Source organism: Anas platyrhynchos, chromosome 6, assembly GCF_047663525.1.
Source record: "Anas platyrhynchos isolate ZD024472 breed Pekin duck chromosome 6, IASCAAS_PekinDuck_T2T, whole genome shotgun sequence".
NCBI lineage: Eukaryota > Metazoa > Chordata > Aves > Anseriformes > Anatidae > Anas > Anas platyrhynchos.
Genome location: NC_092592.1, coordinates 17,028,424 through 17,985,000, shown reverse-complemented (window position 1 = coordinate 17,985,000; position 956,577 = coordinate 17,028,424). Strand labels below are relative to the sequence as shown.

At 36.2% G+C, this 956,577-nt stretch overlaps 2 protein-coding genes and 1 long non-coding RNA gene across 51 annotated transcripts in view; 2 read left to right on the top strand and 1 right to left on the bottom strand.

Moving 5' to 3' along the window:
- Positions 1 to 362,602, top strand: part of LRMDA (leucine rich melanocyte differentiation associated) — a 710,120-nt gene extending 347,518 nt beyond the window's left edge. For all 6 annotated transcript variants that reach the window (XM_072039519.1, XM_072039518.1, XM_072039521.1 and 3 more), the window contains 5 exons: positions 53,749 to 53,880; positions 63,450 to 63,584; positions 73,865 to 73,991; positions 257,141 to 257,225; positions 360,720 to 362,602. In XM_072039519.1, coding sequence (XP_071895620.1) covers positions 53,749 to 53,880; positions 63,450 to 63,584; positions 73,865 to 73,991; positions 257,141 to 257,225; positions 360,720 to 360,799 — 559 coding nt within the window. In that variant the 3' untranslated portion in view covers positions 360,800 to 362,602. The remainder of the gene's footprint in view (positions 1 to 53,748; positions 53,881 to 63,449; positions 63,585 to 73,864; positions 73,992 to 257,140; positions 257,226 to 360,719) is intronic.
- Positions 362,603 to 410,770: 48,168 nt separating this feature from the next.
- Positions 410,771 to 481,352, top strand: LOC140002726 (uncharacterized). Of its 2 annotated transcripts, XR_011810005.1 has the most exons (6): positions 410,771 to 410,895; positions 416,237 to 416,417; positions 468,930 to 469,133; positions 469,289 to 469,401; positions 475,043 to 475,161; positions 478,603 to 481,352. It is a non-coding gene; the product is annotated as an uncharacterized lncRNA (long non-coding RNA). The 2 variants fall into 2 exon arrangements; XR_011810004.1 differs by lacking the exons at positions 410,771 to 410,895; positions 416,237 to 416,417 and adding an exon at positions 453,791 to 453,921.
- Positions 481,353 to 483,986: 2,634 nt separating this feature from the next.
- On the bottom strand, positions 483,987 to 953,726 carry KCNMA1 (potassium calcium-activated channel subfamily M alpha 1). 43 transcript variants are annotated; one of them, XM_027460038.3, is made up of 33 exons: positions 953,011 to 953,723; positions 824,896 to 825,060; positions 741,416 to 741,477; positions 694,560 to 694,583; positions 681,636 to 681,729; positions 678,898 to 679,009; positions 656,720 to 656,795; positions 652,234 to 652,309; positions 645,734 to 645,904; positions 643,981 to 644,072; positions 628,471 to 628,581; positions 626,859 to 626,964; positions 625,248 to 625,330; positions 622,660 to 622,729; positions 621,641 to 621,796; positions 607,954 to 608,063; positions 605,700 to 605,768; positions 601,260 to 601,271; positions 593,018 to 593,104; positions 589,436 to 589,512; positions 555,862 to 556,155; positions 551,490 to 551,583; positions 539,939 to 540,062; positions 536,756 to 536,980; positions 533,363 to 533,555; positions 511,977 to 512,090; positions 511,149 to 511,232; positions 508,556 to 508,686; positions 500,826 to 501,020; positions 499,606 to 499,724; positions 498,501 to 498,725; positions 496,399 to 496,427; positions 483,987 to 490,652 (listed from the first exon to the last, which is right to left on the bottom strand). In XM_027460038.3, the coding sequence occupies exons 1-33, from the start codon at positions 953,329 to 953,331 to the stop codon at positions 490,498 to 490,500; spliced, it is 4,056 nt and encodes a 1,351-aa protein (XP_027315839.1). In that variant the 5' UTR covers positions 953,332 to 953,723; the 3' UTR covers positions 483,987 to 490,497. The 43 variants fall into 43 exon arrangements, 42 of the variants coding, with proteins under 42 accessions (XP_027315839.1, XP_071895607.1, XP_071895608.1 ...); XM_072039506.1 differs by lacking the exons at positions 511,149 to 511,232; positions 555,862 to 556,155 and adding an exon at positions 579,755 to 579,928 and having other exon boundaries at positions 953,011 to 953,722; XM_072039507.1 differs by lacking the exons at positions 511,149 to 511,232; positions 555,862 to 556,155 and adding an exon at positions 579,755 to 579,928 and having other exon boundaries at positions 483,987 to 490,649; positions 953,011 to 953,722.
- Between the last annotated feature and the right edge of the window lie 2,851 nt (positions 953,727 to 956,577).

Below are 956,577 nucleotides of genomic sequence, written 5' to 3'. Positions count from 1 at the left end.
AGTCCCATGCCATTTAGATAAGTGCTTTTCCCCCAAGCTGTTGCATTTTTTTCTTTTATGTTTTACACCTGTTTATCAATTCTGCTCCCTTCACACAGCAATTGCTGAAGCTGAGACGTGAATATGCAGGCTGTGCTGGCAGGCAAAGACATAGTATAAACAATGCTTTGGGGGCTGCCAATGCTTTATGGGTTTATTTTGACCTTTTCAGAGCACATTTAGAAGATTGTAAGAACTGATATTTAAAAGTGCCAACTACTTGGAACTCCTTTGTGGACCACAGGAATCGTACATTGTGTCTCTGAAAACTGAGCTCTGTTGTAGGTAAAAACAGCAGTGGATGAAGGGATCCTTGCATTAAGTGATGCAATTGCTGCTCTCAGTGGTGTTGCACATGCTGGCAAGAGGGAAGATTTTATTTTTTTCTATTCTGAAAAGACAATGTGAACACAGCTTAATAGAACCATGAGGTGTGTTTTGCTGTCACCCTTCTGTCTTGTTAGCAGAGTTGTTTGTTCCTACCATGTGGTCCTAATGGCAACTGCAATATTTGAGGAAGAAAGGAAAACATTATTATTTTTATTTCAATTTCTATTTTTATTTAGATGTTGATAGTTACCCATGGGCCTTTAGATTAGAATGTGGAATGGTCAGCCCTTAACACCATAAGCTTGTAAGGTACAATAAAATACTAGCAATAACTGTAACTTGTCATTCAGCTTTTCTAGTCAGCCTGTCTCAGAACAAGTTGATTTAGAGCCATATCATGACACGCTTAGAGATATGTGCACTTCAATTATACATGTAAATAATGATTTTCAGTTATAATTGAAAATTATGTATTTAATTGCATTTATGATTATATATTTATATAATATGTATGTGTGTATACATATACACATACATAAGTAAAATAAGCATAATCACCAGAACTGGTTGCTACATTTAAAATAGAAAAGCTAATTTGTTATTGCTAGTATTTTAATTCAAATATGTTTCAGTTTTCAGTGTGGCTGAGAAACACTTTCTCAGTGCTTACTCTAACCTATTATAATTTATCAGAGCTGATATCCAAGCTGTGCTCCACAGCACAGTATGGACATTTTGGTATCTTGACCCCATCTCTGAATTATGATATTTGATTCCTGATAGATTCAATTTCACTTCCAGTAGAGGAAGACTCCACTTTGCCAAAAGCAATAAGGAGTTGCATCATGTTCAGTACCAAAACAAGACAAGTTAACCTTTGAACTTCAGAAATTAGTTCTCCAAAAATGTGAAAGGTACTAATAAAGATGATTTTGATGGGTCAAAATATATAGAATATAGGATCTGGTTCATTTATTAAATATTTGTAACAATGATTAAGAGAAAACCAGGCTGGTTTTCTACATTAACTTGCCAATATATCTAACAGAAAAAGACATCTGCAAATACTAGAGGAAGCGGATGTTCTTTTTGTATGCCAACAGAGTTAAAAATGTATATAGGAGAGAATCTGCTATAAAGTATATTCCCCAAGGAGAGAGAGCAATATAGAGTAACAGAAGTATTATGTATTCATCTGAATAATTTTATGTTAAGTAGATTTGTTTCCAGTTGTGATAGAAGGTACTGCAGATGTAGCATATGATAGATAAAATCTTGTTTTGTAGCCATAAAATCAGGGGGGAAAGGGTAGAAGTGTTTTGTTTTTCTCCTTCTTTTTCCTCCCACGGCTGGTACTGTTGTATGCAGCTTTTTAAAGGTTGCAACTAAAGATTGTCCAGAGTCCTACTAGGTGCTTGAGTTGGCCATGGAGCAAGTAGGCCATGTTAGTCTGTTTCCTGGTAAACAGCCATAAACAGTTTTGCGACTGAAATGGAATGAAGCCATTGAATTGGTGGTTGGCTTAAGTGAGCAATCTCATTTAAGTCTACGTAAATTAGACCTACAATATTAGTGTCTTGTCCAAGAGTTCCATGCTATAAATGGTTACAAAATGGTTAAATAGTTAAAAAAAAATGGTTATAAAAGAAGTTACTTAGTTGTCTTTGAGAATGAAGATGTGAATGAACTCTTAGTTCTGAACATAATCCTGCAAAAACAGGCATTATATCTACTCTGTTTTTTTGACCTGTTTGATATCTCCTGTGTAAAAGTTGAAAATCCAATTATTACCTATGTATTTTTTCCTCTCATTTGGGAGGATAATGCTTCTTCCAAATGATTTTCTCCTTACTAGGTTCAGATGATAATGTCAGTTACATATGACAGTAGATGGATTTTGTTCTGTCACATAGCCTATATGCCATAGAAGGGCTAACAGAACAGAGTATTTGGGATCTGTCTTAATCACTGGTGTTCACACTCAAGAATATCAGTATGAACTCCATAAGCAATGTGCATTTCTTCTAAGGTGTTAAAACAGTGCATGGAAGAAAGTGAAATAAGCTTTGTTATCCATCGCAGGCAGAGGAAAAAGCTTTGACAAAACAGGAAGGAGTAGGCAACAGAGCTGCACCCGAGGTGGCTGTCAAGATCCCAGAGGTAACTCCATGTCTGCATGTGCTCTAACTTCAGTTTTAGAATTACTGCTCCGACATTAATGATTTAATTCCGTATTTTTGTCAAGAGACTTGTAATTTTGCAGGTATCAGTTTTGACCTTGTTCAGAATAAAAATTGTTCATGATGAACTGGGAGCATCTTGGACAGTGAAGGCTGAAAATCAAATCACTAATCTTAATTTAAATCGAGTCCTCAATGCTCTCCCATTAAAAAAAAAAAAAAAAAAAAAAAAAGGTGTGGAGGGGGTAAGGCAGAGAGTTATTTATTCCCTTAGAAATACTGAGGTTGATTTATTTAGATACATTGTCCGCATCAGGGAGGAGAATATAGTTACCTGCAAGCTGGAAGGAGTTCTTAGTTATAATAGTTATAACTGTTCTGTGACAGTATTTTGCTGCAGTATCTCAGTCATTTTTTAAGAATCAAGAAATACGTCGTTGTTGTGAGAGCCCGGCAGTGAGTGAAACATGGATACTAGCAAAGCTTTTTTTTCCAGTCATGGAAAGCCAGACAAAAACATTTTATTTTCTTCGTCTACTTCCCTTCACCTCACTCTCATTTTTGACCTTTTTTTCTCTTTAATGAGGTAGCATTTTCTTTTTTCCTGTGTATACTATTGGCAGCTATGTGTGAAGGTAACGGTGAAAGTGGGAAAGGGTGCAGTTTCATTGTAGGATGCTTTGAGCTGTTTGAGAGGAAATTTCTCCCATCTACAAATTTCCTCTGATCTTCATCAGCATCTGTGTCAGGGTGATTCTAACAGGGTTGGTTGGATGATGATGTTGTAGCCTCTTAGAAGAAGTGTTAAGGGTTTATTTAGTGCTTGTAGATTGATGGCTAATGGGCTTTGCTGGGCTGTTTAAATGGAAGCTTCCCACAATCTGATACTAAAATGGAGGCTTTGAGTGAAGCTTTTATCGCTTTTTCACCAGTCTCATCAAGAACTTCCCTTTCCTCACTGGAAATGGTATTTCATGCTGTGTATTTCTAATCCAAGTGTTACATCAATCAGAAATCTAGTAGAAGTTTGTGGTTCTAACAAAAAGAGCATTTTACATGCTGTGAAGTGGTTTCCTAGTCTGGCATTTATGTCTATCCTAGACCCTACTGAAACTACTTAAATGGGAACTTGCCTTCAATTTACTATGCCCAACTTTTACAACTTCATATCAGTTTTCACAGCTGGTTCTCAATGCCTTTCCCTTAATTAGACAGATCATATGCAGGATGTGTTTGACTAGTGAACAGGGTCCAAAGTCCCTGTTCCTTATGTGGCATTAAAATGTCAGTGTAAACAAATCAGCTCTAAGTGCAACTGGCAACCCCAGCAAAAAGGAGTACAGGCTTCTTCTGTGTGGTCAGCAAATCTCAGCACACTTGGCTGGGAAATCCCTGTCCGTTTTAAAGATGAGGAAGATGAGGTACTACAAGGTGAGCTGTCTTAATGTAACAGGCTGCAATAACAAAGCAGTATGCTGTGTCTTTGGTGTAACACTGGACAATGTTATCTCCCCTTTTAAAAAATAAATATAAAACCAATTGTACAGTAGTTATCTTTTCACAAAGAGAACCAAATTTTGTAACAATTAAGACCTTTTTGTGGACTTTCTGATTATTTTGATATTAGAACCATGGAAAAATTTAGACTATTCAGGAAGCAGTACTGGTGTAACAGTTGTGTCCATTTCTGTTTCTTAGCCAAATTCCATGGTTGATGATCACTTCTTTTCAGTTCTTACTCGAAAACTCAAATTAAATTGCAGTTTTCCTATCCATAGAACTGCTGGGTGATGCTCAGAAGTGGCAGCATTTCAGTAATGGCTCAAGAACGTGGAATTTTGCTAAGACAGAACAAGCCTAATCTGTCTTGCTGGTAGACCAGAAGTGAGGTTAATAGGGCTGTTTTGTAAATATTCTTGAATGGACTTGGTTAAAATTTTTGAAAGATTAGTGAACAAGAAAGTTTTTGTGACGTGCATGTTCGTTGTATATCGCACCTATATTGAGTAAAGGCCATTGTTTTGGTTTGGTGCTAAAGAAATTATGATTGCGTAGAAAGGCAAATACTGGAAGACTGTTTGGACAGAGTCCTGCTGTTTTTTTGGTTTTTTTTCCTGCTGCAGGAAAAACAACCCTGTCATATGTCTCATTCAGGATTTAGTCACAACCTCAATATTATAGAACAATGTGTGATACTTTCTGGTTGTTTTGTTGCTGTTGTTTTTGTTTGCTTGTTTTTGGTTTTTAGAAGCTTGGAAAGGTGAGGATTTTAATCACAAATGTATTCTGAGGGTAGAATATAGGATCGAACTGAGCTTTGCTTTCTGTGTTTCGTGTGCAACATTGACCAGCAGATTTGATGTACATCATTCCTAATACAGTGAGGTGGTCAGCATTCATAATTCCAGTATGAGTTGTAATGCTTTTCAGGATCACGTCACAAATTTATCAGTGCAGCCCCACTGCAGCATTGCAGTGGTTTCAAGAGAAAAAAACAAACAAACAAGCAAAAACAAACAAACAAAACTTTATAAAAATATTATTAGGTTTTATTAAGAATAGAAGGCAAAGTTTTGGACAACTTTTTATTTTCCCTTAAGCTTTTAGTAACCCCTACCTCACATGCTGACAGGGACATCAGTGCTGTCTGCGTTTTTTTTCTGAAAGTTTTATCTCTCGTTCTCTAAGAAGAGCAATTTTTGCAGCAGCCATGACAGCTCTGTCATTTCACTCACACCTCTAAATTTCTCTTTCTGTTGTCAGTCAGCAGACAGCAGTCACAGTATCTTGATGATCGTGATTGATGGCAAAATATATGAGAATTGTAAAAAGGGCATTGAACATTATGTCTAAAACAATCATTTTAAGCTTTTATTTTTGTAAGTACAATAAGAAGTTAGAAAAGCACCTGCTTGCCTGCCGGTCTTCCATTTATTTTTTGCATTATATAGAATAGTATAGACATACCTATATTTTTTAGATCATAAACCTAAATACTGAAAGTTGTCTGCACTCTTAGTCTCAGTTCTGTATTTACAATATTTTGCCAATGTTTTACTTTTTTTTTTTTTATTTTCAAAATTCCTTTTAAGTGACTAATTTCCCGTCAAACTGAGCCTTACATGACAAGGAAGGAGCCGAGAGAAATAGCAAAAAGAATCTGAGTCATATTTTCCTTGAAACAGCTTTGTGTTCTTGGAAAGTAAAACACACATCAATTATATTGTAAGTAAATAAAATACATATTTGGGGAGGGAGAAGTAGGTATCAGGCTTTCACATTGGCAGAATTTCTATACAGAAGGAGATGGAAAATACAAGAGAGAGTGTATTTCCAGCTTGGTCCTGTGCGTGAAATTTATGAATTACTTTTAGAAAAAAATAAACCAAGTTGTATAAGCTTGAGTGCTGCACAGTGACTGTTGAATTTTCCATTTATGCCAAGAAATCTAACCTCCTGAACTTTGGAAATCAGCATATTCCAGTAGCTGGTGTGCATGCCTGCTAAAGATAAAGCAGTAATATTTGAGGCTGAACAGACGCATCACTTGCACTCCGTTACTACCACATTGTCTATAGTGATGGATAAAGCCTTGTTTGTTTATGGACATCAATATACAATACCTATCTTTTAAGTTTTTTGGCAGCTAAATGAGCTGTAGAGCCTAACAGGTTATTTTTGGTACGTATGATGATGAGTGGTGTGTGAGTTCAGTTGTTTTTTAAATCCTTGCAAGTAGCATAACTGTCAGCAAATTGTTGAACATGAACATAGTCATGCCATAAATGGTGCATAACTTATTCGGGGCAGATAACTGGGCATATAACTTATTCTGAGCAGGAAACTGATAAAAGTTGTACCCACAAAAGATCTCTTAATGATATGAGCTGCATGTCCAGAAGGAAGTCGATCCTAGGGAGGATATTCTGGCAGCTATACTGGCAAACCCTTTTATATCTGGGTCATGTATCTGGAGAGCTGTCATGTTACCCACCAGTGTGCAGTAATTATTAAATGTAGGTCCTGTGGAGACTGGTGCTGTGAAGGGAGGCACCTTTCAGATGATAGCTGGCAACTGTTACAGCCTAGGATTTTCGGAGGGCACAGGGATATTTACCTTTTATGTTCTTTGGGGATGAGAAGAGATGGTACTGGGGAAAAGCCGGCAGATTCCAGTAAATTTTTTGAAGAATGTTGCTAAGTGAAAGAGCAGAGTTTCATCTTTTCCATTCTGAATAGGTCTTTAAAGTGTCTTTGAGTCGCCACAGATTCAACACATGCTCTAATGTTATCCAGAAATAAGTTGAAAAACTTGTCTTTGCTGTTTATTTGAAAAGAACATGGGACAGCTTCAACACGGGGCATGGATTCCTTGCCTCTGCTGTCATGGGAATGGCTCATAGCAGTTACTTTGTCTCTTTGTGGCATAATCTTGCTCAAAGCTTTCTCTGGTTTCATTTCCACTCCTGGCTGAAAATTGAGGAGTTTGTGAAACTCATAAGGTTGAATAATAGGTTCATCTGCAAGACAATCTAAGAGTGTATTCTACTTCTAATAGCACACGTGCATCCCATCTGGGCTGGTCTGTGCTACGGTGGGAACTGTCTATTCCAGGCTAAAAACTTGTGGCTCCAGGAAAATCTTAGTGCTTTCAGTTTCTTAGGATGCTTGTTTGGGACCGTTTGCAGGGAGGAAAGGGGAAAAAAAAAAAAAAAAAAAAGGCTGGAAAAATACCCGCTTCAAAGGACCATGTTGTTATAAATAACTCCCCTATTTCTTGCGAAACTGCAAGGTAGCATTTTATTTAAAAATAAAGTAGGCACGTTCAAAAAATACTAACGTTACTAATGACACATACAGATGAAAAAATGAATATTAGGTGAATAAAAAAGGTGAATATAACACACGTGAATCACTGAAACTTCTTTGGCACAGAATTACTCAAAGTTGTTTAAAGACAAGAACAGAAGGGATGGGGGAAAGGCGGCTTGTTTTATATCACTGTTTGATTTTATATTCAAATTGTAGAAATCTGGTTTGATGATCATTTTTTGAACATGGAATCATGGGAAATATTTTGTTTTCCCTGAGAGCCAAGGCGATGTATTTATTTCAAGTTTTATTAAATGAGTTATAAATTTTCCTAGCAATTTACTCATAGCTCAAGAGGTTTAATTTGCATGTGTTGCCTTTTACAATATGCTTTTCGTAATGTTGCAGATGCTTCTTCCCTAGCTTCAGTAAACAACAGGCAGTTGGCCAGGTTTTTGACTGAACGTTTGCCAACTCCAGGAAATATTAGTTAACTCTCTAGTGGCCACCAAATGATTTTTTTAGCCGACTTCATGCAAAAATATCTGAAGATTAAAAATAATTTAAAGTAAAAAAATAAGATACAAAATCAGCAATGTGCTGGACTGTACATAGGAAAAGAGATTTTTCTGCAATATAATCTGTTCTAATTTTCTTTTTTTTTTTTTTTTTTCATTTTCTTTTAAACATTTATTTCCCAAATGGTTTGTTTTCAGAAACTTATTTGAAACTTGATACATAGTAAGCATCCCAAGGAGGTTTACCCCTGATGTTCTGTTCTAATTTTGAATAGCACACAGAACAAGTTTTTTCTTCAGCACGGTAATCCAGTCCATAGCAAGGGTGGGATGCAGGTGGGATGGCAGGTTGTTGTATGAGCACTAGAGGTTACAAAGCCTGCTCAGCTACACATTTATATCCTACTGCCTACCATGCAGTAGAGATCAGCTCCCATCTCTGTATCCCCTATGGCACTTTTAGCTTTCTCTGGGATTTTTGCACAGTTTTGGGGGCTGCCTCCTGAGCAAGTCATGTCATATTCTCTCCAAGTTTGGAGCTACCTGTCTGCTGATTGTCCAGCTGCTGCTGGCATTATATATGGTGGCCATAGCTGTGTTTCCTCCTGATATGGAGAGATTTAGTAGTGTTCCGCTCCTTCAGCCTCTTATTATCATGGTATTTCTAGAACTGTAGAGTGATTTCAAATTTGGCTGAAGTTGGTGAATTGGTCCCAAAGTTATGGTTCAGAAGACATATGCAAGGATGGCTTGTCAGCATGCTTGCATAAGGAAATAAGGCCAATCGTGAATAAAAAAAAATAAAAAATGTCAAGCATCTTCAGCATCTTGCATGATGTGCACTTGGAAATAATTACAGGCAGTCCTGTGATGGAAATGCTGTCAGTATAAGTGGGGCAAAAGGACAGGCTTCAAGGGATGACTTGGCTTTGAATTGCCTGACTTAGCATTCACTATTCTTGAAAAACTTGTATCTGTGGGTCTGTGAACATACTTTGGATAACTATTTTGAGCAGCCGATCATAAATGAAGCATGATGTTAACATCACTTGAAAGGGGATGAAACTTAAGAAGTGGAAAATTCTGCATCCTTTTAGTATTTGTCCAGGTTACTCAAGGCTTTTTATTTGGGCATCTGAGTATGTTTGCATTTTTATTGGTGTTTTTTTTTGCTTTGTAAGTGCTCTGACTATATGTGTTTAGCTTGAGCTGAAATTAAATAAGATTAAGATAATGCAGCAGCATTTATCGTTCCTTATGACGAGTACACTATTATATTCCTTAGGTTTATTAATCATATTACCCCTTCCACAGACCTTCTAATTTGTGCACAAGTATCACACCCTGTACCTGAAGACTGTAACAGCCTAGGAAAACTGATATGCTGGTGAGCAGACAACTGCTTAGACATGCACTTCTAAATTTCCTTTCAAGCTGTTAGCATAAAAAAAAAAATAATTCTTTTTATGAGGTTAGTATTAGAGAAGTTCTGTTTTAATTTCTCAAGCAAATTCAACACGAAGCTGAGTGGTGCCACCATTAGGATACAGAGAGGATGAATATCAGATGATTTATTGTCTGTTACGCTAGAAACATGGTGTATTTCTATTATGATGTCATAAACTGATGTCTTAGTCCATCCTGCAAGAATTACGTGGCCTTTTCTTACAGATAGCACCTCTGACTTACCAAATTTCACTTGGACTGGAAGAATTTGTTTTCCCAAAAGTTTCTCATTTTCTGCTTGCCCCTTCCTTTTCTTGGAGGTGTCATGGGGAGGGAGGGAGCCGGTTGGGTGTGGTTGTAAGCACTGGGCCACGTCCTGCCACAGTGAGCTTCGGCTCCAAACAGGAAAGCATTCACGTTTGTCCACATGAAAATGTGAGATGAAGTAATGCCATTTCTTTCAGATGATCAGGAAAAACTTTAGACATTAGTTTCTCTCAGTTAGTTTCCTTTTTCATCCAAAGGAGTCAACTTTTTCTCTGGTAACTTGCCTGTGCAGACACACATGCATGTCTGGGATGTTATTTTGTTGTTGGTGAAGCAAAATTGTGTTACAGACCAAGGCCAAGACTGTAGGTTTGGAGGCTGGTGCTAACTGTCATGCCTCATGTATCACTATGTGTGATACATGTGTATCACTATGTGTGATACATGTGAGGTTTTTTTTTCTCTAGATGTTTTTAAGGTGATTTTTAATGTTTTCACTGAACACAATAGAAAGTAAAGTGCATCACTATGTATTGGCCTACTGCAGAAATTCTCTAAGAACAGTAAACTTCCCCAATGTGCTGTCGTGCTACTGCTGAAGAAGGGTAAAATATCACAGAATGGCTGAGGTCAGAAGGGACCTCTGAAGATCTAGTCCAACCCCTCTGTTGAGCAGGATCACCTAGAGCACATTGCGCAGGATGGCTTTCAGGCATGTTTTGAATATCTCCAGAGAAGGAGACTCCACAACCTCTCTGGGAAACCTGTTTCATTGCTCTGTCAAGCTCACAGTAAAGAAATGCCCTCTCATTCAGCCGGAGCTCCTGTGCTTCAGTTTGTGCCTGTTTTCTCTTGTCCTGTCACTGGGCAAAACTGAAAAGTGACCAGCTCCATCCTCCCCTCAGATATTTACATACATTAACGTCTCCCCTCAGTCTTCTCTTTTCCAGATTAAATAGGCGCAGCTCTCAACCTGTCCTCGTACAGCAGGTGCTCCAGTCCTCTAATCATCTTCATAGCCCTCCTCTGGACTTGTTCCAGTAGTTCCATGTCTCTCTCGTACTGGGGAGCCTAGACCTGGTCCCCAGATGTGCCCTCACCAGGGCTGAGTAGAGAGGGAGGATCACCCCCGTTGACCTGCTGGCAATGCTCTTCCCAATGCAGCCCAGGGTACCATTGGCCTTCTTGGCCACAAGGGCCCATTGCTGACTCATGGCCAGCCTGCTGTCTACCAGGACTCCCAGGTCCCTCTCTGCAGAGCTGCTCTCCAGCAGGTGAGGCCCCAGCCAGTACTGGTGCTTGGCATTATTTCTCCTGAGGTGCAGGAGCCTGCGCTTCCCCTTGTTGAACTTCATGAGGTTCCTCTCGGCCTAACCCTCCAGCCTGTTAAGTTCCCTCTGAATGGCAGCACAGCCCTCTGGGGTATCAGGCACTCCTCCGAGCTTTGTGTCCTTAGCAAACTTGCTGAGGGTGCACTCCGTTCCAGCGTCCAGGTCACAGATGAGTAAGTTGAACACTGGGTCCACTATGAAGCCCTGGTGTACACTGCTAGGTACAGGCCTCCAACTAGGCCCTGCACCACTAAGCACAGTCCTCTGAGCTCTGCCATCCAGCCAAGTATCCATCCACCACCTCACTGTCCACTGATCTAGGCTGCACTTCCTGATCTTGTCATATGTCAAGTATGTGCCACCACACACAGTTGGAAAAGCTATGTTTGTATGTATGTATTATTTTAAGTGATACCTGATTTAAATAAGGCATTTCCATTAAAGTACTCATGAAATCCAATCTGAGGAGAAGTAGAGGTACTTGAAACTGTAGGTGACTGCTGTCATTCGCTTAAAGCATGCCACCGAACCTGTGTCCCACAGCATGCTTGTATGCATTCATTTGGCAAGTACCACGGTCGTGTAGTGGCTGCAGGGGACTCAGTCAAGACCAAGACCTGTGTTTACCTAGGCACTGTACATTTTGTGCCTCCCAAGGTGAGGAGAGTGTGTGAGTAGTAAAATACTTTCAAAAAAATGATTTATTCATCATTTAATTGCAGTAGTAGAAGCTGGGCCTCTGGTGTCCTGGGGATGCAGCGCCTGCTTCTTCTTCTAGGCAGCATGGTGCTGCTCAGGGCTGTCTGCCTGCCAGTGGGCCCAGGTCGTTGGTTGTAGGTATTGCTGGTTGCTTGAAAGTGTAAGCTGAGAATGAGTTGGAAAAAGCCTGTGTCAGTCTGCTGGCTTCAAATCTGACTGAAAGTTGCTCCTGCAATACAGTGCAATCATTCTCCAATCACAGGGAGATGAGAGTTTTAAAGATTTTTTTAATAATATCTCATTGAAAAGTGGACTGAATTTTGATTGATATGACACTGTAGAACTACAACTGAAACTGTACTTGTTAGAAAAGAATGACCACTAAATCAGCTTGTTTACTACATATTTATGTCGGCTTGCATTATATTTTTTCAAAGAAGAGTGTCTTTTCTTATACCAATGCGTGTTAATTTGCTTTCATGTTATTTAATAACTTCTTTCTACTGAAAACATAAAATGAAGCAGCATCATTCACATGCTGTGTAGAACCGTAGCAACATGCAGTTTGGTATCTCCTGCATTTCTGATGCAATAAATTCATTTAAAAAAACTACGATAGGAGGCAGGAATTTCCTTTGATTTCCACAGACACAGCATGTCATTGTTATAACCAAGTTGTAATATGGAGTTTAAAAACATGCTTGTATTTGCCAAGTATTTAATGCAACAACTAGTGCAGTCTGTATTATTTCTAGGACCATCAGAAGGGGTAGTAACACTTCTTAATTCAAAATTAATATATATAATATATATATAGAAATAAATTGAATCTTACTGCATAAAACAACAGTAGATTGTTTTAGAAGCATATAACAGTTCAGGTGTTTGGCTCAGGCTGTATGTTTTTCTGCAAGTCTAGTTACAAACATCAACACTTTACTAAAATAACAATTTGCAGTTTTGAATTCTCTTGTACTTCAATGCCACAGTCATGCACATCAACTGGATGTATGTGACTTATCTCTTTGAATCAGTTGTGGATGACTCTAACAAGCAGAAGTTTAGAGCATGCATGGCTTTATCATGGCTTTGTAGTCCTAAAATCTTTAATGATTTCACTTAAAAAAAAATTCATTGGCAGCCTGAGTTCTGTTTAGAAGCCCATTTACGGTGTTTCAGTTTGGCTGTCTCTGGTCGTTCAGAGAAAACTTGCCAAAAGGAAATGCAATCCTTAGAGGTTTAAGTTGTCTGAACATGGATGCTGCCCCCCCTAGAAAACTATCTTTCTTTTGAAATGAGAAGTTCATGTTCTCCTCCAGCTTTAATGGAAGTAAGATTAATATTTCTCTACATTTCAGATTTGAAAATGCTTTCTAGGCATGTGTCTGTGCTGAAACCATAGGTTAGTTTCAAAAAGAAAAAAAAAAAAAAAGTTTTTTCTGCCTTCCCAGATAGTCTTCTGAGCTGTAATGTTACACTTCTCATTGCCGTTTGCAAAATGTCTTTGCCGAATCTTAAAAGGAAATACAATCTGGTGACCATAAAAAGCAAACCTTTAATTATTATTATTTTTAAAACTAGGGAAGCACCTGTAGGTGGCAAGAGTTAGACTGACCAGTTATCTTTTTAGTAAGAATTCTTTAGAAAAATAGAGTTTTCAGGTGACACACATTGTTTGGGGATTTTTGTTTACTTTTGAAATATATAATTACATAGGTAGCTAACATTTTATGCTCATACTTCAGTCTGGGAAAATGTTGAATTTGTATCTTTATCATAATGAATTTCAGCAAATTATTGAATGTGATGCAAATTCAGTATCGTTCTTCTGTCTATTCAAATACATTAGTTGTACAAAGTTCTTCATAACTTCTAATTCTCAATTTTTGTAAGTGTATTAGGCATTTAATAGTTTACTTATGTGCTGGCATCAATTGATGATACTGTTGAAGACTGTGCAATCTTTATCAATAACTTGTTTTATTTTAAGATGTATCTTCTGTTTCTATTTTAAATCATGTTTTTGCTTGTGAAGTAGAATTTCTGTAGTTCTTTTAATTAGAAGTAATCATTTGGAGATTCGATCTGTACCTCTGAAGGGTCAGTGGTGAAAGAAAAATACCGAAATAGGATAGAGAAAATGGTTTTGTCTTGATTTTTATGCGTTTTCTGCACTGATTAGTGGTGAATTGCTGTCAAGATCTTAGACCTCTGCAAGCACATGCTGTGGTAGGAGAGTGCACCTTTCCTGTATTACGGCTATTTTTTTTAAAGGCTCTCAATGGCTGATTAATAGATTTTTATGCTTGATGTAAAGCTGCATGCATCATGAATGTTATTCTGAAACCATTACATCCAAATGTGTGGGTAAGCATTTAAATCTGCTGATAATTTCTGGATCCAAACCAACAGGTTGTGAAACAGCCAGAAGAGCAAGGGAGCCTTGCTAGGCTGAACTGCCTTGGCAGTGGAGGCTTCAATCATGGAGAGAAGAAAAAGAGAGATGTAGATTCTGTCAGTGTGTACTTCACAAGGCCTTATCCCACTTGCAGTGAGGTGGTGAGAACCTGATGGTCCTGCTGCTTTAACAAGTGCTGTCATTTGTCACTGTCTTGACACACACATTTCTGCATGAGGGACACAAAGCGAAAGAAGGCATTAGCATCTTTCCTGCAGGAAGGGCATTGTTGCTTTTCGTACATTGGGAAACATAAATCTTGGTTTTGCCACTGAACAAAACTATTCCTGTTAATTCAGCAGGCATCAGTTAAATGAGAGATCTGAGAAATGAGCTTTGGATGCAATACACTGCAAAACAGCAACAGTGCTGAAACTTCAGGAAATATTCTCTGTTGTTAATATTTAGTTTCCTCCTGTGTGAAAGGTAGAGCCTGTGGAAGTCAAATGGAACCAACTGTAGGGGTTGCTACTTCTCTTCCCTTGTATGTGGCTTATCACAACTGCTTACAGCTATTCTGTGATCTTCATTGCTGTAATAATGTGACCTTATCTCCAAGTATTGTTATTTTATTGTAAAAAAAAATGGGGAAAAAAAGTTTAAAGTAAACTAAATAGGCTTCAAGGTTTAGGGAAATTTTCTATTCTGTGATACAAGGCTCTGTGACTGGCAGCAGTGAGTAGAACTAAGGTAAAAGAGGAACTGAACTTAAACAGTATCAGTTCCCTGGGCTTGCTTTGGTTCTGTTAACTGGTACGGCTTTGTGTGAGATACTGAATTTAAAGCTTAATGTTTTAAAATAGAGTATATCTAAGTGAGGATAAAGGGACACAAAGATGTCCCTTGTCTGTAGGACAAGAAGATACATTTGGTAAGGTCATTGATGCAGTCCTCACATTTACATTTTGAGTTCTCTAAAATATTTTTGTTTCAAAAGAGCTAGGTTTGTTAACAATATCATAGGCAGGTAACAACACATAATCTTGGGTTACCCCTGTTCTTGCATTGTTTGGTAAAATTATGGTGACCTTAAATGCTACTGAGCATCAGCTAAACTGCAGTAACATGCTTTTAAGTTTATCCTAGCTGCAAAGATACAAAACCAACCTACAACTTCAGTTTCTTTCCTTTTCCTTGGTTTAAGTGGTTTAAACTGTCAAATGTCTTATGTCATTCCAACTGCAAAAAGAATGCACAAATTCAGTTATTAATGCTCAGTTGATGATAGGTAAGTTTTTAAGTTGCCATAAATTTGTCTTGTCCCTACTAAGGTGTTACGTGTACCAGGGGAATTAAGAGATTGAATCCCTTTAAATAACACTGCAAGCATTATTCACCAAATGTTGTAGTAATATCTGCACAGGCATGCTCCTGCTGAGGCAGTGCCATTCCATGCCTCCTGTCCAGAAATCATGATTTTAAGACTCCTCACATAAGATACCTTTGGAAAACTTTTGTTTTGTTTTGATGTTTTCTCAATTTATATACAAAGAGTGGTCACAGACTGTAAAAGACTGAGAACAGAAAAAGTTATAGTATTGAAAGGAAAATACAAAATAAAGACTGCACAGAATATCAAGTCCATTTGCATGGGAGGGCGGGGAGGAGGGTGGAGAGAAATGGAGAAAAGGCAAAAAAAAAAAAAAAAAAAAAAAGGCAGCTCTCTCACAGAAATTTGAGAATGAACCACTGATTTCTCTGAAGTTAATGTAACTCATGTAACTAAGCATTGGGAAAAATCATTAACAATACCCACCCAACATCACTGCATGTTATAAACACCATTAAAATTAACCGAGGTTGAAGATACTAGGGCAACTTGCCACCTCTTCTCCTACTTCCCACTAGCCCCATACCTTGTCACTAATATTATTGTGCTTCTCTGATTTTGACTTATAGTGCATGCACTGGTGAATGACCAAGGTTTAAGCATTCATTCAACATTAGCATGTATAAGAGATGTAGGATACTTTCATTAATTGGATTAAGGTTATATGTGTTTCATTTAAAAGCTGCAGTGATCACTAATGGAATGACCTTGAAGTCATTATCTGTTAAGAAGCAGGAGAAAAGATTGTTCTTCATGTTCAGTTGTATTTGTCATTACTTCTGAATATATTTTTCAGATAAAATATAGTTACAGCTCTCTAACGAACTTTTTTTTTTTTTCTTTTTAAAGCTAAGGTTGGCTGACCTAAGTTCTTTGAGCTATTTTGTTATACTGACTCTAAAAAGCGCATTTTTTGTGCAATAAGCTTTAAGCTCTATTTGTAAGCTGTGATTTTAAACCAAGTGCTCTGGATACTGTTCACTATTCCCCTTTTTCCCTTTTTCTTTTGGGTCTTTTTTGATTTTTGTTTCATAGCTTTTCAAAAAGCAGTGTCGCCAGGAACTTGATATATGCCAGATGTCCTGTAACATTCTAATGTTATTTAGAGATCAGCCAATGGTATTACACATATATGCTGTGCTATAGCCACCAGGTGGTTCAGAGCACTGTACCTTTATTTAAAGGCACTTTGTACTTTATCTAAACAAGTATACAGCAAATGAGTATTGTTACTAGAAGATCTCAAAGATTTTCTTGTTCCTCTACCTCCACAGCAGTTCTGGAGCATTCTCTGCTGGTTGGATTTGGTTAGAGCACCATTGGCTTTAATTTTATGGCCAATCCAACATGGATCAGTCCAACATGATCCAACATGGCTGGATTCAACCCTCATGGGTTGGGAAGGAACAGAGAGTGCAAGCAACAAGGGGACTGTAATGTTGTTTTGGGAGGTAGAGAGCAAGGTTGTTGCCTTAACAGTGAAAAGGCCAAATGTCCTTCCCCTCAGTAAATCTCCCTCTGATTCTTTTTGTTAGTAATGTTAAAAGAGCTGAGAACTGAAATGTAGTATTGCTTCTGGGTAGGCCATAGCTCTCCTGGTCAGAGCTTTTGTTTGTCTTATGTAATGTGTTAGGTACTAGTAAAAATGCAGGAGTTATAAAACAAAACCAACGAAATACCACTAACTATTGTGATAAGATTTCATTAAGGTTATAGAAAATCCAGGACAGTGTCACTTGGGTGAGCCTCACATTTTTCTTAATATTATAGTTGTTTTCAGTTCTTATTTAATATTTAAATTTCTCCTTTGTCACTCTACCAACTGGGCATTAATTGCTGGTATTCATTGAAGGAGGGAGATAGATGAAATATTTCAGGTGAGTCATCTGGTCTAATTTTTAAAGGTTTCTGTGAGGAAAGAAGGGCTTTTGATTTATAAGGGAAGGTTGTCTGTTATCAAGATATGTTGGAATTTATTATCAAGAATCTGTTTTTAATTTTGGAGATTGTTTACTTAAACTACTGTATGTCAGAGCTCAGGACAAATTTCTACTTAGCATTTAATTTTAGATACTTGCCATAGTGGACAGTAAAAAATGGGTCCCCAGAATTCGTGGCATCATTATGAATCTTACCTTCTGGCAGCCGCTGCCCGCAGTTTGTCTTTGAAATCTCCTTGGCGCTTGTTAACCCTGCTCTGACATGTAAGAGCTCCCGTTTATTTATTGGACTTTGCCCATTTATGAAAAAGTACAGGAATTATTAATGGTTTAGTATCTATTAATGCATTACTTGGGTGGAATTCAAATTCCAGTATTTATGGTAAACCCCTTTATAATGAAATGAGCGTAGAAATAGGAACGGTGATTCTTAAAGTTAAGTGTCTTTTGCTATCAGAACAATTGTCAGTAAAATACAATTTTACAGCTTTTTCTTTATAACCATAAATAAGAAATAAGCACTTTATGTATGAAGGAAAATGATTAGGAATATTTGTGTAGAAGATAAAAAAAATATATATATAAAATAAAATAACCTGATTTATGTATTGGATACACTATCATGAACTCTGTTTTTCTGCAGAAAGCTGTACTCCAACCACCAGTGAGTTCCCATCAAATGATTGAGGTCATATGGTATGGCAGGGCAGGTAGCACATGCACATTCTGTGTCAGATATGAACATCCAAAAGCTGAAACTAAGACAGGGACATGCAATTCTGACATGGCTTGGTTTTCACTTTACAGGCCTGATTTTTGTTCTTGGCTTAGTACAGCATGGGAGGAGTTTACAGTCTCTTGCATCGTGAAATAAAACCAATCCTTTGCCTTTTTCCTGGGGGAAAAGCACATGAAGCTTTCATTTTCATCAGTAGTATCTTTTTTTTTTTTTTTTTTTTTTTTTTTTTTTAATTATAGTATAGAACATATTGGCAATAATGTGTTCAAACCAAGGGTCCGTACAGTCCAATGATCTGTCTCCGAATGTGGTCAGTAGTGGAAGAGTACAAACCCAGGGAAACCTGTAAAGAAGCTTACTATGTCTCGAGTGATCCACAGAGGCTGAGAGAGAGGGAGAAGCGTTAGTGCCTTTGAAAGACATTCTATTTATACAAGCACTGTATAAAAAATTAAGCCGTGAGCAATTGTGGGGCATATAATAGAGGATAAGCCAGGAGAGGACTGTGTGAATCAGCATGGATGAATGTTGTAGAATTTATAAATCAAGAGGTGATGCAAAAAAAGGGGACAATTGTATGTAACGTAAATAGTGCTACAGCTTTTGTTCATTTGGCTGAGCCTTTCACACTGTATGGAACATGTAAAAGAAGCTCTTTAAAGGTAATGGCATTTCTGTATTTTTATAACTTTCTTTTTAGTAGTTCTTTATCCAATGAAATGTTAACCTTGAAAATATTCATCATCAATGCTAAGTATGAACAATAGTAATCAAATTCCATGGCTCTTCATATAAAAGCAGAGCCCATCCATCACAAAGCATGCCCTATGGCTATATATCAATTTTAAGCACTAAAGTTACACAGTATTATCTTAGCATTAGGTTAACTGTCAAATAAAAATAAAAATTAATAAGCTGGAAAAAAGAAAGAAGAGGAGACATTCCTCATTTAAAATCCTTAACTGATCTGGCATAATTGAAATGTCTTTTAGCAGAAATGTTAGCTTTAATTCAGATAAGATTCAGCTCTCAATACCATTTTTATGGTAGCCCAATAATTCCTCGGGTACAAAACTATCAGGTATAAATGCTGATGAAGTCCAGCCTTCCTCCTCCAATCTCATTGACAAGAAGCATATGTTTGGAATTAAAGAAGATCCAAGCAAGTTTTCAACCTTGAGGTCTCTGCCTCTTTGCTCAGAGGTTTAAATATTCCACAGAGATAGCAGTCTTCAAACTTCTAGTGCCATTTCTTTTGTGGTCCCTTAGAGACAGTGTGGATCTGGGGCATCTGGCTGCAATGGTGTTGTTGTTGTTCTTTTTTTTTTTTTTTTAAAGACAAAAAGCACTGTGGAAAAAAGCTGCTGAACACTATTTTGGGTTTACAGTTTAATAACTGTTAAAGCAACTGTAATAGATTTTGTCTGGTTGAATCTGTGTCTAGGATTAGATGATACCAGATATTTACTCTGTGGAAGGATCAGAGCAACAGAATATTATGGCTATGCTCTCTTTTATTTGGTTTTAGAGGAATGTGATATAAGAAATACAGTATTGATGTCTTTCCTTAATAAATTAAGGATATCAGAGGAAAGAAATCATGCAAATTCAGTCCAATGGCTTTGTTATTCTATTTGAGATACTGAAATTATACGCATTCTCATCTGATTTGATCAAGAACTCAACTACTTGCTAGTGCAATAAAATATTTTTAATCAGTCAAGCCTTTAATTTTTCAAGCCTTGTAGGGAGGCAGCCTGTTTGTCAATGCTGACTGCGCATTTTTCTAAATTGCTTGGTTTTGTTGTCAGAATTATTTTGTATATAATTCCAATGTATTTGTATAGCACTTAAGTCCATGTGTAGCATTTTTCCTGTTGTTTTTATATTTATTTATTTTAAAGTTGCTGATCATGCCTTGCTTGTCATAATGAGATTGTTAGTGATAATATTGTAGTTTTCACAAAGCTTTGCAAGTGCATTGTAAATTTTCAATGTCAGAGTAAAAAGTGCTAGGTAAACAAATTAAAGAAATCTCCTTCTCTTGATTCCCTCTAATATTAAAACACACATCTCTGTTGATGCTTCTATTTTTGCAGTTTTAAGATATAACTTACTCTAGACAGATTCTTTTAAAGTTGTGATCATATTTCTACCTTACATAAACAGGTTTTAACATTGCAAATATGTTTAAAAATATAACAAGAATTTTTTTTCTCTTGTTCCTAAAATGAGCAGATTGGTGTGATGAATACATGGTATTACTTTCATGAATTCCACCATTTCTTTGTCTGCTTTGTTATGGCGAACAAGAGAAACTTGTGTGAGCGGATGAAAAATGGGAATTTACAGAAATTAAAATGGCTTCTTCCTGTTTCTAATTTAAAATTAAAAAGTAAACAACATTTTTCTTAATGCACTGTGAGCTTGAACAGCAAGCAAATATTTCTGTTCTAGTTTCAAACAAAGAATGAGCACCAAAAATATTTTGTCTGATGAACACTGGGGTGCAGCTGAGATTGAGTGATGTTATATCACGTTGCATTTAGAAACAATCAACTGAAGTAGTAGCTGGTAGTTCAGAAAGATCTACAAAAAAAATGCATATCATTGCTAAATAAGTTATTTAACCTTGCACTATAGGTGCTAAGATTTTGTTCTTTTCAAGTGTGATGACAAAAGACCAAAAACACTTCTAATGGAAATACCTAACGCATTACTGTCATAAATATTCTCTCAATGTGTATATATAGAAAGAGAACAATGGGCTGCAATGTACTGCATATTCAGATAAAATTCATTTAAAAGCTGAATAAACAATCTTAAAAGCACCTGTTTCAGGCCTCTACTTTATATAACTAAGCATTTTGTTCACTTGTTGACTGTCCTCAAACTTGGCTGTTGTCCTGCTGATTATATTTTCTATATTAATGTTTTGCATTGGCAGAGGTCTTTAAGAGGTTAGTAACTCCCCCTCTCCCAAGTATTAATAATATAGTAGGCATAATTTGACATGACCAAAAATTGGCAAATTACCATAAAGCAAAAGATGGAAATTAATGGCTAATTTTCATTGTTCTGAAAGGTTGGAGGTAGCATAATTCACTGTTCTGTAGCCATGTACTGAGAGTAAGCAATAGGATAATTTTGTTGCTGCTGATATTTTTCAGGTTAGTTATAAGACCCTTTCTCAGGTATAATTAGGATAGATGTGTAAGCAACATGACAGCATAGAAAAACCATTGTTGGTGAAAATAATGCACATTAGTTTGAAAAAATAATGGTACTATTCACACATCTGACAATTCTAATATAACTGTCCAGCTATGGAGGTTGACCCAAGTTTTATTTCATCTGAAAAACAAGAATCTGTAGAAGGAAAGAAGGAATAAAAAATGCTATTAAAACTTCATAGTGGAGTGACCTTACCTCCAAAGATGTATTGAATCTTAGATTTATAAATGTATGTAATTATTGCAATTACAGTTTGGCTTTGACAGATTCTAAAACTTCCCCAAAGTAATTCCGATGTAAAACACAGTATGTCTATTTTGGCTCAAATTAAAAAACAAACCAAACAACAACAACAAAAAAACTCCCACTCCCCTCACCCCCTAAAAGCAAAAGAAGAAAAACAAGAAAAACACCCAACAACCAAAAACCACAGTACTGAAGAGATCTCCAAACACATCTGTATTAAAAACCTTGCCTGTTATTCCCAGTCTGGAGTTGGGTATCTTCATTCTCTAGGAATTCAATCTTGGTACTCTGTCTTTTGCATTGAAGAACCCATAACTCAAGTTTCATGCTCTTTATACAGGTTTGCTAACTGGCACTCCTTCGTGATATCTTACTAGGGTTGAAATAAATTGATATAGTCTATACTATCTACCATTCTAAACTTGCAATTCTTTTACAAACCCTTCTAAGTTTATCAGCCTTCTCTAATTGGGGATGCTACACTGGAAAATTATGCTCACATCTTCCTTGCACTTATTGCAGATATAAAAATAGTTTCCTTATTCATTCTTAATATTGCTGTAAATACCCATTCAGTCATTGTTTAGCCATGCTATAATGTACAACTTTTGCTTTTTGAAAGAGATATTACAGAACAGGAAAGAGTTCACACTACAGTGATAATAAATGGCACAAGATGTGGAAAAACTCATGAATGGAGCAAGGAAATATGATAGCTTTATGTTAGAATAAACACAAATTAGAAAAGATGATGAAAATAATTCAGTTGTCTAGAAAAGATATGTACAGAGCTTTGCCTTTATAATAGCAGTTTAAAAGTGTGTGTGTGGTTACATTTGCAGTGGGTAAATTAATTATACTTTCATTTGAAAGGTGACTAGATTATGCAGTCTGGTATGGGGTGTCATTGGTGTCAAGAAACAGAAAAAAACACCTCAGTATTGGCAAGATTATATGAACCATAAAGAAATCATTTGTTTGACACAAGTGTGTTTGGAAATGGTGAAGAAACTTGTTTCAGAGTTAGAACCAAATTCCAATTGAAATGAAAACCTAACTTCTGCCTAGTCTATTTAGAAGCATTTCCTTAGTGTTGCTCAAGACAGCATAGGGAACGATGACCTGTGAGTGACAATCCTAGTGCAGCTTTGACCGATTAAAATTAAGCCAACCTAACCTAATGGAAAATCAGCATTTAGCATTCCTGTGATGAAGTCTGAGTTAATTTTACATACAGAGAATACTGAGTCTTCTGAATGGAAGGAATGGATCATGGAAGTGTTTGGAGCCTTCTGAGCCATGTTGGTTCAAAATGGCAGTGATTTTTGGCAGTTTAAATGTAGGTGGTGTGGCACATTTTCTCTTCAGGAAATATTGAAAGACAGGTTTACTCTTTTGGGGATAAAATTAGAAACATTTCTGAGTAATGATATAAAGGAAATGGCTAGCTAATTCTTGTCTCTCTCTATATGTATATCAGAGTACCTCCAAATATGACGAGAATAAAATTTATAGAACAAATGAACAAACAAACCATGTAATAGCAATTTTAGTCATGTACCGAATATATCCTATTTATCTATATTATTTAACGTGAATTCCACTTGCAGTGGTGTTGTACCTGTGAGGCAGTTTCATAAAGGCACTATGTTTTTTATATAACACTTTGTCCCTTTAGAAATTATCATGACGCATGTCAGGAGCTTTCACACTGAAAAAAATATGTCACATTAGCTTCCAAGTTTCTGATTGTCTAAATAACACAGTAACTCAACATACAGCTGTCTGGCATTTTGACAGTACAATAACCCATAATTCTTTCTGCCACTCAACACTTCAAGGTTAGCATTTTGTAGTTTGCTCTCAAGGAGTATTCATTTAAATTTTCAAGAGGCAAAGAGTTGAATGCTGTCTTATACCTCTCTTTTGATTTATTTTTTATTTACTTTTCTATTGTATTTCATTTTTTTTATCTGTATGTGTGTGTATATTTGTGTGTGTGTATTTTTTAACCTGCCTCTATCCAGGAGGTTGGATGTTCATCTAAATCTTGTATTTTCAGAATATGCAGTGAGTATAGCAGGCAGCGAGTATAGCAGAACATCTTTTAGTAGGAGTTTATCATGCAGTATTGGAAGCATCGCATCCTCTAGTATATTGCAAGGGACCACAGAGTGGATTAGTTACCAGTAATCTCTCTACAGGAAAATGTGGAGTGAATCAGCGGCTTTTGGGAAGATTGCTTCCAGCTCTAAACTTAAATCATGAAATTTTGGTGCAAATGGCAATTGGGAAATTTATAATGAAATATTTGGGCAAAGTTCTGTCTGTGAACTTAATGTAGCTTCATCTTGCAGGAATTGATTTGTAGAATGAGTGAATGCTTAATGTTTGGCAAGTCTATATGCTGTCAGATACAGAGAATGACTTCATCTGAGTTTATTTACATGAGTTTTTCAAACTCCTCAGTGACAAATCATTTTTCTTATTTCAGGGAAATTCTGTTGAGAAAGTGGGGATTAGTAAGTAAAGAGAGGTCCACAGTGGAAATAATGTTAAAATAATGTTAATATTGTAGATTTTGGTGCAAGTAACATATTTTAAATTTTTGTTGCTAGTTATTCCTCCGGTAAATGTTCTGGCCTGCATTGATGCATATCAGTATGCATGTCCAAAGACCTTCTGCCATCTCAGCCATCTCAGACTGAATTTCTCAGCAAAGAAAACATAGAAAGATAAGATTCTGTTTTTGTTTTTGTTTTTAAAAAAAGAATCCAACTCAGGCAAGTTGATAGAATTGTCCCATTAAGACTCAACCTGTGCCTCTGTTTTCCCCCACCTTATATGTACAGATTCATGGCTCAGTAAAGACATTCAATGCAGCTCTGTGTTATTTTTGCAAAGATCAACATATTAAAACCTGATCTAAACATACCAGAACCTCAGATACAACAGTGCTGTAGGCACTTATTTTCTGGCTGTTTTGAACTTAGGCTTGCAAGCCACAGCATGTGTATTTATGGTCACAATGATTGCTATATTGGAAAATATTTAGGTTTTGTTATTAGAAAAAAATTAGGCTTTGTATATTTCAAGTGAATGTGATTAAAAAAATACAAATATACTGTGATTTAGAATACATGAAAAACATTACTTTTGTTATTAAAAAGAATGTATATATTTCTGTGTATATTCTCTGAAAACAATTCTCTGGGTAAAAAGAATTGTTTACAGCTTTTAAAAAATAAAAAATAAAAATCTCAACATGTATTACTAGCATGTTTGTGCATGTACAGATTATAAATGTCCTAAAAACACACAAGGATACATTAAGTGGATTTTTTTTTCTTTACTGCAATTGCTTTTCATATGGTCCCGAGAAGAATATAATCCCATCTCTGAAGTCTTGGGAAAACAGGGTATTTTTTCAGTGCTTGACCAGTTTTGACCAAAAGAATTGTCAGTAGCATATCTGAATAAACCAAGGTGAAATTAAGAAGTGTTTAAAATGCACTGTTGAGAAACAGTCAACCTCTATATTACTGCCGAGTTCCTCCTGAACACACTCAAAATTTAATACGATTGCTCCTTTCTTCCTGTCTGCTGTTTCTTCTTTCCACTTCTTGAGAGGAGCTGTGGTCTGGAAAAGAAAAGGCACACACTGAAAAGATTTAACTCTGTTAATAAATAAATAAATAAATTCTTACCTAGTGGTACAAATAACAGAGATTGAATACCATTACAAAATGTGCCTGAATAGCTAGGTGAACTGGTTGTACAGGATGAAGGCAGCTGGGGGATTGTCACACAACTCTTGCTGAAGTGCAGCATTACAACCTCTCGAGGCATCAGGCTGTGGCTGGTGCCTTCTTCAAGGGGAAAGGCCCAGTGGTGAGTGTGAAACACAGCTTGATGGGATTTTGTGGTGGTCCCTTTCCTTGTATGCCTTTGCTTTGTCTTTATCTCTTGCTGTTTCTCTCACTGTTATTTTTTCCTGTTATTCTCAGAAGCTTTGATTGCTTATTTGCTCTTTCTGTTGTTGCTCTCTTGGACAGGCTTCCCTCCTTCTGCATCTCCTCTTTATCTTTTGGGGAACGTCCTTTCTGCTTCAGGGTTTTCTGTCCTTTGAGCAAGATTTGTGCATGACAGTGAAGATGCTGGACATTAGGATGATGTAAGTGATTGGGACATGCATGTATATGTAATTGCATGGCAGGATCATAAGCTGGATATAGGGCATTTGTCAAGGGGGTGTGGAAGTACTACCTTGCAGATAAAGGGTGTGCTTCTTATCAGCACTGCAGTAGAAAGAATGTAGATCCTGACTTGAGAGAGAGCCCTGTTGAGGCAGGTACAGTTGATCAGTGGGTGAAGACACTGAGCTGTGTCTGAGATAAACGGACAGAGGGGGTCGTACTGAAATCCAAAAGATTCTGCTGTGATGGTGTCACAAAAGGTATCATGGGTCTATTTAGAGGCCTCTTGCTTTTTCAGTTTCTTATGAGACTGGTTGGAAATCTTCTGTATGTGGAAGATGTCACGCGTTGGTTTTGTTTTGGTTTGGTTTTGGTCAGCAATTTTTGATTTACTCTGTGGTGTTCTACATAACCTACTCCTTATCTTTTTTTTGCTAATCTACAGGAATACTTTTGTTTAAAATTTTTGTTTGGATGAGTAATTGCATGTTCCAAAGGGTTCAGCTGATACGTTTATTCAGCTCACCTGGCAAAAACTCCTATCCCATCAATATGTCATCACCATTTTGATTTCCAATACCTTTCAGATGTTTAAAAAACCTTTGCCTACTATTCTCATGCTAAGCCTATATGTTAGTTAACTCTGTGAACCTGTCACATCATGTCTTGGAAAATTGATTATGAAAGCATTGACTTAGTGTTTTGTGATGCACTTGGCTACCAAAAATAGGCTTTAAGAAATAGATGCCAAATGGAAAACAAAAATTAAAAAGGAAAACATTGTAGAGTGTGGATTTTTAAAATATATATAATTATATGTTTCTTGGATGCCTTTTGATTGATTAAAAATAAAAATAAGATGGGAACAAAGCAAACCTTTAAGTGTGTGCCTGCAGTTGCTTTTCTCCAAGTAATTGAATACAGGATTTCTTCTCTAACCCTGTTCCAGCAAGAATATGCACTGCTTAGGTATTCATTTCAGTGGCATTGACAATACTGACAATATAATTGACCTAAAAAGTTCTGGATTTCCTGTTAATGCACTTTAGAAATGTACATCAACTACAAAAAAATCATTTCTATCTACATTTCACTTGATTTCCATTTTCAAGAAAGGAGGTTTCATCATTATTATTCTATTTGAATAGCACTGATATCTTGAGAGATGGAAGGAGACTTCTATTGTATGCAGGAGTACTTTATTTCGATATTTTCTTTGTCTGATTATACATGATAAACACACATTAGTGACATTCCGTGCATGTTTTGAAGATAAATGGGATATCTCTTTAAACCATTCCTGACACTTCCTAACCTGTGGGCTTAATGGCATATTCTTTCTTTGATTCAATAATTTGTCTGTCAAAAAAGCTGTGCTGACATTCTCGTTGTTGTGGGACTGAAATGGAAAGAAATCTCTTATCTTTAAGATAATTTTTGAAAAATCGAGGCGAACATTTTAGGATAAAAATGTTTTAAAAATGATTTCAGTTGGAAAAAAAGATGTAAGTGTTGACATTATACCAACTGCTAGATGGCAAGTGATAAAAGGAAGAATGTTATCTAAAACTGTAAGTCCCCTTGAATTAATTAGAGAATGTGTGAAATCTTAGAAATGAAGACAGTTTCTACTACTATGCCTTGCATAAGTATTAGTCTTGTCAAATGACTGGTAACTTTTAAAATAATGGACTATAGATGTAGCTTGGAGAATCTATTTCACTGAACCTATGTCTGTTCTCTGTGTAGGACATACTAATATATACCTTCACATGTGAACATGCACTTGTATATGTGGATTGTCTGTGTATGCATATATATATATATATATATATATATATATATACACATGTATATACTATTATGCTGTAGACTTGGGACCATATTACTTGTAGGACTTATGTAGACAGGGTTAGTTCAGACAGGATATGCACAACCCTTTTCGTGTTTGTTTTCTAAGCACTCTCCTTTCTAGGATGCCTGCCTGTGTAATGTGGAAAATGACCCAAGCTCAGCATGAAACAAAAATAGTCTCTCCTTAACCCCCAGCTTTCTGATTTCAATCTAATCAAATAAAAAGGAACAATAGCAGAGGCAAAAGGGCCAAGCAGTTCCATATGATTGTAGAAGCTGCCTTCTTCTTTTGAGTGTTTTTACTTTCATCTGTCAGCTGAGCAGGTTGGTTTGGGTTTCCATTTTTTTTTGCAGACATGCAAAACTTGCAGACCTTGTGATTATAATAGTTTTAAACTGAAAATATTATGCTTTTGTGGAAGGTAGTTTAGACAACAGGGTACCCAAGAGTACTAAGTAATGCTAAGGTTTTCCTTCCTTGGTTGTTTTCGAGGTCCGTTTTTGGCAGTGAGCACTCCTCAGTGCTTTTTCCAGAGCTCAGGATTCCCCAGAGCACCTGTCAAATGTGCCTCCGGCTGGATGGCTGACTAACAAGGATTGATCTTGCACAGGGTGTCTGCCTTAATTTGTCTTTCCTGATGATTAGTCTTGTCCCGTTTACATTATAATTGTGAAAGGCTGACCTGCTCACTGTAGCCTATAAGTTACAATTTGAGGGTGAAGCTCCTTGGTTCACTGTGCTTGCGAGGGCTGGAGAGCTACAATGTGTTTTGAGATGCTTGTCACTGTGGTAGAGCATCAAAGAACCAGGTGGTTTAAATATATCAGCCAACCAGCAGACCTGCTGGCACAATATGTGGAATTGATAGGGAAGGAGCAAAAGTGATACCGACCTGTTGTGAATTAGAGAGGGAATAACAGAGTTTCCTGGAGTCCTCCTTTTCAAGATTCATGACAGGTAGGGTAGTCAGACTCTAATCTAGCTGTGCTCAAAGGCAAAGAGGCAGTATAGTTTCAGCAACAGACATAAACCAGACCAAAAGCTCCTCAAATAGTTTTCTAATAATAATAATAATAAAGAGTAATTAGAAGAAGTAATTAAAAAGATGCAAGGGAAATGTTTACTTAAAGAAAACCAGGGCGTTAGAGATCAGAACACTGTACTGAACTTTATCCACTCAGAGTTTGCAATTTGTCTACCCTGTATCTGCCACCATTGTAAATTCTAGTTACGGTGCTTTCTAGATCACCTCTGACAGCTATTGTGAGAGCTCTTGGTCAGTCTCAGCAGAAAGGTATTCTTGTTCATTATGCTTTCACAGGTGAACAGCAGTTCTTAAGATGGGGATAGCTCTTGGGGCTTAATCAAATAATTTACAATATTGCTGTATTTAGAAATCATTAAATTTGTATTGCCAGCGTGACAGGCTTCTAAATTTTATGAAAATGGCTCTCAACTCTCTAGTAACATTGGTCCTGACTGTGAAGTTATAAGGTGTGCTAACATTTGTAATTAGTCCCTTTGTTGTACTACATGATACATTACATTTAAAATAGAAGGATGTATTTAGGATAGTTATTTGCAGATAACTTACCTATAAATGGTAAAGGTGTTTTTTCCTAGTAGCAGCAGAGAATCTAAAATGTGTGGTCATGTTATGAGATTTCATTGGCAGATTCTGAAATTATTTGCAGATTTTTGAGAAAGCACAGTGGCATATTTACATGTGCCGTGACTTTTCCTTCAGTTCTTTTTCATCCACATTGAATGGACATCTAAGATATGAGGGCTTTGCAAAAGTGTGTTAGATATGCGATACTTGGGAAAGAGGTGGTAGCTTTCTTGACAGCAATGAAAACTGAAAAATCCACTTCAGAGTGCTATCACCATCAATAAGCAAATGTTTACTGTTCCAAGGTCTGACATCACAAATATCCTTAAACATTTACTTCCGAGTTAAGCAGTAAAATTTACTGGTAAATTGATATTGAATTTTTGTAATAATAGTAACCGAGGTTAGTATCAATGTAAATGTTACTGTAAGCTCATCTATTTTTAATCTTTTTCAATCTGAACCAGAACTGGTGTTTAGTTCTATCAATATGAAATAGTAGCAGTTTGTATATTGAAACGTTCCGGAATGAGACAAAAGCTGTTGATCTGACTCCATATTAAACCTTGGGCTATTATTGCAGCCATGTTAACAGATTCCATTGATGTGAAATGGCCTGCATAGGGTTGACTGATCTGTCTTTGCACTAACCAACTGATGAAGTATTCAAATAAAATGATCACTCATAGATCCCTCAAAGAAGGAGTGGGGGAAAGAAGAGGGAGGGGGAGCTTTGCACAATAAACAAAGCAAAAGCACTCAATCCTTTTCAAAGACTTATAAATATTTAATAATCATCTGTCTACGGACAATCTAGAAAAAGAAATCTTTAAATAGACTGTTCTAAAGGCCAAAACCTGAATTTTAATTGAGGTAGTTTGAAGTATACATTAGTCAGTCTGGCTTTTCCTTGGCTGTGAAGGCAATTTCTTCCTGGGGTAGGGTGTGAATCTTTCAAAATGTAGCTATGATAACTGTAGGCAGATTTGTTATTGTTAGATTGCATTTGTGTTGTGGCAAAATAATGCTGCATGAGAGTATTTTTTTGCTACTGTAAAAATAGTTTCAGGCCGGTCACTTTTGTTTTGACTGGCGGCAAATCTCAGCTGCTGTAATCGTGTACAGAAAGTTATATATGTATTTATGTATATAACATGTGAAATGGTGTGCTCTTTAACAACATTAACAAGTTTTTAAGAACTGCTTTTATTCTCCCCATCCTTTCTCCTAGGTCATATTACTGAAGCCACCTGATTCAAGTGTCCCCTTGGATGAACCTCTCGTATCTCACAGTAGCCAATTTCGACAGTCTAAGTGCTCAAATTGAGCCATTTTGTTCTCTGTAAAATAAACCCAGGTCCATTATGCGTGATTTTTCATTCACACACCCCTCCCCTTCTCTTCATTTTCTCCCTCCTCTCCCTACTACAGCTCTGTGAATGTAGAGTGGCAACATTGTGAGGACCAGTGTTTTCACTCCAGGCATGTCAACTTCAATCTGCTGCGATTTGGTGTGAAATCTGTGCCATGGTGTGGGGCAGAAAGGTCAACCCCCCCATAATTGATGTTGCTTATTCATCTGCTTCCCGTGTATTTTTCTCTCCACACACTGGCCTTTGTTTGGATAAATTGTTTGAAGATTTACTGTAGTTCTTAAAGCCTGAGAAGCGGCTCCTGCTGTACAACTTCAATGTCCCCGCTAGGCAGGAGGCTCAGCTAGGATGACACATAATGGCATTTAGACAGAAAGATCTTTTCTCCTGAGACAAAACGTAGAGGACATCTTCTAGCGTAACAATTAAGGCAATTTTCAGACTAATTTACTATGGAATTGCTTTGTACAGTCCCCTTGTACACTGATATTTAATATGTTAATTGCTAGGAAAAGCTAAAATATTATTTTGAAGGATTTATAAACTTCAGCAAGTCGACATATACATGGAGAGGGTGAGAAAGCAGGGACAGAGAGAATAAAAACTTTGAATAAACGTGATGATTTAAATTCCTCATAGGTACTTTTCAGATTATTAAGGAAAACCCTCGATGATCATAAAGAATCTGAATGCAGTAATTTATTGTATTTTGGGTCATCAACCTTTGTTCTGCTTATGTTAGCAAATGGCTTCATTTGAGGAAGGAAAAAAAAAGTGCTGTTTAGATACATGTGGGGGGGCTTACTGGAGGTTTGAAAATCAGTTTTAGTAAATAGAATAATATCAAAATTCCTTACAACTTCAAATTTCCAGAGAGCATACGTGTAAGTACTTTTGCCCTGTGGTAATAAATGTAAGGACATACACCTACAAACTTCAAAGAAAGTCTGTGTCCTTGTGGCTGTAGTCCTGAAAAAGGTGCATAATTTACTGAAAGAAATCCTCAAAAATAGGAGAAACGTTTGCTTCTTCAGTAAAGAAAAGAAGGAAAAAGCTTTATCACCTAGTAATCCTGCCTGTAGATTGAATAAAATAGTTTGAAATCATTGTTTTGATTCCCATTGACTGAAGGCTAGAGTAGCTTTATTGGTTAAGCTGTTAAATCTGCTGTGGTTTAAACACCTTTTTTTTTCCTGATGCACCCTTGTTTCAATTGACCTTGAAATGCATTATCTCATCCTTTTTTATTTTTCAGAAGAAAATGTCTATTGCATCAGATCATTTGAAGCTGTCTTAAAACACTGAATAAATATGCTTTACTACTATCCTAATCTTTTCAAGGATAATATGAAAGTATAATCCATGAGTGTTTCTTTTGCGATCTACTAGATGGTGCCGACTCCACTTGGTGATTCACTAAGGACATTCTGTCTGCAAGTAGTAAGCAGAGTGTAAGATGTGGGAGGCACCCTGAATACTCTTTGATTTAGTTGTAGAATACAAATAAACTGCATCTGGAATAACACGTGACACTTTCTTATCTAACACGGCAATGGTAAGGTGTTAGAATTCTAAAAAAAAAAAAATAAAAAAATAAAAAAAATCATTACCTTGTTCAAGAATAATGGATTAAAGAAAATCCTTTTAAAATTGAAAGCAATTGACAGCAAAATTCAAATAACTGAGGTTTTATAGAATGCTCATTACTTAGGATCTAAAGCAGGTTTATGGTAGTGCATGCACCTTAAAAGCAAATCTCTTGTGCAGTCGTACTTGTTTCATCCTGAGTCTAACTCCATTCATGGACTGAAAATCTTACTAGCTTCTATTTCAAGCTCAAATAATGTTACCGCAATATTTTTATATGAGTAACTTGCTTTTGCAATATCTTCTTGTTATATGTCTGTCATAACGAGTTTGTGTGAAAACTGCATGCAAAAATTCTTGTTATATAATCCGTGCATATCTTAGTATCAGCTGTGGCATTTATTTTGTGGATTTGGCACTTCTGTATATTCTTATTAGTCAGGTTTCATTTGTGCTCATTCTTTAAATTAAAAATGCCTGTCATTACTTGAAGTCTTCTAAAGTAATGCATGTAGTCTGTCACTGTAAAAACCACCAATATACATCAATAATTGAAATTTCACATCCTTTTTATTCTTTTTAAATAATACAAATGCAGTCTTGGATGTATGTGAAATTTAGAGAAAAAATAAATCTGAGATTCCAACATCAGTAAGAAAATAATTGTTTCACAGAATCCCCTCAGTTTATTAGACGGTATGACCATTGGAGTACCAATGCAAAGTATCTGTAGCATTGAGAAAACGGAAACATACCTATGTGTTTTTACATATATTCCATTTTGAAATATTGGGGAAGAATCATGGTAACCTAGAGGTCTGCAAACAAAAGTTAAATGAAACACTACAGAAATTATACTTCTTTCAGCTTCCTAGCTACTTTAATAGATGCTGTTCTTGTTCCTTTCAATAGACAAAAAAATATAATCCCATTTATTTGCATTGCTCTTCCTACTATACTTGGAACCTTACAGTGTAAGGCTAATTTCTTCTCTCCTTTCCTCGTTTAGATTAGAAGTGGCTGGAAAACCTGAAAATATATTACCTTTTTGCAGGGCAAGTATCTTACCTCTTTGCTCTGCATTTCCTATTAGGAGAAAAAGCAGTATTTGAATTTATTTAGGTTTATTTTTAGTGAAATGGCAGCTGTAATGCAGGGATAACTGCTTCTTGTGTACTTCCAAAGTTAAGTTATAGGGGAGCTACACATTCTGATGGCCTGAATGGATGTTTTGCCAGAGCTCTGTTAGCTCTAAACTTTAAGTATTTTGGAGGAGGATGGATTAATGGGAAAATTAGAAATATACAGTGTGTTAAAGTTTGGGCGACAGGGTTTTCTTGAGAGCAGCCTTGGCAAAACTGCCTCTACAGCTTCAGGACTAAAAGGCATGTATTTCATGCTCGCTTGTATGCCTTATTGTTATATGTTTATACACACCTTTTCTTTGTGCAAATAATGAATATGAGGAACATGGAGAGAATTTTTTTTGTCAGGCAATTTAGACCTAACAATTGTTAAAAAGAAAAATTCTAGTTTTTTTGACAAGTTTCTTTAGTGATATGAAACATACATTAAACATTTATTTATTTATTAAAAAAAAAAAGCTCATTGTACGTGTATATACATTGTGTATATATATATATATATATATGGGGCTACAAATTTGTCCTGTGCTTAGAACACATGGCAAATACGGAGACTACATTCCCAAACTGTTAACTTTTAACACTCCAAGTAATAAGTATGGCATCGTTATTGATGTCTATCTAATACTAGTTCAAACCCTGTTTACTACTGTAGTGTTTGTAATTCCTATCAGTTTTATAAGTGCTAGGTCAACTCACATTTAGATGGTTTGTTGCCTTGCATACATCTGTGCCCAACTTTTATCACTAGTATCAAGACACGTGCATCACACTGTGGGAGTAGGGTTAGTTGTATTTGTTTAAATGAAATTGAATTCAGTGTTGTTGAAAAGTTCCAAACTGACAACTTCTGAAGATGAGCTTCATGATCTCTATGGAGCAGGGAACAGAATTGCTTTGCTTTAGTGGTGAACCTCTGCCCTGACCTTGGACACATCACTGTTAATAATTAGACAAGTTTAGTCTCCACGTTCATTTTGAATCTGTCTTTCGCTTTGAATTTGATAACAAAAGTACCAGATGAATTTGCTTCAAGAACCTCCCCAATTGGAGCTGGACCAAGAATGCAAAATACATAGTCACTGTCTATCAAATACTCTTTAGTAACAAAGTAGGCATATCAGTTTAGCTTGCTGCAGTTCAACTTCTTGCCTTTCCTTTCAGGCCAATTTTGACTGCATCTTATCCCTGAACGGTGTAACCACAGGATTTCATGTGAGTCAGCATGCCACAGAAGGGAAGGGGTGAGGTCTCATAGGAAAAGCAAAGAATGGGAATTTAAGACTGTAGCAATCTATACTCAGATTGGCTTAATTATTATGACACCGTAAAATTGCAAACTGATGGCCTGAGCTTGTCTTAAACCAATAATTTGGGGTCAAAAATTCTAGCATTGGAGTCCTATTGTAACTGAAGTCACTCAGCTCAGCTGTGTCATTCTTCAATGGGTTAAAATAATGTATCTCCAAATAAGGCCTTACAGATTACAGATCCCCCCACCCCAATCTTCCAGCATTTTTGGTTTGTATGAAAGCTCATACAAATATGAGCTTTCACAAGCTCACAATACTGAATTATGAAAAAGTCCCTTGAATTATTTTGCATATGTGATATGTTTGTATTGACTGTATTGAATTAATCTTGGTTGGTGTAGTCCCACTGTGTTTTCAAAAGGTTGGGTCCATCCTCATTTGCTTGTTAGCTTTTTTTCCCCCTTTTAAAAGTCTCACCCTGAATGGGTTTTGTAAATATTCAGTCTTGACTTCAACTTGCATTGCAGTATCATCAATTATGACAGACTGCTGCCTCTTCTCTCCACTCTTCATCTTTTCCCTGTCAAAATGCACCCTTTGGCAGAATATTTTTCAAGGGCTAAATGTGAGTCTAAGGGAGTCACTGTCAAGGTACTTTTCATAATTTCAAAAATATTTTTCTCTTCTTCTTGTTTATAATTACCCCTTGGAAACTTCAAATTGAAATGTTTCTTTACTGGTTTTTCATCACATGCACACTGTATTGAGATGGCAGGGTAGATTTGAATGTTATTAATGTATTTTATTTTATTTTATTTTACCCTTTGGGGTGGGAAAGAAGAAGGTAGAAGACTTAGGATGCAGTATATATAATGTATTCCCTCATCATACCCCCACCTCAGTCAATACTAACGATTTTTGTGAGTACCAAAAATTCATCTGATAACTCTTTTGTGGGAGGGCTTTTCTTCCCTTCCTTTCCTTATATGTTAAAAGGCTAGATGCTTATGATCCTTGCGTCACATAGTAGACGACAGATTAAACCTTAAGGCTACAGCAACTGTTTACCGTCTGGAACGAGTCTCAACTGAATACCTACCTAAGACAGTGACTTTTTGTCCCTTTTCTTTATTGATCTGATACCATTGGAATTTAAATCAATCCTCAGTTACCTAAAAAGCTTGTAAAGTAGCCAAACAACTTTTTCTCATCAAGAAGTCTATCAGATGTTGTCATTTTACTTTTTTTGATCTATTTAGTAAATATTGAGATAGCTTCATTTCCAGAGTCTCTGAAGCATTAAACATGACACTCATTTTCCTTTTTTTGCTATAATATGTATGTTAACATTGCCTACTGTGCTGCAAGCATGTCATTTTATTGTGAGCTTCATGATTATGGATTTTCTTTTCCCTAAAGTTGCATCTCTAATTTTTTGCTCTTGAGAGAATTACAGCTATTGAGGAAAAGGTATCTCTGATGAACACGAAAGGAGTTTGTATGTGCAAAGCCAAGAATAAACATGAAAAGTTCAAATTAAAGAAGGGGCAGTAATTTGGTAGTTTATATTTTTAAAGGCAGTGTAATTATTTTGTATATTGTGGTGTTACTCATCCAAATTTGTCCATGAGAGTGGTCCTGTTGAAGTGATAGATAATTTGCTATAGTTTTAATCTCAGCAACCCCTTTCTATATAGCCACCTTCTCTGTTATCGTCTTAGATTTTTTTCTTTGTTTTTCAGGTGAAACTTCTTTCCTCATAAAATCTGATTACATAAGATGAGAGACCCAAAGACTCTCTCAAAAGTCTTTTGGTAACGTTAACTTAGCCTTAAAATCACTAGCTATTTTAGTACTAGGCGAGTATATGGCAGGTTGCTTCCGTCAGATTACATTATTATCACCTTCTCAGTAGCAATGTAAAACGTTGTTCTGGCATATGGAAAGATACATACATACATATATATTCACCTTGTTTCATTAAATCCAATTTCCTCCGTGCTATGGTCCAAATTCCAATTTCTTATGAATTTCAGAATTTGTAATTTAATTGGAATTTAAGAATTTAACATTTAATAGACATGAAAACCTGTATTAAGATATATTATGTTAATTGTAAAAATAGCTATATTGCTTCTAAAGACACCTCTGAAGGAAGAGACTGTGAATATGTTTGTCTGGCTCTCACATTCATCCAGATTTGGGTGAGGGCTCCACATGATCTGCTTCACTTGTGTGTGCCTAAAACGAAGGTATGGTATTGTCTTAACTCATGTTGGTTCTGCAGGGATGTTTTATGGTAATGGTGACCATGTGCTAAGAAGGTGAGGAGACTGGAACCACTACATTAGATGATTCGCAGACTGTTTTGATTTTGCTTGCTTCATGTAATATTTTGAATGTATAACAAATTATTTGAAAGACTTAAGTCTTTCAAAAAAGGTGAAGGATCTTTTTTCAGCATTTCCATGGCTGTAAGGATTATCCTACCTCCTGCTTCTAAGACTACTATTGGATGTAGTGCATGCATAGAGGAGGAGTATGGCCTGCTGGTTAAAACGGGGAACTACCAGGATACCAATGTGTGCAATTCCTGGCCCTGTCATATAATTTCCATATGACCTTGGGCAAGATATGTCAGATAAAACTGACTTCACAGGGGCATAGTAACACAAGCTGAATTGATGAGATTGTATTGCTTTTAGATCCTCTTGAGGAAAGTTACACAAAAAGAAATTACTACCATAGTAGAATAGTTGTGAAAGTGAAGTAGAAGAGCTGGCATGAACAGGAGACAATTTATTGACTTTCCTTTCTGGCTATTTAAAAACTTTTGTAACTTCAGGTTAGGAGAGTTGGTGCACTGTCGCTTTGTTTCTGTCCTTGATATGCACGTGTAGCTCCCATTAGTGCCAGCAGGAGCCTTGTGCTTGCATCGCGAGAGGAGAATAGACCCCTGTGCATATAATGATAAGTTAGATAGCCTCTTGTGGCTCTGTGTATGATTTCTGATCTATTGTGCCAGAGATACTACAGCATGAGAGAGAGCTGCTGTCATTTTCAATAGGAAGTGCGAACTTTAAGAGCTTGAGAACTGTCCTCTTTTTTGAATAGCACTTTTGCTGCATGAAGTGTAATTTATTTTTATCACAGCAGGCATAAAGCTTCCAGGTTTTCATAAAGAAAAATGATCCATATAGTGCTCATGTCGATTGAACGATCATTTGAAAACCTGTAAATTCAAAACATAGCCCTTTCTCAATGCAAAGCATTGTTCCTTTTTGCTGTTCCTTTTATCCTTTAGGATTTTTTTAATCTTGGACTTTCATTAGTACTTCAGACATACTATAAAACAGTGTTTTCATCTCAGTAATTATTTTTCCAGCTGTCAGTGTGCTTGTAACAGGGCACATTATTTAATTATAGTAACAAAATCTACTTCAGACAGGACTTTCTCTACTTTGAAAATCATTCAAGGAGGTGCTCCCTAAACTATATTTTTAAACTCGCAAATGTGAAGCAAAAATTAAAATTGGGGAAGAAAGGGGAGGAAAGGGTGGGAGGAGAGGGAAAGAAGAGAAAGAAATTGTTTGCATCTTTCCTGATACACAAACATACAAAAAGAAAAGAAAACAAAGCAAGACCTGTTATTAGTTCTACAACTTGTCAGTTTGATTAGTGAACGGTTGCCTTTCTCTCTTCAGAGAAAACACTACATTTTTAAATGATGTCCATTCTTAAATGTAGAAACCCCGCATTGTATCTGTTAGTGCATAATTGGACTGTCTTTTAATACAAGCATAGGCACTTGTTTCTGAATATAAACCCTGCACCTCAACAGGTCAGGGAGATAGTAAAAACCTGTTGTTTGGCTTTGTCTTGGGGAATAATGGAGTCACTAATCTACTTGATCTCTGAGAGTCAGATAAAGAAGAAAGTGAACGATGCATACATTTCAAAGATGGAAGGCACTTGTAAAAGCAATTTCTTTGGAGGGAAAAAGTAGAGCAAAGGCTGTTGGAAACCTTTTAATTAGTACTAATTACCTCAGCAGAAAACGTTGGAGGCTTGAAAGGATTTGTGTCAGCAAGTGAAAGATCAAAGATTGTGGCGCTCGCATTTTAATCTGTTGGCTATAAAAACGAATAAGGGGGTGGTAATGGGGCCCATGAGAATGACAACCCAGGTGGTGCAGGCCTTAATCCCTTCTTTACTGCTAGTGCCGGAGGCCTAGTTCCAATTACATAATAAGATGATTTAATTTTTGCTTTAATTTTAACAAAAATTAAGTTTATTTTAGCCTTCAGTAAGGACAAGACAAGGTTTTGAGACAAAATCTTGTCAATTTATTTCTTTTAATGTTTTAAGTCCAAGCCTTTATTTAGCCATTTTTTCCTAAGTGGCTGAAGTTGCTGTGTAAAAGGCCATGAGGCAGCAAAGGTGCTTTGATGTGGTCTCTGGAAACGGAGAAGCATTGGCAACTTGTGGTCCCTGTGACTGTGCTTGGAGGTGCAGTACTGTGAGGACTGGGACTTGCCACTTTAATTTTTATTTATTTATTTTTTTAAACTAATTGCGTCAGTAAGGGCGAATTCATACGCATGTATACAGTGATACTTGTGTGTTTTCTGTCAACATGCTCTGGCTGTGTTCACATTAGCATGCGTGAGGTAAATTGCATCTTTATTTCTGTGGCTTGAGCAAATTATGTGCACCTCAGAAATCTAATTGTCATCAGATTCCTCTATGGGCAAATAGTGAGCATATGGCATAGTTCGAAGTTATGCTGATGACTGCAATGTAGACTTTAAATGGATGAATTGATGTTCAGGAATCTCCAGCACTTCCACACAGCAAGGCCCAACCATTTCACTGAGGGGAAGGCAGATGCATTTCTAAGTGGCATCAGGTTTACTATTCAACTCAGTCAGTCAAGTGCTATCTGTACTCTTTGAAGAGGTAGGGTTTGGGTTTCTTATTAACTTGATTTTTATTAAAGGTTGTGTTACCCTCTGAAGATTCAAGCACAGTAAGTTGCAACCACTTGTGTGTTTCTTTTTACAGATAATAAGACTGAAAATCTGGAGGCCATGGCAGCTTAAATAATCAGGCTTCTCTTCTCAGTTACATCTTTAAATTTTTTACTCAGTGTTTACTCAGCAACTAAAGCTTGAAAAAAAATGGCTTTGATGTACAGACTTTGAGTTTTATATTGAGTTTTATGTTCAAAATATGTTAAGTGCATATAAGAATTAAAGAATTACTTGATAGTGCATATAATAGCACATCCTCAGCCATTAGTTTATTCTACCTGTAATTCAGCATTCAGTCTCCATTTGTTATGGTCTTTGTTTTTATTCTGACATGATAGAAAATATGGTTGATTCTAAAATAATGCTATTTAGAATGACCTCTTCTGGTTCCTCAGTTGGCTCTGTATGTATTGGTATGATGGTAAGACATGAAAGAAAGAAGACTTAGAAGTTCAGTGTTGTCTTCCTTTTGCTTGCCTTTTCCTAACCTGTAGCGTATGTTTTCTTCAAGTATGCTGTGGAGAAGCTTGTATCTCTTCATTAGACATGGAAAAATAACAGCTAAACTCCATCCCAAGCGTCTTTCCAGGGCAGCATAGAGCATTAACACTAGCTTGTTTTTTCAGTGTGACTCTTCCTTGTCAGGTCACTCCATCACTAACCAGGGTAAGTGTCTCTGAGATGCTGCTCGGGAGGACACAAGGTACTACAGGATTTTCTGCTGCTTCAGGAGTCTTTAGGGTGGTTCCCTTGCTTTGTAAGGTGATTGTAGGACTTTTTGTATTGCTCTCAGGTGTGAAGCATATTTGAGTAAGTACAGGCACCATGACAACTAAAAGTGTATTTTGTTATTTGCTCATCAACCCCTTCTTCATCCATAGTCTATCAAATACATGGTTGTGTATCTTTTAAAGGTGAGATTTATACTGGACTGGACATTGCTAATCAGATTTTATGCAATTTTACTAATTTAGTGATGTGGGGGAGGAGAGGAGGCACCACTAATAAACCAGCCCCTATGTTGGATTCTCTAGTCTATCCTCTTGGGCTGTAAGATTATCATCTTCTAGTTTTTCCTGCCTATTTTTTATATGGTTCAATTTTAAATATACTTGCTGTGTAGCAATGCAGCGCCATTATTCTGACAACAGGACACTATGCAGAATTTTCTGAGGTGTCTTCCTTTTTTTAATGACCTATTGAATTGAAAGAAATGTCCATCGTGTCCATTTCTAGGAAATTTTATTTGCTCACATTTTCAAGAGTGATAATCTGTCTTTTCAGAGGTTGAATCCTAGCATGTTGTTTTGAAAAAAAGCATTTAACCCTTTAATACTTTGCTTCTATTTCTGAGGTAACATGTTAATATCACTGGTTATTTTGCGTGATATGAGCAGTGGGAAAAATAACCAAAATAAAAAATAAAGTGAACATTAAAAGTAAACTAAGAACATTCTTTGTTTTGGCCATGATTTTGCTGTTTACTTATGTAAAAAGTTATGTAAACAATGTTAGTGCATATTGCAGTTATTGTTTAATTGAAGGTAAAAACAAAAACAAACAAAAACCCAGCATTGACTAGAGAGAATTAATGAACAGAGTATACTGAAGCATTATCAGAAATTAAGATCAGGGAAGGTTATAAGCACATGCTTATCTCTGAATTTGAACTTATATATATAAATCTTAACAGGATTATCATAAGGCCCAGTTGCACACACACACACAAATTGTACAAACAGTCCTGGGCAGTAATCATGCAACGCTGTTTGATTGAGTCCAGTGTGTGGTAATGATTCCCAAAAGTCATGGGGTGTTTCCTTGCTTTCTGCTCTTTGCAAGGGTGATTTATGAGTTTACAAGTTCCTTCCAAAACTCCATAATTGCCTCGACAGTTCCCCAGATGGACTGTATCCAAGTTGGTATAAAACAGTACTCGTTGCAGCTGGGCCTTCTAATTCATCTTGAGTTTGGTACAGGACTCCTTGTTCTTATTGTCTTTATTTAGATTTGCTGCCTCTCTAGAAACACTGTACCCTGTTAATTGGTACTACCTTCTCCTCAAACACCAGATATGCCTGAAAGCAAAACAAACTTATATTTAGTAAGACACAACCATAAACTTTTAGTTTTAGGAGTAGAAACAAGAACAAATACAAAACTTGACCCATGAATATATTTAGCACCTTTGCAATTGCTGAATCCATCTTCTCTAGGATTCCTGAAATGGCTTCCGGGAGATTCTGCTTCAGATCCAGGCGTCTCAGCAATGCATCTTCTCAGTTCTATCACCATCTGATTTAGTGCTGTCTCTACCTATCCCTTCTTGCCATTCTTGGAGTTAAAATGAGAAGCTTTGGTGATGATGCCTGGAAAGTGATGGTGATTCTGTTTCTGCTTTGTATCTACTGAGTGTCTCCTCCTTGCCCCAAATGTAGCTATTTTCTCTTTCTTCCTGAGAGTGTCAAAATGGCCAGATTCATGCTACTCCAGCTGGACTTGTTCTTCTGTATAGGATTCATACCTTCCTGCTAACTATTATGTAAGACATATATACATTTCACAAATGATCTCTGGTATGCTGCTAGCTTTCTAGAAAAAAAAAGATGAAACAGGATATAATGTTAACACAGATGACAGACCCTGTAACGAAGTTATTTTGTTTAAACAAGCCCATGAAGAAGTGTTTCCCCTCTTAGGGCTTTTCTGGTGTTGCAAGCTTCCACTTGCATAGTATACAATTCACTAGAGATTGCACAGACATCATGGAAAGAAAAGGCTGTCTCTCTTTCTTGTGTATACTTGCATTTTAGAATTAAAGCACATCCATATGGAAGATGTACTGTTTAGCAGTTAGGTAGTCTCCTTGAAAGGATTCTAGTTACTCTTACTCGATTCAGTCATGTACATATATTCTGTGCTTTTATCCTAAGTTTTATGGATCCAATAATCTGTTTACTCCCTTTTGGGGCTTAAGTGCTAGTTACAATAAGGAAATCCATTACAAATAATGGTTTGAATGCAAAAAGAAACATAGAAGATTAAAGATGAAAATTTGCCTTACACTCTGAGATCACTAAAAGATTTTTAAATATACACTGAAAGTTAAATTTCCTAAACTATTATTAGATGCTTAAGTGATTTGATCTTTTTAAGGCACTAATCTCACAGCTTTGTATTTTGAGGTCTATCAGAACTGTTGTTTGCTTGGTACGTTTTAAAATAAAAGTATTCTAATTTCAAAACTAGAAGTGTGGTTTTCCAAGACAGCTGTCCTAGCATATAACTTAAGCCTGCAAATCTTGAACAATGATTTTTTTTGCCATCCTTGAACATTTTTGACTGATAATTTACCTAAAAGTCTTAAAATATGCTGCAAATTTAGCATATAAATTTCTTTTGAGCCTGAAAACATAACAATTTTTAAATATTCAGAAGCTCGTGTGAACAATTTTTTTAGGTGTAATTGATAAAATACTAAACAACAACAACAAAAAACACTTCTTGCAGTAATCAGAAGTGATGTGATTTTTGGAAGCTTATTAACAGTGGTTTACATGTTGATTCAATTACTCATTTTTGTTTGAGAAAAGGCAATTTAAGTTGATTGTATATATATGTATGTATAAAAGTAATGCAATGAATCCCACTTCAGTGTTTTGTTAATTTAAATATGCATTTAAGCATTTTGGAGACATCAGCCTAAGGATACCTTTGAGCTTTTAGAAGAAGGTGAATATTGTGTCTGTTAAGTTTTAATTCTGTTATCTCATGCCACCATGACAATAAAAATAAAAACTTTTTAGAGGAATATTATTCACAATGCATTATTTGCTAGGAATATTCTTAACAAATCTATGTAAGCTGTAACATATATTTGCTTGTAACAATTTTTGTGTTATTATCTGCAGATTTTTAGAAATATTAATGCTGAAATCCAAAATACTTTATTTTTTTCTTTTCTTTTCCTTTTTCCCTCTTCTCAACAAATTTATTGCAAAAATTAAAATATATATATATATGTATCGATCTACTTCATTTTATTTTGCTGTCCAGTTCCAAAGTATTCTGATGATCCTGGTGTGGCCTTTAGGGAGAGACTCATCAAACATAGGCAGACAGCTCCTGTGTCTGGTAACAAAGTCTGAGGAGGTCAAAACTATCCCAACAGGCCTGAGCAGGTCAGTCAGAGGCAAATGTTGGAAATAAAATTTGGTGGGGAGGGGAGTAAGGGGCCTGGGTCAAGTCCTGTTCAAAAAGTCAGCTTTGTCAAAAGCTTCAGTCACATTCTTACCTACAGGCAACCTTTGCTGATCCCAACTCATTAATCGAACTGGAGAGCCGTCTTGACCCTGGCTCCTTCCCTTTGAAGTGTGGTGTCCTCTGCAGCATGAGGAAATAATTTGCTGCCTGATTCAATGAGCCATCAGTAGAGCCAGCAGACCTAATGACATGTGAGAATATTAACCTCCTACCACGAAGAGCTGTGAATCTTGAGAGGCAGTCTATAATTCACACAGCACTCCTGAGCCTTCCCTTTCTGTCTTATTCTTGCACTCACTTTCTCACTCACAGGGAGAGACAGGAGAGACCCTCTTGTCGTAAAACTTTATTTTCTTCACTAGTGGGAGCCTTACTGAGCTGCTTGATAATGAGTTACTTTCCTTTTGCAGTTGGATAAAATTTATACTGAAAACTAGACATCCGTCTTGCATATAATCATTTCTGCTTAAAATATGACACAGGCTACATAAGTGACATCAAGGGGGTGGTAATCTGAATACATAAAGTAGAGGATTTTGTTTCCTTATTTATTTTTCATCATCAAAGGAAAATAGTAAAAACAAGCAAACTAGCAAGCATGCATAACAATAACGTTATTCTGTATGATGTGTTTTCTAGCTTTCCTTAATCAAGCAGATCTTTCTGCAGTCTACCTCTTTGTCTGTCTTTCTGTCTGTCTTGTCTAGCTTTAGAGAAGAACAGTTCTGCCTGGCCAAGTACTGTGTGTTACATGCACACAAAAGGGTGTGTTGGTGCCCTTAGCATCTTTAACGAAGAAATAGATTGTTGGCCTAATCGTGCTGCTTTGAAAGTTAGGACTGATTTTTCTCTTGTTGACTTCTTCAGCATTTGCAGTCACAGATTCAAGTCTGAATATCTGGTAAGGTTAAGAAAGTGAGCCACCACTGTTCATGTGGCTAAATAGTGAGAAAGGAAAACAAAAATGGTCCCGTGTGTATATGCTACTCACCATGAGAATCATGGTAATTACCAGATTATAATACACCCATATACAGTAAAATACTATACGGGTGGTTTTTTGTTTGGCTTTTTTTTTTTTTTTTTTTTTTTTTTTTTAGTGCTGGTTGGTGCTGCATAAGGGCAGAAGGTCAGAACAGAGGTTAGAACAGAGGTTGTGGATACAGAGGGGAACAGTATCAGCTGGAAACTAATTTCCAATTTAGCAAATACATGACCAAAAGTACTAGTACTGGCAATTTAGTCTTGTCTGTGCTATAAAGTTTTGTTTGTTTTTGCTATAGACATATTGGCAAGTTTTCCATATTTGGTGGAAACAGCTTGCAAAAGCAAATGAAATTGCACCAACTGTGAACACTTCTGATGGTAAAAGATGTTTCTCCACTGGGAGTGAATGTTAGTGGTATAGTTGTACAAACTATGCCAAAACCTTTCTGTCAGAAACAGCCTGCATTCTGTTGGGTTTTACTTGGAAGGTTATTTTGATTCTGGAGGTTTGTTGATAAAAGTATTGGTTTGTTGTACAGAGTAAGATACTATGCAAAGGGAATAGAGGAAACAAGGGAGAAAAAGTGCAGGGTAAGTAGCAGAAGGAAAGAATGAATAAATGACAGTTATATGCTGTGTAACAAGTGCTGTAGTGTCTACGTTATGTGCATATGTAGATCACTATGATTTTCAGTTGTTCTAAAGATATTTTTTAACATCAAGAGACTCAGTGTTATGTCCATTAACAATTCTCTGCTATCATGCTTGAGCAGTCTATTAGTTGTTCTCACCTCTTAGAGCTGGTCACAAAGGCCAGTCCCCTTGCCTCTCTCTGCTTCATCTTTTTTATTAAGTTTATTAAAACTAGTCAGATTATACTTTCTTATGGCACAGGCTGCGCTTGGTCCATTCATTATGGTTTCTTATCTTGGCAGGCAATCTGAATTGAACGGCAGCTAGTCCATTATGCACATATGAAGCCCATCACTCCTCCAGCAATGGCCAATTCATCAAACATTTATCTTTTGCCCTCTGAGCAGTGCGTCAATTTGCTTGTCAATCCTCAGCCTTGGTTGTTGTGGAAGATGGGAGAAAAATTACTTTTCTTTTCCCCCTTCTCACTGAACAGTAGTAGTCGAAATGGGCTTTACTCTACTCACTCTACAGGCTTGTTACTCCCCCTTCTCTGTGCAAAAGGGGAGGGGTCAGGTTACTGTCTGAATTGCAGAGTGACAGATTGATCCAAGATACAGCTTTCATTATGGCACTGCCTTTGTGCTTGAATTTGCTCATATTTCCATTATAATACTGTTTTTAGAAGGTTTATAAATAGCTTCTCAACTTAACATGTGGAACTGTGAAGAGCTTTTAAGAATAAATACATTTCTAGTGTTTTAGTTGTATTATTATTTTTTAACAGGTAGGGTTATAATTTTTAAACCCTGATTTGTTCTTTTTCTGTTTCTAATCACTTATACTTCCTTGAATTCTTCTGAGTTCAGGAAACAGCAGTTGCTTACTTTTTTTGTTAGTGAGTTTTGAGGCCATTTGTTTTATTGTGACTGAATTCCATGTTAAGACTGGGAGAAAGCGTGAAGCAAGAGATGTTTGCATCCAAAGCTTTTCCCCTCAACTCTTCTATCTTTTTTATTTGTCATTCATACTTTCAGGAAATTTTAGCAGAAGGATGCAAAGTCCATCCTTGCTGAAGTGGTGCATACATTGAACTGCACGGAATTCCCAGTGGTGTTTTTTCCAGAATGCCCTTTGATAAAATATGAATGCTTGCAGTCACTTGCTCTACGCTGGGTAATTTTTAGCTATGTCTTGCAAATTGTATTTTGTTACATGCTATGTGCTCAATCATTAATGACTAAGAGCTCATTTTGTAATCCATATTGGATTATTTTAAAATATTTTATACAGTTTATGTGAAAAGTGGCTTGCCATAGGCTATATCACTACACTTATTGTCATTTCATTTAAATTTACACAAAATTGTAGCAGTAATATCATATAAAATCTTGGTGTGTTTGATCCTAAAGATGTAATATAAAAAAGTAATTCAGCAAAAAGAAGCTTGATATGAATGATACAGCTTGAGCTCTCTTATTTGGATATCCTCTTAAGTAGGGCTGTATTAAACGCACACAGTGAAATGTGAGACTTTGAGAGGTTAATTAGCAGAGAATTTAAGTCCCAACCCAGGCAGTCTAGTTCCTTCATAATAGTTAGACCAGATTTTTATTTTTATTTTTTTGACTGAAGTCTTGGTAGAAGAGAATGGTGGTTAAAGATCTCAATGGTTGACTCATCATATGGTTATGAGAGCTACTGGAAACTGTAATGGGGATTTGTAACTTATTTCACCAGGTATATAATGCACCCTAACAGGGCACAGCTCTAACAGCTTATATTACCTTAACATTGCAAATTCTTCTTCTTTCATTGCAAGACTTTGGATATATTGGCTATGTTCATGCCTTGCTAACATAGGTACTTGACTGAGCCTCACCTGAAGGTCTGCTTCAGCTCCTGGAAGTGCTCATCTGTTGTCATTAGCTGTAAAGGGTTATAAATAACTGGATTTCTACAGATAGATAAGATGAATCTGCATTGCTGTTTTCCATTGTTTGATGAGCTGCTGCTTAATAGCAAAATCTGTCTCTAAAAAAAAAGTTAAAAATTCGGCATATATATTTTATAATGGTAGGAAAGGGTTTCAAAATGTGAACTGTGAAATCTTAATATGTAGAATTCAGAAAGCCAGATTATCTTTTTTTGTCTATTTATTGACTTTTTTTTTAAGGTTTAGGGATGGGTGGTGGCTTGTGGGGGCTGAATAGTTTGTGCTTTTTTTTAAGCAGTGGAATTTGCTGTCTAAGACTCAAAGCAAGACTGTAAAGCAGTTGATTCTCAATTTACATGAATCTCACCCATTTACATGAATCTCCCCCATAAAACATAGACATGTTTTCGTGTCTAACTTCTTTGGTAATAAAATATCCCAGGTAGTCTCATGTGCTTTCAGTGTATGAAGAAAAGAAAAGAATGAGGGCTGGATATTCATTTCATTATATGTCTGAGAGTTAAGTCTGACCTTTAATATGAAAAGACTCAGAAACTAATGGTAGAATCAGTTCATAACACAGGTTTAATCTTTTCTTACGGAGATCTTTACTTCTTTCTTTTGGAAGCTTGTACTTCAAATATGCAGATTTAATCTCAGTAGTAAGCTCTTTATAAAGGATAGATATTTAATGATTCTGGTCAATTCATTTCTTTCTATCTTCTCTTTTGCTGACCATATTCACAGACTGGCCTTGAGTTTTATTCAAAGAGCTGCCTCCATATATTTTCTATATAGGAATAGAATGCTGGAAACAGATCGACTGGAAGTGATGCTGAATGCTTCCTCTATACATCTTGACAAAATATGCATATTCTCTCTGAAAACCAAAGCATTTTATGTTTTGTTAACATTGGTAAGCTTGATTCTCCATTGAACAGAAATTCATGATTTCTATTTTAGGACTTGTATGGTCTAGTTCTGGGCATGGCCCCCACTAGAAATGGTCTCCAGCATGTAGGTATGGCTATTTCAGAGAATTTTCTTGATGGAGAACTGGTTTATACAAAGGAGAGAGAAAAAAAAAAAAAAAGCTTCTCCATTATTGCTTGCTTGCTTTCTGAAACTAGAAAACCACCCTGAAAAAATAAATCTTTATTTGCCATTACTATCTTTATGCATAGGAAATGCACAAAACTTCAATTTGGAGTATTTTTGTAATTATAGTAGAGTGGTTTTCCTTGGAATTAGAACAGAATTCTGGTTGCTCTATTTTCTTTGAAATGGGTTGCGTTCTCTTTCTATTCTTACAGGTGAGAAGTGTGTCTAGAACAGAACACCCAAAACAAGTTTGAGAGTAGAACTTGACGGAGGCTTCAGTCCAAGTTAATTTGCACAGAAGATTCAACAAACCCCTTCCATTATAAAAACAGTTGGATACAGCTCGTTTATTTTTTCCTTTGTTTGTATGCTATATTTCTGATTAAATTGAAATTAAAATTGAACAGGAAAGTAAAACAGAAATTGTTCTGGATTCCCAGGGAATACAAAAAAATCTAAATTTATGTGTCTATCTTATGTTTATATATGTATGCATTATATACATATAATTTATTTATTACTCCCTGTTTTGCTTCAGTGAGGTTAAGTCAAAGGACTAGAAGTCAGGAGCTCTGGGGTTTATTTCTCGTCTCTTAGAAAATTGCTGGAGGTCACCTTTTTTTAGTTGCTTCATCTCTCTGCTTTACTACAAAATGGAGTTCTAAGCTCAGCAGGTTTTTGAAGAGTAATTCATTAATGTAAAATAATAATAATAATAATAATAATAAATATATATATATATTTATTGTCTGCCTTGGCTGGCAGGTGCTAAATAAATTGAAATTATATTTATGTTCTTTAAATTATCTTGTGCTAGGGTTCTCATGTTGATTCTGCTCTCCTGTAATCTGTTAAAACATAAAAGGCAAGAAAAAAGACATTTTAAAAAGCTCCTGTTTTGTAACAGTTCTGTCTTTAACTTCTGGTAATGGCTATCTCTTGTCAACAGAGTACAAATCAATTTAAAGGCAAAAGCCAAACACTCTCATTTACATATTGTTAACTGCTCTCTCTTTTCCTGTTAAACAGGAGGAAAAAGTCATTAGACTTGAGTCAGCTGTCTTATTAACAGAGGGGTGGGGTAGGATGTGAGAAACACCTTTTAAGAATATACATCTGAACAGATCTGGACAGGGACAGCTACATAGTACCAAGGTTTGTCCATTGCTTGAGAGGCTTCTGCTTTTTTTCATTTATAAACTCTCATGTTTTCATTGTCAAATATTACCAAAATGAAGAGCTGCTCTTTAGTTTCATTGTAACTAAATCCCCATCAGGCCAGAGGGACTGTATGAAATAGTGTAGCTGACAATTGCCATGCATACACATAGAGGGAAAAATCTCTGCCATGACATTCCTTTATGATTAAAACTTTGTTACAAATCATGAATGAATTACGGAAAAGAAAGCTGGAAGAAATCAGACTGATTAGCTGAAGGACGTGGATAAAATGACATTTCTGAGACCATTGTATTCTAAAGGATTATTTACTCTCTGCTTACAGAACATCTTAAGTCCTTTTGCAGAGGGAGTCAGTTTCCTGTTTAGTGTAATGTTTTTGTAAGCTAATGAGGGCAAAGCGTGAGCCATAGGCAATGATGCTGTGATATTAGCTGTGACAGGGAGCTTGATCATAATTATCTTAACGAGGATAGGGTTAATTACAGTGGAAACTTAAAGTTTTTTCTATTTGAATGAGACGATGCTGAATACGTTGTGATGTTTTGTCGGTTTGATGTGACTTGGGAAATTGCAATGGAAATCTCTTGGCAGCACTTGCTCTCCTCTGGGAGCAGAGTGTGAGCCCTGCAATGAGGTAACTGAGATGGTACCTGTGGGTGAGATAATGTGCACTTCATGTCATTAGAGCAGGGAAAAGCAACCTGCAATACACCTTAGTGATGTTTATTAGCTTTCTTAAACTTTCAGTGCGGGTTCTGTTGTAGTGGTAAGATTGTGTTTGTTTTGAGACAATTTTTCTGCTGTGAACTAGGAGAAAACAGGCCAGATTAATTTGAGTCTGTTTCTCTTCCTTGGGATTTCCCTCTTTTTATACTTGTCCCTTTATGGTGTTAGCGTGTTTTTTACTGTGCTGTATGTATGTGTATTCTCTCTTCTCCTATTTTGTAATGGATTCATGACAATACTTGGAGTGCGCTAATATAAATATCTTACCCTCGATAAAAATGCTGGTATTTTGTACTGATTCCTACCTCAGCTTCTCAAAATGCTTTCCATATTAATTTACAATAGCAATCCTTTCTTAGGTAGGTAATGCAGATGGGAAAGTGAGGCACATGGCAAGTTACAGTGCAAACTTCAGCAAGTCACCTAAAACCTATTCCATGGATTCTATGCACGCTTTTCAACTTCAGAGTACAATTGCTGGATAGTATTTCCTTATATATTATGATTATAGATGTTGTTGCCTTGGATTTTGTAGGCAGTGTCACTGAATGATGATGAACACATTTTTCGTTCTTTCTTTACCAGCTGTCTTTCCAATTTTACATTGGTGCTAGTTTTTTTCATCTGTTAAAGGTGAAAAAAGCAGAATTCAATGAATACCGAAATAACATATGGATGTAAATTTATGTTAATGTCTACACCCTCTCTGTAGTGTGGCAACCCCTCCCATCTCCCTGGGCTCTGAATTTAGCTGATTAAATCACCAAATGCACACTGCTCTGATGACATGAAAACAACAATTAATAAGCAACCCCCTGTGTAACACAGCTCCTTTTTAACTGAGCAGCTAATAACATTACATGGCAAAAATTATCAAAACCAGACAGGTGTAAGGAGATTTGCGCACAATTTTCTCTGCCTATCTATGAAACTAGTACCCGTGTATTCAGGCTAGGCTTGTGAAAGAAAGGCTGTTTCAATAGGCAACTCCCTCTAGTGTTTCAAGGCCTTTTGTCCCACTTCATGGCTTGTCATTTTGTTTTATGCCTCCCCTGCAGCAGTTTTGGATGTGTGCTTTCTTCTCCTTGCCAGTTGCCAACCATTTGCTGATTCTCATGATAAGAGTATTATATTTGCATAACATAACTCAGGAACAATGTGTATTTTGATGTTGACACTGACCAGAGCCCAAACAATGTTTTTTCACAAAGGACCTATTAACATCCCATAAGGCTCTGTGGTGTTGACAAGGAGGTGGCCTTCTCTGAACTCCTTTGGCAAGTCAGAGTCTTACATTAAAATGTGAGGTTTGGAAATAATCCACTATTTATATAATAAAGAGTATTTAAGGGGAATTTGCTAAACTAGGTTTGTCAAATAAACTGAAATGAAAACTCATAACAGCTTGATAAACTCACTGCTACTTCCTCTGGATTATTTTGCCTTTTAAAGGTACTTGGGGGGAAAGCACTGTCTGAAATGTTTGCTGATCTCCTTATCTTGACTTTGGCAAAGCCAAGTCTGTTACGACCCCTTTGCTGAAATGGCTAGTTTAATACAGCATGCTGCGCAGCACTGTACAGATCATGCAGGCTGAATCAAGCTTTTCCAAAGTAGGTTGTGTAAAGGCAAGTGCAAAAAGCGTGACTATTACTGTGGTGGTCGTTTCAGTACATTTAGAATGCAGACTTTTGTTCCTGCAGTTTCAGAAATGGTAGTCTCAGAATGTGGTAACAATATAGATATGCCGTAGGGTGTAGGCTTGGCAAATTTTCTTCAGGTCTGGCTGCCCGGTATCCACCTGGCATTATTAGTAGTTCCATCTCCCTTCCCGGATGCCAAGTCAACAGGGCTTGAAGCATTTAGGAGTCCTTGGATTTGGAATATACTGTTTCTGTTTTTTTGCTGAGTGTTACTTAAAAGTTTAATGTACAGTACTCTGTTCAAAGGTCACAGACTTAATTTTCTGGAGAAAAACGTTTGAACCCTCTAACTGCGATTTATAAGTGGTCAGTAAGTTGCATCTACAAGAGCTGTAATTTGTTTTTGTTGGACAGATGAATGTTAAATTGTCTAATTTGAAATCCGTATACTTTCTAATAATACTTGTGTTTTCTCCAGTTGTAGTGCCTGTAGAACTCTTTAATGGGGACCTAAACTGTATTTTGATCCTTGCCAAAAACTGGGGAAGGGTAGGGAAATCCCTTCAGCATAAATGTCATTGGAAAGTGAATAAATAGTATAGACCATATCTCCCTTATTCATCACATATTATAAAACATTCAAGAGATACAGTGATGATCTTCCCACTGGTAGGCATAGTAGATCAGCTGTCAAGTCATGCAGTCTCAGCATATCTTTAGGTGTCTGGTAGGTGAATAAGCTGTGAATGTGTGTCTGTGTGTATACTCCATATACCACGAGCCTTACTTTATTATATTTTTTTCCCCCTACTGGAATGTGCAACCATTAAAATCAAGTTTGGAATAGGTACCAGAAGTGGTGGTGGTCTTTTTTTCCCCCTATACTTTACTCGCAGGGGAACAAATACCTCTAGAATGCTGTATATTTTCAACCTATCATCCATGTTCCATGGATGTGAAATGCTCCTTTTTAAAGCTGCTCTCTGCAGTCTGACCTGTGGCTTGACAGTGGGACAGAAAGTTCCAAAAAGGAAGTAAATGTCTTTTCTGTCTGCAGTAATTCTGCATTTTATTTTGTAGAGGACATTTTATTTTGTTTGCAGAGACTCATGGAGAAGCAAATTAAGTGGTTAATAAAAAGAAAAAAAATAAAAACATTTTCCATTTCCTATTATTGCATGTAGGGTAACTGCTAAGAAATGATACTTGAAGTTGTATTTATTATTGTTAGCGGGGTATGATATTTCTTGGCAGAAATGATGGATGACAACTTAAATTTGTGTCCAGGGAATGAAGGTGAACTGTGACAGAGTTATTTATCTTGGGAATGGAGGTTAGGGTCAGGCGAGGCTGGGTGCCTGAAGGCACAAGACATTGACAAATTCATCCTGCAGGCCCCATATCTGAAGCCTTTTGTTTTGGATCCTGGCTACTCACTAAGTGACCCCCATCCTTCATCCTGCCAGCATGTGAAGGATGTGTTGCAGTGCCAGCACTCCCTTTGCCACTAATGCTTGTCATTCACTCTTCTGACAGGCCCAAACCAAAACTATTCCCACTCTTGAAAGGGAAGGTTAAAATATTTATTTCAGCTCATAATGGCCTCCCTGATTTAGTGGAGTATCATTTTTCCTGTTGTCTTTGTCGTTTGCAGGTCACTAGAAGGACTGAAAACATTCAGTTACTTGGAAGAGCTGATCTTGGACAACAATCTACTCGGAAATGACCTTCTGTTACCCAGGTTACCCCACCTCCATACCTTAACGCTCAACAAGAACCAAATATCCTTTCAAAGAAATACCTGCAAAATGTCAAATGAGTTTTATGTGTCAGCCAAATTAAAGTATGTGAAATATAGTTCATGTGCAGACAAAGCATTCTCTTGCTTGGCACCTGGAATACTTCATAGTAATTTATTATAGGTCATTCATAAATGAAATGCACCATTATATCTTCCTGTTGCTCCATTTTAGTGAGAGATCTAAGTTATGGCTCTGAAGAAATCTTTTTTAATAGATAAAATAGAGAAAGAAAATAATGCCAGTGCTACCAGAGTGCTGCAGTTCCTGTGTTTGCTTGGGGTTCTGTTGCAGGCTGACCTCTAGTGGAATACAGAGTGCAGTGAAATGATATTAAGTTTTTATACTTCAAATAGCTCCTAAAACAATAAAGTAAACTAAAAACAAACAAAAAAGAAATAAAAGCAATATTTCTTTCTGTGTTAATGAAGGTGGTAATAGGTTCAATGGGGTAGCTGCTGTGCAGTAGCAGCAATTAAAAGCGAGTCAATGTATTCTTGGTGTTTTAACTCTGTACAGATTCAAATGAAATGCTGTCCAAATCAAGGTCTTAATACATGAAAATGTTTAGATGGATGGTCAAGTCTGTTCATAACCAATTAGGCACTGCTGCATATGTCTGAAGTTAGTGCCTGCCTAAGTTTATTCATAATAAATATTTCAGCATTTGCCGAAATATTCTGCTGAATTGGAGCCCTCAGTCTGTAGGCTTATAGATAATGGTCTGTAAAAACTAATTATCTGCAAGGGCTGGCCTTGGACTTGATTATTAAATCATTTTCCCATACTTTGACCCTTATGGAGATTTGAAGATGTGTAATATATGATTTTACAAAAGTGAAGGGTGATCAAATTGTGGCCAAAAGGCCAACTGAGGCCTGCAGAGACTTAGAGCACAGACCATGAAAGCCCTCTCCTTGTAATTGCAGAGTGAGGACAAGGCTGTTCAACTGCAGGCTTTTATTACAGACAACGTAAACAAAGAACAATTTACCTCCTACTAAAAAGCAAAATCCTCCTACTGAGGAGAATAATAACTACAGATTCTATGATTTTTGCATTTATTTTTGACTTTATGAATAAACAAAAATCAGCAGAGTAACTTTTATACTTGTGGGCCCTGGAAATTTGCCAAGAGTGTCTCTTGAGCCATGAAAGTCATAACTGTACTCAGTATTTGGCTAGATTTCAGGTTAATACCAGGATTCTGTGGGTTGGTTTTGAGTAACTGTTTTGTTTTATTATTTACTGCTACAGTAAAATGTGAATTGGTCATACTTTGATGAAGAACGTACAATAATGTTTTTGCTGATACTATTGATGTCTGATGCAGCATATTTCAATCTACAAAGCATGAAGTGTGAATTCATCTTTGAGATCCTAGAGTGTGGGGTGTGTGTGTGGAAGTCTGTTTTGGGTGGAGGGGTATCAAGGAGGAGCTTTGCAGTTACTAAAGGGAAGACAGGTAAATGAAATAAGAAATCAGTCAGCAAAATCAGAGGAAAAAAAAAATCCTGTCAGTAGTATTCTTTGAAGAGGTTTTGTTGGTCCCAAAGACATACTTAAAATACCATTGTCAAATTGGTAACCTCTCAAAGTCAATGACAATGATAAGCAGGGTTTGATCTATTCTAGCATTTTTTAACTTCATAATTTTAAGATTGATTTTGAAGCTTTGAGAATATTGAGCTACCCAGGTTATAGAAATAATGTATGCATTTTATAGTGTGCTGCCAATAATTTAAGGAGTTGCAGAAATGCTTGTAAAGCATCTAATGTATACAAACTGCCCAGCGAAGAGAAGATAACCACTGTTCTTCATTAATGTTTTGAGCCTTAGGGAACTGTGATCTCTTGTAGGGAAGATAAAGCAGTCTGCAGAAGCAGAGAGGCCTTCCAGATTCCTCTCTTCAGTGTGGATAGCATATTTGAAAAAGAGCTCTTGTGAACTTGGATCACTTCTTTTTAAGCAATCATTTCTTTACAGATTTTTTTTAATGTTCAAATCTACGTTTAATAGAAATAAATGAAATACAGGAAAGATCACTTAATATATGACAGTAGCATTACAGAAGGGACACAAATGAGTGAAGAATACAGATTGGAAACAACACTAGAATTGGTGTAATATTACCATGTGTATGTAAGTATATTCATATGGAGAGACAGAAGGAGACATACAAATAAAAAGCCAAATTGACCCATGTGAAAACTAGAATAACATGAAAACTTTTCCTCTCATGCGAGAGCTTTCCTGGGGATCTCTTAATATTACTGTACTCTGCTCTTTCTCTCCTTTTATTGTGGTTTTATTTTGATCCAGATAGTTCTGATAAGAGCTTTCTACTCCTTTAACATGACTCACACGTTGTATGGTGCTATATGTGTGTTGTCTGGATACACTGTACAAATATGAAAGCTTATCTCTAAATCACAAAAATACTTATAATCCTCCACTATTTTTTGTCTTTAAATGCTAGTTTTGTATTTCAGCTACAGGTAGTCCACAGTTTTTCTCCTGTAAATGGAAGAAGCTGATTTAAAAATTACAGTGTAAAAAAGTTTCCTAGTGTGATACCTGAAGTTTTGTACAGTGTGAAATCTGTTCAAAAATATTTTAAAATGCAGACCAATACATAGGTGGAATAAATAAAGACTTGTTACCAACGTTATACAGTTTTTGGTTTACATGTCACCAATGTGTATAGTATGATTTACTTTGGGAAACCTGTCATCTTAGTTTTTCTGTCAGGCACACTGGATGGCAGAAAGCAGCACAGACTAAGGTGGGTGGTTGTTAGGAAGTTGGGTTTGGAGGTGGACTCACAACTGCAGTTGCCTAAACTTACAATGTGAAATCTCACTTCTTTTAACTGTATTCGCTAGGTACTAAGAATTGCACAGGAAACCTCCACATAGGTTTATTCTGAGGTGTTTATAGCAGTGGTTGTAACAGTGGGTTGGGTTTCATGGCTGTTCACTGTGCTGACAGTGGCTGTTCTTACAATGGGATCTACACTTTATAGTGTAGATGTTTAAAGTTCCTTGGATGTTTCAATCTTTTTAATATTTGTTAAAGCTATCCAAAGGAGCAGCATTGGTAATTTTTCAGATATATTTTGAAAAATATCACCTCTCTGCTGAAAATTAGTTGGTGTTCATTTCCTCATTTCAAAAGAGACAGGAAAGACACAAAACAGGTCTGAGATTCTCTCAGGTAAAAGCTCACTTTCTTTACTTAGTCCAGTAATCTGGTCATTCATTTAACATTAAAGAATAAAGATATTGATTGTAGATATAAAATGCAAACATTGAATCCAAGTCTAGTTTTTGAATGATTTAGAGGAAAACCAAAATATTTCACACCACAGAATGGGAAATACAGAGCTGGGCATAATGCACAATAATGGTATATGCATTATTTATGATAAGGGGAGCTATCAGTGTGGTTCAGATCTAGGGATTACATGTTCTCGAGTCTTTGAAAAAAGCATGGATTGAGTACCTCAGCTAAAGAATGTACCAGTACATACCTGTGGTACAGTCTGTCTTCATGGAGTTCTTATCATAATGCCTAACCCCAACCTGTAGATTGTCATCTGTTTTGCCAATGTGCTTGTTCCTACATTATTCTGAAGTGCTTGAAGACCTAGAAGTCCCAGACTTCAACTAGAATCTCGTTAAGTGCTGAGGACTTGATGTTTAGATTGAGTGAATACACTAAAGACACAATATATCTTTTATTGTTCACAGATCCCTATCTCTACTAAACAAAGATCTAAACTGAAATATTAGATAGAGCATTATTCCTGCATGTAGTTCTGAGAACTCTCCAAGTGATGCAGATTTGGTTAAATATGAATGTGGCTTGTTATAGAGCCACAGTACCTGATGAACCAAAACCCTAAATGAATGCTGTAAAATATTTTGAATTTATTTGAATGTGGAGCCTTTTTACTCCTTCTTTTAACCACACTAAACCCCACCTTTCTTCTAGAATGAAAGGTACCTGAAGCAACAAGTAAGTAATGTGAATGCCTAATGCTAAACATCAGTGAAAAGGAGAGGTGGTCATCAATCCAGGCAGTTCCTTCTCCTCTTCTATAGTGGTCATTTTGACCAGTTTGACTGAAGTTGTCAGAATTTTTATAAATGGTGAGCTGCTGCTTTATTCTTCATTGTCTATGTTGTCTTTGGAACCTTGAGCAACAAGTGGAAGGAATAGTGTCAAAAAAAAAAAAAATCATAGAAAGAAAGGATATATGGTTTCAGGATGGAGTGCTCTAGAGCACCAGAAATGTAATTTGATTGCAGAAATAGAAGCATATCTCCTTTTCCTCATCTTTGAATAGAATAGCTCATTTGGAAGGGACACTCAAAGCTTTAACTGCCTGACCACTTCTGGGCTAACCAAAAGTTAAAGTATTGAAGGTGTTATCCAAATACCTCCAATTTAATGCCTAACAACATTAAAAACGTAAAATCTGCAACCTGGGAGCCATGGGCTTTCTGAGAGACACTTAAAATCACTGGAAACTTCAGCTATGCAAAGAAAGCTAATTGTACTCCAGTAGACAGTATTTATTCAGCATGTAGGAAGCTCACCACAAGATATATGGACTTAATTAATTACTACCTGTGCTGCACCTTTTCTTGAGCATGGTAGTTTTAAAGTGAGTGAACAAGGCCCTGTCTCAAGGCCTTATCTCCCCATCAGATAGGGTTCAGACCAGAATGTGGCATACAAATGACTGTGTGTGACATCCTATTGCACACAGAGAAGGGGAAGATGTATACTTGCATATTGCAAGCTATTTCTGTGGTTATCCAACCCTGAAGACCTAGCACATTCTAATGGAAAAGCGTTCAGGTGGCAAAGATCTTTTCATACTGCATTCAGAGGAGAATTGGTAACTTCTGCTTCAAGGCTATTTGCCTGTGGAATCGCTTGTGATTGCTACATCATGTTTGTGATAAATTTAATTGAAGCACATGTTTCAAATGTGAATAAATACAGGTACCTTACTCATTTATGACTCTGGTAAAAGTGCTATCCAGCAGTTTTAATGCTATGTGGCCTACAGCATCCACATGACATCATTGGTTGAAGAAGACTTTTGAGTGACAGCTTTGTGTCTTTCTGTGTGGTGGTCTAGAATTTTGTGTGATGTTTCTGATATTTTCTAGGCAAACACTTTGTGAATATTTTGAATGTACAGGTGATTGCTCCTTGTTTTGTTCCGTTGCTTCCAAGAACTTCCAAAAGCTGTAATTACAGAAGGTCATGAATGCTAATAATAATGCTAATAATTCTCAACTGTTTTGGGAAAGCAGGATGGCCAAAAAATTGAGAAGATGAATACAATTTTTTTTGAAAGAAAATGGCAGTACAACTTGGAAAGCACTGAGAGAGAGAGAGAGAGAGGGAGAGAGAGAGAGAGAAAGAACAGTTACTTTTCTCATAAAGCCAATTTGAGTGTGACTGGTAAAAAGAATTGCTGTCAGAGGAAAAAGTTGCAGAAAGAAGTTCCAGTTTCCTTTGCAGACTTCAAACTGTATTAAAAACAAAACAAAAACAAATAAACCCCCTGAGTAGTGAGATATGAAATATATATAGGTTAGTTTATTTGGACAGTTACATTAGCATAGCATTTTTATGCAGTTATGTGGAATAATTTCATTTAGGAACTGTTATCAGATGTTGTGTTTCTGTGTAGGTTTCACCAGCAGTTCATAATAGCTGAAAAAGGAATTTATGAACCAAAAATATTAGTAAGAGAGGAAACACTATGGAGTCTGGGGATGTTCAGCGTTAGTCCTGAACACTTAGAGCAGCAAGACTGCTACAAAACAAGTTAGTTCTTAGAGAAGGGTGATATGTCATTTGCCTTGGGCTTTTGGTTGCCTGTTTTTTTGCCTTCTTGAGAACCTCAAAGCCTATGATAATAGGTATGAGATTGGTCACTGACAATAGAAAAGTCCAACATGCATATAAATTTTGCTCAGCAGGTTAATTGAACTGCTGACTATAGTACAGCATTTTCCAAGTTATGCCATTGATATTGTTTTAACATGTAGTGTAACATTTGATTTTCTTAACAAAGGATATGGTAACCAGTTGTGTGTGCTTGTGCATAGGTATGCTGTGAACAGTCTACTATAAATATACAAGTGTGTTGGTATGCATACATGTAACATAATTAAGAAGCTTTAAAAAGTTAATCTGAATATGAGAGATACACAGTTCTTGTAAATATTTCCCTAATTTAAAACTGGAAGTGGTGCAGTAACTCATTATCTTTTAATGAGAATGAAATTTTAAAATACATCTAGTATGTTTCTGTTAATTGTTCATGGAGATCAGGTTGTGCTTTTGGAGAGGACTGTTGTTGTATCATTGCTAAGAATTAATGTTTTAGCTTATTCGTTAAAGGTCTGGAGTGTTTAAAAAATAAACTTAGAATTTTTTGTTTTAGTCAACATCCTCTAGAAAGAAAAGTGTTAATAGATTGGTAATGATAACAGTGTTAAATGAGGAGATGGATTGGTACACCATGGCATTTTAATTGTCATAACAGCAACAATGTAAAACAATTTTCAAATGATAGGGACTACGTATAAGTATTTTCATCAATACTGTTACATATTCATCTGGTGACCAGTGATACTGCTTTCAGGAAAACATCAGTTCAGAAAAAAATTACTGTCATTGAGCTTTAAATAAATAAATAATGTTTCCTTTGCACTGTGCGTGGATTTAATTGTGGCTTTCCTTTTTGGAGGGAACAGAGCTGAAACTGGTCTTAGCACAGAAGGATTTTGCAGCCCTTTGGCTCTGGGTGCACCAAAATGGCAATCTTTAGGCTGTAACTGTGGAAAGGAAACTGGGAATAAAACTTCAAAATTGCTTTTGATTATCTTCCTCTGTATTTTCCTAGCATTTCTTAGAAATACTTAATACTTTGGGATTCCGTTTTTGGAGCGTTTTCAGGTGTTACTATTCTCCTGTGATTTTCAGGCTGTCCAAGTCTGCAAAGCTTCAACTTCTATGTGAATTAGTGACCTTCTACATTCCAGGTGATTGTCTGATCTTGGGGTTCTTCATGTTTATGCTTCTGTTGCAGCTGAAATTGAAATAATACTAGGATGCTGAATATCCATCTATTTCAATAGATGGAAATGCATAAATGATAACACAGAAAACATCTGGGAGAATCTCACACAGAACTGCACGGTGTATGTTTCCTGGTCATCTTTCCTTGAGAGAATTTTTATGGGAGAGTTTCTGCTTCAAAAATCCATGCTTAGAGTTTGCATGTGAAATATTAAAATCTAGACACTACTTTCCAGCTTGGGGGAGATTTAGATGTTTGAGATGGAGGTTCTCAACTACTGTTAGTTACCCAAGAGCTTTAGTGAGCATGGTATATCTCCCTTTTGTTTTCAATAGGAACTTTGATGTTTAATCTTCTAGTTTGCAAATCTAGGTTGATGCTCTTCTTCTATAGTACATATACAAATATGATTTGGTATTTTCCTTAAGTCTGTGAGGTTAAATAAGAGTTAGAATACATCTGTCATAATAAACCTTCACCAATTACCAGGGAGTAATAGTTATATATTTTTACACCATAAAAGGAGAAAAAAATTGTTGATGGTGGACATCTTGTGTCCCTTCAATAGGGCAGATGGGATCTAAACCTTGCAAGAGTTAATTCTGTGAGTGACTAACATTATGGAAATAACTGACTTTTGTAATAATAAACTATTTATCTCAGGGAACCTTTGTGCATTTTAAAGTCCTGCAAGAAAATAAAAGTTTCTCCTGGCTGAGGGAGGGTGCCAGATTCAAGGACTTCTCTAACAGTCCTTGGAAATTTTTAGACAGCCTTGAAATTTGAACCTGTGTGGAAAAAGAATTTGTGACCTTCCCATCACAGCCACATATTTCCTGAAAAAGCCATGAAAATACTTAATTTCAAAAGTTTATATATGATCTAGAGGTCCAGAAGTGAAAGGATGAAAATTTTGGTAGTGTCTTCATCCTGGCTAACAAAGAAGAGTTATATTGTATGTTGCTGCAAGACATTTTTTCTAGTTGGGACCTAGTTGATTGCTTGATAGAGTATAACATTCCATATTGTGGCCATTCATAGAACTAATTCCAAACCCTATTTTTCTTGCTCATGCAAAATATTTTAGTATGATTTCCTCAGACCTTATGGGACAAAATATTAACCATGGGTATAGATATACTTATTTTAATATAATAAAATTAGTAATTGTCAGCATGTTCTTATATTTGGAAATAAAATGAAATTTGAGGCACCAAAAGGAAGACATTTTTAACAATGAAGCTGAGCTTTCCATTCTGTATTGCTTCTGTTGCCCTTAAGATATTGAGGTGAAGAAATAAAGTAAATTCCATTTCAGCTAAAAAAAGAAACAAAGATAAGAGAAACACATAAATCAAGTATAAATAATAGCAACACAGGTGAACTGAAGATTTGAAACAACAGTTGTGGTTTGTAGCAGCAGGAGTGGATAAAAAACAGAACCTTTAATGGCTTGAATAGTTATTACTGCTGTCTAAGCCACTCAGGCTTTGAACATTGAAAACCATATACACGCATACATATGGCATATTTTCTGAGAACCATGACTTTTCCTTTGCGTATAAATGGAAGAAAACAAATGTGTAGTATGAATTTCTCAGAGACTATAACATTACACTTTAACAAAATAACTTGTTTTGTTTGTTTAATCAATAAAGTGCAAATAGTTGAATATTGTGGTTACACTTAAACCTAAGCTGTGATTACCAATATTGCAGTGGTAATGATTAATCTTTGTTTGTTTTTAATGTATTGAAGGTGTGGCATCATTGTTTATGTTCTGAGGAATACACTTCAGTTGAAACCTATAATACCAAAATATAAGGCTGCTTTAATGAATAATGTAATACTTAATGGGACTTCGAAGCTTCATGTGTAAAATACATGTTTTGTAACAGTTAAGTCTTCAAGTTGCACTTAGAGAATCATTTACTCACATATACTAATTGAGTAATTACAAATGTGTTACCGTGGTACTCAAAGCATTTATATTCTGAGAGTGAAAGTGGGTTGTTGTGGTTTGACTTTTTTTTTTAACCTCATTTTCCAGTGGACTGAATATATTAGTGATGAATGTGCTGTGAAACTAACTGTTTGTTTCCATGCTGGAAAAGTTTCATGGCTCCAGCAATTGCTAGCCATTTTACCACACAGCATCCATCATTTTGTCAAAGTTTTAATGTTTTGTAGCGAACCACCTAGGAAAGAAAGGAGGAGAAAAGAATGACAAAACAGCCAAATTCTTTCATTCCATGCCAAAAAACTGACTGAAGTGTATCCCTGTTTGCCCTTGGAACAATTAATGTGACATTTTCCTGAATGCCATACTAAATTTGATTGTCATTTATTGAAATGTATGTTTAAATCAGCAGTGATGCAACTCTAAATGCTTTTTTCATTAATGTCATTGAATCCTTAACCCACAACCTTTGACACATAACAGAATTAGAAAGCCTTTTGGATCATTTGGCTGAAGTTGTGCCCTCACTACAGTACCTCAGCTTGCTTGGAAATGTGGCCTGCCCCAATGAACTGGTCTGCAAAGAAAAGGATGAAGATGACTACCAGAGGTACAGGTTAGTGTTTTCATTTGTAAATATAATAGGGTATGTCAGTTTTGTTTATTAAAAATGAAGAAATACCGAACTAAACCCAACTCATAGTCCCAAGCAAGTATCATTTACTCTCTATATTTTGAAAGCACTCTGCCATATTCTGCTGTGAAGCACCTGTGAATTTCAGTAAACCCATTTCAATGTGGTCACTCTCAGGAGCCCTATTTCAAGAAATATTTCAGTGCTGTACAGCACGTTTGAACTGAGCAGGTGTTCACAGGCTCTCTTGAATGTGGGTGCTCATATGCATTTACCTAACACCTCTCCTCTTTAAGGTCAAGGCAAGGCAACAATTACATACACTAAGGGTGGCAATTAAAAATACAAAAAGAAGTCACTATAGTGAGTAGTGACTTTTAGCCAGTTACATTGTCTACTGCTAACGTTTGATTATGGTGATGCATTTCTTCTATTATAGTTATCAAGATACTGTTAAAGAACAAGAAGACAAGACTCCTTCTGAATTGTCTCTTAACTGAAAGCAGTCAGTGTTTAAAATCAAATCAGAAGAAGAAAGCTATCTCTATAATGCAATTTTAATGAGCTAGATTACACAAAAGGTCATCTGGAAATTAACATGGAAGCCTGATAAAATACTAGCTGTCCAACTGCAATGTTAAAAATTACAAGGGTTATTTTTAAAAAAAATAAAAATACTCATGACTGATGATGACTCTGAATATAGGTCCAAAGCTTATGGTATGTCTGCTGAAGTGACAATTTTTCATAGCTATAACCTTTAGGCAAGTGAGACATTGATCATTAAAAAAAATAAATCCCTTTCCTTGGTCACATCTGATACAAGATCTCAGTCTCTGTGTATTTGCATTTTTCAAATCAGTTGAAAATGGGTCTCTGTGAGGCAAGTCAGAGCCAAGCAGCACTGGTGGTCAGTGTGCTGACAACCTTACAGAGACTGAGAGACCAAGCTTAGTTCTTGTTAACAGATCGCTTGCAATGTTCAGAGTTATAAAATAAAGCTCTGAAAATATCTTTGCATAATCCAAACTATTCTGTGGGAGTTAATATAAAACAGCACAAAGTGGAAGAGACTAAGAGCAGGTTTACTGGGAAGTTGCATGAATTGGATGCAGCTCTTTATTGCTCATAAATGCTGTAGACTGAAACAGCAATACAGCTTTTCTGGGTGTGGATATATTTTTTTCTTTGTTCCAGACTTTTCAGAAGGATTTCGTGGTTGTCGTTAGGCTAAAGATTTTCACCTCCTAACAATTCAACTTTTGAATCTAGCACAGCTGTAGTATTTTCAACGAGTAGACCAGCTGAGATTTAATAAAATATTTTCCCATTGCTTTCACACTTAAGTGGAAGGTATGCCTACTATCCTGCTTAGAGGAGTCTAACAGTGCTGTCTCTATGTAAATTTATGTGACATTTGCACTGGAGAATTGCTTAAAAAATGAATGATATTTCTACAGTTTACTGTTTTTCACTTTAAGTATGTTTTCTGACAATATGTCTCCTATTAATCATTTAAGCAAAAGTAGTACGTTAAAGGAGCCATTCAGAGGCAAGAACCCATGGTTCATTTAGTGCTGTCTGAAAAAATTCGTTATTGATTGACATCCTCTGTGGTTATGTGATGTAATATTTATAATATGTCACACAGCCATACATCAAAACAAGCATGTCTGTTGTTTCATTTCAATGCAAAATGTTGATTTCAGGGAGGTCAAGGTAGTTTTAGGTCACTTCATGGCAAACCACTGTGTCAAAACCATGAAGTGATTGTATTTATGCACTGGTGGAACTGCAACATTGCTTCCAGGTTCTTTCTCCTCAGTTTAAAAAAAAAAAAAAAAAAAAAAACACTATTTTTTTTTCCATATGAACTTGAGATAATTAAAGCCCTTTCAAGAAAGAAGAATGGACTTCTAATTAGTTGAATGATTTATGGTTCTGTTTCTGTAATGAAAGCTTCCTGATACTTTTCCATAACTTTCTTATGTTATATGAAATGTTAGCCAGACAGCATTACATTCAAAACCAACCAAATAAAAATAGTGTGTGTGTGTGTGTGTGTGTGTGCTTATATATATATGTTTATCTTTACTGGAATATATTCACCTATCACTATTCAGGAGTAACGGTGGAATTGATTAAAAGGACTGTACTAGCTATTCAGTTTTGAATACATGTTCTGAAGCATCTTAAAGACACGGAATTTTTTCTTCCTTCATCAGAGTTTAAAACATTATCTCTAGAATTAGCAGTAACAAGCTGTCTGGGTTTGAAAATATTTCTATTTTAAAAAATGCATTGCTTCAAATCTTACCAGCAAACTTTTGAAGTAGATTTGATTTTTTTTTAAGGGTTTGAAATAATATTTTTTCCATAAGATTTTTAGTTTTTAGAGACTTCTTAGAGAAAATTTCTAACATCAGAAACATTAAAACAGTGCATTTCAATGAACCCATGTAACATAAACATTTTACTTTATCGAAAACTTTGACTGTTTTTGTTTTGTTCTGAACAGGAACTTTTTGCAAATTATCACAGTGGCCATTGGTACCACAGCTTCATTTTTCATTGAGCTTTAATTTCATTCCTACTGAGTTCAATTAGAGTTTAGGCTATTTAATTCCTCAACCAGAAAGAGAAAGGTGCTAGAAATCAAAGCTTTATTTAATCTTTGCATTCCTGCAAACCGAAAAGATCTGCAAAACCCCCAAAATCTCAACCGTAAAAAATTGCACTAAATCAACTTCTTAAAAAACTTTCTCTATTAATTTTCTGTGATGTTAGCAACAGAGATAAAAAAAGAATATTACATGTTTTTAAAAACAATAAGTTTATTAAAAATAGTTGTATAATGTGTAAAACTGTTTTTTGTCAAGGTGTAAAGATCTGGATTCTCAGGTAATCTAGGGGTGTACCATTTCTATGAGAAGGTCAGTGCTAAAGCTTTTGCCTATTCTTTCATTAGAAATAGGTTTTATCCAAAACCTTTGTTGTCACTTTTTCTCAAAGAGGTTATTTTTTTTTTTTTCTAAGAAACCTGGTAACATTTGAGTTATTTTTTTGAAAAAGAATAGAAGAGAAACTGTGAAGTGTTTGTGTTTTTTATGGTGTTTTTTTTTTTTTTTTTTTTTTTTTTTAATTTTTCCCCTCAAATGCCTTGTTATTATTTCTCCTTACTTCCAAATCTGTAGGAGAACAAGCCGATGACTTTTCTGTACTTACTCATGAATCTTTTGCTTGGAGAGGAAAATGAAAATTGAAAGTTTCATTCGGTGGTATTTTTAGAACAAATTTGTATGGTTCATTTTAAAAAGTCATGTTTTTTTCATCATTATAAAAATGGCTACAGATTCTTTTTCGTAAGGAAATATTGCACTATCAGTCCTTATTGATTATTCTTTTTTTTTTTTTTTCTCAATTATTTAATTATTATTATTATTTTCCGCATTTGAGAGATGATATTTTGTAAAAGGTTATGAGGAGGTGAGGGCAAGGGAAAGTTTCAGCAACTGCTCCTTACTGCTGAAATTAAAAGCCAAATATCTAAAATTTAACGGTGATAGGAAAGACGTAAAAAGCTTTTGCCTTAAACAGGAAGCAACAAACACACAGAAAAAAATAGCTTGCAAAACAGTGCACATTCTAAAATAACCTATTCTACAATCTCTACTTTGAAGATTGCGTGAAAGCAAAGGTCGTGACCTGGAGATCAAAGTAACAGAAGTCAACACAGTAATTGCTGGTTGCTTCTCTTGTACCCACACTTGGTCAGTCCTGTGGGTGTATTGTTTGCAGTGAAAACTTCAAACATGATGTTACTGAACTGTGAAAAATCATCTGGGTCAGAATGTATTACATGGGAGTTGCTAAAGCTGCAGGTGACCTCACCTATTTTCATTAAAGCGATATGATTGTGAAGGATGTATGCTGTGTGTGAAGTTTTCAGTGCTTGTTCATTCTTCTTTGCTACTTATTGACATTTCCTGGAATGATGCATTCATTAAGTGCTGTTGACATGGAAACAAGGGCAAGTGGAAACAAATGCCCAAGTTTATTTTAAATTAGCTTAAAAGCACATATACTAGATACGCTATCTTTGGCAGGGGGAGCAAATGGTGATAACCTTATGAAGTCCTCTTAAGATATAACAGTAAGAAAGGAAGTGCAAGTGTTTTGTATGGATTAGCTTTTCAAGCTAAATCAGCTATTCCCATTCCATTTGATTCTGTGAAATGGTGAGTCCTCATAGAGTTTCCAGCTTTCTTGCTATTTTTAATATATATGTATATATAATTTTGAGACAAAACCTCATTTATTTTAAATGGTCTGGTTATTGAATGTATAGGAATATAAGTGCATATTCAAGAAATAGTAGGAGACCAGAAGTCCTCACTTGTCAATGAAACTAACACTAATGTGCTTGGTCAGTTGTCATTGAACTTATTAATGAGACTTTCTTTTAGAAGGAGGGATTTCAGTTTGTGGCACTGTGATATTCATTTTATGTAGTCATACAGAAATGCCCTAAATATCCCATATCTGTATAATCTATGAATCTCTACTACTTCACTGTTTACATAAGGCCTTGTGATTTCTACAGTACCTCGAAGAAGAAAAGTATGTTTAATAGACATCAGCTGCACAAATTCCACCTGAGGTTAGCCATTTTAAGGATTTAGGAACAAGGGCTGTTATAATGTGATTTTTTTTTTTTTTTCCAGATAGATAAATTGAAGTCCAGAATACCCAAATTTGTCCATACTAACGCAATAAGTCAAAGCATATCTATAATTATTGTTACGTGTATGGAGATTTTTCTAATTCATACAGATTGCTATATTGAAGTAGAGCAGAGGAGGTAAAAGTATTTTGAGGGGTCTGAATTTCTGAATGATTTGAAGAATTACTTGGCCATCACCAACTAGCACCAAGTTTGCGTAGAGGCTATGTGAACCTCTAACATCATGCCTTCTGTTCTAGAAGATGGCTGTTTAAAGTCATGACCTGGTTTCCTTAACTCTGCTGAGGAAGCTTTGTTACAGACGGAATTTCTGCAGCCAGCAAAGTGTTGCTTTGTGTAGGGAAAAACTTTTCTTTTATCTTGGTGGTGCAGAAGAAATAATTATGGAAGAAAATCTAGTTCAGTTTCATAAACTTGTTTGATCCTAATTTGGATCTTTGTTTTCATCTCTCCCCACTTGAATGCTGATGCAGAGTTGCCATCTTCAAGTTATTTATTACTGGTAGTTTACAGTAATGTAACTGAGAGCATAATCAGCCCTTTAAAGTTGGAAATAAGTATGTTAGTTTTATGATCAATGATCATCGAAAAGAAGGAATGCAATAACAGGATGGATGTGCAGGATAATGCAATAACTAACATCTTCCAGTAGAGGATACGGGTAGAGCTAGACATTTCTGCATTCTTCTCAGTAAATATATTTTTTAAGTTCAGATTAATTTTCATTTTTAAATGTTAAGCATGTACTACAGTTTTATATTCCAGTTTTTGTTATTGAAAGTACGAAATATAGGACTATACAAAATCTAGCTCTTAAGCATAATATTCCATTAAGGTTTAGTGGAACAGTTTATTTTTTCTAAAACTCTAGCACATCCAAATTTTCAATTCTTTTCCTGTAGTAGTAGAAAATAAAACATCTCCAAAAGTAATTTATTGCCACTTTTAAGATTTTCTTGTAGTGTGGCTCTTGGATGATGCCGGTATCTGTCAGTATCAGGAGGCCAACCATATTCTACAATTTGTCTGCTTTTCCAAGGGAGGTAATAAATGAATCTAGGCCTTCAGATGCTATGAGACGTGATGTGATTTTTCTTGTTAGGGTGTTCACTGCTCTAGAATAGAAATTTCCTGGAATTGTTGGATAATGGTAAAGAGTACTGTTAAGAAATGGATTAAAACTTTCTGAGAATTTTTATGCCTGAACTTACATGGCTACTAAAAATAACAGTTCTGAATGAAGTTTATGCTGTAGCTATTTAATAAAAAAAATGAGTTGATATAAAACTCATTTACACCTTTGATCAAAAATCTGACAAATTTCTTACATATGTTTAAAATAGATTTGTTCCTTTCTCCCAGGTGATTTTTTAAGGAACACATTTGCATTCTTATTGAACTCTTTTGCTTAATTTGTGAAATTATCTCCAAATATTGTACGAATTGTCACCAATCTTTTGGGGTGATGGAATAACCCAAGGACTATATTTTAAAGTAATGACTGTTACATGGTAGAGAACTAGAAATATAACCAGAATAAGCCTGCAAGGTAACAGATAGGTCTTAAGTTCCCTGTTTGTTACCAGAGTTAAGAATACAAGCCTGTGATTTGTTACTGCCTATAAAAAGAATCTGTATCACAGATGGTATTTCTTTACCTAAACTAGAATTGTGTGTTGTTTAATAAATTGCAATAGCTGATCTCAAAGCTGTCTTTGTCCTGTCCCTTTCTAAACTCCAATAAGTTTCTTCAAAGGAAGGTTTTGCCCCACTGAGCTTTTGCCAATGTCAATAGCAGTTGAATCCCAAACACACTGCATTCCTTTGCAAATGCCCCCTCAAGCCCATCCCACTTTTCAAATATCCTGACAAGCCTGTGTAAAAATTGTTAAAAAAAAAAAAAAAACAACTAATAATTACATGTAACACTTACGTAATTGCTAAACGAATTGTTAATCTTTATTGTCATTTTCACTTAACTAAGACGTAAATAACATGAAATGTGATTTTCACTGCTTTTTTCAATCTCTTAGTGTTCCCGTTTGTGTCGTATTTCTGTTATTAGTTTATTTTCACAGGACTCTTGGCACAGGGGGGTTAAGGTGCAAGGAAATGATTCTGGAAAAAAGAAGGTGCAACTTTTCTTACATAGTTCATTTCCTTAATCCACCATGAATCAGAATATTGGTGTACAGGCAGTGACAAATGGATCTCTAAACACCTTACTAGTGCCCTTGTTTTTGTATTATTTTTTTTTCTCTCTAGAGCTCATCTTTATTCTCATCACTGAAGTTGATAACCTTCTTTAATGCCACTACAAAGATGTTAAGCTGAGTAATAGTAGTCTAAGAGTACATGGAGCAGTGCTAACTTACCAAATGATTTAAAAAAAAAGGGGGGGGTAGGAGTTAGGGGGGAAGGAAACCCTGTCCCCCCTGTCCCCCAACCTCTAACCCATAATAAATCTTAAACTTATAACGCAAAATGTAGATGGATCTTTCTTCATTAAACACCATTCTCTTAAGTAGTGATTTTACAAGTCTGAAAGAGGTGCAATGTGTCATGAAATTTATGGATCTTAGTACCTGCCATAAAGTATTTTATGATGGCTGCATTCTGTGTTATTAGTAGCTGTCTTTTTCTGCAGCCATTGGTGTTTGATAATAGTCTTAAAACACCCAAAATTACTTACCTGCAAGCAACATTCCAGATAGTCCCTGTTGACAGTTTGAATAAGTTTAGTGCCCTTTTGTTGTACTTTACCTTCAAAACAGACTGATTGAACCATCAATAGCTCCTGAAAGCTGACAGAGGCATGTCATCTGGTCTAACCCTCTGATAGTAGGTTATCTGTGGGAGTTAACCTCCCTGCATTGTTAACTGAAATGTTTTATGTACTATGCAACTTTAGGATACTGCTGTGATAACCTTAGTAACTAAGTCATACATCACAGTAAAGAGATTTTGTGCAACAAATAACCCTGGATTAAATTTACAAGGGTTGAATTGATATTGTAAAGTGTTCATTCCAGGGCTTTGTTTATCCTTTCCTGTATTTTTATGGCAAAATTTTGTTACATTTAGATTGAAGCTGCATCTTCATATTTCTAGCTAAAATATATACAGGAAGTCAAACGTTTTCCTTTATTTAATGAAAAAGTACCATATTCATAGTATCATATAATACAGATCCATTTTATTCCTTATTTAGTAAAAGCAATCAGAATAAGTGGCATTTTATTTCAAAGCAGCTTTTAAGAGTTAATCACTGATATACCTTGGTTCTACTGATGAGATAACTTCATTGCAACTTTTTAATATTTGCATTGCTTAAAGGGTCAATAAAAATCAATGCTAAACATCGTGATGTAGTTTGTGGCTTAATTTCTTTGGGTAATGGCTGTTTAGGTTTTTTTTTTGGAATTAACAAGTACTGGTGCTAATTCTGTTTTTCTGAAGTGCAGTCAGGATGGCTTGAAAATATAGAAATACATTTGTATCAAGGAATGCTATTATAATTTTAAGCTCTTTTGAAATGATTGAGAGACTGACATTAGGGCTGTGATCCAAAGTCAGCAAAGATGACAGTGCTGTCTTAGTCTGTTGTCATTTTTGTTGCAGCCTGCTTTTCAATGGCATATTTCATTCCATCATTAAACATTTGCTGATTTTCTAATACTGATGTTTTCTTCACCTGAATATTCATCTTTTCTCACCCTACACTTAGTGGGTGTCTTTACTCATTTTTAGCTTCACTCTTCTTCATTCCTGACATATTGTTTCCTTCTGTACATGTCTTCATTTGAAAGAATCTGTTGTCATCAGAGCTTTTCTGCCAGTAATACAAGACGGATAGATTCTCCTTCACTGAAAGATAAGGGCCAGCAAAATGCCAGGGAGGACTGGAAGGGCAGCCAGGAAAGCTGGGAGGAGGCTGAGAATGTGTCAGGCTCCTAGATCAGTAGCTATTGCTTAAGAAATGGTCTTAGAACATGTTCTGTTTTGTGAAGTGACTCTCTTCTTATGATATCACATAATGTCATAGAGTCAGGATTCACATTTAAATTGTCTGAGCATTTCAGCACTGAGCATTTTCAGTTCACTTTTTAGCAATTTATGGGGCTATTGCCTTAAAGGAAAGGTGTACTTGGCTGAAAGGTTTGTTCACAGCATTAAATTTTTCTTGGTTGTAGATGGGGACGCTTACGGTCTTTTTCAATTGTCTATCTGGCCTCAGGGATAGTATAATAAGGCAACTCTTACCTTTTAAAACACATTTTCTAGTATTGTTCTGTTTCAAAAATACTATGTTAATTGGAGTTTTCTACTACTCCAATTTCATTCTGCTTCTGCCAGAAGGAATTGGTATGATTATGCAGTCTCTCTGCAGGTTTATGAAAAGCAACTAGGCATGGGGGACATTATCAATCACCTTTCTACCCCCTGCTAGGAAGTCTGTCACTTCCTCACTTTGCAGTGTCTGCTTCACATTTGGTTGACTAAATGTAAATAACGTACTTGAGGTGGCTTGGTATTTTGATTTTCTCTGGTTGTGAGCCTTATTCTGTTTCTGATCTGCCATGTTCTCTTCTATGTACAAGGAGCCAATGTTGTTTTTTGAGGCTAAAATGTTGCTGTACTTTGAGTAAAATGGATAAGTAGAATACTGATTAATTCTAACAGGAGCTTTGACTTATGAAAATATTACCAAAAAATGGTCTCTTCCTGAGTGCTTCAGCATTTAATCCTGAGATGGGGTCTGTATGCCTTAAGGATACCTTGTCTTCCTAGCAAGACCAAATCAGAATTCTGCTTCCAAATGGTGCCTGTGTCAAAATTTAGTTTTGGAGAGCACATCCTGGGAATAACTCCTGATGTCTTCTCTAGACTAATTCCTGTTTTTAAAGAGTTTTGAACACTGACATGCACTCCCATCAAGACAAAGGAGTGCGTTTCAGGATGTGTGGCAGAAGACAAATCACACCTCCCCCTCATTTGCTGTTCACATGGATCTCTAATGTCACTGGTCATTTGTGTTTCAGGAAAATGTGAAATAAATCTGAAGTGTTTGCATATGACTGTTTGCTAAGAATTCTTTCCAGGCAGATAGCTGGTAATTCCAATGCCTCAGATTGGCGTTTCCCTGCAACATGGGATGGAATTCTTAAAATTACTTGGAAGTCTAAACCAGCAATCTAAAAATAATTTCCATTTTATTTTATTCATGAAAATGTCTTATACCTCAGTAATAGCTGCAGATGACATACATACCTGTTGATAATTTCCTGATCTACCTGATCTACCCAGTATTAAATTGCCATGGGCACTTAAAAGAAGTTTCATTTTAGACAATAAATTGTAAGAACTTGTTACATAAGCTACATTACTTGAAAAGGGCAAACAGAGATAAAGAAGCAAAGGCTGTTGCTTTTTATTGCTGCTGTGTTTTAGTCGTTTATTCTGTGAGTATACTGTTGTTTATTACTGGATTTTAAGTGTTCATTTTGCTGTCTGGCAGATACTTCGTTCTGCACAAATTGACAAACCTGAAATTTCTTGATACTCGGAAAGTAACCAGGAGAGAGAGAGAGGAAGCCCTGGTGAGAGGTGCCTTCATGAAAGTGGTTAAACCTAAAGATGCTAAGGTAGGAGAGTAAATTAAAAACAAATATAACAATATGTTGTTCATTAATGCTGTTTTAAAACATCTCCCAAAGCTTGTCTATGTACTTTATTAAGAAAAAAAAAAAAGACAGAACTTTTCAGACCAAAGGACTGGTAAATGTGGTCAGGTGAGGGACAAAAAACTTCATAATTTTTGTTGGTTTAGTATCAAACTTTGCTGTTATGTCTGCTTAAGTTATGTCTGGTTACATTATCAAATTTCTGGGTTCCAACCTTTGTTTCATATAATAAAGTAACTAATATGTGACAGTGAGCTTTAAATATTTTTGCCTTTTATCTTTATTTAAAGATATGTGACAACTATGTGATGTGCTATTGTGAAAGAATGCAAACTTTCTGACAAGTTGTGCCCTGCCATGTATGTTATACTCAAATGTCTATTGCAGTGCTCACACCTATGGTGTTTATTGTCTTTTAGTGGAACAGCTGATTCTAATTTACTTAATGTGATGTTACTTAATGTGGTGTCCTGCTAATAAGCATTGGCAACATCAGAGATGCAGTTTCAGTAATCTGAGTTTTTGATACCATTTGCATAAACTCTGGGCATTCTGCTGAGGTAAACAGAATAGGAATGTGATTTCTACACTTTACCTTCTTTTTTTATTGTTGATCAACAGGAGATAATAATACTCTGAGCTTCAGAGTGCTTTAGGACTGTGGATCTCAAAACTCCATTCAAGTTTTTGGTCTACTTGCTTTCTGTTTTGTTCTCTGAAACATACCATCAATAATTTATTGCAGATTTCCAGTAATCCTGAATAATAATGCAGCAGTTATGGAAATGCACTGTTTGGTAGCATAACAGTGTTGCTAGATAAATGCATTATCACAAGTACAGTTGTAGTGCATAATAAATTAATTCAGACTGATTAATTTATAACTATTAATGTTAACACTTCTGATATGAGTATAGCTTTGAAATATTGTTTACCATTACTTTTAGTTATTTCAGCTTTTATATGTGTAATAGATAAAACAATTGAGGTGTAAGCTGTTTTGAATATCTTCACTGAATCTGGCCAAATGCAACAGTTGAAAGTGTTAAGTACGGCATACGTATGCTGAGTGATTTTATAATTCTGTTTATTCAGATTTTAGATCTGGTGAAGTATTGCTTTAATTTTATTAGCAATTATATTTTTCATCTGAGTTTGCTGTTTGAAATTGAACCAACTGAATAGCGTAAAGGTGTAAGACCATTCTGGATGAAACCTCTTTTAATGCCGGTAGCTAAGGGTAAATTGCTTCACAAAAGTAGGGATAGCATTTTAATCTTTTATATCTGTAATGGAATCCTTTTTATGGTTTTGTATTATTTGCCCACTATGAGTAAACCTACATTTATTTCATCAAATTTTCAGAGGTTTTTCTTCTTCTAAATTTTTTCTACTTCTTTATAAACGGTTTGATACAAATTGCTCATGGTAAAATCATTCTAAATGTTCTTCATGGCATGAATTAATGCTTCTTAAGGTGCTGCAAAATTACCCTCATCATACAATATTATATACATATTACAGAAGTGGCTAATTTAAAACAAACATGAAATTGGGTGCAGAATCCAATTTAAGAGGTTTTATAAACATCTTAAAATTGTTTCAAATTTGTGCATGTTTCCTAGGATATTCATGGCTATAGTACATATGCATGCAAACTTTTTGTGTGACAACGCTCTTAAAGTCTTCTGTGCGAATATATTTTCAGATACTGATATGTATGTATACAGTTATTTATAGCTATACTCAAAGCAAGCAGCATTCCTCTATGTATTACAAATATGATGTGCACAATAACTGTGGTTTCAAATTCTATCATATGTTCTATATTGAATATATAATGTGGTTCTTTTTTATGCTCTGTCCTTCAGGTTTCCTTAGGGAATGTGTCTTGTGCCCTCTGTATGTTCACCAGTTCCCCTCCAATGTAATTGCTGAGAATTTTGATGAGCTTTGGCCCAATTTACCCAACTGGTGGTAACATATTCTAAGCTTTCTGAAACTAGTTAGAGAATGATACAGCTTGATCCAAAATAAGAGGAAGGCTGCAGCACACAGTCATCAGAAAAACTCCTTAGTATGTTGACCTAGTGATGCAAGACCCTGCTGATAATGAGCTTCCTGAGAACATTTTTTTCCATCCTCCTAAGGTAGTAGTTACTGTCTCAGACTATTCTTTCCAGGAGTGAAGTTGGTATGATTAATATTCATATTAGTGAATGGAATTATGATACATGGACATATTGTTCTGCCAGGTATAATGTCAACAGTGAACAAATCAGACTAGCTTTTTCAGGGAAAAAAAATCTAAATCTAAGTCATGTTTCCCCCCTCCCCATTATGGTAAGCAGGAGATGGTATGGCTTATTCAGCATAAAAAGCAGACTGATGATCTAAAGGGGCTGTGATGTGGGGAGTTGTTTTCATTTTAGTCTTGACATGAAATACTTGGGAGAGCAAAATACCCCACCAAGAAAAAATTCACAGAATGAGAATAAAAGCAAGAAATTTCCATCTGACTAGCTTGTGTTTACTGAAATGCGAAAGTATCTAGCAATCACCAGTCATCACTAAGTCATAAATATTTTATTTTGTATAAATTTTTAGACTTTCATTTTTCTCTATTTTTTCATATTTTTAACAGAACACTGCGCTTTCTTGTGCTTTGCTTCATTTCATCCTTTGTTTAAAATGCATCTGTTTGTGATATGACTGTCTTATGGAAAGATGCAGTCATTTATTAGAAAACAGTTTAATATTACAATGCAGTGTTCCATCTCTCTATGTAAGTGAGCTAAACTTCATTTTTTTCTGTGATGTTTGTGTTTTCTTTGTCAAAATATTGAACACAGTATCATGCCTGATTTTAATAAAGATTGGGTAAGCCTAGCTGGATAGGAGGCATTGAGCAATACGTAGAAGCCCCATTTAATGACCAGATCATGACCTCATTTCACTGGCATAAGTGTAGATCAAAGTGGAAGATGCCTGTCCAGCATGAAGTGTGTTTCTGGGCATGACAGCACTTCACATCAAAACGACAGCTCAAGAATACGGCAGTCAAAATTGCTTAATTATGTGCCAGCTTTGTAATTATTCATCCCTGTTCCTACAAAGAGTACAGTTGTCATTTCTTTGACATAATCATTTTAAACTGTACCCTCCTTTAGTTCATAGATTGTATAAGAATCGTGCTTCTAAATGTTTCATTTCTAAAACTTAGAGATGTGAAAAAGAATATAATTTGAAAATCCATTTTAAGACTCCATATTTTTACATTGTATATGATATGTATAAACAAAATGAAATGGCGAAGTATCAAAGCATATCATAATTGAAAATTTTTAAGGTGTATATTCATGATAATTTAATCTAGATGATGAAATGTGGATGTATCCATTATATCTGAAATGTGTTGCTATGAATAAATACATACTGTCTTAACTCTCTTTAAATATAAATTTAATTGATTAGTACTTGCTTTTTATAAAATGCATGTACTTCCCAGTATTTTGCTACCCCTCTGCCCAACAGCATTTTTTTTGTCTTCCTGTATTTTTAAGGTTAATACTTTTATCGGTTACATTTATAGTGGCAAAAGCAAGCATTGTACACTTAGTCATATGTAACAGTCTTGTAGTTCATAGGAACGAATCATTAGCAGGTATAAATGGGTGTACTTCCAAGTAATCGACATTTTATTATGTGAAAGGTATTCTGCTTCATAGAAACTTCACCAAGCACATCTTGTCCGGTGGGTATAAAGGAAACTCTGTACAACAAAAGATGGCAGTATAGGTGTTTTGATGTTTTTTTTTTTCCCTCCTCAGATGTATTCTTTTCATCACAAATTATAATCATAAAGCCTGACATAACATTCTTTCTCTAAGGAACTAAATGGAGACCGTCAAATAGAAAGACAAGTCTAATATCTGCTGTTCATGTTATTGAGGGTATGTGATTCGTGCTCACACTGTTACTTGGCGGGTAGAGGGAGTTTATTTTATGATAGAGTAAATATTTAGTGGTACAGCTTAAGAAATAAGGAAAGCTAAAATCTGTAGTGTTGTTTTAGGATCATTGTCAGTATTGTGTTTAAACTCATAGAAAGTTTTATTTTATCAAAGTGATGAATGTTATTTAAATTTCATTAAAATCACATGAGGCATAAGGGGTGTTTTTAGTGATTTTTATCCTTAACTATTTTAAAAAAAGACATATATTCTGCTTCCAGAAATGTATGCAAAGCATTTCTGCTAACGTATCTCATGGAACACTTTCCCTCCCTTCCTACATTAGGAAAAGAGGACTTATTTTAAAGAGTAAATAGAAAGTGGCAGACAGAACCTTGGAGAGTATCTTCATTGCTCTCAATTTTTTCCTTTTACTGCCACTGTGTAGAAATCTTGACTTACGAACTTACAGCATTTGAAATAGATATAAAGCAAAGGACTTTTAAAAGTGTAAAGATCCATTGTGTCAATGCATTGCCAGATAGTAAGTTACCTCTTTGTGATGGCTTCTACAAAATAGACTGCATTTTAGTCATATATGTCAAGGTTTCACACAGTAAAACAGAACGAAGTCAGGAATTTAGGATTGCAGACTAGACTGTGATGCAGTAAATAATATTGACTTCAAGACATCGCAGCATCATGCCATTATTTGGCCCACTGAGGTGTCCATTTTGCTGTTTGTAAAGTCTAAGTATTTTAAAGAGTCCATAATTGCTATTTACTCTGTGTACGTGAGCTCAGCACTTAGCACAGTGAATCCAAAAATGGATCTTATGCAGTCATATTCACAAATACAATGATACTTTGTTCAGAAGACTTTAAAAGTCACTAGAGCTGTCCCCAATTTTTGCAGTAACAAAAATGAGTTCCCAAAATATGGATATGGCTTGATACAATACTGAGAGAAAAACAGTCTATCACATCTCATGGTGCTTATAGGGTGAATCAGTGACATGAGATTTAAAGGAACAGTAAATCTAATAACTGTGGCTGTGCAAAGTGGTAATAAGAGGCTTGAGAATTTATGTGAAAAGTTGTATAAATAGACTAATAAACAGAAAGCTGATAGTTCTTCAAATGGCTGATGAAAGTCTATGGAAGGTACCTGTAAGACTGTGCAGAAGGAAATGTGGACTTACAGTATATGAGGTTACTGAGCAACAAGCATTGTAACTGTTGATTCAGTGGTACAGGTTACTGAGCGATAGATCTCTGTCATTGCATTGGATCAATACCAGACCAGTGTAGCACTAGCTACATAGCATACTGTCCTAGTGAAGAAACTTAATAATAAATTTGATCTGTATGTGAATTTGTGCATCATCTGGGGTAAGCTTTTGCTCCTGGAATTAGTAATATGATCTAGAACAGTCTGCTAAAGCAGGAAAAGAAGGGTCAGTATCCCCCCCCCAAAAAAAATAAAATAAAATAAAATAAAAACATTAAGAAAGTTGTGATAGTAAAATTGAAGATTGGAAGATTGGAATCTTAGCTGTGAAGAAGTTGGAAGTACCAACCATCAGTAGATTGAGTTTTGTTCTCTTTAGATTGAGTTTTGTTCTCTTTTTTTTTTTTTTTTCTTGGCTTATAGTAGGTCACATGATTAAAGAGAGATCATCAGTCAGTGAAGTGAGAGAAAAGCAATGAGTTGAAACAGTGGGGATTAGGCTGATAGCATGCATCTGTTGAAATAGCAAAGGAATGTGTTCTCTTTGCCTAACCTACTGTAATTCCATCTGTCACAAAAGAAGAATAGACACGTGAGTCAGGTTTGTTAGGGTAGGGGGAAAAGATTTTTCCTTGTTGTTGTTCTCATGGTGATATTTCTTAAAAAAGTGATACATGTATAGTTCTTTGTGATGGAATTATGTAGACTACATTTCAATATCTAATTACTATTGAAGGTAACAGTATGCAAAAGGTAATGTCTCTTTCCTAAAATAGTTCCTTTAAAAAAAGTATATGATTTTCATGAAGCCAGTGTCCTCTTTGCCATTAATGATCCCAATGCACTTTTCACATAGAAGGGGTGTTACACTTGGAACCCTGGCCTGATTCCAATTCATGTAATTACATTCTGCCTCCATGGATTTCTCTGCAGTCTCAATTTACTAAGGCATTCTTCTCCACCTTCTGCCCTAAAATGTTATGTAGTGCTGCAGTGTGCTAGTTAACCACCTGCTACTTTGCACCTGAAAGGTGTCTGTCTTTCAATAGTAGTGAACAAATTGATCCTTTATAAGACTTTTTTAATATTTGTAAAGCACTTGGAGGTTCTCTGGTGAATGGCAATAGGTAGTGTATATCGTTAACTTCTAATTGAAGAAGCTAGCATGACAACTTGTTTATCGCCTCTGTTTTTGTTTTTTTTTTTTTTTAAATATATGTATATATTTTCTATTTGTGGGTTGAGAACTAAGGAAACTTCAGTTATTAGATTTTGCAAACATATAGTCTGACTTTTGTCTTATAATTTACTGATTTAGTCTAGTTAACAAATTGTCGTTCAGTATACTATGATATACTATAATACTATGATATCAGACATTAGGGCAAGAATGATAATTGTTTTCAATTACCAATGGATCATCATGGCTAGAATTTTATCCTAAAGTTCTGTTTATTTTTCTTTTGGAAATGGAAAAACTGCTGCTGTACAAGCAGAGCTCACTGCATTCTTCCATTGTTCCTCCTTTGAAAAAACTAATGCAGTGGATCAGATGACAATACTGCTGGGGGTAGGAGATGTTAATATGCTGCATTTTGTAAAATAAGTAAATAAATAAATTGTATGTAATATTGTGTTGGCAAAACTCTGGGCTAGCCTGTGTCTATTCTTTTGTTCCTATAGGTAGTGTTTTTTCCCTAGATTTCAAGGCTTGACATTTCTCATGCTCTCAATGACACTGATGAGTCATTCCCATTGAAACTGTAGTAGTACTGAGTGTAATGGATAGAATATATGTTAATTCCTAGCCATAAAACAAAGGTCCAGTTATAATGGTATAAAGCCATAGCAAGATTTCTGAGAGAGAAAATCAGAAAAGCTTTTACTTGTAATTTTTTAAATGTGAAGCATCTGGTTCAAAACTTGGAAATAATCATCACAGCTGAGTTTATATTATTAATTGTTTTGACTATGTGAAATAGTTTTCATGGCAAGTTCTGCAGTGTGTGCACACTGTGTTCTTAAACTGGCTTTGCTGTTTTGCTGAACAGTCAGAAAGGTTACCAAATGTTAGAGAGAAACATGGTCACAGGGGCCACTGCAAATGAAGGCAAAAATAATATGTTGTGATCTTCACAGTAGTGTATCTTGTAGTAAAGGACAACATGCTCTCAGGAAGATGATGATATGGACAGAGTTGTATATGAAGTTTACCAAGCTCTTTGGTATTCTCATTGGTAGAGGTTATACTGAGTGTTTTTTAGAAAGACATTTTTCACATATGAAGGCAGAATTATGTGAACATTTAAATAGTTTTGTTTATCATGCGTTCACAGTTATGAGTTGTTCTTTCACACCAATTTATCTAACATTGCTACATAGTTTTTGGTTGCTGATGTGTTGAAGAAAAAAAGGGGTAGGTTTATACAATTTTAGATAATAAACTTTGTTTAATTTAACATCCATGTTCAATTCAACATCCATGAAATTATTAATTACATTTCATAATATATACATTATTAGAGTCATTGCCTTTGCATCCCTGTGTTCTCTTCTGTTTTCAGTGGTCTCTTCTTGGTATAAATCCTAGGATCTCAATTACTTATTTTTTTTTTTATTTTTTTTTTGCCTTGAGGTACTAACCTTCATTACAATAATACATTCAAGAAATTTTCTCTTATGATGCAGTTGAATTTGTAGTAGTGACTATGTTACTATATAAGTAAGTTACTATACCCAGTCTGAAGAATGATGAAATAGAGCAGCTTCAAAATGTCATTCTCTACAAATAGTTATTCCTCTAGTTATTGGATTTACTTGCCATTAGCAAAATGTTTTTGGTTACACTGTGACATTTTGATTGATATCTGTGATAATGCGATAGGCCCTGGTTCCACAGAAGTGAATTTTATCTTACAGGTGTTTCCTTTTGACATCAATGGAATTGTGATTTACAGCAATCAGCAGGTTACAAGTTAAGGTGCTAAGACCTAGGGATAAAGGACCATGTCTTTGTCATATAAAAAGTGGTGTAAGCACATCATACAGCATATTGCTGTGAGATAACAACGTGCTTTTAGTGTTGACATAGTCAAATTAGATGGGTAGAAAGAGAGGACAAGAACAAAAGGCGAATTAAAATGAATGTACCTGATATTGGCGAATATTTCTAGTCACTTTGGAAACAATACAAGTGTATAAAAATAGACATCTGATGGCACTTTAGATACCTTCAAGTATACAGCAGGTCCCTATAGGAGAAGTGTCTATGGGAGCACAAGCCTTTTCAGTCACTGTAGGAGGCCAGGTCACCATAGGGTGACTAATACGGCAGTAGAAGGTTGTGTTTAAGCAGCTGAATCCTGCTTTTCCTGTAGCTCCACAAGAGAGATTGTGTGCTACTAATTATTGCCAGGTCAAGAACCCCAGTGCATTGTAGCAGTAATCCTCCCCCACACTATAAAGTCAGCCAAGATGTGGTCCAAGAGGCACCCTGGGCTGGTAGTGATGAGGTCATCTCCTAAAAGCTCGAGCATATAATTCATTCTCTCTTCATTAATGACCAAGAACATGATCAATTTGTAACTAGTTTATGAGTTATTTCAGGAAAAAGAATTAATTTATTTCCAGAGAAGGACTGACATTTCTCCTCTTACCTCCTCTCTTACCAGAAATATATAGGCCAAAAGGATATTTTGTAAGAAATACTGAACTTAGCTTAATGGGTTTCTAAAACTGCTCCCTTGGTATAAGCAAGGATGCAGCACAATTGCATCTGCTCCCTTAAAATCATACTGAGCTTACAGATTCTGGTTCTAGTTCCTGAATGTTAGTTGAAGATAACACTAACCTCATGGTGTTAATATACAAGGAAAATAGTTTTATTAAATTCTGTGCCTGGTTGGGTTGCAGAACACAGTGCTAATTATAGGTTGTCCTAATCAGGCTGGCCATTGAAAATCTTACGCAGTATTGTACAAAACAACAAGTTTTCACTGGATGTTAGGAGCAGTAGAATAGTCCTTGTACACTCAACTTCCACATCTGAAATCTTTATTGATCTATTTTTATGCATATACAAACTTATTCTGATCCAAGCATCCTTTACAACTCTTCAGAAGACTTCCACCAATATTTTTGTTGTCATTTCTCTGAATTTCAAATTTTCACCCCGCACCTACCCCACCCCCACCCCCTCCTTTCCCCTCCTCCCCAATTCAGTGACATAAAACATTCAAAGTGAGGTGACTTTGGTTACATGTCCCTGTTTCAGGGGAAAATGAGGGATTCATCGTGTGGGGGAAAAAAAGCTCAAAAACATATGTGACTGGAGGACTGGGTATTCTCTTTGAAGGAACTAGGGAGAGTATAAAGCTTTTAGAGGAAGTTGTCTGAATTTATCTTTGTTATTCACAGCATCCAAGTACAAAGTATTTATAGGAAAACACACAAATTGTAATCAACTCTGCCATTAGGAACATCTTAACTTCTTAACAAATAAAGTTCCAATGATGTTTCAAAAAGAGCACTCTTTTGAACCCCATTCTGTGAATGATACATTTTGTAGCTAAGGTTTTGTGTGATTTTAGCAGGCAGTGAATCTGTCCTTAAGTTATCAGAGTTCAATTTTTAAGTGTATTTAAGGTATGCTTCATTTCTAATGCAGCAAATGGCATTATATCAAAGTGCCTAGTAAACTCATGAGACTTTCTGAATTGTCCCAAAGATGATTTATTTCTCTTCAGCGTTGGTGGGGCTTGAAAACCTTAGATATTTTTTCTCATCAAAGAACCTGTGGGATATTTACTTAATGATTAAATTACAGCTGCCTTTGTGTTTTTAATTTATGAGCTTGAAGCAGAAGGAGATGGAGCATTCTGTTACGTCAGTACAGCAAACTATCCTTCATATCTTACTTTGGCAAGTTTCATTAGGAAATATATCATTTGGGTTAAAATAAGAAGTATATTCAGGATTGAAAAATTGAATTTTTTTTTTCCTTCCCACATTGTAAGACTAAATATACAACTTTTGTTCACATAACGGTTACAAACAGTTCACTGTGTAGGCCAAATGCTCTCTAATGCAGTAAAATTAAGAAATAATATGCTTTGAAAGTGATTTATGAGTGTGGTTAAACTGCCAGATTTACAAAGAAATAGTTCAGATCTTGGGAAGCCTCAGGAGTCACGTCAAAAATGAATTTGACCATGATTTAAACTGCTACTTTTCTTACATGACATTTAATATGTGTACTTTGGGGGCCCATATGTCTTTAATAAAATAGCATTAAGTTTTAAATATGATATGAATGCAGTCAGTTTCTAAATTCATAACCTTTTCCACAACTCCAAAATGCTAACCAATAAGGGAGTCACACATGCAATAAAACATAAACCTTAGAAAATAGTTTTTTATTAGAACGGTTAGACAGTTGGCAGCTGTGCAGTAATGTAATAAATACATGCAGCCAATGTGGGTTTATCAGTCTTTGTTTACACTGTAAGCAACAGGGACCAGACAACTAATTATAACTGAGGACCAAAGGTCATGAAAAGTGTATTTTGTCCCTTGAATGTGTGCTTGCTAGGTGAACCTTATAATGTTAAGAAAAGTAATTTATTAAATAAGATCTGCTATAGTATGCTTCCCAGTTGTATTTGTCTGAGGATATAACATTTATTAGAGAGTTGTACACTTTAAGATTGTTCTAAAGGACTAAGTATTTCAATAAATATGAAAAGACAGACACAGTTTACGAAGGATTTCAGTGTTTAGCAAATGGTAACCAAAAGTGTGTTCCATAAAAACAGAAATAAAGGAGTCTGGTCTATACTGAATTTAAACTCAATAACAAAAGAATGTTAACATGTTTTGAGGGATGTTTCTTTGCAAAGTGAGGTATTCCATTCATTTTGCTAACATAATCTATTTTAAGATTGGTTTCTGAAACAGAAGCTAGCCTACAGCAAAACCAGCTTTCTAGATAGCCTCAGTTTTTATTCAGGACAATGATTGCAAACAATTGCTTGCTGAGTTACACATTTATTCAGTGTGCCTGGAACAGTACCACAAGCCTGATCACAGATTCTAGGTAGTCTGACATTCTAATGAAAGCTATTGAAATGGTGTGGGAGTCAGGAAAAGACATATTTTGTGTACTCTTAAGAGTGTGTGGGGGATAAAAACTTCATTGTGGTATACTTTTTCCTCCAAAATGCTTTCAGAGATTTGATTTCTGGTTAATGTGGTTCTAGAAAAATGGCAAAAGTAAATTAAAAAAGTCTGCTTTGAGATGTATTACAAAGTGTATATTCAAATGCTAATCTGCAGTCCTCTAGAATTATGGGTCCCCTAGAGCATCCAGAAAATTATTAACAGCATGTAATCCAGCTCAGTGTGAATGCATCCTTGCTCTGTTAGCCAAATCTTTACATAATACAAATCATTCTACCTATAAAAGCACAAATATGTTATTGTTCTCAACAGGCAATTTAATGCAGCTATAGGGAGGAGAATAAGAGAAAAGAAGATTACAAGCTGGCTGATCATGCTTTTATTTCTCTTAAATCTCTCGGCATTTCTCTGTGGTTGTACTTGTTTAAAGATTGTACGCAACTGTGCTGTCTATATGATTTGGAAAGCAAATCAGACTAAATATGAAGTTTCAATGGGTGTAGTTTTTAGGGGATTTATATACATTTTCCTGCAGAAACAGTGCTGAACCTATAATCTTTTATTTTTTTCTTCTTCTTCTTCTTGTAATTCCTTTGAAGACTTAAATTTTGCTATAGAAAGCTCATTTATATTTGCACCAAGTTGTGAAGCTTTCTTCACAGAAGAGCTATTAAAGTTAATTATTTTCTGGAGGGTTTTATCAAAAGGACTATTAGTGTGAGTACATACAGGAAGCATGTGAATGTGGAAGAAAAACTTCTTATTGAAATAATATACAGCTATCTCTAGTCACGTTGTGGGGTCAGGATCCTGCTCCAGTGGTATTATTTTAACGTGAACGAGTTTAACTGGTAATTCTATAAGCAAAAAAAGTGGATCCACTCTAGCAGGTGAGCACTGTGCAGGCTTTGGTCTTTTACTATTGCTTTCTGCAATATTTTTTTTTCCTTATTATTTTGCCACCTTGTAACTTTTGACTCTCACTATACAGTGACAGCGACTATACAGTGACTTCTATACACTCTGTATACAGTGAGAGTGTATGCTTGTGACTGTCACTATACAGTTTTGTGTATATATGAAGCTAATAATTTTGCTTTGGTATGTTGCTTTTGCTGTTTTCCACTAAGCACATTTCACTGTAGCATATAGATAATACATAATTACCAGTCATTAGATATTTATGTAAAATGCTTATTGTGGGTAACCAGACTGCCTAGTATTATTAGCTGCCAACAGAAAACTTAAACTAAATGTTTGTTTAAAACTAAGAGGTGGAGATACTGGCACCAGAGAAGTAGGCTCTCTGGGAAGAAGAATGGAGTGGTAGAGGCAACGAAAAATTTCTGTTACACCTGCTCTCATCAAGCCCAAACTTGAATGAACTGTACTGTGGAAAAATAGCATTCCTGAGTTTGAAAGAGGGAATCACTTGCATGTTGTGCAGTTAGCTACAGGTCAAGTCCATTGGAGTCCTGTACAGAGAGCATAAATGTTTTGTACAACTGGATCATAGAACTGTTCTTGGAAAGCTTCACCGACATTGCATGCATTTTGGCAGGAGTTTTGTGCTTTGTTTCATATTGCATATTGTTCCAGAGATGGCTACCAGGCCACAGTATTAGTCCATCACCCAAGATCTGCTCAAACTTACTGCTTCTGTACCACGTTCCCGGTCTTTGGTCCTCTTGTGTGACAATTCATGCATTTATAGTCTGGCTAAGGATCTTCAGTGTTATTTACTTGTAAATAACAACTCAAAGATATATGCAGTTTTGAAAAATTGAATGGTATGACAGGATTAGGCAAAAGCCCTGTATGTGTGGAGCAAAGTTTTTCTTTCATAAGAAAAACAAACAAACTTTGAACCCACTTTTAATCCTGTTGAGTAGCTGCTGAAGGAGTAGTCTGCTGTGTCAATGTGAGCAAGAAAAACAAGTTAAATTTGTGCCCTGTCAAATGGTCTTTCTAAAGCGGAACTCCCTAAATATGTGCACATATTCTACTATCAAAAAAAAGCAATCATTTTCTAAATAGAAGGAAATATTGTATCGGCAAGATTTTCATCAGTGGCTGTACAGGTAATTTGCTGATAGGAATACTTTGGGCTTTATTGTTTAACTTTGTAATAGTGCAGAATACTTGCATGGTGAGATAATAACTGAGATCGTGGATAGAAAAATATCTATAAATTGAGTTCATGGGCCAGGCCAGAATGTCACATGGTTTCTAAGTAAAGGACACACTTAACTTCCTGGCAAGCATTGCTGCAAGACCATTGACAATTGCAATGTGTGTGTGTGTGGGGGTGAATTGCACAAGAAAAACAAACAAACAAAACCTGACAAAACAGAATGGATTTTATATGCCTGATTTATTTTCACACATGAAGCCAGAGATACTATATATATATATATATATATATATATATATATTTTTTTTTTTTGATAGCCACTTCTTGATTTCAAGGCAACAAAAACATAGCTTTTGGGTCTTTGGGTCTTTTTCCTTTTTTTTTTCTTTCTTTTTTTTTTTTTTTTTCTCCCATATGTTCACCAGTTTCTCTGGAGAGAAGTCTTATTTATATGAAGTGCTCTTTTTTTCCTCTCCCTCCTCCACCTCCTTCCAAGTAGAAATGAATAGATACGTTGTTGGTAGAGAACTTGCTTGGTTTGTCCTCTTGAGGTCATATTTTGGCAAGTAGGAAGTCTATTTTTTTTTCCCTATGATAAACCTCTAGTGGAATATGGTTTGGCTTGTAAAATCTGCTGCATACAGAGCCAATGGTTGTCTTGTCCTTTGCAGCCTGGTCTTCTGACTTCTGCCCAGAATTCAGGGGAAACCCAAGATCACTGCCTGATGTTGTATCTCAGTGGAATTACTCAGATTCATGGAGCTCTAATTAAACCAACAGTGCCCCAGTTCAGGCCTTATAAATCTTAAGGAATACCAGTACGGTGAAGTGTAGGATGAAGGATGGTGTGGTCTGGAGGAACAAGAATATATGCCTAAATATACACATATATTTTTCAGTTTTACAGCTGGAAAGCAATTATGTCACAATGTAGACTGTCCAATTATTGCAAATGATAGGTCAGCTATTGTGATTTAGAAAAATCGGATATCTTTTTTTTTTTGTTTTGTTTGGCTTGTATGTGGTGAGAAGGTTCAGCTGAAAATTTTTGCATACACTATAGCTACTCTAAGATGTGAGTAGTTTCTTCCAGTCCCGGTATTGGTAATAATGATGACAACACTGCATTATCAGGGCTAGTGTATAGTTGGATACGTGATATATATCTTTGAGGTGGCAGAAAATATTATTCTTTTATATACTCTTAAAGGAATAGATTAATCAAATGCTAATATACCATATATGTTGAAAATGGTAGTTACTTGATGTCAAGAAGGACAAGAGCTTAAACTGCTGATGTATCATTTTCTCGTCTATAATGTTGGCATGGTGGAATTGTTTGACTTGGTTGAAACTTTCTGTATAGAGAATAAAATAAATCTTGTAGCTGAATTTCTAGGCCTAGGCTGAAGGGCGCCTCTTTGTAGTCAAATCCTGTCTGTAGTGCAGTGGCTAGAAACAATTTGCATTATTAGTCAAGCCACTATTACCTGCTTTCTCTTCTGTACAATTCAAATAAACGGTAATCTATCTGTTATAATTTGTATTAGAGAAGGCCTTTTTTTCTTTTCTTTTCTTTTTTTTCTTTTTTTTTAATAAAAAAAAGGAGGAGAATGATCTGGGTGTTTGGCTTTCTTGAAGGCTTTCTGTTCTGGTTCTTCTCCACTTAGAAAGAACATAAAACAGCATAGTTTTTTCCTTTGTTAGGGGCATGGAAAAACTATTTGTTCAGAAAAACAGTTGGGCAAATTAAGATGAAAATCCTACAAATAAGCATGAGGTACCACTACTGGGAGGTTGGTAGCATGGCCCTGATATGATCTTATGTGTAGACATGTTTGTATGCTATTACTATCCCTCCAGGATTTAGACTGTTTTTTTTTTTTTTTTTTTTTTTTTTTTTTTTGAGGTCTAAGAGCTGCATTGCCTTTACAAAATCTCTTCTTTCTCCAGGTTCTTTATATTCTGAGAAGCCTTTTAAAGCCTTGTGTCAAATCTACTTTTCCTGTGAAGTCTTTATAAATATTTATATAGCCCTAGTAAGGAAGAGTCAATCCATTAGAATGCTTTAGGCTAAGATTAGCACTCGTGAAGCCTATTTAGCCAGATATGAGTTTGCTTTATTTAATAACATTAAAGAGATAGTAAAAGAAATCTTCTTTATCAGATGGTGGTAAGATCCATGAAACAGGTTTATTTTATGTCTGACTATCAAATTATACTTTCCTCAGAATTCATGGAAATAGCAGAGTAATTGCCTGTTTGATTTGAGGGAGATTAACGTGTTTGTTAATATCAAAGCTGCTTCCCATGTGTGCAGACCCTTGATGAGGTCATCAACAGCCAACCCTGCCTTCTTTACTCCAATTCTTAATAGAGCATGTGGTGTGAGATTGTATGGCAGCTAATGCTGATTTTTTTTCTCCTTCTGAAATACACATGGTTTTATGACTTTCATGCAGAAGCATCTTGTGATTCATAGTTGACTCATGAAGATATTTATAAATCAATGAATATTTGCAACACATAATTTGCACGCCACAGAAGTGTAGTGAACCAGCATCCAGGTAGTCATATTAGTCTGTTTGGTTTTGAAACTGAATCCATTAACACTGCATGTACATAAATGTTAACACCTTGTTATATAAAATTTACTTGATTCTCTTGCTAGATACGTCATTGAAATGCTAAAATATAAAACTTCTAACAACTTCTTTTCTGAACAATTTTACTGGAAGATTGGGGTTTCATTGAATTCATAGCAGTTTTACCACTCCTCTCCATGATGTTCAAGTGACTGGGAAATGTTTAAAGTACTACTTCTTAATAGATCCTTGGGGGAGGTGGTAAATACACTTTTTTGTCTTTCCTTTTTTTTTTTTTTTTTTTTTTTTTTAAATTTTCTTTTTCTTATTTCTTCTTTTTTGAAGGTTTCTGAATTTTTGTATGGCTTCATTATTCTACAATGTAATGATTGAAAATGGTTTGTTCTAGCAAATTATTACCCCATAATGCTTCTTTAGAAATAATTTTTGAGGGAAAAATAACATTCTTTTTTATAAAACAGTAAATGATTTTAAAACTAAGGCCTTAATATTTTTAATACAATATTTATTACCTTTATAATATTTTATATATTTTAGTGATACCAAAATCAGTTTCCAAACATACGTGCATATCGCTTTGAATTGAGTCAGAATTACATTTCTATAATCCCTGTGATATGAATGAGAACACCAGAAATTTTATTGTTTTATGCAGTTTTTTTCGTAAGGGATGATTGTATTCCTGAAAGACTGGCATTTTTTATTCTCTCTCCTGTGTCTGCTTAGTTCCCTTTTTCAGTACATGTATTTTTCTAAAGGTACAGAAGAGTTTTGGAACTGTGACCTTCATAAAAGAGGCATAAACCTGGAAATCTAACCTGTTTAAACTATCATGTGGTATTTAATTGAAAGTATTTTTAATTCACTCTCTAATTATAATGTAGTGATTGCAATATTTGTAATACTCATGTATTAATTAGTCCTTTAGTGAGGCCAGTAGTCTAGTTTCAACAGCCTATAACAATTTCTTTGTTTTACTCATTTGTTTAATATAAACAAATGCTTAAAAATCTTATTGAATATATGTGATGAAATGCTTTTTCTTTTGTTATGAACCATTAATCTAGTACTAGTCCAACGCTGCTAGCAGCATTAGGATCTCTTGTGTTACTGTTAGCTTTTAGTACAAAGAAAAAACATAGCTTAGTGTACTTTTGCATAGTACAGACCTTTGGCAGCATCGGAAACAAATCTCTTAGGCAGGAACTTAACTTTATGGTTGTTCTTGCAAACCTACGTAAAGGGTAAATGTACTTCAGGTTCAGTTGCATGTGCTGCATAAGGGATGCCAGACATTGCATTTGTGGATCTCTATTTACAGTAACCATCCAACCACAGACCTCTGAAACAACCATTTCCTTTAATGTTAGATATATTTATTATCCCCTGAATCTCTGATGCGTTTTCAGAATCTTACAGTATTCTCTTGGCACCAGTATACATGAGAATCAGGGCTGTAGCTCCTGAAACCATCATACTTTAAGAGTATCCTTGAGTTGAGGTTTATTTAATCCAGAAAATCCAGAATAATCCAGAAAACAGTTCTTGCTTGATTCCTGTGTTGTTGTTTTTTTTTTTTTTTTTTTTTTTTGACACCTCCCCTCCCCCCCCCCCCTTTATCTATGTATCTAGAACATCTTGGTCTCAAATGAACAGATTCCTGTAAGAGACCTATCATCTATCTTGCTGGAGAGCTCAAAACACATTACTTAAGAGTAATAGTAATTAATGCCACTAAGTGGTAGTAAGGAAGGGATTTGACAGAAAGATTAGGAAACCACTGGACAAAGTAAAGTAGCAAGGAAATGAATGATGAAAAATCCTGGAAGTGCAAGTCATGCAGATTACCCAAAGTGGTAGAATATTTGAGCCAGATAAGAAGACAGTGCAGCTAGACTCTGTGGTTTAGGTGAGCTCCATAGAATGGAGAACATTAAAAAACAACCAGGTAAAAGAAGCAACCTCCTCTTTCCTTTCCCCCTCCCCTGAGCAAATTAAGAAAAAAAAATATATATTTTTTAATTTCTTTTACAGAGCTGTGAAAAAGTAGAATATAGAAGTATAATAAATGGTAGCACTGTCAAATGATTATAATGACCTCTGCATCCAGTTAAATACAGCGTACTTTGCTCTGTCCTTTCTTTTCTCAAGCAGACTAGAATACCTCATTCTCCAGATGTTAATGTGAAAGTTCAAACAGGTCATGGATAAGAATCATCCAGTTTTACTAACTCATCAAGGAAAGATGGCTTAGCTTATAAAACAGCAACAACAAAAATATGAAAGAGTTAGTCTGTTCTTCTGGTTAAAGATCTGTTTGTTGTGAACAATCTTGATGTACTATAACTTCTCAGACATTGATAATGTCTTCTAGACAGAAGGAATCCACTGGCAAATAGGCAAAAAAAAAAAATCACTGTCTTTACAAAAGAAGCTTCATCAAGCTTCATCCCTAATTCCTTGGTACATTTCATACTATTTTTTATCTTTGTATTTACCTTCAAAAATGAAGCACTGGAATTTCTCTTTTTTTTTTTTTTTTTTTTTTTTTTTTTTGAGAGAGAGAGAATCATTGCAGTGTGAATCTACAGTCCTAACTGTTGTCTCTGAAACAAGAAATTGATAAATGCAATTCCTCAGTTCCCTCCCACCACACACACTTTTTTCTTTTCTTTGAAACAAAGATATTCACATGTTCCTTTCTATCTTTCTCGACACATCCTTGTTTCCCAAAGTAGGGAGGACTGACTGTCATATAAATGGTAGATTTTTTAATTTGATATAATCCTAGAAGTGATGTTAGAAGGACATTAAAAATTTAGTAAAAAAAGAAAAGTTGAAAAGATGAGATAGTGTTAATTGGATGGGCAGAAGATAGAAAAGTGCGTTATCTTGAGTGAAGTTAAGGAAATTTAAGAAAATGGCAGATGTTTCCATTGCAGAGAAGTTGCACAGGAGCAAAGCCCTCTCTGAAACCTTGTCAGCACAATTTAGTGAGGCCTCATTAAAGAAGCGTGTTTGCCAAACTTCAGTAGCTGAAATACACAAAGTTAATATATTTTTATCAAAGTCAGGGACTTGCGTTAACTGGAGTTCAACATATCAGATTGGTTGTATCTTTCAGAGAATTGCACCCCCAAGTAATCATAAATACTTACGCCTGTTTTAGAGTACTTCTGTGTCAGTTTAATTCTATCTAATATTGAAACCTCTTTAAGTTGTATTTAAAACACAGCATTTTCTTTGTAAGCCTCATTCATCAAAAGTGAATGTATTTTTTAATATAAACTTCATAAATGTTATTTTAGCACTGCATTTGTTTGACTAACATTAAGAAAGATCGCCAAAACCCTTTAAGTATTACACATCATCTCAAAGATAACAAGAGGTCACACAACAAACCTTGCATCCACAGATGAGTTGTGTTTGAAGAGCTGAGTCATGGTTTGCATATAAATCATATGGAATGGCCCGTTACGAACACCTTGTAAAACTCCAAAGGCTTTATGACTGTTAATAGCAACTGCAGTAGTGATTTGCTGGCTAATTTGAGACAAAATATGTTGCAGTGTGAGCAAAGATAATGTGTTATCTGAATAAATAATAGTATGTTATTGGTTGTGCACTTCAGAAGCAAATGGAATGTCTATTACCTTATATCTTCCAAGTAGATTTGACATTTCAACTTTTACTTAGGACTTAAATCAACCTGGTTAGTGACAAACTGTAAAGTTGAATCATGCATTAATTTTTGTCTGTGCATGTTATTCATCACTGTACTAACCTGTGAACTAAACGTAAGTTGAAACAGTAGTAATCACTCTGTAACTGCAATTTATTCATTTGAAGACCATCTTATTAGTGTAAAAATAGTTTGAAGCGACATTTTTATAATGATTGTGATAAAACTTTGATGTAGCCTAAATGTGTGTAAAGTAAGACATTTATAATAGCCCCAAGTGTAATATTAACACAGCCTTTTAATGCACGTAAAAAGAGATCAGTTAGTTTTTATTATATTACCCAATACAGGTTAGATTCTCTTTTGGAGTTAAAGCTTTGCTGGTTCTAAATGTCAAAGTTAGCGGAAGACAGTGAAGTGAATTCACATCTTTTGAGAGGTACTGGGTAGGCAGCACTGCAAAGTGGAGTTAAATACTGTCTATACAAGTGATGGACAATGTTACTTTATGCCTGCTCTGCACGTGTGCTCTGATAGGGTACCGTGTCCTATATGGAGCAAAACCCCAGGAAGTGTAACAGCTCAGTTCTCAGGTTCCCTGCTGGAATTCTTAAAAGCACAATGTTCAGTGAGCAGATATGAAAACTGTCAGCAATCAAAATCATCTAATCTAGCATTTAACCTAGTACACCACTAAACCATGCTACCAAGTTCTACATGTACATCTACACATTTCTTGAAGTCCTCCAGGAACTGTGACTCAACCACTTTCCTGAGCAGCTTATTCCAATGCCACACAACCATTTCAGTAAGGAAACTTCTCCTGATATCCAACATAAATGTGTTTGCTGGTCTGATATGTATTTAACAGAAAACAAACAAAAAACAAAAACACCCCACAAATTATTATGTAGCTGAGGAATGTTGAGGGGTATTATAATATATCATGCCCACTTGAGATCATGTGGTAGATTCCAAATGATGGCTCAAGAAGTAAAAGGATGAATATCTCATCATTTTGTGGTTCTTGAATATAATTGGAATTTATATTTTAATTTCTTTAAAATATTTACATTATGCCCTTGAAAATACAAGCATGAACTGAAATTCTCACAACAGCTGAAGTGAGCAATAACATTGGATTTTGTAGAAAAATTATCCAAAAAATGTTAAGTGATGTGAAGAAATATTATCAAACCTTTCCAGTTCAAAAAATGTCTGATATTGCATGCCTCTGTCTGCTGAAAGTTTGGCAATACTCTGCAGCATCTCTTCTTAAGATTCAGTTTCTTTAAAATCTGTACATTTTAAGGAATTCCTGTCCTTCATTAAAATCAAAGAGATGTCTTAATGTACACTTACATCACGAACACATGATTTTTCACTTGGAATGACGTTATTACTTTAATGTTTCTTTTCAATCCTTCCAGTGTGACGCTTTTTCTTAGTATTTCTTCAGTGACCTTCTCATATCCCACAAGTTCAACTTTTATCAGAGAATTTCCCTCATTTTTCTTTTTTTGTACCTTCCCTATGATTAAGTTCTGTTAAAGTAACCAAGCACAAATTCTTCGAATTTCCAGGAAATCAATCTGTTTTTGCTAAGCCAGTAATTGCAGCTTATTTTTACTTCAGTGTAAGGTGATGAAATAATTAATCATCTTAACAGTCTGAGGTATTGTTGCTAGATTTTGGACTCAGTATCCTTTAGATAAATGAGCCTGCCTTTAGAGCACTTGCATAACCATTTCACTGAATAACAGTATGGCTTTGGTAGTTCATAAAATAGTTATATTGAAAAAAAAAAAAGACAAAAAAAATCTGCTGAAGATAGGAGTAATTAAAATGTATAGTGTGTCAAGATGTCCCAAAGCCTATGCTTGCCATAAATATTGAAGATTTCAAGAAATCACCTAATTATCACTTGGCTCCGTTGTAAGATTGTATTTCTCAGTGTTTTTCTGTCATAGTAAAATTCATAATAGAATAGTTACACCAGTTGTTCAAACAGTGGTATGAATTAATCCTTTCAGAGCTGATAGTGGTGGTTGTTGAAGTTTGCTAAATGCCAGATGAAACTAGCATTTTGGCGTTATGCAAGACACGTTATTGCTATTTGTATTTATTTCAGAGACATAAAAATCTATACTTTATTTACGTTTCCCAAGGAATGTTTTAAACGTTGATTTTATTTAACAATATTAAATCTATGTCACAGACTAAATTGTTGAATAATAGTTAATTACTTCTATAAAAACTTCTTGTTTGCTGTATGAACCTCATAGTCTCCGTGAGGTGGGTAGGTTATCTGGAGATAATGCTCCTGAGTTGCAGAGCTATTGTTCATCTGAAGATTCTGTCTAGGATAATTATACTAGAAAATCATTTCCTATAAACCTTGCTATAAATCACTTGAATAAAACCCAGTATGCTTATTATAGGCAGTTTGTCTTATTTGGTGATGGTCTTAAAAAGCTGTGATGGGGTCACTGGCAACATGTGGAGGTTCTGTTGGAGTCAAATTCCAGAGTTAATATTCTGCTGTCATTCTCAGATATGTGACTAGTCTGAATTCCATCATGGGAGAGAAATAATTAAATTTACTTTCCCAATTAAGATCAGACTGCAGAGTAGCAATTGGCTGCAGGAAAAAAAAAAAAAAAAAAAAAAAAGCCTACTATTATTCAAGCTAGAAATTACTCTCAGTGGCCAGGTCTTGGCAGGTAGTTGGACATCACTGTTTTTGGAGGGACATGCTGCCCCAATCTAGCAGAGAATGGAAAGTTTCATACCTAATTTAATAAGCTTGCAGTTAGGTTTGTCAGGATTTCAGTTATGTCCCCAGTTCAAGAGCTTTATACTTGACAATAAGAAATAATTTTGAGCTGAGACACCTTTTTTTTTCTTCCTAGAACCTCTGCCCAAGACATTACTGAAAAATAAATGCAAAAGACTGAATGATTTATTTGTACAGAGACAACTGCACAGAAAACTCCTGTGATTTTAGGATTGCTGGAAGAGTTGCTGTTATAAACCACAAAAACATGCACATATGGTGGAGAAAGTAGCTAAAAATAATGCAAAATCTGATGTAAAGAATATGTGCAAAGACAGATACATATTACTTAAAAATGTAAACTAAGGAATATAATAAAAATATGGTAGTGTTGAGACAGAAAACCAATAACATTATACTGTTTCTCAAGTGTTATAGGAGAAAAAATTACATTTCAACTTGTATTCGAAGAAGTATACAGAATATCTGAAAATTTGTATGAGCTTTCCACTTCATCACAATAAAAAACAATAATTCCATAGGTGCACCACTGCATACCTCCCTAGACTTTCATCAGCTAAATAAGGTAGGTAGCTAACAGTTAAGAGCAGAGGAAAAGGAACATAAAAAGCATAAATTGTCTTTGCATATGAAAAGTCAAATTGTAAGTGCATCTTTCTAACCACAAATAGAATGCTAATGTATGTTTTGTATTAACTTTATGCTTAGCAAAATTACAGTGTGTAGGGTGAGATAACATCTACAGATTGATTAAGATTTTTTCTCCTTTTTCTCAGGCAAAGCGGGGATATCTGTCTTTTGAATGCAGTAAACAAAAACAGAACTTCATAATTTCAGCAATGAATCCCAGTTTCATACATGCTACAGAAAAGACAATTTACAAAGATTCGGCTCCCATTACTTAAATTTTTAGTCTTTCTGTGCTTTGTCCACATACTATTCAGAGGGAGTTGGGTTGCATTCTCAGTTTAGTATCCTGGTAGATCAGCTTCCAGTGAATTATTTTGTGTCTGTCTTTTTGCGTGCTTTTCAGAGTTTTATTCCAAGTAGATTTTAATTCACTAAGTAGTATCAAGGTCTACGTATAATACACCATTTTACTTGAATCAGTTCAACAAACCTGAATGCTACTGATATCAGTGAATTATACAGTTTTCCAAGTAGCAGTATTTTTTACTTCTAAATGTAGGTCTGGTTCTTTGGGCCTGTATTCCACAAAGTACAAATACTGTTGAGTGTTGATGTGTCCCAGGTTGAAATGTGAACTACAAACAGTAATGAACATTGCTTCCTTGAAACAGCAGCTACATTCCTGTGACAAAACACAGTATACTTCTGAGCTTCTTCCTCCCATTTCAGTGAGTCAGAGTGTTATGTTATTGTTGAAATGCCTACAGTCGTCTTTAGAGATTCCCAAGTCAGAACAGCCTGAAACTTTCTCAGGATGTGGCTGACAAGTCCTGTGATCTATGAAGTGAGCAGCATGAGAAGTAAAGAAGGTATAAGCAAATTCTCCCTTTGCACACTTACCTTAACAGATGCAATTTTTACAGTAGTTACTTGATTACTTAAATTACTGAAGCTTGTTAGGGATTTAAAACTTCAAGGAGTATTTTTAAATATATATCTATATATATCTGCTTTGTGTGTGTGTATATTCTCAGTTAAAAAAATAACCTTTTCTGACTGAAAGGGCAAGACAAGAATAGTATTCAGTAGCTGATTCAAGTGGAAGCCTCAAGTTCTGTGGAAAATCTGTTCAATTTTTCAGTACATTTGAGACTTTGTTGTTACCTCTGGAAAGCTTGATAATGTCTCTGTACATGCACAGAATTAATTTTATGTTGCTGCTATTCAACTCAATCATTGGTATTTCTGGGAAATGTGGAATAGTTACAAGTTTCTACATTCGTAAATCCATGACAGGTGACCTGAAATCTACATAGCTTCTCAGATTTGTTTTTTATCAAACAAAGATGCATGCAGCCTTTCTGGTGCTCAAGATCTTCCTCTCAAGAGTCAGCTTTCACTTTGTAAGGTAGAATCATGAAACCTCTAGCTGCTATACGTGTAGCAGGGACAATTCTTACTGTATGTATATTACAGTTTTGATTTGGGCTTTGATTTTAAGTTTAGGCCATTAGAGTTCAGCCTTGAAGTTGTTCCTGGGAGGTGGGTCCTGCTGACTGTGATTCCATGATAAATACTGCCTCTTAGCAGTGCCCATTTACACACTCCTGTTGTGCTCTAGTGTTCTAGATGAGCTTATTTGATTGTACATGTGATTCTTTATGGAAAGGCAGAAAACTCACGTGAGACTGATGCTAGCAGTTCAGGATCTTATGTTTTGATACCATCGGAGCAGAGGATGCATATGCGTGCTAGTCACAGCTGAGAAGCAGTCACAGCAAAAAATGATTCCTCTCTGTACTTACGCATCCTCAGCTATGCTTTGTTCTCAGCTAAACTTGCTTAAAGATACTGGTAAAGTTGAGCAGAATGGTCATTCCACGGACTTCACTTGGGAAGCAGGAGTAGCAGCTGTATTTCCTACGCAAGTTCAGAGGCCAATTGCATAAGCATGGTGAAGTTTCTCCTGAGAAGAGCTGCATATTGATCTTAATTCTAAATTGGTCACTTGACTACATAAATGTAGCACAGGATGAGTATGTGTGCAGACAGGTTCTAGTTTCATATCAGGAGCAACAACTAGAGCTTTCTACTAAACTTCCACAGTTAAGTCTCACCATTTTGTATATCAAAACTTAGTTGTAGTGCCATAGCCCCCAGATTCAGACATCTTCAAGGGGCTGATATATCCTGAAGTTCAATAGTATAGAGGCATGTAGATTGTGGCATAATTTGTGCTCAGAATCATGGAAGGTATAAAATACTGAAGAATAGCTGGTATGCTCTCCCAGGGAGAGGGAAAAAAAAAAAAAAAAAGCAGTTATTTTTTCCTGTTTGTTTGTTTGTTTTAGCCTAAAGCAACTAATTGAATATAGCTACTTTTTGGATATAGCTAATATCAGGCAGTTCTTCGAAAGGCATAGTACTCTAAAGTAACTGTCTGTAAAATGACCTCAAAGAGATAATGTGAGAATTATAGTCACCATAGGTAGACCAGTAGGATCTAACTTGGTCATATCTTTTCAGAGATATTTTAGCTCCTGTGCAGCAGATCTAGGAAAGAGAACAAAATTGTAAAATCCAAGCAGACAAAATGTTTCCTCTTGCATTTTTTTCTTCCTTATTGCAAACTTGGCGCAAATCCAGGTGCTATCAAAAAAGCAATTATATTACTTGTCTTAATGAATTCATCTTTGGTATTATATTTTATGTGAGCTCTATGCTGCATTTCCAGTGCGTTCCATTCATTTTTCAGGAAGGTGTGTTTAGTATAATCTTTATTTATTTTGCATATTTCTTCTATTGGCGTTCAGCCATATAAAATAAACACTGTTTATTATCCCCTTTGACTACAGTATTTCAAGGACTTTCCCTCTTGGACCTTCTCATGGAGGCTCCTTTTCCAAGGGTTCTTTATGACCAGGCCTGTTAGTCTTAAGAAGATGGGATGAAAAGATGTGTGTCTGACTTTTATTACTTGAGAATGCAGGTTTACTTCTTTCTGAACTAAAAATATGAAATTTGCAACTGTTTTGTTACATATTTCAAAATTCTTAGAAGACTGTATGCAAAATGGGAAATCAAACAAAGCTTTTCTGGAAAGCAAATTTGCCACTAAAACCATATGCCGTATATAGAAAGCGTTCCTGTTGCTGAAATCATTATATATTATCAGATAATTGTATGATTGCTAAGTTATGAAACGAACCTGTTCTAACCTGTTTTTATCCTACACTTTAAAACTGTTTTATATAAACATATCTTTTTCAGGAAATCTATTTATTTATTTATTTATTTATTTATTTTACTTAATTGGGATCTTTTGCAGAGGACCTCGAGGCTTCCTTTGGGCTATAATGGCAACTTAAATGATACTGAAAGTCAAAGAATCTATAGCCCCACAAAAATGAACTGTTGAGGAGAGGAGTGAGCTGAGTTGCAGAGCTTCTTATAACTACAAGGATAACTACACTACCGTGTAACTACAAGGATAGTGTGCTGATCTGGTGTTGGCTTAACCTAAATTTGGATGAGTTTAGACTTTTAAATCAGTCTGGAGTGTGCTTTCTCTCACCTCACAGCTGCTGAAGAGAAAAGTGCAAAGTTGAGCGACAGTGAAATACTGGTCTTGCCTCTAATGCAGTTAATCTAACTTTCATTACAGTGGCCAAGCCTGGACTTACAGGTGTGTTTAGGCAGATTATCAGAAGTACCTTGATAGCTCTGGTTTCTGAATACCCTCGCCAGACAGTGTGAGTTGTGTTTCTGTCTATCTGAGAAGTTATTAAGAATCTTGACTGGCACACTTCCCAATATTGTAAGGATGCAGATCTTAGTAAATCAGTGCATTCACCTACCAGTGGAGCTAACTGTGTTTAATAGTATATTTTAGCAAGGTTGTGAGTGGAGCAAATGGTTTGAGGAAAGCTATACAGAGCTAGGAAAGTACTAATTTTAGTGTGAGTGGCTTCACAGATATGGTTAAAGAAATGATGGGTAGTTCTTAAAGCTGTCTTACAGTGTTTTTCCAGATTCTCCAAAGCTTGATTTTTTTCTACATTTATTTCCATGAGTATGGACTGTACAATCCTTTGAGAACCCCAGATTTTAGCATTTTAAGTTGTACTTGATATCTTGTGCCCAAAGTTGTTCCAAAAAAGTCAGTGAAACTCGGGAGTGCATGGTATGTAATGTGGTAAAACCTCATAAAATTATGGCATAGTTTGGGTTTGTGTTTATTATACTGATGGGATCTTTTAAAAGAAAAAAAAATCCAGCATATTTGACAGTACAGATACAATTGCAGTATGCCATAATAAGTATATCAACTTATAGGAGAGGGTATGGATTTATTAAGGGTTATTTTACAATCAATCTTTGATGCTTTAGAATGATGAAGTCCTAATTTAAATTCCATTTATCAAACCTACTAAAATAAACTTAACAGCCAAATAACAGCATTAAGGAATTGCTTTCCCTAATCTTAATTTGGAGATTGCTATTTTCTTGACAAAGTGCTGCACCTGGCAAGAAAGTCAAATCAGTATTTGATAGATGTAGCCCTTTTGAAGGTATTAACGAACAATTTGAAATTACAGTCATTATTTACTTTATTGGAAACCTCTTAGAGAATATGATTTACACCAGTGACAAGCTTTTTGGTGCAGCATAAGAATCTAGAACTGCAGGCTACAAACCAGAGAGCTTTGACTGCAGAAAGTTCATTTAAAAGTCATGTTTCCAGTATAAATTATATGCAGTTGTGCAAACATGTCAAAGTTTGGTAAATTAGATTTGTTTAATGTAAACAATATTTGACCAAAATAATAACACAACTTCAGAAAAAGACATTATGTTTCCACTTTCAAAAAGTTTGTATAACTTAACACAAGAAAGAGCTCAAATATAATTACATGAATTACAATTTATTAGATCCAATCTCCATAAACCTAGCTTGTAAATATGTTCTAATTTCTTTTACTGGTCTGTTTTCTAGAGACACTATTAAGACACAGGAACATAGATGCATTATTTTTCATTGGTTGAAATCTCTTGAACATCAAAGCTATAATAGGTGACATTAGGACAAACTGCTTAAAGAAAGAATTGATTTATGCATGTGATGGCTGAAAGTGAAAAGAAATTTGATAACCATGTCTTCAAGATGCAGCAAAAAGCAGTGTATGTAATGCTACTTTTAAAAAGACATAAAAATGAACAGACACCTAACGTAGTATCAGTATTGTTTTTGGATGCATCAATATTATTTCCTCTTTCCCGATTTCTGTGTGTACTAGGAGCTCTACAAACAGAAGTAGTGATTTATTTCCCAAATGATTTAGTATTTAATATGTTGACCATGGCAGAATCTGAAATTTGCATTTGCATGTAGTCCTAGAACTCACTGAGTTTGTATTTTCTTAAAAAAAAAAAAAAAAAAAAAAAAAAAAAAAAAAAAAAAAGGCATATAAATCCATGAACTGAGATTGCTGTCAGAGGTTTTTGCAGGATCTCCTGAAGTTTTGAGTAGTCTGGCCCTAATCCAAAACATAACTGAGGCATGTAAACTGTTCTGTTGATGTCTTCAGAAGTGAACTTAACCTCAATTCCTAGTTATCTGAATTTCAAGGTAACATGATGTGAATTACTGAAATGTTATGATAATTGTGGAATTGAGGAATAATTCCTCATATCAACCATGTTCAAAACAGTAGGGTCTAAAACCATGGGGACAATGAGCAAAAGGCTCTTTCCAAAGAAGTCTGTGCAGTGTCACCAGTTGCCAAGAGGCTGCCAGGGGGCTTAAAGGTCAGTACATACCAAAGTAATGAGTCTAATCTAATGCCTAGAAGAAATAGGTTTTCCAGCTAGAACTGGAAAGTTTAATTACATTTTGAATTATGCAGATTCATGAGATATATTTTTCCATTAACTAGGGAGGATGGGAAAGAGCTGCAAAGAGAAAAATCAGATGAAGCTTGTTTTTACTGATTTGAGGAGGGAAAAAGAGTTCCATCAGTTGGGAGATATGTGAGGGACCTGCACTGTCTTATGGTCTAAAATCTCTGTACTGAATCCATCAAGGTTTTTCAAAGCAGAAAAAGAATTATAAATTCACACTGACCTTACCCTCCCCCAAAGCAAAGTTAAAACTCACCATCACAGCCCCATTATTAGTTAATGAGTCATTTGTCTGTAAATCTGTGTTTAACAGTGACACGGGGCCTGCCTTCTCCTTTCCCTTTCAAAGACAGAGAAAATATATATATGGCTGTTCCAGTTCATCAGGAATTGAAGTGGCTAACTGGCGTGTATTGAGTCATGGAAAACTGTATGGGCTCAAAGTTGATTTTCATGTCCTCATGTACAGGTCAAATTACATGCAAAGTTACTTGTTTTGCTATTCCAACTACCACTTGTGTATAGAATCTCCAGAGAGGGCTTTGGTTTAAAATGAAGAGAAAATGCTGCTCTGTTGTTGACACTGGGTTAGCTGTCAGGGATGTTCTGCCTTCCACGGAGGTCATAAGTTGTCGCTGAATCCCATTCTTGGCAAGGAAGAGTCTGGTTTTCATGGCATTGCTATTTGTTTTGATTTGGTCTCCTCCTGGCTGTGCAGATTATAGGCCAGTAAAACCCTCTTTCACTGACTAGTGTGGGAAGTTCCAGGCTCTCATAAACCTTAAATAAGTCTTAACTCCAAAACGGTGCATTTTGGAGATTAAATTTCTCAGTGTTTTGGTGTGTTTTTAGCCCAAGGGTGGTGTTGACAGAAAGCAGTGTTTTTATTCCCTGATTGCTGTCTTTTTATTTTATTTTTTTTTTGTGTGTGTTGCATTTTTCTGCATTAGTGGAGGTATCTGTGTTTGAAAAGGGATTATATTAGTCAAAACTTAACACAGATGATTTGCCCTCATTCCTTAGTAACTGACAGAAGCCTAAGCTGCACATAATCTTTTGCAAAATACAGCCCTTTTGCAGCATCTCGGAAATTTCAGAACCAGAAGATCAGAAGATTTAACCTCTTAATACATCTAATTGAAAAGCTGTTGATTTTTGACAGTGCCAGACAATGGTAGTATAAGCTGCCTGAGATCTGCTGACATTGATTTTTTTGTTGTTGTTTGTTTAACTAAACAGATAATTTTTCCCTATAATTCTCTTATTTTGGATAATATTTTTCTGCAGTAAGGGCAAAAATGAGCATTCTTTAAAGAGTTGACTTGAAGTCAAATGAGAAATCATTTGCCCTCAACCTGAATTTTGAACACTGTAATTTTAGTGAAGCAAACTTAAGCAGATCACCCGTGTTCTATTGAGAATTTCCTGTAACATTAATGTATCAAAGGCATAGCATGCCTGCGTATCTTTCAAGTACTGAAAGACAGTCTTTCAACTGTTTTTCAAATATTCTGAAGGACGAGTTATCAAATCTGAGCATATTTCAGTCAGATGTAAAACTATTTTGAGTACGAAGCACTAGAGCTGCCTCTCAGTGCAGATGCTTGTGTCACATTTTATTTTTCTTCAACAATAGCTTCCAGAATTTTCAGTCCCCCTTCTTGTGTTCTTCCATCCCAACATGAACAGTAATGAAAAACTGGTACAGACTTTCTGGAGAGCTGTTTCCTAAGGCCTTCATTGATAAAATGTTGGAGTCGGGTGCATTCTGCGTTCCAGTCACAGGAATTTTTGTCCTATGGTAGTTCACAAGTTCACAGGTAAAGTTAAAAGTTACTTGCCGCTTCTCTTCCAAAGCGAGCTGTCTGTTTGTCTGCCATGGAAACCTTTCCTGAGATTTCCTAGTTGTCAAGGATGGGGTTCAGAGTTCATAGAGCTTTTTATTGTGCCTTTTTTGAGGGATAGAGGCTGATTTGCAGCACTATTTAAAGCAAAGATGCCAAATGAAAGTTCCTCGTTTTAAGTTTGTGCTTACACAAAGCTTCTTTGTGGTTTTTTAGGCCTGTCAGACTTGTCAGGCGTGGTAAGAAAAAGTATATTGTTTCCAGCACTTGGATTCCTTTCCTTCTGACATCTGCCACTCTGTAAAGATGATAAATTCCTGCCTCATTAGCCAGGGGTGTGGGATTACAGGCTGACAACACATTAATCACCAGCTTCTGTGGCAGGCTGACTAGCAATAGGCATTGTTAACAAAACTTTTCTAATATGTCAGTCTTCTCTATGACAGCCTGTAATCAATCATCTTGATTGACAGTGCTGATAGATTACACTATTTATACTTTGTGTAATGAAAGATAGCGTTTCCACCTACTGTCATTTCTAGGCTAGCAATGGAGGATCACTGAATAGAAACAAACACAAAAAAAAAAAAAAAAAAAAGCAGGCCTCGGCTCGGCATTGTGAAGTTAAGTCAGACAGCGTTGTAGGTCTTTTCTGGTAGCTTTCAGATGAGGTATATTGTTGGGGAACCTGGTAAGCACAAGCCTTTAAGTAACTCTTGAACTGAGTGTTGCTTTGCTGACTTGGTTTCAATAAGCTGTCAGGTCAAGTTCAGGCAGGTAGGAGACTGTGTTAATCTGGTGGCTATAGCTTCTTTTCCCATCCTGTATTTCTTCTCTGGCTGCACCCCAGCCCCCCAACCCCAGCCAAGATGAGAGATGATTTAGAGGTTGATGAAGTATGTGTGTTTCATGATTTAGAAGGCAAAATTATACGTGTTTCCCGTAATTGTATGGTGCAGGGAAAGTAAACACAGGGAGGAAGTGCAAGCCAACTTGCCAAGACAGAGCAGAATCTGTGGGAGCTTGTTAGCGTTTTGAAACTTATAAAACTAGAAACAAGATCAGGATTAAAGTGCATAACCAAATTAATTTTGTATTTTGATACAGCTGTTTCTTGTTGAAGAATCACTTGATTATGATCTTGAATTATTTTTTAAATCCTGAAATAAATGTCAGTCAGCTGTATTGAAAAATTTAACATTGACTGTCACAGGAGGACAAAAGTTTCTTGTAACAAGCCTGTTATCATGGAATTTTTTTTACAGTTGTCTTCTTTAGTTTGATATTAAATACAAATATTAAACTGCCTTAATATAATTATAGAAGCCCAGTTGTCTTTATAAATCTTTGGTTGTATATGCACCTTGTGAATTTTTGTCATGTTCTGTACCGGTACATTTATTTCTTTACATATCTATCCTTCCACGTACGTGCTGGTAGCTTTTTTTCCTCGATGGCAAGGTTCATGTGCTCAGTCACAATAAGAAACTTAAAATGAACCTTTTGATAAGGAAATAGGAGATGGAGCTTAAATTACAGTACTTGGGAGTTGTGCTAAATTTAGGCAGTTGGACAGGAACAGGGGTGGAGAAGATAGTCTAAACTTCAATCTCCCTGAGAAGAGTTTCATTGTGAGGCCACAATGATTAATGAGAAACCTGACCATCTGATTAAGCCCCTCTGTGTCACAGGACATGATTAGTAGGTGACAGAGACTGTAACAGTATCCAGCCAAGCCTTGTTTCTTTCACAGCTCAGACTGTTATATGATTAATGTCCCCAAGGGCTATCTCCAGGTCAGGCAGGGAGAACCTGTCAGAACAGGTGGAAGTGACAAATTCTGCAGAAACTCCTTTTGCAAGAGAGGCAGCACGCAAGAATGGATGAATGGGGGAGGATTCCAGATGGGCTGGTTGACCTTTCTGTACTCCGAACAGACACTGAGAGCATCATGGGAATGAAACATAGTAAGTATCAAAAAACTGCAGATGTTCCATAGTTATTGAAGAATTATAGCATTGCCAAGTTGGGTTGGTAAAATGCACAACACATCATATTATCGCCAGTGGTTTACGTTTTCTGATATGCTACAGGAGACTGTAGATCTAGCGTGTGTGTGTATAGACTAGATAAAATACCACGCACTGTGTTTTATGGTAAGAGGGGAAGATTCTTTGCTTCAGTACAGATAAGGCTTGATAGAGCTGATGCTTTAGTATAGCGTTCTCCTGTGCTAGTATATATAATCTATCTCATCCTCATCAATAGTGGTCCATTTAGGGCAAGACAATCTTGGAAGTTAAAATAGTTTATAAAATCCTCATTCCTTTTTATTAGGTGGTGGTGATCTAGTAAGGTATTTTATATCATCCGGAGTACTTTCACCTCTTAGGTCATAGGTTCAAATCCCAGTTTAAGTATCTAGATACGCTCTACCTTGCAGTATCACACAACGGAGAATTAGGAGGGGAATTGCTAATATTGTCATCTTTCAGAGAAACAGACCCTTTCCTTGTTATCATAGGAATGCTATAAAATATCTTTGTAGTACTATAGAAGCAGAGGGAGGGGATGTTAACACTTCCATTCTTAGGAGATTCTGTCAGCATGAGGTTAATATTTGAAACAAAACCAAGAAATGAAACTAGAAAATAGAATTTTATTTAATTTTATTTTTTTTTCCCAAATGAAAGCTTATTCTGTTTAAAAAGTTTATTCTGTTCAAATTTGATTTCTGTTATACCATTGTTATCAATATCTGGTACTATTTTGAGCCGTTTGTAAGCCTTGTTTTTTTTTTTTTTTACTTCTGTTTTAGCGTATGCAGAGTACCTTCTCCAGTTTAATGTTTCATGTCAGTTTTCTCTTCAGCCTTACAAATATTTGAGAAGAATGTCTTCTTTCCATTTTACAGATAGAAACATGGAGTACAGATATTGGACATAGCACACAAAAGCCAGCACAAGCTAAATTATAGTGGTCCAACAATTGGCTTTTACATTCAAACCAGTAAGTTCAGTCTGTGTATTTGCCACTTAAAGAGGAGTTGTTCTGAATAAGTGCTCTTATTTATGTGGTTCTAAGACTTTCTGCTTTTTGCCTCTGTAAACTGTCAGAGCCAGGTTTGGGTATGGTAAATGCCATGCTCCCCTGAGCAAATCCTCTGCCATATGCTATAATTTACACTTTCTGAATTGTTACTGGCTAGGCAAAAGGTCATTTTTCATAGTGGTTTTCCCAATATAGAATTAATAGAGGAAACAGACACACTTCGGTGGACCAGTGACCAGAGATGGCAGAACACCTGGATGTGCATAGTCACAAAGTGACAAGTAGAATATCTATAAGAATAAGCTCTAAAATCTACAGAGGGAGTGGACTGAAATCCCTCATTTGAACTCTCCAGATTTTGAAGTCTAGGTCTGTTGGAAAATCTGCAAACCCAGAAATCTCTAGTAGCATAAAGATTTTAATACCAATTTCAAGTGATATCTCTTACTGTGTTCCCACAAAAATGATAGACTTTGATAAATTGTGACAACTTATCTTGTAAATAGTTTGCCTAGCTATTGCTTGTTTCAAACTTTACTATCGGTTTTTCAAATGGTTGTCACTGTATATCCTGTCCATTACGTTGATCAGTAAATCAGAAAGAGAGCCTGGATATGAATTGCTTGTCAGATACCGGAGGAGACTAGACTGGCTTTTTAACCCTCTGTGCAGCCCTGGGGCGAAAACAAAACTGTATTTCATATATTTTCAGCAACCAAATGAATATAATTTTACTACCCAAAAGAGGCTAAATTGTGTTAATTTGAGGAGTAATCTACTAAACCACATGCAGAAAATCAGTATCATGGTGGAATATTCTGAAGTGATCCAAGTCCTTCAATGAGCTTTGAAAAGAGCATTTTTTAATATGATTGCATTAACAACTTATGTTATTTCTCTCATATAGTTCACTGCCTGAGGTACCTGACCTGAATTTAGAATTACCCCAATGATTCTTAGGAGCAGTGATACAAATGTGCATCTATTTATTATATTTCATAATACACAGGTTTATTTCAGTTGTTATTAGTAATACTAATGAAAACTTAATGTTGGTTTCAGTAGAGTTTTCAAGAACATCTCTGTTTCCTCAACTTTAAGTACATGTGCTTATATTGTCAAAGCATCTTGTGAGACAGTTGTAATTAAGATGTACATGTATGATTCCTGTAGAAGAGCACATGCAATAGAATGGACATCATAATCCAAAGCAAATGCAAGATAGTGCTTTATTTAATGGAGTAAAAACAGAAATCCCTGTCTCTTTACAAAATGATGCATTGAAATGTTTCATTCTAGTGGCTATACTACCAGACAGAATAAGCTGTCCTGTCCATGATATGCATACAACTTTTACAAATGCTATTTTTCTCCATACCTGTTTTGAGAAAACTGCTGCCACATTGCCTAATGAATCAATGTGAAGGGGTATTTCTGGTTTTCATTTGAGATATTTACTGTTGGTACAAAGAATGGGAGGGAGAAGTGGAACAGCACTCCTCACAAGTGTAGCTGTGCCCACAATGTGCCAGAATGTACCCCTGCTCCTTCAGAAAAGCCTATTTCATTGACAACTAACCAAAATTATTCAAGACAGACAACTCTTTGGGCTGGCGTGGATGCATAGTGAGAACCTGTGGATAGAGGTATACCAGCTGTTCTGGTATAGTTGTATCTGTTCATTCTTTCTAGTACACACGGAAGGAACCACAGCTTTTGACAAAGTCTGCACGTAGAACAGCAGACTGAAAGATAAGGTTGGGTCTGTCTTGACCCAACATTGCCACAGGAGAACTTAGCTGCTCTTCATAACCATAGTGCTCTTTTCCAAGAGAGAACATGAACTGAAAATTAGATGACATTTGCATGATGTTGCAGTTTGCAGAAAGAGTGTAGTGCACCATCAGCAGGAAAGGAAAGGCTTGGGTTTTCTGTAAGTACAAGTTTGAGTTCTGGTTGAGCTGCTGCTGTGGAAGATAATTTCTAGTTCCATGCAGTTTAATCCCAGGTGGATACTTTTAATGCGTTCTCTCACCTGTCATCTTTATATAGATGATCAAGATGAAGTTTTCCCTGTATACTTGGCCAAATTAGGAGTAATGCTAATTATCAGCTTGCGGACTTGGGCACAAAAATGGCTGCTTTAAATTTTGTGTTTTGGTCACTAATCTATGTAATAGATAGAGGCACTCTTAAATATCAGCTTGGTTTTTTGTTACAGGGAAAAGAAAAATGTGGCTTTGGGCATTCCTGAACAAAAGGAAAAGCACTGTAACATGTCTGAATTTTCTTTATATCAGCACTCTCTTTAAAGTATGCATTTATACTGTGAATGCTGCTCTGCTTCATTTCTACCTGAAATAGTACTGTGCTAATAGCTATGTATAATTTTTCTTGGCATAATCCATTGTGAAATTCAGATCAGGACTGTACAAAAGAGAATCTTCCTAGTACTGTGCCAGCTCCCATACCACTTTTTAGCAGTTTTTCAAAGAACACAGGGCAATATGCCAATAATAAGCTTAGAAAGTATGTATGAAGTTTCTGATAATGTGACATGATTTTTTTTCTTACTTTTACTCTTCATTTCATCTTAATTAGTCCCAGTAGGAAAGATTGATTTTTTTTTTTCTTTTATTCTTTTAAAGCCTTGTAGCTAACATCTGTTGGTATTCCTGGGGTCATTCTTGCACTGTCCTATGTTTGACATTTCTTGTAAAAGAAGAGGCATTTGTTCATATTGACATTAGCTGCCTCTGTATCTCTCAGTGGTGCAGATGGCCTGTGAATAAAGACATCAAGCTAATAGGCAAGATGACAAGCCTCGATAGTGCTGGTGCTCCTCATGCTTAAGTGGCAGGACAGCATAGATTGCTTTACTTGGGAGGTGCTAGGTCTGTCGGCACTAAAGCATATGGAATGAGTTGAAAATGCAGTGGGTTCCTGGGAAAAGAATAGTACCATGAAAATCTCTGGCTAGCCATAAGTGTTTCTATTTCTCCCTCTCCCTCTCCTTTTTTTTTTTTTTTTCCTTTTCATTATATTATTTTATATTTCCTTGAGTGGCAACACTTAAAGCAAGCTATATGCATATGGAGGAAAGATCTCTAATTTACTTTATGTATTTAGTGAGTGGGACTGTTTAATGTATCAGAAGACGACATTGCTGAAACAGTTCTTCATTACATTGTTTGCTTGTGCAATATTGTTAGAAGGAAACAATGAGCCTCTTGTGTAACAAGAAAGGTAAAATCATAGAATGGTAGATCTAAATGAAGATGCATTGTAAGTGCATATTAAAATTATACTGCAGGAGTGTTTTGGAAAATGTCATGGAGTCCCAAACATGGAAAGTCTGTTTTGTCCCACAGTGGGCATTTACATTATCCTGTGGAGAAGAGACACTGGAAAAACTTGGCATTTCAAAGTCAGCTGATTATTTCTTGGGGTAGAATAGAAAGAAAGCTGGAAATTCAAAGTCTAACAAAGCATGGAAGAGAAAGATAATTAGGCTCAAAAGAAGTGGAAGATTAATAAGTTACTATAATTTTAACTAGGCAGTAAGTTGGCAGAGTTGGTGGCTTGGGGATCTTATGTCTGCATGGTTTGTAGGTCTTTTTCTTGGGGCTCATTTTGGATAAAATATAGCTTAGGAAAGTTCAGAGAAATAAAGGGATTTTGCCTAATCAGGGCAGACTCCAAATGCAGGCTTTTTAAAGGAGGCATTCACAAATACTGACTTTAAATATTGTCATGGTATTAAAGCTGTAAAAAGGGGGAAGGGAAGGAATATAGCTTCTCCTTCCCACTACTTCTAATGGGAATTGCTTTATTTAAAGTAGAAATGCAACATTTTCTTTTTCTCCCACAAAAACACGGTGAAGTTAGTAAGCTTCTCTATAATAAAGGAAAAACAATCTTGGTTGAAATATTTCCACTTCATGGAAAGCAGAAAGAGAACAAATATATGAATAAAACCCACATTTTTATTTTTAAATTTAGTTCCAGTAATCTAGTGTATATAATTATAACTGGGTGAAATTGTCATTAAAAAAGCCAAGCAACAAAGGACAGACACTTAAAAACATTTTGGGGTCTACTTCAACCACATGAAAAAGTCACTATTTTCTTCAAGCTATACTTGAAAAAAAAAATCACATTTTTGAATTTACCAAAAACTCAGTGAGAAGTGCAATCAAGAATGATCATATATATTGTTGTGGTATGTTTGAGTCTACCATACCTAGGAACTGCAGATTATGTTCTTGTCTTTCAGGAGTTTAGAATCATCTGTTCTCAGTTGCTTTGGACAGTTTTTTGAACCTCTCAAGATGAAAAGGATCTTTAGTAAGGGATTTTAACAGTTTTATTTACTTTTTAATAGGGCTCTGAAGGCAAACACCTGCATCAAGAAACATTTATATCCATGAGGATTTAGGAGTGTTTGTAATGCATAATGACATATTGTCTACATTAGGCAATTACTGTATTTCTCCTTTGCCTTCTTTCCTCATCTCAGCTTTAAGAATTCATTGTGGAGCAGCCTCAAAGTAACTTTTATGACGTTCCCAGAATTTTGCAAATGTGAACTAGTTAAATTTCTTACTGTATCTCTTTGAAGAAGAGGAAAAAATTGAAAATTTTGCACGTGCAGTTTGTTGAGGTTAAATGGTATACAACAGATACATGAAGTGACATGGGGACAAAAGGTTCGAGGCTGGCTTGTCAAACTATCAAAATGTTCAGATTTGAAGTCACATAACTGCTTATTCAAAAAAGTGCTTTTTTTCAAAGAGTTACCTGGTGACCTAAATAGACTTGTTAAAGGAGAAAGTCATATAGGTGGTCTTGGCAGTTGCCATTGCTTCTGGGAGAGGCTTTACCTGCAAAGATTTTGATGCATGCGATGTTTCAGGGTGGTGCAAGTCACCATGATAATGCTAGCAGAAATGGTGTCTTATTGTATAATTATCGGATTTTAGGCCACCTATCACACTTGAAAACCAGCTGTGGCTAAGGCTTGTTAGGGTTCAGCTTATTGAGTTCAAGGACAATTTTTGGATATGTAGGCTTGAGTATCCAGAACTCTGATCAGTGCAAATATCTTATGTCTGTCTAGAGAGTTGCTCTTTAGTTGCTTCTTTGCCAGATCTGTTGACGTTAGTATACCTCGTGAGATCTTTTTTCTGCTTTTGGTTGTCTTCTGGTGTCTCACCTGAGCACTTCATACCCTGCACTACCTTGTGCCCACAATATGGGCCATCACTGGAAGGACCTGCTTTGCACTTTGTAAAAATGAAGGACTTCTTCACAAATTTAATTCTTTGTGTTCTTTTTCTCTATTAATATTAGTAGGCAAGGTAGATCTAGTCTAGTCCTGTTAGGATACCATCTGATGGTCTTTATTTAGTGACTTTGTTTGTGCATGGATGGTTTGGCTATTGACAATGCACATACATCTTATTGTGACACATTGTGAAGCCCCATGATTTTAATAGGGCAATTGTGTTGTTCATCTCTGTATCTTGAAATAATGGTAATTGTACTACCTTAAAGAAAAAAAAAAGTCAGCCACAGTGATGATGCTTGACGACCATGTGGCAAATTAAGGCTGAAAGTGCGAGCAGTCTTCTGTTTGACAGTCACATAGTAGGCTGTCTGCTATAAATATGATCAGTTTTACACTAAGAAATCTTTAAAACCTTGTGTTACAAATGACTATATAGTTTTTAAATGGCCCTCAAGGAATCCCATGTTCAAAGTCTTTCTAGTGCTCAAAATAGATTTACAGTGTGGCAGAAGACATCTAAAAACCTGAAGCCAGAGTGGTTTTTGTACAAATGAGATATAAACTGTTTATCTTCAGGTTTCACTATATGCAAGTTTAGCGTCTCTGGAAAATACAGAGCTAAAATTAATTTATGGTGAAGAACCTGGAGAACTAGGAGAAAACGTAGGAAAACATGTTGCTAGTTCTTGATTCTAGCTGTAGCATTTATAGAAGCTTACAGGTGTACTGGTCTGTGTACATACAGTCTTACATAATCAGTGCATATGTGTATATATACATATACTTTATGTGAAATCATGAAATATTTCGTTTGAAAAAAAGCTAGATGCAAAATAACAGTAATTAAGACATGGCTGAGCATTGCTTTGTAAGACTAGCAAGCAAAGTCTAGTTTTTGTTTTTGCTATTATTTCACTGGTATTTATAAGCAAGAATTTTCCATGTAGCTTGGGTTGGGCCCCTTAGAATCGTAGAACAGAATCATAGAATCATTAAGGTTGGAAAAGAGCTGCAAGATCATCTGGTCCAACCATCCCCATATCACCAATATCACCCACTAAACCATGTCCCTAAGTACCACGTCCAACCTTTCCTTGAACACCCCCAGGGACGGTGACACTACCACATCCCTGGTGGGCAACCTGTTCCAATCTCTGACTACTCTTTCTGAGAAGAATTGTCTCCTAATTTCCAACCTAAACCTCCCCTGGTGCAACTTGAGGCCATTCTGTCTAGTCTTATCACTAGTTATCTGCAATATTGGTTGACCCCCAGCTCCCCACCACTTCCTTTCAAATAGCTGTAGAGAGCAGTAAGGCCTGCCCTCAGCCTTCTGTACTCTAGACTAAACAACTCCAGTTCCCTCAGCTGCTCCTCATAGGCCTTGTGCTCCAGGCCCTTCACCAGCTTTGTGGCCCTTCTCTGGACACATTCCAGGCCTCGATGTCTTTCTTGTAGTGAGGGGCCCAAAACTGAATACAGTAGTCAAGGTGTGGCCTAACCAGACCTGAGTACAGGGGACGAATCACCTCCCTGCTCCTGCTGGCTATGCTATTCCTGATACAGGCCAGGATGCCAGCCATTGGCCTTCTTGGCCATCTGCGCACACTGCCAGCTCATGTTCAGGTAAGCATTGACCCCCAGATCCTTTTCCTCTGCACAGCTTTCTAGCCACTCTGCTCCAAACCTATAGAGTTGCATGGAGTTGTTGTGACCAAACTGCAGGACCCCTCTTCAATCCCACATTCCCTCATAACTTGATGTTCCCCATACCTGTGGATTTCCTCTTTGGGATAGGTCATTCTGGTTTAAAGTGACTTTGATATGGCAATGGCTTTTGCTTAAAAACACCTTAAAGGTATACATTGTGTTGAAGTGAACTGAGGTGCTGGTTAATCTGCACATGGATACGCTGAGGATGAGATGCTGCTTACTGTAATGGTTGGTAATGTGCTGCTATGTTATAGTCTTACGAGGCACTGGAAACCTTTTACCCGTCATGTTATGGTAAGTTTTAGAACAGCAAGCAAGTCCTGAACTCTAAATGTGATCCTGTCATTGTATGGTACTTCTAAGGTACGGCAAGGTGTTGCATCATGGGAAAGCAGGTTAACTTTAGTGTATTTCTAAAACCTTCTTCAAAGCATTCTAATGTGAAACAGTGGAAAGTGTAGTTTATGCTTGTGTTTCTTAAGTGCATGAAATCTGATTTGTCACATGACAATTTCATCTTGTTAATTTCTCTTTTTAAGAAGCATTTTTTGATAATGATTTTTTTTTGACTTATTCAGTCTTTGTCTCCAAAATGCCTCCAGAATTCTATAGTGCATAATTTTTGAGCTGTGAGTTTGCACGATGATGAGTTTTGCAGGAGCTTCTTCTGATATTCCAAACGGACTGGTACAACACCTCAGTAACAATCAGCTTGACAAGACCTCATGGGTGAAGCATTGCTTCAGTTTGATACAGCTGATAGTGGTTTGCTGAGCTGAACTCTTTTGAAGCAAATCCAAGACCATAAATGAAAGGTTTAAATGACAGGTGCAAAGTGAACATCAGGAGATAGTTTTGGGATATACTTTCTGTTTTGAATTGTGAATCCCATTTCAACAAGACGTGGTTGATGCTGCAAGTTTTAGAGGATTTTAGAAGATGATTGGCAATAGTTATCAGGGAAAAAGCAAACACTGGTGCACAGAACATTTATAATTGAGGAAGTCCTTGAGCCATGAAACCTTGGAGAACATAATGGCAGAGTCGATAATTTCCTCTGTTCTATGTTTTCACGGCACCCAGAATTAACCAGGCCTTTGTCAAAGAGTAGATCTGTTACTCCAGGCTGCTGACTGGGCCACTGTCTGAATAGTGTTTTTTTTTTTTTTTTTTTTTTTTGTACAGTTGGCTATATCCTTAATTTACTGTTAAATAGACTAGATGAGGAGTAAGGTTTAGGGATTAAATGCAGACCACTGCATCACAAGGTGATTTAGTCTATTCTAGTGCAAACAGGTAGTAGTTAGGTCCTGTTGTATTCTTGTTTTCCCTGACTGGTGCATTCAGTGAACATATGAGACAGTCCAGTACTGGAACTGGAGCTAATTGGAACATATGTTGTCAATCACGGGCAAAGAACTGATGAATACTCTTTGTCAATGAGGATGAATGGAGCAATAAATTTGAGATCTAAGTGGAGTTCTGTGAAAAATGATGTTTTGAATTATGTGGAGGCTTGTGTAACTGTATTCTGGGATGTGCCATTTGCAGAGTTTTCCATCACCTCAAATTCGCATTTTGTTCTCTGTTTGGACAAAGGTTTGGCCAAACCTCAGAATTCAAGCTGGACTGAAGTTGCCAAAAACTCAGGTCAAAACCATGTACAGAAACAAACTGATGTTGCAATATTTGGTTGAGATTGGAAGCTATTACAATGGATTAAGTATGAATAAACTTGAACAGCTGTGGTCCTGTCTAGACAAAGCAAAAGGAATCGTTCGTTTTTTAATACCTTTATGATGAATATATGATGTTGAAAGTCTGTGCATGTGTTTGTGTGGTTCCTTCCTGTAAACTGGCCAGACAGTTAATAATGTTATATTAGCACTACATTTTTGTTTTAATTCCATTTCTTTGCTTTATCCAAACACTTTCACTAGTCAAAAAAAAAAAAAATTGCTTTATTTTTTTTTAATCTGTTACTCTCGTATATGTTTCTGTCATTTAGAGAAGAGCATAGGGATGTGTGGAAGCCATAGGAAGAGGGAACTTGCATTTCTTGCTTGGTGTCTCGTACAACATCTCTAGAGGCAGTGTGGAGGAAACGTGACGTACCCAGTCATGTTTTAACACTTTTAGCAATAATATTTTGTTAGTAGTTTGCACTGCAGTGTGCAAGTACATTGTGGCTGAGATTGATGCTGTGGGTGTATATGAAACTAAAATGTTTTTCCCAAGCTGAATCTCTATGGACTGTACATACTGCCCTTAAAGTGTCATAGCTATTGAGCAAACAATGAAGTAATGTGTTCAGAGGGTAGCTAGTATTACCTCTGTTTTGATTTTTTTTTTTTTTTTAATAATATATGTATTTAGCAAATTATACTTTATTGAGTTCTAGTTCCTTTACTTCTACTTCTTGGTTGTTGTTTGTCTCTAGCACTCATGATACCTATTATTACTCCCATAGAATTTATTTTGTTTAAAGTTTTTGCTATTGCAAAACTTCTTTTGTATACATTAAAACCTGTCACTGTATACAAAACTAACAATCATTATTCCTTAAAAGAAGGAACAATCTTCAATTTTAATTTGTGAAACATGGATTTTAGGAACCATTTTATTCCCAAAAGTAGCTATGTAAGTTTTCCACAACTTGTTTTTATTTGGATAAATAAACAGGGTGCAGTTTAAGTTCAGAAGATGTTTATCTGTCACCGATTGTTGCATGGCATTTGTTTATTGATTGCGATCTACTTTCAAGTAATCCAGGTATCAGATGAAATGTATATTGGATGTTAGTAAAGTTTTTTAATCCAGTTAAAAGAATTGGGAGACAGTATGAAAAGTCTCAAGCAAAAAGTCTTCAAGCAGCCAATCTGCTTATATTGCAGAATGAATGACTTGCTGATACAGATACAGCCTGTGATGTGCTCTGGAAGGTTTTGGTCTATTACATTACTAGCTTTTTTGGGAGAATTGTCTTATTTGTTTCAGACAGTTGTCTCATAACTGTAGCTGTTCTTTTCAAGTAAAGATTAGCTTTCTCGTTAGCAGAATCCTGTGAGAATTAATACTAAGACTTTGATCTACACTGTATATGTTGAATCTGTTTATGTATAAAGCGGTCTATAGAGTCTTCAAAGAAATTTGGTAAGTTGGTAAAGTGGATTTAAACCAACATGGAGGTTTTTAACACTTTTAGAGGCCTATGAACAATACAGACAAGTTCTAACACATCTTTAGCTCTTGTAGAATTGTTAGAGCTGAGTTTATCCACTTAACCAGTAAAAGGCTTAGTTCTCACATCAGGAGTTTTACAGGTTTTACATCAAGGTGTATGGTATATATTTGCTGCGTCTTATAGAAACAGCACAAGAATGCTGCACCAAAGCTGTCATAATAGCATGTTGCTCAAATGTGTAGTCAAAGGTTCATACCTCCAGTTTGGTCTTAAACTCTGTTTATGTTTTAACTGTAGCAATTTGGCACCCCTGTTGAACATGAACAGTGTTTTAAAATTTAACGTGGCACAGATTTGAAATTTCCACATCAAGTAAGTATCAGCAACGTCCTTCTTTGTTCTACTTCCATTAATCAACTGGAAAAAAATATATACTCAATTATTTTTTATTAATTTATTTTTTCAGCTACGAGTTTTGCAGTTGAACTGGTTAATATAATTTTGAAAGTCTACATGTATGTCAATATTATGTATTGCTATCATCAAATGTATTTGTTTACAGTTACTGGATTTTTAATTTTTTTTTTCCATTTGTTTAATGGTCTTCAAATATACATCTACTGCAGATTGGATTTGTTTTTTTCAGCTGGTGCGTTAGCTTTTGCTACTTCTGCAGTTTCTGGCACTGGAGACATGTCTGCATTTTGTACTAATAAGTGGAATAATAAATGAAGATAGACCCATCATACGGTTATTTTTTTGAGGTTGTTGTCAAGAGTTAGTTGTCTCAAAAGGTAAATATTGATTGAGAGGTGTAGCATCTTATGATAAGGCACTGTGATAGTCTCGAAGCGATAGTAATTTTTTTTCTTTTTATGAGTGATTTTTTAACTGGAAAAAAAGTCTTTTAGAAGCTTGAATTAGATAAAATATATCACATTCTGGCTTATCGTGTGATTGTTATATGCAATATCTGTATTGCTTTTAACAGTAATTAATGGCAATGATGCAGAACTACAGTGTTGTGAATATGAAAACTGCCATGTTGGGATAGTCAATAGATGAAATATCCTTTAATTCAGAGTAAGGGTAGTTACATGGTTTATGTGTTTCTTGCCAAATGAAATAAATTGAGATTATAATAAAGTAAAAAATTAACACTTGAGGTGATGCTTTTTCAGGAGACCAAAGATGTGAAATTTCATGGATCTTTGTAAAATTCATTAAAGTGCTCCTTAGATGTTCTGTTCATTAAGCATATCTATGACTCGGGACAACACGCAGAAATAATTACTGAAGGACTAAAGCTGTATTCATTACATGTGTGCAAGCAAACATTAATTTCATTTTGATTTTCTAAACACACAGCTGTTACTTGTAACAGCCAAAGTAAAAACATAGATTTTACCCCAAAAAATAGATTCTGTGATTCTGTGAACATCCCCTTTGAAACACTGTTCTTGGGCTGTATGTAGCTAGGTACTGTGGAGTCAGCTCAGATCCTTTATGGTGTGGTACTTGTTCCTGCAATGCGGAGTCTTTCAGCACAGCTTCCCTTCCTAGAATCTGCCTGGCAAGTAGCTTCTCCATTTTTACTTGTGACCCCTTTCCTGCCATCTGTCATTATATGAAAACCTAACTGTTATTTTCTTCTGCCCCAAGTGTCAGAAGAAATCAGGGAACACTTGCGGTTTCTGTTTCTGGATTTGTGATTATTATTAATCAGAATATGAATTTAATTAAACTGCACAGAAATTAATTGAAGGAGGACTGTGATGTTATATGTACACATGGAACAGCTCTTTAGAGCTTATTCAGTTCACACCAGTAGATTAGCTATTTGGTTCCCCCGTTCTCACCTGCCTCTAGCACCGTCTGGTGTTAATGGGATGACCCCAAAATGCAACAGGAGGTTTTCCATATCAATAATAATTCTGTGATGTACTCTTAACAAAAATAGGTAAATAAAAATAAAGACCTTGTGCAGAAAGCATAGATGCTAAGCCAGTGCAACAAGCAGCTCTAAATGAAGAGCTAAAGGCAGGCAGTTGTGATCTGTCTGTGTACGGTGCCCAGCACTCTGTCCTGTTAAGGGATGCAGCTGAGGAGAAGGAGCAGAGAATCTGACTTTCCAAGAGGATTGCTTCTTGATCCATTAAAGTTGGTGAAGTGTTCAGTGGGATTTTTGGACCTTTTTCACAGTGTGCTTCTGACCTGGTTGTAAGTTATTAAGGAAACAAGATATGAATTTTAAAGCTGTCTGTTTTTAAACAGTAAGGGTAATTTGGCATATTAAGCTTGATGCCCACTTCTAGTGGGATGCTTAAAGAGGCCTAGTCCTCCAAAGATGCAGGACTCCATTAGTGTCAAAATAAAAAATAATACAGGTTTGGAAATAGTTTGAAAAGAATTGTGTTCTCTACTGTTTAATAGGTTGATGGAAGTTGGGGTCCTGGAGGGAGAAGAAAGTTGTGCTTAATTTTTTAAAAGACTTCTTTATACAAGCAAGCACGATAAACCTGAGAGATTCTCTTGGTTAGGTGATCTGTGTTCAGTTATGTCATGGTCTTTTTCCCTCATTAAAAAATTCCCATTATCTAAACTTTCTGAAAGACTGACTATAACTTCAAAGACATTTATTTTTCTATCTAAAACAATAATGTAAGAAGAAAAAACATGCAAGAGGAATAAGAAAAGTGCACCCACCCATATACACACTAGATATATCAGCATGCTGGGAGAAACAGTAGGCTTTGATTTTGGACTCTTTCTCCAGCCCATGCTGGAAGATTTTTTTTTTTTTTGGAGAGTTTGATTTTTTTTAGAGAGTTTTTTTTTTTTTTTTTTGCTTATTTTTTTTTTTTTTAAAGTTATATAATTAGGTTCAACAGCTCATTGGATTTTGGGATTGGATAAAGTATATTGTGAGCTTCTCTGCAGCTGTAAGGTCTGTGCAACCTTTTACTTATTAATTGAAGGCATTTTACAATCTTTATTGAAAATAGTGACTGTGAGTATGTCCACACCTACAGAATGTGATTTTTCACTTACATTTATGAAACTGAAATAGCTTGATAGCTTTATTCATGAAACAAGGGCATTTTTAAAAGTAGAGAGGAGTTTCCTTGGATCTTTTATACAATCATCCCCCCCAACAAGTAATCATTTAGCAGATGGATATATTCTCCAGTTGTTGCCTACCTGTAGAATAATTTAAAGTAGTGCTTTTCATCATATTTTTGGAAATATTTTCATGTAATCTTAAAACCTTACTAGGCCCAAGAGCATCACAAAAGCAATAGAGACAATTATTCATAAAATAATTTGTTCACACCATAAAATAAAATTGGAGTCATACTGGCTTTTTCTTTGAGATGATTACATGAACACTTCTACAACAAATGTGCTTTAAGGATTGTTGAAGCAGTGGCAGTCTATTTCCTCTGAATGAAACATCTGTAGAAAAATACAGATTTCTGTACTTTGCATGGGATATCTATCTAATGCTCTACAGTGCCAAACAACATGCTAAAATTTTGGATCCACTTCAGGAAAAAAATTATGTTGTCCCAGCTCAGAAGTTCAGAGTGTTGGCATGAAAAATGTGTTCTTTCTTCATTAAGTTGTCTTGTTTTCTAGCATTCAGTTGACTTGTGACTTTTTCTTAAAACTTGCTTCAACTTTCACGTATATTCATATGCTTGTGGTATGAAGGCGAGACATAAATACGCTTTCTCCAATTTGTGCTGAATTTTATTATTTAGAATAATTTTTTTTTTTAGTAATTCACAGGAGTAACTGATTTAAATAAGAGTTTACAAATGATATACATATCTGTATGAAAATGTTTCATATATATTTTTTTCTGATGTCTCATTACTTAAAATTATTAATGTTTTCTATAGTTTTCCTCTTCCTCACACCAAACGGAAAAATTTGCAGCTGTGTTTATCTTCTGGACAACTCCTAGTGCTTTTTATCTTTAATTTTGTTTGAATGCTAATAACTCTAGTACAGTACCTAAGAAGCATCTTATATTTTGGCATAAAACTGGAAGCTTGAATAGTAATGGAATCTGAATTGTTCTTTTATACCACTAAGACTCCCCCACAGCTGTCTGGAAATCAGGTTTGGGTTGCATTGGTAAGGTTACTGGGGGGTCAGCTTTGACTGTCATAAGCTGTACAAGTTCATGGACATGAATGCATAGTTGCTGGTGATACCGACCTTCATGTTTGTACTAACATTGTAGTAACTTTAAGTCATTTACATGATGAGTAAATCAGTGGCATCTTTGATTTGTGTCTAGGTGTATGGTAACGAAGACAGTACTTCTCTTGGGTGCTGCACTTGAGATATTTCATGGCCTGTTCTTAAGGTTTCTAAGGGATTTGGTCAATTACATTATTAGGTCATAAATTTATTCTGCATGATGGTTGCATGTATTGCCTTTGACTCAGAGTGTATATACTCTACACATTTTCACCAACTTGTTTTATCAAGCGATTACCTTGCTTCAGCAACACAGTTAGAATAAAATATTCCTTTATTTCTTTGCAGACAGCAAAGCTTAATTTAATTAGTAATCCCATGCAGTTTGAGAATTGCCAACAAGGGTGATGATACCCCAAACAGTTGTCTGCAAAGTATGCTAAGTAGTCAAATGCTCAATAAATCTAGAAAGTAATTAATGGTGTGGAATCATAGTTTACGAACTGTAATGATTGATATTAGATGAAAGTTTGATTCTCTGGTTCACTGCATATAGTACTGCCTTGTAATAAGGTAAGGGATCTCACCAGCTCAGGAACAAGTTTGCAGGTGGAACTGTCTCTAGGTAAGACGCTAGAGCTCTGTCCTTTAGATGTTTGAAGTGCTATCAAAAGCTGGGTTATACCATTAGGAAACAAGTAGTGCTTACTCAGTCTTGAAGCTGGTAGTCAGTGAGAGGTACCTGGTATTACATTGAATCATTGATTCATTTACGTTGCTAGGAACCAAGGGTGATCTCCCTGGAAGAATCTGACATACTGAGTTGAACTTCAGAGAAGTAGGATACCAGCCACACAGAACTTGGTGTATTGGAATAACAACCTCTCAGAAATGAATAATTAAGTACAATGCAATGAAATCAGATATTGAAGTAGTTTGTGCAAGTATGATCTATAGGCATTCTATAGAATTGGCCAGCTGGTTACAGCAAAATTTTGTTCAGGGATTGGATGAGCAAGAATCTTGGTGAAAGGGCAGAAAGCTATAGGTTGATTGGATTTATTTGATTTATAGATGGATCCTGAGACTGCTTAATAGCAGAGTGCTGTGTGTATAACTCCTCATGTATATTATAAATCCTTTGGTGTTCAGTTTCAAATACTTACATCTTGAGACTGTATATTTAGGATGTTTTTAGCTAGAGATCAAGGGTACCCTTAATTTGAATGTGAGGAATCGCTGGTCTGAGAGCCAACAAACTGGCAAAAACAATCAAACCACTAGTAAAAACTTGTCTATGATACTGGCTCAACTTATCTGTCTACTACCAGTCAAGTTAGAAATCAAAAAAGTAGAGTTGTATGTGGAACCTTTGACATTTGCCAACTTGAAGCCTTGCTGTCAGAAAAGGAGTTGCCAGTTGGAATAAACAAAAAGCCTTTTTCAGGGCTGATAAAATGTGTTGGAAGTGGCAGCTAGATTAAAGCCTCCACATCAAAATGAATGCAGAAAAAGCTCTTTTCAGGACTAAAGAGGAGATTCAAGTTGTCAGCAGCCAGTCTGAGTCTGGCAAACAACGTAAAGCACTTAGGGCTAGAGAACTTTAATTAGAGCTCTCTCCAGGCTAAACAAAAGTTCTTAGTCTTCATCCTTTATAACTTTCTGATTGGCTTCTGTTGTACTGACAAATATTGATATTAACTTTGACAAGAGTTCATATGTGTGTGCCATGCAATCAAGCCCTATACTGTTATCTGAGCAAGAAGTTTAGTCTTGGATGCAATGGATAATGTGGGTGATATACATGTATTGCAGCAGTATCTCAGAAACGAGATTGTTCCACTTCTGTGTGTTTTTTGTTTTTTTTTTTTTAATATATATTTTTGGGGGGGGAGGCAGGGGTTCTGTGCTTTACTATAAAAGGTCTGTCAAGTAATGAATTCCTTTATATTTTATCTTTCTCTTAAAGCAAAATCACTGTAATTTTTACTAAAGTTTACTACTACTTATGAAGTTAACTGAACTCGGCAAGGTTTGAAGATAGATCAGGGGTGTTATTATTATCTATTAGTTTCAGTGTCAAAAGAGTTTTTAAAAAGATAATTTGGTTCAAAAGCATGCTCTTGTAACTTGAAAAAATAATTAGAAATGTATATCAACCAATAGTATACTATAAAGTGAGTTATATTATTTATGAAATGCATTAGAATTTGATCAGGAATGTTTTAGAAAGAATATTTTTCTACTTTGATCAATGTCTGATTATTTTGATCTGGAGTGAAATTATTCATTAACTTTTTTCTTAGACTGTAGGCAAATGTCCCCACCCCCCCCCCTTTTTTTTTTTAGTAAAGACTTGGTTATTTTCCATATTTTAATCTCAAGTTTCTGTCATTCAGAGTATATGTCATATATATATATGATTGTGAGGCTAAAATACAATATTCTTCTTTAATATAAGTACTTTCTTCTTTAATATAAGAAGCATATCTTTTCTTTTGAAAATACAGGGATGCGTGAAGTTGTTGTTACCGTTTCCATTAGATACTTGCATGCAGTTGTGGCTTTTGGTAGAAGTAAGATACATCACAATTGACCAATCACTGAAACAAGATAATTCACTATAGCAAATCTATACTGTTGCAATTGGCTACATAGATAAAATGCTATTTAAAGTTCTCCAAATGTTTCATTGAATTCAGGGCTATAAATACCAAAATTATTTGAAGTCACGTTATGTTCTAGAGAAACGAATATATTTGTCACATTTGTCAAAAATGTGTTATAAATGTGCGTGAAGCAAAATGGGTCATCTTTTGGAGGTCTGTGCTAGTGATCTTTGCCAGTGATTTTTGCTGTCTTAGTCCTCTCATGGAAACTGCAAGAAAGCTCTTACCATTTAAAAATACCATTCTTCTAAGAATGTTTCTGCTTAAAAATTCTAGTACATTTTATCTGCATTTTTATTGCTTTGACAAGAAAAGAACCGAAAAAATAATACTGACAACATACAGAAACATGTTTCTTTGATATATTTAAAGCCTTTTAGGCAAGTAGCAACAGTAGACTTAATTATATTTCTGGTGATCTCTGAATATTTATTTGTGGTAGTAATTTAGACCAAGACACATGAAAAAGTCCAATTCTTAGTGGAATTATTTTTAAAGAGATGAAATATGTTTTCCTTAACATGTGGAATGACAATATGTGTGCATTCCTTTGTCCCCACTACACTTAACCTAAACTCTATTTTTTTATACTGTTTGCCTCTTTAAGACAGTACCATTAGAAGTTGCAAGGTATAGTTGTTTCTGTTTTTTCTTTTTAATGTCTGATATCATACTTTCCCATGTTCTTTACTTTTTTTTTTTCTTTTTTTTTTTTCTTTTTCCTCCCTATGGCCTAAACTTCATTTTCTTGCAGCATTTCAGAAAGGAAGTAACAGTATCTCATAGAACTGTCTTCTACTTTCTTCTTGCTGCTCAGATTAGCTTAAAATTATGCCAGAGGAATTTTAAATTCTGATAGATTCTGGAAATCACCATGCTCATGGTTGTTTGATAGCCACTTGTCTTTGGGCCTTATTAAGATGGGTTTTGAAGCTAATTGGAAACTATTGTACTTTTTGACTAGGCCTTTTGTCTTTCTGTTTTCATTGACAAATGAAGTGAAGGCTTTTTCAAGTGAAGGCTTCAAAGTTCATCCGTATTGTCTTGGGGAGCACAGTGCTAGTAAACTGAAGATTTAGAGGGCCTATGAGTTGGAAATATTGAGTAATTCATAGAGGAAGCTCTTCTGTGTCAATGTTGATGAATCCGTCAGGTACTGTTTGCTTGGCTTTGCACTGAATATTTTCAGCCCAAGCTGGGAAGATGTAAGTCATAGAGAACATCATCAACACAACTTCCTTCAGTGGTTAACTTTCATCTCCACCCAAAGTGGAACAATGGGTGTTGGGGTGCTGTGCTTCATTAGAACTGTGTCTCAATTATGGTGGCTCAGCATCTTATCAGAGAAATGCTATGTCAATTCTTGTGGTGGAAAGGCTCAGCTCCAGTCTGTGTAGAATGCTTAATTACATAAAGGATAGTTTCTGAAGCTGTGGGATCCCACATCATGCAGGACTTAACACGTTTATGTCTTCCAGTGGATTTCCAGAGTAAAAAGTAGCTAGCATAGATTACAAAGAACTGATGTTGGGTGATTAATTGCAATAGGGTAATTAATTGCAATTAATTGCATTCTGAAGTGGCTCAAATGTCCAAATAGTTGGACTACGGCACTGCATACTATTTGTTGTAGTCACTCAGCCTTGTGTTGATAGAGAAGAGAGAAAGAGGTCTTATGATAAAATCTGCAAATGAAAGAACCACAAGATTTGATTAGCCAAGGCTGTCTCTAAACTTTCAGTCATTGACCTCTGTTGAGGGTTAACCCTGGCAGGCAGCTAAGCACCACACAGCTGCTCACTCACTCGCCTCCCACCCAGAGTGGGACAGAATAAGTACAAAGAAACTCATGAGTCAAGACAGAAGTAGTTTAATAAGTGAAGAAGTGGAAGAAAGGAAGAAAACAAAACTGGTGATGCAAAGACAATCTCAGCCGGTTTCTGAGTAAAAGACAGCTAACCTACCTAAACCATTTTACTTTCTGTTTTATTGCCAATCGTGGTGTTATATGGCATGGAATAATCCCTTCTGTTAATTTGGGTCATTTGTATGATTGTGTCCCCTCCCAACCTCTTGTGCATACCTAGTCTGTTCACTGGCAGGGTAGAGTGATGCATATCTTCCCAGTTTGAGCTGGAAATATTTAGTACAAAGCTAAGCAAATAGTGCCTAAACAGTTCATCAGCATTGATACAGAGGAGATTCCTCTATGCATTATTACTCAGTATTTCCTACTCAAAGGCCCTTTTAAGTCCTTGGCTTACTAGTATGATGCTCCCAAACACAGGGAATGCCTTGATGCAAGGCAAACACAGTTCAGCAATAGCTAAAACATTAGTGTGTTAACAGCATTGTTTCCGTCACAAATCTGAATCACAGCACCACATGTGCTACTATGAAGAAAATTAACTCCATCCCAGTCAGACCCAATTCAGTCACATACTTCTCCACCTCTGTGCCAAGTTTTGAATTTTAAAATTCTCTGTTCAAAGCCAAGAAGTATAAACAGATTAAGAGACATGTAATTAAATGGAACGAAGATAATAACCAAAGCAAAAAAATCAGTATATCTTATATGCTCTTGCTCATCTAGATCGGTCAGAACCTAACTTGCTTGACAGTTAATGACTGACAAGCAGTGTCTTTGAGGTTAAGCTTCAGTGAAGTATAAAGTAAGTTCCTCAGCTGCTTCCCAGCAGTCTTTGGGTGGTCTGTTGCTGTCCAATGCAGGAGCACCCTCTTATCCTGCTGAAGGGAGGTTTTTTTTTTGTGTTTGTGGCACACTGAACACAGGCAGTGAATATACACCAATTTCTACATGAGGTCTTGGGGAGAAAGCAAAAAAGGGAAAAAGAATGGGAAGGAGCCACAGCAGCCAAATACAGTTTAAAATAAACAACTTCTAAATTAAAAAGAATGTTAAATACAGATCATCTTCTCAATCCATGACAGCAGATTTAATTCCTTCCTCCTTTTACCTGATGGAGATGCGCCTGCAGGGCTCGCATCAATTACCTGTCGACATGTGGAAAATGATTGATGAGCTGCCTCAGGCACTGGAGTATACTTTGTCAACCACTCATAATTTATACATCTTATCTCTGCCAGAACAAAAGACAGGACAGCATGCACACTGGAAGGAAGAAAAAAAAAAAAAAAGAAAGAAAGGCAGAAAAAAAAGGCTGTTTGGGTTCCAGTGTGTAGCATGAGCTGATAACACTGATGGCTATCTATTTGCTCCCTCATCAGACATCTCCTGCCACTTTCTGCTGTTGGTGCTTGGATTTTCCAGGCTATCTGGCCATTCCTTGCTGGAAAGATGCTGACATAGAAAGCATGGAGCAGTCTAGAATTACATTTTAATTACACTACTATCTACAAGAGTCTCTGGAGCACTGATGTTTGCTCTGACCTTTTGTTTTAATCAGCACACTCAAGGCGTGCTGTTAACTACCACTGACAGAGATTGATAATTTATACAGTGAGGTCTTCTTAAAAGCTTTCATTTAGAACCATTACAGAAATCAGATACTTTTACTTTTGCATCCAGATATTATTTTAAAATATACTTAATCGAGGTGATTCTTACAGTAACATAGAAATCAAATTTGAACCTTGACCTCAAATTGGAATTGTACCTAGAATAATATTTTTGAATATTTTTTTTTGGGGGGGGGGAAATATTACTTTTATTTCTTTGAGGCTCCTGAAGCACTTTCAGTCACACTCTTGTTTTTGTTAAGAACCTGCAGACAAACCTTAGTTTAAATATGTCATATTCTAGTTGAACTCTTAAGGAATAGCTATTTATTTAGGGGAAGAAGTGGTCTTGTTTGAATGCCAACCTGAAAGTGTGAACAAGGCTAATTTCCAAAACACCAGGTATTTAGTGTCTTTCAAGGGTCCCAAACTGAAATGTAAAAATCTGTTGTGAGCTCTGAAAATGTTATTTTCTAGTTTAATAAAATAATGAAATGTAATGTGATTGTTACTCCACCCTAAGATACTATACTACTTCTGCATTGTCTCCTGTTTTTGAAACAGGATGATGCTCTGTATCTGTATCATACAGGGATGATGCTCTGTATTTGCTTGGAAAGCTGTACTGAAGTTGTCTACAAAATATATTGTAGCATGGGATTATAAACATCTGTGTTACTCTGAACCTACATGGTAATAGTGAAGGGTTAAACACGCAGTCCTGAGTTGAAAATTTCATGATAGAATGTTTAAGATTATTGGAAATTTTAGTAAATACCATAACTCCAGTGGTATATAAAGTCCAGTGCTGCTACACTGCTAAGCTCTGTTTATGTAACCGATTGTCAGGTGCTCCTTGTCTGCTATCTTACTATTTTTAGAGGTAATTAGAGATAATGCTTTGACACCTCAGGGTTTTTTCAAGATTTCTGAAAAACATTCATTTTATGTATTTGTTTTTCTGCCACTGCATTTTACCATGTCTGTATAGAATGGGGTTATGAGATAACTTAAGACAAGTTCATTATATAAGCTGTTGGTCTGTAGTTCTGTATCTGAAGAATTAGATGGCTTAACAAAGAACACTTCTGGCATAGGACATCATTTTCTCAATCATAGCATGGCTTTACACAGTGCAAATGTGAGCAAAGCTTTCAACCAAGCAGATCTATATTTTTATGTTTTTTACTCTGAGTTGCTCCAACACAGTTCTCATCCTTCTGCCATGTAATACATCTAACAGTGGATCAGATTACCAAGTGGCAAAGAATTAAATTATTTACCAGTCCAAACCTGCAGTCATGCATGGACTTCAATGAAAATTAAGAATGCGTAATGGCTGCTGATTGTTTAGTTTCCACACAACTATTCACATATTTCTTAAAACACTATTTAGTTGTCTCAGTAGAGCTGCTAGAAAAATGTGACCATTTTTATCCTAAGTAAAGAGAAGATGTCTCTTTCCTGATAGCAGCATATGTACGTTTATACTTCCTTGTTACCAAAATAGACCCAAAATATGGAATTTGTAAATGTAGGAACAAACAAAGAAGAGGTTTTACTCCAAGATAGATACTGGGACCTCACATAAGAGTGACAGCCAAGTGTGTCTACCTCGAATATATGATATAGTAGAACTGAAGAAAGCAAATGAAAAAATTTTGGTCAGGCATGGCATTTTGATGATTACAAGTAGCATTATAAGGTTGCTGCAACCCTATTAGTAAAAATAAGTTAGAAATTGCTTACTCTACTTATAAATCCATGAGACTAGTAAGTGGTGAGTCAGCAACTTACTTTTGTCCAAGTTCTGAGTGGATGTAAGCTTGCTTTTCTTGTGTTTCAAGTTGAGAAAAAGCTAATAAATGTAGTCACTGCTGAGCCTCAGTTGGTGAATCCAACTGCTCATCAGGATTTATTAGCTTCAGTATAGCACTGGACTAATGCAGATACGCAGCATTTGACTGGTTTGGTGTGGACAGTGTAAGCTCTTTTCTGTCTGTGATGCAGTGTGTAAGCACGTTAATGTCTTGTTTAAAAGGGAAACTGATGAAGATCATAGAACTAATATGCATTAATCAGTATGAACAAAGAATTTCACACAATAGTGCTTTGAGACAAGGTTATATATTACAAAGGCAGTTTAAAAGAGTCATAAATTTCCAGTCAGTGGGGGCAAAAGAATTTTGATGTGGGAGAAACAATTTTGTTTCTTTCTTTGCTATCAGACTGCTATGTGACATTGAAGAAGGTACTTCTATCTGTGTTTTATGCTCTTTCTCTCTTTTTTTTTTTTTTTTTTTTTTTTTTCTGTCTTGTCAAGTCAGACTGTATGCTGTTCAAGCCAGGGTCTGCGTGCTATTCTGTGATTGTGTAGAGTGCAGCACTGGTGGTGCCTGACCCTGGGTAAAGCATGTAGGTGGTGCTGTAACGTGAGCAAATAACCATAATGGTGTCTTTGGGTAATGGAAAATGAATTGTTCCTGTTAAGTATGACAGATCAGCAGCAATCATTTTAAGAAAGAAAAAGGTCAGACAGCCTTGTGAAAATCTTTCCTAATTACTAAGGGTATAGCTACTAAACTTGTGGCTCTCTATATTAGAGAGTCTTTCGATGTTGTAGAACTCGAGGCTAGGAATGACAAGATCGAGTCCCTTTGGGTTAGGATCGGCAGGGACAACAAGGCTAGTGTCCTGGTCGGGGTCTGCTATAGACCGCCGAACCAGGATGAGGAGACGGATGAGGAGTTCTACAGGCAGCTGACAGAAGTTGCGAATTCGTCGGCGCTTGTACTCGTGGGGGACTTCAACTTCCCTGACATATCCTGGAAGCACAACACAGCCCAGAGGAAGCAGTCTAGGAGGTTTCTGGAGAGCGTGGAAGATAGCTTCCTGACGCAGCTGATCAGTGAACCTACCAGGGGTGGTGCCCTGCTAGACCTTCTCTTCACAAACAGAGAAGGACTGGTGGAGGATGTGATTGTCGGGAGCTGTCTTGGGCAGAGTGACCACGAAATGGTGGAGTTCACTATTCTTGGCGGGGCCAGGAAGGGAACCAGTAAAACCACTGTATTGGACTTTCGGAGAGCTGACTTTGGGCTGCTCAGGACACTAGTTGGTGGAGTCCCATGGGAGGCGGTTCTGAAGGGCAGAGGGGTCCAGAAAGGCTGGGCGCTCTTTAAGAGGCAAATCCTAATGGCGCAGGAGCGGTCTGTCCCCATGCACCCAAAGATGAGCCAGCGGGGAAGAAGACCAGCCTGGCTCAACAGAGAATTGTGGCTTGAGCTTAGGAGAAAAAAGAGGGTTTATAATCTTTGGAAAAGTGGGCAGGCCACTAAGGAGGACTATAAGGATGTAGCGAGGCTGTGCAGGGACAAGATTAGGAAGGCCAAAGCTCATCTGGAGCTCAATCTGGCTACTGCTGTTAAAGATAACAAAAAACGCTTTTATAAATACATCAACACAAAAAGGAGGACTAGGGAGAATCTCCATCCTTTACTGGATGCAGGGGGAAACTTAGTTACAAGAGATGAGGAAAAGGCGGAGGTGCTTAATGCCTTCTTTGCCTCAGTCTTTAGCGGCAAAACCGGTTGCTCTCTGGATACCCAGTACCCAGAACTGGTGGAAGGGGACGGGGAGCAGGATGTGGCCCTCACCATCCACGAAGAACTGGTTGGTGACCTGCTACGGCACTTGGATGTGCACAAATCGATGGGGCCGGATGGGATCCACCCAAGGGTACTGAGAGAACTGGCAGAGGAGCTGGCCAAGCCCCTATCCATCATTTATCAGCAGTCCTGGCTATCGGGGGAGGTCCCAGCTGACTGGCGACTAGCAAATGTGACGCCCATCTACAAGAAGGGCCGGAGGGCAGACCCGGGGAACTACAGGCTGGTCAGTTTGACCTCAGTACCAGGGAAGCTCATGGAGCAGATCCTCTTGGGAGTCATCATGCGGCACTTGAAGGGCAAGCAGGTGATCAGGCCCAGCCAGCATGGGTTTATGGAAGGCAGGTCCTGCTTGACGAACCTGATCTCCTTCTACGACAAAGTGACGCGCTGGGTGGATGAGGGAAAGGCTGTGGATGTGGTCTACCTTGACTTCAGCAAGGCTTTTGACACCGTCTCCCACAGCATTCTCCTCAAGAAACTGGCTGCTCTTGGCTTGGATTGGCGCACGCTTCGTTGGGTTAGAAACTGGCTGGATAGCCGGGCCCAAAGAGTTGTGGTGAATGGAGCCAAGTCCAGTTGGAGGCCAGTCACTAGTGGCGTCCCCCAGGGCTCGGTGCTGGGGCCGGTCCTCTTTAACATCTTCATCAATGATCTGGATGATGGCATTGAGTGCACCCTCAGTAAGTTTGCAGATGACACCAAGCTAGGTGCGTGTGTCGATCTGCTCGAGGGTAGGAAGGCTCTGCAGGAGGATCTGGATAGGCTGCACCGATGGGCTGAGGTCAACTGTATGAAGTTCAACAAGGCCAAGTGCCGGGTCCTGCACCTGGGGCGCAATAACCCCAAGCAGAACTACAGGCTGGGAGAGGAATGGTTGGAGAGCTGCCAGGCAGAGAAGGACCTGGGAGTGATGGTGGACAGTCGGCTGAATATGAGCCAGCAGTGTGCTCAGGTGGCCAAGAAGGCCAACGGCATCCTGGCTTGTATCAGAAACACTGTGACCAGCAGGGCTAGGGAGGTGATCGTCCCCCTGTACTCGGCTCTGGTGAGGCCGCACCTCGAGTACTGTGTTCAGTTTTGGGCCCCTCGCTACAAGAAGGACATGGAGGTGCTTGAGCGGGTCCAAAGAAGGGCGACGAAGCTGGTGAGGGGCCTGGAGAGCAAGTCCTATGAGGAGCGGCTGAAGGAGCTGGGCTTGTTCAGCCTAGAGAAGAGGAGGCTCAGGGGTGACCTTATTGCTCTGTATGAGTACATTAAAGGAGGCTGTAGAGAGGTGGGGGTTGGCCTGTTCTCCCATGTGCCTGGTGACAGGACGAGGGGGAATGGGCTAAAGTTACGCCAGGGGAGTTTTAGGTTAGATGTTAGGAAGAATTTCTTTACTGAAAGGGTTGTGAGGCACTGGAACGGGCTGCCCAGGGAGGTGGTGGAGTCACCATCCCTGGAAGTCTTCAAAAGACGTTTAGATGTAGAGCTTAGGGATATGGTTTAGTGGGGACTGTTAGTGTTAGGTTAGAGGTTGGACTCGATGATCTTGAGGTCTCTTCCAACCTAGAAATTCTGTGATTCTGTAAACTATGAAAATAGCACATTTGTTTAATTTCTATATTCTTTCAGACTGCTTTGAAGCAGTCCTTTGTATTGGAGTAGTCTAACTTATCAGGAAACTAATATTCCTTGCCAGGTAATGCCACCCTTGTGAGTTTTTATAAAAATGCATGTTCTCATTATTCAGCTTCCATGAGTGGTGTTTTAGAGATGTGTGGTACACCTTCCCAGTTACCTGTCCACTCCTGCCCTTTCTCCCAGCTTTCCAAGCCTGCATCGCAACATCCCATTCTATGTGGTAAACCAGTCCTTGTGTATGTCTGAAATGGACTTTAACAAAAAGAAAAAAAAAAGTCCTTACTTTGTTTTAAAGAATTTTATTTCTTCCTAGTGCTGAGCTGCTTTTTTGTTGTTGTTTTTTTTTTGTTTGTTTGTTTTGTTTGACACGCTGCTGCTAGATAGAACAGTTTTCCATAAGGAATTGAAATCATACATCAAATGTATTGTTTTATATGTAAGCCACTTGAGAACAATGAAAGCAGTTGCTGGAACCCAAATACCATTACAAATAGATTTATTACAGTATGTTTTCTCCCACCTTTTTCTAGAAGTTATTACTTTAATCTTAAGAATTTATGTAAGTAGGCTTGTAGCTTTTATATGCTTTATGCATTCACTTTTGAGACTTTTTAGCTATTTAGTGGCATGGTGTTTAAAACAAGTGTTATCAAGGAAATAATTTCAGCTTTACATCATCTTTTTTTTATATATATATTTCTCTCTGAATGCTACATATAAAATAGCCAGATGGTAATATAGAAGAGTTATAGTAAATGTCATGGAAACTTATCTTCACAATGCCCTTTAGCTTGGTGTGTTCATCTCAACATACAAACATCCAGAAGAGATAAAGATGCAATATCCCTTTGTCACAAAATTATGTAAGATTTCAATGTCTTTAAACTTTAAATGTATCTAAGAAAAAACTTACTAGAAATACATGCAATTAAAGTAATTCCAGCATCTGTAAGAGTAGAAATGCTTTTAAACTGCTCTCTCCTCCTCAGCAAGAACAAAACAGTTTTGAAGTGAAAATAATTCCCAAACCCTAATTATGACAAACTAGATCAGATGTTCCTAAGAGAATACATCTTTATTTTTCTGTCATTTTAATATTGTGCCTAAATTGGATCTCAAAGGGGGAGAAAGTTATTTACATGTTGTTCACCCAGAACTTAATACATTCAATAAGCATCAATATGGAACAACATATTTCATTTACAGCAATATCTAAAATGTTTTAGTCATCGTACTGGATGAACTAGAGTCTTGATATTTTTTTTTTTTTTTTATTTTTGGTCTCCTGATTTGAAAGGATACAAGATTGCCAATTACTCAGAAAGGAGATATATTTGAAGTTTACTATGGTGATAGACAGAAAAACTGCTGATTAGATTGCTGCTGTAAAACGTTTTGTGTTTCCCCAGCATTTCTGTTTTCCAGTCCCTGTAGCCCTGTGTAGTAAAATGGTGTCAAGTGGAATTGTTACTGCTCTTAATGTACTTTAGTGAACTATTGAATGAAATGTAGTACCGATAAAGTTGATGATACAATAGAAATGCATCAGTCTTGTTGAGTATTCAACTGATGTCCAAAAATACTGGAGGCGTAGTGTAAATGGTAGGTTGTGAAGCTATACTCATCATGGTTAACGGACACAAGATTATTAAGCCCTTCTAAGTTGCTGCCCAGAGGAGGTGGCTATGTTCTTTCAAATGCTGTAGCTTTCTAGAGATTGACATGAAGAAATTAGAGAAGTAAATATCTCAGTGAAAAAATAACAGTAATGATCAAATGAAGACAAAAACCATGAAAACAAATTAAGGAGGCTAAAAGAGCCAAAATTGTAGCTGTGTTGAACCAGACTGGTAATCAAAGTGTTGTGATTGAGCAGTGAGCAATTTCCTGCTGTCTAGAACAGTCCTTACCTTCTCTGTGAGAGTGGCACAGAATTAATTGTTATATTTCAGAAATGCATTTCTTCAGAAAAAGAAAAAGGCTATTTCACTTTATGGATCTTCTTGTCATGTAGCATCATTTAACTTTGCTGAAGTGATGTCAGCAGTATCTCACTTTTGCTGTTAAATAACCATCTGCCTTGAAGTCTGTGGTATGTATTTTAGTTAAAATTTGGAAGAAAGCAAGGTAGCAAGGTACAGGTTTGATTTTAGTCTTGCCCCTACCTAACAGCCATTGGAATAAAAGAAAAAGAAAAAAAAAAAAGAAAAAAAAAAGCAGCAAACAAAACAAAATAAAACACAACCTAAAAAATCTTTGATACTTGCTTTTGTTGAATTTCTTAGATCGAGCGTGGCAATAAATGGCATCAGATGCCAGAAAATAAGAGGACTTTGTGCTTGTTTGGTGACGACTGCTTTGAACTTATTTGTTTCATAAAGAAATCAAAATGATACCTAACCATACCAACGTGATTCTTCTACCTTGTACTTCAAAGTAAATACATAGATCTATGATTTGACAAAACCTCTATTTTAGTTCATGAAGAAGCTCCTGAGTGCTATGTGCTACTGAATCAGTTTTGTTAAGAGCTCTTTATTAATTAATAAGTGAATTGTTATTGAAGGGAGAACAGCTATCCTGTATATGCATCAGCAAACTTTTGTGATAACAAATCCTTTCTTTCACCATGTTCCATCAGTTTTGTCCCTAAACCTTTATGTTTAAACACTAAGGTTTCCATGGCCCTTCTAGCTTCCATGTCTTTATGTCCTTCTTCCATGTCCTTAATACTAAAGATAAGAAGTAAATTCTTTGTATCTAAGGAAACACGTAGGTAATGTCAGTTTCTTTACTATGCTCTTTGGAAGGAAGAGAAGGTAAAACTACCTTTATTCTTTCTCTTATCTTGACCCAGTGTCTTTACTGGTTTGTAAAGCTAAGGTGAGTAGAAAACAGATGTGTAATACTTCTTCCACTCTGCTTGTTTTGTGCCTGTTCTTTCTCAAGGGCATCCAAATGCAGAATGCAGACATCATGAAATCATAATTGGCTTTGTCCTGAAAGGCAGTATTGATGATTTCAGACCTTTGCTATGGGTGTGAGTCAATGGATTCCTGTTTAGTTCATCCTGATTTAGGTTTTTAAGCATTAACTGAAAATGAGTTCTCATGTGTATCTTCAGTCTCAGAAACTGTGGTTGTATGATAAATACTATATCCAATCTTACACATACTTTGCTGATTGATTGTGGCTTGATGTCTGTGAAAATGTTTTTTTTTTTTTTTTTTTTTTTTTTTTTCCCATATGAAATAACTGTATGCTCAGGAAACACCGTGTTGTCTAGGCTGAGCTTATTCTATTGAGAAAGGGAGGAATAATCTTCCCTTTTGCCTTTTAATCCTGACATGGAATGAAAGCAAATGGTGGACACCGCTATTCAGAACCTGAGCTCTCATTTACTTTCCAATATGTGACAGAATTTGAAATGCACTTCCCAGATCCAGGCCAATAACCTCAATTAGTGCCTTGTGGCCATAGAATATTCCTAAAAAACTGAAGTTGCCAGATTAAAACATATTTCTGGAAGTGGCCAGCAGCTAAATAAATAAATAAATAAAATCACAGGAGCAAAATGCACCAATTCCCAATCAAACTTGATGTTCTGCTTGACTGCATTGTAACTAATAAAGAGATTAAAAAAATATATGTGTAATGTTATATATAAAAAGAATCCTACTTCACCATGTAGCTTTAGAGGCAAATAAATTATCATTTTTGTGTGCCTACCAGTGGCAGTTTAAAAAATAAAAAGGGAAGTCTGAATGAGTAACATAAGAAAAACGAGCATGTAAACATATACATGTATACATATACATGTAAACATATACATGTATTTTTTTTTTGAAAGTATGAAAACTATTATGCTTAGACTGCTGTTTTCTGTTAGGTGACCGAAGAAAATTTGGGTTGAACATAGTTGCGCTTATTTAGTGCAATCATCTTCATGGAAGTTTCATGGAAGCTCTGTATTTCTATTGGTATAGTATTTTTTATTGAATTCTCATTTTCAGTTTTTCTAGTTTCTACTTTAGGAAGCTGCAGAACCCATTGTCCTGAATCCATTGTCTCTTTATTGTGATGCATGCAAGAAGTGCAGTTTTAACCTTCCAATTTGAAGTGTAAAAAAAAAATTGGATTGCACATTCGAAGTGGAATGAAAATGATCCATAGAAAAGTAGATCATTTTATAGCTACTGTTCTATTTTATGGAATGATAAATAATGATGTAAAATATGTTTTCCTTTGCATATTTAAATTTCTCAGTGTACATAAATGAATTTAAAATAAATTCAAAAATGAGTGCTCAGCCTTGCTGAAGGACTTGGAGAAGTACTTTATTCTTACTGTCTGTTTTAATAAATAAGCTGCTATGAATACAGCTTCTTGTTTAGATCTTAAATTTTAACTGGACTTTGACAGATTTAAATTTAATCAGGGCACTGGAAGAGCCTATACTGTCACTGTTTGTCTGCTGAGTTTCAAGTGACTGATTTCTCATTCCCCACCCTCCCCCTCATCCCCAAGGAGTTTTCTATACCTTCATTTCAAAAGGCAGGTAAGAAACACAGACTGACTAATTCTTTAAGTGTATAAACTTGTACTTGGTCTGTCTGCAATGGAGTCAGTTTACTTCCTAGTAGCCCATATTGTGCTGTACTTTGAATTTGTGACCGAAACAGTGTTGATAGCATACTGATGTTTTGTCTGCTGCTGAACAGTGCTTGCACAGTGTCAAGGCTTCCTGGTTTTGCAACCAAGCAGGCTGGGGGTGCACAAGGAGTTGGAGGGGACATACCGGGCATTAAAATTTATTATTAAGTTAACATCAGTTAATCTTATCAAATCAAAATTGTGGAGAAATATTACCTCTCCACCAATAAAATAATGTTAAAACAATAAATTCTTCTTGCACTTGGACCTTTCCATAAGTGTGTGTTAGTTCAAATTAAGTCTTTTCTAAAGAAATGTTGTTTTGCATATGGTGCATCAGACTGAAGGGAAGTTCATTTTTTGTTCTGGTTAAAGGAAGTCACATTGAATTATTTTATTTTATTTCATTGCCTCAGTCTCTCCAGCCTCTCATCTCCTAGTCAGTATCAATAGCCAGGGTTGCCCCATCCCAGGTGCAGAGTCCAGCACGTGCTGTAGTTAAACTTCATATAGTTTGTGAATGCCCAGTCCTCTAATTTGGTAAGGTCTGTCTGCAAGGCCTCTCTACCCTTGAGGGAGTCAACAGCTACTCCCAATTTAGTGTCATTTTCAACTACATTCTAATATAACATATAAATATTTTAAGTAACTGGGATTGATGCTTGTGATCATTCTTTGATAGAAGTATTATCTAGATGTTTCAAATTGAAATTATTTGGTTTGCACATGCTTGTAAACGTATATAAAAGAGTAAATTAGCAGCAGCATCTTTAGGGCATTTTTCTTAGAGAGAACTCCATTGACTGGATACAGTGATGCTTCTCACAAGGTCTTTCACTCTCGTGTCTTGTGCTGTTTGTGAATTTCACATTTGAGTTATAAAGAAATCATAGATGAATAAATGTACATAGCAAAGTTTTTGGTTGTTCAAGAGATGTGCATTCTTGACAGTGCAGTTGTAGCATAAATGTCTTGGTTTTCACTAAATTTTATTTGCTCTTAAAGTGTGTCACACTTGGTTATCATTTTTAAAGCTGCTTCTGTGAGAGAATGATACTGTTTGAGAGTGATGTCACAGCATGAAAAATCCAGAGCAGGTTTTCCAGTCATTATTCACTTCAGTACAACACTGGCAGAGATATGGACCAGATGATCTAATATGTCTTCTCTGTCTCTAACTTCTGTGATTCTGTGAGTGATAGTGGAGTACAGATGATCAACAGAGAGTTTATTGGCAGTTGCAGAAAGACAAGGCACTAAAAATGCCTCCGCATCTTAGATGTGAATATACGATTGCATGTGGCAGTTACCTGTAGAGATCACACTTGAATATTGGGAGATTACTCATTTCCCTCTATTCACTCCCCACCCCCAGGAAAATCCTTCTTTCACTGTTGAAGCTGATACGTCTTAGTTACGCATCTGATCAGTTTTCATTGCATCCCTAAAGTAAAAAGTGTGTGGCATGTGTGAGAACTGATACAGAACACTTCTGTAAGTTGTCTCTCACCTCTTAGGACATCTGGAGAACAACAGTGCTTACTGTTTTTTTTTCTTTTCTTTTCTTTTTTTTTTTTTCTTTTTTTTCTTTTTCCTACATTTCAAATTTTATATCAAAGCTTTGGAAAGAAATTGCAATGGTCAAGAGTAGAAACTATTTTTAAAAGGTATTCTACATTATAATGAGATCTGCCCAGCTTTGATATTCAATCTGAACTGGGCTGAGAATTCAAAGATTGGAAGTTGCAGTCAAATTATAAGGTCTTTCTGGATTATATAGGACATTCTGTGTGTTGAGATATCTACCAACAGAGCTTCGGCTCAGAGTATATACAACCCATCTGGAGCTTTTAAAGGAATCAAGAGCAGATTCTTATTGAAATTGAATTGGAGATTTGACTTGGAAGTGGAATTATTTCTAAATATATGTGTGTATGTATATTCTACATAGTTTTCTGAAATGTGAATGCAATATATATATATATATATATATTTGATATGGGGAATAAAATAATAAAACATTATCAAAACTTGGGAAAATCTGGGTACATAAGAGAGAGTTCTCTTAATATGCTTTAAATGCTTTCAGAAAACTCAGAAAATTCTTGCAATATATAAGCCAGTCCAGATAGCATATGATCTGGACAGACAGACCCAGAGTTAGTTGTTAGCTGATTTTTTTGTTTGTTTGTTTAACCCAATAAACAAACATCTGAACATTCCTTAAAAAAGAAAAAAAAAAAAAAAAAGAGGAGGAAAGAGGACCGACATATATTTCTCTGCTTACTTCACAGACTAAATCTTTCTCTGTAGCCCTTTATTAGTACTAAGAAAGCACTATCTTGAGTATAAGAAATAGGTAGAAAAATATAGAAAAATGCAAACTGTATTGTGATAGTTCTCGTTTTACTAAATCTACCTTCTCTAATGGTTGAGAATAAAAATGAATGTTTTAGAACGGAAGATTTAGATTTTTTTTTGTCTACATTTGACCAGATAACTGTGTATTGCCTTGTATGTTGAACATATGACTGATGCTGACACTTCACAGAAAAGGATTACAGTTCTCTATGAGTGTAGTTTGAGGAAAATTTCACAGACATGTAGGAAATATTATGCATTTAAAAGAAAAAAAATAAATATTCAAGGGATGGCAAATATTCGATGGAAGCCTGAAACAGTTTGTTCTTTGAGAGGAAGGTGAGTGGATAAAAGGAAGGAAAAGTACAAAATGTGGAATGCTTTGTGTGTGATCTCGCCTCATGTTTTGACCATGTTCTTGTTTTCTCTTCTCCATAACCCACGTCTATACTGATGTTCATTTTTCAGACCATCAAGTTGTTTATTAGAGGGATCTTCCTTTGATAAAGGTTTCAGCTTTCGGTATGTTGCATTAAACAATTATGGCAGAAAAAGAAAACTTAAATAATATAAAATGGCTTTCTGCTCCAGTGTATCTTCATTAATATTGCAGTCAGAAAATCAACAGTGAAAAATACAAAATATAAGGTGGTATGCGATAGGAGGATGGAACTATATAGTGAAGAAAAGAGTGGACAGGAAGCCTAAATAATGATTAAGGATGATTCGGGAGGATTAGAGTATCAAATACCTCTACTAAAAATGTAAAATCCAGGGGAAAAAAATCTAAGTAGATTAATTGTACTTTTTTTTTTTTTTTTAATAAGTTATCTGACAATGTGGAAAAAGTTTTGTTTGTTTGTTTGTTTGTTTTAACATTGCAGGGATATCCAATATTGAGTCCGTAGCAACAAGAGGAAGTTTTTATTCTCATTTTTAGTAACAATAAAATATTTACGTGCTGTGCTGTCTTGTTTGAAGATGTGGCTACTTATGGCATTACTTACGCCATTTGCATTTTTGGCATTACAAGCTGTAGAAAAAGTTGTTCATGTGTTGTGTGTGTTTTGTTTGTTTGTTTTTTCAACGTTTTTCTGCTGTGTATCCAGTTTTATTAGGGTTTCGATATTTGTCTAGTGCACTGGGCCACTGATTTGCTCAAAGGGAAACAGACTATTTGTGAGAGTTGCTAATCTTATTTTAAAAATATTAATAATAATAATTAAAGCCCTACCTTAAAAAAATGCAAGAGAACTCATGTTAACGAAGGTATTTCATTTGCCAGTGTTAAACTAAGAGTTTTTAAGTTGCTTTAACAATAAGGCTGCTGTACTATATTGTATTTATCAACTTCATTGCTGTTTTTTTCATTCAGAGGTCAGAGGTATATAGTGTGTGTATAGGGTATCAGGTATCTGGAGTAATCTGCAGAAAGTAGCTGGGAATGTTTGTTAGCTCATTTAAAGGGAAAAAGGCGAGTATAACTTGCTTTAAATTTAAAAGCCGTCACATTTTTTTTTAATCTGAAAGGCGTCTGTCTGAACTGTAGCCATTTGAAGACAAGGATAAGGCCTGTCAAGCTCCTTCTCCTGGGCCGTTTGTGTTAGTGCTTCATCTGCTTTGTCTGACATCTCTAAACAACTCTTTAAAAATGTCGATTTTGGCATGCTCTACAAAGGAGAACTGAAGGGTGTTGTTTAAGTTATTTGGGCCTTCTCTGTTTTTCTTTCTGTGGCACAAAAATGTGCATTTTTCCTCCGCCTTTCCCCCCAACAAATGTGTGTTTTAGCCTCAAATGACCCTGGCATCTTAACATGTCAGAGTGTTAATAAAGCGCTGAGGCTGTCATAATGTGGGGTTAAATAAAGTCTTCATGAGCTGTCTATTAAGCTGATTTTTTGTTTGTCACTTTCTGTAGTTTCTTTATGGATGCAGCTTGTCTTGATTTGTGGGCAGCCAAGCAAACGGGCTTTGTCTTTGTTCACTGCTCTGTTTAATTCTCCCCTTCATTCATTAATCATTCCTTTGACTATTTATACCAATGGCAAGTATAGCTAACACACTTAACGTTTTCCTTTGTCTCAGTGGCACTCTTTGTGCAGGCCAGAGGAGGGCTAATTATTAACTGTAAAGTGACATTAAAAACCCATAGATAAGCATACAAATGCTGCATCCAGTGAAATGCTTTTTTTTTTTTTTTTTAACCTTCAAGTGCTTGTGGCCAAATTAATTTTTCTTACTCTGTATAGTTGGGAGTTCACAGTAGCAGTGCTAATGTCTAGATAATTAATGAAGAAGCTCTGTTAAACCCAGTGAGTCTGCCAGTGTCAGGTTTTTTAGTTTCATCTCTGGACAGCTTAGCTGGATAGTTTGTACCTTATCAGGCAAAAGCAGGGATTTAAATTGCTGCTATTAGTTGGAAGCAGTTCCTTTTCTCTTTAAAGGTCCCACTTCTGTGTTTATTAGTATTCTGTATACATAAGGCTTTGGAATATGCTTTTTGTTTTGTTTTCTTATGATGTGAAAGTTTTTAGCATTTTATTTCCTGCTCCATTCTGTCTGAAGTTGTCCTGAAATTAGAACGTGTTTTTTTTTTTTTTTTTTAGCAGTGTCATTGATAATGTCTTTTTTGCTTATGCAGAAGTCCCATTTTATGACCTGCTTCTTTCTTACTCGTGATTTCATGGTATCAGCATGACAATTATTCTGGAAAGATTTCTGTGAAAAAGTATTACATAGAAAAAGTGTATGTTCTCACTGAGGGAAATAATGCTATTATATCACAAGGTCTTTGGAACTGTAACCACCTTCATTTGTATTTTATTCGTACTGTACTGTCTGCCTAATTCTGCCACTTGTTAATAATACATTGGTTTGAAGCAAGATTTTGTTTTTCTGTGCCTTTAAAGAAAAGTGCTGTGTGATACGAGTTCAAGTTAAAATACCACAATCAGCTCTTTTTATCTTTTAAGTGACTCTTCTGGTGACTGTGGAGTTGCAACTGGAGCCCTACGTACTTTTTCAGTGACTGTTGTATTGCTCTCTTATAATGGTGGATGTAATACAAAGATGAGGCCTGATGTTGAAGTTCAGTTAATACTTTCATATGGCTGGAACAGCCTGGTCCACTAGTGGTCTGCTGAACAGAGCTGGAGCATTCCGGTCCTGTGTCATAGCTGCCATTTTTTTTGGCTGTCAGCGTGAGCAAAGATCATACTGAGTAAATAATATCCAATGAGATGGGTCTTTGATAACAGCTAGAAAGAGCTTGTGCTCTTATTCAAGCCTGTATATAAACAAGTGAACCTGCTTCTTCGTTCTATTGTTATTGCCAAATTGAATCTTTCAAAAATTTCAAGCTAGCAATAATGTGAGGGTATGACAGGGTACTCTGCTTCTGGCTAACTTTGGCACATTACAGCCCCAGCTAAAGCAGTAGATCACTAGCTAGTGATTGCTTTCTACATGTTTCTGTTAGGACATTGGCATTTTGATTATAAAGAATCCTTATTTAGCATGAAAGTGTGAGAGGGAGAATTTGTCATTTTAAGAAGTATGGTGATTTAGTAGATTAGGTCGTCTAAATATCTTTTTCTATGTGATGTACTAAACTGAGCATATCCATTTAAAAATAACTCTAGAATGCTGTGTTTTGATTTTGAAAGAACAAATATTGGTTTTGTACCTCATGCTGCTTTCTTGTTTTCCCACAGGCTAAGCACAACTTCACCTCTGCATTAATAGTCAGCTTGAATGCGCTAAATTAAATGAATCTTGCTCTAGAATTATGGAAAAACATTCATTTTTCCATAGTAAATTTTCATCTATTAAATTCTTATGACTTTACCATCCTGAATATTGGTATAGTTCATACCTAGTTTTAGTAGCAAGGCCCTGAAAGCAGGAATTCTTATTTAAGGAATTTTTCCTGGTGTGATGAATTGAATTGGTCTCCAGGTAGGTAAGGCTCCTGCTAAAAGATAGCAAAAGCTTTTTGACTCTTTCTTTAGGTCTTGACTATGTAGTTTATACAAGATGGGGCCTATCTTTTAGGCAGAATGTCAGCAGCCCAATAACAAAAATGAGGTTAGAGGCTTTGATATTTTAATTATACTAAAAGTGAGAGATAAAATCTCTGCAGAGAGAGGTAAATACAATTAATTTATTTAACCTGAACATACAAAAAAATGCAGTACTTCAGAGTATAGCATGCACAGACAATCTCTTAGATGAGGTAATACCAACATTGTGATAATTTGATTAATTAAAAGAGAGCTGTTAGTTTTAGTAAGGTAGCTGTTTGAAATAATTGTACAAAAAGTTTCTTCTGTATGTCGCCTACCAGGATGTGTTTGCTGATAAGTCTTACAAAAGCATATAATATTTTGACAGCTTAGAACGCTCTTGTGAAATGCTGATGGACTTCTGGCATTAGAAGATGCTGGGATTTGATTGCAAGAAGTGTGGAGAAAGTCAAACGCAGATCTGATCTTCTCAGGTGCAGAGAAGCTGTAGTGATATAATAGATGAAAATGACCATAAACTTAGACTTACAGGAACAGTATGTGATACTGTGTCTTTTTTTTTTTTTTTTAACACATTGTTCTATTCTACTGACATCTTTCCTGGATTTGCTTATGAGTCATGGTAGATGAAGTCTATTCACCGATTTATTATGCCTATTCATTTAAATGTGCTATTAATGTATGGATCCCTTCATTTCTTGTGGTCTGTGTTTTCTTAGTTGTGTGTATTGCATCAACACCACTACACAGTATTGTCATTTCTGTACACAGAGAAAGCTGTATGAAGAGAGAGATGAGTCCATAACTCAAGTTACATCACACCGAATGTGTGGTGATGAATAAATATTTTAAAAATGCAATCGTTCCAATATGTCACCTTTTCCTGAGTTGTTTCTCTCATAGAGAACATTTTTCATGCTAAAATAATTTATGAAGTGTTTTTTAAAAATAAATAACAATAATTTACACAGTGTCAGCACGTGCACCCTGGGCATCCTCTGGCATAATCAAGAGTGTAGACTCTTGTGACCCAAGGGTGATAGTTCTGATCAGCTTTGCTTTACAGTTCTCTCATCCTATGGAAGTGTAAGGCAACACTCATGATTAACCAAGAGGCACCAGATTACAGCTACATGCACACATGCGCTTGCAGATTATTTGAAATAATTACTAAATTCCAAGATTAGGATTTACATAGATTTTTGGCAATGCAGTTATTATTTTTTATTAGAGAGCTTTTGTGTATCAGACTAAAAATACAGGATAACCTGGTGTTCAGGGACTGTATAGGAGAGCTAGGGGAATTGTATTTTTGCCTTTGACCTGTTAGGTAGCCTTAGGCAAATGATTTAATCACTGTCTAATCCTATTTTCTCCCTTCCCACTACCCTCTCTACGTGCCCGCCTCCCCCCCCCTTTTTTTTTTTTTGCCTTATCTACTCAGGTTTTGACTTCTGGAAGTCTAGAACTGTTTTCTATCACACTTCTGTATTCCACTAAGGAGTGTAATCATTAACATGAATAAACAATAATTTTATGTAAAATATTAGATCTTCCTGATTCACCAAATGAACTTGGGACAGACCTTTACAGATCAATAAAGTTGAGGGTTTTCAGATATTCTGCTAAAATAGGATTATTACTATCAGAATACTAGACTGAATAAATTATATTATTGCGTAGTGGAGAAAAATATAAACCTTTATATTAAAAAAAAAATATCTTAGGGGAGGCACAACATGTAAATCAAGGTGATGTCCCAGGTGTTTGGAAGAATGGCAAACAGTTGCCTAGAAGAAGTGATAATGCTTGTTTTTAGTGTTCTCTTTTCAAGTGTCTCCAGATCTGAATGCCATCTCCCTCGGAAAAAATTAAAAAAACAAACAACAACAAACAGAACACATTTGGTCAACAGTTTTCCTGTCTCTGTTCTTAGAACATTGTCTGCCTCCCAGATAAGTATTTCATCAGTACAGTTACTTATTTTTTTCTTAATAATTGGATGGAAAAAGCTGACTGATTCAGTAATACAGAAGAAGAGATCAATCCCTTCAACTATCTCCGTTGCTAGTAATGGCTTCAGTTTCCTTCAGAATGTCTTCAGATTCTTGTTTATAACATTCTCCAGGACTTCTATGAAGCAGTCGAGCTATGAACAATATAAGAATCATATTCATTTTAGAGTAAATAGTGTATTTATTCATATGTATATATATATATATAGGTACACACGCTTATTTTTGCTTCTGTGTGTGTTGGAGTGTCTTGGGAGGAATTTAATTATTGTTCATTGTTTTTATGGCTTAAGTGCATAGTAACTGAACATCATGGAAGGCTGAGTCTGAGGTTTTTCAAACGTCTTGGAAGCTATTTTGATTACAGATCGTATGTTGCCATTATAAATACTGTTGACAGTTGCTTTTTCTGTAAATACTTTTTGATATAAAAGTGGCTTACGTAAAATAGAGATAAAAACTCCAAAACATTAAATCCAATTTGGTGCTTTAATATTACTAAAAGAAGTTTCAGAATTCAGAAGTTGAGACAGAAACAGGGATGCTTGTGTGAGATAGGGGAAAATGGAAAAATTAAGACATTTGTCAAAAGTTTGGCTGCAGAAACAGAACATTTAACAGAAAATCGATTGGAGAAATATGAGAGAGATTGTCCAAGTCTCAGGTATTTACATTTGAATTAATAAATAATGACATATATTAAAAGTTTTATTTTCTTTAGGGAAAAAAAGTTTGTTACTCTTCAGGTAACTTCCAGTTCCTACTGAGTCTAATCCTCCTCTGTGAGATAAGGGAAGACCTTATTTGAGCATGTCCCTTCCTTTCTGGTGTAACTGATATTTTATTTTTTAAAGTTATACAATTTTCAGAATTTGCTTGACTGCACCGAGTGAATTGTGGTTGTCCATAATCAGCTGGGTTATAGCATCCTCTCTATATAAATTATGTATTACTTCTTTGTATTCCTTCACAATTTTATTATTATTTTTTTTTAATTTTTCTTCTTTCTTTTTTTTTTCTTTTTCTTGCCTTTTTTTTTTTTTAATATTATTTATTTATTTTTATTGCCTTCTTACCCTAGTTACTTCTGACAATTCTGGAAATAAGTATGAATCCAAAACAAATTAGCAGGACAGTATTTGTGTCCACAGTGGTGTGGGAAACAATTAAAGAAGCAAGAAATGTAACTGTGAAGTAATTTCTGGCTTAAGATTCTTATTTATTGAACTGAGGTCACAAACTATACCTTTAAAAAATGAAAAGGTGGGGAGGGAGGAATAGATTTACTTTACTCTTTCACCTGTCACACCCAATTATGATTACTCACTTCTGCTAATTGCACATGTGTGCTCTTGAGTTTAATTTAGTATCTTGCATCTTGAAAAGATTAAATCCAGACAGGGACCGCATGACTGTCCTTGAGTTTCATTTTCTATATTCAGTCTTGCAAATATTCCTTGTTGGTGAATAATCTGGCTTTCCAGGGTTTTAGGAGTCATCATCTAGAGTTTTTGCAAGTAACTCACCTGAGTTCAAGGAGCGATAAGATAGACATCAATATTCTCTAGTTTATAGTAATTATTCTTTCATTCAGTTACTTTGTTTATTATAGGAGAAATGCATAAATGAGACTGTTGATAGGGGAGTTTGTCCTGATGCAAATATCAAGGACACTTATTTATATATATGTGGCAGGCTGATCTATGTCTCCCTGTAATAGAGTTAGAGAAAGATAACTGTAGCTTCAGTTTTCAATATGGGTTACTTATGTTGGGCTGCTTGTTGATGGTTATTATTTTCAGTTCCTGTAAGTATTGTGATGTCAGAGAAACACCTATTTTTTTTTTTTCCCCATTTTAAATTGCAAGTAGTCATAGATAATATGTATCAGCCAACCTCCTTAAAAAAAAGAACAGGTCAATAACAGGGTTGTCTTAATTACGTATGTAGAGATTCAAAAGATGTAGTGTATTTTGTTTGTTTGTTTTTTAAATCTTCAGAGATTAGGAGGTTTCTAAACAAGTTAATGAGATCAATATATTTATACGTCTAGCCTACCTATTTGTGTGCACAAAGGGAGATAGAGTCCAGATAGCCCAAATTTAGGTCAAATGCCCTTTGCTCTTGGAAGGCTGGAAGGATAATCATTTTAGTTGGATACTGCAGAGGAAACTATTCTTCCACGTGTCCTTATTGAATGCTACTAACATCTGTTTGCCTAATAATATCTTTTCATGTCTTTAAATTTTATCATCTTTAACTCTTACTATATTGATTTTCCATAAAAAGGAAAATGTTTGAGTCTTTTGGTGGTGGTGTTTCTTCCTCTCCCTCTCCCTCCCCTTCTCCTTCTCCTCCCATGTAAAGTATTAGAAAAAAATGTGTTCCAACAACTTCTCATTTTCCTTCCACTCTGTATTTTGGATCTGACTAAACTTTTCCCTAGTTAATAATACAGATGGGCAGAGATCAGGAATTTGCTCCCATCCATATTTCTTTGCGGTGATAAAGCACCAAATGTGGGTGTGTGTGCACCTTCTTGGGAACATCAGTAAATAGGTGCACACTGTCTGGAAACAGCAATGCTACTTGTTAAGCATCTAGAAGAAATCACTGGTCAGTTGTCAAAATGAATGGGCAGAAGATCAGTCAGTGAACACAGAGATGACTGATAAGAGTATTTCCCTGAACTCCTCTTCCAGCTTTGCTCTGTGACTTTAAATACCTTCTTCCCCCCTCTTCCCACTCTTCATCCCTGTTAAGTCTATTGATGCTCTGATACAAAAAGTGACAAAAATAAATGAAGTATTGTGATTTCCTACTGTCTTTGCATTACTATAAACATTTAAATTTGGGGAGGGTTGATTTTAAAATGCATATAATTCTGTGTAGAAATGAATTATTGGGAAGGTAGGACCATGGTGTATTTGCACGTCATACTGAACAGGTGTCCAACAGGGATATTTCGTGCAGAACCTCCTATATGAGACGTCACAGAACGGAAAATGGACACAAAGAATATGTAGTTTTAAAGCAAGAGGACATAAATATAATCACATTAGCCTATTTCCTGTTACGATAAAAACAATTTGTGTTGTTTTAATGTCATCTTCCAAACTTATCTATGGTAAAGATGGAATCATATTTTTGTTTATGTATGTGGTTTCACTTCACTAAACAAAAGGGGTAGCTCAGTGGAAAACTTAATAAGTGTATTGAGCTGCACAGCAGAAGAATCTACTTTTAAAAAGTTTTTATGTGAGTTAAGATTGTAATTTTTATTTATTTTTATTTTTTTTTCAGAATAAATTACTGTCTTAACTTGCTTAATCTGCTTTTAGTTAACAGAGAAAAGGGCAAATGTCTGGATCTTAAACTAAGACAAGAGTAAGAACTCCAGACAGGATTCCTACGTTTTCTATATGTACTCTATAAAGAAAAGGACATTGGCTTATTCACTCTCTCGATTAGACAGCCCTGTTAGTCCAGATGGAAAGCTCTAAACGGTAATTTAGAACATCAGCCAACTAGAAATTTATTAGGTTTTCCAGCATAATATTATCATCATGATATATGGTTGTGTGTTTTTTTTTTTTTTTGTTTTTTTTTTTTAATTTCTTTCTACTTAGAGATCTAGGCTTAACTTTTTAGCTTTTTCCTAACAGAAATTACTGTCTGAGAATTACTTGAATTACTTACTTTGTCTAGGGCTCATTTCTCTCTCTCTCTCTTTTTTTTTTTTTTTTTGTAAGCCAGGATTGCATACAATCTATTTTGGCTTACATGCTACAGAGTATTTCATAGATGCATGAAAAATTTTACCTAATAACCTACCTTAGAGAATGAAACTGCATATTTTGTCCTGAGCACTTAAAATGCATAACAACTTATTACTAATGATAATTATAATGGTATTAATATTACAGTGTTCTAAACCTTGGTCCCACAGTGTATTTGTATATTTGTTTTTTTCACATTCTGCATAATCCTAGTGCAGATGACTTCTAAGTATAAATGTTTGTAGCATGGTGCTTCCTGTTGTACATGTAGGTATTACAATTTGAATCCCAAAGGAATCTAAAATAACAAAAGGAATATCTGGCATATAGACAAAAATTCATGAATCTGTTGACCACCAGTGAGTATCACCCTCCCTGAATACATGGAGGTACATACAGTATATTTAACATTATCATCTTCCAGCAGTTTTCCCTTCTTGTAGCTTTTTGTTGTTGTTGTTAAGCAAGCAGAATATGGCATTTGTCATTACTGTGATGACAGTGTTAAAAACACCCTTAGTTATAGAAATGCATAGAGTTTGTAATACAAAGGGGGACGAAATTACTTTGACATCGTATCACATCAGCCTTTCCAGTTTTGCTGCTTAATTGCTTGTCCTCACACTGAAGTAGAGAATGGAAAAGACCCCTCATACCCTTGGCTGTATTTTAGCATTGAAAGGGATGGCAGAGGCTAGGAGCTGTAGAGAAAAGGACTAGCTGCTGATAATTCTTAAAAGAAAACTATGGTGAGAAATATTATTCTCTAGCAGCCAACAGACTTCACCCAGCATCTGTTTTCACAAACCCCAAAAGACACATCTTTAAGGGAGAATGCTATTAGCCAGTACAGATTGAACATCTTCATCAGCAGTGTGAATAGAGGCCCAGACTGTAATTGAGACGCATGTGGCTCTGTCAGCAGGTGATGGCAGACAGACACACCTGAATGACAGTGTGACAGGGAGCAGAGACAGGGGGCCCCATCTAGCCACTCTTACTGCCGGAGTGATGAGCGCACGGGAACACAGTCTGTGAATTATCAGCAGGCCAGAATGAGATGAGGCTTAGGGAGGGCTGCCAGACAGTTTGCAATGTGCTACACATTTCTTTCAGCAGTTACTGTTTTGCTATGCATAGCCCCTTGCTATTAAGCAGACAGAACAGCTCATATCCTGTGGACGGATGATAGATATGTCATATCACTGAAAAATTGTTTGTCTTCCACAGGTGTATGGGATGCCTTCTAAAGCAGGCAAAGCACATGACACTTTTCAACACTCTTTTTGATACTGATTTGGCATTCAGGGTCTATCAAAGGAGAAATCTTTCACATGCAATTATGACAGAAAATAAAGGTGATGAAGTGTTGTATACAATGAATGGAGAGAGATCAAAGGACTGTAATGAAAACTGATTACAATAAAAGAGCTGCTTCAACTCTGAGAACTCTGCAGAACTGCTTGGGGCATGACAACACACACACTTGCATGCACAAAGGAGAAAATGTAGATAAAATCACACACTAATTCATAGGAATGAATGAAGAAAACAGTACATAGCTGCTTGCCTGGATATCATATGATATTATTAAGAAACTAAAGTGATATGAAGCCACTGTTCTAACTTGGAAGAGTCTGATCTTTTAGTAAAGCCTTATTTACTGTAATATGGGCATAATGTGAAAGTTTTCTAAATTTATAACTTCTAATAAGATTGCTTATAGGATAGAAGAATGTTTTCAATTCTTCTATTGTTTTCTTGATTAATCTCCTGGGGCTCACATGAAGAATAAGTAACTTATTTAAGTTTAAATATTAGTGAGAAGACCGTTTAGTACTTTAAGTTGTGTAGTACTGAATAAATTAATCAGGTTTAATCCTCTATCCTTTTGACTCCTGTTCTGATTTAAAGCCTATTCAAAGGAATTCTCATTGACTTCAGTGTGTCTTTCCCAAATTCCTGAGCTGAGTATTGGCGCCATTCATTGGGCAGCTTCAGTTAAGTACCTAGTGATTTTATTTCCTTATTTCCTTTTAAATTGAGGGAAGTTTATGCTAAGAACCTTTCACATGGTGCAGAAAGTCTTGTGCAATCGGGGGTTGTTTTATATATATATATATATATATATATATACACACACACACACATGCATTCTTTAATAACTTGCCAATGTCTTTGTAGTGGAAAAGCTATTATTTTGCACCAGGTAAAGAATTGACACTCTTTGCAACTGTGTTGTTTCAAATTTTTATGTTCTGCCAAATGTTTTTGTTTTTTTTTTTTTTTTAAATAGTGAGATTAGCTTCAAACCCAGAAGGAAGGATTTTTGAAGACGTTGCAGAGCTTGCTTTCCCCCCTCCCATGCTTATATTCTGAATGAGCAATCTTAATTTTAGTCCCAAAGCAGACAGTGTTACCTGGAACAACATTGACTCAAACCATTTATTTTATAAGTTTTATATATGATAGATCCTTGCCTTGTATGAAACAAGTACACTTCATTGTTTAAAAACTCAGCTACACAACTAGAAGTGTTACCCATAGTGTTGATAAAATGTTACCTAATCCAGAAAAGCAGCTTTCTAGTCCTAGTATCTTTACAAGGTCTAGCTTCTCTTCTCAGAATCCTGTTCTGTCTCCATGAACATAAATAAGGCTTACTACTACTTAAAGCAATATATTTTGTCCCACCAGTTAGTATTTTAAAAATACAATCTCTCCTAATAAGCTGAAGTGATGGTTTTTATCACCGGTTACATCATTCAGAAGTAAGAAAGAGCTTTGTATTATAGAATCATGGAATGGCTTGGGTTGAAAGGGACCTTAAAGATAATGTAGTTCAACACCACTGCCTCGAGCAGGGATGCCACCCTCTAGATAGGGTTGCCCATGGTCTCGTCCAACATGGTCTTGAACACCTCCAGGGATGGGGAATCTGCTACTTCCGTGTGCAACCTGTTCCAGTGCCTCACCACCCTCTGAGTAAATAATTTCCTTCTAACATCCGTCTAAATGTCTCCTCTTTTGCTTTAAAACCATTCCCCCTTGTCTTGTATGTGCCTTGATGTTACTTACAGGAGGATCAGTTCCATGATCTTCCCAGGTACAGTGGTGAGGTTCACCTCTGTAGTTCCCTGGGTCTTCCTTTCTACCCTTTTTAAAAATGGGAGTGATGTTTCATTTTTTCCAGTCACCATGGACTTCACCTGACTGCCATGACTTTTCAAATATGATGGAGAGAGGCATGGCAATGACATACTTGTACCTGTTCAGTTTGATCACATGTTTTCAAACCTGCTCTTGCTTACAGTGGGAGGGACTGTGCTCCCCCAGCCCCTGCCTAGAGGCTCAGGGACTTGAGAGACAAGGGAAGCCTGACTGCCGGTGAAGGCTGAGGCAAAGAACTTGTTGAGTTCCTCAGCATTTTCCATGTCTGTTGTTATCAGTTTTCCCTTGTCATTTATCAGAGGGGTTACTCACTCTTTGGTCTTTCTTTTATGACAATTGTATGTAATTATACCTATTCTTCATGTTATTCTTTGCATCCCTTGCCAAGTTCAGTTCCATCTGTGCCTTGCATTTCCTAATCCTATCCCTACGCATCCAGATGGCATCCCTGCGCTCTTCCCAAGGCATGTGTCCCTGCTTTCATTGCCTGTGAATTTTCTTCTTGTGCCTCAGTTTGATCAGCAAGTCCTTGTTCAGCCATGGTGGTCTCCTGCCTTCCTGCTTGATTTCTTACACACAGGGATGGAGAGCTCTAAGAAAAGGGTCCTTAAAGATTTGCCAGCTTTGTTCAGCTCCTTTGTCCCTAAGGACAGTGTCCCAGGGGTTCTCATCCCTGAGGTCTTAAGTTATTCCATTTTGAGTTTTATGTTTGTATGTTTTTGACTGAGCTTTCCATACCATTTAAACTCATGTTCTGAAGTCCAGATAAGGAAAATATAAGATTAAGTAATGGACTGGGCTGACTGGGAAAAGTTTTAAGGAATTTGATCTGATGCAAAGACTACTCTTTTAAAGACAGTTATTTAAAATCACTGAAACCATATCAACAGCTTGTGCTCTGGAGAAAATGCCTCAGCAAGCTAGCATTATCTTAATTTTTGTTGCCCTTTTCGTGACCATGATATTAGTACCTCAAACTGAGTATTACATGGTTATTGAGAGATTTACAGTACAAAAAAATGTCAGAAAGTGGAGCTAGTACAGATTTAAACAAATTGACCTTGGCAAAATTAACTAACATTGACTTTACCTTCTGAGAATCAACTTATTATGTATCTGAACAGCACTTTTCTTTATTTGTGTAACCTAAATCTGCAAATCTAGGTGTTACCAAGTTTTCAGGATGAAATGAGTTGGAACAGATTTCTAAGTGCTATATAAAGCAAGTAAATAGTGTAAAGCATGTAAAAAAAAACACTACACATGAATAACCTGGGGTATATGTGTGTTTCTTTCCATTTAAGCTGCACAAAGACTTCCTGAAACTGTCAAATATTAATGATCTGAAAAAAATTAATTTTGTCACCTGTATGTACAACAAAAACTTTGGAAGTGGACAATCAATACTGTTCACAAAGACGGTAACCCATATTTCTTGTAGTTCTGCTGTTTAGCACAGAACAACTTGCAATGCTAGCAAAAGTCGACACTCAAAGCATTTAGTCTTTCCTATATCCTTATATATTTTTGAAGTTATGAAAAAAGGATGCTAAGGACTGTCTAATGTACTTCTTGAGAGGGAAATCTGTTGATGTTTTTTATAATGATGTATAGAACCAGGACAACAAATAGCAGGAAAAAAAGTAAATTAATGATGCTGTTAATCACTCTTGGATGTTTCCAGCAAGTTATTGTACTTTCGCTAAAATAGGATTTCCATAATAATGATAATAGAGCAGTAATTTGTTGTTGGATCTCGGTTCACTGAGAAAAAGTTGTCTTGAATTGCCCATATCATGTGCCAATGATTTAAAAATCAGTGAGTAGTCCACTGAAATCTCTAAATAGCCTGTACAGATCCATTTCAAATTAGATTGCTTACAACTTAATATACATGTATGTTGTTCATATACATTGTTCAATATCTTCAAATATCACTTTGTATGGAAAATAAAATCTGCTTAGAAATTAGTGTAGTTAGATGAATATTATGTACTAAGGTTCTTTTATATTAGTGGATTAGAAATAATAAAACGGTCATATTATTTTAAAAAGAAGACTTTTAAAAATAGCGTTAATGATTTTTGGCAGTGGTTGAGAGGTATGATGAATAATTTTGAGCCTATTGTAACACAATAAGATGCTCCTGTTAAGTTCAGATCTGCTAAAGTAGGTTCTTACTTAATGTCATGCTTACAGGTATGGGGAAAGCCAAGGTACCTAAGAGCCTTCTCTTCCATCTCCCTGACCATTGCACTTTTTTTTGGAAGTGTGTGATGTGGGGACATTCACACCAATTTTGTACTGCTATAGTGCTCTCATGTAGCCTTATCTGCTCAGTGGGGCTCCCTTCTCAACTCATAGTGAAGGTGTGACACACAACATTCCAACCACTAGGCTGAGGCTAGTAAAAGTGAACTTGTTGCTAAATTTAGTACTTATTATGATGTTATAGGTTTCTGACAACCTATTTGAATTTCTGTAACAAAATTCCTTTAGTTATTTTTTCCTATTTTTGTATTTTTTATTCCATATGAAGGCAAAATATGTATCCTTCTGTCTATGAGATCATTAAAGGCTGCTTTTACAGTTTCTACTTCCAAATTATTAAGAAGTATATCTGAAGTTCACAAGCTAAATGTTCCTTATGCTGTTTCTCAGGAGCCTAGTGTCTGCAATAATTTTGGAAGAGGTCTTTGTGACAAAAGGAGTAATGGTTATTTATAAAGGCAGAGTATGAAATGTCCTCCAAGTATTTTTATATAGTGTTAGCTTTGTAGTAACTACATATCGTCAGCTTTTTAAGATTTTATTTATTGTCTTCTGCAATCTTATGCAATATTGCAATTTTTGGATGTGCCACTGGGTAATTGTAAACAAATTAAAGTATGCTTGACCTGTATAAAATGTTCAGAAAAACATGGACTGTGAGAGTCCAGTAGACCAAAGCTTTAGTATGACTTGTGATTTTGGAAATATTAGTCTTCATCTGTTGAAGATAATGCAATTTGTGGATGTTTGTAGAGATGCCAAAAATTCCTTCCCAACCACATGCCTGTAGTTGATTTGGCTCTTCTGCTAAAGAGGCAGTGTAAGAATCCCTGAAGTGAAGGGAAATTGCAGTAGTGCAAAAAGCAGCCTAGTCTGAGAAACTGAGATCAAAGGATCCCCTGTGGCTCCTAATCCTGGCTCTGACTTCAACTTCTATTTAATTAGAGTCAAATCACTGAGGCCTACGTTTTAAAGTGTCTGCTAATTTTGGTGACTTATTTTTTGGCTACCTGACTTTGAGATATGTAGGGTTATTTTTCTCACTCTGTGCATTTGCATCTTTCATGAGCTACGTGGAGTTATGGATACTCAGTACCTTTGAAAATCCAGTAATATCTTATTTCACATTACAGTAATGAATGAAGAGCTCTAAACTTGTGGACCTGTTAACGTTAGACCTCTTTCTGCATAGACCTTCTCTGCATTAATTCTCCAAAATTCGCTTAAATATATCACAAGACTATTAATACCTATAACGTAGTACAAAAACAAACAAACAAAAAAACACCACACACAATAAATAACTAAGTGATGGAACAGTTATTTGAATATTAAAAGGTTTTGCTGTCGTATTGTTATTATTTAAACAAACAAACAAAAACCTAAGCACAGTGTATAGGCCCTAGAATAGCTTCTAGGGCCAATGTCTGAGGCCAATGTCTAATACTATGTTTGTATAGTTGCAGCCTACAAAACTACTTATTTAACATTCTCCCAAGTCACCTTGTGCCTTTGCAATGTAATCATGATTAGTTATGCGAAGAGGGAGAACTTTTGTTATGTTTTGAAGAGTAATCAATCATGATAATGCTAGACTGTCTGGATATATTTTATCGTGCCATAGAACGATATACTATACTGACGTGTTTGAATACTGCATGGTCTATGCGTAACAACTTTGGTGCATTAAACTATAAAAAATAAAATTTACTGCTCAAGAGTATTTATCTGAAGGCTTGTTAGATCCTAACTATCCAGTGTAGAGAAGGTGTGGAATCCTTAATTTTCATATCTTCTGAATTTTGAGATTATAATAATTATTTTGTATTCACACCAATGAAAGTTTGGGCAGGAGAAAGTGCGTAGAGATGTATAAATACATCAAGTTGCTCCTGCTTTCTTTCTGAATTTGTGAAAGTACAGACCTCATGTACAGACCTCCTTTTGTGCATGGTATCTGCATGTGTTTGCACATACCTTAGATATATTTCTTAAGACTTACTAGGTAAGTTTTGTTTCTAATTAATGATTAATTAATTAATTATTCATTCTAATCAATTTTTATAAATCAAAAAAAATCTGCCACCAGGTGTGGTATGTTAATTGTCTAATATACTAAGGCTGTTTTTATTTTAAGATGGGCAAGATGAACAGCTGGTATTCTGTAGCCACTGGAAAGGTGTTATAAGAGTCTTCAATCCCATGCAGTTCAGTCCAGGTCTGGGGTAGGAATGCCTCTTTAATTGCATACCATTTAGCCCTCATACTTATTCTTTACTTGGTCCTGCAAACACAGTATCCCTTGTGCTGCTGTTAGCAGGTCCCTCAGAGTATACACTTTTCTGATGCTTTTTTGTTTGCTTGTTTGTTTTGTATTAAGTATCACTCCAGAATAGTGAAGGCTAATCACTTGCTAGACTAATACAAAAGAAGAATTTTTCTTCGCATAAATTTTAGCTGTACTGGAAAACCCCACTGACAAATACCAAAACTGGAAAGAAGAAAAAAAAAAAAAGTCTTTTTGTAATGTGGAAAGAGAATTACACCAGCCTACCTAAAGTACAGGTGGCAGGAATTTTCAGTCATCTCAGAAGTACTTAATTTTCAGAAGTGCAGCCCAGCAGCACTGCTTAGTTTATTTCTGTCTTGGGTATTGCAATCTACATTTATAGGGAAACAAAGTGGTAGTTTTCACTTTTTGTCGCAGCATGGCTGATTCATTGAGGCATTAGGAGTGGTTAATGACTATCAAGGTACCAACATTTTGTGGTTGGAATGTAGAAGTAAGCAGTCAGCAATGGGTAGCTCAAATGTTTTATTACAACCTGTCTAGTTTAAATGGAATCACCCATTTCTGTCAAGTAAACACCAGCCATCCTATTTTACTCACATACAGAACAGCAGGTCAGTACAAAAGCTACTTATCTGTATGAGCAGGTTATGAAAGATTTCTCAACTTTTATATGCAGTTGTCTGCTGCATCTTTTCTAGATTCAGTTGCTGTGATAAAAAGTAGAAGCACATTTGAAGAGCATCCTGGGAAAGGGCTGTGCTCATCTCTTTCAGATCAAAAAAAAAAAAAAAAAGCAAAACCTGAACAAGAAAACCCAATAAAAATCTTAAAAGTCTTTGTAGAGTACAGAGTTGGGATTCTGGCACTGCCCTGTTAAGAGTTGGACTGTGTCTTTTTACAACGTTTGAGTGACTGGAATGAATAAAGAGGATCACACATGATGGAGCTCTGGCTACGGGGCAAAAGACTCTAAATGGAGCAATTTTGTTTTGTAGTAAAACTGCATGGGACAAGTGTGTGTGTGCTGTGGATTAGTGTTAGCATATGTACTTTCTCAATTGTATTTTTGTTCTTAAGAAGTGACAGTTGCCTTACGTTCAAGGCTGTCTTGTGCTCAGACTGATTAAACTCTGCTTGTCTCTGTCTGTTCCTTTTCCACCAGGGGAGGAGGTGAAGCTCACTGACCTTTTCAGTATGGTACTGATTGCTAGCACTAGATTGATTGATTCTTTATTGTCCAGGAGATAGCAAAGACTTGATGTTTCAAAACTCCTCTGAAACTCTGAAGTTTCTGAAGCTGTTGTTTCTGCTTGTGCAGCCTATTAACTGGGGAGGGTGTCTGATAATTTGTGTGTGTCTGTGTGTGCTTACTGAATGTCTTGGGCTTAACCTTAAATTGGTGGCCAAAAACTGTGCTGGTGGTAATGGAGCTCCATATCATGTTCCCTTGTGCTTCAAGACATAATTCCTTTGAGACTTCTTCAGGAAAACAGCAAATGTCCTTCCTTTGAGATCTACTTCTGCTTGGAGCATGCTTCTTGTGAACTTTTGAAGGATACAACCCTCACTTCACAAGTAGCACATGGATGTGCTGCTGGTCTACAGCCAGTACACACTCACAGTCTTTTCTTGGAGTTGCTTTAATCTTCTATTGAACTTCTTCTATTTGTACTATTGTAGTTCTATTTCAGAGGTAACGTCTTCAAGCAGTTAACTTTTTGTGAGACTTTACTTACTGTTTGTATAAATACAGTGACAGAGAGAAGTCAGTTTAAGTCAAGAAGTTGTACAGCCAGAGCCATGGTATTTATTTGTCATGGCACAGTCTCTCTGGCAGTAGAAAACTGAATCCTGACAGACTTGCTGGCAATTCAAAACATGTGCTTTTCTGCTGAAGTTCCAGCAGGTTTACCATGAAAGCATAAAGAATCTTCTCTCAGTTCTTAGTTCAGCTGGAGTTACTCACCTAGAGCCACAGACAGAGAGGCTGATTGATTGATTTATTCTTTATTGAAAGAAAAAGGCATGTCTGAGCCAGGCACCCTCTCTTTGTTAACATTCCTGTCTGCTCCACAGATATTAACCATCTTTTCTCACAGATTATCTCACTGATTAGCAAAATCTAGCAAAATTCAGATAATCTTTTCTCAACTAATATTTTTTTCCAATGTTGCTGCTCCTGTTTCAGTTGTGAAGAATGATATGTGTGTCAAAAGGTTTGTCCAGTTTTCATAACTATAGCCCTTGGTCTAATAAGTTATTACCTCTAACATTCTTCACCTTGCTTGTAGCGTATTCTTGTCTATTGTGTGTTCTTGAGTTTACAACGTCTCAGTTACTTGCCACCTGATATAATAGCAGCCTTGAAGATACGGGGTCCATCTTTTTTGTTGGATTGATTTCCTTTGCTGCTATCTATTTGAGAGCAGTTTCCTTGGTTTCCTTTCACAGTTTCTTGTGAAAGCTTTGCTACCCAGTAGTTTTTGCCTGCTAGGGAATACAGCAACAGGATTTTAATGTTCTTAAATCAAAGCTTGGCGCCCTTGGGCATAAGGTGCTTTGTATGAGTAATTAAAAACAAAAGTAAATTTTACTAAGGCGTCATGTCTAGCTAATAACTGCATTGCCTGGCTGAATTATGAACTATAGTCAGTTTATCTTTCTGGATTTACACTGCTGAGCCTTTTGTATTTCAGGAGCTTCACATTTTCTGGACTGTTATGACTATATATATATATATTTATATCTATATATATCTTGTTGCAACCCTGAGTGGCTATCTACACCAAGGTTTTAATAATATTTCTCCTTGGTGAAGCACTGCTGTGGGGTAGCAATGATGAGAATTCTAGTTGAAAAGTAGAAAAGACATCAGCATTTTTATCATTACGTCATCTACCCCTTCTCAGAGTGACCCCACAGTGGCAATATTCTGGCCACTGATGGTATCTTGTCTTTTATAGTATGTACACTGTTGTCCCTGTTGGGAGTGTTGCACTGTGTGCACACTGTTGTCCCTGTTGGGAGTGTTGCATTGGTGGAAGATTTTGAAGTAAAGTTAAGCTAGGAAAAGCATTGTGTTAAACTTCAGCAAGCCATCAAAATAGCAAAGGCAGTATCACCAAACATAATGACTCCTTGTTTTATGGACATTACAACAACTTTATAACCTTATGTGGTGTTTCAAGAGGAAATGGCAATTTAAATGCTTATATTATCTGAATGGTTGCCGGAGCAAACCATGAAATCTAATCAAATGTTTCTGCCATGTGTTCACACAAGTAGCAGCCTTCTCAAGCAACTAAAATCAGCTCCATCTCTTCTGAGGTATGCAGTGGAGGGAGTAGGTAGGTATTTTTTCACTCTGGCAAGTGACCTCCATTTGTCAACAAATATTAGCAGGCCCTTTAGTATCCATAAACCTAAATGTAAGGGATTGGCTGCTTGAAGTGATCCTTGAGTGTTCATAAGCATTGATGGAACTATTACAGGACAGCAAAAGATGTGGTTAATTGGTAATGATGATTAAAGCTGTCTGAAACCTGATTCCCTGAATTTTTAGAACACTTAATTGTTCAATGTAATCCAGAGCGGCATTACTCTTTCATCTATATGAAGAGATCAGAAAAGAGAGATTTACAGCTTAGGTTGCCCTGAGCCACACATAGCTGACTTAATTTTCCTTTCCAAGGGAATTTAAAGATTGTTGTTGTGACTGGTTCTTGGTGGATTATGTGTTATTTTGAGGTCACCTGTGAGTTTTTGTTAAATGATTGATTGACTGAAATTAATTATTCTGTCAGGACTGTAATGGAGGTAAGATTGAGGACACTGATAAATATAAAAGTTAAAGAAATTCTTATAAATGCACTTAGGTCTTTTTGAATTTAAATAAATCAGCCAGAATACATATATCCTTTTTGGTGTTTTATGTCCTTATGTTTTTCCATGCATAGCTAGAGTGTTTTTTCTTTGGGGATCCCTAGCTTTGAAGAAAAAAATCAGTCTTCTTATAACAGAGCAGTACTTAGTGGTTAAATGTATTCCATATCCTAAACATATGAAGTCAAATTGTTCATTTTTTATTTTATTTTTTCTTCCCTCAGATAAGCAGTTCTTGTTCTCTGTGAAAGACTAATTTCAATTAAAATTATGGATTAAATGAACAAAGTGCAGACAAAACACACAAGATTAACAATTGATTTAATGCTGGAAATGATACTGGAAAAGTAGAAACCTTGTGTGAGTTATATCTGAGAGACTGACCTTCATGTAAAAAGGGGAGGGGGGAAAAAGTCAAGAAAGGGCCTTTCAGCTCCTTATCCTTGTCTAAAATATGCCTGGTCAGTTGACCTCTTAAGCATGTGGCGGGGTGAATATATTTTCGTTGGTTCTTGAAGGAGATGGGAGGTAGTACCATATGACAGGAATGGATATCCTGGGTTTTGTAGGTATACAGTTCTGAGACAGTGTGACAAGTGTGGAGGGTCTAGTTGCTATCAATTTTTGTTCATCTTCTGTGTCAGAGATGCCTAAGCATTTGGATGAGAATCAGTTCTACTTTCCTTGTGAACTGCAAGGCAGTGAAATAAAGGCATAATGGAGTTTTTCACCAAAGTCCTTTAGGCCTTTGTGAACTTTTTGATTAGTGAAAACATGATTTTCTTCTTCTAAAAAAAAGTCCTCTTCTTGAAAGTAATATAAAGGATGCATTTGAAGTGTGGTGCTATGTATTTTACTTTTATTAGTTCCTGTTCTCTTCAGGAAGAATGATATCAGGAGACATGCATGACTATGAGTTTGGGTTTTGTGATTGGCTTATAGATAATTTTATTAAATCTTCCTGTTTTGTCAAGCTTTTCCTGCTTTCAATAACAAGTAAGCCTATTAAAATCCCTTAATATGCTGTATGTTCCTATGAAAGGGTTAAATTGTTATTGAATCAATGAGTTCATCAGATGTACCAATTTTTCCAGTTACTGAAAGTTCTCTTTTGACTACTATTGTGTGACAGGAGGTCCCTAGAAGCATCCATTTTAGTGCCATATCTTTGAAAAGAAACTGTGTTAACAGTGTAATACTACACAGGCGCTACCACAATGGCAGATGATCACGTATGTGTTATCTTTCTTAATAAAGCTGTTTTGCAGCTGCAAAAACAAAAGTTTAAAGGGTAATAAAATGTTTTCTTGTACAAGTCAGTGTGTTTTTATGATTACAGTGTGACCCACTTTCCCCTTGAGAGTCTCAATATATGTGTGGGCAAGGGTTCACTGAACACAGTAGTAATCTTTCTCATACTTGTGCGTAGAAGATGCCAGACTTTTCTTCAGTTCATATTCCAGCAGTAGGTGAAAAGAGTTGATTCATATCTTGGTTCTTGAAGACACAGAGGCTTTTGTATCATGCATATTCGCTTTTGCATTTTTTTTGTCCATTCAATTCATCCTTATTACATTTTTTTATGTTCATGAAGTTATAATTTAAATGGCATTTAGGAGAGCTAGATCTAATGCATTGAACAGATCCATTTCATGAGGTCTTGAATCACAGAATACTGCACTCTAAAATGTAATAAATGCTTTTCACGTGAAATTTGTAATTTATTTTATAGCTCTTTTCCTGAATTATTATGTAAGTTTTGGCCATCCTACTGTAACCCTTTCTTTGTTGCATATTCTTGCAATGTTTTATTTAAAAATTAGAAAACAAAGATGTTGATCCAGTTGATGCACTATTGGAAAAACAATCCTTAATACATAAATATGTAGTCTTAAGTATTTCAAAAGTATTAAATTGTTTTGTGGTGATTAACTATAGTCAGAAAACTGGAAAATTTGTTTCTGCAAATTACAATAATCAGTTGAATAACAAATGGAACAATAACCTGGTCTAGTGTGTGCTTGACCTAAATGTAATTGTTATGTAATTTGTAAAGAACTAAGTTCTGTTTGTGCATGCATATGCCTTAATGAAAAGGGGCTGCTTATTTTGAAAGACAAGCATGTAAACTGAGTGTAAATGCCCTATCATGTTACTATCAATAGTGGAGCTTAGTTTTAAATTTTTTAAAGCATTTAATTTGCTTTTAAATATGAGGTTTACTGTTTCACATTTATTGCTGCTTAATATGTCTTACAAAAAGCCTTGTATGCTGCTCATTGTCTCTCTTAGATACATTGCATAAATATTTAGGTGTAGATAAGGCTGTTTCTTGAAATCCAACATATCTGGGTTACTTTAGCAATATTTTGTTTGCTTTTATATAAAGCCTTTGAAATTTTAAACAGAGAAAAATTAATTTTTAAATAAATATGTTTTTGGAGGGAAGCATCAATACTGGCCTTGTTTGCAGCTGCAGCAGCTATTTCAGATATGCTATTTTTATGTGCCCTTCATTATTTGCACCAGGTTGTTTATTCTCATAGATTTTGTTATAACTAATGTCTTGCCTAAAACTTTAGTAAGTCTTCATAAAATTGGCATTGGAGAATTTGCAGATATGTCAGGCAGTGGAGGTGGATGTATGGTTAGTGCAACTAGTGCCTTAGCCAAGAAGTGGTTAAGATGTTTGCCTTGCACAGTCCTTGTATGTTATCAGATCCCAGCCAGTTCCAGAACGGAGACTCAAAAAAACTGCACAGAGGACAGTTATTGAAATAGCCTGCCCCTGGGTAAAGTTTCTACTTAACCTCATCAGTTAGTTGTTGACTGATGCATAAAAGCTTATGTGTCCTTGGAGTCTGATCTAACTGTGCGTGTGTTCAAGTCTGTTGGGATAGCTGGAAATGAATGATAGAGAGACCATAGTTTAAAAGCAATTTGGTGGAAAGGAACTAATGTTTTCTCGAGTCTGAAACTAACACCTTTAGTTAGCGAAAAAAATTACACATTTTCAGAATTTTGTGTAAGTCGTTCTCAGGCATCTATCCGTTGTTCGTGGATATTAAAACAAACTTCACAAACCAATTGTATCACCTTTTAGGAATTTAATTGGAAGCTATTTTGATGCATTTTTTTTTCCTTCATGTAGGTATGTATGAACTGTCTGGGACAAGCCACTGCTGATGGGACTGAATGTTTTGCCTGATCTTGTAATTCACTCAGTTACCTGCAGTTTTTGCTATGGGTTTTGTCATGTTTTCAATCTGAAGCTGTAAGTCTGTCATGCTTTGAAATAAGACCAAGATGGTCATATAAAATAGAAGAAAAAACTTTTATGTAAGAAAAAACAGTTTAATGTTCATTGATTTATTTAAGGTTAAATTATTGAAGTTATTGAAGTGGTACTGAATCTGAAGAATAAGCATGCAAGTTAAAGGACCATTGGTGAATTAACCACCACTTTTAGCACCTAGTTGGTAAATATATAAGACCCACTTCCAGTAGAGTTTAATACAACTTTTTCAAAGATGTCACTAAATAAACTGGGATAGGAAATTTGTAATATCTGTTAGTGTTTTTCACAACAGAAAAAAAATGCCATCCAGCACATTGATGAGAAGATACTAAAAATCATGTGATGTCAATTAGTGTTTTGCTGAGGAAATCTTGTGATTTGTGCCCTGAGGTGTAAATTACAAGAGTTACTCAATTGGTAGATATGGTTAAGTGTGTTAACAAAGTGGGCCTCGAGGGTGTGTAGAGCTGATGCAGCAACCTACAAGTACCAGTTGCAAAGATCTGAGCTTTGGCTCTGTGGATAATAATGCTGTTCTTCCTCTCTCTCTCTCCGCCCCACACCCCCCCTCCAGAAAAGGAGACCTCTTCTGAGTGGGAACATTGTGTTTGGCCTAGATGCTGGTGGTCCTGAGAATAAGGAGACAGAGTACTGCGGTAGCAGTATGGATCCAAAACAAAGAAATCAAGATCCGGTGGGGTGGAGGTTGGGAAACTTTGACACTGAATTTAGATGATACATTTGAATGCCATGTATTATCATTTTATTGTTAGCTATAGTGTAGTGATTTATGGATAGACTTATTATACCTTTATGTTGAATTATGCAAGGCTATTGAGGAGTAGGAAAAGCATGTACAATGGGTTTAGATAATTTACCCTGCAAAAGCCCAAGTCATCTCCTTTAGAAATAGTTGCAGGTCATTAAAATTTTAAGAGTTCTACTTGCCCTCTATAGTGCAGAGATATATGACTGTCCCATTATGGGCTGAAATGGACAAGTGGAGAAAAATGTTGACGTTTCTTAAAAAAAAAAAAAAAAAAAAAAAAAGCTAAAAACTAAAGACAAGTTGGGTTGGATGAGAATGACTAAGTTACTGAACCTTCTTCTCCAAACAGGAAGTCATCCACTGGCTTTTGGGTCCTTCTGACTGGAAAAATGTCTGGGATGGGAAGCCTCTAACTCTGGGCAAGGAGTGGGCAAAAGTGGTAGCCTGACTATCTTACAGTATTCACAGAATGCTTCTGTTCTCCGGTTCCTAAGCAGGCTTTCCTCCACATGTGATAAGCATGCTATTTGTTTCCTGCACTCTTATTTGTTTAGGTAGCTGCTGGGAATACAACAACTTTGAATGCATGCAAAAAATGAGACATTTTTGCATGTATACATTTTATGCTGTGAGGTATTAACATTCTTCAGCCCTTAATATCTATGTACTCCAAGTGTAACAACTGAGGGAACCGTGGTCACCAGTCTAAGCCACCGGTCCCAAGTGTTTCAGAGTCTTAGTTCTTTAGTTCTTATTCTGTCCTTAGTTCTACAGTTCACTGTGCCTGCAGCATACGCACTGTTGGCAGAAGAGGTTGCAAGCTGGATGTTCTGCCTGAGTAGTCAGCTCTGTAGCAGCTCCATGCTGGTGCTGGCAATGACAAGACAGGTGCATTTAGAGAATTAGTGTAAAAGGTCAGTGGTTCAATTAAGTGTTACTTTGACAAGCGTCACACCTATCTTTTGACATCTAGACAATGGTAGATGAACAGCCCACTGTTTTACATTGTCAGTTACTACAAAAAGGTGGTGTAGACTCCACCAGTGTTTATACCATATGAAGCTACTGTGTTATATATTAAAGTTAGAAGTTAAATTGTTACAAGTGGCCACCATATGGATCTGTGGTAGAGATTATGTAGTATAATGAGTGTATATGTTATAATATTATTGGTTTACAGATAGTTATTCAATAACATGTTTCTAAATTAACAAAATATGCTGAGACTTACAGGGGAAAATATTCTTTTTTATATACTTTGGATTCCAGGCTCGCGTGTTGGGCATCTCTAATTTTGCACATTTCTCTTTGTTCTGTAAATAGGTGTGTTTTGACAGCTGCATTTTCCTCACATTCGTTTTCCTAGTTCTGAGCTACTTCTGACTAGGCAGAAGTTTTACATCTGAGATGATGGTAAGGCCAGTGTGGAGTTAGGAATCTCAGTCTTTTGCACATTTCACTTGGCATTACCAAATGATGGTCATTCTTCTACATAACATCCTTCTGCCTTTGAATCTGTCTTCCTTTGGGAGCTCTTTATTCTCAACCTGATGCCAAATAATCTTTTCTTCAATTCCAATGCGAATGTTTTCTTATGTTGCTGTTTCTTTCATGCTACCCTCTCAGTCACTGATAAATTTTAACTTTGCTTGAGACAAAGCGAGCAGATTATGATTGAAAAATAAGCTTTAGAAGAGTTATACCAGTTCTCTGCCTGTTACTTTTATGTCTTGGTGAAGCCTGTACCTTTACTGGGAAAATGAGAACATTAGATTAAACGTACTCAACATCTGTTTCTCAAGAGACACTTGAGCAGTGTGGAAGTAGCAGCTTCCCTCCTCTGTGGTACTAGCAGGGTCTAATCCCGGGACTGTGTCTCTGTCACTAGCAATTATCCAGCTTTTGGTTTAGCCATCCCAGGGACTTAAAGGAATAGGAGAATGGTCTTTGAACTGACAGGCTAACCAGCTTTACAATGGTGAAGAGCAGAATTGATTCAACAATTTTACAGTCTCTCCTTCTGTTTTATTATGTCTTCTGTTCCAGCACCATTCTCATTCTGTTCTCAGTGCCTCTCTCCCTGTGCTCCCCCCCCCCCCCCCTTCATATTAGCTACTTGCATAAGAAATCATTGGAAGCACACTTGGAAATGATTATTTTTTTTTTTATCTGATTACTTAAATAACTAGCCAGCTAGGCTACATACATTTCTCAGTTAAAGAAAGAGATTTGCACCGAAACAGGGTTTTTTATTATTTTATTCAGATTTAACTGAAGGGATTGACAGAAACTAGTAACAATACTGTTACTGGGTTACAAAAAAAAACCAACAACCTACATAAATAATTTCTACAAAAGAAGTTATTTCCACATGGCTTGCAACTCTCTCCTATAATTTTTATTATCTTTCTATTGTCACTTGTCATATTTCAAAAGACCTTTCTTTACACTGAGAAGTCTGAGAAGTATAAATTTAAGAACATGTGTGCATTATAGTGCTGAAAAATACATTTTTTCCGAAATTTAACAATCTAATTTTTTACCTTAGTTTTATTTTCTAGTTTTGAAAAACAAAACAGCAATGACAACAACAACAAAAAAAAAACTTTTGAAAATAAGGTTTTGAGTATTCAGTGGCTGCTTCTCTAAAGACATGAGCTGAAGATAAAGATCTGAAGATAAAACACTTCTGAGAACTCAGTTTGGGACTCTGATACTCATGAGTGATATTGTCATTATGAAAGAAACAGAGATTTGCTTTTTTCAGATCTCTTTGTGACAGCAACGATATTTTCCTGCAAAAGGAAATATTCTGCAATAAAATAGAGCAAGTGAAAGATAAGTTGCTGACAAAAAAAAAATAAATTAATTATAGTGGCCTCAGTTGTAAGTGCATAAACTGAATCCCAGAAAAGAACTGCAGATGTTGAGATGTTGAACAGTGGTTGAACTGGTGAGGAGACTTTTTGAAGAACTGGGAAAGGAGAAGCCTATAAAACCTAGAATTCATGGCAGTGAGAGATCCATCAGATAGATTAGATTTGGTAGGAAAGAATATAAACTATGCCTTGGATCTTGGGAGCTGTGATTGGTAGGGTGGTCCTAGAATTGACCCTGAAGCACAGTGTTTGTATGCTAGGTAGTTTCATTAAGTTGTTCCCCTGGCCATATTCCTATGAAGACTACTGACTATTTCTCAGTTTGAGAGCTTGACTTGGTTGCTGGAATTTAACTTTTGATCCCTGTCAAAGTGGTGTAATAGGAAACAACTGTTGTGAAAAGTGCAAGGTTATCTTGTTGTCACCTTGACTGTCATGTAGTCTTTATATGTCCTGCAAATAGCTTGTCTTCCAGGACCATTTCACTGCGCTGAATGATTTGTTCATTACTATCACAGAAAACTGATTTTTACATACTGGTTTTCCAACACTGTATCTTCAGGGTACTGACAGTCTATTCCTTTGTAGCTTGTGAGGTTCTTTATGTATAACTAAAACTACCCAAAGAAACTATATTTACTGTGTTGTCTTTTACTGCTATTAAAGAAAAATTAAAGACTTATAAATCCACTTGCTCCTTCCGTGTGATGGAGACATACTGGTAACTCATGCCTCTAGATACAGTCCTGTTACGAATTTCAGTATGAATGTTTGGGATCTTTTAGATGGATACTGGCCTGGAAATTAAGTAAGGACTTGATGTTTCTGCTTCTGATCACACTTGAAAGTCAGGAAATTCAGCAACGAATAATTTTGTTTCAGAAATCAGTTGAAATGGTTTAAACAACACATTTGATCATTTTTGTTTGTTTTCCTGGGAATATATTTTGGGCAAAACATGTACTTTTGTCATTCAGTTTCAGCCTGAGGTTTTTCTTGTCTTATTCTTTACACTTCAGAATATATTTTAAAAAGAACTTCCCTTATATCACAACAGTAGAAGCTATTTTTATTTTTTAAGAAAGATAGTGCACCTTTGATTTCGATCGCTGTCACAATAACCTTTAAGTCACGGTGTATTAACATGGATAGTCATTTCTGCGTTAGCACAACAAAAGACACACAGCCTGTAATGGACTGGAGTAATGATACTCAGCCCACAATGTCACACAGTTGACAGGCAATTTTATTTAATTATAACATGGTACTAGGAAATAAAACAAAAACAGTAACACTGATTTTGTGTGGAAACTGTAACTGAAAAACATTTCCATAATGAAAACTAAAGGAAAACCCTCTAATCACAAGTGATGGAGTGCAATTTCCATTTGTTTGTTTTTCTGTGGCACATCATTTCTGAGTATTAATAAATTATTCTAGGTGTTGATTTATAATCTTTCACTATAGAAGCATCACGTGTTGAATGTATTAAGTGTTAAATCCTTTCTGCCCCTTTCTCATTATGTATGTCATGGATGAGGTAATAAATCAGGCCAGTTTGTACCACTGTGTATCAAAACTATTTAATGAATTCTTTGAGTTAATGAAACCAAATAGCTCTATTCTTATATGTATATAGTTTCATTTAACATTTGTATATACATCACTGTTAATTCAAAACTGAATTTTCGGTATAAAATATGGTTGCCCATTAGAAGTGTAAGAACATAAACACCTACTCTGAGTCTTAGGACCTTAGGGAAAGGAGAAATCCACAAGGGTGTGATGGAGGCGATTGCCTCTGTCTGTTGTAATGACGAGTTGCAGTGTTTCAATATTTCAGTTTTTTGCTGAGGTCTGTGGATTTTATATTTTTATATTAAGCTTTTTTACTGGTTCTATCTGGTGCTCTTTGTGCCTTTTTTTTTTTTTTTTTTTTTTTCTTGTTCTTGTTTGGTGCTTTTTAATGCCCTGTTTAAGTAAGGCTTCCTGTTCCACTTGAGAAGGAACTTTTCTGTAAAAGTATTGGCAGCAGAACTTGGATTTTTTTTTTTAACCAAGAAAAACAATAGCTTGAAAATAAAACAAAAACAAAAACAAAACCAACCTTGTCCAGCTATTATGCTATATATTTAATGAATTATTAACATCCTAGACTATAGTGACTGCCTCAGTGCTGTTAAGTTTTATCAGGTTAATCTTTTGCTGTGAATGTGAATATGCTAAATTTTGTATAAAATTTCAGGGACGGGAAAAACTTACAAAATAGAACCAAGTATATTTTATGAAAATTGTATTTCCACAGAAACTAATTCAATCTATTTTTTATTGGCTTATTTTTCATAGATCCCACAGGCACCGGTCTATGGTATAAACATCCCCCTTGTAAATACATAGGATATTTTTGGCTTGTTTTATATTTGTAGGAAATGGAAGTCTGAAGCTTAGAAATAGCATATTTCTAATTTTCTTAATTTTCTCTCATCGACAGATTTTTCCTCTTTGATGTACTTTTTTCCTTTTGTGTCCATTAGATACTCTTCTAATGTACAGAAGAGTATCTAATGGACACAAAAGTAAAAAAGCCTGATTAAAGTGATTAAAAAAGAACACTTTGGGATGAACCCTCATTAATTTTACATTTCAAATTGAAGCATTGACATAGTAGTCATCACAGAATATCCTAGCCTGCCATTCACTATGTAGTGCTGAAAAATACCAAGAGGGATAAGATCCAGAAGCAGGACAGCTTCAGGAGCTGTGCAACCAAGGCTGGTGGTGCATTCTGTGAGAATGTGGGATGGGAGGAGTCGCCAGCTCACATTCTCCATGGTGTGTGGCTGGCTCCATGAGTATCCTGGAGCAAAGAGCTGATCTAAGTTCCTGTGTTCAGACACAGGGGACAAGTGGAGATGAGAGTCCAACAGCATTTTAAAAAATGTCTTGCCAGCCTAAGAAAGATAGAAAGATCGTATCTGAATGTGACTGTTTAAAATGAAAGTACATCCTCCTAAGTTACATCGAGGGTTTTGAGCATATTTTATTGAATTTGCTGATTGCATGGTATAGATACGCATTTATTGTAACTCTATCACTTATCTGTGCTATTTCACAGTACTAATATTATGAATTTACTTTAAGTTAATATATACTTATTAAATCAGCAAGAAGAGGAAAAAAACACCTTACAGAATAGAACCAAATGTTTTATTAATAGTGAAATCTCAGAGCAAGTAATGAATTAGTAATTTATGTTTTAATTGAATTAGTGTGATTAATTAGTTTAATTAATTGTATTAATAATGTATTTTTTTCACAGCACTCCTTTTAGTAGTGTGGTTTTGTTTCCTTTTTATCAGCTTTCCTGTTTAGAAATGTGCCATGTCATATGAGGAAAAAATTAAGTGAAACGTATAGTTTTTTTTACAGTGTTAGTTTTTACTATAAATAAATAAATAAAATTGCAAGCCTAGCTGGTAGTCAAAATCACTAAAAACTACAGCTAAGCCCATATTCTACGTTAAGAATATGTTGTCAAATTCTCCTAAATTATAGAACTTTTGTATTACAGAGGGTGATTTTTTGCTCCTTTCTAAGTTATTATCACTTACAAGTTTTTGGTATGAAGAGATGTATGTATAGTATATTAGGACATAGGTAACTGGGCTTGGATTTGGAGCAGAGGATCCTTATTACACAATGCTGGATTTACATAGTAAACCACATTGAGAGCTGTGCATTGTGAATGATGAAGAAAGGCTTTGGAGAATGATTCATCAGTCCATCCGATGTTTTACATATAGTGCAACTTACATGTCCTGCCCTTCTACAGAGACAGAACTCTGTGTTCTGCACTCGCAATTTTTGCACAATGGAAAATTAACTCCAATAGATGGTTAATAGAATAAAACTGCCCAGTGATGGGAATACATAATGGGATCACCTAGAGACTGGCTGCTTCAGGAAACTCACCAGCTATCTTGATAGATCTGATTTTTCAGGTTGCATGTTGTGTGGAGTATTGGGTCTCCTCTCCTCTCATTGGTCACATTCCCATATAGGTACTTAGTGGGGAGAAATGGGTTTGTATATACCCCAAATTGTATTGCTTTTCTTTAAAGGCTTAATATGAATCAGAGTTCCTAGGCAAGTGCATTTTTATGTCTGGAAAATATCTAGCTTGTTGAACTTAACCTAGAAGTAATATCCCTCAGGTTTAGGTGTAGAGAAAATTAACTGAATAGTACTTTTGTAAAGATTATTTGCCCCTGGTCTGTTCAGATATCATAGTGAAAAAAAATAATAAATCTGTATAATTGTATTTTCTGTGGGATTGATTTAATATGTATTATGATTGTGTTGAAGATATTGCTTGAAATTGTCCAAACCTTGCAGTTTCAGTTGCAGCGTATTTGCTTCTTTAGGTTAGAATCCTTTTGTCACAAACCTTGACAAAGAGTTTATTCTTTAACTTATTCATAGTTACGGACTTTGTAAATTTATCTGTATTTTTATCGGCTGATTGAACTGTGGCAAGTGTTATTTGGCAATTATAGTTGAAGAGTGATTTGGGTATGTCTTGTGAAAAATTCTTTAGTGCATGCAGTTGAGGTAATATAACATTGGTAGAGATCAACCTGTCTCTTGGCAGAGTCTAACATTATACAAAATAGCAAAGTAAAAATTAGAAGGTAATAAGACTAATATCTCTGGGCAGATGAAATGTGAGGCCTAGAACAAATTGTACTTCATAGTTTGTTTTAAAGCTTGTTTTCAGTGTTTAGAGGTTGGCCAAATATTGGCCATGGTGATTGTAAAGCATAGGTGCAGCTTTGTTGCATCTAGGAATTTTCTTTTATGCAGACACTTGCTAAAAATTTCCTCTCAAACTCACTAATAGAACCCTTTTAAGACTCTTTTGGATCTCAGCCATTTTTTTTATGTCCTACAGAGGCATTTGTCAGCTTCTTAGTATTTTGACTGGTTCAAAAAAAGCTAAGCAGTTATAGCTTTAAGCTTGTGTTAATGGTGTAACTGCTGGTTCTACGTATTTAGGTACAGATCACCAGGGTAAATTTTTGACTTCTGCAAGATATCAGTGTTATTGTATCTATCTTCTGTTAATAATGGAAACTGCATATACTACAGCACCTTTTAGGTGATAAAATTAAGTACTTAACATCTATAATATTAGAAATAGCTTCCTTTAATTTATTCCTTCTTGTGTACATTATGTCCAATTTATATTTATACAGTTACAGTCTTCTCATCTTGCTAGGACAGAGCATGATGCATGCAGGAATAAGAGGTAAATAGAATAGATTACTGCAGAATCAAGGAGACTGTCATCTTGTGTTCAGGTATTAACCCAGGAAAAAAGGTTTATATTCCTGTGCTCTGCTCTTAGATTTGCTAATATTGCTGTCATATGAAGAGTAGTTGTACAAAGGAGGTTTCAATTACACTTGCACAAGCAACATTAATCTTGGCATTTCTAACTACTGAATTTATTTTATTTTGTAGCCTCTTACAGAATGTCTCTTTATATGCACTCTTTGTGTATTATCTAGATGGTCTGATACAGGTAAAATTAACAAACACAATTGTAAACATTAATAATTCACTTTGATGACAGCTTTAGCAGGGCATAATTCAAATTCTTTTTCTACCTCAAGCAACTCTTCAAAACTGAGGGCTAATGTTTTTTCTGAAAACAAAGTCTTCAATAAACATCATAAGATCTTAGAGAAAATCACATGGGATATTGCTTCAGGGCAGGAATGAAATTCAAACGTGACACCAATGTATGACATGTAACAGAACTGCAAAGTAAATAAAAGAATCAAAACAAGCTCTGTTTTGGGAACATTTATTAAATAATTTTTGATGGCATGAGAAAGGTATGTGATTGTTTGTTAATGTGGTACTGAGCAAATAAGAAGCAAAATACAGTTCCTAAAAGAGCCCGTGAGGTAAACAGACAAGAAGAATTAAGAACTGAATTAAGAGTTTCTGGCTGAGGAGTTTTTCAGCTTGAATATATTCTTCTCAGGTTGTTGGACAGCCAACATCATAGTTAATGCAAAAGAAACATTCTCAGACTTCTTGGTGTAAAGATTTATGTGCATGCAAAGGATTATTTTGATTTATTATTTGTTTTATTTAAATAATGGTGACTCGAGACTCTTTTGCAGTATTTCTTTTCTATTAGCTTATAGTATAATCCTACTAAGCATCTTGTTATCAGGATATTATGATTCTGATCTGATACTGGTGGTGCTTCAGTCTTGCAAGTAAAGGATGACTGAACCAAAATAATTTAAAATGTATGCTTGGTAGGCATATTGGACAAAGTATGACTGACTGAAGAAAACAGGTTTGGATTTATTTTTTCTGCCTTGCAAGTCCATTGCTCAGAACTAGTGAAATACACTATTTCAGCACATTACTATTTTGCTTTAAGCCTACACGAGTGTCCACAGTATCTGCAGTCTTCTAGCAGGAAAAAAAAAAAAAAAGCGGTTTTACTTTTTGGTAACTATTTATCATGCAATTTAATTTTGCTAATTCTGAATTCTTCCTTTAATTCTTCATGCCACTAAATTATATGAGATGTTCCAGAGCTAAGCCATCTGGCTTCTATAAAAGCCACAGAGAGATCAAGGACATCTCCTACTGCTTTTATTGACCAGAGTGCCTCATGAGCCTTTAGTGGGGGTGGGCAGAAAGTTTGGTTTTCACAACTTAAAGTGCACTTACTGATAGGCCTCAGCTTTCTACACTGTGTTTCATAAACCTTTTATGAACACAAGAGTGTAAACAAGGTAAAGGTCCACTTTATTTCTCATTGAATGAAAAGGACATTCTGAAAATTTGAGACAGATTTTTTTACTTAAAGAAGTTCTTCACAAGCTGCATATGATACTTGCACAACAGTCACTTCGAAGTGAAATGCCCCAGCCTTTAGTGTCTTGAAATGAAACAGAAACAAAGATTCTGTCTAGGAGATGAAGATACAAATGTTGGTTGGGTAAGACCACCATTTTTTTATTTTTATTTTTTGTGTATGTCTGTCTGTCACAGTAAACTTAGAAAATGCTGAAAATGTGCATTGCATTTATAAAAGACAAAGCCTGTGAAGAAGTAGTTTTAGCAGTTGGGAACAGTGCAGTCACCAGTATTGCCCTATTTCCAATCATCAATTTATTACAAGTCCATTATAAGTGGATAAATAAGCTTTTTCTATATTCTAGATTTTACTTTTATTTAACTGAGAATAGTTGGGATGTTGATGGTTGTTTCTTGCCTGCATTTTGCAACCATAGGAAAATTTTACTTGGGGGTTGGAAAATTGCTTTTTATGTTGAAGCTATTAAAAATGCTATAGGTGGAGGAATAGGAATAATAAAGTTCTTTGTTACATCTCGCAAGGTGCCCAAGATGGTAATCTCATATTTCCAAGTTTCTCTGTCTTTTGACTAGATTAAGGCTTATTCTCTTGAGTAAATGACTTCAGAGAATTTAGTTGTAAATTAGTGCTCAATGCAAAGATCACAAACACAAATCTTCAATTGCCTCATTCATAATATATGTCCCTTGCTTTCATACTTCTTCCAACATCCATATGCCCTCTCTGCCCCATGACTTTTTGATACAACTGATAAAGAGCTCTGTGACTCTGACTGTGTCTAGAAGCCAGGGCAGGTCCTAATGTCAGGTTCTTTCAGGACTCAATTGCTGTAGATATTATACCTTAAATAATTTAAAGACCTGATCACCTTGTAAACTATTATTGATTTGATGCATACATTTTTGTTGGCTGCTTTGCTTCAAGTAGTTTTGAAAGGATGCTAAGGTAAGAACAAAATGAACAAGCAAAAAACCCAGCAACACTAGAATCCATGAGACATGATGCAGGAAGATACAGCCAAATATCTTGGTCCCAAACTTAGGAACCTGCAATTGCAGAATTTTGAGATGACTGTAAGAGGCCTGCTGGAATCAGTCACAAGCATTAATTAAGTACAGCACATCTTCCAAGATGGGATGCTGGTGTGGGCTGCTGTGGCTGACAATGTGGAACGTGTGCTCCACAACTTCACAACTTCCAAGCAGTAACATAACAGCAAAGTTTCATAGGAAGGAGTTAGAACTGCTGGGGAGCTCTTGAGATGTCTCCACAGCATCTGCAGCTACTGTAGCTGTTGCACCCTATCTGAAACATGATCCAGGACTCTCAAATAGCTTTAGCATCTGTCCCCAGTCCAGATTGTGTGTAGAACCAGTAATCCCAATCATTTCCAAGTAGTATTTCAATACAGTACCTGCCTTGAACAAGAGAAAGACACATTCTTTTTTTCTTGGAGTAGCTCTGTACAGCTGGAGTGTGCTGGGGTGGAGGAGAGGAGAGTGGGACTGTGTAAGAGCAAGCAGTTTCATACTGGTTCTACGTTTACCACAGCAGCAGACTGTCAATAAATTGCATAAGAACAAGAGTTCATCCGTTTTGTTATTAGATAAATTCAGAGCATTTTATTTCTGCAGCATAACCATTTATTCTGCATTACAAACTAATAGACAAATTCCAAGTATGAATACGCTGAAACATGTAGTACATGAATAAGGCGTAATAGGAAAATGGAACAGATAGAAAAGTGTGGGCAGATTTACCACCCACCGCCCAGAACTATGAATCTGTCTGCCATTGTCACTGGTTAAAAGAGACAGATCTCTGCTTTGGCTTAATTACACGTAATTTGGCTGACAGTTGAAATACAAACCTAAACAGTCAGTCAGTTAAAAATACACAAAATTAAGTATTTCATGCAGTGTCCAACCCCTTCAATCTTTATTAATAACTTAATTACATTAATTACACCATGGTTTAAAGTATTGCTAGTACAAGAGGGGGGGAAAAATGATAGACTCCCCTAAGTAATGAGCTGCATAGCAATTCTGTTAGAATTAAGACTATTAGCAAAATGCAAAATAGTAATGATTTGTAAATATATGCTCCACAGTTTATATTTCCTGTTATTCCACCCTGTAATTTTATTATTTTTTTTAGCAAACTCCAGCAGACATCATTTTAGAGGTCAATCCAAATATGCCAGAAACATTATGAATCATAGAATATTCTCAGGCTGAGGAGATATTTGAGTACTGTGGCATTTTTACTTAATTTTCACTCTTTTGGATTCATTACTGTTGCTATTTAGATGGAATTTCTGATTGTTTTGGCCGTATCTCAAGCAACCATCTGCAGAGGTAGAATAACATGATTTTTCCTTGTTTTGTTCCATTCTATGTTTTAGCATAACTGTCTCTAATTGAATCATTGAAGCCTTTATGTATCAACTAATGTCTCAAGACTGTGTAGAAGGTCTATGTAGTGGATCATGTTTATTAGCCTTTAGCCTGTTTTTTGTTTTTGTTTGTTTGGTTTTTTTTGTTTGTTTGTTTTTTGATAATGCTCTCCTTAAAGGGTACAAAACTTATGGAAAATACCTTGGCAGTTCTTGAAAGAAGTTATGTCCCTGATAATCTGTTTGAACAAGCAAGATCATATAAAACGTCAATTTGTCATTAAACAGTATTAGAGTTTGGAATTGTAAGCGCTATTTTATGGTCATCTATATTGTACCTTATGGAAGGAGGCTAAGTATAGTTATATAGCCTATAATAATCATGAGTACAAGATATTTATAAATACAACTTTTATATTTTGTCTCCATTGCTGCACATAACAGCCAATGCTGAATTGCAAGGCTGTCTGCTTTCTTGTCATTTAACTAAAAAACTTATTTGAATCCTTGTAATAAAATTGGAGTATGTTCAGTATGATTAGGGAAAGCAATTATTTTTGAGTTGTAATCTTAAATTCAAAGGGATAGCACCTCCTTAATGGCCAAGTAGTAGTCCATGTATTTAGTTAAGCATCTTTTCTAATAAAATTAGAATTTACTTCTAAAGTCAGGCTTTAAATTTAAAATGTCTTTAAAAGGCTTTTTCTATGAGGTCACACCTTTGGAAAGAAAGATGATAGATATCCTGTAATTCTTTAATAGTGTGTTATTCTTCAAGAGATGACTGCAAGTATTCATTCCTGTAAGAATATGCCTCTAAACTTTAATAAATCATTTCAAGATTTAAAATTATTGAAATTATTTAAATTGTCTAAATTAAGGCTCGTCCTTATTAAAATTTAAAACTATTATTGACAGGGGAAATGCTCTTGGCTAGACCTGGCAGGGATGATTTGAGAGATCTTGCTAACTGTAACATATTAAATATGTAGAGATACAACAAAATTGAAAGGTATTTTAGGGATTCATATTTGGGCTTGCTCAAGAACTCATTCACAGTCGAGGTGTTGGTTACATATGCAGTTTGTAAAAGATTCTGGCGCTTTGTCATTTCCATGTTTACTTCACTGAGTGTCTATGCCTTGGAGACATCAGTAACTAAATCACTGAAGTGCCTGCCTAAAACATTTGACTGTTTTTCTACTTACTGTCTAAGGAAACCGAATAGCTCTGTGGTGTAGACTGCAGGTGCTACAGAAAGGTGGTTTTCTTATTCTTGCCATGATAAATTATGGAAATGTCCATTGTACTCTCTTTATTACTGTTCTTTCTTTTACTACAGGCACCTGTCATCTGCCTTTATCATTCAGATCAGTGATTTGATGCTTATTCTTTGAAGATTCCCCAGATGCGATCTTTTTTATATTCTTTAATACTTCTGAACTTTTGAATACCTAGTTAAAAAGCTGTCAACAGTGATAGATATCTACATAGATGTCTCCATATTGTCACAATGGTGTGTCTTCATACCTTTAGAATTCTAATGAAAATATTTTTCATGGTAGAACTGTTAGATTAAAACATGCTATCCAAGATGGCAAGTCTGGGGGTGAAAGGAGTTAAAGGCATGCCATGTAGGCTGTTTATTTGTCTAGGAATAAATCAGCACTGAAGGAAAGAAGAAAAAAATGTTCTTTGCATATTTAGTCTTTGCAAGACTCTATATCTCACTCTCTTAGAATTTAATTCAAGTACTGTTTTTAAATTTATTTTGAAATTGAAAAATGCAAAGAACTGACATACTGAAAAAAAAGTTAGAAATCTTGAACTAGCATAACCATAGGCACTAGAAAGTGTGAATATAATCCTGAACAAGTCAATATCCTTATACTTCTTTTACTGAGCTTTGATTAATGCAAATACACTTTTTTCTTTTTTTAATTTCTTTTTTTTTTTTTTTTCTCCCTGGTTTTGAAATATCTTTTCTCAGCCTGTTGTGGCCTCACTTTTGGAAGTGTATTTGAGTGGATACAGTGGAGTGATTTATTAATTGTTCTGCCTAGTGAATGATGCTACAATACATGCTGTAAACATTAGGGGAGTTATTTTTTCTATTCCTTTCATGATAGATTCCTAAAATTCATTTAAGTTACTTTAGTATTGTTGGTTTTGGAATACAATAGAAAAAGGAGAACTCTAGGAACCTTGCATTTTGGGGCTGTTCTGATTTAATTGAAAACTTCAGTTTTTTGTAAGCTTAATGTCCAGTTTATAACTCTAGGCATAGAATTCCCAAAGGCATTTCTTTATAGAGTTTTTGCAGAGCCACATTCTTTATTTCTTTTAATCAATGGGTACAGAGGTACTGTTTCCTGAGGAGTATTGCATGAGAACAATTTATACTGAATTATGAGACACTGTGTGTAAGTTCTTCTGTGATGATTTTCATTCCTTTTTGTAAGATTGTCTTGATGATGTAATGATATAGGGAAATAAATATGGGCTAATAAATTAAAAATATAGCTGGACTTATCTATTTTTCTATTAAGGAATGTTGGGTTTCTTGTTCTTATGTTTTATTTTGCTGTACAGATATCTAATTTTGAACTTGGTAAGACATTCAAAATGCACTTAGGCCACTGTTTTGTGTTTTAATGGGTTTATGAATATATATAAATTATGATAGACTAGCTGTCACTATCTGCATTATGGCTGACTGTTAAGGTAAGGCAGTAGGAAACTAGTATATAGAGAAAGCATTTATGATAATATTTACTTCATCAGTTTCTTTGTAACTTTCTTCCTCACTGAACCAGTTGGGTATTTTTCTCTTACATTGGTGAGTATCTAAGCACTGAATCTTCAGGTGTGTCCATGGTTGGATCAGAACTGTTTGTCCAGCCCTGAAAAAGCACCTGTATTTGAAGTGGATTCTGCTATTGTAATATTTGGTGAATAGGATTTCACTGGGAACTGATCCGTGCGCAGTGAGAAATAGGTCCTTTTGCACACTATTTGTAATGGAGTGGAAAATTACATTTGCCATTGCAAGAACAGCCCCATTAGTGGGAAAGCAGATTCTCGTGCAGAGAGCTGGAATGCACCTCAGGCAGTGTCAGGGTGACAGTCCAAATAATGGGAGTTTGGAATGAACCTGGAGATACTAAAATGAAAAAATGTTTCTCTTCATACATCGTGGTTCCTTCATAAACTTACTGCTACATAAGGAACAGTTTGATTTAAAACAGCGTGAAGGAAACACACACATGCTCTTGAACAACTGTTTTTAACTTGTTTTGAGGATGAAGTCTAGTGTTGTGAAAAAGAAATGCAGCAGTTTTCTTCCTGTTGCATTGTCTAAACCTGTATGAAACCACTAATGTACACAGGAATCCTGAAGTGTTTTGTTTCAATTTTTAAATAAAACTGCAAGTGTTGCTAATTCTATCCCAACCACATAGATGCTTTTGAAATTGAGTAGATGATCCTCTATGCAAGTGCAAGCATCTAAGATTTGATGCAGCCATCCCTCTTCTGCCCTAACACTTTTTTTTTCTTTCATTGTGTGACTGTGTTAATCTTAATCCAACAAAGAACAGTGAACTTCTGAGTAGGTATGTAAGAGGAATGGTGTCAGTTGTATTTTAAACTACTTAGAAGTCTCTGTCAATGAAGATAAATTGCAGATGTTGGCAATACAAAGAACAAAAATCATTTATATTCCCTTGACGCTTAAAAAAGAAAAATAGATATTGTAATGACTCTGAAAAATGTAACATTAAGAACACTGGAAAATGCACTACTCTTTGTTTTATTTTGTAAATGTATTGGAAGCTATAAAGCTTCCCTTTCACCCTCAGATGAGGGGATAAAGATCCCTTTCACCCTCAGGTATGGCCTCCTGCATAACAGAATTCAAGCATCAAACCTATAGAAATTCTGGTAGAGTTAGAATTAGAGTCCTCTAGAATTAGTCTGACAGTCAGACTTGATCCTTGATCTATTTAAAATCTGCAATTTTCCTATTGAAGTTGTACCTTGTTGCTTGAAAGGAAAATAAATAAATAAATAAAAGCAGATTTTTATTTTGTAACCAAACTGGAAATACTATCAACTTGCACAAAATCCATTAAAAAGGTTGTGAGGTAGCAATGTAAAGAAGTGGTAGTTCTGTCCTCTGGACCAGGATTTTAGAGAGAATTCAATGGTCTTAAGTTTTGTTGTCATTCTTCAAACAATCCAGTCACCCACTGAGTTTATAGTCATTAACTTCTCTAGGAACCAATCTAAATGGTAACATTCAGATCAACATTAGAGTGAAATATTTGCTCTTGAAGACTGCTGCAACCATGTGAGCCTTGATGATTCACATATCCCAGCCTACTGAGACTGAAATGTATTTTGGGGCTTTCATATCCATCCCCTATTTTGCAATAGAATTTCTATGTAGACTTGTATCTTACTGCCATAGTAATTACTTTTTTTTTTTCTTGTACAGTAAGAGACACTTTTGTTTCATGACTATTAAAGGAATTTTTTTTTTATTCATTCCTCACGTGCAGCATAACTTTACTTCCTCTCTGTGTTAGGAATGGCCTAGGAATACGAGCTTAAATTTTGAATATGTTCCCTATTCTGACACAGGTGTGAGAGAACTTTAACACAGGGGGTAATTAGTGTCTGTGCTTAATTTGGGGTCTCTTCCCCCTCAGAAGTGAGATTTACAAGTGCTGACTGCTATCCTCAAGATCTAAGGAAATGCATAGTGTCAGGCCAATTTATATGGTTCTAATGATCTTGTTTTTCATCATCAGGGCAAATTACTCCTGTTTTGGGTTTTTATTAGATTTTTGCCAACACTTGTTCTGTATCTTGGTTTATGTAGAAAGGCTTTCCTTATACAGATCAAGTTTTTATTGTACAAAAATGCAATACGTAAACGAGGCCTGATACTCATGCCTTATGAAAAGCAAAATATAGCATCTTTTGATTGTTACAAGTGTCTATTGACAATATGGGGGAACGAATGCCAGTTAGTCTCCTGGCCCATTGAGGCAACTCTTAGGGTTCATAGTGGACAAACAAGCAGCTTACATAAATTTTAGTCTTTGTTGAAACATGATAAGTTTTTGAGTTAAAAAGGTCTTATCAAAGAGGAATGTCCACAGCTGCGCAATGCAAGTCCTGTGTGTTGTAAGGTTTTAGAGTAGAACTGCAATTGAAACATTTATCTCATTAGTAAAGAACATTTTTTTTCCCAAATATTTCTTCAAAAACTTAAAACCCTGAGAACTTTTAATTGGAATGATATATCCTGGTTTTGTTTTCTCTGATAAGAAGGTGCAAACAGTGTGGGATGAAATAAATACATGTTTCTGGATGACACCACCTTGGCATTTCTGCACATTCTTTTCTAAATATATTCTTTATCTTAGCTGTCTTGAAATACATTTAATATAATTAAAAGCATAGAATGAGTGCCAGACTTGTCAATTCCAACAACAAAGTGCTGAAATTTTTCAGTGAAACTGAGAGATCCATCTCCCACACATTGTAATGAATAGGTTCATAAAAGGAAAATAGTTTAATTACATTTTAGTTCATGGATTGTTAATAGGCTGGAGTATCTAAATTGAATAATGTGATTCTGGTAATAATTATGTGTAAATGAACTTGTTTAAATGATATTTTACAGCTTCTTTATAAAATTACAGCTAGAGGCAATCCAGTGATAGACAGACAAAGGCCATGCAAAAATTATCATAAACTATTAGCTTGTTTGCAAAGGGTTTTATGTTAATCTTTTAGTACTTAAAGCACTCTGCAATTAACATATCACGGGGAGCTGCCTTGCAGCAAAGGCATGCAAATTAAAGTGCTCAGATAAAAAGCCATTCACATAAAAAAAATCAAAGAAAGGGTGGCATAGCACTGAAAGGGTACTGGTTTTATATTTGAGATTAAGGAGGTGTAATGATTGTGTTATCTAACTAGGGTTGTAATTAAAGCTTTTCTCCTGCAGACATGACAATAGATACAGCATTGATTTCGGTGTTTTAATTGTGAAAGTCATTTTATTTCAGGGCAGAAGATATGAATAGCCTAAATCAAAGGGCTAGAAGATTGCTTTGTTGATAGTACTTGTTCAACAGCTGCCTTGTTGCTTAATACACAAATGGGGAGAATGGTGAAAGAGATCCTGGGAGGTGCTCTGTATTGTAATTCTCCTGCTGGCTTCCTTTCCTTTTATGAAGAAGGCAAGGTTCTGTGTACTGATTGTAAACAAGCCATCTTTTCATACATCACCAATGTTTTTCCTCCCTTAATTTCTTCTGAACAAAAGAAGTCATAAAAGCCTTGAACTAACTTTTACTACTGCTCTTCCCAAACTCCAAAAGTTTTTGTAATGAAACCGTCATCTGCTCTCAGAGATATCACACTTCCTGTGGGGAACAAAAAGTCTTCTTGCGACCATAATTCCTGTTATCAGAAATGCCACCCTAACAAAAGAGATGTGCTGAGGAGAATTGGATGTTAGATTTTATTTACATTGTTTGTGGCTATACAGTCTCCATAGTGTTATACTGGGAGGGGGTGATTTTATTCCCATCACTGTAGTAACAGAGTAGAAAATGAATGATCAAAGTAAATACATCTAGTTGGATTCGTTACTGACATATGTAACTGTTAGCATGGTGGAGGGGATGAAGAGCTCTCCTGTTCACTTGTGCTAGCTAGAGTGTGCAGCTGTGCACCTGAATGGATAGGAACACTGGGCTGTTGCAGAAATAAATGAGACTAAACCTAGGATGGATACAGTTGCTTGATTTGATAAAGATGTATCAATATAGCTTATTTCCTCTCTAGTGTAGAAGGAGTTAACTCAATATGATTTATGTCAATGTAGTTTATTTCCTCTCTGGAGTGAAAGAAGTTAGCTGAATATGTACCTACATGCACAAATGAGGAATTGTATGTGTTCCATTCATTGCACTGGTATTCATGAAGTACCTCCAATCTTTTTTATTATAGACAAGATGCAAGTGAGTGTGATTAAATGATTGTGATTTCTATTTTATTAACAGAAACAAAACAGGGATTAAAATGGTGCAGGGTCTCACAAAATAAGAACTGTCACAAATTCCCTTGGAGCCTTTCTGTGAGACTCAAATATATAGAAATAAGTCTGACTTTTTGCCAGTAGACCTGTATATTTCCTAATTTGGGTTTAAAGTAGGAGACATCATGCCACGAGAGAAGCTATTCTCTTGCAATTAAACATAGTAAGGACTGGTGACACGGGGACTGCACTATACTGCTGATTCCCACCCTTATTGCTGCTGGAATATTGGGTTAAATTCACTTTTTTTTTTTTTTTTTTTTTTCCTCCATAATCTTCAAAGCCCTCCATGGAACTGGCTCAAACTATCTAAGAAATTGCTTTTCTCCAGCTGCATTGACAGATTCCCTTGACAGCTGCGTTTCACAGGAACTATGAAACTGTCAACCTTGAGGATGATGCTTGTGAGAGCAACAGACAGCTTTCTCAGCAGCTGGCTCAAGGCTGTGGAGCCTAGTTCTGGAGGAGAACAGAATGACCACAAATCTCACTACTTCCAAACCTGTGTAAAACTTGCTCATTCAGCTGTTATCCACAGCCAGAGGAGAAATGGTGATGATTAAAGAAAAAGGTGGAAGAGACTGCAGACAGAAAAATTTCTTGGGGGAAGTGAAGAGACGAGACCATCTGTCAACTTGTGTAGCAGGGTGGTTATAACCTTTGTTCAAATAAAACATACTGGGGAGAATGATTTGCTTACTGTGGAAGCAGTGGAAACAAAAATTTTGTACAGCTGGCCTGAGATTCTAGCCTGACTTCTAGGCTGAGGGTTTCAATAGGTTCCACCTGTGTGGTGCCATAGTTAGGAAACATAACAAACATTTAGGAAGGCAGTGTGATCCCTATTTGCTTATATTTATGTATGTACGCATGGACTATTGACATTCATTTGAGTGTGATGCTACTAATATAAAAAGATTTTAGGGTTTGGGATTAATTTTATTCCTTTAAATCCAGCCTTGAATAGATCAGTGAATGGAAGAATCACACAGCTACATTTGCGTAAATTCCACTACTACAGAACAAACAAACAAAAATACTATGCCCAAATGCTTAGTGGAGTAGCTGCTTCTTGCCTGAAAGATTTAGAAAAACTCTGTGGAGAAATAAAAAGATCTTGTTGGAGTTTTGCTGTAGATTGGATAAGAATTTTCATTATGGGTTGGGTGGTTCGTGTGTGTAATGTAGAGTTTTGTAGCTGTTAGGTTTTACTGAACCTTGCTGAGGATTTTTCTTTACTCTTACAAGCTCCCATATTTGTAGACTTCTACTCCTCTAATTACGGAGAACTTAAAGGCAGGATATTCTCTCACCAGATCTGGTTCTTAATTCAGTATGAAAAGCCAGACTGAAGATAAAGATATGTCTAGACAGGTAACGGCAGATTTATCTGTAGCCCTGTGCTGCTGTTTTCAGTACTTTTAATTGAGGAAGCACACTCTAAGAAAGCACATCAGATAGCATAAAAGTATTTTATGAAACTTTGTATACTTAAAGAATTAATGTAACATCTTTACACAGAAGGAGATTATTTCTACAAAGTATTCCTTGATTCTGGGGGGGGGGGGGGGGGTGTGTGGAAATCAAAGCATTTCAAAAGCTATTATGTGTCTTAAAAGTATTTGGTAATGTGGTGAAACCTGTAACAGCAAAATCTTTAAAGCAACTTCAGAGATCTCTGAAAAAAGGCTTTGTACGTTCCCCTCCCCTCTCCTTCCTCCAAGAGATGATTTCCAATACAGCTCCAACTGGAAATGTACATGATCTGTGTATAACCCCCATGGGAGAAACAGTTCTTGAATGCCTTAGGTCTTCAAGACCTATACTGATCACTAGGAGCTTGCCAGTAGCTTGTGTCTATCAAAGGGCTAGATCTCTGAGAATAAAATAGGCTTATACTGCCTCTCATTAGGATTATGTGTATATGGTCATTGACACAAACAGATGCACATTTTAGAAGCATCCCAAGAATAATCTGCTTTCATCTATCTAAGTATTGTTCTACTCAAATAATACTGTCTTCCTGTAGCTTCAAGATTTGGATTTCTCCCAGTCTTGAGTGATCCTTGAATTCAACCTGGAGTCAAAGATTTTTCATAGAATCATAGAATATCCCGAGTTGGAAGGGACCCATAAGGATCATCAAGTCCAACTCCTGGCACAGCACAGGTCTACCCAAAAGTTTAGACCATGTTACTAAGTGCCCAGTCCAACCACTTTTTAAATTTGGACAGGCTTGGTGAAGTGACTACTTCACTGGGGAGCCTGTTCCAGTGTGCAACCACCCTCTCGGTGAAGAACCTCTTCCTGATGTCAAGCCTAAACCTCCCCTGCCTCAGCTTAACACTGTTCCCGTGGGTCCTATCACTGGTGTTTACAGAGAACAGGTTACCTGCCTCTCCACTCCCCCTCACGAGGATGTTGTAGACTGCGATGAGGTCCCCCCTCAGCCTCCTCTTCTCCAGGCTGAACAGGCCCAGTGTCCTCAGCTGCTCCTCATACATCTATTTATTTTTTTTTTGGTTCTTGATGCCATATTTTCATATGGCATTTCATTTCATATTTCATTATCAAGATTCCATGTTTTTCATACACTATTTCTCATTTAGGTGATTTGTTTCTCTCTCACGAACACAGATGTTCTTTTTCCTTAGCTGTTAAGAAACTTAGAAGATAAATCAAACCCCTCTATGAAAGTTCTTATGTTATGCTCTCCTGATCCAATGTCCTGTATTTTTGTTAGCCTTATTGAACAGTGGGACATATTAAGTTCACTCCCAAAATGTCTCAGGCTCGGTGTTTTTACTAACATAGCATCATTTGCTCTTCAGTTTTCTAATGAGGATTTCTGCTGCTGAAGCCACTGTTACTTCACTGGGGTCGAAGATGTTTTGCTGAAGTTTCTTTCTTGTAACATATGAGAAGAGCATGTATTCAGTGCTTTGGTCAAGGGCCATCTGTGCTTGTGCTTAATGCTTGCTTATTATTGTCATGTCACTGCTCTGTCTTCTGAAGCTCACATCTTTAGATATAGACTTTGTAACTGTGCACTTTGTAATAATTCTCTTCAAAGTTATTGTAGGGAAAAAAAGTAATGGATGAATAAAATGGTCACTGCCATCTTTAGTAGTTGTTAAAGATGTAAGATAAGGCAGTAGAAGATTAGTATAATTCCAGTTCATTTAGTGTTGCAGAAAGAATATGAATTCCTTAGAGGTTATGAAATTCCTGCATCATTGAACATCTCAGTTTGTGTGGAACAAGTTATATGCCATATATCTATCTCCCATATCAGGGACAATGGAAGGTCGTCATCCCTAAATGACTACTGTTTCACTGGGCAACCTAGGGAAATCAGCAGAGTAAAGCCCTCTCATAAGAACACCTTTATCTTCAGAAGGCTGCAGTGATTATTTTAAAAAATAAATAAATAATGATTTTAAGTATGCTACTGAATCATTAGAGTCAGGGAAGATACTTTGCTTTTTAGTTGTAAATATGTGCTCAAGTTCAGACTTCTGCTCATGGAACTGGCTTGAAGTTGGCTATGTTTCTGGAATACATCAGATAAGTATTGTTTGCAGGATCTGACCTTACAAGTTATCCTTACTGATTATTTGCATTTTAGTGCTGAGCACTTTTAGTTCCCCTTGCAGTAGAGCATGCTATAGAAGGAATTCCCCAGTGGAACTAAACTCTTATTTGCTGGGAATTGTGAGCTTATAGCAGTAAATCCTGAATCAACAGGCCTTTGGTTTTCTGTACTTTTTTGAGCTTCGAGTGTCAGATTAGAAGCATGTTTATAAAATACTTTTTCTTGCTAATTACCATGGTATTACTAAGGGCTATTAATTTATTTTACAAGAAATTAGAACGTCAGAAATATAAGATAATTCAGTGTTACTAATGAACATTTTATATAGTACTTACACAGGGATTTGTTGTCTAGCCACAGAAGAGAGTTTCAGCTTCTTTAAAGGGGAGGAAAAAAAGCCCACCTATACAGAAACAATGCAAAAATATTATACTTTATTTATCCATTCTACTCTTCCTTTTAATGTTGGTGAATCTCTTATTAACCTCACCTTATTTTGTAACACGTTTGTGCAGCAGTACTACTTTAACAGGAAGTTAATAGACATGATGAGCCTTTTTTTCTTTGATTAGCAAGACCTTCCTCCTCCTGTACGTTATAGTTACTAAATAGTCACTACCATAGAAAAACTGTAGTTGAGACTTGTCATGGCTTACTTGATTTTTTACAGGATTCTGCAATTTTTGGGTTTATTTTCCTTCCTCAACATTTTATGAACACTTATATATATATACATTAGTGTATATTTTAATGTGATTCTTTCTAGGCTGATACTACTTTGTATTTTGGAAAAATCTGGTCTTTAGAATGAAAGAGAGGAAGAAAGAAAGAGAGAGAGAGAGAGAGAGAGAGAGAGAAAGAAAGAAAGAAAAGAAGGGCCAACAACAACAAAAACAGCTTTAACATTGCTCCATTGAAGCCTGAAGTTGAAATTGGAGATGGGACAAATATTAGGAGTGACAGAAATGATGCTGGCCAGTGAAGGAATTGCTGGAGGACTGATCAGGTGTAGCTTTACAGTGTTTATGTTTATGGTGATGTGCTGTCATGAAGGTGTTACATGTGGTAGACTCATTACTGACCTGCATGCAAAACCAGAAGTAATTGCTATCTTTTTCCCTTAAAGCAGCATTAATGATGCCTTATATATTAAGGTCAAAGCATGTATTTATTCAGTGCAAGTTTAGAATTAGGTAACCCAGGTGTCATTAGTCAAGGTAGAGAGTTCCTAAAGAAACAAGCCTTTCTTGCAGGAATGTGTTTCTAGGGCGGAACATGTGAGAAGTGTGTTAAGGCATTGGCTCTACAGCTGAAAACGGATGGTCACCGAGACTGGAATATTTTATGTAACACAAACGGGCAACAGTTTGAAAAGAACACTCATTTCTAAAAAATGAGCTGTAGCTCATGTAGGAATATGCATTGTACTTGCAACAATGGGAGTAATTCCACTCTGAGATGGGGTGCATGTGCGTAATATGTTTTATTACAGCTGAATGGAAGTCAGGGCTTTTTAGATGATCCAGTCTGTCGGCACTTGTTGTGCTTTGACCAGTGGAGACAGATCCAAAAACTTACGTAGTCTTCTAGACAGATTTCAGTGTCTCAAATGTTGTATGTCAATGTGGTTGGAAAAAATCTGATATGGAAATTTAGCAGAAAAGTAATGGGAGTAATGGATATGGGGAGCAGTGGATAGACATGAGGCAGCAAGGTGGAAGTCCTCTAGTTCCCGTCGGGGCCAGATGCTTTGGTTGTTGAAATGCCCTGCTTTCCTTGACCGTGTTGGATGAATTAGTTGTCATTGTCACTCTGAAAGACAGAAAATCTGAAAACTGAAACAAAGTAAGCAATTGAAGTTCTCATTTTAGATTGGGGTAGGTAAGCAAAAGAAAACTTTCCCCACTTTTCAGTGTATCTTCCTTCACAGCTGATATGTTTACCTGCAGTCTGTTTACCTGCACCTGGTGGGCAAAAAATAAATAAATGAGGAAAAATGAATTATAGAGGGAAAATTGTAATCTAGCATTGGGCTCAAAAATTAGATGAATATTCTAGAAAGGAAAAAGCTTACTAAGCAATTGTAACAAGAGAAACAAACAGTTCTGTATGTTAACTTCACCTTCTGTGTAGTCTGAAAGGAACAAAGCAATCTTTGGAAGAGACAGACAATATCCTCCCCCAGGCTTAGCAGCACAAAAGATGGGTGGCACCATTATAGTGGGAAACCTACTCCGCTCCTGTAGCATGTTTCTTCTAATCCATGCAGAATAGAAATCTCTGAATGCACAGAAATGCTCATTTGTGTTAAATAGAAAAGCTGTGCTGAATCCTTCAGTACTCACATTTATAACAGAAATAGCCTCCAGACTCGACTGTTTATTTATCAATTGTTAATTGAGTTGATGTTTACTCATGATTGCAAACAGATGATTAATTTATAGCTGAGTTTTATTACTATGATAGTGAGGAGATCATTAGTGAGAAGGATTATAATAGCGTTCTCTGCACTTGTGAGGCTAGTAATAAAGATTGACTAATATAATTAGATAAAGCTTTGTAACAAATACTATTAAATTGGATCTGGACTTTATTTAAATGCACTGGCCTGTTATCTAAAATGTATTAGCAGGGTGTGTGGGTTAAGTGGAACCCCTGCTTCCACTGTTTACTGTTGCTTTCAGAGATTTAAATGGGTCTATACTTGTGGGTTAAATTGCAATATTATGCTATATGTATGAGTATTATTTCTATTGAAAATTAAAAAAAAAATACTAGTGTAACAAAAAATAGTACTTTAAATTTTAACATGGGATGTTTAACATGGGATCTTCTGGAGCTGCTTCAGCTACAGATGGCCATATTGTGAACCCTCAAGATATGCAGAAATGGTCTCGTCCTGAGAAGTGCTGAGTCTCAAATGAAGTTGTTGTGCTGCTCTGCCAGCTCTGTGCTCAGATACATGATATTGTTTGCAGTTAGGAAAGCCAACCGGTTGACAGTAAAGTTGCTACCCCATCGAAAAATTACTGAAGTATTTTAGTAATGCTTTTAGTAATTCTGTCTTAGAGAGACTCCGGACGCGTTCATGGAGAGTTTCCACAGATAGGTTCTCCTAGTTTGAGCCTTGCACAGCAAGTGAAGAGAGACTTTTGATCTTGACTGACTTGATGGGACAGGAGATGAAACAGACTTTAATCAAAAGTGATTATAAATTGCTCCCAAAATATAATTTGTCTTTCCTAGAGAAAGTCAATGTTTTTTTGAAACTCTTTGGGGAGAATAGAATTTTTAATGCTTTGTGTAAATCTATCGACAAGTTTTAGCGTTATCAGTTTTTACCATTACTCTGTCCCAGGGCTGTCTATTTGACTATGCTGAAAAGTTGTCATTCTCAATCCACTCTTGTCACTGGCTTGCCATATTACCAAATAAAGGTAAGGGAGGTATTTAAAAAAAAATAAGTGAAGAGGTGCCAGAAGTGAAAAGGTGTCATAAGTGAAGATGTGTGAAGCATCTGAGAATGGAGTGAAGGCAAGGCAGAGAAATGTTGAAAAATAAAGTTTAAAGCTGAATTTGAGAAACATACATGTTACATATTTGAGGAAAAGAAATGCAGGTTGATAGACTGTATCACCATGTTTCAGTTTTGTTATTTTATGAGAGTAAAACATGCTTGTTTTCCCTATAAAAAATGTGCAATCTGAAGCCCAGCATGGAAGGTGACTTCTGAATGAGGCTCACAGAAGCAAAATAGCCACTTGTAGGCAATTCAAAGAATCCAAGAGTTACCGAGGAAAAAACTTTGGGTTTCAGAACAAATTTGTATGGAACAAGCTTAAGGTTGTTCCTGAGAAGCAGTTGGAATTGGTCAAAAACATGGATAATTGTATTGAAAGTTTTTCTGTATGAACTCATGAAGGCTTTCATTTTCAAAACAGTTGTAATAGTGTTGGCGGAGCACTTTCCATAGAGATTTAAATTTTAATTCCAGAATTTATTTATCGTTCCAAGTACCTGTTATAGCAGTGCTCATAATCAGGATCCCAGTTGCAATGGATCTGTAATTTGGGCATTACATTAGTTTTACTCCTAGGAATTCCGTGTTAAGGTATAAATGAAAAGACTCCAGATCTTACTGCTGTTAATATAATTGAACCTGTAAGAATAAGTCATTTGTTGTTATTGCTTTTTTCAACTTTGTGCTGTTCCTTTGGATTTAGTTCTTTTATTGTTTAGATTATATACTCTGGAGACCATAAACAAGGGGAAAAAAGAGCAGGTATTCTTTATAGAAGTTTATGAAAACTGGCACATAGCTGGCATGTGAAAAGCTGTCATGATAATAAAATCTTTGATAGATTTGACAATGATATACCTGCATAGATAAATCTATAAAATCCCTAAAGACATCAAATGGGTACTTAAATCCTCTCAAATATAGACCATTTTATGCAGTTGCTGAACATTAAGCGCAGAAGAATTAGATAATTTTAGCTAATGTATATAGAGCAACTACAAGTTGACTTGTTTTGTTTTCTTCTAATCTTCTTCAAAGTTTCCAAGTCAGCCTTTCACTGAAGAATATACAATATTTAAGTTGTTTGATAAGTCTTACAACAAGAAAAGAAGAAAAGGCAGCATGGTGCAGCTGGTGTTTTTAAAGTAAGTAGTTGTTTGACAACCATAGAGATATTATAATTGTAATTCATTGAGAAAGGCTCTATGAGGAAGCAGAAGTCCCTGTTGGAACTACTCCATAATTTTCCAGCTGTTATCTGTTTTCTTCACACAAGGAGGGCTTGAATTGCATCTTAAGCCTTCAAGAATGTATGGTGCGCTGGATATAGTGTGTATTTAATTCTGGACTGGAAAATGAAGCCAATGTAAACTTCAGTTATTGCTGGGCCTTTTCATTTTTCTGACATCAGACACAAAAGGTCATGACTGCTTATATCCCATTTAAAACAGCAGTAAAGTTTCAGAAAACTAAAAAATGTCAGTGTCTTAATTAAATACTTCCAGAGAAACAGTCTGTTTACAAGTGCTACCTGTAGCTCTGTTTATATTCATATGCCATTTCTTAGCAGTGATGAGATTAAGAGATCTGTGAAAGAAAATGTCCATCATCTCCAAAACCTAATGGCATTTGAGCAGTCTTACTGGGCGATGTTTTTTTCAAACTGGCTTGTAAGCCTGTTGGCTTTGTGACTGGGGTGGAACCATGGCACTGAAATTTTAATGAAAGGGTAGAGCAGAATTGATCAAAATCCCCAAACTCATAATGGATTTGTGATCCAGTATGTGTTGTTAGCCTGCTATACTTGTTACAAATCAGAAAATCTAATTTAGTATTGTTCAATCTACAAGAGAACTGCAGAGCAAAGGATTAGCTCAGCTGATGTTTGTTCTTTCTAATACTTTCTGTTTATATTCAGGAAAGGAGGTTGTCATTTGTATTAAAATTTCAAAGAGTGTGTGGGATTGAAACAAGATGGGTTAAAGTGAAAAAAAAAAAAAAAAAGCATTTACAACAGAGAAATAACTTCAGATATTTTTTCTCAATTGAACTAGAAAACAAGGAGAAACTGGGACTCAGCAGAGCTTCTAATTGATTTGGAAAACAAAAACCGGAGAAAGAATATTACTAAGGGGAGAGCGATCTTAATTGGTATGGAGTAAGTGAAGTATTTAGCCTGTTATTACTGGGGAAAAACAAGCAAACAAACAAAAACCAAAACGCTTCTAGTTAGAATATCACAGTGAAACGTCTCCTGAAAGTTATTCACTGCTGATATTGAACATTCTAGTCTCTTATTGTGAGCTTGTAATATCAATTTTTGTTATCTAACTGAAACATTAGAACTGCTGAAGAGTTCTCCAACTTCTTTAAATTAAATATCATGAAGGAGAGCTTAAGAAGGCCATAAAATGAAAACATATTTTTGTGAGATTGGTTTTAAAAATCACTTATATTTTTCATTAAATATGTGGCCTAGAGTGTCTTACATAATTAATATTATTGACTTTAGCTGCGTTAAATATATGTAACAGCTGTTGTTAACTAACTATCCAAAATGTAGTGAAAATCTAGTTCAGGTGATAATTTTTCATTTGTCTGAAAGAAATGTTTCTCTAGAAGGACACATGGTATGTCTTGAAGTTAGTTTTTAATTAACATACTTGTATCTCAAGTAGTATATTCTATTATTTCTTTTCCTTTTGTTTCTCCTTTTTCCTAACAAAGGACAAGAAAAAGCAATGAGCACTGGGTTAGTAAAGCCAAGTGCCTTACAGGAACTTATATTTGTAATATTTCCTCGGATAAGGTTTAGTATGTTGTCATTTTAGATTGCAGAATTTTTGGACTCATTTAATACTAAAAGCTGGACAAATCCTTTCTATTATAGCCTGTGAGACTAACTCTGGTCTAAGAGCTTGTTCAGGGAATATGATTTCAGCACCCACATCAGCTGGAACCCCATTAATTTCTTATTTCTCAAATGTTGGATCAGACTTTTGTGTTCTGGTGTCTGACACGGAGTATTTTCAAATTGATTAAATAAGTGTAAAACCCTTGTTTGGTGTTCATCTCTGAACGTCCTATATGCTAAAACAGAAGTGAAAGCAAGGAATTTTAACAGAGTCTGAGTGGACAAGTTATGCACCTTGTGCTTATTTTCAGTGAAATTTGATGGTTCAGCTCCCCTGTGCTCTTTAAAAATTCTCATTGAAGTGTATTCATTGAGGAAGAAAAAAAAAGCCGATAACTTTCTGATGAATGCAGTTACATTTGAGTTTAGGAGGTCATGTAATGGGGAAGTCACAGGACTCTGTCCTGTGTATCTAAAATGTGCTTTACTTGGTATCTGAGTGCTTAGCTAGTGATGGATGATTCAGTCCAAATGTTAGCTTTGTGTACTGACAGTCTGTCTCTCTGATATACTTTGAACTCTGGATGAATTTTTATATGGCTTTACACGAGTACTCATGAAAACAGGAGGAAGCCATTTCATTGCCAAATCTCAGGTGGCCAACCTGGTGCAACTGCTATAATTTTTGTAGGTGACTTGAGAAATATAGTTATTATCCAGCAGTGGGGAACAATGAATGTGTTAATGGCTAGACTGGCAGGGCTGCTCTTGAGGTATTCAGAACAAATACCTTAGTCAGCAGTCACAGGTGGGGAAAAAATACCTTTGACTGTGGAAAGAAATCACAGATGCTTGATTCAGTTTTTACAGTACTTTGTCCTGTAGGCTTTTCCTGAGGCTTAGTCTCCAGCAGCTGCAAGGAAGTTTGTTCAGATAAGGCTGAACGGGTGTAGAGGCAGAGGAAAGAGTTTGTTGAATTCTTGAGCATGGTTTCCAAACTTTCTTCTTGTAGTTGTTCTGGATCATTCAAGGGATCAGAGACTTTTCCCTTCATTCCTAATGCCTGGAACTGTGCTTTTGTGGACTTAAGCAGGGGTATTTGTAAAATATCTTTATGGGAGATTTACTGCTGAAAGAGGGGCCAAAAATACTAAATCTTTAACTGCTTGTGCAAAAAAGCTCAAAAAAAAAAAAAAAAAAAAAAAAAGAGAGACTTTGTTTCTTCAGGACGTATTAAATCACTGTATACTTCATTAAAAGAATCACTGGTTATGGCCAATTTTTAGCAGCTACAAGTCCATTTCCCAACCAAAAGTAACCACGTGACTGAGTATTTGAGAATTTCGTACCCCAGCAGAAGACCCCAAAAATGGTATCTTAATGCGCCGGTGTGCTGAATCACACAGTGTGCCATGTAAAAGAGAGATGTGGTAGAAGGCATCATGGACCCAGTTTCTAGTAAAGTAGCCAGCAGTGAAGAAGCCCTTTAAAGAAAGGAAATGTTGCTCTGTAACCCTGCAATCTGTACACAGCTCTGTTTTTCACCCTCCAGTCACAGGTAGATAGTGGATTAGAAATTACTTTTAATTTTTGTCATGGTGAGGTGTGAGGTTGTGCAATGGGACAGACTGTTTACCTAAAACAAATAAAACCATTAAGTTAAATTCCATGTATCTCTAGATATAACGAATCTTTTTATTTTAAATCTCATCGTCTATGGGTTTAGTTAGACTTTTGTCAAACTTAATTCAAAATGTAGATAGTTCTGTTCACATTGTGGCAGTTACAAGCAGAAGAGAATTTTAAGATATATTTTTAAAATGTTATTATAAAGGAAATATCCAAAAATGAGTGTTACTTTAATTACTCAGGATGAACGGATGAAAGGAAAGTGGTCTTTAAGTGGGCTACTTTCAAGATTAAATGTTTGTTTTTTTTAGCGTTTAACCAAGTCTCGCATATACATTTTTAAGCTTCAAAAGCATGTGAACAAGACCTGATACTATAAAGCATAAGATTCTGAAGTTTTTAGGCAATGTGATATGCCACATTGTGTGATAGTGTGAAATACCATTTGTGCTTTTCAAGTTGATGCTGAAATGAATACTAAAACATTTGTATATTGCACAGATTAATGGAAGTTTAAGTATCTCTAATTGTCCTGAACATGTTTTAAAATCTAATGTAAGCTGCATTCATAGATAGAAAGCTAGATCGAAGTTTGAGATGATAATAGTACTGTGTTAGGTAAAACTACATGAAATTAGATTTTCCCAGGAAGTATTTTCTATATTGTAATAGTCTTTGGAATTAGATTTAAGGATGAAGGAAGTACTGTTTTCTACTGGTGGGGTTTGTTTGTTTTACATTTTCTGTTGATTACAAAGATTATCAAACTAAACTGATGTTGGGTTTAATCCTAAATCTTCTTTAAAATAGTTTGGCAAAGAGAATACAGATATTTAATATCTTTAGCATACATCTTTGATTTCAGCATGTTAGGGTTGTGGGACATGCTTTTCTGGTTGCGACCCTTTGAAGATGCCCTGTAGGCTTCTTTCAGATCAAATCACACCTCACAAAAACCCTTAATTGAGTCCAAGTTCCTCTTTTGTTGGTCTTCAAAAGCTTTAAAAATAGTCACTGAAAATAAGCCATCCTTTTAGGGGAGATACAGTGTGAATTGGATCTCTTTGAAGCTGTTTAGAAAACATGCTTCCTATTTAAGGTTACCTTCACTCATTTCTTTCAGTATCATGTGAACGTTTAACAGAAAAGCTGACATTCCTATCATAGTGCTGTGTGTATTCTTCTCCTGTCCTACACAGCTATTTCCCACATTTGTCAAGGCAAAGGTTGAAGGGGGTATGGACAAGGGAAATAGGTCGCCCATTCATTCCTATCTGTCAGGAGTTCACTTTGTCATGATAACATTCAAGGAGTATATTTATCTATCCTGCTACTGGAGGTTAAAGCAAGGGTAAAAAAAAAGGAGAAGGGAAGAAATCATGTTTTAAAAGTTTACAAATTCTGCTGCAAAGACTGTAAACAGAGAGAGGCTTGCCGTGGAATGTGTAAAATACTGCTGCATTGATAGCGATGGGGCTGCTAGCTGCTACAAATCCACTCATATAAACAGAGGAACTCTTGCTGCAGATTGGGTCTGTTTTGGCTTAAAGTCTGAGGAACACATTGCTTTCAAAGTGAATTCTTAGGTGTCACTTCCCATAACTTATAGCAGAAGATTACAAAGCTACTGATATAACATATTAGTTTGATGGACAGAATTATACCCCCAACGCTTCCTCCTCTCCCCAATGACGCACACTAACTTAGTGTGCTGTGACAGCTGCCTTGATTTACCACCAGGCTGGGAGGCCAAGTGGGAGAGGGAACATTCACATGAACGCAGGGGCTGATACTGGCCCACAGCCTAGTTTATAAAGCTGCCCTGTAATTCACCACAAATGTGTCACCATTAAAAGGGAAAAAAGGATTGCAGATAATAAATACTCTTTAATTTATTAGCTAACAACAAAGAGATCAGAGCCAGTTGTGATGTGATTGTTTGACATAATATTGTCAAGGAAAAAAGCTAAGTTGACCAAAGATGTATATTACACATTCAAGCAGATGCATCAACTCTTGGCTTGTCACAAGCGGAGCTAAACAAAACGCCAAACAGAGGAGAGAACTGGCAAACAGCACAGTCATTTATCTCTGAAAGAGACATATTCAAGAGCAAGTGAAATAAGACATAGTTCTTTGGGCTTGGTCAAGGGCCAAGTCCTAACTATTATAAATTAAATGTTTTGTGTATCGTATTTGGCAACTGCAGCAGCTCTTACCATCTTGGTCATGGTAGGAGGGCGTTAGATTTTCCTGTCTCCTTTTGCCAGAATGATGGCTTTTGTTGTGGGGGACACTATTAGAATGTGTCCATGCATACCAATTGCCACAATGCATGCTGTAAAAAAGGCATATAGGTTTTGCAAATACAAACAAGAGCTGTTGGGCTAGACACCCTACAAAACCTAATTTTTCCAGAGAAAAGTTTAAAAAGTCATGACTAAAAATCTCCTTCTCTGGATTGTTTGAGTTTACAGAATGTAGTCATCAATAAAGTTGTTGCAGGTTCATATGCTTTTAATCTGTTTTGAACTTCATATAGTTTATTTTGAGAAACCTTTGCTTTTTGTGTTCTATAAGAATTGTTCATGCCACCACAGTCAGCTTTGTGTCAGCATTTCCATCATAAATTATGCTTGAGTGGTTTCGATGTCAGCTATAAAAATTTTTGCCCTGGTTTGAAAACTGATGCATGGAACAAAGCCATGCAGATTATATGTTTTTGCAAGCATGTCCACGTACTTTTTTTTTTCCTTTAATTATATATATTTGAAGTTAGGTTTATGGGTGTTATCTTAGAACATTATATCACGTAATACAGTCCCAAATATGTCTCATTGATGCTGCACAGTATATTTCTAATATTGGAGGCAAGTTAATAATATGGACTGTCCCAGCTTCTGGCCATTCTTCATTCAGTGCAAAACTGGGGTAAATTTAGAGGAGTGTCTCCAGATATGTTATACTGTAACTGAATGATAAGATTTCAGGCTGGTGTATTATAAGCTACGTTCTGTACAATACTCTGATACACACACTTCCACACTTAGAACATTAAACATGTAAATCCGTAGCTGAAAAATATGTTGACTGATACACACACTTCCACACTTAGAACATTAAACATGTAAATCTGTAGCTGAAAAATATGTTGATTGAGCTGAAGCAGTGTTTTCTGTGCTATTAGAACAAAGACCTAGGGGTCGGGTATTCTGGGGGGTGCTTTCATGTGCATCAGTTATAGAAAGAATGCAGTTCTGTCACCTTTCCATTTTTCAGAAAAATTAAAAGTTTAAATCATCAAGCAAACCAGTTTTTCATAGCACATGGCCCTCATGTTAAGACTTTGTGCAGATATAAATATTCTCCCGTAGTTAAAGGACTGTTAAATTATTTGCTTGGACATCATCCTACACACCTGAAATTTTGTCTGCTTTTAGTGCACTGACATTGTCTTACAAACTTCCACAGACTGAGTTTAGAATATAAACTGAAACTCCATATATATTTTTTAAGGGCTTGCCTTTTCTCCATTTCTCTTGACAGCTAGATCATGCAGTGGCTCTCTGAAATAGCAGATCAAAAGTACAATAAGCAGTTTCCCTTAGTACAAATTTTTGCTAAGAGAAAAGGAAAGACTCAACTTATTCCCTCCCTTTTGGGAGGCTGCTAATTCTCAGAACAATCAGGGCCAGCAGCTCTGAAGGTGAATAGTTCTTGGTACAGCAGCATGCAGGTGTGTGTGGCTTTCTGAGGTGATGTGATTTTCTGATGTTGAACAGAGAATAGGAGCCTCTGTGGAGGTGTGGACGGAGCAGGATGACTTCCCACAGCCATTTCTAGCACATTTAATGATCTCTGTCCTCGAGGCAAAATGTGTCACAATTTGCAAACCTATCTGTGATGAGTAGTTAAACTAAACTTTTTAGTTTAAATGAGAAAGAGGGAAGGGGTTATAAACTGTGCCAAAACCTGGAAACTTATATTGCTCTTCTTTTGATGAGCTGGGCAGTCAGTTCCTTGGAGGAGGGGCCCAGCATATGCTGAATGTGGAAAAGCAAGATTTGGGAAAGAGAAAGAGTGGTGCAGACTCCAGTCTGGTATTGCACAGGCTAATTAATGGCAAGCTAGATGGATTTGTAGCAGGAAGTCCTTTACCACATGTTACAGGTAGTACCTGCAAGTGATTTGTTTTTATGCAGCAACATAGGAAAAAACAATCTCTGCCTTAAGAGTCTGGTGGTCTTGCAGTCCATCTCTTAATTCCCAGCCTTGGGGACATAGCTGCAGATAAGGCCAAAGTTCATCTTCTGATTATAAGGCAGATTAATTTTGATTTTGTGCTAATAGTAACATAACAGTTTTTGTAATCATTCTGAAAGTTAATAATTTTTTAGTGTCCTGTCTCCTGACTGAAATTATTATTGGAATCTCAAGTGCTTTTTAAGAAAAAGAGGCAGAAATTGAAGATTTATTCTTCTCATATGTACAAAAAATCCCACAAATAAGGCCCATTTTTTCCTCAAAAAACAAATTTACAAATAGAAAAGGAATCAGCATTTCACTAGTAGTTAATATCTGAAAACTAAAAACCATAGAACTGTTGCAAAATCATACATTCTGATTTGTAGGGATTTGATTTATGCACTTCAAATGCTTGGTTGTTGTATTTCCTTATGAAATGGAATTCATCTTATTATTCCTAAAATTCATGAAAGAGAGGAGCATAGAAAACATGAAAGTGAAATAAGTTATATAGGAGACTATACAAATCTGCTATAGTTAAAAAAAAAAAAAAAAAAAAAAAAGATTTATAGTATTAATTCCCACTGAAATATGACATTTAGAAATTCAGACACTTCAGATGAATTCAACAGCACACCATGATGTCTTCTTGGAATTATTCTTTATAAAGTTAAATACTAAATTGTATGCGTACATGCTTATTAGCACTAAACACATTATATTTTACCTCACTGCTCTCTAAGTATGAGGTAGGTTACGGAAAATAAATGCTGGAGCAGATGAAAAACGAATTGCATTAATCCCACGTGCATGCTGTAAAAATTAGAAGCAGGATATAAAATCACATCAAAACTGATATGTGCTAGAACACATGACAAGGTGGATGTAAGAGATGAAGAAATAGACACAACATGCTGAGGCCTTAATATAACTTTTAGCAAAATGGATGCAACTCATACTGAAATAAATAAAACATAGCAAAATAAAAATATTTTGTAACGAATAAAGCAGATAATAGCATTGGTTAGAAAGTATACTGAACTGAATAAAACGTAAGTGTCATAACTGGATCAAATAAAAATATAAAATTAATCTGTATTAAATTTACTAAAGCCAAAAGGCTGGATCTAAATGATGCTGAGTGGTAGTAAAACAATATACAACATGTAAAGCTCCAGAAAACTCGGGGTATGAGTCTGTCAGGGTCACATATCTAATCTCATCTTTTTGGCTGCATGCCACAAGCAGAGAATATGATTTAGGGACTGGACATCTTCTTTGGAGAAAGAAGATGTACGTTTCATGTCTAGCTCTACCAGAAAAACTTTAATTTGATATTATGAATGTGTCATGTTATTTCTTGAGTACTTTCTGACCCTCCCTCTCTCACTCTTCATTCTTGCTCTTTCTTTTCCACCCCTCTCTCATACCCCTCCTCACCAACTTTCTTCCTCCTTCTACCCTCTCTCCCACCTTTTACACTGCCTTGTGCACACTTTCTTGCTCTTAGACTCTTTTTCACATTAACCTTCTTTTGCCTTCACCTTCTTGTTTTCCCTCTCTCCCCCTTCCCTATTCCTCCATGTCTTCCGTAGTCTTCCTCGGTCTCCATGCTGTGTGCTTTCTGCTCTCTATTCACGCACTTTCCATTTGTTCTTTGATCCCTTTCTTGTTCTTTCTCCCTCTCTTGCTCTTCCTTGCAAACATGCTCTTGCTCACATGCATGCTCTGTCTTCACCCATGCACCATTTTCCCTTCCTCCACCTATTTTTCTTTGTGTGCTATTTCAGGAATAATGATTCCTTCATCCTGGTTTTCCATCTCTCCTTTACAAATCTATCCAATCAGAAACTGTATTTGTTTTACTTACTTTTTGTGTTTTATTAGTAATAAAAACCTGAGCAATTGCTCAGGTCTTAGCAATATGATGGCCTGTTATCAGTAAAAAATGTTATGGATTCTGTTAGTCCAATCGCATTTCAGGCATGTTACATGTTAGCTGTGAAGTGATTTATGTAATCTCATGCTTCCTCTCAGAGATGTGAAGGAACACTGCCTTCTGAACCTGTGTTTCTGAAATTTCAGGAAGCCGTTTGATCTTGGAAATGTGCTTCAAAACAAACAAAACCAATATATTAATCTTTTAATAACCAATTACAAAAGTGAAATAAGGGTCAAGTGAAAGGTAACTTCAGAGTTGTTCTTAGTTCCAGAATTTTTCTCCTAAATCAACCATTATTTTCTACATAATCTCTTTTGTAATTCTATGTAAGTCTCCTTGGTTGCTCTAAACAATGTTCAAGAGAGCTTATGTATAGTGTATGTGTGTTTCATATACATAATTTTGGGTATATAAATGACTGAGGTGACCTGTAGAAGGGATTAAGAGATTAGATATAAACTTGATTTGAAATCAGATGTGAAAATCTCAATATCTTGTGTGATTATCTACAGAAATGGAAATTTCACAAAACCTGCCTCTCTAGGCTATTTTGTTTGCATCCGAGCAACATCCTTCCTGCTCTGTCCTTCTCATTCATGTCAAAACTTGAAATTAAATTTAGATTTGGAATCTGAGTTTGATTGGAGCCTTTTTTCCTAATTCAAGCAATAAAAATCATACTGGTGTTTTGGATTTTACAAGCTTTAAAACAAACAAACAGCAATACTTCAAGTTTTGCCAAGACAGGTTTTAAAATGTAGGTTCTCCTTTCTTTCTTCTCTTCTGCCTTTTTAAAATTCAGCCCATTAAAATCCTAAAAGTTGGAAGGCCAACAAGCTCCTATCTTTGTAGTTTTATTTGTAAACTATTAATCAGACTGTAAATGAGAACTGCATTCCTGCAGAACTGCTGGCTTCAAAAGTTTGCCCTGTTAAGTTCATTTTATAGTAATCTTAATTCTAAATAAATAAAGGTTTGCTCTATTTCAACTGCAGCCGATGATGATTTGATAGCTTCCTAGTGAAGTAATACTTGATATAGGAAGCCCTCAGTTAAAGAAAGAGTGACAGAAGAAATTTGGTTTTTATTGTTTCCTATTGATGTCTGTGTCGAAGGAAGTTGACTTCTGCAGCTGTTTGGTCACAAACTGCTAAAAGGAAAACAATGTCCGTGGATTTTTCTCTTCAAAACACATCAAAGGGTGTATCACAGCTAGAAGATCCAAGTTGCCCTTCCAGTAGTGAAGCTGACATGCTATGTCCATGGTGCAAAGTATCAAAATATAATAGGATATTTAAAGCAAAGAATTTGGTGCTGAAGACTTAATATCCCCACTGTAGGCAGTGGAGTACTCACCATATTGAGTGAATGTTTGTTAGAATTTTAAAATTCACAGTTTAAAAGTGTTTAAAACAACTCCAGTGTTGCACTGGAGAGGCTTATTTAAAAGTCAGTATAGGATATTACTGAAGATACTTGTATCACTACCGTTTAGCTGGTGAATTCTTTTTGAAGGTTAGTGATGGGTGCAGCAGGAAACTTGAAGAATGGCCTATATGCAGTAAGTTTTGCCAGCTTATATTTTGTTTTGCTCTCTATCACTTAAAAAGTTGTTCTTATGAACTGAGGTGGGCTTTTATACAAATGGAGACTTTTTTTTTTCTAGGATGCCCTTTGTTTTCTTCTTTTTTTTTTTTCTTCTTTTTTTCCTATTGTATTTTACTTTATTTTCTGTAAATTGTGTTCTTAAAAGTTCTCATCCTGTTACCCTTCATCATTCTTTCTAAGGTGTAACATTGACAACATATCAATAGAAGAGAATGTACCCTAAGTCTGACTTAACCTCTTGTGCTTATTTTGCTGATACTTGTTGACCATTCCAATCCATTAAACAAGCATTAGTCAACTGTATACTGAAACTGCCACAACTCTCCATCAGCTGGAAAGACATTAAGCTTTCACAGCAGGAATCAGACAGCCTTCGAAATATAAAGGAATCTGTTGCAATTTTTAAACATTCATACCATATTAATTCCAGTGACAGTTATCCCTTAAGTCATTTCAGGCAGTTGCACACTTCTTCACTTTCACAGCTTTCATGTGGAGATCATGATTTTTTTCTGATTGAAATATTTCCCCCATCTCTGATACTTATATTCATACTGGGAATGTTTTGAATCAGAAGAAAATATTTTTGTAAGTTCCCAGGTAGTGGATTAAACACCTACTAGTTCCTTTAATGGCACTTTAATATGACTCTTCTGATATTCTAATCCTCTTGGTTTAAGATGGATTTGCTGGCTGATATTGAGTAACTTCCAAAGGCAGACCCACTATCTCTTAGTTCCAATGAAAGTTTATTGGATTTTTTTTTTTTCTTTAGTAAATTCTTCAGGAAAAATAAGTAAACTAAGTGAGGATATCAAAAGTCCTTTTTTCTGGTTAGTTCAGTCTCTTCCATGTCCCTTCAGTAAGCTATTAGTTTACATAGAGCAATTTTAAGAAGTTGTCTGCTCTGAATTTGGAATCCAAATCTGAGCAGTGCATTGTTTATGTTCTGATCTAACTGTTATTTTCTGGAGCATTTGAGGGAGTAAATGAAAATTTAGTGTGGTTAAAGAAAACAGACAAGTAGAAGGCATATGCATAACTTCATATAATGCATCTGCTGTAATAGTTTTTGTGAGACAGTCTCATATTGGCTTTAATTTGACTGGTGACCTCTGAAAATTTAACCATTACATATTATAGCTCTTGAATTTACTTCTTCAGAGTGTAACCTTTGCTTGTGCTACGAATCATCTTTTTCATTTCCCCCTTTTCCCACTGGACTAAATTATCAAGGTGTATTTAATCATTTTCATTTTTTTTCATAGTTTTCAATTTTGATGCTGGGTCTGCATCAAGGACATCACTTAACTTCATTTCAAACTATGGCCACAATGACTATGTCCATTTCCAACTACCATAAAACAGCAATAAATCAGGAAAAAGTGCCGTGCTGCTTAAAACTGCTGAAATGAGCTTTTGAGCATTATGCTTACAAGAATGTCAACCTGTCACAGAGTAAATCAGCAGTGTCCTTAAACCTTTGTTGCATCAGGGAGATCTCTGGCTTCATGGCTTGAAGCTTGGTTATTCATTTTACTGCCCCATTTCCGCCCGCTGCAATACACAGACATGATTATTATTTTGTTTGGACACTGCATCATGCTTAATTCTGTTTTATTTATGGCTGGTAATTATAGGTTTTATTGCTTACTCCTCTTTAGATTTTGTCAGAAAACGGTAAATGAAACTTCTGGTGACTCCAGGGTTCTGAAAGGCCATAAATGTGCGTTAATGCACTGGGAACTGTGAGTTTATTTTACAGTATTAGTAGATGCTAATTCTACAGATTTTTACAGTTCCCAGTCCTGTCTTTCTTGTGACATTTTTTTTTCTGTCTTTGAGGTCAAAGTTCACATGTTGAAAGCAATCATCCCTGGAGATTGCCACTTAATACTTATGCTGAATTGCAGTGCACCATACACATCAGATTTATTAGTGATATTTGCACCATTTGAATCTGGCACGCTGTTATTGGACACTTCATTTATCTCTGAATTAGTCTTTGTCTTACAGAAATTTGCATGAACCCAGTGTGTTTCTTATTGCTTGCTTATTCACTGTCACTAAATTCTTATTCACTGTCATCGAAAATCTCTTTCGTTAAGTTCAGCTATTGCTAACTGTTTTCTGAAGTGATGTCATGTTGGAAGGTCAGCTCTGATGTTTTGTAAGAACTTTCTAGGAGAAGTGGCTGTATTACACTCTAATTTTTAAAACAGATAAAACATGAGGGGGAGTACGTGGCTGGGTCAAAAATCTTGGATGGTGTTTCCATTGTCAGGCGAGAGTTCATTCCTTTCACTACTGAAACTCAATGGAGATGGGAGAAAAACTGTTGTTCAGAGGTAGTTCGGTATGCCTTGAAGTAGTTAGGGGAATGACTTCGACATAATTATGTTAATTATATTTTCATTGGGTTTTGAATTTTTCTTTCTGTTTTTGGCTTTGTTCTCCCTGACAAAGTAGGATTCTTTTATTTTTATTTTTATTTTTATATTTTTATTTTTATTTTTAATTTTTTTGTCAATCACATACTGTATATAGCAAGTTCAGTGCATCAAAATAGATCAAATTTTGCATTTCTATGCTTTACAGTATTTTAATTTCTGCTAAGATTGTGTTTAATCTCTGAGTTTCTTTTGTATAACGATTGTCAGTTTTAGGGATACCCTGGCATTCTTGTGATATATCTTATCCTCAATTGTTAACATATAAGTAATTTAATCTTCAAACATAATTTGGTATTAAATTATGTTTTGACCTTTTTATTATTATTATTCCTTCAGGTTATATACTATACATAAAAATAAAAGACCTAATATTTTTTTCAGAATATTTAATTATGAAACATGTCAGATGAAGACAATTTAGAATCAAGATAAGGAGGCTAGACCGGTAGATTTGTAGATAATTATTTTAAAGTTCCATTTGAATTTTATGTATAAATTAGGCAGCAACTTATATATAAATTAATAACCAAATCATTCTCTGATCAAAGAGTAGATATTCGAATTTTATGAAATATACCTTATATTCTTCATTAACAGCACCATATTTAAGTCCTGGCTTCATCCATAAATTTCAATTTATCCTTACATGTGGTGCTTTAAGTGCTACTCTAGAAATGTGTTTCTCTACATGGAGAGAGAAGGAAATGACCCTGAAGACAGAGGTATTCTGAGCTGCGATTGTGGAATGTTAGTTTTTCTTAAATCTGTTTTGAGTAGCTGCAAATTATTCTTTCAAGAGAACTGCAAATCAGTCTTGACTTTTTGTGTATCATCTTTTTACAGTCTTTTCCTGGCTTACTTATATTTATCAATTGCCTTTGTTCAGGTAGATAAGGCTGTCATACCAGGTGCATAACTGACAAAGTAAATCAAGTGTTAAGTAGGCTATATTAATTTGCATAATCCTTCTTCAAATCCTTGTAGGTGTATATTTGTTAATGACTTAGATATAATATTAGGAAAATATGGTAGAAAAAGTGTATTGATGAAAACCTAGTGTTTCAACTTTGTAATTTGTTCACAGCTCATTTTCCCTGTTTTAATTATAGGTCGACTGGCAAATGTTATATTGATAAACAACTTTATAAAGTCTGGTAACATAAAAATGAAATGTAATAAATAATATAATAACACGATTAATAAAAGGTTCTAAACTACTTAACATGATTAATAAGGTATACCCTAAGTTCACAGAGAATAAGCAAACGTTATACCTCCTTTTTTGTGTTTACAAGGTTTACTCTCTTACATCTGTCTTTACCTCTAGAAAGTTTCTCATTGCTCAAGTCACTGAAATTAAACAAGAAAGCAAACCCCACCATTCCTTAAATTATTTGGAGGGATATTTTCATTCCATCTCTTCTGACCCACTTTTATTTTATTTTTTTCTGTATTGGTATCTTTTTGGAGGGAAGAAATTTAATTGTAACTTTTTCCTGAAACAGTTATTGAAATAATATGTGAGCTATTGCTTCCTATGTGTCATGAAGAAAAAGTAGACATATATGTGAAGTAATTTCAAAGATGGCAGCTTCTTCACATCTTGCTTTGGCTCAACTGCTGATTAAAATTCATAGATTAATCTACAAGTTTGAAAATAAATGTGGTATTTAAATAGCAGCCGTGTATTTCTAGTATTTCTAAATTTACTCTGTATGGCTGTAGTTTTTCAGATCGAATCTGAAGAAATCTTTGCTTTCCTAGTTGCTTACCTGTGTTCTAATGATTATAAATACTTTGTCAATCTTTGTTATGCATTTTGCAATAATACACATGGCTAATTAGATATTTAGAATTGCTTTTTAAATGCAATTTGATGAAAAAAATATCTTTCAGACTATTTTCTACGTGTCAATTGGCAGGAGACAGTGTATGTACACTCAAATGCTAGTGAATAGGGGCAAGACTATACTTACTGGTAAGTGAGGAGGTGGTCATGTTACACAGGTCCTGAAGGACCTAGCTACCTGGCAATAGTGGTTCAGAAAAACAAACAAACAAAAAACATGAGAATGTGCTTGCTAAAATAACAAAATACGACAAGCGTGAACACTGTGGAAAGAATATAGATGATTAATAACAGTGCAAATTACACAAACTGTCTATAGTATTGCTTCTGTATTAGTTGAGGTGATGAAAGTAATTTCTTTGTGGTATATGCCCCTACATGTCCTTGTTGTCCCTTGTTTTCACCCTTCCTTCCCCCCCCTTTGGCTTGCACAGTCTGTATCAGCTCAGGAATATAATGCTATATTTTTATTGGTGTAATTTGTTTAGGGGGTTTGAATTTGTCCACTCAAATGGAGAAAGATTGGGTACTGCTTCTTAATTAAGTAAATTTACACCTGGAATGAATTATTCTTATGTATAAAGAAGCAAGTGAAGCATTCTGAAAGGTTACTTATGCTCCTTTAAACAAGCTGTAATTTTACCACACTGAATAATTAATCATACCAAGATTGTTCTGTTCACAACAATATCTTTAGAAATGATTTTTTTTTGTATTTTGTTGCTTTACCTCAAAATAGTTATCTTCAGTGGAATACAATTGCTATCTGGAAAGTATGTGGCCATTTCTATCAACAAATTTTTAACTCTCTATAAAGATGGAGTTGATTATACTACTTCCAGTTAGTCTCTGGCATATTTAAATTGAGGTATTAGAATACTAATCAATCTTAAGAGACCTTCAGGAACTTGACTCAGTAACAGATCAATAGTTTCTCATTCAATGTTTATCTTGTTTTCTGCCAGGACTTTGAGGTCCATATTCCTAATTTCAATACTATTACTAAATGGCTCTTATGTAGAGTATTGTTGTATACTCTAATCTCCTGCATAGATGGACTTCTGTTACATGAAAGATTTAGCCTATAAGGTCTCTGGAGCTGGTGCTGTCTTCCCTTCTGTGTAATGGCTGCCTAGTGAAGGCACAGAAATTCTATTGGTGCTTGTAGGTGATCACACAATCTAAGTAAACAGTAACAATAATCATATGATGTCACTGCACGAGTGCCTCATTAAAAATAATAACCATGCTTGGAACAGAAAAAGATGTGGTTCTTTGATGCTTTTATCCAATTTATTCAGTAATCAATCTAACTGTAGTTTTAATTACGCTTTAATAACATTACTAAAACCTGAAAAGGAATTACATTTTCCATGCAATATCCAGAACAAGTATGTTTTCAATGCACAGGAAATAAGTACTTGCCAAAACCCCATATATGAATAATAAGGTTATATTTCTTGTTCCTCATTCCTCTATCTATGGTCTCCTAATGGACATAATCAGTTTTGCTGATTCAGCTAAACCAGCTAGTTGTAATCCAGAATAAAAATACAAACCAGAAAATTATCTCATACATTTCAGCACATATCATTATATTGTTACATTATTTTTTTTTTTTTCTGTGACAACTTCTTTTGGGAGTTGGAAGGAAAAAAAAGAAAAAGGAAAGAAAATGATGGTGTGTTCGATAACTACTGTATTCTTTGATATCTGTGGGCCAGGGTTTGGACAGGGGCAATAGATGTGTAAAAAGTTGTCTCTAGCTCATTATCTCCTTTATGCATATATTGTACAGTCCAAACAGTATTTTTAAAAGCCAATGGATTTGGTTTGAATCCAAAGATCCTGTTTTGAATCATAGTTATTATGGAAAACTAGTTAATAGAAACGGAGAGGTCCAAGAGCTGGCGGACATCATCGCGGAACCTCTCTCAATTATTTTTCAATGATCCTGGGAATCTGGAGAGGTCCCGGTAGACTGGAAGCTGGCAAATGTTGTGCCGATTTTCAAGAAGGGTCAGAAAGAAGACCCTAGCAATTACAGGCCTGTCAGTCTTACGTCAGTGCCTGGTAAAATCATGGAGAAGATGGTTCTCAAACTTATTGAGGCGCACCTGGGGGACAAAGCAGTCATTGGTCCCAGCCAGCATGGGTTTGTGAAGGGTAGGTCCTGCCTAACTAACCTGATTTCCTTTTATGATAAGATCACCCGTATGGTGGACCAAGGGAAACCAGCTGATGTGATTTTTTTGGACTTCAGCAAGGCTTTTGACACGGTTTCCCATAGGATCCTACTGGACAAAATGTCCACCATACAGCTAAATGAAAACATCATACGATGGGTGAGCAATTGGCTAACGGGCAGGGCCCAAAGGGTTATGGTGAATGGCGCTGCGTCAGGCTGGCGGGCGGTCACCAGTGGGGTCCCTCAAGGCTCCATTTTAGGACCGGTACTTTTCAATATTTTTATAAACGATCTGGATGTAGGAATAGAAGGTATTTTGAGCAAGTTTGCTGATGACACCAAACTTGGAGGAGTTGTGGACTCGAATGAGGGTGGAAAGGCCTTGCAGAGGGATCTGGATAGGTTGGAGAGCTGGGCGATCGCCAACCGCATGAAGTTCAATCAGAGCAAGTGCCGGGTCCTGCACCTGGGACAGGGAAACCCTGGCTGCACGTACAGACTGGGAGATGAGACGCTGCAGAGCAGCCTAGAAGAGAGGGATCTGGGGGTCGTGGTAGACAGCAAGTTGAATATGAGCCGGCAGTGTGCCCTGGCAGCCAGGAGGGCCAACCGTATCCTGGGGTGCATCAAGCACGGCATCGCTAGTAGGTCGAGGGAGGTGATTGTCCCGCTCTACTCTGCGCTGGTGAGGCCTCACCTCGAGTACTGTGTGCAGTTCTGGGCACCACAGTATAAAAAGGACATGAAACTGTTGGAGAGTGTCCAGAGGAGGGCTACGAAGATGGTGAAAGGCCTGGAGGGGAAGACGTACGAGGAACGGCTGAGGGCACTGGGCCTGTTCAGCCTGGAGAAGAGGAGGCTGAGGGGAGATCTCATCGCAGTCTACAACTTCCTCGTAAGGGGGTGTCGAGAGGCAGGAGACCTTTTCTCCATTAACACCAGCGACAGGACCCGCGGGAACGGGGTTAAGCTGAGGCAGGGGAAATTTAGGCTTGACATCAGGAGGGGGTTCTTCACAGAGAGGGTGATTGCACACTGGAACAGGCTCCCCAGGGAAGTGGTCACTGCACCGAGCCTGACTGAATTTAAGAAGAGATTGGACTGTGCGCTTAGTCACATGGTCTGAACTTTTGGGTAGACCTGTGCGGTGTCAAGAGTTGGACTTGATGATCCTTAAGGGTCCCTTCCAACTCAGGATATTCTATGATTCTATGATTCTATAAGATTTTGAATCCTGCAGCTGACAGGATGAGCATACGTGCAAGCCTCTTGGCTTCAGTAGGACTCAGCAGTGGTGCTTTAGGTTGTCATTGTAGGACCAAAGCTTAAACCTTCAGGACTAAAAACCTTCTCCTAAATAGATATAAAAATTAAATATATATTTACTTTGATAATGTTCTCTCCCATTGTCTAGTTACAGTTAATTACATGAGACTTCTTGATGGGATTAAGCATGTGCTGAAACGCCCTCACTTAGGAAGATACCTAACTATCTGTGCCCCAGTATCTTTAACCAATTTGGGGCATACTTTTTGTCTTACATACAAGATGTTGCTTGTATGGAAGAGAAAATTTGTACTACATGCAGTTTAAGTAACATTTTCCTGTGAGAATTAGTGCTGCTGTCATAGTAAAAGACATAAATGTGGACAAATGAGGAGGATGTTTCAGATAAGTGATAACAAGGCAAATACAAAATATAATAGTACAAGTAGATGTCAATTGATGTTGGTTGTTACCTTAGGGACCCAGCTTTGTATGTTTACCTCATTTTTCAAGGACATTTGTATCATGAATCTTCTTCTGTCATATTTTACTTTAGGAACGAAGGTTGCAGATAAAAACTGGGATGCTTTTGCATCTAATCACTATACATAATCACTAATCACTATATAGAATTTAACACTTTTATTATTCTGAGTAAACTTACGTATGGCATCATTACAAATGAAATGTATAGATTTTCCCCAGATATTTGGTCATTCCAAAGTTTACTTCTCTGTCTTAAAGAGTGATGGGAAAAGATTAGATAATCTTAATGCTCATGTACTTCTTTTTCTTGAAGTTTTTTTCTTTGTTATGGGAAAAAATAATGTTGTTGATATGAGATCAATTAATATGATTTGAAATTTATATTTTGTTTTGGAAAGTATGACTGCCATGTGTGGTATAGTGTGAGGTGAAAACACATAGGTTAATAGAATTTCACACAAATCGCTATTTTGGAAAAACATTGTTAAGCCAAGTTATATAATCATTCTGGCAAGTGAAAGGATCCCAGAAGTAAGTATGATGCAGAATGTAAAAACTTAATTTGTTCACCTTCCCAAGGAGAAGACATAATGACAAACATTTTTTTAATGATCTCTGAAGTCATCACATTTTTTCCCTCTAATGTACATGTATTTAAGAAGTTTAATTTAGTTGTAGAAATTATCAAATGCACAGATTTTTGCATCCTTTTCCAAGCATTTTTCACTGTAATTTCCTTGATTTAATATTTTTTTTTTCTGAAATCTAGAATACCCAAAACATTCAGTGGATGTTCTGTCTCTTGGGATATTCAGTCTGCTGAATAATATTCTATCAACTTGCAGCTGATGTGTGAAATAATAATAACAAAAAAATCATCCATTGCACAGAATATGCCCAAGAAGTATTTTAATGTACTTAGTTTGGATATAGAATAAAAAATTCCTCCAAATTTACAAGGCTAAATCTGAAAATTTTACTTTATCTTAATATTGACATATGATAGCTTGTTGTCTATTTCACCATGTTTTGTTGTCCATTTCATGATTGTTTTGATAAAAAGCATACTCTTTCTCAAGCAAGTTTGTGATATTTTTCAAATTACTCAGAATTAGTTGAAGTATTTTTCAAAGAATTTTTTCATGGAAGTTTTGTTCTCAGATTTCAATTTTTTATTTTGTTTTTTAATCTTTACTATCATCTCAAAACTTTGTGGTTGTTTGGTTGTATAGCTGGGATATACTTTTTTGCCCCTTTTTCTTTTGTTCAAAATTTTTTTCAATTTTTTTACTGAAAATTTAATTCCTCCACATAAACATAAGAAAGTGCTTGATGCAGAGGTAGCTGATTATTTGATAGCAAACTGAAGTAAAGTTTACCTCATATTCTTTTGCAACCATTTCTAAAAGTTTGAGAATATTCACGTAATGTTCATGAATAGCTTTCAAAATAAGTGCAGAAAAGCATGTTCAGAAAGATGTTGTTGTCTGCTTATTTTTAAGCATGTTCCAAAGTCTCACTTTCTTCAAACAAACATCTCTCTGCTTTAGAACAAGGGATAGAGGGTTGTTAAAGTGTTTTATTATTCTTACATTATTCTTTGCTAAACCTGTTATATTTTGAGATGTTTTTCCAATATACTATTTGATGATTGTTCCAAACACCACTAACCATGTATCTCCTAGATGTTGTGTTTGTTTTTTTGTTTTGTTTTGTTTTGCTTTTCAGAAAGAAAAAATGTTTTGAATTGGTCATTAGAAGAGTTCACAACTCATATCAGAGTGGTGTAACTTGCAGGAAAAGGTCTAAAATAAACCAAACTGACTCTTCTTCAAAAGAAAATTAAAACAACAGCCCTTAAAATGAAAACAACTGTTCTGCTGACTTCCTACCCTCCACATATTTTCTTTGATCAGAACCATTAGACCTCCAGTTAGGGTTAAGAGTGTAGTTTTGTAACATCAAAAAAATCATGAAGCAAACCTGCTTCCCCTCCCCATGAAAAACAAACAAAAAAAAGAAAACAAAACCAAAAACAAACAAACAACAACAAAAAAAAAAACGCAATCCAGATAAAGTAGTTGTTTTACTTTATCTTTTAGTTCAAATTACAAACAACAGCTTTAAAGTATGGACACTCTGTTGTGAACCTGTATTTATGTAGGGCACTGTTCCTATGGACATTAATTTTGGTCAGTTATGCTATAGGAGGCACTTCATCTATGCAAAATTTTGCACCATTAAATCTTGTGATTAATGGCTGTGACGGGACCATAGCTCCATTAGAAGTTAGAGGTGAATTTTCCTTCTTTCTTTCAGAGTCCTCCCTCCAAAAAACACCAATTTTTCAGTCACGTTTTTTTTTTTGATCATGAATTGGAATACAGAATAAAAAAAAAATCAGGAAGGAATCCACAAAAACTCAAAGGAATTATGTCTACATATTTCTGCCTATGCCTCCATTCTTTGGAGCAGGTCCTCTCCTTTAGGCTTGCTCCTAATCACAGCTTGTTGGCTTTTCAGAATCTAGCAAATCTATACAGTCTCCCATGGACAACTAGGGAGGAAAACCTTTGTCAGCTCTAAGGCTAGTCTCCTCAGTGATCTCCCACTCTTTCTGTGGCATATTCCACAGTAGCTGAATTTTCCCTGCTCCTTCAGGTTGAACCTACATCCCAGATACTTATCACAGCTATTTGAATGAGTTCAGTTGCCCATTGCAGTAGTTGTGTCCTTCCCTCCAAAGGATCCCACACTGTGGAACAGAAGGCTACAGTGAAGGCAAAGAGCACTGATGCTTGTATTTTATAACAATGCAAAAACACATGCATGTGCTCAACAAAGAGGACATGTATTGATGAGAAACTAATTTCTTGTTTCACTGACCCAGTCATGGCTTATTTGGTAGTAAGTAGAGACCAGGAGCTTGCTGTCTGAGGCTGAGCAAGAAAGCTATGATTGACAAGATAGAGGTGATAATAGATATGCAGGGGAACAAACAAACAAAAACTAACCAAAACCAGCATATCTGTTGTTTGGATCTCATGGTAGGAGATGGGAAGAAAAAATATAATCTGACCACATAAAAATATTTAATGGGATCTATTTGAAGTCAGTGATGAGTATTTACTGCAGTCGGGCTGTTGTATATCTTTGATCCACATCTAATCCAGGAAATAATGAACTTTTCTTTGGAATGCATACCTTACTTCCATGACCCATTCCAGTTTTACTCTGCAATATTGTATTTTGTTTTGTTTTGTTTGTATTAAGCTTCTCTAGGAGCTAAGGAGGTTAAAGTATTGTATGATTTCTCAGGGTATGCACATATGCCATGGGCGTTTCATTAGGGATAGTTCTTCAGCTTCCAAGCTCCCAGAATAATTTTGATGTCACCCTTGAGTGATCAACCTTTTTCAGATAATTTTCAACATGATTTCCCATTCTTTTACAGGTACAATTAGCATAGATTTTAATGTTACAGTTCTCTTGATATAATTAAAAGTACTTCCCCCCCACACCCCCTGGGGGTTTCTGACCAGTGGTACTTGCTTCCTGAACTGGTCTGCTATAATTGTACTTCAAATTATTCTATATGGCCCACCTGTTCACTCAAACTCTTTGTATTGAAGAGTACAATGTAGAAGTGGTATTTTCAGATTAGTTATTTGACTGTGTTTTCTTAGACATTTTTTCTCACTTGAAGTAGTGTGATGAGGAATTTCTGCCTTTTTTTGTGTGTGCGTGTGTTTATTCCACCATTAATTATTAAGCTTTGAAAGATTTTTACAGCTGATTCATGACATATTAATGAAAGATATAATATTTATATCTTAATTTTAATGAAGACAGACTTTCAGAAATGAACACATTTTTTTTTATTATTATTTTTTACTAATTATCAGGTAACCACCGCTGTCAAACCCTTTTGTCCACATTTTTGCTTGTAGTCATTGCCTGCCACTGATAAAATTGAATCTCCTAAAAAGAGGCAAAAGCTGGTCCATATTTTAATTAATACTCTAATTTTTATCTGCTGAAAAAGACTATTTCATCTCATAGTTAGCTGTAACTGGGATATATTTGCTTTCACTTAAGGAAGAGGGTGTGCATGGGGGAAAAGGGTGAAAGAAGGTTAAAAGAAAAAATATGAAGTACTTACAAACGTGCATGTTCTCATGCAGACCAGTTTTATGTCTATAATAACCCAAAGTAAGTAGCTGTATTCATGCCTCTGTCAATCTGCCCACTTTGATTTGTATGGAGGACATAGTTCTAGATTTTCTCCTGCACTGCACTGCTGAAAATGTTTAAACTGATGTGAAGGCACTTTGGAAAGAATAACTTTTATTCATTGTTGGTGGTGAGAAAATGCCCCAGTTATCTCCACCCACAAAGTGTGTGTGATAAATAGTATGCAAAAGGTGCTTCAAGAAAACTGAAACCAAAATCATTTTGAAAGCATACCTAATTGACAGTGTTTACTTATGATAGTTCTCAGCTTTGATAATGAACCATTTTTTTCCCCAGAAACAATACTGTATCCTTTTAAACACTGTTAACATATAAATACAGTGTTTCAGAGAAAAACTTGTCTGTTTTTCAGGAGGAAATTTGATATTCCTATGAAGCTTCTGTAATTCTCTGAAGTTTATTTCTGTCCCCAGATGTCAGCAATCAAAATCTGCATAAATATATTTTGTGTAAATCTGTTGGCAGCTGCTCTCCAGTCAGGTTCCTCAAGATATTAGCCTGTCTTTGAGTTTATGACAAAGTTAAAAATTATTCATTAAACTGACCTGCAGTATATTCAGTAACTGTAAAATTGCCTTGCAGTTCTATTTGGTTTGTAGATGTGATCACGAGTAAATTTTTAACTTAATTAATTGGCCGTTTCTGTTGACAAGAAATTTATGTGGTAATAATTTGCTCGAAATAGATGCCGACTGTAGGAAATGAGATATCCATCATAGGCTTGTGTTCCACCAGCTGCACAGTGGCTATTATGAAAGTATTTCAGGCTGCGACGACCCCACTGTTTGTGCAGTCAGGATTATATATACCCACGATCCATTGCCTGCCTGAGAGGCGCTCATGGAGGTCTATGATAACAAAGACTTTGTGATTTATGGCTTGCTGTGAAAGCAGAGCTTGATGAGATTAAACAATTTCATAGCACAAGTGTTTCTTAAGACCTGATTTGTAGTTGCAAGCTGATGGTAAATCACATTTATATATCTGAAAGCATGCTCAGCAGAGGAGTGCAATTACAGTTTAAGACAGCTACTTTTTATTTAATTTTTATCCTGGTTTTGTCTCTTTTATATCCCCTTCGTCTGCAAACCATTCACCTTCACAAGTCCTTTCTTGGCTAGAAGGCCAGAGACTGAAGTCCCTGATGCTCTTGTCTTGTGTGCACTATTATTAAAAAATAAAAACAAAAATAAATAAAGTCTTAGAGGCATTTTAGAGTAGCATTTACTGGTACATCCTGGCTGAACTGGCTTACTGGGTTCAGCTACAGTTCTTCATTTGCTATTGTGTTCAAAATCCAGCATACTTTTAGACAATTTCTAATCTTAGAAAGATTTTTAAATACTAGTCTTAGTATCCTGAGCTCTGTAATTTATATTTAATAATTTTTGGATTCATTTTTTCCTTTATTTTTATTTTGTCTGTGTGTTTATGGAGAATACAAGATTATTTCTATTTATATGAGCTTGCTCTGGGTTTGAATGGTTATTGGCATTATCAGAGACATCTTTGCTATGTTTCATAAGCAGCTCCTGCTAAATATTGCAGAAAAGCTGTTTACATCAATATTAAACCATGATTTGTGGGACTGAGTGCTTCAAAAACAAAATCACAAATGCTTATGATACTCTTGGCTTAGATGGATACATTTATTACTCTTTTGACTCAAGATCAGATTGGAGTCCAACGTGAAATCCCCAATAAAGCTGAATGGTTTCAGCTGTTGCTACATGTTGGTGCATGCGCTAAAAGGAGAAAAGTAGAATAAGCAATGGAATTACCATTCAAACTCCTTTTCTTTTCACTAATATGATAAAAGACCTGGTTTCCTAATATGCCAAACATCTCTTGTGGGGCTTTGAGCAGCTCCTCAGCTCCCATCTGCTCTCTCCAAAGCTCCCATCGTCTTTCGTCAGGATGCCAATGTTAGTTTTCTGTTGAGAGAAGTAGTGAAGATAAGTTTTTCACAATGCAGTTTCCACAGTGAAACTGAATCTTTTGTTTATTCTTCACATGAGTCTTTTGTTTATTCTTCACATTACTTGGTATAAATTTCTGTGCCACAAATAAAAAGCAATTGTCCTGTTACAGGGTCAAATAGAGGGAGAAGACTGAAATTCAGGAGGGTATTCTTTAAAATGATGTATAATAGGTCAGTGCAAAAAACAGATAAGGCACTTCAAAGAAAAAATTATGCTTTTACTAATATTTGGATGTTAGACATCTGAATGATCAGAAATATAATTCAACCAGGCATATTGTTTTTATGGTCAGTTTTTCACTCCCATTTCTCACTGGAGTTAGCTGTTGAATCATAGAAGTTGAGATGTCTTTGCCATAGCCTCTAGGATGTGTTCACAATAGATATGGTTCAGAAGTTGACTTACAAAAACATTTTTTTTGTAAGTACTTTGCACCTTTTCTCCAAAATTTTCAGCTGAATATCCAAGTTCAAAATTTTAGTCAGGCAGTAAATTGCTCACTGGAAAACGCACAAAAATTGAATGTATGTATGAATTCAAAAGTTAAAGCTTATTTTCCATTTAAAAAAAAAAAATGATAGAATACAAGATCATGCAGATGGAATACTTTACATATAGTAGTGAAAAGGTTTTGAAAATATGGAGGATTTTATCCAAAATTTTTGAAATAAGAAACTGGTATATTTTGGATAAGTTCTATGCTGATTCTTATCCAAGGATTTAATCTACAATGTAAACATCTGAGAAAATAAAACTTCATGGTATCCTTTTTAGACAAATACCTGTTCTGCATGTGCAGTGACTGAGAAACTAATCCATTTTGCTACAGATGATGATGGTTTCTTCTAAATAGGACTGGATAGTTAGCAAAATAACATTTATAATAAACTATGTGTTTGAGCTATAAAGCAGTTTCATAAAGAAAAAGATGTGCAGTTCACAACCACTACTATTTTTTGACCAGGTACAAAGTACAAGATTCTAACTTCTCTCTTTTGTCAATGGGAGAAAGATGAGAAAATACATTTCCTATGCTTTTAACTATGAGGCCATGTAATGAAATACATTGTAGGATGTTTGGTATTTCCCTATGTGATAGGCAGTTGCTGAAGAATGATCAAGATTAGCTTCTCAGGTAAAATGCCTCTTCCAACTAGTGAATTACAAGTCCTCTTGGTAGTCACCCTTCTAACCCCCCAGGGTTGTTATTTTCCTTGGAGAAGCCATTATACCAGAATGTGCTGTAAGTACTAGAAGAGCTGATGTAGATGGTACTATGTGAAGTGGACTTAAAGAAAGGGAAAAGGGAACAAAATGTTTGACTTCTGCTAATGTTACGTGGGTGCCTAGATTGTACTGCAGGCAGTATGATCTGCAATTGAAATGATCTCTGTTATCTGGTCCTCCTCATTTCATTTTAAGTTTACAGAAAATGTGCTGTGAAAAGGCTGTTCAATGCTTCATATTTTTGACTATTAGAAAAAAGTTGAATCTATTTTATCCTCTTACTTTTAGTCTAACCCACTTTGGGTTAGCCTTTTCAAAGGACCTGATAAAATAATTAAAAAAATATATGAGTATGCATTCAGTCCTCTACGAGCTGTATTTTGGCAAGAATTTTGTGTTTTAGGACAGCAGATTTTTCTGTTGTTGTTTAGATATAGGCATAGTTTATCCTTGATTAGGGTTCCAATGGCGTTTTCAGACATCTGTACTTTTTGGAGAATACTGTTTTGGTGGCAGGGTGTTATGGGTCTCTTTTGTGTCAGTTTTTATCATTGATATACCCGCCAAGCAGTATAGCCTACAGACTACACAATGATTTATTTGGAACTTCCTCTGGTGGTTGTGCTAATCTGCATCTCTGAATTATTTGTTTGTGTTTAAAGCCACACCTACACTGCTATTCTCAATCACTAGTAGTAAGATAGAGTGTTGCAGGTGAACTCTCCCAGGCAGGTGCACTGTCAGAGCTGACAGTGCAAAAAATACTTCCAAAATCATATTGGTGAGCTTTAATATAAATGCAGTTTCCAGAACAGACTGTAATAGTATGGTTTCAGTGTAATTTTAAGTTTAGAAATCTATTAATTTTGGCAAAGCTTATCACTTTCTTGTGCTGAAATGAAATGTGAAAGAAATATTCTTATTTGTGAATTATTTTTTTTTTTTGAATTTTAGAGCTTCTCTATTGGTCGAAAACTTTTTCCTTTTTTTTTTTTCACCCTTATTCTTTTCTCCTTTTTATTTCCTCTTGTCTCTCTTTTTCTCTCTTCCTTCCTTTCTCCTTCCTTTTATTTTTTTTTATTTTATTTTTCTTGCATTATTTCTTCTTTCTTCCCTACTCCTGTATGTTCTCTCTCATAACTAATTAGATTTGAATCATATTAATTTACTTTTCAATGGGTTTTATACAGCAGTGTGTTCAGGCATACTTTAGACTGCAAACAAAGTGCAACTTGTCTTCTCTAAGTGAATAGCAGCTTCAAACTATTACACCCCAGCAAATTAAACATTAAAACAGCATGACAGTGCCTTGTGTGAAATGGGAACCTGAAAACACCTGAAGCCCAGATGGCAAAAATGGGTGTTTGGCAAAAGCTATGTAGATATCTGGTCTTTTGAAGTCAGCCTCATTCTGACATTCCTGGAGAGCAAGCTAATATGTTTGACCAGACATGCTAGAATAAATCAGTTCTCATCCTTAAGCACAAGAGAAAGTAATTCTGTCCTTTTGGATGTTTGCCTGTCTCTCATGTAATAAGATCTTGTGTTGTATTGCTAGAAAACTAGGATGTACGTATACTAAAAAGGATGTGGTCAGGCTAGATTTTATATTTTTTTTCTTATGTTTCAAAAAATGTTAGTAAACAATAAAACAGTAATCTTTCCAGCATGCTGATGCTTTGCTCTTGACTGGTTTATTTCTGTAGAGTTGTTCATGAGTTATGAACTTTGGTGACAGCATTTGACATAGTTTGTATTTAGCTAGTCTTGAAGATCATTAAAAATACTGAGAAATGGGATCTGTTGCCACTGGAGTCAATGGCTAAATCTGCAGCATTTCACTTCCAAAATTAAACAAAACGAAGAGGAAGCAAAAAAATAGGAATAGCTGTGCCTGGAAATGGGGTAAATCAGAGAGATAATTTTTTTTGCATGCCTAGAGACTGTGGTCCTATTTCAAAATATGTTTACATGCCATGTATGTAGATAGCGTATATACACACATTGATGAGCAGTCCTGCACAGAACTGACAGCTAAAAAGACAGGACTGACAAATGTTAGAATGGGGTACAGACATGCGGAGAGTTAAAACCATGTGTGTGAGGTTAGTGGGAATGGCTGGAGTAGAGCGTTAAAACTCCTGTCCATATCCAGTCCCCACTGTGTCCTAACACTGCTCGACATCAAAGTGTCATGCCTTGCCTTTCCCATTGTTCCCTCAGACACTGGTTTACATTGTTGGCTTGTTACCTAAAACTGCACTGCCACTGAAAAGTATGATCCTCTTCTCTGCCCGTATTTTTGGCTTATGATTGTACTGTAACTCAGGTTAGTTTATTAACCTGATGGAAAATTAATCTTCTTATTTCTGTATTATTTTTCTTTGGCAACTTTCAGATGGATCAGAGAGATAATCCAACAGGCTGTGTGGATGCATGTGCCAGCACATGGGAGAGATGGAAATGCATTTCAGGCATAATTGGGAGGACAGGAAAAGTTTTTTTTTGTTTTGTTTGTTTGTTTTTCCCTTTTCAAATCCTATTGTCAAGTTGTATTTTTAATAATGAATATTATTTTGCATCTCTAGCATGACAGTGACAGTTTGGTACAAATGCTCATAGGAGCAAGGCAATTCCAATCAGATCAGCTGGCTTCTCATCTAGATTAGACTCAAATAGCTTTACGTCAACTCTAAATTAAGAGCTTGCCCACTGACAGTTATGGCAATACTGGTGATGTGCCCTAACAGAAGTTCAGTCATATATCAAAACTAAAGTGCATAGATAAGTGAATAAAAATACTTTTTAATGATAAAATTCAAATCTTGTTTGATAGTGTAGATGAAGAAAGAATAAATTAGCACAGAAATTATCTTATTGTACATAGGCAACTAAATTTGCATTACTAGCAGCATACCATTAGAAACAGAGAATAATATGATTTGAAAAGTCCCCCTCTATCTTTTATTATTAAAAGTGAGATAGAATTGCCCAATGTTTGTTTTTCACTAAATATTTTATTTGGAAAACAGGATTTATCAGAAATACAAGTTTTAGAAATTTTTGATTTCTTTTACTTTTTACATTCATCATTTAAAATAGTAAGGCTGACTTAAAGATTACCATAAAATGAAGCAAGACCTCATTTTTAGTTATGTAATAGTAGAAGAACATCACTACAAACACATTCAGAGTTCTCAGTGGTCTCAAGATCGATGTTATAGTTGCTGTATATGGCTTTGTCTTCCTTTTCCTTAGGTTCTTAGAACAAATAATACAAGTACTTTAACTTCAGGTAATCAGAATTACAGACACCTGGGATAATGCAATGAGCAATGTAAATTTTATACACATATAGTCATAATAATTTAGAATGTCATCTTAATCTATTTATGATCGTCTAATGACTGAAATGTTTTACCATTGTGTGGGATATTTTATAACTGAAGTTTTAATGGGTGAATCAGTAACACCTGGCTGTCTGCAATGCTTTTCTTTCCCCCCTGTTAGACATTTAAATACATCTCTGGAAGGCCCAAGGGGTGTGATGTGACATATAAGCTCTTAAAAGGAAGAAAATTAGTTCTTGATACCATAATGATCAGTGGGATGAACGTTTGCATACTTAGCATTAATGCTGTTAAATGTAAGAGTTTGATTAAGACTCTTAAGAAGGTTCCCCCCCTACTTTCCCCACTCCCCCGCCCCCCTTTTTTTCTTTTTAATGCCCTTTCTGATTTCACTTTGAGAAATTACAAAAGGAGATGATGTTTTTGCTTCTGCCTCTGGAGAAATCTTGAATCTATTTATAGCCGTTTTTCCTCTTACTGCTATTGTCTATGTTTTCTTCTCAAATCATCTATAACACCAGTAGATCTTCTTAGCTGGTAAGTATATTAGGCACCTAGGTGCCAACCGTGCAGGAATGCTAATTCAGTGAGACTCTGCTCCTAACAGAATACCTAGTATTACACTCTTAAATCCAAAATATCACTCCAGTGGCAACCAACTTTCTATATTTGCATGAAAGTGAAGTATTTATAACTTTTTACTCTTTTTTTTTCCCCCTTCACAAATGTTTTCCACTTACCCATTTCAAGTATACCAAGCATAGGAATAGTAAAATCACAATGATTGGAACTTCTTGTCATAAGTGAATAAGTGTATAACTTCTGTCTTGATAGGCACATGTGCATATGTAATTGTTATCCTAAAAATCGCTTTAGGACTGTCTTTTAGTACTACCCTTTCTTTACAGTGATATATGAAAAACAGAAATTATAGTTCATAGAATGAGACCAGTGAGAAAAATTAATGACAATGGCAACTCATACGTTATTTGTTAACAAATAGTATCTGTGGAAACTTTGGCAGGTAAGTGGAAAATCCCGAAATCTATCTTGATCAATGGATGTTTCAAGTTTTATCGTTACAGAAAACAAAGCTTTTATTTTCTCATTAGTCATTAACATAGTCTCCATCTTGATGCACTTTTAACTTAGAGAATCAAGGCATTCTTGTACTCTATTCGCAAGAGCATTCTTTGTACCATCCTGATTTTGAAGAAATGATTCAAAATGTATATCTGTTTCCCCCACTAGAATAGACTATATGTTTATAAAACGATACACATGAAAAAATGATAAGCATTACTTAAAAAGTTATTAAATAAGGAGGTCTGCTGAATCACAGTCTCATCAAACTTTTGTTTTGTTTTTTTTGTTAATTTTCTTGCTTCAATATCTGTTTTCGGTGGATTTAACTGTTGTTTTTATGAGGTAATACTCAGGGGCTCATTAGTCATTCTACATAGTGAAACTCATCATTTGATAAATTTCTAATAAGGACTTTTTTCCATACAACATGTACCATATATAATTTTCCATTTGAATAGGTAGCCTTCTGGGGCATTTTGATATTGCAGAGTTAGTTGTATAAACTGTAGAATGGTTAGTAGTGGCATTCTTCTGAGAAGACTACAGCTATCATGGTAAATGTGAAGGTGTTGGTGGATGAGAAAGTGGTATTAATAAAAGAAAAGTGTCATTAAATATTGAGAGTAAAGTCATAGTGTGAAAAATAAGAAAAAGAAAATGTTCCATTGTATCCCATACTGTTATCTTGCCAGAGGATACTCTAAAATGCATGGATGAACGTGTGTTCAGAGAATTCTGAAGTGTCAAGGTGTTATATCGTATCTTATGCCGGATGCATCACGGAAGAAAACAGCTCTGAACTGTGGGTGGATTGTCTGGCTCATAGAAGTTTTGGGAGTATTTTTGTTATCTTTTGGGCTCTCTGTTAGGCAAATGATTGCAAAGATTAGATAGTTTCTAGAACTGTTGGTACTTTTCTTGTCTCGTGTCATTGTTTAATGGAAACGCTAGAGAAATTTGTATCCAGCTTTCTTTCAGTACTGTCTGATGTGTGATAGAATTAGACCCTTTAAATTTAAGTTCCTTGTGTCATTTAAAATTAATTAAATATGTCATTTAATGGGTACAATTGAATGTTTTCTACAGTATTATCCTTCATGCTTTATGGAGAAGTTCAGTGTTAAACTTCTGATCCTTAGTTTTCAAACACTTTCTCCACAGAATGACTCTGTAATTGCAGTTATTTTTAGGGGGAAAGTGTGCATAGAGATATTTTCTATGTAAAAAATAAGCCATTTTATCTGGTATTATGAATGTAATGTATGTATTCTATTTCTGTTCCAATTCCATATCTTAGCCCTGATCATACTCACCACTCTGGCACTATTTCCCTGTTCACTCTCTCCCCTGCTGTTGGAGACATGTTCTCCAGTTTGGAATAGAAATAAAGTGAACCTGTGATTTGTAGCTCTCAGGTATATATTTGGACAGACAGAGCAAAGGGATGAATGATTTATGTTTCAAAAGTCATTTTGAAAAGTCATTTTAGAATGAGCACCCAAGAAATGGTGATGTCCAATGCTTAACTTCCTTTCTTGTCCCATCTTAATTTAATAACATCTTAAGCTGTTGGTATTCCTTTTTTTGCACATTAGAGGGTTTCTACTGCGTAGCTTTTGTCAAGACACTCTCTGCCAAAGAAAATAAACCTGGCAATATTGTGAAACCTTCAGTATAACGTGCTAGGATGTTGGATTTCGGTTCACCTGTTGGTAGATGTTATGTTGCTAGGTGTGAGGGAAGGAATAGCTTGGCCGCATGGTGACTTCCCTTTATTCTTGCTGTGTGGATTATATTTTCTAGGAATCTATTAATTTGTGGCTACTTTATGACAGTTTGGAAGTCCTGGGTTGTTAAAATAGACTGAGAATTTTAATTCTGCTTGTGATGCATGCTGTTGCTGTCTGTCACCTTCAGTGTTTTAATATATATACTACTTGATTTTAAGGTTCAACGTATGTTATAAATAAAATAGATGGGCTTCCAGTGTACTGATTTATAATGATCACTGAAGAAAGTTAGGCTTTTAATCTTTTCTGTGAAGTAATGAAAATAACATTTCTTCTTTTAATTACGTTTCATTGGAAGTAGTACTTTTGATCACTGCAAATAGGTAGTGAATTTTCATCTTAAGCTAAATGACAAGAGAAATAGAAAACTTAACATGTGTCTGGAAGGCCAATGTATTATGTATCTGTGATGCATAGAACTTGCATTGCCCTTTTCTTAACAGATTTCAAAGCACTTTCCAAGGTTGATTAGGAATCCAGAAATGCAATAACCAGGTAAGCCTGGCTGAGATTCCTCAATTTATAGAAATCAGAAAGAGTGAGCAAATAATTTAGTAACAAGCTAGAGACAGAAACCAGACATTCCTTTATTTTAAGACTTCTGGTAATCAACAGACATTCCCTTTCTGGAGAGGTTAAAACACTTGCGTTCCATTTACAGAGCAAACTTCTGACACAAATACTGCATGTGTGCCCGCAGGCTCTCACAATTGCATGCTCATTTTCAGAATCAGCCCCCAAACATATTTAAGGGAATAATTTGATCCTTTTCCAAATCAAACTCAACATACAACATTTGATATTTTTAATAGTTTAATGTACAAATAGCTGTACAGATGTTGTTTTCCAGTCTTTTTTATTATTGAGTTAAGCTTTGTTTCTGAGTCTCAGTTCAAATTGTAAACAAATTATTTTTGCATATGGATCAATGTAAATTTAATAAAATTTATTAAAAAATTATGTTAGAAACAAGATACTTTTTTGAGCATTATTGTATTTCCTACCTACATTGGAAAGATAGGTAAATTTTAAATATAAGGGCATTTTTTGCCATTAGTAGTTTGAGTATCAAAAAACTGGATAACTTCATTAAAAATTAGCAATTATTATTTTTGGTTATTGAGCTATTCATACAAATGCATTTAAATAAATGAATATTTTAAAAATGGTTTTAATTTCTGATAATTAAATGTGATTTCATTTTTTTTTAAATTAAAATGTATTTGGTACTTTTAGGGAGTTTTACATAATATCTTTTGTATTCAAAGTGTATTCAAATAGTTTACAACTAATTAATTAGAAAGTAAATAATGGAAGGGCTCAGCAAAACAATTAAGTTTGTGCTCCAATTCCAGCACGTTCTCTTGATGTGAAATATTGACATTGGATTTTAGTTGTTGTTTTCTGTCCAGTGCTGTTTCAGTTGTTTATGTCTTATACAAGGGCTTTTTTGACACTTAAATGGCAAACTCCTTCAATCTCTTGGTTCTTGGCCAAACATCTGCTGCCAGAGAGGAGATGCTCTGCGCAGTTTTGCAGGAGCATTCCCTGGTTCTCATGTACCCCTACTCAAATCTTGAAGCTGCCCCAAGTTTGTCTGCAACACTGCTTTTTCTGAGTTTATTTGATTTGAATTTCCTCCTTCCCTGAAGGCGTTATAAGTTTGACAGTTGCAGTCTGATTTACTAATTCCCTGACATCAGACTGGCTTGCCAGTAAGATGATCTGTGCTAAGCAAGAAATAAGGCTAAATGTTGAAGTATCACATTGGAAATGAATTTTACTTGTACAGTCTTCCCTTTGTCCTGCTTCATAGTCTGTTCTCACGTTCCGAACACTCTTATTACCAACAAGTTCCCAGGTGAATCCAGGCAGGACTTCAGCTGAGGGCTTGAGAAATTCATTCGTCTTCTGAGTGCTATTGTCTGTCTTGTCGCTAAAGTTAAGTGGAATCCCTAGACTTGGCAAATTCTCCCCATCTTTCTCTGTTGTCCTAGTCATTGTTTCTGCTTCTTGTGTACAATTGCAGCCTTGATGACTCATGTTTCTATCTGTTTAGAAGATTAGGTTACAGAGGTGTAGATGATTTCAACATTTCTTAGTAAAATAGAACTGTTTTATTCTGGATGCTTTATGACTGAGTTCTTCGTTCATACCTTTACCATGGCCTCATTTGTCACACAATGTATATGGTCTTCCAGGCCCACTTGAAGCCTGCCAGCATACCCATATTTAATCTGACGCAAAATATCAGTTAAGCATAAATTTGTATCAGGTTCTTGATGTCTAGACAGACAGGTTCTAATGCACATGGATAACAGATGTGGTAGCAAGTTCACAGAATCACAGAATTGTCTAGGTTGGAAGAGACCTCAAGATCATCAAGTCCAACCTCTAACCTAACACTAACAAGTCTTCCACTAAACCATATTGCTAAGTTCAACCTCTAAACGTCTTTTAAAGACCTCCAGGGATGGTGACTCCACCACTTCCCTGGGCAGCCTGTTCCAATGCCTCACAACCATCTCGGTAAAGAAGTTCTTCCTAATATCCAACCTAAAACATCCCTGGCACAACTTTAGCCCATTCCCCCTCATCCTGTCACCAGGCACGTGGGAGAATAGGCCAACCCCCACCTCTCTACAGCCTCCTTTAATGTACTTATAAAGAGTGATAAGGTCGCTCCTGAGCCGCCTCTTCTCCAGGCTGAACAAGCCCAGCTCCCTCAGCCGCTCCTCATAGGACTTGTTCTCCAGGCCCCTCACCAGCTTGGTCGCCCTTCTCTGGACTCTTTCAAGCACCTCGATGTCCTTCTTGTAGTGAGGGGCCCAAAACTGAACACAGTACTCGAGGTGCGGCCTCACCAGAGCCGAGTACAGGGGGACAATCACTGCCCTAGCCCTGCTGGCCACACTGCTTCTTATGCAAGCCAGGATGCCGTTGGCCTTCTTGGCCACCTGAGCACACTGCTGGCTCACATTCATCCGACTATCCACCAATACTCCCAGGTCCTTCTCTGCCAGGCAGCTTTCCAATCATTCCTCTCCCAGCCTGTAGCTCTGCTTGGGGTTATTGCGCCCCAGGTGCAGGACCCGGCACTTGGCCTTGTTGAACTTCATACAGTTGACCTCAGCCCATCGGTGCAGCCTATCCAGATCCTCCTGCAGAGCCTTCCTACCCTCGAGCAGATTGACACACGCACCTAACTTGGTGTCACCTGCGAACTTACTGAGGGTGCACTCGATCCCCTCGTCCAGATCATCAATAAAGATATTAAAGAGGACCGGCCCCAGCACCAAGCCCTAGGGAACACCACTAGTGACCGGCCTCCAGCTGGATTTGACTCCATTCACCACAACTCTTTGGGCCCGGCTATCCAGCCAGTTTCTAACCCAATGAAGCGTACGCCAGTCCAAGCCACGAGCAGCCAGTTTCTTGAGAAGAATGCTGTGGGAAACGGTGTCAAATGCCTTGCTGAAGTCAAGGTAGATCACATCCACCGCCTTTCCCTTGTCCACCAAGCGCGTCACTTTGTCATAGAAGGAGATCAGGTTTGTCAAGCAGGACCTGCCTTTCATAAACCCATACTGACTGGGCCTGAGCGCCTGCTTGCCCTGCAAGTGCCGCATGATGACTCTCAAGATAATCTGCTCCATGAGTTTCCCTGGCACTGAGGTCAAACTGCCAGGCCTATAGTTCCCCAGGTCTGCCCTACAGCCCTTCTTGTAGATGGGCGTCACATTTGCTAGCCGCCAGTCGACTGGGACCTCCCCCGATACCCAGGACTGCTGATAAATGATGAAAAGCGGCTTGGCCAGCTTCTCCATCAGTTCTCTCAGTATCCTTGGGTGGATCCCATCTGGCCCCATCGACTTGCGTACATCCAAGTGCCATAGCAGGTCGCCAAACATTTCCTCATGGATAGTGAGGGCCACATTCTGCTCCCCATCCTCTTCCACCAGTTCAGGGTACTGGGTATCCGGAGAGCAACTGGTTTTGCCGCTAAAGACTGAGGCAAAGAAGGCATTAAGCACCTCCGCCTTTTCCTCTTATTTTAACAACCAAGTTCCCCCCCACATCTGGTAAAGGCTGGAGATTCTCCTTAGTCCACAAACATTTTTTTGTTGTCTTTGATGGCAGTCACCAGATTGAGCTCCAGATGAGCTTTGGCCTTTCTAATTTTGTCCCTGCACTGTCTTGCAACATCGTTATAGTCCTCCCAAGTGGCCCACCCTCTTTTCCAAAGATTGTAAACCCTCTTTTTCCTGCTAAGCTCAAGCCACAATTCTCTGTTCAGCCGGGCCAGTCTTCTTCCCCACCAACTTGTTTTTGGGCACGTGGAGACAAACTGCTCCTGTGCCATTAAGATTTCCTTCTTGAAGAGCGTCCAGCCTTCCTGGATTCCTCTGCCCTTCAGAACCACCTCCCAAGGGACTCTACCTATCAGTGTCCTGAACAGTTCAAAGTCAGCTCTCCAGAAGTCCAATACAGCGGTTTTACTGGTCCCCTTCCTGGCTTCTCCGAGAATGGAGAACTCTACCATTTCATGGTCACTCTGCCCAAGACAGTTTCCAACCACCACATCTCCCACTGGTCCTTCTCTGTTTGTGAAGAGAAGGTCTAGCAGGGCACCTCCCCTGGTAGGCTCACTAACCAGCTGCGTCAGGGAGCTATCTTCCACGCTCTCCAGAAACCTCCTAGACTGCTTCCTCTGGGCTGTGTTGTGCTTCCAGGATATATCTGGGAAGTTGAAGTCCCCCACAAGAACAAGCACTGACGATTTCACAACTTTTGTCAGCTGCCTCCTGTAGAACTCCTCATCAGCCTCCTCATCCTGGTTCAGCAGTCTATAACAGACCCCCACCAGGATGCTTCCCTTGTTGGCCTTCCGGCTGATCCTAACCCATAGGGACTCAACCTTATCATTCCCAGCCTCAAGTTTCGCGACATCAAAACTCTCCCTGATATAGAGAGCCACACCACCACCCCTTCCATGCTGCCTGTCCCTTCTGAAGAGCCTATAGCCAGACATTGCAGCGCTCCAGTCATGACAGTGGTCCCACCACATTTCTGTGATGTTGCCTGCCGCACGATGGCTTCCAGCTCCTCCTGTTTGTTACCCATGCTGCGTGCATTAGTGTAGATGCACTTCAGTTGAGCTACTGCCTTCTCTCCCAGCCTTGCCATTGTTCCCCCTGGCACAGCTCTAACAAGCCTTGTTTCAGCCCTGTCCCCCTTCTTACCTAGTTTAAAGCCCTCTCAGTGAGCCCTGTCAGGTCCTGGCCCAGGATCTATTTTCCCCTTAGAGATCGGGAGCCATCTGCAGCCATCAGGCCTGGTGCCGAGTAAAGCGCCCCATGGTCAAAACCCACAAAATTTCTGTGTTGGCACCAGCCTCAGAGCCACGTGTTTATCAGGTGGGCTTTCCGTGTCCTCTCCGTACCCCTCCCTGCCACCATAGGGATGGACGAAAACACCACCTGTACTCCCGCTCCATCCACTAACCATCCCAGTCCCCTAAAGTCCTGTTTGATGGTCTTCAGGTTTCTCTTTTCAATGTCATTACTGCCAGCCTGGACTATTAAAAGAGGATAATAGTCAGAGGGGCAAACCAGGTTGGGAAGCTTTCTGGCAATGTCCCTGACCCTGGCCCCAGGGAGAAAGCAGACTTCCCTATGGGTAGGGTCAGGCTGACAAATAGGTCCCTCTGTTCCCCTGAGAAGGGAGTCGTCCACAACAATCACCCTTCTTTCTGTCCTGGTGGAGGCAGTCCTGAGGTGTGGAGTCGACTTCCTTGCCCTAGGCATCCTCCTGGGTAGACTTTCTACCTCTTCCTCAGTTGCCGGTCTCTCAAGCTCCAGGGCCTCAAACCTGTTGCGTAAGGGCACCTGGGAAGGTGGGGTCAGTGGGGGAGGGCATCACCTGCAATGTCGAGTGGGGACCTGTTTCCATTCCTCCTCAACTCCTTGGTCCCCTCCCTCTGCCCAACAGCAACAGGGCAGGGGGTCCACCCCCATCTGGGGGGTCTCACCCCAGTGCCTGTCCTTCAGGCCGTGCAGGGAGTCGCTCCACAAGTCTATCTCCCACTCACACTCCCTGATATCCCTCAACCTCTCGACCTTCTCCTTGAGTTCTGCCACGAGGTGGACCAGGTCATCCACCTGCTCGCACCTCATGCACACAGTCTCTTTGCCCCCTGCAGGTGGTAGCAACAGGCTCAGGCACTGCCTGCACCCGGAGACCTGAACTGCTGCAGTTTTGAGCAGGCAGTCGGTCTGGGTGTGTACAGACTTCCTGGAGAGCGTGCTGTGCCTGGTGTACACCATTGCAGCTGAGCTAGCGGTAGACCGCTGTTAGAGGAGGTGTTCGTATGGGTGGGGGGGGAATGCTCTGGCCTTCCTGCTCGCCCTGCCTGCGCGAACTGCCGTGCTAACTGCCGCGCTTCACCCTTCTGATGTGCCACAACCTGTTTGCCTGTCCTGGTCGCCGCTCTCCCTGGGGGCACTTTATGAATGGGGGGGGGGGCGCTGTCGGCTTTGGCCTTCTCTGCTGGTTCCACCTGTGGCTCCTTCTCACCTCATTCACCTCCCTCACGAGGGCTGCCAGGTCCTGGCTGCTCCCTCGAGTGGGCTCAATGCCGGAAAAATTAGCCCTGCCTGCCCAATCCCCTGCTCCGCTGCAGAATGCATCTGCCCCGGAGCCGATTGCCTCTGCAAGTGCCCAATCACCTCAGCAAGTAAAGTTGCTTTGCCTGAGCATGCTTCTGCAAGACAGTTCCTTCTTCTTCTGTGTTTCCTGAGCTGTCTGGGTTGCAGTGATCATAAAGCCTACAGGTGAATGTTAAGGAGAAACGGTATCCAAACAAGGCTTACTTATTGTGGTATTTTAACAAAATGCCTTTTTTTTTTTTTTTTTTTTTTTTTTTTTTTTTTTTAAGGTGTTGGACAAATCATGAAAGGTTCTATATTTTGTAGCTTAAATGTACTTGCAGCAACCCTTGCAGCTAAAATTGATTTCACTTTGGTGAAACTAACATGCTAACGTTTTGACCAGAATACTGATGTTTCTTCAAGCTGAAAAGCAGTTGAGAATTCCTCATTTCTGAAGTCTATAATTGTGGTAAAATAGTTTTGCACAACTGAATACAAACTTAAAAGAGTACATATATTTTGTTAAAACTTAAAATCCTTTATATACAATACAAACAGAATATGCCTTACACAATTTGGCACGAGGATCTCCTGACTTGCATCTTATTGTTGTGGTACTGGAAATATTATTTTCGTTACTGGTTTTAGGTTCCGGATTTTGTTAGACGCAGATAATAAACTTTCCAAGAACGAAATATTCCCTTTGTAGGTTGCATTCCAGACAGACATGTGGAACTTGTAAGATTGAAGAGAGGTGTTGTTTACTGTAGATTTTAAAAATGATGAATGGAAGTTCTGTGCTGTTTTTAGGTTAAGAAGTTAGTACAGGTTACTAGCTGGTTTATGATGGGATATGGAGACATCTTGTTGTTTCTATGGTGGATGTAAGGACTGAGAAATAAAGAACTTAAGTTTTAGGGTTTAGTGCTTGTGCTTAGAGTGAAGTGAAGGATTGACTTTACAACAGGTGGATATTATGAAGAAAATCAAATGTCAGGTCCTGGACTGTCAGCCAGAAAATAACAGACAGCTGTGAAATGAAGTGCATTTTTCTACCACATCACTCAACTGAGGTAATGCATGCCTGCACAGTGGCTGAGGACTACATCTCCCTGGGCCTTTCTTATCCTCCTGCACCATCTATTTAACAGGTATATTAAAATATATATAATAATGTTTGACTATATGTTTATCATACATGAAGTGGAATTTTAAAGGAAATGGAAACTATGGAAGTGTTGGCATGTTCTTGTATTTTAGCTTGGAAATTGTTTTTGGGAAAAAAAAAAAAAAGAAGAAAAAAAAAAGAAAAAAGAAAGAGCTAACCTGAGTGTTTTCTGTCTAGGAGAACTTTTCAGCTTGAGAGAGTAGTATAAACTGCTTTAAAGAGAATAATTTGGCTTACTGTTGGATTATTTTTATGGATCAGGCCTGGGAGGTAGCATTTTTCCTCAAATAAACTGTGCCAGGTTATTTACATCTTGAAATTTCTTTATGTATTGAAATAGGAACACTTGACAAATTAATTATTTCTTCATTAGTTTCAAGAGCAGTACTGAGAAAAATACTAAACACTGAAATCAAAGCATAAGGCTGAGGATCATTGCTTTATAATGTGTCTTACATTTAGAAATTGCTTGTGTTTTCTATAACATGAATGATTAAAGGTTTTGTTAGGTTCAAGCTATGTGAGTAGTAGCAGCTCACCGATCATGTATTCTTTTGATTTCATCTCCACGTGAAATGAATCTTTTTGAACTATTCAGGTTTATATTGCATTTCTAATTTTTTGGGGGAAGTGATGGTGATGTTCTTATCATTTTTAGATATATTGTTTATTTTCTTAATGGCTCAAGCACTCCTTAGAAACAGAGAGCAAGGAAACATTAAGTTTAAAATTAATGGAATTATTTATTGCAGTTTTATGTTTGTGTTACCTGAAGCAGAATATATATAAACATATATATTTTGTTTTTGTTTTGTGTCCTTTCATCCATAGAGAATGGGGATTAGCCTTTGGCTAAAATAGTGCTTTCAGGACCTTTCAGCATTCACTAACTGTTTACTTATCCAGGAATAAATGAGTAAAATGCAGTTAAAGCTTCCAGCTGCAAGGTCAGCTACCTTTTTAAAATTCAACCTCATGAGCTCTGTTCAGTTGCGGACTTGCTGGTATGAGCCATTAACTGCCTGTTGTATGTAACCTTCCCTTGTCTTACACAGAGCTGCACACGAACCTCTGGTACTATACAACAGACCCTCAATTCATGCCATGCGAGAAACAAAAGCAGTTTAACTTGTGATCAGTGATCATATGATCCATTTACAGGGTGCAAGCTCAGTCAAGTAGAACTGGTAAATCATTAAAAATTCACCCAAAACCATTCCTGCTGAGTAGAACATCACAATAATATATTTTTCTGTAAGTTAGCAGTCCAACACTATTAGCAGGCCTTGCATGGTATAACAAGTTTATCAAATAATAAATTAATTAAAAAAGTGTAAAATTAATGGCAAAGCATATAATGTTGCAAAAAAATATGTTGCACGTAAATGGTCACTGTGGAAGCTAAAACACTGGGACATGCACGCTATAAAATAACAATAGTGACTCAGATTGCTGTATCAGGCCAACTTCAGGACAAGAAACTCACCTCTGTTCAGAATATCACGTAAGAATAGGCTTAAAGGTGTCCTGAATAAAATAATGCTGCATAGAGGTCCCCAGCCATGACCGAACAGTTTCTGTATTTACCTTTTACCACTTATCATGCAAAGTTTGCTTTGCTAATTTTTGTGGCTGTCTTAGAAAGCAGCTCCTGTGCATGAAAAATAGCTCTTTTTCATCACTCTTCTGATTAGAAATTAGTATAGTTCATCTGGAAGGGACTGAAAGATCGAGTCCAATTGCCTGACCTCTTCAGGGCTAACCAAAAGTTAAAGGATGTTACTACAGGCAATGTCTCTTGAGCATTGTCAGGCATGGGGCATCAACCATCTTGCTAGGAAGGCTGTTCCAGTGCTTGAGCACATTTTTTCCTAATGTCCAGTCTGAACCTCCCTGGGCCCAGCTCTGTGCAGTTCCTTCACCTCCTGCCTTTGTTTGCCAGACAGCAGAGGCCAGTGCCTCCCTCTGTGCTTCCCCTCCCCAGGGAGCTGCAGAGAGCAGCGCCACCGCCTGTCAGCTGCCTTTTCTCCAGACTGGACAACCCAGGTGTCCTCATCCTCCTCTTGTAGGATATGCCTTCCAGCCATTTTGCCAGCCTTGTTGCCCTCGGGATAGTTTCAAATATTTTTTTTTTAGTTATATGTGGAAATGCATTTTGGAACCATATTAACTAGTGATAGCTGGAGCTTCTTGTTTAAATTCTTGTTAGATGGGTATGTATCATTTAGAAACATGCTCAGTGCTTCTTGGTTTGTGAAGTCCGCCTTTTAGATTCATTCTCTATAAAATCATAAAAGATTGTTAAAACAAAACCTCCCTTCATCTATTAAACAGAACAAGAGAGGAAAGGAGTGGATAAGGTAATGCTGTAAAATTAAAAGTAAAAAGTCAAGTATATTCTGAAAGATGAGAAACCCATAGATGAGAGTTTGTCTCACTGAAAAGTCACCTGCTTACTTTAGCTTTATTTTTCTCAATGAATTTGAGCCTGATAAAATAGGTTCTATACAGGTAGTAGTGCCGGTGTGCTAATTGACTTCTATTTTAAGTAGTTGAGCTGAAAAAAATATATATTTTTTTCCATCATCAGGTGGATTTTTGCTGTTCCTGTATTTGTGACTGTTCATTTAAAAGTGTATGAGTGTGAATACAATAGAATTGAACTTTGGAAATATGTTAAAAATATGTAACAGGTGTTGTTTTCCCCTTAGGTGAAAATTGAGGTTACATTGAACATACATTAAATATTAGGTTTACAGTAATCATTACTTAGTCAATTGCTTCTTTTCTCTCAAAATTATAATCATAAATTAAGAAATGGATCTGTATTAACTTCTTTCTGAATTGCAGAAGAACATTCAGGTGTTCTGTTTCAGACTTCTATAGTGGGGAGAAGAAAATAATTTTAGTATTCACAGAGCAATTTGAAAAATAAGAGCTTACGGAAATAAGATACGGAAGAATTTTACATATATGATATGTTTTAGTAAACAAAGATGGAAAATTCTTAACCAAACCATCCTTTAAAGAAACCTAGGACATACCATTTTTTTTTTCTTTGACTGATATACTTGCTGTTCTGATAAGAACAAATGCTTAAATCTCTGTATGTTGACATGGGAATAATTTGCTAAGTGATGCAACTGCTTAGGGATCATGCTAATGGGAATAAGCCTAATTCCTTTGATGTTTCAATAGGAAATTAATGAAGTGATGCTAGTCTACAGGTGTCTACCTGTTAGTGAAAGGCATACATCTGATCTTCTCTAGCTGAAAATCACAGAAGTAAGAATGCTTAAAAGTGACCATCTGTTGGCTGCTCCTTTTGGGGAGGGATAAGAAATAATAAATGTTGGGGATTTTATTTGCTATGTAACTGGAAGCATCTTGGGCAATTTTTGTGATAATGATGCTGCAAGAAATAATGCTAAAAAAGGAAATTCAGTATGTGTAACTATGTAAACTGCTGGGGACACTTTTCTCATCCTGCTGTGTTATATTTCCCCATCCTATTAACATGTAGTCTTCTGTGTATGGAATCAACAGGAGCTTTGACTACAATTTTTTGATTTAACATTCACTATTAGGTGATACTGTTCTTGAAGGCATGATTTAATAATATATTTTTTTAGAGTAAAGTACAGTTTTATTGCAGTAATAAAGTATTCAAGTAATAAAATCATATTGTATCTCAAGTGCCAGATTCAATTGCAAAAAAAAAAAAAAAAAAAGTGTCCTTTAGCACAAAGGTGCTTCTATGTGAGAAAACAAGTAAAACTCAGATGTGAGAGTTATATATGTACTTCAAGGAACTGAGCAGTTTCAGTTTTTAAAATAGTGCTGTTGGAGCAGTTGTTTTGCTAAGTCTAAAACATTTTATGCATCAGTCTGTTTCTAATAATTTGATCTAAAGGTATGAGTAACAGAAAATGAGTTCTGACATGAATAGTCAAAATATGTCATTTTCTTTTTTATTTTGATACTCCATGCAGCCTATAGATATAATAATAAGAAAAAAAGTCATGCCAGGTGGTAGATGCTGAGGCCAAAGTCCAGCATGGAAACCACACAGTATTATGAAGGGCCTTTTTTTTTTTTAGCATTTCTTCCAAAAATTTCAAAGTGTAACTAGAAATAAATCTTTCATTTGAATCTAAATGTCTGAAGATATTTGCCATGATATTTATTTCTGTTATTCCATGCATGAAGCAGGATAACTGGAGCAGAGGAGTCAGATATATGAAAGCTGGCTCTGTTCATTTTGTTTCACTATATTGTCTGGGAATTTGTGGCAATAGAACAATTAACTCAGTGTTCTAGAGAGTAGACATAGACATTAGATTTGCTACCATGACCCCAATCTTCTAATTCCGTATTGATAGATTTAAAAAAGAAAGAAAGAAAGACAGAAACAAATCAAAAAACTTGTAGATAAGCATTTTGTGGTATAATTTATGTAAATTCAGAGAGAAACAGCTGATTCTGAGTTGTCTGCTTGTGGCATCAATATTGCTTCCACCTATTTTTTTTTTTTTTAATATATGTTCAATGTGGGAAAAGGGAAATATTAATTCAGTTCCCCCTCCACGTTATTGATCCAGTGTTATCTCCATAGTTTCTACTGTTCCACAATAAGCATAACACCAATTTATGTGAACAGTCTTACAATTCACAAAGCATTTGTTACAATCTGTACGATGTGTATGCTTTCTCTGAAAGTGTCATCTTATTGGCAGGTACCACCACTTCTGGTTCAACTTCTGATTTAAAGAAAGAGGGACAGAAGAAAACAGGAATGAAAAAGGATCTTATGTTCCTTTAGTCTTCTCCTTTGTCAGTGCAAGCTGTGGCCTTCACTATTGACTTTCATTTGGCTTTGAAATAATGTGAGGCAAATATTAAACACTTTATTTATATTGCTAAGCTAGAATAGTACAAATTCATCACGGCATGTGTTTAATGAATTAAACACCAGTGAGCAGGTTTCATGTTGACAAAGTAGACATGCTTTCATGGAGATCTTGTTGGCCCTGTGCTATATAACATATTTTATTGATGAGATGCAAAAGAAAACCATTAAAGAAACTGTTACCAAATTGTGAAATAAAATGGGAACACCAGTAAATAACAAGAAAGTGCAAGTCAGACTGGGTGCAAGCAAGCAGCATGCATTTTTACAAAGCCAGATGAAAACTCTGTATTTCCCAGCTAAGAATACAGACCATACTTGGAAGAGTAGGGATTCTTTATTAGAAGTCAATGATACTGAAAAAGGCTTGTGGTTACTCAGCTGAATATGCTTTCCCAGTATACACAGCTGACATAGTACTTTAAGGTACCAAGTATGAGAGGGAAATGTAACACCTCCATTGTATTTATTAGTACAACCACTTGAGAATACCACGTTTAGTTTTGGAGAAACCTGTGGTTATAGAAAGGTACTGGGACACTGAAGAGAGAACAGGGTGGGAGTGGTGGGAAGACGACAAGGCAAGTGATTTTTTACAAGAGTAGGTGAGATGGGCCATGGTGAGAAATTCCAGGAAATTCTGTCTATCTTAAGTAACCAGGGGGGTGTGAAGAGATGCATGAAAATAGCATCAGTTCAGGTGAATGGCAACATGAGGAATAAAATTAAGCACTTCCACCTACCCAGCAGTGGATATGAGAAAAACCAGCTGTTGCACCTGGAACTTTACACACGCAGCACAGGAAAAAAAAAAGAATATCAGTGGCTCGGCTAATTTATTGGAACAGGTTTCCTAGATTTGCAACAGACTGTATGTAAATGGCAGGGTTTTAGCTAAGACTGGAAGTGCTCTGTACACGTAACCCTTGTAATTAGAGGAACAGCTGAAATCAAGAAAAATATCAACAATACTCTAAATGAGCGGTTACTCTCAACCTTAAAAAAAAAAAAAAAAAAACAAAAAAACAACAAAGAAACAAAACCAAACAACAACCAAAAAAAAAAAAAAAAACACCAAAAAAACACAACACACAAAACAAACCACCCTGCTCTCATCCCTGAACTGTCCTGAAGATGAGCAAATTTGGGGGGAGTAGTTTCTGAGGAACCCTATTGAGATGAGAGATAGACTTTGTCAAGAGCTATCTTTGTTTTATAGGTGAGGACCACTAGTTAGAGCATTTACTCACTGATAGCATAAAGCCTCTCAGAGAGGCAGAAGCTAATGTATTTTGGGATGATGTTCATTAAATCCATCATCTCAAGAAACAAAGAGTTCTCACCAGTCTTTCATCACCATGCTCGTACGCCATCAGCATCCATCTGAACTCCTGTCCTCTAAATAAAATTTAAAAATGGACATAATTTCTTAATAAGTTGAAGAAAAACAATTATAAAAATATGATATGGAGTTCACCCTCTTCTCATTATGCATTGCTGAAATAAAAGTATGGATAAGAAGTCACAGACAGCTCTGTACTGCTTTATGTGGGACTGCGGGACATTATTTTAGATGTAGTTAAGGTAAATTCAAGTCCTAAAGTGTCAGCCCTGCAACAGTGGTTTTTTTGTTTTGTTTTGTTTTTGTTTGTTTTTAATGTACAGCAATTTTACCTTTGTGATTTTGTTTTTCACAAATTTGTATTATATTTTCCATAGCTATTTTTGATCATTGCTCCCTCTTATAGCATCTAGTGTTTCCCAGCATTTTTAGTTTGATTCACTAAAATAAAATCTAGGTAAATATACTGATGTCATGCTGCTGATATAGCACTGTAGTCTAATGCTTCTGTATCATTTATACCTTAATTTGTGAAGATCCTAATATTATTTCTTGTTCATTTGTTTAATCATTCCCATGGGCATTTGTTTTCTGTCTACTATGCAGGTGCTTTACAAATTAATGATACGTCAGTTAACCACATGATTTATGTCCCCCAAATTTCCTGTATTTGTATTATGCTATGTCACCCAAGTCATAAAGCCTAAATGTGTTTTCCATGACAGCTTAGCTTTACTGTGACATTGCCTTCTTTTGGTTAAGCCCTATGGAAACAAATCTGAAGATAGAATTTTAAAATCATCAGCTTCCAAGAATGTTTTAATATTGGCAGGTGGTAGCTGAAAAGCCAAAAGGAAGAGGCAGTGTGTCCTGTGTACATGCTGGGCCTTCTGTCTGGGAGAGAAAAAAATAAAGTCATGCAAGGGGGAAATCTCACTGTACATGCACATGAACAGGTCATATTGCTACTTTTCTGGACATGACAGGGACTCCAGTTCTTCTAATTGAGATCCAGGTGTGAGACCCTTCAGAAGACAATTCTTCTGCCTCATCTTCCCCTCCCCCAAACCTTGGAAACTTTATGTTCTGTCAGGTCATCAACTCTATAAAGAGAGAAAGTGGAAGTCTGTTCTGCATTCTTCCTTTTTTTCCTTCTCACTGTGATGTTGGTGTGTATTTTTTACTGGATCAACATCAGCTTCATCTTTGCCTCCTTTCTGATTCCTATAATCATGTTCAATTAAATAATATTTTTCATGTATCTAGAAAAGGTCCCTTCAAAAGTTGCCTTTGTAGACCAGTGCTCTTCTTCCTTTTGTATTGCCTTACTTTGATGCTGCGTACTTACTCTAATATTATCATAATGATCCAGCGCAAAACTTCGAGGGAATAGGTCTTTTTTTCATTGATTTATTATGTGGTTGTTTGTTGTTGTTTTTTATTACATTTTTAGCTTTTTTTTTTTTTTTTAAGTGCTTTGTGAGAACACTGAACATTTGACAAATACAGCAAATTGAACATACAAGCTATTTCAGCAAAACTGTCCCTAGAACTTTCAGGATGGATGTCATAGTTGAGTTACCAATACAACATTTTGTAACTGGAGTTGTGCATGTTTTTTTATTCTTTTGTTTATTTTTGAAATATTATTTCATGCTTTCTAGTGTGTTCTGAAGGAAATCATGCTTCAGCTTAGCCCACATAGCAAGCAATACCCTCAGTAACTTTAAAATTCAAACCTTTCATTATATGACCTTTTCCACTGGCAGCTTTCCTTAAATTCTAAAATCCTTCAAAAGACACTGTACAACATGAAGCTATCATGCAAAGATGATTTTACGTTTGCCCAATCTCAACCTACTTAGTGCAAATAAAATTTTGTGTGAGTCAGCTGGAGATGTGTTACAGGCCTGTTAAAGCGCAGCCTGTTAATTACAAACCTTTTGCACTGTTTGTGTGATGCACAGATTTCATGGAAATACATTCTCTTTGGCAGTGCATAGTTTTACAGTATCCATCAGACTCTGTTGGACAACAGTGATTATACGAGTAAGGACAATGCACAAGCTATTGGAGTGTATGCTTTAATGTTAATACTTTTTTTTTTTTTTTTTTTTTTTTTTCTACTCTGATAAAAGGAACTTAGATTAGAGGATATGCAAGTTATTGTAGCAATTAGTTTTTCTAAGATGTCTATCTATAAGAAATGTTTCATGGTAGAAGAAAAAAAGCTAACAACTCTGTGGTAGAATACAAAGTTTATTACATTTCTAGACTACATTATCCTTGTCAGCTAGATTAAAGCATTCTCCTAGTTTCTGTCCTATATTACCATAACAAGTGAGGAAATAATGTAGTGTTGTTACACAGAGCAGCTTATAAATTTTGACATAAGTGTGAGGGAAATCACTTGAAATGTGAAGCAACCAAGAGGAATAATTAGGAACAGCAGAATGATCTCAGTAATATGACAACAGTTTCTAAAGCACCCCACAGGATTGAAATCATCAGGTTTGCTTGACCTATATCTTTAATAATACAGCTCATTGCCCTTGTATTGAAGCTAGAGGGTAGGACAAAGTATAAGCTTTATCATGTTTTAGGAGAAATTGCAAAAAGTTTATTTATTAACACAGCACAAAATGGCCCATTTCTATGATTACCAAACAGGAAAGCAAGTTGGGCCACAGTTCACCACACAGAACGTTTCACAGTCAGGCTTGGCTGGCAAAAAATATTATGTAACACTCAAATAAGATAAATGGCTGCACTGGCAGTGGAAATAACCTTCTGTTTAATTAGAAAATAAGAGCTATATGGGACAATAAAAATGGTTACTGCTGCCCTCAGTCACTGTTTAATAAATATGATAGTGCTGAAGATAATGCTAAGTGTTATTTATTTGTGCAATATCACAGCCTCAGTAATTGTTCATGTTCTTGATAGTTACCCTGCATGTAGAATGAGTCCCTTTTGCATTTTCTTTGTTTAATTCATAAAAAGGGAGGAAGATTTTTTAAACCTTTAAACTGGTTTTAAAAGGCATATATGTGTGATAGAAGTTCATTCACCTCTCAGTGGTGCTGTAACCAAACTACTGGTTTTCCTAGCTGACCTTTGGGATAATTAAGTTTTGAGTCTAATAGTTCCCTACTTTTCTTGCTGGATTGTCTATCTGCCTTGAATATACTTCTGCATCTATGAGATGAGAGCATAATTCAGTTTTTTTTTTTTTTTTTTCTGTCCATTTCATCACAACTGTGCTTCTAGTTAGTGCAGTTCTAAGGTCTGGCTTTAGCATGGCTTTGGCTTCCTTTGGAGTTGTGAACACTGAATGAAGTCCTGCAGGGCACGTTGCTAAGATAGATGATTTCAGTGAAGGCTTCTCTCTCTAAAGGGAATAACTTTTACTAGTAAATCGAGCATCAAATTGTGTTATGTGCATATGTATCAAAACTTCCCTTTCCCAACACAGCATATTCATGAGATACTGACTTTACTACTGGTTTCATGTATTTAGGAATGCTCACATTCATCAAATGCTTGATAGAAAAGCAGGGTATGGGATGTGTTTCACAATATGTTTTTTACAGGCTTGGTATCCCACCCCTATTGCTCTAATTTGAATCTACAGTAAGTACTGGTATTTGGAAAAAGGATGTTGAAGACTTTGCCTGTTTTTATCTAAGGGGAAAAAATCAGATGTTTCATGAACAAGTCTCATCCCCTCCTTCCTTCCTTGCTTACTCTCCATCCCAAAAAATTACACTATATGTCAAGAGGCAAAACAAAAAAAAAACCCTTTTCTTCACACAATTCACTTTAAGCTTCAAAATCCTCCAAAATCCCCAATCTCCCCTTGCAGTCTGGTTCCCACTCTCCAGCTTTCCTCATCTCCCTCTGAAAGAAAAAAGCTCTTCTTTAAGGGACTGATAGGTTGTAGAGCGATGCTTAGCAACAACATTCCTGTGCCTTAAGTAGCTGCAAGCCCCTAGCTGAACCCTTTGATGTGACTGTCAGGGCAGATTTATTTTGTTTTAGCACATTGTCTACTTGTCCAGATGTATCAGGAGATAAAAAGGAGTCATGTTTACACTCTTTTGGTGAGCAGGAGGAGGAGGAGGAGATGTAATTAAATCGCATTTTTGATGAATCTCTGAGAGATCGAGATGAAGAAAACAGGAGTTGGCTTGAATATATAGGGGAAACCCACTTGCCAGCCCTTACACCTGACAATGTCAGAAAATGAAGTGTAAAGCCATAGCACAATGTGTTGATTTGGTTCTGCTGAAGTCTTTGACTTTGTGTTTTCTCCTGTGCCGATGGTTCATGAGTGTCTAGAAAGACCTATTAGAAAGAAGTGGTTGTGCACCATAGACTCTTTCCTGTCTGTCTTATTTAATAAATTTGTTTGTCCAGGTTGAAAATAACTGTGTTTTTCTCTAGAATGTTAATGTTATAGATCACATATCCCAGGACTTCTGGCTGTGGTAAGTGGTTGTCAATCAAATACTTGGGGGGGGGGGGGGAAAAAAAGGAACCTCAGTGATCTTGGATAAACAAATGTGCAGTGTAAGGCAGGCCTTGCTGAATTCTTCCAGAGAACAAATACCACAGATAAATCCATTTTTGTTTATTTGCTTTTTAACTTGCGCATTTAGCAACACCACTCTGAGCTCTATTAATAACCTGCGGTGCGCAGTGACAAGTCTGATTCCAACATTCAGTATGCTGTGGGTATGCCAAGTGAATAAAATGCTAGTTTTAATCTGCTGTTACAGAAGTTACTCTATTTGCATTTTAAATAGGTTACACTACAGCACCCCCTTCTGCTGACTAAGTAGTGTGACAAGAGGTTTTATCTGCAGTTCAGTTCTGTTCCCATTTGGCAGAATTAAGGTGCCTTAAAAGCATTTTTAACCTTCCAGTTTCTTAGTTCCTGGGCCCACTAAGCAAGGTGATCAGTGTAACAGAACATTAGATATTAAACTGATGTCATCATATAACTTTTAGGACCTGTCTAATTTTTGCACCATTGTCCACACATGAAAAAATGAAGAAAGACGGGGCAGCAGAATGAATAGCAAATCAAAGCCAACCCTCTAACATTGCAAACAGTTATGTTTGGGCAGTGAGACATGCATGCAGTTCTGCATTCCTCTGGTTGTCATTGACTTGAATGTGTTTGCAAGTGATGATATTAGGTTACTGATTTAATTTATGGAACAGTCTCAGAGGTTCTTACCCAGAAAAGCAATTTACCAAACTGATTTCCCCTTGACTTCTGGAAAATCTTTGGGCATCAGATTTGCAAAAACAAGTGTGGAAGCTCTGAGTCATCTATATTTCAAAATATCATTCTGAGAAAAGCAATATGTCACAATACTGTAGATAACGTCTGCTTGAGTTTTGCATCTGGGTTTATATGTACTTTGTATGCTACCTATAACTGCCATAACGAAACATAAATCACAGAATGACTCAATTTCATGCGTTTTCAAAAGTTAAAGGTATTTTCTCTTTGTAAGAGAAAATGGATTGTGAGTATCTTGTTTGGATACTTTGTTTGTCAGACTAGTTTGATAATTATTGTACAGTGTAAGGCAATACACTGAATAGCATATTTTGATTTGGAGGCATTCGTGTGAAATTCCTGAGAAAATGCTTCACAGTATATTTATATGCTCAGGATATCATTCTAGCATATACGGTATTCCAAAGAATATAGAGCATTTCGGGACAGTCTGCTTGAAAGAAGGTATATAAGAACCATCTGTCATTCAGTAGGATTTAGACATGAAAACTTAAAGAACTACAGTTGTGTTTTGCAGTTCTGATATCATTGGTTAAAAAATACTTTATGGGACAACTAAAAGAAACTTGCAGTCTAATAGATTATCAAGTTATTTCCCTTCACATAAGTGACTTGCCTGTGCTTTTGCACCTTCTGATGAAGTTATAATATCTAAGAAGTCAGTACTGTTCTCGCTCCTTCAGAGCCATTGTGTGATGAGCAAAATGCAGTGAATGGCACTGCTTGCATCTCGCGGTTCATTTGTGGTTTGCTCTACAAGACACATCAAAGAATAGTTGTGTGTGACTTTTCAAAATTCTGTGGCAAGACTTGCAGAGTTTTCTATTTTGGGGTATGACACGATCATTTATTTATTTATTTTCTTGCATTTCCTTTATGACTGTACACCCATTGAATCCTTCTGCATACTGTAAATGAAAAGAAGTTAGCACATGTTCCCATAAGGTGAACTGGTGGTAAATATACTAGTAAAGAAATTTAAGAAAAAATGTAAACTTCTTGGTTGAATTTATTGTCCCAAACTCAGAACAGCAGTCAAGGCAGCAAATTCTTCTGCATAGCTTTATACTTTCGGGGGGGGGGGGTCTTGTGTAAATTTCCTGGTTAATTAATGAATCAATGCCTAAGAGACAATATGTATTCAGAAATTCATTTTAGGGAACAGTATGTTTTAGCAACTTCGAATTTATCTTGTAGTGTGATTTTATTCTCCTTTTAAAACTGAGCCTGAAGTTTTACAACAAGTAGGTTTCTTGTGGGGATACACTGATGGGTAATCCTTTAATTCACTGTTGTGTTGCTAGCATTGGTAATTGGTCCTTTGGGGACAGATTCTATTATCTTGCATAATGAAAAATATTGAGACACTTGAGGAATAACTCTCAACTTGTCACGATTGAAAATATTAGAATCTGGGATATGACTAGGGAGAAGTGGTCTTACTGAAGTTCTTTCCTTAAGTTCATGGAACTGAATGGAGTGACCAAGCAGAATCTTTTGCATTCTTTTGCCGCTAAATGCAAATAGCTAAGATACAAATTTTAAACAGATAGGATGCAAATATCATGCATTAAGAAGCCACTTTTTCTGCTGTGGTTAAAAAAAATAACATTAGGTAGTTGCTAAAATACTTGGCTTTCAGTGACAGAAGTTGAAAATGATTGGTCTTGAAAGTCAAAAAGACTTATGGGTGTTTTCATGTGTTATATGTTACAGTAAAACAAATCAATTCAGGCTTCTTAGATGCAGTCGTTGCCTTGTGATTACATTTGTGTAAAGTCTTGCAGTCTTTGATCAAAGGCATTTGTGACTAGGTCTAATCCAAGCTCTTTAAGGTGTTTAACTTGCCGGGGGTGGGGGTGAGAGGATGGGGGCTGATAACAGCTGGGATTTAAATTTAGTTTTGCTGAACTTTTGTTTTGAAAGGATTTCTATTATACACTGCTTCCTTTTCCATACAGAAGATGGATCATTGAGTAAACCTAAAAGGGAAAGAGGATATGGGAGGAAATGGGTGGGGACTTTGAATTAATCTTCTGAAGAAAAATGTTTGATCAGCGGGTAGGAGAGGATGAAAACCTCTGATGTTGACAGCAGGCAACTTTCTGACTAGTGTGTGATTGACAACTTTGATGCTCCAGTGGGGAGCTAGTGTCCAGCCGTGCTCAGGCATCCTCTGTCTGTGGGTGGTAGTGTTAATAATGTGGCAACTGGAAAGATTAATTGTGGACAAGCAGCAGGATTACGAGGAGGGCTTCACAGGTCTAAAAGGAACAGTGGTAGGAAGGCCTCTGATCTGTCAGCCCAAAAGGAAATTAGTTAGGGCAGGCTGGAGCAGGCTTAAAAAAGGGGAGGGGGGGAAGGGGGAAGATGGAGTAATGGGAGAAGGGAAACATTTAGGATATTAAAGCAAAATGAAGAGGATATTGTAAGGGGTTGGGACCAATGTTCTCAAAAGACCTTAATATGTACATCCTTCTACAGTACATTCAGAGTTCAGCTTGTTTTGCAGTGAACTACAAAGTGAGTTTTGTAGTGGTTAAAACCACCATGTTGGGTAAAACCTGTTAATTGTTTTCAAAATGAACCTGAGAATAAACTTAAATTCAGAATTTTTAAAGGCTTCTTAGATGCAAAATACACAGGAGAGAGTTTACTTAAGCTTCTCCTGCAAGTAGCTATTTGCTGTGTGTTTTACTTCCCACCCTTTTTGGTAGAAGTAGGGATTTTACCGATAAATTCTGTGTTACCATTAAAGAGGCCATTCATCATGCTTACTAATGTTATTAATCAAGATACACCACAGTACCCTTAAAATGAGATCATTTTGATAAATCATGTATGACACGAAAAGACTTTATTCCTTTTAAGTGCAATTTAGACTGTAATTTTTTTCCTCATTTATGATTCATGGAAGAAACATGGATAAAATTCCCTTTCACATTTACACCTTATCTTCAGTAATAATTCAAAACTGCTCTTAGATGAAAATTCAAGGTCTGATTCACCAAAGCTGAATGCCAGCTCATTATTTTCTGGCATTCAGTAGTCCAAAAATAATGTCCATGCATTAGGTGCTTTTCACAATAGTTGAATTTGGCTGCACACCAGACATATCGATTACACTCAATTAAGCCTAAATGCATAAGAATTATCTTATGTTCATTTACATCTTTGATCCAGTTGCACCTTGCTTTCAACCTTGCAATTTAATATTAAGTGCAAACCAAAAGGTAAAGTAAATTCAAGGGAGAAGTTATAACCTCTCTTATATGAGAATGAGAGAAATATATTCTGAAATGCTTTGCATCTCCTTCAGCTCCACTACTTCTGTTAAATAAGCAAAATCCTCTTGCCTTTTCTTGTTAAAGGTCATTGGAATTGGAAGGTCAACCAAAATATAAGATCGCTCGCTGTTCTTGTCTTCCTAGTACTACAATAATTTGATGTACTCTGTTAATAGCATCAGATATGAAAACAGCCTGGTAAAATGTCCTGAATGAGTATTTGCTTAGTTCAAAGTCACACTCTTCATTATAGCTGAAACACTTGTGTTATTTATTAAACTAAAAAATGTCGGAAATGGGTTGCGACATTCTTTGCTAACACAGGTATGGATTTATTAGATAACTGCTTGTTTATTCTGACATTTAGACATACGAAAGGGAAATGTCTAGTAAAGAGATTTAATTTTGGAAACAGAGTCATTTAAGTTTTGCTGTTTCTCAACCCATGACTGAAAGAGGATTGGCTTATCTGAATTACGGTTCCCCCTTTACTTTCTTCAGCAGCTGAAAGAACATGTGTGGTTGCCAAAAATAGCAGTCCAGGTGTATTTTTTGAACCATTGATATATACATATTTGTTTTGATGCAGCTGATGAACAGTATATCTACACAAGATGTTCCCTTCCTGGTACCTTCTAAATATTGCCTGTTTATTTATTTATTTATTTGTTGTTGTGTTCTTAAGTCTAATTAGGTTTCTCTTAAGAGCCAGTTGCCACTGTGGGCCTGATTTTAATTTCCTCTGAAGTTACCCTTTCTTTGTTTGTTTATTTTTTCTTCATGCTTTATTTTGTATTTGCATACTAGAGAAGCATTTTTCACTTCCACATAGTAATGCCCAACAGACTTAGAAGTTCAGACTTCTGTTTATTGTTATTATTTTTAGAAGTTCAGACTTCTGTTTATTATTATTATTTTTTACGGTTAAGATTATTAGATTGGTAGGAAGAAGAAACATAAAGCCAAATAAACCCCTTATCCTACCAATACCTGCCCTTAAGTTCCCTTCTTGTCTCATGAATTCTCTTTATTACTGATAAGAAAAAAACTTGGTGAAAAGAATCCCTGTAGTTAACAAGAAAATCATGTGTAATGAGGTACATTTATAATAATAAATTAAAATGGTGTATTAGTTCAGAGTAGTCCAACTGTATTTATCTTCTTTATTAGGACTGGTTAAATTAGTGGTTTTATTTAATTTTAATGTCTGCTGATGAAAGAAAGTTGTTCAGATCTTTGTGACACTAGGCAAAACATAAAGCAGAGACAAAAAAAAGTGGTACCTCTCTTCTTCAATTCCACCTTCCGTACAATATTCATTTGTGGTGCTCTTGTTTTATTTCACTACTATGGCCTAACGTCTAAAAACAGATTTTGAAATAAATCACTGTTTCTGTGCAGGGTGAGGAGGTCATCTCAGTAAGCCTCTACAGATCAGGCAAGTTGTGATAACACCATGACTCTGTTTGCCCCTATCCCTCTTAATTAAAAGTTCCTTTAATTTATGCTGGAAGTTTAGTAAAGACAACTGCTAACCTGTAGTTAATTGTGCTTGGCTGTGGAGCAGGGGAATTGGAAAATCCCATTTCATCAAGGAAAGCTGTCTTCCAGGTAGTCATGCCATGCCACCTGTTGGTATTTCTAAACATAACAGCTTATTGGGATTTGTCACAACTGCAGGCTAGCCCATTGGAGACCTATATCCCAGTTCACAGGAGGGGAAAGGAAAGCAAGATATTTTGCTTTTGTAGCCTGCTGTATATAGTTGTCCTGTCAGGTTCTACCTTTGCATATTGTTTAGTATCCTTCTTTACCCCTTTTTTTAAACTTTATCTCTTTCTTTCACTGACAACCCTTCTGTGTGGTTCATGAATTCACAAAAAAAAATGAACACATTATAAATAAAGTTCTTCCCTAGCCATTCCCTAAGATAAAGTGGTTAAAGACTTAGTGTATCATTGCTTTCTATAATATTTTCTGCTATCATGAGACTCTCAAAGATCTCACAGTGAAATTAAAGCCCCAGTGCACTTGGTGCTGTGTGAATTTACAGGAAGAAACATTCCCTCTAGACTAGTGCTTTGATACTCTGTGCAAACATGTAATAAATTCAATCCACAATGAATACATTTAATTTTTTTTCTATTACTAGACAGGCTATGTTTCTCATCACACATCTATACACGACAAGTATACATAAATTAATATTTTATCTGTAAAGGATGAATTTCTAGTTATGTCTAAATTTTTGAAAAATGTTGATGAGCAGGTGTGTGGAAAGTTTCTGTATGTTTTATCACAAACATGAACAAATTTAGATGGTTTAATATATTCATAGGATTGAGACATGTAAACTGCTGCAGCCATTGTTAGTGAGTGAATCAATAAATAACTGCCGTATTGGTACATACGGCAAGTTTTAAAAGTTCATGGAAATTACTGAAGACTGTTGCTATTGTGTTTCTTGGGGAAAGTATCTGTGCCCAAGGGATCCAAAACTAGTCCTTAGACTAAATAGATCACAGAATCACAGAATTGAAGGGGTTGGAAGGGACCTCGAAAGATCATCAGGTCCAACCCCCCTGCCAAAGCAGACTCCTTAGAGCAGGCTGCCCAGGTAGGCATCCAGATGGGCCTTGAATATCTCCAGAGAAGGAGACTCCACAACCACCCTGGGCAGCCTGTTCCAGTGCTCCGTCACTCTCACCATGAAGTTCTTTCGTGTGTTGGTGTGGAACTTCCTGCGCACTATCCTGTGGCCATTACCCCTTGTCCTTTTCCCACAAACCACTGAAAAGAGGTTGGCCAAGTCCCTCTGTCTCCCACACCTCAGGTATTTATACACATTGATGAGATCCCCTCTCAGTCTTCTTTTCTCCAGGCTGAACAGATCCAGGTCTCTCAGCCTTTCCTCATAGGGAAGATGCTCCAGGCCCCGTATCATCTATGTGGCCCTCCGCTGGACTCTTTCCAGGAGATCCAAATAGATCCCATAGATGTTTATGTAGAGAATTCTTAAAATGATAGTAAGCCACCTTTTTGTTCATGTATAATTCATTTTAAGTCTTGAGTACAAGCACATTGAAGACAGAATAGGCTTATCACAAAAATATTGCTGTGTGTTTACATAAAACAAGAAGTTTTTCAAAGGCAAGTATGAGTTGATCATTTACATTGGAACTATACCACAGATTATCTCATTTATCATTCTGGAGAAATGTTTTTGTCAATTAAAAAAAAAAGAAAATAAGGTAATACGGTGATTTGCTTCCTTCTTAATTGTTTCCCTGTGCGTATATTAAAAATCTTTTGAATATTCATATTTCCTTAATGAATTCAAGTTTTGTATCTTGTAATGTGATAAGTACCATTGGTTTTCCATTTTTATTTGAACATAAGTCACCAAATGAGAAGCAACAAGCTTTCAAATTGCTAAGGTCACTTCTCTGTGACCTTACTAGATGACTTTGACAAGTGTTAAAACTCTGATGAATGAAAATAAACAACACTATCAGAGAACATAAGAATTCTTGATAATCGTGGCTCAGGCTTACAAAATGAATATCATGCTGTCCACAAAAAAACTTGCTTCTTGGTCAATTCCCTGAAAAAAATGATGGACAATTTGAAATGCTGGAGATTTGATATAATCATATTAACTGAGAAACACATTGTAAAGGAGAAATCTTACACACTTAAAGTATTTCTGAGATACACAAGAGAAACTTTATGTCTTGAGTTCCATATTAAGTAATATATTCATTATTTTGTTTTTCTCTCTTTTCTTATCTACCATTCTAATATTACTTGTCAAGTTGTATCTAAGTCTTTCCTGAGTACATATTTTTCTTACCTGGTGCTGAGAAAATATCAGCAGTGTACTTGTAAACTTTAACACTATGCATATGTGATTTTTACATGCCCAAATATCTGTAAAGAGATGCTAAGATTTTTACTAACATAGCAAAAAATATATCAACTTATGCAAATGATAGAAACTAGATATCCCCTCACTTCGTACTTTGTGAACCAAAAAAGTATGGACTACTGAAGCTGTACAACAGTGTTCCAAGTTCATCTGCTATGTACAGTGCCTGCTATAAGGATGACCAAGGGTGGTGTTAGAACTCAGCATGAGCTGAATGATCATGATTCATCATGGCATTGTTGTCTTCTGAGGTGTATGGCTATGAAATTGCTTTAAATAAAATTGCACAAAGTTTAAATGCACTTTTATCCCTCCCCCCCCCCCCTTTTTTTTTAATTATAGCACCTCTTCCTACTGTAGATTCTACAGTATGTCTCATTTAAATGAATGTGATTTGAAGGTCTGTTACTGCTTTACTATCTATTTAGGACCAAGTACAAAAATGTTTAGCTCAGACAAAACTTGTAGGTTAATATCAAGACAGAGGTAGAGACCTCAATTTAGCAAGTGCTTGGCTATGTGCATAACTAAGGTTATACTGAAGGCTATACTGAAAAATTTTGAAGACTATAATGCTTGCAAGAATACAAGTTTCCAGTAATAATACTGTTAGAATTTCCTTACTAAGCTGTCTGGTTACGTGTAACTGTAACACTGAAGTTACCACCTACTTTACCCAGCTTTCTTCAAAGCTGTTTATATTTGTAGTTTCAACTGCAGCAAGAACTCCTGATGCATATGCCACCAATACTTAAAGACATAATTGTCACATGTCAGTGCTATCACTGTCAAAATATTCTTGTGAATATTAAGAATAATGCGATCTGTACAAATCTATTTGGAAAATACTTGGGGCCAAACATAATCTGTAGTAGGGAAAACAAATTGTCTTTTTGCTGGGGCACAGGCTTACTCAGAAATGTGACTCAGAGCTCCAGACAATGTTTTTTCTCAAAACAATCCTTACTGTGGATGATATTCCATAGAATTAAAGCTGCTCTAACTGAATGCTTAGCTCAAAGATAATGAAAACTGTTCTACATTTGACAGGGAGTTATATACTGTACATAAAGTAGCAGCAAAACACCAATAAACAAAACCTCCTGTTCTTGCTTTTCCTAAAATTGGAAATAAAGCTAAATTGCCCCTTCACTGCAATATCCTTTTTAGAAGCTCTTGAATTTTGCTCATTCAATGGTATATTGCTGAAAAGGCAAAGTCTCTTCCAGTAATTTTAGGAAAAGCTATCATCAAGCTGTCAACAGTCTAAATTGAGATTAAAAGTACCAAAGAGAAACCTTCACTATTATCAGAGTCCCAACTAAGTACACTTGAATAGGCAGATAACATCTAGGGTGTACAGTATGAGACCACTTATTCCTTCAGGTTTTGGAGTGATTTACAGGGATGAAGTCTTACGTTAAACAGTTACTGACATTTTTCTTCTTGTCTTTCCCAGAAATTCTAGGCCCAAAGAAAACAGGTAGCTGTGCATAGATGCCTGTTCCTGGGATTATTTTCATATGTCATATTGTTGGCATTGATTTCATCCTCTGAGGTGTTAGGTGCCCTCAGCTCATATTGGTTGTAAGAGGGAGGATCTCCAATCCCTTGTAGTCCAGGGTAGATTGGGCTGCATGTTTACAGTTGGTTAAAATCAAATGATTATTCTCTTTGTCTGATGGCAAGAGCTGTGTTTGTATTATTACCTCTCTGAAACGGATAGCTTTTTGTCACTGGTGAGAAAACAGACAGAGGAGTTTCTAGAGTTTTCTTCATGTTTTGGCAAACCTGTCTCTATTATGACATCTGTCTTAATACATGATGTATTTTCATGTTATACATTGAGTTTTACTATGGACAAAAATGGGACTATAACTATGGTCTGACATAAAAATTGAAAGCTAGTCTTTGAAAGCAAAAGCTTAGTATGTTAATCTACTTGGTCACTTACCCTTGTACATCTTAATATGCTACCATCTATACAGCTATATAAAAAAGATTTATAAGTACTTTAACATAGCATTACCACTAGTAACTTTTGTTATTATGGATTTCTGCTTGTTGTTCTCAGGTTTAGCCTGGTAATAAGCTTTTTCTTCCAGAAGTCCTATTTTGTGTTCACTTCTTAATCCACCTTTTAAAATCTGGTTTTGAATTAATTTCAATTAATATATATATATATATATATATATATGTATGTATGATTAATTACAAAATAATAAGAGATTTGGGTGGATTGCTTTGGTTGATTTTTGTGGCTTATAAGCCAAAATATAATTTGAAAACAACCTGCGCAGAAGATAAACAAAAAAATTCCCTTAAAATTCCCGCAGTAAATTATGAGATTCAAGAAATAGTTTAGTTTTCGTACTTTATTTTATTTGCCTTATCTTTTTAATTAGAAATAATCATGTAACTTTTAGTGAACACTGTCCTTTGTCCTTTGCATCTTCTGTTAAAAAACTTGACATTTGTTATGTACATTGTGATGGGTAGATTTTAAACACACCAGAGAAAACTCAGTGCCTGAAACTCAGTGCATGTCACCACCATGGTATCAGTCCATTTAACTTAAATTAGACTTTTTAAAATTCTGTGACGATTCTTTAGGATGCTTTATTTTCATATCTCTGTCTAAGAATGTAACATTACTGTTCTATAACTAAAAATCAAGATGGTAAACATGGCTTGTCGTTATACTGCTCTTTCCTTCAGATGAAACCTTCTTCAACTGTCTTAAGAGTAGTTTACAGAAAACTATAGCTCCAGAATCTAATCTTGTAAAATCAGAATCATAGGATCTTGAAATATTTCTTTATTATGAGGAGGGAAAAAAAAAAGTTTCCTCTCCTCTTCCTTTAGCATTTTGCTTTTAAGGATTCTGAGTAAGTCTTCTTGGGACTTCTTTAAACTCCTTACAATATTGAGGTGGGTTTTTCTGTTTATTATTAAAAAATCTATATTCTTAAAAGAAAAAAAAAGTCCACTTTTTGTACATTATAGGCATTATCATTTTAAGTGATTCCTTTGTTTAGCTTACAGTGCAGTGGAATTATAGAATCTGTTTTTTGCTTCATTTTGAGTAGTATGCTACCTTATTCAAGCTATTTTCCATTTTCTTTTTCTTTCTTTTTTTTTTTTTTTTTTTTTTTTTTTGTAGATTCATAACTTTCTTCAGGTAAATGTTTTTCTGTTTCATCAAGAGGAACATTTTTAACATTGCCCAAATATTTCCTGATAAAGATGTAATTTTTTAAAGCTGTGAGCTGTATGGGAATGTTATTTTAGTAATGATACCGAATATTATTATGTAGATTCTGTAAACTTTTGTGAATGCAGCTTTTTAAAAAGATTGAAAGCAGCCTTAACAAATTAAACTTTCTTTCAGTTATCAGTAATCTTCCATGACTGGTAATTCTGTGCACCTGTAAGCGCATCATTATTGCAGATGCATCCTCTTTGTATAATCACTGACCTTCACTCAAGAGTACTGATAATATTTGTTTTATTACACAGGCCTCCAATGAAGCTGCCTCCCTCTCCCCAGAAATGAACTATACACCTCTGCCTTCGGGATCCAGGGACCTCACCAATCATAGAGGTATGAACTAAACTTTTATTGGTGTGGACTGCTGCAAGGTGGTAAGCTTTGTTGTAAGGCCTTCTCTATATTAGTTATTGCTGTATTAGCACTTTATTTAACATTCAAGCACTAGATGAGAAAACCATACCTGTCAAGACTACAGATTTTAACTCGTATTAAATAGGAGTTCAAGGTGGTCTGCTGTGAAAGCAAATAAATCTGTGGAAAACATTCAGTTATTTATTTTTTTGTGTGTGTGTGAGAGAGAAAAACCTAAAGAGATTAGAGTACTTAAATATTGCTAAGTAGATGATTACATGCAGTATTGGTAATTTTGAGAGAATTGTAAACTTTCTAATGTTTGTAAAGAGAGAGCTGGCAGTTTAATAATTTAGGGCTATAATTTTGAAACGTTAACATGTTTTCCTCCCAGTAAAAATGGATTCTTCTATGTTTTTCAACATTAAAGGTGGATCAGTGTCCAATTTCCTTTTTCACCAATCCTTAGAACTTAAAAAGCACCTTGGGCAAATTCTTGAATTCCTTCTGCATACCTATGGAGCAAGAAGCTCAGAGAGCAGGTGAAAAACTAGATCAGTCAAGAAGGGCAAATTCCAAAATCTTTCACATTTTTTGTATAAAGGAAAAATTTATAAAGCTTGCAGCATTTTTCAGTATTTCCAGAGGACCAATACTCTTGTGTTTTCCACGTTATGCATTTGATTGCATGGGGATTTTAATATTTCAACTGTTTTCCAAGTTGTGATCATGTAAACCATTTGTGTAGAGGTGCATTTTGTATAGAGTACCAGAATCAAAATCAATCTTGTATTTATGAATTGATGGTAACTTGGTTTTAGTGTGTGTTCAAATTCTACGACAGTGCAGGTGATAGAGGGTGTTAGTAGAATGCCTTATTGTTTTAAACCTTAAGAAAGAACCAGGTAGGCAGCACAACTGGACAAGGATCCATGATTCAGATGGGAAGAGTGAGGAAAGCAACTGATTAGACTTTCATTCCTTGCAGTCTATATCACTGTTGTTTTACAAGGGCTCAGATGGATATCAGGCTACATCCTGTCCTCGGCGTAAACTGAGATGTTGTACTGGAAATCAGATGTCATGAAAGTGCTGTAGTGTGTTGTGTTCTGCCACTGAGGTCATGTAAAGAGAAAGGACTGAACCGAAGTCCTGGATTTCAGCATACACCTGGACTTCAAAGATTATAAAAACAAACAGACCAAAATAATTTCAACCCTCTATCTCCCATTTCCTCATCCCCCCAGATAAAATAAAAGAGAGAGGGGGAAAAAAAAAAAGAGAAAAAAGAAAACAAGCAAAAAAGCCAAGGTATGTGTTGTGGTTTTGATTTCCAGGTAAGTATATTTGCTTTGAAGTTGGATTGCTGCTGTTGGGTTAAATAGGGTCTAGCATGACAATAAGTAGAATAACAGAATGTTATAAATGCCTAAGATCTATAAAAATACATTAAATACATATTTAAGCCAGGTATCCTCAGATATGTTTATCTATATGATGGTGAATTAGAACTGTGGTTTCATGGCTGACTTTGACATAGAGATGCCAGTAGCTTTTGTGCATCAAGTTGTTTGCTTTGCAGTATGGATTGACTTTTGTACCTATAGTAGGTGCTACACATGTGTCTATATGGGTGCCTGTTCAGATCTGGAAATCACCAAATACTGAATACCATTGTTTTCACTAGGGTTTGAGAGTGCCTCCTGCCTTGCTGTGAAAGGGGAGAGTGATATTTCTCCCCAAATTATCAACTTTTTACCCTTAGCTATTCACATACTTCCATATTATTTCTGTCTTGACTCTTCCCATAAATATTCTGCTTTGCATACTAAACATATGCTGAAAATTTCCTTGATGATTAAACACGATTATGTATTAAGTGAATAGAAAAGAGTGTCATCAAAAAAAAAAGGGGGGGGGGGGGGGGGGGGGGCGGGAGGAGGGAGGAGGAGGTAAAATTAGCCCTAAAAGGCATTGTTAACATGCTTCAATAAGTAATGTGTATATATACATGTATGTGTATGTATTCACAAGGAAATCATTAAGAAATCTTTCCAAAATTCCAGGTGTTGTAAATAAAGCTTGGAACAACCTGCTGGCAGGGCTTATTAACTCAATCAACTTATTTTACACAAAGAAATATGTCCAAGTTCACAAGCCCATAAAATATTAATTGGAGTCAATAGAAAAATCTCCAAGAAAAGAATGAAATACTTAAACATGCTATTTTAGGTTATGAATATCTTTTTTTTTTTTCTTCACTGAATGATTTCAGTGTTGTTAAAAAAAAAAAAAAAAAAGATTGAATCAGCTGTTGTATATGTAAAATGTTGGCAGTTTCCAACCCAAACTGAAAAGAAGAATGCTCTAAGTTTGTCAAGTGCTCTTATTTGTCCCTGGAGAAACTTGTTTACCAGAGTCTGAAAGTCTGGCAAATGGTTTGGTACAGCTGTAAATAGATTTTCGGGATTGGGAGGGGGAGCAGAGCAAACAGTGTTTGAATGGTAGAGTTTTACTTGCGAAATTCATAGCTATATATAGGGAGAAATACGAAAGGGGAACAAAAGCATGGTGTTTTGCTTGTGTTGCACTATGTAACTTAAACCTTTCATGTTCATATATTCGGTATATTGTTTCCAGACAGGATCTGGTCTTTCGGGGTTGACTCAGTATTTTGTACAAATAATGTTCAGGAATTTTAAAAATCTCCTTCTCAGTGTCAGAACCCAGAGAATCTGCGTGTGACAGTACTGTATTAGAGTGGAATAAATACAAGGGAATAATCACTGTAAATATTATATCAAATGCTATGATGATTGAGTGTCTAAGTACATGATGAAAGTGATAAATATTGAATAAACATTTTTAAGCTTTAGAAATTTTCTTCCCATCATGGAAAAGTTGTTTTCCCATAAATTACATTGTTGCTCAGAAGCTCTTTTCTATGTCGAACATTTGCTCAGTCCCATTTATTTCTTAGTAGAAAATGTATTGTCCTTCTTTCGTGCAGGTTTTGGGCACCTGACAGCAATATGATTTGATTCTTTATGAGACCTAATTATTGTTGCATTAAGCAAGCCTTCCAAAGTGGTAATTTTATAGCTAGCTTTATTTTTGTTTAGATTTCAAAATGATGATCTTAAACTCCTAAGGGTCTTTGTTAAATTAGTATCTTATATCTGATTGTATATCTATTTTTATATTGTTTTAGACATCAGTGATTTAGTTGTGTGAATTTTGTATATTTCTCTTACCCTGATAAAAAGAAGTCAGTTCATAGACGCCTTCCCCTGCCATACAGTATTCTTTAATAAATAAATAAATAAAATCCATGATTTGTATTGTAGTAGTTTTCAAATTTGCTGCTGAAACAAAACGGGCCTGACTTCTCTTCCTGCTTCTCCAGATCTATCTAAGAAAATAGCTACCAAAAAAAAATCAATGATATATACTGTTGTTTTAAAATAGAAATGGCCATGCTCCCAGTACACAAAATTAAAGAAATGTAATGTGTTTTACTAGAAATGTATTCTTAAAATTTTGCGTATGTCAATTTCACTGTTTTGTATACGTGGACCTGTTACCTTTCTGTTCCTTATTATCATCAATTTATTAACTGAGTAAATATAAAATCTTAAATTAGAGCTTTAAAATACTTAATGTAGTCATAATTGATGGAAAAAGAAATTTTAAAATTGTAATATTCTAATTTTAAGGATAATTTGCTGGATGTGCAGAAAAATGCCACTCTCCCCCCTTTCCCTAAGTGAGGTTGTATATTCCTTCTTCATAATGTCACCTCTGGTAAGGAAGTCCCTTTGTTATGTTTAAGCATTCAGACTCAAGTTGCCTTCCAAAAAGAACAGTGCTTTCCATTTGCTGGGGAAAATAGTAATTTGTCATTCTATCTCTTGAGAAGCAAAGTTATTAAATCATAAATATAATGAATATCTGTTTTTCCCATAAAAAAAAAAGTGCTGGATGCTCTTTGTATAAACAGATATTTTATAACATTGTCTAGTATCTGATTTACTTGAAAACTTATTAGTTTGCCAAAGCTATTTGGTTTCCAGTAACATTTTATAAATGACTCCCTTTCTTGAGATCTTGCTTCTGGGAACAACCAGAGGTAAGTCTTCCCCGTAGGTTTCTGGTGGAAGGAAGAAGAAGCAGTTTCCATTAAAAACTAAGCTTGTATTTATGTATGTAGTTTTTAGAGCCTTAGATTGGATTTATGCCAAGTTTTAATAGTTCCAATCTATTCTGGCTTGTAAGAACTTCCTGAACAAATCCACTGTCCTGTTCTGGTATCTATTCAGTTGATTATCCAAGCATTCTGGTATGCACAGAAATTATTTTGTCTTTTTTTCACCCTCATTTTGAATTATAAGTGCCTGAATGAAAAATTGTTATTTATTCTAGAAGTATGTTTGAATCAACATATTGACGCATTTTGTTACTTTCTGAAACAGTCCAATTTGAGAAAGAAAGTCATAAACTACATTCAAAAGCAATGCCTAGAAGTCCAGAGCCAGAATATTTTTAAGTTTTCCATTAGTCCTCTGAAGGTAATCTTATAAGCCTTTTTTTTTTATTATTATTTTTTTGAGAGAGAGAGAGATTGGAAAAGAAGAGGTTCCTTCTCAATTTCTCTTTTGCTCTGATGGATGTATAGAAGAATTGATATAATTTGAAATTAAGATATTTCTAAACATTAGCATTTTTAAGCAAGTAAAAGCATGTTGGCATATCGTCTGTTACAGAGACACCGGCATTTGATACACCTGTTTTTGTTTGATCAGAGAAAAATAAACAAACATTATACTGTGCTATAGTACTCAGTGTATATAGGTATAGAATTTTTAATAATGACTGGTATGACTATACATAATGCATTCTGACTGATTTTTAGGGTGTAAAATCCAGCTACTGTCTTTGTAGGAATTGAGATACGTACTAAGTCACGGCAGAAGTATACTTTGGAATGCACAATGAGCACTGGGTGATCCAGATGTCCTAGAATTTACTATCCACTAGTTGTCAGAGAGACCTACTATTTTCCAAGTCTAGTGTTGCAGACAGAAGATGGAATTTTTGGAGAACCAGGAGGAGTATGTGTGAAAGAATCAGTTGATGTGAGGTGTGAAAGTCCCAAATGATCCTCCAGGGATTTTCCTTTTCTACCTCAATTTGCTCTGCATGTGTAGATTTTAGACATGAATATTCTGTGGTTCATCTGGAACTAATGTGTATTGATCGTTCAAGGATTAGGTCTTGATTTTTAAAATGATGCTTCAAATTTAGAAGTAAAATTATAGAATTGGCACACACTTCTTAATAATAAATGTTAATACATAAAGTCCATATTTTTGAAGGCTTTCAACTTGATATACATTCAGTCTGAAAAGCTGTGCTATCTTTAAATCACAGACATAAAAAGAAATCACCATAAAAACTTACTTCCAGAAAGATAATTATCCTGTTTATATTATCATTGCAGTCTTCTCTGTTGTTATTATTGACACAGTTGTTAGGTACTCATTGTGTTTTCAAGCCAGAGGCTTATTTAGAGTTTGAAATTGATTGCTGGAAAAGTCACAAAGCAATTTACGTAGCAACTTATCATAATTAGTTAGTTTCCTTAATGTGAACTGCACTTTATGCTTATCAATTGATTTTTCTGTATAGCTGCATAAAACAGCTCATTGTGTGCTGTCCAAAAAGAGAATAATAATCATAAAATAACTGTGGGTAGTATTTTATCATTCAGCTAATCTGATAAATTCTAAAATAAATTTTAACAAAAGGTGTACATATATGTATATAGGAATATTTGCTTAAACTCATCTGATAATTCAGAGCAGGATGAATAAGAGAACTGTAAATGGATGCAATATATGAAAATTCAGAGGTAGAGACCTGTGAATAGTGGGTAAATTTTTGTTGTTGTTGTTAGTTTTCGTGAGGTGCAACCATATTTCTAGTTTCTAAGCTACAGTATTTCAGATTGAGTGATAGGCTGCACACCTCTTAGGCCAGGATCTTCTGACAGTGAGATGACTGACCTTTTAAAAAAAAAAAAGTAAAAAGTATGTGTGTGTGTGGAGGTGTTGCAGTAACATGGAACAGAAAAATATCTTCCAGGAGCAAGAGCACTCAAAATCTGTGACATTTCTTATTAATGGCAGAAAATATGTCCCATCAGTGAGTTGTACTGTGCTCATGACAGCCCCAAGGGGAGTGTGTGGAAATCCTGTTCTTCTGGCACCGTAGGAGATGACTAAAATAAGGATTCTGTTATGATGAAAAGAAAAAATGTCATTTGGCTTGCCTGCCATGATATGAGAAATTGGTTTCTAATGCCTTGCTTAGATTTTGAGTTTGGAAAATTTTCATTCATGGAAGCACAAGTTACACTAGTGAAGTATGGGAAGCAAAGTGATGGTAAAGATGAGTGCCAATGTGAGAGGAGATTTGAATAAGATTTGTTTTTCCTGTCTTAGTTTCCCTTCGTTAAAGGCATTTGAAAGACAAACTCTGTTCGTGGTAGGCTGGAGTCCTTGAAGTTTGGAGGTGTAAGGAGATAACTGCAGATTTTTACAGACTTCTCAATTGTGAACTAATTGTTTCTGATGCTACTGAGAGGGGTTCATCCTGCAGCCACTGCTAGATGGCCCTTGCATGTGCATATAGACCTGCCAAACCATGTATTTGGAGCTGATGTGAAAAGTATGGTCCCCTGTTTCTTCAGTGGTGAAGCTGATTTCATGTTTCTAACCATGTTTTTCCCTTCCAAACTGCACTCAAATTTATTTGCAGCCTGTTTCTCTGATGCAGTTGCTTTGTGGGAATGGAGAGGAATAGGTAGAAGGAACCAGTGGAACAACGTAGGTGGGGAAAAATGCTAGAAGGCACGTTTCCTTACAGAGGCCTATTGCCTTGAAGTACATCCATCGGATAACAGTAGCCCGCATGTATTGGTATTTACCCTGAGTCTGCAAATGCATTAGACACCTGTCCCCCGTTGTGTGATTTGACACACAGTCACAGATGTTGCCTTTCAAAGGAATTGAGAGGTCCAGCACACACAATCCATTCAGCTTTCAGCCTTGGAGTGGTTTATTGCTGGGCAGTAATGAAAAAGATTAAGGAGTATCTCATATAGTACCTCTCCTGAGCCTTAATCTGTTTGTTTACTGAAATAGAACCACCACAATATCAGTGGTCTTTTGTGGACCAATTTACCTCACTTGCTCAGTCATGATAAGTCTCTTCCAGTGCCTGCGTGTTTCTATGTAAAGCACAAAGACTTTCCCAAATGTGGAATAAATTGTGGTTGGATTTGAGTGTGACCTTGACTAATATGGTTCAAGAAATACATTTTCTGGGTCATTGAATTCATGTTCTTGACACTTACAGGGTCAACAATTTCTTGTCTGTGTACAAAAGGAATGTTGGAGTTGAATCAGTGTACTGTAGGTTATTAAAAATTCAGCATTAAAACACATTGCTATTTTCCATGATGAGAGCAACTAGGCATGTGAAATCAGGGTGGGGTGAAAGAGTTGGGAATGGTATATAAAGTGACTTTCAGTTTTGTTCAAAGCTTTTCCTGATGGTTACAAAAGTTAAGATTTATTTTTAAAAGACAGTATAGTTTTAATTTATGAATATTCTCTGTGTCCTGGGGTTTGAAAGTGAACCCAGGGGGTTGAGACCAAGCGGACAAGAAGTTCTAGGAAGATCACTTCCTGAAGTGCTACTTTTATGTTGAAATGAAGTAATGGTGTTTTGGGGGGCAAGACTTTAAAAGGCACTAAGATTAACTTAACCTTAGTTACTTAAGGAATTAAGTGTTTAATCAAGTTTAGGTTAAAATTTTGTTCGACATCTTAAGGAGTTGCGTACAAAATTTCAGTTCTATATCTAATGGGAATTAGGAATATAAAACTCAGCCTTTCAAAATTATCAGCCTTTTTTTTTTTTTTCCAGATATTACAGTTTCATTTTTTCCACAGTGCATATTTTCTAATCTGACTGTTGAAGCCTTTTTTTTTCTTTCTTTTTTTTTTTTTTTTTTTTTTTTTTTTTTCAGTATTCCCATAATTTCTGTTGTTTTCATTGCAATTTCCCATTGCAATCCCCACATTTGCCAAAACTAACCTGGCAGTCTGGGCCTCAGTCACCCATACAAATGTCACATCAGAGTGAGTATGATTAATGAGGAAAAAAAACTTAGTTCAGATTTTTGGGTAGACTAGAAAGTGTCTGATGTTTAACAACATAGCTCATTTTGTCATTCTGGCAGTAAGAAAACAACGCTCAAGCTCCAAGCAATGTGAGTATAAGGTGGCAGAAAAACATGGAAAATGTTGGCTTCCTTAAGTGGAAACTTGGGATCCAAAACCATAAACCTATCTAAAATCTTGCGATATGCAAAAGAACTAAAGATGCAATGAGTGTGTAACTGGTGATTAAAAATAAATAAATAAATTTTAAATAGATAATAAATAGTCCAGTAAATTTGCCACTTGGCTTTATAATAGATAACCTTTTACAATACAGAAGGTCAGACGTAGGCAGTGCTACTACAATCCTTCCAGAGGAAACATGTTCAAAGCTGAGCACAGTCTCCTGAGAGAACCCCATGTTTGGTTAACACTTCAGCCTAGCCTGGATTTTGCAGGAGTCCTCCAATTTTATCATTCAGGCATTTTTACAGCCTCATTGGAACAAATAAACAAACATCTGGAATCATGTGGTATATTTAATTAAAAACCTTTTGTTTGGCCAGAAATAGTAAAATCATGAAAAATTGCCTGTCTCCAAGCTCAGAAAGGCCAAATGATGAAGCTGTTGGCTACAGACAGTTTTACAATGTATTGAAATTCATAGATACGCACACCTGCTACAAGTGCCCCCCCCCCTTTATTTTGATTCATAACCATTAATGAGTGCTTAGTACACAGATTGTAACCCTTGTTTAAATAGGAATTTACTGTTTTTAATAACATACAGGCACATGTTACTATATTCCATACAGCGTATACTGTTCTGTAATAAACAGACAGAGTAAAGCTTTATACTCTTGGTTTAAAAAAAAAAAAAAAAAAAAAAAAAGGAATCTTTACAGTACAGGTTCCAATTAAATATTCTGTCAGGTGAGCACATGTTAATTCCAGAGGCAGTAAATATCTGCCTCATGCCATGAGTCTGTATATCAAAAGTTGGAAATGTGGTGATGACATTTTCTCTTTAAAATTATTGTGTATAAGGAAAAAGTAAATTTTCATTCTTTCATTTCATGCTTTTTTGAGGAAAATTTCTGGAGTCTCTTTATGCTTTTGCAGATAATACTGCTTGCTAATGATCTGAGATATTTTGAATTGCACATGCCACTTGGTCACAGAATATTATACGATTCAGGATTATTATTTATGAAAACTAGTTAGCCTAATGGACTAGTACCATTTTGCATGCATTAATAAGGGCCTTTGAACATGTGACACAGACTTATTTTTGGTCATGTACATCTCAGTTTCTAAATAGCTAAATCTCTACTAAGAAAATGATATGCACGTAGGAAGACCTACTGCAAATGAATATTGATCACCATTCTTCATATTGTTTATGATGAAAATAATTTGAATGTTCAATTTTGAGCTGCTTTTCTCTGAGGATTTAGATTTCTTAGTGGGATAGGATGCTTACATGACCTTGGCCTCCCTTCTGTGGTTAGTTACTGATTTGAATGAGGGAGAAATGGGAGTCATCAGAAACAAAGTACTCATTCCCACATAGTGAGTACATGTAGAAGCCTACTTAAAAAAATACTAAATAAAAAACTAAGAGAAATAGGTGAGGAAATAAATTTCCTGCACAGTCAAAAGAACAGCCATCTGCATAACAGCAGTGAAACTATTTTACTCCCTTGTGTGTTGGGTCTTTATGGTTCACACATCATACTGTAACGTATGTTTCTTCCAAGCTATGATCTGCCAAAAAGATGCAATGTATTTTGAATTTCTTCATTCCGTGTGCATAGTTTGTTGGGAAGCTGTGGTTGAAGGTTCCTTTCTTTAATTTTGCCTTCAGGGAAGAAAGGGCTATCTTTGTTATGCGAAAAGAAGTTGTCAGTGTTTTATAGGACATTAATATCAGTATTCATGATCTAATGATATGTTTGTTGATCAAAGTTTCTTTCAGAGCCCTGAAAGCAAATGTTAGGAAGGTTGACCCCCCCACCTTTTTTTTTTTTTCCTGTTTTGTGATGTTTCAGTGGTCTGTTAGTAGCCTCAGTGCTAGAAAAATAAATGATAGGAAGTACCATGACATCCTTCGTTAGCTTTGTATGCCCTTAAGCAGAAAGCTCGCACCTGGCGAGAAGAAGGGAAGGAAAGCGGTGAACAGTAAGTATAAACAAGGGAAATTGTTTTGTGTTCCTTGCCCAAAAGAGGAGGGTTGATCTTTTTTTTTTTTTTTTTTTTTTTTTTTTTTTTTTTTTTTGATATCCATTGTTCTGCCTCTTGCAGTTTGGGAGATTTTGCAAGTTACTTCTATTTACACAGGAAGGAATTCTTTTACTACATGATTGACAACATTGGTGTGTTTTTGTAAGACCTTTTTAAGAAAGCTTGTCTATGACTCCAAAGTGCCTAGTAAAGCTAAGCAACCACCTGAAAGACCCCCCACCTGTGGCTGCATAAAACTGAAATAAAGAATTGAAAATAACCCATTGACTATGCACTTTCCCACCTACTGAGAGCAAAATGCAATGCAATGCAATTTTAGTACTTGTGTGCCACTGGGGAAAATAGACTCCTAAAATCACATAGTGAAACACTGAAAAAATTCAGAGAATTTGTACTAAGCACTATGTTATAAAACCTAAGGAACCGTAGTCTCTGCTTCTCAAGTGAAACAGATTTGTATTGCAGTTCTGTTACAATGCTTACCAAATGTAATGATGATATTTAGCACAGTAGGCTGGAAAAAAAAAAAAAAAAAAAGTAGGAGTCCTTTTGCAGGAATGCTATGCAGAAGGGGATGCAAGCAACCCTTGTTATGTCTACTTAAAGACCAAGCAAGATCGTAATCCCTGAACTTCTTTTCTTTTACTTCTGTTGAGTATTATGTGGTCACACATAGAGAGGTGGAAAGTGAACATGGCCTGAGTTAACTTTTTTAAAACTGTTTATGGTAGTAGACTTGATTTCTCACAATGAATGGAAAACTAAATGACTGTTTATGTCTGGCCCGAGTGTAGTTAGAATATATGTGTACCAAACTTAAGGGGCTGCTATGCCAGTGTGCTGGGTTTCCCTACACTGGCTTAGCTTCCTCAATACCAACTGCTGCAGTACATTTGGAACTGCATTCAGTCAGAGATTTTGTTAGAGAACTGCATCTGTCCCATCTCTACCTTTTCCTTATAGGAGGGAGGCAACTCCTGTTTTTTTGCTGAACTGTAGGGGGGAGTAGCCTGTCTTAACAGTCATTTTTGTTCACATGAAATAAAGGGAGCAAGCTTAATGGAAATCATTCCTTGGGCCCTGCTGGGCGAGCTGGACAACCCCCCACCAAAATCAACCAAACAAACCCCGCCCAATTAATTCAGTTGGCATTTTCTACATTGTGAGGACAGTGAATAATAATTTCACTGGGGGAAAAAAAGAGAGCAACTTTATAATAACTAGATTAAATATAAGCTATTAGATCATTCAGAAGCAATTTGTGCTTCTGAAGCAAGCATTACTGATGTAAAGCATGTATGTTAAGAAAAAGAAATACGAGGTGGAAATGACAATAAGTTAAAAAGGAGGTATGTAGGCATCCCTTAGCCTCCAATTGTAGATGTAAAGTTTGCCTCTGTCCTGTTATCTGATGGTAGATAATGACAGAAGTGTGGAGGATGGCTGAAGGAGTCCCTTGCCTAACTGTTAATCATTGCACTGTTTTTTTTTTCACTTTAGTTCCACTCTGTTATTGTAAAAGGTAATCCCTTTACCAAGTTGATTTTAATAATAAAACAAAACAGAAGTCATCTGATATGTTTTTATTTAAAAATGTGTTTGCAACAAAGGAGTACAATGGTACTACTCATTCAATGGTCCCACAAATGAGCAGAATTAGATCATCAAGACATACTATGAAGGAGAGTGCTTAGTGTCTGTAAGTTCTCTTGTTCTGCTGAGCCTTATGTACTTTTTTCTACTGTCTGCATCTTTATGAAAGATGACTGTTCAGATCTGGAAGAAGTGAACTAGTTAAAATAGACTGCAAGGCTGGTAAATGACATTCATTTGGGAGATACAGGTAACATCAATCAGGCAGAAGAGGTTCCAGTGCAAAGTTAAAATATGAATTGAGGTTTGATAATTTAAATAAAAATAAAAAAATAAGGTGCAGGTATGATCTGCAGAGTACAAAGAAAGCCCGGAAGATTTCTAGGGGAGATTTGACCAGTGAGGATAGACACTGGCTTTCTGTAGCTAAGATACAGTAGCTAGAAATGCACTGAATGGGAGATCCACACAAGACAAGTCACAAGCAAGAATGCACTTCTAACCCTAAATCGTCCATCCTGCATACAAACAGTGTTTTCCTGGCAGATTAATATTTAGTTCATACCCATGTAACAGTTCGCTAAAATTGTTCTTTGTCAACTTACTCCTTAAAGAAGCTGCAGTGTTTTACCAGGGAGTCAAATTTTGCTCTGGCATTCTTTTTTTCATTGTCACAAGAAGGAAAGGCGAAGAATTAATACTGTTACTGTGGAGCTGTGGGGGTTTTGCTGGATTTGTTCTTGCATATTTAAGAGCTCAGATGTAGAATTCTTCTGTGGACTCTCTGAAGGATGCCAGTTTATAAATCAGCTTACAAAGTTGTGCACTTAGTTTATACTTTGTTGACAGTTTGAGAGGGCAAACAGCATCTGATTCATAAAATGAGGTCCTGAGAGTAATGAACCAAGTTTTCAAATCTGAATAAATATTTTGGTTTATATTATAAGTTATTTAAAATTTGAACAGTATTATTCTGATAGCACTGAATTTTAACTAGTTCCCTCTTCAGAAGGCACTTTTACATAGATAAAGGTGCAACAGCAAGGTCTAATCATTTTGATCTGTGAAGGTCAAACTCACTTTGTTTCATCATAAGTAGTATTTAAGTATGGAGATGGAGCAAAGAGTGAAATGCAAAGCCAAAACCAAAATATGGCGGTCAAACTGATGTTTATATTTTTAAGTAAAAGAATTAGTTCGTTCCTTATCTTAAGCTTTTGCTCACTTTGTGATTGTTTGTCCCTTAAGGGTGTTGAAGGATTATTTTTTTCTTAAGTTCCAAAGTAAGCTATTTAATACCAGTTTGCAGGTATTTTGGACTTTCCTAATTCATGGATTTTGAGATTTTTTTTTTTTCAAATTCTATGTTATTTCTAAATAAAAATGGCATCTATTTTTGTTTCTTGACAATTTCCATATTCTTTTGTGTGTTAAGCTTGTGAAATCAGTCAATCTAGGAAATGGTTTCTTTGATATGTAGCTTAAAGTACTGCTTTGGAAACAAATATATTAGTACAGGAGTGGAATCTCTAGGCAGTTTCTCTTTCTGGCTGTAGTTAGATCTGCACGGATCTGTACTTTGAAACAACTAACTGCAGGTGTTTTAGCCATGCACATGTGGATATATGATGAGGCTTTTCAAATTTTCAGCCTAGTCTTCACTTTCAGGGTAATGAAATGTTGAAGGAGCAGGGAAACAACAATATGTTGATGTTATGATGTGCATAGTGAGTCCATATCAGTGTGGCTACAGATTGTTAAGCATCACAGCTATACAATGTCCATTTTGTATCACATCCTAAAGAGTCACCTCAGGTAGCCTAAAATTTGTTGACAGTATATCAGAAGAATAACTTAAGAAGGAGAATTATTTCATAAGTGTGAACATTTCCTGTAGTGCCTAGATAGATAGGAAGCCCTCATCCAAATATTGATCATGGTTTTTGTTTGTTTTTATATGTTGTTTGTCAAGCTTTACATGGCAACAGAATAAATTGAAACTTCTGCGTGAATTCTATCCAAGATGCATATGAATTTCTGCTTCTCTTTTAAAGTAGTTTAAATATTTTGTTTGATTGATCATCATCAGTATTAATTTTTTGGTGACTCTTGATTTGGAAGTAGACTTGGAGATGCCTAAGAACAGCTTGATGAGATTTAACCCCTGTAATAGGTTGATAGATAACATGTTTAAATCAGGAGGAGGGGGGCATTATGATATAGATTATGTTGTAATTTCAGTAATCAAATTCACTGAAATACGTCATTGAAAAGGTACTTATGAATCTTAAATCTTAGGATGACTGTCAGATTTCTTTTAGTCTATGAACAATGGCAATCATAAACTGAAGATGAAATACGGTCAGAGCTTCTGTCTCTTTGACAATCCCTCCAATATTTAGACAAAAAAAAAATGTGCTCTCATAGATGTCATTTAGTAGCTCGTGCTTTTTACCTTTTCCCTTATGTAACTCTAATACCCCATGAGAAGCCAAGACAGGCAGAATTGAGTGTTATCTCTCATAATTATAAAAGAAATTACCTATGAATATGTAAAGCCAGAGGAACTTTCAAGTATGATCCCATGTATTGCTTGTGTGACCTAAGGAATAATAGGGCTGAATTTGATGAGTTTTGATGTGCTTTTGAGCAATTAAAAACCTTCTCTAACTGATTTAGAGCCTCCTACATTTTCCTATACCTGTTGCATAGCTGAATGAAGTTTAAGTTCATTTTTTCGTATGCTGTTGCCTTGATGTTTAATAAGGAAAAGGGAGGGGGGAAAAAGAGAAAAACTAACAGCAGTGAGACAGTCTTGAAGAGCCGCTTTGGCTAACAAGCCAGAGAGAGTGAAGAGATTCTGATTAACAAGGCAATCTGCTTTTATGAAGTATCTTTTATACAGTGTCTCTGGGCACTTACAGTGCAATAATCTGTGGAGTTTGGCTAAGTAAGGCAAAACCTTGAAAGAATGGGAATTTTTAAAGCAAGGAAAGAAGGGAGCTTGATCTAATGTCATAAGGCAGGGAGCTTTGGAGCCTTGGGGCACAATTAACAAAGGGTCTGGCACCTGCCGTCTCCAGTCTTTGTGTTCGTTAGAGAAAGATTTAGTAATCCTGCTCATGGGATGTAGCTCTTTCTTGTCTTGACTTCAACCCACCCTGGCTCAGAATTTATCTGAACACCTGCGTGGCAATAACATATCATTTTGGGCCCCTCACTAAAATAAAGATACTGAGTTGCTGGAGCATGTTCAGAGAAGAGCAACAAAGCTGGTGAAGGGACTAGGATGCAAGGCGTATAAGGAGTGATTGAGTGAGCTGGGGTTGTTTAGTCTGGAGAAAATGAGGCTAAGGGGAGACCTCATGGCTCTCTTACAACTACCTGAAAGGAGATGGGTGTTGGTCTCTTTTCTCAGGTGACAAGTGATAGGACACAAAGAAATGGCCCCCAGTTGTGCCAGGTGAGGTTTAGATTTTATATCAGGGAGAATTTCTTCACAGAAAGAGCAGTTAGACATTGGAACAGGATGCCCAGGGAAATCATGGAGTTGCCATCCCAGGAGGTATTTAAGAGATGCTTTGGATATAGCACTTACGGATGTAGTTTAGTGGGGAACTTGGTGATGGTTGGCTAGGTGATGGTTGGACTCGATGATCTTAAGTTTTTTTTCCAACCTAAGTGATTGTATGATTCTATCTGATTCATCTGCAGTCTTTTAGCCTTTGAAGTACAATTTACATTTCAATAAATTATTTTGATTTGAATACATGACACAATACCCTTAAAAAAGATTCTCTGTTTTAATAAAGATCCTACTTTTTGTATCAGCCTTTCTGTTCAGCAATTACAAAACACAGTTTCAGGGAAGGAGCAATACCATATCATTTAGTTTGTTCAAACCCACTGTTCTTTAAAGATATTGTGAAGAAAGTGACAGTAGCCCAGCTCAGCTTTAATGGGCAGGTGATGAAGAAGCCAATGGCTTTTTCATCTAAGCACAAGCTTTTTCCTGTCCAGTAAACCCAAATATTGAAGTGATCCACGCTATACTTTGTTGAGTTATTCACAAAAATAATTAACTGTTAGGTGATCGCTTCTGCTGCTGTGTCATTTCTTTGCTGAAACTGATGCTATTATGTCTATAAACTACTATAGCATAACAGCTGTTTATCAAAATATTCATTAAAATCTTCTATGACAGGAGAAATGGGCATACTTGTAATACTGTTTCCATGGAAAAAGATGCATGTGCTTAGATTTAGTCAAAATTATGGCATACTGTTCTAAACTTGACAGAACTAGTTCAGCACATAATCCATAATAAAATAGGAACTGTGGTATTTAAACACTAATTCAGTGCATATCAGTTTGTATGGAAAGACTATGTTTAAGATATTGCAAAACAGGTTTTTATAGCCAATGCTACCCAAGCTATGGCATATATCCCAGTCCTGGGATATGAGTAAGGTCTTTATCTGGGGTCCAGGCTGTGGTTCCATGGTTTGCTGTCTCTGCCCTGTAAAACAACTAGTGGATGTTACATGCATTTTTGATTGATGAGGTATTGAGGAAGATTTGGGAATCTAAAAAAAACACATAATTACAAAGCTTAGAGAACAGTGGGAAATGGAGCCAGGAATGTACCTATAATTTAGGGTAAGGAGTAATGAGTGCCCATAAAAATAAATAACCATGATGTTAAATAGACTGCAGATCATTTGCACCTTGAGGCTTTTCTCAGATTTTGTGCCAGTAAAGAAAAGTGGTAATAAGTCCTCATGGTTTTATCCAAAAGAGTTTCTTTTGCACAAATTTTATTTGTTTTAAGTAATTTGAATAGTCTCAGAAATATCTAGGAGTACGAAGGGGGGGAGAGGAGGAAGATGAAGGCAAAAGTCCTAAAAAAATTGCGCTACTTTGAAGAAGTACTTTACATTCAGATTGTCATTGATCACAATTTTTATACTCTTTCTGAATCTTTCATATCCGATAATGCCATTCTGAAATATATTCTGAACAATTTTAATTATTTCAGTTCTATTCAATAAGAAGTCATTTTTGGTCATTGTAGACATGCAGAATGAATTGGTGTGATTGCTGACCAGTTCTTATAACAGTCCTGAATGTTGTCTCTTAGCTTGTCCTTCTGCGTGTCAGTCAAAAAGTAAAATGCTTTGTGTCTTACTTAACTTAGAGGCATGTTGTTGCATGTAAATACATTGAGCTAGAGAGTGAAGTATAACTTTTCCTTTACTCCCAACTGTAGGAAAAAGTGAAGGATCAGCTTCCATAGTTGAGGAGTTAAAAGCTTCTGCCCAGTGTGTGGTGTTACTCAGTGCTTCTGCTTTATCACAGAAAAATTTGGCCGATTAAAAATTACCACACTGCTGATTTTTAAATAACATTCTTCCATGTCAATATTTATTCACAGCCCATGTTGTAATCCTATTTGTTGATACCATAGTAGTGTCTATATGTACTAATCAACATTTTACAGCTTTCCTTCTCATTCTTGAAGTTTCATAGAATTTATTATGTATTTAACATTGCAGATCAATCATTATCATCTTCTGTACAGATTCGGGCAGTTTACACTTGATTGTCATACTGCTGTGTTAGAATTTTTGTGGATGTACTCTTTTTCTCTGACTAAATTTGTTGAACCACACTGAAAAGAAATTTGGAAAGCAACCTGATTTTAGTAAAACTTTATTAGTTCAGTGAAAGGTGGAACAGTCAACAACTTCTCCATACTTCAGGTTCCCAAAGCAAGAAGGAAATTTATCCTCTCCATTGAGACATAAACTAGTTTATTTTCAGTCATTTATCTGAAAAGTTGATGCTCACTGCAGTAATTCATCAACCATTTTTTGTGAAGTGTATCTGGCAGGCCTTCTTGGCATCAGCCTTTGAAATTCTAAGAGTTCCTGCATCCTCCGGGAACAGAGTGACTCTTCTTATTGCATATCTGGAAGGAATGTTTCTGCCATTTCCTTTCAACAAGGAGAGATTTTTAAGATAGTAATTTCACTTCATGGTATTGTGTGCTGGTATCTTCAAATTTTTATTTTTTTTTAAGATGTAAAAGGAAAAATGCTACTATTTATAAAATATTTTTGTATTACAATTTTAATAGCAAACCATAAAATAATCATTGCATAAAAATAACAATGGGAGCAGAAAAAAACATTACTGGGAAAGCTTTACTAATGTTACCACTAAATCCACTAAATTAAAGATTTTATTAACAATATTAGTGCATTTTAATTTGTTTAAACTAATACGAGTTACCCTATTGTGTTTTTTGACCTCATCAAGCCCATAGTTTAATGAAACTCATTCTTACTTCTGTTGAATTTAGTGTTCCTTTGTAATAACAGTTTAGTGACACTTCATACAGAAAAAAAAATAAAAATCATGGTAAATTTAAGTTTTCCAAAGGTGAATTTACCTACTAGGAAAAGTTCCCACCTTGTATTCAATTCTGCAGCATTAACTGAATGACAAGAAATGTCCTAATTCTTTGTTGCAAAACATCAATTGTAAATGTTTGTGCTTTATTATTTAACTTAATTCAAATGAACAACTCTCAGTTCCATTTTCCAGTGTAAATAATTATCTAAAAGCTCATCCTCTTTATTGTGAAGTTATTATTTATTACCATTATTAATAATAATTAATAATTATAATTAGGATCAATTACATTACTTACCCTAATCCAGCAAAACATCTGAACTGTCAATTAAATTGCATTCTGTGCTTTGGCCTTTTGCTGAATATGGATGGCTTTAAACATATGCCTATAAGACTTATTGAATGAAAGGCTAGTTATTGGAACAGGGGTTAATGCTGTTTGCAAGCTTTATGTTAATAAAAATCTAGAAAAGATTGAATTTGGTTTAATATTTCAGTGAAGAATGGTGTAAGGCAGAATGCCAACAGGAGATGCTTTAATAACCCATAAACCTGTGGTAGCCAACTAATTTGGGACATCATAGAAAACCTTGGCTTTATGTTGGCCAATATTTCTAATGTGAGTTTCCATCAATAAGTGCAGGAAATACTAAACTGTGTTATTAATCTGCAAGGAAGAAACTAAAATTCAGAAAGTTTTGATCTCTCTTCAGGAAGACGTTATAGGCATTAAATTTTTATCTACTGCATTACAGAAGAGACACAGATTGTTTTTTGGTCTTCAAAGTAATGTTTTCTCATTACTAATTAGTAGCAAAATCTCAATAATCTTTTATAAGAGTAGCTCTGTTTCTGCCAGTTTCTGATTCAGTCTCCCACATCTCTTCATTCCTGACTGGAATCCCAGTCCCAATATGCTTTTACTACAACTAATGGTAGTTATCATGGTGTATGTACACAATGTTATCAGTCTTCTTGCCTCTGCAATACCGTAATTAATTGTTCTATGCTACAAAGAATTGTGCAATTGAACGTTCAATGTTTTTCAACAATATTCTGAGAGGCAGTGTTCCAATATAAATCAATTATAACTGTTAGTGGACATTTATGATCTCAGAATTTTCACTGTCCTTGGCAGATCTGCTTCCTTCGTTGTGGCTTTCCAACAGGGCTTCAATATATGGGCTGATGCAATTTGGATGTTTGAAGATGGTATATGGGGTTTGTGCTTAAGTGAACATGAGGAGGTTTTAGGCTGAATAATGGTTTTGATTTGACTTCAGAATTTCATTGTTTTCTTTGTTTTTATTCTTGTTTATAATCTCACTTTGTTATTTTATAGGAATTTCTTGGTTCACCTTTTTCTTGACATTTCCATGTTCTTAAGCTGAATTATCATATCCACAACTGTTCCCATGTTATATATCCACACTGGAACTGGAAGACATGAACCTTGAATTGTATAGATTCAGTTTCTCTGTCCTGAGTTTTCTGTTGTTACTGGCCTTCATGCAGTCAAGACCTAGGAATCAGGTTGTATTGTCTATCCAGTATTCACAAGTTTTCCATATTCAGATATTTCATGCTATCCAACTTATTGCTTCCATACTGTGGGACTATCTTTGTTAAGGTATCTAGATGCATGAAGATGCTTCTGTCTTAGTAATATGAACCTTAAAAATGTAGCCCTTAGACTATACGAGACATATATATTCAACCCTCGATAAATGCATTTGAAAGGTTAAATTTTATGAGTGGTTTCACATTCAGTGATTCTATGATTCCATTCAAAGATTCCTTCTCCTTGAAAGCTATGAAACGGAATGAAGTTTTCCTCTCATTATTCCACCTAATCAGGTGAATTAGTATATTCCAATTGATTTCTCTCTCTCTCTCTCTGTTTTTTTTTTTGTTTTTTTTTTTTTGGGGGGGGGGGGGGGGGGGTTGAGGGGAGCGGAGGCAGGTTAGCTTTTAGTGCTCATATTTTGTCCCTTAGGGCTCTTACACTGTTTTCTGGATTTTTCCTACCCCTTTCTCTTGCTATTCTATATTTCTATATTGGCTCTTCTTGATGTGAACTGACATTGTTTTTCATTTAGGAAGATTTTAGAAACAACACCACTGTGATATGCAATGTGATCTGACGGTGGTCAGAATCTCTCCCTATGGAATTGTATCTATTTGACTGTTCCTCTGAGACTTGCATTCCCAGGCCCTTAGTCCATCTCTGAGCCTTTGCTTGAGCTGATTCATCTGAACTAACTTCTGAAGAACTTAATAATTGTCTTCAATATCAGTTTGCTACCAATGCATTGATATGGAGCACATAGTCAACGCATTGACTGTTCTGAGTAGAGCACAAAACCATTAGTATATTGCAGTCCTTTTAGATGGCAAATTCTTATACAGCAGCCTAGTTACTATGGATTTCATATGACTGCTAATCCACTAAAGGAGATTATATGATATTTTAGCTCTATTACATATGACTGCCCAAATAACAGATTTTCAGAGAACAATAGAAATTTCCTTTTTCATCTGTGTCTGTTTGTTAGAAGTTTGATGATAGGAAATGTGTTGAAGTAAAAATTATTGATTTCTCACGTATCCCTATATAGTGTTATTGATTTCATAGTTCAGCTTTCCTTTTGCTGTAGCGAATTTTACTTTTAGAGGATTCTACAGTGCTAATCTCCTTGGAATTTAGTTATTATCACACTCAAAATAGGCATTAAGTGCTACATTCCAGAAGGAATTATCACCTTCTATCATCTAGCTATGACTAGCGCTTTTCTAATAGAGAATGAATGAATGTGGAATTTCTAGTTTCAATTCATACTGTGGCCACCACCACTAGAAAATGAAGAGGAATTTTCTGTGAACATCTGCAGGCACCAGAACAGAAATACCTCTGGAGTGGTTGTGCTCTTGCTAGCCTTCATACTTACAAGAAACAAATTGAAAAACTGTGTGGTTAAGGATTATTTTTATTATTAATTATGTTCTTGATCTGTATATAACTCACCAAAGAAATCAAATACCTTTCCCCGATTGTTGTGGTATAGGCAGTAACATCTACAGAGAAGTTAGGGTATTGCTCTGTGAAAGTCATAGTGCTTGTTCCAAGAAAACTGATAGAGTTCCAGTAGGGGCACCCACATGGTGCCTCCTGCCCATACATGGCCTGCTAGACCAATTTGTCCATCCTGTATTCTCTTTATGGATGCTCCCTTTCTCAGGAGCCCCTCCAATGCAATGCTGGCATGGCATATTCTGTAGTCATGATGTATTAATGCTGAAGGAAGTTCATTGAACTGAGGATTGGGCTTCACTCCCTTGTTTCAGTGGCAAGTTCCTGCTCCGGGTACAAATATACAGAAATAATTCTTCATTGTTTTGTTCTTAGGGTTCAAACCTTCTTTTTTTCTGCTTTTCAATAACCTCATTATTACATACTTCTAACATCCCAGAGAAGATGTTTTTTTTTTTTTTTTCTTGAGTGATATCCACATTTCTTTTTTCAAACTAGTCACCATAACCTGGAAAATAATAGAGCTCTCAGATAGACAGTCAGTGAGTGTCTCTGCCAATGGCTGTATCTTGGTACAATCTACTTCAGTGGACTTGCAAACCAAACTAAATTATAAATTACTGTGGAAGCAATATTCAAGATTATGGATACTTGCTAATATGTCTTAAAATGTTCTTCCTATAGTAGTATTATGACTAACTGGCTGTCCATCTTTTCGGTAGCCAGTACAGCATGAAAGGAAAGGAAATTCGTATTAGATCTTATGAATAGATAAACATAAATAGGTTTAAAGCAGTCAAGAAATAAGTACTGGTATCAGTGTGTTTTGTACTCAGATAAGTGATGCTTTTACCTAATATTGCTGCTTCAGTCACTGTACTTATTTTTAGTCTAGCAAAGACTTTGGTAAAGAACTTCTAGCTCTTGGTAGAACAAAAATTCAAAAATAACCTTCAGCTCTAAATGCTGAGCTGTTTTTTTGTACTCTGAACTATTATCCCAGTTCTGTTGTGTAGTTAATTCTGTCATTCATTCCTCTGGGTTTTTAGAAAATTGCTAGATGAAATGATCAAATATTAGTGAAATTTTAACAGTAGATATTTCACTCAAGGGAACTTGTTAACTACAAGTAGGAAAAATAGTTTTATATTTCATTAGTTGAAAGTAGGAAAAAATATTAATGATGTATATAAAAGATACACCATATTGATCATTTCATAAGATATTCAGAAGTCTATTAAGTATAACAGTTGGGATACCAGAAGTTAGACTGGATTCTGAAGCAAATGAAGAAGCACAGGTCTTTGCAATAAGATAAAAATGTACATTTTATAAAAGAGCATCAATACAAACATTGATTTTATGTCTCTTTATAGCCTAGTAATTGCTGAGGAAAGAGTGTCTTCCTATTTGGATTACAGTTTTCACAGGCATGCTGTAATCACTGGAACCACAGTAATGACTTAATCTCCCTAAAGTAATCCCATTGCAGTTTTCTGAGAGATGTTAGGTATTTACTCACATGGCATACAGCATGAAATTCAGACTGAGCAATGAAAGAGTTGTGATTCAGTTCTCTTCTATCTTCTGCTGGACACAGTTCCCAGAACTACAGTACATGTGAAGAAAGATAATATCACAGTTAAACTGAGGTTATATGCTTCCTGCTGCAATGCTTGCATATTGCTCTGATAAACACGAATAGTATATGAATTGTATGTTGACCTCTTCACTTGGATCCAAAGGAAAAATAGAAATGATGGGAACATGAGTGGATCATGTTATGAAATCCCAGATGCTGTCTAAATTTATTGCTTGCTTTTACTTTCCCATATGCCTATTTCAATATTTAGGTCTCCCAAAGTAGTGCAGACTACCTTTTTTTTAGTTACAGGGACTTAGTGTTTGGCCTGCATCCCTTTGTCATGATGGCATTTGCTTATCTCTCGTTTTCTGTCTGTCTCTGCAAGACCCTGTACTACTTCTTTACCTTATTATTCTAATTCCTAGATTGCACAGAATACAAGATGTGAGTGATGCTATGAGCCTTTTATGACTTTTCTGTTGATGATGTGGAAAACTGTGAGGACAGGGAATTAACATAAGAGAACTAAATAAGCTAAAAGTATAATCACTCCTGAAAACAATGCAAGATAACTTTCAGGAGAAAGCTTGCGGGTTAAAGAGATTCACAAAGATGAGGCTAGGAAGTGTATATAAATGCATGTCATGACACCCACTGATATATGTGAGAGTGAAAAGGAAAGTGTCCTGGTTTCAGTTAAGACAGTTAATATTCTTCCCAGTAGCTGGTAGAGTGCTATGTTTTGGTTTAGGATGAGAAGAGTGCGGATAACATGCTGATGTTTTCATTGTTGCAGAGCAGTGCTTACACCAAGCCAAGGATGTTTCAGCTTCTCACCCTGTCCTGCCAGCAGGAAGGCTGGGGGTGCAGCAAGAGCTGGGAGGGGACAGACCCAGAACAGCTGACCCAAACTGGCCAAAGGGGTATTCCATACCATCTGATGTCATGCTAAACAATATATAGGGGTGGCTAGCCGGGAGGGAAGAGGGCCAGACTGCTCGGGGTTAGGCTGGGCATCAGTCAGTGGGTAGTGAGCAATTGTGTTGCACATCACTTGTTTCGTATACATTATTAAGACAGAAAAATAATAATAATAGTAACAATAATGATGATAATAGTACTACTAATAATAAACTGTCTTTATCTCAATTCACAGGCTTCACTTTCTCGTTTCTCTTCCCCATCCCAGAGAGGGAGGGGGGAGGGTGGGCGAACAGTTGTGTGGTGTTTAGCTGCTGGCTGGGTTAAACCACAACAGAAAGTTAGATTACAATATGATAGAGAAGAACGGTGGATGAGCTGGGGATTGAACATGCATAACCCCTATGTTACCCTCCTTAAGTGTCATTGATGAGAGATCCTAATGTTGAGTAACTTGTTTGAAAGACATTTGGAGATTGTTAGGAGTTCCATATGCTAATGAAAGTGATCAGATGTCTAGAAATTGCCTTTACACACACACACAGAGTTAAATACCAGACACTTGATATATCTTGGCTAAGCAAAAGGAAAGAACACTGGTTGACTAGGAGTATGTATGTGAGCAATTAATGCTGCATATATAAGCAAGGACATAGAAGAATAATTAAAGTTAGGTTAATTAACATCCTTCAGAGCTGAATAGCTCACCAGGAGAATGGAATAAAGAAAATAAAATTAATTTTCAAAATCAGATAGCTAATAAGTATAAATAATAACAATAATAATAAAAAAAATGCAGGACCTACCAGAGAGAACTGTTGAAGAATGGTGAAAATAATGTGTGTAGCTGGCCAAAAAAGTCTGCAACTGTCTAGTGAAAGGAGACACAATTATCACTGGGATGATTGTCTGTTGTACATACAATGAGGAAATAGAAATTAAGTGAAATAAAAGCAGAAACAGTACTGGAAAAAGCTGCAATGCTATTACCTGCAGAACAGCCTTCTGAAATCAGTAACAAAATCATAATTTGAAAATAGCCTTTAGCCAGCAAAGGTCAATATGTAAAGGAGAGGAAATTTAGAGATGATGGCTTACATGCAAAAAACATTATAGAGGGAAGATTTGGGAAATTATTTATAGTTTCTATGTTGTTTGGCTAAACAATGAAAAAAGAGCACCAATACCACTTGCAATCTGTAGGACTGCAGTAAATGTTTGTTAAAATATTGAAAGATAAAAAGACTTTATTCCCCTTTGGTGCAGTTTAGCAAGCTTTGGATCGTGTTCACAGAAGATTTGTCTCAATTTTTTTTCTCACTTTGTAAAATGTAATTAAAGGCACTCTACATGGTTTGAGCTGTATTTGGTATTTTTAGGTGTCATTAATTGAATTAATGGAAGATTCATTATTTGCTCTTTTCTTTATTAGAAACATTGACATGAAAAAAATAATACAAATTTTACACGAACACTTGGTTTTGCAGCTTTGGATAAGTTGGATAAGTATGGAAGCTTTATGCTCAGATATGGTGAAGTTTATGCGATTTTTCAATCTGTGTGAAATTACAGATATTTTTATTGTGATGCCACAAGCCCTCAGATTTTCCAATCTAATTTAATCTCCTTGAAATAGAGAAAATATAACTTGAGTTGTTAAAGGATGTCATAATTTCAGTTAAGTCCATTTCAAACTTTCTGCTTTGTCTTGATGAAGATGAAATCATGCAGAGAAAACAAAGAAAAAAAAAAAAAGGCAGCAGAACAGTCTCCAAAGGTTTCTTTGGAAAACTTAAAACCTCAAGTTACACTTCAAGAAACTAATCTGGAGCTGCGTATCTGGTAAAATATAGTAAAGAGACTTTTTTAATGTCACATCTCTGGAGAGAAATTCTGAGGTTTTTTTTTTTTGTTTTTTGTTTTTTTTTTTTAATTGCAATCAGGTTTACTCTAAATATGTTACACCCTGCAGGTCAAAATGATTTACTTCTATATTTAGGACATCTGAGTTCTATTCTACTGTTGCCAGTGTGTTTTCAGCTGTGCCAAAACTGAGCAGGTCTGTGGTTCCTTTGTAATATCAAAACGAAGACATTTATCACTGAGATTTATCATGGGACAGCTAGCCAGATGGTTTGGTATTTTAAAGGTGAACTATTTGGGTCTTGATTAGCTCATGTGATCTTTCAGTTAAAGACAACTATATCAGCTGCTCAGTGGCAAGGGTTAGTGTTTTTATTTCGTTGTTGTTGCTTCTTCATCCTTTTTTTTAGCAATGCAGAAAACATTAATATAATAGCAGATGTGGCATAGATTGTTATTTTAAAAGAAACTAAGTCATAACCAATTGTATTGATTGCATTGTAATTATAATGTGACCTCCTGTTGCTTTGCATTGAAGAAGCATTCATTTCAGACACATGCTGATAAACAACATGCACAATAAATGACCCTTTAGAGGGGCAATTGCAAGATTCAGGTTTGGAATTTTTGCTCGTACCAAAGGCATTTATTTTGCCAAGTTTGTAGTATTAGGCCAGAAAGAATGAATTTCATTATAAAAGAAACTAGACTTATTGGGAGCAGAGCCCTGTGAGCTTTGAAATGCTTTCATTCAAATTATATTCAGATTTTAAGTCATTATTGATTATGATACAGACTGGCCATTTTAAGGCACCGAGGAGACGAAAGGCTAGACTCTTTGTCTTACTAAAGCTAAAAGACTCTTCAGATGTTTGTGTGTTTGGGTACTTCCTACTAACAAAGGTGGTAATGCTTTGACCCTGAGCTGTAAATCAGATTAGAAATCTCAAGAGAACACTGCTTCCCATGAGATTTCTATTACTTCCTGATGCTTGTCAAAATGGGGGATCGTGACAGTAACTTTCCCTATACGATTTTGGTACTTTGCATTCTGGTCTTTGCATGACTAAGCAGGGCAGAGACGAGGGGAGAAGGAGGTATTTTTTCCCTTACTTGAGGGAATTTTCAGGGTTCTGTAGGATGGGGAAAAGGAACACTGAAGTTTGTAACACCAGGTAATAGCTTTCATTACAGCAATCGATGTAGAAGGTAAAAAAAAATATATATATATAATAAATGTTTTGTACACACATGCTGTTCTTCAGGTCTGTTGTCAGGACACAAAGCTTATTTGTTTAATCAACAGACAAAAATGAATACAGTACACAAGTATGGAAGGAAGAACAAGCCTGAAGAAGGGCATATGTGGCAAAAACATTTTATGTCTGACTTTTTTTCTGCAATAGTTGCTCTAATTGTAAATGTACTACATTGTATAACAGGCATACTTCACAGTGGAAAGTAGACTGTAGGACTGAGTGGTTCTTTGTATAGAATGATGTCAGACTAGAAATTATGGGAAGGAAATTTGAAATCCCAACTGATGTATAAAATAAGTTGGGTATTGTTACTTATTTTTACATCCAACAATTGGATTTAGATAATCTTGATAAATGACATCAGACATACAGTAAAAATAATCTGACAGCAGACACATTTTGAGTATCTTTAAAAGTAAGTGTCGTTTTCTTTTTCTTTCTTTTTCTTTTTTTTTTCTTTCCCATTATTTGTGTGTGGAATTAAGGATGTTAATTTCAATTAAAAACACTATTGTTTCTATGAAAATAAAGTCAAATGAGCATTATAGGGATACCAGATTAACATTTCTATTAAAATAAAAGGCCACCTGGCAGTATGAAAGAGGAGTCTCAAGCTCCTCTTATACCTGCCTCTACCTTCACTTGGAACGACAGAGATGCTCAATTTCTCTGGTTGTCACTCTTTACTCCACAGTTTTTCCTTGGTGCCACTGGTGGTATGTAAAGGCACTGATATGGTTTAGCCTTAAAATATCTGAGTCTCTTCTACTTTTTATGAAGTAACTGAAGGCCATGGGATTTGTCCTGCTTCCTCTTGCTTTTTTTCATCTCCTTCTGAGATGGAAGCTTTTGCCATGTGAGGCTTGAGTACGTTCAACTCAGCGTTTGTTTGTTTGTTTGTTTGTTTGTATCACCCCAGGTCTCTTTTAAGAGTATAAAAATGTTGCTTTCACCTCTCATTTCAAACTCTTGAGTTTCACATCATTAAATATTCCCATTATAATATATATAATATATATATATATTTCTATCACTGTACCCATATAGATTTCAAAATAATTTGTTCCCCACAAGCCCCACCTTTTTTCTACTGATTTTTTAAGAAATCTGTCATACAAACTGAGTCCAAACTAACCCATCAGATTGCAAAATTTTATACTGTCATAGTCTGTATTGTATGTGGTTGATCGTTATTAAATCTGTTCTTAATTGAAATTACCTCATAGCTCTCCAAACTGCTTAGGTCTTTTTTTAAATTCTGAGGTCTCAGAAAATCAAGCTATCTTCTGTGTAAAATCTGTTGCTGGGTCGGAACCAGCATTAGATTGATTGTTCAGAAAAATGCATATTCCTTATTTTGGAATGAAAATGGAACAACAGATAATATCTGTTAATACTGTAATAATATGTTAATAACATCCCCATAGGTTGACTGTTTAAGCTAGTCAAAGCTTTCTTTCAGCTTGAATATTAATTTTTTTTTTTTGACTTAGAAGAGGTTGCAGTATTTGAAGACTAGTCTTGTTGTGTTTTGTTTTGTTTTGTTTTTTTCTTTTTTTTTCCTCTCAAAAGACGAGCATTCTTCTGATTGTAGTAGTGACAACCAGTGGTTAGATGTGTTTCAATAACTAAAAGACAGGAAATTGAATGGTTTCATGCTGCTTACTACCAAAATGTTCTTTTTCAAAGAAAGTAAGGAAGATACTAAGAATTTTTGATTATATATTTACTACGTCTTAGTATTTTGTTAGATTGGAAAACAAAAGACAGACAAATACTTTATCAAAATTCAGTTTGCATTGTTGATAAGAATCAGAAGTAGAAAAATTTTTATTGAACTTCCTATACTGTTTAGGTCTGTTAAGTCTGATGTGTTACTTATCGGCTTTCAGTTCTGGTTCAGTAAGAGCTATTTCTTTTCAAGGATATTCAGATCTTTTTATGTTTAGGAGTAAGGTCTTAATTCCACATTCACATGCACATACACAAGCACAAATGTCTCCATTTTTACATGCCCACTTCTGTCAAGAATGATTGGAAAACTTTCTGCATTTTTAAGTACTCCTAGATGGAGTACTATGGAACACAGTACTGAAAAGTATTTAAGGAGTACACTCCCTTCTCTTTACTCACTTAGTCTTTGTGTTTGTTTTCTGACATCAGTTCTTTAACGAGATGGTTTGTTTGAAGATTTTATGGAAAGGTCTTACATCTATTAAGAACAGAATCTTAATTTTAGTCATTTTAGTCATTTAGTAGACAGAATCTTAATTTTAGTCATTTTAGGCCCTGAATAGAGAGCTGGAATGTCTCAGGTCTCTATGTAGTTTTTAGAACTTGTGATGTTTGGTGATTTCATTAACTGACATAGGTATTCCTCTTAGAGCATTTAAACATCAGACAAGAATGTATTATGCACAACTTTGTCTTGTGATGATAATATAGCAGAGCAGGGATGCAGCAATATCTCCTACAATATGTATTAGAAGTGAATTTGGCATGCAAATACCAGTTGGGAATATCACGTTCAGTAATCATGTTAGGGTTATATATTTAAAACTTTGTAAGAAAGTGTCAAGTAATATCTTATTTTCAAGAGTCTCTTCATTATTCCTTTGTGTTAGCTTGTTGCAGTATGTGTGTGTATAAATAAAAGAAAGGCAGAAAATAAGTTAGAAGAGATGGAAAACTAATGATTCAAGAAATCAAATAGCATCGGATAATTCTATTTTGAAATCACAACAGTAGCACCCAGAGGCATAAACTCCCCAAATTGTTAGTGAAAACCCCCTTTGATATATCCAGTGCTACAGGAGCCTAAAGGCACTCTTTTTTATTAGTGCCTAATGTTTCCTGAAAGAAACGTTTAGCAGACATTAATATATATATACCTGTTTAATTTTATAATCCAGTTTCTTTGACACTTATTTACTGATGCTTCATCTTGCTATTTGGCTTTAATGTTTAGTATTATTTTTACAGCTTTGAGTATTTCAGATTCTCTAAAAGATTCGTATGAGTGATTTTGTTAGGCAGTTTTTGTCCTGTCTTCAAGACTGTCCTTTACCTTCACCTTTCAGTGTATCATTTTAAATATCTTTTTCTGATCTACCGGGCTATATGGCTCAGCGTTCAGTATAAGTGAAAGCCTGGGAAGCACATATCCACAGTCTTCTCTGCCATCATATTTATGCAGAAATATGTAGTCTGTGGTTGTTGTTTAGCAATGCAGTTGGTCTTATGAGTCTTATACTCATAGCATTCTGATCACCTAGTGAAGAAGTGGAGGGAGAAACTGAATGGACAAACATGAATAAGCTACTCTTTTTGAAGACAAAACTGTTGCTCCAATTGAATTGCATACTCCTCTAACTTAGCCCCAAATAAGCTCTATATATGTAACCTCTCTGTACAGGAAAAGCTCTCTTCAAAAGTGATATATGAGTATATGCTTTCATTCTGCTGAAGTGGAACTTAAGCACGGCTTACTGACAGACTGGTTAGAGAGTTAAGATCTTACCTTTCAGAAAAGTTTTGTTTGGGATACGCTTACTGTACTGAAGACATGTTGGGAAGGGATCAGTGTGTGTCTGTCATTCTGCTTACAGTAAAATCTCCATAGAAGAGAGACTTTGTAGCAGTTTTCCTTAAAAAGAACAGAATTTATTGCCCTGAAGTTGAATATCTAAGCATTAGATAGATTAGATAGATTAGATTTTGGGTAGACCTGTGCGGTGTCAAGAGTTGGACTTGATGATCCTTAAGGGTCCCTTCCAACTCAGGATATTCTATGATTCTATGATTACTGGGAACAAGGGAAGAAAGGAGGAGCTGCAAGGAAAGTGATTCCTGAGGTTTCAGAAATTGGCACAAGTTCCTCGTTGTTTCCCATCTGGTTTAAAATGAAGACATCTTAGAACAGAATGGAAATATTCTCACCTACTTTGTCATCCTTTCAGAACATGTCAGTTCATCAAAGAAATTTCGATTATATGCTTCCCTTCCACCTCCCTTTGTCCTCTAGTAGATGAAGGGATAAATACTTGGATTATGATAAAATTATGAAGTTGGTCCTGATGGAAAAGCACAATGCAACATTTGTATGGAAAAAACAGTAAAGTATCATTTTAATTTGAGAGGACAACTCACTTCAGTTTAAGAAGTTGATTGGATGATGAGTTTTGACAAGCAATGTCACTTCAAGAAGATTCAGATGAATGAATTCCAGAGGTCAGATCTAACAGCTGACTCCCAAATACTGTAGCTTTGACTAGTAATGGATTGATTTGAACCAGAAAAAAAAAAAAAAAGATTAAAAAAAAAAAAGAAATGGTATGTAATTATGTGGTTAACCTTAGCATTTAGTTCTGCTTTTTTTTTTTTTTTCGTCTTTGCAAAGCCAGTAATTTAAGAAGGTGATCAGAATAGCCAAAAGCCTCAGATTTTCCTTTTTTATCCTTATAAAAACCCATCTGATTAATGATGGAACTCAATAAATTACAAAATAAAAAATTGATCTGGTAGATTTGGTTTACAATCTCATGTGTTACTTATTTAAAAATTGGATTGCACTGGAAAACGTCTGACTCTGCGGGCAAAGGAAATATTGGTGGATGTTTCAGAAAAGATGGAGTTGCATAACCATGTATTTATTCCTATTAATTTGCTATATTGAAAAGGTAAAAGTAGGACTATGTTTTTCGCAACTGGAATCTGGATAAGAGTGGAAGCGAAAGCCTGATTCCCAACACACCTCCTTGGAACTGCTACAGTAATTCTGTGTGTCAGTCTTTGGGTTTGCTGATGTGACTATATGCATACTTCTGTGTAGTACTTGTTCATTTAGGCTTTAAATTTGCATAGAAAATGTTTTACATGGATGCGGATCACTATGATAAATGCTTCTTTTGGTAAACAGCATCTACTGCTGTTTAGATGTGGCTTCGGATCTGTAATGGTCCTTCTGTAAAAGGGTAAGTAGGAATGTTTAACAGCAATCTGAGAAACAATCCATAATACCACCTTCTCCCTTGGAAGCAATCTATATCTCCAGGTTTGGCAATGAGGTGTTTTATCAGTTTAATTCCCAATGCTTTCTTTTACACCATTTGGATATTCATTTTTAAGATTAGTTTTCCTTTTTTTTTTTTTTTTTTTTTTTTACAGTTACAACTATTTTGAATGTTGCCAATTCATGAGATATGAATGTGGCTCCCTGAAGCCATGACAAAAGGGATCATAACAGTCCAAATCCAAAGGTTGACAGTAATTGCTGGACAAATTTTTAATAGACTATAGGTCACTAAAATCATGATTCTATTTGTTATTTATTTCTTATTCTTTATCATGATTCTATTTGTTATTTAAATAAATAACAAATTTTTTGGTTTTTCTACTCTTTTCCCAAAAAATTATATTTTCATTTAATGTTCTCTCTAACAAGCTGTGACTTGGAAAATGGTTTCAAGGGAAGAGTTATTGCCAGAAGGGTTCTGAAAACACCAACTGGTGAAACTATTTGCAATAATCGTCATAGCTGGAAGCTTAGATTTTCCTTCTAAAGTGCTTTTAAGCTGGAATCTGCTGCCTTTGCAGTCAGTGAAAAGTTTTGTTATTGACCTTATTGATCAGTCAATTGGTCTGTGTTTCCATGAAGAGGGAATGGCAAAAATGCTATCATTACTAATTTTAGTATTAATAAAATCAACAAAATTTTCAGTTTGATTTATTTGTGATGCTTTCCTGACAAGCTACAGTTGGCATTACTGATTAACATACGATTAACATACTTTTTTTTTTTTTTTCTCATAAAAGAATTTAGATTCAGGAACAACTCTGTGCCATTGTCAGGCCTTCAATAGAGGCACATCACATACCCCTTGTTTCTGTTCCCTTCCCTGCCATGTCATTTTTCTCCTTGGAAATCCTCAGTTTCCAGAGGTATGTTAAGCTGGTGGGCAAATTTTAGGTGAGATTGTGCTGAAAAAGTGGGCTGCAGATTGTTTGAGACAATTAATAACTGTTAATGAAAACTGTGCTTTCCACAACAATGCTTTTAATATTTGTGTGTGCCATATATGTGTGTAAGATAGGGTAGTAAGGAGAATGGGATAGACCAAGACATGTACATTAAGGTATGTTGGAACTGTGCCACATGAAAATTGTAATTTGGTTCCTTCGTGTCCTCATTCTCTTTGATGGTCTATGAGTCTCAGCTGGACTAGCAATCTATTTTATAGACACATTTCTCTCCTTTAGCAGCCAGTAATGTGTCAATAAAGTAACATAGTACCTTTTCAATTCATTGGCAGTTAAAAATAATTGAAAAATCTGGAAAATTTCAAAACTGCTTTAAACCAATAGTGAGCATAGTTTTAAAAATAAAGAAATAAAAGTAATGTAAAACATTACATTTCTAAAATTAAAAAAAGAAAACAAAAAAAAAAAAAGATATCTTTTAGGGTGTCTCTCTCTTACCAAATTGAAATCAAACACAAATTCAGGAAATAATTTAGTGTCACTATGTCTCAATTTTGTTGCTAAAGGAGTTTCACGTCAGAAGTTTTGTTTAGTTGTAAGCTAAGTATCCTAATGATGTGTACAGAAAATATTTTTATAGAAAAGAAATGGTAAGAAATGTATTGAAAATATATGCTATGCCTTACTTATCTCTTAGTTCATTTTTAGTAATGAAAAGAAGAGCAAAAAGCCATATCTTTTTTTAACAGTACAAGTTGTTTGTTCACCACTTACGGTGTGCTGACCATCAGTTGGTTGTCAGAGTCACAGAAGAATCTCATGCCAAATGCTGAATTTTTGTCACCAAATTTTACATGCTACAGAGAAATAACTGATCATTATTTGGAAGATTTATTTTTTTCCTGATATTTTTCTTAAGGAAAAGTTTATACCATATCTAACTAAATGTTGAAGGAAATACTTGCTTGTGCGTGTTTAGCTAGTTAAGAGATTATTTATTTAGTTCTTTTTCCCCATTGTAGTTCAAACTGCTTTTTTTTTTTTTTTTTTTTTTTGAAACTGAGATAGGGTAATCCATTTTTTAATGAAGTAGTATTTCCAGTTTTTTTCTCATTGGCATGTTCATGCCAGCTTCCAAACCTTCCTTCTAAAAGGATTTGTGTTATTAGAACATGATGAAGAGCCTTTGTTGTATATTTTATTCAGTATTCAATGCTGAATATTTCATTCACTGTTCCATATTATTCTATATTCTGTATAATATTCTATATGACATAATAAACATTATATATATACATTATAAACATTATATATAAGTTTAGCACTTATATATAAGTGCTAAAATTCGTGGAAGAAACTGTCTTTATTTTAGTGTAGCAGTTCTCTTGTTTGTTTACTTGTCTTTCGGGTCATACCCTTAATATTGGTTCTTTTTATTGAAGATTGGATATAGGATATGGGGATCCCGTTTCCCCTTTTGGCTGCTACTCTTCATTGTTATTCATTTTTTCATTGTGTTTTCTGGAGAGTGTCCCAGTTCCATCTCTTCAGTGGTTGATATGTCATATTGTCCACATTAATTACTGCTAGGTGGAAAACACCTAGCCATGTGTACTTCATATTTCGTTTATTTGAATTAGGTGCCTTGCAATCCATGGCTCTGAAATAGAGTGAGCTGGTATCATGTGCCTGGCCCTGTTAGTTTCAAAGCAATTCTGGCAATAAAAATGTTTTGTGGTTTTGGGCATGACATTAACATTTGTTTTCCCTTAGTTCTTGTTCCATTTCCTTGATAAAAAGTCTTTGATGCCTAAGGGGGTGACCTTTTCCTTCATATTTCCATAAATTGAGTATTCACTTAGTTGCTTAAGAAATTACACGTGTAGCCCTCCTGTTCACAATCTGCATTTTGGTCTCTGTGCTTTGGCTGACTTTTGGTGGCCCTGTCTTCCCTGTATGCATGTTAGGGTGTCTCCATGTCAGTCATATGTCAGTTATCAGAAGCTTGCAGGACAGTGGGAAATTTTAATTAACAGCTCACTTTAGGAGGTAGAATTTTACAGCTGTTGTAGAAGGCATTTTGCTTCTCTTACCTAGTATAATGTTTCACTATCTAACCGGTTTCCCATTAGCTGAAAAACTGTCAGTCTGCCAGTTATTGCTATTCTAGAGTGATTATTTTTCTTTTCCTTTATTTTTTTTTTGCCCTTCTTTTTTTTCCCTTTTTTCTTTCCCTTCTCTGAATCTCGATTACTTCAGTGTCACCTTTGCACTGCTGGAATCTAACCAGTTGTTTGTATAAAATCTGAGATATTCCCTTCTCCCCATCACAAATATATAATATAATTGATGCTAGGCACTAGTACTGTATAATCATATATTGCAATTCTGGAACTATTGAAAGAGAGCAGTTTGTATTTCACATTTTGAAAGTTAGGCATGAATAAAATTTTAACAAAAAGTTTAAAAATAATTTTAAAACAACAATTCTTTTGAAACTTCGTAAATAAGTTTATAAGCTAGTTTCTATAAAACAAACAAACACACAAAAAACTACCACTGCTTAAGTGTAGTTAAATAGTAATTTACACTGATGGATTATCTAAGAAATCACAGATTTTTGTTTTACTTTACTTTACTTTACTTTACTTTACTTTACTTTACTTTACTTTACTTTACTTTACTTTATTTTACTTTATTTATTTTACTTTATTTTACTTTATTTTATTTTACTTTATTTTTTTGCCAGCCATCCTAGAGCAAGACATGGTTTGTGTCTAAGTGTGTGGGTAGGAGGATTGATAGGCCTTACGTAGAGTTGGGAAGTATATTGGGGAAAGGAAGTTGCCACAGAGTAAAAGAAAGATAAAAATTAATTTAATTTGCAAAATGAGATGCTTGGAATATTGTTCTAATCTACTGTACTTAGCATTTCACTAGAGGCTTCCACATTTTTAGATGTTTAGAAAATATTGTGGCAGTATGTATTAGCTGTGTTCAAACCTCGGGCTATATTTGGTTTACTGTGTGTGTGTATGCGTGTGTCTGCCCGTGGCAGGGAAGGTGAAACTACATCATCTTTAAGGTCCTGTCCAACCCAAACCGATTTTATGATATGCACCTTTTAGGGGTGCTGGAAGAGAAGAGGAGTTGTGGTTTAAGTCTCACAAGTAAAAAGGATAGCACCTTTATAGATTAGCCTTTGGTTTCTTTGAGAGTTAAGTATTTCCAAATGGAAACAGAGTTGAGTTCAGAAATTCTCATTGCTTACTTTCTTTTGAGGAGAGTATGAATATAATATATATAAACATCAAACAATAAAAGTAATAGCCTCTAAGGGGAAGGGAATTATTTTGTTTTGAAACCATGATGTCATGGTCTTACCTCACCTTTAGTTTCAGCCAAGCAAATAATGTGTACTGAGCTCTCTATCATGTACCATTATAATTAGCTCTGTCAGGTCTTAGCCCTGCAACCCTCATGCAGATAATATGATAATATGTCTTCATAACCAAGTGACCTTACATGCACAATATTTCTCCCCTTATGAAGATTGCATGTCAATAAAGTAATTGAGTCTCAGAGGCTGCAGCGAGTGAAGATTTAGATGATTGGACTTTCAGGGCAGTGATGTATGACCGTTATTATTCTACTTGTCAGAGAGCTGCGTACAAGCGAGGATGGTCAGAAGATGACAGGGATGAAAGGTTGTGTTTCATTAAAAAAAATATTGCTGTTAATCACCACTCTATTCTTTTGAAAGTCATAGAGGAAAGAAACTCCTTTTTCATTTTAGCTCTGGTTAAGAATTTAAACACGAACACATAGCAGGCTTTCAGAGACAGTTATCCAGCTTCATTATTGCTTAATTAGGGAAATAAATTACTATTTCATTTAATAAAATACAACAAAATGATAGACACAGAGAACACCTGTATACTTTTATCGTATCATTTTAAATTAACATTAAATACATCATGCGTAGCTTTAAAGCATATTTTGCCTACAGCTTTAAGTAATTATAACAAGTGCTATGAAGCTGGTACAAAATCAAACCATACTCAATTCAACTATTTTTTGCTTGTACTAATTTGTTTGGACAATTGCAGTGCTTGAAACATTTATATTTCCATACTTTGTAAAAGCAAATATTTTTTTTCTCACCAAGCTGTTTTGTAGCTGTAAATTTATCTTATGATATCATAACAGCTGGAAACTTGTAGCTTGACAAGATTTTGTTTCATATTTAAACAGCTTAGAAATTATGTTTGAAACATAGTATATTTCATTCTCTCTGTGAGACTTTTTTTTGTTTTGTTGAACATTATCTTAGAAGTATCTGCAGTGCATTTTAAAACAGATTATTTATGCGTTCATTTAGTTAATAATCCCTAATGATTTATATATAGCAGAGCTTTCTAATATACATACAAAGACCAAAACTAGCCCAAAATAGTATTTACTGGGTAGTACTATATAATGAAATACAGATGTAGGTTTTGGAAGGCCGATGAGCAAAGAAGCTTGACAGTGCTTTTAGTGAGTAGAAAATCCTAATGGAAGCACATTTTTGAAGAGTTAGTTTCAGAAGTCTTTAAATCTTCACAGTTAGGAAATTGACTGAGATATAACAGCTCCGACGGAGAAAGAGCTTATCAGATGATTTTTGGCTATATGTAGTAAAGCAATAATTTATGAACTAAAATTGGCCACTGCATCTTTTCAGGATTGAATGCCGTAAGGACAATTTTGTAAACACAAGCAATAGAAAACGAGAATGAAAACTGTATGAAAAGCGAAAATGATGAGCTCTTTTATGCTTACTCCTGAACACATTTTTAAACTAGCAAGGTGCAGAGTCATTGTTGTTTGCAAACTTGTCTTCACTATTATTAATGATTTTTTTCAACAACAATGTTCCATGTGACTAAGGCCTTGTTCTTATTGCTATATGGAAGGTAAGTGATGTTCTCTGTTCAAAGGTAAAATGGGTATTTGAGTAAGAAAACAGAAAGCTCCCAAATTATAGGTATTTAATATCTGTATTGCTGTATTGTTGGTAAGTGGTGGACAGGAGCAAAAGCCTCAGTCTCTTGAGCTCTTTGTTAAATAAACTGATCATTGTGTCTCTTTTTTTTTTTTTTTTTCTGTGTATATATAACATTAGGAATACGGCTGTTGGTAAATCAAAGTTGGTGTCTCTTGACATAGGTTCTCTCGAGTCAAATCACAATCCTGTTAAGTTAGCCACAGCATTAATGAGAACATTGGTTGCTTTCTCTGGTGCAGCTGTAGAACAGAGGCTTTCAGCTCTGAAAGTCCTGGAGAGTTCAGAATGCGGAGGGGTCACTAAGGAACCAGAGGGTTCCTTTAAGAAGAAGTTAAAACAAAACAAAACAAACAAACAAAAAAAAAACTTGAATAGCAATGCAAAAAGAAAAGCTAATAGCCCATTATATTTTTATATGTCCTTTTAAATAAGGGAAGAAGATTGATACCTTCCAGTTAAATGGAAGACTGATGTGAGTGGTCTGACTTCCCTATCAATGTGACATGTGACTCACTGTTAACAGTTATTGGTGTTGATAGGCACACCCCACACAGAGAGCCAAATGCAGTTGTTTTGATCCCTTGTTCTTTTATTTCTGTCCCTTCTCCCCGTTTTCTGTCACAGTGTCATGTTAAATCATTGTTCGGTGGTACATGCGGAACCTCTCAAGTACTGAGATATCAGACTTCAGGAATCACATTGAAATGAATATAATAATGAGAACCAGAAGGCAGCACAAAAGCACTTCTCAGGAAAGGAGGCAGTTAATAAGTGTTGTTGGTGGATTCTGGGGAGAAGAACCAGAGGTGCATCCCGTGGATGAGTGGGTGTTGGCTGGCTTGTCCCAGGGCCCAGTTTACAGGCACACTGAGAAGATCAGTGCTGATGTCTGTCACTTTGTACACATCAACATGCTTATTTGAAAAAACAGAGTAGTCAGTGGTTATCTGGTAATCGACTCTGGTACGAAGAAAAGTTACAAAAAAAATAAAGCAGTGTGGTTTTTATTCTTCTCTGGAGGGTCTTGCTAGACCAGCTATCTGTATTCTCTCTGAAAAAATACTGTCTTGCCCCTGTTGCTTTGCCTCGGCTCATTACCTTGTGATCTAGAACTGCCTATGTATTCAACATACATGCAAAATGTGTGTTTTATTCTCCAATTGTTCAGGCAGTTAGGTGGGACTTGCTTTTCAGATTAATTAAGAATGCTTTTTATGTTTGCGTATTTGGAGAGTAGATTACAAATTTGCTTTCTATTTTATAAGCTTGTAACTGGAAATTTGGATATTTGTCGCATTTTATCTGAGTCAAAAAGTTTGGCAAGGATGACGAGTTTGAATAATATTCCAGCTATAGCCTATTTTTACATGTGTTGATGTATATATGCATGCTAGCTTGACAATAATTCTATTTACAGCAATAGCAACAGCAATGATTGATGTGGCTTAAGTGTTTCCATTTGTTTATAATTATATGAAATTTTTTAGCTCTGTGAGATAATTTGGTGCCTTATTTCTGTCCAGAGGAGAAGGCTCTTTCAGTGTTTCTTTTTCATTTTCTAATATTTCATCAGGTAATCCCATTGTTTTTTATATGTTTATAGATTCATGCAGTCCAAAGCCATTCAGAGCGGCTGTTGTGCAAAATAGACCTTACATTTTGCATAATAATCCCTTAACTGTGGTCAGTAAATTGTATTTGCTAATGCCTATTTTATACAGAAGCAATGGCTTGATTCAAAAATGTAGACTGCACTGATTCAACTGCTGGTCAGTTCAAACTGTTAATTACTGTGGGGTTTAAAAAAACAAACAAACAAAAACAAACAAACAGAAAAACCTGCTTTCTGGCTTGCACTTTCAACCTTGTACTAGCTTTGTAATATTAATACTGAATATTAATCCTTTAATACTTATTATTTTGTTCTTGTCTAGGGAAATTATGCAATGTAATGAAATAGCCTCTCAGTCTTTTTTTTTTTTTTTTTTGATAAATTAAAAGCATTGTACTGTTGAAACCCCTCATTCTGAGATATTTCATCGAATTCCCAAGTATAGCTTGTGACTCTTCATCACCTTTTCCAATTTTCCAACATGCTTTAAAAATTATGGCAGTCAGAACTGTTTGTACTGATCTAGTCTTATGAATGAACAGAAGTAAAACCATTTTAACCATTTTCCATACTTACTCTGTTCCTCTCTCAATTTTCTCTCTCTACCCCTTTACACATACAGAGCTTTCTTTAACCCACCTTGCTTTACCATCATATTAGGAGATTTTTTTGAATTGGATATTTGTTGCATTTTATCTGATTTTATCCAATTTTGTTGAATTCCCTAACTTATTTTCAGAGGCACACAGTTATGTAGTCTCACATTTTAAGGATATGGCCAATACTCCCTCAGTCCCTGATAAATACTTTTAGATGATGATGACATTGATGACAGGCGTTTCATGTATTAACTTTTATTTTATTGGTACTAATGGTACTAATTTGTTTGTTTATTCATTTATTTTAGTACTGCATGGTACCAGTTCATTACTAGGTATTTATTACAAAGTGAATCTGTATCTCCTTTTTGCCTTTCATCAAAACCCATATACCATTTGTTGCTAGTGTATCTGGACAAGGAGTTCATATCTGAGGAGTCTTTACTGAGTGCTTCCTCTACCACCAAAACTTGGGATGTTTTCTGTGCCCAAGCAAAAATAGGACAAGGTGGGATGTTGGCACACTGCAATCATAATGCTCATTCATTCACCTTCCAGAAGCAGCCAAAGATCATGCCATAAGCCTAGATAGCTTGTAAATGAGCAGAAAGCAAGAATGTCTTGAAGCCATTTTTAGTTTCTGCTTCCTCTTCATTCTGAGAATCTGCATCATTTTGTCTCTAGCAGCATACATATCTCCGTATAAGTATATGCTGTACCATCTTTGCTTAAATAAATTATGCATGTATTTGTTTTTCCTTAATGAAACAGCTCTGTCTTCCATTCCTTTCTACTGCTTTTACCGTGAACTTGCAGCCTGCCTTGGATTTAGTCTTTAATGTAATTAGTTTGCAACAGAAATAAAAGTGATTGGTAGCTTACCAATGTTTTCTTCACACCCATCTGTTTTCTTTTCTGCCTTTTAATACAGGGAAAAGAATACACCCTTTCATTAAATCTAGCACAACTCAAAGGTCACTTCTAATTTGCATTTTGAGAAAGAAAATGCATAAAAAATAATCAAATTCTCTTGGTTTTGTCACAGACAAGTCTAGAGACAAAATGTCTTAACTTTTGTTTGTCTTTTTGAGGTATAATCAATTTACTCCTAAATGCCTTTGCTTTGAAAAGCAAATCACAGTGCCACTGCCTTTCATATTTTAGCAGTTATAATTCAACGTGCAAAAATATCTGTAGTTTTCATGATGGCTGGAACTCTGCTTTACAGTTATTTAATATTAAAGAGAAATTACCTATATGGTCCAAAGTTGTTTTACCTGGAGATTCTTTTAAGTTTCCTTACTAGCAGACAGTGGAAACCTTGCCACATTAAACAACTTTTACATGATGATGATCTTGAATGTAAAAAGGCTGTCTGGGGAAATTATTTAGAATTCTGTACTTATTTCTTCCCTAACAAAGTTTTCTTAATTTTATCACCATTTTTGTTTTAAAATCAACATGTTTAAAATCAACATGTTTAAATGATGTGATGGAGGCTACCTACCAAAAGAATGGTTTCCAGAAACATTAGAAGTAGTGACATGTTACTAATCGTATGGGAGTTAAGCTATCTGAACCACAGAAAGACATTCCCAAGTAAGGACTAGAAGAGGGTATTAGCTGCCACACGTTTCTGGATTTTTATGTATGTGTCTATTATTTAAGTATCCTCCTCTGACCACTTCTTAACGCATGCAAAAAAAATCTTTTGAAATTATCATGGTAGACTGACTAACTAAAAGTATATTCAGTAAAACTATAGGTTTTATCAAAGAAAACTTGTGGAGTTCTTCAGGTGGGTCTACTTCATGTATGGCCATTCACAGTCTTTATGTGACTTGGTATCAAAAGTCAGCTATTGACTTAGAAGCATTCTTCAGTGGCTCTGAGTTATTTTGTCAATCATAGGAAACATACGTAGCAACAGTTGTTGATTCAAATTGAATGTAATTTTCTTCACTAGCCTATGTGGTATATTTGAAGTATTTAACGTAGCCTCAGTAGGTGCTAAATGATATTTTTAACAGCTTAACAGTGGAGATATAATCCAGTTTCTTTAAGAAGTTATTTTTATTGTTGTTTTGTACCCCTCCATGTGTTATTTGTTCCTTACTTCACAAGTACTTCTATGCCTGAGAAAGAAATAAAACACCAATGTTCTAATTCTGTTACTCCATTGTAAGGTCTTAATTCTTAACCTTTTTTTTCACAGGGAGTCTTTGATGCCTGCCTGACTCTTCAGAGAAGGAATTGTGTGAATATATAATTTAATAAAAACATGTTATAACTGTAAGCCCCCATGGCCTGCCAACCATTACATTATCTAGATCTTGCTGATGTGTTTGTGTTGTTGGATTCTTTGACAGTGGTGTTCCTTCACTCTTGAAGATACGAAGAGCACCCAAAACTGCTTAAACCGGTAGCCAGTGGAAAGTAAAACCAGAGCTGATGAAAACTTGTCTTGAGTGGACAAGTATTTTAAAACTTGTAATGTGTTGAACCTGTGACTGGTCACAAAAAAATGCTCCAAGTATTTTCTCTTTGCATGCTGTCCTAAGGAGAGTTGGTGGAGAGGATGGCCTCTAAAGACTCACATAAAAGACGTTCTGTCTATCTGTATCATAGTGAGAGAAAAGTAACTGTTCATAGCAACACCAGCCTTTAGGAGCTGCTGCTCCTAAAGGTGAGTTGCAAAAACTCATGGAACATGAGTTGGAACATGGAACATGAGAATAAAATAGTCATTCAGTGTATGTTTGGTCTGATCAGTCCTGCTGTCATTTACAAGTGAATAATTAGAAACTACTGGAGTCTCTTAAGGTAACACATTTTTCTTAGGTACTAATCTGACAATAATAATCCTTATTATTATGTAATTTAACACGTGTAAATATTATTACCAATTCACAATATTCACAACTTCTTTTAGAGTCTTCAAGGATAGGTGTTAGGCCCTTCTATGAGTAAATAATACTTTTCATTTTTAAGGTTCTTTTTAATGGTTCTTTCTCAACATGCCTGTACAGTCTATAGACAATGCGTCTAGATTTGATGTTGACTGGTGTTGCTTCTGGTAATTTGTTTTAAAGTATGTAGTGTGTCAGCTCTAGGTTGATGTAAACTAACAATTGTAGTATGAATCCTATACTATGGACATTTAGCAGTAGGTTAGTTAAGTTATAGGAAAACAGATCTTGTTTTTTATGTGATAAAAAAATAACTGGTGAATCATCACAGTGCCATGATATGCATGCACTGAAGTAGAAAATCACTGCAGTTCATGGGGTAGAACTGTTATCTCTTCTCAGGGGAGTTCTGTTGTATCTATGACTATCAGGAAGAATGTTTTTAAAAATGACTTATGAAACTGCTGTACTTAAGCTTCAGAACTTGAGATGAAGCTCTTTCAGTTGTTGTTTTATCAGCATGTGCCCCATTATATGCGGTGATGACCTTCTAAACCACTCCATCTGAATTATTTTCTGTCTAGCAGTAACTGCCCCAAAGAGAAGAGTGATTCTGTACACTGGCACATGAAGATTAAACAGCTTACTCCTGCTAGAAGTCTTAGGCTTTCTGGCCCAACCTCCAGCACAGCAAGCAAAGCACTACAGAGACATTTTGACATCTGAGTGCATGTAGCTTCTATTTTAATCCAAAGGTGGGTGTTAAAGTATTCTGATAGCCAAAACAAATACAAAAGGGTTTGGAAGGTGAGAGGAGAATCTCTTTTCACAAAGCTGATATTATTTGCAAGAATAGCAACCTAGAATCCAGCCTATTTCCTCTTTAAGCCTAGAGATTTGAACAAAATTGCTGCTAATCAAATACAGTAAAACAGCAGGGATTCCTTAGTTTATGAGGATTGTTGATTTTGTTTCACTTGTCAATACCTGACAATACTGCTAGTATGCATAACAAGAGGATGAATGTGACATTAAGTTGCATGTTCTAGGCAGATTAATTGCAGCTGGGAATCAAGAGAACGAAATCTTGTTTTGTGTGGCAATATCTTACAATGCAGGGCTTTTTCAGTCAAGAACGATAAACCATAAGGTTTTGGAATGATAATTCAGAAGTATATGTCAGCCATCATTGTTTCCTCATTGGATTTATGATATTTTTATTGCTCTTTACACCAACAGAAGTACTAAAATATTCAATAAAACACTAGTGCATTTTTAGTTAATTTTAAATGTAAAAAGAAAAAAAGAATCCAAGACATGCCAAAAATCACGGCTGGTTTACACTAGAATAAAAAATGCAGTGCTACCAATTCCTGAAGGTAACTGAATTTCTGAATGTGACTGCAAACCTCAAGTGAATATTTTAAAAATGCATAATATTTTATTAATTGTTTAAAAGCTATTTTAGAAAGAAATGGGGCTTTGAAGAAAATGTAAATAAATAGACTCTGCTAAGGAAATTGGAATGGATTAGTTTATAAGGGGAAATGGAGAGGAAGCGTCCTGTTGGGCTCAGTAAAATCAGAGAGAATTAAAGCCTCAGTTCACCAGTTTATAGTTAATCTTCAACAAATGAATGCACGTAGTAAAGTCCCATTGGCAGTGGGATGGTATCAGAAAATATCTTTGGAAACACAAGTTGCTTGTGAATTTCTTTGAAAATGTGTTCTGAAATGTGACTACACTGCAAGTCTCTGTGACGAGCAGACTGAACATGAAGGGCAGGTGTGACCAACCATCATTGGTGACTTGGGCATAGACACAGTTTAAACCTAGTTGAAACGTTTAGGATATTGTGACATGTTTAAGTGCTTTGACTCTCAAGAAGAATTATTGTTAGGTTCCTTGTGTGCTTCAGTAGTTGCATTTTTGTTTGTTTGTTTTTCTGTCTGGATCTAATGCTTTGGATTAGTGTTTTTTTTTTTGTTTTGTTTTGTTTTTTGTTTTTTGTTTTTTGTATTCTGTAATGTAGGTGGGTAATCCTGCACAGCAAATCTGAGACCTCAGCCCTGACATCCCAAGTCTTTCTGCTCTTATATGGTAGAACTAGGACAAAGGATCCAGAAAGTCAGATTACATATTTTTGTGATGACTGTCCACAGGGTTGGAAATAGGTCAAGTTCCAGAACAGAGCAGACTTTGGCCAAGAAATTCAAATATTGTTTCAGTTGCATTGATGCATGTATGGAAACTGTGCCACAAAATACTTTTAGTTAATCTTCTGGTACTAACTTCAAACGAGAGGAAATAGTTGTTCCTTTAAAGTCAGTCTTGTGATTTGCATCAAAGAAGATGTTTTAATTATTTATCTCTTTCCAAATAACTAAGCTACTGCAAGCTAATTTAGATTTTTTTTTTTCATTTACTGCGTGTTTTGGATGTCCAAAAATGTAACATTCTGTAGCCCTTATTATACCTTCTTGTCCTACTATTCCCCCCCTCCCCGTAATATCTCATTTGAAGAGTCATTACTAGGAATGATTTCCATCCAGGGTGGGCTAGGCAAACAGTCTTCTCAGCTTTCAGTCCCATAATATTGATTGTGATATATGGTGTGTCTAGGTATATTGTGGTTACTTGCCCTTACTGTAGCATAAACACATTATGCTTTTTTAAAGGTAAGAGGGCTCTGCCTGTATCTGTTGTATAAACAGAAAGAAACACAGCAACTCATATATCAGGTCTGGTAATTCACCTCTAAATTAATGCAGTGTTTTTTGATGCTATGTCTTTACTTGCTATTGAAAATTTGTGGAAAATGATAATTCTGAGCAAAGGGAATGTCTGGGAAGCTATATTTGAAATTTGAGTTTTGAAATGAAATGTGAATGGTGAATTGTATATATTTATATTTCTATAATAGAAATATACAAATACATTCATATTTAAGAAGAAGAAGTAAAAACAAGAGTATGCTATACTGTCAAAACAATCTACTACTAAGTTTACTGCTTTGAAACTTCTTAGGTTTCACTTATTTTTTGTAAAATACCTGTTTTGGATGAGATTTAACTTTTTTACCTTTTCTTGCTCTCATAAAATGAAAATACTGTTGCATTCTTCTTCTTACTATTATTAATCTCTGCTATGTAAATAAATTAAGAAGCGAAGGATTCCCAAAAGACCGATAGTGTTTATCATTCTCTAGCTACTGACAGACTGCTACCCTGACAAAGAATTATATTAATAAATGTCTTCAACTTGGAAACTCAGTCTGAGACGGAACACTGAAATGACCTGTAGTAAGGGGGGAATATGAGCCAGGGTTATCACCCAGAATTCAGAAAAGGAAAGACAGGACTGAAATGACCTGACATACCTCTCAAAGGGGAGTTGTATCACTCAAGAGCTGATGCTGCAGCATCAGTGCCACACACTCTTCTGCACTCCACCTACCTGGGATACAGACAGGGCTTTTTACAGAACCAGTCAGAGCATGACAAATGTTCATTATGTTTAGGTAGCTAATGGGTCTGATGCCTCATGGACTACTTCTATTCTTGTGTTTCAACTAAGTCGATCTGCATTCAGATGCATATCAGTGCAGACTGCTGTCATTCAGGATTTTAAAGGACAATACCTTTTTGATGGTTTGTTTTACTAGCAGTGAAGCACAGTTTGTTGGGACCTATTTTCAGCAGCCTAAGGCTAGAAAGCTCAATTTTTCAACAATATTGTTTACTGGAAAGGAAAGGCTTCAAGATCTTTGTGACGAGTTGAAGACCGTTGTCTCAATAACTAGTGATAGGGCTCTGTAATACTGATAAGTCTCTGTAACAGACAGGGCAATGCTAGCAGATGTATTTATTTATTTATGTATTTTGGTAATGTAACGCTGTGATAGCAAGGTTTTAAAGTCAGGATGGCAATAATGAAGAATAAAATATATTAAAGTAACTATAAAGTCTGTAAGTCCACTCTTGTGTACTAACTCTGCCATGTTAGAAACTTCTGTTGAGAAGGCAAGAAATGTGATCTGTGACTTCCTAACATGACTTTTAATTACTTTTAGTCCTATTTTTGTCATTGTGACATACAATGTAATCTCTCTGAGCAGTTTTTACTTTTTAAAGCAGGGTTAGAAGCTTCACGTGGGAGATCTGAAATGTACATTTGTTTAGTAAAAGTCTATGAAATATCTGAGAGGTGGTTCTGGGAAATGGTAGGTTACTTTATTGCTGTTGCTGAAGCTGTGAAGCCAACTGTTGTTTCAGATGTTGTGGTATTTAGAGATTTCTATTAACTAACTCAGTTTCATCAAAAATATTGACTGAAAATGCATGTTAACATAACCTTTTATTAGTCTTTACCTAAATAAAATTCTGGCATGCAATAAGAATTTGGACATTTGAGTGTCAATTTTATTAGTCAGTAATCACTAAATCTAATCACAAAGTCACTAATCGATCTTGGCTGATTAGAACTATAGCATCCTTAGGCAAAGCAAAACAGATGGTATTCTATAAAAAGTGTTTTATCAAAGTGGAGTCAGGAGTTAATGCTATCATTTCATCTATTTCAGAGCACTGATTACTTCAGCAATTTGGGGATAGATTTCCCTGATCCAGGACATCCGTGTTCAATTAGCTCTTGTTGCTTTCAGTGGCTTTCAGTGTTTCTTTGCTTAAGAAAAATGTGGATTGTCTTCTCATATATGTTTTCTGGAAATTTGCAGCCAAGATTAGTAGTACTGTCCTTCATATAGGAAGAATTTGATGGTCATAATAATTATTGATATTTTTCTTTGGTTAGGTGAATCTTTCTCATTCTTGTGCTGTTGTTGTCTTTCTCAAGTCCTTTCTTCTCATTCTGTCTCAGTCACTTCAGACTGATGACCTTAATGCCTGCCATTCCTTCAATGCTGTTTTCTCTTATATCTCTCTTCTGAAACATTGCTCATGGTGCCACCTGAGACTGTAGTCTTTCATGACCAGTGACCATACAGCTTTAGAGATGAGCAAAACACTGATGCCAAATCAGTCAAATCAGTTACAGAGCTGTTAGCCTGGTTACTTGTTTTAAAATACTCCTGAATTCTTATCAGAGAGAAAAATAAGTATGTGTAAATGGTGTATATTACACATCTATACTAATGAGAATAATTTTTCCAAAATTCTGTTTTAATTCCTCAAGCTAAATTGCTGCACGCATCATGTGAAGCATAATTTTTGTAAGTGTGCCTGTAGAACCTGTAGTAAAACTATATTTCCTTTCACCATAGTGTTGTTAGCACTTTAGTCTGGCCAAAATAATATTAATTCGTCATTTACCTATAGCAGTAGGTTATACATTACAAGAGAGTCATTAATTATTTTATCTACCATGTCAGTACTATCATATCTACTACAGGATATGTAAGTTCAAGTTCCACAGTAGCAGTGAACAACACTACTGGAGATGAAAGCTCATAACATGTTGAAAATTTTTGCATAGTATTTTCAATCCCTAGTGCATAATAGGGGTTGGCAAAACAGAGTAGTTATCTGAAATCTGAAATCTGGAGACTCGATCTCAACTAATGAAGAGATCTTTAATTCTGAGATCCTGAAATTAACCATGAGACTTATTTAATGAAATGATACCCTCTTCTTCCACACACCCAAAACCTGGATTCATTGGATTCTTTCAATTAGCTTTCTTTTTGAGATTATAAGATTTAATTCAGGTCAATTTTCAAACTTTTCTTTTCAAACTTTTTCAAGCAGGAATCCTAATGTCTCACAGAGATACGGTAGAAAAAAGATGTCTTAATTGCAGCAGCTAGATGTTAAAGACAAACATAGACCTGGAAAACAGTAGGATTTATAATGATTCTGTTTCAGATACACAGCCATATTAGTGGCTTAGGAACATTAATGTGTGGGATCACTGACACATTTTGTAGAATGTTCTTATTCAAGTATCAGGAGAAAAAAATATAAAATACGTATGCCTCATCTTTGCTTTTTATCCTTAGGTGAACTTTCTTAAGCACCTAATTTTGATAGGAAACTAAAATCCCACCAGCATCCAATAATATTTTAGGATATACAGTGTACTCAAAAATAGGAACAATGTAAAAAATTTTTTGATGGTTTTAAACATTTCTTCCTTGTGCCTTCATGAAAATTGACTGAGGTTTGATGAAATTTTTGCATATACGATCAATGATATTTTAGGATGTATCAATAGAAGAGTAATACAAGTTTACTGGAGATGATTACTGGTTTTGTGTCACTGACCCTTGATTGGAATTGGAGCTGCTTTATTTTTAACCCTGAAAATAAGCCTGCTGAGATCAGAAATTCCAAACTGCTGCTTTTTTTCTCCTATGTAAGCAACAGCTGCAGAATCGAAATGTTGCAAATAAATTTACTTGTGCAAGTATTTTAGGAGATACAGACATTTCTACCAGTCACTGAGGCTCAGATAGACAAGCTCTTCTTATGCTGTCGAATACCAGAAGATTACCTGGCTGCTGACGATCATTTTAGGTTATGGCAGGAGGAGATTAGCTCAAATTTATAACAGCTCACATTTTCCATTTTTTCTCGGTTTTCAGAGTGGCATGGAAATTATATTTGTGAATCCCTGGGGATTCTCACATTGGTGTCAGTTTTCAGATTTTGCCAGATACATCTAAATGTGGACATAAAATGTAATGGAAAGAAATTGAAAAAAATATCAGTTTCTTGATTCTTTATTACTGCAGTTAAGAAAGCGATTCCTCAGGCTATTACACAAATCTTAAACTGGGAATTAATGTTAGGATGGAATCAGATTCTTTAAGAGTCCTTTGCCTGTACATATCTTTAAAAGAATCATATCAGAAATACAGCAGCCACATGGACTTTGAACATTTTTTTGGAAAGGTTGTACCTCAATCAAAATTTGGATAAAATGTTTATTTTAAGATCAGTTTTATAACAAAAGCTAAGTGTATTATATGTATGTGCTGCCAAAGAATCTTTCATTACCTCACTTTCGTGTTCACTAACTCATTATCCACCTCGGTATTAGCAGCTGTTAAGCAAAATATATTGGAAAAAGTTTCTGTATATTCCTTACAAAATCGTCAATTTAAATTGGCATTATACGGGAATTAGTGTTACTTTTAATTAAGCAAATAAATTACATAAATTTATTTCTTCAAGATATTGTATATAAAAATCGTAGGATATTGTCACTTAAAATGGGGCTTACCAATCTTGTGAAGTGCAGTGTCAGCGGGACATACTTTCAGTACATAATAGAAAACTTGTCCAGTGCTTTCTCTAGCTTTCTCATGTTTTGTCTCCATGGATGCTAATCTAATAAAGAACATAAGTAAAGAACAGAGGAATTGAAGTGACAAAAAGCATTTCAAGTGTTAAAGTGAAGACTGACTCAGACTCCTTTTTGAGGAGAACTCAATTTTACAAATACTTCCAATCTTTATTTTGAGCTATTTTGAGCTGGATGTGATGATGCCTACTCCAGAACTTTGGAAAGTGTATATGCAGATACTAATGTCATGGCTCGTTTTTTATCTTAGAGGTTTTAATATATATCTGAACCTGTTAAAAAATGAAGCACTTTTATCATTCTTAAAATTATGGTTGGAATTTATAGGAAGCACAGATACATTGAAGAAGCCAGAGGGAAGGAAAAGGATCTTTAATATTTCGGTGGTGTTCCATCAGATTCCAACTGGCCAAAGTTTTTGAGAAGTGTCTGGACTTCACCAGTATGTAAGGAAACTAAGAACACACAAAAGAAAATATTTTACTATATGGCAAAAACAAACAAACAAACAAACTAAAACAACAACAACAAACCCTCTTATTACCTATATTTTATCTCTTAAAAAAACCAAACAAACAAACAGAAAAAACACCATAGAAACTTGCTAAAGTGGAGATGAAATGTACCGATGGGGAACCACAACGTTATTTGTGCATCTTTACAGTGTCACTTGACAAAGAGTGAAAGTGAATTTCTTGTATGCAATTTAAACAGCTCCCAAGAAATTTGTTTTGAGGAATGGCCATAATATACTGTTTGAAAGATAAGGCTTCTGTAGTTGATGTCAAGTATGGAGGATACTGGAAGAGAAGTTGCTTCTTCTAACTTTCTTCCCTCAACCTCCTCAGTGTAGTCCTGCAATAGTGATCAAGATCTGGTCCGTGTATATATATATATATATATATATACGCACATATATACATATACATATATATATATATATATGTATATATGTATATATATATATATATCCTTCTCTTTTTGTTTTTGTAGTATCTCTTGTAGTGTATTAAGCTGGGTAGTAAGTGATTGATTGTTCCTGGAGAGTGCTGTGTACACTGTTACTGCGAAGTCTGAGCTTATATTTGACTGTTGTAGCTTGGAAATGTGTCTGAACTTGCTTGTTTGTGTTATAGCTTAAAGGTGATTTATTGCATTTGATCTTTGAGAGGTGCTACAAGAAATGGTTTGATAAATAACTGCTCGTAAGAGGGTAATTAAACTTTTAAATTCTACTAAATAGTGCTATTGTTATTGCAATTTAAAGATGCTGACTTTGTTTCTTACCTGTCTGTGCCCTTCAGTGTCTGTTTTTAACTATGTATGTGTAGGAAAATATGTCAAATATTTAATCTCTATCGCTAGGCAAGTGTGCATTATTTGCAGCTTTCAATCAGTAAAAGCCATAATTGACTGGTTTAATCTCTACAATCTCTAATCTCTACAGCAATGTGAAATGTGCTTGTTCATCTAAAACTTAGATGTTAGTTACTTTATCTGAAATTAAAAAATTACTAAAACAATTACTAAAATATACTTAAATTCCATGTTTTACAGTTACAGCACCATGATCAGACTTGTGCCAATATTTAGCTGAATAAGAAAACTTATTTTGATATTTGCATAGCACAAAGTGGTTACAGTAATTAGTTCAAATTCCAATAAATGTGGATTTTCAGCTACTCATAACTAAGATATTTGTAAGCCTGGGAGGTTTTTTTTAGTTATATTTTCACCAAAGGTGAACATTTTTAAAAACAAAAATTAAAATTAAAAAAGTTTATTGCATGGAGATGTAAATAATTTTAGGTATAAGGAGAAGAGGTATGCAGTAACCACTCAATTCTCATGTATTGTTTCAGGTTATAAAAAATAGGCTTTGCAGTAATCAGCTATAAATGTTTCAGTTGCATTTTTCAGAAATACTTTAAAAACAAACAAAACTACAACAACAACAAAAAAAAAACCAAACACCACCACCACCAACAAAAAAACTTAAAATAGGAATGTGTAAGTGTATATTTAACTACCCAGTGAAAATTATCCAAGAGACATTGTACGTTGAGGCAACAGTCCTCACTGCCACACGCTAAATGTCTGTATTCTATCTAATCTGAAGGGCTGGACAAGGCATTCCTCTGAGTGTTAGCCAAATATTTCCCAAGTGTGGTGTTGCAAAGTGAGCTTTTATTATGAAACAGTAAAGCTTCAAAATCTTCATGTGTGCAATTTATGTTGTGGTTTGTTATTTTTTGTTTGTTTGTTTTTGTTTTTGAAAATAGAATAAGAAGTTCCTTATCAGAAATATCTTAAAGATATTTATGTTTCACTTTTTGTGTAAAAAAGGTGCTATCATTTAATTTGTGCAAGTAAGAGCTATGTCAAGAATATTTATACTTCATTTTCTGCTTTCTGCATTTGAGTATACTTAATTACAGTTTTTTTAAAGTGAAAATTGCCCAGTACCTTTTCACATAGACATGAAAGATCTTATAATATTGTACAATAGTTTTGAAGTAATTTACTAAATAATTTGGGAAGTATTGCGAAAATTACAGTGAAGTCCTTTCACTTAAATTACACCCATGTCTAAGTCTTCTCAGCTTGAAGTATAGGTTTATATGATATCCTGCACAGAGATCCTTTTCTGACACAGGCTAATATTTTTTGACTTCCCTCCTTCCCTCCTTCCCTCCTTCCTTCCTTCCTTTTTTAATTCTAAACAAAACAGACTATAGCTTAGTTTAAGTAGCTGAGTAGTAAGGAGATATTATCATCAATTTTATCAAAATTTTGTATTTGATTTTATCAAATATAGATGTATGTATAGATGTATGTTGCTTTAAATGTGTATTTGATCACTTTTTTCTATATACAGTGTGTGAAGAAGTCACTGTTACTTTTCAGTAAAGAAAAATATATGAAATAATAATTAGAGCAAGACATTAAATACTAAGTAGTTCATTTAAGCATTGGAACAGGTTGCCCAGGGAAGTGATAGGATGTGACACTAAGGGACATGGTTTAATGATGAGACTCTGTAGGTCAGGTTTATGGTTGGACCTGATGGTCTTGAAGGTCTTTTCCAATCAAGATGATTCTATGGTACATGATTCTATGAAATTAAAACTAACAAATATTAGCTTTTTGGTATTATTGTTGCATACTATTTAATACTTACTTAAATACCTATATATACATATTTAAATATTTAGATACTAATCAATTACTATTTATACATTAATTAAAATTTATGTAAAGTAGCTGAAAATTAACTTAGTATTGATGTACAGTATTATCAGAGAGAGACTAAGGAATCGTTTGACCAAAATATATGGAAGCAGTTGACTCCAGCACACAGGTCAGTGATAAGATTTCAGGGGGTCGTATTGATATGGATATATACCTTTACTTTATGCTTTTTCTATTTTAATATTTCCTGTGCATTCACTGTCTGCAAACTATCCACACTTTGAAACCTAGAAGCCTCATTTGGAATTGATTTCAGTTTTATTCATGTCCCAACAGCTTTGTAATTTTTAGACAGAAAGAGACAAAATTACATTATCTTCATGCAAAACTATTAATACTATATAGTTTCTTGGTGTTTTTAAGACTTTTAGGTGTGCAGTTACTGGTTATGAGTATACAACTTGGATTAAGCAGCTGTTAATAAGAAAATAGGGGCCACAGATGTTCATGTGCTGAGCTAATTTAAATATCTTAAAGTTTATACATCTAAAAGTGATGTTAAGCATCTAAAAGTTCTAATGGTGGTTACATTTCTGATGTATATTGTCCAACTTACTAGTGAATATATTAAATATGAGTACCTCTGTCTCTAAGTGTATGCTTGTTTTCCCATATCAATAATACATGTAGTTAGGGCATAAAAGAGCTAAGATCAAATTAACATTTTGTCTGTTTAAGCAAGTTTTTTGTATACTTACAGTATAAAGATTCTGCTCATGTTTCATGTTCACAGAAAGCTGTCTCATCACAGCTAGCTTTTATTCTCTTTCCTTCAATCCTTTTTTTTTTTTTTTTTTTTTTTTTTTTTTTTTATAAAGGTGTCTTGCTTTAAATAATGAGATTTCTGATTGTTTGCATAGCCATGCCAAGGTTGTGACGTAACTTTATATAGTACTCATATGCAGTTTTTTGAACACTTGCTTTGATTATTTTCAAAATGATTTTAATGTTATAATTCCTAGTATACATTAGAGAAGCTTTCAGTTAGGAATGTTGCCTTCAGGATTTTGCTGTGTCAGCTATTCAGAAATGCTAAGAATACTAAACACTTTATATCACCTTTGATATCAATTTTCTGCCTGTCTGTTCATTGCAGAACTGAGTCAGAAGTGTTATTTCTGCTTATTCCAATAAGTCCTTCGCATCTTCTTAATTAGCTGTGCTGTCAGTTCTACCACCTTTGCTCCTTGTTCACTGCTGAGTATCTCAAACTGGTCAGAGTTCCACAGCACCCAGAATGTGTTTTTGAAAATCTGTGTTGAATACTTCTATTTTGATATTTTTATGTATGTTTTAGCTGCCTCTTTTTATACAGTTTTGAGATTTGAATTTTGAGTTTAAAGAGTGTATGTAGGCTTGGATCTTGAAAACTAGCTGCAACTTACACAATTAGAATAGTGTAAGTACTATGGCACAACTTCTACACTTCCAGTGAAGCAGAGCTGCAAAAGCAAACAAAATTCATTTTGATGTGCTCACTGAAAACTGAAAGCCGTATTCATGCAAGTAAGGGACAATATGGACTGTGATAATTAATCTGCTACATTTCCATATTGCAGTGTCTATACCTTACTTCTGGTACTATCTATTATGGTGCTGTAGCATTTTTCATTCTTTCTTTCAGTTAGGTAGCATGTTTCTGACTGGTAGAGGTGGTTTTTGTACTGAGGGATTAGGAAGATCTAACCCACGCATTCTCTCATCAGAATAGGTGGGACCATTTGTGCTATGGCCATTAATAGCCCGAACAATGACACAGTAGTTTTTGCCATTGGACTGGGGGGCCTGAGAAGAGAGCATGTGTTGCTTGAGGAAGTGTTTTATTATAAAGTCCCCATAGATACTTGCCTATGACTGTACTCATGAGCTCTAGACTCCTTTTCTGTGAGGCACACAAACCAAACCTGTGATTTTGGTATTTACCATTTCTGACATTATTTACTGGTAAATGCATGAGTCCCCCTGATTGGAAAAGTGTAACATTTCATGTGTTTTGTAGCTGTGTTAGAACCAATAGAACTAATCCTGTGTTAATTAGCTTTTTATCTAGTGTGCATGGGATAAGAAAAAAGGACTAGTTCCTTTAGTTATATACTCGTCTTTCGTGTCTGTTCTTGACGTCTTACTGCTGCAACAGCACTTGCTTTTCCCCTTGCTCTCCTTTAGAGTTATGGAAAGCTGAATCAAGGAAGTGCTTTTTTCCCCTTTCTTTGTCAGGTCATCTTCATCTACTGTGGTCATGTTAGAAAGCCTTTGCTGTCTCAAAGGACAATTACTTCTTTTCTCTTTATTTCAAGGCCTTTATCCAGCCCAGACTAGTAAATTAGTACAAAGTGCTTGCTCAGAACAAAACTGGAATGATGTGATTTTATTAAATGGGGTTTGCAAAGGCTACCGTAAAAGTGAGGAATGATTTTCAGTCACTTCTTCTGAACCGTATTCAAGTTCATGTCCCTGAGAGAGCTTAAAAGAGCTGCAAGCACTAATTGTTTGTTTAATGATTTGGACACCTTTATAAAAACTGCAAAACTAAGTTTTTCTTTACTGCTTTGAGTCATTGCTCTAAAACCTTTCTGTTTAACAGTTAAACATAAATCTTAAGTCTTTATTTTTTGATAGTGTGTTTTGATATGTCCTAATATTTTCACAGTCATTCACAATTGTCATTAAAATAATGATTACACTTGTGGGGATTCAGGCCAAGAATAAAACATAACTGATGGGTGATCATAGTGATTAGTTTTACAGTATTGTTTTTGATAAAGAACAGTGTTTCACATAATATTCAAACTATTGCCTACTGTAAATTGTGCATTTTTTTTAACCTGTATCCCAGGGATTTCAACAGTGGAACATCTGTTTTATTTTGAGAAAAATATGATAAGCATCTCTTTGCATGGAAGATGTGAATGAAACCAGACCACATTTGTTTGCAGTGTTATGGATTATCTGGTCTTACATTGTTTATGAATAAATCATGCCGGATGGATCGCACTGGTAACCACCATAGTGTATTTTATACTTCGTTTAAAGCATAAATTTATGTATTTGTGATTTTTCCTGTAGACACTGAAAAAATTTATGTTTTAAATAAAGAAGCAGCCTGTTGCATTTCTAGGCCAGTATTAAGCTCATGGATACCAGAAATTCTTCTAAGCCAAACCATGCCCACTGTTGTTAATGTGTATGAGAATATAGGATGATAGCTACAAAGAACATGAAAAAATTAGCCTGAGCTCAGGAAAAACAAAACATTTTTTTTTATTTGAGAAATAATGTTCTGTCATGCATCTGTGCTGTGGCATAATGTGGATAGGGTTAACTTTGCATGTGTAGCCTGGAAAACACATCTTGCAAGCCCTCATGCCTAGTTGTGTTACTGACTGTCATAAATCCTTTGTGTCAACAACAAAATATTTCGGATTCAGGGGAGTGGGTGGATGCACAAACATTTTTGTGTTCAAGGTAATGTGGAGATGCCCAGGTTTGAACAGGATACTAGTTTGTGCAAATGTTTATGAGTTGTGTCCATCTGTTCAATAGTCATTGTATTATTATAGTTTAAAAGTTAGGTCTGCATTGGGTTGTAGGTGTGAAACTAATGGGGTCTTTTGGTTCTGCAACAGAAAAATATGTCTTCTACTGACAGTTTATGGGCTGATTTTATCCATGGTAGCCTGCCTATACAGCTGCTTTGGAACTGTTGTTCCTTCACCACTTTTTGGTGTTCCTTGGAGTCAGTACTCCTGGGCTCAGTATTTGAAGATACCTTACTAAAGCAATTCGCTGAAGTCTTAAAATACCTTGTAAGAATTTGTAAACCTCTTGGTGGGTATGCAGCCTACAGTCCACCATGCACAAAAGATTCTGATGGGGCAAATAGATTGGGACTTCAGACCTAATACTAACTTCAGGATTCATGAAATATGGGCATCAAGTTCAATGCTTGACTGGTAGCTTCATCCACTCAGCTGTGAGGGGATTTAAATGGACTGCTCCCTCTCAGTGGTTAGGTACTGCCTCTCTCACCTTTGATGTGTTGCATATGCCTTTGTGTGGGTGACGTGGTACATATTAAGATGTGAAATGTTAGCACAAATCTGGTGTGTTGGCATGAATGCTGGGATAAATTTGGGATTGAGTGAAATCTCCTAACCATGTATGCATACCCTTAATCTTAGCCACTGATTTACCTGTTGAGCTGCTTGGCTAGAACTGGGAGTGGAACACCTTATATTTCAATTGGACAAGTGCGTATATAATATTTATTAGTTAATTGAGTTTCTCTGTCCTGCAGGAGTCATTCTTTCTGAATCTTTCTTCTTTCCATTTGTTTTGGGGTTTTAGGGGTATCTTTATTGTTACAGTTGTTGCTTCAAGGCTTTTTTTTTTTTTAATTTACTTTTACTTTATTTTTATTTTTACTCCCTCACCACTTCTCAAAGTTAATCTCCTCAGTCAATTCATCTGCAAAACAGACTGGCAAGATCTAGTGCAATATTGTAATCTGCAATATTCACTGTAATCTATTATAACCTCGTAAACTGGGTGCGGATTTCTTCATCTTGTCCTCCAGTGTCCTAAAAATACATTGGTCTTTTGTAGTCTCTTTGAGGTCAGCTAAAGTGAAAAAGGCAAATTAAATTATTTATATGCACATATAAGAGATGAGAAAGGCGTTTTTGAATGGAAAATTGGTAGTGGGAGATACTGGATAACTGTATTCTGCAGTTACTTTTTTTAATAGGTTAAAAAAAAAAAAAGAACAAGATAAAGAGGGTTGGAGAGGTTTCTTTCCTTCTTTCCCCCACAGCTCCAGCTGTTAAAAGAAGATGAATACTTGCTGGAAAAGGCCAGTGGAGAGTTCCTTTTATGGGAGCACTTGTTGATGTAAAGTGGCTGGGGTCAGTGTTAAGGGTGGTGGGATCTTTCCCTGCTCCACCACAGCTTTCTAATAGCAGCATGTAAGGGGGTAAGGTAGAATTTTACTCTGCTGTCAGTTCACAATTGATTTAAGGTTCCTGGAGGAACACGTGCTAGAGAAATAATGTAGAAAATACTTAAGTTCTGACAGCTTCTTCAGGAGCAGAATAAAAACTCTGTGCTGCATCTTTCCTGTGCAGTAGCCCAGCTCAGTTGCACGGAGAATTAAGCCAGCTGTTTGGAAATTCTTTCTTAAAAGCTGCTGATTAGACGTAAACAAGTGCTTAAATTATATCGGTCTGGATAATACACAGTAATTACTGTAAAGTGTTCATAAAGATATAAAATATCTGTGTTTTATACTGTTTTTTTAAAAACATTTCTGCATATTTATTGCTTGGGAATAAGGATAAGAGCGAACAGAATACAATCTAAGAAATAATCTAAGGAAAATTCTAGTCTTTTCCTTCAATTGTGTACACCACGTATTTAATGTTTTATTTAGAATTATTTTATTACTCTTTTGTACTTACTATTTCAACAATACTGAAATACATGTTTTTGTAATTTATATCAAGGTTAACACAAGAGTTCATTAGCAGTGATCTTCCAAACATTTTAGCTGCACTCTGAAAATAGTGGCTTTAAAATCCTGAAAGTTAAAACTAGTGCACTTGGTTACTAGGTTTTGAACTTTTGAGTTCACAGTCTGAAAAACTGTCATACTAAAAAATTTATTTTGAAAGCAAGTAATTCCTTGCAACCCAATGATTAAAGAATTACAGGTTTAATGAGGAGTACTAGACTGAACGAGAATTGACAATATGAAAACTGGTCACTTCCGAGAGGACAAAGGGCAGAGGCTGTGTTATGGCAGACAGCAAGGACTTTTGTCCATTTTTGAATATTGAATTAGATGGACAAATCCAAGTATTTTAGTTGTTACTCTTTTTTTCAATGAAGTACTTTTTTTTTTTTTTTTAATCCTCAAATATTTTTTTAACTGTTGCCAAAAAAAAAAAAAGGCATTGGGTTGCTTTTCTCTAGGCAAAAATTCAACTAGTCTTGGTAAAATTTTTTCATGAAAATTCAAGTCAACTGATCAAGGTTTTGAATCATAATGCATTGAAATAGCAGAGGTGATACCTTAAGCTCTTAAAGGGTAACTGCTAAAATGATTATAGAGCAGTGTTAATATAAGGAGGGGAAAGATTCAATCTCATTGAGGCCAATTTGGATAAACTGGTAAGAGTACAGAAAATAAAATTCCAGTAATAATGTTATAATGAAAATTGTTGAAGTGGTAATCAATGTCTGTGTTTTAGCTTTTTTTTTTTTTTAATATTATTATTGTTTGTATTTATAAAAAACAGAAATAGTGATGAAAATAACCCTGATTCAAAAAAGACCTTTATTAATGGAATGGCTTTGAGGTTTATGTTACAGTTGCAGATGCATGGTGAGAGATGATTTGAGATTTAGTAAAAGAAACGTACACACAGATGAGTGAGTCTTTCCTGTAATACTTCTTGTCATGAATGTTGGGTTGCATTTGCCTTTCAGGATCTTCTGTTATTGTGACTGCTGACATTTTTCTCTCTCCCTGGATCAGTTCTTGAGGTTGAGATGTTCCGCTGAAGATATTTGCTCAGAGCCCCATGGGATGGTAGAATTTGACACAGTGGAAAGTGCCTTTTTGTCTCATTTCAGCCTTTCTTCATTCTTACTACTCCTGTGGTAGTTTTGTGATGGGAACAGTTTACTCTTCTCTCTTATGTAAGCCTAACTTTCCTACATGGCTTGTATGTACGAGGGAACGGAATGATGACAAGGATTTGTGTGTTATTTCAGTGCTGTTTCACTTAGCTTCTTGTTCTAATTCTTCCTTCCATGAGCCTCTGGTAAATGTGCTGGAGTAGAATGGGCCAGGCAGAAGTCTCCAGACTGTGTGTGTTTGAAAGTGTTTAATCACATGCTGGACTGGGAGTCTGACAGCTCAGGATTATGACAATGGTGGCATGTGTAGAAGACCTTATCTGTAAAAACAGTTAGCACCATATTAATCATAGGCTTGCAAAAGTAGAGGTGCTTGTTCCAGACAGAGATGGGGATGGCTGGGTTAGTAATATCCTCTTTGGTGGCTCTCATCTGTACCGTGAGGGAGGCACTGATAAGGGCTTGTTCTTTAGAGAGGATACGGAGTCCAACTCGTTCTTCGCCCTCTCCAACCTGTTGTGCCATGCCCTGGATCATCTGCAATGAGAGACCAGGGTGCTTGTGCTAAGATCCCTGCTTCCAGCTTATGGAAGAGTATGGGGGGTTAAGGAGCTGCTGGGAGCTGCATGCTATAGGCAACATAGGAGATCAGTGCCCTATTTTGTGGATGGGTTGTAGGAAAGGTTTGGGACAAACTAAGTGGCAGTCTGAGATACAATTTTCAGAGTAGGTGAAAGGTGAGAGGTGCAAGAATGGAGGAGTGGGCATGATGATTTTTGTGGCAATTGAAGGACTGGGAAAGGTAAGAATATTAACTGTTGGGGGTGTACTAGCAGAGCACGGGTGTGCCGGGATCCTGTTTTGAGTAGTACACACCAAGAGGCTGGGAAATGGAGGTGACAGCATGTGACTTTGAGTAAGGCCTGGCCAAGAACCAGAAGCTGTTATTGCTCTGGCTTGTTATCTGTACTGCCACTGGTGCCAGGATGAGTCTTACAAGCTGTCTTCACTACAGTTTAATTTGCTTTCTAAGCCAGACTTATGCATCTTATTCCTAACCCAGTGTTCTTGTCTCATTACGAATATCTACATGTACCTAAACTAGGCTTTGGCTGATTTTAGCATGTAATGTGTGTGTCCAGCCTTTTCTCCCTTTTCTGTAGGAAAGCAGTGAAATACAGTTGAAATAAGGTGCGTGAGCTTAGAGCAGGTCCCTTGCAAAGCAGAAGAAAAATTGGTAATTCCATTAAAAATAAATAAATAAATAAATAAAATAAACAGAATGAAGGAGAATTTTGATTTGCACAATCAAAACTGCTCCCCCTTTTTTAGCTTACTGTGTTGCTTCTAGAAAGGATTATTGTCCATGTCCAACAGTATACCATATTCAGAACGTATTTGAAGCCTGAATGTCAGGAAAAGGTTGTAAGAAGCTAATATGGATTTTATTGAGTTCCAGGTTAAGGTTCTGACTGCTAAAATAAATCTCAAGAGTCAAAGTCATAGTATCTAATATTCAGTATGGTTTGTATTTCCAATACAGTCCTGAGATTTTACTTACATGTAAACATTTAGATGAACGTTAAAGGGTTTATTGATTGTCTCTACATGGAATGATTTATTGATACTTCTCTCAGACTTCATAATATTAATTTGCTAATTGCTCCATTCATTGGTGTTCAACAAAGAAACCCCCAAATTGAGGAGAAAAAAACAAACAAACAAACAACACCCAACCAAACAACCAACCAACCAAAAACACACACCGCCACCACCAAAACCTGTGGAAGGTGAAGATGTTTTTTTTTTTCTGCATAGTACAGCTATGTGTAGAAACATGTACTTAAAGTTAATAAGAACATATAGCAGTTGTAAACCGGTATAGTTGGTTCTGAATATAAAGCCACAATCTCTGCTAGTTGCATTCCTACCAGGAATCTGTATTACAAGGTTTGTACCATTACTATAGGCTGCAATGGTGGCTTTACAGTTTAATTGTTTATATTTGAAGGATCATTTCATCTCCTTAGGGACTGCAAGCTTAAAGCAAACTCATCTTGATTTTTTATTTTATTTATTTATTTATTTATTTATTTGTACATATATATATATATATATTATTATTATTATTTTTTTCTGTAGGCAGGCTCACGTGCCTGTGCAGAATTTTAACACCTGTGGGATTTGGGGCAAGTTCTGCCATCCCCTTGCTTTAGCAGCTTGTAGTAAGTGTTGCCCCACTTCAAGGTAGCTGCTTCAGCCTCACGAAATAGATGAAAGTTGCAGCTTCTCAACTTTGTTTCATCTTTACCTCAACACTCCCTTTTAAAACATTTTAATTTTGCATTTAATTTTTTGTATATTAAAGTAAAGGACATAACTGGCTTTTTACCAAAATCAGCACAGTGGTCCATTGTTTATTATAGTGCATTAGGATACTTTATTTATGCATTTAACAATTCCTGATGTTATGATTAAGCATTTCTGAACATCCCTTTTTATATTAAAACACTTAAATGCACTTTGAATTCCCTCATGTTGTCTAAAAAGTTGGAGAAGACAGTAGAGCTGCAAGCTTCAAAGCATTATGGAAGTTTTTAACATCAGGTGCATGAATTAACTTGTCTGCCTTCATGAAATGCAATGAGTTCAAGGAGATACAAAATTGAGCATGTACTTCTCAGTTTTCAGAATTAAGGCTAAATTGTGTGCTGAAGTAGTGTTTGTCCTTTGTTACCTTGTAAAAGTAAAACACTGGAGAAGAGAGGTTCCACTATTAAATTCCTGCAAGTCAATATTTTGTTCCTAATATTAGAAAGAGTATATGCATTTTAATAGTAGGACCAAAATAGTGGTAAAAACCTCATTACTGTCTCTTGCAGATGTACTGACTTCTCTTATAGAAGAACTTGTATCGTCTAAGCAAGAGTAGCGTGGGGCTTAACTAAGTGGAGCATTTTGCCCTTAGTGCTGTATCACTCTGTCCCACAATACAAAACCTAATTAGTGCGTCCAAAGAAGCGTTAAATAGATTTCATGCTGTTTAATAAAGGCATTTCGTGTTTTTGTCTATTACAAAACATTAGAGGGAACGTTCCTAGTGCATGTTTCTGCTGCCTCTTTCACAATTAAGGTGCAGTTTTACATTGTATCTGCCTCAGGAAGGCTCGGTAACTTTTTTGCTCATCAAATCTTTCCTCTCATTGTTATGCTCTATTTGTTTTGGTGTTATTGCGTAATGGTATTGAAATAGACTCTTAATGCACATCTTCACTACTCATTTCAAATTGTGGGGGACAGCTCTTAGCATCAGCATATATCAGGCTGTGGTGACCTGGGGTTCACTAATTCTTTTTTGGTGCTGATCTTTCAGTAGTAACTAAGAAGAAAGAGTTCACTTTGTGACATCTGTAGCCTGAACCTTTTCATTCTTTTGAGTTCTCATTAAAATGTGAGATTTCTTCCCAAGGGTCACCATTACTGTCAGGTCTACACAGCCATAATGGTGACGTTTTGTTTCTGATTTCATCCCTTAGCTGGCCTTGTCTGGCCTAAAGTGTCTGAAGTGCAGACCTTCTAGACTATATATGCTGAAGTTTAAAAGGAGAAAAATATCACCTTAGGGAAGGGTAGAAAGGCTTCTTGAATTCTGCCCAATCTTGCCTTGTTGTACATGAACCTATAAAATTATCTAAGCAACTAATTAAGGAATAACTCACTGTATCCAGCTAATATGTTGTTTGCCTGTTGGCAAGGTATCCATTTGATAATATTTATTTTCATTTTTATTGGGGGGGGGGGGGGGAGGGTTGTAGGCTCATCTTTGGGTTTAGCTCAGTTTTAGTTGTTTTTAAGGGATGTGAGGTTTAAAGTATTTATTAAAAGTTTTATGTGAAATGTTACACATTATTCTCATCTAACATGTTTTGCTAAACATTTCTAAGACTTGGAAATTGTGCTGAATTATTCTTCATAACTTGTGTTTTATGTAGGCTTGTGATAGTGTGAACTGATGTAGAGAGCATCAGTGACAAAGCTCTGCATCAACCATAGAGCTTTGGTTACCCTTAGTCTACTGTAGACTAAGGACCTAGATCAGGACCTAGTGATATACGCATATAACTATCATTGCATAACATCTACTCAGTGAGTATTTGAGAATGACACTTGCCAGCTCAATATTTATCAGGAAATCTGCTGAAGCTGAGCCATAGCACTTCAAGATCAAAACACTGTGGGAACTGTTCCATCATTATGCTCTCAGTTGCTGGTGCACCATAAATTTGTTCAGGCAGCCTTATTCTGTATCTTATAGTTCCGCTAATCAGCATAAAATACCTCTAAGTCTTGCAACACAGTCTTAGATCCCACCTTGGAGTCTCAAACTCCTTATATGTTGTTTCAAGAGTATCGAAAGAGCTAGCGGCTTCCAGACACAGTGAAAGTGTAATAAAAGGCAACATAAGAAAACGTTTCATCAAGTCCAGAGACAACCAGTGTCTTTATGTAGTTACTTCATGTAAGCCTGCAAAACCACACAAGTAGGAATGCGATCTGAAGGTCACCGAGTGCAGTGAATTTTCCAAATGTTATATAATTAAAGAAACACCTGTGCCCTAGCCAAATAACTTCATGCTGATCTACTGTGAAAATGTTATGCTTAATAACCCTAAAAATGTCTAATTTCTTATGCCCAGTGGAGGTTACAAACAGAGCAAGAGTATATAAAACATGAGGCATTAGTTCAAGATGTCTTAATGGGTCTCTTAAGATTGATTTACTAATGTTTCAGTGTGTGTTTCTTAGTTGCTGCAATTATGTTTAGCACACTTCATGTGGGTCAAAATGAATTTTAAGATTGCCAATGATTTATGAAGACTTCAGTTCTACTCCTGAACTGCCGATGTTCTTAAGCCAACAGAGGTTTGGAAGGGGGATCACAGGTCATATATCCTATTCTAAGGAGAAAGTAATATTGGTCACCATATCAAAGTATCCTCAGTTTTCTCTGAAGAGAGTGCTATTGGTAAAACATCTGAATGTTATAGATTCATACCAGGAGGGAAGGAAGTTGGTACCAAATCTGAGTTTCCTGAGGCATTTAAACTTTTCTATACAGGAGAGAAAGAAGAGGAAGGAGAGATGATGTTAACATTTTAGGACTATGAAGAATCCATAGAAAGTTGGAGGAGGGAAATCCCACATAAGCAAAATAAGATTTTAGTGTGGGTGGAACACATTTAAAAATCAGGTAAAATAAGATAAATGAAAAGGCAGGGCAGATAAGCTGCAAGGGTATTTTTCTGCCTCTAAATTTTACAGATGCATTTCTTTCAAACCTTCCCCACTGAGTGCCAAACTACTGCTCACTCCTAGGTTGCACTGCGAAGCAGGTGAGAGCATAAAAAAGGTGTGGTGACAGTTCTGTATTCATAATCATTTAATCCCAACAAGCACTTATCTGTTCATGCAATTGATGTAGATCAATTATCTTGCTGTTGCTAACCACGTTCTAAATATTAAAGTTCATTTTTAAGGATAGATTGGCAAATTTCTGATTTCGCAACTGAATAGGTTTACCCATGACTGATAACAGCACTACTTGGAAGAGAAATGCACATCTACCTGCCTCTCTCCCTTAATCTGGAGCAGGTCCTTTCTGTTAGTGAGTTCAGAAAACACTCATAACTATCCTACATCATATTAAATGTCTAAACTGAGTGACTGATATGGGCTAGTTTGCATTTAGTCTCAGGTTGTTCTTGACTGTAACTGAAAACCACAGTGATTTGATGTTTGCTAATTGGAATTTATGAAACAAGTAAAGGCCATAAATCTTGAATTGGTAGTGATATCCAGGTGTTTGTACCTCTAAGCCTGTGCATCATCTGCCTAAGGAATAAAAAAAAAAAAAAAGCATCTTATATTTGGAGAGTCAGAGGTTGAATTATCTATAAAGACTTTACAGTCATTATTAGTTCCTAAAATGTAAGGTCTGGAATAAAAACCCACTGGAAGATAAACATTGATGGTATTGAATTGAGCATGCAGAAACAAACTCACAAGAGAATTAAAAAAAAAAAAAAAAAAAGCAGGAGAGTCTCAGATCCCTGGCAGTGAAGGTACCTTTAAGATTCACTGGAATTTGTGTAGTAATAGTCACCTGTCTATACAGAAGGAGGATAGTCATTTACCAAAATACTGTTGAACTGTGAAGGCAAAGTCAGCATCTTTACTTGGTCCAGGAAACATGTGCATGTGCAAAGTGCAAATGTTTCGTGTGTGAAACCTCATAAATTACACAGACAGCATACTTCCACACAGTCTGAAGTTTCTATTAGGTCCTCTTGAGTAGCTCCTGAAGTTACAAAGGTAGAACTAACTGTGGTTAAGGTCTGAAGACACAGTCTTTTAGCCAAAGATAAAGGCAGAAAAAATATGTTGGATATCAGGCAGAATTAAAAGTAAGAGCTGAAGGAATCTGATGCTCCATATGTCCTTAGCTAATTAAACAACTCTTTACACTAGAAAAATCAGTATGCTCCCTCTCCTCTCAGACTTAGCCAAGTCCCCAGTCTACGTACAGTTCAGTCAGGGAAGAACATCTTCCTTCCGCAAAGGAGTGAATAGCACAACCTCACTGATCTACTGAGCTTTCCATTCTGCATAATGAAATCTGACTAATTAATTAACTTGGATCATGTATATTCAGGAATGCTTGTCCTCAAGCTACATAACCAGATGTATATGTGTTGTAGGTTGTGATAGCTCATTAAAACCAAGCCCATAGTTTGCCATAGATTCTCACTAAATCAGGACCTAAAAGGTGAAGCAACAGCATTTATGGGTAAAGGTGATTACAGTTATGCTTATTTTAAAGGAGTGTTGCATATTAAAAAATCTTGATAAGTAATTTTACCAGATAATTAAGTTCTTCCAAAGTCACCACGCTGTGTGAAATTGTTTCACCTAGGTTTAGTTGCAGAGCAATATGTTGAAATCTCCCATTCTGGCATGGTTTGGAAGCTTTTTTTTTTTTTTTTTTTTTTTTTATTTTAAGTGAAGCTTTGGTTTTGACTTCTTCAACTGGATATTACAATGCAAAATTAAGAAAGATGAAATTTAGAGAAGACAACCTAGTCAAATACAAATAGACTTATTTTGGAATTTTCTCTCATGGAAGACATATTATGTTCTCAGATGGACTGAACACAGATCTAGGATTTTAAAATCCTTCCTAAAACAGATTTTTTGTCCTATACATAATAACGTAAGTGTTTGACAGCACTTACCTCAAAGCAGCATCTGCAAAATCATTGTTTCTGCTGCAGCTGTAATAGGAAATGATTATGTGATGTGTTATACAGCATTATGTGATAACTCCATGTGAATTTTGGCTTCTTAACAGAGGTCACTAGTCTATGCAATCAGTCCTGTTTCATAAAAAACAGTGCAACTCCAATGTTGCTCTTTTATACCCAGTAAAGTTCTGGGTTTCGTACAGTGTGTTTGACTTGTGTTCTGTGATGTTCTGAAATGGACCTTGGATCCTAAGATCTTTAAAGTTTTATGCTGAGTATATTTCTTAGATGATGTGCTTGCTGCTTGGAGGACAGATATGATTTATGGCTCCCAGAGATTTTGGTCTATTGTAACTTCTATGTAGGGAATAAGGGGCATTGGTAATGGTAACAGAAGAAAAAAAAAATACTGGGGAGGGAAATAGCAGAAAAGGAGAAACTTTCAGGTTCTGAGGCTGGAGTTTATTATTTCAGTGTCAGACATTAGTAAGTACATTTTCAAAATGATGCCTGTCTATTTAAGAGAGTAGTTATTAAAGAATGATGGATAATCCCACACTGGTGTTGCTTCATGCTTTTGGCTTGAGATAGTGTGTGTTGATGCATGAAAGCAAACATTAGATGCTACAAGGTTTTTGAATCGAGCACAGAAAATGTAGGTTGCCCTGCAAAAAAAAAAAACACAAAACACAGTCCTTTCCAATATACAGTTATAGGAAAGATCGGTAAGTGCACATATATGTCACTGTTGTAGAAACCAGAATGTTGAAGCCATATGGAAAAATGTTTTTAATGCCCTATAAATTGGTGAAGATTGCTGTGTTTTCAGTTTCATTGTTTCACTTTTAGTTCCTAAAACTTAGGACAGATAATTAAAAGTCCATGTAATAAAATAATACACCATACTCTTTTCAGTTTTCTCTAGGCATACCATGTATTTTTGATAAATTCAGTAATATCTGTTTTAAGAATAAAGTATTTATGAAAATTGCTTTTCACCTATCCTAATTGAGATTAGGAGTTAAACATTTTGATAGATTCACTGTTTTCTGTTTATTAATCTGAAGAATACTGCAGTAATCTTGCACTTCTTGCGTTCTGTTTCAGACAATAGTGATAAGCTAGTTTTTTTATCCAACTAAATAAATTGATAAATACAGCAGATTCAGAGCGTTTACATAATCTTTCCAATGTCAACAGTCATTTAAATTATCCTAACTTTATTCTGAATCTCCAAAATCCAATTACCAGCTAATAATAATTGTCAGTTTTACTTTAAACCTTTAATTATAGGTCACAAGGGATGTTGTACCAGAAGGATTAAATCGTTGTAGACTGTAGCTATGCCCAGCCTTAAATTACTAGCCTCTTATCTCATGGTAACAGAGCTACTATATGTTTTGTCGCCATTTTTGCTAAATAGAATAAATGTCACCAAAATTAATTTCATCTTTCTTAAATTAGCTTCTTAGTGTGATTTCTCACTTCAGTCAAAATTTATTTCTTGAAGAATTTAATTTCCTTCTTAATCTATTTTCTTTGAGAAAGAGGAAGAAGAACATTCAGGAACAAATGCCTTCTAAATCATTCTGTGGCTAATTTTGAAATTTACCCATTACTAATAATTGCTGACTCCTGCAGAATAGAGTTTTTTAAGTTGCTGTATACTTAAAATTAGACTGGTTCTTCCTAGATCATCCTGGCTAAATTCTAGGCAATAAAAGATGAAAAGGGGGGAAAATCCTGCTTGTAAGGAAAGGTAGTGCTTGATCATGTGAATACAAGATTTTCCATTTGATGAATGATTTGAGGGAATTTTGTAACTAGGTTATTTCATTTAGTTGCACTTACTAGTTTTAGGACACATACAAGTAAAGGAAAACACACTTCATGTAAGGAATAGCTGTACAGCTGGAAGAAATGCTGTCTTGAAACAAAGACATGGAGAATTGGCATTGTTGTACAGTACAGTGACACCAATCTCTAACTGAATTGCTGGCATACTTAAAACATTTCCAATTAAATTAATATTTAAAAGGCATTAAATATGCACCTATTGGCAAACTGCTTTCTATTACATTTCCCTTTCTTTTGATTTTAATGACCTCAGTCCAAAACTTCTTGTAAAGTTATATTAGTTCTCCTAAAAATAAAATAAAATAAAATAAAATAAAATTAAAATAAAATAAAATAAAATAAAATAAAGAGGAGGGTTCAAAAGATAAACCTGAAGTGACAACCTCTTTTTTGAAATTATCACTCAGCTGGTATTATGCAAAGAATGGAGTAATAGGTAAAAAGAAAAAAAATCTATTTGAAGCTCATAAATAAAATCTATTTGAAATTATTGAAATCTAGAGGGAGTATATTGGCTGGAATAGTAAAATATATTAAGTGCTTATGATTTCCTTTTGGAATTTTGTTTCTCTTTAAGAATCTATAACATAAAGAACAGGAATGACTAGGGAAAAAAAAGTGATTTCTTGTCAGCTGCACGTGCTTGTCAAGGTTTTATAAACTCAATTAGTAAAGAAGAGTGTATCCAAAATCTGATTAAATATTAGTGCCAGCAGGGCAGAAAATTAAACAGAGCATACGCATTAATAATCTATTTAATGTTCTATCAACTTTGAACAGCTGTAGTAGTTGTAATCAGGCATTTCTTTGTGGCATACTACAGACTTGTATAGGAGTAGAAAGTCACTACTAGATTACTGCAGTGGGTGGAAAGTCAGAAGTGTCTGTCACTATTCTGACTGTGAAGGGAATCTGTGTATAGGAAAACATTGCTTTTGTGTTTAGCAGAGCTGTCAGCTCCACTTTTACTTGAGATGTTGATATTTTTCTGTATTGTGGCACTGTATCTGTATCATGATATGTATCTGGAACATGACTGAAATATGGCCTCAGAGAAGAGGAAAGTCATAAGAACCTGTACCAGTAATGGTAACTCTTGCTACCTCATCACTTCTGAAAAAGAAAGCATATACCAGTCAGGTTGGATAAATGGAAGGTCACTTTGCCAGCTGAATGATATTCTGAGGAATTGAGCTTTAAATTCTTTCATGAAAGACTACTCACTACCCAAAATAAGTAAAAATAGAAAAAAATAGAACATGGAATAAGAATATGCAGAGTGCTTGCGCTGCCCACCTGGCCTGATATTCTCTTGTTAATTGTTGCTAGAAGCAGATGTCTGGAGACGAACTGAGCAAGTGTATATAATTCTTCGCCGTAGTACTTTCTTAGTTTACTGACCTGCAGTGGCTCTTTGGTCTCCTCTGGCATTCACGTAAGTGTCTTCTATGCCCAAAAGCCTTTGGCAAGTGTCGTGGTTCAAGTGGACAGCCGAGCTCCACCACAGCCGTTCTATCACTCCCCCCCTCAAAGAGGAATGGGGAGAAAATAAGATGAAAAGGGCTCAAAGTTTGAGATAAGGACAAGCAGATCACGCAGTAATTATTGTAATGGGCAAAACACACTCGGCATAGGGAGATAGTAAGATTTATTGCTTATTACTAACAAGCTAGAGAAGTGAGAAACAAAGGACAGAAACCAAAAGCACCTTCCCCCCCATCCACCCTCTTCCACCTCCTCCCCCCGAGTGGCGCAGGGGAATGGGGGTTATGGTCAGTGTACAGCTCTTCTCTGCAGCTCCTTCTCGGTCACTCTTGTCCCCTGTGCTGTGGGGTCCCACCCACGGGATGCAGTCCTTGATGAACTGATTTGGCGTGGGCTTCCTACAGGCAGCAGCTCTCCCAGTACTGCTCCAGATATGGGTCTGTACCACGGGGTCCATCCTCAGGAGAAAACTGCTCCAATCTGGCTCCCCCACGGGCAGCAGCTCCTGCCAGGTCACCTGCTCCTGCGTGGTCTCCTCTCCACGGGCTACAGGTCCGGCCCGGAATCTGCTCCGGCAGGGGTCTTCCACAGGCGGCAGCCTCCATCGGTGCAGGGCCACCTGCTCCACCGTGGTCTCCTCCACGGGCTGCAGCGTGGAACCCTGCTCCACCGTGGTACTCCATGGGCTGCAGGGGGACAGCCTGCTTCACCATGGTCCTCACCACAGGCCGCAGGGGACTTCTGCTCCGGTGCCTGGAGCACCTCTCCCCCTCCTTCTTCACTGACCTTGGCGCCTGCAAGGCTGTTCCTCACTCCTCTCACTCTCCCAGCTGCTGTGTGGCACAGTGCTTCTTTCCCTGTCTTAAATATGCTCTCACAGAGGTGCAAAACAACATCGCTTATTGGCTCGGCTCGGGTTAGCAGTGGGGCCCTTACCAAACATGGGGCAGCTTCTAGATCCTTCTCACAGAAACCACCCCTATGGCCCCCTGCTACCAAAACCTTGCCACGTAAACCCACTACAGCAAGGAATTTCAATCTCACATTTTTCATGTAGAGTCACATCTTTCTGTTTATTTTGAACCTATTTCCTACTTTCTTTTGATGACCTCCAGATCTTGAACTGGAGAAGACAGTTGAAGCTTAATCGGTCCTAACGTTTTCCAAATCATATCTGATTTTGTAGGCCTTTAGTAGTTCCAAGTCTAAACCTGGTATGGCAGGATTTCTGCATGTTAATTGTTAAGCAAAGCTGAACACATGTAGGGCTGGTATTTTGAAAAACTTAAAATTGAACAATTTTTCTGTAGTGTAATCTTGTATGTACAAATGAGAGGAAAAAAAAAAAAAAAAAGGAAGAAAAAACAATCATTAGTTTTCTGCTGGTTCTATTCCAGACTGTATTTAGGTGAAGAGGACTGTGGTTTCAGAGTACTGTCTCCAGAACAGGCAGGTGATCTGAATCAGTCTCTGCAATTTCTGGTATCATGAGGCAGAATGGAGGGCTCTCTTGTTAGTTACTATTTGCTGTCAAGTCCTTCTTTCTCTTAATTTATGTTAAAAGAAACATATGACAACAAATACCTTTCTGAAAAAGACAAGAGGTTTCTACCTTTGTAAATGCCCCCCTTGGAGGTATTATTTTAATGTTCCCTTGGAGGGTTTTGTTTTATTTTTGACTTTTTTAATAATTTATTTGCTTTGTTTTCACTTAATTGAAGTGGAAGGAGGCAGTATAACCATTTATGAAACAGCAGAAATCTGTGTTGATGTGGGAACCTAGAAAGGCTACAAAGATGAAGTTTGAGGATGAAACATCAGGTTGAATTTCTGACTCTAATTTACTCCTGAGAGACAAGGTAATAGTAAGGTTTTGCAAATGGTTCATGATAACTAGTAGTATGTTACTTATGTGTTCTAAAACATACTCCAAAGAATACTTTTCCAAAATATATTCCTGGTTTAGCTTAGCTTTTTGATTTGTTAGGAAGTGTTTACTGTGCTCTCATGGTTGTAAATAATCATACTAATCTGGGCAATGCTAAATGTTTTCTTCCAAATTCGAATTGTATCTGGGTTTAGTTATAGTCACATCCAGTCAGAAAAACATTTTGGTAAAATTTAAGTTCATATTTCTAACCTAGGAAATGTTCTGGATTGAGTTATGTGGCATCATTTCTAAGAATAGCTTTTACAGTGACTGTAAGTAATCCTTATTACATTAGTCATCTCTCTTTTGTTCATTTTTAGTCTTTCCTTTGAGTTGCCATTTTTTTTTTTCTCACTGTTGATCTTTATACAGGCTAGATTAAATACATAAAGGAAAAATATTGTTTTGTTTTGGCCTGAAAAATCCAAGTGTATTTCTTTTGCTCATCTTTTCAGTTAGCAGGAGTACAATTTACTGCAGAATAATGGCACAATCCCAAATGTCTTTGCTGTGCAGTGAACTCAAATTAGGATTAAAGATTGTCAATTTTATTCTGAAAAGCAATGCTAGGATAATATTGGCCATCTACCAAAGCTGTACAAGCTTGAAAAGTTTTGCTGAATGTGCACAGAACTCCATCCAAGCATGGGCAGTTCACACTGGCAAAGGTCAGCTCTCTTTTTCATTCTGTAAGACCCCTAATTTTTCATCATTAGAGTCTTCGAGGATCGGTATGGAGTTCCACAAGAGATAAGGAGTGAACACAGGTTTGTAGTATGATGGCACAGGTGCTGCTCAATATTTTGAGCTACATGCCAGGGAATATTTGTAGGTGGAGGAGGGTGCACAGAGAAGAAACTAAAACATTTCTTTCTTCCCTATGGAAACCTGGGCTTTTGATTAAAATAACATATATAAAGTCCATGCTGCTGTGATCATATAAGTACATTTCTCCTTGGTCTGCTTTGAATGTTGTTTAAGACATGCAGCAAATGAATGGGATTTATTCAGTTTAGGGGTGGAAAAGAACCAAATCAATCGCACTGTGCTAAAGGAATAAAATATGTGTTTGAACTAAATAAACAGGACCAAACCCAAGTACTCTAGAGTAAATGTTGCATTGCATAATGTTATGTACTACACATGTTGCAGCAAATAGTGATAACTGACTCTTTACTGCAAATATGCTATTTTTCCACCCCACAGCTGAGGAAGTGTTATACTGTGCTGAGATGCTTTCTTACTTTCAGATGGGGGTTATTTCATATCTCACTGAGTTATGTTCTATTTGAGTTCTTGACCTTTCCGTGGCAAGTCTGTAATGCAAGCCTCTCCTACATTATTTTTTATAGTGATACGGCTATGCAAACATGGATATATCAGGATATTCTTCTAGTGAAGAGACAGCTTATGACAACAGATTTTTTTTTTTTTTTTTTAGATCTAGGCAGAGCATCTTGAAAAATACGAGCTAATTCTGTGGTGGGGTGGTCACTGCAGAAACATCTGCACTTGTTTGTAATGTTACAAATTACTGGCAAAGTCAGAAGGTTAAACTGGGTCAGAGCTAAGCTGGAAGAGGGTAGCCTAGCTCACTGTTGAAGCTTTTGCAAATTCAGTCAGCTGACTTTGCAGCGGAGCAGATGATGGGTCTTGCACACACTATTCCACTAGCTTAGATGTAATGATAGTGACCCTCAGCAAAGGATGTCAAAAGCAGTTAGAAACTGAAATAGAGATTAGCATCCTAAACAGGCACAAGCATTTCTCTAGTGACAATTTGTCATGGCTTACAGGATTGATAGATTCAGCAACAACACTATATTGTAAAATTCAATATTGTCCTAAGCATGGAAGATCGTCAAATGGTCTGACTTTGCAATATTTCTTACCCTTGCCACATGTGTAGGGGGTGGCTATGAGCATTTATTTTTAACAATAGGAAAAATCTGAAATATTGGAAGAAAGGGGATGTACCAATTGAGCCACCTACATTCAGTAATATCAGCTATTTCAAATTTGGATATTCCAAGTCCATTTCCTTTATGCACAGTGCTGTTTTAAGCATATTGGGATCTTCTCATATTCTGAACGTAGTTTAGCTACATTTGTGTGGAATAGCACCAGAGGTAGAAGTTTTTATTTACTGACAGGCTGGCTACCTTAGGTTCATGTCAGAACTGCTGCTGTTTCTCTGATAGTGTAATGACCTGGATCTCCCCTTACAGCCTGTTGCAAGATGTAGATATGCTTTATATTCACTTATTCCATTGGTTATCTTACCTATTTTGTTGTTGTTGTTTTGTTTTGATTCCTTTGAAATGGTGCTTACGGCTGCTCAAGGAAAAAGCAAATGTGAAAAGGGACACGGTAACTTTTTTTTTGGATCTACATTTGCACTATTCATCAAAATGTATTTCGTTCTGACCCCAACAATATTCAGGGCAATCCTTGGGCTTGGTGATTGCAGGTGATTCCTCACTCCCTCAAACTGCTTTCACATATCTCATTTCCAGATGAAACATGATATTCATGGTACATTCCTTTCCTTCCATTTCATGTAGGTGAAAATACATATAGGCTATGGGCAAATTCTTTGCTTCCTTCTTTGCTCATTATTTCCAGCAGAGCAGTAATGTGTAACCTGAAAGGCAGAAAGATGTGATGTCTGCCCACCCTAGCAAGCAATAAAGGGAAAGCTTCTTTGTGCACCAGCCATCCCCTGTATATGCTAATAAAACAGCTTCTCTTGCTTTTGAATAATACCAAGAGGAATCAGAATAGAACTGTGCAGTTACTCATTGTAAGCCGCTATACCTCACATAAATGCTTCCCCAGCTCTTAGCATCCTCCAGTGTGGTTTCAGCCCACCTGTAGTTTTGACCAGAGCAAGACCATGTAGCTCAGTGAAAACGTGGATATCTACGGCATGAAAAATAAGAAAGCATTTGACAACAGACATCTCTTTATTGCAGTGGTGAAAGGTTTTATTTGGCTTACAGAATTTTTAATAGAAGTTTAACAGACTTGGGGTGGGTAGGGTATGTGTGTATTTGCACTGGATACGGTAATTAAACACAGTACTGGCTGGCTGCAGTATTTGAAGAGGCTTAGATAATACGAAAGTGTCTTTTCAGTTCTTACATAGAAGAAATTTACTGCGTATGTATTATAAAACTTTTATTTATAAACATCATTGATTTCATTAATAACCAGGGGCTTCATTCTTGTTAGCACTGAAAACGTCTGTTAAATTTTAAAGTATTTATTTATTTATTTGAATTGTGACCTCATTGAAGCCATGTGAAAACATGGCTTCAGATCCTTGCCTATTGTAAATTATCAAAGTCTTGTAACTAGTCCCGACTGAAGATCCAGGCTGTAAACTGAAAGACTGCCCTTTCCATTTGCCTCCTCAATCCTCTCTCAATCCTAAATTCTTGCCCTTGTGTTAAAAACATCCCCATACCAACATCAAAAGTCATTTCAGTAACTTGTTTTTTGTGGCTTCTCCTGGTTAATGCAGTAATCTCTCAATGCACCTAAAACTTCTGCGGACAGGTATATAAGAAGTAATGTCGTAAATTTCCTCAAAGAATTAGAGGAAGGCTGTTCACAAATAATATGAAGAAGTGGTGAAGGTTGGGATTGCAAAAACTGTGAATGCCAAATGAGTTTAGGTTTCAGTTTATTTATTTATTTATTTATTTATTTATTTATTTATTTGTTTTTGAGTGGTAAGAAAGCTTTATTTTTGAAGTTTTCTAAAGGACTGCAGTTAATCTATAGAGTGTCTCATAAAAGTGGCTCAAGGGGTAAAACAGAATCATAGAAATATTTTTGAAATTAAACTTGGCAGGTTCTGGTTAATGAGTGTCTTTTTTTCCTGAATGTTCCATAATTCAAATTCAAAACCATCTTTAGATTATTGTTGGATTGTGGCAGTTGCACAACTTGTTGGGGGTTTGCTCTGCATAACAGGTTTCATTTTCTTTTCCTATTTGAAGATATTGGAAAACCCTGGTACCTAATCTTTTACACTAAATCCCAAACTGTTTTATTTATAGTTGCCAGAAGTAAGTTCCTAATGTCATCTTAATTAGAAACATGTGGTGAAAAAGAGGCAACTTTTAAGCTGACACTATTTTTGAGTTAAAATCTGGCATCCCCTTTCTACTGACAAGCCTGACAACTGCAGCAGCAATCACCTCATCAAATCTCTCCGTTGTGTCTCTCCTGGTTTTTGGCATCCTTCCTGTCTAAATTTTTATCAGATGAGTGCTTTTTTCTTGGCAAGTATTTTAAATACCTTCTTGTAGCTTTATCTCTGCTCCGTCACCCTTTGCCCTTAATGTCATTTCTCACATGTAAGACTGTGGCAGAATTCGAAACAAATTAGTTAAGAATGTGGATTCAAAGATCAGTTTTTCTCCTTGGCTCACCACTCTGTTCTCCCCCTACTTTCTAAACACCAGCATGTCTCTGATACCACAGGAATGCTCGGTTTTTAAGATGCATTTTTGATGCTTTAAATTTTCAGCACTGCAAATACCTTCTTTCTGCTATGGTGTGGCCTGTGTTGCTTTTCTTTGTCTTGCTTCTTCATGCCATTGAACAGTTTTCAGCTGGTGATAGCTGGACATTTAAAACGAAGTTTTTGAAATACTTGGTAGGCTATGTCAGCATAAGAATGGGATAGTAGGGTATGGATGCTTTAGACCACAGCCAAACTAGATATATTTTCTGTAGTTTTTCTCAAAACTGAGCTGGAATAGACTTTCTTGTAAGAATTCTGATATTTACTCTTACAGCTGCTGTTGATTGCAAAGTTGATTCTGAACCTTGAAATTCAGATGAACATCAAGAAAAATGTTTCCTGAGAAAGTTATCCAAATGAATTTGTTTTTTCAAATAAATGCTTAAATATTGTATGACATTTGCTATTTGAATTCTTATGAATAATGATAGCATGCGTCCAAAGGAAATTCTTGTTTATCCTACACAACATCAATTATATGTCTTTGCTTAGATTAGAAACGTGTTTGATCTCAGCTGACATTTGTAAGTAAAGTAATGTAAAAGTAGAGTTCTGTCTTCGCCTTTATATATTGTTTTGAAATGAAAAATAAGTTTCATGGAAGCAGAAGCCTATCTGGCCTTTTATTTCTCAGTTGAGGTGTATAGGTTGTCAGACTCTTAGAATTTATGGTTCAACATTCAGCCTAAGTTGAGACTGTTTTTTGTAGGTTTGAAGGAGGAAAAAAAAAAAAAGAGAGGAAAAAAAAAGGCAAGAAAAAAATGAAGACAGTTTTTGAGCTTTAAATAAATCAATGGGTCTCAAAATGGTGCTACGTAGGCCAACGTATTTTGTGATAACCTGATTTAAGAATTGTATAGAGTTAACCTATCAGCAAAGTAACTTTATCTATAACGAAATTGACAGGTCTTGTGAGTTTTTGTGGTCTTAGCCTGAGATTCAAATGTGTGGTCTGCAATGTAGATAACGTCCTGTGTTAAAGATGTAATGCATGGACACAACTACCAATCACTGATCACATACACTGTGGACAGGACTCTTCAGAAGAAAAAGTCTTCCTAGTAGGACTGTTTTTTCAGCTTTTTTTAAAAACCTTTTTGACACCTCTTCTAGCAATTAACTTTTTCATGAGACTATTGTATTAATATAAAAAGACACACATGACTGCCTTAAAATGAATTTTAACCCTGACGAGGTACCATATAATTAGTGACAGTCTACACAGATCTAAATGCCAACACTAATGACAAGGACAGCCTCTGATGGGCAAAGCTCCATGTCCAGTAATTTCTGTCCAGTTGTGGGAGTTGATACCGTTGGCTGTTAATGTGTCTGAAAAACTGAATCCTTTTCTCACAGAAACCGTATCAACATTGCAAAGTCCTATCAGAAGCTGCTGGAGTACCATTGGGTTTAAATGTATTTATTTTTACAGCACTACAGAGCAGTACTACTATTTAAGCAGGTAAATTCATTAATAAAAGATTCTGGTGCCAATTCCCAACTATTTCTGTATTGTTAAAATAGTCCTTCTTATTCACAATTAGAAAAAAATATTTATCCTGTTTCAAAGGGTGCATTTTAATTAAAATTTTGATGACAAAGAATTTATTTAACCAAATTCCAGTTTGTTCAATACTTCAAAAAACACATTCATCATCCTCTAGGAATACAGGTAATTATTGTAATGTGGAGTGGGTTTTTTTCTGGGTTGTGTTCTGTTTTGAAATTCAATTTTTAAAGACATTGTTTTACAATACAGATAGGGATCCTTTTCCTTGCCAAACTAACTACTACTACTACTACTACTAATAATAATAAAGCAAAACAAAAACCACAGGTGTTCAAGTTGGAAAAAGTGATTTTTGAAGTTATTCAACCACTTTCAAAAGGACTGTTAGAACAAAAATCCGTAGAATATAAGTAGTGACATTCTAGATCTACTTTCAGAGGGCACAAATTGTCACAACACCTCTTTGCAATTTGTGAATCTGTACTGCAGCATGGCCTTTTTATAGACAGTCTTCAAGTGTGCAAAATGCTGCCTAAGTATGGGTCTCTGCAGAGCCCAGACAGTCAGTTTGTCCTCTACACTACCTGGGGAAGGAGGATGGAGGAGAGTCTGACTGGGTTTTAAGATGTAATCTATTCTGTTGTAGTAGTGTTCCCTTCATGTATTACATTTGTGACTTGTGTCATAGGTCAAGATTTTCAAAACATGAGCCTAAAATGAATCTTGCACAATTGTATTTTTAAAAAGTAATTAATATAGTAGCTCTTACTGAGAACACTGTAAGCTGCTGAATGCTCAGCTAATGAAACCCCTCTTCAGGGTGCCACGAACAGGCAGTAAACTTCAAATGGTTTTGAATTTGAGTAATGGAGCGTTAAGGAAACATACTAATTAAGGTAAATTTGGCAATTTTATTGGATCCAGTTTTCTGGTTTCTTTAGTCAATGAAGGCCACTGTAAGCTGCTGGACACACAGCATTCTGAGGTGCTGGCTGCTTCTTTTCACTGCATAATGGGAGTTAAGCTCTTCTGAATATCCAGACACAGTTGTAGTGCTACGTTCTTTTGAAAACTCCAGTTATAAATCCCAACTTAAGCAACTAATGAAGTGGACTCCTTTTCCAGTGCTCAGCACCAAACCTCCCCTGAAGGCAGTAGAAACAGCTAAGTGTGCTGGGTTTGTTTCTATCAATACATACCTGAAAACGCTTGCCCTGGGAGTTTAAAGTAGCTAAGAACTAGTCTCTGAGGCAAGATTGATGTGGTTCAAGCTTTTAAGAGCAAGAGAACAATGTACAAAATGGTGATCAGGTGCCTAAGTGTCTGAAAGTCTCCATCTGTCTGTGCTTTAGTTAGTAAAGTTGCCTAAGTGTGTAATACTCTGCTGCTGCTCATGTCAGCAGAGGCTGCCATTTTGGCCATGCTGTGGCTTTGATGGCTGAGTCCTTTCCTGGTCTCTTGTGATGTGGAAATCTTAAACCCTTTGGGATTAACAGGGTATGTCTGAGTGGGCACCATGCACTCCAGAGCTTGTCACGGCAGTCACAGGTACATTCACTCTGAAATACCAGGCAGAAGAGTAACGAAATACTAGTCAGGGTTGGGGCTATTGTGAAAGTCTGGGAGAGGAACGTGGTTTTTTCCACCTCTCCAGTGCCATCTGACAATTTATTTTCATCTTCCTCTCTCACAAGGTGACCTCTGAGGAGAATCCTTTTTATTAACTCTACCTTGTGCTTGGTCACAGTGCTTGGTGGTATGTCCTGTTGTCCTGGTTTTGCCAAGTGCACCCAGGCGACATCCTAGCTGGGGTTTGTGTTCCCCATGGTGCACCATGGAGCTTGAGTTTGACCCACCAGAACCTGTGCAGCTGCTTCTTACCTAAGATAGTCAGGGAAACAGAGCAGAGCCTTGTCTCTTCCCTGTACAGAGATGTGCTTGGGTACATTATTTGCAGTTTGCAGAACACAGATTCAGTCTTTGAAAATCTTTCTTCATAATCACATTGTAGGGATCTTAGTTGCTAGCTGGAAACTCAGAAAGGCATAATGGTTCTCTTTGTTGCCAGTTTAATGTTTTTGTGGGTTTAGGTCTTCGTAAGAATTTTTTTCAACCACCTAAATTAGTTAAGAATAGGATTTAGGGACTCCTGTAAATTTAATCCTTAAATACCTTAAATTTATTGGAAAATTTCATCATGTATGAGCATTGTAATTTTTTTGTTGTTGTTGCTTATGGTATAATATGCAGTCACTCTAGTAAATCCTTTTAAATAAGAACAATCAACCATCTAAATGTATCCAATCCTGCTTCAGTGGAGAGACTTCCTTCCTATGATCACCATCATGAACTAGTTCAGTCACCGCTTTCTATTGCAATGCCACATTGTTACTTAACAAGCAAAAATATTTTTGGGCTGCTTTGTGTATTAGGATGCAGGACTACTAAGGCCATAACTGACCTGTCCCCTGGAAATGAAGATGAATGGTAACTCTTCAGTCTGCTACTGAATGTTAGTGCTAGTTATTTTCCAGCCTTGCATAGAAAATGTGCTGCAAGGCGTCAGCCATGACACAAATGGACTACGAGCCTTCTTTCAAATTTCTAACTCTGTGCCATTTTAGGATCAATCTTGATGTTACTTAAAACAACATGTACCTATGTGGAGAAGTTAAAGCTACAATTCTCACATGCTAATAGAAAAAACTATTAGGAACTGAGATGTTGATTTATTAAAAAATCTTGTGGAATAGCAAGCTATAAAGCTCTTGAAGCCTTTGTTCAAAGGGAATGCTTAATACAAGGATTTAAGACCAAATGCAATTATTTTTCAGTATAATGTGATGCTGATTTGTAGAATCAGTGCACAAAAAATACTATAACAATAATGTTAGAAGAAGGTTAAGCACATCTTTATGAAAAACCAACATTACACAGTCTCATTGCTGGTATTGTTCTCTTATTGCATTGTAGCATGTGCAACATCCAGGTCACTGCCAGTGCAAACCAGACAAGCTTAAGCTGTGATGAGTGATACTGAAAGGGGGCAGTGTGAGGGGGGCTGCATGTGCGGATCTGGATTGTCTCAAACTCAGACCCCAAGCAGAGATCCAGTGCTGGCAAATACAGTGAGAGTCTGTGGGGAAAACTTTGCAACTGAATTCTGCAGGGAATGGGAAAGAGTAGTTCCAGATAGGCCACCTTGACAAAGGTATTAGGTGTAGCAGGACATGCTGGTGTTCTGAAAACACTGACAGTTATGAGCTTTTTAAGCAAATGTTTCTCATTTCTTTTCTCCCTTTGTTAGTTAAGTTGGATTGGGTGGCTGGTGCTGAAACAATTTAATCCTTGTCTACAAAGCAATTTATTGCAAGTTATTGCATCCTATTGCAATTGATTGCTTTATTGTTGTTGGCGTGTTCTGTGCTTTTTCTCTTAGAAATTTCATTTTGCAAATGTAGTAATAATATTTTACATGTGTAGAGTGCCTTTCATCACAAAATGCTTCACAAACTAGATAGAGGTTTTTCAGTCACTCAGTTTCAGCTGTTTGAAAGCGAGTGATGCTGGCATCAGGACATGCAGTCGCCTTTGCCCATGCAGTCTGGCCAGGCTGCAGCTTTATCATGCTATCTACTTTCTTGTAACTTATATTGACACCTGAGTAATAAATAGCCATCTTCCATTCCTGGCTCAGAGCATTTACTGCTCTGGCTCAAAAACTGAAGTACTTGTTGGGTAGTAAAACAATTTCAGTTATACTGGCTGCCACCCTGTTTGTCTGACTGGCCACAAAACTGAGGAGAAAAACAAAAACAAAGCAAAACAAAAAGGTAGAAGAAAGGAACTTCAGACTGAAGCAAATGTTTTTTTTAAGTCTTGTTATCTTGTGAATTGTTTTAGGAGAGTGTGATTTTAAAAAGTGTTACTGATCCAGATCCTGTGTTTGTTTGACCAAGCTCTGTTGGTTTTAAAATTTGCATTTGTCTTATATTTATTTTATTGTGTGCTATAGCCTAAAGCTAAGACATTGTATTAATAAACCAACTAGAGGTAAGGGCACAAGATTTGGTGTTCTGTGGTAAGCTGGCCTTAAATTTGAGCAAATCCATGGAAATCCTATGGCATTCAGTGGAAGAGGTGAATTAATTTAAACTGAACTACACACAACCTTTTAAAAAATAAATCTACCGCAGATATGGATAATACTACTCTCTTAAATATTCAGCCTCGGTTACTTACTTTAATTCAGTGGATTTTTCACTGTCTCCACAAAACTTCTATGGAAAAGGAAAGGATAATCTACTGGTTCAGACAAAAGGCTTAAGCACAGCTGATCTGTCTTCTGTTTCCTTTGTATCATGTTCTTGCATTTTTTTCTCCATCTCTAAAAAGGAGATGACAGCATTTCACTGCCTCATGATTGTGTAAGGATAAATACATTAATTGTGATCTGTTCAAAATGATTGAGCTGAGTATGTAACTAGGCCAATGTTTATAGAGAGAGATGCTTTCAGATGAGAAGTTGGGATATTTGGGTCTTGGAGAAGTATGGAGGAAAAGATTATTGATCTTGTTCAAAGTATTTAGTAGTGAAACGGTTAACAAAATATATATACAGGCAATGTTTAGGTTTCAGAGTTAACACCCTATTGAGATGATTGAAAATAGTTCACATCTTGCTGAACTGTCATTTTGAGCTGTCTGCCAATTTAAGAACATATTGCTGCCTCAGTTAACATATGGTTCGAGTTGATACAGTTTTCTGTGCAACCATGAGAGCTAGACACATCATTATATGAAAATGAAAACAAATGGCTGAGTCCTGAGCTCCACTGCTTTAGCCCCCCTGGTGCAAGCATGAGTTCAAAGCCACCTACTCTTCCCGTTTGGAGATTCTGCAGCATGAGAGAGTTCCCATGTGATGGTGAGCTGTTGTACCCAGCTCCTGTGCCACAGGGCCATGGCACACAGCCTGTGAGGTACACTGGCTGTGTTAAAGAGCTGGATCCCAAACTCTTGTTGCATCTTAACTGTGTCATACTGTAAGTTAATGCTAGCAAATTGAAAAATAAAGGTGAAAGTTTATAAGGAAACACTATCTTTGGTAGTACCATGAGGTAGCTTTTGCTAACCTGCACAAGTAAGTTGAAAACTTCTACAGGCTATATAATAGCTCTGTTCTGGGACGCCTGCAAATATTTTGCATACTATTGGGCTTTTTTTCTTTTGTGATGTGATAGAAATTCCATGGTTGTGCTACAATTTGCTTTGCTTTTCTTATTCTAAGTTGCGGTTTTGCATTGCATATTTTTTCTACTTAAGCTAGGTAAATTTTGCAATATTCCCATCCCACTTATTATCAGAGTATTTTCCTTGCTGAATCTCCCGGTATGTCTCCTGTCATAGCAGGAAATTAGTTCACTACAAACAAATTATATTTATATTATTTTGAAGGTCTAACTAAAGCTGATAAAACCAAAACAAAATAAAACCCATGAAATTGAAATTCATCTTTTCCTTGTGCGGTGGGGCAAGATGCAGACCAGAGTGACTCAAGTTATGTGTACAGCATAAAACTATCCAGCTTTGTATAAATTGACTTTTTTCCTCGTCCATATGGCTTTGTAACTGGCTCATTTCCCAACATTCTTTCTGACTTGACTTTCAGATTCAAAGGAATCCAAATATCTGACCAAAACTCATTTAATTTTCTCCTGCCTATTAGAAGTAAGTATTTGTGCAAAATGAAACCACAAATCAGCTCAGGCTTGCTTGTGAGATTGATGAACCATAATGAATCTTTCGATGAACTCAGTCTAAATTTCAAGCATGTTATAAAATACAAAAGCGTATCCAAGATTCACTTTGACTACATCCCAACATATCTGGTAATTTATTTTAAGGTCACTTATTTGGCGGCACTTACAAGGCAGTCAACTGACAGAAATGCTCCTTAGCAGTGCCACCTGCAGACTGCCTATATACATAGTGGCATACAAATTGCCATGGCATGCACCAAATGGCAGTTTTTTGGCTGGTTATATAATGGCAGGGCAGCGTTTATTTCCTCACACTGCTTGAAGATATAGGCCAAAATCTCATGCTGCTTCACAGAGGCAGGAGGCTGTTTGGATCCAGTGTCACCTCTTCTGCCCTCCTTGGACTTAGTTAGAATTTTTTTCCCCATTGTGCCTTAGCAGAGAGCATCCTGTGATGGGATCATGGCTCACAAGGATGTGAGAAGCCCAGGCAAGACTGCACAAGCAGGCTCAGCATGGCATCAGCCTTTCCGTGGTGAGGCCTGCAAGAAGCACTACACCTTCATGGCAGATGTTTTGTCATTCACATGTGTAGCATGCACCCTTTCCAAATCTTTGTAGAAAATCTTTCCTTGGCTCTGGGTCTCCCAGAGCTCCAGGGCTGTAGTTTTGACTGTCCTCTTCCCCAAACTTTCTGAAGCTACATACTTGTGTAGCTCATATTGAATGGCTCTTTTGCACCTATGCCATGGCTAGGTTTGTGCCATATTCAGGTGCTCTCTTCAGGGTTCTCTTCACCTGAGTTGATATTTAACAGTAATTCCATTGCTGGTACTAGAAGCAAATTATCTCATACTTCCTTGCTTTCAAAATATATGCATAAATCCATGTTTATAAGATGGCAGCATAGGGATTGTTGCTGTGTTGCTGTAGGTGGAGATCATTAAATTCTAGATGATGTATTAAGCCCACCTGGAGATTTCTCTGATACAGGGTGGAACAGGGAAGCTGTCAGCTTTGTCTTATATCAGATCTTTGGTTTTGGGATCTAAATTACTGCCATTAGGCACAATGAGTCTAATGCTGTACCACAATGAGTTTAGCTCACACTGTGACACTCTTTTATTTATAGGTAGCAAAGAGGAAAGAAACCAGGATGCATTTCATTGATCTTTTCATGTTGTAAATGTAACATTCATGTGCATTTTTGTTTGCTTTATAGCTGTTCTCTTTCCTTTTCCTTATTTAATATGCACTTCATACTGTGCCAAGGGGTCAGTAGGGCAAATCAAGGAGCCAGATGGCTTACCTCTACCCTAAGGAAACATACCAATATTTAGCTGGGCATTCTACCAAATAAAGGCAGGACTGGAATCCACAATAAATGTGAGAGTTGGTTAAAGCTGTATTCTTTTCTTAGATTCACAGCTACAACCTCCTTAAGGCATGAGCTTTTCATACTTCACTGCCACTTTCCAGCTTTCTCCAAGTAACTGCATCTTAGGAGATATTAGGGGAGGGTTGCAACTCATTTTATTTATGGCCTTTTCACAGAAACAAGTTTCAGTTATTTTAATCTGACTGAAATAAGAAACCATAATCCATGGATGAAAAGACAGTGGACAAACTCAGTTAAATTCCTTGTACCCTGAGGACGTATATTTTGTCCATTTCTGTTTTTTTATGTTCCTTTTTTTCTGCTGTTGTTCCCAACTTTAACTTCTGAAAAACCAAGCAGTTTAAGTGGCCAGGCCTGGGGAGCTTATTTGTATGCAGCACAAATTTCAGGATCTGTTCCCAAGCCTGTGCAGAGTGAAAAATGGCCTGCATTTTCTTGATAGCCCATGTGGTTGTAAAGAATAAATGGCTAATGAATTACAGATGAACATTGACGCAAATTAATCTTCCTGATGTCCCTGGGTTATATGGCAGCCATTTAAAAGTTTAATCAATACACTAAAGTTGAAAACATGCAGGCACTGCAGTTGTTTGGATGTAATAAACATCAGAGGGAAACGGGAGGCTTGTACCCAGTCCATGTATCATAATGACAGGTATTTATGTTTAATGGACTAAATATTTTTTATTGGAAGAGAGCAAATGTCAGCTTAACTTTGTAAGCCCCGCATTCAACTTTCCTTTGAGGTTGGTGAGAGACGGCTGACATGTCATTGAAAATGAAATGTAAAAAAACCAATTGAGACAAAGCGAGGATAAGGAGCTGTTTTGCCGATGAGATGTTGCTTTAATGCTCTGCAACTATTCATTAAATAAAATGTAAACTCTACCATTTCAAACGTTGCAGTAAAATGGTTTACTAGGGCAGACTTTTAATGGTTATTAGGGAAAACAAGAGCCAACCTCTGCCAAATATTCTTTTCTGGGAAGCATTTTATTTGAAAAGTCTTTTCCTGAGTTAGAATTTCAGAAGATTTATAATTACGGAGTGGTTCCCCCCCACCCTTCTTTTTGAGACAAAGAAAAACAAAAACAAAAAAAACTTTCAGAACAATTATTTGATAGTCTTTTTTTCCTTTTTTTTTTTTTCCTCCTTCCCTGCCTCCCTCCTTTGAACAGAGTAATAGCTTCATATAAGCTTCCCAGAGGCTTGGATATTAATTGCACTTGAAGTCAATAAATTTTAGAGCCGTGTGTGTCCAGGACGTACCCATCATTGCTATAAATGGGGAAGGAGGTTATCCACGACTGCCATGTTCACCAGGACTGCACAGTCACTTGACTATGTAGAATTTTTCTGTAGTTATTAAAAATATATATATAATTGTTGTCATATCATTTGGTCTTATTAGAAGACAGACTTCTTCCATGTTAAACAAAAACTCTAATAAATGGAAGAAAAAGGAAGCTGTTCTAGCATCTTTCTGTAATTTCTTTGAGTGCCTTCTTTCTTGACTGATCTTATCTGAATGGACGCTTGAGGGTCTAGAGTGGTCTCATGAAACTTCTGGTAATGTGTACTATAGAAGAACGGGAGAATGGTCTCAAGGTTTGTTTCTTTCATGAGCAGCTGAACTGGTCCTCATTTTAATAGCAATATTAGTCTCAGAATCAGCTTGGTATGTGGCATTAGGTTCTACTTCACATAAGGTGACTACTGACACTGTGAATAAAGCCAGATCTGGCTAAGTAATGTAGAGTGATAGTATCGTGTTTATAAGATGTTACAGACTGCTTCCTGGTAACAGAATAATTGTTGAAGAAGCATCTGGAAATATTAATCTTGTCTACTTCCTGGATGATGAACTATTTGCAATTTTAAGCAAGCCCATAAATAAATATGTTTACACCATGGAAAGCAAAAGACTAGACACTGGCCAGACAGTTTGTGAAGGCCAAAGAACTTAGTGCAGCACAAGACTGAAATAGTGTAAAAGTTGTCTTCTCTGGTCCCCAGCCCATTCCACCCCACCTCTACCCCCATGTCCGTGTGTCACTTGTCCTAAACAAACTAGCTTTCTAGCCTCAGTGACCCAGTATGGCCTTATCTAATGATACTTCCAGATGTTTCTCCTGATCTTTCTCATAATCTTATATCCTGTGGTAGGCAGTGGGTTTCTCCTTCCGTTGTATGACCACATCACACAATGATTAGGATTTACCTGGAATGCAAACGGGGGACAACTGAGCCATGGCATACTATTCCATGGCCATGAGATATGGTCTACTGCACAGCTCCGAGCTGACTTCAGCGTGACTGGTTTGCAGCCTTAACATTGTTGTAATGATGCATCAAACACACAGAAGCAGGGTTGCAGTGTGTTTCTAAATTAAGTTAAAATTTGGTTCAGTTTCAAAAATCTTCCATTTCATAAAGCTCAAAAACAGTTTTTCTGGTAACCTTTAGTAGTAAAGTAAAACAGCAGGTATCTATAGCAAAGAATTAACAAGATTGTACCAAACAGAGGCGGTGCTAGCATAAAATCAGAGATAAAGATTGGGTAACATTAGTTTGAGTCTCATTATCAGACAGAACACTCCCTTTTCAGTAACTATTCACAATAAAATATGAAATCTTTTGTAAAAGGGGCTGTTGGGGAGTGCTGGTATGCCAGTATCCAGCACACTACTCCCACAGCAGCAAACATAAGTTATTTTCTTGGTCAACCCATCATACTATGGAGTAAATTACTCCAAGTTAGAATTTCTCAAGAAGAAGTTTGAATTTCAGTCAAAGAATAACCAAAAATATTCTTTTTACTGTGGGTTCTGTGTGTTTAATTTCTACAGAGAGGCTGCTGCTGTGTACTATAGGCTTAATGGATAAAATAGAGGAAAAAAATGTAAAAAGATTTTTTTTTAATGTAAAAAGCAACAAATGGAGAATAGAATTTCACATTTAAAAAGAGGTTCAACTTCAAGAAACTATCTAAGCATGTAGGAAAAAATATTGTCAAATGAAAAAAATTATTAGTGATTAAACATGGCTTTGTGATGGCATGTTTCTTTCAGTTCAAAGTTATGTGGGTGTATATATGCACTTAAGTGCAGCAGCCTCACACAGCTGTCTTGAAGATTTACCAGCCCAGACACACAAATTTACCTGCTTGGCCTTAATAAGTGAGAATGAAAAATTTAATGGCATTTTATCTGTCCATCAAAAAAAAAAAAGCCCAAGACTACTGGCTGGCTAATGTTTTGCTAGGCTGATGCATACTGTGTATTTATGTATGTTTTTGTGTTTCACTTCCTACATAACACCAGTGCAAAACTGATGCAAAAATGTCAGTCCTATAGTTAAAATATTAATAATAATATAAAACTATTATTCTAAAATGATTTGAATCTAAATGAAAAAGAAGCTAGGGAGACATGATTTGATGTAGTACCTTCTTCTTTACTGTGTTCTTCCTTAATTTCTGAGAAATATGAATGTGGTGCTTAAGGAAGATTCCAGTCACAGCCTTCTCGAACTGGGACCCGCAGCCCTGACAGCTATTCAAAAATGAAGTAACTTTTGGTTCTAGTTTTGTATAATGAGTGTATATAAAAAGGAGTTTACTTCTACATTATCCTGCAGGTGTAACTCTGCTGTCTGTCAGTTTATCCTGTATTTTATTTTGATGAAGAGAAAGCATTAGGGAGGGGGGAAAAATCGCTTCATCAAAAGCTCAACGGGTAAGAAAAAAGTCTCAAGACAATGCCATGTATTGCTGGTTATTTGTGATGGTTAAAAGAATTATCCGAAAACAAAGAAGTCTTTCACAATGAATCTGAAACACAAAAGCTTTAATAACATTTACATCTGTGTATCATCCGTGTCTCCAAATGCAAGTCATGAATAACACATAAACTAAAGTATATAGGGAACAGAAGTGCTAGCACATCATTTAAAATCCAACACACCCCATCGTCAGTGGAATCAAATACACAGCAGGAACGGTTCCAGTTGATAGACACACAATGAAGTCATTGAAAATGAAAACATATTAATTATGTTCCTTAAGGTTAAGATAGTAATGGTTGAATTCTCTAATCCTGGAATAATATTAATGCCCAAAACCCATGCAGGAAAAGTGTGTAAGGCTTCAAAAATTGTGGAAGATTTTGTTTTGAATTCACGTGTTCGTGTCTCACCCATGACTGACTCCACAGCATGGGGGGTAGCAGCAAGAAGAGCAGGAAGTGCAAGACAAAGACAAAACCAGAGAGAATTATCAACAACAACAACAAAAAAAGATGTTCTTGGTCCAAACAAGCCTCTTGCACTACATGAGCTAATTGTAAGAATAGACCATTTCTAAACTGCAGCTGTTATGTGCTTAAGCAAACCCTGCTGGGAGAACTGCTTTGTAGAACACCTCTGCGAACACAGACACGGAGAGCCCTTTAATAGAGGAATTCAAAGTGCAGTGTTCCTTCCAATTCCTTTTCTGAATTTTCCTGAGCTTATTGCAGGATATGATCCTAGCTTGTTACCCTGCCATAAATTTCCCTTTCCTATTTTTTTTTTTTCATTATCTTTTTGTCTATGTTGAATCAAAACAACAGCGGCTAAAGGCAGTGTGTGTGTTGAGAAGGGGGGTGGGAGTGGGCGAGGAGGGTTGTTCATGTTGTATGATAGAAAACGATAGGTATCAAAAAAACAAGAATAATAAAAAACACCTAGCTTGGTTGCGGTCATTTTCTTTGTACAGCAGTATTTTTTGTTTGTCCCTGGGGATTAGTAAGATCACTCATATGGTAATTAATTTTTAGATGTGTTCTTTACTCTTCTTTCTTCTCCCTCCTGCAAATCCTCATCCATGCAGCTCTGACACAAGACTACTGCACCTGGACTTCTAACTATATTAACTCCATTGTGTCAGTGTAGTGAGTGCCCCTGATCCTTAACATCTTTATGCTAAAACCCAAATCCTCCCAGCAGCAAGGGGTTAATTGTCTTCTTTCAATGCACTTTAAAACTCTTAGCTCTTGGGAATGATGTTTCCATGAGGCTTGAATGTAATTACACAATAATATAGGTACTCTGTCTTATTTTCAGTGAATGATACTTCAGTTCTTGCTGTTGCTGCGTGTGTTTATTTTGGGGCTCTTCCTTCAGCATACTTGATGCAAGGTATTTGCAAATCTGAGCCTTTGGGCTTTAAATGTTGTGCCACTTCTTCTGTTCCTTATTCACTACAGATTATGTATAATTGATGACCTGCATTTACAGACATGGGTGGTATACAGATGTAAATGTTATTATAGCTTTTATATTTTATGTTCTCTCTGAAAGATCATTTTGTCTTTGAATAATACTCCTGTTCAGATTTTGGGGGGTTTATCTCTAAAAGAGAATATGAAATGGATATTGCACATCGTATATTTCTTAAAAGTAATTTGGAATTTTAGGGTATGGGATTGGTGGTGACTGATACACTGCCTAGATGAGATATATCCCTTTGAAAATAACAGCGCCAGTACATGCCTGCATCTGTCTAACCTCATAATTCACTTTCACATTGGGTTATGGATGTCTGCATTCAGTGAGTCTATCTTCCCTTTAGGTATTATTTCAGCCCTTTGAGATAATAAGGAAAGTTTAATTGCGTTGTTAATTGATTTTTTGCACAACATTATTACCTTGATTGATTGCAGAGTTGATGAAAATGTTAGACACAGGCAGTGTAAAGTATCAGCCCAGTAAGGAGTGGGAGCCTTGTGGAGAATAGATAACCTTGATGTTAAGAGCTATATCCTTCAGATATGTCTTCCCTTGACATATTGATGGCCCTTGAAAAGGGAAAAGCTGATTGTATGCAGAATGCAATCATTAAACCCACTTCAGCTGGCTGTTGATTAATTTGTTTTTTCCTGAAGGATCTAGTTAAAGAGAAGGCCTCACTAGTATCAACAGCAGCCATTTTCCAAGCTTCAGATTATTCTTAACCCTCTCCTAGAAGAAAGAAAAATGATACTGTCTTGGTTTAGACAGGCAAATTGTCTGAAAACATTCAGTCCAACTGCAATTTGGGGATTATGACACTCACTTTACCCTGTTAACTACTGCTTCCTCAGCGACCTCTCCTCCCCCTGCCTTCAGTATTCAGCTTCATTCCAGCCACAGCTAGCAGAAAGTCACGTTTGATGTTTTCTGGGTAAGGCCTGTGTCTGTTCTCAGCAGAGATGCCAACAGGGATGTCAAGCTTGTTTTGCCCAAAGACTGAAATACTTCAGTAGCGTATAGCTGCTTCCCAGGAGCCTCTCTGAAAGGACCAGAGGGTTCACTGCACACATGTAAGTGGTTAAACTTTCCTCATCCCTGAAAAAGATCTTCCTTGAATAATTTTTTTCTGTTATTGCTTTTGAGATCTTTGAGGTCTTCAGCAGGGCAGTTGTATTGTGTATTGCTGCTGTCAAAGAGCACAAAGGATGCCGTGGAAGTTGGTGTGCCTAATAACACTGCTCCTAGCACTTACTCCTGCAGGACAAAGCCCAGGTTTTAACAGCAGCAGTCATGTACCCTGCTCCTTGATATGTTTAACCGAACAGTGAATGTACGTGACCAGCTCTCCAGTCAAATTCACATGATGGTTAATTCCAGAATAGCTGCTAGCTCCATAGCACTTTCTGATTCTGTGTCTCAGTGTCACCCACTATGAGAACAGAGGTGAGGAGTGTTACCTGTGAGAGCCATTGCCTAAATGGCCTTCCTGTGGCAGATGCGGCTTCCTTGGCAGAAAACAATCTCTGGGTTGGGGGACAGCTTCTGTCCTAAGCAATTCTTCCACCTGTATCAGCAAATGACCCAAGCCATCTAAAACGTTTATGTGGCTTTAACCAAGCAATTGACTGTCTTGGAAACAGAATGCTGTGGAGGCTTTATCCTTCAGTTAACCGTTTAAAGGCTATTTGGTAAGGCAGTAGGCAGTAGGTTATTGCTTCCTGTTTAGCTTGGTAGTCTCACAGACAGTCGCTGTTAATTTGTGCTTGTGAGTGATACAGTGATCAGTGTTGCTTGATTGTTTGGCCAGATGTGTTTTATTAGGTCCAATGTGCACATTTGCCAGTTGGCTCCTTTTTAATATGGGGACATGTTAACTTACGACATAGTCAAGTCTGACAAATTTGAACCAGCCAAATAAGTGAGTAATATTTCAAGCTGTCAAAGCGGGTGAATACTGATTAACTGACACACTCCAAAAGCTCTCACCAATATCCTTGCTCCAGTGGAAAACGTTTACTAAGCATAATACTTGTTAGAAAGTCTTTGGTGCTTTGACTAAACTTTAATAACTCTGACCCTAATGGAAGGGTTTTAATGTGCCTCTCTTCAGCTATTCCTTAGCCTCCTATCTTTAGCAAAAGATTCCACAGAGGCTACAAGTGCGCTTGTAAACTGCATTCTGCTGTCCACTGTGATTTAACCTTCAGCCCCTCTCTCATTAGCGTAAAAGGAGGCTGAGGAAGGGGAAGAGAGTTGAAGATAGGAAACCATGACAGTATTTTGGCATTCAGTATTGGAGGCAGGCAGTGTTTGGGAATTAGGCTATGGCCAGTAAGGGTTTGGCAATAGGCTATGGTGGTGTAGATGTGATATAGCATAGCACTAAATTATGCTAAGAGACAAGCCCAGGCTTAGTCCAGAGAACTAGGCTTTTAGTGAACGTTTAGGGTGCTTGGATCCAAATGCATTTTTGATTTCATTTGGTGCTATACAGTAATAGCTACAAGAGGGAAGGCATTTCACCAGTTATGTGGGGTCCGGATGTGTCTTACAGAGTGCTAAATGCCTTTAGCTTCCACTGGAAATCAAGGGAACCCAGGGCTTTGCAGTGTCAGCTTCTTAAGAATGCTTGTTTTTGTATTAGCAAGAATCATAGCAATTCTATCATTAGCAATTAGTTAAATGTTTCCTTTGTTTCTGAGGAAGGGCTTATGGAAGGGAGCAAGTAATAGCATGCAAAGAAGGTTCCCTTAACTGTATCATAATGTGACAGCAGCACTATTTCATTATGCTCTTTAATTTTATTTGAGAGACTTTCTTTCCCAGCTTTAAAAATAAAAAGTAACTTGTCTTTATTTCAGATGACTCTCTTGAGAAATTTCAAACCATTTGAGCCAGACTGAGTTTTGTATGGCTTTTTTTTTTCCTGATGTGAACTCCTCCAGCAGGAACACATTTGAGATCCAAAAGCAAGTTTTACTCATGAGATGAGCCAAATTTATGTCTAAACTCTCCAGAAGGGCTCTGCTGCTCAAATTTTTTCATATAAGAATTTGTAATTTTATTGGAATGCTTGTAGACTTTCCGAACAATTATTCCAAAAGTTTGCTTTCTGCTACATAAATCACAGTACATTTGTTTAATTCTATCACAGTTACTAAAAAAGCTTACTTCCCTCTTTTTCCCCCCCTTACATTTACTTGTAATGCAATCTGCGCATGGTTAAAGTTTGTAAAGTAAAATATAATTATATTCACTTTCTGTTTTCTTAATGATCCTGTCATTCTTTATGGTTTAATTCCATTGCTGATTAATGTACATATTATTAGTAGAATGTTGCCCAAAGTCTAGAGCAGCCTATAGAAATGCCATTTTTGCATATGTTAGCCAAATTAACTGAAAATCTTGGACGTTAATATGGTGAGTGTATGCTCAACAGCTGAACTTTAATACACAGTGAGGATGGGATTTTTACAACCTCCTTGCCCACTATAGCAAAGGTATTAAAAGTGTCTCTTAACATCTTAACGTCACTTCAGTGACCACACTGGTGCATTATCAAAAGTAATAGAAAGACTGTTGAAAACAGCACTAACATTTATGTTGTGAGGGACTACAAAGTGCCACCCCAGCTGCCCTTGGAGCTGGTAGTGTGCACAGCCATCACCTCCCCCCGGACAACATTTTGAGCCTTTTGTTCAGACCATTGCCCGGTGACATCCTTCTGCAGCCATCTGTATACACAGACTGATGCTCACTGAGGTCAGTCCAGCCAGCAGTCAGGCTCCTGGGCGAAAAGCTGAAAGCTAAGACTGTATGAATATAGGCTTTGATCATGACAGAACAAGAAATTGGCTGCAAAACTAACAAACAGTATTGCTTTAATTGTCAGCGCGGCGTATTTCGCTTGCTGGTGTGGTCCGTTTTTTTAGACAAATGCATGCTGCCCTCTAGTGCTGCTGCTCTCGGCGTGGAGTTGCTGGCAGGGAGTGGCTGGTGGCTGAAAGTGCTGGTCCAGTTTGGGTACTTGGCCATCAAAAGAAGGCATTGCAGCTTTTGTGACACTGGTTGAGAGATGGAGGATGCTTAACAGATGCAACCTGATTGGCACTGGATCCTTACAGTAATTTGTTCTGCTTTTAGCCTACTGCTTTTATTTAGACCAGTACGAGAGAATGAGGTATATGCAAAAGTGTTCAAAAGACTAGAAGAACTATGAACCCATACTTCTTTTCCTCCATCCCCCTCAAGAGTGGTATTCTATATATATGAATTTAAGTATAATTTAATCTGTAATATCTGGTGTGCTGATATTTTCTGTGTATTTGGGTTTCTTTGACTGCAGTACCTCACTGAATATACAATTTATATGCCTAACTATATAAAAACATCTGCTTAAGAATGTCAGCATATTCAACAAGAAATATTTTGTTGTAAAGTCTGGATTAATTCAATCCATGACACTACCTGAGTGTAAAAACTGTAAAGACACAGTAAAGAGACAAAAGCATTTGGATTTTTTGTTTGGTAATTTTTACTTTATTTTCATTAGAGAGGCAGATGCACACACCCCCCAACATATTTCTCTGATGATGGTTACAATAAGCATGGAAAGATTCCAAAGAAATCCCAAGTGTGGGACCTTAAATTGTAACAACGATACCCAGAGGAGTACAGTACTGGTTAATGATTTAAAGTATTATGCCCTAAATGCTCCTATTTTAGCCAACAGTAAAGAATCTGTAGACAGCACATGCCTAGATCAAAGCTGATCATGTCAATGTCATTCAAGGAGGGAGAGATACCCTCCTTTCTCCCTTTTCTCCCCCCTACCCTTTTTTTAAACAAAGTATGACATCTGAGGAACAGTGTGTTGATTGTTCCACTGCCAGGACACGCATAATGGAAACATTAGCTCCAAGATAACTTTTAATCTGTCAGCCTAATGGCTCCTTAATGTGTAGAGGGCTTTAAATGTATGTCAGCCAGGGCTGTATAAAGTAATATAGTTTGTGGCCTGAATGGATCTAGATGACTCCGCACCATGACACAATATGGTTTATTATTAAGTATCAGCTCATCAGCTTATTCCCACGGACTTGGACAAGCTTCTCAATTTTCCAGTAACAGATTATGTGAGAAAAAGCTTGCAGTGCATTTTTTTTCCTTTACTCTTTTTTCTCTTACTTCCCCCTCCCTCCCCCCTTCCAAATTACAAGTTTCATCCCCAGCTGCATTGGGAGCCCTGAAGTGTATTTACAGCAGGCTGCACTTTATCACACATCAGCTTGACTGCTAGTTTACACTGAACATTTATGCAGCTCCCTTGGCCTGGGATGCAAACTTCACATCTTTATATTCCTATCACCTTCATTGCAAATTTTTCCAACATCTCCCTGTTGACTGCTTTCCTTCCCCTCCCCTACTCTCACTTCCCCCTTTTTCCCCCCTTCCTACAAACAGGCCAGTGAGACTTGACATGTCGCAGTACTTGTCTGTGCAGGATGCTTGCAATAATTCTGGGTCTTAGTTTTGCCTGCCCTGATTCCTCTCAGCTCTAGCTTAGGTGTGTAATTCCAACACCATTGCCACAGAATGGATATGGATTTCATTTTGTGCCATTCAATAATTGCTTTCAGTATGAAGGAGAGCACTTCATGCCCTGTGCTGTAGGGTGTCCAGAGGAAAATATTATCATTTTTTGGAATCCCTGTGCAGGGAGAAGAACGAAGAGGTAATTCGTCTCCCCTGAGCATGAAGGCTACCTTATTTTAGCATTGCAACCCACAAAGGGAGGGTTGTGATTAGGACAGTTGTTTCTGCTATCAAAAGGACATATTGAAAGGTACTGAGTCTTCCCATTAGGTCCTCACAAGCTGATAGGTCAAAATAGGCAAGACAAAAGAAATGGATACAGGATAGTGATGCAGACTGTAACAGATGCCTATTTTATTCTTGTGTCTTGACTCCAACCTGTAGTGGGGCATTTGGTCACAACAGACAGGTTGAGCTGAAGTGGTCAGGGATTCCTTCACATTGGCATTGACAATGGCAGCTCTTCTGTTCTTTTTCCATGTCACGTTGCAGTTTTTGAGCTTCAGCTCCTCCATACTGACAGTGGTTTGTTTGCTGTGTGGCACTGTGTTTTATCTTGACAGGGCAGGGTGAAAGCTTGCGTAGACTCTCTGTGTTTTGTACCTGGCTTCTCTGAGGAGAACTTAGTGACCCACCCAGGTGGTCCCTTACACTTTTTATTACATTACAGTTGATCTTTTCATGTTCTTGTGTCAGAAAGTTCACGGGCTGGAGCATATTCAATAGAAACTTGTTTTGTTCCACCAAAAGTAATCATGAAGAACAAAAAGCCTGTCTATAGTTCCCTCCATTCTTGCCCTACAGTAAGTTTATCATTTCAAATTTGTAATTAATTGGTCCATTTTACAGATTATGGGTCAAAAACATAACTAAAAAAGAGTTCTTTTCTGATTTTGGCTCTAATAGATCTCTAAAGGTAAATGATTTCTTGTTCCTAAATTGCTCAGACTATTGCTCTTTATAGAAATGTATTTTCTGCATTTTTACAGAAACAACTAAAAAGACCAACTACAAATGCATAAATGTGTGGAAATTAAAGCAGGTGAATGAACCTTTGAAGAGTGAGTGACTTGAACAAGCACTCAACATTTGGGGAAGGGGAGGTTCTTTTTTTTTTTTTTTTCATTTGTAAAGTATCTCCCTGCTATTACAGCCACAAGACTCAGAACTAAAAGCTAACTACTTGGGCCTAAGTCAACTTTTTGTTTATTCTTTTTTTTTTTTTTCTTCTTCTTCACTGTGAGAGATTTAGCATTTCTTCTCCCTCTAGCACCCTCCTCAGGTTCCCACCCTTGTGTGCTGTGAAGCTTTGCACAGCTTTATGCTCCCTGAATACCAGGCTGATTTACCTGAATTTGTTTTTTTGTTTGTTTGTTTGTTTTATTTACTTGCTTTTAAATAACTAGATGGTCCATTTCAATTAAGTTGTGCCAGAAATTATTTACTGAGGTTTAAAAAGTGAATATTTTGAAGGAGTATGTTTGAAAATATTTTGATGCTTTTTACAGCATTCAGGTGCTTTAATGTTTTTAATGATGATTTTAGAATAAATAGCTCAGGTATAATTATTTTTTTAAAGAGAAATTATTCTGACTATGATGACTGTGAATGTATATATAATCTAATAGTCCTGATTTAGCAGGGGGAAAAATGAGAGAACCTATGTGCTATTGAGGGTCTGTAGGATCAGGCTACTAATTTCTTGAAAAACCCTAGTGCTTCATTTCTTATAAAAAAATCAAAGTGAAATTGAAGATAAGAAATTGTCAAGTACAAAAAGTTGTTATTTACATGAAGATAAACATAAAATGAAAAAAAATTAAACTCCTGTGCAAAAGGATTTTTGTTTCAAACTAGCTTCACTTATACCCTTAGAGAAAAAAGTTTTAGTTTTAAATTGTAGCAGCTGATGGATGTGTTTTGCCTAAATCAGTAGCATTATATATATGAAACTGTTTGTAGATAGGTATTTATTCTCCTCTGAATGTTGTAGGTAGGGAATTATTTCCAGTAAAGGAAGTTCATATTAATATTTCAGGGAATTTTGCAACTTCTGTTCATTAATTGTAGGAAATGCCCAAGTGCCTATGAAAAAAATGATAATGGTATTGATATTTCATCCTGAAGGGTCTCAAAACAATTTACAGACTGGTAGTATAACCACACTGAAATGCACGCAGCTTCTTAGTGGAACATGGCAGCTGTTTAATAGCCCATAGCAAAACTATACAACAGCAGGGTGTGGAGAAAGAGATGAATATGGATCAAATACAAATTGGCAGTGGAGGATTTAGGTACCATACTCAAATTAAACTTAGGCAAAGTGGAATCCTGCTAGAATATCAAGTCTGTGTGTGAAGTACTGCACTTTATCTGACCACAGTGCCTAGTATGAGGACCTGTGGTTAACCCATGTGAAAGACAGGCAGAGGACTGTATGCTGAAATGTAATCCCTGCTGTGTACTGTAAACCAATGTGTTTGACAGACAATTTTAATTGTGAATACTTTGCTGTTTGCAGTTTCAGAGGGGTTTATTAAAAACATTTGATGTTAAAATGGGTGCCTTAGGGCAATCTTGGGCAGAAGTGGCAATGGTTTTGAGGGGGGGATGGCAAAAGTTTTGGCTTGACTACTTAGTTTTAGTAATTACTTTTAAAGAAAACTGAATGCTACTGGAGAAGGCTGTGCTGCTAGCAGCTGCCCCAGCTGTGATGGCTGAGAGGTGCTTTTTAATAGGTGCAGAGCAGTTATTTACTAGGAAAAAGTGTGAACCACGATAGACAATGAGATGCTACCAGATAACAATTCCCATATGTTTCTGTTGGCTTCATCTGAATTTGGACCTATGGCTGAGGCTGTATGATCTGTAAGTTTAGCACATCCCATTACAGCTTTTTTATCATTTTCCCTGTAATACATGAACATCTACAAACTTTTTCTACTCTAGGAAAGTGTATGGAGTTCCAACTGCACAATAGCTCTCTGCAACACATGCCCAATTTAAAAGGAGCAAACATGACTTGAACAATTTTTCATGTGCTTTAGTATGCATGTATGTATTTATTTATTTATTTGGATAATTGGGTTTTCCCTCAGCTAGGGAAAAGCTGGTGTTGCTGACATTACAATGTGTTTGTGAAAAAAGACTGATACCACAACACATGCAAGCAACTGCAAGGTCATTACTTACCCAGCATAATTAGAACATCCATTCCGAAGGGGGAAAACATTTAAAAGATAAAGGGTGAATTTAAAAATGATTTTTCCCAATGCATTTTTTTCATAATTATAGTTCTAACAGCTTGTGGTGATGGTAGAAGCAGCTACTTAAGAAAAATTAGAAGCCTCATTCAGGGAAGATGATCCCTCAAGAGACCTTGTGTTGTCATTCCTCAAGAACCATGAGCAGCAACCTCATTCAGGATGCTGTGTGTTGTTTTGATGCATAGGCTGTATACTTAGGTTATTATAACCAAGCTGGATATTTTAATTAAAAAACACCACAAAAGTCACAGATGTATTTTTTCCCCCAATTCCTCCCCTTGTCTGTGTGCAAAACCATATCCATGCTCCTGAACTGCAAGGACAAGTACAATTGCAGATGGTCAGGAGGCAAGCTGTAGATTTCCTAAATTCACATACAACATATCTTAGCATCAAAACCCTTATTGCAGCACATAAGCCTTTTGTAGTTTCTTGGTTTTCTGCAGTTGCCAAAGGGAGTGGGAAATGGAGAGGGAAAACAAAACAAAACCCAACCAGTCACCGCATTTAATTTATGAGCCAGATTATTGTTTTACAAATAACCTTCATGATAAATAAAGTCTCATGGCAACATTTTCAACTGCACTTTTATCAAGACTCTCTGAGCAGTGTGTGTAATATGCCTGGCAATCGAATCACAGCTGTGTGCCTTGGTAGGGAATCTCTGCGGAGACAACACTTCCTTAATTTAAACAATTGTAGGCTGCAGGAGTTCAAAAATTTCAGCTGACTTTAACTGTCACTAGCCCAAGCACCTTTATCCCCAGGCGAGCAGCAGCAGCTGGATTTCATTTCCTGCTGCCAGACTGTCCGACATCTTTGCTGAACATCCCAGGAACCGAGCGTCTTTACTTTAAGGATTTTATTCAAGGTGACAGCTCCTCACACTTTAGCGTTCAGATCACCTCAAGTAGCTGAGATATCAGTGAAAATGAGAGCACTTCTCCAGCAAACTCCAAATTTAGATTGACTGAGGTTATCCTTAGGCCTGTAGACCCAACCTCTGTGACAGAACAGGCCTGCCAGTAACTTTAAAACTACAGTGGAGTTTGTAATGATGTCTGGGGAGAAATATTCTGCCGGAGCAGTGGAGAATACTATAAGCGATAGGAAATGATGTCAGATTTAGTTAGGGCTGGAGACAGCGCTGGAATATACTTGGCATAATATGGCACCGGTATCTCTGTCAGCATCTCTGTTTTCTGTCACCGCACACAATTCGGGGCCTGTCTGTAGTCCTGACAGTGTCTTTTCAGATCAGGTTATTGCCAACTCGGAGACTCGCTCAGCGCAACACCATACAGCCCCCTTTGTTTGAAGTCTGCCCTTTTGTCGTTAATGCACTTGATGTCTATTTAAATCTGACGGTGAATGCAGTATCTGTTTTCCTGTCAAGAGATCATTGACAATATTAATACCTCATGTCCTTGCCTCATTTTCTAAGCGCTGACACCTAGCTACAGTCTCCAGCATTCATCAAACAGCACTCTCTCACCAGCATCTCTATAAACAGTCTCGCTTCCAGTCCTCAAGAAATGCGGCAGACCTCAAACAAGACTTTTATCAATGCCAGTGAAAAAGGGCTCTGAAGAATGCCGTTAATAAACTGTTTGTATCCTTTACATTTAGAGCTCTAAATGGTCTTGTTTCCAATCTAATGCCTGCTGCAGTTTGACTTGGAATATCGTCTGTTTAGGGGTAAAAGCTGGCTTTTCGTTAGACGCTTGCTTAGGGACGATAACATCACCCTTTGAATGTGGAACCTACTCCACTACAGAAATTATGGAAATTGAAATTATTGAAGAAAGCTTTGTGGAGAAGGGGAGTGGCACCAAACACTGCACTTGTCCCCATTTTTTCCTCTTCTGAAGAGGAATATGTTTTTCACAGTGAATGATGGGAGTATCTTTTTTTGTTGTTTTGTTTTGTTTTCCATAGGAATGGGTTACCATGATGCTTTAGAAAGAAAGAAGAGCATGGTTTGACATTAATCTTCCACATCCCATGCCTTCCAAGGCTTTAGTTGCTTAGCTAGCACACATGGCACTGGAAACATAGATGCAGAATATAAAAGCTTGTATATCTGATTCATACTGCAAGTGAGTACATTTCCTGCTGTGTGAGTCCTGGCAAGCCAGAACTGAAATGAATTGAGGATCATGCTCCTTCCTAATCTTTACCCTTTACGTAAGGCAATGATTGTCTCCTTTCTAGGTTATATGTGCCCTTATGGGGGTGAACTACGTACTTCAGCGACAGCTGTGTCAGACGCTCCCAAGATAGGAGAGACTTTTTCACCTTTCTTCTGTGCATGGGAAATGACTTTAATTTGACTATATGTGCCTGGGGGCACAAAGAACAGCTCTGCTAGTAAAATTTAGCATCTTTGAGGATGTTCACAGGTGGGATGTGACTGTGAACTTACGCTTTCACATACCACTTAGTACCACCAGAGGGGATGCTTTTGAATAACGTAGTGAGATCTGCAGGTATATATGTCTCACCCACAGCAGTAAAGGCTTTGTCAGGCATCTTGCCTCCTGTACACACTGAGAATAATGTGCCTTTTCTCTCAAAAGAAGCGTTCTTGGTAATTTTTGAAGTCATCCTCTATATGTAACAATATTTAGCATAATTAACACTTTAATTGTTTTTAATCATCAGGAATACCATGTAAACACATAGTAGGGAGATTGCAGACAGTACAAACTGTAAGTCCCATCCAGACTCCCTGTTTTTAAAAAATGGTCAAGGGTTACTGTGATTTAAAATACAGCCTATGATGTTCTAGTGTGATGTCATTCCATTTTTGAAGACATTTACAGGTATTTGTTTAACAAGATAGCTCACGCAGGTATATGAACATAAGTTTTCCTAGTGGATTAAAAGCTGATTGTTGAAACGGTAATACTGAATATTTCCAACGTACAAACTTCCTTTTTCAGTACGACAAGAGAACTGTTCCTCCCCCTCCTTCAAATTTCCTTGTTTGTGTGCCTCTGAATGTTGTGCCACCGCTTTCCTAATTGTAATTCATTTCCTGTTTCCTGTAGGCATTTTGGGAAAATGTCGCTACATTTACTATGGAAAGCATTCCGAAGGCAACAGATTCATCAGAGATGACCAGCTGTAGAACACAACGCTCTTTCGTGCCTCTTCAGTCCCTCCACATGAGAAGCACAAATTGCATCTAAATTTTAAGCATGTAACTAAAGTCCTCTAGTGCCTTCTGCTGACTTTGCCAAGCCTGTCAAGATCATCCTTCTATCTTAGTCTGAGTAGCCACATAGAGATTGACATGATTGCCTTTAAGCAGGTCCCATCCACCAGTGTGACAGACAGCTGCAGCCGAGCACCCGGCCTGACAGGAGGAGCACCGTGATGGATTGCCTGGTCCAATTGCTGCTTGCAGAAGAGCAGGGGTCACACCTGGGGCTTCAGTGAGCATGCTCCATCGGTCGACGCCTTAGCAAAAGCAGCACGTTTATCTCCTGCTTGCCTGTTGAGCGAGGGTGGCTGGCGATATCGAAGTGTTTATAAAAGAGAGAGGCTATAATTTCAGATGAAAAAGCCCCTTATCTGTTCTAAGTTTTTTCCCTGTGAATTAAGTGCTTGTGTTTCTATCATCTCCTACATGCTCACACAAATCCTCTTCATAGAGCACATTTGGTTTTTCCACAATATGGATTATTGTTTCTTTCAACAGGAAAAAAAAAATACTGAAAATATTTCAGCTATGCAAAGTACTATCAGTGTGTATTTTTGATTACATGCAAAGGAAAAGGGTTTAAACAACTTCACAGACTAAATTTGCTCATTACTAAATTACATCTCAACATTTGCTTACTCTGACCTTCAGAAAAATGGGTCATTTTTAACACTGTAGTAGTTGCACAAGGTTGTCTGTCTACTTGGAAAAAGCCCTCAATTATGATATTGACAGTGTGCATTATTCCTGGTTTATTGCACAAGATAGTTTTAACTTGTGTAGAGAGTACATTTTGAATGAAATGCTTAAATTTGGAATGAGAAAAGAGCTTAAAAAGAGGGATATAAAATAAAATTGCCACCAGATGGGTATGATTACTCAGATGGGAAAAAAGACAATAAAAGTAACTGGTGGAATTAACATAATTAACAGCTTTACTAGTATATTCTAGAGAAAAATTCTGATTAATACCTTTTGAATTCTACCTAGGAAGGACTACTGTCAGGTTTTCAGTGAAAAAACAAGAATGTGTAGCATATTTCTTGCTTGTTTATGAAACAAGTTGGACATGCTTAAAATCATGAACTTCTTACTGTGAAAGAAAGATCACAATGCCTAACAAATACATCATGTTAAACACTGCTAGTTACGATGTGAGTGACCTAGGAATATGCAAAAATTCTGCCCTCTGTTCCAAACCTATCCATATTGGTCCTAGTTGAGAGTCATCGTTGTCTGGCTGTTCTTGGTTTGTTTGAAATTACTTGATGCTCCTAATTTAGAAGTTGCCTAATGTTTTTGGCCATTGTCATGGCTGGTGTTGCATGCAGAAGTGGAACATGGAAGCCACTTGTAATACCTCTACTAACGTCATAGATGGTTACCAAGAAATGAGAATTCACCTTAGAAATCCTGGGAGATATTAGATAAAGGAAAAAAAAAAGCCTTTTTTTTTTGTTTTTCTCTCCACAAAAATAATTATTAGAAGTATGTAGGGCACTTGTCTTCTCTCTTGGTTACCAGAATAACAACAATTCTAGTTTGTTCATAATATTTTGTCTGTTTTGAAGCCTCCACATGCTTTGGCTGTGGCATATTATAGGCAGCAGGGTTCTGCTGGGTGTTGAGAATAACCTCATGTCACTTTCAGTCTGGTTGCATGTATGTTCTTGTCTTTATGAAAGGCTTTAACCCTGCCTCAAACAATAAACAGCACTTGCAAACTGACCGTATGATTTTTCCATCTTTATTTTGCTTGTTTACTTTTCCTAATGTCAAAACCATTTGTATCATTTTTAGGAGTGTTTTGTTCCATGCAAGGCTTTGGAGGCAAAAAATATTTTTGGAATGAGGGATGTGATCACAGTCTCGTCCATTTTGGTTTCTTTTTTCACTTGGAGGATTATATACCTATAGTTAAATATGATAAAGCCCTAATTACAAGATGCTCAAAGGGAATTGAAATTAAATGTCACTGATTCTGGAAAAGCAAAAGGATAATATATGAATAATTATTTTATATTGCTAACAAGTGTTAGGGTATTGTTTAAAAACTAGTGTGTGCATGGTTGTTTATTGCTGTTTATAAAACAACATTCTTTTTTAGCATGTGGAGCATTTTCAAGTATCTTTGCTTCTTTTGGTGTTGTAATCCACTGGTTAGCCTAAGTGGGTTTAGCTAAAGAGAAGTGGGCATAAAGAAGAGTTGAAGACATATTTGAACACCTGCCTCTTGAATGCCTCAATGCTGCAGTGGAAATTCATAACAGATACAAAATATAAATACCTAAAAATGTGCCTTGCCATATATGCATTTAACATTTGTAAAGCTCTTCACTTTTTTTTTTTTTTTTCCTCACATTGTACAGTGTCAGAAGATAGATTTATTCTGTATGGACTATAAAGAAAGCTTGAGCAAAAGTCATTTCTTAAAAGCCACACAACCAGCAAATCACGAACACACACCAAAATAAAATAATAAAAAGAAACAAAATATTGTCCATTGTTATGGAAAATTATCTTCAGTAATCTGCTGGACCTTTATGCTGGACATTGTACAAGCTTTCAAGTTTTTTGATCCTTTGTAAGTACAATTACTGTTAAGATAATTCAGGAGAAATACCAGTTCATTTGGCAGCATACTAATAAATATTTATAGTGCAAACTGTGCATATGAAGTTATACTAGTGCTCCTCTGTTTAGTACAATTGCTTATTTTGAAGAGTCACTGAATTTCATCCAAACACACTGAAGTTGTTGAACGTTGCAAAGTTACTGTTACAGTCTGCTGTTTATCTCAGTCTGAGGTGTACCTCTTCTAATCTGGACAGGGAGGCTTTCCATCCAATTTCTCCGTGTTACCTGGCCCCTAGGAGTGCTTAGGTTTAAGGAGGACACACTTGCATGAAGGACAGCAACATGTACAGGTGTCCTGCCAGCAACTACCCTGTGTTGTCCTTCTGTTAGAGTATCAGATGAGCAACCTCTGCACCCTCTTTTGTAATGGAAAGGCTTCTCATAAAAAACAAACAAACAAACAAACAAACAAACAACAACAAAAAAAAACCAGCTGCTCTTGTTATCCTTTTCCAAATTTTTCTTAAAACTGTTTTTGTCCATAATACCTACAAATAACTTCACAATAGTTTCCTGTGACAACAGCTTCCATGCTGGGAGGGTGTTTTCTGCTCTTTCTGAGCTTTTTCTGCTGGTCAGTTCCCATCTGTTGTTTCTTGTGTGAGACTGAAGTTCTGTGCGGGTGAGAGCATGTACATGAGTATATGTCAAGGGATATCCTCAGCAGTGCTGGGGGCACAGTGTCATCTCCTGTCCTCAAGAAAGGGACAGGCTGCTCGTCCAGCCTGCATCTGCATTTATGGCCAGTTGTACTATGTAAGCTTTAAAGCTGTTAAGACTTGACAAGCTGAGAGGCAAAATGAAGATAGTTCTCTCCTTCTTCTGCTTCGAGGTGAGGGGATAGCATTTCTAGGTCTTCTGGGGAAGAATATGTGCTGCACAAACCAACCCTGAAGCCCGTTAGTTGTGACCGCATGGTATTGCCATGGCCTCTGTTACCTTTGCAGCTAGCAGGTCCCCAGATACCTAAGTGGTCTTACTGGATTGAAATAAAAATCTTAGCTCATGCTTGAGTAGCTCTGCTAAATAAATAGTGTAGGCCCAGCTCTACCATCTTATTTTAGATAAGACTCCTGCCAATATCCCAGTATTTGTTTTTATTTGAATAAAAGGTGCTTAATCAAGGCTGATGGGTCATAATAAGGGAAGCTAACACTGAGAATTTTGTAAATCACTGGATATTGGTCTTATGCTGTTTCCATTTAAGTCAGAAGAAAGAAGCAAACCTGCCTGTGCTTTTGAAATTTCTTTCTTCAAATTACAGGGTTCGCTTGCTGCCAGTGGGTGTATTAATATTTTTTTTTCCTGTCAACCATACGAGCATGTTGGGAAATGTTTACCACCAGCAGAGCTTTGCTAGGTGTAGCCTATATGGGGAGGTTCTGAATCAGCCCATTTTATACTGACTCAGACTGAGCCTTACCATATATTTCTACTTTAAGTGGTGTGATAGCTGTCACAGGAGCCTCTGCTTGCCCAGTTGGGGAGGTTTCCTTTTTTTTTGTTTTGTTTTGTTTTCCTATTACTCTGTGTACATCCGTCTGTCTGTCTGCTTTGTTAAATGGTTGGCATATGTGAAAGAAAGAGGTGAATTTCAGTTTTTCAGAGGTGTAGCTGTATAGGCAAGATTGTGGCTGGATGTTTGGCACGTTCTAAGTAGCCATTTGCAGGATTAGTCTGGGGAATTTGACAGTGAATCAGGTGATATCAAGTCAGGTCTTACATGCCTTGCCAGCTGTTGTCCTCTATTCCTGAAGATCTCTAGCTGTGTCTGCCTCAATTGCCATGTCATTGCTCTGCAAGCAAGTGATGGCGTGAAATAGGTAAGTGCTCCCATTTTCTTTTTAAAGTGAAATTTCTGCTTCACTGCTTGTGGTATAAGAATTGAAATGCCTAGTTTGCTTTTTCAGCGTTTTTATATACACACCTGGTAACCATTACATCTCACTGCCTAGTCTACTTTTGCTGTTTAGTTAAAATTTGTTTTCTGTATTCGTTTCTACATATAGTAATGGGAATAAAAGAAAACAAGATATGATTGTGAGAAGACAACCATCTACTGTGGGACCATGGCTACACTAACAATTTCAAATAATGCCCAACAGTTGGGCATTATTATATATACAAGCAAGTCTGAAGGTCTTGAAGGACCAAGCTGGTTTATGCCTTCTTGGTTTGAACCTACTTGAAGTTAACCTGTGACTGTGAGTAACTGATATAGCCTTTGATTTCCTTATGCCACTCTGGCAGTATTAAGTGGTTAAAGAGTGTTGTCCTTTCTACAGCTAATGCTCTATTTTACTTGTAATATGACCAGAAAAGCCTACAGAGATCTCAGATTATCTGAGAGTTCAACCCAAGTAAAGTGGCTTCTTCCAGTAACTTATAACTTGTTCTTAAGGAGTATTAAGAGTATTTTCTTTGGCATTTGTTATGTGAGAATGTGCAGGATACAGCCAGCACTCCTATTTCATCAAATCTGTTTGAATTAATATGTTTTCTGTATGTGGAACTAAAAGAGCTGAATCTTTCTTAAAGTTACCTTTTAGGTTAGGTGACTCTGATGGACTTGCCTCTGGTGGTGTTGTCAACCTGAAGCTGACCCTGTCTTAGAGTTGCTGACAATTAGATTAAGGTTTCAGATCAGGATTTTCACAAGCCTTCAAGGAGCAGATATTTTTAAGGACAAACTAAGTCGTGGTCATGGCACATTCACAAAATATCATCATCATCTCAGCATCCTTAGCATTTTAATGTAACAACATCTTGGAAAATATATTTAGTTCAAAGTTAGTTGCATTTGGAAGTTGTAATGTAAAAGTATATTCTGTCTTCTAACATTGCATGTAATGTGATGGCTGTGAGAGCCATCACTAAATATGTTCAAAACCACTTCCCAGCACAAGTTGAAAATTTCTTAGAAATATTTTGCATTCTGGTTGAATGTTTTGCTGCCAATTTAAAAACAAAACTACGTAAGGTCAAATTTATTTATTTATTTTTTTGTTCATTCATTTATTTATTTTTAAACTTACATCTTAATCTAGAAAGTTTTTAATTGACTATCTCACCCTTCATCCAGTTCCACCAATCCTCTTAGAATATAAATACATCCTTATAGTATTATACCTTTATAATAAAGTTTGTAGAATATAATATGTTTGGAAAAGTCTTTATTAATGTTATGTTTTAGTTTATTATACTTGGGAGTAAAGAGGAGTTTCACAGAATCCCTTCAGATCACAATCAAACACTTGAGAACATCAGTGGCAGAAGAGTGCAACTTAAAAATTTCTACATCAATTTTACATTTGTGTGAAGCAAACAAATAGAATACCAAGGTAACTGAAATTGATATTGCTGGCATAACTTTTATCTCTGATTGCACTGTTGCTTTTATGTTAATGCTATTTTTTGCAATTCAGTATTTAAGTTTTAATAGAGTAAAAACAAAGAAAGGTTAAGATTTCTGAAGACAATCTGCTTATTCATTTTATAGGCTTCTCTGATTTTATAAGACCTTTGAAACAATGTGTGCACTCAATTATCTGGCATTCAGTGTATCTATCGAGTAAGCAGACAGTTGTGGACTTCAGGGAATTTTCAAACACACGTGCTGTTCAACCTTAGCAATCTTCTTTTTACCTAGGAATTGTTTTCAGAAATTCCCATATAATGAAATTTCTGTTTAAGTTGATAGCTGTAAATGAGGGCACAGTTGCTTCATTTCCTTTTGACAATAAGCCAAATGCATCCCTGGTGGAACTCCATTGATTTAACTCTACTTGAACTAAGCTACACTGGGGATGAATTTGGCCCAGCTTGAGATTTTTTTATTCATCTTTTCTTTAATTTCCTTTAGCTTAGTAGTCGATTTAGGGCTGGTCAGAGGATTACAATGCAAGAGAGGGGAAAAGAAAAACTTCTCTGCTCAAGATCATTTCCTTTTTAATACCCTACTGATTTAACCATGACTTGTAATGTGTTTCAGGTAGCCAAATTTCAACATCAATTTTGGAAAAAAGTTCACTATACTTGGAGTCTCCTTCCTTGGCTACTTCCCAAACCACCAAATCACCACCTACTATACAGTGTGCATATTATAAAAGGCAATGGAAATGTCAGTGAGCTGGGAAATATGGACAAACTGCAGTTATCAACTGGTGCCTAATATGGTTAGCTTGAGCCCCACTAATTGCACACCTCTTTGGCTATTACTTCAGATGAGGGAGGAGCTGCAAGATCTCAACATCTGTAATGCTTAACATACCACATACCTTTCCTCCCAGCTACTGCTTGCTGTGCTTGGGTTCCTGAGAGCCTTGGGTGGTTTCTGTTCATGTGATGCTCATGCCAGTCTTCTTTTTTATTTTTATTTTTTTTTAATAAGTTTTGGTTATTGTGGGTTCACACCCAATAAGTTTCAGGATTGAGCAAAGGCTGAAAGCATCATTCAGCCAAAACCACTACAGAGCTGTATGTGGTTTTCATCTGAAACTGTAAATCAGCTACATTCACTGAGGGGTTAGCAAACCTGGCCTGAATGTCAAACCTCCAGCAACTCTCCCAAATCAGGCTAGCTCTGGGTTTCATTATGAAAGGTTTGCACAGCTCTAGCTAAGCCCTCATTTTCCACTTTCAGATAAATGCTTTTTCAGCTTTTTTTATGAGGCTTAAGAGTAAAAAAAAAAAAAAAAACTACCAAAAACCTACCAGCTGTTAATGTTAATCACAAGTTTATAGCATAAGCACATTCTGAGTCTTATCCTCTTCCCTTTCATGTCGGTGGCAAAGCTTTCAACATCAATGGCAGTAGGAGCACATATCACAAAACATAGGAACACACACCCATTTTAAAGGGGAAAAATAGAGGTTTGCTTTGAACAAACGAAGCCAGGAACAGGACACTGTACACTTACGTGTTTTGCTCCATGTGCACATTCATTCTCTCATCAGGATGCACTCAGTGGCAATATGGAAGCAAGCACAGGTTTCAACTTAATGCTGGAATGGTTTGCATTTTCTTATGAGACATCAAAATACATGTAAAAGCAGGCTCTTTGACATGAAGTACCAAAATATGCAATATAAAATCATGAGCGTCTATCACCTGTGGTAAGAAGGAAGCCGAGAATTGTTAGTTCTGAAGCAGAAGCTGGCTGATAAGTTTCTGGAGGTTTTGACAGTGGAAACAGTCTGTTATCTATCAGAATGGAAATTACAGTTATTTTACAGAGGTTTAGTCTATTCCAGATGTAATTATTTTTAACCATTTAGTCAGGTCTGATGGTTTTTGACTTGTGTTTTTTTTTTTTTTTTCTCAAATCACAACATAAGTGATTTGATCTATAAGACATTCTGCTACATTTGTCATTTGGGTTTTGAGGCTTATAAAAATGTATGTCCCTGTTTCCATACTGGAAAAATATAGATGGTAGCATGCTCTTCTTACCTGTTATGATTCTGAGACTTAGTTAATTGAAACTTTCCCAGCTCTGTTGCAATAACATATCACAAAAATTGTGTTCTCACTCTGTGTTTGTTTTTCTTTTGTACAAAATGCTACATTTTAACCTATATATATATACATTTTAACATATATATATATATATATATATATATATATACACACAAAAGTAAATCCCAAATAAATGTCATTGTTAATGCCATTGTTAAAATTTATCCTTTAGGGCATTCTACCCAAAGTAGTGGTGATAATAGTTTACTTTTCAGAGCAGTTTGAATTTGAGGCTGTATTTTCTAAATATTATTTTCATCCATCTATCATGTTCATGTGTTTGAAAACGTGTAAATACTACAAAAAGCTTTGGTTGTGTTTTCTTGTTTAATCAGGTCTGTATCATGCATTGCAGTAGCTCCTGGCTAATGCAGAATACTGTCTTTTATCAGAAGTCTCATATCATGCTGGCAGTCCTCCTTTCCTTATCCCTACAGAGAAGAAAAGTAACATCATAAGAGGTTTGGAAATCTTGTTTATCCTTAGCTAATAATCACTGTATTATTGAGGATAATAAATGTATTCTTGCCCTTTCCACCTTTTTGCCTGCCTTTCACTCACTGATTCTCCAATTAATCGGAATGCAGTAAATTCTTGACTGTGTGCAGTGATAATTCTGGTTACTTGTTTGGTATTAACTTTTTCATTTAGTCTTCAGTGCAGCCTTCTTTAAGCATTGACTTTTAAAGTAACTTATATAGAGTTTAATAGAAGTTAATAAATTTTTGCTTCCAGTTATGGTCTTTCATCTAGCAATGAAATTAATGGTGAAACAGTGCCTCCGAGGAAAAACAAAACAAAAAATTGTAGTGTCCCTGGATGCCAGGATTGAATGTACAATGAGGTGCATACACAGCAAAGGTAGGGTGCAGCACTGAGGACTGCATTGCTCATGTATCCAGAGCAAGAATGGATGCATTTTACTTGAAGGTTTGGGAATGCCCTCTACAACAGAATCATGTTTCAGGTTACCCCCTGCTAAATGAGCATCTCACATCTAAGTCCAGCTTTCTTCACTGTCAGATGTAAATAGGCAGAATGGTTCTCTTAAAAAGCAATCGCTAGCGTTAGGATCCCTCTAGGGGATTCCTCTAGTACTAGCAGGGATATGGGCCTATATGATGTATTTTCAAAAAACATGATTGAATTGCATGTTTGCTTGTAAGTGCCACCCCATGTGCCACCATTGCATTTTTGTTCTTGAAGCTATTTTTTAAAAAATAAGAAATTTAACTAGGAGCCCAAATAATTATTTTAACAAGCTAAATTTTCTAAGTCCAACAGCTAGTCAAATCTAGCTGAAACATGGCCAGTTGAAATGGGTAAAGAGAGCCCCAGAGTAAAATTACACAGTGTTTAACTGTGTGAAACATGTCTGGCTGCCCATACACAGTCACAAATAACTCCAGGAGAATCTGAAGAACTCAGACTGCCCAGGGAAAAGGAAGAAAAATGTCTATGTATTGTATCAATTAAACCCAAAGGGAAAATGTCATAATCAAGATGTCCAGTTCTAGTTTTTTTTTGTTTGTTTATCTTAATTTTAAAAGACAAAGAAATCCCAATTTGAGCTTAAAAAAGATGTACATTTATTTTACATAGATGATAATGATATAAGACTGCTCTCTTCTTCTGAATTGTGTTTTCAGCTCCTGGAGTCCTGCCCTGAGACCCCTTAGTGTCCATTAGATGATCCATTTTGTACCCTTAACCTATGTATTCTTTTCAAAATGTTAATTCTTCCAAGCCTTGAAAAAGGCACCCTGTTATACTGTGTATTTTGTATGCCAAATTATTCCACTTTAGTGGAAAAAGAACAGAAACGTTAAGGAATTCATGTGTATCTGAGTTGTGCACATCAATCTTCTAAGGCGGCACATAACAAAGGTCAGAAATAGCCTAGCGCTGTGTTTTGTGTAGCGCATTATTCTATGAGAAAATGTGCCCAAGTTCCTCCTAAAACATTGTTTTCAAGCATGGTTACTACTGAATATATTTCTAAATGACAAGGTTTATTTGCCTGTATTTTGATATGTTTAGGGGAAACTCAGGCTGACAGTTAGAGGAGGCAGGAAGAGGGAGCTACAACAAGTTCCACCCAAACACAAAATGTCATCTCTTCCCTAGCTAGGATACAGAAGCATCCTGATGAAAAAAAGAGCAGACATTTAAAAGTTTCTGACATGTGTCACAGATGCAGCCATTGAGCCACTGTTCCTGATGTAGCTCGAAATGACAGCATCCAAGCCATTGGAACTGGCTGCGGGACATTCAAAGTTTGGTGTGTGTCGCATTTAATCCTTGTCATGGCACATCTAGGGAATAAAAAAGACAAATGGACACAGGCAGTAGTGAGAGTTCAAAAAACTTAAAATAAAGCTTCCCGGTCTAATCGATATTATCAAGCTGTGCTAACATTTACCAGCCACCAAGTAGGCAGACAGGAGGTCAGCACCCTTTTTTCCGGAAATTTTCCCCCAAGTCAGAAGGATAAATCTTTCAAGCTTTCTGTAAGGGTGACCCAAATACATGAACTGTGTACTCAGAAATAGCACTGACTTGCCAAAGAAACTCCTTAATAATCAAAACGTATAAAGACAACAAGGCTTCAGTCGCTGATGAAGCAACTTGTCATGTGTGCCCTCATGCTATTTATTTATACTAGCTGAGGATCCAGCCAATAGTGATGATTATTGTACCAAAGAGTTGAATTTATTGATTTATTAATTGTACTATCTCTGGATATCTTACAGCTTGCATTTCTGATTATATCCTTTTAAATCTGAGTTGCAGACAACTTAAAATAATATTCTTTTTAAGCTATCATGTTGATATTTTCTTTGAAGTAGTGCATCTTTTAATGCCGGCCCCAAAAGTTTGTGCAAATAAAAGTGATTGTAATGGCTCAGGGACTGCAGCACAGATCACTTGAATCAAGAGCTTTGTGTCGAGGTTTCCAGAGAATTTATGGTCAGCAACCCATTAGCTTGTCATTGATTGCAGTGGATGAGTGCCTGCTCCTCATCTAACTTCCAGTTTAACATAGGAGATACCTTTCTCTTTAACAGCCTGGGAGGTGAATACAGAGGATTCAATTTTAGCATTTTCCAAATACAATCAGACTCTGATAATGCGAATCCCCTGGCAAGCTGAAGTTGGAAAAAAAAATCTTTTGTATTAGAAAGTCAGTGGTACCTACAGGCTATTGGAGAGGTTTCTAGTTAAATCTTTTGGCTACCTAGGCATAGTGATAAATCAAGCATGGATTTAACAGTATTTCCTTCTGTATGTTAAAACAGACATTGTAGAGGTTAGGATGGAGGAAAAGAAGGCTCATTGAAGGAATGTGTTTAAAACACACACTTTTTATGCAGCTTTATGAAAGGATTGACAAATAAATTTGTTACCTTAAATCCATCCATCACATTACTGGAGAAGAATGTTGTATAGTTTTGTTGTCTGAGGTTCTAAAATATTTTTAAACGTTTTTCTCTTTGCATCCAAAACTAAAGCTAAAAGTTGAAAACATTGAAACAACAACAGCAAAACCAAAAACCAAAACCCCACATATTTCTATGCTGGGTCAGAAATATGAAAACAATATATCCCAAAAGGCCGCTTTTTTATCCTTGTATAAAATACGGCTTTAGGAGAAGTCAAGTTAGCATGCTAACTTAGACCTGAACTCCAAATGCTTTGAGGTTCTCCCTTTGACAGCCTATACTGACATTCAAACTTGGTTGACTTGGTTGCCCTCTGGAAGAAAAGGATGCTCAGGTGGACTCCTCCATTACATGATTTCTTATGCCTTGAAGGGTATGTTCATGAGGTATTGCCTGGTGAACTCTTCCTGTGTCTAAATTAAGAGACTGGTGAGGCACACAGTTCAGTGGGGAGGTTGCAGCAGGCACCAGTATTGCTGAGGAGGTATTGAGCAGGTAGGTGCTGACCTGCCCATAGAGATTCCCTTTGTACAGCACATTGTTCGCCTCAGTACCAGTGCAGGGGAAAACATACTAGCTTTAAACTCGGTCCTTTCTGCACAGGACAGGTGAATTGAAGCTCCCATGGGAAGCTGGGTTCAACTCCAAAATTCTTCTCTTCAAAGATATGTAATCAAGACCTACAGGGATACCAGAGCAAAACCAAGGTAATAATATATTTTTCTTTATGGCATATCACAGAGAAAATAAGCCTTGGTCAACTTTTAGCTGGTTTTGACTGTCAGCATAAATGAAAATTAGTAGTGCAAGGTGGTTTCATTGCTGGCAGAGAATAACATTTGAAATTGTTTTGCTGAGGCTGTGCACCATTTCTGTGTATTGGTGATTGATGCACAAAAGACTTGGAATAAGAGAACATGGTACAAGCTGAGATTGTAGGTTCTCTTCTCTTTTGGATCATGTCCTCTTGTTAAGCTTCTTGGACTCCGGAAACGTTGTGGCTGCACATCTGCTTTTTCCAACAACGTTTTTGCATGTTTATGGTCCTACACACAGTGAAATTAGAAAGTAACAACAAAAATGAATTAATAAGAAGAAAGTTGTAGAGGGGAAAAGGGATTGACAATGAATCATTCTTTTACAGTAATGACAATGAACAGAGGGAAAGAGAGTGGGTGAAAAAATATTTTTAAAACTGTTTTTCTAATATTTGTGGCTGTAGTTGGCAATCTTCATATATCATGTAGAAATGTTTAACGATCTCTAGTAGTGACTGTGTTCCACAGGGCAGAGTTAAGGTTGTGGCAAAAAGCCATTCCTAAGTTTTCTTCTTCATTGTGCATCATCTAGTACTGCAAATAGGGTGTGGTTACTTTTTTCATTTATCATATATGAACTATCAGTTCAAAGAAATGAGACAAAAGTGCGGGAAAGAATGTGTTCATTCAAATTATTGTGTTGGATTTCATCCACTTATTTTGTCTCACTACAGAACCTGTTTGCATAATTGACAGCAATAGAAGTTCATTATTTCTCTCTGTAACGGAAACTCAGTTGTATTTTTTTTCCCTGCCAGATAATTCCAGAGGATTTATGTAAGCTAGGGATTTCCTATTTGCCTTAATGGGAGTTACCCCACATGGTACAATAGATCATTGGCACAGCAAAGGAAGATAAGTCAAAAGACCCCTAGAGAGCAATGTTGATTTTAAATATTTCTCTTCTGTTATAATAACTTCCATAGCATTCTATGCATTATGAAATGCCTGATAGAGTTAATTTGCTGCATTGTAAAATAAAGCCATCATTATCATTATTAACTGTAATTAACTGTGCATCTGATCACTGTGCATAATAGAAAAAGACAAATATAGCATAAAAACACTTTAATATCATAATTACTGGTCCATTTGTATTGTTCTTTGTAAATATGCAAATGCAAAGTAATCTGACTGAATGTGTTGAGCTATGTTGCTTTTTGCTTATCCTACTCTGATTACAAAGATTCAGTCTTTTCTACGAACGTTTTTGGCTTCAGATGTTCTTTTAATGGCAACCTGTGTGAAGGAATGAAAACAAACAGCCCCATGAAGTGTGCTGGAGCCACTCTATAATGTCATTTCCTAGACTTGTACTTTCTAAGAATATTTTAAGCAAATTTATGCGTTTAATCTGTGGACTCAAGTCTTACAGTAGTAAACCTAGTTCTACAGAGATTAAGTTGGAAAACAGACTTTGCTAGGGAAGAGGAAGAAAGAGAATGTTGTGCTGTGCAGCAGTAAGTCATAATGTCATGGACCAGAATCTTTAGGTAAATCGAGTATTCTTAACTGCAGGTCCGGAGTGGAGTTACTAGTTTTCCTGGTCTGTTGAGGACTCTTGGTCCCAGCAGTGATTGCCTGGCTTGAGAAAAGAAGTGGAGTTCCAAAGTTTGTATGGCCTTTGAAATAGCAGTCTTAGAAAAAGCTTTCATCTCATAAATGAAGGTAAGCCCAAGCCTGAAAGCCTTCCTAAAACTAGATGAAATGGCCTGGATCTTTTCTTCTTTTGGGAACTGGCCATTTTTGTCTGCATTGATTAAAGAGTCTAAACTCAATGAGATTGCTTGGGAAATGAACTAATTAATGAAAAAAGATTTCAGGATTTGACACTTTGGTAGGAATGTCATGGATTTTTAACGGGATTATTGACCAAGGGAAGAGGTTGCAGGACTTCACCATAGGCAGTTTATTGAAAAGAATCCATTTAACTTGCCTCTGAAATGAAACCACCGTAAAGATTAGCCTTTCTAAGATCTGCCTGTTACTATGGTCAGATGCCACCTCTTTTTCTGCAGCATTAGTCCTAGTGCTTGTTGTAACATTATTCTGTGTGTTTTCTGCTTAACTCAGGGTGCCACTAATTCCCAGAAGCAGCATATTTCCAGTTTCCTTTAAGAGCTAGTAGTGAGGCTTGGGGTGCTTTATTTTGGTTTATTTTTATAATGGTCACTCCAGTAAAGCAAAGTTACAGATATGAAAGGTTTTAGTAGGGCGCAGGATTGGAGTGGCACTGGTGGGAAATTTGCCCACAGATGTGTAAGCAACTTGCTGTGCTGCTGGACTTTTTCCTGTACTCTCTCACAGAGATTGGTTACCTTTTTTAATATAATAAAGGATGAAATGGTTAAATACATCACAGTTTTGCCAATAATAGGTGTTGGTGTATAAGTCTAACTGGCAGTCAGACTGCCCAGGTTATTGATTTTACTGTCTAATGGCTGAAAGAGATGTTATCTTGATTAATTAGAAGTCAAAAACAAATGCATCTTGCTTCTATTAGATCTTCTGGCATTTGCTTTCTTTCTTTTTTTTTTTTTTCTTCCTCCCTCACTAATGTTGTTGTACATGTACCTTTAAAATGTTTTAAACTGAAAAGCTATCAAGGTCAGCAGTATACAAGCCCTAGTGACTTTATTTCAGCTGTCAGTGAGTCCTTAAAGCATACACCGATTTTGGTGGTTGGAAAGCACTCTTTTAGAGCATAACACTATTCATTTAACCTCAAAAAAGGAAAATCCAGTGGGCTACTATTCCTAGTGCTCTTGAAGTAACTTATCACCTCATTATACTTTTGGGCAGAAATGCGGACATGCTGATTGACTATTATTTTCTATATTTGCTAATGGTTTTACATGAAAAAAAAAATCCTCTTTTGAAGTATTTGGTGTTCTTCTGTAGAGGTACTTGATCCTTACTGTGAAGAAGCTTTAAAAAAAAAAAAAAAAAACACATTCCAATAGTGAAACAAAGAAAAGTACACAACTTTGTATCTGCTACCTGAATTATGATCAGTAAGATGATGGAAAAAAATGATAGCTAGGAGGAAAAAAAGAAAAAAAAAAAAAAAAAAAAAAGCTTAGGTTTAGTCAGCAATAACAAAACCTGTAGATTATAATATACCACATTAATTATGACTTCCTGGAGGTTTACATGCTCTCAGAATGTCATCAGCAAGGAATTTAAATTAAATAATAATAATAAATAAATAAGGAATCTTGTGCATTTATAAACAATTTACACTTTACAGAGTTTACCTCAATCCAGTGAGTAGTCTTTTGTTTTTACTATATTTTTTTTTGTTCATTTGTTTGTTTTGGTCTTAAATATGAGCATGATCTAGAACTAAAATTACCTTACAAATATACAGAAATATACTATATTGCGCATTGGGTTGCGAATCAAAGTGAAATTACCGCATTTGCATTTCATAGCATTAGAACAGATTCTTGTTATCACAACTGGTTTGATTCTAAAAATGCTATAAAAATACAAAAGACACATTTCATATATTTTAAAAATCTTGGGAATCCCATAAATGCAGAGCTTTCTGCTCATAACAGTGTGTACAGTATAACAGAAAAACACGCAGCACTGACACAAGCTTTGCTGCATCACTTACTGAGCAGATGGTTTATGTGACTTCCTTTTTTTCTTACTTTCTCCACAATATTTTAGCATATAGTTAATCCGTTTATCCAATTCTCTCCTCTAGATTTTGTTGTCGTGAAAGAATAGTTTCTAAAGAAGGATGGCCTCCAGCTCTGTACAATTTGTAGGTGTGGAGTGGCTTAAATAGCCAATTTGTAAAAGCTTCAGACTCAATTTATGTGCTGTTTTTCTGGTGGAGTTTACCTAGACAAAGTGTAAAATGCACAAGACTTCTAGTCAACTACTATCCCCATTTTGCTTGGCAACTCGGTATTCCCCCAAAAAGACTGGGAGCCTCTTCAGCCCAAGTGAGGAACAGCAAGTGTTTTCTGAAATAAGAACTTCAAATATGCTCTGAAAAGGACTTGATGTAAATCAAGGCAGCACTGTGGTTATTTTAATAGGCATTCTTACCATTTCTGCAGGTTCATGCAACTTCTTACTGTGCAGTTAAATAAAATGAGAAGTTCCCACAGCAACAGCCATGAAAACATCCATGGTCTTTTTTGAATATAGGCCTGCTGAAATATTGACCAGAATTTTATTTCGTGGAAATTTACAGTGGAGTTTCAGTAAACTTAATGATGCTGATTGCTGTCAGATTGAGTGCATTGGATAGCAGGTTTAGGTACTGGTAAGATTAGCCATCTTGCATTGTTCTGCCACCATCCCTTGTCTCTGATCTGAAAGGGCATCATCTAGGCAAAACTGTAATTCGCTATTTATTTTTTATTTGGAGACTATTGGGGGGGGGGGGGGGGGGGGGCTAGTAACAGTTGTAATGCTGAACCCTGTTCTGTAAAAACTGGACTGAAATTCACTCTATATGAGCTGTATGTATCTAATAAATATGTGGTATGTATATGGTTGTTTCCGTCTGGAAGAGATGTTGACTCCTTGTTCTCTTACCAGCAACCACATCCATTTTGATTGAATTCTTAGACAGACAAGGAAGTAAACTGGAGGGCAAAACCATAGATAACGAGAAGTGCAGACCTAAGGCAGTGTTATGATCATCATTATTCTTATTACTATGCCCTCTATGCAAATAGGACCCAAATTTGTTAAGAATTGACAGATTTTGTCACATTTTAGGTATTTCAAGGTCTAATCTTTAGAAAAAAAAAAAAAAAAAAAAAAAAAAAAAAAAGACCAAACCCACAAACCAAAAACCAAAAACCAAACCAAACCAAAAAAACTCCATCCTGATCTCTGATGGATGTGAAGAGAGTGTCATGAGAGTGTCATGCTGACCAGGCCCTCTTTTCTTTTTTTTTTTTTTTTCCCCTCTGGCATTTCCTCTCATTTTCCCCTTCACAGCATTACTTCCGATCTCTCCTCTGCTCCAAATGAACATTTTTTTTCTGAGCGATGTCACACTTCATTTGTGGAATAAAGGAAAATAAAAGCTGTAAAATATTGATTCTGGAAGTTTACATGAGGAAAATGCAAAGTCTTCCTTCTGAGCCTTGGAATTGCTGTCAGAGGGCTGCCTCAGCTGTTAAGCAGGGCCCGGCTAATGCAGTCAGGTTTGCTCTGTCTGCCACAGCTTTGAGTGACAGGTATGGCCCAGTGCACATCCACTGAAAACTAGCATCAGGGAATGACATACAGTTTGATAACATAAGATGCTTAGGTTTTTTGGCTCAAGTGAGATGTTCAGAGCTAATAGCCCTGTGAGCAGAGTTTCAGCTGTGATCTGTACCTTGAGATATCGGTTGTGTCTGGCTCAGGAAAAAGGGGAAAGAATGAAAGCTTATTTCTAGAAAGGTTTCCGATGAGCAGCATTTGTCATTGAAGGGGAAGATGGGTATAATTAGCTTGTCAGTCTAGTTTGGGCTGAGCTAGCTTTCTGTGGTAAGAAAGATGGACTAACTGCCAGAAGAGCTGACAGGCAGTCGATAATGCAGCAATTAATGTCATAAATAATTCTGGAACCAATTATATCAAAATGGACTCCAAGCTTTAAAAAGGAACAGAATTCCCTTATTCTTCCTGCTAACAGCAAGAAGCAGCTTTCATTTTTCTCTGTAATTACTTTTCATTGTATATAGCAATAAAGTAGGGCTTCTCTGTCCATATTTAAAACTTGTCTTTCTTGCCTTCCTCCTCCTCCTAAACCTTCTTTACCCCACAGGACAAGGTTGTTACAGCAGATCTTCACTGAGGTGAATGTATAATCTTTTCACATGGTTGTTACATGATAATTTCTGCTGCACCTAAATGACTAAGAGCCAAGTTTTCTCAAATGTCACGGGCAATGACAGCAGAAAGCACCAAACAATGGCATTTGGAAATAAAGACATTTGTGAAATAAATTGATTTGTCTTATTATTTTAAAGGTTGCTCTGACTTTGCTTACACTGAACTTATTGATTTTTTTCCACCCCTCTTCCTGTGCTGTTACAACTATGGAATCCAAGCCAAGCTATTCCCTTTATGCTGCAAACAGAATTCAGAACAGCCCTGTGAGTTAATGGGCTTCCCTTACAAAAGACACTGAGTTACAAACACCCTCTTGAGTGATATTCTCCTTAGCTGTTTCCCCATGTTCTGTAATACATATGTAGATAACACAATGACTGTACTAGCAAAACCCCACACAGTACTGCTTTTGATAATGGTCTTTTCTGTAGCCTCATCTGCTGTTTTTTAAAAAAAAAAAAAAAAAAAAAAAAAAAAGATGGGAGAGTAGAAGTAAATTACTGTAGCATTCGTTCACAGCTTTGTTCAGAGCCTGACAAACGTTTCCAACTTTTCAACTATGGTGGCATTTACTCCTGGGAGGTTGGGGAAAACAGTTCATGAAATTCCCACTGTTTTAAAACCAGAAACATCTGTTGGTGTCACATGCAGTTTGTTGGCTGGGTCCAGGACTAAAGAAATCCTGCAGCTGATCAGCTCTCTCCTTAGCAGTAGGTGTCAGTATGGTGAGTGGTAATTACAACAGAGAGTTTTAGAGGACACACAATAATTAGGCTAGCTAACAAAAGCATAAACACTGACATTTACCATATCTGAAATGAGAAATGTGTCTGCTGTGCCTATACATTTTTTCAGACCGCGACAAAAGAAGCATAACTAGTTTAATCAAGCTTTTAAGGAACAAAGGCTTTCAGGTTTGGAGTATACAGCTCACTGTTTTAGTAGGAAGAATGGGAGAAAGAGTGAGAGCTCTCTGGTGTGCAAAGCCCGGGCATGCAGTGGCTCGGAGCCCTGCTAGAGAGATGCTGCTGAGTGACTGCAGGGAGGTCAGGGCGCCTGTCATCGCAACTTCCCCGTGCAAGAAGCACAAAGAACGCTCACCCCAGAAAGGTGGTGTGCATATTAATGCAGGTAAGGCTTTTTTAAGCAGTTGGAGATCCTCTATAGGAAGGGCATGGAAATTCAGTATTATTGAGGAAAGACCATCTGTTTCACATCTCATTAATTACTATATCCTGTTTCTACCCTGCAGCCCACTAAGGCCTGAAAACAAGGAGCTGTGTTTAAATAATACTGCCTCAGTTAAACTACGGTGTATGTAAATTAAACTCAGTTTTAGTCCAAATGACCCACCGCAACCTGCAGCTCACAGGAGTTATTACAAAATATAGCAGTAAGGATTGGGCAGAATCTCTGAGGGACAGCTCTGTAGCCTTTCAGGGGTCTTGCTGTCAACATTTTTTTTTGCTGTTTCTGTATTTTTAGGGACTGTACTTCACTATCCTCAGGCCCCAGATCATTCAGTGTACCATTTCTCTTCAAAGGAAGTTTTGATACTCTCCTTGTATTCATAAAAATTTATTTCAAGCACTAAGGTAAAATCAGTTGGCTCTAGTCTGACAAGAGTGGTCTAGCAGGCAGCATCACTGTTTCGTCTGTGCAACTCCTGTTGATCTCCATGCTGGGGAAGTTCTGTTCCATGGTCAACTGCAGTTCATAAATAGGCCAAGCAACTTAGAGTAAAATGGCAGATTAAATGAGCCTAATTTAGCCACCACCACCTGTGATGCCACCTTTCCCTAATAGTACAGCTTTTCTGGTAAAACTGACAATATGGAATGACACTAGGAAATTTATGGTTAAATGAGCCTAAGGTTAAAACAAGTAACAGATTTCCTGTTGGTCAGGAAGGTGAGTTGTCACAGAGCAATCAATATTAGCTAAGGCTTCTAGTATCATTACTTGTACTTCTAACAACAAATATGGAATGAGCTTTTATTTTATTCTTAAATGGTTTTAAATACTCTATATTGTTAGCCATATTTTAATGACTCGTAAGGATATATCCTATGAGATATTTCGTAGTCCTGGAAAGGCAAATACAGAATAAATTAATGGCATGTCTTAGAGATTGCTGATCCTCTGTCCTCTAAATGCCTGAAAATAGCTCTTTGTAGAGGTGAAGTGCAAAATATAAAGACTTTAACACGTTGGTTTAGCTCAAGATGGGTGATATTATCTGGTTTTATTCTGTGTATGTTAGGGTGTTATGTGTTTTTTTTTTTTTTCTTTTTTCTGTTGCTTGAAGGTGCACAGCAAAATTCCAACCTTGTATGGCTATTTATTACTGAGATCACTGAAATCATACATACTAGTTATAATTTTGTGAATTTGTGCTATTAATGCAATAATGACTAGATTTTCATCATAAATTCTCGTGAGTATCCTTCTGGAGTAACCTCAGGGTACTCCAAAATTCATCACCCTACTAAAACAGAAAAGTAGGAGCAGCAGTGTTAGGGCAGTAACAAAGCATGCGGAAGCAGAAAGAGGAAGGGGCAAGAATTCAGCTTCAGTATCTCTCTTTCTCTTGTAGAAAGAGGCTCACATACATCAATATAATTGATGTGATTTTTTTTCTTGATGACTGACTGATTTACATAATCATGTAAATTTTTAAACATACCCCTCCTTTTTCCTTTAGGTCTAATTAGCTGCCATTTACTTCAGAGTTGGGTTTCTTCTGCCTTTTACTGCAAACCCTCTTTTGCTGCATCACAGTTTGCATTGCATCTGGCTTGTCAGAAGGCCCAGCATGTCCAAACAGTGACAGATTTTTCTGAAGCTCAGTTCTCTATCATGCAACCAATTAAGAAGCCAGGTTGATGGTGGGCAGAGAATGAAGGGGAAAGGAGGGAGAAAAAAATGAAAAATGTCATACTAGTTCAGCATACTTAGATCTTTGAAATGTGGATGTACATATCACAGACTTCTTCCAGGGGTTTGAAAAGCTGACCTTCATTAGGTGCCTAAATGGGAATCGAGGAACTTTAATATTGTTGTCTCTGGACCGTGAGCTCTGAGGGCACTGACTTTGCACATGAGCTCCTACAGCACTGTTTCAGAAGGGGTTTTCTGAATGACTTTAATAGAAACAGTAAATAATACAGCATGAGTGCACAGGATATGAGTTTCTTCCTAGCAGTTTTGTTATTGAAAGAAGTGTTTTATCTTCTGTGGTTTCTCCAGCAACCAGACTAACATACATTTAGTTTTAAAGCATCTATCATATTTTATGGCTTTGGTAGATAGGTGCGCTTAAAAATGTTTTTGTTCTTGGAATGTATTTTTTTATTTTTCTGAATCTTTCTAGATCAGTTCCTGAAATTGCTGGAAACAGAACAAGGGGGAAAAAAAAAAAAAAAGAACACAGAACAGGTTCATGGAGAGCATGCTAGTTACTAATAATAGTAAAACCATGCACTGTAATGTGAGCAGGTCTATGAATCTATCTTTGGCCAAAAAGAGCGGGGAAATAAATCTTGCTGAGGAAAAGGAAGAAAAGAGGGGCAGGAATATAGAGCGCTATCTACTACAGTATATACAGACTGTTGTCTACTGAGCCAACAGACTTTGTATCAAGGAAGTTATGGATGATGATGCTATTACTTCTGTTGATGTTGATATGGTTTTATCTTGTTAGTAATTATTTATTGAGTGAAAAGGAAGGACATTTATGTTAGTCTTATGATATTACTGATTCTCACCAAAACTCTGATTTCATTTTAAGTTTGTAATGGCTTTAATTTTCTTGATTATTGAAAGCTAGCTTAAAAGTCTTGTGCCCCTCCATAACACTGCCTTCTAATGCTCCTTCAAAAATTAATGTATTTTTAATGTTTTGATTTCGATGAGGAACTCATCACCACTTGAATTCTAGGAGTCAGAAGTCCTGCTTTTCTTTGGATGAGAAATAATGCCAGATGTTGTTTTAGACCAGTCTTAAGTCTGCTTATGGAAGAGGAAACTGCTACCCTGAGGTAAGACCCAAATGTGAAGCTACACTGGGATTCAAAGGGCTCATACCTTCCAGAAATGAATAAAGACAGTTAGCACAGTCAAAAGATATACAAAGGAGTGCAAGAGAGTGATGTTGAGACTGTCTTTTCTCATAAAAAAATATAATCTGTTGATAATATAGCGTTGGCTACCTTTCTCTCAGAAGATGTAAAGCTTTTATGCTGTTCCTTTAAATGGACAAATAGTAAAGTCACTAAAAGAATTAGGACATCCTGAGAACATAATGATATTACCTCCTCCAGTTCGTCTTCAGAGTGGAGGGTAGAAGGGTATTAAGTTACTACCCAGATTATTTAAGCATTTTCTTTTCAGGGACTGTTGCAGGATTAAAGCTGATATCCAGTTATAAATTTGAATTTCACCCAAAGCACCTGAGGTGCTTTTTTTTTTTTTTTTTTTTTTTTTTTTTTTTTTTTTCCTTGGCAGACAGCAGGTGAGGTTAATTGCTCTTGATTCAACATTAGCAGGATTAAGTTTTCTTGGCCTCTCCTCCTGCTGAGGAGGGTTCAGTTTCTTTCTTTTGGTTAATGTGCCAAATGCCTCCTTCTCCCCTTACCACCCGTTCTGCTCCCCAGTAACTAACTTTGTTGAAATACATAAGACAATAAGAGAATACACTGTGTAATCAAGAATGAAAAATAGTATCATCTACCACAGTAAATCATAGCCAAACAACACAGTTATAATAGAAATACCTTTCCTATGTCTGATCCACTAACACATACTTAGTCAGATAACAAATAACTTATTCTTGGAGAGAATGCCCTGGATTTGATTTATCTCTGAGTGTAAGTAAATATGAAACAGCTGCCAAATCTGCCTATATAAATCTCAGCTATCTCAAAATGTTGTGTATGGGGGAAGTGAAAAATTAAGAAGGTGTTTCTATCCTAATATGGTATGGAGGCAAAAGGTTCTGCTTTTAATTCTTTTTAGAGATGCTATTTCTCTGCTTGATACCTGGGAAAAACTAAAGCAGGGCTGGAAAAAATACAAATATATATATAGTGCCAAATTCTGGCCTTATTTTTGCTGATGTAAATCTGGAGTAGATCCACTAAAGACTCTGGAATTAGTCTGGCTTTATCCCAGTGTAGCTGACAGCAAACTGAGAGCCTTTCAAATTAAGTAATGGTTAAATCTCAGTGTTGTTAAGATTTTTTCATTTTGGTTATAGTGGCTATTGTTTGTTTGAACAAATGGAACAAAAAGAAATCATCTGAAGATACTTATATACTGCTGAACAAGTAAGAATAGAAAAACTGGGTCAGTGTGAAAATCAAGGGTAAGAAAATGATTTCTGTAACCACTGGTTGCATATGTGTATTCTTGTCTTGTAACACCACTGCACACTTAAGTGTCATTGTAGACAGAAAAGAAAGAGGAGGCATACAGGGCTAGATCATGCCACTTTAACTCAAGTATTAAGTAGTACCATAATACAGGCATAAATCCTGCCAGTTTGTAAATTCTTGCCCATGGGCTTTATATTTCTCTCACTTAATTCAGTGGATATCACTGGAATTACAGCACGGTGGTGAGTATCAGATTAGGCATTCTTTCTCCTGAGTGGGCTGGTGAACAGGATGCTCTGTGTGACAAAGTGTGTCAATTAATCTGAAGTACTTGCCGAGCCCCAGTCCACCTGGGATTTCAAGGTAGTTTGTTACCTCCAAGGTGGAGGGTTTTAGTTGAACGTGTCATCCTACTCAAATTCATTAGATGAAAAGTGAGTATCATCTTACATTACATAGGTTCAGCTGGAATGTATACAATGTCAGTGGTATGGGAGAAGAAAACATGTGTTGAATACATCTAGTGTGTCTTGGGTCTCTGAAGGTCACTCCGCTAAAGTAATATATAGTGCTAGTGCTAGTGGCTCAAGGTCAAGTCAGCTTGCTTTTCATAATGCATAAACCTGAAGCTCGCTCAGACACCAATCATCTGACCTAAACCTTGGAACAAATATTTTACTAAGTAAATCAGTGAGCATGCTGGCATTTCTATTAACCTTCAATGCACTGGTGACAGAAAATGAATAATGATAAATAATAACTCAGGCCTGTAAATCATGTTTAGCATCACAGGAAAAAAAAAAAAAAGAGGAAAAAGAAAAAGAAAAAAAAAGGGTCTGGTGTACTACCATCTGCTAAGCTGGATGAGTCTGTAGGAAAAAACCTACAACAAAGGGAAATGTGCTCTCCCCTTCTCCTTCCCACAACTGTTCTCTGGACTCAAAAGTTGAGGGTAGAATGGAGGGGGCTTTTCAGTACTGGTGAAGGAAACACTTGAAAGGGAAAAGCTGAATGTACACAAACTTCAGGGAGTCGGAGTAAGATGTGCACAGTTACACAAGCTGGTAAGATTGTTTGGCAAGCCTTGAAATGGATGAACTCTTCTCTTGTTCTTTCCCACTGTCTGACCATCAACAGCTGTCTGGTGATAATAGCAGACCTACAGCAATTTACTGGGGTTGAGGAGCAGCTTGTTTTGTTCTTCTGTTTTTCTTTTTCCTTTGTTTTGCTAATGGTTAGGGTCACCATATGCACAAAATTGCCTTAAAAATGTCCATGAAGTAGGAAGAATTGAAATACGGTTAGCTACACCTAGCTCCTACCTCTGACACCTGCAAATCCTTCAGCTTCATTCAGAAGTGCTCTGTTTCTTGTATCCTTGGGATTTTAACCAATCTAAGTTTAGACAATGCAAGTCTGAATATTAATTTATTACAGAGTTCATTACAAAGACAGATTTATGAAGGATTTTCCCAGAAACTGTGTTTAAAATATTTTTTGCCCTTTCCAAATGTGCTTATATATTTTTTTATTACTATTTTGATCTATTTTTGATAGAAAATAAGTTTTGAAGAATCAGTGGTACAAACCGCTTGTGTTGAGTCCAGTGCCTTAGCTGGGAATGTGTTTGTAATGAATTTTCAGGTTGGAGATCTTGAGCATACATTGCACTCCTGCTGCAAGAAGGGAATGCAGTAAGCATCTTATGAGGATGCTGCTGCCAAAAAACATACTGGACTCTCTAGCCTTGTCCCTTTGCAGAAGGGTGTGCTGTGACTCTTGGATGGGAATGAAGATAGAGACCAGGAACACAGAATGATGATTGCTGTGTGTGGGATCACAGCAGGACATATACCTCAGGACCATTTATGGGTTGACAGAAAAAAACTAACAGTTGTTCCAAGGCTCATTTTGTTATTATGCTTTAGTCAGCTGGGGGATGACAAAAACCAAACCAACCATATCTAACCTGAGGAAGAGTAAGGACTAACTCCAGGGAGAAGATAATCAGAGTTAGGTACTTTAGTTAGTATTTGTAATTCACTTTTACTCAGAAATGAGTGTAGTGTAGAGCAGACTTTGAACTTTTCAAAGTTTAAAAGCATTCTTTTCCTTCACTGGACTGCAGTCCAAAATGCAGTCAAGTGCCAGCCATAAAGTTCAGGTTTGTATCTGAGTTCAGATTCCAGACCAGTCTTTGTCAGAAAAATTCCAGGTCCTTGAACCTAGTGTTCTTTTTGACTATTTCTCTCTTTCAACCAAAATACTAATGAATGTATTCTTTACCATCTGGACGTATGTTACTTCAAAGGTTTGAGTGTAAATTATATTCCCAATTGGTTTACAGTAACATGATAATATCATGTACAGTGCGGTTACCATGTGACATTAGAAACAAACAAAGAGTAATTCTACACAACTCTAAAATTATTTTGTATGTATAGGTAAAATTATATCTTGGATGCAGCTCCTATTAATTTCGGAACTTTTTTCCTCCATATGTAATTGTATGAATCTGTTCCCTGCATCTGGCCCCCAAGAAGGATCCCTACTCAAAAATAAATAAATAATAAATCAATAATGCTCATAGCAATCCTAACGCAAGAAATCACTCAAGTCCAAATTAATTTCTGCTATACACATTGCATTCTTAAATACACTTATGAACAATTCTTTGAATAAATTAAATGTACATAAAAGTACTCATATAGCTGAGTGATTCTTGACAAGCAGTAAGTATAAGATTGAGTTCTTTGTGGACTTCAGACTCCCCTCTTTAGATACCAGCCAATTCTCCTTTGAGGTCTGATGTTTACAGAAATGCATGAACTATTGACTTTGTGTATGGGAATTGTTAACAAATGAAAGGAGGAAGGTTGAACTACTCTAACAATATCTAGGACTAAATATCATCAAATCAAAATTCATAGAAGATATGAGATATTGTAATGGTATAATCAGAAAGTGGTCTACTGTCCCAAAACTATCTTTCAGTCTAAGGGGAATCTAGCATTTTCACTCTGTCAGATGATCACAAGCCTTTTTTTTTTACCGAGTCAGTAAAACTTCTTATCTGTCTTTCCTGGTATAGTGTAGGTACTGTGCAATTCTGCATTTGCCTTCTTGCCGATAATGCTGTAAAATTTTCTTCATGTTGACTGGTGAACTGTTATATCAGGCCCCTAAAATATTTATTAGATGTACACATTAAATTTAATGTTGTACTACTGAGATACGGCAAAAGACACTACTACCACTTCACCTTATGGATGGTAGCCAGAAAAGGTTGCAGCAAAGGCAAGCATTCACACACTAAATGACAGTATATTCACCAACAAGGATGGACATCAGTAGTAGTGACTATAACAATTCTCCTTGCATGATGGAAAGGGTAAACCATTTTATAGATCAGAATGTATGCTACACAGCTCCATCTAAACACAGAGCTGCATCAGGTACTGAGTGTGCTGCAGGTGAAAACTTTATCACAGAATCACAGAATCACAGAATCTCTAGGTTGGAAGAGACCTCAAGATCATCGAGTCCAACCTCTGACCTAACACTAACAGTCCCCACTAAACCATATCCCTAAGTTCTACATCTAAACGTCTTTTGAAGACTTCCAGGGATGGTGACTCAACCACCTCCCTGGGCAGCCTGTTCCAATGTCTAACAACCCTTTCAGTAAAGAAATTCTTCCTAACATCTAACCTAAAACTCCCCTGGCGCAACTTTAGCCCATTCCCCCTCGTCCTGTCACCAGGCACATGGGAGAACAGGCCAACCCCCATCTCGCTAGAGCCTCCTTTAATATACTTATACAGAGTGATAAGGTCACCCCTGAGCCTCCTTTTCTCTAGGCTGAACAAGCCCAGCTCCTTCAGCCGCTCCTCATAGGACTTGCTCTCCAGGCCCCTCACCAGCTTCGTCGCCCTTCTCTGGACCCGCTCAAGCACCTCGATGTCCTTCTTGTAGCGAGGGGCCCAGAACTGAACACAGTACTCGAGGTGCGGCCTCACCAGAGCCGAGTACAGGGGGACGATCACCTCCCTAGCCCTGCTGGTCACAGTGTTTCTGATACAAGCCAGGATGCCGTTGGCCTTCTTGGCCACCTGAGCACACTGCTGGCTCATATTCAGCCGACTGTCCACCATCACTCCCAGGTCCTTCTCTGCCTGGCAGCTCTCCAGCCATTCCTCTCCCAGCCTGTAGCTCTTCTTGGGGTTATTGCGCCCCAGGTGCAGGACCCGGCACTTGGCCTTGTTAAACTTCATACAGTTGACCTCAAAAAACATGCAACTTTAAAAACAACCTTTGTGTAACTGAAGTGAACCTGGCTTTGAAGCAGGTGCTGTAGGTGTCATATTGGCTATTTGTAACAAAGTACGTCAGTCAGTTTATCTCCATTTCCATACCTAAACCCTTACTTGATTCTTGTGACTCACATGCTATGGAATACAAGAGAAAGTATGGAAAATCCAGTATTTCTTTCATTGCCAAAGTATTATGTGTTTAAAACCAATTTGGAAAATGTCCTCAACATAAGAAAAAGTAAGTGACAAAGAATACCATAAACCAGCCTCCTTGTATCAAATTCAAAACAAGTATAATGACAAATAGTATGTTCCTTAAGTTTGGCTAAAGTATTTGTTTTATTAAAGATCTGTTTCATGAAAAATGTCAAAACCTCAGAAAAAGACATCAGCAGATTATTTCACTAAAATGGATGTATGGACACTACTTCCAAAGAGAAAACTTATCCTCAGAAATTAGGTACAGTTGGCTGCTGCATTATTATACACACATTTTGCAGATTTCTTGAGGAAAAATTAGCCTCATCCCAAAGGGACCATCATAAATATATTTTATTCAGTCTAGTGCTATATCACAACTTGCCCTTGAGAAGGCATTGTCCATTAAGCAAAAGTAAGCCCAGCTTGTATATATTAGATATCTGACGTTGATCATTCCCAAGAAAAGACTGACAAATTAATTTTCAAGCTGTAACATTCTGTATCTGGATTGGTAATGTAGATCTTTGCATCTTGATCCTCAGTGTTTTTTTTTTTTTTTTTTTTTTTTTTTTTTTAATAAGAGGTTATGCTATTTTCTTTGTACTTAATTTAGTTATCTTATGCCATGTTTCTGAGGTTACTCACAACTTTTAGGGTTGAAAATAACCTTCAAACATCTATGGCTGAAAATAATTCAATTAGCATATCATCACCAATGAATAGATTTATATTAGCCTTAATACCAAAAATCTTTAGAGATTTGTTGCCTATTTGTTCATTTCAAGTGGTTCAAAGAAATATAAATCTTTTATTATTATTATTATTTTTACAGATTAAGAAACTAAAAAGAGTTCAAGTGATTTTCCCAAAGTTTCACAGAAAATCCATATCAGAACCATGAATTATTCTTTCTATTAGCTGCAAACTACAATGAAGAATGAATTTATTGTTACAGGGGAATCCCAGGTTTCTCATCTGGAAAGTACTTAGTGGATCAATTTTATTTCTGACCCTGTTGTCAGTCCTATGCACACACATGTACGCAATGGTGAAGAAAACAAACAAACAAACCTACATGATGAATCCAAGTTGAAATTATCATGAGCAAATGAGTACCCTGACCATCTTTTTAAACTTTTGATGAAATTGGCCCTATCCATCTGTAGGCAGACAAGGGAAAAAATCATTAGTAATTAGTACTTACTAACCACTTTATAATGAGACTCTATCAAATAAAAAATGAAAGTCTGTAGTTAAGATCGGATGTGTAATTTTAGCCATTGAGGTTTCTAAGTATTTCAAAGACGATCCCAAACATGAGCGCAGACTGGAAGATTCATTGACATAAGCCCTGCAGAGAATGAATTGGGGGTTCTGGTGGATTAAAATCTCGACATGAGGCAGCAGTGTGCACTAGCAAACCAGGTGACCAACTGCATCCTGGCCTCATCAACAGAGGAGTGGTCAGTAGGTCAAGAGAGGTGAATGTCCCCCTCTGCTCTGCCCTAGTGAGGCCCCATCTGGAGTACTGCCTCCAGGTCTGGGGCCCCATGCACAAGAAAGATGTGAATCTGTTAAAGCGGGTCCAGAGGTGGGCCACAAACATGATCAGAGGGCTGGAGCACCTCTCCTATGAAAAGAGGTTGAGAGGGATGCGGTCAGCATGGAGAAGAGAAGGCTCTGGGAAGACCTCACTGTGGCCTTTCAGTAAGTAAAGGTGGCTTATAAAAAATATATAGAGTGACTTTTTACATGGGCAGATAGTGATAAGACAGGGGAATGGTTTTAAACTAAAAGAGGGGAGATTTAGATTAGATATTAGGAGGAAATTCTTAGCAGCTAGTGAGGCACAGAACAAGTTGTCCAGAGAAGTTGTGGATGTCCCATCCCTGGAGGTGTTCAAGGCCAGGTCAGATAGGGCCCTGGGCAACCTGATGTAGTGGGTGACATCCCTGTCTATGGCAAGGCGGTGGTTGTGGAACTTGATGGTCTTGAAAGTCCCTTCCAATCCAAGTCATTCTATGATTCTATGAGAGGAAGGACAGTGTGCTGAGCAGAGTTCTGGGGCACGTGTTATGATTAGACTCCCACCTTTGCCAAAATCTTAATATAAAGCTTTAAAATATTACTTAACTGTAAGCAGGTACATTACAAGGCTAGGGTGAGAGGCTGATGCATTTGCAGTTAAGCATGCATTTAGAAATATGACAACAATGGAAGTACCTGTGATTTGGTATTTCATAATTGGGGACCTAAGTTTTATTAAGCATTGCTAATGAGAAAGGCAAAAACTGGTCCTTTATATCTAGCCTTCTGGCCATCCATTTTCCCAGCAAGTTTGTCCTAGTGTGTGTAAATGTATATAATGAAAAAGAATACAATAATTAAAGTAGAGTACAGCATCTTACATCTTCTCATGAAAATCATGTTAGATATGGAAAACCTTCTAATAACTAACCATTTATTTTCATCTATCTAAGCAGACCTGTTCTTACTGAAGATGAGTTCATAGCCTGAATATTTTGCTGGAAATGCATTTTGAGTTGTGAAAAGAGTGAAACAAATTGAAGTTTTCAGAAAGAATTGAACTTGACTTTTTTTCCTCTATTTTCAGCTTTTCAAGAATATATTGTCTGTAAAGAATGCACATGTGAAGAAGGTTCTATATAAAGGAGGTCTTTCATCTTTGAAAATTCCCCTCTCCTTTGAAATTTGGTTTTATTATAATAGCCGTTGATAGCCATCATGTTTTGTTTTGTTTTGTTTTGTTTTTTAACATGGATCTTTAAGTTTTCATTATAAGTGTTTCCTCGTGCATTGTACTGTTCAAAATACGATACATGTAGAAGGGAGGCAAATATTTGTTTCGTAACAGATTTTACAACTGGCTGACAGTACATCGACCTCATGATTTAGATACTGAAAAAAAATATCTTGTAGATGATATATGTGTATCTCTCTCTTTGAATAATTCAGTAGTGTTTAGACAATAATTGTTGTGCACGGTATGTGCACCCAAAGACTGGATTTTTCCAAGTATGAGAATCATGGATTGAGTATAATATCTACAGATAACAGAATACATGCCTTATGATGTTGTGTTCTACCTAGCTTACAGGTTTTAAAATTCTCAGGGTAAAAATATCAATTTTAACTTCTAGAACTTCTGTGTGCTCTCTGAACAATCAAGATGTCAAGTTCCCAAGCCTAAACAGGCCCTTATCAGCATAAATGTAAGCTGGAATTTTCTAAAGGTACTTGCATTCAAATTCAACAGCAGCTTCTTCTTTTGCATTGATGGGTCTATAACTTAAAGCACTGAAATCCATTTCACAAATAAGTGATTGGCCCTTCAACTATTTGCCTTACAGAGAAGCAAATGCAATATATGGCCTCTACAGACATCTCAATGAACATAATCATGATATCACAATAGATCATGTTACACCAGTATATGTTCAGGTCATGTAATTTACTATCAGCAGTGCTAGGATTAACAAGGCTAGGTTATATGGATGCTTCATAGAAAGGTTTGGGTGCATTATGCTGACACTTTGGGCTTTAAAATGTTAATATTGCAAATGAAAGGTACACTTTGTGAATCATAAATCTAAGTGTCTATTCTTCCTGTATGCTCAATAAATATACTTCTCATCAACTTTTAATTATTCTGTTTGCATTATTCTGTCCTGAAGAGGATAGCACTCTGTAAATCATCCACTTCTAAAGTACACCACAGCATAAGTTTAGTTAATTAAACCATATATTTTATTAGTACATACACTTCCATCTTGTAAAACTATACACACTGCTGGAAAAAAAAATAATATAGGGAGGTTTTTATTTATTGCAGCTGAATTTTAAATGGCATTCAAAAATTTTAATGTGATTAGATATGCATATTGCCTAGTAACTTTACTACAAAAATCCAGTCTCAAAAACTTATAAACTTATTGTCTACCTATTACTACAAGAATTGGAAACTTTTTGAACAAGTTGACTTTCCTAGAGAGCCACTTCAAGCGTATTTAATGCTTAGTACTATCAGAACTTTATCAGGTAAATGCTAATCCATTTAAATAATTCTTTATTTTATTTCACTAAATAATGACATCTCTTAGAATGAAATTCAAATTTAGTGGAATTAGAAGATCTTCCTATTCTTCTTAACTTTGAGTTTCTATTTGTTTATTGGATCAAGTACCACCTCCTATTTTAGGAAGCAAGATTTTCAAAGCTGAGTCATTTTATGGTCCAGTGTAGATGGTGGTACAGTGGCAAGTCATTCTTGTTGCAGGATCCCAGAAGATGCCATGATACATATGAAAAATAGTAATAAAGTATTGTGTCACAGTAGCATAATTTCATGAGATGTGTAAATATTTACCATAGCATCAAGAGCTCTGTGAAGATTAAAATCAGCTTTGGTGGGTATTTTCTGGTTAGATGTAAAATCAAACCAGATCAAACCAACCAAAAACCTCAAAACAAAACAAAACTGTTTGAACATCTAAGTACAAGTTCCCTGAGAAGATTTGACCTCAAGAGACATGTTTCTGATTGACATAGCTTCTACAATAGTACCAAAATGACCGAATACTATCTTCCCCAACTTCGATGTATAAATTAAAAAACAAAACAAACCAACCAAACAAACAAACAAGAATTTAATCTGTTGTTTTATCTCTAGGATGGTTTGAAATTAAACATTTAGTATTCTGTTCCTTGAAGTCAAGTAACTTCTTTCCACCTACAGAGTCTACAGTATTGGAAGCATAATACTGTTGAATGAGCAGAAGAGTGTTGTCTAAATGCTCCTTTCCATACCTCAGAAAGGTATTAGGACCAAAGGTCTCAATAGAATGGCAAGTTTCTAACATCAAATTCCAAACATTTTAACTGCAAGAAAAAAAAATAAATAAAGCCCTCTGTAGGGCTTTATTCATCAAAACCAAGAGTACAATGTTCAAGAAACTAGTATGATGTAGAAATTGCATGATTAGAATCATGTCTATGCACTATTTGATCGCTGTTTGGGTTTGTCCTTTCCTGTGATTTCAGGATTCTTGACTGGATAAAAAAACAGGGTATAGAAGTTAAAATTGTGTCCTATTCTTATTAGTTAGAAGGTGCGATAGGTTAACCTTGGCTGGCAGCATTAAGGGATCAAGAGTGAGCAATTGCTTGAAATATCCCTATTTTCAGTTGTCCCTGCCTGCAGATCATTCATAGAATCATACAAGTTAGAAAAGACCTCTAAGATGGTCTGGTCTAACCATTGCCCTACTACTAATGTCACCCATTAAACAATGTCCCTAAGCACCGCTTCAAACCTTTCCTTAAATACTCCCAGGGATGGTGACTCCACCAGCTCCCTAGGCAACCCGTTCCAGTGCCTGACTACTCTTTCTGAGAAGAAATGTTTCCTAATTTCCAACCTAAAACCTCCCCTGGTGCAACTTGAGGCCATTCCCTCTAGTCCTATCGCTAGTTATCTGTGAGAAGAGGCTGACCCCCCAGTTCCCCACAACTTCCTCTCAGGTAGCTGTAGAGAGCAGTAAGGCCTGCCCTCAGCCTCCTCTTCTCCAGCCTAAACAACCCCAGTTCCCTCAGCCACTCCTCACAGGACTTGTGCTCCAGGCCCTTCACCAGCTTTGTGGCCCTTCTCTAGAAACATTCCAGGCCTTGATGTCTTTCTTGTAGTATGGGGACCAAAACTGAACACAATAATTGAGGTGTGGCCTAACCAGACCTGAGTACAGGGGGACAATCACCCTCCTACTCCTGCTAGCTACACTACTCCTGATACAAGCCAGGACACCACTGGCCACCTGGGCACACTGCCAGCTCATGTTCAGGAACCCTGCATTCATGTTCATGGGAGCCCCCTGAGGCGCAGCCCTTGAGGAGTAGTACTTTGAAGAGCAGCCCCTGAGGCTCAGCCCCAAGCGGCCATTATCTGCCTGAGGCTGCCTCTCCCTGAGAATGAGCGAGAGGTCTCAGCGCGCCACCTGAGGTCGCCAGTAGGGGTTTTTCCCTTGTCTAAATACTTCTTACTGATAGCACCAGTCTTGTTAATAGCGTCATCTTACCTCTGGCTGGAATCGCAAGGACTTGACTCACACATGATATAATTAAAACTCCCAATTTACTTGAATTTGATTTTGATATGAACTTTGGTATTAAGTTTGTCACCTGTGTTTTGTGACTACTGTCTGCAGCGTCTTTGTTTCCTTCCCCTTGTGCAGAATGGTCCAAATCAAGAGCTAAGCCAAACGGAAGATGCTCTGTTTCCATTCTTAATTCTGCAACAAGAACAATGTTCTAAAGTAAATAATGAACAGCTTCTGTGAAATAAGCGGGAGTAGAATATTTTTCCTTGATAGAAATTTTTTACTACTTCATATTTGGTACTGAATTGTGAGGTCAGTCTGCTTTTTTTCTGTTTGTCTTCCATCATAGAAAAGGTATTAGTGTAAGGTGCAGTAGAACAGAGAGCTATTCCTACATGTTTTGGTCTCTATTGACACAACTGCCTCATCACTGTTGCACAGCAGTTCATGGTCTGGCACCATTGGTTAAAACATGGTAACATTGACTGGTTTCTTCGAAGCTTCTTTGATTTTTAAACAAAAATACCTATTGTTTGTTCATATGGTGGTATGAAAGCATAAGGACATAAAAGAAAATGTAAAACTATGGTTTTCAGCCAACAAAAAGCACACAGAAAACTGATGAGTTTTAGAAAGGCATTTCAAATGCTTATAAGCAACTTCAAATCCCTAGGAGTACTGGCAGGATATATGTTTGGTTCAGTCTAAAGCAGTGTATGAAGACTCTGTATTTAAGAACAATAAAAGATTCTTTTTCTCTTAACTACTGCTGAGGCAGTTAAGAACCCTGTATGCTTCTTATACCCCTCAGGGTGCCTATGTTTTATTGATGGTGTGGACTCTTCCCTAACCCCAGCATACACTGTGCAATGGCGATCAGCCTGGCCTGGAGCTCTGAATCAGCATGCCCAGCTCTAAACACAAACAGCAGTGCTGCAGCTTGCTGCAGACTTTGACTTTTACTCACATTATTATCACCAGCTAGAGAGGGGTCACAGGAGGAAAAAACTCCTTTTTCTTTCAGTGGCAAGGAGGGGGGGGTGCTGTGCCCCTGAAGCAGGCGCTGACTCCGTAATGGATGCCAGCTGACCAGGGCTGCTCACTGATGTTCTCCAGTCACCAAGCACCTACACCTTTGATTTCATCCATGGAGGGTCAGCATGTTTGGGTCCATGATCCTGACACTGCAGCTGAAGTTAGCTGAGTATGCTGGTGTTCAGAAATGAACCTGTGCCAAGTGGCTCCACTTCCTCACTATTTACAGGCCTCCATTCCTTCTTCAGGGGTATTTTAAATGTGTTTTAAATATATTTTCTTTCTACAGGCTGTTACTAATTGAAAAGCTTGAAGCAAAGTGCTTTTTATTCTGATAATGTGTCTGGGATTTCTTGAGACATCAGAGTTTCACTCTGTGAGGGGACAGGCAGCAACGTCTGCCAGGGCCTAGCTCACAGCTTGGTGAGGGTGCGATAATCCCCACAGTGTGCCGCCATCAGGGAGAGCCTGACATCACCCTGAATGTGAGTGCTTCGGGTTACAACTTAAACACTGAGATTTTACCTCTGTCTGCCATGAGCACACGTATGAGCACATTCATTATTCTTATCAGCAGAGCTTGGATTTGGAGAGCTGGGGAAAGTGAGACTGAGGAGTTAAATCCTAGCGGGGATTGCAGGGCCTCAGCTGGAGAATCTCCACAAGCTTGGAGCAATCAAATGCAGCTGAGGCCAATTTAAAACAAAACAACAACAAAAAAAGTCTGCCTGTTCTCATGGCAGGGGGAAAAGGGGATTTGCAGTGCTGTTCTCAGAACAATAGCTCTAATGGTATAAAAGGCATGCTTGTGCAAGAAAATTAAGGTATACAGCAAGTAGGAGGATGTCTGTATGTGCAAGTATGTATGAGTAAGGGCTGGGTATTTGTTTGATTAGGAATTCTAGAACTAAACATGTTACAGCAGAGGAGCTTTTCATTGCTTAATCAGGGTGTTATATGATCTTATAGCGGTTATGATCTGGCCCTGCCATAAAACCTGAAGGCTGAGAAAAAGAGCATTTTTTTTTTTTTCCTGTAAACTCTCCAAAATAAGTATTTTTTCTGACCAGTGAAAACCCTTTTGCTTTATAGTAGGTTTGTTTAGAATGTTGAAATTGTGTATATATAGATATATATTTATTATTTGTTTGTTTTAACTTCATAATAAAATTTCCCATGGAATTTTGCAAGTAACTCAGAATTGCATTTAGTAGATTTCTTATGAGCAGTTACTGTAGTTGGGTTTTGAACTTTTGATAGGTTGAAATCTGGTATGTAAATGAACGTACAAGTAATATTTTTTTTTCTCACTCTAGCAAGTATATCTACCAGAACTAGCATATTGATATTAATATTTATGGCCTTTTAATCCTTAGTTCAGTACTTATTTAAAGTTTGTCACTTTTGCTTACGCTAGTGTCAATAGAATGATTTGTTGGATTAGTGAAGAGCATGTAGTAAATCTTAACACTGAACTTTAACCGGTCTTTTCAGCAGAATGAAAAGTTTTTCTTTTTTTTTTTTTTTTTTTTTTTTTTTTTTTTTTTTTAAATGGTAGGGCAGGGGGGTGGATTTTTTTTTTTTTTTTTTTTAACAGTTGTTTGAATTTTTCTCAGCTTCCAGGTAGGATAAGATAAATCTTAGCTGGTTACATTACCAGTTGTATGTCATGCTGTCTTAAAATGTCCTGCACGTATCTAGTGTCATTGTAGAAGGGATTTCAAATTTGATTATCATGGTAATTGTACTGAATAGAAATTTACATTCGTTCTAAGTTTACAAGGTGCATTTGATTTTTTTTATGTTTTAAAGAAATGCCTCATGCTATATTCATTCAAAGGTTTCCAAGGTTTTGTTTTTCCTTGGAAGGTGTCCTACATTTTATTCTTTAATGTTGTTCCTGATTTATTGAATGTCCATGTTTCCCAGGATAGTACCATCTTTTGAGTTATACATCATCAGAGTGACTCATTCCGATGATGTATTGCATTAATACATCATCAAAGCGCCTTGCTCTGCTGTTGCACTAATGATATGTTAGTATAATACATCATCAGAGTGAACTGCACTGATGATGTATTACTTAGATGGTGATGGCATTCTGTGAAGAAAAGGTTGAAGAGCAGGTTCAATACAGTCACAGGAGAAAAATTAGTCAATACAGGGTATAACTGTTTCCCTGGTAGTGATGCTGATGCTAAATTAGCACCATAGCCCCTGATCTGTACCCTTGCAGAAACAGTGAGACATGCATTATCCCCGAAAGAGAAATGAATTTAGAACACTCAGCAAAATGATTTTACAGAAGAGTGGAGAGGTGTAACTATACATATCACTGGAAAGCTAAAGGTTATACATATAGCTATAATTACTGGCTACTGAGAGATTGAATGAATCAAAGAGGGCTCAAATAGGACAAAAGTCTACATGTGTTCAGAAGTTACCTCTCTGGAGAACAAGTCATATGGGAGTATAGAGATTATAAGGGCAGTAAATGAGCTGTCTGAGTTAAAATGGCTGCCACTTAGAAACCTTTAACAGGGATATTTAAATGTTGTGAGGCATCTAGGAAGGCCGTGGCACAGTATTTCTTTAACTTCTAGTTATGTTCTCATCCTAGTCGCGCTAACAGGCAGAGCATGTCAATAACTCAGTGCAGTATACTTTCTTGTGAGTTACTTGTACACTCAGTTAAACAAAATTTCCAAGTCAGGTGTACACAGCTGTTATATATAGAAATTAAGACAATAAAACTTGGTCTTTAAGTTGCTTAAAAATGTCTTTGTCTCAGATTAGAGGCAGAAACTCTGCTGCAAAATATGTCTGTATTATGCTGGCATCTTTCTAGAAAAATACGTAAATGACTTATTTAACATATTACTTATTTAAACATATCTCTTTAAATTTATTAATACAAAAATAACATCTCCTTACTCTTGTTTATAAGATAAGAATGAGTTATTGGCCTTCTCGCTGCTGAGATTGTCTAGCCTTTCAAGAGAGGGCAGCTCCTTTTCTCCTAATTGTTAGTGATTTCTAGAAGAAGGTGTTGGAACAGCTGTTTTGTGAGTTTGCTTTCTAGAGGGATGGAGGTGAAAATTACAACATTGATGGCTTTCATTTTAATGTTGAGAACAGATATTATACCTGGATTTATTTATTTAATACAAGGGACAGGCTGCTTTTCATGCCCCAGAACTGTACTCTGGCTGGGCTGGCAACGCGTTAACATCTCAGGCTGGGTGTCTTTAAACTCTGAAACTGAGCGGAATTACCTTCATGCTCTAATGTAGGTGCTTGCCACACTCAGCATCAGCCTCGTGGTCTCATTCTTGATTCCAGAATAAAAGGAAAAAAAAAAAAAAGGTATAAATAAAACAATCACTGCTTTTTTTTTATTTTTTTTCTGTGTGGACAGCTTTGGATGCTAGTAATACTGTAAGGAAGGAGAGGCATGCAATCTAGGTGCATGGCAACGTGTGTCTATGCTTCCTACTAGTGTGAAGGGGAATACTCTTGTCTGCCAATCCCAACAGTCTCACCACAAAACTGTTTGAGAACTCCTATTCTTGCTACTTCAGAGTGTCATATTCTCAAACCACTTCTTCTTTCTGTCTCTCTTTATACTTTCCTCCCTTTCTATCTCTCATTTGTTTCCCACTGTTCCTTTTTGTGACTGTATTAAACTCAAATAATGTGGTCAAGATACACTTTAAATATAAGTTAGCCTTTCAAAATAAAGCATATTGTGCCAGTTCTTAAAAAGCCATAATGGTTTGTGGCAATATTCCCAAGATATTTATCAAGGCAGAAAGTTATTGTTTCTCGTTACATTCTTATATTGATGGATTCTACTCTTAGGGACTGAAATTGCTGTTTCAAGCTTTTATTTGGAAATGAATGCTTCAAAGCTACTCCCCTTGCTGAGGTGACCAGCTCCGGAGCAGACGCGTTCTGCAGCGGAGCAGGGATTGGACAGGCAGGGCTAACTTTTCCGGCACCGAGCCCACTCAAGGGAGCCGCCACGACCCAGCAGCCCTCATGAGGGAGGTGAACAAGGTGAGAAGGAGGCGTAGGCGAAGCCAGCAGCGCCCCCTCCCCGGCCGTTCAAAAGCTGCCCCTAAGGAGCGCAAGCGACCAGGAGTGCCGCAGTTAACAGGACGGGCAAACAGGGCGTGGTGTGGCAGTTCGCGCAGGCAGGGCGAGCAGGAAGGCCAGAGTGTTCCCCCCTGCCCATACGAACACCTTCTCTAACGGCGGTCTACCGCTAGCTCAGCTGCAATGGTGTACACCAGGCACAGCGCGCTCTCCAGCAAGCCTGTACACACCCAGACCGACTGCCTGCTCAAAACTGCGGCAGTTCAGGTCTCCGGGTGCAGGCAGTGCCTGAGCCTGTTGCTACCACCTGCGGGGGGCAAAGAGACTGTGTGCATGAGGTGCGAGCAGGTGGATGACCTGGTCCGCTTCGTGGCAGAACTCAAGGAGGAGGTCGAGAGGTTGAGGGATATCAGGGAGTGTGAGTGGGAGATAGACTTGTAGAGCGACTCCCTGCGTGGCCTGAAGGACAGGCACTGGGGTGAGACACCCCAAATGGGGGTGGACCCCCTGCCCTGCTGTTGTCAGGCAGAGGGAGGGGACCTAGGATTTGAGGAGGAATGGAGACAGGTCCCTACTCAACATTGTAGGCGATGCCCTCCCTCACCGGCCGCATCTTCACACATGCCCTTACGCAACAGGTTTGAGGCCCTGGAGCTTGAGAGCGGCAGCTGAGGAAGAGGTAGAAAGTCTACCCAGGAGGATGCCTAGGGCGAGGAAGTTGACTCCATGCCTCAGGACTACCTCCACCAGGACAGAAGGAAGGGTGATTGTTGTGGGCGACTCCCTTCTCAGGGGAACAGAGGGACCTATTTGTCGGCCTGACCCTACCCGTAGGGAAGTCTGCTGCCTCCCTGGGGCCAGGGTCAGGGACATTGCCAGAAAGCTTCCCAACCTGGTTCGCCCCTCTGACTATTATCCTCTTTCAATAGTCCAGGCTGGCAGTGATGACATTGAAGAGAGAAGCCTGAAGACCATCAAACGAGACTTTAGGGGACTGGGATGGTTAGTGGATGGAGCGGGAGTACAGGTGGTGTTTTCGTCCATCCCTATGGTGGCAGGGAGGGGTACGGAGAGGACACGGAAAGCCCACCTGATAAACACGTGGCTCAGAGGCTGGTGCCAACACAGAAATTTGACCTCTTCACAAACAGAGAAGGACTGGTGGGAGATGTGGTGGTTGGAAACTGTCTTGGGCAGAGTGACCATGAAATGGTAGAGTTCTCCATTCTCGGAGAAGCCAGGAAGGGGACCAGTAAAACTGCTGTATTGGACTTCCGGAGGGCCGACTTTGAACTGTTCAGGACATTGGTTGGCAGAAACCCTTGGGAGGAGGTTCTGAAGGGCAGAGGAATCCAGGAAGGCTGGACGCTCTTCAAGGAGGAAATCTTAATGGCACAGGAGCGGTCTGTCCCCACGTGCTCAAAGACGAGCCGGCGTGGAAGAAGACCGGCCCGGCTGAACAGAGAATTGTGGCTTGAGCTTAGCAGGAAAAAGAGGGTTTACAATCTTTGGAAAAGAGGGTGGGCCACTCGGGAGGACTATAAGGATTTTGCGAGGCAGTGCAGGGACAAAATTAGAAAGGCCAAAGCTCATCTGGAGCTCAATCTGGCGACTACCGTCAAAGACAACAAAAAATGTTTTTACAAATACATTAATGCAAAACGGAGGACTAAGGAGAATGTCCACCCTTTACTGGATGTGGGGGGGAACTTATGAAAGATGAGGAAAAGGCGGAGGTGCTTAATGCCTTCTTTGCCTCAGTATTTAGCGGCAAAACCAGTTGCTCTCTGGATACCCAGTACCCTGAACTGGTGGAAGGGGATGGGGAGCAGAATGTGGCCCTCACTATCCATGAGGAAATGGTTGTTGACCTGCTACGGTCCTTGGATGAATGCAAGTCGATGGGGCCGGATGGGATCCACCCAAGGATACTGAGAGAACTGATGGAGGAGCTGGCCAAGCCGCTTTCCATCATTTATCAGAAGTCCTGGCTATCGGGGGAGGTCCCAGTCGACTGGCAGCTAGCAAATGTGACACCCATCTATAGGCCTGTCAGTTTGACCTCAGTGCCAGGGAAACTCATGGAGCAGATTATCTTGAGTGTCATCATGTGGCACTTGCAGGGCAAGCAGGCGCTCAGGCCCAGTCAGCATGGGTTTATGAAAGGCAGATCCTGCTTGACGAACCTGATCTCCTTCTATGACAAAGTGACGCGCTTGGTGGACGAGGGAAAGGCGGTGGATGTGGTCTACCTTGACTTCAGCAAGGCATTTGACACCGTTTCCCACAGCATTCTCCTCAAGAAACTGGCTGCTCGTGGCATGGACTGACATACGCTTCATTGGTTAAAAACTGGCTGGATAGCCGGGCCCAAAGAGTTGTGGTGAATGGAGTCAAATCCAGCTGGAGGCCGGTCACTAGTGGCATTCCCCAGGGCTTGGTGCTGGGGCCGGTCCTCTTTAATATCTTTATTGATGATCTGGACGAGGGGATTGAGTGCACCCTCAGTAAGTTTGCAGATGACACCAAGTTAGGTGCGTGTGTCGATCTGCTCGAGGGTAGGAAGGCTCTGCAGGAGGATCTGGATAGGCTGCACCGATGGGCTGAGGTCAACTGTATAAAGTTCAACAAGGCCAAGTGCCGGGTCCTGCACCTGGGGCGCAATAACCCCAAGCAGAACTACAGGCTGGGAGAGGAATGGTTCTAAAGCTGACAGGCAGAGAAGGACCTGAGGGTGATGGTGGATAGTCGGCTGAATATGAGCCAGCAGTGTGCTCAGGTGGCCAAGAAGGCCAACGGCATCCTGGCTTGCATAAGAAGGAGTGTGGCCAGCAGGGCTAGGGAAGTGATTGTCCCCCTGTACTCGGCTCTGGTGAGGCCGCATCTCGAGTAGTGTGTTCAGTTTTAGGCCCCTTGCTACAAGAAGGACATGGAGGTGCTCGAGAGAGTCCAGAAAAAGCTGGTGAGGGGTCTGGAGAACAAGTCCTACGAGGAGCGGCTGAGGGAGCTGGGTTTGTTCAGTGATTTGTTCAGTTATTTCAGTGATACTAATTGTGATTACTGAAATATTGGAAGTATATTTATCAAATTCCATTTGTGGATTTGTACTGAAGTCAGGTGATACCGCAAACAGCGAGGCATAATGAGGAAAACTGTATATGTCGTGAAAAGTATTGAGCTTCCTACTGGCTATGTTTGAAATATTATGAACCTTTGTCCTGAACCTGTTTGCTTGACTTCTGTATCCCTATTAGCAGTAATGGCTATTAATAATGTAAGAACTGGAACATATCCTTTGGGTCTGGACAAACTGAAGCTGTTTTATATGTGGCCTATGAATACGTGTTTTATGTCATCTAAGACTATCTGCCATAACAAAGGACAAAACAAGATGTTTTCTCTCTTTATATATATATATATATATATATATATATATATATATATATATATATATAAAGCTTTAAGATAGAATTGCCAATTGCAGAAATACACAAGTTGTTCATAACTTATAAACAATAAACACTCCTTTTGGCGGGCTGCCATGCAGATCCTTTTCTGCTCAAGGTCTAAACTGTGAATGAGAAATGATGTGAGAGTTACAAATGGTATGACTAGTGGGTCTGGCAGGGTTTGAAGTAACATTGGTGCCAATCCAAATGAATGTTAGATTCTGCTAGGAGAGGCTTGCTCCAAGATATAATACAAGTTACTGGAAGTGACTGTATCAATGAAATGTAAAGTGAAATATACTGTAGTCTTACAGCCATGGGGTAAAGGCAGACCATCATCTGAGGCTTTTGCTATTCCTGACTTTAATGTAGTTTTGTGAACGCAGATAAGCGGTAACTTGTACATCTGGATTTCTAACATTTCAAAGTTCACTTAGCTTTATGGTTATAAGAGCAATTTGCTATGAAGTGCACTTCTTTTGGTGAAAACGTGAGAGCTTTAGGCCTCAGACATTACCATATCTGGCAAATAGTTGAACACTCATTACTCTGAATCTGCAGCGATGTTCTTTCTTTCTCTGGCCTCATCTGACCTGGTTTACTTGTGGGGGATCACCTGCGATGTTGTTTCCTTCTTCTCCTGCTTGCCCTGCCAGTGAAAAGTGGATATACAACTTGAAATGGGTAACCCAGCTGCCTTGCATCACACAAGCATCATGCTCAGGCTTTTTGAGGTAGTGGATTCTTAGAATCAAGGAATCGCTTGGGTTAGAAGGAACCTTAAAGACCATCTGGTTCCACTCCCCCACTATTGGGGGGATGCCACCCAGGGCCTTGTCCAAGCTGGTCTTGAACACTTCCAGGGGTGAGGCATCCACAACCTCTCTGGGCAGGATTGTTTTTGTTTGTTGCTTGACCTGGTTTTCTGACACTGCATAAAATGCCAATGTACCATCTGTGAGGCAGCGAACAGTTTAACGAAGTTGAAGTCTTGATTTCAGGGAAGTTTAGAACCTAAACATTTTTAATGCGTTCATCTTCTTTAGTTAAATTGCAGCTTACCATCTCCATTTGGAATCTGTACTGAGGAATCAGTACATCTTTAAGATCCAATGTGAGTTACTCACCCACCTCTGTAACTGAACCTTCTCTTCCTGTATAATTTATATACTAGAATTGTAATTCCCCATTGAATCAAAATCAAAAAGCCCATTGATTTTTGCTATTCCACTGTTTCAGAAATGGTTTGCTACATTGACTAAAGGCCTGAGCCGAAGCTCACTGAAGTAAGCGGGAGTCTTTCAGATGCCTCTTAACAAGCACTGGATCAAATTCTAACAAACACCTTTTTTTTTTTTTTTTCCGCTAAAAACCAGCAGCAAAACCTTTACAGATTACCAATAGGGGAATACTGTAAGAAGAGAACGAATTCATGTTTATACACACATTTTCTCTGATGAATGCCCCCTTAGTGTTGGGGACAGCAGTATAATAAATCAATTATCTGATTAAAACCAAAATAATTAATATGCAATTATGACAGATGTCAGGCTCATTAATATGTAAATATTCATAAAATAGCTGACAAGTTGCACATTTGCAAGATGAAATCTTTAAAAATGAACATCCCTCTGTGTTTGCTGAACATAAGGGCAGGAAGTTTCTGATTTGGTTGGGGAGAAGAGCAACATGTATTTCAAAATAATTTTGCTTTTGTTTATCAAATACACATTCCCAAGAGTGAACAATGAACTGTGATGTGTATAAATAAAGTCTTTCTCAGTATTCCAAAAGTTAAGAAGTTTACTTAAAATTGGCAAAACTAGTGTAAATCTGAGTCATTCAAGCTCTGATAATATTAGTATGTATATGTAGTTCAGTAAAGAAGCTGCAGTTACTTCACTGTTTTCACTAGTTAATAAGTCACTAATTAACAATCTGGGTTAATTAGTATTTGTACATCAATCATGAATTTTTCATCCTCTGACTTTACATACTTGTTAATTCATTGCCTATTAACCACTCATAACCAGATTTACGCTTTAACTAATGTTAAGGTAACCTATGTAAATTCATTTCTCCTCTGAGTTAATTATTAGTTAATTCCCTTGGAAATGATTCACTAGCTATGCCTACTTCATTATATTCCACCTCACAATCATTATCTAGTCTTCTCTTAATGATTGAATAAACTCCTTCCTCTGATTTTTTTTTTTTTTTTTTTTAAACTAGACATCTCTTATTAACCATTAAATAACCCCATAATTGATATATCTGTTCAAAACCTCAGTTTACATGTGTCTGGGCTAGTCTCATTGTCATGTAGCAGTGAATTAATGCTGCATTTGACAACTTCATTAAATATAACAGGCCAATGTCTGAGCTGGATTAAACTTTTACCTCCTTTGCTAATGGCCATCCTGCTGTCAGAATGAAAGCACCACTCAGGAATGAATGCTATTGGTTTTGGAGAAGATGTGGGCATAGCGATATGTCTACAGCTCTAGTCTCTTTTTTTTTTTTTTTTTTAAAAAAAAAAAAAAAAAAAATGTCTAAGGTGTAGCGAGCCTGACATGGAAGTTTTCCCCTAGCTTTGCTATAGCTACGCAATAGACTTTAGACTTCTGGCTATTAAATCCAAAAGGAAGAATTTTTATTTATTTATTTATTTTTTTTCAGAGAAAAAAATGAGAAAAGTGTGGCAAGATGGATGAATAGGAAGAGCATCATGAAACCTTAAGGGCAAAAAAAGTGTAATTACAACCCTTCTGTTGATTTATTTATTTTATTATTATTATTTTTTTAAGTAGTGGAGAAGAGTAATCTACATACAATGATATCTTGTAAGGCATATGATGACAACTCTGAGCTGTTCTTAGATTTCACCTTTGCTGAAGCAGAGAGGGAATACTATGTAATCAAGATTTCTGTTGTTGCCCAGAGGACATTTGATATGGCTAGCATATCTTCTTAAATTAAAATGGATAGATGCAACCTATCTATTTCATGTGGACTGCTGGAGGATCTCTGTCATTATGTCCAGAGGAAGTCCTATAAACTCTAAAAGAAAGTCTGTTTATGTATGTACTTTGAAGATTTCTTAGTATCAGTCCAAATCACATTATCGCAAGTGGCATCCTCCTGGTAAATAGAAAGAACTGGTTAGAATTTCTGTTAAAACATTTCACTAGGAATACAGAACCTTCTGTAAGAAGGTAGTTACAAAGCCCATAGAGAGAGAACAAATGCTAGCTACCTGTGAGATACCTAATCTTGTGATGCAATCAGTTGAATTGATACAAAATAAAAGGCTTTGCTATTTTTAATCACTGCATTTTTCTTTAAAAAAAAAAAAAAAAAAACAAACCATCCCACAAACATTCTCAGAACGTTTTCTCCTAATTTCTTCTGGAAAATAATGTTTTAACTATATTTCCACTGGAGGGACAGCTGTGGTGAAGAATTAAATCTCTTTTACCCAACCCCACAGAGAGATTCATACTGTTACTTGGAATATAGCTTAAATACTTCCAGTTATTAACATGCAATTTTGAAATCTTAACACTTGAACACTTTAATTTGAGACTTGTTTAACAATCTTTTGAAATTTGTAATTATCCAATGGAATGTAGATAGAGGTTTAGCTGAGAAGAAAGCAAGCAGAATGTAAGTCTGAGATATTCAGCTATCATGAAAGGATTGCATAATCTGTATACTTGACAAAATTGAATTCTAAACTTTTGAAGAAGTGGGCATTTAATGAAAGTCCCTTGACTTCTTAACGCTAGTCTACAGAGTCATTGAGGTTTCAAACCAGAACATCTGGTCCAACCACCACTATCACCCACTAAGACATATCCCTGATTATCACGTCCAAACATCTCCAGGGACAGTGACTACACCACCTACCTGGGCAACCTATTCTAATAAATTTGAATATACATCTAAAAGTCTCTGCTTAATATATTTAAGCAGAGTGGGAGAGTGAGATGCATTTTGTTTTCCCCATGCAATTGAAAACAGAAATGTCTCTAATGTTTATAGCCATTTTGTTATCAAAAGCGGCTATTGTAAAAAGGAAAAAATAAAATAAAAATCTAGTTTCAGCCACAACTTGTTTCTTTTGGGAAGTAGAGTAGAGGGTGACATTTGTCTCATGGTGGATGTTCACGTGCAGAATATATACTTAAGGTTTCACTTGAATAAATACTTTTGAATAAATTTGAATTGAACAAATACTTTCCTTCAGACAATAATATTATCACAGGAAAACAAAGGAAAAGATAAGATTCAGATATGTACTGCAACAAAGTTAACAAAAAAAAAAAAAAAAAAAAAAAAAAAAAAGAAATGCCAGGTAATGATTTTCTAGAGGAGCAAACCAATTTGTCACAAAGAAATCACTCCCTGAATTAGAAGTAGTGTTATATTAGTATCAATTTACTGAGTGTCTATACATAATGACAAAAAAGCTTTTCTCAATATACAGGTCTGAACCTCTGGTCTGTGGATGAGAATAAGTGCATAGCAATAACTAGTGTAGCAAAGTGGTGACAGCAAACAGGAATTTCCTTGCCCTTCATATTTCATATTTTCTGCATGAGAGTTCAGACTGGGTGTCTGGGTAAATGAGAAAGGGAATCTGTGAATTGTCTCATTTGCTTTACTCATGATTACTTCAGCCTTTTCCTGAATTATATAGTGAAAGCTCTTCAAAACCTTTATGCTAAGTGGCTGAACACAAAATACTCCTGGATAAGCTAATTACTTCAAAAAATGTTATGTTTTTTATCACTTTAAAAAATACCAATCCTTAGTGTATTAAGGTGTGAGGTTTCGTTACATGTAGCAGTTTGACAATCTTGTCTGGTGCTGGCCTTTCATTCCTTTCCTTAACAACTGGAATGTTCACTGACTTCACGTTTTCTTCAGTGTCAAAAGACAATTCTGATGCCAGACTGTTACAGAAGCTCTAAAACTATGAATGCAATTAAGACCAGACCTAATGACTGTGTAAGGAATTACTTTCACGGGGTTAAAAATGTTTCTTTTTGAAGGCAAAGCAAACCATGAAATAAGATACAGTAACAATACTGAGATGTGTATATATAAACCCTTCTAAGCAAAATTGTAGATGAATTACAGTCAGAAGAACCTGTCTTAAGATAGCAAATATAATCAGCAGAGTATTTTCTTGTGTGTGTGTGTATATATATATATATAATATAACAATAATAAAGTCTGATTAAGGAAGTAGGAAAAGGGGAGGGTGAGGGAGAACAATGAATAAATGCGTCAGAAACTAACAAAATTGCTTTAGAAATACCACCTTCGGCTACAAAGATAAATCCATAAACAGCCTTATGGACAAGGAGCTACTTAAAGATTTTGTAATGGGAATAAAAATGGGGAAAGCGAATAAACAGATTAAAATCCTAAGAGTGAGATTAATTCCATCTGTGGCCAAAGGCATCAAAAGACAGACTGAAAAGAAATTGTTAAAATTAGAACTAGTTTGGCAGGTATAAAACCAATGTTTTATTGCATTCTTTCCTCTGTTACTGGCAGTTTTTCTGTAAGCAGCTCCTTCAATCTTTTACCCTTTTTTAAGCAGAATTTTGATTTGTCTGGTTAACTGTTTCTCTTAAACTGTTGTTTCAAAGGCTTGTGACACTCTTTTGATATTGTCAAGTTATCTGACTCCATGGAAGAGCTTAGCACTTGGACAAGATGACTCCTGGGTCTGCACATCATGAAAGAAAATGCTATGATTTTTTATTTATTTATTTATTTATTTTTCAAGGGGAATAGGTGCTATTCATTGTTTAGAGAAGCACTTCCTACTAGCTTAGCCTGGCTGACATTTCAGGATGAACTTGTTCTATGTTCTGCTTCTTTACAACTCATGTGCCACTCTTTCAATATCTTTCCTCTAGCAAGAAATCTCCCTACTCCATCCTAAAATGTCATGCTTTCTGCTAAGCTACGCTGTTTTCAAGTACTCAAATTTCATCACAGCTGTGATACCATAGACTGATTGCCCATGGCATGTTATTCTCTTCTTACAGATTGTTTTCCTGTATGTGATGTAAGCCTATAGAAGAGTTTCCCCTGTATGTATTTGAAATATAAAGCCTGAAAGTGTTAGTGTTGCCTTCTGTGCTCACAAAGATGGACGAAGCAGTGGTTCAGCAAAATGGTGGTTCAGTATTGTCACATGCAAGGATGATTGCTAAATGGGGATGCAGGCCTATCTAAATCTGTGTCGTTCATAAACTTCTAAATGATATTTGTTTCTGCAAATGGGTTTCCCTAGCGTGTTACTGCACTAGGTTATAGAATGAATATAACCATCTGTAACTAAAATACATGCTATTTTCAGTTGTTCATTGTAGTATTATCTCCTAGGCTTTATACTTGGTTTAGGAACCAATAATTTGTTTATCTCCCTATTTATTGGTTCATTTTAATAGTTGACAATTTGATCTTATCAGTCATATCTAGTCAAATAGTCTGACAATACCAGGAGAGCTAAGCACTCTCATATCAATACACAGTTACCGTTACTGATACCATTACTGACTGCATAATGCTTTTCATGAAAATTAGGATATTCACATTGTTGGTTTTGAGTGCTTGATTTCACATCAAATATTGCCAAAAAATGTCATGTACCTAATATGTGCCTGTGAAAATGCCAAAGACAACAAAAATAATTCTGGACTGTGTTCTCATGTTCCTATAACTTCTAGGAAAAATAAGGAAAATATTACTTATTTTGTTCTCTCCTCATTGATATCTCAGAAGTAACAGAGCAAATTTATAGTAATAGTAACAAGATGAGAAATTATTTATATTATTTGTACATGTTGCATGTAGACTTCTGTTGGCTATACATTGAAGCAGGCTCAGATTTATACTTTATAACACCCAGTTTAATCGTCTAAACTGTTGTTGCTGTAATGGAATAAAGCACTAAATTTTGAGTGTTGGAACTGATGACACACTTCCTTGTTAATTGGCTGCATCTGGAGTAGAGGACTTGATGAAACTGAGTACATACAGCTGTTTTTAGCAAGTCTGAAGTATTTAACTTCTTCAGTAAGACACCTAGGGGATGAACTAAAGACTGAAAGCTTTTGTGTGTCAAGTCATGGTCAAATAGGTAAGACAAAATTCCTGGCATCAGAAGGTAGACGTGAAAGTCTGGAAGAAAAGCTATTGTATGTGCTTGCTTTTTATTAAGTGGAATTATTTTGATAATTAAGCCATTATTTACCTTTTTTTTGGGTATGTCTGAGAAAATTGATTAGGCAAATACTGTTGATGATTTGTTTAACAATTTTTAAAAGGTTTAAGTCATCAAAAACAGAGGTTGGTCTACAGTATGTGGCTGTAAACTGCATTTGTTAAAGACTTCTAACGTTATTTTATTATGAAACGTGGAAGTGGAAAAGATAAGATGGTCTACTTTGGATTGCAAGTCTGAGAGCCATTCTTCAGCTAAGGCATGTTGATGTTGTTAGTTACTTCAGAAGTAAATGAATTTTTAATCTCTTTGGTTTAGGAATTCAAGGCAGTCAAATATGTGCACTTGTTATGTGATTCCTTCAGAAGGCAAGATTTTTTTAAGTTCAAAGCAATACTGAAATGATGTGGTAGTTGAAATCATACGAAGTCCTCAGATATTTCCCTAAAATATTTTATTTGAAGGAAAAACACGTTCATTGGAATTCAGATATATTTTTAGTTTACTCTTTTTAACTTAAAAAACTCTGATTTAATGATTTAAAGAAGTAGTGGTTTTCTAGGTGCAGCTCTTAAAATAACCAAATTAAAATTTTCCTTTTTTTCCTTACAATATAAAATTTCATTAAAGGTTTCTTTTTTTAATTTTTTTTTCTTTTTCTTAAACTACTATTATACTTCTCAATATTCTTCCTGTATACTCTATTGCCCCCTTTTATTTTTAGGGAAAAAACACTGTATAACCTGGAACAGATTGTTTTGTTTGTATGGGATCTTGTGTAGATTTGATTAACACTACACTGTCAAGTCTTTAGGGTCAGGGCAGATTGTATTAGAAGCATGACAAGTAGTTAATGAATTTGCATTGACTAATCCATACAAAGCTAAAGATTTTTCTGTCAGGATTAATGTCCAAAAGGAGTAGGACACACTATTTGATACATTATCTTACACTGAATCACACTCTTATTGGACATAAGATTAAAGAACTATGTTATTTTGTCTCCTTCCATAGATACACAACTGTTTTTTGCTATGATGCTAATGTATAGTCATTGCTTTAAGAACTCATTTAATCCTAAGTAATGTCCTGTTGCAATTCCTATGTTTAAGATAGGTGTAGTTGCAGTAATGGGATAAATACCGAGTCTTGCAGATCTTCGTGTCATAATAGTTACTGCTGCTGTGTAGCTATTCAGATTATTACAAATGTTTATTTATGCTTTCTGGTTGAACAGAACTGTTGGTGATGAAATGTATTTTTTTACTTTCAGTTGTTGTCCAGATAGGTTGGATAGGTTGGTTAATAAACAGCAAAAGAGTTGCTGTTTATTAAAAATTTAGTGGCCTAAATGGAATGAATACTTGGTGATCCTGTGTTATTTCTGGAAGCAGAGCTTGGCTGAAGTAATTGTTGGAATGTTTTTTCTAAGGAAATAGGACATTGCTAATATTTTGTCAAAATAGTAAGAAGAGAGAGGATTAAGCCCCAGGTTCTGAAGAAAAGGGGTTAAGGAAGATGTCTCATTGAGTTTAGAGCACAATTTTGGAAGCTATGTGAAATAAGCCAATGAAAAAATATATCATCATTGTTATTAGAGATGTCCGTTAAAATCCCAGTAAAGAAATTAGTCCACACAATAGCAACAAATCCTTAAAGAGAGCACAACAGGGGAGAGGTAGGGCAAGCTGTTCTCTTTAAGCATTTTTTCCCTTTATTTTTAAAAGTTGATTGCTTTGTTTAGGACTTAAGCCATGTAGCTGTCTGGCAAAAAGAGACATTCACCAGTTATAATGTGGCACCTTTAAATAGTGCAGTTTGTACTAGTTGTGTTTCAAAGAGGATAGTGAACAAATTGTGAACTCTTATTTACATCTTCATTGGTACCAGTTGTCTGTTATATAGAGAGATGGCTATGTAAAAAAAAAAAAAAAAAAAATTCCAAACAATGAATCAATAAGTATCGTGTTCAAACTATATTTTGAACTAAATAGCAAGGCAAACTTTAAATGGGGACAGAATAGCAAAATGCATTTCTAAGCAAGGAAACAGGTGACTTTTTTGATAAGTTAGGCTATTAGCTTGATAATTCTATAAAAACTATATTCAGGAAAAACACTAATTACTTAACTTAAAAATCAAGGCTTTGGGTTTATGGTAGTTAAATGAAAATGACATTTCCATTCTCTGTAATGGTCTTAAAAAAGAAAAAGCTAAAAAAAAAATAATAATTACATTGTACTAGAAAGATTAGAAAGCAAAACAGGAAATAATGCTGCTCTATAAACTCATGGTGTTCATGCATATTTAACACTTCAGCACTGATCTTTCCAACTTAAGAGAAAAAAAAAAGTAGAATTGAACAAATTTCATTAAAATACAGTGAACAAGAATGTTCTAAGGTATGGAAAGAATTTCGTATGAAATCCTAAATTCAAACTAAATTTAGTGAGATATCTTAATCTGGAATGAGAGAACTGGAAAGGTGTGTGGAGAGAAGAATTATTAATAAATAAATAAAAAGAACTTTTTATTTTTTTCCGTGTGTGAGTATGAGTAATTCTTACCAAATCAAATATTCTGAAGTCCATGGATGACACCTCCAGCTCAGGGATTTGCCTGAGGCTTGATGAACGTAATGGAAAACTTTTTGGTTTAAAATTATTTTGTGAGAATTGGTAGTAGATGGAAGTTACTTTATCATGCATCTGGGTCCCTCTTCCTCTGTTATCCAAGAGAGAAAGTTCATATCCTGTTGTCGTGGTTTAACCCGGCCGGCAGCTAAACACCACGCAGCCGTTCGCTCACCCTCCCCCCTCCCTCTCTGGGACGGGGGAGAGAAATGGAAAGTGAAGCCCGTGAGTTGAGATAAAGACAGTTTAATAAGACAGGAAAATAATAATAACAATAATAATAATATAATAATAATACAATGGTGATAATAGTACTACTAATAATAGTATGTACAAACAAGTGATGCACAATGCAATTGCTCACCACCCGCTGACCGATGCCCAGCCTAACCCTGAGCAGTCCGGCCCCCTCCCCCCGGTTAGCCACCCCTATATATTGTTTAGCATGACGTCAGATGGTATGGAATGCCCCTTTGGCTACTTTGGGTCACCTGTCCTGGGTCTGTCCCCTCCCAGCTCTTACTGCACCCCCAGCCTGCCCGTTGGCAGGACAGAGCAAAAGGCTGAGATGTCCTTGGCTTGGTATAAGCACTGCTCTGCAACAAATAAAACATTGGGGTGTTATCAGCACTCTTCTCATCCTAAGCCAAAACACAGCATTCCACCAGCTACTAGGAAGAAAATTAATTCTGTTCTAACTGAAACCAGGACACCTGTGTAAGAGCGTTTGTAATGAAGTCCTTTTGCTTTGTCTTCCCATTTTAAGAGAGAGCTATATCTTTTAGTTCAACTAGTTAAGTTGCTCTTTGAGAAATGTTTTGTTGTCCAAGGCTCAAGTCTAGTTTACTCTCTGTATGAAGTCATTGCACAGAAAATGTCTGGCGGTATCTAAAAAAGCTTGAGTAGTCTCAGTGCTGCTTAAAAGTATCCAGAAGAATAATACGATAATATAAAGAATAAAAATTAGTTCATGAATAATATTCGCCTATAAGATAAGAGCAATGTGAGGTTGTAAATTAATATTTAGGGCACATCCTTCAAAAGTGGAGAATACTAAACGTGATTTACCTTGCTAGTAAAGCTGTTGGCTGTGCAGATTACATTCATCATTATCACTTATTACAGCCATCTCAAGATGAATGTCACTGGCTGACACCAACCGTTTGGTTCCTGAGGTGAATGTAATCGTACACCCCTCGTAAATACTGCTCACTTATGTCTCCTGCCGTCTTATTTTTGATCAACTCTCTGCTGTAAATACCAGCCACCTACTTTCATACCACATGGTACATCATGGTGCATTTAGGTGTTGTATATAAGTGCTTTCACAACTGCTGCAGCTATTTTAAACTGGGGATAGATCTCTGTAACTTAGATAAATCAAACGGAAACTCTCTCTTCAGGGAGAACTCTAACATTTCCACTATCCAAGAGCTTGCTTAGGCTCTTATATATGTGTGCTCCTCAGTTTCCCATTCATGGCCATGGAATTCATCTATGCCAAATATTCTCTTTTTATATTCTCTAAATGTTAGTGAATTATTTTTATCACTTTTTCCTCGATTGCTTGTATGTGTAGTGAAATCATTCCTTGTGCATCTCTTTATTCTTCTGTTTTGCCTGTGGCTTTTCAAGTTTGATGTTTTTGATAGTCAATTGAAATAACACTGTTTGTGAATCTGAAATATCAGTTCTTGCAGTGTATTGGTGAAAACTTCATAATAATCTTACAGAATCTATATTTGGGTTGGAGTGCAAGGAGTATGAATTTCATCTGTTATTCAGAAGAGATCGTTTAGTTTCATGGGATATTCAGAAAATTTGTGTGTTCTTATCAGGATGCCCTTTTCAAGATTCTGTTGCTATTTCTTTAACAAGAATAGGGAGGGGAGAAAAAAAACTTAATAGAACTGTTGTGCTGCATCAGAATACTACAGATAATATTGCTATTTGCGTTCTTTTAAGCTACAGATATAATTGAGACAAATGAGGTAATGGTAGTGGTGCCCCATTAGAGCTCCAAGGAGTTTAAGAGGAAGGAGCGCTCAGAAGTGTAGTGGTGGCAACAGTTTTAAGTGCTTCATTAAGGAAGTGAAGCAGTACTTAGCTTTGCCATCAGATTCAGAAAGATTTCTGTTTAACCCATGGCATACTGTATTTTTGATATAAATCTGTGTAGTCGCTAAATATCTTTTGAACATATTTGATTTCCATCTAAATAAGATTTCTGTGTGGTTAGGAAATAATTACTTAAATGGGAGATCGTATCCACACCTTAGTCTTCTGCAGTATGGCATTTTTGCATATTGGGAAGCAGGGGGAAACAAATTTGGAGTGTTAAGCAATTGTGTGCTGCCATGCTGGAGTGGTGCTAGTGGAGAAGCTGTAGTTTCCTTGTCCTCATCTGTCCACTCTGTATCTGCCTTCTTAAGTGCTCTCTGTAGTTTAAAATGTTCGCTCTCAGTCACTGTCTGTTATGTGGTGCAGACAATTGGAGTATGGTTTTATATTAATAAATATGTGGTAAGACTCCTACTGCTTTCCCATGTGGAAAGCCACTATCACATGCTTCGAAGACAAATACTTGTTTGTATTTCTTATGCTGCATTTTATTTTTCCTCTAGGTAATCAAGCAGCAAAAACAAAAATTAAGTCTGGATTTAGATGTCATGAAACGGTAACAATGCAACTGAAAACCTCCTTTGGCATATTGCTCTGCACCACCAGGTATGAGGTATGGTGTGGTGGAGAAGAAGAGTCTAGCTTGCTTCACAACTCTTGTCTGGAGCTGCCTTATTTCTCAAGGTAATCAATGCTTCAGTCCACAGATCAGTGGTAAGAATACAACTGTTAGCGTGGGGACAGATGAATGCATGTGTAACACTTTAAGTTCCCATCAGCTGTACATTAATCAGGATGAGACAATGAAATTCTACTCCCAACTACATTTGTTCTCTCATTTTGGTCATTGCAATCACTTGTTAGCTGGCCCATCAGCATGGTGAGGTTGTAATGCAGAATGCAGTCAGCCAGGGGTCAGTAATTACAAAGCCATAAGTTGCCACATCTTGTAGCTTCACAGGTTGTTTTGTTGTTAGGAAAAACGTCTTTACTGGTAGTGTAGTGCAGCAACAGAATAGGTGATCCAGAGAGTTTGGGCAATTTGCTTGAAGGCTCATAGAACTTGCCTAGACAATGCAGTTGACCTGATTTACTGTTGTCAGTAGTCTGTTGTGAGGAAGCAGCGGCAGCTCTCTACCATGGAAGCGGTGAGGTCCACCAGCAAAAAAAAAAAACAAAAACAACAAAACACTGGAGACCTCACATCTTTCTTGGCTGTTGTGGCAGATTAGTACTATAGATGTTTAGCTATGTTGTACAATGTATTTCATAAAATCATAGCATATCCCAAGCTGGAAGGGACCCATAAGGATCATCAAGTCCAGCTCCTGGCACCGCACAGGTCTACCCAAAAGTTTAGACCATGTGACTAAGTGCCCAGTCCAATCACTTTTTTAAATTTGAACAGGCTTGGTGCAGTGCCTACTTCACTGGGGAGCCTGTTCCAGTGTGCAACCACCCTCTAAGTAAAGAACCTTTTCCTGATGTCAAGCCTAAACCTCCCCTGCCTCAGCTTAACACCATTCCCATGGGTCCTATCACTGGTGTTTACAGAGAATAGGTCACCTGCCTCTCCACTCCCCCTCACGAGGATGTTGTAGACCACGATGAGGTCCCCCCTCAGCCTCCTCTTCTCCATGCTGAACAGGCCTGGTGACCTCAGCTGCTTTTCATACATCTCCTCTAGGCCCTTCACCACCTTTTGTTGCCCTCCTCTGGGCACTCTCCAACAGTTCAATGTCCTTTTTGTACTGTGGTGCTCAGAACTGCACACAGTACTCGAAGTGAGGCTGCACCAGTGCAGAGTGGAGTGGGGCAATCACCTCCTTCAACCAATTAGCAATGCCATGCTTGATGCACCCCAGGATACAGTTGGCCCTCCCGGCTGCCAGGGCACACTGCTGGCTCACATTCAACTTGCTGTCAACCACAACCCCCAGATCCCTATCTGCAGGGCTGCTCTCCAGCATCTCATTGGCCAGTCTGTATGTATTGCCAGGGTTGCCCCGACCCAGGTGCAGGACCCAGCAGTATTTGATATATCTGCAATGAGTTACAAAAATAATTATTACTGCAGTTACTCTGGGTTGCAGAGTACTCATGAATTGTGTCTGTGTGGTAGCCCACTGGAGGATTCTTGTGCAGGTTTGCATTTGGCAACAAGGGCTGAGTATGAAAAGGGGCATGCAGAAAAGGGACATTACAACATCTTTTACAAAATAGTGTTTTTTTTTTTTTTTCTTCCTGCTTTCAGACACATAGCAAATCAATATTCTAATCTTGATATAGAATAACCCATACTCTAATAGCTGGTATGATACTAATCATTTAAAACTGCTATAAGCGTCTGTGCACTTGTGGAAGTACATGCACACACAAAAGTGTGCAGCGCACTTGCACAACAAGTGTTAAACATACTGTAACATTTTTGACAGATTTCCAACAGATGAAAAGCATTAGAGCTGCCACTGAATGCGAGGCTGGTCTGGATAACCTCCAGAGATCTTTTCCAGCTAACGTTTCTATGATCAGTCTCTGAGTGACTCTTCAGGAAAAGCTGAGTTTTGTCATACTAGAATAAATTTAAGACTGATTTAAGATCAAAGGTAGTCAATTCTGTAGGCATTTTAAAACATTCAAACATATTAACAAGCAACTGCTTACACACTAAGAATTCTTGTCTGTCTTATGGCTTCATAAAGCTGATGAGTGTCCATGCTTCTATTGAGGTAGAACTGATGAAGCAAGTACATGACTTGCTGTCTTTTTGAGACTTGCTTTAAAGATATATGAAGACTTCAGGGTAGGCACTTCTGTATGTGTTTGTACAGTCCATGATCAGTGTCTATCAGCACAGTTGTTTTACAGATGAAACCTATTAAAATCCTTCATTACAAAGTAAACTCTATAGTATTGTGATGAAGGATCCAAGAAAAGAAATTTTATTTATTTATATATATATATATATATATATATATACACATGTATATATTATATATATATAATTATTTATATATATTATATATATTATATAATAATATTTATAATTACATATATAATTATTTATATATATAATTATCTATATATAATTATAAATATTATAATATATATAATATATAAAAATAATTATATATATATAATATATACGTGTGTATATATATATAAATAATATTAAATAAAACAGGGTACGATAATACAGGTACTAAGGCTCAAATTCAAGAAACTTTCTTATGCGTAGAAGAATGGTGTGGGAGTAATTGATACCAATAATTTTTAAAATTGTGTTGCTAGGCTGTTTCCATAGCTCAGTGAAACATTTATTTTGTAACTAAATAGCATCATTGTAGCATCATTGTCAGTACTGGTTAATTACTATCATTAACAAATGGGCTAATTTCTTTTGGTTCAAACTCCTCTTACTGAGAAGGATTTAAAATACATTTTTATATATGTATATATAAACTTACTCATATTAAAAAAAAAAAAAAAGAATAATATATAGAATATATTTAAATATACTATATAATAATTTTAGATTATATTTTCTGTTATATACTACATATAAATACAATTTTGTCTTTCTTTTAATGAGTTCTTTGTTACTAGTATCTATAATGACTTACTGAAGACTTCTGAACATCCTACAGATCCACTAGCTCTACTATATAATGTAGCTTGACAGAGGGAATGCACACAAAGCTACCAGTAGAAAAGATTTAAGTGGATTTCACCACTTGACATCAAGCTATACTGAATCTAACAAAAACTCTATTGTAGGTCTTACTAGATTTTAGATGCATCATGGCTTAGATTCATGAGAAAATAGAGGATTTCAATACAGTGTTGTAAGAGGAGGCCGTGCTGCTAGAAGGATGGGAAATTTTCAAGTAAATCTTTATTTGTGGGGTCTTGGAGCAATGTTTTACTGTCTAAAACTAGTTGAGTTTTGTTTCTTTAGAGCAAACTCAGTGTGCTAACTTGCACCATATTTTTTTGTATGACCTTTCCTCTTATACCTTCTGAAAACAAAATGTTGCTAATCTAGACTGAGAATTTTTGCTTTGTATAATTTGACATAACGTGGATGGTCTAGTCCTGAACAGCATTGTTTTAATTTTTTGTTCCTTTCATTATGAGAGTTCATAGAATCATAGAATATTCTGAGATGGAAGGGACCCTTAAGGATCATCAAGTCCAACTCTTGACACCGCACAGGTCTACCCAAAAGTTCAGACCATGTGACTAAGCGCACAGTCCAATCTCTTCTTAAATTCAGTCAGGCTCGGTGCAGTGACCACTTCCCTGGGGAGCCTGTTCCAGTGTGCAATCACCCTCTCTGTGAAGAACCCCCTCCTGATGTCAAGCCTAAATTTCCCCTGCCTCAGCTTAACCCCGTTCCCGCGGGTCCTGTCGCTGGTGTTAATGGAGAAAAGGTCTCCTGCCTCTCGACACCCCCTTACGAGGAAGTTGTAGACTGCGATGAGGTCTCCCCTCAGCCTCCTCTTCTCCAGGCTGAACAGGCCCAGTGCCCTCAGCCGTTCCTCGTACGTCTTCCCCTCCAGGCCTTTCACCATCTTCGTAGCCCTCCTCTGGACACTCTCCAACAGTTTCATGTCCTTTTTATACTGTGGTGCCCAGAACTGCACACAGTACTCGAGGTGAGGCCACACCAGCGCAGAGTAGAGCGGGACAATCACCTCCCTCGACCTACTAGCGATGCCGTGCTTGATGCACCCCAGGACACGGTTGGCCCTCCTGGCTGCCAGGGCACACTGCCGGCTCATATTCAACTTGCTGTCTACCACGACCCCCAGATCCCTCTCTTCTAGGCTGCTCTGCAGCGTCTCATCTCCCAGTCTGTACGTGCAGCCAGGGTTTCCCTGTCCCAGGTGCAGGACCCGGCACTTGCTCTGATTGAACTTCATGCGGTTGGCGATCGCCCAGCTCTCCAACCTATCCAGATCCCTCTGCAAGGCCTTTCCACCCTCATTCGAGTCCACAACTCCTCCAAGTTTGGTGTCATCGGCAAACTTGCTCAAAATACCTTCTATTCCTACATCCAGATCGTTTATAAAAATATTGAAAAGTACCGGCCCTAAAATGGAGCCTTGAGGGACCCCACTGGTGACCGCCCGCCAGCCTGACGCAGCGCCATTCACCATAACCCTTTGGGCCCTGCCCGTTAGCCAATTGCTCACCCATCGTATGATGTTTTTATTTAGCTGTATGGTGGACATTTTGTCCAGTAGGATCCTATGGGAAACCGTGTCAAAAGCCTTGCTGAAGTCCAAAAAAATCACATCAGCTGGTTTCCCTTGGTCCACCATACGGGTGATCTTATCATAAAAGGAAATCAGGTTAGTTAGGCAGGACCTACCCTTCACAAACCCATGCTGGCTGGGACCAATGACTGCTTTGTCCCCCAGGTGCGCCTCAATAAGTTTGAGAACCATCTTCTCCATGATTTTACCAGGCACTGACGTGAGACTGACAGGCCTGTAATTGCTAGGGTCTTCTTTCTGACCCTTCTTGAAAATAGGCACAACATTTGCCAGCTTCCAGTCTACCGGGACCTCTCCAGATTCCCAGGATCATTGAAAAATAATTGAGAGAGGTTCCGCGATGATGTCCGCCAGCTCTTTCAGCACCCGGGGATGAATCCCATCCGGACCCATGGACTTGTAGGGATCCAGGTGGAGTAGCAAATCCCGCACACGTTCAGGGTCGGTTGGGAGTTTGTCATCCCCACCGTTCCGGTCCTCCAGCTCAGGGCACCCTGGGTCCTGAAGCCCATCATCGGCATTGAAGACATTCTAGAAGAATGTCTTCAAGACATCGGCATTGAGTTCCATTCTAGAAGAATATGGAAGTCTGAATCAAAAATACCTGAATTCACTGCATCCCAATTTGAATACGGTATCATCATATAGGTAGAAAAAAAAATAGATTACACTTTTATTTGATTAGACTCATTTTTAAAAGCTAATATTTGGGTGGGGGAGTTGTAGGGATATGTAAAGACTTAATGTAAACTAAAATTGAAATAATATACTACTCCTTTCCTAGTGGAACTATATATTACCCACTTATGTTAATTTACGTTTTTTTACAGACAGACATATTGAACTTGTAACTCATGTTGGTTGTTCTTGTACTGTCTGTGTAGCAATTTGAAAGGGGAATGCATTTCTCTTGGTCCATCAAGGGAGTTTGTTGCTGCTACTTTTCATCAGTTCACACAAACTGCCAAAACCAATGTCTGCCTTGCCCTCCTTAAGTCTAATGCACTTTCTTTTTAAACTCTGGGGATTAGACAAAGCTTTTATAACTGGCAGCATGGCAGAGCAAGGGAAGAAGGCAAAGAAGGAAAAGAAAGATACTAAAGCTTCTTACTAAGACACTAGGACCATTGCTTTTCATCAGAGCTGCCCCTGTGAAATGGTGATCCTTCCAGCAGCCCTTGGAAAGTTGTACTCCACCACTAAATGGAAAACCACAATTATGCTCTGGTGGATGTTCCAGATTACAGTATTTCTTATTTTCACTTTTTACAGTTTCAAATAAATGTCTCCCTTGTTTCTTTCTGCCTTACTGGTCCCAGAATTGCATTCACACGAGTGAAGAACTCCTTATGTTCACAGCTCACAGGTTTGCTGGGCTATCTGTTTCTGTTATGCCTTTTTCTACTATCATGGGAAGTCAATATTTCATCATCTCTTTCCTCTGAAATCCAATCTTCTTCCTGCCTGTCTCTTCATTTTCTGAATTTTAGAATCAGGGTGGATTTTTTTTTTCAGCTTGCTTATTTATCCATGAACCAACTCCTCCTCCTTGTGTTACTGCTTTTTCCATCAAAAGTTTCAGTCCTTCTTATAACACACATTTAATTCTTCTGCTCCTGACTAATTCCTTATTGGAAAAATAACATCTTGATGACACTTTGCTCATAGAGACTAATTGCTCAAGTGCCTTCCACATGCTATTTTATATTCTTTAGCCCATCCTATTTCTTTGGTATTTCTCTACCTACGATTAACTGACTCCTCAAAGGGGAAAAAAAAAATATATATATATATATATATATATATATATATATATACATATATATATCTAAATGTACACATTTAAATACTTTTTTAGTTTTCAGGTCTTGCATATGTATTTGAGGGACTAGACTAAAAATCAGAAATAGGTATAGGCTGTGTACCACAGATACTTATTAAGGTCCCTCCTTTCTTGGCAGGTACTGACAGAGTTAAGTGAGATCTCCAAATTATGTATTCAACACATGGGCAGGGTTAGGAATCTCAAAACAGCACCTACAGCATATACTATCCTCAGTGGGGATAAAAATGCTGTCGAAAATTCAGGAGAGGGGGATGCCTGACTTATGTGGAAATACATGTCTCCATAATGGATATGTAGATAGAGTTTCAAACCCATTCTTTCCACCTCCACAGAGCTCACTGTTTCTTTGCCAGAGCCCTGTAGGAGTAAATATTTAGTCCTGCACAGGGTTTTCTAGTGTGCACACTCCTGGCTGTGATGACGTATATTTTGCATAAAATAGTTAGAGACTCATGGGTGGACTGGGAGAACACGATCCTTCAGCTCTGAGACTCTGGTTGCAAGTGGGAGAAGGTGTCAGGTTTCAGTCCCAGACTCTGCTCAAGGACTATCCTTTACAGGAGGCAGGTGAAGACATTTGTCTCAGCTGATTGTTACGAAAAGTTGGGGGGGTGGGGGGGCAGGGAGGGGAGACAACACCTGACATATACAGGAAAGTCTTGATGGTTTTATTCTAATTAGTTAATTTAACTACTTAATTCCATAAATCAAAAAACTGTGATACAACCTATGACTGTAAAAAACGCATTTCTTCCCTAAGGAGTTGCCCTTTTGTAGGTGTGATCTATAAAACACATCACAGCAATCCAGCTTTTAGAATTTACATCTTAAATATTCCATGAGGTTAAATGAATTGGCTGCAGCTGTAGTGGTGGTACTCTGGCATTACTCTCCATGCAACTGTAAAATCACTTCAGACTGAAGACAAGATACTTGCACCATATTTGAAGTTTAGTCCTTTTTTCTCTCCTTCCCAGAAACCTTGGTTAACATCCCATGATCTTTAAACAAAGATTTTTTTTTAAAAAAAAAAGTAATGACATAAAATTAAGATCCCTCTGAGAGCAGAGTAAGGCAAGATTTTAAAATATCAATGCTTATTTACTTATTCAGGATGAGTTTTGAGTGCAATGCAGAATTGATTGTAGGATAGGAAAGACTGGTAAGATTTGAAGGTCTGAATTGATGCAGTAATGTGACAGAATATAAGCACAAGTTAGTAAGTTCTCTACTAGTTTTCTTTGTGAAGATAGCTTTTTTTTTTTTTTCTCTTTCAGTATTGCAACACCCTTTTACAAGTCTGGTTTACACTGTATTCTTTATTAATTCACCAATTTTGCACCAGTGCAAGCAGATTGGTTTCAGTAGAGTATATTATGATTTACATTACTGAAGGACAAAAAACTTTCGTATACAAAATAAATTTTACTCAGTAGATTTTGCTTTCTTGTTGTCACTTCATGTAGTATACTGTCTTTTTCAGTAATCTTTTAATTTCTCCATTTTTATCCTTACCTGTGTGTTTACTGACAGCTGTTTCATTTGTTCAGAAAGTGTGAGAATAGCTGAAAGACTTTTATTCCTTCACTTTCCCTTTCCCACAAGTAACAGTTAAAGCACTAGCAAAGAATGAGTAAGAATAAAATGTTGAGAGAAATATACAGATGGATCTCTATAATGGTCTCAATAGTTCCAAGATAATGGTGCTGTTAGATCCACATCAGATCATGCTTGCTGATAAGTAGTCAGTACAATCTGTCTGCTGCTGTGAGATCATGTATGAGGAAAAAGGATTGTTTTTGCTTTCTTTAAGTAGCCTTATTTACATAGCTATTTTCTCCTCTGTAAGTAGCAGAGCTGTGAGAATTCTTTTAATGCACAAATTTTTTAAAAGACTGTGTTGCTACCCAAACTTCTATTTTTTTTCTTTAGTAGTAAGCAGCATCCATTTTCTCCTTGTATTGCAGATCCTTTTTCCGTATTTTATTGACTTCACGCCTTTATCTGAATCAGCACAGCTTTTAATGTAACTTGTAAGCCTGTCATTAGGGACTTGATGGAAGCATTCCTCAAATTGTAAATAAATTATACTTTATGTACAGCCATTATCATCTTTCTCTGGGGGTTTCAATGGCTCCAAGCTTTTGTGGTATAGACCATATCCCTTTAGGCAAGATATCCCTTCAGGATATTTCCCTTCAGGCATGATATGCTGGTTGTAGTCATTACAATATTACTTTGATTATTCTCCAAATTACCCCTCATTACTGTACATTTTCTCTGCTTTTCTCATTACAGATATAAACATCGTGTGTCTGTTGTGTTTTCAGTCAGTCTTTCATTCAACTCTGTAATATACAGCTTCTCTCGGTAATTTTTAATGGATTAAGAAAAAAGAGAGACCCAATTTCTTGCTATGTATGTTAAGTTTAAAATACAGGGAAATCCGAATATGGCTTGTTATTTAATTTAGAATTCAGCGTGCTTAAGTAACTAATCAGCTGCAGTAGCATATTATAAAAGACGTCTTTACTTCCTAACAGAACTATATTATGAAATAGTCCTTGCCCTACTTCTTGATTGTCAACTGACCTGGGCTCTTTCAAAGCTATAATAAGGGAAGTGAGTTCCAGAGTTGAAGGGCCTTTGCTGAGAAATTCCTGTCAACATCCCCTGACATTTATATTTAGGGACTCAAGTGTTGCAGCTGACCTCAGCTGTCATGGTGGAACAAGGGGAGAAGTAGGTTACTTAATTACAGTCATTCAAAACCTTGACAATGCTTAACAAGTTCTCTGTTATGATTCCCATTGGGTTTACATGATTTCATGGACATGAATGCTATTGTCTGTTACATCATGTCCTATGGGAACATACGAGGATTTATTATACAGAGAAAAATTTGTATGACAGCATCTTGAACTGACATATTCAGAAATGTCTTATGACCTTAATGACTTCCTTTTTAGTTCTTTTTAATATAAAAGATATACCCCCAGCATATACACGTAACAGATACAATAAACTTGTGTCAATACTGGTCTATAATTACTCTACTTTTTTTTGACTGTTGAAGATTCACAGTCTCCATTTAAAAATATTTTCTTTCTTTAGTGCCTACTGTAGAAGACTATAAGTGTCAAGTGTTCCTCTTGTCATCGCTTTTCATAACCTCATAGGTTAATCTTCATTTTCAGCAATCTCTTTACTCACTGTCCACATATAATGTAGCTTTTCTTCTGTTTCCACGGAAGACATTATCCTTGTATTTGAAGTTGTGTTCCAAGGAAGTCATGAAACTAGAGTCTTGGGTAAATTCTTTTGGAGGAGTTTGGGTTTTACAACACTCCCGGGACCTACAGGTTTTCTGTGAAATATCGTTAACCAAATAATTACTTCTGTACATTTCTTTCCCTCTATTTTTTTAGTGTTTGATCCTGTTGTAAGTTTTCAGCAGCATTAGCTATACTTTCAAGCTTTCAGAAAGAAGCTTGATACCACATGAAATTTCAACATTGTTCTTCTGAAGCTGACCAAGTCCTGCTTTGTATAACAGTCAGGCTGTGTAGCTTATAACATTATTGTAACAGAAGTTAATTGTTGAAGTATATCTTTTCTTACTCTTGTGTGAGTAGTAACTGAAGGGTACTAGTGGTCTTAAAAGTATGACCAGTGGTCATGAAAACAGAGCCTGAATTCATCTATGAGATAGAAAGTACCACACATCTCTCCAAACTTTCAGTAGCTGATGCGAAATTTACTAAAGCAAAGTCAGAAGATACGAAGCACGAAGATGCATGTCAATCAGTGGAGATTTGTGTACTCTCACATTATTTTTTATTTTTCACATTACCTCTATGTGGTTACATCCAAGAATTTGACAGACTATTCTGCTACTATGCTGCAGTAGCAGAGAGCTCTGATTGGAGGAAGAAAGATAACTTCAAAAAAATAAGCAAATAAAGCTCTTGACATCTTCCTGTGGAACTTAAAAGAAGTTTAAGCAAAGGTATAGTTCTAAAGGACACCTTTAATTTTAAAACCAGCTTTTTTCTCAGTCAAACCTTTGGTTCTTTTTAAGTCACAAGTCTCACAGAGCTTGCGAGAACATAATTTGTGAGGCTTCTGAAATTTCATTTATGGGACCAAAACATTCAAACAGTATTCTGGAGGGACTCAGGCCACGGGAGAAATCTGCCCTGGGGATATGCTTAGTGATTACACCTAACAGAGCCTGAACTGCCTGGCAAGATAACAAGATAAGCAGGTGTTTTTTTCTATGTTGTCGTGGTTTAACCCGGCCGGCAGCTAAACACCACGCAGCCGTTCGCTCACCTTCCCCCCTCCCTCTCTGGGACGGGGGAGAGAAATGGAGAGTGAAGCCCGTGAGTTGAGATAAAGACAGTTTAATAAGACAGGAAAATAATAATAACAAAATAATAATAACAATAATAATAATAATGATACAATGGTGATAATACGAAAGTAATAGTATGTACAAACAAGTGATGCACAATGCAATTGCTCACCACCCGCTGACTGATGCCCAGCCTAACCCCGAGCAGTCCGGCCCCGTCCCCCCAGCTAGCCACCCCTATATATTGTTTAGCATGACGTCAGATGGTATGGAATACCCCTTTGGCTACTTTGGGTCACCTGTCCTGGGTCTGTCCCCTCCCAGCTCTTACTGCACCCCCAGCCTGCCCGTTGGCAGGACAGAGCAAAAGGCTGAGATGTCCTTGGCTTAGTATAAGCACTGCTCTGCAACAATTAAAGCATCGGGGTGTTATCAGCACTCTTCTCATCCTAAGCCAAAACACAGCATTCCACCAGCTACTAGGAAGAAAATTAATTCTGTGCTAACTGAAACCAGGACATATGTAAACACTGAAAAGTTAGGGCCTTTATTCTTAGTTTTTTGATTAGCCATCTTTGTATCTCTCGGTAGTCCCGCATGTCATTTAATGACAGTTCCTGAATGCTCCTGAATCTATGGCCGTGCTTCAGGATCACTTTGGTTTGGCAGGTAACAGATGCTTGGTCCCAGCTTTATCCCAACACAAGCTGATTTTTATGCTAATAATATTAAGTTATTTTTCTTGTTAGTTTTCTCTTTTTGAAAAAAACAAAACAAATCAAAAAAAAAACCAAAAACAAAACAAACAAAAAAAATTAAACAACTAAAAGGATATCCTACAATCAAAACCATATAAATTACATTAAAAAATATACCTGTTGCTAACATCTACTTGGTTTCATTATAGATGACCCTGCTGAAAGGGATTAATAAATGTTTACACACAAATACGCATTTATATATGTCTATAAAATAAAAAATAGTGTTCTGAGGGCTTGTTCTGTCACTTCAAGGTACAAAATCATCTGGAATACAAGTCTAGATTGTGCCTTAGATGGAACAAGATTTAGGAAACAGAAACATGAGTTTGTTTGTCTCCATAACCTTTGTTTTTGACAAGATGATGAAATATCATTTGTAGCTTTGGAGAAATTATGAACTACGGTGGGGGGGGGGGAATCAAACAAACAAAACGTCTTAAAATAGCAGAATTATTTGAACAAGAACTTTAAGTAAACATACATAAAGCATCACACCAAAAGACTCATTATTGAAAAGATTTTTCTCCAATATGCGTTATTCAAATCTTCCTTTGTGTTTTAGTTTTTGATCTAAGTTTTATTGTAGCAAGAATTTAACTTTTATTTATATACAACTGTCAGGAAACTTATGTTTCTTTTCACACTAATCCTTCTTATTGGTGAGGGCACCATTCAAATGAAAATTAAAATATTGTCTCTTGATAGAAACAGTAATTGTCATCACTGATAATTATGAACTACCCAGAGGAATTCCTGCCTAGCAATCAGGAAATGACTCAATTTTAATGTTATCTATGCCTATTACAAACCTGAAAGGAATACCTCATACACTGTCTTCTATGATCTGTGTGATATCACAAATGCAAGTTTCTGTCTTCTCAGAGCTAATGATTAATGAAAAATATGCTGCTTAATTTTAAGAAGAGTAGCTTTGTTGTTTGTTTGTTCGTTTTTTAAGTTATTGGAATTTGCTTTTTTCCCCCCCTTTAGAATGGTGTGCTGTCTTGTCGGCTTTAATTTGCATTTAGAAATAGATCATTTTACCTCATTTTTTTTTTGGCTAACTTGAGGTGGTGTTTCAATCATCATATAAAATGAGAGCTCTTAGTCATGTTTCAGAATTAATATATAAAAACCTGTCTTTTCCCAGTGATCTTTTTCATACGTGCATGTACTGTCAGATTATAAAGTAATTCAAGATTATTGAAACATGGTCAGGTTGATTAACAACCAACAATTAAATCATTTCCCAGTGAAAGATCTTAATGCTTCTAAATTCTTGCTATTGGGTTGTACAGATCTAGAACCTATAACACAGACTGCCACCATGGATGTAGAGAATAGTGTTAGCTGTACTTTATCAAACTCCAGCAGAGCATCCTGGAACACCATGGAACGCCATATATCTGCCTATGATTCTATCTAGAGAATCTTTTATGAGAAACATTTAAGTAAAATATATCAAAATAATAATGTGATTATATCAATGGAAATTTCATGCTACAATGGTAAGTTTGTACTCAAATGATAAATTTTCAGTTTGCCAGAAAGCAAATTGCACAGGTTTACTGATGTGTATGTGCTCTACCGAATTATGCAAAGTAACTAGCACTGATGTGAACCTTTTGTGCAACATAAACTAATCAAGATAAGAATACAACTGTCAATTGGTGAAGAGAAACATACATCATAAAACTTAATGTTGAAGAATTACAGTAAATGCTGCACATAGTACTGTATATCATTACTACATTTACATTACATTTGCTCTCAAGGCAAATGTGATTAGGAATCCACTGTTAAAATGTTATCCTTTCCTATTTCCTATTTGGGATTGTGGGAGTAGCCATCTGTTTAAATTTTTTACTGCCTGTTGAATAAAACCTTAATCAAGCACTGAGGTATTTAAATGAATTCTGTATTTTTTAGCTTGTCCTGTTACAGTTCAAAGTCTGATAGATTTAAGACATAGAAACAAAGGTCTTCTGTCATATACAGCCTGGCCAGCATTGTGGCAGCGCTGCAAACTTCCCTGTCTGATCTGTCAACCTCTGGAGGGCATGACGCTCAGCAGCTGATAAAGTGCCCTATGCTGAAACCAAAATTATGGGTTCTAATGAACCTCAGAAATGCTGCTGTCTTTGAAATGTGACTCCCCGTCCAGTGAGAAGTGGGCTGTTTTCACAATATTGAACAGCCACTAGATGATAATGACCTTCAATAGCTACAGCTTGGGGCTAGATCTGAGTTTGATACTAAGAGGTGAAAAGCTTTCAGATTCAGTACCAGTCCCTTGAGCCATTTAGTCCTCCCAATGACTTATTTCTTGGTAAACATAAATCCCCTTTGTCCTCATAGTGCTTGTTACTCTGCAGCAGCTTTTGTACAAGCTTTGTATCATATCTGTATGATTTTCTGTTGGTTTGAACCCTTGTCTGTTCTCATTCACATCATCCGAAGGAAAAAAAACAAAAGTGCTATTGGTATGAGAACTTGCTTCAAAGTCCACTGATGTCAATTAGCTCCAGCTTTGCTGGGCTTTGAATCTGCAATTAAAGGAATTTGTGCAGCTGTTTATTCTTCCTTTTCCTCAGTGCAATCCACAGCTCAAGCTCAGCATTGCAGTGCGTGTCTCGGAAGCCTAACTGGTTACGTTCAATTCAAATGTATTGCCAATTTTGTCGGTTAAAGTATATCTTTAAAGCGACGTGTGCACAAGTGGTAAAAATAATCTCTCAGTTCTACTAACAGATCAGATTTTCTCATTAAGACACATAAAGCGTGCTGCCTGGGATTCTTCTTTCCTCCTTGTAACTTCTGTCTTCCTCTTGATTGAGTAGGTCAGTAATGTAAACTGATAAACCACAGAGAAAAAAGATGTGGACGTGAAGACTTTCATCATCCTCATTACTTTAGAATGGCCTCTGCTGAAACTATCTATTCCTACATGCTTACACAGCTTTGTTTGATATTGAGTATTTGTTAAACATTTTCATGATAGTTATAAAATAAGGTACATAATGTGCACATGTATACTTGGGACATGTTGTGATACTGTATGGTTACGCTAGTTACGAAGTTACAGATCTAAAGCATCTTTGAAATCATGTTTGTATAGAATATTTACTTACCTGGAGTAGGACCCGTATGTGTAGATTGGCAAATATAGAATCGTGTTTTTTTTCCTTCAAACATCAAAGTCACTTTTGTTGTTGTTGTTATTAAACCACTAACTTATCATTACTGTATTTAGACTATACTTTGTCTCTGCACATTTATTCACAATTTTTAACTCCTGTTACAAAGAAATTAATTCAGGTCCATTCAAATATAACTTGGCTTGGAATGTATATTTAATATATATTTATACTGATGTACTTGATTATAAGGCCCCAAGTAGATTGCAAGCATGATCATAATAAGAATATCAGCCATAAAACATTGTGTGCCTTTGTTGTTGTACTTTAATTCTGTTAATCGCCCTAGGTAAAGATTAGCTGCTGTTGTCAATTTAATTCAGCCTCAAACAAAGCAACAAGGTCACTTTTTTCCTTTTTTCTTTCTTTCTTTTTTTTTTTTTTTTTTTAAACAAACAGGATTGAGTTGTCATGTAGTTCTAATAGGCAGCACAGGGAATCATTAGTCCACCTCAGCTCCCTGACTGATGGGCATTTCACTTCAGTCATCTGACTGAGCACTAGTGGCCCAGTACTATTGATACCATGTCAGAGCTGAGAGAAGATGCCTTAATCGGCTCAGACACTCTCTGCATTGATTTGACAAGTTGCTGTAATGACCTTCTTGTTTTTCTGAAGGATTACTGTTTACCCAGGGAGGTGCTGCTGAGTGCATGTACTGCATTGTCATGGAAACTATTATTGTTGCATCTTGATCCCATTAATGCTGTGGTGTGTGACACAGATATGAGAAGCTGAATATTTCAATGAAGCACAATCCACCTCAATAATACTAATCACTGACCATTCATCGGGCTTACAAAATTTGCAGCTAATTCTGCACAGCTTGGCCAACAGGAGTTAAAAGGCCATAGTGATTTAGGGTACTGACTCATCTTGTCTGGCTATTTTGTGAGGCCCAGGTAGCTCCTTAACTTTAAAGGAAGAAAGTGCCACTGCTTGTTTGTTTGTTTTCTGTTATGTGTTTTTTTTTTTTTTCCTGACATAAATAGTTTGCCAGAAATTTAGGATATTTTGTATTTAAAGGAAGAGAGAAAAAAACAAAACAAACAAAAAAAAAAACAGTAGGAGAAGAAAATACTCCTCACATAAAAAACATGAGTACATGAATAACCACCAAAGAAAAGGTTTCTTTTTTTTTTTTTTTCCTCCCTCTTTCCCAGGGTGGGTGAGGAAAGAGGAAGTTATTTGGTGTATGGGACACTTTCTGGATCATGTTGGAAGTGTAGCAGTCTATAACTAATGTACTGTTTATTCCCCTATTTCCTTGTACCTTTAATATAATAGCAACATAAGACATACCTCACATGTTATAACCTTATATTCTCCCTTTTCCAGAACAAACATAGTTTTCCTCAGCCATTTTCTTCTGGCATTTGTTATATGAGTGTGTGGTAGTCTGATCTTGTTGTCTCTAGAAATTAGTTTCTTAGTACATCACATTTGGCAACAGGCTGAAACAAGCGTGGTCTCACCAGTGATTTTGACAAAAAACAGTGAAAGAGCCACTGATAGGAAGCAAACAGTCCTAACAGGTTAGTCTGTAAGATGTGATAGCTGATTTCTTGGAAAAGACAGTATAGCAGGCTCCCTTGCAGGCTAGATCTAATGATTAAGCAGCAACAGAAGTGGTTGTTCTGACAAATTTGAGCAATTTCCTGTTCATTGATTTTTGATGAGAAGAAAACCCCCAACGTTTTTTACGTGAAGAATCATCTTTCATACATGGCTTAGTAACTAGGAAATATTGTTGGAAAACATGTCAATAGAAGATGAGCTCTTAGCCAGTGACCATAAGCTGTGAGTGAAAGAATGATGCTATAGAAGTAGCACTTTAGGAAAAGGGGGGTTTATTTGAAGATTAAGATTTATTTCAGTTTTATTCTCCATTCCTCATTTCACATGTTGCAAGGATACCCAGGCTTAGAATCTGTTATGTCTTAAGATGTCTAACTGAATTAGATGGTGAAATCAGTGCCTAGCTGTAGTAACACTCACCATTTCTATTCATTCAATCCAATGTACAACTATCCAGTTATCAGTAGTAGTTTGGGTTATTGACAGATGCGTCTTATTGACTTCCGTGTTTAACCTAATGAATAATGAGATGCCTTTCACCATATTTGAGAAAGTACTGAGTAATGTTTCTTGCACCTTGTCATTGGTTTTCATCTGATCACATAGTCAGTAATCCATCTGCTTTGATCCTAAATGTTCTTGGTGAGATACTGTCATACAGTTCCTTGTCTCTTTACTGCATGGTATATTGTACCAAATGTTCTTCGTGGCATTCTCCTTTGAGAAAAATGTGCAAAAATCACAATTTTTGAAGGTTTATTAGCCAAGCTAGGAAGTTTTTTTTACAGTAATGTCTGGAACTGCAGACGCAAATATCTAAAGGTTTTTTCATTGATCAGCTATTTCAAATGATGTACTAACATCAAATATGGTTATGATTACGTTTCCTTTTTTTTTTTTTTTTTTTTTTTTTTTTTGTGGAGAGGAATAAATCCTTCACAAGTATAGAATGGCCTGAAATCTTCTGAGAAGAGCTATTCTTGAATAACAGAATTAAAATACAGACAGAATACAGTTCCTGTATTTGCATTTAGGCCTGTTTCTCAGTGGCCTCTGGGTTTGTTCTCAATGTGGGAAATATGTCTTTTTGTGCTAAGGAAATCCTTTGTTTTAGGGCTCACTTGACCCAAAGTAAATTTATAAAATGACTTCTGGTTTGGAAAATATTTGTCAGGTTCACATTCTGAGCTTTTGTTTGCTTGGAGCTTCCTAGTCCTCTGTTGCAACAATGAAAATCATAGATTGCAGTAGCTCAGCATTACATAAGCAAGTATATCTTGCACTGAGTAAGCTGTGGAGCTAGGCAGGATCTGAGATACTAAGGAACACTGTATTCATTGCTTGACTTCTACACGTGTAAAAGTGTGCTTGGTTCCATTAGGCAGAAGAAATTATTTGACTGGGACAAGAAATGATTGTTTTATTTTCTGTCCAATGTACAGGCATCTGCTTGTTATGTGCAACAGGAAATAGAACTCAGGAATTCTTCCTTCCCTGATGCAAATCTAAGCTAATTTATGCCATGCACAGTTATTTGCTTATTAAAAATACAGCCTCAGGTTGTCAACCTTAAATAATCAAGCATAAACAAATGTAATTATTACAATTTCATATTTTTAAATTCTCTAGGGATTTATCTTTTGCATTTATTAATGTGTTTATGTGCAAGATGTATACACAGCTCAAAATAAAATGTACTTCTATACAGCTATGTCAGACAGGAAAAGACCAGAATATGTACTATAGTAAAGTAGATCATATGGAGTTTGTTTAAGTAAATATTGAAATGATGGACTCCAGAAAGGATTCACTGTAAACCTGCTAATCGACAGTATGTTGTCTGCTGTAGCAATATACTAGTACCAATGATTCAAATTAAAGTGTGAGTGAATACAGGATTATGTGTCGCTTTAAATTCAAACATCTGTAATTGATAACTCAGCATAATTGCAGAATACTTACATGGCACTAGAATGTTCATTTAGCCAAAAGGGACACTGTGTGCAGCTGAAATAACACCTTAAGACATTGAAATTAAAAGTGGACCTAGCTTTATTTTATTTTATTTGTATTTTATTTTATGTTTGTATTTTATTTTATTTTCAAAATCCAAATTTGAATACCAATAAAATGCATTATACATTTTTAGAGACTGCTTCAGTCCTCTCCTGGTAGGCTTAAATTGGGATCCTTGTTAGAGCTTGATAGGAAAGGGGAAAAAGGGTTAGGAAAGAGCTTGATAGGAAAGAGCTTTTATAAGAAAGGGGCTATCTTTCCCATTTAAACCAGACAGTAGGGTTGTATGGCCCTGGGTCTGCTTTGAGGTGACATAGTTCTCCTCTTGCTTCTTTAAAGGACACTCAATCTGAAACCAGTTTAACCAACTAACAAATAAATACTTGTTTAATATCCTTTTTGGAGACTTATAATACATGTATTTAGACCACTAGGACCAGATTTCTGCTACAATTTTAAAGCCAGTTCTATAACTAGTGTTGTGTGGAAAGACTCGGTCATGACAGCTAAGCAGTAATGTTTCAAGACTTCATACTTCACAAATTATCTCCAAGAGCTAAGAACTGAAACTTCAAGATGGGTCTGCTGAGATGTAAGGTCTGGGAAAACATCAAGACAAAGTTATCTGTTAAGCTTTCTTATTCTGTTGTGGTATTTCTGCATTTTATACAATCTTGCTGTTACTGCAGTTAAAAATAATAATCAAAAAAACACTGGTGGAGCATTTGATATTATGTTAGGTACGAAATGTGAACTTTAAGGGTTGCTTGACAAAAAAGTAACTTGACAGTGCACACAAAGTAACACAAACTGCAACTAGAGCAGCTGCTGCCTTGCATCTGAATGAGTTTGGAAGATGAGAAAGATGATTCTTCCTATATGTGCATTGTGAATTTGTCTCAACTAAGCAAGAATTGTAAATCTGTTTTGTTGTTTTTTTATTTTTTTTTTAACCCGAAATGCATAGAAAGAGTTAGTGTATTTAAAAAGAAACAAAAGGAAAAAACAAAAACAAAAAACAACGACAGCAAAATAAAAGTCAATGGTTGTTTCTGAGGCACAGATCAGCTCTTGTATTGATTGTGTACTTCACTTGGCATGTCTCAGCAGTCATAAAGGTGTTCTGTATGCCTAGCAGTCTTAGAAGAGTATTGTTAAGCCAAGTAAGTATTCATGGAGCTTTTAAAGCTAGTGCTTTTAAATCATGATCAGTCATATGATGCATCAGTTTTTGTGCCACTTTAAAACCATTGAGAATGGAAAATAGGCCACCACTAAGGGATTTCTGTTCGTGCTGGGGTATGTTAGACCTTATCTGCAGCCAGACTGTTAGAGATTAAGTTTATACAATTAAAAACAGATTGGACAAAGAACTTGTAAATATAGAGTGATGAATAAGTTTTTACTGGCAGGACAGTGGTCTACTTGTTGTAATTTCAGTGGACATTTGAGATGATTGCTTTTGTCTGTAATTTGTAATTTCATAGGCCCAGAATATTCAACATGAAGCCACAGAAAAGACAACGGAGGTTTTCTAAAATAAATCCCTCCTGATTTATGCCAGAATTTGCGTCAGCTGTAATGATTGGTCCCAGTCTGAACAGCTGCTTGTTGCTGGCCAACTGCTATAACAATTTTTTTCATATGAGATATCAACGAGACTTCCATTTTCTCCAGGAGAGGATGCATTTGTTTGCCGAAACCAGTATTTTCACATTTTCAAGCAGAAGTTCCAATTGCCAATCTGGTAGCATTAAAAAATTCTTTACCAGGATTAAAGTTTTAAGAAATATTTCACAAGAGATGATATAGACAGATTGTTCCAGGTATATGTTGCACACAAAGTATCTACTTTAATTGGTTTTAGATTTTCGTTTATGATGTTTATAATAACATCATAACTCTTGTTTCTCATAGCAGGGTACCAAATATTCTCAAAACTGAAGTCTGATCAGTTTTCATGTTGCTGTTTGCAATCAAGAATCCTGTAGCTATCCAACTTTTCAAAGTTGAATAACTATGAATTCAGCCAGTTTTTAATAGATGTATGTTCCACCATGCTTCTCAAAAGCTTTATTTCCCTTTTGTGGATCTTTTCAATTCCATTCTATTGTACTTCTGGTGAGGCAAAAACATAAAATACTTCATGTGAGGGCATCCTATTGTGCAGCACGAAGAAGCCCCAGCTCTTCCAAATAATTTGCTTAGGTTTTTATTATTATTATTGTATATGAAATGCACTACATTTAGTAGTAATGGAAAATACGAATTTCCCAAAGATATTTCTGTTGAAGTCAATTGGGAAAGTATAATCTGTTGGCAGTTAGGTGGAGCTCCTGGAGAGTAAGAATATGAGCAATTATTGCTCTGAATATTTAATTGAAAACGTAACATTTCTGGCACACTTGAAGCATTTGTTTAGCTAAGGGGAGTTGGACAGTGGTTTTTGTTTGGTTGGTTTTTAAGGAGAGGATATAAATAATTTATTGTTTAGCAGACCTGCCATGTTGCAATGAGAAGTTATTTTATGCTGCCATAGGGAAAAGACCTAGGTCTTCCTGTGTCTTTTAACAGAGTGCAGCAATTGACGATTTTTACTATACAAAGCTTTATTTTTGTAATTCAAAAGGATGTTCTTTTTGGTTCTCCAAGTGTTTGAGTTTCTTTAACACCCTTTTACTAACTTTTATTTTTTTACTTTTTTTTTTTAACTTTTTTACTAACTTTTTTTTTTTTTTTTAATCCTTGTTCCATTTTTCCTCCTGTAAAAAGGGCAGCAGAAAAACAGAACCAAAGAACAGAATTTAATTGAAAAAGCTTAAATCCAACCTTGTACTCATAATCTGGACCTCAGTCCAGCTCATACATTCTTGACACTCCTAAAGGTAAATTTTGGAGAAAATATTATGAAGAAAATATTGTCCTTCTTTCAGCAGGACACATCGTCTACTCTTCATTTTTTTCCTGCATTTGCTTATTTAAATCTCAAGCTATAACTACTCCAGTAGCCTGCTGGAAAGTAAGCAGGAGTGCACTCATGAGACAGCAGTTGTGCTATGGTAGCTGCCAGCATACATCTTCTCAGGTAGACGTGATGTAGCACAGGGCCCTGGTTGACAGGTGCAGGTGACATGGTATTTAGGGATTAGCTGAATGCCCACAGTTGTGGCTACACAGAAGGGAAGCACATGCCTTTCCTCACCTTAATCTCCTGTATAGGTACTCTTGCTTCCTCAAAGTGGGATGCTTGGAAGTATACTTTATAGAATAGCTTTCATTTCGCTGAGTCTGCTGAAACTGCTTTTAATGATGAATTTATATAATTGCTGTGACAGTATTCCTGGCTTGATTTTCCTCTCTCTTGTGCCAGTGTGTGAACAGTGAAAGGTTCATCAAACTCATTGGAGTGGGTGAGATCGAGTCTGGATTATTTCAATCTGTATTTGGGTTGCTACCTTTGCTATAGTACTTTTGAGAAATTGCAAAATTTTTCATGTTTTCTTATTCCATTCATTTCTAAGAAAACTTTTAATGTTCCTAAAGCATACCCTACATATGGTAAAGGCTGTGGGTGTTGTTTTTTGTTTGTTTGTGTTTGTTTTTGCTAAGCTTAGTTTTGTTAAGTTATCATGTCTAAGCAATACTATTTGATTTATTCATTCAAATGTCTCATTGCTGCTTTGATCTGTTTCAGTTGCAACTTTTCCATTTTGTCTGCTGTTGCATATGCTATAGCATTACCTGGTCTTCATAAGTCAGTAGAGTTTTGAGCAAAGGAGTATGGTGATTTCTGCTCTCTTTCAAAGTCTCTTTCTGAAAGTAAACTTGCTAAGATGAGTTATTAGCAGCTTTACTACAGCCTTTGCTCATACTGTATCTTGAGGTTCATTGCATTGCATCATTGAATATGTTTTGTTTTGTGCTGGCCATGATGGTAAATACAGCTAAGGCTGTTTTACATCACTGATGAGAATGTTTATCTCATAGAGCTTGGTTATGAGATTGACTTCAAATCACTTTTTCTTATCCTCTTTCTCCGTTAAAACCAACCAAATGTTTTTCTATGTCATTATATAAGCATGAATTAATACAGAGATGAAATATTAGTTATTCTTATTTCCTAGTTTTTGGACATTCGAGCCTTCTTTGACTTTTTATTAAACACTAACAATTACAAATTCCACATTGTCTATGAACCCTGTTTATAGACAGCATTATTCACTCTATTGATTGTAAGAGTTATGATTACCATCAGTGATCTAAATATATGTTTATATTGGAACATGGAAGACATTTCATTATTAATGCATTCTTATAAATCCAGCTCTCATTTAGATGACAATCAGTTCAACCAATGTGGTTTCCAATTCTTACTTGTGTTTGATCACTGTGTGGAAGTTGCAGACTCATTTAAAACATCTTTGAATAAGGCATACAGGTGTGCAGTAATCTTGCATTTTCCCAGATAGATCGCATATCCATGAAAGTTGTAAAATCATACAGTATTTTACAGCCCTTTAGACAAACTTGCCATCAATATTTTAGTGTATTTTAATCAAGAGGAATACAGAATTTATTTTTTAGTAGTTGGAGTGACAGTTAATGAATGTGATTTCTTTCTTTTCTTTCTTTTTTTTTTTTTTTTGAAAGCAATCATTACTTTTAAAAAACTAATAGTTATTAATTTAAAAAAATATTCAGTCAAACAGAATTCTTGGCACCAATAATTAGCCTCTTATCTAAGCTTTGTTTCAATTTTATTTTTGATCAACTCAAAAATGTTTCTGCACAGTTAGATTGTATGCTATTTCCAAGTGTTTGCCACAGTAATGCCTTATTTTGTTTAAACAAATATATATATAAATATATATAGAGACCAAATTAAATAAAACTGCTATTTTAGTTCTTACAGGAGGTATACGGTGGCAACTATGATCTTGTAGGCAGTGGCACTGTGTTTTGACACCCACGTCTAACCACATGAAGCTTCTTAAAACATTTTCAGTCTTTTGAATTTGTACCTTTTGTTGTCAAGTAAATACGATCATTGTAATTTTAAAGTATGAGCCCCTGGACTTATTTCTTTATGTTCTGTGACGCTGTAAAAATAACTTACACTGCCAACCTCCTGAAAAGTATAGTGGGCCTGACTAATGTTGGATTCACTTAGGAGGTAGAAGTAAGAGTCCAACTGAATCTGTCTGTCTGTGAGAAGACATGTTGATTTGCTATCTCTGTTCCTGTGAAAGCAATGTCATTCAAAACAATATACTCTCAGAATGTTTTACCTACATTGCTGCAGTCATGGTGAATGGGAAAAGTCTATTTCTCTGTGAACATGACTACATCACTGACTGAGAAATTTTAGAGCTGTGTAAAGCTGTGTCAGCCATATAGCTGGAAGGGTAAAGTGAGCATAAGTTCTAAAACACTGCAGTCTCTCCAGCTCTTCTCCAAACAACAGTACAGAAAGAAATCTTTGCTGACTTCTGGTTCTGAGCAGATAAGTTTGCTCAGTGTTGGCTTTCTCAGGTATTCAGATCCCCAAGCTGTTAGGAACCTACAGCTATGCTCTTTGAGTTTAAAACCAATAATCCATAAAATCAATTTGTTTTCTTGAGAAGGCATCTTGAGGTGCAGAGTTGAAAATAATCTTGCTTATAGTTATAAAAAACATCAAAAACAGTTCAATAACAGCCAGTGGACAGAATAGTCCAGGGTGGGGTTTTCAAAAGTGATTTAAGAGTGTAACTGACTCTGAAGGTCTGTGAGATTTATGCTCTTACACACCTCTGGCACCTGATTAAAAAATCCAGTTTCAGCAGATAGGACTCTGTACTGGTACTTAAATTCTGTTTATTCAGCTTTTACCTGCTGTCATGGATCTGCTGTTTCAGTTCTCTGTGCCAACCTTATTGGCCATTCTCTATAGGAAAGCATTTTCAATGACCTCAGGACTTCCAATGTGGTCTTTCTCAGGGTCTTTCTTTTGTCGAGATCATCCTTGGATTGCATGGCTTCATTAAGTGAAGACTATGTCGTAGAATATGTTTATGATGGACTCGGGTTTTGATTGTGGCCTCTGAATAAAACTACAATGCAAAGAACGATTACCTTTCTTTGTGAGGTCAAGATGTTTAAACTGCTCTAAGAATATGAAGACTTACTTTCTTTTATTGGGTTATTTTAATTGCAGCTAACAACTTTTATTATCTTTACACTTGTGCTTTGAGTCTCATTAATGTAACAAGAATGTTACAGGGATTCACAGTCCTATAAGAAAACAAATTTCATTTGATTTTAATGCAACAGTGTACACAGCAGAGTGCAATAGGATATAGGGTATTTCATCTCCAGGTCACTAGCTTGCGTTTGGCTCCAAGGTTATTGACAGAAAGTAATTATAATATGACAGATGACAGTACAATATAGGCCTATGGTGATTTTTAGTCCAAACATGCTGCAAAAAAAACCACAACCCCAACAGCTTCCCTTTGTGCTCAGAAAAAGTATTTAATCTTAAGGCAGAGACATATTAAGACACTTGTTTGCATGTTTCTTTAAACCAATCTCCCTGAGTATTTTAAACAGCAAAACCTTCAGTGGAAGGGTTCTCCCTTCGTCATATTTGCACAGCACCCAAGGAAATAGTGTTGATTACTACCCAAAATCTGTGATTGTCTGGGTAATCTAAAACAGGTTTTGGATTTGCAGGTGTATTGTTCATAGTAATGAGTAAATATTACCTTGGGGCATGATCTGAAAAAACATTGTTTCTGTCATGACTTGCATTTTCTGTGGTCTACAAATGATCAACATGAGCATCCAGCTGTAAATTAAACGCAATTCTGTAAACAGTAGCATTCAGACAGGATTAAATGTTTGAGCCTCATTTTAAATTACAGTTTCTGATTAAGCTTTCCTTGATGTTGGAAAGCGCACAAGTTGGAAATCTTACAAGATTTATGTCTGGAGAAATTTATAGGTGATGAGCTAGCAACATAAGTGACATTGTTAGAAGAAGCCTAACCTAGCTTTAGCAAAGGGTATTCTGGAATCTCTCTTTCTGTAGATACTTAGAAGAAGAATAAAAAGCAAGCTAATCTCTCAGTACTTAGATGACTCACTGTGTCACTCACATTATTTTAAGGAAAAGAAAGTGGAAAGGGTTTAGATGCAGAATAGCTACATTTATTAATTCCTTATTTAAAAACAACAAAGACTGTAATATTGAAGGATTTAGAAATTAACTTTTTATTTTCAAATCAATGGGCTGCTATCATCTTCCAGCTACTCTGTGGTATCTCATCTCCTTTTTATGGCGTGTGTGTGGTTAAACATAAGTCAATTTTTTCCCTCAATTCTCTTTACTGTCAAGGATAACAGACGGGTGTTTATGTATGTATGTTTGTTTACATTCATATCATACCATGAAGGATGGTAGCCCAGCACAAAGCATGCACTTTACTATATCAATTGCACCGTTGCACTGTGTATGCCTTGAATATCACATGCTGACACCTTTTTCCATTTTTAAAGGAAATATGTACTTTTATGTTGACGATACATTTCACAGTCCATTGCATCAAGGAGTTTTAACGTTGCTTCAGGTCTGCGTATATATTTTTGTTATTGCTGGTAAAGCTTTGCCGATCAGATGGTTTGTTATTATCTTCGACCAATTAACTTTTTTCAAAACCCAGAAAAGATAAATACAGTAATTACATGTAATAATTAGAAAACTTTGTATAATGAAGCAAGAATTTTCAGGTTAGTAAATAGCTGAATGTGAGCCTGATAGCCTGCTTAATTAATCACTAAGCTGTGGAACCACTGCAATTCATATGTCAATCCAGGCTCTTTTATGGAAGTGATTTGAATCAATTGCTAATGAAATTGAGAAATTTAGAAGTGGCTTTCCAACTTTCAAGTGACAGGGCTCATATTTAACTCAAGAAATGTGACAGTTAATGACAACATAAAAGTGCCGTGAATCATTTGCCAGATCTTGTGAGAATTACAGCATCACCCTATTGAAATAGCTCATAGCTGATGAGTGTGAAAATAAACAGTCATAATTACATATTTAGATATCGAGGATGCTGCTTAAAATGTAAGAGAGTCTGTCAGAAATAACCAAAGGACAAAATCCTACAAGTGTTACAATAATATTTTAAGAATTCTCCTGCTTTGCCTCGTAGATGGATTTACGCTTCCTACTGCTAAAACTCTAATCCTTTAGAAATTATCACACACTGTCTTTATTGAATCAATTTCTTTAAGCTGTCAAAGTATTTTATTCACTAATTCTTCTTTTTTAATGTAATTAACATGTTTATTCTTACTTGGTTCTTTGATTTTAAACTAATCTGCTGTTGCATTTGTTTCCTTAACTTTGTACTTCCAGCCACACTTTTAATTAATTAAAACTTCATCCAGATATAATGAGACAGTTATTGTGTGTTAATGAAATATCAGGGTAAAGTGTACTAATCAATAATTAATTTAATTAAGGTATATATGAGACTATTGCTATATAATTAACTGAAAACTGCATAAGTAACACATGGATATTTAAATTTTCATTAATAAGTTTGTTAGGAATTTTTAGATCATGCTGTTTTATGGATTTACACAAGAGAGATAAAATTAAAGTGTTTGTCAAAGAGATTCTGAAATAGACATTAAATGGAGTACTGAATCATTTTGACAATACTGTAGCAAATTTAGGCAATGGAATCCACACTAAGAATGAAAGTGTGCCTTCTTGGAAAGGAAATAAAAATCTGCGGGAGATTTCTTTTAACCTATGAGAGTCAAATATATAAAACATCCTATGAGATGAAATTACATGAGAGACAATATATTCTATTTTTGAAAAATGCGCTTTAGAAAGGATTATGAATTATGGAAGCATTTTTGCTATTCCCTGCTAAAGCTGGATCATCCTACTAACACGTTCTTCAGGCACTCTACTTATTAAAGACTATGTTCTATTAATATTGATGAAGTTATCTCCTTTGCTCATTGTGAGTGACTTTTCTGAGAATTTACCAAGGAATCAATATTTAAATGTGCTGCTAATTCAATACATTTGATAAACTTTTAAATTCCAAATGAATAATACTCTTTATGTTTCCTGTATATTCAAAATTAATTACAGTTTGTATTATTGATGATTATTTATTTGCAAGGTGTTTGAAATCCATAAAGCCTTTGAATCAAAAAAGCTTTTTAAAAATAATTCCTTGGGGCATCCTAGTAATATTCTACTTACACAGATGTTCAGCACAGAAGTCACAAATCTGACTCTCAGACTCTCTAAATTAAAACTTCATTATTGTATACTAGCAGTTGTAATCAGAATGAATTTTACAAGGTAAAGTAATTGTCACAAAGAACAGTGATGTTTTTCACAATGGAGTTTGACCATAGTTAGCAGATGGAAGAGTGAGAGATTTGTGATAATGAGTGCCTTTTACAAAATGTAGCCCATAGTTTGGATCTGTGTCAATTTTTCTTAAGTTCAGTTAATGTACACGTTTGTTTCTCTGTCTAGGTGAAGCACATTGAGAACTGGTCTGTCATTTTTTTTTTTTTTTCATGTTATTTTTGTCACGAGTACTCCTCATGCATAAATGAGCAATTTTTTTAATTTTTTTTTCAATAAAATTTAAAAGGAAGGACTCTACCCACACGTGATTGGTTCAGGCTATATATCTTTTAAAGAAAGGTGGACGTAAAAGACCTCGTTTTCTTTTGAAATAGCTCTCAGACATCAGTATGCTCTGTTTGTTATTTCAGAGAAGAGTATTTCTGGGAGGGCATATGCAGTATGTGTCTTGTGACTCAAAGTATTTTGGCTCAGTTTCATGGGCTGCAAGACTTCAATCAAATGGACTTAGACCCATTAGAGCCAAATTCAACGATTCTACTGTAAATTTCAAGTGTAATTTTTTTTTTAATTTTAGATCATAAATTCTTGCCTAAGTTTTCATTTAAAATGGCATGTTTCAATGTAAAATTACATTTCATGAGAACTATTTTAGTACACTTTTTCCTAATAATTATAAAAACCTGGCAGAGAACACCCTGGTCAATTCTAGAAATAGTGTTCTAGAATTTATCTTATAAAAAAATAAAACATACTACAACATATACAACTGACACAAAAGTCCGTACCAAGATACAAAGGAAGTACAAAAACATTCCAAAGAAGCATTTGGAGGTAACTTAAGCAGTTATCTGAGAAATTACTTTAATCTTGCTTTGCAAAGAAAGCATGCTGTGACATGTTGTATTTGCAGTTCCAAATTAGAGCAAAATTGAGCTATTTCTAGCGATGCAGAATAAAGGTGAATTTTGTTTTCATGCCTTATGGGTCGTATCCTTTGTCTCATGAAGTGTTGCAAACAAATTTGGACATCAAGGGAGTTTAAAATGAAACTTTAACGATACCTGTTTGGTATTATGAAATAAGTGCATGCCACTTTTATGCCATTTATTATGTGGATGATGTGTTTTTGTTTAGCTGAGTTCTGGTTTTACCTGTAAGAAACAAGAGCTGTTTTTTTTTGTTGTTGTTTTTTGTTTGTTTGTTTGTTTTTTTTAATTATTTAATGTTGATAAAATAGCTTAATAGCTTTAAAAAAACACTTGCCTTACTTCTCTGGACAGCTGCCACGAATCAGTACACCCATTAATTATATGAATATATTTTTGAACATGTTTAGCAATTTAGTTAGGTTTGGAATGGAGTCATAATTCAGTATTGGCCTTTTTTTCTACACCTACTAAGAGGAAATATTGCAAAATTTCTCTTTCAAAACTGCATATATTCATTTATTTATATTAAAAAAAAAAAAAAAAAGTTGGTCAATTTCTCTACCTCCTCTGCTTTATTAAATCAGAATTTTCAAACACTGGTCAATACTTTTCCAGGAAGCTGCCAACCAGAGTACTAGATAAGACTGATATCTAAATGCATTTTCAAAACCACAGATTCCTATTCACCACCAGTTAAGTTAGAATATAGTAGTCCTCCATCTGCATCTGTACCTCTTTTTTAAAATGGGAAGTAATACTGGAAACTGTAAAATTGCAGAAATTGTATAACCTCAAAGCTGAAATTGAAGAACTGATCCTGCATCTCAAATGATTTTCTGACCTCTATTTCAAGGTCAAATCAACCTCTTTTAATGCCTGAGTGTGACCCCACAGCCCGGGAGCATAAAGACTCCATCCACAAATTAAAGATGTGATTGCTGGCAGGCCTGCTGAGTAACCAAGCCCCAAGTCAAAACCACCTTCTAGTAAACACAGAGACTCTGGTAAGCTTCTGCTTGGTGTAGGAAATTTTTGCAGGGTATTGCACTCCCAACAAGATCAGACCTGATAGCCTGGATGCAGAGTAGTCTCTGGTACGAAATACTTGCCGCATTTTAAGAATGTAGGTCTTCTGTTCACCTCTGTTAAACTGCAGCTTTTCAGGTCTATGTTCAGGTGCAATTGCATCTGCTACACATACAGGTTCACTTTTCATTTGAAATTCAGCGGGTTTCCCCTGAAGTCTCTTTCTCTTGTTGACCCACGTCAGAAAAGACAGTCTTCATCTTTGTTTTGCACCAGTCTTAAGATCTGTTTGCATTTATTTGTTTCTCATAAAACTCCCATGGTACTACTCAAATGCCATAAAAAATAGTAATTGGTAGATGTCATTCCCTATTCTTGTGCCAAAGCAGAATCTCTGTTTGCCTTTTTCAGGACTTGATGGCCTACCCAGGCCTGACTTCTAAACTTTTCCTCCTTTTGCTTCTCATCCCAGGAAGAGACTCTTCCTCTTATATCATGCAGAAATGTGTTTTTAAAAAATAAAAGCAACAAACATGATAATTGCACACATTCTATTATTTTTATCTTTTCATATAAAAATGTTTTCTTGTAGAGAGCTGTAACATACTATGCCATACGTAGTTTTTGTAATCACAGAATCATCTAGGTTGGAAGAAATTTCCAAGATCATCGAGTCCAACCTCTGACCAAATACTAACAAGTCTTCCACTAAACCGTATCACTAAGTTCAACATCTAAAGGTCTTTTAAAGACCTCCAGGGATGGTGACTCAACCACTTCCCTGGGCAGCCCGTTCCAATGCCTCACAACCCTCTCGGTAAAGAAGTTCTTCCTAACATCTAACCTAAAACTCCCCTGGCGCAACTTTATTTCATTCTCCCTTGTCCTGTCACCAGGCACATGGGAAAATAGACCAACCCCCACCTCTCTACAGCCTCCTTTAATGTACTTATAAAGAGTGATAAGGTCACCCCTGAGCCTCCTCTTCTCCAGGCTGAACAAGCCCAGCTCCCTCAGCCGCTCCTCATAGGACTTGTTCTCCAGACCCCTCACCAGCTTCGTCGCCCTTCTCTGGACTCTCTCGAGCACCTCCATGTCCTCCTTGTAGCGAGGGGCCCAAAACTGACCACACTACTCGAGGTGCGGCCTCACCAGAGCCCAGTACAGGGGGACGATCACTTCCCTAGACCTGCTGGCCACACTGCTTCTTATGCAAGCCAGGATGCCGTTGGCCTTCTTGGCCACCTGAGCACACTGCTGGCTCATATTCATCCGACTATCCACCAATACTCCCAGGTCCTTCTCTGCCAGGCAGCTTTCCAACCATTCATCTCCCAGCCTGTAGCTCTGCTTGGGGTTACTGAGCCCCAGGTGCAGGACCCAGCATTTGGCTGTGTTGAGCCTCATACAGTTGACCTCAGCCCATCGGTGCAGCCTATCCAGATCCTCCTGCAAAGCCTTCCTACCCTTGACCAGATTGACACATGCACCTAACTTGTTGTCATCTGCAAATTTACTAAGGGTGCACTCGATCCCCTCATCCAGATTATCGATAAAGATATTAAAGAGAACTGGCCCTAGTACCAAGCTTTGGGGGACTCCAGTAGTGACCGGCCTCCAACTGGATTTGACTCCATTCATCATGACTCTTTGGGCCTGGTACCCCTCCAGTTTTTAACCAATGAAGCGTACAGCAGTCCAAGCTACAAGCAGACAGTTTCTTGAGGAGAATGCTGTGGGAAATGGTGTCAAATGCCTTGCTGAAGTCAAGGTAGACCACATCCACCGCCTTTCTCTCATCCACCAAGCGCGTCACTTTGTCATAGGAGACCACGTTCATCAGGCAGGATCTGCCTTTCATAAACCCATGCTGACTGGGCCTGATTGCCTGCTTGCCCTGCAAGTGCTACGTGCTGACACCCAAAATAATCTGCTCCGTGAGCTTCCCAGGCACTGAGGTCAAACTGACAGGCCTATAGTTTCAGAGGTCTACCTTCCAGCCCTTCTTGTAAATGATCATATTAGCTAGCTGCCAGTCAACTGGGACCTCCCCTGATAGCGAGGACTGCTGATAAATGATGGAAAGTGGCTTGGCCAGCTCTTCCACCGTGCTCAGGGACAAAACACAAAGGGGCCTTACCAGTTAGGTTGGCCTATTAGGTTAATACAAATAGATAATTTATGTAGCTAGATAATTTATGTAGCTCTCATACATGTGGGATGTGGATAGCTGTACCCAGACCCCAGGATCCCCATTTGCAGACCCAGTTCATGTTATGTTCTGAGTAGTTCTGAGAAAACAAGTATATTCACCTTAGTGCCAAAGGTATAGACCTTAACTGTTCTCTTATCCTCTTGTTTATAGTGAACGTGGTACCAAACATAAATTACTGCCCAGAAGCCCAGAAACAATATAACTACTAACGGGCTCTGGATGAGAGGGGGAAATATATATATATATATATATATATATATATATATATATATATATATCCTTCAATTTTCTTACTTTTCAAGATTAAGGATAGTTATGTGACATGACATCAGTCCAATTTACTGAGTATAAAACTAAATTAAATTAATGCATGAAGCTCTCATTGAATATGCCTCGAAATCAGTTCATCTACCATTATTGAAAAGTATCACATTTAAGTCTTAATAATTCTTTACACTAGAGTGCTATTAATGTCATCATTATTATTATACTTCCCTATCTTCGATATATTATAGCTGTTAGAATTCAAGTACAAAAATCAATGGGAAATTTGCATTTGATATAAAATATTCTAATCTATCACAATTAATTTTCTTCCCTGAATTATGTTAATTATCTTATCCCCACCTGGGAAGAAACCCCTATTGCATTCTTGACTAGATTTAGATCTAAAGCTGGTTCCCTGCAGTGCAAATCTTTGATAAAAATTCCATACTTGCTGTCTCTTTGCTTCTGTCTTTTGTACACACACCACAGTGAGAAACATTAAATGAAAGGTTTGGTTTGACCAACAGATTTTGAATACAGAAGACAGCTATTTTTCCTTTGAATAGGAAATATATATAAAAACAAAAACACAACTTACTCCCTCAGCTCTTGCCTATGGGCAATTAAGCTGTACACATGCAATTTCAAGATCAAAAGCAGCACCAAAAACCCACTCATGATTGATTGCTCAACAGTTTACACACATCAGAAGAAATATCTTTGACAAGAAGTTTTCTTTAGTTGTTTCAAAGGTTAGCATCACCTCTTTGTACCTCGAGGAGAACATCTCATCCTCAAAAGTCCTAAAAACTCTTCTTTATTAAGAAATTATTTTAGATAACTGTTCATTGAGGACTTACAGTCTTGTACCTAAAATATTAAATGTCTGATTTATCATAAGGACAGTTCTTTTAGTCTCTTGACAGTCAACATCAGACTAATCATTGCTGGCTTTTCCAGGTCTTTCCCCAAATGTTTGAGTAATAGAGTTTACATCAGTTACCACTATTTGTGCTCTTTTATGTAAGTCTTACCTCTAGCTTTAAGTTTCCCTCATTAATTTTGCTTAAGGTCTCCTTTCCACCCTGATCCTTGCATCTGAGGGATGCTGTGATCATTTGTATTTAAAACACATTTTTAATTTCACTGAAATCCTCAAGGCCAATATATTTTCTTCCAGTTTTTGCTCATGCGGATGAATCTCACAGTGCATGGTCATGAATCCTAGCTAATCTGGGGCCTTGAAAGACACATATGTACCACAGGAAAGTGCGTCATTGTGGGGGAGGGGGGGGGGGGGGAGAGGGGGGAGGAAAGCAGCAACAAACAGGTCTGTAAGAACAGGGCTTTACCCTAAAGGTTTAGGCTGGTTGTGCTGTTTATTCTGAATTGACATCCAGGAAATGTACTTTAATACTTTTCCCCATCAGCTTGCAGTTAGTATATGAAAACTTCCTAGTGTAATTTGTTAGTGTCCGTTTTTACAATTGATCTAGGGAGATTTTATAAGAGGCTGGTGAGATGTGACCACATCTTTCACTTTAAAAGTTGATTTTCAATTTGAATGAGGTTGTGAAGTCAAAATGCAGGACCGACAGGGAAGGACTCTCTCTCAATGTCTCTCTAGATTGCAGCAAGAAAATATGAGGGTAAAACCTGTTCTCTAAACACATAGATTTACTGGACTGTGTCTTCTCGATATTTTTACTTTTGTAAAATTACCATTTACCCACAGATCCAGAGGTTTGTCAACGTAGGAAGTGTTTTAGCAAGATTGATTCTGCTAGGTGTAATGTGGCCTGGTCCCCTGTAAGGACATAAAGAATTAGATCATTGATTACAGTGCTTATGTGCTTTTGTTCACTTCCCCAACCTTATAATATTCTTTTCCTTAGCAAATAGATAACTACAGAACAATTAATATTCCCCTGGAAATCCTAACAATTACATTTTGAAACAAGGGAAATGACTGTTAATATCTTATGGGGAACAGACAGTTATACATAAGTACACGGGAATTTCTATGTACTTAAAAGGCAATGCATGAAACTAAAAGCAAAAATACATGACTTTTCATGAAGAGGCTTTCTGTTACTATCTGTGCATATATTTGAATTTAATTAAAATAAGACTTTCCTGGTGTCAGTTTGATACAGCTCAGACACTGCTGGAGTGGGTCAACGATAAAAGGACTGGAGGTTTCATCCCAAATTTGCATACAGAGAAACCATTTTTGGGGACTCTGCTCTTTCTTGAGCAGAACAGTGCACTCACATGCAGGGCAATGGTGTTTGCCCGCAGTTGCACATTTGTGTTTTTGCAGCATGTATAGCACTCTCTGGGTTATTCTTTGAGTGCATAGATGTCCACAGAATATATTCAAACAGTCCTAATTTAGTCAAAAATAAACTTAGAGCAGTCTTAGAGAACAGGACACATTATGAGTGCATATTGGTATTTCCTGTCTTTCAGTCACTGTGGGAATCAGTTGACATTACTTGCATCCAGAAGATGTAAAGGTGTCAGAAAAGTGTAGCTGGCACTACATGTATGCACTAGCTCAGTTTGGAATTGCTATTGCTCTCCTCTAAATACAGAATGAATCTGTGCCTTGGGTTTCTTCTTCCCTTCTTACCACCTCATATTGATTGAATAGTTGATAAGTCATTTCTTGTCTTTTCAACTAGATTTTGTATACAATACATTTATATGTTGATAACCTCAGATACTTCATTCACACTTCTTCTGCATGATTTTCTGTTTCTGTGTCTATACTACATGTATGTGAACCAAATTCTGTGTGATAGATCATGGTCAATGTCTGCACTTGGTTGTCCAACCAGCAGTTGTTTTTGAATTGCCAATCTTATCTTGAAGAAACATGTCTTGTTAAGTTCTGAACCTGGTAGCTTATCTCACCTCTGAGGCTGCATATCAACCTGAGGTCTGGAGTGAAATGACTTCAGTGCTATCAGATCAATTTTCTGTGAGCAGCCCACATCGCAATACTAGTGCACATAAATCAGCTGGCTTTGGCAGTTTGCTCAGGAGAGAGCTAGGTCTACACCTTCAGGACCACTGAATTATTTCTTCTCTCTGGAGAAGTCTGAGAGTCAGAAAAGATCCCTTCAGGTCAGGGCTGAAGTCTCAACAGGAAGCCAACAGAGAGGCAGCTACATTTTACCTCAGTATGCTGGGCATCCAACACTTTTAAGTGTTTTTAAGCTGTGCTTTAGTTTTAAGCTAAAAAGGTTAAGAGGCTAATCTCAGGCACAGATAATCAGAGAAACTAATGAGATGCATACACAGATCACATGTGGCTTCCTGATTATTATATATATTATTTGCTTTCTCTGAAATGAGCGTCTTTGCGTTACTCAGCAAATAGTACCATCTATTCCATGAGCATTGAGATGTATGGTTGATCAGCCTAAAAGACTTTTGTTTTGATTTTCCTTCATAGAAACAAACGTATTGCCCTTCACAAGCTTATTTCATGATGAAGATATGTTCAACAATTTTTGACACATAGTATGCATGTAACAATGCAGATAATACATTGTTTTTCTTTATTAATGACAATCAGGTTGTACTTTCCTTTCTGTAGTAATAAAAAGTAGTTTTAGCAGTACATCTGTCAAAATATTTACCTCTTAGGCCACCAAATTTCAAGTCAGTGTCTGCTTACAATTTTTAGTTCTGATATCAAAACCTGAAAGAAGCAGATGACAGCGTGGTAGTATGTTATGCAACTCACAAGTTAAAATGAAATAACAGTTTAGATTTGGGACACATCTTGGGGTCCCTAAATGTCTGTGAGCAAGGAGTGGGATCTATGTATTTATGTTGTTGTTCCTTAAGGTAATGGCATTAGTGCAGCATTTTTCAATAACTACTTTTAATTTGAATCAGTGTGGTAGCTATTAACTCTTGTCAGGTAGGTTTTTGTTTGTTTGTTTTATTTTAATTCTAGGTATTGAATGTGCCCTTAGTTGTTCTCAGAACATAAAGGGACCAAAAAAACAGATATCGGAATTTTCTGCCAGTAGAGAGACTCCTGACTGAACAGGTTCAGAGAGGCTAAACCTTTGTTTCTGTCTCCCCGCTTTTTGCATGTAGCCCTAAAAGGCTGTTGAAGCAGAACTTATGTGGTAGTTTGGCCAAAACTCATTTGCTAGCAGAAACATCTGTACCCCCTGCTGTAAACAAGATGAGAACTGCTGCTCACACTAAGGCATGCTTGGTGTTTTCCTGCAGCTTTAAATGTAATTAAAATAAGGGGTATGTCTGACAAATGGGGGAGGAAGTATACAAAAAAAGAAAAAATCAAAGATGTTTTTTCAAATACTAGAGATGTTATATGAAGGAAACATTATGGATGAGAGATGGTTAAAATTATTTTTCTAAGCCCTCTCCCCCCTCACGCCCCTGCTCTTGTTATCATCTCTGAAACAGGAAGAATCTATTCTCCTTTCACTTACCCACATTTTCTCTGACACCTTTCACTTACCTTTATACATTGTGTACCCCGTGGAGGTGTTCATCTTGTTGTAAAAATGACACTTTCAGGGATATGACTGTAGAGGCTGAAATGTTGATTACCAGCATTAATCATTTCTGGAAATACCAGTCTCTAAAGATGCTACTTTTCTGGTGTGCATATAATGTACATAGAGAGGGACAGACTGATGGGGTACGTGATAGTGTATGGGATAGGGGAGGAAGTGCCAGTACATATTTACTTTTGGCCATTTGGGGATTGATCTGTCCTTTTGTGGTCATGTTTTAAAAATAGTGTTGACTTCCCATTCCAGTTAATTAATTTAAGAAGTCCTCTTCTTTTGGTGGTGCTTGATGCTGGTTTTGTTAATATGTAATGAGGTTTCCCCTTGTGCCTTCATTGTCAATGTTTAAAAGTGCATCTGTAGGGAAGGCTGTAGACCATCAGTCTGGAATCCCACTTCCGTCTCAGCTGCTTCTCTCCATATTGATGGCATACAGGATAAACAGAACAAGTTAATTTGTAATCTTAGATAGAAAATGATAGCTGCGCTGTTTCTGTCGTTGAGCACTCTGCCAGTTTAAACAGCTGATTAGTCAGCTTCTGTGGAATCGATCTGAATCAGTTCCACCTGCGTGCACCCACCAGGAGCCACTTTATTGTAAATCAATCATTCTGAAAACATCTCACAAAGGGGCCAGTCCTCACTAACAAGCCATCAATTTAAACTGTCTGTCTGGAGCACTCAAGAAATTAGAAGCGCAACAAACATTTATTCTAAAATTATGGAGAAGTCATTTCTTTAAACCACAATCTGTAAGTATTTGATGTTTGTGGTATTTTTTTTTCTTTTAATTCATATGCATCAGGTTACCTTTCAGACATCCCAAAAGTGCATGTGCTTTCTCCTAGGAGAAAACAATATGTTCGGAATTTTAACAACAATGGATGGAATGGATGGCCTTTATTACTAGAAGGCAGCATTAACAGTAACTCAGAGACTTTATATCCTGCCCTTGTGCCCCTTGGGTGTTAAGATCGATCCCTAGAGTCAGAGAAGTTCTCCTTATTCTTTGACATGATGAATTGCTAAATTTTGCCTGTGCAGAGAGTGGGTCTTCCAGCTGGCAGTGGTTGGAGAAGGTGCCCCAGGGGGAAGATACAGATATATGGTTTGGTCTCCAAACTCTTCCTTTAAGACACTTCATACTACCCTAAATAAAAGAGAGTGAAGAAGGTATATTCTATTTTTTTTCTCCTTTTATTGGTCTGTCTGGGCATTTCACTTATGTCAACAAAAAAAGCTGTGAGAATCATGTTTTCAGGTTGAGTGCATTGTTTAGAATCTCTGGAGTCTTATTCAGCTTGAGAAAAAATATGGCAGCACTATGTTTTCAAGGTGCAGCGCAAAATACTATGTGCAATGTTATGCTGTGTAATTACATGTTGCCACATGATTGCCTTGTCAACACTGTGTCTGATTACAAGGTAATTGCTTAGTTACTAGCTTTAACACAAAGCCCCTCAGAGACTTGTGTGCTATACAAGTGTCCCACTCCTGAAAATAAAATCAAAAGTTTGGTGAAACCTCACGTGATAGCATGGAAGGTAGTTGTACTCACAGATGCTGTTGGGCCTGATCTACGTCAGCTTAAATACTCTTATTTATTGTAGGATAGTTTTGTGAGATACCTTTTAGAAATAGTGTAGGGTATTCACAGTAAATCTGGAGCTCTAGTGTCTCCCTCTCATAGCATTGGATTGTGGGTGGGTTTCAGACATTTAATACAGCTATAGTTGTTGCGGTCTTCCAGCCCATGCAAGTGACTTCTGCAGTTAGCCTCTCTAACCAGCCCTACTTATTTTAAGAAGTTAAGATGTGGTAGATATAAACAAGACAATGTCAGCTGGTAATTCACTGTACCTTTTGACTTTCTTACTGTATGGTCAGTCTGTATGACTGCATGATACGGTCAAAAAAAAAATGATGACAAGAATTTGGGTGATGCCTCTTATCTATACTTTACCAACATCCATTTATGGGTCCCCTCAGTAACATCTGATTGACAGTATTCCTCTAGATAAAAGCTGAAGAATGTGGCAATGCTCCCTCCCTCCCTTTTCCTGTGTACAAATTCTTCCCCTCCTTGCCCATTAGTCTTATGGAGCTCAGGAAGCCTCTTCATTCTCCGTTGCATAAATCCCCTTCAGTAATCTGTTTAGGAGGGGAGATGCGTGAAAATCTTTGCAGCTGCCTTCAGGAACCAGAAAATACAGTAATCACATCCTTAGGTATCATACTCCAGACACTCTGAATAAGAGGCAGGATTGTTATTACCTAAATTGGAAGCAGTGCCAGAGCCTATTGATTTCTAATCTGAGCCACTGAACAAGAGAAGCTCCTTTTTCAGGTCAGCAAGCTGTTTCCGGGGTGAAGGAGGACAAGCTTTGCAGGAGGAGGTCCTCTTTTCTCTATGGAAAGTTCCCACAAGACTTTTCTGTCAGGGCTTTCTTCAAAGGAATTTCATGTGTCTTTTTGGGCCGGGTTATTTTAAATGAGAGTTCCTCAGCTGTTTTCAGGTAGGGCTGGACCAGCTGCTTGCTGGATCTGCTGACTGGGTGCACTAAATTACATCTTCTAGTGCAAAAATCCTATGTGATAAAGATGATCATTCTCTTGGTGTCTTCAGTCAACTCATGCTTTCACACGAGTAATATTCATGCCAGTGTTGGTCATGATTTCTACTTAATTAATTTGGTACTATCCATTCATCAGCAAAAACTCCATTCCCATTTGTCAGCATGATATTTTTAATGGCAGGTTTTGAGCTGAGCAGGAGTACCTGATGATTATGACCTGCATGATGACTATAGTTTCCTGAAAGGGGAATAATTTCAATCCAAAGGTGGTGGTGGTGGGGGAAATCTTAGAGCTATATGGGAAAATAATCATTTTCTATATGTATATTATTTACTGTCCGCCTGCCCCGCTCATAGAATTAGACTGCATGCCCTTAACCCAGTTCTGTAGGCCACCATCAGGATGTGGATCTTTACTTCTACCTAATCCTCCCATGGCTGCTGAAACTGGTAAAATTCACCAATAGAACAGAATTCCCATGAGCCAGCAAATGTGCTTTCTCTCTGGTGCAGTTGCCTGCTGTCTGATGCTGAGTTTTGTCTTTTCTGTGGAGGAGAATATGGCTTTAATTACCAATTTAGTTTATTACTGCTATTTTAATATGAGAAATCTGATGATTTTTTGGTGTGTACTCATGGGATCCTCTATATCAAATACCTCACCATAGGTGTTTGAAGATTATCATGAAAGCTTGTTTCAGATACATAGGAAAGACGATATTATAAAGTGAGGAATTGTCTGCTTGTAGCAAGTTCTGGATGAAGGAAATAAACAGGAAAAATGGTAGTCTAGAACAAATCTGGAGCTCAAACTCAGTACGGTAGAGGTATGCAAAGCAATTTTAAGCAGTAGGATTCTGATTTCGATAGTACTGTACAAGTCAAGAAAGGTAATGCTATGTACATAAGCAATGGCTTAAGTAGGGGATGGCATAAGCTAGCAGGAACACTGACACAAACCAGTCCATCTGGTTTGATATGCTACTGGTCTTCTTACAAGATGAGTATGTATTAATGTGTTCTTATTGGTAGTTCTGCAAATTACCTTTGTCATGTTGCATGAGTTATGCAGTGACTGCTGGGTTCCTAGAAGTATCTTCTTTCTGTTTGTTCTCTATACATTAAGGTGAATACCTAAATGAACACTGCAGTTTAGTATCTCTTTCCTGAGCAGTAATTTCTGGCAATTTGGACTCCTTTCCGCTGTGTTCTTTATTGCTTGGTGTTGAGCACTTATCGCTGCTTTGTAACTGTTAGTATATTTTTACCACTGTCTTGCTGCTAGTCATCGTGAATGTTATGCATTGATATTATTGGACCAAATGTTCAGGGGGCACAACAAAAGGGTAGAAATATTGTTTTTTGTTAATGTTGACAATATCTATGATCTTTAAACTGAAAGATGAAGAAGAAAAGTGCAAACATAACTACTTCCATATTATTTCATCATGTTATTACAGGATGGTGAGTTATCACAAACTACAGTTAAAATGCCCGTGTTAAAGAGATACCATGTACTTTCTCACCACTACTATGTGCTGAAAAAATATTTTAATAGAGATGTCATTAGCTTATTGAGGGAGATGATATCTGGAGGCATCTAGAGTGTAGTATCTAGTTCTGAAAATGTAATTTGTCAAATCTCTACCGAGACTATAGTCTCAGACCCTGGTGTCTGTCTTACTGGCTGCATTTCAGGGTGAAATGGGACAACTGAACATGGTCTAGCAGTATGCAGGGTCATCTATCTTCCCTTCCAGTCAAGTGGGTGATGCATTAAGGATTTTTTTTCCACGCCTTTTCTCGGGAACCAAGTAAGGAGGTGACTAGCTAAGTCAGAATAATATGATGGGACAATGTGGTTTTAATGAGTATAACAAGTTGTGTTTTCTTTGGGACCCTTGTGTGCAAGATCCTGCAGGAGGATATGCACACTGGTTGTCTATGAGACTGTGCAGATCTATCCTGAGACTTCAGAGCTCTCTGGCGCTAGGTGTTGACTCCCATAATGAAGTGTAAAGGCCTGGGCACTCCTGGCATTGCAACAGTTGCCAGAGTCCAGAAGACCTGAGTTAACCAATGTGCAAGGAGGTGAATTGCAGGTATGGAGGTAGTTATTAGTATGATAACAGCTTGTGCGTGAAGTATTAAAGGGCTGACAAATAAGAACAGCTCCATCTGTTCTTACCAAAAGGAACCAAGGTAGAAATTCACAAGTTACTTACTGTCTTTAGTATGTAAAGTGTATGTTCCATTAGTTATAAAACAGAAAAAAAGCACTGTAGCAAGATAGGTAAAAACTGCCATAATTTTAATCCAGATTTATCCATATTTTTTCTCAGTCTGTCAGTGGTTAGAACACTTTCTGTTGTAGCTCACACACCCTCTAAGCTGCATGTGTAGTATAGCACTGAAAGTGGCTCTTTTATGTCATTTGGGGCTTTGTGTTTATTGTTATGCAATATTAGTTGTGCTCACTTTGCAACCAAGACAAACTATATTTACATTTAAATGCCAATTTTGCAAATTTAACTTGGGAATGGGGAATAATAGTTTCTTTTTGGAATTGTATTTTGACCCTAGCAATAAAAGTTGAGAATTGGCAGAAATTTCCATAGCACGGCTGAAGCAATTCTCTGGTCCAAAGTCTAAATAGAGTACCTGTTTCAAAATAGCATGGATTATGTGTGATCTGAAAAGAATTATGCTCCAGTTGCTGTAACATTTCAGAGCCAGTTGCACCACAATAATAAGAAGTGATAAAATATATCAGTCAAGTGAGCAGATCTAATTTAGGATGCACGTGCAAGAAAAGATAAGCAAATTCTGTTGATTTAAACTGAATTTCTGTGGATTTCTGCTAGCATAATTACGATCACATTTGAGCCTATGAAGTAAAACTCAGCATTGATGTGAATGATGGTCTAAATCACACTACTCGTTTGTTTGGAATATATTCCTGATCACTCTGAAATATATTCCAACACTTGTACTTCATATTCACACCGTTATGCATTTTACCCAGACCACTGTAGCATATGTAGCCAATTATTCCAGGCTGTTTTACAAAGCTCGACTTCAAGGGAGCCCATTCAATCTCCAGTTTGTGCTGTACTCCAGTGGCATTGTGCAGTTTAACAGAGTTTGGACTAAAGGCTGTAGGACAGCAAGCATTAAATGAGAGGAATAGTATAAAAAGACTGTGAAATCTGTGTATTTTTGAAAAGACAGCAAATGGCATCTTTAGAAGCTATTCTGTCATATCCTTTGCTCATATTAGAAACCCAAATGTAATATTTATTTCTGATGGAGAATTTCATTGAGGTACTTTAATGGTTGTTTTGAGAAATGTTGGTGTTTTCAGGTCTCAGCCAGTAGTATTTTTGGGTGGGACAGACTGCTGCCTGAATTAAAAAGCAAAGAAACAACCACTCTCGGAATCCTGTTATTTACTGACATTATATTATTATGAGACTAAATGCAGAGCTGTGTGTAAAGAAGAATAACTCTCTGCCCAGGCATCCAGTCCAACATAGTGCTCTACAGAAGACTACTCTATTAATTACAAAATATATTGGTCCCACTAGCAAGTGTAACAGGACTGATCAATCCTCCTCAGCAATGAAAAAATCAGACAGTCTAAAACGCTAGTATGACAACAATGTATAGTTTGGGATCTAAGAAGTGCAATGACAATAACGATAAAAATTCCCATTTATGGAGCACTTTGTCAAACAAACATCTCAGGGCACCACACAGTAAAAACATAAGAAAATGAAATCAAACAGAGCCGCAGGCTTGATCGAAGGGAAATCATTGATCCTTATTCCTAAAAGTACAGTGAAAAAAAATCCCTTCATCTCTGAGGTTTGGCCTAAAACTTAGAAAGCTTTGGAGGCCTAAAAATAATAACCCGGAGACTATTTCTTTTCTTGCTCATTCTAGATTTGTTCTGGCACTACATGGGATTGGGTGGCTGAAACAGTAGATTAAAACTGATTTAGAGAGCACTGTTACCACCTTCTAGTCCAAAGGGCTTTTCATTATTATAGAAATATTTTAGAAAAATATTTCTGGGAGTACTGTCTGCTCTAAATTTGAGCAATAGTGCAAGAACTTACATCAGGCCTGATCCTTTAGCTATTTTCTTTCCTTTTCTCCTTTGCCACCTTCCATCTCTGCCTCAGAGTCACAGAGGCAGGTCTAATATGTTAATGTTGAAACAAACCACAGAAATTTCTCTCCTTGTTTCCCGCTCTCCTAGTCCCGTGTTCCCTTCAGTTTATACTGTGATTCCTGTCCTGCATCCAGCTGCATTAAGCTTGATTATGGCTGTAATCCCAAATTCAAACCTTTTTGTCCATTCTTCAAATGCAAGAGTAGACACAGTATCAGTTTTCATCTTGGCAGATATACTAGGTAAAGAGAGTTATATATTAAAAATGTCATCACTAGTACCTCATTCCGCTGAACAGTGTGTGAGTGTGGAGGAAAGAAAGTCTATTATAGTCATTTATATGTCTTATAGTTTACAATGATGCAGTTCCATGGGGCTACACAGCTACTCATAAATGCCAACTGTTTGTTTACATTTAAGATCCCCGCCCCCCTCCAATGAGTTAAAAATAATTAGGATAATGGCATAGTAAGGATAGTAATGTGACATAGTAAGGATAATAACTGCATTTTTTTTTTTTAAATCATTAATTTTCCGTTTGTTTTGATCTTAAAGGTGAAAGTTTATGTGAGTAAATTAACAGGTATCAATCTATCACCAGTAGTGCTCTGAGGTATTATTGCTACTGGAGGACTCCTCAGTGCTCCTTATTGTAATTGCAATAATCTATATGCCAATGTTTGTTGGGAGAAAGAATTCCTTAAATGGAATTCATCATAATTATTTTATTATTTGGAGTGTGAAGGCATGAATAATGAATCCTCACTGAATACAGAATATGCTCATGTTTTATTTTTTTTCCACATTTGTAAGCATGTAATTCTTTGCACTGGTTCCACTGACAGGGAAATACTTGGGCCGTAAGGTTCTGAAAAGTGTGTTAGAACCAAAAATTGGTGGTATTTCTAAATTTAAGTGTGTATTTGATAGCCAGTAATGCCTAATGTCTAGCAGGAGTAGTTCTGCCTGTAGACTAAAACCAGTTTCTGGATATCTAAGTCTCAGTCTCATTCACTTATCGAGACAGCATAGACACTGTCTCCCCAGGAGCTGACACAGCACGGACTCCAACTATGTTCTCTATCTGTGGCTCAGAACAATAAAATAGTTACAAGGTAAAGAAAAGCTAGAGTGAAGCTCCGAGAAGGATCTCCTGAGTGACAGTATGACCTGTTATGGAGCTTTTTGTAATATCAAATTGAGACCAGTAAGAAAACAGGTACTGGCAGCTGAAATCATTCAAGTCCTTAGATTTTACAGGAAGAGTGTACGGAGTGTTGCAATGACCCCAAGTAATTCCCATTTTCCTTTCATGCAACAAAATGCATGTTCTGCTGATAGGTAGTAACTGATGAAGTAGAAATCAAAGCCTTCTTGACTGAAGGCCTGTGCATGGCTTCACAAACTGCAGAAGCATGAAGTGCAAGGAACAGGCCACGCTGAATTGGCAGCACGCTGCATTCAGAGACTGCCATGGGCCACGTACTAGATTTTACAGGTCCTGGTCACACAAAATCAGTCAAACCAGAACTGAATACAATGTCTCCTGAACCTGAAGGTCAGCCAATGTTGCTTTACATCTCATCTATAACATCATTGCAACTGGAGAAGCCTGTAAACTATCCATTTGCTGCAAGCTTTCTTGCAGCAAAAAGAAAGTTTTTGTGTCTGTGTCTATCCCTCAGATGTAGTACAAGTTGATGATTTTCTATATGGCCACTCTAACCTTTCAAATGGTTCAGGTGTCTGTCTTGATCCTGAAGGGACTGACAAATGAGCTGAGGGTGTTCTGCCAGTTCCCTAACAAAAAATGGCACCCCCCATTCTCATGCTCAGAGGGACATTTATGTTAATCATCAGGTGCAATGAAGAAATCCAGAAGAGCTCCCCATCGATATCCTTTTCCTCGGGTTCAGCTGTCATTGACATTATTTCCATGTTTGCTTGGAAAATGTTACCTTTTGTCATTTTTGTTTGTATGAAATGAAAAGATGCCATGTGAATAAGACTATCTGTAAAGTCAACACTGTCGATGAATTTGAGCATGCTAGTAAGTGTAGGTTGTGTTAACTCTATGTTTTGTGAATTCTGCATGAGCTGCATAGTTTGAACCTAGAAACTGTTCTGTAGAAACAGAAGACAAATGATAATCTAGGCAAACTGTGCCTATGCCAGGTGGCAGTCTAGGAGAAGTCTAGGGGAAAAAAAAAAAAAAGCTGTTGACTTGGGCTAGGAGTGCAATCCTTCTAAATGTTTCCTGGGGATGAAACAGATCTGAAGTAAAACCCCCTTGTTCAGCAATATAAAGCAAACATATAGAAAAGCATAAAACTAGGTTTGATTGCTCCAAATTTGAAAATGTATTTCACTTCTGTAGGTGTTAAATGGTGGCACTTGCATAAGAGCAAATACGGATTGCTAAAGGTCTCAACTAAACATTTTTCTTTACTCATCAGGAAAGTTTAATCTGCAAGCTACTAATGTCTTTAAATAAACATATTATTATTAATTTATTTATTTTTTTTACTCAAAGTATATTGTAAAATAGTAAGCATTGCGACCTCAGACAAGGTAGTCTCAGACAAGACCTCCTGGCATGGTAGTCATTGACTGGTAAAACATCAAAAAGTGTCTCTCCTGAAATGAAAAAAACGAACAGATCTAATATTGTTCATATGTAGCGTTAACATTGTCAGAGCCCTTCTTTTTTTCAACCTGAAATAGAGCGTGTGTTACACAGTACATGCGATGGCCTAATCACAAGTCTGCTTCGTTAATGACAGACTAAATATGAAAGAGTCCAAAGATTTTTCTTGCCATTTGATTGAATGGTTGATAGAACATTTAAAGAGAGTATATCTAAGCAGTAGATGCCATGATACAGGCACACCTGTGAGAGCATGCACACCTGTGAGAGCAGCCTCCCCTAGTTAGGGTTTTGAAATCTGTGGTGACAGACTACAGGATATGTAGGTGGAGCAAGGGGGAGAGAGGAATGGGAAGAGAAGGTAGCCAAGAAACCTTTGAACTTACTCTCATCATTTCTATTACCCTAGCTAATAGGAGGCGTCACCATGAACACTAGTACAGAAGAACCAGTAAGAGAAAAGAAGGTAGTAGAAAGGAAGAGGGGTGTGCATCAAGAAGGAATATATTATTTATTTATTTATTTTTATGCACAGGTCCATCAAAACCTGGCAACCTGCAGCAACGGGAAAGATACATAATATGATAAAGCTTGGTAACCGGCATGTGTGATTGAACAAACCAATGAAGAGATAACATTTGAAAGCTTTACAGCTTGGAAAGCTGTTAGCAAGCTGGTGTCCCCTTCATCATTTTTAATTTTACTTTTACTGCCCTTCATTTGCTTTGACGGGTTGATGTTGCCATGGTGCAGTTGAAATTCTCATAAAAGTGCTGTTACCCTTTCAAGATGGCTATTTTTTCCTAGGGTTTATACCACATTTTATAGTTATGTCAGAAGGTTTACTTGGTTTATGAATTCTCCAAGCTCTGATGTTGCTCTGAAAACTCTGGGTTGCAGTTCAGCTTTTGCCTTTTAATTTGTGCGATTTAACAACCACTACATCAGTGTGTTATATCCCTACATAATTAGAAAGCTCATTTAAAATGTATTCTTTTGTTAATCAGGGTACATAAAATTTCAGCCTGTCCCTCAACTCTTTGATCTTTTTTTTTTTTTTTAAATGAAGCTAAAAAAAAAAAAAAAAAAATCTGTATACAGCTATGTGGTTCCTTTTCATACTAACCCCTCAACTTGTAAATGATTTATCTGGTGTAGGAAAATAATTTTAAAAGACATTTTTATTCCCTATTAAATAGCATCTCCAGTATTCATAGAGATACTCTTACGCTCACAGTGGAAGTCAATTCATGTCAGATGTGAATTGGTCCCATGGTGTTTTTGCAGTCACTACTAATTTCCCTTTTGCTTGCTCTGTAGTGATTCAAGTTAAGGATATACAGAGTAAAAGGTTTGTCAGTAGCGGTACAAGTTAAACTTTGTTGGAAGATGTGTGTTTTTTTTAAAACCAAAGTACATGTTTTGATAAACTTGAAAGGTATTAGTCATTTAGGAATGTGTTATATGACCCCTACTCAGTGTGAACAATAGCCTAATTTCACAACTTGAGTAGGACTTTGGGGAAAGGATGGGTAGAAAGGGCAAGAGGAGAGTGAAGTATGACTCAGTATGAAAAAAAGAGGTCAGAGCTGGGCCCCACTATGTTAAATTCTAGAAAAGTAGTTCATGAAAGGTAAGTCCTGTAAGGGCAGCTGGTAAGATTCATTCATTTGCTACCATTTCTATTATTGTTTTGGAAGAAAAAGGGAAGTTAATAAGTGAAGCATAGCTGGCTTTCATAGCAATACCAGTGTTAGGGGAAGGATGGAAAGTTTTAGACACAACTCTATTGACTTAGTATTTAATCCTTTCAGCACAATTAAAACCAAAAATTAGAAGCTCAGATTTTGCTGTCTCTTCCATAAAGCCCTCCGGGAAGGCACTGGAAAAAGATATCAAGCAGTGCGATTAACAGCAACACGAACTAATCCAGAGATGAAGTCAAGTTGCACTTGGACATAATATTTGAATGATCACAGTTTTTGAGTTTCTCAAACCTGGTTTAGTACAAATTTTTACACTAAAATAAAAAGAAATAAGCAAACAAAATTAAAATGTTAAATAAAAGTCAACAAGCAAATAGAAGACCCAGAATCAGTCCTACAAGGAAGTACTGGAAACATCAGTTCTTGTGAGCAAGTCCTTTGGTGAAACAATATGTTGAAGAACCATAGTTAGGTATAACTTCACAATACTTTGGGCAAAACCTACAGAAAATCTTGGATATCTACACCTCTGGAGACACAAACTGTATGGAATGCATAGTCTAGCTCTAATGGGAACAGGTATTATTAGTGTCTTCCTCAGCTTTGCTTTTATTTCCCTACACATACCTCTTTTATGCTGTAGAGTACCAACTGGTACAGTCGTTTATATTTATGCATAGAACAAGGACTGTTTCCTCACATATGAAAGAGTTATATCTTCTAAGTGACAGAAGAAGGCAGCTAGTTTTTCTGGATTTATTACGCACTGAAAATTAGGTTTGCCCCTAATATAAATGTCGCATATTAAAAACCCTGGAATTTAGAAGAAAGCTTGTCTTTGGAAAACAAAAGGTAAGAAAATTACATCTAGTTATCCCAGTCATCCAGCAATAGATCCAATCAGGTCATCTGAAATAGGAATTTGTTTCTATTTGCATCTGTAAGTTAGGAAGGAGCATAAGGGAAGTGGAAAAACAGGCCATCTCAATACAAAAGTATTATTATAGCATCAGGCAGTGATGCATTTTTTCCTCCTAAGTTAATAGGTTTGTTCCCGTCACCCTTGCCAGAGTACCATGCAGCTCTATGTCATTATTTTTGTTGAATGACAATGTAAATGTCATCATAACTGCGATCTACCCTTAAAACTGTATCATTTCATTTTGGTCTCTTGTTAAATACTTTCATCCCTAATCGCCTTTTCCTTCAATGAGAAGACTTACAATGACAACTACAGCACAGCTGAAAAACAATTAATCGTATCAGTCAGATTCTCATAATGGAGCACCTTAATAAGAGCAAGTTCTGTACTTCCTGAAGGCACAAGATAAATTAGGTTCGTAGTCTATTATTTGAACAAGAGTATCTGACTTATGGCAAATCTATCTGAAAGAGTATTGTAGAATTGTATTTTATCTTTAAGAAATGCGTTTTCTAAAAGTAAGATATTTACTTCTGTTGCAGTAAAGGATTTAAACGGAAGAATTTCTCTCTAATGTTTGTTGAATCGTACTAGAATGATGAGGTAGAAGAGAACCATACATCAAAAAAACAGCATGAAAAACTTAGCATTATATTTTATTTTGAGAGGGGAGGCTAAGCGCAGAACGCCCAAGGGTTTTGCCAAGAGCCCATTCTCTCTTCCTTATTCACCAAGCTATATATACCATGAAGAAGGTGACAGCACCCTCTTAAACTTTTTCTACCGCTGAAATTTACAGAGGCGCACGTTTATTTCTTCTTTTTGCAAAGAGCATCAGAATGTCAGTGCTGGATACTGCATTTCTCCAGCTTTGTATAACAGCTATAATGTAAAAAGAAGGAAGGCAGGTTTCTTTCTGCAGCTGCCCCATCAGTTTGCCCTCTTTGTCAAGTAGAGAGCCTGCAAGGAGTGAAAAGAGAATTCTGGCCTTCTTCCCAATCATGTTTTCTGGGCTTTTTCTTCCTCTGCGGTAACAACTAGTGGCAAGTATCACAGGAAAGATTTACTCTGGTGGCCATTTTCTAATGAGATGTTCTCTACATTAAGCGTTAAACCGACACCAAGGACTCATTTTTTGAGTGTTTGTGAGACATCATCGCAGAATTACTTGGTTTTACTGGAGGAGAGTCCAACTCACAGCGTAATATCTGAGAAATGCTATACCATGCTGAAATTTCCTATACAATTTTCTTGGGTATAGCTCAAATAACGCAGTCAGATTTGATCTTCCCATATAAACACTTGTTCCTAACCTTTACCCGACGCGTAAAGAGGTTTATGAGTCAGCCAGTACTTTATTGATATTTCCCAATGCCTGAGTAGGATACAAAGAAGATTTGAGGTGGTTGAAGTATCTCTTTATATAAAGTTTCTTAAGGAAGGAGACTTATCATGATTTTTTCACTTCCACCTTACTGTTGCCTTCATTTAACTGACTCGGTGTCTTTGGCTGTAATTTTGAACTCCTGCGATGAGCTGGACTTTTTCAACAATTTAGATATGTTGGGTTTAAAAAAAAAAAAAAAAAAAAAAAGGTTTATCAAAACAATGAAGCTTTGCTATGTTTTCAACTACTACATCTGGAGACTGAAGAAAAAGAGCAAGGCGAGACGGTAAACCCTAGGTGCAAATGAGCTACTAGAAGTAGGGTTTCATGGCCATCAAAATGTTAATAGGAGTTGAGTTCAGCGGTGCAGTTTTTCCCCATCACAGATACAGAGTGTCTACCTAACCAGGTGGAGATAACGGACCGCATAAGTCCTTCTGGTAAAGCAGCTTTGTTTCAGAGGAGTAGACATGATGTCACAGGTACTTACAGTGATTATTGGAAAACCCGCACTAGAAATGATATATGAAGAAGCAAGAAAACTGAGGAAAGCATTTACAGATCCTTCTTCCGATGTTTAAGGGTGTACATAGCTACTGGGAACCTCTCTCCTTTCTTGCTCGAAGTAAGAGTTCATCTCCTTCCAAAAGACCGGGCTAGATACCATGCTGCTATCACAGCAGCAACTTTGGGCTCTGTTTTCTTCCAGTTGTGGAGACAGACCTCAGGACTAAGGATCCGTAATGAAATTAGGAGGGATGCACGTCCATTATATATATATATATATATATATATATATATATATATGTGTGTGTGTGTGTGTGTTTGTGCGTGTATAGATATATATACATGTATATATAAAGCCACTTTAGAGATAGGTTTCTTGAGTCGCAAGACGAGTTAACTCCTTCCCTTTTTGAGACTTCAGATTCACACATGGCAATCATCCTTTGTGCCTTGAGGGCTTCATGGGTCAATCTGTTGGTCTTCTGTGCATGTCCCACTAGTTCAGGATGGCAATGACCAGCTAATGTGTCTCCTTCAGCATGTGGGCACTTCATCACATGGGACTCTTCCGTAACGTATTATAGGAAGCTCACGTTTCTGTCCTCTAAAGATGTATTTTTAACAACCAAGATCTCAGCTGAAGTTCTGGACTGTCACAGGGAGACAGACACATTTAGTCTATACAAAGTAAATGTAAGGTTTGGAGTGAAGACTGGCTTTCTGAACAGATGAAAGACAATTTGATGCCTGTCACATTGCAGCAGTAGGAGCGATAGTACTAAAATTAACTCAGCCATTAGATGTATTACGGTCTGCAGTTACAATAACGAGTCCGTCTGTAAGGTATGTGGCAAGTTTCATGAAAACCCTCTCGAATATGCCAGTAAACATTTTCCCAGATGCATGAAAAGTCTCCATAAAGATCACGCCCCAAAGTTTAGCACTTTGAGACACTTATCTTTGACACAACAGTAGGACTACTACTCCTATCAGTTTTTCATAACGTTTACCAATTTTAATAGAGATCCCTTCCATGATGTGGAAGCAGTCCTGCAATTCCTTACAATTTTGAGTAAGTATTGCTACTTTTAGAGCAGCTTCTTTCTCATAAGGGACTGAGAGGCGTGTTTCAGTGTTTGTGTAGAGACAAGTTTGGCGGTTCCGTAAGGTGGTTGACATGACATTACCTCTGCAACTGAATATTTTACAGTAAGACTTCTACTGATATCCAGTAATACGATGAAACACAAAAGAAAACATGGTATCATGGGGAACTGAGGTGATATTATTTCTGGAAAAAATACTCTCAGGAAAAAACATCACAAGCATTGATTTTCTATCCAGAAATTTACAAAACATTGTGTTTGCCATATCAGTAGTATAGACCTCGTCTTACATGCAAATAGCATCCTGTGGACCTCACTGATAGCAACTGAATGTCTTTCTGTCATAAATGGCAAAATCAGAACCGCAGTGATCACAGCAAAATTTGAACGTGGCGTCAGGTCTGCTAGAGCTATCCTTCTCTTATTCCTATCTTAATCTGTGCGGAGGCTAATATAAGGGGCCTCTGATCTAGAAGCGAACACACTGCAAATAGTAATACTAGGTAGTTTTTGCTTGTTTGCCTAAGATACGTGTTTCTCTGGCTTAGGGACTATCAGTATTCAGAGATACAAATGTTTGTTTAGTGTGATTTTGCTAGGCCACTCTAAATGGAGGAAAGGTTTGCCAGAGAGTTTGTAGAATGAAATTGTACTGTTTCATTTCTGAATCTAAAGTTGTCAAACTTCTGAATCCTGGGAATAACAGTTTTCCTCTCGGCTTTTCCTCCTCAGCTTTTCTTGTATTTTGAAGTATAAGCGCAAGACTTTATATCCCATGTTTCGTAAGATCGGAGGTTTGAGGATCCTAGGAGCGTGTTTCTGGTGAAGATTTTTTTCTGAAAGAACTTTATCACAAGCAGCCGGGTGGACTCTGGCACAGCTGAAATGTCTGATACCAAGGCAAATGACATTGCTTGAAAATGATGGCCATGAAATGTGAGTACACTGCAAATCACTTGGCTGCAGAGTCTCAGAATAAGAGTGCTGCAGAGCTGATGTATGGACCGATGTTGCCATTTAATGTGGTTTCCCAGCAAACCTTTCATAAAATTCATGACTGTAGCTGACCTCTGTTACTCTGTCCCTCTCAGGAAAAAAAAAAAAAAGGCTATAACACAGCTCTCTAAGGCAGTGCACCGAAAAGTGATGTGTGATGTGAAGCAAGGTGAGAGGAATCGTGTTCGCTTCACCACAGACACTAAAGGTGAGCCTGTAGTCAAACAGTTGATTAAATGTCACAGCATATTCGACAGCCTTCCAGACTGACAAGGTTCTCTGCTGACCACGTTCAAAGCAGGAGTCTGATTCAAATCCCATTACCACCACCTCCGTTGCCTGTGAAACATCCAAAATGGCTTTACGGCTATTAAAATAAAAGCGGAATCAGCAATTGGCTGCCATCAGGAAACATACGGCTTCTTTATATTAGTATTACCACAAAATATGAGACATGATGCTGCTCATAGTGTTTAACTCTTGTATTAGGTATAGGTTTTTGGCATCTGACTTACATGTAGCTGTGAGTGCCGATGTTTCCTGAAAGCAGCAGTTCCAGTCCATCCTAGAAAGTCCTAGCTTGTAGTGTTAAAACTGGTGTACTATTTTTCATGTTCACCATATCCTAAGGACAAGGGACAGTTGCCAGTGATATATATTAAGTAAATGAATGCCACAGCAAGCTAAATCAGAGAGGCTAAAGGACTAGCTGACATGGTCATGTCTGAGTTGCTTCCAGAGAGAGAAAAGGATTGGGGGTGTGTGTGGGGGGGATATATCCAGAGGTGCTCAGGTACCATAATTACATGGAAAAAGGGTACACATTTAAACTATGAGAAGTGAGAAGGTGTAGTCTTTCACACTGTAAAATGATTCATTTAGTTTGACTTGACACAAAGGAAAGATATCAGCTACAAGTGCACACTTGTGTTGCTATCACCCAGTAAAAATATATCAGCTCTTCCATTCCTTCAGATCATAGTAGTAAACAAATATGTGCCTGATGCATGTGTCCATGTGTTAGTTCATATCTACCCAATGAAAATAATTGGTGAGTACAAATGGAGAATACAAATAGTGAATACAGATATTACGTGGCTTGTAATTGCGTGCGATTTTGATGCCCACACTATCTATCAGTAGAGCATGCCATGGTATATTGGCTTCTCTAGAAAGGCAATGTATTAGTCCCTATTGTCTGCGGCACAGGTGAGAGCAATCGCTTTCTTCTCCTTAACTCTACATTCTCTCTTCCAGCGCATGCGTGCGTGCATGTGTGTAAAAAATGAGGGAGGGCAGAAAGATGTAGAAGAGTGTGTTTCTGTTGCCTCTCTCCATGCTACCTCAGCCCAAGAGACAACATCAACTGGCTGCCTGGATGTCTGCTCCCCGAGCAGGGACACCAGAGACAGACACACCGTGTCTAGCTCAAGTGCCAATTTATTGCTGTGTAGCATAGCTTCTTATACCCATACACGTGACTTCCCTGGATCCCCGTGACCCTTTGCTCCACCCACAGTCCCTCCCAATCCTCCTCCCACAGTTTCCTGAGAGGAAAGGAATATCCCTTGTTCTAAGGCTGTAATAATGACAGAATGGCACAGGGTTTGCCTACTGAACAACGTGCCTGAAGTTTTTGCAGGTCAGCTACCAAAACCATTCTCTGCAATAGTGATGTGATAATACACGGTGGCAGCTGCATGTCAGACCTTCCGCAGCTCCATCCCAGTCATAGCCCAAACAAGCTGTATATATAGTAATACACCGTGATAGAGTAAAAAAATTACAATATAATTATTTTGTGTTATTCCAGTTCTCCCTAGAATAACATATACAGTACCTGACCTGACTGTTCTTTTATTTACTCCATAGTTATTCTTGTTTTGTAGCTATTTTCTTTAGCTTGCATCTCTAAGGTCAGTCTAAGGACAAGATGTTCCTTCCAGAGAGGAGTTGCGAGCAGTAACAAGCGAGTTGCATGTAAATGCATCATTTCTTTTGCGTTATTTCAAAACCCCAGAATATGGGGGGGGGGGGGGGGGGGTCTCCTTCAGCTCAGGATTTAGGTCCTAAATTAAGATTTTGAGGTTGATGTTATTCTTTTGATGTCTGTCAGTAATTACAGTAGAAGAGTTGCAAGGCGAAACAAGCTATGCCCATGCAAGTTGTAATTCTCTACATTGAGACTGTTTTTTGAAGTCACTAAGTGTAAGAGCCAGATTTTTGAAAAAAAATTTGCAAGATTTTAATATTTTGATAAGTTCATGTATGTATACATATGTTTTAATTTAAAAACAACGTATTGATTGATAAACAGGGGTAGGGATCGCGCATCCCGCCAGCATCATCTGTCCCATGCCAGGACATTTAATCTAGGCGTAAGTTACAACTACAGTTGTAAATATTTATTCCATGAGGACAGAAGAGGTTAACATTTAGCCAGCACGATCAAGTAATAGAAAATGAAATGGTAGTAGTTCTATACTCAGCTCCTCTGTTTCTTTATTCTTCTGGACAATATAAATGTGCTGGCAGTACTAAATGCCTTCATTCATAAGCGAGTACAAAAAGATTAGTCTCTAATTATTTCTGGCACATGTCCTTTAAATTCAAAGTCTGTAAATCGCGTTGGGCAAAGGGTAATATGTCTTAACAGGTTACACCTCCCGAAGGATTTGCTGATTGACATCAAAATTGTTTCCCCTCCCTCTCCTCTGACTGACAGAATGGCAGGTGCGAGCCAATGGCGGCGTGCTGTAATAATGTGTCAAAAGACCTTAAATCAAGACTAATGCATCTTCAAGGATAAGCTCCCAAATGTCTGTACAGCACAAAATGCAACCATAGGGCAGGTTCATTCTGGGACTAGTATATGTTTGCATTCTCCAAAAGCGCTTTTTAGTTAGGATTCTGGGAAGATTATAGGGCAGAGGTTTTGGAAGTATTTCTTCTTACAAAGTCATCATCGGGAGAGAAACGTTTCTATGCTTACTACTCTAAAGAGAAAAAACTGCTCACTTACATCTAGTGGTTTCTTTGCACAGCGATCTTTTAGGTAAAGTGTAATCTGGAGCCTGAAAGAGATAATATATATATATATACTCTGTTCAGCAACTACCGAGGGTCACGCCTTAGAACAAAGCTCAACATGTAACACTGGAAAAAGCAGATAATGGTAAGCATAAATAAGGGTGAACACCGCAGAGAGAGATTCATATAAGCCACCTCCGAGACACAGTTTGTACAGAAATTCCCAGCCTACAAAGAAAGCAAACGCAGAATCAAAAGCATGACAGGTCCATGTTATTTTACAGAGCAGTTATCTGTATAAAGTCACTATGTATTTGTACAAAGAGACCATTTGTGGCATGCATAAACGTAAATAATAGAATGAAATAGCAAAGCAGCCGTTGAAGTCCAGTCAAATGAAAAAACAGACTGTGTATGGAGTCCAGCAATGGCATGAATTCTGCCCAAGGGCAGATGAACATTACCCAACCCCCGTGAAGGTTCAGACCAGGGCCTTGTTTCTCACTTCCCATTTTTGAGGGAACTTGAGGGGAGGAATCAAGAGTACCAAATGCAGGGATTTTTTGCGTACAAAATGCAGAATGCTTTTACATGTTGTTACAGTGTCTCTCAAGACAAGAGATGTTGTATTTGCTATACAGGTTTAGTCGGAATGTTATGAATTTTAATGAGGAAAAAACGACAGTCCCGTTGATTATACCTCTTATTTGGAAAGCAATTTTTGTACATTAAAACGGTAGGGCATTTTAAGATAATCATTATCCGGAGAACCTCATGCCGAAAATTTGTAGAAAACCTGGAATTGGATACTGGCATTGTTGATGTAAGTAAAAGCCTGTCTATAATTTAAAAAAAAAAGTGCAAATGCATATATAATATTTATATGTGTAAAGAAATGGGCAAATCATTTTAGGATAGGTACGAGGCATGGGCGTGGGAAGACAGGGATTTTTCCCTTTAAATTTACTGTTCAGCATTTGCACAAGGTGCTAAGAATGGACGGAAAAGCATCTGTGTTTCACAAATGGCATGATGGCTTATAGCAAAATGTTCTGGCCAGCACAATCTAGTTGGTATCGAATGTTCTAGTAATACCATGTCAGTGTAAATAGCATACCAAGGTTAAAATAGAAACTCTGATAAAAAACAGCAACAAAGGCTAATTATTTCTTTGGCCTTAGACAACACAACTGTGGGTAAAAGGCATGCCATCCCAGCAGGACTGGTGGGAGAAACGATAATTTCTTCTGCGCCACTCCCGACCTGTGAGAAAATAGAGGTTTTAGGCTATCAGGGCTCCCCAAATAAATTAAACTGAAGGTAAAGCAATTTAAGAGCTTTATGTAATGTTTATGTGCAGCATCTTGTTTCATGCTCAGTCTGCCCAGCAGCAATGAGCTTGGGCAAGAAACGCCGGAGGTCAGGTCTTTACAGAGAAATCCAAGGAATGTTTTGCCTCCATAGAGACAGTGCTCTTTAGGAGTGTTTCCCAAAATATCTGTTTGAGTATCTTTTAGTCCTCAGCAATAGGATGACAGATACTGGGAAGAAGGAAGGACTTGCATGATATTGCAGTCCAGGCCAGGAAAAAAATACAGAACACCGTATTGCACAGCACTCTATGGTTTCTGGACACACCCAGTCTGAACAGCAGCTCCAACTTCCCAAGTTGGTATTTATTCCCAAGGAAGCGGGTATGAAGAAATTAAAAGAGAAGGCAGGGCAATTCAAAACAATAACAAAACAAACTAAACAAAGCTAAAGTGAACTAAGTTAAAGGGAAAAATAAAAGGCAAGGCAAGGCAGTCTCTATACGTCATAATTGTAGGTCAGGTAAAGGAAAAAAAAAAATACCCAAGAAAATCTTGCTGTCTGGCTGACAGTGAAGTAATAATCATGAGAACTTTGCAGAAATGGTCTACCCGCCTTTTTGAGCACAGCTGGGAGCCATTTCTTTACCTCTGCAAAACACAGCATCCTGTGACCTACCTTCACAGAAGCATTATGGCCCCCCAGCCCGTAATCTCATTCTAGGATCAAAATCCGGTTCACGTAATTGCTGCGCTGTTTTTTTTTTTTTAAGGTAAGCTGCTCAGATATGCCTACAATCAATGATCGTCAAGGCCAGCAGCACATAAAACAAAGTACATTGGCATATAATCAGTAATTGGCATTATATGCTGTTTAAATTAAGATATACGGCTAACGGCTATGGACAAAAGTTTCAGGTTTGCAAGCCAAACACCTAAACTGAGAAAGAAGTTAGGATTACTTTTGTTTCTTGGATTATTAGTAGTATTTAAGGGGAAAAAAAATGTTTGGGGGGAAAAAAAAAAGCTGAAATAATTGGTCTTTCTTTGTCTCCAAAGCAGCATTTTTGTGGTGGTTGTTAGCGCCATTTGAAGCAAGCTGACTAATTTGTGAAATCATCTATTTTTTAGATAAAACACTACAGAAATGCACACTATGATCAAGTCGTAACCTTCCACCCACACAGCCTTTTCAGGAAATGTTTCCTTTGAAAAAGTTTGTAAACTACGACAATACTCTTAAAACTCATTTTTCCCTTTGAAGCTTTACTTAACCTTTAGGCAATAAAGTTAATCACTGAAGTGAGAAATTGAACCTTTTAGTAAGGCTTTTAACTACACATCCTAATGGAACTTAAACAAATGGCGTCCCCACCACCGTGTTAGTTGCATGTGTGTTTATGTATACCACAAAAGCAAAAGAAATACTGTTCATGCCTAGAGATTTATTGTCCTGTAGTAAGTGAGAACCAGGACTGGAATATAAACAGACAATTCTTTCTTTTTAAGAACCGCAGTTTGCCAGCTTTCTTCTTTGTGACTAACGACCACTGAGAAGAGCTTCGCAGCAGTATGGCCTGTTACCAGAGCCAGAAAATACTTGTTTTTGCCTACAAAGGCATTTTAAGGTATGTTTATTGTTATTTGTCTTGTTTAGTTGTTCGTTTCTTTAAAGACTTCTCACATCTTTGACCTCCGACACGGTCTAACCAGTGCCAAGGCCGCAGCAACAGAAATTTCCTAAATCCAGGCATTTGCGATGCAGTAATTAAATGCCTGCATGCTACCTCCTTCCACCACCACCCCTCCCCCCCCCCCCCCCAGCCTTCTAATCCCAGTAAAATTTGCTGGGATTAGAAGCATTTTTTTTTTCCTGCTTTCTAAAATCAGGCAGTTTCAAATATGAATAAATCTGTATGTTAAACCACCCTCTTCCCTCACAAATACAAATCTGAATACGAATGTCAGGACCCATGTACGTGCCTAGTTTTTGTACGCGAGCATTCTGCCTATCCGGAGAAGTGATTTGACTGCTCCATATCGCATTAGACCACTGTCATTAACGACAGAGGTGTCATTTTGATGTGATCTGTGAGGCAGTAGAAGCTTTGAAGGTGAAAGATAGAATAGTCATAGATAAATGGTGCTCTGAGTATGCTGCTATCGCACCATTATCGCTGGCAATTATTTCACCAAGCGACACTTCTGATAAAAAGGCATCCGCCTTGCTACGGAAAGAAACTGCAGTTTGCTGAAGCACATGGCAGATCTGTTGATTTTTTAGAGCCTGACAAGAAGCTCGTTAGTTTTGGCCCGCTCATTCCGCACTGATCTTGAACTCTTTTACAATGGTCCTCCCTCCTTTTCCCCCTCTGCCCTGTGTTTTCCTGTTAGCTTCCTTGTCTGAGATGGCACTTTTGCTTGTATATGTTAGCGTGTCAATATTTTCTGTCTCCTCCGTACCACTTTCCTGGACGTAACCCTCTTTTATGGTGTTCCTCACCTCACCCTTAACGGTGCCATGTTTATTTCTCTGTTGGTCTAATGAGGTTGTGTTTTTTTTTTTCCAACCTTTTTATTTTAATCTGTCAAACATATGAGATCTAAGTTATACATATAAATAGCAGCAAGTCACAGGCAATGAAATTTCATTGTTACTTTTAGGTTAAATATGCGATACCAATTTGTTTCAGCCAAGCTCCATGGGTTAAGAGCTATGCCTAAATAGAGCGATACCATGGGCCTCCACCCAAAAGCGAAAGCTTCAAATAAGGGGAAGCATGTAGAGAAGATAAATTCCACCTGGAATGTGTTTATATTGACTCCTTTCCTTGGATGCTGATGCATCTCTGATGGGGAAAAGGAGACAGGAGAAAGCACAGGAATTCCTTATGTCAACTGTGTGATCAAGAAAAAGGTAAACAAAGTTACACGTCTAAGCGTTTAGGGTGAAAGGGACAAAAAGTCCATAATTAGGGACAAAAGGTCCATGATTAATCATCAGATGTTTCTTTTCTCACTAAGCAAACAAACAAAAAACAAATGAAATAATTAGGATGGTGATCATAGAGCAACAGAACAAATACGTTGACAGATATTACAAAAATGAGATAATATGAAAGGAGAAAACCATAGAGATCATGGAAAACAAACAGCTTTGGAGCATGCTCTGCGAGATTTGGAGAAAGCAATGGGTCAGTTTCCAGCAACATGAGTTTTACTGGGATTGTGCTACCCAGTTTGGGGGATTAAAATAATCAAAGCCTAACAGACAGTAGTATTTTTGCTCTAAATTAATGGCCTCAGTCTAGTCCTTATAATTATGTCTTTGCAACATTTATCATCAAGGGACAGGAGATTTAACTGGCGGGAGAGGCTCAGTCCCAGTACGAATAGGCCTGTAGGTCAGAGGTGTAGTAATGAGAGAATCACAGGAGTATGATAAGCGGATTCCACAACCTCCAACAGCATGAACCTGATTAGGAAAGACCCTATAGAACTGAAAAAAATAATCAGCTGATAACTATACAAATTGTACCATGGATACAGCTGTCATTGTGAGTGCAAGCACTTTTACGGTTTGCAGGCTTTTTTTAGATGGGGAGAGGAAACTGCACCGCAGCTTGGGCCACATATAAACTCTCTGGTGGTCGCTGTGCGGTGCACCACAATGTTTTAGAGGGACAATGGGAAATAAGTTTATATCCATGTCTTCCAGGACTTATATCCACTGTAGCTTAAAGCATAAAAGACCCTTGTCTGTAGAGGGTTTCTCTAATCTGTATTCCTCAAAAGTATCTTAGGAGTTGAAAGTAATGCAAGTAATAAACAGCTTGACATACAATGTACTGTTAAGTATTTTAGGGGACAAAACCGAGAATGTTTAGTTAGTAGAACGTGGCATTATTTGCATTAGAAAAGCACGCCATAGGTAGGCATGGCATACAACGACTCTGCCTTCTGAAAGGGACCTCTAGGTGTATCTTGGAATTTCCTAATAAAGATTAATGTAAAGCATAGTTTATAACAAGTATAGATTTTCACATCTGTGTTATAGACAGTTTTGACTTGCCTCTTGCAAGCAAAGGACATGAGAATGAGAAATGACTCAAAGAAAGGATGTAAATGAGAAGGGACAATAATCCTTAGAGCTTCTGCACGCAGTTGGCAGTGGGTTTCAATCTGGGCGGAGCACTCACTTTTCACTGAGATTTGAGATGTCAAAGAAGCATTATAAAGCCCTGCCTGCTGCTTTCCCTACAAAACTGTCCACAGTCATTCAAGGTTGCATTAACAGAACTGTTTCTTGAAAGTCCAGCTACAGCAAATTGATTCAAATGACTGTAGGAAGCATCATCACTCAGAACTATGATCTTCCCTGCAAAATCTTTGGACTGAGTCCAAGCATGAGAAAGCATCCACAGAACCTAAAGTTACGAAGCAATGTATCCTCGCAGAAGCTGATCCAGCACAATAGGGAAAGGAGGAATGCTGAATCAATCAGTGATTTCAAAGGGGTTTCTCTGTCACATGTACCGTCCATACAAACAACTGAGTTACCCCACTACCAAAATCTACATGGCTCCAAATCCCATCCTGTATTAAACTTTCCTGGCTATAATTGTCTCCACACCTAAGTAATCAATTCTTTGACTCATTGCAGGTTCCCTAGTTCAGTCCAGGAGTCATTTAATAATTAGAATAGAATCGGTCAAACTGTGTTTCTCAGAGAGACGTTCAACAGAGCGTGAGACTACACGGCAGCCAAGCCCATTGACTTTGTGTTCTCTACAGTCCTGTATTTTGCAGTTTTCTATTTCTTCTTTCCATGTACGCTTATATGCAGGATGAATGAAGGATGCGAATGTATTGTATGGACTGTAACATCGCAGAACAAGCAATGAAGTTAGTGTGTTATGAAAAGACAGAACAGAGATAGCTAATCACATGTGGTGGGGGATTGGAAATGAATTTTATGGCACACCTCAGAAAGTCTATCATAAGGAAAATCTGCAAACTTGCTGGTGGTGCACTCACTTACTTACCCAATCCCATCATCTATATTGCAGACAAAGATATTGAAAACACCAGTGCCAAGACAGGCCCCTGAGGGTCACCAGTCATCACCGACCTCCACCCAGATGTGGAGCCATTGACTACTACTCTGTGGGTGTGTCCATCAAGCCAATTCCTTATCCACAGAATGGTCCACCCTTCAAATCCGTATCTATCTATCAATCATCTCTCCAAGGTAGATGTCATCAGGATGTCATGTGGGACTGTGTCAGAAGTTGTACAAAAGTCCAGGTAGATGACATCAGTTGGTCTTCCTAAGTCAACTTGCTTGCTTGCTTACTTGCTTTTACTTGCTTACTTAAATGTGGTCACTCCATCACAAACGGCCAGCAGGTAAGCAGGTAGGTTAGGCATGATTTGCCCTTGGTGAAGCCATGCCAGCTATATCTTGGATCACTTCCTGGTCTTGCAAGTGCCGTAAAAAGCCGTCCAACAGGATCAGGTCCATGATCTTGCCAGGCACAGAGGTGTAGCTCCCCGGTCTGTAGTTCTCCGGGTCCTCCTTTCTAACCTTTTGAGAAATAGGAGTGATGTTGTGTGCTGTTTTCTAGTCACCAGGGACTTTGCCTGACTGTCGTGACTTCTTTCTTTCTTTAAAAAAAATATGATGAATGACTGATAGAGAGCGGTGTGGCTGCTACATCAGCGAGTTCCCTCAGAACCCCAATATCTGTGTCACCAGGCCCTATAGACTTACTTATAGCTGTTCGGTTGCACCGGGAGGTCCTGAACTGTTCTTTGACTACATTGGGAGGGACTCTGCTCCTTCCGGCTGTGCCTAGAGGTTTGGGAACAGGAGAGATGTGGGCAGCCTGAGTGCCAGTGAAGACTGTGGCAAAGAAGTAGTCGTGTAGTACCTCAGCTTTCTCTAGTCCTGTCATTACCAGCCCTCCAACAACATCTGTTAGAGGCAGTACACTCCTCTCTGTAGTCTTTTACTTTTCTGGCCAATGTACCTATAGAATTCCCCCACCCCCTTTTTTTTTGTTTGTTTTGTTTTTTTGCATCCCTCACCACGGTTAGGTGTGTTAGGTATGCCTTGGCTCTACTGATCCCATCTGTGCATGTCCTGACAGTGGTTTTATACGTGTACCTGGGCACACAGCCCTGTTTCCACTGTCTGTGCAGGTTCTTCTTTCTTTTGCCTAAGGTTGACTGAGAGGGTATTGCCCAGCTGTGTCAGTTTCCTGCCCTTCCTGTCTGATTTATTGGATATGGGAATAGAGAGGTCTGGCGCTTGCTCTCAGAAAAGCATCCCCAAGGATTTGTCAGCTCCGACCAGATCCTCTGTCCCCAAGGACAGTGCATCCCATGGGCGCTCTTCCACTAATGGGGAGAATAACTAACTGGGAGTGTGTTCCTCTAAAGGTGAGGGTCCTGACCTTGGTCTTTGAAAGGCTCACGTCCCCTGAGATCACGAAGCCAACCAGGGCAAGGTCCCTGCAATGCAGGCCACCTCCGATTCTAATGTGTATCTCAAGGTCATCTACAGTGGTGAGAACCGGGTCCAGAAAAGCCTCTCTTCTGCTTGGCTTGGCTTGGCTAATGCCCGGATGAGGAAGTAGGTGTTGTTCCCAGTGCATTCCAAGAGTCTCCCGGAGTGCTTGCTGTCTGCCGTGTAGCTTTCAAAGCAGACATGCAGGCTCTCGCACCACTTTGACAGGTGGGGCCCATCTGGCGTCAGCATTCCCAGCCTCTCAGGAAAGTGTCAGAGATTGTAGCACCCGAAGCCCCAAGAATGGCACTAGCTGCGCAGCTGATCTTTCACCTCATCTGTACGTTGCCTCTTCCCTGGGTGCCAGTCTCTGACAGGGAGGATTGAGGAGAACCATACCTGGGTGCCCAGTCCATTCAACATCTTTCTGGGGGACTCAGAGTCCCTTTTGATGCCGTGTAGTTTCCTTGTAGTGACCTCAGTTGTCTCTAAGTGAAAGAATAAGAATGGGTGGTAGTTGTGTGGAGGAACAACACCAGGAAGCCCCTATTTGTGTTATTATTATCCCTGACTTGTATGAGCCCCAGAGCATCATGTTTAGCATGTAGGGGTAACTCAGGAGCTAGGAGGATGTTCCCCTGTCAGCTCTCAGCAAAGATAAGGGCGCAGCCTCCCTTGTCTTGAGAGTCCATTGATCATGCCAATGCAGGATTGGAGGCTCCCTCACCAGTCTCCTGAGAGGATGTAAGGCAGGACTGCGGCTCAGATGGTGCCAGTGCTTGATAACATGTGTTAATCTCTCATTTGGATCACCATGTGCCTTTCAGCCTGTAGAGCTCCTCTTGCCAGGTGGCCACTTGCTCAAAAACTATGTTCACCTGGACATACTTGCACCCACAACGCCCAATTTGGCCCTGGGGCCCTCAGGAATGTGAAGTTCCCCGCAACTTGCGGCCCGGGAAGCTTTTTCGGTCATCAAGGGCTCTGTCTGCACATAGGCATCTGCCCCCGTGGGGGGTCGCGGCTCCTCTGTCCGGGTCACGGGCTGAGACCGCGAGTCCCTGGGAGACGCCCCAGGAGACGCCCCTGGAGGCCGCAGCCTTTCACTGAGAGGCGACCCTGCCTGCGCTCTCAGGGTCGCGCACGGTACCTCTTTGCCGGCCCTGGTCGCCGCACCCCATAGGGGCCGCCTTTGTGCGCGCAGTCGGCCCCACCTCGTCAGCCGCCCCCGTGAGGCCTGCCAGGGCCCGGCCGCTCTCACGACTGCCTCAAGGGGCCTCGGTGCCAAAATAAAGGCTGTGCCCGCCATGTCTGTGTCTGCGTGTATACGTATATATGTATATATACGCGTGTTTTTTGTATACAGGTACATATATATATAAATATGCACATTATCATGCCATGTTTCAGTTCATTCTCCTGGTGCTCATGAAAGTGGAAGGATGACCTGATCCTATATACATCTATCCAGCCTTGCAATTTCTGCCACTCTTACTGTGTACCATACAGGACATCAGGTGCTATCGCTCAGTGATGTGCTCTGTTTCAGTGCTGTACAGCGTGCAGTACTGTGATGGCATGACCTGACAGCGCTACTCCCCACAAGACCACGCGTGACTAAAGGGGAGGTTAAAGGAGATCAACCTGCACGTACCTTGCCCACGCATGTTCCACAGTCACGGTCTGGTGATAGGAACCCCATTTCTCATTTTTACCTGACTTCCTGACTATGCCTAAGGGATTATCAGTGTTCAGGAAGAGAGAGGGTGTGGTGGTTTTACTCAGGTGGGCAGCCGAGCTCCACCACAACTGCTCTCAAAAATACAACACAGAGAACTTGAGGTTTGAGATGAGAAAGGTTTAATTAAAGGGAAAGGGAATGGGGAGGAAAAAAGAAACAAAAGAAACAATCAGTCTGTGCGGAAGCACAGAGAGAGGGAAAAAAATAATTCTCTACTTCCCATCAATGAGCGGTGTTCGGCCACGTGCTGGGAAGCAGGGCCTCAAACGCGTAGTGGTTGTTTAGGAGGAACAGCCCCTGCCCCACGAGAGCCCCCCCTTTTATTGCGGAGTGTGACATCAGGTGTTATGGAATATCCCTTTGGTTGGTTTAGGTCAGCTGCCCCGGCGATGTCCCCTCCCCATCACTTGCCCACCCCCAGTCTGCTGGCTCTTGGGGGCTTGGAAGGAGTCCTGATGCTGTGCCAGCACTACGCAGCAATAGACACAACACTGGAGTGATATCAGGGCTGTTCCAGCTACGAGTGCAGAGTACAGCGCTGTGTGGGCTGCTGGAGGGAAAAGGTGACTCCAGCTCAGACAGACCCAACACAGAGGGTCGAATGTTGGGAAGGGAGCACACTTGGTCCAGCAAACAATACTGTTGGTAATCTCAGGGGACCAGTGCATACTTTCACTAGACTTTTATCTGTACTTCTGTCACTACCTGAGCACTGTTTCACTGCCACTGTCACAAACAGCAGGCTTACGCAGTTGAAAGCTGGGACTGCACTACAGCTGTTCATTGGCTCTGGACTCGCTTTTTAATTAGGGTCTTTAATTGCCATGTCCTCAGTACTTAGAAGCAGACCTACCTCTACCTTTAGACTGCACATATGTACATATACATATGCATCTACATATCACAGACAACTACGCCTGGACAAATATCTCCTTTGTGCCAGATGCTTGTGCAGGGACCAGGTGCCACATTACACCTGCATTGACACTTATTGAGCTGGTGCCTCACTCCATTTTTTTTTCATTCTCCTTCAGTACTTCTAGCAATCAGCCTTACTAGATAGGGCCTGACCATGACAGGGTATGAGGTCTGGTATGACCAGCTACAGTATTGATCATCTCAGTATATGTCTCTACGCAGATTTAATAACATTTAGGCACTCGTCCATCACACTGTTTTACCCACAGAAATCTTTGTTTATATGGCACAGTGTGGCCTCCTTTCCCCAGTGAGAGTACTTAAGGATGGCTTTGAGGTGCTCTCAGGGAAGCTGGAACCGGTTAGCTATGCTGAGGGTGGTACCAAGCCACATTGTTGCACAGTTCCCCAGAATTCTGCACAGGTACTATTGAGCATTGCTTTTTCCCTGGGGCACTCTATTATTTGCCTGGATTGCATCTGAAGCCAGTGCCAACATTCGGTCCCAGCTTCTTCATATTGTGCATCTCCTGGTCGGAAGCAAACTAACTGCTTGCAGTGCTCTATCCTCCATCTTTCTTCTTCATAGTTTCATAGCAGAGAAGGTCTATCATACTGTGGTTCCTTACCAATATGATGGCCTGGTACTGAAAACTGCTGAAAACAGCTTTGATGACACAGTTATTTTAATTAGCAGAATCACAAACACATGTAGGTAACCTTACAGACTCCAAAGGGATTCTTGGTCTTAATAAAAGTCACTTGCACATATCTGGACATAGGACTATACCTGGTTCCTTGTCTGCAACGGAGAAAGCATAATCCAAATTTTGCCATTGGATTTTATGTACATTTATGATATGGAATCAGAATCCTCCAGCAAAGTTTTGGATCCATTTTAACCTGAGCAATCGGAGCCAAGGTTGTCAGGAGATGCTGTGTTCAGCCACTGAAAGGAGCTGAATTGTCCTAGAATTATGACAGTTGTGACTAGAACTACGTAACTGGTGCTAGGGTGACATTAGTTGTTATAGGAGACTTACTCGCTTACAGCTGTCATGGGACCTTCTGCATTGGCTGATATGAATTATTATTAGACAATGGCTGGTCCAGGAAAACACGTGAGGGCATTAGGTGCCTGCGTTCCTCTTAGTTCAACGTATTAATAGTGCTGGTTTCACAACTACAGTCTTATTAGTGACTCGGTGCTACAAGTTGCATACACAATGTTTCAGGACACGGCCTGTCTCAAAGAAGATGCGGCACACAAACAGAGAAATCTCTCCTTGTTTTAGAACACAAATACATAAATTTTAATCTGAGAAAAATACAAAATGAAACCATGTACAAGTTATGTACAAACCCTTTTTACAGGACAATATATTTTTTCATGATTATTACATATGACAAAGTCAGGTAGATCATTTCTGAGCACCACCATTTGTTCTCTTGCCAATCCTTCACGTTAAAATGTAAAATGATGAAGTCATACTCCTTTTTCTCCATGAACCTCCTTGTAAGTTGATAGTTGTTTCTCAGTGTACTTTCCCCAAGCCCACCCCCAACCTACAACTACATAGACAGGTGTAGCATCAGAATATGCTGTATACATGATTTTGTGTGTGTTTTCTTGGCCTCATCTTATTTATTTTATTTTATTTTTAAATTGTTTACTTATTTTTCTGAGGAAAGGAAAGAAAAAATAGCCATGCCCTCTCCAAAAATGCAAAAGTTCACATTCTATCACTGACTTTTTTTTTTTTTTTAAATAAACTGACATGACATTCTTTGCATTGGCTAGGCATGTGTGTCCCGAGATACACTGTCACAGTAGCGGCACTCCTGAACAGCTACTTGGTGTAACTTCTGCTGACCTTTTCGCATGGCTCCTTTTTGTAATTTTTTAGTCAACACAATGCTCGTATGCCCCATTTTTGATTTCTGAAAAAAAATCTCTTTTCCTATTACACGTACTCAACTGTCTATATATCATTGCTGTTGTTTTTAGGTTATAAAGCTCTCCTTTAAATTGCATTGACTGAGGCAGAAAGAAGCTTTCCCTTAACCTCACTGAGATTCTAATTGAATGCAGCATTCCCGTCTTTTAGATTCATAAGAAGTTAGCTATTGCTGTTATTTAGACCCAAAGTGATACACAAGTACTTCTTAAATTTTCTTTCCTCCACAGAGACTTTATACAGGCAGCATAGAAATCTATTGATTTCAGTAGAATTTACTTGGTTCTATAGACTACTGAACATTAAAGACTACTTAGTTTCACTATGGCTGCGTGTTCTATAGCAGAGAATGTCTGTCTGTGCAGGATAGCTACATTGGTTACATAAATATAGCTTTGATAAGTGCTGGGGCAGACTGTAGGCCACAGTACCGTCACGAACAGTGGCGACAGCTGAGCAGGTTCTCGATTCCTTTCTTCGTTTCAGATGGGGGTGTACTGACAGCTACTAATATTACTCACTACAAAAACACTACAGATAGTATGCCTGCTAACTGAAGATTACCAGATCTATATATGACATCTACATATATAATAAAATTAAAATCAAAACAGTCTGCCAGGCATGAGATTGGTAAAGCACCCTTGGACTCTACATGAAATAAAATTCATGTTCAAATGTTGTGGTCAATGGTGGTTCGGATGGCAGGGAGAGGACAACAAATGAGGGAATACACAGACCTCTTCTTTCACCTTTCATCTGTTTTTTTTTTGTTTGTTTGTTTGTTTGTTTGTTTATTTTTTATTCTTCCTTTTTTTTAATTTCCTCCTTTTTTTTTTTTTTTTACTTCTACATCTGCCATTGACTGTGATAGATGTTCCCAGGCCCTCACAACACAAGGAAAGCATTTCTGTCTTCACTTTGTCCTGCTTTTCCCCTTTTGCATGCTTGTTTTAGGCAGGTTTTAAACTAGAAATGAAAGGTGGGATGCATGCTTCTTTTGATGCTGAGGAAATTCACAATGATAACAGCTTTCCCCATGAATTTTCTCCCCCCCACCCCACACATAGTATGCTCTCATTTCAAATACATTGCTCTGCAGTAGCCTTTAGGAACATGCTTTGCGATGAGAATCTGTGAATGCCTGCTCTGTTTTTTTCCTGATTCCGTGCGAGTGTCCCCGTGTCCCGGGAAAGTTGTTAACAGGTTTATGGATTAAATGATGAGTGACGGGCAGTGAGGACAAACATGTAGGATTTTTACATTGCTGCTTCCATCATGCATCCGTTTATGCATCCGGTTACTTCTAGACTTAGCTCGCACCCAAACAGAACTGCCAGAAGCAATCCTCTGTGATTGAATACAGTTTCCTTTCCTTCTCCTACTCTATAAAGACTTCAGTATGTGCAAATACTCCTTTCATTGGCAAAACCAAAACCAAAACCAGACCACACAACAAACAAATGCCAACGGTGTCTCTTCTTGCTACCTGTCGACCTGTAAAAAAAGCATTTAGACACCATTGTTCTAGTGTCCTGTTGCATATTCAGTGTCAACGCCTTTTCCCATTTTTCTGTTTTTGGCTGAGGATAATTCCCTATGCATGCGATCTGACTCATTGGGATGCTTTTCCTTTACAAATGAAAAAAGAATAAAAAAAAATATTTACTGTGTCTAAATGTGGCTTCCTGTACATCCACAGCTGTTATAACAGCCTATAGGCTTCTGAAGACCCAGTGACTAGACATCTGTGTGGCTTGATAAGGCTGCACAGGGTCCTCATTACAGTCATTTTTACTGTCTTCACCTTGTATAAGTATCGCTGAGTTTCCCTTCATACACACATGGGAAATAGTTGCACACTGACATTTGTATGAAAACCTGGATGTCCCTGCTGTGCTCTTGCTTGTTGCCTGTCCTCACATGCCTGTCTTTGGGGCTGCTAGGGTCTCTGCGTGCCATAGGTGGAATAATAACATTGTTCATGAACCTGTAGTGCTGCTTAAGTGACCTTGTCCCCAACCAAGAGGCTTGTACTTTGAGCCACATGCACCTGCTTTTTAACCACAGATGCTGAGTTCGACACGCAAGAGTTGTCAACATGGATGGCATTTTTAGATGGTCTTTGCAGTTTTCAAGAAACTGTGGTTGCCTTTTTGTTTTCCAATTTTATCCCTACCAAACAATACATTGCATGCCCATTGCCTTACACACACCACTAAAACAGTCCCATTGCATTTAGGCTCAGACTATCCTCTTTATGCATTAACTTGTGCTATGTGTGGCTGTCAGGGGGCTGCGCACAGTGCCTGAGCAGCACCCTCTCCAATGCCAGGGCAGCAGGCAATTCTGTCCTTTCACTCTGGTGCTGGTGTGATTCAGGGGCTGCATTGTTAAAATACTGCCCACTAGACAGAGACCGGCTGGCTTGCAGGCACTGTGCTAGCATTCCAGCACGTGCATATGGGACATAGTGCTGGCAGCACGCTGTAAGCATATGGCTGGCATGCAGCTAGCCACCTAGAGTGGTTTCTCTGTATTCAGACCATGCGAGACCAGTAGATACATTTCCTCCATGTGTTAGCCCTTGGGTGATGTATGCCCTTTCTCTTTGTGTACATCTTCACCTCATCTCTGCCATCCTCCCCCTCCCCTAAAAGACAAAACTGTCATCCTTTGGGGGTGGCTCTGACCTGTACCTAATACTTACAAACACCCCAAATACATGTGTCTGTATCCACACATATGTGTGTGTGTGCATTCACACGTGAAAACACATACATGGTATCCACCACCTGATTAACAACCACCAAAGCCTGTTTAGCCTTGACTGATCGTGCATGCAACTCCTGCGAAAGCACAAATTCCATTTTTCCTTCTCTTTTGAGAGAGGGCTAGGATTTCTTCAGGAACCTCAAAATTTCATTTCTCCTTCACTCCTCGTATTGCCAGTCAGCTGTCCTTAGGCCACTTTCCCAGCCCCTTGCTGTGATGCCACTAATACATCCAAACCTTAGTGCTGACCTTACTGTGGTGTTTAATGGTGGAGGGTTAAAGATCTCCAAGAGGCTTGCTACATGCTCCTCCAGCTAATTGCTAGAAGCCAGTCCTGAGCTTTTGATCACTGAGAAGAAGAGCAAGAAAATATTTTTGATTTCTCTTAGGTTTTCTATAACTGGGAAGTCCAAACAGCACAATTATACCTGCTTGTCTCTCGTATTGATCCATCTTCCTACCCTTATATACACACCTATCTGCGAGAGTGATCAGAGCTTGTCCTTTACCTGTGTACAGTTGGCAGCTTGGCATTTTGCTGTATGACGGTTACCCGGGACAGACACACAAACCTTAATGATGTAGGACTGTTTTGTTTGATTCTTTAGTGTGTTTTGTACTTTGAGTACTCTATTCTGAAGGACGGACACTCAGAACTGGCACAGTGTGCACAGGTGTAATTTTCCCCATAGATTACACACCAGTCTTTGAAAAAGACAATTAATGCGAACTTGGTGAGGTCTGACACCATTTTCAAGATTTCTCTTGTAAGTGGGACTGGCTTTTTCCGCTGAGGTTACCATGAAAGCAGTTCATAAATGAAAAAGGAGCGCTGACTTCAAAGAAAAGGCCTAACTTGACCCACTGCAGAAACTGGATGCAGATTATAACATGTCGTTAGCTTGAGTGGCATAGATTGGAAGAACTCGCCCAAATCATCTTCTGTTCTGGGACTGTGAAATGAGAGAAACATGGTCTAAATAGTAATGAGAAACTGCTTAAACTGTTTTGTTTCTTTGCAGGAGATATTGAAATATTTTAAACGATCCAATTCTACATATACTGCATAACAAGTCCTGTTATTTTCTTTAAATACCTATTCTACAAAATGTAGCAACAAAGTAGTTGCAGTCCAAGAAGTCACTCCAGCATAAAGCCTATAAGGTGGTAGTATGGTTACATTTGTACCGCAGCCAGTGGACAAACATCAAGGCCGAGAGAGCTTAGCTTAAATGTTGGATTACATAGTGGACATCATTGTTTTGACAACATATTAATCTGCTTTGTATCAGATTGATTCACGGATATTTCTCTAATGATAAAAGTACCACGGTATGTTTTATTGCGGTATTTCACTATTCTGCAGAATTACAGAGCCTACGGTTATCTTGCGCCATGAAAAGCTGCCTTTCCTACTTACTGTGTCCTATGTTGTTGTTTTATTCCTTAATATCACAGCCTTTTCATTTTATTTATTTTTTTCTTCACACAATTTTATCTGATGTTGCTACTTTGAGATAGATAGACAGGTTTACTGAATCATTTAGACCACCAAATGCTTGGTGTGAATAGATACTGCAGCACAGATATGAGAGCACTTTTCTCTCTGCTGGCTAGAAAGCTTGTTGGCAACTTTGTGAAACTGCTGACACAAAAGGCACCTGTTGAAGGCCTTTTGTAAGGTAGGATAAATACATTCATTATTTTTACTTTGATTTGGTTATTGCCTTACCTTTAAGCATGGTGTCCCCGCAAAGCAAACTAAAATAGATACATAACGGGGAAAAAAAGACACTGCCAAACTGTGATGTTGCTTGGTACAGCACATCACTGACAACAGTGCATTGACGTTGTCAAGCTGAGGCAAAGCCACAGGTTTTTATCCTGATCAGCGGTCAGCAAAGGCAATTCAATGCCCTTCATGGAGGCGTGTGTTATCACCACAGGTCTGGGGCTAAAGCTTGCTGTGGATCAGGAAGAATTTGAGTCGGATACGCAAGACTGATGCGGACCCATCTGTACTTCAGTCTTAAGAAACCAACAGAATATGGTGGATGAGAAAGCTTTTGGCTTATGAGTTCACACACTGTTTAGGTGCTCCAGCTCACAGTGCTGTAACCTGTGGCAAAGAAGGAATTGTCTGGAATAAGCCTCTGCTGAAGCCAGGGTTGCCATTTATAACAAGTGCTGCCTGTGAGTGCCCTGCCTACATGTCCCTCGGCTTGGGGTGATGATGTTCCACAGCACACTTGACAGCGCAGAGGGCTATAGAGGATGTGGGGCTTCTGCAGGGGCATTACAGTGCATGGGGTGGTTGGACTTGCATGTCACTGGCAATGAGGGTGAGCTGTATACTGTAATAAAACCAATAATGTCTCGTGTTACATGTACAAAAATATGACTTTCACATTTGAAAATAAATAAGTTCAGTTTATTAAGAGCTGGTGTCAATGCTGAACAAAATACACATCCTTCTGTAAAGAAACATGTTTTGGACTGTTCTTTTTTTCTTTTCTTTTCTTTTCTTTTTTTTTTTTCCTTCCTTTTTTTTTTGGGGGGGGGGGGGGGGGGTTACTACAATACAAGCTGGGCCTTCACTTATTTCCTTTTTGTAAATATCTCTTTTGTCTCCCTGGATTATATATCCTTATAACTGTGACCATCATCCTCCTTTAGGCTGAAGACTGGGATGTGGTGTTTTTGGTTATTATTTCCTGTCTTAGGAGTCCGGCCACATCTGCAGTTTTTGAAAGGGAAAATACTTGACAATGAAGAAAAAAAAGAAAAAATATATATTTTTCCTAATAAAGAAAAATAATTTAAACTGCTAGAGGCTATACATGACTAGTTCTGATTATGTTCATTTAAAACTGAAAGTTTCCAAAATACATGGAAGCAATATTAAAGGCAGACAAACAAAGATCTGTCTACTTTGTTTCCCCGTTACGCTTGCCCTTCAAAAGTTCTCCGTCAGTGGTTCGGCATGTAAGAGGAATAAATGTCACGTCACCGTTCATGAAGTTTGTCGGGCTTTAAAAAATTAGTTCTGGCCTTGAAGGAGTCAACATTCGTCTTCAACTTCTCTGATCGGTGGTATCAAGCTGCTTGTCGATTTGTATTGATTGATCTGATTGGCCATGTGAGTGCTCATGGGCTTGATTTGAATGTTTCTGGGATAGGCATTATCCGGCTCATCTGTAAACCATTTCTTTTCTGCTAGGGAGCAAAGTGGGTAGAGACAGAATAAGGAGGGAAAATGAGAATTTCTCATTAGTGAAGCGCACAGACACACAGACACCAGAACAAGGGGAGGGGGTAGCAGTCAGTAAAGTCTATAGAGAAAGGGCAATCAATAGAAGGTGACTTTGACTAATTACTAGCAGTACAGTGCATTAGATTAATGCCTCTGAAAATACTCTTTATAGACGGAACATGACGTGTTGGCATATTTGATAGAAGTTAAAGAAAACTGGCAGTTTTCTTGTTGGACGTGAGAGCTTTTGTACTTATTTTTTACATGCCCTGGTGAATGTCATCTGATCCCTTTTTTGAACTACTGCTAAAAATAAAGGGTTACACTGAGAAGCCAGGGAGAGAGGATGGAGTAAGGATGATGTAGGAAAGAGCATGTGAGTTCTATACAGAGAAGTACCCCAGAAGTCAAAGACATCTCTGAACTGTTTCAGCTGTGGGTGCTCGCTCTCATGCACAACGAAGACCCACAGGGTGTCCCACAGCTCTTGTGGCCAGAGGGACATGATCCTGCAGGGGATGGCTGTGACTTGGCTGCCTGGCTGCCAGTCCCTCGGGTCTGGGAAGGTGTGTGACCTACCTGATGCTGCAGGAGACTGTAGTGGGGTGTCAGGCCTGAATGGATTGGTAGTGATGCATGACAGCAAGGCAAAGGAAGTGAGGATGTCCTTATCAGAGGGGACCCTGCTCCTTCCGTATCTTTCAGCAGAGCCTGATCATAGAAGGAATTTTATGATACTGATTTGGGGTGGGCTGGCAGCAATGTGGGAAGGAGGGTGCCTGCTGAGAGGCTGTAATACTGCAGCTACACCCTCACTGCTTAGGCTTGCAGGTGCCATCCTGCATTGCTCATAAGCAGGTGTGGACAAAAACTTCTCAAATTTCACAGCAAGAAAAAAAACCAAAATTGCCACGATTTTCTTACATGCTCCAGAGAGCAAGTACTGGTATAATTTCTAACTGACAGATAAGCAACTTGGCTCCATGCAAGGACTTGGAAATGGCTCATCTTTCTGTGGCTTATGGCATGGATTTGTGAGGAGGATCTCTGCTCCTCCACTTCTCTCGGTCCCTCATTTCCAGAGGTGGGTGTGCAGAGCAATGAGCTCACGTGGTTCTGCAGATGCGATTCTGCAGTGGTGATGTTTCCATTGCTGCATGCCATGTTTAACGTGAGCTGCCGCAGAGCTGCTGCACTTACATTTATAGACTGCTTCTCATCACAATGGGGAACCCAAAATAGCTTTGGAGGCCTTGTTTTCTCACCATACAATACAAACTAGCACTTCTGCTTAACCCTGAAATGCTGCTGTATCCTGGCTGGAATTGGGGCGGGAGTGGATGGGGTGCTAATTTACAAACGAAACAGAGAACGACAACAACCAAACTGAATGCAACAACACACACACACAACTAAATCCACCTCAGACCAAGCACAAAAGCTTGGGAGGTGAGGCCAAGAACAGAAATAGAAAGACTGGGAAGAGTGAGGGACAACTATCTAAGCCCAGATGGATTAAAAATAAGTGACTAGCTTCAAAGGTAGGGGCTCTGAAGAGCTGCATGGATTTACCAACTTACTGTCCTTCTCAGTCATGCTGGTGAATAAGAAATTTAGGCAATGAAACCTCCTACATATTTAAGGCGTCTACTTGAAACACAAGCACCAAACCCCAAACTCGTGAGGGCTTAATCCCTCTCTTTTACCGATACATTTGTCACCTGTGCTTATGCAATTATAACAGCATAAAATAAAAATAAAAAAAAAAAAAAAAAAAGAATTTAGAGAAAGAAATTATATCAATTATTAGGGGTTGTTTATTGAGGGTAGGCAGATTTTCTGCATTGCTATTCCTATATTCAAAACTAGATTTTTCTTCTTTCTACATGTACACTGTCATGCTCACTTCAGATTAGGGTACGTGTTTTCCTGCCCACTTACAGTTGCCTGAGTCTGGATGTTGTTTCTTCTCCCATCTCTCTCTCTTACCTATTATAATTAAGTTCCCTTTGATTTGAACAGATTGGACGATAGGAATTCATAATGTTACATCCTGCACACTGAAGCTAACTGATTAAGTGCTTTAAATTATTCTTCCTGACACAATGATAAAGTTACAATCTGTTCAGAGATGATCTACAGCTTGCCAGACTCCTACTGCTTCTTTCTACATTCATTTATCTTTTTGTCAGGCAGCTAAAAAAAAAAGGGGGGGGGGAGGGAGGAGGAGGGAAGGTAGGGGCAGGCCTTGATTCCATAGATCTTTTAAAGTCATCAGAACATCTGAATTATTAATGAGACTTTAAGGGAACAGCTCCTGATGGGGGCTGGTTTAGGAAAGGTTGTAGGAAAAAAAAAATCTGGGAATGTGTACACATCAAAATAATTTCAGCTCCATTTAAAAAACCATTTAGTTCGAGTGTGACACATGAACCATTATGCATTTGTGGAAACCAATTTTATGTGATCTACGATTAAACTAACCTTTCAGAGAGGTGTAAAGTGTGATGGTTATCATATTTTAAAAGCCTTGAGAGATCATATAAACAATTTCAAACTAACAGTTTTCTAATGGGTTGTGTTTAAAATGATTTTGAGGCAAGTTAAGCGCCGTGAACTTTTATCTCCAGAATATTTTTTACCATACGGTGCACAAACTTTCCTTGCCAACAGAACTTGCTGCAAGTTATTGTGATCTCTATAGCGAGAAAGGGAAGAACAGTGCTAGTACTACAGATCTGGGATGAACTGTGGTGAGCAAATAGTGATTCCGTTGCCCCTGCTTTCCCTGGAATGTATACCACAAGCCACTTCTTTATGTTTTACTCTTTACAATGAAACTCATGTCAGAGAGATGATCTCCAGAAATTGACACCATAGTCTCTTTCTGCCTTCGCTTGGAAAGTAATTAATACGGATGATAATTAGTAAGTGCAGAAACCTGTAGATTCTCCTTTCATTGGATGGTTACATTTCTTTTTTAGGTGAGACCTTGATCTGTGCATTATCATCTCCAGCATCTACACTTGGACCTGGTTTTACACCTGTCTCATCTCTTTTTTTGCTGTTCAAATCGCCCATTCTGTCCATTGCCCGCTACACTTTGAAATGGGAGGTGAATGATACTCCCCATCTTCACTTGTGGCCACTGGTGTGTTTTGCTTGCAGTTACTAAATGGCCTTCCTTCTTTCCCTCACACGCTTTTCCGTATTTTCCTTACTATGTTTTCAGTCTTCCAAAGTCTAGGTGCAGAGCTTTAGATCTCTTACTAACCACAAACAATTACACCAACAAAACCACAACCTTCTTCCTTTAAATCTGTCCAGACAAAAAATTTCCAGGTCTTCACATACTGGTTTCTCCTCCAAAATAGTGGTGGGTCTCTGTCATGTTCTGTCTGTTTCTCTCCTTTCTGGCATGTGGATATTGATCTTTACCATATGCATTTCTGTGTTACAAAGAGAAAGAGCCTTTTTCCTATTTTTTAAACAAGCACTCTTGAAGTCCTCTTGAAGAAGATCAGGGACTGATCTTACTCTATTTGACAGGTTTGTTTTTGACAACATCACTTGGGAGACATTGGAACAGCTAGGTACCTTCAAATATCACGAAGCGGAAAACATTTACTTCCTCTCAAATGTGCGCTCGTGTTTGTAATGGGCTATCAGCACCTGAATGCATCTGTGGAGGTCTACAGGGCTTCATACTTGTATCACAAATAAATAGGTACTACTATCCTGTGTAGGACTTCCCCATGGCATCAACATATATAAATGATTAATCGTACAATGATCAAAATTGACATTTCATCAACTTCCATTGGACTCTCACACTTTTCCTGAACAAATTTATTGCTCTGGTGCTTTAAAAATTCTGGCCTGAGCAATCATTTTTGAATAAGTGTCAGTGTGAAACACCCTCTCGTCTGAGCAGAGGCACAGAAAATACCGGCTAAACATGCTGCAAAGTTTTATTAAATCTGTATTCTCACCACAATTCCAAGTTAGTTTACAATCCTTCAAACAAGGATTTCCAGTTTTTTTTTGTTTTTTTTTTTGGTTTTTTTTTTTTTTTTTCTGACACCTCCATCTCAACTGCGTGCGTGGCCATGTGTTTGGGTAGCCCCTGTCCCCAAATGGGTAGCGTGTTTAAAACTAGGCTGAAAACTCTCCTCTGCTATTTCTTCCTATCTGAGAATAATAAAATGAAAGTTCTTCTGCTCTCAGTGATTCTTGGTTTGGCAGATGCATAACTCACTTGAGGTAGGCAGGAAGTAATATGCAGGAATAGAGAAAAAAAAAAGGAAACTATTCTTACCTTCTGGGCATGCCTTTATTTTGCTCCAAGACAGTTAAAGATTTGGGATAGAAATGCTATACTGGACTTCCTCTTTTTGTTTTGTTTTGTTTTTCCCTGTTTTTTTTCAACTCCCTATTTTGACAATGGGATTTTACTGGAAAATGCCTGACTCTAATGGTTTAGGCCAGTTGGAACCTGTGCCAAGAGCCTGCAGGTGTCCAAGGTATTATTTTGTGTTGACATACAGATCCACAAAGTCACTTACAGTCCTAGTTTCCATTGTAGAAACTGTGCTGGGACTGAGATAAGTTGCAGGACCTCCATTTACGGCTCTCATTTGTCATCTGTTGATATCGGTAATAGTGCAGTTTTTCCATTTTCATAACTATCGAGGGTAGCTATGAGTTTGATACTCTAGTTTGATACTATGAGTTTGATAAGTTTGATTTTGGATAGATGCCTGAACAAACAGGAGATATCTTGGTATTTTCCAGTATAAAACTTTGACTGTTCCTCTACGTTTCATGACTGACCTTCCAAAGTCCTTAGTATTTCCATATTGGAACATTATCACTGAAAGAAACTATCAGGTCACTTAATGGTGAAAATTGTTCAAGGCATAACTGAAAGTCACAACTTTTGTACTGCAGACTTAAGGTCAGAGGACAGAGGAAAATTAACTTCGATATGATCTGAGGACTTCAGACATCAGGTATTTCTCTTCTGTTGCTCACAAAATAGACAAGTTGTTTCTCTAATGCAGACTGTTTATGTTCTTCCTTATTTGAGCTGCACTGTTATACAAACACCATTTTTTGGTAAAATCATTATTATTTAGTATGTGACAAGTTGCTACATATTAACACTCTTTCTTCCTCTACTAAATGGAATACAGATAAAACGTTAATGGAAAAGCATTTTGGTGTCAAAGCCATTAGCATTCTTCCAAAATGCATAACTGCTCTCCAGTATCTTCCGTCAATATCGCCAACATAAAAAGATGCTCATGTGCATACACGAGGGACGGGATAGCAGGGAAGGGAGGAACGGGGCTAGAATGAGGAATGGGAAATTACAGTAATGTCTGTATCAGGGTAGGCGTCTTCGTTGAGCTGGGTGTTTACGAGAGGACACGTGCAATTAGAAAGGCAAGCAGATGAGAGGATCAAAAATAAAACAGGACTGAGCAACAGCAGCAGCAGCAGCCAGTTTTACTTCTGGTTTGGAGGGAAAAAAAGGCAAAAAAAAACAACAAACAAACACCCAAACATACAAGCCAATAATTGCATAAAGTTTGTAACTACTATTTTTTTTTTTTTTTTTTAATCTTACAAGTTTTCACAAGGACAAAGTTATAGAAGGAAACCCACAGCAGTTGCTAGGTCATGCAGAACCATTAATTATCATACCTTGGCCCATTCTATTCATCCTTGTTGCACTTTAGAAAAAGAAGTAAGCTATGTAAGTTTTACAATGCTTTTAAACTGTCATATTTCCTGTTGAGCACTTTAACTGGCACATCCTTGTAGTCATAAATATTCTCAGGGCAAAACACGATAACTTTCTTTGAAAGAAGAAACACACGAATGTGTCTTTATGATCAAGTGCGACTGCAATGTACTCGTTTGGGGGGGGAGCGACCAAAATTTGCCGCATATTTCACTGACAGGAGTTACAGATACATTTGAATGCACACATACATATATACTGCATTCCAATCGTGCTTAACACTGCACGGTGGCACTCTCCGTAGCCCGCTTAGATGGTTCCAGGTTTTGTCAGTAAAAGTGCTTGGCTTCTTTGTCAAATCACACAGCAAGCAATTCTTCAAACTCATCATGCTCAGGGAAGGGGAAGGTAGAAAACGACACTAACCATAAAAGCACCTTGTCTGGATTGGCCGTTACAACACTCATCGCTCCTGCATCAAAGTACTTATTTTCTCCCTGCACGCTTTCTTGCTGGGTAGCGATGTGGCGTGTTTCTCCTGGCCTTCCTACCGGTTACCCTGAGCACCTCTTCACATCGCCTAGAACTATTTCTATATATTTTGGAACATTGGCATTTGACATTAAGCACTAGGCCTCATGTATCCTTTTTGTGGCTGTCTAGGATAGATTCCTTTCCACTACTTCATTTACCTCCTTGACACAATCTCTGTCTGAGTGAGTAATTCCTGAGAATATGCAACAATCAGACCCTGGCATGTGCCTAGAACATTACGCCTCAGCACAGCGGATGTTTTCACCTTGGCCCTCTTGTTCTGCTCGTTAGCCATCTAGGGTGCAGCACCTTTTCTTTCCAATTGGGAGAGGAACCTCTCAGATCTCAAAGGTGCTCTGTTGTCTTCCCTCATATTCCTGCTTAATGTGTACTGGCACAAACCTGTTGTAAAAAACCAGCTGGAACATTGCCTGGGATTTCCAGAGGGTCCTTGTGTATTGGGACTCTCATTGGAAAATTTATACCATTGCTCTAACTCGGAAACACTAAACTACCATCTGGGGAAAGGAATAAAGTCCCCCGAGAACTAATACTTAAGCATAGAAAAATGCTTGCTCTTTTCTGAACATTATTTATTCTATACATAAGGTGACTAATTCACCTTTTAAAGATGTAAAAGTCCCAGCAAGGCAGTTTTTATTGACTTACGTCCGATATTTATGATACATATGGCTTTTTATCCCAAATGTCAAAAGTGAAAGAAAATATAGCTATTTCTGTGGCCGTATAAATAGACAGAATAATTTAATATGCAATTAGACTCTTTCTAAATTGAAATTAAACCATTGGAGTTTGACAACTCCATTCCCAGACAATTTCAGGATTAAAGGGAAAAAACAAACGCTATCTCAAAAGGCTCGTATTTCAGAGAATAACCTAAAATGATCATCTTCGTCCCTGATATCGCTTTGGTATAAAGCAGGTGCGTAGCAATAATCTATACAAAGAGTGTAAGCCCTATACAATATAAGCTTTGAGAGTGAAAAATTAGTGTTTTTGCTGTTGTTGTTGTTTTACAGCTGGTTAGTTTTGTAAGCTTCAACTACATGTGGCAACTCCTGTAAATACGATTATAAAAACCTACTGCAACATACATCAACGCTTCTGTGCTAATGACTTCCTTTGTGTAACTCTAACATCAAAAGCAAGTGTTCACGTTAAATACACTCTGTTTTCTGATACGTAGAGTAACTGCAGTGAGTTATTTAAGTTTTCAGTGTGCCTATGGGTTTTAGAATTTTTATCTCCCCTAGCATCATAAATAACTTTTTGGTCCGTCTGCTTTGTTGCTGTTGTGCTTAAGGGTTTTATGGTGGTGAAATAAAAATGACAATCTCATGCACACTGTCATACATATGCAAAAAATGTGTACAAAAAGGGAGAGCTCCATGGAAAAACGGGGAACGTTACTGTTGGACACATTAACTGGGGAGAATGGGTGGTGAATGCAAGTTTCACACACAGTGGGAGCAGGTACACACATCAAAGTCTATCTTCCTGCACGTACTTCTGTTTTTCCCGAGAATCCCTGGTCTTGGTGCGGTTGGGTCGGTTTGCTGTGGATGGGATGGAGTGAACAGATGAGCTCTTCTTGCTGGAAGAATAGGAGGAATGGGAGGAATGAGAAAGACTGGCTCGGGACTGGCCGGCATTGTGGTCAAATTGCATCAAACAGAAGATCAAGTCTGTCGGCACAAGCTCAAACTCGTACGGTGGGTTTGTGATAACATAACTGGAAAAACAGAAAAGGAAATAAAAAAATAAAGAAAGAAAAAGAGAAAGCAGGTTTAGATTTCACCTAAAAAATTATTCTAGAGATGTTACCTCATGAATACTTATTCAGATTTCTGTCTTTCTGTTTCTTCAATATATACCTGATTTTAGCTGACATAGTACCAATTATTTGGTGCCATCTTATGTCAGATATTGCTCTCTGGATGTTTGTTGAGTGGGACAGACATACAGAGTAGGATGTTCTCCAAGGGAACTGCATCATGATTTTTCAGAGAATACAGCATACAGTTCACCCTCCGATCTCTAGCTGCATTGGAATGTAGTGACTCTAGCAAACAGATTCCCATATTGATAAAAAGCAAAAACAGACCTACTGGAGATGGCATTTTCAAGCAGGTTCAAATATATATTTACTATATATTTATTAAATATTTAAATACTGTCATCTGAGCAAAGAATACAGTTATTTGTCTGGCTTATAACTGTACCCAACACAAGTATATCAGGAAGGTGGCAGTGAGGTTAATTTATTTTCTCTTTTTTTTTTTTTTCCTTTCAACTTGTGGATTTGTGATGTCACCAAGCGTTTATAAAGATAAATCCACATGTACAAGGATCCAACATTGCTAATATACATCACAGGCCTCATATATGCATTTCTCAGTTTCAAGATTCCACCACTTTTTTCATTTGTTGGTTTGTTTTAAAATGCATTTGGTGCTGGAAAGAGCTTGGCTGCCTCAGGGATGGAAGTCTCTTATTATTCTGACTACTAATCCCACATATAGCAAGTACAGTGTCAACCTACACTGATTCCTACTTCTACCCACTTTGTCCAAATCCTTACGGACGCAACTGCTTTGGTGGACTGGACTTACCGTTTAGTGCATTGGCTGGGAGTGCTTAGATGTGCATCCCTTAATCGGTAAATTCCAAAGCAAAGCATATTGTATGTTTTCAGTGCTTTACAAAATAGATCTCCGTAGCAACCTCCATCCTAAGATAGAAAAAAAAAAAAAAAAAGAGGAGGTAAAGAGAAACAAAAGAACAGCACGTTTTTGCTCTTTTCTCGTTTAAAACCATGACAGTGCAGTGGATTTTCAGTAGGATCTTCTACAAAACCAACAATGTATAAACAGCCTGTTTTTAATATGAATTTCCTTACCCAAGACAATGAATAAACTACACATTTCATTTCACATAAAAACAAATATATAAAATGATCATTATTTTTGACAGCCTTGGTCCCTGAAAAGTTACCATAGTGGTAAGAGAGAATTACTTGCTTTTGGATGGAAATGCAATTTGGGTATCATAAAAGGCATAATTCTATACATTACATTATCTGTTGTCCTACCATTATTCATAGTTTTCACCCTTTTTGGCAGTAGCCGTACTGTCATCTTGACAAATAAAATCGCTGACAAAGACAACTGAAATAAGGGATCTGGGGAGTTAAAAGGATACTAAAACCTCTCCCACTTAAAAAAAAATGCTGATATGTATGCCATATTTCATAAATGGTAGCAAATAATTGCTTTGACTAGCAAAACATGTTAGTTTTTAACTAATTACTTTTTAGCTTTTCTCTTAAGATAGTGGAGTGAGAATGTCGGAAAATTAGGCTTTCAGTATAGTTCATCCGGACATAGAAGAAAACAAATGTTACAGCTTGGTTTCCAGGCTAATACATATATTTTAACTGAGAACTGAAAGCTCCATGCAAAAACTAAATAAACTTATCAAAACCTGATGAGGGTGTACATATTGCTCATGTTTACAGCGCCTTATGATTAGGAGGGTTCTTTCCTCCAAATTGGCTCATCCATCTCTTTAGATGACATCTAGGAAGAGACAAGCTTTTCTTCTTTTGACTCTGCTTGGAATACTCAGGAAAGTATGCTAGGAGGTAATGTAGCTTCTTAAAAAGCATAAGAGCAAACCTGGCACCTGTGTAGTAAAGTGTCAAACCATCCAAAACATTTTAACTGAATAATCAAAATGATGCACCAATTAGGATAGATTTTTGATTTGGTCTCAGACACAACACCTAGACCACAAGACCGGCTTTGGTCCTACCTCTCTGTTGTGATCTTACCCCTAGGTCTGCAAATGGACCGTCATACAAAGCCAACTGAGCTACTCGACACCTGTCCCTGTTTGCAAGTGTCTGTGGTGTGCTGTAACCTCCTCTCAACGCATTTTCCTCGGCAATCAGTGCTTCCAGCTCCGGTGTGGCTCCTCCTGTTACCAATGTCCGTATCAGTGTGAGGATATTGTCATTGAAGTATGTCTGCCAAGATAAAAGAAAGCTCTTTAGGCAAATACCATTAAAGTCACAACGGAAGACATCCAAATTACAACTTTTCTGGGTTTCTGCTGTTTAAAGTTCTTGGCTGTCTCTTCAAATAATTTTATATAGAAAGTGAAAAGACAGCAGCCTCCAATTACTCTATTTGCTTCTATCCCATTAGGCTCCTATACTAGATCCTTCCTTTTAAACACCAATTCGGGCTGATTTTTGTTAAAGTACAAAAATTTGAATGATTTATGTTTCCTATAATTGGTGTTAGTAGTGATGCGATGACTGCTTTCCTTCTCATTGCCTTCATGTCTAATAATGGGCTTTAGGACATGTAATTGTAAAATTCAGACCACATTTACAGCTTACGCAGGCTAGATTGCCTTTTTACTCTTGTCACCAATTCGTTGGGGAGCTGCCTTTGTGCTGCAAATGTCATTGCTTATTACTGCGGCTGGACTCTAGCAGTCTAACCGAGGTATTGTACTAAACATCTTATTACGAGACTTGACAGTGTTCAGACATAAGCGTGTATCAATTAAACATCTTGAGTTCATTCCAGATAAATGTATGATGAGTTTGGGATCCTGGTGGTCCTTTTAAAAAACTCTAGGGTATAGGGTAAGAGTGGTTTATTAGGAAAGATTTACTCCACACTGACATTTTGCCAGCATCTGTACCATTGCTGGTCTGTCAGGCAAACAATGGGCATTTTAAATATTAATTTAATGCCGAATGAATGACTTTCAAGTTCACTTGAAAGTATACTGGTATAGTTCAGAGATACACAGTTAGGTATCTGCAGTGTAACATACTGGGCAAAAAAATAACGATCAACAGAAAAAGGAGACACCATCGCTTACGCTGACACCAATGTCTGAGTTTTCAGAAGCTTTGCAAGTGTGGAGGACGAGTGAGAAGAAAATGAGGTAGCTGTAGAGTACACAGGATTCACATTACTACTCTTATGACTTTTGTTGAACTTAGAACTTGGAACAAATCTACTCCGACACCATGTGAAAAAGGATACTGCACTCTCAGTGTTGTTATCCAAACACCTCAACAACCTTTTCCAATGACATTCATCGCTCTATCCATATAGTGAAATTGCCTTCAATACATGGGTAAACTGAGGTACAGACTAAAATGTTTTATCCTGAGATAAAAATGCAGACCAGACTCCCTATCCATGTTACTTTGATAGTCTTTCTTTGCATAACGAAACTTCAGTTTCATTGTTTCCTTGATATGACAGATAAAACCAATGAACATGAATTCTACATGGCAATGGTTTTCACCGTTACGTTGAATTTTCAGAACTTCGGGCACCTCTGCTTATTTCCATAGCCATATATGCCATTCCCCTCTTGACAACATTAGAATGAGAGGAAAATACTGTTACTGTAATGCAAGTCCTACAGCAAATATTTGCATCCCACTAGCTCTAAACGTTTAAATTGCCCTGGATAAGGCAGCATGTATTTTCAAATACGAAGTGTACTGTGAAGAGTATTGTGACATTACCTGGGGTTCAGGAGGAATTGGTCTAGAACAACAGCTATTCTCTATACAGCTCTTACATACGTGGATGGGCTGTGTAACCATTCAAGTGTAATTCAAACCTTTCTAAACATATGGAAAAATCATTGTGACCCCTTGTGAGACTGTAAGTCTGGAGTAATTATATGACGTTTAATAGATGAGAGACCAGACAACCTGGCGTGACTGTTTATTCTTCAATTAATTACTTGTTCCTCAGTGTCACTGAGGTGCGATTATAGGTTGCCCTTTTTGGCAACACTTTCCACTCCACATTATACTGTGGCTGTATTACTCAGTTTATGATGGATCTCATACTAAACTCATAACTGAAAGCAGCGGTACAACAACTTACCAGGTCACAAACTTACTGACACCAATAAAATAAACTAAAACAACATAAAATAAAATTGAACACCACCCTTCCCCACTCCCCCCCTCCCCACCTCCCCGCCCCATCACAACCCACTAGGACAAAAATAGGCCCAATTCTGACTTATGTCAGAATGAGCCAACCAGGAGTAACTCTGGTAGCCATATACTACTATGAAACTGATGCAAATGAGAAATGAATCAGGTCTACTGTCAATGCAACTGAATGCTGTCACCTGAGAAGGACCTCCCACTGCTAGACAAATGTTGAGGCAAAGCTACAACACTTATTAGCAAAGGAACCACCATTTCTCTTGGAACAATGGCTTCCTTTGGGTTTCGTGCCATGACTGATGTGGATGTCACCATTTAATCAGATGGATGAGTGCTGCCAAATGATGGTTTTGTTCGTTTGCCATCAATGAGTGAAGATTACAGCTTTCAGGATGGACTGTGTTGGCATTGCAACTGACCAGAAAATGCCCAGACATTACCAAGAAAGGATGGGTGAGGAGGAAGTAGTTTCTTGGCATCTTTTCCTAAATAGGGTTGCTTCCTCCTGTGCTAATATTTACCACTCCTCAGGAAAACCCCATCCACCACTGCTTTCAGTTGTGACAACAATCAGACTCCATTCACTGCCTCTTGCCAGTTTGGAGCTGGGGAACACTGAAAAGCTGAACTAGCTGATATCCATTTCCTTTGGAATAATAATACACTGAAATTAATTTGAGAGTGATCTTGTACTTGCTCTGTGGGAGGGTACATGGCCTGGATATGCCAGTACTTGTAAGGAAGCAATCCACAGAATTACTTTGGAAAGGTGCTGCTGTGCTTAAAGTAACACTGCACTCTCCAGTAATGGCAGTGATTTCCTTTTCTTGGCTGTAAAATCAGAGCTGAAGACAGACTTGTTTGTGGCTGCCATTATCTGTACCCCACAATGAACATCTGTATAGCATCATTATAATCAGTGTCTGCAATGCGAATATGACATAGGTACCAGCTTGATAAAATAAAAAATGTAATGCATGATAGACATTAAAGCAGGGTAAACAGCAAGGAAATCCTGGCATAGATATCTGAGGTAGCACTGCCACCTAGCCTATGTGCCCGAATTGTTGTGTGGCTCTTTCTGATGTTTCAGGGACACTTTCCTGTTTGTTCAATCATTTTTTAAAGTATAATTACTAGAGCACTTATGTTTTGCAGTTAATGCTGTCAAGCCTCTTAAACTAATTGGTCTTTTACAGAAAATTTAACTGAAAATTAGCACATCTTTTAATAACATTGCTTTAACTTTAATAGCACTTTGCTTTTCATTTATAATTACTCTAAAATTGTCATTTTCCAAGTCATATCACCATTCTTTTTTAATGTTTTCTAGGGTGTTTTTTAATATGGATTTCTTCTAGGAAGGCCCTCCTCTACTGTGTGCTGTTTTTTACCATCTCTTTCATGCAATTGTTTTAACTTCATTTTCTTTTCCAGTTGGAGGAATTCTGTTGACTGGATAATGTATATCCAAACGTGGGAAATGACTGAGCTAATGCCAGTAACTTACTAGTTACTAAACAGTTACTAAATAGTTACTAAACCGTTCTTTAGGATAGGATAAAGAGCAGAAAAAAACAACAGGGTTTTGCGGTGTTTGACAGTGTACTGCTGCTCAAAATAGTGTCCAAAAGATAAAGAAGTTTGGATCACTTTGTAGTAAATGATGCTGTTTGCTAACCACCTGAACAGACTCGCACAAAAAGAGTCTTGCGTTTCACAATACCCATATAATAGATTAAACCAGTTTATTTTCTTCCTACATGAGCCTGTAGGAACTCTGAAGGGGGAAGAACTATTGAATACAGGATGTACTGAAAAGTAGCTCTTAACTGTTTCACTTTCTTCCACTCTGCTGCTTTTGCTTATATGGAGAAATAGGATTTTGTGTTATAAAAGAAAAACCTACACCTGAAGTTCTAGCACAAGGACATACATTCTAGGATATCAGCTGTTAAATTTTACTGTCTGGTTCTGGAGATCAGAAGGGAGAAACGCAGATGCTATCTGGTCTAATGCCAGCAGTATGTATGGCAGGAATGCCAACCTGCCAGAGCTTCTCTGGTTTTCGTAGTTTAGGCACCAAAGGCAGACACAGGCAAGCTTTGGCTCTCAGGCCAGATTTTCAGGCCTTTGAAAGTACTGCAGAAAACCAAACACCTTGCTTCTCTTATGTCGTGTAAGTTTTGTTTAGATGAAAACAATCTCTTTACAACAACTTCCACATTGTCTAAAAGATGCTTCTAATCCCCTGGTTATTATTTTGGTGAAGAAAATACACTTTGCTTTCCAGGACTGGACCCACCTTGAGTGTGACTACAAATATTCCTTCCCTGTTTTTGCATTGTTATGACAAAACCAATATTACTATATCACTCAAGTCTCTGATGACTGCAGACGTCTCTTCGCAGACATAACAATGACTAGCTGGCGTGCTTTAACAATAGCCACTGCCACACTTAAAACTTGAACCACATGTGTGGTCTTCACACAGAGTACAATCAGGCATTTCAGCTTAAGCCTGGAGAGATGACTCTTACCAAGTCATCAGAAGGCAGTGCAGTTTCTGACCTCATTACTCTTTTCTGAGCAGCGATCTTCGAACTACCACAGTGTGAATCATAGGCTTTGCGATAATGTGCCTTTGCTGCAGAGGACAAACTGTAGATAGCCTGTAGGTGGCCTTTTGAGAAGTACACTTAATTATGTGTTTTACCTTTGATTTAGAAAAATATTAGACAATTTCAAATTTCAAATGTCTAATACTATCATGTACAGGAAATAACAATAACACAAAAGTAAAGACTTCCAGCATTCAGATTTGATTCAGCAAGTGACCACAGGTTTTCTGGGATTTGCAAACTGGGTTTAAACCACTATTCCTATATTAATAAAGTTACATATACTACAATACTATTTCAACACTGGTTAATACTGTTGAATTGGTATTCTGTAACTGAATACTTTAACCAACACATTATACTTGGCAATGTGATTTGAGGATACGACTCTGCATAGACACTTCATAGAAAAGGATTACTGTGCAATACATATTTTTTCCCTCTTTTTCTACATATAAACTTCCTTCAAGTTTCAAATTGCCTGGATATTGGAAAGACTGCTGTGTGAAAGGGTATTATGCCACTGTCTACTCTTATTCTATTTTCTACTCTTTTCGCACCTGTTTGGCACACTCCACTGCTGTAAGAAGCGATTAATTCTTAATGAAGCAGTTCACGCAATGTGCATTTGTATTTTAGCACATATGAGGAATTGCCATTCCTGAGATATCGACAGAGATCATAAATTGGAACTTTGCTATAAAAATTAGGAAACAATAAAACTCAGTCACTGTATAGTGAACTATTTTCTTGTCCCAAAATGAATTGGCAAAGGCCTGCAGAATGTGATTTATTTCCTTCTAACAGAATTCCACCTAGTTGCATTGCAGACTGCAACTAATAGGAAGAATGTACAACTGCACATCTCACAGTTTATAGGATTTGGGGTTTGGTTGAAGTTAGGCATGCTATATAGATGATGGACCCCAAAGCCGAGCGCACTCTAGAAAACCAGGGATAATACAGTGCGAGTAAATTAGTTTGCGTGAGAAATGCTCCTTTCCTTGGAGATCTGCTGAAAGAAGCATACATCCTTCCCAGGAGAATAAGGACAGTAAAGGGAAACCATCTCACATATCTTACACTTTCTGGAGGGTTAGGAAGCTATTACATTTCCAAGTCTTTACTGGGCCTTTGAGGAATGAAAGAGAAAATAACACTGCCACAAATCAGCAAAGTAGTGAAAGAAAAGATGGAACAGTGACCAATTCTAAGTGACTGATCCTTAACTTCTTTTCTTGATTTTTATTTTTTTATTCTTTCTTGATTGGAATTTTCAATTCCTGTTATCACACTTCTCTGGCTTCACACTACATATAACATGCCACTTAGCTGTGCCATTGTTTGAAAAAGGTATCTGTTGAAGAAGGGAATTACAGAAATGGAGGGATGTGTTGTCAAAATCTAAACGTGAATGAAAGATGACAATAACTAAAAATCTTGTGAGGATTATGTGATGAGTTCCAGGTAGAAATTTCTACAGAGTATTGTTCTATATGTTCCTTACTGACTCTCTATTATCTACATTATGTATGCTTGCACAAGAAAGCAATGGTGTACACAACATTTTGCTCTCTTTTTGTGGAAACGTCAGCGGTGATTGGAAAAATTAACCCAACTTCTTCCAGGACTCTGGAAGTGGCCTGCAGAGAGATTCATTCGGGGACATTGCTTCAAATAATAGGAGTAGATGAACAGTTCTCAGTATAAAACTTGGAACCTTCCAGTTAAATTACTGCCATTTACAATGTGAAAATGCTAAATATTTTATTGCTAGAGATTTTAATTAGAGAAGGTATAGCGTTTAGGTGTGTTTGCTTAGGCTTTCTGAATTTGTCAAGTCTGTAAAACATAGCCAATAGCTTTTCAACAAGGTATTTTCTGAGCTTATTGCAAATTTCTATGCTGCTTTAGAATAAAATGTTGTCACTGTTGACTGATACTACTCAGCTGTGGATGGATCATAGGAGGAATAGAGCAGAGAATAAAAATTTGAAGTATAGGTACATAAATATTAAATGTGAATAAAATATCAAATAATAAAGATCAATGTGGTTTTTCCTTACAGGCAGAAAGCTTCATTCTGATTTTAGGTGATGGTCAGACTTAGCTCCTTAAAAGAAACCCGTTTGCTCTTTACCAATATTATGTGGGGTTTACAACAGCTGATTTCCAGCACCATGGAACTATATTCCAGGGGGAGCTCTGAAAGCTTACACTCAAATTTTCAAAAGGCTAAAACCTTGCTATGCTTAGCAGAGCTTAGGGTTCTTCTGAAAGAAGTGCAGCTTGCACGGAGCAAACCTGTTCTGAAAACGTAGCCAATATGAAGCAGGGGAGGGTGAACAGCAACATGACTGAGACACTTGATTTGAAACTGTACTATGGCTACAAACAAAAACCCTACTGTAGACATAACCAAAGGTCACCATCTGTAGTTTCTGGCATGCATTTATGGTTGGATTCACCAGGCTGCTCGTGAAAAAAGAGTATGACCTCTCTTCACACAAGTAAAGTTCACTTGATGTGTACATTGGCTTTCATATGGTTCTCTTGGTACTCCTCAGCACTCACAGAATTGTTCCTAATTACAAGCTTAAAACATGGTTGACGCTGTCGGACATGAACAGTGAGCAGAGGCTAACACTGAATTTCGGTCTGGGTTTTAGAAGGGAGATACAATATTTTTTGGACACTATTATCCTTCAGGCTGCATGTGACACTCGTTGCTTTTAAAAATCATGGTGGTCCTGGGTATCTCAGCTGCTTAAGGGTCTCTGGATCCAACTGAGAAAAAACCCTTGCCTATGCTCTGGAATTCTCTTGACATCTAGGAAAAAAGTATCATTTCCTAACTACCTGCGGAACAGATATTACACTTTCATACTCTTTCACAATAAGTCTGATGGAGGAGAATGAAAAAAGGTTTGGTTTGCTTACTGCGCTCATGAGAGAGTCCAGCACACTGACAGCAAATGCGGTTCCACATGCAAAGGGCTGCGTGAGATACAGTTCTGTGTCTGGATCATCATCATCATCTTGGTCCAAGAACTGAACGTTTGAATCATTTACTGAAAACATAATAATAATAAAATCATAAGGTGCTTCTGCATCTTCAGCATGTGACCTCACATTTTACACAGTCAGAAAGAAAAAGAAACGGCATATGTCTGGAAACACAGACTTGTGTCTTTGACATCACTGAAATTAAAATCAGGATGGATGTGAAAATGTGCATTTAAAAATCTTTGGGTCAGAATCCTGCTCATAAGAGGTGACTCTTGCTCTTCATAGGTGACTATCCCTTAGCCATAGAAGTAGTTTCTTGGCATCACTTGCCTGCACTCCACATGAGATCCACAGGGTTCTTTTATATATTGAAACAATCTTGGTGTTAGTCGGGTACTGTGGCTAGGGTTGTATGCATGTGTAGTGAAATGTTATCAAAAGACAGCAAGTCTGAACCCCTTTGTAAAATTGAGGCTGCCCATAAAACTCTGATCTAGCCCACAGGCATCTGTTAGATGTGCTGCTGTGATTCTTGCTGGAGTGGTGTTAATGCACTTACAGCTCAAAAGAGGATACACTGTCCCTTCAACGGGCATCTGTCTGAATGCATGAGCAATACTCCAGCTGTTCTCTTGCAGCATCACCTTTTTCTCATGTATTTGTCTCCCTAACCTCGCTTGCACAAAATCTGTCTTAGCCAGTGTGAAAAAGGATCTATATCAGGCTGCTTTAAAGAAAAGCCCAAACAAAGTCACATTTGTCATTCAGTCTTTCTTTGACATTTCATTGTCACAGTTAGGTTCTCTGCTTCCACCTCATGCCACTAAAAATAGTTGTTTCCCTGAGATCAGTTTATCGAGTGATTCATATTTCATTGCATATTTCATTTCCATATTAGTCCTCCTCTAGCATGAAAGCACTGATTGCTTAGCAATGCTATTGCAATACTATTTACCTTAGTAAATGACAAACTGATTCAAATTCCCTTGCAAGGAAAGGAAATTACAAACTTTTTTTGGCATTTGCTATTGCACTCTTTGACTACATCCTTATTCCTTGCGTGAGCCCATCTGCTGACGTCTCCAACACAGGGGAGCTTGGAAATCAACATGAAAGTTGCCGTTAATGTTATCAGATTCTGGCTCTGAACTCTTTAGTTTTAGCCATTCTGCCCGCCATTTGGAACTTCCTTCCTGTATAGTTTCATTTTCCACCCAATCCTTTTCCAACCTGTGTATACTATTGCACTTGCTGTGCTTAGCTTACAGAACACAAATAATTATGGAGAAAACCTCGCTATGTCTTTCAGAAAGAGGTGAGCATTTCTATACTCCTTCTAGACCACTGCTGAGATAGTGCTTGGCCATGATCATACACCAAGTCAGAACCAGAGCTGAGGTAGGATTTAAAAACCCTGCCTTCCCACTCCAAGACGAAACCATGTGAGCATAACACCTCAGTGTTTTAAATGGAGAAGTGTTCTACTCTGTAAGTCGGAAGATTTTCACCCTAGAAAACACCAATACCTACGCTACTCCTTTCTTTGTACAATGGCTATCAATTTATCCTCTGGGATCTTGAAGAAAATAGTATTTGAAAGCCTGACGTATCATTTCAAAATGTACTTTTTGAAGAGCTCATGACTTAGTTTAATTTGCTAGCTGAGAGCAGGCGCTATTGACAGTAGCATTCTTTTTCCACTTACATCTGGCAGACTAATACCTGACTTTGACACGCACTTGCTAGCCGTGCGTGGTGTCAGTTTCCACAGTACTACAAATCTAATGTGAATCCTGCGAGTGGAGCTTCATCCTCGATATCTTTATCTGCCTGATGCAAGTTAGCTGCTATGATTTCTATGAAAGGTCTCCAGGCTACGTGAGGTAGGCTTGAATGTGTGGTGCTGCGCCATAGGAAATGCTAATCAAACACTGCTTGCAAAAGCTTCTGAGATCTCTCTTTACTGAGAGGGAACAACACAGAAGCTTGGATGCTTTTTTGCAGCTTCAAAACCTGAGCTTCTGAGAGATGGCCTGCTCCCCCAAATAAACAAATAGCTGGAGGGAAAGTGTGATACTGGGGTTTCTTTCCTGTTTTCTTTACTTCTTCTTTGACTTCCTGTGAGAACTGCTAGGGCATGTCCACCAAATTGACAATAGGCTGAAATAACAAACGGAAAAAAAAGAAGGAGAAAGAGAAAAGGAGAGAAAACTTGGTGGGGGAGGGCCCGGGAGGTGGGAATCCAGGCCAGAGAAAATGAATTGGTGAGAAGGTGCTATGAAAACAGCCGGCAGGTCAGACGAGTGTGATCAAAGGTTTACTGATGCTGCGTGAAAAAAAAATCATTAAGAAAGGCCAGAACAAGACAGTCAATTTCAACCAGAACCACAAATAAAACACATTCAAAGCAGTGCCATGAGGGTAGCCCCTCTGATACAGCCAGATAAATAAAGAAAAAGCTGATGACAGTAAGAACAACAGTGGAAAATAAGACAGTGATGTGAAGGAAAAAGGCACTTCTTACCCAGTTCAGTTATCATTAGAATGTGGGTTCCACTGTTTTTTTCCTGACTGATTGAAACCAAAGGCAGAAGTTTGCCAGGCTTAGCTAATAGGTAAAGTATTTAAGGGGGAAAGAAAGTACAGAAAGAGAATAAAGTAAGGGAAAAAGACAGGTAAGGCTCTAAAAAATAAAACTGAAAAAGAAAATAAAAGGACAAAGGACCACAAATCAGGTTTGTATTTGCCGTGAAGAAAACAGACCAGCTTCTGCACTTCACATCACACCACTTGACAACATAAATACCCACAGCCAGAGTGGAAATCAGAGCCTGGTTACCTACCATCATCATATTCTCAGGGGTAAAATTTCTCATACTATTATACAGAGTTTGGTTACACATGATTAAACAGTTCTGGCCCATGAAGAAATAAACAAACGTCCTCTTACTATTGATTAAGTGCACAGGAAATGTCTGCTCATACTTACTGTGCTTCTTTTTATTTTATTTTTATTTTTTTCTTTTCCTAACCTTATCCCAAAGAACCCTGTTTATTTGTTACACTATGTAAAAAGCATCTTGTCTGATGGTGTTTATTTAGGAAAATTAATAAAACCCAAAGGAAAGAGAGAAACATAATTCAATTTTATGCATAAACTGAAACAACGGTTACTAATATTTCTTTAGAAGGAGTAATTCACAATAGTTATCAGAGTAGAAAACATGGCAGTATAAGATACAATTTAGGTAATTTTCTTATGCGGTCACATAAGAAGGGAGGTGGGAAAACAGACAGGGAAGAGTACATGAATGGAATAGTACACGAACAGATAAATGTTAGCTTGTCTTACCTAGCTCTGTTATAATAGGGATGTTGGCTCCTGTTGTAATGGAAGGTTGACGTAACAGGCCATGGACCGGACTGTTGTCTGGAGATGACCTATCCATCCCAGGGGGTGTAAAGCCTGAATAAATAAATAAATAAATAAAACAAAATAACATGAAGAATAGGAGATTCTGTATGCAAAAAGTTTATTTACGCTGTAGAAAGATATACTGACAGAAATTTAAAAAAAAAAAAAAGAGGGAAAAAAGAGACCATCAGCAGGGAATTTCATAACCATTTTTTTTTTTTTTTGGCAGGGAGGGAAGGTACAGTAAAAACATCTGCCTTTCTTTTTATTTTATTTTAGTTTTTTAAATTGACTTGATTTTCACAAATTATTTCTTAAAAGCATAATCTTTCAGAAATATACAAGTCATTTAGAAAGCAGGTTATTTGGTAGCTAAATGTTGTGCTTGCCTAAGTAGTAATAAAAACAATAAATATACAAAAGGACTTTGATTTTAGCTAGGTTTATTTTAGTGTTTCAAATAACAGGTGTCTTTCCTTAAACCTCAATTACCATTACAAAGAGTACTGTTTGTACACAGTAGTACAACCACAAGGAACTTCCATTATCCTATTGTAAGCTTCCATTTGTTAGTCTGATGTTTGATCAACATGCAGGATTTAGGATTTGTCATTTTCCAGGAACAGTACAACACAATGTTTTTTTTTTTTTGCTTTTCAGACATACCTTGCATACCCTGCATTTTTATGGGGAATCCCAGTTATAGGAATACTGGGATGAAAAGGCCTATTCTTACAGAAAAACAAACCGAAGATTTTCAAAGAACGTTTAACAAGGACACATGAAAAGAAACTAGAAAAAGACTTACATTTTTGAGGATGTATGGGAAACAAAGGTGGAAGAGGAAACGCATCAGATGGCACGCAAAGAAAGAAAAGACATGGAGAGCAGCAAGGTTCACCTCTAACAAAGACTGTGCTTTCAGCCTGATTCTCTGCATGGTTGGAAATGAATCGCTTGACAATGAGCATCTTTTATTTTATTTTCTTTTTTCTTTTATAATTTAAAGAATAACCAGGCAAAGCTTTTTGGAGTTTGATTGTTGTTGGTGGAAGATAGGTAGTTATACCTATGTACTAAATACTCATGTAACAGTTAGGCTCACATGCATTCCATCTTCCTTGTTCATTGCAGTTGTAGAAAGCATGGGAATGTTCATTTAATGTCATCACTGCAGAAGTGATGGTGAAGCCAGCGTTTGACTTTAGGATTTCATTTAGGACCACTAAATCAAGGTGATATTTTAAAGGAAATATTTGTCATTTGGAACACGACTGACCCAAGCTCCCTTCAAAATACACATTTATGATAATTTTTTTTTTTTTTTTTTTTTTTTTCCCTGCACTGGGCCTGCATTTTCCTGCATTGAGTTCTTTAACCTCACACTGGACATCCAGGTCCAGATTTCTGACTGTGGTACTGGTTCTGTATTGTTGTTGCGAGGAATTTTTGTTTTTTTCCAGTGATGATTACCTTTGCTGCCAAACTGTTCCAAAAATTTTGACCACTCAACCTGGACTTCTTGATGTAATGGGATTTTAATTCTTATTTGTCATTCATTTCACTTCTCCCTAGTTTTTTTCTATATCAAATATAGAATAGATAACTAATAAAACTAGAATCACTGATAAAAGAGACTTACTCAGCCTTCCAAAAGGTGCCAGTACGAATTTCCTTCTATCATGAGAAGCTATACACATTAGGATAAGGGAGTGAAAAGTCTGTAAAGTTGTTCCTTAAGAGAAAAGAGGTGAATGTGGTATCTTCAGCAGACTTGTAAGATAAAAGCATTACCACAGGCAAACCTAAGACAGCAAAGCACTTCTATATCATATTATCAGTGCACAGAAAATCTTTTGACTGCAGATTTCTTAGAGACAATCAGAAATGTTGGCTGCATGAACAGTTGGTCATTTAATACTAGTCATTACACTGAAACTATTTCGTTGAGACCAGCATGGTAACAGTGGTTTGCATTTCCAACTGATATCGTTTTGCAGACATTTCCTTGTGTCTGGCACCAGAACTGATAGCCATTTTGACTCTTGGATTCCATACTGCTGTATGACAGAGCCTAGGACTCTAGGCTCACACTCATACTCACAAAGTGAGTCTAAATGGAAATTTTCCAGGAGCCAATTCAAAGGTCAGAGGTAACTGTGACACTCTCAGAACAGCAGAACAAAATGAAAGTGGGGCCCCCCCAAAAAGGGAATGCTATCTGAGGACAGGTAGATAATGTGAGACCTCCTCCTGCAGCAGGCTCCTATGTCTAAGTCTTGTGTTCCATTGCACTACAGGAACAGCACAACAAGGTCTTTGTGACACTACATTAAAAAAGTTCAAGTAGCTGTGAACTACTTGAACTGTTACAGTGGCACGCCTAACCAGGTTGTGCGGAGAATTACAAGTCAAAATGGCAACGGCAAGACTTTTGGCACTCACTTATATGAGAGATAACTATTCTTGCTTCCAAGCAACCTAGGGTTGTACTGCTGGGAGCATCCCTAGACACCTCCTTTTCCCGAGGGCTCTTCCCATCTCTCTCTCCCTAAAACAACTTTCAGTAAAGCAGGCTCTTCAGATGGAATAAGCACATAAGCATTTCCCCTATCAGCTAAAAGCAAATACTACCGCTAAATGCATAATAAAAGCATTTCCCCTATCAGCTAAAAGCAAATACTACCGCAAAATGCATAAACGTTTCTTGCCCTGCCACTACTGCAACGTCCACACAGGTGCACACGACTGCGTGCACACACACATACATTCTCCATAGGTGGCTATTTGCAGACACCTCTCTCTAACCTTTCAAATATTTGTCTTCCTATGATGGTGTTAGAAGATTGAGGTAAAAGTGTCATTTCTGTAATACATAGGCTGACAGCAGCTCTATAATTGCACACTGCATACACAGTGCATTCAGTCTGAAATGCAGGAAGCATGTTAAAGGGATTTTGTTTTCTCCTTGAGTGAAACACAGACTCACGCTTTAGTATTTTTCATTCTATGGTCTGGGGAGATGTAAGAAACGTCTGCTATTTTATTTTAATTTCCCTGCCTCATGAAGACACCTCTAAAAATCTGCTTTTGAATAATATAAAAATATTGGAATATTTGGAGAAAAAGAAGAATTGGAATTCTTGGAGATTTGGTGTGCCTATGAGCTAGGAGGCAAAAGGCATTGTCCACTTTCAGGCCACACTCTTGCTCCCAAGTTAAAATGTAAATTCCATAGATAGCCTTTCTTTTTTCTAGCAGAAAAAAAAAAAAAAAAAAAAAAAAAAAAAAAAAAAAAAAAGTGAAGGAAAACTAACCTGCTTTATCACAACTTTTATTTAAAAGCATGAAAAACTACAAGTGACAGCTGTGCAGATTCAGTGAATGTGACATTTTTGAATTTCTTCAACTTGACAAGTAAACACCTTAAATCGGTAATGCTATATGCATAATACATGACCTGTATTTTGACATCCATCATCAAATGCTGACTTGAGAAAATACAGGTTTGTACGTCAAGGAATAGCACCCATAAAGCAGGGAGAAATTCAGGTCACAGGGTATTAGGAAAACTCTATTTCATTACAGAAGCTGAAACAAGCTAAGGCATCAGATTTAAGATCCATTTTCGGCTGTGAAAAGATTCAATTCCTCTGCAGAGAGCATTCATTTAGAAATGACATGCTTTCCTCACAGCCTCTTTTCATTTTCCTTTTCATATTCCATTTTCTCCTTCAGTCCCCAAACCTTGTTCCATTAACTCTCATAAAAATGGTAAAACAGGGCTGATAGTTGTGATCTTCTTATAACCACAGTGTCTCCTTGCTCACAAACAACTGAGGGAGTTGCAGCTACAATTGCTCAATAGGATCAACCTCTAGAGTAAAATTTGTGTGGCCTCATAAAGCCTGAGCACACTAAGGAAATACAATGGCAGAGAGGGGCTTATGAGGAAGGACAACTGGGGTCATGCCACCACAGCTGGCGATAATGCTAATAGCCATAACCTCCAAAGGAGGTAACAGCTTGGACTTCAGCAGGATGTAGCAAGTCCCTGTCTTTCTCTGAAAGAAAATGCTGCCAAACAGTGGATTAGCTATATCACATCTCTGAGAAGAATACAGAACCCAGGCTCCTGACATGCTCAGTGTCAGTGAGGACCAGCAGTTCCTGCTTCTTTCTCAGCAGTGGCCTTCCATGTTGAGAGGCTGGGACTTCTGTACCCCAGATCCTTTACCTACACTGAAGCAGTCTAAGCCTCCTGCAGCCTCTGTGGAAAGCAGCTGGTTTCACACCTTGTTTCTGTGCAAAAAAATATTTCTCAGCTCCCTCTGGAATACTACTGCTAAAATGGGTGGACTAAACAAACAGTTGCATTAGAGACAACACTGTGTCTCTTTTAAGACATTCTTTGTTTTGTGGAAGGAGAACCCCTGGGAAACCTCCTCTCAGTGAGATAATCTCCTGTTTCCAAGAGCTGCTGAAGATCCACGTGCTGCCGTGCTTGGAGCTCAGCAGGGCCTGTCAGCCCTGACCCCTCCTTGTCTCCGTTAATTCCACCTTCAAAAAGATGAGCAGTACAGGGCTTCTGTGAGACCTGTGCCTGATGAGCCAGGCCCTGGCACTCTCAGGGGAGCTATAACACTGGCTTAGCAGCAACATACAGGTACTCTGGGAGCCACAGGGGCACAGTGATTAAATTTGAAATTATGAAACACTGGCATGGCTGAACAGTGACTTCTGCCCATTGAAAGCACTGACAATAATGTTTGCTCTGCTTATGTCTTGTTTGGAGCGACTGGCCCGATGGCCATGTGATCTGCTGATTTTACTTGCCAGAAACTGCTTTTCCTTTGTTTCTGTGCAGTTCACTTGACTAAGTAAAGTCCTGAGAACTGCAGAAAGGTCTGCTCTATGTAGCAGTAGATATATCCTTTTACTTGGCTGATAGACCAGTAAAGGCTTGCTGGGGTTTTGAGGTCGAGACAATTTTGGCTCTTGGATGGATGTACGCCACATGTGTTCCACTGGCTTCACTGACACCCAGATGGGCATATTCCCAAACCAAGTTTTTACTTTAAATTCTAAAAAAAATCTTCCATCTGAGAGGGTCACAGAAGATCCTTTACAGCCTCTTGCCCCTTCCCCCTTTGCCTCCCATCCCTTTCCAAACATGCATGTTTTCCTAAACTGGAACTCTGTGTAACCAGAATGCAGTTTACCAAACTGAAAACCTGCCTGGTGAATCTAAAGTTTGTGATCCTGTCATTAAAGTGCCATTTAAATTGATAATGCATTTCAATTAATGCTATTCTAGGAAAAGGTGCCATGTGATTCATTGGGTACAGTAAGCACTACGGTCCTCAAAAATATAATTTATAAAGCATACATGCTATGAACTAGCTCTGGCTCATCTGAAAATGATGAAGTGCCATTCATATTTTGAGTAGCACACAGGTGGTGAACTACCAAACACATCCCTGCCAAGTTATTGCACAGGAATATGAGCCAAGGATTTTCATTAGGCAGAGCCAGACAAAAAGAAATAATTCACTTACAAAAGGACCTCACAGCTATATCCCTTTGCTACCATTTGCTGACAATGTCCATTAATATTCCATTGCATTCAAAGTAATGATAGACTATACCTGTTATTCTCCAAAGTACAGCCACTGGGGTACACCTGGAAAGTTCAGCAGCAGTCATGAAGCTAAAGAGCTGCTGACATTCATGGGAATCTGTTACCACCATTCAATCTAGAAACAATTCTAGCTTCAGTATCCCATGCGATCTGTCAGAGAGTTGTAGTTTGGCCTTAGAGCCTGAATATCCTAAATTCTGATTTCAATTCTGACTTTTACTGTCATTTGTGCCTGAAGATATAAAAACCTCTTGGAGGTTATCTCTAAAGCTCTTGAAGAGAGGAGGAACATGGGAGAGCAGATGTGACTCTGTATGCTCCCAGCTTTCTTACAGTCTGCAACATCTTCAGAGATGCTCTCTTAACTGCCTGGGCCCAAACACAGGCCATGCTACAGACAGTGGAGGGTGAAGAAGGATACCTGTTTCAATTGTAACAAGCTTCCAATGATCTGGGACTGGAACAACCCCTGAGGCACTGAATGATGAGAAACACCGTTATAGAGAAAAAGCTGTTCATCTTCCTCCCAGGAAAGTGCTCTTCTCTGATATCTGTTCTTTTCCGTACTGTTAAATTACAGAATGCTCATAGTGAAAACGTCCCAATTAAAGTTCTTAGGAAAGCATGGGGTAACACTGGTCTTTGTTCTCCCAGGGTGTGTAAGTGGTCCCACATAAAACTGTAAGGAATTTATAGGTTTACAGGTTCTAGCACTGCTCTTTTGAGGCAGAATTCAGCTGTAAAATCAAAGACTAGGAGAAGGCTTGGATTTTCATCATTTTGAGGTCTAGGACTGAATGATACCACATTGCTTCTCTTTTCTATTGTGAACTGCATAACGTTAGAATTAGAGCTGTATTTTAATCATAGCACAGAATCCTGTATAACGTTGAGCCTTTCATTCACAGCCATATATGAGTCTTTTCCCAGTATGAGTCTCATTTTGAATTTCACTAGGGAACACACACAAAAACTCTGATGAAGGCCTTTTGAGACTAATGTATTTTTACAAAAAATTTCACATAGTAATTACCCAGACCATAGATCTGCCCAGTTTCATCACAAACTTACACAACTCGAAATTACCAAAACAAACAGTCTTTCTTTACCACTGCTTTGCAAAGCATAGCTGTGATATTCTCTTTATATACTCTGCTTTTTCAAATTTTGTTCTGGAAGAATCAATAGAAATAAAGACGTATTTGTCAAGAGGAAGAAGAAAGAGTAACAATTGTTCTTTAAGGATTTTTGGATCAGCAGCTATCCAAAATGCTTTACTTACTATGGAACATCCTTAAATTCATAACATCATCAGCAAATATAATTCTGGCTTTTTTAACTACTTTACTTATAACTTCAGTGTGCAAAGTGTACATTTTTTGAATTGTTCTTACATTGTTCTCCATTTGCCATTTGATAGGTTTCTATGCCGCATAATTCTACAGTATAAAGTTGGTAGCATCAAAGTATAGCACAGGTTTGCAGCTAGAAGATTTTGCTATATAAAAAAGCCAAATCCCTCTCTGTTTATTCATTAATCACCTATGCATATCTAGATCTCAGGCAAACATAAATAAAAATGGTGAATAAAACTTATCAAATAAATTAAGCTATATTATCTAGTTCACAGAGACAGGTATTCAGTAAATGCAAAGAAAATTGAAAGTTTAACATTAACAATTACATACAGGCATTTTAGGTAAAACTCTACATTATGTCATTATATTAAATAAAGTAAATTTTTCCAAGTCAAATAAGGAAGAGCAAAGCTGGATGTTACAGACAGAAATCAATAAAAATATTTTAATAAATAAAAATAACAATGCTGTCCACTGCATGATTGGCAACTGCTGAAACATAAATTAAATAAATTTCCCATTGCTGTTTATGGGAAAATTATGCAGATTAGAATGTGATTAGGTTTATATCATGAGACTCAATTTGGACTTTTAATCTATTAAGCTCCAATAAATGAGGCATCTGAATAGCTCCCCTGAGCTGCCACAGTAATAACCACAGCAGTCATTTTTTGCAGTACGTATTCCTACAATTTCTTTAGCAGATGAGGTTAAGAAAATTCCACATCTTTAAGTACAATTACTTAGTAACTTCTACAAAATTTTCAAGTGTATGCATTGAGGAAATGGATTCATACAAAATGCTTAAACAGACGTTTTTTTGATAATCAGCATCTGTCACTATTCTAGCAATATTGTTTTTACATCAACTTGGATTTACTTACAGTTGACTTCATGGTCTGTGTGGGCTAGACTGTGCCAGCAGACTTGTAAATTACTCAAGCTGGAACTGAGCTGGAAACCTATGGTAAAATGTCATTAGGTTCTCTATAGGCTGGGTCAAAACTAAAATCCCACATTCAAGGCTGTCTTGGGGAAAATATTTAACTGTAAAGGCTAAGGCCTCATTTTATCGAAGAAATCTGAACTGGATTCCCAGAGCGGAGACAGGCTGGATTCAGATCAAGACCACCTCTAATTTATATGGCAGGTATGCTCCACAGGCCTACTGCACATTTCCTGTAGATTAATTTCTTTACAAGTATCTGAAAGTTCTCCAGTTTTACTCCATTTTGTAAAAAAGCAACTCTAGGCAAAGACTGCCAACTAGGGAGCATTTTGTGCCCGTGTCCAGTCCTACAACATTTCACCATATCCTGCCACCACTCTTTAGCTCTTTAGTGGCCTGGATCTCATAAAAGAACACAGTCAAGTGACAGTATGCAGGTGATTCCAACAGATTAAATTTGTAGGGTTTGATCGAATGCTTGGAATAAAGGAACATGTGTTTTGTGTTTTGGTATGAATATATTTTCAAATATATTAACATAAATATTAGCATACATTAATATATATATTAATTATATTATTAGAGAATTATATGTTAACAGCAAAATATAAGCATAGATTTTACATATTTTAGCAGAGAATTTCCTTTCTGACTTCACACTTTCAGCATACTAAAACAAAGATTCTCCACAAGCCAAAATTTTTACCAGAACTCCACACTGGACTCCTTCAATGCTGGAAAAAAATCAGTCAACCCTTCGTCGCTCCAGTTTTGCCTTCTATAATGCATACAACTTCAGAGTAACATCTCTTTTAAAGACTTGTCATATAAGAAAATAAATATCAAATCTGCATAACACTACCTCAACCAACTTTTCCAGAGAAATGTCACTCTCCCCAGGGTTCAATAAACACTGTGGAGAATGATAATTGCCCAAGGAGCATTTGTATACTTTAAATAGAACCCTCTTGATCATAAAGGGAGCATACTACATCCCTACTACAGTTTAATCTCAACCCTGAAAATAACACATGGTGCCCAATTTGACATGGGAATAAGGAAATAGCATTTTAAGGATTGTAGAATATTTTTAAAACACATCATTCCAACAACACAATTATTTGTTCTGTAGAATTATCAGTCTAACTGGCCTGTATGAGGACCAACCCTGTCATGTACAATAATGTAATAAAATACCTCCAGAAAGTATTTCCATTAAAACAAGCGTCAACCCTCTGATACTGAAATTCACAAGAATGGCTAACATATCAACCCAGTCTTATACTCTGATCAACTCAAGAAATTATCCCTGTTTTGTATGTCACGTATACAGAATACCACATTCTATTTTGACTCTGTCCAGGAATAAACAGACAATAAAGATCTCAATTTCTCTCTACTTCTCTCTCTCTCTTTTTTTTTCTCCTCACATACAAAAAAGAAAAAAAAATTAAACAGAAATTGCAGAGATATGGATTCAGGAAGAATTTGAGGTTTATTTAATTATAATTATTTATAATTATATATATAATTCTAATATAATATAATTATAATTATATAGAAATATTAACTAATTATTATCTAATTGCATATTCTTGAAGGGTGTATGAGAACCACCATATTAGATACATATATTTCCTAAAGTTATGTCGACACGCCTGCCTGACATGTAACATTGATACTACTGGTGGTACCCAGTCTGAATCTCTGCTTTGGTCAGTACAGGCTCCAGAATCAAAAAGCCAGATGCAACCTACACCTCTTATGGCCATTGTGGAGGAAAGAATGTCCAAAGCACATTGTCACCAGTTTAAATAAACAAATAATTTGCTAATATATACACATATATGTAGAAAAAAAAAAAAAGTATACAGAAAACCATTGAGATACTGTCTACTCTTAGGTAAAAAATGAAGTTTCAGTTGCTACCTTTGCACTGTTTTGGCTCACAGTTTTTTCCCCTTTTCTCTGAATATTAATCTTAGAAAGAAAAGTAATTTATTATCATGACAGAGTTACACACATACATTATTTTATTAGAGTTTTTGTTAAAAACCTTAAGACTTGTCTCACTTGGTTCAAATATCTTTGTCCATTAAAAAAAAAAAAAAAAAAAAAAAAAAAACACCAGCGGAAGTTTCTCTACACCAGCTCTGCTTCTATATTATTTATATGGGATCCCATTTTTACTAGAAACTTGGATGATCAAGACAAAGGCAGCAGTGAAATGTTATGTGGTGTTCTTTAGGTACTGAAAAATCAAGTAGCAACCATTACATGTATGGCATGCTATCCAGTATACAGTAAAATTACACTGAATACTTACATTAGGCTGGGTTTTTAGTTTTCAGCCTTATATTGACTGTTTATTGTCACTCACTCATCTACATATTACTGTTTATGCCACTTACAAATGGCATAATCTCTATAAGCACTTAAGCACTCTATACTCTATAATCACTTAAACTTTCCTACACAATATTATTTACTGTAAAGCTAGACAGATCAATAAAAATTCTTTGCTTTCATATTGGACTTTCATTACTACAAATATCAGTAGAAACAGCCATCCTTTCCAGTAGGGGTTTTGAACACTTTTGAACATTTATTTCTTGTTATTTTCTTCTAATAAATATTCACATTGATCTGATTTTTCATCACACAGAAGTGAGAGAGAATTCAAAAAGTTGGCGTCTGTGGTTTGTGGTGGACCAGTCTGAAATTTAAACCTGCAAATACATATTAAGGTCTTCCTCTAAACTGCATTATAACAGAAAATTGAATTACGTGTTTACATTTGAAATCACAAAGTACATGACCATAAAGTAAGCTTAATAACATGGAATCACTTTCCTCTCTTGCAAGGAAACTATATTGAAATGTGTATTACAAGATACCTTGCTTAAGGACTGCCTTTCCTTATCTATCCTGACAAACTTTCCACTAGTTAGCAAAGGATATCTCATGCTTCGACTCATATGAGGAGAGTCCTAAGGAACTGAGAACTGACAGAATACTACTCCTGGAGGAAATGGGGAGAAATGGGTAGCCTTGGGAAGGCTCTGCTGCTCCCCTGCCTCCCTGGGCTGTACTCTCATGCCACATTTCTGGCTAACAAAAGATTGCAAATATGGCTTCAAGTCTGTGTTTGAATGACTGTTTTAATTCCAGGAATCCTTTTCCATGATTCTCTGGCAAATCCCTTCCCAGCATAATACTGGTTTTATGAACTCTAAAGAAGATTGGTAGCAAGGGGCAGACAAGGAAGTGAAGTAGCTTATAATAGAGTGTCTGAACATGTGAGTTCTTAGGCACACACTAGAAATAGCTAGGTTCATAAATTGGAATTACATGGGAAAATCTTTCTGATATTTGTCTTCTAGGAAAGAGATCCCCAAAGCATTATTTAAAATAGCCTTAACACCAATTAGATAAATACATTTATATAAATTAAATAATTAAAACAGATTAGATAAATTTAGTAGTGTGGTGTACATATAAATATACACATACATATATTTATATAAATATACGTGAAATTATTTTGGAAAAGTTTTAAGTTACTTTAGTCTAGAAAGATATCTTCATACAGGAACAGTTAGAACAGGAAAAAAATGCAAATTATTGTGGCCTTTTAACAGATATAATTTCTAAATATACAGCTTAATATCCTAAACAAAATAGTGCACATACCTTTTTTATTTATTTTTGTTTACAGCATAAACTGTTTTTGAGCAAGCTTCTTGTCAGTAATGGAATGTTTGTTCGTAAGAATACCTCATATACTTGTAGCATTATCAGTCTAATCCATCTGTCCTCAAAAAAAGGAAGAAACAATTCCCCATATTTTTTCCAGCACCTATACTGTCTGATTTCAGAGAAATCTTTCTCTTTTTTTTTTCCCTTCCCCATCTCCCCCCCCCCCTTTTTTTTTTTTTTTGGTTTGAAGATACATTCTTTCAAAAATGACATTCTATCTTTGCCCTCATTTGGAGAATCAGTCAAGGAACAAGAAAACTGCCATAAATTTAACAGAAATAAAAAGTCCTATAAAGACATCTAATTACAGAGTTCTAGTTCTGCCACTGTATTTTAGGAAAACTCTGTAAAGTTGAACAGAAAATATATATTCACAATGTTGAGATACTTTATCTTCCAATACTGACCAGTACTCATACTCCTGTATTAGTATTGTAGTATTCAAAATTTAAAGTTGAACAACAGCCAGTCCTCAAATCAATACGAAGAGTTCAGTCTCAATGGTACTCTCATAGAATATACATTAGAACTCTAATGAATGTTTGCAAAAGATCATGTATTCTTAGGACATTACCTAAACTAGATATTATCTTACTCTTGTATCCAATTAAGTAAGCACAGAAATTCTATTTTATTAATCTCGTCCTGTTGAATAAAATTAAGTCACAATACCTAGACAAGACCAAAGCTTACCCTTCTTCCTTCAATAACAAAGCCTACTATGCCCATTGTAAAGTTCATGGCTTTACTTTTCTGGGTTTGGTTTGTTAGGATAGTAAAAAGAAAAGCCGCAAAAATACAGCATTAGGAGCACAGCAGGTATTGAGACCCAAGTGAAGGGAGTGCCTCAGCACAGCCTGCATACGCTGAAAGCTTTGGATGTTGTAGGTAACCAGAAGGTACCAAGTTTTTAGAGAGTGCCTATTTTGGAAAGGGTGGGCAGCCTCCAATTTACTCATGTCAGACTTCAGGATTAAATATGTTCTGATAAAAGAACGACTCATTTAGTTTTACCTTAATGCTGTCAAAGTTTACTGGCAGTTCTGCAACTCAGTAGTGAGTGTTAACTTCTACACTTCTATAATGGATATCACAGAGCAGGATTTAATGGGCTAGACCTAAAATCCTGCTTTCAACTGGAGCCTTACTAGCTCCAGTGGAATCTGCTGGATATGGATGCTTTGCAGTTCTTCCACATTAAAGACAAAAGCAGTGTCATTGATCTCTGAAGTCATGTGTGTCCTTTTACAAAAAATACAACCTTTATGCATATAAATAACCATCTATTAAACAAACAATACATACAAAAGAAAAGAAAGATAGTGGAATAGTGCTCAAGAGGCTGCCTGTTATGGTACATAACTTTCAAACTATCTACTAATCCTGTAATATATTATCTATATGTTCCATTTTCTTGAGGTTATCTTCATAATCAGGATGCTATCAGAACTATCATGGGCATTGGAACTATTTTTAATTTTAATTTAAAGAGCAATTAAAGAAAGACAATGGATACACAAGATAATAAAGTAAGTGATTAGCAGCATGCAAATGACATAGGCTTAATGATAATACCCTGTTCTATTCTCCAAAGGGCCTGTTGAGAGAAGCCCTTCCTACATGTGGTTGTTCAGCTAATGTGCCTCAGCCTACAATTACGACATTGCTGACACCATTAACCACTGAAACAACATCACTTCATGAGATCCTTGTTGTCTCATTAAAATGCAAAGGGTCAGGTAATTTACCAGCGTTGTGTGTCTACTTCTGTTGAGGGTAATTAGCAAGCATTAGCCAGCACAGACTCCTACTGAGATCTGGTGAAACCCTCTGAATATTAAAAAACATTTTTTCATATATTTGATGGGAATTTGAAAGACTAACAATTATAACCTCAACACACCTTTGTATTCAATAGCCCTAGAAATATAGAAGTATAGATATGTTCTGACTATCACAAGACTTTATGGTTGGTTATTTTAGAAACCATCCTTTCACTTTTCGAAAATTTACTCTTGCATACTTGGATCTGGATATGTATCTCCTTCTGCTATTAAGACTGTTTAAAAAACAAAGAGGCAGAGCAGCAAAACACCTTGCAGCTTCTTGAAGACTTAAAATACATATTTTTTTTTTTTCAAAAACACATTTTTCTATTAAACGCAGACATTGGAATAGTACAGCCAAATGTCCATGTTATCTTTCCTCCTAGTAATTAAAATTCCATAATTCCAAAATTCCATTCCATTTAAAGCAACCTTGATGACATTCACTATTGGTTTACATCTCATCAGGGAGCAGAACAGTCTCTTATTCTTTAAATGGAAGTTTTGGAGCATAAAACACATTCCAATAAAAGTGAACAGAAAATTATGAATTCATTAAACTACTTTGGTATCTTGTGCTATATATAATATTTATATTCCAACTACTGTAAAATATGCTTTAATATCTTTAGGCAACTAGAAGGACTTAAATATTTATAAAATGGCTAAAGATAAAGTATAGCTCTCTTATTCCTACATACAGATGATGTAAGGCATGCAATCAAAGACAATAACACTTTCAACTCATTTGTCATCTTAAAGGAGCCTTTCAACTTCAGATCCCTTGTGTGCAATCTACATAAGAGTTGTTGCCTACATAGGCAACTCTAGAGGAGTTTGCTCCTTAAAAACTACCAAGAGTGCTATACTTCACATAAAACAGGGTTTTCTGAAAATGGAGACAAAACTATAAATTTGCAGGCAAAACAGCTCCAAGTGGGGCTTCAAAATACTGCTGTATTTATCTCTGGGACATCTGGGAACAGGAAGCATTTTGATTTAATATTTCATAACATAGAGGCAATTGCTTCCTTGCCTGGTGTATAATTAATGCTCATAAAAAGAGCAGGTTTTTTTATTCCTCAGCATCAGAAATGCACAAAACAGTACACCTTCATAATAGGGGGTTTGCTTTCAAGATGTTGAACAGCAAATAAAAATAAAATAGAGTCACCATGGATTTATATCAGTCTTGGGATGGTTAAATATATTTATAGTATAAGTGTGAAATCACGTGCTTGATGTACTGTGCTATCTACCTCTTTTGCCCAGTTTAATCTTTCTTTCGCTGAAGCAGAAGGTATCTTGAAAGCAGAGGAGGAACAAGCAATTGTGAAAGTTTGATGGTATTTGAGCTAGGACCTTGCAGCATTTCTCAAATACATGGAAATTGCATCAAAGAAATGTGTCTCTCCAACCTTTCACCAACACATTTTTAGTTCATAAGCACTAGAATAAAAAAGTTATTTATTTATTTATTTTAAAGCAGTTTTTCTCTCCACCTAGCAGAACTCTGAAAGAGACAGGAAACCCTTCTCTATGTGTTCAAGTTCTAGCAGCTAATGCTAGCATCCAGCTACAAGGAAAATACAAGAAATGCAAATGGTGCTGTGTAGGAACTTTTCTCTCAAGGGTTTCTTGTGAGGGCTGGAAGGCTGGCTGCATCCTGTGACAGAAGGAAATGACTCCTAACATTGATGGCTTCTGTAGCCCCTGAAACAATGTTAAGTGAACAGTCTCTCTCCCATCTAGCCTCTTTAGTTTATTTAAGTCACAGTGTTGCACATAATCTAACTTCACACAGGTGGATAGTTTCATTGAAGTCAGAGAGATTTATTAACCTGTATAACATTAGTCACATAACTTACGTTTTTGAACAACAAAGCATCAGACTGTAAACTTGCCAGGGCAAAGGCCATATTTTATTCTTGTATATATCAGGACTATGACAACAAGCTCTTAATCCCATCCAGAGCCCTGTGTGCTATCATCAAATAAATAACAGGTATCAGTTGATTCATCTGGTTCAGGAGGATAAGAAATCATGTGTATGATGCCAAAAGATAATACTGAGTTATTTATCACAGTGACCTAATCTTATAAAAAATATTTTTATTTTATTTATTTATTTATTTGTTTGTTTATTTATTTATTTATTTTGGTGCGCAAATTATGATGTGTGACCTGTGGTAGGAAGTTAGGAAACCCTTATCTCATTTTTCGCTTATTTATTTCATTACCTATGATAAAGTTTTGAAAGCTAATAATGAAACAGAACTACAACAAACATTCCAAAAAATCAGTTGGTTAAACAATAACAACCAACTAAATACATTTTTTTTTTAATAATCAGGTTATGAATTTTGTTTGTCTACACAGAAGAATATTTACACAAACTGATGCTAGCAAAAATACACCGAGAACTCAGGAACACGAAATGTAAGACTATCTTTACCAGTTGTAATCCCTGCACTAACCTACCAATCCTGACAAAATGATCATCCTGATGTATTTGAAAGTAAGGACTTTAATTTTTGCTTTTTCATATGATATAACAAATGAAACATAGGAAGCAGTGATGGGGTTGCCACAGATTATTGAATTCTGTAACAGTCTAAAAGATTACTGAATTTATGATCCTCAAACTCTTCACTTTTGAACTCTTCACTTTAAAGCTCTTTCTTATGACTGTAAAGACAGAGAAAAAATTCAATATTCACTAAAAAAAAATACCCTTTCGGGATTATTCATATCAGAAATTTACTTTTTGCCTTTTGAACTTTAAACATTTCTAACGACACTACAATACAGTTATCTCTGAAAATGACACAGCACCTTTGCTAACTAAAGGTTTTCAGACAGTATTTATCCTTTCTCTTCATTTAAGACTTTCCCTTATTTCCAATCCTGATAACACTATTGTTCTCTCTCTTTTGCTAACATCTTAGATAAAACAATCAGGAACAATTTATTCGTAGAGGTGAAAAATAAATTATTACCTGCAAAGACAACAGAATATAGATCTGAAATTGGTTTTAATGGGAGTTTTCTTTCAGCAGATTGGGGGACAAAGTCCACCAAAATTGCAGTAATGTAAGACTCAACCAACAGGTTGAGAAATGAATCTAAGGACACTCAGTGGCTAATGAGTACCAACATCTTCTCTTGTCATCTTCCTAAATCAAAATTTAGGATTGTACCAGCAAAAAATTATGATGAAAGCACCAGTGATTTTTAAAGGAACTAGATCAAATGAAACTAAACTTGTACAAGGATATTTAGCTTATATAATCGGATACACATGAAAGTCCACGTATAAAATCCTGTGTATGCTTACTTGATTTTATAGGATTTTCCCCAAAAGAATCCTACCATGATGTATGTGAGATGTATTACCCTGCAGTTCATCCTCTCTTTATTTTTTATTCTTTCTTATTTTTCATTGGAGGATCTTTTACGAGAACTGTAAATGGAAGCCTTAGGAAGATCTCTCATGTTGAAAGAGTTCCTAAGGAAAATTCTCATATGTTGAAGCCCTTCAGAAAGGACCTGCAATTGCTACTATGCTGAAATACAACTACCTTTCTGTACTGTGATTTGTCTTGTAATGTCCATTGAAAAAATGTTATTATACAGCCTCGCCTTTCTGTCCTTTAAACCTGCTTGAAGCCATGACTGCTTTTTTTCTTTTAACTTTTATTTTTCTACTCTTTAGTAAGTGCTTTTTTAATGAAATGTACTGCTCTTACTATAAGGGACTCAAAATAAGATCTAAATCACTGTCCAATAAATGAAAATTATTGACTTGTGTGTCTGGAGTTACTACCCAAAGGCTACTCTGGTACAGTATTTATAAATCTATGAACAGTTAGGTATAATTGTCTTTCTGTTTTTGGGGGAAGAAAGCTAAATAGCAGTTTTAGTTACAATTGAAGAAAAATATTTTGTGTTGGGTCCTGTTCATCCGGTGGCTAAACCAACAAGTAAAATTCCCACAATGTAAGACTGAAAGAAAATAAAGTAAATATGAAAAAAATATATGGAAATAGTTATTAGGTACTACTTGAGGAGGAAAGGATGGAAAGGTCAACAGAAGGAGGGAAAGGAGAATTACTGGGGATCTCCCAACATACTGCCCAAGGCAGAGCCCATCCTAGACTCCTTCCTGGGTGTTTTGGAGAAATGTTATTGCGAGGGTACACAAATGCTTACCATGGATCTAATATTCTTTGGGCTTCTCTCCAAACTACCTCTTGATAAAATAATCTCACTTTCTGGTTGAGGGCACAGATTGAGAGTTGGAAAGAACAAGGGACAGTTAAAACAAATCTCCACTACCTGAGTGTGGCTTTTTCTTTTTTTTTTTTTTCCACCACCACAACTGTACCTTTGTATGAACAGTTCTAGAGGAAGTGAAAGATATAAACATGACTTCTTTTATCACAAATAAGACATCTGACTGAGATTATGAGTCATTTTGTGAATAGGCAACTCTACAGCATTTCATATTTCAGAAGCTGAGGTATCTTAAGGGAAATGATAAGTTTTGCTGCAGCTTCAATGGGACATGCTTTTTGGCCTTGTGTCCTTAGAATCTACATCTCCCAAAGGCAACAAACTGCCCTGATGATTTGAAAAAGTTCATTTTCAGGACATCAGAGTCTGTACCCTTTACATTTAGTGGGTCTAAGGAGTTGCCAAGCCAGCGTTGAAACCTTCAAAGGCCCTGAGACTGCTTTCAGCAGGAGAGCCTTCAACAACACAAGTTCACTTTGAAGAAGTTTCTTGTTAATTTTGAACACAATTACATACTACATTTTATGAAAAGAAAATTAGCAAGTACCTCCAGAACAGTTAGTATGCTTTTCCTTCTAATGCATGTTGCTTCATAGTTCTGTGTAGCTGTCAGTTAGACAGCTGATGGGGTAGTCCAGTGTCTGCTGTAGCTCTGATCCAGTATATATTTTATTTTCTGTGCCTTGGAAGTGTATTTCCAAGTACACTAGTACTGCCTGTGTCTGCACACACAGGACTGAAAGCAAGAGCTGAAGCGTAAACAAGAGACATACCTGAGGTCGATGGACTGTTTACTATCTCACTCATTCAGACAACTGATTGTATTAGTTCCCTCTTTTGCTTTCTCTCTCTTTTTTTTTTCCTCTTCTTCTCCTCTTAATTGTACCTAATCAGAAATCTCTCAAAATCCTCTCATCTTCTCTGGACAGAAGATCACTCAAAGAGCTAAAAACCAACAGCAACAACAAACAAAACTACTCCTCATTTTAATTATTGTGTAGTGGGAGCAAAGAGGCATTTCCACCTGGCAGCTGAGCATCCTGAGCCCCTGTGAGCCAAGGTGGCAGGTCACCCTCAGGGAAGGGCTGCAGAGATGCTCCTGGTTCGGTAGTGGGGAGCTGTAGCCACTGACCACAAACCCCACCGAGCTCATGGATGTGGGCACCCACGGGTGCCTGCCTATGGCTGCCAGAGCCCCCTGGTCCCCCTAAAAATAAACATAATTTATGTATCAGGTTTGCATATGAGATTCAAGTGACTACAGATTTATACTAACTTTTTTACTTGGGATAGCAAGGGTAAGACTACACATTAATTCCCTCACCAAAGATCTTGCAATGTAGGCCATGTGTTTCTCAGGCTGTTCACATATTTCGTTTTGTTTCTTTTCTTTTCAACACCCTGTCAAAGGTCAGCTGACATTCTTTCACATACCCAGATTTTCTAATGTCAGTTTTCCCTATGATCAGTAATAGGCATCACATAAAAGAGCAGCACAAAACATGGTGGTGGTGAGGAAAGTCAGAATTCAAAGTCATGTATCCAGAACTAAAAAGTTTAGACCGACAATACTTAAAGTTTGTATAAGCTGATGTGAACTGGATTGTTTACCCAGAATAAGTACATTGCATAATACACAAATGTTTAAGCAAAAGTACAGTGCCCATTCATGCTGTAAATAAAAGTATTTATTTGCTAGTAATAAGCTGTGAGGTGGTTCTAGTATGCCACTTCTTGACCAGCAAAAGTTGAATCATGTTGTTTATATAATTTTCAGAACAGTTGTGACCACTATATGTTAAAAGTTCATTTTGTCATCTAAAATGTTGCATTGGATATAATTTCTGGTAAAGTTTGTGCTATCTATTGATCTAATTGCTTCCAAAAAACTAACCATTGCATTCAAGGTCTTTCTAGAAAATTTACAGCACTGAAAGCAATGCAACCAATTCAGTAGTTATGGACACCATAGTCAAAGAATTTACTGGGAAGATACATATGAACCAACTAATTTTAGAAATAACACCTCCTAGTCGGTGCTCCTGGTCATCTGCCTTATATTATGTCTTGTTTCCACAGAAAATCTGCAGAAAGAGTCACCTTTTTTACACACAGAATAATATTTGTCTGAAGAAATGGCCAGGAATTCCTGTGAACTAGCCTATTGTCCCCCTGCTTCTCTGCATCAACACCATTGAACAGGTCTGAAGGGATTTAGACCATGATCTTAGTCTACATTTCCTGAGCAATAGGGGCTGTACCGTAGAAGCAACCTGAGTATTACAGTCACAGATTCATACAACAGTTCAGGTTTGAAATGACATCAGGTGATGTCTAGTCCAACTTCCTGCTCAAAGCAGGGTCTGGTATTAAATTCCTTTTTTTTTTTTTTTTTTTTTCTTTCTTATTCTGAGCATTTTCCATATTTGAGACATTTCCATATTCTATTCAAGAAGATATATTTCTGAGCTTCTGATACTTGACTCATAATTCTAAATTCCTGAATAGAGTGTGAAGACAAAGAGCTTAGTCTTAGTTCTCCCTCTCCTTGAGGTAAAACTATCTCTAGGTCAGGCTCATGGGGAAACTGCAGACCAAAACACTACCCTTTCTACACCTACATTTAAAGCAGGGCTGGATCCAGAGGGAGTATTTACTGTACACTTTCTAGGTAGGACTTGAGCTGCATAAGCTGCAAGACCCTTCAGGGATGGAAAGATGATTAATTTTACACTGATAGTCTTTGCCAGGATGCTTATGACTGCTTTTCAGCTGCTTTGCACAGCCACAGTTGGTGTAAAATAGCCTTCAGCTACCAAGGAATCAGTCCCCTACTCTCAGCAAAGACTGAAAGATTTTGATCAACATCCTTAAATGGGATGAGTACATGTCAAAGCATGGGAAGACATCAGCTTTGAGTTAATTCTAAGTGGCTTTTTGAACAAGAAGGCACACGAAGTATAAAGAGATTAAGAGATTTTATTTAAAATTTTTGCTCTTTTTTTTTTTTTTTTTTTTTTTTTTTTTTTTTTTAACTTTGTGCCTTGTACTACTCAACTCTTTCTCTCTCTGGCTGCAATGTGCTTTACATAAAAGAGAAATGTTTTTATACCGAGGCTTAAGGTATTCCAAAGTTACTATGACTTAGCTTTGACTCTATAACATCAACTGCCCTGATAAGAAAACCACTGAGCAGGGCATGGTGAGCAAGCAATGATTTCATCATTTTTTTAGGACAATTTTAAAAAAAAGAGAAAGAGAGGGAAAAAAAAAAAAAGATTCATGTTCATTCATTTTTCCTCTGCAAGATGTGCTTTGTGATGTAGCAGAGACACTACGTGACTGTCCCTTTAAAAGCCATCATACCAATCAGCAGGTTTAACTGTCAGGCAAGCTGATGTAGGGCTCTTTGAATTACTGAGTGAGGGATATTCTTCTTGCCAGGTCCTGTCCCCTGTAGGCACTGCAGAGAAGTATTATAGGGCAGTCCTTACCTTGGGAATTAGCCTGCAAGACCCCAATGCTGTCATCAAACTGCATAGATTTGATGTTGAGTGACGCCAAGATGCATTCCTTGTCCTGCAGCGAAGCATCATCAATATTATTCTGATTGGCTGACAGGATAACGCACATGTCGCAGAGGTTGATGTTGACAGCCCTTAAATCAGCCCGACTTAATGGCGTACCCTTCGGCACAGAGAAAAAAAAAGGGGGGGGGGTGCAGGAAAGGAAAAAAAGAAAAACAAATTAAAGATTGAGAAGGAGCTTTGGGAAATTATTTAACAAGTATCTTTTTTATGCTCTGACATTAAGCTGGTCTAACTATGTGCCAGGGAATAGGAGATGTGTTCTAATCTAAAGGGTAGTTGGTGCTGATGGCAGCATTTTGGGTTCGGTCTCAATACTCAGTCAAGCTATTACTAACAAACAAGAAATAGGAATAATGCCAGCATTCTGCATCTCATCGGTGACTTGAAATTGTCTTGATTTAAGTTGCTATCATGTGGCAATCTCTGGCACTCTGAATATAACACGGGGTATGTTTTAAAAGTCTATTTATCTGCTACCAAATTGCAACGGTCTTGGGCAAAAGAATAACAATTTAAACTGGAAAGCATTGTGTGTCCTAGACATCTGAAATGCAATCAAGATAAAGGTGGTTTTTGTACCTGGAGCAATCCACAAAAAAATTAATCCTTTTCATTGCATGTTTTTGGTACTTCTAGAAGGAAAACACATTGATCTTCAAAATTGTGTGATTAAATGCTTTGAAACAGAAACAAGACTAACTAAATGGTCACAACTAATGCACCAGTCTCTGTTACCACAGTCCTCTATCAGAGATTGCAATATTGAAAATGAAACATTGCAGTAGATCATGGGTTTCATAGTTAACACAACTAAGACATGACACAACCCATTATGTTTGGTTTAATAACACTTGCCTTTCACATCCAACAGACCATATCTCCAGTTACAACATATTGTGTCTATGTCACAGAGGCTGCAAGTTCCAGGAGTAAAAAAAAAAAAAAAGTATAGAAACTAGATTCTGCTCTGCTGCCTTGCATGGTTTGGCATCCAGAGACCCTAATGATGAGAAGGAGACTATGCTGTCCCCTTTTCATACATCACAAAACAGAGTCAAGACCCTATTCTTCCATCTCCTGATCACTCATGGTGAACCACTCCACCAAGAATATTCAATGCAAAAGTGATTTTAAAATATGCCAAGTGAAGGCAGGGTTCAATTCTTCTGCAGTGATGGCCAGCGAGTTTCAGCTTGACTATTTCAAGTTACTTTCAAAAATTTTAGGCCAGAAACCCCTGGAAAACAGCATATATTGAAAGGATATGCTTTCATTATAAAATACTCAGAGCTTAAGATATGATTATTCTTGCCACCTTAATTCTGCTCTTTGTGTCTGTACTGTGCACCAAGTGAAGGAGGATTCCTGTGGGGAAAAATAATATGTAATCATGTAATTAATTGAAGACTTACTCCTACTGATTTTATGCAAAGGGACAGAATTAAGGCTGCCTGAAGATATTTAAAATTGGCATTTGCCTACTTTTTATGAGTTTACTCAGTAGCTTAAACACATCTTTTAGTACAAACTTTGTATGAAAATTTTAGGTAATTTTTTTTTAAACACTAACAATTGTTTTTATGTCTAGCTGTAACCACATCCCTATCAGATATAAGCAGCAACCTTACTTTGTGAACCAAAACACTGTGAATAAAGAAATGAGTTTGAGTGGCCTCCATTTAACACATGATCTCTACCAGCATGACCTCAGTAATTTTACTAGACTTTTATCAGAATAATGCTGATAGCTTTACTTTATATCACCATTTTGAAGCAGATAGGCTGAGGGGAAAAAAAAAAAAAAAAAAAGGCCTTGAAGTCTGTGCAGTCTTCAGCTCCCTTGATACATAAGATACAAGAATTCCTTTACTTATTCTGTATTTTTAAAGGTATACTAACCAACAATTTAGGCTGTTTAACCTGAAATTAGACTGAAACTATTCTAGAGCTGGACGCAAACTGATTGGGGAAAGTAAAGGTAGTATACATTTCCTTAATGCCCCATCAGAATTCAGAATCAAAACTTTACAAACATACATTACAGTAATGTAATGTGCTGGATACAGCTGGATTCCATTTTGCTCACAGATCAAATATTATTATTTTGGTACTGATTCCTTAGTCTTTATCCTTCACAGTGACTGGAATTAAAAGCGATTGGCAAGAGGAGGAGAATATTAACTAACTGACCAAATCTGATACCGACATCATTTCTGTGACAGCAGAGAATCTTGTGACACCATGTGTTGGATCAGTTTCCAGAAAAAAAGCTACAGGCTAACACTAAAACTGCATTTACAGTAACAAGGACATACAGACTTAATCATAAAGTAAGGGCAGTCTTCCCATTCTATTGCTATTTTCCTGATTATTCACTGCAAATTACATCCATTATTTATTTATTTTTAATTGTTGAAATGTAATTATTAAGAACAGGTAAACTCCAAATTTTTCATTCTGATAAAAACATCCACCCTCACTTTACTCTGTTAAATCTAGAGCATTGCTTTCGTGCTTTTACCATGAGATCATTTCCCTCCTGCCTGTACCTTTGTGGGTCATTTATAGCTATGATCATGCTAGTGATCTGATATGCATCTTCACTTGTTTGTACTGGAGTTCATGTTTCTACATTTTGTGCACACAAGTGAATAACACTTATACATAGAGTGGAGAAATAGAACCTCTGAATGGTGGTTTTAGTGGCTGTCCCTACTAAAATCAATAGGAGCTTTTCACTGATTTCAAAAGGGTCAAGGTTTTGCCATACTTCTTCAACTTTAGAAATTCCTCTTTTAGAATGGGTATGGCAGGAACTGAAATACCATATCAATGTTCCTATAAAGTTGGCCAACCTACAGTAAGTTTTTATAAATTTAGACACTTCTTATGTAGATAAAATGATTTTTTTTTCCAAAGGTTTTGCGGGTATAAATGCAACAATAATGTCATAAATAACCACTATCATTCTGTGAGGGAAGTCACATCAAAACTGGCTACATGCAGTGCACTACAGTGAATGTTCAATATATAACACAGCTAATACATTTGATAGCAGCTGAAATTCATCCGATGAGGATGACGAGGCACTGAACACTGCAGCAAATATCTTCTAATAAGGTCTCACAGGGCTCTCTTTTCATAGACACAGTAAGGGAAAAGCTAAGTCCTCAGGCCTATAAGTAGACAAAGGTAAAAAAAAAAACAAAAAAAAAAACCCTAAGATCAAAGTCAGTATGAATCTGTCCAGTTGGTGTCCTAAATCACAAAGTATCAATAATATGGCTTTGGACTTACAGGCAAGATTGAAACCTTTGGGAAGTTATGCAGTGTCTCCCACTCCCTTCTCAGGTATTCAAGTGAACCCACAAACACAATGTGCTTGAGTTCATGGTAGTGAAAGTTGCTGGCTCGTAATGGCATCACTAAATTTCTTAATCCAATCAAAGCAGATTGAACATCCCCAAATATGCAAACGACTACATGCCCACTTAAAACTGTCATCGCTGCTTCACTTCGAGTCTAAAAAACAAAACACAACAAAACAAAAAGACAAGGGAGAAATGAAACAAAGGGAAGCTTAAATCAGATAGTGAGTTTTAAACCAGGACAAATACAACTGTCAATATTGTTCATGCACAAAGAAGCAGTTTGATAATAGCTGTTCATTTTTACACTTATTTATCCTTCATTAAATGTGCTCAGCAGAAGAAAATTCCATTCTTGTTCACAAATCCTTCAGCACTCAGAAAGACATTGTACTGGACCAAATTCTGATCCTGTATATGTTGCTGCACATGTGGATTAAGACTCTGGTTACAACAGAAGCACTATGGATTTAGCTATGAACAGATTTTGACTTACTGTGCATTCAGCCATTAGAAGGGTTATAGGAAAGAGATGCAAAACCATGCTTTAGCTTACAAATCACTAGTGTTTTTTCAGAACCAATCTGAAAAGCAATGTGTGAGTGCTCAGTGGTCTTAATAAGGCTTTTGCGGCATCACAGGTATCTTGTGAGTTGAGGACCATATTCTCTCAGAGTCAATGTTCTCATTTTAGAACAAGCTGCTACCACCCTGAGAAGCAATCAAAAAACCCTCTGCACTGCTCCATTTTACCATAGACGTCCACCGTACTTCAAGCTTCTCTCAGAAAGAAAAATCTAGTGTGTAAGATCATGACTAATACTAACTTCTCAGGCCAATCAGACTTCCTGAGTATTTGGATAGACAGAAAGAAATAAATTTCATGAAGTATATTTAATTGATGTTCAGAATTATCTTCTTGTCTCAGTGACAAGAATTACATTTTTGCATTAATCTCATCAGTGGTAATATCAGCTGAGCAGGCAATTCAAACACCACGATGATTAAATAAAGTTGTTAGGAAACCATGACCTTCATTTCTGGAGCCAATCTTATCATTACTGCACTCCATCAAGTAACTGAAAATCCACTGATATCATATTGCCAAGAAGTTTTGCCAATGAATAAGGCAATGGTGAGCTGCATTAATTTTCCTCTCACTTATCCATACTATATGTCCTGTTTCTGAATTGTGGAAGCATAACAATGTGTAATACGGACTAGAATATGTAGCAGAGATGTTCATTATATAATAAGGGGAACTCTGATTAGAAGTTCTCTAATCTGTTAAAAAGAATACAAGCTTCCAGTTTCTCTTGGGTAATTAACCTGATGTTTGTACAACTCTCCCATAAAAAGAGTGGTCTTGGCCCTTCATACAGAAGAATACAAGAGTAAATGATGAAGTTAAGCATGCAAGTTGTCCCATGCCTCTACAGATAGTTCTACATGGAATACTGAGACTTTAGCAGGCAGACCAAATCTTTAAAAAAATATATAAGAAAAGGCACTGCACAGTTGTTAATCTGTAAGTAGTCATGTCTATTTGACTGTATCAAAAAGGTGAGTCCTTACTACCTGATACTGCTCAAATGTTGCAGAGTCAAAAGAGATGTTGGGCAGGAAAATTAATTTTATTCCTTACCAAGACATTGTCAAGTATCAGTTAGTGGACAACCTGGGAAATCTTTAAATTATGTACTAAACTGTATTTGTGTGATCTCTAAGGACAGTGTTAAATTTTCATGGATCTGAACATAGACATACATTGTGAACTGTGAGCTTAACATGGTGTAGGAAAGCGTTTTGTTGGCAATGTCTTTATCGGTGATACTGCACAAAACAAAAAGAACCTGGCCAGACGCACAGATTCACAGGCTAGTAGGAGTAAAAACTGACATGCCATCATCAAGAGATAAGAAGTGAGGCACTCCACAGTGACATTTTCAGAGAAACACTCTGAAGAGTGGGACAGTATATAAAGGTCATACTAAGTCATCTTCTAAAATATGTTCTGAACATGAAGGCAAATTTTTATCACTGTCTATTACAAAATATTGTGCAGCAGGGTTGCTCCTCCTTGCCTGCTGAATACATACATATAAATGCATACTAATTAAAGCTGTTTAGCCAGGCTCTGTCCCACAGTTCAGCCTCTAGAATTTGGAATTGACTTGCTTGACTATCTAAACACCAATACTGCAATTCCGAGCAATGTCATATTTAAAACAGAAACACCCAAGGAGAAGTGGAAACAAGCTTTTTACCCCTGATCATTACAATAAACTAGCGCTGTCACCATCATTGGCTACACCATGCCACAGTGCAGGAAAATCTAAGATAGCAGGCTCAGGAAGAGCTTTATAATGTGCAACAAAGTGAAGATCCACAAGGGAGTTCATTTCAGATATCATCAGTTTTGCGAATGAAATCTGGAGTTAGTTACTTGTTACTCTTAGGTATGAGTACATGAACACAAGTGGCACAAACCTTCACTGAGCAAAATAGACTGTGATAGGCCTTCTAATTATTTTTAATGACTTGAGTCAGTTTGATGCTTCCCCAGTTAAACAAATGAAACAAACAGACTAGGCTCACTGCAACATGCTAGAAAAGCAGACTAGTAGTACTACTTACTCTGGCCTATTTGGGCATCTTGTCATGTTGGAAATTGAGAGAGAAGTTTTGAGAGCAAAATTCATATAAAAAAATAAGAGATAATGCAAAGCAGCACTTGCCTGTATTAGAATCATTACTACCTTGTGTAAAGACATAAATGGGGTACGTAAACATTTAAATATTTCCAGCATGGATTCTCTAAAGATTTAAACTCAATATGCAAATTTTAGTTTATGAAAAAAGAAAACAACAACAACAAAAAAAAAGCAGTATATTTTGGAATGATTTTTATTATTGATTCTGGCATACATATTTATATAATAATAAAAATAATTCCTTAACCAAAATGCTCGCTTCAATTTTAGCACATTGTGTTTCTGATTTCAATATGCTAGTTTAAAGGATAGTAGAGATTAATTTATCAATATGTTAGACATCAGTGCTATTGGTTCAAATCATCTCTTTTCAAACACAACTTATCATCAGTACCTACCAAAATGACCTTTTCAATGTCCTTGGCTGGACACCAATGAAACATCCCAGTAGAGTCATATTTTTTCACATTGGCATCCATATTGTCAATCTGTTCATTGCCAGGAATTAACAAGGGGTCATGCCTGGGGAAAAACAAGTTGAGGACAACGTAAGTGGAAAATATTATGAATTATGGATGGAAAAATATCCCAAGAGCTGTGTACAGAGGGAAAAAAAGTAAAAAATGAAATGTATTTACACTTTAACATGCTTCTGTGCAGGCACTTTAAAACAAAGGCTAAAAAGAAAAAAAATATTAAGTTTTAAATTTTGGGTGCAATTTGAAAGATTTTACATGCTCTTTCCACACCAATAACCATTTAGTTTTAAACAGGGTTTTCTGACACCATCATGTATATAAAAGTTTTTTTGTTTTGTTTTGTTTTTTTGCCAGTCCCACCCCTCCAAAATAAATATCAGAGTTGCTATTAGCATCTGCAATGAAGTAGAAAGGATAGGAATAGAGCCCCATGCTGACTGACTGGCATAAGTATGGAAAGCCAATTACTTGCTTTTACCACATATAACTTCTGACGTGATGCTCTTCGCAGTAAAAGCTTTAACAGGCTGCACTTTAAATATTTTAGCAATTTGCCCAATCATATTTTGCTTTTCCAAACTGAAGCCCTTTAAAGATTCAGCGGTATGTCATTTTAGAGCGGACTGACTAACAAATGCCCACATCTGGAATACATGATTTTAATACCAAAGAACAATGTCCATTTTCTCTGACAACTGTATCCGTGATAACCTCCTAAGTGTGTGGTGTTGTTATTTTTTTCCTTTTGTGTGTGTATGTGTTTTCTAGCAAGATTTGAAAACACAAGGCTTCTCAAAGGAGAACCAAATAAAAAGACATTTTCATAAACTTCCTTACAGCAGTACAGCTACACCTAAGCACAGATTCATACAATACGCAGTCCTTTATTTATACGCTGAAAAACAGAACAACAACAACAACAAAAAAAAACCAACCAAACAAACAAAAAAACACATTAGGCTAAGAACTTCAACACTCTCACACTCTCAGTAAGGACCCCTAAGTGATTACATTACACAGCACAAAACATTAGATGAAGGATCTTCTTCACAGAGAACCAGTAAACTGATCCTTGAAATATTACAAGTAAACAAGGAACTGATCTTTCTCTGGGAAAACTACAGTCTTTACTTTAGGTTTCTGTCATGACTGCTAGAAATATACTGACACAGAATTGTAACCTTTCAAAGAAGACTATATTTCTACTATAAGAATGTGCCAAATATTCAGAGACAGGCAGACAAATTTTAAAGCAGTTTCCATTTTGAAGACTTTTAAGGAAATGCCCATATTGGCTGAACTCTCAAAACTGGAGTTTCCTGCTTTTCAAGCACTTGAGCCAGCAGAATGTGGTAAGACTCTTTCTTTTCAACTGTCCACTAAAGGAAACTTTGAATGTTGTGCATGACATAGGTTAATTTACACTGAATGCAGGACGATAAGTTACCATGTTTAACACAGTTACACTTGCATGACTAAGAAAGGTATAATCTCTAATTCCTTCAGGGTGATTACTTTTTGTAATTTCATAGTCGCTGATCATATAGCCATTGAAGTCAGTGGAACATTCTCATTCATTTCATTCAAACAGGGTCAACTCCAAAGACGGTAGCTTAGAAGAACTTGAGAAACTATTAATATAATGATCCAGTTAAGCCAGAGTCTCTTCATGCTTTAAGAAATAACAGTGCAGTGGGCAGCTAAGTCATAAATTGGACATTTGGAAAGAAAAAACACTGTTTTCAAAGTTTTTTTACATTCACTCAACAGAGATAGAGTTCAATGCATTTCACTCTCTAGGGGACTGCATGCAGTCTCTGACCCTGCTCCACATTTAGTAATGAAAGTTTTTGCAAAATTGTGCTCCCTGTTCTGTGGGAGACAGAGATGATTCGTTGTCACCTGTACCAAAGTTTTTTTGTTTGTTTTTAATTTCTATAAAAATATCCAGAGTCTGCATACTTTTTTACTCCATTGGTGAGTGAGCTGCAACCATGGCAATTTAGCTTGAAATCTGACTCTAATGCTGTTCGTAGTGTGTTCTTTTCTTGTCATACTTGCACGTGGTACAGTAAGGTCTGCAGCCATGGATGCAATACTATTTGAAGGTAGTACTGGAGTTCAGACATTTAATGGGACTTTATCCTGGTTATTGTTTTCTGACGGAATGTGTTAGCTACATGTTTCCTAATAAGAAACGTTGTCAAAAGGTGAGGAATCTTCAGGAGAGATGTTTTTATTTGTCCTTTATTTTAATTTTTCTCCTCAAATTTTTATGAGACAATTCTCCACGAACCTTTCCTAGCACAGCGCTGAAAAAAAAAAAGGCAAAGTTCACCGATCAAATCTCCTCTTCTCATTCTTTTTCTCTGAGAAACCAGATGCACATGGGAGGGAATTTTCCCCTTTATCAGAAAAACTACCTTAAACCAATTTGTAAAAAATGCACCATTCTAATTTTCTAATCAGTGTATCTTGAATGCTCTTAGACTTGAAACTAAATAGATCAGTTGAAGCTTTCACACAAATTAATATTTAGCAATACTGTAATCCCTTTCACAGAAAGGTTACAAATTGAAATATAAGAACAGATATCTGACTTGAAATGATGGCCAACTGCCTTGAGGTCTGAGACAATTTTTAGTACGTGAGTGCTTAAAGCCTAGTTGTAGTCCCGTCTTGGATAAGGGCTTTGCATCCTATAAGGGAAAATTTAAAGTAGCTTGTGCCAAAGATAAATCAGAATTTTACCTCTATACTTTATTTTCCAGTTACATTAGGTTTAAACACAGGAGTGTTGTAGATGGCATGAGGAGTGTGAATAATCAAATATAAGTTTCCTTTTGAAGTTTTAGATAATATATACATATATAGAGAGAGAAGTATGTGCACTTATTTGTAGGATGATAAACTATTTAGATCCTCTACTTTCACTGTTTGGAGTACAGCAAGTGGTGGTCTTAAAAGCAGCAAATTGGAAGGGGCACACAACAAGGAAGTATGCTAATAGAGCCTGTTGTACTATTTTTGTTGTAAGATAACAGATTATTGTCTGAGAATGAAAATGCGATAAAGACTAGCCATGCTTTGTGTTTCAGAATCTGTGTTTTTTACAATTGTGTCCATTATATTGAACGTATGAATCTTCTGAGATAAGCTAATATCTTCATCTCTTTAGTCAATGATTTTCCATCCTCCATAAAGCAATCTCTGAAGATGTCTGCAGAGGCTGAAAATTGTTTACGACTTATTGTTTCTAGGGTCAAACTTTGTCCTCAGATAATAGTGGATACTTAGGGAAAAAAAATAAAAATATATCTTTGGACTTGTTTTGCTGTTGTTGTTTCTTAGCCCATGTTGTTTTTCTGAAGTACTATATTAACAACGCAGTATTACTACTTTAGATCTATACACATTCATAAATCTGTTGATCCAAACTTGTTTTGTAAATAGTAAAAATTAATTAAGACAGACAAAGAGAGGCCAAGGCTGTCAAATCTGCCTAAGGGGTTTGGACACCCTCTTCCCATTAACATTCATACTACACATAGCATTATATTTGTTCTTATAGCCAAATCAGGGACTGAATGTTTCTAGAGCATCTCTGTCTGCCTCACCCTTGAAAATGGCCCTGTCAAGCTATGCTTGAGTCACATTGGCAAGTTACTCTGGAAATATTTGTATTAGTGTTGTAGTTATGATGTCCTCCAGGGCTATAATACTATCTGCTTGAAAAATGCTTGAAAAATTCACATTATGGAAAAACAAAAAACAAAACAAAACAAAACAAACAAACAAAAATAAAATCCTTTTTTTTTTTTTTTTTTTTTAAATGAGATGTTGGCTTTTATGGCTTGCAGTGACCAAAGCATTTAGTCATTCCAGGCCGGAAAAGACAGGCATGAATAGCATGCATGGAAAAAAACAGAGTGAAAGCTACATTTCCCTCATTCATAACTCGAGTTAAAAATTTGCTTCTCTGGCTCTTGTGGCAGATATTGCATACACATGACTTAAAATGAAGAGCAAAATGCCTTCTTTTCAAGGTTTTCAAAAGCATATTATGCCACTTATGATCAATTAAACTTGAGAATGACATTGAATGCCATGTTACAGCAACAACCCCAAAAAGGCTGCCTGGAAGACAACAGCTAGACCATAAATCCCATTTGCAGCACCCCTACTGTGAAGAAGCCAACATTACATTTTAAAGAGCACTGCTTTCCTTGCAGACATTTATAACCACTCCAAACTTACTTGCAGATTTTGAGTCTGGAACTTTTGTCTGCAATTTTGCCCTTCTCACATAGATACACTGTGTCTGATTCTTCCACACAATGAGATGATAAGCAGTCTCCTAGTATAGACTCAGAGTCTTGAAAGTCACCATGTGTATGAGCCAGGAACTTTGAGTTTTCCTACCTTACTTTGTCCGTGGATGTGTGTTTGCGAGCATAAGCACACACATAATTTTAGGAAGAAGGACAGGGTTTGCTGAAGATAAGGACTGAAGACACACTAGAGAATGTCTCATGCCTTTGAAATTTCTCCTACAACTATCCTAACAAATTGTGGCAATTAACATGCTGTTAGTGTTAGATGTATGCAGCCAGTGCAGGTGCTAATAACTGAAAAAGCATTTAGAGCTTTTACACCCTGACTGAATATTTCATGATGTGCTGCATGTTTCACTATTTACTCCGTGGGCCTCTGTCACTTCAATCTTCGCTGACTGCTTTGACTTGTGCTATAAAGCTCAACCAAGATAGACTGACGGCTTGTCACAGGCAAACTCCACCGACTCCTGCAGCTCACTGGGACTAGCTGTGAAGGTTGTCACGACATTCTGATGGAATTCAGCAAATGTTTTGTGACTAATACACCCAACATTTGTCGGCTACCATTAGCCATTCCCCATGACCCTCTGCAGTCTGTGTATGTGGCTGTGTATATTAAGTTGTAATGAGAATTTGTTGCCTATGTATTTTACACTAATGATGCTCCTACTGATCTTTACTTTCACAGGTTAATCAGCAATGAATTTTGTAAAGATTTAGTGCACAGATGCAATGAGCTTTACAGAAGAACATCTAGTGCAACTACAGAAAGAAAACCTGGTGTTTTACTGTTAAATGCTTTTATTTCCATATTCAGAATCTACAGATATTGGCTACAATCCCACAATGTCTTACATTTTCCATAGATATACGAAGAAGAATGTATCTAATACAGTGGCTGGTACACAGTGCCCTGTGCTAGCTTACAGGCTGAACTACTGTGCTAAGAATACTAATGATTCTTCCTCCCCTGTTCTCCTCTCTACTCAAATATTGTTACAGTTTTTTTGTTTTGTTTTGTTTGTTTGTTTGTTACCTCAGAATTCTTAGTGATGAGTTCATGTTAATTTATCAAGACTACTGAGGATGCTGATATAGAGCTGTTTACTGTCAGAATCTTGCTCATTAAAGTATCTTGCTACCTCAGGACATTCTTAGAATATGCTTCTGAAGTATGAATCCTTTTACACAGGAAAGTAACAAAATAGTTAACTTTTAGAGTTTTATATAAGCAACTTAACAAGGGAGAGACAGGCACACAGCCGATGCATCCTTTGTTCTTAAAATTTTCCATTTATATGTACTCAAGCTGCAGAGCTAGCAATCATTGCAAGGTAGGAGAAAGTACCTGAAAAAATAATTTTTCATTTGAAAAATATAAACCCACAGTTCAATGGCATCATAAGATATAGGAGTGATGTTTTCCACTTAAATGAACTGTAGCCTTTATACCTTACGATAAAAGCTACCTCTGTTGCAAATCAATGTTATAAAAATTAGCTACTTTCTTTAAACCTGGTTTATGGCTGAAGAACGTCTTCTTTCCTTTACCTTGATCTGAGTGGGTCTTCTCTTACTCTGAACTTTATAAAAGAGCTTGTTGATTATTTATTTATTTATTTATTTATTTATTTATTTCTGGAAATTTCTCCTTTTCTTTCCTGACTCTGTTCTCTCATCTCAAAAACATTTGCACAAGATTTCACATTACTCTGAAAAACAATCTGATACTGTTCTTATTTCCATAGTTTACAACACAACTACCAATGGTAGCAATCATCAGCAGGCTAACATATACTACTCCCTACCATCATTCAAACCTTTTAATTGTATAAACTTGGTAAAATCCGGTCTAAGATAACATGATGATTACTGAACCTGATGCTTTTATTTGCAGCAGTGAACTCGTCCAACAGAACCAGGAAGTGAACTGTGCTATTAGGAACCTTCTGTGTCACAGCTTACTTTTAGTTTCATATTATCAGTGCATAAAGTTAGCCTTATAAATCCTTAACAAAAGCTGTCAATTTAGAGTATGTTATGAAAATCCAAGGCTGAAGGACATAAATATAAACCATTATTACAATTAAACTGTGAGCTTTCAGCTCTTCAAAACTTGCCTTCGTATCTGGTTTACGGGAGTCTCCAAAAATGATCAGATTAAACTCATTTAACCAGTTTTTTTTAAAGAAATATTCATCCTTTTGACCTCTCCTCTTTTATTTTATTTTATTTTATTTTATTTTATTTTATTTTATTTTATTTTATTTTATTTTATTTTATTTTATTTTATTTTATTTTATTTTATTATTCCTGCATGAAAGCTCACAGTTTCAGCTTGTGGAAGGGCAGTGCTACAGTGGCAGGGGATATGCAAATTCACCCTGAGAGGCACCAGAAGAAATGTGTTTGCACATGCAAGGACATGGAGCTGGATGGGCAGATGAGGAGATACATGTGCACAGCCATTGCTCATATACTTAGAATATTATAGCCAGCTTCAGGAAAACACATGAGGTTTCCCACTCAACTTCAGATAAATCTCATTAAGGTTTCCAAAAACGTATGCCAAAAAGCTCACTTTTTCCACGTCACTTAGCTGAACAGTCTCTTGACAGTCTCTGAACTAGTTTTATGGTTTAGCTGGGAATTATTTTGGGGCCTTGATCAAGAAAAATCCTCAGGCTTACGAAATTCTCCTTGGCAACACACTGAAAATCCAGCATCCTCTGATGTTGCTGATTCGTATATGATCAGGGACACTAATGATAATGACCCTTTGCTGAGTATGCTACTTGTCTAGAGGCCTATGTCAACTACACCATTCCTTTCAGAGTGGACAGGGACAAACTATTTGTTTGCTCTTCAGGCCCCTTGGGCCCTGTCATATGCTATTTGTTCTTGCATTAAGAGGTAGTTTGACTCAGCTGGGCTGACATTTCCTTTAACTCAGTGTATTCCACTCATGCAATAGCAGCTACCAAATCAGTAAGTGAAGACTTGAGCCCCAACAACAATCCTTTTAAGTGTTTTTTTTTGATTTAAACCCAGGGCTTTTCACATTTTTACTGGTCACTCTAAATCAACAATGACACTTTTTTAAAACTAGCTTTGCTACTTGATACTCAGGTGACATAGCCTGTTTACTATGGCTGTTCATCAATAGCATACATGAAAACTTATTACTGTCAGATAATGAACAGGTGACTATGTCACTGCCTGACACCAGAAGCATCAAATAGTCCCACTTTCCTCACCATCTCACGAAAAAGTAAACTTGATATGTGATTATTAATCACAAATTTCTTTCCTTTTCCTTTCAATTTCCATTTTAGTTTTACTTCTTATTGCAATAGTATGCCCTTGTGTTTACATCTCCACAGGAGAAGTATCCTTCCTTTTTTCCTTTCGGAGTTCAGGTATATTTGAAGACCCATGTTCTTGTGGGTTAATGGGAAAGACTTCTCCTGGTGTGAAACAGATAAAAAGTAATTCTGACAATGCAGAGTGGCTCTGTATTTTCCTAATTCATTCACATTTATAGCTACAGTTGCATTCTGAACTATTTTTACCTGATTAACCACTGGTTCTTCCGGCATTGCATCAGTGTGATTCTGCCAATGTCATTAGATGTGATACAGGAGTCAGTTAGAACAATGACTTTGTAAATGTGAATCTAAACCATATATGACATATACAAAGAACTTTTGAATACGTATCATTTATTTATTTCGGTTAGTGACTTATTGATACCTAAAGACAATAACATTAAAAAATTGACATTGAAAAGATGTCTTCAGTCCATCTATTAGCATCAGATTTGATAATATAGATTTCTATTTATGTATGAGTGAATCTCAGGAATGCCCACCTTCTGACCAGGTCTAAATAACCACCTGTCACAACTTCCAGGGGATACCTGTGATACAGCATCTGGTCCTCTGTTCTATTTCAGTGACAGCAGAGGTCCCATAGTTTCATCTCATGGCATAATACCATCTTCCCTAATTTGCCCCAGCCACTGCAGAAATCTAAAATCTATGCAGCATTTTCAACATTTTCTTAATTGTAAGGCTGCTCATAAAGTGACTCTAGAGTCACAGCTCTTATTATAATTTACAGATGAACTTTCCACATACTACTTCTCTTTTACATGCTCCAGTCTTGTTCTTCAGGCCCCCTCTAGACCTAGGTCCGCAGCTGAGGAAACTCTGCCAGCTGTTTCTGTGGGAGGGACAGGGGTCAAGCTGGGTTTGAAAAGGCTCTTTTAATGTAAATTTAGGAAGAATATTGCAAAGGTATATATCAACTGCAGACATGACAATGTTTTAGCTGACTTATATTTTTGTGCACTTTTAGCTGACTTATACTAAATACTTCTGGGCAGGAAAGCAGAGCAAGTACCTGTCACTTTAGGTAACCAGCAAGCATACAAACTAGCAAATAATACAGCCCACCTTCATTTATTGTAAAGCTGAAAGATGGACATTGCACACAAAGCTATGCAGAGTTTTCTTCTGATTTAATCAGCTTTCTCTTATTTAGCACGTTGAACCAAAGATCAGTCAGTGTAGATAATGGATAAGACAAAGAGACCATTGGGTCTGGGGAGAGGCTGAGGGTGCTAGCGGATAAAAGAGCAGTAAGAGAGAAGAAGAAAACAATGTCTAGATCTGGAAGCCTGGCAAGTTCTCTGCTTGCTGCTCGACCTGTATTTAGCAATTCTGATATGCTACTGAGCAGACAGCTCAGGCTCAGGACGACTACTCTCCCTCAGTCCCTCTTCAGCAGGCAATGAAAGCAGGCTCCACTTTGAAAATCTTCCCCCATCATGCAAACTGACACAGGCATGCTTTTCAAAAACCCACAGCCAATCTGTTGATCATTACTTATTTACAAAGGCCTTCGGGCAGAAAGTCCTGTAAAAACCATACTTGATACGGTATACACTAGCTTTTTCTGCTTGTGGAAAAAAGTACCCCTAAGGCTACCTCAAACCATCACTTTCTATTGCACATAAAATGTACCGTGTAACACTAAAGTATTTAATATATATGGTATAATATATCTACAGGAAAGGCATTTGTGTAGAAGTATGTTACCCTGTATTTGGTAATTTGATGTTTTGCTGAAGGCTATGACTTGAAAAAGCCTGCACCTAGTACAGAGGACCTGTCATCTCAGTACCCAAGAGCCAATAGAATAAAGAAGTACCCTTAAGCAGCAAAACTTTGACACAGCTTTGAAGCATATGAAAACAGTATAACTCCCCAGAATTATTATTACTCAAGATCAAAGAAATGAGGCATACTTTACATAGCAAACAGGGACAGTGCACTCAGATCCAAATGTTTCTTTTTTTTTCTTTCTTTTTTTTTTTTCTCTCTCTCTTTCTCTCTCCCCCTTCTCCTTTTTCTTTTTATTTTTACTTCCCCAAAATTAGTATTTGGTGGCAAGACACTCTCTCACATTTTAAAAACTTTAAATGGTTAAAACTATTAGCACCAGATAAGAAGACTGTCCAAAGGTAAGTAAATTGAAAACGATGCTAGGATGACAACTGGCATCATAAAAATGAGAAGCTTGCCAGTATGCTCATTTTATTCTTCCTCATAAAGTGTAAACAAGCATGTAAATCAGTGTCATATGGGCAAGACTAAGCTAACACGAAGGCAGCGAACTTTTAATGATACATTTAACAGAAATAGATGGTCAAGAGTCAAAAAAAAAAAAAAAAGGACACAGCTGTGTGCATTTTCCTCTGTGAATCAATCTCACTTTTGGTTCTATAGTGTAAACAGAAATGAAGTAGACTTGCAAAAGTTATGTCCTTAAATATGCCCTACAATGCAGAAACAATAAACAAACATGGATGTTCTTTTAAAAATTCCTAGTCTGAAATGCAAAGAGACATATTACTTACCTACCTGTAACACAAATTCTTAAAGGAACACAATAATTGTCAACAATAAAAGCAAACACAAGTGAATTTATATAGGAAATAAATATACATTCATACCTTTTTTTTCACTTAACCTTTCTGTTTGCGGAGCCGTTACTATTATACGTATACCCAAACCCCAAACTGCATGAAGGTGGCTCTATCTAAGGAAGTTTGCACTTTTTCTGTACATGTATGCAGTAGAAAATCACTGCTATGATATTTAGTTCTGGATACAATTATGGACCAAGGTTCTAGACTGGTTATTTTAGATATGCAAAAGCAGAGGAGGAACTGCCTCCTTACAGAGGACTCCACATCTACTATTTGATCCTGTTCTGACTGACTTGAACAGGCAAAGGGTGAAACAAGTGAGACAGAATGAAAATGCCATATTATTTTAATAGATTCCAATTTCCTGTTGTAGTTCTAGTTTTAACAAGACTCTTGGAGGAAAACTGTCCTATGGAATGAAACTACATAGTTATACAAAGATGTTACAAGTGTAAAATAATGTACATATAGCAACAGGGGAAAAATATCACTAACAAGATGACGTTTTCATCACCCACTTTTAGAGTATATACTACCCTTTTAAAAAATCCTTGTGTTTCATAATTAATATGCTTTTAACCTGAGTACAACTGCATTAGTTTTGAACTTTGCTTTGTCAAGTACATAGATTATTAGACTTTTTTATCAGTCTAAATCAATTAACAGAAATTTGATTTCAATCGACAGGATAAAAGGAAGGTAATATTCAGGTTCATTTTTGATTGTGATGATACATCTCACATATGGCCTTAAGTACAGAAAACAGTACTCAGAGGGAATCCAACAAAAAGAGAATTGCCTGAGGCAAACTAACCACACGAGTTCCTCTGATTGGATAGTGCTATCATTAGTGCCACTGCTGTTTAAGAACTACACACGGACAGGACAGGGTGACAGCTAAGACTTTAAAGCCTATGTATTTTTCAAACAGCTTTTCAAACTGTTTTTCATGACAGAATTTTTTTCAGCTCTATCATTAACTGCTGACAAGCTGACAGAATAAATACTTCAGCCTTTCAGAAACCATCTAACAATCTTTTTTTCCACCCCCTCCCCTTATTTTTTGATGTGGGGGGAGGAGAAGGGGAAGGGAGGAAGAAAGAAAGGGGATGAAGACATGAGTTTCTTACAGTCTTACCTCATCAGTTTGGGTGAGGAGTTGGGTGAATTTCTCATGCCTCCATTTCGTTGCTTTTTTTTGGGTGATAGTGTCGATGGCTGCTCATCTTCAACTGGAAATATAAGGAACTCATGAGATTAAGCACTGTTCTAAGTACAAAATGAAATACAAGTGAAGTAGCAAAGAACACACACTCTATGTCCATTCACGCACTGATAGTTCATTGCTAACACAGGCCCAACAGTAATAAAAATCAAATACATGTTAGTCAAAGAAATTGGTTTGAAGGAGAAGCAGGGAAGAGTACCAGGGTTTTGAACACAGGCGTTCAAATTGCTTTCTTACTTCAAAAACAAAGGGGGGGGGGAACGACATTCGGGTTATTCTTAGCATTATTTTCAGTTAATCTGAGCTACAGAAAAGTAAAATTAGTGCTTTGCTATATTCCCAGAAAGATAAAGCACTATTTGCAATACCAACATAACAGCTGCCAGCCTGCTTTTGCTAATGAGCCAGACACCAGTTGGTTCTTGCTCCTCACATGCCAGACAACAGAGTCTTCATGAAGAGATGTAAAATATTCAATGCCTTGATGTTCAATGATTCAGTTAGTCGGGACTGTGAGCGCAGCCTGCCATTGTGCACAGATCTCCAGCACAAGTCAGACCTCATCACTCTACCCTTCTCACAAAAGGGATTTGTAACAGGAGAGAACAGAATGAGGTTGAATGGAAGTGGGGAGACAATACCTGTGTAACAGAGGATGCATGTGTTACACAGTCTTTTAATGAGGATGAGGTGCACTTTCAATGACAGATCAGTTTCTAGATGTAGAATCAGTTATGATTTTGCCAATCATAAACTAATCTTGGATAACCTATGTCACAATGTTTATTGTTTAAACAAGTGCAGCTTCCTAATAGCTCATCTATAAGAATTATCCATCATCGTTACTGTTTCAAGACTGTTATTGCACTTAATAATCTGTGCATAAGGTTTACATTTGCTAGCAAAGGGAATTATGCCTGCTTTCTCATATTCACACTAATGCTGAGTTATTCTAATGTAAAGAAGGAAAAACAGACTTTTTTCATCCTATTGTTAACTTGAAAATGAACTAGAAAGCAATATAACAGACGCCTAGAAGGCTGTTACTTTAGAGCTAAAAGGAAAGAGATTAGTAGCAGTAGTAGTATCTGTATTAAAAGAGCTTAATACACATTAGCAGTGCACAAGCAAAGGCTGGAAAAAAATCAATTTGCAATGAGCTACAACAACAACAAAACCACAAACTTGGATATGTGTCACCTGCCCTAGATTTATCTGGGAACAAATTAAGCAATATCCTTCTGCTATAGCCCTCTTCTGACACTACTTTATTACAGTCTGCGTTCTAGCCTGTCATGTCTGTCTGTTTTCCAAAGTCTGCTGTGGAACTTCATATTGCCTTGGTCAAGACCGAAGGACTGGGCCCTGAAAAGACGGATGTGCTGTCTTTTTAAATGACCTGGCATCATGTAACTCATCCAGGCAATCAAAGCAAAAGAAAGCTTAGCAAAAGAACACAAAAGCAAATGAATCAACCAAACAAACAAATAAAAAAATGCCCCAAACAGTTGTGTAAAAGGTTATACTTATTTCAGAGCAATGACTGTCTTATAATGATTTATTTCACTAATTTAACTCTCTGTTCTCTGGCAGCATCCCCAAAGACAAAGCCATTTCATTTTTTATTTTTTTTTTCCTGATACTTATTGATGAATAGTCTAGTTCTATTCTTTGGTTGAGATAGAAATATGTCCATAGAAAATTATCAGCAATATGCAATCAGAAATTTTCTTTCTGGGATTAAACTAGATCACTTCATTATTCAGTTATTTGTAAGCTGAAGTGTATATTTACAGAATTATTTTGTTAGTAAGGAACCTTTTTTTTTTCTTTTTTTCTTTCCTTTTTTTTTTTTTCCCCTGATTATATCAAAGTTCAAGCATTTCTGCATTTCAGAATACCCCTCTTGGAAATGGCATAGTCTCGCTATAAACTTGTCTATCAAAGTTATTCACATGCTATCCCACAACACAGACAATAAGCTGCTTTCAAGACATATGCTGTGCTTTCTTGTTCTTTATAGTATATAAATATTCAGTTCTAAACTAATGATTCTAACATTTAAAAGATCAAATGACCAAAAACTATGCAAAATGTTCCTTACAGAAACAAGCTACAACTGATATGTTTCACTCTCCTGGTAGTAAAAGTTCTAAGTTTCACTTAATTTAATCTACTACCATGGAGTTACAGAATATTAGTAAAGAGATTCAGTATTGCACCGTAAGTATATTGATACACGATTTTAATAGTGTAAGGAAGCTATATACCCATCAATACAATATACAAAATCTTACAGGAATACAAGACAACTGTAGATTATATTATAGCTGTTATATTTCTATGAGCAATAAAAAACAATACTAAAAAAGAGTAATTTTCCAAGCTTTCAGCTAGTTCAAAAGACATGTCTGATCCTTTCAAATAAGGATCTTTTGTATTGTATGGTCCAGCATTCATGTTCTCCACTGCTAGCAGTTGGTACTACTTTGTTGCCCAATTGTAATACAAAGTCTTGGTACTAATCATCCAGAATAACCACCTATAGATTTCTAGCAGTCTGAAGTTATTTTTTGTACTGCATATACAGTATATAAGCACCCTCTTTTGATATGTGCTTGTCATACTCAAACTGTTACTTTCACTAATTGGGTGTAAAGTCCAAGGTTAATGTGGCTCACTAGTTAATAACCTGTTAGCAAAGCCTTCTGAGATCTCAATTCATTGCTAAAGCAATGCCTTGCTAAGCCAGGAAGCCATTCATTTTCATTGTAGCAATGAAAGATAATCTGTCTTAATCATATTACATTCAAACAAGATTTTGTTTTTCAATGAAATCTGTGTGCAGAGTTTATAGTGCATCTGCAGTTTAGATATGCAGCTCCATGAGAATGAGGGAAGGGAATCTCTGTATCTGAAATATATGAATGGAATGGAACAGAGACCATTACCTATGGTGTGGTTCCTAAAAGTGTTGCAATGATCACTTCTTAGTAATAAGTAGGATATAAAACATATTTCATTACATATGATTATCAATTTCCTGTGTATTTAAAGAAACAGATCCAGAAAAAAAATTAGCAGTCATAAAATATCAATTTAGTTTCATGGTTTCTGTGTCTGCATTAATTTAAAGGGGAGTCTTAAATGTACTTGTTCTTCTGAAAGACAACCATATTTGAATAATGGGTTGTGATATATGACAACTCAACTCTGATGTTCTATGTTTGACTTAGTGCATTTGTTAATGAGAATATGCCCCCATTTTTAGTATATTTGATGTCTTTATGCTACAGGAGTTGTATTAAAATGCAGTCATATTATATTATGCAGACTTTCCTTACCAGCTTTCATGAAAAGTGCAAATAAGTTCAAGAATTGGACACAGAATTTTATAGAATCTGAACTCAATCCAGCCTCTGAGTTCTAATAAAAATCAAGATCTTGTTTTGCACATCCCTAAGTATAACACTTACTGTACTGTTGTAACAACCCAGTGCTCACTTGTCTAATAGGCACAGAATCTAACAGTTTTGCAGTTCAGGAAGACTCAGTGCTAGAAAAATGTCAAGCAAATCTAATGAGGCTTCAGATACTCTGGTTTATACTGGGGTTTAATTTAAAGTTACACTGATGTTTTAACATGTTTGCTTATTCTTGAGTAAAGAGGATTCATTATTTCAATGACATAACTTCCAGACAATGTTCCAGGAATTGATTTAAGATGTGCTGGTAATTTTATCAGCCTTAATGTGGAGCTGAACATCTGTAACAACATATTACTTGACTTTCATCCTCATTTCATTTTTTAAGCAAAATAAAAGGAATGCCTTTCTGAAATGGTAGACTAGTTCATAACTTCTTCCTTTGTTATTTTGTTACCATTTTTTAAAATAAATATGTCTCCTTCACTGTCTCCCTCAGGTCACTACTAGCACGGTCTATAGACTCCATTTTTTAGGCCCCCAAAAGAGCTGTAATCTGAAACCGCATCTATGTTACCAAACAACACACAAACCGGAATACCTGGTAAACTTCTTTTGCCTAGAATGTAAATGCTTCAGAGCAAATAAACCATATGAAAGGTAAAGCACAAACCACCCAGAAACATTAGTTGACTAGCTATCTTGATTAACTTATTAATCACCACATCTGGAGAAACCCACATCTGTAAGCACTTAACAGAGCATTAGTAATGTCATAGTCACATTGAAAACAGATTGCAAAACCATGCACAAACCAATTGGAATTGCCTTATGCATCCAACTACGGGGCTACCTACGGAGATCTTGGTTCAACCCAGGCTTTTGGGAGTGGTAGCGGTATTTTACAGGCAAGCTGAGTGCCCTTTGCAATCTACAGTAGGTAGATTTTCCTTGTTCAACAGAACTCAATAAGTTAAGGTGCAGCAGCGAGGGATTGTTGGGTAGGAAGAGGCTCCCTTTACGGTTATTAACAAGTGAAACAGGTTCCGGGGTTCCTTCAGTGGACTTGGCACCAACCAGTGCATTAGTAGTTGCATTCTTGAATTGATATGAACTTTTTGGGTAACTTGGTCTAGCTGCATTCTTTACTTCTAAATAATAAGAAAAAATGTAAATTAATGTCTTTGTATTGAAAATGATTTCAAACCATGAATCAATTTTGATATCATGTGGAATTACAGACTTAAGCTTAAAGTATCAGTTTCTACAGTTGAAATAAAGGTTTATACCTGCAGCTTTTTTTTTCTTTTCATTTTTTTTTTCCCCAAAAATGGCTTTTTATAAAAGAATACTTATAGAAGGATTATTTCACAATATTATTATCTTTAAGCAATAATCTCATCCTAGGGTAAGTGTGTCTGAGGAAACACTTATTTCCCATATGTTGATAAAGGCTTTGAGATTTACTAGCTGTGGAAGATGTTTATTCCCCATATTCTACTGAAAATGACAGGGGATGGTAGAACAATTCTGCTATTAAAATACGTAAGAAATAATAGAAGAAAGGTCAACACTTTAAAATTGTGCAAGCGTATTTATGGAATTAAACTAGTATTAGGAACCTACATAATAGTAGTTGGGTGTTCAGAAGTGCTGAGTGCTGTAAATTTCAGGAGGTCATATATGTAGCATCTCTGAAAATAAGTTTAATTTCTTAGAAACGGGTTTGATTTGAAACTGTGATCCTTTTTGTTTTTTCTTTTTCATTTTTTAATATATCAAAGCTAATTGAACTACAAGAACATATTAATATCTCTAACAAATGCCAGCCTCTGAAAAAAGACAATAATACAATGTTCACCAAATATTTTTGGTAAAAATACACAGTAATGCTAGTTTCATTCTGAATGGGTATATTATAGAGAAGGTATACTACTGAGCCAATAAGATCTTATATTCTGCTATGTATTATGAGGTGAGAAGGGAGTAGGGAGTAGTTTATGGACTGATAATCTTGCAGCATTATTTCCATATGTTTCAGTTGCCTTAAAGTTTCCATGGAGAACTTTGAATAGACAGTAGCTCAAAATCATTTGAGGAGGTCAGTGTGCTTTTTGGTATTTTCGTCTAGTTTATTATTAGCTAGAATCACTATATTGTAGATGGACAGATACATAAATAGTATCCACATGCTTGCCATTTGTGCTCAAGCACTAGATCTGTCTCTATCAAAAAAGCTGATTATACATGGATAACAAGAATACTTTGAATGTACTCTTTAACCAGGTTCACTAGGTTCAACGATTCGGTGATAAAGTCTCCATTCCTATTCAAAGATCTCAGAGTTAAAGGCTTGCTGCTACTCTGAGTGATATAGATTAAAAAAAATAATAATAAAATAAAATAAAAAATCAGAACAGAACCGGAGCCTAACTCAGGGTTATTTTGCTCTTTTTCAGATAATAGCAACATTTAATGTGTAGTAAGAATAATGCATACTCAGGAAAGTTGAGATGACTTTTAAACCACTGGAGGATAGTGTATATCTTTCATTAGCAAAACTTTCACAAAAGAATTGCTGTGCATCATATTGGATACATTACTAAAAAAATTATCCATCTTACCTCAGAATTACTGCTTTTTGGTCAAATCTTGTACTTCTATCTTTGGTATTCCTCTAGTGAAACAATTTTCAGATGATAAAATAAACCTGCAGAGCCCTATCTCCCTATGCAAGCTACTGGTCAAGCACGTATTTGTACAATTTAAAATGTATCTATCCAGTTCAACCTTTAAACTACAGACAGTAACATTGGAAATAATCTGTGTATATCTACATGCCTGCATCAAAGCATCTTCACATGTTATAGAAGGTAATAATGCTTATCCACCCTCCAATCAACTTAAGAAATAACACTTTTTCACAGTCTCTTCTGGAGTTCAATAGGTAATAACTTCAGATACAAGATGTAATCCTTATGCACTAAACTTCTGTAATAGTGTATATCTTATGGTATATTCTATGCAGACATAAACAAGGATTGTGTGCTTTCTCCATTCCTCTAGCACAATTATGTATTTTTTACCCTAGGAGAGTAAAATTGTTTGCTTTTATTCTAAATAGCCCGTCAAGATAAACTGTACCACCAACACATCAGGATACACACGGAAATACATGTGCAAGCACAGAGATGCAATTTTGAACAAAAATATAACTGCGTTCTTAGATTAAGGAGTATTGTATAACTAGGAGAGAAATATAGGCCAATGCTGTCACTTCTGCAGGTACATAACATTATGTGCAGGACTTAAAACACTTTTAAAGTATCCTGTTGTTCAGCAGAAGCAGATAATTTTTATAAATAGTTTCTTAAAAATCTGATTGGGTGTTTGCACTAGTATGTGGATTCATTTCCATGGAAAACATATTTGTGACACAGAGATTGCTCTTAATTATATGGAACTGAATACATCCTTACAGACCGTCACTGTCTCACAAGGTTTGGCAACCAAACTGCTTGGATCAGGGTAATTTGTTGTACCACTGTGCAATATTAAACCAGAACCTCCACATCCACAAGAGTTCTCCTCTAAGTATGTGAAGAGTTTAGCACCAGCAAGTCTACTGAAGGAGAACTACCTCCTTGTCACAGTTAAATTAGTTTTTCTTTATCTAATATGACATAAGCAATTATTTTCAATGAAAATGGTCACAGGATGAGCGTGCTGCCTGCATTGTACATTTTGCCACAGTTTGTTATAACTATTCAGGACATTCACCATGTACCCAAAGGTGTTATCATTAACTAAGAATCATAGCATTTATTAGTCATTTTGAGAGCAAATGAATAGCTTACTGAGAATGGCAAACAATAGGAAGTGGATAAGAGTAGGAATTTAGGAAATTCCATGTTTTCTGTAATGTTTCCTAATTGCACTACAGGAAAATACTGTGCAGAACTTGATCAAAAAAAAATCTGTCAACATTACATAGTTGTAATACCTTTAAAATGTGAGATATTAATGGGATTTAGATAAAGACAGTTTGAAGCTGCATACATTTCTACCCTCTTCCCCCCACCGTCAAGAATTCTCTTTCAAGCTCAATGATTATACACTTGCCTACAGACTGCATTGAGGAATCATGCCTGTTTCTATTTCTATACATTTTATTTATTATAATGAAGATAATTTGAAATGCAATCTGCAACTCCCTGAACATTTTTAAAACAACCAACGTAGTTAATATAATGCCTATGGCAATCTCTATTTATTCTTTGCAAGCACACACTTGCCATAACTTAAAACTGGGCTGAGCTTTAATTTAAATGTAACAAGGCAGAATACCAGAACAGTGCTTTCAACAAAATGGCTGAAACTGGCTTCAGCATGATTTGCCTGGAAGGGAAGATGAAAATGTGTTTTAAAGGGGAAAAAATATCCTGACCAAAACCAGACATTCTAAACAACCACCACCAATGCCCACCACTCCTTTCCTCCCCCATCTCTATCAGCTGCTAGGCTTTCAGCACCGTTTTTTGCCAGACACTAACACAGTGTTTTCCTTCGTAGTCAGCCATCAGCCAGAGCTGTCACTTGCAGATACTTCATTTTTGTTTCAGTCTCATTCATACTACACCCCCTTAATCTCTGCAGTGAGTAATGCCATGTCCCTGTATTGATATGCCAGATCCAACACTAGAATCATAGAGAGTTTTTAACAGTCAGACTATCGTTGTTTGAAACAATATTTTATTCCCCCCTATACCCCACCCCCATCCCTTTCTCCTAAGCATCTTTCCAGCTGCCCTCCAAAGGAGCAATCACTGCTTTGCAATCTGGCTTGTCTTCCAAAAAGCTCAGCTTTCATATTCTCGGTGAAGATGAGCTGCAGCTCAGTATTACTAAATGTAGATAATCAATATGTTGATTGAGCTTTTGGCTACCAGAGATCTTTTGATGGGAATGACAGTGATCATGACTTCCCTCTTTCAATGACAAGCCTGTTTAGACTTTGCTACCTACCACTTTGTGAATCAGGCAACTGAAAATACCCACAGCAATTCCTCCAAACTGTCAGCTATTGCTGTGATTCTACCCAGCACCCCCTGCACAAGACAACAGATTAACCATTAGGCTAGATATGTTGAAAATATACAGCTTCAACCTTTCCCCAGTTAGCTCAGAGCGATGTATAGATGATTATTTCAACCGTCAGCTGCCGCATAGACTTAAACCCCTGCACAATAACTCCTGGATTCATCTGCCCCTTGTCAAACTTGCACAGCTTTAGTTTGAGCATACATAGTGTGGCAGTTTCACTGCGGATCTAGAATAATCCAGACGGCTGCTGTCTCTTTGTTAACAGGAAGCAAAACTGATGAGTTTGTAATGCATTTCTTATCAAAGGTAGTTTCAAAAAAAAAAAAAAAAAAAAGTGCCCAATCAGTTTGGGTTGGAATGTAACAGAGTATCAGAAGATGGTTTATTCAGAACATCAGTTATTTGTGCAGAAAAAAAATAAATATATATATATATATAGAGAGAGAGAATCTGTTTAAAAGTCACTTTATACCAATAAAATATTTTAAAACAAATTTGTAATTATTACTTGATTTTTTTTTGTAGTAACATATGATGAAATTATTGACTAGAAACTACAGTGTGATGGTGCTTGATAAGACACAAGAATTTTAGAAACTGCAGAGCAGTGTTTGGTTTTTGTCTGAAATGGTAATTCAAATGAAAGAGGATGGCTGTTTTGGTTTCTATGTGCATTGGAAACTCAGGAAAATGCATTTCATTTTTTGCTGTTTTTTTTTTATTATTTTGTTCTTTTAATGCAAAGAGAAACAGATGTGCTGTATATCTATACATACTAGCACCATTAGAAGAGCAGGTGAGGCTCACTGACTCTTAGCTGCAGTTTGTGCCTTCTGAAGCAGATAAGAAAACATCAAGATCTGAGAATGTCAAGAATGCATCATTTCAGAATATTTTACAAATACTGAATGGTGCTTACATGAGACATTCTCTTTGAAACAGCACAGCCCAAGAAACATTTTATTTTTTTGGTGCCAGGCTTGCCCCTTTTGGCTAAAGGTACCTGAAATTGATTGACTGTCAAATGAATTGCTCACCCTTTTTTTTTTTTTTTTTGGTCATTCAGTGGTTAAATTTTATACAGTATCTTTCTGTCTTACTTGTCATCACACAAAAGCAATTGAAACAAAGCTACAGGTTTCTTCCTCACCTCTGCTTTTCCCTGAATGCTATTAAAAGACAGTTAACACAAGATGTGGATTGCTGCTGGTCTGGATGTTGCTGTATGTTCTATATAGCTGCTCTGATCTTCTGTTAAACTATGATAAAGGTCATGAGCTTTTAAGGTTACACATATATATATAGAGAGAATGAAGGCAAACTGCAGAGGTGTTTGGAAACCCAACGAATTTTTAGCTTGCATCATTTGATAAAAAAGTTCAGGCTACTGTTTTATGGCACTTACAGCCCTTAATTTATTTCTAAGGTTAGAGCAACCCTCTGAGGTTACTGTATAATTTTGATTTTTCTTTGCTCCCTCCAGCTTAACTCTAGAGCATAGATATTCAAAATGCTTTCCAGAGATGCCAGTTGTTATCACTTCTCTATTACTATGACTTCAGACTTCATTTAAGGCTATTCAAATTGTGGCCAATCTACAGTCTATTGAAGTCAGAGAAAACAGTGGACATCAGTGGACTTTAGATCAGGAGTTTTTCATGCATCATGCTTCAGGGTGCAAGCTGATAAAATAGGACAGGAAGAAAGCATTTTTCATATATAAATATATATATATATATATATATATGTATGTATATATATAGAGAGAGAGTGTTTCACAATTGGTTTCGGCATTTTAGAATGCCGAATTTAGAATTTTGAAAGGCTTCCAATTTCAAGGACCTAACTTCTTGTTCCTGCGTAGAGGTATATATGAAATGTGATACTGCTCGTACGCAACAACCATCTTCCCTTTCCCCTGAGAAGTGTGCACAATGGAAAAAGAAATATTTAATTCCCAATTAAATCCTAATTTATATTTATTCATATAACTATGACTAAGTCATAGTTCCACCAAACCTCGAACACATTTTCTGGTTCTAATTTTAGTATTTCCTCGTACATTTTTCTTGATTTTGAGAATCTCCGCTCTTCATTGTCTTCTCATTTTATGATTCACTCTGTTATGCAAGCCATTACATTGCTATTGGCAAACTGTCAAATAAAAAGCTACAACAACTAAAAAACAAAAACAAAAACAAACAAACAAACAAAAAAAAACACCACTTTTTTTTGCCCTGTCCATCTCATTATCCAATTGACTTCTTCACACATTGCACCCATACACAATACTATTCGAGTACAGTAAAGTTTACTTTGGGAAAGGGTGAAGAAAGGAAGATATCTAATTTATAGGACTTAAAACTTTGTCTGTGTTCATGGGGGTGTGCATTTCAGGAAAACATCAAAGTCAGGTCACTTGACTTGTCTTTTGAGAGTACACTTTGTAGAATAAGGAAACTCAAAGTCTCTTATCAGGTATGGTGGGAATAAATATTCTCCCAGTTAAATTTTAAATTTTGTTACTCTATTTTGACACTCTATTCTGCTGTCTGAACACTGAGGAGGAGCAACAGCAAAACATTATCCCTGTGTCTCAAACAAGAGCTGTTCAGAACCTGTGTGTCCTACCCTGTCACAATCAGTGAGGAGATCCAACTTTAGAGCTCCAGTTCCTGCATCTGGCAAAGTACAAAAGGATTGTTCAAAGCCACATGTTAACTTTTTAGTAGAATATCTAATGGTACCATGACTACAAAGACAGGACTGGGAAAAGACCTACAAAGACCCGACTTGGAATTTAGTTCTGCTACTGATCTTTAACACAGATGTGGGTTGCTCATTTACAGTCAATGTCATCTGAAGTGAGTTCCTCACTCAGAGCTCTTGCTATGACTCAAGTGGCCAAATTATCTAAAAACATTGCTGATAATGATTCATTTTCACAGGTCTGCCAGGTATATCATGATGAGGTTCTACTGCTGTTTTGAAAGTACATTGAAAATATATTCTATAAAAACATACAACGTGCACATGTGACAAGTAACTTGGTCCTAGAGTGTTTTGTTTAGTTAGTTTAAATTGGACATGAAGGTGTGCATCTCTTTCACATCAGAACATCTTTCTGTACCATATTTTCTATTTTGATTAATCTACTTTTCTTTCCTTAAAAAAACAACCAACAAAAAACAATGCACAAAAACAAACAAACAAACAAACAAACAAGAGAAATAATACAGTGTCTATGAAAGGACACTGATTTATTTATGAGTGGTCCTTTGGCAGTTCCCCATGGTATGGCATGTAAAGTCACAAAGAATATTTTGGCAGGGATTATTTAAGAGTAGTATCACACAACGAATTGTAGTGTTAAAATTTTCCACACCCACAATTGTAAATTCAGTGCATTGTTAAAGACTATTCTTGTTTCAATACATAGCAACCCAAAGTGTATTGCCCTCAGTCCTACTGGCTCGGAGAAGATTTTTGATACCATTGATAAAGGACATGGGGGCAGAAGTTGCAGTAGGAGTAGGAGTGGGATGTAGTTACTCAGTTCTGTGTAACCGCAGGAAGAATCTGACCTGTTGCTACAAAGTAGGGGAAGTTTCCCCTTTGTGGCTGAATACACTCAGTCACTCATCAGTCACTGCTAAAACCAGTGGCTTATGTGGACAAAAATAAGCCCCTATAAAATAAAAGATGGAATTTCAAAGCCCACTCATCACTATGCCTTGCTTGTAGTTTCCCTCAGCTCCATTAAATTCAGTGGGAAAATATACAACGCACTGAAATAACTTAGGGGAAAAAAGGGAGCCCAGGAGACCTTGGTGATTGCTCTGCTCCTTAGGATTAGAAATCTTGTATTTACAGCACAGATTATGTTCCACAGGAAGAGAGAGTTACTCAGTGCATAGGAAAGGGACAGTTTACTTATTTGGAGAAGGCCTCTACCAATCTCAGCTAGGTCTTGCTGCAATTGTTTCCTTCCTAAGAACATTGGGAAGTCTAGATTTCACCCTGCAGATATCTAATGAGAATTATTACTTTGTTTTCAAGTTCAAAGTGCCAATTTATCTCTACATCTTAAATATACACGTTTCCACTGCAATTCCAACCTACATATCCTGAAATTTTAAACCAAAATAAACTTTTCCCTAGCCTGTTAATGACAAGTTTAAAAACAGATTTGTGATGAAGATGTTTTTATCAACACATTTCCTGAAAAAGACATAGGAGGTACCCTTGCACATTTCCTTACCAGTATTACATTGCTGAGTATGAAGAGATTTGCATAAACTTCTTATAAATCTATGGGACTGTATTCCTAACTTGCAAGATATTTTGAATTCTTCCTCTGCTTCGTGGTCAGTTGTCTTAGTTTCTTAGTTCTTAGAAACACACAACTTAGAGGACATTGCTGTTATGTTGTGTTTGTTTTTGTTTGGTTGTTTGGTTGGTTTTAAATATTATTATATTTTTTATTCTATTTTGTGTGTGTATTTATATATATATGAGGTTAATGTGTCACCAGAAAATTTTTTCTTTTTTTTTTTTAATAAACTTTGCTACCGTTGAATCTCTTTTCCCTCCTGGCAGTTGTTTACCCTGTACAAAAGGGTGTAGTACTGTCTGTGTCTCTGAACAAGAAGAACTGAAATCCTGACATTTAACTTTAGCTTTCTTATCATCGGCCTTATCTGGCTTTCATCTACATCAGTGGAAAAACTTCCGTTTATTAAATGTTAATAGGATCAGGCTCAGTGATCCCCAAGACTCTTTCAGGTTCAGCTGCAATATTCCTTAGGGATGAAGGTCTTCACACTACTGTTACCTGTGAACTCATAATATAATTTTCATATGTTAACTAAGCATAAAGTGCTGTTCATGTTTATGTACATGTTGGTCTTAGATACACATGCTTACAGAGTATATACCTATTCAAGAACATCTGTATACAATTAAAACGAACCAAAAAAGTAGTTTTTTTTTTTTTTCATTTTAAATAATATTCTTTCTTTAGAAAAGAAATACATTAAAAAGTTCTTGGGGGCTTTTCTGGGATACTTATTTCTAAGCTCGCAGCACCATCTGCTGGTTATATTGAGTTTCAAGAACCATTGCTGGTTTTGTATCTTCAAACCTTCGTACAAGTTTAGAAAAGGATTTCTTACTGCTGTTATACACAGAAATTGTATTGTCACAAGACAGATTTTTATCACACTGGTTGCAGTTAAACAATATTACTGGAAGTATGGCTTCCATAAAAATGGGGAATGTTAATAGCTGACAAACCAGTTCTCATATGCAAAGTACTGTAAGTTGCAGGGTACACATCCAAATTAATCAAATAAATTTAACCTCTTGTATTAAAAGCCTATGATGTTTTTATCACTTAGAGATACAAAGTTTAACACCGTTCATGACAGTAATAAATCAGTATTTATTTTTTCCTTAGGTGCTCCCTACTTCAGTGATTTCTATGATGTACTTCAATGTTGTAAAGCTCTATTTTTCTCTGATCGAGTGTATCCAAAAAAAAAAAAAAAAAAAAAGCCAACAATATAATCTGGTGAATACATCAATATAACAAAAGCCAAAGATAAAAATAACTAAGATTAAATCTGCATAATAATAGTAAAAACAGCAAGGGCTAAAACAGTGGTGGAATATAATTCATCGTTATTGAGAATTAGGGAAGTATAGCTAAAAATAACAACAACAAAAATGGATATGTGATGTCTGCCTCTGACTGTATCTTCAAAAGAATTAATACTTACACCTCTGCCAAAGCTGAAATTGATTGTTATGGGTAAGCAAGGGCTGGCAATTTCATAAGAGTTGAAAATAAAGCGTAAGGTAACAAATCCAGTGGTGATAACTAATAACAATGTTAGTTTTAGATCAACAGCAGTTTGATCTCTAACAGAGTACCTAGAAGGATCAGTGTAGTTGGAAAGGATCATATTTTTCAGATAAAACCTAAGCAGGATCAAAATATGTCCATACAAAATAAATAAATAAGACTGTTACACATTCCCTCTGATTAAATCTCTAATACTTAAAAATACTACACTGGTAACTCTGAAATACATATAGAAGTTAGGACTGAACTATTTAGAATTAAAGTAAGAGGGAAATGCATGCTATCTCACATTTACTTCATGTAAGACTAGCTGTAATGGCATAAAATATGCAGACTAACAACATATGAATGAATAAAATAACGCTGACTTTACCAGCAAAATAAATTGATAGTCTCTTTAAAATAGTAACAAATCTGCTTTGCTGTTTTCTTAGAACAAAAGATACACAGAGATGTCAAGCTTGCTTATTTCACAAGGATCAGGAAGATTGCAGAAAGAGATCATAATCCATGATGAGGAACAGCTTTAGAAAGGAAGCTTCATCAAAGGTAAATGCATTGTGCTACAAACCATGATGTGCGATATGAGAAGTGAAGGTAGCCTAACAACAGCATCCTCACTGTTAGTACACAGTGGCAAGAGGAGAGGAAAGAAGGTAACGGAGAATTTTGACAGATTATCACAGTATTGAATTAGCAGCACAGGTTGCTTAGCTATGTCCCACAAAACAGTTGGCATGTTCAGTGTTATACCAAGGAAATCATTTATACCCTGAGTGTAAAATAAAAGGCAGAAGATGTTCATTTCAAAGGAGCTAGCATGATGAAGAAGAAAGAAGACTAATAAGAAACAAACCGTCAAAACAAAACAAACAAACAAACAAAAAACACACTCAAGAACAACCCTTTAAAGCAAATTCTGTAGAAAATCACCATGATTAATTCTGTTTGATTATCACACCATTTTCATGATAAAGTCCACAATCACCTGGAGAAAGAGGAACTCTCTTCCACAAACTAAGAATTAATATACCAGCTATTATAAGATTTATGGGTCAGTTACTACCATGAAAGTAACTATATCAACCACAAATGCCACAGGATGTCAATATATTTGGAAATTGTGTTGCTCCCAGATGTTTTAAGAGTCAAATACTAAAAGCATCCAGAAATCCAGTGCTCAGGGGACAATGACAGCTGTCAAGAAAGCCATCTTCCAAAGGCAAATTGCTTACAGCTCTACCTCTGAGGAGTTTATTTTTTCCTGCTTGTGGAGAAAGAAGAAGGCAGACAAAAGACTCATATGCTAAAGGAAGATTAAAACCAAATGCATATTTTGACAGTTTTTTTTTTTTTTTTTCCCTTATGGGCAAAACTCCAGGATACTGCCGAGGAATTCTGTGGCACCTGAAGGACAACTCCAGGATATTTCTTGAGGAGTATACAGAGTTTGAGTATTAAGGCTGAATATATCAGCCCAAAGATACAATTCTTGCATTCCCTCAAGCTACAATTTGAGATGCAAAACAGCAGCTTATCTATTTAGCAGAAGTCCCAGTAAAATTGTGGATGAATAAGCTTAAGCATTCATAGATTCAATCAGCCAATGCAAAGACCATTAGAGCTTAATCATATACTAGACATGATAACACCATAAACTTGATTCAAAAATAAGAGTATATATTTTCATTCAAGGAGGAGATAGTATATTCAGGAATTATTCAGAACAAAAAAGTTCCAAAGACCGTGTTATAATAAAACATGTGGTGGTCACAGAGGAGATCTAATACAAAAATTAAAATAATTGCATGCTCAAAAAGAGACAAATTTAAGTATAGGGTGTTGTAAGAATGGCAGAATTACATGTATACAATAGTGGTGTATTGTAGAGAAGGTACAGGATTCTTATGATGTAAATCAACATGCAGAAGACTTTGGTGCCATGGGTTAAAAGAATACTCTTGCAGGATTTCAGATTGATGTTACATCAAAGCTAGACGATCTGATCACAGAGCCTTGGTTTGAGTCTTCACTGTCACTGCAAATTGTGGGTTCTTTCAAACAGAACCAAAGACTTTTGCTGAGTCCAATAACTCTCCAAAGTAAAAGACACCTGTAAGTTGGACTCCTTTTATGGAAGATCTTGTCAAATAGCTAGGATTACATTACTGATTCCATTCTCTGCAAATCCTTATGTTATGATTATCACCACAGAACCTGTGCCGAATCTGACATCTGTCCCAAGTCTACTGCTCTCTCATCTTTCCTCCAAAGGCATATATTACATGTCTGGATGAAGAAATCAATAAAGTACATCTTGTTACTCAGGACAGTGAGACTCTTGACTGGTAACAATCAAAATATATTCAATGAAATGTTTCAATAAATATATTCATCTTCCCTTAGACATTTTTTTTGTGTGGAACACTAGCGAAAAATCCAGCTTTTAAGAAGTCTGGAAAAACTTAGGTCTTTACCAAATGAGAACTGATTTAAATTTCTACAGATTTTTCTGTGTGCAAAATGCATCAAAAACAACATTTCCATGCCTACTTTAAACAAAATACAATTTATCAACAATTAAAATTAAATTCAGGTAATACTAAGAAACTGTGCAATCCCACACAATACACTAGATATTTTCTCTGGAATATCAAAAGCAGTTCTTAGTATCCAAGAATTGTCAATGTGTATTTTGTTGCTTGCCCTGTCATTACAAAGCTTATTGGCCTATCTCACAACCAAGTAAAAAAGCAGTAAATCATGACAAAGAGAAAAAAAAAAAAAAAAGGAAGAAAATTAAAAAAGGACAAGGTGCAAGAATGGCTATGACTCTGATTCCATTATTGGTTAGAAATATTAGTATGACATCTGAAAATTTCAGGAATGTTTTGCATGTGTTATAAAGGACACTACATTTTGGAAGACAAAATAGTACACCCTGTTCTACTCAGCAGTGTATCTCACTTCTTTTCACCATTCTGCTGCCTCATTTTTTAAATTATATTCATGTTCACACTCGTGATTCTAAATAAATATTGTATCACTTTTTGACTGTCACCCATTTTATGAACAGCTGATCACTGAGAGCTAGACAGTCCTCTAGCATGTTTTGGTAAATCAGAAATAATTCAATAGAGATAAATAATGAATAATAATAATAAAAAAATACTTGAAAATGGCATTGGTAATGGAACATATTATCAGTGTGCAACTGTGTATTATTCCTCATGTTACTTATGGAACAAGAATAAGCATCATCTCTACATTAGCCTCAAATGTAGTTGCTTTTACTCTTTGCTAAAAAGAATCTTGATTTATTAGCTGATGGAACTTTATCACCCAAATGTTTATCCTGACTTCTAAGTTGCTGTTCCTATATCACAACTGCTATTGTTACTGCAAATCCAAGTGACATGTCTTCTATAGGATCAATAAATACTATAAAAAAAGAGGCTAGTTATAAAAATAAACCTTCTACAATTCTAGATGTCACACCTGCTAGTCCATTCAGGCAAAAGAACAATATCTCCATTTTTTGTTGCCACTCTTCCTCCATAGCAAAGCTATCCTCCATAATACTCTCCAAAGCACTCTCTCCATAATGTAATGCTGTCCAACAACATGTACCATTAGAGTTAGAGAGTGAAGATAATATCAGGAAAATGAGAATAGAGGTAGCGGGTTGTTCAGTGCAAATAAAACCTTTTATGCAAGAACAAATGAAGAAAATTGCATGACAAAGACCAGAGATTCTATAATGTGGGTGCTTTTTTTTTTTCTTTTTTTTTTTTTTATTTCAATCAGCAGTTCCTCACAGTGAATAAGGTCTGCATTCCAATTAAAGTTCAGAAGCTGCTAAAAACTGTAGATGATTTTTTTTTCTTCCAGAAGTCTAAAAAGAGATTCATCCCAATTGATGCAGATAAACAGAATTTATTCATGCCCTCTTAGTATCCCCTTTCACTTTCCTCTCCTCACTGTGTATCTATGACTTTCTTCAGCAAAGATCGGAATACATGAAAATTAGTTTGTGTAGGGAATCACTAGGTCAAAATGATGCCTATTCAGCTTATATTCGGAACTTCAAACATAAGGATCTCAGAGCACTTCTCATCACAAAATATAATAAAATATATGGAAAAGGAACAAAAGTCATGTAATAAGTCAGTGGCTCAGTCAAGGTATCTCTGCCTTGTGCCATTTGTTTCACTTCTGCCTAGCTAAAATTTCTATTCAAACCAAAATATCTGCAGGAATTTTTAACTAGATGTCACTATCCACATCTTACACTTTATTAATGCTTTTTCCGTCCTTCCTTTTCAGAATTGTACTGTACTAACAAGACCTGATCAGTCTGAAGAAGCATACATTATGTTTCCTAAAGTCACTGATAAAAAGTGAATCACAACAATACAGTTTTAAATAATATATAAAATATCACAATGAAAGCTATATCAGTGTGTTATAAAAAGGTCAGCTAACAGAAGCTGGTAAATAGTTTCACAAACAGTAAAAATACAACTGAAATTTAAGCTAAAGTATTGTCAACATACTTAAGAAATTATATACTATACAAAATCTATGTTTTTTGTTGTTGTTAAATCAATTAAAACTTTTCATTTTCTGTTCAACTCCTTCCCCTCTACCATAACCTCTGACAAAGTGATCATATAGTATGGGTGCTGGTTTTGGGGCACTTCAAGAACCACACATGAAATTACAAGACAAAAATCTTCTCTTTTTAGGAGACACACAGATAAAAATCATGCGCTATGTGTATTGGCTTACACAAATACCTGGAAAGGTTCTAGGAGCTCAGTAGAAAATATGATGACCCAGAAAAAAATGGTCTTGCAAGTTGCCTCTGGCTCCCAGGGTGAGAGCTGGACAACTTTGCTGAACCTACACTGGACTTGATAAGATCCAAAGATCTTTTGTTTTAATTCAATGTACTCTCCTAGCATTAGGAAAGCATTAGGTTGGCTTCTTCTGGCTCCAATTCTAGCACATACTGAATCACATAGTGTGTGAATGAGTGGACACACTACAGCTAACGTGACTATTAACCTCATTAAAAAATATATCTAAAATATATTGAATTATCAGATGATGGAAACATTACTTTTTTTCTTTTCCTCTTCTTTTTACGTCATCAGATAGATTAACAATCTGATATATAATGCAAGCACGTTTTAACTTGGTTTGGAGGGGAGTTATTCTTTTTTTTTTTTTCCTATTAAGCTGTATTCCATTTTAGATATCAATATTATATCATACTCTGATGTATATTTCAGTAAGTACATCCTTGTGTACATTACAATAACTTTAGATAAAATGAAATAATGAAGACCTAGGCCAGAGAGAACTTCTTTTTCTATGAACGTGATTGACAATATTCCAGGTCAGGGAACAACTTTTTTCTCTGAATTACAAAAGGATCCAACCAATAAAGACATCAAATGATAATATATATGTGTGTGTAATAAATACAAGAGAGTATGAGAAGTACAGGCTTTACAGATCAACTGTCTATATTAGTTTGGAAGCCATTTGAAAAGAACACAAATTATGCATTAAAGTATATCTATGATTAGGATGAGCTGATAGCTTTCTACTGTTACTGGTTCAATATTAATTTGAGACCTTGCCCAATAACATCAACATAAATTAGCTCAGACTCAAAATGGCAATCAGCTTGGGGGACCTATCCTGAAAAGTGGTACTAACATCTTCCCAGCATCAATGAGCTTCTCAATCCCGCAGCTGTTTCTAAAAGCTTCCTCCCAAAGGCACATTTAAAACTAAATTAAATGCAACTTTGACTTAATTAACGTTTTAAATGATAATGAATACAATGTAGATTCATAGAAGGCATTTACATTGCGTTATAAAACTGATAAAATTTTAATAACTCTTTGTTAATAACTTATGTCTCTCCAGACCCATAAAGCCTAAGGCAGTTGGTGCAGTCTAATCTAGGTTCCTAATGCAGGTGGAATAAGGAGGCAGGAGACTGACTTGACATTTGACATTTGCTCCAAGCTTGCTCAGGATCAAGCCACTGTTTGTTCATAAGTACTTTATTTCATATAGTAAAGGTCAGAATTTGGGCTCAAGGCAGGGCTATGACAGAAATGCTCAAGCTGAAACTGAGCCAGCTCTGGCATCTGTCGCTTGAAATAGCTCAGAAACAGTAGAGATGGAGAGCTAACCAACTAGCATCTGTCCCACACCAAGGAGGTAACAGGAAGAATCTGCTGCCTGGTGGTAAGAAACTGTCGTGGTGAGTTTCATGACAACCAGCCACACTCAGGAACTAAAAATGAAAACATAATTTCCATGTCACCTTGCATAAGACATGCTGTTTAATTCACTCCACATGATGCTGACAGCATTTTTTTCTAGCTTGTCCCAATCAAAGAGAGCCACTCAGTAGTCTCTTCCCTGTGACCCTAGTAAGAATCACTACTCAATATAAAGGCCTAAAGGAATTAAATCTAGACTTCTTGATCTCTCCCTTCTTCACCTTCCCAATTCTTCAAAAGATTTGTTGCTAAACTTAGTAGGGCCTCCATGGTGACATGAGACTTCATCTCCTTGTTACAGACATTACAAATTGGGCAGAGCACCCTCCTATCAGCCTAGCAGTATATACCACATCAAAAAAGTCATCTGAAAAGCCGTGTGCTTCATTATTTATATTTTCTGGTCATGGGTAACAAGTTAGATTGTCTGATTTCTACCATTCTACTGCTTGACAAGGAACAGCTGGGGGGGTTATTTTTTTTTCCTACTCTTGCATTTCTACATCTCTATATTAATCTATATGCTTGTATTATATCCCCCCCCCCAAAAAAAAAAAAAAATAATAATTTAGCAGCACTCAGTTTCTATTAAAATATACAACAATAAAAAGAATTAATTTTTTGACTGTTAGACCTACCTACATACTTGAAGTCACCTATCTTAAAATACATTATTTCATGCTACTTTTTCCCCCTGATATATTAATACCTTCTATCCAGTGTCTGAGAAGATAATATAAAAGTTTCAGCACATTCATACACATAAAGCAATACACAAGACTTGTGATTTGCCAACACCACAGGCTACAGAGCTGACTGCAAATATGGCCAACCTCTTGCATGTACAAGCACTGACTTCATATCAGTGTCTACACCATAAGAACCACCATAGAACAGAACAGGAATCTCCCACTTTGGTATTTTCTTTTCCAATTGTTCCACTGCCTAGTTTTATATGCTTCAGGACCCCATTACATAGTTTTGTTTACAGTAGCTTTCCTGACAGTAGTTGATTCTGAGAAGAAGGCTAATGAAGATTAGTTGGTTTTGTTCATTATCCAATAGCAACATAGACTATCACAGAATCACAGAATTTCTAGGTTGGAAGAGACCTCAAGATCATCGAGTCCAACCTCTGACCTAACACTAACAGTCCTCCACTAAACCATATCCCTAAGCTCTACATCTAAACGTCTTTTAAAGACTGCCAGGGATGGTGACTCCACCACTTCCCTGGGCAGCCTGTTCCAATGTCTAACAACCCTTTCAGTAAAGAAGTTCTTCCTAACATCCAACCTAAAACTCCCCTGGCGCAACTTAAGCCCATTCCTCCTCGTCCTGTCACCAGGCACGTGGGAGTTCAGACCAACCCCCACCTCACTACAGCCTCCTTTAAGGTACCTGTAGAGAGCAATAAGGTCGTCCCTGAGCCTCCTTTTCTCCAGGCTGAACAAACCCAACTCCCTCAGCCGCTCCTCATAGGACTTGTTCTCCAGACCCCTCACCAGCTTCATCACCCTTCTCTGGACTCGCTCAAGCACCTCGATGTCCTTCTTGTAGCAAGGGGCCCAAAACTGAACACAGTACTCAAGGAGCGGCCTCACCAGAGCCGAGTACAGGGGGACGATCACCTCCCTAGCCCTGCTGGCCACACTGCTTCTTATGCAAGCCAGGATGCCATTGGCCTTCTTGGCCACCTGAGCACACTGCTGGCTCATATTCAGCCGACTGTCCACCATCACTCCCAGGTCCTTCTGCCTGGCAGCTCTCCAACCACTCATCTCCCAGTCCATAGCTCTGCTTGGGGTTATTGAGCCCCAGGTGCAGGACCCAGCACTTGGCCTTGTTGAACCTCATGCAGTTGACCTCAGCCCATTGGTCCAGCCCATCCAGATCTTCCTGCAGAGCCTTCCTACCCTTGACCAGATCGACACACGCACATAACTTGGTGTCATCTGCAAACTTACTGAGGGTGCACTCAATGCCCTCATCCAGATGATCGATGAAGATATTAAAGAGGACCGGCCCCAGTACCGAGCCCTGGGGAACGCCACTAGTGACCGGCCTCCAACTGGATTTGACTCCATTCACCATGACTCTTTGGGCCCGGCTGTCCAGCCAGTTTCTAACCCAATGAAGCGTATGCCAGTCCAAGTCAAGAGCAGACAGTTTCCTGAGGAGAATGCTGTGGGAAATGGTGTCAAAAGCCTTGCTGAAGTCAAGGTAGACCACATCCACAGCCTTTCCCTCATCCACCCAGCGTGTCACTTCGTCATAGAAGGAGATCAGGTTCATCAAGCAGGATCTGCCTTTCATAAACCCATGCTGACTGGGCCTGATCGCCTGCTTGCCCTGCAAGTGCCGCATGATGACTCTCAAGAGGATCTGCTCCATGAGCTTCCCTGGCACTGAGGTCAAACTGACAGGCCTGTGTACTACATTAAGATGATATATTGATATGCCTGACTTTTCTTCTCTTGTAGTGGACTACTATCTAAACTGAGTTATCTAGAATACTTCGTCTCTGTAAAAATGAATGTTCTCTAAAACATACACAGCTGTTCATTTTTACATTACTTTCAGTACTTCTAAAGACACGTGAGCAGACTTGTAGAGGTATTTAGAGGAAATGTTATGGCCACGACAATTCTCAGGTACACAACCCTGTATCTAAGTAATTTTATTGACTTCTGTGGGAACTGATGTAACTGAAGTAAAAATCTGTCGCTCTGAAAGAAATTTTTTGCAACTAGATTTACATAAATCCATCTATTCCCCACAGCATGGTTCACAGGCTTACTTCAAAATTTTACTTCAAAATTATTAGATGGTTATAAATAGTATGATTTACTTCATATGTGGTTTTGAATTAATATGATGGTATTTGGCACTTTATCTTATCCTAATCGTCAATTTTCATTACTCTCATTTAAAAAAAATCACTACATTTGTGTAGACATTATACAAAATAATGCCATCATTCTCCAGTATACAGAGGAAGTTTTTTTTGTTTGTTTGTTTTCTCCTAGAAAAATAAGCCATAAAAACATCGGTTTCTAAACAGTTGTTTGCAACCTTGGAATACTGCCCTGATCAGCAACATCTCTGTCTCCTTTCCCAGCAGGCCTGATTCAGTTGTTTATTCCTTCCATTTATTCATCCTTAAAATACTAGAAGTGTGCTATTGGCACACTTTTGGTCCTATCTGTGCATGACAGAGTAGACTGTGACCTCAGAGGACTCAGTAGGTTTTATCTAAGAGAGTCTCAATTCCTTCTGTGGCCACAAGACCTAGGTTCATCACAATATACCAACCTTGGCTGATGCTACCCTGAACACTGTTCCACTCCTGTAGAAAATGATTTTAAGACCTTTGAGAAAGACTCAACGGCCAACTTGAGTGTTCTGTATAAACCATGTGATGGCACTAGAAGAGCAGGTGGAATAGATGCTTCTCAACCAGACTTAGCTCAAATGTAGATACATACTTCGGCCACTTTCAAAAATTAAGCTTTCACTTTTGTATCTAGAACTTGTCTTAACACAGTCTTTCTTTCTAAACAAGATGGATGGGAATTTGGGCTGAACTGTGAATTAAAAGTACAGTGAAAATCAGCCTTCATCTGCATCATTTAATCATTTGAATAGTGCTCCCCAGGATTTGGCACATTCCTAAACAGAAACATCACACTTGTAAAACAATTTCACTGTATAGGCCACCTCAATTTTTTCAGTTACTGAGTGCTTCTCTTCACTCTAATTTGCATGAATCATAGAATCATTAAGATCGGAAAAGACCTCCAAGAAAAGACCTCCAGGATCATCTGGTGCAACCACCACCCTACTACCAATGTCACCCATTAAACCATGTCCCTAAGCACTATGTCCAACCTTTGCTTAAACACCCCCAGGGATGGTGACTCCACCAGCTACCTGGCAATCTGTTCCAGTGCCTGACTGCCCTTTCTGAGAAGAATTATCTCCTAATTTCCACCTAAACCTCCCCTGGTACAACTTGAGGCCATTCCCTCTAGGCCTATCACTAGTTACCTGTGAGAGGAGGCCGACCCCCAGCTCCCCACAACTTCCTCTCATGTAGCTGCAGAGAGCAGTGAGGCCTGATCTGGGCCTCCTCTTCTCCACACTAAACAACCCAAGCAGTTCCCTCAGCTGCTTCTCATAGGACTTGTGTTATAAACCCTTCACCAGCTTCATAACCCCTCTTTGGACATGCTCCAGGGCTTCAATGTCCTTCTTGTAGTGAGGGGCCCAAAACTAAACACAGTGCTCAAGGTACGGCCTCACCAGAGCAGAGTACTGCCTGGCCGAATCTACATTACAAAAGAAGTTACTTGGACTGTTCGACCACTGTTCATGCAGCAATCTACCAAAAGCAGCTAAACCTGAAAATATCTGTAGACACACACAAATCTATTTCCTTATGTTTAGAAAGATCATCTCTATTTGTGCTTTTTTTTCTTTTTTTCCAAACAGCTGCCTATGAACTCAAAAGCTATTTTAATGCAATTATATTTAACCATAATAGGTTTTTCATCCACTGAAAGTACAGACAATATTATAGCAGAGAAAATCATTCACAGTGGAAAATTTACTGCAAGTGTTACTTTCTCTACATATTATACAATTAACACACTAAATCCTGCATACATCATTAAATACGTAAATTGATATCTTCTACTTGACATTAGATTCTTACAAACAGCATCAATTCTTGCAAAAAAACAAACAAACAAACAACAAAACACAACAAAACAAACAAACAAAAAACCTTATTTTTTCAAGAAGTTTGGTTTGTGATTTTATCTACCTTCAACAAAAAGAAAAGCCTGCTTTTGTAACCCAAAGAAAAAAAAAAAAAAGAAAGAAAGAAAGAAAGAAATGTATTAAGCAATTGTAGAAGCAAACCAACCCAACTGGGGCACCACGACCAAAGCAAGCCCTGTAATAGTATAATGACCTTTAATGAGTGTCTGGGGAAACAATACAGTCCTAGCATAAAAGACAAAGGGCAAAACCCATCATGGCTCCACTGACACTAATTTAAAATGATTTTCAGAACAACTAAAGAATGTAAGAGAGGTAATCTGATCCACCAATCTGACCTCACTTTGATTCTGGGGCCCTGCTGCTGCCATTTCTAATTGTCAAACACTCTACATTTCACATCTGCTCATATTTAATGAAAAGCTGACTCTCACCGCTATTCTTTGAGTTAACTAGCTCTGTCAAGATGGGCATCATACGACCCCTGTGCACTGCAAAGAAAACACAGTGATTTCTATTGAAGCTATGCCAGTGAAATTTTGCATGTGTGTGTATATATATATATATACATATTTAACTGGAAAAGAAAGGCTTCTGCTGGTTTGTAAAGAGCATGAATTGGTATTGATTTTCATAGTTATTATTAACAGTTAAGGGTGAATAGTTGCACAAGGAGAAGAGTGAGTTCTCTTTTGATTTGATGGAGTGATGAATGGGGAAAAGCCTCTTGAAAGATAGGATGCTAAAAATCCTCAAAGCTGTCAATACCACTTATCCTTAAAAATATATTTAATTTGTTTCCCAATAATACTGATTCTGGTGGCAATAAAACCACGCAGTGGATATTTTTGGCTCAGCAGGCAACACAATCAAAAATGTTTATTTTTTCTGCCTCTGTATAGTCCTAAGTGAACTCAAAAGCTATGATGAACCTACAAATTATGTTGTTTATTTCCTTGCCAAACAAGTGATAATGGCAGAAATCTCACCCATTTGTAAGGGACATATTCATTTAGCCCTGTCTGCTTGCTGTTAGCACCCATACTGGGACCTAACCAGTTAATCTTTGTACTAGTCCATATTAATGTAAACAATAGCAGACATTGTGTTGTGTTACAGAGGCTGTTAGGCCATAGAAGTAACACTGCCTGCAGTAACTCTCAATCCAGGAAAGTTTTGCAGCCACTGTTCTTAACAAACAAAAATATTTGGTTGTGTTTTACTCTAATACAGGAATCTCTGAAGAATAAAAACTCCTGTAGCTTAGAATAAAATCTAAAACTGTCTTTCCTCTGAGGTGATGTACAAGTTACAACAAAGTAGATAAAAATGATATTCTGGGTGCTTATACACATAAACAAAGAGAAGATTTCTGGCAAAATCTCTAAGAAATCCTATTAAATTCAACTTAATTGACACAGTCTTCATATATAAAAATACTAACAAAAAGCATAGTATTGTATACATAGTATATACTCCACATTTGTATCTGGAAAAATACTTCAAATGTCAAAAGGGCTAGCAAAAAGTCATTCACCACATGGACTACGTACTGCAATACACATATGGCATCAAAAGGCAACCAGATGCGTAATCTACCAACTACATTGTATTCTTAGTACTGGAAGACATTTTTGTTCATGATGACTTGTAATGTAAAGCGGACATGTTTCCTGATAAAAACTCCTAATATGCCCTCTAGATGTATCTGAATAATTTGTCAATTCTTCTTTGTTATTTGGATAGAGAAAGGAAAAGAATCCCTGTCCCAAGATACAGTTTTGCCTATTATGAATGTCTGTAGAGGATATGTAAAAAAAAATAAAAATCACTATTTAACAGTCTTCCTCAATAGTTCACACTGATAAAGAAAGCTTTAGAAAGTTTTAAAATCCCTACTCAGCCAAAGAATTAATAGATACTTAGAGCTGTTCTAATTTCTCTTTCTTCTCCTTCTCAAACTCTGATCTTTCAAAGAGCTTTGGGGGTGTATTCTAGAATGGTACTATCCTGCAAGGAATATTCCACAGCTAATTTCAGTTTGCATCACAGCTTTCATCAGGCTAGCCCTTCTACAAAAGCACTACAAAAGGTATATCCATTTTATTAAGGTTTCTGCACTTTCAATATTAGATGGAAGGTCCTGCCATATTAATCATTAAAGACTAAAGACAAAACTAAAGACAATGGTAGCAGTCTAAAATAGAATGCCAGTCTATAAGAAAATGCTAGAAGCAGTTCAGCAACTAAGTTGTATCCTTTACATTTACTCACTGCCTATTATATACTGCTCTATTGCTAACCCTATTACAGTTGCAAACTTAGCACTCATCACAGATTTAGACACAGATCTGTTCTTCCAGTAAAGCATATACTGGTTAATTAATGACAATTTATATAGTATGAATTAAAAATATATCACCAAACTGCACTACTAGGGTCCTGCATGCTATGGCAAGAGCATGCTTCATAAAGAGCACACAAAGCAAAATAATGAATTCCATTTTTTTGGTGTTAAAAATCAATAGAAACAGAAATATAAATACAGAGTTGTATTAAAATTTGGTTTTGAAATTTAAAAAGCATCAGCCCAGTAAAACTCACAGAACTACAATGTACGACACAAGACGGGGATGATACCACAGACACCACAGACATGGAACAGCATGTGTTGGTGTTAAAACTTACAGGCACGTAAACTGGTGGAGCAATCATTAACAGAGACAGAAGAAAGTGGGAAGGCTCTCTCAAGGGTGTCCATGTTACTATGTACACTGCCTGACATGCAAGAGCAGTCACGCTCAGAGCGTCCGCAATCAAAACAACATGCCAGTTTCATTCTCTTGTAGATGGACATCTTGGCTATAACCATGTGTTGGATGGGAGGAGAGGAAGAGCAGCAGGTTAATGGCAAGGTTATATATATAACAAGGCAGCTGGAAGGTAATTTAAGGGATTTAATACAGGCCTTAGTTTATGTTAACAGTCTTGACCCAGGAAAAAAAATGCATGAGATTATTGATAACACTTTGGCTGTACATTAAAAGTAGGGCAAAAGATAAATTGTTCTTTATTTCTCTTCAATCTTAAAGGGTGACCGCAGATATGGGAAGTATTACTGATTACAGTCAAGTGTTTGGATCAAAAAAGAACATGGTAAAAACAGAAAATCCTAAGAATATATTTTTTCCCTTGGCACAATTAATACTGCAGGGCTAAAACAACAAGAAAATATAAAGTTGCTGATCCACTAGATGTTTTTGATCTACTCTGCTTCCTGTAAAAGTTGAAAACTTTTATATATATGTGTGTATATATATATATGTATGCATGTATACACAGACAAAAACACACACATATTCTTACATACACACACTCACACATATACATGTATACACATACACACATGTATATAAATAAATTTATCCTCAAACATATGCTGATAATTGTTTTGTATTAAACTGTGCCAGGGAACTCCTTTATTGCAATAAATTACATATTACTGGAGACTTACAAGATGTGCATAAAATTTTCTGAAAAATTGACTTCATTTACATTATATCTTCAGGAATTCAAATTAACTCTTGACAGAATACCAAAATTTGCTGATATAACAGACACAACTAATAATGGCAAATATGCTTGACATTAAAATCAGTTCACAAATAAGGCATCACCAAAAGCACACAGAGCATTGGTCCACTGAAACATGCTGAACCAATCACTGGCACGCTTTTTACCCTGAGGAGTACTGAGTCTGGACAACGCAACTGGATTGAAAGGCACATCAAGAACCAAATAACTGGATGACGAATTAGGCATTGATTCCAAAAGAATCACCAGGTTGGAACAGAAAATTTATGTTCTTTAGTCATGGGAAGGACAGTCTTATTGTTATGTATTTCTAGAATCCCATTTTATAACAGAATCCTATTTTATAAATGTAGATGTAATTACCATCATTCAATTTTGTGTTACCTCAATCACAAGTAAGTTTAATTCTCAAGAACTGCAAAGGCCACTTAAATTGTTTCACATGTTGCACTGAACCAACACTTTTGGTAATGGTTTAGATTGAACTGACTCAATTATACTAAAAACAAAACAGAACACCAACAGGCAAAAACAAAACCTTAAAAGCAAATGCAAGAAAAAGGTAATGTTTCTCTAGCCTGTACCTTCAGTTTAGGGTGTCTTTTTTCCTTTTTTTTTTTTTTTTTTTTTTTGTATTATAGTAGTAACATTAAATTTTTAATGATTTCTCTCTTTTCTTTTTCCAGTTTTTTAATGCTACAGTCAACAGGGAAGAGGGATTGAAATTGCTCAAATGGGTCAAGTCCTGTTCTAAGGCCTTGATGACTTGCCATACAGTATATTTGTCAAGCAAGGGTAACGTTATGATTGTGGAAAACAGGCATTGAGGGAGATGGATGAGTGATCTCTTCAGCAGCGACTCCATTCCTCTAAAACTTTGCTCACATCACTACTGCCATGTTCTTTCAGCATCCTAGTAGAGTTATCTTAGAGCTGTTCAGAAAGTCATCATGCAGCATCAGGCTTGTTCATTGCATGGTACATCATTCCTCATAGCTTGGCTTTTAGTTAGAAGGTTTCCACTGAAGCTTTTGATGCATACACATTCAAACTACACAGAAAATTCAAAACAGCATTTGTTTTCTCATAGTTTCCCTCTCTCTAACTTTTCCCAACATATTCTTTAAAATTGAAAAGTTGGGCAGAGAAAAAAAGTTACCAAAAATGTGGAAGTGTTTCCATCATGCCTATTTTGTTATTTTCACTTCAAGGAAATGAAAAAAAAATAAAGAGCATTTGTGAGACAAACTAACAGTAGGTGAGGGAAAAAGAAGGCCCATTTTGTTTTAATTACAGCTGTTTTGAAAGACTTTTTCTAATCAAATGCTGTAAGCAAAACACTGAGCAGAAATTCTCAACTGCTATGTTATTGGTTAGTAACAGTCCCTGGTTTTCATTTACTTGTAGCCATTACTTGTCAACAGTCAATAATAGGATAGGACATATTTATTAAAATCAAAATAAATTATTCTTAAGGACAAACACGGTTGGGAAGGAAAACTTTTTGTACCATTTTCATCAGACTTAAACCAATGAAGTTGGGAATTTAAGCACTTCTGTTCAATTGGGGAAGGAATCCATGGTGCTTCTCAAAAGTAATGCCCTTTCAGGGACTGTTTTTAACTAGTATTATCAGTTGTTCTGGAGATCATGCATCATTTTAATATTTCACATCATTAACATGCAGGAAACAGGCTTGAACCTGAAAATGTAAGTAGCAGATACGACTTGCTATAAGGCTTTTGATCAATATATAAGCAACTGCATATCAGAGCAATACATTTTGTAAAATTAAAAAAGTAATAAAAAAACATGCTGTTACTCTTCATTCCTTTTAAACAGTCATTGTTACATTCATACCAAATACAATATTTATTTTCTTTTAAATAAAACAAAACATGGGTTATTATTAGGGATGGCTAGTGACAAGATCAAAGACAAGACAGAAATGATTTCAAATGGTACAAGCCACAAACATACCATTTCCTATTAAACTTCCATAAACATTAACAAAAAATGGGAATCATCAGAGAGACAGGGGGACCTTAAGAACAGCTTATGGGTGGGTGTTAAGTTCATTTGACACCTGTAGTACCCGCGTAAGAATAATCTCATTTCTATTCATAGAAATGTTATGGATGTTCAATAAAACTGTTATTTGTTAGTAAAAAATTAAATTGGGACATAAAGGACATTAATTCCCTATTTCCAATTGAACAATAAATGGATAAAAAGGAAGAGATCCTTCTATTTAGTATGATAACAATCCCCTCGCATTTGTAAAAGTATCAGGGGATGTAATCATTCAAACAGAAATTAGACTAATATAATAATTTACTGACAAAACAAGGCATATATGAACCAGAGACATTTTCTGATTTTGTAAGAGCAAAAGGAAAGTAAAATTGTTGAGTTATTTATAAAAGCAAATAAATACTTTAAAAACTTTTTGTTGCAGTTTTTTTGAAAAGGCAATAGCCTTCCTATTCTAATGAGGAAAGAATGTGCATTCGATGTCTACACTTCTAGCAATACCTTGCTTTCTGATGTCAAAAACTCAAAAAAGTCCAGTCAAAATTTCTAGATTATCTGGATCTGAAATGTTACTTAGTGTTCACAAACAGTAATGGGAAATATTTCCAGCTGCAAAAATAAGCAAAGGAAGCTGCAGATTATTCTCTATCTAAGATGTCATGGAACAGCTCCTTAAAAAAAAAAAAAAAAAAAAAAAAAAAAAAAAAAAAAAAGAGAGAACAAAGCATCCCTTTATCTTGTCGCTTTTTTTTTTTTTTTTTTTTTTTTTTTCTGTTTTGTTTTGAACTTTACAGGCTACCCAATCCTAGCATTCCACCCATCACTACAGCAGTTTTCCTTGTGACCTCAATGGTAATAAAAAGTAGATCTACGAGGACATCTAGTGGATCTCCATGAGACAACAGCTGGTTACGAATCAACTGTAGCTTGCTTGACCAGCAAATGGTTAAAAAAGGGTCCCACTACACTTAAGAATTGAAATGCACGTCATGCAATGTCATTTCAATTCATCAAGTTCTCATAACCCACACTAAAAGCAAAATAACAACAGCGTTAAAGGAAGACCAGACTGATTTAATCGCTTTGAGGGATGTTGGTTAACGTAAGACTAAAATATTGAATGGACTTTGCCCAGAAAAAATTGTTTTCTGAAAAATACAGCAACATAACTTAATTTGTTTATGATAATTTATCTCTTACCACAACAGGCAAAGCTCTCTCTCCACTATTTAAGTTTTACAGAATAACTTCAAAACTAACTACTCAGCTGTTCACTAATCTTACAATTTTTCTAATTAAAGGCAATTGGTTAGTTGTTAGCTGTAATTCATATTACAGTGTATTACTGTTCTTTGTCAAAACTGTAGAAACAGTGAACATTCTGCCCCATTTTAGTAGCTAAAAGAAGTAATGCTGTATTTATAGACCAATTCATCTTAATATTCAATTATCTTCATGAACTTTCCTTCATTGCCATAAAGACTCTCAGCCAATGTACTCCCAAAGCTAGTTGCATTTCTAGGCAAACTGAAGCTATTGGGGATTTGGGAGAAGTAAAGAAAAGCCAAACATGCATGAACTTTTTTTTTTTTAAATACTCTTCTAGCATGAAGAGCTTTTTTGATTGATTATTTATTATTATTTAAACTAGTTTATCTGAGTTTATCTGGTCCAGAAAGACCTCAATTTATTATTTTAAAATTATTTTAAAATTAATTATTTTAAATGAATTATTTTATTACAGTTTTTTTAAATGAATTTAAAATAAATACATTGCAGTAAATAAATCCAAATTACTTCCACTGTTTTGCCTCTAGGTCAATTGGATGCATTATTTTATCCATAGCAATTTGTTTCTTTTTGGCTTATTGATTCTTATTATACTGTCCTGACAATCTGCTTTTCTGAGTTCCCTGTCTTTCTGCTGTATCATTCTCTTGGCTAGCAATAGATACTTGGAGAAATTTCTGTTCTATGTATGAATAATTTCTATTACAATGGGATCTTAATCCTTTAGTGTAGTAATGGCACCACAATTCACAATTTAAAAAAAAGTGATTAATGATTATCATAATGAAGGCCATCATAATTACAAGATTGCCAATGCTCTATCATGCAACTCCAGGGGCATCAACTTTTCCTGTATTCTTTTCAAGACCCTACAGTGTGTACAGCTGAGAGGGGAAAAATATCACAATCGGGATTAAAATCTTAAGTGTTATCAGAAAACAAATTCATAATATATGGTGAAATGGTGAAAAAATCTCATAGCCTCACTTATTTAGAATAGCTGTGGTTGTATAGTATCATTAGCACCCTCAACCTGGTACAGTAATATTTCATTGCAGCAATGAATATTTGATCCCTCTTGCTGTTTGAAAGATCAAGCCAACACTGCCAATAACCAATATATTTTTTGCAGTGTTTGTATTCCTAGGGAACTAATTATTTCCATGTTTTATCTATTTAAATTATTAGCACCATGCACACTAAAAGTGACTAACAAGAGCCTCCATAGATTCTGTATATTTTGAAGTGGTATGACTTAGTTTGACATGAAGTGGTCTATAAATTTCATATTCTATATATAATAATAATAATAATAATATAACACTTTACAGTTTAGGTCTTGAAAAAACAATGTGGCTCTCTACTCATGTATTTTCACAGCAAGAAAAACTGTTATAGCTGGGGAAAATAATCACTGTACCTTGTTTGCTGTTGAGGATAGTTTTGGGTTTATATATTAAACGTATTAATTCACTGTCTGGCTTTCCTCCTACCTCCCTTATTTTTGTCAGTGGGGAGAAGGGAGTTAGATAAGGACAGTATAAGACTGCTGTGTTGTCCATTGTGTCAACTATGCAATTGAAAAGACAAAATACAAAAAAAAAAATAAATATCTAAAACGTATCTGACAACGAATTCAGCTTAAATGGGCAAACAGTGCTATAGTGCTATTACCCCAGCCTAACCGATAGCCCTGCAAATTCATGAGAGATCTCTAGAATCATTTCAAGGAAATGCCACTGCCAAGATCTCACTTTCAAATAGGGATAAAAGAGAAGGTTCTGAAAAAAAAGGACAAAAAAATGGAAAAGGGGAAAACTGCTGTATTTTCTTCAACGTCACCCTAATCTCCGTGGGTGTAAACGATGAGAAACTTGTGGGTATGACGTCACTGCTACATGCAACATAAATAAAGAAAAGAACCAAAATACTGAACAAAAATACTCTCTGCTAGAGAAAGACAGGTTGGACCGCACTCTGGGCTACAGGGAACCCATTTTTACTCACAATAGATCACTATCAGTGTGCAGTTAAAATATAGTAGGGGCCGTGTTCCAAGGCAGCAAGAGGAAAAATAAATCAAAAGTTTGTCAATTGTCATAGATTACAAGAAATTTCTTCAAACACATCAATGTACACATGATATGTCCCCTCTGGGGTTCAACCCCCATGGTTCACAGCAAGCACTGTCACTGGAAAAAATATATGCAGAATTAGACCACAGCTGTTGCACAGAAGGAAACAAACAGGAGGAGGAGGTCATCCACTTTAGAGTTTTCATCCCAACGTGGCTTCATTTTATCTAAATATATACATGTATTTGGCCCCTTGTGAAAAAACTAGTTAAATAGAATTGGAGAGAGACTGAAAGCATTCTGAAAATATATTAACAATCTGTGAATAAAATTTCCACACAACCATTGCTCTGTACAACGTGACATCAGCACTCATATGTTATTCAGGGATAGGGATGGGTAAGGAAAAGGAGGGATGGAAGAAACTGCAAAAAGAAAGCAAGGTTACTTTAATTATCCCTGGCCTTGTGGAAACGTACTGATCTGCCCTGAATTATTAATATTAGGCCTAACAGTTTTGGACAACTGGCTATGTAGGTCAGACTCATGTTTAGACCCCAACAATACCACAAGCTAATATTCAGACAGCATCTAAATTGATGTGCAACCTCAGATGCATTATTAAAGAATGTGGTTTTCGAGTGTCACAGGAAGCTGCATTAATTAAAGCCACAATAATTCGGATTTCCATGTAAAGAAGATATTCTTTCACATATACTTCACCTGAATGTGCCAATATTTTTACATAAAACCTTTCATCTTACACATTTTTCCACATTCAGCTGTCTCTAATTGCTATGTTGTTCACTAATTTATATATATTTATCATATAGGACTATATATATGCATGTGTGATTATTCACAATGTCTTTTGAAAATCACATTGACAGATTAGCTGTTGACAGAGCAGTTGACAGTTTCTTAATTCAGTAGGGAAAGAGTTTTCATAATTTATGCTTTGTTTTGGTTAGACTGCATTTTTAAGACCAACAATTTGTGTAGCTTATATATGGATAACATAGTGAAGATTTTCAAAAGTGATAGTGATTTGAAAGCTAAAACTAAGGCATCTTACTTGAATAATAGACTGCACTAAAGACTTACCTTTAAAAAAATAAATCCAATCCCATGAAAGGGATCTCAAGATCACCAAAAATCACTAATTACTGTTGATTTTTTTTTTCTGATTAACATTACTTTGAAAGCAAAACAATGATATTATTCCTAATAGTTGTGAACATTCCACTAAGTGGAAGCTATTCTGAAAGCTGTGCTGAAAGTTGCCAAATATCATGATGCCTTCAACTGTATGCCTGGGTGCGGGGGGGGGGGAGGTGGGAGGGAAGGGGAAAGGCAATGGGACAGATGGGGGATAAAGGTGAAACGACAACAAAAGAGAAATTTAAGATTTTGCTGTCTTTTTTTTTTTTTTTTTCTTTCTTCTCCTTTCTCACCTGACTGAGAGGACTCCCTCCTTTGTGCTCAGTGCTCACTGCAGCAGCTCTGACAGCCTCTTTTCTCAGCCTCAGCCTAACCACATCACCCCATCACTTTTCTTCTACATCTGGGCAACATCCCTTCACTTATTGAACTGATACACTGATACATGTGACCCTTCCTTCTGGGACATTTTCTAGTGTCACACACAGAAACTGTCACTCTCACCTGTCCTTGGCCTGCTGTTGAAAATAGAGCCATAGCATTGGCTGGGGGACAGGATCCTCTGTTTCCTTGCTGATTTCCTAGCACTGAGGTTACATGAATGTTCACACTCCTGTAGTTTATACTGTGTTTTCCAGCTTCTTCCAATATACAGATCTCCCATTAAAATGACAATCTTCAGGTTTTTTTTTTTTTTTTTTTTTTTTTTTTTTGTTTGTTTTTGTGTGTGTGTGTGGTCAGCATTGGACAAAATTTAACAGGTAACATATTTCTCCTTCTTAAGCACTGGGTAATTTGGAAAAAAAGATTGGCTTTGTGAGTTACAGGCACTCTAAAGCATCTGTAACTTGCTTTACCAGAACTTGCTCAGCACTCACACTGGCTTTGGCAGCAGTTCCAAGGTCACATTCTCACATGGATAAACTGTTCTTGAACAATATGTTAGGCAATTTTTTTTTTTTTTGAAATATGTTAGGCAATGCATACATTCCTTTCACATCAGGCACGCTTTCCATGTGCTTTGCTCTCCTTGTGGCTACTGGGCTAAAAATCCCATTTTCTGTCAGTTCCTCAGCTGTTTTCTCTCAATTATATTACTTTGTTCCACACTCCTATTTTCTGGGAGAAGAGTTTATTTAGAATTCATCAGTTTCAAATGGCCCTTAAAGGTAGATAAAGTCCATTTTATTTTATTTTTTTTCCTCCAAGAGAGTGCAATGATGATGAGGTGACTGGATCAATAAATAAGACAGTTTTGTTTGTTTCTTTGTTTTCCTCCTCCTAAAAGTACAGGTAGAATAGTTGTGATCAAACTCTTTTGAGATATTTCATTTTGACTAATCAGTGCTTTTGTAGTCTATGACCTTTTTCATAACAGAAAATCATGGAATGCACATATTCACACACCAGTTGAGAAAAGGATCCTTAAACCATTTAGATTTCAATAGTACAAATACGCATGGGTCAAACACAACTGTGTCCCAAACTAGGTTGTGACAATTTCTGCAAAACATCTTTTAAAAGTATGTATAGATAAAATACTAATGTCTACATAGTTATAAATATACAAAAGCAAAGTCTGATTTAAATTTCCAAGCTCAATTATTACTTCACACACAATTTTCCAAAGAATTTAAACAGCAGACTTAAGAACCTTACTAAAACAAATGTTAGCATTAGAGCTATGGAATCTATTGAGAGCAGATATTTAAGGCATCAATATTTTATTTCTTTCAGATAATCCCTCACTTCAACAGTAACAATAATTTATTTCAATAATAGTTTATTTCAACTGTTACAATATGAAATATTAATCCCTAGATTAATCTTTTGCAGAATTGTGTTCAGCAAGGAAAACAAAAGCTCTCTACAGAAAACTATTGAAATTACTGGATTACTGCATGGTATGAATGAGAGCCTCACTGTTAGCTCATTCTTAATTTAGAAGCCTCCAAATTAGATCTATCTTGGTTAAATTTAACTTTTGTCTGTTTTGGATGCTAATGTACTTTTTTATATGGAAACAGGTGTGACTGGCGTGAAATTTAATAAAAATATTTCCAAAACACAAATGCACTTATTATTTTGTTGTGAAATATTTTTTTTTATCTTTTCTATACCGCCGTGTAAAACATGTAAATGCATGTACAGATATTCTTCAAGGCTGAACTGTTCAAGGAAAGAAGAGGAAGGGAGTGATAGAAATATTACTTACGCCGTTTGCAGCCACATTTTTTTATCCTTTTGGGATCTGTGATGTCATCATGACAGGCCTTGCAGTAAAAAAATGCCCTAGAGAGACAGAATGGAAGAACTGACACATTTCTTAATACATACAAATGAAATTAGTCAATTAGTCCTGCATTTCCTCTTGTTGCAGTGCCAAATTAATGAAACATGCCAGCACTAATTTCCTTTAATCTCTGAAGTTTTAGACATTTAAAGTAAGAAATATTTGCTGCAAGACCATTACATTCAAACATAAGACTCCAAATTGTGTTTCTTTTCATGTACTTTTTAAAGTAATTTTTTAAAGTAATTGGGAGAAGGGATGATAATTGTGACACAGTGTATCAGTGCAGTTGTCTTTCATCTTAGAGAAGAGCATCCACTGAATTTTGCTGAGAGTGTGTGTGTGTGTATATATATATATATATATCAGTAAACATATATATAGGGAGAAAAATATTTAATGTATTCTCTGTTCTTATCAGATATACTTTTTTTTTCAAGACCATCTAGTATCCTGGTCTTATTTTTCAGCCCAGTCATAAGTAGGACATATTTTTATATAAAATAAGAGATTGTAATGTGATCAATGTGAAAACAGCAACAGACACACCATTTGCAAGAAATACAAAAAATAAATTAAAAGAAAGAAAATCCACCCAAAATTAGTTAATTTCTAAAGGAATAATAAATGAAAGAACTGGTGTTAGTTTAGATTAAGACTAGATTTTTTCTTTGATATTAGAGCAGAATCATACCAGTTTTGAAAAGTCAAGCAAGTCAAATAGGAAAGTCAAAATAAAAAAAAATGCAATTATTAAAGTGAACAGTCCAGGTCTCCACATAACCTTTTTTTTTTTTTTTTTTTTTTTACTGCTCATTGACTTAGGATGGTTGGATTGCTACAACACTAGAGAGGTCATTGAAACAGAAAAATCTACAGCCAAAAGCATAAAAATAAAAATAAACAATAAATACAGAGTCTCTGTGTAAACACAAACACAACTAGTTACTTAATTCACATAGTCACAAATTTATCTAAGGTATTTCACATCTCTGAATTACAGAAGATTTAGTGCAGGACAAAGATGGCAGGTACAGTATATGAGCTATTAACCAAAAAATACAAATTTAAATTTTCAACAAGACTTCATTAAATGCTATTAATGTTTCTGACATCAAGATACCATGCAAACTACTGATAGAAGACGTAAGTCTTCAATGTAGCAGACTTAGTTTCTCTGAGACTTCCAGAAAATTCACTCTTCCTAGCTGTTCTATTGTCTTAGTCTTTCCAAGACTCAAAACATAAAATGAAAGAACCTTTTCTGAGCATGTGCATACTTTGTTGCAGTAAGGTTCTGGCCTTCAAAATGTTCACCTTTCACAAAATAGACAACTACCACCTCTAAGCAAATGAGGATTAAATATTTTTCACACCATGAGTGTGTGAGCAACGACATAAGGAAAGAGAAGAAAACTGTCTCCAAATTCTATGTGTTTTGTTTGGTTGGTTGGTTGGTTTTTATATAATTTTTATTTTTTTTTCCACTTAAAACGTAGTTCCCAGTACCAAACAAGAATCAACTATCACAGATATTCCCTCATCCTGACCTGGCTTGGACTGAGGTTATTTCTACACCATGTTTCTAAAGTCCACTAAAGGACAAATGTCCTAAGGAGTTCCTCCACTTCAATGTGGAAAGAGCAAATGCCTGAAGTAACTGCTGTAATAAAATCATTCCTCTATATAATTGGGTTGAATTAAGTGTAATTCTGATGTTAGAACTAAAATGTAAGCAGATAAAGAAGGGTAAATATATAGCTCATGTTCTTTGTATGATATTTAAACACTCAAGATTTTACACGAACTTGTTTGCCTAGGTATAATTGTTTCTAATAAGAAACTATTATTCTAAAAATGCAAAAAATAATTCTAGCAAGATGAATAATTGCATATTTCATTGTTTGAATATATGACTGATAATTTAAAAATAGCCTAAAGGAGCTGCAATTTCTCCATTAATACATAACACAAACCCATAATAATTTGAATTTCAGGTATATAATTTGTTTATTTTCATCTTATTGACCTTAAGAAAAAATAAATATTCTTCCTGAAGAAAAAAAAAAAAATCTCGAACATTTTCCTGACTTTGATTCATAGCTCCAAAGGTTGAAATCAACAATTTTCATATTTAAAAATTTTTTTTTTTTTTAGTTGAAGCACATCTGATAATGATTTGTTTTGCATAGAACAGCTAAGGAATGTGTGAAGGGAGGTGGCATGTTTCTAAACAAAGCCTTCTGCTAAAAGCCATGCAGAAGTGGGAATTCCTATTCAGCTTGCTATTAGATAAAACATGCCTGATGAATGATGTGCAAATTTTCCCTAAACATATTAATAACAGTCAACCGGCCATAAAAATGATATGTCAGGTAATTTACAAACACCTAGTATCTCAATATAGGAGCATGTAGACTGATATTTAAACGCGAAAAAAATATTTTAAAAAGCGAAAGTGAAGAAAAGAACGCTGAAAGGAAGTGTGCCTGAGGCCACACTAGGTGCAAAGATGGTGCTTGAAAAGTGAGAGGACAGAGGCCTTGCTGTGCTCTTTTGTATTTTTCATCTAGACAAACACCATCTTAACTCTTCCAACAAAAATATAATTCAAGTTCTTAGTGATTTCACTATTTTGATGTTTTGACTTTCTTTAAATATTTATAACAAATATGCATTACTTAAATATTAATTTCATGTTACTTATACAAAGTTTAGGACTAAGTAAACATTATCGTTTAGTATTTTATCTTTTTTCAATCCTATGGATAGACATCAAATAATTATTTATTTTAAAAACTATTTTCTCACATTGCTATTTTATTCCTTCAAAGCATCTTATAATCATAATAGACCAGAGTTCATATGTTTTGTCCTAAACACAATACCATAAAACTCTTTTTAATCTAACATGAATCTAAAACATCCAAATACACTGAACCAGCGAAATTCTCTACATTATACTGTTCTAGTTTGATTTATGATTATGTGAACATAGAATATGTAGTTCCATCCAAGAAAAATGACAAGAACGTAAATATTATTATGCTAATGCAATTACTGAATAAATACAACAGCTTGCTCACATCAAATATCTGATAGTCTGTATATAAATAAGAACTACTCTAAACCTGAAACTTGGAAAAAACTGTCAACTCTCAGTTCTGTCTGAGAGTAACTCCAGAGACAAATTAACTTACAGAGAAACCAGATCAAAATATTTTACACTTTCCAGTAGGACTTTGAATTTTTTTTTTTCACATTTGTTGTAAAATTATTTCACTTCTTGATACTTAGCACTACAGTAAAAAAAAAAAAAAAAAAAAAAAAGGCATGCACACATCTCAAGACAAATTTGTTTCATGAATGTGTCAGTTCAATTTTCCCTGAGAATCTTCCAACATGTTACAATGAAAATTAGTTGAGGCGTTTATAAGAAAAACAAAACAAAACAAACAAAAAAACCTGTATATTTAAATTTTAAAACAAAAATGTGTGAATTACCTTTTTACTTCTTTGGCATCACTTGCAATGAAGAATCCTAAGGTACCTTCTTGAATCTTGACATGGTTTCCAGGATTGATTAATATGCTGCTCGATGAAACAAAAACAAAAACAACAACAACAACAACAAAATTACTTTTAACTGAATATTCAAAAATATCTTTATTTTATTCTATTATAGGGGACCCACTAGATAGGAAAGGCTGCCAGGAAATTTTAAGCCATTCTTCCTTGAAATTTCCAAGCAAATAACATTTTCCACATGCCATTGCTTTAACAAAAACATAAATTTGAGACATCCACATGCTTTTCCCCCAAATCACACCGTTCAAGTGTTTACATCTCTATTCATATGTTTTTGCATGAAATGCATACTGTGCAATATAACAAAGCCTCTCAGAAATAGGATGTGTGAAGCTGAGCTTTTCAGCTCTCTTGCTCTGCCATAAAAAGTGGTGAAAAATTCAAAATATCATGAAAAGAACCAGCAACCACCACTCGATAACAACACAAAAAGTCATTTATGAAGCTAAACCCTTCTATGCAAATTTTTGCCAATTTCTAGTGAAATAGAATTTTAATGGGACCCCTATCTGGACATACAATGTTATTGCTTAAAATAATAAATACACATACACTCAAGGGGAATGGTACAAGACAACCAGTCACGATAGCTGAAAAAACATAAAATGAATTAAAAAAAAAATTAAAACACTGCTATGCAGCCATGGAAGAACAAAAATAACCCAGCCACACCGACATCCTTAGCTAAATATGATGAAGGAAATTATAAACTGCTATAAAGAACTGAGGTACCCTATAATTCTTTATGAATTATTGTATTTTCATAAAGATTTAACAGTAGATATTACTTAAGGAAATTCACAAAACACCAAGTTAAATATGCATATGGAGATAGAGATAGACATAAGTATATTCTTCTATTACTATTGTGTAATATGACTAATTTTTTAACTTGATAAAATCAAATAAAATTTTCAAAAGTTCCCACTTTTTTTTTTCCTTTAAGGAAAAAAAAAAACAGTCTTTGTTAGTCAGTGTAGTAATGGCACACATGCAATCCAAAGTGTATAAAGACTACTAGCAATTCAAATGCCAGTATAAAGATACCTATAGAAAAACAGATAAAGCACATATCTGGATAGACATACATTACTTAAATTAAAAGATCACAAATCTTTGATGTTACTGGTAGGAGGAAAAATGGATCTCAGAAGATCTCATATTCAAAATAGTATTTATTTTCTATATATTAGTAATAAATATTTGTGACAAATAATATACCTGAAAGCTTTATATATTCACATGCTTATGTGTGATTACACACGCACAAAAGGCTGTATAAAAAGAATATTCAGGCTGCAAAATAAAACACTTAAGAATTAAAAGGGTGGTCATACAGACATAATTTAGCCCACATTATGCAGTCATTATGATAAGATCTTTAATTTAATATTCACAAGCTACATTTTTGTTACAGTCTGAGACTACATTCAGGAGCATCTTACTGCCATTACTCTAGATTTGGATTTGTGTAGTTTATCTTCCTTACGTACTACAGTGTTCATCAGAACAGCATACAAAAGACTCAAAGATATGTAATTTATTTTACTACAAAAATGAAGATATAATGCTATTCCATTCTACAGATGAGTGACTGATGACTCAATGGAGTCACTACGAGATAAACCATCTATTAATTTGGGATGCCTGCAGCCTATTTTTATTTTTTTGTTAGTATTTAGCATTGCGTATCTCCTTATACAGTTTCCAGGGACTTTTGCTGCAAGTAAAAATGCTTGGCATTTCCAAAAACCTAGCCTCTGGTTCCCAAAATAACAAACACTTAATCAGAGATCACCTGTAAAAATTTTGATTTAATTTATTAGCTCAGTCTCACACAGATTTTGTATGGCAGAGGCAGAAATAGAAATTAGTTTTCAAAGTAAGTGTTTACCAAGATACCTTTCATTTTCCTTCATTCACAGTTTCTATCTTTGCAACACTTTGAAAGGAGAGGAAAACTAGAGAAAATGGAATGTATCACCAGAGAAAGCAGGTTCACCTCCATAGCAAAAAAATGAAACGGGATGGTTTAAACACGTTCTATAATGCACACAGATAAATGGCAATGAATTAAGGTTGCATAGCCGAAGTTCACATCTGGTATTTCATTTCTCGGTGTTTTGGGCTTACTGGTTGGGCTTGCAAACCAAAACATACATTTAATGCAGTTTTAAAATGTAATAAAGCTGACAGAAAACAGAACAATCAATCAAACAAAAAATGAAAATAAAAAATGATTTCTTTATAGGAAATCAGTCCATTAAGTCACAAACAGGCTTGGAAAATTTACATTCCTTGCACAAACTTTTGTCACTTGAGTCAATGGAATGCTTATTGGCTGTTCCAGAGACAGCTTAGCAGGCCATCATTAAGGCAGATAAGACATACAGTCTAATACACCAATATACTCACAGAAAAAAATAGAAATAAAAATGGGAATGGTCAATCTCAAAAGCCTATGAGCCTAGGTAAAACACTTCTCAAGAACCATCAGGGAATCATTCTGCCAAAAAATCTCCAAATTGTTTCTACCAAAACATTCTATCTTGTCCTTTTAAAGTACATGCTTTCATCTTCAACCCTTCCTGTTCCCTGCCTCCTTATCCTTAATCTGCAGTTTTGCTCATAATTTAGCTATCTTCTACAGATGCTAGTCTCATTTGCTTCTTTCAAGTTGATCCTTCTAAAATATGCAATATATATGTATGTATTTATATACATATATATATATATAAAATACAGTTAGGTTTGGCTATTTTTCTTGGGTACCAATTAGTACTGCATTGTCAGAACACATTTTTTTTTTTTTTTTTTTTTTGGACCCTATTTCATTCTTTGACATTAATTGTGGCAGTATTACAGCCTTTCAGTGAAAACAGATGAACACACTTCTTTACATAGACACAACTTTTTTTCTTCCTTTTTTTTTTTTTTTCCCTCACAGAACTTAAAGCTTGACAACATAATGAGCAGCTCTTTTAAGAAGCAGTGAATGTAATCTCAAATCAGAAGGAACTGGCTTCATTTAAGTTGCAAACATACTGAGAGCATGATTTTGTATCTCAATGTTTTCTGAGACACATGAAATCAGTTCAGTGAAATCAGTGTATAGACTTTATTTTTGTCATAATTCATTCACATATACTTATTTTCACAAATACAGTGTATTTATAGCCACAAAATATAGATATGATCACAGTTAATGTAGTATGACCCCAGCAGCAAAATTGTCTGCTGGGAATAAAATATAATTTGCTCCATCACTGCTATTGACAATGAGTTACAGGAAAAACTCATAAAGCTTTTGTTTTATAGGGACACACTGATATTTAAACAGAGCAAATTCATGAACAATTTCTACTGAGTCTATACGGATTTATTAAATATGCTACTTATTAAAACACCAATCTCTCTTATGAGACCTGGAGTGTCATTAGCTAAAGCTATGCTTTGATAAGCACTCACTTTAATATGTACAGCAAGGGAAATGTTTTGAATTAAAAGACATAAGTAAAAGGAAAAAAAAAAAAAGGACAAAAAAAAATAATATAACAGACTTAAGAGTATACCAAGAAGAATGCATCCATCAGTTATTTAGAGATGCATGTATTTGTTGAAGCAGTTCATGAGAATGTGCATACATACGTCCTCCCAGATGAGAAGTATATGACAAAGGAAATTTGTGTTTTAAGAGGGAAAGCTTCAGCTAAATTCTCGTATTTATATTTTGCCAAGGCTGTGGGGCTTTGCAGGTATAGAAAAACACAGGAAAAGGAGAAAATGACAGAAATCCATTATGTTTAATGGGAAGATATATGGATAACCCATATTCATTCTGTGTCATGTATTGGAAAGCGTTATTTGAAATGACATCCCCAATTTTTCCAAATATGTATGTTTTCATCATATAACAATTTGATTTTCATGTCTGTGAAAAAAGCACACTAAAAGCAAGGAATAGCTAGTAGTTAAAATCTGAGATCTTAATTACATTTTACCCTTTTATAACATTTCTAGTTTAGGTTACCTCAGACACTAATCAAAGCAATAGCAATCTCAAAAAACTTTCACTCATAATTTCCTTAACAATTTTAGTCCCAGAAATACATTCCTCAAAAGAAACCTTTTCATGACAGGTTTGACATGATGTTGCCATATATATATATATATATACACACATATATAACCTTTTGCATTGCTTGCTCCTTCATACATGAAAATTTAGAATACATGGCAATTACAGCCATAAAAGTTGAACATTTATAAATCAAATATGATTTAATTTGATTAACAGTAATTTAATTTACTTTATCAGTATGAACTTAGGAAAAGTCATTTCCATTAGCTTATGATAAGACTAAAATTTGTTGGTAAGCCCCTTGTGGAGTGTAAAATGACATTTAGAAAACTCTGCTTTACACTTAGCTGTTATATAGCAAAGGTTAGTGCATTTGCTAAAGAAGATTCACCTGGTAACTATATGCAAGACTGTGCATCTAAGAGTAATGCTAATGTCATATATCAAAAATACGGAAATCATCTAATTGTACTCTCAGGAATCATGAATGATAAAAGCTATACAGTTGAAACTGGGTTTCCAGATGGACTGAAAGCATGTGAATCACAAATAGGAATTAGTGCATATTTAACAAGAAAAATTAAGAAAAAAAAATGAAAAAAAAAATAGAAAAACAGTAAAAGAATGCTTGGGGATGTTTTGTACTTAGTTCAATGGAAACTTAAGATATAATGGCTTTTCCACATGTTGGTGGAGAAAAGGTATCAAATAGTAACTGTGTTAATTCTGATTTATTTACTCACTAGATTATATACTATGATAATACTAGTTGCAGCTCTTTGATGCTTTGCTTAACTTCAATTACTGAAGAATATGTGAAGGAGAACCTGACGTAGTTTTGAACTGTAGGAGAGTTTGTGAACTGACACTAACAAAACGAATTCCTTTCAACTAATTGTATTTTACTAATAGCTGCTGCTGGGTGATATCTATTTGTTATATCTATATCTATTTGATATCTATACTTACAGATGTCATACAAGTTGGAAGAGAATTATGTTTCTTGTGTTGAATCACCCTTATAAAGTTTGATGGCTGATCTAAATGCATTTTATTAGGATTTATAAAATGTTACTTTTAATCAATTTTCAGTATTTAGTAGTACATGAAAATTATTTCCTGGAGCTTTCTACAATATTTAGCTCTCTATTATATGAGATGCATATGGGAAAAAAATAATAACCAATCAGCTTTAGAGTCTGAATCATAGTTACACTGTCTGCATTTATTGGCAAGCAGCTTGTGAAATGGCATGGCTCTGAAATTTTCAACTTGAAACTGAGCAGGCTTCCATTACTGCGCAAGTTGAAAATGAACATAACTTTGAACTCTTAATCTAGGCATAGCATTTCTATGGTAGAAGATTCTTAGATTTGTATAACCGTCAGTCTTTTCTGAGAAAAAAATTGAGGCATAATTTTAGCATGGAGGAACTGCAGTAAAGGTCTTAAAACTAAGCTGAAAAAGGCATGCTAAAATGCCCAGCAAGTACAGTGCAGAAAAAAATCAGGCAAGGGCAACAACATTTTAGAAGCACTATATGCAGGCTAAGACTTGGAATATATAAAGTGGTCAGTCAGCAGATACGTAGACTAGAAGAGTTGTCTTAAGACTTTTCCTTGTCATCAGCCTCTGTTATGTACTATTCTCATTTGTTCTTAATTTCAGTGATGAATTTTAGACAGCACTAAAAATAAGATTTATCTCATCTATCTTAGAATGGAAGCTGCTTTCAAGAACTGCCCCTGTCTTCCCCTATAAGCATGTAAGTCTAAATAACTAAAAGGAGATCGAACAGCGACCAATTGAACAGTTCATCCCTTCATCCTTGTCTAAAAAAAAAAAAAAAAAGAAAAAGAGAGAGAGAGAGAAATTTGTTGAATTAAATGAAATAGAAATGGCAAAGTTTGGACTAAACAAATGACAAAAGCTGTTACAATTCTGTTTTAAACCTTTTGGTAGCTGTACTGTACCATTCCCCATGTGACTAAAATATATTAATCAGGCAGGTATAGTATTAAATGTTATTAATACATTAACTAAACCAAGACTATTTGGTATTACTAACTAAAGCTACCACATTGTTAAACACATCTAGTATTTTTTACTGTTTCATGCCATGCCCAGTTGAAATGCACCATTATTAGTATAATGGCTTCTTAAAATATTCTATGTCATTCACACAACTACAGACTTAAAATTACAATATCAGTTTGAGGCAACATGTATTTCAGGGTATTTTTCTAAGTGGAGTGTGAGGGTGCACAAATCCTAAAATGGGAGTTGTGTGCATACCAGCTTCACACTGACTGTAACTTGTGAGTACTGCTTTTTTCTTCTGGGCTCTGTCATTGACATTAATTCAGACCCATATTGCTCTACACAGAAAAATCCAGTAAAACACTAAAAAGAATACAAGGCAAAAGACACAGGGCACATTACATGCTACAGTATATTAAGGCTTAATTACTACAAGCATATTAAAAGGTTGCTCCCAGGAGTTAAGTCCTTTACAATAGCAAAAAATAAGTTATGGTCTACAGGATGTGAGGCATTTTATTGGGGCATAATCCAAACTAGTTCAATGGTGTTGGTGAATTCAATATACTTTAAAGCAACTAAATTATTCTTTCTGGTTCCAGAAGTGATTATCAATACAATGAAGCAGCACAATATATTTTATTCTGGGAGCAAGCAACTTTACTTAGTACAACACTTTTTCATATTGCCCATCATGCCAGCGTTCACATGCCTTAACCACAAGATAATATATACTTAAAAGCAAGAAGCGAAGTAGAGGTGCAACAACTGCAGATCCTTGGAGATGCTAAGTGTTGCAGTAACTTCTCTGCAGTTGGATCATATCAATAATGCCAAACTGACAGGAAGCCACCTCTCTTTTCACACATCTACTCAGAAACCACAGGAGAATAAGACTAAAAAATAAATTTAACATACAGCACACGCAACAGAACAGACATGGAAAGTAAAATTTGGGGAGAATGACAAGGAGGGACATCAAAATGTCTGGACAATGAGAATGGGTCTCCAAAAAGCACCATCAACAGTCAGACTGCTGTGAGCAGTAAGAAGAAAAAAAAAGGCTGTAAGGGAAGAAGATGAGGAGAGGGAGGAGAGGAGATGGGACAATATGGAAGAGCATGCCTTCTTGATTTCATACAAATCAGTAGCAGCAGATAGCATGTAGAGAGCATAGAGAAGGGCTTTCAGCATGGTGTAGAAAAAGAAAATACAAAACATGCAATTCCAAAGGAAAAAATTGAGCTTAGAAACAAATTCAGTAACATCTTCATAAATGAGCTTAATAAATGTCATTAAAATGAATGTAACATATAGTACAAACTACCCATGGCACTTTCACTGAAACAGTACAATAACTTTAATGAGTACTGTATTATGAATAACTGGGCTCAAAACAGGGTCAGCAATGCAAAGAATCAGGCATTTGGCTGTTGTTAATGGAAGGTAAGACTACAAGAGCAAATGAACTACTGTACTGTCAGACGTATTTTAAACGGGGAAAAGGGCAGACTGGGGAAAGAAGGACATCAATGAAGGTGTGAATATGGAGACAATATGGCTGTGCAAGGGCTGGTAAAGACGAAAAATACACTGTTACAATGCAGTACAAATAAAATTAAAAAAAAGATGAGGGGAGATGTTAACAGTAACATCTGTTTTTCAAATATAACAGTCTGATACACCAATGACTGCATAAAGGGGAAAAAAATAATCCTAAAACGTATACTTTTTTATTTTGTTTTTCCTGCAAAGAAGTTAGTGCATGAATCAAAAGAACCAACGGAGAGACAAAATGCTATCCTGTCTCCTTTTTGAGATTGGGGGCTCATATGTAAATACACACACATATAGATATATATATATATACACACATAGACAGATGAATATATATATATGTATATATATGTGTGCATATACAGAGAAAGATAGACAAAGATGTTATCTTCCTGTGTTCTTGACAAGGAATTAGTCCTGAAGTTAGAAGGAGTGGAGGTAGGATTGAGGTTGGAAGGAAAGGTAACGAAGAGGGCATACCGCTTTCGGCTTCTGCGAACGACAAGAAAAAAATTGCAAATCAAACACTTTAATAAGAAATCAACTGACATCAAAGCAAAAGCAAAAAAACCCTTATATAAAAGTCTCCAAGGCTCAAAGGTTTTTCTGCTGAGAATGAGGACAAATATATGGATAGACAAAGAAAAAATTTAACAAGAGGAGTAAAAAAAGGGTGCAGGAGAGATGAATCTTTCCTTCTTGCTTACTTATGGGGAAAAATGAAGTGAAAATATTTGTAAAAGGGATTTCAGATGAGGAGTTTGAATGACTGTATTTTGAACTTTTGAAATTTTGCTATCTATTCATCAGGCTCTGCTCGGACACTTTCAGGTTGATATTCTCCATATTCCTTTAGCATTTTTTCTACAGCAGAAATAAAAGCTCCCTGCAAATGAACTATGAAAGAACATATTGTAAATCTAAAGTATTTGGCTTGCACAAGGGACAAAAAAAACAACCTTATTAAATGCTTACTGCATATATAGCAAGGATTATAATATTCCTGGGTAGATAGAGATGAAGGAATGGCTGACTCATATTGTGACCCAGAACTACTAAAATGCAGATCTGAGTAGCTTGTCAGAAACCCAGTAAGTTAAGTCACATTTTGAACAGAGAGGTTTCTCTGCTAATTGAACAGTAATTCAAACATTTTTAAATATATAAATATTAATATATCTAATCATAGCTATTTTCACTAATCATTAAGCTATTCTGATGAGAAACAGTTATATAAATAAAAAACATACTGTATTTTGCCTATTATTTGAAAATCATTTTATACATATCAAATCTAAGAATATTGCCTACATCAGGCTTTGCAAAATTCATTTTATTTCAAAGCACTTTAAAATTCTGTTTTTAAACAAGCATTTAAAATCTTTTTTTATATATAATTAACAATCAGTACTATCAAAACTTGTTATCAGATTTTGTTTACTGCTTTATGTACAGAGTTTTATGTACAGCTTTATGTGCTTTATGTTCAGAGCTGTGAAAAGAGGTGAAAAAAATGTGAGCAGGAAACTCAGATATTGCTAACTGATAATATTGACTGAAATAGAGTTCTGATGATTTCAAATTAATATTGATCTCAATTTTCCTATGGTAGAACTAACAGAATCTGGTTGTAAATCAGAAAGCTTTAGACAGGAGCACCCAGGAGACTCTAATAGAAAACAAACAAACAAACAAACAACAACAAAAAAAAAAACACGTAAGTTTGTAGGTAAATGGGTACTAGTGCTTTTCTACATTTACTGAAGACACCGAAAAACTCAGTGAAAAATCTGCCACTGACTTAAAGTGGTACTAGGATTTTTTCTTACTATTGAGGTGAACATTTAAAGAGGGGATTAGGAGGTCTAGGATGTGCTCGAATTACCATTTGTGAGAGCTGCATGCACTTCTTAATTCACTTTGCAGTTGCTTTAGCAGTGATTACAAAGTGATGAAGATATATAAAACTAATCATATATATAATTATATTTCTATATTAAATTTATAATATATTTTAATATATATTAAAACTAGTAACAAAAATCAAAGTGGTGGAAGATCTCATTGCTTAAGCAGAAAATGATATGAAACTTTTCTCTGGTCCTAGACCTACTTCAAATATAGGAGCAAATCATGTCTCATACTATGAGGGTGACAACTAGATAGCATTCTAAATTTGTATTTATAGATATAATTGTTGCTATAAATCATAAACTATGTAAACTATGGTTGCACACTGGAACAGGCTCCCCAGGGAAGTGGTCACTGCACCGAGCCTGACTGAATTTAAGAAGAGATTGGACTGTGCACTTAGTCACATGGTCTGAACTTTTGGGTAGACCTGTGTGGTGTCAAGAGTTGGACTTGATGATCCTTAAGGGTCCCTTCCAACTCAGGATATTCTATGATTCTATGATAAACTTCTCAATATTTTTACAAAATACGAACCTAAACTAAAAACATAAAATACATCAACACGTATCTATCAATCATTCTCCTGATAGAATGAAGATTGTCAATATTCAGTTTCCCTATCACATTTATGAATTATCAGTGAAAAACTGAAGATGTGAAGTAGGATAAAATATCTCCAAAGTTAACATCAATTAAAATAATTGGTGAATGATAAGTTTATCATGTTCAAAGCCAGCTTGCACTTGTAAACCATGTTATTCTACTTTTTATCTTAATTCCTCATCTTGTCATTTAAGAAGACACAAGGAAATGCAAGTATACCTAAAAAGCAAGAAATAAAAGTTTTGTTCTATTACCTTTCTGATTAGACTAACAGACTCCAGCTCAGAAAACGAGAAATATGTACTTAACATATTTGTGCTGAAGAACACAAGGACAAGTAGAAATGTAAAGATATGCTGCAGGTAGCAGTGTGATTTACCAAACAGTGACCATAACATTAGCACTGTTTTATGAAGTTAAAAGTTACTACTGTGGATCAGGGTTAATAAAATGATACGAGTATCACAGCCACTCTCCTCTTGTTATATACGTGTTTGCAAAATCCAGCTGTTAACATCCCTTCATTCCTGTAATCCAGCTGTTAACATCCCTTCATTCCTGTAATTCTAACATCCTGCTTCCTGTAATTCTTTGGCTCTTTTTTCTACTAACATTATGAGCTGTTACCCGTGTGGCCTTAAGTAAGCAGGAATATATGATTATATCACATTGTGTTACTTTTTGTGGGATCCTCTGCATCACCTTATGATTAAGAACTCAATCCAACTCCCACTGAAGTTAGTTCAAAGAATGATATGGAAGCCGTGAATTATATGTTATTACTGAAAAAGACTATAATATTAGCACTTAAGAAACTAAATGACAAGTGAAGTAACGACAACCTAAAGTTGGTTAGTAGTTCTCGGAGAGACCCAAAGGAAACCAAATACTTTATAAATATTTTAAATGCAAAATATGGTGAACAGTACCATTGCTGTTGATATTGCAGTTGTTTATTTTTTTGCTAGAAAATTTAGATTAAAATGCCCAGAGATAAAAGAATAATTACTCATTTGCTTTACATTAAGTAATGCAGAATGAGGTCAATGAATGGAAAAGTATTTATTTTAAGATGAGCCCATGGGAGCTGGAAACATTAAAAAAATATGAAAAATATTTCAAAAAATATTTCAAAAAAGGATTTTTTTAATCAGCGTAGTGCAAACATAAGTAATATCCAGTATCACATACACCACTTCACATACCACTTACCACATATAAAAGAATAAAGTAAAACCAAGTACAGGGCATGGAAATACTGTCATTAACAGTTGCAATATTAGATTTCTGTGTCAAATGTTTTACAGATACTATCATAGGTGTTATAGATATTAATACAGAAAAAAATAAAAAGACACATATAATAAAAAACATTAAATCAAAACCTCAGAAATCGTGGTATGAACTCAAATAACAGAATTGGTTCTTCTTCAAGAAGAAACAACTGCCCTCAAAGGGTTAGGTACTTGGTGGCCAATTACCTGCAAGATGGTGTAATACATATGATTCCAGATTTACTCCAGCACTTATGAATGTAACTTTTGACAGAAAAAATAAAATTCACCTCAGAGTCAGAATAATCAGATTTCTATTACATGCCCCTCTACATGTTGCAGACCACATTTATAACATTTTTGTTATACGATAATGAATGTTGTGTAAATGCACTGATGGACAAGTTGACAGGAACTTGACTCCAGTATACACTCAAATTCTTAAGGTTTGTTTTACTGAAGGTAGAAATGCCTCCTGTCTGTGAATTTGTACTAATTATAATCATGAAATTTCTTCATTTTGGATGAAGAAAGGTGTCAGTCAGTTGGAAATTTCACAGCTAAATTTATCTTCCAGTTACCTGATTGTATTAATATATACAGTCTTTGTTGGAATAGATACCATATAAATATTTATTCTATATTTCCATTTGTCCTGTATCCTATGTAGAGTGGTATTTCCAAACTTATTTACATGAAATTATTATTTTGATAAATACAAATAGCTGTAACAAACTGTGATATTACATCTGTTTTCCACTTTTCCATTTTCAGTAGAACATTGGACTTGTGATTATAGTTGATAGAGTATGAACAATAACAACAACAACACAACAACATTTAATAAAGTATATTTAAAACAAAATTAAAATTGCACTTCTGGAGGTGGGACACAACACTGTCCCTCCCACCTCCTACTAAATGTTTTGACTTTGATTTGGCAAAGGAAAAACAGGGCAGAAATACAAGCCTTTCAGTGCTATGTGAAATGGTGTAATGTGATGGCATGTTAATTATACTCCTAGAAGTTTCAAAAGCATAGGGATATCTATGTTAATTCTGAAAAATAAGCAGGCAAAATTCTTAACAGTGCATTCCAGAACTTCTGAATTTGTAGTCAAGGACATACCTGCTTTCCCGTTTTTCTGACTTGTATTCTATGGCTATCATTAAGAGCTTTAATTTCGCAAACACCAGTCTGCAGAAAGACAAGACAACAAGAGTCAGTTCTTTTTCATAACCAATATCATTTTTACAGGAATGTTTTGCTAAGATGTTTTCCCATTCTTCACTAAGATATACAAAGATCAAGTATTAGGCAGTTTCTTTTTTGAAGATAATAAACTCGTTTTTTTTTTTTCTTTAAAATATAAACTAACAGCTTTCTTGAGTTGTCACACAACTTAGCAACTTAGCATAAACAGCAGCACTATATTACTCAGTCTACTTAAGCAATAATTACAACGGTCATAATACAAAACATAAAATTGCACTTGAGTATAGCTGTAAATACATTAGGAATTTTTTTCAAATCTTTGCTAGAATTTAGTCATATGCTGATTGCAGTGCACACTCCTTAGAAAGTATGTAGAAACATACATTCACATACATTCAATGAGTCAATATTTGCTAGTTCCTGTCACAGAAGAAAAGAATAACTGGAATCTATTTCTGACCAGTATATGGGAAAATACACGCTGATACTGTAATATATATTTATTAACTGAAGCAAACTTTTCACACTTCTGAAAAGACAACTAATGTGACATTAGAGAGCACAGTAGGACCTTATAACCTCTGCTTTCATGTGCTGGCTCTTGCTGTCTCACAGGTGTGTCGAAGACTATTTAGCATGTATTCCTTGGCTGGGTTGGGGTGAAGGGGTTGTCCAGCCTTTTTTATTTGGGGGGTGGGAGGGAGAAGAGGAGGGGGTGCAGAGGAGAGGTTATGACAGAGCTTGGAGAAAAGTGTTAAAAAAAGATTTCACTGGCAGAGTCAGATAAGTCTGATTTTACTCACAGTTAGAAAATTGGAAGCTTTATTTAGAATCATGTTTATTAAGAGTCATAGAGGCTGGCTTGGCCATTACCTGAACTAAGCTCGGGTTTGTGGTATCTAAAATTTGACATATTTGCAATGCTGAATAAAATCCAGAGTTTGGGGAAACATTTAACAGCTATGGCCTGATCCAGCACCACTGCTTCAGAGAGGCAAAAATTGAAATGGGATTATTATATGTGAAATAATTAAATTTTACCAGTCCACAAATACAGAAGAGGTGCCTAACCCTCTGAGATAAGTTAAAGAGAATGACTCAAAGATAGAAGCAAGAACTTAACAGTGACAGACAGTCCAGGATGTCTGTGATAGTGGCTTAATTTGGAGGCACTCTCAGAGTAGAAACTGCTACTTCTATGAGTACAACCAGAAGAGAAATAATCTGTTCTGGAACTGTGAGAGAATGCAGACAAATAGTGAGTGTTGCCTACTTGCCTAACTTAGTTCTTTGACATGGAAATGTAGTCTATGACTTCTCTGATTAGCTCCCCAAACATGGTCTATTATAAAAAGATACAAAAAGTATCATGACTAACATGGGAATATATGCCACGGTTGTAGAACATGCAACAATACACTGCACAAATGAAGAGCAAATAAAATCTCTACAATTTTGCCTTTTGAAATGGAAGAGAAAATAAAACTGTGCTAAACTGTCGTATTTTGGTGGCCATAATAGGTATCATTGCAACCCTACACATATAAAGCTGTCATCTACAGAATGATTCTAGGACAAATTTAAAGATTTTTAGTCTCTAGAATTAAAGTTATAGCATGCCTTATGCTATGGTTATACACCGTATGCTTAAAATACTCCCTTTGCCTTACAGAATTTTTTTTTTTTTTTTCAGACATACATTTCTCTTGGTTAATACAGTTTGCAACCAGTTCCATAAAGCTCTGGATGCAACACTGCTTGCATGACTCCAGTACATCTGCTTCAGTTAATGAATAGTTTCCTTGGAATGGGACATAAGCCAAGACAGTGATGCTGACAAACACTATTCAAAGAATGGAAATAATTAGAAGAAACAATAGGACAAGTAAATAACTCAGTTTAAATCGATTGCTAGTTAATTTGTTCAACATTGAAAACATTTATGCTTTCATTTAGAATCACTGAATTCCAAATCTCTTCTGAAAATGGGCATTATAATGTTTGGAATACTTCCATGCTGTGATTTCTTTAATGTTTATTTTATTGGCTTCCTTCTGATGTAGCAACAACATTAGGACTGTAGCAGAGTGAGGTCTCCTACAGAAACCTTTGGTTTCACTTGAGAGCAGGCAAACGATTATGTCTATTAATACGTATTTCTACTTACTCACAAACTGCAGGGAAAGACAAACCCACAAAGGCACTAGACAGATATTCTGTATACATTTCATTTGCAACTCCTTCCAGATAGTATTTCTGCCACGTATCCTCCTCAATCTAAAAATAGAAAAAAAAAAAAAGAAAAAACAAAGAGAGAGAGAGAGAGAGAAAAACACAGATGTAGAGTTCTGAGTAAATTAAAAAAAAAAAAATCTTTAAAATTAATTAAAAACTTAAACATGTATAATTTTTTTTTTTAACAAATAAATTAACTGACCACTCAAATGCTATGGCATTTAGGTTTTTTGATTGTTTTGTTTTTTTTGTACCAGACAAGGAAAAAAAAAAAGAGTTCATAAAGACAGTAAATCCTATGTAAAAATAAAACACAGTTCTTGGCAGGCACATTCAAGCATGACATGAAACAAGGTGGTAGAGAGCTTAAGGAGAAAAAGCTACTAAATTTTCTGTTTTTGAAAATTCTCTAGCAAAATAGCTGCATTATATTTTTACTGAGTCTTAATGTTTGTTTTCACTTTTTTTTGGAAGTTTGTCAACACTCAAAAAGCATCATTTAAAATTCTAAATAATTGTTCATTAACAAGGTAATATGAGAAGCAGATCTACTCAAATGGTTTCAATATATAATTTAAGACTGTATTTATGTAGAAGAGTAGTTAGAAATGGAATTAATGAGAGAAATTGAGCTTTCAGAGATTTTCTATTTTTGAAATAAAGTATGTGATCTTACAGATCATTAAAATATTTGTTTACTCTGTGTCTAAAAGCTGTAGTTCGTTCTTTGCAATGAACATGAGGAAACATTTAGTTCCACTGCTTATGTAGCCCCATTATGGTCTTTGTCTTACAGAGCAGAAAGTGAGATGATACTGATTTTAGATATAGAGGAAAAAATAAATAAATACAGTAAGAAAGTATTCATTAGAGAAGAAAGTATTCATTTATTTATTTAAACTCCTGGTAGGAACTTGCAAAACTACCTCAAAGGTTGAAATACTAAATACCAACTGACCTAAGGACTTTGATAACTCTATTATTTCACAAATTGTCTTTGTCCAACATCTGCAGTGTTTCCCAAGCTCAGTCCACACTGTGCAAACAGATAACAATATCAAACCAATCCTGCAGGAAACAGAACTGTAGCCAGACCAAATGAGGTGGCAAAAAGATGCTTCAGGAACATCCATCCTTCCAAATTAGTGCAGGTAAGGCTCAATTGCTTTATGCTATACTGCCTAGCTTGATTATCTGAAGTCCCAGAGTCAGTGTAACTGCAAACAGCTAAAACAGCCTTTTTTTTTTTTTTTCCCACTACATAGAGAACTTTCAGCACATCAGAAATCTTTATCAAATAATTCATTTCAATACGATAAACAACTTATTACTGCTTCAAAATTTTGTGCAGCTACATTACTGCTCACCATGTCAAATTCCTTGGACAATATTCAGCCAACAATTTTTATGGTATGGAAGGACTTAGGGCAGCAAACCATAGGTTTGCATATTCTTTATGGTAAAACCATTACAGCATATTAGGAGAAGTCTGGGTTTTGTTATAAATATATATTACAAATATCAATATAATTGTACATCTCTGTCAGTATTCAAGGAAAGAAATTATGATGCGATGTAAGTGAGTTGGGTAACAGCATCCAAATGGATTTTTTAGCCACTCAGCGATAAATCAAATCAAGAAAAGAATCTTTAAGCAACAATTTATCTTTGCTTTGTCAGACTACAGCTGTTTTAAAACAACATTAAAGCAAGAGTTTCTTGCATTACATACAGGGCTTAACTGAAGTATCTCCACGTAAATCCAAAAAAGGATAAAAATTTAAGGTGGAAAAAATTAAAGCACATACTCTGATTGCCAGCCAGTTCAGAACTGTGACCGACAACATATTATATGTAGCATCCAGTAACTGGCTTTCTGGGTCTTAAATCGAAAAACAAACTTACACCTACATAAATGTTATTCAAGATTATTTTATTCCACATATTAATTTTGTTTTTCATTTAACTAGCTTATTTATACTAACTTATTTATACTTAAGAAGTTTTATTTCTTATTATCTTAATCTAAATTATGCTTCTAAACCAAGGTAAAATCAAAGGAAAATGGTAACTGTGTAACAATTTATAAAGTAAATACCTAATATTTTTTTAATTTTAAATTAAATATTTAGGAACTGGAAAATATTTTTGTTTTTAAAGTTTGTATAATATAGGAAAAAAAATTATATGAGCACAAGCTGTAAATGTAATCTGAATTTTAAAACCAAAAGCTTTAAATGGTAACCAAGACCTCTTCATTCCTTAAAAGTCCAAAAACAGATGTTTCTTGTTCCTTTGTATACTGTCCTTGTTTTGGCTAGGATAGAGTTATTTTCCTAGTAGCTTCCTAGGTACTTCATTTTGAATTTAGGATGGTAATAATATTGATAACATCTCGATGTTTTAGCTGTTACAGATAAGTACTTACATTAAGCCAAGGGCTTTCCCACCAGCAAGGAGGATGGGGGTGTGTAAGGAGCTGGGAGGGAACAAAACCAGGACAGATGACCAAACTTGTCAAAGGGATGTGACACCATGCTCAGAAATAAAAATGGAAGAGTTGGATGGGGGTCTGCCATTGTAGCGTCAGTCAGCTGGTGGTGAGCAACTGGGTGTACATCATTTATTTTGTGCATTCTTTTCTTTCTTGTTTTTCCTCTCTTCTGTTTCTTGAACTGTCCTTATCTCAACCCATGAATTTTAATAACCAACCTCCAACACTCCAATTCTCTTCCATCCTGGTGTGAGGGGAAGGGAGTAAGCAAATGGCTGTGAGGTGCTCAGATGCCTGCCAGGTTAAATCACAACACACACATTTGAATTTTCTAAAAGTTTTAAGCTATACTGCCATGTATACTGTCATATTCTTACTCTTGTCCCAAATCATGAAACTCACAAAACCAATAAAATCAGAAATATATAGAAATACAGTGATGTTCCTTTTCTTACTGCTTTCTTTAGCTGCTCTTTCAGAAAGCTGCCTTCATCCTGACTCCCCGCATTGCCTGTGAGTTCTCTAAGTGTGCACTTGACTTTGCCTCTTTCTATTCTCCACCATTCGTTACCTGACATCACAAGCAATTCCAACTGAAACGTTACTCTAGGCTAATGTCCCATATATCCTTCTTTCTATTTCCCTCTTAACTACTTTATCCAAACTGAAGTCTCAGCTTTCCTGACATTTAAGAAATGTCAGGAAATATGGACATTGGAGGTATAGACTCCAACTCAGAGGCTAGTTCTTACTTTACCACCCCATTGGCACTCTTCTTTTAGACAGTGTTGAACCACACCAGCACACAGCATTGTGCCTATCTTTCAAGCTAATAAAGCAGGTATTTTCTTTGCCTTCTTCAACCCAGTCATTATATGCTTAGACCATTCAAATCTTGTTTTCCCACATATCAGTATAATCTGTGAAAAAATGTCTAACATGTCAGAAAAAAAATAATTAATCACCTCTAAAAGCCATAAAAGACTGATTCATTGTCCTAGCATTTTGTGCCTATCCAGTACCACAAGTGTGAAGGATACAGTAGTCATTTGTGCTAAGCTCACTGACTAAAATCAGGATGATATTACCAGGAAATAAAGCAACAGTCCCATTGAAAGGATTCAGAAAAGGAATTACATTTGAGCCTCTGGGGATGCAAAAGCACATGTCAGGAGTGTAGAGTCCTAGCAACATAAATAAGACCTACAGCTGTGCTGTCTAACTTAAAGATCCATTTTCATACCATGTCCACACAGCTTGTACTGAAATGCTGTAATTATGATGAGCTTTTTAAAATTTTACAACTTAAATGCATCTCTTCCCTGACCTACAGCTCATTTAAACCACTTGAACTAATCTCTACTGAATGTGAAATGCTTAGGATCATTGTCCGAACAGCACAAAGTAAAAGGAAACTGCAGTGTGTTTGACATGGTCATTCAGGTGAGGGAAATAAAATTAAGATATTATTATATAATATTATTTAATTAAACAAAATTTATTAGATCGGTATATTGTATTATTAAATATTATTACACTTATTTTATGTATTATTTTAGATTATAATTTTCATTGGAATTTAGTGTGACATAAGTCTCTGTTGCACAATTTTCCATTATTAAAAAAAAAATATTATACTGAAACAGCTATTTTACCAGGACTTGTACAGTATTTTATGTATCTTTTATCCTACAGACTTGGTACTAATTTGGGATTCACCAGTCTTTTCCTAATGGTAAACTATTCAAAAGGCAAACTTTCAAAGGAACTTTCTAAAGAACAGAATAATTACAAACTTTTTAATAACCCAGTAAAATATCAGTTACAAAGAAATAATTTTTTAAAATTTTCTTCTGCTGCTGACAGGCTGCCGGGTAATGAGTTACTTCAGTTCTGGAAAAGTAAACAAACAACTACAAGAGTAAGTTACAATATGGAGATGATCTAAATCATATACTCCCTGACAAGTGGGCTGCAAACAATCAAAAGAAATTTCTTCCACAGAAATTGTTTCACCATTCGGAGACCATGTGTGATGCTAAAAGGGATTTGCATTGTGTTATTCTCCACCACACACAGAGAAGTCATATCACATTTTTTATAACCCTTTTATTTATGTGAAGCTTGCAAACGTTGCTGATCAGAAGTTCTTTATATATGGAAAACAGATAAAGTGCCGACTGAATAAAAAATGGAGTAACGACAGTAAGAACATGTTTGTGACAAGCTCTATTTTGTTGCTTTTTCTTAGATTGACACCACCTGGGGTTGGAAAAAATATACAAGGAGAAAAAGGATAAGCATAAAGATAGCATAAAGAAAACCAGAGCAAGGTTTTCTACTCCATTTCTCCTTTCTACTTTCTTTCCTGGCTTTCATTTCTTTAAGCCACTAGGTTTGATTTGAAGGAAGGAGCTGCAGGACTGAAAAACAAAACAAACTTATTTACATAGTAGCGATCAAGATTCATAAATTCACCTTCCTGTAGTGATTGGAATGTTGAAGATATGTTCTGTTAGGATACTACAAAATGTTGATTAATGACTTTTAAGAATTGCTGATATATGGGATGTTATAAAAGATTATTAAAACATAATGGAGAGAAGATGATCTTTGCAGTTTGTCTTCACCTGACCTATGACTTTTTCCTTGTAACTTTAAAGAGATAGAAGGTCACCTGCCTGGTATTTTGTGAAAGGCAGTACCTGCTGGTCTGCTAGAAATGAAACAATGATTAATAACCTCCAGCATTCAATATTTAATTTCTAATTCCTTGAGTCATGCAGACACCCTGCATTTTAAGTAAGGGCTCCACAGGAAAACACAATCAGTTTCTCCCATAATCCATATCAGCAAGGTACTAATTCTAAAACATTTACAATGACAAAAAAGTATTCTGATACTCCTGAAGTATCAGGAGTTACTATACTTTTGACTAATTTAGGGCTTTCTGATACTTTGTAGTAACTATTAACCTCAGATACTGTATCCTTAAATAAATTTGTTTATTCAAAATGTGCATTTATTTTATTTTAAAAATAACTTGAATGATTGTAATCCATTCTTTTTTTTTTTTTGATTTAGTGACACTCATATTTTACTTATCTATTCATTAATAATTTGTCAAAATTTAACCATTAATGTGCAGATGAAAAAATCTGTCCCATATACACTTACAAAACAGATGTTTTTCATGTCATTTGGCTAACAACAACGTTTCGCTGTATTCAGCAAAAAGAGCTGAATTTGAGGTGAATATGGTCAAGATTCTACTAATCAAGGTTAACATAAATCTCATTAGGTAAAACTATGAAAATTACTATGGTTAGTTAAAATTATATCTTGTATTTACCCTAGCTGAAAATGTCACCAGTGAAGAGAACAACCTTAATTTTAAATTACAAAACATTCAATTTTATGGTAACCCATTTCACCCTGATCTTATTGCACCCTACTATCATTTAATATTTTCCCTTCTTTCTTTTTTAATTTCTTGCATGTTATTTCCATTTTATTTTATTCATTTAATTTTATTACGATAGACCTCTACAGATCTTATATAAGGTAAAACTTTTAGTCCCACATTTTGTGGGGGAGGAGAAGCGAAGCAGAAGCTTGTAGCTGAGAAAAAAACACAGTCTTTTTTTTTTTTTTTTTTTATTTGATCACGGAATAAAAAGGTATGCTTTGAAAAAGTACTTCTAAAACACCAAAGCCTAAATGTTTTCAAATCTCCAGCATATGATATTATAAATACATGAGGACAGAAAAAAAAAGTCAGACAAGCTTTAACAATGCCCATTCATGTTTCATATACAACTCTTGATGTTCTCTAGATTTTGACTATAAACAAAGGTAATAGGCAGTTCCTATAACCACAGATGCCACTTACCTCTGCAGATTAATAATAACAATTTCTTCTTATAAATCAGGTACTTAACTCGACTGTTAATTGTTGGTAATTCAGTTATTTAATATATCTGTTTTGGTTTTCGCAAGTCATTCTTACATGCTTTGTGCATTTATATCTCAGATATCTGGAGTTCAACAAATCTCAGGCAATTTTCTTCAGTCTACTCTACATTGAAAGTACAGAGGAATGTTCTCAGGGGGATTTTAAAATTAAAGCCTACCATACTGCACGCCACGTATAAAAAGCTTTCCTTTGTGTTGCACTGTTTCTACAGAGGATAATCACACTCTTGGGGTAAGATCCGCTCCTCTCTGCCACTCAGTAAATTACTCAGAATGGAGTAAGGCAAAGGACTGTTGTCCAAATCCTCAGTCTGAGTTGAATCAGACATGAACTCACTTCTCTTTCCATGGATATTGCTCATAGCACATTTCAGAAACACCTCTCCAGAAGTATGTCACTGATGCACCATCTCAATGATGACACTATTATTTTTGTGTAGCCAAAACTCTACAGAGACAACTTAATCTGCCTCTCTACTGTAGCTTCATATGTTCTAAATAAATTCTCTTTCAATTTCCTCTTTATTTGTTCTAGAATTTGTACTCTCTTGTCCACCTAAGCCTATTTGCCAATTTTCTAGAAAAAAGGAAAATAATATTTATTTTAAGTTTAACTTAATTAGACTTAAAACTTACTAAGTTTTAACTCTTTATAAAGGTTATATGCTTTAGCCAAACGGATACAATTGTGTGTGCATTTTCAGATGAGGTGATTTGGGCTTTTTAAAGGAATTTGTCCTCTAGTCTCCCCATATATATTTTCCAAAGATTTGTTAAGAAGCTGGATGGGAAATTTGCTTAACCTCAAGCTATCTTAAATTTATGGCTTCTTTTTGGGCTGGGAGAACCAGGGGACCAGGCTCCACTACATTTCTTCATTTCTTATGAATCTGACTTCCTAAGAACCAGCAGTGTCTTTTCTGTCAAGAAGCTACAATATAACACAGCTAGAAGAAGCAACAATGGTCAAAGATAGGTTAACTGAAGAAAAAAGATGATTTTTCCTTAGTAACTAGATGAAATGAGAAAACTTCTGCAGTGACACAGATGACAGAATGATTATAAAAGCTGCAATGGTCTTTGTTCCTCATTGCACCATTAAAATACCAAACTTTGAGGTCTATAGGAGAGAAATCCTTCTGAAATATAGCTTTACATTTCCATAACTAGAATCAGGCAACCTTCTTTAATGAATAGTAGTATAATGTACTTCTTTAACATATTCATCATGAATTAGATAGCTAATCACATAAGGAAAGTCCACCTGAACAAGGAGGGAGAAGTGTTTCATTTACTCTTCAGGAACAGACATTTTAAGAGAAATTCAGTTTGTAAATCACTAGCAGTTTTGTCACTTGAGAAGAAACTATTTCAACTGTAGAAGAATAATATTTGCAACAGAGAGATTACAAGTTTGTTTTCAACTCCTAACTGGAACTGAATGAAGACAAAATCGATCAAGAGCAATTCTATTCCCTCTCTCTCTTTTTTTTTTTTTTTTTAAATGTGGACCCCTTACTTTACTCATGGAAATATTGTACACCTCAAGCATATTACCAAGCAATAACAAAAGACAGACACTTCTACATCCTTTTCCTTTCCTTACAGAAAAGGAACATTATTCTGTTTGGAAGACATTCATCTGCATGATCCTAAGTAGCAGGCTTAGCAGGTCATTCTGTTATTTTTACTCCTGAAGTTAAATAACTAACATACTTCAATCAGATACTGCAGCAACATCAGTAAATGTAACATTCTAGAAAGACAATAAGATAGTACAATTAGTGATTTATAATGCAACAACAAGGAAACATTCATGATCATTGACTGACAGCCACACTATAGCATACATGTATACTATATTCTTTTGATTTTTATGTTGAATCATAGCAAAATGTTATCACAGGATGCTATGCTGGTTCAGATAGTAAGAATTCATTTCTCTCTTCAGAGACCTCACAAACTCAAGAGCAAATTCTAACAAACAGTGACAAAAATTTAAGTTATTACAAATAAAGCTAGCTAAAGAGCATTTCTCTCTTTGTGTGGGATCTTACACAAAATGTGTCATACAGTGGTTTGAACCTACACCTCTCACATTTTACTCTAGTATTCCTCTGCTCTCCTCTATCTGTATATAGGCACAATGTTGTTATCTACAAATACATTTACATAAAACAATCATTTACCAGCGAGACAGAGAGATCAAAAAATGATGCATATCTCACAAACACAACCACTAGTATTGTCAGGACACCTTAACACACCCAGCCCTACCCCCTGTCAGTATAAATATCAGCAGTTCGGTAGCCCCAACTGATCTACTAAAGCATTTGCTTTTCAGTGCAATGACATAGTTACATGTAAGAAATTGACTGTATCTGAAGCTGACAATACTATATAATCTTTTCTGTCAAAATTTAGGTCTCGCTATCAACACAGAGAACTAAGACTAGAATTGCAGTATGACTTGGGATATTATACTATACTTTGCATTAATCAAGGAAAAGCAGGAAGAGGATGATGGATTGTCTTTATAAATATTAAGGAAGTGACAAAATGAAAATTCCTTTATAGCATAATTAAAATACCTGTAAAGTCTGCTACCTGGCATTGAATAAACTCAGCTCATCGCCATCCAGGGAAGAGCAAAAGGCAGCACAAATGCTTCAAGACTAATTTCAGATGTTTAGAAGAACACTGTCCATTATATATTTTGAAATATGTTTTATTTGGTAAGCAACCCTATTTTATTGGATAAAAAGAAAAAATAAAAGTGCTGTAGAAACCACGTGAAAGTTGTCAACTATTTCCTTCTTAAAATACATATAAAACTTGCTTTTCAAAGATGCCCAGAAGGTCATGTGGAGAAATGTTTTACCAGAACTGCCTAGAGAATAACCTCTTCACTGGAGCAATTCATCTGAGCCCTCACTAAGCTGTTTTCTTTTATATACATCCAATACAGGGACTCCTGCTAGCACCAAGGCTCACAATGCTTCCAGGGCTTCCTGATAATTTTATAATTCTCTTCTCCATCACATTTTTTTTTCTAGCTACATACATGGAAATAAAGAGGAAGTGCAAACATAACATTCTTGACTGGTAGCTGAAAATAACATCTCCAATGTATTTTTAACATTTCCTCATCCTCATTCATAATGCCCTTTCAGTGTACGCAAATTGCTTGCGTGAATGTCTGGCTTCATTGTACCTTTAGACACAGAAACCAAAATCTGACTGGTAAGTGTCAGATAATTGGCTCAAAGCTGTTCATAAATTCCTAGCAAAGATTTAAGCTTCTCAGATTTAGTCTTATAATCAAATTTCCTTAAGCATCATTAAGTATCAACTATCTCTTTATTTGATTCTATTGTTTTCCTAAGTCAAGGTACTCCATTTATTACACAGCCTCCTTAGGAACGTCACACTACGAGAAGCTGCATTTTTCACCTATTTTCAAGTTCTCCTTTATTAGAGGAAACTCACTGAACAAACCCTATTCTCATACTCATTCTCATACTCATATTCTCAACAGCCCAAGACTTTTGGCCTAAGTGGCCAAAAATAAATAGAAAGCCAGCTGCTGTGTTCCATCAGTGTGTATAAGCACCCGTCTGATGTAAATCTGCGTGGCTTCATTATGTCCATCTCTCAGCCTGTACTAGAATAGAATATATTGAGAGAAGCGGGCATTGCATACATGTGGGTGTGAGCAACAGATGCCAAAAGAGCCCACAGAACATTCCTGCTCTCAAAATAGCTTAGAAGAGAACTGAGACTGCTCTAGATCATTTTTCAGTTCTGGAATGATGCCTACTGTCTTACCAACAGAGCAAAGACAAAACTAATTCATTTTTGGACTTGTGTTACACTCAAGGACCACATTCCATACTTTATTAATTTATGTAACAATACTAACTCATGTTGGATTGCATGATTGCAGACAAGGACAAAATTTGACCACCTCTGCCTTTTATTCTATTTACTTACTTTTTGCTATGTTTTTCGTATGGGTAGACTTCTTGTATGCATTTGCTAATCCAAACAATACTGAAAGTGCACTACAGTATAGTATTTCAATCTTTTGCTAGGACTACGCAAGCAGTAAGTCCTGATTTCTTTATTAATACAACGATAGCACTTTCTGCTATAAAAAGAACAGACTATTGAAAAACAGTTTACAGGTGTAAAGCTTTTGGCTTTTTTTCTCCCCTCAACATGACTTGTTAAACAGTCTTTTCTCCTTTAAGTGTTTATAGACCCTTTTTGTTACAACTGTGCATCACATAACCTTTTTGAGCTGATTTTCTTTTTATCCAGCTTGTTGCCAAAAGAAGCATAAAAGATTCCATGTGAGATTACATTTCTAAAACCAAAAAGAAAATATTAGACACAAATATAATATTTTGAGGTTTCTTTGTTTGTTTTACCTTTAATACTAGGCAGACTGTTTACACAAATCATTTAGTTGTAAAGTAACATATAATGAGTTAAATGTGTGCAATGTCACCATCAATCATGTTCGCTTTTGTTTGACTGCCCAAGCATTTATGGCACATTAAATGACTTTTGAATCACATTAAAAGAAGGAGGAACAAACACACATTTCAAACTTTTTTTTTTTTTGAGAGAGAGAGAGAGAGAGAAATTTCAGTAAATCTCCCTGGCAATCTCCTATCTTGTGTGAGACTATACTAATGGCTCATGGAATTTATGAAGGTCTGACAGCACGTAAATTCAGTACTTTAAATGAAAAAAATTGGAAGTCCTTTTAGGGAACGTACATCTTTCTTTTCAATAGAACCCTCCTTAATAATTCCAATTAACTGCTCTTCTACAATACTCTCTTTAAGCACAACCACCACTTAGTAACAGCTTTCTCTTTCAAACACAGCTTTTGGAGTGACATAGTTTGCAGAAAGAATATCCTTTCAGTTAAATAAAAAAAGAAACCTTTTGCTATCACCAATTGAGTTGAATTATAATATAAAGGAGTATATTCTCAGTTCCTCTATGTTTATTTTACTTTAGATTTTAACACTCAGAGTTCTTTGAAAATGATTACATCAATTTTACATAACTGGATAACTCATTCTTAATTAAATAGCAAAATTTTTAACCAACACTAGCAGAGTCTTGCATTCTACCGATGCAGTATTTGACAGCATTCTGTTAGTGCCACCTGAAGTAACACAATTTAAGGTATGTCTGCATGCTACTCTGTTTATAGCTGCATATAATCACAGATACAAGAACAAAACTGACATTGATACCTTCCTCTAAATCAAATTTGTTGTTATTTTTATGTTTATTCTGTACATATAGAAGCAATCACAATCAATAAAATGCAGACTGTCTTAACCCATTAGATAGATCCCATTAGAAGACTGGGATGGTTTCTACCTCAGCAAAGGGGCAAAGTGCTTTGCAAAACTGAGTATTCAGCTTAAAACCGTTCATCAGTGAAACAACCCAATGCATGGAAATTATTATAAGATTATTTTATAAAATAATATAGGGTTGAAGATGGTAAGATACTGGTGTAAGTGGTCAGAGACATTTTCTGGAAAGTTGTTACCTTTAACTTTGCATTTTTTGACTTGTATAAATATTTTAAGTTCAAATCCAGACCATAAGTGTGTGTCTCTGGCACAGTTCCCCAAAGCCAGACGCTTTCTGAATCTCTCTCTTTTTCTTTTTTTTTTTTTTTTTTTTTTTTTTTTTCCTCACTGCAAGTTGAATTTCATCATTAAAGTAACTTGCATTAAGGCTGGGGATTCTGAAGATACTGGATTTTCTTGGAGATAAAAGATTTTGGAAGAGAGAAGCTGAACAAAAGTTTTTGACCTACTTCTGACATCAAGAGCAAGTTCACAGAAAACTTTGCCACACTAATTTGAGAGTGCATGACCTGAATGAATTTCACAAAAAATTGATTTTTCTTCAGGATATAAGTAGAAAGAATTAATGATGAATCATGGACAGTTTTCCAGTTTGGCTTTACTGAACTAAAACAGCTTTTTTACTTGAACGTAAATAAAGATGCAAGCAGCCTAACTGCAGACAGTAAACTGCAAAGCCCAGATTTATTTTTATTTCCATATTGCAAATAGGCATTTTTTGACAGTATGTAGTAGTCACAAGAATCTGTGGTCTCCATTACCAGGAGGATTCCAAAGAACACCTTAATAAGAATTTCAGGACTTCCTGAGAAGTGAATAAAGATTCACTACTCTACAATGAAATGCGCACTTCTGTGGAACAGTCCTGCCTTTCTCACCTGATAACATTAGGCTTTATGTTGGTATTTCTTCGTGTTTTTGTTTGTTTGTTGTTGTTTTTTTTGTTTGTTTCCCTTGCTAACTAGCACAATGGACTTGAAATGGCCTTCCTTGTACTTCAGTGTTTCTTGTCCTATTAATAACAACTGTGCATCCTTGATATTTGGAATTACTGTCCCAGACAGGGGAAGGAAGCATGAGAGAAGCACTGACTTCTTCAATCAAGGCCTTAGTCCAATTACCACAGATGTCTAAAATAACCGCATTAAAATTTTGCCAGTTAAGTTTGAAAAACCTCTTTTACTGAGAGGAAACACAAATGAAGTTGTAGGATGTTTAGCCTTTGGTTCCAACGCATTTCTTATTTACTCTCACAGTCAAAGGTCCGCTATCCACTTGATGTAAAAGAACAAAATGATCAGTCCTTTCTTCTGGGCACTTTTTTTTTTTTTTTTTTTTTTTTTTTTGCCATATGGGACATATATAAATCACATTTTTGTTTTAGCAGAAGGGACTTTTCTCATAGATAAACACATAGTTTGTTTAAAGCAGAGCAAAACACAAAACACCAGAATTATCCCCCTTGAAATGGATGATAGTTTGAACAATTTTTTAACACCAAACTTTCCAAATAAAAACAAAAACATAACTTTGACAGAACCTGACAGTTTTCTCAATTTGCAGCAGGGATCTTTTGCATGCAAGTGTGTGGTGTTTTCTTCTTTGTTTGTTTTTGCTTTTTTTTGTTTGTTTAACAGAAGTTGTTAATGTGTTCCTCTCTGTTGCATATTTGAGCCATGTTCTCTATACAACTTTCTGACAAACTGAATTGCAGACTAAAACATTGTAATGAGACAAGGCATTACCTTTATGAATGATCTCATAGAGAAAAGGTTGGCTAACATTGTTGAAAGGCCAGGTGCCAGGCAGCTCTGGGCTATGAAACCCAGCTTAAGCTCCGCAAGACAGATTGCATCATCCCCTTCTTTCCAGTTCCAGCTTGGGATATTTAGTAGATGGGCCTGAAGAAAATAAAATAAAATGAAACAAATAAAATAAAAATAAAAATAAACTCCACAGGTGAAGAGGCAGAAATGCTTCTGTAAATAAAGTACAGTAATGAAGGAGATAGAAGTGAATGACTTTGTTACTGGCTTTATTTATTTGTTTATTTATTTTTCTGACTAGGGAAAATTACTTTAACTACTTAAAAATTAGTTATATGCTAAGCACCACTCCAATCTTTTATACATATTATTATAACAGAAAAAATTTCACATTTCTCAAGCCATGTTCTAGATACATATATGTGGCTGTGACACTCTGGCAGGCCCATACTCACATCTGAGTGAGCCTTAATTTTCACCTTAATTATTTTTATTTTTTTGAACCTGCAGTTTGACAATTACAGATCCACATTGCCGTTTAAGAAATATAAATTAACTATAAATGGTTAATAAGACTATAATTCCATGTGTGTTTTTTTTGTAACTATCCATAAAGAATTGACTTTCCACAAGAGCTGACTTGCCTAGAAACCACCAGTTCATTTCAGGTAGCTCTAGTGCAATAAGCTTGACAAAATTTATGGATTCTGAATGGTTAAAAGTTCACCTGGAATCAATAGCAAGTATGGACACTGTACCTTTGAGAATTATATCCTAGGTAGTTAATAAATGTCAGAGAATTTTGATAAGGTCACTTGCATATATAAATAAAATTGAATTACCTTGTAACTGGATTATGTGACAAGGCTTATTAGGGTGTTTGGAAAGAAAAATGCTTACTGTTAGTGAAGCTAGAAAAAATAGTGTATGAGTGCAAGGTAGCAAAACACAAAGCAACTAAAACCTGTGGGGAGATACACTACTGGTTATCACATTACCTTATTATGATACTGCAACATCTGGGTGATAATTCTTATCTTCGGATGGTAATTCTTTATTGATATAACTCTGAAAGTAAAATAAATATATGATTAAAGTAACATTTAGTTGGTGGGATATTTGGACATTGTATCCCAGCATATCAATGTGTTGTCAAATCCCACAGTTAAAACTGTACTCGTGTTTGGCTGTAAAGCATAATAATCGAAGTTAAACATATGCAAAATTTACGTCTAGTCAAGTTCGTTTAACAACCGTCAAGTAATACTAGAGAACAAATTATTTGTTTTTAGTTGTTAGACTTCTATAATATTTAAACACCTTGAATGATGATTTTATTTGACATGAATCCAAGTGCAAGTTCATCTTCATTTTTTCTGCATTATTACTAAGCTCGATATTGAAATTGCTGTCTGAGCTCTGAATTTATAACAGATAGGTCTACTTCCATAATCTGCAGCTATTGCAGCTATTCTTCGTTATTTAATGAGGGTAACATATATTCAGCTGTGTACAGATTGGATATGGCTGGAATAAAAATGCTGTAGAACTGAATAGATTGATAATGTGTTAGGAAGAGAGAATGAAAGACATGCAGTAAAATTAATGAAAGAAACAAGCCATGTTCTGTATGATCAAACTTAAGAAAGAGGAAAAAAAAAGGTATTCATTATTTCAATTTACATCATCTTTTAAAAGGACAAAACATTTATTCCTATTAATTTTCCATTTCTTTCTGAATTATTCAATTAAATATTCAATTTAATTGAATTAAATTCATTTAAATGTGAGAAGACACAAGAGAATTCCAGTCTTGAAATTACACTTTTGCATTTTATTACATTTAATGTATTAAAGGTATTAAATGTGTTAAGAATGCACTAATCTGCAGCTGAAATACTTTTAATATATGTATGCAACTAACATGGAAAATATATTTTTTGCATTAAAACACAAAAGCATGACTGAAAAATAACATTAGGCATATATAAACCCTGCCCCTTCCACAGACACCCAGGTATCTTGTGCAAATGAACTTCTTCTGGAGAAGCAGCTTTATTAATTTTTTTTTTTATTTCTCCTATTTCCTTCAAATCCTAGAATGCAAACATCTGACAAATAAAACTGGTCAATTTTGTTTGAGAATTTTGTTTGAGAATTTTTTAACAGATCTTTGACATTTTAATTTTTAAAAGGTCAGACTGGTCTCATTAAAACTAAGATTTTATGAACAAAACACAAAAAAAATGGAATGACTTAGTTTTAGTTTAACTCTACCATTCACATCCATTAGCTACCATCCACTAATTGATCCTTTAATCCTTTTCCTTCAGAGAATACAGGGAGGAAGCAGGACAAGCTTTGGTGACCCCTAATAGAATAAGCGACTTGTTATCATTAAGCAATGTTGGTCTTCAGTGTTAAAAAGGAGGATGGGTCTTGGAGACCACTGTATCATTGCTATCATGAAGTTTATACCTCACTTTCCCCAAGTAGTGTGATTATTTGGGATATTGGAGTTACTGAGGAGCAATGAGGTATGAGGTGATCAAAGGTCCTTCTGTCCCGTTGTCGACACCAGCCCTTGCAGGGCATGTATTTATGTAATTTATTGTTGCAGCAGCACAATGACTTTTTCTTTCCTTTCACGTCTGTTGCTCCTGTGCATAGTTATGAATACTTAAACTCTAAGGTTTACAAAATGACAAAGAGTACCAAAGCTTATGCTCCATGTGGCCATGTCATCCCTCACCATGACATCTAGAAAAAATGAGTTCTTAAAGTAACAAACACAGCAAGCAATGAAGATCCAGAAGAGAGATGCTGCCTGCCAGTGGATTTGGAGAACATTAGTAAATTACTCTGCTGTAGGAACACAACAGTAATCACAAGCCAAATAACTGCAGCTGATTCTATTCTGGATGCACTAGTACTGTAACATTCTGAGAACTAGTACTGTAACATGACCTGTAAGTGGTTATAACAAAGAAATAGAAAAGGCGCTACATAAAGCTCTCATGTCGCTTTTGAAAGGATGCATTTTTACCTACACCATGAAAATAGAGATTTACAGGCCATTCCTGGAAAAAAAAAAAAAAAAAAAAGAGAGAGAAATTCAAATCTGTGTGATTCCTTCATTGACTTAGCAGAGAGGAATACATAAATTGTTAGTTGTTTACACAATTACAGTTGAACTATGCTGGAAGAAGAGCAATCAAATATCTGAATATGCAAAGATATTGTAAATGAGAAAAAACGGCCAATATACATGTACAAAGTCCAAAACAAATACTCTGATTTCAGATTTCACTTTTGGTTCAGTTTTTCCTCTTATCATAATTTTCTTTTCTGACATGCTATAAGCTAAATTAAAACAGTTTAGGCAGGAAGTTAAGGGTATTCTCATCTCTGAGATTCTGAGACATCTTAAAATTTGCCCCCCCCTTAAGAAAACTCTGAAACGGTCTTCAGGGTAATTTATCAGCATTGACCTTCAGATCAGCAATAAAGCTATATGTAGAGGATATGGCCTATTTGAACACCAGTTGGCTAATCAAATTTAAGAATTAAAAATTAATGACATTACCTCATAATGTTGGAGGCATCTTCAGCATCTGGGTCAGCGCAGTATTTATTGGCAAGAATTAGGCACGCATCTGCTGACTCTATCTGAGACACCAAAGAAAAAGAAAAATAATTAGCAACCTCTGTTTTCAGCTATTTGTTCATGATAAAGTATTAGGGATTCCAACACTGCCATCCTGATTGTGTGTCATAATATTAATAAGAAAAAGTGTTACAAGATTTTATAAGCAACGTGGGTGATGGCAACAGCTTTCATATACACATAGCAATTTATTGAAGCTTGATAATGGTGCTCAGATCAGGTTGATAGTTTCATTCATTACTACTATGTTGTATAAGCTAAAGCACGTAAGTTTTAATATCCTTTAATTTAATAATTATAATTCTATATATTTTATTATTATTTATTTATTTTTATTTTTTATATCTTTTAATATAATAATTTTAATTTTAATATATTTTGTAATCAGATACTGAAATTTAGACCCCTAAATCCATAGGAAGTTCCTGTTATAGTACTACAGTGCTCCCACTAGTCTTGCAGTTTTGTTTGGGAATTTAAGTATCTTCTTATTAGAGAAAGGAAGAGATGGCTGAACCTATGATTTAGGATCTGAGCACGAGTTTTCAGGAAGCACAAGGACGAGAGAACTTATCTGTTCACAGGACCTCTATGTTCATGCAAACCTTAGCCCTATTTAACTAAAAGAAGATGACAAAAGATTTTTTCATTGTATACAACCAAATATCAACACAAAAAAATGGTGTAACAGAGAACAAAATACCAGTATACAACTTCATGGTCATAATGAGAACACTAATGAACTGAAACACAGTATGTGTTGGGCTACAAAAGGTTAAGCAGTTTCTGTAGCCAAATTGGGCAGAAGACACGATTACTACTCCAGAAAGTGCTAACGCTGCATTAAAACCTTATTGGCCTAAGTAGTTGGTTTACATTCCATGTGAGGGAAATTAAAAAAAAAAAAAACAAAAACAGAAAAAACCAAGGTGGTGCTCTATCTGACAGATATAGCTTTCCATTCTTTTATTTTATTTTTTTTTTTTTGCTTTAGCCTTCATGCTTTTCTTTAAAAGTACAAAAGAATTTACTACAGAGAGTTCTAGACAATGAACTACCTCATTCTAACTACCACGTATCTTAAGTTGTATTTTTATCAGGATTCTAGACAATAGAAAAAGGATTTGACAGGTGAAAAATAATTTTCTAATTGTTCTGATGAAGGAGCATTTTAAACAATTACAGTAAGACAATGTCCTATTATATCAAACATTAATGTTAAATAGACTTGAACTAAACCCAATGAAAAATTCATAAAGAGTTCAATAGAATGGCATACAATGTTTCTTAAGTAACAGCATTACTGTAGCTTTGAAGATCTAAAGATATATAGAAAACAAGGTTTATGGACAGAAGGACTGATACTGTAATATTGTAATTCATTAGACAAGCTAATACAAAAGGAAAAAACATTTTTTGGGGAGCATCTGAATAAAAATATCACTTTTTAGATATTATTTTATTAAAATAATGCAATGAGTAATTAAATAAAAGTCAGGTAGCAGGAGAACAGAACAAAAGAGCTATTACCTTCACTCTTGCCAGGTCATGGGGATTAAGGACTGAACCCTGATAAAATTCCACCTGAGTGAAGTGTCGTTTAAAGAGAGCCTCCAGCTCAAGGTTAGGGGAGATACTGCATCGAGAAGAGGAAGAAAACACAAGAGCAAACAAGAATTTAGTTTCCATAACAGTCCCAGTTTACTTCATTTATTTATAAACTGACCCATTTATTTATTAGGTGCTCAGACTTCTGCTGATGCTTTTTCTGTGGTGTAGAAACAGCATGTAGTACTTAAAAGACAAATACTATACTGCTTATACTTCCTCTCTTCTGTCTACGGCACATCTGGCCCATTTAATTGTGCCACTCTGCATGTTCATCATTTGTCACTTTCTCACATATGTGAATCCAGAAGAACTGGTGCAAAAATTTAAAAACATCCTCTCACAACATTTTCCATAGAAATCATCTGCTAATGCAACAATCCTCTGCACCTACCACTCTCAAAATGGTTGATTGCATCAAATAAGAGAGCTCAATGCGAAATCACTAAAATCCAGGAAAGGAATCCCATCGGGACCCTCGTGGCCTGTAAGAACTAGAATTAAAACAAACGATTTTGCTCTGACTTTGTCTTATTTCATTCTGCCATAAATGCATGACTAAATCGAAGAGCATCTATTATATTATATTATATTTTCAAGGGCACAACCTTGGAAATACTTTTCTTAAATAGCTATGTTACAGGTACATGAGACCATTCTGATGCCAGATGTTAAATTAATAAGCAAATAAAACAGATACATACAAATATTTTTTGGGGGTGGGCGGAGGAATAAAAATAAATAATAAAAAAAGCAGGCACAAAAAAGTAGACAGGTGCTGAACTCCCTTTATATGCATAATAAAGTTTTGCAATTCCTATCACCATGATTTTCACTGTGGAAAAAAAAATGCAAGAGACAGCATGTGTAGGTATGTAGGGTAAAAGAACAGTACCAAGTATGGTGACAAGAATTTCTCTTCTACCTTCACTACAAAGTAATGCATTACATTACTTTACACATTAAAACTACTACATACACACTAAAACTATTTCTGTGCCCACACGTTTCTTTTTATAAATCTTGTTCAATACAAAATATGCACTTTTTCCTAGTGAAATGAAAAGTGAAAAAATATTTTCAGAGAGCCTAAGTTCATACAACATACAGCATTTTTCACTAGTTTTGCAGATTTTAGCAATTATGCTAGTTTCAAATAAGTATCTTATGCTAAAGAACTCTCACATCTATTTATTAGTATTTCACTATATATTTTTTTTCTCATAATTAAACTCCTACTTGAGATATCCAAACCATGGTTGACATGACTGGCTCTGAAGTCTGTTTGCTTGAAATACTCCTACAAGTGGGCTTAGCAATGCATTATAAAACAATTGCACAAAAATACTTTTTCTTAAAAATGCCTTGTATTGTTAAAAAAAAAAAAAAAAAAAAAAAAAAGAAAAATGAAATTGCATATATTCATTTTACAGTTGTTTGGAGTTTGAAAGGTCCTATATCTTCCCCCACGACATATTACTAAATTCAATGAGCTTTATTAACATGTGATAGGATTTATATTGAAAATACTCACTTATGCAGAAAGACGATTTCTACGTTGACATCATCCCTATCCTTGTGCAGGAAGTCCTTCAGGAAGTTGGACACACTTTCAAGTGTTATGTGACCACAGACAACTATGTGCCTGTTACAGAAAAATCAGTTACTTTCACAAAGAAAGTAAAACAAGCAAGCAAGAAAGCAAAGAATAAAACAGTAATTTTTTGGCCAAAAGAGTATTAGTCATCTTGACATTTCTTTAACACCTAATTCCACAAAGTCAGAAAAAATAAAACATCAATTCCAAAAGGTGATTTGCAATTCATAATACATACACATTTTCATCTGCAAACATTATTATCAACAAACCATTTGGTCAAGCCCATTTAAGAGCAAGTGGCATCATTTATATACATATTTATTAGCTATTAATATACCTAATAACAGGCCCATTTCAGTCATATTTCTCTATTTTACACATATGTTTTAAAAATCTTTGCCTCCTTTACCGAGAGATACTATTACATTTTATTTATTTTTTTTTTCCACAGTTGAAAGCTGACAGTTTGGCCAATGAAGGCAGCACAAAGCTTGCCAATTATAGGCCATAAGCAAATAAAAAAAAAAATAATCCTGCTGTAAATCCTACAGGGAGAATACATTACAATAAGAAATCATTAATTAACACACTATTGCAATAGATTGATTAAAGAACCAAAGCTTGAAATAAGGTTATAAAGGTACTCCACATTTTTCCATTTATACTGAACAGATGTATCTGACTATGCAAGATGGAAGCACATACCTACATATACATTCTTGAATTATACAAGAAGCTGAGGAACAGGTCTAGGAAATTGCACTCTTCCTGACTTAATGGATCATTGTTCCTTTAATATTGTAAAGCAAAGTCCAAAATTTTCTTGATTAGAACATCCTACATTGTCTCTCAGTTTCCTTCACGGAATAAACTCAACCCATATTCCATTACTCTGTTTTGTGACATTACTCCATTACTGTTTTATGACAGATGGTGATTTTGATATGCCTAGTGCTAATATTTCCAGTCATCGCGTTGCTTACAGAAGTCGGGAGGATGGACAAGGTGATACAGACAATTACCGAACTAAGAAAAACAGCTTCATTACAGCCATATGGTCTACACACAAATGCTTACAGAGACATAATTTCACAAACATATACAACCACTTGAGCTGCCAAATCTGAAGCATGGTATTTCAAAGGGAAAAAATAGACTGCCCAACCCTCACTTATTTCACAATTATTCTGTGGACAACTCAGTAATGCAGAAAGCCCATAGGCTGGAAACAACAAATAACAGGTGGCAGCAATGGTTATTAATGTAATGGGCCTATTCTTGCTTCATAATTTGGTGCTTGATGAAATGTGTGTGAAAATTGCACAGAACTCATTGGAAAAAGGATAATGATGCTGAGCAGAGAATAAATCAACAGCATATATCATGGTGTAAATAATATTACCATCACTGTACTGTTACTTTTGCATTGGCTCAGGTGGTCGCTAGGAAAGCAAAACACAGTATCAGACCAGCCCAGCACACTTTATGGTATTGTTCTACTACTACCACTTCTATAAACAGCGTAGGACAGTTTAAAAGGCTTACTTAGAAATATGATAATTTCAAACACTCCTCTTGTATGAGTTCTCAGTGACATCACCAGGCCTTGGATATAATTTTAGTCATAGTAACCACCAAAAAAATATACTTTTAATTCCTTTTGACAGGGAAAAAAATATATGTTGATATGAGATATTTAACATAGAATTCGATACTATGAACTTTTATTGCTAAACTAGCTACCTGGATTGTCAGCTTTGGATTCACCAAGATTTAGCTCAATCTTAACCTAAGATTTTGGTGCAGAAGTATACAAAACACTGTATGCTTATCAGACTGTAAGCACTTCAAAGCACAAAATCCCTAACTTCAAGCCTTACTGTTTTATGACATAGTAAGCACAATATCAGAAAACAAGACAAAATATATTAGCTCATACCTTTTTGGTGCAAAAAGTCCCAGAGGTTTCTTCTGGGATCTTTAGAGCTTGGCAAAATTTCCAGCAGCCTCTGTGCTGCATAAAACCATGCCTGAATTCCCAGTCTGAGAAGCACCTTTCCTCAGTTTCCCTAAGGGATCAAATCACCTGAGCTGCTGGCACTGTGTGTGCATGTATTATTGTGCATACAGTCTGATCAGAGGATAATAGCCTTTAATATAGGAGAAGATATTATTTCAAGCACTAAGATTCCCGCCCTATCAAATGGATGAATGTTCATGCATTAATGAATCAAATACATCAATGTAACTAGAATTTTTCAAAAAAGTTCAGATTCTGAAAAGATGTTCAATACCTTTGAAAATATGGACTAACTAAGGAGAAAAACTACAGAACACAGAGGTTGTAGCCCAAGTTAATCTATTACAGAAGAAATTTTCATAGGATTGCAAGATTACAGGATACATGAGGTTGGAAATGACCTCCAGAGGTCTTCTACTCCAAAAAAACTCCCACTAAAAGCAGCTGCATTTGGAACAATAATTCACTCTTGCTATGATTCTCATTCAGTACGGTTTCATACCAATCTGATTCAGTGAAAATAAAACATTTGGCTGTCAAATACACTTGCATTTGAGCATCAGGACTGATTATTTTGGAAGTGTCAGAAGGCATCTGCACCATGTGTTCATTTTAGCACTCTGATTTTGAGTTATTTAGGCATTATCCTTTCTTTCTGTCTTTGCTGTTCTCAGGATGCAAGACAGCATCCTGAGCAGTGACTGTAACAAAAAACTCTCCTGGTTTTCAAACAATGTTTTCTGATGAGAGACTAACATTAATTTTTGGTTGGAAACTCCCACAAAGAAATCTCCTTTTACCATAAATTATGTTTTTGCTTAGAAGTAGAAGAAATTGAAAACAGATTTCCTATTTGCCCAGAGAGAGTTATTCAGTACATTATCTTAGAAAACTAAGAGAGCTTATATTGTTCCAATCTGTCTTGTGTATGATCTGAAGATTTATAGCTTCCTCTGTTTGTGCCAATAATCATTCCCTTTCTATGCACCACCCAGTTTTTGCATGCACCATGAGGTAAAGTAAAGCCAATATATTGGATATCTTTTGCTTGCAGCTGGAGGTGCTTGGTAGGAAAATACTGTATTAATAACTTTGGTTCAACAGAAATGTCTAACCTCGGCATTTAGTTTTGTTTATGAAAATCCTCAGAAGTAATACAGCATTCATCTAAATCATTATTTTCTTTTTGTTACCTAAAAATGAAATTTAGAATTTTCCCTATAACATTGAAAACTAAACTTCATGATTTTAGATATTTTCATTTCTGATAAGCATTCAGGAGGACTACTACTTCTGTAAAGTAACAGTTGTCAGTGCAACTCTATCAGAGGCAAAATTTGGTGAATATAAGAATGGAAATCCATACTACACAATTGTAATGTTGCAAAAATCATCTTTTACAGAGAATACAAAGCCCATCAGGGGATATATGTCATCAAGCAATGGTGTCCAACTAATACATACGGTGACAGAAGGAAAAGTGCCACCAAAACCTCATCCCTAGATATGGGGAAGGCGGACTTCAGGCTGCTCAGGGAAATAGTCAGCAAGGTCCCCTGGGAAGCTGCTCTTGAAGGCCTTGATGTCCACCAGTGCTGGTCATTCTTTAAGCGATGCCTCCTAGAAGCACAAGATCAGGCAATTCCTAAATATCGCAAGTCAAGCAGGCGCGGCAGGAGGCCGGCGTGGCTGACCAGGAACATTCTTATGGAGATTAGGCGGAAACAGAGAGTGTTTCGCTACTGGAAGGAGGGCCAAGTGACATGGAAAGAATACAGGGATGCTGTTCGTGTTTGTAGGAAGAAAATTCGTGTGGCTAAAGCACACCTAGAGTTGAAGCTGGCTGTGTCTGTGAGAGAAAATAAAAAGGGTTTTTTTAGATATGTGAATGGAAAAAGGAGAACCAAAGAATGCATAGGGCCGCTCCTTGATAGGGAAGGTCTCCTCACAGACGATGACATAGGCAAAGCAGAGACGCTTAACGCCTTCTTTGCCTCTGTCTTCAATGCCGATGATGGGCTTCGGGACCCAGGGTGCCCTGAGCTGGAGGACCGGGACGGTGGGGATGACAAACTCCCAACCGACCCTGAACATGTGCGGGATTTGCTACTCCACCTGGATCCCTACAAGTCCATGGGTCCAGATGGGATTCATCCCCGGGTGCTGAAGGAGCTGGCGGACGTCATCGCGGAACCTCTCTCAATTATTTTTCAACGATCCTGGGAGTCTGGAGAGGTCCCGGTAGACTGGAAGCTGGCAAATGTTGTGCCGATTTTCAAGAAGGGTCAGAAAGAAGACCCTAGCAATTACAGGCCTGTCAGTCTCACGTCAGTGCCTGGTAAAATCATGGAGAAGATGGTTCTCGAACGTATTGAGGCGCACCTGGGGGACAAAGCAGTCATTGGTCCCAGCCAGCATGGGTTTGTGAAGGGTAGGTCCTGCCTAACTAACCTGATTTCCTTTTATGATAAGATCACCCGTATGGTGGACCAAGGGAAACCAGCTGATGTGATTTTTTTGGACTTCAGCAAGGCTTTTGACACGGTTTCCCATAGGATCCTACTGGACAAAATGTCCACCATACAGCTAAATAAAAACATCATACGATGGGTGAGCAATTGGCTAACGGGCAGGGCCCAAAGGGTTATGGTGAATGGCGCTGCGTCAGGCTGGCGGGCGGTCACTAGTGGGGTCCCTCAAGGCTCCATTTTAGGGCCGGTACTTTTCAATATTTTTATAAATGATCTGGATGTAGGAATAGAAGGTATTTTGAGCAAGTTTGCTGATGACACCAAACTTGGAGGAGTTGTGGACTCTGTTGAGGGTGGAAAGGCCTTGCAGAGGGATCTGGATAGGTTGGAGAGCTGGGCGATCACCAACCGCATGAAGTTCAATAAGAGCAAGTGCCGGGTCCTGCACCTGGGACGGGGAAACCCTGGCTGCACGTACAGACTGGGCGATGAGACGCTGGAGAGCAGCCTAGAAGAGAGGGATCTGGGGGTCGTGGTAGACAGCAAGTTGAATATGAGCCGGCAGTGTGCCCTGGCAGCCAGGAGGGCCAACTGTGTCCTGGGGTGCATCAAGCACGGCATCGCTAGTAGGTCGAGGGAGGTGATTGTCCCGCTCTACTCTGCGCTGGTGCGGCCTCACCTTGAGTACTGTGTGCAGTTCTGGGCACCACAGTATAAAAAGGACATGAAACTGTTGGAGAGTGTCCAGAGGAGGGCTACGAAGATGGTGAAAGGCCTGGAGGGGAAGACGTACGAGGAACGGCTGAGGGCACTGGGCCTGTTCAGCCTGGAGAAGAGGAGGCTGAGGGGAGACCTCATCGCAGTCTACAACTTCCTCGTAAGGGGGTGTCGAGAGGCAGGAGACCTTTTCTCCATTAACACCAGCGACAGGACCCGCTGGAATGGGGTTAAGTTGAGGCAGGGGAAGTTTAGGCTTGACATCAGGAGGGGGTTCTTCACAGAGAGAGTGGTTGCACACTGGAACAGGCTCCCCAGGGAAGTGGTCACTGCACCGAGCCTGACTGAATTTAAGAAGAGATTGGACTGTGCACTTAGTCACATGGTCTGAACTTGGGTAGACCTGTGCGGTGTCAACAGTTGGACTTGATGATCCTTAAGGGTCCCTTCCAACTCAGGATATTCTATGATTCTATAATCCATTCTTCTCCCATATCCATCTTCCTAATGGTCATTGATTACCAAATACAGAAGAATACACTTAAATAAGAAAATTATTACCCAGATGAAATTCTCTACAATACCTTATTTTTTTCCTCTCAAGTACTGACAATGAAACATCATCTAAAAATGCAACAGCTCCTTATAAAGTAAACAATATTGCTGATATAAGGTCCCTACCCACCACAAATACAAATAGTTTCAGGAAGAAAAAATGAAACAAGCAAAAACTAAAACATATAGAATTCCTACATGAGATAATTGAGAACATATGCTTAATCCATGTAAATAGCACTGTAAATGAAAACAGATCCACTGTGAACACGATTCTTCAAAAAGGATTTTTACATGGTTCTTCCTTCAGAGGACACAATACAAAATGCAAATCTTTTGCCTGTTTATTTTGAAAGAAATTATATCCATTTTATTGGAACAAGTATAAAGAACTTGAAAAAACTCACTTTAACTAGTCTGTCATAATAAATCAAAGATAATAAATAGAAAATTCTGTTCAGCATTCAGTTGAATACAGTGTTCACTTGTCAAGTAACTGAATGATATATGGCACATATTGACCTAGATGTCTCTATAAAACTATAATATTTATATCAAATACATATGCCCAGATATCTTTATCATCTTTCTGCTTAGTTTTCTGATCATACCTTTAACTATCAACCATCTCAATTCTTTTTTTTTTTTTTTTTTTTGCATACCAGTAGCAGACTGCTGTGGTTGAAATCAAAATGTCCTTCTAAAGTCTGTTTTTTTTTTTCAATCAACAAAGAAGAGGTCTCGGTCACTTTGTCTTCCTAACAGAAGTCAATAAATGTCAACAGATTCTGTAGATATGATCTTCTTGTTTATCTGTTAAATTAGTATATTTAAAGAATGCTGATGTATAATACATTGCTAGCTGCTTGTGCTTTTATGATTTACCCCAATATTAAGATACTATTAATTCAGTTCAATTAAGTGACAATTCTACACTTGTGTTTGTGTCTCTCCCCCTATTACTCAGTTAAACACATGCCTAATTTTAACATAAACTCTCAGGCTAATACAGATAGAGTAATTGGTGATATACAATCATGATTTGATATTTTTCTCTTTCTTCACAGAAGACTTGATGAAGCTCTAAGGACCACTTATTACTAATATTGGCTCTAGCCAATATGTACAGTGAGACTTTCAAATAGCCAGATTAATATATTACAATATTTTAATTATAAAAAGGAAACAAACAACAATAACAAATCTTGATGATGTATTACATATATGCCAAAGCCAATACTGAGAACCATCCACCTGGCGTGGACACTTCTGGACAAAAGAAAAAGAATATTAAAACAAAAGAAAACAAAACAAAACAAACAAAAAAAAAAACCACCACAGTCTTTATCTTAACCTATCACTTTTTTTCTGATTCTCTCCCCAATCCCACTGGGGAGGAAAGGTTAGCAAATGGCTGTGGTGCTTAGCTGTCAGCTGGGTTAAACCATAACTCCATCTGTAAACTCTCTATTCTCTCATAGAAACTATCTATTCTTTCCAACAGGTTCCACACTCTTCAGATTCTTTCATACATGAGTGAAGAAAAAGGAATTAGTTAACATCAGAAAACACTCAAAAGGGCAAGATATACATTCAGTATAGACTATGCTATATAGGTCAGTGGATCATACATCAGATTAAAATAAACGGAAAATCATTAATGTCACTCATTTAAACATTACCTCTGATGCAGACATGAATTTACTGTGCGATCATTATATATATTAAGAACCAAGAAGAAATAATTTCAATTTCTTAAACTCAAACTTGTTAATGGGCACAAAAAATGTACAGCCATATACAAGACCCTGATTAGTTGTGAATTATGACAGCTACAAAACTGTGGCAAGCACATATATATATTCAGGTTTCAGTCTTGCTCAGTGAATATTGGTGGTATGTCACTGGCAACACTTAAATGCTAGACAGTGTTTTTCTGAACCAAATAGAAATAATACAGAAAAATTCCGTTATGTAGGTTCTCAGATATTTCATGCCCACCAAAGTGAGATTTGTATTAGAGAAGAGGCTTACTGAGTGCATTTCAGTGACTTTATTCCTGGATAAATGGCACACTCCCTTGTTTAAACTGCATATTACAGTGTGCATCTCAGTTTGTTTGCAACAGCATGTTCTCCTAAGTGATTCACTGTAAGCTTCTTTATTTCATCTTCCTTGCTCAGGTACAGTTAAATGAAATTACCTTACATTATCATGATCTAAGAACTTGTGCAACACTTGTCTATAAAGCAATTTAAGAAATAAAAGTTAATATTCTTAGCTTGATGCATGCCTATGAAACTGCAATCATAAGAAGAAAGCACAGCAATTTGTTTCTGCTGCAGTCTGGATTAGATGAGAGGCTTCCACCAATTTAAAGGACAGAGACTTATTCTTTCATTCAGTCTTGATGGTACTATCATCCCTATCTACAGTACTTCTCCTTTCATAAAAACACCACAACATTAGACACAACACAGCTACATCACCATGAGAAATTAGTGCATAATTTAGTATAAAAAGAAGCAGTTAAAACTGTTAAATGTTACTGCATATACAAGAGGTCCATACTAGAAAGCTTGTAGTGCAACACAGGAGTAAACCGTATCTCCACTGTTATCATCTCACTTGCAAACAAACTTTAATCTGATGCTATAATCACACAAAACCCTAGGCTTCCTTATCAGACACCAGACACGCCCTGTTATTATTTATGAAATGTATTATATTTTCTTCTGAATTAATTGTTATGCTTCCACTATTACTCTTCTTCAAAGTTGCCTTAGGGGCTTTTTGACTTCTCAGTAAGCCTTTAAAGACAATGCAGAAAGTAGCAAAAGCTTTAAAATTTTTGAGCATTTCATTCATGACTACAGCCAGTGCATTTCTTGCCATTGAAATCACCCCAAAGTATCATGACTGATATTCTGCAAGAGCACCTGAGAGGAAACAAAGAAGTCATAATTCCTTAAAACTTGCTGATTAATTCACCACTTCTGGCATCTCATGTTCCCTTTCCTGGAATGTCCACACTGAAAATCATGGCTTGTATATTTTGTGGAACATGGTAAATCAGGGAATTTATAGAACAGAGTCAGTCTTGAGACAAAATTTGGACAGCAACATCTACTACTTTGATGCCTAACCCAAAAAAGCTTTTTCAAAGTTTAGGCAGAGAGAACGAAAGAAGTTAATTATTTATTTTTTTTTTTACACTTAACTAGAAGTATAAAATTATTCAGGATCTGAACGTGATTTGAGACCTAGAAGACTCTTTTAAAAAAAGTCATAATATTGTTATATATCACTTCCCACACTTCCCTTCTTGCTTTCACAAGAATGGATATATTTAATAAGTATGCAAAAATGAGGGGAAAAGTCTGTCCTACTAGTTCTATCTGTCAGTCTATTTAACACTCATCAGATTTTCTTTATCACTAAGTGAGACTTCATTTGAAACAGTGGGATTAGAAGAATGGCTAGCAGATGGAAAATGGAGACACCCCTGGGGATCATAATGCAATCCATGTCACATTCTCTTATTACAGCCTCATCCCACTGGAATATAGTATCTTACATATTGTATCAAATTATTTAATATAATCTAATGTCACTTTCTTCAGAGCTATGTCTCATTACTGTTGCAAGTGGACCTTTGCCAAAAGTATTTGGATAAGCTTTAAAAAAAAATTGTTCTAATTTTTAATCAAATTCAAATGTCTAATGAATCCAAGATGGTCTGTCAACTTAAATTATCTGTTTGTCTTTCTGTTTACCATATCTATCTTTCCGCAGTTTTTATTTTTCTCTGTGAAGTTTAGTTATTGAATCCCATGTTTCCTTCTGGAAGGAATCTCTAACAGATGATTCTTCCCATTGACTTACTGATGATTTGCTAATTTATGGCTTATAAACTTCAGAAATCTGAAGAAATCTCTGGGAAGTAGAGCAGATCATGAGAGAAAGGAAACAGGATATTTGAATAGCTTATACAGTAAAGAACTGTGATGGCATTAAAATACAATGTTTAATCTTGAACATTAACTAGAGTAATATGTAAAGATCATTTAAAACATCCTTTGAAAATTTAACAAAATTTAGTTTATTTACTATCAGGGCAACAAAAAATAATAAAATTCCCTTTCACTGTCTATATTCATGTGAAGCCATGTTGCTGCCTCATAAAAAGTTTTCACTGGAGCTGATAGGAACATTGCATACAAAAGGAAAAACATTTTAGACCAATAAATTAAAAGGTAATAATTAAATGCAGAGGAAATAATGGAAAAGAAACAAACAAACAAACAACAAAAAACACATTAAGTTATCCAGAGCCTCTTTCAGTCCATCAGTTTACCAGTGTTGTTTCCATCTGTTTTCTAGAGATTTGTGCAGGCTAACTAACAAAAAGATAATGCCTTCAAATGGAAAATACTTCACAGAATTAAAATCCAGTCTGAATATATGAATGCATAAATACAAAAATGAAAAAACTTACTAGGAACAATCTTGATTCTCAAATAAATGAGTAAATTCAGAATAAAAAGTCAATTACAAATTATCAGATGTAAAACATATCTGAATCTTCAAACAAACCTCAGACCAGACCTGGATAATATGAAGGTTAAAAATAAATAAGAAAATATGTGTTTATATATGTATGGCTTAATAGGAATAACAGCCTATTTTTAAAGCCCTATTCTGGGTAGGACTGAAAGTGTAAGCTCCAAACATCACAAAAAGCACATTAGCAAAATTTTAGTGATCCCCAAACCAAATGTTTATTGAAGAAAAATTCAATAAGTCACTCAAAAATTCAAAAGTCACTCATGTATGACTTAAAGCTTGAATTCTATAGTTAAGAGGTTAGATGGAGCACTTCGGAAAAGCATCCAAAGACAAAGTGATCACTCTTCCATCCTTCCAGATGTGTATAGGTTAACATGAACTAACCTGTAAGCTTATTGCTCTTAGTCTAAAAAATAATAGTCTACCAGCACAACGAAATTCATGATAGCATGACCTTTTCATCCCTCTATGATACTTCACTTAAAAAAGGACCCCTTCAATACTATTTCATGAGCTCTACAGACATGTAACAAAGATCCTGAGATCGTGAAAAGAGTAAGGCATCCTGTAAGTCTTAAAGAGAAAAGAGCTAAATGTGGATAGCATGTACGGAACTGGCTGATGGTCTCAAAATTATTCAGAAGAATGGAAAATATTAATATCATAAACATTCAAACTGTATATCATTTCAGTTTGTTAGTGATAAAAACAAACGTCAAAACCAACCAACCAAAAAGAAAAATCGTAAAACTTCCCCTGCTCTTATATATAGATACATATTATTTTCTAAATTGATGTCTAATCTAGACCTTTGCAGAGCTTTTATAATATTGTAATAAATAGATCATATCTTTTCCTTCTCCACCCCATAACTTGTTACATCTAGCTTTTATCTCCAGTATTTTGTCTATTAAAAACACTAGTTATTAATGATAATAGTTTTTCACTAATTTACTGAACATTTACTTTATTTTCTCACCTTCTGCATTAAGCATATTTTATGTAAGTCTATTTTAATAAGATTCTATGTCCTATAGAATATTGCAGATATTTTTCATTGTGATGACATTATGCTTAGTGATGAAGCAATTAATTAGAGTTTAACTTTCATTATAAATTTTTGTCTACTGTGTATTTCAAAAGCATTCATCATCTTCAGAAAGCATAAACGTGACTCATATAAGTCTCACAAAAATTCTGTCAGGTAGTTACGAGTCTATTACAATAAATAGTTTTTTTCTATAATACTTAAAGTATTTTATTATATCAGTAAAACATTGGATAATATATATAGAATATAATATGTATTATCTGCTTTGCAAAAATTATTTCCACAAAATGTAAAATCATATACTACAGAATAAATCCACAGAAATGGATGGAAAGACAGGAAGTAGAAACAGCAGTAGTGACTGATGTGAGCAGTAGTGGCTCATATGATATAACAGAAACTACGTAGAAAACTAGAAAATTAAGGAGGTTACTCTATTGTTATCATAAGATACCTCTTATGAACATTTAAAAACAATATTTTTCAAGTTCTGATTGCTTCTTATGTCTGAATTTTATTTTAAAGTTACATCTTAGATATCTTAGATTTATATTTATTTTAATATCAAAATATTTTCTGTCTCTGTAATTATAGCCTGGTCTTCTCCATGTCATTTGTATTTAGCGGTGATTCTAGCATGAAAAAATCGTTTTGCATAAAATTAAACTAACTAAACTTAGAAAGCCCCTTTTTTATCTACTGACTATCTGTGTCCTGTATCAGGACACAGTAAAAACTTTAGAGAGTCTTCTGATGAACTCATCTGTGCACAGTAGCAAAGCAGCTGTTTAACACAAATCTCATTACCTATCAGATCTCACTGTTTACAAATCTGAAATTCAAGATAAGGATTATTATCCTTTTGGGTAACATTTTTGTTTGTTTTCTTTTTTTTTTTTTTTTCCCCACTTGGTTGCAATTGTGACAACTAATCATCAAATGACACCTGTCATCAAATGTGTATGTTTGATCTTAGTCACATTTTGTATAGATATGCTGGTGTGCATTTTGCCTTATATGCAACAGCAAGTACTGTTGCTGTTTTAACAGACGAGACTTCAGTCAAAGGCTGTAATAATATTCCTACTTTATATTCTGTGAGACCTTAGAAGTCTCATTACAGGAATACATTATTAAGCAGAGATTGTAAATCAAATTAAAAATAACATAAATAAAAAAAATCCCTGTGGAAATTTCTAACAAAGCTATCTAGTAGTAGATTTAACCAGTGATAATTGCATACAGAGAGAGAAGTATGTATCTTTATTGTGGGAAATTATTCCTAGTTTATGAGACCTTTGGGGACCTTACTGGCTGAAAAATAAAATGAAATGTGAGATTAAAATTGCTGGTGTTTTCTTTTTTTTTTTTTTTTCTCCCTTTAGGAAGTGGAGCCTGTAGAACTTTTTATGCATACATTCCATCTCCCAGTTCAACAGCTACAATTCTTTAGTAAGACTGTCCTTGTAATAATAAAGCATATAGTGCAATCCTTAAAAGATATGAAATCATATGTTAATTTTAACTACCCATCTAGATTTTTAGTAGTCATATGGAAGCATGTTATTCCAGACATAATTCATGAGGACACATTATATATATAAATACTACAGATTCCATGTACTTATCTATTTTGGATAAAGAATTAAAAGTGCACACATTTGCTATTTTAAGAGTTGAAACGAACTCTTTCAACAAAATTTAGCTGCTTTCATTTTCTACATGCATTTAATTTTATCTGAAAATTTTCTGACACTAGAAATAGAACAACTGTAGTTTCTCATTATGTTTGCTGCCAGAATCTATGCTTGGTTGTTCAACTAAAGACCTTATATTGCTAATTACTACCACATGCCCATATCCCAAGCAAAGGAAAACTTATTGGTTCTGACAATCCATTCTCTCATCACTGAATTCTAAATGAAAACTTAAATTTTGGCCAAACATAACATTTCATCAATCTTGTTCTACTGACTGCAAAAGCAACATCAAACAGGGATTGTTAATAGCTTTTTACTGTGCAGTTCCCAAGCTTAGATTCTCTGATGAAAGACCCACATGAGCAAAAGACTTCTTTTAACTACTTAGTAATTAACATTTGAACCAGAAAACAATGCATAAAGTAAATTGAAAATTTAGTATGTTGATGACAGAGATGAGTTCCAATTGACAAGTTATATGGGCAGTAGAGGTCAGCAGAGAAAGCACTAATGACAGTGAGCTAAAAACAAGTAGATAGTGCATATAAAGACAAAAAGAAAAGGTGAGAAATTGAAATGAAGAATGCCCCAAAGCTATCAGGAAGTCTTTGATCTAGAGTTGAGGTTTTCAGGATATGGGGTTCTGACTGAAGATCAAGTCCAAGTTCAGAGACATCAGAGCAATGCTAGGTACTAGTGACAATGTAGAAGGGGGGAGACTACAACTCTGTACGCAAAATAGTTTTAAAGCCACATTTACATCTGCCATAACTCTTTTGTAGCTTCAAAACCAAAAACATCAATTCTCCATTTAGAAAACCTCTCTTGAGAAAACAGGTATGAATACAAGTATGAAGCTGAGTAGGCCTCTGTTACAAATAAACATTTTGGGAAATTAATGACACTTCTTTCAGAAATACAGTGCAAGTTTCCAACATTAGTGTTTGCCAGAAAAGAAAAAACAAAGCAAAGCAAAACAAAACAAAACAAAACAAAAAAAAACACTTTAGACGTTTGAGGGTAGCTTAAAAACAGAATTATTGAAGTTGTCATTTATATGCTTATTATTCGTTAATTACTATAAGATATAACTAACACCACCACCAACAAAAAAAAGGATCGATCTACCTGGCGATGTAAATCAGTACTCTTGAATTAGTTCTGTGGGGCATTTGCAGTCTTTCTGCTCCACAAAGAGGAGAAAGAATTTACCATAATGCACATCTATGAAATGATGCATGGGTGATAATTTGAAAGGAACAAGGTGAAAAATATATCTGCTTGAAGTACAGAGAGGGACAATTAATTAGATATGTTTCTTGGAGATCTTTCGTATTGTTCTATGGAAGCAATTTCATATAACTTGTTGTTCAGGGGACAAATGTATTTTTTTATAGTGAAAAGTGAATTTCATAATGATATGTAATGACACAGAGGATGGCAACGTTAATGGTGATATAAAGAAGAAAATAATATATCTATAAGTACATCTAGTTCATTAAAGGCTATACGCCATCAGGTCTAGATGCTGGGAATGCCATAATAAGCTAGTTTTAACTTGGTAAAGAAACAGGCTTTCAAAAGAAACGAAATAAGCTAATGTGGTGTAATAAAGGTAGCTGTTGCTAGAAGACAAAATTATTATTATTATTATCATACTTCACTGATCCTAAAGCTACTACTTTCTCTTTTTAAGATAGACTTTACAAGGTTAGTGGAAGAGATCACTTTAAAAACCCCTCGTCATAGATCCTAAAACTATGATTTTGTGCAATATCCATTTACAGTTAATAGTTGGTGCATGAAATCTGAATCTGTTTCAACATTTTTCATATTGAAAGATTTCTTATTGAAGGTTTTTCTTATTGAAACACCACTATTAATTGCCTGACAGAGTTATGGAATAACCTGATAAACATAAATATTTTATACAACAGCAAACTGGAGTTTTGTAGTCTGAGTGGTATCCAGGTTTTCTTGAAGAAGGGCCAAAATGTTGTGACATAGCGCAGCATAGCCCAGGTCTCTGTAGTGTGACAATTCTCCAGTGGTAACATCTGATATCGAAGAATACAGCCTTTTAAGCTGTTAAGTCAGCTATTACCACCTTCAGGGGCTGTTCAAAGTCACACAACCACACCTGCTTTTTTTTGACTTACTTTCTGCCTCGAGTTGAGTTAAAAGTCCCGCCGTATTTCTTCCGATTAAGGATGAGAGCAGCAATTTCTGGCACGTAGCGAGCAAACATTGCCTACATGCATGAAACAAAAACACAAAAAAAAAAAAAAAAAAAAAAAAGAAAATGGCATGCAGAGAGTGTTCTACTGCAGCAGAGGCAGCAGAGCCTCTTGGGATACTTACTTTCTTCCACTAACCGCACTATAGGAACCACCATATTTCTTGCGGTTTCCTATTAACTCTATGATTTCAGGGACGTAGCTGGCAAACATGGCCTAAGAAGAAGATAGGAGACAGAAGAAAAGACTAAAAAGAGAGGCCAAAGAAAGGGGGATGATGAATATTTTCAGAAGATATATATATCTTTAAGATCTGAAAATGCAAAAGAATTAGATTTGGGAAGGTGTTTAAAAAAGAAAATTTTAAAAATGTAAAAGTTCTTATCAAACAAAACATGAGGGTTCAATGTAAAAGTTGGTCTTGGAGAAGGTGCATACTTTATAAATTAAGAAAATGGTAAAAAAGGGAAAATGGGCTCACAAAACAAAACAAGAACAAAATGAATTCAAATTGCAATCTAATCATAAAGTACAGTTAGGTTTAATTCTTCCTGTAAAGGGGAGGGGAAAAAAACTATCCATCTCCACTGCAAAAACCAAAACCAAGTATTACCATAACGGTTGCATTTCTATTTTAAAAGACAGATTTGTTCCCCTGTGATTAGGATTTAAACAAACACAAAAAGATGTAGTGAGGGTCAATGCCCCTGCTGAGAAACAAAACAGTCACCACCACCACCCCCCCCAAAAAAAAAAAAAAAAGGAAAAAAAGGAAAAAAAAACACAAAAGTTTATGTTTTTTAAAAGGATTGGAATAACATGTGATAGGAAAAAAATAAAAAATAAAAAAAGGGTTTAAGGAGAAAAAAAATATTCTGCCATGTTTTGTCCAACAAACATCTTCCTTGTGGCTGGATACTTCGAAGAGCTACTGCCAGTTAGCATGGTCTCTCTCTTCATGTCAATAAACATAGATGGGAATGCATATATATATGTGTGTGTGCGTGTGTCTGACATATATGGCATTCATAACATCAGTTACATACATATCACCTTTGTAAGATGTATGTATATGTGAAATCAATATATAAGAATAAAATAACAATACATGTGTATGTATGTCAATTAACATATACTGTTAATCATCTGTAAAGAACTTACCTTGCACTGTATGAATAAACCTTGCTGTTTTAGAGAGAAACATTGCAACAGGCCCCATAATATTATTAATATTGACATATAATAGAAAAGTTGACACAAGACAAGTAGCAACTTTGTTGCTATGTATGTACAGGACAAAGAACACCAGAATTTGCTGATATAAAATGATTCTGGTTATGGCCATGGTTTGTGTGATAAACTGTGAGTTAAAATTGTACTACATGACATGAAAAGATGTTTGAAATTAAAGAGAATGTGGTTTGCCACCAGGATCCGGCAAGCTGCTCTTTAAGGCAGTCCAAAGCCACAGTGTTTGTTGGAATTCTGGGAAGGAACACAGAAGGGTGGGTAGACTTCTGAAACCGCAAAGTGTCTCTAAGTAACAACAGCATCCTCAAAAAATGCCCTACACTCGGTCACTGGAAAGTAAAAAACTAGGAATAAGTTTATAAGTGGAAAGGCTAAAGCACTTATTCACATGCATTACGCATTTAAGAGGGACAATAACAATTCTGACTCCACTACCTGACAAGCTCTGCCAAATATTAATCTACAGAATAAAATATGGTGTGCGTCAAACTTATTTAAGAGTTCAATAATTAATTTTAATTTACTAAGCCATATATTATTATTTCTTCAATTATAGCACTGAGATATAAAAGGTCAAGTTTTAACGTAGCAGGAATAAATAATAAGTAACAAAATTATTATTTTACCAATCCTCCAAGGATGAAGAAGACCATGAAAAGGCGACCAAGGGTTGTTTTTGCATAAACATCTCCATAACCAACAGTGGACATTGTAACCATCAGTAAATAAACACATTCCCAATATGTTAGCTGTTGATTATTTTGGAAATTTTCCCATGGATCCCCTGAGTTCTCCACCTAAAATGTACAAGAAAATATATTATTAATAATTAAAGAAGTAACAAAAATCAACTCTACTGATAAAGATATATATATATCAGCATCACAGAATCACAGAATTATCTAGGTTGGAAGAGACCTCAAGATCATTGAGTCCAACCTCTGACCTAACACTAAGTCCTCCACTAAACCATATCACTAAGCTCTACATCTAAATGTCTTTTCAAGACCTCCAGGGATGGTGACTCAACCACTTCCCTGGGCAGCCCATTCCAATGCCTCACAATCCTCTTGCTAAAGAAGTTCTTCCAACCTAAAACTCCCCTGGTGCAACTTAAGCCCATTCCCCCTCGTCCTGTCACCAGGCACATGGGAGAATAGGCCAACCCCCACCTCTCTACAGCCTCCTTTAATGTACTTATAAAGAGCGATAAGGTCGCCCCTGAGCTTCCTCTTCTCCAGGCTGAACAAGCCCAGCTCCCTCAGATGCTCCTTGTAAGACTTGTTCTCCAGACCCCTCACCAGCTTCATCACCCTTCTCTGGACTCGCTTGAGCACCACCATGTCCTTCTTGTAGCGAGGGGCCCTAAACTGAACACACTACTCGAGGTGCGGCCTCACCAGAGCAGAGTACAGGGGGACGATCACCTCCCTAGCCCTGCTGGCCACACTGCTTCTTATGCAAGCCAGGATGCCGTTGGCCTTCTTGGCCACCTGAGCACACTGCTGGCTCATATTCAGCCGACTATCCACCAATACTCCCAGGTCCTTCTCTGCCTGGCAGCTTTCCAACCACTCATCTCCCAGCCTGTAGCTCTGCTTGGGGTTATTGGGCCCCAGGTGCAGGACCCGGCACTTGGCCTTGTTGAACTTCATACAGTTGACCTCAGCCCATCGGTCCAGCCTATCCAGATCCTCCTGCAGAGCCTTCCTACCCTCGAGCAGATCGACACACGCACCTAACTTGGTGTCATCTGCAAACTTACTGAGGGTGCACTCGATCCCCTCGTCCAGATCATCAATAAAGATATTAAAGAGGACCGGCCCCAGCACCGAGCCCTGGGGAACGCCACTAGTGACCGGCCTCCAGCTGGATTTGACTCCATTCACCACAACTCTTTGGGCCCAGCTATCCAGCCAGTTTCTAACCCAATGAAGCGTATGCCAGTCCAAGCCACAAGCAGCCAGTTTCTTGAGGAGAATGCTGTGGGAAACAGTGTCAAAAGCCTTGCTAAGTGTCAACCACATCCACCGCCTTTCCCTCATCCACCAAGCTCATCACTTTGTCATAGAAGGAGATCAAGTATTTCAAGCAGGACCTGCCTTTCATAAACACATGCTGACTGGGCCTGATTGCCTGCTTGCCCTGTAAGTGCCACGTGATGACTCTCAAGATAATCTGCTCTATGAGTTTCCCTGGCACTGAGGTCAAACTGACAGGCCTACAGTTTCCCGGGTCTGCCCTCCAGCCCTCCTTGTAGATGGGCATCATGTTTGCTAGCCGCCAGTCGACTGGGACCTCCCCCAACAGCCAGGACTGCTGATAAATGATGGTAAGCGGCTTGGCCAGCTCCTCCGTCAGTTCTCTCAGTATCCTTGGGTGGATCCCATCTGGCCCCATCGACTTGCATTCATCCAAGTGCCATAGCAGGTCACCAACCATTTCCTCATGGATAGTGAGGGCCACATTCTGCTCCCCATCCCCTTCCACCAGTTCAGGGTACTGGGTATCCAGAGAGCAACTGTTTTTGCCGCTAAATACTGAGGCAAAGAAGGCATTAAGCACCTCCGCTTTTTCCTCATCTTCCGTAACTAAGTTCCCCCCTGCATCCAGTAAAGGCTGGAGATTCTCCTTAGTCCTCCATTTTGCATTAATGTATTTGTAAAAACATTTTTTGTTGTCTTTGACGGTAGTCGCCAGATTGAGCTCTAGATGAGCTTTGTCCTTTCTAATTTTGTCCCTGCACTGCCTTGCAACATCCTTATAGTCCTCCCGAGCGGCCCACCCTCTTTTCCAAAGATTGTAAACCCTCTTTTTCCTGCTAAGCTCAAGCCACAATTCTCTGTTCAGCCAGGCCGGTCTTCTTCCACGCCGGCTCGTCTTTGGGCACGTGGGGACAGACCACTCCTGTGCCATTAAGATTTCCTTCTTGAAGAGTGTCCAGCCTTCCTGGACTCCTCTGCCCTTCAGAACCTCCTCCCAAGGGTCTCTGCCAACCAATGTCCTAAACAGTTCAAAGTCGGCCCTCCGGAAGTCCAATACAGCAGTTTTACTGGTCCCCTTCCTGGCTTCTCCGAGAATGGAGAACTCTACCATTTCATGGTCACTCTGCCCAAGACAGTTTCCAACCACCACATCTCCCACCAGTCCTTCTCTGTTTGTGAAGAGGTCAAATTTCTGTGTTGGCACCAGCCTCTGAGCCACGTTTTTATCAGGTGGGCTTTCTGTGTCCTCTCAGTACCCCTCCCTGCCACCGTAGGGATGGACGAAAACACCACCTGTACTCCCGCTCCATCCACTAACTGTCCCAGTCCCCTAAAGTCTCGTTTGATGGTCTTCAGGCTTCTCTCTTCAATGTCATCACTGCCAGCCTGGACTGTTAAAAGAGGATAATAGTCAGAGGGGCGAACCAGGTTGGGAAGCTTTCTGGCCATGTCCCTGACCCTGGCCCAAGGGAGGCAGCAGACTTCCCTACGGGTAGGCCGACAAATAGGTCCCTCTGTTCCCCTGAGAAGGGAGTTGCCCACAACAATCACCCTTCTTTCTGTCCTGGTGGAGGCAGTCCTGAGACATGGAGTCAACTTCCTTGCCCTAGGCATCCTCCTGGGTAGACTTTCTACCTCTTCCTCAGCTGCCGCTCTCTCAAGCTCCAGGGCTTCAAACCTGTTGCGTAAGGGCATGTGTGGAGATGGGGCCGGTGAGAGAGGGCATCACCTACAATGTTGAGCAGGGACCTGTTTCCATTCCTCCTCAACTCCTAGGTCCCCTCCCTCTGCCTGACAACAGCAGGGCAGGGGGTCCACCCCCATTTGGGGTGTCTCACCCCAGTGCCTGTCCTTCAGGCCACGCAGGGAGTCGCTCCACAAGTCTATCTCCCACTCACACTCCCTGATATCCCTCAACCTCTCGACCTCCTCCTTGAGTTCTGCCACGAGGTGGACCAGGTCATCCACCTGCTCGCACCTCATGCACACAGTCTCTTTGCCCCCCGCAGGTGGTAGCAACAGGCTCAGGCACTGCCTGCACCCGGAGACCTGAACTGCCGCAGTTTTGAGCAGGCAGTCGGTCTGGGTGTGTACAGGCTTGCTGGAGAGCGCGCTGTGCCTGGTGTACACCATTGCAGCTGAGCTAGCGGTAGACCACCATTAGAATTAGAGAAGGTGTTCGTATGGGCCGGGGGGAACGCTCTGGCCTTCCTGCTTGCCCTGCCTGTGCGAACTGCCACACCACGCCCTGTTTGCCCGTCCTGTTAACTGCAGCACTCCTGGTCGCTTGCGCTCCCTAGGGGCAGCTTTTGAACAGCCGGGGAGGGGGCGCTGCTGGCTCCGCCTACGCCTCCTTCTTGCCTCGTTCACCTCCCTCGAGAGGGCTGCTGGGTCCTGTCGGCTCACTTGAGTGCCGGCAAAATTAGACCTGCCTGTCCAATCCCCCGCTCCGCTGCAGAACGTGTCTGCCCCAGAGCCGATCGCCTCGGCAAGTGGCCATGTAATATAAACTCTGGATCCTTTCCTGTGATTTATTTTGAAGAAACAGAGAACCTAAGCCTGCCCTTATTATAGCCTTATAGTTCTTTTGTCAATATGTGTAGTCTTGTCACTAATACTGTTTAGGGACAACATGTTTCCCCAATCACTAAATAATACATGTATAAATTATTTATTTAAAAAGAACAATAGGGTTCATTTCATACCAGTTTGTTCAGATATTTTCCAGTCTATGTTACTTCTAATGCATTCATACTGCTTAATGTTTTTGTTTTGAAACATGCAGTTATTAATAGCATTAGTGATATGCTGAGTTTCATGATGCACTACTACACAACCATTTTTACCAATCATTATTGGAAAGCTATTGTATGTGATAAAGGTAAGTTAAGTTATAACTTTATAAATGGGAAAGGAGTATACACTCTATAATTTCTATTAAAAGTTGTTCCACAGTAGGATGCTTGGAGTTTGAGAATTCCTACAGCAGAGATGTTTAAATATATATATATATATATATATATATATGTACACACACACACATATATATATATACACACATATATACACACACACACACAACACAAAACAAAACATCTGAAACTTCCTAAGGATGAAAATTAAATGCTAAACATGTCTCCCTGGTAACCATTGACAGGACATTTGTGAATGGCACAAAGCTGTGCCAGGGGAATTTTCAGACTACACACTAGAAAAATTTATTTACAATGAGGGTGATCAAACACACACAAACATAGGCTTCCTAGCAAGACAGTTGATGCCCCATGCCTGTCAATGTTCAAGTGGCATTTAGATAATGTCCTTAATAATATGTTTTAACTTTGGTTAGCTCTGAAGTGTCCAGGGAGCTTGACTTGATGTTTCTAAGTCTCTTCCAACTAAACTATTTTATTCTATTCTAAATGAATTCTGGGATAACTAGAAGATAAACAACTGAATTTCATGTTATATAGGTGAACATATGTACTGGGTCTGGCTGGAATGTCAACTTTCCCTGCAGCAGCCCATACAGTGCTGTACTCTGCACTTGTAGTTGGAACAGCAGTGTTATCACACCAGTGTTGTGTCTACTGCTGAGCAGTGCTGGCACAGCATCGGGCCTCTCTCTAACCTTCCTAGAGGGTGGGCAAAAAGTGAGAAGAGAAACATCACCAGGGCAGCTGACCTAAACCAACCAAATGGATATTCTATACCATGGGATGTCACACTCAGCAATAAAAGGTGGAAACAGGAAGAAGAGGGGAAGGGTGGGCTCTTGTGAAAACGTCAGTCCTCCTCCCGAACACCGACTACGTGTGTTGAGGCCCTGCTTCAAGGACGTGGTCAATCATTGCTCATTTGTGGGAAGTAGAGAGTAATTTCTTTCCTCTGCACTTCCACATAGCCTTTATTTGTTTTATTTGTTTGTTTTCCTCCCTTTTTTTATTATTATTTTCCCTTTGCCCCTCCCTTTTCCCCTTTTCCTTTATATTTCCCTTTAGTTAAATTGTTTAGTTCATAATAATATTTATTTAATTATTATTATTAATTGTTTAATTATTAAACAATTATTTTATTTTATTTTATTAAATTATCCTTATCTCAACCCATGAGTTGTTCTTTGCTTTACTTCTCCCCCTCCTCATCTAAAAAGAGGGGGAGTGAGAGAGCGGTTGTGGGATTTAGCTGCCCAGCACGGTAAAACCACCACAACATAGCACAAGGTAATTCAAGTAAAGTCAATTAAATTACTGTAGATTAACATGATTATCATCAAATTATAATATGACTCCAAAACCATTCCAGAATAACTTATTACTACTAGCACCTCAAAATTTTCCTGATTCTAAGTTGGTCTTAGAGGACAAGTCCTCTAGTCCACATCCTTTGTCCTTAGTGGACAATACTTCAAATACTTAAACATATTTAATTATATTGATTAAATAATTTAGGAAAAGCTTATGGTTTTAAATGAATACAATTGACATATATCTTTCATATAAAATAATATTAAAATTTATAAAAACATACATAATTCTATACTAAGTATCTCACATTTTACAGGCATTTTTAAGAGCAGGATAAAAATGTATGAAAAAAAAAATAATAATCTGTATTTAGTGAAGGATGCATCCAAAAAAATGAAATTTAAGATCAAAACAGAAGGCATGCTATCCCGAATGTTAGCAATCCTATTACTTCTGGTGGAAATACAGATTATTTTATTTTATTTTATTTTAATTTTCCTGGTACAACCATTGATTTACCAGGACCTCACTCAATTCAGGCTCTACCAACCCCTTCCAGGAAGCACTTTCAGGTAGTTACTTGGGAAACATTGCCACCTACTGGTAAATTGCAATCGTTCAAGAAGTTGCATCAGTTCAAGCCTCATACTTAACTATTGCTGAACCCAAATAAAATGTTAATGACGTATTACTTACTATTCAGAACAAATTTTGAGTAAAAGTCTTAACAATTGGAAACTGTGATGTCTTTTTTGTTTGTTTGGTTGGTTTTTAATTGTACTCAGTAGATGTACCAAGCGGTTAATCAGAGCAAGAAAATTTCAAGTAATAGAGTAATTCAAATAGCAGGTGATCCATGAAAAAAGCTGAAGAAATATTTTCAAACATACTTACCAAATGTATGAACCCAGCTGCTGTCAGCCATGTGCTGATAAATATAGAGCACAGATTCACAAGCTTGATGGAATTACTGTGGAGGGTAAAAAAAAAAAAAAAAAAAAAAAAAAAAAATGTATACTGATATTTATCATTCATTTTTACTACGTACTTGCATAAAACTGTATATTCTAGACTGGAAGACTCTCATGATGATTTCTGAACAGAACCAAGCTCCCTAAAAAAACCTTAATCAATGGCTTATGTGAAACGTATTATTTTTGACTTTGCAGCGATCGCATTTGTGTAAGTTAGATGGTTTGAAAGAGCTAACAAATGGATTGAAAAGGAAACAAACTACAAAAGTTCAAATGGATCTGAGAGCAGAAGGATGAACAGAAACCTTAGCTACATCTGGACTCCTAACAAGATAAGTAAAAAAAGAAACCTTCCAGAGAAATGAAACAAACTCTTTTTAGTCTCACTGAGTAGTATATGCCCTACTGTAGTCAGAATTGATTTTGAAGCAACTACCTCACTCTGAGTTCAGCAGGAAAATGCCATACTTAACAGCCTCTGGGTGAGGTTTAGGTGAAGTGTGGTCCCTCTGTTACAAAAATCACTATGATTTGAAAAGCTAGGAAGGATGTTCAAATAAATATTCAATGAACTGAAGTTCATGTATTATTATGTCTAAATGATCTTAACCATTCATGAAATTGTATTGAAAGCAGCTGTCCTTTGTTTTTGGAAACACATCTAAGAAAGAGCGAAGCCTCAGAAAAATCCCTATTATCCCCAGAGCAATATGTTCCAAAAAAAGGAAAATATGGAAAAACTCACTATCAATGTGTATTACTACCATGCATTAATTTCTAAACAAAGTTGAGAACTGAACCTGGGAAATAAGGCAGACATTAGCTCCACTGGAGACTTCTTTTAAGAATTACAGTTGATGAAATGGGCATCTGTAGGGACTAGGAAAGATGCACAGTTGCTATAATGATTATTGTACTCAAAATTCTGATGTTATAACTTCAGTTTTGCAATTAATTGATGTTCATGCACATCAAAACATTCCCTGTTTCACTTTCTGGAGGTATGGTTGATTAATATTCATATTTTGTTGATGATCCCATTCAATCATAACACAAGACTCTAACCCATATGTTCTAAGATTAAACAAAATGATAAATATCACGCTGATGCAAAGTTCCATTATGAATGGCTAAATATCATCATTCACCTGAATTTAGGCCAGGAGAAACTCCTGATGTAATAATGCGTCAGCTGGTCTCCACATATTACTGTAATACAAGTAAATGCTAGCAGTCATTGAAAATAACTATTTACATAATTTGTCTGTAACAATTTTGCAAGTTTATTAAAAATTGCACCTTTTCTGTCCTCTATGAAATACTCCTGTTTCTACCATAGTCTAAATATAGATGAAGGATTAGTCACAAACATTTTCCTGCTCTTTAAGCTCTTTCCAACATCTGTGCAAAATCCCTTACTGTGAGTCCTAAGTCCCTGTAGTTTTGTTGAAAAATATTAGAAAACAGTGAAGTGGAGGAGAGAAAATTTCAACTCAACAACAGACAATTCATTATATTTCATAAACATGGGAACTAAAAAAAAAAAATATGAGTAAGATTCACTTTATTTCAAACTAGGGAAACAAATAAATCATAGGCAGAGTATTGTCTCTTAATAGGGCACTGTCAAGCTTTGCTTTTTTCGTATAGATTCTTTTTAAATATAATTGATAATTTTTAATATATTGTCATAATTATCACTATTTTGCTAGTCTTCTCACTGCCTCTGTTTTTGCAGTGTTTAACTTCTTCCTTTGGACTCTAGTATTTCACATGGCCCTTCTTGTGTACTGAGTGACTGAGATGTGTTCCTTTAATCCTCATATCCCCATCAGTAACCAGTAGTAATTTGCATTTAAAGTAAAATCTTTTATTTAATGAAGGAAATAGGACAAGGAGGACAGAGCTGCTTCTCTAATTGCACCAAATATTAAAAACATAGCAGTGCCCTTCATACCCTATCAGTTTCTTGTCCTGTCAGCAGTTATTTTTTATTAGTTTCAAGCACACTAAAATACCTTTAGATTAATCCTTTCCATATTTTTCATATGAATACATCTCACCTTAAACAAAGATCTTAATTATTATTATTATTTTCATAATTTTATATACATGTTCAGTTTCTTTTCCTGTAATATCATTTATGATGTTGAAAAATTCATTGAAAATTAGAAATGGATTGCAAGAAAAGGTGAAATTTCTTTTTCTTCCTTTTTAAAACAAAACAAACAAAAAAAAAACTGAGCATAATTTGAGAATTTTATTTATTTATTTATTTTTTAACTCAGCAAAACAATGTTGCAGTAACTGGTCAAAAGTATGCAATACAAAATAAGAGTTTAAGGTAACAATAAGATTTAATGGCTACTGTAATTGAAACTGCTCAATTTTAGGTAAGTAAATTTTATTTAAGAAAAAAAAAATAATAATAATGAAGACAATAGATTAAATGCTCTATCTCTTGCAAAACTACTGAAGATTGACCATTTGCAAAAAGTGCTTTTTTGCTTCCCTGAAAGATTAATAATGCGGAAATAGAAATAGGCCAAGAAAATAGTATTCTTGTACTGTAACAGCATATTCACTTATCTCAGACCACCTCTGCTAAATAGCTTTTATTTATGGTGGTAGTTTAGAATATGCTGAAAAAAAAATATTTCTCATTTGAATTTAGCAGTCATAGTAACAAACTTTTTTTTTTGTTATTTCTGCAAGTCAAATCCATGTAAAATAAATAAAAAAGACTCACATTTAGTTACATGTCAGATGTAACTAAAAACTATTCTAAAATAAATAGAATTTTTGTCCATTTGTTGTAGTTTGACTCATCCACTTCACAAAATGCTGCCTTGTGAACATCAATAGTAATCCCAGTTATTATATTCATTTCAGGCTTATTAAGTAAGATACAAAAAAGAACAGATGAGGTGTTCTTCCACTGAAGAACTAGGAACAGGCAGAGACATAAAATGAGACACTGACTGTTGATGAACTGCTGGGGGTTTTATCAGCTGAGTAAACTGAAACAGACAAGTCAGAAAGTTCTGCCTTATAAACTTTATAAAATAGTCAGCATTTGGATTTTACAGATATTTGGGCATTCCGATAAGATAATTACAGAGATGACAACTAATCTAAGAGTTAATTTTGAATGAACAGGTCAATCTTGAAAAAGTGAGCTCTGAACTTAATTAATTCAATATCCCTTCATTTATCAATCTGGAGGTTTACAAATCTAACACATTTGAAAGGGACTTTTAGCCTTTATCCAAAAATTGCTGAGTTTCTGGGACTTTTCCGTTGATTGCTATGTCTTCTGTTGAGGTTGTTCAGTGTGTTGCAAACTTATTGGATAGTCTGTGCTCCTGGACAAATTATTTCCTTTCTTTACCAAACCTGTAATATTCTAAGCTGCTGGGCTGTAACTTTTACTTTTATTATTTTCTCTACTTGACAACAGCTGGATTTCTTATAGTCACATAGCTGAAGACAGATTTGGCAGTTCCAGAGCACAGAAAATAATTTTAAGGTTAAGGAATGAAGAAACAGCTGTGTACCATGATTGCTTACAAATCTGAAAGTTTTTTTTTGCCCACAACTAACAGAGCATGCTCTGCTATTATTAACATAGCATGTAGACAGCTATTTGTATATTAAATCCTCACACATGCACCTCAACTGATAGAGAGAGCATAGGAATAGAGAGAGCATAGGAGTTCAGAACGGAATTGAGTACTTGCTGGAAGTTAGGTTCAATACTTCAGCTGGAGTAATTTAGGAAATGATGAAAGGCAAAGTATCTACTGCTGTGAGGCATGGGAAGGTTCCTTTTTTGTTGCTCAAAATCATCTTTTTTTTTTTTTTTTTTTTTAAAGTTATGCTTTTTTTATATGACTATCATGTATTAATGGTGCAAAGAATCAGCAAAAACCAGAAAGTTAACTGGGGAAATATAACATATTCTTTGAAAGGAATGCTAATGACAATGAGCACAAAATAAAGACAGCTGAGTGTAAAAACTTATTATTTAAAAAAAAAAAAAAAAAAATTAGCTGTATTCGATTGTTTGAATTTTGATTTCTGTTTTGGCAAGGCAGTAGAATACTAACTGATAATGTGAAAAGAAATAATATCTAATCAATGAAGAAGTCTGTAATTCATTCAACTTTTAGTTTATCTGCATTCAGATATTCTAAATAAAACCTTCTACAGATAACATGGAAAAAGATACTTACACTGGTAAATCATTCATAAGCAAAATAAAAGCTTTAAAGAACAGATAATGAGTAGGTGTCTTACTTATTTATTTTTATTCCCCACAAAAGAAAATCATATATTACTAGGACCACAAACAAAAGCCATTTCTGTTCTGCCATCAATACACAATACATAAGGAAATGTCTTACCTTGTTTTAAGGATATTCAAAAACTGCAATATTTCTGAAAACTGTATCAGCCTAAGGGCTCTTAAAAATCTTAAACCTGCAAAAAAAAAAAAAAAAAAAAAAAAAAAAAAAAACTATAGTAAAGAAAGTAAAGAATAATCCATATTGTAATAGCATTTCACTTCCAACAACAGTGACCAGTGAAATCAACGGAGGTAGCATACAAAATGTCAAATACCTTTGAAGTGTTCTTCCATATTTAACAGTTCCAAGATCCTAACCATGACTTTTTCAAATTGTTTTAAATTTAATTCTTTAACTGCTGAAGTATCCTACCAGAAAGCCTTAGTTTAGGTAGGAAGCCATTGGAGGCTTATATAGGCTGAAAACTAAGGGGAAAAAAAAAAATCACTGCTGGGAGTTCTAGTACACATGACTTTCTCTTCCAGACTGCCAAAGACACAAACACATCATAAACTTCTCATTCCTCCAACCTCCCACATTGCTTAGTGAAAAATAAGAGATTATGGGCAAGAGATCTGATAACCCAGATAAGCTAGACTGTGGATATGCCTGATTAAACTGGTAAATCTTAATGACGTAAAATCATTTATTGTAATAATGGTCTCTATCTCCACCCCAATTTCCAAAAATTCAACCAGAAGAACAGGCAGAGCACACACTCTCTCCTAAAAATTAAGATCTGATATATAATTCTGCATAATAATAGGTTACACTCTATTAAAAGTAGCAATTTTTACACAGAAATAGCATTTTGTGTTGAATTCAGGTTGCCTGAATAAGCAATTCTCAGGCAACTGAAAAGCCAGTGAAAGGAAGTATGCAAGAGAAAATAGTATAAAGGATTAAGGGCTTAAATTATTAAGAGAGACAAACTGGTAGTAAATTGTCTGCAGATCTTTGGCATATGAATAAAGGTACATAGCACAGTCTACACATGCACAACTTAAAAAAAAATAAAATAAGGCTTTGAGGAAAATTTGTAGTAGACAGTGCAGATAAGAGTTACATAAAAATCATGTAATATACTATTGTGGATGTTACAGTTGTGTTTAGGGTTGCTTCATCTCATATTATCCTTCTTTATTGACACATTTCACCTACTTCCAGTGCTATAAACCACTTTTTTTCTTTCCAGAAATTTAAAGAAAGCGTGATCCTGGCAAACATATAAACTTGGGCACAACCTTCCTCTTCTCAATGTGTAGAGGTTCCCCTCAAAAGCAAAGATGCATGTGATGAGATGTGTGTTAAATCACGTCTTTCTCTCCACAATACTCTAGGAAAGTTGCTAAATATATTTTATTTTTTACTCTTGGTAACGAGACAGGGAACAAAATAAAGGATGTTGATTCTGTAGGTCTTAGCTAGCTAGTATGTTAACGACCCCAAAGATAAGGGAGTAAAAAACTGTATGCGAAGAACCAGAAAGAACTAGCTTGACTGCTGAAGTCTGTCAAAGGAAGGGTCAGGAATTTAGAAGACTTGTAGCCTTCATCAGAAGACCACCAGAGCACACCAGATGACCACCCAAGGACTCCAGTATGCATGTGAATAGGTGCGGGAACCTACATTAATGATTCTTCGGAGGCTTGACTTACTGGGGGGGGTGGGGGAGATGAAATGAATATGTATTTGTCACACTAATATAAACACAAACACACTCCCAGTAACCCTTGGTGTGTGTGTGTTAGGCAGAGCGATCCCCCCCCTCCCTACAGCCAGTGCTGTAATAAAGAATACCTGCTTAATAACTTTGGTTATTGAGTTTTCACTCCATCAGTAAGGTTCATAAATAGCCACAAGTGTAGAAAATATCTCTTATCTGTGCATCACAAACATATAGTTTCTTTTTAATTAATGGCTATGTAGAAATATGAAGATTAATCTTAACTTAAAAAGTGGATTTGGGAATCTAAGCAAAAAAAAGCAATAAAATGATACTTAATAATTCTAAATTACAGATCCATTTGAAAGAAGAGAATAATCATTTTAGATTATAGTTCTCACATTGAGAGAGACATATCCCTCTGCTGTACTTGCAGTAGTTCCCACAAATGGTACAATTCAAAATTATGTGCATTTTGAAACTGTCCATCACTCCACTCCCTAGCAACTTTTTAATAATTGTGTGGTCAGAGAAAAATCCCTCATTTCAAATGCACGGCATCTTAAGAGAAGTTAATGAGCTATCCATTGCAATGTTTCAAAATAAAGACTCAAATTTAGCAGTGAAACCTTTGCTACCAGTCTTACAATGTTTGAGATATATTTTACTTGCTACAACATTGAATAATAGAACAAAAACTGTAGCTTCAGTGTATACTTTGCTGAAGAAGAAGAAAATCTTTACAAATTAAGTTCTGCATTTGCTACAGCCTGCACTATTTTAAAGAATTCCCTTTAGAATTTGAAATGTGTGTGTGTGTGTGCGCGCGCGTGTGGTGAGGCTTAAAAGCTCAGCTTACTTGGTCTACAAATAGAAGTGGCTTGTAAAAATTCACCATGTAACCTTTATATCTTTTGTAGGACATTACTAGTGAGGTTGTGTTTTATAGCTGAAGTAATTATTACACAGAATGGATCAAATTTTGATTCTCAGAAACCTTAGGGTATTACCTACTCTGTGTGGCTCACCTGTGAGTAAAAATGAAGAGAAAATGACAATTTTCCTTACCATCACAGTATATGAATACTTTCACAAAATTTTGGGGTCTCTTTTCAAGAACCAAATGGTACTATTATTAGATTCCTACACCCATGTAATTTTAAATGATTTTTTGTACTTCCTGTCTTGCAAATAATGAGTTTCAACACACTAGAAAGAATACGATATTTCCTATGTTCATAGTATCAAGCCATAACAAGGCATAAAGCCTATGAAAAGGCACTAGAAAAAGGAGGACCCTCTAGATGATATTGAAAACTTAATAGTCAAATTACCATGATACTATATGATACTACTTCATATTTTCTAGAAAACACATATATTATATAATTATCTTTTGTACAGAAATCAAACATTTTAGAAATATTTAATTTTTGTAACTAGGCTTACAAAGAAACAAGCAGCATCTGGGAGTAGCATTTTTTGTATAAACCACTGTGACAAAGGCAGACTGTTTGCAAATAAGGCTGAAAGGCTTATTGTCAAAGGTTTGAGTAGGGAAGAAGTCTATATAAAGTAGAAAAAATCAGGAACATGTATAACAATGGGACATTCCAAAACAGCCTAAAAAAGAGCTCTGAAAAGTGATCTGAGCTAAACAGACAAAAGAACTGGACAATGGTAGGAGTACAGCTGGCAGGTTGGAGTAACTTTATTTCTGGGTACTTATAGTATCCTGCTCTCAAGTTTTGAGTTTGGAAGTAACAGTTCATTGCCTGTTTGTAAATGAAATCCATTATGCCTACAGTGTTTATCCCCCATAACACCATTAACACAGAATCAATCAGCCAAAACAACTCTACATATTAGAGGCAAATTATACTAATGTGCATATCTCTCCAGCGGGGTATCTTCAAACCACATAAAAACTGGGGGGTTACTGGCAATATCCACTAACACTAGCTGAACTGAAAGAAGGGAGAAAGGGGAATTCCCAGTCTTGAATAATTAGTTTTAAAGCTGTGAAAGAGATGAGGTGCTGTCTTTGAGCTAATGTTTTACACTCTAAAATATTTAATAGCATGGACTGCACAACCGTCTGCAGCAAACTGCATTTTGAAACACTGCAGGTAATTCAGAAGTGTCAAGATTACTCTTCAAATAAGCTACAAAACCGATGTCTAGGGATAAATGGTAAGCATAAAACTGATGAAACAAGTCTGTCCCAAATATGTTATTCACGACACCCTGCACTTAGCAAATGGATGATGAATCAACTGAATAATTCCCAGAGGAAAAGTCCAAAGAGCACTTCATTCTGGTACTGGAATTAATGACATGCCAAAGTGCGCTTGTAATCATGTATGCATCCATAAGCTGATGACACAGTAATCCTCACAGCAATAACCTTGTTGCAGTGAAACTGTTGTCAGACTGAAAATAGCCTGAATTATTCAATAGGTATCTTAGTATGAATCCACACTAGATCAAAATTAAGCAAAGTTAAATAGAAGAGATTTTGATGAGTCTCACTCAAGAGTACTTATCAACAACAGGTCCATAAAGAATAGCCTGGCTTTGAAAACTAATAACATGCTAATAACAAAACTAATAACTAGTATCACAATGACCCATGCTATGCTCTCTCACTGTTTCTACCCCAAATTTGACTCATTTACTACTAAGATGACATTATCTCTTTCAGGCTCACCAACTCACCAGGAACAGAAATTTATGACATTTGTTTATGAATCAAAACTACAAACAAAAATTCTGTAATAAAAACACTAACAAAAATTCCTGTTTTCAAAAGCTGTGTGAGCTACTCATACAATTGTGTACATATCTCTTTCCTAAGTAATATTTGGGAAGGTTTTATGTATGTGGGAAAGATTTCTTTTAAAATGAAATAATTATAAAACTGCTTTACATTTAAATGATATTAATAGTAATTTAAATAGGGTAGATTTCTTACGTATTACAGTAAATTCCATTCTAACTTTGCACATTTAATGGGAACCTGACTTGTAAAGTTAACTGAGCAAGCTGCTGAATAGAACACTCAAGAAGTAATTGCCATTTTGTCTCTATCACGTCACTCACCTTTTACTTGGCAAAAGTTTTTTATATGGGAATTTTCTCATGGGATCTGATTGGAATAGGATAGAATCCTACACAATGCAATTTATAAAAGGAAAAAAAAAAAGTTTCAAAAGATTTAATTTACCTAAAAAATCACTCTAACTAGAAGAAAAATACACACAAAATCAAAGGTCTCTTCTGTTTACAAATCTTCAGCTGCTAAATGCATACTAAGGTATGCTTCTGACCTGCAGTGTCTCTGAGCTGCAATGCCTAAGATAAAGCTATGAGATCCATAGATTTTTAGACCAGAAAAGACTATTATGATTGTCAAACCAGATTCTTCTAATATAACACAAAGTATTTCAGTCAATAGTTTCTGCCTCTAGTCCAATAATTTCAGTTGTAGATATAATGAATGACTCAAATAAGCCTTCAAGTGTACCACAGGATTGTTTTCTTACTGTGCAAATATCTGTTTAGCTACATTTGTCACTACTAACAATGAACAAGCAATTTTCAAAGAACACTGAAAAATTAAAATGTGTGTAACTTATTTTATTCTTTTTACCACATAGTTTTCTAGATAACATAGGAGGTTACTGGGAATAAAAGAAGCAATTATATTTCAGAATTAAAATTAATTTGCACAATGCAAATATTTATTAGAGCAGATAACTACCAAAAGTTAAATGGTAAATTATATGATTACATTAAGCTAACAGAAAATTAGATATTTCTAGTAACAAGGGAAAAACATGTACAAACCTATGTTTTTGGAAGTATCTACAAGTTCAGAGTTGTCAACTTGGGATATGCAAAAACAAGCAAAACAAAACACAATACCAACCTGACTTCTAGAGATGCCTACCTCCTGAAAACCTATGCACTGAATTTGGATATGAGAAAGTGACACACCCAAATCTCCTGGACCAATTTTAAAAGGTGACTAAGAGTATCACCCCAAAAAACTGAAATCAGCCTCAAGTATTACAAAAGCCAATGAGCTGTGCAAAAGGAAACAACACATGCTGTTGAAATAATGGGATAGATACAGAATACAACAGGAGTATTTTGATTCATATTTCTGCATACTTGCTCACTTCCGTGAGGTTCAAATATTCTGCAGCAATTGCTTTCTGTGTCTTTAGTAAGCTCAGTAAGATCAGAACAGTGGTATGACAATAAACTAAATGACAGTAGAAATAAAATGAGAGCAGATAATTATTTACTTGAGGAAGTTTACAAAGAAAAAAAAATGATTTAAAACTTTATTTGACTTCATAGTCTTAAAACTTGCTCAAATATGGTATTTTCCTGTCAGTCAGAAAGTTCTGCAGTCTTGACTGAATTGATGCTTTCCATTGGATAACAATACAGCAGTGATTAGAAATTGCTATAGGTTACAAAACCCCAAAAGGAAATTTACTACTGTAAGTCTGTAATGAAGAAGAGGAGAAAACAAGCAAACTGTTATTTGTCCTTAATGAGATTGTACAAAACAGAAACAGGAACTGGATTATTATCTCATTCAACATAAGAGGTCAATCTAGTGTAACAGAATCAAGTAATACATTATTTCTTATCAATGAAATACATAATAATACCTTTCTTATTGTCATATATTGCTTTTTCTGTCAGTTGCATATCCAGACGTACTGGCATAAGAATCCAGAGAGCTTTTGCATACCATTTCTATTATTTGCAAACCATTCACTCATTTATCAGAATCTTATCTTCAGTGAATCATTTCACTACTCATCAAACCTATGAATGGCTACTGCTACCCTGTATATGACTGAGACTGTATGTTTTACAGAAGACTGAATAAACAATAAATCCTTATTTAGGAAATCACTTCAAACCTTTTCTGAGACAAAGAATAAAAAAATAAAAACAGAGGGGTAATTTTTAGGATGCAAAATAATCCTGTTCTGAATGGTTTCACACAGTGTAGCAGAGCAACCTGAAATTCCACTCGCTGAAAATGAAAGCTCAAAAAAAAAAAAAAAAAGATAAGAAATAGCATAGGAGTAAGAGAATCTGCAACAGAGCCCCGATATACATGTCCCTGTTTCTGTTATGGAAGTGTACAAGCAGAGAAAACAGGCCACAGCATGAAAAAATCAATAACCTATGAACCAGGGCAGTGAAACTTCAAGTTAAGAATCTATACAGGTTGTATAATTCCTTTAAAGTAGTGCTGCATCAAAAAACAAAACAAAACAAAAAAAAACACTATTAAGAAATATCTCTGCTACACGTTTCTTTAACTTATATATCCACTTACTAACATGTCAGCCATTTTTTTTTAAAAAAAAAAAGCAAAAACAAAACTAACAAATAAACAAAACAAGAATTTCTCAATAAATATACCATCACAGAACTTTACTTTCCAGCCCTCAGTAAAGACTGAATTATTTGATTCTAGCTGAAAACCAAACCCCTTTGAGGAGGTGTTGGAGATATGGGCACATTGCATCATGTGAGATTGGGAAGGATTTTTTCCTAAAAAGTAACTGAAATCCGATAGTGTTGTTTTAAATATGAAACAAACAAAGAAACAATATAAACAAACAAAAATTTTCAAAAAAAAAAAAAAATCACAGCATTAACACCAAAGACAGAATCACAAACTACAGTTTTGAAGAAAATGTTTAAAGTTGGAGTTGGACCTTACCCCAGTAGGAGCCGACCCTATAAAAAGACACCAAGGAGTTTCGAAAAGTATGTTGTTCTTCCTTTTCAGGGCTATTATGTCCAGCTTTAACACGATATCCATTCTGGAACAATTCTCCAAGAGACTTTTTACGCCTTCTAGTACTTTTATAAGTTTCTGTACGTGTGCCCCCAGAAGGGTTGTGGTAGACTAAAATCTTGCTGGGAATCATGACTATGTATCTTCTGCTTCAAAAGCGCTGCACTTAAGAAGTATTGTGGTCCAGTCTTCAGTCACAGCATCCGCTAATAATGAAGTTATTTTTATATCTATATCCTTTTTCTTTTTTTTTTCCTCCTAATTAAGTATCAAAATAGAGAGAGAGCTCAAAGATCTTTCTTAACAGAACTTCTCTTTGAAAGCAGAATTATTTAACTGGACAGAGGATAATGCAAAGTTTACCTTTACATGTTGTTATCAAAAGCCAATTCTGGATAACCTAACCTATTTCTGTTAGCGTGAAACAAATAGAATTAATGCAAATACAAAACTCAGCCTCACAAAACACACCAAGAGCATCACCGAGAGGGTGGACAAAACAAATCAGAGAAGCAGGCAGGCAGGCAGTACAGATGCTCCTCTGATCTGTGATGTACTAGAGCTTAAAACCCATCTTCTATCCGGATATTACCACATAAGCTTCTTTCAGCTACACCAGAGAGCCACACCCATCAATCCAAAACCTACAAATATGATGCTGTTCACTTGGAATGAACAGGTACTCTCATAAAGAATATAATTGTTGTAGATCATGTACATAAATAATACTTGTATGTTGTTTTCTTTGGCAACTTTAAACATGTATCTTCTGGTGAAAGTTATTATGTAGAAAGCAAAAATCATGTTATCAGCCAACTCTTACAGGGTTTTTCCCAGATGAAATACATACAATACAACCACCCTTTATCCAATCCCAACTATATTACTGAAAAAAAAAAAAAAAAATAGCCATCAAGAACACAAAGAATAGAGCACATTAGGTCTCTCAAGCAGACTTGTTCTGTGAATATTCACAAAATACGATTTTTGTTCAGGATTTTTGTACTATCTCAATACGAAAAAATAAATATAAATAAATAAATAAATAAATAAAATGTAAAGGTGAGATCGTACCTCCCGTGGTATATGATGTGCTTTTCTAGTCAACTTCCTGACTTTGAACATAACATGCACATTTCATTTTGTAAAGTTATCTTCATTTCAAGGAATATGTTTATCATTCCTATCTTTTGCCACAAAAGAGCCACAAAGATGTGTATGCCAAAAATATATCAATGCCATCTGTATTACAATGAAATGCAGACACAAAAATAGACGGCACCATGTGCTTATAGGATCTCAAAAGGATATACAGGATCTCAAAGCATTTTAGAAATGTTATTGAAGTGTGACAATGCCAACTAGAGAAACAGGAAGCACAGTACACATGAATTTCCAATTTCAAGTATTATGCAGAAACTGAATAAAAAGCAAATCACGTCGGTGGCTCCTTTACACTGTAATGTTTACACTATGTTCTTACAAACAGCCTGGTCAAGTTCCCACTGGTCACAAAAAAAAAAAAAAGCTCCACTGAGTCCAGTAGGAATAGTGATTAAATCTGTACAAATGCATGCAGACATATATAAAAATATCTTTGAGTATTTGAATTATTCCTCTCAGAATGGAAAGATTTTAACAAGGTAGCATTTATCTGTGTTACTAATCACATCCTGTACTGCTCAAATTGAAAGAACATCCTACTTACTTTTTACTACATAAGCCATACTACTTTTCTTTCTTTTTATATTTCACCTTGAATTATAATCTTGCTATTATTCAATTTTAAAGCTATCATTAGTATACTTTGTAGTTAGTACAGCAATTGTTTGGGTGTAGAAACCATTAGTCTTGTGAGCCCAGAATATCTCTAAAGCAAATCAGTGTTCCAGTAATAAATTGGAATAGCCAAGCTTTTTGTTTACATAACCTATATTTTGGCTTCAGCAATCTGACAGTATTTCTTTAACTCTTTCAGCTCTCTGGCATAGGGGATGATAGATTTTTATCGATTTTCCCCCTTTTTGTTTCAGTGCACTGCTAAATCTGTTACATATATCAAAATATAAAAATAAAAAATAAAATAAAACCTGGAAATACATCTGAAATAAACCTGATTCACAAGTTAAAAATATTAATCTAGACTTCAGCAGCAGGAGGATGACAACATTAGTCCTGAGGAGTAATCAGTGTCATAGACAGAGGTTTCTATTAATTTCCACAAAGTTTCAATTACTATTTACCATGCAGTGATGTTTTTTACTTTCATGTCCAGTGCAGAGGCTTCTTCTAGGGCAGTTTTAACATTCTGTTCTACAATCTGATCTGATTATGCAAGATAGCTTATTGTTTTCAGTAAGAGTAAGGTTCTCTACCATCTATTTCATCTAATGTAAACAGGCAGTAAGTGTTTGACCAAAACCTGAAATTTTGTCCTGACCAATTTTTTAGAACAGTAGATGTGACTGTAATACAAATTCAGCAGGTCAGGTGGCCTTTTTTCTCTCCAGATTCAGCAGCAAGCAATTTATTGTAAGGTGTTAAAGATTACGGTACAGATCAGTCACAAGATACCAGTTTCAGCGCTGAACCAATTTTGCAACATCATTTCAGCAATACAAATTAATCTTCAGGACTGCATAGAAGAGTTTTCTTAATTTCAATCTTAGCTGTTAAATTTGTATTCAGAGAGACCCCACATATGTTATATAGACCTCATCTTTACACCCAAATGGCACAGGGTTAAAACAAACAAACAAAAATGGTTCTTCAATATCTGATCACTTCAAAAAAGTGATCAATATCTGATCACTTCAAAAAAAAAATAAAATCATTTGATTCCCAACTCTAATATAAATAGGATAAAGGACAGTTCTCAAATGTCATGAAACTTTCACAATAAAAACGAAAAATAACATGCAGGAAGATAAGGCCATATTTTTGTTGCTTTTATTTTAAAAAATTCTTCAAAGAAAACAAAGGCAAGTGAAACTAAAATTGTAATGTTTGTGCCAACTCTTTGTAAACCCTTCAGCAGAAAAATTATTAAAAAGTTATTAGTAACTCGTTGCATGTTTTTGTTTGTTTGTTTTTGTTTGTTTTTCCTTACAATTGTATAATCCTTTCTAGATAATGAAGCCTGTACTCAGAAAGGATGTAATAGATGCCTTTTTTACTTCTTTGATTTTGGAGAATATATTGGTATTTTGGAGAATATAAAAATTGGACAGTTTAAATGATGATGCTACTAAAATCAACGTGACCCTTGAAATCAGAAGTTACACTTCAGTGAGCTGAACTTGCAGACAGGTGGCACTGAAGGTTTGAAATTTTGGGGTTGTTTTTTGAAGTGTCCATTACAACTCAGAATAAAGTAATTTCACTTCCTGAAGAAATTACAAGTTAGCATCTTGTTTAATTTTCTCTGGCATACATCAGGAACAAATTGCACTGAAATCAACAATATTATATTCTGAGAGGCTGTAAACATGGGGCAGGACAGAATGATAAGAACAAATGCAAAGGAAGGACGAAAGCCAGATCTAAAGCCTGACTCATGCTGCAGGACTTTTCATTTATTTATTTATTTATTTTAACAAAGACAAGCAATTCTGTCTTTGCTCCTGTGGGTCACAAGGCCATAACCATCAAAGAACCAATGAGCATACTATGAAATAAGACTTGAAAAGGTTTCAAATATCTCAGTTCTAAGCAATTTGTATGAAACATTATTTAACCTTTGAATTGCACATAAATGAAATATTTAAAGAGAAGACTTGAGCATATACATACATATTAATTATGAAAAACAGGTTATGAAAATGATACTCCACAAAATTGTATGCGATTATGATGCAAGTGTGGAAAGAAAGTTCAATTTCTGACAGATGTGTGCCAAACACTTCATAAAATATTTATGCCTGTCAGAAATTCTTTCAGTAATTAAAAAGACTAACATCAATTAGTCTTGATGCTGCAGAATTATCAACACTAAGAACAGATAGTGAAAACGTATACGTTCTGTCAGAGAAGATTAGAAAGTTTCTAGAAAAGTGTGTGTCTCTCATTTTTTCTTAGAAGACAGCCTTCCTCCAAATACACACATTTGATCTTTTCTAGTGATTGTAACATATTTCTTACAAGATCCATCCTCCATGCAATTGTATACCATTTGCTTTAGATATATTTCTACAGTAAGTTTGAGTGACTCCAAAAGCTATCTTGGTTCATTTTTATTTCCTAGGTGTGTCTGTTTTTACAGTGCTGTACATTTGTACATTTTACAGTGCAGTACAGTAAAGACATTTTGCCCATAACAGGAAGGAAAGTGAAGCCAGGCAGAAGAATCCAAATTCAGTGTTAATATAAAATTTTATAGAAAAAATATGGAATCACAGTATTTTACTTACAAATTATCCCATCTCATTTAACTTATACTTGTAATATCTTCTGTGTAGAGACTCAGATTTTCATTGACTAACACATTATCATGATATATATTGCCTGCTAACTAACCACTATAAACTTTTTTCTTGAATTAGAATTGCCCTAACCCTATATCTAGCTATTACTAAATGTTTCATTAACTATGCTTTAACAGTTCAAATAATATCAAGTTAATTGTACATAAATTATATAATATACAAAATGTATATATTATACAAATTTTATTAAGAACAATAAATTATCTCAATTTGTTTTATTTCTTCTATAATTAATCATTTAAGTGCCTAATTAAAAAGTGAACTTTAAAATAATATACCTACTACTTACAGCAGCCTTTATGTAACAGCACATTGATGAGAATCCCTAGATTTAGAATTGCAATTATAGCTATGGAAGTTGTATGTTAAATAGGAAAGGGTCACAAATGTTCAATTAGGGAAAAAATAAATATGAAAGTTGCAACAAAGAAAGAGAGAATACCTACTCAAATCATATTAGTATTCTGCATTAATCCCATTATGATTATTTCCTCTTGTGTCACAAGGCTGAAACAGCATTACATCCTTAGCTTTATTGACTGACTTGGTGTTCCTTAGAGAAAAGCACTCCAGAACAGAATTAAGTAAAAATGAGCAAACTGATATAACGTGAAAACATGCACTCTGATATCAACAAAATGTCAATGCCATACTTCATCAGTAACATTACAGCTGGCTAACTGTTAAAAAACAGAACCAAATAAAAACAAACAAAACCCTTTCTGCTAGGTTATGGAGGTATGCATCCCCCATCCCCTAAGTCTATCATCACCTGAAATCATAATGCATCTTCAAGTACATGATATGTTGAATGACCAAAAGGCAGCACTGTAGATAAATGAGAATGCCATTAAATGCTGGATGCACCGTGATTGGAAAGGTAGTTAATAAATAGTGCATAAACATATCTCCACACAAAAACTCAGACATACAGTTCTGTTGGAAAATGTTCTACATTGTAAGGGGTTGAAGAAAGGAAAACATAACCAGCAATTAGGATTGAAAATTTACACTGAGCAGCTGAGTAACTGAAGTGATAATGGACAAATAACCACTGGTTGTTTGGATGTACTTCAAAAACCTTATACTGCAGTAGACTAAACCATTTTTGCTCTGTCATTTTTTCTTCTGAGAGACTACAACATTTTCTTGTTGTTTAGGTAGACTATCATCTGCAGATATCCTAACCTGAAAAAAAATCTTGATATCAATCTTGGCATTTAAAACACTGAATGAACAATTCTTTTCAGCTAAATTCTGTAGTGATTCTACAATATTATTATTGTTTATAAAAACAGCACTCCTTATAGGACAATGCTGAGCAAAATGCTGTGTACTAGATCTCATCCTGTGCTGCATGCTACCATGTCTCTTACTGTATAGAGCCTGATTTAAAAAAAAAAAAAAAAAAAAAAAAGCAATATAATTACCTAATATTAGGGAAATTAGGGTTTAGGGGAAAAAAACGTTTACATATGGGAAATTTTACGTATCTAGAAAAGCAGAGTTTCCCAAGTTCCCAAGTTTAAGAGTTGCAGTTCTGTATGTTTTATTGGTTGGTTGTTTTTGTGGGTTTTATTATTTTTTATTTATTTTATTAATATAGATGCTGTTCTGGTTTTGATCCTTATATGCCATAGTTTTACTTACAACACTAAAATTGCTGATGAAATCAAATAGGCTGTTTTTCCAATATTTCTGCTTCTGTTCTTAAGTAGCAGCAAGGAAGATTTCATATGAAAGCCTATCTCTGTGTGTAAATGTGTGTGTAATCTTGAAGGCAAGATAAGCTTAGATAGTTTGAACATAAATACTGAGAAAATTTGGATTCTTTGTCCTTGTATTCCTTTATAGATAACAAATCAGAGAAGACTGGTAGACAGATTTAGTGCAGAATGTTTCCTATGTAACAAAAGCTTATGTAACATTTGCAAACACACTATACTGATTCGTTCAAAAAGATTTAAAAACTAAATGCCTGAAAAAAAAGCAAAAAAAAAAAAAAAGTATTCAAAAGTTTAGTAATAGCTCATTTAACACTGTTCTAAATTAAAAACTCCCCTGAACAGAAAAAAAATGGGAAAGAGAAAGATGCTAAAGCATGCACACAAAGAGCAAGCAAACACTGCCCTCTGAGCCGTGTTAGCTTTGTTGGTAATGACTTTTAAGCAATCCATCAGGTACACCACTTCAGTGCAAGCTGTTACAGAGAAGATAATAATTTCATTGATGCTTTTATGAAGTGGAGGAATGTTCTTTCATTCATGGATTTCATTTCCTCTGATGTATATTTATTTTTGTTATTTACAATTTGAGATAGCATGATACAAAACACTGCTGAAGGTGATACCAAGGTTAATGAATTCTGAATATCTGGGGATTGACTGTGAATCAAGAATAAGCCTTGTATAATGTAAGCATGGACATTATAGATAAAGAAGTACTAGAGAAGGTTAGGAGTTCAAAAATTGATATGAAGCAAGCAGCAACTCATGAAAGATACTGTTTTCTTGACTTGGCTCAATATTGTATGAAGTTTTTCCAGATGTTAAAATAACATAACACAACATCCTGCAGTTCAAATCCTCGGAAGATGCCTTAGATACTTTAGCCAGAAGAACACTTATCACTATATCCCAAAATTTCCTTCTCTTCATTTGACCTGAGTTTTTATGGCATCACAGTACTGATACAAAAATTGCATAGTGAATAAAGGAACAGATAGAGGAATGTAGCATTGTTACAAATCTATCCAAGTGTTAATATGAAACATCACAAAAGCATGAAAGTCAGAATTCTGCTGAAGCAGAGAAGGTCAACAAGTATTTCTCCCTGTCCCAATGGGATATTTGCCTATCAGGCAACTGTCAAACTATGCAACTAAATACACAGCTAAGTTTATCCTTTTGTACTTTATAATAACAGTGTAAATCTTAATCCAATCCTCCCTTGCCTTTTCTTTTATTCACGTATATATTACAAGTAAACAATCCAAAACAGTCTCCTGAACTGTTCCCACTTTGACCAGGCCTTGCTGATAAAAACATGGTGAGGGGAGGGCTGTTCAGAGACAGAACATTAACAGATAATGACAATATACAATTCAGGTATATCAGAAAATATAAAGTCTAGCTCTTTTTTTTTTTTTTTTTTTTAATTATTATTTTATTTTTTAATATGTAGTACAGATGGAGAAAAAAAAGTGTTTACAAGCTATGTTAACTAAGAGTTAAAGACTTTATTGCATATTGCTAATAAAAGAAATATTATTGCAGCATTATGTTAGTAGGGGGCTGGTAGACATTTCAAAAGTAATATAAGCAAGGCAGAAGTTTGTACCATACATGACTTATTTAGAAAAAAACAATCATGTAATTACAGCAATAGTCGCCCTCCTAAAATAACTGTGGAGAATGCTAAATACATCTGTTAGGCAAAACATATCTAAGTCATTATATCTGGAGACTTCACATTCAGTCATTTTAAAATTTCGCTCTGGGTACTACTTAACGTTGGTTTTCACTGAGTGTGGCATTGTCTATTGTAGTTCCAGAAATATGTAAGAAAGTTAATATTATTTTCACATATTTAAAAGAAGCAACCACAGACCACAGTTAATCAAATCTCATAAAAAAAAATCTATTAAAAAGTAATTAGGAGGTTACAATAAATAATTATGTATGCATTTTAGAAAAAAGATCTTATTACTGCAGTTTTTCCATCCAATTTTATATTTGAGAGGTAAAATTATAAATCCTAATGTGGTTTACTCAGCATTGCTACAGCATCCATTAAACAGACCAAGAACCAGTAAGTCTTTAAATGAATCTGGTATGCCTTCCATGACAGTCTTGTCAGGGATGGGTTCTTAACTCTAAATTATTTTATACTTCTATTAATATTCTAAAGGGAAAATAAAATCCATACTAATAAAGTTAACAGGTGATGTTAGGGGATGATAATGTAGTAAGCTAGTAAATAGCTAGGATGATAATGTGAAGAACAAGCAGCGCTTGGTATATCTAAAGCAACAAACTATGTGTTTTTAATGGGTAACTCTAAACTTATGACTTAATTTTTCCCCACTAAAGATACTTTCTGTCTCAAACAAGTTCTTCATTTGAGGAGGAGACAGGAGAAGAGATGCAAAAGGTCAAAGTAGCCCATCCCTTCAACCAGGTACACTAGAAACACTAAACTTTAAAGCAATAAACTTGGTTTCAGCTATCATATCAACTTATGACAGCTATTCAACACTCACAGAGTGAGACCAGCTTGGAACTGCCACTTATTCACACTGGAAAAACTGAAGTTCCCCCTATGTATGGTCCCTCCAGTCAGAGTGGACTAGAAACCAGAATGAATTTAAGGTCAATTTTCTATTTAGTGTTTCTCTGCTTCTGTGTCTTTTGGTTAACTTTTTTTTGACTTCTCATCCGTGGAATAGAGAGAGGGTGAAGTGTTTCTGTCAGTTTGCTTGCAACAATACTCATTAGAATTAGTTCTGGATGTCATCACAAATACCTATTTGTCATAAGTTTACATTTTCATATTTATTTACCAACTCAATGTCTGTTATGAAATATCACTCTATCTGGTACCCTGACAAAGCACACATGCTCTGTGAAATCTGAACTGATTCAAGTTCAGTTTTGATTAGAAGAAAGCAAAACGTTGTCTTCGATATCATACATATGTGATACAGTCTTTTCAATGGCATATTATTGCCAAATGACCAAACAGGTAGAATATTAATGATGACTGTCATGAAAAATCCTTACAGCTGTTTGAAGTCTTTTGAAGTCAACAAAACATGTTACTGCACATAAAACTAGTGCACATGCACATAAACAAAAAATACATTTTTCCTACATTTTTTCCTCTGTTATGTATAACTTCTAATGCAAGTAAAACGGCATAATAGGTTTTAACTAGCTTTGTAAAAAAAAAAAAAAAACTGCTATGAAAGACATAAATATTCTTTAATTTGGATGCATATTTGAAGTTCTCACCAATAGATGGCAGAAATGCATAATACTTAAACAAGATCACTGAAAAAAATGACTGCAAATTAAATGTGCTAAAACAAGGATACTTTTGAGAACTGCAAGTGCATTAAAACACAGGAAATTATTACAAAGCTTGGTTCTCATAATTCATCTACCTCACTATTCAGTTATTAGAATACTTCTGTGTGTCACTGTAACGAAGGTACTGCTCTACGTTCCATACTATTTTCCAAAAGGCATTAAGTCTTCTGTGAATTCAATTTCAGACTGAGCTGTTCTGTAGAGGTTACATAAAAAAAGACTACAGGGTATCAAAATAAATGTTGTTTTCCAGGTCAGTTTTCCCTACATAGACTTTTAACTAAGACTTCATCTTGAAGCACACTTGCTGGATGGCCAGGAGGCATTTGCACTGTCAGTTTAAACCTTGTAAGAGAGTTTTTTTTCTTATCATTTATCTCTTGTTTTTTTCTCATCATTTATCTCTTTCCATTAACCACAGAGGGAAATTAATTCCATTCTCTGACTCATAAAAATAGCTGAATGTCTACCAGAGACATTGGAAACAATCTTCTGAGACCAGGAATTGATACTGAACAACAAGTCAGAACAAAATTACTTGGGACTTCTGTAAGAGTACCCTGGACAGGATTTGAGCAAGGACTTGGGAGGGGAGGGAAGCCCTCTTTTGCTAAGTACGCTTGCCATACACACAGAGAGATTCATTCTCTATGCTGTGGATATATACACTTGTGTCTACTGTCTGTCTTCTTTTTCCCACTGTAAATCTGAACTATTATTCCAAAAAAAATAGCACAACTCAGCAGCAAACTAGACTGCCTGGGGGATATCAGTAGAGAAACATGATGAAAAAATCCTTTTGATAGTAGAATCTATTTGGAATCTAACAGCAGAACAGATGAAGCACTGAAAGCATATAGTCAGGAAAAGGAAATGGATCTTTGTCTTCTGTGATTCAATGATTCAGTATGGGAAACTATCATATATCTATGTAATTATGAAGGCTTTATTTAAATCACTGTAGTTCCACAGTCAATTGATACTCATTCACATGTTCTTGTAAACATGAAGCCAAGATGATTTTACATAACTAATCTTCCTCTGTCAATATCACCCTGTCAAGGCAATTCATTGCTTTGTTCCTTGCCTTATTCCTTATTACAATCCGCTCATATCTTTAATACTTTATTTTTAAAAATCATGCAAGTGCATGAAAAAAGGCATTTCAGTCATCTGACGTGCCTTTGCTATCACAGAAGATAGAGTTTTAAGTGGAGTGTAGAGTGTTTGTAAATCATTACTGAATAAGGCTGGAAGATATTCATGTGTTGCAGGGCTCTCCAGCTTACTAGACTGCAAGCTATCAAAGAAAAAAAGATCTGATCCAAAACTTAACTGTAATAGTCAGATCATAATGACTTTGTGTTAAAAAATGAGTTTTGCCATGGCATCATTTCTGCCATTGGAAATTTTTTTGTTTTCCTCCAACAGCATTTTCAGCCTACCTTCACTTAGACTGTAAAGAAAGCATATAGTAATTCACTGAAATTTGGTTGAATATAACTCTGAAAGTGACTTGTAAAATCTTTAGAGCCAGAAGCTCCATCCTTTGCATAACCATTCTTCCCTTGGGAAGATTCTCTCTGCTCCACAGAAGCCTGTGCTTGAAGTAGAGAATTGTCCTTTTATCACTATCAACATATTTCTTATACTGTGCGGTGCAAGAAGTATTTATGATTTTATGAAGCATAACTTTAGTTTACATGTAAGTATCTGCACAAATGCCACTGTTTGCAAAACAGTTGGAAAAATGTCAAGGGGATCTAGATGCAAATGAACATCAGAAAACACAGTGATGTTTTTAACTGTACAGTTTTAAGTCTCAGCACAGCGGATTTAACTCCACTGACTATTGCAGTATACCACTGAATTGTTTACAGATTTATTTCCTCCATTTCTCTACCTATCTCCTATTCTTTCAATAATATAGCATGCAGATCATTCCATGTGCCAGCTGTAGTCTGCTCATATGTTCTCTTTGCTTGTGCTACCCTTGGACAGCTAAGAAAAATGATACACTAGAAATCTTTTCTAAAAGGATTTATCAAATGTAAAAATGTGTTATTTTTGTTGGTTTTAAGTGCTGTTGTGCCTTTAGCTTTATATTAGACAGTAAACACCCTATCATTCACAGGAACAGTTTGATGGTAAAGCATAATTTGATCCTTCTTAAATTCTGAATTTTGTTTGCATACTGGAATCTAGCTTGAGGCTTAGGTCTGAAACATCATTCCTTATGAATACTGATTGAAAAATTAATTATGAGATACACAAATACATTTCATGAACAACTGAACCCCAAAGAGAATCAGGAAAAGGGGAAAGCTTCACATACTGAGTTAAATAAGAGTTTAATGGTGGCATTTCTGAACTAGTATAGGAGTAGGAAGAGAACCAACTGGCTTTCCACTACCATATATACTAAAAAGTATTTATTCAGATGACATGTCCTCTACTACATGTCTTTCTATGGTCATTTAGTGTTCTGAAGACCAAGTTTAATTTTGACTTAGGACAGTGCATTAAAAAAAAATAATAATAATAAATTATGTGTTCATATTTACTTTATTATCAGTTAGCTAAACCCCAATGGTTCTTGTGAAATCAGGAATTCAAGACACATTCTGATAACTTTAGTTGTTTGATACTTAGACAATTCATCACAGCTGACTAAAATGAAGTAGTAAATAAGCTGGAAAGACCCTGGTGTGCTATACATTCCAGATAAATTTATTTTTATCATATTGGGGCTCCAGAATGATTTTGAAATGAAAGGAACCCTGCTTCATAAGTAACTGATTCCTAAAATATGCAAAGAATTGCTGGGATAGAGTGAATTTTGAACCTCTTAGATGGTCTTTGTGTTGCCTAACATTAAGCACTCCATATTTACTAGCCTCACTAGAAGGCTAAACTCCCCGTAATTCCTATACCCATGGCAATACTTGGAGCAGAAACTTGAAGTTACATGTTTTGAACCATTCTCTGGATAAGCATTTTTCCCTCAATTACAAAAATATATAAAAGAAAAAGGAAAAGTGGGCACCTAACCTGAAACTAAGTATATCACTCAAAACACCCTCTTTTCCTTTCAACCACAATTCCTGTCTTTCCATATTTCCATGAGTATGTCCCAAGCATTTGGCTTCAGCAGGGTAAATTTAGCTGTCTCTTTAAAAAGTGTAAAAGAACAGACAGTCTTACTTAATACACTTCTGTGTATTTGATTAAAAACTCATCACAGCATCACAAAATAATAACTTTCTGGTCTAAATTACATTTGTCACAGACTCCAATAATTCACATTTTTTTTAAGTAGTAAAATATTTTAGTAAGGATAATTTTCCCTTAAGCAAAAATTGCTCTAGAATAGAATAGACACAGTGAAAGGAAGTGCAAAGATTAAACACTGTAAATGTCACTCCTAATCCAGCTACATATTACAAAAATAATAATAATAATAATGTGTATCAGCAGGTGATAAATGTCTTAAAAGGATTGAGTCAAAAAACAGGTGAAGTGGGACTATAAACAAGAAATCCAGGAAAAGTGACATTGGTGCAATTAAGAAAAAAACAAAATTCTTTCAAACCTACAAATAAATATAAGTACAACACTTAACTCTGCCTGTAAAATGACATAGATCATGAAAAGTTTCTCCTTGATAGTTTTTAAAGTGTTCAAGGTCTCTCATTATTCTTATTGGTACTGTCAGATTGTCATGTAACCATGAGTCTGTCAGTTGTGCAATCACAAATGCTGTTCATCTCAAATAATTACCTCTTGGCCTCATTTCCTTTTTTTTTTTTTTTTGTGCGTGTGCTATTTTCTCATTTCATATTCATTTTCTAATTTCTAATTTCCAGTCTTTACTTTTAGATCACCTTCATCTCCAATTATTTAAATCTGAAAATTCTGGGAAACCAATATGGCAGATTCAAGTACAAAAACATATCCTATTCACATACCACAAACAATCTAGGATTGAGTGACAGCTAGTGAAATCAGCAATTTTCTTTTAAGGGTAACTTCGTTTGTTATTAACATAACTTATTCTGAATTTTATTTTCTATCATATAATATGGAACTGTATCACAATTTCTTCAGAAAACATTAGTTTTACACACAAAGTAGAAGAACACGATGAAGACACTAATTATATGAGGATTTGTAATCGCATTTCCTGGCTGTATTACTGCTTTCTTCTTTGAAACAACATTAACAACTAATGTATAGTGTGAACCCAAACATAGTTATACAATCTATTACACTCCTTTCATAAAACATTGAATCATAGATCATTATTTTTATCTTTACATTTCTGTATAAAATTGGAAATATTATACTTCTATAAAAGGTCGTCTGTTTTATTTTCCTTTATGAGTGAAACATGCCAGTTGACCACTCCCTTTGGTTTTCAGGGACAGTGAGTGCTTGTATTTGTAGAAAATTGAACCGAAAAATGTTAAGGTTCCCTACGTTGTCCCCAAATAAAAACTTCCAATTTTGACCCTAATTTTCCATAACTAGAAAGGAATATGGACTTGGTACAAGAAACTTAACATGTGAATTATATGTGTTCTTTTTTAATTGATTTTTTTCTTCTCTGTTTCTTTTTGCAATCCTTTTTATGTGTGGCATATTTTTTTCTCATGAATTCCTAGTGGTCTTTTCTATACAAAGGTTAAAATTGGTAATGTCTACCCAAATATATTGCTTCAGATGATTTAAAATTTAGCTATATTGGTGTAAAATGTGAAGAGAACTTGTTGATTTCATTGTTGAAAATTACTAATGACAATAGAGCTAAGTAAATAATGGTCTGGATCAGACTGTAAACTGTAACAATTACACTAAATTCCCCTGTTTTGTAAAAACAGCCTGATGTAAGTATTCTCAAGCTGGACCTCAACACCAGTTGCAGTATGAGATTATATTAGTCATTTGAGAAAAAAATGAACTTAATAAGTGCTTTTTCTAACATAACCCCCCTGTCTGCTGAAATAGCAAATTGACTGCAAGAATAACTTTGGTACTGTTCTTCTGCTTCCATGATGCCACAAGATGAAGGTATCCTCTATCAAAATATGCCAAACTGTTTCTATAGCAGCTTTATTTTTATAACAGTTATTAAAAGGAAAAACTATTTTACTCACCAAGCCAACTTCTGTTTAAATATACTGACACAAACACTGGAGGGACCGTGAAGAAATCTACGACTGAGTTAACTTCTAGCCAAAACCATAGCTTGTCATTGGCTGCTATGAACTGCAAAAAAAAAAAAAAAAGAGGGGAAGAGAGAGAAGAATCAGGTTATACTCATGGTGATTGCAAATGGGTGCAATATTTTCCATTCCAAAATATTAGATTCCGAAGTTAGCGTAGAAGTAACTGATGTTTTTAGGTCAGCGCAGACAAGACAAATGGCGTCACTTTTTGACAAGCCTGTATTGTGCATTGCTTCACAACCATGCTTAGATTAAAGTGAAGTTTCTTCTTCTGACTAAAGAAGCAGAACATATATGTGATGGGGTACAAGATCTGTGGTAAAAAAACTGTTTCCTCCACATTTATTAACAATGTATCAGTAATATAAGAAAAGTGTAGGTAGGTATAAAACATTTGAAATTATATCACCTTTGCTCTAGCACTCCAAACATGTAGTCCCATCATGTATTTGCTGTTCACATATTTCCAAAGATCCAATAATCATCCTATAGAGATGATAGAATAATCATCCTATAGAGAGAGCTAATTACCAGGCTGAACCCTACAAGGAATAATTCAGGATAGCAACCAGACTTCAGTCCTGTGAACTGTGCTGTGGAAGAGATCATTGTCCCTGCTTAATATGAAATCAGTCTAAGGAATCTAGGAAACTCAGATGTCAGACATCATAGTTCGAACTTGCTTATTTATGCTTGCTTGCTTAAACAAGGTTCAACAACTAATTCATTCAAGTAATGATTAAAACATAAGCTTTTTATAAATACTACATATAAATTAATGATATTAATAATTAATAATATAATGTACAATTAATAATGATTATAATATTAATTAATAATATATATTTAAATATATATTTATGTTTAAATATTACATATTTTAAAACAATTTTCTGAGTTAGAGACAACATCGGTTCACTTTCTTTCAAAGCCTGTACTGGTATTCCATCTGATTAGCTTTCCCCTTTTCTACAATTACATTAAAACTTTAACAGTAAATGTTTATGGTGCATACCAACTTTGTTAGAATCCTAGATAAAATACTGGAAAATGGATTCTGCTGATGTCAAGAATGTTAAAGTCATACTTAGAAGGGAAACAGACAATAGAACAGAACTTGCCTCAGAGAAAAGTCAAAAATGAAAAACTACTGACGTTCTGTTAATCAAACTTTCAGCATGAAAACTGAGCAAAAATATCCAGTTTCATCAAAATCTTTGATTTCCCCTCCGTTGAATTTAAAAGTTGTCAGAATATTTGGAACTCAAAGTTTTTCAAGATCTCAGATTGATATTTTCTTAATTCACAACATGTATTCAGATCAGCATTTTATCTTTCCATAGCGCTTTTCCATAAAGGCCGCTCACATTCACAGTGTGCAAGTATTAACATCAGTATATTCTCTCCTGTTGTGCTCTGCTTCTTCATAACGTAGCCTAAATTACTGCTTTAGGTAGACAATATGTAATTTTAATTATCTTTGTAAGAACATACAACCTTATCACCAACACAAACTTCAAAAAGTATCTGGATACTTCTAAATACAGGGTTCTTGGAAGTTCATATGTATCATGCATTGAATCTACAGCGTCAAAAAGTCAACCTATACTGAAGGTCTCATGGACATCTACAGAAGCTCCTGAGACACTGAATAATTACAGTTTATTATATATGTTTATATGCAGCTTATAATACATATATAGTAGTTTAAATACTGAAGGAATTTATCTGTTAAATTAAAGGATAGACACTGCACCTAGTCTGGGTAATGAAATAACCCAGATGTGCAACAGACTTACTCACTGAAGCACCAGAAAAAGTTGGTTAAGTTGGTCTGAAGAGAAATAGGGGGAGCTAAACTGCCACTGTGACAAAGAAAAATGAGCTCCTGTGATTTGGAAGAAAAATGGGCAAAGGAAAAACATGAGACAATGTCTGTATGAAATTTAAAGGCCAATGGGGCAAGCTTTCTGCTCTTATAAAGTTTCCATCATAGTTCTGCTATGTTTTATGCCTTGTTTCCCCCTATTTTCCAGTTATCAACCACCAGTTAACCTCAAAGAGTATCTCCATGTCCTGAAGCCATAGGAAAAAGGAAGGAAAGAAGGAAAGGAAAAAGGAAACATGGAAACACTTGAATTGCTGAAACTGCATTAGTGGATTTTCAGAAAGTGAAAAGGAAACCTTAATGATATATTTTTCAGCACATTGACTGGTATTTTACAATTCTGCAAAGTATTCATTAGCAGTCTGGGAAAATGGATGTTCATAAAACTGATTATAGCAGCTGTATCAGCTGTTATCTCAACTCCAAATGCCAAAGACAGATTGAATACAGCACAAGAATAATTCAAGTATTCACACTCACTGAGAAGACCGAAACTACTTTTGACTTTACTGACCAGCACCAACCTATAATACTTTTCACTTTCTGTCATACTACAATATACTGAAACAGTTTAAGCTTATAAGCTATTGGTTTCCTTGGTTATCCTATACACTTATCCTTACTTCTTAAATATTCTTAACCAAAAGCTTTGCTCATACATTTTAGAGCTTGGCTTAATTTTGTTCAGTCATTGTAAAGTCAGTCTGTTTTCAAAGAGTTTCCTATCTAATATTTATATTCCCTCTCCGATGCATATTATCAAAGACACACTACTTACACGCAAGCCGAAGTAGAGTAGGAAGAACACATTGAAAGCCATGTCAATCTGTAACGTGAAATCTTTGTAGAAATTCTGGCAGGACTCTATTGGGCTATTTGAAAAAAAAATAATAAATCAAAGTAAATTGTGGTTATATGAGTTTCTAATCTGGTGAGAATTCTATGCATTTCATTAAAAAACGTGATCAAATCTCTATTTTTCCAGTTGTTTACAAGAGACAAGCAAGCATTTCAAATGAATTATTTCATTCATTCAGTTAGTCTCTTAATATTTACCTGTTCAGGTAATATCTGAAAATTAACATGCAAATAAATTTAATAAAAGACAAGCAGGAAAATAACCCAGGATTCCTTAACCCCACATTAACCCTTAAAGAACTGACTTCTTTCTATAGGAACATACCCAGTACACTTTAGGAACAAACATAACAGGCACACAGCTACAGTGAAATATTACATCTTTTAATTTAATTTTTATTGTACCATAAAACCTTAAAAAAAAAAAAAAGTTGCTTAGAAATACATTACCCATTAGCAATCTGAGGCACTTATTTTTGTAGAATCCCTTGCTTACAGTAAGATTTGGGTTTGTTTTGTTTTGTTTGTTTGTTTTGCTACTTATGTACTTGATGACAGTACTATGAGCTGAGTAGAAAAGGAGCATAGCCCACTGGTAAAATTAAACAACAAAATAAATTGAGAAATTTGAAGCAGTACTCTAAGGGTTAATTATGCATGCAGGTTAATTAAATACCTTCCTGTGTGTCAGGCAGCCATTGCAAATTCTAGCTTACTATATTATGCTTTATTTAACAGTGGGACAAGTCCAAAGCATACTCTATACAAACTGGTACTTTATAAACATACTTTAATCTAAGGAAGGAGATAACTTCCATGAGTGTGATTAGTGATTTATTTGTGAGTTTTGTAGAACAGGATGGTGAAGCCACAGAACAGTGTTGAATTCAGACTGAAGTGAAAGTCATGTCCCAATATATGCTGATGTATATACTACGTATATACAATGTCCCACTATATATACATATATATACACATATATTGCAAATGATCATGTATTCACAATGACTAATAAAGTATAAAACTAAAATGTAGATCATTTGGAACCTTTGAAAACATTCTTTCAGGAAAGAAGAAATTCCAGGCTTCCCAGGTCAAATAGATCACTGAATGTGACTGTAATACCAGTTCATATAGCTGCAGCTCTGCAAATATAATGCTAGACTGCTCAACAAGCAAGATTCTATGCATTATGAATGTCTGTTACCTAATTTAAGGCATAAAGGAAATTACCCGGGCTACCAGGTCATTACACATGCAGCCAAATTTTCCATTCCTCGTATACATCACAGATCAAAACAAGTTAAATACAGCATGCCCTCTCTTGTCTTTAGATGCATGAATGCACACAGTAAAATTCTTCTTGATGTACAATAGCTTTTATATTTTAAGAAACTTCAGTGATACAGGAAATTACATTAAAATGTTGAAAAACTTATTTATAAAGACATTGAAGTTATGAGACATTTCTGTTATAGATCAAATAAAACTGATTTAGAAAAGCAGGCAGAAGTTAAGAGAAGCCAAATGTTAACATATAGGACAGAAAATAGCATTTTGTACTTCACAAATACAGGTTTAGCTACAAAAAGAGTGAATGTAATTTGAGAATCCAACATCCTCGTTTTCTGTACTGCATTACTGAGAGGAAAGCATTTTGTTAAAATAAGGTCACTATCATCCTATGCACCCTATCAACAGAAACCACAGAAAATGCCACAGAACCAGAATGAAAAATCTTGTACCAACCCAGAGGCTGAGACCCCTGATTTCAGGTTAAGTTTCTGTAAAAGCTGCAGGCATTCACTGAAGCTAATGAAATTGTACAAATATAACTGGGATAAAGATAGCTTCATTATTCCTCTCCACAGTGATTTGGTACTTGTCGTAAAAGTTAGATAAGGTCAGCTAAGATTGCAGCTAACTGCTCTCCCTTTGTGCTATTGTCCTTTACAAAAAACTGCAAGATCTGAAAAATAATCTAATACACTGTCATCTTCTTTGCAAAATACTTAACAGTGAATCATAATCCTGATTTGGGACTGCTGTTTATCAGTAGCCCTTTGTAAGCTAGTCTTACTGCTAGTTCTCGCTCTGTAAAACATCCTTCATTTCAGATATCATCCCTCTTTTTCAATTTCTAAATTATCCATCTACAAAACAAACACAAATCTAGCACCAAGGTTAGATTACCTAAACTAGGTTAAATTATCCTAGGTTAATTTAGGTTGGATATTAGGAGAAATTTATTTACTGAAAGAGCTGTGGAGTATTTGAACAGGCTGCCCAAAGAAGTGTTTGATCCGCCATCCCTGGAGATCTTTAAGAAATCTGTAGATGTAGAATTTAGTAGCATGGTTTAGTGATGGACTTCAGTACTAGGCTAAAGGTTGGGGTAGATGATCTTAGAGGTCTTTGCCAACCTGAAAAATTACGTGATTCTGTGGTCCTCTTTATTTTAAATGAAGATTATGTCAGAAAGGCATGTCACTAAGGCTAAATAAATGATTACTTATACACAGGACACGTAACATTTTGTACTTCAAGTTATATTTTGGTGATATTACTCAGTTTGGATTTTTCAGTTTCATCTGTAGCTTGCATATGGGCTGAGAGAAAAGAAAAAAGACCAAAAAAAAAAAAAAAATGAATGAAAGAAAAAAAGACCACTAAGCTTTATCATTGCAGCATTCAGCCTGCTGCAGAAAGGAAGCCGTTTTGAAACTTTCCTTTGCACCAAGTTTTCTCAAGCCAAAAGTGCTATAGTTCTTATGCTCACAGGCAACATATTGCTAGGATCTCCAGGGCAAAGAATGTGTTTCCTATTCTTTACTAAAATTAGATGTCTTTTCCTATGGGATTTCACCCTTTTAGGCCATCAATGGTATTGCCTTTGAAAGAGATGACTTCTTGTCTTTTCCAAAGTCATAGCGCCAATTTTATTTCATTTAGTATAAGGATATCCTGTTGATAATCTATGAAGCACTATGATATCCCTTTACCCTGCCATCTCTGTATGTAATAAACTATATCCCACAAGGGATGCCTGATTTGAGGCTTTATTCATCTCAATGTTTATATCAAATTATCTGCTGCAACCCTATGCTCCATGCTACCATTCAATATAAATTGCATATAGAGATATAAAAGTGGGCTTAATTTGCCTAATCTGCAGTAAAGACAGAGCCTTACTTATTTGCCATATATATATGTCATATATATGTCATACATATGGGTTATCCCCCTGTTAATTTTCTTCCTTCCTCTTATGCTCTTTCAACACCACTACTCATTGCAGTTTCACATTACCTTTATTCGCTTGTTCTGTTTATTATTACTGCATTTTTACAGCAACAGTAGCACTCACAAAGTCCAGTTATAGAGGCATTATAAGCATAAATTCATTCACTGAGGACTAAGAAAGTTAACTTCACACAGATGGAGCTAAAGGTTGACAAGAAGTAAAGATGACAAGGCTTTGAGCTGCAGTTAAAAATGGGCTGTGTAGCTTATATCAATAAGGCATGACATATCAACGCGTGTCACACTGCAACCATTGTCACTATGCCATTAAGACAGAAGCAAAGGGAAGGAATTCCATGTTCATTCAGACTTTACACCAGTTTTGACACCATAGTGACATCTACCTGGATGATTTTACCTGAAAATTTCTCCACTGCAATGGAAAATGTTGTGCCTACCCAATTCAGTACTTGAAGTAACTACTCAGTATGTAATTTCCATCTCTGTATTTTTTTGGTGAAAAAAATATTCTGGTTTTGACACATGATGTCCATCTATTCCTAATGTTTTTTTTTGTTGTTGTTTGTTTTTTTTTTTTGTTTTGTTTTGTTTTTTTTTTTTACAAGGCCTGCAAGCCTAGCATAAGTGCAAGTTTTTAATCTGGGTGCAAATAGTTATGCACTGAAATAAAAGAGGTTAATTCTAAGTCAAATTATTCTGGTTGCAAATTAGCAAGCATTCTGAAGAAAAAAAGTGTTTTGCAACGATGCATAGTCCATAAAGGAAAATAAGTGCTGTAACTAGGAAATTACTAATGTTAATATTGCACCACAGCTTCTATAAATTTGGAACTTCAAGAAGTTATTGAAAATCTAGAAATTGAGAGAATTGAGAGAAAACGTCCTAATTTAAGATCTTAATTTTTGGAATCAAATTTGTCTTCTGAATAATGGTGGAGGAAAAGTTAAGTCCATTATTGAAATTAGATAAGCTAAAATATAATGAATAATGTTAATTAAATGGAATGTAAAATTGAAAAATTTGGAACTAAAAAAAAACGTCATTACAACCTTAGCATAACAGAGAAAGAAGTAAAATTATCTGATACTAAGAAAAAATAAATTTCAAATTCAGTTGCACAGTAGACCATTATAAGAAAATATGGTACAATGTTAATTTTCTATCAGAAGGAATGTCCATTGACAGTGAATTTTAAGATCAAGGGATGGTTTTGTGAGGAAATATCAGTAGATGTGGCTAAAATATAACCAACACAAATAAATAAATGAGAGAAACCACCCAACATTTAGAATCTCTTTAGTATCATATATTTTAAAGACATTCCACTCACTTGCCATTTTCAAATTTAAAATGAATGCAATTAATACTTATTAATTGGATATATAAATTATTTGTTCATAATTTTGTCTGAAATCACCCTTTTTTCTCAATTATTTTCTGTGAAAGCTCCCCTATAATTCCACATTCCTTCAAATTTATTTATAGAAAAAAAACAATGCTACAAGATTTAGAGTTTAAAAAAATAATTAAAAAAAAAAGTCACAAATTTGATAGTGTTCCTTTGCACCCCTTTAATATATATATTTTAACTGTACAAGGAATGGAAAATTACAGGTGTTGTGATTAACTTATTGTTTCAGTGACATAGTACTAAGACTAAACTATAGGAAAAGACAGGTGTATCATTTAGTATAAGCAATGTTCATTCAGTGCAGAATACTTTCTATTCCTTTTACTCTGGTTTAGTTGTACTACTCAGAAGGGAATGAGAAGTTAAAATATTATTTACAGAAACTGGTATGAACATATAGCAAAATTCTAAGGATAGATGGATACCTAGCAAGCGTCATCCCTGTGAAATAAATATCATAATTATAATACATCAGTGAGACTAAGAATTGAAGTTGTCTAAAATCTCACAGAGTGACAAAGAGCATAACAGGTTTTCCTCTCTTAGTTCAATGGCTTTATTAACCATGTTAGGGTAACAGAAAGAAAAAGTATTTTCTTACAATTCATGTTACCTTCTAATTATAAGAAAGCTTGATAAGCGATTCAGTTTATAAGGCTTTGAATTATAACATCAATAAGCTCATTATTTTTTTATGGAAAATGTCTTCTAAGTTACTTCACTCTCACTTGACATGATGTCATCTACCAAGGAAGCTTTGCTGCTAGCATTTTCAATTAGTACTGAAAGATACTAATTTAAAAAACTTGATTTTTTTTTTTCCAGAAAACTTAAGCTTTCCCCCACCCAAGAGAGAAGAGCAGTCAGCTGAATCAGAAAAATGTGAAGGCAAGAACTAACTTTAACCCTAGCAGAAATGCAATGTAATCTGCTGTCACAGACTTGGGATCCATAAAAGTCCATAGGCCCATTACATTCTTTGTTACCAGTATTTTCTAAGTTTTGTATACCTGAAGGTAGTAAGTGAAGGAGTAACAATCCCTTTCTTACTGAATGTTATTGACAGTTATCCCCTAAGTCAAGGATAATGCTGTGACAATTTCCTATAGCTTCTTGTCAATTATAATAATATATTACAATTATTTTTGATCACTTAACCTCCTACTTCTAAAATTAACTCTGTTTCTCCTATGCACACACATACGCAGAGAACTTTATTCTCCCAGCCATTTCAGTGTTAAATCTTGCACCTTCTGTTTTTGTACTCATAACTAAGATACTGACTGTGTTTGGCTGTCCTTCACAGGACAAACAATTTATTGTAGCATCTTCATGTTTAAACTCCATATTGCCTATTACTTTCTCCTCCTATTCCTTCAGAAAGCTTCAGACAAACATTCCTGTATATTTATATACTTGTATCTTTATATTTATATTTAAATATAGGTATATTTATATACCTGTATCTTACATGCTTGACTTTCTTATACACTTGACTTCAACTAGTGCCTTTTTCACATTCTCTGTTCCAACTGACCTCTGCATAATGAATTAAACCATGATTCGCAGTCTTAAAAACTCCACAGTTTCAATATGCAATCAAACTATTTTGAATTAATCCACACCTTTCTTTGTTTTCACCTCCATTCCTGCCTTTTCTGTATGTGAAGTGGCCTCCTTACTTTGCTTCCACATGCATCTCTTACATATTCCTTTTCAAAATGCATTATTCATGTTAGGCTCATAAACACTACAAAACCATGTCTTAGAATTACATCAACACCCAGCATCTTCTTTGCTCAATTTAAAAATAAATTTTCAAAATACAAATTTGGTCAAGATAAAAGATGAAGTGCTAAATAATGTGAAATAAAGCTATCTTGCAAGATTTCTGAGACATTTGCTTGGTTTATAAAATTGCAAGCATGTAAAGATAACTGCTCTTCTCACAAATGCATGCACACGTGCACACAAAAGCAGGAGCAATGCAAGTAACTGTCCTTATTTATCTTTACCTTTCTATCACAACATTTTCTGTTACTTTTTAACGTGATAGATCATAAGCTGGCACTACAATTTCTATTTCTATTTCTTCTATTTCTAATCTAATTTAAAAAGTGCATCATGACCCCTCTGCTCTAAAGATACTTTCTACAATTAAGTACTCCTCTATTATATCCCTAGCCCACAGGGAAACCTTGACAAATTTTAGACTAATTTGGGGTAAAACTAAAAAGTTTCTTCATTCTTTTTTCCAAAAAATATGCCATCAGAAGTAATAAGCAACAGCAAAAACAGATCAACCAGTATCAACTGGTACAACAGAATCATTTAGTAATTATTTTTCTGAGAACCACTGTTAGAGACATACTGTTTTTCCTTATAAATCACTTACTTTTCTGTCTCATGATAAGGAGGAGCACTTTTTACTCTAAATGTTCATTTATTTTATGTATAAAAATATATTTATATTAAAATATAATTTTGACAGATTCAATTTTTTTTTAATAGTATTAGTTTCATAGTGCATGCTTGCTGACACATTCATGAAGAAAATTAAGCTTCTTCCAACTAGCAGAAAACAATTGGCTATGCAACTGAATAGAGGTTGTTGAAACTTAGCAATGAGAACCCAGTCATGGAGATTTCTTCTTCTGTCAAATTCCACGAGATAAATTGTTAAAAAATAAATTTCACATAAGAAAACAAGCACAGATCACAAAACAGAATAATAGGCTGCAATCTGAGAGTCTCTTATAGAAAAGTAATTTAGAAAGTGAGACAAAGAAGGACTTCTGGTTGGAAATACAGGGACTACTAATGTTAATTTTTGTCACATCCATGCATGAAGAGTGAAATGAAGTTGGTACAACTGCAGAACCAAAAGTATACTAACCCTTCTCAGATGCTTCAGGTTTTCCCTAGCATAACTCTGACTTTTAAGGACTTATTTGTGATTGACAACATATGTAATGACAGAAATAAGTAACTTTGCAACTGCTTACTTTATCTATGTGAACTAATAAAACTTGGTAAAATCAGTGGTGATGTAATTGTTGTGTTTTGGTAGAGCTGTGTTGTGAAAAAGATGTAAATAAGAAATAAGGCAAATAATTTAATAATTGTGCTTCTCTAAATATGACGACGATATTCTGCAATATCAGGTCTTTCCTGGTTGAAAAACTACTTCCCGGTATAACTGCTTCCAAGACTTCGTCTTTCTTATTCAAGTTTTCCATGAATTTTAAGTACATTTCTGTTGGCTGTCCTTTTAAAATATAAGGCAGCCTACCACAAAATTCAAGCAAAATCCAACTCTTACCTTCCTTGGCCCCTACTCTAAAATTGTGAAGTATGACTACAGGAAACTTTTCTTCTCATTTTTATGTTCAATTACTGGGAACTACAGAACATTAAATTTCTCACTCTAAAAACAGCATATTTATAATACCATCAGAATGTACATTGAGTACTACTCACAGCATATGTCTTCTCCAATTACTGACTTGCAAAAACAAAAGCTAAAGTAAGATTCCTTCAGTACAGCTAAAGTTTCAGAAAGCGAGTGCTAAAATAAGCATAAGTAAAAAGCCCAGTGTCAATCTCCATAACCTTGAATGTTCATTAAGGTGTACTCACTTTTTTTTGCAAAATACTCCAATAATTTCTCAACCCTGCTCAAGATATCTGCGTCTGAAGAGCTTTGCCTGAGAACCACATAGCTACATGGATCGTATTTTACTTTGCATTAGATTTACTAATTGCTTACCAAAAGCTGAGAACACTGGCAATTGAAAATGGTCTTACATTACCTTGACAAAACAATCTCACTGATGAAAACCCAATTATAAAAGAATGATGGAGCAACAGTTCCAGGGATTACATTTTTAATTAAAGGTTTTTTGTGTGAAATTACTGGGATATTAAAGAGAAAAATTCCAGTATACTGTTTCAACTAACATTTTATTATTAACCTTTTTGACAAAATTTATTAAGTCTCTTTAGTTCTCTCTGCTATGGTAATTCTGTTAAATTGCATACCCTATTTATTCAAGTTGGCCATCTTGCATGTTTCTACTATGTAATTAGACCTTTTTTTATTGCTTCTGTTGTGATTTTATGATTTAATATAGAGATGCTATTTAATATTCTTTATCAAAGTCTGGCAAGGAATAGTAAGTTGTAGCTGTTTACTCCAGAAAACAGAAAATAATTGGTGAAATGAAAATGCAAACATTTTATATGACGCTTCTAGAATAATAATAATTATTTTCACACAGGGATTTATGGGCTACTTACAGTCCCTTGGATATTTATAAATGATTTCTAGTTTTTACATATCAACACAATGATCCACATATGTGAAATTTCTAACATTTCCTACAGAAAGAAAGAGGAGAGCAAAGGGCCTACAAACAACTGAACTCTTAGCTAAGTCTGTTGAAAGAAATATATGTATAGCCACCTGACACTCCAGCAGAAGGAGGAATAGGTGACTTTCTGAGATTTTCTTCTTGCCCTATTTCATATGACTCTGTTTTGCAGCTGCTGTCTTTTTGAAACTACCACACGTACTTTCCTTTAAGCTTGAAGCTTTCAACATCCAACCATCATTGGTATCTAACTTGAACTACTCCTCCATCTCAGTGATTTATGTCTTTCTACTCTGCTGATGCTGCTGTGCAGCTTTTAAGTCTTCCTCATCTGTCTGCACTCTTCAAAGACACAGTTACAATCTTCAAAAATGAGAACATACTTCTACTTGACCTACTCCAGTTTGGAGACTATTAATCATTTTGCTTTTGTATATCAACATAAAACTGAGTTTTGATTTTCTGCTTGATACATAACAAACATTAGATTCCTCCAGATAATTTTGAGGATTGTTTCCATATGCTTCTTCCTTGCTATTACTGTACGTAAAAACAAACAAACAAACAAACAAAAAAAAAACCAAACAACTCTAATATTTTCTTAAGAAAATTTCAGCCTATGATTCAACTATCCTATCTGAAAAATGAGAAGAGTACCAGATGAAGTGAAGCCTTAAAATTCATTTTCAGTTCATTCATCTGACTGTTGTTTTTGGAATTTGCCTCCTGTTTCCCTTAATTAATAAAAATAACTGGCTACTATCTCATTTTTAATGATTAGTTATAAGCTCGAATGTAAGGTATACTATTGATTTTAATGTCAGTGAATGACATAAAGGAGCAATGAAATCCAAAAGCACTGCAAAGTGGTAGAAATCTGACATTTCTGACAAATCTGACATTACTGGGCCAGCTTTTTTGGTCATGCTTTCTAGTACACGTACAGCTGTTACCTAAGTTTATTATTACCGTACAACTATAGCTATATTTTTAAATTATAATTTTATATACCCTAATACGCAGTTACACCAGGCAGGATATATTGTCTCATATTTCAAAGGCATATATGAAAATATAAATATAATAATGATAGTAATACAATATATATAATATATATAGTAGTAACACTGTAGTCACAAGCATTTAATAATTTTAGATTTTCCTCTCTCTCATTCCTCAAAAGGACTTAGCCTTATCCACCCCATCAACACAACAGTCCTTAAAGCACCTTAGTAACTTAGTACCTAAGATATGCTTTGGGTGCCACAAATCTCACTAGAATTTTCTTATGAAACAAGATCATGTGACTCAGCTTCTCCCAAACCAAATTATTATACAGCCAATATTTGTATAAATTATCATTGGGAAGTCTGGATTCATATTCTTACTCCACTTTATTAGGAACAACATAAAGTTGAGTTGAAGCAAAAACCTTTTAACCTTTTAGCTACCAAGAGTAACCATCTGATATCTTTGACTATATCCTGAACATCACAGTATGTGTAAGTTTAAATTTTTCACCTTTAAACCAACTCCAGATAGTTAAGGTAACATTTACTCCCAACATATATAAATATTTATGATAGCCCTTTCTATAACTTTTTTTTTTTTTTTCCCCCTCCCTGAACTCCTGGAAATTCTTTATCATACATAATTTTCAAAGAAATGCACACATACGCAGTTTTTTTCTGACCTCCACTACCACCTGCTTTCCAGGTGGATATAACTACAACCTAGTAAGTTTTTCTGCTTGGAACTTTTAATATCATAGCTGTTCCAACTGTGGGACCTATTTATTTACCAGTAATCTTAAGAGCAGATTACCATATTCTTAAGACAAAATGATGATATGAAAGACTCACTTAAAATAAAAAATAATAAATAAAACAACAACCACCACAAAAAAACATTTACTTTGCAAAAGAGCATAATTAATTTAAATGAACAATTTAAAAAATAACTCAACTCTTTCCTAATTCAACTTATCAGACAAGGAGACTAGCCTGGAGCCTGACTGACAGTCTCAATCACAGTGACTTTTTTCAAAGGCAAAGACAAAGCCCTTTAGATTAATGACAGTACATGATTCTTTTTTAGCAGTCCCTTCACCTCCATTAACAAATGGAATAAGGTATTGCCAACACCTGTAGCAGTTGCTCACATGAATTATCACAAGCCTGGTATAAAACCATTTTATGTCAATGTAAGAAGAGGAATACAATGATATAACAAAATGAATACATAGCAGCACTTTTTTTTTTTTCTTTTTTCTAGCACCACTTTAGCATGGCTTGCAAACATGCACTATATTGTCCAACACCTTTTTATCCAGGCTGCTGTGTGTGGGAACGTAGATGTGCAGTCAGGTTTAGACGCTGAGCTACCAGAAAATCAAAAGGACTGGTGTAATAATAGTCCATTTTGCACTGATTTCAGGTGGTAAAGCATCATGCTGCCCTATAGATACACGTCTGATCAATTTTACAGTCTTAAAAGAATTGTTCTCCATTATGAGAAAAAAAGAAGTCATGAAATAATTATGTAGAATCTAGAAATAAAATAAAAATAAGTAAATCATGGTTAATCTTGAATAGAAAATATTGCTAGGGCAGCAATATTTTGTTGGTGATATGGTGATATAACATGATGGTGATATAACAGTTGTCAATTTGAAACTATTTCTCTTGTTTATTGTTTTGAATATTTGAACATGAACATGTTTTCATCAGCTTGCTTAAAAGTAAACACCAAAAGCGTATTTTAGCTTTATATATATATATATATATATATGTTCACAATGATCATTTTTTCAAACATTATAACATTCCATTATTATTAGCCCTCAAAATTAAGCATAATTTTCATTCACCAAAACAAATATTAATGTGCAATCTGTAAATTAATGCTGACCCCCCCCACCCCCAAAAAACAACAACAACAACAAAAAACACAATTATAACCTCTTATCACATACCCTCAATGTTTGTACTGATCAACAGCACTAAAAACATGTTTCAAGTCACTTTCCGAAGTGCTGTTTCATCATTTTATCAGGAAACAATAGGATTAACATTAAATCATATCTTCTACTGTGCTGATGTAGGATGAAAGAATATACGAATAACAAGTTGCTTAGGATGGTCACAATGTCATTCGTAGTAAAAGGATCTTAGAGCAATGTTACAATTCTTTGTATGAAATTTCATTTTAGTGGAGTTTTGTAAATAAATCCATTTTAAATTATTTTTTCAATTTAGAGGTTGCATTTCAAAATTCTTCACAGATTCTGACCTTTAATATTTATGTATAATCTTACCTCTTGTCACTGTCACCTGTTGCTAAAGTTGATATCAGGGAAAGGTTTATCTTACTGAATGCTACTGGCATCATTCAGCCTTTGTCACACCTGATAGTTTGTGCACTCCATTTTCCCACATCTTGATTAACACTGCAATTGTCTATCTAGTCCATGAACTACTTTAATATGTTGGACTTTTTAAATATATAGACCTGGTACATATTAAGTCCTATTCATTCTATGCTTAACTAAAGATATTGATATGTGTAATTTACATTTACTCAAACTTCCTAATTTTATGGGTTCTTTTAATTCTAGAACATGCACTTAATGCTTAGATTGCATTCAATGTATACACCATTAGGGTAAGCATATTGGCATGCACAGGCAATACAAGAATAGATTGTAATTACTCCCATAGACAACCAAAAAAGGTGAAGTTGCATCATGCAATGAAATCACAGCTTGGCCTGGACTGCCATGCAGAAAAAAACCTACATCAATGAGTCTGCAGTACGGCTCCTAGGTAAGAGTTGATATGAAAGAGGTGAGTTATTTCAGTAATTATGTCACAAACTGGAAATATTTACACTACTGTAAACAAAATACTGTACATAGCACCAGCACGACTTTTTTTTTTTTTTTGGGGGGGGGGGGGGGGGGGTTGGGGAGGAATGCTTTTGAAGGACAAAAATTATGAGAAATAGGAGAAAAAAGGGAAGAGGGAAGTACAGTAATCAGTCTGAAATCTAATCTGTCCTTTTTAATAAGCATGTTATTTCATTTGATATAATCTCATTTGGAGCTTTCAAAGAAAACCTGAATTTTCAATGTATTTTGAAATAAAATATCAGATTACATAATGAGATACAGGTCCACAGTGTTCAGTAACTGATGAATAACTGAAGATAATAAATACATAGATATACAACTTCAAAAGATTTCAAGGTCAGAAAGAACTATTTGATCAATTAGTTTATTTTAATGTAACACTCATACAATAGATCCTACACTGTGATGGGGGGGAGGGGGGAAGAAGAAAAAAAAAAGTATGATACCATATTTTTGTGCCATTACAGAAAGATTTGTTCCATATTTTTAAACAGGCATATTGATTATCAAGCACTTTTCCATGACTATATTTAATTAGCGGCAGTCTCTCTATCTGTATTGCAATTGTCACATGTAACAGCTAATTATGTAGGGTAGTAATTCATGGAACATCAAAAATAGTTTCATCAAGAAAACTACAGTATTATTTACTGATCAAACTTTTCAATAGAAACTATTGTTCCAATTACAGAACAATAGTTTTTGGTATCAATTTTACTCACTTTTCACAGAAACAGAATCCACAGTCATGACTGGTACCTTTAGCTACTATGTGCTATTAACAAGGATAGGAAGGTGTTTCCTTACTCAAGATGTGAACGTTTTCTTGAGTATACAAGTATGCTGTACATATGTTATGTACGTATATGTACAACATAATGTTGCCCTGTACCTCCAAATACTATTGACTAAAAATAGTCATGAAAATGCTGATGGAACACAGAACTTGCCTTTGCTTTACAATCTAGTCATTCGGGATATGAGCACATCAATTTGAAAACAAAATTAGAAGAATCAAATCCTCAGTATCTGCTACTTATTCAATAGAAGATAACCAAAACTACAAATGTGAGGATCTCTGAAGATCAGGTTAAATTACAGTTATAAGTATTTCTACTTACAGACTCCATATATTTCACCTAGGTTATTCACACAGAGGTAAGCATATTTGTCTTGTCTAAATAGTGACTGAAATTGCTAAAAATATCCTGCACTGCTAGGAACATTTTAAAGCAAACTGGTCCTACCTACTCACTAAAGAAGATTCATTTGTACATTCAGAACCTTTTTGTCTAATCTGTTCTGAACACTTACATAAACAAAGACTTGAGATCTCTAGATAGCTTGTTTAAATGCTTCATAGCTCTTAAAAACAGAAATACATCCAGTCCAATCATTATTAACTTCAATAATTAATGACAAGCTTTAATCTTTATTATTCTTAATTGCTTTTGTTTATACTTAAGAAAATGTTTACAGCAACAAGAATTTTTCCCTCTGATTTCAGAGGGAATTTTCTAACCTCTTGATGTCCTGGCCATTACTTGCTTTCAATACATGTAAGCTTCCAGAATCTAAAAAAAATACCGTTTTAGCATGCTGCTTTAATTATTTTTGCTTAGATTTACTAAAGCTAAAATTGATACTTTAAAGAAACCTAATAATTAAAGCTTCTGGGTACTTCTAAAAAATACAGTTTATTGCATGTTACACATTCCATATTCTAGGACATTTATAAATATTTTTCTAGTAATTGCTTTTCTCTATGTACTGTTTTTCTACTGACATTTCACAATTTCCTTGCTTTTAGTCAGATGTGCTGTTAAAGTGAAATCACAATTCAACAGAGGTACAATAAAAACCTAATTAGACATTCATCTGTATTTTCCTAAGTATAAAAAGAAGCAAAGACAAAACATTAAAGCTCATTTACAATTGAAGGTTTATATTAATGAGGCTGATAAAAATTTATTATGTGAAGTGATACATAATGCTTCAATAAGGAACCTGACAAAATTTCACTTATTCCTTTAATAATAAACATAAATGAGAGAGAGAGAGAAAGAGATTCACCTTGATATTTCACTATGTCACTACATTCACTAACTGAAAATTAGCTTACTCATAAAATTATATTATACAAGATAGCAGGCTATGGATAATCTATTTTCCCTATGGTGGAAGCACTTAAGCCTGATGATTAAAATGAAGATCTGCAACAATGGTGCAATAAGCAACCTGTATTCTCAACATAAAAAACATCCATCAACCAATATTACTGCAACTGTATTACATCACATGTTATAATAGAAATTAAATCACTGTAAAGCATTATTGTCACAGAAGTTTTTGCTTTGGAAAATAAGTAGTCAGCAAAGGAGATTATTGTTTGTTATTTCTATGTTCCATAATATGAAATAGATATTTACTCATCAATTAGAATTTATTGTACTGAACTACAACGCACTACACTGACTGTTTAATGGAAAGCTAGAGAGATGAAATAATGATTTACATATTTTGAATAAAAGGATTTACTCCACAGTTCCTTTCCTAAGATACAAAAATCCAATTTATGTAATATCAGAATAAAATTCTACATTATAGATGTCTGTCTACATGTTATATCTGTATTCCAGTTCTGAGCCTGTATAAAGCAAAGTATAAAAATCAGAAAATAATTTGTCTTTTGACAGTATAAGAACTAATATTTAACACTAGAGAAAGAGGAATTACTGTTACAATTATATACTGAAAGCTCTTTCCAATGAATACAAAGCAAAGAGTGACTCGAGACAAGACTATTAAACCAGTCCTTAGTAGTTATACCTTCTTATACAAAGGTAGACTGACACCACATCTCCATCCCTGAAAAATTCTTAAGGGCTTATAGGACCCTTTAAGGACCATGCTAGTTTGTCCCTGTCTGCCAGGGATTTTCTCTATAATGTGCTCTTATATGCTGCCATAACTATTTCCAAAAGGGCCTACCTTTTTCTCAGATCTGTAAGTAGTTAAAGGATTGACATGTAGGCTAATAAAAATATACAAAAGAAAAAAGAAAAAAAAAAAAGGAAAAAGAAAAAAAAAAAAAGAGAGAAAAAAAGAAAAAAGAAAAATGAAAAGGTAGACAAAGCCACTATCTAGCTGCCTTCTGACCAAGAAACCACAGTTGCCCTTGGTCAACTGAAATGTGTTACTCCTGGACAAGAACATTGTCTTCCATGATTAAAGGGCAATCTATTCACCTGTGTTCTCTGTTCAGGGACGCCTCTGTCTTCCCTTCATTCACTAGTTTATCCACACTCCTGGTCCCTTTGCCAACTCAAACTAGAGGGAAAAGCAATGTTATATTTTCTCTTGTACTAGAAATTGAATTAAAACTACCTAATACCACTTTAAAACACTTGCATCAGTGTTTTCCATACAAGTGAATCAACAGTACAAATACTACTGACTGTTAAGTTAAAGCAAGGACAGAAACCTCTGGTTCTGCAGAATATATTTGGGATAAGATGCACAACCACTGAGCAGGTGTTGCAATTTTATTTATGAAATACAGAACAGAAAGACATAGGAGATGAATAATTTTCTTTAAGTAAACACTGCAAAAGGGAATTTTAAAAATAAATAAAATCATTTTACATTCTTCCAAAAGAGCATATCTACATAAACACACTTGGTAAGATAGGGCACAGAGATGACCCGGAAGCTTAGAGATAACAAGAAGAAAAGCAGGATGCAGCAAGTGATTTCTGACCCTAGTGACTGAGTTTCCAAATTCTTGACTAGTCAAGGGCTTAGGGCAGAATAAGCTAAGGAAACAGAACAGATGAGAACTGTAAGCTACAACCTATTCATGGAAACAAGAGTTTTCATTATAACACAAATTAGTAGGGTTCTAAGTTGTCAAATGTATTGGAGGAACTAGGAACAGCAGTATACAAGGAAGGCTTGGAAAAGTTTAAGTAATGGAGTAGTAGATAAGATAGTAGATAAGTAGTAAGGGCCAAAACATCCTGAGATAGATGCTAATCTCTCTAGATACTAATCTCTCTCTGATGATGGCTATAATAAAAATGTTTCTATTCAATATCTGCTTTTCTAAAAAGTAGTCATGTACTGAAATAATCATTAGCCACTAAAAGGGACTAGTGTAGTGGAAGACTTACCAGGATTTTGCTTTTTGGACCAGTTGGTTCTCAAGTATTATTTCTAATGTAACGCACTTGATCAAAGAGCTTAAGTTAAAAAACATGTATTAAACATTCTTACACAGTAGTATTGATTAGCTTGTTAGCACACCCATTATCCAATTGTTGCAGAAACCTAAATCTAGTGGTCTATAAGTAAAACACCAGTGTGAAAGTTTTTATGGGTTTTCTACTTTCACGATGAAAATGCCAAAGGATGTTTTTTTGTTGTTTGTTTTTTTTTTTAAATGAAGTGTCAGACTGACAGACCTAAAATTCTGAGTTCAATAAGGGCCGGAGAGGAAGTTCAGAGACTTGATAAACATTTTCAAAAAAGTGTTGCTAATGGTTTTATTAAATCCAACAAGCCAACAAAACTTCAAACAAAATTTCACTATTTAGAAGTATTTCTAATTATTTTTTTTTACTAAATCTACTGAAAAATAAGACTAACATTATCATACTATCTAGTGAAATTTATGTATTTGACTCCAAAGCAATATGATCTTTGGGCTGAACCTTCATGTCCTGCTAAATTCAGCAGCAGTTCTTAGTGCTCAGTACTTCTGTAAATTTAGCCATTTATTATAGTGAACTCAGATGTTTATTTTTGGATACTAAACTTTGAAAAAATAACACTGAAAATTGCCACAGATTATAATCTGGATAATAGAAATTGGGGAACCTTTTTACTTCTACCACTGTAGAAGCTAGGGAATTAACTGGGGAGCTAGTAGAATTAACTTTTTAACCAGGGAAAATCAGCTCCAACCCTCATTAACCATACAATCATCACCGGTAATGTAAATCTTGTCACGATCTGAATAAAGAAATCACTGTCTACAGTCTACAGGGGGATTCCCTCCCTTTTTGATGCTTGTTTAGATGGAACACAGACTACCAGAACCATTATTCTGTAGTTCATTCAACCTCTTCTAGCAGTCTACATGCATCCCTGAGGCCTTAAAGAGAGTTTTATTTATGATACACAACAGCAGTAACATATTGGAGGTTATAAATTATTACAATTTCACTCACAGACATAGTTTTGCACTCACACTAAATCTGATGGTGAATTATGGCCTGAGGAAAAAAAAAGGAGTTGAAAATGTTCTTGACTGATTGTGACATTTCTTCAGTTACGTAACAGTAAATAAACATATACATGTGGAACAAACTCTGTGCTTCCATAAGTATCAAGGTTTGCAACCTCAAGTACTTTGAAATGTACCTCTATTCAAGCAAAACTTTTTTTTTCTTATATTTGTATGTGTGGAAATGCATAATTGAAGGAGTTACAGATATTCAAATACATGCACAGCTAATCTTTGTGCACCTGCAAAGTACAAACACTTTTTCATTTACAAAAGTGGCATAATGGTTAGGCTTTGATTTAGACTGGCCATATGCCACAATTGTTTATGCCTTTATCTTTTACAGATAAAACAAGCAATTTTATTATGTTAAAGTGAATATTGTAAAGTAATTCAGAATCAAAATATTTCTGTTTTCACACAAATGTGCTACACAACTTTCATATTGGATGAACAGCAAAGATTAAACACATCATTCCCTAAGAGAGAAGTTACTGTATTTTTCACAGTAAAAGGTTGTCTTTAGGATTATGCATATTTAAAAATCTTATCCTCTTCTGCCTAGTCATTTTTCACTGCATATGGTGAGCGTGCATGGACAGATACAAACTTAGTCTTAAGAGAAACAAATGAAAGATTTAAAAATAATCAAATTGTTACAAAAATGAAAGAGCATGTGAGATATTTAAATTACTGAAAATATGCTTCTACTATTTTTATATAGCTACATTTCAAGTTCATGTTCCTAGAAATAAGTGTAGAAATATCCATCATTTGTGCTCTAAACCTCTGTTGTCTTCCAATTTACTTTAAGAAATTGCACAAAATGGACTACCAGACTTGATATTACGTTAAATGAAGTTAGTAACCAAGATGATTTCAGAAGTTTCCATAGACAGTGTTTTCAGTAAGAGATTTCTCTAATTTTTCAATCCATTTGGCAACTCTCAGGTCTGTTGAGTTGAATGATCACATTGCAATTTCTTTTTCTTTTATTCTTTGAGGAGAGATAAAAATAGTGATTGGCAAAATAGTGTGTTGCAGTTTTCACTGATGAGCATACTCCATCTAGATTCACTTGTGTGGAAATTTCACGTTAAGACCATAAATATGGTCTTAATATTAGTATCTTTGGAAATATATAAGTGTATGAATAGTAAACTTTATGCATCTAAAGTCCTTTATGCAAATACAATTTTTACACATGTTTAAAAGTGTCATTTATCTGAAATACCTATTGAAATCAATTTGAGCTACATTAGAATACTGACCTGTTTAGTGCTGCCTATATGCACTACCCTTGCATGACATGCACTTGAAACAAAACATATTTTTTTTTATCCTAGCTCTACACTTACTAGGTTACCAAAGATATGAAATGAGCAGGCCAGTTTAGAAATGAAAAAGTCCCTACTTTAATTTTGACTGGCATCGTTTAAATATATACGTGTATATATATATATATATATATATATATATATATATATACATATATATACACACACATATATATATATTAAGAAGGTACAAGCTTCACTTCTATACAATTCCTACCTTTTGATACTCTAGAGAAGAAAAGGAGTCTTAGATTTATCAGTTCCATATAGATGTTCCCATGCCACACAAACTGACATTATTTTTCAGCTTTACACAAGGACATCAAGAAAAGATAGCTGGATCCCAAAATAAACATTCATAGGACCAATACTAGAACCTCTTAATGAACTTTGTTGTATGTCTTGTACATCACAAGCCATACAGCTTCACGCATGTAATTCCAAATGGTGTCAAGTAATTGGCATTTTAACTTAAGTATAATTTATATTGTGATAAAAGTGCATCTTTCAGGAAAAAACAACCATTCCCAACAAGAACACAGAGATGACAAATCCTCTTGGTTTTTGATGGAATATTTCAGTGGGTAGTCCACTCACTCAGGCTTTATGCCTTATTTTCCATTTGAATTAGGCACTAGCTTCAAGACATTGGTACTTGACAAGACTTTATTATATTAAACAGCCCTTAACTTTCTTCCACAGAGGTACTTATTACTTTATAACCAAATCACACATCAATTTTCTTTTTGATAACTCAAAGAGATGAAGTCGTTTAAATCTCCTACTGTATTGCTGTTTTCTCCAGCAATCAAATTTCCTATGCCCTTCACCCTTCACTTATACAGTGCATCTGCAATATGGAGATTATACCCCAAAGATGTAAGGCTGTAAAACTATACTTTTCCAGTGGAAGGCACTGTTATCAATGGTGATACCAATGGCATTATTTATACAGCATGTAGCTGATATTTTCATACGGTTCTGGAAGCTGAAAGCATTAGAAAACTGTTGCAGATCTTCAGATACACATTTCAAATCACATGCTCCCAAAACATTAAAAAAGGCTGCGGGATACCTACAGAAGTTGAAAAATTGTCAATTTCACACACTGAACCTTTCATTTTCTTAAAAAAAAAAAAAAAAAAAAAAAAAAAAAAAAAAAAAAAAAAACATTGACAGGCTTAAAAAAGGAATGCAGACATTTAATTATCTGATATAAATGTACTGTGTCATGTTTGATAGAATATTGTTCATAGTAAATCTCTTGTACAATTAGCTTTCCAAGTGGACCTACATCAGTCTTTGGGGCACAAATTAGACTCCAAGGCTGTACTTTGCAGTTTTTACTTTCATGTTAGTAATAATATAATTAACTACATCTTTCATTATTTGACCTTGGAAAAAGCCTTATTTTTCCTCTTTTTTTTAACCTAAAGTTCTGATCAACTGTTCTTTTTCTATGCCGACACATGGGTGAAAAACTGCATGTAATAATTCCTTACATGCAGGTGGCAATTTCTTGTCCCTTTAGAAGTGTAAGAAAGTTTGTGGGAGTGTGACTAGTACTTCAATAGCAGAATGGAACTCATTCTATTTTGGTCTTTGATCCCATAAAGCCTGACTGTAGTGTTTTCATTTAGAATTAAATCTAAGCTTATAGGCAAATAATACCTGTATGATATTAAGACTCATAAAACATACGAAGGCACTTAATCACTTGTCTTTCAATAAGAAATTTGTGTGTCTGATATTGTACTTCCTGAACTCTGAAAGCAATATATTTTTTCCTCTTTCCTCAATAGATTTAGTTTTCCTCTTTCCTCAACAGATGGAAAAATCTTTATTGTTGCACCCAATTGCTAGTCTTCAATCAATAAATTAAACTGAAAGGGTTTAACATTTGGTTAACATTTGATTTGACAACAGGGATCCTAAAATCCTTTTAGAAAGTATGTGGTTCTTCCTTTTAGTCAATTTGCTGTTTTCTTCTCTTGTGTCTCCTCTCTATAGTTCATTCCTTAAAAGTTTGTATGAGACAAGGTATGCCCAGTAGCATACCATATATATCTGGAATAAAATGTGGTATGCGTGATGTCAGCAGCCCCAGAAAGGTCAATTTAAATTGCAATAAATTCCACAGAGAGCTAGAGACAGGACTGAAAAATTAGAATGCCATTTATTGACAGAAAATCCAATAAAAATAATAATTTTTTAAAAAGTTATTTAATCTAGCAAAGTTAAAAATCTAAATAGATAAGATTTCTCTGTGAATACACTGTAGATAGGTACTATGTAGGGACAGCATTTTAATCCAAGTTACTTAGAAGAAAAATGACTATTCAATGTTCAGGCTTAAATTTATTTTGGAAACAAAAAGATTTATAACTATTAAAGTAGGGAGGTTATGGTTCAGCCTGTAAAAGGAAGCACAGGGCAGAAGAAAACAACCATTCTATAAAAAAAAAAATAAAGTTTGTTTTATTTATTTTACCAAAACACTATTGAATCTCTCTTCTCCTTTACTAAAATAACTTTTAAAGAATTCATTATGATCTTGAAAAGGATTTATATGAATAGCTATGCACCTGCGTGGAATTTTACTAGCCACATGCTGTGAAGTTGATACTCAGAATATTAATTTGCGTTACAGGTCTGCTGTCATGCTAAATTCTATTTTCACTGTGTTTTAACAGTTTTTGCATGGAAATGTTTACTTGGATTATTTTGTTTCTATGCAAGTAACTGTTCCTGAGGGAAAAGCTTTTCTAAGTACTGTATGTGCACTTGTATATAATACACAGACTTGTCTGCATACTGTATCACCTATTTGCTGTCCTCTATGAATGTCAAAAAGAATACAAGTCTCAAGATTGCTTTTCAAAATGTTGAGAAAAAGCAATCTTCAATATGATGTTTAAGATCTAAAGCTTGCAGAAAATGAAAAATCTGTCTTTAAATAAATGTTGTCAGTCTGCCAAATATACTATAAATATTAGTATTTGTTGTATTTCTTTACCACTAACCTGTACTTGTCTGCCTGTTTACTAGAATTCTAGACAACTTTCTTGTCTTCTTCCTGTCTTCTTTCATCCTGAAGGCATGCATCCTCATTGCGTGGTGGTGTTTTTGTTTGTTTGTTTGTTTTTTTCCAGCATACAGAAAAAAGGCAAGGTCCAAATGTTCATCAGGTAATAGCCCTTCGAATGAGACACTTATGATATTAGCCTAGTCTCATTAGAGTTTGTCCTCATACAGGCAAGTCATTTATTTTCATTTATCTCTTGTCTGAGAGGTTATTCCACTGATTAATCTACACAGGCAATTTCATTCCCATCTCTCCCAGACTCATGAAACTGTTAGTGACAATCCTAATCAATGCAAAAGAACACTGATTTACTTTTTACTGTTAATCACTCACATGCAAACAGTCTCGTTCTCCATAAAAGTTTTATCTACGTAGCAACTAAGAGAGAAAACTTATTTCCAGAGTATTAATTAAATTCCCCCACCTATCAGACATTATTAAGCTGTGGTGAAAAACTTCCAAAAGGTTATCCATATTCTGTTCATTCTTGTAAACCTGAGTGGCATTATCCCATCCAACACATTTTCTATTTACTGATAGATTGCTTAGTTGACAAGCACAGACTTTGTCTACAAGGCAAAAATGTTTTGTACATGACAACTGTATTAATAATGATAACTAAGCACAATTAATAAGAACAATCATCTCACCAATTCTTTAGAAACATCTTGTCCCCATCAGGAGGTACCATCAATGAGACAAATGATGTCTTAGCAACTGGGACAGATTTTGCTTTGTATTGTGCAATTTGAATTTTTTTTCCTGATTTTTCAAAAACTATTTGAGAAAGACAGTATCTAAATGGGTAAACATAATTGATCTTTAATCAACTTTATAAAATAATCAAATTTTAAAAGGAAATTTTGCTTTACTTCCAGTATGTCAGCAGGAATTCACCCAAAGAGACCAATTCCACTACCACTGATGCTATTTGGAAAATGACATAGGTAAAGCCACTTTTATTTATTTATTTATTTATTTTGGGGGGGGGGGGGAGAGGCAAAGATTATCTTATTCTGAACAAGAAGTTATTTGCAAAAATACCTTTGAGTGGTTCTGAGTGGCAGTAAAAAGTGTATCTATAAAACTGCACATATTAGTGAAGAGAAAGAGTCCATAAAATACTTAAAAGTTTCAAAGGGGAGAGATAATGGTTTTAATAATTTTTTCAGCCTTCCTCACTGCTTCTGAGAGATTTTTTTGAAGCACAAGCAGAAAAAAAAGGAACATATACTGAAAGCACCCTTGAGAATATATCAATTCTAGCTACTATACACTCCTTTTATAGATATGTAGATTTACTGATTCTTAAGTTCTTCTGAAACTCAGCCTCATAAACTGGGAGAAGGAAATGGTAAATGTGTCCAATGTCCAGTGTAACCAGAACACCTCAATTTAACATTCATTATAAACACCACAAAATTATTTTTAGTTTAAATAATCTTCTTTCATATAACAGCAGCTCAAAAATATTTACAGGGTAGGTCTAGAATTTGAGAGTTAGGTGGGGCTCAGTTAAGTTGCACATTGTAATTTTCTTTAAATAAGCGTGTTTAAGTACTATCTAGGGCACAAATTACAGATTTAGCTAGGGAACATGTCTATGTGGTGAAGGAACCTGTTTACCAGTCCACTGCAAAATTAGTTCATGTTTCTGTCTCACAACATGGCACCTTCTCCTTCCAAAATATTAAAAGATTATTGCTTTAACCAGGTACTAAGCAACTATGGCAGTACTCTGTTGTCAGAGAAAATCATGGCTCTTGTTCCAGCTCCCAGATCAGCATGCTTATTAGTCACGGCTTTGTAAATTCTCTCACATGCAGAATGTGAACAATAAGAAAAAATTCCCAAGTTTCTCATTGCAAGCATGAACTACAAGCTGAATCACAAAGTACTAAGGCTTTGTACACGGATAAAAAGGCACTGTCTCCTAATAGTAGACAAAAAGTCACAGACTCCTGAAAAAGCAATACTCCTAATGTCATACTGGCATTCGGTTCTGCTGACTCTTTCACTTATCAAGATCCAAAATCTTAGAAAAAATTGGTGTTGAGGAATACACAGAAAATAGACTAAAAATAGGCAGTCTTCATATTATTGCACTTAAATGAACCCAGATAACCTTATCTTCCACTGATTAACTAGCATGTGTTAAAATACCTCTTAAAAACTGAAGACCTGAAGTTAAAACTGGAGTTTTAACTTCCGGGAGTTAACTTTTAACTTCCTCCGGGAGGCAGTTTATAACTACCTACAGAGGAATGTACACCAGGCTAGTATACACCATAACTATCCTGTCTCTCCAGATACATGATTTAACTCCCATTGTATTTGCCAATTCCCTATTACATGATATTTTTTTTTTTATTTTTTTTTACCTGTTGTTGCCAAAACGGGATCTCCTGGAATGCATCCATCGCATGGTCACTGATGTGCCCAACTGGCAGTTTTCGAATTTAGAATTGCCTGTGACCACTACTTGTAAACTAACTGCTGGAACAAGTACTAGAAACAAACAAACAAAAAATCAATATTCAGGCAGCTAAAGGTTACAGCTTAGACTGGAAGACTCTGCTGCAGCTTTAATAGCTTTAGTTTGACCATTGCCCAGGACTCACAGGGCATACATTGCTTACTTTGCTGCAGCAGTGGCACAGAGCAAGACTCTGAAGCTCATAAGGACCAATGAAAATCAGATTATTTTTTTCTTACACATCCAAAGTACTACTACAAACACAAAGAATTTGTTTCGATTATCGTCTAAGAGAATTTTCAATCAGGTATGAAGAACTTCCTTGCCAACTAAAAGAAAGGAAAAAGCAGAGCAAAAGCATCACCTGGAGATTCCCTGAATATCAAAGGGTGATTTTCTTTAGTCTGTTTTCAAAATCCTGATTCCAAAACTTGCACTCACACCTTTGTCAATGAAAATCATGTATGTAATCATCTACCTTGTTCATCTGTCCTTCTCCATTCCACCATTGGCAGAAGTAGATTAACAGAGCAGAGAGAAGAAAGAACCGAGTCTACCAGCAAATACTTGTTCGGCTTTCTGGGAAGAAGACTAGAGATATTACTCCACTATTTGATGGTCTCTTCTGATGATAACCCTAATTGTTCTTTTGCCCATTTCCAATTTGACTTTCCATTCTCTGCAGAAAGAAGGAAACTGAGCAAACTGCTATTCAGGAAATACACAGTCTGAGAACGAACGCATCTGTTGGTAGCAGGTGAGTCCTGAAACCCACAATTACCAGCTGGAACTGCAACTGCATAAGAAAATAAGCCAGAAATTCCTGAGCTAACAGCAGCTGCTCAAGCAATTGTTAACAGCTGCCAAAAAGCAGCAGAAATCCATGGGAGTCCCAAATATTTTTGAGAGATCTGGCAAGTAAGACAATAATCATCACATGCTAAAACAGAGCTCTAGATCCAAAAAGAAGGTGTGGCACATTGCCTAAAATGAATAAGACTAGAGATCTTTATTTTGCACAGAATAAATGGTCACATCATTTAGGAAAGTGGTGAAGACAAGCTTTTTATTTCTTTCTTACATTTTTTCCTTCTCCTTTCTGCATGTCTTTCTGTGAGTTCTGTGCACCCATATATTTTAAAAGCTTAAGATTCACAGTTCTCAGGTTTATCACTAACTCTAATAATATTAAAAACTGTAACATACATTCTGTAATCACAACAAAATGTTGCTGTAATGACCAACATGCTGCATGCACACTGAAATTCACTTTCTTTTGCACCGGAAATTATTTTTCCAAGCACCAACAGAAAAAAAAAAATTATATTGCAGCAGTGCTGCTATATTATCATTACATTATAAAAGATTATGTTTCTTATGTATTTCATTCAGAAACCTTTCTTACGATTATCATCATGTGGCTGACTTCAAAAGAAATTTTTCTTGAAGGAAATAACATCACAGGCTTACATACAGGAGGCTGGCTGGGAACTGCAAGACTATAAATTGCTGCTTTTACTTTTAAGTAAAAGCTACAAAGTATTATTTTTGAGATTGCTTTCTTAATCTGTCTTCCCCAGGAAGAGATCTCAAAACTGACTTCTGCAATAAAAATTAATTTACAGGGCTTTAAGTACTAGGAGAAAAAAAAAAAAAAACAACAACAACAACAACAACAAAAATACCTTCTTCTGGCTGCTATGCTGAGGACATAAATGAGATGGAGCAAACTAAGAATGAGCATTTAGCTGCATTACTTGGTTTGGTAATCACTACTAGTGGTATTTTCCATTAAAGCAAAAAAGTAATTGCACAAATGTGCATCATTGAGAATATGACATTCCTAAAATATATCCTATGCCTTCTGAGGGCACCACCAAACATTCTGCCTAGTTTGATCATGAATAGAAATTAATAGAAAAGAGGGATTGCGTTTTCCTGATCCATCTTATAGCAAAGTTACCCTGTTCCATTTCAGAGGAAATTCATGAAAAATTAAGTAAGTTTTACATAAGTGCATTTTTGCAATAGATATTTGTTGAATATTTTAGTAAAATATATTCCAATATTAATAGGCAAATAATATGGTAAAAAAGGAAAGTCAAGGTAAAGAGCTAAGCTATGCTCAGATGACAGAATAGTAACATGAATATAGTAATTTTATAGTAATAAAATATTCTGACTGTTTATATAAGTCCTGGAAAGAACTAGCCTACAGAAATCACGTTTGCTTGGAAAAACTGATTAAAGGTCATAGATTGGCTGTTTAGTGTAAGGTAAAAAATGGCATTTCATAACAATGCCAGCTCTATAGTTTGAAACACTAGAGTTAAACTTTTGTACTTAAAATGAAAATTTAACACCACTATTAACAAAATTGCCTGTTTGATAGAGCCTTTTAAGGAGGTTATACAGATATTATTATTATTTTTGCATTTTTAACATCTAAATTTGTCAATCTTGATCAAATCTTATTTATGTTTAACCTTTACATGGCAGCCATTGAAATGAAACCTATAGAAGTTAACTCCTTGGCCGTATGCTTCCTGAAACACCTACAGCTGTTAGCACTCCAAGCAGTCTAACATTTCACTACCGATATTTAGAAGCATACTCCTGCTTTTACGGTCATACATCATTAACATATTTTAATAGAAATCATTTACAAAGATGGATGGTGCCCCTTTCCCTTTCTGGCAACTTATTATCATTTTATATATTAGGATTTCCTGAAAGCACAGAGAGTGATACACTATCACAGCAACAACTTATTGAAGTTGTGGAATAACTTAGTTCTCGATAATGTTTTCAGTGCCAGACAGTGAGCTAATGGAAGCCTGTATGATTTCCTGAAAATGAAAGAACACACATCACCATTATTTCAGTAGACAGTTTTGCTATGTCCATAGCTTTGAAGTTCTCGCTGTTAAACATCTGCCCTTGATTCAGCAGTAAAAAATTCTTCAGCTTTCAACCCAGAAACTCCTCAGACAGCCTTGTCAAGTTACCTATATTTTGACACCCTACAGAGTCTAACAGAGATTTCCAAGTCTGCCATGTAATACAATCTGAGTTGCTGGCAGCCACAACTGCCTCTGCATGCCATGTCTTTCTGATCTCTGTTGTTAACAATACTTTTAAGTGTCAACAGATGTCATCATGTGTAACGTGTCAAGAAGAGCCAAACCATATGTGCTAGAGTTGACAGCTTTCCTTCCAAAGATATATAGTATGTGTATTAAGTAGATAGGTAAATTATAGCCATTTTGACCATGGAAGCCTAGTTCTGTGTTCACTTTTAAAGTACAAACTGCTTCATCTTTCTTTTGGCAAGAGGACTGATTGGAATAAATAAATAAATAAATAAGTCCCTAAACAAACCACTGATAGTTTCTTCCTACCAATGAGTATATCACATGTCCTTGGCAACTTAGAGATTATGACCTCTCCTATTTCTGGATAGACTCTTCAGTGGTTTAACTTTATGTTAACATTTAACCTCCAAAGCTCTGGGCAAACTGTGAAATCCACTATGTTCTACGCTATAGCACTTGCACATGCATAAGAAAATGTTCCAGTATTGTTTCCAGACCACAGTAACTAAACTTCAAGAGACAGTGAGTATTTGTGGATTAGAAGCATCTGTGCGCCCTACACATATACCGATCAAATGAATGGAAAATCCATTTCATTTAAATGAGTGGGTTCATTTAATCATCTTTTGAATTGAATCAGTAACTTATAATCAATTTTCTAAATTTATTAATGTATATAGTACTAAATTTGCATATATGCCAGACCACAAGTGATCAACAAAATATTATGGTAAGTGATGACAGTCTGAGAATCTCGAGTTAGGAAAATGATACTTCATATTAATCACAAATTGTAAGAGGCCTTCACCAACGTTTTGAATGTACAAAGCTGTATGGTCAGCTGCATTCATATAACTTTTAATATTGTATATTAGTGCAATAAAAGAGAATAAAAGAAAGACACTCCCACCAGGGCAGAATTATTCACTATTCCCCAATTTAGAATGATTCCACCCTCCAATAAAAAAAAAAAAAAAAAAGTTAGAGGCCACATTAGTCAAAATAACAGTTCACAAATATACTCTAGTCTGTACTATGCTAGCCAAACAATCAATTGCCAGTTCTCTCATGTAATTTCTCAAAAGCTGTCTAAAAAAAAACAGTTCTGAGAAACTGAAGAATAATGCTTAGTGTAAAATGGTAACCCTTTAACAAGCACTTACACAAAATGAGTTTTCAGTCTTGACGTGACTGATCAGTACTATTATTATTTAACAGTCGATGTTGATCTTATTTAAAATGATGCACACAACAAAGAATAGCATTACACTACACTCAAATAAGAGGACTTATGGAAATTATTACCACACTAAGCCTTTCACTGGTATTCAGTAATGGTTTAAGGGATTCATTTTTCCACCAGTGCTGTTTAAAGCAGTGAAGCAAGAAAGAAAACAAAGAAAAAACAGATTTTGTACATATTTGATAAGATTGTAGAACACTACAGTTCCATTAACATGTAAGGAACTTCAAGGCATAAAATGTCACTCTTTTCAGAAAATAAAAGAATGTAGTATTACAAAGAGAGTCCAAATACCCATACGGAAAGCAACTGTGAATGAAAAATAATGAAAGAGAATGTGCTTGGCTGAGCATATAGCAGATCAGCACTTGGCCAAATAATGTCAGCATTTGAAAGCCATTTGGTGATCTCTTTGAAGCTAATCTAGAAATACCACTGTCTCAGAGGAAAATAAAGCCAGCAAGCGTAGAATTCCCTTTTCATCTTCATAAATAAAATAAATGACTGGCTAGGTCACTGTGATGCAGTTTACACTAATTAGAGTCCACTCAGGTATGCATATCATAGAATCACAGAATCATAGAATGGTTTAGGTTGGAAGGGACCTTAAAAATCTAGTTCCAAACCACCTCCCATGGGCAGGGATGCCTCCTACTAGATCAGGTTGGCCAAGGCCCCACCCGACCTGCATTTGAACACCTCCAGGGATGCAGCATCCACAACTTCTCTAGGCAACCTGCTCCAGTGCCTCACTACTAATAGCGAAGAATTTCTTCTTAATGTCTGATCTAAATATATTCTCTTTATGTTTAAGACCATTCCCCCTTGTCCTATCATTGTCTACCTGAGTAAAGCATTCCTTTCCATCCTTTTTATTCCATCCCCATTAAATACTGAAAGGCAGCAATGAGGTCTTCCCAGAGACTTCTCATCAGGCTGAACATCCCCAGCTCTCTCAACCTTTCTTTGTAGGAAAGGTGCTCCAGCCCTCTGATCATCTTTGTGGCCCTTATCTGGGCTTGCTCTAACAGAAAGATGTGGATCTTTCTTGTGCTGGGGGTCCCAAACCTGGAGGTAGTACTCCAGATGGGGCCTCACGAGGGCAGAATAAAGGGGGATAATTACCTCCCTTGACCTGCTGATCACACTTCTTTTGATGCAGCCCAGGACTCAGTTGGCCTTCTGGGCTGCAAGCATGCACTGCAGGCTCATGTCAAGCCTTTCGTCCACCAGAATCCCCAAGTCTTTCTCCACAGGGCTTCTCTCAATGAGTTCTTCTCCCAGTCTGTACTCCTGTCTGGGATTGCTCTGAACCAGGTGTAGAAATATAAACAGGTGGAGATGTCTATATACCCTGGGATGTATAATAAGCTGCTATATTCATCCTGGCACTTTTCATAAGTGGCAGACAAACACCAATAATTTCAATTATATGTATTACAAATATTGCACAATTACAGGGTAGATAAATACAGAGATATACTTCAGCCTCTCAACAATTAAATAGAGAAAACTGAAATATTTAGAAAAAGCCCTGTAAAGCCGGGAGTTACTTGCCCATGTGAATTCTTATTTCATACATGTGTAATGAAATAAGAAAAAATTCATACATCTACCTCAGTCACAGACAGCTACAATGCTAGAAAGAACAAGAAAGACACATTATAAATATAACATCTGAAAATACACAGCCTGTGAAATAATATTAATAAGTAACAAATAAAAGGAACCTATATAATTGCTTCAGCCAGCAAACAGAGCAGTACTACAAAGTTTTCAGTATGAATCTGTTCTTTATGTACATATTTTTATTTACCTATACATTTATATTTATTCACATATATATAACGTGTGAATAAATTCCCTGTGCTGACAGCTTCTCTAAAAATTGCTGTAAAAATTACATTGGTATTACAGATTTGACTCCCAACTATATTGTTACACTGCTTATATTAGGAAGGGAGAGAAAAATGTGTTGCAGTGAACCTTAAAATGTAACAAATCTGAAGAATTTTTATTCTATTCTTGCTAAATACAATTTTACTTAAATTGCAACTGCCAAAGTTATTACTTGCTTTTACTGAATTACATTAGAGCAGGAATCAAAAAATCTCACACATTTCAGAGTCCATTTAAGGTTCTCGTTTTTTTTTTGTTTGTTTGTTTTGTTGTTTGTTTTTTCCAAAACTTTTATCTATAAACGTGTTTTAAATCCAGAAACAGTCAATATTCTTCAATATTAAAATGAGCCTTACAGAACTAATTTGATTACTAATGTATGTGTATAGTCTAAACACCAATTAAACATGTTTCAGCTGCCTCATACCTTTCTTTGCAAAGCTCCAGACAGCTTGAACTCAAAGTGGACATTCAAAAATTGATCACCTTTCTTCAGGAAGGAATCAGGAAACCAGGACAGCTGGGGACAGGGGGATGTAGTGGGAAAACTAAAAGAAATGTCAGGGCATAAGATCAGAGAAGAGCCTCAGAAAGATAGTTTGGGAATGTGAACTATAGACTGGAAAATACTTGGAGGAGACAAATGACATTTTGGGCCATTTGTCTTCAGGCCTAGGCACTTCAACCAGCTTCTGACATATACTCTCATTTGGGTTCAAGGACAAAGATTTTATCTGCTTCCTCCACTTTTTTTTTTTTCTTCCCTCCTTTTCCTTTCCTTTTTCATGTTAGAAAAGATGTAGCCCTAGACAAGATATAACTGAAAGCTGAAAAACCTGAAAGAAAAGAAGAGCATTTTTGCTAAAGCCCTTTTTCCCCCTCACTTACATCCTGATAGAAAATCTTCCATAGTTTTAGTGAAAAATGAAAACATTATGTAATATTTAGTATAATATCTTGAAGGTGACAAGGCATACCACATTAAAAAGAGAAACAAAGGAAAAAGAAAGGGGGATTTTCTTTAGGTAAGAAAGAGGTCAAGCATATTGAAATGGGAGCACAACTTCATAATTTGAAGTGGCAAAAATCTACAAATATTTAAAGCAGTCTAACAGCTTAGGAAAAAAAACCTTCAATTATTTTCTGATATAGTCTCAAAGGAAACTGAAAATTACATAGGGTCAACCTCATGTAAAACCAGACCAAAATCAACTCTTTAAAAGATCTCCATTATCTTCATAAGACATCAGTTAATTCATTTGCCACATCATATTTTAAAAGTTCTAACCTTATATCTAATGCAAACTACAAACCACTAAAAGAACTTCCACAGATTCTGTGCAAAAAAATATGTTTTTCAGACCTTCTGAAAAACAAAGGAACCTATTAATTAAAACATTCATCAAAACAGTTTATAGCAAACAACTTTAGAGAGCCCAATAGATGTCTAACCTACATGTACACAGGTTGAGTTTCTCAATAAAGGGCGAAAGCCCTGCATTCTATTTTTGAATCATGTTATATATCACTTGATAAAAATCAGCTCTTTTTAAATATGGAACAGGATGTTCCCCTAAAATGCTTGGAGATTTAACAGTCTTTTAGGGTCTGAATACCCTTAGCTTATGAATAATGACTTCCTAGCACAATGTCCTTCCTTTTGGTAGCTACTGATACTATTTTCCCTGATGTCAAGTTCCATGAATTTGACTACAGCACTCCAATAATTAAAGATGAGCCCAAATCCTAATTCTGGATCTGGATACTCCAAAGCATATGGATTAAGATCTAGGAAAAAGGCAAATTAAGTATTATTACACCTTTAAAAATATGTACTGAGCATGTCTGTAACAACAGCACACTGTGGTGCACTAAGTAGTCCAAAGTGACACAGTAATGACTTTGTACAGTAAAAGAAATCACCCACAGTTCACTTATGAAAACTTGTTTGAATGGCAAATCTGGCTGTTTATTTTTGTTTGTTTGGTTGGTTTTGGTTCTGTTTGTTTTTGTCTTTTTATGTTGCTGTTGACACAGCAAAGTTTTGTGTGGTTTTGCTTTACTGTAAATTCACTTTGGCTAGGATAACACTGAATAATGCAAATGATGCATTATGCAAACTTTTACATAAAAAAATATGTTTTGTTTGTTTGTTTGTTTTTAGCAGCTCTTAACTCTAAAGTCACTGGTTAGGTAAATAAGCAGGACAAAAGTTGGCTTTATACAGAGACCAACTGACTAGGAAAGAACTGAAAATGCACCCTTCATCAGTAACTTCAAGGAAATCCTCTAAAAAAGATTTCCACCCCTCCACCCCCCTACTGAAGTAAACCATATGCTATAACCTCTTCAAAAGCTAGCATTGATGTTGATTTCACTTTGTTTACAACCTCTGTTTTCACTGGTCAGAGATTTTAAGAAAACTACTTGGTGGTTAGATTGAGTAAAACCCTCTAATACTTTAATATGCAGAGCATATTACAGTGTAACATCAACGGTGTCTATGAGACATGAAGTCAATGGACTCTCTAGAGAATTGCAGTAACTGTAACAAATAATAAAATTGTACCAGAGAACATTCTTCAGGAAAAAGCACTTTATATATTAGCATGCCAATTTCTACCTAGTGAATTCACTTTATGTATAAGCATGCCAAACAGCACTAACTTCCTCCTTAGAAATAATGAGTTTCAAGTCATAGGTTGACTTCTCCACTATGCCTAGTGGAAATACTAAAAGCTAGAGTAGAGAGCTTTTTATTCTCTTCTGGGCAAATGCAAAGAGGTGAAAGGATCTCCTTTTCACCTTACTGACAACATGAATTAACAGGCAATATACATTAACAGCAATAGATCAACACTCAGTCTTCTAAACTGTGGGACTAATATTGCATATAGATATTCCCTTTTGAAGCACATTTTCCTCTCTGTTTTTCTTGTGAAATAATGTATATACGTATTTGTAGAATACAGTGGTCTGGATAACTCCTTTTCTTCTGTTTCTGTTGGCCTCTGATAGCTTTGTATGTCTCATAGAATGTGTCAGGGCTGATCTTGCTTCTGCTGCATCTATAGTCCAATCTCTGTATGAAATGCCTTATCAGACATATTGTTTTAAATAATTTATTTCTGTCTTTACATTGGTTCCTTTCAGCTGACTTTGAATTTATGTTAGAAAATCTCTCGTGAGTTACATCGTGATTACGTCGTGATTCTTTCCTCATGTTATATGGGATCTATTTCAAACACCACAAGTTCAGGTGGTCTCTCTATATGTTAACAGATATCAGTTTCCTGAACCAGATAAAAATCAACTTACATGTAGACTATATTCAATTCTATCAACATTTGATGTGAAAACCTACATCAGATGCCAGGTGGGGGTTGGAAAAGATCTGGCAGCTGGCAGGAGTGGGAGTAAGCAGACTAAGGACAGCGTGCAAAATGCAGCAGTGAATGACTGCTGTTTCCATTTTTATCAGAAACTTAGCCTGGGTTTGTTAAAGAAACTGATCTGCTGCTTAAAGTTATACTTCTAACCTGAAAATCTTTCTTATTGCTACTTCCAGCACTGAAGTGAATTTAAATTCATTACAAATGTCTCACTAATATGTGAAAAAGAAGAGCAAGTTATCACCTTAATGAGTTTTATCGTTTTATGGTTCCTTTTTTTCTTTTCCTTTTTTTTTTTTTTTTTTTTGATTGAGGCTACTCTTTAAAGTGTTTGAAAGTGAAAGTCTTTAAAGTGTGTGAAAGTGTGTAAATGTACTAAAATCCTCAGCTTTATTGTCCTGAAGCTGATTAAAGCTAAAAGTGTCTGTGAATCTTTGCTTTACTTACATTCAATGGTTATCTACAGAATGCTTCAGATTTTAAACAAATACATACATGTATGCATGCATGCACACAAATACCTAGAGAAAACAGAAATACGAGAGAATATCCATAAGTATGATAAATTGAAAAGCTTAGTTTAATATAAATCCCTAATTGAAATATATATTTTGTATTTTTTGACATTGATACTTCAGGCAGCATGATTTATATATTGATATTAAAAATCTATTAAATGAACTTGTGTTAGAGTGGGAAAAAATGTTACTAAGCAAAGACCTAGCAAAATGCTATATGCAGTATATAGCATCTGAACCACTGAGATCCCAATAATCTTTAGCTCCTACTGATTCCTAAAATCAGAACTATAATATATTCCTTTTGTATTATTTGAGTGTTTGCTGAAAAAAAATGCTTTGTTTTCTGTCTGTGAATTAATGTATACTGTTAATTAAATTAGCAACATTTTATGCATTATGATGAGCAAACATCATCAAAATTATTTGTCTATTACTACAAGATCACTCTTGTGCCACTTCATTGTACTTGCAAAGAATCTTTAGTTAGTCTCTCTTCACAACATAATGAAAAAATATATTTGTGAAACACTTAAAGAGTGCAGATTTTTTTTTCTATATATGAATTTTCTCAATATGTTCTATATGTAGCAATCTCCTTAGCTGTTAAAATACACATCTCAGGAAAGACTTGTTGCAATTTCATATTGAAAGTAGTTTCTCGGTATGCAAATCATTTATTAAGGTTGCCCCATCTAAAATAATTGCTTCCCTATCATTGTTAGGAGAAATGGAATGTGACAGATGGTAATCTACAACATGACCACTGGGGGTCATTCATTTTACGCAAATACTCTAGTCCAGTTAATTTACTGTTTGATTGGGTAGGAATATATATATATATTGATAGAATTAAGTATTTCTAAAGAGACACTTGGAGATTAAGAACCAGAATATTAGCAAATTTTGGCCTCTATGAATCAAATGGTAAGTGGGAGTAATGAATACTATCTTTTTCAAAGAGCTATTGAAATTATCAAGAAACTGAAGAATCAGATCCAACAATTAATATCTACCTAGGAAAAAATTAACGCATTTTCCATATATTTTATTCTAATCTTGAAGTGACAAACAGGAAATTGGAACTGCTCTGACATGGATTATGTAAAATGAAACACTGTGAGCTCAGATTTACCTTGTATGATTTACTAGGGCTTTAATCAAATTGTCCTCAATCCTTCTACACACTGTATAGAAGTATCAGTGAAAATAAAGCTCATTTCCAACATTCAGAGAAAAACAAGCATTTGATTCATGAAATTGTATGTGGTAAATAAAGAATGATATAATCCTTAGAAGCATGAATCCTATATACTTGTTTATCAGTCAACTGTAAATATAACATAAAAATCAAGGCACACTTTAAAAAGAAATGTAATATGCTTATCAAAGGTTCATACAATTTAAAGAAAATAAACAATAGGCATCTGAACCTAATATCTCACTACCAAAGTTTTTGAAAGTTCAGGAAGTAGCTTGTTTTACCTTTTAAAATACAAGCTTATAAATGAGCTTTATAAATATATATTTATATATTTATTTTTATATGTATATACATGTATATAATCTGTAGTTAAGAAAATGAATCACTCAAAAAGTCATCTTTTATTTTTTTCCCCAGTAAGGAAACACCTTACTTTGTACCTTGACAAGTAATGATCTTGATGTCATTTTTCCAGTAAGACACTAAATTTAGGTCTTCACCTACTTGTCTAAATAGTATCTGTACTTGGAAACAGATCACAAGAGATACATATAACCTTCTAAAAATACGGCCAGTGTAATATTGACATTAGATATTCTGTCTGCTAACTTCTGATCAAGAAATCATATGCTTACAAAGGAAGACCAATCCCCCATTTCAATGTATATTCTGACTCATTACTGTCTCCAATTTATTACTCCTCAGTCTCTCCCAAGCATACCTAGTCTCTTGACTATAGGTGCAAACTCATATTACTACTAAGAGGACATAAACAAATTCACCATTGAGATTTTTTACGTATGTAAAATGATAGGGCTTATAAACTATACTCGCAGGTTTGTTACCACTTAAATCTTAAAAAAAAAAAAAAAAAAAAAAGACAAACAGAAACTGAAAAACAGCCCAATCTACCATATACATCCCACAGCTTTATGACTACTCTCTCTACCGTCTTCTGCATCTTCTGCATTCCAAAATGACCTTTGCTACAAATGTTTTCAGAATCATCCACATGTCCTGAAATTTTATCAGGCATTTTACACTGGGCAAGCCAAGATAACTTTGCCAAAAGAGAAGGAAGTACAGCAATACACCCAGCTATCAGATATGAATATTATGTAGTGGGAAGGAGCACTCTGTCTTTACATTTTGTGTTCATTTACATAATCTCTTGCTAATTAAATTGAGTTACTCATTTTAGAAGCAAATATATCTTTTATAAATCAAACTATAACATATCCTCAACAATAGAAATCACCACAGCACAAGAAGTGACTGTGTTATGCTGTTTAATCTTAACAATTAATGCCTCAGCAACGTTCAGTCACTAAGCCTTCTAAAGCTTTTGAATCCTTGTCCTAAAACCACATCTGCCCATTCATCTGATTTTTGAAAAACCAAGGGCACAAGGGGTATGAGCAGCAAGGGTGAAGGAGGAAGACACACTTCTATTTTTAATTAAATATAAAAATTGGCAAAAATTCTACCATATTTGCAAATTTGGTTACCCTTACAGGACTTCAGAAAGAAATGGAGCCATCTAAAAGTTCAGACCCTTTCAAAATATTTTGGACTGGGTAGTGTCAGTTTGCCACAGGTTAGAATTAAATTGCCTGGAAAAATATTTCATGCAATAAAGATCTAACTAAATGCTGTTTATTAGCTAGTTAACTGAGCCCAAAAGGAGCCCACAATTCTGGGACCTACTCAAGTACAATAATTGGCCTACCAATTAAACTTGTTACACATCCTAGGAAGCTTGGCTTTGCTAAATAACATCTTATTTCCTCTTTAGTATAGACCAGTGTATCAGTCAGTGATAACAGAAGAAATTTTGAGTTTGAAGTTTACAAGAAAAATAATAGTAAAAATCTGAGTTATGTACTTCAGGAGTGCAGAGTTTAGATCAACAATTAATCAAAGAATACAACTCTTTCCCAGACATAAACTTTGATGTGATCATAAACTTCATCACAGATCACAGTATGAGACAAGTCATCTGAGTGTGAGTACCATCAAGGGCCACTTTGCCAGTACAAGCAAGAATTTCTACTGTAGACAGAAAGGACAAGCAGAAAAAAAAACCTCACACTAAGCCAATAAAAGAAATTAACTGGATCTGAATTTTCTTAATTCTCTAACTCATATACATTATTTCTTATTAAACATAAGTCCAGGGTGGCTAGATACTGTTGCAATCAGTATTCCTGAACCTAATATCAAAACTGGAAACCTGTCCAACGAGGATTGGCACACTAACCACAGGATGTCTAACAGCACAGCTTAAATCATTTTAAAACGCACAGAAGGATTCCTATTACTGGAACTTAAAGTTTATATTCAGATGTCTGAAAGAGACTTCCTTCAGCTGGACCTTCAGTATTCCTTGGCCTACTCAAACCAAAGCACTGAAAAAAATGAAGTTTTTTTACACAACTACAGGCAATCACCTATTTCTAACACAAAGACTATCCTACTGATCCCCTCCAGAATCATTACAGTTCTGGCAAAGTTAAGCATAATGCCTTTTGATCTCGAGTTACATAGAAACAAGATTGTAGCAAAGATCATGCAATGCCTGATATGGCACAAAACCTGTAACCAGCTGCTGGAGCTGAAGGTGCGCTGAAGTGTGTGGAGGCAGAGGCTTGATAAATTGCTAACAAGTTATATGTGCCCATCCAACAGCACCAAGAGAGTTTTAAGACATCTTTACTAAAACTTGAATCTGACTTTCTGCAGGAAAACCTCCAAGGAAAGACAGATGTGTAAATAGCATCTGTCCCATCTTTGGAGTGAATCCAAGCTACTGAAGCCTCTTTTGGTCCTATGATTCTGCAGCTAAAGCCACAGTAAATCTAAGCAATTTTTATTTTAAGCATTTGGACAACTTGAACAAAGTATTAGGAAAATGAGATATCGGAAGTGTAAAAAAATCCTAAAAAATTCCATGCTCGTAATTCTGTGAAGTAAACACAAAATGCAAACACATGGTGAAATAGAGGGGAAGAGGGGGAGACAGTGCAACAGCTGGCACAGATCAATAAACATTATAGTTTTTGAAGGAATGTACATTTGAGTCACAGATATTTTTCTTGAGTCAGACTGCAAAAGAGATAAGAAAGAACTTTTTATGTCTCCCTTCCTGCCTTACCCTTATTCTTTTGTAATATAATATTTGGCATGACAAAGTAACGCTAGTTATAACTAGTTCCAGCTGGTACCATACTACTGCATAACATTTGCACCAAGATCTTAAATCAAGGAAGTATCATATCACTGTGACAACAGAAGAGGAAACAGCCATTGGTATGTACCCTGAGTCATGATATGAAGTATGAAATATATTCCCTTTAGTTCTTTGGAAAGTCCCAACATTATCAGTCCCTGAGTAATCAAAGGAAAGTTAACTTTGGCTTCACTGATTCACATCAAAATGAGAAATTTCCAGAGATTTTTTTATTTTGTTCTTTTTTTTTTTTTTTTAACTATACATTACAAAAACGCCAAAGCACAACTATTTCTGTATTTATTAATTCATTTCCTATTTATAATTTCCTAATTACTGCAAACTTTTTTCCATGTGGTACCTTCCATTCAGCAACACCAAACTACAGGAATGAGTAAGACCTCAGTGCATTACAGAAAGTAACACATAGAAAGTAAGGTTTTCTTCAACTCTCAGATCACACCTCAGAACTGATGTACAGAATTTAGATGCTCCACAGTAAAGTCTCTCAATCTTATCCTATTTACTGTATCCCCCAATTACATCTTGTCTATATCAATTATCCAATAAATAAATAAATAAATAATAACACAATAGGGCTAATAGCTAGATTTCTGAGTATAATATTCCCTATAAATTCAGTGGAAGCTACAAATATTTAGCACCCCTGAAAAAAACAGGCTGTAAGCAGCCTGCATATGGCAATAACTAAAGTTTGTGGTAGAACTAAAATACAGTCCAGATATCTAGATTTTATATGATTGACTACAAGGCCAGAAACAGCAAAATAAGATCAATATCATACTACAAGTAATTTTCACTAAGTACAGTCAACCAAGAAGTAAAAATGATTGCAGCAAAGGTGGCCTTAAATTCAAGTAATAAATTGAAATTTCTATGTCATATGGTCTTAAAGTAAAACAGTAGCTATAAGCTACATGAAATAACAGCAGAATAGTCTTAAAACAAAAAGTCATTTTGTGAATGTTTATTAAGATAAGCTATTGCATTTGAGGGAACGGGGGCTGTTTAGTCTGGAGAAGAGGAGGACCAGGTCAGGCCTCACTGCTCTCTACAACTACCTGAGAGGGAGTTGTGAGGAACTGGGGGTTGGCCTCTTCTCCCACATAACTAGTGATAGGACTAGAGGGAATGGCCTCGAGTTGCACCAGGGGAGATTTAGGTTGGAAATTAGGAGACATTTCTTCCCAGAAAGAGTAGTTAGGCAATGGAACGGGTTGCCTAGGGAGGTGGTGGAGTCACCATCCCCAGGGGTGTTTAAGAAAAGATTGGAGGTGGTGCTTAGGGACATGGTTTAGTGGGTGATATTGGTAGTATGGTGGTGGTTGGACTAGATGATCTTGGAGGTCTTTTCAGACCTTAATGATTTTATGATTCTACAACTGTGATGAATAACTGCTCAAGACACTGTCAAAGCCATAACTGGGAGTTGATAAAAATGTGTGGAAATTCTGAGTTCTGTGATACTTAAGAGGAAAATGTTTGCAACAAAGCACATTGTTTTTCTGCATGCTAGGGGAAAAAAAAAAATACATTTGAAAACTCTTAGAATCATAGAATCATAGAATATCCTGAGTTGGAAGGGACCCTTAAGGATCATCAAGTCCAACTCTTGACACCGCACTTCCTTTCATCCTGCCAATATTTGACATTTCTTCAGTAATTTCTGCTAAACTTAACAATAGTAGGGGTCTGGAAGCTTACAGAATCCGCGAATCTGCTAGCATTTTAAGTTGGGAACCAAACCATGTTTTTGAAGTTAATCTGACCATGCCCATCTATGGAATTTTAGTTTTTATTGCAGAGTAGTATTAGAGCACACAAAATAGATTCCTTCTGGATATAACTGGATAGGAAGATGTGCTGCCAGGACACACCAAATAGCCCTCACTTGCTGAAAAATCTTCACTGACTAGGAGTAAGTACTTTCTAATGTAGACATAGATTTTCTTTTCATGTTTGCAATTTTAATTATTTTATTTAAAGATAAGGGATTTCTTACTTGGACTAGCATTATTTAAAATGTCAGTCATTACAAACTGATTCAATTGCCATTTCTCCAGATAGTCACTATGTAATTTTTTGGCTTCGGTAAACTTGCTCCAAACTTGCACAGGTATGAGAGAAGAATTAAACAGACTTTTCCTAAGTTCCTTGCTACCTAGAAAATCCTACTGATCCCTAGGATGCTTATCCAGTACTGTTGTCCTTCACACTGATGAATCTGGCACAGACTGCTGGCTTTGAAGTGGAAGATGTAAGGATTCTTTGAAGAAAGGGGATTTGTATTTGATACAGTCCTAGTCTTCCTTATACAGATGCTACTGAATCTATTGATAAAGGACACAGAGGTGCAATGACAAGCTAGGGGGATTATAAAAACAAAAATAATAAAAATCTTTTACAAACTTATCCTGTTCAAAGCTGGAAGCCAAAAAAAAAAAATCTGTTTTGTGGACAAATCACTTGCAATGTGATAAAGAAAAAAAAAAGAAAGCACACTAATAAATTACTAACAGTAAAACTGTTATGCGACAAAAGAACCTTTTCTACCTCAGTATGTCTTCCTGTTCTCACTGAGTGCTGTTTATTTCATGGACAAGGTCAGCACATACATGTAGGAGAATAAATTGGGTTATTCTACCTATGCTCTGACAGCATACCTCATCAAAATCTTATTTAGAACTCATCTGTAAAAGCTTTAGAATTAATGGTGACTGCAAGAAAGGCCACACTGATTTGCACATCTCATTTTGTTTCTGTATGGTCAGACAGAGAATCTACTCATTTTTTGGGGGGGAAGGGGAGGGGAAATAGGGTTGAAGAAATGCAAATGACACCTAATTTTCTGAATAATCACGCTTTCTAATCTCTTTTGAGAAATATTTATTCCTTCTGCCTTTTATCAGTCTGTTTCAGTGCTACCATACCCAAAAACATCATCACTACATAAAAAGCCTTTCAACTTTGTTTCAAAGCTAGTTAATCCTACTCATCTTTATTTGAAATATTAGGATGACAGAAAACAGACACAAATGCTCTCCCTCCTACTAAAGGAATTCAGTAGTTTATGTCAAATATAGACTTGTTTCCATTTAAGTACTGGAAAATATATCCTGTCACTGTTCACAGTCTGGTGACTTAGCAACAGTACTTGAAAAGGAAGTGGTGGTGGTGGTTGGAGGGGGGAACCACACACCTAACTCACATATTCCAAACCATACTGTTTATATATTCACTGGTCTACACCTCCTATTATCACCTTATATTATATTTAGTGATGATTTGTATGAAACAACCTTTCTTAGTTTTAATAAAAAGATTGTTTATTTACAGATTGTAAATATAAAAAAATAGCTTTCTAATCAGAAGATACTTGTTTGAAGATAAATAATACAGGGATGACTACATTAACGAATGTGGACTAACAATCACAGTAGGCCCTTGGCCTTAAATTTCATAACCAATGGTATTTCACAATTTCTCTCAGCATTTTCCTCAGCCTACTACAGAACTCTAATAATGGAAAGAAGTATTGAAGAAATCTTCTACCTAAGATATCACAATACCTTCATATATATTTAAGCACAAATTAAAAACATGAAATATGCCACAATTTCATATTGGATAAGTAGTCAGCAACAGCAGTCAAGATGAATTTAACTCAGCTCTATTTCTGACTTTTTCAAGATCAACAACAACAAAAATCAGCTAATATGTTGAACTCTAATCTCCAGTCAGATTTCATGGTTCAAAGAATTTCCCAGGCAGCCTTTGCAAATTAATTTTAATTATGGTAAGCCAAGATAACACCTTGATAAAACCAAGATAGAACCTTATTCTTATAATAATATTCTCACATAGGCATAGAAACTGAACCATCTTTGTTAAAAATATTATTTTTTTTTTCAAAAGACATGGTGTATAACTCATACAGATTCAAAGAATGTGAGTAGAAAACTCCCTTTTTTCAAGAAAATATGAAATTCAAAAAGATAACAAGAACAACACTGTGCAATACTTTTTAGGGCCATTAGCATCAAAATCCTTTATGTAGTGAATCTTACAAGTATTACATTGTCTCTTGCAAACTCCTGCAATTTTATGAATTATATATATTATATATATTTATGGATGACAAAAACAAAGCAGCATACACAGAAACCCACTATTTATTAATGTTTACCAAAGTGGAGATCCTGTGAGAAAAGCAAGTCTACAAATCTCCAGAACTCTGTGTGAATCCATTTTAATGTGCTTGCAAAGCATTCCACACAAGTGGCTGGCCCTTATTTTTGAAGCCAAAATATTCCTACCATTACCAGATTCACAGATATGCCACAAGCTAACAATTTTGCTAAATGACAGAATTTGACCTGCTCCCTCTAATTGCACTAGGTTTGATAAGAGGGGAAAAAAAACAAAAAAAAAAAACAAAGAAACAAAAAAAAACAATTAAGTGAACATGATCACAATGCAACATATAATCACACAAAGTAATCTCTTTTTTAGGCTAGTAGAGGTTAGTCCCTCACTTTCACCTTGTGCTGAATATAGCTAATCAATTGATCACAGTTCTCACAGTTCTCTGTGCAGCACTCTGTCTCTGCACATTTAAAGCACTTCACAAATAACAAGATAACAGTATTGTAATGTTCCATTAGTGCTTTTTTTTCTGTACATACCATTGAGACCTTACAGTTCTCTTGGTAAAGGTGGTGTTCTGTCAGGTCTCAGAGGACTTTATTAAAAAAAAAAAAAAAAAAAAAAAAAAAAGAAAGAAGAAAGAAAGTGGACAGTTACCTCAGAAAAGCTAAAAAAAAAAAAAAAAGTCATTAACATATAGGAGAATAAAAAACAAACAAACAAAAAAATCAAGTATTTACATATACGGAATTTCCTACTTCTGTTTTCATTGTTGTTGGGTTCCAGGTCTGCTATTTACTGAAGAAAGAGATTTTTTTTTTTTCCTTAGGTTCTTAATTAACATGGCATAGTTGGCCCTGCATCTCTGTCAGAAACAACATATGCGTCAAAAGTGGAAAAAAGTGGAATGGGTGTCCTTGCTGCAAGGAATTCTATTTTTAAGCACAAATGACTCATCAACTACTGGCGTGTCCCAAAAGCTACAATTTGTCAAGCTGTCAGGAGAAAAAGGGAAGAAGAAAAGGAAAAGAGATCGTATCTTTATTTGTATTTGTAACTTGAAAATTAGGGGATAAGGCACTGAGTGTGTATGTTAAACTCAACTCTAAAAGGCAATCCTCCATTCAAGACATGCTTTGATAACAGAAATGTAGTGAAATACTTCTTTGAAAATAGTATCTATCCTTTTAAAAACATTGTCCAAGTTATCTCCTTTTCTATATTAGATGGATTTATAAATTTGTTCAGTAGTAAGAAAGAATGCTGTTAATTCAGTGTGCGTAACATATCTGTCTGAAGGAGAAGAAAACATTGGATGAAGTACTTGTAGATGCATTCTCAGATACTCCAGGAAGAAACAAAAAATGCATTGTTTAATTTGAAAAGAGGAAAGGTATGTGAACTAACAAAAGGTTTTAACCTGTATTTGAATTACAATATACTGGTATCGTTTTGAACAGAATGTAATATATAATTTAAGAATACGTCCCCACAGCAATACTATAAACACAAAGTAGCACTGCATGAGTTTGTAAAAACAGAGAAAGTGAAACAGAGCAACAAATGTGATCTACATAGTTTTATTAACACAAATTGACCTCCAAATTATTACATATAATAGGAGTTGGAAAATAAACATTGGACAGATTATCTATGAATATGTTCCCAGTGAATCTAAGCTGCGATTAAATACTAGCATAAACTTTTTAAACCACGTTTCTTAGGTTACTAATTACCAGAAGAACACGCATATGAGTATCATGGTGTCAATAAACTCATTCTTTTGTTGCTATTTTAAAGACAGTAAATTACTGTTCAGAGAGACAATCGTAATTAGTGAATTGTATCTCTAGCTGCCAACTAACAGTTTGCTCTTCAGATGCTGCATAACATGTTGTGCTGTAAAACATATTAAATATAATTTTAAAATAAACATAAAAGTAAAAGACTAGCAAACCACAGGAGTAAGAAACTGCGATCTACCGATTTTATTTTATTTTACCATGGAAACACTGTACAATTATTCCTTGAAGCATATTCTTCAGACTAACGTCGAAAGAACATTTTATATTGCTACCTAGGGAAGACAAGGAAAATAGTAGTAGCATCAGTCTTTGCACTGATTCAGGAAAAAAAAAAAAAAAAGAAAAAAAAAAACACAGATGGAAATTAACAAAAGACATTGGTTGTAAGTTTTTGAGATAACAGAGATACTTTTACCACTTTGGTTTCACTGTCCTCACAGACCAGTTCCTTGCAGTTCTTGCAAAGATATGAAGCAAGTATTGTATCAAAACTAATACAAGATTTATTAAAGCAGGGCAGCAGACAACAAACTACAGAACTTAAAAACTTGTTTTTGAGAAATATGGTTTTCTCCTGTTGCCTGATTATGTCAGGCATCTGCCTGGAGCCTTTAGGGGAACTGAAGCCTTTTTTGCTCTTGCAAAAATCAAGCTTTGAGATATTGCCCTACAAACACTAATGAAATTTAAAGCAGATAGGGACGATCTCCCCAAAACAGAGTGAGTAAACAATGAAGAGTCAGGAATCAACCTGATGCCTTTTGCTTTCTCAGTGCACAAAGGCAGAAACAATTCAATGGGAAAGAAAAATGTAATCTGGCACAGAGGGATGTTGAATACTAGCCAGTTTCACTACCTTTATCAATGATTGCTTGCTCTGTGAAAACTTGCCAGGTGAGTCAACATTCTGGTATACATTCTTTGTCAAGCTATTCTCTTTCTTTCTTTTTTTCCCTTCCTGTTTATGGAGCTCAGATATCCCACATAAAGCATAACAGCATTCAAAATAAATAAATAAATACATGCAACAGAATCTTAGGGCAAAAGAATTCTCTCCTCAAATGCAGATTATCACACAGCAGTGCAAACCACTGAGAAACTTAAAAGAAGATGGATTACCAGTTTCTTGTTTTTCATTGCTATAATAGTTCTAATCTCATTTACATCTTACTCTTTGCTAACATTCCCATGCAGAGCTGCAGGAAGAAACAGTACAGTAGACAGTAAAACCTGGAGGAGAAAAAAATGAATTATCCGTTCTCCTAAAAAGCATGGCTTTTCTGGGGGACTATAGATTTTTCATGCCTCCAAATCTACTTGAGAACAGCTCCAGAGTCACCAATATAAACTTTCTTGCACTGAATGACATTTGCTGTTGAGATCAAAGAACTGATCTGCAACACAGCAAGCAAAAGAAGAATTTTGTTTTACATTTTCTGTGTTGGTACTAAATACATGTTAGATTCATTTTCGGATAAGCTACAAAACGCTAGCATCTTTCTGCAAGTTGTCAGAAGCTTTCCTGGGTACCTACACACAGCCACTGGATTTAAAAAATAAAAATAAAAATCTATTCCTCTTGATCAGCTACACTAAAAAACAAACTCATATCTGTGTTACCGTGAACTACAGAGTGGTTATGAAAAAGAGAGTCTGTACAGGCCAGAAAGGGTCACACATATTCCTTGTGCCTGGATCCATCTCAGAGTCTTTTGAGACTCTCTGAATTTATCCTCATAAATGATAAACTGTGCTAGAAAAGGTGAGCATGTTAAAAGGTAACTTTTTTTTTCCAAGACTATTTTCTAGCAAAAAAAAAAAAAATATTTTTTGGTTAAAATCCTACAGATATCTTTGCTGCACCACAGGCTTAGATCCTTCAAGTAAAAACATGGTCTCCGTTTCCTTTCAGTGTTCCAGGACGTACAAGTCACCTTTATATTACAGAAGATATTTTTACAGAAAAATGAGGAAAAACTCCTTACTTTTTTCATCACTTTCAACAGAAAAAGGTGAAAAAAAATCATAGACAAATCACCTGAATTCTCAGTTATACTCTTCTACAAGGCTGAGCACAGTCCTGTGACCCAAAAACATATCAGATTGATTAGGACACAGAAAGAATATGACTGTGCAAAAGAAATATGAATGTGCTGGAAGCACTGTCTTCTCACCAGAGTCAATGATAGAGCTGTAACTACAGAACTGGAGAATATTCTACCATTCTACCAAATCCAATAGAGGATGCAAACTTACTTCTTTCACAGTACATGATTCAATAACATTCAGGTTGCAACAGTTTCACCCTCTATCTATAAAACTGGTCCTTGACATCAGTCTAGATATCGTTCATGTTTCCTTGTAACCAGAAAACACAGGGTTAAATAGACTTGAAACAAGAGGAAACAAAATCTTGAAATAAAGACTTGAAAATTCTCTAAATATGTTACAAGGTCTCTTAGGGAGTTTTTAGCATTCAGAAGTAATGGTACAACACAGATTTTTCAGAGTAGCAAATTTTCCAGAGGAAAGATTTATGGAAATATGGAGATTTCAACATGCCAGTTTTATTAATCTGTACAATGTTATTACAGTTCACATTTTCATCAATCACCACATTATTAAAGACTCAAGATGAAAAAGATGCTGCAATGGACAGCATTAAAGCCAATCTTTATGGTCAGGATATACCAAATTAGTACTGAGATGATCATGCTACATACATGTGTGCATACTGTATCAAACAACTAAAAAGTAAACGTATCTAGTTCTTCATTCTATATTTGGAATCTACTTGCATTTAGTTCCCTTTCACTCATCTAGTTGATAGTTTACTGTAACACATGGTACAGAATTTCCCTTCTCTGCTCTATTCCACTGCTACAAAAAATAAACAAAAAAAAGCTTCACTTGAAATTCTGCCAGTTGCATTTAATTGCATAAACTGAGCAAGCTAGATCTGGAAAGGATAGTCTGCATCTCTCAGAAGGCAGGCAAATAGTGACCAGAATCAGGCCCAATTTTGTTTTGAAAGAAATTAAGAAATGCAATCAGCCAAACAGTATGAGTTAGAACAATTGCAAGACCTACTCAGAAAACTGAATTCGGAAACCTGAAGCTCCTATGCACATACACAGCACAGTACAACAGAGTATTTGGCTACAATAAACCAGTCTTCACAGGTCAGGGTACTGAATAATGGACACCAGCATCATCTAAGAAAACTGCATGAACAAAACTGAGGAATTCCTTCTACTTGGTTTAGTGGAAGGTGTCCATGCCCATGGCAGAGGGGTTGGAATTAGATGATATTAAGATCCTTTCCAAACCAAATCATTCTTTGATTCTATGAATTCATTACAATATTCAAATTTTGTTTAAGGGAAGCTATTTGATAAATGAAAGGCAAAGTGCAGAAACCTATGCACAAACAACAGGAAGGGACAGGAATGGAAATGGACAAACAAAAGGAATCAAAAACATCCCATGCCAGTAACACTGTAAGAATAGGATATTAATAAAAGAAAAATCAAGTGAGTAAGATAACACTCAAAATAGCGCCTAAAGACTACAAAAATTTTGGTTTAACATTAAACATAGAGGAATTTTAAAGCACTATACTTTTTAAAGTGAGCAAATTTGAATGAAGACCAATTGATAGTAACTAAACAGAAAGAGACGTAGAAGTTGCTACTCAGACCCAAGCAACCTAAACAAGTTCAAAAAGATCCAAAAGTTCTAGAAAGATCAACAGAACTATTTGTATTGGTGTAAAAGTGTGAAGCTTATGTTAGGCAAAACAAACATGCTGCTGTCATTAAATTAGATATTGAGTAATGGAGTGTGATGCTTTTTCCTTCCCCCCTTTTGGTGAAAGAATAAAATTATTTGAAAGAAAGCTCATATATTATAACACGGGTTTTTCCTTTCTACATTCTGACCAAAAGCAACACTATAGTAAAGGGTGTTTATAATATGGAAAATATTTTAAGCAACACGTTCAATAGAAATACTATAAAATTAGTAACTACAGAGTTGCTGGAGAAGCTAGCTAAGCCAGAATCCACCAAATCAACATTGAACCTCAGAAAAGGTAAAGCCCGTAAAACAAAACAACAGAACCTTCAGCAGTGAAACTGAAGCTAATTTAACATCTCCAATTTTCCTTAGTAAGTGTAGACGTACTTTTGTTTAAACGTAGCTTTTTAATAAAAACAGTCAATATTTAAATATGTTCAAGATTAAAAATTAGTGTTTCATGTCACTGTAGCACTGGAATGACTGTGTTCAAACACCAATCAAATGAATTTAAAAATATCAAATTTCTACAAATCACCATTTTCTAAAAACAAAACAAAAACACAAATTGTGAAGATCTGGACCTGATAACACAAAGTTCTGTGTTAGATGTTACACAGGGAAGCATCTATATCTGCAGCATCATTAAGGAGCTTCTAGATATCCCTTTCTTCTTTAATTTTTCCACTCTAGCATAAATATTCTCATGGTAAAAGCACATTTAAGCCCAACTGTGCCAATTCTCTAATTTCTCTAATTTCCAGTCTTTTTAAAAACTACATCATCAAGATCTTTTTTTTTTTTTTTTTTTTTTTTTTTTAATATATATATATATATTATTTTGTGTTGAAATTGTCAAAAAAAAATCTTTTTTATTTCCTTTCCCCATCTTTTTTAAACAGGAAACCTACCACACCATAGTCAATAAATAAATAAATAAAAGGCAATAAAAGAAAAAAAGCTGAAAAGCTTAGGTAAGAGATGAAACAGAAACATTTGTACATCTCGTTACTGAAATCTAGAAAGATTAAGGAGAATAGAAAACACTGAAATCTAAAGAAATTCTAGAACGGAAGGTAAATAAAAATGCAGGATATCAGTAAAGTGTCTCGACTGCCAACAGACTCTACCACACAAACCGTCATAAATATTTAAAAAAAAAAAAAAGTGGGAAGAGATTAATTTTGTCTAATAGTCCAAACTGTTACCTACTCATCAAAATGGAAAATAGGTAGAGAAAATGGGAATTTCACATTCTGAACATACAACTTTGCTGGAATTCTAGAATCAATGAAATAAAGACATGTCAATAAATTAGCCCAACATCCTACCATTTGGAGTATCACCAAGTGACCAAGTGTACGTTAAACTAAACTATCAGTTATTTAATGTTTGTTTGTTTTGTTTTGTTTTCCTTCAAAGCTTGTTTTACAGAAAATTCCACAACCTTTCTAGGTTATCTTTTCCAATACTTCATAACTATCAATTTTTTTTAATATCCAAACTAAACCTACACAGTTGTAAATTGTACACATTTTACAATTTTTTCAGACACCACAGAGAAGACCTTTGATTACCCCTCCATTTACATTGGAATGGTGTCATATCTGCTCTCCCTACAACACAACATGGAAGGGTTTTTTTCTTCCCCGATAGAACAAAAACCACTCCTCTTTCTTTTAACTTATCCCTCACTAGAAGATGGATAACTAAACTTTTGATCATTCTCCTTTTCTACCTCTTTCTTCAGTTTTTCTGCTTATTTCGGATACAATGATGTAGCAAAAATACGTATACATGCTTTGAAGAATTATCATGTCTGTGGATGCTCTACTGTCCATAGTCTAAAAATTACACTGCTGTAATCTTTTCATTTCCTCCTCACAAAAAAATATGAAACATGGTTTCTGTGTAAAATCATGCTCTTTTGAAACAGCCTTATAATGTAAATATAGGTGAAAGAGTATTTAAATTAGACAACACTTCATTTAGAAGTTCCTCCTTCATCCTTCAAACAGATGAACTATGTGGAGCAACACGCCATGCCCTCCTGCCAATGTGCCAGGGATACAGATTTTTGTCCATGTCAAAAACAAATTTCAGCTGTTCAGCACAAATTGGGTAAGATAGCACTAATGGCAAAGTGCAAAGAAAAAAAAAAAGGGATCTGATTCTTGAAATATTAAGCTCTGATTTTTCTAAGTAATATTCCAAGAGAATTCAAACTGTATAAGTATTAGCTCATGAAAAATAATGACCTAACTTCTTGAAGATCAAACTCTTAAGCTAGCTGTTTTCGGTATAAACACTATTAATTCAAGTGATGCATTAATATACAGGCCTACCTGGCAAGATTTTCATACAAATAAATTCACTAAATATCACTGCATTTATAAGCCTTTGCTATTTAAAATTACTGGCATATTTTTGGAATAATAAAATAAAAATAACAAAATAAAAATAAAAATCTTGAACTTCAATTCCTTATCATGTATCTGGCTCCAGCTGTAAAGCAGCATTGCCAAAAAGGGTCCTGATGGACAAGATCAACATGAGCCAGCAATGTGCTCTTGCTATAAAGGTTTAGCAGCATCCTGGGCTACATTAGGGAATTTGGGAATTTATCTTTCCTCTCTGTTCAATACTGGTGAGGTCACATCCAGAGGCCTGGGTCTGCTCTCCATACGCAAGAGACAATGACACAGAAGAGCAAAATCAGCAAAGGGCCACAAAGATGATTAAAGGTCTACAGCATCAGCCATACTGCATTATTTTATCTTGAGAAAACAGAATATTTACACGTTGCCTAACTAGTGATTATTTACAGCTAATAAAAATCATTCTAATCCAATGTTGATTCACCAATATGATTAACAAATAGAGAGGAATTAACTCTATTTATGATAATAACCTAGCTGGATAACACAACACTTTTTTTTTTGAAGGAGTTTTAGAATCTTCCTCAACTCCTAAGTACAATGGAAGAGCTATTCAGGCAGTGTTTTGCACATTTTAGTGCATATAATTTACCAAATTTAAGTTCTCTGAGTATGTCAGAGAAGAAATGCAAACACGGAATTATGAGATGGACAGTATAGAAAACATGCATCTAAATTCCATATGTACATTTCAGTATATTCGGCACGTGAATGAACAGTTTAAGATAACACCTATAATGATTAATTGCAGTATCACAAGAAACAAACACCTAGCAATAAGCCTAGGGAACATACAATCATACCTAATCATATTAAAAAAAAAAAATCACTGTAAAATAAGGTTTTACATCTTGTCACGCATTATTTGTGTTAACATTTAATTTTGCAACTACCTCACATCCCAATTCATGTAAGACTTAAGAAGCTGCCATTTATGAAATCTCAAAACTTCACAGATTTTTTTTTTCCTATATACGGTGTTCATTGCAACACAATTCTACCTTTGACATAGGCAGCTAAGAAAAACATGGAGAATAGCTATTTGTTTCACTGCACCCCCTCCCAGCCCCCCCCCACCCCAACATCATTTTTGCTTTTTGCCTTAAAATAATCACATCATTTTTGTTGCTGGATTTCACTCTTAGATAACATTATCTGTACCTAGCAAAGGCTATGCATCTTTCTTCTATCCAATTGTCTTCAGAGCCCATGCACCGCACACCTACCTGCCTTCAACTCTAGCATGCCACACAACAATGACCACTGAATCTGTTGATGCTTTCCTATGAAACTCCATAGAACAATGAGGAAAATTAAAATCCACTGCAACAAATAAAGATTTGTTCTGCAAATTCCCTTTTGATTAAACCAACAATGGTGTACACCCAGTTGTCTACTACAAACACTGCAAAGATAAAACTAGCTTTGTCTGCCTTCATTTATGACTGAGAACTTTATTCAATGATGTATGAGTTTAAAGGGTATTGAATCCTTATAGACCATACATTATCACTCGCCAAGAATCATCAGTAAAAACAGCTAACATGATGTTTCTTTATACTAGTAAAAAAAAAAAAAAAAAAAAAAAAAAGTGATTTGAAAGTAATGACCCAAGAGAGCTTCATTTAGACTTTTAACCTAGATTTTCTGTATTTCCAAAAATAAAACCAATCACTCAGTTTGACTACTGAGCAGTAAACAAAACTAACACGTTAAGAATTAACCCCCCCACTTTATTCCCCTCCCCCCTTTTTTGTTTTTGTTTTTTGAGAAAAGGTGGTTAGAAAAAATTCACTTCGATTTACTTCAGCATTAGACAAAATTTATCATCTCAAAGCAACTCATGGAAGCTGCTGCAGTATTAACAAAACTTAGATGAATAAAAAATCAAAACTGAGGAGGAGACTGGCTGCAGGATACCAAGGGAGATTTGGACTTTCTGTATGAGACTATTATTTACAATGAATTATCATTATGGAGGGAATAATACTGTTTTAATCTACTTGTGAAGACACAGACCACTGCAGTTTTAGAAATTTGAACAATGGTAAATATCATCTAACATTTTCTTGAACCAGATCCCAGAATTTAAAGTCAGCTTCATCTCTATTCATGTGTCATGAAAAAAAAAATATGCAAACTCTAACCAAAAGCTTATAATAACGTGTTAGTCTATTTTTTGTTAAATAAAACATCAAAAAATTGAATTTACTGTGAGAGTTGCTTTTCTGAGAATCTTTGACATTTTAATTATTATAAATCAGGCCACTGGGATTCACCTGAAATTCAGATGTAACTATTGTATTTTCTGAGTTACAACTGAAATTTCAATTTATTTATTTATTTTTCTCCTAAGTGTCATGAAACTGAGGAAGTTACCAGAATGTTCTGTTGATTAGTCCACATGATGTGGAAAAGCTGGCTGATCTGTAATGAAAGTATAAGACCAATATCTTAAAATATATTTTTTTTTGGCATTTGAACACTTTTACTACCTATTCAGTTAAACTTCATACCTCAGATGTATCTATAAAGTTTATATATATGCCTATTTATAGATCTATATATACAGACTAAACAAATGAGAAAAATTTGAATCCTCCTGAGCAGTGACAAACTGTATCCATACTAAAATTATAGATATATTCTTTATCAGGCTTGTCTTATTTCTACAGAAGACACTATTGCACTAAATTAAATGTTTTCATGAGATAAAAGTGCAACAGTAGCAAACAATGGCAAGCCAAACATCATACACAATCACAATTTATCCTCAAATATTCCCACAGCATAAATGAATTTATAAGGACTTGGGAAAAAAAAAAAAAATGACATAGAAAAACAAAATAAGTTCTGCTAGTAAAACACTCCAAGAAAATGTAGTTGCTTTGCTACTAATTTCTCTTTGTGCAGTCATTGAGTAAATTCCTAAGAATATTTATTTCTAATGCATGCTTCCTAACCTTTTCCAATTCAATGACAAAAGCTGCAATGTGAATCCTAGAAAACCCGACTTCTCATCTTGCATTGTTTTTGGCAAGCGATTTCTAGAGTAGCGTCTCTGATAGCTTCTGTTATTAAGCAGAAGTAGGTAACAAAGACTTGCTTCACTCTAGATAATAAAAAGTAGACAAAAAAATAACTGCAAGACACCCCAGGAGACACTGAAGCTCAAGGATGGAATGACAACCCTTCTAAAACTCATCTACATATAGAACCTAACACAAGAATACAACTGGTGTGTCATTTTTAGACAGCCAAATATATACGTGTATATATATATATATATATATATATATATATATATATATATATATATATATAAAATATTTTCATTTTCCTTATAAAATTATTTGATTCATGTTTGGAATAAACTTTGTGACTCATTGTCAAAGAACACTACCTCAATAAACCACTTCCTTGAAGAGAGCCCTAAAGCTAGTTCATCTGGTCAATTAAAACTGTGTTTTAAATAACATTCTTATATACTCTTCAAGGATTAATTCTTAATCAATACAGTCCCAAGTATGTCAAGCTCACTCAATCCCACAGAGAAGGTTTTGACCAGCATCAATCAAACCTGAACTTGTGGTGACTAAAAGTACATATTTTCATTCTCTTTCATGTTGAATAATTGATGAAAAAGGTTCAGAGATGAAGATATGTAAGATATTTGGATAGTTTTGAAACTCGGTAAATTTTAAGGAAAGTCTAGAATAGACACATTTGTGGGAAGCACAAAGTTCATATATATAAAAAAAAAAAAGTTTTTTTCCTTACAGTGTACTTAAGACAAGTGTGGTAGTTTTACGTTTGGTTCCCTGGATATCTGACCTACACAAATGGGATTTTACACAATCAATATGCAAAGGTAGCAAATACTTCCAAAACTTTCTAAGATATACAAAGAAAAGTAGAATGAAAAATTAGAGTTATTTTTTTCCCATGTTTAAAAAGAAATAAAGTTGAAACATGTTTAAAAAGAAATAAAGTTGTCTTATTAAGAGACAGCAGTTAAGAGCAAGCTCAGGGCTCAGCATGATCCTATATGCTTGTGTGCACATCTTCATATTCACAATGGCACTGTTATTCTTAGATCAAGATGTTTTACTCTCATTGCCAGATGGTACTTTTATGTACAATTCTAATTAAGTATAATATGTGGGACAGTACTGGAAAAAGACAGCTATTTAGTAATGACTACACTAATGCCTTTGAAAATACAAACAAGTCCTAAAAATAATAAACTAAAAACCTCAGGTGAGTAGAACAAAGCAAGTTGTGAGACTTATGTTTTCACCTTGTCATTGTTCAGTTTTACTTCTGCATGGATTCCAGTTTTTCAGGAAGGAATTCCAATAAATGAGGTAGACTTCAAGAGACAGTGCAGCAATAGCTTGTCATTAGAAGCTTTATTGCAGAAGTATTGAATTTCTGTGCCTGAAAAGCACAGCTCATATCTATGGTTGCATATGACATTGCCTTGCACCCCCCAGAAGAGAAAACAGAATCAGAGAAAAGGAAATTCACATCACAAACAGTTCCTTTACTACTGCCATTGCAAGTATGAGAAAATGTTGAAAAGTTTTGTGTATGTGATGAAAAGTTTTAAAGGAAACATGAACTGGGAAAGAATTATTATTAGGATATATGATGCTACTACATACTGAAGTAGATCACTTTCTTAACCAAAACTCTCCTGAGTAACTGCTTATAACTTTTTCTTTGAATGGTATTTTATTCAAACTAATTTGTTACCCAAAAAATAAAATAATTTTGTGGATGATATTGACAATATATCTTGGGCAAAATTTTCATGTTTGACTATTCCTAGTATTTCAAAATACCATTATCCATGGAAGCAGTTTTTTATGAAGTTACCTGCTATAAGTAAAGGAATGAAAGAGTATTTAGTAATAGGTGAAACATTTCATACTGGGATGTGACTGGATTTAAGTGGCAGGAATGTTAAAATGGTCATTTCTCCATTAAATGATTTTCCACTTTCATGACTAAAATCTTCCATTAGTTGCTAGCATGCAAAAATGTTCTATATATAACTTGTGGTACTAAGAGACAATGACTGAAGCTGTCAGCATGTAAGAAGTAAAGGCATTGAATTTACACTCCTTTCAGCTGTGATGTCATTTGTTTTACCTGCAGTCACCTACACCATGACTGTAGCAAAGGGAACAATGCGTAGTATCTTCAATATTGGCCTTACAGAATTCCTCAGTGCATTTCACTAGAATTAATCATGACAAGTCCTTGACTGACAAAAAGTGGGGTCTCCACTCTCCCCTTCCTTAACCAACCAAGAAAGTGGTGTTAAAATCGGTGCTCATTTTCTTGAGGCCTGTTGTGTATGAAGTCATGTAGGATTTCCTCAAGTACATAGCTGTCCATTGTGTCTACAAAACAACTGGTAGATTAGGATGAATAAATCCAGCTTTTTGTTCTGGACAAATGCTTACTTTTCAACTCTGTACTGAAGACATGATTTTTGTCACTCTAGGTGTTATATCTAGGTGTTACGACAGCTAAGTGTCCGTGGCACAGGTTGAATACAACAGCTATAGAATGCACTGTCAAGAAAAATCATGCAATGGTATATATGAGTGTCCAGTGTGAAAACTAGACCCAGTTTGTCTCCACTTGTCCAGCTGTTTTATCATGGTCTTCCTCTCAACTCACCTTCATCCCTTCACCATCTCCTGTTTGACCAGATCCTAAAACGAATTACTTAATCATATGCTTAGGACCTTAAATAGACCGATACATAACCATCACATTTCATTCTACATTGTTGCAGTGGAAGTCAGCCAAGCTGTTAATAAAAAACGAAGCAGGATTTTTCACTTCAGGGAAATATCTGGGGAGCTTCTAACCTGATTTAAACAACTAATGAACAACAACAAAAAAAAAAAAGTGTGTGGGAAGAAAGCAAGATAAGAGAAGAGGAGGAAAAACAACAGGAAAAGTCTGTAAGTGTAATACATGTACATTAACTTCCGGTCGCTGAATTTAAACTGCAGTTGGGAGTTGAACATTGGCTGAAGGCTTACAGAAATGTACAGTTAAAATATTTTTCTATCCCCAATGAAAAAGCAGCTAATAAGCTAGTAGCAGTACATAGTTTAGGTAGCCATAGAAAGTTTAAGCACCCCAGAAGCATCTTCTATTTTGTCAGCTTTGCTGTCCTTGAAGAAGAAAACTAAACAAAGGTTTCTAGAATGCAATGCCTGAAAGTCATTATATAAACAATCACTATCACAACAGACAATTGTTCTGAGAAATAAGTATCTGGTTTTTGGTCTGAAATTGAAACGTAAGTGGAAGCAGATCTTACTTTGTTTCACACCTTTGACTTGGATATGTTGGGCACCAAGAAATTTTACTATTGTGCTTGAAAAAGATCAGAAAAACACCACCTTATGTGTTTCAGTGGTAACATATTAAAGAAAAAGATTGCTAAAATTGAGAACACTCTATTTAAGGAAGAAGTATAGAACTTGAGTTTTCTCACCACTTCATTCATCTCCACAAAGAAAATCTCTGCCTTAATTTACTTGGCATATCTAGACTACAAAGGTATGACTTGACTCACACAACATATTGCTGACATTCATATATTCAAGACCACCTTTTTCTGGTGCTACCACCTGCCTAGATATCAGTAAGTACAAATAGCAGAAGTGAAACATCTGATCCATTTTCTGGATCATGTAGGAATTGTATCACATTGCCGCACTGTTACTACCGACAGCTAGGCAGGCTCACATGAGCAACTCCAGCAAAGTGCCTTAACTGTTAGAGTAAAGGTAACCTTAAAACTCATTCAGAAACAAAACAAAATAGAACAAAAAACTGTAAATGTAAATGTACAGTTCAAAAGCTTTGAAATGTTATTGACATTTCATTATATCATACTCCCAAAACAATTACATTTAAAAGAATAATATTTTACTAACTATGGTTTCTTCTGAGTTGGGCTGCTGATTTGCTTTTTCCACCAGTGTCAGCATCCAGCTTAACACAAAAACAAAGGTGGACTATGAATGGAACTAAAGGAAGGATATTCCTAGTTATGTTGTTCTGTACCAAACCATCACACACCTTAATAGGTCAGGATTAAACTTTCTGTTGCCTGGACAAAACACTGCACTCTATGATAATGTTGGTGTGTGACAACATAATTTAAAAAATAATGAGATGTTTTGCAGATTTTAATGGCCTACTTAATCTTGGGAGATATCTATCAAATGCAGGAGCTGGAAATCTGAATAGATATGAGAAATATAATACTCATACTGTCTACCTCATTCAGAATTTTTTGTTGTTTTCAGAAGTGTTCCTGTCAGTCTCCTGAAATGTTGTATTATTTTTTTCTTCCTGCAAACTAATTTTTTGGCGGATATTCTTCCTCTTTGGTGGATACCTATTATCCCAATCTTGAATTTGAAAGATCTTACATATGCCCAATAAAGATAAAAAACACAATTTTGCAACAGTATGTATAAACTCAACACACAGAAGTATTGTTTTTCTGTCTATGCTTCCTACAGTTCCAATGGCAACACACTCAATCCAATTAATATTGGATATTTTTCCCATCTTTGAGTTATTTGGTAGACCATGCACCATTATAAAGTTCTTCACACTCAGGCAATGAAATCAAACACAGAATTGAAGTAGATCAATGGAGCAATTCAAAGATGTATAACTGCAGTAGGAAAGGAGAGAAAGGAAAAATGTTCTAGAATACTCACTTTGATGAATCTATGAAGTATATTACAAGAGCACCAATACTAAGAGCGAAGACTAAGACAACCTACAAAAGAAAAGTAGGAGTGATTATTAACAGTGTTAAAGTGAAACATTTCTTCTTCTACACACACACCAAAAAAAAAAACAACCACAAAACCATAAAATAGTATTCTATTTCATCTGTCATTTTCTTTATTAAGGTTGTTACTCATTGAATTTCAAACAGTGTATATTATCACAGAATGCTTTCTTGTAGTGAAAAAGAGCCACAAACACATCAAATCAGGGCAATCCAGTAGACAGTTAGATCTTAAATCCTAACCTCTGCTAACCTAGATTCTTTAATTTCAAATGGCCAGCAATCCCATTGCATGCCATTGAAGTTTCAGTATACATTTAAAAGAACTGTCCTTCAGGACTACAGTAAAAAGTATCTGCTCAGTGGTAAGTAAACCAAGAGAAATGATAGATTACACTGAATTTCCATTTATAAACATGCCTTTGAAATCCACAGGTTATGTACATGTATAAGGCTGTGTAAAAATATGTATTTACGTTTCACTCTTGTCCACTAAAACACTAGTTAACTTGCAAACACATGAAAAAATAATAGTTTGATGCAGCTTGTATGCAAAGGATACACACCCAGGGCAATTTTCCCTCCTTAAAATCTGTTGAATTTTTTGAAAAAATGTGTTTTGTTAGGTATGGCATCTAGCCCTTATTAGCTGTGTAGGAATTGCTTTTTTTGCCTAGTACATTAGAAGCTGGACTGGAGACACATCTGTGACCTACACAATGTGACCTACATCATGACCTACACAATAGTTTCTGTACCCATTGTAACTTAGATGTCTGACATGGTAATGATAGGCTTATTCTCTTGAACAATGCCATCCCCTGGGTAATTTGGAATGTTAAAATATGGATCCAATAAGCTATTTTTTGTATGATAGAATATGATTTTATTGGAAGAAATCAGAAAAAAATACTGTCTGCTACAGTGAAGATGCAAAACAGATTAAAAATTATGTCTCCTGCAACTCTTATCTGATCTACTGGTCTACAAAATCAAAACAGAATGTTCTTGTCTTCTGACAGGCACTTCTCAAGTAGCTGCTTAGAAGTAACATCCCTTAAAATAAACCCAGAGCATTGGCAGTTCAAGACCAGATAGACCAGAGTACTACTAAGGGGACATGCTCCTCACAGTTAAAATACAACTTCTTATGTCAGAAATGGCTAAAACCCACATCATCTGAACAACCATATTTGTGAAATAAACTAGCAATATAAGTCCAATTCTGACTAACCAGATTTATTCATCTGTATGAATATCACCACTAATGTGTACCACCACAATTATTGCTACTTTTCTTGACAACCACAACTGTTCAAGCAACAGATGGACAATGAAACAAAAATTTGTTCATCCAATATAAGCTTCAGACCTAGAAGCTGGCACTGGAAATTATTAGAACTGCTTTTGGCTAATGAACACAGAAATCAGTTCCCAAAGACTGTCTCACTAGGTCCTTGAACCAGCCATGATTCACTAACTCCTCCTCTCCATATATTAGAAAGAATTTGGAAGGAAATTCTCTTCCAGCTACAAGTTTAATTATAATGATTAAACTAACTTTTTTTTTTCCCAGTCAAAGGACATCAGCTACAGGTTTGCTTGCTTTCTGTGCAGATCTTTCTTTTTTTTTTGCCAAGTAATCACAACGTAGTATTCTATATTTTGAGATTATTTTTCACCTGGATTCCAGAGAAAAGGATTTTCATTTTCATTTTAGACATTAAAAGATTTAAATAACATATTTTTGAAAGAGCAAGATGTTTTCAACAATAGAAAAATTCTTAATAAATATAAATATAAGCTTGATTCCCATGCTACTCCAGTGAGATATGACAAAACTACACCATTCCCCTGTTGTAGTATATACCTGACTTTAAATCAAGTCTTGTTTTCTCTTCTACTACCCCAACACACACCCCTGGTATTACTATTCATAATGTCCCCAAAAATCACAGAAAGGGAATTAGAAGAAAATGGAATCTTAAACTCCATTATTATCCTGCCAGCAGAGAGACACACTTTTCATTTGCTTAAGTCACAGTGTTATCAAGCTCAACACAAATATGCTAAGTGTGAGGAAAAAGAAGGGCCTGAATGAATCATTTTAAAGGTATATTATAATAAAAATAAAATTAATATCCTTCCATGCTAAATAAATCAATTTGATAAGAGTCTCAAATGCAAGGTTTATTTAGGTATTTTTTTTTAGGTATTTATTTGGGTATATAGGTATTCTCACCATTTAGGTATTCCCACCTAAAAACTGAATGTAACCTGGTTATTTAGATCCAGGGAGACAGTTTTTGAGTTTAGGTATAAATTCAGATGAGTCCTTGCAAGATTTTCCATGGGAGCCAACATCTATTTTTGAGAACTTATTATGTTTGAAGAGAGGTATAAACCTAGACAGACTGATACCCCAAACCCACAGAAACTAGAAGCTAAGGGAGTAAAATAGCATATATGTGTGTGAATTACTTCCATGTTAACTAGGCCATGGGGAGAAGCTTGCCGGCTCTGTTTATTATTCCAATGCATTTGGCACAGCACTGCAATTGCTACACATCTATTATAGCTTCTCTCTGGAAGGAAAAAATCTTTTAATTTATAATAAATTACTGTTTGTTTAAGATTGAGAAATGTGAAATCATATGCTAGCAGCTACTCTGACTAAGCATTTAGCATTAAGTTAAAAATAATATCAGTCTGATTAAAAGAAAAGGAGAATAAACATGGAATAGTTGCTACATATCCTTTTTTTTTTCATTAAAAATAAAATTAAGGAAGATCCAGACAGAGTTCAACAAAAGTATACGCTGCCTTTTTGAAGCAGAACACAGAGAAATTCTAGTAAAAAAATCCACTTAAAGAAAACTGCAAAAACATTTTGCTTTCTCCAATACTGGTAAGATGCCCCAGAAGACCTTTGACTATTCTTTTGAGGTACTTCATGCATCTACACTAAGAACAGTCACAGGAAATAAAAGGGGAAAAAAAAGGGGGGGGGGGGGGGACTGACATTTTATAAAAACAGAGTAACACAGCAAAGCTGCAGGGGTAGTATAGACATTGAGCAAATACTATTAGGATGAAGCCATGATAACACCAAAGGGGCTCAGCACACCTTCCAGGGCCAGGCCTATGTAAAAGAAGGATAATAATGACCAATATAATAATATAATGACCAAATAACCAAGGGGTGGCACTGTTTCTCCTACAACTGCATTGAACTCATGTCCTGGCATTACTGAAGAAGCATGGAAAAATGGAAAGGCTGTTCATATTAGAGAGAAGTTATAATTATTACATACACAGTAATGAGTAATGTAAAGATTCTAGTGTAGAAACATTTTTTCCACGTCAGCCCTGCAATGAGTGCATCAAAAACATCATACCACAAACACAAACTTCTTATGCACTCTTATACAGCAGTCTATGTTCATTTAAATTACTAATGAAGAGTTAATACCAGATGTTCTCCCTAAATTACATTTTGATGCGTATATCCACAAGTAGCACTTCAGTCCAATACCAATCCCACTAAAGCTATGAATTCATCTTGGTTTTTTTTGCATTATTTGCATGCACAGAATTTAGAAACACCTATCTGACGTCAAAAATAAGTCAGAAATATCAACAGTTTTCAGGGTATTTGTTACACTAGCTAAATCCTAGCCTCATTAGTTACAATTATTAGTTGCATATGTTTCTTCCAGGTTTTATATGGAATCGGGTAAAATACTTTGTTACAACATTGTTCTCTTCTCCCTTTCCTTCCTGCCAATTCTTCCTATATATAGCGAATGTGCTATAGGTCTAAACATTACTGATAGACATATCTCTGATAAAGACTTACACAAAGTAAACGATACAATAGTTAAAATTGGCTTCTTTCTCCATGTTCCCAATACTCTGTACTCCTCTGTTCTTTTTCTTCCTAATGGTTTCTATGAACTATTTCTATGAATAAACTTTCTGGTATTCTGAGTACTAAATTAAAACATATTTATTTACATACACACATACACATCTATACACATACACATAGATAAAGTAGATGAAAATATTTCCCTTACTTTCCAACTCAAGATCATACATTACGCTATTGACATTGTAGATTGAGAACATCAAAAGAACATCTTTTAAGTAAATGCATATCAACGGTAAATGTACTCGCACAGAGGTTTCTGGGAGTGTGGGGGGAACATAATATGTTGAACTTAATGTCTTTGAAGAACTTAGGACATGTATTTTGTGCTTCTTGCTATGCATTTGTTTCAAGATAGGTAATTTCAATATCTCAGAGGCAGGATGAGATCTTCCATATACGCTATGCAGTAGGCAGGCAGCAGAAGTCATTCAACCATCTACTTGGCGGGTGCCTGAGGGCAAACTTGTCAATCTCTGCCACTAAAGAGTCATTTTTACTATTTCCCTGACTCCTGAAATACAACCCTTTTCTCTTTCATGTCTTCAGGGTTGAAAACTTGTAGTGTGATAGCATGTATTTCATCTTCTTTGAATTTTATTTTATTTTTTTCCCTAAGATGACTGAATTGGATTTGTCTTGGAGCTAATGAATGGAAATATCTCATGTAACATCCAATACCTTCTATTTAATACTAGGTTTACAGAAGCCCTAGAGAATTTATGGTCCCTATTCTATTGGGGAAGGGAGGGGGTAGTATTTGTGAAAAAAATAAAACATTTTATGCTTTGCAGAGGGTGGAAAAGTTCTTATTTTGTTATCTTATGACAATCTATTGTGCATTGCTCTTCAGAAATCTGTGTCTGAAGCTCTTACCATGCTAAGATTAAGTTTTTGACCACTAGGCCAACTTTACTGTTTATAATATATTAAATTGTTCTATTAACATTTATACTTCGGATTACTTAAGGAGAATACAAACCATAACAAATGACCTCAAAGCTACATCCTGGTTAACTCAAGGATCCACTAATTTTGTAATTCTAAAAAAATCATTAGTACCATTCTAATAGTCTGAGGTTTTGGCCTATTTTGAAAGAATAATTACACACTTGAAATATCAAAATAAACTTCCTTTGACCAGAAGAATGGAAAGCAATTGTATTTCTTTTATATATACAGAGAATTTATTTGTTTGGATTTGTTAGGAATGGAAACCTATACACAACTACAAGTTATATTTCAGAAGGAGGAATTACTTAATCTTTGTTTGGCAATCCAATGTTAATTTGCAGACTCTAGGATGTGCACCAGGACCTTTACAATTAATGTAGTACAACAAAAGTAAGACTTGAGCAAGACTAGACCACAAAAGAGCCAAAATGCCCTGCTTAAATTTAAGTCTCATTAACTGATAACCTATATGTAAACAACAAAATCCAGAAAGTATTCCATGTAGGCAAAGTGGTAAGAAATAATGCATTGCAGCTGATATCAACAGCTGAGCAATTAGTATCTCTGAGGTTACTATAAATACAGATGAAGAAAGAGCTGTTTACTATAATAAGAAAGTCTTTCCAAAAATCAGTGTTCTCCACTCATTTTTGATAGCACTTCATTAAGATTTATTGCTATTATTCCCTGTGGATATATCACAGTGAACTAAAGCAGCTGCATGATATTAAGTTTATACAATTCACAGAATCACAGAATGTTAGGGACTGAAAGGGACCTTGAAAGATCATAAGAAAGGTCATGTAGGCCAATCCCCCTGCCAGAACAGGAACACCTAACTCTCTCAGCCTACTAACCACTACCCTTCTGAAACACCCCAGGATGCTACTGGCCTTCTTGGCCCAAAGGACACAGTCCTCATGGTCATCTTGCTGTCCACCAGGACCCCCAGGTCCCTCTCCAACTCACTGCTTTCCAGCAAGGCAGTCCCCAGTTTATAGTAGTGTCTGTAATTCACGTTAGTTCATCCAACAAAGTGGTCTTCAGAACTTCATGACTTGTCGAGACAAATAAATTGTAATATGCATTTTTATAACAATTAGTAGAGAATTTCTGTTAGAGATGTTCTCAGCTATACCCTGACAAACAAAAGTAGAGACCGGAGTGAGTATATCTGAGATGCATGAGTAGGACATAGTACCATGCTCTGGGTAGAGCTGCACACTGAGTTTTCTCTGGGTTTAAACACATTGCCTGTATCCAGCTTTTCTGCCTCCACTTTTCTACCTGGTCCCTCCCAGGCCAATGCATAAATAAGTGAGATGAGGAAGGCAAAAGTATAAAATATTAGGAATACTGCTTTCCACCATCTACTCTATGAGGATATGAATTCCTAGGGGCTCTTGGGAAGTCATTCTACCAAGTTAAGGTTTGCAAAGTCATATTCTTATTGACAAAATGCTCTCTTAATGTCTTCCAGAACAACTGCATATAATGTCAGCTTCTTTTTAAAGAGAAACATCTAACTACATGTCAGCCATCATGAGCCACCTTACAACAGCAAATCGCAAACAAGAGAAGCATGAAACAGGTGAATCAGATGAAAAACCTAGTGATAAAACAATAAAGAGAGAAAAATAAGATTCCATCTTGTTCCTCCCTCCAATAAATAATAAATGCAAAGTTCAAACAAGCCTTCTAAGAAACTAGGAAGTTTCTTGTCATTTACCTGTTATTCACAAGCATAGGGAACAGATTTTGCAGCTAATACACACCCTGTAAAAGAGCCATGCTTGCTGGGACACAGCAGAATGAAGAACCAGCAGTGATATATATACATGAGTACAGCCCAAGAGCAAATTCTACAGTCAGCACCTGCTACTGATGACAAGATACATGTTAACCACTGTGAATCTTAATGCATGTGTTCTCTGGACGTTGTGCTAGCTAGTAAATCTGCCTTGGTGACTTATTGATCCTACCCTTTTGCATGCAGAAGTGGCAGGCAACAGAGTTAAACAAAACATTTTAACTATTTCTTCCACATTTTGAATGTCAGATAGGATTTAGAACCTAATTCTGGAAGGAACTAGGCACCTCCAAGCTAGACAGGGAACAAACTCACCTTTTAGGGAAGTCAGAAAATATTCAAAAGCACCTCAGTCTTCAGAGCCAGCAGCTACCAGCCCTTAGTTTTCGGTTTGATGCAGTTAAAGCACTAAATTCAAACATTGTAAGTTGATGGCCACATTATAATCTTCTCAGAAACCCAAAGACTTGCAAATATTTGCATGCAAATTCTTTCCTTTCAATTACACTGTCTGCTTTATTATAAATTTCACTACAGAGCTACTTAGCTATGAAATTCTACAGTAAATAAACTAGTCACCAACATTCAGTAAAAAGAGTACTAAAAGTTTCATCAGCTTTATGAGAACTGCTGTATAAATTTTGCCCTTGTTCAGCAAAGTTCAAATAGGCTTTCTATTTACCAAGAAAACTCAAAGTTTATCCAAAAGTGGAAGGGAACTACCTTTATGAACCAATAGGCTGTGAATTTATCTAGGGAAATTAATAGCAAGGATTTTATTTTAAAAATATAACTAAAACAGCAATAAACAGGTAAACAGGTCAGCATAAGCTCTGGCTGACAATCACAAGCAATCAGAAAAATTGGTTATTAACCCTAGTTTGGCTTCTTACTTGGTGTGTGAACTACAGCGTGTTGCTTTATCTCTCCAGGCTTGCGATTCTCACTCTTGTTTTCATTTGGCATGGACAAAGAATGCAACTCCTTTCTTTCATTGCAGGTGTTTGCAATGAATCTAACACAGCTGAGACCTCTATTGCAGTTATAGTAATAATAAAAGGCCTGACTAGGACACAGTATTTGAAACTATTAGTGCTATGTAAGAGAGCAAATGGACTTCATTTATTCAAGGGTTTTGTTTAAAGAGAAGGCCTTTAACATCTCTAAGCTAAACGTCTTGTTTAACTTTCTGGCATTAAAATTTAGTTCCATTAAGCCAGTACACAGTGTAGTAGGATTTTAACTTATTACTGACACTAAAATTACACTGAAAATCTCTTTTAAAATATAGATCAAATTTAATTAATCTGTTTTTAGAGACTTTTGTAGTAGTTGCAATAAACAAGAAACTTAGAACTATTGTGAGAGAAAACAAACAGCAGATACAGAAGTTTAAATAAAAATAATTTCAGATGTATTGAACTTGTACATCAGAACAGTAAATTAAATATTATTTGAATGGGGCAGGTAAGATGCACAGCAAAGGCCTGAATCACTGCAAGCTTGTTTAACTATTCATACCTGTAGTAAATAATTAAGATAACAGGTCATGAGGTAGGTAACATCTCTGGGGGGAAGGAAAAAAAAAAAAAAGCAAATTCAGCCTGTTTGCTATGAGCTGGATTTTGTTCTCTCTCCAACAAAAGATACAACTTATACACACTTTAGCAGACGACTGCTTTGAGCGGACTGCTTGAAATTAAGTCTACTATAAAAGGGATGCCATTGGATCAGAATTAAAGAATCATTACAGTAAACATCAGACCCAAAAACATGAAAAATCAAAGCAGGAAATGAACCAAATTAAGAGACTTTGTTAATATACTTTCTTAATACACTTTTATTTTATGCACACATACTCATTTTAGGATGAATCTTAAAAGAAATATCTTTGTCATTTCATGTTCTATACATGCTTCTAACAAAGTTTCTATTTCAGCTTTATTTTACCTTTCATTATGCAAAGTTATTTTTTTCCTCAACTTTTACACTGACATATTGACAATAAAATGGAAATTTTTGTTTAATCCATAAATTTGAAAAGAGTGAGATTTTCTAATTAGTGAAAAAATACAAGACAAAAAAATCCCATCTGTTAATGGTACTGTGTAGCTTGAAGCTAATTAGGTTTGCTGGGAGAGTGCCTGGTAATATGACCAATTAAAGTGCATACAACATTTCCAAATCTAGTATTTAATTTCATTAGTTAAAAATAATAATAATAATAAAAATTGTAGTACTTTCTTTTACATTGTGCCATTTTCTAGAGATAAATGCTAAATTTACAGGATCACATGTATGTATGTATATATAATATATATACACTATATATGTAATTCCTCCAAAAAAATAAAAAAGGCCCTTCCTCCTGATTACCTATCAGTCATCCAAATTATCCATTAATGTCAAGAAAAATAAAATTAACATATATATATATATAAAGTTACAAGCATAACTCACACTGATTTTCAGTGGATGCGTGTGGATCCAGTGTGACTCTACAACCACACTACGCAAATAAGATATGTTGATTACAGTCACCTATAAACTGTTCTTCTCAATTTTCCTTTTTATAAGTTCCTCATAGCATGACTGTAGCTGAGAGCCAATATTGAGCCCTTAGCTAGAGTGGAAATAGAAAGTTCTTGATTTCAGTAAAATCCAGTGAAATTTAATTTATGAAGACTGAATGAGGAAGAAATGGTCAAATCATTCATTACATATATAAAAAGAAAAAAAAAGCACTTGAGTCAAGAAATGTACTTTAAACATATTAAAGACAGTACTCAGAAGGGAAAAGAACCACTGCTAAATACATCTGATGAACTGCAAAAACAGTTTGCTGCTGTTGCTCACCATTAGAGCTCTCATCTCTCCTTTAACATTATTTAATGTATATAAATATCTTCTGTAATTATAAGGATATTTTCCAGAATTGTAATATTTCCATTTCTGTTTCCAGAATGGGACAGAGTATAACAAGTACTAATATCTGCAAATGAATGAAGCCTTTTATTCATTGGTCAAGTTCTACTTTAAGTCTAGGAAAACCCATAGCTGTTCCAGACTTTTAAAGAGAGGTAATCAACACCAACATGACTTCTTAATAGGGACAATGGAATCTTCAGAGACTTGTGTGACCAGGAGCTCACTGTACATGTATCTTGATTCACATGGTCTGGCCATTGATCAGACACTGCTTCAGTAGCTTTCCTGTGGCAATTAAATGAAATACCAAACACCAGACATCAGTGAACAAAATCAATGCAAGGAAACCCTGCTAAATAGGATGGTGGAAACCTGTTGAGGCAGTTGAACAACACAGTAGTTCTGAAAGACACCTTTGCAAGGATTTGTTTTATTTTAGCTCGTTCTTTTCTTTTCTTTTGTCTTTTTTTTTTTTTCCTGATATCTTTTGTCCTTCACTTGTTTCGTTGAAATTGACAGCTTTTGACTGATAGACACAAGGAAGCATCTCTCACACCAATTTGCTTTAAAGACTGAAAATTTGACTTTTTTGATCATTTTGATGATTTTTGATCAACCTACTTAATTATCCAGTCTTATATGAGAATTTGCAAAGACAAAAAGCTGTCTTTAATTAGCATATAAAAGCAAAAATGGAGAAAGCAACAGTCTGAGCACTGACTACAAATTGTAGCAGTATATTTATTAAATTTTGGTCATTGTATAGACTTAAGACGTCTGATAAGTCTATACAAGAGCATTATATTTCAACTTATCTGAAAACAGCAAGCAGTTATTTAAATTTTCAAGTGGTTATTTAAAAATATATCTCTAACCAGAACTCTCATTTTCCCATGGCAACGTCAGTATAGACAATGTGAGCTCTTTTGTTTTTAGACAAATTTGAACTGAAAAGCCTGCCAATAAATTCTTTGACACATTCATTAATTAGATAGAGATCTCTAAGTTCTCTATGCAATTACACAATAAAATTTAACAATTTCATTGGAGCAGCTAAACCTAAAGCAAACAAATTTTCAGGATCATGGTGATCTTGGTTTATGGCAAAGCATTCCCTTGTGTCAAGAAAGTCACTTTTACAGGCTTTGGAAGTAAACTGAAAAAATGTTCACGCAGTGATTTTTACTCCTTTAAAATACATGACTGTAAGTTTTCCTTTTATTTTAAGTATAATCTGCACAAGTATAATTATATGGTACTACAGGTGAAACTTTGGTTCACAATTTGATGCAAGGCTACATTCTTACATGCAGGTTTCTTCACATTTCAGAGAAAGGCATGGAAGCTTTTGATACCATTAATTACATGCATCGGTAATTTTCATGCTGTAATCATCAAGGAAATGCTGATGATATGTTTTCAGAATAATTTGGAATTATGATTCAACATCATGTGACAAATGCTGTGAAATCCACACAAGGTATGAAACAGAATTGGCGTTTTAGAACTGTCACTGAAGATCTAATGCAAAAAATAAATATTGCAGTCATGTAGCCAGAAAAGGCAAAATGTTATTTTTCCACAACAAATGTCTACTTATGGTGAATATTTTTTCTATTTTCTGAGGGCTAGGAGGGAGAGAAGAGCATTTTCTTTGTAAGGACACAAAGACTGATTCATTTAGCAAACTTATTTTCTTCATGTGAATATTTCAATGTTGCTCTGTAGCTATAATTCAAAAATTGAAAGCTTTTTTAATGAGCATTTTTAGTGTGATTGAAAAATAAGATCAAATAATCAGGTGATAAAAGGCTTGTAGACACAACTTCAGTTTAACTCTCTCCAATATCTTTGTTTTATTACCCTTACCTTTCAAAACCATACATCTGTAACTCAACTGTAACTACTTAATCTGAGACTCAACTGTTACCTTAGGAGACATTTTCTCCTTAGTAATGAAAGTATATCAGGTCCTTTAAATTAACATTCACCCTCCTGTGCCTTGGCTTTTCTTGTTCTTTTTATACAACGTGAAGAGCTTAATTCAAAGATAATTTTTCAAAGTCATCCCTTCCTCTGTGACTGTAGTCTTTTCATTTTTACCTGGCTTAAGATAGCAAGGGTTATCTCACATCAGTGTTCTTACACTTACAGCCTTTATCTTATTCTTACAGCCTCTGGCTTGAGGTAAGCCAGAAAAGGGCCAGTCTTCATGTTTGCTTTATATGGCTCCTTGAAAAGGTCTAAGAATTTAGGACTACTGACTTTCATGCTGGAGTGGTCTTATCCCCAGAGATAAAAAAAAAAAATAAAATGGAGTATGGAATGCAGAACATGCAACTTCAGCTTATATTCTCTCATAACTGTCACAGTGTGTCTTAATTTTCCCCCTTTTCTGCATTCTTGTTTCAGCCGGGCTATATTTTCTTTCTGAGGAACTACAAGAACAAGAGGCTTTATTTTGAGAATGGCTTAAATTTGAAATCAGATAAACCACCAGGTAATGATGCATATATCCTGGCCAAAGAGATTTCTAAGAAGTATTGCTGCAATTCCATGTCTTTATATAGGCGAGCGACTTTAGTCCACATTTTAAAATATTACAGAATGGGCAGAAGCTGGAAGCATACGCTCGGTTGTAAGGACTCTTTTTTTTTTTTTCTTTAAGTATTTCAAGAAAAAATAAAAATCCCAGATGAACTATGTAAAATCTATAGTGGGTTTTGTTTAAGGTAGAGGTTTTTTTTCTCTGAATGAATACTGTAGAATCCAGCTGTGATCCTGGCAAGGTAAACTATGTCATTGAACTTCAAACCTTCTTTCCGTTCTCCATTTTTCCTTCATGTGCTTTACTTCCCTCCTTCCCCAAGCTGATCTATTCTGATTCAGTCCTATGTTGCTTTGTTCAAACAATAATATTGCATTTTAAAATAGGTCACCTTTCTAGAATTTACTATAGGGTAGGGAATTTGGAAGCCAGATATAAGGAAATTACCTTTTAAACACAGACTTTTAAGGTGCAACAACAGTGTAAATCGTTCCTCCCCTGCAATGACACTGCTGCTCTTCCCTTTTAGAGAAAAGCAGCAGCTGAAAGAGAAAGTGGGGATGTCTATTTGTTTTGCACCAACTGAAAATCCCATCAACTCCTGGGCCAATGACGTCCTGCTTCCATTGAACCAGCTTGCTCTCCATACACCATGCACAAGACCAAAAAGTGAAAAAAAAAGAATGTGAAACAGAGTCTAATGAAATAAAAAAAAAAAAAAAAAAAAAAAAAAACTTGTACCAAAACAATATATGAGAAATAGTTATATTCTGCTGATGACAAGGCACAAAAACAAATGCTATCACACAAATGCTATCATGTTCTAATAGCAATAATTTTTTCTTGACACTTTAACTGACATGCTTCCTCTATGACTCCCAGACAGAGATGGAAGAAAGAGCTTTCAAAGTTCATAATTTCAAACATTAAATTAAGTTAAAATTCCTTTTGTTGATTGCCTAAAACCTCAGAAATCCTCTTTGATCAAAACAATGTTATGACAAAGACCTATGTAAAAGTGTGCCAAGGCTGCTAAATGCTGCTGACTCAGAAAGGAAGTCCACCTACTGATTCATTAACACGACTGCCAGCAGTACTGATGTATTCCTTGGAAGTCTCTTGCTTAAGCAGTTTCTCAAGTCATGCTTTATTTTCTTATTGTTGTTTCAGGTATATTAAAACACCAGAAAGACCAAACACATCCATATCTGCTTATATATCTGACTTTAAAGCTGTAGCTTTTTCTTAAATACAAAAGCCATAGTAGGATGTCACTAGTACCCAGTACGTGTTGCAGGGCTATTCCACAATGTAAAACACAGCCAGGAGAACGAGCTTTTGTGAATGAACAAAGCCTTTGTTAGAATGGGTGATATGCACTGCTTGTACTGACAAGGAAACCCTGGAACAGGCATTCTGCCACTGACAGCAGAGGTATAAGCTTCACATTTACTGAGCAAGCTGTCTTGCCTTTGCTCCAGTTCCTTGCTGGACTAGAAACAAATGACCACTGCACTGAAAATACAGAGCCCCTGTTTTGATTGTATTAACTCTGACCTCTTCATGTATTTTCTCAGAACAAATTTCTGGATTGTGATTCAACAAAATTTAAGCAGAGTCCCCTTACTGGCTAAAAAAAAAGCAGTCATTATTTCGCCTTCTTCTCACATGTGCAAACAACAAGCAGTTACGACATTCATTTATGATCAGTTCATGATTTGAAAGGTATCTTTGAGAAAACAGAGGCCAGAAATGGGCTGTGTTAGAAATCAGAGTTTCTTGGGTATCAGAATGCATTCCCTAAAAAAAAAAATCTAATTGATGAAAAAGAGGTGACTTTTCCCCCCATGATTTAATGAAAAAAATGACTATTTTTGTGTTTCTGCTATCCAAGAGGTTCTGAGTGATGAAAACTCAAAGACGATTTTACACCATAAAATTCTCAGTCCATTAACTTGATACAATAACTTCTTTATATTAAGACCCCAAGTTGCCTGGAGGAGATCTTCTAGCAAAAAAAGCAGAAGAATGTGGCTAAGGTACTATCTTGTCATTGATTGTTCTTAAACAGAGAAATCTTGGAGTATATTTACATACTTTTTTAAAAGAGGATTAAAGGCTAATAAGAAGTATCTGAGCTAAGTTTGTATTAGCAGGTTTGATCAACACAGAAACACTGTCTATGTTCAATAAACCAAAACTTATTGAAGTTCATAATGTGTCTTGCCAAATGTATCAGTTTGGTCTCTCATTTCATTTTATGTCCCTGTTTCCTGAGCTGTGATAAGATGAATATTTCAAATTTCATTTAAAATCACACACACATAAAATCAGCATCATCTAGTTATAAAAGTAGTAACCTTTAATCACAGTGAACCACTTTAATGGCTGAAATCCACAAGTTTAACATGTAAAAGTGAGATCATCTGAAAATCATTTTGAATCACCTGTTTCAAAATTTAACACCAAGTTCATCGTGTGTGTGCTAAATTTATAGCAACAACTTAAGTCCTCCTACAGCAGTAAATTATTAGCAAATACCGACAATTCTTGAACGAGAATAATATAAACTACAACAGTAAGAGACAAAGAAATTTATAATATCTAAAATGTAACAGTAACATTAATTTTTCTGGGAGAAAAATAATTGTCAAAATATATTGCGTCAAATTACCTCTCTCTTACTAAAGAGGTGGATGACTGGAAAACAAAAAATAGAAAAGATGGAGCACCAACATAGGTTACAATAAAATTGAACTTCTCTGTTCATAAATAGCAAGAAATAAAGAATGTTTTAATACATATGATTACATATGATGATGGAATCAACTGATGTCCAACTGGAAATTTTCAGATAAAACAGATTTGCTTACGTTTACGTTTTATATTTGCTTATTTTTTACATTACATTTTAAGAAAAATAAATCTACTAAACACAATGGTTTGTGTTTAAAGCATTGGATACTTTAAAGATAAGGATGAGAATTTAATCAGAAATGGGAAGAATTCTATTCATTTCAGAGAAATCAATGGTTAATAGGAAGGGTAAAGTGCAAGAGATTAAGAAAAATCTGAATTGGGTGTTAAATCTCAGACTCTGAACATGAAAGGTTTGGCTGCATCTCTCTTAATCCCTCTTGTCTGAGATGTTCTACTTTGTGTAAATAATTAAATATGTTATGGAAGAGGAACATGGCACATCTCCCACAACCTAGATAAGTGCTATAATTACACTGCTACTGAGAGGAGTTGGTAGACTCCTTTCTCTCCTCTCAGTCTCTTTTTCTTTCTTTCTGATTTTGAAGTAACATGTTTTTATCCCAAAGCATTTTTTATTTTTTCCATTACTGGACAAGTTTTTACAAATGAGATTCTTGATTCTTACCTTCTGCATTTATTTTTTGATTAGTACTAAATGCACAATATTCAGACTGTTAATTTTTTTCTTGGACAGAGTTGCTCAGTTGTTCAAAATTGCTCAGAAAATGACCTATGGAAAGATACATCCCTAGGGACAGTGCATATGGTACCTTATGGTAATTTATCTCACTTTTATTAGATAGATGATGTTGTATAACTCAGGTGTAAATCTGAGACTCCTGTGACTTCTGTATTTTGCAAACTTGTACAAGATACAAAATTTATCAAGTTGTTTTTATCTTTGGCCCAAAATTTCTAAGTATATTTGAGTATACCTGCTTCAAGGATTCAAAATGCATTCCAAGACAATTTTGTGTCAGGGGAGCTAACACTGAGCCATGAGTGTTCTGACTTTCAGACCTGTCCTGCAGCCCAAAACACCTCTGTCCAAATCCATGGCAGATGATGTTTTACTTCTCTGGTAACTCTTAACCAACACTGAAAATGTGTTTAAATGTGTATTTGTAATTTATGTGAGTGTGAACATAAGTTCCTCTTCTGTAAATGTGTACCTCTTTATACAAACACATATGTTTTGACCAAGTTAGAAAGTAACCAGCAAGGAGTAAATAGTGGCCTCTATGTAAAAAGTGACAGGAAGAAATGTTATTTTATTTTATAGTTGTCAGTGCTACTGCTTTTGGCAATTATTATTTTTTTTTTCCACAGAAAATATGAGCGCTGGCATTCTGCTGTTGCTAACAATTCATGTAGGACTCTCCATTTCACCAGAACAAATGACAACAAAACCACCAAAAAAAAAAAAAAAAAGCCTTACTATACAAAAGACAGGCAGGTAAAGCCCAGCTTCACTTGCTATGGAACAAATTAAAGAGTCTACTGCCTTCAGCACAAAACTTTGATAAGTAGTTCTCCATCTTAATCAGATTTCTGTAAACTGTATTAGGCTGATTATGGGGTTTGAATTTGGAGGGGTTCTTTACACAGTTAAGTTAATTTTATGATACAACCCCTCTACTGAAAAAGATGTATAAAGTGAATCCAATCACTTCAAACAGAAGTTCTGGGAGTTTGACATTTAAGAAGTTATATTATACTTCAACAGTATAGGATATCAACAGCATAGGTCCTGCACCACCAAAGAACCTCCCTTTCTGACACTACAAAAGAATTTCTGGGAAAAAAAAAAAAATACAGCAAGTAATATGAATTTCTAGCCAGGAAATTGAGGTGAATGATGATAAAGCCTTACATCACTAGATCACATTCATTTGCTTTATCTCACAAGGCTAATATGTATTCATTAATATTAGTAACTAAATTTCAAATACACCAGAATCTCATCTGACTCATTATGTTTCCTCTTCAGTGACTATATTTTTAATTTTTCCAAAAGCGAAGAACTATGAATTCTGAAAATACATAGAAGAAAAAAATGTAGTGGATTTTAGGATATTTCTTATAGAAATTTAGAATTTATTCTACTTAAATTTGGAGAAACTTCATAACTCAATACAAAAAGGTCCAAGTTCATAACACAATAACCTTACTTAAGACCAAGGATAATGAATTTTTAAATATTTTGTTATTCTAGTCACAACACACCAGAATAAATGTTCATTATTTTCCACTAGTTAAAAAGTGAAAATAATAAAAAGCTTTACTATTCCATTTGTTCCATTTTTTTTATTCCAAGTGCAATCACGTGAAGTTTCCTAGTGCTAAATAAGTGGCATTATAAATGGCATTATAAATAAAGTAAATAATTTGGTATAAAGATAAACAAAGGGCAATAGAGACTGACTGCCAGATAAACAATGAGTTCTATGATCTGCACACACAATCTGAGATAGCACTGCTAGTCCCACCAAAAGTAACTTCAATCTGAAATACAGGTATAGGCATATGTGGTATAGGTAATCCAAAAGCTTTCACTCCTAATACTTTAGTATGCATGAAAGTTGCATCACAGAGTCAAACATGTGGGAGAAGCAATGTCACTAGCAACAGCACAACTGAGATCTAACTAGAAAAAGTATTCCTTCAATGACCAAACAAATTCAAGGTATACTGTATAATAATTCACATGTCCTCCAGAAATACCAAAGTTTACATAGAAATCATACTTATTATATTTGAGGTTGTTTTTGTTTAATTCCTTAAAATATTAAGGAAATTTTTTTATTTAGAAAGTATACTTAATAAAGCATAAGCTGTATTTTATATATATATAAAATACAGTCCTGGAGGAATATATATATAAAATACAGTCCTGGAGGAATAAAAAGATAAATTAGAATGACCAAACTCTCTGTAGTGTTATTGGGCCAGATATTTAGGGTTAGTTACTAATTCAATTTACACTTTTTATAAAGGTGGGCAGATTTTCATGTGAATCATCCCCCATTTCAAATAATCTTGACACTAAAAAGCACTTGGCAGTGTTTGTATCCAAGCACTCCTGAAAATCCCGTCTTTAGGAATCTTTAGCATTCAGTTCTAAGAGTTTCTCTTTTCGTCCAGAAGCTTTAAAGCACTGGAGTCAAATCAATACAGTCTCCTGATGCAAGCACAAACTAGAGAAGAAGGATGTATATTTAAAAATTGCATTGCTATCCTTTTTCATAGTAAAAATAATTAATGATAATAACAGAGAGATAAATCATTATTACTCTGTGATGTCAAAACAAAGTGTTTTCAGCACAGGAATAGGACCTTCTCATGTTGACAACCTGAAAGTATTAGGATTTTATAATCGTAGTTTTGCTTACTCTGTATTTGTTCATGTCCTCAAAACACTGCCTCTAGCAGGCTGATAAAAAACACAGACTCTTATCTTTTTTACAATTATAGAAAACATTTTAATGGACAAAAATGCTTGTCTTCCACTAAAGCAACTCAAGTTGCTTGTCTGTGATGCAGAATTCAAAGGAGAATTTGAAATACTGCTTTAAAGGAGGCTCTAACAGAAAAGAATTCATGGGACTTCACAGGTTTCCAAGCTCTGACTAGAGATGACAGTTCATGAATGATATTACTGTAAACCTGGATAACTGTTTCCATTTCCTTACATTTACCTCCATTTCTCTGAGATGATGATCTTCCAGTATATAGATCTCAGAATTCTCTAAGACTTATTTGAATAGCAGATGGCTTTCTCTAGCACAAGGCAGAAAACTCTCTCTACCACTATTTGTGAGTTCTCCACAAATAACAATTCTGTTCAAATATTTTAGGTTCTAGAGGCACAGTATCACAATTCCATGGCTTTGAGGCTAAATTTATAATTGCATAGTCAGGTAGCCCTATTGGAAAGGCATAGACTGCTCTTAAGTTCAGATCCACTACCCTCTTTGCAGCACATAAAGTAGGCTGTGTCTGGCAAAGGCAAGAGGCAAAGCACAGACAGAGCTAAACAAGAGCAAGTGGAATTTGCCCAGCCACGTTAGCTTCTATTTAGCTTCAAAATCCCACACCTCTTAAATTTTTCTGTTTATAGCATGCACATTTTCTTCACACTATTCCTTTCACACCATGTGGGCTGACATAGTTGAAAAGTAGGCCATACAACTTTTTGCATGAATAGTGTACTTTAAAAAGTGTTCTGGCACTTTGTTAAAGATCCAGGTAGTTCTCTGCTGGTCTTTGTGCAACAAGATGCATCTAGAGTCTGTGACTTATGACATTTGAGCTTCCTGCTGGAAGACCACAATTCACTTCAGCTGTGTGAGAACTGAGGTTATTTTTTTTTTAAATAGAAACATTAGAAAAAAAAAAAAAGTGATAGAGAGATTAGTTTTATACTTATTTTGAATTCATTCTGCATCTTATATGTTCAGCCAAAACTCACTTCAAGCATCAATTTCCACTTCAAATAACAATGAATTTGAGAGAATCTGGATTATCTTTTTCCCTGTACCAAAACAAACTCCAATTTGAACCATCTCATCCAACTTCATTATCCTATTTCAGTGGTATGACAGCTTCAAGCTCTTTAGCTTTAATGATAAACAGCATAGCAGCATACATTAGTCAGCTTTTTAACATCACTGAAATAAAGGTGCAGCAGGTGTAAACTGTGCTCCTTTCGTTGCAACATAGTATATCTATGTGTATTTTTCTTCACCATAAGGAAGCAAATTTTTATTCATTACCAATCAACCAAAAGTGAACTTGTTAATCAAAACTTCTTTTTTTTTTTTTTTTTTTTTTTTTTTGGTTCAACTAAATTGTACGCTTTCATTGTCAGTTTTGTATGATTACCGGGAAGTAGAATAATTTGGAGAGGCCTGTAAAGCTGACAGATTCAACAACAGTAAATGCAGAACAGACAAAAACTTGCAGGTTTGGATGCTGAAGATGATAGAACTTTTCCATGTTCAGCAGTATCAAAATGAAACACTTGCTCAGTTCTTAAAGATAAACCCCCAAATACTGAAAAATACTATTAGTGGTGCACAAGAGTAGGCAGCAAAAAATACAGTATTTCAACATTTACAGAACTTGAGAACTTAATATTTATGTTCTTTTTTCCACTTAAGAATAGAGACAAACAGACTTAATGGCATCCAGTTCAGAAAGCATACTTAAAGCATGGTTAAAGGTAAATCGTACAGCACAAAATACCATTCTTTGGCATTAAGCAGTTGCATAAACTGTTTTCATCCCTTTTTTCCTCAAAAACACACATTTTTCTAGTTGTGGAAACTTGTGTGTATTTTTCTGTAGCATTTGGAGTAGGAAAGTATTATTTTGTGTATTTCAAAAATGCTCAAAAATCAATTCAGAAATGATTGTATTCAAACACATAAAGGTTATTTAATAAGAAAATTAAATTATTTATTGCTTTGTGCAAAATTTAAAATAGTATCAAATACAACTTTAATTGCAACGCATTGTTAGATGTCACATAAATAAACCTGGCCCATTACCTATTTCCATCAGCCTAATTATTCTTTTACAGCCACTACTTTGTTTTGAAATGCAGCTGCTTTTTGCTGCTAAAGTATTATCCAACTGGAAATGCATCTTCCTCTCAAGGGCTTTCCAATTTACTAACTAGCAACAACTAACTTCCTCAGTGAGTTTCCACTCTGCAAAGGTGCTCATTAAAATTCACATTTTTAAGTGTTTACTGCTTTGTTCCCAAATCAAGCACTGGAAAGTGCTGTTAGGGGTGGTGGGATGAGGGTGTGTGTGTGTGTATAAATAAACCTTCCAAAGAATCTTATTAATAAGTAACAAAATAGAAAGTACATTATCAGGTTTGGCTCATTGTTCTCAGCTCCAATATGGTGTCACAGCATAACAAGGCAATTAATGTATAATGCATGGAGAGGATCACTTTCCATGATGTGAATGAAAGCACATCTACATTCTGTTTCAGTGTATGCCTTTTTATGAACTCCACATAGTTGGCAAAAGGGCAAAGAGAAACTCATTTTGTTTGTTTTTGTGATGTTTGGAATGACATTGAAGTTTCAGTTCCTCTGAGAGATTAAACTTGAATTTAGACTGAACGGCCAACAGTATTGTCATGTCTCTGACAAGCAGTATTCAACTTAAGCACACATTATCCAATATCTTCTAAGCCTTTATAAAACTTTAAAAAGTAAAAATATTCACAGAATTTTACCCCAAAACAATGTAATTTACTTTTAGCAACTGTCTTGTCATCTCAAATTACATTCCATGACCTGGAAAGAAGGGGCAGCCCATTATCCATCAACACTTCCAGTACCATTTTTCCTATCAGATTGTGTTTACCTTTCTTTTATTGCCTTCTACTCTCCCACCGTTTTGGCACAAACATTTACTTCACTTCATGAAAGAAGCTCAGACTTTGAAGTCAGAAAGGTTCGTGTTCCACATACACAGATTATTTTAAACGTGTGTGCCTGGGCTCTTGAGTTAACACTAGGGACAATATCTGACTGTCAGCCTGGAGGAATCTTATCCGGCCCCTTGCTTCCTTACTGACTGATAACTGACCATAACCACTTGTGGCAAATGTGCTTTTCCTGCCTTTCACAAAAGAGCTTCCACACAGGAAAGAACTCTTATTCACAGTAATTATTTGTTGAGACATACCTATCTGAGCCGTGGATCAGCAATTTGGCAGTCCAAGCTGCCAGATTTCCTTCTTTTCATCACTCATTAGATGTCCCAAAACCTGACCTGCTCAGATCAACTGCTACCTTGTCTTCTCCTGTAATGTTTCCCAATAAAACTTCACTACAGATAGTCGGCATAATTAGTGACAAAAGCAATAGCCCAAGGAAACAAACAAGCTAAAAGGAATGTAATAACTGGGTCTGAAAGGTGCAATCATCATAGTCAATCAGAGGGAGGACATCATATTAGAGTTTGAGATTTGAACACATTTATTTCAACACACCCTCATAATATTTGGTTTGCCATCAATATATCCTGATCTCAAAACAGTAAGAGAAATTTCCCTCCTCAAAAAGTCAATTGTTGACAGACTATTTGACAGAGGCCTTTCTAGCAATATCAACACCATCTCTTCTACTTCATCCTAAAGGGAAATGACCTAAGTACTACTCAGCCTCAGTCTCTGCAGGGCTGAACCTATAGGATTCCACTGTAACTCAAAATACTGCAGGACAATAATTATTTTATTGAACATAGTCAAGATACAAAGCAAACTCTTTAAATTGGGGTGGCAGAGGTAAGAAGAGAAGAAGAAACAGGTTGTGGATTTTGATGGACAAATTCTTGTTTTTGAAAGGTATTAAAGCCCAAATTAACTAAAGAGTTAGGAGACAAAGCAATATTCTTGAATTTTAACCAACTTCATCACATGCTCTATTCCTTCAAGGAAAAATACATCATTTTGTGTAGGACTCTCAGTCTTCACAAAAGCCTTGGGGAAAGTTTACTGTTAATAAAGCCTGGCAAGTAGCACATGCTAATATGTGGGTACTTGCAAGAATAGTTCCGAAAAGTTCCTCACACAAAATAATTAATTGATTAGCTTTCGCATGAACAAAACTTCAACTAGGTATCAATGAGGCATTCCCTTCCAGTTTAAGTAGATATCCTGCTCTGAAAGATTTTGATCTCTATTGTCTCTTGACAGACAGCAGCAATGTCCTTTGAATCTGCAAATGTAACAATGGCAAATTGGCATGGTGACAGATACAGGATGTGATATTCTATTTAGAGCAGGGAAAAATTGTTTTAGGAGTAATGGGAAATAACATTCTCTATAATGAAAATTTTACCTGAACATCCGGTGTTTTTTTGTTTGTTTGTTTTTGTTGTTTTTCTTCTTTGCTTGTTTTTAATCCTGGTTTAATCGACTATAAGGCAGGAAGGAAATATTTCAATTTCTTTTACAGTGAACAGTATATAAGAACATCACTAAATGCAAACTGTTTTTTCTGTTTCAGTACAGAGCTCCAATTGCTTTAATAAGTCCAGGTAAGTGAGGTTGTCAACATAACCTCCTTGAAGCTTGTGAAAAACTCCCCAGGCTCCCTGATATTTCAACCTGCCAACTGGAGAACACAAAAACTCTGGCATCATCTGTGTGTCACATCATTTTCAACTGCTTTTCTGAATCAGGCAAGTGTTTCTTTGACTAGTCTGAAATTACTGGCAAAGATAACTCTTTTTGTTATTGTTAATTAATAGTGAACAGAACTTTATTTCATATGGGCTCTGATATCAGCCTGTGTAAAATGAGATCCTAGTTAACAAAACTGAGTTACGTCAGTTTTCTGGATAAGTAGCCTAAATCCTGTAACTATGCCTCTGTTGCCATGTGGCCATATCCAAGACTCACTCAGCTAGCTGCTCTACTTAAAATAGTTTAGCAGCAGCCCCATTGCAGCATAGTGCACAGCACAAACAAAAACTCCCCAAGAAACTAAATAAACAGTCAGGCATCTAAAACATCTTAAATTCCATCTGCCCTCTACTGCTGGGAGTACTTTATCTGATTTTCACATTAACTTTGGCACCCCAGTACTACCAGATATATTCTGAAGCACAGTTCTGATACATCCTGCCATGAAAACAGCATCTATTCTGTTCAAATGGATGTGTAACAGTAATGTAACATTTTTCAGTGTTATCCAAACTGAATAATGGCAATGTCTTACAGAAAGTTTACAGGGTAAATTAAAAGCAAGCAAGAGCACCACTCTACTGCTGACAACTGCCACCTTTCATCTTTTTAAATACTGCTTAGCATACCAAATTTCTTATCGGAACAGAATTAATTTGAAGCTACTGTGTAATACTTGAATGGATAAGTGTTTATGTGTATTTTTTTCTATCCACACATGCATGCACTCCACAAAAACAAACTATTCTACCTACATGAATATTCTACATTGATGTTCACTGCAAAGTTGTACATTTTTGTCACCCCAAATCATTAGAAATGTTTCTCTCTCTGAGCTATTCATCTCACTGGAATTACATGAAAATTCATCATGTAACATTTACATTGAGTTTAGGAAGCAAAAATTTTTTTTTATTATTATTTTTTAATATTACCTAATGCTCCATAGCACAAAGGACATAGTCAGAATCAGACCATGTTGTTCTTAACTAAGAGATTAGCTAGCTAATGGGATTAACAAAGAGATTTACAACCTTTCACTAAGACAAAGCTGAATTTAATTGATAATAAACAAGTTAGCATGTAAGAGTTGCTCAGCAATAACAGTAAAATGTTTTCCTTAATGAATCAATATTATTTATTTAGAGCATAAATACTAAATTCTCCTTTACTAAAACTTTTGAGTAGCTAAATATGCAGACAGGAACTAAAATCTCTCTCTTGAAAAGTAGGTCTCTATGGACAGTACAATGTTTATTCTGGGTTTACTTTAATTGACATCTCTCCTTCCTTCTCTGCTCTTTCTTCAATATCTCCTGTGGCTTTTTGTCCACTCACCCCGTTTTTCACTGGTTTTTTTTTTTTTTTTTCTTTTTTTTTCTCTGCCTCCAACCTACACTTCTACTTCTGCCAAGAGAATTTTAAACCATTAATCGCTGAGTCAGATTTCCATACTCACAACATTTAAGTGAATTCAAACAATTAATTCATCCATAATGTAGTAAAACAAATGAGAAAATATATATATATTTAAGAATAGTGAAGTGTCTTAGCTTTCTTTGAGGCTGATAATTTCACTTTGTAAACATCAAAGGGTTCAACAGGCATTATTCAGTATTGGAATTCCCATCTAATCATGATTTTATGATAAGATGTTTACATGAAGAGGATCAGATTGCATAAAAGAATAATGACATGAATGATTAGCCACTTACTGTATTTTGTATACTTGTAATAAGCTGAAACTGCTACAAAGAATTTCATCATCCTAACATATCTACTGACAGTCATTAAGAAAAAAATTCCTTAAGAGGACAGTGCTACACTGGAGCAGTTTGCCCACAGAGGTTATGAAATATCCGTCCTTGGAAGCTTTCAAGACTCAGTTAAATAAAACCACAGCTGACATAAACTCAAAATTAAAAAGATATGGTATGATAAATATAACCAACTTAGATAGTCACTTAGCTGCAGAATAGAATGCTCTTATTTTTAGACAATGTGACTAGAAAAAGGAATTCTAAAAAAATTTAAAAGAATATAATTATTTAAATGAAAAAGTTAATGAAAACAATATGCAACATAAATTTGAATCTTTAGACCAAGAGAACTATAAGTAAGATGCAAGTAGAATAGCTGGAAAAAAATATAGCAAGTTCAATTCACTGCCTTACAGATGAACTGAAAATTACAACAAACTTATAATGGCTGAAGTGTTTATTTTGCCATTGTCACTTTATTTTGTTTGTTTTCAAGTATTTTATTGCATCCCTTTCAAGCTAACGTTGGAAAATTTGATATTTACAAAATGTATGATGCTGCTTCTCATTGTAATGTTCCCTTAAAATCATGTAGTTACATACAACTACAAATGTAAAGCTCCTACCTTAATTTAAAACAGTCTTTTCAAATAGAGGCCCTAAAGTGTTTGATGCATTTCTTATAAATAGACCTTGACCTAAATATCCTGAGATTAGGCAAGTCCTTAAACAGCTACAGTTAAAAGCATTACCTGCAGAGGATTAGTCAGGTAGTCACATTTCATACCAAACTATGACCTTCACTTAATACAAATGTCACATTCACTTAGGAAAGGTACCTGTACAAGGAAAACAGCTCTCCTTTCAGTTTTCTTCAAACTATATGGCTCAACATTTTTGATTTCATTCAGTAAGTGCCATAGAGACCTGTAGTATGAAACTTTGCAATGCTCCATTCCACTGAGTGGAAAGTTAGACAAACACACTCAGGACTGTATTCCCCCTTAATGCATACGTAACTTCATCATCGATAATGAAACTTAATTACACTCACTGGTCCTATTCAGCGCTTGCTATTCAACATATTGATTGCTATAGGACTTGTGCTTCAGGATGCAGCACCACTAAAGACCCCACATGGCAAAGCAATTGCCTTATTTCCATATTATTAGATTTAGTTCAGTTTCCAAACATTGTGTTTTATTTAGAGGTTTGAGGATGTCCAGCATAAAAATAACCTAAAGAAAACAGAAAATTATTTTAAATACAAAATTAATATATAACTAATAAGATTGCATTCTGTTCCTTCCTCCCCCCCACCCCTTTTTTTTTTTTTATTGGGGAAAATACCACATGTATTTTTCCCATGGATTAATTGCATCATTTTACAGCATCAATCTACTGCTGGAAATGCACACAGAAGAAAAGCAGCATAATCACCTTGTTTCAAACCAAGTTAATTTGTCATGGAAAGGTACAGAAAATAAATAAATCCTTGGACAGGTACTGAGTTAAATTGGGCACTAGTATAAATTAATTATAATGCAAAATACTGACAAGATATGGAGGAAAGGGAAAACATAGTTTATGATAAATTATTAAGCTTTAAGCCAGGCTACAGTTTCTCAAACTGTATTACATAAAGAGAAGCTACTACCACACCGATATCATCTTGGAAATAAGTTTTTTAAGCAAGCCTGCTGAGGACATGACAATTTAAACATAGAATAAATTAAACCTTTTATTATTTATCAACATTAGACAGCCATTCTCCTTTATATTATAGAGGTTAAAGCATTGAAAATACTTGTAAATTTATAATATAATTGGGTATGGGGCATTCCAGGCTTCCCCAGCATCACCATTTGTTGCAGAACTGTGATCCAAAATTTAAGCTTTGGTTTTTTTTAATTGTCATTGTCATTTACTCTGAAAAGCTGAATTAACACAGTGTTATTTGCCTCATACTGCAGACAATATGAAATAATAGCTTAGCAAAATAAAAGAGGACAAAACTCAGAGCTTGTAAACTCTTACTTTATAAATATAGGATTATATATATATAAATACATATGTATTAGAAGTCAACATTTCACATTTTGCTGAAGACAAATGCATCAACATTTTATTTTTAATTTCCACAATGGTCTATTTCTTTCCACTCCCAGTTCTAACTTCCCAACAATTACACTCTAGTTCATATTTCCAACACTGGTCCTCGGAGGATACAGAGCAAGGAGGACAGAGCAACAGTGGTGGGAGCTAAAAAAATAGTCTAAAACAAACTCAGTTGCTTAGGATATACTGTTAAGCACATAGATGCAGAATGCAGGGGCCTAGAACATGACTGTAAATTCCCGTCCCTTCTCTGTCCCCTCTATATATAAAAATCAAGGCTATCACAGCAAGAACTAAGGAATGGCAGAGTGGTGAGCAGAGCTGAGACAATTTGTAACTGCTCTCGTGGGTATATTGTTTATTATATTTATACAGCATGGAGAAGATCACTATCACAATAAAGTAAGCTAGAATAAATAGACATAGAAATTAAACAAATTCACCTTGTTAAATGTCAGAGTTACCAGCTGTATATGAAAAGATCATAGAAATATTTCAGATGATAATATTTTCATACATATAACAAGAAAAATGAATAAGCATCCAACAGACTTTTCTAACTCAAGTTCTGTCTAACTTTACACACCTTTATATGATTAAGATAAACTTTCTTGGCTTGTAAAAGCTTTTAAAACAGTCCCATGGTCCTGGTTAATCACCTGCCTAAATGGGAGTCTATGTGCCTAATTCAGAACTGGCATTAGCAGAAGCACCACTATTAACACCAGTTATGCTCTGCCTACTTCCACTGTCGTGCTTTGGGCCTTTAGAGTCCAAACCTTTAGGGATCTCTTACTACAAAAAAGAAAAGCTCTTACTACATTTTGATAAATTACCAGCATATCCTAACATTTAAATAGCAAGCAGTTCTACAACTAATCATTTGTCTTCCTGGGACTCCAGGGATACTACAATATAAAGGTGTTCAAAATAAAAAAAAAAATGTTCTCAGTATATTGCACATACACATAGCACAGTCAGCATGTTTGTTTCCTTGTATGTCAGATGGACTTCCTGCCAATACTGCTATAAACTGTCTGAATTACAAATATTAGTAGGAAAAATCTTGTGTGTTTTTTTTTGTTTGTTTGTATAATAAATGTGTGTTTTGTGTTGTGTTTTTTTTTTTTTTAATATTTTATGGATTCTAATAATTTAAGATTTAACTTAGTTCTGTATAACAGGTAAAAAAAATCACCTATAGACTTGACATTTAAATAAAAGGCAAACAAAGAAACATCTTGTGTGAGAGTTGTCTCAACCAATCATTATAAATGGCAGATGACTCTCAGCCCTCCTTCAGGAATGGGAGTGGAAAAAAACATGGCACCATATTGTATTAGCAGCTCCTCACACAACTCCTTCATCTCTCCATTTTTGTGCAGGCTCAGACAATCATAGTTAGTCTTCAGCGAAACAGAAAACTCATATCATTAATTTCAGAATGATGGTTGCTTTGAAACATATTCATTAAGTTAAAAGCACCAATTATTTTAATAGGCTTGAGGGAAAAGAAAACCGTAAAGTAATGCCTACTTTTACAATCTGATTCCATCAAATTAAGGAAATTAATTTGGGGGCTTTGCTTATTTGCCTTTTTTTTTTTTTTTTTTTTCCCCTAAGCAAGGGGAGGCATCATTGTTTTCTAGTTGAGTGAACTTCATTTCTTCACTGGAAAAATCAGTCTTAATTTCATTGTAACCTCCAGTATCTCTACTCATGGGTTAGACTCTAAGTCTAACAAGACAAGATTGGCCTATTAGGTTAAGGGCAGCAAGATTTTAGTTAAATGTTTACTGTGTTCCATATGGTTCTTTTCATATTGAACACACATACCCTGCTGTGGCTTATTGTACCAGCTTTATGTGAACTCTGCTGCAGCTGAGCCTGTACGTTGCTTTGTACCTCATGGATCCTGACCTGAAGACTTGCCTTTTCCCGGCTTTACCTCAGACCTGCTTCATAGCTTGACTGGCTATCCGAACTCTTGGTTGACCTGATTACAGCTGTTGAACCTACTGCACTATGCCACCCTTGGCTGCCAGCTCCCAGCTGTGCTCCACACAGCAGCTGCCATTTTGCCCCCTCACAGTAGCAATTGAGGTGAAACAGATGAAATCAAAGTTAGAAGTAAAAAGTGGAAATCAGTTAAAATAACTGAGATAAGCTTCATTATCCACAGCCCAACTCCAATTCTAAAAGCAAAAAACTCTGGAGAGTCATAACTGCAGTTTCCAACTGCTTTGATCAGGTAAATTACGGGTATGAAAGTATTTGTTCCTTCCTATCTATACAACATATCATTGAAGACTTTTCTTGATTTGATTAATACCTGCAGTTCTAACCTTTAAAATAGTTATGATGTTTGGGCCTAAAGATTATTCTTTTTTTAACCTTTTTTTTTTTTTTTTTTTAAATAAGCTTTGCCTATTCCCATCCCCAAGGACAGGCTGACAGTGCAAGAGAACCACAGAGCAGTAAAAAGACCAGTACAACCACAAGAAACAGCCTATGCCTAACATACTGACAATCTCGACTGATTCCAGCTGGACTTCTAGGAGCTTAGTGACTCGGTGAAACCAAGTGAAACTCATGCATACATAAAACATTATTTAGACACCTTTCGATCAGTTACATCTTGCTGGATGTTGGTACAGGCAAGCAATCTGTCATTGACATGGAGTGCAGGGAAGATTTTGGTTTGCCTTCTGAACCTATCTTGTTCTCTTTAATGTGAGTGAATACAGAAATAACATAGCTACTTCGCAGCCATAAAGTGAGAACTCAGTGGGTAAAACTGACCATAGTAAGTACTTAGGAGAAACAGAAATGCTTTAAAAAAAAAAAAAAAAAAAAAGTCTTTAAAAAAACATACCTGAATTGTGCACAGTACAAAGCCATTAATCATCCTCTTCAGAATCTCCTGTGCCCCTTCAGGCAAAGATATTCTTTGTTTGTTTTCTACCTCCTTTTTCCTTTGAATTGTTGCATATATAATTCACAAAATGCCACAATCTAGCCTATGAGTTTATTACACAATCACGTGTAATATGCTAACATTACAAAATGTACTCATTTAAAAAACGTGCATTATGGGGGAAAAATATTTTAAGATTAGTCTTCCTGAATGTACAGAACTCATCAGGCAGGCATCATTTACAATACGACTTCCTTTTAAAATTGAATTCAGTGTTCTTTGTAGTCATTTTCTGCTGGAAATTATTTTAAAAACATTTTTTAGTCTTGTCCCTGAAATTCTGCCCAAATCTTTAAGCATTTTTAAAGTCACACACACACACACAAAAAAAAAAAAAAAAAAAAAAGACAAATTATGAAGTTGTCATATTTGCAACACTTCTGTGGATGGCTTTTCTACAAACAGGTATTTAAGTAAAGCCTTCAGTGAAACATTCTGAGACGAAAACAACAATCCATCTTTCATATACCCTGAAAGATCAGGTCTTGAAAGGTGAATACAATTCTCTACTCTAAAAGATGATTTAAGACCGACATGTAAGGCACTGTAGAGAGATTATTAGAGACCAATAAAGATAGATGAACTGACACATTCAATTTTTGGAAGCAATGAGAAAACAGAAATGCAGAGCTATTTTAACATTAGTTAATAAGAAAATGTGATCATCTCTAGTTGTGTTACAAGCAGTCAGCAAAAACTTTAGGACATCATTTTTATAATCTATTCCACACTAGAGTATTAAAAAAAATGTTATATATTTTGTAATATTATTTTATTTCATCACAAAAATATTAAATTCATTAGCACAGCTGTATCATGTAATTTACTTTCTTTCGCTCTGTTGATGATTAACAGATACATAGAGGTCAAGCACATGGCTTATAAGACAATTATAGCCAAACAAAATGCAATCTGTTAGCAAACGTGTGGTGCTTCCAATGCTGCAAATATGTTAAAAGAGTTATACAAAAAGCCATTCCAAGTGAAGCATAGGTAACAGATAACTATTTTTGTGGATAGAAAATTAATTGCTGTGGAGTGTGGATGAAAAGAGATTTTTTAAGTAGATCATTCTATTTACTTGAAAGCTATTCAGTCACTTCACAGATGTCAACAGGTTTTTCTGAAATCTCAGTATCTAGATTGAAAGAAAAAAAAAGATTCTTTTTGATGGTATCCTATTAACTCTTCTAATCTTTGTAACTGCAATTAGAGATAATAAGCTCTGCAGACTGATTTTTATGGTATACTTATGCAGTGTCTTCTGCAAAAGGTTCAAAGCATAAACCACTACTGTATACAGGTGGGAGGGGGGAGGGAGGGGGGGAGTGCATTACTCCCTATAACATTCCTGCTACTAGCTTACACAGGGCTTGAATTTGTGTCAAGATATCTTTCACTGCACTACATATTTGTGATGAAATGCTACCTTAACACCACCCCCCCATTGTTAAGGCTTCCTTTCCCTGGTGAATCTAGGCTCATTACAGTCCATTCAGCACATCTGCTATAGCATTCATAAGGTGATTTGTCAACACTGACACCACTACATAGAAGAAACAACTGCAAGGTATCAGACACCAGCCTGATTAATGAAGAGAATGAAGTGTAATGAGAATTTTCTAGTGGCTAATGTAGCAGCAAGAAAGAACAGGAAATAAAGAATCTTCCTGTTCAGGCTGCTTTGTATTACAACTGTGTGAAACACAACAATACTTAAATATTTGAACCTATCTAAAACAGTAACGGTGAAATAGTTCTAAATCCTGTCAAAGCCACATTAAAAAAAAAGTTACACACATACTTCAAAATTTACTAAAATAGTAGTATATTGCTATCTATTGCCTCTGCCCACTCAAAGTTTACACAGATTATTTATTTTGTTCTTGGCAAAATTTGGCTTTTCAATTTCAACAGAAAAAGGGAACCAGAAAATAAATAAATAAATAAATAAATAACATGAAGCAGTGAATATAGTTGAACAAGGGAAACCAATGGGGGATTTCCTACTGTGAGGAAACAGGATACATATTCAAGTTGATGGCCCTGCTCAATGTTTTGAACCAGGGGAAAAAAAAAAAAAAGTTATTATATATCCAACCAATTTTGACAAAGCAATTAAGGTCTTAAACTTAGTAACATCTTGCATTTTCTTGATAACCAGTATCTGAAGAGAGTGTGGCAATCCTATTAATGCTCCTTCTGAGTAAAGAGCAGACAGCTGAGCCTTTATACACTTTTATCCATAGGGCAAGAGACAGTGACTAACCAGGACATTAGCACACACCTAAGTTCAAACAACCAAAGTATTTGTCATCTGTGGCCTTCCTTATAGGTCACACAACTGAATGAAACAGATTTCAGAAGGATTTTAAGACGTGGGGTAAAGAGGGATGGGATAGGATAGCACTAAGTCTATGGAAGGAGATAACTGCTGGGAAAGTTTCACTGACATAAGGTAAGTATAGTTTTAGGTCAAAAGGGAACCAGCACACAGACTGTATGTAGAAAAGCTGATCAGTTGCACATTGAGGTCCCACAGCTTTCAGTTAATTAGACAGAAACTGGGAGTTCTATTCAGAGCAACATCAATGCCAGATGAAAATTTGTGGGGAAAATTAGAGAGAAAGACAAGTTCATCTTTGGCATTCTTAAACTAAATCTATAGAATTATATGAGTGTTATTTGATACTACATTTCCTTTGGAGTCAAGAGAACAAAGAGAAAATTAGATGCAGTCATTACATCAGTAACCATCAGTGGCCACTGTGGGGTGGTCACAATACCATTTGATTGGTATTCAAATCATCAAATTAATCAAAATCAAATTAATATGTCAATTGATCACACTAATTTACAACAAAGACAACTGATCTTGAAAGGCAATGCTAACCAGGAAGTCATGCCTGAATTTGTAAACTAGAACAGTAATCTCCATATCAAGTGTGCCATTGCTCAGCATTTTATTTTATTCTTTAGTACCAATGTTATTGAACAGCACAGATGTAGACGTTTTGGTTTAGCATCCTACTTAGAAAATAAATTGAGATAGCTGCAGAAATGTGTCTTGATACTGTGCCTAACATTGCATTTCACAGGGATTCCTCAAGGCAAACAAGAACAGGTTGCCCTAATATGACTCAGGCATCTTTTGAATCACACCTGCTATTATAAATTAACTTAGAGAGCATCTTTGTACATTATTTTTGGTTTTGGATATAATAGCTATTGCTGCTTTCAAATTCCAACCCTATAACTCAAAAACTAAATTAAAATGTTACACTGTTGCATTTCCATACATTTGGAGATTCTCCAAGCATATAGGGATATATTTTCACTTTTGGGAAAAATCTATTGAAGAAAAACTGAGATATTCAAGAATTTTAGGAGAAAAGTAAAAGCATAATGGAGGAATTTAAATATTTCCTTCCCAAGGAAATCTTTATAAGTGAAATAGAAGTAGAAAATACTGCTGCTTTTACTTATATTTGATTGTTTTTGATTTGTTTGCTTATTAAACAGAAACTTTTGATATTGTATCTATATTAAAATTTTAGAATACACCCAACTGGCAGAGGTAAATTAAAGTTTATTTTGGTTTCTGTACATTGTGTTTTAAAAATTTCTTTGCATTTTTTAAGGTAACTTTTATCCAGTCTAACCAAGATGAGTTTGGGACCCTTTTCACTGCTAATTATTATTTATTTAACAATTATTTTTATGTCTAGTGTATTTACATTTCAATTTAAATTTCTGTTAGGAAAGAGAGCAAGAAAGACAGATTACTACATTACTAGTAGTTTGGTGGTATTCCCTTATGGAGCTAAGGACAGCAGTGAACCAACAGTATATATGCTTGATTCAGAAAAATATGTTGGGTCCAGGCTTCCTGCATTTCATTCTGACTACTAAGTTACTGTTATTACTTACATGTTTTGTCACATTAACAAAATAATAACCTGAGCTTAACTAGGGCCACAGATGGAAGGAATTTTCACTAAACGCTGCTTAAATCTTAGTTAACTCATTGAAACTTGCTGGTAAATGTTGTATACACATATGAATACTAATAGTTCAAACTTTATTTAAAATGTGAAACAAGAATGAATATTGAAAATAAATAAATAAATAAATCCACCTTAATTAACAATACTCAGCATTTGCAAGAGTATTCCCGACCTGTATTTCTATTTCAAATGCCTACTTCTTACAATAAACTGAACATCCACGTATTATATATAAGCTATAGGAAGTAGGCAAATATGCCTAGATTTTTTTTTAAATGTATCACTGTTTGTTGTAGTTACTTCAGTCATTTAATAAGTCTCCATTACAGAGAATCTTTGTATACGCAGTATTGTTACAGATTCACACAGAACAAATTTTAAGCATTAAAGGTTGTGTCATCTTCATCTAAAATACATATTATAAAGGTCCCTTAATGATAAACATACAATTTTAAACACATTATTTTGTTTTGTCTCTCTTTTTAGTGGTTTTAGTAGTCTAGAAGCTATTGCCAATCATTTTCACAATCATATCATACCATAAATGTGCGTATATTTGTGAGAGAAAAAAGCAAGGTAAAATTCTGACTGGCATACAATCCTTCTCTTTTCATATTTCTTTGCTATACAACCAGGACTTGCACCATTGACAATGACGTAGTTGCCAGAAATGTTTTTTGTTTTTTTTTTTTTTTTTGAGTGCTCATATGTCTTATCATACTTTGTTTTGAAAGACTATGTTACATGAATTTTCTACTTCCTCCCAAAATTTCTTCATCAATGCAGTCTCTGTACCACCCATTATTGTATTCTTATCTGCCCTGGGATTTCCAAGACAAAGTCAGACAATATATTCAAAACACAGCAAAAGCTTAAAAAACTAATAAATGTAGCATAATGTATCATAGAACCACAGAATGGATTGGGTTGGAAATGTGCAGGTGTGCCACCCACTAGACCAGGTTGACAAGAACCTCATCCAACCTGGATAAAGTACTATCTTCCCTCCCCCAAAGTTTCTCCCTGTACCATGCAATACCTGAATTGGCTCACACACAGTTTACATTTCAGAATGAAAGACTTGACTTAGAGCCCAATGAGCTAAATAGAAATCTTTCCACTGATGTCATTTAGTTTTGGATTAGGCCCTAAACTGACAACGGTTCTTAAAATGGTTTCTTTTTCCCTGTTTTCTCTCTCCCTCTTAGTCCTGCTCTACTGTGATGCCAGATAAATTGTCATAGAAAATGGACTGACTTTTCCATAGTCATATTAGCAGTTCCTGAGAGCCAATAGAAATATTCATGCATATGCATATTTATTTTTAAGTAAATTACAGTTAGTGCCACATCTTGGCTTAGTCAACTAGCACCAGTGAGATCATTTTTGGCTCCTCATGTGCAATTTAGTATTTGAACATTAACAGTTTTTAACTCCATTAAGAATGTCAAGTCTAGAACAAGACAGCTTGCAATGTTTGTTACCCATTTCAAACACCTCTTTAATCCTAGCTTATAAATATCATGTTCTATAATATATAGTTCTATGTGTATGCAAATTGTATGACATAGAAAAGGGTGAATTCTTGAAATTATATTTACTTTCTTCTAAATCATTTACTACTTCTATAGTTATGTTCTTCATGTCTTTTTGCGTTTTGTTTTGGTTTTGTTTTTGTTTTTTTTTTGGTCGGTTTGTTTTTATATATTTTTTTTCTGGTTGTTTGGTTGTTTTTCTGGTGTTTCATTTTTTCCTATCACACCCAGTTTGTCTGGGTGCTCAAAAACAAAGCAATAGCAACAAAGTACTTGAGAGAATTTGGGAACACTGAACATAAACTGCACTCTCCCTGAACCTCAGGGAAAAATATACCTTTAAAATGTATTTTATCTTGGAACAAAAATTACGTAACGCCTTTGAATAACAGAAGTGATCATGTATAAAAAGTATCTATCAACTATTCCATTATATATATATATATGTATATATATAAAAGCAACTCAATAATTCTGGAAGTTCAAATAAATCACAAACAAAACAGGATGTGAGTCAAACACATAGTTGTGTTTGGTCAATAGCTGACTAGGTCAAAAGCCAATAGTTGTTCAGGTTCCCGAACTGGAAGTTCTACAGGAAGTGCTTGATTGCTCCTGTCTGGAAAATGACATTAGCCGAATCTGAATAGAAACAGAGGGAGAGCTGAAAATGCTAATCATATACTTGGAGAAGAAAGTATCTCAGTACTTCAACAAGATGGCTATAAATAAATACAGGTGAAAAGAAGCACTGCCTAATTTACAGTTTCACGTTTAAATACTTAAAAGGTCTTAGTAGGTTTTTGTTGTTGTTATTGTTTTTTCTTCTAATACTTATGAGTAAACTGGCCTTGCAAAAGGTGGTAACACCACTATTACGAGCTCAAGAATTTTTAAGACTCAAGGCTATCTGAAATCTTTTTGTCTAGCACAGCCTAAAAATCACTCACACAATAAAAAGCCCAATGAACACTTCATTGCCTCTAGCAACCACCTGGTCTGTCCATATGTAGTCACTGAGAAAACAGTATAAAAAAGTGTGTGTGTGTGTGTGTGTGAGAGAGAGAGAGAGAGAGAGAGAGAGAGAGAGAGAGAGAAAACAAAAATAAGAAAGAAGGAAGCCTAATTCCTCAACAAGAAATGCTCAAAGGTTTGGAATATGCAGTTAATACAAAAATGAATTGATCCAAGAAAGCCATATTTAAAGACACTAGCTGTTCCAAATGAGCAGTTAGAAACGCTAAGGGGCATACAAAACAAGATTATATGGAGGACTTTATGAAACTGATACTGTAAATGAAGCTTTGCCTCTACCACCAATTCCAAAGCTGGAAAAAAAAAAAAAAAACAAAACACTTGGGAACTGACATCTGATATTCCATCTTTGAAATTTTCACTTAATTCTTAAGACTGATATATGAAAGTTTTCTGGTAGAACAAAGTGCCCACCTGCATCTACTCCCAGATAAAGTTTTAGTGGTCAACCTTTTCCCTCGCTTCCTCAGGCCTCACAAATCATGAAAATTTGCCAGAACTGGTTGGGAGTAGTTCCAGAGAAGCATACTCTGCCATTGTCCTTATTATATTTGTATTCTGATTTAAGACTTTCAGTCTTCTTGGCTGTCTATCTCATATTCTTTTCTAGGATTACATTCACTTAACAAGGAAGAAAAAGGATGCAAAATAAAGTGATGTCTGCACGTAATTTCCTGACATCAGATATGTACATAATTACATACATCACTAAAGATCCTTGTCAATACAACAAAAGTCAAGGTACATATCTGTGAATATTTTCTCTTTGTCACAAATTGAAATAAAATATCCCTAATATCCATGTGCAGAACAAAACAAGGAGCCCAGGCTTATTCATGAATTTTGAATGTCAAGTGTCTCTTAGCACATCTTGCACAGAACATCAGACCTATATAATGAAATGCATGATGTCAGCTGCTATGTCTGGATGTGGTAAAAGGATGCAAAACATCCTGATGCCATATTTAAATTGACAGAGCTTACTATATTGGGAATTTTTGCTGTCTCAGTGGGAGCCCGGGGACACTGCTGTCAAGCCAAGAAGCAAAAATTGCCCTGTGAAAGGAGCCCTGTCAACTTGTTTTGCATCTTCCACAGTAAATGTTTCTCCATGTTGTTCATACTTGGAGTCTCCATGTGCTTATTTCAGTTTCAGATGCACATCTTTAATTTTTCAGTCATTTGAATCACCCTCCACCCTCATGCCTTTCCACCAAATCCAAGAGAAGCTAAATAGCAATGCAATCACCCCCATGCTATGCTTTCAGGTTAAAATTAGTGTTATCAGACTGAGTAATTCCTACTTACTGAAAAACAGACAAGCAAAAATGAGTAGTCTCTTCCTCCTTAACATCAATGAAACCACTGACCAATCCTCCCTACAGATAGCTGCACATTTATACTTAGTATGTTCTTCTGCTTATCAGAAGCTTACTGATTTCATGAAAATCAGATTAAAATGCATTATACAAAGAAAGCTATATATTCAGTACAGCAAACAAAGCTATTCTGACCCAGAAAAAAATAATGCTGCTTGTGGCACATCTCTAGACTTTGCAAAATCCACTTGCCAATTTAATTTGGCTCAGGTACACCAGACAGAAAGAGAAGCTAACACGGAAATTAATATTTCCATGAGGCTGGCATTCAGACATATGATTTTACATCCATTCATTAAGTCTTCTTACCTGAGCACAGCAGAAATAGGAAGTTAGGTTGCCCTTCAGATTCATAAGAATCAAATACAAAAAGTTATCCAAATGTAAATGAATAACTTGAATCATATCCTTTGAACATCAAATTACTCATACATAAAAAAGAATGCCATACAATTTTTTAGTAATCTATCCTAACAGTTCATTTGAGATTCTTGGATAAATGAATATTTTACAGTCGAACAAGGGATGATTCATTAGGATCCTGGTTTTTATTATTTTTTACAGACTAATAAACTAAAGAAATCAAAGGAAGATTGTTTGTTTTCTGAATGTGAATTTCAAGCTTGGTTTTGTTAGGAAGGATAATGACTATTCTGCATAAATATCCCTGGAATCTAGTCTCTAGTATCCTGATCTTTATTTTCTTTTGTTTGTTTGTTTTTTGTTTTGTTCTTTTTATTATTATTATTATTATTATTATTACTATTATTATTAGATATTAGTTGTACTGCAATATAAACATGGAAATGGATGTAAATTTGCTCTTGTAGATGTATCACAATACAAATACCCATAAATTGATTTAGAAATTATTCCAATGTTCAAATGACATTTTTGCATTAAGAAAATAGATTTATAAGTGGGCTGCTGTTAGTGCTCTGCCTCAGTAACATCTAAAAAAAAAAAATCAAAAAGCAAATCTAATGTATATCAGTATATACATGATGGCTACTTCTTCAGAGCAAGAAAACATGAGGTTTGTTACATGGGAGACTTGGGCCCTTGGAAAATCAGGCCACTGAGATTGTGATGAGAAAAGTGGGGTACCCAGAATCATCACCCATAGAAAAGGAATGACTTTAGTCTTTGTAATGGTTTATACACAAGAAAAATAAAGCTTTAGTTAACTTCATTGCATTTTTTTTTTCACATTGTTTGATACTGAAAGCTCTTTCCAAGCAATCACAATTAAGGTATGTTTCCAAAATGAACAGGTCCCTATGTCAAATAGCTTTTCTCTGACATGCTTAAGGCTTGTAAATCATTCTCAATGGAGCCAGTCATCATTACTTATAAAACAACTGGGAGTTCATCTCCTTTAAAAAAAAAAAAATCAAAAAACAATTTTCCATTTCTCATCCAATTTTTAAGTTAGAAGATTTAAGGTATTTAATCAAGCTTCATTAATAAGAAAAACATGAAATGCTAAAAAATAATAATTCCAGGCAATATAAAATTTGTAGCTAGCCAGCTTTCCAAGTAGAGATGAATTTCATGACATCTCTGTTTAATCGACTTCTAATTTAACACTAAATTGTCTGACTGATGGACAGGTGACAACTGTAATGTTGCCTTCCCTGGCAGTATTGCAACAAGATAAAAATAACTGAGATTTATTTTAATGAATGCTGATGCCAAACATTCAAGCTGAAAAACACAGACAGACATACTCATCCTGAAGCCAAATTCCAATGGAGGTATTCATTTGGAAACCCTAGAAATACCCATAAGAGACAGTTTAGTTATGTTTAATTTCTTAGGCAATGTTGGTTCATAGATGAAAATTCACATTAATCAATATATTCAGATGGAGCTTTTTTATGTGTCTAAGTGCATTTCTAGACCCCATTATGTATTTACAAATTAGTAAAAAGAGTACAATGGTACTAGTTCTCTGTAGACCAGAAGCTTCACTAAAAAAAAGAGCTAAAAGGTTTAGGGAAATAAAAGTGACCATAAAAGCATTTTAAAATCCGAAGTCCTGGAAAATCATCTGGTAGCATGCTACAGAAAATAAAGATGCTTTACTTGCCTGGAAAGGCTGTAAGAATATTCTTCCCATTTTGAGAGTGAAGCTCTGCAAACTGAAACTGTCTGAATAGGCTATTTAGATAAATCTTTAGTACATTTAATATGGGAATGCACTACATCTAGAATTGCCAGGACATCAACTTTGATAAACCATTAATCTAAAATCACCTCCACACAAGTTTCTTCCATATTTAAAGCTATTATTCTCCAAACAGAATATCAACTACAGGATACATTCTATCAAGGGGTTCTGACTGCTTTACCCAAGTGCCCTCTGTACACTATATGAACTACAACAGTTTTGGCTTCCTCAAGGAAATAAATATCATCTCAGTAAGAAATAAGCTTGAGACCACTGCTCTAATTACAGAGCCAGTTATATACACTGTGAAAATTCATCTACAAGGAGATCCAAGAAGATACTGTCAAAGCAATTTAACGCATTAAACACCTAAAGAGCTTCTCATATAATATTCAATAAACAGAAAGGTGAAATGTGTTTTCTCTTTATGCAATTTTACTGCTTCGCAGTAGATTAACTCTTCTTTTCTACGTAAATAAAACAGTAAGCAAATAAACAACTCCTTTGGGTGTGAATGCTTACACACCAAAAGTCTGGCAAGAATTAAGTAACTGAAAAAAGATACAGGTACAATCTAAAAACTTTACTGTGCAATGCTAGCAAAACAATTAATGATGCCAAAGAGATTTTAATTCTAAAAGCTGTATATACTACCATAAACAAGTTTTGAAATGGAGGTGGAAAAAGAGCTTAAGAAATTTTAAAAATTCTGAAATATATCTCAGACTTAATTAAGAATTTAAGCAATTGTTGTTTTTTTTACAGTTGTAAACTGTTTTCAGTTTACAGTTTACAACTATAATAAATGCAGTCTTGTAAGTTCTAAAAGCAGTTCTACATCTTTTAGATTTTTATTTTTTTTTTCCTGTAGTGGAATAAGAATTCGCCAGGTTTCTGCAACCATACTACTACTCAATATTAGAAAATATTTTCAGATGTAAATTGTGGCTAATTAACTATTTCCTCTCTCTTTTTTTTTTTTTTTTTTTTTCCAGTTATTTCTTTCATTGTCTAGACCATAAAAGATATGGGTAATGTCTCTGCTCTTGTCCTTATGTTTTGTAGCTCTTCAAAAACACTCCTAAATGATTCTTTTTTAATCAGTATTGTTTGCTTAAATTCCTAAGTAAATCTTCCAGTACTAGTAACAAGATTCTTCCCCTTCCATCTCTGACAGAGGCTTAATATTGTTTTCTGAACTTACTAGCTGCCAGAGGTGGGTATAAATCAACGACAATAAGGGAGAATAAGGGAGAGCTGCTTTGTACATGCAGCTGTTAGAATATTCTTAAAACTGAAACACCAGTTTTTAGTATAAAATGATTATTCTAGAACATAGATAAATAAATTAGAACAATACAAATTACAGTCTTCACGTTCACTTATTGTGAACTTTTTTTTTTTTTGGAGAACTTTTTCCTTTGAAAAGGTCAACGTAGAAGAAAGGTAGTTTTCAGGAAAACATTAGAACTTTGAAAGGAAATTCTACCTTGAAAGCTATTTTATTTGCAGTGGTGACTTTCCCCCCCTCCCAAACACAGAAATGATTCTACAAACATGCCTGTCACTTTCCAAGGGTGTCGTTCAAGCATGCTAGGTTAGTTATCGTTTAGAAATCACTAAGTTGTATAAAATTCTAAACCAACTGAAGCATCAGAGCTTATCTGAGGACCACCTTTATATAACTGCTTAGTCTAGTGTGAAACAAGACCAGAAGTGTAGGAAGTGAGCTAATACCTTTCAGTCTAGTGAATTTTCTCACTTGCTTTATGGGGGCTGCATCAACATTTAAGAAACTTAGTACAACATTATCTTGATTTTATTGTATTGCTGCTTGTAGAACAAACTTGCATTTAACTAGCATATGCCACAGAACTATATTAGAAAATGTAAATGAATACCACACACAAAAAAAAGATGATCTTACTAAATTTACAATACAAAACTTGTTTGAATTGGATATCTTCCTTTCCCAATGCAAGAGAAAACAGAAGTTGGTACTGTAATTTAGCATATTCAAAGATATTTAGATTTAATTTTAATAAAAAAAAATAGAAAACAATCATAAAAAAATATTTGTGATGAAATTTGTGTCTAGATTAGACAAAAATTAATTGGATATTTCAGTGTGTAAATTTCATTCCAATTGGCAGACAACTTCAAAAGCGTATTGTTTTCCTACCTCCCAGTAAAACTGAGTGAGCCTGAGGACACAGATATGAGGGAAACTTTATAAAGTTATTCCAGCTAGGCATATCATACAACCGTAATATGTGTAGGTTTTCCACCCAACATGTACATGTGGGTGGATTTTCTTATATTTGATCATTTGACTGGTATTTCAGATGTGCAGATAAAACAGAAAAAAATGTACTCTGTCCACTCCTACTGGATGATCAGATCAATACTTTGCCTTGGGCTTTGAGCATAAGCAGGAACAAAAAGTGAGTCACACAAAAAGGTGTGGGCTTGGAGCACAGCAGGCTGCCAGCCCGCAGTGAGCTCTGCCTCCACCAGCTGCATTAGCTTCTTGAAGCTGCAGCATATTCGTCCAGATTGCCATAACTGAAAAAGCTTTTTTTTTTCCACGAACCACATTACTAGAGTGACTGTTCAGTTGTTATTCAGTCCCAAAATAGCATATCCATCTGCCAAAAGGAGTGTATAATTAAAAGATTTATTGTTGCATAAGCTATATATTCCATACTGTTCCACGTCAATTTTGGAAGGTGTTAAGCCAAATTCTTTTCTGGGGCTTCCCTTCAGAATAATTCAGATCAAGTTATGATTCAGCCTATTATTTTGCTATAAAGATGGATAAGATAGTGAATGGGTGTGGCTAAACTACCACTGAGAAAAAAATCAACTGCAAAAGATCCCCCTGATCATTATCTCCTGAACCAGCCTTTTTCAGCCAGGACATCCCTGTACAACTCCCTCCTATGCCACAAGTCACAGCGTCTGTCTTTGCACCTTCAACAAGGATCTGAGGTTGAGGAAAGTCTAATGCACAAGGCTCCAATCCTCAGCATCACACTCTTCTCTGTATCAGGCTTCATGTCCTAGCCTTTATTTTCCCAGCTCTCGATTTCTTTCTCCATTATTATTTTTACTTTGTCAGAAATAAGGTAGTCCAAACTGAGGTGAAACAATGCAGACTACAAAGTTTAATGCAGTCCTTGTTAGAACTTTTAAGCTCACTTGACTGTTTATCATTACATTTAAAGTTCATTATAAACAATTTTTTCACCATGCACCTGGAGGTCAGCATCCCAGCATCATTAGGTCTTCTGGAACCAGTTCAAAATATAGATTCATAGAATGCTGTCTGCCATTTTTCCAGGTCTTAATAGTGTGCTGAGGTAATCACACAGCTCAGTCATGCTCTGCAGGCTCCAAATCAGATGTTAATACAATAGGGAACTACCAGAAACTGCTGGGAGAAGCCATCTCAGAGCTGAGGAACAAAATAATTAAAAACAAGTGGATGTTAATTCTTTTATCAATTTCTAAGAGCATGTAGCAATGTTATCGTGTCTGCAATCTTCTACTACTGCATAGGAGCTACATATTAACCATAAAAAATAATTAAAATTTGGTTTTTGAAACTATAGTCCAGGATCCAGAAAGGGTTCAAGACACAAACTTGCCCACTACAGAGATCTGAAAAAAAGCCTTATTGCGTAGGTTTGTGTAAATTGGAAACTACAGACTAAAACAGAGGGCCTAATAGTATGTGGTTTTGTTGTGTTTTTGTTTTTTTTTTTCTTGTTTTACCTTTTTTTTTCCTACCTACCAAATACTCATTACACCAATGACACTAGTTGAGTAATATTTAAAACTGTAAGTAAAAATCAGACATAGTGTACTTGATCATAGATTTAATTCAGAAAAAGTATCTTGTAGAAGTTTTTTCTTGGAATCCATACTAAGATTTCAACGCCAGATTAGGCAGTCAAGAGTTTGGTGTGATCACATAAAGTGTTTACCCTTGAGCTTTGAGAAGATTACAGGGTTGAAGCTAAGTAGCCTGGAGGACAGCTTTATTCACTCTTTCAAGAACATATTCTGCCCAGTATTTATTGAGGCCTTCTTCTGTTGCGACTATTCTAAGGCATTTCAGAACTCTGTCTTACTTCTCTTTGAAACACAAAGTAATTTATAAACTAAAAAAAAACCCTTATGCTTATTAAAATGAATAATAATAAAACATAGTATAAAGTTCATATCTTTGCCAACAGGAGACTAACAATGCATTCTGTAATTTTTCCTGTTATCAGTGATTACAAGAATGATGTGCATTGAAAACCATTTTGGAGTTCTTGTTTGCTACTCTTATGTTGGTCACAGGATAAAAGTTGCTATATTTCAACTAAAATTGATTTTAGAGAATGAGAATTATGCTATTACTGAATAAAATTTATGGTTGCTTATGTTCCAGGAATAGTTACACATTTAGAGGAGGCACTGTGAACGAAACATAGCCACACTATGAACTATGTATGGACTGAAAACTTTACAGATCTTTAAACAATGGAAGCATCATTTCAAGAGTATGCCACTATTGAAAACCCTCAGGCAATCACTGAAGAACCCAATGAGGCAAAATTGCAAACATTAGAAGTCTCTCATCAAAATCTTATCATCTCTTCTTATCAAAAAAAAAAATACATTTCCATTTGAGATCTATCAAGCACTCTTAGCTACATTTTAGAAACTACGGTAAGCTTAGCATTGCAACCACATTTCGCAAGGGCAAAAGAAATCCAGCAAACGTTCCTTCTCTCCAGGTAAGTGTTGCTAGGACTTCTTTGTGACAGAATTAACATTTATTTATATTGCTCATAAAACCATATATTATTAATCAGCTTTTCATAGCCAAAATCTATGTGTTATGTAAGAGTGATCCTTAACACTTTTCCCTAGAAGAGTCACAGTTCCCAATAATACAAAGAATCCAAGGCAGTCTGTAGCATTTTATCAAGTATTATTATTAAATTTATGTAAATATATTTTGATACTTTAAGGTGCAGTCACTAGTTTAGGGTGGTTTTATTGATACAGCTAGTTATTTGCAACAATTAGATAAGCCAGAATTAGCATCACAGAACAGAATCATGGAATATCATAGAGTTGTAAGTGACCCAAAAGGATCACTGAGTCCAACTCCTGGTTCCGCACAGAAACACAAAACAATTTGTTTGCTTTAGTCAATAGGCAGATGCTGTTGAGGTCAACTGATATGTCCTACCAGCTCAAAATCATCTGAATGAGCAGTAGTTTGAAATAAATATGGAAATGACCAAATCAGCCATCATAAAAGTTAGCAATGGTTACCAAGTTAGCAAAAGTTACCAATCTTGTGGCAGGAATAGCAGATCCCTATAGTTCTGTGATTCTGCGATTCTGTGATCCCTGGTAAGGCTTGAATAAAGATGTGCTGTCAAGATATAAATGTCCCAATGACAGATCTGGTGGAAGTGTCTTAACAGATTTCGTCTTGCCTCCAAGCTGATACTGTGTGCTTCCCTAATGAGAAAAGTATTGCCAATATAACCCTGACCCTCATGATTTCTCATGGTGGAGAACACACATATTTAAGACCAACCAATTCAGAATGTAAACAAAGAAAAATGATAATTTTAATCACCCTTACATTACAATTAAAGAGCATCCACTTAAAATATCCATAGGGTGCTACTGTAAGACATGAGAATTTAGCAAGCCAATAAAAAAAAAAAAAAAAATCCTTGTCAAACCTAAATATATTCCATGTTTAAGAGTTCAATTTGCTACAAATGGCTGTCATCCCTAACCCATATACTGTGTTTGCAACAGGTGTTGCTTTAATAAAGTGTTCTGTGCTGGAGATATTTATTAAATTGCATACAACAAAGCAGGTTTTACTGCTCCATTGGCCCATCCTCTTGGATTTCAGATTGTCCTCCCCTCAATGGAAATTTTCTATTACGCTGGCAAAACCAAATTTTAAAAATACTGTGCAACAGACTTTGGCAGACCATTGATAGAGTACTTCAGAAGACAAAGTAGTACATGGTTTGGATATCATAACAAGCAGGATCCCCAAGGCAACTAGAAAGAACATCACCTTAAGCATCTATGCTTTGTGTTAGCTTTGTCATATCAGTTATCAAGGACTTATAAATATATTCAAATTAACTGAAATTAAACAATAATTCCAGAGATGTAGTGGATGGGATGACATGCTTATTCTGTTCTTCAATTATCAGTGATCACTGTTTCACAACTAGCAGCGGGGATGGAAAAGCACATTCCACAGCTGCAAGACCTAAGGACACAGCAGGGTTAAGTAAATAGACTGCACACAAGGAAGACCCAGGATCTGTTCCTGCCCAGTGCAGCTTCTGCTCTAGTCCTCTGCAGAGATCTAGCTTTATTTCTAATGGAACTTCCAAGTAAGGTAAATTATTACCTTTACAAAAAAAGAGCACAGTCCTTACTGTTAGAGTGTGAGACAATTCACAGATTCAACTCCTAGCAATGCCACTGTCTCCTAATATGGCCTTACAAATACTTAGTTTGATGGATTACATTTTCAATAATGTTTTATTTATTTATTTATTGTTGGGGTGGTTTTAATATTATGTGTAGGTAGAAGTTCTGAAATAGGAGCTCATTCTAGTGTTTCTTGGTTAAATGCCATAAAAACACTATTCTCGGAAAACTGCACAACTGAAAAGTCCCACAAATTTTACAGGCAAAGATCAGAAAAGACATGGCACTTTCAAATATCTGCTTGCCATCTAAAGCAATTTCCTTTTTGGTCTGATGTGCAAATTCTAGTAATACTGAAATAACAACAGATAACTACGAATGTCAAAAAAAAAAAAAAAGGCAGTGAAGAAGTGAACATACTTTCTGCTGACATACCTTTTAATAGTTGAAGATAGACTTGAATAGACTTGTGTAATACAAAGACTGGGAACTTGGGTTTAGATTTGCTCTCCTTTTTTCACTATCATTGCTTACAGGAAAAGGAAAGCTGAGCATGTGAGGTGGGAGATAAATATTTTTTTCTTTAATATATAAATATAACAGACACAAATACAATCAAACAGATAAAGCAAGACTACAGAACTATTAATTTATTAATTTTGAGACGCTTAAAATATTACTTGGAATTCCTGCACGCTGTTCATGCTTTCTGCCTGTTCCTCTCCTGTTCATAAACTTACGGTACAAATCAAAATTGTATTTTTCTCTTAACAGCAGCCCTATGTAAACAGATAGGACATCTGTTTACATGATGGCATTGGAAAAGCATTGGAAAAGCCACCACTGTGTTTTAACAAAATAGATATAATCATTGGTATTGAATTTAGAATAGTTTAAATTCAGTACATTCAAATAGTTGTTGAGTAAACATTAAATGAAAATGAATAAGCTGAATGACAGGAGTTAGACTTTTTGCATAGTCAGATGATGACAATTCCTGTGCTATTGTCAGTGACAGTTTCTTACTGTCACCAAGTCTTACATACACCAAGTCTGGCCTCTCACCTAATTCATGCAATTACAGCAAACTTTTCTAAAAACAGTCAATCAAAACAACAACCACCGCAAAATAAAAAAAAAAAAAAAAAAAATTAAAAAAAGCACTCCTAGAATTTACCTTACATATTTTATATGATTTAAAAGAAATTGACTCTCTGCATACTAGAACACAGTGATGGCATTTGTTATTACTGCACCATTACTTTTTGTTATGTCCCTAGGGAAGCACTTCACTATTAAATGAGGAACTTCTCTTTTTCTTTGACCTGCCAACTGCAATTAAAACTCTACTCAGTACACTTTTGTAAGAGATAAGAAATACAGTTACAAAACCAAGAACCCAAATGTAGCACTAGAAAACAGGTGGGCAGTACAGACAGTAGATAATATTAAAAGTCAGCATACAGTATTCTACAGCGTCTGTATAGAAACAAGGAATATTGTATTTCAAAAAGTAAAGTGAAACTGTTGATAGGATCAAATTAAAAATAAAACAAAATAAAATTAAGCACCACAACCTTCTTTTAATGGAACCAATTTGTAAAGGTAAAGGGAGACACCATGCAGGCATGTTGTTTGTTCTTTTGGACAGATTTTGGAACACAAGCACTGAAATAAGTCCTCTGTGTTCGAATAAATGTTTTTGTCACCTAAACCTTACTAAAGGAAACACTTGCAAGATCATCCATTTCTATATTTTATAGAAGTTTTAGTCATTATGAAAAATCTTCCGACATTCTGCAGAGAGTTTAGCAGGAGGCTATTCCTCAAATCTTCTGCTAAATTACTTGGTAAAATTGACTAATATGAAAAGAAAACCTTTCCGTCTAATACTTATTAGAATTATCATGGATAGCCATGAGTGAAGAAGAAGTAGGAGAAGTTGAAGAAGATATAACTGAAGAAGTAGAAGTTCCACAAGTCCACGGTTGCTCATAGGAAGTTAGGCAGAAAACCTATTGAGAAGCGATCGATCTTAAGTTTGAAAAACACTGATTTAAATGAATTTCAGTTTACATGCAGCAAACTGCAGCATCCGTATACACTGCATTTCTTTTTAAAACATCAATGACATTTTGCAATTCTAATTAAGCCTTGCCTTCCACATCTTAAGCCAATGCTCCAACCACCATGTTATAAGCAAATTAAAAGCTACCACATTTTTCCTTTCAGTTCTGTCATGCTCCCTGACACACACTGGTGAAATACTGGCTCATGCCTCTTATACTTCAGCATGTCAGTCAGGAAAAAATAAATCTGGTATAAACCTGCACAGCAGACAGTTACATCCTTAGAGAAAAATACTAAATTTTACCCAGTTTTATCATTGGGGCATCAGTTATCTCAGACGTAAAATGCTTTTTTTGTATTTACACAGACTTGCATTGTAGCACTAGATATAACTGAAAAAATCTAAAGACATTAAAATTTAACAAGACCCTTTTCCACTTATTGTAGATTGTTCACTACAATATACACATGGCAAATACCTACTTAATAGGTTAAATACTCCCTCCTCCCCCCGGATATGTTATCATTCTGGGCTTTTATTTCTTCCAGAATAAACTTCAGCATACAACTTTTTAGTTGTTGTTTTTGTTTTATTTTATTTTTTTATAGCAACAGTTAAGCAATATTTTGAACCAAGAAAGATTTAACAGGAGGACAGATTGTCACCAGCACCCTGTGGCACAAAATTGGGCAAGCAATTGCTTTGCTTCCTTTTCCTTTCTAGTTAGATCAAAACTCTTTATATGTGAATGGATATTTTAGTTGGACATTCCTAAGAGAAATAAAACAGAAGTGCATGCTTCGTGTTTCTTCAAACACCAGCCATAGTAACTAGACTAATGATTTCTGCATTTCAGTTTTCAATGGCAGTTTGAGCTCATACTTGGAAGCTAAATTGAAAGTTTATTCCTTATGGACTTGAAAATTATCAGGGCAACTACTGAGTTGGTGACTGAGGAGAAAAATGAAAAGTGGAACGTGAAGAACTGCCACCATGAGTTTCCTAGGTTAAGTGGCGTGACTATTCAATCATACAATTCAACTCTTGCCTTAAAAACTGAACACTGGTATCTCCTAAACGTACTACACATTCTGTAAATTAATCAACAGTATTTCACGCACTTAGCAAAGATAGGATTAGGTACCATTTTTACTGGTTGATATGCATGAATGATCTGTTCAGAGAACATTCTGGATGAGCTCTGCAGTTTGAATGCTCACATACAAATTAATATAAATTAAGTATTTCTGCATTATGACACCTTTAAAATCCAATTGAAATAACTGCATCATCAACAGTTATCCAACTGCAAAATCTGCTAAATTTTCATAAACAGACAAGTTGTCTCCCAACTTTCTATAAAAAGAATTTTTTTCTTGGAAAAAATTGAAGAACTGAAGAATATTTCACTTCACAGTTGGTAAGGAAAAATGTTTGCAACCAACACTGAAAATCAGTCTCACCTGACGTATTTAAATTTAATCACTCTGAGTACAACCCACAACTCACAGTGAAAGCTGAAGTTATTAAAAATTCTATGTACAAGATTATAACTTAGTATACTAATTTAATAATAGTAATAATCATAATAAACTAAATTTCAGAAGGCTGTCATTTTTAAGTTCAACCAGTTTTAGAGCATTTAACAGTTTATTCAGGACCCACAGGAATTGCAATTATAATTTCCATTCAATACAGCATTGTCCCAAAAGAGAAGAGGAAGGCAAATAGGAAAGAAACTCAAAACTAAAACTAAACAAACACCTCGCTCGTAATAATAATTTGTTGCAACAGCTCAAGTTGTTCACTTCAAAATTCACATAAAAAAATCCTTAATTTCATTTGAACTATTTGAATGCTCAGTGTTGTCATCTCAGTAGTGACTTGAGGGAGGGGTTGTAATCTTTTGAATAGACACTAAACCAGTTAAATTGCTGCTTTGATATCTGTAATGAAAAGAAACTTGCCATCTTCTCTAACAGTTGGCATTGTTATACAATAACAACTGCTATAATAGGACCTGTGAAATACCCTGTAAAAAATGAACTTGTCAATGTCACTTAAATGAAATGTTTCCATGCAAATCATCTTTCAGAGAGCAATAACTCTTTTAAACTCTTTTACATTTCATCTCCTAGAGAACAGACTTATACCATAAGAATATACCAAAAGTGTAGAATTAAAGATTGAAAGGTAAAGGTAAAAATCATAGGAATTGATGTTCTCTGCCTATACATATGTGTTATGGCTAACAGCTGATCTTGCTTTGATATGTTGTTAAAATCAAATGCATATATGTGATACAATCTCCCTTGCAATTACTCTATTATTCTGTCTCTCTGTCTTCAAGATAGATACTGGTTCTCACACGACTTTCCTCCTCTTCCTGCCAATATCTGAGGATTTTATCCTTTCTGTGCTGTTTTTCACCTTAACTTTTGAGAGCGTCCTTGGCATCTTTACATTTTCTTCACATCTCCAGATGCGTAATCACACTAGGGTTCAAAACTGTTTTTCATCTCTCAGAGGTTTTAGCCATCACATACACTCACTTAGTTAAGAGGTAGCAATGTTCATTCAAGGATACTCACGAAGAATTGTGATAAGAATTCAGATGTGTGTACTAAAAGTAAAAAGGGACTATTAAGAAGAACAGTCATGCTTTTATTCCATCATTGAAAAAAACTTAGAAAAGCAATCATAACAAATTCCATCATGGCAGATACAACATAGGCAGTTGTATCTAGTTTGTGGTGGAAAAAGAGATTGATTTCAAGGGTCAAATACGTTTTCAGTTTAAGTAAGTCCCAAGATAATTAATTCTCACTAGGGATTCATTACAGTTTGCAAATGAATTTATCTATTCACTATCTTTTCTCTGACAGAGGTTCTAGATATGTGATTAAACTCTCCTTTCAACCTCAAATCCATCACCTTGCACTCTCACCTTTCCTCAAATTGAAAATAAGGACCATTCATTTGGAAAACCTATTAGTTCCCTATTAATAGAACCATGACCTTCTTGTCAAAATGACTGTCTCCCTACTCACTTGAATTTTTTGTTCACTTAAATTTACAATACAGAATTACCACATTTAACTCTTTGCTGACACTTCAATTACTATTAAACTACAATAATTTCACATTTGCTTGACACATACACAGCCATTGTAGTTTATCTAGCATGTGAAATCACAAATATATCAAATAAAGACGCAGCTCTGACAGGAATCAGATTATCTTAGTGTTCTGTTTCATATATCCCCAAGCATTATTTTACTTCTGACAACATCAAAAAATTGAGGAGTAATTTTAACAGAGGAAAACCTAACACATATATTTTGAACCTTTGACAACTGGTAATTTTTTCCATGTTTATTTTCTATCTCCACAAAATTTACATTTCTGCCTTTTTTTTTTTTTTTTTTTTTAGCTCAAGTGATTATAACTGTTCACAGTATAGTAACTGAGAACTCAGCATCAATATGTATATTATCTAGTATGGCACAGTTTAACTACACTTTGGAACAAACTCTCATTTAGGTTATATGCAGAAAAAGGATTTTTGAAGGGTTCTTGATGGAATTTCTGAATTTTAAACTTACTTTATCCCTTCCAAATTGAAATCAGTGCAAAAGAGTTTATACAAGTCAGAACAGGTTTACTCTCTCAACTGAATAATCTTCATATAATCAGAGATAGCAATTCAAAACTCTGCCCTGCTTCTGAAACGTTTTTTACATCCAAAACCTCTTTAATAAGCGTGGTTCTAAGTTGTATGCATTATTAATAATTTTATTTTTTTGATATTTTCATATGCCTCTTAAGGAGGATTAACTAAAATTGCCAACTCTTCTTCAACAGGATGAGGGTAAGGAACTGCAGCTACATAATAATATAGTATAATATTCCATAATACTAAGATGTGTGTTCATGTGCAGCTTACCAAAATCACTTGCTTATCTGGCTCTCAGCAAGGAGCACTCTTCTTTTTTTTTAAATTAATGACAAAGATAGAAGTGTACAAGTGAATATGTTAGGAAGCCTAATTTAGTATTGTAAGTTTTGATAAACCTTGTCTTACTAGCATGTGCAGTGTTCTCTGGCATAGTCGCAAAGCAGGCATCTGCTTCTAACAAGACTTTCCAACTATTAATTGTTTTCTTCTCCTGCCTGAATTCTTCAGGAAGAATAGCAACACTAGCATTGCCTAGCATTCCCCAAGCTAACTGCTATATCTGATGAATTCAGCATGCATACTAGTGCATTGAAATAGTGTAACACTCCTCCCTCCGCTATTAAACCCAGCCACAGTGCAGGGTTTAAATAAAATAAGTATTTAAAATCACAATTACAAAACAAGCATTTGAAAAACGAGTAACATTCTGAACAGCTTAACTTCCAGGAGAAATGCACGTGCATTTCAGAGAAATACATTTCCCACACTTACATGTACTTTAATGTTCTGTTGAAGTACATGATACAACCTCTTCGCATTGCATCATTGGGACTAGATGCTTCCTGCTTAAAAAAAATATGAGACTACAAAACATAGCAAAGCACACAGAGCTGGCAACACTATTGGCCAGTCCCCAGTAACTGTTTTACATGGAACAGTTTTGAAAAGGAGGAGGAAAACACTTTAAAGCTTCTCTTTTCCAGAGGTTCCTCTTAGTGATAAACTGTGCTGCCAACTAATCAAAACCACGCCTCTGTAAAAAGCAGTAGGAAATAATCATACATACATATTCAGATAATCTGTGGGCAAGAACTGGATTAGTCTTCCTAACCTGACAATGCTTTTTGCTGGTTTCTTTCATATGCTCTTTTATTTCTGCTCTGTCTCACTCCAGACATATTTAACATGAATAAACCTTCATGCCACAAAAAATATGAAGCCCTACACAGTAGTTATTTATGTTGCTAACCACCAGTGGTTTTAAATTTTAATTGGCCAGCTTTTTTTTTCTTTGCTTGCTTTTATTTTGCATTTATTTTATTTTTATTTATTTTTCATTTAATACTTTGGTGTTCTACAGTTACTGGAAGGGACACCTCACGATAGCTGGTCAGGTAGTTCCAGTTTAAACCATATGGTTTGAACTCCTTTTAAGCCTATCAACATCTTTACTTTCTCTGTTAATGAAAAACTAATTAGGAAGGATAAACAAAATCTGAGATCAGGGATCTGTGGAAATATCCTCCCCAGTTGAACATTGAACATCGTCATGGATTCTTCTAGTCTTGGACATGCCAAGCCTAAATTATAACAATTTACTATGAGTACTACTACAGCTTACTACAGAAACCCACCCACACCACAAGTAAAGCAGCTTTGCCAGAAAGCACTTTGTGCACTGATTATTTATTTTTTTTCTTAAGGGGTGGCCAAGGGTGGAATTCATGAGCTGTCAAAAGCCCCTTAGTATTTCAGTCTGTTTTCATTTTAAGAATAGGAGCGAGGTATAGGTAAGAAATATTAATAGTGCCTTCAGTTAAGTTTTATATGTCACTCAACTTACTTTAACACATTCAAAGTTCAGAAATATAGTTATAAGCCACAGTTCTACTCATCTTTTACAAGATTGTTTTTATTTCCTAGAAATATAATGCCAAAAGTTGTTGTCAATGTCCTATTTTAGGCAGAAGTCACCATTAAATTTACTAAGAACTTTGTAATAGATGAAAATGAGTAGAGTATCATCATATTAACGTTAATTTAAGATATGAGAAATGTTTCTGTAGTTTCTGCTATTGAAATAAAAGACATTAAAAATAAAACATAATTCAGATGTAGGACGGAAATTGAATTTTTAAAAGACCAAAAGAGAAGAAGAAAGAGAGGGAGAGAGAGAGGGGGTGGGGGGGAGAGAGAGAGAGAGAGAGAGAGAGAGAGAGAGACTCCTGATTTACATTATGAGAAACTAATGCTTTACAGAAGGGTGCTAGTTTATCTGCTTCCTCTAATTTTTTGTCTTCCAAGTTTATATACATACACAGTGTGAATATGTAGCAATTCTGAAAAAAATCAGGAGACTATTCTGATTCCTACTATTCTGTAGACATGCTAGTATGAGTGTATCTTTGGACAGGGCAAAAGCATGACATGATTCAATTCTGCCTGGAACTATTGTGAAAAACATTCCTTTCAGTAGCAAGTGATCCTATTGTACAGAATGGAATAAATTTTCTTTGTTAAAATTAGTCATACAGGTTTTCTCTCTACAAAGTGTCTTCAGATTTATATTACAGTCTTGCAAAGATTACATGTATAAGTCAATGGCATAAATTTATACATATATTAAGACATTTTTGAGCTTGGAGATTTACTAAGTACTGGCACCATTTTTCTGATGTATAAATCATGAAATACTGTGAGTTTTAGCAAACAGTGGTGAAGGCACATAAGTCAAAAGTTTAATGCTCTTAGTTCTCAATTATGCCATATATTCATACTTTGTTATCCACCACGCTACATATTTGCATTAATTACCTGGCATTCCATCTGATGAAAGACTGCTTTGAGGCTGTATTTATAGAAGCAAGGGCTTTTGCATCTCCTAAGCAAACTACCAAGAAGTTCTTGAAACTTTTGTGAACAACTGAAGAGTGTTTAGCAGAAGTATAGATTATTTTTTTTTCTTAAAGTAAGTGATATTATATCATTTAATTTTGGAAAAAATATATGAAAATGAAAAAGAAAGCTATGCAAACTAAATGATGAGTCATTACTAGAACAACGGGTTTTAAAAAAAATCATGTTTGGGGTAAAATACAAATATACTTTTGTAGACTTACAGATAATACCCAGGCAATGCACTTTCTTCCTTACACTAATGCAGGACTAAAAAGAACTAGTAAGAATAAAACTGTATTTACTGCATGTATTCCATCTAAATACCCTTTGCTGTATCAACTGTTTTTCTTAAAATCATTAAAGAGTTTAAGATAACACTTCTGAAGTTCTTAATATTATAAATTTTGGTTATCTTTCAACACTGGGGGGTGGGAATCAAAAATTACAGCAAATCATATTGATGGCTCTTCTAGATAAATATCAATTTATTTATTGTTTTTAACTGCACTACTGCTAACCTTAAGAAGCAGTAGGAAAATTCAAGATTTCTGTATCAGTCTTATAGAACAAACAAACAAAAGAAAAAACGCATTTACTGGGATAACACATTATGCCAGTGATAAAATGCATTTGGAAAAATTGTGAAAAGCTCTTAATGAAAATCATTTTTGCTACCTGACATAGCAAGTGAACCAAGATACATCAACGTGTCAGAAAGCAAAACAAACAAAAAGAACCCCACAACCAAAACACATTATTCAATAGTGTTGAAAGCAAGAGAAAAGCTATGAAATTCTTTTAATTTCCTGACATCCCAGGTGCAAGAGATGGACAGAATATGGTACTTTTCAGGAGCACAAAAAAGTGAAAAAATCTGTATCCTGTGACCATCGTACCCACACACAGTCATCTGGAATGTGGTCTATATGAACATACATGTAAGTGCAGGATTGTAGTGAAAGAAATCATAAAGATCTAGGATTTTCTTTCTTTTCAAACACTGCACAATGTTAATGTAAAATGAGGGGGAGGAGTTCTAGGTTTTGCTTTATTCTTTGGGGGGAAGGGAGATATTAAGTGCAAGTTCATATTTTGGAAATGCATTTGAAACAAACTGCCCCATTTCCCTACAAAGATCATGGCGAACCATAGCCAAACAAGTATATCCTTACTTTTACAGAATAAAAATAAAAAAACAAACATAAAACAAAAACAAAACAAAATAAAAAACACCCCCAAAAATAGCAGAGGTCTCTGGGACACAAAATCCTGATTTGCTCGAATCATCTCTTGCTCCAATTTACAATGTTTACCCTTTTTTCTTTTTTCCTCTTCCACCACCTGATTTACTAGGCAAGTACAATTAGAGGTCCATATCATAGGACTACAAAATTGACAAATAATACAATGATATCCATGCATGATTGTGTTACAGATGATCCAATCATCAGGACTAAAATTCCAAACTGGTCCAAACTTCAAGATTTAATTTCTTACTCAGTTATTACAAAAAGCATTGGCAATTCTGCACAAGCATTCAGTCTTGGCTCCCAAAATGAAAAATAACCACATAGTCTGCCAAACTTCTTGGTTTGACTCTAAATCACAATCTCATAGGAGATGCCTCCCTTAAATCAAACCTGATTCAATATATTCAAGAAAGGGCTAAAGTAAATGAGCTACAGATGACATTCTGGTCAGCAAAATAAGAAGCTTCGGTTCCTCCAAATCTAATTGCTAGACATGCTTGCTTTTCTAAATCTCATATCTAAATTCAAGCCACAGGCTCTTTGTTCAGCCATGCTGTATATATTGAACTTTCACCTATATATGTATCTTGTAATTTTATTAAAGTCACATTCTAATATTGACTCTATTTTACACAGCTCAAACTCCACCAAAATCAATAGCTTAGATTTACAGTGCCACAAGATATGAGGAAAAGTGGATCCTCAGCTCTTGCAAGGCTCACGAAATTAAAAACATCCTTCTTAATATGGTAAATATCTTCTGTGATACAGATATGTAAACTTTAAGAGTGAACTTGGAATACCATGTAATCATCTTGCAACTGATGAAAAGTTTTGTTCCTACGTTGCAACCCAACAGAAATTACAGGAGTGACAATAGTTACAGCAGGCTAACAGCATCTTAAGGAGGTAAACAGGTACAAATTCCTCACAGGAGACTAATGCAGCATTAACTTTTTCATTAGCTACAGCTTTCTGTTCTCACATCCTACCATCCACATGTGGCTGCTGTCCAGTGCTGTAGCTTCCCTCTGGAACTTCAAAACTGTGTGATTTAGTCAAGTCAAATAAATAAATAAATAAATAAATGATTTCTATATCAATAAAAAATACACATTGACGTTATTAGTTTTTCCAGGATGTTATTTCTAGGACTCCTCATTCCATAACAATTTAAGGAGGCATTTCCAAAGCAAACCCAACAAATTCCAGCTATGCTACTGCCATTTTCAGTGGCCTTTGTGACCTTAGAGAAAAAAGTAAGACTTCGCTTGTTTCTTGAAAAAATATTGCAGAATTATTTAACAGGGATTTCCCTAAGAACCATGGGTAAACTAGCATCAAGAGAATGAACAAAACAAAAAAGTAGCCGCATACTCTCACAGCAAGAAAATGAAGCAACTATGTATACTCTGTTGGTTAACAAGAGAAACTTTACACAATTAAACTAAACGTCAATGAAGTTAAATCAACATCAATTCTTTATACCCATGGATATACACAATTACGATTTATTTCTACTTCATCTCATTTATAATGCTTTGTGGAAAGGAAAGGGGTGAATTAAGCTCTAGAGATATAAAAATAGAGTATCACTTTTGTGTCTTTTGTTCTGTGTCAACAGAACAGTCTTAAAGAACAGCTTGTATTTACTGTCTGTCCCCACCTATTCCCCATATTAGAAATGAGGTGCACTAGCTACTTGCTTTTCATATAAAGACATTCTGTATTGGCTATATGATAAAAATGTTTGGAAATATATTCCTAGCCATCTTCCCTAAGCAGACTACAATCAAAACCAATTCAGTATGACTCCAATATAAATCCCAGTGCAGCTTGTATGGGTGGTTACACCTTCCCATGCATCTTTGTTTTGTCTCACAAGTGTGACAAAGGATAGCAATTTTTCCTTGTAACTTTTTTTTTTCCATAAAAATCAGACAAAATTAAGATTTTCAAGGTACAGAATACATCACTGATTATATTTTATTATATTTGGTTTATTTGCCAGCTACCTCTGAAAGAGTTAAATAAACTGAATTTAAACTATCTTTTAATTGGAGTCACTCCAACTTGATAAATGATGCTTTACATGAGCAATGATGTGTTGAGGACTAAAGATGAGAGATATTATCATGTACATCACAGACTGAAGTCTATCTTCTTTCATCGTTAAGTCTAATCTCACTCCAAGAAAAATATAAAGTAAGTGGTGTTCCTTCTGATTTACAGAAATAAACCTGAAGTAACCTATTCTTTCAACAACTCGAGAATGTTCTGAATATTTGGGCATGTTTAGACATGACTATAACCTAAGTTGCAAATGAGTTTTGCCATGATTCAAGACTTCAAGGCACACCATCCTCTAAGATTTTAGGTTTATTTTTAGTCACATGACCACACTAATAAATTCTTCTTCTCGGCTGAACTTATTAAGAGGGCACAGGAAAATGTCTGTTTCTCATGTGGCACTATGTGCTAACAGTGAGCTTTGAAGTAAAATAGACTATCTGCAATTAAATATATGCTTTAACATGGGAGATATTTAGTTTCTGTTTTTATCCAAGCTAAGTTCTGCTTTCTAATGAAGAGACTATACTCACCTCTATTTACAGCTGTGGGTACCTGTCTACATTAGGTACATTAGTGTCTGCATTTTTAGGGTAGAATAAGTTTCTTAGCATATGTTCTATTATTTAGCCATGTGGAGGCCGTACTTTTCTAGGTCTTCCATTGTATCATCCCTCCCCAGTAAACATTTTACATCCTACACAGGCATGAAAACGAATGTGAAGACGGTAAGCTAGTAATAATTTCCACTTACAAATGGAGGATTAAGTACAAGCAATATTAGGGTTAGAGGTTGCATAGAATGTAGGTGGCAGTCAGTCCCTATTCTCAGTCTTAAACAAGAGATACTCTTTATGTAATATATACATACCATATATACATATACTTGTAAATATATGTACATAATATACATATACTATGTATACATTATATATACACGGAGATATTCTTCACATAGATATGAATGCACACATACATACTCTCGCAGTGAGCCATGAATACAGCCTGTCTTGATGTCATTTCCTAATCAAGGGGTTAAATACAGTTTTATTTGCATCTAAGTCAGTTACCTCAGCTTTGAAAATCAAAAGAATCAAGCCCAATTTAATTTCACCACAGTAAGCAGAGATGCAGATCTTGCAGTAAGCAAGATCCAGATGTACTGAGCATAATGGGAAAACTTTTTGCCAACTCAGAAATGTAATAAAATTGTAATGCTAATCAGAAATCAAAAACGTACTGTGACACCATAAGCTTTTTAATTCTTAATTTTAAGAATCTTTTTGACGGTTCAACTATTCTGTTTTCCTCTTCTAATATTAAGAGAGGCAAGTGAACAGGCTGAAAATATTTACAAATTTCTCAAGCTAGAAAAAAAAAAAAAGTATAATGCAAGAGCTGAAACTGATATGATGCTCCAGCTGTTCACAAACTGGAAAATAAATAGCCAATATATGAGTTCCACTGAAAATGTGGAATCAGACTAGAAAGGAAATTAAGCAGCAAATTCTAAAATTTCTATAAGATTCTAAAAATTGTATAGGATTCTACAAATTAGTCTGAGGAGGAAAAAGTATACTTAGGTTCTATATGGTTCCACTACTATGTAGTTATTGAAACCACAGTCTGCCTTTCCTTGGTGCCCACAAGCTACCAGGGCAGCTGGGGTGGCACAGGGCCTTGCAAAGGTCTCTCAGAATCTATGGGGCTCAGCAGTATGGGTCAGCAGAACCTCTACTCTCTGCAACAAATGTGCACATGCACAACCTGGGAAAAATCCACCTAGGCTTTTCCTCCTGTAATCACTAACTTTTAGTCTTTCCTAAGACATCAAGTATTGCTGCACTAGTAACCATCAAACCACCTTTCCATATCTACCCGAGACAAGGAGTGTTTCCAACATTTACAAATGTACAACCATCTGTAAATCTTCTTGTTCAGCATAAAAAAAAAAAAAAAAAAAAAATCAAAACCTTCTATAAACATTAAAATCAACAGAAGTAAAATGGTATTCTAAAAGAGAAGAAAAAAAAACTTTTAAAACATGACATAAAATGATATGAAATTGTGTTAAAATAAATGTTTAAAAAAAAAAAAAAGCTCAAAGATGTTACACAGAAGAAGATAAAATGACAGCCTGGAACCAAGATGGGGACTAATCTGACAGTAAAAAGTCACATGAAAAATATGAAGAAATAGAAAATGAAGTGTTTGAATTACACCTCTTGCAGCAAAATAAATGCTGGGACACTTGGAAAACATGGGTAGGGAAGTACTGTCATTAAATATTTGATGGAAAGTTAAGCCAGTTACAGAGAGAGAATAGCTTTGTAATAATGCAAGGCAACAGGACTTGACTCAGAACCTGTTTTGAGCATGAATCCACAATATTTCTGCAATGCAATGCTTCTGTGAAAGTTCTGATCATTTTGCTTCCAGAGATGCTAACTATAACTCTTTTTATACCACAAAGTACTTCAAGGTTTGGTAAAGAAATAAGCATGTCATAGTGCCACAATTTTCTTGCCTAATGCTAATATATTTTCAATTTCCATCATCTGCATGAATCTTGCTAAGTCAAATGTTGAAGAAAAAGATCTAAGGACATAAGGAGTTACAAAACATCGAAGCTTAGTTATAAAAATAATTAATCACAATTCATTCTGGACAATCAAAAATAACAGTATAGGCAGACAGGTCTTTCTGATTAGTTGTCCTAAATATACTGCAATAATTATTTAATCATATATTATGGTTAAAACCATATATAATATAGGTAAAATTTATCCTTTCAAATGCCTTGTTATTAAAGACAATGTGACATTTAGCATTTGTATAGGACAAGGGGTAATGGCTTTAAAGTAAAAGAAGATAGATTTAGATTAGACATTAGGAAGATATTCTTCACAATAAATGTGGAAAGGCACTGTAACGTGTTGCCAGAGAAGCTGTGGATGTCCCACCCCTGCAGGTGTTCAAGGTCATACTGGTTAGGGCTTTGGGCAACCTGGGGTTGGCATCCCTGCCAATGTCAGAGGGGTTTGAAACTAAATGGTCTTTATGATCCCTTCCAACACAAACAATGATACGACTCTATGATTTATGAGATTGTGTTTAAAATATTTTTCATTTTAATTCTTAGTTACTGAAATTTGCTAGAGAGGTTTTTGTTCTTTATGCATCAGAATGCATTAGACAACCTTATTCAATTTCTAAGCAAAAATCCACTGCTTTGTATAACCATTCTAGGTAGAGATTGACTGGGAAGCATAATCACTGCTGCAGATGAAGACATCGATATTAAAGAAATTCTTGCCCTGACCCTGCTCTTACAACTATCAGATTTCTTCGAGCCATTATGTCAATATTTCAGACTGAGCACACTGTATGTCTACATGTATTAGAGATGATATTAGACTGCTGCAAAACACAGTAAAAAGCTACCAAGATTTTTGGAAATCTCTATTATCTACCACACAGGTTGATAACAGAACAATAGTTCAACATGAAACACAGTGAAAACTAAAAAAATAATGCATAAATCTAATGTTCCATAATGTTTTCTATTGCATTATTTTTTTTACACCTTTGTCTTTTTGCAATATAAAACATTCTACTTGATTACAAAATCATGTATTAGTTTTCTGACATTTTCCTGTGTTCAGGAGATAAATCATACACAACTATTGCACCAAGACTATGTATTAAAAATGGTTCTAAAGTTTTCGTTCTTCATCAGTTGATAAACTTTGAAGTCAAGTTGTAAGCAAAGCAAACATTCTACGCAGAAAATCTTGGGTCAAACTGTCAGTGACTTCAGTTTTCAAACAAATTAAAAGCAACTTTTATCTCCATAAAAAGTCTAAAGAGAAGTCTTGATAAAGACTTTTCAAGTGTTTTTGCACATGTAATTTGTTATGGAATCAATGCTTTAGCCTCATACCAATAACACATGATGGGGAAAAAAAAAGTGAAGATTAAAAATTTAACTAAATCTGCTGGTTAAGAAGAAGGTATAGAAAACATTTACGTTTCTTAGCTAGCAGAAAAGATAGCCTACAGTTCAGAATGAAGATCATGGCCCCATCTCTCTGTTCCAGTCTATTAAATTACAGAATTATCTCCCTAGAGAAATGCAGATGTTTGGACACGATATTTGAATTGGACTAGACCAGTAGTATCTCATCAGTGTAGAAAGAATAAAAGCAGCCGTGACAGCAGTGTGATACTATTCTCAAGGTGCACCAAGGGAGGTTTAGATTGTATATCAGGAAGAGTTTCTTCACAGTCAGAGTGTTCAAGCATTTGAGCCAGCTGCCCAGGGAAGTTGGAGCTCCCATCCCTGAAGAGATGGAATTTTAAATTCCATCCCTGAAGAGATGGAATTTAATCCCCATATTTAAGAGACACGTGAACATGGCACTAAGGGATATGGTATAGTGATGGGACTTTGTAGGTCAGGCTGATGATCAGAAGATAACTTTGAAGGTCTTTTCCAACCTGAATGATTCTTTGATTCTATTTGTATATCTATATCCGTAGATGTAGAAGAGGCAGATTGCTGAGTTAAAAAGACCTACATAATTTTCGTCTTACCAGTTTTTGCGTGTTTGGTTTGTTGTTTTTCTTGATTTTTTTCCCTATGTGATATTATTTTACCTGTGATCTGCAATAATTTTAGTGTAATTTTTGTATCCTTCCAACTCAATGTACAAGGTAAACAAAAAACATTTAAAACGTCTATGATGAGAAAAGTCACTTAGTTCTTCAACAGACATTCTCACACTTGGATCAAAAACAAATCATAACAGACTGGAAACCTGAATGAGGTCAAATACCACATCAAGGGACAACTGAAGAATTATTTATCGGCATAATAGAATTAAGCTACAAAGCTAATTACTAGACTGCAGAAATAGATATCTTTAACAATGAGACATATACAAAGACATATAAAATGAGAGAAAATAAAGACATCTCTTTTTTTTTTTTTTTTGAAAGAAGACAACTTTTTCCATCTTTTGTTTGTCCTGCTTATTCAAACTGAAAGCTCTGCAGAAAATAACTGCGTGCTTCTGTGTACGTAGTACATAGCAAAACCTAACTCTGTGAAAATCTTATAATAGTGTTTATATACATTTCCTAGACAAGGTTTCTTTCAACTTAGTATCAATGACCTTATTTTTCTTCAGGGCATCAGTAAAACACAAGGGCTTGAAACTCCAACTTTCAGTTAGATTTGTATAGCATGCCTACCCAACATTTGTTAAATAAGACTGATGTGACAAATGTATGAGCAGCTATACAATAAATTAAGACTCCATTTTCTAAGAGCATAAAAATAAATACATATGGGAGAAGAAGTGATTTTATTATGAAACTTGATTCTTGCCTTTTTTTTTTTTTTTTTTTTTTTTCCCCTTTCTTTCAGCCAGTATATCATGATTCTGACACAGTCTGTATTTCAGGAGAAAAGATTGCATTCAATTTGTTTAACACTACCCTTCTCCAAACTAAAACCTAACCTAAGTGTTTGCATTAAAATGGAAACATACAAAACAACTTTATCACTCATTCTGTATTAACATCCAGAAGGTATTTAAAAAAACATTCTGGTATTATTTTCTGCTTTCAGGAAAGCACAGTTAGAACAACTGCTGACTTTCAGTAGACGTAAAGGTTCAAGGAAGTAATGCAAAGAAGTAATATTAATGAGGACTGGATCTTAGATGTAACTGAAATGAAAATTAAAGGGAAGTTTAAGATTTGTGAAATTCTGTTTTGTCTTTCCTAAAGGGTAAGTTACAGGGCTAGCATTACTTGAAATCAGTGATGCAGCCTTAAGCACCCAAATTAGCTTTCAGAAAGAAATAAAAAGCCAGAAAGGCTTAGTTTACAGAAAATACTCAGAGGGTCTGAAATTTTATGGAAGATGAATTAAATGCTTAAAGTCAGAGGGAAGGAGGATGAATTATTTTACCTTTCTTTATGAAATAGATTGCGAAAGGGAGGATCGAGACTTGAGAATTAAGGAAGCAAAGAGTTCAATTTCTACTCCCATAGAAAGATTGAAAGAAACAATTGGTCTCTGAGGTATCTGGGAGGACATGTGACATACACATAAGTCCAAAATAGAATACAATAGACTAGGTCACTTTTCTTCATAAAATGTAGAAAATGATGTGAAAGGTGATATGAGATCACAAAGTATTCCACCAACTAGTGATGTTCAACTAATTACAAAACAAACAAAAAACTACAGAACTGGAAAACTGTCTTTTCATCCTACTCATCTGTGGGAATCTCCACTTAATGAAAGATAACGATGAAACATAAATCAGGAAAAAAAAAAAAAAAGACAACTAACAAAAATACCGAGAATTCAGGATTCAGGATATACATGGCAATTGTCTTTAAAATGCAAACAGATGCTTAAAAAAAAAAAAAAAAAAAAAAAAAAAAAAAAAAAAAAGGAACTAAGGAACTATCTACATTCCATAATCAAGGCCATAATCAAAATAAAAGGAACAGGAAGAGTACTAACAGGCTCAAATGAAAGCATGAATAATTCAGACTAGACACTAGGAAAGTCTTCAAAATTTAAAGGACTCAGCGCTCAGACTGCTAAATAGTCCTTGCAATCCTTGTTAGATATCTTCAGGAACACATTACACAAGTAAACGTCAGGAACAAAATAGAACTGACCTTACTTTGGGGCAGGGAGATCAGATGGCATGCTGAGATCTCCAGTCTTCTTTCTACCATTTGATAGCACCAGAATCTCAGAATTCTTATGAGACTGTCTCAACCAAACTGAAATCCATGACAGAACCTGTTCTGCTTCTGGTCTGACCAGACTGCAACACTTTGCAAAGATTCATTCTAGACTAAAAATGTTTGACAATTTACAAATGGCAAAGAGGGTAGTACTGAATAATGGAAAGGGTTTGTTTGTATTAAAGGTGGATGTTTTCACAACTATATCTTGATAGTTAAAAAAAAAAAAAAGTTTGAAATACTAGGTAACTGTTTTTGACGTTAGAAATAAACTCTTCTGGGAAGAGTTTTTGTCAATAGGAGACATGTCCTACTATAGGTGACATACATGTAAGTACAGACATTTTAGCTAACACACTCTTGACTGTTATACTGGAGGAGAAACGAATAATGAAATCAATGTACAAAGAGATGGCTCAGTGCTCTGTAGTCATCATCCAGCTGAACAAGCTACAGTGGATTTACTGGTTAAGAGATAGAACATTGCCACATTTTTTTTGAAAAGTCAAATGTTGCTGGCTCCACCTAGAAGCAATTTTCCAGGTTTTGTCTTACACAGACATAACTTGAGAAGAAGCAGTATTACATACCTGTCAGAACAATAAGTTATTCTACTTCTCTTTTATGGCATTTTACATGACTGCAAGTTAAATTTCCAATCACAGTTAATTGAAACCATTATGTTGTCAAGATATTTCATAATATTAGCAATAGATTTATACTCTTTTCATGCTACTATTTCAAAATGCTTCTTAAAAGAAATGTTGCAATTTACTATGTTAATTTATGTGTTACCATATCTATTGATTTTCAAGGAAAATGTTGACAGTAATACAATGCTTTCCTTATAAAATGAAATACCTCTTGTAGAAGACTAGCTTAACCTGGTTAAATATGGAGGACTCTAGCACAGTAGGACAAAGAAAGTTAAAACAATTTTGACTGTGCAATTTCCAACACAATTTTTCCAACACAAATTTCCAATTTGCTTTATTCAGCAAATAAAGCTGAAATATACCTCCCACTCAATAAAGTCTTTTTTAGTTCTACCTGATGTTTAGTGAAATACTGAATGGAGAATTCATTGCAGCAGTGGTCATTAAAAACATTTTGTACAATCACAAAAAGAAAATATTTTGAGGAAAAGAAAAAAAATAAAATCAAGTATCTGCATGGCTAAACACTAAAAGAGTTTTCTAGAAAAAAAATACACTTATCTATAGAAAATATACTATATATATAGTAGTAGGAAAGCAGGCATTATTTCATACAAAACTTGCAATTTATTTTTATTTTTTTAGTTCTCACAGAACACTGGATAATTCTCAGATCTAATTAATTTTAGAGAGATAAAGTTAATAAATGAAGTTATCAGATCCTTCACAATAAACGATCATTTGTGTCTCTCAATAGTGGAAACAAGCAAGTAGGATTTCAGTAATTAATATTATGGGTAAACATATCTGCTGATATCAATGGAAGACATACAAAAGCATGAGTTCACGTTTCCTTTCCTATCTTTTAAGAAATTACTACCTAATAAGTAATAAGTTTGATCATTTTTACTAAATTTTCCAACATTTGTCACCCGTCTTGCGACTCATGCAGTCAGTTATACAGACTCAGTCTGCGTGGTATTACAAATCTGAATGGATGCCTAGAAAACCTGGAAGTGCTATGGAGAACCATATAAAAACAATAATGTCTTCTCCAAAATAAGAAGTTGCTTCAACTAAATTTTTGCTCAACCTGTACCTGCTGTTAACATTAGGTAAGAATTGTATATGCACATCTGGTCCTACCAAGTGGAAGCGTTGACACATGAAGTTTTGACAGAACTCATTTCTATTACACAGCATATGACCTTGAGTCCAGAAAATTCCCTAGAGGATTATGGCAGCCAAGTTTTTCTGTTTTAATTCTAAATCCTATTCTTCTTCCTTTAAGAAATATACCATAATTAGTTTTACATTAATGACATGCTTTTACATATATTTGTCTTCACATTTCTTGTAATGTGGCAGGTCTCTCTACTTCTGATAAAGGTTGGTTTGGCTCTCTGGCAGGAACAGGCTTTTCCAAATATGTTATTTTCATCTTTGAAAATAGCAGGCTACATCTGTCCTCAGTTAAACCAGTGTAAATTTGGATTGACTGCACTAACTTCAGTTAAATTATACCAACTTAGATGAGAGTACAATCTCACCCAGAAACTAGAAACAAATTTAAACTTGTGTTTTCAAATGCTTTCAGTCTTAGAGTTCCTTCAATATATATATATATATATATATATAATATTTTTTTTTTTTTTTTTTTGGTCTTCTTTTAGACATTTTCACAGTGCCCCACACAATATTTTTTTAATCCAAAGCAAAGGAAAAGGTAATTCAAATAACACATTTGTAATAAAATTTATGTTAAATTTATACTTTTTAGGATTTTTTGTTTATTTATTTTTGCTAGCAATAGAGACATGACAGTTCTTTTTATAATACTTGCCTGTGTTTTATTGGTGCTTAGAACACACTGTTTATCATAGCAAACATATTCCAGTCACCTTTTTCTACACGGAGAGTTTAATATGGAACAGTGAACTAGCACTGAGGGCATAATGTAGTTACATGCTATACCTTTTAAACAATACTACATTGGAGAACTGACCTTACAACTATATATTGACTATATTCTTGAATATGAACCCATGTTGAACTAATATTACAGTAAATATCCTACATATATGAACCAATAATACAGTAAACATCCTACTGCAACAGGGAAAATATAGTTATTAACAGCTCACAACGGTTTTCTATGGCCATGACTTATAGGGTGATGGCAGCATTCACACTACTTGTCAGAGATAACCACAGATATTCACAATGTCTCTTCTGATACTTACTCTCCATCAGCAAGATGAATAATTTTATCTCTGTTTGATCATACAGCCATAACATTCTTGTATTTTAAACACTCCCCTCCCCGCCCCCCCCCCCCCCAAATTAGTATTTTATTTTGTAGATCAGTAAAGCTGAACAGTAAAAGCCATATAAGCATCTAGTGTTTTCATGTTGTTTCTTTGATCTTGGACCTGCTTGGACCTTCTGCAAACAGAGATGGAAAACATGCAATTAGCACATTTACACAACAATGGCCCAATCACGTTACCAAGACATTCTCCTCCAACTTCTTTCCTAAATTATTCCATTCTATTAGCTTTTAAATTGCATTATTCATATTTTATATAAAATACAATTTTATTTACTTTAAAATACTTTTAATTACTTCTTAAAAGTAGCTACTTATTACTTTTATTTATACTTTTTTAAATTCTAAAGCCTATTCACCTTCCTTTAAGAAATAAATCATAATTAGTTTTACATTAATGACATTTTTAATATACTTCTTGATTCTTAGGGAGCCATTTCACACATTATCACCCATAAAAAGCAGTATTTTCCATCTTCATAAATTACCTTATTAACTACCAGTGTGGCTATAACTGATTAATTTTTTATGAAAAACTTTGTCTTTTCATCCTTGGTTTACTGATTGGGTTGAGGGGAGGGAGGTAAGAGACATGATATACAGAAAGTTGTCTTGGCAAAATGCTAGTACAGATAGGGATCTGAAATTTTAACCTTAATATTTGTAGATGAGATAAAATTCAGGAGAAGCTGATCTTGAAAAGCTGTATCAAGGTGAGAACAACCTATGCCTTATTTGTACCAGAGCATTCTATCAAGAGAACTAACTCAACTTAGTTACCATGATGCAACAGAACAAAGCCACAAGGAAAATAGTTGATAAAACATTAATTAGTGTAATATGAAGAATAAAAAGATATTCACGTAAGTATTTATATGTCCTTAGTTATCAGTATTACAAGGTAACACACTATGTTTGACACTGTTTCAAACTGCTATTACTCCAGTTCCCCTGGCTTTCTTAATTAATATTTGATAAAATCATAAACATGTATCAAGAGTATATGTTTTGTTTTTTTTTTTTTTTTATTATTATTTTTATTTTTTTTGGGGGGGGCAGAGGGAGGAGGGAATGTAATATTGTTTCATTATGTAATTATGAATTACTAGTAACACATTCACGTATAATCCAAGTTTACTAAGTGAAATCCATATTTTAGACTTTTTTTTTTGAGTCTGTTCATTTTTATGCAATATTTTTATCTTTACACATTTCTTAACCTGAAACTTAACCTAATGTCCAAGATCCATAACAGAGTGTCAGGAGGCACTTAGTGTCTCCCTTTATAATTACTTCATTCAATGTTTAAACCAGAATTCTTTAACATCAGTTTGCACTCTGTTAAAAAAATCAAAGGGCTTGATACCATCCACAACAATGAAATTGAAGGACATGCAGTAGCTTCAGAAATAAAAGACATGTATGTATCTTTCTGCAGAAATAAGAGAAGTAAAGGTGCTTTGCTTTCTTTTTTTTTTTTTTTTTTTTTTTTTTTTTACCTGAGACAGCTGTGACAGAAGCCCCAGCTTCTCAAAAGTGCACTTTTTATTGTCTCTTTCTATTTAATGGTAAACACAGGCACAAGAGCCTACAGATCACTTCGAACTAACAGATCTCTTAGATGAGGTATATATTTAAGCGTAAGCTTCTGTTGTCCTTAGATACAGCTTGCCAGAGCATAAGACAACAGCCTTATTCTTTTGCCAGGCTATCCCCGACTCCTACTGAGGACTTGGAAACAGTGAAGTAGACAATATCCAGTTTCTGCTTTTTATTGCCTTTCTGTTGGACAAGACTCTGGTTGTCTTCTTTATTGGGTTAGATCTCCTTCAAAAAGTTTCCTTGACAAGTCAATCTCCTCTCTCAAGTCACCTCTCCTAGGCTGGAAAGTAGCCTAATGTTTATAGAAATCATGCTTTTGTGCAGTAGCTTTTAAACCAATCTCTGCAGCTTATTTACTCCTCTTATCCATTAAATAATTAAGATAAGAAAGCTGGGGAAGTTAAAAGACCAATTTTACATTGAAAGTGAAGTACTTAATCTGACACAGACATGGTTTCTCATCCAAAATAGAATCCTTCAACTATCCACTGAAACCTGCCAGTCTGATACTGCCTGATACATTCAATACAAAAATAAAATATAGTCAAAATCAGAGAACAGGAAGAACCGAGACTTTTGAAAGTTTAAGAATAAAGCTTTTGAATCAATAACAAAACACATGAAGTCTCCCATTTGCAATACCTAATATAACTAACCAGCAGAGAACTGGTCAGTTGGTCTTATTGTATTTAAATTTGTATCAGGTGCTGACTATCATGCCTGAAGGAACAGAAAAGCAGTCTTACTTCAGTACCAAGTGGACACGTTGAAATATTCATTAATTATAATCTAAAAGTCTAGAGACATACAGTGTCATCAGTATCAACCTCCAGAGCTCCTAACACATAACCTTTAACCTCGTTAACACATGACTTTGAGAATGCCAATCCAAATTGTAATTACTTTAATGACAATTGCATAGTCAATAATCATAGAATTCAGGCTGTTACTGTCTGCTGAAGAAAGCTTGGGGATCTTGAAATCTGAATCCAACAATATCAAATGGTGATGATTAATTTACTACAAATAGATCACTCAATAACAGAAAAAAAACAACAACAACAACAACAAAAAACATGGAAGTGATTATACTATATATTTGTAAAACACTTTCTCTTAACTTTTCTTTTGGGCAAGCAAGAGAGCATGAATATATCCCCTGTATTACATTACAGTTTGGAAATTGCTGAGAACTGCTCATTTTAATCACTCAATGTTCCCTAAGTTCTGTCAGTTAAAGAAATCTGCATATGGATTTCAGCAATGTCTTAATTTCCTCTATGCTTTCTGCACTACTGATTAAATCAATGGACTTTCTTGACAATTACAGCATTTCACAGAAGACAGAAAGGGATCTACACAAAAGAGATTTCAAAATATGTAACAAGCTAAGGGGTTCAAAAGTTCTTACACAGCTGGCAAACAAAAATGCAAATGTTATCTAAACCTTTCAATGGCCAAATACAGTTCACAATTGAACTTCATGGTTGTTTGTTTTTTTAGAATCATTTTCCTAACTACCTGTTCATTTTTATGAAAGTTACAAGGGTTTACCCAACAGGAATATGAGCATATCAGTAGTAACGTAAAGAGATAAACTATCTGAACTACTTATACATAACTCCATTTAATGTTTTAATGCATATGCTTCTTCAGAAGTGTGTATTCAAAATAGTTGAGGCTGACATTGCCTGTTTAAAAAAGCTTGCTACTCTTGATATCATTGTAAACTATATCAAGTTGTGATGCTTAATTTACAATGAAGACAGTTTGCTAATTAGTGTATATTTATTCAAAGAATACTTTTATATTTATTTAGAATGATAAAAGCACCTAAATAAAACCTAACTACAACTCTTTTGGCAATGATCTCCATGCCAATATCTATGCCAAGACAGATGTTACAGACATATTAAAACTTTACTATAATAAAATGTAAAAGAGGATTCCTACATACTTACATTTGTGCCCATAAATGAGACCTAAGTGCAGGTAATAAAGTTGTATATGATTGACAGGTCGATTTTGGAAGTACAACAAAAATGAGGATTTATTTTCCAGGCTCTATCATACATGCCTGTCCCACTCTGTCCTCCTTTTGCTCCCCTCTTTATCTCCCCCCAAAATCAGAAAGTTAAATAGGAGAATTCCCTTGTAAGTGCAAACTTTTGATGTCAATATTCTTCACTATACTTTGTAGGATAAAGCTGAAGCCTCTCAAACTGGTGCTTACTTTGTGGCAAATCAAATAAAAAAATTCAAACTTCAGCTTCTGCTTCTTGCTGTAATTCCATTATCAGTGAATTAAACTTGATAAATTTTCAACTACTAATATAACAAAGTTTTATAAAAACAGAATTCACTTTAAAAAAAATAAATGCAAGATACATTCCCTTAAGGGAAAGAAAACATCTCACATAGGTGGGTTTTCATTTCTTGGAGTATAAAAGTTGTATATCTGTTGGATATGTAACAGAACTGCATCATTAAAAAAAATAGGTCTTTCATATCAAGAGCCATCAGTTCTAAAGAGACCATGAGCAACTGGTGTTGATGCCCAAGGCTCTTTCCAGAAGGGAAGACATAATGAGTCTAATGGACTGAATGGCAAGGAAAATTTCATATTGTTTATCTGTCTGCACCTATCGGGCACAGAAAAGATAAAAAGCAGAAGTGCAGAACTAAAACACCAGGGAAAAGAGTCTCCATGATGAAAAAGCATTTTGATACATGGATATGCCATCTTCAACTAGCAAATATGGAAATAAAAAAATGAAATCAATATGGAGATAAAATGTATATATAAAAACACCAAAAATTTTATAAAGTGAGCAGAAATATATATTTCATAAATGCAACTATATAGGCCAGAAATATGTTTTAGACCTGAAAATGTGCACTAGTAGAGTCAAAATAATAAATAAATAAAAGTTAATTTACGATCAATTTACCCAACACTTTGCAATGTCTAGCACGAGGGAAAAGAGACCGACCCGAAAAGTAATCCTTAGGGGGAGAACAAAACAAAACAAACAAACAAACAAAAATTCTAGAGTTTGATAAAAAGGATCTACAGGTTTTTCAGACATCTCCTAGTGTAACATGCAAACCTGTTATGTTCAACTTGGTGAGTTACGTTACTGTTGTATAATATGGAAGAATTTCCAATTCATACATACTTCAGAAGGATAGAAGGTTAGTTTGTTGAAGAGACATACATTACTTTATCAAATTGAAATCTCTCAGGGTGCTATTTTCAAGTAGTCTTCCAATTTAAAGACTAGCTTTACAGCTCCATTTTCAATAATATTTAACAATTCTTTAAGGATAGCAGAAACACATTTTAAAATCTCATAAATTGGAGATTAGTCATATTGAAGGAAACAAACTTTTATGTTTAAACATCAATTTACTAAGGCCTTTGTCGAGACTAAACAAGAGCAAACTGCTATCGTGTTCAAGAAACATCATTTTGAACTTAGCTTTTTGTACCTGGACTGAGTTTTCATATATAATACTTTTGAGGGTTAGCAGAATGTGACAGTTCATCTTTGTTTATATTGTTTAAAGCAAAAAGTAGAATTATTTAGCTAAACCAACAGAATTGATCCTGCCAGGTTCTGTTTAAATACGCCTGGTCACTAAATTGTACCACGGAGTAAAAATGGTAGCATGCAGCTGCACTGTCCAGATACTCTAGTGACATTCAAAACACATATAATTTACCTACTGGTAAATATTAATGAAAATGAGCAGTCTGAAGCTGAATGCTGCCTCCCTTCTCTGACCATTCTTATCCTTTCTCTCATGGAGTAAGTATTAAACTGTAAAGTGAAACTGGAGAGCAAATTCAAATGATGTCTGTCCCAAAAACATATTTCCTTTTATACGCTCCAATTAATACAGTTTTCTTTTTGCAATATGTGCAAAACTATTGTCATATTGAAAGCCTTAGTAGAAGATACTCCCAAAGTGTAAGAGATTCTTCCAGTTCAAAATTTTCTGCACAAGGTTTTACCTTACAGGCTACGAGTTGGATAGATTTAAAAACTAAAAACAAGGCAGCCAAAGTTACAAGACTAGACTTCCTTCCTTGTTGCAATGAAGGAAGTTGCAAACATTTTTCGTTGTCGCTATAGTGCGGATAATATACTGCTACTTGTTACCAAGATACATAGCTACAATTTCTCAAAGTACATTCAATAGCTTCAGAATGCATGTTATGGGAATAAATATGCTAATATGTCAGTCATGCATTACAGCTACTCACTTTCAAATTAAGCTTGCAAGTCCTGTACGTCAGTAGCCAGCATTTTAACTCATTCTATCTGAGTGGCATACAATTCCTACAGCAGCAGGAGAGACACTAGACTTCACAAGAAAAGTGGGACTTTCAGCAGCTTTAGTGGTAAGCTGTCAAGTTGTCTTTGCTGCAGCATTTAAAGCTGAAACTAAGCATTAATTACACCAGAGAGGATCCTCCTGTGCCAAAGTAATGCACATTTAAGGAGCCATGTAAAACTTTTCAAGTCAATTAGAATATACTGAGAACATTTGTCAGGAAGCTTGCACAAATTCAAATAACTATCAAACAACCGTTATGAAGAAAGCACTAAATGAATATATAAGACACAAAAAAACTGATTTTAATATACTGTATTTTGTATGGACAAACTATTATTTTTTTTTGCTAAACACTGAAATGTAGATTTTTTTTTTTAAACTATGAGTTTAGCAGTTGATTCCACACCTCAAAAAAATATCACTGATGGCAAAGCTGCACACAAGCATATGCATAAACATCTTCAAAAGTATTCATTATCTCACCACTGCTTCATTTGTGATTACAAGCACAATTTTATTAAATATTCTAAATGCAATAAGAAAAATATTAAACAGTATTAACTGCATCATCATAGCAGCCCTTTGCATGAGACTGAATAGGTTCCTTCAGGGGAAGCTATCTGTCTCTCTAGTGAGTTTTGCAAATAGCCTTCATTTGCACCAGTTGTGTCCATATATTTTTGTTAAATGTTTGAGTATTTTAAGTGGCCCATGGGTGGAAGCTAAATTTCCTCTGCACCAGTCTTATCAAGAGGATGCAACACACCATTATCATTAGGAACACATGTATTTACTTACTTTCCTTATAGCTGTACTCAGGAAAGAATTATCAAGGACTTTTCCAAACTTATGCTTGACATTAATGTAATGATACAGTCTTACAAATATTTTTCAACAACAAAGACTTGTATAACAGAAGTCACCTTCTTCAGCAGTAGTTTCCCTAAGACAGTATTGCTATAAATCTGAGTGCTAACGATGCTCTTGACTTTCTCAAAATAATTATCTATTTTCTCTTGAGAAAACATTCAAAAGTTGACATAACATGATTTGCAACTGTTTGCTATTCCTCATTGTAACAAATGCCATTAGTACCTTAATTTAGGGGGAAAAATGCAGGTCAAAAGGTGTTAGCAGAGTATTTTTATTCCCACTGTAGGAAATGTTTCATGCTTTATTATGTGCATAGAGTACACATTACATTGTATTATAATATATAATAATTATTTATTTATAGATTCTATCTAGAGATTCTAGATAGATGGCCATGCCTAGATTCTATAGGCGTGGTCATCTATCTAGAGGTCACAGAAATCTCTGCAACAAAACACAAACTTTCTGACAATAACTTAACAGCAGTCAGCTCCCCTAGTAGAAGCTATAAACTGACAGTAACGCCACAAAGAGTCTGGATTAGACTACACTGTGATCTGATTAAAAAATTAGTAATTTAAAGGTAAATATTTATGAATTATATCTGATGTATACACTTAAATTTCTGTTTCTGCTCTTCCATTTTCTGAACTAGGAATTCAATAAACACACATTTGATCCTTTTCTTAACTTGATTTTAGCATGTGTATCCACCTGGTGCACACATAACCCATCTCCACAAATAGTATTTAAAAGTAATAAAACAAGGAGGAAAAACTATTTAATGTTTGATTATCCATACACTTCATGGAAGCTGCAACAAAAGAGAAAGTTTAAGAAAGACATAATTTAGCAATGAAAGAAAGCTGATGGAAGAATGTCAGCTACTTCCTTTAACACAGTGCCACAGCTGAAAATAAAGTAACTTATTAATCCTAAATATTGGACCATAGTGAGAAATTAACACATTGCTGTTTTTTATTATTTTAGTTGCACCTATTTTTTTCCCAAGTATTCAATACTTTTAGACTTTTTTTTTTCAAGTAAGACAAGATCCACTAAAACTACAACCATTTCACAAAAAGGCAACAAGATGGCTATCTAAGGATATATTGACAACCCAAAATCTCTGCAAAATTGAATAGTACAATGGTAAAGAAATGTGTATGCTAGAAGAACTTGCTTTCCCACAGGATCGTGTGAAGAAGCACATCCTTCAATCCAAAGCAGAAACCCTGTGAAACAATGCTTGGTATTGTCAATAATAAATAAATATTCAAAAAAAAAAGAAAGTGCATAAACATAACTTAAGCTAGCTGCAGTTGCCAAGGAAACCAGCAAGACTTCCTTAACACTTCCTACTCTATTCCATTATCATTCAGAATCTCATGAACTCAAATGGAGAAGCATTGTTCCTCTTCCCATGGAAACCAAGGAAGTAGCCTACATCATTTTCACAAAGAATTAAAGTAATCTAGAACACTTCTCTTGGACTCATTTACATGCCACCAAGGACTAAGGAAGATTAAAAAGAACTAAACAGACAAACTAATTTCTCAATATCTCAATATTCCGAACTATCCCCGATGAACAGTAAATTAGTGGAGAACAGTTGCAAGCAGCATATAATCCGTGAACAAATGTGATGAATAGATCTGTGCAGTTACACTAACATACTGATAGGCGCATTCTCAGCTGCTTTGTATCCAGTCTTAATGCAAATTTCCTACCCTGGTAAGGCTATGCTCTTTAGTCTCTACAACATGTTTTCTTATTTGTTGACCAGGGTGAGAGAAGGGGAACATCTATACAGATGCAATAATATATAATCTAAAATGCGTACACTTTTTCATCTCAGAAGACCTAATTACTACTACTACTACTAATAAAAGATCTGCTACAGACACTTTCAGGAATGTGCATATTGTTAAACAAACAAGATTCATGAATATTAGAATGCCCGTGTGTTAAAGGTTAATTACCTCTCCTTCACTCCCTCTGCCTAGACACATCTATTCTATTAATCTACAGATGTATAGTTAAGTACACCTGTGATCTGGTGATTAGAAAGTATAACTGCAAACTGCAAAAGATGCCAATCTGTCTTGTTCTTGACAACGCTCAGAATTCTATCTTTCTATGACCTCAAGTGCAGGGTCAGTCAATTATTTCAAAGAGCTATCCACAATGATGCCAATATCTTTCCTCAGCAAAATCCATCTGTTCTGGTCTCAGAATCATTTAAGTGTTTTTAAGGCTTTTTTTCTCTTGATTCATTTCCCTATACTTACACACACTGAAGTTCATCTGCCACACACTTGTTACTATGGTTATGAAAATGCTACTAATTTCTACACTTGGAGGTCATCAACAGCTTTTTTATTTATGCTTTACTTTCTTCATCCATAAAATAAGAGATAGTCTTAACAGATAGTTGTATACTTAATTTATCACCTATCTACTCATTGATTTAGCATCCTCAGAGATGTGTAGAAAGGCAAATTAATGGTTAATGTAATTAGATCATTTATTTTAATGTCCCTGAAATGTTTAAGTGTCCCAAATAGTCAGGTAAAATCACAATTTCATGCTAGCAATCAGAAGCAGATTCAGTTACAAGCAGATAAAAATAAGTCCTTTCTCCTCAAACAGGATGACAGTTAACCTTGCACTAAATCTTTAAGGTATCTTTCAAAAACTTTTAACTACATGCTGAGAAACACATTTTCTTGTAACTTTCATGAACTATTTTACTTGTTTATTCAAATGACTGTTGGTATAGGTCTTGGTTTGATGAACATTTAAAAAAAAAAAAAACACCAAGGTCAGGGGGCATCCTATGGTTCGTGCCTGTGTTCCTGACCTGGAGGCCAAAATACTTTCCTCCTTGCCTGTAGTTCAGAATATTACAGCACACAACAAGGGAAAACATGGAACTTCCCTTGAAATGGGAAGGGAATTTCTAGTTATTTTTGCCTAACTAGGGGAATTTCACAAAAAACTTTCTTTAACTAGCTAAGAAAAATTGTCATGCCTTAACCAATAAACTGCAAAACAAGTCCTGTTATCCAAGAATGTAAGTGTGTCACTGCTGAAAAAATAATGTCAGGTTCAGATTTGTAAAATGCTTGGGATATAATGAGTATGAACGACTAAAACACAGAAGAATGAATTCTATTTGTGTCATCAGGTCAATTAATACATTTGATTCTAAGTGAAGTCTTATTCCAATTAACTACACCATAAGAACATCACAGGTGATCAGAAAAAAAAAAATAAAGGCTGTTAAGGCGACAAAAAGATTAGTTGCAAGAGATCTCCTCTTGAGTGATGGGATCCCACGCTGGAAAGAAAGAAAAAAATTTACAAAAGCTTTGTTTACCATCGAGAAATCCTGCTCAACTCCCAATTCCGTGATATCGTATACTGCCCAAGGCTTCTCTTTCTGCTCTGGAAATGTAGTAAAATAGCTGATATTGTCAAAAACGCTGAAAAAATTGTATGTATACCAAATGTACCTGCCTTCTCCAAATTCATATCTGTCAGGGCTACAAATTTATCCTTCAAGCACCTTGCCTCATTAAAGTCATGAAAGAACTGTTATTGCCTTTGGAAGCACCGAGAAATCCAAATAATTTCTATGCTGCTAAATTTTACTTTGGCTGCTAGGCAACTGTAAATTATTGCAAGAGGGTTTTTGCGTGTGTGTGTTGTGTTTTTTTTTTTTCCCCTTAACGTTAAAAGAATTTGAATCCAATCCTTCAGAAAAATAAAAATAAACATGTAGAAAGAGTAAAGCTCTTTCTACTGTAAAAACACCCTAAAAAAAAAAAAAAAAAGGATATAGCATATTTATGTATTTTGCCAGCAAAATCTACTATAATTTATCATATATTTAAAAATCCACTGTTTTGTTTTTTTTTTTCGTTTTTTTTTTCAAAACACTCTACCAGCTCTCAAACTATTCTTCTGACTATAAACAACAATAAGAAAAAAAGTATTTTTTATTCCATTGCTTCATGTATGCTTTTTATTCCTCCCTAATGGAGTACTATTATTTGCTATCTTTTTTATAATAAAGTATACGATCCTATTTATTTAGGATCGTATTTATTGACAAAAACTACAACTTCTTCAAGGAAAAATTACTGACACTTATTATTTCTTGAGTAAGCAATAATATAGCAAATTTACTTGTATTTCAGCATCATATGTATTTATAATTAAACTGTGATGGTTACAAACAAAATAGACGACTGTTGAAAAATTTCAGTCATAGAAATACGCCACTCTTCTATTGAATGAGCAGTTAGGCCTTACAACATTTTCAGCCGTTCTTCAAAATTCCAATCAAGTGTCTGGATGTTTCAATAGAAAAACTTCATCATATTCTCTATTGATTTGGTGGGCTTTGATTCAGACGTTTAAAGTTTTGGCACCAGTATCTCAGAAACTATGATGTTCAAACCTTACAGAAGGCTAGGCAAAACCTAGTCACAAGTTTTATTACTATTTATCTCAAAGCTCTTCCTCTTCTTTAGATATTTAAATAGAGTTAATAAGCATTAAGAATATTAAGAAATCAACCTTAGGAGTCTTCTAATGAAAAAACTTCATTAATATACCGCTGTCACTATTTGTCTATGTCACTCCTCTTTCCCTGCCCACCCCCACCTGCCACACCAAAAAAGGCTTGTTTTCCTCTTTCCTTCAACATTGCCAATTTAAAAGACATTTTCCTTATGCAGTGATTAAAAAAAAAAAAAAAAAAAAAAGCTTTATATATTATAATATAATACAAATTGACCTCTTTCTGTTACTGTGAGTCAAGGCAGCAGGTAAAACCACCACATGGCACCCAGCACCAGATAGCTAAGTAAAGCTTCTATCTCTGCTACGCATTCACAGATCTTGTGTTAAAACAGAAGAAAACAGCAACTTGCTCTGCCATTTTATTTCTCAGATTTGCAATTGAAATAGTGATTTTCTTTGCTGGTTTGCAGGAGAGTCCACACTCAACTGTGTCCTAGATTGAACTGTGGTAACTTCAACAATACACTTACAGTTTTCTCTTATATATCATGATGTACTTTTAATTACCTAATTACAGAAGTCTTTTTCTTCTTACTTGAACGAATAAAAAAACTAATTTCAGGAAGCAAAATCAGTTCATAAACACCTTCAATTTCCTGATTGTTCAGATTAATTATGAATGTGTCTGATTGTTTTCTGAGAAGCTCAACTCAGGAATTGTTATTTGATACTTCCATCATCTACATCTACATTATATTGCACTTAAACAGCACTTCCCTGAGCAGATCTTCAGGCAACTTTCACCATTTTTGGTGATTTAGATCTATGACATCAACTGCAAACAGTACTGGATGGGTTCAGTTTGCATGTTCTTAAATCATTTGCTTATGTAATTTAATAAAGAGACATTTTTAAACAGTATGTAAAATTCTTATCTACATTATATAAGAGCATGAGTCATATTTTCAAAGGTTGTGCCACCAAGAATATTAAGTTCCAGGCATGTTTTTAAAACCTCAAAAATGAGGAAAAGGATATTCAGACCACACAACTGTAATCATCGTGCTTAGCTAACTCAGTGTTCTGCACCACTTCAGGAGACAAAAAGGGATTCTAACTGGAAAACATTCTGGATCATCTGCTACAAATGCCTTCTTCCAAAACCTGCCCTTCAGATAAAACTGGGTAGTGTGAATATTCCTTCATGCACAAATCACTTTTGAAATGTCAGTGTGGAATTTAAGCTCCTACAGCAGTAAGCAGTGCTTAGTGCAAAGAGTGATTTTAATTTAAAATCTCACAGTGTAAAAAGGTACTATAATTTCCGCAGATATCTCATACAGTTTTGATTCTGTAGCACTGTAAGGCCACTAGCTCATTCTCCAAGGCAAAAAAAAAATTAATAATAATAATACACGTGTTGATTCAGAAATACAATAGCTAGTAGAAACAGACTGTTCAGTTAGTTGGAATTCATGAGTAAGTCATAATATTTTTAAACAGTATTTACTTTATAAAAATATTGACTTGACTTAGCTATATCCTATATCTACAAATAACGTGAATATTCCCTTCAGCACAAAAGTTCATTGAAGCAGTTAGCCTTTAGCAAATATAACCATAATGTAAATTTTAAATGAACAGTTAGTGTTGACACTGCAAATGGTCCTCCAAAAATTACATCGTATTCAAATAAATTCAAATCCTGAAACTGGTGAGTACTACATTAAAATAAATGTATCTCATTTTCTAAACTAATGAAAATTAACAGGCCCCATATATGACCATTTGTTTCTCGTACTGATGTGCCCAGATGTGTACAGTAGCTGTTGTCCTATTTGAGAAGAACATCAAAATATTCTCAGAAGTAATCTGACTCAGTGATGCTGTTCATCTGCCAACAAATAAAACTCTGAAATTAAACCAGTTCCTTGTAAGATGCAACAATAAACTTAGCACACACACAAAAATAAAAATAAATAAATCCAATGGAATCCAATAAGTTCTCCTAGTATCTTGAAGGAAAATCACAAAATAAAATATGTTTTATAGTTTGTGTTTTGGCCTAGACTGTTGGTTTACTTTTGTTCCTATTCCCCTCAGTAAGAACAATATAGGCTTATTTCTGATTACATAGCTAATAGCAAAAGACTATTTTGCATGATTTCTAACCTTGATGCTTAAACTAGAAAAAGAAACGTGACTCTAATATTTCATAGAATCATAGAATATCCTGAGTTGGAAGGGACCCTTAAGGATCATCAAGTCCAACTCTTGACACCGCACAGGTCTACCCAAAAGTTCAGACCATGTGACTAAGTGCACAGTCCAATCTCTTCTTAAATTCAGACAGGCTCGGTGCAGTGACCACTTCCCTGGGGAGCCTGTTCCAGTGTGCAACCACCCTCTCTGTGAAGAACCCCCTCCTGATGTCAAGCCTAAATTTGTCACTTTTAATGCTGAAGATGTCAGAAAAACGTAAAAGATCAATATGCTGCTTCTTATAAAATGATCAATATGTCAGTTTGACATTGAATAGATGTAATGCTAAGTGTGGCACTAGAACATACTTTTAACATATTGATGTAAGTCAGCGTTTAACATAAGCAAATAGGCAGAAGTGTCGGTTTTTTGTTTGTTTAGGAAAAAATAATCAAAATAATATTAATGCAGAATTAAACAAGACAGTAGCAACTAAGCCACCTCAACTTCTAACTGTAAAGGACTTTATTAGGATGAGAAAATTCATTTCTTTTCCTTCTATCCCCACTGCCAAATAATTGTTCTACATATAAGAACTGACCGTAACATATCTCTTAACCGAAGTAAGCTATCAAGAACTGTTTTAATTTTAATTGAAACTAGTTCAAGAATTTCACTGGAATCATACAAGTTTTAAATAGGACTTAAATTGCTTTGGCTGCTAGTCAGTATTTGCTTTCTAACAGAGAACTAATCAAAATCACACATGAGACACCTTTAACTGCAGTGGATTCAAGACGAAGCCTTTGGTAATCAAGTATGATTTCACAAGGCTATAAAATAATTATATTCAAAGTGAAAACTGTAAAGTTTTTTACCACAGCTTTAAATCGCAGATTATCGTGATCTGATTTGTGGCTCTATTTGATATATAACTCCTTCATAATAAAAATATTTTATATCTTCATAAAGGAAGAACTCAAGAGAACATAAAGTCATTCCTAATCTATTGGAAGTGTCTGTGCACAACTATCATCACATATTCTGTTCAGATTTGTCTCTGCTTTACAGTTCTGACCACTATCTACACATATTATATAATGCTTATTTTCCTAGTTGGCTTCTATTTTTACTAGCACAATTTTCTTCCAGACAAAATAGACCTATAGTTTTACAACATAATACAAACATGAAATTATTAGTATTAGTGTTCAGAGCTCAGAATCCCAGTGCCAGAATACTGAAACAGGCTAGGGCAAAGGTGAAACTATGGCAGAAAGAAGCTTTTCTTTATTGCCATCTCTGCTTCTCTTTATAGTAAGAATTAGTAAACTATTTAACTTCCAACAGAGAGAAAACTGGGATTGACTTCGTGCTGGTGCAACACATCAACTCTAAATCTTCCACTAATGCTGGAACACAATGCTTGTGTAACAAATGCTCTTTAAAATACATATATAGAAAAAAAAAAAAAAAAAGAAAAAAAAAAGAAATAAAACACAAAAAACTTACAAGTACTCTGCCAGTTAATGTCTGGGCAGATATCATGACTCCTGCCCAATCTTTTACAGAGGTCATCCATCCCACTTCTGCTGCCACATTCTCTTCTTTTTCATCTGTTGGTTTGCAGGCCCCATCTGCCTGTGTATCTCCACCACCATTGATCTTCTGGGCCTCCTGCAAAGGAAAGGTTTGTGTTTGTTAATGTTTAACAGTTTGACAGTGAAAGTCAGCATACAGTCATGACTAAGAAATGCTATGAGCAATCCTATAAGCAAAACCATCCTGCTAGATGAAAGTACGCACCTACTTAGCCATGTCTCTCTAGAAATAGTTGTTCTATAAGGTACCAGACTAACTGCTAGATAATAATACTCTTCTTGACATTAAATCAGAAATCATCAAATATGCTATATGTTACTTGCCTGTATGCAGCATAATTGCCAACAGCCATGTATGCAATTACAGAGCTACATATAAAAGTATGAGACATACACTAAAGGTCTGTTTGATTTTTTTGTTCAAAACATGTGCGAAGGGTAAATGTAAAATATGCACAATTTTAATTTACTGTCACTACAACTAATTATCTGTGCAAGCCCTTGTTAAGAAGACTCATATAACAAGACCATAATCATTAAGTGTGAGGTGAACAAAATACTCCACAGAGAACCTGCAGTGAGCTGCCATGCTATCATCAACCAGTGTTTCAATGAAAGTGTTTAATACATCACAGGAATTCTTCTGTCAATAAGTGGTTCTCATAGAACAGACAGCTAGAAATTAAACAGGAACTTCATCTGCACTGATGAGTCACATGCATTGGAATTCAGATCAGTCTCTCATGGATGCTTCAGCAAGGATGTCATGCTCTGCAACTGCCTGCTATCTGCTGCAGTCGGATGCTGCTATCTGCTACGGATGCTGCACAAAAATCAAGGGAAATGATAATAGGAAAAGCCAGCTTGGATTGTACAGCATTTAAAACATGCCGTATGCAAAGTATCAGACTGTGCCATAAGCATGCCTTTGGTGACAGCATAATACTAATGACTTCCTGAATACTTGACAAGTTATGCTAAACAAGCAAAGTGTGAGGGAAGCAGCAAAAATTCAGTACTAAGGTAAGTACTGAGTACTTGAACTGCACCCATAGATCTACATTAGTACTTCAAACATGTAGTATGGACCAACAGCTTGAAAGATCTTGTTTGTATATCAATCACTTACAAGCCACTAAGCAGAAAATCAATTCTCATTAATCCTCTTTGGGATTTTTGTTATAAAAACATGTTTGACACTAGTTGAGTAATTATTACTGCTATAGGAATACTGCACTACCAAGGTCAGAACTCGCAGTTCTGAGATGACCTTGAGGACACAAGTGGACATAAATGAAATGGCATTTTCTTAGAGCAGCACTGAACTAATAAAGCAGTTACACTGAATCTGTCAAAAAAGAGCAGCAGAACAACATTAAAAATGTAATATGGGGACCAACAGTTGTTTTTGTAGAATCTCAGTTTTGCATCTTAATTAGCTAATCAGATTCCTATCTGCTACTCTCCCACCCAAAATGTGGGCTATGTCTTACTAGCAATGTGCATGACGTGGATATATTGTTAATAAATTACTCACAGTTACAACAGAAGTTCAGCAAAACCTAAATTCAATATTTCTAAGCAAATAATGAGACAAAAGATAAAAGATACTCTGTATTTGCATAACTGGACCTCATTCCCTGATAAATATGGATACAATGAATCAGATGTTTTACACTCAGCATTGAAGGAAGTATACTGCATTGCACAGGCACAAAGCACAACCTACAGAAATGAGCTCATTGCTTAGGACAGTAATATGTGATGCATGCAGCACAAGGCATTTCCAGGACAGTAATGTTCAGCCAGGAATGATTTGTGACCCTTATCATCATCCAGCCATACAGATCCTAAAGAAATGCCTGGACATCAGGAAAGAGACAGAAAATGAGAAGCCTCTTTTTTTCTTTCTTTCTTTCTTTTTTTTTTTTTTTTTCTTAAGTGGTAGGTGTGGTTGTATGCATTACAGTCAGTGTAATGCAATAGGATGTTGACGTTTAGTCAAACTAGATGTATCTCCATGGCTCTGGGAGACTCATAGGCTTCACAGGCCCTGACCCCTCCCCTCTGAGGGCTCCTCCAACCCTGCCCATGGCCCAGGACTCCATGTCAGCCCTGCCCACAGCCTTTAGCCCTACCCAGCTGCAGGTGCCATCAAACAGGGCCACACTAACTTGGCTGCTCAGCAGCTGTCTCTGACCCTGGTTCCTCTCACTGTGCCTGATCCTGACCTTCACGCACAGGCTGACACCTCAGCCTGCCCTCCTCTCCAGGGCATCTCCTGGCTGGGGCAGTGAGACAGGCCCTGGCTGACATGCCCTGGCTGCTAGGCTGGGTATGCCCTGGCCCTGCAGGGCCCTGACTGCCCCCGACTTGTTAAAAATTACATGGTCTCCACACCATTTATTTCTATCTCTCCACCAGTTTGTCTCTCTTTTGTAGCTGTTAGAGCTGGTCTTTCAGACTGTAAACTTTTAAAATCAGATTTTACTGCATGATGCTCCTATGTGAAGCACGTAGGCTCCAATTTATGCTCTGAACAAGCTTACACTGAATTACAGTATTAATGTGGTTTTCATAGTAAGGGAAATATAATTATCTCATCCAGTCATATAAGAAACTGAGACAGTGATTAGGTGCCTAAGTCAGTCACCAGAGAAGTCAGTGGCAGAGCAAGGATGAATCATACAATCATTAAGGCTGGAAAAGACCTCCAAGATCACCCAGTCTAACCATCGCCCTACTGCCAATGTCACCCATCAAACTATGCCCCGAAGCACCAGGTCCAACCTTTCCTTACACACCCCCAGGGATGGTGACTCCACCACTTCCCTGGGCAACCCATTCCAATGCCTCTATGAGAAGAAATGTCCCCTAATTTCCAACCTAAACCTCCCCTGGCGCAACTTGAGGCCATTCCCTCTAGGCCTATCACTAGTTATCTGTGAGAGGAGGCCAACCCCCAGCTCCCCACAACTTCCTCTCAGGGAAGTGAGCAGTGAGGCCTGCCATGAGCCTCCTCTTCTCCAGACTAAACAAACACAGTTCCCTAAGCTGATGCTCACAGCACTTGTATTCCAGGCCCTTCGCCAGCTTTGTAGCCCCAATCTGGACACACTCCAGTGCCTCGATGTCCTTCTTGGAGTGAGGGGCCCAAAACTGAACACAGTACTTGAGGTGCAGCCTCACCAGAGCTGAGATGAAACCACAGACTTCTTTGATTTTTCCATCCAGCACTCCTATTTGAAATCACAACGATGCATACCCTGCTAAAAAACATTCCTAATTATGGATTGTTATAAGAAGTCACAGAACTACAAGTCATAAAATGAAAAGATCTGAATGGAAAAATCCATTTTGTGGCAGTGAACTTTAAATCATTAAACTATTAAAATATTGTTATTGTTTACATGTTCCTTACCCCAACCTTCTTATCAATATATCAAACAATTTGCAAGATGTGATTATTCATAAGAATGTAAAAATAATATTTCCTGATATACAATAAAAATAGCAGATGAGTTACTTGTTGAAGGAAAAAGGTAACCTTGATATTTTCAATAGGTTCCATTTCTCTGGAGTTCTTTGTGGAGTTGAATCAATTTTTGGTTGCCAGAAGAATAGAGCAATAAGATGTGACAGATTTATCCAGAATTTCATTCTCTGAAGGTACTCAAGTCTGCAATACCCTTGGATGGCTGTATTTATGCATGTGTACTACTTCTTAATTAACATGTAAGTAATACAATCATCCCCTGACAAGTATCCTTTGGAGCACAGTCTCCTGATCAGCTACACAGCAAGCCTAACCCCTGCTATCATTGTAGCTCTAACTACTATTTAGGCAAATCATTATTATGTAATATTCATATTCAGTTGGAATGTTTTTATATTTTCATCTCCATGGATAACTTATTAGCTTACTTAATTGGCAGTCAAGTATTAACAAAAGTTTATTCCCAAATCATTATGCAGTTGTGTAGATATCACTAAGGGAGATTTAAACTCCGATTTCATTTACACTATGTACAAATCAGTGCTGTTATTATCTGTATGGTCCTGTCCTATTGTTATTTCTTCACCTCAAAGCATTAACGAACCAACACTGCAACCTGAAAAAGGTGCTTAAAAATAATCTGACAGTGATGGTAATTGTTTAATTATTTACAGGCTTAGTAGCTACAAGTAAGATAATACTATCTTTACCCAGTCTGCTTACCTGTTGTTTCACAAAGTGCTCATTATTTTAATTACTTGATAACAGGAACATTCAAGTAGATAAAGCAAGAAAAATATTCTGCCATACACACACACACACCTTTCCTGAACTTATTGACAAAATGGAACATACATGTAATGCATGAGGAGGAGTTCAACACAAGTTGAACCAGTACACTCAGTTTAAGCAGATGTTTAAACACAGTGATTGAATGGCCTTAAATAGATTCTCTCACCATTTTGAGATTCTCTCACCACTTTGAACAGGGGACTTAAACAAAGCCCAAGTGTTATGCTGAGTTCTCAGAAGCTGGCCATCATACAGTGTATATCAAAACATCAGGTACCAACTGAATATTTGCCATGACAGATGTTCTCAATCAGATATAGTAACCGTCTGTAGTTTACAACGTAATACATGTAGTTAGTAAGCACCAGGTCATTCAGTACTCATTCAGTTAAAAGCAACCAAAAAACAAAAACAAAAAAACAAACAAACAAACAAACAAAAAAAAAACACTGAAGCATTTCACCTGTTCTACTGTAGTTTATCCAACAGAAGTTTTCAACAGAATATTGATAGGCAAAGCAGATGGGAAGATGAGAAATAAATAAATAGCTGTATGGAGACTTACAAACCTCTTTGAAAAGAGTAAGTCTTATAGGAATGTGAAAGCAAAGGCAAAAGTAACTACATGTCATACAGGAGGTATTCTGTATAAACTGGCCTATCCCCAACACTTCTTTGAATATTATTTTTTTGGGGAATATTAGACTACATTGACATCAGCTATCATTCTATCTATGGTTTGGCTACATTAAAAGGATTAATTATTGATATCCAGAAAAATATTTTTCCTTTCACTGAATAAAAGGCAACAGCATGATCTGTGGAAAACATGTCTAATGAGATAGCCAAGCATTTTTCTCTCATAAAATATTCACATACTGTGTAATCTGGTGTTTGCAAATTTGGCAGGATAAGAAAAATTAAGTCATAAATAGATTCCAAAATGTTTCTTATTAGTTTAAGATTGAGAAGGCAAACTCTGAGACAACTTTTCTTTTTTTTTTTCTGCATTTCTGCAGAAATTCTGACCAGGTCCTTACCAGTCCTTACAAAGAGAGCCTCACTTTCCTTGCTAACAAAAAAATCCTTCACTCTGAAAAGTCTAGTTTGTGAGGCCAAATATGTTTTCTCTTCTTCCAGTGACTATCTATCTTCTCTGTTCTGTTTGCACATACCTGCAGTAATCCTGACCATTATTCTTCTGTGTCCTTCATATTTCCAGCATGGGTTATTAATACAAAATCCCCTTTTCATGTCATTATTCTGATTGACAAAAATTGCTACAGTAGAGGAATTAATTTTAAAACCTTAACATGAGAGGCAAGGGAAACTAGATTAGTAAAACAGTGTTCCAGCCACGATCCCACAACTAGCATAGCAGTCTATCAAGTGACAGGTTCCTGGGTAGGGTTCTCACTTAAGAATAAAAAACAGCAGAGCCCTACCTTATCTGAAAGAAAGCACAAGAAGTACTGAGTTCAAAGTCTAGAACTTCATACATGTTAATGAAGGAGTTACAGTCTCTTGTCCTTTGCCATCTGACATAAGAGAAAGCTAAAATACTTGGAGACCATCATAGTAAACATCACCAGACAAAGACTTTGCTGGTTTTCACAGAGAGCAGAGCTTGGATGTTAAATAAAATTTTTGAGTTTTCAGCACATAAAAATCTAAGGATTTGATTAAGGTATTTTGGATAGATTTTTTTCAAAGGTACAGCTTTCTATTTTAGGATGGTGCCGTCAGTCTCAGATCTAGACAGAAGATCACATAACATAATGGTTCTTGCAGCAATAGAAGATACTTCACAAATATTGCAGAACACTGCGTTATGTTTGTAAGTCCCTAACAGAAAAGGCAAAATAATTAATAAATAAATAAATAATGAAAAATAAGGGGGGGGGGGGGGGGGGGGGGAGAGAGAGGATGTATAAACAACTCATGAGTCTTATGCTTCTTTGTCCTTAATTTGCTTTTGAGCCTTCTATTTATTACTTACCCTTTATTGGACATAGGCTTGGGAGACTAGCAGAACATTAATTTGCCCATCAGTTTTACCTCATATTTCCCTTCCTTACTATTATAGTTTATAGCCAAACTTATCTCAACGCCTAAGTTTACTACTTTTGTTTCTTTTCGGAAACTTTTAAGTAGGCAAAGGGAGCTTCAAACAGAGCTTAAATTTGGATGGCAGACTATCTGGAGAGAAAGTCCAACGTATTGAAATAGCATAGCAATTTAATATAGAAGATAAGTTTACAAGCGAATTGTTCGGACAATTTTCAGACATGAGGTCATAAAGTCACGGTTGCTTGGTGATCAAAAGCTGAACACATTAAAAAAAATGCCACAAAGAAAAATATGATGTAAAACAATATTTCTGAGTAACTGGAAATCTGCCCGAGTGATTTCCGCATCAGTCTAGGTATTCGGAGACAGGCTGAAGTCCCTTTTCTACCACCAAAATTTTGAAGTCCTCAGCCCCATTGTCTATTCTTCATTCTGTAACTGTAGAATATGAGTAATGGTAGCTTCTGTTGTATAGAAATCTTACCAAGATAAAGATATTTAGGATTTAAAGTGTTTCAATATTACACATGTAGCAAACAATGCAGGCATAGTATATCACAAAGTAAGAAACACTAAAACATACTGGGAAAAATTGTTAAACTAGTTACACAAGACAATTATACATAAGTGTAAAATGGAAGGAACAAAGAGCTCCAGGCATTATGGTGAGATGAAAAAGCAATTTAAATCTTAATGATACCAGGAAAGTAAAAAATAGGTCATAACAATAGTGCCCACTGAAGTTATAGAAGAGGAAAAAGGGGAAAAATGTAGAAGGATTGAGCAATATTTCCAACAACAAATAAAAAAAAAAAAAAACACTTAAAGAGATAGAGAGGAGAGCACAATTCTTGCAACTAAAGTCTGCGATATAAGCAAAGTCATTACAAACTTGCATTCATTCAAACAGACAAACAGGATGGTTTTTCTTTTATTTTTTAAGAATTTATGATGCTTTGTTCAAATTAGCACAGTTTTAAGACAATAGTTACGCAAACATTGGCTGCAAGTTCAGACGTTTGTTTGAACAATTTCATTTCTATTTATTCATAAAAAAAAATCCATAAGTTTTCATTTTGTTATTTCAGACTGTATATCAGACCACCATTTATAGAAATAAAAAAACAGTACACTTGTCATAAATTTAGACAACAATTTACTGTCCACAATGAACAAACAAAACAGGACAAGTCTGTGATGTACAGGTTGGGAGTGTTCACTGAAAGTATTTCACAAATTCTCAAAGTGTCATCTGGCCCATATTAACTTTATTTTCCATTAAGTTATTTTCATTTTCTATAATCACCAGGTCACTCCTTATTAATTTCCTTTATGAAGACTGAGCTATTTATCACATAAAAAATATTCCCTGTTCAATTATATAATAGAAGGGAAAAGAGCAACACGAGCATTTAATTTTATCAAACAACAACAACAAAAAAATCACACAACTTAAGTCAAAGGAGGAAAATCATTATCATAGAAATAGGCATATTAAGCAGATCAGACACTTAGTATGTAATATAGAGGATTAGAGTTTAACTGTCTGTTCCATGGTTCAACTATTTTAGTGAGACCGTTTGTTCAGAACACATTCTTTAGGAAGAACTTTAGAGTAACCATGCTAGATTACTGACATTTAACATGATAGAAACTAAATTTGTAAAAATAAGTGAAGCAATGTCAGATGGGCCTGATTTATTAAAACTATAAAAATGGAAAGAAATCTTGATAGAAAACCACAGAGAAGGACAGAAAGGCATATGCATTTCCTGTTATATCCTCCCATTTTCTTTCCTCCCTCCTAATAGTAGCCAAACCAAATAAATACACAATTGAAAATACACGATACAGGACATTATCATGAAATGAACACTGCCAAAATACCCACATAGCACTGACTGATTAATCCAGAAGCAAATTCTGTCATAGATGCTAAAATATTTTAAATATGAATAATTAATCAAAAGTTTGCTACAAGCAATGAAATATTTTGAAATTTCACTGTCTTCAAACTCAGCTCATTTTTGTGAAAGTTTACTGCAATGCAAAAGTCTTGAAGTGCTTTTCTCATGAACATGAGAAAAAAGTCTTAAGACAAAAAAATACCTAACTTGTTTACCTTAATTATAGGAAGTACTTCAGCTGATTCCTTGTAATTTTGTTGTTGCTGTTAACATTAATTAACACCCAACTCCAAAAACATATACAGTTTTTCAATCATCATCTCTTCATACTATTTTTTAAAGTACTAAAAACATGGAATACAAAATATGAATGGAAAAATGAATTGCTTGCTTTTGCCCAATTTTAAGACAAGAATTAACAGTAAATCTTTTGTGATATATGTGATTGAAATTAATGAGAGTAACTTAGGTAGTAAAAGCTGAAGTAAAGAAACTGCTAAGAAAACTATTCTCTACCATGAATATTCATTATGAGAATAGATATTAAAAGGTTCCAGTGGTAAAAGTTTAATTTATTTCACTTAAACATATATGTAAATTCCATGTAAAAAAAATAAATTGTCAAACTGCTTTCCCAATGAAATTAAAATTCACAATATCTTTACAGCTACATGCTTTTCTCCATTCTGCTCAATTACAGAAGACAAAGCTTTTACCCATTAGCAACCAGTACAGTTTCTTTCATACTACCAATTTTGTAACATTATCTTGCTTGTGGAACAAGAGGTATCAGAGAGAGATGCCAGACTGGTTCATGGAAGGTAATTCTTCCTTCTTCCCAACTTATGTCCTCTGCCTCCAAAATCAGAATGAGAAACAGTGCAGTTAATGATCTCTTCCAAAAGGATAATTTTCCAATAGCTCATATTCTGCATACTACAGAAGATCAGAAAACTAGAGCACTTAGCACTGTCAACTCTTTCTGTTGCCCAGAAAATCACAGAGACTGGTTGGATGAGAAAAGGTATTACACAGCTTGAGAAATGGCCTCTAAGCACAAGGTACCAATGCTACTCTAAAACTGGTATCTTGGTCCTGGCATAACAGAATCAACTCCTCACTTCCTTAAATTGCTGAACTCCCTAGAAAACTTGGTGACAAGTATCTTTGGTCTTCGTTTCTTTCAAATACAATATTTACACATGGGGGAAAAGGACTTAAACACTTGTGGTCTTTATTATTCATGAAATAGCAAACTATTAATATCATTTGGGAGTATAAGCAACCTACCTTTGTTTGCACTTATGTTTTTACAAAGGAATTTAAGATTTTTCACAAAGTTTTAAAAGTAACAGGACAAAACATGAAAGACAGAGGCAGTAGGATGAAAGTAACTGTGAGACTTGATAATGTAACTGTTTGGCTGTACCATTAAATATAGAAATCAACACCACTTTGAAGAATTCCAGGGAGTTATTAGGTTATCTTCCATATTTAACAACCCAGTCACCTCTAAAATCTTTTTCTGATTCAAGGTTACTATATAATATTTATGCTTATGATGTTATAATTACAAAGGAAGTTGCCATGAATTAAAGGCAGCTCTGTAGGATATAAGCTATTATCTTTTAGCTTTTGCTGACATAGGAAAGAAATTAAGTTCCAGGGTGTAGCATATTTAAAGAGCAGCAAGTCATCCAATAAGTAATTAAAAATACTTAATAGCGCACAACACTCTTCACCTCAAAGATTACATAGTCAAATACAATACTCATACTGGGAGAACTTTATGAGAGCTAGAGACAGAGCACACAGACAAATATGTAGGACTCTGGAGAAAAAATACACAGCTGCAAAAAAGTTGGAAACACAGATTTAGAAGTAAAGCAACAATTTTAATGATTACTTTGAAATAATTATATTCAAGTAAGCATTTCCCTCCACCATTCCCCAGTGAACCAGCTGTTTTACACTAAGAAATTTACAGGTGCCATTATTTAATCACGTAGTTGTGACATCATTCATAACCCACAGCTATAGAAACAAATATGTGTGTGTTTTTATTCTTAAACTCATTGCTCCCTTGTATAGAAAACTAAATAGATCAAGTTTTTAAACTTAGAGGAAGAACAATTCCTTGTGGATAAATTTCTTTTAGGTAACATACGTTATTTCAGTTCACTTTCCAGACAAAAAATATCTGCATCGAAGTTATCCACAGCAGTACTTGTAGACTACAAAAACAGCAAAAATGATGCAAATAAACGTACATAGCTTCTGCAAATTCATAAATATTTACTAAAATCTATGGCAGAGGAGGGGAAAGCTAAACCTTTTTGACTTGCATACTGTAGCTCTATGAATTAAAAGGAGTATGGCCAGCAGGCCAAGGGAGGTGATCCTCTATTCTGCCCTGGTCAGGCCTCACCTGGAGTACCATGTCCAGTTCTGGGCTTCCTGGCAGAAAAAAACACAGGGATCTCCTGGAAAGAATCCAGCGGAGGGCCACAAAGATGATACGGGGCCTGGAGCATCTTCCTCATGAGGAAAGGCTGAGAGACCTGGGTCTGTTCAGCCTGGAGAAGAGAAGACTGAGAGGGGATCTCCTCAGTGTATATAAATATCTGAGGGGTGGGGGACAGAAGGATGTAGCCAACCTCTTCTCAGTGGTTTGTGGGAATAGGACAAGGGGTGATGGCCACAAAATAGAGCACAGGAAGTTCCGCACCAACATGTGAAAGAACTTCTTCACAGTGAAAGTGATGGAGCACTGGAACAGGCTCCCAGGGAGGTTGTGGAGTCTCCTTCTCTGGAGATATTCAAGGCCCATCTGGACGCCTACCTGGGTAGCCTGCTCTAAGGAACCTGCTTTGGCAGGGGGTTGGGCCCGATGATCTCTCAAGGTCTCTTCCAACCCCTACAATTCTGTGATTCTCATTCATGCCACATAAAATAAGCACAAGCACTCAGTGAATTCTCTTTGGCCTTCTTAGCCTCACCTTCAAACCTGCATGACAGGAAAAATTAAATCTACCTAATCTACCTATCACACACAAAGCAATACCAAGGACTGAAAAAAAAAAAAAAAAAAAAAAGGAGAAAAAGATGGAGATAGAACCAAGCATTTGATATTAAATAGCTACTTCCAGAAGGGCATGGCATAGCCCCGGAATAACCTATCATTTAGCAGTTCTCCATGAAGATGTTGGCTTTGTTTGTTTGTTTCAAATGATGGAGGCATGGAGGGAATGTGGGCAGATGTGTATGACAAGGAACAGACAGGACTGCAGCATCAAACAACTAAAATCGCTGTGCAAAAGTGTCTTAGCAGCAGAGATCAGGAGTAACAACAATCACTGGAGTAGTTGCAACTAGTATGTGTCGCATCACTTGTTGCATCTGACATTTTTATACCAAAAATAACTGCACAGTACAAGTGTAAATCAATATTAATTGACTTATTATTGCTCTATTGTGACACATTCAGGTTCCAGGTAAGGTAATATTTTCACCCTTTGGACATGCACTGGAGAATGGGTTAAACTCAAACCATAAGACAATTGATGGCTGGGGTATTTCCATATGGTTCTTTCTAGTATCTGAAGCTTTTGGGACTGTCTTTCCAGTTTTTTATTTCTACAACTGTTATGAGCAGGAGTAATGCGGCAAAACGAGTGACTCCAAGAGCTGGGGCTTGTACAAAAATACAAGCAAGATTATGAGGTGTATCAAAAACATCAGATGTCAGAAACAGGAAAACAAGAATGGAGTTTCACAGAGAGCTCGGGCTGTATTGTATTTCAAGCTAAATTACACTTATTTGGGGCTTCAAAGTAATTAAGGGTAAAGTAACAGATTAAAATCAATGTGGAAGTCAAGATCCTAAAACATTTTAATTTAACAAGGTATTTGTCCAGAAATGGAAGACTGGCTGAAGATCTTTGTTGATTTGCAATGAAATTTCTGTCTTTGGATGCTTTACATATCCTAGTTATCATCACTTCAATTGGTTTATTTTGAAGTTATTTTGTAAAAAGAATGGTAAGACCAAGCATTTCAGTCTCTGTTTATAATGTTTCAACCAATGCTAACAAACCATTAGAGTAGGTCCCATGCTATGATTTACAACTCTTCTGTATCTTTTAAATAACAGGAATAATTAGAATATAACTGATGCAGAGATTTGCTCTTTCTATTGTGAGCATACCAATAATGCAGTACTGGAGGCTGATGCATGACTGTGACATTAAACATAGCCTTTGTAAGCAAGCAGAAAGCTACTGGAAAATAAAGATACCTACCGTCAATTTTCAGCTCTCTTAACAGGACAAATTATATTTGTCCTCTTTCTCAAGTCTTTTCTTAAGCAGGTTCAAACCTGCTTGTACCAAAGTTTGGAGATGAAGCTCCCAATCTGACAGGTTATTTTCTCAATGACAACAACAACTCTTTGAGTTTGCTCAGAGACATGAATTATAGCCCCAGAGAAGCAGCCTCTGACCCAGTCGCAAAGAGCAGATATCGTGCATGAAAGGCAGGTATTGTTCTGACTCATTATTTTGCAGCTTTTGGCTTCAAGATTTACCAAACCAGCAAATATTGCATGTGCCATAAGAACACATTACCTCTGAATATTCAATCTGTTTTTAAATTATGTGTGACACAGCTAGCAGCTATTGCCCACTGACCAGAAAAGATAACAAACAGAAATGAGAAGATAGGTCAATTTAAATTTTCAGCTATTCTTCTGAGATTAAATAATACAAGTAAAGAAAGTAAAGGATAGCAGTTGTTTAATCATCATGGAGCACAGTTTTAATTTGCTCAGCCACCAAGGTGGGAGAGGAAGTTGAAAATGGTTAATGCTACCACAGGGATTTCATTCTTGAAGAGAGGCAAAAATCAGCTGTGTCCTTTGGTTACATCGTGCAGTTTTGAGGTAATCTGATATTATTACATGGCCTAGAATTTGAGTTTTCCTTTTTACTTTTATATAAATTATTCTAGTGAAAGAATTTGCAGTAGCATAAAGATCAACTGATGCTTTTTAAGCAAATAGCTCATCAAAGCAAACTCTTCCAGTTTATACTATTCACAAGCTGTGTTTTACGATAGTAGTCATCAGCTTGAAGCTTTAGTCTTGCTCCATTTTTAGTGCTTCATAAGTACCTCATACTTTCCCAAGAATGCAAGTTCCATCTATAACTTTTTTTTAAAAAAAAAAAAAATACCTTTTTTAAAAGCTTCTCTTATCAGTAATCCTAAAAGGAAAAAAAAAAAATGGAGCCTGCATTTTGATACTAGTCATCTCTCTGAGTACTACTATTTCTGCAGGAATCACAACCCAGAAAAAGAGAGGTCTATGTAAACAGCTCCCATGAAGTATGAGGGGATACTATTAAGTATAAAATGACATGACTCCATGCAAAACAGAGATAAAGGTGGTTGTTCTTTTGATTAATCTCCCCACCTCCATTCTAAACCTGCCTTTTTCTAAACCTAACTTTTCTTAAAACTCTCTTATTCTTCCCTCTTTATACACCCACAACCTCTGAACATGTTAGAATGTTTATCCTAACATATCATTAGATGGAGAAAAAAACCTCTTAGCCTTCCAACTAGTGACAAAGTAAAATGGTAGAAGGTAAGACTTATGATTTAAGAGAGTTAATTTAGGAGATATGGAATTAAGAAGATAAATCCTCATTTGCTATTTTCTTGATTTGAGGGAGGGGGGGAAGAGTTGTTTTTTTGTATGTTGTTTGTTTTGTTTGTTTTAAGTTTAGTCTGTGGTTTTTGGTTTTTGTTTGTTTGTTTGTTTTTGTTTAAGTCATGATATGACATTTTTATTTGATGTCTGCAACTTTGGCTCAGAGCCATTCTCTTCACGATGATCTTCTGCTATTCCCATCGATTGTGGTGGCACTAAGTACTGAAAAGATAAAAAGATAGAAACTGCAGCACACATCCTTCTGGATGAAACTCCTACCAGCCTCCTAGGGTGACAGCAGATGCTTTGGTTATTCTTCATGACTTGTAGAAGCCAAAACCAACACACGGAAGGAGCCAAAATCCAAAAGCAAGACTGACAACAGAAATATCATGGTCCAATGGGCACTGAGATAACTGTTTAACTAAAGAAGACTTGCATGGGAGTATACAAGCCAAATTAGTAAAATGGTTACACAGCCTTTCATCTTGCTGGAAAGTTTCTTTTTGCAAGAAGAAAAAAATATAATTGTAATAATACTAATAAAACATTTTTCAGGGTGTAAACTCAATAGTGTGCTTGGCAAGGCTAGTGCAACTGGGACACTGGAATAATAAAAGCTACCAGATACAGTAACAAGACACCAGAGGGAGGATGAAAGTTGCATTGTTTTCGCTGTTTAACTGTAAAACTAAGCATACAGGAATTCCGGAAACAAATATGCAGCCACAGTCAGTTTGCTGATATATAGTTTACAGAAATTAGGGAAAAAATGAGTTTCTGAAAGTTGTATAAGATCAAATTTAGATTTATCAGTATGGAATTAACTTGGAGAATGCCTCATTATTAACACTGCAAACAATAGTTTTGCTTAGTTTAGATTTAGAATTCAAATCTAAACATACACCTCATTTTCAGATCCTAGAGGCAAGATATCCTCTAGTTTATGGAGGCCAGAATTCAAATTCCATCATAGAAGGAACTGTAAGGACTTTCTCACACATTTGTAGTGTGATGCGTGTTCACTTTACTTCATGCAACCAAGTTGTCTTAAATTTTCTGAAAAAATAAATTCCAACACTGACCTTTTTTTCAAATGTTTTGAAATAATGACAATTCAGAAAAAGTGTAACACAAACTTTATATATATTTAATATAGCAACTATTCTAAGTTATAAAGAAAAAAATACTACTGATTTTCTTAATGGAACTAAGGGACAAGTTGAAGAAAATATCTTTCACTGTAAAATATAGTGACATTTTACTGGGACATTTTTTGAGGCCATGAAGATTTCTATGCAAATGAGTTTCTAACAGACAAGCAAGGCTATTCTAAAAACAAACTGAAGCATGTCTACTTTTTAAAGCAAAAACAAAGCCATACAAAGTTTTTATCTGGTACTTGCCAACTACTCTACTCAGTTCAGCCTAACCTGCATTTTCAGTGGTAATTAACAAAATCTGTAAGACAAGCTTAAATATGGCAAGGAGAAAGGAGAGAAATAGAATTAATAAATCCCCACAATTTATATTACAATTAGGGCAAGCTTCCCAGCACACAAGACTACTAAGTGGATTACATGACTCACCTCACCTTGTGGGAAGACGAGTACCAGATTTGAGAGCACAAACCTCATTTCTGGCTACCAAATTAGTATAAATGCCATACTAACAATTAACTCACATGAAGATAAAGGGCCAATTTCTTGAAAAAAGTTTATGGAGCTTTTACCTATTAGTTCTAGGTTACGAGAACACAGCTTTGAGTCAGCTTCCTGACATCTCAGAGATGCATCTTGAACACCCAGCATCCCAGTGATGGTGGCATTGCTGGCTTGCTGTGCTCCAGACACTAGGCTCAGAAGAATGATTTCATGACTCAGAGAACTACCAACAGTGATATTTAGTAAAATGATCATCAGTCACCAAAAAAATACATTTTTAAAAATGTATGATTTTCTGCTGTGCTCTGCACTCACTGTAATCAGCAAGTTCTGCTGGAATCCAAGTGGGGGAAATTTTTCATTAACACAGGCATATCAATTATGAGAATGCCAGCCCTGCTGGAAGCACAACTCAAACTGTTAGTAGTTAGGCTGTTTATGACATAGCAGAATCAAAACAGTAAAAAAGTATAAAATAAATGGAACCCTTAACAGAAACAGTTACGTTAGAATTATGGACAACTTGCGTGCAACTCCCAGGTCACAAAACTGTAATTGTTCCCTCCCTCATTCCTTCAGTGGAGCTTGTTGTTGTGTTTGTGGGTTGTTTTTTTGTTGTTGTTTTCTCCCAAATTAACTCTCTGAACATGCTCACATGCTGTTCAGGTATTTTAAAACGCAGGTAATTTTGCAAATACCGATACATGAACTATTTTTAATGACACCCTCATCCACTGGAGCGTGATCACTTTTGCTGCTAACCACAAATACAGCACACAATACTGACCAAAGATAAACTAGTTGATGCTGCTGCCCTTTGTATTATAGGAATCAATAACATTAAAACACTTCTAATCTATAAAACTTGCCTTGGGACTTCTATTAGGCCCAAAGTTCGCAAAATACAGAATCACAGAATTTCTAGGATGGAAGAGACCTCAAGATCATTGAGTCCAACCTCTGACCTAACGCTAACAGTCCCCACTAAACCATATCCCTAAGCTCTACATCTAAACGTCTTTTCAAGACCGCCAGGGATGGTGACTCCACCACTTCCCTGGGCAGCCTGTTCCAGTGTCTAACAACCCTTTCGGTAAAGAAGTTCTTCCTAACATCTAACCTAAAACTACCCTGGCGCAACTTAAGCCCATTCCCCCTCGTCCTGTCACCAGGCACGTGGGAGAACAGGCCAACCCCCACCTCACTACAGCCTCCTTTAAGGTATCTGTGAAGAGCAATAAGGTCGCCCCTGAGTCTCCTCTTCTCCAGGCTGACCAATCCCAGCTCCCTCAGACGCTCCTCGTAGGACTTGTTCTCCAGGCCCCTCACCAGCTTCGTCGCCCTTCTCTGGACCCACTCAAGCACCTCGATGTCCTTCTTGTAGTGAGGGGCCCAAAACTGAACACAGTACTCGAGGTGCGGCCTCACCAGAGCCGAGTACAGGGGGACGATCACCTCCCTAGCCCTGCTGGCCACACTGTTTCTGATACAAGCCAGGATGCCGTTGGCCTTCTTGGCCACCTGAGCACACTGCTGGCTCATATTCAGCCGACTGTCCACCATCACTCCCAGGTCCTTCTCTGCCTGGCAGCTCTCCAACCACTCATCTCCCAGCCTGTAGCTCTGCTTGGGGTTATTGAGCCCCAGGTGCAGGACCCGGCACTTGGCCTTGTTGAACTTCATGCAGTTGACCTCAGCCCATCGGTGCAGCCTATCCAGATCCTCCAGCAGAGCCTTCCTACCCTCGAGCAGATCGACACACAGCAGCCAGTTTCTTGAGGAGATTGCTGTGGGAGACAGTGTCAAATGCCTTGCTGAAGTCAAGGTAGACCACATCCACAGCCTTTCCCTCGTCCACCCAGCGTGTCACTTTGTCATAGAAGGAGATCAGGTTCGTCAAGCAGGACCTGCCTTCCATAAACCCATGCTGACTGGGCCTGATCGCCTGCTTGCCCTGCAAGTGCCGCATGATGACTCTCAAGAGGATCTGCTCCATGAGCTTCCCTGGTGCTGAGGTCAAACTGACAGGCCTGTAGTTTCCCGGGTCTGCCCTCCAGCCCTTCTTGTAGATGGGCGTCACATTTGCTAGCCGCCAGTCTACTGGGACCTCCCCCGATAGCCAGGACTGCTGATAAATGATGGATAGGGGCTTGGCCAGCTCCTCTGCCAGTTCTCTCAGTAAATACCATTTTGTATTGGTAACTACACACTGATTACCAAAGAAACACTAACAGAGTGATTTTGAGAAGGAATTCCTACTGAACAAGGCTTACTAAGAGCACTTCGATCAAAGAACTTCCCCCTTCCTATGCTCCATCCTCCACCCCGAATATCAGTATAGTCACTAGGATGAAGAGAGATTCTAGCGTACTCCTGCTGGATTCTAGAACCAAGTTCCTTGAGAAACCCTAAAGCTGTTTCAGATATGCTCCAGCTGTTGGCATATGTACACACAATCACAATGCTGAGACAAAAATATCTGGGAAAAATAGTTTGTTCAGGTTATCACTATTTCTGTCCAAATATATACAGACATAAAATGTTACTTCTGTTAACTCTGAATCTTTTACTGAGTTTTCTGAAATCTTCACAGGTCCCTGAAGAACTAAATATGGGTTCCTGAAGAAATTAACCCTTTCATTTCCGTGAAAACATGCATACCTATCTCTAGAGCACAAAGTCAATACTTCATTTTGATCCTATGTCTCTTTGTAATCAAAATGTAGCTTTTTAAAATACCTACTTTATTTAAAATGTGATCAGAGAGCGTTGGCATCAGATAACTTCCAACAAAATCCCTATTATTTGGGTATGCAGAGTAGAAATCCATTTATTAATACAAAAAAAAAAAAAAAAAAAAAAAGTGTAATTCTTGTGGTGGTGGTGGTGTTAAGGGGAAAAAAAGGAGAGGTGGTGGGTGGGGGGAATTCCAAGCCAGTGACCGTAAAAGTACGTTGATTTATAAGAACTAAGAGCCTGGGCCAGCAAGTATAAATACACATTTCCTCCAGGACAGAACAAAACATATGGCTTGGTAAATGACTCCATAAGACTTCCATATGGCTTTGTAAATTACCTTTTCCTTACCTATGCTGTATTTGATCCAACATTTGTTATCTTTATTACCACACATTTTATTGTATTTCAGAACCATACTCCCTCATACTTAACAGCACTATATAAGCATAACCTGAGAAGGATTTTTTAATGGATTACATACAAAATGAGTAAAACTGTAGTCAGTCTTCAATAGCAGAAAGATATTGTACAATCTCATGTGATTCATCCCAAAACGTTCATTGGATTTACAGATATATCAAGGGTAAAATATACACCCCAACTCTGCCATGGGAAAATCACTAACATGCTGATTTACTTGCTGCTTTGCCCACAAACCATTACACACAGTTGCATTATGACCTCTTCCACCATGCTGTGAAAAGTAACTCAGATGAATTATTTACTCTGCTGACTACTTAGCCCCTTTCACTGAATAAAAACAACTGTCATCCAACCATATAGAAAGCTGGCATTTTTCAGTTTTAGTGTTTTTACAAAGGAATTGCCATATTATTTCTCTGGTGTCTTTCAAATCTGAAATAATTCATATTATTAAGTTCCCACAGTTTCATGGCCACAAATCAGTCAGTAGCTCACTTGGTTCCATTGATTCAGTCTGGGAACAGAAATTTACCAACTACAAAAAATATGTATAGAAAATCCTATAGTTCTGTCAACCACGGCTGTGCAACAACCGCTAGCCCATGTTACTTGTGCAAGATGAATGGAAGTGAGATCTCTTGGGCTTTTATACATGATCCAGAAAGATACCAGTTTCAGAAAACAGAAGAAGGATTACTGAAGTTTGAGACACGTACACATTATACACAACAAAGAACATTTGTATTGAAATTATTTCAAATAATATATTTACTAAAAAAATATATGTAAGAGTGAGCCTCACCACTGATTTCCATTAAATATATGCTTGGCCTTTTCTCAGTTCAATGTCTGATAGACTGCTATCAGTGCAAACAAAAATGACCCAGGCTAACACTCTGAGGGAATACGTGTGGTTTTGTGTTTGTTCTTTTTTGTTTTTTCCCCTGAAATGTTAGAGATTTTGCTAAAAAGATTTAAAATGTTAATTAAAAAAAGGCTTTTACAAAGATGACAAACAAAGCTAATAGCAGTCCAACATTAATTATCACTTTTAACTAATGAAACAAAACTTCAAAAAGTTAAAAACAGCTATTTGAATGTATATATATATTGTAAAACTGGAAACATTCTTCTACAAATTTCAAATTATTTAGAGCATGTAGCCTCTGTGACATGCTAGTTTAAGTTCAAAATTTAAGAAGCACTGTGACTGTGCACTTAGTCATGTGGTCTAAAATTTTGGGTAGACCTGTGTGGTTCCAGGAGTTGGACTCAGTGGTCGTTATAGGTCCCTTCCAACTCCAGATATTCTATGATTCTATGACTGCTGGAGAGTGGGAGAGAAGTCACAGACATAAGGGGAATTACGGGAACTACAGATGACGAGGGAAAAGATTTATCCAAGATTAAAAAAAAAAAAAAAAACCCTCAACCTTAACTCTGCTTTTCTTTGATACACAATTATGTTGATATTCTTCTGTCAGTTCATTTTTACCCAGAATGCATGCCATGAAATAAAACCTTCTCATACTTAGACTATAATAAATAGAAGGTGCTATAGCTTGAGTAAGGGGAAGGAGGGGGGAGAGAAAAGAACTTGTGCTGGGAAATCCAGGGAAGAGAATCGTCAAATATTAGTGCATATATTAACTTACAGCAGCAGCAAATACAGCATACTGATAAAAGTGAAAATTACTGATGTCATGTTTAGTTGAAGCTTAATATAATTTTGTTGTGGATAAGAGAAGAGGAACAGTATGTGTGTTAAAATATTTTTGAAAGGTTGCACTATTTCAAATCAGGAAAAAATCCCCAATTTATATCATAGTTATGTTCCGTTCTCCCCAGAGCAGTAGATGCTTCTCTGTTAAATACATTCAGATGTGCAATACATTTGTGAAATCTGGTAGAGAAAGACCATGTCCCCAAAGATTAACCACAGTGAGTCAAAGCCTGCAACAGGAGACACCACTACTTTTGTATTTCTAAGACAAAATAGCTATAGGGGAAGGGAAAATTCTCTTGAGCAATAGAGTATTCCCATTATTGCTGAGCAGACTTTTAATAAGTAAAATGAAATTTTCTGCACTTGAATTTGACCATGGTAGCACATTTGCCTTCACTTGCAAAATGGTAAGGATTTTTTGAATCATTATAAGCAATTGATTTTTGTCTTCTTATATGCTATCTTTGAATTCTAATAGAAGATGCAGAGATGAATGCGTCATGTGTCAAGCTTCAATAACATTTAAAGGCATTGTGCTCAGATGAACAATTCTTCCATATACATTAATCTGTTTGAACTAATGCAAACTCTAGAAATGTGAAGGAAAGCAACACCGCAGGAGAGATCTTAATATTTGCTGAAGCTGCTTAATAGATTACTTGCAGTCTAAGCTTGCTGTATGGAAGGATGATACAAAACTTTCTCTGTGCACCTGAACATAGGGGCCTAGAAGTAATTTTCACTATTAATGTGTTCCCAAGGAATACTAAGAGCTAAGGTATTTACTGTTTACAACAATTTCCAATTTATTTTAGCTTCCTTCTTAGTACTTAAAATAAATTTTGAATTAGCATCCTTGTGGAATAAAGTTCTTGATTTATTCTCAAAATAGACAGTACCACACCCTGAATATTTTACCTTTCTTCACCTTCCCTGTTAGCATGGTTGAAGATGAACCTAGGCAGCAAAATATAAGCAGAGATAATTTTTTTCATTTATACCATTTTTTCTCTCCTTAGGCTACCTTGATGTATGATAGGTGAAGTAAAGAAAGGGTGAATATGCAGACCAAAGTGAAGTCATGCAACTAACTCAGTGCTTCAGCTGAGAAATAATGAAATAATAAATTTTTTTAGCTGTTTCATAAAATTTTGAATGGGCTTTTAAGGCTGTTTTGACTATTAGCAAAACAATCAATTTGGCTGAAAGTCATTGAATAACAAATTTCAATGTTGTATTTCTTAGCTTTAACAAACTTACTTGACCCTAATGACATACAGCTCAGAGCAACTTTGAATTAAGACTTCGTGCGTGAATGTCATCTTGTTTTTGAAGAGCAAACATACAGTAGTCATAGAATCACAGAATACCCCAAGTTGGAAGGGACCATAAGGATCATCAAGTCCAACTCCTGGCACCACACAGGTCTACCCAGAATTTTAGACCATGTGACTAAGCGCACAGTCACAATGCTTCTTAATTTCAGAAAGGCTTGGTGCAGTAACTAGTTCCCTGGGGATCCTGTTCCAGTGTGCGACCACCCGAGGTAAAGAACCTCGTCCAGCCTAAACCTCCCCTGCCTCATCTTGATTCCCATGGGTCCTATCACTGGCGATTAAGGAAAATAGGTCAGCACCTGCCCTTCCACTTCCCCCCACAAGGAAGCTGTAGACTGCGATGAGGTCTCCCCTCAGCCTAAACTAATAGTCCTAAACTACAAGTTATTTTACAGTTTTTCAGACCTACTGTATTGTTGGTAAAAGTTCAGCACCTTAAATATTTTTCCCTTGCAATATTAATGTTAAATAATCCATTTAAATAATCCATAACTTTACATGCAAGAACTGTAGAAAGACAAATCTATTTTTACTACAAATTAATTTTACTACAAATTAATTTAAAAATTTAGAATAAAAAAAAAATCCAAAAATCCAAATCCAAAATGCAGACTGAAATCTACTTGATAACATCATCTGATCTTTTGTGCAAGAAGCATGAGGAAAAACAGGATTCTGTAATTTTATTACCTAGAATGAGAACTCTTGGGATCGGGATCCAGCGAATATATGTATTAACCAATGTGCAGACTAATTTCTCTAACCTCTTAGGACAGTTCATTCTGTTCTGTTCTAAGCTGCCTAATTTTCTATGTTCATTCTACAAATAGAAGACAGAGGGTAAAGCACATCTAGCAACAAAATAAGCTTGAAGACATACTGTCATTTCAACTAAATGTTAGTTTATTGTATAGGGAAAATTATATTGAAGCTCTGACAAGAACTGGCAACTCATCATATAAATGACGAAGGGAAATTTTTTTAATTCAGCACAGGTCACATAACTCCACAGAAGAAATACAGTTTAGATTTTTCCCTATAAAGGACATTTTAACCAAAATTTAACACACACACAAAGAAGTACTTTGGAGCCTGAATTTCTTTTCTAGGTAAATAAACATAAATTATATATATATTTTCAAACTTATACTTCTGTAGGAATAAAAATGTAGTACAAATAACTTCTTGACATGCGCACAAATTCTTAAGTATAACATAACACTAAAGCAAGAGAAGACATGAATGAACATACCACCAACAGAAATAAAACCGTAAATTTCCTGGTCCACGTTGAACAAAGCCAAAGCAAAAATACAGTACTGTATAAAAAAAATAGACTTTTTAAAGTATAGTTTTCTTGTTATTGTGTATTATCCAAACTATTCCAAGTAGACACATTCTTATGCCTAACCACAACACCTTGAAGCTAATGAGGGTTCACTCAGAGTCAAATTTGAACACTGTCTGTCAAAGGATAAACACAAACATCTACACATGATATTATTCTAACTTTCAACAGAAATCAGCACATTAATCGTGTAAAGATTACCTATATTAATATTAGTATCAACTGAACAACAAAAATCATTTATTTTCAGCCAGTTGCTTCTCTCAAAACATCAGTTCTATAAGAACTGGAACTGTTTTTTGCATGCAGCAATTTACAGAAATAATTTGATACTTTAAATCTCACCTACCACAAACAGACATTTGAAGAACAGAAAGCTAAAGGGCTGAGGGAAAGGATGGAGACTGAGGTCTGACAAGTTGTGTTCCTTAACAGTGAAGCAGAATTTGGGGGGGATTATTTTGGATTTTTCCAACTGAAAAATTCAGGTAGACAGAAATGAAAAAGCATGTAGAAAACCTGTAACAAAGGAGATGAATTCAGGCTACATGTTTTAAGCTTAAGCACTAATGAGTGGAATAACCGTCCTCTTTCATGTGATGCACATAAGCAGAATCCTTTGCCTTGCTCAATAAACCATATGCTGACTTGAACTACTTTTCAGAAATCTGTTGCAAGTCCTTGAGATTATCTCTTTGAAATAACCTTATGCTACTTCGTGTATAGGTAAAATGTATTCCTTATAGTCTAGGTCCTTTGACAATTTCATATTCTAATTAGATACCATTGGGATAGAAAACACAGTTCTTCTCAGGACCATATATTTAGCCCGTGTCATCATTCATTCCTTTATTTAAAGAGAAAAAAAGTCATCACAATCAAAGCCAGCTAATAATCAAATTGTGATAGAGTTTTTGTAAGACATAGTCTTATCATAAGAATTGCTGCAGTAAAATTTCTATTTAGAGATCTGATTATCTATTTCATTCTTCGATCAATTTACATCTGCTACCAGCAACTCAGTCTTTGAATGCAATAAGAGCCGAAAGACAGCTCAGAAAGTTAGCTTCATCTAACACTTACTTCTAAACCTTGACCTTCTAATCCTAAGCAAAACTAGTCCTTGCTAGTGTTTTCAGGTTAAAAAAAAATATATTTAGTATTTCGGTTCACATCTAAGAACTCCAGAGATGGAAATCCATCTGGAATTCTGCATGGCATGCCAAGGACTATACTTTTATTTTCTTTCTATCCAAAGAGCCAAAATCTGAGAAAAATAGATTCAGTCCCATGGATGTAAGTTGCAGGAGCAAGAGAATAAAAAAATGTATTCTAAACATGGAATTGTTTTCACATGTGGAAGTTTAGAAAGCCAGAGCTAATCATTTAAAATTAAACAAGGCATACTGCAACACTTTTTCTAGAGGTTGCTGTGTCTCTGAAGTGATATTATTATTTTTACTATTATTATTATTACTATTATTTTAAGGAAAGCAATTTACTGAGAACTGTAGCGATTTGTGGTTTATTTATTTATTCATTTGGTTGCCTAGAGAGAAAGAGGTGAGCATTAGACTGAAGTTAATTAGGACCAATAACTTATGCCATCTGCTATGATTTCTGAATATTAAGATTTTGTTTAATGTCTCAGCTTTGCTGGTATCTAGCATTCTATCAGCTGAACCACCAGACATCAGGTGATATGTACACAAAGGAAGCAATATTTAAGCATGGAAACAGTAAGTCTACCTGAGGAATTTTGAAGCATTACTCTAGTGTTCAAACAGTACCAAACAGCTACTAACAGGAACAAACACAAGGCTACATAGAAATTTCCAAACAGTTCTTTGGTATCAATAAATCTAATATTCCACAGCAACACTTTTGGAAGATATGTGTATAAAGCAGAGAGAAGGCTGCTCTTTGAAGCTTTCCCACTGCGTACGTTCACCTTTCTGAAATAACAGACCCCTGAGAATAGCTCTAAAAACTGCACGTCACAGGTGTCTTAAATTCTTATAGTGCCAATTAGAACTGTTAGTTTTAAATTTGTTTTAATATATCCAAATAGAATAGTATACATCTACATAAGATTGAATTACAGAAGCTGATGGTTGGTTCACTGAACTCAAACTGTACTCATTCAATATTTAGAAAGTTAATGAACAAGAGGACTTCATTTTGTCGTCGTCGTCGTTGTTGTTGTTATCTTCTGCTGCTGGCACTGGTGTTCCACTTGATAACAGTCACGTTGTTGTAAAAAAAATAAATAAAAAAATTCCCAGGGTCTGTGAATATCATCAGTAAAGATATAACACAGAAGTGAAAAGACATTTCATCACATCTCTTGTGACAATAAACAAGAATTTGTCTGAATTTCTTCCAGTAAAATGGCACTGAAAATTTCCAATATATGAGGAATTCTCTCAAAGATTAGCATTATGGTTTTTTAGGAATTTCAAATGCACTTTTGAATTATGCTTCATATTCATTTGCCATGAAGGCAACAATACATTCTGGAGATCATAAAAAACAGAAAATATTGATAACTTAGCTTTTTTCTTTAATAGAAGAAAAAATGAAACTGTTGGGAATCCATAAAATAGATTGAACAGTAGCAGTGATTCTACTTACTTTTCCCTCTGATAAGCTATTCCATGTGCTCGCTAACATACCAGTAGAAACAAGAAGTGTGAAAGAAAAGAAAATCTGGTAACTTGAAGACTACAAACAAAAACTGGTCTGTACATATTTGCTTTTCTCATTGTCTTATCATTTGTATTGATGTTTTATCTGGGAAGAAAAAGATACTGTATACCTAGGTTTGATTACTTTAGCACCAAATGCAGAACACCTGAGCATTGAATCTGCTGTGCTTGTTTTTTTCACTTGCCATTCTTCACATCGGTCCATTCTTAAAGTTTTCCTTAGATAAGCATTGTGAAAAAGACTCAAATTACTATTGGTTTAGAAAGGTTGAAAAATGTCATGTGGTAATTGAGAAACACCTGGCTATTACTGCAACAATAACATATCAAACAAAAATCTTTTCCACTGGAATATGTTTCTGCCCCTGATTATAGGTTGAAATCCAAGAATTAAAAAGTCATTCATAAGGATTTGAATGCCTGAGCTTACAACTTAGCCTCCGTACGTGCCTGCTCTCACAGAGAAGTGGGATGCTACTTCATCACTGCTCACAAGAGCAAACAGAACAAAAATATGGCTATGGGGAACACCTTTAAACTATAAATGGTTATTAACTGAGATATGGTACGTGCTGCGTGCCTTATTATGGTATACCAAAACAACTGTGACTGAAAGACTCCAGAAGCCTTAAGATTTCCCTACTTAATATAAAACACTTGAGCAACATAATTATTTCTTATGCAATTCCTATGTCAGTGGCCATCATGTATTTAAATTTTGTAGGTATTACTGCATTAACATGATTTCTTTAATCAAAAGAAAGCATTTTCTTCACCCACCACTGCCATTTTCTATTGATTTAACAGGAGGTGTAGAAGAGGAAATGCACTTAAACTGAGTTTTTAAAGATATTTTGATACTGTATAAAATCCAACAGTGCATGAGAATAATATATTTGTTCACAATATAAATGGTGATAAATGATACTTTTCTTGCATCTAAATGGCAGCAAATCTGTCCTGACCCAAACATGGTTCACACCAAACAACTGTAGACCACAAGACAGCGCTCACAAGCTTTGGTCTGAAATACAGAACCAAATTTCTGAATGATTTTCTCTACCACAGATGAAGATCCATGTTGGAGTCCAAGTTCCAAGTGAATTTAAGATGAATTAATGTGGTTTAGTCTGCAGTACACAAACACCACATGTTTACCATTTGCTACAGATGCTACATGCATCATATTGCCGACTACTGTGACAAGGCTGGGTTGCTGCTGCAGGCTAGAAAAATACTTCTCTCTTTTTTCAGCAAATGAATTTTGTTTACTGCCTTTGCTGTTCACTGAGTGAAAAACCATCACATTTGGAGCTGAAAACGCAATAGAATCAGTAGATAAACTCAGCAGATCCATGCAGCTAATTGTTTTGCTTTTGGCTATGGCATATGTATTACTTGACTGCTAATTTCACGCTCTGATACTGCTTCTTTATAGCAGCAGATGAAACTGAAGCTCTACTACCCTGCTCAAATAGGCTGATAAATATGTATTCCACCCCTTCACAATATGTTTGACACACTCCTCACCCATTGTTATGCCTCTCTTTTATGAAGTCTAAATCCCCCCACTAATTTAGCTCTTATTCCTGCCATTGTTACAGGAAACATATATGCTTCTAGCGTAATTCAATATGCAAGGAAGAATTCTCATTTTGCTGTTCACAGAAATCCTCTTACAAGTTGGATAGAGTACTTGGGTTTGAGGTGGGTTTTGTGTTTTTTTTTTCCTCGATTTTTCATTTGTTTTTGGCATAAACCAAATCAACACACTGCTGTACACTTCTAAGAAACTTCAAGAGAATAAAAGCAGAACATTTCCCTGCAAATGGATAAACAAACACTGAAGAAATCATACAATTCCATGTGCATGACTGAACCCCTCAGTTCCAACTCAGATTCTGATTCCCTTTGGGAACAGCAAGTATTGCTACTTGAGTTAATTTAGATCTAGCTTTAAGGACTAAGTTGACAGAATAGCTGTGCATTGGCAGTCTAAGTGGGTTGCTAAAACCTAAAGCTCTGGCTGCTTCCTGGACTACTGGACACTGCTTTGAAAGCAACATTTCTAGTACTACCTTTAAAAGAAGTTAAAAAACACCAATAATATGTTTGTCTATCAAATTCATGACACTTACGCAATAGTGGATCAAATGATTAAATGACAGGAAAAAAAAAAGAATGGTTATAAAATCAAGCATAAACAGGATGAAAATAAAAAGAATGGAAACTAAATTTAAGTAGACAAATCCTACTGGTCTAATTCAAATACATATCCATTTCCCCTAATATACTACAGTAAGATTAGATGAACTTACACTGCTGATACACCTGGAAACATCTGCTACACTTTAACTCTGAAAGAACACAAAACTGTTCTAACAGAAGAGGTGTCCCAATGAATACCAACCCAACTTTTTTTTTTTGTTTGTTTTGTTTTTGTTATTTTTGGTACTTGGGTAATTAAGGAGAGGATCAAAACCAGACAAGAGATAATAGACAGGAGGTGGAATATGAAACAAAATTTTGGAAAGATGGAGTGTTCCAGACAGGTCAAGAATGAGAGGACACATAATGAGTAAAAGTCTTTATATTCACGTATGAAGTCTAAGATGTGAAAAAAGCATTAGTATGAGCAAACTTCCAAGTTCATACTTGTTTACCAAATTTACAAACATATACAAAGTCATGCATTCCTATATAAAAATAAACACACTCAAACATGACATGCATGCAATTTTAGATCCTGGGCAACACAAATCTGGTTTCCTATAGAACAAATCTTCACTGCCTAGCAACAAGAGCTATTTTTATGTCAAACTGTAATAATTCAACATTTCAGCTGCCTTTACTGAGATTGGGGAAAGGGGGAGACCACTTAAATCCCATCTCTTCAATACTCTGACACTTGAACTTTTGAAAAATATAATTCACTCTTTCACGGAAGAAAAGTTCAGACAATTTCATCATACAAACTACAAATTTGCAAAAAATTGAGTGACAGAAAAAGGACACATCAGCAAACCACTCCTTCAGTCCCATGTATGGGTACATTTTACTGTTATCATTTATATTTCCTATTTTCAGAATCCTCTGTAGGTTTGGAGGCAATAAAAAAATGTCTGAAGGTAACGATGCCAAATACTAAACGAATACCTTGGTTACTTAGGCTAGGAGAGGAAGGACAGAGAAGGCTTTGGAATTCATATACTGATTTTAGTGCATTAGAAATCAAAACTGATTGTAATCCATCTTTGAAGAGTAGTGATCAGCTGTGCCATAAATAAAATTTAAGATATTTACATAGTTGAAGTACAGTCTAAGTATTAGTATTTCTGGCCTCATGTGAACCTAGAAAAAATTCTGAGCACTTTGAAATCATATTAAGGTTCAGTCTGATGAAGTGACTGGACCTCAATTGATAACATATATCCATGTGCAAGCTGCATATATCATATGTATAAATAAAGTATGAGAAAAGAAGTAGGAAAGAAGTCATACTGAAGACCTTATCCCTGAATTCAATGAGCAATCGAAACAAATAAAAGTAAGGTATCAAATCATATTTTAAAAAGGATGCTGACATTGCAGCACCTTTCAGAAGAGATGCTTTTGAAATGTTCTTGGAGAGCACTTCTTAAATGCATGAAACATCCTATGGTTATTAATATGTTATTCAAGAAATTGTGCCAAAAATGATTACATCAATCTCAGTATCACTAGTGGCTTGGATCATTTATGAGACTGATACACTACAGTTCTAAGTGCAGATAGTAACAAGAAATACCTAGAGATATAAGCAGTGTTGGTACATGTGCTAATCTGTAATCCATACTCTTCATACACATTTCTGTACATAAAGTTAAAGGCATCTATATATCTCCATAAGGAAGCACAAGTGGATATGAATATTCATAATATTTTTCCATCTTGTATGTAGAATGCATAGAATATAATTGCAAATCTATGGAAGAATATCTGTAGGTTTATAAAACATGCAAGTATGGCAAATACAAATACTAATGGCAGTGATGAAGTTCAGGCAGCACACCTGAAGACACAGCATTTTGGGTGTTATTTTCATTGCTATTATTATTCCTTTCAACCCTATAATCTAAAACACAAGCAAATAGAACATTTTGACATTCATTTCACATACCTAAACAACACTGCACAAACCATCACCTTTTTTAACCTCTGTTTTTCCCTCTGGCCATAACCAGTGATCAAGCGGTTGGACAGGAGAACAGCTACATGTAAAATGTCTGAACCTAACTTAGCTCAGCTGCATTCAGTGACTTCTAGTGCAAATAAGAGGCTAACACCAGGGGACCATGCATCCCTATTCCATATTTACAAATATAACCCTATGCTATCTTCCTTTCTACTTTGGAAGTCACATAGGTATTCTGTGTCACTACAGTGTCTGTGTCACTGAGAACCCTGCACATACAAAGCAAATAAAACCAAGATTAGAAGCCTAATACGGATTTTTTTTGCAGTTAGACATTCTAATTCAATGTTACTGTAGGCTGTTTGATATCCTCAGACTACCTAATTAATCACCAAAGCTGTATGCTAGTTTTCAGTTTATTCAGCCTGGGTTTTTACCATTAGAACTACTTCTATAACATTGTTATGTGTGTGATAAAGGCAGTGTACATATGACCATAACACAGAAGATATAAAGAATAAGCACATGCAGCCTTTAGTATTCAACTGGGCAAAACAAATTCCAACAGGCCTATAAACCTTCTGTCTTTAAAAGTCTTTATTTTAAAAATTAGTTGCATAACATCAGTAACAAGAAGTAACTGCATTTATTGCTTGAATTTTTTGTTCCTTGTCCCCCAATCTCCTCCCTTGCTTTCTCTCTCCTTTGGAACACTGCTCATCCCAATCTAGGCAGATAATGAAACAATCACTTCGATCTTCACTAGGAATATCAACGCTACAATGTTGACCATTAGATACAGCTGTATATTATTCTCAAAGTTGGCTATACAAAAACATTCTTCAATGAAGAAACCAATTAGTATATATCTAGTATGTTTAAAAGAAAAAACAATATATAATAAAACTCAACATTTTGATTAGTGTTTGATAATTTTAAAATAAAGAAAAAAATTTCAGAAAAATCTACACATTTTATATGTATTTTTACCTCAGTCATTCAAGTCCTTACAGTCTGTGAAAACTAGGTCAGATCATGTAATTTCATTCATGTAATTCTCTTTTTCTCTTTCCATTCAGTTTTCATTCTTCTGTGGCTTCAACTCAAGGAAACATTACTTCAATAAATAATCAGGACTGTGCAGTTGCTGAGTTTTTGTTTTGTTTTGTTTAACTCTATGATTATCTTAAGAATCTTTAGCCAGCTATGGTGAAGTTTTAACATAGGCAAGACGGAATATAGGCAAAACAGGAATAAGAATTTTAAAAAAAAAAAAAAAAAAAAAAAGAAAGGATGCTAAGAGTACTTGGTTCACAACTGCAGCTAACATTAGAGCAAGAGGGACAAACTCCCACATGTTATTGTAGTAGGAACACTCTGGAGGACTTAAAATGATTAAAATCCATCGGTTAAAGTTATCAGTTAAAATCCATCAGTTAAGTTATCGCAATTTCGTCCTGATGTGATGGGGGTTGGGGAGACCACAACACAACACCTTTTTTGTGATGGTGTGGTGGTTTTACTTGGGTGGGCAGTCGAGCTCCACCACAACCACTCTCTCACTCCCCCTCTCCTCAAAGAGGAAGGGGGAGAAAATACAGCACAGAGAGCTTGAGGTTTGAGATGAGAAAGGTTTAATTAAAGGGAAAGGGAATGGGGAGAAAAAGAAACAAAAGAAACAATAGGGCCACGTGGAAGCACAGAGAGAAGGAAAAAAAATTATTCTCTACTTCCCATCAATGAGCAATGTTCGGCCACGTCCTGGGAAGCAGGGCCTCAAAATGTGTAGTGGTTGTTCAGGAGGACAGCCCCCTCCCCCATGAGAGCCCCCCTTTTTATTGCCAGCATGACATCAGGTATTATGGAATCTTTGATTGGTTTAGGTCAGCTGCCCTGGAGATATCCTCGCCCCATCACTTGCCCACCCCCAGCCTGCTGGCTCTTGGGGGCTTGGAAGGAGTCCTGATGCTGTGCGCCAGCACTATACAGTAATAGACACAACACTGGAGTGATACCAGTGCTGTTCCAGCTACAAGTGCAGAGCACAGCACTGTGTGGGCTGCTGCGGGGAAAGGTGACTCCATCCCAGACAGACTCAGTTGGACAGTTACAGCACAGCATCATCTTTAACAGCTCATTTCAGTCACTAGTGAGAATTCAAGACCATAGAAAAAAAAAAGCAACAATATCCCATGGAAATGAAATGTCCCCTTCACTTTATCCCCTAACACAGAACTTACTGTACCAAACACAGCAATAGTAAAAACTTCCATGATTGTCAGTCATATTTCAGAGAGATTTAAATGGCCATTCAATTTAAAGGTGCAACATGTAAATCTTTTATTTCACAAGGAATAATTAATAGACCTGCAAGATGCTATAGCATCTTTAAATAAATGGTACCACTATGGACAAGACACTACAAACCACACAATGTGGTGTGTTCCACATCTGTTTCTGTTGGAACAGCTCTGAAAACTCATCTCCTATGTCTAACTATTTCATTGTTAAATAAAACTTAAGCAGTATAAATCATGACCATAACCCATAAGCAGCTCAGATCTGCTGCTTGAGGAAACACTCAGATGTATTACAGTCGGCATCATTAATGCTTTGTCACTTTCAAAGAAATGGAAAACTTCGCATCCTTTAGAACACTAAATTAGCAGATATATCTTGCAGACAAAGGAACCAAACTTTAGATTATTTTAGAGATGATAGACTTCATAGGTATTAGAGCTACTACAATGCAAAAGAAAAAAAAAAGATTTTTTTGAAATACGAAAATATGAACCATTAGAGGGTTTGAGGTTATTAAACTCTAATGCTTTAAGTGGCCTAGTTTTCCAGAATTGGAAATAACTAAGCATTCTGGGGAAAAAAAAAATAAAAAAATCAGGCACCTTGGAAAAGGGCTAATATTTGAGTCTGCTTTCCAGTTTCTTTAAGTTGCAGATGTTTCATCTGTCTTGGGTTTTTCCCTACACAGGGGCAGAAGACAATGACCCTTGAAGAAAAATATTCAAAAACCACCAGTTTGTTGGAAGAATTCCTTACAAAGCAAGATTAAAGGACTGACAGTATGTATACTTAATCACCAAAGAAAGACTGAGGTATTTGCCTGAAGTATCTGAAGATCGCTGCTTATGGAAACAGATATAAGAAGGCAAAAACAAGACAAGGAATCCCAGCTAACACAACAGACTTTTTGACTGCGTGATGATAGTGTGATACTGATGAAAAATCTTTCTCAGTGATTGAGCAGAAGTTAGTCTTTTAAAACTAACTCAAAAGAATGTTAAAAATCAAAACACAGAAAAAACTTACCTACATTTTTGCAGGATGACAGAGATGGAAAAGTTTATTCTTCTTTCCAAATGTCTACAATAGCTATGCAGAATAAAAGTGCACTATAGCTGTTAAATAGTTAGGTGTAATTGAGCTTACTAAAATCTTGAAGAAATATTGTATGTAAGCCTACAAAATGCTAAATTAAATGCACAGCTGAATTTCTAAGCATTGTCATTAACCTAAAATTGAAGGTTAATTTCACATACCAAAAGTTATGGAATAAATTGTTATTAACAGTAGTAGGAATGTATTCAAGCTTGAACAATGAAATCACAGATAGTCTAAGTTAATTTCTGGTCACTTGACTCTGATACTTCCAACTATAGAATAAATTATATATGTTCCACAATAAATAAAATAACAGCTCTTATTCACCAAGCAGCATGTGTTGCTTGGTGTATTGTCCACATAAACATTGCAAGTGGCAAACAGGAAAGCAAGTCAGGAGCGATTTAATTGGCTTCCAACTGAGATCTTGGCTTCTGTGATTCAGAAGCACTAAAAACAATTTTTCTTCCATATAAATATTTCAAGGGAGACGGGATCAAAGCCCCTACCATTTTGCAGGTATCTCACAGCTTTCATCCCAGGTAAATATAAAAATAGTTAGAAATAATATTCTGAAATACCAGTCAGAAAAGCTCTTCCTCAGGAAAGGTTTAAGAGTGAAACCATCTAACCCAATTAGAGGCACCTAATGACATGACAAGCAAACTCTAAAGAATCAAATCCAAAGCAACAAACATCCAGCCAAGAGAAATTAGAGTGCAAGATAGGAAAATGTAACTTTTTAGAGACTCAGATCCTGCAGTAATAACTCAAAAGAAAAATACTCAAAATCTCAACGTTTTCTTCTCTCCCTCCCTGCTTCCCACAGCCTAGACATCAAGTCAAAAAAAAAAATCATGAACATAGGTACCTGTCCTTCAGGAACAAGACAGAGCGTAGACTACTGCCCTACCACTGAGAATCCACAGATTATATGTATATATATTTACTTAATATATATACATATGCTGTTGTTCCTTAGTTCACTAGCAACATGTATTATATTTGTAGATAAATCTTAGAGACAGATGGACTATTTTTGCGGTATACTGCCTACTTAGCGAGTTGCTTCACCCACAAATCATAAATTTAGTACAATACATTTTTTAAAAAGTTAATGGGTTAGCCAATAATACATCTGGATGAATACACTGACTTCACGTCCATTCATTTTGTCCATTCAACTTCAGTTAAAACAACAAGCTCCCTACAGAATTATTAGAATTGGATTTATATTTTTTTCCAATCAAACATGATGGAAATTGTCAGAATAAATGGCTGGTTTTTAGTTTGTTTAAAATATATATTTTTTTTCAGCTACAGCTAAACAGATAACCAAACTGCCATTATGACCAAACTTTTCTGTGCCTTCAAAAGGCACATGCATGAGCTTATCCTTGCATTTCTTTCCTTGCCAACCTACATAGATCAATACAGAATGTGGGGAAGCATTCTTTGATTTGTTATAGTTGGAGATAAGTAGAATAAATCCATGCACATTGTAAAATTGCACATTTATGCCATGGTTTCCTCTGGAATCATAAAAGCCTTGTCTGACACATTTGTGTTTTGCTTTTCCAGAAGAAGTCAAAAACATGCATCAGTTCTGTAAAACAGAATGATACAGTACACAGGTTTTCATTTTATTTGGTTTGTGGGATTTTTTGTTCGTTTGTTTGATACTGGAATCACCGCATTGATTACATACACGTGAATAAGTGGTTTGATTTCTTTATCTCACAGTAAAGTTCACATAGAACTGATACGAATTTACTAAGTTAGAAACAAATTAATAATATGGCTGATTTATTACCTACTAGAAGAGGTAAAAACAGGTTTTAAACTCCCAGTGGAACGGTAGGCTTAATAACAGGTTTTCACATCATGTCCTATCTCTATTAGCGTTATATGCGCCATTTACTTCTATAGATTAGCTGTATCTAATTAAAAAATAATAATAAAAAGTAATTTTCAAAATCAGTGCAAGTCAGTGAGCACAGAGGTAGCATACAGCAGTAGAGATTTTATAGGGTATGGAAGAAGTAATGAAGAACTAGAATGACAGAATGAAGTATCTACAGGAACAGGATGAGCTCCCTACCGAGTCTCTCTAAATGGAACAATATTTGAAATTAATTGTACTGTAAATAACCACCTTTACATTTATATTTGTCACTTATACAGTACTGTTGCTTAGCGCATGGAAATGGATATATTTTATGGCAGCTCCATGCAGAAACTGAAATGCAATGTAGCTTCGTAATAGCTCATTTCCAAAACAATTTCCTGGAGAAAGCACAATCCCCTTACTTATGTATACATTTAGATCTTCTCTTAATGCTGAGGTATGCATGGCCAGAAAAAGGCTAATGTGTTCTCTAGCAACAGTAAATATTTTCAAGCAATAGCACTTAAAGACTTACAACGTGCAGCATCTCCAAATAAACTCAGATAGTAATTCTCACTTACAGGACAATCAAAAATAAATGGAACCCAAGTTAGAGCCTTAGTGTTTAGAAATCAATGTCATTACTGAACTAAAAAGCATGTGAAAATTGTCTTGTTCTAAACACTCAGTCATATCAAAGATGTCAAGGTGCTGAAAGATAAACACCACGAATCCGTTACAGTGGGAACCTTAAGCCACCAAATTCATCCGATCTTACTTCCCTGACCACATCCCATTAAACACTATTTTTATATGAAAAAGATGTCCAGGGAAGGGGAAAGCATTAAAGACAGATTTCACTTGGAATTTCACAATGGAGCATACGAAAAATAAAAGATAATCTATGTTTTTTGCCCGGGAAGACCCAAACCATTGCTGCACTGATGCAGCAATTGGTAGATTGTCCAGAGATACGGCTGGCAGGAAGGTTTATCAAGAGCTTAGAAAAGCACAATACCTGCATCTTTCATAAATTTCAGAAAGGATTATAGCATAATTCTGAAACCTTTTGAAAGTAAATGTAGCTAATAAATCATTTTGTATTTCTTGAATCTTTACCATGCTGTCCATGAAGCAACCCCATTAGAATCAAAGTTCCAAGACAGTAATGATGTGTGTTTATGCTAAACATAACACTAAATAGTTATTTAACATAAGTAATTATATTAAATAAGTTTAGTTAAATGTTGAAAGGTTTTTCCTCTCTAAAAATTAGCCTTATTTTCACAGACATTTTGTTGTTATTACCCTTCATCTTCTCTTAACGTCACCACTAATCAAAATTACTTGAGTTTAGCACATCAACTAGAGACCTGATTTTCTGCCAGTTACTTCTTATCTGGTGTTTTTGTTTGTTTTTCAGTACAACTGTTTTGAAAATTAAGTTCCTTTAACTATCAGAAAAAATAATAATAATAAAAAAAATTTGTCTTTATTTCACTTCACTTTTGATATTTTAAAAATGTACAAGTGACCAAATTACTGCTTCTGTTTTGTACAAAATGGATTGCTCTTCCTTTTGCTTGACACAGTATTTCATGAGACAGTAGTAACATGTATCTTGAAAGCATGTAATTAACTCGTCTGCTGTTATTCAGTTTTGTATCCTGATCCAGAACAGGAATTAGAGTAAGGAAATTAAACTGATTTGAAATACGTTTTACAGTTTCCAAATAGTTATTTTGCACACATGGAAGTTCTATGTACTGTTAAGGAGAAGGGAAGTCTAATACATACATATGTATGTATGTATGTGTGTGTGTATATATATTATAAACTTAGTTGCACTAATACCAAAACCAAACAATTCCTTGAATATTGATTCAGTGGTAAATCACAGACCTCCTAAAATAGAAAATACTCTCTTTTTTTTTTTTTTGTCCCCACTTAACTTTGGAGATCTTGCACACTGTAAATGCCACTGACTTGCTCTTGCTCTGCCCCTTCTCTGAAGTTATAAAAATAAAAAAAAAATAAAAAATAAAAATAAAACAGAGAAGAAAAAGAACACAGAAGTCAAAATATATTGGCACTGTCCCCAGAAGGACTTGTTGACAGCAGAATCCACAAAATATATATTAGATTCCTGGCAAGGATCTAGCTTTCAAAAACATCTGCATTTGAAGATTTTGGAAACACCCACGATGTTGGTGCTTGATTAGAGCATCAACTTAAAAAAAATATAAGGAATATAAATTCCTTATATTGCCTTCCAATACCCCCCACACCTTACCCACTCCCTTCCCCTGAATTTAGCTAAGACCAGATTTAGACACAGCAAATTGGTGAACAAATACACAAGTCTTCAGATCCTTTGTCAATTCTGGCTTCTGACAAACCCGGCAATCCTACCAACTGGCTAAGACTGCTATCTCAGTCTTACAATCTTATCTTTATCTGCCTGTCAAGGAGGGAATGGGAACATAAAGCACCACTTTACAGAAGAACAGATAAGGTTTATCAGTGATTTAGATAAAAATAATAATAATCTAAGGAGATAAAGCTACCTCAGGAGGTTTAGTGGTGATGGCTAACATCTTTTAAGTTTTCCAAAATCATTCTAAAAAAGATTTCTAAAGGAAAGCTTATTGCTACAAATTAGTGAGGAGCTTTATTCAAGTGTGCATTTTACATGAAAGATATAAAAATTCTCCAGCATACAGGCCATTCATGTGGACTTGTTAACTACAGTATATGCAAATAGATTTAATCTAAGGAGCTGTTATCAGATCACTACTTGCAAGAGCAAATCAGAAGCAGTATTTCTGCTATAAATTACCCAAGTCAAACATCTGATAAATTCAATTTATTTGGGTTATTAGGATGGCCTCCATTATTGTACGATATTATAACTTTTTATAATTGTTACTTTCCAGAACTTGAATAAGATCACAGTATCAATCAATTGAACAAGAGCAATAGATGCAGATATTTCCCCAGTACCAACCAGCCCATGACATGACATAGGTTTTAACTAAGGTCTCCCATGTCCAAGGCTGTACTCTATCCTTGAGACTTTATCCTCTTACAAGTTTTGCGCTGAACAAGAGTAAATTAAATTAAATACTACTACATGCAGAATAACCACATAAACTGTGTAACAGAGATACACAGAATCATAGAATGGTTTGGATTGGAAAGGACCTTAAAGACCATCCAATTCCAAGCTCCCTGCCATAAGGCAGGGACACCTCCCACTAGACCAGGTTGCTCTAAGCCCCATCGTGCCTGGCCTTAGACACTTCCAGGGATGGGACATAATATGAGAAAGAATAAATTATTGTTCCAGAGATATAAAAAAAACAGGGAATTAAACAAATGTAATTCTCTCTCAAACTGGAGAGACTTGTTTGAAACAAGTAATATGCATAATTCATTATTAAAAACACTATTTTTCAGGGAAAATGCTTCTTACTAAGAGCCAACTGCCTGGTTCTAGAGTACCATCTATTTTCATACCTTTGCCTAACAGTCTCAAAGGTTATTAATTGGGGGGGGGAAGATCTGGAACCAGTAGAAATTGGCTCAGCATATATTGAATATAGTGTGATTTACTATTGACTCTAGCCTGAGTTATTAAACCAATAAAAAGATGTTCTGAAAACTTGAACTTTCCTGCAGGTGAAACACGTAAACCTCCTACTTCTGTCCTGTAAGATATTTATATGCAGTGGGGTTGTTTTTTGTTTTTTAAAGCAATAGAAATAAAAAGAACAAGCTTTTGTCCTCTTGTACTAGTTTTGCTCAATGTTCTACTCAAAGTGGAAAAGCTCCAGATCACAGTCAGTTTGGGCAACAAGCTCATGTGGTGCTTCTCTGAAGATATTACACAGCACAAAGGGATTAACGACAACTACTGCTTCCAAATACACACCAGAACCCAACAGCTTCTGTTCTTCCTTCCATTCACGTGTTCATATTTATATTCAGACACCAAAGATTTCCACATCAAAATGTATCAAAATTGAAATATTTTTCATAAGCATTAAAATACAGAGCAAGCATATCACCCCCTTACAGGATGCAGAGTTCCAAGCACTGAACTATAAGTGCCCTGTGGGAAATATTGCAGGAGGCACAAATGTTCATTCATTAAAAAAAAATCATTAAACTTTTCCTTCTTAAAGCCTTAAGGGTATTTTCAGATTCTTCCTTCCCAGAAGTGGGTCACCTTCACTTTTTTATCCCCCAAATACATAATTTACTAGCATTAATTACCTTAATTTAAAATAAATTCAAATAAGGAGCACATGAAGAAAAGGATTACAGCAATATAGAATGAAATAGAAGGAAGGATCACTTCTAGAAACCTTCTACAGAACCATCAAGAAATGAGCAGGAGACTGAAACTAAACCTTTTCTTCTCAAAATTCAAACAGAAACCCATATGAATTTTCCAGATAGAAAATTCATGCCACTATCTATACTCACTGCTTTCCTACAGGTTGTTTTTATTAATAAACTTAGATTAATCTACAATATCAACCATCTTTGAGCTTCCACAGGGAATTCCCTTTTGATCCATTCTGCACCCCAATCTCCCATCAGAATAGTGACAGTTCATGTACACATAAAGGTATCCATGCTAGTAATTCCATCTGGCCCTCAGAAGACACCTTCTTCTATGTGTTGCTACCCATCCCCTATGCTGTGATCTTTAGATAGTGTCCTCGTATTGCATGAGGAAGACCCACCACGAAGAGAGAGATTTTGATACAATCCTTGTTCAGAATTGCATATTATTCTATGGACAAGAAAAAGTACAAGATAAGACAAGTCTGTAACCACTATGCTGCTTCCATTCCTGAAGTGCCAAAAGAAGTCCCAGTCCACATGCCACTTATTTAGATGATTTACTCTGTTTGGACATAGTGTAACAGTACAGAAGGCAGTCATACAGTGGGAATGCATGGAAATAAAAATAAGCCATTATTTTAGACTGTTTAGGGGTATGAAAAAACTGCTCACCTGGCATGACCAATTACAAGAGGAAAGCACATGAGGCAGGCTCACTTGAAAAGAAATAGCTTAGAGGTTTGGGGAAAAGGGAGAAAGTTTTTTTTCCCAGTCCATTCTATAACCAGAATTGAGATCAAGGAGGGGAATAATCAAGGAGTAAGAAGCTTGTAAGAGAGAAACAAGCAACTGAAAACCCATTGCTATCACTTGGCCTCAAAACATGCAATATCTGTGCTCCCCCTATGGAGGGGGAAAAGAAAAGCAGAGAAGGGATATTAAGGACAATGGAAAAGTGGAGTCAGTTCTGGCAGTGATGAGCAATTAATAGAACAAAGGAGTGCAATCATATTAAAACTATTTCCTAATTAAAATAATTATATTAGCTGGCCTTTAAGGAGATATATTTATAGTAAGTGTGACAAGCTATTAAGGATTCAATTTAGATGAGAAGTCTTAAATTGTGTCTTTAGGTATGGGGAGAAAGTGAGCTGCTTGCAAGCAAAATAACTCATTTCACATTAGATTAATTTGTCTCTGGCAAGGGATATAATGAATTACCCTGCTAAAATCAGAATTCAAGTAACTTCTACAGTTGTACGCATGTAGATTAGAAAGCCTGATACATTCAAGAAACTAATGTAGTTGTCAAATGGGAATCATTTTATTTGTAGTGTTTATGTTACAAGCTCTCATACAAAATCTCATTTTATAATGATAGGATTTGATTGATCATTTTTAATAAAAATGTTTTGTCCACTTTATACTAAACCCTATTAAGTTGCCAGAATTGTTTAAATGTTACATATGAAGTCACTCACCTATGAAAAATCTACAGTGATTCTATGAGTATTTACAATTTCCAGAATAAGCACATTAAGAAAGGCTGAAACCTCCACATTGAACTATCTAAATAGCATGGAGTTTTAGGAGGTGAGAAGGTGATGTCCCTTCTCTACAGGGAGAAAGGAAAAATCCTAAGAAAATTACCCAGGATTTTTCCCAAGTACTTAAATGGCAAAAACATTGCAGAACTGTAGTTTACGACAGCACATGAAATTAGTGGTTTGATATTGCTCTTTCTAAAGAGCATTAGTAGAAAATCTCTGTTGCCATATAGGTCACTCATAAGTTTGAGTACAACTAAAGGATAAATTGACATGGTTTTGTACAGAAAGGTCTCCTGAAACTACAACTAACAAAGCTACTGCAGGTACACATATCAAGAGCTTTTCACCCATAACATTCAGAAGAATAGCTACTTTGTCAGTCAAACCTGACAGATTATACCTATATATTGTAGTTACCGGAATCCCTAGAAGTCATTACCAAAAAGTTTTCAATTATTATAAGCACAAGTCAACTGGTACAGTGGTATTCTTAATGTACAATGTAAAAAGTAACTTGACTAGCATTTTTTAATTAAGCTGTTGTCACCAGCATTTTCTATCCCACAGAGTTTTTTTCATTAGATTTCCAATGCTTGTCTGCTCCATAATCCTAAACCCTTGCCTCAGGACCACTAAGGACCATTGGATTCATTTTTGTGATGCTGTTTCATTCCCCAGACACTGTTATTTCTCAGGAGTGAACTTTTCCTCTGGAAGCCCTGATCATTATCCCTCTCCAAGCACTGATGTGTATTTTTCATCTACCCCAGAATTATGGTTATCTGCAATGATTTACTGGTGAAATTAGTTTTGTCCCGAAGCACAGTGGTGTATTAATAATCCAGAGATTACTTCAATATGTTAGGGTTCCCTGTAGCAATGTGGGAAGCTCGTTTGCTACCATGGAAAGCATATAACAGAGTTCAGCTAATAGCCCAACTAAATGGAATATCCTATGGTACTGAACTCATTGGGGATCAATTGATACATACCACAATACTTAAAATTTTCTCTTTGCATTCCTTCACTATGCAGGTTAAGTCTGCGTAGACTTAGTTAAGTGACTGTTTAGTATTTCATCCCAACTTCACTGTCTTTTTCTGGAGAAAGAAGAATACAGACAGTTGTGGTACTGATAGCTTTAATATGGATGTTCACTTACTAAGAAGATTCCAAGAACTAAGAATGGACAGCACCAGATCATTCCATACAAGTCACAAACACATACGATAAGAAATATATTAATTGAATGTATGTCTGCTAAACTGAAGTCAATAATTAAATTATTTAAAAAGACATTTTTAAAAACTGGTATTGAACTGCTTTCATTCACTATAATACAATTACCCTTTTCAAGTGTACATATAAGCTTTTTCTTTCCCTGTCACTATTAGGCTTTGAAGGTTTCACTATGCACTTCATACAGCTATTAGTGTACCATTTTCATGAAAGCAACTCTATTTAAATCATTGGTCTGTTCAGCTAACAGTAAATGCACACTCAGCAGTGTAATAAACAATTGAATCTTAACTCCTTGATTTTTTAAATTGTTGAATAAATAGCAGATCCTCTAAAATGAGAATATTTAATTCTACAACCCTCCCCCTCCAAAATAATTTAAACATTTTCCATATTGATGTCTAAATATTAAGCTGAAAACAAAAATAGTAATAATGACCTCCACTGACAGTCTTACAGCTCTAGTTTAGACAGAGCTGATCAGAGAGAAAGATGCATGTCCTCCATACACTTACATCAGGAAGACAGAGCTCTGAGGTTATTATGACAGTCCAAAAGCACTTTATTCTACAGTATTCGAATGAATTCTTAAAGTCCCTCCATTTTATTTAATCAAAGCAAAGAATTCATTTTAGATTTGCACAGTTCATTCATCAGAGTAAATTAAATTTTTGATAAGCCATATTTAAATTTTTCATAACAACGATCTGCAGTATAATAGCCTTCCCCTTTTTTCTCCTTTGCCTTTCCCATTTCTATGCCACCAGGCAGACTGAAAGGTCTAGACACAGCGGAAGAGAAGTATCAGCTGCTTTAAATGCTCAGTATCAGAATACTCACAGAACTTCAGGTCAAGCATGGGTATGCACAAGGTGTTAATTTGGCATATGTTGTACTTTTATTAAAAAAAAAAAAAAAAAAAAAAAAAAGTGGAATCAAGGAGGTAGGCTTTCTTTGAAGGATATCCAGATTTAATTTGAGGATTTATCCTTCCAATTTTCTGATAGATTCCAAATACCAAATATACTTATAGATATATAGATATAGATAGATTTTCTTTTACCTACAGTCCCATCGAAGACAATCCAAGAAATTCAAGAAAACCCTTTTATACAGTGTTGGTCAGACATTTTTGTACGAAATGTCTATTTTGCTCTTCGATTTATTTAATGCTACAAAAAATGAAAGTCTATTGATGGAACATATATGAATAAAACAATCAAGTAAATCTGTTTCCAACTCAGAAAAAAATATTTTTCTAAACACAGTATTTGTTGTTGTAGCTTCTTCCTGTTGTTGCAGCTACTTCCAAAATAAACTCCCAATTTAGCAGCAGGAAGAGGAAGCAGAGTTGTCTGATTTTCCTGATGAGCTTCCAGTTCCACCAGTCTTCATTCAGCATATATCTAATTAATTTGCCAAGTACTCAAGGAGTACTGAATTTAAAAAAAAAATAAATGTTGAGAAGGTATTTACGTATATATTCTTTTAAAGTGAGAGTTTAAAGTATTTAAAGTATTTTGAAGTATTTGACTGCTTTAGGCCCTAGGTGAACTAAATCTATGCACCTTATTTGGGTTAAGAGAAGGTGAACAAAAAATGAAGGGATAACAGGTGCCATTCCTTAGGACTCAAAAGGGAGAACTACTTTGTGGTAATCATCATAATTGAGGAGCCACTAGAAATATTATCTATGAAGCAGGCAAATCTCTGTGATGGTCATCAGGGATATTAAGACATCAGATAAAATAAATACAGATTCCTTTTACAATAATTAATCGTTGAGAGATTTGCTTTTAGTAGTGAGAATTCTTGAGAAACATCTTATCACTAAATAGCAGTCAACATACACCTAGAGGACAGATGCAACATACACCTAGTTGCAGATGCTTGGACTCATTCAGACCAACAAAGAACGGTGACCCACATACAGAGGAAATACTGCAAAAATTATGTTCCAGATTAAGCATGGACCAAGACCAAAGCACAAAGATAGATACAAGATAGATACTGTACTTAAATTTAAAATACAGCATGATTGTTTTTTTTCCCTTAATGCCATTTCAACAAAATAAAAAAAAAAAAGTAAAAAAACAGATTGAAAAATTGTAAAAAAAAAAAAAAAAAAAAAGTAGAACAACCAAAAGAACACGTGAGAAAAACAAAGTGATAAAGCCAAAACCCACAATTTTGATATGCCTGCCAACTCCCACACTTCATTATAGCCAAGCATAAAGAGCTGCCTTGCATTCCCCCCACTCCCCCCCCCCCCCCCCCCCGTCCGAGGCAGAATCATAGGAGTAAGGTAAAGATATTTTATAAACTCACAATTTCCTAAACACAGAATGTTTTTACATGTAATATTTCAATAGCTAGGTGCACATCTAACCAACTTCTTACATCCATTGAAAGCATCCCAGCAAGTCTTTTTCCATACTCAAGTAGAGAAGTAGAAAAACACATCCTCAGGAGCTGCCAGCAGTTTAGCCTTATAAAGGAGGTTGAACTGACACTATAAGACTTAGTAGCATTTTCACAGGGGCTGTATGGTCTGTAGTCTGCATATCCATTTTAGATATAGCTGAGACTGGTGCACCCAGAAAAAAAAAAAAAAAAAAAAGAAAAAAAAAAAAAGAGCATCGCAGTGGCTCTGATTTATGCAGTTTTAATCCCATATAATTCCACAATAGGCCCCATGCCTGGTGGTTTTTATTGGTTGTCTCCAAGCTTTCAAAGGCATGTGGCCAGTAGAAAACGTTAGACAAAAAGACTTAGGTGGAATTAATGCTGTGTGAATCTGGGCCATACTATGCTATCCTGTTGCTGGCAGTGCTAGTGTGTTTTGACCTATGAAGAAGTAACAGATTTATAGGAAAGAACTGTATGTACAATCTATGTCTGTTTCTGATACATATTTTCAATTCAGTCTCTGCAACATCAGCTTTAGAGAGTTTCAAGGACCCTAGTCTAGTAGAACGAAGGAAAGATGCAGTTCCATAAACTTTTTTTTTTTTTCCCTTTGACTTAGCCTGTATAACAATACTAAAAATTCCTGGTCTGTAATATATTCTACTCAAGTTTCTGTCCTCTCCTTTTCCTAAATGAACTCTTCTTCCTCTCCTTTTCCTGAACTGTTACCTTTCAATGTCAATAATAAAAAGCTATTAAAAATGTAAAGGGCCAAGACAAATTAGTGATTGATCTCCAGGAATGCTAAGAGAAAGAACCTTGTGTAATCCAGTGACACTACAATCATTTGTCCTACCCTTAATTAAATCATTCTTAATATAAATCATTTTAAATACACAAGCACAAATAAATTAGGCTTTAAAAAAAATCCTTCTATTACACTCCCTTTTACTTTTGTCTTTCTGGTGGTTATGGTATTTCTCTGTATCCCTGCAGATCATAACAATTCATTGTCAGATATCTCTATACATAAAATCAAAATCTAATGAAACTGAATTTTCTCTAATGTTAAATATAAAATCTTGAAAATTCATCCAAAAACTTACTCCCAAACTAATTCAAGAGCAGCTCTGTGTTTCTCTGGTCATGCACACATGAAGGATGATAAATTTTTCTTTTAGGAAGAAAAACAAGGAAAGGTTAGAGACATACTGATAATCCTCCACCACAGTGGTCTCTAAAGTGGGTTATGCAAGAAAATACTTTGGTGGTGCAGTAAGAAAATATTAGAGCTTCAGTAGTACATATATTTAACTAAAAGCACATATATCGGGCATGCATGTCCAGAACTTTTTTTCTGATAGGGGCACACAAAGAATGTTACTCACATGTTCTTCCTCAAAGAACATCTGAGGAAACTGAGAAAAATATAAGAAAACCTTGACATTATGCATGTGCAGACAGACCTTCTAGGCTTCCTGTTCCAGAGAAATTTTTCTCCCTGAAAGTGTATCCTTAATCACTAAACTGCTGTTAACATGATCAAGTTCTATTCAAACAAGACATTTCTAGTTCACATACAAGTGATTAAGACAGTTTAGACACTGGCTTCTCCACCCTCTCCAGCTTGTGTATGACTGCTGGAATCAGCATGCTAGGTAGCTCCTAGAAGATCAGAAGATTTTGCCCGTTGTGGTCTTCAGCAACAACTTTCCCAGCCATGAAGTAAATGCTTCATTAGTACCTACCTCTTCACAACCTCATGTCACATCCCTTAGGCCAGGCACACTGAATGGATAAAACCACCCTCAAGTAAGATGTGACTTAACAAACCATTAGGGCCCTTTCATCTCAACCTGAATATAAACCTAGCTTTAGGATTAAATACAACCAAGATCTACATACTGCCTGGTTGACATTAGAAAACCAAAGGACAAAGAACAGTTCTTTTAGGAGGGATTGTATTGCAAAGATAGACAACACCTAGTTTTGATCAAACCCTAGTTTATAAGGATCATGCTTCATGAAGGGGATTGGAGATTGCACCTATCCTCTCAATTTTTTCCCAGCTTATTTCAAGTACTCAAGGTGTATCCTTTAACTAACTGTAGGGAGACAAGAATCATTACACTCCTATTGTTTTGGCTAGCAGTTTAAGCACTAGAAATAAAAGTGTGAAATGTATCCTGTCTACAGTGACTTTACCTATTTAATGAATCATTCTCATAGGATTCATTAAACAATGAAGATATGCCATTCGCATATTCAGGTATGTGCTAAATATAAAAAAAATGAATAAGAGAGATTACAAGCCAATTCCAACTTTAAAATGCTTAGCATTACCACTAAACATGTAATAATTCCAAGATCTACATAACTTATTTTTCTTCTTTTTAGAGGAAAATTTGTTTCGCTTTGTCAAATTTAAAATCCACCCAGGTTTATTACATTCAATAATTAAGGCATTTTGGCCATTTGGGGGATTTCTTGATAAGTCAAAACAGGTCTTCAGGAAACACACAGAATCACAGAATCGTCTAGGTTGGAAGAGACCTCTAAGATCATCGAGTCCAACCTCTGACCTAACACTAACCAGTCCTCCACTAAACCATATTGCTGAGTTCACAATCTAAACATCTTTAAAGACCTCCAGGGATGGTGACTCCACCACTTCCCTGGGCAGCCCTTTCCAATGCCTAACAACCCTTTTGGTAAAGAAGTTCCTCCTAACATCCAACCTAAATCTCCTCTGGCGCAACTTTAGCCCATTCCCCCTCGTCCTGTCACCATGCACATGGGAGATTAGACCAATCCCCACCTTGCTACAGCGTCCTTTAAAGTCAATTAAGTTAGCAGCTTCCATCGCTTAGATATTTCTCATATTTTAAGGCCATTCATTGTAGCACAACATGCATCCCATTTATTTAATAAATGACCAAATCTAGATATCATCTGGAACCCTATTTAACAACTATTTCTTTGAAGGCATTACCAAGCAGACAGCAACCCAACAGGTATAAATGGCCTTTCATCAAAGAATCGTAGAGTCATTCAGATTAAAAAAAAATAATAGTAAATAAAAAGATGATTTACTCCAACCTTTAAAATAGTGAAGTTGATGGTGTAGTTATTGAATGTTTGAGAGGCAAGGTATAACACAGAGCATGGTAGGCTGGATTGCTCTATACTCTTCCAGTAATGGATATCTTCAAGTAATAATAGCTACATTTTCCCCTAACCAGTTCAAGTAGCTGCGATGTCATACAAGAAGCACAATTGAAGTTCCAGGTAGGAGAAGGATCATATTATCACTCAAACTGATGAAAACTTTAGCTTTTTGTTTTCTTTGCCAGAAGATTTAGTCTTAAGCCCTCACAACCAATATTGTAAAAGGATCCATTACCAGAGTTCACAGTGCACACAACAGTGACTACTACGTGTCTTGTAAGACATTCTTGATTACTGGAGGAGGAAGCATTCATGAGGCATTTCTATCTCCCTGCCTTTGCCTCATTAGTTTCATAGTCCTCTTCACAAAACATGTAAAAATGTTCATCTCTGTGCATGATTGATATAACTGTTCCGTGACTTAAATCAAAAAGTAACAAATTTACCTAAGATTCCAGTCCAGTACTTAAGCATGTTTGTGACCAGACCATAAGTACTTAAAACCCTTCAGCTACAAGAAGGAAAAGTAGGAAAAGAACAACTTTTTCCTTTTTAGCACTTCAGCATGTTCCTCCTCTGTGACTGACACATGGTGCATTCCCCCAACATGTACCAGCAGCATCATTTACATTAAGTCTACATAAACAAAAGTCACAGATGAGAAATAGCTTTTCTTCTCACTGAAATTCATCTGCCATAATTTATTCTAGATATTTAAAGTTTATATAGAACCAAGACAAAAGCAAATCATAGAATCATAGTATATCCCGAGTTGGAAAGGACCCATAAGGATCATCAAGTCCAACTCCTGGCACTACACAGGTCTACCCAAATATTCAGACTATATAAAATGCTATGAAGTAGTGTTTGTTTTACTTTTCCCCCTTTACATTTATTTTGCTGATTTTGCTGTGTTAGTGCATTATCTCCTCTTTTTTTTTTTTTTTTTTTTTCCCCCCAGAAGGACCAGGAACTTTTGTAGGTAGATTTTTCTAACCATCCAAAAGATGTAAGTGATCCAAGCATAGGTCCTACTAATATCCTATTAGCCTCCTATACAAACATGAATACACAGATAAAAACAGTCATGTCATTTCTTATGTTTTCCTACCTACCAAATCTGACTGCATGCCTCTATATTTTTTCTATTACAAAAGCAAGCCCCACTGTACTTTTTTTTTTTTCTTTCTTTCCTCAAATGGAAGCTACAAGTGGAGCTTCAGTAGAACTCTAGTGAATATTATCAGTACAGAGAAAAGAGAGGGATGCTTGCCTTCACTATTCAGGGCAAGTAAGATTTTTTTTTTCCCCCTGATTCTTTAAATTCTCAAAGATTAAGGAAGTATTTGAAATTATCCTTTGCATCTTACTTATATACACACACACACATACGCACTTGTTATCACAGGCAGACAAATCAACGTACTTTTCTCGCACTCCCTTCAGTTCTCAAACGTTATTTGAATACCACTTCAGTAAAGCCTAGTCTTGGATGGAAAGTTATTTTCGCACATTTGACTACATAGTTGTTTTTTTTATTTTTATTATTATTTTTATTTATCTTTTTTTTTTATGGCATTTCTTTTAAGAAAAACCTGTACTTTGCAGAGACCTTTGTTTTCTCCTGAAAGATTGCTCAAATGCAGGTAAATTACCTTTCTTAATTAGTTATAAATCTTGTTCTTCCTATTGATATTTTCAAACAACAATACACTCTAAAGAAAAGCATGCTATAGTTTAACATCATTCAAACTCTAGGGACTGGATTTCCAAGCAAATTTCTATTTTACAATTTTTATTACGTAGAACTACACCTGCTCATACTAAATACTCAAGCTGTCCATGATTTGCAGAAATGTGATGGCTACAAAAAAAGATAATAATAGTCTATAAAAATACCCTAAACACACTTTAAAAACTTGGTATATCATGAATATTATGTTTGATGGCACTCTTGGACATCAACACTTTACAGGGTTGTGGTTCACCGCAAACTGCTAGATAAAATCCCCTGTATAGTCTTTGACATACTGCCTCTGGGTAAAACAGATACGGGTTAAAACATAGCAAAATTAAGCAGCCAAGCATAAATCATTCCAGAATTTAAAATAAATCAGTAATTAAGTGACCCTTTTCAGAAATACGATCTCAATTCTAATTTCCTTTTTTTCTATATACTTTGTTGGCTGTTATTTTGAGGCAGCTATTAACCACTAGGTTATTTTTAATGTCCTGCATGTGACAGATGTCTCTGAAATAAAAGGCAGCTGAAGGACAACAAGCTCATTCTCCAAGATGTTTTTTATGCCCAGTGTTACTGTGAGGATCAACCCCAAATATCCTCTAATAACCTCAGAAATCACAATGACAGTTTTCATAGAAATAAATAGCCATTGTATATCACTGCACTCTCACAAAAGAAAAAGAAAAAGAAAAAGAAAAAGAAAAAGAAAAAGAAAAAGAAAAAGAAAAAGAAAAAGAAAAAGAAAAAGAAAAAGAAAAAGAAAAAGAAAAAGAAAAAGAAAAAGAAAAAGAAAAAGAAAAAGAAAAAGAAAAAGAAAAAGAAAAAGAAAAAGAAAAAGAAAAAGAAAAAGAAAAAGAAAAAGAAAAAGAAAAAGAAAAAGAAAAAGAAAAAAAGAAAAAGAAATAAAGGAAACAAATAGACTGGAAATACAGTGAAAGTGGGACCTTACTTGAAACTGAACCAGTGGACATGGAAACAAGTTAAAGCAACTCTTTCAGACAACAATCTGTGATTGATTTTGCTGCTGCAGTTAAGATGACAAGAGGGACCACCATACAGCCTCCCTAGCGCCAAATACATAGTAATTGCTATGGAAAAAGTGTGCTAAAAGAAAAAGTGGAAAGTCTCTAACTGAGAAACTATCTTTCAAACAGTAGTACATGAGTTACCATTATAGTCCTACCTACTGAAAGAATTGAAAATTCCTCCATAATATAGTATTACATTCATCTGTAACATGTCAGCATTTCTGAAAATAGGAAGTAAATTGAGTGCTGAAGTGGTGTGGTCAGACAGTAATACCTCAGCCCCCATCTCTTTGATCCAATGATGTGAAAACACCAGACCACTGAAGATGAAATAATGGATTTTCTACTGAAATGCCTAAAATAGAATAACTGGTCCTGCAAGCTTGAGACAGAAGGTCCCTTACTCTGAATCAACATCTGGGCCTGGTATTAACTGAAATTTGCCATCTTCCGTTACATAGTAAGGAGTACATTTGCCCAATAGCACACTAGTTCATCCTTCTGCTACATAAGCTCTTCCCTGCACTAGCGCTGTTATGCTGGTACCACAGCCTTAATCACATTTGGGCTGCAGTGTAAGGGTAGCTAAGATGTGATGAAAAACACAGTCAATTTTTTTTTTTTTTTTTTTTTCCAAGTAGGTTACATCAGCCCTTTCAGATGCTGCTGAAGCAGAACGTATAACAACAGGTGCCAGAGAAATCCATCTGTACTCCTTGGAAGTGCCAAAACACATAAATGGAAAATGTTGCAGCAGACGTTCTCAGGTCAAAAATGACCACAGAAGACAAAGTGAACCACCAGCCAAGGAATCTAGTAATTTATGGCAGCAGTTCTGTTCTTGTCCCAATTAGAAATAAAAGGCAAGCTTTCATAACATCAGTACTTGGTTGCCTGATAATCATTATGACACCAGTGCTAAAAAGATACCATGTAGATGCTATTACTGTTGTTTTGCCTAGGCATCCAGCACACTAAAGTCACAGTAGAGAAAAGACACACAAGACAAAGATCCAAATTTAACTCAGATCCAGATATATTAGAGAGCTCTGAAACTTACTATCAATATGAATATGAATGCTCAAATACTGACTTGGAAACACTTGCATATAAGCTGTAATCAAGCATGCTGCTTGTGATTCTGATCAGCCAAAGAAAACTAACTCAATACCAGTTTTCTGTGAATCACTGTCAGTAACTTGACTATGACAGAACGTGGATTTCAGATCTGAGTTTTTATATATCTGGAACTCAAAGGATCAGAAAACTTGCCACTGCCAACACTGAGGAAAATGGAAGGCAGAGAAAAGCAGCTTACTAAGCCTTCAGTTAGAGTTGCCATCAGTCTGCTAAATATGCTACCAATTAATGGAAATTGAAGCCATTTATTGACAGTTTATTGACGAATTTCACCATTCACTTATTGGCCCTGATTCTTATGAGCTTTAAAGAGTAATCTTCCTTCAGAAAATTTTCAAGCAGTTATCTTTGACTCATTGTCTTGTATTCATTCATAGTAAAAATCCAAAACAGGGTTACTCAGCTACAGCAAAACTGCTCACATTATGGAAGACATGACAGCGAGGAATTCCTGTTATTGAAAAACATTTTTTTACTGAAAGGGTTATAAAATTCAGCAAATATAGAAGTGGAGCTAGAAGTCCTCTCTGCCAGAGGTCAAGGACACTCCTCATTTGCAGCTGTATCCTAGAAAACATATTTTTTTCAATATCCTAGAGAAGTACTTTTGTCTGTATTAGCATGAAAATTTGAAGTTGACAGCCTATATTCTATCAGTATAACACATTCGCAATCTTACATGTATCCGAAGATATAACAAAGCAGTCAGACCAAAGGCTAAGAAGTGTCAAATCGCATTCCAGGCAAAATTAGAATTATATTTTTTGCCTCTAGTTTACAAATGCACTTAGTCAGCATTTAGAATTCTTGATTTAACCATCACTAGGAAGAAATAGAAGGAATATCTATGTGCAATTCACCTTAATTCTGCAATCTCTAATCCAAACGTCAGCCACTGATGGAAGAATATGATCTAAATCCTAATGACTGTTCAAGTCATTTTAGGTTTTGGTTAAGAACAAAAAAATTATTGAAAATTAAATATAAACAAATGCCTCAACATCATTTCCTCATTTGAAGTGGAAGAGAGAATGTACAAGTACAAGTTAAGAATTTCTGAATTGCATTCCAGTCTGCCACCATGTTCTTTAGAATACTTGTTTTAGTATTCAAGAAAATATTTGCTTACTTGCTTTTTTAAAAACAGATTTAATCAGTTTAATTGAAAGACAGTAAATCCTTTGTAAGCATAAATTCTATATTTATATAATGCTTTTAAAACAGAAATTCATAAGTAATAGGTTCTCAAATGAAAATATTAACACAATTTGCAAGCATTTTCTTTTTAAGGATGTCCGCATGATCAAAAACTGTATTAAAAGTCACGATGCACAATGACTTACATTCCACCTTCTTTATTTTGTGAGGGTAACAAGGATATGGAAAGAGAATTAAGCAATTAGCTGTTTCTACTTTGCTCCCTCCTGCACATACTTATTCTCGTCCTCCTGAAGCAAGAGAGACGCAAGAATACAAAGATAATTGCTACCATGATTTTCTCTAATAGGATTTGTATCTTGAGTTCAGCAGGACCTAAATATTATCTCCAGATCTCAGAAGGCTATAAATAGTTATTGCTATTTCTTAACTGCCATGCCAAACTACTAACACAGAGGGCTCTGAAAGTTTGTACTGCCCTGGCTGAAGAGTCACTGCTCACTCTTTGCAAAAGCACAGTCCCACAGTAACATCTGTTCATACAGCAGAGCTTAGAAAACTCTGAAATTTTACATATTATTCTCTAGTAAAGCCCTCTTTATTCCTTTTTTCTAAAAATCACATCAGATTTCTGCTTTTTCTATCATTTTAGTAGCACCTTAGGCCCTTCCTCCTTTTACTCCATCCTTTCCAACCAATATGGTTCTGTTTGTTAGTGGAAAACTTATGTTTGAATCTATTGGCAATAATTCAATAGAGTTTAAGAATATTCCCCCACTCTGAAAGCTGAAATTGCCCTCGAGTTCTTCTTTTTTTTCTCCACTTTACAAACTGGAGAGATTACATGTAAAACAATATCAAGAAAATACAAAACATCTTTAGAATGTATATACTTGTTTGTTTCCTTAACCTAATTACCATTATAGGTGTTTTTTTGTTGTTGTTTTGTTTCATTTTAACAGCAACATTTTGCCAAAGAAGCTTGCTTTATGATGCTTTAAGCCTCTTCTTAAAATCAATTAAATAGAGCACTTAATGGTTAATATAAGTGTACTCTGTTTTTCCAGGAGATCTGAAGTTGTCAATAAACTTCCAATTAAATATAAGAGCAACGTGCATGTTCCTGAGGGAAAGGATAACACACACACACAAAAAAAGTTTTATCTTATTTTTATCCATTAGCCTGAACCCTCCAAACTGTGCTCTTGGTTTTGAGTTCAGGAGAGTGTTCTATTTTATGGGGCAAGGGAAGTAAGAGAAATGTGAAGTTATCTAAGGTGTTAAAGAAGCTTAAAAAGATCTAATGCCATAAGCTGCTTTTAATGCCTTCGATCTGTTTAAAGAAAGAGCAGGGAAGAAAAAGTAAACAAGAAAAAAAAAAAAGAAAAAAACAATGTGAAGGAAAACAGTAATCATAATTGAAATTATATATAGAGGTGGACATTTGTAACATTTAGAGCAAAGGTGTGAAAACTTAAGATTATCTTTTAGGAAGATGCACATACTAGTGGTGGTGGTGATGGAATCAAGTGCATAATTCACTCTTCATAATGTATGGTTATAGTCCCAGCCTCATTTGGATAATTATTACTAGTACTGTCACTAAAAAGGTGGGGAGGGTGGGAGATAGAAAAGACAAATAAATAGAGCAAGGGAATGACCACGAGCACAAGAATGCCACAAGCATATATACCAAAACGATAAGGCTGGATCATGGAACTTCCAATACAAGGCCTTTATATAACAACAAAATGATTTTATATAACAACAAAATGATTTTTATTGTAAGTTTTTACCATATTGAGCTTCAAAATTTCATATTAAACAGAGACAAAACTCAAATGGAAGGGGAGGAACCCACCTTTGGAAAGGCTCTACCCTGAATTATCACACTAAATGTCTTCAGTTACTTTCTTAGTTGAGCTGGTCTGTTTATTATTCTCTTATCTAGATACTAGTAATCATCTGGTTAAGGTTGGCAACACCAATCCATATTAATGCCTGTAAGAGGCAATTTATCATTAGGAAAAAATGCATCTTGTAGTTACCTTCTGTAAACATTAAAGGAGACCAGCTTCAGCAATGCACTTGAGAGAAGCTAGTATCACATAAACTGCATGTCATAACTGCACTGACAGTCCCCATTTGATTTCTAGCCTTTTGGGGGAAATACAGATTAAAACACTGGATAGGAACTATTGATATCGGTTTGCAGAAGAGGTTTCTCTCTTACTCCTTCTTATATAAAATTGACTTTTTTTTCTTTAAACTGCTTTAATTATGTTTATTTTACAAGTGTGTTTTGTTATGTTGGTAGATCTGAACAGTTTCATTACTATATAAGAATGATATCATCTGATCTAGTTGGACACTGCTGTTCTATACAGGTGATCATCCAGAAATAATTTCATGCACCAAAATGAATGCTGGGAATTTTCTTCTACCAATCTAGATTGAAGAGCCATTGACAGTTTTTGAAGTTGGACCCTTAATTGCTCTTAAATACCTTGTTGCTACCTATCACTTATGTAACTTCACTGACAATACTGTGGAGTCTACAGTCTACGCATCCCAGTCCTCTGTGCTATTTAGAGATTCATCATATAAACCACATCACTTCTTGGGAATAGAATATGAAGAAATCCATATTTTCTGGTGTTTGTAACTGACAAAAGAGCTGATAGACCTACGTTATTGTAGACGCTTATGAACACAAATTACCTAACACAAGTGAAAAAGAAATAATAATAAAATCAAAAGCCTGAGATCCCAGGGCAAACAATGCAACTGTTGAGACTATTTATGCTTTTAAAGAGTTTAAAATTAATATTAAATGAAAACTATTGCAAGCATTTTTTAAAGTCTTCACAAGATTAGAAACAGTATGATTAACTGAAGTAGATAAGACTCCCTCTCAATGAACGATTACCTTATAACCATCTCAAGTGAGTATCACGGTTATTTGCACAGAATTGTAGGATTGAAATTCACACATCCCCTACTCCAATTCTGCCCAAGGACTAGTACACTTACTGTTAAAAGACTACAAATGCTCTATACCAGCTTAGGAATAACAGCACAGCAGCTGTACATTATCCAGCATAACTGAGCTGCAGATGACAGCCCTCTGACAGAATAAAACTTAAGCTGTTGTTTAAGTCTCAGTGAGTTTGATGGAAAAAAATAAATAGCACTTCAAATGTTTTTCTCTGTATCATTATTACAGTTAGACTAAACAAAGTCAAAAGGTTTCTGGAAAATTCTCATAAGTAAACAGTACCAACAAGATACAAGACTGATGAGTCTGTCTATTTAGCATCCAAAAATCTATTTTACTCTAACAGAATTTCACAACAAAATAAGACTAATTGAAACTGCTTGGAATTTTAGTGCAGTTAAACTAGATAAAAATAGCTTAATTATTTGTTTCTTAAAACATAGCTCAGCTTTTCAGTTACACTGGAATATTTTCCTAGCTGAGTAAATCATATTTTTTTCCATGTTAATTCTCCAGCTATTGCCTACTGAATAGCACCTCAGTGACCCTTTTTACTTACAGCTATAGGTCAAGGAACATTTCCAGAGTCAAAGTACGTCAGGATTATTTCAAAGTCAAACCAGTGAAAAGTAAAGCTATTTTTATGCCTGTATTAAATTGTTCATTATCTACCTGGTATTACGAGAATAATTAAGGACACACAGTCAAGATAATATTTCCTAATTAGAAAAATATATGTACAGTTTGTGATGAGTTCTTGCAAGCATGAAACTGAAATCTGCTTCCTCAATGAAAATGTTTTAATTTCTAACTGAAACCAACAGACAAAATATAGTCCTGTGCTACACTCATGGAACTGAATGCATTCACATTAGAAATGCTTAAATGCTGTTTTTATTAAGTGAAAAAAATGAAAAGGTATTTTGATGACATGGGAAAAGAGCAATAAGAAAAAAAAGCATAGGTGTAAATTAGACAAGTCCAGTTTTCTGAGTCCTTCTGAGCTATCTGGAAACCAGTATTTACTTTTATAAGCAATCTGAAGTGATACTATTCATTATATTAACAGCTACTACTATGAAGAATTATCATTACTACCACAAGAAACATTTTTTTCAGGAAGGATAATGTCAATTCAAATAAAATATTTCAACTTATATTTGATTTAGAGAACATGGAAAAACACGTTCTGTTTATACAGGTGCAGAATTTCCCATTGAAATTCATGCCAGCAGCCTGGTATTCACTGCATAGGTCTGCAGTAAAAAAAAAAAAAAAAAATAGTAAATAAATATTCTTCTTTTAAAATACCATCCTGGCTTGATGGTACTTCAGAAGAATCCCTCCCATGAAAAACATAAAAAGCAAGACACCAAAGACACCACCATCTTTTTTTATCCACTTCCCATTTTAAACACTATTAAAGTACCATCACATTTTAAACTGTGTTTTTATTTCCCTGTAATTTTTCATTTTTCCTGGTTAGATATTACCACCATACAATGTTATCCCACCAATACTAGAAATCAATAGGTAATGCTATCTGAAGTAGCAGTGGTTCAGACGGATTTTGGAACGGATAAACACTTAATCTAAGGGAAGAGAAACCGTATCTCTCCCCAGAAAACAGAAATATTTTTGAAAGGTTTTGTAGGTTTTTGACAGACTTAAATCTTTATATACCTTTGCTTAGATACAGAAGGGATGGTGCTTAAATAGCAAGAGGGTTATTATGGAAATACTATGGAAGTCTACAGAAATTTCAACACATAGATCACTGCAACCAAATGCTATTTCCTCAGATTAGCAGGTCTGCACAATTTCAACTACAGACACACACAAACAGCTGTTGAATGCAAATATTCAACAATTTCTATCAAAACATTTGGATATTAACCATTTGTGAAGTAGTCGTATTTACTTGAATGTTTATTATTTAGTAATATGTCTTTATCAGCCATTCTCAGAATGTCCAAAAGCATTATCCATATTTGTTGTGATGGCCCAATTCACAGCAGAAACAATTCACTATGACAGGCATACTGGATGCCATCTTCACATTATTCTCTTGGCTCCCATCTCTCCCATTGTTCGGATAACCATGCTTCAGAGGACCAAATAAATACTTAAGCAAATGGCTGCCATCACAATAATAAAATCTATTTGCAACATTAAATAAATAGATAAAACAGAGCTTCTAGCTTCATGTTTTTCCCCCTCTTCTGTACAGTTCAACCATTAGCATATTCATATTTTCTGGATCGTGCTATCAAAATCTACATAACAGAAATGAACTCCCTCACACAGCAAATACGTGTGAACATCTCTTAGCAACAACCGGTCATGAGCCAGCAAGGAAACTTAACAGTGATCCCACTTAAAACATCCCACTTATGCATACCAAATGATAATGCCATCAGTAAAAATCTGAACCGTTCACTAAAGCAACATGCTCTTGAATGCTTGAAATTAAATCTTCCCCACAGAAGCCAGACACCAGAAGGAGCTGTGCTTTTGTCCTTGACAGCTTTACCAAGAACACTTGCAGAACAGTAACGTGTACTCCTGTCCCTAACTGTTTCAATTCCAAAAATCTTTCACATGCAGGCACAGCTTAAAATTCACTATGCACATAATGTGCCTACATAAGCATCAAAGGAATAAAGAAAGAGGAAAACCATAAGCATCCTTCTGTGTTACTCAAACATGAGATAAATACTGGTGCCAGACTTAAATGCAGGTACCAACCACTACAGCATTAAAACAAGTTTTCAGCTGGCCTTCACAAAGATGCCTGAAAAATAAGAAAGAATTTGATGACAATGGCCTCTTAACTGTGTAAGTAATAGCAAGGGTAGCTATCATAAAGATAATGGACTCAAGTTTTTCAAGTCAGTCCAACTTCCCGAATTCTCCCCTGGGTGGAGAACTCTAGAATTAAAAAAAAAAAAAAAAAAAGTTCCTAATAAGCATGGCCTTCTCCCTTTCTCCTCCTGCCCTTTTCTGCTCAATAATCAGGCCTTTAATGATAAACACACACACACAAAAAAAAAAAAAAAAAAAAAAACAGGTCTAAATCCTCTCCTTTGCCATCATGATAGTTCAGCATTATGACAGATGCTCATGCTTCAAAGAAGGTGATCCTCTTGAAAGGTCACATTTATACATGTATGCCTATATGTGGATTTGGTGAATTAAGTTACTTACTTAAGAGTTCAATATCACTTACTGAAGTTACACTGATTTATTTATTTTCTTAAATACGAAACCTTTTCCATTTTACTGTAAGTTCTAGAATCTTTAGCTTTATAAAGCTTACTTCTCAAAGAGCTGCTATATACTAGAACCATAGAACGGTTTGGGTTGGAAGAGACCTTGAACATCATGTAATTCCACCACCTTCCATTAGACTAGGCTACTACCAGCCTTGGACACTTCCAGGGATGGAGCATCTACAGTTTCTCTGTACAACTTGGTCCAGGTCGTCAGCAACCTTATAGAATTTCTTCCTTTTATCTAACATAATTCTACTGTTTTTCATTTAAAGCCATTACCCCTTGCCCTGTAACTACACTCCCTGATAAGAAGCCCCTCTACAGCTTTCCTGTAGGCCCTGTTTAGGTACTGGAAAACCACAGTAAATTTTTCACAAAGCCTTCTGTTCTGCGGGCTGAACAACCCCAACTCTCTCAGCCTGTCTTTGTAGGAGAGGTGTTCCAGCACTCTGATCATCCTCATAACCATCCTCTCAACTTGCCCCAACAACTCCATGTCCTTTTTATGTTGGGGACCCCAGAGCAGAGCACAACAGTCCAGGTGTCGTCTGATCAGAGTGGAGTATAGGGTACAGGTTAAATGCAGTTAAGAATTCACAAACTTGCTTGGGGTAGGTGTGAAGAGAACAATGCCATTTAAAGGAAATCAAGGAGAGATGAGTTAACAAGTTCAGAAAGCTGGATGAAAATAAAAACTGACCTGACTCTGTAAAGTGCAGACCACACAAGAGAATGACCAGCATTATCTTCACAGGAGAATATTTTCCCCAAACAAGATGATAATTAAGATAAATGGCACTGATGCTACACTCAGGAAGGAGAGATGCAAGCATAATAGGAAAGACAATAAAAAGATGAGCAGTGTTTTCCTTAAATTCTATCTCAATTTTCAAAATAGATATTTCATGCAGGCAACAAGTTTCAATTAAATGGAATGTATAAAATAATTAAATGTTTGTTAACAAAATAGAGGCAAAAGAATGACACTGAAAAATATTTTCAAAGTATTTCAATAAAACTTTCAAAGAAATCTAACTACAAATTCTCACAAAATTTAAGAAAACACACCACATACTTACATAGCAGTTAGCGCTTACATTAAGTGAAAAACAAAATCCATCAACTCATTACACTGTCAATAAAATCTAGCATTTTCTGAAGTATTCCTCTCTCCTTGTATTTGTCATCATTTATTCAACCTTGGTTAAAAACAAATACATTTCTTATCTTTTCCAGTATACACAGACTTGTTTGAATTAAATAATTTCACTGAAAATTACAGTGCCATTCATCTAGCTGTGACAAAAATAAACTTTCTGAATTTTTAAGTAAGGTAGACAGCCCCCCAGTTAAGACCATTATCACTGCTTAGTTGTGGGTTCTGTAACTTGATCACTTTCTCTCTTTTTTTTTTTTTTTTTTAAATACACTGAACAAATTATTCTTACATATTCAGAACAAAATGACCAAAAATGTTTTGCAGCTTAGTAATTCAATACTTACATACTCATTTTAAACAAACCACAGTTGGTTTTGGTCTCTAAAATTCCAAGTACTCATTCTAAAACAACTGGGTAGCTTGTGTTACCAGGTACTGAACTACTCCGAGTTTTAAACCATTCACTTTCCTATAACTGAATGACCACTTGTTCATTATGCTTGCCTCAGAAACCCAGAAGAAGTCCTTAGCTGATTTCTCACTGAGGGCTTCTGATTTTTTTATTTTTTTTTTTTGCTGGACAGTTGAAGATGACAGTCATTGTCTATCTATGATTCTATTAAGCTGAACACCAGTAAGCTAGGAGTAGTTTGCATGAAATGCTGTAAATAATAAGCCAAGTTAAAAGTAATATGTGTTAATGAGGCATGCATGGCCTCTGAAGAGCTGGAGACAAAGCAGTAACCGCAAGTTGAACAGCAAGAAAGTACCACGTATTGGCACACATAAGATGCATAAATAACTTCAACCATCCTAACAACCTTTAAAAATTACTTCATAAAGAATAAGGTGTAACAACCTGTTTCTTATGTCATTTTAATATTTAATTCTCAGAAGTAACATTTTTCTGTCCAGTCATTCTCACAGTTTGCTAGAATCCTAATGAACAATAACAAAATCCATTTGAGATGAAGTATAGCACGAGCATGTATTTTACTGGAATCCTGGTTTCACGTTCATATACTGTGTACAAATCTTTGCAAACTAAATCTGTTGCTTTTCTCAAGACTAAAGTGTTTTTAACCTTTAAGCCTGTCTGAGAGTCATTTAGGTGAAAGCAGTATACAAACCACATTACCCCTGCTCCTGAGTGGTAATGAAATGAGCTGAAGTGTGATGTTGGCCAGCTATTTGGGGCACCAACAACCCAGATCAGGTTTGATGAGATTGAGGCACCATTTGCCTCCTGGCTAGATGCAAGAGTAAGTTAGAAGCTTGATGTCACACAGTGCTGGCTTCTGCAATCAGAGCACCTCTGGCAAGGACTCAGTGGAGCCGAGTTCATAGTTCCAAGCATCTCCCAGATAATCCTACAGTCACACTGGGAGATTTTTTTTGCAAGAGAGGTCAGCACTGAACAATCAAGGAGAATGAGCATCCCTCAAAATAAATAAGTTTAAAGAACATAGACTAATTTTAGGCATTCTGCACATGTATTGCATCTCTTTGTTCATTTCATGCCTACATGAAACACAGACCATAAGCATGTTCTTACTCTGAATGATGATGGCCCATTTTTGTGACACATAAATGCATTATTAAAAATTCTGTGAAGATAAATCTGCAACTAAGGTTGAAAGAGGGCTTTCCAAAAAAGCATCACCTATCTGCTGATTAAATATTTTGGGAACCACTGGACACTGAAGATGGTAAATGACAGCACAGACTCAGGTTGACCATCACCAGTAGAGCCTTCTACAAGACTTGAAAGAGCTTCTCACCTAAAGCCTCTCATACTGTCAAGAGCTCTAAACATTTTGCATACTTTCTCTTCGAATGTGTGAAAGGAACTGGGTTAAACCCAGAGAGATTCTGTCAAAAATCCCTTACCAATATTCTCAACCATTAAAAGTTTGGAATTAATTTATTCTGTTCTAGACCGAACTAAAAAACATTCAAGATGCATAATGTAATAGAACATAAAGAATAATCTTCTGATACAACCAGGATTATGAATGCCATTTGTTGTTATGCAGCTGAACTGACTCAAAGTTCTGCATTAGACCTCATATTGCAGCCCCTTTTACATACTAAATTGCCAGCTTGAGTATACTCCCACATTACAACAAGCATGCCATGAAATGGCTGAGTCACAGATGGAGCCAGCAGAGTTCTCCCCATTCTCATCTTTAGTCATTCTGCAGGCACAGAAATGCACCAGCTACACAGAACCCACCTCTGGTAGCTTCAACAACAACTAAAGAGCTCTGCTATATACATTCAGATTATCAGCTTGAGCCTGCATCTTTGGTCCGAAGATGTACTCTGCATTCTCTGCACACAAAATCCCTTGTGTATTCCTGACACTGCAGCACTTTTTAAAACCCATACATTAAGCCACTTATTCCCTGCCTTGGTCTGCAGGTCAGTTCTTACTCGTAGGTGAGCTCTGTCAGAGATCAAGAGCACAGGATAACACTGATGTTGCTCCAAACCTGTTCAGTTGCATTCTACCATGTGACTTTTTCTGTAGGTGCTATCTTCCCAGAACACAGGAATCGGTAAGCAAAACAGAATCAGAAGTTCCATTTTTAAAAAGTATCAGAAAGAAGTATTTCAGTATACCTAACATTCACATTTTCAAAACAACAATCTGACTATATGGAAGCAAAAAATACTGATTTGGTGCAATTAGCGGATAGTTCCATCTCGATTTAAAAACTTCACTCTCCCCCAGATGCTTAAAATGAATTCTGTATTACAATGTATAAGTAAAACATATTAGTCTCTTGACTGACACCATTATGTTGCATTTCACCCTTTTTACTTTTTCATGATTTACTCTCCACATTTCCCAAGTCACAAGTTTTTCTTTCTCATAGAACATCCAAAGATAGCTCTTCCTGCCCAGTTTTGGTGAGAAACATTAGCTTACAAGTACAGAATCACAGAATCATCTAGGTTGGAAGATACCTCCAAGATCACAGAGTCCAACCTCTGAACTAATACTAACAAGTCCTCCACTAAACCATATCGCTAAGTTCAACATCTAAACAAAGACCTCCAGGGATGGTGACTCAACCACTTCCTGGGGCAGCCCATTCCAATGCCTCACAACCCTCTTGGTAAAGAAGTTCTTCCTAACATCCAACCTAAATCTCCCCGGGGCAACTTTAGCCCCTTCCCCCTTGTCCTGTCACCAGGCACGTAGGAGAATAGACCAACCCCCACGTTGCTACAGACTCTCTTAAGGTACCCATAGAGTGCAATAAGGTCAGCCCTGAGCCTCTTCTTTTCCAGGCTGAACAATCCCAGCTCCCTCAGCCACTCCTTGTAAGACTTGTATCTCTGTCAGAAATTGAGACAAACATTACAGGGTAATTGCCATTACTAGGAGTAGTGGCAAGCACTAGCTTAACACTGTGGCTAAAAGGGAAAGAAACGGAGAAAAAACTCCAGAGTATGTAAGTACCTCATCTTAAAAGTTGCCCGGGACACCTTGCTGAGACAATGGCTAGGTCTACACCACAGACCTCTGGCTGCTACAATCAACTCTTGTTTGTGAAAAAAGCTGAGTACCATGCTGTTCCAGCACAACCTGTCAGCAGTGCACAAGCAGCATGTGCTACAGGATTGGTTTTGTTATCATTTTACCAGTAAAGTATATCACTATCCTAGAATACTAAAGCATTTTTGCTGAAGACATAACATACAGAAATCATACAGCGCAGGCATTGTCAAAATAACAATACATGGGAGTTCGAGTTTGCTAGTGGACTGATAAAATCTGTGATAAGTGAACTATGACTATGCCTCCTTTCTCCTACCTTCATTTGTGTGAATCACATAAAAGTGATTGTTCAACAAACTAAACTTAGTACATATGTAAAGCCAGTTCAGCTGCATTTAGCCTTTAACAGAGAAATAATGTGTTCCCCCGAGGAAAAAAATGTGTTTACTGATAAGTTCTGCTCACCTTCCTTTGAAATTGGGACAAATCACCTTCCACCATTTACCTGTTCCATTTCTTTATCCACTAATGTGGCTGTGATCTTCAGCAGCGATGGCAGCGGCTTGCTGACTTGTATGTCTGAAGTCATTGTGACTTTTTTCTAAGACTCTGAGTTTGGAGCTCATAGATAGAATATAGAGAGATAAAAGCATACATGCACTTTTGTATTATGCATGTGCACACACACACAAATATGGTGCAGAAAAAAATAATTTGCTCTTAACAGTTGCTCAATGACTAGAAACAGTACTCCAAGGTTATTTGGAATGTATTATTGTTAGAAACTGCAGAAACTCCAGTCGTTTTTCATTCTTTCAATAATTGTAACAGTTTTTAAATAATTCCTATTCTAGAATTGTACAACTCAAATCTAAAATACTGCCAAGTTAAAGACAAACACTCATAAATCAACTGCAAAAATGTGTAACAGGCCTTGTGTTTACACTTTTCTGAAGAGTTTGACTCTCTGAAGAAGACTAGAGAGAGGCAGAGATGTTCTTCCTTATTATTTGCTTTCAACCTTAATAGCTTTATATTTCTGCCTGAACTAAAATACTGAGCATTTTTACCAAGCAGTATTTTGTTAGCTGAAAACAAAGATATATTAAAACAGCAACAGAAAAATCTACAGAACTACATTCAGAAAGGGGTCCATATGTAAGGTTCTTTGAAAAGAGGTTTTTAATAAGGGACTCTCACATTTACCACTCCTACAGCAGAAATATACTACTGATAGTAACAAAATGAGTAATCACAATATTTCAGTACTTTCAGTACTCAAATTATAAATTCTGTGAATCTAACATTGACTGGAATGTGTACCACATGAGTACCACAGCTGACTGCTGTTTTGTAAGAGACTTCAGTTGCCTCCTGCAGTCAAACAGAAGTTTATCACTCCCGTTGCTGTATTACAATGCAACAGAATATTTGAAAGAAACATTTAAATTCACACCCCATTTTCTCCCCACAAAAAAAAAAAAAAAAAAAAAAATTAGCTAATTTATAATGGTTCAAGTGTGATATACATAACTGAAAACAAATATGTAGATTCAATGTTTTCAACAAGAAACATTTTCATTTACAATTACCTTCAAAAACATTTTTTCTACTGAATTTCTAATAGAAGACTAGGAGTAAATAAAAAAGCCATCCTCTTGCAAGTTCTGTTTATGATACAGCACAATTTGTGATCCTGAACAAATTCAATTATTAATTTCAAACAGGAAACAGAGCTTGTATTGCAGCCATGAACCCCAAGTACAAAGTTGGTGTATGAAGGTCTCATTGTGCAACATCTAACATCTCTGCTGGAAAGAATCAAATCTCCGTCTACTTAGAATTTATATTAGGAAATCAACCAGTTAATTCTAAATGGATCTAACATTTTGCAATAACAGTTTTTCTTTTTCTTGAAAGCCAGAAACCACTAACAAAATAAACTTGGAAAAAATAAATACTTTTGTTCCTTTTCCCTTTTCACATAGAAAACACCAAAATTAGAGCAACACAACCTTTTTTTTTTTTTTTTATCATGTGTGTTGCTTAAGATTACATATGCATATCACGAATCCTAAAACTTAAAACCAAGCTAAAAATGGCCTTTTGTTTCTCTTTAAATTTTCTAAGTCTCTTTAAACATTACCTATGCTGAGCAATGTGCATCTCACTACCTGTACCCTCAGAAGCTTGTCCTGCAGCACAAAAACAGGTACAGAAACAAAGGAAGAAAAGAAATAAAAGAAAGGGAAAGCAACTAGTTGACATTTAGAGCCCTCTACTAGGGTGCCATAAAAACAAGACAACAATATTTCCTTCTAGGACAGGCTCACAACATTCTATTGTCCATGACTGCTGTCTGCAGAGCTAGTAGGCAAGCTGCAGTTTCCAGGTAATCCCAGCCACAGAGCAGATACCAACCTATTCTGAGAGATTTAAAATTAAGTCAGCAACCAAAAAACTTTTACCATTTAATATCTTCCTACATAATTTGAGATAATTATGCTTATAACTTTCTCCCCTTTTGTCTCCCTTTACTAAATATTTTACTATGTGTTCATGCATGTTCTGTGCCTATCAAAATTCTAGACATGGACACTATTCCTTGCACTATTACCTACGCCAAGTTTGAGAATAAGAAATGTTTTGGCACTGCTCTCCCTACAGCCAGCAGAAAGCAGAAACATGCTGTCAGCAGCCATGGTGTTGGTGCACTAGGTCTACATGTGGATCTTCTCTGAGTTACCAGAACGCTTGGAAAAGCCAGTAACGAGTATTTTAAGGGAGGAAATCTAGATCTAATAATTCTAGAGTATTTTACATTTTATTACTATGTAGTTAAATGTAAGGGAAGGAATAAAAATATTATATTACTATTGTCTGTCTGAAAGAGGAAGCCAGAACAAAATCCCTTCTTTAACAAAACACATTACTTTTTACTCTCCTTAAATCAAATCTAGGTCTTCCATCCTGGATCTTTCACATTCCAAGCAGTACTTTTTTTCTTTTTTAAATCACCAAAAATTGTCAGCCATTGTCCACTCAATTTGTAACTGGTACGATATTTAAAAGGAAGAGGCTCACACAGGCTTGAGTCTTCAAGCTACTAGTGAAGAAGAACTAAGATCCAACAAATAAGGAAAGAGTGAGAGTAGAATCCACATCTGTGGGCTACATAAGAGTTATTCAGACCAACAGTCCACATCACTCATTCAGATGTGTGAAGTACTCTGTGGTAAAGTTTAAGTCTAAAAGTTGATCTCTCCAGGTAAAGGATGAAACGTGTGATAAAACCCACTTGTCAGGAATCCTTTTCCAACTGTAAGCAGCATTCTCAACAGCAGTAGTTGCATCTGATGTGCTTCGTCTCTAAGCCAGAAGAGACTAGTCTGAAAAGCCTGTTAACAGATTCTTTACAATTACTGGGTACTAACTACATAGGAGAAAGAAAAAAAAAAGTAGACAAGGTGAAAAGAAATTGTATTTGACATTTTTAATTGCAAGGCAAATTTGCCCAAAGGGGGAAGAGATTACAACTTTTCCCAAAGGGGCTTAAGTTATGCTGTACAATAAAAAAAGAAACTACACTTAATGGAGCAAAATATATTCTAAATTTAGTATGAACTGGAAAAAGATTTTTGTATAGACTACAGCCTAGTTTCTTGGGTTATGTGAATAATCAATCCACAGTTCAGCATGCCGTACATAATTAGCCTTTGCTGCTCTTAGCCTTTGCGACATTTAGCATGCTTTAGCCTTAGAAACATTTTAGCATGAAGTTTCCTTTTCCAGTTAAATTCAGTGGAATTAACCAGGTGACAAACAGGAGTTTAGTCAATGACTAACTCGGCAAATAATTTTTCAATAACAGTAACAAGAGTAAGTACTAACAAGGCACTGGATGTTTCAGCAAATCATTATACCTGGTAAACTAAACGGCATGCAAAGAAGCCAGCCTCTGGTCTTGGGAATACACTTCTGAAATCAGTATAAGACCCAAAATCATATGGATTTTGGGTGCAATATGGTCTTGGCAGAGAATCACCGTTCAAGCTACCATTCATTCCTATGAAACCTGTGCCTAGAAAAGCATTAGAGCATTCTAGTAATCTAGGATATATCTCATAGCAAACAGCAAAGACTCTCCCCCTTCCACAAGGATTAACTCAGCCCTGCTCTGCCCTCCCAGAAGGCAGTTAATTGGAGGAGCAAGGAGAGAGTAATGATCAGGAATCCAAGTGCCAATCCCAGAAGCTATTTTTTTTTTGCCCCCAGGCTGCAAGTCCAGCACCCGTGCCAGCATAGGCCCAAAGCCCTGCAGCACCTCTGTCACCACAGGCAGGCATAGCTCCGTCGTACTATGTCATTTTTCTTCTCACCTCTAAAAATCTGCCCTTTTTCCATCCTTCTCTGAATACTCTGCAGAGGTTTTAAATTGTAGAGGAAGAAATATGGTGTTTTCTCTTTTTTATTTTGAGCTAATCTGTATGCCTGATCACAATACAACCAGTTGTATGAAGTCACACTTAATTTCCAGCTACTAATATGCTATATATCCTTGAGTTTTGCAGAGTACTGCTGTTACACATTAAACATGCATCACACCTTATAAGTGCTATCTCCCATAGCCATATCTTGTTTCCAGAGGAAGAAGAGGGGGAAAAAATATCAAACACCTACTAAAGCTGTGCAGACAGAATAAATTCTAATTACATTTCCTTCTTACCAAAGGAAAAAAAAAAAAAAAAAAAAAAAAACACTTATCAGATGTTTACTCCATTAAGAAGCCTGTTTTTCCTTCAAGGCACTGAGAACTGAGGTACCTAACTCTCTGAGACAGGAGATTGTAAATTGTGTGAGGTGAAGTCTTAGTGTTTTTATATATATATATATATATATATATATATATATATATATATATATATATATATATACATATATATATACGCACACACATCCAGCATAAGCGAGTAAGTCTAGCAATGGAAACTTCCTAGTTTCCATTGCTGGTTACTAAACAGGTCAGCAACACATTAACTTATATCAAACTTCCTCTCTCAATCAATAATTCAATTTAGGTAAACACAGAATTTTTCAGCTTTAATATTAATAGACTTAGCTTTACTGTGTTCTTCGCAACTCTGAAGAACAAGAAATTCCCCATACAGTGCAGAGTAAGAGACATCTGAAGTAACGAGGGCTCAAGTTATTAAACTCCACTGGAATAGTCCTCCCCAGCTTTTACCTTGCTTTATTTCTGTGTGTAGGAAGCCAGATAAAGAACTCTCGATTTGCTGTTATTTCAGTCAATTGCAAAAGGGACCTTTTTGTACAAATCCCCCTAACTTCATTCTGTTCTGGCCCGCCCAGAGCTGTCTTCCATCCCATGTGGTAGCATATTCTCTTTCTTCCATTTCTGGCAGAATTTCTGTCTTCCCTTTCCAGTAATTTACCTTGTGGAAGTCTACTGCAGCAACTGTATTTTCATCTCTTCCCTTCCCCCCCTCTCCCTCTCATCTTCCTGACAGCAAAACTACCTTTCTCTTTTGTAATTTAATTTCTGGTGTTCTTTGGCATGATTTATTGCAACATGAGCAATTTTACTTTAATTTAGGGCTAAGTTGTACTGAAGCTTCTAACTTAAAGCCAAGTACATCTAGAGCTATACAGCTTCCCACTCAAACCTGGCCTATAAGCTGTATGGGCAAAGAAAAGAGAAAGAATATAAAACAACATTTGGAGACATTTTCAAGATACTTTCAAGTACACAACAGATAATAAAACTTGTAGCAGAAGACCAAAAACAGAAACCAAAATGATTCCACAAGAATTGGTCTAGAAACCTATGCGCCCAAGAAATAATCTGTTTTATTTAAAAGACTTGAAAAATCATCCATTTGACTGGAGATTTCCAACTTCACGTTCACACAGACACATGCTAGAATGACCTATAATGTGAAACAAATACCATTTATGTTCATGTAGCATATAAAAATAGGTCTGTCTCTGCCACCTGGGTATGTCAACCAAGATACCAGAAAAAATATAAAGTCAGTGAAATCTGATTGTCTTAAGAATTGTTTTTTTTCTTTGTGTCTTAGATAAAATAGCCATAGCAGGAGATAAACTTAGGATTCTTTGTGGCACCTAGACTGTTGCACATGTTCAGTGCAGTTACTGAAAATTCCAACAATTTGTTATGTTGTTTTTTTTTGTTGTTGTTTGTTTTTTGTTTTGTTTTGTTTTTTTCCTTAATTTTTCAGCGTCTTGTATGCATCTCTCAACACTTATTCTAATGTAGTGCATTACCATACAGAGACTTCACACAGCAGTGCCAAACTGGCAAAATGTATATTCCTCTGTGCCAGACCTGCAATTTACTCAAGTGGCATGCTATGTCTCCAGGACATTTGAAAGGACTAAGGCATTTTATTGCCCACTTTTTTATTCCTCAGATGGCATTACTAGATAGCTGTGTTTTCTGTTTGCCTCACATACCTCATATAGGAAAGCCTATAAAATCTTTCTTCATAGTTTTCTAGTTAGCTAGGAAGTTCAAGCAAAGGCTGAAGTAAGATGGATGAAAACTACATCAAGAATGAAAATTGATGTCCCATACCATAGCAACTGATATACAAAACACAAAATATAAAATAAAAATAACTGGTATGCTGGCTACTAAGGAACAAAGCTATCTCAAGGATTTAAAAATGATAAATGGTCTGCTCCCTGAAAGTGGTCAGTACAATTCCAGACCAGGTCAGAAGAGCAGTTCAAAATTAGCTTTCTTCTGAATAGATAAACAAAATTGTGCTGAAACTGCAATCGCAGTTGGAAGTTTTTATTAACACCATCTGTAGAGAAACCCAGGGTTAAGTGACCATGGAAATTGTTCAGAAACTTAGAATATGCACTTCAAAGAGCATAAAGACATAAATGAGTGCAAGAAGATTATTACTGAACAGGCCTAGAGAGCCAGTTCTCCCAAGATTGCCCAAACTGACTCATCGCCAAAATAATAAGATGACTTTAAAAAGAATAAAACAAATCTATTAGCATTTAACGTGATTCACGGAACCCAAACTGTATACTACAAAGATGAAATAGGTCATAAAATCCTGTGCAGAAATATCACGTGCTCTTTCTAGATAGTGGTGTGTACAGTACAAAGGTCTTTTATGATTAAAATTCATTTAATGACATAAATTTAAACTTATTTCTTTGTACCAATAGCCATACAGGTTTTCAGAATAATGGCTTGCTTATTAATTGGAACCAAGCTAAAGATACACCCTTCAAAACCATATACACCCACTAAGACACCAGGAAGCAGAACATACTCATGAGTTTGCAGTCATATTAGTACTCTGGCATTTATGACTCAGGTTGTTGATTATTTTTTTTTGGTCACATAGCAATAGAAATGTGAAAGTTTCCCAGGAAGGTTCTAATAGTAGCAACTGAAAGGGAAGTACATTACTAAGTGTGAAAATAAATATACCAACAGATTTTCATGTCACTTTTAATACAGAAAAACTTCTGGAAGTGTTTTTTTTTTCTTCTCTCATTTTAAAGAAAATTGATTTTTTAAGATTTTTCAAGCATTTTGCTAAAAATAAGTATTTGGGTATTAAACAGCTACTAACGTACTGTAAATCAGCATCTAAGATGTTTTAACTTTGCTAAGTAAATCTGCTTCTGGACTGAATGCAAATAATACACCATTAACATTTTGTGTCTGCTAAATAACGTATTTTGTGCCTGTCAGAATTGTGTCAAGAACTATGGTATTTCACTACAATTCTTACTTCATTTTAATTTAACTTGATGACCCTCCAAGTTTAATTTAACTTGAATCCTCACTTCTTTTTAACTGAGGCTTCAAAGTCAGATCAACATTTACTGAACAAGTTCCTGAGTTTCCCTGGGTTTTTGACAATACTGATGAATGGTGATTTTTAGTTATTGTAGGAATCCAATCCTGGCATTTTAAATGAAAGCTACTTGGCAGTTTTTCTTATAGCGGTTACAAATTATAAGGCCTTCTGTTGCCACTATGTCTGCCACTAGGTCTTAAAAATGTGTAACTGCTGATTTGGATATAATGGTCAAATCCTCAATTACTGATGCATATATCAGTAAATTTCTTGTAACACATTTCTGCAATAAATGTGTATTGCACTGGATTTTCATTTTTTCCCCTCTCTTTGAAACTATTCAACTTCTTTTTAAATGTTAAGCCTTCACACGCATTGACAAGTTGGAGATCTTTTTATATCTGGATATGATCGTTTGTGAAATAGGTTGGCCTTATCTCCATTTTGCAAATAGATACAATGAAACACAGAACAGATCCAAGTGGTTCTCACAGAAGTACTCACCAATACATTTCAGAATCTAGTAAGGAAGTACATTGCCTCAAATTCTAACATTTTTCCCCAGTATTTGCTTCCAAACTTCACACAGAAAGTTGCATATTAATTGTTTCCAATGGAAAATGTTGCTGCTTCCTGGGATTGAGATGTGTTGTTCAAATAGAGGAGCCTAGAGAGGGATTTTAATTCTTTAGGGTCCCACTTGTCCGTATGTACAAATAACCAAAAATTATCCTTTGTCCTCTTGCTGATGTTCAATATACTCTACCAACCTACCCCAATCAATCACTATTTTGTTTTAAACTTCCATTTTTTTATAACCAACGATCTCATAAAATATCTTTGAAAAATAAGTACTTTTTCATAAATTCTAACACTAGACAGAAGATGCACATAATTTGTTTCCAGAAGGAAGTGTACCATTTCAAAAAGTATTTTCTAGGACAAAGTTTTTTCTTTTTTTTTTTGGGGGGGATGGGGGGGGGGGGGGGGGGTGGAGAAGGGACAAGCTTGGAAGTACATTATTTAGATGTGCAGGCCTCAAGGTCAATTCACTTCTGGTATCCAGACCAGAATTTGTTTTGTTTACATGTGCATGCATAGGCATACATAAATATGGTCAATGCACATTAGAAAAAAATCGTATTTCCTATCTACTAGATCTGAACAACAGCTGTTGTCACTATGAACTTTAGACCCATCTCTCACCCATCTCTCTTTTTGTAATGAATATTGGATAAATATCAGGACTATGCTTTGAGATTGCAGCTAATAAGAGGGGTAGCACCAATTCTAAATCACACTGATGAAGTCCATAATAAATATACTGCTGAGTTCTAATAAGTCAAAAAGTAGACAAATATGCACAATGCCCACTGTTTTGTCACTGAATTATTTGTCACCAGCAACTCCTACAACTCCTTGTGAATTCTCCCTCCCTGTGGTTTATTTTCAGAGCTTTCTGAGTCATTGGGACAGGAAGGAGACACTCCCGAGTACATTATCTCCCTGAAAAAATGTCATGTCACACTAAACCGTATTTACCATGATAAAGTACATGCGTCCCACTGGTATTATTTAGATATGAGGAACCCATATACAGCAAGAGGAAGGAAGAAAAAAACAGCAGCCCCTCAACTTGAGACACAGCCAAGTAAAATTTGACAGCACAGATATTTGTGCTAGTATTTTGAACACCATTCTATCCATCTCTCTCTAGCATATTTTCAGCAAATCCCAGAAGTAGCAATTAAGCTATTTGTATTATTGTTCAGCTGATACAACCTAGAAGCAGACACTTGGGCTGGATTATCCCACCTTTGGCCATACTAAGCATTATATCATTCCCCGAACAGTTTCATTTAATATAATTTGACTTAACAAGGGTTTAATGAGCATTAAAATATCATTCAATGAAACAGAGTATGAAAACAGAACTTCTAATTCTTATTTATGCTGCATGTTACATTTGTAAATCACATGAAAATAGCTTTATTCTTCTAGAGGAAATCAAGTGCTCCAGTAAGGTACCTCATTAGATAGATATGAAGCTTCAAGAACAAATGAGTGACAAGCACTCAGAGCTAAGCAGAAGTGCAAAAGGAGCTTCCACTGCCTTAAATCACATTCCCTTTTTTCACTGTGGACTTGACAAATTGTTTTCTAGTGCTCTGCAAACAGGTAGGAAAACCTGAAGAAATAAGGCAGACAGTTACACAGGCTGCAGAACCCAGATACATATTACACTGAATCAGCCAAGCAAGGAGTATTAGCATCCCATCTGGTTATTTTACAGGTGTGCACACCATTTCCTTGTTCTTCACTATGTTTGAAGACACTATGTTTTGGCTCCCAGAAGGAACTGTGAGCCGATTCTTCATAGAACTGAGATACGCCACAGAATCATCTAGGTTGGAAGAGACCTCAAGATCATCAAGTCCAACCCGTGACCTAACACTAACCAGTTCTCCACTAAACCATATCTCTAAGCTCTACATCTAAACATCTTTTAAAGACCTCCAGGGATGGTGATTCCACCACTTCCCAGGAAGCCCATTCCAATGCCTCACAACCCTCTTGGTAAAGAAGTTCCTCCTAACATCCAACCGAAATCTCCCCAGGGCAACTTTAGCCCCTTCCCCCTCGTCCTGTCGCCAGGCACGTGGGAGAATAGACCAACCCCCACCTCACTACAGCCTCCTTTAAGGTATCTGTAGAGAGCGATAAGGTCGCCCCTGAGCCTCCTCTTCTCCAGGCTGAACAAGCCCAGCTCCCTCAGACGCTCCTCGTAGGACTTGTTCTCCAGGCCCTTCACCAGCTTCGTCGCCCTTCTCTGGACTCTCTCGAGCACCTCCTTGTCCTTCCTGTAGCGAGGGGCCCAAAACTGAACACACTACTCGAGGTGCGGCCTCACCAGAGCCGAGTACAGGGGGACGATCACTTCCCTAGCCCTGCTGGCCACACTGCTTCTTATGCAAGCCAGGATGCCGTTGGCCTTCTTGGCCACCTGAGCACACTGCTGGCTCATATTCAGCTGACTATCCACCAATACTCCCAGGTCCTTCTCTGCCTGGCAGCTTTCCAACCACTCATCTCTCAGCCTGTAGCTCTGCTTGGGGTTATTGCGCCCCAGGTGCAGGACCCGGCACTTGGCCTTGTTGAACTTCATGCAGTTGACCTCAGCCCATCGGTGCAGCCTATCCAGATCCTCCTGCAGAGCCTTCCTACCCTCAAGCAGATTGACACACACACCTAACTTGGTGTCATCTGCGAACTTAATGAGGGTGTACTCGATCTCCTCATCCAGATCATCAATAAAGATACTACAGAGTCTAAGATGGAGATGATACAACATGCTTGCTTTCTAAAGGATTGTTTTTATACTATAAAAAAAAAAAAAAAAAAAAAAACATAATTCAATTGACATTCAGTATTCAAGATCCCAGTTAAGCTTTAGTATTTAGTACGTGGGATTAAATATCTTCACCTGAATTTTGCATTATTTTCTCCTGCAGCACCTCTACTCCAGTCTAGTACTCAAACACCAACCAGATCTAAAAGCAAAGACCTGATTGTTTTTATGACTGCAAACATCTCGGAACCACATCATTTAGTCTAACAGAAAACGTCACTCCATTCACTACTCATGTAAAAGAAGCTGTCGTATCAGTGATGAGTCACATGCGTTTATTAAACATGTTCCAGATCAGGTCATCTCAATTCTGGTAGGTCTTAAAGGATTTTGAGTAGGCACTGGAATGCTTTATAACAAATATATTAACCTAAACTTGCTTAAATTGACATAACTGAAGATAAGCTGTCATGCTATTGGAAAACCAAAGGAGTGATAAATTACGTGAATGAGTTTCCTACCAGTGAGAAGATAAACTAAAAATCAGAAAAACTCATACATGCATTTGCTGCGTATGTACTAGTGTACTTTAAGACAATAAAAGATTGCTGCGTATATACTAGTGTACTTTAGGACCAAAAAAAAATAAAAAAATAAAAACAGAAGTCCAAATACCAAGTCTAGGTCAGTGACAAAAGTCAGGATGACCCCATATCTCTTTCCAGAACCAATTTCCTTTCACCTCAGTTTCTATTTTTCTTTCCTTTTTATAACTCATTTGCCTGGTAGAATCTACCCACTAAATACAGCTTTGCTATTCTATGAATGTGTTCACCTCCTCTCTTCCAGGAATGTGTTTTTTTATTAGTTTTTGTTCTACATTCCTTAATTATGTGAATCAAACAATTCTAATACTCAGAATGTATTCTTACACAACGGCACATACAGCCTCTGTAGGATTCTGGACAGAAACAAAAAAGTGTTCATATCTGCATAATATTCATAATAATAAGTAGAATACCCAAAGCTTCAGGTTAAGATAGATGACTCAAGGAAAATAATAACCATTTTCTCTGTTGTATCCTATTTATTAAGCTACTTATTAAAATGATCAGCCAAAAAGCACAGGAAGTCAAAAGGAAACTTAGCTTTACACATCATTGCTTAGTCAGGATGACAGTAACAGTAACCACCAGGAAATGAGATAATGCGTGGATGACAGCCTCCCACCTCAAGAAAACCAGCACTGACCTTCAAGATGCTCTTTTCAGAGTTATTGCTTATATCCTTGCAGTATTACACCACTCTGGAAGGCTCCATAAAGTTTATAAAATACATGAGAAAACCAAGTGAATTCATACTCATACTGTTAAAACGTGCATTTGCGATACTGCCTAGCAAAGCACTGAAAGCTCCAGACCAGAGTATGTCATCAGAAACATTACAGTTGCAGACCCCAATTATTGTGCAGCCTCACTGGACTGAAGCTTGGCTTTTCATAAGCACAACAGTAGTCAGAGCAGAGCAAGGGGGTGGCAATTTTTCATGACATTTAAGCAAAGAGAAGACATCCATAACAACTATGTTCTTCATTTGTAACTTGATTTCATGCGTCTGATAATATTTCCTAAATTTTGCCATCACATTTTAGGGTGTTCTGTTGATATACATATTTAATGTATCAATAATTTTATGATTCAAACAGAACATATAGAAACTACTGTACTTAATGAGTTTGGAAAAAATATTTTTAAGATTTCTTCAAGTTAACTGAAATACTTATGTTTTTAAATTATCTACATCAAATGAATCAACTATGACTGAATAGATAATAACAGGAAACATTTTGGTAAATCACATCCTAGAAAAATGTAGCAGGAAGTCCACATTATGTACAGAGCTGAGAAGCCCTGTTACTTGCAAACTGATTCAGAGAATCACAAAAATAAGAATCTTTTCATTCTGAGAAGTCTGTTTATGTTTGAGTTTGATCATATATTCTTAGCTCTGTTTCACATGCTTAGTAGTGGTTATAGTATGTGACAAAAAATAAAATGGCTTCCCAAATTAATTAAAAATAGTAACAGTGTAGTATACAGACAAACTTCATGCCTGACTCAGTTCTTACCCTCCCCCCCCCCAAAAAAAAAAAAAAAAGTTTTCTATGACACCTTGAATTTTCTTGTTAGCTAGACAAAGGGCAAAGATCAATTTTATTTTTTTTCTGTATTTCTAAGTCAATCTTTCATTTACACATAATTTAATCTTTTCTTCTTGTTGCTTTTTCTCAAAACAGTTTCCAGGTTTTTTTTGGATATGACTTAGAGGTACCTGGCAAATGAAATAGCATTTTTGTATGTAGCACTAATGAAAACTTAAAGGAAACTACTGCATATACTTGTGGTAGGTATAGTGACAGGACTTCCGTTTATTCACAGATTAACCTTTTTCTTGTAATTATTTCCTAGTGAGAATAACATTCCTTATTCACGCTAAAAGATGCACCTAAAATGATGTGGATTTTTTGGTTTGTTATCCTGAAACACTTCGTAACTGCAAAAGACTATTGAATAAAGTATTTCCATAAACTGAGTAGTCCAATTAGGATTGTCATCCTCCGGCCTGCCTCCCCTTCATCTGTACAGGCCTCAGACAAATAATTTAGACTTGAACCATTCTTCTGTTCATCAATGCTAGTTATTGATGCCTCCCTACAATAAATATATGAGTGAAGAGAAAGAAAAGTAGTCAGTTACTGGTGACATGGTGAATAACTACTGGTGCACAGCACACACCAAATATTCTCCGGACATAATCCATAAGCCTTATCTAAATGTGGAAAAAGCTTACTGAAGAACAGATAACAAGAGCCCACTTATTTTTAAGAAGAACCTCTCTTTTGTTTCTGTCTTATAGCCATCACTTCATCTACAAGCTGGGTATCTTCATATTAATAGAAATGATACAACCCATCATTGTCTGAAAAGGAAAGGACAGCAGCAGTAGGTCATGAGGGGCACAGCAGAGGCAAACGTTTCGACAGGTAAATGATGAAATAAACTTAAATGACAAATTCACAAAGATGGTCAGAGTAAAATCCTTATTATTGCATTCTCAGCAGCTGTCAATCCTCATCAGAGATAGTTGAGCCTTACAAAAGGGATTTCATAACAGTGTATTCTGCTATCACAGCATTAATCATACAGAGACAGTAGTTTTAGACATATTTATGTGACTATAGATAGATAAAATAGGGTAAGACCAAAATAAGAATAAAACTGCCCTCAGAAGCTAGAATTAAATAACTCTGGATCACACCTTATAAAGGGCATTAGATTCATTGATAATTCAGCAACAATATTCTCCAGCACTCATTAAAAGCATTCAGCTCCAGACTCCTTTACACAGCATTACCCATGTTATTGATCTTCTGGGACCTACCCTTAGTTACTCTAAGTTACCTTAAGCTGTAAACTTTCTGAGTACACTTGCATTAAATACCTTCTAAAAAAAATTACATGTGGTTTGGAAACTACTTCTTCGCATTGCAGTACAGCAGGACCTCTTATTCTGAAATGCATCCAAGAGCTCATCTCAATACTGCTATACTACAAGATGGTCACAGAAGGATCAGCATGTTTTCTTGAGGTTTATATAAAGTACTGCCTATATAATCACTGCAGAAACAACAGTGCCTTAGAAAAGATAACCTCTATTAAAACACGGATCGAGTACAAAAAGATAGCAAATGTTCTTCTACGTAAGATCCTAACAGAACATCTCTGCCCCAAACCAGAGACAACATCTGTACTGAATTAATGTTTCAGCTTGCTTTTCTTTCCATGTCTACATAATGTCTTTGTACCTACTAAAGTCACATTAAACCACTATATGTTTAAACTGGTTCTGAAATCAAAACTTTCAAATGTTTTATATCAACTCCTAAGTACAGGTTAAAGTGTACCTCATTCAAAACAGACAGCTTGGGAGTGCAGCACAGTGCCCATAAGCACCATGCAACGCACTGACCACAGACTAGATCCAGGTAAACAAATCTCAGAATTTCAACTACACAAAACTCAGTCATATTTATTGCTTTAAATATGATTTTGTTTCACATCAATCATGGGACAGATGTTTATGATGAACAACTGAAGAAGGAAACCTGAAAACAGATGCCATGAGGTCACAGCATTTCTCAAAGCTACAAAGGAGATGGGCAGGACCACAGCCCTCAGCCCCAGGCAGCAGTTGCAGACAACCCTGAGCTGACAAGGAACAAGGTAGTTTCCAAAAATCTTCTCATGTTCTAGAGGAAGGTCATCAAATCAGACTTCCTTTCTGACTAACTGTGACAAAAAGAACACATTTCATTGGAGCATTCCTGAGGAGTCCTGCCCATGGCTGATCATGTATCTGGAAGATGTAGATCAAAGAACAAGTGCCATATTAATCACACAGAACCGGGACCTTTCCCATTCGGGTCCAAAAATACCAGCCACGTCAGTTTACTCTCAGCAAGAGCTACAAGAAGGTCAAGTAACCCCCTGTGGGTGGCACAAGTACTCATACTGGAGCTACTGCCACACTCTCAGGAGGGACCGTGCTTCATTGGCTCACATTGTGCACAAGTTACTGTAGCCTCCCACCAAGTACACTTACTATGCTTCACACCAAGTAATTCACTTCATGGAATAAATCACTGGAAAGTTAACCAACTCCATCATGACACCTTGGTGACTCAGACTGAGAGGCACAGGACTCACAAGGACAAGAATTATTACTACTTCTTCTTGGGTTTGGGGGCATGGGGGATTAATATACATATTTAGATATTCCCTATCACATTTGTACACTCCTGTATGCCAGTAGACTTCAGGAAAATTATTCCATAATTTACACTACAATTAGGCTTATAGCAGAACTTAGCATCTGCCCTTGTCAACTTGACGCCAAATAAGCCTCCTTGACAATCTTCCCACAAATTTCTCCAGAGTGTTAGCCTGCAGATGTCAAGTCTTTTTAAATTGTTACCAATCAATTTAAAAACATGCTGCTGCAAAATGAAGTCACTACCTTTTCTAGCAGCTTCTCTGACTTCCTGATCTTTTCTTGCCTTTTGAACCAATTACTTCTTTCTTTTTGTCAACCAAGATTTTATCCTGGGACAAACAACATTAAATATTCTCTGGAGGGGAAAAAAAAAGTCAACTGGACAAAATAATCAACACTAACATCAAAATGCAGATGTAGGAAGGGTATTAGTTTGTTTTCATTGATTAGAAGCAATCATATGGCAGAATTGCTGCACTCCCATGCCGGACACACATTTTGAATTTGTATATGCTTGAATATTTCCTATCACAACTACATTGTATTTCCTGCACTGATCTCATCCGTCCCCTCCTGTTGCAGCTTCATGAAAAAAAACTCACTTTTCATATGAAATTTCCCATTTTCTTTGGATATGCATCCTCCACTAAGCAAACCCTCACCTGAAGTATCAGGAAAGATGTTCTATACTATTGCTTTGCCACCTGGCACTTCAGCCAGCAATCTATTTAGGTTATTTCCCATGCTTAAAAATCTTTTCCTACAGCAGCATTAAACTTTTGTAATTTGTAGGAGCTGATACCTACTGAGCTCTGAAATCTTAATGACAGTAAACAAACAGGCCTGTTTAGAATGCTAAAGATTAGCAAAAGCATGAAACACATATCCCTTGCAGCACAGCACCACAGAAGAAACGCAAAGAAACCCTGCCAAGGTCTGGCATTGCCAGGGGCATGACCAATCTTACCTTTACCAGTCCCTTGCACTAAGCACAGGCTGAAGCCAGTAGAGCACTCTAATTTCATTTATCCCCAAATTCTTTGCCAACTAGACATGAAAACTTAGTGTAAACTGATTTGAAAGCCCATATGCTGCTACAGAAAAATTCCACGTGAAATATCTCATACTAAATGCATCAGTAGACAGGAACTTGCTTGATAATCATAATTTATACACAGTTCATGAACATAAGCTAAAATGTCCAAAGACAATTAGGAAAAAAACAGGTACATTTTCATGACTTTTGGCCATCATTGGGACAGGTAATATAAAGTCTAACCTAACTTGTTCTGGCCTGTTAACAAGACCTCCTTTTTTCCACACACATTATGTATTCCACACTAATTAAGAAAGAAAGTGAAGCTGCACTCTGTGTAAGGCAGCCTGCTTGGCTTGAGAATAGGAGCTGCCCTTCATCTCCTCTCCAATCAATAATCCATAAACCAGGGTTGAATGTGCAGGCTCTCTGCCAGTCAGCTGAGGCCGAGATCTCAGCAGCTTTTTTAAGCCCTTCCTTTTCTACCACTGTATAGAAGTTTTACAAGTTTTATTTTGAAGCACAACTTCAGCATGCTTGATGTTTAAACCCTAGTATCACTGAAGCTACTGCATTCAGCTTGAATTAACCACACAGTCTACTGAAAGCTTTTCCAATGATCTCAGAATTTAAAACAAATAAAAGACAGGCATGTAAAAGAAGTATTTCATTTTTAAATAAATCTAAGAGAAAAAAAAATATGGTACTACAATGACAATGCTAAGAACAATAGAGTATCGCCCATTGGTCTGGTAGGTTTTCTATTACCATGCATATATTTGGTTTTACATAAATCAGTTAAATATTTCTGTGTTTATTCCCTTGGTGCGTTACGATCACTCAGCTGTTTGAGTTACCACATGTTGCCACACAACTATTTTAAACTCTCAGTAATTCTTTTTCTTTTTTTTTTTTTTTCCCCTAGAAAGTTGAAAATCAAGATCTTCAATAGATCTAAAGAGATACCCAGGACAGATTTTTGTCCTTTCTTGGTATGTATCTTCAGTATAGATTCAACTAGAGAAAAAAAAAAAAAAAAAAAAAAAAAAAAAAGAAGTAACAGACTGTTAGAAGTATAAGAATACCATAAAGTGAAAGATTATGTCTATATTTCCTACAAAAAAAAAAAAAAATCTCTTCAATACAAGATTTCTTGGGGAGATGGAAGTGTTGTGTGTGTACACAATGTGTGAGCCAGTGATAGCCCGAATTGTAATTGATACTTGATCTTGTCGGTTGACGCTGAAATAAGAAAAGAACAGAGGGTGGGGTGAAAAGCAGTCTTGCAAGTCTTTGTTTTTAATTTTTAATCTAAAAATGTGTCGTTTGAGCTGCAGTGAAAGAACTACATTTGAATTTAAATCCTTTGTCAAGCTTCTGTGCTGTACTAAATATTACATATGAAAAAATATAAGATTCACTTTAGCATTTAACTTATAATTTTAGCTTTTCTGTCATTATTACAATCATAACTTCAAAATTAAATTGTCATCAAATAAATTACAGTAACAGGCATGGAAGTCTAAAAAGAACAGGCTGGAGAAAAAATAAAAAAATTAAAAAAAAAAAAACAGGTTGCCCTGAAGCCTGCTGTTCTGAAGAAAGACCACAGACATTCATTATTATTATCACCTTGCTTTGTTTCCTCTCCATAACTGTCACTTCCTAGAAAGCTTTGGACTGAGCCAATCATCTGATTGGCACAGAAAATGTCACACATCTGGAGGGCAGCATTATTGCTTCTCCATCCCTATTGAGTCAGACGTTCTCAGAATGACATGAAAGCATATGCACGCTTAGGGATGTAGCTTAGTGGCGGACTTGGTAGTTTTACATGATGGTTGGACTGGATGATAGTACTTCTTTTCCCATCATAAGTAATTCTATAATTCTATATGTGGATATATATATATATTAAACTTAATGTAATTCCAGCTGGAATGATTATTTTTTAGAAGAAATCTACATTTAACAAAAAAAGAAAATGGAAATTTTTCAGTTAAAATAAGTTGCATACAAGAAGCAGATTTGTAATTATTTTCTGGTGAAAATAAACATTTAAAAAAGCAAGCCACCTTTTCAGTATCGCAAGGCTGTTTTGTGAGTGTGTCAATTTTTAACTGAAATCCTGGTGTGGTAAGAGGAACTAGATATCTCCCCTATTTTATTCTCAGTTCCCAAGATACGCTAATGATATTCCAAGCTGGACTGCAAATAATGTCCAAAAGGGATGTTTTGGATTGTAACACTACTACATGGCAGGATGTACAAGTCCATGGTGTAAACAGCTGCAGGGAACCTGACTGTAGGTAGGAAGCTAAGTATATGCACTTGTCACAGGATGCAAAATTAAACTACTAAAATTCATAGAGCACAATAAAGGAACAGGAAAAAAGAAATTGGAAGATTAAGTAGAAGAAGGGATCAGGTTTTCCTGATCCAGTAGAATTCTTGCTCACGTAATTTTAACACAATTGCCACCCAACCAGTCATACATACTGCTGGCAGACAGACACTGCCTTTGGGGCACTACTTCTATTTTTAATTTCTAGGGCATTGTTCTAACCAGTACACAGGCATGGGGGGAAATTCCTTACACAAGCAAGGGGAGAAATTCCTTAAATGAAATTCCTTTAATGAATTCCTTTAGTGAAGACTAAAGCCATTCAACATTAAATGATTTTATATTGTATCAAGGAGGAGACCATGCACTTGAAGAAATATCTCAATCATGTGCCTAAGAGCTGGAAGTAGTTATTTGCTTCTACCCATCCCACCAAATGTGGATTGTTATATTTACACAGTGACATCATGATGTAATTTTACTGCAGTGGTTGCATGGAGAGTAATATTATCTGGAGTGTAATTATGCATGATGCAGCACCTATTTGGATAACACGGCCACAGTACTGTATGATGAAATATTGCTCTGCTTCTCAAGATTATCTCAAGATTACTCAAAATATACTTGGTACAAGCATACCTACCAGAAAGGAGAAAAAAAAAAAAAAACCTTCAAATTGAAGTTTTTTAAAAGAGAACAATAATTTAGAATGTGTTATTCACTGATCAACATTTTTTTTCCAAAAGTAATCACAGAATCACAGAACTGTAGGGGTTGGAAGGGACCTTGAAAGGTCATCGGGTCCAACCTCCCTGCCAAAGCAGGTTCCTCAGAGCAGGAACCTGCTCATTAAACAGACTATGATGCAACAGCAAAATACGTTTTTGTTTCCCAGCTCAACTGCTATTGCTCTCCCTGTTACCATATGTACTTCAAAAAAGATGCTGAAATCCAGTGCACAGAAGGCAAAAAGCTTTTAAATAATAGAATTTTACTGAAAAAAAAAATCTTTAGCCTCTCACCAGATGCTTCATGAACGTGGATACTTTTGTATTCTCCCCTGGGGGTCGGCACAGCCCTGTGTAGTTTACAGCTACAGCATGTGCAGGCAGTGAAGAGCATCAGCAGGGTTCAGACACCGCATGCTGCATGCAGGCCAGGTGCTGCTTCTGAGACCAGCAAGGGCAGTTGCACCTCCTGACATTCTGCTCGGCCCAGTGGTCCTTGTGTTTCCTCTTGCCGAAAAAACTAAAAACGTGTTTTGAAGTTTTCCAGTTCCAAGAGGCATTCCTGGAGAAGCCAGCTGCTGAGAGCATTGCTTTTGCCAGAGGCAAGTGACCACACGTGTGACAGAGGTACAGCCAGAGACCACAGCAACTCCAAGAATATTTGGAAGGCAAGTCCAAGGAAACATTTGGACCTCCTTTTTCTGGTTTAAAAATGCCTCACATTCCTTTATCATATATACAGAGCTTTAACTTTTTTTTTTTTTTTTTTTAAACTTACTGGTAGGTCATTTTCTCATTGCAAACAAAGCTTTTATATAACAAAGCATCAATGAAACATCACTATGATTTTACTTACCTGCTGTAAATAGCAATCTACCATGTCAGAGCCCTTGCTGAACACTGGTCCACTAGAATCTCAGGCAAGGAGCCAAATTCTGGACTATGCCTGTGCCTCTCACTGATTTCAGTATGAGCCACGTGAATGAATCTAAAAGCTGAAGTTGACTTTAATTCATATTTTAAGCCTAATGAAGTGGTAATAATCAAATGCTTCACTCCATTTTTGCCTTGTATTTTTTAATGGGATAAATTAACAGCAAGCTTAGGTAAAAGAAACAGAGCACACTAAACAACTCCCAATACACAGCTCTTCACTGATGTAAAAATTTTTAGTATCACTGGTAAAGACAAATGACCTAAACAAGTTTTAGACAAAGCAAGATCAAAAATTAGGTTACTAATATTTTCTGTTATATGATGGATATCATTTAAAATGTGCATTTATTCCACAGAATGAAAATTATATAAACCAATTCATTTAGCTTCACCTGAATTAAGTTTTTATTAATCACACAGAAGAGTCTGTTAGAGGAGCATCCCATCAACCAAAAGCACAAAGGAGAATGAGAATGATTGATGAAGAATAAAAATAACAGGGAAGGAGGGAATACAAATACCCAAACAAGACTCACATGCAGCAAGACCAACCTAACAAGTGCATGGGAGCCCCAGACACGCATAGGAGCCAGCAACCCAGCAGAGGGGGGAAAAAAAAACAAAAACAAAAACAAAAAAACTTGTAGAAAAGACAGCTCAAGCAAGAAACATGATTATAGTGCAATTTCAAGTCAAATTTGTATTGACTTGGAACTTTCTTTTGCTATCAAATCAATACCCTTCCCAAACCATTTTGCAGGTTAATTTTTCCCTATAAAAGATTCCAGATGCAACTCAATCCTCTGAAGAAAGGACAAGAAACTAGATTTTTTTTTTTTGTATTGTTGCTATGTCAGAACTTGGCTCCCTCAAATGTTCTTTAGTCCTTTTAATGCATACGTACTTAACAGAACACATTTAACAAGACAAGTATACTTTCAGCAACTTCCACATAAAACAGGTATAAGAATGGGGCTGGGACTCCTGTGGTGCAGGCTGTGTTCTGAATTAGGGTTGCATGCTCTGTGTCCTCAAAGGACAAAAACTACTTCTACCTATTATTTTTTTTCCTAAATGCAAATATATTTTTATTTGCTTAAATACTTCAAGCAAAAAAAAATAATATTGTGGCTTATCAAGCCTAACATGTTTGTTATTTGCTAAACTAGATTAGTAAATGCTTCTTGGATTCGTTGCAACATTTGTAATAAATGTGACAAACTGCTTCACTACAGCCATCCACACTCATCCCAATGGGGAGCTTGAAATCAAAGCCATTGATTACTAAATAAATATATTTCAAAGTCACTCACCTTTTAATGTTCCCTTGAGGAACTTTTGGCCCATATAAACACAATTGTGTTTGATTAATTTATAGAAACTAATTTAATTTTACGCATAATGGGTTGTTCTTTTCCCAGCTGGGTTGGGAAAGTAAAACAGAACACGTATGTACCCCTTAAGACAATGCAAAGAAATGAAAACAAGCTAAGGGCTTCCCATTTTGGCATGTACAGTGAAAAGGTACATTTCAAGAATTGTTGCATCTTTGTGTTCCTTACTTAAAACTAAAACTCTGCAGATGACTCTGACAAAAAAAAAAAAAAATCTTTAAACAACCAATACTACAAGTCCAGAATCGATCCAATCTTTGAGGTAGTAAGTCTTCACCTATTCTCGAAAGCCATGTCAGACCCATGTAGGACTGACTGAAATGACATATTCCTGCCTCACAATGAGTGAAGGCATTTGGGGTTACTATCCGAGGAACCCAAACTCACAAGAAAACACAAATAGCTTTCACAACACTGATCTTAAGCAGTTGCTTCCTTGCTTTTAACAGCTCTTCACAGCTGAGCCAAATATAACTGAGCTGGGATCTGGCTGCCTCCGTGTATGCTGCTGCATTACTATATTTACAGAAGTGAACTTGCTGGAAGATTTAAACTACCAAAGTAATGTTTTAATGTAACTTAAAAAAAAAATGGCCAGAAGAAGATAAACCTTTAAAATGGTAACATGACATCTTCTGCATCTGATAACAAAAAGGACAAGACCTGTTTGCCAACATTGTTTTCTAGCTGATCCGTTTCTGCTTTTTTCTGAAGTTGGAAAAAAAAAAAAAAACCACTATATTCCCAGTAAAGTGTCTTCTAATTGCCTCCAGGTCTGTTCCTAATGGTCAGCAGGGTTGTTCTCAACCAGTTTCTCCTGATTGGCCCTCCTGCTATCAGTGCCCCTAATTCCTACCTCTTTGGCTGTCTCCCTTCCTCACCCTATCTTCCGAAACTTTCTCCTCCTTGACCAAGCTCTTCGCTCTGAGGAAAGAAGCACTTGCCCTTCTCTCTGAGGGGGTGTTTGATGTGACCCAGACCATCCCAGCAGCACAGATGAGCTACCCATCTTCTCACCATGCCCGTTCTGGCCATTTAGGAAATATACTTAGTGAATTGTAAAGTAGACGAAACCTATCACCAAAAATATCTAAGCTTCTCTAGTCCTAATTTAACTCGGAATGACCTACTTAGCTGTATTAACTCTTCATGTTTTGAGCAATAGAGACGATGGTTGAGAAACTACTCCCCATTTCTTATGAGAATATTTTTCCTCCTGATTTTTCGTTGTGAATTTAATAGAAAACAGTTTTCCAATAGGTCCAAACATTTTAGCATGAAAAGTAACACTCATTCTGAAGGGACTTTCTAAGAAACACAAAGAAATAGACGCGTGCTGTTTTTGTCATGGAAGTCCTGCATTCCCCCCCCCTCATGTTTCAGTTGGCAAAGGTCCAAATGCCCCTCGGATGGATCTCCTTCTAGGTAGCCTAAAACTGGCCCTTCTGAGTACTGACAGGAGCAGAACTAGGACAGCCTGGAAATTCAAGGGCTTCACATCTTGCCTAAAAGAGGTAAGGCCAAGCAGAGCTTTGTGTTGCCATAGCTACACCATTGTTTTTACCCAAACTACCTACCTAGTTTAAAGTTAGCAGCAATCTATCCCCACAAGCTCCAGTCCCACCTTTGACTGCCCTGGAGACACACAGTCTGATTACTCAAAACACACAGGTCTCCACTAAGGAGTCATTTTCACAGGGTCTACAGAAATAGAGAGTTCAGTTCCTCCTTTCCTCCCCACCCTGCCACCAAAGCAGGAAAGCATTTCCTAAAAACGCCCTACTGCATTTCTAAAGATGGTGAGCAAGTATAAATAGAAGTGGTTTGGCATGATGAGATCCTGGGGAGTAAATTGGTTCATTCCAACTACCAATACATAAATACAATAGTCAAATTGGAAAGGACTGATCTATGCTCAAAATTACTTCCTAACTATTTAGAAGATGCTCAAGAATGACAAAAATACAGAATATATGAAAATCATGATAGATTTTTTTCCTCATAAATTGAGTGAGGCAGTTCATTCCTGAGGGTCAAAACAAGTTACTTGCCTATCTTCTACAATGGAATTTGCTATGCTGTAGCCCCACCTGTAATCTCCGTTTAAATTAAAAATGAACTAAAGAAGAATAAGATCTGGTCCATAGTTTAATTCCACTTGCCTTCAAGAAATAAGTTCTTATTAGAAAAAAAAAAAAAAAAAAAGAGCATTTCTGCAGGTGTTAAGGATATTTCAAAGCATCCTATATTTACACAGAACCTTCAGAATAAAAATTAGTGTGCACTTCACAAACGATTATGCAATGGCATAAACACTGGATCGGATTCACATGTTCAGAGGCATCATTTGCTGTACCATTGCAATGCATGAACCACAGAGACACAGACAGCTACTAGTAGCTGTCAGAAACACTACCCCTAACACTGCAATAATCTGTTAGGTTAGGGGCTAGGACACTACTGAAAGCATTAACTTCCTAGTTCACAGAGTAGTAATTTTATCTTAGATAAAATAGCTGTGCATAAGCCCAAATCCTGCCTGCAAGCTCCTTTCTAGCAAATGGCCATACTCTCTGAAGATGACTACTGGGGGAAAGGATGTTTAAAAAAAAAAAAAAAAAAACACAAGGATGGAATTACTTGTGAAAATGGCGAACTGGACTTCTGATCATTATGAAGTTCAAAACCTGTGTAAAATAGGACAGCACAAAGGAAAGCACAGACTGAATAGGGTGCTGTGTGGCACTAGCATCGATGCATGCTCCCTGAAGCTTGCACTTCTTCCCTCATGCCTCAGATCCTTAATAAACATACAAACTCCTATTCATTTTCCCTGTACAGGTTTGTATTACGTGTTTTGTGGCACAGAATACTGAAACACAGCCAATACTTACACAGTTAGTTATTTTTGCCTCTTCAGAACATGAGCTGATAAGCTACTTTTTGTTTCAGGTTTTGTTATTTTTAATTTCTCACATTGCAGATAAAACTCATCTGTATGCCGTGCAAGGAGCTAGGTCAAATTAAAAAAAAAAAAAAATCACTATTGTAGTGGCAGCATTATGTAAGAATCTGATGCATTTTATAGCTTCAGCTGGTCTCCTGCCAGACTGATAATGCTTCTGTTTTAGGTGACTTGCATAAGGGCACCAAAGATTTAGGGATGGATGTGCACAAGTATCAACAGAACACTGCAGTGGGTTTGCTGTACAACACAAGCACTCACATTATTAGTCAAGGGCACTTCCTCAAGAGGTAAAAGTATGATGCAGCTGGTAAACAGAGTAGGAAAGGCAATACAATCTTTTATCCAGAATCTCATATGAATTCAAGTGAGATAAGGTACAGTCACCATGTTCTCAGCTCAGGTTCACTATGTCACACTCAATATCACAGCACAGGCCTTGAGATGGCAGAAAATAAATTACTACTTCACGCTCAGCACGCCTAGATTTTTATAGCTTTGCCACAACAGCATTTTCCAGCTCGTCATAGAAGTACAATAATTCCCACAATGGTCTGAAAGCAGCATAAGATCAGAGAAACAGGGTTGCTTATGTATTAAGCCACTTTCTAAAAACCTTTCTACTTGAAGTTCAAGAAATTCACACTTAGAAGTCAAATTCTTATCCTTTTAAAACACTTCTAAAACTCTCATGTCTTTTTAGTCACACTATCATCAGCACTTCATGCTGTAATTCCAACAGCAACAATTATATGATAACCACTGTACACTCTAATCAACTTTTGCCAATAGCTAAACAACTTCCCATTTTCATTATTTTATGGCTCCAAACAGAGAAGGATCCATGCCCTTTCAAAAGATATGTCCACCTTTCACTATCTATCCGTTTCTGGTAGTGTGTAACAATTTGGACTACCATCTCCTCCAGCAGAGCCAATTCTGGCCATGGGCAGAGCAGACAAACTGCGCTGGACAGCAAACACAGTGTAGCAGGGTAACTGCTTTACCTGCACTCTGTAAAACCCAGCTGCTACTGCCATCCATTGCTGCATGGAAAGGTCCAAGTAGAGAGGGCAGCATGATGAGACCAGCCAAGAAACAGGAGCTAATGATTAAACCTGCTCTTGAGCCAGCGCAAACAGTGCCAGACTCTCGTCATCCCCAGTGAAAGCCATTGAGCCCTGCCCCATCTCCAGCTTTGATTCCCTGAGAAGACAAGCAAAAACCTGGAATCACAGCACCAGAATGCCAGGTGTCACTGGGTCTTTTCTCCAACATGGTCTCACAGACCTCTTTCCTTTTAATTTCATCATCTTTTTCTTGTCCCTTACTTCATTCTTTCCTAAACAAGTCCACTCCAAAACAAAGTGGCAGTAACTCACCAATTGCCTGTAATTCCATTCTCCATGTTATTTTTTCCTCTATGCTTTGTCTGCCCATTCCAAATAGTCTCTAAGTCCCTCAGGGCAGACAGATATGTAATAAGTTTTTATGCATTGATGAGACTACGACTTCCTAACTCCCATAAAAATGCTGTTATTATTTGATTATATATAAATACTTATGTTTCCTTAAATGCAACAAAGCAGTATAAATAGAAATATTTTTAACCCTATTTTCTTAATAGCAGCAGCTTTAGTTTTCCAGAGTACTTTCCTTTATCTCTATTCAGATGAGCCATTACCATTTTTCCATAATTTTGACTTTCAGTTCAAGTGGTAATGATTCATAAGATGTACAAAGAACAGGTCCCTGGAAGCAATCCTCTCAGGAATAGTATGTTTGACTTCATTAATATTCTGCTGATATTCAGGCACTAGCTTTTGTTTAAGTGTACTTGTACTAGAGGTTGCTGGTGGTTGTCACCTCTTGAGAAGGCTGGCACTGCTGCTATACTTGGGTTATACTAAAGCTGGCTGGGTTTTTAGAAAACAACCTTTGTTAATTCAAGGACTCCTACCAGTACAATATATTAGCTGAAACAAAGCCTAAATAGGATGCTAATACTTAACATATGTTTCTTGATGAGGTACATTTCTAAAAATATCACTTCAGAATATCTGGGTGCTGTTGTCCATCCATGCATTATATATGGGACCAATAATGATGGCTGAATTTCTCAGTGGAGCCTGATCAGGAAAGAGGAAAGGCTGACAAAGCAGTTTTTGACTGACAGATAGCTATACCAGGGAACTGAGCTTAGATCAACTACCAATTACCATGATGGATGCTTTAACTCTCAGAACACAATGAAGCAGCATGAGCTTGACAGACAATAGGAATCCTGCTCTTCTAATCGATCCAAACCCAGGAGCTAGGCCAAAACCACTGACATTTATGTCTGTTACCAAGTTACATGGAGAAGACCAACTTAGGACAGCATCCCTCCCATTCTCAATTGAATGAAATGCTTTACAAATAACCCCCAATGATAATCGAGCTAATTCCAGTATTCTTCTCAGGTTAACTGCTCAGTATTTTATGAAAGAAAATGCCTAAGAGCTACACTTTTGCTGATCAGAGATAACTCACTTCAAGAGCAATCATGGGCAGAGGGGGAAAACATACCCTAACAAATGAACTGAAGGCAACCAGTACAGCACAGGGATTCTTTAGTGGCCACCACAGAGTAATTTCCCTTGCACATCTGCTTCAGTGATAATGAATCTAATGCTTTTTTCCAGTAACTTGAAAGAGTCAGAAGTTCAGAGACAGGCATTGCAGTAGCTTTTCATACTTGCATGTTACAATATAGAGCAGCTTAATGATCTAGACCACCTAGTCTTGCTGTAACATTAGCACCTAAGGAATTTTCTTCAGTTTCCTTAGCCATGATTACATGAGATTCTCTGGTTTCATGAAAATTTCAAATTATTTCAATATCTTTATGATTTTCAGGAGAAAACCCTGAAGGCTGAAACATGTGAAATGTAAACTTGAGAAACTAAAATTTACCTTACTATTTTGGAAAAGGAGCTATCTATATTTCTGCACTTGGCTTCAAAGTAACCTGCAGAAAGTCAGCCAGGTAACATTAACAAAACCTGAACCAATGGTTTAAACCAATTAACCACCTTTTAGACTGCTCTCTTCAAAGGCTGACAGTGATCTGTACTGCAATCATACACCATTACCTTCATTCAAGACCAAGTTCCTTGACAGCAGAGTCATTACACTTAATTTTCCCTAACAAAATTGTAACCTCTTTTCTTATTAATATTTAGATGACTCATTTTAAGCCGATTAAATCATGATCAAATTTCAATTTTATAAGCATCCTTCCCTTTCCTCATATTTGGTAGGTAAATCACATTTGCACCTGTCTCTTCACAAACATCCTCATGACAGAATCCCACAAGTAAGAACTGTGAATTTGATACTTGAAAATATTATAATCCTATTACAAGCCATGCTCTTGACAACAGCGATATAGACGGTTGCATCAGGCTATTTATATTGTGTTAAATGCATGTAACCCAGCCAGCTTCTTACATATATTAATTTTCTTAACTCTTTAAAGGACATATGCATGGGAAAGTTACACTGGCACTGTGGATACAGACATGATTATATTTTTTCCTTTTTTGCAGGGAGTTTACTTTTTCTGATTCATTAGTTCATTCTTGTTCCACTGTTTTCATTATATCCTGTGCTGAAATACTAGCTGTAATAACTAAGTATGGGACCAACACCAAAGACTTGGTTTACCTAAATATCTCCAAAAGCGTTCTTAAGGGAGCTCTACTAATTATTTTTGCACTGCACCTAAGGATGAAGATAAGACACTTCAGGACAGCAGAGGACAACTAGTTTCATCTGATATGTGGATGCTCAAAGCGATTTAAACACCGTGAAATTACAGAATCACAGAATTGTCTAGGTTGGAAGAGACCTCAAGATCATCGAGTCCAACCCGTGCCCTAACACTAACCAGTTCTCCACTAAACCATATCCCTAAGCTCTACATCTAAACATCTTTTAAAGACCTCCAGGGATGGTGACTCCACCACTTCCCAGGAAGCCCATTCCAATGCCTCACAACCCTCTTGGTAAAGAAGTTCCTCCTAACATCCAACCGAAATCTCCCCAGGGCAACCTTAGCCCCTTCCCCCTCGTCCTGTCACCAGGCACGTGGGAGAATAGACCAACCCCCACCTCACTACAGCCTCCTTTAATGTACTTATAAAGAGCGATAAGGTCACCCCTGAGCCTCCTCTTCTCCAGGCTGAACAAGCCCAGCTCCCTCAGCCGCTCCTCGTAGGACTTGTTCTCCAGGCCCCTCACCAGCTTCGTCGCCCTTCTCTGGACTCTCTCGAGCACCTCCTTGTCCTTCTTGTAGCGAGGGGCCCAAAGCTGAACACACTACTCGAGGTGCGGCCTCACCAGAGCCGAGTACAGGGGGACAATCACTTCCCTAGCCCTGCTGGCCACACTGCTTCTTATGCAAGCCAGGATGCCGTTGGCCTTCTTGGCCACCTGAGCACACTGCTGGCTCATATTCAGCTGACTATCCACCAATACTCCCAGGTCCTTCTCCGCCTGGCAGCTTTCCAACCACTCATTTCCCAGCCTGTAGCACTGCTTGTGTTTTGCGTATTTTTTGTTTGTTTTAATTACAGCAACTCCTCTTTTAGTTCAGCTTGTCCAGGGAGAATAGGCTAAACCATTTAAGAAATTACTTAAAAATCTTAGTGTTTTTTTTTTTTTTTCATTCAAACGTTTTACCAACTTTGTATTCATCAATTCTTAGTCAGTTGGAGGAATGGAAAAATAATGGGGATTGTGGAGAAGCTCCTTTGCACTGCACTCTTAAGAACAAAATGAGTGAAAAGACAGGGATGGTATTTGCATTGGTGGTAAATATTTATGGCATCCTAAACTAGGGTTTGGAGGATGTAATTACTTAGATTGCACTTTGAATAATGCTAAATTAAACTATTCAATTCTGTCCTTTTAACTCTGATACTGATGGACTGTGACAAAATTCTGCTCCAAATCAGACTTGAAAAAGCAGCAGGTATTTTAAACAAAACACTTTTAAAGCTTCAAAAGAGTTGAGCTGCAATCATTGAGAAGGATCAAAGGGAAAGTCACTTGCAACTTCTTTGTTGTTTGCTTGTTTTAAGATACAATTGTCTTGATTCCGTACAACATTTTAAAAAGCTATTATAAACCATCTTTCTTTTCATCAGCCTCCCCCCCCCAAAAAAAAAAAATCAAAAGATGTTTAAGTATGGTGCCAAAAAACACCACTTCAGCAGAAGTGGTGTGGGTTTAACAAGATTAGCTCTTGCCTATTAAAAAAAAAAAAAAAAAAAAAAGAATATCTTGCCTGTTTAAAAAAATATCCCAGATACGTCATTTTTTACTGTAAATAAAACATAACTTAGTCATAAACATATTATATATAAAGTCAGTGTATAAAGGACCACACAGTGAACATGCATATGTTTGCATGCTATGATACATGCTATGCTCATATCATCACCCATATGTAAAAGCATTTAAGCATCCCTAAATATTAACAATTAAAACAACAAGTTTCCCATTTGAAGGATCAACTTCAGAAAATGTACAGTAAGGTATGCTTTAGGTCTCTCAGCCCCTTGTTTTGCCACAAATGGTTACTTACTGTAACAGGGAGAACAGGTCAGTGTGTTCTAAAATATAATCTATTTGCCAGACATAGGAGCCAAAAACTCCTAATTATTTTGGCTACACATTTCCATCCAGAATCAGATGACACGAGGTCACAGGTGCTGAAACAGCAGAAGCACTACCTGGCTGCCTCCAAAACAGGTTGCTTTGAAGAAGAACGGTGCTTCCATCCAAGTGATGCAAAGTCCTATTTGGCACATTGCACCCATATATGAGAACCACCATTACTGTCATCTAGGTATTGAGCTCACTTTTATTAGAACATTTGCCATATGTCTGGCTAAGGTGTAGCATGATTCATGAACAAATCTTCTCAGTTCCCTTCAGCTAAATATCCAACAGCCTGCACTCTTAACAACCTCCACAGAAAGATTAAAACCAAGAGACCACTGAACGTTTCCCTTTGAACAGGGCAGAACACAGATTTTAATTGCCCAAACACCATACTACATAGTCCCCAGGATTATCCCAAACCCTTCCATGTAGCAACGAACTCATTACTACCAGAACCACTGGTCTTAAAATGCATGTTGGAGGGCATTCTTCATAATCTGAAAAAAACTCAAATCCTTCCACCCTAGTTTTCAACATATGCCTGACATTCTTGCTTACTCCACTATACTGCAAGAACACTTGCCAAAAACATTAAAAACTAATCTTTAGTAATGAGCACGTCATTCTTGAGTTTCATTCTGGTCCTTGCTATCAACCCCAGAAGCTGCAGCTGTTCCTCTACTTGGTTCTTTTTCTTTTAATTAACAAAACAGTATATAGGAATGTAAGCACAGATTTTTTGGAATTCATTTCTTGCTGGACAAGTTGATAGTTAAAGAAAGCATTCCTCTTTTTAAGAACACTTCCAATTTCTCTCTGTGACAAATGCTGTATAGCATCCACAATTTTTCTAACAATTTCTAATCCTATAACCATACGTAATTATTAGACATATTTTATATTTATCACCTCCAAGACCTTCCATCTCACTACAAGGAAAAGCTCCAACTGTATCAATTTCTTTTATTCAGGACGCTACTTTTCATCAGCAACCCATTTAACGAATTATAGGAAAGTTCCCCTGTAAACAGAAAAGCATTGGTATAGCCACACATTAACAAGCAAGTCCAGTATACTCCGAATACTCTTCTAGAGTATTCAAGTATTTGAATCACTATATCAAGTGATTATCATTACAGATTTCAGATAGTTCAGCAAATAAACCTTTTTGAAATGAGCACAAAGAACGGCTGCAGAGACAGGAAGGAAGTGCTCTCCATACAGATCAAGCCCTTGTGAGAGTGGAAGATCACCACCAAATGGGACAAGAGAGAAGCAACACTATTAGGGAAGCAATGCTGCTGCCCTATGAAGCAGAAAGAACAGCCGATCAGATTGGGGGCATATATTTATCTGAATGTCCCTATCATTACTTAGAAAAATCTTGTTATTCATCTTGATACATTTTTTTTTTTGTAAACATTTATATCATCTATTACATTAATAGAAGTGATATATAGTGATCCATCTTCTACTAAATATTTCTTAGAGCTAAAAGTGAGAATATTGCTTTTGGTTTACACTCCATTAAACGGGATAAAACATAGAACTTGTCTATTTTTCCTCAAAAAGTCAGTAACTCCACCTATTATATTTCTACAGCACCTCGCATGGCAAAAAAACAGAATTTTTCAAACCTTCAAATGTCATCCATCTTGCAGAAAAACCTTCTGCATGCAAGAACCTGGTCAGTATTTAAAATTGATAGCACACCTCTTCAAATGAAGTCTTAAGAATTAAAAAACTAAACTCTGTGCCTCTTTCAAGTAGCTTTTCTTGTAACTAACATTGTCAGGCTCAAAACACTGGCCCAGAACCTTACTGTCTATTCTATAGAGGTGTGTTGATTTACACAAGCTGAGATTTTCATTACCAATGCTGCTCATTCTACAAATGTGAAGATGGGCACACAAAGACTTTTGGTGGAGTTCTTGATGATTCACAGCACCACATACATAGTTTCCACTCAGAAGTGTTTGTTGGTGGGGCTCCAGTGACTCACCTCCAATGCACTTTCTTCTCCATCATCACAGTCCCTCGGTGATTCATTAATGCAGGGCTAGTCACTTCAACTCAAGAAGTCCGCCAAATGACTCCACTGTGACTTCTGCTAGCTATGCAAATGAAAAGCGTTCTTCCACACCAGTTCATATCTCTAGCAGCTGAATTCCGAAGGCAGAATTCATCCACCAGCATTCCCATGAGCCTGGTCCTTCCTCGTTTTTCCTTGCCCCAATTATTTCTAGAAGCTACTGGAACACTTTGCCTTGGTATTCCATCTCATTTTCCATATAGTCAGGTAACTATAGATAACTAAGAAAAGGAAAACTTCAGAAGACCACCTCTTCCAGGCAGCTCAGTGAACTACATATTGGGTTGAATCCCTACACCAAGAATAGAGAATATCTTAGCTACAACATTATGAAGTTAATAATGATCACTACCAGAAATCTAGTAGTACACAGCTGTTTTGACAAGCTGTGGACTTATCCTTAGCGAAGATCATTCTTATTTGTCTACTAGGGAATAGCTATCAAAAAACAATATGAAAGAATCTTAAGGTACAGTCCGAGAAATACTATGATTAAAAAAAATGTATTTTATATATATATATATATATATATATATATATATATATACACACACACACACAGTAAAACCAACTATTATAAAGTTCTTCAAAAGCCTGTTCTGGAGGAAAAGATCAAATAGGACTAACTTTGAAGATGTAGAAGCACACAGCAACAATACAGATCACCTGAAAAATGTTCTAATCCAGAATATGCAGGCAGCTATGGCATATTACTCCATAGGTATGTGCATATAACAATAATTATGCTGTTTATAACTACTATTATTACAGATTATGTTCTTTTAGCCAATTAACCGAAAATACAGAAGTTGCAAAAAACTACAGAATGGAAAAGAAAAATAGGCCTGTTATTAGTTTCTAATGTGAGCAGGGAAGATTCTTAGGACTCAAAATGAATAGCAGTTTAGTACACCCTCAGTTTCCTGTTACAACAAGCTTCCCCACTGTCCTGTTTGTTCCCAAATTGCCTTTGTAAATCATAATTTGAACACATGAATCAACTTATTTTTAAAATATTTCAAAATCAATTGCTTTTGATATTATCTGACATAACTTAGTTTTATCACAGCTGTAAGTGATGCTATACATTAAGTCTGACATTTCCCATGTGCCGTGGTAGTTGAGGTAACATGTCAATCATAGGTGTTCTCATTGCAACTCCACTCAATGAAAAATACATGTAAACCTGTAGCCCATTTTGTGCTGCTGTCACTGTCGAAGACGTTGTCTATTGTCCGTTGAATAAAAGTTCCCCCTCCCCCAAAAAAGTGTCATATGACTTGGCTGCAGTCCTCCTTATGTCCTTTAGTGAAAAAAGGAAATATTGTTTCTTTTCCCCTCTCTACCAATCAGTAACAGCTTAGATTAGCAATTACTTCTACCTATATGTGTGTATGTATATATTTCTCTACAGATCACCTTTGCTAGTCTAAAATGTTACAGCTTTCTCTCCAAAACTTCCAGTTTTAGTTTACAATAAGATGGCCCTTGGTGCAATCTAAGAACCAATTTATTTAGAAGTAGTTCACATTTACTGTTACTTTGTTCTTAAGTTTGTACCTATATTCACAATTACTGATCTACAAAAGAAGAAGACATAGCAATAGCAAAATGCTGTAATGCTGAAAATTACCTTATCAATGATACAGGAAAATGAGTAGGCATATAGGAAGGAAGGACTTTGTGTGTTCTTATACTTTGTATGTTATGATCATGCTGGTTTCTACAGCATTAAGCCCCATATACAGATTAGCATCCCTGCATCCAAATTGTTGTTTCAGATCTGCAGAGCCAGACATTGGAAGCTGAATGGATCAACAACTTGGCTGTACAGACCGTAGAAGTTGTCAGCAGCATGACCACAAGGATGTATGACCACAGCTCACACACACACCAAAAAAAAAAAAATAATAAAAAAAATAAAAAAAATAAAACTGTAATAGGGTACAACTGGAAAAATACTCAAGAAAAAGTCCATAAGAAATATAAAGCAAGAACCCACACAGCCGATTTCTTCTCCAAAAAAAGATCACAGCCAATATTTCTGTGCACACCCTCTGACTCAAGATGAAATGTAACGGAAAAGGCTGAATACAAGTACCCACCTCTTGGGTAAGAAGGAAGCAAGCTATGAGCTTATAGTCTATTACTCATAAACCTCAACAGAACAAAAGCCCATACAGCATGCCTTAGCTTCCCAAAACCCATGCCAGAAAGGATGTTTTCCAGTTGTGTGAGTAAGGCATCAATGATGTTAATCTACCCCATACAGGTATACTTTATTTACATTTATACCCATAGTAAGACTTCAGAGGCTGCAATCATACAGAAAACATTTTGGATAACTGAATCCAGACAGAATGGAAGACACCATGGCTTGACCTTTGGTCCTGTTGAGACTTGTGCAACTAGCAGTCACACCAAAGAAAAGAAATAGAAGCCTTCTAACACAACACTGAGTACTCACAACCCTGCAGTAGAACCAATGGTGCAATCGAGCACTGGCTCAAATGCTTTAGGGTGTTTTTCCAGCAATTCCTACTAAATAGGCACAGGTATCTCAAAAGCCTCCTATTACCTCTGCCAGACACATTACTATCCTGTAATCTTCAACAGAATTTGCATCTCTACAGAAACAATAACACTAGGCACATGAACACACCAACACCAACACTTTTGTGTTTATTCAAGCATATAAGTTCCCCTACTATATTAATACTTTGTACTTCCAATATCAACACTAACAAACTTATCACTGGAACCTACTAACCCCGTAACAGCCATGGCATGAGAACATCACTGAAATGTTTCATTTAGCTTGGATCACCAAGGGCAAATTTGAGCCTATGTACTCCTGCGTACACTGGTGACTACTAAACACCTCCAGAACTTCCTCAGATGTATTAAGACAACCCATAATCTGAAAGACACCACTCCATGTTTTGCCTGATCAGCATGAGAAATTACAGAGAGCCCTAGACATGTGCAACACTGCATAAAACCAAAATCAATCCTCAGGAGCATGACAGAAAAACAAGAAAACCCTCAGAGCACTACAAATTTGTCCCCAGACAGTACTACAAAGGCTGTGCTTCATTTGTGTATGTTCTAACGCCAACAACTAAAGACTAAAAAAGACTAAAATACTCTTTTCTTTAACTCAGATATGATTATACAGCGTAGCACATGCATAACCCAAAGCAGTAAATCCAAGATCATTCAGCACCTGTTTTCTCCTTCTTCCCGTACTACCCAGTTAATCAACTTCCACCACCATCTCACATATTAAACTTAAATTCTTCTTGACATGTAAAAAAGTTTCTAATTATCACTTCTGCAATTTGAGATGACGTTGTGAAAGCAAGCTGAGACACGAGAACATAGCCAAATAAATTAATACTTCTTTTCTGGTAATATTCAAATGCACATAAGTTGTCCCACCTGTGATTTGTTGTGTGCAAATCAAAGTTCTACTCAGTTTTGACTTCTTTTCCTGAATACATAACAAAAGCTAGTACAATTAATTTTGCAAGGAAAAATAAATGCATTTATACATGGATTTTATTCAAGGTGGTGAATGTTTAAAACAAGTTCATGTTTTAAAATGAACTTCATTCCATTTCCATCTAGTTATTTCTTCACATTTTGTTTTTAGAGCAAAGTTGCTGTCCAGAACTCCTTATCTTGAATTACACAAGAATCTCTACAAAGTATACAGGAATTGCACATTTAGTACATGATGAACCAGGCTATGAAGACACTACAAAAAAGCAGACGTATCACCCATTACTTTGGCTGGCTAAAGCTATGAAAACAATCTGTTGTTATGACAGCTGCAAAATCACCCCATTACTCAGCTCTCCTCTCTCAGCTTCATGTCTTTCTTTGCCTTGTGCACACATCCATTCACGTGTACTCTGCTGCAGTGGCTAACTCCCAACAAACCTTCTTTCGGTATCAGCTGTGGTGTTAGCACTTGTTTGTTCCAGCCTCCCTCAGAATCAGGCTCACACCAACCTGTCACTTCCAGTACCAGCCTGCATCCTCAGTGGCACTTCTGCTCCAGCCACTGCCTTTTCCTTCACCATCAAGTCTACCCATTGCCCCTGAAAACTTCCTTCTCTAGTGTTGATCACACTCCCTTTATCGTACACCAACGTACTGTTCTCATGCATGTCTCTCTATTCCTGCAATTGCCTTTAGGCATTGGGTTAAGTCAAAGTCACTGGAACTGGCAACAGCATCTATAGCATCAGATATACCCCCTCCCTAGTAGTAATATCTGTCCTGAATTTTGAAATTAGCAATCTAAGAAATTAAAGGATTTCAAACGCTGGAAGGATAAGATGAAAAGGATTTTAGATTATAAAACAGTAATGAAGGGAAAAGGACAGAGAAGATGGCAACCTTCAAGTACACAACAATTACTCCATCCCTTTAAGCATAGGCTCCGATACAGTAACATGCTGTACTAATCTAACATGTAAATTCAACTTGTAGTATTATTTAGCCTGCTTTGTAGGCAGTTAAATTTGTTTCCTCACAACTGAATAAAGTAAGTAGGCAATTTCATAGCCACACTGTAAGATATCTCAAAGTGTTTTAGAATATTCATTAGGCAGCTCTGTAAATCCTGCATTCTGCCATTCTTCTGATCACTCCACCAGGAAATGCCATTCTGTATTAGCTGACACTTCTGCAAAGTGAATGTGAAATTGTATCGACAAACCAGTCAGTGCAAATCTGACTCAGTGTTATCTCACAGTTTAAACAGCTGTCTCAGGAGCAGGGAAATAAGAAATCAAACGAAAAGCAGAAGTCAGGATTTATTTTCCCTTTAAATAAGACTCCAACAAACCAGAACTTCATTTTAAGTGCTCAAGGTGGTCCTATATGCTTTGGTTCCTTCAAAACGTAGATCTTGTACATGCATCCAACAAAACTATAAGCACAGTAAAAACAGTAAGAATTCTCTGCAAAAACACAAATATCTGTACTTCCTGAGTTTACCCACAAAATTATATATATAATTAATTCTTGAGAATATTTCAAATTTTTTGTTGTACCTGTTTTTTAGATTGAGTCTGTGCTTATAAGCACTGATTGTAAAAGATAGCATAGTAATAGATTGTATATGGTGATTGTAAAGAGAGGCACACTGCAATCCTAAGCTTGCCCACTTGTACTTGGACCTGTGTAGTTTTGATTAACTTAAAACTTTCCCCTAAAAATGCACTTTTGATTTACTCAAGTAACACTATATACACACATGAATATATATATATATACACACACACACATATATATATCACAGAATCACAGAATTTCTAGGTTGGAAGAGACCTCAAGATCATCGAGTCCAACCTCTGACCTAATGCTAACAGTCCCCACTAAACCGTATCCCTAAGCTCTACATCTAAACATCTTTTAAAGACTGCCAGGGATGGTGACTCCACCACTTCCCTGGGCAGCCTGTTCCAGTGTCTAACAACCCTTTCGGTAAAGAAGTTCTTCCTAACATCTAACCTAAAACTCCCCTGGTGCAACTTTAGCCCATTCCCCCTCGTCCTGTCACCAGGCACGTGGGAGAACAGGCCAACCCCCACCTCTCTACAGCCTCCTTTAATGTACTTATAAAGAGCGATAAGGTCGCCCCTGAGTCTCCTCTTCTCCAGGCTGAACAAGCCCAGCTCCCTCAGACGCTCCTCGTAGGACTTGTTCTCCAGGCCCCTCACCAGCTTCGCCGCCCTTAATTTTAATGGAGGGAAGATAAGACCATGACCTGCTACGGCACTTGGATGTGCACAAATTGATGGGGCCGGATGGGATCCACCCAAGGGTACTGAGAGAACTGGCAGAGGAGCTGGCCAAGCCCCTATCCATCATTTATCAGCAGTCCTGGCTATCGGGGGAGGTCCCAGTAGACTGGCGGCTAGCAAATGTGACGCCCATCTACAAGAAGGGCTGGAGGGCAGACCCGGGAAACTACAGGCCTGTCAGTTTGACCTCAGCACCAGGGAAGCTCATGGAGCAGATCCTCTTGAGAGTCATCATGCGGCACTTGCAGGGCAAGCAGGCGATCAGGCCCAGTCAGCATGGGTTTATGGAAGGCAGGTCCTGCTTGACGAACCTGATCTCCTTCTATGACAAAGTGACACGCTGGGTGGACGAGGGAAAGGCTGTGGATGTGGTCTACCTTGACTTCAGCAAGGCATTTGACACTGTCTCCCACAGCAATCTCCTCAAGAAACTGGCTGCTCTTGACTTGGACTGGCGCACGCTTCGTTGGGTTATTAACTGGCTGGATAGCCGGGCCCAAAGAGTCGTGGTGAATGGAGTCAAGTCCAGTTGGAGGCCAGTCACTAGTGGCATCCCCCAGGGCTCGGTGCTGGGGCCGGTCCTCTTTAATATCTTCATCGATCATCTGGATGAGGGCATTGAGTGCACCCTCGGTAAGTTTGCAGATGACACCAAGCTATGCGCGTGTGTCGATCTGCTCGAGGGTAGGAAGGCTCTGCTGGAGGATCTGGATAGGCTGGACCGATGGGCTGAGGTCAACTGTATGAAGTTCAACAAGGCCAAGTGCCGGGTCCTGCACCTGGGGCACAATAACCCCAAGCAGAGCTACAGGCTGGGAGATGAGTGGTTGGAGAGCTGCCAGGCAGAGAAGGACCTGGGAGTGATGGTGGACAGTCGGCTGAATATGAGCCAGCAGTGTGCTCAGGTGGCCAAGAAGGCCAACGGCATCCTGGCTTGTATCAGAAACAGTGTGGCCAGCAGGGCTAGGGAGGTGATCGTCCCCCTGTACTCGGCTCTGGTGAGGCCGCACCTCGAGTAGTGTGTTCAGTTTTGGGCCCCTCGCTACAGGAAGGACAAGGAGGTGCTCGAGAGAGTCCAGAGAAGGGCGACGAAGCTGGTGAAGGGCCTGGAGAACAAGTCCTACGAGGAGCGTCTGAGGGAGCTGGGCTTGTTCAGCCTGGAGAAGAGGAGGCTCAGGGGCAACCTTATCGCTCTTTATAAGTACATTAAAGGAGGCTGTAGAGAGGTGGGGGTTGGCCTGTTCTCCCACGTGCCTGGTGACAGGACGAGGGGGAATGGGCTAAAGTTGCACCAGGGGAGTTTTAGGTTAGATGTTAGGAAGAACTTCTTTACCGAAAGGGTTGTTAGACACTGGAACAGGCTGCCCAGGGAAGTGGTGGAGTCACCATCCCTGGCAGTCTTTAAAAGACATTTAGGTGTAGAGCTTAGGGATACGGTTTAGTGGGGACTGTTAGCATTAGGTCAGAGGTTGGACTCGATGATCTTGAGGTCTCTTCCAACCTAGAAATTCTGTGATTCTGTGTGATTCTGTGACTTAGGAAGAATGGTGGTTATGCAACACAGTCAATTATGCATTCAAGGTGTGCTGTTGTGGCTTTGCCCATGTTCAAATACAAGATTGCTCTTGATAGTGGGTCAGTTCTGGCTAATGCACTAAACACCGAGGAGCTTTTAAGGACTGGAAAAATATATCCAACTGAATTTGTAAAGCAGAGTTATAAAGTTCTAATTTCACTCTAAACAACTCATACTTGAAATTCAAAACAAAGTACAGAAGTTTAGCATTCATATACCATTTACCTACCTAGAAGATCATAGAGATCAGGAAGCAGAGGTACTCCTGTGAGCCTGCCTACTGCAAGCCTTTCACATTGGCATTGACACAAACAACTCACAGTGTAAGTCGTTATATCAAACTGGCAATTGCAAGCAAGCCAGCTTTTCACTACCCGTCTTCATGTTCACCCACTGCACTTCATCCTTATTACTAGCTAAGGGAAGTGCAGAACATGCATGTGGTTCAAAGCTAAGAAACGCCCTCCCAGGTTCCTGCATGGAAGCCTGCATGGGTTTCAGGCATCATAAAAATGTAATCAGAAATAACGCCACACTTAATTCACTGGACACTTATCTCTCAAACAGGTAACGTGCCACATAAAGCTGGTAAAAATAATGATTAAGATGCTTTTTACAAATACAGAAAGTAATACTGAGTAATGTTACTAAGATGAGACTCCATAGACTGCACTTTTTTTGTGATCTTGCTTCAGAAAGATTATGCTTGCTATGTCAGAATTACTGTTGAGATTCCACTAAAAAAAAATAAAAATGGGATCTCTAAACCATAAAATCTTTGAATATCATCTCAGAATATGTATTATGGACCCAATTAGGTAAGATTTTCCAGTTAGGATTTGGATTCTCTGACATCTTAGTACACAATAAACTCAATTATGCAGGGTTTATGCATTATACCTGAATCAGTACCCTGAAAGTCTTCAGTATGGACACTGCACTTACCCAGGTTAAAACATTAGGATTTCACAGTAAGGTCAGCCATAAACCAGTAGGTAGACTATGACAAGAAAAGTATGTGTGTCAGTGATACATGCCCTTACAGGGTAAATATTTTTCCTAAGTGAATAAATATTGGACAGTTTATAAAGAGATCCCAAGCTTCAAAGACACTATTGAGGAGAGAAAAAAAAAAAAAAAGAAAAAAAAAAACAACACAACTGCCGTTCTCAGGCCTTGAGCTAACATCTTGCAGTAGAGCATAACCAAAATATGTGTCTGAATTATTTGCCTTTCCTCCATGTTGAATCACATGGAACTGTTCTGGTCAACAGCAAGCTTCATTTAGGCAGTGCCAGCTGCACAGGGCAGCATTACAGAACAGCTCCCTGGGCTGGGCACAGCCACAGCAGAACATGTTGCCCAACACACCATATTTACAGAGGGGTGGAGATGACCAGAACATCCTACCTGTGCCTCTGGGCTTCCTTTATTGCTAGGATACTCCTGCAGGAGTGGAAATTTCCTGCAAAACCGAACGTTGGTCACCAGCAGAACGCGGTCAAAATGTGCTTATTTTCTTGAACCAGATTCATATTTGAGGTAATTTTGTTTTGAACCAATTAAAGATCAGTCTGGGTACTCAGACCTCAGACTTCTTGTTTTCTCAGTATAACTGTGTGTGTTCTCATAGCTTCACTTATAAAAATTCACTTCTTGTTCTCTCGTTAAGTCAGAAGAGAAGGGAAAAAAGCAGCTATGTGTCTCATGACAAGTTCTCAATTTGATCTGATTCAGTCATATGGTCCTAACACCTCCAATTAAGACTACATTTTCTCTCTCTCACTTAAGCAGTTTGAGTTTTCCATTGCAGCTTCATCTCAGCCTGACTGAAGCTGAAAAGCCCATTCATGGTTTCTAGGCAGAAACAGAAGAACACCATGAATGCCACAACTTAATTCTGTTTCACGCTTGGTATGATTTCTGCATGACACAATGAATGAACTATTATAGGTAACTATAAATTCCAAGACTGCTAATATCCCAGAAATTAATAATTCATAAAAAATGAAACTCCAGTTTTACAGTCCCACTAGACCCAGTGCTGAATAATCTAACTGTTCATTTGCAAACGTACACCAGAAAGATAGACACAGTTTCATGTGATCATACTTCTGTACATGCAAAGAATTTGCCATGCTACAAGTGTTAAAAGCACCAATATTTTACCTCTGTCTCTGCTGCAGAACAGCAGATGCTACCATCACCATGGGAAGTAGAAGAGATATTCATCAGCCATTCTAGCACTGTGCTGAAGAGCCAGTTTCTAGAGGTTCAGAATACTTGCAGATCCACAATTGAAGCTTCAGTTTCAATACTCAGAGCCATAAAAGCACTTGAGAGCATTTCTGTTATTGACTTAGACAAAATGCTTAGGAATACTGAGGTGTAAATGTCACTATGTATTTTCTACAAAGGCAGCATCTTCCTCTACATTGTGACCCAGGAATTTCCATGCAATAGTACTCCACAAGGCAGATTTTCGAACAGACACTTTTTTTTACTTAAGATTTCTCTACAGCACCAGAAATATACACACACACACACATATATCATTTATCTTTCATCTCTTAGCCCACAATGCTTTAAAGATTTGAACCATGCACCTAAGTAGGGGTCAGGGCTTTATTTGATATTTTCAATCATTCCACTTACTTTCTCTAAGCTGCACTGGCATTAGATCCACAGAAATAGATGTAAATACCATACTGTAAAGACTATTACATAACTCTCCAATTTACCAATTGCCATAAAATGTGATTGTTGAATCAATAGGCATACCTGGCTTCCTAATTACATTGCTTCAAATTAAAAGCAAATAAGGTATTGACATTTATGATTAGTGGAGGAAAAAGACACTGATGCTTGTATTTCAGCATGGGATCACAGCTGTGGCACATTTATCTGCTTCAGTTAAAACTCCAATCACCTCATAATGCTGAGGTACCAGCAAATAAGAGCATCAATGTACCTTGGCATCAAACAGGTTTCTCTTCATTCCATGACATCACACTACTACAGTCTTAGCTTCTAAATCTTGAACACCATGAAGCAATTTTCTTCATGCCTGTGCTTTGGAATTGGCATATGTCATTCATATTTACATAGCCCTTTCATTAAAAAAAATAAATAAAGGGAAGGCAGCAGTACGAGGAGAATCTCAAGGGTTATAAAGGTGCCATTTAAAAAGCTGCATTTCCAGGAGATGTACAATGATTATATAACTGCACCTTCTGTTTATAAAAAGTAAATTTATTATTCCTTTGGTGAATATGAATTATCCTCATTTTACCATATGTGATGTTTCTTTTAGTATCCCAGGCCTGTCTTAAAAAGTGGAACTTGCACAGCAGTCCACTAGTCTTCAAATGATCTAAAGAAACAAAACTGGCAATCTATTTAAGGAACTGTTTTTCTAACACCAGGGAGAAATATTTTGACTTTGGATAGAATGCAAAATTCCCACTGAAGTCAGTGAAAGAAGTGTTTGGATGATAAACTGAGACCAATAATGACGTACCTCAATCTTTTCCTATTTATATTGGATCAAAAGAAACCAGTGGATACTTGCCAAGCAAATGTAAAAACAAGAGATTTTGTAGAGTAGAGTAGTTTACTGCAGGCTATCCAAGTCTCCCACCCATCATTGCAATTCGTCATCCTGAATGATGTGGTACCCACTGTTGTTTTATGGTGTTTTTTTTGTGGTTTTTTTTTTTTTTTTTTTTTTTTGTGTGTGTGTGTGTGTGTTGGTGTGTTTAGTTTTTGGGTTGTGTTTTTTTATTTTATTTTTTTAATTATTTTTAGGGTCATGGTTGTCCTTTCCCTTCTATTCATCTTTTAAGACCAAACTCATTTAACATTCCACACCACAAAGGTTTATAGTAGCCATTCTTCACTCCCATTCTACTCAGTTTTTTATCTGCTCCTTGCACTAGTAGCAAGACCAAGAGCTGCTAAATTCCTTTGTATAGTGCAGTTTTTCTTTCTATTAATAAGGCTGATGACTGCAATATAATTTCTACTACTGCTGGGTTTACTGAAGCCTGAGAATGTTTTTAGGCCATTCGCTGTGCCCATTCAGTACACTGCCTTCCCTTTACAAGGCTAGAGCATTCTCGACCCTCCCACACAACTGCTGTATCCTCCATTTTCTGCAATATGCACATTCTTTGCCTGGGTGATTTTATACTCTCTTAAAGCATAACCTAACCTCCTGGCACTCATTTTTCTGTAGGCAGATTTTATGTTATTCTCTTCTCTTGAATAAAGTAGCATAATACACGCAATCAGAAAACAGATGCAGGAACAGGAAAGAGGAAATGTGATCTTACTCACATCATGTAGACAAAGGAAGCCTCCACAGAAGCTGAAGGGTTAGAGTATACGGCACATGGACCACAAAACATATAGGGGTGCAGAAGCAAAAAATGTTTCGGAGGCTCTTACATGGTTAGAAAACTCATCTTTTTACTCTTAAGCTCAGCTTTCCATCAAAATCCAGATTTGGCTTGTTTCCTAAGTTCATTCACAACTTTTAGTGTATGTATGTACATTCATGTTTATTATAATTTGAAGCTTCTTCGGAAAATTCATTTTGAGTAAATACCTACACATACCTAAACTCAAATTCATGTTGACTATAATATTCCTCACTCCACTTTCTTTCCTGGAGTGCTTCCATGTGCTCTTACACAGCTGCTACACTCCACTTGAGTGATGATTTTCACACCTATACACATATTTTTCTGGAGATCTACTGTTGCCCAGCTGTTTTACTAGCTTCTTATACCTAACTAATACACTGAAATTTCAGTGACTGCTGTTGCATTTGAGTGTCTTGCGTCTATATTTTTATATTTTAATGATGCTGGAATACCTAAACATATTTCTTAATAGGGACTCTCCCAAACAAACAACTATAGCTACAGAAACAAAATTTTAGACACTTCTCCTAAATTTACGGGAGACATCTTGTTTCACTAAGTGTTCTTCTAAGGAAAATAAAGAAAAATATGAAATTATCAGATCTCAATATGAATTCTCAAAAATAAAAAGATTCCCCACATCATACAACTCTCTATTACCCTCTGGGATCTTCACTGCTGAAAATAAAACACCAAGTCACAGTATTTCACGTGCTATAGAAAACCAGTCCCTCTAAGGCTTTAGTACTTCTGTTTTTCTTCTTTAATTATTCATCTCGGTGGCAAATTTCAGTTCGTCTGAGAGTCTCTATTTAAAGAGATTTCATCTCTGGAAGCAGTCTACTCAGGAAATCACAAAAACTCTCACATTCTCATGTTTTCAAACTCAATAACCCCCTTAGAACTGTTATCACCACGTTTTCAATACTTAAAGAATTAAACAGCTGACCTTTTCAAACGCTGGAATTTCATTTTCATGATAAACAGCTTTGGACCTGGAGTATTCGTAGTAGAAAGCCACCAGTCCTGGCCCAGGATTTTCTGAGTTTAGGTTGAATTCTTGGAGTGGATTCCAAATCTCTGTATTTGGATATCAGCCTTTGGCACTGGCCCATTTCTATCCATAACAGTAATAAATTATGCAGTTAAGAATTTCATACTGATTTAAGAACCTCAACCGCCAGCAACTTCAATACAAACAGAGAGTTCTCAGAACATTATGGAACAAGTGTTTCAGCTCCAACAAGATCAAAGCAATTTAAGTTCAAGTTGGATTCCACTAAGACTACTTGCTATATGCATTAAAAAACAGGATGGGATAACATTTTTGAACACACCATGTTATTTCACTTGAGGGATTGTGTCATCTCTGTTAACCTCCACCTCCCAGGAAAGGCCTCCAGTCAGCCAGCCCAACAAAGACAGCCACTGACAGAATGCTCTGACTGAAAGTGACACAGAGCTGAACTTCAGATTGAGAACCGTCATGTAACGTCTTGTAATCATAAGACTTATTTTACATTAGTATCATAGTAAGACTTCACACTAAAGTGTCAGGAGGCATAACTGAGGCAAATAAAAAAAAAATACTTGATAACTCTTTTGGCAAAGTAATATACAGGCTGACAGGGAAAATGCACCCAAGACTAGACAAGATCTCCATAACCATACACTATGGTATCGCACTGACACACCATCTGATTCTAATTCCTATGCATGCGTTAACACAAACAAACTGGTCACCCCCAGGGTCATGATATCATTAGAAAAACCACAGATGGACTAGCACTCAGTCTTGTGCTGGCATTAAGTAGTACATTGTAATGTATTTCTTGAAGGAAATAACAGATCTATGTGATACTCAAAGTAATCCAAAAATGACATACTAGAACCAGGTATTTGTACCAAGCCACAGAATGGCTCTTCTTAACAGAAGAAATGGAGCACACGCAGGAGGTGAAGACAGGATAAGGGTGGATAACCTAAGTGACATTTGGCTGAACAAACAGTGGGGATCGTCTGTGACGTCAGAACTATTTCACTGGAAAATGGCTTCAACAAAAGAGGAAAAAAATAACAACTGTTTAGCCAATAAAATGGAAAAATAAAGCTGCTAGGAAGTCATGAAGTAATATAGCACAACTTCTTTTAAGGCATCTCTCAGTGCACTATAATTTAGATGAAGAATAAAAACACAGTAGAAAAGAAAGACTAAATGTGCACTCATCTAGTCTTCTGAATGGTTTCAGTTGCATGTTTGCCAACTGCATTTGCATAAATGCCACACACACAAAGATCCTGAGACCTCAAAAGCATTAAGACAATAAGTCATTCTAGGTAATGCTGTAAAAAGTTAATTTTTCAGAGGCCTCTATGCAAATACTCTGTTTTTCCTAAAAATTCAGAGGGAAATTTTACAGTTTCCAACAAATACTTATACAGCACTTGCTTGCGAAGTATGATTAGGGGCTGTGATAACATAGTACACTACTTGTCTGCCATGCAACCACATCTAGAAGTTTTAAGAATTTCCTTAAATTGCTGTTTCATTTGAAATGACCAAAAATTATTCTTGATAGCTTCTAAAATGAAATTCCACTACTAACTAAGAGAGCAAACTTTTTTTTTCCTCTCTGCTGCAACTATCAGTATATAAAACTATAATAATCTTGTTAGCTTTTTTTTTTTTAAACATCTAGTCAGGAAAGGATAAAGTAGAAGGCTTCTGTTTTATCCATTATCTGGTGACCAAGCTATATTTTAAGCATCTACAAGATTAATGTTTACTTCCTAACATGTTCTGTAGCAAGAGTTTATCTTCCAAACAGAACACAAGGATTGCATTGTGCAGCACCAAAGTAATAAGAAAGTAATCTGGATAAATTAAAAATCACTTAAGGTGCTATTCATCTCCAATACTGAGCATTCACAGGTTAAATTGAAGTCAGACTGCAGAATTTCAGCATGTTTGGAAGCCCAAGATTTCAGAGCACTTTTAAACTGCAAGATACTGCATATCTCTGTTGTACTGATCAATCAGCTCCAATCCTTCCTGACCTAAATACATTTCCAGCCTAATTCAGCTCAGCCTAAGATGACCAGTGGAGTACTCGTGATGCTTAAGAAGTAAATATATGAGGGTGGGTGAATAGGAAGCATCACCCTCCCATATATATTGAAAATAACTATTTCAGGCCTCTCTTTGCAACAGGGAATAGTCTGAGATATCAACCTATTTCTCATGCAAACATATATAAACATCACTAAAACCTCCCTGACTTCTCGTAATCAGTCTTGCCAAAATCCTGCCACAAACCAGGAAATATAAAGTACACTCCAGAGGCAATGGGTCTCCACGTTCTGATGTTCATCTCTGGAAAAAAGAAAACAATTTCCAAACATGGAGCAATAGCCTCTATGTAATTTATTGCCATGCATACCTCAATCTATGTTAAGAGAAGAAACTTCAGATAGTATGAAAAAAAAAAAAAAAAAAAAAAAAAAAAACATTAGAGAGCTAAATCCAAAAACAGTGCACTGAAGAGTTAATTGAACTATACAGACACCAAAAGAGTGTGGGAATTAAATGAATGCACCAACAACTTGAAAATAATAGTTAACATTCAACACTTTCTTTTCATAGATCAGCTATGTCTGCAACGTATATCGCTCTCATCTTGCAACTTCTTACTTTCATTCCAGTCTTGAAAAGCTGCATTAAAATTTCCCAAGGGGCTCATCATTCTACAGGTTTGCCTCTTACAGCATATTTCTGTGTTTCTGCTATAATACCAATTTCAAAAAAAAAAAAATTCTTAACAAATCTACAAGGGTATGAAAACAGAAGAATTATTAAAACCCAACACAACACATCAAATGGTTGACCACAGCTTTTATAATTGTTTAGCTAAATCCTTCCTTATTGTCCAATTGATTTCAAGGGGGTTGTAGGAATTATATCCACAAAAAGAGAAACACAAATTGCATATTCTTGTGTGCTTTCCACAACCTACTGCAGACATGAAAACAAGCATAAAGCTCATTTATTCTTATAAAACAACACAACATGAAAACACCTAACTTTGATGTAGTTGTTAATAAAAGATTTAGTCATAAAATGCATATTTTTGTATATTATATCTAGACAGAATTTTATAACTATATCCTAGGAATGGAAACATTCATAGAACACAACTAGGCAGATAACACAACTGATGGATTGCATAGATTTTCACAAATTGACAGATTTGCTTCTACCTTGGAAAGAGCTCCTTGCAATTATAAAAACTTGTTAAGACAACTATGTAAAGAAGAATCTGAAGAAAGCTTAGTTTGTGTCAATTTTTAGCCTCATAGTATGAAATATTTTTAAAAAGTCAAATATTTACTTGCTGTAAGAGATGAAAAAAGACTTAGTATCACCACCTTGTCCCTTTGCTGGGTATATAAAACCCTGTTCAACTGATAGTTTTGTAAACATACAAATTTTGGCATACTATTATTTATTAAAAGTGAATTTTAATGCTCTCCACTATGGGAAAACACACAGTTTTCTGCCAAGCAACCTAGAATCTTTCACATGTCAATTGGAAACTCAGGCAAGACAAGCAAGAAATTCCTTCTATTCTTCGTGGGAAATACTACCGTAATTGTGCGCGCTCTTTGTTCTTTTATTTCCCCAAAAAGGTGAAACTTACACAGTAGGCAGAAAAATAATTGGTGGGTGAGGATGAAATTTGACTTAAAGGCAGCTAATGAGATTTCCATAAGCCAGATAAAGTGTACTCACTCAGCTCCTAGAGTTCACAAGAGCTCTATGCCCTACTTCTCCCATTTCTTTTCAACTCATGCCAAAAGGCCTAGCACCTGCTCTGGCCTCATGAAACTTGTCCCCAAAAACTGCATTATCAAACATACACTCCATAACACAGTCAATGACATAGAAATCATTCCTAACTTGTGCCATATGGGCCAAATGCAATGTATATTAATGAACCTTGCCAAACTACAGACACAATCTTGAACCTCTTCATTGCCTTTTCTTTTCTAATCTAATTCACTTCTTCCCAGTATTTATGCTGTTTACCTTTTGCATGCCTTCCAAATCAGGTAATATAATTCAATTTTTACAGTCATTTTTCCATTCCTATTCCCAGTGTTGCAATGACTGCATTCAAAGTACTGCAGAGAACTTCAAGAACAAGGTAATTTGGGCAACAAAAATGTCTGCGTAGACATTCTTAGAAAAATATAAATTTCAGAATGAAATTGAGTTAGCTGTATACCTGTGACAATTTTCATGTTGGATAATAGCTTTTCAAGTGTTAAACAGTTTCACTATTGCTCTGAAACAGTAACCTAGTTTCATTTTCATTTCAAACAATTCAATACATTTATTTTCAAACTAATACATACAGGGAATTCTATATCATTTATGAAACAGATTAAGTGCATGTGTCTTAATAATAACATAAAAAAAATCTACATTATTAGCAATACAGCAGAAATAAGAGTTTCCCACACAATATTACATGAACCCTTTGACTTATAAAACATGCTCTAAACAAACAGTAAGTAACCTAACACAAAGATCAGTCTTCATTTGTGATGTGCCACAAATTACATTACAGGTTATATAACACATTGTATGTTTATTCTGGCTCAGATTCTTTCACCTGTTCTTCTCCCCTGGCATTGCTAGCACTACCAGATGGATCCATTTTAAATTTAATTAATTTGCCCTGTCTCCTGGGATTCCAAAGAAGTAAAGCACTGACAAGAGTCCTGGTTATTTCCTTTCTTGGATACAAAAAAAAAAAAAAAAAATCTAGGCAGCGATTTTCCTTTTAAGAACAGAATACAGCATTCACAAATAAATATCTGAGGAGAACGTGTGGTTCAAAGAAGCTAAAAATAGTACAATCAACAAGCATATGCTTAACTGGGAACCTTCCTAGAGTCTAAGAGTAACATTATTCTTTAGTCAGTGCAAATGGCTCAAAAGCCATTTTATTATGGCAGTGGAGCAAGCATATTCATCACTGTCTATACACAAAGTGAAAGCCATACACACTGCATACCAAACTACACAGATTCCCTTCTTGGCAGTCTTCATTCCCTCTATCATGTTACTTGTCAATTCTTTCAACCAAATCCTGCAACGCATTACAATTAAATTTTCATTTCATCCAAAATAAAGACTTTTTACTTCTTTTACTATCTCTTTCTGAAAGTTTTAACCACCTGCAGTTCCTTAAAAATAGAAACTGCTGTAAGGGACTTGCAAGCTGTGTTTCCTTTGCAACTCAGACAAGTAGAGCAAGTGGATACTAATGACGTTATCTTATCTTGATTACTAGGTTGCTTTACATGGACTTGGGCAAACCAGTACTTCACAACCCCCCACCTCTACTGTATCTCTCATTATCTACACAGAGAAGGCATGATGCAGAGAATTGCCCCTTTGTTAAAACCAGCAACAGGATAGTAACTACACCTGCAGAACTACAATAATTTTCAGAAGTAACGTTCAGATTCTCCCTTGGGTATTTTGATGTTTCAGATAGACTTTTCAAATTGCTAGATTGAATTTGAAATATACTATGCTCCTTGTATCAAGTGGTACATTTTAAACCGCTATCCTGGAACCCTAATAATGAATTTTCCCACTCGCAGAAAAAAAATATAAAAATACCACAAGCCTTTCAGACCTATAAAAGGAGCTTAAATGGTGTAGAAAAGCCAAAACAGCACAGGAATGAGTTTTGCTTCAAATATATCAATATGAAACGCAGACTGACTTACAAACACTGCTGCTACCTCTCCAAAGCCCGTCTGCATAAAGAGAATGGTACATCCATACTATGTTAAAACATTTACATGAATTTTTTGCTCTTAATGTCACAGAATCACGTAAGAACTTCAGGTTTTCACCTTCTAGTGATATGCTTATGGGGTACAGATTCAAGGCTATGTGAACGAATCAAAAACCTGATGCAAGAAGACAAATAAAAATAACCTATAATTAAATTCTAAACAACTGAATGATCTATCAAATACTTAACATGAATGAAGCATTACCTACAGAAGAACCTGTACTGAATTAAAACAATAATTTTAATTATTTTAATATAAAAAGGAACTAAAATTTAAGTTGACTTCAGTGTTCTTTTAAACTATTAGAAATGAGCCCAAATATACCAAAATAATCTGACCGAATAAAAACAGACACCAAAGAACCAATACAAATGTAACTATGGAAATGAAGAACCCTCTACTTTAACTGATATTAATGATTAAAGCACTGCTATAATATTAAGACAAACAATTTTTGGATTGCCATCACAGAGCAGATTTCCATTTACTTATCACAGTTAAGTTCATCAGTTTAAAAAAACAGACACAGATTCAACATTGTTTCTTAAGGAGTTGAACAATAGCTTGGTAAAAATCCCACACTTTAAATGATGCCTCTACTTGTTTACAAAATGACATTTTAACAGACCTGACAAAATACAAATACACACAGGAGAACCTTTACAATTCAGTTTACATTTCCAGAGTTTGTTTTTTTTTTTCAGAACTTTTACTTTTAACTGAAACTGTCATGACCTTTCTCTACTTCCTTTAAAAGTTTTTAGAAGTAAAAACCCCAGAGCTCGTTTACAGTGACAAGAAAAGCCCTCTGAAAACAGCCTGGGCACTAAGTTCTATCACCTGTTATCACAGTCCATAATGCTTTTTTTTTTTTTTCTCTAGGTTAAACATGCAACACCTGTTTAAAAACAGTCTGTCCCAAAACAACTCAATTTCTCCTCAGTCAGGATATAAAATATCTTCATCCATACCAACTTCATACACCCTTCAGAATCCTCAGAAAGTCAATAAATAAAAGATTATTTTAGAATATTTACACTGAGATGGATCAATAGTTCTGTCACAGCCCAACACCTGTGATATTTTAAAACAATATCAGGTCATCCAAAGTCTTACCATCATCTTCACCAACCTGTTGGTTCATTCTCCCATTTGCAGTAGCCTGCCAGGGTCACAATAGCCAAGGCACAGAAAGAAAGCCATGAAAGAAAACTGAACTCCAAAATTAACATTACAGCACAGCAGAATAAAAAGAGATCTTTGGAAGAGCAATTGTAGGAAACTGTACGTATATTACAGTGATTTAAAAACAAAAATCCCACATCAAAAAGAAAGGAAAATAAAGCCAGAAGCATGCCAAAAATACTATCGTAGTGTTTTGGCTTTTTTTTGTTTGTTTTTTTTTTCTCCTAAAAGCATTGTCTAAACAGATTAACTGCACATTTGCAAAAACAGGTATATTAAGAGCTTCACGCTATCTGTGCTTCAGTATTTATACCCTCAAGGCTAGCTCTGGGGACTGAATACCTGTTAGCAGGTGCAGTGAGTGTACTAGGTATGCTGGAGCTCATCTCCCTACATAGTTTCACCTGAAGGCAATCCTCTTACCAGCTCTAGAAAAACTGGAATTTACTTTTAAAAGTACATTCCTTATCTGGCTAAAACATTGAAATGAACAAAGCTACATTCACCAGAAGGACATCGTTAAATTAATACTTCTATATCTAATAGAGTAGAATGTCTATTGGAGTGATGTCTAATACTGAAATCCAACTCACTTTTAAAACTTTTTGGTATTTGAATTTCACCCATGAGATCCCTTCTGCTCAGCAAATGCACCTAAAAATGCAGTTAAGGATCGGGAGTTATTGTTGGTTGGCAGTCACAGCCTGTCCTCAACACAGGTCCGCTACCTTGCAGAGTCTTCTTCCACACTTTACAGTTTGGACTTAGCAGTGTCAAACCATCACTTCAGGAAGATAAAGCAAGTTTTATAATCAAAAGCACTGCAGCCAGAAAACACTTAACTTCCTCTGCAGGATTTTTTTTTTTTTTAAAGTAGTAAATGATGTAACTTTGTTTAAACAGACATTAGAATAAATGAGGTATGGCCTACATCACTTTAACTTCATACGAAGCCATAAAGTTGATGTAAATATAACATTACATGGCTTAAACACCTTCACAGAATTAATTGTGTAATCAGTCATACTCTAATCCAAGTTCACCCACTCCCACCATCTCAGGACTGCACAAGTGCAATATAAATGCTGACCAGCCACCTCACACTTTTCCTCCCCCACCCAGCCTGCCACACAGCCTGCCACACACCCCAAATCCACACAGAGTATAATCTGGCCCACCTGTTGACAGGACACAGCAATGCTCTATCTGATCACTAGTGAAGGATTTTGATAATTAGTAACCTAAAAGCTTTCTTTCTTTGCTGTATGCAATGCAAGCCAAAGTATCTCTGGACTGTTCTATACTGAAATACTACCTATTTCAAAACCTATTGTTCTATTTTTCCATGTACTTAAAGCAAACACAGAAGCTCATAAAATACTGGATTTATTTTATTGCTTGAAAAGTAAGTAAACATTTCACCCTAGAGGTTTAAGTATTTTACATGTCTACAAAGTATGAATACACATCCTCTCATTCAACCACTCCTTAACAAAAAAGGAAGGTTTCTGAATAAACTTTCTAGTCAGTTGTAAGGACACGTTACTTTTGTATGCAGATGGCACAGGACTAGGACTAAGATCTATTCACCCAACCATTAGCGTTTCTCACCTTATGAACACCAGCCCAGACTGTACTTTTGCATGTACAGTAAAGTTTATGTGCAGTCTTATTAAAATCACTGTAGCCATAGAAACAATAACCTGTTCTGAGTACTCCCCATAATTTTAATATGAGAGCATGCAAAATTTGCTTCTTACCTATTTTTAGTGAAGTTGTTTCTTAAAAAAGCAATTTGCTTGAAATAAGTATTTTTGTTTAAGTGGTGTGTATCAACCTTTTACATAAAAGAACCTCTGAAATCAAAATTTTTATTCAGACCTTAAAAATAAAATAAATTTTGGTGTGTAATAAAGTGTTTTGTGCAAGTGTTGACTCATGTTCCGCATACTGACCTAAATAGCTGCTGTATGAGTTTTCTTTAAAAAATATTCATAATTTAATAACAAACATAATGCCATCAATTGAAAATCAAAAGATTTGATCTCAAAACAACAAAATGTTTTTTTCTTCCACTCCAAGAATCGCATCTTATCATTCAACTCAAATATGTAAAGGTTTTCCTACAATACATATCATTATGTTAATATGAAAAAATTATCATTTAAATCATTCAGGCAGAGTCAAATCTGAACACTTTGGATGGCATTTGACACTTTCAGTAAACAAAAACTCCGTTATATACTTATGACACATTCCAAGGATGCAAGTAAAATGATTTTTTGTGAATAGGAAAAAAGGGGGGGTATTTTTTTAAGGAAAAACAGATATGGAATTTGAATTCTGCTTTTATTACTCATGAAAAGACAACATTAAAACTTACATGTGTAAGAAGGTGTCAGAGGATGAAAAGGAGCATTTAAATCAAATGTTGTATGGCCTTAAACCAAAGGGAAAAAAAATCCTAAGTATATAATCCATATCTCTGTAAAAAAACATAACAGACAATAACCCTACCCTGCAGACAGCAGAAAAATAAAACTGTGGTAAAGGACCCAAGGTATACATTATTGCTGAAAACGTGAAATGATATGAAGATAATGTGAACATAGAAGCAGCTGTTCACTGTTTCTAATGCTGATGGAATCAGAAGCCTTCAATATAAATGCACCTGGAACAGAAGACAACTAACGCAAGAAGCTGGTAAAAACTTCCCACGGAGTACAACCAATTTATCTGATGTGTATAACCAGAGCATTAAAAATTGCTTTGTGCAGAGAAACATTAGCACCACACATAGACAGACTGTGCAGTTTTCTTCTAACTAGACCGTGCTTTGATTCCAAGTGATAAAAAGAAAATGGCAAAAGGAAAGTGTTTTTGTGTTTGTTGTTGTTGTTGCTGTTGTTTGTTTGTTTTTTTCTTCAGTCCTTAAAAGCCACAAAGAGTATATCAGCTTCCTCATGTAACACTATTTATAGTAGCGTAACCTAGAAAATGTAAAAACATGACACAACATTGACCTGTTGACTGGCAAACTCACCGTCAAAAAACTGACAGCCAGTCACTGCTGGTCAAAGGATTTGCCAGGATATTTGAAAGCTCCTGAAGTACTCTACACTAACTATGACTGTTGTTACAGGTCAAAGAAGTTAGGAACCGGCTTCAAATAATCTGCCCAGCAGAATAACAGTGCATAATCACTACTAAAATGAGTTTAATAGAGTTCATAATATGGAGAAAAATAAAAGAAAATAAAGATGCTAAAACAAATAAATATAACACGATTATTCACTTTATTTTTGTAATATAAAGGCCATCATTTGCAAATTGTTTTTTTTGAAGACATATCTATAATGTTTCCCCCAATCTTAAAGTAGAAAATAAATCCAGCATCAATACTGCTACAGTTGCTCTCATTATTAATAGCACATTTAGAGTGAGTCACCTTTTTAGTTTAACAAGTAAGAGATAACACATTACATAAGAATCTAAAAGATATCATGAAATTGATGAAAGATATCAAAAAGAACATGACAAATATTTAGTTAGCATTTGCTTGGACAAAGGGGAACAAATCTGTATTGTAACTGTATTATTAGGTATATAAAAAGTAATTAAAAGTGCAGCACAGAAAAGCTGCATCTAATAGTTATTGTGACAAGCCTCTCAAATTCTAGCCCAGTTGTTTTGTTATGTTACAATTGTTTATTATGGTACAGCATGTCTCAACAGCCTTTCAGCTTGGTAATGAGACTTGTCTTTTGTTATCCACTTTATGTTAGCAGTTCTGATATCTATGCTTCTATGTAAATTAGGTGGTGATAAGGGCATGCAAAAGGATTTCCAGTACTGCAAATGCATCTCTGTCCTGCAGGTGAGCCACAGGGCAAGGGACCTTTTCCAGTTCCATCAAGTGGGCACTTACTGTGTCCCTAAAAAATACCCAATGCTTGTCCTTGCACATCAACTTGCAGGAGAGATGCCATGAAGAGATATTGCCAACAGTTCAAGCACGCAAATTTTGATTTCCAAGAGCAGGGGGGCTGGAAGGAGGTGCAAGTCTTAACTGGATTGGAAACATACCTTGTGTGATTTTTAAATATTGTTTCTAATGTGGAAATCCCAGACATAATGGCCACAAGCCAAGTAAATATATGTCTCTACAATAAAAGAAAAAAGCTTTTAAAAGCTTAAAATGTTAACATAAGAATTGTTTGGAAAAAAAAAATATATCAGATTCATCTAGAACACTGTGAACATCTAGGCCCGAGTCCAAAACCACTGAAGTTATTAGGATTGTCTCCCTCTATTTCAAGAGGCTTTGGATAATGCTCTCAGTTTCTGTAGCTCTGAAGCTGACAAATATATGCAATATATCATCTCAAAGCAAACTGAACTCAACACATGTCAGTGACAGCACATTCATTTAAACAGAACCACGCATACTATATATGGGAATAAAGTGTTCCTTTCACAGATGCAAGCCCGATGTATTCTCAGGCTATTAATACCATCAGCATTCAAAATGGGCCTTTCCTGACCAATGCATCTCTGACAGGCATGGAAGACAGGTATCTTTCTTTTTTCATTTATTCATGCAGTTATATTATTGGCAAAGTGCTAACAGCAACTTCTACTGCATTGCCACCTTCTTTTGTTGCCCAAGAAGACCTATGTGCCACAAAGAGTACTTGCGCTTACAGACCATGAGGTTGAATCTGGAAGGCGTACTTAGCCCTGCATAAAGTTGGTATAAACGCTGCTCTAGCCTTATGATCTCATAGGGTTTGGTACTGTCCTGTCACAGTACAGGCGCAAGAGTTACGCCATAAGCACTCAACCATGTAGCAGCATCTGAATCCAGGACAGAAACAAAGCATATTGAGATAGCTTTTTCAGTTGCAGTGCCTTTCTTTTTATCTCTGAAATTATGTGGGAGAGAAAAATATTTTTTGACTATTAACATCCACACATGCAATTTTCCAGCAATCTTTCCCTTAAAAAAATTCTACCTGAGTTGTATTCACAGTCCTTCTTAGACTTCCCACTGATAATTTGATAATCTTCATATATGTGAAATATATAATTATATGCAGGGTACTATAAGTACTTAATAGTACCTAGTGAATACCCCATCTTCCAAATTTTATTCTTCCATCTGACTAACTTCTCTGGAACTTCTGTCCTACCTTTAACGCTAGAATGCATCACTGCTTCTGAATGAGAGCCTCATCTTGTACAGGAATTATTACCAGCCAACCCTGAAATTCACATAAACTTTCATCAATGTGAGCTAGATTCCACAGAATAGCAGAGCCAACCTCTGCAAATCCCTCTGGGGGGAACAGTGACCATTGTTCTTCATTTTGCCTGCTGACTAGAGATTACTGCTGCTGCTTGTGATCTGTCTCAGGAAGGACACTCAATGACTAAGATTCGCAATCCACCTTCTTGCAACAGTACAGGACAGACATGGAACATCACTGCTTTCCTAATTATAATAATTAGATCTTGTCCCTACAGAGATTATACTTAGGACCAGTGTTCTCTAAATTTTCAGTGTTTCTGTATCCACACCTGTAAACTGCCCTCATTCTGTACCAGAAATCCCACAGCATCAAGACTATGTACATAGATCATTGTTACTAAAAAACTTTTTGTTCCCTATTACAGACATTTCTTCTGTTGTGCTAAACTGGAAAAAAATGTGAAATCTAATGGTTTCCAACCACCATCTACAGACTCACAAATGTGTGAGAGTTGCAAATTCTTTCTGAGCACAGATTTTTCTCCTTAAATGTATGCGTTGGAAAGCATTGAGAATAAGTATTACACTGCATCAAAATAACATTTCTGTCAAGATTGTTAGGTTTACAGCTTAAATCCTTGTCCATACATTTTCTTTCCTGCATACATAACCAATTTTATCATGTCTTCATAAAATGTGAAATCCATTACGAGCTCCAGAGAGCTGGAGCCTTCTATTTCATAGGAGACCAGCAGCATGGCAAACAGCCGCACACCCCTCTTCATATCGCTGTCTCATTCACTTGTAGGAATACCATCTGCAAAGAGCTGCAATCCCCTCTTCTCCCAGTCCTTGACCTCTCGAATGTGCTCGTGTCTCAACTGGCAACCTGTCCGGTAGGACGCTCACAGGGCGCTTACACACAGACCACCTGATAGCCATAAGATAGTAATGTTCCCGTTTCTCGAGCCAGATCGAGCATGTGACTGAAGAGTGAAATGCTTAGCAGCCCACTGATAATCTCTTGAGCCTCCCAGTTGTTCATGCACTTCTGTTCAGTCCATCTTCGAGAGAGTCGAGGTGAGGCTTCCACACACAGATTTACATGAAGGTATTTCCAGCACTGTCCCCACACAAGCACCTTCTACTGTACTCTCCTACTTTTCTGAGTATATGGTGCCTGCCTTGTTTTTAGGTTGTTTCTTTATTTTTATTTGGAGAGGAGATTTACTTCAGTACTCTTAGGGAATCAACAAACCTAGCTATTGAAGAGACAGTGTGGCCGAAACACTTATTCTTTTAGGGAAATCAGAATTTTTTCCATTTACAAACTTCCCCAAGCCTGGGTGAAAACGCTCAGCTTACCAAAGAGGTCTTCTGCAAACATTGCTCTTCCAGTAAAACTTCAATTTTTCTATTGACAACAAACAGCAATGTTGGTCAGTTTCTACTGACCCAATCTAGCACCATGTAGTTTATTAAACTTCCCAAACACATAGACTAATATCAAAGAATACTATTTTGGCTTGTCATTTCAGGCCAGTAACTGCCATCTATAACCAAGGGACTTCATTTGATATACAGATGAGTCCTGGATTGTGTGGAGAAAAAGCTCTTCAACACTAAAATCATGCCAACATAGTGATGTTGACAGGCATAGTGATGCAGACAGCACCTAGACTAGCACCTGCCTTGAACACGTAAGGAGCACACAGGTACCACCCTGGGGAGACCAGGAGCAGTGGTATAGGGTCCAGTGTGGCAGTCTTCAGACAGGTACAGTGTGCACATTATGCTGGACTTCAGCTCCTCGGCTTCAGGAGCTCTCCTGCCCCAAACTTGTTGTTTCTCATTTCACTACACCTTCTTGTTTAAGAGATTGTTCAAAGCCAATATACAGCATCATTAATGTTTATGAAAAATAAAATACTCTTCAGAAGCACAAAAAATGTGGAAGCAGATCTATAACATCAGAAGAAATACAGATTGTACAATAACTATTTAGCTACTGTGTGTAACTGCAGACTTTATTGCGCTTTTTTTATTTTTATTATTACTCTATTTCCAGAAAAAAAAAAAAAAAGAACAACTAATTAAGTTGCTCAGAATGAAGCCCATTGGATTTGAATCTCGTGTTCTACTTTTAATATACAAACAGGAATGAGTTGGTCAAGGGACAAGGACAAAGCAAGCAGAAGACAAGTTCTTTAACAAAATCTAAGTGTTTCTTAAAATGCAGATGTAAACACTGATGGAAAAAAAATCTTTTGTTAAATCTCCACAAAATCACTGTAGTTATTTTTGCAAGAATTACATTTAAAATTATAAACCACATTAAGTAAAGAAGGGCTTCAACTGTAATGACTCACATTACATGAAACACTGATAACACAGGTCAAGATTTACATTTTTCTTTTCAGCATATTTTAACAAATGTAATCTCACAAAGGAAGCATGGAGCATAAAAATTCTGTAACTTCAGCCATCATTGGTACTATATGATTAATATTAATGTTCTATTAATATATAGCGATATAAATTGGAATGGAATTTCAAGGCACAATGCTTATTTTTATTAATGGCATTCTATTACCAGAAGTTTTAGTATTCTCAACCTACTGTATCTTGGCTTTATCTCCAAAAAAAAAGCAACACTACTAAAATTTCATACAACAAAGTGTTAAACAATTTATGCCACGTTTTTGAATTCCAACCTGAAATTCAGGGAGTTAAGGAGGAAAAAATATTCTAAATTCTTCTATGCAGCCACTAAAAAGGCTTACATCCACTAAATAAAGTTGGCCATGACTGCTAAAACTGAGAAACGCAATGTGGAGACTAGAGTATAGCAAGAAGGAAATGAAATTTTTGCAGTTCCTTGCAATAACATATATGGATATAGGTGTTAGGATAGTAACTCTGTGCCCTCTTCCTTTTAATATACATGAGCTATCCAGCAAGAAGCCAAAGAAAAGATATATGAAAAAGACTTCTCTTAGCTCACTTGCTGGGACCACTCTTTTGATGAGAGGATGATGGACATCCCAGCTTTGCTACAACCCACAGAGTAGCAGAAGCAGCAGCACAGGTAAGGAAAGGTCCTAATGTGAAGAAAAATTCTTCAGTTCCACAGCAGGAGGAGCTACTTCTCACAAAACTGCTTTTACTAGCAGGTCCAATATAGTCAACGGAGTATAAGTGTGCATTTGCATTTCTCACCTGGGCACCCTTGCCCAAGTTACCATGCAGCACAAAGTGGGTGTTTGGTAACAGCCAGGTGTAAGGAATTTCTAGTTTTTCCTTTAGTTAGTCTTCATACCCTAAATAATTTTGAAAGTGTTCTGCACTAACTCATGGCTCCTTACACACACAGAATTCCCTCCAATTCCCCATTTTAGCTTGGAAGGAATGTAGGATCAGCCCTTGAAAGTTCTTATTCAACAGAGGCTTGAAAACCCTTAGAAGTGTAACAGACACTCTCTAAAAAGAGACGTCTATCTCCCCCTCTATCCTCTTGCCCCAGGATGTGATACTCATGAATTTAGCTACTTCAAGTCTCAAGCATGGAATCAGCTCCAATCTTGCTACCCCACATAGCTGCCGTCTGTCAAATTATTCAGACTGGGAGAGCTGGAACCCGCTGGCAGTATCTGTTATTTAGCTAATGGATACATTTAGCCTATGAAACTTTAAGGACAATTCAGATATGTTTTTCTGTATTGGTTAAGAGAGAAATGATCTCTTTAACGATGTCTCAACAGCTATCAGACCACTTAGACTCACCAAGACGCTATGCAAAGGAAGTCTGCACAGAAGCCTCTCAGCCCTAACTTCTAGATAGCTCAATGAAAGAAGCAGTAGGTGATAACCTGTAGGATTTTCTTTTTCTTCAAGATCCCTTACAGCCCTTGCAGATTTGTCCCATCATGCAGTGAGGAAAATGCTAAATATACATGAAGGATAGTAATATACAGAGGATGAGTCTTAACTACTCCTCCATTCTCAAAAAAAAAAAAAAAAAGTCTTTTACAGTTGTAGGAACTGGTATTTTACAAGACATTTATTATCACAAATTCATTTGAGCTTTGTCATCATACCTGGCTAATGCATCTGAAAAAGTTCAGGCTTCGTTTTGAGTAAAATTAAAAATGTCTATAGAGAAGTGATACTGCCTAGAAGGTTTCCTGCAGCTTAAGGCTGAGTTAAAAGCTTTTATTTATACTGTATCTCTAGCAATCTCTTCTTCCGTAGATAGGCCAAGTTCCTTGCCAGTGCCCTACTTTAAGCCGCAAGAGAGGGGTTCTTTCAGGCAATCCTAGCTGGACACTCACTTAGCTCAACACAGACTCACCAACAAAGTACCGTAACTTCTCACACTCTAACTCTGTTTCTGGTTTCCCTAAGTGTCAGATCCTTGCGAAGCTGGGTTATGCGCCGTATCAAGCCTGTTTAGGGGGAGGGGACAGGAGAAAGGGGAAGACAGCTCACTGTACGTCAAAGCAAGCCAGCAACCTAGCAACCATATATTAAAAGGTGTGTGTGTTTTTGTGGGTGTCTGTGTGCCAGGAATAACTGAAGCAGATATTATTCCATTTGTAATCCAAAAAATGTGAAAAGGGAAGGGGAGAAACTCCAGCTGCTGGTCTATTTTGGGGTCTGTCAAAATCCACTTTCACAAATACAGAGTCTTAACGCTTTCTATCCCATTTGTCTTAAACAAAAATGGAAGTCTGGACCTGAGTGGATTCTTAGCCTCGGCTTGAAGTGTCTCCTTCAAACCAGAAGGCAACCTCATTTCACGTACCACAATTTCTTCCAGCTGGTAATATGCAAAAATTGAAATAGTTGAGAGGTTGCCGCAAAAATTTTGCAACTGGATTAGAGGAATACTGACCTAATGTCTTTCCTGGGAATTCATGGTACACCTCTAGATATCAACACTTAATTCATGAGAAAGGTATGTAAGAGATTCTGAGGGAATGGAACTAGCTTTGACAAGATTTACTTGAGTGAGAAATTTCCCTTCTTAATCTTCCCCAAGTTTCTCACACTGTAGGAGAATCAAGAGTTTAGCTTGGCACGAACGCGTTCCCACCCTACGCGATCTCAGGGGTTGCACACCAACTTCTGAACCACACTGTCCCAACGTGCCAGCGCGCACATCGCCAAGTGGTTGATCTGGTCCCAGGCGCACCCTCAGTGCCACCAGACCAAGACCTATGTGCACCCCTGTGAGGGCTGTAAGGCACAGAAGAGGCTGAGGGGCACCTGTCTGGGCTGCATCCAGTGCCTTGCTCCCCAGCCACGCTCTCCACATTGCCCCAGGCGACCCCACTGGAGCAGCACGCTGTCAGCCTACGCCAGCCCTGTGGCACCTCCTGCGCTGCCACCTCGCTGAGGTGTCCCGGGATACAAGGCTGGACTCCTACTCCCCCTCCTCACTACCACCACCGCACCAGACCAGCAACAGCAGCAGGAAGGGAAGGGGAAGGGAAGGAGTGGTGAGTTACCTTGCTTTTGACCCCGCAGTGGCAGCAGACAGTCCACAGGTACTTGAGGGTCCTCCACAGCAGGATGATAAACAGTCCCCCAAAGAAAGTGACCATGGATGAGGCGAGGAAAGCCCACCACATGCGCTGTCCGCGGCTATCGCAGGGCACCTCCATGGTCACCGGGATGATGAGCGCATCCATCTTGGGCACATTGACGGGGGAGGAGGACGAGTCTGTGTTGAGATTGTTGGCGTTGATATTGTTACTCATTCTAAGGCCGCCGCCGCCGCCGCTGCCGCCCGGGTAGGAGCCGCCGCCGCCGCCGCTGCCATTTGCCATAGCTAACAGCGAGCCGGGCGCGCAGAGGCTTCCGAGAGCTCCTCCCGCCGCCAGCGCCCCCCAAAAAACCCATCACCAGCCATATTGCTGCCGCCGCCGCCGCTGCTCAGCGGGAAAAGGAAAATGAGAATAACAGCAACAAAACGCCAAATCAAAACAAACGACCCGACCGAAAAAAAAAAAAAAAAGGAAAAAAATAATAAAGAAAAACGACCGCAACAATCCCCGGGTCCCTCTCGGGAGCCGACAGGCCGGTGAATTCCGAGCGTCCTCCTTGCACGGCGAAAATAATATCAACAAAAAATTAAAAATAATAATGGAAAGGTAGTCCGCTCCTCCGACTCCCACCCTTTCCTTCTCCCGCAAACACGGCCCCCACCCCGCCCACCCCCCCGCAAAAAAAAAAAAAAAAATCAGCCACCACCACCACCACAGACTGATGCCTCGGAGCGTCTCTCCAAGCTACCCAGCGCTGCAACCCCGCTGGCCTCCGCGGGGACCGCTCAGCCTCCGCCGCGGATCTTCCTGGAGGTGGTCTGTTATTATTGTTATTAGTCTTTAACTTGTTATTAGCGATACTCAGTCCCCCCCCCGCGCACCCTCCTCCTCCTCCTCCTCTTCCAAGTCCAGCCCCTTCCTCTCGTCTTCCCCCCTCGGTGCCGGCGGCAGCCTCCTGTGGCTCCTAATTCATCCTCCGCTGGCCCAGCCGTGCGTGTGCCGCCTCCTCCTCTTCGCCCATCCTCCAGGAGCTCCCTCCGGGCCGCAGGCTGCCGCTCCCCCCGGTACCCCCCCACGGGCGGAGAGAGGCGCCGCCGCCTCCCGCCCCTCCCTCCCGGGGGGAGGCGGCGATGGAGGCCGGGGGGCTCCGGCTTCGGGGGGCTCCTGGCCCCCCGCGGGGCCGCCGAGGCAGCGGCCGGGAAACGGGGCTGCTGCCGGGGGGGGCGGCGAGGCGGTGCCCGAGATGCTGCCGCTCCGAGGCGTCCCCCCGGCCCGGGCGGGCTCCGCAGCCGCGGAGGGGCGGGGGCCGTGACGCGGGGAACGCCCGGCGCTGCTCCCCCCAGCGCTGCTCCCCCCCACCCCCCCCACACACACACCCCGGAGCCCAGCTCCCACCCGAGCTGCTCCCCCCGGAGCTGGACATGGCCGGGCCGGGGGCAGCGAAAGGGGACGAGGGCGAGCGACAGCGGGGGGGGGGGGGGGGCGCGGGAGGCGGGTAAGTTGCAGCAGCAGGTGCCCGGGGATGCGGGAACGGGAGGGGGGATGCTGCTGCGGGCAGGCTTTGGAGGAAGCGGGGAGCGAATACATGGGTATCGGGGATTTTTATTTTTATTATTATGTTTCATTTCTGGAATTGACACGGGGAAACGTGGCGATCGCGCCGCGAGTTGCTGCACATCGCCAGAACGTTCCTGAAATTAACCCTTAGGGATTAAAGCAGCGATTTGCAGGGGCACGCTTTGAGGAGGAGGGGGAGAGAGGGAATCCAGGGAGAAAATCTAAGAGGGGGAGGAATCCAGCAAGAGAATCTGGGTAGTTGTCTCCTGCATTTCTATTCATGTATCCACTGTAAAATTTGAGATTAATCATTTATTTTATAAAATCTCCCCTTGGCACATGGTCTGATCACCGGTTGCCTGCACCCAGTATGGTGCAGATCCTCTTTTCACCCTTCCCTGGTGAAATGCAAAAGCCAGCGTTTGTGGCGTTTCCCCACCTGATCCACTCACTGCTCATGCACAGGGCCACCATGATGAAGCAATCATCTGTTTAACCTTTGCCAGCAGTAGTCCCTGTTTTGGCATCTGCCACAGGTCTGTTTATTTTTGTTTTTTAGTTAAGTGATGGTAATGAGATTTTATGAGTTCTCAGGGCTTTTTATGGGTCTAGCTAAACCTCTCACCTCCACTTTTTTATGTAATTGCAACACCATTTGACAAACTTTGTGGGTTTAGCATAGTATATTGCTCCAGTGTCCTCCTTCAAGAGGGGGCTTCGTTCTTCAAGCATGGACTCACAGAGGCCTCCAAATAGAGAAAGCATTAGGCAGTAATATGGAGGTATATACAAGTGAGAAAACACTACATTACTGTATCCCAGGGGAAGACAGATGCTCAGTTACATGGTGCACCTGAAGCAGCCTGCTCCCAGGGGACTGTTGTAAGAAGGAATTAAGTAGAGGATTTCTAAATGCAGAGAACAAGTGTGGCTGGAAAGAAGTGGCATGTTGCAGCTATCTCGTGCAGCCCGAGGGAGCTGCCACCTCCCCTGCCTGTCCTTACCAGCCCAACCGAAAGCTGGAAAGCCACCAAGGTGACCAAGTGTCATGGTGACAGGGTGCACACCTGGAGGGCTGGGCCCAGAACCTGACAGACATTGGCTCTGGGTTTCTGGACTGGAGTTGAAGGAGTGCCCCTTCCCCACCTGTTACACATACCTGCAGGTTCATTTGTTCATCAGCTAACAGGCATGGAATGAGGGCAGGGACATTAGGACACAACCACTTGATGCCTGGTCTTCAGAAGTGCCAGGTGTTCACAGGTGCCCTCTACAGCTGGTGGAAACCCCAGGCCCTTTGCACTCAGGAAGACCTGGGCAGTGAACAACAGGAGCACAGCAGATCCTCAGGAAGGTTTTTGCATGTAGGAGTTCCTTCTGTGTCATCGACTGGTGGCAGGCAAGGGCTGGACCTCTGAAGCAGAGGTTATACATATGTCTTCTCTTGCTGGTAGTTGAGAGGGTCCAGCAGGTATGAGAGAGGACTGCAGTCTGAAAGTGTTACTTTTCCCAAGAAGCACACTTTATACAGTCAGAAGATATGTGCTAAAAACTATTTGACCCTGGATACCGTTGCAGCTGAACACTTCATGCATTGGGTTCCTGAGCACTCCAGATACAAACGAGAACACGAGGCACTTCTAAAATTGCATCCCCATAGGACACTATTTAGGAATGCAAAGGATGGTCCTACATGAAAGTTCAAACTAAAGCAAACCAAGTACACTGAACTATATAGACTGTACTCTAAAATAATTGGCTTTAAATATGTTTACACAACATGTAAACATTTAAGATATATTGTGAACACTTACAAAAAGCTGACTTAAGTTCTGGTACTCAAACCTTCGTAAAATAACCAAACAGTGGTTTGGGTTTCTAGTTTATGAATGTCACACTACATACCCAGGGAGTAATCTTTCCTGTTACCTGTATAAACGAACTCCTGTTATTTACATAAACAGCTCTCAA

What these genes read in the sequence shown, in the direction of transcription:
- KCNMA1 (XM_027460038.3), bottom strand. Translation starts at nt 953,331, where the DNA reads ATGGCAAATGGCAGCGGCGGCGGCGGCGGCTCCTACCCGGGCGGCAGC. An exon ending in TACTCTACTTCGGCTTGCGT is followed by an intron (nt 679,010 to 681,635) that starts GTAAGTAGTGTG and finishes TTTTTTTTGCAG; the next exon opens with TTCATAGCAGCCAATGACAA. An exon ending in CTATGAGATCATTCATAAAG is followed by an intron (nt 608,064 to 621,640) that starts GTAATGCCTTGT and finishes TTCTATTTTTAG; the next exon opens with ATTGAGGAGGATACGTGGCA.